General features: G+C 40.4%; 9 protein-coding genes and 1 long non-coding RNA gene across 57 annotated transcripts; 3 read left to right on the plus strand and 7 right to left on the minus strand.

Annotated features, from left to right (window-relative positions):
* Positions 1 to 13,582: 13,582 nt before the first annotated feature.
* Positions 13,583 to 39,134, minus strand: PSEN1 (presenilin 1). Of its 8 annotated transcripts, XR_013182780.1 has the most exons (14): positions 38,977 to 39,014; positions 38,376 to 38,456; positions 36,321 to 36,464; positions 34,571 to 34,695; positions 31,475 to 31,731; positions 30,042 to 30,183; positions 26,284 to 26,351; positions 24,460 to 24,680; positions 22,493 to 22,591; positions 21,132 to 21,215; positions 20,145 to 20,318; positions 18,039 to 18,157; positions 17,317 to 17,734; positions 13,583 to 17,237 (listed from the first exon to the last, which is right to left on the minus strand). XR_013182780.1 is itself a non-coding variant. In XM_077180247.1 (13 exons), the coding sequence occupies exons 4-13, from the start codon at positions 34,652 to 34,654 to the stop codon at positions 17,579 to 17,581; spliced, it is 1,404 nt and encodes a 467-aa protein (XP_077036362.1). In that variant the 5' UTR covers positions 34,655 to 34,677; positions 36,321 to 36,464; positions 38,376 to 38,456; positions 38,977 to 39,015; the 3' UTR covers positions 13,583 to 17,578. The 8 variants fall into 8 exon arrangements, 7 of the variants coding, with proteins under 7 accessions (XP_077036362.1, XP_077036361.1, XP_077036366.1 ...); XM_077180247.1 differs by having other exon boundaries at positions 13,583 to 17,734; positions 34,571 to 34,677; positions 38,977 to 39,015; XM_077180246.1 differs by having other exon boundaries at positions 13,583 to 17,734.
* A 3,037-nt stretch (positions 39,135 to 42,171) lies between these two features.
* Positions 42,172 to 75,062, minus strand: RBM25 (RNA binding motif protein 25). 3 transcript variants are annotated; one of them, XM_054635965.2, is made up of 19 exons: positions 74,930 to 75,062; positions 68,157 to 68,277; positions 64,485 to 64,534; positions 62,876 to 63,046; positions 62,522 to 62,579; positions 61,185 to 61,345; positions 58,343 to 58,525; positions 56,057 to 56,110; positions 55,723 to 55,806; positions 51,874 to 52,151; positions 50,835 to 51,051; positions 50,466 to 50,555; positions 48,787 to 48,860; positions 47,917 to 48,067; positions 47,292 to 47,616; positions 46,050 to 46,324; positions 45,512 to 45,610; positions 44,774 to 44,821; positions 42,172 to 43,733 (listed from the first exon to the last, which is right to left on the minus strand). In XM_054635965.2, the coding sequence occupies exons 2-19, from the start codon at positions 68,260 to 68,262 to the stop codon at positions 43,641 to 43,643; spliced, it is 2,517 nt and encodes an 838-aa protein (XP_054491940.1). In that variant the 5' UTR covers positions 68,263 to 68,277; positions 74,930 to 75,062; the 3' UTR covers positions 42,172 to 43,640. The 3 variants fall into 3 exon arrangements, with proteins under 3 accessions (XP_054491940.1, XP_054491941.1, XP_077036367.1); XM_054635966.2 differs by lacking the exon at positions 74,930 to 75,062 and adding an exon at positions 74,553 to 74,675; XM_077180252.1 differs by lacking the exon at positions 56,057 to 56,110.
* Positions 75,063 to 78,763: 3,701 nt separating this feature from the next.
* Positions 78,764 to 104,553, plus strand: ZFYVE1 (zinc finger FYVE-type containing 1). Of its 6 annotated transcripts, none has more exons than XM_054635821.2 (13): positions 78,764 to 78,904; positions 79,505 to 79,730; positions 79,864 to 80,400; positions 92,920 to 93,424; positions 95,095 to 95,309; positions 97,332 to 97,438; positions 98,242 to 98,350; positions 98,912 to 99,009; positions 99,101 to 99,218; positions 99,550 to 99,720; positions 100,493 to 100,673; positions 101,220 to 101,333; positions 102,416 to 104,553. In XM_054635821.2, exons 3-13 carry the CDS (start codon positions 79,903 to 79,905, stop codon positions 102,646 to 102,648), a joined length of 2,349 nt encoding a protein of 782 aa, XP_054491796.1. In that variant the 5' UTR covers positions 78,764 to 78,904; positions 79,505 to 79,730; positions 79,864 to 79,902; the 3' UTR covers positions 102,649 to 104,553. The 6 variants fall into 6 exon arrangements, 5 of the variants coding, with proteins under 5 accessions (XP_054491796.1, XP_054491794.1, XP_077036368.1 ...); XR_008534525.2 differs by lacking the exon at positions 79,505 to 79,730 and adding an exon at positions 101,693 to 101,787 and having other exon boundaries at positions 78,765 to 78,904; positions 102,416 to 102,527; XM_054635819.2 differs by lacking the exon at positions 79,505 to 79,730 and having other exon boundaries at positions 78,765 to 78,904.
* Positions 104,554 to 110,449: 5,896 nt separating this feature from the next.
* On the minus strand, positions 110,450 to 124,829 carry DCAF4 (DDB1 and CUL4 associated factor 4). 3 transcript variants are annotated; one of them, XM_077180254.1, is made up of 14 exons: positions 124,786 to 124,829; positions 124,311 to 124,427; positions 122,601 to 122,698; positions 120,829 to 120,986; positions 119,438 to 119,520; positions 118,721 to 118,823; positions 117,769 to 117,912; positions 117,024 to 117,073; positions 115,259 to 115,338; positions 113,596 to 113,691; positions 113,383 to 113,480; positions 112,510 to 112,686; positions 111,776 to 111,890; positions 110,450 to 110,856 (listed from the first exon to the last, which is right to left on the minus strand). In XM_077180254.1, the coding sequence occupies exons 1-14, from the start codon at positions 124,788 to 124,790 to the stop codon at positions 110,663 to 110,665; spliced, it is 1,518 nt and encodes a 505-aa protein (XP_077036369.1). In that variant the 5' UTR covers positions 124,791 to 124,829; the 3' UTR covers positions 110,450 to 110,662. The 3 variants fall into 3 exon arrangements, with proteins under 3 accessions (XP_077036369.1, XP_054491192.1, XP_054491191.1); XM_054635217.2 differs by lacking the exon at positions 124,786 to 124,829 and adding an exon at positions 124,713 to 124,783; XM_054635216.2 differs by lacking the exon at positions 124,786 to 124,829 and having other exon boundaries at positions 124,311 to 124,706.
* Positions 124,830 to 127,411: 2,582 nt separating this feature from the next.
* On the plus strand, positions 127,412 to 315,571 carry DPF3 (double PHD fingers 3). Of its 8 annotated transcripts, none has more exons than XM_077180256.1 (13): positions 127,414 to 130,935; positions 214,668 to 214,828; positions 219,848 to 219,955; positions 243,635 to 243,762; positions 247,522 to 247,617; positions 248,635 to 248,673; positions 252,257 to 252,335; positions 252,640 to 252,681; positions 261,746 to 261,883; positions 274,252 to 274,380; positions 299,431 to 299,543; positions 300,820 to 300,901; positions 301,935 to 315,571. In XM_077180256.1, exons 1-13 carry the CDS (start codon positions 130,856 to 130,858, stop codon positions 302,003 to 302,005), a joined length of 1,266 nt encoding a protein of 421 aa, XP_077036371.1. In that variant the 5' UTR covers positions 127,414 to 130,855; the 3' UTR covers positions 302,006 to 315,571. The 8 variants fall into 8 exon arrangements, 5 of the variants coding, with proteins under 5 accessions (XP_077036372.1, XP_077036371.1, XP_077036374.1 ...); XM_077180255.1 differs by lacking the exon at positions 127,414 to 130,935 and adding an exon at positions 147,673 to 147,734; XM_077180257.1 differs by lacking the exon at positions 248,635 to 248,673 and having other exon boundaries at positions 127,412 to 130,935.
* A 25,622-nt stretch (positions 315,572 to 341,193) lies between these two features.
* RGS6 (regulator of G protein signaling 6) lies at positions 341,194 to 588,432 on the minus strand. Of its 9 annotated transcripts, none has more exons than XM_077180264.1 (19): positions 588,087 to 588,430; positions 574,209 to 574,313; positions 444,102 to 444,201; positions 412,921 to 412,971; positions 411,414 to 411,520; positions 409,097 to 409,148; positions 406,655 to 406,719; positions 403,671 to 403,747; positions 400,695 to 400,776; positions 400,048 to 400,122; positions 398,608 to 398,706; positions 397,500 to 397,561; positions 393,026 to 393,136; positions 389,592 to 389,717; positions 381,813 to 381,999; positions 381,545 to 381,631; positions 366,083 to 366,172; positions 358,301 to 358,354; positions 341,194 to 343,432 (listed from the first exon to the last, which is right to left on the minus strand). In XM_077180264.1, the coding sequence occupies exons 2-19, from the start codon at positions 574,290 to 574,292 to the stop codon at positions 343,382 to 343,384; spliced, it is 1,560 nt and encodes a 519-aa protein (XP_077036379.1). In that variant the 5' UTR covers positions 574,293 to 574,313; positions 588,087 to 588,430; the 3' UTR covers positions 341,194 to 343,381. The 9 variants fall into 9 exon arrangements, with proteins under 9 accessions (XP_077036379.1, XP_077036380.1, XP_077036383.1 ...); XM_077180261.1 differs by lacking the exon at positions 341,194 to 343,432 and adding an exon at positions 343,442 to 348,616 and having other exon boundaries at positions 588,087 to 588,432; XM_077180262.1 differs by lacking the exons at positions 341,194 to 343,432; positions 588,087 to 588,430 and adding exons at positions 343,442 to 348,616; positions 587,158 to 587,495.
* Positions 588,433 to 590,442: 2,010 nt separating this feature from the next.
* LOC143694358 (uncharacterized) lies at positions 590,443 to 634,079 on the minus strand. 5 transcript variants are annotated; one of them, XR_013182787.1, is made up of 5 exons: positions 627,510 to 627,629; positions 618,633 to 618,754; positions 613,610 to 613,898; positions 598,759 to 598,862; positions 590,443 to 595,321 (listed from the first exon to the last, which is right to left on the minus strand). It is a non-coding gene; the product is annotated as an uncharacterized LOC143694358 (long non-coding RNA). The 5 variants fall into 5 exon arrangements; XR_013182789.1 differs by lacking the exons at positions 613,610 to 613,898; positions 618,633 to 618,754; positions 627,510 to 627,629 and adding an exon at positions 633,853 to 634,079; XR_013182788.1 differs by lacking the exons at positions 613,610 to 613,898; positions 618,633 to 618,754; positions 627,510 to 627,629 and adding an exon at positions 632,896 to 633,011.
* Positions 634,080 to 643,439: 9,360 nt separating this feature from the next.
* On the minus strand, positions 643,440 to 844,646 carry SIPA1L1 (signal induced proliferation associated 1 like 1). Of its 4 annotated transcripts, none has more exons than XM_054635566.2 (24): positions 844,493 to 844,646; positions 843,847 to 844,068; positions 778,388 to 778,484; positions 762,228 to 762,313; positions 712,440 to 714,260; positions 704,861 to 704,991; positions 704,052 to 704,240; positions 697,554 to 697,728; positions 690,171 to 690,274; positions 689,121 to 689,278; positions 685,007 to 685,583; positions 683,629 to 683,903; positions 679,842 to 680,117; positions 671,690 to 671,839; positions 666,942 to 667,066; positions 664,208 to 664,326; positions 661,464 to 661,903; positions 655,392 to 655,631; positions 654,147 to 654,312; positions 652,146 to 652,368; positions 649,150 to 649,296; positions 646,868 to 646,982; positions 646,307 to 646,388; positions 643,440 to 645,549 (listed from the first exon to the last, which is right to left on the minus strand). In XM_054635566.2, the coding sequence occupies exons 5-24, from the start codon at positions 713,935 to 713,937 to the stop codon at positions 645,406 to 645,408; spliced, it is 5,334 nt and encodes a 1,777-aa protein (XP_054491541.1). In that variant the 5' UTR covers positions 713,938 to 714,260; positions 762,228 to 762,313; positions 778,388 to 778,484; positions 843,847 to 844,068; positions 844,493 to 844,646; the 3' UTR covers positions 643,440 to 645,405. The 4 variants fall into 4 exon arrangements, with proteins under 4 accessions (XP_054491541.1, XP_077036386.1, XP_054491540.1 ...); XM_077180271.1 differs by having other exon boundaries at positions 652,146 to 652,389; XM_054635565.2 differs by lacking the exon at positions 762,228 to 762,313 and having other exon boundaries at positions 652,146 to 652,389.
* A 76,974-nt stretch (positions 844,647 to 921,620) lies between these two features.
* On the minus strand, positions 921,621 to 1,011,485 carry PCNX1 (pecanex 1). 9 transcript variants are annotated; one of them, XR_013182791.1, is made up of 37 exons: positions 1,011,126 to 1,011,485; positions 1,003,381 to 1,003,589; positions 997,376 to 997,481; positions 994,677 to 994,722; positions 993,751 to 993,840; positions 990,401 to 992,101; positions 979,977 to 980,109; positions 975,284 to 975,468; positions 968,095 to 968,185; positions 966,367 to 966,424; positions 964,035 to 964,252; positions 962,796 to 962,949; positions 962,014 to 962,046; positions 960,807 to 960,978; positions 957,165 to 957,275; positions 956,604 to 956,695; positions 955,205 to 955,314; positions 953,359 to 953,464; positions 951,439 to 951,531; positions 949,775 to 949,925; positions 948,014 to 948,155; positions 946,485 to 946,662; positions 945,989 to 946,097; positions 945,257 to 945,386; positions 944,140 to 944,198; positions 943,155 to 943,370; positions 942,520 to 942,773; positions 941,333 to 941,563; positions 939,580 to 939,680; positions 938,362 to 938,512; positions 936,429 to 936,659; positions 935,782 to 936,056; positions 933,830 to 934,071; positions 932,360 to 932,796; positions 930,645 to 930,785; positions 925,349 to 927,233; positions 921,621 to 924,389 (listed from the first exon to the last, which is right to left on the minus strand). XR_013182791.1 is itself a non-coding variant. In XM_054635614.2 (36 exons), the coding sequence occupies exons 1-36, from the start codon at positions 1,011,276 to 1,011,278 to the stop codon at positions 927,093 to 927,095; spliced, it is 7,047 nt and encodes a 2,348-aa protein (XP_054491589.2). In that variant the 5' UTR covers positions 1,011,279 to 1,011,485; the 3' UTR covers positions 921,621 to 927,092. The 9 variants fall into 9 exon arrangements, 8 of the variants coding, with proteins under 8 accessions (XP_054491589.2, XP_054491590.2, XP_054491588.2 ...); XM_054635614.2 differs by having other exon boundaries at positions 921,621 to 927,233; positions 979,977 to 980,106; XM_054635615.2 differs by having other exon boundaries at positions 921,621 to 927,233; positions 964,035 to 964,237.
* An 18,354-nt stretch (positions 1,011,486 to 1,029,839) lies between these two features.
* MAP3K9 (mitogen-activated protein kinase kinase kinase 9) lies at positions 1,029,840 to 1,088,249 on the plus strand. Of its 2 annotated transcripts, XR_013182792.1 has the most exons (12): positions 1,029,840 to 1,030,458; positions 1,035,460 to 1,035,873; positions 1,057,427 to 1,057,607; positions 1,064,771 to 1,064,919; positions 1,068,327 to 1,068,502; positions 1,070,578 to 1,070,818; positions 1,071,926 to 1,072,048; positions 1,072,794 to 1,072,947; positions 1,075,569 to 1,075,681; positions 1,076,333 to 1,077,148; positions 1,077,488 to 1,078,283; positions 1,082,371 to 1,088,249. XR_013182792.1 is itself a non-coding variant. In XM_054635195.2 (11 exons), the coding sequence occupies exons 1-11, from the start codon at positions 1,030,158 to 1,030,160 to the stop codon at positions 1,077,967 to 1,077,969; spliced, it is 3,150 nt and encodes a 1,049-aa protein (XP_054491170.1). In that variant the 5' UTR covers positions 1,029,840 to 1,030,157; the 3' UTR covers positions 1,077,970 to 1,088,249. The 2 variants fall into 2 exon arrangements, 1 of the variants encoding a protein (XP_054491170.1); XM_054635195.2 differs by having other exon boundaries at positions 1,077,488 to 1,088,249.
* The last annotated feature ends 26,194 nt before the right edge of the window (positions 1,088,250 to 1,114,443 follow it).

The following is a 1,114,443-nucleotide window of genomic DNA, read 5'->3' on the forward strand; positions in this document are numbered from 1 at the left end:
GAAAATGGTAGGCTTCAGCTTACTCTGAAAACAATAAGACTTTTGACATAACTGATTTTTTAACTTTTTTAACTTATGATTTTTTAAAGAAATGACAGTAAAGTAAGTTTTGATTCAACCTGAACTGAGCTTTTTCCAAACTTGAATAGTGCACCAGTAAATGCATTCTTCCCAGACTCTTACCTTTGCAAGTTAGGCATGTCATTTAGCCCTCTGAATGACAGCTTCTCAGCATACAGAATGAATCCTGTCAACCCTTCAGGAAAAGCAGCTCAATTCCATGTTCAGGAGACATTACAAAGTCCTTAGAGGAAGGCTGGAAATTGTATTACATACCAATGGATTCTGCTGTACAAGTTAACTGCAACAAAGCCTGCTATCCTCTTGCAGTGTCTCTTGCACTTGTTTATCTCTGCTGTAGAGGCCTGGCCATACATGGACCCTTTCATGTGCTGAGGACTGCTGCAGAGGAGCTGACCTGTCCAACTTTTGTATAGATACAGCTACAAGCAGAGCTGATTTTATTCTGGTTTGCCAGCATGCAGCCACTGAAGTCAGCAATGAAAGAGAACAAAGAGGTATCATCTTCATTCTTACCTAGACTCCCTTCTTGAACACTTTCACATAATGTGGCTCAGAACCGTGGAAACCAATGCAGTCATCAGTATTTTGCTATAATCTGCTCCAGGAACAGAGCAACTCACAGGCACTTGGTCTGGCAGGATTCTCTTCTCTTAGTCCCTTCTTGACAGCTGAGCCAATTCCTGTGCTGTGCTCTCCAAGAGAGCTTTCAAATAAATTTATTCTTTGTATTCAAAGAATTAGATACCTCTCTTCATCCATTTCCAAGATGAGTGAAATGGCAAGCCTGTCACTTCATATTTATTTTGATTCTCAACCAAATCAGGCGAGACTTTTACTCAGGCTGGCTTTCTAAACAAGCTGATAGCGCTACACCAAGCTTCAGCTCTTCATCCTTAGGCCGTTTAAAGAAGAAAAGCAGCAGCATGTCAGTGTTCAAATAGCAAAAAACAACTTCAAAGTGCTGTGACTAATTCTGCGCAAACTTTGTTGTGAAAGGCACTCCAGTACACTGCACCTCAGGATACAAGTGGAGGCACTATTCCATTGCTAAGACTATACTTGGATTCACAAAGATTTGCCTGTAAAAAACCAGAGGAACTACATGTAATGGAATGAACATTGTTTTTAAACCAGCCCTACTACTCCTGATTTTAAGTCATGTAAAGCAAAACCAGGACACAACTGAGTCTATTGGAATGGAAGTGGTGTTAATTTTTTCTAGCATTGAATAGCACATCTAGTTTTTCTGATATCCCAACCCAATCTTAGGTTATTTACAGGAAATCATTCTAACAGCTTTCCTTATAAGCAGACACTTTGAATCCTGCTAATTATTAAGAAACTGATCGTAAGGACATTGTGATCCCATTTTCTTTTTCTGTATCATGGATTTAAATATTGCGTAGGGCAAACTTGGCAGCCACACAGAGAATCTCATTTAGAGAGATTAACATGCGAACACAGAGAGATCTGGAGGGTCTCTGTCCACTCCTTGATGGACAGGATTTAAACAGGAATAATTATATTCAGCAAGCATAAATACACACACTCAAAAAGTAACATATACATGCATTAAATGAGGCAATGCCTTATCCAGAACAGACACTCTCTCAGCTGTTTGTTTTCCTTTTATTTTTGTTTTACATTTTAATGATATATAAAAAGTAGATGAAATCACAGGTGGTAAGCAGATTTGAGCTAGAGAACTGATTTCAAGGGAAAACATTTTTAGTTCTTATACAAACAAATATAGTGATTAATGTTGATTTCTTGTGCCCCCCAAGTTATCACTGGTGAGCAAGGAGCAAAGGGTCAAGGCTGGCTATTTGTATTCAGATAACATTTGAAAACATAAAGGACAGTCTCCAAACTCCCAAATGTTTACTGGATAATCCAATCTGCTCCACCCAAAATAGCAAAAAAATGAACGTCTATATCACGCATATTTAACAAAACATGTTATCACATGAAACAAAACCCGAAAAACCTGTTCCCCATGGATGCCACACAAACATCAGCTCTTTGCTCAGAAGGTCTTGCCCAGAGCTCAGTCAAAATCTGAATTTCCAAAGGCTTTGGACTGGGCACAGACTGATGTGGCAGAGAGGAGGGCAAAGAAGGAACAACAACCAGCTAATTCTAGGCCTGATCTCAGTATTTTGTAATGATTGACAAAACTACAGTTATTTTCACCATGATTGGACTGAGTCCTAGGAGAAAGTCTTGCTGAACTATTCTGCCCTGTCCAAACCTCTAGGGAAACCGAAGCAGGCAGGTTTCCCTTCCCTCCCTTCCCCCCACAGAGTGCACCTGGGCTCCTGGTGCCACACACACCCTGAGGCCCTTGGCAATTGAAACAGCTTCTCACAAGCATCAGCCCTTGCTGGAAATAGGGAGCTTGCCAGGCAGAGATAACAATACAGCAAAGCTTTGGATGGAAGAAAGAAGCTGGCTACATCACAGCCAACATGAAGAAAGATCCTCCTGGATCTATTCCAGCTATTCTCCATTTAAACATTCAGGCTTTTTCTCTCAGCACTCTTTCCACACTCCCCCCAGAGACTTCATGCTATTCACTGTGGAGTCTAAAGTCACCTGCTTTTTGCTGGGCTTGGCACTGCCTACCACAAATGCTGCTTAGAAGATACAGGAGCAGAGAGAAAAGTTGAAAGCAAAACCTCTGACAAACAATTCTCACCCCCACGCCCATATACATTTATCCGTTGTAATTCCCAGTCCATTTATATACATTACTTCCGCTAAAGAAAAGTAAATCCGGTGCCAAAACATAGCCCTTTGGTTAAAAAAGTGTTACATTCAGCAGAGGTTTTAACTCTAGCATACTAAACACAGAGTCATTAGGATTTAATGCTATTGAAATGGAAATGGAGACAGAAACCTTTCCAGTTCTTATACTTCACTTTGGACTTGGAAGAGGACAACACCGACTGTAATTGCATTAACAGATCCTCTGGAACAACATGCCCTTGATAGAAAGTACTTGGAAGCATGAGGCACGACATAAGCTCCTGCTAATGTCTTCCAGGATCAGACAGCAAGGAAGCTGACACCCTACTAAGGACAGCATTACAGCCTTGCTGCCCAGCAGAGAAAAGTCAGCAAAAAAACAGAGCAACAGGGGCTGTCAAGATGATGATCCTTCTCTCCATCTCAGCAGACTCTCCCGGCACAGCTCTCTCAAGTGGCTCAAGGCAGTGACAGTTCTTTTCCCAGGCTCTGTCCTTGTGCAACCCCTATGGGGCATGAGAAGGTGCCCAGATCCTGGCAGCTGTTTCCATATGCCCATGGCTCAGATCTCGGACAAGGGATTCTGGAATGAGATTTCTCTCCCAGCATAATGAAGTTTTAGTCACTAACAAAGGAGCCTTCTGGGGTAGAATTCCAGCTGCGCCTGAGACCTTGCCTCCACAGAGATGATTTTTTTTCCAGCACACAGGTTTAGTCTGAGGAGAAAGGGAAAGGGTTGCTTTTACCAATCCAGGGATTTCCAGTTGCAGCAGTTGAAGGTTTCTGTTTACTCTTAGATCAGGGTAAGAAATCTCTTACTTCTCCTTCCTGCCATTTCACAGCTGCCGGTTGAGCTTCTGTGCTTGCCGCTCCTTTGCCTCAAAGGCAAACTTTGTGTCCTGCAGCTGGGCAATGGCCTCCTTGGCCTCCTTCAGGTCCTGACAGATGAGCTCATACTTCTCTGTCAGCTCCCTGTTCTCTCGGCGCAGGTCCTGTACCACCTGGTTCACCTCCTCCGTCTGCTTGGTGCAGTGGATCTTCAGCTGCTCTACCTCAGAGAGCATGATCTCCATGTTCTTGACCAGTGACTCCAGCTTCTCTTTGGACATGGTGTCAGGATCAGTTCTATTCAGTCTGCCCAACCCAAACCCAAAAGGGACAAAGAAAGCCACCCTGTGCAACATGCACCAGGATGTCTGGCAATCACATTCTTGTGGTCTCTTTTTATACTCCCTGCTGCTCATCCTCCTCCCTTCCCTTTCCTTCCCCAAAGTGTCTCTAATCTTCTTTGCTTGGTTAATCTACTTATTTTTATTGCGTTGTAGAAATCGACTGAAGGGCTGACAGCCCTGCAGTAACATATGTGCTGTGCAGCAAAAGCCAGAGCAATAATGAGACTGTGCAGCCCATCCACAGAAAAACAGCTTTCATCTGAAGAATTCTCTTGGGAGCCCCTTGCAAGACCCATTAAAGTACAAAGAAACCTCTTCAAGCCAGATGCCTAGTGCAGTCCTGTGCACCCAGTCCCAAGAGCACAGCCTGACTTTGATCTTACATATATTGAGGTAAGCAAGCTTACAGCAATACAAATCATGTATAGGCAAAGAGAGCTAACCTCAGCTTCTCCTCCTCTCTCTTAATCTTACATTTCAGCAAGACGGAAGGAACAAAATATAAAATTCAATGCTGCAACAGTCTCATCTTCCCTTGAAAGCTGTCACAATGGTTATCTATATCAGAGGCAAGCACATTTACTGGGCCATGTACCACTTGAAGGTGGCTTCTGCTCTGTTAGGAACATGCAGGCTAGAAATTTTACACCCTGGTACCCCTTCCCTCCCTTCAGCTTCATCAGTAACACTGGCCCCAGAATTCGAACAAAAATTTACTCCTGTATACACCTGCCACCCACAACAGGGTGACAAATGGCTGCTGAGCACTACTGAACTTGTGAGAATCAGGACTGAGATCTGCCAGTCTCAACACCCTGATTACTCAGGTCATCACAGAGCAGGGTGATCCCAGCAGCCACAAGGGATTAAGTGAGTCTGGCCGACTTTCTGAAGTTTGACCCAGACTTTCTTATGTATCCAGTTAATTAATGCACTTGCCTAGACAATAAGAATCATTAATTAGCCAAGTAGCTGATGTAACAACATCACCCTTGAGAAATTAATTTGTCTGAGGTGATATCACACGTGGCTCACCAGGAAAGAACACATGCTATTTGGCATTGATTGTCTGGCCAGGGGGCACAGACCAGGGCAGAGGCAAGAATGCAGGTTTGCTCCTGGGGAATTTGCAAACTAAGGACAGGAGAGCGTGTGTCTCTCCTTCCTCCCCACATCAGGAACATTTCCTTCAGGCTGAGTCTGCAACTTTTCAGAAGCCTTCAAACTGTTCTACACACCCAGAGAACAGCAGACTCTCATCTGCCATACAGCACATAGGCATGGATCTGTGCTCGCTGTATTCACCTCACAGAATTACATTCCAGTGCACAGTATTGCATAATGGCCTTTACTCTTGCATGCTGTTTTGCAATTCCAGCTCCCCTTAAAAGGATCCTGTGGTACCATCACATACATTCAATACCAGATTGAGAGAGAATACATGTGTTCATGTGCAGAGCTCCCCCAAATACATTTTTTCTTCACTTTTCTCCACAAAATGTTGCTTTTTTCAGCTATGGAGAGTTTCAGATGCTTCATCCCACCACCCATTGCCCCTTTTTCTCTGCTAGGCTCAGAGAAATAAAACTCTTTCTTCCAGGAAGTTTTACATCTCCTCCAGCACTTGGTGAAAACACTGCTGGATGCTGGCCAAGCCCTGACAGTGTTCAAAGGCCTGGGACTTCTCACAGCTGGAGGTTAAAGAGTTGCTCACAAAGCCAGCCATCCTACTGCCTCTCACACAAGTGCACAAGCAGACCCCTCTCATCCTGGCAGATGGAGCACTTTGCACCACACTTTGAAATGAGCAGAGTGACATCCTTCAGATGAAAAGAGAGTGGGAGAATCTAAACATAATTAGAATATGTCCTAAAGTCCTTGAAGAAACATTTGCACTGGCTGTCAGCCCAGATCCCACGTGATGCACATGGCACTGGAATAGGCTGGAACATGCTGCAGCATTACAAAACAGCAGGTCTTCATTAGTGAGGAATCTTCCCTGTCTCCACAACTGTACACGCTGCACCCAAACAGTTTAAATCAAGCAAAATTACAATGATGTACAAAGGGAGTGCCACAGAGGTCGTCTACTTGGATATTAGTAATTGATACATCATCTCTCACTGTCTTACTCTCAAAATTATTTAAGTTGCCTTGGATACAGACAGAATCTTGGCAACAGAAAGGGGGTAAGAGACACTACTGAAATAACAATGTAAAATGAAAACAACGAGTAGCATGAGAAGAGTTTCTACAAAGATATGGGAATTGTTACTATTTGGTTACTGCTTGGTTTGATTTAAAATATTATTTGGTGAAGCAAGGAGTAGGAATTAAAAGCTCATGAAAATTGCAGTGGGAGAATGATGCAAAAATCACTAGACCTACTGCAACAAGACTAACTTGAACTGTAGCTTCTTACCTTTAGTCACTGCTGGACTCCACTGTTACAGACAAACTGGAGAAAGAAGCAAACACCAATAGTGAATTCAGCTGGGGAAAAATGCAGAACAGCATACCTGAGAAAAACAATTCAAACCACAAGAATTCAGTGCACATGGACACACAGCAAACAGCAGTCTTAGGAGTGTTGGGGAAATAGCATGTTAAGACAGAAATTAGTGAAAACATAACAGGGGAAAATAATAAAGCCCTGCTAGATTGTATTACGTAGAAGCAGTGCTCTGTAAGGGAATGAGGTAGCTCCAGATTCTCCCTCCACCCTGCTGGAGGGAAAATGTAATGTTTTGTTCTGGACATTTGTCATAAAGGGACCAAGAAAGAGTTTGAAACTTAAGACAAGTGTTCAGAGAAGATGCCAATATCAAAAAATGTGAACTCTGTGAACCAGGTTTAAGGAGAAGGATTGAAAACTACATGGCAAGGTATTTCTAGGACTGTTTTGCAATCATGTCCAGGTCCTCTACATGTTCTAGGAAAGACAGCTCAGCTGGAAGAATATTTCTGTAATTACTAAGGGCCTAACTGCAACTGTAATTTTGAAAACACCAGTGATTTCTGTGGTCTCAGCCAAATGGTGCCTCTCTTGTTATTTCATAGCCATATTAAATCAGGAAAAATTAGTGTTAAACTTCTCACTACAGTACATGCTACATTGAGAGACACCATTGCCAAATTTATCAGCTCTTTTGTGCATATTCTTTCTCTATTCCACCTTTCACTCTGCATATGGGTTTGAGATATATGAAAGAAGGAAACACAGAACTAGTTAAGAACAAAACAGGGGAGCAACCACTGGAAACACCCTCTCCTGTTCTTGTGGATGGCAGGAAAATTGTAGAAAGTGACACTGGTAGAAGTGAAACTTCTTGTGCTTTTCCATAATGGGTGGGAGCTACAGTATCTGACTACATCACCACACTCAGCGATGCTGGTTTTAGCATTAGAAGCAAATGGCAGTATGAGGCTGCCAAGCTAAGGATGGTTCATGTGAGACATACTTGTGCTTCTTCACAGGTCTCTGAGCCAAAGATTCACCTACTCCTCTCTCACTCAGAGGCACACACAAGCCAGAAATGCAGCTTTCTCATCACGTTCATACCTCTGAGAGTCTGAGGAGGAGACACAAAACTCATACTCGTTCAGGATCTGTCTGAAAGCAGACCACGAGTGTTCCAGCTTCTGGTGTATTTAACAGGGGCCCTGGGAACATTTGAGAAGAAAATCATTAAGCTACCTCACTCTCTCTTTGAAGTTTTCCCAGCAACACAAGAGGGACAATTCACTATCCTAGAATTTCAAATTGAAATAATGGCTTTTAAATAACTGCTCAGAGTGAAAAACCAAGCCACTTGGTACAAACCCTGCAAAATAAAGCTTCACATACCTGATCTTCTCAGGTAAATACTTAGATTCCTGTATCTACTAGTTTTTCCAGTCACAGACACAAAAGTACAATGCAGCGTTCACACAACACTTATGGGACACAGCACTGTAGTTTCTTAGTAGATAGCTTAAGGTAATCATCCCCAGTTAACAATGGTAAATATTTTAACAATTGATTTTTTAAAAAGACAGATAGTATGCCACTAACTGTAGTGAGCCCTCCAATCTGTTTTTTCTTGCAGCCATTTCACTTATCCCTGATTTATCCCCAATGGTATCTCTAGCAGCCAGTGCAGCATTTGCAACCTCCATCTAGGAAGTCTACTAGGGTAAATGCATTTTATACAAAATCATTACAAGATGAAGTATTAAGAGCTCTCATCTTTATATTAATCTTTATATTCATAGTAAAACCTGAAAAAACAAAACCAAACTAAACCAACATAAAAACCCCCTAAAGACGAAGCAGCACCTGGAGACACTGACCATTCCCACACCAGAGTGGGAAACATTTGTCCCCAGCTATTCAATTTGTTTCTAATAACCAAAGACAAACACCATTGTTCCATGTGTCCAAATACTCAGCACTGTGTAAGACATTGATGTAATGATGATCTCATCCTGGAGAGTTTAGAAACTATTGATAAAATCTGCTCTTCTTAAAAACAAGAGATTTTTTGCCACTATTCTAAGCATTAGCCATATCTCATGCAATTTGGCAGAACTCGAATTTAGCTGCATATAAAACTAAATGATTTACAGGTTTTGATCTAAAATACTGCACCAAAAGGATACCTACCAAAATTGTGATCAAAATCCTTGACACAAATGAGTATAACATGTCTCAATAGTGTAGGTGTCGAGAGAGGTATTAATGGATACAGAGGTACCTTTTTCCATTCTGCTTCTGTCTGCTCATCAGCCAGATCAAAACAATTCAGCATAATACAGCTCAGTAAAATAAAAACTGATACCTTTAACAGAATTATCCCAAACTGGGTTGATTTCTCCTCAAGATATCAACTAGGTAAGAAAAATACCAAGTAGTGACAGGTGACTTTTATATAAACTGAAATAAAAAAAAAAACCCTTCAATCCTTTACTAGGATTTCTACCATCTAAGAAGAGGAAGAAACAGTTCCCACATGTCATAAAACTCAGGTCAATGCTGTGAAAAGGAAAGAGGAAGAAGGAAACATCTTCCCTGTCCCTTAGAGCAGACTGGGGCCTGCCAGCATCTCCAGAGCCTGCAAGGGCAGGTCAGATGCACAGGATTCAAATGATGGTCTCAGTAAACCAGTGAGCAATGCACCCCGAGGAGTAATTAGATCTGATGACAACACAACAGTCAATGGTTTGCCTAATACATCTTTCCATGTCATGTTGAATTAAGGGTTGCTGGAAAGGAGGAGAATGAGCAGAAAAACAATTATCCATATTCAAAACTTTATAGAGGGGCAAATATATTTTTTAATTTGCAAATAAATAATCTTAGAAACATTCTTTCATTTATTCTGCAGTGTGATTTTTTCCTGAAGAATGTCCATCCTGACAGAATATGCAGACTTCAGGAAAACAAACAAGTACTGATACCCAAATAGGGAAACAAACAAGTAAAAATTCCCTAACTGTTGCTTTTATTTATAATTATTCAGTACGTATGAACTGAAATATTGGTTCAAATAAAAGAAAAGATGCCCACTGATTATTTGCAGGACATGGGGGTTATGCAATCTGGTCCTGTAACAATACTACACCAAATAAACTGGCAGTGGTGCAGATGTTGGTAATTACTGAGAAACTAGATCTGGTGAGAAGAAAGGCCTCTTTTAGTTCTAGATACATGTGAACAAACACTCACGTCATTTTTGGTTCAGGATGACAAATTCTATTATAATGATTATTATGACATGACATTTAAAACTCGTTACCCAGCTAAACCAATCTCCAAAACACAGCTGAAGAACTTCTCAGTTGTCTGCAGATTTGCCTTGACTACCTGCTGTACATTTAAGAATAAGTCAGTCTGCATTATCCAAATACATCAAGGAAGTGTTAATTGTGTTCACTATTCAGCAACATAAAAATACGACTCAATGTTGATGCAGAAGCCTCAGAGACTTCTGGAAGGAATGGAAGCATTAATGATGAAAGGACTTCCTCAAAGAGGATGCTTTTAAACTATGGGAGAAGCATGATATCAGCAAGCTCTTGCTGAGGAACTACCTAGGAACAGTTTCATTTAACCATAACAAGTTGTCAATGCCAAAACACTGGTATAGATGAAGGCTGGCTTCCCAGATGACTGTTCTTCTACCAGCTTGTCATAAGATCAATCTCTCAGCAAATCTCAAACACTATCAAAGCAGACAAAAAGTACTAAATTTTCCAGGGCAACAAGTAGCATCTTCTCAGTACTGTATCCCTAGCTCCCTGTCACATAAACAGCCTTGACAATCTTTAAGCAGATTATGTACACAACAGCTTCATCTCCAGAGGAAGTGGGATTAAAGGGTTTATTGCTACTATGACAACAGCCAGGTTCTGCTGTTCTTAAAATAGTTTCAAAACCTTAGCAGTGATGCATACATGCCTCCCCTACAGGATTCATCATGTACTAAATACAGTCCTCCAAAAAGAAATAATTTTATAACAGTCTACTTTTTTCAAGTATATATTTTTATCGCGCTCTTTAATCCCTTGTTACGAGCACTATGAATAGAAAGCAGTAAAAAAGGCACAGTGCTGCCATGTGGCCGTGATTACAGCTTTAGAAGTGATTATTGCTGGGTGCTGGCTGCAGACACCAGGACAGGCACTGCCACCAAACAATAATCACCCCCTTGCAGCACCTCTGCACCGTGGAGTCTCATCAGGCCTCTATCTGCTCCATGCTGCCATTTTTGTCCTTACAAATGTTCCCCTTGATGCCCACAGGTATGCTGTTATGTCTAAGGCTGAATTAATTCCTCCCTCATAGGAGCAACTGGAAGTAGAATTTGTCATGCATCTCATTACCAAACTGTATCAGTGAGGCCCAGGCCGGGATGTAAGTGTGCCAATAACTACATGGTAGCTGGACCTCTTCACTTGAGTATGAATTGAATCAGTGATTAGCATTTTGTTACTGAGGATGGTGAAATAAACCATTGATTCAATCAAATATAGAGCTGCTGCACTCGATGAACATCCAGCTGTGCTCTGAGGCATTCTCCAAGTACATTCATGCTGACTTGTATAACAAAGCCAGCGAGAAGTACAATGTTTAATTCTGACAGCAGCATTACCCCAGATCAAAGTGGGTAACCCCTATCTAACACTATTGAAATCAGAAAATTAATATGAACACAGAAGTCTATTCATTATTCCAGTCAGTTTAGAGTAAAAACATATTTTAAACCCAAGAAAAATCAAATAGAATCCAATTACATTGGTACTAACCACCACCGTCACTTGGTGCCAAGCTAAAATCATCTTTCCTGCAACATATCATGATTTAAAGAGAAGAGAAACAAATACAGGTTGTAAAACTCAGGAAGCCATTGATTGTTTCCTTACCCAGTTCTCAGTTCTGTTAGTTCCTGCCAGTGAAGGCAGATGCTTTTCTCTACAGCGTCCACAAACTCCTGACATTTCAGTCCAGAATGTGGCCTTAAATATAACTTTGAGATTTTTGGTAATGAAAAAAATCTAGCAGTGACTGCTACACATCAAGCTGAGCTCTTTATGAGAGCTGACACTGTCAATAAAGGAATCTTATTTACCTATTCCCAGAAGATTATATTAAAAAACGGAAGTAAGAAAACACAGGGGTAATTAAATTAGCGTATTAGATTGTAGCTCCAAGTTGAGTATTTAGCCTAAGATAAATCCTGGTCAGACCCCAGCAGGTACTGGTGCCTGAGGCTATTCTTCCCCAGGTGGAGGGTTTTGTATTTCCCTTGTTAAACTTCATGAGATTGCTTTCCATCCAGTTCTCCAGCCTTTTGAAGTCCCTCTAAATCATTGCAGAGTCACCTGGATTGTCAGCCACTGCTTCCAATTTTTGTGTTATCTGCAAACTTGCTGAGAGAACACACTCCTTTTCATCATTCAAATCATAAATTAACTGAACAGCACTGACCTCAGTACTGAGCCCTGTGATATTTCACAAATTATTTGCCTCCAACTGGACTCTGTCCTGCTGATCACAACCCTCTGGGCAGTTTTCAGTCCACCTCACTATCCCTTTATCTAACCCATACTTCCATCTGCTTGTCTATGGTGAGGTTATGGGAAATGGTGTGAAAATCTTTACAAGTCCAAGTAAACAACATCAGCTGCTCTCCCCTCATTGAGCAAGACATTGTGGAAGGCAAAGAGGTTGGTCAAGCATGATTTTCACTTTATAAATTCCTGCTAGTTACTCCCAATCATCCTCTTGTCCTTCAGGTACTTGGAAGTGCTTTCCAGCATGATTTTCCATGTCAGCTTCCCTGGGACTGGGGCAAGGCTGAACGACCTGTAGCTTACCCACTCTTCTTTACTGCTCCTCTTGAGGATAGGACTTAATTTTGCTCTCTTCCAGTTTCCAGGAGGCTCTTCCAGCTGTCATGACCATTTAAAGACAATCGAGAGTGGCCTTGCAATGACATCACTCATCTCCCTTAGCACTTATGGATGCAACCTGTCAGGCTTCACACCCTTAAGCACATCCAGTTTGTCTGCAAGCTCCCTAAGCTGACCTCTTCCATCAAGACCTACCTTGTTCCAGATTATCCCTCTGGTCTCAGTAATATGGGATTCTTAAAAGCCCGTCCCACCAATAAAGACTGAAGCAAAGAAGGCAACAAGTACCACAGCCTTCTCCATGTCCTTTGTCACAAGGTACCCTGCCCCACTCAGCAGGGGTGGGGGAGAGGAGCACCTTTATTTCCCAAGTCTTCCTTTTGCCATTATATAATTGTAAAAAGTCTCCCTTCTTGCCTTTTACAACTCCAGCCAGGTGCAATTCTAGAGGGGCCTTTGCTTTCTTAACACTATACCTGCAAGATCAGAAAACAACTCTATGCTCTGTTTGGGTCATTTGCCCCTGCTTCCATCTCTTCTCCACTTCCTGTTTGGGCTCAGTTAGGAGCTCCCTGCTCATCCACATGGGCCTCCTACCACCTGTACTTTACTTTCTATTTACCAGGATGGACCTCTCTTTAGGTCTTTCATGCAGAGACAAAGTTTACACCCCAAAAAACCCCCAAACCATCTTCAACAGAAGTTAGTCAGCTCAAACAAATTTGAACTTTGCAGTGAATACTTTTCCAAAACAATGAAAAAACCCCAAAGCTCTGTTTCAATCATATTGATAAGAAATCAATTTCAAAATAACAATACAAAATACACAACGCTGTTCATGAAGTGTTTTCTTTCTGAACATCCTAGGTATTTTTCTGGTAATCTTCATTGTACCAGCTGGTGTTTCAGTATAATTTCATTTTTCATGCCTTAATTATACCTTATGGGTGCGTTTGCAACAGGCTTTGACTGACTCTTTAAAGGAACACAAAAAGTAGCTTTTAGAAGAAAGTAATTCTACAAAAATCAGTTGAAGCTCTATTGGTAGGAAATACAGCAGCTACTTAAAACCCCTTAAGAAAGGAATCTTACTCATTAAATGCTGAATAAAAATAACTACAGTGCTTATGCCTCCAAGAGCTTTAAGTGACGGCTTTAAAATAATGTAGTAAAGGCAAGATGAATCAGGATCCATGCAACTTTTATTTTAATAATTAGACAAATACAGGAAAATTTGCAATAATCTATCAAAACCGTATCTTATCAAGAACCAGAAAGATGTTTAAAAAACATTCACATTTAATTCAGGTTATGTACAAACCAGTGTCTGTAAAAAAGAAAACAGCAAATGCTTTGAGTGTAAAAGAATTCCATTCTAGTTTGTTTCAACATTTCCAATGACCAAGTTACCACTGAGCTGCAATCACAGTGCAGACATGTTCCACAGTCTATTAAACTTGTTTCAACAGCATTGTCAGAAGTAATTTTTGAAATAAAGCATTTTGATAAGTTTTGTTGAACAGTACCATCAACCCAAAACTTCCTTCTGCATATTTAATCCTTGACTGCACTAATGGCAGAAGAGTTGTCATCTACAGGTCCAGAGTCCATGAATCTGTATGTCTATAGGTACAGAAATATATGTGTATATCCGAGAAGCACCAGCCTCCCATGCCTGAAGTAGCCTGTGTCTGCTTTGTACATTGAGGAGATCAGCCATTTGTAGTGGAGCACAGCCCTTGATTTTTTTGGCTCAAAGAAGTCACCATCTACCCATCCAGAACTATTGTGAATGTGTTGCAGTATCAAATTCTTACACCTTCAGGATGCACCTTACACAGATGACACTTGAATTTGAGCGTGACCATAATAGCCATACACAGGTACAACAGCACCCTAAGCCTTTTGCTGTAAAACCAACTTCCAGGGGTCTCTTTCTGGCCCTGGATTAAATCCCCCCATAAAACGAAAAAAAAAAATAGAGACAAATGAAGTGCCTGGAATTTAAGAAAACTATTATGCCTTCTCATTTATATATTGAATTGAATCTTAGCCAAAGAAGGAGACCTGTTGATGTAAGTTGAATGAGGAGAGAAAGCTACTGTGATAGCCAGTTTCAAAGTATGAACACTGGAACAGCCACACAACAGCTACAAGTCCATCTGCCTGAGCACAGAAGGGATGAATCTATTCAGGTTACAGCATAGTTCTTTCAGAGCTATGTGCTGTCATTAACATACTAATTTAATAATAATGGAAACTCTCTCAAAAAATGCAGACTACTTATGAGAAATCTTTCGGTTACAACAATCTAACCGAGGTGAATCCTCAAATTAGATTGGTGTTTCAAGACAAAGAGAAGTGACACAACCTTCACTCATGTGTAGTAACAACCCAAATGCAAACAAAACCTATTGGCAACTGAACCGTATTTGGACCTACATTCTGAGATAATCCTTAGCTGCAAGATCTCATCTGAAACATAAGCTACCATGATTTGGCCTGAGAAGACAAATCTAGAAAATTTCATCTGGTTTTTGAATGTATACCTAAGACCTCGTAATAAACAATGTACTCTAACATATGGCTGCTTATAAAAGCAATTTCCCTTCTAAACTTATTTTGAGATTCAAACACAAACTTGAACAGCTTCTGTGAATACAAATTTTATAGTCTCCACCACTGTAACTCTACACTAGCTCAGAAATTAACACTTCAGAATAACAGAAGCAGCTCTGGGACGTGGAAGACTGGCAGTCTAGTGTTGGAAGGTTCTCAGCTCCTCCTTGGGTTGCACATCTAACATCCATTCAAGTATGTGAAAAGGCTTTTGTACATTTCTACATATTCTAAAGCAACTCTTAATGGAGCTGATGCTCCCCTGGTGCATGTCAAACCCAAAAAAGAAAGAAGAGATGACTTCTGCATTTAAGTAACAACTCTTAACTGAGAGCCAGCTCAGATACACAAATGCCAGCAATACCAACTCCTAGCAAGCCTGTTCTATACAATGGAACTATAACTGGGATGCCCAATAAAACACATGAGGGATTTTATTTTTTTAGATATAATGCTCAGGAAAAGAACAAGTTACAATGGTATAAAAACAACTCAAAGTCTTGTTAAAAAACCCCCCAAACACAAAAACCAATCAAAAAATGACAACAGAAATCTCTAAACCCCTCACCAACCAACCTGTTTTAAGTCAGACTTCATTGCAAGAAAATATGGAACAATAATTTAGACTAGAAAACACAAACAAGTTTGACTTGAAAAGTCACTGTAAGCAATTTTGATATAGTTGGTTTATTAATGCTATCCACAATGAATCAGCACACAAATGAGATGAATGAAAGTACTTTAGACGAGACAAGACAATGTATTTTATGAAAATGTAAATGCTAACACTACAGTTAACAAGTCATACTGGAAAAGACATATATTACACCAAGGACAACCAAAGAAAGCCTTTCTTGGTTTTAAAGCAGATTTATACATCACAGTCTTTCTTTCTTTACTTGGGCAATGGTTGGTGAGCATCTCTTATGTTTCAGTCCTATGAATCTATAGGCACTGAAACAAAACCCCAGGAAAAAAAGGTAAAACAAGCTAGCATTAGGATTTTGACAGTTGCTCCACTTGGCAAGGACTCCAGTATCAAGATGCAAGTAAAACAGAATGTCCATCTACTCCCTATGGCTCCCAAGAAAAAACATTACTTGTACACAGTAAGAATTTATGGCAAAACCAACTTCATCCCACCCATCTGATTTCCAAGCAATTATTCATACATGAGTTCTTTCAAATGAGGAGGAAGAAATCAGAGTTTAGCAGTTTTAAGATTTGAACAGACTCTTCGTATAAGAAGTTCAAAATCTCCTATCTTCTTTTCACTGATATTGAATTGTCTTTCATTTTGTCAATCACCAGTTCCTCACAAGAGAGGTAATTAAAGTGAAGAGGGTCACGAATTTTGCTCCTTAGTGACATTAAGCAATCTCTCACCTAACTTAAGCATCCTCACCAATAAAGATACTGCACAAAAATATCCTTGCCAGCCTGAGGTGTTAGACAGCTTAATGACCAATATTTATATTGACCAGGTCAAAAGAACTCTAAACCATGTTTTTGATGACCAAGGATTTCAGTGATGCAATAGAAGAGCTCCTAATAGCACTCTGATCTCTAGATCTGGCAAGCTAAACTCCATCTGGGATTGCTGCAAACACCTACTTATTTCATAAGAATGTCAACAAGAAGGAACATCCACCAGTGATGCAGTCCATGCTGTTAGTGACTATTTTCAAATATGGGGCTTGAAATGGTGTTCTAGCAAAATGATTTGCAAAAGCACAAAGAGTTAAGTCCCCAAACTGCTTTTTAATGTAGTTTATTAACCTTTTAGAATGGAGGATCAAAACTGGGGCCTTATGATCCTCTACTGCCAAATAATTCAGTCCAAGTCTAAGCAGCTAAATAAACAGGAGCAGGTGTACAGAAGGTGCACTCCATGCTTGAGAATGCAAAGTATTAAAACTGAGAAGAGGCTCTAGTTCCAGTGTGGGAAAAGAAAAGAAGTTTTAGATTTACTAAACCAAATACACTCAGGCACAGAGGCTATGAAGTCATGGAGCACTCTTAGAGTGACAGTACTTTCTCCCCTTTGTCAAATTGCTACAAAGTCCTTTCCTGTTGCACAGTCAGGGCTCCACTGTCAGAATATCACTGCTGAGGAAGTCCAGATTGGGCTCTCTCTCTTCAAGCAGTTACAGGGACAAGCTCCATGGGATTTGTCAGCTTCCTCTGTTAACATCAAGGAAGTCCTGAGCACCCTTAGTGCTGTGAAAACAATCAGCCTGTGGTAAGAGATCACATTGCTGGTGGAAGCATTAGCAATTTTCACACAGGTGGTCCTTACCAGAGATATGTATATCAGATGACCTCTGATATAACAGCACCTGGCTTAGACTGGCCATCAGGAAGAAGCCACTTTCACACAGGAAAAATCATATGGTGCCCAGTGCAGCAGTTGTCTCAGGAAAAAACCAAACCAAAAACCACCATCGGAGGAAGTCGTAATGATTCCACCTTGGAATACTTCAGTCTCACTTGAGAACTGAGGGGAACCATTTCTCCTCCTCCCAGATTTGCTACAAATATCCATTTCAGAATCATGTCTGCTAGATATAAAATTGATGGAATGCTAGCTGGTCCATGAACGGTTGCACCAAGTTATCTGTCGCAAAGTAAAAAACTAGCCCAAAGGTTATGGAGATTGGAAGAGCTGGTAAGGCCTTCTTAAAGATGGCAAGAAGCAGAAGTGTAAGGCACAAACCCTGAGGGGAAGAAAAAAAAACAAAACACAAAAGACATAGGAAGAAATTAGGGAAATCTGACAAGCAAAAAATTATATAAAATACAAAAATGTATAAATATTATTGCTACAGGTTATGTTTTATGCCTTCCTAAATTAAAGGCTTTCGTTACGGATGTACAGCCAATGAAAATCACAGCTAAGTCCTCGCCAGTTTTCAGTCTGGCCACCCAATAAACAAGATCAAAGACAAAATGCAGCAGTTACAACTTTGTCCTTCATGAATATAAGAAACTATCCCTATTACAATTTTACGTTATACTCACAATTAATATGGCTACAAAACATGCTAAAGTTGTATTCCAGTCCCCACTTGCTGTTGCAGAAGCTTTGCCAACGAGGACACTGTAGAAAATGAAGTCTCCCAAACCAAGCTTTACTCCTCCTGCAAAGTGAACACATGGCAGGATTAAGTATCAGTCTGCTAATATTACATGTAAGTAATTATCAAAGAATAATACATATTTACATTAACTATTAACAAGACTTGCTAAAAATAACATTTTATTTTCAGAATTAGTACCATTTCTGAATCAAGTGATAAACTCCTGTGAAACAAGATGGCTAAGAAACACTACATTACTCAATTCACCCTTTAATTAGAATTTCCCTATTCTCCTATTTTCCTATAAATGCAGTATATACAAACTCAGATATCTGTAATTTTATTTGTGGAGGGGTGTCCACTTTTGGTTGTCTTGTCATATTCAACAGAATATTAAAGAACAATTACTTTGAACTGGCTGAGGGAGGGGGAAAATTAAATCCCTTGCACAAGATATATTATTTGCCAGTTAGAAACCTATAAACTGCCAATTATTCCACTGCCTTCCCAATTTTCCTAGGGAATTCTTATGCAGGTAGTTCTTAAAAGCACTTGTGTGTAAGTACAGAGCATATCACAGAGGCAAAAACTCAAGATACTTAGTCCAAGATGTGAGATTTAGGAAAATTCATTCTCTCTTATTCTTTTATATAGTAATTACCACTTTAGCAACAACTCTGGAAGCATAATACTCAATTATTTCTGCAAGCACTGTAAGATTTCCTGAATGCCAGTTCACATTCTGAGTTTTTAGTTCAAGATGTTAATTAAGAAGGGCCATCAGCAGGTGACCAGCTGTTTTAATTTGGCCTACTGATTACTTTCCCACCTCACTACAGTCCAGCCCAGTGCTCACTCTAGAGTTCCAAGAGGAACTAAGAACATCAAAACATGGGTGGATGTTTGATTAATTATGAAGGCGGGGGGAAAGGGGAAAGGAAAAAAGGGAGAAAATGCATTAAAAAAAAAGGTAACCCTACTCTCTTTCAACAGGCCTCCAATAAAATGCCTAGAACAGTGCATTCATGAAAAGCTCTTAAGCACTAAAACACCCTTAAACTGCTGAAACAGGCCTTGGATGCTCCAGACTTGTAGTAAACTAACGCTGGCTGACAAGTCTGACTGGATCATTACTACTCCCTGCAGGAATACAGGAAGGAGAAAATTATTAGCCTGGGCCGACGAGAGTTTTAGTTCAAAAATTAATTGAAAGAGCCGCTTGCTAGACTTTTTGCATCACAATGTTATTTTTTTAAGCTCTGGAAATTAAAAAGGATTTGCAGTATGCTGAATTTGGACTTTTTTAGTAAGTAAATTTTAAAACTGTTCTTAAAGTAGAAGTCTCTGTATTTTTAAACCGAGGAGCACCTGATCATCAGAGGAAGCAGCTGCACCTGCTAAAATACGGCAGTATCACATGACAGGCACACCCTAATTTATTTAGAGCTTTGCATATCTAATAGCAGCTTGAACTCCAAGTGGAAATCATGAGTATGTTAAAACAGGTGTCTGAGTACTGATATCATACACTTTCCAAAGATATTTCACCTTACCAAGATGCTGGACAAAACTAAGCAAGCCCATTGCATTCTGCATTCATTTCAGTCTCCAATCAGGTTTTAAACATTGCTTCCTATCAAGTGGATCACAGCAGTTTAATCTTGAGGCATAAAAAACCTGTTAATGACTCCATTTGCAGGGCCTAAAATCCAAAAGAGGTGATACACAGCAGAACACTGCATGAAAAAGACAAAGGCTAATGCAACTGACCATGTAATGGTCTGAAAACACTTGTGCAACAAAAGTTTTGAGTCTGTGTATCAAACCAAAGAGCAATTTGGTCAATATTACTCACCCCTGCAACAAAATGAAAAACTATCTTAAAACAACACCATTATTCCTATGAGGCACACCAGTATTCATCAGGAGCAAGTGCATCATTTCAGCTTGCTAATAGCTCACAGAATCCTGAATGTGTGTACTCAGGATGCCTGACTGACTAGCTTCAGATTGAGTAAGCTTTTCAGACACAGTCGTCCACACTCACGTTCTTCAGGGTCTTCACTTGTTTGAGAGTTACTGGGTAGAGCCTGAACAGCAGCACGTGACTCAGGTGTTGATTCAATGGGTCCTATTCTGTTGTCCCTCTGTTGCTGCCATTCCTGACTAAAGCCACCATCATCTGCTTCAGCATCTTCATTCTGGGCCTGGCTTGCTGGAGCTCAAAGGAAGAAAGGCATTTAAGACTCCTCCAAAAATGTGCCTTCTAAAATATGAAAGTCTCTCCACATATAAGATCACAGAAGAACAAGACAGAATGAAGTATTCCATAATACTTAGCAACATCTTACACTAGCACACACAATCTCAAGACTTCCTCTCTTAGGATTTTAATATTTACTTAAACATTCAGGAGTCAATATACACTCTGCAGTCACAGCACCTACATGCTGCACTCAAGTCCTAGTATTCAGGAGTACATCCACATGAAAGTGGAAGTTCTGTAGTGACCTAACAAAGATCACAATTTAAGGAATAAACTACCATCTAATATTTAATTAGCTTCTTTACTTGACATTGGCAGCTTAATTTTCCAGTAAAACAGAAAACTTTACTGAAAGTTTTAGAAACTGCACTCTGCTTTAGTAACACATATAAATAAACAAACTCCTCATTTTAAACACTATCTGCATAGCCAAAAGGGCTAGGTGTATTTCTGTCTAACACAAATATAAACGAGTTGGTACTATACTGTATCATCCCAGTTTGACAAGCAGTTGAGCTCAGTTGATGGCTTTATATTGAGTCATTTCAACACCAACATCCCAGATCCCAGAAAAATGAATGCAAGAACATTCACTGCACAATAAGTAAACAATATCTCAAGTCTTGACGGATCCATCATTCTTAATTAGGCCTCCATGCTTTCACTCTTATACAGCACCCAGGACTCTTAAAAAACTGAAAGACAAGTATCCATAAACATTCCAAATATTCCAAAAAAGTGACAAAGGTTTGTCAAAGCAAAGCTCACCTTGTTTATCAAAAGCGGAGTTTTTGGACTTCCGTTGGGCTTCTGGATCTTCCTCAGCCATGTTCACAAGCCATATCATTGTTGCTATCAAAGAAATGCAAATCACAACAGCATAGCTAATTTTATCTTCAGATGTATGAAATTCTGAGATAGCATCAATCCATTATTTCTCATTTTTCATGCGTTTTTTCGATACAACTATCTTTTCCGACAGGCAATTCTGCTCTCATTAAAGCACAATAATATCTGGAACACAGCCAGTACCAGCAACAACACATTTACAAAAACTGGTGAATAAAATTTTATTTCTACTAGATTTTGAAAAAAAAAAGGCAACAGCTGTTGCCAGACAAATTACTTCTACATATAAGGCTCCCTCTGAAAATCAACAATTTCTTTACTTTCTTTCCCTAATCAGTTCTTTTATCTGCAAGTAAAAAGGTCTCTAAACACTGTTACAGAGTTATGTCAATTCAGAGGCAGTATCTACATCAAAGTTAACTGTTCTCTGCCTTCGCCATCACAAACAATCCTCCAATCTGGAGGTAACCAAATGTTGTTAGATATAAAAGGTGTTTTTTAATTCAAGCTCTCAGTGTTAACTGCTCCTCTCACAAAACAGAGTAATAGGCAGCTATGCCACATTTTACTGATGCTGTGCAAGTGTGACAGATAAAGTGCTCCCCTTTCTCCACTGTAAGCTTGTCCCTGAAGTGGCCAGTCTGCAGCACACTTCCTGCTTCCAAATACAGGCCTGTCTGGAGCACCAGCAGCATAATGACTTCTGATTAGCCTCTTTCACTGTTATCCACGTCTCTACAAGCAGCAACATGGAACTTCAGAAACAATGGAATCATGCACTAATTGATACACAGGTCACAACAGCAACTTTAATTCAATAGGTTATTTTTCACAACTGCAGGGAGAAACAATTTACCAAAAAGGACAAGCCATTGAGAAAACAGTCACACAAACAAACCTCTTTCTAGTAATTTCTCACATTTCTTATACTAAGAAACAGGTTATTTAAGGACTGAAAGCTGGTAAATATTTTCTGAAAACAATTGTTCCCTTTGAACAGGCTTAATTCACAGCCTAAGGACATAGTACTTTATCCAAAACAAGGTCTGTTACCATTCTTCCTGTTTCTGTTTTGGAACAAAACATGCTGGTTTTTATCTTGAAATATCTCAGTCAGATGATGTTTCACATTTTTCAGTCAACAGTGAAATGAAAACTGAGGACCAAGTGAACAGATCAAGAATTCAGCTGAAAAACATCTTATTAAACCCAGAAAAATGAGAAGATTGTTTCAGGTGAGTGGGTGATTGCAAGCTTAAAGAATAACAAAATGTACTTACAGGAGTAAATAAGTGCTGGAAAGAGAGTTTCATTTCTCTCTTGAGCTGTTTCAACTAACATACGAAGAGGACCTTTAGGACACAGGACAGCAATCAAATCTGAAAGGAAAAGCAAACAGATCTGACATCCCTGCAGACATAGTTATGTTTCTTTTCTATAACACTTGGAGAGACATGAAGTAACAAAATTCACCCTCACTAAGGATTTTGAAGACAGCCATTGGCCACAATTCGGTATCCTATAGCAATGCTTTTTAATATTCTCAGTTATGCAACCTATTTTACATCTTACTGTAATATACATACAAATTTTAAAACATTATATTCCCCACTTAAGATATTATGCAACTGCAAATGTACCTTTGTCTATATGCTGACCTGTGAATAATTCAAGAAAGCTACTCTTCAACTACCATCTCAGAAATACCCAAGCTTGCCTTCTATTAGGAAAGATTTTTGTAATCTACGTTCAATGCTAAAAGAAATTTTAAGACAACAGGTGAAGGCTACTTCTTGTGAAACAGGCATATTGGGATAGAGAGCTAACATTGCTACTGCCTTTTGCACTTGTCCACTCACCATATGTCTTTAAATTAATTTGAAACTCAATCTGACACTGAAAGGAACAGCTGACTAGTCAGGAGCTTTGTGCTGCTCAGAGCAGGCCTTCTGCAGCTGAGCCAACTGCTCTGGCACCACTGCTGGTCCCACTCCAGTAAAGAAAAAAACCCCACTCCTGGGGTTGCAGGCTTTGAAAACTTACATCCCCTGTACTCAAAACAACCACATCATGGTCTTGGAACTCGATCTAGAGTAATTTTGTTTTGCTATCACTGAATAAAGGTTGAATGCTTGAAGCACTCACATTTGTTCCAGTTGCAGGAAGGGTGGAAATGGGGTGGGAGGATGGGAAGTTTTTCTTAATGTGCTTTGTGATCCATGAGCATACACACAAGGGACAATTTTCCTCTCCCTGAAGGAAGAGGACACTTAAGGAGTACACTGATGAATTAGAGCTAATCAAATCTTATCAACCCCTGCACTTACATCTGGACAGATTCTCAGTCTTTATCATGATCAGTGACTATGAGAGCACACACTCAGCACACTTACATGCCTCCAAAAAAATTCAAATTAAGAGCACATCTTCACTTAACTGTAATGTTTTAATTATGTCTAAGTAACTGAATTTTAGTCTTGCCTGGAAATTAAATCATTATTTAGGATACAGTGATCTTCTTATCAAGTGCTCAGTGCCCCCTAAAGCTTTAAGGAAAAACTACAGCGATGTCTCTCAGCCATCATTCTGAAAAAGAGCAGTATGCAACTACAATGAATAATAATAAAAAAAAAAGCCAATGAAACAGATCTCACAACCATATCCTTCTAAATATAAAATGACTTTGAGCAATGCAAACTGCTCTTAATCCTTCCTTCCTTCTTTCTCACTATATTATCAGGTATGGATCAGGTTGTTGCTTCTATGTTCACAAATTCGAGCAATTCATAGGTTGGGCAAATCTATATTTGCATGGGACTGTACAGAAACAACAAGCTCCTAAATTCTGAATGTACAAGAGATTCCAAAGATTCTTGGGGAAAATGAGAAGCTGAAAGTTCTCCACCTTCATAAAAAAGATCAAAATGGGTCTCTCTCAACTCCTTCTCTCTTGAATTACTTCAGCTCTCCTCCCCAAAGAATCTAGAGAGTCCAGGAAACATGAAAGAAGATGGGATCATACAGTAATATAGAGCCCTCAGCTGCAGAGAACTGATCTCAGTTTAGGACCATGATCTTATTTATGAAGTCTGTAATCACCGTATCTGCTACTTTGGATGATACACACACACACATGCACGCACACACACATACTTTTTTTAAGGTCTAGTCAGATAAGTGGAAAAGTCAGGGAATAAAAGAAATTCCCACCACAGGATCTATTACTGTGCCTTGCTCCCAAACTTACCATACACTGAAATGACAGCCAGGATAAGCCACGCAGTCCATTCAGGAAGGTACTTAATGAACACCAAGGCCATGAGAGCACTGATCATAATGAGATACGCCTGCTGGAGCCGAAGAGGACCCTTCCAATGGATACAAATCATTCCCACAACACCAAAGTTCCAGATCATGAGTGCCACTGTAATGTAGTCCATGGCAACATTATATGTCTTAAAAACCTCTCTAAAAAAAGGGAAAATAATATAGATGGCATTTGCTTGAAACAATGGAAACAAATTACAGATGCAAACTTCAGAATACCTTTTAAAAAATTTTCATATTCAATATAGTGGCATAAATGTAAAATTCTTTCTCCAATTAATACTTAACTATTCTTCACAATAGGATACATTTTGCCAGTATTTGCTTCACACCAACTCTTTTGCTTTTTTGAAAAATTTTGTTAAGGTTCTATTTTCTTCTCAATCAAAGCAGAAGCTGACAGGAAAGGACATTACTGCAAAATCAGTCATTTTGATTATGCTCATAACGTTTAAAAATCAGAATAATCAGAACTTGTGAGGTTATAATGGATCTTTAAAGGCAGGCAAAGATCTCTCTCTAGTAATACGCTGCCTGTAGAATGCTTTGATAACTTTAAAGATACATGTTTATTCTATTATTCCCCATAAACACTGAAGTAAAAAGCTTTATTTTTGGATGAACCACGTCCCTGTCACACCAAATACTATAAACTAATTAGGAACCTCAATATGTAAAACCAAAACAGACAATGCCATCACCAAGTGACAGGTGATTTCTGCTGACTCAGGGAAGAAATGGCTGTGAAGGCTTTTTGCAGAATCTGCTGTTACCAACTCATCAAGCCACTAAGATCCCTATAATTTGCATAATACTTTCCTTCAGCAAACTTGCTGTCTGCAGCTGTCAGCTGACCTTTGAGATGTACAGTGTTAACAGGATGTCCCTTACTGTCATCATGCAGAATTGGTCTACACAATTGGTCCCTCACTCTCTGAACCTCTGAGAAAAGGGAGCCAGCACTGCTGTAAGGCAGCAGGGGCAGATGAAGGAACTGCCTTGCATTTCAAAAGCCGTTGTTAGGGTTAGAGAAACTACTGACCACAAAAGGCATCACAGATCACTTTTAGCAAAAATCAGTGACTGAAGGGAAGACCACATTCTCCTTCCAGAGACCAAATTAAATAGGCTTCTTCAAAGTGAAGCGTTTGTCATCAAGTGGCATAAAAATATATAGAGTATAATAATTTCATGACATAACTCTAGTTACAAACCCTGAGGAGGCTGCTCATTTCAGACAATACTGAGTATTTTGGCCAAATTTTCTCGATGTCTGGACAAGAGCATGCTTCCAAATTTGAGAAGAAAAGCACTGAGTATATTTTGGTGAGATAGTAGATTCTTTTCAGATGACTCCACCACTTCCATGCAAACAGCCTTTGGATATACAGCTAACTAAGCCATGATGTAAACAACTGCCCTTGAGTCACATGTCAATGAAAAATTAGGTTATCAGAAGACATGTCAGCAGAACAAGCTCCTCCCAAGATATGCTTATTCTGATAAGCAAGATGTGCTTATTCTGGTGATGCATGCTAAGGACACACACACCATCAGATGCATTATAAACCTATGAATCACTCTTTCTTCTATGTGTACTCTATCAGACTATACAAAACTAGAAATTTTATTGCAATAGCTTACTCACTATCATTCCTCTTAAGATTCAAGGCCTAGTTGTAAAATAAATACATACATAAAGTGATACATGAAAAAGAGCATATTAATGGTTTAGTTCACTTACCCCAGGTAGATGAATGAGAAAAAGAAAAGCAGCAAAAGAGAAGAAATGATAAGCCAACCATGGATCACCTGGAGAAGGAGACATCAATACAGATGTTTTTAGACTTGTTATTTTAAATTTAGCATATATTAAAAGACTTTTAAGGTTATTTTTCCTTTTGTTTAAAGCAAGAAAATGATTTAAGATATCTCCCTCTTTGGTTCATGTTTATTATTTAAAGCAAGAAAATGATTTAAGGTATCTCCCTCTTTGGTTGGTGCTACATTCATGTTTAGTCCATGCACATTGGTGTATTTCACTTCACACTTACAAATTTTAAGTGCTTTGTGAACTTTCAGTAGATGCTCTTCAGCTCTATTGAAAACTACTGTTTGTGTATTTTTAGACCATTTTGATACCCGTGGCATTACAACATAGCAGAATCATCCAGCATGAACACAGATGGAAAACATGATTCACTTTTGTGCTGCTCTGATTTCAAATCATTTTCAGAATGCAGTTATAGAATTAAATGGTGGAACCCAGAAAAACCTTCAGTACTTATCTGCTGAAATGTCACTGATGAATGACTATATAAGAATTTTGATATTCTCTATCAGTCATCTACAGACACAATCCCTAATTTTGATGAGAGCAAACTTACAAGCCCAACAATTCAATAAAGAACAGTTCAGTGATGTACTCAGCAAGGCGACTCAAAGATTTAAACCTGGAAATGACAGGCACTTAAACTTTGCACTAACAGCAGTGAATTCTTCTGGTATTTATTGTGCAAAGTGAAAAAAACACAACTGAAGACCCCTTTAACTCCAGTAATGTCTTAATATCTCTTAACTGAGAATGAAGAAATATTTGTCAAAGTCCCAGCACAGAATCTCTTTTATAAAACCTGACCCAATATTACAAGTAGACAACCCAAAAGAAGCAGTAATCTAGAAATCAAAGCTACATAAGGAATCATGCATACAACAGACACAATCAGTGGAAAATTACCTGGATAAATTTGCTATATATGTACACCAGATTAAGGTATTCAGAAGCTGTTAAAAAAAATATGTTATCTCTTTGTCCTCTTCTTAAGATGTGTAGTAGAACGCATCTGATGTTCTTAAAATATTTAGCAAAAATTACCTTAAAAGTGAAGTGCATACTCACAAAAACTAAAGGAATCACACTTATGTGATGCAACCAGGACTTTCTGACAAATCAAGAATCCAGCCCTTACAGCTAGAAATTTAGTACATTGAGTCTAATGATACATTTTTCATATGCATTTTTAAAATTTTTGGCCATTTCTGAAACATTCACTTTCCTCCTTTACACTGCTTCTCAAAAGAGGCTCAGATTTAACTTTCAACCTAACAAAACCTGTCATTTAACTTCCTAATCCAACAGACTGGCTTTTGTTAGTATGTTCTCAAAAAGACTTATGAAATTCCCACATGCAAGAAGCACAGTGCCTGTAAAGATGCTGCAGGAAAACTGCCAAAGTATCTGTCTCAGTATTTCAAACTCTGACCACTCACAGCGAGTGCGAGAAAGAACCTTTCAAAGGCGAGTATCAGTATATATTGATTCAAGCAGAACCAAATTTTTCCACAACTTGTAAAGCTACTAAGCAAGGACCTAACAAGAGTAATTTTATTTGTCTGTAAAATTAGTTGAAACTACTTTAAGAAAACAGGAAAGAAATCTCTCTCATGACTTCTCCCTGCAGTTTTTGTATTTGTAATATAAGCTCTTAAACTTCTATCATGTGAGAAAATAAAGTGAACAGTAGTGTTTCATCTATAAAAAAATAAAATTTCATCTTTATAAAAAAATAGTGAATACTGACAGTGTCACACACCAAGGCCATAGTCCAGCAAACTTCTACACGCACCTTGCATGACTACTGTCAACAGAACTAGAGGAGGTAGATTCAAGAGCTGATCTAAGTTGGCATTTTACACACAGATGTTTGCTTTATTCTCACTATGTATCTCATTTACTACAGCATTTTCCAAATCACGGGTCTCTTTTTTTACAAGTGACTTTTCCAGAGTACTTCTTGTAAGTTTTGCTCGCTGTTTTCCTAGCAGGGTACCACAACAGGTTTTTTGCCTTCTCATTTAAGAATTTTCATTCTTTATTTAACAACAACTTTGATGCTAATTGATTGCTGGTATAAATTTGGCTTTACCTGCTCAAACTTGAATAAAAATTAAGGATGAGCTGCAGGATGCAGAGAATTAAAATGAGCTACAGCAGTCAGACTTTGGTTAGGCAGAGTGAAACAATGAAGAATGCAGAGAATAATAAATTAAAAAGAAAAGGCTAATCAAATACAATCCTCTTCAAAGATGTGGCTTCCAGTTAGATTGAGGAGCTAGAATCAGGATCATGCTTAACATATCATGTACAAGACAACCACAGTAAACTAACAACAGTGAAGCTGAAGAAGTATTTCCTTTCTTCAAAAGAGTTTTCAGAAAAAATCTTTTGAGGATAAGCAAATTATCACTACCAGATGAAGACCTAAGGTTCTTTCATTATAAATTCCATTCCTCATAATCTGGACTACAATCCACATATAGAACTGCATGTTAAAATAGAACTTTATTGCAGGTAATTACATTTCACAGCATTCTGATATAGCAGCATAGAAATACTCTGACAGGAAATTTAAAAATAAGTTAATTATTTAGTGTAATTAGCATAAAATATAACCACAGGAAATTTATGGTATGTAATAATTCTAATTTTTAGTAGAACAATTATTTTTGTAAGGAAAATGTGCTGTGCTTTAAAAGGTTAAGAAGGAAACCAGAAATGTGAAAAGCTTAGTAAAAACTAGTTGTTGCCTTCAGCACGTGAGGAGAACCAAGTGGCTACTAAGGAACCTAGGTAAAGCACAGTAGTTGACTTCATTAGAATGAAAAGAATTGCCAGTTTAACAAGAACACTTTGTCAGTTCAGATGTAACACCACACTATGATAAAAGTGAAGGTCCACACATCAAAAAACAGTATTCCACAATGCATACAGAATCAGGCAAAAATAATTTCCCCTGCCACTCCACAGATAATTTGTAAAGGGGTTTCACTCACAGACATGAAGACCAAAACCACTGTTTCCTCTTGAAAACAAAATGAAATGAAGCAAACCTTTGAATCCCACTATGTGTTTTACAACTGATTCAAGATCCTGGCTGCATACTGAGAAGCTTTATTAGGCTAAGCCTTGTCAAATGAATCATTAAGACCAAAACAAACCAGGAATTTTCATGGACCACTCCTCCCATGCAGGTGGCACTGCAATTAGTTATGCTAAGCCTGGGCTTGCCTAGATGATGTCATTACAAGATTGAAGCATTTCACAAAGAGCCTTAGAGTCTCTGTGTTTGCCACACAAATACTGCTTGGTGTGTGCAGCCACACACACTAATGGGACACGTCTGTATCGGGGACATGGAGGGAGAGGGGGCCCACAAAATAGGGCCAACTCTGTCCTTTGTATTTCTTGACCACAGCCAGATTTCAGTGCATGAAAATTTCAAAAGAATAGAAGCAATGCATTTCTAACTGACAGAACAGATGGCAGTGATAGCACTGGGCCTTTGCCCTGCTTTGTGCCAAATGAACAGAAGCCACAAAATTGAAATGGTGAATTAAATCACCAGTTCTGCTACTTTCACTCATTCATCCTTCATAAGCCTTCATTTTGTTCCATTCTCTAAATAATCTGTACTAATAAATAAAACTAGCACAACTACTTACCTTGTAGCACCTGTATTTGTAAAGCACAACCAGGAGGATGGTCATGACAATGATAACGCTGATCATGATGGCTGCGTTAAGAATAGAATTCAGGGCTCTCTGTCCTACTGTCTCTGTCTCTTCTGTGAAAGGAGTGTAGATGCTACAGAAACAAAAAGTCAACTGAAATGACACTGAATGCACCCATGTTTTGGGTATGTGAGGCCAACATCAAGCAAAACTGCAGTAATCTTTCAATTCAGAGATGTTAAAGCACATCTGTTTTCTACTAAGGCAAAACTTGAAAGGTGGCATAGTATCATATTAGGCAAACTTGAATTCCTTAGAAGACCTGCCTCTCCTACATTCTTAGATTACTACTGCTTTCTGCTTTGTAAAGCGGATAAAGCCCACAGCAGCCCAGAGTTTAATATGGCTACTCCCATGCTGTGTGTTTCTTGCCACTCTCCCATGATACCACTCGTGTGCTGACCAGTGCAGTTGGAATTTCACCTATGGATTCACCATGAAAGGCTCCCCCTGTGATTTCAACAACACAATGTATGGGCTCAACTCACTCTTTCGTAAAGAAATACAATCTCCTGTAAAGAAATACAATCTACTTCATTGTGGGGTGGGAAGGAGAGACAGAGGGAAAACAATTTTTTTTTTAATCATAAAAAAAATTATGACATGCTTATATTATACAAACATTTCAAAGCCAAACACACTCTGAATCATTTTGTCTAAATGTTTTCACAGTGAAACTGATCTTTAAGGTCTATCCTAACCCTTTAACACTCTGTGATTCTATGACTTGCTGCAGTTTCTGACAGGCTCAGTAGTCTTCCTTTGCCCCCTTTCTCTCAAATTAGCTTTCACTGGAATTGTTTTTTTTTTTTTTTGCCAACATTAATACTTTACCAAAATCCCAAAAACTTCTACAGAAACATGTGCCAGGAAAGTTTCTGTAAGTTCACCAGAAGTGAACCTCCTGAAGTTATACTCCCCTTGCATTTGAATTTCTTTATCAAACACCATGGGCAAACCAGAACATGGCATATAGGCTACTTCATTTACAATACTAGTTTTGTTCTTTTTCCAAAACTCTTGTATTCTAGCATAGTACAAGGGAAATGGCTTTGGCTCAAGATGGTGTTTATTTTACAAGTACCACACAGCATGATAAAGTATTAAAATGAGGACAAGGATTTGAATCAAGCAGTAACAACCAAGATATTATCCCCACTGGTCACCAGACAAATAACAAGTGTCAACAGTACCACAAAGAGAAGAGTCTGGTTCCTGGAAAGAATAAAACAAAACTATCTTTGGAGAAGGGAAAATGGTGGCAAGAGGAAGTTCACTGCTTGAATCAGACCCCAAAAGAAATGGAAGTTTGAAGAAAATTATCTAAGTGCACTAAAAAGATAGGGGAAAATACTGATACATACAGCTGTCCATCCTTGCGTGTATAAAAGCTGACAGACTTGATAGTTGCAACAACAACCACCATGCAAAGCGTGACAGGCACAAACAGCATAATCACATGTTTTGCCCCATATTTCAGTGTTAGCTCTTCATCTTCTTCTTCATCTTGCTCCACCACCCGCTGAATGTTGTTTTGTGGTTGCCCATTGGTCTCAGACTCGGCATTGTCATTTCTTCTGCGCTCACTATTATCATGGCGACGTCTTTCACTGTTGTCATTCTGCAACACAAAAACCACTGTCCTCAGCAACTCTCTACGAGCTTGTACGTTAAGCTAAAGATGACCCTGAGGAGGAAACATGTAAGATAATATTTACTGCCAAGAACACTTGCTACAGCAGGGATTTAAACAGTAGTAATTAACTGCATTAGAGTTATTAAAAGAATGGAGCACAGGGTCATGTAGAAACATTTATATTAAAAACATCAACAGTCAAAAGTAGGCTGCTGGCATCTAAGGGACTTTCCTTTAAACAGAATTTCAAAAGATTAATAAAGGAATCTCTTTCCCTCGATTCAAACTACAGTTGGTAAAAGGATGCATGACAGTAGAATAACTTGACAAGAATAAGCTGTATTGACCCTTAAAAATTATGCCAAACATTTAGGATTCCCTCTCCATGAAATCCCAAGAAAATGCCTCTTTCCTTTACTGTGTTACTTCCACTAGAGTATACTCAAGTAAAATATATATTAAAATGGATTTTCATGAGGAATGATGTTCTCATGTTTTTAGTAAAAATAACACAGAAATTATGATCAAACTAAGGTTATTCTCAGTCTTTAGACTGCTATTTGATCCCCAAAGTTTCAGCATGGAAAGTTAAGCATGCAGATTTTCTTCTTTCCCAAGGAAACTACTGCCACATCCTTTCACTGATATTGAAGAAATTCCATCACTCTTATCACAAGTATGAAAGAGCTTCCTGTCCTTCCTACTACTGAAACATGAAGAGTGTAACACATGAAACATCAAGCATATAATTCAAACACCAAGACAGTGGTGAACTTCCAAAGGAAGCAAAAGCACAAACTGGGAACATCACCTATTAGCAAGTGATCAGGCCTGCACTCCAAGCTCCTGGTATCACAAATCTTTTGCACCCTCTTCAAGAAGCACCATGAGCAGGGGGCATTCACCTTTTATATGTTGTATGCACATACAGAGAGCACAACAGGAGAGTGATCTATGCTTTACATTTTCTGGACTACAAAGAAATAAAATCATTACCAGACACTCTAAACAAGCACTAAAATGTGACAGTTGATATAGACCACTCATTTTTTTAGTGCATTACCATGTCCAAAATCAGTGCTGTACTGTTCACATTCAAGAGGTTTAATATAGGAGATAAAAATATTTTTGATTCCTTACAAAATTAATCTCATTGCTTTTAAATTACTTCCTGCAGAACAGTTCTGTTTGACTAAGTGCACTAAAACAGCATTAGATCAAAATGTACAATAAACTGAAGGATGATACCTTTTGCAATACCTTTAATGTATCATTCGGTTTTCTTAAAATTGATCTGGACATAAGACAGGACACTGAAAATAACCTAATGATTTTTTCCTTAAGTATTCCTACGCAGATAGTTTTTTCCTTAAATGTGCAATGTTGAAGTCTAATTACTTGACCTCAGTAGCATTTCCAAACATAACTACTGACTTGTATCTCATTAATTCACTGCAGTTTTTCGATAAATCAATAATAATTTTAGAGATTCTCTCTACAGAACTTTCCCAGCCCCACCCTCAGAAAAGAGAAGATGGTAAGTACACACTCAGAAACTCCTAGTGGGGTTTTTAAAAGCACTTAAGTGATTAAGGAGCACAAGTCCCTGGACTTCGAACTGTAAATACTGACACTGCTAAAACCCTGGTTGAAGCTTTACAACTTGCCCAACTCATGAAAAATTTGCTTTTACAAAGCAGTACAAAGTAATAATATGCACCAAATGCTCTGTCTATTCCTTCCTTTTTTTTTGTGGTATCCTCAGGATCAAGCTCAGCAGGGTTTCAAGATCTGTCCTCTAAGAAACTCTGTTTCACTTTTCAATACAGAAATGGAATGTAAGAGGAGAAAAAAAACCGAACTAAAATTGTTTGAATTAAACAATTAAAACTAGGACACAACCAGGTTTTTAGAGTCACAGTTCTAACCTTAGTTTGAATTTAGTATCAAATTTAGTAAATTTGAATTAATTTGAAATATGCACTGAAAAAGATGCTGGGATCAAAATTGTTTCTTACTAAATGAAAAATTTATTATAAATCACTTGGCATTTTGCATAAAGTCCTCACACACAATTATTGAAAATCAGATAGAAATGGGAATAAGGGAGAATGCAAATAAAGAGGTCATACTTAATTAATCTGAAATGCTGGCTACAACTAAACCTATTTCTGTACAGATTATAGCAGAAATGTAACATTTTTCACTTTGATAGTAAAATACTCCATTTCTCTCTGTTTACAGCAAGACAACAATAAATGTAACCATCTAAATTGCCTAAGATGATCATAAGTAACAATACACTGGAGATGAACAGAGCCTTGGAACTCTGCACAAGCAGAGCAGACCGAGTTCTTAGGTTTCTGCACACTTGCCGAATGTGTAGCTTTTTCTCTGCTGTAATAACAGTCTTGCATGAGGGAGCACTTACCCCATCTCTGGAACAGAAATATATTGAAATAAGTTAAAAATCTACAGCTTCACAGAGTAAACACAAAAACACCCAAAGGAAAAGCCTGATCAACTAAGCACACCACTATAAAAACCTATTCTATCAAACAAATAGAAAAATGGAAGAAATTAGACCAATATGTATCATTTTACTCCCTTCACTAGTTAGGAACAAAGATGCAATCAAAAAAGGCCTTTACATACTAAAACACAGTGCATGAAAACCAGATCAGCATCAAGAGTTACACAAGTTATTCTCTCATTTGCACTTAAAGCTAGAAAATAAGCTGTCCTTTCAGGCTACTAAAGTGTAGCTAAATGTGACATGCGTGTGCCCCACTGCTTAAAAGAACAAAGTGCACTTATATCCTACCTGATCAGTATTAAACAGAGCAGAGGCCATGGACTCTTGCTGAAGTGGAAGCAAAGGAACAGACTCTTCACTTTCCTCAGACATAGTTAAAAGTGAAAACTCTGAAGCTAAAAAGTCAGTAACACCTGTTGTAACACCGTAAGCAAATGTAAGTTATGAACTACGCTTTCAGGTGAATAAACAATATCAAAATCAAATGATAGTGGTTTCTTTCCCTATCAGGAAAATAGTTAATAGCAAACCCAGACCAATGCCCCTGAACCAAGAGATAAAAACACAGCATATTTGATAAGAAGTTTTTAGCTATTAAATCCAGATTTATCCATCAGGAGCGGACCACCATGCCTGACAGTGGGCATGGACTTCATCAGTTCTCACATACACCACTGATGTTAAAAGGTCGTTATGCAGTGGCAGATATTGAACACTGGGTTGAACTCTTAGTGTGTGACTAGAAGAAGAGATGGCAAATTATAGCACTTAGGGATTTCACACGCTGACTTGTTAGCCACAGAAGCTAGTATACTTAAGCAGGAAAGGACTTTTGTAGGTGTGTACAAAAACAAAGTAGATGTGTAAAGGGGAGAAACATCATTATAACTTAGTATCAAAACTACAGTTACTTAAACATGGGAAGGAAAGGCACAAGTAGCAGTTATTCATCAGTAAAGCCTGTTAGTGAGAAGAACACAGAATCCTTTGCTGGTAAGGAGCACCACCAAGTTATCTGTAAGGATGGTGAGCCCACAGCTTACTACTGAGCTCTGCCTTTTTAATCTGGCAGAAGTTTTCAATAACAATTAATCTTTCACCTGTCCAAGAGGAAAAGAAACCTTTTTCATTTCCTCTGAAGTAAAAGGAGAAGGAATGCAGTAGGAAAGCTCCCACTTTTCTAATTTTTCAAATGTTTTATATTTTTATTATAAGCATGATGCTTATCTGAGGATTTTTCAAAATTCTATTTAAACTGCTGATTGTACAGAAGACTGGAAGCAGGAATCAGAACATTCTCTTGAATTATTGCTATAGACACAATTACAAGTGGCCCAGCTTCACAAAAGCATTTCTGTGCCACAAGGAAACCTGATATTCAAGAACTATAGCAGGAACAAAGAACAGTGTGACAAGTCTAAGAGCCTGAGCACCACACCCAAGTACATCATCTAAACCTGATTTTTCCAAAATACATACGGTACAATGGTATAGTTTTAGCAACAAGTATGAGTTAGGTCTTTCAAAGCAATCATATAAAACTTCGGGTTTTGAGTTCCTCCTCTCCAAAACCTCAAGAACCAGGAGAGCAGCTTCAAAATTATTCACAAGTAAGACAAGACAGAGCTGTTCTTCCTGCATAGGAACAGTCCTCCAGCAATAGTAGTAACAAAACCCAGGCTTCAAGCTCTACCTAGACTAAAATTAACTCTGTGACTGAGAAACCTGTGAACCAAGCAGACCACAGCCAGGCAGATCATGAGAGCTCACTAAATACTGTAAATGTCAATGTTTGATACCAGAGTGTCTGACCCTTTTTTTTTTTCCCTCGATGGCTTGGTCACTCCAACACCACTTTAAACTGGGGGAGATCTTATTTGTACATAAAAATGAGTTTAGAACATCAGATATTTTGCAGCATATTTCTTTTGGCACTGCTGATCACCACAACAGTTCAGAAAGATAAAATGTACCCCGACAAACTATTTATTCATCCCCATTTAACTGCTAGCAGGTACTAAAATTGTTTGTTACATACGGTGTTGCTGAGGTGGGTATCAGGGAAGTTTTCTGTCAGCTGCCCATGTTGAAACTGGGGTAAATGTGCAGACAGCTCTGTCATTGGGACAGTCCTCTGGGAATTGCTTATTTCCACACAAAATGAACCTTGCTTCTTGAGATGCTGAAAGGAAAGAGATGTGTAAAAAACCTTTGTTCTTAACATGAACAGGATTTCCCTCCCCTTCCTAGTCCAGTTTCTGGAGTTCACATATAACAAAGACAACCATTCTGTATTCAACCATGATACCGAACTATCACATCTACTAAGGTCATAATAGGGATTTTCCAGCACAAAAATAAAGGCCTCTAAGTGTAATCAAATTAGTTCATCAGCTACAGAAATCTGTCAGCAACAAACTAATAATTTAAACAGTTCTTCATTCCTTCTTGTGCAATAAATGAGAAGCATTGCATACTTGCTCAGGGCACAACTTCCATGTTTTATCTCAGCAGAGCACAATTGCTCCAAGTTCTGTTTTGGATTGCTGATAAATTTAACAGTAATTTTCAAGGATGACTGAGTTACACTTGACTATCTAAAATCTAGACATATCCTTAACGCTGTGATGCTACAAAAGTCACCTGGTGCTACACAAGACAGTATTTCAGCTGAGCCTCAAGAACTAATATGCATTCAGTTCCCTTTATGTACCAGCTACATCTACATGCCACATGTATGTTACAGCTCTATATGTTCTTCCTTGAGAAATTCAGATGAGAAAATTGTCCTATGCGAACTATGTGTTCCATAACAAAAGAGGCTACAGCAATATAGGGGAAAGAGGAAGTTTTAACCTAAATAAATTTCAGGAAAAAGCCCAATGATTTTAAGAGAAAATGAGCTGGCCTAGATAAATCACAGGCTTGGTCACATAAAAAATAAATAATGAATACATCTCAAGGGTGGAGTGCCAGTCCATCCCAAGAGGCTCCTCCCTTGTGTGAATTCCAGCACTCACCAGAACTCTTTACAGTAATTTTATTCACTAAAATGGAAGAAAACAAATCCAGGAAAAGAAAACAAGAATATTTTTCTGCTGCTTTAGTATAATCAGCTAATGTATTGAGAGATCTTGAAAAATTCTTACAATAGAGGACATCACAAAGGAAAGCCTCTCACTTTTGGAAGCAGCAAGACACAAGTGCTGCAAGACAGCATCATACTTAGAGAGCTAAGCCTATTTTCATAAACAGAACAGAAGCTGTTTCTCTATTTACAAATAAATATGTACCTAACAAGACCAGGGCACAGTGCTTACTAACTTTGGCAGCTAACTTAGTGAAGAACCAATAGGAAGCCACACCAACTTAACAAGTCTGCTGGGAGTATGCAAACTGTTGGGAAAAAGAAAGTAAATGTAGTATTCACTAGAATAGCTCCCTTCCACATTTGCCATTAAAAATAGGGCACATCTAATTTATAATGTAACTTAAATGTAAGATCAGATGAAAATAAGTATTAATTACACCGCTCCTATTTTTAAAATTTAATTCTTTGGTTGGGCTACAGAATAAAAACAATGTTTTAAGGCTGCTACTGGTAGTATTTCTCAGTGACAGGGCAACCACAATGGAAAAAAATTGAAAATTTTCAACCAGATGTGGACTATCAGAATGAGATTTTTCACACAGCAACATGTTAAAATTCTAATTAAATTAATGGAGAGAAAACCAAAATGAAACACCAACCACAAAATCCTGCTTATAGACTAGTAAAGAAAGCCAGTACAAATCCACCAAACAAAAAACCCTCAGCTACTGATAAGCTGAGAGAATCAGAAGACAGGGAGGAGTAACTGATGGAAGAGTTGCACCTAAGTTTGAATGACAGACCTCAAAACTGATGGTTTGTTAAAACAGTTTGCTTTGAAAATGGATTCAGGACATCTTCCCAACCAACTTTATTTTATATTCCTAAAGAAATGAAATTTTTATTCGAAACGTAACTATGAATGAATGAAATTTATAAATTAACTGTGTATATACAGACACAAACTAAAACTTTGCTTGTTTTACCTGAAAAGGGACTCACCAAGACATTTTTTTCCTAATGAAGCTGTTAATGTTAAAATAGCCTGTCTAAAAAAGTTGTTCCTTGCTTCCTTTGGCTTTCCTAGGTCAGAACAACAGGAGTTACAACTGTCGCTGTCATGCGCTTACATTTAGCCTAATAAACAGAGTAAGCTGCTCGCAGAAAAGAAAGCAAAGCAAGTATCGATCAGACAAACGAGGCGCGGTTAACCCGTACTTTCCCCTTCAAGTGAGCAAGAAGCAGGTGCCACCCCCCCCACCCCCGTCCTCAGCCCTGCCTCGGGCCGGAGCAGCCCCGCCGTAGCCGAGGCACAGCGGTCCCAGCCCCGGGGAGGCCTCCGCGGCGCTGAGGGTGCGGGTCAGGCCCCGGCCCGACCCCGCTCGGTGTCAGCAGCGGCCCAGGCCCGGCGCTCTGGGCAGTAGGAGAGCGCTAGGGACCCTCCCCGCCCCGTGGGCGTGTGCCGCAGGGCTCGCCCAAACACCGGGCCCGGCCCGTCCCCGGTGGCGCAGCGCGCCCGGCCCCCCAGCGCCGCCCGGCCCGCCGAGCACCGCGCCCTCGCCCGCCCCGCCGGGGCTGCGCCGGCCCCCGCCGACAGACGGACCTGCACGGCAGCCCTGCCCCGCGCTCCGCCACCGGCTCCTCGCCGCCCGCAGCCCGGCCCGCTCGCTTCCGGTCCGCGCCCCGCCCTGCCGCCACCTCACTTCCGACGGGCGCTGAGGAGCCGCCCCGGCCAGGGCCCCCGCCGCACCGGCTGCGGCCGCGCCGCTCTCCGGCCGCAGCGGCCCCGGCAAGCCCGGCGCGCAGGGCGCAACGGGCAGCGCCTGGGAAAGAACACGCTGAGTGAGAGCTTTCCGTCAGCAAGGGCGGGAACCAAGACACCCGGGTGGGAACTGAGGAAAGGCAGCGACTGGGAGAGGCTGGCTGTACAGCAGAGTGAACACTCGCTGAGTCCAGCCGCGAGGAATCGTGCCAAGGAAATGCAGCTTGACCTTTTTAACCTGCTGCCAGATAAAGAGAGGTTTTATGAGAAAATACACTTCTAGGCTCTTTTGAATTCAAGTCATACCTATGCCAGTAACCCTGTTTTAAAATGGTCTCACAAAAAAGGCATTAAGTAACTTAAGGGGACATTTATATTTCAAAATAATAACAGTATTAAAAGTCAATGTGGTATTTTTTCAAGAAGCCTCCAAGTTCACCTATGACTGGTTAGTCGAAAAAACAAAAAAGTCAATTCTATATTTGAAACTCACCTTGCTATCCATATTTGAAGTATTATCCACAATGCCTTTTCAAGTGCATATCAATTGGGTTAGTAACATATAGCAAATGCTATGATACATAGAACCACTCTATAAAAAATGTAAAATCTAAGGGGCCATGCAATTCTGCATGTTTAAAACAATGTTGTATTTCAGTATTTGACTACACTACAGGAAAATCTATGTTAAAATTAAGTGGGACAGAACTATTGCACCTAAAAGTTTTGATGTAAGTATTGCAATGCAAACTGACTTTCAATAGCTCACAGAAATATGAAATGCATTTAGAAGAAGCCATTTTTAGACTGAAAGTGATGTCTAACCATAAATAAAACTACTCGTAATTTAAAAAGGAGAAACTACTTTTTAAAAAGGAGAAACTACTACTAACCATAAATAAAACTACTCGTAATTTAAAAAGCCAAACAAAAAACTCAACCAAACATGGGCACACAGCTCTACCAAACTATTTTATATTATTAGTATCAGTTTGATCTACAATAAAATGTCTATTAAACAATACCTTATACTGCTCACACTGCATGACTGTGTACTAATTTTTAATTCTGTACTCAATGTTCCTACACCAGATAATGTACAGAATATGAAAAAGCATGACTCAATTGTAATATAGAACCCAACAGCTTGCAGGTTTCAGCATATCCACTTTCCAAAATACTACTCCTGCAAGCAGCTACCTAGCGACCCTGTTTAATAAGAACATGAAAGGTCTAATTCTCTCTCAGTAATAGGAAAGCATTAGTGGTAAGACACAGGAATTCATTAAGAAGCTAAACTCACTGTTTAGGGCCTTTCCCTTGCTCACATTTAGAGCCATGATAATTATTTTTAGTACTGGTTCCTGCCTAAAGAGAAGGAAACAGCTAAGATTAAAAAGACCAAATCAGCAGGTGAGCAGGTTAAATACTCTAAGAACAAAATAAGACTCTCACCAACTTAGAAGATAATATAAAAATATATATTTCTTGGTAATGGATCTTAATTGCTCCTTGTTTCCCATTTCTTTTCAGTGCATATTAATGAAGAAAAATGATACTTTTTGTATTGACATATTCCAAACACTGAAAGGTAGTTACACAAAATGATTATCAGGAGAGTAAGAGCATGTGTTATGTCAAGTTTTAAAGCCTTATTCCACTGTAAGGTCCAGATAAACAAGTACATCCAGTTCTGTTGTGTAAATACTGGTATTTTTTCATTACACAGCGTGTGGAACTTCTGGAACTTTCCCTCACAGTATGGGTTGTACTATGTCATGATGTACTGAGTACCTGGTGGCAACATCTGTACTTTACTCATGTATCCCATTCTGAGCACTCTCTTGATCTGTGTCTAACCTACCATAGAGTATTAAATCATACATGCAGAGAGCGAAGTGTGGTGATATTCGCAAAAAAGGCTTTTTCTACCCCAGATTTTCCATATTTATCTTGAAATAATTCTGTTAGCACATGTTGAAAGCTAACAAACAGAAGCTAATTTCTATGCTAGGAACCTCACCAGTACATAACTTGTGTTATACTCCCCAGCATCACTGGCACAAAATACAGTATCACTGAGACATAAAAACAAAACTTGCAGTAAAAGAAGAAGTGACTTTATACTTGCTGATACGGAAAGAGGAAAAGCTAATAAGCCAAACCAGAGTTCATCTAGTGAACATTCCTTTCTTCTTCCACTACTGAAAAAAACCTGAACTTCCACAAAACTGACTTTTTGATGATATCACAATGATTCTATATACTTATTTACCTAGATATTTAACACTGCAGCTTAGAATTTACATGTCTTTCTCATCCCAGCACCGTTAGTCTCCTTAGGAGAGTACAAGCTTATGTCCATTGCACACACAGCTTCAGTTTAGGGCAGAAATCAACTGAAGTTTCACAACTTGAGCTTTCTCTGAAGAATCCGGATGAGGATGTTGGGCAATCTGTCACACAGTGGCATTACAATGTGTTTGTCACATTTGTCTTGTTTAACTACTACTCATGACAGAGAATGCCATTTACCAGGTCAAAAGGCATTTGTGATGTTTACTCTCCCTCTTCTCTGTATTTGCTACAAACAGAGCAAGCTTTGAATTTATTTAGAATTTGAAAACTTTTTGATAAATGATGATGCAGAACTGTATAGGGAGAACGGGGAAGTAATTTCTTAGGGTTGCAACCATCAAGTTGCAGAAAAAAATAGGAAAATTGCAACACGTAAGTATGCATAACCAAAGCAGTCTCAGGCAAACTCAAGCACAACATGAAAGTAACATCTGAGCATGACACTTCAAGTTAAAAAAGAACATTTGGTGGTGTGTAGTGTAGTACCACAGGGATGAGAAAGAACATACTGGGATCACATCTAAATTTGCAGGCTTCTAGTCACCTGATATAAGCAGGAGGTAGTTTTAAACACACCCCACTCCACCCCCCCCTTAATTTGGGAACACTTGATTTGGTAAGCAGTATTAAATACAATTGCATGCTGCATAAGACTCCAAAACAATATCAACCCTTAAATCAAATATATACATTTTTAATATCTGAAATATTTACATGGTGGAACCTATACACGATCCCAATTGTTAAGAACAGTGTTTTCAAGTGTCCTCTCCAGATACAAACAACTAGTAACTCAAGGTCACAGTTATGTTTTCTGAACAGGTCAACCTGTATCCTTCAGTTAAATACAATACAGAGATACTGGAACACCTTTACTTAATTTGTTTGATATTAAGAATTTTGTTTCAAAAATTAAAAATAACTTTGAGACCGTTTGCTCCCTGGAACACAGTCCTCCTGCAATCAAAACAGCTCACAGCACATTATAGATTTGACTTCTTACCCAGGTATGAGATAAAAAAAATGCAGTTTACAGTACATGTCATCATTTATACCATATCAGTCTATTTATAAAAAAAACATACAAACAAGGCAGGAAAATATTACCCTTTTTGTGGACAACAGACTGCATACAGTAGAAAACAAAAGTCAGGGCTAGTTTAACAGTATGGATAAAAACAAGATTTCACCTTTGTTTGACAACTTATGTTTTAGTTTACATGGTTGTTTTTGGTTTTTTTTTTTTTTAAGAGACAGTTACATCCAAACAGGGCTTTTTGTATTGTTTCTAAACACTAAAAAAAAAAGTTCTAAAAATAGTTTCTTCTTAAAAAAGCCATCTGATTATTTTGGAGACCGAAGGGATAGTAGGTAGGGCTAGAATGAAATCGAGCAGAAAAAAATCCCCCAAAAACCATTAGGTAGCACTTACTGAATTTAGGTCCTGCTCTTGTTTTAACTGAGCAAATAAAAAACTTCCTGTGATTTGCACTTTCTGGGAAAGACACAGAACATCTGCAAGAGAATAGGTTCCCAGCTTCATTAGTAACTCTTAATGGGCAACAAAGTACCAAGATTACTACTGGTTCACATTAGAAAGAGAGGTTTGAAGGAACTCCTTTTCCAGTCAGATGAAGAGATCAAATGACCACACAAAGCTGTTCTGTGAAAACAGCTCAAGACACTTATTTTTAAATTGTATTTTGATCACTTCTTAAATTAAAAAGGGGAAGTATGCTCCCAAAAAAAGACTGATAAACTTGCAGTAAAATCCTTTGTCATCTGTAACTGATATAGTTCCACATTAAGTGCAAATGTTTTGCAAAACAGGGATTTTTTTTTCTTAATATTTACAAGAATCAGAGTAACATAACAAAATTACCAAAGAGCATGTACAGTAGCTGCAGCTTATAAAACATACCGGTAATTGTACCTCATATATTATAAAGAGAACCAATGCAGGATTTGATAACTAATTGAGAAGGGTAAAAGGGGCCTCAGAGCAGAGGACAAAAAAATTCACATTTTCTACATAAAAAAATACAGGTCTCAAGTCTCTGAGAACAGAGAAAATTCGAAGTCTCTGAACAATGGGGGGAAAAAAAAGCCCAAAATTGAAATGGAACCCTAGAAGCAAGGAGAGTGCTTTATTTCACTAGGCCAATCTTCTTTGCTTCTGTCTCGTATATCAACAACCTCCACATTTTGACTATGAAAACTTCAGCTTCTTCATCTAGTACCTGTAGGAAATACACATTTCATAGATTATTTTTCAGGTTATGCATTCCAGTTATAAAGACTAATTGTAGATAGATGAGAAAAAAATAGATATAGCGTAATACAAGTCCTTGAGAGAGGGACCAAATGAAACTCTGGTGAGTTTGTGTGTCGTTAGTTGACCAGGCTCTAACCACATATTTGTATAGTGCAGCTGTTGAGCACTTACAGGAAGAAGCATCAGTAAACTAGTATCCAAAAGTGGTTTGGGAAGAGGCAGAGAAATGGCAGGCTTGGAAATATTGTAAGAACAAGACATTCACATGTGGTATCTTCTTTTAAATTAACTCCTAATCTCTGCTCATTTTAATTTGGAACTTCCTTGGATATTTGTTAAATAAACCCTCAAATGATTTCTCTTCCCTGAACTTATTATATAGGCTTTTCTTGAATCTATACAAACTTTTAGCGTGCACAGCATCTCTCCAAAGTTCCCCAAGTCACCTACTAGTCACACCAAAAACAATCTACTATCTTGCATTATGCATGTGGATCCTATCAACTTTGCCTCCAAGTTTCCTTACAGGAAGAGAGCGGATTAGTTTTTATTCACCTTTCAATGTATGAAAACATGGTGGAACAGTAGCATTATTTCATACTGTTTCTCTCTTCCAACACCAGGCAAAAAAAGAGCTTTTACTTTTCTACAGAAAATCACCTTTAGCTCATTAATTAGGAAAAGACCCACTAAACCGCTAATAAAAATCTATTCATAAGAACGAGAAATAATAAAAGTTCTTATTTCTGATGTAGTTCTGTTATTGTTGATTTTGACATCTACTACTAGGGACAAAAAATTTTTGTTCTGCATTTCTGAGAAGTTCTGAAGAGGGGTCAGTAATTTGTACCTAGGTGCTGTAACGGCAAAATAATGCCTGTGCTAGCATGATGTGCTTAATCATTTCTAACACGTTTTCTGTTATGGACTCTTGCTATTTTGCATAATTGACTTTTAGCTTCAGTAAAATGTAGAAGGTATATCAGTTACAGAATTTCTGCTTACCATGGCAACATCATCCAGTATGCTCTGAGGTGAGCTGTGAGCCATAACCTGAAAGAAACAAATGTTTTTAGATGGAAAACTTAGAATAAACCTTATACACATTTCTGGACAAAATCCTGCTATGTCCAAGGAATTCTGAAAGCTTTGCATGTGCAAGAAGTATTTGCAGTTCATCAGGTTCCAGTAACAGTCATGGCAAAAATTAGCATTAAACTGCATCGGAATCCATCATAGTAGTCCTAGTTTATGGCCAACTACTGAGGAACAAGTTCCAGGAAGCTCCAGAGATTCACATATCCTGTATCCTATTCTTATATCTCCAATTATGTTTTCTTAATTTAAAGAAAAAAACTCCCTTCCTTCAACAATAAGCTGCTAATGGAAGACAAAGGCAAAATTCTCCCTGTATCACTCCTAACTGCATTTCTCATCTACCTGTTAAGTATTTAATTTTTTCTCCAGAATCAAGTAAGTTGTCTTTCAAGACCATAGAGTTCCATTTATTTACACATATATGCACACCCATAGATAATGTAAGCATGGAAAACATTCAACTTCTCCTTTTGACTTTCTGCTAATCAACTGTGTCACAAAACTCTCAGGACTTGCTTTGCCTCTCATATGGTAGCCCCAAGATAAACCAAGAGAATCCATTATAAACAGGAGTAGAGGAGTCACTGTCACATTTTAAATAGGGAGCAAAGCCCTAACTTCACAGAGAATGCAGAAAACACGAACCTTAGAGCAAACAAAGTCAACTAGCGTGGCTTCTTCTTCACCAATATATTCTATTATTTTCTTATTAATCCATGGTCTAATTCGACGTTCCATTAGCGTCTGGAAAAAAAACACAAAACCAAAATTAATGATTACCTTAAGCTTCACTCTGTTGTGAGAACTGCCCAATAGGTATCTAAAAGACTCAAACAGCTATTTAGCAGAAGATACATTTTGCTATCAATGATACAACCCTTGGAGATTTGGCATCTGCAAGTATTTCTGAGAGCCACTCAAACATTTTACAGTCTTCTCTCCTCCTTCCATAAAACTGCTTGATAATTTGTAGTGGCAGTTTGAGGAAAACCCAAAAAAAAAAGCAGCCATAATTCAGAATAAGGACTATGTATGAACAATAACTAGAGGACTCAAGTTTGACTCCTCTTGATGATGATACTCCAATTCCTTGGGGTCCCAGTAACCTTGCTTTTCTATTCAATTATAATGCTTACTTGGAAAAATTAAGCCTTTTTTAAAATGGTTAAATGAATCAACTTACTGAATCCACAATTGACCAGTCAAGAGGATAAGCAAAGAGCTCTGGTTTTGCTGTGGGTATCTTCTCGATGAGACTCTTAATGTGCTTGCGCTTTTCTTCTGTATTGACACTGCCTTTGATATTGCTTTTATCTTCTTCTCCATAATCCAGGGGAACAAGTTTCCTTTTCCGGGGCACATCGTCACTGTCTTCATCATCAAATTTATTGAAAACACTATCCACAGCAAGTTTCTTCCTTTTTACAGCATTGGGCTGATTAGGACTGTTGCAGGCACCTACAACCCAAAAGGCAGAGTAACATATTAATCAACTGCAACTAGTTTGCTCTTCCCTCATTACTTGAGGAATATTGCTTTATATGCTACATAAACATCTATGAATGCCTGGCACTGGCTTTTCATCTCTCAAACTCTGTTACAAAAGTGGCAAAGAGGTAAAGATATTTAATGGAGTGTGTTCATGACTGACCCATCTGAAAAATAGCGTCTTTTTCTCTGCCTTGAAACCAATTAGCACTCTCTCTGAGGGAAGGCCATAGTGAGCCCCAGCCTCAGCAGAGCACAGAGTGAAGGGTCGCAATGCGTAAGAAAAGCGTTCATCAAGACCATACAGTCTCTCATCATTCAAGCTATAACACAGTGTGAGCTCAAAGTGCAGCCCAGCATAACTTAATCAAAATAGTAAATAATAAACACACAAACCTTCTGGAATACAAATGTTTTTAGTTCTGCTGCTCACAAATAATTTTTTTAAAATGCAGGAAACTTCTCCAGTACTAAGGAATTCTAGGCTCAAATTTCACTCACAACTGTCATCAGTTTATTGTTATATTCTAACAGGAAGAAAAAAAAATCTAATTTTATTTTTCTTTAGAAGGGTCTTAAATTTAACATATACTTACACCAATGAAAAGTCGCTATGAGTTTCAAAGAGATATTTACAGATATATTAAGGTGGAAAGGCATGTGAAAATAACCAATCCCAGCTCAGAATATTCCTACAAAAATTAGCCCTTGAACATGCCTAAACTTCCCTCCTTTTTTGTCCTCGAGGTTTTGGATGAAGAGAGCTCTATAAAATGTATCTTCTGGATAGGTCAACTCAAGCACAGCATCTGGATAACAACTACTTAATATAAATACAACAAACCATTCGACATATTTGGAAAACCATGTGGCTACTCAGTTTGACAATTTTTATTTTGATCCTGTAAAGGAAGACTGAAATAAAACTTAAACTTGCCCAATTTGAGGCTGAGTCCAATTTTGGGCCGATGCTCCTCCAGTTGCTGTTGTTCAGGTGAATTTTCATGAGGGATAATAATGCCACAGGGAGATTCATCACCAGGTGTGTTAGGAGTTGCATTTCCACTAGCTGAAGAGACAGATGGAGCAGAACTGATGGGTCGTAAAGTTGGTTTAAGGCAGGGCTTTTGTTCAGGCTCCTCCTCCTCTTCCTCTGGCTCTTCTCTTTTTTCTTCTTTTTCTGCCTTGTCTTCCTCTTCCTCCTCTGATTCTGGCTCTTGTTTTATTTGTGGCTGCCTACGCCGCTCAGCCTCCTGCTCCATCTACAATGAAACAGACAATTAGCAAAAATAGAAGCTCTCTCAAAACCAGTACTGTTTGAAAAGATCCTTTTCTTTAGAAGGCTGCTAGTCAAGAAAAAGAACTGTAACTACTGTCATTCTTGTAAGGAATCCTGATTAATTCATATTTGTTTTCAACTCCTTCCTACTGCCTATCTGGACTTCTTTATAAGGAAAAAGCATATAGAGATAATAGTAAATATCAGGTCTCTTACACCAATTTTGCTCAATACAACCAGAATACAAAGGACTCGTTTTCCTGTCAGACCAACAGCAACTCACCCTCTGGAGTTCCGCATCTGGATCTGGATGTCCTTCAGCCAGAAGACGCTGCCTAATTTCTTCTAATTCTTCCTTTTCCCTTTTCCTATCTCGTTCATCTGCTTCCATCTCCTTCTCCCTGTCTCTTAGCCTCTTCTGAAGAGCACTACCCCTATAAAAGATACATATTTTTTATTGAGACAACATTTCAATGAGAGGCTTGTATACCATAACATAAGAAAAACTTCATGCAGATATATCCGCCGCTAAATGAAAATAAGATTCATAAGGGCACCTGGCATCCTCTGTTTTTGTAACATTAGAATCTTAAGATACGAGGTCTCAACCTTACTCTACAGAATCTACCCCACCACATTAAACAGAAGTGGAGCATGTGGCTGCTGATCTCTTTGAGGAAAGAATCAAGTTTTATAGGTATTTGGCCAGAACCCCTTCTGCTAATTTAGTTTTATGCAAATGTTAGTTAATCCCATGCTAAAGGACGTTCCCAATCATTTACATTAACCAGCTGGTTCTTCATATTATTTCCAGCGTCTTTGCCATGAATTATTTAGAGGCATGCTTGTTCCCTTCCCCCTGCTCCCTGCAACTTGTTTTGACATTATACTGACTTCTGCCCTGCCTCACAAAAATAAAGTCATGAGAATGAGCAGTTACTCCCAAGCATTAACCAGCAGAAGTAAGGAGCTTCCCTTTTCACTCTGCCACTTATGAAGTGACACAAAAATAATTAGGTAATTATTGCCACATTAACCTTACAGTGCCACATTACCAGGCAAATATAAACTCCATAAGCCCCTGCCAACAAACCCTACAATTGTGTTTTAAAGTAAAAATGGACATTTTTTCGTTAGGAATACAAAGACATACCTGTAATATTTTGGATCATCTCTGTCATCATCATAATCTTCTAAGAATTCTTTCAACCGTTTGGCTTCTTTTGCCTGCAAAGAATTGAAACATAAATAAGGATTTCTGGTTTCCTTTCCAGGAGTTTAAAATTTATTAATGTTATTAGCAAGTTAATTGTAGATCTACTCTGCTTTAAACTAAAATACAGAGTTTTCCAAACATAAAATGGAAAATTTTGGTATTGCATCCAGAGGGTCCACCGGTACTGTGTCACTGATTTGCATATATATATATACACACACACACATCCCCACCCACATATATATACACACACTTATTTGGTTTATTTTGTTTTGCATTACAGATTAAGAAGGTCAAAAGTTCCTTTTCTCCAAATCCTTTAAGTCTGCTACTGAGTATTTTAGTATGGCAGCCTAACTGTATTTTATCAGTACTGCTTGGTTTCAAGAGCTTTCAAGACAGTCATGCACAGAAACAAATTTGATGGGTGCTCCTAGGATAAGCACCCTCCTATTGTGGTACTGAAACAAACCACGTGGTACAGGCTTATGTGGTATTAATGTGTAGGCGAGGGAGAAAGAGAGGAGACTCGCCCCACTGTAGGGGACAAAGGAGAAAGTGTCTCCTCTCTTTCTCCCCCTCTGATAAAAGGGGCAAAATCCTCAGTTTGTTAAGGGAAATTAAATTAGGATCTTCTAACCTGTATTTAAGCAATATCCTTAAACCAACAACAACATATTTCTGTGCTAATGACTTTGAGAAACAAATTATGATTATGGCTGTAATTTCAGCACAAAATGAAACACTGTTTTCTACAACTGCAATCCACAGCCAGCGTGCAGGAAGATTTGGAATGGAAAATATCGAGTCAATTTCAAACATTTTGTCCCCCGCTCATGCATTTAGAGGGAAAACCTGGATTCCACATGAAACAATGTATTTTATAATCCTCTTTCCCCTGTGCGTTTCTTTACATTTAAGGCTTTGAAGCGATTTCTAACCCACTCTCTACTATCTCAACATCTCTCGTCTGGGAATCTATGAAGTGAAATAACACTCCTAAAACCTAAAATAACTTCTTTATGCTTTAGCACAAAATGATGAGATTACAGAATTATCTATCTTCCAAAGGTGTCTTTTCCAACAAAGCTTCCAAGTGTTACATTGGTAACTGATAATTTCACAACTAATGAACTAAGGACAGGCATTTATTAAGTGCGGAGATACATTAAAGAATATTGTATTATAGCTCATAAAAGGTTTGGGCACATGAGCAGGTTGGAAGTTAAAAAAAAACTGGTTCTAGTTCTACCTAAATGACATAGAACACACAGTAGGTTTTGTCACAAATCTGACAGAAGTTACAGTTGTAATACTATGTGATGATTGGACCATATTGGACCATAGTATTTTGCAGCTGCCTACTTCTCATGCTTATGCCTTCATTAGACCAAACCACTAGGCTTTGTTTTTCAGACTTTAAAGTAGTACTCCCACTTACTAGACATCTTCTGTTTCAAGTCTATTAACTGGGTTTTTTGTATAAAAACACACACAGCCTTTATACAAAATAAGAGCTCTATTAATATCCATAAATGTAACAGCAGAATGTTCCATTCTAAATGGAACCAAGAGAACAAGGCAGAGAAAATTACAAGTCAAACTATAAGCCTTACCATTTCCCGTCTTCTTTCTTCTTCCCTCTCAGCCTCTTTTTCATATTCTCGACTTTTTTTTCGTTCTCTGATTTCCCAGTTTTTAAGACGCTGCAACAGAAAAAAAATACACTTAAATCCTCAAGAACATTAAGAACAGAAGTACTACTTCAAAGTTAGTTTGAATTGTTGTTTAAAATAACCATACTATAAATAATCTGCATAATTTTTATTCAAAACGCCCGAATAAAAAGTCTGTTTTGAAAGTGACAAACATATTCTGCCCCAGCTCATTTAGGAAAAGAAGAATGATGCATTTTGTACTAGAGGACTTGTTATCAACTCTCAAAAGACTTTTTTTATTTAAAGAATCTTAAAAATTCTAACTACCTCTTGATATGCAGCTTCCTTTTCACGCAGTTTCCTCTCCAGTTTTCGTCTTTCGTAGGCATCTTCTTCATCTTCTTCTCGGTCTCTCTTCTTATCCTTTTCCCTCTCTCTTTCCCGCTCTCTTTCCCGCTCCCGTTCTCTTTCCCGTTCCCTCTCGCGTTCTCGTTCTCTTTCCCTCTCTCGTTCTCGTTCTCTTTCCCTGTCTCTGCTTTTTTCTCTGAAGGAAGAAAAACCCCAAAAGTTCAGTAGAGAGCCTCTCCATTCAATCAAATGATTAACAGAAGTTATTTTTCTTCTGCAGTTGTAGAAGATGATTAGCTGGTACAAAAATGGGCATAAAATCAATCCTTACTGATGGGTATTCAAAAATCCACTAAAAGTAATTGTTTGAACACTAACCATCAAATAGCAGTATTTACAGAAACTAAGCATGAGCATATGGCAATTTCTTATGAGACTGAGTTAGCAGTTCTGCACAGCCAAAATTACCAGAAATAAAGGGTATCCTTAACAAATATTTCATGTGGCTTACAGACAATTTCAACACTTCTGACAAGATGATTTAATGTGAAAGCAACATTTGATATATGTTATGATTAATTACACCTTGAACGAGTAATTCCCTTACTTTTACTAAAAAAACCCACAATCCAAACAAAAAACCCAAACCAAACCAACTGAAACAAAACCCCCTGAAATCCAACAAAGGCAATTATAAAACCTGCTTAAGCTAAGAAATGCCACAAACATAAGATAACCTTAAGCAGGAATAAAGCTAATAATGAAAAATAGGCAACATTTGAGATAAAACCAGTATGCTTATATCATCTTTGGAGAGTTGCTTACTGCATATTGAAGTTGTTATATTCTTGTGCTGTGGGGGGAAGTCAAGTATTCTCCCAGTTTGGACTTCCTGCTCTTACTCTGATCTTTCACATGGATCATTCTCTTTTGAATGGCATCTGATCTACTGAACTACATGCATTTAGTAAACAGCACTAAGAAAAAGTGAAATAAATACTAGCTGAAGTACATCTACCTTGATCTGCTCCGATCCTTGCGATCTGAACTCCTTTCACGATCTCTGTCCCGGTCTCTGTCTCGTTCGCGGTCTCTGTCTCGGTCCTTAGTTCGGTCACGGTCCCTATCTCGCTCCCGTTCACGCTCCCGTTCCTTCTCCTTCTCTCGTTCACGTTCCCTCTCTCTTTCACGCTCCCTCCTTTCTCGTTCACGCTCCCGTTCCCTTTCTCTTTCTCTGCGTTCTTTTTCAATTTCCTGTCTTTCTTTCTCCTTTTTGCCTTTTTCCTCCTCCAGTTTCTAAAAACCAACAAGAGAACTTTCATAGTTAATTTTGTAGTTACACAAACTGGATATTCCCGACGCAACACACAAGGCTGGTAATGGAAATACCAAAACCGCCACTAATTTTAAAACATTAAATAGGGCTTGGTGGGTATTTTTTGGAACTCGTAAGTATGAAATCAAAATGCAGCAATCACAAGACTAAGTTTTGTGCAAAAGCACAGATCTACACAGACCAGCAATCTCCAACCTTAGCAGAGTATGGCTGGTCTTGTATTGTGAGCTGACTAAACTGCACATTCAGTGTGCACTACCAGTCATGACTCAGGTGGGACTCAAATTCTACTGGCCCTATAAGCCAGTTGGGTACAAGTAAAGTGAACTTCCAGCTGATAAAATTAACTCCATTTAATTAGGAAAATATATTTCAGTGGAATGCTTACTGGGACAGTGAGTTGTTTCCCAAAAAGTCTTGGCACACCAAAACCATCCTAGATGAAAACTTGGGTAAAGAAATATATCCACTTACACACGGTGCATGTGGTTAAACAGTGAAGAAAACTGTCAATTTTCCCCTTTTCCCTCCCTAAAAAAGTTCTAAGTGTTCATTGGTAAGAACTGGACTCTGCAGAATGGAATCTTAACTTCCACCACTGCAAGATGGAGACAGTTAAAAAAAGGTTGGAAATAGCTCTTTTGAAACACAGAAACTAAAGGTTACCTGCTACAGTTTTACTAAAAATTGTACAAAATTGCCCCTTTTTTCATATAGAAACAGTTCTTATGACCAGAATTCCTATAAGACAATAGAAAATACATCAACAGAACGATAGATAAATCCATCCTTGGAAGCAATTGTTATGTGTTCACTTACAGATGCTGTGCTAGGACATGGACCGCCAACACTGGATTAACCTTGCCTATTAGCTATGTTTCTGGGAGGAAGAGCAAGTACACGGTTCACAAATATACCAAATAACAACCAAATATACCAAATTTCAACCTGATGGATGCAAGAATACCACTTTTTAAACAAATATTGAGCAGAATAAACAGGTTTATCCCCTTTGGCTCCACGTTTACCATCACTGAAATGAAATTAAAAACTGGAACAATGAAACAGCATTTTCTCTGGTTTGTGGTTTTTTTTTTGTTCTTTTCTTTTAAACAAAGCATTTAAGACAACTTTAAAAAGCAATCTTACCTGATTAGTGTTCTTCTGCCATAGGCACAGGGACCAGAGAACCGACAAAGGATTACAGAAATAAAGCTAATTCACTAGTGATTAATGTATCCAGTGAAACTATGCTGCATTGATAACACAATACAGGCAAACCCATGTTGGATACATTGAAATCACAAAGGAAAAAGGGACTAAAAATGGTAGGAATTTGTAGAAAACTGATGTGAAAAAATAAAACTTAGATCCTATAATACACACTGGGCTGAAAAACTAATTTCTAAGGACTGTATTATCCAGGAGCTTTACAGTGTTAAACCTCAGCAGGACAAAATTTTAAACTAGGTTGTCAACTTTTAAAAACAACTTACCTCAAATTTCATATACTTTTAAAGAAAGTTTACATACTGAAGTGGTTGATACTTACAGGTTATCTTAGATGTTCCAATAGAAATTTCTTTAGTTGAACTCCTGCTTTTTCACCACTCTCAAAAATTTGTTTATGGTGAGATTTCTCAAGAGTGGGTTTCTTTCTTTTATTAAAAATATATTCACAGAAGTGTAAATACACATGCACAAGTTTTAGTATATTAAAATCCTTTTCTCAAGTCCACTTCCTTAAAATCCAATTGAAAAAATAAACGGGTGTATTTTGTTATTAAAATCTGACCTCAGTCAACTTCTGTAAACCTAAATAAAAGAATCTGACAGGGTAATGGGATGGGAACAGTATCAGATAAACTGAAGTAATGAACAGAAATGAACAGGTAGAAGAATTATAAATCTTACCTTGAGCTCTCTTCAGACTCGTCCGTGCTGTAAATGGACGCCCCCTGCAATGCTGATACCCTGACAGTCTGTCGTTATTGTTTATAAACTCATACCAAAAACATGCAAAGGTTCACTGTGCTCACTAGCCCGCTGCTAAAGATTCAACAGCCCCTTTTAAACATATCCAATATACACAATGACTACTTCCAGTTGATTTTTGATGTTAAGAAATCCAAAATAGCCCCCCAAAAATACAAATCGAGGGCAGTGAAATGCCCAACAGCTTCTGAAACAATGAAGCTTGGTTTTTTGTTTGTTTTGTTTGCAATTTAAAAAAAAGTACTACTCATTTGCATTTTAGTATCAGTGACAACACGGGGCTTGGAATTGAACATAATTCTACTGAAGTTTCACCACTAACCAGTTTCACATTCAATTGCTGAGCTTCTTTGGTTGACTTTTTCCAGATTTTTTTTTTCCCCCAGGTTTCAATCTTGCAAAGCTTTAGTCAAGAGAAAAACTGAAAACATGTACATACAATAACATGTAGTCACCTGTGCTCATACTGATACGGTTGCATGAAAACATGGTACCATCCCCAGTGACTGCATGTGGTAAAGCTGAACAACATGGGCACACTTCACCTTGCTGTATCTTCAACATTTTCTTTAATGTTGATGTGGGGGTATTTTGAAAGAAAAGTGTGTGCTCAAAAGAGCAGCTTGTGGATACTTCCCTAGGCCAAGGACCACTCCAATCTTGTTGGGAAAAAATTAATACCAACTTTAAGCTAAACATTAAAATAAGAACATCACATGCATAGCTGTGCTCTCCGATCCGCAAGAATCACTTTCCAAAGCAGAAACATTCACATTTGCACTAGCATTAGTGGAAACTTCTGTAAGTGGGGACCCTGGGGTGGGACTTGATGTGCACAAACATTTCCAAGCCAGTTACCCCTTTGCATATTTTTCTGAGGGGGCATCCATAAGTATAATAAAAAACAGAAACTCATACTTACATCCTATTCCATGTTACTTTCCAAGCTGTGAGTTTCATCTTGCATTAGTCACCATATGATCTCTATCATAATGGTGGGGGTCAATGAATAGATTAGCTTTATGGGAATTTACAGTTCTTCCATGCATCTAAAGTTTGGTAAGTCTGGTAACCACTGACCTAGTTTTAATCTTCCCCCACTCTTAACTTAGAACTATTAAAATAAAAGACTTTAATTTAATTCACGTTTCATCTCTTTAAAAATCTTGGATAATGTTACAAATCTACCTAGAGAAACACACTCAAGTGTATGTCTTATACTGCAGCCCCGTTTAGCCTTCACTTATAAATATATTGACTTAATGTATGTGTAGCAACTTAAGCTGCCTTTATTCATGCTGAAGTGAGAAGAATGAAAAATACTCAGTAGCAATCAAAGTCTTAGCATAAAGATGTCATGAGCCACTTTAACGTGGCAACTGTCTTTTTCTGACTTGTAAAGAGCTACATGTATATTAAACCTAATACAAACATAATTTTAAGTGATATTGCAATGTACTGCTAAATTTTATAATAGTGGTTTTTTGGATTTTGAAAAAGCCTAATTTGTATCAAGTGCAAAAACAAGAATACTACCTTGTGTGTGTCTCTGAATTTACTGATCTCTCTTGATATCAGGTCTCTTTTGTCTTCCTCCATTTCTATAGCATTTATATCCTCCTAAAAAACAAGGGGGACAGGAGTAAAAGCATTAACAGCCATCTGTACAGACATAGGAGAACAAGAGAAAAGCTGAAGGTTAGAAGTTTTCAACCAGTCTTGCAAGAGATAAATAAAGTCCTTCTGCAGTACCAAACCTGACAGTCTGATGTTAATGAGTGGAAAAAAAAAAAATCAGATGGACAAGAGTCACAAATCTGGCAACTAGCAGTAAACATAGTCATTGTCAAAGCCTACAATGTAAACGAACCTTGGTGATGAGTGGATAAGGTATCAGTGGGGCCACTGGAAATCTGCGGAAAATCTGCGGAAAAATCCACGGAGATTTTTTTTTTTAAAAATTGATTGCACACTACTCTGAAAAACAATGTTTTGTATGTTTGTACTACAAAGCAATATTGTATTGCTGTGATCTCATTTCTTTGATTCAACAAAGTTACAGAAGAACCTCGCTAATTCTCCCTTTGCTGAACTACTTACAAACACATAGTGATGTCTCATGTTAGTAAGACTTCACTGAATTACAAGTGTACTACAGGATATTAGTACGCTATGGTAGCATCAGAAACAAAGCTAAGCTACACTTGCCAAAATAAATATGTATATTTGCAGTGGGTATGTCTTGATCTCATTTACTCGCTAATTCGCAGAATTTGGTAGATTGCACCTGCTCTTATAGTTAGTGCGAATTAGCGAGGTTCCCCCGTGCTTGAAATTGAAAACCAGATTCCACTCACTCTCAGCTCCCCGCACACATTTTCAACTCCCCCACAGCAGTCATGCCTTCACCCAGAAGAACTAATAGCCTCTGCTGCTAACACCAGCGGGAGTCATCTCCACACAAAGCCCTTCAGGGGACAACAGCCCCAAAGCTGGTGAGTTTCCACACCCCCCCCTCACCACCCCCGCCATATATCTGCATCCACCTTCCCGTCCCCCCCCACCCTCACAGTCTCTCTCCCCTCTCCTTTATGGATAAGAGAACAAGAAGCTAGTACCATCTCTTCACTCCCACCACTATCCACACAGGCCAAAGATGGCAACTTCCAAGTTTCTTGTCTTCCTTCCCACTATGGAAAGGATGATGGGGTGCAATTTCAACCCACAAGTGCTGCGTATTTTAAAAGAGCTCATTTGGCTACTTGACTGGCTCAGATTAGCAAAGTTCTACACAACAGAGAGCTAAGAGAATATTGCTCTGTCACAGGGACATACCCAGCACCCAGCTCTTCATGACTGCAAAGGTCTCTTACAATGTTTAACTACCTGGCATTATTCATGGCCATATATATGTATATTTACCCACAGGATAATACACATTGTAACAGTGCTTGCAACAAAAAAATACAGCTGATAGCATTAAACAGTGACTCATTTGCAAATTGTCATCAAAGAAAACATCTTCTCCCAAAGGGAGGGAGAAGAAAGAAAAACAAATTCTCAGCTCAGCACTTTTATACCTCAGGTTGGCCATGACTAACAATATTGTGGGAAGATAGACTTGCTCCCCGAGGGAGATGTTTCTTGCACCACATTTAAACATTTAAACTCCACAAGCATTTGAAACTGCATCATTGCCTTGGAATAGATACTTTGCAGAAGACTTAAGTGGGTAAAAATCTTGGTCAAACAATTTTCCAATCTCTTTTATCTCTTTCCAATTCTCTTTCATATAAGGTGCAGAATGGTAGGTGGGAAAGCCCATTTTCCCATGGTTAGAAACTTGGCTGGAAAAGCTAAGTCTGAGTTTGCTTATCCTTGTTCCCCCTTCTCCATTTTATTTTAATCCATAAAAAGGTCATTCACAGAAGCAGGTCTAAACCAGAACATTCATTCCTGCTTAACATGTTTTTTTTTTCCCATTGCACAAGATAGGAAAGCTGGCTGACCAAATCCAGCCAAACTGAGATGTGTTTAGAAGTGATTTTGTAAGGCAGGAAGATTACAATGTGCCTTTCATCCCCGAAGGATCCCTTCAAGGACATACACAACTAATGAAGTGCTTCCACATATGAGCAGACAGCTGCAACCAGTTGGATCAAGGCACACTACAAGAATGCATTCAAAAAGCAGAGAGAAGTATTTTGTCAAAAACTACCAAATTCGAGGCATTACAATAATGCCCTGGCATCTTTCACTGGAAGTGGATGGTATGCAGGAACTCTTTACGGTTGTTTTTTAAGTTCTTATTGAAAAACCCTATATGCACATATAGATTAAACTGTACTAAATTCAGTATTTCCACCTTCAGAGGGATGAAAGGTCGGTTCAGTCCTGCCCAGATTCAAACCTGTTGTTCCAAGAAGTTTATGTGCTTAAATCCCTAAACCATCCTGAAGGGATGGTGTCTATAACTGACTAGCTTTCAGCTCAAAAAAAAAAAAAAAAAAAAAAGGAATTTCTGCTGACATCAACGCTTGTTGATTTGTTTTCTCATCAGAAGTTTAGGTTTAAAGTATTTGCAAAAGGTTTGGCCATTATATAAAGGTGAGTTGAAGAAAAAAAAATCTGTTTTGTCCAAAATCAAAACACATACGTCCTCCTTCTTTTCCTTTTTCTTCTTCCTGGGGTGAGAGTCAGATTCCTGGGAGGGGGCATTGAGCTCGCTGGAATATTCTCGTATTAAGACTTCAATGGCCCCTTTAATTATCTGATCTCTTCTCTTCGTTTCCTCATCCAGTGCTTCATCATCATCATTTGTTGTCTCTGGTCTGGAGTTCTAAGGAAAAATGGCAAAGTAACAGGACTTAACAAATTGAGAGTAATAGCTGTTTTATCAGAAGTTCACCTTTCATCATCACATTCATGCCCCTACAGTATTTACTATAAAAAAAGCAAAACCCCAAACAAACAAACAAAAAAACATACAAAAAAACCAAACAAAGAAAAAAAACCCCAAACAACTCACCACATGAAAACCAAATCACCTACAAATACAAGTAATTATCAATTGCATTATATTAGTCAGATCTTTTCACACTGGCAATATCACAGCTTATTGTACAGTTTTATGGAATGGATGCAGAGAGCAAGTGTAGGATTGTATAATAAAATAACATACTAAAATAGAACAGAAAAATGGTGATTAAGGCAGTAGACAGGAAAAGAGAGAACACCCACACGCTCCCAGAAAGGCAATCACTATAGTGCAGCTCTTGGCCAAAAGTTTTGCCTTTTATGTTCCAGAACTCCAAGTCACTTCAACAGCAGTTCCTCCAAGCCTTCTACTTAAATGCCATGCAATACAAATGCCTACCTAAAACTTCCAAGCTGCAACTTCAAATTGGAGAACTATATTAAAGAAACATCATTAGGGAAAACATTCCTTGAACAACAAACTATTTTTAAAGTTATTGTTGATCAAGTACTTTGCAGTTCCTCATCTTTTTGCCCCTTTCAACCTTGTAGGGAGGAAAAGGAACACAAAGAAGTGCCTTTCCCTAAATATTACATGAAAGCATAGAAAGATGATGTGCACACCAAGCAAGGTAGCCCACCTCTCGATCCCCTGAATCTTTTAGAAAAATGGAATCTCACCTGAGAATCCAGCTGGGTATCCCGTCAAACGATAGGTGGTGGGTGGAGTGAGGGGGAGGGAAGGGTCTGATGGAGCAGCAGCTAAGAATGAGGGGGAAGGGAGGATTCAGTTGGAGCTGAAGAAGCTGCCAGGCCAAGGAGGAGCAGGCTGAAAAGAGCTAGAAGGTGGTGACAGGGGGTGGAATTGAAGAGATCCAGGGACAAGAAGTGATCAGGGAGAGCAGGTAATAAGATAAAGGTTTGCTTGGTGTGTCTCTGTATGAAATCGTGTTGTAGTTTATATGTTTGATTTCTTAGTTCAAAATATTTAAGAAAATTTAAAACTTTTGGATCCAAGTGGCACCAGCACACCAATGATGGTATGGAAAGGAATTGCAAGCAGTTTGATCACAATGCACTTCATCAATACTCCTCAGCAATTCACAGCCTTTCTTTGCACCACCACAAAAAGGAGCAAAAAACCAGCCAAATCCAATAAAACACAACAAAAACCACGGAGTTAATCTCATTCTACCATACAGTTCTCATAGGGTTGCCTTCACCAAAGTCACAAACAGTACCCGCTGCTGTATTACCATCAATCCCCCCAGACTGACTCTAACTCACAGAAAACAAAATTCTGGAGAGATGTACAAGAACTCCAGAAATACTTAAAAGCTTGTTTGTAACATCAGCTGTGAAACACAGTATCACAGGTGATGCCAACATGAAACAAGGAAGTACAGAATGAAAGGGCAGTCCAATCAAGCCCTTACCTAGGCTAAGAGCTCATACAGTATTCCATTCAAACCTCACAAAGTTAGCACTCTGCTTTCCTAAGCTATTAGATTTCATCCCAAACACAGGGTGTCCAGTCAAAAATATGTCAAGAACTTCAAGTCATCATTATGCCTCTACTTCTGGTTAGGTAAAATGAAATAAAAGTATCTGTGTTTCCACTATATATTATTATATATATTATTATTATATATTATATTATTATATATATTCTTAAATATATATATATTTAAGAAAAATTCCAAACTGAAATTTTTGAAATTTACTTGTTACAGCACAATTAGAATTTTTAGTTTTCTAAACTAAAGCCTCTTCTCACTTTGATTTTACTGAAAAAAATGGTTTTAAGTGGTATCTTAAAGCACATACAAAACTTTAGGAGTTAGAGACAAAGTCCAACTTGATTTGGGTTGAAATACAGCAAGTTTCTTTCAGCAAAGAAACAGACACCATTAACTTCAATGCAAGCTTGTCAATTAAGTATCTTTGCATCTCAATAAGAATTCAACATAGAAAATATCTGCAATTATTCCAGAGCAGATCCTTAGCTTTAGAAAGGGATAGTACAAAAGCAATTTTCCCCTCTACTAAATGTCTGAAAGCAGCCCACTGCCTGATCTCTGTCTCTTCTAGTGAAGGATCTACTTCTTTCCTTTTCATGTATTTGTTCCAAAAGATCATCAATTCCCCTCAGACAGCCAATTTACAGATTGACAGAGTAACTTCTTCTAGGGTTTCAGCACTTTCAAGAGTTTCTAAACAAAAATGAGGCAACAGAATCAAAACATACAGCAAATATTACTGCACTTCATAATGAATTACAGAATTGATTCCAGAAACGTAGCTGTAGCATGCAGGTAAGTTCAAACACTATGGAATTAAGAGCTGACATTTCTCTGCCTTTCAACATATCTTCAGACTCACTATTGTGAATCTGGCAGAATCCTAAAATTAATAAAAGACACAAAGAAGTAGAAACTGAGACATGCTCACAATCTGATCTAGAAAGTAATGTTACACTGACATTCTACTAAAAGAATGCAAATCACAGATTATATACATACCCCATTAGATGCCTTTTTCTTTGCTTTCCATTCATCTAGCTGAGCCTTTGTCTTTGCATCAACTTTGACCAGCAGCTTCTTCTCTCCAATCTGGAGGTCATGGAGTAGTCTCAGTGCTCGTAGGGTAGAATCTGGCTCTTTGTACTCACAAAATCCAAAGGCTGAAATGGATGATTGAAATGAGAAGTAAACACATTAAAGCTCTTCAGGTAATTTACTTTGTTTAAAAATGTGTTTTAAATCAATAGACTTGGAACACAGGCACTTTTTTTAAAAAAGCCAGGAGTACACATCATAAAAACTCAATGTTCACCCACCGAACCCATCTTTGATATAATTAGCAGTCCAATAAATAAGATGAAACCAGTACACACATTGTAGATGTCCCATCTTCCAATGTCTACTTCCATTGTCAGGTTGGATGGGGCTCTGAGCAACCTGATCTAGTTGAAGATGTTCCTGCCCTTCAAAGGGGGTTGGACTAGATGAACTTTAAAAGGTCCCTTCCAACTCAAATGACTATAATTGTGTTTGTAAAGCTTTTAACATATCTGTCTTAACTAAGAAATGCAGTCTATATGATGACATCTCAGGTGGATTTGCAATTGTCTGATGACCAAGGGCATCAATCAACAGCTCATTGTTAAACTAGAGGGAAGGGTTTCAAACTTGCAAATATTCAAACTAGGCTCTTCACAACAATTACCATAAAAGTGTTAAATGAGAAAAACATTTTTGACAGCAAAATAAAAAAAGTGTGAGAGATAAAAAAGCTGAAGAAACTGAACTACATCCTTAAAAAAAAAAACAACAAACCCATACACCTAGCAAGATACAAAAACACAGCAAAAAAAAATAGTAACCAAAATTGTTTCCTGCAGTCACTTTGGAAAGGTCACAAAAATTATAACAGTTCAACTTGACAATAGGAAAGGTAAATTTTACATCAGAAAAACCTCCTTCATGGAGAAGAACAATACATATTATTGGAAGTGACTTGTAGAAGTGTTAGAATAGTACCTTTCTTCGGGGCTAAGCCCAAAGTGGCAAAGCTTTCTCAGGAATAGTCTATAAAATCATTCAGCTTCAGAAAAGAAAGGTAAGCAAACTAGGTTCCCAAAACATCTTTCCATTTAACCATTCTTAATTATATTATTTTATTCTCAAAATTATTTCCAAAAAATACTAGCCCTTTACTAGAAAGCATTTCACAGCTATCATATTACAGCATCTTAAAATGTAAAATTATTAAGAACAGCAATGTGTCACAATAGTAAAATGCTGCCAGTTAATAAAAAAAAGTGTATCTAGAGATTTTGAAAAACATGAACAGTTACCTTGAAGTTTTCCAGATGCTCCTTGCACTCTCTTCCAACTCAAAACCAAACCACATTTCTGCAATTAAGAGAAGTATCATTAATTATTATATTCAAAGCATTACAAAAACATGACCACTTTTTGCAAAATATTATAAAATTAAAACAGGGTAAACTCTACTAAAAATAAAATATGTCTATATTCATAGACATCTATAGTGCCAAAAAGCTGTACTCTCCATTATCGGATTTAGGCATAGTGGGCTGCCATTCCAGTGAGTGGGAATAGCTCTACTTTAAGTTTCAATACATTGCTTGTGGGTCCTTTATTCATCAGCCAGGGATGAAATTTAACAAGCAGTCTGCTGTACTTACTGCTAGAAGCTGCCGTATGAGCATGTCCGAGGCCTTCTCTGAAATGTTGCCTACAAAAACAGTAGTAGTGGGACCGCAGTTTTCATCATTTTCTTTGTTCTTTAAGCCAGGATGATCTTTTCTGACTCCCAAATGTTTTCCAACCATAGACACTGTGGTAGGAACTAACACCTATAAAGAGGAGGAGAAATTGTAAAATAAAGCATTGGACTGGTTTGGTTGTTTTTGTTTTAATTGGTAAGATATGAGACTTAGGGATGCGCACATTCCAAATTTGAATTTTCATACAAACCTCAGTTAGGCTTATGGAGTAAGACACCAATAATCAGTTCAGGCTTTAATACTTTCTACAACACAAAAAAGATGGCCATTTTCTGGCAAAGGAAGATAACACAAGATACTGAACACAGCCACTGGAGGTCTCAAGGTGAGCATACAGTAACATTAGGTATTATTTCTCCTACAAATAACAAGTTTGCAACATTTGAGTCACTGGAAGTTGAATTACCTTACCTAATAGTGTAAAAACCAAACTGTGAATAGAAAAGTAACTCTGGCTCAAAGGCTTCAATGGACCCATGACACATGATCTTAAAGGTTCTACACAGTGAATAAACACTACCGCTTTATTTAATAAACACACAACACAAAGCCTCTTTAGGTTAAGGAGCAAACATCTGGAAATTAACTGTACAAAGATAGGCAGGATCATCTGCTCCATTTTGCTACACTTCTTTCACCTAAGAGTTAACAGTTCTTATGCATAGTCTCTCTTCTCAGAACACCTTTCTAGGAGTGTCACTTACTAAAAGTTATTCTAATCACAAAATTGAATAATAAATTTGTTTCAGTATCTCTGTCTTAAACACACTGGTTACCATGAACATACCCTCCAGTAGGAGATAATACAAGCTATCTAAAAATTCTGTATTTTGGGGAGATTTCACTCCTGCAAAATCACACAAATGGTAACTCACATTGAAGTCAAGAAGTAACGTTTATATTTTAAAGCACGCTTTTTTCACCCAAAAATCATAAACCTCCCTTCCAACTTGAAATTTGTAAGATAGACAAAGAAACCTTTCATTTGCTTTTCCACAGATGGATATTACATGCAACTACTCCTTCTCCTGCAATATGGAGACAGCAACCTTATCTGCAAGCTTGTCAAATCACACGTTTTTGGACAACCTAGCAGTGCTGTGCAATGGCCTCATAAACCTGGATGAGGTAATGCCTCCAGGGTACTGTGTCAGGGCTACAAACTCCAGAGTAAGAGACCTGGAATCGCCCTGATCTAACTGTACTGCAGAGGAAGAGCACATATGATCCAAAGACAAAGCCTTTCACTGTATTTGAGAGAAGTATGTCTTCTTGCAAGAACAATAATTGCTTCACCTCTGCAGCTGGTGTCTCCAGACATTACTTCAAACTTTGTCTAGGTGAGAAATTAGCATTACATTTGCATTATAGCTGCATTTAAAATTAAGCATCTTCTTTCATAATATAATTCTGACAGAATAGAGCAAAACAAAAACACTGGTGACATAAACTAAGTTTAATTCTCAATTTTATTTGGCTATAATCTCATCCCTACTGTAATACTTACAGTTGGAGCAGGAGCCATGATGCCCATTGGTACAGGAATCATAGGGGTCCCTGAGAAAGACAATACATTAATATTAGTCTGCCCTGTTGAGAATTGATGAAGACAAATGGAATCATTGCAGACATGATTTTCAAACTAGACAGCAATTTTGGTCAACTAAGAATTTCACAGTAATGATTACCAGTAATTCCTCAAGCATTCCAAGGAAATATATATATCATAGGCATCCTGGTCACTTTCTGGTATTACCATCTCAACTTTGTCACACACAAATCTATTTTAAGAGCATATTCAAGCCACAGTATTGTTCTAGAAGACAGTGGGGTGATAAATGAGGCAGGGAATTCCTGAGAGCAAAGGCAGCTGATGCCCTACAGATGATCTCGTTCCCAGCTTACACAATTCCCGCAAGTACAATGGTTTTTGCACATGGCTTTAGGGATGAGGTCCTGTAGAGAATGGCACCAGGCTTCATGCCACTATTTATGGAATAGCTTAATAAAGGCAGCATAAAAAACCTCTATTGAGAAGCTGCTGAATACTTCACTTCGCAGTCTCCAACACCTAATTTAGAACAATACAGAATTTTAATAATGTTCATTAATTCATATTAAATAATGTTTTAAATTAATATTTAATGAGATGAAACCTATTTTACACTACCAAATTCACTAGCATCTTTAAGCACTTTCATGAGCCAATATCTAATCATAAGAAAGGCTCTTTACTTGCCAGCTGCTAGAGGTTAAATATATTAAGTGAATGGTCATCAAAACTACTTATTGATCAGCAGACACATTGAGACTTGAGAATAGTGAGGTCAATCTCATGTTCTTCACAGGAATCCTTATCTCCTTTTTTTTTTTTTTTTTTTTATTCTACAGATTTCCATTGTTTTTTCCCTCTCAATCCTTCCCTTACTGTTGTACTAAAAAAATTCTAAATAAATTTCTGCAACCTACTGCCCCTGGACCTGTTCCCCCACTTTCTCTAGTGTTTAGTCTTAAAACACTTCTCCTCAGACATCCTTTCCAGTTTTTTCCTCATCCACTCTGGTTTTGCTTTATTTATGTTTTTATTTTCTCCAGCTCTCAAGTCTCTTCTTTGGTCCCTTCATATTAAGGTCATACTACCTCTTCTTCCTCCAAATCATTTAGACAATCAAAACTGTTTTGCTCTCCCATGTTCTCTGTTTTAATACACCACAGCATCTGACAGGCTGTAGCAACTACTCACAAGCAAGACTGGTAGTGCAGCCCTATAATTAATATGATTATCACAATGGTATTAAAGTTACAGCTCAGCAAACACACTTGTGTTATCACTGATAATTCTATGAAACGATCTGCCCAATGTTTAGCAGAAGTCACAAAAATCCACTGAAATATTGGGCATTGTCAGGAAATATAATGACCATAAAGGCATCATTTAGCTGCTACTCAAAAGCTTAGTGCACCTACAGTTTTGACTAAGGCCTACAGACCTGGTCTCTGCAACCCAAGGCTGCCCAGCCTCACAGAACAGCACCTACATGACTTCACCTGTGAAGCAGCTGCTTTATTAGGAAGGGCTGCCCACTCTGAGACTCTTCAAGTGTGGAGGTTTGCAAGGCATGGAACGTGGCTGAGGTGTACAGAACCACTAAACTCAACCCGCCCGACTCCCACATCAGAACTGGGGCAGGAGGGAGACACTGAGTAGGCAGCGAGTTTAAAGACAGACTTAAGAGAGTAGCACTTTTCACAGCAGTTAATGAACTTGTCCAATTTGGTTTAAGAGGTGACAGAGATGAACAGAGTAAAAAATTCCAAAATGTTCACAAATGACAGGTCCAGAAGAAGACAAAGAACAACCAGAAGATCATACTCTAAGATCCCCAACACTACTGGTGTATAAAGCAACAGACTCAGAAAGCAGATAGGCATACATGCCCACCCTAAATATTGCCTTCTAGTCCCACTGCCCACACACTGCATCAGCCTATATGGACTGCAGGTCTGACCTACTACAGCATTTCTGGCATGCAAAATTGGGTTTTTTATACCTTAGTGGTATCCAGTAATCTTCAGAGATTTATCAGAATCACCTCCTTATCAAATCTTCCACACTAATATTGGGAAATGCTAGAACTTCCTCGTTTTAGCAACCGTATTTTTAAGCAAAACAAACCACCTTTCCTAACTTCATTATTATGCAAGCAAACTACTCCAGGTGAAACTCTTCAAAAAATTACAGGCTGAGGTAACTAAGACATTAATTTTTCACCAAACAGCTAGCTAAAGATAATATTGTAAGTCACTAAAATTGTGATCTTACATAAGGACTAAATTCAGAGCAGATTTCATAAAATCTGTGGCATTTTCAGCTCTACTGATGTGCTTATACTAAGAAGTGAGATCCACATCCTCTACAAGTCAAAATATGTTGTTTGCACAGGCAAGCAAATCATGTTTCTCTTATGCAGACAAAAGCTTTATTCTCACCTAATACCAGTCTTCTCTACTCTACATACTATTCAGATTCCTAATACTAAAATGAGACTATTTAAACACAACAAGAGAACAAAAAGATCTTTGTCACACATTCTAAGAAGTAAAATGTTCATAGCCAAAAATTATAACAGGCATTTTAAAATACATTTCAGAAAGATTTTTTTTAAAGTATCTGGTGTTTTATACACTAGTATACACAAACTGGAGCTAGAAAAAATAGGTATGATTTTAAAATTCAACCTGAAATTTTTGATGGCAGGATGCTACCCAAGCAAGAACTCTTCCTTTATCAGAAAATAGGTAACATCTCATGGTTCTCAAGAAAGATGTTTAGAAAAATTAATGCAAGTAAAATTAGCCTGATAAATGATGTGCAGAAATCTTTTTGTAGTTCAACCATCTGTTTTTTGAATGCCTCTATTGTCTATAAAACACTCCTGCACAACACAGTTTAAGACAATATAGACAACACAGGAGTTATTTTCTGCAGTTCTTGTGATGAATTCTGAAGAGGTAATTCTCTGATGTCGTCCCCTCTCCCACCTCAAGTCATCATTACGTATACTCACAATGTACAGAAAGAAAGCTGTTCCAGACCAACAAGATAAAACCTCAACTCAAAAACCAGAGGCTGATCTTAGAGATGACCAAAGAAAAATGGTAGGAATAATTTTGGGAAGATCAGAAGAAATTATAAAGCTAACTGTAAATTTGCAAGATGTTTAAAGGAAAGAATACAAGAAGCAAAATAAAAGAAAGTGGGACATTAAAATGGAGAAAAACAACTCAAAGTTGAGTTAAAAGTTACTCCTCTATTTTCACATTACGCATACTCAGCGTACCCAAGAGTTTCCAAAGGCTATTACAACGGATTACTGTCAAAACACTGGCTTCAGAACACCTATTATAAACAGAAATCGCCACTCAGCTTCAGTCTTGAGTAAAGGCTCAAGAAAAGTCCAGTATTTCATTTCTGGTTAAATGTAAACAGTTCTTGGTAGACCAAAAGGAGCTTGCTCATATGACATTCTCTGTCGGAAAGCTAGAACCTCAACTGCAATGTACACAAATCAGAGTTACCAAGATATATTATTTACAAAAGTTCCTGGCTTTTAAAGGAATTCAGAACAATATAAAGAAATTAAATTCTACAATACTTCCATATATTAATATAACTTACCAGGAGGTACAGGTGGAGGAAAACCAGGAAACTGTGGAGGTGGGATCCCAGGGGGAAGCGTTGGGATTCCCATAGGAGGGCGATTCAAATGAGGTGGAAAAGACATTCTTGCAGTCACAATCTAAAAAAAAAACAGAAAAGGAAACTTATACTAGTCAGTTCCCAAATGTGAATTGCAAAAGCAGTGAAGTGGTAAACGTCTGTAATTATTTAAAAATTTTATATGGACATTCAACTACAAACTAAAACTTATTTTTTCAACTTTTTTTTCCCCAGCTATTCATTATGTTAGAGATGTAGTAGAAGTCTTCTCTCTCAATTAAAAACAGCATTTCTAAGGAAGTGTTTCAGAACGAACTGAAAAACAAAGCTATATCTGACTCCTCATACCAATAAGAGCGTTTAACAGTTTGTACAGTTTCTTTAAAATAAAGCTATCTTTGCAGTATTAGAAAGCAAAACTGATCTTGTAACACATTTTCAATAAAGCAAGTAGTTCTGTTGTACAAGAAATGATCACACACAATACAACTGTAGAACAAGACACCAGAAAGAAGTGGGACATTTGCAATGCTCAGCACCAATGGGAGTTGTACTTAAGATGACATTGGGGAGATTCTCAAATCCCAGAAAAGAGAGAGTTAAAAGCTTGAAAGAGGGTTCTGTGATCTATATTTAACTTCCCAGTCCACAAATCTCCTAGAGCACAACTTGGACATTAGCCCATGAGCTGAGGGTCAACATGCTCCCACAGAGAGTAAAGATCATTTCAAACACCCTTTTCTATTCAGATTATTATTTTACATGCATATTACTGACCCAGAAGCAGAGACCACCCAGTCATAAAACACTCAAGATCACCCTTAATACAATTAAGGCATGCATTCTTGCTTCCAGTACTGTTTGAGTAACCTTACACAGTCAAGTCTTCATGGAAGGCTGGCCCTCAGGTCTAAAAAAACCAAAACCGGTCACAACATTACTGCTGAGCATATACCTACATTCACACTGTAGTGAGGAAGCATTGGAGAAGTTCACACACAGTGGATCATGTGGCTATGAATCATGAAGACACAGTATCACAAGTGACAAGAACCCAGTAAGCTGCTGGCAGAAACGTTTGCGTTTCTCATTGGACTCTACAGACTGCCTTACAACCTACAGTGACAGATCTGCACTGCAACTGCTTTCCAAACAGTCAACCATGAGTCAAAACTGAAGCAAGGCTGTCTGGAGAAACAGAGTTATGGTAAGCAAAATCCTGATACATGCAACAAAACTGCAGATTGCAACATGCTTTCCTCAAGCCAGGAACACAATGGCACTAAACATTTTTTTGTTCTTCGCTGGAGACAGATGTACCTTCCAGACTTGCTCAAGAGCAAAGCCATTAGTATTAAATACTAGAAGTAAAAGACAGTATCAGTACTCTACCATAATAGCAGGTACATCTGAAAGATGCAAAAAATTCTAATAACATAACCACATAGAAAAACTTTATTCCCTCAGATTCTGGAAACAACTATGAGAGATAAATGTCTATAGCAGACTGGAAAGGATGAAAGAGAAACCCATATGTATTTGGTAATACCTTCTAACACCAGAACTTACTTATTCTGGTCTAAGAACACATATGTAACCCTATCACATAATTCATCCAAGGAAACATTTACAACTACATAAATTACACAAGATATGTGATGAGGGCATTCATTGACCCCTAAGGGCATTTATCAATGTATCACCAGGCAAAACAATGAACACTCCTGTGACACAAGTTCTAAGATGGCTGAAGAAATAAGAGAGAAAATGTAACATTTTTCCAACAGTTCAATAAAGCTTTTATGGAATCTAATAAAGATAAAACCTCCCCTCCCTTTTAGAATCCATATGCCTAAGAACACATTTCCTTTCTGCAATTCCTGAATTTTTAAAACTGTATAAGTAAAGAAAAGCAGCAAATATGCATGCCATTTTATTTTTTAAAAAGTTGCTTATTGTCTCCTCAGACTACATGTACATCAGCTGACATTCATCTAGAATCTGGAACTTGTATGGTATGGAAGGGAACAGAACTCCCTCATCTGCCTGGGTATCACTACTTGAAACTTTCACACGCATAAAAAAAATAACCAACAGAAAGCCCACAAAATTAAGATCTTTAAGGCTCCCAATTCTTACCTACATTTCAAACTGATAAACAACTGGATGAAATTCAAAGCTATTTTGGGGCAGATGGTACAAATAATAAGCTACTGGGTCTGAAATGGTTCTAAACAGGCTACAACAGAGTTGCACCATCAGAGATCCACACAATGTTAATGCGTGGTCTGTAAAACATGTAAGAATAACTGGGGAAGTAATTTTCCAGGCTGCCTGTAGGTGCAACCCCTTCTCTCGCTCTGATAAGCACTTTATCTGAGCCATCACTTTGGAGATGCCAAGAAAAAAAGCCTGGGGACTAAGAAGTGCATCAGTTCTTTGAATTAAAAGTTGCTGAAACATACCATAGCCAGTGGATGTTAAATATGCACAGAGAAGGAACTGTTTGGTTGGGGTTTTTTTATAATTTAAATTAAAAACCCAAAGATTTAGCAGTCAACTAAGTTACTGCTGCTGCATAAAAGGAGAAGGGCAGTAAGAAGCGAGCAAACTTCGTCTTTCAATCTTTTTGGGCAGATGATGTGGAACACACTGTTACACACAGGGCTTCAAAAGTCCATTTCAAAGCATTCCCTTCTTTCTCCCCCCACCCCCCATAGCTGTACCATTATTTTCACAGCAGCTAGAAAGCTGCTCTCTTACTGACTTAATTCTTACATGGGCCAATCCTAGCAACTCTGCTGCCTGTGGCATTTAAGATCAAAACTAGAATTAAGGAAAGCCTGGGTCTTCTTCTCACTACTCTGTGTAACTGCTAATGTGAAAGCAGCAGAGAGGACAGCTTAATTCTGTTTCCGTTATGAAAGCTGTGAGGACCGAGATACCAGGAGTGAAACTGCTCACTGGAGAAGTGAGAGATCTGGACGAGGGAGGAAGATGCATCCAAGATACCACAATCAAAGGAACTGCACAACACATCCTTTTCTGTCAGGAGCTAGAGAACACACCAAAAACATAGATTGTCTTTCAACAGTCAGAGTGGCTCTGCATTAAATTTCTAAGCAACTACAAATCAAAGGTATGAAAATTTAGGAGATGCTAAGCTGGATCTATGTAGAATACACTTGCACACATCTCAGGGACAGCATCTTGAACCTCTCTGCAGACTGTCCTCCTACCCTGCCAGTACAGTTCAGTGATCAATTTCTGATACATTTACTGTGATCTCAGGAATGTACACGGTGATCTTCCAACTTCCCCAATTTATTCAAATGTCTAAGTAAGAAACTAAACAGTCCTGACGTATTTTTAAAACCTCAGCTAACTTTAGGAAGTATTGCCTCTAGTGAAACTGAATGTAAGCAGCATTCTTGACAGCTGCAGTTTAACTAGCAGCTCTCTAAGCAAGAGTTTAACTTGTATGAGTGGTACAGTGGTCACAAAAATACAGGAGAAAGAAAAGCAGTGGTCAATTGGCCTGATACCACTCAAAAGACTGAAATAACATCTTTACCTCCCAAAATGATGGATTCATGTCAGGTCTCAGACTCAAAGTGCAGTCAGTTTAGGCTGTGTATGTGCCAGCAAGCAATACAATAGGAACCAATCTGTTAAACAAAACTAATGGAAGTTTAGACCCTCATGTCTACACTACATGTTTTGGGGAGGCCCACCCCACTAAAACAAATGCCAGTTTGTAGGTATGAGTGCATTTTGAATATATTTTCATCCAAAAGGAATCTAGCTTATGCACGAGAATAGCACAAACCAATACGAAATAAACTTCCTAAGTGATGATGACTGTGAGACTTCCTTCAAGAGCACACCCTTGATCCAAGTGAACACAGTAACATAGCTGAACACTTTATTAGCCTTGGGCCATTTCTCTAAGCTGCAGAATAATTATAAAATGGATGGCAAAACACCTAAGTTTACTCTATGCAGACCCAGCTCAAAAACAGCCTGAGCTACTAAGGCAAGTGCTACATAAACACAGCTATAATATTCCAGGTTCAACTTTGGCCCAGAAGGAATTCAGCTGCTTTCTACATTGCACTTCTGACTTAAGTCCTGGTAGAACCAAGCGACATGCAGAGCAATCTGCATCAATTTCCTGAAACTTGGAGAGAGTACAGGGATATATCCATAGGTTCTAAGGTTTGGTAAAATCCATTGAGACCGGTTAATCCTGTCATGGTGAGATCCCTGCTGGGATGGAGCTCTGTCCACTAGGAACATGCTGGCTCTAATTTACAACTGAGCAAATGCAGACACCTCACCTTAGGGCTGGAATCAAGTGTCTGAGTCCACACAGAACTCAATACTACTATAAAACAAGGGTCACCACCACCCAGACACTGCTGCCCTGTTCTTCCTTATCATCTCTGACTCCTAGAAGTCCCAGTAAGAGGGGACTGAGATTGTACTGGTCTGGCTGCACTGTTAGCACAGTAATTTCTTTTTAATCATAGTATTCTTTTAACCTTCTGTTTTAGTGATCCTATTTTTATAAAATAGGGGTGAAGAGATATGCCATAAGCAGAACGTAAACTCAGTAAAAATTTCTGGTAATGAACATATTTTAAATTAACAATTCCATCATCTAGTCAGGGCAGTGTCGTAATTCTACCAGTGTTACAGGATTTATATTAGTATCTCTGTTTACACATCAGAAACTTTATGTGTAAAAGTTTTATTTATTTAGAAACTTGCAAAAACATCTTAACCAATTTCAAAGCACTGAAGTTCCCCATGAACCAACCAGTTGCAATACTTACTACTGCTACACCAAACAAAGTGAAAACTGACTGCAAAATCCCTCAAGTCTTAATACACAAACAAACTTCATGTGTCTTAGGAATTCATACATGAGGTGTCATAGCAACAGTGACAGTATGACTGTTATAGTTTGATTTAATTTTATCTGATTTTAACTTCCTTTCAATATTTTCCCAAAACACTTCTTCTGCACCACAAAAAGTCTGTACCCTTAGTCTAGAATAAGTTGCACAAAAAAGCTGTGCAGGCTGAAGAAAACATACACAACAAACCTGTGTGTTAAAGTCTGTTCTATCACACAGGTTTGTGTGCTGATCTCCACACAATGGGTGAATATTTAAGCCATTCCATTATAAAATCAACCTCGTAGTTTGTTACCCAACAAAGGTGCTGTTTATATTATTACTTGTCATCAAAAAATCTCCCTAAAAGAAAAATCTTCTATTCCAAGCCAACTGGTTTCCTCAGTGAAAATGACCACTTTCTCAGACCCCTACAGTTTTCTCCAAAATGGTCTGCAAGCAAAGCAAGATTTAAATGTTAAACACAACAGACATGGGGAGAGATAAAATATATTATAGATTTCCTAGGCTAAGAACAAAAATACTAGTATTTGCTCTAACTTGTTTTTCAGAGGTGATCTAGAAAGAGTTTAGTAATTGCTGTGGAATAGCTGCATCCCACACTGTTATTATGAAGCAGCACAAAAAACAACACGTTTACCCCAACCAAAGCCTCAGTCCAAAAGCCCTTTAAGTAGGGGTCTATTAAGTATGTCATCAGAACTTTAAGATACTTGATTTAATTCCGAATTCTGTGCCTCTGCACCCATATAAAACCCTGGTTAGTGAAGTAAGTGACTTTCCATTCCAACTTGGCTATTGACTCTTCCCAAAACAGAAACATGGCTGTGGCATTACAATACTTACATGAATGAGCACTCAGAGGCAGAGAAACAAGCAAAACAAAGCACTCTGATCAATGCCACTCCTTCACGGGGGAAGTAAGAAACTCTCCTATTCTTCCTTTTAATTCGTTCTGAACTCACTCCATAAATGCTGATGCAATACCTGAAGTAATGCTTTCCTGCCGCACACAAAAAAGGACTAAAATTCAGTTTGTGTGCATTTTAGTCTGAATGGGCTAAGAAATACAAAACTTTTGAGAGCTAGCTTTCTCTAAGGCCGTTAACGACCTAAAAAAAGAAACAACAAAACCATTAGTTGTGTTCAGGATATTCTCTGTGTTGAAACAAAAAACTCTCCTTCAAGCAGACAAAGGTCTTTTTCTTCAACGGAAAAAGAAGACATCATGAGAAAAACATGCCGTGTGCGCCTCACAACGGCTCCTGACACGGATGAATCACTCTTGATTATTTTACCTACAACCTGCTAACACGTGTTTTAAGATGACCACGCCAATCCACACTAAGGACAATAACTTCCTTGTCGCAATATACCGCGTTTCCTAGCGTGATCGGTTTCCCCGACGTGCAAAAGTAAAAATCCCACCCACAGTCCAAGGCGGCCGGGCCCGGGGAGCAGCGTCGGGCGCCAGCAAAGCTCCGCGCAGATCTTGGTGCCGGGCGTGCGACGGGCTCCCCTCGCCTCCCGCGGGGCCGCTCCCGAACCTCCGCCGGGGCCGGCGGAATGGAGTCCCAGGCGTCCCAGCGAGAGAGGAAGCGAACGGGCCTCGCGAGCACCGCCCCGAGGCCGCTCGCCCGTTCCACGCCCCGTCCAGGCCCGAGCCGCCTCCCCAGCGAGCGCCCGCCGCGGCCCAGAGGCCTCGGCCCGGTCCCGGCCGCGCCTCCGCCCAGCGGGCGGCCGAGGCGCCACTGCCGCGCGTCCTCCCTCCCTGCCTCCCTGTTTTCCCCGCAGCCCCTCAGTTCTCACCCCTCGGCTGCGGAGCGGGGCGGGGATGGCGCGGGGAAGGCGCTGGGCCGGCTGAGGCCCCGCTAGGCCGCGAACACACCGCGCCGAGCCGCTGCCGCCGCGCCGCGCGGGGTCATGTGACCCGCCTCTTCCGCCAGCGGCCCGGCGTGCACCGCGCCGTGCCACCACAGAGGCGGCTGTGCCAGAGCGCCCCCGCCCGCGCCCAGGCAGTACCGCGGCCGACCATAGAGCGGCGGCGGCGGCAGAAGGGCCGGGGCAGCAAGGGGCATGCGCGCTGCCGCCATCTTTGGTGCAGGGGCGGCGCGGGGTCGTGACCTGGCTCGGAGCTCCGCCGTGTCGAGGTCAAGTGCCGCCAGTCGGGGCTAGGGCGGGCTGGAGGCCCTGGAAAGCCCCTGGCAAGTGTCCGGCTGCGGGTGGCACGGAGCCTTGCCTGTCTGTGAGCCTTCATGGCCCTCTCAGCCAGGCACTCAGGCCAGGCTGAGCTGCGACCCGCCCGTGACGGTGGTCGGGACGGGCTGTACCGCAGGCAGAGAATCCTCTCCCACATTGTTTGGGATGCAGCCCAGCATACAACTGACTTTCATGGAAGGTTCCGTGTGCTGTAAAAAACCTAAGGATTTACACAGCAAATAGAGTGTGTCTTAGGCAGCTCTGTGCTCATCAGAAAGATGTCACTGTGCTGTTGGGCCTAGCCATGGTCGACAACTGGTAGTTTCTCTGACCTACTTTCAGCATTTAAACTACATTAAGAGACAATTTTCAACATGATATGCAAGACAGTAATTGCTGTAGTTACGCCACTGGTGGCAAGGAGTTGCAAGTGGAAAGAGGAAGTGACTATGAATGAGAGGAACGTGATCTTACCGATTATTACGAGGTAGACCACAAAACATGTGCATAAATCTGTTTAAAAAATGTTGGATTAGCTAAGGAAAAAAATGTGTTTTATTTTCCATTGTTTAAAGAAAAGTGTTCAAAAGACAAGAGTCCAATGACAAAATCTCCACCTGTAGAACAACTTCTTCAGTACAAAGCAGATTAAAACTATCTGGCTGATATCATACGTGCTACTGAACAGCCAACAACTGCGTTGGAACTAAGGTCCTGTTCATCACCTTGCTTTACCTGATGTGTAAGGTAAATATTTTAGCAATAAGAGATTTAAGAAATACTTCAAGTTTGAATGTAATTTTTTTCTCCCACCAGAAACAAAATTTTTACTTTCTGTTAATTACAGCTTATTCCAAAGAGGTGGCGTATCTCCCTCAAACTAACACATATTTAGTAACTACATTACTGACTACTGTTAATATTTAAAATAATTTATAAGCATACCTAAGAAAATCAAGGAAAAGAGAAAGTTTTCAGAAAATTTTCAGAATCTTCTCTGTGTTTTCTCACACAACAACAGCTCAGCTTAAAAAAGAAATGTGAATCCTAAACTGATTTGGTCTGCTGTAATAAGTTTTTATTTACAGGAAACATTGTAAAGGTTTTGCTTATGTAGAGGTTCATCTTTTTTTTAGCCAAAGAAATAGGCTATTTTGCATTTATTCTTCTTACACAAATCAACTGTAGCCTTCTGTATCTTTCTTAATCAAGGAAGAATAGCAGCAGAAGCATCCAGTAAATGTAGCTACTTTCCTATCTTTACTCTTTCTGCTATGGGATTTTAGAATTACCCACCCCTAGTGCCTGTATTATCTTCCTGCCTTTCAGTTATGCAACTGAGATCCCTTTTCCAGATACTGATCACAGTTCACATTCTTCAGTTCTCACTGCAACCTCCAGGATTTTGTGCTCAAGCCAGTCATGAAGATTGCAGTACATGGCTTTAATATTAAGATTAAAATTAAGAGGTGCTCTTTTTGTCTGCTAATTGTCTTGTATTTCAAGCATGAGAAATCATTCTAAAAATCTTAGGCAGCACCTCAGGGTACAGAGGTCACATTGTTTCTAGACTATGCATTCTAAACATTCTGTATGCGTATTTTCTTCCCTTCCTCATGTCCTTTAATTGCTCCCTCCATCACATTACCAGTTTAAATAGAGGCACTTAGAGGAAGATCCCTTAGATGTCAGCCTCACTGATCTCATTCCTTGGCTCCTCTGAATAGCATTGTGAGATTTAAAAGTTTCTACCTCATATATATTAGTTATATTTATTATTCAGGATTTTTTCGGTCTGAAGACATTTGGTTCACCAAAACTTTATTCTTACCTAGATGTCAGTCTATTTTGTCAATCTCTTAAATTATCTTTTATGCAAAATACCGAGTGAAAATACATTATTGTAACAGCATGAAACAGAACAGGGAAGAGAGTTACTGTGCCAGTCTTCAGTCATTCATCATCACTAAGCTGCATAAAAGAAATAAGTCATGTATATGCCTACACAAATATATATATATAGTACAATGTAGTATAACAGAAGTACTTCAGCAATACACTTTAATTCTGAGAGGGCCTCATTCACTCCTTGTGTTAGAAAATTCATTGATGCCTCATTTTTGTAGTAATTGGACCTGTTGACTCAGTTTTGTGAAATGATGATACTTCAAAGGTAAACTTGCAATCAGTGCTTTCTACATGGAAATCCAATTTTGTAGTTTAGCTCCCTTTTGAAACTGTCTAAAACTGAAGCAGGGGCATCTTATAGCTGTTAGTGCTTATCAACATGCAGTGTCCACTGAAGGAAAACAGTGCATGTCCCTCCTCTGGTGAAGTAACCACTAGCATTTGATCCAAACATCCAGCTGAAAACTCTTGTTACTTTAGAAGAGAAATTGCCTGTGCACTGGCTATGCTACAACAAAAATGTTTTTGTATATGATCTAAATCAGCCAATAAAAAGTAACTTGCTATTTTCCTGTAGCACCCCATGAGCCAACATGGGGTTGGAGCCACTACTGACCAAGGTCCTTCCTCACCGAGTGGTTTCTTTGACCATCTCTGTTTGGCGTTCAGCTCCGATTCCCATGGCTCCGGTTTGTGACAGTGAATCTGCCATTTCCTGGCAGGTGCGTGCCTCTGTTTTGGATCTGCAGTCTCTTTCAGCTATGTAAATGATGGCTGTTTACCCATAGGTTGAAGCGACAGTAGTGAAAGAAACCCCAAAAGCTGCAATGACAGTGACCGGTGGCTCTCCTTGTTAAGACTTCGTTTAAACCCATGAGTGGCAGATGAGATTTGGGCGCCAAGTGCTCCCTTCTGAGGTGGACACCGTGATCCATTCTTTTGCCAGATACGGAGGCCTGGGAGCAGCCGCCTCGTCGTTCTCCAGGCGGTGGGAGGAAAGATCTTCGCTACGAATTCATCCCTTTAAACCCTACTGGGGGCTGTTTACACTCCTCCGGCGCAGCTCCTTGGGGAACTCAGGCAGGTGTGAGACAGTGGGGCGAAAACAAAAAGAGCCGCGGCGCTGCACCTGCCCCCCACGGCCATCGCGCGTCCCGGCTGGCGCGGCGAGTCCGGGGCGGTGCAGCCCCCGGACTACAGCTCCCGGCGTGCCCGCGCCGCCCCGCCTTCTGCTCGCCGCCTTCCCGTCTCCGCGGTGAGAAAATAACCCCGAAGTTCCCCGCGATCAGCTGATCCCGGCTGACAACGAGGGGAGCGGGCGGAGGGGGCGCGGGTCCTGGCCGGCCCTGCCCTGCTCAGTTCCCCCGGGCGCCCCGACTGCATGGTCGACCCCTGGGGGAGGAGAACCGGGAGATCCCCCTCGGGCGCAGAGGGGACGGGGTGGAGGAGGAAGCCGCGGCCGGGACCCGAGTCCTTAGTCACTGGGTGCCGGCGGGAGGAAGGGGAAGAGAGGTGGCCGCCGGCTTGTAAACAATAGCCCGGCTCGCGGCGCCCCGTGCCGCGCCGCCTTTGTTCCCGGTCCCACCGCGGCTCCCGCCCGCTGCCGCTGCTCGGCAGGAGGAACCCGGGGGCTTCTCCCTTTCCGGGCGGCCGGCGCAGCGCCGGGCGCAGCCCCAGGTAGGTCCGGGCGCGGGGGGAGGCGCCGGCCGGCACCGCCGTTACGTAACCGCAGGCGAGTCGTGGGGTCCGCCTGCAGCCCCCGCGGGCGGACGAGCCACAAGTGCGGCTGCCCGCGGGCCAGCGCCCGCCCGGGGCCGCGGGACTGGCCGGGAGAGGGGGCGCCGAGGGTCATCCCGGAGCGAGAGGGGCTCCGCGCTGGCTGGGAGCAGGGGAGGCGGCCCGGAGGCAGCGGTCGAGACAAAGGCGGCGGCGGCGGGGTGCGCAGGCTGCCCTCGGCGGGCGCTGGTCTCAGGGCTGTGCTCTGGCAACTTGGGGCGCAGAGGAAGAGGGGAAAAAATCCGTCGTCTGTCAGCCTGACCGCGGTAGCGATCGTCTTCTAGTGTTACTAGAAGGAGCGCACAAAGAGAGCGGATTTTTGTTTATCTGGCGAAGCACATCAGGAAATTCCCAGCAAATAAATACGGTGAACTCTCTGAAGGAGGAGCTTAGCTGTGGAGTGAAAGCAGAGAATTTTCTAGTCTTGACAAGGTCCTTTTGTGTGTGTACATATATATGCATTTGTGCATTTCTATGCCTTTTTTGTCTCTGTGTCACCAGCTTCTCCGTTCTCAGCTTCAGGGAAATACTTGCTGCATCTGTTGAAGTACACCAGGCTGGGGTTTTTTTTCTTGTCACTGACAGTACGTTAAACAGCTAAGTAGAGAAAGAATGTATACCAGCATTTGGGTATTATAATAATACATGAAACCAGCCACGTTGTCTAAGTTTATTTTGGAGAAAGAAAACTTCATTAGCACTTAGCACCACTCTTCCTGCAAGGCAGGTCAGTGTATGAATCTTACAGAAACATATACTCATATAAAATTAAGTACCAACAGCATTCCTCTTGTGTTTCTTTCTTTTGTGGAAATAGTAAATTTGGAACTGACTTTTACACATATCATTGTTTGGAACAGAAACAGGAGGGAAAAACATTGCTTTAAAGAAACCTGAAGATGAGTGCCCACACGCAAACTGTGGAGAAAGGACAGAACACGACACTGCTGTGCCAGGAAAGCTATGTTTGCAGTGGGACAGATGAAGCAATCTTTGAGTGTGATGAGTGCAGGAGCCTGCAGTGCCAGCGTTGTGAAGAAGAGCTGCATCAGCCAGAAAGGTTGCGGAACCATGAACGGACCCGTATAAGACCTGGCCATGTCCCGTATTGTGACTCCTGCAAAGGTGCCAATGGGAACATAATGCATGCCAGTATGACGGGCTCAAGGCAGATAGCAGCAGTCAGGTGCCAGGTGTGCAAAATCAACCTCTGCGTGGAGTGTCAGAAGAGAACACATGCAGGGGGGAACAGAAGGAAGCACCCTGTCACCGTGTACCATGCTGGCAAAGCCCAAGAACAGGAAGAGGAGGAGGGGATGGATGAGGAGACCAAGAGAAGGAAGATGACAGAGAAAGTTGTGAGTTTCCTCTTGGTGGATGAAACTGAGGAGATTCAGGTAAGAACTGTTGTAGTTTGTTGTGAACGGGCAAGATGATTTAGTTTCTTTCTTAGTCTAATGGGCTACTGTGGTGTATGGTTAATACTTGAAGTGTAATTGGCGGCAATAGTAATAAAATGATGGCCAGGTAAAGTACAAGTGCCACTGAGCATCTTGGGCCAAAAAGACACGTTGCCTGTGAACGGCCTTGCTCATGAGTTCCTCAAAAGGTCAAGTTCATTAAAACCTTATGTGTGGCAAGAGCCTCCTCTAAGAGGCTTGGTAAGCAAAGCTGGTGAAAAAATTGACTCTGTACTGAGACACACACAACTAAGAGCTGTCTCTGCAGGATGCTGATCGTTCCTGAACAAAATTGAATACATTGTATTGCAGTAGGTGTTCTGCAAATGGGAGTGTTGACAGACAATTTCCTGCTGTATAACTAGGAGAGGGTACTGTACCAGGTAGTGATAATGCAAGACTACAGCCCATTGCTACCATTTATCACCAATAAATCCATCAGATTTTTAGGCATAGAACAAAATAGAAATAAGCGTTCCATACAAGTCCTACAGACACCATGGTTAAGCTATATTGCTTGTCACAAATGTTATTACATGTTAGCCTTTTGTTGAAAGAGGGGGAAGTTGCCATTGGGGTAGATCTGCTGATAAAAATGATAGGAACTAGTTGTCTAGGAGCAGCCTCCCAGGAGGCACTATTTCAGAAAGTCTAGCATTCAATATATGCAGTTATAGAACTCTCCTGTTAGCCCTTATATTTGGGAAGCATTTTAGAAGGCAAAATGTATGAAAGCCACAGAGCAGATTAATTACACAACTAAAAATTGAACTTTGTTTTCTGACTTTCAGTTTGCATTCCCTATGTTAAACCTCATTCAGGAGCCATTGAAAGAAAATGTATAGTCACCTGGAGATTCAGTATCAGGTTGCTCTAATTTAACATACTCATGCTACCATCGTTAAAAAGAATTGTGATTATATTCTTACTCTTGATACTTATTTGTATCCGTCATAGTAACAGTTGATGTGCCTGTCAGGTATCACAAGGAAACCTGACTTAAGTATCTCATATCTTTTCTATACTATAGAAATGTGTGTACATACATATATATGTATGTACACAGTAATTATACAATAATATAGAATAGTTGCTAGATACTTGGGCCATATTTTTGTCAATTCAGGTGTACCAATTGCTAAACTGTCATGGCTTTGGAAAGGGAAAGGGAGGAAAGGATGACAGTCCTTATGGTTCACTGACATAGAACACACAGTATGCAGGACAGCAGTGACTGTAAACTGAGTGCTTGAGTTTCAGGTCTGTAGCAGTCTCAAGTTAGTATGCCTCCAAGCCCTAAGCACACACTTATTTCCTTGTAATGTGTGACAGATGCAACCATTACTTTAAGATACAGACTTTTCAATAATCCTCCTCTGGCCACTAGAGCAAGCTCTGAAATGCCTTGGAACAGGGCTGTCCTGCAAAGCTGCTCACAGACTGTGTCTGTGTGTGGTTGTACTGGTTTAAGTTATATTTATACTCATGAATCTGTAAGCCTTATTGTTGTAGACCTTTGGCTGCCTCCTGCAAGCAAGTGCATTTGCTATTTAAATGTCATGGGCAATAAAGCCAACTTCCTTATTGGGATAGCAGTGGTCCTTTATCAGATCATAGCTTTTTGGTGAGAACAGGGTTAGGTTGAAAAAGCTCTCCAAAAATGATCTTAGTTCACTATCATGATGTTGAATCAGAGCTCTTCCATCTGGAGTGATCCTCTCTTCCTCACAGCTGAATATGTGTGTGACATCTCACAGCCAGTATCAAAGCAATTTGAGAGATTTCAATTAAATTATTTTCTGACAGCTGGAATTTAAAGAGTACTTGCTATTATAGTGATAATTCTGCTAGTGAGCATAAGGACCTTTGTTTAGAAAGGCCTGTCAGATGCCACAGAAAATGTCTTCAGAGCTAAGTAGTTGTCTTTCGCTCTTGGGAATAAGAGGAGGAGAAACTAATTTAGCTATAGGAAAGTGATCATCAGTCTCTTATTTTGTGCTTGTCATTACTTGGGGAGAAATCATTAAAATGTTCTTTATTTAAACCAATTTTTTGTCCAAAAATGCCAAAATATTAGTAACTTGAAATAGGGAGGTTCAGAGTTTGAGAGGGTGTGGCTTTTTAAGCTTGAGCAGACAGGATAAGAATTTAACAGAATTATGTAGTTCAGCTGTCTTTAACTGTTAGTGACCTTTGGAACTTGAAAGTTGTTGCATTGGTTGGGAAATAAGAGAGGACACTGCTGATTTGCTATCAGTGGTAGATTCTGCCTTGGCAATGTTAAAAGCTACAAGATTACAGATGGTAAAAGCTACATCACCCATACACCACCACCCCTCTCCCAAATTAGATGGAACTAGTTAACACTGCTGGAGCAGCAGATGATGGATTGAGATAATCACTCATGTATATTTGTTTACAAACATCCAACTTGAACACAGGGCTAAAAGATTTGTTTTTTAGTTTCCTTTGGAACCTGGAGTTATTAAGCTCAAGTGGTTATGTTTCATCTAGCTGTTCCTGTTGGCTTCTTGGAGGTGGTAGCTCTAAAACTGAAGAATATTTATAGTGTGTAAGCAAATGACTGATCTAGTTCTAGATCCAGAAGCAATGTAGATTAATCCATAAGGCGCCGTGCCTGAGCAAATTGGTTCAGAGGAGAAGTGGAAATTCTCAGTTTGGGCTCAGCACTATGCAGATACAGCTATGATAATTCTGACGTCTGCATAATTGTCTTTGTGCCATGTTGCACAGATGTGCTGGCCTGCTCAAAGCTTTTTGTGCTTTGCAGGTATAGCATAAGCTCAGAAAGCTGAGGACTTCTTGTGCTTATTCAAATCCATATATGTGGGAACTCAGCACATCACTCCGGATGTCCAGAGTTACCAAGAGAACCCTTGGGGGGCTCGGAAATCCTGGAATGTTACCAGGAGCTTGACTTGGATCCCTCTAGGGATGTGCCAGCTGTTTGAGGACATGAGAGTCACTTGGGAATGAATGGTGCAGGAATGATGTATTTACAGGGTGAAATATAGATTTTAGGGTTTTGGTACAAGGGGGTTATGGAGACAAGATGGAGGGATCAGGGCATGTCTTGTCCTTCTTCTTTCTTCTTCTTTTCTTCCATTTTCTCTGGTGATGTTGGCACTTGGGGATTGGTCCATGGTGAAGGTGCACTTGCTAATGTGGGTGAAAGGTATTGGGAAATAAAGGTAAATATGATGTACGTAGTTTTTAGTATAAAAAGACACGACCGCTCCGTGGGTGGTCAGAGTGCCTTTGGCTGCCTTGCAGGTCAGATCTCTGCTGGGCAGAAAGAAAATTCTGTAGATAAGAAATAATAAACAATCTGAAGACTGAAAAACTGAAGAGTCCAGACTCATCCTTTGAAGCGCGGGCTGCCCCAGAACCATCCTACACATGTCTAGGCAGAAACAAACAGCTGACTGGACACATATAGACAGAAAAGGTTTCATTTTAAACCACTGCTTGTTTTTAGAAAACTAATGGTAGCTAAAGTTTGTATCTGTGAAATACAAGCTTCTCTGTGATGTTCATCATAAGAGCACTGTATCTGAGCACCACAAAAAGAGGTTGGCTATCTCATGTTAAAAAATATGGTTAAATCCAAGTTTGTACTGCAAGTCTGTGGAAGAACAGGGAGGGAGGTTGTTCTTCATGGAGCCCAGCCCCAGCTATCTCACACCACACTGCACAATGCTTTGCAACTCTTTTGAGTTAGTCCCTAGGCATCCTGACCTACATGATGAATTTTTTCTTCCTTCTTCCAGGACTTGTTGTTCCTCATAAGACCTCACTGACTTCTATTAGAAAACAAAACTTATTGATGTTTTTTAAACTGGCATCACCTGCAGTTTAGACCCCGTTCTGGGCTGTTTTTCTCAAGCTCAGTTACGCAGTTTCTCTTTACACAGTGTTAAACTTTTGGCCTTACTTATTGCATATCTAAAGCTGAGGCTTCAATCAAATTGTTCTTGATAACTGCTTCATGTGTTTGTTAATTGGTCCTGACATAGTCTGTCTTCCTTGCTCATCTGAGAATGATATTGTGGGGATTACTTCCTCAGTCAGTTGCTTTGGTCATGTCAGTCTTTACATCTCCCACTTACGCTGCTCTCTTTACATCTTCCACATCTCCTCTTTGCCTTGTTAGACTCAAACTATGTGCCCTCTTTTATTATATGTGTATGTCCCTCAACTGAATCTCCTGATCTGCTCTTCCAAGATGTCAGCTTTCCTTTCTTATCTCTAACTTCCTGGATTCTCAAACAAACATCATTGTGTTGTCACTAGCACACCGGAGGCACTTGCTGCCCCTTGCACACAGGAGGCACTTCCCATAAGAAGTCAGAGTCGATTAATTGGGTTTTTTAAACTGGTATTTGTGTATCTATTAAGAAAAACAGAGTGAAATACAGCAATAAAAACATGACTCAGGTTGTGATACTTGTTTCAAATCCTAGGTCTCTCTTACTGTCCCATGAACTCTTCCACTCACCTGGATCTCTCTTGTCGCTTGTACTTATATTTATGCAATTTCTGGAACAGTTTCCATTTTTGCTTTGTTTTTATGCAACATGCTTGCAAAAGAGCTCTTTACCATAAAGCAGAGTTATACGTCTGTTGTACAATAAACTTTTATTTTCTACTGCTTTTGAGGCAGGGCTGAATGCTTAACAATGCATAACAACATTTTTATCTTGGGGAACAGATGTTGGGAGCTCTTACCACAAGATCAGAACTTGGTTGTAGTGTCACTAATGGCTTCTATAATAGCACTTTGTCCAAAGCCCTAATTGAGGACTCAGCACATATGTTTAATAGAAGTAGAAAAAGTCTTTAATTGACACCAGAAGATAGAGGATATGCTTGGTTATTAATAATCTGCCTTAGAGTTTGCTCATCTTTGACCAGAAACTAGCTCTGTCACAAGAAATTACCCAATCTGTGAATTGCAAACAAAAATAAAAGATACTGACTTTGTAGTCTGACTTACTAAGGAGTCTAGAAGAAAAGAAAAATTTTCCTCTATCTAGTCACAAAAATAATTTCCCCAGCTGTGTAATTTTATGAGGGAAAAAGAGCATACTTTTATTGCTATGTCTCCCCTGAGATACTTATATGAGTTCCCTTTCTTCAGTTTGCATGGTCTTTTTGTTGTGCCAATAGATATCTCAACTTCCTAAATATAGCCCCATTCCTTGACAGTTTTTCTATTCATTCTAGCAGGTCTAGACACCTAAAGGAGTAAGGGCTTCCCCTCAGCAGATATAAGCAGAAGCTATGTAATGCTTTGCAGTCAGTTAAGATAAGGCAAAAGGACCCATAGCCCTTATTTAAATGCAGACCATTTTGTACAATCGTCAAATAACCTGTCACTAACAGCATAATAGTCCATGTGTCCTCCTCTGTCCCCTCCTGTTAAAAAGTTACACATACATAGTGATGACTCTGCAGGGTTGCTAGCTGCATTGCTTTTCTCACTCCTGCTGTAAACCTGATGGAAGTACTGTGATTTTTCCTTATTATCTACTGATTTGAGCCTGGATAAAGTCTAGGGACTTCAGAGAGAGTGGAGTCTCTAGGAATACTTTTTCTTGTCAAGTATTCTTTGTGCATTAATGGGAGCTAATGTATGTGTTTTTTTATGAAATAAGGTCATGATCTCTTAAGTCTGACTTGCATTTGTCTAGCAAATAGTGCTAGTTCCTGTGACACTCTTCCTTCATTTGCTGTTGGGGAATGTGTTTTTGATGGGGTATATTTTTGTGCTTTTTACAGTCAGCTGTAAATTTCTGGGAAATTTAGTCCATATCCTATAAAATAAGGAGTCACAGCTAGTATATTTGCCACGGATATAAAGGAGGAAGAAAAGATATTGAAGGATCTGAATTATTTAGACTAGTGTGATCTGTTGGATCAGGATATGTAATTTCTGTCCCTTGATACTGTTGATGTGCTACAGATGAGTTTTCCTCCTCTTTGTGCTTTAGGGAAGTTTTCTTGCCAAAGTATTTTGGGGAGTTTACTGTCCTACACTCTAGGAATTTTTCTCTTATTACTTTGTAATTTATCAGTATTACTCCTATCTCAGTCTGTTATCAGTTCAACTAAATTTAAGTGCACTGTTTTTCTGTCTTTGGAATAAAGTAGTAGAGAAACTACTCAGCAATTGCTGGTTAAGAGTATTCCTTTTTCCACTGGACATATACCAGCATTTGGAAGACTATTTTTAGAAGGTAGGAGAGAGAGCCATTCATTTAACAAACACAGCTCCTTTGACAGTCTTAGGCTAACTCTTAGCTAACTCTTAGCTAATTTTTAACATAGCCACTTAAAAATAGTGCTTTTCCCTGGAACCAGTCTTGTACCTTCTTCATGATGCAGTACTCTTGGGCATTAATTAAAGTCAAATACTTTGCTTCTTTCCTGTCTCTTCTGTCTGCTATATGAGTGCTGAGGTGGAAGGAAGAGTCAATTGTCACTGACTTAGGTGAGAGAGCCTGCAAGCCACTCTGGAATTACCCACACTTTTCATTCAACAAGTTCCTGAACTTAGTTCAGTTTCTGAACTAAATAGTCTTGAGGGGGAAAATGGGGTGTTTTAGTGTTTCCCCTGCTGTACCCCTCTTTGCACTTTTCCAGTTAATCCTTTTGTGCTCTTGGATGCTGCCAGTAGGAATGGGATGTGAGTGCTTTGGGGTACTTCAAGAAAGTAAAATCAGCTTGCTGTCTTGTAGCCTTTCTGTTCATTCCATTGCTTTCACTTTCTCTTTTCTGCAGTGATCACTGGAGGCAGCTGTCACTGCAGTACACACTTCTGGCTTTTTTACCTGGCTTGTTAATGCTTTGCTGTAGGATCACATAAAGGCAGAAGATTGAGTCCTTTGGCCTGCCTGGTTCAAACACCCTGAAATTGGGAAAATAACCAGACTAACTGTTTTCTAGGAAGAATGCAACTGTTATACAAGTAAGTTTGTAAATGCCCCTCTTAACAAGGACAGTGGTGTAAGTAGTGTTCACACAGGTAATCGAGTTCCTCTTAGGAGCGTTTAGGAAGACAGCATGAACTCGCTTGTTGACTTGATGTCGCCTGGGCAAGTCTCTTCACGTGGACGTGGTCTCTGCTGCTAGAACTGTGACTTCGGGGTGGTAATTGGTAGCTCTGTGGCCAAATTAACATCTACAGGAACTTGAAAGACATTTAGTATACAAAACCATGATTTCTGCAACATTGTTTCATGTTCTCTTTTAGAGTTAGATGATACTATTATGTTAGTGTTATTTTTGCAGCTGTTGCATTCACCTCAAAGTCTTTATTAGTCTTCAGTCCTTGAAAAAGTACTTTTTCAGCAAGCAAACAGTTTAGTGGATTTTGTAGTCTTTTTTCTGATTTCAGAAGTATGATATAACTTAGCTGCTGTCTACTAGTAATAGCAATATTTCAGTCAATATTGCCTCTTGGGTTAGGGAGGAGTCCATTCAAACTGGGTTACTTCCAATCTTCTTGATTTTTTTCCACCACTGTCTTTAAAACATTTAAAATAGGATCTCTTTGGGTAGGGTTGTTAAGCAGGACTTAACTCTTCTGTCTTTGCCTCTCTCAGAGTTCTATTATAATGGACGTGGGCCTCACACATGGGCAGCCTCTGCCCTTCATTGCAGGGACCTGTAAGTCCTGTTGAAACTCATGCTGTCAAGCTCCATACAAACCCATGAAGATATTGAACCTGAATTCCTATGCCAGCACTGTGGGAAGAAACAGGATAATTTTGGTCTGAAAAATATATTCAGTTCAGGGACAGCGTTGTCCTTGGATAAGTACTGTGGCTGATAACAATTCTCAACAGAACCCATAGGTGGTACTGCAGTGAAGACAAATAAACAGGAAAAAACCCTTCAGGTTAGGAAACACCTCTAATACAAATGCTTTCATCTGCTTGAGCCAGACCTGCACCCATATGGGGAATAAGATCAAAGTGTGAGAATCTAACCTTACATCCCTGTAGCATGTCTGTCCCCTGTTTTATTTTGTCCTCTCTCCATCTGGTGTTGAGTCCTTCAGTTTGGGCTTGAGGCTCTGTAGGACTGAAATACTGATGTCCACTGTCAGCTTGGCTGAAGGCTAGGAGATCACTGAGGACAGTTGTGATTAATGTGTTTAAGTGTTCACTGGATCAATGATTAGTAAGTGATAAGTGATTAATAACTTACTCAAATACCAGATTGGAACTACTGGTATGACATACACAATTCTCTAAACTAATCTGTTGACACAGCCCTTTGCAGAAACTTTCTCAGGTTACTGTAAAACATTTACTTAGTAAAAAGTAACTCTTTGACCAGTAGAATTAATGAAGTCTAATTTTTGGGAGGTCTTCTCATTATCTGGTGCTTGTCCACATTTTCTGCCTAGTGAGTAAGAAGCAGTATGTGCGCTGTCATGGCCCAGCCAGCATGCTTACTGGCTAGCATGTGTGGGCATGACTGCTCCTCTTACTGCTGTGTCTTGGAGGTGGCAGGGGGTACACATGAGACATGCTCTTTCCTCAGTAAGGTTATTGGAGTCTTTCTTTTCTGCTGTTGTCCCTTTTCATCAAACTTTTAGGAAATTTGTCTTTTAGAGGCACTTATTTTGGTATCAAATTGGAATTATTAAATTATGAATTTTAAGTTATATGTGGAAGACTTGAGTAATAGCATAAATTATATTTTCCATGGAAAGTCATACAGAAGAAAAGGTATAAGAGGCAACCTAAGGTAGAAAACTAGAGGTGCTTGGACTTAAAAGTCAGCTTTGATTCTTCTTGAGCACCTACTTTTGGTCACAATCTCTTGTTTGGAGGACTCTGAAAATTAGAGGAAGTAATGAGCTCCTGAGGTCACTTTCAACCTGAATTAGCCTAAGATCTTTGAAGAAACAGGATTTGAATTACTGTGGTTTAGGGACTGTCCCACAGCTCTGTTGCTCTTGTGGGTTTCATAGCAGAAAGTTTCTCTTCCTCAGAGGGAACCATCTTTTTTGTCACTTGATAACAAGAGACACTTGTGGATATCAACAAAAATTTCTTCTGGGGCAAAAGTAGGAAATTTCCAGTTGCATTTTTAATAGCCTGTTGCACTTGAGTTGCTGGGTTAAGCCAGTTATGCTTCTTTGCGTTTGTGCGCTGCCTTTTCAGGAGTGATTGTGAGGTGCCCTGCAGAGATGTGAATTTTGGTGGTGGCACTTTACTGTGATGGAACTTATTCTTCCCAGGTTAGTCTTACTCGCTGTAGTTAAAGGAAGAAATCCGCTTTATAGATTTCTCTCTTATTTTCAATGTACATTGAAATTGTGATTTAATGTTCTTTTTTAGAAGTGAATCTCTTAAGAGCTATAACAAAAGTATAAATGAGTTTCAGGTACTAGAAATGGCAAAATCAAGAAGGGGCTGAAGAGATATGACTCATGTCTTGGTTTAGGCATACAGTTTTCATCCTTAATTTACTTAGGTGTGCAACATAAGGAAGGTTTTGTATTTACCCTCTGCTGTCAGCCTCAGAGATGTGGAGCTCTTGGGCAACACAGAAGTGGACACAGTTATGGAAACGTGAGCCTTTTGCATGTGCAACACAAGGCGGTACCATACCAATTTGTTTTGGAGATGAGAAGCAAAACAAAGAAGTGGGGATTACTGCTTTGACACTACACCCACTCTGACTTCTAATGTCTTAAAGGAACTTGCTCAAGGGAAGTAAATTGGACTACTGATATGGGGGTTGTTGTGGATGGTTCTTTGAGAGTATCATTCCTGTACTCAGCGTTGGTTAAAGTCAACTAGTGCACAAGAGCAAGGAGCAGCCAGTGATGTGCAAGTGTATTCAACTTCAAAGGGAAGGGCTTCTTTTGGTCATTTTGGCTTGGTTTTGGTTTTGTTACTTCTCCTCCCACATGGAATTTATTGTAAGGATGTTGCAGGATCCAAAATTATGACTAGATTCTAAAAGGGAGGATAGTCTACTGGTTCTCTACCAACCATGATCATCTAAATGCAACCACTGCTCAAGAAGTTCTTGGTCATCTGACTTCTGAGCACTGGTAAAGTGTGCTAGGAAACATTTACTCATTTAATGTCTTAAGTTCTTCCTCATTCATTACCAAGTCCTGTGAGACATAAACATTGGACTAGCTAGACTTTGGTGCATTCTTGTGCTCCTGGGTAACTTGTTTGTTCGAATCACTCCTGAGTTCTGTCTTGAAAGGAGGTCTGCAAAGAGCCTAGAAGGGGATAACTTAGAAGGCCATAACTTTGGGTATATGATTTGATATTCAGTGTAACTTTGAGTTCACTCCTGTCTCTTAACAGTGGGAATATATCTCAGAGTTACCCTTATTCCTGTTGTCCCTCCTGTCCTTTGTGTCTCCTGACATTACTGACTCAGCCCATTCAACAAACTCTCCCAAACTGCTACCAAAGTAATAACTAGTGCTGGCTGAAAGATCTTAGCCATTAGCTATCCTGCCAATACTTGAGCAGTTGTTTGAAAACTGATATTTTTTTGTGTTGTCCAGGGAGTACATAATTATTGACTCTGGCAAAAAGGACCTGTCAGCTTTTGGTGAGAAGTTTGGTTTAAAACCAAAACATTTTTGAAGAATACATTATCATATTCCTTTTTGCTTATGTACACGTAACATTTTTATATTGTCAAATATGTGAATGTTTTAAGGAGCTATTCCATGAACCAAGAACTTCCTTTCTTCCACAGAGACATCTTAAGAGACACTAAGCAAAACTGCATCCATCGTCTAAGCTACCTTCCTGATGATAAGCTAATAATCACAGCTACCAAGAAAGCAGACTCTTTCTTGTGCACCTGTAATTTCAGTGTATCTTTATGTTCCCCCACATACACCAGGAAAGATTCTCTTGAGAGCATATTGATGTCTCTGGTTTCCTGTTTTCTTTTACACTGTGAGGCTGCCTTGAATAGTTTGAGTCTGTGAGAAGCTACTGCAAGCCCACAGCCCACAGGTTTTCTTTGTGAATGCTGTTCCCAACCACAATCTGGCACACTGGCTATTTTTTATGGTTTTGGCACACTGGCTGATTTTTATTTTCCTTCAAAGTCTAGGTGCTGTTGATAGGTGTGATGAAAGCAAATGGGGCTGATTGAGCCTTAAACTAATTTGCTGATGTACAAATAAGCTTGTTCAAAGAAACCATTTATTATTACCTCATTGCCTCTCTGGTTCATAGACTGTGAGATCTTCCAACTGTACTCACAGGATGAAAATAGCTAAGAGCTTCCAGAAGTTAAGTGGCAGGTGGGAGGGGATGGAAGCCCTGCTCTTTCCATTTGATGGGGATTCCTTGAAGAGGGAATTGAGATGAAGAAAGTGAATTTAATCTTTCTCAAAAAGATTTCCCTGTCATATAATATATGGACAAAACCTGTTGGAAGACAAAAAAATAAGAGCTAAACAAATGAATGAAGCATGAAACCTCTGAAAGCCAAGGACCTATTCTACAACAAGATAAGGACAGGCTCTTGTACAGAGCCCTAGCCCATTTCACCATCTGCTCCTGTTGTTCCAGTATCTGAACAGCAAATGCCCTGTTCTTTAGCCTAGACAGCATGATCCTTGACACTTAAACTATGTAAAGCCAAAGGGAAGTTACCTGCACTTCTTTTTGGTTTTGTATGTGTGTTTTCTTTTGTTTTATTTTTTAATTAAAGTACAATACAGTAAATTATGAAAGGGATCATTGAGGTAGTTGTGGCACTTCTGTGAGAGCCAGTTTGACCTGTTTCAAGCACCTGACTGCAGTGTACAGTTTTACTGCTTCTTCTCTGCTCCCACTTTCCAGCTGAAGGATTGATCAGCTGCAGAGCAGTGGGAATAGGACAGTCTGTGTCTGAGAACCCCTGGCTGTGGATAGGTGCAGCACAAGTGCATGGCAGAGATTTTTGTACCTAAACAGGTACAAAACCTCTGTTGATGACACAAGTTAAAGTGGTAAAAGCAATCCCCTCTTTCACTCCTGAATTTGCATGCTTGCCAGGAGACCAGTGCTACTGAGAAAGTCTGCCATGCTCCAGGTAGCTGTTCTGACAGACTTGGAAGTAGTGTTGTGCTCCCTTGTCTGAAAGGGCTGTCTCTGAGAATGGGGTGATGTACTAGAGAGTTGACTACGTACATAATCACAGTGAGGCATCACTTCCAAAACAGCTACATGATGAAACAACATAAATCCCATCCATGTGTACAGTTTACAAAACTGCATTTTAGTATTTTGCTTTGTACTTCTTGGTGCTTCAGAAACTTATGATGAAATCTGAAGAGGAGGTAATCACTCTTTTTAATCATATGAATTCTGACACCAGCTGTGTTTTCAGTATTGTCTATTCCAATTACATAGTTATAATATTTTTCTCTTTTTGTTTTGGAAGGTAAGGAATGAGGAAGACTTTATTAAGAAACTGGACTGCAGTCCTGACCAGCACCTAAAGGTGGTGTCCATCTTTGGGAACACAGGGGATGGCAAGTCTCACACCCTTAACCACACTTTCTTCTATGGCCGGGAAGTCTTCAAGACATCTCCTGCACAGGAGTCTTGCACAGTTGGAGTCTGGGCAGCCTATGACCCTGTCCGCAGAGTGGTGGTCATTGATACTGAGGGCCTGCTGGGGGCCACTGTCAACCTGAGCCAGAGAACACGGCTGCTGCTGAAGGTCCTGGCCATCTCTGACCTTGTCATCTACCGTACTCGTGCTGACAGGCTCCACAACGACCTCTTCAAATTCCTTGGTGATGCCTCGGAGGCTTATTTAAAACACTTCACCAAGGAGCTAAAAGCCACCACAGCCCGCTGTGGCCTAGATGTTCCTCTGTCAACTTTGGGTCCAGGTGTCATCATCTTTCATGAGACTGTGTACACCAAGCTACTGGGCTCTGGTGAGTAGGCAATTCCAATTACAATGTGCTAAATACTGTCTGTAAACTATCAGGTTGCACTGAATATTCAGCACTCTTTACTACCATGTAGAAATGTGATTTGGGTTTTGCTTTCACTGGTTTTGGTCTGGGAACCAGGCTGTGGAACTAGAAGAGCATTCCCTCTTCCAAATCAGCTAGAATAATCCTCTTAGCCAGCTGAACATCAGCACTGAATAGTAATGAGTTCTGCCAGCCACAGGAGGGGTCATCATACAAGTTCATAAGTGTGGGTGATACGACAGATGAAGGTGAAAACTAATGTGGTGAGTTGACCCAAGCAGGATGCCAGGCACCCACCGAAGCTTCTCTGTCACTCCCCTCCACAACTGGACAGGAGAGAGAAAATATAATGAAAAGTTAATCAATCAGTTGAGATAAGGTCTGGGAGAGATCACTCATCAAATACCATCATGGGAGGAAAACTGACTTGACTTGGGGATATTAATTCAATTTATTACTGACAAAATCAGAGTAGGGTAATGAGAAGTAAAATAAATCTTAAAACTAGCTTTCCCTCATCCCTCCCTCCTTCCCAGCTCTACCTCTCCCCTGCCAGTCATGCAAGAAGATGGAATGGAATTATGGCCAGTTCATCACACATTGCTCCTGCTGCTGCTCACGGAGAGGAGTCCTTCCCTTGCTCCATGTGGGCTCCCTCCCATGGGAGACAGTTCTCCATGAACTTCTCTGACATGAGTCTGTCCCATGGGCAGCAGTGGCTGAGGCTCAGTCCTGCTGTTTGTGAATATCTAGGAGCCATCTCTTGTGTAATAAATACCTCAGCAGTCGTGGCTGACTCACATTCTCATTTTGGCTTTTCTAAACAGTGAGGTTTTAAACTAGTAGAAGAACTTGACATTCTTTCTGATTATTATTGGAGTAACTTCTTAATAACTTTTAACTTACCTATAAGGCAGATCCTTTCCTCATGTACCAATTTGCTGATTAGCAATTCAGCCATTTATGAAGTTGTTGACATTTTCTGTTTAATCAGTTCAGCCTTTAGTGACCCATGAGGACACAAGTGTGTTTGTGTAGTTTTAGGACAGGGAAGATGGGGGCCTGCCTTATTCTGAAATGTACAGCAGGTACTTGGAAGCAAGCAGGAGAATGTGGTTGGCTCTGTGGAGTCTGACCTGATGTGGCCCATTCTGAAGTGCTTTGCCATGTACAAGTTGTTGATAAAGGCTTAGTCTTCCTTGCTGCAGGGTTGGCATGGAGAACAGGCAGCCCATGTAAGGTTCATGTCCTCCACTTATCAGGTGCTAGGAATAGCTATACCAAGTTATGGTCTGGTGAGAAGAACTAACAAATGTGCTGACATTGTGTTTCCTTGTATTATGTCCTAACTTGCTCCTTAATCTGGATATCTGTTTCAAAATCTAGATGTGTCTGGTTTTACCTGAGAAACTCGGTCTTAGAATTTAAAGCTGTATATCACAAAACAGAGACTTCTTTTGGAAAGTTTCTTTTCCTTGTTTTAAGATATAATGATAACTGCATTCCAGATGTATTAGAAGATTTAATTAAGAAAACTAGGTCTATATTGCATATGAAAGTACTATGCAATTGAAGTATTGTTTTAAGCAATCAGTTGTATATGAACTTGCTGATACTCTTATATATAGATCATCCTTCTGAGGTTCCTGAGAAGCTCATTCAGGATCGGTTTCGGAAGCTAAGCTGTTTTCCTGAGGCTTTCAGCTCAATTCACTACAAGGGAACAAGGACATACAATCCTCCAACAGATTTCTCTGGGCTTAGGCGAGCTGTGGAGCAGCAGCTGGAGAACAATACTACTCGGTCACCTAGACAGCCTGGGGTTATCTACAAAGCACTAAAAGTAAGTGAAGAAGAATTTGTCACAGTGTTTATTTGTACCACTGTTGCTGTTAACTCAGCTGTGGCTCAGAAAGGCAGAGCACCTGAAACAGTGATGCAGACTTGCATGCAAGTCTTCCATGAGAATGATAATTCTCCCTCAGCCAGGGAGGCTAAGTAGTTTTTTTTTTTTTTACTTCAAAACAAGCACTTCAGTAAAGACCATGGAAGAAAAATTAAAGAGCCAAACTGAGCAAGATCATAAATCGGAGCTGGGAAGAAAAAAGTAACTGATGATGTGAGTGACAAGTGCTTAATGACAGTGATTGACAAAGAGAGACCTTCAAAGGGTTTTTTTTATAAAATTCCTAAAGTTGGCCTCAGCACAAGAGGAGGAAATGCAAGAGACTTGGGGACAGTTAATAGCTGGCAAAACCTAGTGCTGAGTAGTATAACCCAAGGTCTAGGAGGCAAAAAGGAGTTGTGCTGGTAGCTAGGGAACAGGATGGGATCAAGCCAAATGATGTATTACTTTAGAGCAAGTGATTTTCTTAGACAGTTTATTTTGCTAGGATGTCAGAGGGATTTTTGGGTCTTTAAATTTGTAGTCTTTCCTACAAGTTTCCACATACCACTGCCTGATTAACATCATATTTTCTTTGGCCTGAAGAGCATAGTTGTAATTGGGGAGGGGCAGGCAGAGCCAGGGCATATCTGCAGAAGGAGGTAGTGTTAGCAGTCTTTGCTGATGTTAGTCACAGCTGTTGGAAAAGATAATTCTGGCTTCTCTGTGTTAGTGGTAGCTGAAGCACAGAGGGAAGTGTCAGGGTGGCATGTACTCAGTTCTTTGCATTTGGGAGCAGACAGGCAGCAAGGGGAAAAACAGTCGGAATCATTAATTTTAGTTCAACTTCTAGGACATTATTGCATTAATCAAGTAGCCTGGTTTCAGATATACTGAAATTAATGACTAGTAAAGTGTTTGCTGTGTTCAAGTCACTACTGACTACAAATTAACTTCTTTTGCTTCTCTTGCTGAGGACACAAGACTTTCTAGAGATTTCTCTCCACTTCCTCTAACTTTTGAGTTCATTCAAAAGTATCAGTATCAGTCAAGCTTAAAAGATAATGTAAAGCAAATTTCCTTGAAATTACGTGAAATAAAATGTTTAAATAGCATACTTATCTGAGGGAAGCTGTGGTGAGAGAGGTACACACACAAGTCTGTGTGCATGTGCAGTCAACCCTTGTTAGACAGCAAAGATACACCCACTCCACCTACCTCAACCCTGTGAGGGGAGGGGGTGGAAGAGAGAGGCAGGCAGCCACTATATAAACCTCAGCTGTAGGAAGAGTTTCAGCTAGATCTCATGCCTTCAGAGATCTCCATCAAGATGAACTGTAACCATTTGCTTTGTTCCAGTGCTTTTTTTTTTCCCCCTAAACATAACACCTAAAAGAACTGAAAAAGTTAGTGTGCCAAGACTAAGGACTGATTTAATCTGAGGATGGATGTTCCTAGGAAAGGGTACAAATCCCTTTGTCTCAGTTTTGCCATTTCACCAGAGAAGAGCAGTTGTTCAAGTGGCTGGAGGAAAGCTCAGGGCAGCGCTTTCTGAGCCAAGAGGCAAGAAATGTGTTCTCCTGAGCTATGAGAAATGATCCTATGAGTTTCTTCTCAGAGGTTTCCAGAATGCAAAGCCCATTTAGCAAGAACCCTGCTATTTTGAGCATGGATTGGATGCGCAGAGGTGGATGCAATTTTCTACCACCTATTTCTACTATAAAATTCAAACTAGGAATAGGAGGAGAGGAGAGGAGAGAAAAAGATATCTTACAAGTATTCAACTCACTTCCATACAAGTGCAAGATTGCATTCTTGATTTGTTTCCAATCCTTGTTTTGTTTTCCAGGCTAGTAAGACACATTTGTTAGCTGTGTACTCTCTCTCCCTCCCCTTCCAGTAGAGAAATGCATGCTTTTTCTGCAAAAGGTCTTCATTGCCCTTAATCTCTTTCTAGTTCATTCTTTTTTTGTCTGACAGGCTCTAAGTGACCGGTTCAGTGGGGAGATCCCTGATGACCAGATGGCTCACAGCTCTTTCTTTCCAGATGAATATTTCACATGCTCCTCTGTGTGCCTCAGCTGTGGGTAAGTAGATGAGAAATGCTTCTTCATCCTCTTAAAGGATAGTGCTGCCCCCAACCTGCAGCCACATAATGTAAAGTTTCTGTGACATCTTGACACCTGACATCATCTGCCCTCAGCTAGTACTTACAGGCAAAGTTAGCTTGAAATTCACTCTTATGTGAACTGGACAGCCACTATTGCCACATCCCAGCTGGATGCATGGGTTTTGCCCACCTATTTTTGTGTATGACTACAAACCTGTGCTGCCCATATCTTTTCCCAAATGCAAGCTGGGCAGGAAGAAAGGAGTGTCTAAATAAATCCCCTGAAATTTCTTATGATGTTTTTTTTCCTGACATTTTTATTGCCCAAACAGTATGAACAATCCTAAAGCATACATCCTGGAGTAGGGCTGTATTCAGTGACTAGGTCTAAGTGGAGCTCTGTATTTGATTAGATCTTGGCTTATAGCTCTCTGGAAAGAGCCCCAAGATTGAGCCTGGAAGGGCAGTAGATGGCAGTCAGTGCTCTGAGTCTGGGAGCTGTGTAGCAGCATGATATTGTGGGTGGTTATGCTTCTTTTCTGATGCTGAGCATTTTCTGCAGTGAATTGTTGGTGCTGCTTTGTATGGGAAACAGTTGCTACACCTCCTTCTGAAGAGCCTGCCTTTCAATAATAAATTATGTCATTGCTATATGTACAGTTGTGAAGATGCTTTGAGGGCACAACATCTATAAAAATGCAAGATAGCAGTAAAAATGAAATCTTGGTGACATCTATCCTGTCTAAGAACAACAACTCATGGGTTGCTCTTACATCTCAGGTGTGGCTGTAAGAAGAGCATGAACCATGCAAAGGAAGGAGTCCCTCATGAATCCAAAAGTCGATGCAGATATTCTCACCAGTATGATAACAGAGTCTACACTTGCAAGGTGAGATACAAGGACAAGGTCTGAAGAATGAAAAAAGAAAGGATGACCAAGTAAATGAGGAATTTCACAGGCATGTGCCTGTTTTCTTCCTTTTTTTATTTTTAATGTCAGAGGTGGTCATAGCCTTGACAAGAAAAATTGATCCTTATCTGACTTGTATGTTTGCTTGGAGAGTTCATCAGCTCGGTGTGCTATGTGTAATTTTCTAGCTAAATTTTGAAGTTGGCTGCTCTTAACCTGGGTGATGTTGACCTTTTATATATTTGACAGTTAGTCTTATTTGCTTATGCCCAGTGCTTGGTATTAGCCAATTTTGCTGAAGGATCTGTGCAGGATACAGGAAAATTTTTGGCTACTATCAGGGTCATTATTGATGTAGAAATACTTCCCTGATGTTATTATTGATAGTGGGTTTTTCCTTTTTTTTTAAATGAGTTCTGATTAGTGTTCCTTTGCTGTGGACCTCTGTATGCTAATTATATGCTTTATGTGGCTAAACAGCAGCCAGACGTAGATTTGGATTCCCAATGATGTAGTTTTAATTGAGCCTTTATGTTGTAGGCCTGTTATGAACGAGGGATGGAGGTCAGCGTGGTGCCAAAAACCTCTGCTTCCACGGATTCCCCATGGCTGGGCCTTGCCAAGTATGCCTGGTCAGGGTGAGTACTGCAGCTGGGAGCTCTCTGTGCTCTCTGTGCTGCCTGGTACATGGGACTTGCCAGAGAGGTGACCTGTCCTCCTCCTGTGCAGGTACGTGATCGAGTGCCCCAACTGCGGGGTGGTGTATCGCAGCCGGCAGTACTGGTTTGGCAACCAAGACCCTGTGAACACTGTAGTGAGGACAGAAATTGAGCATGTCTGGCCAGGGGTAAGTCTGTTTGCTGGATAGTCTTTGTGTATGTGTGCAGCCATGCACATGCTAACTTGGTTCTTCTGGATGTTGATGGAGAAAATAGATTGCCTTTCATTAAGCTGGTCCCTGCTGTTCAAAAGAGACTGTAAGGGCTTTCAAACATCTTTTGGCTATCTTGAAATGGCTAGGTTGCCAACCTACTTCTGTCTTTCAAAGCAGGGCTGCTGAATATTTTACTCCTGCTTGCCCTCCAGTTTTTCAGGACTAATGGGTTGAGGAGCCATCTGAATCTAATAAAAAAGGTTTCCCTGTTTTTATTCTCAAATCAATATCTGTTTCATTCCAGACTGATGGATTTCTGAAAGACAACAACAATGCAGCCCAGCGTTTGTTGGATGGCATGAATTTCATGGCTCAATCAGTATCTGAACTTAGCCTGGGACCCACAAAAGCTGTGACCTCCTGGTTGACAGACCAGATTGCCCCAGCTTACTGGAGACCCAACTCCCAGATTCTGGTAAATAGCAGCTGCTGGAGAGAAAGGCTTTGCCTAGCTAAAACCCCTTTTCCTTACTCTTTAAGTAATAAAGTATGTTGCAGATTCTAAATGCTTCTTTGTTTTACTGCAGCAATCCCTACTCCAACAACTTTAATAAAACTGAAGTGCTCTCTCCTCTTCCCATTCTTGACTTAGCCAGAGAAATTATGAACAGAGACTTGGCCCAACCCTGATAAAGAGATGGTTTCTCCCTGCTCTTTGTGAGCTATTATCCCAGCAACATTACAGAAAATCGTGGCTTGCATGAATTTGTTCTTCAAAGCAAATAATCAACATCTTAAATCTGGCCACTGCAGTTGATAGTACTATTTTTATAGATTAAACTCTGGTTTCATACCAGATGCAAAAAGTTGACCCAAACAGTTCAACTGGGAAAGGATTCCCCGTGTCTTGCTGGAAGCAGATTCTTCTTCAATGAAGACTGCCTTCTGAATTCTTACCCCACACAAAGGTCAAATATCCATCATTGAGCCCTGGAGGATATGGCTGTGTTTATTTGTGATTGTGAACAAAGGGATCATAGCAATATATTGGTTTGAACAATATACACCTACTATTCTAAATCACTTTTCTGGGATAAAGTTATGGGGCTGATAGCACCCAAGTCTTGTGTCTAACTGTATTTTTCACAATTTCAGTCTGAAACGTGCCATCCTGGGCCTCTGCTCTCTTTTTTTTTTACTCAGAAAGATCAAACTAACAGTTCTTCCTTCTGTGTTGTTCTCATTAGAGTTGTAAGAAGTGCAACACACCTTTCAAAGATAACGACACAAAGCATCACTGCCGGGCCTGTGGAGAGGGCTTCTGTGATGGCTGTTCTTCCAAGACCCGTCCAGTGCCTGAGCGAGGCTGGGGACCAGCACCAGTGCGCGTGTGTGACAACTGCTATGACAACAGGGGCCTCCAGTTAGGTAATCTTGAGTTGATTGTGACAGAACTATCCCTGAGCACTGGCCTGAAGTCTTTGTCCCTAATTTCTGGATCGCAACCATTTTCAGTGGGTGTAGACAGTGTTCACACTGGGTTTCCAAACAGTTTTTGGTAAGGAAGCTGAAGAGCTCAATGCCTTTTGGAAGAAAGATGACCCTACCAGGCACCTGAACTGCTTACAAAGTTATTTTGTAATTCTTTAGAAATTTTAGTATCTCTACTTTTAGTAAGATAGTACTTTATCTTTACTTTTAGTATCTTTACTTTGTTTTCCTACCAACTGCTAATGGTCTGGTGCTAACATTAGAGCAGGGGTGCTTATGTTACAGCAGACTGTATATTTTGTCCATTACTGCGAAAATGAACACTCTGCAATCCAGGATTGTGGATGGGGAACATAAAGGCTGAGGAGAGATTACAACCTGCCTTTTGGGTTTGCTGCTGGTTTTGTTAATGTAAATTAGCTGAAACTTGGCCAAAAGAGTGGTGGACTTAGGTGTTGAGCCCTTCACTCTTGTGTCATGCAGATGTGGCTGAACTGCCTTCAGATGAGGAAGGGGGTACACTTATTGCCAGGAAGGTGGGGGAAGCTGTGCAAAACACGCTTGGAGCGGTGGTGACAGCCATGGACATTCCCTTAGGTGAGTTCTCTTCTGTTCTGATGGTTTTTTTTGTCTAAAGGTGTTTTTGTTTTCAATGGGCAAAATTTGTTATTAAACTTCAAGAGTTTGTGTGACAGGCTGCCACCTCTGCTATGATACCACTGTTGGTTGAGAGTTCACAGCCCTCTGGACCTCTTCTGCTTGATGTTTCCTCTTGGTTTTCAGCATGTTGTTTCTGCAGATCACACTTTCTCTTTTCACCCTATTATGCAAAACTGTGCACCAAGCTGTGAGTAATTCATGCTCCCCTGATGGATTCACTGCAGTGACCTGCCATTTGAAGTTCCCTAAAGATTGGCCAATTAGGAAGCATTTTATCAGGTTTGGTTTTCTTTCAGAGATGCTGAGTGCCTTTTAAGTGTGATCATGGATACTGCTGGTACTTCTTGGTACTTACTTCTGAGGGGAGGGCTGAGAATTTGAAGCCGTCCAGGTTGGTAAGGATGAGGAAGTAATTAGTAGTCTGATCTTTCATGGTGAGCTTAGTGCAGGGAACCTCTACTGCTCTTTCTTGTGCTGGGTGGCAGTTTAGGTATGTCAGCAAACATTTCACATTTTAATCTTCTGTTATTGCACCTGTCTTCCTACTCATTGCACGGATCATTGTTCAGCTGCTTTGCCTACAGCATGTCCAGCCTTCACCTTTGTGGGTGTTTGCTCTCTGACAGGCAGAATAAATCCCTTTCTCAGTTCAGACACTACATGCATTTCTGAATATTTGGTTTGGTGACTTGGCGGTTTTTTTGGCCACAGCTAAAACTGAAGGTAGGGAAAAGCAAGTGTCTTAACCTCTGGAAGAGTCTGAGTAAGGCAAGATGGTAGTATTAAAAGAGACACAGTTTACTCTTTGAAGAGAGGCAGAATGTGGGAGAATGGTAGAATACTCTAAATGGCTGCTCATTGCATTGAAGGATTCTGTCAGTAGGTCACGTCCCCATTAATGGCAGTGATATGACTTGCAGTGTGTGAGTGCCTCCACTGGAGTACATTCTTGATATGCTCATGTTCATGGATTATTTTGTTCTCCCTCTTTCTCATCCCTCACCTCACTTCCTCCCTAGGTCTGGTAAAAGATGCTGCCCGACCTGCATACTGGGTACCAGATCATGAAATCCTGCACTGCCACAATTGCCGGAAGGAATTCAGTATCAAACTCTCCAAGCACCACTGTCGGGCCTGTGGCCAGGGATTCTGTGATGAGTGCTCACATGACCGCAGAGCGGTTCCCTCTCGCGGATGGGATCACCCCGTCCGAGTTTGCTTTAACTGCAATAAAAAGCCTGGTGACCTTTAACCCCAGGCTGCTCTCCAGATCTTTGCAATTCCTTATGTTCTCAGGGTTACAAATAAAAATATCTGGTCTCCCTTTCACCTTCTAACCTGTTGCAGCCAGAGTGCATGTTTCCAGTTTCTGGCCTCCTCTTGTGTTATATCCATCTTGGAACACTGGGAATGAGCTTACATTCAGCCTCTAGGTTTTAATTTCAAATTAACTGAGAAAGGGAGGGAGCTCCCTTGTAAATGAGCAACCCAAAATCCAGTGTATTTTATTCCAATTAAAAAAAAACCCCAACTATATATATATATATATATATCAATGATGTAAAATTTAGTATATTAAGAATATGGTTGAAAATGAAGCTCTGAGTATTCCTAGTTCAAATTAAGGATGGTGGTGTTCCTTACTGTAATGGATCAGAATTATGGCCTTCTAATTCTTCTTTTGGAATGTCTTGCTGATTGTAATGTCCTGTGAGGAAGGTTTGGACTCTGTGCTGCCAGGAATCTCCAGTGTTGCTATATGAAATACACCTGGTAGTTCAACCAGCTCTGCATCTAGAGGTGTTGCCCTTCTGGCCATGGAAGATTAAACCCAGATTTATTAACAAGTTTGTTTGAACTGTGATAGAAGCAATGGTCTTGCAGTGCAAGAGGTATCAAGTTAATGCAGACTCCCTGGCAGAGACCGGTAGAGTTCTGAAAGGTAAAGCAAATCTTATGGCAGGAGGCAAAACATTCTGATCTTGCCATTTCAACTTCAATACCAGATCAAAAGGTAGCAGGGTTTTTCTCTCCCTGACAATGTTTTCATGTACTCAGGTTTTCTTCAAATTTCTCTGCAAGTTCATTGCAGTTAAAAGTTTTGTCCGGAGCAGAAGAAAAGAGCAAGTTTTGTAGGCAATTCTGAGATACAAAGTTTGAGTTGTTTGGATTGTGATGACTTTCCTTTTCCCCCACTTTTTAAGTGATCCTATAGTTTCTGAAGCCTCTATGTTCTCAGATATGGTTGCATACAAACTGCACAGATTTGACTTACTTTCTTCTAATAATATGAACATACAAATCAGCCTGGAAAATGGGATCCTTTCTTCTTTGCTCCTACCAACTGGCACTCACTGGACTTCATCTTTTTATGAAAGGACTGCAATAAATTCACTGATTTTATTATGAAAAGCACCACTTAACCTAACTTATACTGTCATGTACTGTGGATTTGTGGTTCCACTTATAAGAAGTATGAGACCATTGTGGATTAAACTGCCTAAAATTCTCCCTTCTTGGCTTACACAGAAAAATATTCTTTTACCACATGAGAATTGCCTCCTTGGAATGGCTGGAGTTTAATGCAGTGTCCTGCGACTGTGGTATTTTTTCCCCAGCTTATTAAATGTGCTCTTGTGTGATGAGATGCCCAACACCCTGTTTTAAGACTGTATTATTAAATTAACTGCTATAAAGAACTTTATCTTCTGAACAAGTGTACTGACTTTCCTTGCAACAACGGTTCTCACTTTGTCTCTGAAAGACCATGCTCACAAAGTGTTTGTCCCTTCACAACTACATCCAGCCTACACAAGGAAGTAGACTTAGAAGATGTTCCAGGACACCTTCGGTACTGGCCAAGTTTACTGCGGACTGTCTTATGTTTTTGTAAGCAAAAGTCTGCCATAAACTTCCTGTTGTCCAAGTAAGGGCATGAGTAGGTAGAAATCCTCTCTTGAAAGACATTCTGTACATCTAGCATAATTCTGTGCTTCAAAGTATTCTTTATTTTTTTAATGGGTGAACAATGTGTTCTTGGTTTGTAGGCTGTGCCCTGTGTGCTGTTTATGCATGTAGCTTTACTACCATGTTTATGCACAAAGAGAAAGCAGCCATGACATTCCTTGTATAAAATCTTTGGCATCTGTTTCAACAACTTGTCTGATTTTTTTTTTCCTTGTCAAAGCAAGAACTACTACTCAATCAAAAGGAAAATGTTGTATAAACATTTTTAATATATATGTGGTCTTAGTAACTTAGCAACCTGTCAGTATCAGAGCCCATTCTTCTTGATAGATTAAGGACTTGAATCTTCTATGATGTTTTTCTACAAAACAAAGTCTTATGTGGTGCTTGAACTGCAGCAGGTTTGGTGTAACTCTTTCTGGAGAATGCTGAGAGGTGTATTTGGGATCTTTGTTTTTCAAAATGAAAAAAAAAATCTAAGGTTAAGGTCCCTGCTGTTTCCTGTACAGAATAGCACTTATTTTTTCTGGTACTGTTTGGTGCTGTGAGTACACAGTATAGAATATGGTTATTAAATAGCTTAGCTATTGAAAGGGAATAGATGCTAGCAGAGCCAATGCTATTCAGTTTTAACATGTTAGGATTCAATAAACAGAAGAGCCCTAAGAGATGTCTGTGGACAGAAGGCTCTACAGAAAATATGAAGGAAATAGAAATCCTGGGGGGGAAAAAAATATCCCTAAAGCATCATGAGAGGATGTTGTGTTTGGGGTTGGACCCAATAGAAACCTGTGAGTTCTATTCCTGAACTACTGGGAGAGATGCTTTGTGTTATGGGTAGCACCAACCAAGAGTGAGTCTTTGGAAAACCCATCAAAAGTTCACAGCAATATAGCTGGAGCTATGCAAGAGCACAAATTCTGAGTTCCATAATAGCACCATGAGACAGTAATGCAACTCCCATGTGAAAAAGTCTTCTGTATTGACAAGGGCAAAGATAGAAGGAGACTGTTTTTCAGGAAATTTCTAGAAGATCATCACTTTGTGTGTTACACTGAAAAGAAATTACCATGAAGTTGTAGTCAGTCAAGATGATAATGTGTCCCTTAGGTCAACTGAAGTTCACTGTAATGTTAATATTTTAGCAGTTAAAATTGCCATGCTTACTTGGTAGGATAATTAATTGGTCTCAATTGGTCCGAGATGTGACATGATAAAAGCCTGTTCTGAGTTAGATTGATGTTGACTGATGTAAATCTGTTGTCAGAAAAATTATGTCAGATTGATTATTGATTATTATGTCAGATCGAGCAGCATCTGCACCTCTTCCAATTAGGAAATGCTATGGAAAACATTGAGTAAAATAACAATCATATGAACTAGCCAATATGCAAAGATGTGTGCCAGTGAAAAACTGAATTCCTTATCCAAAGCACCACAAAACAAGTCTAGACTTGTTGATTGCTCTATTCTGATGGATTTATTTCCATTATGGGTACAAATGGCAATTCAGCATGAAGATTCATCTTCAGGTAGCTGGTGTGGGTTTCCCTGTCATTCTGTGAAGCAGATATATGCAAGCTTCATATAGATGTCAACACTTAGACTCCCTGTAGGCCACTCTTGGCTTAAATGTGACCCAGGTGCATGTTGCACCTGAGACTTGCAGCCAGGGGGCAGATGGTGGAACAGCATGGCTACAACATGTAGCTGTTGTCAGGGCAGAAACAGGCTCTAAGCTGGAATTACTTGCACAAGAAAACTGCTTTGTCCTTCATTCCCTGCCCTCCCCCACTTCCACCACCTGCACTGGTTTTCCTGTTCATTCGTTCTGCCCAGTGCCTTGCAGGTGAAGTTGCACAGGCTAAAATTGGCCAAGGTATCCTGTACATTCCTGTCTGTTTCCCTTGGGAATAAGACCTCTGGTTGTGTTCTGGAAGACAAGACAACCCTTGCTAGCTTTTGATGTTAACAAGAGTTCATTTGTGGAAATAAACACCATCCTTAAGTTAGATCTGCCTTGCATTTATGCCAGGTGTCTGCTATGACTGTGCTGAGACATTCACAAATGCCCCTGTTGCTTTGGGAGCCTGGGCTTTAACATTGCAGGACTCTGGCTTCCCCACCTGGTTCTACAGACTTTGTGGTCCATATTTTTGCTTTCAGCATAACCAGCCCAATTACATTTAAATACTAATATAATTCAATTTTGGCAGCCTCTCATCATTTTCATGTTTCATTTGTCAGCTGCCATTGTCAGTCACTGTAATGCCATGTATCGTAGCATTGTCCTTGCATTTAATTATTGCTGATGGCTGTAATATAATTTGGCACCAACAAATATGTCTGCCTGCCAGTAATTTGAGAACACAGAGTGATTTGGACTAGTGATAGAACTGTCTGCTTTCTGTCATCCGGGTTTCGTCCCCCTCCCATACTTTAGTTGGGCACTCTTTCATGGCAAAGCAATGTTGACATATATATTCTGTCAGTAACAGTACATATATTATGTCATAAAATGTATTTGTTTGTAGTGCAGGTACATCAAAAATGAAATCATGCCAATGCCAAAATAAATGAAAATTTGCTATGAAGACTTTCAAAATCAACAGTATGATGTGACAAATAAAAGCTAAAGTAGAATGGCAGCTAGTTAGTTATCTCAAGCCAAAATTAAAATGCATTCAGGTTTTTAACTTTCTTTTTGTTGGATATAACTCAAGCGAAAAAAAATATACCAGCGATATATATATATATGTGGAAGTCCTTATGTAGGAGATGTTTTAATTGTGGCATTACAGAAGTTCTAATAGTTCTAATTTCAAGAATGCCAGAGATTTTGAAACATACTGATTTCTAATGTTCTGAAAAGCTGGTTAAATATTTCTGTTTCTGCTTAAAAGGTTATTTTTCAGCAGCACTGGAGAGAAGCAGGTACATATGTCTGATGGTGATATGCAGATGATGACTTGTCAGGAAGGCATCAAAGTGCTTCACAGATACCATGATACCAACAGATAGGAAAGAAGTTGTTTCGACAAGAAAAGGCAGGTGATCTTGATTATATTTTCAATAGGTTTATCAATTTTGTGCCTTGGCTTCCATTTTTGAAGTATTACACTGATTTGTAAAGTGCTTTTAACAGTTGGGTCAAGCATCTCTCAGCCCCCAGGCCCTCACCCCAAAACCCCTGTCTAGAAAGTACTTTGGGTTGGTGTTGACTGCTGGATTCAGCTCACAGTATATGTAGGACATATAGTGTGTGCAAGCAGCCACTAGTGACTGAAGGTTTGGGGACCAAAGCTGAATTCTCCACTGCTAGATTGTAACTTTTCTGAAAGCAGCTTCAGTAAGGGGATACTTTGAGACTATGCACATAGTTGGGTTTGAATGCTCCCTTTCTCATAACAAATGCATTTTCTAGTCCTGTTAGAATAGGTCCCCCTTGAACTTAAAAATGCAAAAATGCTAGTGTGAATTGGTGACTAGTAAACAGAATTTTTTTAACCTCTTAGTTTAGATATTCATCAGGATAATAGAGGACAAATGACCATGCATGCACGTACTGCAGTAAGTTGGGACCAACAGAAAGATGTGACCAACATCACCACAGAAGACCCAGAAGCAAATCTCCTCCTTGCTTTAGAAATTTCAAGTTAAAACTGAAGTTTTTCTACTTGTCTTCAGGTCCTAAAGGGGTTTATGTGTAAAGAGCTTTATTAATCAGGGTTGAGAGATGACTGGTAGCAGCAGGGGACATGGAATAGAGCGAGGGTGAGACTGTGGCTTCTGACAGAGTGGTGTTGATGGGAGGCACTGGCAGTTTTGCCAGTGAGAGAGCTGGGTAGGCTGTGCCATGCTTCAGGGAACCAGTGGCACCAAGGAAATGGTGTCTGCTGGGTGAGGGATGCTGCAACTGGGCTTGGAGCACAGCGCTGGCCTTTCTGAAGTTTCCCACTACTTCAGTCCTTGCTGAGACACAGAGGCAAAGAAATACAATGTTTTGATACTGTAGCAGACAGGAAGAGTGTTGCCGTTCCTTTTAAACTGCCTTAGGGCCCCACTGTTGCTGTGTGATGAAAGAGATGATTTAATATACTTTAGCTGCTGCCTGTAAACTACTTGCTGTTTGTCACTGAAGCCTAATTGCCTCTCTTCTTGCCCTGCTTGCCCTCTCCTTTTTTAGTGCTTTTGCAGGCTTAATTAGAAGTGTTGGCTGCAAAAGCACTAGTTGGGTGAATGGGTTTGCAAGGGATGTGTGTGCACTTGGTTCCTGGAAACAACAGAAAGGAAATTATTTTCTTTTGTTGTGTGAATTTTCCCTCAAAGGAACATAGAGATGAAACTATCTGCAGTTATGTAAGATGCCTTTCAACCACAATTCTTAGTTTGTGCTTGCCACGGTAACTGGACATAATTGTTGCATGGTCTTGTTCTTGCAGAACCAGAATTACTGGAGTTAAGAGCACTGAAAGAGTCTAAATTCTAATTTAAATTTTGGAATTAATTCTGCTTTAAGGGAGTTCATGATCTTTGTAGGTTACTGTTTGAAACCTACTATTTGTAGGAAAATGTTTGAACCACACCTTTACTAGCAAGAAGATCAATATATAGTATCTAATTAATAATTAACTAAGGCAATGCAAATGTTTTTCAAAGTTTTGCTGTGTGCATTTATCATTGTGTATGCAACAGAAAATGTCAAAAATTAACATAACCAATCAAGACAAATTGTGGAGTATTTTCTCAAATTGATAAGCAAAGCAACCAGGAACTAGGTCCCTTGATTTTTAAAGTGTAGTAGAGGGAATGGAAACAGCCTGCAAGGCTTACCATTTAGGAGAGCAGGAGACCCCCTGGTCTCATAAATGCTGTCTGTGGAAAGAAGGGGCGTCATAGAACTTATGCTGTGAGCAGCATCCACTCTGTTTTGTGTGAGAAAGAAGGCTCTGCAGAGGAACACTAAAGCCAGAGGTATGAGGGGAACCAGGGTTATAAGGAATTAACAGCTCAGTCTGCCCATGGGAAAACACAAGCTGGCTGTTAACAGAAGAAAAATTTGGGGGTTTTGAATGTATACTCAAAGAGGGAAGACACTGTTTTGAGTATTTGCTGGGATTCATCTTGATTACCCTTGCAGCAGCTATTTCTGACAGAATATATTCACACTGTAAAGTTTTGACACTGCTCCCAAGAGGAGTTTTCCTGCTCTATTGTCTTCTGTATAGATTTATGGGTAAATGAAATACAAAGAAAGGTTAGGAGGTCACCACACAACACTGATGTGTTGGTGAGCAAGAAGAATTCCTGAGAACAGTCTCTTGGAACAGCAAGCACATTCCTTAGGCCTGAAGGTTGTGAGAGAACAAGAGAAATTAGTTCTCAAATACAGATATGGTATGCAGTTACTGTGACCTGGTACTACAACTTTGCAGCTGAGGGCCCAGTTGTACCTCTGTATACTGACTTTGTACAGGTGATTCCAAATCACAAAGATGTGATCTGTACAACTGGGCTTCTGTCCTGCTACAGCTGCATGAGCAAGCCCACCCTTCCAGACCGCTGACCGAACTGCACATCAGGGGTGTGGACTTGGTTAGGAAACCCTGATAAATTAACAAGGGCATTCAGCTTTGCTACTGGACCAGAAAAGGGGCTTTACTCCATGCCTGCTGCTTTCTACAGGAATCATGGCAGGGCAGTGATGCTACCATTGTCTGAAAGGCACAAAGTTTAGTATGACCCAGCAAAAAGGATTGACAGCAGGGGTCAGGAAAACAGCTGTTCCTTGAACTGTTTCCAACCATGGAGCATGGTTACTTCCAACCAACTGCTTCCAAAGTGGAGCAGTGGCAGTTGCAGGAACCCCAACCAAAGCTACTCCAAACTGTCCCAGAACACTTACACTGTTCAGCTTCTCAACACCAGCTGCTTCACTCTGCTGGGCCAGCCTGCTTCTTGAGGCAGATGTGACCACAGCTAAAGGTTAGGTGACCAAACAGCACATTTAGCTAGCACAACAGAGGCTCTTAAAGTTACCTGCTTGGCAAGTTTACAGCTAGATTTCAGAGAGACTGAATCTTGCCTACAGTTAATCAGTGTTTAGCTTTTATTTACAAGAGGTCTGAGATGTATGTATACAGCAAGATTTGCTGAACTCCTGAAGGATGTTCACAATTAGATGAGCAAAGCAGATGCAACAGCAGCATATAATGACTCAACAGCTTGGTGACTGGTGTAAAGATTCTGAAGTCACATATAGATTGGCAGCTTTGTAGACCAGGTCTGAGGAGAACATGTCAGTTATAGGAGAAGTGGTAGAGATCCTGTTTGACAGCCATGAGTAAGCCAGGAACTCCTCGGCTACCCCCAAGTCTTGAAGAAAACACCACACTAGGAATGGCATCTTTGGATGATGGATGGGGAGAAGGGATGGTTCTAAGCAGATGAGTATCTTGGAGACTCCAGATTCGGGTGTAGCAATCCTGACCAACTGGGACGAAAGCAAAATCCAACATTACACAAAAGACTTTACACAGTTCTGCAAGATTATCACCACAGAAGCAGAAGGTCTATGGAGAAAACACTCTGAATATTTTTATGCCCACATGAGGCAAAGTGCTTATCCATACTTTACAAAACAAAAAATTTACACTGAATACTACAAGAGTGGGAAAAATGTACATTTCCTATTAGGTAATTAAAGGTACAGTAAATCAGTTTTTCCCTTTATCAAGCTCCTAAGCCAAAAAAAGGGAGAAAAATTCAGTCACATTAAAAATTCTTATTATTCCACCACTGACTGATATATCCAAGGAAAGGAGGTCACTGTCTTTACAGTGACTTTATGAAGCTTGGCTACACTATAAAGGTTTTTTTTCATCTATTGCTACTTTTCCTGCCCCCACCCAAAATATAATGAGACAAAAATCTGAGTGTAACTGAGAGTATTCAAAATGAATCTGAGTGATATAAACAGTTTACAAGGAGTCAGGCTCACATGCCAATGCTTCAGTTCATCACCACATTCTCCACTTAAGCACCAACTAAAGATATGCAGTCTCTATATAAAGTTATCACCAAGTCTCCTGTTTAGATATTGTTTCCCTGAATTTTGAAATCAAGTGTTTTCTGCTCTACTTTTGAGACATATTGTGGAAAGGATAATAGGACTTTTGCAATACACAGCAGATTAAGCTGTTGAGCACCTCACAGGATTGATTACAGTAGGTATGCATCCATAACATAATTTTCATAGTCTATTACAGTATGTTTAAGGCTAATTTTTTTTCTGATTTTAAAGAATTAACAGCTTTACAGCTTCTAACAGCTCTACCTAAGAAACACCCCTCAGGCTTAAGAAAATCACTACCATACACTATACAAATAGAGGGGGGAAAAAGTCAACCTACCTGCTGTAAGAAGTCCTTCCTCCTCATTTACATGCAAAGGGAGAAGAGCATATTCATTGTGGTGACCTTTGTACTGTTTCACACACTTTGCTGTTCTCAGGTCCCACAGTTTTATCTGCAAGTTGAAGAAATTGAGAGAGGATATATTAAAGCAGAGAGCACCCAAAGGTTGGATGTGTTGGAGCATGCCCAGAGGAGGGCCATGAAGATGACTGGAGGGCTAGAGGACTCTCCTGTGGAGACAGGCTGAGAGAATTCAGCCTACAAAAGCAGCCTCCTCCTGAAGGAGGCTACAAGAGAGCCAGAGAGGGTCAACTTATAAGGGTATGTAGTGATAGGACAAGGGGGAATGGCTTTAACTGAGAAGGGTCTGTTCAGATTAAATATTAGGAAGCTCTTTAATGTGAAGGTGGTGAGTGACTAAAACAAGTTGCCCAGAGAAGTTGTGGATGCCCCATCCCTGGAAGTGTTCAAGGCCAGGTTGGATGAAGGTCTAACGGAAGGTGTCACTGCCTATGACAGGGGGCTGGAACCAGATGATCTTTAAGCTTCCATCCAACCCAAACCATTCTGTGACAAATAACAGGCTCTGGAAGAAGACCCATAAATGGAACTACCACCCAGTTCCATACTACATACTAAGAGCAGACATCTGTCCTTGGGAGTGGGATAAGTACCTGTAAATTCCCAGATACTGAAAGGAACAGAATATCCTAAACACAACAAAAGCATACCTTTCCAGACATATCTGCTGCCATCAGATAATGTTCAGCCTCCATAAGGTGAACAGATGTAACTGCTGAGCCATGGAAGAGACGAATTGCTTTCCAGCTCTGCCCCTTGCGATTACGTTGGCGCACGTCAATGCTGAAAATCTCACCCGAACGGCAGCCATTGTACAGCACTGGGGTCTGGGAGAATCCCAGAGAAAGGAGCATACTGTGTAACATCTGCAAGGGTCTTACAAGTTACACAGACAGAGCCTCTGTCATGCTTTTGAGCTCTACAGTCTAGTTGTCAAATTATTTTAACAGATGAATTAAGAAGCAGAATTTTAATTACACACTGCAGCATTTTTCAGCAAATTCATTAAGCTCCATTCAAACCTCAGCTATTTACTTTAGCTGTAAAAGTTTCCCTAGGTAAGCAGGAACTCAATCTAACATAACAGCAAAACAGAAACTGGAATTCTCATATTCCTCATCTTTTATGATCCTAATTCTTTGTGAACAAGTCCATTAATATTTTATAGTGACTTTCTCCTTCTTGATGAAGGCAATACAGCGAGTGTTACTAGAATGAGGTTATTTGCCAAAATCAAAACAATTTTACATGTTATTACTGTGCTCTTTGTACTTCCTTGTCTTTTAACCTCTGTAATCTTAACAAAAATTGCCCCTATTGCCACAGTTTGAAATCAGATAATATTTTTGTTGCTATTCAATTGTGTGCGAGCATCAGACCTCATCAGCTCTGCTGAGGAATAGCCACCTAACAGCAGCTTTCATCACAACCTTATGTACAGCATGAGGAATCCTGCCCCAAACAGAATAAAGAGCCCACCAATGAGGAAATGCTTTGAAAAAATGGTGTCTGGTTCTCCCTACCTGTGTGGCAAACTGCTGTGCCAGAACATCACTACTGGTTCCAAATGTCTGACGATGCCCTGTCACTACATTGGTCACAAGAACTCGTCGTGTCAGGCCTAAGGAAGACAGATGATATTAGTTTAGCTGTAATTTGTGTAGCAGCTGGGAGATGAATGGAAGAAGTCTTTCCCACTGAGACAGAGGGGGTTGCTAGCCTTGCAGATAGATCACCTGTGCTAAAGCAGTTGTCTGCTTGGGGATTCAGGCACCAAGCGCAGGACCAGGCAGTGGATATCTTGAAACTGCACAGCATTCCAGGTCGATCTCCTAGAACACAGGAGCAACACATGAAGTGTTCATGAAATGTTAGGACAGGATGGTAACTCAGAAAGGTTCTTAGATTGCCACATTTCACTCTGAAGCAGAGGAAGTGTTACCCAATTAGCGTCCTTTTGGTACTCAAGAGACAGGAAACAGAAATCAAAGTTCATGACTGTAAGTGGGACTCCTACAGTCTATGTTAATAGATGATATTGAGAGACTGTGAAATTTATTCAGGAGTCAGAGGGCTCACCATGGCAGGAAAGAGAAACGTAACACTCGCCTTATAGCACTGAGTAAGCCATTTTTAAAAGATGAGTGGGCTAGAAATACAAAACATTTACTTTATAAACTATAGATTAGCCAAAGCCTAACCTGTACTATGCCTGCTTATTTTAAAATAAATGATTAAGTAATAAAACCCTAGATTTGACTCTTACTCATACAGCCCCTGCACAGAATTTATGCCAATTAGCAGACTACATCCTTAGTTTTCACTACATGGCACATCATATATACATCTGTCATGTAGCACAGGTGACATGGACAAGAATGGATGGATAACATAGTTTTAGACAGGCTAAGTTCTACTTTTCTCCTGGCATCTACTCAGCAAGGCTCCCACAAACCACCTCTTTAGGAGAGTGAAGGAAATCAAATCTGGAAATACCTGAACAGTCAATAGGATATACTAGACAAGAAGACTTTGGTGGAACTTACAGCAGCTAATTATGGTGAAGGGCTTAAAATCTTTCACAGAGCAACTGGGTGTGCTGGCCTAGTAGCCATCCACCCTCCGTGACTCTTCATTCAAGTTCATGCTGACTCTATGCAAATTTTTTAATGGCTGCATATGTAGTAAGACATTAAATTTTTAAAATTAGTCCATTACTCTTATCAATCACAGATTTTCTCTGTATAAATTTAACTGATCATGTTTGAATGGAAGGCAGATTAGAGCACTGCACTCTGTGACTTGAAGAAGCATGGTATCAAGAAGGTCCAATTAATTAAGTCCTGACCCCAAGAACATTCAACAGAATAGATCAGCTACAGACAGACTTAGGACATGGTACTCTCCCAGTCAGTCAAGTTTCCATACAACTGGAGCTGGAGTTTGTACAAGGAGCTCTGGGCCGAGATATTTACCAGCTTTACACCTCTGATTTATGCACTGAGCATTCCTGAGCAGCTGCTATGAGAAGGGATTCTGCAGTGACTCTGGACATTCTATAAGGAAATGTGAGTATTTGCTGTGTGCAGCCTCTGCATATTAATTACAGGCCAAGCTTCTCATGAAAAATCTCAAGTGTTTGCTTTACAAGTGAGTTGTTCTCCTGCCAAAGTCAAGTACTGCAGCAGCTAAAAATAAACTAGGACTCTGAATACTGCTTGTTAATTAAGTCTCAAATTCTTTCATCATCATTTCACTTTTTAAGTTGTTTTAGTCTTACAGGAATACAACAATCTCACCAACTACTGAAAAAGAATGCTAAAATAACCTTTCATTTGTGCTCTTTTCATATAATTGCTACCAAAACTTGGAGACAAAAATCCAACAGAAACACCCTACCTGGGTTAGTGCTGCTGAACAATGATGCTGGAAGCAGACTGGCACAGCCTGGTGTTTCTGCAATTCCCATGAGACACAGCTTGCTGAAGTGAGTTAAGGAAAACTGATTTTCTGTAGAATAGAACAGGCTGCCTAATATTTATAAATGGTAAAAGCAAGATGCCCTGACACAGCTACAGCTCACAACACTTTTCCTCGAGACCTTTGATGTGCTTTACAGTTTACAACTAAGCTGTGACACTGCACTTCTTTCACAGGAACGAGCTAGAAAGAACTCAAATTCTTGCTTGTGTATTTTCACTACAGAAAGATAAGACAATACTGTTGTATCTTACTAGTGATAGGAAAAATAAAAAATAAGCATGGCCTATATAGATCATTCTCACTTTTTCATGTTGATGACACTGCATTAATATAGATCTATTTTTTATGGAGGTAAATTGGAAAAATGGAAGGCAAGGAAAATTCACTTCAGATTACACTTAAATATTTTATGAAGACTATACCAGGTACAAATAGAATTTGAAAGCTGCATTTCAAGTTCAGTGGGGTAACTGAACTCAACAAGGGAAAAACACAAACCCACCAAACCAAGTGATCCTGAACACATCCCCAGCTGTGTGCACACCTGGTGAGCTCCTGCCCCTGATGGGCTGGTCTGGAGTTGCCTGGCTTTTCACACAAACCATTCCATACTTTTCAGTGTAATTTCTTTTGGCACTTTATAACCTGTTGTCTGCCATCTCCTATGTCAGAATTCAGTTTTTTTCCCCTACTCTTCTGGGCTCTGCACTGTTCATTACTGCTTCCTCTACTGTATCTATCTGACTCTTCAAGTCAGACCTGCAGAACATGCTCTGAAAGTTGCAGGTGATGCTACTGAATTGCTCCCATTCTCCTCTCACCCCTACTGTCGTGAACAGGGGGAGAAATGCGACACACCATATGCGTGAATAGCAAATCCCGAAGTTTATTGAAAACTCACACATATTTATATTGGTGTTAATGAAGCTTATACATATTGCAAAAGCTGAGCTCATTATTGGTTAAAGCACACTTAAATCAACCACACCTACTTCTATCTTCTAACAATTATTTTGCTTCTATGTTTGCATTCTTCTAGCTTCTCTACCTAAGATATCTACATTTTCTGGCAAGCGATTTTCTCCCCCGTCTTCCCATTTCAGAGAAGGTCACTGTGACCTTTGTCAGTGATTGGACACTGGTTGTTCAGTTCCCAGCTTGTTTCCCCTATCCTTATCCATCGGTATCACATCGAAATGTCCTTTCTCAGCTAACCAATTATCCAAAAAGCTCTCTACACCCTACCAATACAGGAATGGTTTAAAACACAAATGAACCATCCCACTTTCAAAAAGGTTCACTTCAGAAAAAGGTTGTTGCCTTTACCCTCTGCTCCTGTTCTTTTGCCTCAGCCAATTTCCAAACATCAGATCATTTTGGATATGGCATTTATATACACTGTTAATGAAGTGGGAATTCTCCATGGCAGAAAACATGGTCTTTCATTTACCATTAACATGGGAACAATTCTACATTTATCTGTAACAGAACCATACATTCCTCAGAAATTCCAATCGAATTCCAGTGTTGGAGTTCGATTTTCTTTACTTCTGCTGTTTTCCAGAAAACTTATCTTCTGGGGTAACTACAGAAGAGGTATTCCTTAAATTAATTTTCCTGTGAAGCATGATGCAGACTTGTAAAACCTGAATGACAATTCTGATTTTTTTTTAAAGGATATAAAACATGAGAATCTGGATGAGTCAGTGATGCCCAGCACACAGAGTTCACCTTCAGAGAGAAGAAGACATACTATTTTTGTGATCTGTAATTCAATTAAGGAAAGATTATTTCCATGCAAAAATGACATAAAATTAGGCACTGGGTACAACTCCTCAGCCCACTAAATAACTCAGTAATGGGGCACAAGCATTTCAGCTTCATACTCATAACAACAGAACAGCATTAAGAAGTCTGACCAAATGCAGACTAAGGCACCAAGTACATCTTATTCAAGAGACCATCCCTGAAAGAACCCGAACATGAAGAAATCATGAAAACCTGTTTTAAATATGCCTCATATTTAAAGGAGGATAAACACAGTTTAAGGGAAAACTTTAAGGACAAACACAGTTTCCCAAAATTATTTTTAAGAAAGAAGCATGCAAATCTTGGTAGTTTTGATAGCCAAACTTCAGTTTTGCTAGCTACAGTTGAAGTCTAAAGTAATCACTATCCTTGGAAGCTGGTACTTCTATGTAGTCCTCCATTCCAGTTGTAGTGTAACATTGCTGACAACTATTACTGGTACTGAGCGCTTTCAGGTTTACTGTGGTTCTGTATTTACCCAAGTTTCACATCTCTAGATTCTTCCCTTCTCTTCTCCTAGGCCCTTCCCCAACCCTCATGGCACTTGCACCTGAGCCTCCCAAGAACAGTGTTCTGAGAAAGCAACCACCAAAGGAAGGAGGAACAGAAAGCAGTACTTTGCGGTTTGTGAAGTAGAGGTTGTCATACATCTCCACAGTGAGAGACTCCTTCCCCAAACCGCTGAGATTGATGATACCATATTTACATCCTCCATGCTCTACATCGTTCACAGTGAATATTCGTTCACAAGCAACATCTGCCTGTAAAATAAAAGCTTACCAGTCACACTCACTGGAAACTTACAGGAAAAACAGCCTGAGGAGTTGCATTAAGTCTAAAATGAAACAACACATTAATTCTGATCCCTTTAACACCATCTGCTTTCCATCCACCTCTAAAATCAATGGCCAACTCCTTTTAAATGCATGCAGAGAAAAAATGGGGATAAGAAAAGGATTCAGTCCTTGGCTTACAATAAATGATCTTTCCAATGTTAACAATTCTATACACTTACACTGTTTCTGAGTCCCTTCTGGCTTCAGCTATCTATGCAGTGCTTTGTTTACAAGGCCAGGAGCTGGTCCTGGAGAGCTTCCTATATAGTCTATGAAAGATCATGAAATGTAAAGTGATTACTGATGTTTACCTAGATTCTCTGAACCACAGGCTTTGCCACTCCCAAAATTCTCCTCTTTCATTTTTTTCTTCTTCCTCTTGATCCTCTCCACTCCTCCTCCCAGCCCCACAATAATGATCCACTCAACTCCTACTTACTTCCAAAATAACATGTTGATCAGATTAAAAAAAAACAAAAAACAAAAAATGCTTTCATATCCAACCTTTTTTATAATTTTCCTTTGCAGGAAAGGAACAGCCTCTTCCTACCTGTTAAAGTTACTGAGCATAGATTTTAAGAACTGACAGAGAAGGAATAACATATCTTTAATAGCTACATATCTTTATGGAATAACATATCTTTAAAACCTGTGTGATTTGATCACAAGAGCCTGAATTTTCACTGAAGACAGGCTCTATTTATCTTAAAGACCCATCATTTCTCATACATACCACAATGATTTTAAAATTGTTGGTTCCAGCAACTGAGGAATCTGGACTGTGAATTTCTATCTTCCTCCTCTGCATGCAGTTCACTTTTAGTTCATGGACTAGCCTGCAAAAGCAGGTAGGAGGGTGAGGGGGTTGAAGAGAGAAGAATTCAGGTAAGCCTAAATTTAATGCATATGACAAGAATTCTGGCCAGGATATAGAATGCTTCTCAATCACTGAAGAGAAAATGCCTGAATAACTAGCATGCTGAAATTTAACTTGTATAACCTATGAACATGTGCATCTTCCACATGCATGGAATTTCATCCCACTATTTTGAACCCCAGCACATCTTTAGTTTAGAACAGCAAGTCACTAACTTAACTTGCCTTCTGCTGTTCTGATGGGGGGCAAGGGAATGGTCATGGCAGTTGAAAGGACTTATCCTAAAAAAGCTGTGCTATACTCATAAAGTACAATGTGACAAAACAGCATATCCAATGTACATACATAAAATGAACTTCTTTTGAAGTCAAATTGGGAAACAACTTCCTCATTTGAATTCTCATCATTTTAGTAATCTGATTATTACAGAATATAACCTTTTTCCTGACTTTAAGTAATAAGTTCCTCCTCATCCCAATGAAACAGTAAGAAATGCAAGAAAACCTGACGGAAACAGTTGCACTAACAGCAGAACTTGGCACTGCAAACAGAAGACAAATCAAATCACTGTACCTGCAATAACTTGTGGGGCTGAGCGAACCCAGCTGCCTTTTCTGTAACAGCACAGATGAGTTCAGTCCAGCCCTTGTTGTTTTCTGGAAGAGAGTAACATGGAACTGTACTCAGTTATTTACTTGTTTAAGATTCAAATACGGCTGTGGGTCTTTGATGTTTGGGATGTTTAGGGAACTTTTTCTTCTAGCCTACACACATTAAAATTTTCAGAACATATAAAACACATTCCAGCACCATCTCCCTGATCTACTACGCTAAGTAGACAAGAATATACTCCTGTGAGATGTGGAGTGCTTCTGTAAATACAGAACCTGGAGAAAAAATGTGAAACCCCAACAGCCATTGTCTTCACTCTACATAATCAGCAGTACCACCTGGAGGTGTAAAATCACCTTCTGGTTTCATGACAACACCTCAAATTCTTCTTATATGGCAAAATCTTTTATCACAATGAGACTGATATTAAACATGCAGTCTTACTGTTGTACTAAACTGCTTTTCCATTCCATTTCCATTCCCCCCACTGGCACTAGATGATCTTTAAGGTCCTTCTAACCCAAGTAATTCTGTGATTCCATTCCATGATTTACAAACCTTTTAGAATTTAATGCAAACACCTTCTGAGGAGACCAAGGGATAGAGTATTTAGCAGAATTACGGAGTAAGAAATCTTTTTGCTAATGGTCAGACAAAGCAAGTGTTTGAGAGTCAAAATGTTCTTTACACTGAAGACCTAGTTGAAGAACTTCATTGCTTAAGAAAAAGAACACTGTTCACTTCTTCCAAAAAATAGCATATAAGCTGAGCTGTTATTTGTAAAGTTATAAGACATGTTTTTCAGGTAATGAAAAAGCATCCTTGTTAGATATTTTACCCACATTACAAACATGCAGCATCAGCATTAATTTCACTGTAACACTTTATATAGAAAAGCACACAGGCTTTCCAGACATAAACAGAAGATCTGCCTTGATTTTAACTGTCCAAAAAGGTTCTTCAAGAAAAAGCTTTCCACCAACTATGATTAGTATTGTTTCTTCAAGGTCCAGGAATATGATAAATAAATTTATTAAAAATGCAAAAAACTTTAAATCAAGACCCTGCTTTGCCAATTCAAGGCAGGAACTTGAAACCTGGCATCCAATATCCTGACTCAAGTGTAACTGTTGGACAACTGCAATTCCAAGCACAGTTCCTTTGTCTTTATAGATTTTTTTGTTTGTAATGACTTGACTTCATTCCTATGTGGAAGAGCCATACAAAAGGCTTCAAGGACTTCATTCTTGACAGAAAAAGAATTTGAATTGTCTGAACTTAAAGACTTAATTTATAATCTGTCCTGGGCCAGAGTACAATAAAGCCTAATTGCAATCTTTTTCAAAACATACCTGATGCTGTTTTTCTTCCTCTTCTAAGAGTCTCAGTCTTTTGCACTCCATTGCCTTGTGCTGAATGCTGTCCTTGGTGAGTGGGTTGTGATTATTATGTCCAGGCAGTAGGCGAAAATAGCGGTTCTTTTCTGGGTCATAATAAAATCCTGGCAGTTCTTCAGTGGGGGAGACATGGGGGAGAAAAAGTGGCAAAATCAGATGAATAACTAAATTTGTTTATTGCTCATTGATATTCCATGTCTTCATGTGAATGTGAGAGTTGTGAGACCCAAAGCTCTAGCCCCCAGCACATCCTAAGCATGATACACAGAGTGGGAATAGACGAGCAAATTACAGGAGAAAAAAATGAGGTTATTTGTAGTGTTCAAATGCACTGCTCTTACACAGCTACAGAAGGCACGTCACCACTGACCAAGAGAAAATTCAGACAACCAATCAGAAAAGCACAAAAGAAAGGTTTTGTTGCAGAACAAAAATGGTCTTTCTTCATAAATAAATCACGAGGGGACATTCTTAGTTAAAAGACTTGGAAAGACAGCAAAAAAAAAAAGAAAAAGACAATGAGGTATCAAATAAACTCAAATAAAGTGATTCACTTCCCAGAACAAGACACTTTTTCTTCAGCACATAGGAGAGATTTAGATAAAATCAAGAGTACATTTGGCTCCTTCTAAAGATAAATTGGGACGAGAAACACTCAATTTTAGTGCTTCACTCTCTGTGTGAATGCAGAGGCAGACAAGTAAAATACTATGACATTTAAAATACTTTGACAGATTGTCTCGAGACAAAGAAATTTATTCAGAGACAATTGTTGACATTTCATTTCAAGAGTTTTTATTTAAAACTTTATTTACTACCAGAAATTTCATTTTAAGTATCCTCTTTTTGCAGCTGCTTACCATTCAGCTCCTTATCTGCATCTTTTAGGTTTCATCTTAGCCACAACTGACCAAGACTTTTTCAGGTCAGTGAAAATAAGAAGTTAGTCAATGAATCAGTAAAGTTTATAAAAGCACACTACATTTAGTAGTTACACAGTAACTACACCGGAATAAATCTCTTGCAGGATACATCTCCTAGCATGTTCACAACACAAAACAGTGATATACAAAAACCATCTTTTTAAACTCAAGTGTTGTTCCAGGACTCTCCTGATGTACAGAAATGTAAGTTCACACTGGCTTAGTTTTTGCTAGCATTGTTTAATGAGTCAGGAAACCAGAATGTAAACAGGACATCTTTCTCAACAGCACTGCTACTTCATCATTTGTTGTAAATGAACAAGTATTTAGCCAGAGTCTATTTATTACAGACTACAAAGTACACTGAAGGCATAAAGAGACACACCACACAAGAGACATCCCACAAAGTGGTGGATTGTTGTGCCTTTCAAAAGACTGAGTAATTGAACACAAGCTATGATTTTTTATATACTCTCTTATTTCATTTGCTTGCTTAGTGGTTCATTTTCTTCCTAAAGCAGCACTTCTGGAAGGAAAAAGAATTGCATTTTTTCAGTTTATATCAGCTTGACTAAGCACGCAAGTTTTCAAAAATGAGTACTTGTGGGCCTGAAAGTGATTTGGCTCTGTTCTCCAGATCCTTACTTACTACATCTTTTTGTATCACTTGATGTTACTTTTCTCCACAAACTTTACTGTTTGTATGGTTTCTGTCACACCAGATTATTAATGCAGCTACTACTACTTTTTTCATACAATCAGCATATAGGAACTGACTTCTGACCTACAAACACCATCTCTTACCTGGTGCTACAGAGTTCTGTGTTGACCTGGATGAAGAAGGAGCCTCATTGCTGCTGGGACCTGCATTCACAGGTGTCTGTGGCTCTTCTTGTTCCAGACTAAAAAAATAGCATTGCTTTCAAGATAGGCTCACAATTGCCCCACACATCTTTCCCATAAAGAGACTAGAAAACAGATCGTTACTGACATCAATGGAGTACCACTATGCAGTGCTCTGATAGCATATTCTGCATATCACCATATATTAAACTATGAAAATAAAACAGTGAAAAATATTCAGCTTAAAAATTTTTCAAGAACATTAGTGATAACAGCCTTAAATTACTTGCTAATACATTAGAGGTTGCTGTTGGTTCTGCAAGTGCTTCTAACTATTTTTAGCAAAAGATTAACTGGGCGATTGTACATTAAACAAACAGCCCACTCCTGAAAGCATGCAAGTCTTCACAGCACAAAACGAGAGGCAGTGTAGGTAAAACACTGATGTCAGGTCAGAAATGTTTTGCCATTCTCTCCATAACAAGAGTTTCACTGATGAGGTTTAGAAACATGCAAAATAAACAAAAGTTAAATGAAAATTCCAAGAAAAGCCTCTGCTTTTCTAATAAACATTACATGGGGTAACTGCAGCTTTCCTCTTTTTGAACTAATATACATGAGCATATTCAGTACTCATGAGCAAATTTCCACTAGGATGTTTTCTGAATCACCTGCAAAATTCTCACTTTTTAAGACAGGTCTTATTACATGTCATCTTAAAAGCAGTAGGTGAAGCTGTTTTGCAAGAGCCATAATTTATTGAAAAGAAAACGACAAAGAAACTCTATTTCTAATACCAGCTCTATTGCGGTTTGATTATACAACTCTGAAAACAGTTAAAGGACACAACAGGTATACCAGGGGAAAACCACCCCAGATCGCACCCAAGCACTTAACTTTAAAGCTCTGTAAGAAAACTTTTTTAATTCTGCTCACTGAAGCAGTGTTCATTTGCATTTCTAAATTTTCTTACACGAGTACAACTAGTGTGGCAACTCATAGTGTGTCTCTTTTCCTAAAAACAGGTTTTTCTTTAAAAAAAAAGCTTAGTATATTAAAGCAAAGCAATAGCCTCTTTTAGTCCTGCAAGAGGCACTAACGGAAAGAACAGGGGAATGAAAAAGCAACCATAAAAACAGCTCAAATATAGGCAACTGTAAGTTATAAAATATAAAACATGTTTTCTGAAAGGATCAGTTTTCAAGGCAGGGATTCCTGAGACCTTGTTTCCTTTTCCTCATCTGTTAGATATGATATTACCACATTACTTACCATGCTTTCAAACATTCAGGAAGATCCTTTAATGACAGATTTTACACCACTCTCGAGCTTAGAATAAACAGGCAGGTAGAATCAAGTAATTATATTTTTCTTCCCTGAACTATCTTTGCATATTGATGAAAGGTTTATGGATAATGCATAGCTGAAAGGACTGGCTCATGGAACTGCATCTCCGTTTAAAAAATCAGTGTACAGTTGTGAACACACAATAAACTTCCAGAAATCAGCACAATTTCACTCCCAGTAGGGATAACAGATATACCAGAAGTACTGTCCACTAGATCTTCAGGTGGCAACCCTCTCGGGTCTAGAAAGTCACCATTCTGCACATTCAGTTAGGCATAAGACCTATCGGTTTAGCCCATCTAAGCACAAGCTGCCTGTACTTGCCTTTGGGCGCGGTTGTTGTGACCGGGTCTCCTGTGCCGGTGGGGCTGGTGGCTGCGCTTGTGACTGTTCCACCCACGCCTCTCCTTGCCTCGACGGTAGTTCCTCCGCATTTCTCCTCTTAAAGCAAACATGCACACATATCTCACCCCTACTTGCCTGGAACGGCTCAGCACTCAAGACAAGTCTCTTAATGCGGCCTCTTTTCGAACAGTTTCAACCTGTAACGACCAGGCCGGCTGATAGCCCGCAGCACAGACGGTCTCCTACGCCTGTCGACTTCCCAACTAGTCCCGGACCAGCTCCACGGCTCACCCCGCAGCGCTGAAGCCGAAACCCTAGAGGCAGAAGGTCAAAGATGACCGAGCGTCCCCCACCGCCCCCCTGGGCCCGCCCGTCCCTCACCGCGCCGGGCCCACGCCAGCCCCGCCGCGTCCGCGCTGCTGCTAGCGCCCCACCCACGCCCCCAGAGATGCACCTCATTGGCGCTCAACCGCACCCGCCGCTTGACGGACAACTTCCTCATCCAACCGCAGGAGGTCTGGCCGGCGCGTGCGCCGTGCGGGGGCGGGGCCAGGCTGAGGGCCGGCGGATGGCGCGGGGTGCGGCGCTGAGGGATGGAGGGTGTGGGCTGGAGGGGGCTTTTAGCTCGGCAGGGTCGCTTAGCACGGTAGGGAAGCAACGTAGGGCAGAGGTAGCCTGGGGTTTGCTGGGAGGTGGCGTGCCTTGAGGGGACACCGAAAGGGTATCTCCTCTTCTCTTATGTTGCCGGCTCCCTCAAAGCCATCATTTGGCTGTGGGCAGCTAGAGGCTGAATTTATCAAGAATTCAGAAGCGATAATGTCTTGAAAGTGACTTTCTGGGCTGAGGCCCCTTGGTGCTTAATTTTTTTTTCTTATTTTGAGCCTTCTGCCGGTGGGCAGTGTTGAGGTACAAGGTGGGCGGAAGAGCTCGGGCTGCAGCAATCGGTAATAGCTCCTCGGCTGCTCCGAGCACAGCAGGCTGTGGTGTGACCACCGTCCCCTGGCAGTCAGAGCAATAAACCCCATCTCTTCTTAATCGTTTGCTAAAGGTGTCTTTAAGCCGTTTTTGTATAGCATTCCCCTTCCTGCTTGTTTAGCATATAGGACTTTAAAGAAAGTCGTAACCAGAGTTGTAAAAGAGTTTGTTAACTTAATGAATGATTAAGGTTAAAACAAACAAACAAAAGCTATACTTAAAATAATTGTGGAAAAATAATAGTTTAGCCTTTTTGCTTTCAAAAAGATGTGAGGGTTTTTTGGTTGCTTTAATAACTGAAATAAAAATGCCAGTACTGGGAAAATAGGCAATGGGGTTTTGCTACTTTTAGTTTTTAGACTTTGCACAAATTTGCTATCTTACTTGGCAGGAGAGTAATATTTGGGAGATAGTATTTTTTGTTTCTCACTCGCATGATCTGTGTTTTAAGTTCAAAATGCATTGAGTTAAATAGTCTTGGAAAGTATTTACTTAAGGATAGAAACAGCTGAAGAAATCACCTGTGGCTTGTATAGACAGTTTGTGAACTTTATTTCTTTGTCTTTATAAGTCAGAGCACCAACACGGTCTACTTCTAAGGCATGTTTTGTTGGTTAGGTCTGTTTCTCATAGTGGTTTCGTGATAGTGATCTTTAGCTTTCACAAGATAATTTTGAATTTTAATATAGTAACGGGAGAAAAGTGTGTACAAAAAGTGAACTGTTGCTAAAATTATCTCTGCTGTTGACTGGATACAAAGTGATGGTTTATATGGTGTTGGTACTTGATCAAATCCAAATTTGATGCTGGTACATCCATCCACAGGTTTCTAGGAGTGGTTTCTTCATGGTATTTCCTGGCTTGTGGGTAATAGTCCAGAATGTCTAATGTTTTGCAAGTACTGTTATACTCTGCTTTGTTCATTAGCTTTGTTTCATCTGTTTAATTTCTGGTGCCCAGTGAGCAATATTCAAGGTTCTGTGACCAATAAATGCTATTTATAAGCTGAGGGATTCCTAGGACTGAAATAGTTACCATCGAGGAAGAAGTATATTAAATTATTTGTTTTCTCATTTGTATTGCAGTACTTACTATGAAAGTTAATAGACTGAAAGACATTTCAGAGATCACTGGTTTTCCATATATGCATTGAAATAAAATATACAAGTAAAATGCACACATTCACTCACACATTGTTCCTTAGCAATAGTTTGTCTAACCTCTTCCTAAAGGCTTTCAATTTGGTTTATTTTGATTAGTATATTTTAGTATTTATTATTACATCTCACTGAAAGGTTTCCTGATGATTAAAAACCTCACTGCTATTCCTTCTTCCTTCTGTAGATACAGAAAATAGATTGTTACCTTACTTTCTGCTGCTGTATTCTGTATTTGAAATGTGAAAAATATGTCCCTTTTGAAAAATTTTCTATAGATTGAAGACTGCCTCAGGAATACCATTCCACTAGGATATGATAGGTGGCAACCTTTAGCATTGATGATTCTTGCTTCCTTTTTTGGACCCCTTTCTGTCGAAAAGAACTGTTCGAAAAGATGGAGAACAGATCTTTCCTTGAAGTGTGTTCCTAAAAGCTGGATATACCACTACTCAGCTGAGGGCTTCCTAGTGCAGAGTCTGTTTTGCAGGCTACACTCAGGTTGGAGCTGTAGAATGTCCTACAGCTGTGCAGCAGTGCCAATTTCCATGAAGCTTATGGCCAGAAGTGTGAGCAGTTTGAGAGCTGCTTTGTGATCTGTTGTTTCCAGTCTGGGTTTGTGGAATTGCTGTGCTCTTGCTGGTAACAATTTAATGCTGCTCGTCTCAGGCTGGTTGGTTCATGAACTGGCCCAGGCCATCCTGTCCTGAGGAACGCACTCTGCCACTGTGTCCACCTTGGCTGATTTTCTACTTCCTTGATCTGAGGGACTGGGTTTATACCCCTGTAGTTGATTAAATACATATGTTCAGATTATGCTTATTGAGTTGATTGAAATGTATTTGTAAATTATGTTCAAACATTTGGTAAAGACCGAATTTTATCAATAACATTAGACTTTGAGGTTTGAATGTAGGTTTAGGATTATTACAGTTTAATGAGTTGCCTTTCAGATGAACTGCAGGGTCTGAGCCTGTGTTCATTCTTAGCAGTTGCATCTCAAAATTAAAATTAGCTTGTCTAAGCTCTTTTGCTGAGGCTTAAGCTGTGTATTTTGTCTCATGCTTTCTAGGGGCTAAACTTGTGTTCTGCCTGTTAAAGCTCAGCTTCTGTAAGACAGCTCATTAAACTTTGCTAAGTGGGAAGGGTACCTGGGCCCATGGATTACCCGGGGTTTATGCAGGGTAATCAAAAATAGAATTTTGCCTAATAGTAAAATTTGTGTTTGCTCAAATACTGCTGAAATCAAAGCAATTTAAGAGTCTGTGTAACTTTGTGCTTACTCTACATTATGAGCTGCAGCAGTTCTGCAATAATAGTGTCAAAGCTTCTGTGAAAGTTGCTGTTTGCTGTTTTATCTTAGTTTTCAGAATACCCTGTTGTCCCACAGGCTCTGCTGTTAATGCAGTAAATAACTTTTGGATTCTCTGGCATTAGGTCATAAAATCAGTTAGATTGGAAAAGACCTTTTGGATGATCAAGTCCCACCACTAACTGAACACTGCCAGGTCTGCCACTACACCACATCCCCAAGTGCCATATCTACATGTATTTTAAATATCTCCAGGAATGATGACTCCACTGCTCTTGCAGCTTATCCTAATGCTTGACAACCCTTTTGGTAGATATTAGGAAAAAATTCTTCCATCTAAACAAAGGAACAAACTCCTGTAGAATTTAAGGGGTTAAGGTGATGAATGATCACAATTCAGTTGGTATAAAGATCAGTAACTTCCTGCATTTATTCTGTATGTGTTTGTGTTTCAGTTTTTTACTCTGTCTAGTTTAAATCTCGAGTTCCCAAAGCGGTCCTGATGGTCTTGGAGGTGCGGATCCCCTTGAGGGTCTGCTGGGTGTTACAAGGACGGGAGCGAATCGGATCTGACCCAGAAGAGGGCAGCAGTGCACTTGTACAAAACCACTGTGTCTTGGCTCTGTAAAGTCTTCTGTACCATGTATTGAATCGATTTTAAAAGCAGAAATGCACCAATGAATCCCTTTGCAAAAGAGTATTCATAACCCTAAAGTCCAGGGACACTGCTGTTCCATGTTTTAACCAGACTTTCCCTCCAAGTAAGAAGGGGAAGCTTCTTTCTGCTGGTATCAGCTTTGTCTACCCTGCAGGTCAGAGGTCATAAAAGACATGCCCATGAGATATGCATCAGCTCTTAGTATTTATATATATGTATGTCTTTTAGTTATATATTTTATATATTATACAAATTATATCTATTTTATAAGTGATACACATTCAAATTTTGCGCTGACACTACATCTGAAGTCTCTTCCAGTCAAGTATCTTTGAGAATAAGACATATGTTGGTCAGACCTTGCCTTCTTTTAAATGTTTTCCTTAATAGAGATGCTTAGACCTAATTTACTGGATAGTCTGATGAGTAATTAATTAATCTTTTTCCTGTGGATCCAAAAATAATAATTTGTATGTAGAACTTATCAGAAGTAAGCTGCATTTAAAAATTATTTATGGCACTGGTGGGTGGACTTTGACTTCTGATTATAATCAGAAGATGGACTACAGAACATGCAGGCATGAGTGGGTGCCAACAATGTACGTGGTTCTGTGTATTGGTAGAAATGGAGCTGTGGTGTTATGGGTCTCTTCAGATGGGCTGGCACATACCAAGACATGGTCTCTGGTAAAACCCCTCTGAGACCTTCTGTTTGCCATGGTCTGCCCTCTTTTCTTTCAAAATAGCATCCTGTCTTTTGAATGGCAGTGCTGGATGCATGGGTAATCCTTTTGAACATTTTTGATATTTTAGCTAAATCTCTTAAAAATTATTTTATGTGCAGCATGAGCCGTTAATTAACACTCTGAAATGTCTTTTGTGGTTTTTTTTTTTTTTTTTTTACTTCTGTCATTATTACTTGTGGGCCCAGTCTAAAGGACTATTAAATGTGTAACGATATTCACCTGTCCTGATGATGGTGTAGGCTTATGAAAGTTGTGTGTGTATACACATAGATCAACATAGCTCTGCCTACAAAACTAGAACTTCATTATCACATATGGTGGTACTACATACCACAGTGTATGGGTGGGGAGAATGCTAAGTTGAAGGCATGACATTTTAAAGTGATGTTGAACACAGAGATGTCTGTGCTCTGCCATGTTTCCTATGATGCTACAAGTCTGACATGTCAGTTCAAAACAAAAACTGGCTCCTTTTTTAATTTTTTTTTTTTGTAAAAAATCATGCCTGCAGTTGGAAAAGGGGTCAAGCAGGTAGGAATGCTAACAAGGCTTACATTGCCAGAATGCTGAATTGGAACTTGCAGAGCCATTGTAGAGTAGAATATCCTGATGGTGAGGAAACCTGTGCTGAATAATGCTGTCCTGCCCCTTTTTGGGGGAAAACTTGAGATCTCCATTAGAAGGTCATGTTCCTAGTGCAAATAATGCTGTCTTTAGAGCAGTGGCAGCTGGCAGCTTTTTTCGTTTTTCCTCCAAACTCATTTGTTCAGCTTATGGCCTCTAATACACAAAGTGCTTGCAGTTACAAGATTGATTTCTAGTCTTGTATTTAAAACTTGCCAGGAAAAGAACTAGTCAGCATGTCCAAGGAAGTATTCTCTTTTGGGGTCAAAATCTTGTGTGCTGCTTCGTATTCTCCCTTGCCTGCTTTGGCTATTAAGGTTGTACTTTTATACAGAGAGAGGTGAACTGTTTTGCTTTTACACATCAATAGCAGATGTCAGGGCTCTGACAGCTGATTTCCCACTGGAAGAAAAATTAGTGACACAGACCATAGGAATCATCTTTCTTAGCAGACTTCTCTATTAAATACATGAGGCTTTGAACAAATGTACAGACTGATGATATTGCAGGAAATAACCATTCTCCATAAACTTCAATCTGGAAGTCAGTGTTTTGCTTTCAGAAAACAACTGTATCATTGAACTTCCTGCCAACTAAAGACACAGTGTTACAGGGCTACTAACACCTCATTTCTCAAAGTCTGTGTTCTGCTCATGTACAGAGGAAAGCAAGTAATTGGAGAGACCTGTGTGCAAGGAGGCATTATAATCTCATGAGGGTGGTTCTCAGAAATGGGCAGTAATGAACACTTTTTGAAGCAGGGGCTTCCTGAACTGTCTTGTATATATTGTGCTGTAGATATTCCCTTTGTGAAAGTACTGTTTGAATGATGCAGGAGTGACTTCCTTAGTCTCCCTCCCCCCACACCTCATCTTTGAAGATGTGCGCTGGAATTTCTTGTTTCAAGTGTTTTTTGGGGTGGGTTTATTTTTGGGGTTGGTTTTCTTTTTTTTGTTTTTTTGGTTTTCTTTTTTTTAAAGGAAAGGGAATGAAAGTTTTATGAGGTAAGAATTTGTCTCTCATTCTCTTCTGAATTCTCTCTCAGGGAGAACATGGCAGGAGGAGGAAGAAGCTCAGCTCAGTGGATGCAGACTGGTGTGGAAGGCTTCCTGTTACTGATGTGTAAAGTGAGGTGAGCAGGTTTCTTTTGAGGACTTTCAGGAGCATTTCCTGAAAGGAATAAGGGTGGGAGGGGGGAAGGTTACCATGGGGAAGCAGTCTCCATGTATCTGCATTCTGCAGAGGGTATGTATGGGTTCTTTGATTTCTTTGGTGATTGGGGAAGGGCTTGAAGGAAAGTTGAAGATAATCTGCAGATACCTGGTCTCATAATAATAATGTATATTGTCTACTCATGTCTTGCTTACTATTTATATGCCTATATTACTATAATAACATAGAGTAATATACATTATATGGTAATATATAATGTAATACAATACAGTAATTTATATTACTATTTATATATTCTGGATGCTTCCAGATGTATCATTGTGGCTCAGTCTTAAATTTTATTCCTAGACTGCTGTGCCTTTGGTCATTCTAGTTGTATGTGTATCCTGATATTTATGATGGATGGTGACATTGCCTTCCAGTCCACTGGAATGCCTCGTTCCGCTGGAATGTTTCATTGTTGGCTCCATAGATGCTCTGCTTCATGGAGTCCTCCTAGGCCCTGGTTTTCAAACTGCTGCTCTTCTGGGCACTGAATAGAAGCCAGGAATAGTGAGCTGTTGTTGCAAGTGACTACCAGTATAGATAGCAGCCTGTAGATTTCAAAGCATGTGCCTAGTGCAGAAGTCTGCCCATGGGAGTAGCACTGCAGGAACTCCCATTAGTACAAACTAATACAATTACCTTTCTGCACAGTTTATACTCTGTCATTTTTGTGTACTTGTGGAAAGTAATGAAATGAAAACATTTTAGACAAGACACACAACACTAAATGAAAACAATAGACCATTTCTGGGAAGAAAGATAAATGACTAAATTAAAACAACACTGCAGATAGGGTAGTCATAGCACTGTTTTGTAAGATGATCTTTGAAAGTCTGAAGACAACTGAAACTGCTTATGTGCTTTGTAGAACTGAAGCAATAATTATTTCACTTACAAGATGTAATATATCAGTTTGCAGTTCCAAAACACCTAATTTCTCAAAGTCTATGTCTTGGTAAAACCAAGACCAACTAACAAAACTTTAGCTCTCAGCTTGATTGGATGGAAATTGAAAGAGGAGGTAGGTTATAGAGGATGGTTTATGGACTTGGTTGAGAGCTATTGTTTCCCTGAGCAAAGCACTTTCTAACTGGGAGCAGGAAAACTCTGAAGGTCCCAAGAAAAAAGAATAAGTAAATAACTGGCTGTAGGATCATATAAATTCTGTACTATAACCTTGTGGGAAATCAGGAAGGATGACAGAACTCTATATGTAATGGTTAAGAGCTTCCATGGGCTTTAAAGACTACCAGGCCACAGGGTTTGATCTGTGTTAATTACCCACAAGATTTAATTGTGTGTGGTATGTAGTTTTTGGTTTGTTGTGATTTTTTTTATTTTTCTTTTTCTCTACCTGGGTAAAAACTCTGTAAGTTGACTAATAGTGTTTACTTATTTTCTTTATAGAAAACGGCTGCTTTCCTAAGGCCAGGTGTGATTACATCAGCTGCTAGAGCATCCTCACTTTGAGTACTCAACAATTATAAACATTTTATCTTTGTTCAGAATGATGTTTCAGAACAGCTGCAAACAGCACTTCTGAAACAAATTGTTTCAGAAGTGTGGAAGAACAGGAAAATACAGACTATCACTGACTTGTGTGTAAGTTCAAAGTCTAGGGGAATTTCTAAGAAGTAACATAAAGGCTGAACCTTGTACATTGATAAATCAGTGAAATAAAATTGCTCCCATGTGTTCTGGATAAAACTAGAAGAGCAGATTAATGCCTTTGTACAGTGTTGCTAGTTCTGCATGTATACTGTGTGTCCAGTAGAGAAGTACTTCTAACTTGAGGAGAGTATCCACTAAAAATTTCTTTTGGAGGAATGCAGATCTTTAGTAACCTTTCTTACAGACAGTTGCATACATTCATGCAGTCATCAGCCCTGTGAAATGAGGGAGGTTCATTTCAGAAGAAATTTTAAACACTATTTTGACATGAAGAAAAGGAGATTAAAGAAATAAGTGAAAATAGTTGGATGGTCACCTGTATTTTGTTTTGGAATTCTTTTTGACCTACATAGCATAATTTTGTTGGATTGAATTCTATTCAATCACTAAAGCAATGATTCTTGTTGTAATGGTTGGATATACTTGATGTGGGAATAGACCATAACAGGTGGAGAAAAAAGCTTCTATTGGGAAATAGCTGGACAGTTGTTCTTACTTTTGGTTGTACAAACGGTACAGAAATTATTCTGTCTTTTGAGCATTCTGGTTATCCTTCTTTGTGCCATTTCTATCTCTAACAAACTGTACAAAGTATTGAGAAATTAAGCACATTATAGATTCCTGTGTTGTGGCATGATGCCCAGAGTGTGTCGTCTTTGACTTGTGGTTCAATAGTGAGCTGCTCTCAAATAATTCCTGGTTATATCCCAAGATCTTGTTCTTGACTGGCAATAAGTAATTCAGAGGCTGAAGGTGTACATGCAGTGTTAGGACTTTTTAAAGTATGTCAATTTGTCACCATTTTATCTGCCATTTAATGTCTTATGAGTCAGATTTTCATTTTCCTCTGCCTCTTCCCCTCATCTTCTGAAAATCTTGAAAACAAAAAAAAATGGGAAAGATTACTCCTTCTGAGTTCAATGTGGGAAGAATAAAGTTCAGTTCCAAAGCTTCTCTGCAGGTTAATTGAAAATAGTAACTGAAACCCTCTGCCACCTTACAATGCCCTTTCAGTAGGTGGACTGAGGGGAACTTGATTTATGGGGGAGCTTAGTGAAAAATCCATTACTCCTAGGTTCCCAATTCTAGTGATGAAATAACTTGGAATACACTAGAAATGTAATGTGACTGAAAGGAAATGGTTACAGGCTTTCTGAATTATTGCAAAATAGTTTGATTAAAAGAAAAATATCACTGGAAAGGGGTTACTAAGTGGCCCTGATTTCTTTCTGCCTGTTGCTGGTAGTGGCAAGCAATGCTGCAGGGACTGGAAAAGATGGTATTAGAATTTTTGTATGCAGCACATAAACAAAGAATGTGGCTGTCCCTAAAGAGGATAAGAGCTTGGTAGTTGCAGTTAAAACTAATTTATTCAGGCTTAGCTAATGCTGCAGAGTCTGGTGGTCTGTTGTGCTGCTGGCCTGTAGTAAGCTGCAGTATGCAAGGTGTGGCATAGAAGAAATGCACAGCTTTCTGATTGCTCCCTGAGTGTGTGCCATGAATACATTCTGTTAGTGGTGCTATAGTAGATACAATCTAAGGATATAAGCAATTGGAATACAGATACTCTTTTATCTAAGCTGTGCTAGTCTTAATGTCTTAAATTCATCCTACCCATTAGGAAGAATGAACTCATAAAAGTTCCAGTTTAAAGTCACTCTTTAGGATTTCTTAAAATATTACTAACAAGCCGTGCTGGCTTTCTGGAACCAGCTGGTTTTGCTTCTATTTTCCGAGTTCAGAGATATGCCTGGTATTTGTGTTGTGTTTGTGTGACAACTTCAGGCTGACAGCACCAGTGGAAGGGTAGGTCAGAGTAAACCTCTGGCTGCATAGGTGGCACTTCTACACCTGCACAGAACAGTGTTTGAGACAGTAAATGCAGTGTCTGAGACAGTAAATGACAGTAAATCCCAGCTGTTCTTCTCTTGTGCTGAGTTCCATGCAGCTTTGCATCTTGAAGATTACAGGAAATGGGACACTTGGCTTGTGGAGTTTGTTGGCCCAGCTCGCTCCTCTCCTCAGCTGCAGACAGCCCCAGTTTTGCTGTGTGTCATGGTGTAGGTAGCAAGTAGGCAAGACTGGCCATGGAGGAGGAAGACACACCCTGACAGATCTGATGCAAAGCCTATTCCATTCTCTAGAATTATTTTTATGAAATGTGGATTAGGTGCTAAATCCTGGAGTAGCATTTAGAGTTTTCTTATCTAAGAACACCAGATCTCCTGAGAGGCACAAAACACACCACTGCAGTTCATTTTGCTGAGCCAAAGCAAACCTACTGGCTTAAAGTATCAAAATAATATGCATGTTACAATTTTTGGTAATTTATAAGTATTCTGGCTCAGACTTGTGACTACCTAAACTAATCTGAGGGGTGAATCAGTCACTATCTTATTTTTGGGTGTAGTAACTTGACAATGTCCTTTAATACTCCTGATGTTAATGGACAAATTACAAGTCTTCTTTTGTTTGACTTTATCACTGCATTTTGTTTCAACCTGTTATATCACCTGCTTTCCTGTAGGAGACTTTTTGGGTGCACATCCCTTTTCCTGGGCACAGAGATAGTGGCCTACTGTGCCCAGTGGTTTGGTTACTGTCACTGGGATTTGTCAGCCTGGATGGCAGGTAGATGTCATCCTACCCTGTCCCAACCACTGGCTGGCTGAGGTGGGAAGGGTTGGGAGGGTTGAGTGGAAAAAAAGGATTTGTTCTGTATTAGTGTGACAGCAGAGGTATACTGACCAGCTTCCAAAATGCTAGAGAGTAGTACCAGGTGACTTAATGCCAGGGCCGGTGACAAATTGTTTCATTGCAGTATCCTTTCCATAGGGCTGTCCTTCAAGCTGTGTCCACTTCAGCTGAAGTTGGGCTAAGTGGGAGAGCTAAAGTTTTTTTTCCCCTGCAGACAATTGGTTGGGGTAAATGTTTTGTTTATCTTTATTCTTGGAGAAAGTTTGTGTGGGGCTTTTTTTGTAGTCTGGAGGAAAAAAGGAAAAAAAGGCATTAAGTGTTTATGTGTTATTTTTTCTGGTTTAAGGAAATAATCTTTCCATAATAAGCTTGAAACTACTTTGACGACTGAAAACAGTGCTATAATATATGAACTTAAAATTTCTTAAAATAAGAAATATCTGATCTTGAAATCATAAGTTTGGTTTTGTAAAGGGTTTCCACTGGATGATATTATTGGCTTTTTTAGAGTATTAGAAACTGAATTACACACTCATATTTTTGAAAAGTCAGTTTAAATACTGTAACTGGCTTCCTTGTGATTTAAGACTTAAATACATGTTTTGTAGGCTTTTTTGGCTCTATAGGCTCTGTTATTTGGGACATGCACTATAAATTCTAGGTGACCCCAAATACAGGTTTTTAGTCTTTATTTGAAGATCATCATACAGTGAAAAAGTAGCAGACTTTATTTATGTCTTGTATGTTTTTCATCCTTCTCTTACCTGATTGTTCCTGACTAAAAATTTTGGCATGAGAACACTACCTTATGTGGTGGTGTTCCTCTGATCCTTTTGTTTAGTTTTTCACCTGAAGCATCATCATCATCCCTGTAAAATCAAACTTGGCTGCTGTATGAATAATATAAGTGTTACAAACAGAACTATGATTTCAAGTGAACAGAGAAAAAGCAGATAAAACACTTCAAAAAAGTGGCTTTCAAGGAGCATCTCTGTACCAGTAAAGCAAAGTGAAAATAACTAATAACGCTGTGGATGTAGCAGTGATTTTTTAAAAGTTGTTCTCAGATGTAGTTTTGAGATTGTCCCAAGGCTTCAGCATGATTTCAAAGGTCAATTGATAGTCTGTGCTTGTATGTGCATGCCCAAATGCTGGAGAGGGATTCTGTGTGCGTGTGTATGTGTGTGCGTGTAAAAAGAATGATCCAAATGTAAGTCTTGAGGTGTAACCTCTTTGTTCTAGTGCTAGGACATGTATTTAGGGTTCTGTGGAAAAGCAGATTGGTACACAATACTCCATCACAGCTATATACAGATATGATACTATATATACCACATATTAGAAAATATAAATAGTATTATGTATTATGGTGTCAAAGTCTAGGCCCCCATACCATCCCTCCCCCCCAAAAAAAAAAAAAAAATTAGGTGCCAGAACAAAGCTTTTCTTAGCAGCCTTAATTCCACTCCTTTGTCTGGATTACATTATAATTCATCCCAGCAACTGGAAACTGAATCCTTTCTCCCACTGTCCTGCTGCCCTTGTACTTCAGCAGAGAAAATGCACAGAGCAGAAGTGCGCTGGTCTTCCCCTCCACTACCTGCTGCAAGTGACTTCCGGATGAGGAACAAATACTGCAGAAATACCGGTGCAATCCATGGGAGCGTTTGGTTGCTGCATCCCAGCAGCTTTCTGATGCTAGGTTTTCATGACTCAGGCAGTTTGCCGGTGTTTTCTACAGAAAATTTGTAAAGCCAAACACCTGGCACCAAATTAATTGAGTTATCAGAACTTCGAGGCCATGGAGGCATAGAGTCACTGGACCTTATGACTGCTAAATGTAAGGCACTTCCTGCACTCTCCGTGCTGGAAACGCTGAAATGGTTCGAATGCCGGAACTTCTCTGCCGGCGCCCCGGGCAGCGCCACGCGGGGGCGCCCCGGGGCCGGCCCGCCGGGCTCAGGTGCGCGGGGCGGGGAGCGCAGCGCGGGCGGAGCGGGATGAGCAGGAGAAGGGCAAAGAGGCAGGAATATGCCGTGCAGGGTTTTCCGTGACCTCAAACGCCTCACGCCCAGAGGTACTCACCGCACGTAACACACATCGAGTCTTAATTCGGACACGCCCGCAGTATCGTATTGTGTGTTTGGGGAGTTAATGGATAAATTAGGCAATGGCTGTGTAGCAGGACGGAGTTGCATGCACATTGCTCTTAGCAGGTTTTCTTTAAACCATCTTTTTGATTCTCTTAAGACCATTCTTTCATAATGAAATATGGTATCTAGGCCCAATCCTGCACTTACAGGTTTAAAGAAATGCTGATTCTTTTCAAGTCACAACTCTTTGCACTGACGTTAGATAGTACCCCTTTCTCCTCTGGGCTGCCTTTGAGAACAGTATATGAACATTTGCACAGAAGATCTGAATGGAAGCATACATGTTTTAAATGCTCTATATAGGCATAGATGATGTTCTGCTTTAGTTTACACAACTAAAAATGCAGAATAAATCTTACTGGCAGAATAAACTGGATTTGATAATGACAATGTTGGACAACCCTTCCTCCTGTTGAAGATGACTTTGGCAGAACCAAGCCTTTAGGTTAGAATTGTATATTAAAAATGGGAACAGAACCTGGCTGGCAGGGATTTTTCTGTTTGCTTTTAACATCTGTAGCCCAAAAGTTCAGCCTTAAGCAGACTAAGCCTAGGCCCCTGAATCCAATAACTCCCAGAGTTACCTAATAGGAAACACTAGACACAGGGACCCATATATGGAATTTAGGCTATGTCAGTTGAGGCTTACACAGCTATATTGCAGCACTCTAAAATACTCCACTCTGCTTTTTCAAGGTGTCCAATTGTTATGGGCTCTTAGACTTAGTGACTTGGCATTAGTCATGCAATCCTCTGAATCTAGATCATTTATTTGTAATATCTGAATCTCAGCAGCCATTGCTTTCTAATTATTTTCCAGTCCTGTCTGATACCTATGTGACTTCTCTTCCCAAGCTTGTTTCCACAAGGTATTTAGTAGAATTGCTCACCTCTAGCAAATGAATAGTATCAATGATTATGTGTACACAAATGTCTTGGTGTTTTGCTGAACCAGGGTCTACTTTTCTTGATATGATTTTTGAAAATGTTATAGAGCTTCCACAAGCCTTTAAGCACATGTTTTAGGGTATTTTTGTAAGAATTCGATGGGAAACAGAGCTTTGCTGATGGGTTAGAGTATGTCTTGGGATGGGGGAGAAAAAATTAAATATACACTGACTTTGAAATGAATGCCTATGATTCCAGCATGCTGGGTGCTATGCTAACAAGTAGGCTAAACTTGGATGTGTCCAGCACTTCAATTTGGAAAAGCTCCCAGCTTTGGAATATAACATGCTTGCATTTGTATCTAGAATACAACTGGGATTCTCATGTTCAATAATCAGAAGGAGGGAGCGTGAATGAGGGAAACAGCTGCATATCTCTGGAACTAGGCTTTGCATACTGACCCTTGTTGTGTAACCTCCATGCTCCAGAAGTTTGAATTCATTTCAGGAGGTTGGCATGCATTTAGCTGGGAAAAATGTTTGCTAGTGAGCTATTCCAATTGTATAAATACAGTAAGAGAAACTATTGCTTGTCTGATTATGAGAGTGATCTTAAGCAATAAGCACCTCTCCCATAACAAATGCAAGTACAACTCAGACTGTTTGTGGTATCCTTCCCCTTCTCCCAAAGTGGATTTGGCCAATGCCTCTGTCTAGAAGAGTGATGAGAGTGGATGGTCATGATTGCTAGGAGAAATTGTTACTGTGTGGGGAGATAAAAGGTTTTAATAAAAAGAACTTGGAGAAGAACTAGCCAATGGCTTGGAAAGAATAAGAAGCTGTTGCAGCACCAAAGGGGAGTGAAAAAGATTGCAGGTCAGTTATGCTTGCTATACCATTTCTGAAGTGTCATAACCTGGGTAATCAATCATAAGGCTTTATTTTGTGGCCGTTGGTTGCACAGGGTTCCTGAAGGCTGAATTCCCACTGCTTGCATTTTATAGTGAGATGCTGATGCTTGCAGGAGCCATGCAGGGAGAATCCTCCCTAAGATAATAATTTGGTAAGCTGTTCTGCTTTCTGCAAGCTGGACTGTTGCAGCGGCAACTGCAGTATTCTTTGTAGATGCTTTTATTCTATCAGACTTGTTCTAGTGCTTTTAAATAATATTGCATAAGGACTTTAGCCATAGCCACCAGATGAGAGGAAACATTCTGCTATGTGTGAGATCAGCAAGCCCTTTGGGTTTTGTAGGGGAGTGCAGAATTCAACATATATAAGATGCTGTTCTTAGTAGGTGACTGATCTTACATGCAGCTTTACAAAGTTTTGATCAGTTTAAAAACTGTAATGCTTGATCGTTCCTGGGCATGTCAGGTGTGAAAATATTCTAAGTGCTGTAAGGTTTCCTTTCACAGGTTTCTTTGGGTTTTTTTGTTTTTTTTTTTTTTTCTGATGCTGAAGATGCTTGTGCCTTCTTTTCTCAAATGTAGAGGCTGGCACACTCCTGGCTGGCTGTTGACCTTTAAAATCAACAAGAAAAGCCCCATAACAAGCAGGCTCTGGAAGGAATAGCAAAGCAGGGAACTTGAATTTTCTGCATGTGGCACAGTTGGTCTGATGGAGTTTTATGTGATGATGTTGTGTTCAGACTTGTATTCTGCTCTCAGCTCTTGGGTAGGAATCCTTCCTGTCCTGTCAGCCTGGGATCTGAAGATGGGTTAAATATGTATCTGTGAGTGCTGCTTGTAGCACTGTGAGGGAAAGAGTGTGTGGTTCATGAGCATTCCTACTCATAGGAAGCTGGAGCCTCTATAGCCTATCTGGGCACACTGGAAACTGGCCCATATCAGTAATACACATGAAAGATGAGACTCTGTCCCTATGTCTATATAGATGCCTGGTAAATCCTGCACTAGGAGTCTTTCTTGGAATGGCACACGGATTACACAGGATAGTCTTACAAATAGCCTAATAAGCATCATCAGTGGGAGCAAAAGTCTGGGCCTTGCATCAAGCAGTATCCCATCAGCCTTTTATGTCACTTGGGATTTCATCATAAACTTTGACAAGTTCTTCTTAGGTGCTTTCTGCTGAGGCAGCACAGAGGCCCAGTGTCAGCAAAGTCCTGTCAACTCTAGCGAAAGCTGAGCAAGTAGAAGACTTGACACAAGGGCTTGGATGTGTGAGGAGAGTGGCTGGAGCAAGACTTGTGTGGCAGAGCTTCCTGTTGCAGATGTGGCTACTGCATTTGAGGAGGTGTCCTGACAGCAAAGCTGATCTACTTTTGCTTAAAAAACAAGAGCAAACAAAAAAGCCCAACAAATAACACATTGCCTGTGGCAGTGCTGGTTTTATGTAAAGGACATTACCAATATGGTTATCTCAGTTAAAAAGTATCAGCAAAATTATTCTGAATTCTGATCTGAGACCTTGTTTGGCTTGAGGAAGTTTATATCAGATTATTTCCACAGGCTCCAGGTGGGGAGACTTGGGAGCAACTAAATCAGGGCTGGCTTCATTGTGACATTGACTGCAATAATTGACTGATTGGTTCCCAGGATCATTTTATGTTATACTAGTACTGTATTTGTTCACTGAAATTTGCAGTCATCAACTTTTAGAGTTGACCTAAATTGGTATTTTAGGCAGGTCAGTCCACAACTTTCTGCTGTTTCTCTCCTCTACCAAGGTAAAGTTGGATGGGAAATGGAAGAACAGTTTTGTGACACTTTTGAAGGTGTTTCTGTTTAGCAGGATTTAAGACATAGCTAAAATAATCTTATTTCCCCCTTCCTACCATTTCCTCTGTTTTTTGGCCAATCAATGCAATAAAATGAGCTAGTGACTTCTTACCCCCTCACTAATTCTAAACTGCTGTTTATGTGGATATTTTTCTTTCCAGTGCAACCACCCATCAGATTTTATTTTTCTTATTTTAAAACATGAGATTTTATTTTTCTGACTTTAAATGCTTACAAAATGAAAAATATTTTAAGTTACAGATTGTTTTGGAAATAATGGAGCAAAATGCAAGAAAAGAAAAAAATAAAGAATTCAATACTATAATTTTTTGTATTTATATGGAAGAGGGGGTGAAACCATTGAAGGTGTTATTAAAGTTATTTTGAAAACTCCTTGAAATTAGTAGCATTTCACAAATAATATTGAAGTAAAAAAAATTATCAGGTGAGATATTTTCATGCTGAATCTAATTTTCTGTGTAGTTTAAAAGACTGGTTTTGTTGTTATCTGTATAACTCCTGCATGTGCTGCAAAAGCAGCCTACTTATCATAGTGTTTGTTCCAAAGACCAAAATGCTCTCTGTAAACAAGAAAGCTTGAATAGTGAAAGAAAACAATTGCAGTCATTACATTTAAGCTGTGTCTGGACAGCTCACTTCTGCCTACTCTATTAAAAAAAATCATCATAGTGGATTAAACAAATAGTCACAGCAGAATATTCATTCCTTTCTTTGAGGTGGTGTCATCAGTAAGGAAGGAAAGGTGAAGCAGTTCAAATCAGCAACAGATTCAAAGTTAGCACTTTCTTTGGATGAGTGTGGCAGTTTGTTTTTCTCAGCTGTTAATTTCCTCAGGTAGGGTGCTGCTCATTATGCTCAATCCAAATGTTAAACCTGTCTTAGACTCATAGTTATATTGTGTGCACTGGGCTTATAAGAGATAAGATTGATTAGCAAGGTATTACATTCTATTTTCTCATCATGGGCAAGAGGAAGTAATGTTGTACCACCTTTGGGACCACATTTGCAGTTTTTGTTTAAAGGTGGTTAAAACCATAGGTAGACAGTACCCCTGAACTCCATTCAGAGTAGCAATGAGGAGCTTTTCTAGGGAGGGTCAGATCATCTATTGATTGTTCCCTAATCTATACCACCTGCTCCCTCCAAGGATTAAGACACCTTCAAAACTCCCTTTCATCTTTGCTCTGGGAATGAGAGGATGGAGACAGCATTATTTCAGATGCATCAAGGTACTGCCTCTCTATCCCATTGAGGGCTGTAATGTAAAAACATTTTTTCCTACCTTTAATGAAGGAAAGAGTGAAAATTACTCACAAAGTGTTCACCTTTTCTTTATTCTTTAATTTTTAATTTATTCTTTTTTTCTTTATTCTTTTATTTTCCTTTATTATTTTTTCCTTTTATTTTTTATTTTTTCCCCCAACTAGTTTCTCAAGAAATAAGGCAGACAGACCTGTGTCTCTGTTGGAATTTCATAATAAACTTTGACAAGTTGTTCTTAGGTGCTTTCTATCATGTGCTTCTTGATAGGAATTCAGTTTTGTCCCATCTAAATTTTACAAATTACTCCCCTCAAGGAGAGGGCAACCATAGTTGCTGGATGTGTGTTCTTCAGAGGATGTGTTTGTTTTATTAGGTTCCTTTTCTTACTATTACTGTGGGTTTGCAGTGGCTACCAGAAAGACTCATACTCTCCTTTTGAAGCAGCTTGTTCATAACATTATTTTCTATTGTTGGGGAAATTTAAAAACAATGCATGACAAAGAATCTTCTGGCAGCCACACTAAATAGATTTTCAGCAGTTTATTAAACTGGGGACAGACTTGAGCCAGGCTCTGGGAACTTACATAACTTCTGTCTCCCCAAATTTTTGAAAACTTCAGATTGAGGCCTCCATGTATGTCTTACTAGTAGAGACTCCTCTTTATTGTTAAAATGTACTTTATCAGAATATCCCATTAAAAAATAAAGGATTTGAGTCCAGACATCAGCATACAGGTAATTCAGGGGTACTTGATAAAAAACTGAACGGTGCATACAATAAAGAAAATTGGGTAACAGAATCAGGCCTGAAATCAAGATGCACTAAAGACATCCAAGAATTATTGCTATAGGTATAGAGGGGAAATTTAGCTTTAAAAAAAAGCTAAAAATTTGAGGTCCGTTTCATGGATACAATTCCCAAAGTTGTGAAGAATGAATTTTGGTGCTAATTTTTACACTGTCTAGCTCCATAGTTATCTTGGTTATGCTGAATACGTAAATTTTTTGGGGGATGTGTCTGTAGAAGGCTGGTGTTGAGTCTGTAACACTGACACTCTGATATCTTTTCCTCCTCTTTCAGCTAAGCAACTATTGGTGAAGATCAAAGAAAGGGAGGAGGAGGGCTGACAAGAAACAGTGTATGAGAGATGCCTGCACAGCTTTAATAAATAAAAAGGGGTTAAGGCTTCAAATCTCTTGCAGGATATCTGTGAATGTGGGGCCCTGTTTTGCTGTAACAAGCTACATTACAGCACACTGTCTTTATTTAGACCTATATGACTGATACTTTGAATATTAATATATATTAAGAAATAAAAATTATAAATCACTGGAAATACCAGAGAATATTAAACAGTTGCTAATCTACCAGAAACCACTCATTTTTCACCTCTGTTTTTTGTTTCCCTCCACAGCAAAATTAGATTTGTGGCTTTTAATGTGGGTGTCTAGTTTGTTTCACTTTCCAATTCACAAGAGTTGAGGAATGTATGATAAGAACCTAACTTTCCTTCCCTCCAGAAAACAGCAACTCTACGTTGAAACTTAACAAGATAAAAAGGAAAACAGAAGATAAATACAAGGTAAAAATTCTTTCACAGTTTGCAATATTGTCAGCTAAAATAAGGCTTTTCAGGGCTATTCACAGGAATATTAATGAGACCTCACAAAAAGTATCAATGTGTTTGTGTTACATAAATAGTAAAAATGTTTGAAACAGAGGTAAGTCAGGAGAGCAGCATTATGATCCATGAGACATGGCAATTCCCAATACACTGAGAAGATATGACACTGTGTTTCTTCTTCTTGAGTAGAGACAAGCTGCAGTTCTGTATGAGGGGCTGGAGGTGAGGTGGATTCTATTCTAAAGTCCTGCTCTCTCTGGCCCTATAGATGCAGCATGCTTAGGCCTTGTGTTAATGCTATAGATGTTACCCCAATAGATTCGTGTCCAAACTTACCTTCTGTTTTCAAAATTTATGTGCTGGCTGTCCAAACATTTGGCAAGCTCTTGCTAAGAATATGCCCACTAAGGTTTTTTTATGCCATATACTTTTAAATTATTTATACTTTCTTGTCGCCTCCTTGCTATGTTTCAGGTGAGTGTGAATAAAACTATCAGTAGCTAATCCTGAAGTTGTGTATATGTAACTGAGTGTGTTTCAGCTTTGTTGGTCCTTCAGGATGTAAAACAATAGTAACATTACTGATTAGTGACTTATGATACACTGAAATCAGAAAAAAAAATCTAAAATTTAAGTAAAAAATGATCTACCAACAACGAACTGGTGTATATGTGAAAATGGAGGTAACTATGGTGCGGCATGAAATTTTTATTATACAGGCTTGTGATGTTCCCCCTGCTTGCAAATAGTGAACATGTAAACGAGTTCTGTAGCTCATTACAAGCAAAATGCCAGTCAGTGCTCTGTGCCTTTTCTTTCAGCTAAAATGGTAATCTCACTGTTGTGGGATTCTACATGAACAACACTTGGACATATTATATGGACGTGTGAGCAAAGCCTGATGTCTTCGTTACTGCGGGTGAGACTTCCCACTGCTCTGATATGGGAGCTCTGTCCTTGGGTGTCCTGGAGATACCTTTGAGCAAGCCAGTGCTGCTGACTGGTTCTCCTAGCCAGGAACGTGGGGTCTGCCTGGGAAAAGGGCTATCAACAATCCAAGGTCATCTGTGCCTGTTCTCACTGTTTGTTGCTTTTGCTGGTAGCTGATAAAGGCCCAACATCTGAGTAACAGGAGCAGCCAGGGAAGCATGTGTGGCTTCATCCCGTTTTTGCAATATGCTCCCTGCCAAGCTGCACCAAGAGCTCTTTGCCTGCAGAGCAGGAATGGGCCTATATATCCAACAAAACAGGACCAGAGGGACTCATTAAACTTCCAAACATGACCTCAAACAGGGTTTCTTAATTATCTGAAAATGTCACCAGTTTGCATTAGAAAATCTCAGGGCTTACTAGAGCTTGGCCAGATTTTGGTACCTTCTCTCAGTAACACAAATCTATCTCCTGTTCTGCGGTGTGATACAGTCCTAGGCTATTTTTTTCTTATGTGTGAAGCAAAATCATTATCCCACAAGTGAATATTGCCCATCCTACAGTAAGTATTCGAATGTTTGCCATTGAGGGAATATCACAGCAACAAGAAAAGTTGAACCAGAAATCCTCACAGTAGTGAGATGGGGTGTAGTGTAGGTTGCTAGTCCGTGGTCGCCAGTTCAGGTGCACGCTATGCCGTTTGTTTCTTTGCAGCACACACATCAACTGTGCTTGTGACAAGTCGGCAGTTTGTGGTTAGCTTTTCCTGTGAGCAGTCAGAGTACTGAGCAGGGAGGTCTGAAGTTGCATTCAATGTCACCTGGACCGCTATGATATTAAATAATATAATGTAATATGATAATGGAAATGTTCTTAAAGATTACTTCCCAGAACTGTTTTGGGATAGATCTCAGCGTCTTGGCAACTCTCCAGCTAACAGAAAGCTTATTTCTCCTAAGCAGTGCCTGTAACCAAATGGCTTAGATTGCTTTGATGGAAGAGATGCTTCCCTCCAGGGATATATGCCTGGCACAGTACCTAGTAGCTGGAGTTGACTGAGTAGCTGGAATAGGCAAAGTTTTGGGAAGAGGGACCCTAGACAGATTCTAAATTTTAACTTTTTGCAAACTTCTGATGAATCCTTAATGAACGGAAAACTGCTGCATTACACTTGTTTACCTGTCCTCACTGTGAGGAACAATTATACTCTTTCTCTTCTCCATTCATCTTCCTTTTCTCTCTTGCCCCAGTATTGGGAAGTTTTATTTTGTAAAGTAGTTGAGGAGCAAGAGAGATTTTGGTTGTCTTTGCTTTTTCAAGTTCAGCCCAGAAAGACTGCTATTTCAACTTCTGGTACCATCTCACAAACATCATACTTCCATTCTGTTATTCAGTAAGTTGTGAATGAAAATGTTTTTCTAGTTTCCTCACTTTTACTTCTTTGACAGTAGTGTGTTTTAATAGTCTTTAGTCGAGTTTCTTCTGGATGTATAGATGCTAAGAATGGGGATGCAGGCTTGGTTTTGGCGGTGCTTGTTTGTGTTTTTTAGAAGGATAGAGGATGCCTCAAGAGAGAGACCTTGGAGAGTGGGAGAAAAGTATGAGATGACAAAGCTGACATTACTATCAGATAAGTAAAAAACTTCTTTGTTTGATTCTGCTCTTGTTGGCACCTAATTTACACTGGAGCAATTTCGTAAACTTCAGTGAGTTTACTTCTGAGAGTGAGATCACGATCTGAGAGTGAGATCAGGATTGACACCTCTTAAATCACTTGGGTCATGCTCCATAATTCATTGGCAAGTTCCTTTAATTAGTTGCAGGTAAACCCAGGCTTCCTGGAGTTCGCTGCCTCCCCAGGAATGGGCTCTGCCTGCTGCTCCCTGCCGCGCTTCGGGGTCCAGCCTCCGCCTTCTGTCTCATCGCAGGGCTGTATGTCCGGTGAAACGCGGCTCAGGGCTCTTCCCCCCGCGGCTCCCTGTGCCGGACGGAGGCGGGGGCCCGGCTCCCGGCGCGCCAGAAGTTGCTCTGTGGGAGAGAGGAGCGGGGCTGTGCAGGGCCGGCCGGGCGGTCCGGCCGCCGCGCGTTATGTAAGGGCGCAGGGGCTGCGGGCCGGGATGACTGACAGGGAGAGGGAAATTCCTGGGGGAGGGGGAGCGGCGCTGCCCTGAAGCCGCTGCCAGAACCGGCGGCTCACGGAGACCTGGCGGGGAGCGCGGCTGTGCAGAAAGGGAAGCGGCGCGGGAGGGACGCTGCCGGGCGGCGTGCGGAGCGAGCGGGCGAAGCGGGCTCTTCCCCCGGCGGGGCAAGCCGCCTGGGAAACAGGGGGGCAGCGGCGGCGGTGCGAGGGGACGAGGAGCGAGCCCGGCTTCCCCCCTCCCGGCGCGGCGCGTTCGAGCTGGGGCCGGAGCGCGGCGGGGAAGTGCCGCGCTGGAGCCCGGGGTGCCCCCCGGCGCAGCGGCGGCCCCGGCGGCGGCGCTGCCCCTTTAAGACCTGCTCGCCGCCAGTTCCAGGGAGAGGGAGTGACCTCTGGGCTTTGACAGCTCCCCTAATAACTAGCAGCGCCCTGGCCCCGCCCCCGCCTCGCCATTGGCTGGCGGGCCGGTATGCCGCGCTGCCATTGGCTGGCCGCTTCCCCTGAGCGAACCTTTAGAACTCCGAGACACAATATTCTGTTACATTGTAGCAAAATGGCGACTGTCATTCACAACCCCCTGAAAGCGTAAGTAGGAATCAAAAATGTACATATTCCGCGTGGTTTAAATATGAAAAAAGGCGCCTTTCCGGCGCCGGCTGCCAGCCGGAGCCGGGTGCCGGCAGCCTCTCGGCGGGTCCCTCCTCCCGCCCTCCTTTCTGCCCCAGCGACTCGCTCGTTTTTTGTGCAACACATCCCCGCGGCTCGCGCCGAAATTAACGAGGAAAAAATTGTTGGGTTAATTGGCGCCCGGGCGCGGGGCGGGGGGCGGCGGGCCGGGGGGCGGTGGCGGGGAGCCCGCCCGGCTCTCCCGGGGCTCGGCGCGGGGTCGGCGGCGGCCGCGTCCCGCGGGGGTGCGCGCACTTGACAGCGTCCTGCCCCCGCTGCCCCGGCGGGCTGGCCCCGCCACCGCGCTCGGCGGGGCACGGACCGGCCCGCGGGGGCGCTCGGTGCGCGGTGCCTCCGCGCTCCCACCGCGGCTCGGAGTTGCCTCTGCAAATCTTTGGGGAGTTGGGATGTCTTGACGAAGCAACCCTCCTCGCTTCTCGGCTGGGCGGTCGGAAAGCGGGGCGGCGGGGGCTCTGCCGGTGCGCCTCGGCGCTCGTGCAGGAGAGGGAGCGAGGAGGCGAGGCAGGGAAGCAGACTTGGGTGAAATGAATGACTCGGGACTGCCGGTCGCTGATTTTGGGCAGGAAGTCCGGAGATCTGTTTTGCATATGACAGGCTTTCGCTTTTCAAAGTGGCAAAGAGAGTTGATTGTGTTTCCATCTTGAGAACGGGCACAAGCCGCCGAGGGCTGTACGGACGGGGTCTGACCCCGGTTTGAGAGAGGGAGGGGGCAGGTACTTGTGCTGCGGAGGTATTCCGGGGTTCCCGATCTGGAAATAAGGCTGATTTCTGAGGGGCACCGCGGGAGCCGGTTGTAGTCTTCTGCATCGCGTCCTTTATTTTCCTTGTGGTCTGCAGCGCACGCCGCTAATCCCTGAAGGCATTAGGGAGAGTGGGATTTGGCACCGTATGTGGGGAGCGGAGCTATCTTAACCTTTTTCAAACGACTTCCATGCTAACGGGGGCAGCGCTCTTGCTAGTAAAGCAGGGAAGCAGAGTACCTGGCGGTGACGCTTCGCTTGCACTTTCTGGCTGCGCTGAGTGGGTGTTTTTATACCTTTGAGTTTTATGAGATGAAATTAGGGCTGCGAGGTGGTTTTTTTTTTGGTGTTTTTTTTTTTTTTCCCCCGACTCGAGTCTCTCCGGCTTTAGTTGGAAGAACACTTGAAGGTTTTTCCTGGGATTTCTGCCGCTGTCTCTCTGCGATCCGGAGCGAAAGGAAAGCCTCGAGCTGGAAGGGGTGCTGACATGTTTATCAGCTCTCCTGCTCCGTCCTGGCAGAAAAACCTTTGCTTTCATTTACTCGCCCTCTCGGATATAAAAATCCGCGGGGAGAGGGGAGCGCAGTTGCGGGGGGTTAATCAGAGAAGTCCGAGCGTCCTCATGGGTGGGTGCCGAGGGACTGAACGCGCTCTGAAAACCGCGCGGCACAGGCAGCGTTCCCCCCCCCCCCCCCCGTTCGACGGCAGGTCTGACGCTTGTGCAGGCGACAGCGAATTCTCCCCGTGTCCCTCCCGGCCGCCGGGCGCTGCCCGGGCGCCGGCAGCGCACCCGGGGCCGCACCGCCCGGCTTTGCACCTGGGCACGGAGCCCCGCGGCGTGTGCGCCGTTGGCGGCTGCTGCCGGCAGCGGGGAAGCCCGGGCTCGGTGGCCTCTGGGGACGGCGCGGGGGAGGCGGGGAGCTCCCAGGAGCGGCCACGGCCCCCGCCCCGCCGGCGGACGGGACCTTGCCGCCTCGCCTCGCACTTCGTGGCACCGTGGGGCTCCTGGCAGCCGCGGCGGATCGTGCCGAAGGGCTGCTTGTGCCGAAATGAATCGGGGCCCGATCTCGCTGCTGCTAAAGTCGGGGAGGACAGGATGAGGCCATTTATAATTAGCTCCCTTCTCCTCCCCTCGCCCCTGGGGGTTGTGAGAGGAGGAAACAATAGACATCAAGTGCTGGTTTCGCTTTTCTCTGTGTGCCTTTTAAAGTACTAAGGCTATGTGGAGGAAGCAGAATTGGTACTGGCTGTCTGACACCATCTGTAATTTTGTTGACAACTTGTTTAATAAAACATTTTATAATTTTCACTTATTCTTTAAAGTTGCTGATCGGGAAACAATACACATGTAAATAAATTATGCATGGGATAAATTAGGACAAAAGCAGTAGGACACATAATAGGGGAGGGATGCAGTGCACAGTGTTTTATCCTCATGTGTCCTTCCTGACAATGAACGGGAGCTGAATGACATTTGCATTTCCTCTGTCTGCGTTTTGATTGTATCTCAGAACCCACAAACGCCCCCTACAGAAACCGGCCATACAAAGGTTTTGCTCCGAAATGGGGGACAATGTAGGGACTGAGAAATCCGGACTCAGGTATCAAGCAGCTCCTTGTGTGTGCTTGTGCGTTTAAGAGTGTCCAATATTCAGTTTGTCTCTGGCACTTGGACACACATGTGGCCTTGTTCATGCTAGACTAGTCTCTCTGAATAATGTATTCCAGTACCTGAGCATCTGTGGGAATGCATTTCATAGAACAGCTGAGTGCGTGAAGTCCCTTATTAATGATTGGTTTCTCCCTACCCAACTTGCGTCTTTCTCTGTCACTTTCTGGTTCTCTTTTGGTGCTTTCTTCCCTTTGCTTTCCTCCCCTTCACTTCCTCTGGTGAACCAGTCAACATGACACGACTGTCTGTTATTTCTGCCATTTATTAGCTTGTTGTTTACCAACATGGTGCTATAGACAAAAATATCTGAGATCTAAGTTTAACAGATCTGCAAGGTAAAGGTAGCAGGTGTTTGGACAAGCACATGCTTCTTCATCTGTAGAAATGGCAGTATTCTGACAGCTTTGATGGGACAGAAGTGGATTCGAAGTGCTGAAGTTGTTGTTGCTGGCTTTTTCCCCCACTAGTTTGTGTGTGTATCTCCATATTTTTTTGTTTCCCTCTTCTTCTCCTATGGATATTTTAATATGAAGACATTTGAGTGGTGCAGTAGAAGAAACAAACGCATTTAGAAAGTATTCTGAATTACTTCAAATGTCAGTCAGAAATCCCAGTGGACTTTGTAAACATTAATTAATTAAACCTCTCAATGCCCCTATGAAGAAAGGATTATTGCCTTTGTTTTATGGATGGCTAAACTAGGACAAAGTGGTTCAGAGTCTCTCTAAAAGATGAAGTCTAGAATGCAGGCATTCAACTTCCAGTTTTAGCATTTAGTCCCATTTCCTCCATCTCTGCCTTATTAGTGATGTGCATATGGTACCATAATGCACTTAATGTAATTAAGACCTTGTAATTTACACAGTCTTGTCTAGAAGCAGAGCTGGTTTCCTCCCACCCCTTCTCTGTCTTTACTCCCACAAATGACTTTTATTTCAGGTTGTCAGTTAAACACACTAAATGGAACATAGGTTAGGTTGTTGCCATTTCAGCATGTGCAATCCCCCATGCTGTATAGCCCTCACCAGAGGGCTGCTGCCTCCCAGGAGTTTGGCAGTGCCAGTGCTCTCCCTTTTGCTCAGGGCAGCCTCTGGGACAAAAGAAGCTAACTCAGGCTCAGCTACTAGGTAAGCTCACTTCCATGCTGACTGCATTGTTGGATAACTTTGATGGACTTGGGATCACTTATTCTCTGCCAGGTGTTTGGGGAGCAGATCATCACAGATTTGTGTGCACAGTGCTAGATCTACAGCATAGAGCTGATCTACCAGGCCTGTTCTGTCTCTGCATTCCCACTGCAAACACACAGCAGCAGTTAGGTTTCCAGTTGCTGTACCTTCTCAGATAAAATTGCCTTGACAGCCAACTCTGACCTTTGGGCTGCCAAATGATCTTCCTTGTGATGATGAATTCCTGTCATGAGACACCTGTGAAGAAGTGGTCTGTGTTCGCATCCCTGTTTCACATTGGCAAGAGACCAGTCTGGGTCTTGGGGTCTTGTATGGCAAGAGTATTTCATTAGTGATTATTCTGGCTTGAACTCAGGCTGGGGACTCTTAACTGGAAGGTCCTGTATCCCATTACATATCCCTGAAACAGCCCTATGTCCTGATTAAGTGCTGATGAAGACTGATTTTTTTTTTTTTTTTTTTTTTGTGGACATTGTTGCATAAGCATCTAGTTGCTGATTTTTAATATTAAAGTGAAAGTGTAATGTGCAGTGCTGCTTTCAGCAGGTGGAAGCAATAAAATGGACAGACAGGTTGCCAGTTCATTGTTTACAAGTGATGTGGAGGTGATTTTAATGTGGCCTTGCAAAAGGGAATTTTCTTCTGCTTGACAGAACAGGGTTTGTTGGGCGCGTTAAACCATGTACCAAAATCTCTACAGCAATTCCAGTGTGGCTCTGATGTTACTTAAAAGCATAAATGAGCCCTAATGTGACACACTTCAAATCAAAACTGTTGTCCACATGAAAACCGTATTTTCTAATATCTCAGCAGCAGCTTTCAGAGAAAATGGGATGAATGTTACTGTGTTTACACAAGGAAATGTAAGCATTAAACCAAAGTCATTGGAAGGTAGAAAAGGAAAGTTAAGAAGACCTGAGGATACGCTGGTTTTGAAGATGAGAGGCTCTGATAAATGGCATGTTGCTTGTTACAGTGTTACGTCTGATTCCACCAGTCGCTTATGCATGATTAGTTGTTGCATTGCTTTTGTAATTTTGTTTTGTTGGTCTTTCAGTCTTTCACAGTCTGTCTAGATGTGTGGATGGATGGAAGTTGTATCTCAAAATTGCCACTGAAGAAAAAGTTTTAAAAACATATTATTTCTGGTGTGTGAAAGCAATATTGAACTATCTGGGTTGTGCTACGGAGGCCTAAAGGTATGATTTCTTGGAGGGTGTTATAATTTCAAGGTAAGCACTTGTCCAATGGGCTGGATGCACGGTAGCCATTATATAGGATTCCCAGTGTCCGAGTGGGAATACTTGATGCAGAGGTCAGGTACTCAGGACAAAGTGGGATCTGTGTCAGTCTGAGTCACGGCGAAGGTTGTGTGGCTCATCCTTTGTGGAGCCTAATGAAAATTGATTTCCTCCTCTACTTTCCTAAAACTGGAAGGATGGTATTTGAAGGTTGCTCTCAAGAGCAGACTTTGTCCATCTTGTATGTCTGTCTTCTACAGCTTATGACAGTTGGCTGTACCTCTTCTGTCCTGAAATGAGGCGTTCCAAAGTCCCCACTGGCTGTGAATAAACCTTCTTTTAGCATTGTAATTTGCCGAATCTGGAATTTTTTCACTCTGGTTTGTCTTTCATGTCAGAGCTGAATTTCTTTGCTCAGTAGATCAATTTTACAATCTTGGTATTTATTCTGGGCTCATCACTGTGTTGTCTGTATGTGATGTTGCCTTGAGCAAGAACCATTCTTGTATTGTTTATCCCTGAGGACTTGTAGGAGTGGAATGAATCTGTTCCGGGAGTTGATGTTTTTTTCCCTCGGAGAGACCAACCTCTGATCTGAGGTTTCCCAGTCTGGGGTGACATACTCCCATGTGCAGACAGGCAGCACCAAGGCAGAGTTGCTTGAGGCCTGTTCTGAGGGCTTCATTAGGACTGTGCTGCTCTTCTGGCTTTGCCTGGCAATTTTGCCCAGGATGCAGACTGAGGAGTGTTAATCACTTCCTTAGTGCAGGTCTCAGTTTTTGCACTGGTTTGTTTCTTAAAGGGAAAGCTATCTCGTCAACACAATCTAAAAGGAATCATAGCTTAGGAATACTTTTCTTTTTCAAAACCAAAAATTTTCAGATGGAAGTGCTTCTGTTTTTTTTAAAATTTCTCTACAGTTTGTGGAACAAACCCATATATGCGGGACGAGTGCATGAGAAGCAGAAAGTAGTTTTCTTCTTTCTTATTTCAAAAGAAAGAAGAGAACTGCACAGTGTGTTTTCACTGTCTAAACTGAATGACATGTAACACAAATATTGTAAGTGAATGCTTGAATACTGAACATTTAAAATCTTTATTTATCTTTAATAGCCTAAATTATTCAAAGCATGATACTTTAAAAAAAAAATTATATATGGTTTATTTCCCAGCAGAGCATATTTTTACCACAGATTCCCAGCAGATGTCTCAGAAAAGAATAAAGCAGTGTCCCAATGGCTGCTGGCAGATTCCCCTCTCCCAGCAGCATCCTCTGCAGGGTGGGAATAGCAGCAGTATGGCAGCACATGTCTCAGTTTCCAGGTTAGCTGCCTGAGCTGGGTGCGGTCAGAGCTATGATCCAGCCGCATGGAAGGTTTTCCTGGCACTCCAGCCTTGTCTGAGGGGAGGCTGCACAGGGAACCAGTGGAGCAGCAAGAGCAGGGGAGGGACTGATGAGTGTGCACTAGGTGGTTGTGATCAGCAGCGTGTGCTTGCCAAATCCTGATGCATTAATTTCATGTCCTGCTGAGCTGTAGCTGGGAGAGAGTTTCCTGCTCAGGTGTTAGTGGGGACACTGACTACATCAGTGTTCTTCTGGTGAGAAAGGCTGGAAGTGATATTCAATGTCACAGCCTGTTGTGACAAAACTGATCCAACCTGAGGATCATCTCTCCGTTCATACAAAACCGTGAGTTCTATTAGTCTGATAACTTTCTACTTGCTTTCTGATCATTTTCATAAATGAATGTAAAATTCCAACAGTAACATATATGAAATTTTAGTATGCAAAAGAAAGGAACTCTATGTAATTTATAGTTTCTCTCCCTTGGTTTTGCTCAGATTCCTGCTTGTGGAATATACAAAGCCTTTGTTAAGACATTGTGCTAACTTTTCTACCAACACATGGTTTAATGCTTCGTGCGTTTTAGTTCTCAAAAATCTAGATAGGTTGGACAGTGCGAAGAAAATCAGGTGCAGAGCAGTGAAATAAGGCCATGCCCTGAGTTGGTTAATTTCAGCCTGCCCTACTGCATCATCTGGCAGGGCTGATTTGATCTGATCAGATGCGGGCATGCTACTTCTGCCAAAATGCAAAGTACAGTGCTTATGCTGCTTTTATGCTTTGACTTGGCTTCATGAGAGCCACAGGAAGATAGATTATGGCTGTTGGAACAAAATTCCCTCTTGAAAATGTTTTGGGTGCTTTTCATGTTTTGGAAGACTAAGTGAACACCATTTCAGTGCTTTGTGTCATAGGCTTGTGAAGTTTTTGGTCTGCTTCTAGGAACTTTGGAGTTTCCAGTATTCCTGTGGATCTACAACCTAATGTGACTACTCAAAGAGTTGGGAGAAAAATCATAATGGCTGGACTTATAGCCCAGATAATTCACCATTCAGTGAACACTGTGAAAAAGAAACTTATTGTGGAGACACAAATTTAGTATTATTTCTTCAAGGGAAAAGTCATGTCTATATTTCATTCCACTTCCATTTCAAGAAGAGTTTTGAAGAAAGTAATCCATGGATTTGTGACTGCTCAAGTATTTTGGTCTCAATATTGTTTCCTGAAAGACTGTGTTTAGTCAATGATGGGGACAAATACATTTTATTTTTATGATTACTTTAAAACCTGTGCAGTTTGAATAAAGAATAATGGAAACAGTGGCTCATAAAGATATTTTACTGCTAAAGTCCTTTGGTGGGCATTGTGTGTGAGGCTGCTCTCCTGAGTGTTCAGAAAAATCACTACCCAGTGTCCGATATCAGAAATTATATCATGAACCCACTTGTATCTACAAAGTTACCCTGATTGCATTTGCCTTCTTTTTCTGAACTGCTAAAAGCTGCTTTGAAGACTGTAGGTTTTTGTGTTTTCTAGTGATTGTTTATCCTCAAAGTTTTTAGTTCATTAACATATACCTATTGATGTGAAATGTGGATTAAATCATGATCACAATTTTAGTTCAGAGATTAGTACCTTTTACAGCTGGGGTTGTACAAATTAAGAGGCATGGGAGATGTGATGGGGAGGGTTGGTGATGGGAACTTCTACTGCTTCATCATATCTGACTAATCCTTTAATTTTTAGGATCTGCTTCTCCAAAAATGATGTTTCTGTTAATGCTGGTGATGTTACCCTTCAGTGATCTAATGGAATATGGATGAAAGTGATGTTAATACCTCCACAGGCAGGATGGGGCCCCAAAGGCTTCTTGCTTCTCTCTCCTCCTGTGCTGATGCAAATGAATGGGAACTCAGTCAGCTTACTGGTGTTATGTTGGTGACAAAAAGGCATTCCTGAGGTCGAAATCTAACAAAATAGTGTTGATGGGGGAAATACATTGAAAACTCTTCTCCATTTTCTGTCACCAGATCCAATTTGTTTTTGTCAGTAGTCTCAGCTAAATGTTTTATCTTCTCCTTGCTTCCCCCTGCCTCCCAACCTCTTTCCCCCGTTGACCTCTATGAGCACAGTCCTGGCTGCTGATTTATCAGGGCAGGCTGGCTCAGCACTGTGTGGAGATTGCTTTTAATTAACTCTCTTCGTTTTGCCAACCTTCAGGGAGCAGCAACCCTTTAATGATTATAATACTTTATCTGGATTTATATCCGCCTTATGTGTTGTTTGTTGCTCTGCTTCCTCACATGCTCTTCCTGAGTCATTTCCCAAAATGAAAGGTTTGTTTCAGGTCCCTCATACAGGATGAGGAAGAGAGGCGTTAATGGCTTCTGGACTGGAAGGATGGACTCTCTATGATCTACCTGAGTGTTTTGGAGGTGGATGGGGATTATGAGGTGATGCATTTTGAGGCTGTCTTGGAGCAAGACTCATTTCAGTGACTTGCCTCTATGCACAGGGAGAACAGCTTTGTTTTGTGGTTGCAGCATGGCAGATGAGTGCCTACTAAATTAAATCTGCCCTCTGACTTGTTTTATGACATAGGTAAGTCATGAACTCATTGTCACAGTTAGGTTTAACTCTAGTGACTTCTCTTCTCAGCCTGACTAGCTGGAATGTTGCTAAAATTGAGGTGACTATATATGTATAAACACAGGTCTAAAGGAGGGTCTCTCTTTACCTGCAAAAGTCTAGCTTGGCCTTCTGTGAGTAGCACTACCAAGTGAAATTTCTTCAAACTGAGCAGAAAGCAGCTATATCAAATTTCTCCCACCTGGAATTTCCTCTTCACGTATCCTACAATGAGGATTTCAGGAGATTCTAGCATGAGATAATTAGAAAAAATATGTTATTTGCAATGTAAAGTATGTGTCACTTTTGTGCCAGAAAAATGCTTTATAATCATGCTTTAATTAAGCATCATAGTCCCTTTTGTGGTGTAATTTCCTCCATTATTCTGTGGGAAGAATGGCATGCACTGTCTGACTTGGTGATGGTCACACTAGTCACACCATCAACCATTGACCCAATGCTGCTTTACTTCTGGTGTTGAGCATAAGAGTGATGTTTTGAAGGTGAGTGGGAATCTTTCCTTGTTAGCACTTTCATGACCAAACTGAGGAGTGGGAAAGTGAGTTAAGACTGCCTGCCTGGTTCTGATGGAAGAAGTTCACCAAAAATTATAGTTTTACCATCCTTAATGGCAGTGATTTATGACCAGAGCTGATAAAGGCATTTTTGGGATGCAAAGACTTTACCATGGAAATGAACCAAGTGGCAACTACTTTTGCATTTCAAAACATAAATGCTGTGCACCAGTCTGTTCAGTATGATTTCAAAGTCATCGGTGCGAGAACAGTTTTACATGGCTGCTTGTAAGTCTGTGTATTTGAAGCCCCTTTGTTAAAATGGCAGAGGAAATTAACAAGTTCCCAGATCTAGTCCTCCCTTACTGAAAAAGAGACACCAGCTGAAAGGAATACAGTGGTGGGTGCTGCTTATCCAAATGTTGGCAGCACATCACTGTGTAAGATCATCTGTGTCATCTGTCAGTGGTTTGTGTTTGTATCTTTCCTATCTTCTCCTGCAGTCAGCTTTACTTGAAAAAAATAGTTGTTTGAATTTATATTTTTATGTGTTGTTGCTGCAAATCCACAGTAACTAACTCCTGGCATTCTCATCTGACCAGATTGCAAACATATCTGGTTCAGGTACTCATTCTGCTGAGATCTGAAAGTAAATTCCCTTCTCCCCTATTATTAACTTTCTTGTTTTGTTTCCACAACTAACTTATCCACAAAGTTCTAGGGTTAGAAGAGGCTGTCTCCTGACACATCTTCTGAATTCCTCACTGCAAAACACACTCACCATGCAAAGTTGAAACCTGGCTGGCCTTCAAAGGACAATGTATTTCCCAGGCTGCTGTTTTCAGCTACCTTCTTCTCCATGCACCCCTCAGAACAGAAGAAGAGGAGTGGATGAGGGGTGAGCACTCTGCCTTTGGGAAAGGCTCTGACCTGAAAATGGATTGCAATTCCAGCCGAATTCCCTCCCTTGGTAACAGAATTGCACATCTGGGTTCTGAGCTCTTTGCATTAATTTCATCTCTGCTAAACTTTCCCAGTCAATTAACCATGTCCATCTCCTGCTCTAGCAGCCACATGTGCCTTTTCTGCTGCAGCAGGGTTTTGAAGAAGTAACTCCCTGCAGCCTTTACTGCAGCAGTTTTCCTCGAGCATCTTTCCTCAAGCATGGTTATCAATCAGGAGCTGTCAGGTTTTTTCCCTCCAATGCATCTATTTTGAGAGCTGTAGGAGTTTGACCTATTGCTTTTGTCTTTATAAGTACTGCTTTTTACAACAGGGCCCAAAGCTGCATGAAAATTTCTGTCTTAGTGTGAGGAGATTCTGCTAAGCCTGGATATTTCTTTTGCCTTCTGTCATTTTGCCTCCCTTGGGTTTTAATTTTGCTTGTCCAAAAGGCCTCGTTAAGCTGGCCAGTAGTTCTTGTGTGGTTGTTCCAGGCAGCACCTGCAGTGCAGAGTTCTCCTCTGAGTACTTGGCTAACAGGATTTCATGAAAGAGTATTTCATGAAAGAGTAGTGAGTTCTCAGAGGCTGGAGTGTCTGGGAGATGCTCAGCCCCGGGGTTTGATGTAGGCTACCTCTGAAGGGAGTTCTGCACCCAGCTCTGGAAGAAAGGTTTGGATGCTGGCACTAGTGGTCCCTTGGCAAAGCACCTAAGGGGCCATGAGTGCCTTGAACATTTTTCTTTGCATGTTGTGCTATGATCAAAGGTCAGGTTGGGCTAAAGTGCCTATTAAAGCAGGAGTCTATGCTTTTTCTCTTGAGCATATGGGTGAGCCTGGTTCTGTTTCCATAGGTACCTGTATCATAAAGTCTGCCATCCTAGTTGGCACTAATTGGGTCCTGTGTGGGCAATTTCAGACGAGCAGACAAAGACCAAATTGACCACAGTGGCTCAGTTAATGGAAATCTAGGTTTAAAGAAGTGTTCCTAGGTCTTAGGTCCAGTTCTCTGGTACCATGTCAGATAATCTCTTTCATAAACTGAAAAGTCCTTGTCTTAAATCCCCACTTGGACTGTTTGTTCCCATTAGTCCTCTTGGGAGGGTTCCAGAACCCACTGCTCTGGTGGCTGGAAATAGCATTTTAATCCCTAGCCTAGCCCTACTTGTGACCAGTTTATTCCCATTTGTTCTGGTGCCAGCATGGAGTTGTTAGTTTCAATACTATTCCTCCATCCATGTCTTTCTCTCCACTATGATTTGTACATTTGTGCAACACTATTATAAGCCCTGTCAGTCTTTGTTTTGATATACTAGACTGTCTGTGCTATCTTTTCCTTTCTTTTGGTCACTGAAGTATTTATTGTCTTTGTTGTCTCTACTCCAGCTTGGATTACTCGCATTCAGCTTTCTTGAGTGTGAGTAGACTGAGTTGTACTTTGTTCCACGTGGTTTTGCCCCCTACAATAACTTTCTTTTTTACCTCTTCTGGGAAAACCTTGCTTTTGCATTTGTTTGTGGTTGTGCTGCTGGTTCATAGTTATCTTGTGGTAGACTAATACTGTTATGTTTCTTCTTCTGTCCTTTCAGCTGTCGTTGAGATGATCTGCAAGTTGTTAAGTGAAATTTATACTGAATTCACTCCATCCAATTCTTCTTGTCTGATGCTTTTAATTTCCTTGGTGTCCCTTCAGCTTATGTAAGTGGCTAGCTTTTCTCAACACACACACTTTTTGTGCCAAGGCCATTAATGGAAATACTGATTTCAGCTCCCAGAACTCCAGAAGTAACTTCTCATCAGCACTGTCTCTGTGTTCAACCCTCTTTCAGTAGTTTTTCAGTCTTCTCATCATTCTTTTAATAATTCTGATCTTCTACATTTTCATTAATTTCTCATATACTACTGTATGAAACATTCTCTAGAAGTCCAAATAGCTAAGAAGTATCTTATGGAAGCAAGATGTCAAGTTACTCTGTCACAAGGTATCAATTTTGCATCTTTGTAATTTCCTTATTCAAGACCGTTCTTGATTGTTTTGCACTTAAAAAACTGTGTGTTAGTAAACTCTAGCTCAGTTAGCCTTTCTGAAATAATTCCCAAGGCTTGTGTTCTATAACAGTTAACAATGAGTATCTTATTTTGCTTGTTATATTCTGGTAATATAGTAGCAACCATGATGTGCAGTATGTGTTTATAAAGAACTTGCTAGTAGATGTATGGTTTCATGTCGAAGTTCTTCAGCAGAGATGATTCAGAGTTTATGCCATGACTACACAAATGTCATTGTGGCTTCCACTGCAGTCATTCCAGTGAAGCACAGCATTCCTTTAGTTCTATGCTTGTACCTATATTGTATTTAATCTATGTACCATTCTAACTGCAAACCAGCTGAACTTTCTTTGATCATTTTATTTTGATGCCTGAAGAATATTGCTGTATTTTAGAAGCTTTTGCAAGTTATATCTCTTGACTTTGGCAATTCTCCCTATACTTCCTGACCTTTAAGATCCATTTTTAAAATTCTATTACTACTGTTTTCTGCTCGTGAAGGGTGTCTGTTTAATTCTGATGTCCTTTTCCAAGGAAACTATTCAGCCAATAACTTCTCCAGTCTTTCCATATGAGTTTCAAACAATTCTTGCATTTTTCTCTAAAACAAATTCCTGATGTTCTGCTGTGTTCTGCTGCTTGCATGCTTAAGGAACAGGTTTGATGTGCTTTGTGATGGTGATGAGTACTGTTCAATTTTGTACCTATTCTTGGACTGCAGAAGACTTAGGCTGTGTGGATATAGGGAAAGCTGAGGTGATTCTGTTTAATACCAAGTTGTTGTACTTAATTCAATGATGCCTATATTTTAAGATTTCATCAGTGTGAAGCAATGTTGCATCTTTCACCAGAGTTGCAACCATTAAGTAGAAATCCAAAAGAGCAACATAAAGTTGATTTTTTAAAATCACCTTATTCCATTTTTCTCCAGCATTCTTGGTCTTATTCAGAGAAAACTGTGTGTAGTAAACACATAAATATACATATATTGGGTATAATATAGGAAAGAAAGAATGTATTTACACATGGTGTTTAAGAAAACATGGTATTGTTTATTAATCAATGTCCTTGCATTTTAAACATTTCCATATGCCCCTTACTGATTTATAGCAGTATGTGATTCAAGCATTTTCTACTGGTCAGTTTCACAAACTCATAGAATTAGGAAAAAATGATACATATATATTTTTTTTCCCCTTACTATAGGACTCTGGGAACTTTTAAAATATAGCAGTCTCTGGATCAATGCATATCCCAGCAAGACCTTGCATAAGTGACCTAAAATTGTGTGATCAAACCTCTTCTCCCCTCCCCATCCCTAGAGAGATATTTGTAATTAGATAAAATGAGGACAGAATATGCATAAGTATCTGTTATGCTGGGATTCCTGCCCAGAAAGGAAACTAATGGCCTGAGCTGGCCATAATCTTTTGCACCCTGTGTACTATTGACAAGGCTATGGCTTGAGATGTTGGGAGTTCAGGGGCAGATTTTTGCTGCTGTCTTTTGGTAACCTTTCTAAATTGACTGCTTTCCAAAACAAGTGGAATTACACAGCCTGTATTTTACTCATCGTTCATTGTCAGGGACATTTTGCTTGTAAGAGAGGACCTGATTCCACTGCCTAATGCAGTGGAAGTGAGTTTAAATTACTGCTTCTCTGGTTTGGAAGTGTTACACATTCACTTTGCCCAGATGTAAGTGACCACATGAAGTGCAAGACAGTGGAGAACTTGAAGTAGAGTTGGTAATTTTTTTCTATTTAATCTATCAATTTCCTGCTAGTCACTGGTTCTTCAGAGTGGAGTTCTGTGAACAAATTCATCTCTCTCTAGTTAAATCAAGTAGCCCTTTAAAGCCTGTGTGACAAGTTGTCTAATACTATGGTACTATACAATGTAAGAGGACGGCACTTCAGGAACCTGGAGGCTGCTTTACGTACTAGTGCTGTTTTCTTCTTTCTCCCAACGCATATGATAGGTGTCAGCTTGCCCCCCACAAAATTCTAGTTTTGCAGTCCTCTCCTAGGTTTGTGGGTTCTATCTCATGACTGGGCAGCAATAAAACAGAAACCCTGGGCACTTCCATCAGTCATCCTCAGATATTGCAGTTAGTAGATTCACTGATGAAAAGGTTTTCTTGGAGCAGGCAGGTGGTGTGCATATTAGTTTTCCTCTCTTACTTTGCTTCTTCAGTGTCCCTGGGATAAATGTCAGTGAAAGTAAGAAGTGTTTTGATAAAAAGAGGGGCAAGGTCACATGAAAAGTATGCCCTCTTCCAAGGAAGGTATCTACCCAGCATTTCCATTGTTCTGCCTTGCATAGCTAAATCAGGAAAAGAGCCAAGGCCATACTGAAATTTAATTCTATTTTGAAATTATGTCCAGTTTGGCATCTTTTTGAGCTGAGAAAGTTTGGCTTGCTCTTCTTTTCCACTCACAGCAATTTGCAGAGTGGGAGATTTGGGGTGAATCTCTATTTTCTGTGCTTACAAGGCAGCAGGAGCTTCTATGGCTGGACTGGAATGTGTTGTTTCAACACACTGAATGTGAAAAAACCCCTTCAGCTTCATACAGACTGTGGTTTTTGTTTGTACTCAGTCACTGTGATTTCACTGAAGTCCAAAAGTTATGCCAGTGTGAGACATAAACCAAGTCTATGTTATTTCAAGACAACAGTACCACCAGAGAAAATTCCTTTTATTCCACCCTCCCTCTGCCCCCCCTCCTTAATTTTTCAAACTCTCTGAGCTTCTCAGTTATTCAGTAGTGCCTGATGCTTATAATTTGGCAGCAAATGTTGACTGCAGTAGCCACCTATGATATCCTTAGCAGAAGTCTATAGCTTAACAGACAGGACACACAGCAGATAGCTTCTTAGTAACAGGGGTGGGTCAGAACAAAATCCTGGATCTCAGCACTTATTTTGAGTTTTGAAGGTTGAACCTGGATCTGAAGTTAAATGTCTTTAATGGACAGGATCCAAACACCCACATGCTTTGGCAGAGCTCAGATCCAAATTCTGTCTACCTAAAGAATCAAGGTTCTGTTTTCATGTGGATTCTTCTACCAGTGAAAAGCAAGAGAAGGGATAGGACAGAAAATATGACACATTGGCAAAATTGTTTTTCAATAGTATGTTTTTCAAAGTTTTTTTCCATGAGGCGTCAGCAGCTCTTAAAAAATCACAGGGAGAGCATACAGTTGTCAATGAGCCAGAACAGTTAAATGTTTTTAAATATTTGAGTTGGGTTATTCCTTCACCTTTCTTTCTCACAAACATGCCTAGTAAAACTCCAGTAATGAAAACACTTGCTTGGGGAGGGGGATAAAATCCTTTTCAGCAAATAATGATGGTGACATTTTAATTACATCATAACAACACCATTAGCAATGGTTTAGGTTTGGCATTGAACTTATACATAACATTTGTTCTTTTATACAGTATTGGTATTGCATAGTAAAAATAGCACAATTGCAAAACTCATTTGTTACTCCTCTGCCAACTTTGTTCAGCTGACAGTTGCTGTTTGAACTTTTAAAGCAGTGTTTCATCCATATGTTAATACCAACTGTACAATTAATTCTCTCTGCTTTCAAATGATTCTCTTGTGCCTTAGTGGTTATTTTCCAGTTTGAGCCACCTGCAAAACCGCTTCTGTCAGATGAGCTGTGCTCATCCTGAGTAGTTCCCTACATTGAGATGATAAAGAGCAGTCACTGCCTTTAAATTTCCCTGTACATTCCTGCACAAAAGTTGTTGTAGGCACTTTGCTTCACTAAACCATTTCAGGATGGGACCGTTCAGAAATTTTCATCTTTCTAGTGTGAGATTCAGACCTACTCTGTGGTGCTTTGGATGCCATATATCCTTAGATTATTTTCTATCTCTAAAAGGATTAAAAAAAATAAAATCAAGAGGACAAAAACAAGACCAAGAGCATTCATAAATGAACACTACAAGTAATGGTAGCTAGTACCAAGGGACAGCTGGCACTGGAAATCTCCACTGGATCACACTTAAACTAGTTTTGGAATAAGGGCGTGAAAAAATCAACCCAGTGAATAGGGAGGGGGAAGAACCCTCCCCAAGTGACATGGTGCTTCTTTGGGTAGTTTCTAAGTAGGCTGACATGCAGCTAGACCTGCTGCTGCATCTTCATGGGAGGTTAGAATTCAGACAGAGAAGGCACAAGTAAGTTTTAATTTAAAATCTTTTCAATTCTTCCTTGTTCCTACTTTTACATTTAAACGGCACTTTATTTTGGGAAGTTTTTTTTTTTGGTTTATTTCTTAACAGTTTCTCATGGGTGAAACTTAAAATGGGAAATAATCATTATGCAATAGTTTGTGTGCAGACTAGAACCTAATCCCAGAGAGGGGAATCAATGGGGTTTCACACCAGGAAGGGCATCAGAGGGGGATACACTTAGAGAGATCAGAGAGGAGCTAAAAGTGATGTTGGTCCCTAAGAAGTATCTCTTACTTAAGGGTTTAATGGACTGGTTTTTTTCCTGACAGGCTTGCTCAGAGTTTCACTCAATGTTTCCTTTTACATATGTATGAACATAAAATGTGGTGGTGAACTTAAGATGGTACTGATTGATATTGGACCCAATCCTTATTTGTTCCAGGATATCACTAAGGAGTCCTGGGATTGGTAGGCCTTTGCTTAGTTGGAGATTGTTTGAATGGTGATGAAGGTTACACTGTAACAAAACTGTGCTACACAGTAGGGGACATTGCTTGTGTGAAGCATTTTGTTCTGCTGTAAGTTGCTCACACACCTCTATAGCAATAACTCTTACAACATCCCTCATCAGCATGCTCACGTAGGGCATCCCCTGCGCCAGTGGCACCAGTGCTCCCTGGGACTGCCTGTGCTCTGAGGGAGTCTGGGGCTCCCTGGCAGGGCAGGCAAAGCTCCATTTTGTCTCTCCAAGGATAAGGGGTAAAGGTCTGTGCTAGTCCAGTAGTGGGGATTAGAGCAGAGATGGAGAACAAGGGGAGGGTGACTCCTGCTTCTCTTTTTCCAGCCAGGAGGGTAGGGAAAATGGGAATGGCACATGCAGCTGGGGGCTTTCCTCCAGTGGCAGCCACTCCCACTTGGCAGCATGCTCAGCCTGGTTTGCAAATGGCTTTGATAGTGTTCTTCTCTTGGAGCTTTTAAAGAACCTAAGCTGCCTTGGGAAGTCCTCCCAAAGCATGCTTGGTTAAAACCTTCAAAACATGGGCTAGGAGCAACTGGGCAAGTCACCCATGGAGGCTCTGTGGGATCAGTAATGGCCTGTGCTGCCTGATAAATGCAAATGATTTGGGAAAGAATGTGAAGAGGAGGTGGCAAACTAAGCTGATAATACTAAGGATGCTCCATGTGGGAAGAGCACAAGGTTGCTGCAAAGTGTTGAAGAAGAACCCCATGAAACTGCATTATTTGGGTCATTAAAATGACTAGTTATGTTCAGTTCAGATAAATGTAAATTAAGACACATAGGGAAAAATATCCCAAATTAATATATATAGGAATGGGAACAGAATTAGTTACTGACACTGAAGAGAAAAATTTTGGAGTTATAATAGATCTACCAAAATATGATATTTGTGTTCAGTAATAGGTAAAGATAATAATAAGGTAATAATTAAAAGAAAGGGAGAGAGGAAGAAAGAGATGCAGGCTGAATGTTAGGAGTTAGTATCAAAGGAAAGAAAACAAACATCATTACTATGAGAATATATTTGACACATTACTGATCTTTTCCAACCTAAATGATTCTATGTTTCTTGAATTCTGTATAAGTCCAAGGTTTGAAGCATGCTGGAATACTGCGAGCAGTTTGGTCTCCCTGTGTTGAAAAGGATCCAATAAGCTGAAAGATGTACTGAGAAAGAAACAAGGAGGATCAAAAGGAATGACTTCTATATGAAGAATAACTAAATTGGTTTGGGTTTTCCAGTCTGTAAAAAGATTTCCAAGTCTCTCTCTATGAGAGAGGTTCCTGAGATCAGGAGCATCGTGGAAGGGGCAAATAGGGGATGAATTTATGTTCATTCCCCCACTTGAAGTCAAAAGTTAGGACATCAAACAAGATTATCAAGAGGCTGGTTCAAAAGGAACAAAAGGAGATACATTTTTGCTAAATGTTAAATAAACCTGTGAAACTCTTTACAATGGGATGTATGGGATATTGAAGTTTACCTGGGCTCAAAAAGCATCAGCATTACAGAAGGTAGATCCTTCAATGGCTATTGAATTCCTTGATATCTGAATCACAGTTTGCCAGAGGCTGAAATGAGATACATTTCCTGCAGAATATCACTATATCCATATTTTGTGTGCCTCCTTAGGGATTCCATACTGGCCTAAGTTTAAGACCATGTTAGATGGACCTTTGGTCTGACCTGATATGGCCATTTTTGTTTCAAGGTCTCTGGCAGTCACATAGTACTTAGCAGTGTTGCAAGAAAGGCCTTGAGAAGTTTCAAAATAAGAGACCCAGAAATGCAAGATGGAATTATGATTACTGGCTGAATAACCAGAGCTTTATTTTGTTCTTTGCAATGTTTGCTCCTGCATGTCAACCCTAGGGGGAAGTTGGTGTGCCAGTTCACCCAGGTCTTGCAACAACCTGAGACAACCTGTTTATTAAACATACACTTTGGCTTCTGTACAGAGGAAATGGCATGATCCAGACTGGTAATGCAGAGACTTGCATTCAGTTTCTGCCTACACCACTGACTTTCTGTATATTTTCAGACAAAGTCTGTGCTGTAGTGTTTCCCTGAGGAAAAAAATACATAAATCCTTTATGTCTCTTCCTAAAGAGAAGTTTGAGATACATGGTTATAAAGTGCCAAATAAGTGCTGAAACTTGAGAGTGAATGCAAAGTGTTTGATGCTGATTTTTTAAATGGGCATTACATTTAAGAAATTTACTGTCTCTAATGTCTGTTCATAGGCCTCTCATTCAGACTGAGTATGAAGTAAAACCTGTATTAGATTCATTCTAGAGGAAAAAAAAAATCTTAATTAGTTGTTCCTATACTTATTATTCACTCATTTTTTTGGGGGGTGTGTGTCAAAGCTGTCAGGGTGAACCCCTGGGAAATCTGAAGTGGTCTGATTTGACTAGAGGAAGCATTATTTTTATTGTCTTTTCTATCCTGTTGCAGTTTCATTTTGCCTTTTTTTCTTTCTCTCACTAGGTCACTGTTTGTGGAATGAATTTTCCAGTCAAGTTTCAGATTCACAATCATAGGTGACCTTTGGTCTTCCATGTGGCTCTCTTTCTGCTCCTGTGGCCATTTGCAGACATGTTTTATAAGTTAATATTTATAATGAAAGGCAACTGATGGCACTTGCACATAAGGTGATCGTCCTCTCTTCATGCTGTGCAGTAGCATGCCTGAATTCTGATGAGAAGACAGATTCTCTTGTTCAAAGTTAAAGGCATTCAGTGGAATGATTAATAATTGCATATTAGGCACTTGATCAGATATCTGTAGATGATCCCAGGACATTGTACACATTGGGTAAAAGACATAACAAAATCCATCTTTCTCAGTGTGCTAGCTAGGTGTTCACACAGCTTTCTACAGTTGGGAGGAAGCTCTGATGTGCTCCTTTTATGTATCAGCATTTGAGCTCTCAGATATCACATTTTTGAGAAATCTTTAGAGATGAAACACAAACTTTGGCAGCACAACCAAGAAGACCAACCTGATGGCCTTCACTGCCAGGATTCAAGTGCTGGGATCGCATCAGTGCTCTGCCTCAAAGCTGCTGCAGGTCAGCAAGTGGGGCAGAGGACCCAGGTGCTTGTGCAAAGCTCCTCTAAGTCTGACTAATAAACTTCTAAACACTTTTCAAATGAAATAGCTGGGACTGTGAGGTTCTTTGGAGAACCTTACCACAGCAGAGGAAATCAGCAGGTTCTATTAATGTATCTGCTTTGTGCTTCCACGTGGAATACTCCTACTGGATATGGGGGCAGTGACAATGTGAATGCAAGTCTACATTGCAAATGTAAGGCAAAAGATGTGCAATTGCTTCTTGATATTTTTGCATGTTTCCAGTGCTTGCTTATGGGTTCACAGGGCCACTGCAGCTGGCTACTAGGAAGACATGTGGATTGTGAGGAGAGGCTGGCAGTAAAAGAACTAGTATTGATATTAATATATTTTATTTTGTGCCAATTATTTAACTGTTCTTATCTGAACCCATGAGTTTTACTTTTTGGGGGTTTTTTTTGGGTTGTTTTTTTTTTTTTTGTTAACCTGATTCTTATCCCCACTGCAGGCTGTGTGTAGAGTGAGTGAATGAGTGAGTGCCTGTGTGGTACTTAGTTGCCAGCTGGGATTAAACCATGACACCCTGGAATTTGTTTCCACTTACACTCAAAGCTGCTTGTGTGCCAGTTACAGCTACTTTTTGACTTGGAAAAAAATGGTTATTTGAATTACGTCTTACTCTCAATTTATGTAGTTTCCTCTTGCCCACGTGTAAATTCTATATGAAGGCCACCAGGCCCTCTTGTTCTTTGCATAAGTGTAGAGAGGCACCTAAACATGGCCTAGCAAACAGATATTCTATGCTATGCAAACAGTAGCTCCGTGCAAAGGGCATCCACACCGCCTATGCTGCCAGGGAGTGTGCTCAGAGGGTGGTCTTGTCCCAGGCTTTCCTTGTTAATGTGACTCCTGATTGTCTGTGTATGTTGCACTGCTTCACTCTCTGCCCAGTGACCAAAGGAATCCAGTTATGAAGCAAAATCACAGATTAAAAAAACCCCAGCCCTCCAAGAAAACAAACAATCTAGTTGAAGATAGGCCACTTCTTGAGTGAAGTACTGAAGGGTGTATGGAACCCTAAAGTGCCCATGAAAACGAAGCAAAATATGTTAAGCTAAAATACAAACACTAACTCTAATTTTAGTGTTAATATTTCAATTTATGTGAGTATTGTGTCTTAGTTTCACTTTCCTTTGTCCATGTGCAATCCTAGTTCTAGTTAAAGATCTCTATCTTTTGGATCTCTGAAAAACCATAATCTAGAAGTTTTAAGGCAGTTGATAACACTGTGAAAGCATTAATTTTGAGTCCTTGCCAGTCTTCCAAGCTCAATCCCAGTTTTTCCTCACCTGACGTAATTTTTAGTGGAAGAAAATAGAAATATTTCTAGGTATTAGGATATTCTGTTTCTTTAATCCCTGGAAAGGCCACAATGAGATGGAGAAAGGCAAACCTGTGACAAAAGGAAGTGATGAGTTGCCACTGTTGAAGCAGGGCAACAGGTCATGAGGGAAGGATTGAAAAGAAAATGTGTGTGCATACGTGTGTGTGGTACTTTGCTTTGAGAATAAGTCAAAGAAAAGGACTGCAGATAACAAGGCATCTGATCCTTTAAAGGGTTTGCAGCTTTTTGATTTGAATAAAATGGTATTCTCATGGGTTAGGGGCATGTATGCAGGTTTTTTTCCTCACTAATCTCTTGGTTTCTCTGTTACTGCAATAGAGACTCTTCTAAAATGTAAGTTCACATGGCAATGCTCTCCTCATATGCTAATGAAGAATAAGATAGTGGGGCAAACTCTCAAGTCTTTTGGAAGGTGTGAAAACAAATCTAAGAGCTGGTTACAAGGAATGGTGACACAGGAAAACTTGGAGAAGATGATTGCCTGGATTCTAAGGCAGAAGTGCTTTATTGAAGAGGGGCTGATTAGGCAAGGCCCTGTTTGGGGAAGTGACTGGCAAAAGGACATTGGGGAATGAATGGGAAGCATGGTAGAGACATAGTAAGGTATGAAAAGAGGTTTTGTAGGCCAGAAGGGAAATGAGGACACAGAAAGACAGATTGTAATACAAATTAAAGACATTTCCTTTAATTAATTCCTTTAAAAATTACTATTAACTAGAAATGAGTATTGTAAGTAGCTCCCACTAGGCTGTGATTTCCTTGTACTAATTGAGCAGTTTCTGACCCAAAGAACTTCCAGCTGGCAACTACCACTGGTCCTGGTCCCTGAGAACTGCTGGGGTGGGCATACCTTAGCAAATGAAGAACACAAGAGCAATTAGCTATCCACAGTGTTCCTTGGAGAGGATAGCTTGTGGGGCTGGTGTGATATCCTTGGGCATAAGGTTGGGATTTTGGATGAGAAGACTCATGTCTGGAAAAACAACAAGACTTCTTTTCCAGACCCAATGTGAAAAAGTGGAAAGACAGAGTTTGGGAAGGTGCAGTGGGATCAGTGGGAGGACTCTCATGGCAAAGAGAGTAAAACACATCTTCAGCAGCAGGTGCCAGAGCTGGTGATAATTGTATTCTTGTTCCTGAGGGGAGGTGTGAGGCAGAAGCTCTTCTCTGCATTCAGGGTTTTATAGACTCAATGGCTTGGGGCCATACCACAGCTCAGGACATCTGGTTGCTTTTCTGTCCACTGGTAATGGAAGGAAATCCCTCTTCCTCCTACTCCTTCCAATGAAGAGTGGAGGCAGGAAAGGGCAAGAGAGTGCTAGGGATACCTCTGCACCAGGGCATTGCAGCGTGGACACAAACTGCACAACTGTCCCGTTGAAGTTTTGTGGGTTACTGCTGTGGGAGGAAGCAGAAGCAAAGAGCCTGCTGCTCTGGCTTATAGACTTAACCCTTGGGCTGCTAAGCAGGATTTGTCATGTCAAGTCAGACCTGTTGTCTGCTTCATCCAGAGGCTTATTCTGGCAAGATTTTTTGAAGCTGGATTTTAAATGTCTACTAGGGGTCTTAAGTGAAAACTTTATCATGAGAGAACAATTATTTAGGCTAAACAGACAGTGAATGCTTCTTCAGAGGTGCTGTTTGCTACAACAGATTCCCTCTCTGGTGCCTTTGCCATTCCCACTTCCTTCTCTCAGGAACTGGTAGGGACTTAGAAATGTAATCCCATTTATTTTGCTCATTGGTTCATAGGTTCTGTGCTCACTGAGTTTGGCAAGGAGATCTCGAGGGGAAGCCTGAGAGCAAATCCTTTGGGGTCTGCCTCTCTGTGAGCAGCTAAACTGACCTGAACAGCTCTTCTCCCTCCCCACTTGTCTCAGACAGACTTTCTCAAAAAGATCCTGCAGGCTTTGTGTCACCTGGATGCATTTAGTCCTAAATGCCCAACAACAGCTCTGAACATACTTCATCATCAAACACAACAAAGGCAACCTCCCACCCTTAGCACCCATCTGTTTCTGCTAGAGTAATTTGAGTTGTTCCCTATTTTGTGCTTTTTTGTATTCCAAACTGATCAGTATAAATTAGAATCTGGTAAGTAAGCTTCATTCTCCGTTGTTTTCCTGACATGGTTGTTCCTTCACCAACAGAGCATGTAAAATACTTCCTTTTGAAACCTGTCACATTCTGACCAGGTGTTAGCAACAGTATACGGTGTGCCAAGGGAGGTTAGATGGGACTCAGGCTCTGTTGATATATAAAATATTGGCATTAGAACCAACTTTCATGTTACCCTAAATGACTGTTTCACCCTTGCACTCATTTTTGCAGTAATGATTAGCACACACAAGGAAAATATTCTTGTCTTTTACATCATACATGTAAGACAAAGGGATGGAGAAGACCAGCCCATGAGTTACAGGTGCATAAAAGTGGAATGTAGGCATTGTGCTGTTCATCTTTAAGGAGAAAGGAATAAAGCTGTTTTGTGCCAGGAAAGGTTTTCCAGGAGGTTGGTATTTGCAGTGGTGCCAAGGACATAGTCTTCCAGATATGATTTGGAGTGATGCTCATCTATTATGAAAAAAAAATCAAGTTGCTACACAATGTTCAAGTTTGTCATACAACTTTCTTGTAGAAATTTGGTGGATGAATTTACTGCCCTGCTTAGTTCTGTCCCCTGTCCAGGACAGGGCTTCAAAACTGGCAGTGGACATTGTTCTGATGACCAGGACAGCTCTGAGCAGGAATCCTCTGTATCCTGTGCAATGTACCTCAGAGACTCCTTCCTCTGCTGCCACTATCCTACCACACCTCCCTAGGAAAGGAGCCACAATCTGCCCTATATTTGTTTCTCTTCATTCCAGACTTGGTGGTAAGGAGCCACACCTTCTTACAGTCACTGCTTAAATACTGCTATGCCTGTCACTACATCCACTGGGACTGTGGGTGGGAGAGTAGCTTCAAGAGAAGCAACTCTATTTTCAAGAACTGTGCTGATGAATTTTGTGCAGCCATAGAACAAATTTACCAGCCTTTATGCTGAATCTAGTCCATGCTGTACAGGATTTTGCATGTTTAATCACTGCTGTGTGACTCTGTAGTGCAGAAATAGTCAAAAAAGTGTGTTATTATGATGCCTCTCATTGTCCACTCTTCATACCTTGAATTAAAGTGCTCAGAGTAGCAGTTCACATCTTCAAAGCACACCACCAATTATTATAATATGAAAATTATTGTGATGGAGCCATGTAATGGTATTCCCATTTTTAAAACTGGGGAATTGAAAGAGAGAGAGAAGGAAGGGTGAACTGAATTCAGACGCCTGGAACTTGAGAAAGATTTATGTGGAGGGATAGAATGTAAGAAAATAAAGATAGTGCAGAAGGTAGTCTCACACCTGAGGAGTTGCAGCTGTACTAATCCCCAAAGATTAGGAACAGGCTTGCCCTTAATAGGCCACAGCTGTGTCCAATAAGAAGACAAGTGCTACAAAAGAGTGGGTTAGCTGGGTGAGAATGGAGTTGGAGTTTATTGGCTGTGCTGTGAAGAAGATGGAGTCAGTGCTGTGAGGAACTACACATGAGAAATCACCAAGAAGGTATGGAACTTTTGCAATAAGATGACAACAGATTTACATAGCATTTAGGAGCTGCTGGTCCTTATACTTGTGTTAAGCATGATGAAACATGCTTCTCTCTGGATATTATGTATGTAATCTTATATGCATAGCATATGTATATTACAATTCCTTATGACTGCCAGTCATCTTGGAGACAGCTTGAGAGGCAGACTGAGGTGTTCCCCATAGAGGTTCACCTGACTGCATCACTTCATCAGACCCTCTCTGAAACCCTTATCACTGGTGTCAATAGAGATACTTTAGGTGAGTGTTGGAGGCAGTAGGTTTTGTGTGGGACAGGATGTTGTATTTGTCATTTTTGATCTCGTATTCTGAAGTCGCAAGATGAATTTGAAACAGTTATTCTTGGAAAAAACTGCACTGTACAGAGAAAAAGTCATAATCTAAGAAAAACATTAATGCCAGAAATAAAGAGTGCAGGTATAGAGTAACAACAGTTGAGTTGGATACACTGGAGGTAGCAATGCAATGATAATGGTTTCTGCCAGCAGCTCCTAATTTGAAAAGAACTTTATGAAATCCTTACCGTTCTTCCCTTTACCCTACTCTGCCCCAGTTGGTGTTACTCTTTGAACATGTTGCTTAGCTGTTCCCATTTTTCTGTGAAAGCAAGGCTTTTAAACAGAACCTCTGACCCTCTCACCTGACACCTGCTAAAGTTATATAGCATGAGACTCTCCACTTACCACTGAGCACCTTTGCTAGGTTGAGATTCCAAAAAGCTTGAAAACCTGTCTTTCTTTTCCCTTGAGCCCGGAGAATACTATTTGGACAGAAATATTGAGGCTGAGATGTAAGTCCATAAAAGATGAGCCTCCTTCCTCTTCTCTGTCTAGTTAAGCTGGACAATTCAGATTCTGTGTTTCCTGAAAATGTTCATGAACTCTGCAAGCTGCCTGGAGAAACTAGAATGAGAAGCGTGCCTAGCAGTTGGATTTCAGGCATCATGAGTCAGACCAACCAACTTGTGTTTCTTGCATCCTTAGTGTCCTTGGAGAGGTTGTTTAACTGGTCAAGGATTCAGTTTTGTTTCCTATATAAGGAAAACAATAAACCTCATATGCACTTAAGGAGTGTTTAAGGGTTAGTTGATGCGTACTTGTAAAAAGCCTTAAAAGGGCCTATTGAGAGACAACCTGTAATTATCATGTGCATCATGATTAGCTGAGATTGCTCCTCATGATTATCTGAGATTGTTTCTACATGTGTATGTGTTCATGTATGCACCCAGCTGGTTTGGGTACAGTTTGCTGAGGGCACCTGCCCAGCACTAGATTGAAAAAGGAATTTTGAGGAGGTGAAGTCTTCTGCTAATGTTAAATTACTTGCTTCAGTGGGAGTTGACGTTTACTGAGGTGTTTCCTTTAGAAAAAGGAGGGGATGATGAAGGAGGAAAAGAAGTACTCCTCCTTGTATTTTGGTGGTTGCAGGTTCTTTCCTTTATCTACAGCATGCTTACAGACAAGATCTTACTAGACACCCTCACCTAGCCTTAAAAGATCAAAGGCTCCTTCATTCAAAGGAATGAGAAGATATTTTATGCTCCACAACCCTTTTAAGCCTATGGCTTCTCTCCAAGGGAGGTAGCTCTAATGGTGTTTCTGGTGATGTGTCTACTTGTCCACAAGAATCTAAATTGAAGCACCTCACCCCTCCAGTTTACAAACTCTGTGATATGTGTACCATACATGCAAGAGTAGGTCACTGTTATGAGAAGCTGTGTGGAAAAGGCAAAGATGAATTTAGTAAGTCAAGTTCTACAACAGATGTTTCATAGAAAGGTGTGGACTTTGTTTCAGTTCAGTGATATTACTGATCTTGGAGAGGTACAAAGAAATGAAAGGTGTGGTTGAAGGTGGAGTCTTATAGTAGGGCAGCTTCCCCCATCTCTGGATTTCATATGTATTTTTAACTTTCTTGCTTCTAATACCTTGAAAAGAAATGGAAGACCTTAAAGAAACAGCGATTTATTCTTTAATGGAAAATTTTAATGTTCATATGTCTATAATCAGAGAATGCCTAAGACACATTTAAATGCAGGACTGGACCTTCTTATTGAAGAGTTACCTGAGCCTTCTTTAGGGTTTGACCAAGAACAGAATGCTGTGTGTTCAACTTGTGAGGTAGTTAGAGGCAGCAGGGAGTTTCTGGGGTAATTATTTGTGGGGTAAAACTAGACAAGACTGGGTGCGCTTTTCACTGAGTGTTTTGGAGTGGAGTCTGCCAATTCATCAAAACCAATCCAGTTTGCAGAACATAGTTGATTTTTGAATTAATTTCCTAATTCAAATGGTTGAAGTCGCTTTTTGGAAAAGTTTTAGAACATGTAAGAACGTTCCATTTTGATATTTTCTGATTTATTTCAAGTGGAAATTACTTAATGATTCACAAGGTGCCAGAGGTTAAAATCAAAGCAAAGAACTGCAATTGACTTAAAAACATTTTTTTAATGTATTGTCAGTTTATTCCCTTTTCTAAGACTTTTAGATTCTTGTACTGTTGTGGGAGAGGGCAACAAATCTCCAGAGGTGAGAAAATAATTTTGTAAACAGATTTAGTAAATGAGATGTTAAACCAAGAAGTTCTAATAATAGTTCTCTGACTGTGCCATGTTGAACAAAGCAGAAGCTTGTATTATCACCAGGACTCCTGCTGCTTACAGAATCACTTTGGTTGGAAAAGACCTCTAAGATCATTGAGTTCAGCCATTGACCAATCACACCAATCTACCTAGACCTTGTCTAACTAGACCATAGCACTAAGGGCCATATCCACTAACCTCTTGCTCACCTCTAGGGAGGGTGACTCCACCACCACCCTGGTGAGTCTGTTCCAATACTTAACAACCCCCTCTATGAAGAAGTTCTTCCTGATGTCCAACCTGACTCTCCTGTGATGCAGCTTGAGGCCATTTCCTCTCCTCCTGTCACTGGTTGGGAGAAGAGGCCAATCCCCACCTGGCTACAATCTTCTTTCAGGGAGTTGTAGAGACTGATAGGGCTACATCTGGGATTCCTTTTCTCCAGGCTGAACAACCTCAGCTGCTCCTCATAGCACTTATGTTCTAGACCCTTTGCCATCTCCATTGGACATGCTCCAGCACCTCAATGCCTTTTTTGCAGTGAGGGGCTCAAAACTGAACACAGGATTCAAGGTGCGGTCTCAGTGTGCTGAGTACAGGGGGACAATCACTGACCTGGTCCTGCTGGCCACACTATTGCTGATCCAAGCCAGAATGCCACTGGCCTTTGTGGCCACCTGGGCACACTGCTAGGTCATGTTCAGATCCATTGTGCAGAGCTGCAGTACTGGTCATCTGAAAATTGCAACACAGGCTCATCCTTCTCTTTGGGAAGGTTTAAACCCATTTTTTTAATGGTGCCTTTTTGAATGCTTGTCTTTACCTATTGGATTTTGAGCCTTTAGGTTACAAGTCCAAGGTATTCCCTGCAAACCCAAGTTAGAAATACTTTTATACCTATGAAAGCTATGGCTGTGTTAATCATAAGACTCTGGAGCAGAACTTTGAGGAAGAACACTACATTGTGCAAAACATGAAATCAATTCATGGGAACTGGTAAGACCTGCTTTATTCTTTTTTTGATACTGAAAGTGAGTTGAGAACTGTTGTTAGCTTGTGAGAATCAAGGTAGCACTTGACCATTCCTGTTTATTGACTGACTGACTACACAGAAGGCATGTGAAAATGAATAATATTCTTCCTAATAAAATTGCTGGGAGTTGCAAAGAGAACATGATTCATGCAGATTTTATTAGCTGGCCCTTTTTTGTGTATGATGACAACCTATCTCAAACTGAAATAAAGTGAGGCTCTTTCATGCTTGCCAGAATATATTTAGCTTTCCATAAATTACTCACCTGGTTTGGAAGGTAGCTTGATTGTTTTTTTTCAGGAAAGGTGCCTGCTTTTGCCTTGCTTCATGATCAATAAACAAAATGCAAGGAAGTTGAGTAGCTGATACAAGGTCACACGCTGAACTATCTGTTCAGCTGCCTTTTGAACTGTAGACCGGTCTGACTTATGATCAGGCAAATGACAACCAGCAGTACTTATCTTCTTTTTTCTCTCTTTCCTCATTCCTCACATGCAAATCAGTCCCCCTCACAGTCAGGGATTTCTTGCTTAAATTCAATGTTTTGTACAAAAGGCACCAGAATGGACACGTCAATTCACGGGGTGTCTCCTGGCATTGTGCTGGGCTGACTTCCAAACCCAAGTGAATGAATGAGGTAGAACTGGATTGGAGACTATCTAAGGGACAGAGAGTTGGTCATAGGGAGATCACAACTGGCAGAGGGCAATGGTCTTCTGCTAAATCTTTCATGATTCAACAGATGATGCTACATCTCTATCACAGGGTCTGAGCTCACTAAAGCTTCGCAGTCAGGGAAGTAAAGCCTTTAGATATGCTTGGCAGGACAGAGTGGGGGCGCTGGGGACACTCTGAAGATAGCCTTTCCCTCTTTTACAGTTGTATCTAAAGACAAATAATTATTGTACTATTCCTGCTGATAAGGTTCTCTTAAAAACATATACTTCATTGTGTGCTACTTAGTTTTTGAGTGGTTGCTAAAGATTAGGCTCACTGTGGAGGCTGGGATGGGGAACTGCTGTTGATGTAGAGTGAACAGTACTCCTGTGCCCTTTGGAGGGCAATTTGGATCTCCTCCCTTGGTGCTTTTGTAGCATGCTGTTGGCATGCATTTGCCTGGCTGCTGCTCTCCCAGGCTGATCCCTGCTCCTTCAGGTAGGTCACCATTTCAGCTATTGTTTTCTGTTGGGTAGATCAAACAGTATCCAGTTTTATCTGCTGTGCTTTATCTCCTGTCATGAAAATCAATTCTCCCATCCCCGTGTGAGATAGACTATTCCCTCATCAAATGCCTCATGTCTTCCTCCCTCAAACTCTTATTTTAACTTGTCTATGGTTTGACCAGGTAGTTTGTTATATTGCTACAAGTGGTTTATACAGCTGGGCCTCTGAAGGGGAAAGAACCCTCCCAAACCTGCAGCTTACATACTTCTTTCTGCACCTCCTCTTCCTTCTCTCCTCCCCACCCCCCACACCGGGAAAAAAAAAATTCAACTAATCAACGGCTGTATCTATTAAAATATTAGTCTGTGGGATACTACATGCAAGAGCAAATCCTACAGAAACCTCTTGCACCTGCAGGGGAAATGTTCCATATATGGCATTGAGGCTGGCAGAGACTTGATTCGGAATAAAATTTAAATGATTCTGGTCGTTTTGCCACATCCTGTTTCTCTCACTTATGCATGCACTATTTTGATAACCAGCAAATACTTCTCAGTTTGCTGGAGCTAAAGATAGCCTTGAATTGTAGCATTAGTACCCTGCTCCTTTAGAAGTGCTCAGGCTCTCTCCCCTTGGGGCCAGCCTCAAAAACTGGGGTGAGACTGTTTCCTTCCTGCCATTTCTTTAGGTTTAGCATGATTTCATAACTGCTTTTGAAGTGTTTCAGAGTAACCCAAGCAGGAGGAGCTGCAGAGTTTCAATTTTGGGTTACTCAATGACCAGTGTCATCTCTGTCTTTGTTTTCTTGTGATCCTTTGTTTTGTGTGAGATATAAAGTAGATGAAGAAAAGCAGTTGGTATGCTTCAATTTCCTGACTTTGCCTGGGGGCCTTCCCGTGTTAACTCTGTTTCTAGGATTAGGGCTCTTTTGGTATGTGAACCATTATCTAGATCCCTTGGCTGAAACTTAGCATTTACCTTGATCCGATAACATGTTAATAGTGTAAATGCTTTGTATAGAGCTTTGACTTGGACTAGTGTTTTCCTAATGAAGAAAACATGGCATCTGTCATGTGAAGACTAAGAGAGTAAGACTTGTTCACTATTGAGAAGAGAAGGCTCCATGGAGACCTTGCAGCACCTTCCAGTGCCTAAAGAGGACTTACAAGATGGCTGGAGAGGGACTTTTTATGAGGGCGTGTAGTGATAGGTCAAGGCGGAGTGGCTATAAACTGAAAGAAAGTAGAATTAGACTGGATACATCAGGAAAAAAAATCTTTACTGTGTGGGTGGTGAGGCACTGGAACAGGTTGCCCAGAGAAGTTTTGGATGCTCCATTCCTGGCAGTGTACGAGGCCAGGCTGGATGGAGCTCTGAGTTACTTGCTCTAGTGGAAGATGTCTCTGCCCATGCAGGGGGTGGAATGAGATGATCCTTCCAATCCAAACCATTCAATGATTCTATGAAATGAGGAGGAAGACTACAAATCCAGTTGAATAACTGTCAGGGATTAAAATGGAAAATTGGCTTAATAGCGCTCCACTGCTGGAAAATCCCAGTCTGGGCTCCAGAGCAGTTTGTGTGCACACTCAGATGCTTACCTGTGCTGTTGCATTCAGCCCTAGTGAATACAGGTCTCCTCTTGAACCTGAGATCTAGTTACAATTAGTACTTTGCTACTCTCAAGTTTGAAGAATGACTAGGCTGGGGTTTATGCAGGTCTGTCACACATTTTGAAAACAAAGTTCTTTCTGACATTTGATGCTTTCTAGGCCTTTCACATTATCTATGTTAAGATGACTCAGACTTTGGTCTATGCATGCTTTTGTTCTTCCGAAGAGAAACAGAGATGTATATTTTAACTAGATACTTACAGAAGATTTTCATAGGACAAAAGTGATAAGGAGCTCCTGCTACAGGCTTATATCTTCTTCATGCTTCTTTTCCTTGGTGTATCAGGAGATGCTAGCCATCCTGATGCACTGTAGCCATTTAAATAGCACACAAAATCCTTGGCAGTGCAGTTCCTGATAGCGCAGGATGCTGCACTCCCATGCGGCAGCTGGGAGCCCAGCACTGGGCACATTTGCCATTACCACCAGTCATTTGCTATCTGTGGATGATCTGGAGTGATGATGAAGTCAGTGAGACTTTTCAAGTAAGCAAGTCCAGTATTTTGGGGTGCCTTGCTCTTATCGGCAATCCTGGAACTCCTCAGCTAAGTGAGACTAATAGCATTTGGCTGTGTGTGTGGAGAGTTGTGTTCTTTCCATTAAACAAAACGTGACCGCTACAGGTTCTCCTTTTCTGGTGTAAACACCATGTCTACACCAACTGGGGAACCTCTGTACTAGTGCTGCTGATTCCAAATAAAGTAATAGTGACAGAACCCTTCCCTGGAACTTACTCTGTTAAATTCATAATGCAGCAGTGCAAGAAAATGAACTCATTGGACCAGATCCTTACAACTGTTGTAAATCTTGGTCACCTTATGGACTTTGCTGGAAGCATTCCAGAGTACACAAGGAAATGAATGGGATCATTCTCCTTCTTTATTCCCTATCAGGACCACCACCATGTATATTTAATTTTACTTTTAGTATTTATATGTGGCTGATGCTTCCTGTCCATGGCAGGGAAGTTGGAACTAAGTGATCCTTACGGTGCCTTCCAACCCAAACCATTCTGTGATTCTAAAAAATATTTGCTTGCCTATTTTTTCCTCATTGCTGCTGCTGATGTTCTATGAGCAGTTCTGCGAGGTAGAGATGTGGTTTGTTACCAAGTTTCAGGTTGCATTGCTCATCTCTTCCCCTTTCTCCTCCTTCTCTGCTTTGTGGAGCAGATGGTGTTAATTCCTATGGTGGCTCTTGATACCGCTGAGGTCTCTTCCCTAATGCCTCTACTGTACCAGGGAAACTCCCTGTGGTATTCTTGGAGAAGAGAACACACAGTTGATTATTATTTTTTATTTATGATTTTTAAGATCCTATTAGGATTATATTTCTTTTTGCTATGCTCTTTCACTTCCCCTTCCAACCTGTCCCAAAGATCTGTGTTCTGAAATTCGCTGCAACCTGGGAATATTGCTTTTCAATACTGCTGTAAGTTACATTATTTTGCATTCCTACAGGCATCTACCCACCAACTGCATGTTTACCTTTGTAAACATCCTCTCATGTTGATTGTACTTACATTTTTTTCAAGCAGAAATGCTGACTCTTTTTCATGTAACAAAGGTCATTCTATTGCTTTCTGTTTCAATTAAGAGGCTGAAGTACCACTAATTGCCATTTTTAATTAGCCCATTCTTTAGTGCCCCTTTTTTCATCCTTTGGGCCTCCCCTTCTCTTTTATTATACAAGAACAACACAATAATTGTTAAAACACATTTTCCTCTACCCTGGGCCACCAGTGTCTCCTGCCCATACCTGGCAGACCCCCTGTGATGTTTTTTGGACTTCTCCAACTCTAGCACCACATCCCTGTCTTCAATATACTTAATGTCTCCCTCCTGACCTTTCTGATTCTTTTCAACTATATATTTTTTCTCTTTGCAGTTAAGTCAGTGGCTTTATATAGGTGAAATCGGGAATAGGATTTCACCTCCTGTATCCGAATGCTTTATTTATTGTGCCAGCCTTTTCTCCTAATCCAGCTTGCTGAGTTGCTCCAGCATTCTCCTGCCATAAATGTCTCTATGCATTTTCATGTATCATATAACGATGCCTCTTTGACCCTGTGCATTGTGCTGCTCAACTTTCCTCCAAACCATTCATAAAATCCTCCTTTTAGGCTAGCCTGCCTTTGCTGCTGTGCACCCCAGGCTTTTATGCCGCATATGAAGCCAAATCCTGATACTACTGATTTGAAATGTTGCCTTTTGCTTCACTGAGATGAAGACTGAGTTCAGTGTCTGCAGATTTAAATATTATGAATGGGGGGAAGTGGGGAGTGAAATGACAGGAGAAAAAGAATCATTAAATTCATTACGCCTTCTGAACAGATCCTGTAGGCTCTTGCTGTTGAGGCATTTGTCCTCCCATGCTGCTGGTTTTTGTCACCTTTGCTGTGCTATGCTTAATTTAGATTGTAAATTCCTCACATTAGACTCTTTCTGTTTCATTTGTCCTTAATGCGGCATGCCCACAGATGGAATTGTGCAAATGTAGTAACTCAAGGAGAAGATGTAGTCTTCTGAAAATTTTACCCAGTGTAAGTAATTTTCAAAAAATAATCATAAATAAATCACCTTTTCATAGTACCAAACAGGAAATCTCTGGGCAGTGGTCAGGATCTCAGTGGAAAGTCTAGCTTCACTGTGTGACAGTGTAATGACCACAGTAAGGTACAGAACAGAAGCCTGTGAAGGAACATTTTGTTCATCACCTTTGTATCTGTGCCAGGCTGAGGGCTAAAAATCCTTAAAATTCTTTGTATGGGCAGATGTAGTTTTCCTTTGAAAATATGCACACGGGACTAACCTCCGTATGGCCTCCAGCAAGTGTTCTCTGTGGTTCTGTGTTATTAGAGAGGACAAACAGCAATCCTGTGCTTTTTCTTACAGCACTATTCACAGTTTCCTATCTCCTGTCTCAGGTGAATCCTCAAAGGCCTGAGCCATCCCAGTGACATAATGCTTTAGAGTAGCTGTGGTTTTGTGGAGAGCAGTGGGTTTGGCTCAGGCAGTCCTAATGATGTACTGAACAGTGGTTGTGTTATGGCCGAAATGAAAGAGGCAAGAATTGCTCTGTACAGCCAGAGCTCAGAGTGGAGGTGGGGGAGCAGAGCAGGATGTTTCTGGGGAGCTGCATGACTGTGCTGTTCACCCCCTTGTTCATTAGTAAGTGGCCTATGCCCTTTGTGGTTTACAGAGCAATGTATTCCAGTTACATCAAACTCTGATACTGCCTGATAGCAATGGCACAATGGATTCAACTTTATTTTGCAGCTATCACAAGCTAATTTCATTCTTGCTGAAGTCACTGGCTAAACAAAGCCAACATTCCTCTCTGACACATGTGAGATTACTTCCCCTCCTTCTTTTTCTTTGTCTGCTTAAGGTTCATTTTAAAACACCAAAGACCTGATTCTCCTGTTGTTCCTAGATTTCACTGGTTTAATTTCTACAACTTGCACAGTTCTCTTGGTTTAGAGAGGTGATAAAAGAAAGCCAGAGTCTCTTTCATGTTATGTGACAAGCCAGTGGTGGCATGGTGCACTGGGATAGAGCTGCTTCAGCTAGCAGTGAAGGTCTGTCTGTTTTGCTGCATCTGTTGCTTTGATATTTGAACAGGACTCTTCTGAGCCAGTCTCTGTCACTCCTTAATTAGCCTGTCACTCCAGGGAGGAAAGAAAAAACTCAACAAAAAAGCCTGGGACAGGAATCTAATGTGGCTTTACTGAATGACAGGGCACAGCACAAGGCTGGCCAAAGAAATATGTATTTAAACAAATTACTTCACGTTTACACATCAGCCCTTGAGTGAGCATCTTGCATAATCTAAGATGGAATGTTGGGAAGCAGTTACCAGCAGGAAGCTCAGCACATCTCTTGTAAGCACAAAGGTACTCGTGAGAATAGTGGGGAAGGGAAGTCAGGGATCTGCAGCTGGGATCAGGGATCAGGCAGACCCTGTGCCACAGGCTGTCCTGAAGGATATTGGTGAAAGCACTGGATGACTGGTTGGGAATTTCTGTTTTCACATGATGGGGTCATGTTCACCTGAGAAACAGCTACACTCAGTGTCCCTAGGATTTGCACTGCAACAAAATGTATCACAGGAATAAGTAAAATTTTTCAACTAGGCTGGAATTCCTGCTGTGTGAGAGACCAGAGTTTAGTGAGAGCCAGTTACAAGCTCCAGAGCATATTTGAGCCAAGGATAAGAATGGCCATTGAGGGATTTAAAGCAAATGCAGAACACAGGCTTGGTTATTGTTTCAGTCACTTCTGAACACTGAGTGGTCTGTCCATCTTATGAACAGGTGTTGCTCTTTTTGCAAGAGGCAAGAGTTCAAGTTCTCAAGTATATAGCTCAATTAGAGTGCTCTCACCTAGTATTTTTAGCTAAGACAACAAGTGTAACTCTGATATTCTGCAAAGCAAGTGCTGAAGTCTTAATATGTACCTTGATTTTCTTCCTAAGGTCAGCTGCCACTTTAATTTCTCCACAACCCTGTTTTTCATGCTAGAAAATATACTTAACAGTTACGTGGTGTGAAATCTCCTTTTGTTTTTTCCCTGTAACATGGTATTTTCTCCAAAGAATATTTAACCAGGGAGTTTATCTTTGGCATAACTCTTACTTCAGTGAAACTACATCAGAAACAAATTTTGTCCCTAGAAACCAAGTAATGGATCAAAGATTTATCATTAGAATATCTTGTACTCTGTGACCCTGTAAATGCTTTCCACATCAGAGGCATCCTTCTTTAGGACAAATGAGATAACACACTTTACTACAGTTTGTTGTAGGCTTGTTTCTTTCCACATTGAAATAGATTTCACTGAAGTTACTTCTTGTTGCTGGATTTACAGATCTGTTGGGTTAAATCTTCGTCCTGATGAGCTTGTCTAATATTGTCATCAGGAATGGAAGCTTTCCCACAGGCTACCCTGCTAATGTGTACCATTACTAGGCCTTGAATATGTGAGATAAGTGGATTCTTTTTATTATTTCAGCTAGAAAGTAAATTGCTAAGCAGCTGATTTAAGGTAAATCAATGTAATACTTATCTAAAACAAAATAAAGTCATATAGAAAGTCACTGAGTTAAACACATACATGTTTTAACCAATGCAGTTAGTCCAGAAATAGACAACTTTTGATGAAGGATGTTGCAATTATAAGCGACTTGTGACTTCCTTGCTTCCAGAAATTACTGCTGCCACAGCCTCCTAGCAAAGCAGTTTGTGTGCTTTCATTTCAGGTGACATCAATCAGTTTAGTTCTGGCCACCACTTTAAACCATTCAACCTAACCCAGTCTCTTTTGCTCAATGAAAATTGGAAACCTTCTTCAACACAACTGGGTCAGTAACCTCTGGTATAGTGGTACCATCACCATTGCAGCTGATGCTAGATGAGGACGTTTATGCCTAGCAGAAATTGGTACAATCTCTTTAGGTAACTTGCTTTTTGGCACATGTCGTCCTGAAGAAATAGGCTCACTGTAGTACAGGTGCTGATGGTACTGTAATCTGACTGCTACTGACAGGGTTTTGATTCCCAAGACACTGTGTGAGGATGCAAGTTTCATTAAATTCTCTCAATGTATTTCTTTGTGGTTTCCCCCCTCCTCTTTATTGAAAAGGGTGGCTGAAAAACTTGAGTCTTCACTACAGATTTAAATGGCTCATAACTGGGGCTTTCCATGCTTTACAAAGATGCTATTACTTGCCAGTAACTTTTTTGTTAATGGATCTTCCTAGTTAACTATGAACCACATAGAGAAAAATATGGTGGTCAAGGTGTCTGTTGACTTGCACCAGTTATGGTACTTTGGCATCTAACAGACAAAGTACAGCTCTGGGTTCACTTCTCACTTGTCCCATCAGTATAAAGGGCAAAAGTTAGGTACACTAGACTGAGGCAGTTGTGCAAATTCTCATTTTTGTACTGTACATCAGGGAGCCTCAGGTAGGAATAGCAAAATAAGTTCAGATTTAATAAGAAGAAAATGAAGTCTTTACTAGAACTGAAGCATCTTGGATGACAAATTTCTGAAAAGTAAAAACTACTTCCTCTACCACTTTTACATTCCTGCTTGCAAATGGAGTAGCCAAAGAATAGCCAAAATAGTGTGAAAGTGCTCTTGTGGGATAGTGAGCCTGCAGGAAAGGCAGATGTTTCTGCTCTCCCAGAGCAGTGCTGTGCTCAAGTGGAATCTTAGCTCAAACTAGGCAGTGCCAGACCAGGCAGTTTGTGTCCAAATCACAACTGAAACAATTTGCTAGTGAGATTCCAAGGTGGCTGGCTAGAGAGCTGCAATAAAACCTCCCAAAGCCGTAAGTTAGGCCTGAAACAATTAGCTAGCTTTGTGTGCCTACCCCAAATTGCTGGTGTGTGAGAGAAGGCAGTTTATTTTAGTTTCCAGAGTTACCTATAGTCTAAAAATTTAGTTATTAATTTCCTATATAGGGTTTATTCAAGTACAAGTATATGTACATTATAAAATATTTATAAGGGTAGTTACAACATGGAAATATGGTGTCTGTTTCTGGCTGTACAAATTTTGGAGGAAGAAAATGGAAAAATACTCTGAACTGGAGGCATTAAAAGGGACTTCTAGCATGAAATTCCAAGTCAGAAAACTCAGGCATTAGATTTGCCTTCTAGTTGTTTTAAACTATTTTTTTTTCTCATCTCTGTATGAAAGTTGTGGAAAATGGCAATATCCAGATTTAAGCAAAGAATTGTCAAAACTGCAGTGTAAGCAAACAGAGGTGCATTAGCTTTTCTTTTCCTAGTGTCTTCTGTACAGTGACCTTCAATATGACTTCTGTTAACAGGAGGTTAAAAAGCTTTTGATAGGAACGTGAACTTTGAAGTTGGTTGTATTCCTATTATTGGAAGCTTTGTTACAAGAGATTTCCACCCTTCCCACCCCACTGTAGAGAGGTTTTTCTTGTGGATGGAACAGAAGGTGAGTGCTTTTCCCAGGAGCACTCACAGCCTAGCATGAGTATTACAAAATCACCACCCAGCTCCTCTTCCTCCTTCCTCTAGGAATAAGTTTCTCTTTGTTTTCATGAGGTCAAATTCACTGATGAAGTTTAATGGAGTGTGGTCTGCCCCTGGTGTCCATTTTACTCATATGATAATTTCTACAGAATCTCAAGCAATCATGGTCTGTCAGGACCTCCACCTCAGGGGCGATTTGGGCATCTGCACAGTGTTCCATTAACATCAAGTGTGGGCTTTGAGTCAACAGTGACTCAGAACTGAGGGCAGAATGTTGCTTTGTGAAATACCAGCTATGCACTCTGTACTGCCTGGGATATTTATGAATTGCAGAGCATCCCAAGAGATTCTGATTTATTTCTTGAGTCACTGGGGCTTTGGTAGTTAGGGGCTGTTCTGAAATCCTTCTGCTGGTGATGTACTTGAGACATCACCAAGTACTTGATGTACAAGTGCTTGGTGGTTGTACTGGATGCAGTGTGAGCTGATCCAGAAGCAGCAAAGTTTCTGTCTGTTTGTTTTAACACATAACAGAAGATTGTTGAGGCTACCAAGAGCATTGGAGAGGCATATTTATTTATTTATAGACACACTGTTTACATATCATAGCTTGATGAAAAGCTGAAGTCATTATGCTTGAACCAAACATGTGACTGTAGTTATCTGCATCACGCTGCATGGCTGTAGGCCAAGGCAATATATGTATGTATTTTGAGCTGCAGTTGTGCAGCTGAAGCACTTGTTCCTTTAGTTTGCCTTTGCTTCTCTGTTGAAAGTTAATATCCCCTCAGTGTGCCACCTAAGCTTCTTTTAGATATCTCTTTTAAAAGTAATTCAGATTAGCATAAACAATTTAAGCAGCAGGTCTCTTTACTTGAGTTTGTCTCAACTGATGGTTAGGGAATGCTTACACAAGCCCCTTGGCTGGTGGCAAGGGTGGTAACTTCTGGCAAAGGCCTTGGGCATGAAGTTGCAAGTGGCAGACTCTTCATGTAACACGATGGTGCTTAGAGGACATGTGACAAACTCATTTCCTTTCATAGTTTTTTTCATATATAAGCCTTGTTTTGCCTATGTAGCTTCCACTGGTAGCCACATTAATTTAAATGGAATACAATGTTCATAAATTTTCTTTTCTGAATCACCACTGGGATTTACTATAATGGGATTCTGCAGTGTACAAAGGTGGAGCTAGGGGTAAAAAGTCACAGCACATGCAGAATTGAACTCCATATTCTGCAATGGTGCATCCAGTGTGAGCAATATCACAAGGGTTATGCCTGTTTCTTATGAATGGTTCTTTTTGAAAGAGTGATACTTTTTTTGCTGATATGTTGACAAATGCACAGGAGTAATTGTTCTTCCTGTTGACAGGGTTGTGCAGATTATCCGTTTTGGAGGAATTTTTCTTCTGTCTCTAAACACTGCTTCTTTCTTCTTTGGAGTCTCTGTTGGTGCACCTTCACAATATCATCTAGGTGAATAGGGAACCACATCTGGGCTTCTGTCAAGGGTAGTCTCTTAATGAGAGATCCAGCCATGTTTTTTGTTATATTTGCTCTTGGAAGTATATTAATGTCTTGCTTGCATGCAGAGATAAACTGGACAGGGTGGATAGATAGAAGGATGTATGGTTGGTAGTGCAGGATGAGAGAAAAGGGGGTAGAGGAACAGTGCTGCAAGAAAAAATAGCAGGAAAGTTGAACTTTGTGGCCTCATGGAAGGCCCAAGGTAGTGGGCACAGTAACATTGACTAATGTGTCTGGGAAAACTGTCTTGTCCTCTTCAGAGCGTCTGTATGATCACACTTGTTTTGCAGCATGGATGGCAGAAACTGTGAAGAGGCTAATAGAGCAAAATGAGGCTGGTTAACGAGTTAATGACTGCTGAGAGTGAGGGTGAAGAGCCTTGTGATACATTGAAACAACAGAGGCAAGTCCTAAAACCTCCTTGCTTCCATTTCTTTCAAAATATGAAAAAAAAAAAAGAAAAAGCTGGATGGGTGAAGGATGTGTAGGACTTGCTGACTCAAGTGTAGGTCTGTAATTGGTTTCAGCCAGTGCTGCAGTCTTGTCTGCCAGCAGTTCCTGACCATATGTCCCAACCTGACACTGCCTTTCCTTGTACCAGATGTGAAGTGGTTAAGGCAAGAGAACCCATTGCACTTAAAGCATTTTGCTTTGTTTTTACATCATTCTTTTACATTTAGTGATTGTGTGAGAGCTTGTGTGGCATAGCGGGGGAAGACAGACATGATGGGAACAGTGGGAGGAGAAGGGTAGAGGACATTTATTTCAAGGTCAGTGCAAGCTACTGCTGTCTTTAACTGATTGTGGGACTGTGGCACAGAAGGCACAAAATGGCCATGTAGTAGGCAAGGAAGCAGATAAAGCATGTCTAGTTGATTAAAATAGTGCAGGTGTTGAAGGTAATGTACAGGTCCTGTGCTTGGAGACAGTTCACATCCCCATGCCTGTAGCTTCTCTATCAGCAGAAGAGCAGATAAATCCCTCAAGGGGCTCCTGTAGGGTATAATTCAGTAAAGCCCTCAGGAGGAGAGCTTTGTAGAGATAGGCAGTGTTTGTAGATTGAAAGCAGGTGCCTGTGTTGACCAAGAAAGTTTGCAGCATTTACACTTGACTGGAAGTGAGCAAGGTTCTCTGGCCTGGTCCAGACCTTTCTTCAGGAATTGTGCTGCCACTTTGTAATGCTGAGTTTGTGCTGCACATTTTGGTCTGCAGCCTTCAGTGATGAAAAATAGAGCTCAGCAGCCTTCAGTGTTGCTTATTTGTCCTCATGTGTGTGGTGGAGTGTTGACTTTCACTGAGACTCTACCCTTAAGTAGGTTATATCAGGTAGCACCTGCAGGATAGGGAGATGGCACAAAGCAATTGATCTAGCAGCCCACAGCTGGGAGAGCAAGGGCAGGATGTTGTCTGAAATGTCTCAGTGGTGAAACTGACTACTGTTTGCTTCTTTTTGGTATATATCCCTAGGCCCTGTGTAGTCTCCAGACCCTCCAAAAAGGGAAGAACAACCCACAGTGCCAGCAGGAAAAAATTGTTGATGATATTGAGGGGCATGAAGAGATGGTGTTTAATTTTATTTCAAATAGGGACTGTTGTGACATTAATGAAAGTGCACAGAGGTCTGGAGAAGGGGCCAACTTGCTTCTCTCTTACTTTCTTGTAACTCTGCTAAGCAGACATTTCTGCTTACTCCTAGTTTTCTCCACTAAATGTTCCCAGGTGCAATGATTTTTTTTAGATCTGTTTCTGTTAAAGAGGGCAAAGAGAGACCATTTTGAGCCCTCCAGAATGTGCTAGGTTTTAAAGAAAAAGCTGAGGTCTTGATTTTACAATAAGACTGACTCTTCGGTTTGTTTCTGTATATTTCTGGTGCTACTAATCAGTTCTGTGCTGTTTTACTATTTTAACATATTCTCAGATCAAAAACTACTCTTGCACATAATGTTGACTGTCATAGAATCATATAGGTTGGAAAAAGCCATTGAGATCATTGAGTCCAACTATTAATGCAGCACCGGAGTTCCACATCTAAATGTCTTTTAAATACCTCCAAGGATGGTGACTTAAGCACTTGTCTGGGCAGTCTGTTCCAGTGCTTGGTAACTCTTTTGGTGAAAAACTTTTTTCCAAATATCCAACCTTGACATGTCCTGGTCCAATTTGAAGCCATTTCCTCTCTTCCTGCCCCTTGTTAATTGAGTAAAGAAACTCACACCATAAATGAGCTTCCTCAAGGAAGACACATTTTGTATCTTTTTATCTACCAGACATATAACAAATGCACTTTTACTTTCTCCCTTGGTAAAATAGACCAGCCATAACAAAATTTTAAGCATGGAATTTTGTTACTTTGCAAAACTGCTGTGCTCAGTAGTGTAATTTGAGTGAGCCCTGGCTTTCTGGTTGCACCTCTTTTGTTCCAGACATGTTCCCTTTTTCCAGCATTACACGTGTGTGAGCGGAGTGGATGTCAAATACTGTAGTATTTGGTGTACTTTTGTTTCTTGCTGTTCCTTATCACTACAGTTTAGCACTTTTTCTTTAATATTCTGGTTCTTGTAAAAACATATGGGAACAGTGGGCAAGAAGGAAACATACAAAAGTTCTTACAAGAGGAGATGTGCTGAGTTGTGGGGCCATGCTGCCTGAGGTGCCTGCCTGGGGCTCTGACAGGCTCCCCATACCTTGCCAGGCTTCTCAGCAGCACCTGCCCAGCTCCCTGCTTTAGTAGGAATGGCGAGCAGCTGCTCATGGTCAGCACTTTAGGCCAGGAGCTTTTCCACATAACAAAGCCTGTGGTGCTTCTGGGCTGGCTTCCTCTAGGGTTCTCATCTGATTTAAGTCAAAAAAGGATGTAAAGATAGAGTGATTTCTGCTGAAAAAAATGGAAAGCATGAGAATAAACCTGCAAGACATCGCTTTGACTGAAGTCAGAACAGGGCAAGAGGAAGGGAATTACTACTTCAAGAAAATCAAAAGACATTCATCAAAAGGCAGTGCTGTGTATCCACCTGGCAGGAACACACAAGTTTATTTTTGTCCTGGAAAGCTGTTTCTGAATCTTTGAAATGTAACCCTTGTTACTGCAAGTTTGAGGAGTTTGCTGAGTATCAGACTGCTGAGCAATTCACTTTGCTTCATTTTTGTCTCCTTCCTTCTTCTCCTCCGCAAGGAAGACATCTTTCCAAGCTCCTGCCCCCTCTCAAAATGCCATAGTAACCCACCAGCTTTGCCAGAAAATGCTTAGCACATTAGCAGGTTTAAGTATCATAGTTGTAATCGTTCAGAAGGCCAAAGAGCTGCATAGATTTCATTCCAGTGTCCTTTCCAGCCTTTTGACAACACTTGGTGGGCAGAGTTACAAATGAAGCCCGTGGTACGGATGAAATATGAGTTGCTGCTCTGCCCAGAGAAGCAAGTTGTGTATGTGTGGATGTGGCAGAGGGAGGAGAGCTATGAGGTCAGCTGGGTGTCTGTAGTGAGAGAAGTGTGAATGGCAAGAGTAAGTTTTCCATTACATAGTGTCCAAATAAAAATGGTTGTAGTTATTGAGGTTATCTGTTCCAGAATGAAAAAAAAGGGGTCAGCACTGCCCTATCCAGCATTCTCTTTAAATAAGCTGTATTTTTGCCCTGTTGTTCTGGCTGTCTTAAATGATTCCTGTAATTCTCTAAATTACTTCTATAATTGCTTGTATGCCAGATTCTGCTCACAGCTTCAGGAGTATGACATCAGGAACTATTCTTCCCATGTTAATGGAGTGTTGCTAATTTTTTTCTTCTTAATGTGATGCAACTGAGAGCACTTCTTGGTCCCTTCTGTATTAACACCTGTTAGCAAGAACAGAGAAGGTCCCCACTCTGCTGAATGGAGACAGAGAGTGACTTATCTTTCTTGCAGATGTTACTGTCTTTTTGTCTGCTTGGTGTGAGGAGACATGATGGAGCACAGGAATGCATCGTATCTTTTCTATTCCTCTCCCTGCTGGTTTGGGGCAGCAAAAAATGAGAGGGGATTAGGGACCAATTAGCAAAATGAATAGATGAAGGCTTAAGAAACTCCTGTTTTCTAGAGCATGGGATCTGACCTTTTAGGTGGTGGCTGCAGGCAGGGCTGCAAGTGGTGTATATGCAGAGAGAATGCATACACCTACTTTGTTTTCCCAAAATTACAATACTGGAGGCCTTTGGTGTACAAAAGCTGCTTTCAGGTTCTCTGACTGCCTGCAAAGTTCAGGCTCAGCCCCACTCTCACATCCCCTTGCAGTAGGCTGGCTCAGGAGCTGATCCCCAATTACAAAGATGGAGGGTCACACAGCTGAATGACAGGACCTCGCTTCTAAAGAGTCAGTAACCCAGTCCCAAGTTACTTCTAGCCTGGGAGAAAATTTAACTTTTACCTCCATGCAAAACAGTCCCTTCCAGTTCTCTTTGCCTCTTAAGCTCCACAGGAGCTTCCCTCACAAAGGTGAGATACTGCTGATTGTCTCCTGCACTGCTGCAGGGCTACACAGTTTCTTGTCTTTGCCCCATTCTGGGTCTAGGTGAACGCAGCAGCAGCCCTGAGCTCCTCCCACAGAGGTTAAACACTGTCAGCTGCCTGGTCAGATGGTGTCCTGCTTTGTGTCAAGTAGGTGCTACTGTATTCCCTTTCCAACACTGCACAATAATGAGGTCTGAATCCCTTAGGGAACAGAGCTTGAGCGCTGCCCTGCAATGTAGGCTGTCACTACAGGGCTGTAAATACCTTTAATAACTGTTTATATTGGTATTTCCTTGCTGCAGTGCAGAACCACCCTGTAGCTCATTGGAAGTGTGTCTGACCATGCTGCAGTCAGGTGGTCTTCAACAGAAATGCAAGGCCTGTGTACAGCTGAGTACAAGTTGTGTGGCAACATCTTAAGAGGGCTGATCTTCAGTGTTTTCAGGATTTAAAAAAAAAATCTTTGCTCATTATTTGGAGACACAGTGTGCTGGAGTGATTGGATATTCTCTCTGGAGGAAGCAAGGGCTCAATCAGTAGTATCTACAGGGAGGATCAGGGTTCACTTAGAAGGACTAAAGGAAAAAGTGCTTATGTTTGTCTGCTTTTTTTGCATACCCCTTCATTGTCCATGGACCAAGTGATTGTTTATACCAGGTGGTCATAGTTACTATTGTATTAAAAGAAAAATCAAGAAGGAACATTCAGATTTTACAGAATTGATAGGTTACTCCACTCTTTTTGAGTCAAGGATGTGTCTAGTGCAACATACTGTCTCTTAAAAACAGACAGAAGGAGCAAAAAACCCACATTACTCCAAGTCTTGATTTCAGTACTTCCCCACTATTGCATAACTTTATGAATGCAAGTGGCATGTCTTAAACAGGTGTAGAGTTGTGCCTCACTGCTTCCTGTATCTCAAACCCTGCTATCTGATTGGAATGGGAGCGCAGGTATTGCATGCCTGTGTGCCTTGGTAACCCTGGATTATGCATTCACTGCATCTCCAGCCCCTTTGCTTGTCTGTGTCCGGAGCTGGCGCTCATCTCCATCCACCACTCTCGCCTCCTGCTGCTCATACACATGGTGCACTCATGCACCAGGCTGAGCTCCTGCTCATGCTAAATCCACCATGCTCTTGAAGGAGGATGTTACAGTGCTGGAACAAATTGCAGCATAAAGAAGCCAAGAAATACATGAAAAAGGGAACTGTGTTTAAATCATTACATCAAATAAAAGAAAAACCCAAATAAATGTGAAGAGAACCTGAAATTTTGTCTTTGATGTTCTGTGCTGGGAAGGTTTCAATCTCTTTTTAAAGCTCCTCCTCCACCCTCTTGCTTCTTATGGGATTGTATCCAATATTCCAATGTTCATGTAATGCCTTGACTTTGCTATCATTCTTTTTGGGATAATTATAGGTTAGCATAATGTACCTATTGTTCTGTTCCACAAAGCAGCACTGTCATACGGATGGCAGGGGTGAGGTGGGGGGGATCTTTGTGTGTTCTCCTGCATCCACATTGTGTCTTTAATTAGTGTTCTTCCTTGTCTTTTTTATTTTAATCTTTTCCCTTGCATGATACATGCTAAGTACTTCCCCTTCTCAGACTGTTGCTCTCTTTTTCCAGTTACACTGGTGCCCTGTTTTTTTTGGTTTTGGCTGAGCTCATTCCCATCATAGCAGGTTTGACTTTCAGATGAAAATAACATGAAAACCAAGTAGTGAGTTACTGGTTACTTTCTCTTTAAAGAGAAAGCAGATAAATTGTTCTTAACTTAAGACCAAACAAATATGGTTTAGTAATCTTGTATGATTTTTCCTAAATTCAGAGAGAAGAAGTCTGCCCTGTGCCCAAAGGCTCCACTCTGCATTTGGGCCCTGCTGCACAGGCATTGCATAAACATGTACCAACATGGTCCCTGACTGGAGTGCTCACATGTTTTTCTGTAACAGGATTCGTCTTTGCCCTCCAGGTGCAGGTGTGGGAGACTGCTGTTGAGTGTTGTACAGTGGTTTTGGTGCTGGGTCTTCCATCGTGTTTGCTAGACAAGGTGCTAAGGAGAATATTGGGTGCTTGAGAAATAAGGAGAGGTGGAAGGGCCCAGTTAATCTCAGTGGTTGTACCCAGGAGAGGAACATTGGTTCCTAATTGGTGGAGAAGCTGTGTCATCGATTGCTTGCTTTCTATTGTTGCCATCTCCAAGATAATATTCAGAGCTGGTGATGCATTTTAACTGTTAGGTTCATCTAGATAGGTTCATCTAGATTAGATTCTGTGCATTTTGCTGTAAACTACTTTTTACTTTTGAGTCAAATAAATGGTCTGGATGGATGGTTCCTAACTAGCCCATCAAAGTAAAACAGTAGTGGGCTGTTTTTTTTTATTTTTCAGGACTTCGCACAGCTTCCTTCTCTTTGAGTAGGTTTACCTGAATGATGAAATGGGAAACCTCCAAATGATTGTGGTTTTGAAACCTATTGTTATAAAGGATGGGATTACAGATTTTGGAAAAATCTGGATTAAAACCTTTCTTCTAACAATGAGTGTGCCTTGAGTACATGCAGCTTCCCTTCTGTGAATGGATACAAATGTGTTCTGTTGTCAGAACTTGGTCTCCCCTTCTGCAGTTCCTGGGCTTCCTCTTGCTTCTGATGCACAAAGCCAAAACACTTGGTTTCAACTTGTATGTTTAAAATGAATTTTAAAATTTCATTTTAAAACGCCTTATATGAATCTTGGAAAGATCTGAAGGCTCATCCGACTTTGTCATTGCTAAGTTCTTCTGTGACAGGGACTGACTTCTGCTGTGAAGCATTTAAAATCATCAGTGTCTGTGCACCTTCATGTATTTGCAAGTCTGAAAAAGCATGGTGTCCCTCTGTGAGTGTATGGAATGAAGTAAAACAGACTCACTGGATGGAAGACTTTGTGAGAATATGATCTTTCTACGAGAAAAATTAACCTTTCATAACGATAATATGTAGAATTTTTGTCTCCAAAACAAAAGAACCAACACAGATGTACAATTTGGCAAGTCACAAATGTTAAGCGGCCAGCCTCTTTCTCTCTGGTGTAATTCCATGGGCTTCAAGGGAATTACACCAGTGGCAGTGAATCTGGTCAAAAATGCCTTTGACTAATATTTGTTGGTTTCTCTCTGCTGTCCTGAGGAATGCCAAATCAGATATGTTTTAGAAATGGATGAACTCTTGTGTGTTCAGTGCCGCATGGTGAGAAACACCCCCTGGCAGGAGCACACATGCATGCACACACACACACACACACAGATGGAGTGCTGCTTTCTGGGGATGTTCCCAGAACCAGGGCACTGGCCAGGTGTGATTGCAAGCCAGCTCTGGCAGTGTTGTGTGTGTTGAGGAAGCACACGGATGTTCCTCACAACTGCTGCTTGCCTTGTGCTTGCTTATTTTATTTCCCCTTTGTATCCTGAAGTGGAAACTACAGGTTAATCCCAGTCAGATCCTGCAAATGTTTGCACCCGTTGGATCAGACACAGAAAAATTCCTCCCCCTGGCTTCAGTGTATTTACATACTTAGGCCATTACAAGGTGGTGTTCACCTTTGTATTCATTCCCACATGTCAAAGTAAAGATATTAGTTCATTTTTCTTTTTTCTCCAATATTTCTTCTACTTTCTAGGTTACTTTTTTTTTAGGAGATAAGAAAGCGAAAGGAGTGATCCCCATGGGTCCTGACATCTGCTGCAGTCATTCTTACAGACTCAAAGGAGATTTAGGGAAGGAGAGGAAACAGTCTGGCTGCAGTCTCTTATTGTTTCTCTTTCTTGGGCCCCCACCCTGCACCCTCCTGGGCCTGCAATCCACTAACTAGCTCCTCCTGACTCCAGCTGTCATTTTTCCTTTTTATCTATTCCTCTCTCAAAGAACCAAATGTCATCTCTTGTGGTTCCCTTAGCTGGGGTCAGAGACTCCTTTATGTGCATTACGCTGATCAAGGATTTTTAACTGGGAATGAGAGTGGTAATCAACTGCATGGTTGGGGAAGGGGAGAGATTAAATCTGAGAATTGCCAGTGATTGCCCCACGTGAAGAACAGCAAGCAGCTAGCACAACACATGCTATCATTATGCTCTTATGATTATTTTATTCCCCCAGTGACAGTAAAATGCTATCTATAGCAGAAAGGTAGGACAAAGTCCACCCTTGTTTCACCCTGTGGTATTCAACAGATTTTCTGTGGGGTAGAATAGGGAGCAATTAGATTTATTATTTGGAGTGACTCATGTTTTCAGGACCCTCTACCTGGGAGATTTCAAGAAAGGGAGAAGGGAAATCAAAGGTATGTTTGTGATCTAAATTTAGAGGCCATTTTTGTTCAGAAAAGAGCAGCCATTTTTATATCCAGTCTTGACCCTGTAGCTGTGGAGAAATCATTGGATGGTGTTGTGGGATGGGACTTCTGCTGTATCCTGACACTTCAACTTTGTCAGCAAGTTTTAGAGCATGATGGATGAATAAAAGTGGAGTGAATAAAATATAAGAATGGTTCCTGATACTGCTTCGAGCTCTGCCCATGGTTGATTTTTCTGTTTGCTCAACACAGAATCAAGCTCCAGGGACTGCAACAGATTGCAAACTTTAGGTTTCACAGTCTGTGAAGGCATAAGTTAAACAAAGAGAATTACCTTTGGATTGATTAGTTACTTTAATTTTAGTAGCCTAAACTGTCTCCTTCAGTACACTCTTTTAAAAGTCTTGTCAGTCCTTCTAAAATGTCCTCTGTTGTTACAAAGCTACAGGAAGAATAGTACAAAGTGTCTTGATTCTCCTTTTGCACTGATGTAAGTCAAGAGTACTCTGAAGCACACAGAAAGTGGTTCAGTCATCTTCTACAAGAGCATTTTCTTCATAAGAGAAAAACAGACTGTAGTTAGAGTTGGTTTATTTGAGGGAGACCTTCCTGGTGGAGAAAGAAGTTTCCCTCAACTCAAGTTGCCAGTTTTGGCTAAGATGTGTGCTAATGTCTAACATACTAGTATTATTCTGGTTTTATTATCTAGGCATTTGATAGTGATTTTGTTAATGCTTTCAAAATATGTTGCTTTCTTAGCAACTCCAGCTCCTAGAAGCTGGGGACTACATGAAATTTCCAGTTTTATTGCTGAAATTTCTGTCTCTGCCGACTGTAGAAATATTTGCAACTAAAATAATCTACTAGTTCAGAAACAGGATCCAACTCATGACTTTTTGAATAGTTTGATTTGGAAATATTGTAAATACTTCACTGCTTTGAAAGATGAAAATACGAAAATAACCTGGTTTAGTGGAAGGTGTCCCTGCCCATGTCAGGGCATTGGAACTAGATTATCTTTAAGGTCCCTTCCAACAGAAATCATTTTGTGATTCTGTTAAATGCCAGGTGTGGGTTGCAGCCGGATTACAGGAAGAGAAGTGGGAATATCAGGATAAAAAAGGCTTATTCCCCATAGGTCAGGGGCAAAACTTCTTGAACTTGGACTTAGTCCCTTTCCTGCCTACTTTTGCAGTTAGAGCAGGTGTACCTGAAACTCAAGCTTAAGATGGAACTTATTGGTAAAGATCCAATCAAATACTACATTGTAAAGCTTCCAAATCTGGCCAGATTTGGAGCTTTATCTGACCTGACTTTTCCTATTTCCCTCTACCATGATGGTTCAGCTTTATCATTTGGAATGGGCCTTCCTATAAATTTTTGAAGTTTGATCATCCCTTGTATACATTGTGATATGAAAAGAAGGATGGATAGGAGGAGTCCACAGTCCTAGAGTGCTTTGTCATCTGCTGTCTTCTAGGTCTTCTTTGCTTTTCTCTGTAGCATGGGATGTGGATTACTTCCTGACATGATCTAAGCACATTTGCCTCCCAAACCCCTTGAAATTTTGCATGCCCTAGAGCACTGGTAATGACAGGTTTGTGTTTCTTGGGCAGCTTATAGGACTTGAGGAACCTGTGATTTTTTTTTTTTTTTTTTTTTTTTTTTTACTATAGATCTTAAGTGTTTTCAGAATACTGGGAGTTTGTACACTGTTTTTGTGGACCTTTGCGTGGTAAATGCCTTGTATATTATTTTGTAGAGTTGGCAGAGATGGGGCTCCACTTTTCAGTTTGTAATCTCCAGTCCTTTGTTGTTCAAAGACACACAGTCCCTGCTGTGTGCTGTTCCATTTACTGATCCCTTTTCAGTCTTTTCTTGCCATCTTTCCTTACTTATTCAAATGTGTCAATCCCAATGGTATTGCTGTTTTGTTCAGTGGGAGCCATGATTAAAAGTTTCCCCACTGGACTGATTTGATTTGATACCTGTCTTTTCAACCTTTTTCACAGTCTTTGAACAAATCCCCCAGTACATAGACAAATACCAACACCAATGCTGTGGCCTCATTCTTCTTCCATCTTGTGCAGCTTTTTACCTTAGTAAAATGAGTGTAAATCTAGGAGAAATCAAAATGGAGTTCTCAGTCTATGCAAACTTAAATCGCCACCAAACGTACAATGGCATGGGGCAATTATGTTTCTGAAGTTCAGGCCTTAAACCAAGACTGAAGGTGAACTGTAATTTATCATAATTTACCTGTTGTTACAATATTAAATGCTTTACAAAAGCAAGTTGCATTTTTTTCTGTTTCCACCCTTTAAAATTTTTTTGTAGTGTTCCTCTTTTCAAATGTACTGACAGTTGAAATCACATGGAACAATATTACTGCAGTAGCCATTTGGTCCTTCAGGATATTATATAAACATGTTCTTCAAGTGACTATAGAATATGCAATCCTGAAGGAAGCAGATAATTGCAGAGACAAGCTATATTTTTACTGCTGTTTTTGGAGCACTAACAACTCTCTAAAAAGTAGATATTGCTAGAACTTAGTCCTCTTCTTTCTGCAGAACCAGGTGTTCTGGGATTCTTCTCCAACATTTTATCAAGATTATCTCCTTTAAGTAGGCAGAATTAACAGAAAACAGACATCAAAGAAACCGAAGCACAAGCGTGCAGCATAAAGATTCTGTAAAGTGTATCTGTATTCTGTAAATCTATCAGATTTGGGATATTAAAAACAATCTCAAAACCATGTCATCCTCTAGTAAATTATAGCCATACCAGCTACCACCTCAAAATCCTCTAGGAATTTTTTGCCACAGATACTTTCCAGATGCCGCAGCAGTTTCCAGCTGTTTCTCCACTTTTGCATGCACCAGACAAAACTGAGAAACCTCATTAGCTGATGGGCAAATTTATGAAGGGTAAAGTGGAGTGGGAGGTACTTAGTAGAAACAGACGTAATTTCATCTAAGATGCCACTGGCTGAAGACACAGATGCCAACCGTTTATCAGCTGACTTCAATACTGAAGGTTTGTTTTAGTTTAATGTGCTCTGCACTTGGACTTACCCTATTTCCTTCAGTCTTCTGGCTTGCTAGACCAAAGGAGGAGAGAAAAATGAGGCATGAACTTATCATTCATATAAGTGTATTGTTTTCTTATAATTGAACTTCTCTCTGGCAAGAAGTTGCATGAAAATCAAGTTATGAGATTCCCCCAGCTCTGCATTACTCGCACAACAAGAATGACAAGAGTTGTATCTCAACACATAAAATGTCAAATGAACACCAGGCATCCATTGCATTGAAAACCCATATGTGTGTTCTTATACCTCCTCTTAAGTAAAGTATCAAGATCATTCATGACAGCGTTATACCTAGGAATCCACGTGGCAGTGATTAATTTATAAATATATGCAATCTGTGTATTGGCAATGCTGTAGATGAGTGATAGTCAAACCTGAAAAGTTTGCTTCTTGAATGGGCTGAGAGGGAGCAGCATGATCAGCAGGGTGTGGTACCTGCTGCTGTGCTGTGGTTGATGCTGTGCCATCATTGTTGTGTGTTGGTGTAAGCTGTGAGCAGATGCTTTAGTGCACTGCCAGTGTCACACCAGGACTGGCTCATACAGCTCTGCAATTCTGCTTTCTTCCTGACTGCTGCAGAGAAGACTTGCTTTCCATCTCTCCATCTTTGTGCTTCTTTCTTTGACTACATCACAGTAAAGAATGATCACTACTTCTTTGAAATATTGGCCAAGCCTGCTTGTTTGTTGAGCAGAGAGGCTCTGATTAAGCTACTGATTCCTTCAGAGCTCAGATGTGATGCTTTAAGGAACTCAAGCTGAGCTATGTAATACATTCAATTGTTTTCCCTTTTCTGCAAAAAGTGTTCTGTGTTTCATTGAGTCACGTGGTGCTGTCTCCTAGTTTTTATGCTGAGAAAAATTTAGTGTGTAACTGATGAGTGTATGTTACACAAAATCTCCAAAGAGGATCTCAAGGGTTTTTCTTTCATAACCCTCACTAAAGATGATTAGATTTTTTTTGCGTTCCATGTATGTGGCTTGTGGTTCTCTTTGGGAAGAAGAGCAGACACTTTAGAGAGAAAGGAGACCGTCATCTTGTTGTTCAAGTGATACAGCCAACAGTGCTGCTATCAAATAACAGTTCCCAAGCTAACCACAATAGAAAGCACCCCACACAGGGCAGAGGACATTTACCTGCCTGCTTTTGCTCAGTAGCAACTACACCAAGAGGATTCATCTATGTGTGATAGTCTTTGGAAGAAGACTTCCATGCCCTCCTTACATGTGACCTTTTTGCAGATCCTTTCTTTTAATTCCCTTCTCAACTCCTGCCCATGGAGACACTCTTCCCTTCCCCCTTCCACTGCCTTGGAGCTGTTTTGCTTCTCCTGATGAATGTCAAGTGTTTTGGGCCTGCAGCCTTAATGGGTGGGAGCTAAGGCTTGGATCTACCCCTGAGACACAGCGGAGCCAGCAAAGATGGGTTATTTTAAATTGTGTGGTGACAAGCCTTTTTTTCCCCCCCTCCCTTTTTGTTCCCAGAGGATAGCTGGGGAAGTTTGCTGTGCCAAATAGTTGGAATGTGTTTTTTCTCCTCTTTCTCCCCCTTTAAAACAAAAAGAGAAAACTTTATGCTGTGAATTCTGTTAATTGGGAAACATAAATCCAAACTGTAGTGCAGCATTGCTGGGCCTAGGCACCTATTGAAGTTTAATGAGGGAACAGCAGCTTTCTCTTGCCCTCCTCTCTTATGCTCTCCCTACATCAAACTCTTTCTTGTGGTGCCATCCTGTTCCTATAGGAGTATGGGAATGCCTGAGAGAGTGTGTGCATTTGTCCACAGTTCTCATGGGTCTGAATGCAATATGTGACTCCTTTAAAATAATGCAGCCAGAGTGAGGCATGGACATTATTCCAGGCTGAAGTTAATTGGGTAACCAGTGTAGGAAAAAGAATGAAAGATTCCTCTGGGTTCCTGCCCTAAAGTGGCTGCAAGCCCATTGAGAGAAATCCCCTCTGCAACCGAGATTTAATGGTTTATGTGCCCTGACCATATGTTTCAGACTGATGACAGGGTTCCATGATGAATGTTACACAACTTTTTACTTCTTCTATCAGGCCTGATATTTCCTCTGAACTTGATAATGAAGTATTTCCTTATCACTACTGACTGGCTGAAGGGATATCTCATTAAATCCAAAATAAAAAATAAGAATCATTCTCCTTGTTCTAGCTGTGGTAATGGGAATAAATGGGTTCCCATCAGCTTGTACTGGATGTAATGGAGTCCCTTACACAAAAAGCCAACCTGAGAGGGCCTTGATCAGAGCATGAATGGGAGTATAATTAAACTGAGTGTAATAACATATACTTGAGCAAAGATAGACAAGTTCATCTGAAATGGCTCTGGAGTGAATGCCAAAAGCAAAAGCTTCCCTTTGGCACTGATATTTTAAGAGGAAAAACAATTCACATAGCAGTGGAAAGGTAGCTTGAAAGAGTAACTGGAAGAGAGCTTAATTAAAGGGCCCTGAGAGTCCCAAAATTTATTAAAGCCAATGCTGATTGGGTCTGAGATCTGCTGCAGCAAAAAAATAAAACTTACGCTTGGGTAAAAATGCTTCTTATGGTGGTGCAAGACAATTGTTCATCTTGAGTTCTGGATAATATGTTACCACACAAGGTATTTTAACCTGCTTGTAATATTGTACTGCTTTTGCCTGCTAGCTCATCTATGTTTATGTAACATTAAGCACTGAAACTCTTATTTTTATCAACTTTGCCAAGCAATTTTATCAGCTGATGCAGTGCTGGAAGTCTGGGAAGGGCTGCTTGCTTTTGCTTTGAGAGATGGGATGTAAGGTTAGAGGGGGTGGATGGTGATTTCATGAGCAATGCAGGTCAGGTTACTGTTGGATTCCTCTTGCAAGATAAGTGAGAGCCCTCTGAAAGGTAATTATTGGAAAGCATAAATTCCTGAGATAACCTGTCCAAGAAGAAATACTGACAGGAGCAGAGGCCATGTGTTAAAGGCTAGCCATTACTCCAGGGCAATGGGCAAACCTCTCTCTCTCTCTTTTTCTGTAACCTCTCTGCTCTGACAGTTGACTCCTGCAGTTCTTTTCCTTCAGTTACTTGTCGATCCTTTTCTTGTCCTGTTTGTAGACCAGTGTGATGCTTGTCTCCATTCTTTGCTAATTGGGGTGCAGACAAGTGGAGACTGTATGCAGTTTAGTTCCATGTCCAAACTCTTGTTTAGTCATTGTTTTTACTTGTCATTGTTATTTTTATCAACTGTCACTGCAGTGTTCAGGTAGCTTTTACGGGATATCTGAAAAAAAAAAAAGAAAGAAAGGTTACTTTTATACTTCTTTAACAGATTTTTGTATAGAAGAGCTTTAACGAGCTTTCGGCATGATCTGGTGTCAGCTTTGTCTCTGAACCAAGAAAATTATTGGATGGCAGTTGGGGAAGGAAGTCTTGTAGAGTGCGAAAACAAATTTCAGAGGAAAAGATGGAGCAAAACTGGGAAATAAGAAACGTGACTTCTCTTTCTCTCTGGCTTTGTTATGCAAACTCTCTGTGTCTCATCTGTAATGTAGAGATAATGATATCTACCCAGCTCCTATTTCCACTGGTTGATTGATTAATGACTGTCTCATGATCCCTAGATTACACTTTTGTGACCTGCAGCTTTAACTACTGCAGTGTATTACATACAGAAAGAAAATGGAACCAATGTGTTAGCTCTGGCTAGTTCCAGCTGGGAAAACATGATAAACTGACCTGAACAGCCTTGCCCACGTGTATCTGCTTCTAAGACCTCATTCTAAAAGTGCACTGAAGCATGTGCTATCTGTTCAGCTGCCATCTCTGTTCAGCAAGACATTCAAGTATCTGCCTAACTTTGAGTTGAAGGGGACTTGCATTCTGAATAACGTGCTGTGCTGAACTGGGGCCTGATGCTTGGTCAGGCAGGGTTTCATCACAAGTTCTTGAAGACCTCAGTCAATACACAGGGCCAAAAGTGACTCTGAGGTCTGCCCTAGCATGATGGGGATATGCATTAAACAACTGGAGTCATTCAGACTTGCCAAAAGAGTAAGTTATTTGAGCAGACAAAAGGATCGTTATTTTGCAGTGATAATTGCAGCAAAACAGTATTGGAGGCTTTGCTAATTGTTAAGTGAATTACAAAGCTTTTGCATTTAATTTAACTGTTCTAAAGTAATAACCACCTCAATCTGATACTTGAATTAAGGTGGTGTTGAGAACAGGAAGCAAGGCAGAAGAAAAAGAGGTGCAAGGAAAGTCCATGTGTATGGGAAAGACCATCAGATATTTGAGTTTCTGAAAGCTGGTTGTGGCAAGCACTTTTTCTTGACTTTATTAGAGAGTTCCTCTTGGGTGCTGCATAAATATCTACAGAAACCAGGGCACAGGTGTTTGAAACATCACTCCTCAGAATTATATATTAGTATTTGCAGTGGTGGTTTGCTCTGCTCCCATGGGATATGCTCCAGGTGCAGAAGATCCTGTGCCTAGAACTTTGAGTTAGTTCCAGCGTGCTCTCAATACAGGGCATTCTTTATGCTGAGGGAGCTGTGAGATGATGTGTTGGATGCATGTTTCACCTCTTACAATTTTTATTGTTACTTTTTGAGGGGTAATAATGAAACTTTAGCAGAGGAATGACCGTAATCTACCCTACTTCCATTTGTGCGTAGAGCTGGGGGAAGGAGGTGAGAAAAGGAAATCTAATTCACAGTCATCTTGGGAATTCCCCCATGTAGCATGAGTCAAGTATATCCCTGCTGTACGTCTGCCAAGGCCAGCAGATTTATACAAGTACCAGAATGATTGTTCCTGTGTATTTAGGAGAAATAATAACTCAAAGAAACACAGCTTTAGTTATCTAGGCATGAGATGACTTTATAGAGAACAGAAAATATAATTTCCTCTTTTGATAATTATTGACTAGGTACATAGTAGATTTTAGTGTTTTTTGACATGTGTATTCAGTTTGTCACACATAGATCATGACCAAGGACCTGAAAGTGCTACCCATTCAAGTTTAGTAATTTCAAAGTATTGACTCTAGCTGATTTTTTCCCAAGGCTGACCTCAGAGGCAAAGTAAACTCTAATAATTATGTGATTTTATGTTAGATCTATATAAATCTCTGCTTTGCTAGTTGTGTGATCATTTTCACCTGTGCAAAAAGGATTGTTTCCTGGAGTGGCATTTCCTTTGCAGCAGGAGATACAAGGTTCCTACAAAAGAGACGAGCCAGCAGAAAAATGTGAGTTTACTAACTCTTTCTAGTCAAAGGACAGAAAGTACCTAAAATATTAATGTAATAGCAGTTCAGTGTAGTGGGGAAGCTTGCATGCCATTTAGGAACATTTGTACTACTCTTCTACTTGCATGTTTATTTTAATCTCTTTTAAATTCTGCCACCTGGATTGAATGGCACTGTATATTTGTCTACTAAATAACTGCACGGGGTGCAGGGGAAATCCCAGCCTGCGAACTTCCAAGAGGGCTAACAGAGGTCAATCAGACCAGGACCATGCTGTAGAGCTTGGACAACTGGGACTCTGACATGGCTTAAAGCATGGGGCAAAACTCCCCTGGTCTTTCCTGGCATCTCACTGCCTGTTGAGCTGTGGTGGAGATATGTAGCTTCATGAAAGATGAGATACTTAGAGACACATGAAAAAGAATGCTCTTGTCAGTTTAGCTGATGTCATTTGGGCCAATGATGTAACTCCCACTTGCATTTGCTGTGTCTCTCAAAAGGGCTGTGCTGCTGGCTGAGTGACCTAGCTCCCACCACTGATGGTGTGGCCAGACTTTTTCCCATTGCAAACAAACAGGTGTGCCACTTGAAGGCTAACCCAAGCTGGTTGTACTGCTGGAGATACCTCTGGAGGCAGAAGGGGTTTTGTGAGCTTGCCCTCAGCTCTTCCGGGCAATGTCAGCTGGGTTTGCTCGAACAGATCGAATGGCCTTGCTTGAACTGAGTCAGGGAGCACTCACACAAACATTGCCACTGGCAGGAGGTGTGGGAGCAGTAAGATCTGGGAGACAAGCAGTGAAAAGCAGCAGGGTAGGAGGGGATGGGTGATATTTTTAGCTGGCACAGCTAGAGCTAGGAGAGGATTTCTTTTCATGATCTGAGCATCTTTTTAGTACAGACAGTGCCTGAAGTAATGCACACGATTTATTATTGAGGTAAGTGTAGGGTGTTACCGGTGTTCTGCAGGAGAACTATTAAAGCTACAAAGGAAGTCACGGCAGAGTAATTTGTAGAAGTCTGGTTTGCTGTCTTCCTGGTGCCAGCTTAGGTGATAGATTATGGTTTTTACCAGGAATGCAAAAGATAGGATCACTGTGGGAAATCAGAACCATGGGAGCTGAGTGGATAGACTTTGTCTTGACTACATCTCACCTGTAAGACCATTGTTGCACTAAGCCAAACAGAATTCTGGTGACCCCAGGCCCCAGCAGCTTAAGTTGCTTTTCTAAAAATATATATAAAGAAATCCCTTAGATGTTGTCATGTCAAATCTAATGCTGTTGCTGAAGTTTTCACTAGTTCATTCCCTTAGTAATTGGAGAGAATTTTTGACCTTTTAGGGGAGGTTAGGACCAAGCTGAATTCTGAGTGCTGTCTTCAGACACAAAAGAGGTCTAGGTTATTACCTTTCACACCTGTTGTTCATTTAATTGGATGATGCTGCATCTCTTTAAAACAGAAACTCTGGCCTGAGAAAGAATAGATGCTCTGAGATATCCCCAAGGAGTCTGCCTCTGAGATTAACCTAATTGGTCACTGTGCTGAGTCTAATAGAGATTGTATGCAATGTCTGTCTCTGGAAACAACTTAGGTAGCCTGATGTATGACATGGACATTGCTGCTGACGCCTCTTCATGGAAATGAAAGTAAAGTAAGAGAAGATGTGGACAAATTACCACATGCAATGTAGTATAATTCTTCACAGTCCAGTATATTTGAATGGGGCTGGTAACTTAATCTTCTGAAATACCTAATTTCATAAGTACACATCAGCTTGCACCATACACAGATACCGCTTGTATCCAGCCAACAACTCTGCATGTTAACAGGTGAGTGAGATGGGCAGAATGATCCCACTACTTTGGCTTCAAGAACTGGGAATGCGGCTGCAGGCCCTGAGCAGGGCCATGCACAGCTGCAGAAAAAGGAGCACATCTTGTTCTAATCCTTATTCCTGCACAAAGAGGGCTGCAGCTCTTTACCCTGAAAGCCAGATTTTTGTCAGCAAGATACCATCATGTACCACACTCTTCTTGGCAGTATTAACTTGTGCTGCTGTTTCTTTTCTTTAAATGGAAATGCCAGCAGAGCTCTCATACTTTTACAATACATGTGAGGATGGGGCTAATCAGATCAATTTTCCTCAAATTGTAAGTTAAGCCTACCTTTTGTCATTTTTCTTCAAAGACAGACTTTTTGCATGAGATGATACCTGTAGTTTCACAGTGGATTAAATTACAGCCTAAGCCTGTTTCCAGAGCAGTGAATGTAGCTCACTCTATGAGGCTGCACTCTCTGTTACCAATCAGCATCACACCGTGATTCGAGCAGTGAGTACCCTGTTGATTCTGGCCACAAGTGGCCAGCAGGGATTTCCAACCCATCAGGGGAGGTCTTCTAGTAAATACATGCAAAAGGGGGATTTCTTTGCTCTTCTACATAGACTGCTAATGCTGAGTGCTTGGAGGAGGGTGCTAAAAAACCTCACATTGCTTTTACACTGATTTGGATTCAACCTAGACTTATAGCTCAGGGCATCTTCTTGATTGCTGTAATGTCTGCTCTGTGCCAGTGCTGACTCAGGATCCTGTCATCAACTCTCTGATGGCTCCTAATCCCTTGAACCACATACAGTCTCTGCACCTGCCACAGAGCAGTGAACAAGTGCTAGAAGCTTGTCTATTTTGACCTGTCTGCATGAGTTCTTCCAATAAAAGGCGTTAACTCTCCTGGAAAGTCTTTTGTTTACCCTTGGATCATTGCTGCTCCAGCAACACTGTCTGCTTTGTATACTGTTTAGTGGTCTGATTTGTGTAGTCTACCTACTACCAAAAGAGTCCTGCTAGCCCTTGTTTCTCTGACATGGCTTCCCAGCCTGGGGAAAGTTATGCAGTCTTCATGTTGTTTATCAGGTGAAATTATGTATAGAAATGAAATAGCTGTCTCAATGACTCTGGCTCTTGGAGACTGAAGATCTGTGTTTAGAAAGCTGCCAAGTTTGTGTTAAAAAACCGAGAGCCCAGAAAGTTTGAGTCATTCTGTAGCACATCTGGAAATCCTGTATTGCCTTTGCTCACATTCACACCCCTTACATCATTAGAAAATGTTGTGCAGGGACAGATGCAATGGACCACTATGAGAAAACTGAATCTGCACATTCCTGCACTTTCTGGCTTGCCATCAGATTTTGTGGTTGGATTTTGAGCAGTCTGTTATGCTTCACCTAACACCAGGAAAACCATTTGCTATTCCTCTTGAATCTTTACGTCCTACTTTGATGCAGTTGCAAAGGGTGCATGCTTCTAGCAATTAAGCACTGCCTATAAACTAGAAATTCCAGAGAGTGCAGCCAAAGGAGGGGCCTAGCCAGCCCTTTGTTGTTTAATGCTCAATAGTTGTCTAACACTCTTGAATATGTCATATTTTCTTTTGCTTGGATCTTTTGATGAATGTTATGTTAGCATCTTGCAACGTAATGTGGGCATGAGCAAAGCAGAATGCTTTATCTCTTCTGGGAAGATGCTCTGGAGCTGAAGGTCTGCTGTCTGAAGATGCTACAGGAGCCTGGTGGGGGTGGACTCTGCTAAGCACAGGTTTCCAGCTGCAACTGGGTATAGCAAGGAGAAGCAGATGTTCAAGCAGCTTCAACTTGCTCTTCATGAAAATCAGTGGTGGTTCAGAGTTTGTGAGGAAAAGACATGAGGTCGGGCAGGGGACTGTGGGCTTCTTTGGCTTGCTTTGTGGCAGGGGAGGTACCACAGTTTTGTAACTAACTCTGTCTTTGTTGCTTATCTAGCCTGAGGTAGAGAGTCAGAGTAGGCCAGTCCAGATGGGAGAAACACACATGAGCATGACCAGGCTTCAGCTTGAGAAGAGAATTTTGCTGACTGGAGAGAGAGAGAAAGGCCCTTTTGGTGATTGTGTCTGTAAGATTGTCCACATTAACAATGTTAGTGCATAGTTTGTAACGCTTCCCACTTCCAATCAGCCTCATTCTGACCTCCTCTGACTTCACCTCTGCCAGCTATGCTGCCCTTGCTTTCAACACTGTGAGGTATGGGAGAGTGCTGTCGGCATGAGAGGGAAAAAGATACATAAACTGCATGTCATCAATGTCATGGCTGGCATTGCTGCCTAGATACTTCATCATATTCCCTGAAGGTTTTGCACAGATATTAAACAGAAGTGGCTAAAGAATTGAGCCCTGAGGCATTCTTTGTGTCACAGGTCATAGAGAGAAGGAGCAGCTGCCTGTCAGGGGCCTTGTGGGACCTGCTGGAAAGGAATAGTATAGCCAGCTCAGTGCAGCTCTCTCAACACTTGCCAAGACACGTAGCTGTCCAAGATGGTGTCCAGTGTTGCAGGCAACTGATAACTCAGGTGATGCCTGCATGATTTCTTAGTCTCTGTTCAACTTTGTGAGAAGGCCTAAGACCTCACTGGTGTTTTATTTCCAGACTCATTCATGAGTGTCTCCGAAAGGAGAGTAAAAAGTATCTTCTGAAGCTGCATTGCACCACTTCTCTCATACCACTTCTCAGATCTCACCCAGTTTGAAACTGGATGGCAGTGCTGCTGAAAAACAAGTTCTGATTTAAAAGGCCTTTTTTGGTTGACCTTGCTGTACCTCACAGTATCAAATGATCTAAAATGTAAGACTAGAGGCTAAATGTATAGTAAACAAAAAGTCCATGGTCTTAAGGAAAGCAAGGCCCACATTTTTGATCATGGCTGAGGACCACTGCAAACTGTAGAAGAAAAAGTCTGTTGCTTTCTGTTGCATGACTAGTCATTTCTTCCTGTGCTATCAGGTTTTTACTTGCCTAGTCGTGTAGTGAGCATGGCTTTAGAGGGAAATGACTAGAAATGAGGCCTGGCTTCAAGAACTGGAGACAATCTGGATTCATACTCAGAGGTGTCTGGAAGAAATTTAGGAACTGCACTTGAGGGAGGACTGGTTCTTTGTTATACAAGTTTTTCCAGGGTGATGTGGACCTGTAATCATTGTTGAGCATGGCTAGTTATAGGTGTTCAGCGAGTGCTCACCTTCTCTGGGTACTAACCTCAATTGTGTTAGGCACTGCAGGAGGGGCACTCTGGATTCTGCCTATTTTGTAGCTGTTTTAAAAGGTGTAAGTGCACTCAAAAATATGTGACTTTGCAGGATGGACTGCAAAGTAGTGGTGGAGAGCTGCTCTGCTGCTTTCAGGGCCCATCAGGACCCTTTGTCAGCACAGAAACATCTTGAACATCTGGAGTGAAGTCAGGCTCCTGGTCCTTGTTGCAAATTTATGGGCTTATAAGACAGGCAAGTTCTTGGGTTTCTTTTTTTTTTTTTTCCCCTTATTGAAGGCATGCCTAGACAGCAGAGTCATGGCACTAGGTACTATACAGAGAAGTGGTAAGTTGGAGTCTGCTCAGAAACCTTATGGTCTAGTTAGAGCTAGCAGGCAAAGATTGAGGGAAGGGAAGAATTGTTCTTCCCTGGCTTTGTTATTAGCTGACCTGATTCCATGATAGAAAACCTCAGTTTCTTAACACTTAAAAGAAAAGTGACCTCAAGGATGTCCCAAACTCTGATCTTCTGTGCTGGTGCTTGCTGTCATGGCAGTGACCACCTGCAAGGTTGCACAGAATTGCACCAGGCTCTCATGGCAGTCCCAGCACCCACAGGGCTGCTGGTGCTTTCAGAGTGCTCACCTCCCCATTCACACTGAGCTTCCACTGTTCCCAGCCTGCTCTTTAGTTTCAGTCTCACTTTTTTCACCAATAAAGAGCCCCTAACCACACTAAACATTTACCCCTCCTATGCAGCTTTGCAGGACTATGCAATAGCATAGGTTGTTCTTTTCCAAGTGCAGGAGCTTTTATCAGTCAGCCAGAACTGGGTTATTTTAGTATTCATGGTATGCAAGTGCAAAGCCTGTGTGTGTGCCAGCAGTGTCACTGGCATGCCTGTCCCAAACATCTGGGGTTTCATCTGGGGCTCTCTACTGAAGGGCGTGTGTTTTTCACAGCGTGCTGACAACTCTTTCTGTATTTCCAGTTGTGCTGCCTTCAGTATGATTTGCCTTCCTTGTCCAGCAGTTGTTCATGTCTGCTCCTTGCTTTTTCCCAGCATCTTTAAAATCTGCACATATGCTGATGATTTTGTGTCATTAATATCAATCTAGACAAGTCTGTGTGACCTTTAACTCCCCTGTCCAAAGGGAAGAATTGACCCTTGCAGTCAGTCACTGCACAGCACTGACTCATACATACTTTTCATAAAAATAATGAGGAAATTCCCCATAGTTTTTACAGATACTTTTTCAGGAGTTGAAGTGGAAGTCTTCCATAGCAACACAGTTTGGGAAAACTATGAAGCATGTAACAGATAATTAATCTTTTTTTCTGACATATGATACATTTTATAATATTAAATTTTTTTTCTTCTTCTTGTATCTCACTTGCTCAAACTCAACAGATCTGTTTGAGTTTCATTGGAGCTCATGTGCTTTCCAGTCTTATTCCCACCCTTGTCTGTTCTCCAGCTCCATTGTAAACCTCCTGGGAGGGGGCTGGGATTTGTCCCACCTCCCTGACTCTGCAATGAGGAACACAATGGGACCGTGCTTCCCCTTTTTTGCCCTGATTTTAGTACACTTTCTGTTTTTTCCTGCATAAGATAAAACATGCTGTGTTTAGGTATGTAGCACACAAAAAAGGAAAAAATATCTCTCAGTTTGAAGTTCTTTAAAAAAAACCTTAACTAATGGTAAAACAAAACAACTAGGCACCCAAAAGTAATATCAGGGGAGCTGTTTACCACTGACATATGACTGTCGTGGGGAAATACCATTTCTTTACTTTCCTATATTTGATTATTTGTCACTTAAAAAAATAATTCCATTTATAATTAAGGCCAGGGTAATTCCTCAAGGTCTCAGTATCTGAATAGCTTTCCAGTGAATACTTAGAGAACTGCATTTTTTGATCGTGCTTGCAGTAGTGGAGCCAAGGCAAGCTTTCTTAAAATATGGAGATGACTGAATACTTCTAAATTGTTATTTTTCTTTAAGGCAAAAAAAAATGCATATTTAAAAATCTTTCAAAGTAAATGTAATGAAACAGCTAGACTGCAAGATTTTGTCAAGAGTTAATTTGACCCATTAGCTTGGTTGCTTCTCTGCCATTAGAATCTCAAATGCCCTTTTATCCCACTTAGAAAAATCTGAAATTTACTTGATAGTATGATTTAAAGCAAAATATTTTACATTTGAAGACTTATAGTTATTTTCAGTCTTAGAGCAAGATGGAAACTGAGGCAATCTCCAGTCAGATCCTATATATCCCATACCCTAATGCTGAGATGTATTGTTTTTGTCAATATGGATGCTTTGTGGTGTACATATTCTAATGACTGAAGTGATTTTTGGCATAAGGAAGACTTATGCAGTGGTGGCAGTTTTTTGTCACATAGCTATGCCTATTTATTTCCAGTAAACTCCTTAGGGTTAGAGAGCATCTCTGGTTTAATATAGAAGGAATCTGACATAGCTCTGAGGAAGCTCAAGTGTTTGTGGAAAGAGCTGTTAATCTTTGATCAACTGGGGTCTCCTTGTTACTGACTTTGATTACACAAGTGTACAACTTTAATTACAGCTTTTAATAAGATTTCATTTCTTCCTAGTCACATTCTTTGTATAGTAGAGCAGCTTATCTTTTCTTTCTCCCCTGCTCCCCTTCCCTTCCCCCCTGCCTTTTTATGGAAAAGGGCGTTTGAGGTCATTGCAGGGGATTCAGTGTCTGGAGGGATCCTGCTGTACAGGCTCTGCCCATGCTGTACCCTCCACTTGCTTGCACAGCCCAGAGAGCTCTCTCCTTCAGCTGCCCTCCACATATCCCTGTGCTGGCAGCCGCCCAGGAGCTGGTGGTCAGCAGGGGGAGGACAGGTCTGTGAGGCACAATGTTCACACAGGTGTTCACTGCTGCACAAAACCTCTAAAAACCCCTTAGGAAGTCTCTGTAGGCAAAGGATATTCTGACCTCCCCATCATTTGATAACCTGAGACTTGGGTAAATTGAGTTCTGATCATCAGAATTGAGAAGGGAGAACTTGAGGTGCCTCCCTTGGTATTTGCTGTATTTTTGTTCTTCCCTAAGCCTTATGGCCCCTGCCAGTGATAGGATATTGGTCCAGTATGGCCAAGATGAGAAGAGTCTGACTTCCATGTAAATCATAAGGTACAACTGAGGAGTCACTTAAAAGATGTGAGTCACAAAAAGATACAGATGGCAAAACAGAGCAATTTGCTCTGATTTGACATTCAGAGGTGTGCAAAATTTTAAAATGCCAGTTGTGCCTACGGAAGAGGATAGTGGGGAAAACAACTAATAGAACAGCAAATCTCTGTGCAATATCTCTGTGCATGCATCCCTTTGGTTCACTTGCTGTATGTGCTATACTCTTTTTGCACACTAATGAATATCAGAGTCAGAGCAAGTTATGCCATCTATCACTCTGCTCCTGTTTTCTAATGAACTTACCCATAACAGGTATCTTTCCTAGCTATTCGTGTCACGAGTGAATTTCACCTTGACAATAGATCAAAAATGAGGTTCAGCAGTGTGGCCCACCTACTTTGCAATGCTCCAGCATGACAGCTGCTTTGTGTCCTCAGGGTAGCTTTACTTTGATGCTTTTCCCTGTTTAGAAAAATTTGGAGGGAGGATTTTGGTAATCTCCAGCAGGCAGAGTTTTTAAACCTATCTCAGGGGAGGATGAAGATTCTACAGAATTTTTGAACAAACAGTTATTTATGAAGCTAGTGACATTGTCTTTAGAACTGTTATTGCCACTGGGCTCCAGAGAAAAGCAGCATTTGCCATGCTGGATCTGACTGGTCGCTGCTGTAGCCTGCTGCTCCTGGCACCTCAGGCTTCACTGTGGAAAACTCTGGAAGGCTTATGACAAAGCATCTAGTCTGACCATTGCAGATATGGCTCTAGTTATTCAGGGGTGTGTTTTCATGCCTCAGCAGCACACAATAAGAGAACCATGGTCCTTGCTCTTATGGGCTCTTTGGCACCAGAAATGCCGGAGCAAAGTTCTTCTAAACTTGGCTGGCTTTCTGGTTGCCTAAAACATACTGCAGCAGTTGCTGTAACATGGGTTTGAAATGACTGGTTTGCTGAATTGGCTGGACAAACTACAGGGGAAGGGAAACAATCAAATGAGTTCACTGTGGTGTACATGGGCCTGACCCTGGGTCATGGGGCAGTGTGATTGCATCATTTGCTCATTCAGTAGCCACGCTGCTACTGAAAAGATCTGTGTCTGGTTCCTGACAGCCTGATCTTTTGATGAATTCGACATCACTTTCTGCATGATCTGCTTCATCAGTGTCTCGTGTCACCAACATTTGCATCTGTCCAGGCAAAATTCTTCTGTTTGTCCATTTTCAAACCAACCTCACGTCCCCTTTTCCTACTCTTGTTGGAGGGGGCAGCTCAATCGTTCTCACTGTGCCCTGTCTCTCTTGGCAGCCTTGGGGACCAGTTCTACAAAGAAGCGATTGAGCACTGTCGCAGCTACAACTCTCGGCTCTGTGCCGAGCGCAGCGTCCGCCTCCCCTTCCTGGATTCACAGACTGGGGTGGCTCAGAACAACTGCTACATCTGGATGGAGAAGAGGCACAGGGGACCAGGTTGGTAGTGCTGTGTCTCTGTATGCACGTGCATGTACGGAGGGCTGGCCACTGAGCCCTCTTGGGGTTTAATTAATAGGAGCTCAAACCTGCTACAGGCCACACAGAAGAGAAACTGCCTAAACCTCTGTGCCTGCAGGGGATTTCCTTTGGTAACTGCAGAGAGCTCATGCTAATTACTCTCTCTATGCAAAGAGGTGCCTGACACGGTAGTTTCTAAGGCTGCATCATTGTAGCTCTTTTCATGCTATCAATCCCAGTCTGTAGCAGAAGACTCAATGCTCTGCTCTAAGAAAGACTGGAATTACCTCCAAGATGGAGGTGGGAGTTTTTTAGATGAATACTGAAAATAAGGAACTATATTAGGAAGGATATAAAACTGAAGTAAAATATAGGAGAGTCCATTAATTGAATGAATGTTGTTCTAATGGTTAGAAATATACCTATACATCCTGGTTCTGCTTTGGATAGGTTAACTTGGATATCAGTTCTGGGGCTGTGGTTCCCTTGGGTACAGAAAGAAGTTGGTACATTTCCTTAAGGAGCTTTGGCTAATGCCTGTTCCACAGCTCAGGGAAGCTCAAGGGAAAAGAGCACTGTTATTTTTGTAGACTTCGGTCAGTTGTTACTTTGTTAGACTAAATCCATCTGAAATCCCTTTTTGAAAGGCAAAGGACAGTCACCAGTCACCAAAGACTGAGATGTTGCTCAGACAGAAGTCCTTCTGAACCCCAAGGGGAATTTGGCTATGTTGTAGCTCAGTACCTGACCAATAATTAGCTCAGGGAAAGGATTTTTAACAGCACCAAAGTGTATTTCTAACTTCATTTTTTTCCCCTTCTTTAGTGCAGCCCAGAGAATCCAGGCAGGAAGGGACCTGGGGTGCATGGGCACTGGAAGTATGACATGCACACATGTGCATAAATATGTGCCAGTTCTCTAAACAATATTTACACCCTCCCACCTTCACCCTCCACCCCCTCAAATTCTAGATCTGAAATTATGGGAAGGTGAAGCCTGCTCTAATCTCCTCCACTGTCTGTTTACAGGAGATGAAGTGAGAGGAACACGCAGGATATTCCTTTATGCTCCTGGGGCTAAGAAAACAATTGCTGCTTCTCAAAAGTGCCTAGCTGAGTCTTAGCTGAAACTTTCCTTCTCCCCTTTCTAGGATACACTAAAGGAAGGATCTTTGTGGTCCTCCTATTACTAAAATATGAAAAGCAGATTTTGTGTTGTCTTGCAGTTCTACCAGAAAACTGTTTATATAATAAAATGCAGCCACTTCTGGTGCAGGAGACAACAGATCTTTTTACAGTGTTAAAAATATCCAAAGAATATTTCAGCTACAAAAACTGCTGGGGTAATTCAGGATGGCTGAACGTGGTTCGCAAGATGGGAGTTTTCTAAGCTTCTGGACTGACCCTTCTTTGGTAGGATTGCTTCATAACCACAGTCAAGTGTTTTGTTTCAGCTGAAAATTCTCTAATCCTAATTGATTATGCTTTGCATAAACTTCCCTTTCCCCTTTCCCACAGTCAGAAGATATATATATATATATACACACACACACACACACACAGGGGTATACATCCACTGTGTTCATGAGTAATGTTTTGTCAACAGCATCTTCCACAGAGACAGACACAGAAAGTCTTGTGTGGGTCTCATTGGCATTTGTACATGTGCAGAAGGAATCATCATAACTGTGTTACAGCATCACGCCAGGAACTAAGATGTCTTAATTCTTTGCCTTTCTCAGCCACAAGCTTTGTGGACTACTTTGAGCAAATTCATTCTGCAAATCTTTCCTTCCTCGCTTCTGATAGTGAACTGTTTGGCAGCTGCCCCTGCAGAAGGGGATAGGTGACATTTCTCCTGCAGGTCTGCACTGGATACTAATGGTGGAACATTCTTCACAAAGAGTATCAAGTGAAAGAAGCCTCCTGCATCTGCATGGGCCACCAAATCTGATGACTTTGTTTTGAATTAGAATAATCAGTGTGAAATGAACCAGCCCTCCTCCCCCATATTTGCTTTTCTCATTCTTGATTTTTATTAGCCCATTTAGTGCTCCCGAGTGTCTTTCTGTAATCTATTTCTTGTAGTATTATGGTGAGTCAAGGGATCCCTCTACAGTTTTAGCATGCCTGGTTTTGGCCTGTACACAATGTGCTTGTGCCCATACTAAAGGACTCTGAAAATTCTCTGCCAGCCCTCCCAGTATCTGTCTTATGTGCTGTGCTCACTACCATTTACTATCCCTAACCTGAAAAACAAGATAAAGGCAAATGGCAAAGCTCCAGGACCTCTTTTCACTTACACAGACTTGAAAAACAGCGAAGACTCAGGAACTCAGCATATTAACCTGAGTTCTTGCTGTTCTCTTTGTTAAAGGAGTCAGAAATCTGCATCTCATGATAAACAGTTCAGGGTTAATTTCACACAATACTGCACATAACTCCCTCCTTTTCCCCTCCTCCTCTGGCCTTTTACACAAGCTTTGAGTTATTACTCTCCTACACTAATGAGATAAACAACATAACTCACTGCAGGTTCTGCTATTTCCTCTGTAAGCAAATGGTTGGAACCTTCTCTGGCTGCCCTATAAGGTACCAGAGAGAGAGACAACCCACAGAGGGCTGAAGATGGTGATATGCATTATTTCCATCTTCTGCAGGGTTGCCTGTAAAAGAGCTACATTCAGAGCATTCAGAACTGACCCTTTCTTTGTTGCCTCTCCTTTGTGTACCATCTCCAATTCATGTGAGCCAGCACAGAGACAGATGAGGAACAGGGCAGAGAAATGAAGGTAGCATTGGTGGGTTGAATGAAGTGAAAGTTTGGTAAGTGTTTTAAGTTCAGTGGATGGCAGTATATTAATGAACAGGCATGCTTTGAGTAGCAACAGAGAGCTTACCTGAAGGGTTGCAGAGGTGGATGTTGGATCATCTCTTTCTAATTGATCTACCTGCCACTCTCTAAGGAAGAGGCTCTCTCAATTCTCCTTTCAAGTTTCTAATTGGGCTTTCAGCATGTGTAGTTGGCTTTTGCTGTCCTGGCTGAATCCAGAACTGCTCTTTTTTATAGGAGTGCTCAAACTAGTAGATATTCTCCCCAGACTAGTAGATCTTTGCTCCCCTCTGTCTGGGACAAAAGCTGGTAATTATTCCTTCACATGGCTCCTCTGTGGAGGCCAGTGCAATGGAGGGCTGATTTTCTGTCCTATTGCTTTGATGTGGTAATTGCCATTTCAGTGTTGTCTTCAAGTCCTTGCACAGAACCTGCTGAGAAAGGGTGGGGCTTCTTGCCCCCACCTCTTTAATTACTCACATCAGAGCCAGGTACAATCCACCTTGTCATTATAGCAATTGTTTGCAGTGGTTAATGTTTGCAAAGTGGCATGAAGAAGGGTGTCCAAACACTGTATAAGTGCTAGTTATTCCCATTTTTATTTGCAAACCAGTCCTGGGCAACCTGTTCTGAAATGTGTTCTTCTGTGGACATTTCAGATGTGCACAATGCCCAGCCTTCTGGGCATCAGTGAAAGAAGGGCATGAAAAGTCCAAGTCAAATAACATTCTGTGCCCTGAAACAGCCAGAATCTCTGCAGGTACTCATCACTTGGCCATACTCAGGCAGTATGCTGTAGATGCTCCAAGGCCTTGGCAGTCGGTGGAAGGTGCTGGGGTCTGAACTGACATTCCCAACAGCTGAAATATTTAAAACCAGGAAATTAGGTCTCACCTGCAGAATTCAATGAGCACATTCCTTCAAGGTGAATTGTGTTATTGTGTCTTCCTCCCAACCCCCAAGTAAGAGAAGTAAGAGGATAATTGTTTTTTTTTTTAATCCTCATTTGGTCTGGTGAGTTGCTTTTGTTCCCAAGCTGGTATTCTCTCCTGGCTGCTTCAGAAGAGAGGAGAGAACTCTTGGGCCATCCTCCTGTCCTTGAGCTGTTCTGCTTTACTGGCACCCCCTTGATGCTGTCCAGCTGTTCACTGTCAGTACAATTTCAGATATAGCAACACCACTCCTGTTCTCTCTCTTATGTGGTCTTGCCTGATTTTTGAGGACAATGAGTCTGGAATTGAAGTCATGCTTTGTAGCCCCTTCAAGACAACAGGAACAGCAGAAGGGCAGAGGAGCCAAACCAGAACTGGTTGACAGAGAGGGCAGGAAAAGCAGAGGAGAGAATTAAATTCCTCTAACTTTTCTTGCTGGGTATTTCTGTGTGTCATGACTATCTGGGGCAGCTGAGGATACTTAGAAGCACTTGTCAGTGTGCTTCTGTGCCCTTAGCAGTGATGCATTCAGAAAGCCCTGCTGTGTCCTGAATGCAGGAGAGAAACGTACAGCTTGAATATTGGCTGAAGGGTCTGTCAGGAGAGCCAGGGCAGCTCAAAAGCCAGTGATGCCAAATGTGATTTAAGGGAATATGCGGTGATATAAACATTATTGGTGTATCTCCTCCCTCATTCAGAATATTGGCATGAGGAAGTAAGAGTCAAAATGAAGAATTAGTGTTCAAACAGAAGTCCAGAATGTAAACAAAAATACAGAGTCAGACCTCTTGGGTCTTAGTTTGCTCCCATTTGGAAGACACAAATTTCCTGACCTGCTCTGTGCATCAGGGCCTCAAGATTTGCATGTCAGAACTTCATCTCTTCTCTCTCAAGGGGCTTTCTCTGCCTGTGGAGGAGGCATCACCCTTGTGACCCAGGAGAGTCTGAAATTCTATTTACCCTGAAGAAATCACAAATTATTTATGTGCAGCTCTGATTTCAGTGAGCTGAGTGAAGTGTCTAAGTGAGACCTAGATTCTCTGTAGGCCTGATCCCAAGAGGTGCTGAAGAGCCTCAGGAGCACTGGATGCCTTGAGTGTGTAGCTCTGCCTCATGATTTGCAGGTTGAATCCTCCAACAAGGAGATGCTGGAAGGGCAAGAACAAAGATGCTAGAGATGGTGCTTGTGGTTTACAAACTGAAATGTGATTAATTTTTTGCCTTTAATCTTCAGGCCTGGCCCCAGGTCAGCTGTACACATACCCAGCACGTTGCTGGCGCAAAAAGAGGCGTTTGCATCCCCCTGAGGATTCCAGGCTGAAGCTGCTGGAAATTAAACCTGGTAAGTATTTGTTTGCCTGCCTCTCCCGAGCTGCAGAGCAGCTGGCATACATGCAAACCTGGCATTTAGAACTTGCACTTTATCTTTGCTGCTTTCCAACCATTTCTCATTGCATCTGTTGCATCTTACTTGATTTGCTGTAACCATAACCACCAAACACTCTGCATACAACTCATCCCTTACAAAAAGGTGAACAAATTGTATTGAATGCTAGGGGAGCTGAATTTATCTTCTGTAGGGTTGAATCCTGGCTTCTATTAGAAAATTAACAAGGATGTAAAGAATCAATGTATTACTAACTTTTCCTCAGTAACTTACTAGTGCAAAGTCTCACTGATTTCTGCTGCCTAATCTTTGTGAAAGAGACCACTGTGTGTGTGAAACAGTAAGTATAAGATAAGATTTTTCTTGGTGGGGCTGGTGACAAGGGCTATGACCAGATTATGAACAACAAATAATAAAAAATAGGCAGCATATGCCACATTTGTGTATTTCTGTCTGACTTTATGTGTACCTTTGTGTATTCTTTCATTCTTCTTGTCCTTGCTACTCTTCCACAATTAAACTATGTGAAGTGATGAGTCTGGATGCTGAATGAGTGACTGTAAAGCAGATGTGGAGGAGCTGCAGCTGTGTCAGGTAGAGCATAGTGTTGTGCATTCTTCCTTGCAGTTTGTAATAAAAGCTTGCTGTCTCTGGGGTCAGCTATTATGAGGAAGAGGGAACACATACACTCACAGCTGTATGTGGTTTTTAAGAGGTGAGACACTGTCAGTATAAAAAGTACAGGAGAAAACCCCCAAATGTAAATTAGAATATTTAAAAAACCTGTTTGACAGAAGGTGCCTGGGAACTGAGCTACACTCAGCAGTACTCATGACTTTGCTTCTATGCAGTAGTTGGTGGAGAGAGAGGAAAGGGCAACAGAGACAAGTTCAAAACCCATTAAAATCAGAGGCAAAATTCCTGTTGATTCTGGTGGAAACAGTTTTTCAAAACTCCCTACCTTCAGTATAGGAGACATCAATGGACAGTTGGAAAAGAGGAAGAAATTCCTATAACCAATCAGTTGGGGTTCAAATCAAGGGCAAAATCTCAGCCAGAAAATAGAACCAGACCTCACAGCAGAGCTGCTTAGAAAGAGCTGATGAAATCAGTCACGTACATTGATGAAAATGAGACTGGACTCTAGGAAGAGGATGATGTTGGCTTGTAAAAGTGCCTGCCTTAGACTTTGTGATGATGCCAGTACTGCTGTGCCTTGGTAATTTTGTAAGGTAAAGCAGGGTAGAGTTTGACTCTTTTTTTGTTTGCATTACTCTTTGCTATACTCACTGAATGCCAAATTAGTGCATTCCACATGCCACAGGGCATGAAAGGCAATTACCACAAAGTTATCAGATAAAGAGACCTCAGCATGTCTGTCTCTGTGTTGTTTTCCTGCTATAAACATCTCCTCTGCATCTCAGGAGTGCTACTTTTGTTGCATTGCCAGTGGCAACCAAATAAGGCGAGTTATATTGCTCTGCCATTTAAATCTATTTTCCAACCAATTTCTATCTAGTGATTAACTTTTCTTACCAGTTATACCACAGTTTCACTCCATCTGTGCATATCCAGAATAGACTCAGTAGCCCAAAGTGCAATTTTCCCCTTCTCTGATCTGAAAGTGTAAAACCTATGGAACACCTTAGACCTCCATTTAAAGGTAGCTTTGAGAATTTGGGAGAAAGAGAGTATAATTTATTTGTAATATGGACAGCAGAAATACTGTAAGTTTTGGAGAAGACTGTTGTAAAACCTAGTGCTGAACCTAGGAAGCTACCTAATGCTGACTTCTTTGTCCTCAGTTAAACATCAGATGGTTGTATGGGGAAAAGATGTGGAAATTTAAGATCTATTAAAAAGCACAGAGATGACAGCTGTAGGACGCATAAAATAAATTTGAAAGAAATCTAATCTGTGTGTTCCATAGTTTCACTCCACCTAGGGGTTGGGCATTCTGTTCATTCCTTAGAGCTGTTCTTAGCAGCTGGAAAGTGCTTATGCTTGGTTAATATGCAAATAGTTGATTTTTATAGAAGAGGCTGTGAAATTGTTAATATATTTTGAGAGATTTTTATAATTGTTATATGTCATGTGCAAGCAATGCACTTCTACAACATCAAATTAGGGCTAAACCTTAGTTGAATTATGTTAACTGTATAGAAGTACTTCTTGTAAAACAGCCACTGTAACAAACACAGAAGAGGATCTTTTCTCCAAAAGCTGCTATTCCAGCAGTCAATGGGATTGGCACCAGGAGTGTGAATACTTGCTTGGACTACACCTGGGCTTTCAGAGAGGCTTATTATAGCAAAAAGTTGTATTCAGAAGCTCCTGTATTCAGAAGACACATACATAACTCAGGAGAGACAAAGACCTAGGGATTTTTTTTGGTAAGTCATAGCCAGTCATGGGCTGGTCAGTAAGTAGAATCAAACTATTGTCTTCCCAGCAGTTCCAGGGTACAATAGATCATTTAGTAATAGTACAGTATAGTTTTAGGTTTATAGCTATAGCCTACTTTTGCAGTTTATGTAGTGCATGACACAACTCAGTGAGTGAGTTTCACATTTGGTAATACCAAAATCTAATGAAGAAAATAATCATGCTCCAATGGTCTGCTGTTTTTTGTAAAATGGAAGGTGCACTGTAATGTTTTTCCTGGGGTGAGTTGATGCCAGCTTCTTAATAGAAGATAGTAGGTTTTTTTTGTCCTGATATGTTGGTTTTATTTGGTTTAAAATAAAGGTGTTTGGTTTTAAGAATAGTTACAGCCAAAATTGTGCACAGGAATAGGAATTGCTGATGCAGCCTTTAGATGTCTATTTTCCTTGGTCACTGTATTCAGAGTTACATGGATGCATTGCCCCACTAAAGTGGTTTGTTCAAGGGTCTAGCAGTGTTCATGTTTGTGCTTTTTCTATGCATCCTCCCTCCCATCCAGTAGCCTATCCAGGAGAAATTAAAGTATTGCCAACACTTAGTTATGATAGCGCCTTTACTGGCAATACAGTCAGTATTCCAACAAGATCTTCAGGATTTTTACTAAGTATTCCTGACATTTACTTTCATATGGCCTGATCTTCATCTTTCATCTGTAAATCATATTCTTACCATCAAAACCAAGCATTATGGCTCAAGTGTAGCCTAGAGTTCATTGTTATAATGGGCATGAGCTCTTACTTGAGTCATTATAATGTAGCAGTCAAGAATCCTATGAAAACTGGTACAGATTTGAAACAAATCCTGGGCCATGGGCAATATATTGTCGTGTTGCCAATACTGTGATTTCATAGGTTCATAAAATAGCAGATGGAAAGGGATCTCTGGAATCATCTGGTCAAACCTTTCTTGGCAAGAGCATGGTCTAGACAAGACGTCTCAGCACCCTGTCCGGACAAATCTTAAAACTGTTGGGGAATCTACCACTTCCCTGGGCAGATTATTCCAATGGCTGATTGTTGTCAATGGGAAAAATTTTCCTCTTGTCTCCAACTGGAATTTCTCCAGGAGTAACCTGTACCCAGTAGCCCTCATATGGTTCATGTGACTCTGTAAAAAGGGTGTCTCCATCTCTGTAGCCACTTTTTAAATACTGGAACACAGTGATAAAGTCTCCTTTAAGCCTTCTCTTCTCAAGTCTGAACAAACCCACTTCTCTCAGACGTGGCAGGCTTTCCAGGCCTTCGATCATCTTTGTAGCCCTTCCCTTCACCCCCTCCAGATTAGCCACATCTCTTTTGTATTGCAGGGACCAAAACTGAGCACAGTATTCCAGGTGTAGCCTGACAAGCACTGAACATATAATTACTTATCTCTGCTGGTGATGCCCTTGCTGATGCAACCCAGCATCCTGCTGGCTTTATTTTTTTATTGCCACAGCAGCACACTGTTCAGCTCATGGTTCACCAGGACACCACGGTCCCTGAGCTGCTCCCCAGCCAGGCAGATCACAGCCTGTCCTGCACTCCTGAATTATGTTTTCCCAGATGCATTTCCTAAGTGCAGAGTTTTAGGCTTACTAGGTGCTGATACTCATAAAATATTTGTGAAACTAGACTTCTGTTCAACCAAGTATGGGAAGCCTGGTTCTCTGCAGAATCACCTGTGGTGTTTGCATGGCACTTCAGCACAGAGCAGTGGGAGGGCTGTAAGCAGCTCATGCTTCCACGTTCACTCAGCTGCCTGTTATGCCCAGTAAAAGAGGAAAAACAGAGGTGAGCTCCTGTGCTTGAGAAGTCTGGGAATGGGTGAGGGAGAGGGTTGAGCTAGATAGCCTGACTTCCAGTGGAGTGGGAGAAAAAGGAGAATTTTTAGCTCTACCACCAATGTGAATTGCAGGTGCTGTGAATGTGAGCAGTATGGTTCTGGCCCTTGGCAAAATCAGAGCAGTTGGAAAGACGAGGGCTAGAAATGAGAGGGCGATCCTGGATTAGACCCAAGGCCCCTTGAAATCATAATTGATCCTTGTCCTATATACTTAGTGGTTTCATGGTGCTGGGTAGTATCATGATTCTGTGTTGGGTTAGCTATCAAAATTGTGGTAGTGCTATTGCCTACAGTAAACCCTGCTGACAGGCAGGTATTACCCAAGCTTTGCACCTATGCAGATGAGAACAGATACAGTGAGTGTGGCCAAAAACTCTAGTGGAGTTTAAATTGGTAGTGTCCTACTTCAGTCTTACAAGATGGCTAAATATAGGTGCACATATACATACCTACAAAGCTTTTATTTCACATGGTGTGTAAGTCTAAAGATTATGACTGTAATGCTTTTGTGTCAATTTACTGATGTCCTTTGGTTTTGGACTGAAAGCCCACAGTGAGGTTTCAGAATGGGCAGCCTTCCCACCCACTCAGAGGGTGTGAAGTAGGGTTTGTTTATGCTACCACTATGCTGAGAATGAGCTGGGGTCCTGTGCTAGTGTCTGTCCTCTTATATCTGAGCAGTCTGGTGTTCAGCTGAACTACAGAAATGGGGTTTTTTTAGCCGTTGTTGGATAGTAAAAGCAAACCAAAGTATTTTTCATTTGCTATTATGAACCATGGTAGTTGTCTGAAGCAAGTAATGAAAACAGACTTTTAGTTTCAGCTGAACAATGCCTGATTTGTTTTTATTCTGACATATGGGGTATACCTAGGTGAGCATGCTTGTGGATGAATGAACTAAATCCTTACAGATAAGCTATTATTTCTTTAAAGCATCTCTATTTACCTTGTGGTAATACCTTGTGGAGACTGTGACTGATGGTATAAGGTACTGTGTGTTTCCTGGGAAGTGAGGAGTGCTCCCAACTCTTGGGGGAAATGCTCAGCATGTCTGTGGAGGTCTGTGGTCTTTAAGATGGGGCACTTCACCAAGATAAAGTTAAGATGACATTAAAAAAACAAAGAACAGAGTTTGCAGTGGTATCACTTGCACGATAGTATCTAGAGACTCAAGCAGCATGTTAGATCATCATCCCAGGGGTTGTTGTGAAGTCCTCTCAGCCATATGCTTACAGTCCAGATACACAAAATATAGTGAAGGAAGTACTTTGGTTCCAAAATGGAGAAATGAGCAACAAAGGGAATAAACTACTTCTATGACGTTTTAACCAGAGGTTTGTGGTGCAGCTGGAAATCAAACCCAAGAACACAGAAAGAACACAGTGCTGCTGAGTTCCATGTTATTTTTTCTGCTCCTGGTTGCTATGCCCAGTTTCACTCCAAGATATTAGAGCCTAAAAATAATTCAAAACACTTAATTTCATGAGAATTTCCTTTTCCATTTTTTTCTTCCATAGGCCAGTTAATATTTACTAGTTTCACTTTTGATTTCAGCAATTTGTACACAGTGACATATCGGTTCCTGTTCTGTATGACAAGACAGCAGTGTTGTTTTGCTATGAACACTGTAAAGAGAGGCACATCTCTTAACAAAAACTTTTTCTACTATTTGACAGTTTTCCTATTATCTCTGTAATTAAAGGTCATGTTATGTTATAGAACCTGCCTGTGGCTCCTTTTTAAGGTCCATTAAGACCATCTTAGGATCATAACCGGAAGAATAATTGTGGTGCCAAATAAGTGTGTCTGTAATATGCAGAAGAATTGGATACAGTATTCCTGAAGGAGGCTATCATGTAAACCTGTCAGCTCTTCAGGTTTCTGACAGATTTCTGCACATGTGAATTTACAGAAGATACTTTCTGTGTACAGCTTATTTTAGGTTTTTTTGGGTTTTTTTAATTGTTTTTGGCTTTTATCAACATTTGCCATGATGAACCCTGCATTTAGGGTGGAGCTGACTTGACAGGAGCAGGTTTGTTTCTCTGATGATTTGGTCTGGATTTCTCATGTAAGAAGGATTTTAATAGCCTGTTAGCAAACTTCTGTGAGTTTTGCTCCTGGCTCTCCAAAATTCTGAAATGAAAATGTCATTTAAAGTCTGCTTTTAATTCAAGTCCTTCTGCACTCCGAAGTACTTTGTGTTAGAAAGCAAGCAGAATCCCCACCTCTCCCCGTCTCCTATGCTACGTTGAAGTATCCCTGATTTGAAGGTGCTGGGTCCCCGCGCCCGGCGGTGCCAGTGCGGTTGTGGCGGGGCCGGGAGCGGCTGCAGCGGCGCGGCGCGGCCGGCAGAGGGCGCGGCGGGCAGCGGCAGCTCCGCGCCGGGGCCGCTCCCAGCGGGAATTCCCCGCGGCAGGGACGGCCCGCGCTCGCACAGCGTGCGCCGGGAACAGCGCCCGGGCCGCCTGAGCCCGGAGTACATCTCCTTCCCACCCACACTCACCCGTCTTCGTTCTTGTCACCTCGTGCAGAGGAAAAGAAAAAACCCTTAACTTTTTGGGACGGGGAGGGTGGATGGTTTTCAGTTCCCATTCGATTTGTTAGAAAACACATCTGCACCCTGACCGTGCTGAGTCCTGAGCTTGGTGTGTCATGTGCCTGTGTGTGTCATACTTCTGTGTCTTGGTCTGTCATGCACCTATGTGTGTCACATTTCCATAGCACTTTGGAACAAAATGAAGTTTCACATTGTGAACCCAAATCTGGGAGTGGGGATGCCAGAGATGTCAGGTTTCTGTCTTTGCTGGGTTTTTGGTACAAGTATAAATATTGAATTCTGCTGGGCCTTTTCTTTTGGGTTTCTGGCCTAAATTTTAGTATGTGTTTATTCATCAGCTAAGCCTGCAGCTTACAGATTGGTCCATCGATGCTCTTGAATCGAAACAGTAGGCTCCAATTCTCCACTAATCTTGTGTTCACAGCAGGACATGTCACCACAGGCAAGACCTGCTGCTTTAAGGCACTTACACTTCCAGCTATGACTTGTGTGACAGAAAAAGTGACTTTCTGTCACCAAGAGAAAACTCATCAGTGTGGGACCTCCTTGTGAATCAGCTTCTTTCTATTATACACACATTTAACCAGTTTATTCCACCTCATCCACCACCTTTCAATTCTGCCTAGAGCAGGGACCTTTCCTGGTCCAGATCTCTGGCCAGATAAAGTTTGCTTTTCTTTTCTTACATGGCACTGAGAATAACAGAGAACCTGTCTGTTTCTTCATGTATTCACTGACACAGAATCATGATATAGAAGTCATGCAGTGAAATATGCATTTGTCCCGTTGCCAGCCTGCAGCAGAGGTGCCCATCTCTGCACTTCAAGTCATACCACACCACCACATCCTTGCATTTCCTATGCCCCACACAGGACCAGAGCCAATGGAATATGTCTTTTTCTCTCAACTTCTCAGTGTGTGAAATGGAGGTACTAAAACATCAGTCTCCTTTAACTCAAAGGAGTACCTAACAGATATCTAATAAATACTCTTAGAGAGATTGGAAGGGGTATGGGATGCCTCTAAATAAAAAGAAATGAATGAATAAATCATGCTATTTGCCAAGCTCTCAAAGTGCCAGCATTAAATGTTTTGGCCATCAGCAGAAATACTTGCAAAACTGGTATGGAAGTGTACCAGCTCTGGTGCACAGCCTGGGCTTACATGTACCAGGATGATGATGATGAAAAAATAAGGAATTTGTTACACACCCATATATACAAATAAAGAGACTCACCACAGGTGAATTGTTGAGCCAGTTTTTGCAAGGCTGGCTGTGCAGTATAATTGCTGGAAAGATATGTCGAGTTTTGCACTGTGTAATTCTTGCTTTGTTTTTCTGGCCACTGGGGAGCCAGCCTTCTGTATGTGGTACAGAAGGTGTACATGTGGTACATGGCTGCCAGGGCTGTGGTAACCTTTCCTTCAAATAAAGCGCTACTCTTGCTTGGTGTTGTTACATGTGATAAGCTGCAAATTCTTAGACTAATTCAGCTCAGTGTATTTTCCCCCAAATGGAATTTCATGATTTTGCAGTTATGGAAGTAAAACACTCATTTCTAGAAAAGCAGATAATATTCTATAAATAGTCCAGTCAAGAAAACAAAAACATTGTTTCTGCTGTTTAACTCTACAGTCATGCTGGTAGAATTTACAGGATTAACTTTGTGTAAATAGCTTCTCTTTCATTTGTAAGATCTGGAACAGGTCACTACATGTATTTTATATTCAAAGTTTTACCAGGAGAGCTCTGTTGTTTAGCTCGGATGGCTTGTATGAATCACTCAGGATTACTCCTGGTTCTTGTGTGGCTGAGCCAGTTTGCATAATTAGGAGAGAGATGCATGAAAAAGCTACTGGGCTTTGGAACCCCTCTGGGTTTTGATCAAAAGCCCACTGAAGCCAGACCCTTTGGCTCTAGTCATCAGGCTAAGGCAGCAACTGAACAAGATAAGGCAATTTTGGAAGCTATTAAATCTAGTTTTCTGAGTTCTCTGGATCTTATCACTGGGAATGGAACATAGGCTGCATGTGTAGCGTCCCACAGACACAAGGCTGTTGTAATTTCAGAAGCAGTGCAGCCACTTACAGGTATTTTTTTCCCACTGCTGTATCATCTTAGCTGTATTTAGTATATTTGTGAAAATAGAGTTACGATGACTTTGGAGGCAGGCTGTTCTGAAAAAATGTTCTGGTCATTACAGTGGGCCATTAAATGGAAGGAATGAATTGTACTGTTGGTCTCCTTGGAGCCTCTACAGTGTGACTGCAGGTCATGTCTCAGGACTTGATCTGCAAGACGTGATGGGGAGGGCTCAGGCAGCTGAGATGGAGTTGGCTTGAAATACCTGGGCTGCTTGAGAGAGAACTTCCTTGTGGTGCCACCACCCTCTCCGAGCCATCCAGCCCATTGTTTTGCTCTTTCTCTGTTCTTGGCTACTGTGTTTGACCTACATCTGTCTGCTAGGATGTGTCTTTGGGAAAAGGTTATTCCTCATGTGCCTCTCAAGCTGCCAAGGCCTGACTGAGAATGCTGTGTCTCCAGGAGACACATTATTCCTCCTGGAGAGATAGAACACTGTGGATTTATCCCCCTGCTATGAAGTTAACATCGATGTGTGTAAGTAACCATCAGGATTATTTATTTATGGAATAAACAGATTTAACCTTAAAATGAAGGGAGTGAAGGTAAGCTCAAAGCTTACCAGAAAAAAGGGCTATGGGGAAAAAACAATGGGGAAGCACCAGGGGATGGTGCCTGGGGAAATGCTGGAACCTGTCAGATCCATTTCCCTCAAGGCACAAATCACCCGCTCTCCAGCATGGGGAGGGGCAGACAGGAAGCTGTGTGTCCTGTAGGAGTCTTAGAGCTAGAACTGAACCTGAACATCTTTCCTGGCAAACCTACTGCCGCTTTTATAGCCAGTAAAAATGGCTGAGAAAGGATAAGCCACATCGTCAAAAGGGTTTTTGCAGTGCACAGGTACTGTTCAATGCAAGTACTGGACACAAGATCCTAGGAAATGGGTATTTTTAATTTAATTCATTGCATCTATTTTGTGTGTTCATATGAGTAATTCTGGGAATTCTCTGGTAATCACATGAAAAAGGGTTTATAGGATCAAGTCCCCAGGGCTTAGTCTCATAAGATGCCAAGCTGTCTAACCCTAGCAAAGGAAAGCACCTGAGCTTGGGCTTTAAGAACATGAGTGATCTTTTAGTAATTAATGGGACTTGTCACGTGCTTAAAGTTAAATCTACATGTAAAGTACTGGGTTGGACCAGACTTGCAGGTTTGGTACTCAGCATCCTGCACAGAGCCTAGTGAAGTCACTGGCAGACTACGTCGACAGTATGGTAGAACCTATGTGCTGCTTTATAGAAGAAAATGTTAACAAAACCCAGAAAAGATATTATGGAATATAATTACAAAAAAAAATGGTTTAAAACCCCTATTTATTAAATTTTATTGTTCTTCTGACACACAGCAAATTAAATTGATTTGTAGCATGAAATATTCTAATATTTATAGCAGATGTTATTTTCCTGGTGCATAATATAATGGAATGAGCAATAAATGTTAATATAACGTTCAGTTTCTACTCTTACAAGCCAAGCTTTATAGAACTGCTGAGAGTAGAATGGAGAGAGTATGATGACTTCCCTTCCCACATCCCTGTACCTCCTACTAACCTTCCCTGGCAGAAATTTCCATTCTGCATTCCCATTCTCTGTAGTAAACATTTTACAGCCTCATAATCATCTCATAGCCAAGAGATATTAAGTATGTTTTTACTAGGTTATGATTAATTTCAGTATTCCCTGCATTTTGCATTTGATTGACTAATAGTTTTTTACAGGTATTTTATTCTTCAGGATTCTGACACCATTGGTGTTTGCCATAGCATCTCTTCCCAGTGATGAACTCCATTAGGGGAGGAAGTTTGATGCAATACACTGGAATAGGTAGATATGTCTTTTATGTCCAATGTCTTCTAGAGAAGAGATCTCATTTAGGATGCACTTGGAACATGGTTCCCCTTTAACAAACCAGGTAATTTAGGCCTGGGACCTTAGCTGTTGTAGGTAGGTAGTTCTGATAGAGACAACAGAGAGCAGTGATCTCCATCAGATAAAGCTATGATTCTTGATGTAGGAGAAAGGATGAAAACTTTACCCCTCTTGATGGAAATTATGTCCTTGTGAATGCACGTGATTGCCCTTGGCAAGTATGGGGTTTATGTCTTAGGAAAATATATGGTCATGATTAATATCCTATGCATATCCTAAAGAGCTGTAGTGAAAATCCTTTTGTTGCTGGCCTAAAATAAACAGCATAGCATGATGGGAACAAAAGACAAATTTTCAAAGCAGGCTCAGATATAGTGCTAAAACTACATATGAACACTTGAAGCATTTATTTGTGTTTTTGAGGGATGGTGAATGCTTTTATCTTCTCATGATTTCCTTGGTGCAATGTCTGTAAATGACACAGTTACAGATATGCGCTACTCTGACAAAGTGAGGTTTGTGGTTACAGGAATTTCTGCAGTGATGCTAATTTGTAAGTGATGCTATGGATACATCTGCCATGTAATGCTCATTGCCTAAGTGAGGTAGCAGCACGGCAGGAGAACTGGAAACACAGAGGCTGTATCTGTGAGCAGTGCTATAGACCAGGACAGCATCAGCAACAAAGACACTATTAACTAAATAGAAAGGACTCAGGATTAAGTGCTTTGTGCCTCTGAAGCTGCTATACCAGGGCTGGCACTATAAATATACTTACAGGATATTCTTCCAGGGAGCTTTCTGTTAATATCTGAGTGGGCAAAATAAAAAATTAACCTCTCTCTGCTAAAGATGATGCCCCAAGTACCTCTGAACTCTTAGCAAGTGCTACAGATGGAACAAGAGTACATCCAACTTTTTTGTTTTGCCTTTCAATCCTGAATCTTAATTAGTTCCCTACTGCTTTAGTACATGCACAACATTTTAATAGTCATAAGGACTTACTCCAATCCACACTGCCATTTCCACAAATCCCTCCTTCATACCAGTGCGATCCTGTCCCCCCCACCCCCCCCGTATTTAGGAATAGTGTAAAGAACACTAAATAGCCAAGCATGTAGCTGTAGATTGATGAGGTTGTCACACCATTCCCTTCACTGTTTTCTTCCAACCTGCACTGTGCTCTAATAGACGGATGATTGCCGGGGGAGAGAGAGACTTAACAAATCCCACAGCCAGATGTTCAGGGATGGACAGAGCGACCTTCTCAAGGAACCCAGAGGACTAGAGCTGTGTCCTTCTGAGGGAGAAGGACAGTCAGGTGCCCCTGGCTGCCTGTATTTATCTCTCATTTCAAAAGGAGCACAAATGGCCTCAGCATGGCTGCAAGGATGGATGTTTTTCAGTGCATCGCGGGAAATGACCAGTCATCCGTCTCTTCACTGTGGAGTCTGCCTGCAGCCATCAATCTTGAAGCCCAGCATGGCAGCTCCTTTTGGCTTAGTTTGGCTCAGTGTTAGATGAACAAAGGGAAATGAAAGCTGAGCAGAAGGAAAGGAGAGAAGAGCAGCTATTCTCTATTTCACTTTGTTTTCCCCTTGCATGGCTCTCTCTCTCTCTTCCCCATTATCATCTATTTTCACTGTATTTTGTAAGGTGTGGAAATGTATATTTTCAGGGTCTGGGAGTTTACAGTGTTTCTCTGTTAGCAGAGAGGAGAAAGGAGAGGGATATTGAAAAGACAATTCAAGACCCAGAGATTCCATTTTTCAGACTTTTCTGTAGCAGTTTTCAGAACAAGCATGCCCTAGTTAGCTGCAGCAGACAGGGAGAAGGAATATAGTACCTTTCCTCCATCTTGCTATTTTTCTTCCTTTTTTTCTGATTCCTTCCTCACTGCCACATTAATGTTTTCAGATGTGTACCTTGTCTCTCCATTCCTGTTCTATTCAAAAAGCAATCAACAGAGCCACATGATGGGACTTTCTGGATACAGGTGTGTACTGATGCCCAGAGCCACGATGGCAGCTCCTGCTGCCAGTCAAACTCACTTGAGTCAAGCCTTCTTGATGTAACAGCATGGGGCTGTGCAGGCTTTGCATGAGCTGCCTGACCTCATCCAGCACCTGTGGTTCCTGCTGTGAAACCAGAGGTCATGGCAATATCTTCATTGGTATGCAGCCCATCAGAAGAAAACACATTCAGACATGTCTGTTTGCACATCCAGCACTGAATTAGCTGGTTTCAGCACTGAACTCAGATGGGCCACTTTTTGCCTGAAATACTCAGATTTGATATACTTGGAGCCAGGCTGAAAGAAAAAAAGATGTGTGAATACACTACCTGCTGTACTCTGATTGCTAGGGTCTGCTTTTTTCCCACAGTGATCTGTAATGTTGTTTTTTATTCTGTTTTCCCCTAATATTCTTGCTTCTGGATATTATTAGAGCTCATGTTTGGCTTATTCTGTAGAAGGCTTATGTAGAGATAGCATTGTTCCCCTCAGCACTGCCTCACTGTGGTGTTTGATTGATGCATTTAAAAAAAACATGTGATTGCATTTACCTTTTAATTTTCCTGGTTGATCACAATGATCTAAGCATCAGGCCCGACAGAGCCAGGCTTCCCTGCAGAATTGTGGTAGGAGATTTCTCTCTCTCAGTTTTTACTGTAGGCAAAGAATTGAGATCACCCAGGTATACAGAAGGACCAACTAAGCACTGAGGCAGAGCAAGGGAACTCTGTAAATACTGGACATCGAGCTCCCTGAGAAATCTTTACCTGCTTTCAACCCAAATGTGCCATCTGGAGTGAACAGACTTATGCCAAGATGGGGAAAATTTATACCATCATGGGCTTACAGAGCTGCTTTGCAGTATGTGCTGAGGTTTTTTTGGCATTTTTTTTTCCTTCTTACCATAAACTTAAAGCATAAACCCTCAAGGAAAACATTTGTTTGGTGAAAACCAGTTTCTCCTTTCCCACGCCTTGCATGAGCAGGCTTTACAAGTGGGCACAAGACCCTTCTGACTGGGGATATTCAGGGAATTCTTTTGTATATTCTTTAGAAAATGGAAGGCATCCTTTTCCTACCTGTGCATTTAATTGTGCCACTTCTGAATGAATGGTCATATTTTCTGCCACTACCCGTATTGCCTCCCTGCAAATTCTGAAAAAGACAAATCTTGTTCCCGTTGTCATGAGACAGCCTCCCCCAGATGGCACAGCTGTGTCTCGGGATGCCCTCTGGCTGGCCTGTTGGCAGGCATTCCCGTGGCTTTGAAGGTCACCTTGTTTACACCTTGCCTTTTTTCCCCCTCCCTATTCAGAGGCTTGCTGAGCCTGCAGGCTGGGCTTCACCATCTGCATTTTCCCTGGTGCCATTAATCTTCCTGTTTACCATTCTGTTATTAATTCTAGAGTTCACCTTTTTGTCTAAACCCTTTATAGGCCTCTTGAAATTGCTTGCCTTTTTGTGGCAAGAGATCTGAGCGTCTCAGAGATAATTTGCTTTGTTCTTTCCCATTTTTGAAAGGCTACCTACTAGCATCTCATGCCATTTTTCTATTACAAGCCTTCCTTCTTATAATAACATTTCTCACTTATATAGCTTCATCTGTCAGATGTATCTTAACATAGGAGTAAATATTGTCTTTGTCCTTTGGAATTTGTGAATTGGCCACTGAAATCTGCTATCTGTGGAAATAGTCCTACTTTTTGCGTGTTTTTCTTGTCTGGAAAGAAAATGTGTTCAAATCTGTCTTTGTGAGAGCCTGTAAGAGCACCTTGCATTTTTGGTGCATTTTATTTGAATGCCTGGATGCCTATTAATATTAAACAAGCCTTACCAAACCCCAGAGGATAGGTGAAGACTATCTCCATTTGACAGATGATGGAAAAGCAGAAAGTGTCTCTGTTAGAATTTGGCTCAGCATCACTTGGTGGGACAGCAGAGATGCCAAAGGCAGCATCTGGGGTGGTTGCTCCCTTTCCCATCCTCAAATCATTGCCACTTTACTGTGGCCTTGCTGTTCTCCATTGGAGTATGCAGTTCAGTAGTCAGTGAGCCAGGGAAGGTGCCCCAGCTGTGCCTGGTGTGGCTGAGCCTCAGGCAGGGCTATGCTGCCCTCCCGCATGTGGCGGCTCTGCAGGGGCCACGCAGCTCAGGGCTGGCACAGCTGGCATCAGTCTGAGCGCTCTGATAAGCCCTGCCACAGTCCTGCTGATGCCTGGGGGTGAGCAGGGGTCTCTGCCAGCTCCCCAGAACTCTGGGGGTTAGAGAGGCCTTGCCAGCAGAGCTGCCCCTCATGCAGAGCCAGGCAGAGCTGAGCACAAACCCCCTCAGCACAGAGCACCAGAACGCACAGAGCTGTTCCAAAGGATCCCTGCAGGACTCAGATTGGCTCTGGCAGGTTTATCAGCTCTGGCTTAGTGCCGGCTCTGCTAGGCCTGGACTGAATTAATTGGGATGCTTGTGCACTGCAGCTGAGAGATAACTGCATTACAGAGATTTATCTGTTACTAAAGGTATCCCCTCCACTGTCCTCGATAAGGACGAGAAGCTATGCAGAATCTCACAGAATTTGCAGGAAGGTTGGCATGGCTGGCTCCACACATGGTTTATGTATGAGTTCGTGTGCAGTACAAGTGTTTTTATTCAGTTCTGTCACATCCAGTGCAGTTACTTGAGGTGGAGGTCCATTCCCTGTTACCCTTTGCAGAGTGTGCAATGTGGGCATGACTATCCCACCCGTGGGGAGGGGGGACTGGTGTTTGGTGATAACTGTCTGGTTAATTACTTAATTCTGGTGCTTTGGAGGGGCCAAAATGCCCATCATCTATCTGTCTGTGTGAGTGATTTTATATGCCCATTTACAGATAGATAACCCAAGTTATTATTTTACTCCCAACAGACCAGAAGCCCTGTTAGGGTGACACAAAGCCCAAAGGAATAGGTTTTCTTACTTAATATTTTTCTCTAAATTGTAGCAGTTATCTTGCCTCTGCCCCTTGATAGTGCCTACAGTGTTGCTGCAGAAGTTGTGGTGCAGTGTAAGCCCATCTAGAACACAAATGCAAGAGTTACCAGAACAAAAATGAGTGCTAGCAAAATGCTATTGAATGGAGATATTTCTGAATGGAGATGATTTCAGCCCTGAGGGTAGTTACTTGATCCAGCATTTAGTCTGATACTGTAATTTGGCAGTCTTTGAGAAGCAGGTACAACTTATTATATGTGACAATGATGTATATCTGTGCTGAGAAATAAATCTGTAGAAAACTTCCAACAGACAACTGACAAGAGGGCTGTTTTGTTTTGTTTTGTTGGGTTTTTTTTTCTTTTTGAGAGAGAGATTTTATAGAGGCATTCTAGTCTGCCAGAGAAATACAGCTGCTTGTAAAGACCACATTTTGATAGTGGGTTAAACTAAACAATGCTTAACCTTATGTTTAAGGGCCTCTGCAGTTTTCAGCAGCCCTATTTCTCCCTCCTGCTGTCTTGTAGCTTCCTGGGACATATTTTAACTAGGGGCTGATAGAAGCTTTCCATTGAATCCCAGTCTTAAAACTCAAAGTTGTCTTCTGATATTTCTGCAGTTATGCTCAGGCTAAAAAAGTGTACAGTCCCACCCACATAAGATCTTCCTCTGTCTTCTCTTTCTCCCCCTCCTCTGCTCTACCCCAACCTCATCATGACACTAGCAGCCTTCCATGAGGAGGTGCTAGGGAGACATTGGGATTTTCCAGTCTTCCTGTGCTCCGTAGAGCAAACCTCAGTAGTGCCTAAAATTTCAAACATCTGCTAAGATTAATCTGCTAAGAGCTTTACAGGATAGAGAGTCCTCTAAACTGTTTTTCCCATTCAAAATGGTTTGTTTCTGTGGAAATATATACTCTAATATTTTCAAGTGGTCTTCTAGAAGTGGTTTATCATTGTCAGTGGTTGGATTCTTGTTCTCACAGCCCAGTTTACCTTGAGAGTGAATAATATACATGAGGTTTAGAGTGGGTTTAGTGGGAGAGACAAATAATTACTGGAGTAGCCTTACAATCTCTAGTACAGCGTGTCTATTTTGCAGCTTGGACTAAAAATAAAGTGAATTTGATGTTTACTACTCTCTAGAGACGTTTGTTTGGCTTTATGGACTCATTGTGAGAGTCTGTGTTATCAGTGATCTGTCCCAGGGGAGGCCCAGGGCTGGGCTGACAGGAGGTTCTGTGGATCATGTATGTGTAGAACTGGCAGTGACAAGTTTGCTGCAGATGGGTGCTGAATTGCAGGAGTGTTGAGAGAAAAGGATGGGATATCAGGGGCCATGGAAGATCAGCATTAAATCATAGTAGCAATAACACAAGCATCTGCCCCTGGAATAGCAGGATGTGGTGTAGTGAAAGAAGGGTTTTGGAGATCTGGATCTGCAGGAGTGAAGGGCTGTGGTGTGCTGTGGTGCGCTGTGCTGGCAGGGGCAGAGCCCTGCATTTAGTATGCCTGGTTCTGGTCACTGCTGTGAATGTATCAGTTCCAAGGGTGCTAACAAGTCACTGTACTGGCCATGGACACAACAAGCAAGCAGACAAGCTAAGGAGAGTCTGGCCGTGCCTGCACAGAAAAGCTACAGAATGCAGCTATTCACATAAGGCATTGTCTCCCCATTCTTTCTTAAGGGATTCCATCCCCCTGCCCCCACCCTTTGCACTCTACCGCTATATTTGTGCCTTGGAGATGTGGAGATGAGCGTATGATGGATGGATGGATGCTGCTTGTCTGGGTTTTTCACCACCATTTCCCCTGGGGCACTCTGTCTGCTGGCAGAGAGCACCATCCCAAAAGATGGTATCTTTTGCAAACTCGACAGTTAACAGACAGCTTCTCTCTCTGCATATTTCCCCAAAGAAGAGCAGGCTTAATCTGGTTTTATATGGCATATTTCATTATAATCTTTTTGACTTCACATGTTCCCGAAACGCCATAATAAATAAAATGCTGGGGGTGGGAACAGCAGAGATGCTGAGGCTTCACACTCTTGTGACACTGATGGATTCTCATTTTAAACTGTCATGGGATTTAATTGCTTGCTGAGCCACTGCACTGCACTTTCAGACACATCCTGCCACATCCTCTTAATGAGCTTAGTGGCTGCATTCACTCAGCAGTAGTTCTGTTTACTGTGAATTAGGTGGCTTTTTTAGACCACCTATATGATTTTAAAGAGGTAGTGGTTATTAAGGTAATATCCTTGGATTTATCCATCCTAAACAACACTTCATGGACTCGTAATGTATAGTTTCCTCTGACACTTTTTATATTCCAAAAGAATGGCACCAAGAAACAAAAACGCAAGAATCTATGTGCAAAGTCAGTGTTTGTCTAAGAGGGTTTTTGGAAGCCGGATTGCTTTGGTTTGCATAGTAGCTGTCTCTGGCGTGATAGATCATGCTGGAACTCACCCAATAAGTATCTCTGTTTCCAATTAGAACTGGAAATGGAGCTGCTTACGAGTGCACAGAGATGATGGTTTGGGTGGCAGCTGCTACTGTGGAGATGGAAATGATCCATTGTAAAACAAATACGTTGCACTGTATAGAAAAAGGGATGATTGTTTTTAATTTATGTTTCAAAGAGACACTGAAAAGTTGCTTAGCTCTCAATGCGTTGTAAACCAAATGTAGCTTATTTAAGGACAGGAATTTGCAGCTATTTTGCTATTTTGGCAAATTGAAACTTGAAAAATCCCACCATTTTGTGGGATTTGTGAAAATGTGCTTCTTTTGGAGGCAGCAGTTCAATAGAAAACAGATACAGGAATGATACTGGCATGGATGCTTGTTCAGATTCTACCACTGCAATCTCAGGACCTTAATAAACAGAGAGGTTGCTGCACTGAGCTGGTAAGCAGAAATAACCATGTTAATTTAATCACTATGAAAGGGACTCTGCCAAGTTAAGAAACATAAGTTATAATTATATGCACACATACACATTTGAATTATAATATATGCACAATATTTAGCTGTGGCACCAAGAATATGATGGTTTACTAAAACAGGAAGAATTCTTAAATAACATTTTATTTTTCATTGATGATTTTTGTTGATTTGACATTTCCATTTTGTATAGTTCTTACTACTTCTTGTTTCTGCTATATTAACCATGTGCTATTGTATTTACGGTACTAATCAGAAGGAAATTTATCTCCAAACCTTCTTAAAATTTTCATATTAAAGAGTAATCTTTTAATTATAGTGACTTTACTGGTAGTTATTACTTGTAATAAGGATTATGTTCTCTGAAATTGTAATGTTTGAAGAAGAGCTTGTGATACAAACTAGAAGTTACAATGATTCTAGAACAATTAGTGGGTAGCAATGCTATTACCTATATTTAAAAAGGATTTGGATGTGATTCAAAGATTTAAAGACACATAAATTCTACATGAACATCTGAGAAATTGATTGAAACAGTAATTACATATAAGCAGTAAAGCACCTGGGAAATGATGATATTGGTGGCTCTAACCAACTACATTTTTCCTTCCATTGAAAAGCATGTTTCACTACTTTCTCAAAATTCTTTACATGATTAGTAAAAAACTAATAGGTGGAGGGATGACAATTCTCTTAAACATTCTGAAGACCTTTGTTATGTCTCCAAAGAGAAATTGAGAACTGTCTTGGATCAAAACTTTTGAAATAAAAGATAATGGAAGAAAAAACTTCCATTGTAGATAAGGGCTTATAGCTGGTGCATCAAGTTTTAGTGCTTGCTCCTGTGTTGTGTAATGCAGTAATGAACAAGCTGCAGAGTGGGAATACCTTGTCAACTACAAAGATTTGCACATACTATGAAGTTATTGAGAGCAATCATGGCCGGGAAGGTCTGTGCAGAGCACTCTGGGGAGATGCCAATATGCTTGGGGAGTGGACAGAGGCATGGGCATTATAATATGTACCTGAGTGTTGGAATGTATTCCTTATGGGAAGTTCTTGTCCCCATTACAAGATTCCTAATTCTTCTGCTTAATAAATAACTTGACCATTGAAAGACACAGTCTGAGGAATAATCTAAAGAATACCATAATTCATTTCTTTAAATGGGGGATGTGGCTTCATCTGAAAATGCCAGATGCAGTATCTTGGGAAGACTGGTGTATAATGAGGGAAAGTTCAGAGAAGTTTGTCAGGAGCATATGGAAAACTTCCCACAGCAGAGTAATAGAAAAGATTGTGACTCTTTATCCTTGAAAGGAGAGGAATTAAAAGAAACTACAAAAAATTTTGTCAAGAACTTCTATTTTCCCCAGTAAGAGCAAGGGGGCTGGCAACAGATAAAGTAAAGCACTCCTTCTTTCAAACCATAGTTAAACTGCTGGACTCTATCAGGTGGGAAAACATTGAGGTAAAAGTGTATCAAAATTCAGAAAAGGCTGGGCTATTCTGTGTATTCTCAGAAGAGCCAGATTTAGAATAACTGGAAGGGATACTGCATTTATCTCTCAGGATGAAACACAGCATTAGGGTGGGTAAGTTCTTTTGCATTTCTCTCATGGCAGATGTTCACAGCTTCTACAGTAACTTGTGAGGTGACTGCATAGTGTGGCATGAGCAATATCAGAGTAGAGGCAAGCAGAGGGCCACAGTTTAATTTCTTAAGCCCAGAAGAGTCTTCCTCTGGCCTTGTTTGAAGCTTGAGGCACTGGCTGGTACCTTCATAAGCAGGACAGTGCATGGAACAGACCCCACCTTAGTTCCAAATAGCAGCTCCCATAGTATGGGGAAGGCCTTGATCTTTCACATGAAAACTAAATTTCAGGTTTTGAGTTGACTCCTCAGTTTTCTTTAGGATACTGGTATAAGAGTAAAAGATACTTCTCTTTCTTTTGTGGGAAAATCATGGATTGTTCAATAGCTAAGAGAAAATAAGGGATTTAGTGAAATTAATTTAATGATCCCTGGTAGTGTTTAACTATTTCTGTAGGTTAACTGAACTATCTTTTCGATTTTAGAAGAGTTTCATCTGTGGGGATTCAAAAACAGGTTTGGAAACATAATTTCCTGTCTTCATTACTGTACCCTTTACAGACTACCCATCTTCAGGAAGGATTGGATTTATTACAGAGACTGAATTCATTATGAAGGGTTGTCTTTGGACCTCTGAAGGTTTTATGCTGTAGACTTTACATTCCAGATAAGACAGTGTCTGCTTTTTCCCACATTCTAGAGCTATTTAGGAATTAAAGTGCATTCATAGAAGCTACCAGTGGAGAAGAAAATGAAGGAGTTGAATGGCAGTCAGCTTAGGGGGAAAATGGGAGGCAGACACTGAGTTTATTTTCCCTGGATGCCCAGCTCACTAACTTAACTTCTTGGTGATTCAGTCTCCCCATCAACTGTGAATAAAAATATTACCTTACAACACCTTGTCAGTGGGATGTTAAATTTAGTAATTAGAAAATGCTCTGAGAGTTTTGGATGAAAAGTCCTCCTGGAGTGTTGTTGTTGGGAAGTAGCAGTGCCACACAGAACAACCATGCCTGTTAAAGACAGCTGCCTGTTTTGACCTTAAAACCTACCTTTCCCTCTTTTCAAACTTAGTTTTTGATATCTCTGGAACAAATGGAGAGTAGTTCCACCTTCATATATGTTCCACTTATCCCTCAGCCTTTCCTTGCTCATTTCCTTTTCTAATGCATTCATTTGCTGAATGTATTGGTATCCAGAGACAGGCAGAGCTTGTCACAGTGAGGACATGTTTGTTTCCAATGCCCTTGAGCTTGCTTGAAGCTTCTTTGCTTGCTGAATATATGATGACCCCTTGGGGTTTGCAATCCCTCAAGGTTCTAAATACAGAGCAAATGCCCTTTTGCACCCAAGCACAGGACTTTGAACCCAAGCCAAGCCCACATCCAGAGATGATTATGGAGGTTCCTCAGTGACTACAGATTCAAGCATTGGGATTTGCACATAAATCACATCAAAAATCTCTTCTTTCTATTGAAATGTGTGGATCCAGAGGGAGGTACTAGGCGTTCATACAGGGAAATTCAATCTGTATGATTGTCTTTTGACTTTTCTGTCTTTTTTATAGCTCAAGCAAGGGAGAAGTTGGGGAAGGGGCCATAATGGGATACGTATGCAGAGCTTAATGCTGAAAACAGAGGCCTGATTGAATAGATCTCCTTGTGATGAGAAGGGGGATCAATTCACAGTTGACCCCATCCCATTGTGTGGGTTGTCCTGGGAGTTTCCTTTAAAATCCCAGTGGTTTGGTTTTTCTGCATGGTTTGTACCCAGCCTTTCCCTCCATGAATAGAATAGCTTTTTCTGGAATTTCTGCTGGATTTTCTGTGGTTATTGGCTGAGCAATGCTCTCCCACTTCAGAAGACTGGAGGAAGTACATTGTGGAAGTACAGATCAGGGACGTTGAATCATTTGATAACTGAAAGTTTTTCATATATAGAACAAACATATTCCTGGGATGCAACTGCCCCCAAGAAACAGATTATACGTTACTGTCCCAGGTGGAAGTGCTCATTCATTATTTGGTTTGCAGGAGTGATTTGAGACTTTAAAAACACATTAATTTTTGCCCTGCAGAATTTACAGCTCATTGTGATAGAAAGGCAGGGAGTTTCAGGCAGACTGGGGAACAAAACACAGTTCTTAAAGCATAAGCAGACAGAACTGTGAATTAAGAACACCAGATGCTGATTTGTAAGCATCATTCTTGTACATTATTACTTGTAAATATACCGGTGTAGAGAAAGGAATTCATTTTAGAAGGGAGGGAGTACTTTAAAAATCCATGCCTGGCAGTGTCAGGTAAAGACATGTGCAGGATATTTCCCTGCCAGGGGATTGCTCTAAATGAGCCCCTGTATGAGTGGAGTAGAGGCTAGGGTGTACAAGGAAAAACTGGATTATTTCCCAGGTATATTTTAACATCTTGCTAAAGTTAACATACTGTATTTGCCTGTCTGCTGCATTGCTTCATAATCTAGTGGCAGCCTTATTCCCCCATTTGAAAGGAGAATAAGGCTCTGCTCCTTCACTTCTCCAGCAAGTTGCATCAAACTTCCTCATAAATCCTGTGTCTTTGGAGCTCTGTCCCCAGCCTGTTTCCAAGCCAGCCTGTGGCTCTTCCTGCAGTGACTGGGTGTTGTCCCATTTTATGAGCAGGATTCTGCACTCATAACTGGGTTTCTTTCTAGTACTGCCAGCTAGAGCCAACCAGGGATTTTATCTAGTCAGTATTGCAGGGAGATTCAAGGCACATCTCTTTGTTTTTCAAAGTAAGGTCTCAGCACTGCCCCCCCCACACTTTCTGTTTTCCCACATGTGGAACATGCCCTGGTGTAGGAGAATGAGGATCGAAGCTGTGCTATATAAACTGTGCCAGATGCTAAATTGCACTAAACTACTTTTCTTCTTCAGGAGATCAGATTCTTCATATTTGTAATTTCAGTATCTTAAAAAGTTGTGGTTTTGTTCTTTATTTAAAGCATAGGGAGTTTACACAAAGAAGAAGGATTTCCCCCCCATTTATTTCCTCCTGACAAAATATATCCAGCCTTTTTTTCCTGTAAACAAGCACAGAAAATGAAAAGATATCAGGTTTTCAGTAGGATAGAAATTAATCATAAATGGAGTTTCTTAGTGGTTAAATGAACTTGAAGATCTTCCTTTCCAGATAGAAACAAGTTTGAAAGTCTGCTCATCATCTGCTTGACATCTCTGTCCTTCTTCTTGTTAGCCCTTTGGGGGAGACACACAGTGAGTGTGTTTTGTTTTTCAGAAGTTGATCTGCCTCTGAAAAAAGATGGGTTCACCTCAGAAAGTACAACTCTGGAAGCCTTGCTGCGTGGAGAGGCAATAGAGAAAAAAACAGACACTAAAGAGGAAGACACTATACAAGAAATCCAGGTAAGGGAGAGCCCCATGCCCTGACATCAGGCTGGATTTTACAATTTGTCTCTAAGTCTAAGAGTCTTTTGTCCCGTGGCAAAACAGTGTATCTGTTGATAGTTGTGTCATTCTACTGCCAAAATGTTATCAAACCTTTGTGCTATGCTGTGATGCTCAAAATGATATCAGTATCTCACACACTTCTCTTGTCACAAGAATCTTTGTTGCTTAACTGTTCTGCAGAGGTCCTGTGCAGGAACTTATTTTGCAGCATTATGAGATAATTACATAAAAAAACTGAGAAGCTGAGGTGGATCCCAACTATAAACTGAATTTTAATTGTTCACATTTAAAGTGAGTTTCATGGATTTCAATTTGGATTCACAGCTGCTGTAGATTAAAACATGTCATTGCCTTGCCTGTTTTTTTTTTTTTAATAGTACGTGGCCTTCTGGAGGTATTAAAGAAAAACAAATATCTAAAACAAGATTGTAATCTTAAATATTTCAATTATTATTAGTTAGGCAGTATGAGAAATATTGCCTTTTCACATGCATTATGGTTATAAAAATTGTCAGGATTTATTTAATCCTTCAACAATTAAAAGCCAAAACACAATTGTAGGTTTGTTAAAGAAGGAATTCAGCTAGTATAAAGGGTTCTTGTATATGGCACTTTTAAAACATCTTAAATCACTAGGAAAGTGGGCCTGTCCAACAGCAGCACATCTTTGCTGATGCTAAAACACCATTGTGTCATGAGTCTTTTTAGGGATTTTTAGTGAGAGTTATTAGCACTGTGTCAAATTTGGTAATTTTGGGTGAGATACAAAATGTTGCATCTATACCTAAAAGTGGTAAAAATTTGAGGGGTCAGTCCCATGCAAAATGAAGCAGAAAAACATAAACATCAGATCTGTATTACCTGGAGTTCAGTCCTACTGCTCTATTTGTATAGAAATTTTGCACAGGCAAGGGCAGCACAATTGGGTCTCCCATTCCCAGTTGCACTGGCAAAAGAGCACCATCAAAGAGGAAGCATGCCATGCTCATGGAAAGGGGAAAAGCTTGGCATGAGCCCTGCTCTGTGTTTGCTTCTTCAGTAGTATTTCTGGGTCTATGAAGCTGAGAGCTCTTACCAAAGGTCTGTTTTTACCTGCTTTCAAGGTCACAAGAAGTCATGGTGCAGCATCCTTATGAAATTGACAAGTGCCTTTGAATGTTGCTGTGTGATCTGAGCTTCCAAATGATCCCCAGTAGCAGTCTGAGGAAAGAGACCTCAGAGATGGTGGAAGTGACATAAATCCAGACATTGCAGAACAGTGCAAAAAAAACAGAACAGATTTTCAGCTAAACTGCTGTAGCTGTGACCTGTCAACTGGATGCTAGTTTCATCAGAACAGATGCAAAAGGCATGTCTTGCTGCTTTATTTTATGCTAGCATAGTTTATCTGGATTCAGTCTGTAGAACAATGATTGCCAAAGCCTTCACTAGTAGGCAGCTTTCAGTGTGTACTTTGGCACCTGGCAGCTAGACTGTGCCAGATGAAAATCACAATCAGTGCCTTCATCGGTATGACAAATAAGAGATTGCAAATCTCTCCTTTGTTCCTTTGTGTACTTGTCTGTGCTGTAACTCTAAAGGGCCCAGCCTCAATGGTGGTGAGTGAGCAGGTGGGATAGATATCATTGTAATTCCCACCTCAGACCCAGCCACTTGCCACCCTCCCAAATTCACAGTATCTGTCAGGAGAAGACAATTTGGTGCTTGGCTGCACCAAATTACCTAGGGCTGGGAAACTTTTAGAAAGACATAATAGGAAAAGAAAAGTTACTCTGTTAAAACATATAAGGGTTCCCCCTGCTAAACAGATGCAGGTATTGGGACCTGCAGTACAGTTGGTATGTTACATGATTGAGAATTTTACCCTGCAGTAAATTGGTATTGAATGTGTATCTCCATTGGTTGATGGAGAAGAGAGTTTGAGAAGAGTTAGAGTAGCCTTCTGACCATGAAGCAGAAAGGTTATGCCCCTTCTATCAAGGATTAAAGTAATTACTCTGGCATTGTCACCAAATTCACACTTGGTTACATATTATCTCTTTCCTAAATTGATGCTTCAATTTTATGGGAAGAAAGTGGTTTGTAATATTTCTCTTAACTGTTGCGTAGTATAATTGTTGTAAATTAGCTTCTTTCCCTCCCACATACAATGTGGTTGCCCCTGTTTTGTTGGGGATTTTTTGAGATACTTTAAGATATGAAGAAATAGAAAAATACAAACTCACATCAGTAAATTTGCTTATTTTCTTACCTACATTCTTAAAGTCTCCTCACGTACATTTTTCAAGCACTTCGTCCTAAGATGAATTCAATTAATGTATGCAGAACTGGAACCTGTTTAACTTTTACACCCTTCAGTATTTAGTACCTCCAATATTATGTGAAATTGTAGTTCATGATGGTCAGAGCTCATTAATAGCCTCCTGATATTCAAAAATAGAAGAAGCAAAACACTTGATTCTTGTCATGTGCTACAACTTGTTTGAAATGCACTGACGAGTATTAGTCTTAGAAATTTAGTTGATAAAGTAAGAATAAACTTTTGTAACTGATCTTCTAAATACAGACTTTTTGAAAGTTGAAATTTCTGTTGTATTCTTTCCCACAAATTCAGAATTTGGTGCTTGAGGTATGTGGAAAAGAGAGAAAGAGACTGATTTTCTCCTGTTCCCCATGTGCTGGCTCTCAAATAGCTTTAAAGTAGAAATTAGAGAGAAGGGACAAATAAAGTAAGACTGAAGAACATTCCTATCACTTTGATGTCACTATTTGCCTCTGCATTGTGGCTGTAATTTAAATGAATGTTAGTATGGCAAAGGTAAGTTAGTGATTCCAGATTAGTCCCTTGCAAAATGGCGCAGCACCATAAATGGAAGGAGTGGCTGGGGCCAACTTCTGTATTTCTAGCAGACATGCCAAGGGTTTGAGGGAATGTCAATGAGACTTCTTCTCACATTAGTATTGTGGTGATTTGTCTGGCTTTTTTCCATGTGACATCTGACTCGTACATGTTTTCATGCAGGACAGCCAGCCTGTGTTTGGCTCTGTAGAAGTTACATTTCAATAGGTCAAATTAAAAGATTGAAGTTGCCTGGGCCTAGGCATCTCACAGTTTTGTGAGCTGTAATTCCTCAGCATTCTCATTCAACAAACTTTCTGCTTCCAGATTAGAGTTGTACCTGTGGTGCAAGCCCTACAAAACATGGCTTTCTAGATCCATTCTGGAATATATGGAGTAATTTTCTCTATTTTTGCTCAAGAGAGAAGATTGTGAGCTACCAAGGGGAAAACCACTGGTTTTATATTCCTGAAGTACACTCTCAACATTAGAAGAAAACAAAATAATTTAAATTGCAACAAATGAAAATAAAAAGCCCAGGCAAACAAATTCCCAGACAGGGCCTGCAGTTATGCATACTAATATTTGTTTTGTCTTGGAAAATTGGTGCTCAGTGCTGCCAGTATTTGTTCTTAGGAACCTTTTTATCATAGTTGACTGATATCAGTAGTAGTTTTTTAGTAGGAATTCCCTGGAGATCTTAGGGCGGAAAAGAGAGAAAATTTTGCTTTGGTAGAGAGAAGCACGGGTACTGGGATCTGATTTGGCTTTATATCAACTGTAATAAGCCACAGTCACTGTGGTAAAGAGCAGTAGTTGGTTTTGTGTGTCCTCCTTTTTTCTTCTAACCATTCCTGTTTGTTGTTCAACCACAGAGGGTTTTAGAAAATGATGAAAATGCAGATGAAGTGAACGAGGAAGAAGACTTGGAAGAAGATATTCCAAAACGAAAGAACAGGCCTAGAGGACGGGTAAGTGGAGAGTTTATTGGAATGGAAGGGAGGGAAACAAACCTCTGCAGAAATATAGTGTATATTTCTCATGTGTATTATGTATGCAAAGTATTTATCCATGAATATCTGATAGTGATTACACTATAGGTAATTTTCAGTCGTATGTAATAGATTTTTAATATTTTTTCAGTTTACTTTTGTGAATTGCTGTGAAAGAAAAGGACTATTTTGAGAGTAAAAATTTGGGGGAAATTTATTTTAGTGTTGTATTTACAATTGTAACGTAAACTGTAATAACTATTATGACATCCTGCTATTACAATGCTCCTTAAAAAAACCTTTACTAATTACAGAAAAGCAGCAAATTCAGTTATGACAGCGAAAAAAGTATTAATAAAAGTAACTTGAACAGTGTTAATAAGTTTTGCAACTTTCTCCAGGGTAGCATTTTGTGGTTGACACTGGCTCTCTTGAGCCCATGGCAAATCTTCCATTTGCTTGAAAAGGGCAATATTTTATCCTTAGGGGACTCTGTGTCCCTTCTCTTACCTAAGATGTCTTCACAATTCATCAGGGTACCAGTTAAATAATGGAATCAACATTTTCAATTGTGGGCCCGTAAGCTAGGCATCTAAATAAATGTGAACACAAGTCTCAGAAATTTTGAGCTTTTTCATCTCTCTTTGGCTCCAGTGGATGCTGCAGGGGCACAGGAGCTCTAGATGTACCTTTTGATGTGTTTATAGAAGTCAAGCAAGAAGGGCCACATTTTAGGCCAAATGAGCAGAAAATAATAGTTTTTTAATAAAAGACATGAAACCACATTGAATACTTGCAATGTACTTATGCATCAGACCCTCTCTTTTGGTTTCCTCTTTGGTTGTTGTGTTGTTTCAGTTTTCTGCTCCTCTTTATTTTGGAGCTTAAGTCCTTTAATATAAGATCAAAGCACTTTAATAATTGGATAAGTATATATATCATCTTCCTTATTCTCAAAATCACCTGAACCAGTTTCTTTCTTTCTTTCTTTCTTAGCCAAAGACCCCCACCTGGAAAAAAATTTTCCAGAAAAATGTAAGTTTCAGAAGATTTGTATGAACCAGTAACCAAAACCAGGAGATAGAATCAATACATGCACATAAGCTTGACTGTAGCAATCAACTAATATTCCAGGCTAACAATTCTTTTCTAATAAGTTGCTCTCATGTAAATTGCACATGCTGGATAGGGTGAGTGAAAGGGAGGGAAGAGATAGAAGAAATATACTGCTCAGGAGAATGGGATTTGGTGTATTCATATGTCCCAGACCTGTACAAACAAAGTCCTGAAGTTAGTGTTACGTGCAAGATTTTGCTTCCCCGTTCAGGAAAATGTTCCAGAATTTTTTCTCTGTTACTCTAAGGAAAGGAGTTGGAGGGTACTAGATGTCCCATTCATTTTGAAGCATGCATTTATATTTTATTTTCTGCCCTAGAACTTGCCCCCTATTAAGTACAGAAGCAGCAGGATTGCTTGCTTTTTTCTTGCAACTAACTCCTGCTCTGCTAGTGCCCTGGCTTCTTTCAGTGCAAAAAAGAGAAGTCTGAATAATGCCACATACTTCAAGTAATGTTTAGTTTTATTTGATGGCATCAATAACCAAAGCAAAATGTAGTAGAAATTAGAATTTCAAAATTGTGGCCAGGTTATCTAGCTGTTGAAAACTGGTAAGCCTGAATTGCATCTGGTCACAAGAGCTTTGCCAGTTTCCTAAAGGCAGCCCTTTTCTAGCCTGACTCAGTATAGGGAATTGAGGCTAAGGATTTAAAATTAGGTGACATGAAACCTGGGCTGCTCTTTGTTTCTAGGAAGGACTTGGTTAGGGTAGTTTTAGAGGGCAGAAGAGAGGAAGGACATGCATAGGAAACAAGATCTTGTGGAGTGTGACCTTTGGGGATTCAGAGGAGTGAGAAGGACTAACAGCATAAATGCAGGATTAATGCAATGGAATTACTGCTCTGGACTTTCCAAATTGCACATGCCCCTTCCTTTCCCAACAGCATGATTTTATTTTTAATCCTGGACTCTCCATCTGTCTTTTTGGCTACTCTCTCTGGCTGCTTCAAGGTTGCTGGGCCATGGGTCCAGGCCTCACACGTCAAGTCTTGTAGTCTTTGCTGCATCCTGTCAGGAGAATAAAGGCAGCTGTGGATGACTGAATTCAACAGCCTGGAGCACAGACAGCAAGCACGGGGCGTTCAGTTCAGTGCCTCTGGGGCAGCTGCTTGGTTTCCTGTCCCCTCAAGGCTAGCCCATGAAATCATGGGGGCATAGGAAGGACACTGAAGGCTGAAGAGGTAGATCTACAGAAAGAGATTTTTAGTGTTTTTGCTGGACAGGGGCAATGTGGTAGGAGCTGGCAGGGTGGTTTTCTAGGAGATATGAGATGTACGCAGATGCACCTGCACAGATTGTCTGCTCATCAGCTGGATATCCCGTGGGACAATTTCAAAGGCACCAAGCACATTTAGGAACCCAAGTCCCATTGAAAGTCATTGACTTGAAAAATCTCCCCTTTGTGTTCATTGCATGAAAAAGTGTATCTGACACGTGGTCATGCCATGAATGCTGTGCCCCTGCATTTCTGTAGAGAACAGTTTGAAAGGGAACAGCTGACTGTAAGACAAGCAAAATTCTGAGAAACAAACCCTAAATTAGTATCATATTCTGAAATGTACCTATGTAAAATATTACCTTCTTACTCAACAGGTATGTTCTCAGAGTGTGAATAGAGTCAGAGCTACTGACTAGTGACAAATATAAGACTTCACATCTTTTTCATACCCCTGAAAAACCAATGCAGCTGGTAAAATGGGGAAATTGGATCCTAATCTGGGTACCAGCAGAAATATTTATAAGGGCCAATCACTTGTCTATGTGAAGATTCCCTGATGAGTTGAGGGTTGTGGAGGAGCTGCCATGGACTGAAATTCAGCTTGCAGCACATGTAGCAGTAGTAAGGGAAGAAAAGAACTAGCCTGGGATTGATTTCATTGCCCAGAGGGGGTTTAAAGAGCTGGCAGTCAGAGAGAAAATAGTGCAGACTAGTAAGATGATTTTACATGATACAGTCAGTAAAGAAGCTTCCGCCAAACAGTTGTTGCTGAGGCCATTTCTAAGGTGAAACTGCTTTTCAGTTCACCCTTACAGATCTTGCTCTGCACATGTGTGCTGGACTGCACAGAGGTCTTTGCAGAAGGCAGAGTTATCCTTGTCATACATAATAGTATTTACCCCATCCAGATAGCTGCAAATCCATGTCTCTCCTTTGGGACTGTGTTAAGAGTTAGACCTGAGCAATCCCAGGGAAATAACATGTTAGGTTTTTATAAATCCTGGTTTTAACAGACTTTGTCAGGCCAGTGTAAAACTGTTCCTTATTACTTCTCTTTAAATATCCAGTGGAACACATTTCTAATAGTGCTAGTTCTGTTCCAAGCTCATAGGAGAGAGAAGTTTCTATGGCCCCTTTATGGCTGAGTGCGAATATTCTCAGGATTTCTACACCTTCTTCAGCTTTACCTAACAAAGCTCTGTCCTTTTCGTATTTTCACATGAAAAGGCTTGCAGGATTTGAGTCAGGTGGCCTTGTCTAGAGTGAGAAATATTAACAGCTTAATAAGAGGACCAGCAGAAGAAATTCTGTCATTTTTTCCAGGAATAGAGTAATTAGGAGAATTAATAAAGAACTATTTAGCCATCCACCTGTGATCACTTCCTCAAACAAAGATCAAGTCTAAAATTATTGTCATTTACAGACTGTACATTAGTGAACATGAAAGAATTGAAGGCCTTGGCTCAGTTCCCAGTTTCACATCACAACTCCAGCACTGGGCAGATATGAGCTGTTTCCTTGTTGGAATCTCAGCTGAGAAGGGTCAGGATTGAGTAGTTTTGATGCTGAATTCCACTCTCAGCCCTGGAGCTCAAGACAGAGCAGTCTGTGCTGTGGAGAAACAAAGTTTTTCAGTTTCTATAGCTGCCAGTTTGGTCCATTTTAGGAACACAGAACTGCAGAGAGACATTTCTGGGTAATTTCTGTTATTGCAGGTAGCCACATTATCTAATCTTTTCCACTAACTGACCAAAGCTCCATTTTATAATTAGCCACAATATCTTTGTCCCAGAAGGCTATTTCAACACACTTCTTTTCAGCTAGAAAACAAAACATAGCAACACAAACAATGCCCCTTTGAAAATACTGAAGGAAATAATTTGACCTCTCTTTTATTTGAGGCCTGTTTTCTGGCTGATTTAATGTTTGTGTATATTCTTCAACACCTGTTCATCTATTCATTCGTTCATATTCAGTTCAGCAAGGTATTTGAACATCTTCACAAATGAATGTGTGATGATACTCGACTGAATATGTGCTGGCAGTAACTACTGCTATGGATGAACAGTATGAGCCATCTGTGGAGAGGATCTCCATTGCTTTACAAGGTCCATTAACACAGAGCACATCTTAGGAGATGGAGGGTCAAGACCACTTTGAGAAACCTGTATGGAAGCTGAGGATTTGTTTAGTTTATACTGCACATCTTTCATAGGAGGGTGTGGGGTGCAAGGAGACCCGGGGGGTGATGGAATAATGCTAACATTCCTCTTGTCCTTGCAGGCTCGGGGATCTGGAGGGGGCAGGAGACGGAATGATGCTGCCTCCCAGGATGATCATGACAAACCCTATGTTTGTGACAGTAAGTAGCAACCAGACAGCTTATTCTGCTTCCAGCCTGGTCCTACCAGCTCAGTGCACTCAGGGCTTCATATATTACAGCAAAATATTCTGCTGCTCTCTGACTTGCATGTTTGCCACCTGCTGCTGATGCTCTTGGTGTTTTTGCATGAAGGAAATAAAATTAAGTTCTCGGCAAGACTCCACTTTCCTTTGCACTTTAATAAATCATCTCTTATCTTTTCTTTCTCTTTTTCTGGCTTCTCTGCCTTTTGTCTTCTTTTCCCCCATGTAAATTTCACCCTCTATTTCTTTCTCTGTTTCAGATAGTTACAAACAAAAGCATAACTCAAAAATCTCCGACAAAGGTACTTCACCCTTGTTGTGTCTCTTGATATATTTGGTGATTCTCCTCCCTTCAGTCCTTTTAAAATCTCACTGGGCTAAATTCTGAAGGTCTTATCCCTCACCAGATGTCTTGTGGCATCATCAAAAGCTGAGCCCTTCTAAGAAACAAATAACATCTCGAATGCTTTCTTTTGATACATATTCCCTTTGAATACAGTCCTGCTGTTTGGTATCTTGCAGTTGGACTTCAGGTGAAGCAAGGCATTGTCTGAATGGAAAAATTATACTAGAGCCCAGCATCAACACTGAAGGAGGGTACCAGAGTCCCAGTATGAGTGAGGAGTCTAATATTTGTTATGCAATTGTTTGGGGTTTTTTTTACAGTCTAGTCCTTGATGCCTTCCTTCTTCTTTTGATATTCTTTTTTGCTTCGTTTCTGTGAAGGGCACTTATCTTACCCACATATTTTTGAGATATCCCATCTTAAGGCTTATTCTAGAACGTACATCCAATTGTAATTTGTGCTACCACGTGCCTTCTAGCCTGTAAGACAGTAACCTAAAAAAAGTCATTAGAAGTAGGAGAATAGCAGATCTTCACTTCTGTTGTCCAAACCAGCTGGTTTTGAGGACAACTAGAACCCCCTTTTTGCCTATCTTGCAACGTTACCGACCTTAAAATAATAACTCTTGCTGTGTCAATCTTTGGAGGGATTTTCTGCTGATTTTTAAAAACGTGAGGAAATAAGGAGTTTACATGGTGAATAAGAACTATATTCCATGTGAAATCATATTCTTGTATGGTGAGACTAGGTGACTGTATGTGCCCAGAAACCAGAAGACTTGCATATGAGGGGGACATGACAGATGATAAAAACATAGTCAAGGAGGAAGAGCCCTTAAAGTTATGAAGAGTCAGAAGACCTACGCTGTGGTTAAATAGCAGTCCTAGTGCACTGGAAGAACTAAAAAGTGTCTTCTAAGACTTCTGTGAGAGCCCAAGATGTATCTTGTTGAAATCCACCGGTTTCCTTTGCTGGTAGTATATGCAGTATATGCATATCTTTCTTCATCTCTTTTCTGGAACGTCCTTCTAAATCCAAGGACACTTGTCAGTGGTAGTAATTTGGAACACGATGACTCTACATTGTCTGATCTTGCACTGCTTTTGGATTTTACCGTGAACTCCCAACGTGCATAGTAGTGATTTGCACAGAGTAGATTAAACATTGAAGATATCAAAGCAGGCAGCAGAAATCTGGCCTGAAGTCAAGACTCTCATACGTTGTTGCATTGACAGAATTTGCCTTGGCTTACATTTTGGAGCATAAATTTTATCTTTAATGTTGGAAATGTTTCCTATTTCATTTGGCTGACACCTTTCACTTTTAGGAAACTTACAGTTACAGGTGAGTCATAAGGAATTTTGGACTCCAGACTTTGCACAGTGACTTCTCCTTTTCCATTTTAGATAGCTGATAAAAAGGTTATATGACAGCAGAACTCTTTTATCTGAGTTAAGAGAAGAAGGGAAGAACTGTCCCAGTTGTAACGTCATCATCCTGAAGAATATCCTGCCCTTGTTAAATTTCTATACAAACATGACATGCCATTAATTATGAGTAATTGGCCTATTAGCCTGTTTGGGTGGATTTCTTGGATTTATTTTTTCTTTGAAATGATTTGATGAATATTTTTATAGATAAAACTCAATCTAATTGTGGTAGTTTAGAAATTGGTTTGCAGTATTCCTTGTGCAGATGTTGTGGGCAGATAAGTTTGTTTTACATGGAAACATGCAGGTGAAACAGTGTATATGTTTCCTGTTTGGGAAAGCATTATTCCCTCAATTGCATTATGGGTATAAATAATTAGCTTAATGGGCCAACAGTTTGCTTCTTCTGCAGTCTATTTAATTTACCTCCAGGTTGCTTTTTCTGCAAGTATACTGATAGTTGAGTTTTGAAAATGACCAGAGAGAAGAAAGCATAAATACAGCTAAACCAAATTAATTTTCTTATAAACTGCATGGGCACAAAAAATGATTTGTGGTCAAAAACTACTCTGTCCTGTTATCATATTTACACGTTCATATTTATGGTAAACAAGAATATATCAACAGATCTCAGCAGTTATAAAGGGGTTTTAGAAAACAACTAGGCAGTGTGTTGGTAAGACGATGCAAGTGTGATGCCCAGTGGCACTGCCACTTGTGCTGGAAAATAGCAATGTTACCTCTGAAAAGACCTGACTTTTTCTGTAAGAGGCATTCAGACCTACATCACTATTAAACTTGGTCCCAATATTAAAGCTGACTGGAAACATGCAATTTCTATGTGATAAAGGTTTTCAAAGCTCAAAATATTTTGTCCTCTTGTGTTTTTAAGAAGAGGTGGTTGGATGCCTCTTTTGTGGAATGGAACATTTTGAAATACTTCAGCTGGTTTTACTGAGCATATACTCTAGTAGAAGTTCAGAATAAAATATTTGATCAAAGCATCAATAAAACTGCTAGGATAATCATGAAATACATTGTTTCATCACATCACCAAGTAGAAAACTTGGTGGTCAGATTTTCAGCCAGTTGCATTGGATTGTGCTGTGCCTTGAGCTCCCTTGGGATGGCTTCAATTACAACAGTGGCAGGCAAGCCTGGTTGGAGATGGCTATAAACTGCAAATGGTAACACAGCCAAATGGCTTAGCAGCTGTATGACAGCAGTCCCAAAAGTAGCTTGAGCACCTGGCAAGGAAAGGCAGCAGGTGCCTCAAAGAAGAGTGGAAAGTAGAGCTTGAAAAGCAAAGCAAAGCCTCTGATGTCAAACAAGTGGAAGGTAGACCACCACCACTGTTCCTGATGAACAGGGCATGTGATTTTTAAAGGGACAGAGTGAATGAATAAATGAATACCTACATGTTTAATATAAGAATTTATGCCATTTCACTGTCAAATATTCAGCTGGGGAATCATTCCTACTGAGCATTCTTCTTAAAAATCCCTCTACTATTTTATTAGTGTTTATTATATATTACTTACTACTTTTTCAAAAGAAAAACCTTCTCTGAATTTGTATCTAGAAATTTGTATTCTGGTTTTAAAGTTGCAATCAGTTGTGGCACTTGAGTTCCATGATTCCAAATGTCTACTTCCTTTAGCCAGAGAAGTTAGTCTGTGCTGAATCTCTGCAAGCAATTAACTTTCCTGCTGCCCCTCCTCACTTTTATGCTTTCATTCTTCTCAAGTTCCCATGGAGACATGGGACTATGTACATACTTCCACCTTTGTTTTCTGTTCCACTGTCTACGGAAGAATTCCCTTGCCCTCCTCTAAAAGAAATTATTTCTTTTCCTTTTACCAATATGTCCTCATCTCCTTTTAGTTTTATTCCCATATAAACTCCTATTTTAGCATAGCAACTTATATCATATTCTTTTTTTTGTAGTCCTTCTGAGACTGAACTGTACATTCAGATCCATTCCTTGTGCAAAATGAGCATTGACTGAAACCTTCCTAGGATTTTTGATGGATCAGTGACTAACGCAGCATTGTATGTACCCAGAGACACTGATCTTGTAGTATTCTGTAGAAGCTGATTCTTCCCTCAAGAACCTAATGTTAAGGTTTCTCTAGTTATTTACCTACGTTCTCTCTGCTGAAGTCCCAGACTAGCAGTCCTTGTACTGTTCTCGAGGGAAAATAACAATGTCTTCTATGTCTGTAAACAGTTACTGGGGCTTCTTTCAGCTGTGTTTTCTTCAGCTCTTCTACTAAGCTTGTTTCTTTCATGTGGAAAAACTCCAAAGTACTTTTTAAAGTAGTAGTGGCCAGAACGAAGTTAAACGTGCTGTTCTGAGGAGAGATGCATTTCTGAAGATGAGTGGTTGATAGATTTACTTGTACTTACAATTACTTTTACAAACTGTATTTAAGAAACTTGCTCTGTTATATATCCATGAGAGGCACAGAGATGGCTGACCTAATAGGTTATTCAGTAATCATCTCCTGGTATTATCCTTTCTGGTGAATCCCTAAATAGATAAGCAGTAAGATCTAGAATAAGATGCTTGTTCAGATGTACTCAACAAACAACTCTCCCACCATATCTGCTATTCTTGGCATCCTTTGAATACATTATTGGTAGAAAAGACAAGATTAGATAGGTAAGGACATTAAAAAAAATTAAATACTGAATAACATAGATGTTGAATAGAGCACATGGTAAAAGGGAAACGGAATTGACTCTGGCAGTTGAACATTTTCTGCTCATGTAGAATATTTGTTTTCTCCTTTGCTCTGGCTAGCAACCCATTTATTGAAATGTGCACAGCTGTATTGTTGAGCTGCACATGTTTTGGGGTTTGAACTGGGGTTAAGAGTTACTGTGATCTTAATACAGCAGGGAGATTCTGGGACTTGTCCTCTGGGGGCACTGAAACAAGGACTATTTACCTCCCTATTCTACCTGCAGAAAATTCCCTATGGAATGGGATGCTAAATAGCTGCTCTCATACTACAGGTGTACAGTGTGACTATACTATAGTGTGTGTAGTACTGAGCAAAGAGGGATGAATGTGAAGTCTTTGTATCAGCATTTAATGTTTGAGATCTCTAAATGTGCCAGAGTTTGTACACAACTGTAACAGGAGAGAATATATTACCAAACTGGTGCAAAACAAGGACAGGGGGATTTTTTTGTCTTGTTTTTTTTTTTTTTTTTGAGTGGAGTGAATGGTAGGACAGAAGAAATGGCTTTGAGAAACTTTGAGAAATGGCTGCCTGCCAGAAGTTAACTCAAGATTTAGTATTTGACATAGTACACCTGAGAACAAGGAACAGGAGACAACAGAGAAAAGCAAAGAAAGACAATGAGGGGGACAAAATTCAGTGACCCAAAAAAAAAAAAAAAAACCAAACCCAAAAAAACCCCGGCATGTACTCCTCCAGTTTCCTGTTTCCACTGGAAACATGGAATGTTTCCTTCTGTCTCATACTGGTGACAGATTGTGCAAAATGTATGTGGAGAGCTGGCTGGAACACAGATCACAGGCTGCCAAGGACCAAATGTGTAACTATTTCAAAATGACAGCAACACAGCCATTAGATATTTGATGAGGAAATCTTTTAAGTCATAGGTTTCAAATCCTCTTTTTAACAGGGGAAGTATTTTATATTAATTTTAATCATTGAGAAATATAAACAGAGTGAGAATTTGCTTATCCAATGAATTGCAGGGTGCTACAGTCCAGAACATAGAAGAGAGGTCTCTTTTGTGAAACACTCAATGCTTGCAATTATACTGTTTTCCCCCCCATAATGTAGTTGTGCAACATCTTAATATCAGTCTTCAAATTTGAAGGAAAGTAAGGTTTATCATAGGAGAATGTTTGGTGGCCTCATAAAAAAAATCTCTCCCTCTTCCCCATTTGTGACATTTGGTCTGCACTGCTGAATTGCTGCTTACTTACCCAGCTTGTTCCTAAGGCAGCATTCACATCAGCTCATAGCAACAATATATCCTTTGAATGCAGGAGGATTTGGAGTGGGTTATGTTCTACAAACTCCCACTGTTTTTATTGAGCTTGGCCACCTAATTAAAGATCAAGTCAACTTCCCAGTGTTGAGATTCAGGATGAAATCTACCACATGCAAGGATGACGAGCCTATCCAGCAAGGGAAATTGAAGATAAAAAAGTCAAAGCTGCTGAAAGGAAGGCCACAGGACAAAGTTTATGAAAGGCACACTCTCACTTGCTATGTGTGAGCTGCATAGTGTTAAAAACTAATCAACAGCATGCATCTCAGACTGGGAGAACCAGTTCTCATTACGCTTTTGTCAGCTCTAAGAATGAGAAAGATGTGGTGTAAGCACTGGTGTGGATGCTGGAACTCATGCATTCCAGTCCTGGTAATGAAAAAAGATCACTGTGTGGGCAACTCAGCCCCTCTGCGGTTCTCTTTTTTCAGAACTGAAATGAGAATAGTATTTCCCACCCAGGAATGTGGAGGAAGATTAATTAATGTTTGAAAAGCCAGTCTGCAGTGGGAAGAGTTATATAAGAGCTAAGTGTTTATTAATGATCACCCTTTTATAGAAACTACTTCTTAGCACAGTGATACAGTAGATTAATAAAATGTGCTCTTACCTGGAAAATAAGAGATTTGGGTGAATTCAGGAAGATTCAATCTGTTGGAGAATCCATGAAGTTTTGATTTAGCTTCCATTCTAGCAAAGTCTCACTGCAGCCAATGCTTCTTTTGCCTGACTAATATCATGACCCTTTTCCCTCTGCAAAAGTCTGATTTGTTTGAGGAACATGAAATCTCTGCAGTTTCAGCTCATGGCATTGCTTCGGACTCTTTTATGGCACAAAGTGAATTTGAAAAATGGAAAAATCTAGACACCAAGAACAAAGGCTGCTGGAACTGCAAATCTTTGGTCCTACAAAGGATCTGCTAGGACAATGTAAACCAGATTTATTTGCCTCAGCTCTGGTTATGAAGTCCTTCAAATCAATTTCTCACAGGGCATGTCAGAGATTGCTGTCACCCTTGAAGGCCACCTGTAAGTCCTCACAATGGAAAGGACTCAGCTGCAGAATTACTACTGACTCAGCTTATATTGATACTTGCTTTTTCCTGGTGAGCTGATACTTTTTTGCTGAAGAAGGACGAGTCTGCAGACCCATCTGATTTCCTATGTCATCCTTAACACCATAGCTAAAATCCCTGCAGGATTCTGTAATGAATGGAGTAAACGCCACCATTTTGGGACTTGCTGCAGGGAATGCAAATCTCCTTTTGTGCACTGATCACCTGATAGTGTCCTGGAAATAATTTGACAGAAGTCTTTGAGCAGTATTGGTAATTCATAGGAATAGAATTATTTTTTAGCATTCTTCTTCAAACACATAAAAGTAAGTGGGATAGAGTAGGATACTTGATGAGCCGATCCAGCTCATCTAGCAGATGGTCAATCTGCTAGAAATGTAAATCTCTTTCTCCATTCTAAGTAAAGCTGCAACATTTATGTAATTAGAGGAGGTTACCATTATAAAAGAATTTAAGCAGTGAGCTCTTTCTGGGTTGATGATTACTTAAGTGTTATGCTTTTCCACTATTCCAAATATGGGGAAAGTCACACAGAACTGCTGATATCTTGTTGTTTTGACTCTTGTTCAGCATCTGTTCCACTGCTTGTCCTTTGCCCTGCAGGACCACAGAGAAGGAGAAGTAGTTTCCCTCTCCAGAATGCACTGGAAGAAAACAAGGATGGTACTAGAAGAGGGAGTCTGAACTGATGTTTTGTGGAGAGCATGCATCTAACAACAGTCTAGTTCTTCAAAATGTCTGGCAATTCTGTTAGGTTTACATATGAAAAATGAAGGCAGATGCTTCAAAGAATGGATGTGCATATCTATATAAGTATTTTAGTTCTCTCAATATTGCCTCTTCCCTCCTGCAGGAGGTCTCATTTCTAAATCAAGGCCATTCAAAGACTTAAAAAATCTGTGACTGAGGACAGGACATATTGCACTTCCAAGAAACTTCTGTCTTGTTTGATGATTCTGTGATCATCACCTTGCATGATGAAGAAAACTGGGAAAAAGTATCTAATATTCCAGATCACTCATATGTATCATGAGCTTGTTTTACATGTTTCTAATAAAGAAAAGCATTTTCCTTGAGGGAGTTTGTAAATCAGAAGAGATTAAGAATGAAATATATTATTGTAATAAGCTTTTATTTACAGTTTTTTATAATCTGTTCCAAAAGGCAGAACATCAGTTGGTGTTTTCTGAGTAGTAGCAGAAAGGAATAAAATTTTAAATTTTATGTATACATAAATGAATAAATGGGATGAGGGTGGTTGTTGTGTGGTTGTTTTGTTTTTTTTTTTAATTTTTAAAAAATTTATTTGTGGAGTCTTTGACATTCCCAGACTCAGGTGTCTGGAGAATGGGAAGTAAGTATCTGTATATGTTGCAGGATACGTATTGGGGCCAACTTAAGCTTTTAGGAGTGGATGGTCACAATGCAGGACAGACTGCTGGACATGACATTTATTCCTGTGTGAAATCCTTGAGGTTAATTAAGGTGACTGAAAAAGTCTCTGGGAGGAAAAAATTGCAAGAAGGGCACTAAACTTTTTGTCTTTGTTTTCTAGTCTTTTAAAATGGCAATATTTGTATTTGGTAGACAAAATAGCTGTATAAAAGAAAATAAACATTCAAAAAATGCTTTGAAGATGGAAAGTGATAAATTTTTGAGACAATAACATGAATTAAAAACTTTATAGAAAATCAATTCATAAAACTTTATAGAAAATCAATTCATATCTAATGAATCTTGTGATGTTGCCTGCCCTTGCTAAGCTCTCTGTGAAAGTGTAGACCTTTCATCACCCCAAGCTGTTTGATTCTGTCCTTAATATCTGTTGACTTAATCCTACAATAAATGAAAGTTCAGAAGCAGTATTCTCTGTCATATATTGCATTGTTCATTGGAGTTTACCTGGGCAAATAAGTATCACTACCACATGTTTTTTAGCAAGAATCTGTGGATGATTTCCATCTACTTGTCTTAACTAGGAATCTGTGAATAAAGCTATTTATTAACCTCTTAGAGAAAGCCTTTAAAAAAATCACAGCTGTTTCCTTTTTTCAGAGATCAGTAATGAAGAAAATGATGTTGTTTCTTCTCAGTCTTGTTCCCATTGCTGTGCACTGTGCAGCACCACCACTGGAACTGGCATTTCATTTAATTTTGTGTGCAGTCTTGTTTGTAATCTTAGCAGAGAGGATTAGGGCTCTGTGATCTGCAGGGACTGAATCCATTTGCCTAGGCCTGTGAGAAGGACTGCTGGCAGCATGGTGGGAAGAAAGCTTGTTTGGAGACGTGCAGCTGCAGGGCTGCCTCTGTCACCTTTCACCAGTGCTGGCTGGAAGGATTTTGGGCAGGTGCATGGAGTGCATGGTGCTGTTCTCAGGGGAAAGGGAGCATTATTTGAGAGGATGCTGCTGTGGTTGTAGATCACACTGATGTTTCCGTTCTCTCTTCCCCTTCCTCATATCTCCTTTCCATCCAGTCTGTGGCAAGCGTTACAAGAACAGGCCTGGGCTAAGCTACCACTATGCTCACACCCACCTCGCCAGTGAAGAGGGTGATGAAGCCCGTGAGCAGGAGACCCGCTCTTCCCCCGTCCACCGAAATGAAAACCACAAACGTGAGTAGGATCTTCCCTTTGCCTTTGAGATCCTTTTCAGGGCTGTTATCTCCAACCTGTCTTTGCCTTGGGGAGGTTGATGTTATTGCCTAGCTCAGTTGTGAGTGATTGGGATGTGGATGCTTGGAGCTAATCAGCCACAGCTCACACGGGTGCTGGCTCAGCTAGTCAGGAATTCATTTCAAACCCAGCATTATCTCTGCGGCAAGTCACTTTTCCATTACTGCTCCTGTGGGGAGGAGGTGGCAAGGAGAGGGGGGAAAAGAAGAGATGGCCAAGCTGCCCATCATCAAGCAGCCTCCCAGAGGTTCTTAGTAAGGATGCTGAAGAAATACACATCCAGTCGTTTCAGGGGGCTGCCTTTGTTTTGCCTTTAAATAAGATATTTATCAATGTCTCAGTTTTTCAGTATGAAAATAACCACCTTTCTCCCTTATACCTTCACCTACTGCATAAACAGCTTACCCTCCACTTTGCCAAAAACTGCTCCTTAGTTATGGTTTGATAAAAGCTATGAAAACACATCAGTACTGGTTTGCAAGGAGGAGAGCAGGAACGTGAAAGGAGAATGTGCCTCAATTTCCCACACTGGTACAACACTAAAAGAGATCTAAGTGGTCCAAATCTTTCTGTGATGAATCACATATGCTCAGTGTGAGCATAAGGTCCATGACCCTGTTTGACTGTCCCTTCTGTGCTCCTTAGGCACACAACAGAAGTCAAGGATACTGTGTTCTATTACTGATTTTTACAAGTCTCTAATCCCCTGTTTCTCAGTTTTATATACTATGTGATGTTTGCTGTGACCTTGGAATTCGTGTAGATAGCTTTGTTCACTTTCAAAAAATTCTTTTGGATCAGCATATGATCTGTGTTATTTTTGTTCAAAGTAATAAAGCAATAAAATGCTTACAGGGAAAAATATGCAGGAAAACACTTTCTAATACCTTAAGAACTGCAAGAAATATGGAAGTAGGAAAACATTTTTTTTCTAAGTGGTATAATTGATAATTGTCCCCAGGGAAGTGTGGGAGGGGGGTTCCTTCCTCCAAAGCATCTGCTACTAGCCACTGTCTGAGCTTGAAGGACTGTTTAGTGTGATCCCATTTGGCAAGCTCTATGTTTCTGTCACTTTTATGCTCTACCTTTTAGTTATTCACATGTTTGGTAGATTCACAGTAAAAGTAATTTTGACTCCTCCAGCTGTTGATAAACTTGAGCTGTCAATGCACTAAGAGTGACTGCTTGGGCAGGCAGGGGAACGTCAGTGTTCACCCAGCAGCTTTTGTTTACTTAGCATTTACATCCATTTTGGGTTTTTTTTTAGTTGGTTGGTTGTTTTTTCTTGTGCCTGGAGTAGTCAGTAATAGTTACATACCTGAGAGGAATATTGCAAATCTGTTTTGAATTAATATTGACAATGGTCTTGCAATAGATGCCCAAAAAAAGAAAGGTAGTGTCCTATACCCTGAATTCAGCTTGACATAGGTGCCAAGGGGTCTCAGTCCTTGTATCTGGTGCTTAATAAATTATAGAAGTTAACAAGAAGACCTAGAAGAGCTATGGTAAGGTTAGGAGCAGCTGACTTTGGCCCATGATAAAAATGGTGCATTCTACACTGCGGGAAAGAGTAGCATGACAGCTGCTTGGGCTTGTGTTCCCCCAGAGCATGTGGCAAAGGGAAGCTGCTGATGCACAGATCCACAAGCGGGCAGAAATTTAGAACCATTGGAATAAACCTCTGTGATGCCCAGATTCCTGAGTGGAAAGAATAACCAGCCAGGAGCCAGTGAGCTATGGGCAACAGCCATGCAAATGTGCAGATCAGCCTTGGGGAAAGTCCCAGATGCTGGAAGGTAACTGTCCCAAATGGCTGAGCTGTCACAGTGGCTGTTTGTTCCCTTTTTGCCTGTTTGTTTGTTTAGAGCCTTGAGCTTAGATCTTGCATCTTTGCACTTCCACTTGGCAATATTTAATTTATGCTGCCATTTATCTTCCATGTGAATGCTAATTGTCCACATTGCTAATGTGCAGTCATTAAATGGTCCCCTTGTACAGGGGGATGGTGGGGAGCCAGAGCATCAGATCCTTCCTCTCCCCTAAGAACTGCTAGGCATGTGTTATGAATTAGATTTGACAGGTCTGCGGCATCGTAGGTCTCGAGCTTCAAGAGTCCTCTCTGCATGGGCTTGGGGGGTGGGGTAGGTGGGAGGGAGGGAAGGCAGGGGGATGTTAATCCAAACAGCTAATCTGCAACCCACTGAGCAGGAGGACCAGAGATATGGTGTAGAGTAGGATCTGGTTATTTGCTGAGCAGTGTGTTAGAGATACGAGCAGCCTGATTTAGAAGAGGCAGGGCAAATCAAAGCGGCCATTTGGAATTTGTTGTGCCCTGGGAGGTGAGCACCAGGTCAGTAAAGTTCAGGTGGGTGGCTGCAGCATGAACTTCCTTCCTCTGTACCCTCGTCTCCTCTGCAGCTTCCACTCCTTGCAGAACCTGCAGTAACAGCAGCCTTGGTGATGCAGGAGGGAGCAGGGCTTCTGCGGGATTCAACTGTTGGTGCCCTAACTGCTGCCAGATCAAGACCTGAAAGCCTCTTGTCTTTCTGCATATTCAGTCCCCTCTATTTCATGCACAGACCAATTTGAGGAGGTCAGAAAATTATCCAGAGATTGGAAAAGAGATGTAGATAGGAGGAACCTACCTAAAACTGAGACCCATTGAATAGGTGAGCATCAAAGAACTGGGACTGGCCCAAGTCCCACGTCTCACCTCCTTGGCACATCTCACTGTCCTCGACTGTGTAGAAGGTTTGTCTGTTTACATCTCTTTACATCTCTGTCTCCTTCTGTTTTTTCTCACATATAGATTACCTGTTACAACATGAAAGATAGTTCAACAGTTAATACCCTAGCCTGTGATTTGTTTGAGCTTTAGTGGCCTGCTTTTTATGCTTAATCTAGCCTTTTGACACAAATAAACAGCCCTTCCTTGGTATCTAGTCTTGCCTCTGCCTATGCAAACATTTATTTCTGACCTACTCTCTGATTTTGTTACCTGAGTATTGAACTGTGAAAAGGAAATTACAGAAAACCCTTTAAAAAGTCAACCTCCCATTTCCTCAACTCCACTGAAAAAATAAATGATTCCACACCATTTTCAGACTTTTTCTCTGCTGGCTTTTCCTCTACATGTTGGCACCGAGACCGTGAGATTTGTGAGCCCAGGGTGCATCCAAGCCTGCCACAAAACACCTGCTGTTTTATTCCATCTCTCTCCATGGGTACAGTCCAGCTCTGGGGGCAGCTGGTGCTCACAAATTTTGAGGCACTTCTGATATAGGAATTACATTAGACTTCTATCTATTGAAATGTCTCTGTGAATGAGTGTACTAGTATAAATGCTCTTTCTTAATTCCTGGGAGAATAGGATAGTGTGTCTACATGGAGAAAAACTTCCTCTCCTTTAAAGGAGAAGAGTTCTCAGTGGCATTTTGCTGTGTGAAATGTTGATTGCAGGCAGCTGTGCAGGAGCAGCAACTGAACAGCATCTTATGCCCACAAGCACTCTGGCCAATGACAATCCTAAATGAAGTACATTGTGCTGAGTCCAGGTTGATCCATTGTGCAATACATGTAGTTAAGGAAAATGCATTCCTGTGCCCTCCTGCCACTCTGCTAGCTTAAGCATCTGCCCTGCAAACCACCTGTGTACACTATTTCATGGCATCAGCCTGTTGTGCCCAGTTCCATCACAGATTTTATTATGTGGATAAATCTCTACTGGAGAGACCAGCCAAAGTTGTTTGTGTACTCTAAGCATAATTGGATACCCAGTCTCCAGAGATAAAAAATTAATGTGCTAACCTCAGTGTGCCTCCAAGCTGTCCTCCAGCTCCCCCACACAGTCATCTTTGAAACATTTTTATTTCCATCCAGGCAGGGGGCTGGCCATGAATAAATGAGGAGAGTCAGCCCCTCAGTTGGAGGCAAGCTGTTTGTTCCTCTCCACAAGCAGCATCAATTTGAAAAGCTACATCAGGCCTACTTTTCCCTGCCTCAGTGCTGATCCTTGCTGGGGCCATGGTGGGAGCTACTTCTGAATGGAAGGATGCATCAATGCCCACCTTGCAACAAGATACCCTGCAGCAGGTGCTTTTCAGTGAAAATATGTACATTACCTTGAGTTAACTTCTTAGTAATTTAATCTGTTTGGTTTTTTTTCTCTTTTCAGAGTTTATTTTCATAAGGAAAAACACTCAAAATGCTAAAAGAAACAGTAATGATTGGAGTGTTTGAACTGTGTAAAGATTTTCCTTAAATCCTTTTTGCAGGTGTAAATCACTGAGACTTTTGTGAGGGTATTTTGCGACACTGAGTTAAAAAAATAGATCAGTTGTTTAGAGTTATGGCATAGTGGAAAATCCCAAAATCATCTCCTATGTCGATGGAGAGCTAATCTGCAACCCACTTTTTTGTTTGTTTGTTTTGATTGGAGTCATGGGGTGGTTGTTTCAGTAATTTGGTGTTTCTTTTCTATACTGCCTGGACAAGGACTAAAATATTGCTGTTGATGTGCAACTGTCATTGAAGAGAAGCACCGAGTGCTTCTCAGTAGTTTGTGGGAAAATATTTCCAACCTGACTAATTGGTTTTTGAAACACATGTGTTGCCTCAACAGCACATCAGCTCTCGATTTAGGATTAATGTATTTGTACAAATACATCATTAATGTATTTGTAGGGTTTTTTTCCTTTTTCTATCTCCCTGCTTTTTCTGCCTTATTTTTTTCCTTCTCCATGTAGAATTTGAACCAAGTAAAATCCAAATGCTTTGACTGAATTTGAACTGAATAGGTGCTCTCTACCTTCTCACACTCCTCCAGTGAGTAATTTCCAGATAAAAGCCTACAAGATGTTGCAGGGACCTAATTCACGGCACTGGCCATTCTCACCTGAATATTGAGGGATGCTGCCAGATGGGGCTGTATATTGGGCATTATAATACCTTCTTGAAGTGGGATATATTTTTCCCTTAGCTGATGGGAATGTGCTTCAGTGGCCAGGCGCCAAGTCTCTACAGAGGTACCCCTTAAAGTCAGGAAATCCATATTTTTAAGATGTCAGACTCTTTTGTCTGCCTACTCTGTATCTCCTACTCTAGTGCTCATGAGGCACGAGACAATTACAATGTTTTACTCCTAGCAGTGGGCTTTTGGCTGATGCTTTAGGAGTTTCTGCAGAAGACTCTATAAGGTCAGTGCACAGAAATTCTATTAAATGCTGCCTTAAGGTGGAGGAACACTGATTCTCTAAATCTACTGAATCCAATCAGTTGATGCTGTATTTTCCTAGCTGTACCTTCCAGCTGCCTAGCTCACCTTCCACCTCTTTCATTAGCTGTTCAACTTAAAGGCCACACTGATTCCTGTAAAAGAGATGATCAAATGATCTTCTTTTCCCCACACTTAGAGGCTTCCTCTGACTTTTACAGATGTATCTCCTTTTCCTAGCACTTCTTGTAGTTCTCCTTGGCTGCGCTTCTCTGTGAGCACGGGCTGTAGGAAAGGCAAACCTTTCAGAGTTGCTAAAAGTTATGCAAAAGCAACAGCTTCTTCTATCCCCATACTACTAGCTAACTCAAAAAAGGAGATAAAATCCAGTTACTAGAGAGACCTGGCAATACTTTGGGTGGGTGGTTTGCAGCACCTCTCAGTAGCATATCCTGCTTCTCTGGCTGCCAGCAAAAGGGCATGCCCATCCCATGTGGGGGAGTGCAGCATGGGGAGCCAGAGCTAGTGGAAGCCATGGGGCTGTGCAGGCTGATTAGCACAACTCTGGGAACAGAACACCAGCCATTTCCCAGCGTTACACCCAAGTGCCAAGTGTGTTTAATAGAAAAACAGCACCACATCGACACAGATGTGCCACCTCCAGCCTGCTGCAGGGCCCTGTATCAAGTGCCCCAACACTTCCCAGTGTTGGGCCAGCCAACATGCTTATCTCTGGTGCTAACAACAGAGTAAGTGACTGGCAATTTCCTCTAATTCAGTTTGATTTACACTTCTTCCTGAAAAACGGCAATGAAAAACCCATGCACTTAATTCACGGTGAGGAGTCCGCAGAAATAGCTGCGCACATCCGTGCCTGGCTGCATCCATGTGAGAGAGAGCAAGAGCCTGGAGCACCCTTGAGCTGTGCATGGCCTGCTCCTCACCACAGCAGCAGCTGTGTTCTTTCTTTGTTCCTCCCCAGGCAGGGTCTAGCCTTGAGCACAGAAGCAGCTCCCTGGTCTGCCTCTCTGCCCACCATTGCTCGCTGTACCCAGCAATAACAGGGACAGAAGGGGCTGCGTGCCCAGCCAGCCATCTCCCTCCTCTTCCATCAAGGAAAGCCACAGTCCAGGCACTGCTTTTCTGTTGCCTTCTCCTTAAAGCCATATTTTCATTTAATCATCACAGTGTAATTTCTCTCGTGAGCCTGCCTGACATGCACTAGCCATTCTGAGCAGCAAGTGGAGGGGCCGCGCTGCGATTCCTTCCACTGGAGAGCAGAGGCAGGCGGGTGGCAGGGCCAGCGCAGCCAGCCGGGCCCGCGGTCACCATGGAGACGGGCCAGGCCTGCCAGGGAGAAGCGCTGGCAGCTGGGGGGGCGAGGACAGGCACATGGAGACGTGGCTGGGGATTACCTGACACCGAGCCTCCAAGGGGCCTGACCACTGCGACTGCAGGCTCTTGGCCGGTGTTCTCCTGCTCAGGCAGACAGACATTGGACTTGCACTTTGCCAGGGATAAAAAGGGAGGAGCTGGAAAGGAAAACTGGCCCCATCTCAGACAAAGAGTCTTGTAAATGAAACAAAAAATCCCAACAAACAAAACACCAACAAAAAAAGTAAGTCCACCCCTTTTCCTCCATCATGAAGTGCACTGGCTTGACTCAGGCCTACATGCATGGTCCTGCGGTCTCTATTGTGTTCTGAAGATTCTTGTTGCAAACAGAGTAAATGGCCTGATTCAAAGCCCTTTGAATTGAATTGAAAACCTCCAGTGTGCTTTATTGGTTTTGGATCAAACCCAGAAGAAACAGGTAAGAGCTGGACAAAGTGTGCTAGGAAAAATCCCTTTGTGAATGCATGTATCTCTGACTGTAGCCAATTCACTGTAATCATTGAAATAAATGATGCACACTGATATCATTGAAATAAATGATCCACACCCCAGCAGCAAGGCATGCCTTCCCAGCAATGTGGGTATGACAAAAAACAGGGATAAAATGCTGCCAAACCTAGATGCATATCTTAAATTATGGTTCAGTATTGTGCTGTATTACCTACAGGCTGAAAAAATATACGTGACAGTGATTTTTTTATCCAGGAGCAGAAAACCAGTATTTCTTTTAAGCACTGGTTCCACTTCACAAGTTTTTGAAGATTGTGATCCAAATCATCAAAATAATTTCACACAGAAATCATAAAAATGCATAGATATAAGGTTCTATTTATTTGGGGGTTTGTCTGTATATATTTAAGGGTCACATTTTGAAGAAAAATGATTTAAAATATCTGTACTCTGAATTTTCTGTTTAAAAAACAGAGACTTCTTCTGAACTTGCCTTCCATCAAAGATATTTTCTGCAGCCCTGAGGAGTAGAAAACTTCTACTTCTAATCTCTAAAAAGAGATTTTTATTGAGTCATGTGGCTCCAGGAGATGATGTAGAAAAGAAAATTCCTCATTTCTTGATGTTATTTCATTATAAGCAGCTTGCTTTTATTATTAAACTGAAACTATGTGGAAGATAGCTTACAGGGTTTTTTTGGTTGCTTGGGAGGGGCGAAGGGAAGTTAGAATTCTCTTTAGAGCCTCTGCTTTCAAAATCAAGAATGCACATAAAGTATTTTATATACTTAAACTCAGTCAACTTGTTTAGTTTTCAGGTTTTGTCTACAGAACAAAGTTACTGTGTGATATACTACATAATTTATGTAATTTAATGAACTTTGCTAAAAGACTGCTGTGAATGATGATACCATATTTTAAGTAGTTCTTTATTCTGCTCAGCTTGTTATAGCTTGAAATTAACTTGATTAGGCTGAGAAGAAAAAAAAAAGTTTCAGAGCAAGTGCATACCAAATTTATTTGGAAATACTGACTTTATTTTCACTCTGCATCCTGTCTTCACGTGGATCACCATTCAGGTTCAGGAAAGGTATTATTTGAACTGTACAGATCTTTCCATGTCTCTCCTTAATCCATTTTTTAAGTTTTAAAGTATTTTTAAAAAATTTTATACACAATTTTAGGGGAGATGTAGATGAAGACATCTACATTCTACATTCAGGTTTCATCAAAAGATGAAGACATTCTGAAAACAACCCTAAGTTGAAATGGCAAGAGGCACTGATTTAAGTACACCTCCTATAAGCAAACTTTAGCTCAGGCAATACTCAAAGCTTCTCAGAGCTTTTGATCTGTTTTTGCAGTTTGCAATGTAAAAGAAAATCAGAGGAGTTTTGAGTAAGATAGGACAAGGCCATGGCTGGTTTTCAAGCCATTGCTTTAAAACAGTTTCTAATTATGGGTGAGGTTTTTTTTTTTTTAAACCAAATCCTTGGAGGCAGTCACCTGATCTAAATGACTCAACTCTCTGCTAGGGAGTTATTACTTGCTAGTTGAGCTATTTTGCTTAAACTTGCACCTTCTATTTGTTGATCACTTTATGCAAAAAGTGAATACCTAGTTAATTACTATGTCTCAGATGAAAAGCAGCAACATTACTCCATAGGAAATTGTTTTTTCTTGTGAATCCATAGTTTTATTGATTTAGGGGTGAGATTAGGGTCGGGCTTTTCCTGCATGATACCCTGTTCATGAGGATTACATGTTAAATCTTGCCATTTTTCCTTCATCATTTGTTAATGACAGTAAAATAGAACTAGAAACTCTGAGGATATATGCAAAAAAAGTTCCTTTCAAAGTAAGAACTCTGCCATCTGAAAATCTCTTTATTCTCAAACCTTCTGTGATTTCGCCTGTGACTTAATTCACTGTATGGTACTGATCAAGAAAATAAGCTAAGTCAGGTTTGGTTCTTGTTTTTGCACATTAGAAAAAAAATTGAGGAGAATAAAATTGCCTGGCTTGTTTGGCTTTAGAGATACATCATTTAAGATATCATTAATGTAACTTTGAGAACTTCTCATCTGTCTATGACTTTTTAGGCCTGATATCTCTATCACACTCTACTGAGCCAGCTTAATAAGTGAGCAGACAGACACTCAGATTAAAAAATAAATAAATTGGAAAAAAACAAGGAAGAAAAGAAAGGGGGAAACAAGGAAAAGAAAGAGAAGAAAGAATAAGAGAAGAGCAATCAAACCCACAGCTGAAGTTTATTCCCTTTCCAGTGGTCTGGGAGAATCCCTTCGGCTTTATCATACTCAGCAAATACCCTCCATCTCTCTCACACAATGCAGATGAATTGAGCAGTGTAGGTATTTTTGAGTCCCCCTGTCCCATTTCCAGTTTGACAGTCAGTGGATCTTTATTGGAATAAAATCCCAATATTACCAGGTGGAACGTGCCTGGGCTTGTCTGACCCTCGCTGCTGGGCCAAAGGTGGCAGCTGTGGTGTTTCACCCCAGAGACACCTTTGGCTGGCTGGATGCTGCAGCTGGGCACTCTGAACAAATCCAGGCATGGTAGAAACTCAGTTTACCTCTGGTGGAAAAGGTTCAGGTGACGGTGAAGAGGAAAAGGAGATGGATTCTGCAGAGGGTTTAATCCAGAGTTTTATTCCAGGGTCACATATGTCTGAATCTTGGTAACAGCTCCACAGAATCCCGACCGCATGGTCTCCGTGTCTTTTTAAGCCCTGGGGAAGGGGGAGGGGAAGGGACAGGTGAGCCACCAACCAGGTGGGAGGGGGTGAAGGCTCAGGGGACAATGACACCTAGACGGGCCAATGACCCCAGGGCTGAGGGGCATTTTTGAACTGCAACAACCAGACCACAGCCTTGCTGGAATGTTAAGATTGACTGACAGCACTTAGCAAGGAGGCAAGGGGGAGGGGAAGGGAGAAGGTATTGCCACACCTGGGAGCTGAAGCAGGAAATGGCATCACCCTGCAACATCTTATGGTCATAATCGATGTGTAAATAAATTTAAGTCACTATATACAGTGTGTTAATTACACCACTGTGAACAGTGGTAGAAGTGGAGCTCTTTCCTAGATCTGCTGGCTGGCACCCTGACTGCTTGTGGCCTTGCCACAGGATTTTTGTGTGTTTGAGAATAAGCCAGTTTACCACTCTACCTCCAAGTCTTTCAGCTTTAAAATGCAATGCAACCTTACCACGAGACTTAATTAGGGTCCAGAACACTTTGGTTAGATTCAATGGCAAAAGAGGCTTTTGATCTCACTGAAGGTTAATAATAGGATCTTTGTAAGGCACTTTAAGAAACTTGGATGAAAGGTGAAATAATTTAATAAGGGACAACAACAAAAAAGTCACTGGATTCTGAGCTTGCTGAGTTTGCACTGCACATGGACTGTCTGTAGATGCAGAATAATATAAAGAATAATATAAAGAGATAATTACTTAACTTTTTCAAAATGGAGCTGCAGTGGGAAATATAAATGCTTGGGAGATCTGTTTTTTATACACAAAATATGTAGCAGCAACAACTTTATGATCATTTTGTTACAGCTGTTAAAATGAGCCGGTGTGCTAGACTTCCACCTGGTTCCTGTTCTTTTTTTGCTTATCTTGCATATATTAAATGCCTTCCTGGAACAGACAAAATGCTAATCTAACACTGGAAGCTTCTCTCTTTTTTTGAGGAAGTTGGGAATCTGTCAACCAGGACCATTTTAGAGCAAAGTCCATTGTTTACTAAATACTGTCAGGATCTCCATGACCACACAGGAAGATAGTGATGTATTTGCAGCCTTATAGGTTGATTTTCTTCTTAATTTCACCTTACCTGGAATCTTTTAGTTACCAATCTCCAAAAGTTCAGCTGATCAACATCTGGAAATAAATGAATAACTAGATGCACCCAAACCAGAAAAGCAGATTGAACTTGGAGGAAATTTTAATTTAAAGTGTATGTCTTGGACTGCTACCAGAAGCCCTTTAGAATGTCATTGTTCTTTGGGGGAAATTTGAATGTGGACAAAAAGACCATTAATAAAGGCTGTCAAAACATCTGTTAAAAATCTGCAAGTTACAAAATATGCATTAAAAAGATAATTAAATAAAGATGGTACAGTTTAAAGTTCTTCATTTTCTCATTTCTAAAGTTCATGCAGTAGGCTTAGGCCAGGTATACCTACTGGCATATAGCTGGATTTTTTATGTTAAAAGAAACAAAGATAAAGAGCAACCATTACCTCCACTCCCTTCCCCAGTTCATAGTTAGAGTGTACAGGAGGATGTTTTCCTTTTCTGGAGAGCAGAGGAGGGAAATGGCTGTTGTGAGCAAAAAAAAAAGGACACTGCTGTTCTGCTCAACTAAGAGGAATGCAGAAGACCTCTGCTCTTCTCTTCTTCCAAAGGGATCTGCATCCTCCTTTACTTAAGATCAGCGTGTGTCTGCTCCTTTCCAAGTATTCCTAGCTGGAAAATAATAATATAATCTTGCTCCTTTTTTCTTGGCTGAAAAAGTCTTTAACTCTGCTTGTTGGGATGTCTGCCCAGGCTCCTCTGCATCTGTGCTTGGTGCTAGTGTAGTGTTGGACCCTTCTTGCTCATCCAAGGGAACATGACTGCTGCAGGGGCCTTGAGTCTTGGGTGAAACATTCCCAAATGGCTTTGCCTTTGAATATTCAGGAGCTTTTGAACCAACCTTCTGGCTAAAGAGATGCAGGCCCCTAAGAAGCTACTTGAAATAAAACCAGTAAGGGTACCTATCCCCCCATCTTCCCACTGTTAATTTTTGAGTTTTGGAGACTGTATTTTTCATTTATGAATTTGTACTTTGTGGGATTATGATGATGACGGCTGCCTGAAAAACCAAATTTGGCTTACTGACCACATAGGTCTTATCCTGCCTTAGGGATTGCCTCTATACCTGTATGTTACAAGTCCCTGAACTGTAAAGGCATATCTGGAAGCATGTCCTTGAGAAGGAGCAGCCTGGCTGGGATTATAAAGGAAATAGTAAAGGGCATTTCAGGCAAAATAGATACAACCCAGGGTGTAGTTAAAATGGAGGTGGTTTATGCAGTTCACTTTTTGTTCTGATTGACAATGTTTTGGGAAGACTGTGGCCTGCAAACTCACTGAGCTAACACCATATCAAGAATGGGGGGCAAATGGTCCAAGTGAATGCTCTTGTAGTAAATCTGATTTCTAACCCAACTACAGCCCAGAAAGGACCAGATGGGGTCATCATTCCCAATAACTACTGTGACTTCTGCCTCGGAGGCTCCAATATGAACAAAAAAAGTGGCCGGCCTGAGGAACTTGTATCGTGCTCAGACTGTGGGCGCTCTGGTAGGTGACTCCTTCTTGCATCTTTTTTGTACAAAGGTTTTTGTGATTTGGTTTTTGCACCTTCTGAAGGTTTTGAAGAAAGGCATCATATTTGGGAAGGGATTGAAGATGGAATCTTACCTCTTCTCTGTGTTTGTGGGAAAGGATGACTGAAAAAATTTTATATTATAAACCCCATTATTGGGTTCACATATTTAAGCTAATGGAGTCTTATGAATAATGAAGTTTTAATTTATTTATTGGCTTTTGGGAACATTGGTACATGTACTAGTTGTTCTTCACATGGAAGGAGAAAATCCTATGACAATTTTACAGAATGGTCTCTGTCTTTAAATGCTGTAATTACAACTATAAATTACTTACAAGATTTATGAAAGTTGCATGACAAGCATTCCCATTGATTACACATTTCATGCATTTCTTCATCCAAAAAAGAAAGAGGGAGAAAATTACAGGGTAGGTATGGGGCTAGCTGTCAAGAATTATCCTCTTATAAGATGACTATCATTAGTTTTGTTTAAAGAGGTTTTTATTTCTCCCTTCCCTTCTCTCTTTTTAAATGTAGGCAATTGAATTGTGTCTTTCCCAATTTGAGTTGTCTTTATTTCTGGGCTGTTGTTTTCTTCCCTCCTTTCTTAGTTTTTTTTATTTTATTTTCTTTCTCTTTTTTTTTTTTTTTTTTTTTTGGACAATTTTATACCAGCTGAACAGTTATTTATATCTCACATAGGAATTAGTGGTGGTGGTAGAGGGAATTGGGAGACCTTTAACAACTGCATATTCCAGCATTGGTCCAAGTTTCCACTTGTGATATTTTTGTTTTGTGATACTAGTGGTAATAAGATGGTGATATAGAAATCTGAAAACCAAGGAGGCCTTGAAACTCAGTATGAATGCTGCTCCTTCTATACTGTAGTCACTGAAAGATGTCTGTTGTTTCATGGCTGAAATGTGATGTGGAATGTTCTCATGCCAAGGAAATGGCCTTTTTATGCTCCTGCTGAAATTCATAGTAAGCCTATTACCACATTCAATGGGAGAATGATTAGACTCTCACTGAAATTGCCTTCTGCAGTTGTTGTGACCTCTGAAGACATTCTGAAATTACACTGGTCACCAGACAATCAATGGCAACTCCTTTGGTTTTCTCCAGGGGCATCCTTACGAATGCTGTGCAGTCAGAGACATGGACCTTTTAGTGTACACGTGATTGCTTCTACTAACTGAAGGGGAAAGTCCATGGGGTCTGTGGTGCCATCTTGGAAGATTATTGCCCTTTGCCTTGATTGTTATATTTCAATATAACTAATTTCAGCATTGCCCTGATATGGCACAATGAGATGGAGCCATATTTTATTGCTGCTTTAACATTGTTATGGTGGTTATATCAGATTGCAACACAAATACATTAATTCCCTTGATTCCTTAGTGTGATAGAACAAGTAGATCAGCCTGTAGCCTAAACTGTGCCAAATCGGTTCCATTAAATGCTATCCTTGTACAAATTCAGACCCACTTGGGTCATTCATAGGGTCTGCAATGCTGTGACTGATGTGTGATGAAAGTAATTAAGGTATAACCACACACTAATCTCTAAACTAAAACAATGAAACCTCTTTGGTGGCTGCCATCTTTCTCTTATAATAACGGAGAATATTTTCATTACACTGAAAGAGAGGTCATGGAAATTATATTGCTTCTTCTGTTCACAAAGTCAGTAAAATCACATTTCTACAATATGGTTTATCTGCCAATTATTTTGTTATATCCATTTTCTTTTTTGTGAACAGGATTTACTTCTTTCTGTCTCAAGCAATGCAGTGTACTTGTTATATGGCTGATTCCTGTAGCTGGAGCAGGGACCCAACAGTTGGTTGCCTAAGTACATGCTACTGTTTGTGAATAACAAAATAGCTGTTACCTAAAATCTCACACTTCAGTTTTGTTGGGGCACAAGAGATATCTTTTTCCCTACCATCCCTAAAGAAGGAATTTGAAGGTCATACTATTAATCACATAAAAAGTTTGTCTGAGAGAGAAAACAAACCTCAATTTCACAGATTTCACCATTTGACTTCTCTTTTTAGGAGTCTTCTTATGGTTGTTGTTGCCATTATTGGTATTGTGTGGAGAATTTCCTGTTCCATCTTGAAAGTTGGATTGACTCACACAAATTTGAACTTTCCAGTGTTTCCCAAGATGGGTTACTTCTCAGTTGTTTTAGTTGTTGAACTGTATATATTAGTTTTGGGGCTTTTTTATTTTTGAAGGACATGCCATGACATTTGTGTTAAAGAATTGGTTTAGGTTACTTTCACTTAGTCTTCAAAATGTATTTAATTTTGTCTACAGAGGAGGTTCTTTAGGATCAGGTGAAGAACGGGGATAAAAAGTAGTCCTGAGGTTGATGAGGTATCTAGTGGTTTACATCTCCGTAGCAGAACATTTGTGACTGTTGATGCCGTTGTGCTTAGAGCTAACAGTGTCTCATTACTTACATGGTCTAAAAATATTTTAAAATTGATCTAAGTAATCATGAGGAAATATTTTACTGTCTTTTGAAGAGAGGAAAACATGATTAACCCTTTCGCTGCTGTAGCTATGGGCACCTGTGGTGTTTGTAGATTTTTTTCTTGGAAAGAGAAACTGATCCTTTGTTATTTTTCTTACTGCAGTTCTACCTATGCTATGTTGTTGGGGTGCACGGGCACATACAAGCACACACCTATGAGCTTGATAGTCTGACTTGCTTAATGGTAATGAAAATGATGAAAAAAATGATGATGATGATGCCTGTTGCTTAACCCATGTGCTGATATATTCATCATACATGTCAGCTCATTTGGGAAGAGAAGGCAGGAGGGACGAAGCAGCGCCAGCACGCACTACGGAGGACTTGTTCGGTTCCACGTCAGAAAGCGACACCTCGACCTTTCATGGCTTTGACGAGGACGATGCAGAAGAGCCTCTCTTGAGCCGAGGAGGTGGCTGTGGTGGCAGGTCTCCCTCTGCAGACAAAAAGGGCGGCTGCTAAAATAACTAAAAAGACACAGAAACTCTGAGCTGTCCTTTTCACTACTAAGATTATTATTACATTTTTTATTTTTTAGGTCCTCTTGGGTTTTTGTTTGGTTGGTTTTTTTCCTCCTCCCCGCCTTTTCTTTTGTTTTTTGTCATTTTTATTATGTTTTCCCTGTGGGGGTGTACACTGAAAGCACAAGCATTTAAAGCTCTTGACAACTACTTTGAAGAGACAGAAGGTTTTTGATTTTCCTGTTTTGTTTTTGTTTCTTTCTCTTTTTTTTTTTTCACTTTAATTTGGTTTTATCACATCTCCCCTCCTTCTCTTTCTCTTTGGAAACATAAAAAGTGGATTTAATATTTTTTTTAATAGTGAGCAGAGTTGATTTTCTTGTCTTTTAATATATATATATCGGCAAACCACAAAAAATACAGATGGGTTGGAGAACAGAAAGTAAACCCAAATAGTTTTTTTTAATTATTATTATTATTTATATATTCTATGTATTATTAGAAAAAAATACTTTTTAAATAAAAATAGAAAAAAAAACAACAAAAAAGCAATGGATGTCTACTTGGTAATAGAACTGTTTCTAGAGAACCACTGTGGGCGGACTCTATCAGGGGACAAGGAAACCCTTGATGTGATGGCATCTGCGTCTTGAGATTTTGCACTTACTGTAGCATGTGAAGTCTGGCTCTTACATCTGCTACGCTACAGCCTGAAAATACAAGCAGCACCATCGAAGACCATGGCCTTGGGGAACACATTTCCATCTCCTTTGGACACCTTTACACTCAATAAATCTCCTCTCTGCATCCCTTCATGTCTTCCCCACACTGTTCCACTTTTTTTTTCTTTTCCTTCACCTTTCACTTGATGGACAGCAATTTCCAAGCATAGAGATGGAATATGAATGGCAAGTCATAGACATCACAGAAAAACAAAAAAAGGAGGAGCAGAATCCTGGAAGAAATGACATGGAAAAATACCTCACCTATTCTTTTCTTTCAATTTTTAAATTACAATTCACAGCATTTTTTCCTGTGTTGCCCTCTTTTTCTCTCTGTAGTGTCTCACAAGACACTTTATTTGCTTTTTAATGGCTTCTTTTGAAATAAACCAAAGCAATACTAATTAAAGTTCCAAGGGCAATGGAGAAGAGAGTGACTCCCTTCCCAGCGACTTTCCCAGAAAGGAGGAAACATGCAGCAGGATTTGAAAGGTATGTCCGAGCTGAAATGTCTTTCACTCAATTGTGAAATTTCTTGCCCTGGCTTTTCAGCAGACCCCTGACTGAGCTTTGTTGTAGCAGCAAGTCCCATGGATTAAACTGTATTATAGATATAGGCCACATTCATGCCCCTGGTGAAACTAATGGAAGTTCTGTGAGAGCAGGATCCACACTTGCATACAGTCAGAAATGATGCAAAAAGAGTCACTGTGTAGTTATGTTTTGCTGTCCTAGTGCAGGCAAAAATCTCCCTGGAGCAGGAGCAAGGTTAAGTTCTAAAGATCTATTTTTACTGATGTACATAATGCAAACAGGGTGAAATCATGACCTGATTAAGAGCAAAGGCAAAATAGACATTTCTCTGGACAGTGCCTAATCCTTAAACTGTAGGTGTGTGTTATTGATACCAGAGTAAAAGTCTTAGCCTTGCAATAAGGAATTTGGATATGTACAATGAAACAAGTCAGACCAAGTGGACTCCATTTTTCCTGCTTCTTTGCTAGGGTAGTCTGTCTGTGAGAGCAATTTCAACTCCCTCCTCCACCTTCCAACCTTGTAGAAAAAAGAGAAATAATTCAGTCTCTTGATTTTTTTATTGTCCTCTTTAGACATGGAATGAGCAGTGGCTAAATTCTGCTTTTAGGTATACAGGCATAAATCCAGAATATAAAGTAACTGATGTCTAGATTACATTAATAATCCACCTTCAGGATGCTGTTAGAAAACATTACAAATTCCTCTGTATGTGTACATGAAAGGACAATGCATGCCAGAGCCATGCACACTTGCCAGGAGAGAGCCTTGTTTAAGCTTTCCCCATTTTGATAATTCTTTTCTGTTGCTATTGTGTTGCTCCTGATTTATTGTAATCAATCAAGTGTCAAATCAATTATATTTTGACATAATGCCGTCAATGAGAAGTGTACTTCAACTGATAAAAACATTGATTTCTTCCACAACCAGTCCTTTTTTTCATCCAAAATAGTGCAAGATAAATAGATAATGTTTTGCTACTCTGCTGTATTTACTAAAGCTCAGTCCTTACAGCACCTGAATTAGGTAGCTGAAACCTACCCAAGTACATCTTTCGGAAGAACTCCCATCACTGTATAAACTGCAGAACAGGCATACTCTAAATGGAGTATTTCCAAGTGGAGTCCTTAACATTGTCTTTTGTGAACCATGCCTAGCGCATTGTGGGCTCTTTTGGAATACAAACAATAATCAGATGCCCATAATTCATTAAGTCTTGAATTAGTTTCACAAATGGAGTTACTATAACAATGCATACAGTCTTAATCCTTTTGCAACTAAACCACCCATCTTTGTGACAACTGGGTAGCACAGTACCCTCAGAAAGAAGCCACAACAGCTCACGAAGTGCATAAAATTTGCCAGCTGACATTTATTACAGATAGCATAGAAAATATCCTCACAGTTATTTATATCATTACTGTGTATATGGATGCTCACTCATTCTATACAGTCCTAAAAGACCAAGTAAGATAATATTAATTCACTTTTATGTAGTGAGAGTAGTTCTTGAATTCCTCAAGATGCCTTATGAGATTGAGATAACCAACATGAGTTTAGTCCAGCAGAATGAGCAGTGTGGTGCTGACCATAGGAAGGCTTTGATCATAGTGAAGAAATTAGGATGTAGAGTTGGAAGCTAAAAGAGTACTTGTTTAAGCTAGGTTGTAAAGTAGAGTTAATGGTGAATATGGCATGGAGTGATAATATGGAAATAAAATATTCTCAGGATATGTAGTGCTGGAGTGAAGGCTGGGAACAGGGAAAGAAGGTTGGTAGTTCTGAGCTGAAGGAAGATGAAAGCAAAGCAAAGGGGCTGCTGTGCAAGACCCTCTCATGAGGGGAAGATGACAATGTTAATTAGGCAGAAAATGTGTAGGAGAATGTTTCATGAGTGAAATAAAAAAAAACCCAAAAAACTCTGACACTAGCATAACCAACTCATAAATGAGAGAACTGCACAGTGTCAATTGTATCTTAAAGGGCACATAGGTCCCAAACCAAACTAGGGAGGCATAAAAAAAGTTTGCAGTGTGAGTTCTGTTTTGTAACTAAACATTTATCTTTGAAATCAGAATGAATTGTGATGCTCTTTATTCCCCAGTGATTTCAGCAGTTCAATGAAACTTTCTGTTCTTCATAAATTCTTCAAAGGTGTAGTCCTTCAACTAATTACAACCCTGGCTATTCCAGTTCTCCAGTTCTCATCTTCCAGATGTCCTTCTTATTACAGGAAGGTTGGCACAAGGCTTTCCAAAGAGTATCCTGAAACACATGTTCCCAACAAACCACATACCAAAATAAGACAAACCCAATGTGAAATGCGAACAAAGGGGTGTTTCATTTCAGGCCCTAAATGCAGACTTTTCTATGTTAAATCATGTAAGCTGTCTCCTCAGGCACCTTTCCACTGCTCCATACTAAAGGATCTTAGAAAACACACATAGTTTCTGGAGTCATCCTCTGCTAACTCTGATTCACAGATGGGAGCAGGAGAATGAAGTGGCATGCTACTTAAGCAGCTGATAAGGGAAAAGAAAGGCTACATGGAGTGGGCACTGATCCTCAGCCTATTCCCTTTTGAGGCATTTAATTACTTAAAATTTTAGCAGGGACAGACCTCAGCTCTTCCATGAAAACAATATAAAATTTCAAGCATGATAATATACATTGAGAAAATTTAAAGCAAATACAAGATTCTGGCATAGAAGTTAAAAAGTAAAAAGAGAAATGGGCATGTGGTGGAAGAGGAACTGAAATCTAACTTACTTCACTTTGCATCTCTTCCCTTCACTCAGACACCCCCCAGTTTTGTGTGCTATATATTTATTTATTGAATATGTAATGGTGCTTGGAATAACATCGTAAATATGTGGTAAGGTCATAAATGATGAGCCTAGGCTGCTGAAAAAAGGGCCAGAGAGAACTCTACCACTGACCTCAGAAGGATTACCACTGGGCTTTCTTAGCTATTGCTTTTATTGAATGAAACCTCTCTATTAATATGCTTGCTGGTATGGTGTAGACAAGCTCTGAGATGGTCATTTGTTTCAGCAGAATGTGTTATTAGAGTCCCCTCCCCGCATTGTTTTGCCTTTGAGCTTTTACATTAGTTATTCATTTTGAGTTCCATTTTGCTATGTTAGAGACCTCAGCTTAGGCTCTTGATTGAAGACAGAGACTCAGTTTGCTGCCTGCTGGTGCATGGAGAAAACAAGAACTGCACCCAGAGAGTTAGAGTCCGGACAGTGCTGGGGCACCACTGTGTTCTCTCGTGCCCACTTTGCCTTTCTTAGGTTAATTCTTGCAATGATATTTTGAGATGGGCCCTAAAATAATAGTTCAAATACCGTAAAACTATGGAGCTTTCAAAGCCTGGCTCTTTGTGCAATTTGCCTCTTCCCCATGGCAAGCAGTTTTACTGAATCAAATCCTCAAGCAAACATTGTATTGACCCCACTGGGAGTCATCTTATTATAAAACCTGCAAAATATGCCCAGTGTGTTTTGTGTTGCTACATATGTAGATGTTTCCAATAAACACCCATTTCATATTATATTGTTTTTCTTATTTATATGAAATTTGTAGCTATAAGTAAAAGTATGAGGCACATGCATGAGTTCATGCTCACATAGGGTTATTTTGACAAACCTCTGCGTGCAGGAATTCAGCTGGGATGAGTTTTTGCTGACTAAGCCACTACAATAAACCCTACCAATCTTTGTTCTCTTTGCCAGATATCTACCAGTGTTGAAAAAAACCCCAACCTGTATAAATACCATACAATACTGAAATTGAGTCAGAACTATTTTGATGTCCCTGTCTGTATTTCCACGAATGCTAAGTTGCCAATTTCAGAGAAGACAAGTGGCAATAACATTTAGGACAAAACCCAGCTCTTGGGATTTCTAGGCGTGATAGCTCTGTTAAGAAGATGCTGCCAGTTCATATCTTTGATTTATTCTTTTGGTGTCTGGCAGTTCCTAAGATTTTGGACCTTCATTTAGTCTAGAACTGATATGAGACATGTGGGAAGATATGGGAAGAGGCACTTGCATTTTGTGAAAATAGAGATGATTTTATTTGCTATCTAATCCTGCTCAGGATCTTAGCAGTATGTAACTTAGTCAATTCATTAAATAAATGCAATGAAAAATGCAATCTTTCATTCTTTCCAGAAGTTATTGCATTACTGCCACCCCATGTGTATTGTTTAGACTTTGGAAAATGTCTTTTGTGCCATGCTGTATATGCTTGTGGCTCCCTACAAATAATTAATAATAGAGGAAGGTAATTAGAGCAGGATTTCATAAGCAAAGGTCTTAACCTCTACTGAAGACACAGCTCTCTAAGCTGAATGATGAAGGTTCTTTAATAATGTTCCCGAGAAGAAAGATTGACAGTGTGCAGTGCCTTTCTTGTCAATATGCTTTTTCTTATCCTATTTGTTTGCTTTGTGTTCATTTATGGCTTCCACAGTCAGTTGAAACTGAGTCTGTTGAGCTATACTTTCAAGGAACACGAATTCAAGCAATGTTGGAAGTTTGGTTTGTGCTGTTTCTGTTTTTTTTTTTTTCTGATCATGTGCTTTTTTTATCTGCTTGAGTTTGTTTAGTTTTACTTTGTATTGCCTTTTCCTCTGCAGTCAGCCCTGCCCTCGTGGATTCCAGCAGCCTTCAAGCAAAACATTTCAGAAGAAGACCGAGAGAAGCCAGGATGCTTTGATACTTCTTTCCTTGCCCTGAGTCATCTGTACCTGAGTTCCATCTGGCACAGGAGTCTGGACTGTGGGAAGTTGGCTGCCATCTGTTGAGAGAAGTTCTGGGGATGCCCTAAGCTGGTGCAATACAAAGAAGTTTTTTGAAGTCTTGATTTCACTTTCTTTTAAGTGTGTGTATAAACCCAGGTCAGACTGGAATTGATCTACAGTAGAACTGACTGAAAAACAAACAAACTGAAAAAGACAACTATTTTATTTATTTCAATATTTAAGAAAGAAGTGCTGAAGTTGCACAGTATTTTTGTTTGAAATACATTTTACTTCAAATTTTAATGCAATTTTGTGAAGACATGAAATTTTAAAAAGCACTTACTGTAAAATAAAGACTGAATATTTACTTTAAGGAAAAAACTTTTTTTAAATAATGAAAATAAAGGTCAACTCTGCTCTCTCTCTTACTTTAAAGAAGCCATTCATACATGTGCTGGGTATCTTTGTTTTTTGAAAATTGGATGTGGTAAGTTAAGATTGTTCTGATTTATTTTCTTTTAAAAAATATTATCCTGTTAGATGCTTAAAACCTACTTTGCTGTGCTGTGTTAGGCACAAAAACTGTTGGAGTAGCAAAGACCAGGCTCAGTGGTTGAATTTCTTTGTTACCAGATTTTGTGTCCATTTCAAAGGACTGTCCTCCCAGTAGGATTGATCTGTCTCTTCTGCATGGCAAAAGAGGTTTGCTCTTGAGCAACTCTGTGAAATACTTCTGCTGAAAGAGGGCTTTGAGAATTGAAAACAACTCTGATCATTTTTGCATTATTTTTTGCTCTGGTAATTCCACAGCTGATTTTGAGTTGGTTGTAAGGGAAGTATCTAAATGTTAGGTGCCCTTGGCATGGATCTAGCTGTCAAGGATGATGTCATATGTAGAAAACTTGTGTATTTCAGCCTTTTCTGAACTGGTAGTGGACTTTGAAAAGCATACAGGTGCAACCACACGTCTGCAATAAGCGACAGAGGTTACTATGCAGGAGAAAAATACAAGTTCCCACAGCTGCAATCCTAAGTTGTCCTGTGAGGCAGCAGGGAAGGATGGTCACATCCCAACTTCTGAATCATTAGGCATTGTCCCAGTGAAAAAGGAGGGTTTTGTTGGCCAGATCTACTCGCAGTGGATAGCAAGGTCTGCTCATTGTCTTGTGTGATGAGGTCTAGGAGAGATGCAGGATAGCCTTGTGTCCTAGGAGAAGAGTATTGGACTTGGCTCTGTCTGGCACCCCTGTTATAGAGGAGAAGCAAACTGAGGGCAAAGCACACCAACAGTTATTGGGATTGACCCTCAGGGTTTAGGCAGAAAAAAAGTAGTTTTGTTAATGTGGCTTATGTTGTCTTTCAGAATGAAAAAACTATGTCTACAAAAATGCATGTTGACTAGGTGAAGCTGACAGAAAACCTGATACTGTCTTGTGCTTCCTGCACATCTAGAACACAAACTCACCTCATTGAGAGGTTTCCATGTATCAGTAGCAGCAGATTTTTTAGTTTTCTCCCTCTCCCTTTTCCCACTTCTTCCCAGATTAAAACATAAAGTCAAAAATAACCATGTAAGGTAGTCCTGCTCAAACTGAATTAAATGACAATTTGTGTCCTAATTGGGCTCTTTAGCAGGATGAATTTGCTTTGCTCATGTTGTTGATTTCTAAACATGCAGTGGGGAGCTGCCTCTAGAGAAAAAAAAAATAAAAATAATTTCATCAAAATATAAGACGCACAACTGTAATGAAGATTTGAAAACTGTAGGGTCTGTGTTCAGTTTGTGTAATATTCCTTCCAAATAAAAGTAATGCTTCTAGCATCCCTACTGTATATTCCTCTGTAAATATTACTTTCCCAAAGCAATTCCATAATGTCTTTTTTAGTGCAAATAATCTTCTTTTAAAAAGACATTGTTGAGTAACATATATGTACATTTAATTTTCTAAGTTCTCCATTGTTTATAATTCTCTCTTTGAAGCTTAAAATAAAACTTCCTCCTCTATTGATTTTGTTTCCCTTTTCCATTTTGTAAATTATGACTTTTGTCCCTGGATTTTGTTTTGTACTTCCTAATGAACCATGACATTAACCAAGAATTATCTTAATTTTTCTCTTTTACTTTCTCTTCTACATTCATTGGACTGCAGAAAATGGTCCTGTTGCTTGCTATAGAGAAGGTAGGCAGGAAATAAAAAAGTGTTTCTGTATAGGGCTCATTATAAGAGTGTTTTCTATCCTTTGGTGATAATAGATGATCTTCCTAAGTGTGTTTGTATTTTAGTAGCCTTCTTTATGAGATTAGTAGAATTACATTAAGGTGGTCTGGAGTCAAAGGTGGAGTCTAAGCTATATGATAGCTGTTTGCATAGATTTTAGTGACATTGCCTTAAGGAGTCTTGCCCCTACCTATGCCAGTTTCCAGTCCAGCCATTGGAGTAACTGGAAGCTGTGATTCCCTTTGCATTTCACAGTGCTGGCATGAACCTTCCCTTTCCCTTTACATGTATTAGATTAATGATATGGTTGTATAGAATGAAAAGAGAAAGAGGAAATACTGTTTTAGATTAGATGCTATCTTTTTAGGAAACTCTGTGTGTGACCTCTTCCCTAATGTGTTATTTTTTATAAAGCTCTGTTCTACAGATGGGGTCCTACCTGTCTTATTCTTAACATGTGTGTGATGGACTGTGTGTCGTTGTGGCAGATAATTAACTACTAACAGGGAGGGAGGGAGGGAGGGAGGGAGGAAGGAAGGAAGGAAGGAAGGAAGGAAGGAAGGAAGGAAGGAAGGAAGGAAGGAAGGAAGGAAGGAAGGAAGGAAGGAAGGAAGGAAGGAAGGAAGGAAGGAAGGAAGGAAGGAAACTGCTTGTGGCACCAGTGCACTAGGTCATCTGCCATTTAACATCCATTGCCATTTTTATTGTCCTCAGTGTGATGATGCACAGTGCAGAGTGAGACATTTTTGCTAAAGTAGCCAGGAGTGAACATGCATGTTGAAATTGGCCTTTATGGATGTCTGTCAACACCTGGTTGAGATGAATGGGATCCTTCCCACCACAGCAGAGCTGTTGTTATAGGCTGTCAGAGTCCAAGGAATGTCTCCACATAAGTCTTATTACTTTGAATATTTTTGTGCCTTTTTTCTTTTCTCTTTTTCTTTCTTTTTTTTTTTTTTTTAAGCCACGGGCCTGGAATTAGAAATGTTAAAGAAAAAGTTTAGTTTTGCAGAAACAGAATCTGAACAGATAAGCCCCGGGACAGGTTTATGCTGACATAAATAGATCTTATTTTCTTGTTTGGAGAATGGCTCTTGCCAGTGAGAGTGAGGGATGGCAGCAGGAGGGACTAAAAGTGTCTTTCAGCACTGCAGCAGTCAATGGGTGCCCCCAAAGCTGTATTTCCCTGGACTGAGATTGAGCTGAAGGCTGGCAAGTCTGAAGGCTGGAATCCTGTTTTCTCTGGGTGGAGTGAAAACAGCATCAGCTAATTTGCTTTGGCCTGAACTAGAATATTGCACTGGTTTAAGATTTATTCCAAATTTTTGTCTACAATCAGAAAAAAAGAAAATCTGATTAAATTTGCATCTTGGATTTGTAAGGCCTACTTGTATTTAAATCCATCAGCCTATAGATGACAAAGAAAACCCATAACACTTTCTTTCTAAACCCAAGCTTTTAATTCTCATTAGCAATGGCATAGACTTCTCTGTACCCCATCCCATCCCCGGTGTTGAAGGTGAATGAGTAAGACCTCAACTACATAAGGCATGCATAGCAGAGCACATAAGCAATGACTACTGGGCTGGGTGTGTCCAAATCGTGGCTTGATGTTTTTAAGACCTCTATTATCCCTTGGAAATTGTTGTATAAAGATTGTATTGTTTGCTGCACTAAAGCTGGACATTTGCCATAGTTAAGCCCTAACTTTGATTTTAATGACATAATATGAGAGCCATCCATCTGTGGCACCTCACCAGAATATTTTGAAGACCTAACTACATTGTTTGCTGTTTCAACAAATGCTCTTGCAATGCCTGTTAGAAACTTCTATCACATCTGTCATTTCATGATGTTTTGTCTCTGCAGCTTGTAACTCTGCATGATTCCATGGGGGGTGAACCATGGTGGGAGAAGGATGGCATTTACTTTCATGAAAGCACAGATTTCTGAAGCACAGTGTTGTGGCTGATATTGCCATCCATAATTAGAAACAGGTTTGCTTAATGTTGCCTGAGCCAGCTGTGGTAACTTTAAATGATGTACAAGCCAACCATGGCACTGTTAAGGAAAAGGCAACATGATTTAAACACTGAAGCTGGCCAGTGGGCTAAAGCTCTTGGAACTTCTGCTGCCTACCTGAGAGAGCTTGCAGAAGGTACCTTTTTTTTTTTTTTTTTGCAACTCAGCTGATGGATGGTACCTCTTGAGTAGGAACAGACACAGCCCCCCTTCAGTATCTTGAAATTGAGTGGTTTGAGATTTTTTGGAGTAGGATTTAATTTCTCAGTGCTGCTCATCTTCTATAACCAGTTGTCAGTAATACCTAGTTTATATCTAGGTTTGCAGAGGTATTAAGAGTAATTTTTTATTTGGACTGAAGCCCTTCCCATTAAATTTCTTCAGTCTTTGCTGTGAAGTGTCCTCATGTCATTAACTTCATTGTGGACTGCAAGAAGTGAATGAAGAGGACCAAATTTTTCAATACAGCCTCCCTTTTTTGAAACAAAATAGAGATTTTAAGTAATACTGGAGGTAGTTTTCTCAAACATCACTGCAGACTTAGCTTGCTATTTTGTATTTCTTTCCGTAACCAACAGCCATTAAATTCTTCATATGATGATTTCAGGAATCAGTATTGAGGCAAACTCCCCAAGGTGAGAGGAAGTCATTGGATGGGAAATAGTGGAAAGCCATCCTGTCACTAAAGGGGTATTTTTATTTTAGTGTTAACCACTGTGACATAACTTTCAAATTCATGTATCAGTTTGTGCAGTAGAGTTTGCATGGAATGGTTTTAAGTCAATGTTGGAAAAATTTATCTTCTCTGTTGGTACACATCATAGCTGCTTCATATCAGTGTTCTGCTGGGAGTGGCTTAAATATGTTAAACAACACTAAAGTCTTTCAGCCCTTTCCCTGGGCTCAACAACTTGTTTAACAGTACAGTGAATTCTGGGTCAGAAGTCTCATCCTTTTCTGGAATACCTGGACTTTGGATTCTTAAAGAGAAAGTTCCAGGACTTCTCAGATCTTTCTATATTGACTGTGTCTCTGAATGCATCTATCAGTCTAGAGGCTTAGGATAGTTTTTTAACTGTCCACAGACTCTCTCTGAATTGAATTTGCTGTTGTACTGTTCAAGCATGCAGATGGTCCAGAATTGTGTATTCCTTCATCTGGAGAAAAGGACATTCCCCGGCTTAGGGGACTTCATTTCCCTTGCAGCCTCTTCATTAACTTCCTCTCCAAGACCCTTTCTTGACTTCCATTAAGGGCGAGATTTTACAAGTACTTAGTGAGCTGAAAGAACAGAGATAAATTTCCTAAGGATATCCACAGCCATTTTACAGGTCTGGCAATATGTGAAGAAGAATTAGTCCCCATTAGGCTCAGTGTAGCTATCACTGAGAATTGCCAGACATCTTGTGGCTGGTGAGATCCCACCTAACAAGTGAACATTGCAGGTGATGAACACCCTCAGCAACTGTTTAAAGTGAAAGGATTTGGGGTACCCAGAGCTTGGTCAAACCAACCTATAGGAGAGGACTTCCCAGCTTCCTGGCCATTAACAGAACACTAAGCAACAGACCTGCTGGCCAATGGAGCAGCCAGTTAAAAGCAGGGTCAGAAGAGTCAGAGATTGTTGTAGTGCTGTAGAAGATAATTTTCTTTAATTAAATACAATAATATTCTGCTTCTGTATAGGCTTTGTTAAATTATTCCTTTGGTGTTGAAAAATAGCAAGACTAATGAACTGCTTAATGAGGGACATTAGTGTCCACCACCATGGAACTACCTGATTTCTTGTTTGGTCTGACAAGGTATTTAGCTGCTATGAGTTATTGGTTATGTAGGTTAAAGCAGCACTACTCACTTGTTACAGGTTAAGGAATGGCCAGGACTTTGACTTAACTAATCTGGGCTCGAAGGTCTAGTGAGCTCTAAGAAAAGAGATCATTGATTTTAATCATGTGGTCTTCCACTGGAAAAAAAAATACAAACCTACTTTTTAAATCTCTGTCAGCATTTTGTTGGACATTTACTCAAAAAAGCCATTGAAACAACTGAACTGAAAAATACCATGGTGAGAATAAAAGATTTTGGTTTGATTCAAAATGAAACACAATCTCTCCTCAATGAAATGACCCTTTCCCATTGCCAACAGTGCACAGGCTTGAATGAAACATTTCATTTGCAGCTATTTTTTCTCTTTCTTAAAAACAATTCCCTTGAGTTCCTTTGAAACAAGGTACTGCTCCAAAATGAAAGTCCAGCTTCTTATTTGTGAGACACTGGTACAAAATGTCTCAACCTTTCTGAAAATCAGTTTTTTGCCCTGCCACCTCTTAATCCTTTCTTCCCTCCCACTTACTTTTGACTGAAACTACTTTGTTCAAATTCACTCCTTCACTCAAATGTTTAGATCACCTTGAGACTGCATTTTTTAGAGAGCAAACAAAGACATTTCACTCCCTCCTACCATGCTCATACTGATGTTGTTCAACATGTGCTTATAGCACGCACTTCCCTCTAGATATTGATGTTGCTGGGAGTTTGGTGGGGAAGCAAAAACTGGCTGTCTTGTTGATGAAATCTGTATTGACACTTTAAAATTCCCAACCAAACAGGGGTTTTCAGTGACAGAGAAGGGAAAAAAATAAGTGTTTTCCAGCTTCTGGCACTGCATTACAAACAATGGAGAGTGTGCATGGGGATGACTGCCTGTTTGGCAGCTGAAAAGGATTCCTTAACTCAACAAGAGACTGAAGTACCTTGGTCCAAACTGGTCTTGTTTGTGTTGAGTGAGGCAGTTCTACTTATGTCTGAATATACAGTCACATTAACAAGTGTAAATTATGCTTCTGTGAGAAAGACAGACCTCTTGCATTTTCAGTATGTACACATCAATTATCAGTCATTTACCCATCATGTGCTGAATATCTTTACCTAGATGGTATGTGGTTACCTCATGCAAGAGCAATGAGGTCACTGTCTATGCAACGGCATGGTTAAGTTCTGCATAGTTAAGTTTCTTTAATATTAAAATTTAAATAATTTCTCTGGAGTTTGCCATTTGATTTGAAATTTCTGGAAACCTGCTGGCAGGGAATTACTCTAGAGTCATTCCTTAATCTTTCTAGAAAGTTAGTCCAGAGATTAGTAATACTGTCTCCTTTTCCCCTTTCCTTTCCCCAAATTAATCAGCTTGCCCTGTTTCCAAGTTTCCAGGTGTGTTTATGAGATGTCTGTTCCACGACTCATGGGTGAAATCCCCACTGGAGTTCTGCCCACAGTCCTTGGTGCTTGAGGAGGACCATATTGGTGCAGTGGGGTTGTCTTAGTGCTCTCTGAACTGACTGGGTGAGCATGGCCTGGTTTTAGTGAAGAGGTGTCCTTGTCATGATACATCACCTTTATCACTCTCTCCTGCTTAATCCCAGTGGAGAAGCCCAGATGGAGTGCTCTGGGGCAATGACATGTCCCATCTACTGCTGCCACTGGCTCAGGTTAGACCCCCTTTGTTGGGTCAGTGGGGAAACTCTGGAATCTTTTCAAATGCTGCCTTGATACCATGAGCAGCTCTGGGCAGTGCCGGGCAGCCCTGCAGGCGTGCTGCCATCTGTGGCTGTGTTAGCAGGGCAGTTTAACACGAGAGCTACTGGGGAGGGACCAGGTATTTGGACAGCAAATGTGGGTTCAAGCAGGTAGCAGAGTCCTTGTTCATGTTAAAGAGAGGGGAGGAGGGGCAGCGCTGATATCTTATTTTATGGGGGATTTAACAAAGGCACTGTGCTTGCAGAAGGCTATTCAGGCTGCCATTTCCCTAGCATTTTAAATACCACCCCACTCCTCTCATTACAGCTGGGGATTTTGGCTCTCCCAGGGGGGAGGAGATGTTCTAAATGGGCTGCCAGGGAGGTGGATTTAATGCACTAGGAAGAGCTGGCTTCACCAAGTTAAAAAGCAAAACAAAACCCAATCCTCCATTCCTATTTTTAGTGTTTATGACCAAGTATTTTTGCTTGGTTGCTCAATTTGAAAGGGTTTAGTGAGCCTGCCAGTTGATTGAAAGCTCTGTGGTGTGTGAGCTGGCCTGGCTGGGGAGCCTGCAGTGCATAGCGACGAGGTCGGAGCTGTGCCGGAGGTTTTTTTCCACTGCAGTTTGTTGAAGGGTAACGAAAATGTCCCCCGGGCAAAGGGGATGCTGGCTTTCCAGGTTGTGGTGATTCATCTTGCCTGGATAAGCAGTCTTTCTCCCATTCCTGCATTTTCATCTCCATCTACCTCACCCCCACTCCACTGTGTGTCCAAATGCAACGCCAGCCCCTGTCCACGCAGAGGTTTTGCTGGGGGTCTCCGGCAGCAGCCCCGGTGAGCGGCACCGCCTGGGCAGCATTAGCATGCAGTGCCTGTCCTCCTGCCCAGTTCATGTTCTATAAATGGGTTCATTCTCGTCATTAGGAGCGATGTCCCTGGCATATGGAGTCCGTGCGGTGCCTGCAGGCAGGTTTCCTTCCTGTTGGTGTTGGTAAGCAGCCCAAGTGCCTCCTGGCAATTAGCAGATCGTTACCCATAATGCAGCACGCAGCGATGCAGCCTGGTGGTTTTTCTGGAGGTCACTCTGACCTAATTCACCCCCAGGAATTGTACAGCGCTGGCATGACTTACCAGTGCATTAACAAGCTGATGCTTCAGTACAAGGTTATTTGAGTGCTCCCACATTATTTTTCTTAGGCAAGAACTAGCCATTTTGTCAGGCGGCCAACAGTGGTTAATAGGGGCTAGTCTGGAAGAAGAGGGGGCCGAGGGCTGTCTGGTTTTGAGATGAGCCATCGGGGCATGGGGGATCTCTTTGGCTTTAAAGCTGGGCACTGTTTCTGGCACCCCAGGTTGCAAATGCTCAGGTCTCATTTTGCTACCTCAGTTCTGTGTTCCCACAGCGTGTTCCCAATGTAAAGAGCAGCCTGTGCCAGGTGTGCCTCAGTCCCCATGGCTCGGCTTCAGAGGGGAGGACAGAGGGATGGGCCTGTGCCCCAGATCTGCCCCAGTCCAAACCTCTGGGAGATATGAAATGGAGGTGCAGATTTCAGCCTGTCCAGGCAGTTTTGGAAGGGCAGGTGTGCCTGGCCAGAGGGGGACACCCACACAGCAGCAGAAAACTTGGCAGGGCTCATCCTCCCTCTGGCAAACCTGAACACAGGGCAGAGGGCCTGGCTGCAGCATCACCAGCCCAAATCTGGGTGTTCTCCAAGGGCAATGATTTGTGTGCACCAAAGTTAATCGAGACTATTAATTTTATTAACTAAACTATTATTAACTATAACTATATTAACTAAACTATTATTAGTTTTTAGAGACTTTTAAAATCTCTAATTTATTTTCATTTCTCCCTGCTAACATATGTATGGCTGGATTGTGCGTGCTGAGGAAGTGGCATACTCAGGGAGAGGCACACACAGACCCATTGCAGTAAAACTGTTTTAAAACTTTTCTCAAGGAGTTTTCCTTTAGCAGATGGGGCATCTGCTATCACGGGAATGGGTGTGTGGGAAGTGATTTGACTGATGAACCATTCGGAATAACTCACTCCTGGCTTGTCCCTTTGCATGCTCCAGAGGTCACCCCTGAATCCCACCCAGTTCCTCCTGCCACCCTGTGTCAGACAGAGCTACACTGCCTTGTCCACAGCCCATCTCCTTGGGTGCACGTGGGTCTCTGCATACACATTTGTGCATACTTAATTTTGTTTATGCACATGAGTGGCCTCAGCCAAGCTTTGCTCTTCTATACCCTCTGTAACCCAGGCTCCTTATGCCAGCTGATGCTCTCGATACTTCAAATGATTTCGGAGGAAATTATGCAGCATTGTAGAGTCAAAGCTATGCGTGAGTAGAGCTGGTGAGTAGGCTTTCCTCAGGCAATGAAATTTTCTGGCAAGTGCCTGGAGATGAGGGGTCTTTTGGCAGGAACTTACTCCTTTGCTCCCCATGCCCTTTGGCGTTTTCATGGCTAAAGAAACAGCAGGGCAGTGCAGGAGAGTGAGCTGCAAGTGCTACCTGCCTCACTCCACCATTTTATAACTTCCCCAAGATCCTTGGCCTTGCTTTCAAACACAGGTCTGTCCTGCTTTCTCCAATTACACCTGCCAGACTGCAGCTGGGGCTGAATGACCACCATTTGCACAGGGGTTTTATTTATCCCCTGGGCAAACAATTAAAGTGGGCTCTCTTGTATCAGTGCCAAATATTTGAGCAATTGCTTGTAATTTATATAAGTTCTTCCTCTGGAACTGGCAGTACTGAGAAGCAAACCACCACCCTCAGAGTGCAGCTGGCCACCAGTCCTGCTGCTAATGCAGCAGAGTGCCCTTCTCTTTTTGTGGACTCAGTTCTGTCCATGCTGGCCAGAACAACTGTAGGGCCAGAAAATGAAATAATAGGAACTATAAGCTCTTCTACAGCTGAGTGGTTTCAGAGATCCATCAATTATTAAAGGCATTAATTCTTCCAAAATTACTGGCACGTTGTGACATATTAGAATAGAAGAGAGTTGGTCTCTGACCAAATCAGACCGACCAGACTATTCAGTGAAACCACTGAGTCTTTTTGGACTCACTTCTTTAGTAGAGTTGGCAGTGCTAGAACACACTGGGAGAAACAGCTAGGTTTTCTCACTTCAGCCAGGACACAGAAATTCACAGTGGTGATATTTCCTGTCCTGTCTGATAATAATAAACCCCAATATGGTGCCTGTGAGACTTTCTTTTGTTTGTTTGTATGTTTTTCTTAAGAAGCCGGATTCAGTAGGGCCCTGTACTGAAGGGGATGAGACAAGAGCTCTTCACCTGCAGCCTCCAACATCTACCCCTGTCTTGGCTGCCAGGAAAGCTGTTTTATTTTTCTATAATGAAATACTCCTGCTTCTCCATATCACAGAGATAGTGTGGCAGGTGGTGCCTTGGCTCCTCACCCCATGAACACTTTTGAAGGCTTCTGTTAATGAGTACCTCCATTTGAGCAGGCAAGCATATGTCTCTAGACTGTAACACCTTCACAGTGCAAGATGGGAAGGGCCAGGAAATGCCAAGAGCTCCCCAGTCTCATCCCTTAGGAATGTTCGGTCTTTTTGTGAGAGTTGCAGCTTCTTTAGCCCTGGGATTCTGGCAGAGCCAAGTTCTTCAGCGTTCCTGGATAGTCTGAGTTTTTAAGGGCCTTAGCAGGAAGAAATTTTGCATTTTCTTTGCATGTAAACTTCCATTATTTGGATGGGGCTCCTGTGATATAGGCCATTATATCTGTAATATGTATTTATAGTTGTTTAAAGACCTGAAAGTTTATGGAATAAATCTGATGCAATATAGCCAGGAGGCCTGTGAGTTTTCATCACGCTATTGATTAAAAAGCCCACCACTACACTGTGAAGATAATGGAAAGAATTGGAAACTGGGTAAAAATTCCTTTTATTCTGTATAAATAATTTCACATTTGTTTTTTAAAAAGAGTATTTGCTTATTTTTTCCCCTCAAGATAATCTCTGCCTTTGTTTGAAAAAGGTTATTGATTGGATTGTTAACTTAAATAGTCTGTGGCGGGTGTGACAGAGCACATGGCTGCAATTAATCTTGCAATGCAGAATCCATTATTGAAAAGGCACTAATGAGCCATTCTAAGGCCTTCACTGGTCACAGAGCGACTGGAAGCAGCAGATTGCTCCTGCCCTTTAATGTCAGTTTTGGTCTTTAGTGTTATGCAGCCAGTGTAAGCAGGAGAGATTTTTGGATATTTTTAGGGTATTTATGTTAAAATTATCCTTCCCATCAGCCTGCAATTGTAGCAGGTGCAGGATACAAGAAATGGTCTATGAATGTGCTCACCTCTCTGCTCTTCTGACCAGATGTCTGGTGGACATAATGTACAATAAAAGCCAGTGGCATGTGAAACACTGATGTCACTATAAAATATGGTCTCAGTCTCAAAGTTCACATCCAGAAGAGAGTTTTGACAAAGATGAGAGAGCTTTCAAACCTGATCTACACTTTAAAATATTGTTTTAAGACAAAGGGATGAGCTGTTGAAAACCCTGCTTCAAGTTTTATTGTCTCTGTCAGTTGCTTATAGCTATTGCAGCATAGCAAAAGTTTAGGTAGACAATAGTTGTGGTAGATTAGAAACCATCAGTGTTAACATATTGCCTTCTCCTTCAACAGAACTGCTCCCAGGGTGTATTTCAGAGGTCTGTCTATTGACTTCGGTGACACCATAAATATGGGTTACTTCCTCCCCCAATTAGATCTGCAGAGCTGATACAGACTTGTGCGAGTGATCCAGGGTTTGCTAGGGTGGAGCCATCACCTGAATTATTAACTGGCTTTCAGCTGCAGACTCTGCTGCACACCTTAGCCACAGCAAACACTGTTCATCACACCATTAGGTGAAATAAGACTGCTTCTCCATCTTAAACACATAGCAAGAAGACTGTCAGCTCTCTGACTTGTGTGCTACCGCGGTGTTCGTAACTTGAATCACATTTTGGACTGCCTTGTGTGTAAAAGATAATTGTGGCCTGAATTAGCCTTTTTATTTTTAAGGAAAAAAGAAAGGGAATTTGAATCTACCTGTAGTAGCTTGCAACATGCAGCTACAGGACTTTGTGTTCAGGTATTCTGACACAGAAGGAACGCTAAGAAGTTCTGTGATATGGAGCAGGGATGGTGTTCACTAACACTGCCTCAGGAAGTCTTGGATGTGTGAATTTTCTCATAGCATGTAAAACACTAGGTTTGGAACAAAAGTAGCAGGAAAAGAAAGAGAAAGAGATCATGAAGAAGGAGAAACCAGGGAGGAAAGGAAAAAGAATTTTAATATTTTGAGTATCTAGTGGTCTGCTTGCCATATGCTACAGTGCCTCACCGTGCTGATAGCATAAGTAAAAATAGTCTTTCCAATGACATTAAGCTGGGGTCATGGTACCACAAGGAATGTTGCTTAATGTGAAAGAGCATCTGACTTAGAGGCTGAAGAAAGGCATTATTTTTGCCTTACACATGGTATAAGCCCTGGGCTAACAGAGGGCAACCTGCAGCTATGCAGACTCAACTCTTGCAGTCACAGTACTTGGAGAGAGAGCCTATTTGGGTGAATGAATTGGTATGTTCTTGCAAAATACTTCTGCTTTGCTACTAGAAAGAAACCACTGTGGCCCTCGCTCTATTCCTGATTTTTCTAAGGAATACTCCCACAAGAGCCCACAAGAGACCATTTCTTTCAGGCTTGTGGTAGGTGTGGTAGGCACTTCTTAAGAAGTGCTCTGTAATATAGGCAGGATGCTTCACTTCAAGGATGAAGCACCACTGATGTGAGATGCCAAAGAGGAGACCTGCAGAGGTGTTTTTGAGCTAAATGAGGAACAAAACAGGCAAGACTGATAACTGGAAGAGAGCAGGAATGGCTATAAAGGGATAGAGATAAAGCAGTGAACAGGACCTGACCCTCATGTTGTGTTAGAAAGGGAGGGTCCTCAGCTGGACTCTGCAATGAGCAATGTGTGTGCACAGGCAAGTGAGCATGTGAGGATGTGCATGCATTTAGCTGGGATTTATTTCTGTAAGTTTGATTCCATTCTTTCTGTTTCTTTTCAAATGTGACTGAAGCTATTTAAGTCTCTGATTAATTCACCTCCCTATATGAGTTGTTTTCTTGATATATTCCAGCACTGTGCAACATTTCTGGAAGCAACTCTCTGCTGTTGGGATGAATTCCTCCCTGATGTGTAGCATGGCACACTTGTTCTATTTACTGGTGTTGAAATAAGGTTTGCATTCAATGTAAATCAGATCTGTAGAAACATTTCAATGTCATATCAGGTTCTGCTAGTTTGGTAGTATCAGAAAGTATATGTGGTCCTCTCAGCAAGAAAAGGCATCTTGTCACATCTCCTTTTGTTTAGTTGCAGTCTCAAGGCCCCCAGAACTTTAGTTGGTCCACTGTAAATCTCAGCAAAAACTGTCACTTGTTGTGCTGACATTTCAAGGGCTCCAAAACCCCATGATCTTCTCAGCCTATCTGAGCCCATCAGTATTGTCAAGATCTTTCTTTATTCAAAGGCTTAAGAGTGATATGAGCAATTTGATTGATCCCTCCTTCTCTAAATATCTCCTTTATTTTCAATTCAATTTCTTTAATAATTATGCATATACATTTCTTTGCTGGACAGGTTTAGTTGTTGTATCACAACCATGCAAATATAACTGGAGAGCAAAAATTCTTATTACAGCATTTGGTGGTATAATGGACACATAAAAGAAATACATCCCCTGCAGCATTACTTCCTTATCCAGCAATTCTCAGCAACTCTTTGCTTCACTAGCTGGAAAATACAGAAAGTTTTTGTAGGGTGGTGATGGGCACTGTGATGATGCAGCAAAATATTACTGATAGGTCTGGTAATGAAGATGACACATCTGTGCCCACATCTACCATAGACATGCCTTTTTTTTCTTACTGGAGAAACAGTCTTTCTTTCTCCTCTCTTAAAAAGGCACTTAGGCTGCTGGAAGTGGAAAAGATTTTTTCCACTCCATTGGTTGTAGTCTAAGAACAGCAGATTGGGTAGAGGTGAACCCCCCCCCCCCCCCACAACTTATGGTGCCAGTTTCTAGAAGAAGCAGGCAGCAGTGCGAGATGTGCGTTCCTGTGTTCCTAGTCTTTCTACAGACGAGCAATTGACTCTCCCTGCTCTGACCATGCACAGTTTAATGTTTAAGTGTGTCAGAGAAGGGTTCTAAATATGGGGCTTTCCAAGAAGGCAGGCAGGAGCTTATTGCAGGAGACTTAGATAATGTTTCAGCCAGGTAAGGGTGGTTTGGGAGTACAGTACTTTATTTCAGCGGTGTATTTGTCTCGTTTTGTTTTGCAGAAGGAACACTCATCCTACCTTTGGTTTGTTTGTTTGTTTGTATTTTCCCCTCCAGAAAGCCCATTGCTGACCCTGCTACTGTGGTACCGCTGTTTTGCAAAGCTGAAGTCGACACGCATGTAGGGGCGGGGGTTGTAACTCTGGCAATTTGTCCTTCCCGATTAGATGTGACTGTTCTGCTAGCTTTCCCTTCTTTATTCCTTTCATTTAGTTCATTGTGGGAATTGGCTTGGGGTTTTTTTTCCTTTCGGTTTCCTGTTTTGATCCTGGAAGGTTAGCTGTGCAATTTGGTTTCTTCTGTGCCAACCAACTTTAGTGGCAGAGCTCTTAAAAAAAAAAAATAAATAAAAGAAGTCTTGTGTCTTCTCTGTACGCTACTGCTTCCATTTAAGCAAAGTTTACAGAATTGCTCCACCCATTTGGACACCAGGAAAGGAAGCTGTGAAATGGAGAATAACCTCATTTCCACCAGGTCCTTCGTTCCGGTCGAAACAGCGCTAATTGAAACTGTAGTCCAATTTCTATTAAGACAGATGATCTCTCTCTGAAATTGGGTTTGTTTCTGATTTCATCCTTTTTCATGTTTTCTTAAAAAAAAAACCAAACATCCCCACAAATAACGAACTCAAAGCCAAACCATTTTTAAGAGCTCTGAATAAAACTGCTTTGCCAATGGGGTGGAAATAACTATGATTTTCTCTTGTGCCCGGCAGCGAAAGGGTTAATGCCTGCTTTCCTCTTTGGTATCTGTTAGTTGCAGCCCATGTTGTGATCAGTCCATGTCCGTGTGTGTTTTGTTCCCAAATTTAATGCTGGTTAATTAACAAGCAATAAGTGAGCCTTAACAATGACCATTGTTTCCGATCTTCCTCAGGACACCCGACCTGCCTGCAGTTCACCACAAACATGACTGAGGCTGTAAAAACCTATCAGTGGCAATGCATTGAGTGCAAATCCTGCAGCCTTTGTGGGACCTCAGAGAACGACGTGAGTCCATTTACCTTTACATGCAAATAAGCATCACTGCAAGCCGCTGCCATGCCCACCCTTGAGAAGCATGTGGCACTGGTGTGGGTCATTGTTTCACTGCTGCTTCCATGCATCTCCAAGGAAGAGCCATCCCTGAGCACAGAAATTCTCCCCAGTGTCCCCATTCAGCCACTGGTCTCTGATGAAATTACCACAGGTATCATATATACCACTTAAGATGCTGATACTTGTGGTTTGTATACTTATTCAATAGAAATTAGCTGGGGGCCATGAATTCATGTTGCAGGGAGCTTTCAGCATGATAGTCAGAAGCAGATGTGAATACATGATAACCCAAGAGAGGCAAGTATGCTCCTTCTGTCCCTGATTTTCTTTACTTTCTTGGTATGATTTTTTAAACTTAATTACAAGACTTGGGAAACATGAAACTATTTGAAGTAGGATGGCTAAGCCTCACCTAATCACCAACTCCAGTGATTTCCAGAGCCTGCAGCTGAGCAGTGTCCTCCCTGTGGGGTTTGCAGTTAAAATCTGATGCTAAGGGTCCTTGGCAGCCCATGAGAACCTTGGAAAATTGACAGTGGCTGGAGAACTTTGGAGGTGATTAGCTAACACTATATTCCCTACAGCAGAATAAATTTGAAGCCTGAGATTTTGTTTTTGCTTTAGCATAAAAAAATCAGAATCCGGGGAGCTTAGGAATCACAGGATACTTCAGAGCAGCTTTTTTCACCCCAAATATATGAAAGAGCTGCAGACCACATGGTGGGGTCATGTAATTTCCATCTGTTTCACAAAAAATTTACTCAGCTGAGTTTTGGAAAACTGTCTAAGTCAAAGGTTTCCTCTGAAGGAATGAGATCAGCACATGGTGACACTGGAGCCCAGCAAAACCTGCCCTCTTCTCAGTACAGCATATCCCCGGCATAACAGCTTTTACTCCTGCATTATGAGGCCATCTAGGACTGGAACTCCTCCACTTCTCATAGTGATTTTCTACTTAGAAACTGAGCTGTCTTGTGCTGAGAGAGGCTTTCTGCAGCCTCTCAGGAATATGGTGGCTAATCATGGATGGACAAATGTGATGCTTGTAGCCTTTACATTCCCAGCAGTCTCTTAGTCTCTGTTGTTGCAGATCTGCATTCCCAACTGAACATTGCTGGTTACCCTACTTAAGTTTTCATCTTGGCAAGAGACTAATTTACATAATTTCTCTCTTTTCCTCTCCTTCTCTCCCTGTTTCCCTACTGTCTCTCCAACAAACCTGCCTCAGGACCAGCTGCTCTTCTGTGATGACTGTGACCGTGGCTATCACATGTATTGCTTGAATCCACCAGTCTTTGAGCCCCCAGAAGGTAACATATGACTGAAGTCTGCTTTGAAAATAACAATAAAGTCTTTGTGGAGAAGGGAAAAATTTCAGAAAGGTGTTTTGAACCATACAGGGTTAAGGAAACAGTAGTGAAGTAAAGGGAGGTAGCACTGGAAAGAAACAAAATTAATAGATGTGAAGCGCTAGTGTGATCTGTGATATCCTATTCAGTCTTGCCTGGTCTCCTCCTCTTCCAGAACATGGCTCTTTTGTGGGTCATGGATGTCTCACATGTCACTGGTCACCTCAATTTAGTCAGCTGAATTGAGCGCCTGTGAAATGTAACTTTGGACTTCTTAAGAAGTCAAAGTCCTGGAGAGAGAGCCTCATGCAGGGAGGTCCTCTCTGGAACCTCTGAGAGCCTGTTGGCAGGAGACTGGATTAAAGGGAATTACCTTCCTTTCTCTATGATATGCTTCTGTTTTGGCAGGGTGAGGGTTTGGTGGTCTGTATTATATTTGGTATGTAGTTATAACCTCTGCAGGGGGTTCAATTGGACTATACTATGACTGGTTGGAATTTGTCACTTGGCTGTGGAGCAGAGGAACCAGTCTCTTATCACTAGAGGTTCTCTGACTGAAATCCTCAGAGAGCAGTAGAATTGGAGGCTTGTGAGTGCGAGTGACTGCGGTTTACATGAGGGGAAGGACAAGAATAATTACAAATTAATCGTGCATTCAGGAGCTAATGTTTGTAACTTTGGTAAAAAGGAAGCTAAATCAGGAGGGGAAAATCTTGAAATGCAGCTAATAATTATCTAAAGGTTTCCACTGGGAAGTGGTTTATTGGAAGTGTGAAAATATAAAACACCTCATTGCAGTGCACACCCCAGCAGCATTGCAGCTCACGTAGAAAGCCTATGGATGCAAAGGCAAGGGCAGCAGAGTCTGCTTCACAAAAGTACAGGCAATTCCAATATTAGGAATATCTCATATACTATTCAACCCAATCTTGACAGAAACTCTGAGAGCCTTGATTTCATGTCAATCCTATAAGAAGGATTTCTTCATTTGCAGGGAGCTGGAGTTGTCATTTGTGCCAGGAGCTGCTCAGAGAGAGAGCATCAGCTTTTGGCTACCAGGCCTGAGGAGCTCCAGCAGTCAAGAAACACCTTGCTCCTGGTGTTGCCATACCAGCACACAATTCCCACCCAGAACACAAAGACACGACCCACATCCAAGTGAACGGACACTCAAATACAGGAAGAGGTATCTGTGGAATTCACTGTCACTAAGCCAGACCTCCTGGGCTCTGCTAGGACTGTGTACTTTCCCAATGATCTGGATGAAATCTCTTCACTGCTGTGCATGGTTGCTGCTTGCCATTAACAGGCTCACATGCGTTATGGAAGGGAGGGTTGTTATACCAACATGGAGAAGTCAATTTTGTGTGGCCTTGTGCTTTCTGTTTAGTCTTTTTTTAAATGAAAAAGTAGTAAGATATTTCCCAAGGAATTATTGGTGAGTATTTCAGCTAGGAGCAGCACCAGGTGTTTCTCTTCAAAGGCTTGACTGGAAATCTCTTTACTGCAACCACTCTGTAGATTCATGGGTGCTTAAGAGGGGTGCTCTGAGAATTGCATTTAGTTCAATATTTCCCAGTTCATGAACAGCACATTGTCACTAAGAGAAGCACTGATCAAAACTTCTTGGGGTGACACTTTCTCCATTGAATCAAATGTCCTGATTTGGCAGATCATTAGGAATCTGTTTTAAGTGTAAGAAAGAGAAGTACTGGTATGTACACACTCAAATGCTTAGAAAAGCCTTTGGTATTCAGTGTATTCAGGCATACTGTCCCACTGCAATGCCAGCAATACCTTTCAGACATAATTTCTTTTTGTTCAGAAAATTCTGAGTGAAAAATCCTATGTATATGCAACTGACATTCTGTTTAGCTCAGAAAATTGGACAAAAGAAAAATTATCATCTTAAGTTGATAATAGAAAGTAAAAAATTGTCGGCTTCCTGAGGGATCTAATATAAGTTGCAAAAAGGAACAAATTTGGCTTAAGGTCAAATGAAGCACTTTGATTAATTTTTTGAAATTTCTAAATAAAAATGTTCTGCAAATGAAAGCTGAATTTTCTGGGCATTGCCTAATCTGGGCTTTCAGCATTTCCAAAGCGTTACTCTTTTTATCAAAGTAATTATCAAGATCTAACTAAATTTCCCAATAATTTTCCCCCAAATTCTCTACAACTGCATCTTTGGCCAATGACATATTTTGTTTAAAAACCTTCCCTAGCTCTAAAGAAAAGAATCATTTGCTGAACCTAACATGAAAAGAAGAATTTTCATAATGATAAAAAAAATTAAATAGGAATAGTTCTACTTTATTTAAACAAAGCTTTACATGTGAAATGAAGAAATTTTAAGTGAGACCATCCATTGAAAAAAAAAATTATTGCAGTTGAATCTCTCTGAATAATTTAAGACGTTACTAGGAGAATAAGTACATCAAATATTTTCTACAAAACACATTTTTAAGGTTAAAAACCTACCACTCCCTGAACTGCCAAGTAGCCCAGAATAACCATTTTTTTGGGTATGATGTATATCACTTTCTATGCATAGATTTAAGTGGGTTTATAATATAAATTTATAGAGCAGCATGTGACTCATGTTGCTGGTACAAGTAGGTAAGGATACTGAAGATTATATTTGGCATGTTTATATTGGTTGAAACTCTTCTGCAAAATGAAATGTCCCCAAACACTTAAAAGACATTGTGAAGCAATATTGGTAAGATATTTTTTCTTCCTTCTCCTGCTAGTTACACTTAGTTAGGATGAGCTATACTGACCTAGTGCACTTTTTCCTCATTATTTAGATGGTTTCTTCCCCTTTTGTTCAGCTTACACACCAAAAGTAGCTGTGTCAGCTACTGGATTCTCCCACCTACTGTTGCAGCCTCTTCTCAGGCTGCAGCAGAAGTATTTTAACCTGTTAGAAAAAAAAATGTAGAAAGTATTTACCCTAATTGTATTGGACCAATTCTCTCCTGGAGCAGGTCCACTGGCTATCTGTAAAATTCATTCAATATCTTGTGCTTTCCATGTGACAGCCCTTCAATGAGCTAAGAACACAAAAAAATTTGAGCATCAAGTCTGGAGAGAGCAATGTGAAAGCCTGTGCACTTGCATCAGGTGTCTGATACCTGTTGGGACAAGACCCTTGAGCAAATGTGAAATAAAGCATCTTCCTCCCAGTCTGGAACTGCCCTGGCCCTGGGTAGCACTTGGAGGACACAGCTGATCTGCATTTGCATTTACACCCATCTGTTGGTGTGGTTGAACCCTGCTGATGTGGCATTTTGGGACCATCACATGGTTCTGTCTGATACAAAATCCTGTTGCTGTTGTGGCTAGGAGTGCAAGTGTGTATTCACCAGAGACACCACTGGGCTCTGTTACAGAAAACGGGTGTTTTGGGAAGAGTGACTGGAAATGAGAAGTGTGTGTGCTGCAGGAAACTTCTGTGGTGGTGCTACTGGTGGGATCAGCAGATGTGGGTTAGTATTTTGGCTGGTCCTCAGCTACCAGCACCTAGAGACTTCCATCATAAAAATCTCCATTGCCTTCCAGTGTCCTGATGTTTACTCTGACCTTGGAGGAGTAGGACAATGTCTGCATTCCTAAACAGAGAGGACATGCATGTTGTTTTGGCCTGTGTGTTTAGCAGACACTGGTGGCTCATCATGTAAGTCTCAGGTAGCCTGGTTGATGGAACCAGCTGGTGCAGAATTTCAGTGGTCTCCATTCCTGTGACAGAGACATTGCTAAAGGAGCTGTGCTCTCTGTGCACACCTGCTTTCCTATTTTGTGGTTTTGATCCAGAGCTGTTTTTCCCTCCCACAACCGTTCTGCAGCCAACAATATCTTTCACGTTCAGAAATACTCCTCCGTGGCCATGCTGAGGTTTCATCAGAATGGGGTATGACAGAAGGACAGATTGCTAGATCTTCAATGCCAAAGCACTGTTTGCCACCTGAGATCAGTGTGACAGGGTGCTTGCCCACCGTGGACCAGCTGTGTTTCATCTCTCCAGCTTTATGCTGCGTTCTGTGTAGCCAGGCAGCTCCAGGTAACTTTGGCAGCAGATTAAATACAAGCTCTCCCATGTGGAGAACTTCCTCCAGCTACAGCCTCCCTTCTTTGTTAGCTGAGTCCAAGAAAAGGGGCTGGAATGGACCTCTCAGTGGCATATTTACCATGCATTCAGAGCCATGTGTGTTGGTGCACGTTAGAAATACTGACTGGCCTCCCAGGTGAAAAATGCACCAGCTTTGCTGAGAAGAGGAGAGGTTGTGGCACTACCATGGGGGTGAGGAAGAGGAGTTTAGAAAGTCTGATAACTGATTCCCTGTCACCTGCTGCCCCACTGGGGATAGTCTCCTGCATGACTGCTGGGATGTGTAACGTGGGCAACACCATCTGCTGTCAGGCAAATCCTGTCACTGATCTGGTCTGGCCACTAAACAGTGTGAGGGCTCTGGCTCAGTGTGCTGCTCTCTCTCTTGCTATGGCAGGATATGCAAGTTTGTTGGCAGTCCCTGAGGTGAACAAACTCTAGTGTTTTTTCAAAACTCCTCTGTGTAAGCAAGGCAATTAATATTTTAGCACAAATCATGGCAAACTACCAGAAGATGGTAGATCCTGCATGCCTTGAAGACCTCAAATCAAGAACGGACAGATTCCTAGATGTATTTTAATTGAACACAATCTTATTTAATCACAGGAATGTCTGACTGAAAAAGGTTTGTGTTACAAAGGAAGTCAGGCTGGATGATGTAATTGTTCTTCCTGGCCTTATTATAAAAACAGATGTTTACTGTGGGAGAGGATGTATTTAAATACAAACATGTCTGCATAATGGCCTTAAAGTATGTTAGTTAAACATATGCACTTGATCCTTATACTTTTGACTCCTTTTGGATAAACTAAAAAAGGTCAGTTAGAGAAAATCATCTTTACTGATGCAGTAAATTGTACATTACCTCCTTCATGCCCACAATGGCATCTACTTTGGTATTGGCTACCTCGGGCTGTTCCAGAAACTGAACAATTCAGACTGTATTGTGTGAAACCATAGCTTGCCTCTGGCTCTCCCTCCATCACATTTGTGTGCTGCTCTGCCCAGTTTTCTGTCCATTGTGGGAAGACTGGCTGGGGAGGGCAGCACCTGCAGGGGCAGACTCAGAAACCAGAGGGGTGGAGAAATGACCACTGAACAGGGGCATGCAAATAGTGCCACTGAGGAAGTGAACTCGTGTTGCCAGCACAGAGCCTCCCCCATAGCTTGGAAAAGGCAATACCTTTGAGAAACATGAGATGGGTCCTAATCTGCCCCCAAACTGTGCTTCCATAGCTGTGTTGTTGCATCAAGTTTACAGTGCACAGAGTTTACATTCTGTAAATGTACCTCAGACCAGCTCTTGAGCTAAGAAAGCCACCATTGAGTGTGTTCTTTTGAAGCAAATGTTACTCTAAATAACTTTGAAATCATGATTTTTCATCTCTCTTTAGAAGGAGCTTAGTCAATTCTGCCCCAAAGGAAGATTCTCCTGCACCATGCAGTGTTATGGGGCTGTAGCATTTTCTTTACACCTACACCCCTGTTTTGAGAGGGGTCATTTGGGAGGTGAGGAGTGGATGGGGGTAGAAAGGAATATTAATTAAGCTTGTCACTGCTAGAGGGATAGTGTGCATTGTGGGCAAGAAAATTCCAGGTAGAGCTGGACATGATTTTTTCTGCGTGGAATGAATTTATTTTTAAAAAATGTGCTTTTGAGAGAACCATGATTATTCATATATCAAAGTCCAAGCTGGAAAATTATTTAATACAAAAACTAAGGGGAAACAATCAAAAGAGTTGAAAATCATTGTTTCAATCTTTTTAGAAAAAAATCACTTCCATATTTAAATTTTAAAGTTAATATAATTTATATTGGGAAAAATCTGGCACCAGTCTTCCAGAGGGAAGAAAGTGCAGATCTTATGGAGGACATGAGTAAAAGATAGATTTTCTTTTCAATGTTGTTATGGGAGGCTGTGAGATGATCACGAGGAGGTCACCTGACATTTTAACAGTTGACCAGTTCCATAATTTTTTGAAAATAAGTTCTGTGGAGAGGAGCAGGCAGACAGGTTAGGAAAGCTCTTCTCTAACCAGTTCTGGGTTCATTATGATCTTACCATCTCCCACTTTTACATGACAGGAGGAGGGGAGTGTGCAGCTGAGCAGGGTGACCAGGGCTGCCAGGCAGGAGCAGGGGGGTGCTGCCCCAGCCCCCCAAATCAGGGGATCTGCAGAAGGAGCCCCCAGCCAAGCTGGCAGGGATGCACACGGACTGAGCACACCTGGAGCTCAGTTCCCAGCACTGACCCACATGGGGACAGCCTGTCCTGCAGTGCTGTGGGGGCTGTGCCCATCACAGGGGCACTCAGAGCTGCTCTGAGCCAGTCTGGGGTGGGACATTCCCCACACACTGGGCTTATTTCCACTTACAACAAGGGTTGTGGCACCGCTGTGGGCAGGTGCTCAAATCTGTGCCTTGCTTCTGGAAAAAAGGCAGGATAGCAATCCTTAGCTGCTCCTGCAAAGCATTTGGAGCCTACAAACAGTGTACAAGCCTTAAGTGCTGCTATTTACCACAGTGCTGCACACCCAGGCTGTGGCAGAACAAGAAGAGCCAGCTCTTCTGGGCTGTTCCTTACACCATTTATTTCTGCCAGCCACAGGCCCATGACACTTCTGGGAGATAGGAACAGGTGACAAGGCAGGAGGTGGATGTCAAAGATCCAAGACCCTGCAGAAGGAACAAAAAAGTTTAGTTGCTGCACTGTGCCTCTCCTCTGGTAAAAGAGGGCAGGAATTGTGACTGGCAGGCAGCCAAATCCATCTTTGCTGGTGATGCAATTACTAGCAATGACCTCCAGCCACAGCAGTAGTTAAATGGCTTTTCAGGGCAGGCACCAAACCTGGTCTGGTTTATGTAAGATAAACTCAGGTTTGCTGGAGGGGCAGGGAGAGGAGGGGGTGTCTGTGGTTTGAAGGGGACTGATTTACAAGTGCAACTGCCCAGCCCACTCCCCATTGTGTTGCCCTGGCTCTGGAGGCTCAGGGAATGTCCCTGTCCTACCAGTGCCTGTGCCATCCTCCAGGGCCAAAGCATCACGTCCCCGCTCCTGGGAGCAGCTTTGCAGAGTGCTGGCACTGTCTCAGCTCTGTCTCTGGCAGGGCTGCCCGGGGCACAAGGGGGCACAAGGTCTCTCTGCCCTGCAGACAAGGGTGAGAGTGACTGACGCTCCCAGGCACTGTCCTGGGCCCCTGGGGTCAGTGGCTGTCTTGAAGGAGGCAGGGCTGCCGGTTGTGCAAGCACAATTTTGCTGTCCTGATGGCCAAGCCTTAGCACAGGGTAGAGGAGAGGTGCATCACTCTCCTGCACTCTCCTGCACTCTCCTGCACTCTCCTGCACTGGGGTGTTTGGACATTCCTCCACCACTGTGCATTGAGGCACTTAACTGAGGGCAAGGGGAAGGTAAAGAACAGCAAGTGCCTCCAGGGGACAGAAGGGGTTTTAGGCTTTACCCTTCTATTGTATGCCAGTGAGAATGCCAGGCATTTAGCAGCTGGGGAATCAGGCCAACAGTTTATTAATATTTGTTGTGTATTTCTGCCATGTTGGGTGAAAGTGTAAAGTGTTACTACTGTAGTGCATTTAGAATATATGTTGTTACTGATGTTTTGAAATGAGAAAAATGACTATTTTCAGATCAGCTTACTGCCCTTTGTGTGCATGAAGTTAAAAATAAAACACTTCATGCTGGAAAATTGCTGATTTTTCAGGTATTGATATTTTATTTCAGATTCCTGTCAATCTAGTTATCCATCTGATACAATTCATTGTAACAAACTACAGGTTTCACCTCCATGGTGACTCAGGAAATATTTCATCTCTTCCTGCTTTCAGAAGTTAGGGAGAAAGGAGAGCAGGTTTTATTCTTTGTATTTGGAAAGATTGATAAAGGATGACACATTCATTTCATGTTCATCTCCTTTCCATGTCTTGAATGATTGAATTGGCTGGCTGTGAGAGCATTCCTTTCTGTAGTGGTCTGAAGTGCTGCCATGGCTCACCTCTCTATGAGAAGGCCCAGTCCAGCATTTTGTTCAGGACTCCTCCTGCTACTGCCATATAAGACTTTGGAACTGCTGATTCTCATCAGGGACCCTTGTGCCTAGAAGATAAGGACACCCCTTCCATTTCTCAAGATCTTCTGCCTGGAAGACCAAACCCCCTGCTGCCAATGAACTCTGATGGAGCACAGATCTGTTTCCAGCCTCAACATGTGCTTCTGCTGGACACAGGACCACATTTGGATGCTCACAATGTACTCCCACTGCAGAATTTGTGAGCAGCAGTGAAAAAGGAAGTATCTGGTGAAAAACAAAGAACAAGACATGAATGTTATACCTAACCTACTCTTCCTTTGTAGCTCTCCTGGAGTGCAACACTAGAGATGTGCCCCTGCATACTCTTGGGAAGGCTGTGCTTGAGGAATTTCCAAGTGTCATCTCCTTTGATCTTCTTAACAGTATCTTTCCTTGTTCATTCTCATTTTCTTACAGTATTTCAGAGACTGTGTATAGTAAAACTGATTTGAAAGGTTTAGAACAATTCAGAAATAGACAGGTCCAAATCAAATCATTAGTTTTTATCTCTCCCTTAGAAGTGTTCAACAAACCTTTGATCATTGCAGAGAATCAAACTTGTGAGCTTATTTAATCTCAATTCAACATTAAGGCCATACAGTAGCTCATAAAGACTTTTCAGTCATAAAATGTTCTTTAAAAAAAGTGAGAGGTATTTACTCTTTACCTTGATGGCTTTCCTTTTCTTCTGCTGCAGCAGAAATCAACAGTCTTCCTGTTTACTTGGACTTCCTTCCAGCACTGCAGCCTGGATCAGTGATGGGCATAGGCCTGGAAACAATGTATTTCATTGAACTGCAGATGGAAAGAGAAGCTCAAGAGTATCTAAGTAAATTGTCATCTGTGTGACTCAGTCAGATCTTCTAAGAACCAGAAGCTTGTGTACATGCTAATTTATTGGATCACCTGCTCTTCATCTGCCATTTCAGGTTGAATGTGCCATTGATATACGCCTTTTTTTTTTTTCCAATAAAAGCGGTTGAAAAGAAAATCACAGCAATTAAAATTGGGGGTGAGGACGATTGAGTTACAATCTTTGCTATTGATCCTTTATTTGATTTGGGACAACATTGTCCCCATTATTCTAAAGGAAAATAGAAAGAGAATAAATCTGTGACATCATGCCCTTCTCCCACATAAAAGCTGTTTTCTCATCATCTTGTAAATTCACTTTTAAAATGCTGAAGTAATGATCTCTGAATAGTGACACTAGCACAGCCTTGCTGCGTGATGCTATGGTATTAATTTTTAATTAGGAGGCTTTAAGTTATATATACAAATATATATATACATATATATTTGTGTATCATCCTAATGTTATTTACTGTAAACATTGCTCACTGATTAGGAATAGACCTAGAGTCCTATAGTAAGCATTACTGAAGAAGAAGGAAAGAGCAAATCCTACTTGTTTTGGAAAGGTTTAAAATTCTAAAAAATAGGGCAAAACATTATCCCTTACAACTTAATCTGAATTGTATTTGGAGCATAACTTACCAGCACATTAAAGAGAACCAATGCTCTAAAATGTGGGACTGATTCTCAGCTGCTCTTAGTCAACATTCGTACTCTGACTTTATGGTTGGCCTGGTATCCTTAAAAAGATGCCAAGTCTAAGTCTTGGACTTTAGTTTTTATGAAAAGGTGTGTGGCTGCTTAATAGTTGAGCACACTCAACACATGCAAGAAAACAGTTATTTCTATCTCTGTCTATAAGTCTGGTCTGTTTATGCCCTGTTCTGGCTCAACCTGGTTCTGGTGATGCCATGTCACAAGCTCCAAAGGAAAGTGAGAAATCTCAGCAAAAGATAATGATGGAACAGTCAGCCACCAGGGCAAATGTCTCTCTAACTTCATGGAGTTTGAGCTTGAGTTTCACCAGTTTTCAGTATACTGCCTTCTGATTTTCTGTGAACAACTCCTCACTGCTATATCAGGAAACAGTGGACAGCAGGACATTATCTTCCTCACCTGTATGAGACCTCACTTCAGCCAGTTCCACCCTCCCATCTCTTACTCATTTCTAAATCTGTTCTAGTATTTTTGTTCTATCTCTTCACATGGAAATCTTTTCCAGCCCCTCTCATTTTAGCATCTCTCCCTGGAGTCAGTCCTCTTCAGCATCATTTGCTCTGAGACAGCCACACAGGATACGCCACAGGTGTTTAAAGCTTTACTTCCAAGCTTTGCTTCTCTCCCAACAGTGTGTCCTGACAGTATGTCTTTGCCTTTTAGCCATCCCATGAGTAGGCCCATGGTCATCTCTAGGATATTTTTCCTTTGTGATTACAGCTCAACCCAAAAGGAACCTGTGTTACAGCCCAGCAAAGCCATGCAGCCTTGCTGCTGGCACACACACCCTCCTTCCCCAGTGCTCCAGCTGGAGATGTGGTCAGGCTGCTGGTGCATGAGATCACATCCAGCAGGGCTACTCCCTGGAAGCCAAAGTGTTGCTTAGTAACCCACTCATGGAAGTACCAGAAGCATTTTTCAATCTGTCACATTGGCAAAGAACACTGGTTTCTTGATTTAGAGGCATTCTGCTGTGCGTGGCAGGGCAATGCTCCATTATCTTGCATCCAGCACTATCTGCAAGCAAGGAAATGAACCTCCCATTTAATGGAGGGGCTGGGAGAAGGTGGGGGTGTGAGGAACAGAAAATATTTTTCTAGGAACATGAAGCTTTTAGCTGGTTCTCTTGGCATCTAGTCCTCATCTTAACTCCCTTCCCATGGGAGATATTCTCTGCTTATGAAATGCACTCCAGGGTCCTATAGCAATTGGCCAAACAGGACCCTGCAGCACCTTCATCTATTATGAGACATTACTGCAATAAAACTTGGTGTGTCATACAGAAACTGGATGAGGTATTGCAATATTTATGCTGTAAGCCTCAGTGTCATGGACAATTGCTACAGAATAATGTATGTCTTTTCTTAATGCAGTGGAGTCACAGCAGCTTCAACAGAGCACACTGAACACAGATCATCTGTGATTGCATGGTTTTCTCAGTTATTTTCAAATTATTCTGTTACAGACACATAAATGAAAAATATCCTCTCATTTAAAAATAGACTGTAAAGACTCTTAGGTTACTCCCCCTTTTAAGAATAATTCAGTCTGAGAGCAAAACCTCCAGAAATGGGTTCTGACTTGAGGGTTTTACTCCTTTATCTGGCACTGGTTTATCATTTAAAATGGCTTGAAAAAGTAACTTGAGGGCTTTTATTTGAGGTACCTTATTGAATTTGCTATTGCATCTCCTAATTTTGGAAATGAAAAGGTATTTTAAACAATGTCTAGCTTTGAGCTCTGGGGACCAGCTGGACTCTTCCCATCCTACTTCTTGCTGTCAAAGACAGTAGAACCATAGAGTGTGTCCAGCCATGGCATCACCCATTTCTGTGGCTTGCCTCCTGTTGACAGATTGTGTGCTGGAAATCCTCTGCAAAAAATTGAAGGGCTTTTATATGGGTCATTGAAGGTCCAGGGTGGTCTGAAGACAAGGTTGTTAGACAAATGTACCCAAGGGTTCTTTTGGTCTTTGAAGTGTTATTTACCTGGGATGATGCTCAGTGTTGCAGTGATGAAATCAGCATGTTTCATCACATTTTTTTTGTGTAAGGCCTTGTCAGTGAAAGGCCAGTGACATGCACAATTCATGTGCCAAAGCTTGGCTCAGCATAAAGATGAAAAAACTTCCCACAGTACTGGAAGCTCCTGACCTAATTTCTGAGAACTTTTTGAGGAGCTGAGTACCTTCCTGTGCTCTTTCCCAGTCTAATAAATAAATTTGGCTATGGCATAAAGAGTCCTTCAAATTCATTGTATGTAGTTGTATTTTTATCGCACATAGTTTAAGAAATACAGAAAGTGGTCAAAAAAATGCTCCTGATGACTGGCCAGCATAAGAGCATTTGATGATCTGCTATGGATCCCAGAGCAGAAGTGTCTACATCACAGAAATAGTCTCATCACATATATCACAGAAACAGTTTTCTCCAGGGGGCAGGGAGCATTCTTGGCAGGGAAGCAAAGACTGTGAAGATTTTAACTCTTAGAACTGGCTGTGCCAGCTCAGAACTGATGGAAAGCTTGCCATTGTGATGCTTTGCTCTGTGGAAAAAGGATTCAGAGAAGCACTAAGTGTACAATGTGTGATCGTTTTAAAAGAATCAGTCTTCTAATACATTAACCTTGAAGTTTGTTTGTAAGTAAATAGTCTAGCCTTACCAGTTAGGCATTGAAGCAAGAGACTTCTTGTTATAAAGATAGGCTAGGGAAGGGCAGGTGTACTGGGTAACCTCTAAGCAATACTGAGAAAGCACATCCACTCCCTGCATTCACAGGGGAGGACACCTCTTTCTTTGCACTTACTGCACATTCTGCATCTTAAATTATTTGAGGTGAGAACCATTTTAGAGCAACTGAGTGAGCTACAAAGCAGGAGATGTTCCACTAGCATTAATTCTTGTTGTTTAGGTGTTGGGGTTTCTGTCTGCTCATATACTCACAGCCTTCTTTCCAACATTTGAGGATGTTACTTCTCTCTACCTTACTTCTGTCTCACCTAACTGGGATCTGCCTGCCCTTGTGGAGACAACAAATTGTGGGTTGGAAACGGCCCCAATTCCTGGCTGTACATACCCCTATCTATACAACATGTATGTGTATGTTGAGTGATTGCATTGTAGTGGCTTTTGTAATGCAATAACTGTGGTGTCAAGAAAATGTGGTTGGAGAAAATTATACTTACAAATTAACAGGAATAGAAAGTTAAAAGTCACTGAAAAGGCAATACAGCTGAAGAATTCTTACTGTGAGCCACCACCATGTTTACCACAATATGCCAACTTCTGCATCCTCTGAATAGCCTTTTATCCTCTGCAGCAGAAGTGAAGTTTAATGTTGTGTCTGTACTCTGAACTGGAGACATTGGTACTCAGTCTTTTCATAATGTGCTGATGAATTGAAACGCTAACCTTGTCATGGGTTTGCCAGCTTCCTTAGCTTCCCACCAAAATAATGCAATGCCAGTTGATGAATAGCCTGGAGGAGTTTTGGATGCTGACTGAAGTGTGCCACTGTAATGTTGGTCTTCAGGGCCACGAGGTTTTATATTGATGCCTGTAAGAAAAATCCAGCAGTCTCAGATGAACCCAAATGTCCTATTAGTCACATGGCAGGTACAGAGACAAGTCAAAACAACTGAGTTAGGGGAAAAAATTAAGGGCTCCTGCCCAAAGAAAACCCAACATACCACTCTCATTTCAGAGGAAAAACCCTTCTGTGACCAATCCTGGGTGACAAGCAGGTGGGCTCAAATGCTGGAAAGACCCATTTCTGTAGTGTGCTTGTCACTGTGTCTTTGGTTATGTACCAGAATAGGAGAAAATGCCTGTCTTTCTTTCAAATTCCTTTTCAGCTTTGTACACTGCCTCCAGGTTTCCTGTTGCTACACCCTGTGAGGCCTCATTGGAGTGTACACTGTCTTTCTTGGTATTTGTTTACTTTTGGCGGCCACAGACTAAGGTCACAGGTTTGGGAACCAGTACATAATTGTAAGAACAGCTTCCTGTGTTACTTTTTCCTCCCTCTTCCTCTTTTGTAAAGTGTGAACCTTTCTTTGGAACTCTGAAGTGACTGTATTGTTACAATGTTTGTATGTAGAGATTTGTTTTAACACGGCTTGTGTGGAGGATCTTCACTCTTTTTATCTCACATTCAGTTTTATTAAGTGCTTGATAGCTTTGCCAGCCTTCTGTGGGAGAGGAGAGGTGATGGGGTGGCTTCAAATTTTGGCTTTTTTAAAGGGAAATTAGCCCAGCTTTACCTAGAGCAGTATGAGAATCTGGGGTGCTCCTGACTGTTCTGCAGTCATCCTGATCTGATTGCTTCTTGGAGAAAGAGATCAGCCTTGAAACCCTTGGAAAAAACCGGATTGTTTAATGTGCTAAGCCAGCCCTGACCAAGAAGGCCCATCAGCTTGTCATGCATGGAAACCTGCATGGTGTTTCACCCTGCCAGAAGGTGTCTGTTGAGCACACAGTGAACCATGGCAACTCACACTGCTCTGTGGATGCCAATGGAGCCACCACAGCTTGCACTAGCCAAGGATCTGTGTTTTGGTGGTTAGGAAACCTGTGAGCAAAATCCTACTGAGGTTTGAGAGGAGAGGAAAATGGGTGTTGGAAGCCTCTCAACTTCGCAGGATTTCTTTGGTATTCATACACATTTGCAAGAATGTATTCCAAGCATCTTGTACTGTTATTAGTAACTTGTACTGTAGTTTGTTAGCAGTGTTGACTACCTACATAGCTAATAATCTGTTGCAACTTAGAAAACGTGTAAACAACTGCAGAAAACAGGAGTTTAGAACTTGTATGTACTGGTTTTTTTATATTAAAGCACTTCAATTAAAAGTTCAAGGAAAAATGCTTCTGTAGCCTTTGTATCTGTTTGGATAATAGATGAGTGGAAAGAGATGGGAGTGCCCTCTTCCCAAGATCTTCCCTGTTTGCTTTGGTATTAACCAAAAGAGATGGTTAAAATTTTGGGAAGAACTTTGTGTGTTAAAGTTTATTCAGCACACAGAAGGTGCCAACAACCTAGTCCAGAAGACATTATAATCCTACGGAGTCCCTAGGACCAAGGCTGAAGCATCTGAGGGATGGCTCCGAGTGCTGATTCACACAGTGAGTATCTGCAAAAGAGGTTTCAAATGGGGAGCAGCAAATGAATGAGTCCATGTGTAGTACATTAGATTTCCTTTATTTTTATCACAAAGTCCTTCAGAGATCACTGGAAGCCTTTCACAAGTTCACGTGAAAGTGAAGGAAAAGCATTCCCAGTTCAGGTTTATTTCAGGGGTACTGGAAAGTGGTGGGTTTGAGTACCAGAGGAGTTGTGTTGGAAAACAGCAGCACACAGAGGCAACAAATGGTCCTCACCACACACCCCAGAAACTGTTTCTCTCTCCTCCCTGCCCCCTGGCCCCTCTCAATGTGCATATCCAAATACTTTCCTGGATCACATCACTGTGGGATCGGCATGCATAAACAGACATCTCTAAAGCAGCTTGTGATTTGGTGATCTCAGCCCAGCTCTTAGTAGCCAGATGCCCATAATATGAAAACAACCATCAAAACTGTCTCTTTTGCTGGCACTGTTTAATCAAAGGGACAATGGGAGAGAATGGCAGTCTTATTTCTACAAAGAGCCCTTCAATGTCAAATTTGCCATACAGTAGAGTAGCATTCACCTCTGTGGCACAGACCACAGCCACTCTGGAGGGGAACAAAAGCTCTCAGACAGCACGCAATTAATCCAGCATCTATTAAACCAAGCACGGGTAATTTTGAAGGAACGTAACAGATTTCTGCTTTAAATTATTCTAAGCACTATTTTTTTTTAACTCTACACAGTATGCACAGCTCAAAGTACAAACCAGAAGGCTCTGTTTCTGGCAGCTGTTGTCTTCCTGGTAGCTGTTTTACATCCCTGGCATCTCATAATCCTGAGACAAAAATCAAGTGAAACACAGCAGAGGAACAGCACTAAAATGCCTCTGGTTTTCCTGCTGCCCAAAGCTGTGTTCAGGTGCTCAACGCCAGAGCAAACAATTAATTCCATTACCAAGGGAACTAATGAAATCTGGTTTCTTATGGATTGATGACAAGATGTTACCTTGGTGCTAGAGACTTAAGAAGTTAGTCTTTCTGCCAATATCTTGAATCCAGATGAGGATTCTATCAGCAGTAGTCTCTGGAATGGCATAATGAACTTTGAAATGGATACATTAAAAAAAAAGACGCTATATTACACAGCATACAGTGAGAGATGAAATTTACTGCTGATGGGAATTTACAAGATAATTAAAATAACAGAACAAAACAAATCTACCTTATCTGCTAAGTCCTAAAAATGGGACTGGTGCTTGTTTTATTTCTATAATGTCTGTCCCCACTTTTTCCAATGCAATGCTATTGAATAACAATGTGATTGCCAGTGGAGTGATTGCAATAAAAGACACAAAGTATTTGTAATAGTAGAGCAAAAGGTGTAAATAAGTAATATGTTTTCACAGAGGAGGAAAATTATTCAAAGACCTAAGATGGACATGTATTTTTAAGTCTTTTTAAAAGTGATTTGGAAAAGAAGAAGAAATGTGAGGTGAGAAGTTTACTGAGAATGAAAAACTGTTCTGGGCAGTCAAAACAAGAGTTGACTGTGAAGAGCTGCAGAAGTTTTTCATGATAATGAGGAACTGGGTTGTAAAATGACAGATGAAATCTACTGTCGATAAATGAACAGTAAAGCTTCTTGGGGGAAAAAACCACCCTAATTATACATGCATAATGAGGGGCTCTAAATCACCCATCACTGCACGGGAAAATGATCTCAGCATTGTTGCTAATTTTGAGAAAATGACAGGTTAAGGCTGAGCAGGTGTCAAAAAAGCAAGTACAATGTTAGGAATAACTAGGAAGGGAGGAAAAAAAAAGACAAAACAGAAAACATCATTAAGCCTCTGCATAAATGTGTGGTGTGGTCCTGTGCTAGGTTGTGTTTGCAGCTTCTCCATGCACCAACCCTCTCATCCCCACAACACATCCAAAGAGCCAGAAGAGGCACAGCCAGAAAGCAGGGGCACTATGGGACAGCTGCCATGCAAGGAGAGAACCAGTGTGCTGGGACTCGCTGGCTGTCAAGAGTGACGGCAAAGGAGAGACAGGTTTGCCAGGAACAGAGAACAAGCTGCACTTCCAGCCCCAGCCGTACTGAAGCATCTGGCTCCCTGAAGCTGAGTAGGCACAGTCCAGCTGTGGGGTACATGCTCTGTATGCACCTTGGTCCTCATATTTGTGGCCCCCAAACTTCCTAGAGGTCATTATTAGGGAAGGTTATCTCCACATCCAATCCCATGCTTTGATTCTCACATCTTATTTTAATAGAATTTATCCCTCATCTCAGATTTACTTTCCTACCCCTTTAGTATCTGTCCATACAGGGAGAAAATCTATTTGACACTTCCAACTGTAGTTCCTCAAGGAAGTTAAGCTGTGCCTGCTTATTTCATTCACTACAGTTGATAAAGATAATCAAACAGCTTGTGGTTGAAGCCTTCGCCATTTTTCTGGTACAAAAGCCATATGAAACAGTAAATCAAAATTCAGCAAACCACACCTAAACTCTGGGTGGGTGCAAACCTAGCAGCACACCAGAAGAGGGTGAACCGCCCATCCACTTCTGCCGGACCAGGATTTCATCTCTAAGTGTAGAAGCTTCCTAAGAAGATACAACAGTGTTTGCAAAGACTAAAGGTGGTTCTTCATCAGAGTAGAAATTGCTTTAGTGCCTTTTTATTACGTGCTCCTGCAATGCCCTAGGGCATCTATCTATTCTGATACCACAATAGCTCACTGTTGTACAGCCTCTGCTTTAGTGATTTGTTTACATGCCCATCTTATTCTTGGGAAATATGAATCCATAGGAACTGAAAGAGCATCCTTCCCAAGGCTGGCTGGCTATGCTGAATGGAAGAAAGACCCATCAGTCTCAAAGAGACGTTATGGAGAGCAGAGGTACCTCCCCAGCAGCCTGACCTTGGCAAGGAGACAGGAGACTTGCCATTTGCGACAGGCAGCAGTTCCCTTTAATAAATATTTCATGGCAGAGAACGGCAGACTTGGGGAGAAAATGGAGGGCAGGGTTCAGCCTGTGACGCAAGGTGATGTGACCAGACCTTGTCTAGCAGGGCTGGAGGCCACCTAATTGGCATTCCCACACCATGCTTACGAAGAGCATTCTGTAGTCCTCTGGGAACACAAAAATAATTAAAAGGCCCCTCAGCATGCAGTGTTGCTAATGGGCTATTGCCTGCCATGGGATGTTTTTGTGCTCAATTAGAGCTGAGCAAGACAGACTGCTCAAAATTCCCATCTCCCTCTGAGAGACACCTGGGTAGACCAAGCCTCCTTTTCTGCTGCACGATGGCCCTTGTCGAGCACGGCCCTGCAGCGTTTGTGCCGAGGAGCGGCAGGCCGGGGCAGCGGGAGCTCAGCGCGGCGAGCACACCACAGACGGAGCTGTGGCACCGGGCAGAGCACACAGCGCTGTATTCGCGGGCAGAGCACACAGGGCTGAATTCGCGGTGCCGCAGACCGAGCCGTGGCACCGGGCAGAGCACCCGGCGCTGCTCGGTTCAGAGCCCTCATCCTCGCACAGCCGGCACCCCCGCGGTGAGCCGGAGCTGCGGCATGGCTGCGCATACGGCACAAAGCAAAGGCCCTGGATCTCCCCAGGCAAGGCCTCGCTCACACATCGCATATCCGTGTAGACTTCTGGCTTCTCCTAGCACAGTGCAAGGCTCAGTTGGTGCCAGCCACAGCTGCCTGGCAAAGAATTCCTTCAATATTCTCCCCCTTTTCTTTGTGCAGATCCTTTACTGGATGATGCTGAGAGACCTATCAACACCTTTTGTGCTTTCTCAGGAGGGATTTGGCCACCTGAAGGCAATTTCTCTCTGCAATCTCAGATTGCCTTCTGTCCAGGCACCTGTTTCATTTACCAGCCCTGCTGTGGAGGCTGCCTTGCCAGGTCTCTGTGCCTAATGCTGTCTGCTGTTCTCACGAGCCTTGATTCACTTTGCAAACCATTGGTGCAAGCCATTGCTGCCTCGTTTGGGCCAAAACAACAATTCGTCTCCAAGGTATGGTTGTTTGAGTATTCATGGGCTAAACTTTAGGTAATTAGCATTGTTAATGTTCTCTGTGTGATATTACAGCTGTGGGCCTCATTAAAATATTCTCCTGGGAGAAGTCAGGTGAAAAGTCAGGTGTCAGCTTTGCTTCATGTGGAAAGCCTGCCTGTTATTCTGAGAGAATTATTTGTTTAAACACTGGATTTACACATGATGGTGTATTTAATCCCCAGTGCTTCTGACAGCCGGAGAGCTGGGCTGAGCTGCTGAGCAGCAGTGGCTTGGAAGCCAGCAGCAAGAATCTCCATTTCTTTCTGCCTAGGAAAGGCTTGGGCTTGTGGGCTCCTGCCCAGGACACAGACAGCAGGCAGGAGTCTGCAGGTTGGCCTCCCCAGTGCCTACTGCCTCACCCCACCATAAGGCCCTGTCAGATCCTGGCCAGCTCCAGCCCCAGCAGCTTCCCTGAGCAGCAGGGACCTGAGGAGTGCTTTGAAAGGAAAGGACAGTGACAAAAAGCCACAGAGGAGCTCCAACTGATCTGAACCAATGGCAGTTCAGGTGATGAGAAGAGAAACAAAGAAACAGACTCTGCCCCTCAACCAGAGGATGGCATAGCCCAGGGCCCATTTCCCATGGCCCTACCAGGCACAGTGGTGGTCATCCCATCCTGTCTCTGTATTTTGTACAAGGAGTGGGAGACTTGAGGATGTTGCCACCCCTGGCAGTGAAAGAGTTATGCCCCAGTGAGGGCCTGGAGGAGTCCATACAGCTCAGACATGGGGCATGACACATCTGTGCTCTGCAGAAGGCTCTGCATTTGCTCTGTGACCTTCTTGAGTTCTTTTCCCCAGGCCTGCCAGCATCTGCTTGGGCAATTATTTATGAACAGGAGTTGAGCTTCTCCAGCTGAAGGAGGTGGCTGTGGACAGATGTCAGTGCAACAAATGGGCACATACCAGCTGTGTGCAGGCGCTGAGCAGCAGCAGGCAGAGATGCCCACTGACAGAGAGAGATGTAGAGAGATGCATGCTGACTCCAGACCTGGCCTGCTGTAGCTGCACAGAATGTAAAGCATAAATGGTGGTGGATATTTTTTTGTTTGTTTGGGTTTTGTTGGGGTTCTTTTATTGGTTTGGTTTGGTGTTTTTTTTCTGGTTTTTTTTGTTTGGTTTGGGGTTTTTTGGGTTTTTGTTGTTGTTGTTTGTTTTGTTTTTTTAATGTTTCACCCAGTATGCCTCTAGTATCACTTACTGGGTTGACCTCGGGAGCATAGAGAGTTTTTCTTATGCCTGGGGAGAACAGCCACCACTGTGGCTAGGCTAAGTGCTCAGTCCCAGGCAAAGCCTTGTGCTTTGAGATGCCACACATGACTGTCACCTGGCTGCCATCTGAAACCAATGGCTGCAGCATTTAAGTATGTTTCTCCAGGAACAGATTTTGTTGTGATTTCCCCTGGGGGGTTTGGCAGGCTACTCAGATGGGTAATGACGGTTTGAAAGTCTCCCCTTCCTTTCCATTTCAGTTACGTAAATGTCCTCATTTCTCATGGATCTTTCTGCCTGTGGGAGTGGTAGGTAGGTGGCTGGAAGAGCAGAGAGGTGGAGAGATGCAATGAAGGTATCAGGTTCCTGGTGTGAGGAGAAGCTGAGGGCCTGGGTGGGAATGAGGGATGGTAATGGGTGAGTAGGAGGAAGCCTCACAGGATGGAAAGGAGGAGCAAAGAGACTGCAGGATGGGTCTCAGGACTGCGGGAAGGGAAGATTACCTGATTGCAGGGAGAGGATTTGTACAGCAGGATGCTGCTTTGTGTCAATTATGCAAATCACCTGTGCATGCTGTGCAGGGCTTCCTTGGCTTTGCTGTTTTGGTAGAGGATGGCTGGCTGTTCCCCAGGCTGCTGCTGCAGCCCCTGTCACAGTGGGCAGCACCAGGCCAAGAGCCCAGGAGGGTAAATGGAATTGCCTTGGTCAGCTTTTCTGGGAAACACCTTGGCTTGTTCATACTGGAGTACTTCTACTGAGTCTACTATGCTGCTTCACACATGCCAAAAATTTGATCCATCAAATTTTGTGCTGAGGGAAGTGCTTAATCCTTCTTCCCCTAGAAAAATTATCAGCAAAATTATATATGTACCATATACCATATACTTGTTCTGTTATACCTGTTATACCATATACTTGCTCTTTTAGGAGCATTTCAGCAGAACTAAGTAAATCCAGTCAACATCCTTCTTGTTCTGAACTTTCTCAGAGCTGGGAGGAGCCTGGGGCAGTGGAATCACACAGTGTAAAGCTCAGGAGGATCTATGTTTTGCCTTGGGCCTGTCCATATATGCATAGTCCAACCTTGTCCTAACCTTCAGTGTGCAAGAGCTGTGCACAGCACTCTCTGCCTTTGTGCAGAGAGCACAAATGGCTCTTGGAAAAATTTGACTCCTTCTGCAGCCAGACCATGCAGCCAAGTCAAACTGCAAAATTTGGGTCCACATTTTGTTTGATGCCTCATCAGGGTATTCAGAGTAGAGCTTAACTTTGCTTCATGAGTTAGAGGCAAATAGCAGAACTGAGGGGTGGCAGTGCTTGCTGCAAAGCCTGTGCCATACCTTCATACACCTGGAGCAGAAGCCATGGACAGAAATTCCTTGTAAGAATGGGAATCGCATAAGAAAAGCAATTTTGTCTCAGGGGAATTCAGAGCAGGATTCTATACATTGGTAGAGGCCAGAACAGTGTGATATCGACTACTAACATCTTTACTAATAACACTAACTTTGGAGAATCGCTGGGCACAGGGATTTTATCTAATTTAAATGTAGCTCTCCTGTGCTTCCTTTGCTGTGAACTTGTGCAGATGAAAGAGGAATAACTGTCTCACAGACAAGCAGTTCCACGTACTGGAGATTAGCAGAGGCACCTGTGAGGAGCGGGGCTCCTGCCGGGTGCTGACATTCCTGCGGTGCTGAGCAGAGCCTGCATTCAAATCATTCTGAGGAGAGCCGACTCTTCTGCAGGGGCAGCACACAAAATGCATCAGGGACTGGGCAAAGGGGTGCCTGTGCCTCACAACTCACTGAGCACAGGAGTGTCCTGTGCTCATTATCTGCCTGACAGACTGGTGTGTGACTCCTGTCCTCCCGCCCTGCTACACATGTGTGTTTCTGTGTGCATTTGTGTATCTGTTTCAGGGCTGGCATGTTCATCTGATGATGCATATTTAAATAATGTAAACAATTGACATGCAATAAGGAAATGTGTTTTATCAAATGAAGTGAGACCAGGCAAGGCCCAGCACCAATTCATATTCATACGCTGTGCATTTCCTCCCTGTTTAATCTGTGTTTTAAAGGAACCTGTCCCTACTGGGAATTCCACTGCCAGCCCTCACCGGCCTCATTTTGTGCCTACTATGCCTTCAAAACTAATCCATCCTCAAAGCCAGAGGCTCATGTCAGCTTCATTTTGAGAGTGAGCATTTAATTTCTGCATGCTCCTATCCTTTAAAAATACCCAACATTTAAGCTAATAAAGGGGAAGAGCAGTGGGGGGAGTAGAGAAACAGCAATCTCACTCTCCATCCATCCATCTGTCCATCTGTCACAGTTAAACCCAGTATTTTATTATGAAAACAGGTATCTCCTTGTCCTCTCTCTACCATCTTGACATTAGGACTCTAGTAAGACTCAAGAGGTCCATGTCTCCTGGACTTAAGTTCAATGCCCCTGCACTTCTTTTACCTGCCTTTAACAGTTTCTTTGTAGGCACACAGTTTATGGTAATTGGGAGCGGGGCTGTGCCTGAGCCTCATCCCCAGTGTGCTACAGCTGTGAAAAGCAGGTGAACAGCATTGAAGGTAATGAGACCTGGAGTGCTGAGGTGCACTGACCAATCAGGAAAGGGAACAGAGGGCACACAGGTGCAATGCATGAACCATGAGGAGAATAAAAGGTTGGGTGAAAGAAGAAGAAGGGTAGCTGCTTGAAGCCTTCTGAAGTGATCTGATGTTACTCTATCTGGGCAGATGCTTTCTGATGAGGTAGGTGTTACTCAGTTTGGGCAAATGCTTAGAGCCTTCTAAAATTATATGATGGTACTCTATGTATCGTGGCCATCTCAACTGTGACAGATGCTGTGGTGTTTCTTCCTCCCCCTGCTTATTTTGTAATGGTAGCATAAAATTATGAATGATGAAAGAGGACTTAAATTTATAGTGGCTGGTGATCCTGATGGCAAGTGCCAGATGAGCAGTACAAATCTTCCTTAAATCCAGCTTGCCTTTGATCCAGATATGCGTGGACCCTTTCCACTCTCTGTGCCTCCAAATATTCCTTCTTTGGTTTTGGGAATGTGTAAAAGAGCATTTTCATTAATTAAGTGCTGAGGCCTGTGAACAAATTAGCATCTGTGCACAAAGGTGCTCCCTTGGCCACCCTGTCTGTGCTGCTATGCTTAATTGGTGTGAGCGTGGCAAGGGAGAAGCCAGCAGGCAGACACTGCATTTAGCTTACCTCTTTCTTCCTTTCTCACCCAGAGATTCCTCTACATTATTTTTGATTCAGAGTCTCCAGACATCTTGTTTAATTTATGCTACAACTTCCTTACTGTCCCTGGAAATGCATTTGCAAAGAAAGAAATCCATGCAGAGGATCTTTAGGAGAGGGCAAGGGAAGCTGCCAATGGTGATTATGCAGTGAGACAATCAGCATGAAGTGGCTAGTGCCCCTGAACAAAGAAGTTATTGGTAAAAAATGGCAGCTTTCATCAATTTGTGTTTTTATTTGCCTCCATGGGAGGCTGTAACCCCTTAACTTCAAGTCCAGCCATTAAACTCAGTCTGCTCTTCCCTGAAAAGGACTATGTGGGGAAAAAAAAACCACCAAAACCTTTCTTCCCCTCCATGTCTCCATTTGAGACATTTAGGATTAGCACAGCATCTCCAAGCTTATGCCTGGTGTTTCTTCACCTCCTTCTGAGTCTGGGCTTTTGTCTTTGGCCTGTAACTGTGCTTTCTCATGCTTTGTCTTCCTCTCACACACATACAGACCATGAAGAACCTGCACATCTTCAGTATTTTCAAGGGGGTGTTGATGAAGGCACTGCTGTCCAGGGAATATGCCCCAAGGAAACTGTCTGGAGCACGATCTGAGCTTTTCAACACAATGAGAGGGAGCAGTTCTATGCCCTCTGCCTTGGTTACTAGCAAAGCTGCAATACAGAGAGACAGCTTCTGCTGCCTCCATGGAAATGTGTCCCCCTCAGCAACAGTCTCCAGGGCTTGTGCTTCCTGTGGGGGTGAGGGGAAAGAAGTCTGCAGCCATCCCTCAGCCAGGGTGTCCCCTAGCCTGAAAATCCTGTCCCAGCAGGGGAACTTGGCACCCCACCTCTCACAGGGGTATAGCAGGCAGTGGCACAGCATCATCCTTTCCCAGCTGCACTGCTTTTACAGAGTCAATGGTGGTGAGCCTTAGGACTGCAGAGAAAGGAGAAATCAGCATGCGTGTCCCTGTGCCTCTCAGGCTGACAGCATCCAGGTCTCATATTTCTTTGTGCTGTCCTGCCTCTATTGTTTCTCATCAGCTCTCAGTATGTTGATTTAATGTCTTCTGCCTTCCTGGGGCAGAAATAACACTTGTCCTTTCCCCTCATCTTGAAGATTATGCTGTGCAGCTGTGGAGAGTCCTTGAGAGTGCATTAGTGGCATCACTGGCAGCTCTAACCCACAACTGTCTCTTACTTGCCTGCTCCATACAAGGAACTGAATTCTCCAATCCTACAAACTGTAATGAAAAGATGAACAGGAGAGCAGGATTGTTTCCTGGGTATAGCAGAGCTGCAATGCTCTCTGCAGAGGCACAGGTTCACCTTCCCCTCAGTACTCCCACTCAAGTATGTTGATGACAACCAGAAGAGTTTGGTTTGGTAATGTCAGAACAGTGCCAGTTGCCTGTTCAGCCATGTGTAAATGAGCAGGACCTCATTCAGGCACAAAATCCCTGGGAAGTGCAAGATTTTGGCTCCTCCATGCTGCTGGCTTTTCTGGTGCTGGGCATGTGCAAAGCAGGGAGCACTGCCCAGGCATTCAGTGGAGAAAGAAACTGAAGGATACTGTGGTACTTCAAGAGTGGCACAGGAATAGCAGGTTCAGATTGTGCTGAATGCACAAACATGTGACTGTCCCAAGGCCACACAGTGTAACAGAGGAGTCATTCAACACAAAGCTTTGGCACACTTGAAATGCAGGACTTGCTGGAAAACACTGTCCTCAAGGTCACTGAAAGATACTGCTGGACTCAACAGCTCAACACCTCCTGTTGAGCTGTTCAGAAGGTAACAAGAAGCTTATTTGAAATGTGGCCCAAGGCTTGCTGGAAAGCCAAGCTCAGGGCTGAGCTGTCTGCTCTGCCCAGCACCCAGGGCAGTGCTGACTGCAGCCTGCCTCCACCTGAGCAGACTTGCCTGTAAGGCAGCCCTGGGCTCCCTGCAAACCCAGGCCCCCTGTGAACATTCATCAGTCCTGGACAGCCTGCAGCTGAGCCTGTGCTTAGCTTTGTGTCTTGCATGAAGTAAAAAGCCAGGAGTACTTTCCTTGGCCCCATCTCACCTCCTGGTCTTGTCATTGCCTCTGCTGTGCTCTGCCACTGCTGTTTGTTTGCTCCTAGGGATGAGTCAGACAGGCAGTGGCATCTTGTCCTGATGTTCCTGGACCCACTGAAGTTTTCAGCATTTTTTTTTTTTCTGAGGTGGTTCCAACTCCTCTGGGTTGCACCAGCTTCCCCTTCCCTCTCCCATTTCAAGGCAGCTTGAGCCAGGATTTTGTGTTGGTACTTGCATGGGGAACCCAAAGGAACCCATGTAGGAGCTGGAAGCTGGCCATTTCTGAGTTGGAAATTTTGTGAGTGTAGAAGGCTGGAAAGCCAGGGCCCTGGCTCAGACAAGAGCCACCCTGGTTCCCTGCCAGAAGTTCTTCATTATCCCTGCCATTTAGGTTTCTCCCTGCTTGAGGAGGCAAGTGAGTTATGATCTTGAGGAACTGGCATGGGCACAGAGCCAGAGGAGACCAAAAGCAAGCAGAAAACTGATGGGAGCTCTCAAAAGAGTAGGTCAAAGACAAGAGGACAGAGGAAAGAGGGAGGAAAATTCAGATGCTCTTCTGCTGCAGTTTCTGAGAAAGACAACTTCATTCCCAACAATTAAAAGGTTAATTCCCTTGATAACACCTCCCCCTCCTTCCCAAAGTCTTTCTCAGAAATAATCAAAGTATTTAATTAATATTGCACTAGTCCAAATAAGTACAATCATCTTCCAGGAGTATTTACATGTCAGGCTATAATTAGCAGCCTCCTTGGCACCAGCCCACATGAGGTGACAGGTCACAGTTTCCATTACATGCTACATTTTTCCATATCCTTGCTCATTCCTGAGTGACTATGAAACGAGTTAACCAAACTCAGCAAGGATCATAGATTGAACAAGCCATGGTGGCAACCAGAAGAGGAGCAACTGATTTTTCTTGCCAGGAACTTGCTGACAATAATAAACACCTTAGTTAAATGATAATGGGTTTTGTTTTTTTAAAGTACATTTTTAAAGTAGTCTGAGATGTGGAATTTCAAGATTTTGCTACTTCCTAGTGATGAACCATTTCTATCTTGACTGAACTTCCTTCTCCTACTTAGGAGGGAAGTGCTTTGTCCATCCTACTGGATGATGTCTCTTGTTCCAACAGAGGCAGATGGGTGAAAGAGTGGCTGCACTTAAAAAAGCAAAATTGTTCTTGAATGCCTTTTATTCCTAGACCTTGCTGTTAGCCACTCAGACGTGACAGGGCGTGTAAGGAGGCACGACAAAGCTTCAGACCAGAAATTAACTTCTGCAAGTGGAGAAAAGTTATTGGGTTATGATCAGAGCTGCAGGAGGCTGAGTCCTGGAGCACTGGCTTCTGCCACTGCATTTGCTGAGATTTTCCTATTTTTGCTGTAATTTTACTCAAAAAACAATTAATAATGGAGCAAAACAGATACATGTATAAATCTAGAAGAAAATATCAATGAGCAGATTCCCACCTTTTCTCTTACAAAAATCTAAGTATTGTTATTTTCTCACTCAGACATGTGTTGTTTATTTGCAAGAGCAACTGGATGGGAGAAGGCCCAGTGAATGTCCAAGGGTTTTGCAGAAATTGTGGCTTCTGGTTTGGTACGATGTCCACCACTCATTTAGCTGTCTTTCTGCTTGGATGTGAAACTCCAAAGACATGTTTTGCTTCTCACTGACCCACTCAGAAGTCCATGCTCCATTTTGGTAGGAATGTGGATGCAGTATGCTTGAGGAAGAGGAGGGAAAGGAAGGATAAAGCATTTGGGGTACATGCAGATTTCAGGCTGATACCCTGCCTGGCTGCTGTGAGGCTGCAGGAACATTAATGTTGACCCCCATCTATGGGCTGTTTTGCAGCTGCAGCTGGAGAAAGATGTGAACAAGTCAAAGTGCCTCCTCAGACATGAGGAAAACTAGAGGAATAAGAAAATATAAATCAGATGTTTTTGCAGTGAAGTTTCCTGCTGAACCTCTTGTCTGGGCCTTCCCCAATGCCTCATGCATGGCTGCTGCTCTGCTGGTCCCCTGTGCTGGCAGCAGTGGGCTGCCCTTCATGCCTCAGAGCATGCAGGGTTCAGTTATGCACTTATATGTCTTCCTCAAAATTGGACCATCTGGACCACCACCTGAATGTCATTTTTTTTCCTGCACAGCTTCTCACATGATTTGCCAGCTTGTGTTTGTGATTTGAAAGGGGGGGATGTGTGTGAAAGGTGGTGAGATCTGGCACAGGTTTTTTGCATAAGCAGTGCCACTGACAGAACTTTTATTTAGGATTTAATTGATGGCTGCACCTCCTTGGAAACCTGTGCCACTTATTCAGAGGAACTCCCTAAATCTGTGTCAACCTCCAACAGGGCTAAGTTTATTCCTCTAAAAGAATAAACACATTAATCACTCTAAGGATAGCCTCGGAAATAATAATCAGCTTCTTGTTTGAAATGCTTCCACAGGGAAGAGAGAGTGTACCAGGACAAGACTTGGAGAGGCCAGTATCTCTTGGGTGGTTCAGGTAGCATAGGCACCCAAACAGCATCTACAGATCAGCTCTCACAACCTCCTCCAGGATGCTCAGGTGAAACAAGTATTGCTTCATCACCTCCAGCACAGTTGAAACTCTGATTTACAAAAGTGTCCACAATCACAATCTTCATTTTAGGTGTTTGCTATATTCCAGGACACAGACTCCTAAATAAAATTATGATTGCATATATCTGACTAATCCAGGCTGTTGGCCTGTTGCTGCAGAGTACATTCTTGTACCAATGCTGCCTCTGCCACCAGCCAATTGCTGCATGCACAGGAAAGAAGGCCACTATTCATGGAGGCTGTACTCAGGTGGTACCTAAACACACTGTCCAGCTGTACAGCATCCAATCATGGCCTCCTTCTGGGGTGAATAATAATTTCACACCCTGTGAACCAACATACTTATTTGCATACACCAGAAAAAAAAACATTTAATAATGAAATTTTTAAAATATGGATGTTTTAATAATATTAAATATTACTTCTTGTAGGGAAACTTGGACAGCTCAGTGCCTGCTGCCTTCACAGAGGCTGTAAGGAAATGAGTTGGTTGCATTGCAACCAATAAATCACAAACTTCTAGTTAAAACCTATTTGAAATCATGTTGCCTGACAATGTAATATGGGTTGAAAACCCAAATAAGAGTTTGCAGTGTTTTGGCATATGCAGACACTCAGTCCTTGTCACTACATGTGCCATCGCTAGCGAGCTAACCTGAGAGTCACTCCCTCTGCCTTGCTGGCATCAAGGGCTGTGCAGATGGCAACATTGTGGAAGCCCTGCAAAGGCACAGGTGTTTTCTGGATACCTCTGTGGGCTAGATATTACCTCACTAATGAAGCTCAAGGAAAACCAGGAGCCAGGGAGAGTGGCACTACCTCCAGGTGGGGGACTAGTCATGCAAAATTAGGTGACACCTTCACTAGTATGGAGAGGGGGATTTGCCACTTTAGTTTAGCCTAATGGTCGATACATTAAAAACCAGGAGAGGCCAGGGTTGACTCCCCTTCTAGGAAGAAGAAAGCAGGTGCCTTGCTGTGAAGGCTCATGAAAGAGCCTATAGAGGCCATGTGCACACTCTGTAGAAACACTTCCACTCATATTCTCCCTGCAACAGGCAATTGCAGGAAGTCCTTCAATATGTCCAGGGTAAGGGAAGCTTCCAGAAGAAATGTTGCCTCCAGTGCTAAGGAGATTCTACACCATTCTTTGTTTACTGTTAACTCACAGCAATCTGCTTATATACTTTCAGTTTTGGGTAACTGATCACTCTGGGCATACTGCTTCCCTCATTTTTCCAGTCAGTGAGGCTGTGCCCTCAGCTCTATTGTTTGCATCCTCCACTTTTACAAGTAAGTTAGCTCCACTATCCAACAGCCAGGTAGTCTTTCTGGTGGCATTCTGCTGGAGTCTCTGTAAAAGCTCTCCTGATTTACAAGCATATATATTTTAGAGATCAAGACAAAAACATATCTATTCCTAACTACAGAGGGGAGAAAGGCATATGCTCCTCTGCAGGGGAGCTTAGGTTCCCAGCTACACCACAGGTAAGTAGGGTAGGGTTGCAGGACTGCACTAACAAAAGGATTTGCCAAGTCCTTTTGGGAACCAAGCAGGTCTAGGTCAGCCAGAAGAAGCTCTGCCAGAGAAGGCTCATGGGTCTCAGCCTTTTATTTGAAACTTAACTTGATCACAATGTCAAGCACAAGGCTAATTAAAACTGTATCTTGCATCCCTTTAATGACTGCTTTAACAAATGGGAGCAAGAATTGATTGGATACCCAAAGTCTGGTAGTTTTGGCTGTTCCTGTAAAACAGGAGCAGGGTGCACATTGCTATGAAATAGCTCTTAGGCACACAAACAGCACACATGTGGAATTAACTCCAAAGAAACTTTAAGGAAAGCATGCTTTTGCTCAGGATGGTGAGAGAAGAGGTCCTTTTCCTTCTAAGTGCCTATTCTAAATTTGAGTAGAGGATGGATGGAATAAGACAAGACAAATTACTGAAATCCCTGATATTTTACTCATTTTTAACAGACTGGATGGGGGTTTTTTGTGTTGTTTTTTTTTTTTTTTTTTTTTTTTAAATAATGAACCACCTCTTCCATGAAGTCCAAGGGGCCAGCAATTTCTCTTTTCCAGCTAAAAATTGAGTGTTGGAGTGGTGCCAACTCTCAAAGAAATGAAGTGCTAGCCAGTGGCAAGAAAATGCAGTTTGATTTATTCTAAACCTTTAAAGTGATTGGTAGGCCTGTACATTAAACCCAGCAGCCTTTTAATTATGGATTGGCTATTTCTAGTAGCCTTAAGATACAATCATCTGTCCAAATGAAAAAACAACTGGATGGCAAGGCTGAAATACAGGCTTTGCTGATTTTTATTTTGCATAAATACTGTAGGCACCTACCCTGCAGCTGGATACAGGCCCATATATCACCTACATCTGGAGAACAGAGATTGACACTGACTACAGTTTTTCAGCAAATGCATAAACAATGGTTTAGGTTGGACTGTGTTCACACCCCTCTTCTTTCCAGAAATATTTTGAATTAGAGCTTGGCTTAGAAGAATGTTTCTGGAACGTAGAATTAAATATCAGAGAAAGATTTGGCAAACCCCACTGTAACAGTTGTATCCATATTCTAAAGTGGCAGAGACAGTACCAGGTGACTTGAATGTCCAAGAAAAACTAAACACAGTTCCTTGCACTTCAACTATCCAATGTTGGTAGCAAACTCTGTGAATGAGCTGCAGATTAACAATTTCCCTAGGAATAACTCTCTGGCAAGTAAATATTTGGCAATTATATTCTAATAGTGAATGAATCTTGGAGATACTGCAATGTACTTGTGGGTAATTTGTTAACACCAAAAGAAATAGAGTTTGTCAAAAACACCTTTGCCCAGGAATGACAGGCTCATAGGCTAATAGAAATTAATTTTCCATCTCTAATATTGGGCACTACTTCTGTGTGGTATCACAGCCCGTGACAGTTCTTTGGCATGTGATGTTGAAAACAGCCAGTTGCAATTTGTGTTTGCTTTTAAATTTACAGTGTAGCCAAGGGGATAGAAAAATGCTTCCTGATGGGAGCAAATTCACACCTCCACTGGGCCCACACAGACTCTGCACCGTGCTTTGAAGTCCCCTGTAAAATTGTGGAATTGGTGCATGGTCCCCACCTGACTAGGGGGAGGTCATTTGGTATGTGAACTCTCAGGATGTGACTGAGGCAGGGACAGGCTGCCTCCAGCATGTTTGAGGTTAACACTTTGTGCTCTTGTGCTCTGACTGCAATTTCAAGTCCCCCATCATCACTGTTGTTAGCAGTAATGAGCCCGCTATGGATGATGGTATCCCCCTCTGTGACAATCACGAATTGCATCCCTGATGGAAGGGGTATCTTGGGGAAATGATCCTGTATTCCATCCTGTTATCTAAGCATGCTGGAGAGGCAGGACGTGATGGCCAAGCTTTACACAAGAAGGAGCTCAGCAGCCTCAAGGGAGCTGAAATAGTGAGAAGGCAGCAGGCCAGGAAGAGCAAAGGTCTTTCTGAGCCACCAGCTCATCAGCTCTGTTCTTGCTTCCTAGGATGGGGACAAAGTGGGAAGGGGACTGACTCACTGGGACCGCTTTCTCAACCTCCTCTCCCATGGGGATCTTCCATCAGCCAAAGTGCATCTCCTATTTCTGCCCTGCTGAGGTGAAGTCTGCTGTACCAAGTCAAACTCTGCTCCCTCTGCTGTATCTATTGCCAGCAGAGTGCAGTGGGCGCTCCTGTGGTCTTCCAGGAGAATGAGTAAATAGGATAATTTCAAGTGCACCCCCACACAACTGCTGGGCTGGGATGAGTCACCAGGAGCAGGCTGGGAATCTCAGCAATGTCTGCCTGGCTGCAGTGCTTGTGCAGCGCCAAGGGGAACACAGGTATCTCTGTGCCAGAACTCCTGCAGGGCACAGTACAGGAAAAAACCACATTTGTCTTATTTTATGGGGAACTCGTGCATGGGAAGTCCATGCAGATATTTCCACTGATTTTGGGAATATCTGCTTGTCTGCATATATATGTATTGACCAAGTATGATGGTCAATATTTCACACAGCAGTGTTATATAAAGATTTCTCTTAACATGGGAGGTTGTAGGATGGTTGTATTACATGCATACAAAAAAATCCCTGTGTATACTGTATAATATACTGTATAATCCCTGTATACTGTATACTTTCTGTGGAAAAATGATTCCAGGAGTGATGTAGATGGCTTTAACATGTTTTATTGGAACTGTTTTCAAAAAGACCTTCACTCTGCAGCCAGGTGCACTAGTTGCTGTGAAGACAATTGTGCAGGGTTTTGAGAATGCCATGTATGTCAATAATAGAATTCTTTTCAGATACTACAGACTTTACATTTTTAAAGCCTTTGATGATATTCCCATCTGGGACTGGGCACAACTGCTGACCCCTCTTGCAGTATTGGGCATGACCCCTTTCTGATAGGAGTCAGCTCCACTTTTCAGCTACTGTGACAGAATTGAAAATGTGCCCAACAGGAAAGCTAGGGTGGGTTTGGCATTGACTCTGTCTTCCCTTGGCACTCTTGCTAGGGTAAATTTGCAACTGAAATTCCAAATTTGGCAAGAAAAGGAGGAACCATTTTCCTGGCAGCCCTCCACAGGTACTCAGGAGAGTAGATGGGGGGTGTTAGCCACAGAACAGATGGCAGTGTGGGATGAAGGTAGGTAAAGTGGTCAAAGATGTGCAATAAATAGATTTAACAAATATGTTACAGCACAACATGTGTGACACTATATGCAGTTTTCCACAAAGAGCACAAAGCCAGGGTGATACCCCACTTACACAAACCACTGGGTAATTGTGCTGCATGGACAAACACAGCCCTTCTGTCTTCACATTACTATGTTTTTCCTGAGTGATCTTTTAAAGAAAGACAATGGCAGGAAAATCGATAGCAGTCTTTGAGAAACTGGCATATAAGAAAAGCCTCAGCCATGACAGTCTGAAGTGGGGAAAAGGCTGAAATGAGACATGATAATCCACAAATATCTACACTTCTCATGATGAGGAATGGATGTTGATGAAAAGTGCAAGATTTTTTTCAAGACTATGCAAAAAATACATTAAGGGAAATACTGAAGGAAAAAAAATCTATTGTGCTAAACACCTTTGCTATTTGTGGCCTACAGATGGCTCTCCCTGTTTTTAAACTTACTCAAGAGATGACATTTTATGTTGTATATCAGACTTCTTTTTTTTCTTGCAGTAAATGTTTCAAGTATGGAAAAATGTTTTCCTGAGGGCATCTGCTAAGGTCCCATCCATGGAGATTTCAGAGGTGTGCTAGATAAAGCAACCTCAGTGAATATTCAGTAGGGAAAATCCTGCTGATGAAAGGGAGCAGTGCAAGATGAGCTGCCAGGTCTTTTATTATCTATGACTCCAGGACTATTGGTAGTGAAGGGAGTTCTTGCATAAAAGCCTTTACTGGCTTTATTTATGCCAAGGCTGCTTCCAGGAAGGGGGAATCCATCATGACAGAGATGAATGCAAACACAGAGCTTTCTCTCTTGCCTTCTCTCTCCATTTGGACTGTCCTTTCATTTGACATAGAGACTCTGGTGTTCTGTGTATATTCTGCAACCTGATTTGCTTAAGACTCCCCAGAAACAAAGAGACAGTGAGGGTGGGATCACCTTAACACAGTGACTTGACTGTTTCTGGGAACTGCTTGCTGTTCCCAGAAGAGAGAGTCAGGGAGAGAAGGCCAAGTCCCATGAGAGTGGGCTCCAGTGATGCCCTGACAGGCAGGGAGCCAAGGAAAGGATGCTGATCCAGATCCCTCTACCTACAGCCAGGCACATCTTTCCTGTGAACCATTAGAGAGCTCAAAGCCCTGGCAGATGAGAAGAAAGGTCACCCCCAAACCACTGTTAGAGTGATGCAGAATTGCCACCATATTCATCAGGTCAATAATACCCAGGTGGGAAAGAGAAAACCCACACTGTGAATTTAATTTCCTATTTTCCTAGCACTGCTCTCAACAGTGCTTCCATATTTTAGAAATCTGTGGTTTGCTGTGCTGCTTTTCACAAAGCTCTGACAAGTTTCTAGTTAAGAAATGGCAGAAGGTAGATAAGCTCTGCCCAGCTCACTGTGAGGGCAGTTTTGCAGAGGGGAAGGCAGGGTCCATGAAAGGAGTTCAGCATCATGGCAGAGTATCTCTGTATCCAGAGGCAGGTCATCACAGGAGGACAGGCATTTTTGGGTAGGGTATTACCTATCCAAAATGCATGACATGCAGAAACTCAGAAGTTTAGTTAAAAGATAGGGCTTGCAGGTGGCCCACAGTGGATGATCTATCACACTAAGCACAGAAAGATTTTTCTTTTCCATGTGTTGGAGGTGGGAGTATATGTACAGGGCCGGCTGAAGAAACTGGCAAGACAAACTTTCTTCAGACTGTGAAAAGCCCTAGCTTGATTTGTCCAGACCATGCCCCAAATGTGTCTGTGCTCCAGCATGGAGGATCTGACATGGCATCAGACTTCTGTCAGCTGAGGGAAGGGTTTGAGGCCTTCCCGCTACTGTCTGTATAAACAAATATGCAGCTGCACTGACAGACAAACATAAAGAAAATATCCCAGAGGTGGCAACACAGCCAGGCAGTCTTGAACACAGTACGCAGGCAAATGCTACAAACTTGCTTTTGCCAAGGTGTTGCCACTGCCTGAGCTCAGGATGTGCCATTTCAACTCAGCCCCAGTTGCAGTGTGGGGTTGAGATTCAAAGAGGGGTGAGTCCAAACCACACATGCATCCCCCTCACCTCACTTCAGCAATTTCAGAGCTCAGTAGCCTTGCACATGGCGGCCCTTGAGGAGTGTTTCTTTTAGTGAATAAACTGATTCTTCAGCCAGCTTTTGTGAGATGTTAGTTTGGCAATCCCTTCATGAGCTGTACAGACCAGCCTCTCTAAGAGGAGGTCAGGGAAAGCAAGAGTTAAGGAAAGGCAGCTGAGAACTGCAGATGCTGAAGCAAGGGGATGTGGGGAAGATCCACGGCAATGGTGACGTGGTGTGCTGGCAGCATGATGGGTGGAGGAGCACGGATGCTCTGATGAGCAGAGCTGCAGGATGGCTTGAAGGCAAACACACAAAGCAAATAAGCCTGTCAAGCAAGGCAAGGGATTGCACACTGCAACTCTCTGAGTCCCAAGATATTAATGATGGACTCTGTGTGCACTAAGCATGGGGTCTAGTTGAGGAAGGTAACAATTTCCCTGGCCTGTACTGGTCCCTTCCTGCAAAACCAGCAAATGTTACACATCCTGAAGAGACAAATGGCACACAGAAAACAGAGATGCTCTGAAGGATGTAAGCCCAGCAGCTCTGAGCTCCCCCGTGGGGGATCACAGGCAGGTCGGGAAAGCAGCACAACCCTCGAGCAGGGTGACAGGCAGTCACACCTCCTGGCTCTGCAGGTGTCCTTGCTGGTGAGGAGGGCTTGGGTTGCTAACACTGCTCGTCTTTGGGACCTTCAAAGCCTGAGAACCACAGGTCTTGTCCTCCTCTGCAAGAGCGCACTGAGCTTGCTGATGGGCGGCTTTCTGGCTTTTTTGGGGGGAGCAGAGCCATGCCTCGGGTGCTGGTGCCAGAGGGTGCAGGATGAGGGTCACTGAGCAGCATGGACACCCGCTGCAGCAAACCAGGTGCGTTTTGCAGTCCCTCGCATAGGACCGAGCTTCCAAGCTGGGCGTGCAGCCTTTGTTTGCGGTGTTAGCTGCGGCTGGGCATTGTCCACGCGGCTGGATACGATCAGCTTCCTCGAGAAGGGTTCAGGCCCGCGGGCGGAGCAGCCGGGCCGCGCTCCCGCAGCGCCGGGGCCGGCGCGGGCCCTCCCCGCGGCGGGCGCAGCTGCGGCCCGGCCCGGCCCGGCCCGGCCCGGCCCGGCCCTGCCAGCTGGCTGCGGGCCCTGCCCGAGTCCCGAGCGGCTCCGTGCCTGTGCCTGGTCAGAAACACTCGGCGGCAGCGCCGTGCAGCCCCGGGCCCGCTGCCCCTCCAGTGCGGGGCCCGCCCTGCGGGACGGTGCCCGTGTCCCCACGTGCCCTCCGGAGCGCCCTCCACCCACCGCCACTGCTCCGGGCCCCTCCACCCTCCCCGGGCCTTGCCCTCTGCTGGCAACGGGACGTGGCCTTGCGGAGAAGCAGCTCTGGCTGCCTCCAGTCCCACTACAGGGGCAGCAGACCCTGAAGAATTTTTCCCTTGTAGAGGAAAATCCCACAGTGTCTCCTTTGGCCCCAGATGATCCCCGAAGAGCAAATTCCAGAATCCCAGATGCTTTTTGGAGAAGTGATGCGTTGTGTAAAGCATAATTTGATTTTTTTTTTTAATCTGGTGTGCCTTAATCCACGTGGCATGAGCCTCATGTAGAACCATGGCAAGAACCAGACGTCCACAGTTCTGGGCTGTGAACCTTTGCATCATGCAGGAATAACCTGCACATGGATGGACATGAGAAATATTGTTGAGGATCCAAAAGGAAACAACCACTCTAGAAATCCCAGTCCACACTACTCCACTTCCTAGTCCACCTATAAAAGGTGCTGCTCAGGGCTAGCAGTCACCTACTATTTATGTAAGGATGGCATGGTTCAAGTCCGCAAAGATGAGAGAGAGAAGCTCCATTTAGTATCTCTGCTGACAGATAGCAATGTCCATTGCCCACAGGAGAGCTGTCCTCTGCCAGATGAGATGTTTCGGCATATCTTCTGGGTCCCCAGACAGGAAGGCAAGTGCATCCCTAAATTCTGCCCACTGACATCCACCCTCTGTGTGGGGTGAATCCACAAATTCCTATTGCAAATACAGAGGGCAACTACACTGACACTTGTGGCAATAGCCATAAATTCACATTAAAAGCCTTCAAGTAATAGCATTGCTGTGTAAAGACAGCCTTTGAAAAGCTTGTTTCCAAAGCTTAGCAGCAGGATTAGGAGGTTGCTGGCTCTTAGCTGCAAGCTTTGCAGACACTAGGGGCTGGCAAAGCAAAATCTGTATCACATGAAAAAGTTGATCAGGTCTGACTCTCCCCTGCTGTGAGATTACTTTTCTCACTACAAAGCATTTCTCCTCAGCAGTAAGTTCAAAGTATGTGTGGGCATGAAGATAGTGTATTGTTCACCAGCTCACTGTTCTGCTGAGCAGCCACGTTGCTTGTTCCCCGTCTCAGGTTATAAACAGTGTTGAGAAGCTCAAAATTGCTCACAGTTTAAACAACGTAATCATGATAACCTAGCCTATCTTACCCTACTGTGAGCTCTACTTTAATAATCCTGCTTAATCATTAAACCACAATAAAAGCAAGCTAAGGAGTTTAAGGCAAGAGCCAAGCCAAGGTGTATCAGAGGACTGCTCCAAACTTGAACTGAGCAGTCCCCTTGAGACAGAAGCAGCCACACAAAGGGATAACAAAGTTGTGGTGCAAAGGGTCAGAAAGATGTAGCAGAAAATTTGTATCCGTTGAGACTTGTGAAGCTGTGAGCTGCTCTTGCGAGTTAATACTCTGCAGTTTTGCCCTATTTACATCCTTTTCCCAGGAGACCATCTTGTTATCTGGCACACACACTCCACTCAAGTCTTCTTGTTGATGTAGATGCTCTGACTAAACCCTTATTCCTGGTGATTATTGAGTATAACAGTGGTTGCCGGTTATTTTTCAGAATGCTTTACCCCTCTGCTGAAGAGTAAAAAGACAGCAAATTCCTTGGACAGACCTATTCCTTGCCACAATACTGCATATTGTGTTATGGCAAATGGATTTTTTTCTAAGACAATTCCATAGAGAGGGTGAGGCTAGATTTAAAAAAAAAAAAAAAAGGAAAAACAGGAAAGGAGACAGAGACACAGAGACACTGCTTCTGTCACTCTGCTGCGGACACTGAGAACAGGGTTAGGCCAAGTCCTGCCCATGGATGCACCCAAAGCTTGCACTGGTTCCAGGAGGATTATTTTTGTGTGCATGAGTGCATGACAGACAGAACAGATTTGGTCCTTGTTGCTTTGACTTTTCCAGGATGCTCCATTTATTTGTGCATTTTAGGAAACAGACTGGTACAGTCAAATGTTCTGTACCTGGGTTCCCCTTCTCCCACCCAAACCAGAAATAATTTTAGGCTAAAAGCATCACCCATGCCAGAAGATGAGAGAGCCAAATCCTTTCAAAGGCAAAGGACTTACCAAAACCACCAGGGTTTCACCTGAGTAGGACTAAACAAAGAACTTCACCACAGTCTGTGACAATTTGGCTGAAGAGACAATGAGTCAATTTTGTATTTTCAGACCAAAATAATTGTCTAGGTGAGGGAACACTCTTGCCTCAGCTTCCTTGAAAGCAGGAATGAGAGGATTGGTATTGCTGAGATCATTCCAGAATCTGGGTTATGGTGCAGAAAATTGATTCACATTCTGCATTTGGAAATGGGGTATGTTTTGTCATCATTGTCTCACTACCACCTCTTGTAGGATTTGACTGCAGCATGGAAGCATCCTGATATAACTTTACAGTGCATCATGTTGTTGTTACTGTAGTAACTTATTACTAGGACATCTTGTGTTATCTTTATTGCTGCAGTACCTGGTACAAATGTACCACTGTTTGTCCACACTGTTATTACTGCCTTGTTCCCCATACTAATTTACTGCAGCATCCTGTTGTGTCTTATTGCTGCATTATCAAAATGCTACTTTACTGCAGTGGCCTGTGTTACCTTATTGCTACATTTATTCTGGTATTATTATGTCAGTTTACTGCCACTTTTTATGGCTGCCCTGCTACCATTTTATTACAGTACTCTATGGGATCTTAGTGCTGAGTTATACTGAGAGTACATTAATCCATTTGCTTCAGCCTAACGCCGTCTGCACTGGCTTGTCGAACCTTTCCTAGTGCTTGTCCTGCTGCTGTTTTGCCACAATAGCCATGCGTGCTCTGGATACTGTATTATCCAAATAACAGTGCACAGCCATATTTCACAGCCATAGTCCTGTAAGTATGGGTAGTTTTGTAGCTAACTTGCACAGCTTGGACATTGTAGAAGCTTTCCAGACTGTCCTTCCTTGAATTGATACCATTTAGAACATAAACAGAGGTGGAAAGCTGATTTCCTAACTCATCTTCAGCATGATGAGGTAGTTGGAAGACACTGGACACTTAGAAAGCAGCAGATTACTGCTTGCAATGCTCAATGGGATACCATTAGGTGTACAAAAGTAGCATCACTTGGAATAAGCAAGGTCATTAAAAAGCAATAATTCAAAGATGTGGTTCATGTGGAAGTAGTTACATGTTAATATCACCATATGTGAAGTAAAAGACATGTGAAGAACAGTTAATATGTATTCCCAGGAGGAGGCCTTGTCTACTCTCATGTTTGTTTTGGAGAAATTTAGTCAGGAAACAAGGAGCAGAGCTTTCTTCCCTCCAGAGGATATGCAGCTCTGTCTGCTCAGCTAGCCATTGCTGAGCAGATTAGTTTGCACGAGTGTGCATTTAAATGGCAAGCTGTTCAGCATCCAGGCCCCCTGATGCACGCCCATATGCATACTCTCCATGTCTGTAAGAATTCCCTCTATGTGCTCAACTGTTCAAACACAGAATATTCCCCACAGGCAAAATACTGCAGCAGCCAACATGACCGTCCTGCAGGAATAAAGCTGAAAGACAAAGCAGAGTGTGTGGCTCACAGGGCAGCAGCTAATCTTCAGGTTAAAGTCTGGCATTTCTGCTGCCTGCACAGACCATAACCCAAATTCCACCTGTCCCATTGCCCACCAGCACTCTCCAGTCCTGCCCACATGTGTCCCCATGCTGCAGGTCCTGAGGAGTACCTCTGTGGAGCTACCCCATCCTTGCCCCAGGAGATGACCTCTCCAGTGATGGGAACTCACTGCAAAGCAGAGACCCACATCTACCACTTCACTATCCCTGCTCCTTGCTACACACCAGTTTCATGTTTTATGTGTATATGTTGCTCAGGAATGCTCTGCAGACCAGCTGGAGGGTTCACGAGACAGACCTCCCATGGGAAATGCCTTGTGGCTGGGCAGCACTGGCAGCAGAGTCGCTTGGAGTGCGAGCAGCTGTTGGTTTACAGAGCTCCAGTGATGCATGGCACTGGAGGGTTTGACAGAGATAAAAACACCATCTACAAGGCTCTGAGAAGAGACAACCTCTGCATTTTCCTAGGGATGACCAAGGGGGCATATATGCATATGCATGAACGGACATGTGAACCTATTAAACAAAGACCTGCTATTTCCCAAGGGGACTCTTTGGCTGGGTGGGCAACAGAGGACAAATAGGTCCTGCAAGGACAGCTAAGTGACAATTTTGAGGGTGACAAATGTTCTCTTCAGAGGCAGGAGACCACAAGGATGTCAGGGACACTCATGGTTCTGCAGTCCTGGAACTTGCTTGTGTGTCATGTATATGTAGGATGAATTTGGTCTGAAGGTCAGACAGCAGACTGTTTAGGGTATAGGCATGTGTAAAGAACAAAGATCATACTCAGTCATCTACTGTACATTCATGCAGGTGAATGGACCTTAGGTATAATTGATATTAGGACTTTTCTGCAGGAAAGAAAAGAGATATCAGAATGAGAACTGTCATGGGCAAAGAGGAAGGTTCTTTTTCTGACAGAAACTATGCTGGCATGTTTTTGTGCATACATAGGCCTTAGATATTAGAATAATACTTGCCTCAGAAGTGAATGTTGTCAATAGCCAGCTGTCTACTTAGCTAGATGGTTTTGCTTAGGTAAGAATGCAGACTTGTAGCCATATAGCAGTTTCTACCACCTGTACAAAAAGCCAATTTGCCTTGGCATGAGTGAAGAAGACCAAGAAATGTCTAGTTTCATGTATGCTTCAGATCTGAACTGCTTACAAAATATAGGAGATTTTGTGAGTCAGCTGAGTCTTGAAATTCTTTTTATATATAGATAGTATACTGTATGTGAATGCAGGCCATTTTCCTATCTGCTGCTAGTATAAATGGATTTCATAATAAAGTCACTTCAGTCCTGTCCTCATCCTAACCGCCATACTTCCAACAGCTTGAAACAAGCCACTGAGCCGTGTTTTGCTGTTGCATTCATGAGCTGCAGGTCAGAGGAGTTTTAGTGGAAGCTCATTTCCTCCAATGGTACAATTTCACTCTCAGAATGCTGCTTCTCAGCAGGGTCAGTTATCTGAGCATGATATCACAGCTGGGAATGCTGCTGTTTAGGGAGTGTCACTTGGCACTTTGCCCATTCACACCATCAATTCCCTCCTCACTGCCCACATCAGAGTTGCCTTTCCCTGGACACAAGTGAATGGATTTTGGCCCTCTCCGATTGGAGAGCTGGAGTCCTGTTTGGTTTGCTTGAAGAAAAGTTTGAACATCCATCATTGATTAGGTATGCAAAATCTTAAATAAATAGAAAATTAAATAAAATATAAACCAACTCACTTTAAATACTGTGTGAGTGTGTGTGTGTGTGTGTGGGTGGGTGTGTGGGTGTGTGTGTGCTTGTGTGTGCATTGCACATCTCAAACATGACTTTTTGAGCATCAGGCAGAGTCTGATCACATTTACACTACGCGCACATGCAGAACGATTCCGCCGACGTCAGAGAATTTGCACCAGGATCAGTCTGACTCAAGGGGGAAGATCCTCAGGTGATGAAAACCACTCCTGCTTTCCTCACTTCAGCTGAGGATCTGGTATCATCTCTGGACATGCTACATGCTTTTGGAAGGACAACGACTGATGAACTTAATGCCTTTCTTTTTTTTTCCCCCATTGTTTTAAAGGAGGAGAAACATAGGAAAGAAAAACCAAGTTAAAGTCAGTGAATCTGCAGGTGAAATGCTTTTGGGATTTTGTGAGAAGGAGAAGCAGCTTCCAGCTAAAATATCCAGATATTTTATTGGATCCAGACGGCCACATGAAAGGGAGTAAGTGAGATTGTGGTGCCATCTTATTACAGTCATGTTTGTGCCAGGGAGGAAAGAGATGTGGAAAAACACTGATCTCTCTCAGCTCTTCTTTCTCCAAGCTGTGGTTGGGTCTGTTTCCTTAAATAATGAGACAGCAAGCCCTCGCCTTGTTGACCTCCTGTGTATGGTGAAGTGTTCTCCAAACCTCAGCTGGAGACAAAGTACCTGCACAGAGCTCAGGGTCCTTAAGGAGCTGTGCAGACAGGGAAGTGTTGGTGTAAACTGTGAAGAGAGGTGCTCCACTGGTGTGTGGCTCTCTGCTTCCAGTTGCTCAGGCTGTCTCCCCAGCAGGGACTTGCTCTCCCTGTCCCCGGCAGTGGTCTCAGCTGTCTCTCCCGCGGGGCGGTCGGCCGGAGCTGTCAGGAGGACTGCATCAGGCCCGTGAGGCGCTTGCTTGCCAGAGACTTTCCCTGGAGGGAGGGACAAACAGACAGAAGAGATCCAGAGGTGTAAGTGATGTCTTGGAATGGTTTCTCTGGGAGTGAGGGGCAAGGGCCTTCCCCCAGAGTGGGGCACAAGGCTCTTGTGACAAGGGAGGCAGGTGGGGTGAGCCTGCCTCTAGAATTTCATACGCCTGCAGTTCTGCTCCAGGAAAGTGGTTTGGAAAGGAGGAGTTGTGCCTAATGTGGCAAAACTCCTGATGTCCAGTGGCTATCACTCAAGGATGTGCCCTGGGTCTCGTGAAGATACTTCCTTTCTCCAGTTTCATGGGAACTGGTAAAAGCAAAGCCCTGTCCTACACTCACTGCTACTCGTGCTGTCCTGCTGGTGCAGAGCTCTACCCAGCACAGGGGTAGAGCTCTTAGGGAGGGATGCACAGCCAAGGCTGCTGTGAAAACTGGGATGTCCCTCCCACAGTCTGTGATTCCGTATCAGCTGCACAGCATTCACCACAAGCAGGTCTAGGAAAAAAGTAATTTCAGAAACAGTTTAGCCTGTTCCTGTGCTGCTGTCACTCACCTTGGCACACTCCTTGGTCACTTGCCTCATGGGTTGGTGTCTGTTCTCTCCTGCTTGGCCTCCCTGCTGTCCCTGTGCCCTCTTCCAAGCCACCAATGCAAGAGTGTGGCTGTGACAGCCCTGCACAGGCCCTACTGTCATCCACATGAGCTTTCCCACTGGCAGGACCAAGGACTAGGAAGAAGGAAGATCACCTGCACATCTGAACTCCTGCCCTAACTTACACCATGCAGCACCTGCTTACAGACCTGCAGCCAGTGTTCTCCATTTGCAGACAGGGTATATCCACATAGGGAACACTGATGGCTTTGCAATTGCTGATACAACAGTGAAAAACTATCTCAGGTATATTGCACCAGTTGCTGTATTTCTTTGGTGAACTTTCCTCTTTAAAAATTATGGTTTTCTTAAAGGAAAAAATAAGACTGGCTTGAAAGAAACATTCAGGGAATACCAGAGAGCTGTAGAATACCTAGCAGCTCTTAAACAACCTCCTCTTCATTACTATATTTAGCCAAGATTTCCTTTGCAATAGGAAGTCTTACTGATTGCTGTTTCAAAGAAAGAGCCACAAAAAGAGCAAGAGAAATGGATTATTCAGTGAAAATAAGTAAGCATAAAATGTAGAAAAAATTCTGAAATGTAAAAATTAGCAGGCTATTGGAAATAAATATTTTTAAACAAGTTAACACTCTAGGAAAAGACAGACACTTCCCACCTCCCTTTGATTTTTAATCTCTTCCCATGTAGGGCTGTTCAAGGAGGATGTAGCTGTTCCCTATAGAAGTGGCATTTCATTACTGAGACGTGTGACTTTCACCAAATAATTTGTTCAGCTGCATGAGCACACACGGCCTAATCTGTGTTCTGTATACCAGCAGCTGGCTGAGGGAAACACTGTCATTGTGCTGACTGTCCTGCCTGGCAGGAGAGGCCCACAGCCATTGCTCTGTGCCTCACACACAGAGCTCAGCATGGAAATGGCCAGCTGCATCCCAGAGCTCTGCAGACACACCATTCAAGATATGCAGGGGTTTTTTTTGGTTTTGTTTTTTGCAGTATAAATCAATTTTTTGATTATCACTATTTTTAAATGCACTCTTGTACAGCTAGGCCCAGTGCTACCCCAGGGGTGGCCAAGTCTTCTGCAGAGCAACATGGCTTGGGGGTGCTAAGACCAGGGCTGTCATTTTGTGGCTCTTGAGGAATACCAGAGAGAGAGTGCTAAGGAATTATCAGTCCCTGAATCCTGTTTATAGGAAGAAGAAGGTAAAGATTTGGATGTTAATTCCTGGAAGAATAACATGGCTGAGTTTAGGGAAAAAAAAAAGTTAGTTTCCACTAATATTTGGGTACTTCTTCAGGAAAAAAAACCAAACAAATAATCCTTGGTTTATATAATGCCTATTCAGTCAGACTCTAACTAATCTGCGACAGGCAGCTCCTCTTGTTATCTTCTCACAGGCAGGTGGCTTGGGGCTATGCCAGCTCCCTGCGTCAGGTTCCAGCAGGGCTGAGGAGCAAACACTGTTCCTCATCCCCCATTTCAACATTGCTGTGCTCAAAGCAGGAAGGAGAAACACCGGTGGTGGGCCAGGCTGAGGAGAGGGGATGGCTGCCCTGGAGAAGGTGGTGGGCTGGAAACGGAGCCAATGGCCATGATTTGTGCAGAGCGAAACTTTGCTCTTGGGTTTCCCAGTGGAAACTGCGTCTCATTGTGGGGAAAAGCAGTGGCCTCCATCTGCAGCTCCCCCGTCTCATGGGAAAGGCGTTACCCTGGGAACTGCAGCAAACTTCCCGCCTGCAGGCTGGGATGAGTCCCCCGTGCAAAAGCCCGTCTGTCTGGGAGGATAACTGTGCCAGGGAACGGCCTCATGGGCAGGGACATGCAAACAGATGGGTGCAAGAAGCTCTGTTTTAAGACAGCAAGAAGCAGGCAGCAATGTTGTCTGCTCGGCTGTTGCGTTCGCCTCTGTGTTAGGACAGATGGCAAAAGAATCCCTGAAATTGCATAAAGGGATTAATGCTGTGACATTTTTGACTACAAGCAAAAGTGCTGTAATGTTCAGCCCCCAACTAGAGGCATACTGATGTAGGGGATTTTGTTTCAACCCAATGCAGGGCTAAGTGTCAGCCTCACAGCATGAGTCTGAGTGATACAGATATGTGCAGGCTGGGCTTGGGTGGGATGCAGGTGTTTGGGTTAGGATTCTCCCATCTTAGACCTCCTCATTAAAATAAAAGAGGATCAGGAAAAAATTGCAATTCATTAGGAAAACTGGTATCTCTTTCCTATTACTAAAATGAACAAGAAGGGAGTAAAACAGTGTATAACATGTGGAAAAGCTGGATGGGATCTGCAATCTACCTGCTGATATAAATCAACATGACTCAGTTGTTTCTACAGAAGTGCTGCTGATTTCCACCACTTGAGAGGCTGGCCCATGGTATCTCTGTCAGGTTTAGCCCTGCAGGGCTTCTAAGGCACAAAGCCCTTCAAGAGACACAAAAGTTTGCATCAGCTGACTGAGAAAAACGTAAGTGCAGCACACACAATGGGTTCTTTGGAATAGGGCAGCATCTCACCCCGCAGGCAGCCAGCACTCTCCCCAGGACCCCCAGCCAATCCATCCAAACCTGCCTGCCCCTCCTTGCCAAGAGGGTGTCCATGGCCAAAGAGTCCAGGATGGTGACAGCATGCTTTAGTGTCATTGCTTAGTGTCCAGAAAAAAGGCGTCTGTGTGACTGAGAGGGTGATCTGTGTCCACCTTGAGACAGCAGAGGTGGGATGCACCCCTGTATTCTTTGTGATCCCACAACCCTTCCCTGAGGCTGCATAGTGTGAGGGCCTGAGTCAGTCAGGTGAAAGGCTGCTCTGAGAAAGCTGGAGGTGGCTGAAATAGTTCTTAACCAGGTACAACACATGCCAAAAAAGTTCAGGTCCGGGAGAGCATGTTGGGTCTCACCTACCACATGGAATGGGTGGAATTCTCTGGGGGATATATCTGATAGAGCAAGGATGTTTCTGATTATTATGATGTGAAAATTTGGCACAAGCAACACCTAATTTCTTTAAAAAGGTTCAACTAAAATAAATTATGTTTTCCTTCCATGCATCTTTGTTTAGCATGAAACCAGCGGCTGTCTCTGCCTCTCCTTTCCCCACTGTAAGAGAATGTCAACAACAACTGCTGTATTTCCAGGAGAAATTTCATCTAAGCCAGGCTGGCAGGGGATTTGGAAAGTGTACTATCTCAAGCTCAGCACACTTCAGTGCTTCTTTTACTGTGCCACATGTATATGCTGAATAACTTAAGGCAAGATTAGAGTGGATGTAAGGAGTGAACTTTTTACATGGGGTCTAAAGTCTATAAAGAAATCCCAAGTCCTCCAGTCCCAAAATATTTGTCATTACTAATTAGGGTTACAACAATTAAAAGCCCAGACTGTTGTCACTGAAACAGCACAGCACAAGCAGTAGGGCATATGTTGTACAGCATATGTTGTGTGTTGTCTTGGATGCAGGAAGGCTTCCTTCTCTCTCATGTCCTGCAAGCAATTGAGCTGTTCCACAGCTTACAGGCAAGGATGACATGGAGCTTCACTGCGTGTCATGTCATCCTTGGTAATGTCCAGTTCTCTCTGCACTGCTGAATGAATCTGGTTTGGATTTTTGTTTTGTTTTTTTTTGCCCTTGAACACCCCCATGACAGGAGCCATTTCTTAAAGACAGTGTAAAATGTGGATCTGGAGTATCCTAAGGAAAAAAAATCAGAGAATTCTTAATAAACCTAATGAAAATGTCCCCTAGAATATGACTTCCAAGTATGTGGCCATCCTAACTCCTTGGCTGCATGTCCAGCAGAGGATTGGATCTCAGCACTTGTGGACCATCAGAGCTCACTGAGGCCCACTGAAATAAAGATTAACCTGCAGGTGACAGGAGATAGTTACCATCTTCAGTGGCTGAGCCTTTGCTGAGCAGCTGCTAAGTTAAAGTGTAAAGTGCAATCAGCAATTATTTTAATGAAGCAAAATTCAGCAATTTAACATAGCCAAGAAGCCAAGTAAGAAGGAAAAAGAGGGTGTCTGGAATTTGATGCAAAAAAGGGACAGCACTCCTTTCAAACCTACTGTATGAGGCAGCAGAGTTTCCATCTTGCTCCTTGCTTTTATCGGCCAAAACTAGCACTTTGCACAGTTGGGAGAATATTTAAAAAATATTTTTAAATTGAAAGTTTAGTTCTGTCCAGTGCCCATGGCTTCACACAATGTTGGTATGCTCTGCCCAGCACAGTGCAACTCAGCATGCAGACATTCCCCACCCCAGCATGCACAAGCCTGAGCTCCCATGCATGTTGTCAACAACTTACCTGAACACTAGGCAGGATTTATCCCATAATGAGCTTTGTGGCTGCAGCAGGGGGAGAGAGGAGAGATGGCAGCACAGGCTCCTCTCTGCCATGTCAGTACAGACCAAGCTGACTGCTCACCTCCACAATTTTCACCTACCAGCTTGGGGCTTTGTTTGTTACAGCTGCCCCCACTTCTTGCTTTCTACCCCTCATTTGTGTTCAGGGCTCTCCTTTTCCCAGCCTGCTGCCCAATCTGCTCCAGCCAGAAGCATCACCTTCCTGGAAGAGAAGTCATCTCATGGGGAGCACTGTTGCCCCATCCCCCTTTGCAGAGAACTGGGGCTGGTCTGCATCTCCAGTGGAGGTGAGATAATTCTCCTTCCATTGGTTCGAATCTTTTTCACATCATCAATGCTCAGTTTTTTTCACATCAGGCAATGCTCAGTTTTCCTATCTGTTAGCTAACGTACTGCAAGAAATTTGGCAGTGGGCAAAAAACATCCTGCAACCAAATTCTACTTCTGAAGAGATTGTGATGGCCTTAGCACTGCCAGCACTGTTTGGTTTTCAATGTTATATTACAATACAGAGCTTGGGGAAGCTTTATTTTTGTGCCATTTAAAAAATAATCCTTTTATTAGATTTTTTCATTAAGATATACATTGTCAACATAAGATAAGCATAACATAAATTAATGAAGTTAAATAAGAAACGGAATTAAAAACATAATATTGGAAAATAACTTAGTTCAACACAAAATAAACACAGACATACAAACTATGAACATAAGTAACATAAATTAACACACAAAATGTGGTGGAAAATACCACCAATTACACACTGACACAAACTGAAAACAGGAGCTGCAAAGTGGCTGTAGAGGGTAAGGTGGAGCCAGATGCTCCCAGCATGTGGAATGCTCACCTGTTCCTGCCACTACAGTCTCATGAGTTACTCCCAAATTCCTGCAGAGTGGGCTCCACTCCTCTTCTAAGGCTTGACTGACAAGTTACCTGAGCTTCTTGCCATTCCTGCCCATCACAGTGAAACTTGACCACCATGGGTTACATTCCCACATATGATATTGCTTTTTTGCTCTTGTAGCTCATATCTCTTATGGGAACAGTTCAGAGCTTCAGTCCAATTAAAACCAGTATCATCTATTCCCATTTTAAGTTGTGAGGATTTCTTATGCTTCCTAAATGAGGCATTGCACTTTGCTTGGAGAAAAACCAGTACACCACTGCATATGGCACAAACCAGGATCTCTGTATTCACCCACTCCTAGCACAGCTTCATAATAGCTGCAGCCCTCCGCTACCATCCCACCAGCACCACATGATCCTCTTTTTTTGTGGTACAGTCTGGGCTTCTTATAGCTGACAGTGAACCAGTTTTGGCATTGGTTGAAGCTGCCTGTGGACTGCAGATAAAGCATGTTTTCCTCCCTTTGACACAAACCCAGGAAGACAGAGAAGCAGATGGATCATTGCAGCCAGTATACAGTGGTGTAGCAGACTGGTTTTTCAAGCCACCTCAGAAATGCCCTAACTGAATGTTGCTGGTCTGCCTCTAGGGCAGGGTGTGATTCTGTGCAAAGGACTCAGCTTGTCTGACAGTTTTCAGCATGACTGGGAACCAGATATGTAAATGTCTTGTACAGAGGAAAATGGATGCACCACTGAAATATCAAATCTCTCTGGAGTATCAAAATAAACTTGGCTAAAATCACAGCAGGGGCTAAGCACACCCTCCCTCCCAAACACCTTGCTAAGGTCATGGTTTAGTATCTGCAGCTAGACCTGTCTGTAGCGAGAAGGTAGCTGCTTTTGTCTTCCAGGATTTGTGTGTGGCTCAAATAAAATACAGCAAATTAATTAGTGGGTGTGTTTGAACTCTGTATAGTGCCTTTCATCTAGAAAGGTCCCCAAGCAATTTCACAAATGGTATGCACAAAGATCACTCACCCACTTTGCCCTTGCAGGGGCAAAAGGAAGCTGCCATCCTGTGCCAGCAGCACGACACAGCAGTGCTTTTAGGAAGTGAAGGATTAGAAGCTAGAATACTTACTAGAAACAATGAATACTTACCCCTTAAAGGAAGCCCTGTATCTAGAGCAGACTGTGCAGCATACAGGTGACACATGCACCTTACCCCTGGCCAAACCAGGTAAGGTACCATGACGATACCCAGGGCAGGCGTGGTCCATCCCTGCCTGCAGCGGCGAGTCAGTGCATGCGCCGTGCAGGACATGCATGCAGCCCTCTGCAGCCCCAGCTGTGCACACTGGCTGGCTGTCACACCATGGGAACAATCACAGGGCAGGCTGCAAACACAGGCTGCAGCCCCTTTGTGCTTTGGGTACATTCTGATGCTTCCCACCACCTCAGTAATGCAAGTTCCTTTTCTCAGCACAAGCCAGTGTAATGATTGGAGTAGTCAAGTAAGCACATTTTCTTTTAAAGTAAAATACCTTCCAAAGATAAAATAACCCTTTTCCCAGATGTCTTTTCTTGATGACAAATATAAAAAACTTTGGAATACACTCCTGTATCCCTTCCCTTCTTGCTATCTACTCTGATAGCCACTTCACCAGCATCTCAGTGTATCATCTTTTTATACTTTCCACTTTTTCAACCACTATTCTCTACCAATAATGGCTTAAACTCTTGTCTTTATTGGAGGTTGTGAATACTTCCCATATTCTCAAATGCTGTGATCTATTTATGCAAGCTGGTAGAGCTGGGAAGTGAAAAAGTGGGGAAAGTGGTAAATATATGACAGCTTTATGAGATTATCAAGGAACTAGTTAAAAAGATTACATTGGGCAGCAATTCTTTCTCCAGCCTTACACCTTCTTCACTACTTTCATGGTTACTATTTATAATACATCACAGTGACACAGCTGTGCAAAACATCACACAGTTCACCTGAGAAAGATAAGATTCTATCAACACATTTCACATGTGTGACACCACACTCATGAATTAAGAATAGGACTGAGTCTGACTGGGACTCTGATCCAACAGTACACAAACCAAGAAGACATAAAAAAGAGCATGAATAGCAGTGGCCAAGGGATTAAGCTCAGGGTCAGGAAGATGGGGAAGCAGCAGCAGAGAAAAACAGAAGTCACAACATGGAGCTGGGAGACAGCTGAGAACATCAAGGAAGGGACAGCCAGGCAATAAGGGTAGAAACTAAAACTTTCACAACTGTATAATGCAAGGGAACAGATACATATGGAACTGAAATTAAATATGCAACTGTGGATTTCTCTGGGCACTGAACTGGGATGCATTTACATCCTGAAACAAGAATTGTTCAATATAAAATTACCAAAAGATACCAGAAAACTAAAGCAAAGGAAATGCTACCATGCTAATGTCAGTTTGCATCACTGCAAGGAGGAGGAGGGCATTTTACGCTCCAGACAAAAAGCACCTTGGGCACTGAGCACGATAAATACATTGAATACAAGATCTCCAGTCATTCTTGTTTCTGGAAAAGTTATCCTTGCATGAGAAACCCAGGTGGAGCACTGGCTCCACAGCCATTAAGGATGTCATGTGGGACTTTGCCTACAATGCTTCTGGGTGAAAATACAAAAGCACTAGACTGGTGCTGCTAACACAAGGATGACAGCAGCTCCTGCTTCCCAGCTTCTCCTTCTGCCTATGCTATGGTTAATGAAGCTGGGCCAGTCTGTTGATGCAGTTATTAACCTGTGCCTGGGAACTGAGACAATCTTCAATCTTCATTGATGTGCTGTAAAAAACGTTCCATCCAGAATGTCCAGGATTCTTTGAAAAGGGTCATTTAAAAACCCTTATTCTTACATCCTTAATCTACAGTCTACTTCCCACACAGCTCAAACACAGACCATCTCATCCTTTACCTTATTTTCTTTCAACACTGCATTGAATTTACACAAGAGATTCTTTGCCTCCTTCAGGTAAAGACCTTTTCCAGTCCAGGAACATAATGTATAACAGCGTCCCACATCTGTCAGTTCAGCCAGAATTTGTAAAAATTCTGCCTAAAGAATAGATCATTGCTCTGGTCACTCTCTTGTCCTTTAAAGCACAAAGACTGAGAAGTCTTATCCTCTAAAAAGTGGTTCATGTGGGTGTGCCTTTTTTCTTAAAGAAATATCAGTTGGGAATAAAATCCAGAGGTCTTGGCACTGAGTCACCACCTGGACACTGAGTCAGAAATTTTAACACCTGTTTTCTTCCAGGGAAAATTCCTTCCCTGGAATATAGCCATTTTAGGAAAGGTTGAATTCAAGTTTGGGTATGATGGCCCAGGCTTATCTAAGTTACCTGCTGAGGCTGGTATCTATAGGTTTAATCCCTGTTATTGCTGAAGTACCCATTGCTGCTTTCAGAGATAGTGCTTAAGATGCAACAAAGGAGCCCCCTCCTATTTCCTCCTTTATTAAATGCAAATGGCTACCAGCGCAAGTTAGGCAGAGACTTGGTGGCTTCCTTTGTGAGACAAAAGCAGCAGTAGTTCCCCTAAATGTACTCATTAAAATATATTTTCCTTCTACACTTGGCCCTGAAGGATCATCTCAGCTTATGAGAACTAAGCTTCTGTCTATCTGATTATTAAATAATTTCTAAAGCAGATGGGAAACTACAGTGGTTTAAACAGCTAGGCTGAGGCTGCAGGGCTAAAAATAGTATAGCAGGCTCCTTTTAATTAGTAAGATGATGAAATATGACAGAAGAGAGAGATGTAGATATATGGATTTGTGTGTATGTGTGTCTTTAAAATTAAGTTATTACCTCAATACTAGATATTATTTATAACATATATGATACATGGTGTCTGATTTTTATGATGCCATTTATCTTCACTTGGGAGAGAAGACAGGCTAACTCTGCTTTCATAATGTCAGTCCTCATTGTATTCAAAAGGAAAATTGTAATAAGATAAACCTGCCACCATGTGTAGTGCCATCCTTTTTGAAACGAGATGGATTAGTAAAAGCTCCCAAGCTCTGTCAGCTCTGCAGCTCCAGGATATCAACCATTCCCCAGGGCACCCTGGAGAGCATGAAGTGCCAGTCTAGCTTTATACCTGAGATTCCAAAGCATGGGAACCTGACATAGGCCCAAAGGGGCCAGGTACTGTGATGTTTATCCTACCACTGTGCTGTCTATGTACTTGTGAGGACTCTTCAAGACCTGAAGAGAGGAGAAAAGACATCTGCCACTCCTCTGCTCCAGCAGTGCTGGGCAGCATGTGCCCTGTAGTGTTCCGCTGCTCCACCATGCAGATGTGGCCCTTTGATGCTCACCAGATGACTGAAACCATGTTTGGTCCTGGGACCACAAAGCTGCCATGAAACACATGGACATCACAGCTTCAGACTTCTGTCAGGTAAGTTGAGGAGGCTGAGGGTTCCTGGCTTGTTGGGGGCTGGATCAGACAGATGTTCCCTTGCTCCAAGGGGAATCCAGACAGGCACTGCAAACTATGCCCTTTGGTACAAAAGGATCTGACCACAGTGGGCCAAACCCCCTTTTGGCTACTGCACGAAGGTGTCAGCTGATACTTTGTAAGGACCTGGAAGTAAAAGGTGAACCACCACCACAGGGAAAATTGCCCTGTCAAAATCTTGCTCTTAGTGTCATGCTTAATGTGGACCAGATAGCATGTGGCTTTCAGAAAGATTTGGTGCAAAAACTTGGTGCATTCATTAGTCATGAGATGCCTTCTGTTGGCCAAAAGTATCAAGCCAAGGAAGACAAGACAGTGGGTCTTGAAGGAGTTGAAGACTGGTATAAAAAATATCATGTAAAGCCCTGTTCTTTCTTATTCCCCATTGAACCATGTGAAGGTGGAGAGCCTCTGGTTGCCTAGCAGAACTTCATGGTGTCTTGCTAAAGTATGTCAAATGGTCTGGAGCTAATCCCTGACTCCTGAGTTATGACTGAAATAAGCAGGAGCCCTGTGGGTAAAACAACTTCCACTTGCTCCAAGTCTGTGCACCCAAAACCAGGTGTACAGCTTTCCACCCAGTGCAGGAGACCAGTCTGGGAGCCCTGTAAGATTTTTCACAGGTGGGGCTTAACTCAAGTAAGAGACAAAAAGCCTGCAATACTCTTTGCAGTTTGTCAACACAAAACTTTACTGTTTCTCTTCAGTTTCTCTTTCTGAAGCATTGCATTTTTTCCTGTCTTTGTCAATCAAGAGATGGTGAGACCCAAGAAACCAGAAAAGGCAAATTTAGAGCGTCTGATTTTTTTCACTCAGGTGAAGACTCCCTGTCTAAGATGCTGGACATGTTTGGTCTTCTGGCTACAATCAGCTTTCTCTGATATGGAAAGCAACACTGTAAGTACAGTATTTTCAGCAAGGAAATGATCATGAACCTCTACCTCCATGCTCCTGCTCTGGCTCTATGCCTGCAGTGTTCCCCAAAGTTCCCCAGATTTGAGTACAATGATGTAAAAGGAAGGGCTCTAGAAGAAAGGGTGTCCAAGAGCACTGGCCAATGTTCAAGCATCACATTTTCCAAGCTCAAGACCAGGGTATCGCCATGAGCAAGAAACCAAGCCAAGGGGGCAGGAGACCCCTTTGGATGACCAGGGAGCTTCTAATAAATCTCAAACAGATTCTGGGATGTGGAAAAAGGAACTGGCTGCGTGGGAGGACTGAAGGAACAGTCAGAGTATGTGGGGATGTGACAAAGAAGGCCAAAGCCTATGGAGAATTAAATCTGACAAGGGATATGAAGGACAAAAAGAAGGGTTTCTAAAGTACATTAGCAGCAAAAGGAAAATTTGGGAAAATGTGGGGTTGCTGCTGAATCAGATGCATGTCCCGGTGACAGAAGACACAGAGAAGGCCCGGTTACTGAATGTCTCAGTTTTTAGTGCTGAAGTTGGGAATCCCAGACTTTGGAAGTAAGAGAGGAAGGGTGGAGAAAGGGAGACTTCCCCTTGGACTTAGAGGGCTGGGTTAGAGATTGGCTTGATAGACTTATGTCCCATAAACTTCTTTACATTGAGGGTAGCAGAGCATTGGAATAGGCTCCCCAAGGAGGCCATGGAGTCTCCCTCTGGAGACAGTGCAAAGCCACCTGGACACATGCCTGTGTAGCTTGCTCTAGGTGACCCTGCCTTAGTAGGAGAACTGGACTAGGTGATCTCCAGAGGTCCCTTCCAACTGTGATTCTGTGATTTCCCAAAATGCTGGATCACATGCTATAGCCAAATCTGAAAAGTTTCCTAGGGGTCTACTGGCCCCCCCAGTGCCAGGCAGAGAAGCACAGTCTGGAGGTGGCCCAGATCCACAGGCAATTAATAGTTTAGTCAATTTGGGTGACAATTTCACTTCAATTATGGCTCCTTAAGGCAAAACTTTTAGCCCTTACTAGTTTTGAGATTTCTCTTACAGCCATCACTGGAAATGTGATCTCATATTAATCTGCTTGCAAAATAGGCTCAGTGCTCCTCCCTTGAAGAGAGACAAACTGGGGGTCTGTTCCAGCCAAACCTTAAGCATACACTTAACTTTGTCATGCCTGTGCAGGGCCAGCTTGAATATATGATCCTGTAATGAGCAATCACATAGCACAGTGGAGCTCTGGAAGTATGGACTGTTGAACTGCTCACTCCTACACAGTCAGGGAGCTGCACTGCATATTGGAGAACTAGAGCATACAGAATTAACTTCATCTTAATTCAGTCCCCAGAGTATGCCATAAAGTTCTCACTGGTAATACTGTCCTCTGAGGACATTATGACATGTCAACATAGTGACTATTTTCTCATCTGATGAGAAAACTGCCATACTGCCATAATGAAAAGTATAAAAAATTCAGACTCTTCTTAGTTCTGGTAACTACCATGCCATCAGAAGATGAGATTTTATATCTTTATTAAGAGAAATGAAAAAAAACTATTTACAGCATGCTAGCCAGTAAGATAAAAATGAACTAAAGTACCAACCAATCTACTACAATTTTCTTTAAAGCTACTTACATTCTAATCATAGCATCCCAAACTTAGCTTGTCAAGTTACTCTTCAAATCAAATGCAAGAGAAAAATCCATGCTTGGCTGTGCAACTATAAACCCAGCCAGTATAGTAAAGTGAGAGTTACTCTTCCACATACTTGGCAAATCTGGGAGCAGAATTTACCACTCGATGTAAATATTTCTGCATAGTTTGTTTAAAAAAAAAATTAAAAAATCTTTCCTACTCCTCTCCCTGGCAGACTCTTAGAAAGTAGTAAATATGCAGATGGGCATAGTGATATATTTTGTATCAACATATTTTAAATGTGTGCATATGCATTAGCTATATAAATACATTCCCCAGGAAGTCTGCCAGTGGATGTACTACAAAGCCTTGTATGTTACATTTGGGTTTGCTTGTGCAGTAGCACAGCAGTGTCAGGAAGAACTGCTCTCGGCTTATTTGCTCTACAGCAGCTCACACTTACCTGCACAGCTTCCTGTTTCTCTCAGGATGTACAAAGGTGCTATATTTATATGCCATGAGTGTGTATGTAGTATACATATAAATATACAAATATATATACACACTTGCAAGAGTATGACTCATAGAATGCTTTGGGTGGGAACCACCAAAATATGATGTAGTTCCAACTCCCTTGTCACGGGCAGGGATACCATTTATTAGACTAGGTTGCTCAGAGCTCCATTAACCCTGTCCTTGAACACCTCCTGGGAGGGAGCATCTGCAGGTTCTCTGGGTAGCCTGTTCCAGTGCCTCATCATCCTCACAGTAAAGATTTTTTCCTAACATCCAATCTAAACCTACTCTGTTTTAGTTTGAATTCATTCGCCCTTGTCCTGTCACAATGTGCTCTTGTAAAAAGTCCTTCTCGTCTTTCTTGTAGGTTCCTTTAAAGTACTGAATGACCACAATTAAATAACCCCAAATTCTTCACTTTTCAGACTGACCAAACCTAATTTTCTCAACCTTTCCTTGCAGAAGAGGTACTCTATTCCTCTAATCAACTTTGTGGTCCTCCTCTGGATTCAGTTGATGTCTTTTCTGCCCTGGGGACTCCAGAGGTGGATCCAGGTGAGAGTCTCACAAGAGCAGAGTAGATGGGCAGAATCCCCTTTCACAACCTGTTGGTCATGCTGTTTTTGATGCAGCTCAAAACACAACCTGTGCTGCCCAGCATCCCTGCTACTCCACTCCACTTGCAGTATCTGCCTCTGGTCCTGCCCCCTCTTCCTGCTTCTCCTGCTCTGTAGAAAAATTGCTGCACAGACAGATTCCTGAATGCAAGTGGGGCAAGCAGGCCTTGCCCAAACTCTGGACAGACCAACTGGAGGTTGGAGACTAATGAAGGACAAAGAGGTAGGACATCTGCCTGCTGCCCTTGAGGTCCTGCTGTCCCCTTGTCTAAAAGATTTAACAGTGTCATGTTGCTTGCTGTGACTGGGCTCCTTTTCCGGTATCGGTATCACGAATGAGGCAAAGGGTATCGCACTTCTCTCACTATTTACATGAGCGCTGACAGATGGGCGCAACGGAGGAAGCGGCTGCAGCGCTGTGGGTGGATATGTATGTGGGCTTCATTATCCATGCACTACAGAACCAAACAGATACTGTTGCAATGGAGCTATGAGAACCATGCTCTTCTACTTCATTGTGCAAAGAAAAACCACAACAAATACTGTAGTGGGAATGCAGCAAAAAGGCAACTTTGTATTTAATTCTAGACAAAAAAAATCAATTTGTTTTGCAATGATGATAAGCTAGAATGAGCATTATGCCATTTCTCCCCCCACCCCCAGCCCCTTCTTTAGAGCTACTAGTTAGATGAGCTACAGTATTAAGAGAGAAGCTGCAAAGATGCTTGCTGCAAAAATAAAGGATGAAATAAAAAGTCAAGCATCCACATTTCCCCCAGCTGAAAATGAAGTTCTGAGGAAAGGGAGGAGGGAAAAGAAAAGGAACTTACCACGCTGCGAGTGAACTTTTCTAGAGAAGTTCTACGACCTTGCTCATTCTCTGGCTTAACAGGGAACGAAGAAGGGAGATAAAAATACAGAAAAAAACCCTTCAGCTTAAATGCAGTCTTTTAAAACAGCAGCAAAATATAAGGAAGCAGCAAGAAGAAAAAGTTGTTAAAAAATGTAAAAAGCAGAAATCAATGTTTGCAACAGCAAACATAAGAAATCAAAACGCCTTAAAGAATGAGAGACATCACTACTTGTACTCTCAGAGAATGTCACTTTTCCCCTGTGAGTTTTTTGAATGGTCCATATATGTCTGTGCATTGCTGTGTCTTACAGCTGTTGGTATTGATTTCTTGTTCGCTGAATTTTCCTTCTGTTACTGTTCAAGTGGGGACGCCTGATTCTGGTTAACATCTGCCAAACAGCTATCAGAGGCTCCCATCTTCTTGTGTAGAGAGATGAAAAAAACACAGTAGCTTTCGCAATATTAAAAAGCAATGTCTGAGTGGACACAGCACGGGAAGAAAACCACCACTGCACTCACTGCCAGTAAACCTATACTATTCTATTTATCCAAAGAGTAGAGGCGTATTTCCAGTAAGTCAAAACACAAGACAGCATATGCATGTCTTTGCAAGACAACAGAAAGATACAGACAAGTTCGGGGCACTGATATTTTTGTACCTGGAGTACAGGACTATTCATATGCAAGAAGACATTCAATTGCACTGAGAAAGCAAGTGTGTGCATCATGGCTTCATTAACATATCCCTGAGAAGGTTTCTCACTGCAGCGCTTCGTTCATTTGGCACAAGGGAGATCTAATCACCACTAACAAGGAAGAACTAAATAATTTATTGGCATGTTTGCTGGAATATCTAAGAGAGAAAAATAGTTATAGAGAAGAGAAGAAACTCAATGCTACAAAAGAAAGCTCACTGCAGTCAGGAAGCTGTGAGCACTGCAGATTTCCAGGAGAGACACTTATTTTAATGTGGTGAACCAGCAAAATGGGGGTGGTAAGATGGAAGTAAAACTGCCATGAAGGGAATAAGGAGCTACATGTAAAGGAAAACCACAGTAATGATGGTGCATCACAATGCACTGGAAACAAGCACTGCACTGGAGAGGCACCTACCTGACATACCATCTGCCACACATTCAGCTGCAGTAACAATCCCCAGAACAAAGGACCAATGCAAAAATCGATAGAGAAGACATAAAGAAGCCAAAACCATACCAGATAAATTGGATGAGAAGTTGTGTAGCTGAGTCTAGGCAAAGCCTTTTGATTCTTCTGCACGTTTATCACAGCTTTCACTGTTCTCTGATATCTATAAGGTTAGTCTTAAGCATCTCATGGAGAAATTGGACAGATCATCCCTGCTGCACCACCAAATATGAGACCAAAGCATAAGGCCCTTTTAAGACAAACAATATTTTTTATCCAGAAGAAAGAAACAAGCAACCTCCACACTTATAACCAATTGAGGAAGCCACAGAATCAGCTCTGATGTCCCAAAGTGCTATCAAAAGTGAAAGCTAGAGGCACATCATTTTAGCCCAGACAGAGAATGGAGCCAAGGCCTCAAAGCAAGTACCAAGGAATAAAGGAGCCTTCCTGGCTGGCAGGAAGGCAGTGATGTACCCAGTCCAGTGGTTCCCAAAGGAGTATTTATCATGCACTAATCCAAGGGTTAATTGCCTCTCTTTGGATGTGAGAGGAGAGGAAAGGCAAAAGAAACATCAGCCTCACTCTTTGGCTGAGTATTAGAGTCATACAAGTGCTCAGAGCATCACAGATTCCTTCTTGGAAGTAGCCTCAGTGGTGTCCCTACACCCCAAGACAGCAGAGGTGACAGAGAGGAGCTGCATTCCTGCCACTTTGGCTGGACATGTCCCAGGGAGCAGGACTGAGGAGAGCAGTGCCCAGCTGGGCACTGGGCCTCTATGCAGGTCTCCTGCAGGGGTGGTAAGACCCACCAGCAGCCAAGTTACAGACACAATTTGAGGAGAAGAAATATCTGAACAAAAGACTGAGTGTTCTGCAAGGCTCCTTAGGGGAGCAAGGCACTTGGGGTCTGCAGTATGACTGGAAAGTCAGTGTCTGACCCAGCTGCATTTTAAAGTGGAGCTCTAGTGTGCACTGGGGTCAGAAGAGAGTGAGCTGCTATACAGGCCACGTTGCACTCCTGCACTCCCTGTCAAAATTTAGATCTGTTTTTTCTCCCAGCAAGGTGATACATCTTCCCACCCAGCAGAAAGGCAGGATGGTGGTCTTCAAAGACGATGAGCTCCTTGTTGAGGTGCTGAGAGCTTGTCTGGTGCAGAGCTTCCCACACAAGGCTGTTTGCTGCCTACCACAGCTGAGGACGTGTGGGGAAGCAGCACACAGAACACTGACAGTGGCTCACAGAAGTGCCTTGCAAAGCACGGTCTGCAGTGCTTTGCACATTTGGCATGGCGGTGGCAGGCTGGGACCAGCTGGATGAGTGGAAAGCTCATCCCCGTAACATCCAGCTCTGAGTCAAAGCCTGACATTTTCTAGTGAAATAAAAAGCAGCTGAGGCAGGCTGGCTGCAGAGTGATGAGCTGGCTTGAGCAGTTTGAATGTCCGTGGGTGTGGGTGCTGGCTGCTCTGCTCGCTGGCTCTTCCTGTCTGCCTGCCCGTGTGGCTGGCTGCCTGCCGTGCAGGGAATGCCTGCCCACAGCTCTGCAGCACGGGGCTGAGCTGGAGAGGCTGCCTTGCACACCAGATGAAGGAAATTTAAAAATAACAAAGTGCAAAAAAGAAATAAATAATTGAAAGACTGAATCACACCTATCCCAGTCCTGGGAACAGACCTGGGGTGTGGACCCTGGAGCCATTGCCTGCTGCAGCAGCCACAGCAGCCTTTGCACAAACATACACTGTGTATGCAAAAGGACAAGGGCAGACAAACACATGTGCATGCCAGGTCATGCAGTCCTCCCAGGTGCAAAAGATGCAATCTTTGCCAGTAAATACACCAATGGACTCCACCAGCTAATGGCAAAGGACATATGCATTTGGATCAAATATGAAACAACCATCTGATGAAAACCTCTCAGCCCAGGCAGGCAACAGAAAAATAGAGCTCACCACAGAGATGCCATTCACTAATTATTGACTGGCTTCTCTGAATTTTCCTTTTTTTTTTCTTAATCATTTACCCAGCCATCCAAACTTTAAGTTCCTTTGTGTAGATTCTGCTTGCATGGAAATTAAGTAGAAGAAAGCTTAAGAAAAACAGCTGACACTGACTATTAAAAGTAATTATGAGAAAATTGCTCAGCATCTTTATAACATTCAAGAGAAGTCCTGCCACTGAATCAAACTGGCCATGTGTGCCCTGATGGGACTGAGAAGGGGGCATAATCTGCAACAAAAACCTTCCTGGGCAATACAGAGCAGCTGGCAATAGGGGGTGTGGTTAAAAGCAATGCTTCAAAAGGTGTGTGCTGGAAATGGAGCCTGCTCCTCATGGCATGAATCTCCTAAGTATTCCCTTGCTGACACTTTTTGCCAGGGATCTGAAAAGGGCTAGGGAAATACATACAGAAACGCAGTTTTCTGAACACAAGGTCTACAAAATTCTCTATCTCCCTCCCTCCATGGATTTATTTTGTTGGCTATTGAATCCTTTTTTTTTGGTATGGCTTTGGGGTTTGAAGTGGGGTTTATTTTGAATTTGGTGAAAAATAATGTGTTCTGGAGGGAATGGGATCAGATGAAAATAAAGGATAATAATATCCCTGACCCTGGGTTCAGAAAAGGCCAGGAGCAGATCCCGGGCTTCTCAGGCAGCCACATCTACCTGTCCAAAGTGAGAAAGCAAAGGGCATGTACAGTGCTACCAAGTGGCCAGAGTATTTTGCATATATTGTGTGTTTATTTGAATAGGATCATGGTGAATTCACAATTCCCTGAACCAGCTGGAGAACAAAACAATGCTCTAAACCAAGAAAATACCAACCTGCTCTTCCCTCAGTGCTCCAGGGCTCACTCCCATGGCTTCACAGCCTGTCTGCACGACAGCTGTGGCTGTCTTTCCAGGATGCTTCCCTGCCTATGGGCAGGGCTGGGTGGTAGGAAGCCACCCCATCCCAGGCTGACATGAACACCAGCACTGTGACAGTTCAGCTGCCGCTTAAGTAATGCAGAGATGCCAACCAATGTCATTGTTTCACCTTTACAGTGAGTAATGGAAAGTACCTCGAGGTCTTTTCTGTTCCTTTCACTCCCTCCCCTGCACAAATAACTAGCAGAGCACGTGTCTGGCTGCTTCTTCACCATCAAAAAAAGTTCCTGTGCACTCACATCCCTTTCCATCGTGCACTAGCTAATCTACAATGCTCTTTCCCCAGGGAATAAACCCCTGCTCTGCAGCCAAGTCACCCTGCCACAATGCCTCCTTGCTTTGACTGAGGAGGTTTGTCGCAGCACTTGTCCTGACAGGTGGATCACTGCTGTCTAAGGACATCCAGCCACCATTTTGGCTACTGTGGAGAAGGGCTGGAGGGCCATGCAGTGGTGATTAGCTGCTGTAAGTACCCCGCAGCAAGGTGCATATCAGCAGAAACAGGAGCAGGTCAGTGCTTGACTCTGCTTAGCACCAGCAGGGCGTGTTGCATAGGTGCACAAATAAAACGCAGCAAGTTGTTCGGGGATCTCAGCACATCCAGCCCTTCACTGCTGAGCCAGACACCTTCAGCAGATCCATGATTTCTACCTGCTGCAGAGAGGGGGTTGGGAATAGAGCCCCAGAGCTCCAGCTGGGCTGGGCACGTGGCCTTTCTTCCTGAGGACAGGGCTGTGTTCTCATCTCTCCTCCAGCCTGGCAGGGAGGAGGCCTTCTGTTCAAGGCAGAACACTGTACCCAGTTTTTCCCCTCTGCAGCTCACTGGTTCTAATCACACCCTTGCTGGAGGCCAACCTCATGTTCCCTGCTGAGCACCATGAATCTGCAGGATTCAGGCCAGTAATACTGTGGTTACTCGCAATAATGACACTGGGAAGAACAGAGAAAAAACATCTAAAACGGATTAACAAAATATGTATGTCTGGTCTGTACGCAGCCTATGTCTGCTGTCTTGCATCAGTTAGTGGTGTGAACAATATGTTCCCCTCATAATTCTGTCATTGTATCTCAATCCCAACCCAGAAGTTCTCTCTCCATTACTGTACTCCCAGAGCAGGCAGGGAAAGCTCTCACATCTGTGGTTATTGTATGGTGCGGAAGAAAGTAACTCTTCAAACTTACAGTATTTGACAAATACCAGAAATGTGAAGTATGTTTTGAAGCACTAATCAAGCTTTGGCATCTCTCTGCTGAGCAGGTCGCTATTATTATTGCCCTTTGAAAAAGAGGAGGATATAGGGTGAACTTTTTTTTCCCCAAGCTCACACATGAAATTAAGTGGGGTAACCACAGAAAGCATACAGATTTTATGGTTCCCAGTTCTGTGCTCTAGCCACACAGTCCACCTTTCCCTTTTGCCTGCCCTCTCAGTGTGCCATAACCCAGTGCTGGAAGGCAAAAGATCCCAAATGACACAAACTTATCCACAAAATATTAATGTGGGAATCTGAAGCCGTAGCTAATTTGCTTAGTGCGGGCAACTCTTTTTACCCCCCGTCCATCATGCTGTGCTTCTGACAAAACTTATTTTCAGTTATGAAAGTAAGCTATGTCACATCAGTGTAGTATACAAGCCATGTGAGGATAATGACACTGGGGAAAGACAGGCCTCAGAGAGATGTACTCATCACAACTTAAAGAACTGCAGTGAATTTCTATTTACATCAGTAAATCCGTGACTTTTTTTGCAGGCTCTAAACCAAATTCTCCATCCATGCTGGCTCTGATGTGTCACTGAGTTCCTCTTTTCATTCCCTTGCTTTCTACCTATTTAGAGGAATTTCAAAAGGCTGTCTTTCAAAGCTGCACCAAACATCCTAAAGATAGGACCATGTAGTTCAGCGTACGGAAATGTCATGTTCTTTCTATCATAATCTCTGTACCTACTGTTTCCAAAACATTCACTTGCCCAACACAGTGTAATGTGGTTGCAAAGAACTTTACCGACTCTGGAGTAACACCAACTCCCCTCCTGCATAATGTGCAGCTGCTGAACAGCACATCTGCACTGATTTACTCCTGCCTTTTTTTTGGCCTTTTTTGTGCCTTCATATGTTTACTTGTGCACCCACAGTTCTTTCTAAAAGAAACTTGATTCTTACTTTCACGGTTGCGTTAATGTGACACCAAAACCTGCTCCTGAGGCAGTTTGCAGGGGGATGAGGATGTCATGCTGACACATCCAGGGCTTGATCTGACAGCAAACAAGGATTGCAAAAAATAAGTCTTTGTTTTGAATGGGTTTGGCTGGGAGGAGAAAGCTCTCCTGGCTTTCAAGCACAAGTACCCTCATGTTTTCAATGGAGACTGGGGGGTAGGGGGGGCATAAGCTGCTGGGGGTAGGAAGATGGCAGAGGCTTTTATGGTTTGTACCATCAGAAGACTTTGCCTCACACCCCCTTCATTACCCAGTCTCTGAACTAAGTCAGGTCTAACCCTTCTAAATGTAAGCAGCACTGGTTTATGTTGTCTCAGACCAGACATTTTGTAACAGAAGGTTGACTGCTGCCCTCCACTACCTTTTGCTAATCCACCTGCCAGTAGTCTCAGGCACAGCAGACAGAGGGGCTTGTCTCCTTTTGTCACCATATGCATGCTTTTAGGCCACACAATGACAATCAGGACAAAAATACCACTGGGATTTCATTGTATTGTGCCGATGCAATGTAATTTGGCAGCACACAGAGAATGCAGCAGAAAAACAGCAGGGAAGATGGTGATGGGAAACCACACACTCAGGCTGCAGGAGTCAGGAATCAGTTTATGTGCAGTCCTGGGAGCCAAATGCAAGTGGGACATACACACATGTACATAGCGTGCACATGCACACACACACACACATAGAGCTATGGGAATTAATCAGGAGTTGCAGGAAGCATTTGAGCACAGCCACAAACACAGAAATCAGTAGCTTATCTCCTAGACCTCTTAGAACGAGGGGACTCGAGGACAGGAGTTGTAACCTTACATAACTATTCCTTTGCTACCCTGATCTGGAGGCTCCTGACAGAATCATGGTGCTGGCAGAGCTCATGCAGATACCAAAAAGGCTAAGAAGAGCTCAAACCCAGATTTCCTGTGAGACACTGTGGCTGGAATTTTTGATTACTACATGCATTGCAATTATTTCCTGTCTCTGAGGAAAAGGTAGCATCATTGGGGAGACAAAAGCACGGAAAAGGAGTACGGGAATTGCTGCAGAGAGATCTATAGGTAAGGCATCCAAAGGGAATATCACGTGAGACTAGGGAGGTAAAAACCTTTACAGGTGAATTTTGCACCAGTAATGAACAGATTGATGGGTTCTGCTTCTCAAATCACATACCATCTTTTCCATGAGAAGGAGGTAATACAATTTATATTGCCTACACTGAATTTGGGAGACAGCTGTGCAAGACAAACACCTTCCCATACTACTTTTACCTCGGGTCACCATGTTTTCCCCAAAACTCATGCTGAGGCTGTGCACATGGATGCCATGCCCCCAGTGAAGAAGATAAAGTGCTCATTCCCTTCTTAAAGGAAAAAAAAGCAAACAATATTTTCACTTTCACACTAGCAGCAAGCAGCAGGCGAGAATCAAGACGTGCTAAGAGATGCAAGCATGTCCTTTCCAACAGATACCTTCTTCTTTGCCAGCAGTAAGTCCTGGTAAGCGTTCGAACGCAGAAAGCGTGCGTAGCTGTCACTCTTCATCAGCTTGTAAATGTGCTCCTGTGGGATAGGGGGAATGAGAGACAGAGAATTGTTATCAAACCTCATTTAAACATCACAGGAACTTAAAACACAGAGAATTGAAAGGAAGAGAGACTGATCAGAGTTCTAATTAAGTCTGCTGTTATTGATTATCTGTGTTGTGGTAGTGTACACAAGGTCCATCCTGGGACAGGACCCTGATGTACCTGGAGCTGTATGAACACAAAACAGAGAGACAGCCCTCACCCCAAAGGCTGGCACACATTATTCACTCATCAGGATTATTCTGCAAAGATTGCAACTCGCTGAAGTCCCCAGATGATAAGAAAGTGCCTACCCTGGAAAGAAGAAATAAACACCAGAAATTGTCTCATAGATTAGGTTTCATTTTACCAGCTACAGATACTTGAACAATCACTCAGCAATCCCTTTCTATTCATGGAGGGGAACTGATACTTGCACACATTTCATCTCCACTTCAGACATGCACTTAAGTAAGCCAACATGTTAATGTCCTGAAGAAGCCCATGTCTGTGATGACTATGAAGGGAAGTTACATGACTAGCTCTGATGTGGATGGCTACATCCTATGTATAAAGTTACATTGGGTGAGTCTCTCTCTTAGGGTCTTCTCTTAAGTCAAACTGCTGTTACCAGTTTGCTCTGAGAGCACTTACTATGTGTATCTTCAAATTTAAAAAGCGCTGTTTCATTGCAGCAGAACTTAATACATACCCTTTTCTAATTTCCTTGCTAAGCTTTACTTTCCTGCTGAGAATCCCTTAACACAGTCAGCTTTTCTCCTAGTTATCCCTGGATTTACAAAAGATATTATCCCAAACACCAGGAAAATAAAATCAAAATACTTTGACCAAATAATGACTGAGAACACACTAAAGGGCTCAAGAGAAAAACAGGCACCTTGGACCTTTCTCTTAGACTTTGCCCAAGGAAGCACTTTTATAGAGTCAATGAGCAGTTTTATCTATAGTGAATTATACAATGTGAAATATTCTCTCCAGCCCTAAAGCCATTGTATATGAAACTTTAGAAGAACCAAACCAGACAGAAGTCACATAGCTTATTTCAGTGTGTTAACAAGCCAAGCAGAATTCCCTTATCTTTACCATCACAGGTAATTAGCAATGACCTGTCTATACACAGTAGAACTGCTTAATCCAGCTTTCTTACCCTATTTGGTGCAGTCCTATGAGGGCCACTGGTTTTCCTTTTACACAGCATAAATGTATTCTTTGAGCATGAACAATTTGTACTGGTTAATTTCCATACTTGCTTTTAGTCTTGACAGATCCTCCTTTGTGCAGCACTATCTATCCAAAGGACAGCACAAGATTTTGCAATAGAATCGTTCATATAAAGCTATTTAGCAACTGTCACCCTTCTTGCTTCAGAAAAAACACATGGTAGGGCACAGTTTCATACTCCTCATGTACAGCATTTCCATGAGATTTGATATCCAGCTGTGGGACATTTGTTCTATTTATGCAGGACAGAATGAGCCAAGTACGCCCTAAGACAAGAAGAGGGAAAATAATGCACATCATGGATATGATCATCAAAAGGTTTGTATTCTCTCTTAAATACTTCAACTAGCATAAACTCAAGACTGTTGATTTAAAGCCAACCATACCTCAACCAGTTTGCCTGTACTGCTACATCTTAAGGTTTCCAAGGAGACTCCACGTCCTCCTAATAAGTTCTTTGTAACTACTTGGGAAAAAAAAACACCTAACTGGTGCTTTTCCAGGACCATGAGGAGACTGATGAGTAAGTGGGTACCTTGTAGCCCATCAACAGTAAAGGGCCTGAGGGGTCTCCAGAGCCTTCATCCTCTTAGTGGTCCTCTTTACAGCAGCCAGTACATGCAGAGTGCTGGTGGGACAGGTGCAGAGGTGGGCAGGAAGGTCCTGTGGCTGAGCCAACATGGTGGGTGACAGGGATATTTATAATAACATTTTGCTAGATGTGATTAATTTTTTTACTGTCTTTGGGCTTCAAATGGTTTCTTTACCAGTGGTCAGACAACTGTGTCTGGTCTGAAACATGATGATAACATTTTTGGAAAATAACTTCCAGTTTTCATTGCCACACAGACAGAAGCAAAGGACAACACATGAGGCTGGCCATACGACCCACCTGTATGCCAGCAACAACTATCATTCTTGCTCATGTCAAGAGAACTTCATGTATTTGACCTTAAAACAGTATAAACTCAGTAAATGGTGGTCAGAAAGAGAAAAAAATGCTTTGATCCTGAGATGAAATAAACCACAAGCTGCCTTCTTAACTGAAGCCCTTCCCTGAAACAGGACTATTGCACAGCCACAGCTCTGCTGCCACTGCAGTTAGCTGATTGGTATAAAGCATTTTCTCAGCTTTTCACATCTTGGAATCCCTAAACAACAACAGCGCTACCTTTCAGCTGATCACCACAGATATAATCAAACAGGGAATAGTATTCCTAGGCTTTGAATGCTAATGAAGAAAGAAGGTTGGGCATAGGAGACATGATAGCTTCAGAAGCAAACTTTACTTTTTAATTGTAAGAATTCAAAGGGCCTGCTTTCAACAATCCCTAGACTGAAGGCATGAATGAAACACTAGTAATTTAATTTACAACACTTCATTTCTGAAGCACCTACTGGAAATCTGAGCCAGTTGCTCAGATCAGCAAAGACTGCCTTCCAATTTGCAACAGTACAGGACAACTTGCATTGCTACAGTGAAAATCCCTACTGAGACTGCACCCTGAAGATTACTGCTAAAATTGTGGCAGTGGTGTGTGTTCAGCCCATTTACACAACAAATCCAGCTGCAGAATGGGAAAAGATGGTGGCTAGAACATTTGTTTTGATCTGTAGCCTACTCTGTTCTTTGCCACGAAGCTATTTTCTCTTATGCATTCTAGAATCTGCAACTTCCTAGGGAGACCCTACAGCTAGTGTTTAGCAGCTCCTCATTCCATAAATACCTTGAAGGCTACTGGAGATCTAACAGCTGATCATATCTTCTGTGGAAGCCTGAGCAACAGGCAGAGGTGTGGGCTTGGATTTAGTTTCTCTGTGCAACATGTGCAAATTGTCTTGTCCTTCTCTGTCATGGATTTTTAGCTCACTTTGGATTATTGCAACCCACTGGTCTCTCATGTCTTATTTTACTGAGCAGCTGGGTTTTTTTCCACCTTTTTCTCACATGGTGGAAAGAAAGGACATCCACATTAAAGCCTGAAATTTCCCAGTGCAATGTACTTTATAAACATGCACAATCTCCCTGACATTACGCGATAGTGCTGGTAAGAAGTTTGAGCTTTTCCATCCTTATACTGAGAAAATTCTTAATTTTTTAAGTTTTTTTTTTTTTTAGGCTGATGAGCTTACTACTGCTGGTTCCCTAAATAGAAAAAGTAAATTCACTACCTGTGTAACTTTTAACAATGCAGCTGCAGACATTTTAGTCTCTTGCACTGTGAGCAGTCTGTCCAGAATTATCCCTGCAACACTTCTTTACAAGTGCCATGGGAAGTTCCTGTGCCCCATCTGCACAAGAGCAGGAGGACCATTTCTTCTAGGTGGTGTAGGCTCTCCCAGCCATTGCCATGTACCACTTCCAAAGTATGGCTCAGTCTCACAGCTCCCTGCTCCAGCAATCCTTTAGGGAGTTACATTGCAAACCCAAGGATTTAAAACAATCATCTAACAAAACTGCCCAAGTGATCTATTAAACCATTAAACAAGGTAGCTTATAAAACCAGATAAAAGGCAGGAAAAAAAAGTCTTTAAAGATTTGGCCAGCAATTGACAGGCATCACGTGTCCCACTGGTCTCCCCTGCAGCCTTGCCAGCTCTTTCCGAGCACTGAGCTGCCATCTCAGGCCACTGCAGTGGCAGCTGCAAGTGGAGACAGAGACTGACTTGATGTGTGTGAGGGAGCCCTGGCAAGCCGGCTTTTTGAGCTGACCAGTCACTCAGTCCCTCACACAGCACGCTGCTGATGAGTGCTGGCTGTACTGATACTACCCTGTGACAATGGGTGCACATTGGGAAATGTCAGTCTAACATGGAAAGTGACACAAGAACCTGCTTTTCTAAGTGCAGTGGATTTAATCTCCAGGAAGCAAACAAATCCCTTACAAGACTCCTGCAAGCAGAGTGGGTTTGCTATCAAATGTCCCCATGACTGTTGTTTCCCAGATCTTGAGCCAAGGCAACAGAAGCAATGGGATCTGCTTGCATCTTGTCATGAGAAAAAAGCAGACCCTTATTTGTGTTTTATGCACCTGAATCACATGTCCTCCATGGTGGGGAAAATAGGCAGTGGTCCTGGGGGCTGTCCAGCTTCACTGAGCATACTGTCTGTACATGGTCTTCTGTCATGAGAGTTACACTTCACACAACATAACCATTCTACTTGCCACAACCATTATATGATATAAAGAAGAAAAAACAGTACATTTAAAAGGGGGAAATGTTGTCCCTTCTAGAAAAAAAAAAGGGAACCAATGAGATAAATCACAAAAAAATTCTCTTTTACAATTAAGTGAAACCAACAGGAAATCCCACCCCTGACAGCTGACAGCTTAAGTGCAGGGAAGTAAACCCTGATAAGGTTCGGCATCTCTTGGCTATTTTCCTTCCACAAGCTTTACCTTTGGAAAGAGATGAAGGACAGGCTTAGTAAATTATTCCTGACAAGAGGGGAAAGGGGGAGGAAAAAATAAAGTTTGCAGTCCAGACGGGAATATAGGAGGTGGCTGAGATAGCAGAAACCATCTCAAAGCTGCACCTGCTCCAAATCAATGTGCTGCAATGTGATCTCAGGTCTCTCTTCCCCCTCTCAGTCAAAGCACAGTGACCCTGAGGAGGGCATGGCTGCCAGATAAGCAGATCATTGGGAACACTCAAGAAAAATGTGGGAAAAAACCCGAATGATAAAAAAATAACATCTGACTTGCATAAGACACATGGTAGATCCTAGGAATTACCTTCTCTGTTAAGAATGTTTCTTTTTAGCAGAAAATCTTGGTTCTTTCCTGTGATTTGTGTATATGAACCAAGAAGAGAATCGGTGGCTAAACATCCATTCCTAATTCCACTAGTATTTTACTCAACTTGATATTTTGTGACAGGCTTGAGATTATTTTGGAGTTATGAAGGCCAAGCACAATGTTCTCATGAACTCTGAACACCAGCTAGATTCCAGAAAGCCCTTAAATTTGACCTTGCTGATATAAATTTTTCCCTGTTTGTGCCTAAACACAACTGCAAACTTTAGGTGATGATGGGGAATAAGGAAATGGCCAATTCTTTGCTCACTTCAGGAACAGGTTTCCCATTTAGCACATTTATGGAACAGATCATCTTGGCTACCATTACACAGCATGTACAGAACAACCAAGTGATCAGGCCCAGCTAGCATGGGTATAGGAAAAGCACATCCTGCCTGACCAACCTGATCTCCTTTTATAGCCAGGTGACCTGCCTGGTGGATGAGGGAAAAGCTGTGGATTAAGTCACCTGGACTTCAGCAAAGCCTTCAATACTGTCTCCCATGGCCTTCTCCTGGAGAAGCTGGCAGCCCTTGGTTTGGAGAGGTGCACTCTTTGATGGGTTAAAAACTATCAAAATGGCTGGGCTGAGAGAGTGGTGGTGAATGGAGTTACATCCTGGCAGTCAGTCACCAGTGGTGGCCCCAGAGCTCAGTATTGGGGTCAGCCCTGTTTACCATCTTTATTGTTGATTGATGATTATTTATGATGAGGGGATCAAGTGCACCATCAGCAGGTTCACATATGACACTAAGCTGGGTGGAAGTGTTGATCTGCTGGAGGGCAGGAAGGCTCTGCAGAGGGATCTGGACAGGCAGGATCAACGAGCCAAGGCCAGTGGTAAGAGGTTCAGCAAGGTCAAGTGCCAGATCCTGCACTTGGGTCACAACAACCCCATGCAGTGCTTTAGGCTGGGGGATGAGTGACTGGAAAACTGCCTGGTAGAAAAGGACCTGAGAGAGCTGGTCTGCAGTAGCTGAACATGAGCCAGAGTGTGCTCAGGTAGCCAAGAAGACCAATGGCATCCTGGCCTGTAGCAGCAACAGCATGGCCAGAAGGACCAGGGCAGGGATTGTCCCCATGTACTTGGTACTGGTGAGGGCACACTTTGAGTCCTGTGTCCGGTTTTGAGCCCCTCACTGCAAGAAAGAAATTGAGGTGTTGGAGCATGTCCAGAGAAGGGCAATGAAAATGGTGATGAGTCTACAAAGTTACTCAGATAAGGAGCAGCTGAAGGAGCTGGGATTGTTCAGCCTGGAGAAAAGGAGGCTCAGAGGAAATCTTATCACTCTACAACTGTCTGAAAGGATGATGTAGCCAGGTGGGGGTCAGCATCTTCTCCAAGGCAGCTAGTGACAGAATGAGAAGAAATGGCCTCAAGCTATACTGGCAGAGGTTCAGGTTGGACATCAGGAATAATTTTTTTCAGTAAAGAGTGGTTAAACAATGGAATGGGCTGCCCAGGGAGACAGTGGAGTCACCAGCCCTGGAAGTGTTCAAGAAATGAATGGAGGTGGCACTTAGTGCTGTGATTTAATTGACATGGTGGTGTTTGGTCAAAGCTTGTGCTTCATGATTTTTGGGGTATTTTCCCACCTTAATGATTCTATTCCACGATTTTTAGCTTATTTTGGGGAGTTTACACTAAGGCTAGATAGCTGTTGAGATGTACTTGAGCTGCAAGGATCCACTTTGCCTTTCATAAACTGGTCAGAAACGTTCTTGCTGTAGTTATCCCACTAACAGCTGGATTCTTTTGGAGCACTCATTCACCCTGTCACCAACACCTGGTATTAACTAGTGAGAGCTGATTTGGAGACCCCTTTTGTATTGCAAGCGCACAGCCAAACCTCTGGCCAACTCCAAAGGAGATTTGCAGCATGTCTGACAAATCCATTAAAAGAAAAGGCCACAAGCAATGTAAAGCAGTAGATTAAACAACTAAATAAATAACAGCATACTGCAATGAATGCTAATATTTGTGCCACCTGTATGCTTGGCACTGGGGAGGAATTTACTGCAGATTCACACTTGAGAGAGTGCTGCCTGAGTGAAGGCCTTGTGGCCTTTGCTGGAAGGATGGGAAGAGATGCCAGCTGAGAACCTGCCTGGAGTTTGTTTTTGGAAAAGCTGTCTCTATAGTACAAAGAGGACGTGGGAAGGAGAAAGCAGACGCTTCTGCAAGCACATGGTGTGTGACTGCTGCACCTTCCAATTACACTTGGCAGCAGCCTAGTGCCTGCTGTCTGTCAGCACCCCTGCTCTGCACAGACATTTGTGGCAAAGGAGCTGAGGTTAACCCCTGTGCCAGCATAAACACATACTGCAGTCATCAAAACCTGCTATCCATGGGTTGTTAGAGATGTGTCCTGTTAATTCTGCTGCACTCTTCCCAGCTCATCCTCAAGAAACCTGTTTGACCAGCAGAACCCCCTACCACACCACCACCAGGATCTCCCAAAAAGCCAGAGAAAGGAAAGGACACCTACCCCTCTTTAGCAATTGCTTGTGCCAAAACTGAATGCAACGCTTTTTAGGAGCAATTATGATCAATTGCATTCAACCTAAATGGTGGTGCTAAAATGCACTTCGGAAAAAGCAGTAAAAATTGCTGCATCAGCTCTGGAAGCTGAAGTAGCTGGTAGCAGGCACAGTTGAGATGAGCCAAACAGTGAAGAAGCTGCAGAAGAGACCTTCACATTTGCCCTGATTGAACTTGATGGGAAAACACCAGTAGGGGTGAGAAAGCAGGGAAACACGTATTTTTTATTCTAATTCCCTTTAATGTTTCCAAATCCCCACTAAAAGCACTTCTGGATCTGCTTATTCTGGTCTCTGCATTTAGGATTTCACTCTTCTCAAAAATGCTGTAGTGCCTGTTTGAGCTGCCTGCCTGCATGAACCAGGGTGAGCCCCTTCCCGGAGGCCGGCAGTGCTGCCATCTAGCAGGGCCAGGAGGGACCGGGTGCTCTGGCTGCTGCGGGACTGCGTGGCTGGCCTGGATTTACAGTTGGAAAAGAAATGCTTCAGGTTGCTAAATGGCACATAAGGGTCTTGGTCAAGAGTGAATTGCTCTGGAAATCTTTTTTGCCAGTCTCAAGTACTCAAGGCACATAATTTAAACCAAGTTTTAGCTGGTGCATTTTCTTCACACTTAACCAAGATGCTTTTACTACTAAGGGAAAAAAAGATGAATAAATATCCTGTAATATAGACCAACCTCCCTGCTAAGCTAAAAAGCATAATTTTTTTTCAGCCCACAAATGAAATTACACGGGGCTGAAGGCACAGGAATGTAAGAAAGAGCCTTACCAAGAGGGATAACTAAGCAATGAGAGCTCATTTTGAGTAATACAGAGAAATCCTTTGTTTAGCCCTGTAGATACATAGTTGGAAACACAATGTAAATATTTCATGGAGAAGCACATTGATAAAAGAAACATATAAATTTAGCAATGGTTCCTCTATAAATTGATGAGACAACTGGTTTGCTTCATATCTTCAAACACAAATGTGAGGGCAGAGCTGTTGAGGGTCAATGGCAGATGCAGTGCAGAGGACTAGAGGCAAAGGGCTGTTGATTGCTGTGCAGTTAAGGGGTCAGCCTGGTACTGCAGGAGGATTTAGTCCTAAATATAGCAAGGGCTATCCTGGGAGACAAGAGTGGGCTGCCGGGAGTCTAACGCCATATGAGCAGCTTTAGGTTTTGAGAACAATGATCATGGCTAAGAGGCTGATTCTCTCAATATGGGCCAAATCCTGGCTACTGGCAAAAAGCCCAAGTGAGAAGGTTTTGCCTGGGAGGAGGGGACAACCTTCTGTAGCGTTCAGGAGACTGGCATTTCTTTTCCAAACAATACCATAGGTAGGAGTTGCAGCAATGAAGATGAGGTTTTTCCCTCCTGTAGATGCTGTGGTACAGCTATGAGGTGTAACTAGTTAACCTTTTGGTCAATACCTTGACACCTGCAAGCTGTCAGCAACTTCCTTCTTGTTTGCTCCATGCAAAATCCTGCCAAAAAGCTGAATTGTACCAAGGAGAAGAACATGCAGAACCCCCTCACACAGCAGAAGGAAATTATATTTCAGTGGGACATTCTGTTCCATAGGAGATGGTGATAGAGCAGGATACAGCCCCACAGAAACAAGCAGAACACAGCTTCTGAGTAAAGGTGGCTATGGTGAGATAGGGAACACCAACCCTGCTTGGATGCCTACCTAGAGAACAAGTACTGGACAGATAAACAGTTTTCCATACCTCATCAACATTTTGACTGTACGATATCTGCTGCTATAACATCTTGGGCTGCCATTAAGTGGTTGAACTCAAGATCTCAGAGTCCAAATGTATGTTGAAATCTTTTAACTGTTTGCCAGCAAACCCCATATTGACAGCCCACATTCATACCTGCTGTGGGCTGAGCAGGGATATGAAATGCATTGCTGATAGATCTTCCCAGGGATTTTTTCTAAAATTTTTAATTAGGAGTGTGAACACTCAGGAAGGTAACAAGCCCTTAAAAAAATTAAAGACCACGGTGTTCCTGCAGTGCATGGGTTTAGCAGGAAGAGACCATAACCTCAAAGTCCATGAGAAGGGGATTCCTGGAGTTCTGGCTTCTTGATGAGATGAAAGGACACACTTGCAAGCACTTTCACTCCCTATTTGGGAGAAAAGAAACAGTATCAGCAGCTTCCTGACCTTCACATGAAGAGGAAATTCTCTTGCTCTGGATCTGACATGCAGTAGTTTCTTGCTTTCAAGAAGCACAGTGGACACTACTGACACAAGAGTCCCAGAGTCTGAGTGCTGAATTCAATTTTTGAGCAAGCTAGAGACTTTCCCATGTAATCCATCTAAAGGTATTTTTTGGAGGTATGAAATGTCTGGCACTGAGGCACTGTTAATACTCATGTATGTAGTTTTAGACAGCTTGGCAGGATCAGCACCCTGAATAACAGGCAGACTATTGTCCTGTGGGAATATGCTGACTGTTCTTGTTACCCCATTTCCCATGATCTTTCATTTGAAGAGATCTGTTGGCTTCTGTCACTGTGTCTGCAAGGAGAGGGGTGACTTGTGACTTTTTCCTGGCCCTTTTTCTGCTCGTGTGTGACAGAAGGACATTAGCGTAGACAGTATTTTGATCCCTGATGCCTTCAGAGACAGAAAGGGAACAGCAAGACAAAGGCTGGATGGTAGATGTTAACATGACTGCTAAACTACAAATTAAAATGGAAGGCAGAAGATAAAAGAAGTACTTTCTAATGTGTGGCGCATCTGTACATTTAAAAAAAACTCCCAACAAAGCAAAACAGGAAAATAACAACATAGACTATCTGCTCCTATATAAACCTCTGCTTCAAGTTTTTTGTTTCCTCCTTTCCACAGTACCAGGCACAGCAGCGTAAGCCTCCACCATCCCTTTCTATTTTTGTTCCAGACATCTAACTACTCTTCTGGCTGTATTTGTGGGGCTCTTGATTTTAGATTCCTTTTTAGGTTGTTTTGTGAAATCCATGAGGGCAGGAGCTTGCACTTTTGCTTCTAATTGTAATATACACACAACAGTGAGACTCTGTGTGTTTTCTGCAGTCACCATAACCCAAATACAAGGAAGAGAACCAGAGTGCAGTGAAAGGAACAATTTTTTCCTCCAGTCCCACAGAATCAGAGTCAAAGAAGGAGAAGGGAATAAAGGTCAAGTCCTTGTGCAGTCCCTAACCTCCACAGGAAAGTGCAGGCTGTCAAAAGCCCCCAGGACCTCTGGAGCTGATGTCATGTACTGTGATGTCATGTAGCAGTGCTTTCAATTCCCCACAGCACAGGCTCAATGTCTCTGAGCAGCATTGGTTCATGTGGACTTGATCCCCTCTTAGAGGCAGAGCACCTTGGTCTGCCCCGTGTCCCCTTGCTGGCTGCCTGCACTGCTAACCAACCCTTAGTCATTGTCCTTTACATGCATGCACATAACTTGGGTGACTGCACAAAACTTTAAGAAAATAGGAATAATGCTTCTCCAAGTTCTTACATGAAAGATGATACAGATACGCAATGAATGATTTTCTCATCTTCCTTCCATGCTGTGATTTAGCTCCAGACCTACAAAAGGAATTCTCTATGCCCACTGAATAGACACCAGGACTTTTACATCCTGTGCATGCTTGAAAACACAAAGTTAGGAGAAGTCCTCCCTCCTTTTCCCTTCTTGGTAAAAAATAACATTTCACTTCCAAGAGATCCTTGCTTAAACTTGGGAGTTTGGTTTTGAATTCAACAGGATCCTGTCAAATTCTCTCAGCACCTTGAGCTTCCTGATACAACCAGAATGCGAACTGACAACTGACCACTGATGAATCCTGCAAGGACTTGTATCTCTGCCACAGTCCAGAACAAACTGAACTACACGTGAGGCAGCTGAGAGCAAGAACTGGGCTCAAATCTCAAGATTAGATTTAAGGAAGAAAGTTTGTACAATAAAGATAATGAAACTCTGGCCAAGATTGTCCAGAGAGGTGGTGGATTCCATATCTTTGGAAACATTCAAGGTCAAGTTGAACAGGGCTCTGAGAAACCTGATCTAGTTAAAGATCTACCCTGCTCATTTCAGGGGAGCTGGACTAGATGAACTTTAAAGGTGCCTTCTGTCCCAAATGATTCTGTTTCAAATCTGGGACAGGTAAATTTCTGGTTTGAGCTGCCTGGAATTGAGCATTATGGTCTAAATCTGCTCTGGAATTAGCCAAGGATCTGAAAAGAACAGCTAAAATTCCTAACAGAGCCTGGATTAGAACTGAATTTCCCTGAATTATCTTCATAGAAACAACAGCTGGTTAGTTCAGGTAAATGAATGTCAATCTAATACTCTATTTTATTTATTAAAGAGTAAAAATCAAAAAAGAAAACAGGAAAGGAATTCCAAAGCCAACTGTGTGGCTTACCTGGCTCTGGTACACCTAGCTCTGAAGTCTACTAGTAAATGTAGACTAAATGACCCTACAAACATTACTGTGAAGAAACACAATACATCCTGGTGATACTAGCTCCCAACACCAAGGGACAGAGGAAGGGATTAAAGATTTTCTGAAGGCAGAAAGACATTTCAGAGGAGGCAAGGAGATGCTTGATGGGGGTAGTGGAAGAATGGTTAAAAAACTAATAACATGTAGATAAGCCATAACTGTCACACTCACAGCTATGTGCTCCCATTTAAAGATGAATTACTTTGGCTGTCAGCAGCTTCATTAGCCAAAAGAGGCCATTCAGATGGACCCAAACCTATTTACTTTCTAGAGCTGGTGGTGCCTGCTTCATATTGCAGGGCCCCACATTGGTTGTTCAACGATGCTGATAACTCCTGTGGGAGCTTACATCCTGCTAAGTACTTCACTGTTTAATTGAACTGACCTTTCCTGACGATGCCCCTTGTATTAAAAGCTGCTTTGCTCCCCAGTGAAAATGGTTTGATAATCATAATATTTTACTCAGAGGACAGTTGTTTAAGAGCAGAAAATAATCAGCTAAATTGGTAGGCACCCCTCCGGAGGGGCCCAGGACTAAAATGACAGAAGGTGCTGCGGATCAAGATAGCTGGCAGAGCTGATGATGAGGACAGAGCTCGGAGCAGCACTGGGCTGCTCAAGGGCAGAGACACCAACAAACTGGACAGCTGGGGAGGGGAGTGCAGGCTGAGCCAGCACTGCACCCTCTGCTCAGAGCTGAGATGTGCTGGCACAGCTTGAGCTGGGCATGGGGTGGGCGATGGCACCTGCGGGAGCCACAGCAGGAGGAGCAACTCCATACAAGCCCAGCAGTGCAGGACTGTGGAGTGCAGCAGCACTGAGGGACACAGTATCTCAAGCTGAGATGGGGAAATGGCACAACATTTGCTTCTGTGGAACAGAAATCCGTCTCAGAGAGAGGTCTGTCTGAAATAATAAATGCACACCAAATTCAGGTTTAGGAGCGCTTTGGGGACTGAGATTTGAAGCTGAGATTTTTTTAAACAGAGGACCCATTTACTTTCAGACCATGACTGGCCTAGGGACAAAGAGGTTTGAAGTGAGAGGAATGTTTGCCAAAAGCCTTTTTTCTCCCTGTTTTTATCCAGGCTAGTTGCCTTACCAGATGGTTGAGCAGCATCTGGGAGAGCTCTTTGGGGCTGGGAGCCAAGGGTGTGCAAAGAAGCACATCAATGTAGACTGTTAAGCACCCAATAACAAATGATGCTTTGCTTTCAACTTCCTGTTATAAAGCATTTGCTGGCCTGAATGTGCTTTGCTACACCTTGCCTTTCCCAAGTACAGCAATGTGTCCATTTCCAGTGGTTTTTATACAGAATTGGCATTTTGTGGATCTCTCAAGTCACAACTAGAGTGCCACATCACTTTCTCCTATTCTTCCACTGCAGGAGTATCAAACTAATTTTCTCAGATCAGCAAACACTCTTCCTTCCTTGTAGTGGCTCAGACCTGCAGGCACTCAAAGAATGTGCTGTTGAGTAAACTAAATTTTTTCTTGTTTTTTACTTACAAGGACATTTCAGTTGTTTTCCTCTTTGTGCTAAAGCTACTGAGGACAGGACAACACTTGTATTTTCTCCTCCCACAGAGGGTGTTTTGATTAGCTGTATCTGGTTGAGTCCCTAGGAATGTGGGATGTGTGGGAGCTCCCATGGACTCCTGGTGCCAGGGTGCTGAGATAAGGCAGCTGCTGCACATTCATGGATGAGAGCCTTTGCAGTGGCAGGCTGACCTGTGAGAAACACCATGGCAGGTCCTGGGAGATTTACTGCACCCTGGGACCATCTGCATTGGCTCCCATGAAGTTGATGTGCAAACAAAAACTCCCCTTCTCCAGGATGAGCCAGAAAAAATCTCTACCAGGGCACTGCACCCTTCAGCAATGTCCTGCTTTTTCCTGCTTGTGTTAGAACACCTTCTCAGCTATCCAGTCAAGCAGTCACAAACAGCTTGCTTTGCCTTTGGAGAGCTACCAGAAGCCCACTGCCCAAGGAGGTAACTGGGTTCACCTTCCACATTGTGCTATCCTCTCTTGAGGATTCAGTAGATTCAATCTCCAAGATAACCATAGCTGGCCCTTGAAGGTCTACCCTTGCCTCATATTTCTGTGTCCATGAACCACAACAGATGAATTGAAGAGATCTGTCTGTGCAAAAATCCACTAAATAAAATTAACCCAAGGAGCTAAAATTGCAGTCTAACTGCCAGGGCTCCAGCTTGATTTTATCAACTCTCTTTTGAATGGCAATTACATTGTGAACTGATCAGTTCAAGGCTAAATCCTCTGTGTCTTCTTCTAATTAAATACTCATCATCTAAATATTCGTCTTACTCTTAGTACTTCTACTTATCAATTTAATCAATTCCCCCATTACTCACCTATCTACTTTAGCCTGCATTTTGCCATCATCATTTTTTTCAGGTGATGCATGCAGTTCTTTTTCACTGCAACTGCCAAGCAAAGAATACATCTTATCCAGAATGTCTTCACACTCCTGTATCTCTCAGCTTTAGAAAGGGCATTTAAGTTGCCTGATATTCACAGGGGACTGCCCTGAAACTTCATGCACATTCCTTCTCTGCTGGCCCCAAGGAGCAAGACTGCATTCAGGAAAATAGAGTATTTGATGCTGGTTTGAAAAATTCATTGCCTAACCTTGTATAAGTGGTCCAAAACATCTCCCCTGAGATGAAAGTATTTTGTTAGTGGAGCATTTTGAAGAATTGCTTTTGAATGCCAATTAAAAAAATCCCCAAACCCAGGAATTCTTTTCATTTGCTGCTGGTTTTACTACATCTTGTGATAAAAATGTATATGAGGAGGATATATTTTCATTGTGTCCCTAGTAATATTTGCCAAATGATCTCTTCTTCATTTTTCTTTTTTAAAAATTAGAAAATTATATTTTCACTTTCCAGAAGGTTATGCAGCTTTACCCTTGCTTATAGCAGTTTTTCTCAAATTATTTGTTTTCCTCAAGGAATTTTCCATGTACAGTTTATCTGTAAAAATTTCCCTGATAAATCTGGAGCCTTAGGAGGGAAGGATTAAGCTCACTGCATTGCCTACTGTCCTATCATTACTCTAAGGTATTGTCTGGTGGACAAATTTCTAGCTGTGTGGGAGGGAGCTGCTGCATTTGGGGTTTGGCAGGGGGATATAATTAGGTATAAATAAATAAAATATAGAAAAAAGTGTATTAGCCAGGGTTTTGATCTGACATTGGCCATTCTGTAAATATGGCAGACTTTGATGACAGGTAGCACAGACAGACAAGCTGAACTGTATAGCACTTTTTCACCTGTGCTTTCTCTGAGACATGGCTCCAGCTTGCAGCGCCTTGCAGACTTGTAGATTTTGGAACATTTGTTCCCAGAGGAGCCTTAGCCTGTTATAACAGATAGATTCAATGAAAATATCATTTACCCAGCTTGAATAGATATCCTCAAAGTCACTTCAAACTGTGCATCTCCTTTTTCTTACAAGTGAGCAGTGACAATGTGATAGTAGAATATCACATTAAAACTGAGAATTTCATTAGCAGTAGTTCCATAAAACCAAAAACTAACCTGTGCATCTTCATATGTATATCTCCCTGGGTCTTTGACATTTTGGCTTGTTTTTTCATAGCTGTGGGAATCCAGGTTAATAGCACTTTGGGCCCCAGGAGCTAGAAACTCTTGCCAGATTTCTTCCACTCTTGTGGTCACATCCTGTAAAGGTCGTTTCTTGAGATCTTGGACAGCCAACCAAAACCTGTACTAGGCAAAAATTAAAAGGGCAGAGAAGAGAAAAAGATAGAAATCTAGGTAAGATTTTGGCAATAAGCCTAGGCAGAGCCCTAAAATAGACACAGAACCTAATCCTGCATCTATCAGAATTCACAGAAGACTCTCCATGTAAGCATGATTCCAAGGGGATGTACTTTATATCAACCCCTTATATTTTGGCTAAGACCAGAACACTGACCTTAAGAAGTGATACATTCTTATTCAACTGCCCCTGCAGAAGTGTCAGATTAGGTAGGCAAACAGGAAACCTCCAGAGCTATGCAGCTGGAGGAGAGGAGTAGGCTCTGCCTCCCACAGCCCCACTGCAATGTGCTGGTCATTCCTGCCTGCAGGACTGGTCATCCACAGGGGATTAAAATGAAGAACAAACTTAACATTCATATCATTTCCAGTGTGAAGTTGTAGCAATGCCACTTAGAGATTTTTTTTTACTTGTAAACTGACCAGCATTCAGATGGATGCCATGAGAAAAGATGACTCTTGTCATGCCATACTCCAATTTTACAGGGGTATTTTCTTGACTAGGCTATGCTTACAGACTAAAGTAAGTTCATAAATACTGAGAAGATAATCCCCTTGATGACTAAGGACATAATCCATATCTTGATCTGTGAAAACAAAGACCACAGAATATTTTGCAAGAGTGACATGCATGTCTTTTGTCTTTTATCCTAGGAAAAAGAAAAGACCTTTTTTTGGTGGTGCTAGTTTAATTTATTGCTGAAAGAGGTATGCTCTTTCAGGTGCTTAATTCAGAAGATGCATGGTGCCCGGTAGCCTTTTATTTTGGTCAACTCTATCTTCCAGCAAGAAGGCATCCCTGAAGAGTATCTGCCCTGAGTACCTGGGCCCTGCAACCTAGTTGAACAAGCACAATAGTGCTCCACAGGGAGTGCTGAGTGCTACGGGGCAAACAGGTACTGAAGGCACCTTTGCAGTCACCTGCAATAGCCAGCTCTTTCCTACCCCCTGGAAAAGGTGGCCATTGTCCAGGTTGACAAGGAGGGCAGGGTTCACCTTGGCTGTCCCTGCCCTGCACTGCTCTTATACACTCTCTCTGCTGGGCAGACTGTGCAGAGGGGACAGGGAATGTCTGGGTCATTGCTTGTTCAGGGCATCTGCAAGAGCTGCACAACTTGGAAAATCCTGTGTCTCCCTTATAAACCAGTTGAACTGTAACTGAAGTCCTGATTTCTCACCCCAAATGATTCAGTGGTTTCAGTGTGCTGCCACTAAGGCAAATATTCCTCCATGGTGGAAGGAGGAAGATAGAGTCTGTCCCAAACAAAAATCCCAATGGCAGTGAGGGGGACTCCTGTGCTGTTCCTCACTCTAGCTTCCTTAATGGCTGTGGGCAGTATCTAAACACCCTGGAATCAGTGGTGTTATTGCAAACAAGGCTGCTACCCCATTTAGCCTGGTATCCTAACTGCAATAGAGGCAAACAGTCAGTTTGAGGGGGAAAATGACATCCACACTACATGCAAGGCCAGGCTAAATCCTCCTTGCCTGTCTGCTGCTTCTTTCCGACCATCAGGGGGCATCATGCCACAGCTCTGACTCACCCAAGCCACTTGACGATATTCCTTCCTATGGTTTTTCCATTTCCTTGACAGGCTCATTAAAACAGACTAGGGTACACTCCAACACTACATCAGTACCTTTGGAGTCACATACTTGTGGTTCTAACAAGGTGACATTTGATTTTATGAACTGAAATAGAGTATCTGGGGTTGGTGGAGGAGTGTGTATGGTTGGTCCTTTTCCATCTTTGAGAGTTTAGTGCACCTGATATCCTGCTTTGTCATTTGAGCAGTGACATCCCCACTTATCACACGCATGCAGAGAGTAAAGGGTGGCACTCACAGCACAGTAATCTGATGCCATATGTGGTTTCTGTTATTTGAAAATACTTTAGCATTCAATTTCAGATGTAATAGGAACATGTGAATGCAGAAAAGGCATAGGAAGAAAAGATGCTAATCATTCCAGAGTAGCTGGGACACTTCAGACAAACATTTGGCTAGAGAGAACCTTTTCTTCTGGCTTATCTTCTGACCCTGGAGCTGGGGAGGCAGGCTGGGAAAGCACGCTTGTGAGAGAGCTGGGAACGTTGTGAAGTGACAGCTTGCCAGAACAGGAGCACCATCCATTTTAATAACCATTTGGCTCAATCTGAAAACCAACCAACCAGACCAACCTGACAGTAACAAGAACAAGCTCTTTTTACTGCAAGCAATTGTGAATTCATGCCCAAGGCTGGATGTCCTCTTCAAGGGAAAGGGGAGTTTTGTCTTGGTAAAAATTTCAAAGCTATTCACTATAGCTGGCATCTAAAAATCAAGCAACATCAAAGAGGGGTATCCAGCCCCACAGCTTCAACTCCAAGGCAAATTCTTTGCCATGAGGAATCAACCTGAAGCCAACACATAAGCAGGGTTTCCTATGGGATTTATAGCATTTACAAAAGAGAAGCAGGTATTTCTACTAAGGAAAGGAGCCGACATACAATGACTGTGCTGGAAATTCTGCTCAATTATAAAGTGCAAATGCACTCCCTGAATCCTGCAATTTCTGAAGCACAAGCACAGCCCCGAGTTCACAAGGAGTCAGGTGAAAATTCTGCATTGCCTCCTCTCTTTCTGTAGGAGACAGATGTCCAGTGGACACCTTTGCACAGGGCAGGGGAGAAGGGAGATGTCCTTGTGTGTCCTCTCCACAGGTGCCCTTTAAGCAGAGCAGGACTGGCATAGGGACTGTCTGCACAGAGGGAGCAGCAGCAGCATTGATCACAGGTTCTTTGTCCTTTATAAAACAGCATGAAAGGACTGGAGAAGGCTGATAATATGGTGTCCTAAAGTGTTGTCAGTGGCAAAAACCATTTCAGCCTCATCCAGCTTGTAATTAAACTGCTGTCACTTGCAGAAGATATCCCACAATGGCATTTATCCTCCACAGCTCCCCCAAGGCACAGAGAGCTCCTGGACCTCTGCGTGCGCACTCTGCCTCCCTGCAGGGCACTGCAGAGGTGTTTAGTCACTGCAGTTCAAAGATGTTCCCCAGTGAAAAGGCTGCTAAGGAAGGACAGTGTGCGTAGTGGGGGAGTGGCTGCTTCTGAGGGACACTGTAAAACAAAAATTGATTTTAAATCATGATCAGGAGGCAAAATATGGATGACTCCAGAAACTGAGGAACAACAGTCAAGATAAGGGCAGTGTTGTATCCCCAACTTGGGGGTGGACGCAACACCCCTAGCTGGACAGTGAATTCATCAAGTGACTATCTGAGGTCAGAATCCAAGCTTCTCTCCTTGCCTCAGTGGTTCCATGACAGTATCCTATGCCCCTCCAGTCTCACATCTCTAACCATTCACAAACCGTCTTCCATTCACCAAGAACTAACTTTGAACATCTCAGCCAGGAAATGAATGAAAGCAATTGATAAAAATCAAAATGCAGTTCAGACAGGGGCAGTATTCACATCTTTGTGTTGTTTAGTGGTCAGATCCTAGGCGTGGTGAGCTTGGCATGGCCAAGACAAATAAAAATCTGTCTTTGGTGAGCAAGCTGGGGTCTGGCAGATGCTGCAAAGCTGCACGGTGGGGCACTGGGGACCTGCCAAGGAGACCGCAATGTCGGTGGGGACGGGGCAAGCGTCCCGCAGGCCTCCCCTCCCCTCCCCTCCCCTCCCCTCCCCTCCCCTCCCCTCCCCTCCCCTCCCCTCCCGGTGCACGCCGGCGTCCACGGTGCAAGTCCCTCCTTCTGCTGCAATTTCTTTCAGTGCTGGGGGGCAGGACAGCCCTTTTGTCGCTGCCGCGGGGCAGCGCCCGCCGGCCGTGCGCAGCGCCCGCCGAGAGGCCCTGCCCGGGCCCGCTGAGGGGCCCGCGCAGCGCGGGGCGATGGCGCCGCCTGCCGGCACCATCCGCCCCATCCCGGCTCTGCCCCGCACCATCCCGACACTGCCCGCACCCCGCTTAGCCCTCCAGCTCTGGCACTGCCTCGGAACTGCTGGGGGAACGGTCTTAATTTAGGGAACACGGGGCTTTGGGGCGGCTCGGTGTGTTTACTGCATATATGAGCTCTCCTCACTGCCTGAACTTCACCTTTCCTGATGAAAACTGGGAGGGGGGGGGGAACCTGGCAACAACTTTCAACCATTAGGAGTCATGTAAGCTATAAACACTTTCTGCGGCTAGAACTCCTTTCCCGCGATCTCCATGCTCAACATATGCTCACAAGCAGTAAGGCCCAGGGCTCCTGCATCCATGCACTGCCAGCTCCACAGTGCATTCCCACAAAGTGTCACGTGCTTCCCACTGAGGTCTATAAACAGGTGTGCAGCCTCCTTTCCCTTCGGGTGAAATTCCCATGTTCCATATTCCCACCTTGCTGTTTCCAGCTGACACTCTTAAAAGTTAGGGGGGAAAAAAATTCAATCCACCAGCTAAATGAACATCTCAGCAATCTCAAGATGTCTCAGAAGGTTCCCAGGTCACAAAAAAATGTATAATAACTTTCTGATGCCCTTTCTGTTCTTATCCTTTCTTATTTATTTTGTTTTAAATTTGGCATTTTGTCAGCTATATTTTGGGTACTTCAAAAATCACCCAAGTCAAAACAAATTTTAGATGAAAGATAACAACAGAGAGGAGAAAGAAAACAAGAGCAAGGAAAAGAGTTAAAATAAAAACAGAGAGAAATATACCAAACTGACTGGCTTTCCTGCTCCCACATAAATAATGGACAGCCAATAAATAAGTTACAGGGCTCAGCCGAGCCCAGGAGACTGGTGGACAAGATCCTGCAAGTTTATTAGAACACAGACACACAGCTGGAAGGTGATCTGGGAGGTCATTGAGTCTCGTCTGCTGCTATCTCTGGCAGTGCCTCACCCAAGGCCCCCACCGGGACCAATTTTTCTCAGCTAGGAAGAGATGGAAATACCCCACCACCATCAGCCCTGTGATTTGGGACTCGCACCACAAGGTATGAGAGCTGAATTTGGTCCCCTTGCTGTATTGCTGAATTACATTCATTTTAAGGCATTCTCAAGCACACACTTCACAAAATCTTTTCTAGTGGTACCATGAATTTCTAGGTTTTCCAGCAGTCAATTTCTCAGATCTGCCTTAAATTCAACATATTATCTGCCTTAAATTCAACAGTTTATAGGGCTCCGGCCAGTGTTAATCTTAAGGATAGTCCCAAGATCCTACTGGCACTCCCAAGAGATAATACATCTCTGCTGCAACAGTTCCAAGATCTCTGGGTAGTTACTGGGAAGAGAGTTCAGAGAAGATTAACTTTTGTTAATCTGTATGTTACTTTTCTAGCAAGATGCTAAGTGCTGTGCTCTCAGAAAATTTCTTACACCTTCCCAGGGTTTGGGTGGGATATGTGTCATTTTACTGTAGCTGTCTGCCATGCACTCATTTGAATCAGTCTCTCCAGGTTTATGATAACAACAGATGGATGCCTTCTAGTGTAATTTAGGTGCTTTTAGTTTTGTTTGCACTTAAAGCTGAAACAAATCCTTCTCAGGTGATTCACTGACTCCTCTTCAGCTTCTCTTCTCTCTCTCTGAAAGATATTTCATAAAAAGAAAGCATGTGCTTCTGAGCTGTTGGTTTACGTGAGGCAGATCCCAACTTTGCTGTTGAGTCTAACTTGGATTTTGTTTGCATGCGTAAGCATCGAGCAGTTGCTTTCTTTTTTTGGTACATATTCCTAGTGAGAATTAGGGAGCTTTCTCTGCCTCACCTGAACCCTTCTTCTCTCTAGCATCACTGCTAATAATTCACTCTATTCCAGTTTCTTCATTAATATTTCTGCCTTTGCATCCTTTTATTTAAGGCTTTAAGCAGGCTTGCTAATGTATCCAATATGAGATAAGAATACCACGTAAGGCAATACCATCATAATGATACCATAAGAATGATAGCAAAATTCCCATACTAAGAATCATGCCAATGTCTTCCGCAAAGGAGGCAGGATTTAACCTGCCTATGCCAGCCCACTGATTTTGCCAGTTCCCTTCACTACATCTCAAAATCAAAGAGAATGTGCATCAACAGGAGGAGCAGCTCCAACTGACCAAGGAAGGTACAAGTTTGCCTCCTCATAATCAAACTTTCTCCATTTGTTGGAGTAGGATGAACATGGGGGACAGACGCTAGTCATAAAACCTGCTGGATTTCATCAGCATAACTCCAGATTAATTTCAGAGCACTAATATGAAGAGTATTTTAATACAGTATATTAATTTTGCACTTCATCACTACAATTTAATTGCAAATGAGTGCTGCTGTACATAACTGCAGTAAGCATATGCAAGTTCAATACCTGCTTAGCAATAAAATTTCAAGCTCATTTGTGTAATTAGTAACACTCCCTTGTTTTCTTTAAGGTTATCTTTCGGATTTTTCAAAACAATAAAGTGCATTGAGTTTTCACTGTTTTGCTGCTGGCATGCTTTCTGTACTTCTCCTTGGACAGGGAAACCTGATAAATAGGATGGTAAGTTCCAATGTCGTTAAAAATTACTTTCTGGGGAATTCCTCTTACCCGTCTTGCAGGTTAGCCAACTGCACTACAGTGACAATTGTTCACATACTTTAGTAATGTATTTTATTTTCTAAGTGAAATAGAATGAAAAAACCATAACTAAAAAAGGCAGTGCAGTCAGGTTCTTATCTTCTGTAAAAATAGAGAACATCAAGCCTGCTCACTACGACCACAGGCCAAAGCTGGACTGACTGTGTGATCACTGACAGCAGATTTCCTCAGCCCAAGAGCAGGCACAGTTCTGTCAGTGAACCTGCAAGCTTCTCTGGCCTTCCCTGCAAATGCTCATTTAGCCTTCTGGAAAATGACTGCCCCAAAAAAACCCACAAGAACCTGTCCCTTTACCCATCCTTGTGCTAAGACACAACCACAGCACCACTACAACACCTCTGTAGTGTTATTCAGTAAAAAAGTGGGCTTACTGGCTCTCAGCCTGATGTAGGATCATGTGCATAAATACATAATGTTTCATAACAGAAGTTTTGACTTCTTCACAACTTGAGAAGTCAGGTACTCAGAATCCCCACACAGAGAGTCCTGCTAAGGTGAGATATGCTGTTGGATAGTTAGCACATGCCAAAATTAAAAGTAGTTGTTGCACACCTGACTGCAACTAGGAACTGCAAAGTTCATAGCCACACAATATCCGTACTGTTTCCCTACCACAAGCCCTGCCCACACAGACACATGTAAATACTATATATTGTTAGGGGGCTCAGGAGCAATGGGCTGCATCTCACCACATCATGCAAGTCCTCAAGCCCTTGCATGCAGAAGATACCTGACAACACTGGCTCTGCTAAACTGCTTCTGAGATTACTCACATAGGTCTAGTATAGGCGTCTGTAGCAGTGCTATGGGCCAAACCCTGCCATTCTCATCTTTATTTAAATGGGTGTTTTTAGCAGTTCAAGACACACCAAACATTGCATTTCACCTATGCAAGAGAATAGGATCAGGACCATTCATTTAGTCAAGTCAGAAAAGATTTCACCTGAGGTTTTCTGAGCTGAATTCTGATTCCAGGAAACGAAGGAACTGGTCTCGTCCCACTGGGTCCTTCAGCACCTCATCCATGGAGAAACCCCATCTTTTCACACGCTGCTGACTGGGTTCTTTGCTGTTTGGAGAGAGAAGGGGAAAAACAGATGGAATGTGCATCTCTGCCTGCTGTCCAAGCAGCTGCTGCTGTTTCTGCTAAGTGAAGGGAGGAAGATTATTAGATGAGATGTTGTTTTTTTATCAAGATTTTTCAGAAATACAGGTTAGCAAATAACAAAAAAAACTATAAAGACCAGGATCAACATTAAAGCAACTAGAGGACTTTAAATCATTACAACATTTGAATCATTAAAGGACGCTATTTGGGTGCTACATACATGGTGAAATAAGAGAGAATGTGAATGATATGATTTTCAAAGTAATTTCTGATAGGTTTCATTTGGAAGAACAGCATGCCATGCCTAAATGATATACCATTTATATTAATACCATACCATTATGCACTTCTTGCATATCTCCTCAAATGTACCTTAGGATTTCTTATGCATCAAGATAAAAATTTCCCAGCAATGTTCCCTGGGTCACTGGTGGGCTCCAGAGCATTTCCTTGTGTCCCACACAGTACTGCCTGGCCACTTGGAACTGGCTTCAGATTTTCAGATCCACATTTGCATTAGAAAAGCGGTTCCACTAAGAAGCAGTGCAGGCAAAGTATCTAAAATGATTACTGGTTTGTGGTCTTTCATTTTTTTAGTGCCTCTGATTTTTGCATGCCTAAGTCTCAGAAGACTAAAAAACATCTTCCTCCTACTCCATGATAATCAGACTTTTATTTTCTATCTCAGCTGGGACACTGAGATGCAGAGGCACCCAAAATCACCAGCAACCTTTCTCCTTAATTATTTCTTAACACAGCCAACTTACATAAGCTGTTGTTTGAATTGCCAGACATGTTGCAGAGATGCCTACGGGCAGAGGTGGTGCCTGGGAATCACAATGAGGATCCTATGAGACAGTCTGCATCAGAGCGTAATCTGGGCTCACAAAGTGTTTGAAAGCTTCTGGTGTGATGGCGTCATACTATGAGACAACCATTAGAACACTGCTCAGCTGCTCCCATGTGTGACAGCAGAGCCATTGTTAACAGTACATATCTATTAAACTATGTGTCTCCTCATGTCCACAGCGATTCCTAATCATGGAGCCTTAGGGGACAGTGGCGATCTGTGCTGAAGACAAATAAGCCAAAGGGGTAAATAAAATGCCTGCTTTCATTTTCTCTCGGTGTAAAGGCTAAGCAAAATTGATAGGCATGTCCTCACTCGAGGAGCAGCACACTTGGGATGGCTCCTCCTGTGCTTCCCTCAGGAGCCAGCAGTGCTGCAGACAAAGGTGCAGATCCAGCCTACCTGTTACATGAACCAGCCTGGCCATTGGGACACAAAAGCCATGTTTGTGCAGAGCCATGCACAATCTAAGGTCAGGGAATTTCCTGCTGAATCCAGAGATCTGTACCTGCTCTTCTTGCAGCTACACAATGTTCTGGCACACACAAAAAAAGGCCAAAGTGCTGTCTAAAACGGAATGCTTTCTGTGGCATTTCCTGAGTCCTGATTGCCATGGAGGATGAACTCCAGTGGCATGGGGGTGCCCATACTCAGCAGCCAGCCTTGCCACTGGCAGTCAGAGGCTCTTTGTTTTCCTGCACAAGGGCTCTGCCCTCCTAACTGAGGAAACAGCTTTGCAGGCAACACAAGGGGATCTTGGAGATCATTTAATTATTCATGCAAGTTGCAACTAGATGCAGATGCAGTTAGTTTTTTTACAATAGAGAATAAAATGGAAATATATAGCTGTTTGTTTTTCCATCTCCCCACACTACAGCTTTCTCTTTTTCACCTGCAGGAAAATCACCTTCCTTAACTCTGAAATCATAGCGGAAGCCAAGCATTTATTTTAAATTCCTATAAGGCTGTGACATCAGGTTAATTGTATTCTTCAGGGACACAGACAGCTTTTCTGGGATTTGCAGCTACGTCAACAGATGCAGAAATAATAGATGCCTGGATTACCCTGTGGGTGAGGGCTTCTACAGAGCAGTATTTTGCAAGGGCTGTATCTGGTACTAGTCCTACCAGGGAGGATGGAGAAAATGAGAGAAACTAGCTAAGAAAAAAATAACAAATACTAAAATTACACGAAGAGGGGCAAAGATTAGGAAAATAATGGATTTCTGTGACTACCAGAGAAGCAGGTGAAAACAACTTTCACATCCCAAACTACTTGGTTTTTAAATGGGGAAAAATCTTGGTCTTTTCCTGGAACACTGATTCTCTATGAATCAGTTTTCTTAGGCCAATAACATCTCTAAATTATTATTCAAGAATATACAGGATTAGATTTGGCATTCTCTTATCAAAGATTTGCTAAAGTGAACTCCAAGTTCAGATTTGGTGCCAAATGGCAGCAACTAAACACTGGAGTAGCGGCTGAGCCCTTGCAGCTGTTGGCCGCAGGATGTGATTGAGTAGTGAAGGTAATATGGGGCATGGGATTTCCATTCAAATTTGCTGTGGGAGCTGTCAGGCATAGTGGCAGGCAGGACAATTCCAGCCCCTTTACAAGGATTGTGGATAGCCTGTGAGGGCAAGAGACAGATGCAGGCCAGAGTTCCCTTGCACCAGCATAACATTGGCAAAACATGATCTCTGCTGCAGTGTTCTGCTTGTTTGTTTTGTTTGTTTTGTTTTTTGTTTTTTTTTGGCGGGGGGTGGGGTTGAGAAACTCTCTGAGGTGCAAGACATTGAATATCCTCCAGACATTTCTCCCTCTTTTCATCTATTTGACACCGTAACAGAGACAAGCCAGCTTGTTCACCAGCAGGTGAGGCCCAAACCCAACCAATTACAATTCTGACCTGCCAAGTCTCACACATCACATGTGAGCTACACTCTTCTGTGCCAAACTCACTCTGCACAGCAGCAATGGCCACCACTTATAACTCATCCCATTTTCCCAGCAGCATTTTTCATGGGATTCCATGACAAGAGAAGGGCTGGAGCATTGCAGCTGGGAAGAGTAGGCTCCCAAGGGTCAAATGTGATTTGCTGGAACAAGCTGGAGATGTATTGGAACAAGTTTGTCTTAGCAGTGTCCTACAGCTTTAGGCTCCTAGACCTGAGTCTGTGCATGTGCTCAACAGGTATGACAACATCCATTACCTGACTTACAGAGTCCCATACATCAAGCCATATAAAAGTGGAAGGGCTGAATAATTCACAGATACCAGTGATAAACTTTAGCTATGTTCTTGAATCTTGTAGTACAGACATACAACTTGCTTTCCAAACAGGGCAGTGTTAAAAGGATATAAAGAAAATGGCAAGACAACTCTCACATTAGTTAAAACTACTAATTAATTTTTACCTCATTTCAATGTCCCACAATGCTGCATCATCACTTATCCAGGGATTGGAAGGCTCAGCAGGAGTTATAAAGGGGTCATATTCCACATACTGCTCTGTGTAGGCTATTAAACTGGCAGGGGAAAAAAAAGGAAAAAAAAAATAAAGAAAGGGTTGGAATGTTTAGTCACATGTCAGAAAAGTACAGCTTTTCTTTTTATCCTGTTGGTTTGGGGTTTTTTGGTGGTGGTTTTTTGTTTTGTTTTTGTGTGTGGTTCTTTTTATTTATAGGGATTAGTCAGTTTCCCAGCAATCACAGGAGACCCTTTTCCCAGGGATGATGCATGCAAGGATTTCTCTGCAAACACCCACCAGCTCACTGCAGTATTTTCCTCAACAGCAGCATTTTCCTCCAGCTTGTCTCTGTTGAGATGCCCCCAAAAAACCTGATGAGGCAACAACTGGATTACTATGGCAGGACTTCCCCCAGAGAGCCATGGGAGGAATATGATGTATGTGTCATTCAATTAATTTGCTGCATGTTACTATTGCCTCTCATCCTTTTCATTTTTGCAAACTTGTGCACCCACATAAATTTATGCACTATGAGAAACTCACCTAAACAGGGTCATGGGCTGCAGCTAAGAATATGCTTAAATCTTTGGAGGATCATAGTCCTAAACATCAAAGCTTTGCCTATAGATAATTTTTTAGTTATGTTGGTATTTAGTCTAACAGCACTATTGTAAAATACTTCAACAGTAATAATGAACTTAGAGAACAGTAAATAATATGCATGTTGGAAAAACTCCTGGCCTTTACAGTGGCTTGCTTCATGGTGAGTCAGTTAAGGCACATAGCCTCTAATCCTCACTAGGATGAGATTCAAAGAGCTTTCTGGGGAAAGAACTGTGTCTGCTTGCATAAATGATTCAGGAATTCCACTGGGGTTGGGGCTAGGGGCGCATTTTTACAAAAGAAAGACAGCAAATATGAAATAAATCAAAAGACATTTCTTCTAGTCTATACTGGAAATACTCTAAGGCACTTTATTTTTTGCCTACATCTGCCAAGTAATTAACTAAGTTAATTATGTCTCATCATACTGAACAACCAATGTACTTGCACTGTGATTGTCCACACTAAACTTTACCTCTGGTCCTTCACATCTCAAAAAGGCAGGCAAATGAAAAAACCCTGCAAACAAAGGGTCATAAAAGGCAGAAAGTTTCCCTGAACTGCTCTATAGTAATTATTTCTTTTTGTTTGTCCTAGCTCTTATCATGAGGCATTAAAATCATACACTTTTGTAACCACAGCAGGTTCCCATTGCCCCTTAGGGCACTCGGGGCTGTCTCATCTCATTTCATTAATTACATTTCATGACTGCTGTGGGTCAAGGGTTGGAGGAGGGAGCAGCGTCCAATTTCACAGAGCAGCAGCAGTCCCTTAGACATCAATGAAAGAGAGGGTTGGTTAAAAAAGAAAAGAAAGCCGAAAAGAAAGCCAAAAAGGATCAATCAGGAGATATCTGCTGTGAAACCTGAATTGCTCCTAATAAAATAATAAGAAGGCATCAGAGGTGCCAGTACAAGTACTAGCAAAAAAGAAAGGGAGAAAAAACAAAAATGAAACAAGGGGGAATTTCTAAGTACATTTTGCTGATTCAGTATAATGGCAGCAGCAGAATCATTGCCTCATTGTCTACAGGAGGCTAGAGGCAGGGCACTCCTAAGGAAAAGCATTTTTGTCAAAATGCAAACCTGGCCTTTTGGGTGATAAACTGAATACCCGGTAGAAGAGGTGGTAGGAACAGTTGACTGAAGAGTGTGGAGCTTGCCTTGAGAACCCAACTGCCTCTCAATCAAGGGGGCCTGCTGAGCCTTCACAGGAACTTTGATGAGAAGCTGAAAGAATAGCACAAATTTTCATCTAGGGAACTGAGATTGCTTCTGGTAGGAAGATGCTCATTTTTCCCCAGGCATTTCGGTGATGCCATTTCTAATGAAATTGTACTAACACTGCACAATGCAGTCAGGGGAAACAATAGGTAGAATATATTGATAGTTTTGCTCAGCAGTTCTCAAAGCTCAGTGGTTAAAACTGACAATGCACAGGTCCCAAGTGGGGAGAAAGGATTCGGAAGAAAGACACATTCCAAGGTATGTGGAGCAGCTGAGGGATGCCTGTTCCCACAGTTGGTACAGATCTACTCCTGGAAGCAGAACAGGGAGGAAGGGGAAGAAAATCTTTAGCAGCGAGCATTTATCTCACAGAAGCTGGAGATACCCTTTGGAGAGCCTTCCTCTACTGACAGACAAAGGCTATCCCAAGAATAGTGTGAATTAATGTAAAATAAATACAATTGATCTATTACTATTGAAACAATTTATATCTTGTTCCTATAACTTGTTTGACCTAGTGCTTCCTGGTTTATTTGTTCCTTTTTACTTCCCTCATCCTCTCTGAAAGTGCCTTTGTGCTATACTGAAAAATTGGCAGGTGGTGCCACTGTCAGGCTTGACTGTTGATGCCAAGAAGTCATTTCCTGTACTCTGATCTGCCACATTGTCACCTAAACTGTCCCAAGAGCAGGGTCCAGCCTGAAAATTGATTTGATAATAATAGCATCTCCTTATGCAGGAAATTTGTTCCTAGTGCTTGAAATCAATGTTTTCAGGGGGCTTTCAAGGCTGCACAGGTATTTTTTCAGGCAATTGTGCAAGTCAGGTCATCCGTGTTCACTCCTCCTCACCAGTCCCTATCCCTGCAAAGCCAGGGGACCCATCAGCTTCTCTGCTTCCCTCCTACCTGCTCTGCAATGCTCCACATCCAGGCTGCACTTCCCACCACTCTCCACATCAAGTCCCAGGACTCTTAAAACAATATTGCCAATATTCAAATCAATGTTCAAAGTCATCACATGACCAAACACCTCCTCATAAATAGAGATCACAACCACAATTTTCATTCTTTATAATTATTAATAATGATTTAGAAATATAAGGTTCTACACCCAGAGGGTGTCTGGGCTCTGGAACAGCCTCCCCAGGGAAGCAGTCCTGGCACTAATCCTGCCAGAGTTCAAGAAGTGTTTGGTCAATGCTCTCAGGCACATGGTGTGATTCTTGGGGCTCTCTCTCCTGTGCAGGGCCAGGGGATGGACTTGATGTAATTTGACTGTTCTCATTTTATTTGCTTTTCTCCTGGTTATTATTTTGCACAGGTTTTGATCGCAACATTTTCTTCTCCAACTTGAGAGCAATTAAAAAAGAAAAAAAAAAGAAACCCTTTCAAACCAGGAAAATTATTAATGTCTCAGTATATTAAGGTCATTGTAAATAAATTCAGTACAATAACTTTTTTGTTTTTAAAGTATAAGTATATGTTCTTAATTGAAAAGATCCAAAAGCCCAAAACATAAATATAAATGGGCTCATTTTAATCATACAATGTATTGCACGTAGGATTTCAGGGAACCTCTGAATATTTTCTCTTTAATTGGATACATTTTCATTTTAATTGCTAAACTTGATGAGCCAATAAGAACTTACATCGGGCCTCTCACCATTTAATTTACCTGGTTTAGTACATGCATGCTAACTACAGATGCAGGCACTGCAAAGCACATTTCATGGGGTATTCTCATTTTGCTTTGCTGAAATAAAAACTCCTCTATTATTTCTCTAGAAGGAACCAGCCCTTATCCTATCCTTCATGTTCAACACAGTTTTGTTTTAAAAATGATATCACTGAAGAGCATGGCTACCCCTACCTTCATCTCAGGGACTACCCTGCAAATGCACATAACTTACAAGTACCTAAGTAAATGAGCTGTCATACTCAATTAAATTTGAGCTTGTTCTTCACCTATTCATACTTTTCTACCAAAACGAAATATTCTGCAAGTCAAATTGTGCCTTGATTTGCTTCTTAGAAATCCACTCCTTGAAACACTGCCTTGAGTAGTCCAGGTACAATGCCAGTACTTCTCTAAGGGTTTCATATACATGTAAGTGGGAGCAGGAACTGGTCCTACAACCCCAGTAGGAACAGAGATGTGAACACCATGTGCAACAAATGCAAACACAGTTCCTTCCCCACAGCTGTGCCAGACTAACAAGATATAAGCACTGAGAATTCGGCCAAAAAGGGGAAAAAAAGGGTATTTTCAAATTGAGACACAAATGACTTTTCTAAAAATAAACCACAGGGTAGTGAAGGGGTGGGAAACAAGTCACACAAGAGTTTTTTCTTTTATGAATTCTTCTTTTCTTTTGCAGATTACAGGTCCTCATTTCCCACCTATTTTTGCTCAGTGGCAGAAGAGTGAGTACAGGAGTGTCAGCAGCCAGGCAGCACAGCTGGTCAAGGAGGGGAAAGGATTGATGCACAGAAAGGGGGTCAAGCCTTTGCACTTTGCTGCCTGCTCTGTTTCTAGAAATGCCAAACTGGAGATGAGGAGAATGGGAAATCATCAAAATGGGGACACTCACCTTTCTGCTACTTTGGACATCTTTAAACAATGTCTCTCTATCTGCATGTTCAGAAAAGTTATCTGAGGAGAGAGATGACAAGGACATTAACAATTTATGAGTTCTGCAGCATGCACTGACAATATCCCAATACACTATTGATTTCTCCTTCCAAACAGCTTGAAAGTAATTCAGAAGGAAATGGGACCCTTCCCTAGGTATCAGAAGCTTATTAACTGCTTCCAATAGCAGGCTCCCTTGCCAAAGGCAAAGCCCTAGGGGAAACTTCAGAAGACATAACTGAAAGTAGAAGAGACACATATTTGGGGCCAAGGTTCCTAGACTACTCAGGGTACTATATGATCTCCTTTTTACAAACACACTCTGCTCTCCCATTCCTCTTACTGACTGGCATCACAAGAACAGTAACATTTTACAGCACACTTTCATTCTGCTATGAACCAGTTCTTCAACCTATGATAAAAAAGCTCAAGAAATCTAGCATCCAGGCTTAGCTCAGAAGACCACCCAAAAACTGGTTGCCTAAGAAACTTGTTTAAAGATGCATTAGTAAAATGCTGATCCAGTGATTCCTGTTTGTCTTTCAGTGAGGGCTGCTTATTGCATCAAAATAATTTTGAGAGAGAGCTCTTCATGCTAGTGCAAGGATGTGTGAGTTGGCTGGTCATTCCTTGGCATGATTGTCCAAATAACTTTTTCCTAGTTTCCTAAAAGCACTGACTGTACAGTCTAACAGTCATGCATTGAACAATATCTTTCCTCATCACTCATCCCAAGCCTGTGCCCAGCTACACTGGCCTTTGTCACTGTCCACTTTTTAGACATCCTCAATGAACTGGAATTAGTGCCTTATTGTCTGTGTCTGGTCCACCGACAATAAAAGTAGTTTCAAAGGTCAGTGTCACTCACAATACGTATCACCATACAACCACACTGCTCAATGAATACTTTTAACACTTAACATAAGTGAGAATTAAGGATAAGTATGTGAGGATCAAGGACATGTAAAGCATAGAACTGGTTTTGCTGGTATCTCAGTACCTTTCTAGGCTTTTTTTTCTGGGAGCAGTTCTCAGAATTCTGAGTTGCCATACAGCCACCTACTTACCTGCTTCCGGAAATCCTCTTTTGTGGTTTTGCGCACCGGTTGGGAGGGCAGGTGTACGGGGCTTTGGGGCTGAGACTCCTCTGTAACCCCATACACTGACTGTGAGGAACCAAGGAACAAACCAAAGGGGTCATAGCATTTTTCTGTTACACAATGAGGAACGGTGCAGTATGAAAAGCAGTAAGGTAACAAGCCAGCAATTTCCTACTGTTTATATCCACACAGGTAATTAATTATTCAGCCCCAAGCAAAATTTACAGATCAGACCATTCTTGCTGATGCCTGCACTTGGAAGGCCTGTAGGTGTGTTAAGAGAAGAGTTTGTTTTAAATGTTTAAACGCAGATGATAATTTTTAGGAGCTCTGAAGGCTGTGTGCACTAACACTTGCAGGATGAACACTGGGAGCTGTCACTGGGGTGAATCAAGTAGTAAAAGAAAATACTAGAACCGAATTCTATGCCACTGTCTTTCACTTGATTTAATTTCTTGATGTAAAGCTACATATTGAAGAAAGTTCTTAACCAGGTCAAGTCAATAGGTCACATGAACTTCTCTAAACAAAAACCTGGAGACTGACCTGTAGCCATTCATTTTCAGGACAGACACCTGCACTGAAAGTAATACCATTTGCCCTATCATTTAGTGCTTTTGCTTCTCACTAAAATTTCTAATAGACATGTGAATAGCTCTGCTGCAGTTTAACTATTTATGGAAATTCAGGAGTCCAGTCTTCTGTCCAAAAACATAACAAGTGATAAGAAGAAACAGCCTGAAGCTGTGCCAAGGGAGGCTTAGATATTAGGAAAAAATTCTTCTCTGAAATGGTTATCAAGCACTGGAACAAGGCTGCCCAAAGAAGTTGTTGAGTCACCATTCTTGAAGCTATTTAAAAGATAGGAACATGGTTTAGTGAAGGACTTGGTTAGGTTAAGGTTTTGAGTCATTGATCTTAATGGCTTGCTTCAATCTAATTGATTCTATGAATTCATATACATAGAAGAGCTCAAACTTGCTGGAAGTCAAAGACACCCAAGTTACTAATGATCCAGTCTTTGAAATGATTAAGGCAGGTAAACATCTCATTATCTGTGCCCAGAAAATTTCTTTAAAAGAGACCTAGGTATTTTTGCCAATTCCTTTTAATTTTATGGGAAGGCAGAGCCATCAGACATTTGGGACACAGAGATCCTTAATGCCCTTCTCAGCTCTACTCATCACCCATCAAGTCAGTACAACTATGCTGGTAAAACTGAAATAATAAATTCACCAAGGAGAACAAAACATAACTTGTATTATCAAAACACTTTTTTTTTTTGCTCCTCTTGGGTAAGTCTCATATACAGTAGGTGTCAAGTATGATTTAAATTAAAAGAAAACAAAAACAGTGAACCAAACTAACTCCAAACAAGAAAAAATGAAAATGAGGAACTAAACTGACCTTTTTCACTTTTTGTGGGTTTTTCATACGGCGACACTTTCTAATGTCCATTTCTGTGGTGTTCACACAGCCTGGCTGAAAAGAGATGGTAACTGTGTTATTCCTCTGTTAAGAATCTTCATCCTACCTTACCTTTATAAAAGGTACAATTTATAAAATATACAATTTTTTTTATAAAATATAAAATTATATTTTTATCTTTATAAGATATACAATTAGATCTTGTCCAAAACTCTTTCTTGAGGTTTGTGTTACTCTTGCTAAACAAGAGACTGCATATACCCAAGGATGCCATGTCAGCATTCAATCCACTTACTCCTAACTTTGGCACCAAAAGGAAATAGCTAACAGTGGGTAGCTTTTGCTACGAAGTCTGAGACAAACTGAGTAAGCTGCTTTTCTTTCATAAGCCCAGTAAATAATTTTCCAAAGTTTGTATTTTTCACATATTTCCAAATCAACAGTTCCATAGGTACAGAACTCCAGAATGTCTCACATAATCTAGCAGACACTTGGTGCATTGTGAACTGCAAGGAAAATCAATAAGGTGACTGTAAGGGCAAGGTTTTTGTGCATAAAGCATTTACTAGTAATAAAACTTTTCCTATCAAAACCTGGAAAGTCTCTTCATTCAAAAATAGTTTTACCACAGGCCTGTGCACATCCCAGAATGCTCTTTCCTGGCTGTCCAAAATCTTTCTTTCTGTTTTATCCTTTTTTCTGTCGATTCTGAAAACAAAAGCATAAGTGAGTATGAGTCAATGTACAAGCCATGCTTTCTTCTCTGATATAGTTCGTAGCTGTGGTTCTTAACCCCAAGACAAAAAATTTCAGAAATCAACTTTTTTTGTACAGTGATGTTGCACTTGCACGGGTACATGCCATGAACAAAATAACACTAATTTTTACTCCAACTTGGGTAAAAAAAGATTTTCCTATTAATGTGGAAAAATTTAACAGGTGTTTTTCATCTGGTGAGGAAAACCTTTCCTGCTACCCTGTTCCTGTACTCTGATTTGACAGGCTGGGAAAGTTTGTAGTTTTGTCTGTGTCAGGAGACCCATCAGGACCTGTTTGCTCCAGGTGAGGATCCTGGCTGATGCTGAACTGAGGTCCCCATCAGGAGAATCCATTGCACCCAAACGCCCTAGCAGCACCACTCAATGAATACAGATTGCAAAGGAGCATCTATCCCAGACATTTCCAGCAGCAACAGCATGGGCAGCACTTGTGGCCAATCCTCCTTAGAGCTTTCAACTCAAACACTGCCTCTGCCTGTGTGCCCCCATGCTGGCAGAGCAAGGGGTAAAAGCACAGGTGACCAAAGGTGAGCTTGCTGCATGGGCCCTACAAACCAGCACCCACCCCAGAGAGACATGACTGGGCTGGCACAACAGGAACTCTGTAATTCCAGCCCTGATGCAGCCAGTGAACCAACTCACTGAAAGCACACAGCCCAAAGGCCACCAGAGGTTGTTCAAAGCAATTCTTGGCAGCAGTGAGCAAATGACATCTGAAACCTCACTCAGCTTTACACATAAGCACAAAGTCAGCACCAGCTTGCAAGATCTACCTGCAGAGGGACTGGAAGAAGCACATGGAAGGAGGAACAGCCTCCATGCCTCCACTTCAGAGCATGACTGAATAAAGCTCTGTGTCCCTGTGCTGGGTTCCCACTGGCTGCCACCAGGAGAATCAAAGCAGTTAGGAAAGAAAACCCAGGCCAGCTGTGATTTCTGACCACCAGGTTCTCTCCCATCTGTTTTTGTTTTTGAGGGGCAGTGCCCCTTGGCTAAGTCTGTGCTAGAAATGTACCAAGAGGATAGGAATCAGGGGAGAAAAACTGAAGTTTATGAGCAGCCCTCCCCAGAAAAAGGCAAAATTCTCCACAGTTTGGCATCACTAGCTGATTTCCTCCTTGCAAGGCAGAGATGAGAAACAAGCTCTGCCACAAGCTCTGTCCCCACACAAACCAGAGCAGCTGCTGTACTGCGCTGAGGACACCCAGCCCAAAACTACTTTTCTGAGTCAGTCCTTCACACCTGGCCAAGGGGGAAGGTGAAGCCTATTCCAATCTTACAGCACACACAAATTGAAGGGACTCTTTGGAAGCTTCATGAATTCTCTTCATCGACACTGTGCTCAACCCAGATTGTCAGCTCCTATCTCCAGACTTACTGATAACTCAGTATTTCACATTTTAAACTATGAAAACCCAAAGCAGCTTGATGCTCGATGGCTGCAATTTTTGAAGCAATGTGGGTATAGCAATGGGAATTCTGTGTGCAAACAAAAACATGAAAAACAAAGCAAACTTGGTAAGCAGGAGGAATGTTTTCAGGTATTTTTGATTTTTTTCCTCCCTTTTCTAGTTAACTTAAACTTTTAGTTAATGTGAATTACAATGTGAATTCCAACCCTGCCTTTCTGGAAACCTGAAGACTGAACCATCACATGAACTGTGGACCAAGAAGCTGACACTCGCCAGCAAAAAAGTTGATAGTGGCCAGTTCATGCTTATGCCTCAAAGAAAACAGAATGAAGAAAAGATGAATAACCAACAGTGATCACAATGAGTCTGATACTTACATTTCTTCCTTAGGTGATAATTATATGTTTTAGATAGAATGCAGACTTTTGTTTTGACTTACACTTTTTTTTTAATCTTGGCAATAGCCTTTAAGTAACTGAAAGTACAATTGCTATCTTAAGTTCTAATTTTCTCTTCCAAATGGAACACTGCTATTCTGGTTGGAAAAAAATCCCTTAATTATCCTGCAGTTTAAAAGATAATTACCATATATTTAAATGGTACATAACTGCAATGTTTTTAAGCAAAGAATTTATCAAAATTCCAAAGGGTTAATCAAAGATAGAGACATATACCTCAAGACACACCTTCAAGAAATCATATACTGTAACTTTTTAGCATCTAATGCTGAAAGTGCAAATTCCTTCCAATGGAACCATTTCAGTACTGGTGTTCTCATGTGTCATCTTCACCAATCTTTCCATTTTATAAATGACAATGGCAGGCACAAAATGGACACTCAAGAGTTTTAGGTATTAGTTTGTAGACAATAGTACACAAACCCTAGACCATATCCATTTACCAGCAGTAATGAAAACACACTCAAAATATAAAGAGGCTTCACACTGCTTTCACAAGGGAAGATGAGAAGAAATACCTGTTGTAAAAACCACCCTTATAATCACATGGAAGTGACAATATTTTTAGACTCAGAAATACTCTGCAAGCATAGAGTAACACAGACAGATGAAAAAATTCTGTTCTTTCCATTCATACAAAACAAAAATACTCCACAAATGTAGAAGCACAATGGGCTTGCAAATTACCCAAGGTCCCATGGTGAATACAGGATTAGGAGCTCCAGACCAGTGTTTCCATGTGCAGATAATTAAACCCATCTTTCAGTTTCTGGCACAGATCTTCAGAATTGGCTCTCTACTGTTTCTAGTCTGCCAGTGATTAAAATTCACCAACACCTTCTGAGCTTAGTCACAGTAAAGATTTTGACAAAGAAGTTTTTTTATCTGTTCAGAATCCCCTTCCCTTCACAGCTCTAAATACTGGTGCAATTCAGTGCTCCAGGATTACTCACTTCACTTGGGCCTCTGCTTGCATGAAGATGAATTCCCACTTTCTTGCAAACGCTCTCTGAAGTCTTGCTAAGTTTTCCTGTCAAAAGATGAAAATTGTAAGAACAACTAATTTCTGTAATTACAACAATTGCTTGAGAGTACATTTAGCATGGTGGATTTTTCTTTTTTTTTTAACTGAGAAACTAAAGACATGGAAGTCAGTGTTGGTTTCAGGTGAACTATAATGCAGGCAAAGCAAGGCTGTAACACATCTTTTTGGGCTGCAACCCAAAGGGACCTGCCAGGGATAAGTAATGGAGTGTGATGAAGACAGCTTGAGCTCTAGTATGAAAAAAATTATGGACTTGTTCCCAAAAGATAACACTGAGAAGCTTTGTGAAGCTGATGACTTTCATTTCTGATAGCAGATGGCTGCCAGCTGCACGTTTCCCTCTCATCCTCACTTTCCCTCCCCTCTGCACTGTTCTCTTCTCTTCAGGCTTTTGTGAAGGTGCAAAGCCTGAGGTCCCCTGCTTTGCTCAGTCCTGGTCACTGCTGAGAGCATTATGCAGCTGCACAGTACTGAAGGCTGGGGATTGCCAGGATGATTCACAAAAGGAAATAGCTTGTTTGTCTGAACAATGAACACAGTTAGTGCAAAGAATGGCTCCAGATGCAGTTTTACTCTACACCTGAAGTAACAGCTCTGGTCCAGACCCATTCCAGTGAGTGTAGGGATCTGAACATCTGGATGTGGATATGGCTTCATCACAGCTTGAGGTTAAACTCAGAACATGGCTGGAATTTCAGGCTTAAATTCCACCCTGAAGTTACATTTCCATACCCCCCCCCAAAAAAGGAGGACTTCGACACAATTAACAGGACACTCTTCATTACAGCTGGTTTAACTGTTTCAAATTTACATTGAAAACAAACACTTGTAGTTCTATTCTTGTTCTCTTCATACTTATCACCTTTACTTCAATAAACTTTTTCAGGCACATGCATTTCAATACAAGAAAAAAATCTTCCTACTAGTTACTTTAAACTCTTGTATAACAAAGAGTTTAAAGGCATAAAGCTTGGCCCTTTTACCACCAACTCCATGTAACAGCTTCAGTCTGTACATATGGAGGAAAACAGTTAAACAAATGATTTACAGCTGTACTGAATGTGATGATTTCCTTAACTGTGGCTACAAAAAACAACAACTTGTAATTATCTGCAACACAAATTTTTGTGGGTATTTTTTTCATTATTTTTATTTTATTTTAAATTATGTTCACATGTGCCCTCTGGAGTAAATATGCTGAAGCCAATGAAACATCACCAATGGAAGCTATATTTGAATTATGCTTATGTTTGACCAATTATAAAAAAACCTGAATGCAACTATACAAACTTAATCACATCATGAAGACTCCTGCTCTAATCAGCGTGAATGTGGGCTGGGGGACTGTCTGTAAATGCTGCAAGCAGAAACTAAAAATGAAATTCTATTCTCTTGAAGCTCCAGGTCACTGCTGATATCTATGGAGAAGCATTCTCATGCTGCATCTCCAAAGGTATGAGAAGCACTGCTTCTCACTCCTGCAAACCTGTTTATCTCACTTGTGCTGAGCTTACATCCCTTGCTGCATCATCTTCAGCTCCCATAATGCCTAGGAAGAGTTGGTGCCATTCTTATCTGAACGTCTCCAATTAAGAGAACAAATTTTGAATGCAGAAGTAACCTCTAATTGTGCAATGCAATATTCACAAGAAAAATGAGATACTGCCAAGATCTAATTATTTACCATCACTGGAGCATTGCTACTCTCAGTAGGCAACAATGTGCAAAAATACTTAGCCAAAGCCTGACTGCATGTGTGTGCACCACTGAACAGCCTTTTGTGGCTTTATGGTGGATCTTTGGAGTACTTACACTTAATTGGTTGGATGTGACCAATTTTAATGGTTTTAATAATGAAATCAACAATATGCAGAAGAAAAAACTCAGCAAAAGGACATGTAAGTGTATGCAGGTTGTTATATTCCTTCCTTTGTGCTTGTTTGAGATTAGAACTCTTGGGAAGTTGGAATGCATTTCCAGGGTGAACTAGATAAGTGGCAATTTTTGCATGCTCTGCACTCGACCAAATGGCATATCTCTCCACATGCACATATGTTCCAAAATGTAGAAGGTAAGGAAGAAGGAAAAACTTCAGTCTTGGGAAAAAAAACCCAAAAAATCCCACTCTAAAATATATGCAACATAGATGTTTTCATTGTAATAACCATGACCATGTAAGTCCAACTTTGTAAACAAATCCTCTAACAAAAAGCTCACGTATAAAAAAAATCCTGCTATTACACTGTTGAGCCAGTAAACAGAAGAAAGTCAACATGACAGAAAGAAAAGTTTAGCTGCTCAGAGCACTACACTACTGGTACTCAAAGAAATACTCAGCCCTGCCCCTCCTGCCTCCATCTTCCCAATCTTCTCCACCCTGCAGTCCAACACCAAAGTTTGAGATGTTTTTATTGATAGTAATTCCAGATCAGAAAATGCGCTCTAAATAAAGTTCAGTGATATTTTTCATATGGCATATAGAAAATGCTCCAAGTCTAATGTCTGAGAACTTTTGTAACAAAATGTGTCATCAACAATTTAATTGCCCAGTGGCACACCTGAAAATCTATAATTTTCCTGTGCTGAAATCTCCTATATAAATCAGGATTTCCTAACTGAAAACAGGACACCAAGCGAAACTTCTGTGAAATTTGCTCCAGTCATGAAGGGTTCATTATACAGCAGATGCTTTAATGTGGGACACAGAAAAGCCAGGAACATTCATCAGTCTTGTTCCTGATGTTGTCTTCGTATCAGCCTTCACACAGTACTGACAACTAAGGAAAAGATACAGTAAAGGCTGACCCCAAAGCACAAAATGGCAGCATTTAGTTGGCAAGCAAAGCTATCCCTGCATCCCCCAGCTTTAAACTCTAGCACCAGTGTACCTACGGCTTCATAATCCGCCAGCTCCAGCCTAGCTTTGTTCTGCATGGTCCGTTTGCAAAGATAGATGGCTAAAGGGAGAAACAGAATGGAAAACAATTACAGACAGATTATTAGTACTAGATCTAAAAAAAAGAAGGAAAAAAGTATTCTATAGTTTGTTTTCATCAGAAAGCAACATGAGTCAAGGAATGAGAGGGCTGGACACCCAGCTGACATTGCTTACGACTAATCTCAGAGGCCCTAAATATCTGGGACATCTCATTTAAAAGTGCTGGGAGCAGATGCCAGGACCTAACAAGATATCCATGAAAGGCACAATTGCTTCTGGGTCTGGTAAAAGATATAGTATAAGCAACCTGTTCCCTAAGCAGTTTGGGAATATGCATGCCAAAGTGACCATCCCTGCACTTCTTTTCTGCTAAGAAAAAATAAAAATAAATCAGGATATTGAAGTGAAAACAGAAATATAGGCCAGATCTTAAAAGCATGATCTGAGCCTTTTTAAATATGCTCCATCATCTTATTCTTACACATTTCAAATGGTAAAGAGAAGCCTCGTCACATTTCACTATAGGCAGAGGCTACTGAAACTGATATGGTTTGGAATTCTGAGGGTCAAGATGAGCCCAGCACACACCACCAAACCAGTCCCAGGCTGTCTTCTGGGAAAGCCCCACCTGGATCTGCTAAGCGCACCCCATTTCCATTAAAGGCTGAAACACAAGGTCCACAGCACGCTCTGGGTATACAGTCAGGTCTGAACCTAATAGAGGACCAGTGCTACTCATGTAATTCTATTCCGTGCTGTTTCTGTAATTTTAACATTCATATAATGAGCCAGTATTATGCACTGTAACCAGAGCTGACCAGTTCATTTATATTTACACATCTCAAGGGCAGTTTTTTCTGTAAGGCACTTATGATACCAAATGAAGTAAGTCAGTTGCCTCACAGTGTTTTTTCATGCAAGGCAGTGAACTGCCATTAGCAAGTTAGTTCCTCTCCTGTAAGTGGATACATGCAAATAAAAAAAGTATGAAGTGCTCCTGGGATTTCAGCTTTATTTGGGTCTACTGCTAGTTTGGGATTAATTCCTGGGAAGACTCCATCTGTACAGGCCTCTGATATGCAAAGTCTGATTATAAGCATATGTTAGAGGTTTCTGGGACAGATGAAAATCTGTCACTACAGGACTCAGCTAATGCAGCTGAAGCTTGTCCAGCTGTGGGTCAGCTCATAGAGGGTTTTATTTTGGTGTGTACTGCCTCACTCAATGCCATTGCAGTGCTGACTAACTGACTAATAATCTGACTGCCAAAACCAATTATTTATCTGATACTGCAGGAAAAAACCAGAACCTCCCTCTTCACATTATTTTTCTGGTATTTAAAGAATACATATGAGACACAGTTCACACAGTAATATAGGGTGACTGTAAAATATGGAAATCTTTTTTGCAAATACAAAACAGCATTGTGTTTTCTCCTTAACCATTCCCTCACTAGCATAAACATGTAAGTCTAGTTCATCTGCAGATGAGGACTGCAAATGAATTATCACATGACACACACCATTGCAGGCTACTTCTTCACCCCAGCAAATGATTTCCAGAATCCATAATGATGAATAATTATTGCACAGGAAAGAAGAAAACTCAAACTGATTATTCAGGGAGGAGTTCTAAACCAATCTTAGATTATGAGATAAAGGACTTCCAGAAGCTCCCATTTTATGACTGCATACATGTATACACTTCCTCTTCCAAAGCCACACCAGGATGCAACAATTAATTTTATCATTTAACTGTGAAAGCAGCACAGGTCTGGAAGAGACAGCAATATTGCATGCAGACAGCTAAAGATAACAACACTGACATATTTTGTTTATGTATTACCCCTGTTTGCAGGCACTCGCATGTTTAAAACACCATGTTTCACTTTATTAACTCATAAACCATGCTCACATCTAGTAATCTTAAAAAAGTGGGAAAATAAGTCTGATGTCATGTATCAGAGAACTTTTAGCTATGGGCTGCTGTTAGTTATGTACTGGTTTATTGATCAGTCAGATAAGTGCCCAGATGAAGTAAATTTTATTGATCCACATAACGGATTCAGCAACAGATCAGAGGATAGTCTCCCACAAAAGCAATATTGGTATTATTTAAGATTCCCAAGAACCAGTACTCTGCTTGCCACAAATCCTGCTGAAATGAACAGGGCTATGGGAGAATGAAGGCAACAGATGGCAAAATCCTGGCCCCACCAAGCTCAATGGCTACAGCTCCAGGGGCTTGAGACACTGCAGGGTTTCAGTTTGTGCATTTGAGACGGGCACAGATCTGCCTCGGCACTTGAAGGGTGTATGTGGCCAGTAGTAATTATTTGAAGGACAACTATTTACATAACAAACTAACTTTCTATAATGCAACAATCATGCTCTCACCATAATCTGTGTTTTCTGGTTCCCAGCAGTTAGAAGGCCAAAAGTATGGTGCCTAAGAAGAAACATACACATTTTTGTAATTTAAGAGATAAAAACCGATTCAGATGCAGAAAAACATTACAAGTTCAAAAAGAAGAATCACAAAATCTACCACCCAGATTCTGCCCTCAGGGGAAACACTGCTACAGATTACAGTAAAAGTGAAGATGCTGCAAAAATCTTTAATGGTCCTCACTGCAGGTAAATAGAGATGCTGTAATGCAAGCACATCTTGTGGAGGATGTCCAGTGTCCTGATGAAATTTCAGACACTGTTGCCAGCTCATCTGAATGTGGACATCTTATCCACTATCCCCAGAACCTCCTCTTTCCCCAAGAATTCACAGGCCATCTGAATATATATATGTATTTTTAAGCACATGAGAAACCTTGTAGTCTTATCTATATGCTACATATCCCTTGCTTTTCTGGAGTAGCTACCAATGTGGCTGGCAGACAATTTCCTTTTTAGTTGTAACAGATGGCAGAGGTCAGAACTCAGCTGTTTAGAGTCATTCTGAAAGCAGAAGTCCTGCTAAACTTAGTGCTTTGGTTTTCTATCCAGGTCTGCATATTGCAATTGCTACAATTAACTACAAGCTATATATGACTGTATTACAGTTTTAACATGAATGAAAAATGACATAGCAGCCATCACATAAATTACAGAACACTGATGCTTTACTGATTACACATTGCATTACTGCTGTAATGCTACAGATGGGCATAGGACATTAACACACAGAGTTAATATCCTTCCACCAAAGTACAGTGAGAAAACATTGAGGATTCAAACAATACAGGGTTCAATGATACTGACATGTATCTTATGAATTTCAGAACATACAGAGCTACTCTTAAAGGAGGGACTGAGGTAGAAAGAAACAAGAAGAGAGTAATGGAAAAGAAGTATGATTCTATCAGGTTATTTTTGTAGAAAACAGCTAAGGAGGTGTGTTGGAGGAAATGAAAACAGGCAAAAATACACAAAAATTGTAAGAAAAGACAAGGGAAAGAAAAGTCAATAAGCAGTCATTTTGATGATGTGGTTTACACAGGCTTGAAACAATAAAAAGAAATTAAGTTATATTGAAATGTAGCTCCTGAAAACTGCATAGGACAAGTTCTTAGAGTGCCATTCTTTTAAAACAGAGAAAAATACAGGTAAACGGACAACCAGTATTACCCCTGCTTCTGTTATGTTTTACACGAGAGGAGGATCAGGACTTTCAGAAAAGAAAGGGAATTGTAATGAAAAAACTGAGTCTGAATGATGCCTTGCAACCAGAAGGTGGGGTGAGATAAGAGACATCTGTGATCTCCTGGGCTTCTTTTTTCACCATGACATTGGTCACATATGATAACACAATACCACATTAGCAGTAGGCATGAGCAGCTGTAACATCAGATGCAAAGAGCAGAACTGGCTTTTCAAATAAAAGCTAAAAAAGAGTAAAATAATGTAAAGGAGGAACAGGAGGGTGAACAGAAGAGAGGTGACAGGAAAGATAAGGGAGCTGGCTGAGAAAATGTAACAGAAAAACACAAATTCAGCCAGCAGGATGAGGCAGTAGGACTCCAAGTTTAGACTTACTGCTTCTTCTAAAGTTATACAATCAGTTCAGAAGGAGCTGTTGCAGCACAAGCACTCAGTTATCTAGTGAGCTGACACTGGCTGATTTTGGACAGGGTATGGAACTCAAGCACAGGGTGCTTAAAAAATTCAGCACATCTGGAGGCACAGGAACAGTGAGGGATAGAGATGTCCCAGTTTAGGTGATTGCGAAGGTTACACATCCTTTGTAGAAGAGTCAAAGCCTTAAGCTTGCTCTCTCCCACAACAATCTGTAAGCAAGAGATGACAAAAATTTGAAATTTGAATTTTTTGCTGTGCCAAAGCTTGAATGTCCAGCTCCTAAGTGTGCCCTGGTCTATTTTGCACAGGAAAATGGCTACTTAATTCTGCATCAGAGTTAGGACCTGAAAGCCATTTTCTTTCTCCTGGTTTAGTTCAAATCTGAGTAAAACAGCTGTGAATTCAGGTATCAAAAAGAGTCACAAGACATAGCCATTCATTCATGTAAAAAACTAAGTCAGAAGGTAGATGAGAGTGATTTGGGATTCTAAAGCAAATTTTTTTGAAGGGACTTAACCTCTCCTAGGCCTCTACGAAGATAGCTTCAATCCCTGGCTTCATGGATCTAATGGCTGATTAGGTAGTGGGTGATTTCAGCAGGGACAGAAGAGGGGACCACAAGGGAGTCAGGGTGCTCACCAACCTGAAAACGATAGAAGGTCCCATCATCCTTAAGGGTAAGGACATGGTCTGAGATGGGAAAGACGTAACCCTGTGCAGCAATAAGACTTCCCAAGTGTATTGCTTCCCCTGTGAAAGAGAAAAAACAGCAGGGATGTGTCAACAAGACATGCACTGCACATTTCTCTGCTTTCAATTGCAGCTCTGGTGATGACTCATGTGAAATCTGGTGCCCACATGCCTCTCTGTACCCACACCACATCCCTACTACTTTCAGCCAAACCCTGCAAAGCAGGGGTGCAGAAATCAGCCTTACAATACAGATGAAGCACTGCTCAAACGTTTAATCCTTTAGTTTTTTGTTAACAAAATTCACATACCAGTCCAGCCCAGCCCTAGAGTATGAAATTAATTTCAAAGTACATTATCCACTACAGGTGACAGCTGACAAGAAGCCTGTTCTGTCAGTGAACCTCACTTGCTTCTACCAAATTCAAAAAGCACCTGCAACACCTGTTCATTAGCAGGATATTTATTCATAAGGACACATCCTCACACTCACATTGCCCTTTGTTAGAGAAAATATTGCAAAGGGGAGTTACATATCCTAGCGCTGCCCAGGCAACCTTCCCCAATGCAGAGGCCCATCTGTGCAGATTTTCAAGCAATGCCAGCTACCAAAAGCTGCATAATCTTTCACAGTGTTGAAAAATCATCGGCTTGTGCATGTCCAGGTAGCTAATAAAGCTCTTGTCTGCAGCTGAAATTCCAATTTGGGACTTGACAGGACTCATGAGAAGAGATGTATATACAGGGATGCCCTGCTGGGTGATTCAACACTGCTTGTATCTCTGTTTTTACACAGTGACAGTAAGGCAGCTAAAGAACTGGTAGGTGAGAGCCTGGATTTTTTCCCTTTCCTGAAAAGGAAATGAAATTTCTGGACCTGCAGATCTTTTCTTCCCCTTTTCTCAATAGATCTTCACTTGACTAAATGATTTTGGTTTCTCTGAAGAGTGAACTATTTGGATTGTGCCCATGCACTGATCACTCTTTATGAGTGATTATCCATTTATCTATTTGCTTTTTTTTGATAAATTAAAAACCATTATCAGATTCTATAACCCTGGCCAAGAATGACACAGGCACTATGTCCTGTCAGCTGAGGCTACCTTTCTTCACACCATGAAAACTTGATGCTGCATTTGCCTGCTTAATCACACCACATCCACCAACTTCTCTTTGAAGTCTAGGAACAAAACCTAAAATCAATCAGTCTTCTGTAGGTAGCAACAGTTTCACAGACAGGCTAAAATTCCTGCAATAATATTTCAGTGTGTTGCAGTATAAGGCATTAGACTTAATTAATATGTTGACTCTTAACTCTTTTCCTCCTTCTTCCCTCCAATGTTTAAATCAACCATGTTCTTGTACTGCCATTTTAGACTGCAGCAATATAGTATTTACTGTCCAATGGCACACACAATACAGATGGAGCACCTATTTCTCCCCAGCTGTGGTCACCTTACCTGCATCCTCAATGCTGAGATTCTTCATAAGCCACTGCACAATATCAGAACCTTAACAAACAAATGAACAAAAATTTAAGAAAGCATTAGACACGAGACCACAGGGTTTGAGTGCCCTAGAGAGAGATAATATTAAGATAGATACAATAGAACTGGCATGAACTTTATTCCATTTTGCTTTTTATTTCCACTGAGGTTTCAGAATGTTTTTCCTTCTTGTGCCACACTGCAGCTACATGGTTACTGACAGGTACTAAGTCCCACAGGGCTTTCTGTGCAATAGCAGACTTGATATACCTGAAGTTGGATATTAGTCTAATGGTTCCCTGTAACTGTTCTCTCCCGTTTTCTTCTTACCTCAGCATACAGAGATAAGTTTCTGCAGGCACAGGTTAGCAAGGAAATGAAGGAGCGTTTACTGGCACCTCACACCTGTAACATGTAAATGTATAAAACTGAAACATCAGTCAAAAACAGATAGGAGGGCCTTACTTATGTCAAAGACAAGCAATGTCTTTGAGAAAGAGGTGGTATTCAGAGAGCCTGTAACTACAGCCCCTGTGAGTGGTCACCTGGTGGTGATCACACAAACTGAATGGTGATTGGGAAGAGCAAGCCTTTAATATCCATCAAGAAGTTCATTAGATTTTCAGGGCCCACATCCAGTACGATGAAAGTTGTTGCAATCTTATAAAGAACATCAAATTCTCTAGGATTGATCCTCTGTATGTATACAACCTCTGTTGCTTGCATGGCAGTGGAAAAACTTGTCACTGTTCAGTAGAAAGGCCTGTTACCAAAATACATCATGGCAGGGCAGCAAAATGTAGTTAAATGACATACTCAGAAAGTTAAGCTTAAAATTAGACATAATGGTGTGTACAAGTCAGCTAACTGCAGTTCTCCGAAGTCAAAGGCAATCAGCAAAGACACTTGGAGCAATATGGCAAGCCCATACTAAGTTGCAACAGCATTCATCACAACCTAACAATGCCATGTCTGCATGCAGACATAACATCTCAGCATACAGTCAATTTCCACAGAAATATTTGCATTCACATACAGTAGGCTAATAGCCCCAGTAACACTTCATAGAATCATAGACTGGCTTGAGCTAGAAGATACCTAAATATACCCAGTTCCAACTCCCCTCCATGAGCAAGAATGCCATCCACTAGACTAGGCTGCTCAAAGCCCCATCGAAACTGGTTCAGGCTTAAAAAACAAATCCCAGAGGATCTGATTTGTGTGGACCACTTCTGAACGCAGACATGGATGGGACTTCAGGAACACCATGAATCACCATGTTTCTTCCAGAAGAACATTTTGCTTCCCACAGGCCCAAACCATCCCCATGCCCTCAGCAAACCTTAGATATAATAAAGGCCAGGAGTCACAATGTGCCATAGAGAGAGACAACAGGTACTGCTAGTGCCCCAGGTCCCTGCAATCATCTGCAGGTCTGACTCTCCCATACAGGTGAAATTCCCATGAGAAACATGAGCTCTACCCCACACAGAAGGGGACAGCAGCTCCCACTCCCCTGGCAATAGAAGTTGATCCAGAACACTACAAAGAGCACCAGCAAACCCTTTCAGACAGGCTTCAGCGGCAGGCAGCAAAATGAACCTGACCTACCTCATCCTCCACCCAAGGCAGATGAAACAACAGACCGGTCCCCTGCAGGGAATCAGCGGGGCTCCTGAAGATCAGGGAAGCATCTGATTTCACTTATATACTGGGCAAGCAGATGTGGTCAACAAGCAGCAGCTGGGCATTGTCTCAACCTGCCTCAAAGGCAAGCCAGATACTAAAGGATCAATCTCATGATCTTGTATTCTCAGCAGTATGGTCATTCTCCACATCTCCCAACTTCACCTAGGAGCATTTTCAATTGCCACTACTCTATCTGGAAAGTTATTCCAACTTTTTTTTTAATAGATTAAACTCTTCCTCTAACTTCACAGTTTGTTAATGTGCAATGTATATGTATTTTATAACTCTATTGTGATTGAAGGAAAATAATGATTATTCTTCCTTGACAGTTTCTCCTGAGAGTTTCTATGGAGGGCTGACACATTGTCTCTCCACCTCCACCTCATTAAACCAACCCAACTCCTCCTATGTCCTCTTAAGGTGGTCTCTCCCTATACCATTCAGCAACTTCTCAAATTTAAATCAGCTTCTTTGAACTGAGCTCAGCAAAACTGCAGTCAGTACATTGTAGAACAGCAAACCAGTGCCTCTGGCAATGGTGCCAGCACTTTCTTTTCTCTACTAAAACTAGCATGCCAGATGCATCCCGAGGTCATGTCATTTTCTTGAACAATGAATTTATTCAGAAAAATATGTACGAGGGGTGCAAAACTATCTGTGAAAAGAAAAGGCATCTAGTGAACACTGTTAGCTGAATAACATATGGGGAATATGTTCAGAGCCATGTTGTTTTGACAAGTTTGTTAATAAAATATTGTATTTTATAAACATGGGTGTTCCCTTTTACCTTTTACAAAAAAAATATTTTGAAGACAGAGTACAACATTTATGGTTAGAAAGCTAATTCAAGAAGATTCAAACTGTAGTGCTTCTGTATTGTTAGAAACAAATCCTCACAAAATGCTCTGGGTTCAAGTGAAACCAGAATCTTTCTTGATTTTTCAGTTCATCCCCTAATAAAAAAAATCCACTGTTTCTCCTGATTTTGGTCTCTGGTTACAGGCTTGCAGTGATCTCTCAGGCATTGTATTCCCAAGTGATGTGAGAGCTGATACCTGACAATCATCTACAGTATTGCATCGCATTGGTCACGGGAGGTGAAGCGGTTTCTGCATGATCTCCCTTTCCAGATCATTTCCCTTTCCAGTACAGGAACACTTAGTTCCTGATTTAGGACTAAGTCCCACTCCATTTTAACATAGAATGATCATGTCCCAGCTCTAGGACACTTCTGAGGAATCTATTCAATTTCCATCAAACAACAATGAAAAACTCAAGTAATGCTGAATGCTGGCTCCCCAGTATTTGACCCCTCATAAAAAAGGTTTATATGGGCAGGAAAAGTATAAAGGGGTAAGTAAACTGAAGGCACTGACTCAACCAGAACTCCTGTGATCAGCCACTCCAGAATATAAGCAGCAGTTGAGATCAGGAATTTTAATTTGTCTCTGTTAAAAACATGAAGTAATTCCTGAATGCTGCCAAGAGCCTGGAAGATGTTATAGCTGTTCTCCAGTTGTCCTGAGGCAGAGAGATTATCTTTCTGCTGAGTTTGCTGAACCATTATTTATCACCTGCCAAGACTGATTACTCACTCTATGGACAATGACAAGTCTTTCCTTCCTCTGTTAATTACTGTTATTGTTAACAGCCATGTCACTAATTAATATTCAGTCATAATGAAAACTCTTTTCTGCCATCTCCCGTAATACCTTAAGTTTTTAGGGTTACCCTTACAGATTGGCTTTGCATTTGCTTGTGGCTGTTTCTATCACTGCAACCTGCTTTTGCCCACCTAGAAATACTACTTGTGCCCTTCTTAAAAGAAGAAAATTTAGATTTATCCTTCTAAGACACAGTGAAGATTGGAATGATTTCTTTACAATAGTGTTGTCTGCCAGACCAAGACATGGATACCTCTATCTGTAAGTCTTCAAGAAAACATCATCTTCACCTCTCCTTTAGATTAAGCCAGGTAAATGGTCCTCATGTAACTTATCTTCCCAGAAGGGCATTTTCTCACATTTCACAAGCTCTTTCAGAGGGCACCCAAGGAAAACTCTTGACTCTGATATGTTTCCACTGTACCCTAACAGGGCATTTGAAATCCTCTGAAAACAAATAGTTGATCATGTCTTCATAACAGGAAGTGTTACCAAATCCAGGTAGAGAAATAGCTTCCATATTCTCTGTGCTCCTCTCTATACATCTACATTTCCTCTGAGTCAAAATGCTCAGTTCAAGAATAGCCAACATCCTCTGAACACCTATTTCCTCCTCATCTATAATGAAATATATCTTTTTGCCTTAGGCTCTTCTTTGAAGCTGAAGTTGCTTAACACCAACAGAATAGCTGTATTTCTACCTGCAAGCAATTCACAATGACCATTTATCCAGCTACGTATTTAGAGACAGACCCACAGTTTTATATTTATTGCTATTTTCTGCATTTTCTCTTCAGCCTCAGTGAACCCATTATAGTAGCTAGCATTCTCTACTGGCCATTGCCTGTCAACATGACAAATGAGTGGTAAGACACTGAAAGATAAATTTAAAAAATTCACAAGGTGTGGGGCCATTGGCAAGATGCAGTTGGTGAGGTGAGTCACTATCCCTGTATTTGATACCGTATCTACTCAACCTATGTTGTTCTACCTCTTCCAGAAAATGCAGAAAGAAAGATTTGCCCATCTTTTACATGCTGAAATGACAAAGGCAGACAGGACAACTCACCATCCTCCAAATACTTCTAAAGATTTGCTGCCTGGAGTGGAGTCTGTACCTCTGGTTCTGAGGTACAAGGACCACTGAGGTCTGCTTGTCACCCAACAGACCAAACATGTCCCTGACAAGGCCTACACCTGTACACACGAGTGTATGTATACAAATAAAAATTATAGGAGTATTTCTGAAACCTCAGCAAATGTGTGTGTCTCTATTTGTCTTTTTAGGCCTGGAAAGACAACTGCCTTTTTGCTGTGTCCTGAGATGGCAGAGCTTACAAGCACTGATGAGTGGAGCTCTACAGGGATTTGACATGAGACAGCTCATGTGGTCAGGTGTGGCACCAGGGACCAAGGACTACACTACAGTTTGTCCTGTCTCATGGGACTTATTAAGCTGAGCCCTGACCACTGGCTGCCATCAGCTGATGGGGTGGGTTATCCTGGATCTCAGATCATTCACAGCCTCACACTGCACTGACAGTATCAATAAAACAAGTGAGGTTTTAAAATACCACCTGATCATACCATGAGAAAATGTGTTATACATATCTGTATACAGAAGGATACAGAAGATTGCTTGGTTATTTCCTTTATTTTTTTCAGTATTACTGTAACTCTAATATTCTCTGAACATATTTTGATAGCTTAAAAAATATTAAGTACTTCTGCATGGCAGGGGGAGGTTTTCAGTCTGGTTGGGATAGGGTTTTTTTGTTTGTGTTGTTGGTTTTTTTCCCATGAAAAATGTGAATGTTTATCTCCTTCCTAGATCTTATCTACATACTTCATGGGCAAACAAGCCACGTGCCTGGCCTCTGATGTCAATCACCTCCAAACTCACAGTCTAGATAGTCTTTTGCTGGAAGGGTAAAAATATGTCCCCCTTCCTGTCACTTCATTCTTGAAAACAGATGAACCCATTTTAGCACCAAATTTTCTAAACAATTTGCTCCTGAACTCAGAGCAATCTTTAAATATTTCTATAAGAAAAGCAAGAGAAAAAAAAAATCACAAGCAGTTGAAATGACATAAAAATACATGCACAAGTGTATGAGCAGACACTCAAGCTGCTTTTCATGCTGCTAATCATAGCAATCACACTGTTAAATGAAAATAATGTCTTGGTCCTTCCACAACCAGTTCTGAGTCCTTGGTAAATCTAGGACAAAAGGTTAATTATCCCCACTTTTACCACTGGGCTTGCAAAAATAAACAAATTAACATCCCCCATGATAAAGGGCAAAATGATTTCATACAAAATTTCTCAAGGCCTTTAGCACTCTGTGCTACAATTTTTCTTACACAGAGCCCCTCACTGACACCCACAGCGATTTCAGCTAAGTTGGAAGTACAGACTAGCACTCACAGTAGGGATGTAACACAAAGCAACCATATTTATGGTGGGGGGAAAAAAAAGGAACACCTAGGTCTCTCTCTAGTATTCTGCCACAAATATTGAGGAAATGCTTTGTAAAATTTACCTACAATGAGTATATAAATAAATACCATTGCCAACTAAAAAAAAGCTCAATCTGAGTCTCAGTTGACTCAGAAAATGTGGTAATTGCAGCTCTCCTTCATCAGCATGTGGTAATTGCACCACTCAGTGTCAGCAAGGAGCATCATCAAAGCTACAACAGCTCAGACCTTCTAGCAATAGCAGTTTTCCTTTATGTTATACTCACTTTAAATCTTATTTGTGAATTATTAACAACCATTAGCAGCAGGAGTGTCACCCCTTTTTGATAAAGCAGCCGAAGTTTCTAAGGAGTCTTTTTGTTCATTGTAAACTTGAGCTCTTGAATTTACAGTTTACTTTTCTTGTAATAAAACAATTTAAAACATAGTTCTCTACGTGAAGTAAGAATGAGGCTTGGTGGGAAGGTGGAACACAATATTTGAAAGATGGAGGTTTAGAACTGCAAAATCCAAATTCCTGTGTACTTTCAACCCTGTTAATATCTCCTTCCTCTGACCTGTTATTCAGAGGGACTTTTGCCTTGTCATCATATTGGTCAGGCTACCAAAGAACACACTCCCTCCACAATGCAGACCCATAGAGGAAGATTTTCACTAAGCAGGAATCAATAAATGACATGATGGTGCAGAGCTCTGTGAGGGCTAATTTACTCAGGTAACAAAGATGAATTAGATCTTAAGAGCTCAGAGATACCACAGCCAGACTTCTTTCCTTACAAGGCTGCCCATCTAAAAATAGCTCAGGTAGCTTCACGAGGCATGAGAGAAAATAGCAGGGACATGCCCAAAGGGACATACCCCCCCATCACCAAAACCTAGAAGCAAGCAGCCATGCTGAGCAGCAGAAGGATGCTACTCACCAAGAGCCCTGCATTTAAAATGATTGCTCTACAGTGGTGACACTAAGGCTGAGTTAGCAAAACTCTTAATGGATGCACAGTTGATGCACCCATTAAGAGGATGCATCCATTAAGAGGTGAAAGAGGTCTGCCAGGGCAGCTTAAACGAGGTCCCCAACTGGAAAAAAAGTGATACCAGCAAAGGGTCTTTTTCCAGTTGACCTGCCCAGCTCACTATGGGTTTGGTGTTACGCCAGCCTCAGTGTTGTTCTCACTGCACTTTGACAGAGCTGTGTCACGTCAGCCCAGCCCTCACACCTGACACTCAGCACCTTCAACCCTCGCTGGACTTTGCTCACACTGAGAGATGCCAAGACCTGGCCTTAGCACAGGGGAGCCACACTGATTTATTTGTGGTAAACACCCCACACCTGACTTAGAAAATGTGAGCTGCCATCATGTGCTACCTGAATACAGGCCTGGCATCAACAAACATGCAGGTAAACCTGAATGCATACACCCTCCAGAAGCAAGGATATACCATAACCCCAGGGCAATCCCCACTGCTGTTGCTACACTTGGCTAGAATTTGGTCTAAATTACAGATACACCGTGTGACCTATACCCAAATCTTATTCTCTCCTCAAATATAACCCCATATCACTACAAGTTACTACAAGTATGGGAGGAAATGGCAAGACAAAAAGAATTAGCAGTTCCACACTTAGTGTCATTCAAACCCATAGCTCCTATAACACCCACAGAAGATGAGCACATTGCCTCCAGAACCCTTACAGAGGTGTACAAGAGGCAGGAAAGTGGCACCTTGCACTCCCAGCAGCACTAGTAACAGCATCTGAAATTACCACCTTTTACAAACCACTAAGAACTGTGAATGTGTTGAGATGCACCTGTACACCTACAATTGATCATAAATTTCCAGCTGCTTTTCCAGGTGCTCTGCCTTTGCATTAGTCAGACAACTGAAGTGGCTCATACAGCTTAGCAATTTGGCTCTTTGCCATATAGTCATGTTTAGGAGCTGTTCCTCACGTTGTCAAAATGATTTGGCAACAAAACAGCAAAGGAAGCAACCCTGAGCACTGCTGGAATTGAGGCTTTTGAAGACTCCTGTGTTAGACCTTGTTAGGGATGAAACATTTTTACTTCAATTCATGTGAACAGCCTTTAAATTAAATGCAATGTTTCTGTCATTTCAATAATATATTAGTATTTTTAATAGCTAGTTTCCTTCTCCAGAAAACAAGAAAATTGATAAAATGTAGAAGGCAACTGGTGTATTTCAGCATGTGACTATCAGGTCACTTCACACCACATCCTCATTCACAAACTGAATTTCAAAGGCTGTTACATCAAGGTCCTCCTTTTCCTCACCAGTGTTGTAACAGTTTCCCTGCAAAGGTGTAAAGGTCACCAAGTGGTGCAATACAGCAAAGTACTCTGAAAGCTGCAGCATTTTAATGATTTTGGCACAATATTGATTTACTAAGAGATCTGGAATTGTAGTACTCACCTATGCCAGATTCCTATTAATTTCTGCAGTAATTCTGTTGGCAAAAGTCAATTTTTAAATCTCCTACAGAGCCCTGGTGACAACAGATCTCTCCTAGGATCACACATTTCTGTGTTAACTGCAGCAACATGATCATCTGTGATCTCTATTACAGAGAAGGGTAGTTACCTTCATCAAATTGTCTAAGAAAGCAAATTCCTCCTGACACATTGCTACTTTTTTCCCCCTCATGTTCTTTAGGAAAGGTTGAGAACCACACAGAGTGTTTGCAGTGATGTAGTACACATTATCTGGAACATTAAATGACCCAATGTCTGTAACTCTCTTCCCTCTGGGAGTTCATCATTCTTAAAATAATCAGTATTGTACAGTTTTCCAACCCCTTTTCCTGCTAGGTCATTCAATCACACGTGATCATCATATGTAGGGTTAGGGTTCTGAAAAGCACAAAGCCCAGAGCTCCAGGCACACGGCAGCTGCAAAAGGCATGCCAAGGGGAACACAGAACTGCCAAACACATGGCTCCCTCCACAGCTTTCTCCTTTGAACCTGCCTTAGCCCAGGGCTGCTTTTATTGCTCTGCCTAGGGTTAGGGTTACGCCGCCCTGGAGTGCAGCTGGCCTCATTGGAGCTCTGTACTGGTGCAGCAGTCAAACAAGGACAATTCTCCAGCAGGATTAAGGTAGCACATGTAATTTCTTTTAGTCAAGGGTAAAGCCAAATGAATTACAACTCTGTAGCAATTGCTGACAATTTACTTAGTGCCATATAAAACAAAGAGACAATATTGGCACTCTTAACACTAGAGGCCTTATTTTAAACCGGGCTCCTTAAGCCATGTGTTAAAAGGAACTTCTACTGGCAAGGCGTAGTTGATTTTGCTGGCAACAGCTTGTTCCAGCATTTCAGATTTGGGCAGAGATATGTAACAGTGGGAATTTTAAATGTGCAGAACAATTTAATGATGACAGTGAAACAACCAACAAGCAAAAATCTGTTGGCCATAATTAACAAATTCAAAATAAGTAAATTATTTGTTCTTTCTTACATTTGATAGATTTCCTAAGGATGTGCATAACACAAGCAGTAAACACCATCATTTCTTTAAAATCTATATTTAGAAATTACATTTCCTGCCTGATATCTTCAAGTTTATTTTACCAAATAATCTCTGAAAGTAAGAAGCATTTTGAAAAGCTGAAAGCTGCACTGAAATACTGCCATTCAGTTTGAATAATTGAATCTAATGTCAAAACACCATGTATCTTATCTGTCTACAAATTTTAGAAAGCATTTTTGTTTTCATTCTAAGATAAAGACAATGCAGCAAAATATTGTACTTCTTTTTTCTTTCTCACCAAGAATTTGAAGACCAACATTTTATTTAACTCCTTTTGATGTAAGCATGGCTGTGGAGTTGAAATAGTTGATGGGCTGCTCCAAAGCAGCAATGACTTCTGATAGTAACAGGTACTGGAAGCAGGACAGGCCCAACTGTGTATTTGGTGCTACCCAAGCGCAAAGTGCAGCCTTCATAAAGCCTGGATCAGCCTTGATCAGAGCAGCTCTCTTGTTTTAGAGAGCTTTGTGGTGTAACACCAGCAGTGGGACACACCTGACAGGGCTGCTGCTTTCCTACTGCCATCCAACAGTGCCCTGGTCTGAGACCCAGCAGCGGCACTCACTTCTTTCTGCAAACCTAACGAGCATCAGGGTGTTTTATCGCCCTCACAGACTCTTGACAAACCCGGTCTGGTTTGGCTCTCTAGAGATATATCCCTGGGCACATCAGCTGCTCTGTGCACTCCGAATTCAGCTGTTTCCTGGTGAGTGTGGCAGGAACAACCTCGCACCTTACAGCGTTTCTCAGCAGTTTGCTTGCACAGATCTGCACATAACAGCCTTGCAGTGCAGCAAAACACATGCATGCTGCTTTTAGTTTCCAAATAGTAAAGCTCAAAATCCTTTCTATGTAAAGCTAAAGCTTTTTCTTAGGCCAGCAACACTGTGTTCCATAAGATCTTTGTTATGTATTTTCATTAATCAGACCTTCTGGGAGACTCTCAAAATACTTTCCGAGAGTAGTTTGACGAGTGACTGTAGAAACTACAACAATGTAAATACTCCAGGAAAAAAAAAAAGTCTTCCCGTAAACATTAAAATGAAAAATAAAGTAGAAGCAAATACACCTCCCTGGCGTCCACACGAGGCCCGTGTGCTCGCAGCCACCACGGCCGCCTCAGGTTGAGCCGCAATGCCGCAGGGCCGCGCCAGGGGGCGCTGCGCGAGCACGGACGGCACTGGCCGCGCGCCCGAGTTCCATGGCGACCGCGGGGAGCGCGCGGGGCCGAGGGACGGCCACGGACTGCCAAGGGTGGGCTACGGGCGGGAGCACGGCTGCTGGAAACCTGCTTTCCAAAGTTCCGGGCACCGGACCGCACCACCTGGATGTTATGGTAAATCAACGCTTATTGAGAGCAAAACAAACCTTTATTGGGATTACAAACATTCTTCCGATGCGTTCAGATCATTCTCAGTTCAGACCACTTTCTCATTTAAAATGCATGTCGCTCCTTCCCTCGTTTCACCTTTTGTGCATCCTCCCTTCTCCTTGCCTCCTCCTGCCCGAGGCAGGCGGGAGGCTCAGCTCACCCCGCCTCCCGCCCCAGGGCAGCCGCGGGGCCGGGGCCGGCCGGGAGGTGGAGGTGTTGCCCACGGAATGGGAGGCGAGGCCGCTGGAAAACCAGATGGAGAGCGCACCGCTCTTGTAAGTGCGGTCATCGCGTTCAGGTGTGACCGATTTCGGAGGTAAGGAGAGCAAACGCAGACTCTGGGCGGAAAGGAGCGGGGACTGTCCTGTCCCGTCCTCTCCACACTCCGGGAGACACACGGCAGAGAGACAGGAACGCTGTGACCACTGAAGTCACTCAAACGGAAGAGAAGTGAGAGGAAAAGGTTCCAGGCAATCAAGACACAGAATTACAATAAAACAGTAAAATCCAACAGGTCACACCATCAGGTTGTATCTGAAAGCAGTCATGCAAAGGCAGAGTAGGGGAATACCTTGCTTATCCTCTGCTGATTTTTCACTTTCACCCTAGGACCACGTGTTCACGAGGAACACATTCAGATGTGCAATGTCCTCTTTTTACTCAACAAGTCATCAGCATGAAAGACGACAACAAAGACACAGCACTCAGGTCACTGTACCGTTGGCCTGGCAGAGCTGGCAAGCAGTCGCCTGTCCCAGCACAGCCAGCTCACTGGCCTGCTCCCAGAACAAAGTCAGGTACACATGGAAATGTTTGCAGGACACAGTGGGAATGCTGAGCATTTTACTGCACTATATAGACCTTATCTTTTATAAACATATTCAATTATGTTGCACTGGGGAGGCAAAGGCCAAGCCTGCACACAAGAAGAAAACCCATATGGCTGAATATCTGTAACCTGAACTTCTTTAGTTCTCCCAGATGAAAATAAAACATCTAAAACAGGTTAACCACCCAAAAGGGTTAAAGCTATGACCTTATGAATTAAATTGAATCAAGAGAGGGGAAATGTAAGAAGCAAAAGTTACAGAATGTATTGAGGAACAAAAGTTTTGAAGAAAAAATAAATTTTGTAAGTATTACAGTAAATTTTTCTGCAAAGCAATGCAATAAAAACAAGTAAAGGAAGTCAGATTCAAAAAGAGATCATATTAAACTGAGGGGAAAAAATTATAAAGAAGTCAATTCTCTCTAACAAAATGTTTTGTCACATAGAAGCAGGCACTAAAACTTAGATAAAAGTGCAGGAATCCATGGCTTTGTCTCTGTATACTCATAATCCCTCCTCACGAACATGATAATTGCTGGACTGTAAATTGTATGGTCCCCTCTGCAAGAACAAGCATGAAAATTATGCTTGGAGGATTTGGGACCAGAAATCCCACTGTACAAAAAGCAAGGTAACTTAGTGACACCAGATTAAGTGGAAGAATAGTGAATATGCACATATACTACATTGATCTCAGTACAAAATACTCTTCCAAAGGCCATATAAAAAATTACAGGTCAAATTAACTCTGACATAGCAAAGGCATCCCAAGTGACATTCTATTTTTCTATGAAAACATAAAACTACCAAGTCTGCAACCCAGAGTTATACTGGAAAAGAACTGTCTTTCCTCCTCCTCCACACAGTAATGTGTGTAGAATAAGTCTGACCACACCACATATTCCTTGGTTAAAAACTGCCAAGTTTCTTCAGACAGCTGCAATCACGCTGCCCCACCAGGGCTGGCTGTGCCTGTTCCTGCCCTCTCTGTATCCAGCATTTTGGGCATTATACCAGTTGTATTGGTATTGTACCAATTGCACTGCTGATGGCACTGACACAACTCTGATGAAGCCAGTTGAAAGCATGTCAGGTCACTTTATACAACCATGCTATCTCACAAGCTCAGGAGATTCTGTCCAACATAGTGATTTATTCTGAAATGAACTCAGCCTGTTCACACTCCATTAGCTTATGCTGCATGTACAGAGACAAGTTAGAAGAGAGAAAGAGTAATAGAAGTCAATGGAGAAAATATACAAGAAGCAAGAGGATAAGCCTGTAGAAAATAGACCCAAGGAATAAGAACATAGATGTTGAAAACAATGACCGGTATCCAAAAATAAATTTTGCTTACAAAATCTAAATGGTCAAATTTTAATCTAAGATATGTGCACATGCTTTTCACTGAATTCTGTAACAGTCCATACATATACCTGAATGTGAAACAAAAAATGGGAAAGTTCTTTTCTGCTACTGGATGTACTTGAGCATCATCAGGGATAGCCAAACTTTCATTCTGGTACATTCCTGTATGGCCTGGGACAGACCACATGTAATATTCCTGAAAGACAAATACATGGCTGAACAAAGTGTAAAGTCTTTCAGTAAAGATTAATGAATTGATGTTTACCTAGCACTGTGAAAACATAAAATGCCTTGCCACTTCATAGTGTTGAACATTAATAACAATTCCTGCCAATAAAGTTCCCCTGTCCTACTCTCCTGTGCAGAATCCCTGCTCTGTAAAGGCTCATTTCTGGTTTTACTTTCACAGACTGAAACCTGTCAGTGCTGTTCAAATTTTGCTAACACTATTCTCAGAGCAAACTACAGTAGGTCCCAAGGCAGGTAACTCAGAATATTGTTTCCAACTTGAGAGAACAAATTGAAAGAGCAATATTTACATTCTGTCACCAGCTTACTCACCGACTGTCTTGTGCAAACATGATCAGACTACAACAAGGTCATGCAAATTTGAAACCAAGGATGCAATCAAGTAACAGCTTCCCTTCATTGCTCTGATCACACTTGCAGCAAAACCCAAGCAAAGGCTGCCAGACTATGGCTGAGCCAACAATTTACTGCCAGGAACTGGTCTGGTGAGAGAAGAGGTTAAAGCAAGAAATGGTATTTGCTTCCTATAGTCATGAGGGTGTCTTTCATGCATTTAAATTTGAAAACACATAGTCATGTCACAGATGTGGAGATGACAGCCTTATTATAAAGTGCAGTACAGCATGACAAATTATTGACCTACTTCTTAAACTACTTCTTAAAGAAACTTCTCTCATGGCAATGACTTATCCTCATCCTTCAACACACCCTCCCAGTATCCAACATTATAAGATACAATCACAGCATCTCCAGCTTTCCCTCAATGTCCCACTACAAATAAAAAAAACTTCAAATTACACTTATAAAGGCCCAGAATACTGGTCTGGCCAAGTGACTGGGTTTCTGCCAGAGATGCTTTTGGTATTGTGACTTTAACTCTCCTCAGATTTAGAGCTAGATCTTAAAAATACCTGTCATAGCAGGTCTTGCGAGCCCAAGTCTGGAGTCTGTTCTTGTGAGGCTTCACTGAGGCTATAAGTTCACAGTAAAAAACAGGCACTTTATGCACATGAATTGGATTGGCATGACAAGGTTTTGGCAGTGGGAGGGCTACACACAGGGCTTCTGAGAGAAGCTGCTGGAAGTTTCCCCTGTGCCTGACAGTGCCAGTGCCTGCTGGCTCCAAGATGGGTCTGCCACAGTTGGCCAAGGCTGAGCCAATCAGTGGAGGTGATGGTGCCTCTAGGATAAGGCTATTAAGAGATTTGGGGTTACTTCTCATTATCCTACTCTGATTTGATTGGTTATAAATTCAATTAATTTCCCCAAGCTGAGTCTATTTTGGCTGTGACAGTAACTGGTGAGTGATCTCTCCCTGTCCAGATCTTGACCTTAGAGATTTTTGTAGTATTTTCTTTCTCCTGTCCAGCTAAGGAGGAAGAATGATGGTGCATTGGTGGACACGTGGTGTCCAGCAAGGGTCAGCGTGCTACAATGCATCATAGAAACCTCCAGAAAAATACAAAAAAGGCCAAAAACCTTCTAGTCTCTCCCTAGTGACTGTGCATTTTATAAGTAGACCATAAACAAATATAAAGAACACAATTAAAGATACTTATTTCAACATGCTTAAACTGATTTCCTGCTCTTCCTGCATTCCATGGGAAACAGATTTCTGGCCTCCAATCGAGACAAGAAGATTCTCCTGGAGAAAAGGAGGCCAAAGGGGGAATCTTACCACTCTCTGCAATTATCTGAAAGGAGGTTGCAGCAAGGAGGGGATTGGCCTCTTCTCTCATGTAACAAGTGATAAAGCTAGAAGATTAGATATTAGGAAAAAATTCTCTACTGACAAGGTTATCGAGCATTGGAACAGGCAGCCTAGGGAGGTGGCTGAGTTGCCATCTCTGGAGGTATTGAAAAGACATATGGATGGGACACTCAGAGATATGGTTTAACAGAGGACTTGGCAGAGTTAATGGCTGGATTCAGTAGTCGTAAAGGTCTTTTACAACCTAAAAAATTCTGTGATTCTATAAGGGAGAGCACATTTTTCCATTATTTGAAATGAAAACACAAAATGAAAAGGATGTGTTTATTTCACTACCACTTCAGATTAAGTGTGTAAACAACTGATTCAGTATATGCAATCAAGTCCTGGAAGAAGAACAGAAGAACATACAGCAGGTTTACCCTGGGCAACAACAAGAAGAAAAATTTTCAAGCATTTGCAGATGGTCAAGAACTAGAGAGTTGTTGGCAATTCCCATTTGAAGCACCATGGGCAGCGATGGCCAGTTAGCACCTTTTGGGCCATGTGGCACACGAGTGATTCAAGGGGGGGTTCCTACCCTGCAGGAGTCCCCTGTACAGGAGTTTCTAGATCACCTGAATCTCTGGCTGCAGGAGAAAGGGTGTCTGCACTGCCAGACTGCCATGAGGGCCAGCAACCCAGCATGAGGAAGTGGGTACCACAGGAGGCATCTCTAGCTGCTAATCACTTTTTCAACTCTTTCCCTTCTGAGGCTTTTCATACAGGGTCAGGAAGTTGGTGCCTTTGGTGTGTCCCTGTCTAACATCTCCATAGCACCAGAGCTGCCTCATTAGCCCAGGAAATGCTTTGACCTCTCATCACACCAAGCTGCCAGGGCTGGGCAACAGCATCTTCGTTCAGTTCTGATATCAGGGAAGAATCTAACTACTTCTAAATACAGCCTAGTTGGACCACTAGTGAGTCCCTCCCTGTGCAGACTGAGAGCTCCATACAAATCCACAACAGCCTCTGCCAAAGCACATGCCAATGAAAACAGCCACATGTAGATGGGGCTTGATTGCTTTCTTGGTATTAAAATAATGTAAGAAAGTTTATCTGTAGAAAAAAAAATAATGGGGGCTTTTATCCTTTTAGCTGGATGTATAATCAGTGGTTATCAGGATGTCAGGAATGGAGATAAGTAAGTTGCCAGCTAGCTTAGATTCAACTGATTTTTTTTTTCCATTAAGATCTCATCAATTTTATCATCTGGTTATTAAATGCACATTTTTGTCTTAAACCTATTTTGAAGCAATTATATGTTTATGCTGGTGTAGACTGCTCCCTTTATGAAACTAAATTGTTGGGTATTTGTATGCTGTCTGTAATTTGGTATTCTAAAGTAGCAATTCTGAAAGTAAAATAAATGCACTTCCTTCCCTGTTTCTCCTTTTCTTCTCTCTAGTTGTTTGCACCCTTTGCCTCCCTGAATACACAAAGACATGGACAGTGCCTCAGATTAAAACTGGGCCAAGGCAGGCTTATAACTATTTGTGGTTTTGAGAACTACCCCAGACAGATTTGTTACATCTCTTGACTACAAAGGACATCAACCCCAGACAAACAACCAGCACAACAAAAAGTTGTCCTACGGACAACCTTTCTGAATTTTAAAAAAAATATACTGGACACAAGTTTCAGAAATTATTTTAGAGCCTTTTGTTCCATTTTCAAAACTGAAAAGCTCTCAGGAGCCTACATCTAACCAGCTTTCGACAAGATGTATTGGCGTAATGTTAGATCGATTTTTTAATGCCAGGCTTATTTCAAGGGCACTTCAAGTGTTTCACCTAGCCACACAGATATTGGAGGAGCCTGAGCTTGGTTTCAAGCATTCATCTCTTTCTTGAGCTGGCCTATACGCCCAGAATAAATTCTATAATTCATCAGATTGCTATTTTTTGCCTTACAATTCAGCAGTCAAAACTTTGTAAAACAATTTAGGATTTATAGGAAAATCTGGGCACATTTTTTTCTTTAGTTATGCTTTCATGTGTAAAATTTTACACTAAAAAAAATTCAAAAAACCCATCTACAATGTGGGAACATTTTAGTTCATACACAGTAAAATAAAGACCTATATAATTCATATCAGTCTTCCAGTACTGCAGAGTTTCTTTTAAAATTACAAATGAAACACATCAAAACTATCCCTTAAGGGTAAGTGGGTAATTTCTTTCATGAAAGTACTCAGTAATGCAATATTAAAGGGACAAAACATTCTGCAGGGCATGTGTTTGATTAACTGTAAACCACACACTTGGTGGATGTTTTTTTGGATATTCCAATACATATGCATATAGAAATAGCTATATCTAGTGATATCTATAAATCCAAAATTAAAAAAAAAAAAAAAAACAAAAACAAAAGCCAAACATATGAAGTTTTGTATCAAAATGCCACCATTCATCATGATCCTAAACAAGCATAAAAGGCTAAAGCCACCCATGTGACTTAAGCACAGCTCAGAGATAAGAAAACAGGAGTGATGTCAAGTGGCAAACAAGGGTAGTAACAAGTTGAGCACGTTCAGGGGGGATGTGACGGGATAAGGAAGGTTGACTAATTTACCTGAACTGCAGAGAAAGATGAAACCTTCAAGCATGCTGAGATAGTAAGGGTGAGATGTCCTGGGTGCTGAAGGCAATCAGTGCAGGATCTTTCTGCACAGAGCAGTTGGTTCTCCATGGCACTAGCACTACAAAAGTATGTTCTCAGCCAGTCTCTTCAGCTAACTAACTGGGGTGGTTACTTGACTAGAATACAACAGAATATCTCATTTCAGAGGGATCTACAATGTTAATCTAGGCCAACTCTTAGTCTGTATTAGTCAGGAAAGGAGTGAAGAACTGTTTTACACATCTACCTGTTAACCTGAAAATTTTTCCAGTCAAACACCAAAATCTGTGTCTATGACAGTGCAGCTTTGTGTCTGTCACACACAAGCTAAAAAGTACATTATGTGTGCATTTGCAGGATTTTGTAAATGTCAATGTAAAACACTGAAAATATTTAATCATATTCCAAACTACTTCCTAAAAGGCTTTTTTTTTTCTCTCTAGTGTGAGGTAAAACCATTTGTTCCATATATCTGAAAAATGTAAACGCAATCAAATGAGTGCAGAATGGCAAAACATCTGACTATGACCCCCACCATGTCCCTCTCACTCCAGACAGCTGGAGACTGAGCAACATACCTCCACAATATTGCTAAGCATTGCCTTTTTCCTTATATACTACCCTAGATATCCACTACAGGATCCATGGCCAGAGGGTTGCTGGCAGCCATTTGTTTAACACAAAGTGGGCATTCTTACTTTACCAATTAGAGCCGGCCTTTTGCAGCTCCCATCTGCCAACTTGACCCATGTTAGCCAAGAGCATCACTTCAGAGAAATCCTCTGTACACTCACATCTCAGTAGGTGAGACTGCTCCCTTCAGCAGCTGCAGGGTATGAGGAAAAAAGGCAGAAGTAGGAGAAAAGGGACACACCTGAAAAGGACACACCCTGTCTTCTGTCCCTCCCAGTACCTACAGGAAGCTTGCAAAGACACCGTCTTTACCACAAGGGTTCCATGTGCAGCTGCATGTATGGATACCCATTGTGTCTGGCTTCATTAGAAGCTACCCTTTGAAAACCTGTATCCCAACACCACCAGGTGTCCTTCAGAGTCTTGCTCACAACTCTTCTGTAGAAACCCACCTCAGAACAGAGCACTTGCAGCAAATTCCCTAAACAGATACAGTGCAACCTCTCTAGATACCAAAGGCCCTTCAGCAAGTTCTCACTCAAAATATGGTATTGCACATTAGCTTCACTACTACAGCTCTACCTGGCACCTCTGATTATTTACTGAGAGTAGGTTGTAAATTATCCTGTGCTCCCAAAAGATACCATGAAATTACCATTTTCATCACCAAAAGCTTAACATACAAAGTTCAAGAATTAAAAAAAAAGGGAAAGTTTATATAACAAAACAAAATTCAGCTGCCATTCATATTACTGTTTGAATCTGTATAGGTTTTCATTAGGACAGCAGAATTCCACAATACTTCTCCAGAAATAAAGTTTGCTATGCAACAGGACAAGACAGGATGAACTGTGAGTGACACAGGCAGGAACAGGCTCACAGACTCAGTCAAGGTGATCAGGTACCGCCAAGTGACACAGCTGAAGAGCAGATGCTATCTTCCTTTAATTTAGCAAAGCCAGCAAGGTGGCTCCATGGACCCATGCAGACATGACACAAAGCATCTGCGGGTTTTACCTCTCACTGTGGCAGCATATTAATCTACATCTCTGAGTACCATCTGCAAAGGACACCCTCCTGTTCTGCAGAGAAAACCTACAGGCCTCCATAAACAATCACTCTTACCCAAAAATGAAAATATGCAATCACAGATGACCATCACAATCAATGTGTGACAGCTTTCCAACCTCTCCCCACACACCCCCCAAGTTCTCATTCTTGTGTGCTGTCTTGCCACACATTAGAGCATGTTGGCTTTAACCCCTGGGAAATGTGGACTGTTATTATCTAAAATGGCTTGGGTTGGGAAGGGACCTTAAAAACCATCTAGTTCCAACCCCCCTACCATAGGCAGGGATACCCTTCACCAGACCAGGCTGCTCAGAACCTCATCCAACCTATAGCTGAACACCTCCAGGGACGGGGCATCCACAGCTTCTCTGAGAAAACTGTTCCAGTGCCTTGCCACCCTCACAGTAAAGAATTTTTTTCCTAATATCTAATTTAAAGCTACTCTGTTTTAGTTTGAGCCATTCAAGTCCCTCTCCATCCTTCTTGTACGCTCCATTCAGAGATGGGCTTGAAGAAACCATAGTGAGCAAGGCCAATGGTGGAAGGTACCACACATAAAAAGAACAGACAGGAACTAAAGAGTGAATTAGGAGGAGCAGCATCAGGATTTCTTAATTTTAAAAGAGAATTATTTTTAAAAATGGGATAGTAAGGCACCTACTGCAATATGCAGATGCAATTCTCAAATAAACTGTCCCTAAAATGGGCAATGCCTTTTCTAGAAACAGAATAGCCCAGGAATCCCAGAAAAGAGAGATTGACAAAATGAAACATCTATTTTTTTTTAAAGTTTCTTTCAACAGCATGGGCTATAATGGAATGAACCCTGCTTTAACAGTTGTCTCAGATTGACAAATCGCTAGCATGTCACTGCACATGCAAAGTTTTTTCCTGGTCTGGTACTCTGCACCCCAGCATGACTTTTCCAGTGCCCTCACAGTCTGCACCTAAAGTGCTGTGACTAGTTTAGCTCACATAATGTGAATCCCTGTTTCAGAAAATGCTTAATGGCCTGAGACTATTTGAATAAAATTCATGTAACTCATCCCTGAATCTATCCAGACTGGTAACAAATCCTTTGACTGTTGAAGAGAAGTAATGAAAAGGAATTTAATCTGGACTGACAATTCTGGATTGACAGGCAAGGCCTAGAGGAGTCAGTGCAACAGAGGACAGCTGTTTCCAGAGCTGCATCTAAACTAACAACGTCTAGATGTTATGAATGAGAGCTCAGCAGAGCTAAAGAAGCTTGTCACAGCAGAAATGGGAATCCAAATTTTAATGATTCCATTAAGGAATGCCAAGGCTGGTGTAAAATGCTGAGCTATTTCTACCTTTGTGTCCCTATGACTGGCCTCACACTACTGTGGGTGTAATTACATAAGATACACAATCCTTTAGTGGAAAGTGGAATTATTTAAGGAAAACAGCTGGCAAATTTAGAGCTAAGTAGGAGCACAGAAACGTCAATGCCAAACCAAGAGCATGTCAAACATGACCCAGATACCTAATTAGAAGTTATGCTCAAACCTAACTTGCACAGGGCTCCAGAAGCAGGCTGACTACAGTAGAGAGGCTGCAAGAGGTACACTCTTGATCTTTATTCCCCTCATTGCATTAGATACTGTTCTGATCTCTCCCCCCTCTTCCCTAACTATAATGTCACAACCCTTACAAATCTGCCAGGAATGAGAAGGGTACAGCAGTACTACAGAATAATGATGCTAAGAGCCTCAGGAAGGCATCAAGGCTTCCCAGAGGACTTCCCCCAGCACAGAGAGGAGAGAGCTCAAGGCTTCATGTCTATTCCCGGCCGACCTGCTCTGAGCCAGCACCCAGCCATGGGGATTCCTGAGCTGTGAGGGGGATGCTCTCCCTCTATGATGCCTGGCTACAGTAACACCTCTGCCTCAGGCGCCTCAGTCACCTCAGCCTAATGGGCTGAGCAGGGAGCAAATGAGCAGGAAGTCATTGACAGAGATGGTGCCCAAACATGCCAAGGTACCACAGGAATACCCCACAGCTGGCACAAACAGATTCAAAAGATCCCCAGAACACCTGGATGGTAACTTCATGATACAGGTACTAAGGGTGACAACTAGGAAAGATGCCTTCCTTGATCTGTTGCTTGTCAACAGCAATAATTTCCTTTCATAACAAGGTAACCCACCTAGCTGATTAAAGGAAGCCAGTTGATGTAATTTTTATGGATTTCAGTAAAGCTTTTGATACTGCCTCTCACAGGATCCTTCTGGACAAAAGGTCCAGCACCCAGCAGGATAAACACATCAAGTGGTGGGTGAGCAACAGGATCATGGGTCAGGCATGAAGGGTGATAGTGGATGGGGTGATATCAGATTGGTGACTGGTCACTAGTGGGGTTCCCCAGGGCTCCATTTTATGGCAAATTCATGTCAACATCTTCAAAAATTACTTGGATGCAGGACTTGAAGGCATACTGAGTAAGTTTGCAGATGATATTACACTGGGAAGAGCCTGTTGACTCCATTGAAGACAGAGAGGTCCTGCAGAGAGACCAGGACAAATCACAGGGCTGGGCAATCACCAAATGGATCAAGTGTTAACAAAGACAAGTGCTGGATTCTGCATCTATGATGGGGCAACCCTGGATGTAAGGAGAGACTGGGAAACAAGAGGCTGAAGTGTCAAAGACCTAATGCTCTTTGGAGCTCTAAATTCAACTCTTCCTACTTAAAAAACCAAAGAAACACAAAACCAAATTCTAATGTACTGCACATGTAGCAATGGCGTAAACAATGAACATGAGATGCTGCAGTGCAAAATTATAAATCACATTTTAAAAGATTTTGTTTTCAGATTCTGGGAGTTTTATGCTTGACAAAAGAAATAAGCTTTGATGAATATGCCACAGTCCAATTCAATAGCTTCAGTAATGATAGCCTTGTAATCAAAATTTAATCAGAACATAGTAACTTTTATTTTCTATGGCTACTACTGCTTCCTTAGAAAGCACACCTGTCACTGTCTCTCTCATAAGAGAAAAAACATAGACAGCATTCAACAAAACACTGGACATTTGGCAGATCTCATTCATTAAAAAGTGTGGTTTCCCATCAGTCTAACCTATTCAGGAAATAGGAATGAAACTTACTGGATAGTTAGGGCAAAAGTAAAATATCATGAAAGGAAAACTCATCAGAAATTATTCACTCAGTGATTTTGACAACCATTTTGGTATCAGCCAGCAAGCAATTGAGTTTACAAACAAAGAAACTAACAATAAAACCACTGAGAGAGACGATCCTATCCACAATAAAATAGTTGCAAAAATAACAGAATTTTCATGCAATACCACACAACACCCTACAATAATTGGATGTAAAACCTTCCACTGCTAGAAACACGAGTTACTGTTCTCATCAGCCTATGCTATTTTTTTGCCTATGAGTATATTTAGCATGTTACATTACCAACTTCTCAAAGTTTTCCTGTCAGTTTTATTATTCATTCCTAGGTAAGAGTTAGTCTGCAGTCCTGGTCATATTGTAGAGTTATCTACATGGAGAAAATTCTTACAGTGCAAGTGACCTTGCAAGAGCTGAATCCTGAGACTCTCTTGTGGGAAAGTACCCAGCCACCATACAGGAATTAACTGAACGAAGACCTAATTGCTTAGTTTTATTGCTCTGCAGGACCAAAATACAATTTTCTTCTCTGCATGTGGTAGTGAATCATACATCAAAAATATCCAAGCTCATCAGTTCACACCATATTCAAAACAAATCCATGGGAAGCCAGCATGCAGTTTTGAGAGATTCATCCACACAGGGAAAAAAAAGCCAAAGAAAACATGCAAATGTATATATTTATAGCAATGGATATGCATGGAAAGCCTGAAAGCTTTTTGTGTTCCTCTCTGCTCTTATAGAAGGTTCTAAAGCCAAATCTATGGCGCTTTCAGGTGCAAATACATAAAAGACCAAAGAGCTGTGTATTTCTGCTAGAACAGGTTGAATAAAACAAGATATTCATCAACCATTTATTCACACGAGCAGGCCCTAGTTTGTCCAATCTAGAACCATGCCAACCTCCTTTGCCTACAGCCTCCTGTGGAGATGTATTCTCACTGCCCAGGTAGTTTTCGGCAGCAGTGATTTCTGGCCATTTATGGTAGTAAAAATAAACTGGTGATCTATGTAATTCTTTGTATTATTTAAAGCAAAAAAGCAAAGCCAACCCTTCCTTTTCACCCCACCCCCAAGAATTACATTAATAGTAACTTCAATGTTGTAACTGAGATATATCAAACATACAATACTCACCTATCAAACCTAACATGTAGAAGTTATTTATGAGCCTGGATTTACAGTTATTGAAGCTAACTTCTGCATTTCTTTAAAACAACACACTGATTAAAGTCAGGAAATTTAAATCCTAGAAGAAACTCTTGGGTTTTTTGCAAAATAAATTTAATTAAAATGCAAGTTAGAATCTGCCCAATAAATAATACCCTAAAAATTACATTGACTTAAAAAAAGCCAAACAATTCTAGATAACAATGAGGAGAATCTATGCATAGAATAAAGAGTCAGATGTATTTACCCAATAATATGAGTTGGTTATTTTCCTAATGGTTGGAATGGCATTGAATTAAAGCAACAGATTCAAAGTAATGGCTTTCAATCTACTCAAATATTTGTGCCTTCTCATTGCTATTGATTATCATTGTGCTGTCATATATTGCTGCTTTTACACTACCTCAAAGTAAACCGGCTTGTCAAAGGGTCAGAGCCCCACATCCTCCTCAGGGGGGATGTGGCTGCCCAGGCACAGCAGAAGCAAAGCTGCTCTGCTGTGAATCTGATGCTTTGCAGCCCACAGGAATTCTGGAGGAAGGGCAGAAACAAAGCAAGAGGTGTGAAAAAAAAAACATGTTAGTAGATCCTTCACCACACAACTCCCAGATTGCCCAGATTGCTATGAAGACTGGAGAAGCGAAGTACTGCAGCTTGAGTGCAGCCTGCTCAGCACTCCCATCCAAAAAACAATGCCACATAGTTCTTATAATTAATCTCTGCTCTTTTGCTGTGTCATTCAGATCTAGAAACATCTCTTCATTCTACATCTCTTGTGTAATAAAGCTGTGCTTTTGAAGATGAGATGAATGCAGAAAAGCATTAATCATTCATCCCTATGTATTTCTACAGGCATTGAAATATTGTTGACTTTTCTTTTTAATGCTTTATTCATTAGCCACAATATTCCATCAGCTAAATGCTGTGTTTCAGAATAAAACTACAGTCAGCAACAAGACCCTTCTTAATATCTAATATTTTTTGTTATTGTAGCTGAATTACCAATTCATCTAAACACTGGAATTCAACAGGTAGTTTGTCATGCAATCTGTCTCTACTCCAGCTTTCAGTCTCAACTGAAAGACTGAAAAGTCCTTCAGCAAAAAGCAAATTTTGGTAGAGAAAAAATACCAGGCAATTTTTAATAGATTTGCTTTGTTCCAGGCTCATAGCTCTCATTTGTTGCTTTCCAGTCCAGCCATTTTTATAATCATGTTCGTAAATAAGAAAAATTGTAATTTTGTGGCCTAATTTTTGCCTACATGACTGGAAGGTTGTCTTGGATTTACTTTTCTTTCTGACACAATCTCTGATATCCAGAAAAAGCAGAAAGATAAAGCTGGATCATTTGGTGCTTTGGGTAATTTTTCATTGTCGTTTCCTTGGCCACAGGAATATCCTTGCAGCATAATTATTTAAGTCTCTGATTTATCATAGCTTCACTTGACAGGTGTAGAGGTTCAAATTCAGCAAGGACAAGGAGGACCAGGAAGCACCTTCACAATTCTAATTTATGGAAGTTAAATTTCTCATAATATTCTGGGCTTTAGCACTTAAGAAACCTTTTTATTGACTGAAATAAAACTAAAGCCTCAGGATGGGTTTTCTAAGTGTTTCAGTGGCCTAAGCCAAATTTTAATGCACACCCTACTGTGATGTGCACTTCCTCCAATATTTTTCGTCTCAGGTGCAACTACTTTCAAGTGCTGTCATATGAAACAACATAGTTATGAAGAGTGTCCAATTTTGGTAATTTTAAGTGATGGTTTATTTCATTTATTCATTTATGATTTATTCCACAGTGCATGCACACATTTTTATGGGCTATATAAGCTTCATGTGATGTACAAGCATGCTTCTTTGGAGATGAGCAGTCCTGAAGAGGATGAAGAATTATGAATGACTCACAGTGAACAGCCAGCTATGAAAACCATCCTTCTCCTTCAAGCCCAGAGTAGCTGTCAAGTCACACATACCCAATATTTGGGCTGGGTTTATGCCACACAGCACAGAAGGACCGCTGCTATGGAACGAGCAGGACACAAAATGCACCACATGCACTCCCCCTGAGCTGGGAAAGCACAACACAGACACAGCACTTGTGAGGAAGGTGAGCAGCTGCATGATGTGAACTGAACAGTAGCTTGGCTGCAGCAGAGGGCAGTGATACACAAACACCAGCAGTCCTCACTCTGCACAGCACCTACAAATGCATAAACCTGTCCTTGGTTATTTCTAGCATACAACACTTAACCACTCTTGGGCTTATTCTTAACAAAACTTGGACACTATTTACATGCATTTAGGTGTACACATGTGCAGATGCACAGAGAGATATATTGCATATCCCTTGTTTAAAATGTTAATTCTGATTGCTTTCTCTTATTTCTTTGATGACCACATCCTATTTGATTAATCTGCTATCCCCCTTGTCCTCGGAAATCAAATCCTTTAAGCTTTTGCTACTCAAGGTATTGCTTTGCATCTTTACAACAGGCACAAAATTGCTACACTTCAGGGAGCTGATTTTCATCTTCTCTTCCTTCATCCTTCTCACCATTTGAAAGGTAGGAAGCTGGATGCAGTTAAGGAGAAAAAGGGAGGGGAGGAGGGAGCTGAGGACGAACACAGCATAAGAGTCTGACTCCTTAACTGGGTTAATTTGTCTCCTGGCATGCAAGTAGAGAGCTTAAGAGAAAGCTACAGGAAAAAAACTAATTGCAAGACATGTACTACTCATGTAATTGCTGACATGTCTAATGCTGTGTGATTCAGGGCAGCTTTGAAATACTAGACTTCTTATTGAGGGATGGAGGGATTACATTTCCACTGGGTGCAATTTGAAGAGATGCATTAAAGAAGGAAATGTAAGTTGTTATGAAGAAGCCTAGTCTTCACTTGAATTAGTTTAAATGCAACTTGCTCAGAACAATTGATTTTTTATGAGAAATAAATGGATTTGTATGCCCAACCAACTTGTATTTGGCAAGCCAGTTTCCACCAAGCAATTGCTAAACTGTTGAATTTACTGTGCAGCATCTGCTCTTTAGAAATGTGGAAAACCATCAAAAATTTTACAGTACGCACATATAAACATATGTCAATTTTAACCCATGAGCATGCTCTTTATATCCTTCACAAATCTGTAAACACCCAGTATTAGTTTGGATATTGATTTAAATTTTGGAAATTTTTTTTTGTTTGTCTGTTAGTGGCGTTTTTTTTGCTCGTTTTAACTAAATAGACTAATTCCTGCTGAGCAGAAGATTGAACTTGGTTTAGATTTGGGAGAATCTACATCTATTAACTGTCTGAAACAGAGTCAGTACCACTTTTCAAGTGTCCTATTTTTCAAAGCAGAACTACAGAGGAAAGACAGAATATCTAGAACAAAATTACCCAAATGCTGAGGGAAATCTGTATCAGACCCAGTCCTGCAGCGAAAGCCCTGTGTTAAGGTGGTGCAAGCAGCTGGACAGACAGCCTAGGGAAGCCAAATCTATTGGTAGGCAGCTCATGGAGGCTTTGGTCCCAATGACTGTAGTTTCCATAAGGCACTAAGGCAAGTTCTATCCCTGAAAAGAAGCATTAAGAAAACAAATGTTCTGGCCAAGCACTCAGCCTTGCAGTCTGCTCTCCAGGCCCTGCTAGGTGATGGATGCTGGCTCTTGCCACCATTGCCAGTCCTAAGCCTGTTCCCCATGCCACAACAACCTTTTTTTTTGCACAGTTCACCTGAACAGGGACCTTTCAAACTCTGGACATGAGGAACTTATTTCTCCCTTGGGCCTGTGACTGCTATATCTGGATGAGAGATGAGCTTGACCTCCTCTGAAGGGAAAAGGCAACAAGCACACTCAGACTGGCCTCAAGGGAGCCAATTTCTCAATGGGTGTATAAAGTTCTCCAGCAGAACTTGACTGTTTTGAACTACATCATCAGGGAACATTTTCAATAATAAAGTCTCTCTTTCACAACACCATGGGATTTCCATACTCCAGCCAAATGCATTTTCTTTGAGTAAGTGACATTCTGATGTGTTCTGGGACAACTTCATGGGCACTTGCCAAGACACATGCTGGCTTCTTCAGACAGAGACACCCAGCAGTTTAAACTTGGCTTAGCTCATGAGTCTCTAGTAGCGACAGGCCATCTGGCACATTTCAGTGAAACTGGCACTTTCTGCTGAGAGAGGTCCAGGGCTTATGTAAGACAGATATGGCAGGACAGGAGTGAAGTGCACTGGCAGGGCTATGTGCACTAAGCTTGCATGGCAGCACTCAATCCAAGCCAGGAAGGCCAGGACATAACTCATCAATCCACCCACAGCGACGGAGGCAGCGCTGGGAGCAGAGCAGGCAGACAAGTGAGTGCTGGTGAGGCTCAGGAGCAGTGCAGGAGCAAGGGACCAGCCACGGGACTGCTGCTGGGACAAGGTATCATTCCAAATGGAGCTGTGGGGACAGCCATGCTTCAAGTGAAGGGATATGGATCAGAATGAAGCTGTATCAAAACCTCTTGGGAGGAGGGCAGACTTGTGCAAAGGTTTTAGACTGCATGTCTCCCTTGGATTATGGTAGCAAAGACGCTGATACACAGGATCAGACAGGACACAAAACAGGAGAATCTGCAACAAGATTGGGAATGTGTGGCAAACTGGGAAGTGTGAAGGAGGCTTTTTGTACTGGAAAGCTCTGCTGTTGCAGCACTGACTTCCTTCTGACTTGTTTTGGCAATGATGTATAAGACCAAGTCTGAACCAGCGGGAGAAAAAAGTATATGTGTTTGGTCCTCCTGCCAAAAATGAGGTTACTTTTAAGATGCAATTATATGAAAATTGAAAAAAAGATAAGAAAGCCAGTTTTGTTGCTGGTTAGCATAATGAGATGTTCCTACAACAGTCTGATAACTGTGAAAACAGAATTAACAATTCATCTACAGAAACAAAAGCTTTACTGAGAAAATCTTTTCTCACTAGAAGAGAAACATGCGACTCCATTTATTGCAGCAGCTGCCATTATGTGCATTGGCTGACAACCCATTCTGGGCACGGATCACAGCACTACTCAAAATCTGCCCTCAGGCATTTTTTTCTATATTCCATACTCTGAACTGAACATTGGACGATGTCTGACACATGCACACAGGAGCCACAGAGACTGGTCCCATCCTACTTTCATTCTCTGTGGCTTGCCTATAAAAGTGAAGACCTAACCAAGAAGATAATGGTGTGAAATGCTCTCCTTTGACTGACCTACTGCAAGCCAAAGACTGGGAAGGGGAGAGGAAAATCTACTTCAGAGCCGACTGAAATGTGTCCTTGGCACAGCATACCTCCACAAACTCATCCTACATTCAAAAAAAGTTTTTTCATCCTTTTTCCCAGATTTCTGTTGTCAAGAGAGGACCATTACTGATAACTCCCTGAGGCTTTTTCTCCTTGTGTTACCCAATACCTCATTCACACCTAAGGCATCAGGACAGATGAAAGCAAAACAGAGGAGCGGTTCTCTCCCTGGTATTCAAACTTTAAATCAAACACCCACTTCACTGTACTATAAACAGAGCTGCCTGTTTGGAGCACTGAGGCACTCCTGTAATATTTCTTTTCCTTTAAGATTTTATATTTCTCCTGTGAGAAGCAATTACAATAGAAGTGTCAAGCAAAAATAAATCCCTGTTAATCACAGTCACTGTGAGCCTGCCAAGTAAATCACATCTCAGTGCTACTGTTCCATTTTTCAGGTAGAAATAAAGCGTGTGAGAACACCATGGTCTAGAATCGAGCTCTTCCCAAGAGGAAGTACAAAGTTTTTGAAAATACAAGTTCTTCTCCTGTGTTCATTACATTGTGTGGAATTAGACAAGCACTAAAACTGAGTATCCACTGACCCTAAGAGTAATTCAGGTTGGAAGGATTCTCTGAAAGTTGTCTCATCCAACCTTCACACAAAGCAAGGCCAAATGAACAGTTAGGTCAGACTGCTCAGTTCAGCTGGGCCCAGAAGTTTCTAAACAGCTGCAAAACACTGGTTCCACAGCTCCTCTGGGACATTGGGCCCATGCTCACTTGCCTGACCATAAACAACTTTCTTCCTATATGTAAATCTAGTTGGGATTTCTTCCCCTACAACTTGTGCAGATTGTCTTTGATACTTCCAACATGCACTCCTGAGAAAGGATGTGACCCTGTCTTTGTAGCCTCTCATTCCCTTCTGCTTTTCCTTCCCCAGCCTGAACAAACCCAGTGCCCTCAGCTTCCATTCAAATGTAGGTGCTCCTGCCTCTTCACCTATCTATTACAGTCAACACTGATAGCATACATACTTTGCTTTTGGTTTTGGTCTAGGGAGGTCTATGCATCTGAAAGGAAAAATAACAAATGGAGAAAACTTTGGGCTCTCCACTGGCCTGTTATTTTCCCATACTTTTCAAATTCAGAGGCTTCATGAACTGTCCATGGGAGCTGCTTTCAAATCACCTGAAGGGAATGGTACCGAGCTTGTTCCCCTTGAAATATAATAATTTCTATGGGCTTTGGAGAGAGATTTTGTTCTTATTTTATCTTCATCTTTTCACAATTCTCTGCGTTGTGAAAACCAGCCATTTCAAGACGATGCAATTGCAGTTGCTGTTCCAGAACTGGGAGCAGTTTCCATCATGCCAGAGAACTGCTGACCATGGTTTAAAACTCCATTGAGGTCTCCTATTTCCTTTTGAGTAACAAGCAGTGGCTTGGTGACTAGATTGATTACCTTTTTAAAGCTATGAATTTTAACCAGAATATCAGAAACCTCTTTTAGCTGAGTGAATCTTAAGACATCCAGTCTGTGTATTGCAGACTTGAGCTTATGGGAGTGAGTTTTCAAATCAGATAAATGGTTATTTTCCCCAGGAACCTTCAGGAGCACTACTACTGAGTCAGTGAAAACAGGTACCAGAAACCCAAGTACAAATCCTCCGTACAATTTACATCACCCTGAATAAACTCATCATCTATCAATGGCAGAGATCTTCATTGCATTGGAAAATACTCTGTCTGGAAGTATGTGGAGGGATGGTTTTGTACTCTGACTCCCCGTTTTGCACCATCCACACTTTTGTACACGGAGCTTTAACAAAGCAGCACACATGCATAAAAGGTATTTCACATTCCTCTACCTGCGATCAAAGCCTAGTAAGAGTATTTGGCTATGAGCAAGGAAACAACTTCAATTTTCTTTCCTGACCTCTTACCTAAGATTATCCTACCGCTGTCACAGGGAATAACTCTGACTGGTGATACTTTGATACATAACTTTTTTTAATAACTCACCCCAAAGAAATAGAAATGCTTGTTTACTAAAACAGAACTAAGGAATCTTTGTTCAGGTGTAAAGAATCTTACTTCAGCCTGTAACAGAACAACATATAGAAAAATTAGGCAGAGGGGGGCTTTTTTTCCTCACATCTCTTCCTTTTTGTGGCTTCAGTATGTTTGCTTAGAGACAGCAAGTACCAGCTCACATTCTTTTCTCCGCCAATTGCAGTTCTTACCAGTGACCACGCTGGGGATTTTGGACAGAAAGCTCTTGACAGTGCGGATGGGAACTCCACCTGTTTTGTCATCTTGCATTCTTGTAACAATGTCTTCAATCTGCCAAAAGAAAGGAAATACTTTGTGGTTTATGCAAAATGGTGACTTTAACACTTATATACCATTAGGGCTTTGGAGCCCTGCTGGTAGAATGGGTGTCAAATATACCATGTGTATTACTGCACAAACACAGAGGTAGAGACACTGCTACTTGCCCAAATTTAAACCCTGAGATTAGAAAGCATGAGATAACATAGACTAGCTTTGAAGACAATGGTTGGATACAAACAATCCAACTGCAACTGTGAGTTTTTGCTGACCAGGAATGATAGAAAGGTGGTGTTTGCTCCACGGATGAACTGGACTGCACTTCAACCAGTTTAAGGAGGTTCTCATCCAGTCCACTTTCCCTTCTGCACCCACATTAATTTGAATCTTCAATACTGTAACCTTGGGAGAGCTTTCATTTTCCAAAGGGTCCCAGACAGTCTATGTCTTCAGAAGAGTCTAAGGTGGAACAGCTGCAGGAGAACTTCCCCTGCCTCGTTTTTTTTTTGGCTAGAATGCTACATGTCCCATGGTCAGCACACAAAGTAAATAACCAAAAGTAAAACTATTATAGGGGAAAACTCAGTGGATTTTTAAAGCCAAGATACCTTTCAGGCACACACATAATCTATCACACACAGAAAGATACATGATCATCTTCAAAAGCCATGGCAATAAGAGGATCCAATTACTGGGGGAAGGAGCTTAATCCTCCTCCTGCTTACCCTGAAATGGGAAGGAATTTTTGTTCCTTTTAAGGCTACTTGCCATGCATTTACTTGAAGGCAATGCTAGGGAGAACAAAAAACTGAACATAAGCGCAATGCAGAAATTCAGTATCTCCAAAAACTCCTTTCAAGTTAATAAGGTCTCAGAAGCCCAACAAAAATAACCCCAAAGCCGTTGTCTCGGTTAGCTCAAGCAGTCAACAGCACAGACCCACCCTCTGTTGTTGACAGCTGGCTGAGAACAGCCAGACAGGGAGCACAGCCCTGATTTTACCAAAAGATTTCCTCCTTACAGATGCTACAAACAGAACCACAGCAGAAGGGTTACATCGTGGGAGCGTGGTCCCTCTCTCTCCTAAAGGCAGCCCAGAGCTCAACATGCTCTCTTCATCTCTGGGAAGCCACTTCATTTACATATGCAAGTGAGGTTTTTTTTTTTCACAGATTTAACACCTACATTTCAAAACAAGTTTAATTTCAAGCCTTCCCAAGGTGGTAAGACAATTTCCCTGCCAACTTCAGGCACTGAATTTGATCACTGTGTTCTTAACCTCAGGTTACCACTTAACTGAACTGTTCACACCTTGTTTATATATTACTTTTAATTTAACACGTCCTGAACAAATTCTCAGCAGGAATGAAATCACAAAGATGAAAATATCCTGACATTTTCAATATATTACATGAGCTTTGGGTACCTACACAGTTAATTTGTGATAGACTAATGATACTTTCCCCACAAATGAATCACCACGAAAATTAATACCACTTCTCCCTTTTGCCAGAGCCTTATGCAAAGTTGTTTGCTGATCAAAGCATTGGGCTTTTTTTCAGTCTAAGGATACCTGGAGAGGTAACTGCTCTGCTAAAGAGTGGACAAAAAGCATTTCATTTTGTTGAGAGGAGCCTGACAGCATCACTTGTTATTAACCCAGACCTAAAAGGCTGCAGCACTCCAAGATCAGACCTATGGCATGACAGGGCAGCTCAGTCACCTGCGAAGCATGGACACAACATCTCAGAATGGGTCAGGCCAAGAGGGACCACAGTGGGTCATCTGGCCCAACCTCCCTGCTCAAGCAGGTTCATCCTACAGCACATGGCACAGGATTACATCCAGGCTCTTGAATATCTCCAGTGGGGGAGACTCCACAACCTCTCTGGACAACGTGCTCCAGCACTCAGTCACCCACACACTAAAACCACTTTTCTGCATGTTCAGGTGGAACTTTCTGTGCATCAGTTTCTTCCTATTGCCTCTTATCCTATTGCTTGGTGCCTGAGTCTTAGACTTCATCCAGGAAAGTCAGCCAGACTGAACTGTTTCTGCAAGACAATGAAAATCCCTCTGTGTTACCAACCACATACTTCAACTGTATGTACTTGTAGCTGTCATCAGAGAAAGATTTTTCCATGCATATTAAGAGGAAACTGCTCTGAAATGTGCTATGAGTACCCCATGTCTCCAGGAAAACTTTAGGGCTTCAAGAATCATAAGAATAACATTTGGTAAAACTGTTTTTTTCTCTTTTTCTATTTGAATTAAAAGTTCAGAATGAAAAATTAGCTAAAATAATTACCTCCATGCTGGAAAATAAACTTTTTACTCTTTTGCTCACTGTAAGCTAAAGGAACCCCACCATCATTTATGTCATTAACACTACAAGAAAAGTTCAATTTCAAGCAAAATAAAACTTTAATTATCTTAAAAGAAAGATATATTGTTTTTACCTTAACTATTTCCCATTTCAATCAATCAAGCAGGCATTGGTGTCTCAAATGGGGCCATTAATTTCAGTTTCAGTTACAATTACAAATACCTACTGCATTTTTAAATAAAAAAATAAACAAAGCTACCCTAGAGATAACTCCTTCCCAAAAGGCTCTTTCTTACTCTTGTCTTCTAGCCTGACTACACTAGTGGCACTTACTGCTCTCCTTATTTCAAATTGTTGGATGTTTCTTTTCTCCTTCCCTTTCTACTCAAATTCCACACCTCCTTTCTCTCTCATCCTCTCATCTGATCCAGACATGATTACACACGGCATCCTCCTACAGCCTGCCCAGAATTTTCAGTCTGCTACCCAAGAGCCCACAGGATTACAAGCCCCTGGTTCTACATACTCTTCCCATTCCAAACACGCTTTTCTTGTGCTCTACAGCAAATTTCTGCCCTGCTCAAAGAGGACAGCATGGCATACTCAAAGAAATATTTGATGATAATTTTATCCTTTCTTAAAGTTATAATCAAGTATTAATTAAAATATTAAAAACCTGTATCTAGCAATGTTTCCAGGTTTTGTTCAGTTCTCTACAAAGAGAAGATCTGACCCTTTACACCAACCTTTGTTTTGCACCCACCTAATGCTTGCAGACATAATATCTGCAAGCCAGATCCACCCTGGATCCAAATTACTGCTGAGCTACGGAAATATTTCACAAAATAAGTGCTACAGTGACAAAGCAGAAAAAAGTGATCATTAGAGCTTCAAGCATGGAGGAAAGCAGAGGGCACATGAATTGTGAAGGTCACTTTCATCAAAGCTTTTAATCTTAACTTGTAAGAGAGTTACCTATACACTGGAGTGCTAATGACTCTCCCTTCAGCTTCTGCATGTCATTAAATGCCCCTTAGGCTTCCCTCGCTGAAGACAGGGAATGAGAGTCCTTGGACAGCTCATTTCATCAGGCTAGGAGGCAGAAAAAAGTATAATAAAGCATTCCTCATTTATCTCTCCTAAATGAGCAAGCTTCAGTGAACTAATTTCTGCCCAGCAAAAGTCATGGTAAGAATGAACAATGCTTTTTGGTTTTTTCCCTATGCTGGGGGTCACTGCTATTTCAATCTAGTATGATTTTGTAAAGGGAATTGTTATTCTTCCATCCCAGTGGATTCTGAGTCCGTATCTCCACAAGAAAGGCAGAGAAATTCACGTATCTGCTGTCTCTGTTAGCTACACACTGTAATGTATGCCTAACAAACTAGATCTGCTTTTCCTCCTGACTGGTTGCTGACAAGTCTACACCCTACTTCTATGCAGAATGTTTTTATTTCTCATTATCCCACTCTCAATGTACTGAAAAGGGCTTCTGGCTTCAGGACCACATTAGTGGAGATATAAACTACTGCAGGTAGTTTATAAGAGGTTACTAGCATATCCTGTTACACACAGTGTGATGAGAATTTAATGCATATATTACTGGTATTCATTAGACCTTCTTTTCCACCATCAGCACTTTTTCTGGCCTAAGGGGGCTGAGGGCGCAAAGTAGAAGACCTTGAATTTCTGTCAGAGTCAAGATGTTTATCACTGGAAGATGAGAAGCCCTTTTTCTGAGGCAGGACAAAACAAAAGACTACATTTGTTGATGCATTAGACTAAGTCATAATACAACAACAACTGCAACAACTACAGCCTGGCAACCTTGGGTCAGTGTGACCCAACATCTCATTACCATTTTAAGAGGGAAAACAACTCTCAAATTTGCAGTAGCTTTTCCTTCTCCCAGCACCAAGATAAAGCAGGCATCCCTTCTGCTGGAAGTTAGCACACACAGACTTGCTGAGCCCTGGTCAAGGTTGGCCTTGAAGGGGACACACTGAGGGAAGGTCAAGTTACACACGGAGAAGAAAAGCTGCCAGTTCCCACCTCCTGCAGCCCTATACCCAGACACCACCAGTTCCACTAATGGATCTCCCTGGCTCAACTCAGTTGTGGCTGAGTGACATATAATGATGTCAGAGGCCCTCATGGTCCCATTTTTCATTTTATTTTGTGAGTTAGTGAGGAAAACAGTGCCCTTTTCATATTCTAGCATCTGAGTTAGATGTACATATTCCCTCAGACCCTGCAGGAAAGCTTCTGCTGCCTATTTCTGAATATTTCAGTATGTACCAGGTGCCTGTCTGATTACTCACAGCAGCTACCCTACCCCTGGGGCCTCCTGTCACCATCTAACCTGTGGCTGGAAAGTCTCCAGGCATCACTCATCAGTGCCAACATTAAATGCATAGGGTTAGAGAGAGCACTGTGCAGTTGCAAAGATCCTCTCTGACCTGGCCAATGGCAGCTCTCATGTGTATTGGGGGAGCTGGATGTTACATGGAGCAAAGGATCAGTCTGTTAGCAGCTAGCATGATGGCAATGATTATAAGCACATTTGATCTTTTCACTGAAATACAAGTTTAAAAGAGACTGTTTCTCACAGTGCCAGCTCTTACTCCCATAAGTGCCTCTGACACTACTGGTGTGCCGGAGCATTCTGCACCTGCTGACTCCTGCCACACAGCCCACTCATGCACAGACAAGGAAAGTTAATTTGACAAGATGCCTGAAGCCAACTTGCTTCACTGGTCCAGACAATTTCACTCTGCTCAAAAAACAAGAAGAAAAATCTGAAAAATAAGGGCTATACAGCTCCCTTTGGCACCCTCAAGGGAGAAAGAACAACCTTGCCTCTGAGACAATGCTGGAAAGCGGCAGAGCAGCACTGATGGAGAATTGTGGTATGGCCTTCAGCAATCAGCATCATCTGCTTCTGTCCAAGTCTCCTCTCCTGCGTAACAGAGATAATACCGAACTACACAGGGGTGCTGAGACTTAATTCAAAGCTGTCCAAGGGCTTGGGATGCCTCAAATAGCAGATGCCACACAACTACGAAAGTTATGCTCCCCATCTCTGACAACCTTCCACAGTCCCAGGAAAACCAAATGACAGCAGAGCACAGATGTGTCAGCTGACAAGGCCATTTGGCTGCTTCCCACCTGACCAATGTCCAGTGACAGCTGAAGTCAGGCCACTTGTGGAACTTGTGCTGTTCCTGATGGAGTTCTCCCTTCTTTTTAAATTTCAGAGCTTATTTCAGATAAAGGCAGAGTATACTACATATCTCCCTTAATTTTGAGTGTGTTTCAGGAAGTGTTAACTGTGATCTTCAGATGTTTATTGGATGGTGAAACAGAGCTAATAATGTCACCTTGAAAACAGTAACACGCCTTAGCATTTATATATCTCTACTGTCAGTGGGAAGGTATCAGTGAAGAACAACCACCAAGGCATTTGTCATGATTAATTGTATGCTGCTGCTAATCCAGCTAGAGCTTCACAAAAGTGAGCATCTACTCACAAGTCATCACATGGAGGGACAGGTTTCACCACGTCAATTGGATTATACAAAACAATCCCTAGGGAAAAACTGTGACACTTCCTCAGCTGCAGAGGTGCAGCATCAGAGTCTGGAAGGTACCAGGCAGCAGTTTTTTGATCAGACTGTGCCTCCCCTAACACAGCCTACAGTGTCAGCTCTGCACAGCACCCCCAGCTCAGGCCTAGGCTGTGTTACAAGAAAACATAGTCATGGAAAATGAGAGCTGGAGCTATTCCCCTCAGGCACTATATGCACAGTTGGAAAACAGGGTTTAATATTCAGCAGGAAAAAAAAGCATAGCAAATTAATTCAGCAAACAGAGATTCTCCAAATGAGCTGAACTAATGCAATTTTCTCCCTCCCCAAAAATCAAGCTTTTAGCCCATGAGTGTCAACAGTAAGAAGCAAAAGACATCAATGTGTCAGTGTTATGCAAACTCAATTTTTCATTAAAAACATTTTGACAGACAACTCCCGATGAGCTCAATTTCTACATGAGCTATAATTGCTTAAAAGAGGAAGCTATTTTGTCATGTTAGAAAGCTGTGTAAAATTAAAAATCTCTTGCTTATTGATTGTGCTACTGTAATTACAGTTGCACATCCTTGGGCCTCTCTTCCACTATGCATCATAACAGAAGTGTCTTGTGAACAGCACTGCAATTTTTCCCCATGCTTTCTACGTTTATGGCAAAGATGCCCCATATATGCACCTAATCAGCTTTAGAGATCTTACACCATTGAAAGAACAACTGCTCTAATTAGAAACTTTCTAAGCCTAGCTCCAAAATAGACCAAATATTTACTTTGGTAAATATTTACTTTGTTCCATAAGCAGAAGTGTTAAGCTTTTTTAAATAGTAGGAAAGTGTCATAAATATCCAATGAAAAGACAATATGAATTTTTTAAAAAAGCCCAGTAGAAACCAAGTGGCCATAGAATTGTGACTTCACAGAAGTGTAAAGAAAGTCATATTTAAAAAAAATAAATACCACCTCTGCCACACAGTATTTATTGAATAGATGTGGCTTTTGTGTAACTTAACGAACTATGCAAATCTATGCACAGAAAAACACATAAATGCAAAGATTATTTCAGCCAGGAAACCTGTAGGATGGAATGATCTACACACTGTTTTTCAGTGTGCCATCTGAATTGAAGGAATCACCACTTTGGGGGAAAAAAGGAAGAAGTTAGTCCCTGTGTCCTTTAAACAGTGCTGCTAAGGGAAGGCACTGGTGCTGGCACCATTTGGGCTGTTTGTATCTGCAAGCTTGTGACAGAACAGAACCTCCCAGACCATTTCTCACAGGTCACCAGTCACCTAGTACTAACTGCATCTGACCACGCCACCCTCAGCAAATTTGAATGGATAAATCTGAAGTGCTCTGCAATGACTATCTGCAGAAAGAAGACTGAATCAAAACAAAGCAGCAGCATGGGTTGAAATTTGAAGAAGTGAAGTTATAACAAGAAATCTAGAGCTGCACTTCTGGAAACATATGCACCATAGCCCCCATACAAGAGGTGTTTGGGGGAGCATAGGAGTAGATGCTTTCCTTTGATGTGGTTTACTGAAGTCACTGACTGCAGGGACTGACAGCATCGCTGCCTCGCTCCAGCCAGCGTCCCACGCACAAGCTTCCATGGAAACAGTAGAGATTTTCTCTTCTGTTGCATCACTGCCCTGAATGTAAAACTATGCAGGTCTCCAGACTGCTCATACAGTGACGAATGAGGAGCAGAGCAGACGTGCTAGCACAGCCCTCATGGGGCCCCTGCAGCAGGGCAGGATGCTGTAGGTGACCTGGCAGAGCCCTCCCAGCCTGCTCCCACGCACAGGGACACGGCCTGGCCCCTTGTCCAACCCACTGCAGGCAGGGCACGGGGGGGAAGAACATTAACCAAATCTCAGCAATGCTCAGAAGCAAACCTGTGACTCTGCTGCCATCCTACATAACCCTGCACAAACCAACTTGAATTGACAAATTCCAGAAGTAAGTTTAGTTTCAACATCTTTGATTTTGCCAGGTCTTCTTTTGGGGATCAGCTCCCACACCCTGAACTTCACTTAGAGTTCTGGCCATCAGTTAATCAATCATTCTCATGCAGGACAAAACTATGTTGAACCTTGGGGGTTTTTTATTCTAAAACAATTGAGAAAGCTTCTGAAATCTTAAATCTTCCAGCACCATTGTGTTAAGTATCCAATTTGTAACATTATTCAAGGACACTTATTCAAGCCACTTTAGAAGCAGCACATAAGAAGCTGTCTTAGTATTACACTGTGGTCTGTGCCTGACCTGGCATGAGGAAACAGCACCTCTCTCCCCATGTGATGCTGAACCGAAGATTCATAAACACAGCCCTCAAAGAGGAAGCTCACTTTCCTCTGGAGCATGAAATACAGGGCACTTCCAGACAGAAGAATGCCAGTCAATAGTGGGTCACTAATCTATTACCACTCAGGAACTTGCAGCTCCCCAAATCCTGATAAAGTGAAGACCTGGTTAGGACTGCACCCAGATCACTTCAAACCAAATCCACAACCCCAGGTGAACTCACATCCACACTTTCCAAAGCTGGGAATTGGACAATATTTTCAAGTCCCATCATCCTACTCAGGAGCTGGAATCACAGAGTTGCCCACCTCCCATCCTCACTGCTTCAGTGCAAGGCAGGGGAGGAAAGAACTGTCCAGCCACCTTCTTCCAGCATCCCTGGCATGTGACAGTGAGCCTTTCAATGCAACAGGGTGCAAAAGGCCATCCCTGGGTCTGGCAAAAATTACTTCAAGCAACGCTGAGCAAAGGTGAAAAGACAAGTTGTTCCTCATGAGTGTTTTCTCCCTTTGCTACAAAATGCAGCAACTGTTACCTAACTGCTCTGAAGTATTTCATTAAATATATCATTTATTGAAATGAAATACAGATGCATAAATATTAAGCAGACAAGAAGTTAAGATGCAGTTGGTAGATGCTCAGTCAGGGTTTTGGCATTGTTACTGCTTTCTTTAAATATCTGAATAATGATGAGCATTGTATCACCTCAAACACTCAGGGAAGGCTGTGTTGTTCTCTGAGTCACACTTTTTAAAAGCAAAATAGATTTTTTTATGCCACTAATAAATATTTAACAGGGAGCAAACTCTGCAGTTGAAGGGGGGAAAAATTATCTGCTGCATTCCTGACCTTATTCTGCATACAGGGGAAGAAAACAAAAAACCCAGTCCAATTTAAAGTGACTATTTTCTACTTTAAATGGTGTGTTCTAAATTTGCACTTTGATTTAGACCCCACAGCTGAAGGAAGATTTGTGTCCACATCCTTGTGGAAGGACAGAAAGGTATTTGTAGTGAAAAGGAGGATACATGAATCATAAGACCAGACTTTTACACTGTGGACTTCTTGATTCAATCTGAGCTTCATCAAACCACTATCAACTGCAGGCAAAACAAGATGAAACTAAGTAGGACAAGCTTGAGAATATTATTATTTAATAAAAAATGCAATGTACTACATTTTATGTTCTTTTTGCAAAGCTTCATAAGGATGTTCCTAACTTCTCCCACAGTAGTGAAGATACTTGGAGCCATGCAGGAAGTAGTTTGTAAATTATTTCTGGTATGAGACATAAAAGTTGGGGTTTGTTACTCCTTGCAGGGAAGCTGTAGCACTGGTACCAAATCTCTACCATTAACTTTCCAAATGAATCGATGAGGGAAACTATCCAGCATATCTCTTCTTTCTACTTCGACAGGTTTCTGTGGCTTACCTAAAATAAATTAGGCAGAAATATATATACTTGCTCACAAAACCAAACATTTTTCTTCAAAACAACAACAAAGTGGGGCTTCAGGAATATTTTTCTACCTTTTTTTCCCAAGCATTCCTCTGTGTATGTAATACTGTGACACATAATTCAGTGTGACAGGTCATTTCATACCTCATTTAATTCTTTGCACTGCAAAGTGCCCTACCACAATAAAGATAAGCTACATCCCTCTTGCCCCCAAATGCTGTGGACCATATAAAGCAGAGAAGTTCATAAACTACAGGAAAGACAAGAAATCCTATTCACAACAGTCAAAAGGTTGTATTTGGTTTCTCTTCCTCTCCTTGTGATAGTGTCACCTTGTAATTTCTAATATTGTTTTTACACATAAAAATAAAAAAAATACTCAAGAAAAAAAGGCAAAGACAAAGAAAAACCACCCAAGTTTCTACTCAGGATGAAAAGATACCACTACAAAAAATAATGTAATTTTTTTAAAATTTCAGAACAGAGGGAAAGTAGAAGCTTTGAGAAGACTTGTCAGCAAGTGAAAGAATGTAGACTTAATTATTTGTGATACATCTAAATCCATCTATTTTCTTCACATTGCTTTTTAATAACTTTTAAATACATCTATTAAAAAAAATTGGTTTATGACCACAAAGTGTTGGAAACACCAAGGAAACACCTTGGTTCAACCCACAAAGAGACAATGTTGAAGATTTTAGCACTATGTGACTTTCTGTACTAGCTCTGGGAAGGAGTTCCAAACAAAAAGCAGTCCTACTGCTGTCCACCCACACCATGGCTAAATGCTGCAAAGTATGGATGCAATTCTCTTAGCGAGGTGATAACATTTGGGCAGTTAGCAATTATCAAAGAAATGTTTTTCAAGTACTCTACTTCACTCTCTGATGTGTTAGTGAGCAGTACTAAAATGAAAAATATTAGATAAAATTTAAAATCCAAGCAGTAATCAAAACAGATTGCATATTGTCTGACAAAGGTTATCTTCATTTGGCAATTCATTTATTCAAATATGCTAAATTATGCTGATGGAAAAGTTCGCGTAACATAGGACTCAGAGAGGTTCTTTAACTGAGCCACTCAAGTGCTTTGGTCCTTGACTTTGATAGCAGCTATTGCTGGAATGAAAAACCCAAACCTCACAGATTGCTCAGTAGAATGCATACATTAAAAGTGCACATGATTCATAACATGATCATCAGTACAGGACTTGTTGACATTTTCATGCACTGAAACTATCATTTATTATGCCAAGATTAACTGGTGCTTTCCCTTTGGCAAAGAAAACGTTGCAAATCAAACAGTAGTTATGAGCTCTGCCATAACTCAATTACAGTCTTCACCTGTATATATATATACAGTAAATAACTTCAATGGATGAAGTTATTTACTTCAACACCAATTTTATGATTTATTCAGTGGTTCCCTTGCTGTTAGCTCTGAACTTTTTAGTAATGATATTGCTAAAGATAAAAAAATTTATAACACCTTAGAAAAAGAATTATTTTCCTTCTTAATATAAAGAGATACCAATTTCTCCTCCCCACTCCTAAAGTTTTCCTTCCAAATTCCTGCTAATAATAAATCAAAGAACACATTGCAGTAAACATGTGGCAGTTAATAAAACAATGCCGCATCCGTTTTTTTTCAAATCTCAACCTCAAACTGCTGTTTGATTCAACTCTGGCATTTAATGCAGCTAACGCACAAATGAGGTTCTGCTGTTTTAACCCCTATTTTACAATACTTGTCAAACATTTTCTGAAGAGAATCATAGGTGTTCCAGCCCTACAGAACACTCATGCACTTTTCTAGAGCACAAATGGCTAAAAATGAACCCTGCCAGAGACACTGATTTTAAATTCTTTTACCTCTTGACACCTAACCAGTATTTTTCCGAATTTGAGGGGAGGATAGGGAAGACCTACATGTGGACTGGAAGTCAGAAACTCTACAAAGAAAGGTATTGCTTACCTTTTGGTACTTTATGATACAATCTTCTCTCCAGGGCACTGTGTAAGAGACAACTGAAGACACAGCTCACGACACAGAATTGCCCAGCAAGAGCACAAGGCACTCTGGCCTTCCTCTCCTGCCAGCAGACAACACAAAAGGCCATCTTTGGCCCTGTAATGCCAAGTTGCTGTTTTATTCACTGGGAAAGGACAGGACAGAATAAAAAGCAGAAACTGCATCCTGTGGCTGCAGCTTGGTGGCTGTTCCAACACATGAATACAGCAAATGAGGGAGAGTGAGCTGCCTCCAGAATATGAAATAGCTGCTCTTACCCTTTTTTATATCACTGTCATATGATGTCTGTATCTACCCATGGGTGGATTTCCTTCCTTTCAAACAAAGAAAGCATTCACTCTAGAACATAAATAGTAAATCTTTGGCATGACACACGTAAGTTTTCTCATGGATTTTGTGTTCAATTAGATCTCTTTTCATGGTGTGGAGGGAAAACATCTAGCACAGGTAATAACACCATAAACATGCTAAATTTCATTTTGCAGGAACAACTGGTTCTACAACACAGTTTGGACTTTAACTCTACCTTACTTCCCCAACCAATGGCTTCTGTACTAGTATACTTTGCTTGTAGAATATTGCTTGACTAAAGAAAAAAATATTAAACACCTATACATCTCAGCTGTACAAGAGTGGTTTGCCAGAATGTCTTTTTCACTACACTTTTAATGTTAATGCTTGATGCCAAAAGACGGAATTGTTGATTTTTTTTTTAATTGTAGAATGGCAGCTGAGAGATGTGGTATTTTGTTGTAGTTCTCATGGATTCAAACACTGAAACAGAGTAATATACTAAGAATAACACATAAAAATGAATTTTGAGCACCTAGAATTACAATATAAATCACAGATCACATTAAAATTATTTACCTTCCCCATTCCAGGATGGAATGAAAGTAATTTTACACACAGATGGGAAATACATTTAATGGCTTACTAAATAAACAGGGATCATTGTTTTATGATGCTTAAATTGTTTTCCCATTCCAGCTTTTGTAAAAACACTTAGGATCCTCAGAAATATGACTTTGACTTTTAGATACAGAGGAGTTACATGTCAGCATGCCTGACTTGTACCCCTATGCTGTTAAATCTTATTAGTGCCAACTCTGACACTAGTGTTTCATGGTAAATCACTAGCAAAAGCAGATAAGGGGGTTTCACTTTGCTATAAAATCATCTTCCGATCAGTTAACGTCACTGAAGTGTTGGTTTATTCACTATTGAGGCAGAATCAAAGTCTACCTATTCTATAATTTCCTTTTTCTAAGGTATTATCTCCCAAGTTTTTTCTCTGTTCAACTACAAAACAACAAAAGTAGCTCTGAAACAGGATTAAAAGATACCTAGCATGCTTTCCAGCAATTCATGTTTCAGTGCACTAACTTTTTGTAGCAATACAACTACAGGTTGATCAAAAAAAAGAACAGAAAATTACTATAATTATTCTTATTGATAAGAATGAAACTTGCACAAAGAAATGTATTTAGTGCTTCCTCGCTTAAAAAAAATTATACATTTTTAACCATAAATTCTACCCTCAACTAAAACTATGTAGTTCTGCAGCAGTGGGTTGGGTTTCTGTATCTTTTTTTTTCCCCAACTCGCATAGCAAGGAAGAAAACCAACAACAAAAGAACTCAAGAAACTTACTCCAGAATATTTTTTCCTTTATGTTCCTCCCTCCTTAGCAACTTGTTGTACCCCTTATCCAACCTGATTTGATATTCCATCCAACTGCCAGATTCTGCCCCTAAGGCCCCACTACCTCCCCCTTCATTTGTGCAGTTGTCCAAGGACTTGAGGACATACAGCACTTAAGGGCTAAGTGCTGCTTGCATTGAAATACGGTGCCACATTTCACTTTCCTTCATTTTTCCACACATGAAAGCTAGATAAACAGCTCAGGAGCCTTCTATCTGAAACCTTTCCTGGGGAAGGAGAGGAGCACAGTAACCATGAGTGCTTTCAAACTGAAAGCCAAATGTGGTCACTCACACCCATGCTGCAGTGGATAACTGCTCCCTCCTGGAGTGCAGCTCTGAGGTAGAAGATGGTGCTGTGACAGGAAATGGTAGGTGGAAAAAACACTCCTGCAGCACCAAAGGTGCAGCCACTCCACCATCAGTCACAGGGAAAGAGAATTGACTAGGGCTGCCTGTGTCCAACATCAGGCAGCAGAAAAAACCATGGCTGGGCTCTGAGCTCAGTGCTGCTGTACACTCTGCTTCTGGATTCATGAACCTTATGATGTTATCAGTCCTTGTGTATTAGCAGAGGAGATGGGCACAAATAAATAAGCAAAACCTTCTTTTATTTTTTTTTTAGTGTCTGTCCCTTTAATTAGCTGAACACTACAAAGAGATGGGGCACTTTGTTCCTAACCTGCTAACAGAGAGCAGATAAAGATGTTTAAGCTACAACCTTGGTTTGATGAACATTTTTCATTTTGACCAGCCCCTGAAGCCAAAAGCTATTATGTTTTTCAGGTAGATTGAGTAATGAGCTTTTCAGTAAGTTTCAGTAACACTTCAGAGCAATTCAGTTACTCTCCTCTCTTGCCACTTTATTTCTACTACAAGCAGTTTCTTGCTCTGACATAATGTCACGTTTTTGTTAAGATGGAAAGATGAAATGTGGATCCTTCTATTAATACATGAACCCTGCAACTCACAAAAAGCCAAGAAGACTTATTTGAAGTAAAATACTTCTCTAAGGACAGATGCACATAATTCTCATGCTTGGCTGATGGGAAATATATGCATGTATGCACACATACACTGTAAAAGAATCAAACTCCAAATATGAACGAGCATGAGTCAACTGAAATTTCTTCATTCAACCACAGCTGAATGCTGGGTCTATTCATGTTTTTACAAGAAAAACTAAATGCAAAGGGTATACTGTGAACTACTTCTCTTCACAATTTTTAATACAGAGCACTCCTTCAGAAGTGATGTTTTATGTTCTACATAAAAGAGACTAACTAAGAAAGTAAATAAATCCTCTGAAATAAGTAGTGTTGACAGATTTTTTTCACTACTTACTTTACCATAAGTCAAAGTGAGTGAGCAGGATTTGGTACTTAATGCCAACAACTTCATTAAAAAAAAAAGGCAAATAAAAGCAACACTAATAAAAAATCAACAGGAATTAGACACTTCTCCTCCATCTAAGATGTCTCACAGCACTTGCTGTCTGAAGCACAAAGGCAGGAAATACAAGACTTCATAAATCTGTTATTTAACCAGGGTGGTGGGGCAACAGAGTCCTTATACCTGGAGTCAGCTCAGCAAGACACAGCCCTGTGTTTCTCACCCACCGGTAAGACATTCATAAGAAAATTAGTAATGGCTGAACAAGTGGATAAAGTTTAAAAAAAAAGAAAGATTCTCTGCAAGCCCTCTTCAGTTTTGTACCAATATCAAGTGGTCCCTATTAGTGCTAGGAAGTATGCATGAAAAGAAACAAGACCCGACAGCCCGGAGATCAGCAGCTCCGGCTCCATGCTGGCCTGTGCAGCTGCTCCAGCTCAGCAGTGCACAGGAGCTCTGCGGGAACAGGGCAGGAGGGGAGGGCGGGAGGCCATCCATAATTCATGGCTGAAGAGCCAGATGGAAGGCAAAGGGACTGCACACTGCATGGTGATTTCCAAGCTGGCGTTCTTGAGACTCTTCAAGGCTGTTAATGTGAGCATGGCCAGCAGGTATTTACTGGTGTCTTCCAGTACATAAATGAGCTGCTGGAAGGGGCTTATGCTAGCCACTGCATCCCAGACCTGAGCAGCTCTCCAAAATGCTTGCTGAGATGGGTTGGTCTCTACCAGAAATTCAACACCAATTGCCTCCATTCACATTCAGGAATCAAATTCATAATCAGAGAGGTCTGACTGCTTTCTCATATTTAACACTCTTATCAGAATTAGGCATCTGATATACAGGCTACTGACAGGTTTTCGGGTCAGGCAACTACTACTGCAAAATAAAAAAAAAAACCAAAAACCAAAATAATCATAGATCTCTATTCTCTGCTCATAGTCCTTACTCAGACAAAATATTTGCCACCAAATTCCATGTATCATTTGGCTGGTCACTTCTGCAGCTATCCTGAATCCAAGGAGTCAGTAACTGCCTTTTCAATATAATATCAACTTCAATATACCTGGACGCAATGATTTGTGTCACTCAATCACTGCCTCTGAATTTCAGGTCACCCTGAGGGCTTAATGCTCATCTTCCTGGTATTAGTTGTTTCCCACCTTGTTTAGATTTCTGTCCTTCCCATTACCCTGTTATTAGCAACAAGTGACTGTCACAAGCATTTTGCCTTTGCTTTCCAGATGTAGTAAGAGAGGAATTTGGATTCTCTTACTTCAGAACATGCAGCTCCTCTTTACTGGTTCTCTGGACTTCAGAGGAGGTTACTTCCCACCTTGCTGCATATTTACCTTCAAGTGCCTCAGTGTCCTCATCTCCTTTGTCATCCTGCTCCCCCCACCACACACCTGTTCCTCTGGAAATAGGACAATTTGTCACTCACTAGTCCCAAGCTTGGAGAGCTCTCTGGGAAGTACCAAACATGCTCAGGAGGGAGAGGGCTCCAAAAAATGCTGCTTATTCAGTCCTGCTCTATATATTTGATGCTTCCTCTGAAACTCGCTGTTTGTACAGCTTTTGAACCCACTGTCACACCCACATTTGGTGGGGATGGGAGATATCAGATACAATTACAATTCTACAAAATTCTACAATTACAGTTCTACAAAAACAAGTGGTTATATATCAGAGAGATTTCATCCCTCATGTGAGTACCAGGGCTATAGGAATTCCTGCACTGAGCACCCAACACCTATTTGCCCTCAGACAACACACGCACACAAGAGAGACCTTATGTACAACCCAGACATATGGGAACAACTCTTGCTAAAACTTGCAGCCAACTTGGAGAAGGCAAACCTGAGAGAAGCTGTGTTTCTGTTACTCTGTTTTTTACCAGACTACCTAACATACCTTTCCTTTCTCAGCAGTCTACAGTGCACCCAGTTTAAGACCAGCACCAGTTACAAGCCTCCACCCCAGTTCAGGGATGTTTGTTCTTGCCTCTGCTTCAGAGCTTGCTGCCCTTGCCAAGGTTCCAACACATCTGGCTGTGAATCAGGACACAGGAAAAACTCTACTTGGTTGTAGTGCGCAGAGTTGGAAGACAGCTGCTTATACAACTTTGGGGTGTAGAGGAGGGCAAATTCTTGGACAGAAAGACAAACAGCCCAGAATTCATTATTTAAAATGCATTTCCTTGCCTGTTGAGAAACTCACAGGAAGCTTTCCCTCAACTTCAGAGAATAGCAAAAGTTACAATATGAACAATACATGCTTCATACCTTAATCAGAAATGAAAAAGGAACTATTACCTTAAAAAGGTAAGTGCCACTGAGTACCTCCAAGTTAATGTTGGCTTATCATTAAGGGAACTGTACCAGAGTCTTCAAACACTGCAGGAATCCATATTTGCAGTTTTACTCAGTATCTGCTGACATACCCATTCACACAGTACAAACACAGGTATGTGCCCCACATTCACCATCAGTTTTCACACCACCTTTTCATGTGGCAGATTTAAGAACAAGAGACACTAAATTTGTGACATCTCCAACAGTTCCTCCCTGTTATTAGAAATTAAACTGCTCAGTTACCATATAGTATCTTTCAGTGGTTCTAATTCTGAGAGGGTTTTCATGTTCATGGGAGTTTCAACAGGCATTGGGCCATGAAGTTTTTCTCCATAAAATACCATATTTTAATTTGTTATTCCTTTATTATTAAAAAACTCCTCTTGATGATAACAATCTCAGTTTTTCCATAAATTTTTACATTCACAGCTCCAAGTATTTTCTGATAATTTTCATTGATAAGTTTGCATTTCATTTTTTAAATTAGTGTTTATGAGCATTTCTATGAAAGGGTAATAACTCATACCACTGAAGTTGTGTGCACAGTTTGTTCACTCCTCATAGCACTGTTCCTACATATGTCAGTCTTAGGTATATAGAAAATTTCAGGTCACTTCTGCATCAATTTATTGAGAAAATACTGACAAAGTATTGAGTAGATATTTACAGTATGCTGAGTATTACCTAGCTGAAAAGATCAGTTAAAAGGCTCTGTGATGAGTAGGAGGGAAGAATACATTCATGCCAATCCACTGAAATAGACTGGTTGCCACTGCCAACAGCTATGCTTTGGCTGATAAAAGTCTTTGAGCAACAACAATTGCTATATGCTCTGTACAAGGAAGTACAAAAATGAATTATCCACAAGTAGTATTATTCTCAATTGCTGTTGGGTTTTTCTTTACTACAGCCTTCCTCAGATCTCTTGTATTATTTAAAACTAATGATGTTTCAGTCATTCAAAAATGCTACATGTAAAAATGCTGGTGCATTTGCTTCATCTGAATGATGCTAAAGGCAACTTCTGGCATGCCCCAGTTGCTGAGCTCAAAACAATTTTTTTAGTAATGTATGCATGAACAAGGGTTTGCTGCTATATAGCTCTGTCCTAAATGGAAATATCAAAAAAGCCTGTCTTTTTAGATTGAGACCTCTAGGAACTGAAAACTAAACTAGCATGAAATATCCCTCTCTCACCTTCTTTGAGGTGAGACATCTCATCAGTGGATGTGGATATAGGCAGAGGTGAGCAGTGAGGTGCTGGAAGAGACTTTGCATCACAAATTTGGGACAATATATTCCAAAGCCTGCACCTGGCCTCCTATACTTGTATTCCTATCCTTGTTGCTGTTGCTTTATCTGCTAATTCTTTATCATAATTTCCTCCTGTGGAAAGCAAAATGAGAACTCTCTCTCTTTCCTGCAGTTTATTCAACCAACCAGCCTCAGCAGCTTAGTCAAGTGGGGATAGAGCCACAGCTCCTCTGCTAGCTCCCCTGCCATGGCCTGCTTTGCCCTCCACAGCCAATCCAATGGGGCTGTGCCAGCAGCAGCTGGACTTGAGATGCTGTCCCTTAAAGCATGCTGCTGAGGGATCAATCTCATGCTCCATTTTCTTACACTCTCTCGGGTCAATCAGGCCTCTTAAATCAGTGGCAGCCCTTCTACAAGTTTTTATTTTTCTCAATAAGGTTCTCAAGGAATTGTAGAAACACATGGCTTGGATGTTTTTCTCTTTTAAAATAGAAATTTAGGAAAAGTATGTTCTGTCTTTTCAGCTTTATCTGTCTGCACAATTTTTAAAATAACTTGTGACTGCATGTTAGAGGATGCTGTTTCTTACAAACTTTTAATGCCTGTATTAGACAAAATTGCATTTATGAATTAGGTCTTATCATCACCAAGGCATAAGCAAGCTATTAATATAACACTAACTGCTATTACTATTAGCTCTGGGAGACTGAAACTTAGTCCAGGAACATTTCTAATTGCAACTGACACGAACCTTTGATTTTTGCTCTAAATTAACGGAATGAGCAGTGAATGTCAGACTATATTTTGGAAGAGAAAAGCAGCCTTACAAATCTATTCCTTACCTGTCTGGCAACAGTTCAGTGACCTTCACAGCTGGGTGAAGAGTTACAGAAGAGCAAACCCCAGGAAGATGGAGAGCCTCCCTGACTCAGACATAAACCAGGGAATTAAACATATTGTTTGCTTCAAGTCACAGACAGCAATCAGACATGAACAGAAGAATCACTTGCTCATCTTCTCTTGGTTTTAAAGGTGCTTCCCCAACACAATCAAAATTGAATGCCCAAATATCACTCAAACAGGTAAAAGCTGGAGCAAGCCCTGAAGCCTTTCACTATCCCTGCCCTTTCCTTGCCTCAGCCAGCCTCAAGGAGGGGGAAAGGCTACCACCATTCCAGCAGCTCCCCAAGACTGGTAGCTTTTTGCCAGTGAGCATTTCCAGCCTCTTAAAAAGAAAAACATTCGTTTCTGGATAAGGACAAGGCAGACCCTGTAGTAAACCCCATGGACCTGGGAAAGGCACCATGGAGGATCTGAACAATAGGAATGCTGACACAGCAGCAAATAAGTTCCTGTCTCCCGAACCCCCCGCCCCATAGCCTATCTCTGTAACCCTATAAGGCTATGTTACTTTAACCCTTACCATTGGTCAAATCTGGATCCCCCCGAACCCTATGAAAGAAGCATACTTTAGCCCATTCGACAGAAGAAGAGCTGTCGCTGGGACCCTTCACAGACTTCCCCAATAAAGCCATCTCTGTGGAACCAGCCAGTGCCTCTCCTTCTCCTCTCTCTGCCATCTGCTGCAGCCTCAAGCCAAGGGCAAACTTACCTAGCAAGCACGAGCTGAAATCCTAAGAGCTTGGCAATCACTATAAGAGCTGATAGCCACCAAGCTTTGCTATGGGGTTTGGCCCGCAGCAACCGGCCTAATCTAGCTTAGCCTTCGGGCACCCTGTCTCCCTGGGGACTGGGCCCCCGGGCTATATTGCCCTGCGTAATAATAAGGCCAAATCAGAGGCTTTATTAAGATCCCAGTTCTTGCCACAGGCACACTGGGTCCCTGGGGACAGGCTGTGCCTCCTCAGTCCTGTTTGAACCTGCAGCATGCATTAATGCAGATGAATCAAGTTTGACTCACCATCCATGCATGTTGGACAGCTAATGAAAATGGATGCAGCTTCTTGCACAGACAAGGCACATAAAATGATTCTTGCACAGCCAAGCTAGGTATCTTTAATTAGCAACACACCTCCATTATAGGCTTTAAAAGGAAAATTCAATTTGCACGTAATTTGAAAGCTTTTTACCATCTTTAATTAGCAGCAACTATCTTAGCTAATAAAACTAAATACCTTTTGCACATGCTGTTACCTAAGAGGGCATGAGGTGCAGCTGCTCAGGCAATCAGCCTTTCACAGGAGCACTCTGGAGACAGCAACAGTGAGGAAACCTGGAGCTCTCCAAGGGGCCATGCTACCACTGCAGCAGCTTCTTGCAGGGTGCCTGGCCAAGCCTCTGTGCAGCTCTGCTCTCCATAGCTCCTTTGACAGGCTCTTCCAAGAAATGAAGAAATGGCATTTCTCTTGCAAAGACTGTCCCAGCTGAAAGAGGCAGTCTGCCCTGGCCATAGCACTGTGGGGCAAAGGCAAAGCTGTTGCATTGCCTTGCCCTGTCTCCATCCCACCATGCTGAGCAGCTGCTCAGTGCTTCCAAGCTCATGATCTTCCCTGAGCAAAGAGGAACATTTGCAGATAGCATGGGGCTGCTGTCAGGGAGACAGGAACTTATTTGCTGCTGTGTCAGCATTCCTATTGTTCAGATCCTCCATGGTGCCTTTCCCAGGTCCATGGGGTTTACTACAGGGTCTGCCTTGTCCTTATCCAGAAATGAATGTTTTTCTTTTTAAGAGGCTGGAAATGCTCACTGGCAAAAAGTTTAGGAAAAAAAAACAAATAAAAAACTGGCAGCAGTTTAGGATATCAGTGCCCTCAGCTGTGTGTATGATAGGATTTGCAAATTCCCCCCAGAAAAGTCTGCAGAAGCAGATCAGACTGCAGATTATATTCTTATGTCTTCGTGCAAACACCACTTCAGAATAGCTTTAATCTATTACACTGGCTCTGAAGAGGTACAGCTAAGGCTGAGACCACAAGCTCTTTCCAGTCTCTCGTGCAGAGGGTAACACCCAGTGTAATAACACCTAAAGCCACTCTAGCAAGGTTCCCTTCAAGCTCAGGCTACGGCATGGGGAGGGTGTGAGATGTGCAGTGGACACTTGCAGACAGAATTTTTGTTCATTCATCTTTCCTGCTTTCTCTAGATCTGACCTTGTTGTCGTCTTATTGCAAAAGTTCATACATTCTCAGTGATTTCTCATGGGCAGCTCCTCGCATCACTGACTCCTTCTTCCCACTACAGACAACAAACTCAAACTCTTTTCACAGCACAACCAACAAAGTCCAACTCTCTCCTCATCCAGCTAACCCACTCTTTTGTAGCACTAGTCTTCTTATTGGACACAGCTGAGGCCTATTAAGGGCAGGCCTGTTCCTAATCTTTGGGGATTAGTACAGCTGCAACTCCTCAGGTGTGAGACTACCTTCTGCACCATCTTTATTTTCTTACATTCTATCCCTCCACATGACCTCTAGCACTGCAGTGGTGTTTTAGAGAAAGATACCTGTTCACCTGCTAAAACTTCTACCTCTCCTCTTTTCCAGCTGTGATCCCTCTGCAGTCAGAGTGTGGCAGGTGTGGCTGTCAGCATCCCTCGTGTTGTGCAGGTGACTCTGGAAACACCAGCATCTAAGCAGTGAGGCACAGTCGTCAGGTAACTTTGGTTCCAAAGTGGCATAACCCACAAATTTAGTAACTTGAAAGCCTCAGAAGACTAAGTAGATTGAAGTAGAGCAAGTGTGTTTGCACTGTGGGACCCTTCACTTTCTTCTCCCTCCAGACAAAGCCTATCAGCTGAGAGCAGACTCACAGAAACAAAACTATGGCACATCTCTGGGATCTTCTTGTATCACAGAGGGCACATCTCTTCTGCGCAGTGATTGGAAAAAACCCAAACGCCTTGCTGTTCTCAGTGTCTCAGCCTTCTTTAGAGCCTCCAGCCACAACTACACAACTTCAGCAATTTTCTCAAGTACAAGTCTTTAATTGAGCAATATGTTCAGTTCATCATAAAAAGCCTGTATTAGCAAAAATCAAGTCTTTGCCTTGGAACACCCATTTCAGAGGATTGCTCATTTTCTTTAGCTGTGCATTTTGTGGGGAATGTATGAACTGCCTTTGGCAAAGATCTGGCAGCAGAGTCTATGACAGTGTTCTGAGAAGCAACTTCTTATCTGATTAGAGCAAGACTGCTGGTCACATCTCTTCCCTGACAGCTCAGATGATGAAAAAAGTGCTGTATTCTGTTCTGTATTTTGTTTTTGTTTTTATTTTCATTGTCACTACTCATACCTGTCAGCTTCTTCCCACTCTAAGCAGTTTAGAGTTTTGGTTTTCTTACTTTAAGTGTTCATTTTAACACTGAGAGCAAAGGAAGTAGTTACATAGGCATTATACTATCTTCAACACTTTTTTTATTCAACGCCTAGATAACAGTCACTTCTTCATTCAAAGCAGCATCTGAAAACTGCATGCTTATTTTAAAAGATACCTCAAACTATTGAAGAGCACACTAAAACAGAGGTTGCTGTCAAACTCTGGTTCATTTGACAATAGCATATATTTTAACTATTTAAAAACTTAATGGAAAATTGTAGAGTGAAAGAAGTACTTTTGAAGCTCTATACACACTTGCATGAAAATACAAGACAATTTTAAAAACACTCAACCTCCTGTGGCCACAGTGACCTAAGAAAGCGTATTTGCTGAATCTATTGCTACTGGCAATATTCAGTACACCAGAGCAAACAAAATAAAAATCAATTTCTTGTTCTCTGCTAGAATTTTACCCAGTGTCTCTCAAACAAGACCTGGAAAGCTCAAAGCCAGCTCATGCTTCCTTTCACAATGCAGGTGAAAGCCAGCTGCTTCTACCAGGATTTCTTCTGTCCTTCAGTTACAAGAACTGAACCATGCATACGTACATAGCAGTGATTTCTCAAGGTTTCAGAGCAAAAAACCAAAATCACACCAAATTCACCCATTATTCAGCAGCACTTTCTCTGTCCTTGGCACTTTTTTGATCACTGATTGTTGATCACTGTAGATGATCAATGTTACTCTTCTCAATTTTCTGTGCTACAGTCACTGATCATAAGTAACAGATCAAACATGTGAGCACACAGTTTAAGGAGGGTCACCCTGCTTCATTTTGTTATCAGCATAAATTTCAGCACTGCATTTTTTCTGGGCACCTCTTACCCCAAGAGTAGCGTCATGTCATTCCTGATTAAAATTTTATTATGACTTTAAGAAATCAGTGTATATTTAAGCTAATTTATTCTAATAAAACCCTTTTCCTCTCTACATTAATCTACATAGTGCCCTCTGCCACGGTATTGCAGACTTGAACATCAGCTGAGGTAACATCGGCTGTGGTTTATGAGCAGCAAAAAGCTGTGCTGCAGATCAGATCCAAATTATGTTGGCAGATCAATTTGGAAGCCTGGGCTGGAATAAAAGTGTGGCACAAGGGAGGCACACTGCCGGAGCCATGTACATGGATGCCTGCTTACATGCCTGGTAATGGCCAGGATAGGGAGGAAGTCCAAGGCTGAAATTGCACAGGAAATTTCTAAAAATCAGGATTAAGATGCATTGCCAGGGCTATGAAGGAAACCTTCCATATAGGCTGCCTACACTGTGTCTGACTTGGAGCCCTTAGCCACATTTCCATGAATAAAATCAAATGCAACTTACATGGAACAGAATCTGTGTCACTGGGCTTATTCAAACAGTGTAAATAACCCTCGCCTCTCCAAGTCATTCACGATGACTGCAGCATTTGCAAAACCTGCAGTTTCAGATGCTGCAGGAGGCATCAGAAAGGTATGAGGACATACATTATTATCATCCTTTAACTGATGAACCTAAATAAAAGTAAACCATGGGGGGAAGTGCAGGGAAAAGTACAGCAGAGGCCCAAACTGTTCTGCACAGCATGCTCCTCCCTGATCTATATTATTCTCCAAGATCACTTACAGATCTTTTCTCCTGATATGGAAAATTCACATTTATTAATGAGCCCCAAACACACATCAGCAGTAAACAGAAGAAAAAGATCTCACTGGGAAGTAATCAAATGAAAAGAGTATGGTTGGAGTGTGGCAGGAACAGGCAAAGAAGGTAAAGGCTGCCCTGGGATCCCACCACCCCATGGCTTCAGGCAAGGCTGCAGACAGCCTGGGAATAAAGGTGAGAGGCCAGGCTCTCAACAAGGTAAAGGTCGGTAAGTCCTGGAGGTGTGGTGTGGGCCCAGGTACTAAACCATCAGTCCAGAAAAACACTCAAACACATTAACAGAGCTGCTGAGACTTCTTTTGCTCCATGTGTCACATGGGAGGCAAACTGCCTGTAAATGCAGAGCACTTAAATTTTTTGATCTCTGACAAGCAAACAGTGCTCAGTCCCAGTGACTTATCTGGTGGGACCCTATCTGCCTTGGCTCCTCCAAATTTCTACTTCTCACAAAAATCTTATCTTCTTTCTCTGAAAGGCAGCCCCAAGGCAGGTGACTCTTCCTCACCTTTAAAATAGATTACTTGTCAATCTATTTTAACTCCAGTCAAAAACTTCAACATATTTCAGTAATTCTGGTCCCACAATTACTGTGCAATATGAATCTGAAGCAACAGCCTTGCTCTGCCCCACACGTGAATGTGAATACCTGGCACAGGATTTTTGTTTACTTTTTAACCATAGATCAAGATTCAGCCTGGCTCTGTAAGATCCTAGCAGGGATGATGGGAGGACAAGCAAATGTCTGAAAAGCTTGTACCAGCAGTCTTTTAGTGACAACAGCACTCAGCTGCAGAGCTTTTTCAAGTAATAATAACTAAGATATTTTATAATATGTACTGTACAAGACGATACCAGGGAATACAGCTACTACAAACTAATCAATCCCATAGGATTAGAAGCAGTCTTCTGAGCTTAATGCCTGTTAAGGCATCTGAGAATTATTCATCATCTCATGATAACCCTATTTTCTCTAATGTATTATTACTTACATGTTAATGGCACACTTACAACATTTAGAAGCCTACTGCACCCAGCACCACACTGCCATTTATTTCCTGTACATGTACCACTTGACTGTCATCAATGTCTCTTCTCAAGCCTTTTTAGCTGTTGACCCAATTTAATATCTTCCTGGAGACTGTCATCCTAGCTGTAATTACAGTAAAGAAGGACTTCACAATAAATGCATTTCTCCAGAACCCACAGCATCTGTTAACTCTTCTCTTGGTGTATGTGCCTGCCTACCAGGCATATTACAAAAAGATACAGGAAGCATTAGGAAGCACAAACTCTGTGTCTTGCCAGTACAATTCACCTAAGAATAAATATTTAGCTATTACTAATGAAAACCTAAAGCTAATGCTTTAGTTAGGATTTTGCAGTGCTGTACAGGCTTAGAGAAGAATTTGGACGTTGTAGCAATTTTTGGTATGTTACTCATGACACTGCAACCTGGCTTTACCTCAGTGGTGATTACAGCTTGGCCATCACTCAATTTAACCTAATTTGAGTGTTCTTTCTCTGACATTAAGATTGCAATGAGCTCTATCTACAACATCATAATTGTAACACACATTAGAATAAGACAGACCATACACTACACTCAGTAGCAACCGCTAAGATTACTTGAGCTGTATGACTTCAGGTATAGCCATACTCTATAATGTAATATATGCTTGGTATCTGCTCACATTTTCCTGTCATTTTCCAGTAGTCTTCCCTTTCTGCAACTCAGATCTGCACTGGAAGTAGTTAGTGTGCTGACAACTTGCCAGATGATCCTGGTAATTAATTTATCATTCATAGTATCAGACCAGGAATCCCCAAATGTTAAAAACAAACCAACAAATGAACAGGCCACTACTACTTATCGCCCACCACTCCCTACAGAAGAAACCAGGAAAGAAAACTGCTTTGAAGTAACCCTCATGGTTTTTCTCTTCCTGTGCTCTGTTTCCATGTAGAAAGGGCATCTTTCTCTCTTTCTCTCTTGGTGGAAAAGTATTTCCATGCCCATATGAACCTACTGGAGCTTAGAAAACAATTTGCACAATTTCCCAGTCAGCAGTAGGAGCTCCAAAGCTGGCATACAGAGCTGATGGGGCTGTGCTGTCCTGTGCAGGTGAGATACCAGCTTTGAATGCAGGGTGAGCTCACCCAGCCAGGCTCACACCTCTCACATTCCATCCATAAGCAAGCAACTGCCAGAGGTGTCAATCCCTATAATAGGTGGAGGTATCCTTTGAAATCAGGACACCCAGAACAGAAGGATGCAGAGCTTCCTTAGCATCCGTAATAGTTCATCAGATTTGGACACACAGCACTCAGACAAAACTTGAGAGAGGTGAGGAAAGGAAACGGGGCTCAACACCAGCAGGGGGTGATGAGAACAAGTCTGCCATGTCAATCCCCATAGCCTTGACTTTAGTGTTATTCTCTATTACTATCCATTAACTAACAGCTAGGAAGCACTGACCAGTAAGGAACAAATACGACAAATGAAAACTCACCAAAACACAAAGCTCGTGTCAGTCTTGCACAAGGTTTTACATTTAGCCCAAACTCCAGTAGAAGACCCAAGAGCTGCTATGCACATTCAAAACATCACAGGTGTGTCTCTCCAATATCCCAACACCAGGATTTAGCAGTTCTTCGAGTCACTAAGTAAGAAATATTAAGCTGCATTCAGGCACTAAAGAAAGCAATTACCCCTATTCAATAAAATTTGCAGCTATGCAGTCTTATATAATGTGACAGGTTAATCATGCTTCAAGGCACAGTATGATTGCCTAGGGGACATGGAAAGCACTTCTTGCCCACAGTGTTTTATGAACAGTTATTCTTATCTTTCTCCAAAACAGGAAGAGAAATAGATGTTACAAATGTGGCCAATTCAAATTACGTCAAATCATGTGTAGGGCACTAATTTGCACAAAAGAGGTATCAGAACCTTTTAATCACTTCTATTTCCTTCTTTTTTAGTAAAAAAAAAAGCGATTGATCGAAAGGGCTGAACTTCTATGAAATATTAAGAAAAATTGATTTAAAATGTTCTAGTTTGTGCCTTCTCTATTTTTAACACTCACGTAACTTAGTTGGTTCACAGTCTGTTGATTAAAACTATTTACATGCAGGTTTTGTTTCACCTTCCATTAAAGGATTGATTGCAGCTATGGCACAACTAACAAAATATCCTCCTCTACTAAATGAAAAGCATGAAAAAACAATGAAAATTTAAAATATTTTCATAATAGTTAACAGATAAAGTTCATATGGGAAGCATCCCCTAAAGAATGAATTTTACTTCTCATACATAATATGAATAATATATGACAAAAGTGGAGCAGAAAAATATACCTGTTTCTTTATGACAATATCACTGCACGGATGGCAAGGGGCACTTATTTTAATCACAATAACAATAGTCCATCATTTTCGCAGCAATCTAAAACTTTAAGAGCAAGACTTCAATGCCAACATTGTTTAACTATCCAGTTATTTCCTAAATTGCCAGCCAACTTGTCACATGATAATTTTAGTTTTAAAGAAAAAAAAATCCCACCAAAACCGGACACAGTGTAAAATACACATTGGATAGAGTTGTTCTAGACTGTTTATTAGCACTCTCATACAAACTGTTATAAGGTTTGCATGGATAAATCAAAGTTAAGACCGGGGATGAAATTCCTAGAAAACACAGGATTAATTTATCAAATTAGCTTAGAGGATTTTCATGGTTGATGGTAAGTTTATGCTATTCTCCAGTCCCTTTCCATTCACTCATATGAGAGAGTATGGGGAATATAGATCTTATGAATACCTGACTTTTGCTCATATCCTGATTAAAACCAGGTGGTTTCCCATGGGGGGTACAAAGAGCTAATACAACAGCGTAAGATTTTTTTTCTTTTGTCTGTGTAGATAATCCAGGCACTTGTTCTGAAAAGAAAAAAGTGCAGAACTGTCAGCTAAGCAGAGTCCGGGAGAGCAGAGAACATTTTTTTAAAGTCTGACAACATTGAAACCTGTAACAGAAACATCCAGGTTTTTTTACTTTCTGGAGAGAGTGTGCTTGTAAGAATTCCTGTCAAAGCTCCAAGATCACATCTCTTGGGGACAGCTGACATTAAGGCTTTTTCTTCTGAGTTGCTGAAAGTAGGTCATTCTTTTTACTACTGTCACCCCTTAGCAGAGGAAAGTTTCTTTTATCAAAGCCATATCTTCTCATAAATGCACTTTCAGAGAAAATTTTCCATCAATGTTTTTCTGTTTGGATTTTGTAGGGAAACTTGCACAGCTATGGAAATTTTTTCCAAACACAGCCGCCATATTAAAAAACATATTTTTATCTGAGTTACTGTGCTTTGAATTGATGTATTTTTTTTCTAGAGCTCAAAATTTTAAAAAAAGTACCTAGCAGAGCAAGTTCCTCACACAATATGCACCATTCTCATTAGAAGTTTTCAAACAGTGCTGAAACAGTAGAAATTATTCTGCCATATTCATGGCACATCACTAGTATTTCATTGACTTACACCAAAGTACTCTAAACTTGCATCAGCATAGGTAAGCTGAAACTCAGGACACATGCACCAAGTGGATACAGGGATACCTGGGGGCATCCTGCACTGAGATTTCTAGGATTTTTACCTGAAGTCAGCTGTGCATGAACCTGTGGCACTGTGTCCTGCTGTACTGAGCCCTGCAGCACTGACCATATCATGCAGCCTCAGCTGCCCACTTGTGGGTGGATGTTCTACCCTTGCTCCATTACATACCATAAACATTCCATGTCCATGTTCCCTACATTGATTAAATGTCATAGGTTCTCATTTAGAAGCATATGATTCCTATTTCTTTTTGATCAAATCCTGTTGGTTTTATTAGGATTAGTTCTGGTTCACACAAGCCTGAAGCAGAAATAAATCCAAGCACTTCTGAATTTATAGAAGACCAAACTCTACCATTCCATTTTTATTCCTAAGATGGGAGAGGAGCAGGGTTTAGAAGTCTTAAAGTTCTTTACAACTGAATGGTGTAATTATTTTGCTAGGTAGATAGATTCCTCCTGCATAATCCCCTCAAATAACTCTAAACCATTCTCTAGTTCTTTAAAACAAATGAGCAATTTCAAAATATCACATAAAATTCGGCACAGGAATAGAATTCAGAAACCACCTTTTATTCTCATCACATCATTTTATTGAGGAGGCAGATTACAAATATGTTTCTCATATAAAAAAGTAGTCAATCCAAAAGTAACTGGCCATGAACTTTCTGTTCAACTGCAGCATTGCAGCAAATAATTTTCCATCTGGCAGCTGGTCTGCCTGTACCATTTTCTTCCCATTAGTCCTGCTTGAGGTTTAGAGGTATCAGCACCAAGCAGAACACTGCTGTTACACAGATGAGATCTTCCAGCTCCCAGCTGATGGATGACCCCCTCAGGGCACTGCCACCAAGGTGAGGCCAGACATCCTCATAGGAGAGCCTGAGGGAGGAAGGCACAGCTTCTGCACTGTGCAGTTCTTCTGGGAGAACAGCCTCTGGTCTACATAAGAACCAACAGAAAAAGAAGTTTCTCCATCTCCAAATTGTATGCTGTTCACATTCTACGGTTCTAAGTAGTCTCTGCAAAATCCTGCTCTGACTTTGTGGATGTGGAGTTAAGGCTGTTAGGACTAAGGACCAAATGCACACTAGGAAGCAAATATCTGGAAAGATTCTATGTAGGGAATACATTATTTTAGAGACTTTCCAATGGAATTATGCACTGTACCTTGCACACACTAGGCTGAACAATGGGAAAACATTTACAGCTATACCAGGAACCATAAGGAATTAACAGTTGGTTTTGAGTTGCTAACACTTAACTGAGGAGTAAGAACCTTTTGGCAGAAATGGTGCTTGTTTCAGGTGAACACAGCAAAGCACAGCTTGGAAGCAATGTCACTCTTCTCCAGATCAGCTCTAAAAAGGAGCTGTGAGTTTTCAGAACTGGAGATTTGGCCATAAATACACCCATATGTTATTCAATGTAATTCTTCTAGAATAAGAACAACAACAATGTAAGTGACAATAGGGCCCAGAGTCCCTTTTCCACCTAACCATTTCCTGCAGGGGAAGAAAGAGAAGCACAGAGGCCAGAGGCTATAAAGGGATCGGCTTAAATGCTGCTGTGCTCCTGTACCCAGGGATTATGGGAGACTGCCACACTGCCATAGCCCACGGGGTCCTCTCCACTTGAGACCTAGATGATAAAGGGGATCTCATGGATAACTTCTCTTCCCTTTCATGCAGTAAAACACAAAATGCAAGAACACAAAGCAGTGGCGCAGGGTCTGACCAGAAATCTACCCACTCCTGTACTCTCTAAAACACGGATCAATACACATGTCTAGACAAAAGTGCAAGAACTAGATGACTGTGAACATAGTAATTCTAAGTCTATTTGGTACTCAGGCTAGAGGAATTTTATTATTTTATCTTAAAGGACTCCTTTCAGTGACTACATGTTTAAAGGTATGGACATGACAGAGCAAGTATTATCCTTGCTCCAACTGTCCCTTGTAACACAGGAATGTTACAGCTGATAGTTTCATGCTGCTTCCTATTTGAGATATGCCTTCCAGCACTCAAACCACTTCGTAAAGCTGTAGGGAATCACCTGCCCACATGTATGAGAAAAGCTAACAAGAAAGTTTGTTTTGGAGCTTTAATTCTGCTTTTAAACCAGTGTCTTTCCTTACTTCTACAGTTCACTCATGCAGCCTTCAAAAAACACTAGAGAAACTAAAGACTGTTACTGCTTTTGCATTATGACTGACAGTGCCACTTTCATGGCTGTATAGACAATGACATTACAGATGGTGACAAAGTCAAGGTAATGGTTTGTGAAGTGTTGAGTACTGCCTAACTGCCCAGTGACAAAGCCATCATTTGACAAAGCCATCAAAGATCTTCATTCAGAAAAGCATGAGAGCATATGCCTTCACCACTCCTATTAAGTAGAGAATTTAAATATGCATTTAACTTTCAAGCACCTGCTTATGGTTCTGAAGGGTTTGTTTGGGGAGCAGGTGTACATTAGCAGACCTTTCAAAGAGAGGTGGTTTGCAGATGTGCTAACTAGGTAAGATCTTAAAATGCAATCACAAAGGAGAGTAATTCAGGGTATTTCGTGAATACCATCTCACCGCACAAGCTAATGGACAGGGCTTTATCTTCGACCAGCAGAGGGAACCCAAATGCCACGCACTTCAGCTGCCTCCCTGCAGAAGCTACATCATTCACAGGAACACCCAGGGTTGAGAGCTCCCAGGTTTTAGGCTGCACCACACTTACTTTTGCTACAACCACCTAAAAAGACACAGCGTTCTTCATTACTTCATGGTCTATCATGGATATATGGACCTTTCAGACATTGCATTTCTTAAAGTAACTTTTAAAGGATAAATATATTCAATGTATTGTGTTTGTACAACCTATACTAGCCAATTTATATTTTCCAACTTTACTTCTTCATTCACATTATGCCTGTTTTCTATTATACCATATAATCTAATGTTCACAGTATGCACAATAATAAAGAACACCTGAAAGGAAGGAAGACATGTAAGGACTCAATCCACAACTTTGCTGTCTTCGGTTTTTTATATATATAACTGGTAGCATATTTGTACCATTTTCTCACTGTATATATTGGTTTGGGGACGGGGGTAGTTGCCCTTGATACAGATTTTTCTGGCACCAAAATCTTGCAAGTGGGAGTTTTCCCTCACTGCCTGAGAATTTCTTCTGCTTTTGGAAAAGCTACAGTGTATTTCCCATGCATTTTCTGGCAGCCTACATGAATCCCTTTTCAGCATCTTGAACTGAATTTGCATGTGAAAACAGATTACCCTAAGACAATTACAATGTCAACTGATTAAGAAACTCCCGCACTGCTACGATAGTGGAATTTATTTAAAAAGGACAATGAGGACTTTGTTGAAAAGTGAACACACTTGAAAGACTTCAGGAAACATGGAAACTTTTTTTTTTTCTTTTAGTATCACATTCTGTGGGAGAGAGCTTTGGCTAAGTTAAATTCACTTAACACACCATTTCTTTCCCGTTAAAGTGTCCAGAGGGAAGTTTCATGTAGGGAAGTTTTTTGTACACTTCTTAAAAACAAGTGCAACTGTATCTGTTCCTCCTGAGGATGCAAGCACTAATAGATGATCCAGAGTAATAAAGGCAGCAGAGACACACGAAAAAAACACAGAGTTGGATCCTAATAGTAACTCGGCACTTATTTTATCCACTGCCTTTGTGGCTTCATCAAACATGACCAACCCTCTTTGAACCTTCTCTCCAAACTGAGGACTCTCAGACAATTCAGCATCAATTTGTAAGACAGTTGGATTTATGTGCTTGACTATTTGAGTTGCTCTTCTCCCTATTTTCTTGAGTGCCACTAACCTTGAGATGTGGATGCCAGAATCATTAGCTTTCATAAATTTCACATAAGAAGCAAAAGTATTTGCTGGTTTCCCTATTGTCATCTCTGTCAAAAATCTGTAATTCCCTCCAGCGCAGTTTACTCTAAAAGGATAATCTGCTGCTGACACCTGTTATCAGCAGTGAGGGTAGTTTAGCAGGGAGTGAACATTACCTAGGGAAAATACTCTCAGGACAACACTGCATGCAGCTGGGTTTCAGAAATTGCAACCGGGTTATGCCCTGCCCCTCTCCAAGAAGAAAAGGGAAAAACAAAGCTTTTAACATAGATGCTAAAAACCAGCAAATTTGTCACAGTTGATATTTGCACAACTCCCTGATTTGCTGGGACAAAGAATGAACTCAGAGGGCTGGGAGCCATGAAGTATGAATTTCATTCTCCTCATGTTTACACAGAGAAAGAAAAGTACAGCCCTCTTGTATTTTAGACCACAAACTTGGGACCAAATCCTTTACATCAAGCACTGATGTAGGTTTAGGGAGGGGAAAAAAAAATAGGTTCTGGCTTGATTTGAAAGCACACTGGATAAATTTAAAAGCAGGTCTGCTTATGTGATTTATTATAGAATACTGTAATTCCTGGACTGAAGTAGATTTATGTGGCCTGTGTGTAATTTAGATCCAAAAGGAGAAGCAGCGTCACTTACAGTGAAACTTAACTGTGAGGTACGTCCCCCATTCTCTTGCTTGTCAGGCATTTCAATTATCTCTCTGGTACTTCATTATAAATAAAGCAGCATGGAGATCTTCTAATCCAGGCTGTCTGGAAAAACCAAGCGCTCAGAGGTCCCAAGATTCACTTGTATAACAAGTGGGTTTTAACTCAGATCTACCCAAGCCTGTGATTACATTCATACACAGAAAAATCCCGAAGTGTTATACTGCCACAAAAGCACAGTATTTATCCACCCAGTCATACTCAACAGTCACCACCAATCTTCACTTGAAAGGCAAAAACTCTAAAGACATGTAGAATCTGTACTTCTTAAGTCTCCAGTTTCCAACAGCTGGTTTTCTGGCCAAGGAAAGCTTAGCCTTACTCTGAAAAGCACATGACTTCAAACACTGTCAATTGTGCTACTGTCTGATTGCAAGACAGTTGCGTTAACGTCAACCAGTTTAGTTCTATAACCTTTCTCTTTCTCCTTTCACCTCCTCTCCATAGTTTGTACTGCACTTTGCTACGTGCAATACTTCTCTTATTTCAAAAGACTAAATAAAAAAATAATAAAAATGCATAGATTTCATAGCATAGAATATATCTCTTTTATGCCCCATATAATACAACTGATAGCACCACTTATACATTACCAATTTAAATAGACTCTATTCTGCTGCTTTAAAAATACGTATTCTAGCAAGTCAGGTGATTTTTACAGAGGAGATTACTGTTTTGAATGTTAAATTCAACCCCCTATCAGGAACATTCTCCGATCCTTTCTCACTTATTTGCAGGCAGCCTTTGCTAATATTTATCTTTTGTTCATTAAAAATCTTTTTCAGAATATTAATTACAACCTCCAGAGTCTGAAAGGCAGTTCTTGAACTGACAACACTACTATCTTCTCACCTGCACATCAGGCTGCTACTCAGCAACCCAGAAGTTGTAGTAACAATCTGTCTTGCTGTGCTGAAGAAAGCAACCCTTTTTGAGGTTTTCTTTTTCTAAATTGTCATGTCATCAATTCCCGATGAAAAGACAGCTGTTTACTTCCTTCACGCAAAACAACAACAAAAGAAATTTTCAACCGTCTCGTGTCTAAACCTCCTGCTGTCACAGGGCTGTCACCCAACCTGCATCAATCCCCCTCTTCCAGTCCATCCACCACAGAAACTAGAAAAAGGCACAAACACTCCCCTGCCACCTTGAAAATAATAATTCCTATCTACACTGACCACACAGTTGCAAAACAGTAATGAACACAACATTTTCTAGCAAAAAGCAAACCTTCTGGCCAACAACAGTCATATAGCAATAGTTTCTAGGCCTGGCAGCTCACAAAAAACACACCTCACCCTAACCATTTCCCCTTCAAACCTGGGGAAAATACACGTTAACCACAAGCATGTACAAAAAAAAATGTTCAGAAAATAACATAATAAACTGCTGGGATTTTCTCATGTTGCAGCTGTTTTGTGGTCAGCTGTGGCTTCTGGGTTAGTAAGACTCAAGTAGAAAGGGAAATATGTATGTTACATACTATCCATGGGCAGGAACCTAAATCACAGAAATGCTACATGGAATTTCCCCTTCATAAATATTACCTGTTACTTATTACAGTATTCAAACGATAAATCAAAATAGCAGTCTCTAAAGGTCATTTTTTGGGTGTAGTTACAATCTCAATCAAAAGACCAGAACTCTGCTTGGAAGATAACTAGAGGCAAGGGAAAAAACAAAGCCACATTACTTCTGTGAATTAACAAAAAGTGAGGCACAACAGATTTTGGTTCTCTTCATGCTTCTTATTTAAGACTCTTGCTTTCTCTAGCTCTAGAATTAGTGACTATGAAGAAATTACAATTCAGATGAGATTTTTCTAAGCTCATCCTTACATGACAATTTTCACAAAAACGTATTAAAATGTGTTTTAAATGTGTCATCTGCTTTCCAAAAACCTTTGCAGATAACAAGCTAGATGGTTTTTTTCCCTCACATTCAGTTTCCCAGTCGATATATTAAAATATAAAATCTGAACTGCAGTATAAAGAAGCAACTTGATAAAACATGGTAGGAATTTAAATAAACTCATTACACAAATCATTGTATTAGGTTTACAGGGGCCAATCTTATGTTTAAAGGAAAGGGGATTATATTTAGCAAATGGCCAAGACATGGAAGCAGAAAAGATTTGCTGTTACAGCAGCATACACAGCTATTAGAGAAATTGTAATTGTGCAAAAAGCTGTAATGAAAGCCCTCAGCCTTCATCTCCAGAGGTACAGCAATCCCACACTGTAGCTAAAAGCTTCTGCAGCCCAAAGCAGCACACATTTCCTCATCCTCTCTTCTGACCCTCTCTAGGTGGGAAGCACTCACAGAAACTGATCCTTGTTTCTCCAGGGAAGCCGTTGGATCCCTCCAGTACCCAAAGAGACCCTGAGACCACTGCTAGAAGCATTTCTGTGCTTTACACTCTCTAATTTGTCTGTGTGCATACATAACCCTGTCCCCATGCAGCCAGGCACACACATGTGGACACTGCAGTAATTCCTGCTCTGACTGCAGGAGCCAGTTTTGTGCTCCTGGCATAAACAGGCTGAGTTGATGAGCTAACTGCTGTAGCAGGTGCATGAGGCTTCTGTGAATTAGGGGTATATGACAATGGTACTTTTATTCATGCTCATCTAAAAGCCATCATTAATGTGGGACTCTTGAGTATTGTAGGTGTCAGACTTCCCCACCCCCAGTGGACCTTTCACTCATTCTTGCTCACATCATGAGAACAAGGGACAAAATTCACTCACCCACCAAGTCCACCAAATTTGACACAGCTCAGAGCTGTCTTCAAGCTTGTAATTTCCTGCACTCTCCTGCAACCGAACAATTCTTATTTATAACAGATGTTAATTATTGTTTCCTTATCATCAGGGTTACATGCAATCTGATTTGTGCATCTGTAAGACTCATGGTGGTATCTCTTTCTTTCTTTGTTAGTGATTAATTTAAAATGTTTCATTAAGCCTGAAACAAAAGAACTGAGGCAGGAGGTTAAAGCATCACTGCAGGATTCCTTGACTCTTTGACTACTTTTGGTATTTGAAAAAGACTGAAAGTCCTTTGGATGTTGCAGACATAATCAGACAGCACAGCCTCTTCCCCACACTGAATTTACAACTTCAAGTTGTAGCCTTTACAGTTTGACATCCCTTCAATCCCTCTGCATAACAGAACTGTCACGTACAGTTCACACTCTTCAATAGCAAGTCCTGTATTCCCACTTAATGTAACAGAATTATACTGTGTTATCTTCTGGCTGAGCAGGGCCACACGTTGCCTCAGCCAATACCAGCACTCAGGCTAGACAGGATTTGCTTAAAAGGAACACAACTGTTTTGGCATCTTACAGCCTTCAAAAGTCTAGATTGTTTCATAGATGTGTCATGATCTTCCAGGTGTCCTTGAGCTCTAGTGTTGTCTATCCCAGATGCTTCAACTTCATGTTCTACTAATAAAAGCTTTTCTATAGCTTTAATTATGTATTTCTAGAAACCTCCACATTCTGTGCAAGTGCATTTGTATGAGTACAGGTACACAGAAAGACGGCACGAGATCCTCTCTGTTGCTGAGTGTCTTACTGTATATTAAGCAACATTTTCTTTTGGGGAAGGGGTGGGCAAGGAGGCATGTAAAAGGGAAAAGAAACCTCTCTTTATTATTTTTTCTTTTCAATTGCCCTCTTTCACAAAATGCAATAGAACAACAACAAAAGAATATAAATATTTATGCAATTGGAAAGCTTTAGTGTTTCTTTAAGGGAAGCAAGATGTGAAAACTCTTGTCTGCTGATTTGCCAACAACATTGAACTTGATCTCCAATACAGGAGTTTTCAGTAGTAGCAATGGAAATGCTGTTGATTTCCACTAATGGGCAAGAGGAACCAGTCCTGGTGAAGGGCCTAGCCTCAAAGATGACCTTGATCTACCACCAGCCCTAAATCCTGAGCTGGGAGAGGAACAGATGAATGCCGAAGCCAGCAATGGGCACTGCAGCTGAGGAAATCAAAGTGCTTTATTAGTTTCCTGCCCTTGCTAATTTTAAATCAACAGAGGAAGGGAATTTATGCTCCCACTACAGGCCAAGAGATGTAGTTCTAACAGCATCAAGTGGTTTTTTGTATTAATATGATTAAAGTGCATTTTCTATATCAAAAGAAATTGAATATTCAGAGTTTAATAACTAGAAGAATGCATGCTCTGAAAGCCTTCAGGAAGGCCTTAACAACTTGCTGAGCCAAGTTTCCTTTAAAAGTACTTCCTTGATCTTACTAGAATTGCTACACCATGATATGGAATCCATGAAGGTGGACTTCTCCTGCCCACAACTTTGTCCCATGCCTCTTTCTCAGACAGATGTCAGATTTCTGTGGAGGCATGAGTCCCTGTATGATGCTGCTTGCAAGTGATAAAAAATCAACTCTGGCAGTCCTCTTACAATACAAAATCTATTTAAATAGTGAACATTATCAAGGCTTTCCCACTGTAAGGACAACATATAAAAGTAATTTTTCTGTGAATAAACTGTATCTGAAGTCACAGTTAAACACACACACAAGCACAATACTGAGGATTTTTTTTCCCCTGAAGGCAGAAAAAAAGCAAGGAGGGAAGCTGGCAGGTACTGTTACAACTGGCAGTTGCCATGTTGCAGCATTAATTTAAGCAGTCACTGCTCCACCCTTTTCTTGGTCTCCAGAAAAAGGATCATAATGACTAACAGTTGTTTTTTAAAAACTTCTGGAGCAATTCAGGCACAACCATGGCAAATGCTATACACAGTGATGCAGCTCTTAGCATCTCTTCAGTAGCTGCCACTTGCTATTGCAGTGGGGCACAGAGAAGTGAAATGCTTTACCCATCTTCACAGAGGGAATCACAGGTAAGAATAAAGAGCCAGGAATACTGGCCTATACTTGTAGTCACTGAGAATTTCTTTCTTTACTGCATCTCCACTGTGCTTTCATATTCAAAAGTCCTTTAATTTCACCACTAACAGCTACCTGCGAACAGTGACACCACTTAAATAGCAAATGATTAAAAAATATTCTCAGTGACTCATTTTCCATAATGAGACAATCAGTCTTACTCAGAGCAGTAGGCCCAAGCTAATAAACATACACTTATTGACTGCAACCAAATAATGGCAAACATCAGGAACCGATACATTTCCTTCCAGATTGTTCTCATAAACACAAAGCAGTTGTCAGGTCTCTGATGAGGTCTGAGTGCCTCCGTCACCGTGTTGGGCTGCATGACGCACATCCAGATTCTGTTCTCGTTGCCCTCATTAAGATGCTCACAGGTAAGCCTGGTTGGCAACTCTGTCAGCCCTTATAGCAACTGCAGGGAATAAATGTTCTGAGTGGTTTTTCAGCTTTCTGAAAATGTTTCTTAATCTACATGACCTACCACACAGTTGAAACTGCATTTATGCAGAAGGAAAATTTAACTTCATCTCAGTAATTTTATGACAGCAAAGAGGCATCCCTCAGAGAGCAACAAATTCATTAAGCAGTTCAGATTTTAACACAAAATTACAATTCATCATGCTGTTTTCTTAGAGGTGGGATTTAAATACCAATATAGTTGTTAGATAATGATGAGACAATATTCACCTTTCTATGGCATTTGAAATACACAAGACTGTGTGTGGCAGCTGGGAACTACATCTTAAACTCTTGAGAGAAAACAATGAAGTCCTGAGACCAATTAATCTGGGTTCAATGGACTGAATTCAAACCATCAGCTACTCTGAGGCAGACTCTTTTATAACCCTTGATAATAATAGTTTGTCCAGCAAAATAGGCTAGCTATATGAGACACAGACATTTAGGTTTCATCCTGATGGTAATTCTGAGTGCCAGGAGAGAGGATATACTGAGTACTTGTGTGGTTGCAGATTGCATGTCCCCCAGGCCTGGCAGGGGTAGAGCACATGGACTGAGAGAATGGGTATCACTGTACTTTGATCTCTGCTGCTATGAGCAGAAATAATTCACAGAATTACAGAATTTAGCATGCCCACATGCTAAAAATTATTTCTTCCAGTAGGAAGCATTTGTTTAACGTAAGGCAGATGGGCTTCTGTAATTTGCCACACAGAAGAGGAAATCCCTAATTTATCAATTTCCAGTTTTCCACTATTCTCACACCATGGGCTTCCTCATTAAGATGAAAGTGCTGAATCTCTGCTACAGGTGGAGAAAGCTGCATGAGCTATTCTGCTTTTCAGTGAATCAAGGCTATTGAATTGCCTAAATAAAGCAGCATTAGCAATACAGTAGCAGAGCATTTTACTGCTGCAAAAACTAAAATGCTTCATGAAGATGTAGGTTACAAAATTCCTGCCTCCACATGAGGCTGGGAATAAATTAACATATTTCTGATTAAATGCTTTTGTGGGTTTTGGCTGACTTTCAGCCTAAAATTCAAAAAATTGAAGCTTACAGCTACAACTTCTGTGAGGTGACCTTAATTTTGCTTTTTTTTGACCTCTGAGTAAAAAGAGTCTTTTTTTCTTCACTTAGTCAAGTAAAGGGAATGAAATGTATTACTGGAGTGTGAACTACCTAGCAATCTCCTGGTCAAGTGCAGTAATAAGCTCAGGCATCTCTACACCCCAACTATATTGCATATCAGCAACATTTAGAGCTAGTCACAAACTAGCAGCATAAAGACACCCCATTGGCTCATGAGGAGGAGGATAGGAGGGGCAGAAACAACCCTGACTGTGTGGATTGGAATCTCTGAACCACTGAACAGGCCAAGTTGGAAGGGATCTGGAAATATCCATTCTATTCTGGAGGTTTTAAAGAACAATTTAGACAAGCTTCTGCTGAAATTTCCTGAGCTGATTTCATTTTGGAGTTTGGTATATCTTGGAGACCTTTCTTCAGTTTCCTACATTCCAGGAAAAGGAAGCAAAGGGAAGCAATGGAGTGGTAACAAGAAAGTGTAAACAGAGAGAGGCTCCTAAAGAGACTAACTGGAGGAGAACAGCATCAATGGCCAGATTTCCTTGCACTGCCCCTTGAGCCAAGGACTAGCTTTTGCTCTGTGTTTGTGCTGTGCTTAGCACAACAGGCTCCTAGTCCACTACTGCTCTTGGCAGCAGATACTGGAGCTCAAATTTCAAGCAGGTAACACGTGATCCTTATTTCCCCTTTTTCTACTACCACAGTCCTCATTATCTCCTACCCCATTATGGAATTGTACTTCTTCCTTACCACATTCTTTGCTTACATGTTTTACACACATCTCCCTTCCCTTAAAACCTTTGCTCCTTTGAATCAATCAATCATGTCTCTCAATCAAATTCAAGGATTTGTGTGAAGTTCTCAGTACAGCAAAGTCACTAGTGTTAATTAGGATCTTTAAAGGCTAACATAACTTTTATCCCTCTTATTACTACTAATAGGAACTAAATGTAATGGATCTTTTCTCAGTTGTCCCACTGACAAGTCACTTACATACACGCTACTTCTGCCAATTACAAAATAAGGAAAATAGTTCTGCCTTATCATTGCAAAACACTTCTTTTCTACCAAAATCTCAAAAGGGAGAAACAGCTGGTTTACAGCTCAGTGGTAATAATTTCTGCAAAAGAATAAAGGAAGATGAAGAGAGAAGGAAACTGTTCTCCCTTGGTTTACACACCTTTGTCATTACAAGAAGCTTTCAAATACCTGGTTTTAAGCACTTGCCTGCAGTCATACCTGTACAAAGAGCTACTTTGGCAGAGGTTCTACGAAGTCCCCCACTCTTTACACATACTGATGAAAAAGATGGAATTGTGGTTGGTTTGAGTGATAATGGCAAGTGCAACTGAACACTAATTTTATAATGAAATTTTAAATATTACATTTACAGTATATTGAAAAAACACCTTAAAAAAACAAAGCACACAATGTATAGCATCCATATTTTGAACCAATTCCTCCCAAGCATATTTTCAAAAAGGAAGCCTAATCTGGTAGATTGGCAAATTCTGCAGTTACACCTGGGAATGAACAGGCAGTGCTCACCCCAGAGAAACAGCACAGTAGCTAAGGAGCACAGTTCTCAGAAGGTGTCATCCAAGGTTCTCTAACAGCAAGATGCCCTGGCCTCTGGTGGCCTCCCAAAGGGAGCAGCAAAATTCCAGATGTGATGCATTCTGGATGAGACTGCATAAAACAGAGGCAAACAAGACTGCAAGGAGTAAAATGGATGGACTTGAGGGGACTTGGTAAAATGGCTTAGTGTATTTGTCTAATTTTTAGCCTCTACAGTTGTGAACCATTGTGTGGCTATACACAAGCTTTGCTTTTCATGTCCTGCAGCACTTTGTACAGTACAAAAAGTCATAGCATGTCTGATTAGAGTGGTTCAGGGCATACATTAATAAATGCTCCCACAGCAGACCAGTACTTCTTTTTACATTAACTTACCACCAAAAAATGATCTGGGAAAGACCTGGTATGCTCTGACATACTGCTGAGTAGTTTTTATTCTAGCCAAATGGAGAATGTGAGAACAAAAGCGATATAATTTTTAAAAAGAAAATGAGAGCTCAGAATGTACAGATAAACAGCCACTCTGTTGGCAGGTGATGGCAATGAACAGTGAAGCACTAGAGTTTGTAATTTCCTTTTCAATTAGCAAAGGGAACAATTGCTATCCAAGTGGCTCTCAAATCCCAGCCCCGTTTCCTGTGGCCTGAGCTATAAGTGGTTTCGCCAAAAAAAACAGAACTTGCATGCAAATAAGGTATCTGAATGCTTGGTCAGGGGATAACTTCACAGTACTCAAATCAAAACATATGATGAAACATACGGTAGTTGAAATAAGTGAAAGCTCCTAAACCTGCATACAAGCAATGCTGATGGCCAGTGGCCATAAAAGTGGGATTACCGTATCTTTTCTAACTATTGCACAAAATATTATGGAGGTAATTTTATTACTGACAATAATGAACACACACATAAGGGAAAAAAAAACAGCCAAAAACCCCAAACACCTCAATTCCATTTACAGATCCCGGGCTGAATGAAGGAATCTGACAGGTAAAAACATTATCGTATGGATGGGCACACTTAAAGAAAAATATTGGGGGGGAAGGGGGAAATTATAAAATCATCTTGTGCAATTTTAATTGTTATTTTAACATATGGAAGGAGCAGATCTGAAGGCACTTATGCAAGTGCAAAAGAAAGAATAAAGGATATGCTCTAAGATCCACCCTAGTCCCTGACTGAGAACTATTATAAGCTAGGGCTTGTTCCCCTGTTCTTTCATTTTCCTTTGCTGTTTCTGAGTTGTGCTGGCTCTTAGATAAAATGGGTTCCAAGCCAATATTTCCATTTCCTCTTTGACAAACTTATTCATGAAACCTTGTCATCTTTGACTGTGCATTGCTCTTCTGCAACACTAACTACTGCCACCTGGGTTGCTCCCTGCATCTTAGCAGCAGTGACTACCTGAGGTAGTGAGCATTTTTCTGACTCAGGCTGTAGGAAACAAGCTATCACAGTCCCTGGGGCACAGTGAAGGAATATACTTGAGATGATGGAGAGCAGTGAACAAATAGCAGAAGGCTGCGAGAAACACCTCTTGGCTTTTCCATGGCAGCCTTCCCTGCAAGCCCCCATAAAAGGGATGGAGAGACACACAAACTTCTAAGAGTGGTAATAGGGGCCCACATTCTGGATGACAACATCTCACCAGTATTTCTGCATTAGAACATAGCAAATAAATGCACATAAATGTACCAAATTATACAGATAAGTACACAAATATACTTAAAGTAATCAGGAGGAATCCATGATCTTACTTTTGAAGCCTCACTAAACCTTGTCTGCTCCCCATCATTTAACTTGTGTTTTGTCTAAACACTGAAATATGGATGGGATTTATGCATTATGAACAAAACTTTGATCTCAGCCACCCCATCTTCCAACTGCTTGCAAAACAACAAGTACCTGCATGGACCACTAACAACTGCTCAGCTCCTTACTGGGAGGGAGCTCACTTCTCCCTCTTCATTCAGGAGAAGAACCCCTAAGACAAATATGAAAATGCACCACCTCCATTTTTATTTTCAACTCAAAATTATGAACTAGTGTATGGAAAAACATCAGACATGTCTTGTTGCTAATGGTCCAGACTGCACAACCAGAACATCAACTATAAGGTTAAATACTTCATTCTTTGTAGAGGAGTGAACAGCTCTTCCAGCAACTGTTGGTACCATTAAGAGGAGAATGTTTCTGCTTCCTAACCGCTAGATAGCTGGATATGATAAACAAACACTATGATAGACTTCACTGAGTAAGACTAGCAAATATGTGAATTTCCATCTGTATTTAAACCTGAAGGTGAACTGAAACATTGCTATTACTAGGAAAATAAAAAGCTCAGATATGATGATAATACCCTAGACTTAGCAAAAGGAAACAAGGGCAGAAGGATTTTTCTATTTACTGCTTCTATTTACTTGGAAAGTGGACATTATACTTTTTAACACTGGCTGTGAACCACGTGAAAAAAATAATAACTGGATAAGTAGTGATTTTAAGTAAGACTGCTGCATTAAAGGCCACATGCTGAGCAAGTGATGGATTTTATTGCTAAAAAGATTGGAGCCTCTTAGCGAATTGTTAAAATGCTATTACGAAAATTGTTCAGAGGTCCACACTCTAGAGATGTGAAGTCATTATCTCTTCATACCAGTGAGTCTCAAGGGTGCACACAGATGTGCACAGAGTGCTTTAACATCGTGGGGGTTTGCTGTGGTGAGCACAGAGTGTAGGGCCACTTAAAAGCAACAAAAGCCTGTTCAGTACCTTGTGTGTAACATATCTTTCCAGTCATACCTACATGGATGTGACTTGAAATAAATAAGTTCGATTTCAGTCTTGAAATGGGACTGCACACCACAAAACTCTGCAAATCTGATATACTGCATGGCACCAGGAAGCTTTCTAGTGTTAACAAACCACTTTCTTTTCCACCTCCCATCTCTACAGCAAAATGCTGACAGGCCTTGCTGATGGAGCCTTCCTGATGATCCTTAAGAACAGAAAAAAATACACAGATGTATAAAATTCAAAGATAAGAAACCTCTGGGAAAAAAAAAAAAAAGGTGCATTTACAACCTGCATAATTGAGAGAAGTTCTCACTCAGTGCCAGGCATCTGGTTTCAGCTGCTAGCCCGTGTTCCCAAAGGGGTTGGTCACAAATACCAGATGCAAGACATCAAACTTCTTCTTGTGGATGCAAGTTATTTTTAGTAGCAGTTTAAAGTTCAGGAACAGTGATATGATTCTGAATCTATCTCCATGTTTGGTACTCTTGACTGTCAGCTTCTGCAAGGTGGTGAAATATGGAGTGGTCTAAACATGCTGACATCTCTGCCACCCCTTGAAGTGGTCACAGTCAAGTAAAAAAGAAAGGATAGCTTGGGGAAAACTGGTATCCATCTGATGGTATTGTCAGCAAAACCGTGAATTTATTTCCCCATTTAGGTCCTCAGTATTGCATGACCCAAAATTGGTTTTTTGCCCCTAACACCAAGTTTTATTTCAGCTTCATTTTTTTTGTCAGCCTCACCATTAGAAATCTCCAATTCCATAAGGAGATTTCCTGACTGGATGCTGTACTAGTGAATCAGGACAGGATATTGTCTTTCTTGAGATCTTACCAAATGTGCTACAATTATCACAGAGGTATGTCATCTGAATAGTTATGCAAATAAATGCCTGCTCAAGGGAGATATTTTCAAACTAAATTGTTCCTGAGGAAGCAATGCTCATGTGATAATATGGTCTATTGATGGGCCTGTGTGTGTATTCCAGACCTCTTCAATCAGCTGGCCTCTTTCCATCCAGTTAAATAGACTGGTAAGAGCTCAAAAATGCCAAGCTTATAGATGTGCTTGGAAAATACAAGTGACCAGGTGCAAGGCAAACTCCATTAGTTGCACACTGAGGGAAAGGCAAGGAGGGAATGGAAAACTAAGTATCATCAGAGAATTACTATCAACACAGGCTTTGGGGGTTTTGCCTCACATTTCTTAGTTATCCTCTTTAAGAAGGACCAAAATTTCAAGTACTGTATCAAAATTGAACCATGACCATACATTGCAGGTATTCAATCCAGTGATAAGCGATGTTCCTTCTTTTTCCCTACCATAGTAAGGTGGTGATTTCCTACTATTTACATAGCATTGACCTTATTCTGAGCCTTAGCAGCTCCATCTCACGAAAGATACAGTAATTATATAAATCTACTCAAGAATAAAATTCATTTGGACCTGTGCAACCTCTGAAAGCCAACACCTTGAAAAAAAAATCAGGAAAATTTTCTAGCAAAACCACACATAATGTCAATGATAATACAAGCAATCTTTGCTGCTTATTTTTCTTCTTTCCTCAATGTGGAAGATTTAAAAAAAAAAGTGCCATCTGCCAAAGCTAATCCTAACCCCCCAAGACAACCTTGTGGTCGACAGCTTGCCAGTGAAGAGGGAGTAATTTGCAATAGCAATCAGTACCAGGATGCTCTCCACTGGGCAAAATACATCACCCAGGCAAAGATCCACAGTGGTAGCTGTCTGCAGGTGGAGATCCCAGGAAGCAGGGACTGCTTTGCCTGCCCAGCACCTTCATGTAGCACCTTCTGACAGCAGACTTATTCCTGCCAAGCTCTTCAGAAACAGGGTACCAGAAGTTTGGAGAGCAAAGTTATAAAAGGGACAGATCCTCAACACAGGAAGGACACTGACCCATTGGAATAAGCCCAGAGGAAAGCCATGAAGATGATCAGAGGACTGGAGCACCTCTCCTATGAAGGAAGACTGACAGAGCTGGGGCTGTTTAGCCTGGAGAAAGGAAGGCTACAGGGACACCTTACTGTGACCTTCTAGTAGTTAAAATGGACTTACAAGAAAGAAGAGAACAAATTTTTTAGGAAAGCCTGTAGCAATAAGACAAAGGCTTATGGTTTTAAAACTAAAAGAGAGAGGACTTAAACTAGATACAAGGAAGAAGTTTTGTACAATAAGGGTAGTGAGACACTGGTCCAGGTTGCTCAGAGAAGTGTTGGATACCCCATCCCTGAAAACATTAAAGGTCAGGTTGGATGGGGCTCTGAGCAATCTTCTAGTTGAGGATGTCCCTGCTTATTGCAGGGTGATTGGACTAAATGAACTTTGGAGTTCCTTCCAACTGAAACTATTCTATCATTCTGTGAAAATATTTGTCAATACCTGCAGGGTACTTTTGAGTTAAAGAGATAAACAGCCATAAAATTTGTGTCACTGAAGATCAAGGATGTCATAGAAGTACAAAATATTCACTCTTAGTCACTTGTTTCCACATGTTTTTCTGAAATAAAGATACTGCAGTACTTCCCAAAAAAACAAGAATAGTCTCAATCTCTGCTCCCCTATGCTTTCAGGACTGCCTTCTTTTTTCTTCCATTATAAACAGCATCATGAAACTAAGTTTAGGTTTAACTTGTGTCCTCTAGCCCATCCACTCAAACACTCTAGGATGCTGCAGAAAGTGACTGATTCTGAGATGCCCACCTGCTTCCCCCAAGACCCTACACAGATCGACACTAGGAAGCACCAGGGTTGGCTGAATCTGGTCATCCTCATCTCCACAATTGTTTTAAGGGTGCAGAAACAGAGTCACAGAAGAAAACAAACTAAGAGCACTTACGTAACTGCCCGATGAGCTTGAAAAAGAGAAATTCTTCATGCAAGGGCAGACTTTATAACTTTACACAGTGAAGATACTAACTGCAAATCTTGAATTTTTACTGGGATGGATATACAGTCCTCCCACAAGGAGGAGAAGGAGGGCCAAAAAAGCACAAGACTGAAAGATGGGATGGCCCAAGAGACCACGTGTTGGCATTTACAATTTCAGCAGATCATGCTGAGAAAACACAAGGCCTTTCAATGGGAAAGCAGACGGCATTAATGTATTGTTGGAGTTGCTTATTACACCAGGAGCACCATGCATTTGTCCCACTAATAGCTAAAGAAGGGGCAGGAGGGCAAGAATTAACCTCTTACAACACAGCTTAAAGAAAAAAAGGGACAGAGTAATGCTTTATTAATAACATTGTACTTAAATGCATTCATTATCTTGTTTTTCACTACTGACACTGCAGTAAGGTGTTCAGCAAACTCAAAATAAAGCCTACAGTTTCAGAGATAACTTTTGGCCACTAACAGGTTCCCAGCCACAATTTTTGTAGACAGGCCATTAAGGTGGTAACAAGTTAAAACATTTCCTTTTCAGATTTGACTGTATTTTGGCAAAATGCATGAATATCATGTTCTGGTTTTGTTCTGCTTATCATAGAAGGACGTATAAAAGCCTTTTTTTTTACACTTATAATTGGTTCTTGTCAGCTGTTACTCTGTAATGTGGTGAGCGCTCCTGGGAAGGCAGGGAATGTGAAATCAATCAGGATTCTTCACAGTGCCAGTAGTGAAAATTCCTGCCATATCTATGAAATCCTCAGGCTTTTTTTTTTTTTTTTGTAGTGTGTTCTAGAAATCCCTGCAAACTCTGGAAGGCACAGAACTGAAACACACAGAACTTACACCTAGGCAGAGCAGGGGTGAAAAAGGAAGAAGCCAGCTCTCCACATCACTGCAAAGGCCATACATTTCAGACTGTTTATTGATGTAATGATCTGGTCTTACTTTTGAAATCTTTCATTACATTATTCATATCCTTTAAATTACCTTTTTTCTCTACAGTACCACAAACTGCTGTACTACTTATACATCAATGGTGAACTGCATATTGTGCCTTTAGCAGGAACCATATTTCATAATTTTTCCTCAAGAAATGAGTGGTAAAACACTGCTGTTACTGAATAACATTAAAATGCAGTTTATTACCAGCCTTACTACCTAGAATTATTTCTACTAGTAGTTTAATAGTAATTTACAGACCAGTGCTGGCAGTTATAGGCCAGCTCTCTGGCCCACTAACAAGTCAAATATACAAGAAATTCACACATAATAACGATTTCATGTTTTGATCTAGGCTAGGCACAAATGCACAATTCAGACATATAAGATGCAACAGTTCCGAGAACAGCAGCAATTCATATAGATCCAGACACCAAAATAAATGAACAGAAGGAAAAATCAGAGAGTGCAAATAGCACAACATTTTCATCTGCACATTTTCTATTTGATGGTATTAAAATGGTAACTCTACCTTTCAGCCCTTTCTCATATATAACTTTGTTTCTGTGCTTCTGATGTGCATCCACAAATGTAGGAAGATGAACAGGGGAATTCACTCATCTTCCAGCCTAAGAACTGTAAAAATGTAGCCTTTGCCTTGTCTCCTAAATTCCTACACAAACATTTTCAGAGACCCACAGATGTTAGAAGACAACTTTCAAAGGCATTTGGTTATTTCACACCTATCTGTGCGTGGAATCCTCTGATTCAACCCTCATGCTGCAACACCTGTGTCTTTCAAACCCCCAAATCTTCTGACTATGATGAGCAAACAGCCATGTCAACCAGGAGAGAAAGGGCTGAGAGCACCACTCCATTCAGGGGTCTCACTGGTCACTAGGATTTGAAAAACATCATAAACTTTCAAATAATGCGTGTGATCACCTTTGGCCTCTCATGACTTTTCAAGACAAAGATCTATAAATCAATTGAAAGGTAAGCTGAAAAACTCCTTGAAGTCTTGACAACACAAAAGGCCACTATTTTTTCCTTCACTTTTATGCTTCTAACTCTATATCTTAAGGTCTTGGACTTTACCATCACTTTCCTTTTCTCTCTTTATCCCACCTCCCCTTTCAGATTTCAGCTTGCTAGATTCATAAACAGTGATACCTTTCATTCTTCCCTTTTGCACAAAAGCATGACCATGGTGCACTACTCTCAAACTGATCAGAACTGAACATCAGGTCACAATGATTTCAAGCTGGAGCTCATGACCGCACATTCAGCATCTACAATCTCTCTGCTCTCCATTTTGATTTAACATTTGGTTCTTGTTGGCCCATATATTTCATCTTGTTGCTGTTAAATACAGTAGCATCTTTCTCTGCAAACTCTGCCATCTGGAACAGTTCTTTACTTACGTTTCAGCAAATCACTTGCTTTAAAAAAATCTGGAAGCATTTCTTGTCTCCTCTTGCTTGAAACGAAATTCCTTTCTTTATCACTGAGAAAGTGATACCATTGCATCTAGCGCTGGTTTGTCCTTCATAGCCAAATGTACTCCTAAACTGCTGTCATGACCCACCCTCTTAAAAATTACAGACACATAAACCAAGATCCAGGTGTTTCAGATTGGGTTCACCTCTTTTGGGTGTTTTGTTGTTTTGTTATTTTTTTAAACAGACCATATGACAAAACCATAAGGCATCTGGGGATACAATCTGCATGAAATCTTTTACACAAAATAAAGCTGTCTTAGTGTCTTAACCATCCAGTATTGGGTGTTCCCTAAATTACTTGAGATTAAAGAAGCAGACTCCAAATAAACAGCAAAAGTCACTTATTTGTGTCATCTACTTTGAAAAAAAATTCCTTAAAATAGAGCAATTAGTAATCTGTCAAACAAATTGTGAAAGCTGATAACTGCTGCTAATATACTGCCTGGCATTACTCTCCTGTTTAATAAAAAAACAGACAGTACATATATAACATATAGTTCTATTATTTGTGCATTAGTAACTGTCTCTTTCAGGACTCAATATGTGATCAGAATTTTAATTGAACAGCTCTCACTCTAACATCATTATTCTGTAAACATGACATTATACTAAGAGTGCAGCATTAGCCCTGGCTTTGGATAGCTAACAACAGAACCTTAGAATGGCAATGAAGGATGCAGACAAAGGTTTATGGTCAAGATTCTCAAGAGGTGAAGCCTCTCTGTATTAGGCCAAAGATTTTTACTCAGTCATAAGCTGAAGGGCTAATTTCAAAGAGAGTATCCACTATCCTGAAGAATAGGAAGGAACTGAGAGCCATGAAACACATTTGATACAGGTATGACCAGCTGTCACAGGAAACTACAGCAGCTTTAAGCAAGTGATGGAAAAGTATGGGATTCCAAGCCCTTTTCCTACCTTCCACGGAAAATCTTTTTATCATATGACATTGTTCTCCAGTTAACCTGGCCTTTAACTAGGAGTGACTTCAAATCACCACCATGGAGATGGGTCCACATGTGAGTTATCACACTGCACAAATCCAGTGAGACAAAGAGTAAGAACCATTGTAAGAGAAAAGAGATCTTTTTCTTTAAGGCAGCATCTCCTGCCCTAGGTGCTGAGGTGAACAGCACAGTCAGCAGTCAGCTCTTTTCTGGAGAACTGCTCCATCTTGGCTGGTTCTGCTTGGTGACCTTATCAAGGGCAAGCACCTTGTGCCTGTGTGTGTGACCCTGGCTGAGATCTGATGTAGGACTGTAGGAGCTTCTGGCTCTTTCCATGTGCTTTTATGAGATGCATTCATTTTTAGACGTTAAAATGTTAATTTAATTTCTCTTGCAGCTATGGTACCATAACAGTGGTTAAGATGCTATATTAGGAGATATACTTTCTAATTTAGTCTATCTTATTTTCTTACATTTTATCTTATCTCTGTAAATCACAGAATATATTAATTATTTAGCAGAATATGACTATCCCCAGTCTTAAATACAAGAAGCAGAAGTAGGAAAATAAAATTCAGAAGTTTCTTTTCTGCTATAGTTGCAAAACTTAATTTAGAAGAATGCCAGCCAATGGAATAAAGCTGCTATTTTTAACCTTTGGGCACACAAAATTTATCATTAAACCTTACAATTAGATAAAGGATCTGAAAGCAATATAGATTTTAAGATGGAAAATTATTCTCAGGGAAAAAACCACAGCATCAATTTAAAGCTAATCACAGCCAGAGATCTGATAGAAGAGAACAGTACAGAGGAGGGCAGCAAAATAATTGAAGAGTCCTGGTCCAGGACTCTTGTACATGGGCAGGACAGGACAGTAAGTTTTATTAACACCTGACCTAGACCACTGCCTATAGGATATGTGAGGGTCTGCACTGCAACAGATACTTCTTGCACAGGCACCCAAGTTAGGGCAGTGGCCTTTGGAAATCTTGGCCTGGAATACACTACCAAGTGCCAACAATAACCCTTCTCCAGAAATTTTCATATGTGCAAGCAGTATTGCATATATTTCACCTTGATACCAAGTTTCTTTGACATCCCAAGAAAATTTCTTCTAGGAATTATAGCTCTGTCTGGCATGCTTGTATGTGCTTTAGAAATTAAACTGAAAATACAATTTTACAAATGAAGCAACTTTTAATTGCTGGTAATGGAAAAAATATTGCCACTCTGTGAGAGTCAGAAACTATCCTTTCCCTTGCTTTTAACTACTCTCCTGATCCATTACACAGCTATTCTTCCCAAGGAACAAAATCCAAGCTCCTCAATTCCATCTCTACATTGGAAAGAGTAGTTCTTAATCAGATGTGAAATGGGAAAAAACATGAATTTATGCCACTTGAACTGCATAGACAAGAGAAATTAATTAATATGATGAGTATTTGCTGCTCTCAAGGCAGTAAATTGCAGGCTGGCTGAACACAAATCAAGATAACACATTCCAAAAAATGCCTGATTTTTTTATTCTCGACTGCCAAATAGCTGCTCAGGATGCACCAAGAGAGAATTTCTGCAGCCAGAAAAATGATTTCTGATGATGACAAGAGGAAAAGAAAGGAATCTCTTCATCCCCATCCTGAAACTACCTAAATGTTCTGGTATTAAAAACAAAAACAAAATCACATTGAAATACATCAAAGACAGATTAAATTAACAGATTGCATGTACTTATTGATGTACTATTTGATTACTTGGGAATTACTATAAAATGCATATTTTAAAATACTATGTTTTGTACTTCTGATATTTTGCTTATGCTTCACAAGTAACAGAACAATAGAGTTTAAGTTAGGGTTTTGTTCATGTGCTGCATGAATAATAAAAGTTTATTTCAATAACCTCACTGAAAAAACACTGCAGCCTTTTTGTTAGGAACACATTTGAAGAGAGAATTTTCTTTCTTTCCAGCCAAAGATAATGTTGTAAGTAATGATTTTTTTAAAATCTATTTAAAAGAAACACCACGAATTTTACTGGAGTCTACTACCTATAGTGCAGTACTTCAAGCTGCCTGACAGTGGCTCCATGTTCAGTTCTGAAAGCCTTGTATGAAGGGAAGGTGACCAGAAAAAATGGGAAGAATACTGCATCCCCGAGAAATTCTGGATCTAAGCCTTGCATCCACTCCTACCAAAGCCTGAAAAAAACCACAAATTTCTCCTTTAAGCTTTGTTATTCTAGGCTTCTCTTTACAAATATGTGGAAGTATTTAGACACTCAAATAACTTTAGGAGACCAATGTACCTTATATGCAGGGCACTTCCAGAGCACGTGCATGTTCTTGGCAAGCTCAGCAGTGACTGTACACTGGTGATTAAATGGAGCTGGCCAGCAGGACCCCAGGCAGCGCCAGCCCACTTGAGCTAAGTGCAACATGACAGTGCCCAGACCCATCATGACTCTGGGCAGAACAGTGAGCTCAGCCTTGCAGCAATCCAGTTGTGACAAACAGTGTCTTCAAAGCACATAAATAAACTCTGCTAGTAATTATACATGTATTTATAGTGCATCTTTCCTCCAGGAATCACAAAGTGCTTTACAAATATCAACCCATTCTCTGTAAGAGACTTCTTGTTTGGCAGTCCCAGGATTGCCAGTATAATTGGCAAATGACATTTCACTGGAATGATAGGTACTTCAGTGGCATCATCACTGGCTGGTTTAACAGAACTACTCTGTCTTTCTTCAAACTAGCATTTAGACATAATCCCTGTGCTTTTTGAATGAATAAAACAACTGAAGTCTCATCTCTGGCTTAAAAGCTGTTGGCTAGGTTGAATGAAAAGGCTATTTCACTAGAACTGGTAACAGCTGGAAATAAGAGTTATCTCACAACAACATATGGGAACACATGAATACCCTGGATTCCATCCTGTTCTTTCAGTGGTAAAATTCAGCTGAATCTGCATGGCTATATATCCGATTAGGATAATGGGACTGTGTTGCCAAACATGTTTATTCTTTTAAGTACACCTAAGCTTTAAAGCTAAAGGGGCATTTGCATCATGATTTAGTGAAACCATAGCTGATTTCAGCAGAGTGATTAAGACTTCAAACTATTTGTACAGTAGGCTGGTTACTATTGCCTTTTCTATTACCCAGAAGATACAATTTGTTCTCAATTATTTTTCCCCATGCTCAAAAAGTGTCTTAGATCTAAACCAAGTGACTTTTTTTCCATTATCTCAATGACTGATATATTTTCTAGCCAGCCAACCACAGGCACAAAGGCAAGCATTTTCTTCATGACCAACACTTGACGACCTTGAAAAAACCTGCAACAGCAGCCTGTGGGAAGTCTACAGAGATCAAAGAAACAATTCACGTTTGTATTAATTTGAGTGCCATTCTATGTCCAGCTCTGTCTGGAGTGATGCTACAAGAGCTGCATATTACTAGAGTGCTCTGCAAGCACAGTGACATAGCTGCAGAGGCCAGGAAACAAAAAGCACTGTGCTGCACTGGGTGCTCCATCTCTGTCAGCAAATGGCCACAAATCCCTAGAGAACAAAAATTATATTGTGTACATCTAGGTAAGTTATATCCACTACCTCAGATGTTCTAAAAATATTGTAACAGTGCATACTTGAGATACACTGGGGGCGGCAGGGGACCTCTGTAGGTACTACATCACTTATCATTCAAAATAAATTACTTCCAGGATGGTGCTACACAGAGTGCTGTTATGCACTCTAACATCAGATTTGTAGAACACCCTAACTTACTTAAAGTGTCACAAAGTTTTATGAAATTAATATGAAACTGAAGCCAGACCCACCTACAGTTTTAAAACTTTCTTATTTACAAAGTTTCTTTAATGAGACCTGATATCCAAGACCTCAGCTTTATGTTTCAGGCAGGTGATTTTGCCTTTTGCAACAAAAGGTCTCTAGTCCAGCCAGGCTGTCCTGTCTGGAGAGATGAGAAAAGAGAAGCCAGGCACATTGATAAATCTCAAAAAAGGCTGCTTTAGAAAGTCAGCAATAAATAAATAAAACTGTGTAGCATATATAATACTCAGGGGGTATTTAAGTATTGGTCTACTCCCATCTACCCACACAGGAAAGCAGACAAGTGCCATGGTGAACAGCAGGAACTTCGGGAGGACAGCTGGGATGCAAGTCAAAAATTATATGAGTTGTCCAGCGGAAAATAGCTAAAATCCATGATTGGGAATAAGGAAGTCCAGCCAGAAGTGTAATTCTCTAGTGCAAGGACAGAGAGTTTGCCTTTTGCTTAGCACAATCACTTCTGCAACAGTCAAACAGTGCTTCAAGAGAGTATCTGGAAAAATTCCCAGATTCCACGTTTGATCCTTTAATTTAAGCCTCCAAGAACAAGGGTGGCCACAGTAACAACGAGAAGCATTAAAGGACTGGCTTCCTCTGCCTCTCCAGCTCTGTTAGAACAGGGTGAGTCACGTACATCTTTTCTTAATCACCGAGCTACAAACCACCTCCTCCCTTTTCTTCTCCTACTTCTCCAAGCCTCTGCTCCCAAACCTGTCTGCTATCAGCAGGCAAATACCAGAGCAGCCCTTCCCCACAGATGTGTACAGCCCTTTGCCTGTGACTGATTCTGTTACTGTTCCTGTGTGAGGCAGTTACACAATTCACTACCCTCATGGAAAGGAAGTTAAATTCACCCAATTAAAACAGGAGGTAAATCAATGACACCATTATCACAAGTGAAACAAGGCCAAGATACCAAAATGAGCATCCTTACTGTCAAGCTGAAGGAATACCTGTGCCATTTCTTATGTTCAGGACATAAAGGGATACATTTTCAGTAACTTTAGCTAATTTGCCAGCTGCTTCTTTTGCCACTGGAGAGAGAGGCTGTTCCAAGGAAAAAATTCAGAACAACAGAAGTTAATCTCTTTCTCTTAATTGCATTTTCTAGGAATCTCATGTATTGTGGCCAACAGGCAGTCATATCCATCACCCAGGTCTTAAGCCATCCCTTGCAAAATATTCCTTTGACAAAGACTATAACATTTGTGATTTCCTATGTAAAACCCAGGGGAGCATGTTTTCCCATATTTCAGGGCTCTCAAAATACCAAACCCTTATTTTAACCTTGCATGCTTTGAAAATTGCTCATGCTGAAATTTCCCAAGTAGCTTCCAGACTCACTGGAGACTTTTTGGACTAAAAACAAAAAAAGTATTAAAAATCACCACTATAGCAAAAAATCTGAGGGTTATAAAATAATCATGGCTTGAAAAACAGGTTGCACAAGACAGAGTAAGAAGCTCATGGTCAAACACCCATGGCAAAAGTGCACATAATCTTGTAGCTATTATGGGTTAAACAAACACATTCTCTGGCTCCCAAAGCTTTTTGCTAGCAAAATACAACTGGTAATTCCATTATCACTAGAGCTACACAATGTGGTGCACCACATCCAGCATAGGGCACCTTATATGCTTTGCAATAGCTCAGAATAGTACCTTTAGATGTTCTGGTATCTTCAGAAACAGCTGCCCCAATACAAAAAGTATCCCATTTTAGTGCACTAAACATGCACCACTGGTGTACAGAACCTTAAAGCAAGATTATCCTGATACATTTAAAACATGCCCATATATGGATATGACATCAAATCCAGGCTCCTTAGCCTCCTCATTTTCAGCACCATGTCAATTTTAAATGATTCTGGCTGAGAGAGATGGCAGGATGCTGAAAACCCTGTCACCAACTGGCAGGCAGACTCCATTAAAGTACTCAATATTGCTAACATTGGTTCAACAGGACTTAAAAATCACTCCCCTGTGAAATCAAATTCATCAGGTTCCCTCTCACGCTGCCCACAACACAGATTTCAATCCACAAAAGCACAGGGTCTAAACAGTCCCCTGACCATGGGTCATTTTGCATTCTGGGTTTAAACAAAAATAAAATTTCAAGTGGGAAAACTACTGGAACCACAGAGGATAGAATTTTAACCATTAGTAAAAATATGTGCAAGTCCATACCGAACACATGCTGATTCAGATGTCAGCTTTGCAATGATATCCACTGTGAAGCTAAGGGTGGGGAGCATGGAAAAGAGGTACCAGGTTTTAATGAAAAGTCTTTTTTGAGCTATAGCAATGTCAACCTTCCTTAAATAAGCAGCAGTTTTAAGGCTCAGAATTACATTCTCAACTCCAGAGAGGGTTGCAGGAGATTAGGCCACCCTGAGACTAGGGTCCATGTTTAAATGTATTTAACCACTGAATTGCATATGGCTCCAAAGTACAAAAATGTCCTTCTGATGCTGGTAAAAACCCATTAAAAAACCCATGCATTGTTCAAAAATAACAATTTTGAAATGACCAATTCTGAGTATTTAAGAACATCTTATCCTATCTCTAACACTGGAAAGGCTCCACCATGTGTGGCCTTGAAGGAGCACACAAATGTGCAGAGGCGTCAATCTGACTACGGCCTCAATCTCCACTTCCTAATAATCTATGAAATCAAATGAAAGCACCAATTCTCTGCTTGGTTCCTCTATGAAGCTTTATGGCCTTTGACATGTACAAGCTGGAACAGACAGTGTTAATGGCCCAGCTTTTAAACCTACTTATTTGAGCTTGAAAACTGCACAAGGCAAACATTTTCTTTTACATCGTCTCACTGAGTTTGTAGTTCTGGAAGCCCTAAGCCCCTTGGAGATTCTGTCCTTACTGCTCATGTAAGCTGCAGGAACATGATGCCTAATTTATCTCTGCATTGTTAGATCAATAACTTCAGCACTCCACCTCAAGCAAGCCTGTCTGTAGCTTTGTAAGAGTTCAAGCTTACACAATCTCTCTTCATCTGAAACATTTTGCATTCTGCTGGTGTTTAGGCTAGACTCAAATACTCAGTTCTTCAGTGGGATTGCTCTATTTCTGTATGATAAGAGCTCCTTGAAGAAGAAAAACAACCTCTGTGGAATCTTGGGAACATATAAATCCAAGCCTTCTTTTTTACTTTATATACAAGTTGTAAAGGCAAAATCACAACATGAACCTTATGAGAAAAAAGACAATCTGAGCTTCTCAACCCAGTGCCCCGTTGATCAAAGCACTTTAGTTCCCAAAATACTTCCTAACCCAGACATCAGAGCTCTTGTCTCAGACACCCTCATACCTCCAGCAGTCTCTTAGGTCTCTTCATCCCTGGCCTCCTCCAGCTGGTCAATGTGGCCAGACAAGCTCACCTTGATCTTCTCTGGAGTGCTTTTAGGGGTAGTCCAAATATTCAGAGCCAGTCTGCTGCTATGAAGAACGCATCAAGGCACAACTTAAAGAGCAGAAAAACAGAAGAGACAGAAGAGGCAGCCCCACCTGAGAAGAATTCTCCATTGACTGATGCCATTGCAGCCTGGACAGCCAGGCCAAGAGGAAAAAAGATGGTGCACAGCTTCAGATATAATTGGAGGCATTACACTTGCAAGACCAGAAGCTGGTATGTGAGCAATGCATCTAAGAAAGTTGATGGGTGTCCTGGAGGAGCTTATATTTTGTTCTCCCCCTAAGCAAAAAGTAGGCAGCAGAGAGAAGGAATGATCACAGCCACCTGTTCTCCTTTATGATGGCAGCCCCTTTTATTTCCAGGGAGTACTTTTTGCCAGCATGAGTCCCCCCCCGTTCTATAGCCTGTGGATTAGAGAGCAGCCAAGCAACTTATACAAATGCCTTATTTTGACAGCTATTTTCCATAGCTTCAGCATCTTGTATTGTTTTCGTCTTTTTTCTCCTTTCTCTTCAGTTCTGATGAATTATTTTTTTAATGGTGGTCAGCAAAGAATTAAAAGTCATTATTAGAGGACAGAGATAATATCTAGAAAATGGTATACATCATACTAAACAAGCTTTGCAACAGATTGCTGCACTACTCATCTTGATTTATTTGTTTATATTTGATCAGACAAGTGTATTTTATTCTGTATCCAGGCCAAAGTTTTAACATGATGTATAAAGATAGGTAGCTAGCTGGGTGCTCATCAAACCTCAAAAATAAAATTGGTGAAACCATGCCGAATGAAATTGAGTCAGAGGAAGCTGGAACCAAAAACTGCACAGTGGCAGAGCAGTGTTCATGATCCTCTGAGTCACACAACAAAGAAGGCATTTAAAATATAATATGAGTTCATAATTTTCAAGATGTAAGGCAGTCCAGCTTTTTTGAATTGTGCAAGCTTTGTAATACTTTGAACAAGTTCCCACAAATGGTGAGAGAGTCCAGAGAACAGAAGCAAATGGATTAAGAAGACATTTAGGTCTAAGCTCCTTAACAACCTAAATGCCCTTGGGGAAAAAAAGAAAAGAAAAAAAGAAAAAAAAAAAGGAAAAAAAGGAAAAAAAAAAGAAAAAAGAAAACAAAAAGAAAAAAAAAGAAAAAAGAGAAGGTAAATAAGGAAGAAAGAAAATCAAGACTCTGGGTGGTGCCTGGTTAATGTTACACTCTTTTTTGACCAACTCCTATTTTTGAAGTTTCTTTTAGGGCTGTAGTTTTTTCTTTATGTTGCCAGTCTAATGCATTCAAGAAACTAAAACTGATTAACAACATGAATTGCTTTCCATCACCATCTTTTATGTGAACAAAACCTTTTAAAAATCAGGATGAGCCAAGTAATATAGCTCCAAATTTATAAGTGGGAAACAGAAGCAGAGCAGTGATTTATTCAGAGGAGTCAAGGCAGGGAGACAGGCTTGAACTGTGTGGGACTGTCTCAATCCCTAAGCAGAAGATAATTAAGCATACTGTGAAACAAAGGTTGCCCCTCTCTTTCTAGACAACAAACTTCTGAGGACATTCCAAGCACAAACTAAAATTTTCCCCCTCTTCAGAGTACTTGAAAAATTTATAGAGAAAGGCAATGAAATAGATCTGTGAAAGAAGCTAGCTTGCTTGCTAACTGTTCTAAAATGAAAAAAGGAGCCTGTCTCCTGTTACAGCAAGCCCAATATTTTAGAAACCTCCAAGTGTTTGATAGAGCATCCAGACGAGCATTGTTGGCAGGGGAAGCATAAACAAATGCTGCCTGTAAATCACATTCAGCAAAATTACATGGTTTTTTCTAGAATATGGAACTTGATTCCCTGTAGCCTTGTATCTTCTGCAGTCATTTACATCAGCATGAAGTAATATACTGATGGCCTGTAGAACCACCTCTGCATTTTACCCACATGCCAGAGGCATCTGCTGTCAATGTCTCAAAGAAGTAACAGTATACTCAATCTGCTGGACAACACACAAGCACAGAAATACAAAAAAAAAAAAACAAAAAAAAAACCAAAAAAACCACCACAAACAAACAAACCCACAAAAACCCCCAAAAAAGGTATTGACATTAAAAAACTGCCTATATATTAAAAAGAAAGTTAGAATGGGAACAAGACAGAGTGGACAGAGTCAGTCGACTCTTTACTGTTTTATGAAGTTCACAAATCACATCTTACGCATGGAACAACTTAAAAGAATGCTACATTATAAGACTGTGCAAGTTTCAAACTTGCAGCTTAAATCCTGCATTTTGAAGCTTTAAATAGATGCCTGAATTACAGCTGCTTCAGCAGCCTAAATCCAGCTCTCAAGCATGTTTTGGAATACAAACTTTAAAAGCTCATTAAGTTTTTTTCCTGAGTCCTTTCCTCAATCAGTGCATAGAAGTTATAGCTTCTATAATTTCTAGACAACTACTGAGTGTGACTGCTTTCTCATCATACTTCTACATTTACACACAGGTCTTGCATACCATGCACTAGTCACATTCTGCTCAGAAGCCTGAAGAATTAATTTCCTGCTGACTGTGTCTGTGTTATGATCACAACTGAGCACAACTGCTTCACAAATATTAGGGTTTCTTTTGCACTGTATCATCCATGTCTTATATATTTGTAACTGATTTACAGAGAGATCAAGGTAAAAACTATATCCACTGACTTTCAGGAACCCCAGTGAGAATCATAGGACATAATCCCTCTGGTGTAGGCTTGACTTAATCTGTGGCTGTGGTGCTCAACCTTTCTGGAAACCAGAAACCAAATCTCATTCAGCGAAAGAGGATCTTATCTTGCAAGTGAGAAAGTTTGGTTTAAGGCACCTTAGGAAAACGATGCAACAGGCAGAAATACAGTGCAACTCTCCATGGCAGCAACAGCTCTCAGCTGCCTTGAACTGTACCATTGCTTCCTGCAGTCTCTTGCTTCAGTTGTCAAGCATTTCTCAGCCTCTCTTCTGTACTATAAACAAGACCCAAATATTGTGGAAAATTGAGAGTGCAATCATAGAGTTTGAAAGACTATCACAATTTAGAAACAACAGTAAGAAATGCAGAGTCATGGAGATAACCATTCTTCTAGCATTTCACAGTTTTTTGAGCACCAGCCTTTACAGCCTTAATAACATTCTTTTAACTACCTAGTTACCTGCATAGCAATCCAGGAAGTTCTGTGGGTTTTTTAATTGAGTAATATTTTTTAATGCCAAAGATTCAGTCATGAGGCATAAAATCAATACCTAAATCTGCTTTAAATCTTGTGATATTTACAATTGAGTTAGACAACCTTTTCCTAGACACTGCAGGGAAACCTAGTGAGCTTAGGAATAAATCAGGCTTCATCTCAGTGTTGTTTTAGACTCAGTGAAGGACTCAGTGTTGAAGCCCAGGGTGGCAGAAGAAGGGACACCAATGATCAGTTTTGTGAAATCTTAGTTATTTAAATTAAATGAATTTAAAGCATAGTGTATGGATTTCCATCTAGCTGACAGAAAGACCAAGACCTAGCTGAAAGTCATATTCTTGCTCCAAAGCACAGGACTGCTAGTTCTTAAAATGAAACTTCACGAAAATATTTACTTTGCAGAGAGAAGATATTCTTTATTTGTGTAAATTTTGATTAAAATTTTAAACACCTGAAAACAGGGTCTAAATAGTGAGGAAACACAGGTAGTATATCAATGTTTTCCAGTTCTTAACATGTTCATACACTAATGTTTCTTTAGTCTCTTCTGATAATTTTGATCTAAGACATCAGTTCTGCTCTGAACAGGGAGCTGGACTGGATAACTGCTGGAGGTCCTTTCCAACTTTACAATGGGAGCTTTTGATACACAGCTCTTTTCAGAGACAAATCCAGCATTTTTTATAGGACGAAGTGACATCAACATCAAGTCAAGTATTACAAGTAATGACTCCAAAATCTAAGCGTGGGATTTTACCAAATGAAACACTGACATGCTTGAGCTCACTGATGGCATTAATTTTCCAAAATATGGCTTTTCACTATAGGCAGTTCTGGACAGGAATTAATCTAATTAATTTCTTAAGTATCACCTTGCTAGCCAGCAACTATAGGTAAAAGTAACTCACCAACTTTTATGATCACTCTGTGTTCTGAACTACTGTCTGAGAAAAACAGATCTGTCTAGTATCTCAATTTATTCCAAGGACAAAACAACCCAGGAGGCACCAGATTACTATTTTAGTGCTGATTCTCTAAGTGCACTGAAGCTGCAGTAAGGTTTGCCAATTTGTTTTTTGGAGCCCTGTGTGCCCTTAGAGGCAAAGTGCACTTATTCTGTATGTAACTGCATCGTTAAGCTTGACTGAAATGTGCTTATCATCAGACATGCTGAAAAGAATTTCACCTTCGCTGCTTTCATTAACACAAGCACCTATGCAGCTAGAATTTCAGATCAAGCCCCTGCAACATTGGAAATCACCATTCTCTCCTTGGGTTTGCTACAAAAAAGCACATCATAAGGAAATGGGTGGAAAGCAGAGGGATGAAAAAGAAATGGAGGATTAGTTAATAATATACCTTCCTGACACAAAAAGGCCTTTCTGTGCTCTGAAGTGTGTTGCCAGATCTAGAGTTTATCTGCAGTATGAGCTAGACTCCGAAAGTTATTTTCAGAATATTAAAAATTTCTGATTTTTAGTTTTAAGGATAAAGTACATTTTCTGTAAATCGGCAAGATAACAGAACGATGGAAGGAATGCTTTTCCAACAAACAGTAATATTCATCAGTTATGAGAGACGTATTTGATGATATTATATATATTGATGAGGGGAACTTACATACAGAGGTAGAACAGTGAAGGTGTACCCTGAATTTCAAATCTGGACTGTTTACCTCACTCACTTTATTATCAGAATCTTAAACTATGCCTCCTTCCTGCAGTTCTCTTCTCCTAATGTTTCCATACACTGGCAAGAGCGAAATGGACTAAACTCCAATCTTGGAATACCATGGACTGTATTCTTCCCCAGTGCTATTAACTCTTTCCAGACAGAAAAATATTTAATTACAGCACTTCTAGTGAGAGAGTGGGACAGAGAAGAGAATACTCCTTCAGGAAAAATTCTGAGATAATGAATGAGAAGGGAAATGTCACAGTGAGGAAGCTCATCTCAAAAAAATGCCTGCACAATGCCAAAGACAGGATCCTCCTAGGAGGAAATGTTCATATGAAGAAAGTACATCTGAAATGAGTGACTGACAAGCATGATGGGATATGCAAGTATCAAGATTTGGCACTACTAATGCAAAAATGCTGAGCTCTGACTGCTATTATGCATTACATGTAACTCCCAAAGAAGGAAAGCACAATCTCTGATAGTTAAAGGAGAATATGCAAGGAACGGGTGAAGGATGCTTTGAAAAAAAGGTGGAGAGACATACAGTAAGAACAATATAGGATGATGACATGCTAAGCAGGTCTCAATCTACCAAGGTTTTTGAGGGTAGGAGAGGAAAAATGAATATCTTAAAATTGCCAGTATTTAAAAACAAAACAGCACAGAGGGCATGCATGAATAAGATAAGGAAAAATCCATCTCTAATCTCTCCACTGGCAAGCAGAAATATTCTGGCCTGAGAAGTAATGATCTGAGCTTCATCATGATGAATTTCTGTCTAGAATGAGAAGGAAGATTCTTTACCACTGTTAAATGATGAATATATTCAAGTACTGCTAAATCAAGCTATAGGACAGGCAGCCTTTCTGCTGCTTCTCCATATTAATCATGTAATGTGTACTGTTCCCACTGTAAGTTGGGTTTCAGGTGTTTGACTTCACCATAAGCACCCACAGTGCAGTATGTGCAGCACACAGGATTTACACAAAGCATTTTCTCTCCAATGTTTCTTTATTTGTGCAACTGAAATGCAAACTACTGGACTCCATCATTCCTCTTACTTAAAACTCCACATCTCTGAGCCTCATCCCAGTGACACTGAAAGCATCACAGAAATAATAATCCCCAACAAGAAGTGATCCCTTTCTGCATTACCCCATTACCGCTACCTGAAAACTTCAAGAGTATCCAAAGTATTTGTAAGACAGCAAATGGCAAGTCTCTGATGTGTTTAAGGAGGGGTATTGGGCAAATACAATACAAAGAGTTGTGTAATTTGCACCACAGACCCACTGCTAGGAAAAGTAACCCACCACACATAGCTTCCCCCTCCAGGCACTCCATGCAAAATGCATTTCTGGCTATCACTTGCTATTGACAGAATGCACAAGAATTCTGATTCTCTTCTTTACCCTTCTCCCCCACGCCCCTAGATATTGCTTCTTAGTAGAAGTTTTGCTTCCTGAATTTTGTAGACTTACTTCTCTGCAAGCAACAAGCTCCAAGTGCAGTGCCTCTGGTGATTGCAGTCAGCCACTGGCTACTCAGTGACAGATGAGAGTAGAAGACCATGGCCTGCAGGTCCAATTGCACTGTCTTTGCTGTCAGCAGAGAGCTTGTTTAGGAAGATTGATCAAAGAGGGAATTCAGCCAAATGCCCCTTGCTCTGGAGTAACAGCAATTAATCACAGATCAGCAGCACAGTAAAATGCAAATCACCAAGAATTAAACAGTGTCAGGTAGCAAACTCTAGAAATGCAGCTATGGGAGAGAGAATAAGATAGGTTAGGGCCTTCCTACAGAGCTACTGGGAGGCTCCTACTCTGCTTTCCAGCTAACAAAAGGTGACTGAGAGAGGGTGGATGGGTGGGAGGCATGCAGCTTCTGGGCAATGGGTGCCGCCAGGCAATGCCATGCAGAAAGCAGAGCTGCACGCCAGCACACTGCAGCAGTAGAAAGGCACTCTTGCTACCTCATGTCTCACCCCAGTGATCTGGGTTCTCTGAGTTTACTACCGTATCTTAATGAGAAGTGAAGAAGCAGAGGTGGGGAAGAAAGAGATGCAGAAGGCATTGCAGAAAACTCATGTTTTTTCCCCCTACAGGCAGCTGTCTTCCAATTTGGAAAGCTGAAAGGTTATGCAAGAAACCAATGTCAAAGGAGACCACAGTTCCCAGTTTCTTTGGGGAGTCGGGGAAATGTTCATAGGTCTCACTTTAACATGTGAGAGTGTTACTCTGAGGTAAGTGACAACTGTACTTCAGTTGTCTTCAAGAAACAGACTGAATAAATAAAACTGAGCATCTGTAAACTATCACATGTTTCAATTCTCAGCTTTTTCACATGCTAAGGAAAAGAATCAAACATTTAAAGTTGCCATGGGCTAGCTGTGCCATAACATGGTGGGATTTTTCCCCATAAGAACCCATATGAAGAGTGAATGATGCCACAGCATTTTAAATGAACCAAAACTATAAGCCTAGAAGGAAAGAAAAACCATGGTTCTCAAGAGTTGGTGCTGCCACACAGTCATAGCATATGCCACATAAACCGCACGGCCTTATTGTGTTTTATGAACGGTCTTAATTACTACCTGTATTAATACAGACATGAAAACCACTGCCAACCATGTCCCAGTGTCTGTGAAAGTCTCTGTTCCGCAGCAAGGTCTTAAAGTGAGGATCTCTGCCTGGTATGTGCTGATCTGTCAAATCCCATACATCTGGTACAACACATCAGCACCCCTGACATCTGTCTGCAGTGCAGCCTGAGCCTCATGCAATTTAAACCTGGCTCCTGCTCCAAGGCCCCGTGGTACTGCCAATCATACAACCAGGCCAGGAGGCCATGCACTACCATAGAAGAAAGACACCAGGTCTGCATTTGCACAGCACCTTATTCAGGGGTTAGCACCAGGGAAGGCTCCTATGGATAAAGAAACAAGCAGGGGATGTAAGACTGTAAAAGGGGTGTTGCTGCTGCTCACTAGAACCCTCTCTGCCTCTTCTTCCAGCAAATGCCTACCTGAAACAGCAGTGATGGTGAACTCCTCAGAAAAGCCTTACTTTAGAAGTGCTCCTCAAGTGTTTGCAACATTAACTTAGCAGGTTGCCAACTTTTATTGTTTCTTTCATCTTAGCAGGATTCACACAGCTGATCTCTTGAAAGCAATTAATCAGTGTCCTAAATTCCATCCACCAATGAGCCCCTGCACACAGGTTTCTTAAGAGGAAAAAAATGAAATTTTTTAATTAAGTTTTTCCATCAAAAATCCAGTCCTGCTGATAATGGTCAGGAAGGTATGCAAAAGTAATTAATCACACAATCTGTTTGTCACACTCTTGCCACTCTCTTCTGGGGCATCTAGCGTTCTTCTTCCAATTTATTAGCACCCCTGCCCACAGTGCCTCAGGAACAGCATGCCCCTGTTTTCCTTCTCTGGATTAAACACTCCTGCACATTCACAGGTCAAGAATTTGGATGCCTTTTCCCTTGCCACAACTGAATAAGCACATCTACATTTGTAGCCTGTTTGCAGGAGCCTGAGAGTAAAGGAGGAATCCAAGCCACTCACTTCCCTGGTGTGCTTAATTAGCATGTCAGACAAAAGCCAGGGGAAGAAAATTTTATTAAGAAGCTATTTTAAAAATTGCAGCCACCTGCTAGACAGTGAAAGTCTTTAGCCTTTCCTCAAACAAGGAAGGAGTGCTGGGCTTGGAGCAACCTTTGTTTCTCATCTTCCAAAGGTACAGCACCAGTCAGTTACTCCTAACTGAAACTGTGAAATTTTTTTACTTAATAGAAAAAACCCAAAGGCAACATGATTACCTTCACTACAGTCACTCATCTCCTTGACCCTTCAAGGGAGATAGAAATGATCAATAACAACTCTCCCACTTTATGATGACCATTTAACTTTCAATATTGGCTACAGCAGATGATAGGCATCTAGGTTTATTATTTTTGTCAGAAAACCCTGTACTGCATGGTTTACTGTATAACCTGTGCTGTTCACTGCTGCTGAAATGAAAGTAAGTTGAATCATCAAGGCAATCTATTTGCAACTCTGCTGGTTTGACTTCACTGCTTACAATAAAACCACTTTGCCATTAGGGAAATGATAAGCAGGGTACTCAGACATCCCCCACTGCTCAGAACTTTGAAAAATTTTACAGTAAGAACTGACACCACTTCGGCCCATTTGTGAAATAAAGCCCATGTCCCCTCCTCCCTAGGGAGGAGGGGCTTTCATACTGGAAATCTACAGCCCTTTGGCCATCTCTGACCCCCTTATATGGAAAATATTGTATTAAATACCACTATGTTAAGCAGCAACGTAGGAGCTCTCACAAATAAATCCAGGGCATACTATCACTCTGGTTATCAATAGCTACACTGAAACAATCCTCCACTAACTGAAAATGGAAGTGCCCATGTGTCAGTCTGAACCTGATTATCTTTCTTAATCCACAAGCATCCCAAAGGATCAGATTGGTGGCACTGCAGAGTTGCTCAAGCATGCATTCATCATGCAATGTAACTCACAGAACAGCAGCAGATCCTGCTCATGGAAGCGTGGCTGGAATATCTCCAGCAACGTTCCAAGCCAGCTCCTCAAGCCAAGCAGCCTGAGAGCCAGAGTAATGCTCTCACATAAAGACAAGACTTACTAGTCTTCGAATATTTCAAATGAGAGATTGCAAAGTGCTTTTGGGCTCCTCAAACATGAGAGGAAATGCACAAGTTATAAGAAGGATGGGAGCACGTGGTCATCTTATTGCAGGGGCTCCATACTGTTGTCTCCTTATCACAAAAGTTTCATACCTTCTTGGTGTTTCTCATGGGCAGCTCCTCAGAGCACTGACTCCTTCTTCACAAAGAAGGGAACTGACTCCAGTTCCCTTCTCAACCAGCCACCCCACTCTTTATAGCACTCTTCTTCTCATTGGTTACAGCTGTGGCCTGTTAAAGTCAGGCCTGATCCTAATCTTTGATAATTAGCCCAGCCGCGACTCCTTAGGGGTAAGATTACTTTCTATACTATCTTTATTTTCTTATATTCTATTCCCCTACAGGAGCAAACTGCTTTTTCCTCAAAATCTTTCTGCCCATTTCTGAAGAATCCCTACATCCTGCTTTGCTATGCCTACACAAAACGCCTGAGAGAAGACCAGAAATCCTACGACCATAGTTTTAGTTTTGAAGTTGGAAGAAAGCTTCTGGAGAGAAAATACCAAACCCTTCAATTTCCCTAGCTGTTGCTTCTCTAAATTGTTCAGTTGGTACTGCTCCTGCTGACAAATCCAGGCACTATCTCCACAAACACATCTTAATACCCAGCAAATTGGCCAAAATCATGACAGCTGGTGCAATGTTACACCTCAGCAGTGTAAAAGGAGGCAACTAGAGGCAACAGAACCTACTACCACCCAAAGAGACACTCCATTTGTGTAGAGACTGGAGTTTGCAGCTCGCTGCAATTAAACTTGTTTCTGTACACTATGCAGGTAGTCCTGTTCTAGGCAAAAAACAAGAGGCACTTCTCTCTCCTCAGTTCAAAGACAATTCAAGCAGAAAGCCTCCAGCCAGTACCCCTAAGAAACCCAGGCTATTAATTCGATTCCCCGAGTCTATATACTGACACCTGACAGTCTGGTCTTAGCTTTTATGAAATATGGTCTTTTATGGCCAACATAATAAAAACATTATGGTGTAGCAAGAGTTAAGATTGTCACCCTGAAGTTGCATCCTATTTATATTTTACATACTGAAAAAAACCTGAGTCTTTTACTCAAATCCAATTTTCAGAATTTCTGTTTAAGGCAGTTGGGAGTACAGTATTCCTTGTTTGTTTTGTCTAAACTTTCAGACTTTTTGGCATCAGATCAGAATCTGCAAATCTGAGGTCTCTAAGGCGGCTATTAATACATTATTAGGGCTGAGTTAATGACTCAGCATTCGTCTGCTGCTTACGTTTCTCCAAACAAAGACACTGAGATTAAATGCTGCTGGTACAAATACTATCGTTTTCTAGATAAAATACTCTGTAGATTATGGGTCTATATGCATTGCTAGATCTGAAATTAGATTAATCCCTTCAGGGTAAAAATAAAGGAAAGATGAAAATCTCACGACCTACTTTTTCCTTCTAAACTTTTAAGTGGCATTTTTACAGTACCCTTATCTTCCTCTCCCTAAAATACACAGCAAATATTATAACCTTAACTGTGTCAGTTGATTTTTAGAAATATAGCTGACTGCATCTTTGACTAGAGTTACTTTCAGGAAAGCCTGGCTCACTGCTTATTACTTTTACTTTATAGGTGTTCCTACCCTATAGCACCCTTGTGACTACCCAAAGAAGTTTATTTCACAAACTCATAAATCCATCCATAGACAGACACATGAGGGCTATCTTTTGCTTAGTTTCTGCTATGGGATTTCTGCCTTTTCTGTCTAATTTAAACTGTTTCCTAAATATTCATGTTTCTCTTTGACATGGCTTTACATTTGCTGTATGCCACTTCTTTATACATTGATAAGGCTTTTCACCTTGCCTTTCTTGGATAATTCAGCAGCAGTTATCCAAGATGCTAATAAATTTTTGCAATCCCACTTTAAGCAATTAAGGATACCTAAGTGTTCAGCAGTCTCCTAAGCACAATTCTGACACAAGCTGTTGCTATTTAATGAACTGCTGATTAGAAGGTACTCTTTCCTCCTGTCTCTCTAATGGTTTTTACATAAAACTTCCTTTCCAGTAATTCCAAGCTGATGGTCAGGCACCTTGACACAGAGTGTGCATGTCAGCACACATATTCACATGTATTTGTGTGGAGAAAGAGCAAAGATACATATAAACAAAAACTAATGTAAATCAAACACAGGAAATACTTACATGCAGGTCTCTGAGAAGATCAGTGCAAGATGAAACAAGATGATTGTTTATAGCTCTCCACAGATCCAAAGAGCAAAGAAAATTGAACAAAAGCACTGATCGACATAGAGAGAGCATTTTGGAGCTGCATCATCAGTACATAGTAAAGGAACTGATCCCCACTACTTGAGAAATTCCCCAGTTGTATCCTCCATCTCCAAAACTAAGGGAATAAACACAACAGCACCTCTTGGGAGGGAGGGAGGGAGGGAGCACTACCATGAAGCTACCAGTCTATGTCAGGATCATTACTATTGCTCTATCCCTGCCAGGTGACCATTCCTGCAAGTTCACACCTCAGCTGCTCATCTCTGCTCCTCCTGCACAAAGCAAAAGGGGGACAGATGGAGAAGCTCTTCAATGTGGCTCCTTCTCTCCATTCAGTATACAGGAATACAAGACAAACACAATAAAATTATATTAAATAAAAGTGGGAATATTCAAACACCAGTGACACTGATGTTTAAAGCCAGATGAAACTGAATTACTTTGTGTGCTAGGGTTCCTTCCCCCTAAAAGAGAGCACATATATGTTCACTGGGGAAATATGACAAGTCTTTTGAAGCCCTCGGACAAGCTGTTGCACCACAGAACAGCTTGTTTAGGGTATGAACTTTTTCCACCACATGCTCTGTAGTGGGAGTTGCATTAAAGCCAATAGGAAACCACGTGGCATCTCAACTAACACCTAACAACTAACTAATTAACAATAATAATAACAACTAACACAACTAACTAATTAACAAAAATAATAACAACTAACACAGTTCTGGACAGGCTTGTGGACCATTTCCAGCTGCCTGAATCATTTTAGGGCCAGGTCAGATGCATCCATATGGCTTTATTTTTTGTATGCATTAAAAGCCACTGCACTTTCATTCAAGACCTTTGATTTGCCAACCTCAAAAATACTTAATTAGTAACTTCAGCGCCTGAGGTGAACAGAAGTAGGCAATTTAAAGCACTAAGTGTAAATACAGATTTTTATCATTGCTGTTCAGCAGAAAACCAAAATGCTCTTGTCGTCTCCTGATTCAAGGTATTTAATTTATTAGAAAGTATTCCACCTCTTGCACAGGGCAGCAGAAGCACATGTGACAGCTCTGTGCAGCTGTGCAGACTTTATGCACATCCACTGCAAGTGCTGCCAAATTCAAGTTTGTTTTCCATAGGCAAAGATATTTCTCATCAAGTGATAAATCAAACACCAACTCTACAGAGAAACTTGACATGGGGGCACTGAAAGGCAGCAACTTTGGATACAGATAAAACCATAATAGTCATTAGGAGAGCAGAGGGTGAACTAGGGGATTTGCTGCCAGAGGAAACCATTCTGGCAAAAAATTATAGGGACTTAAGTGGTTTGAACATTTACAAGAACACAACTAGTATCTGTATTCCAACTGTAGTGGACCCTATTTTTAAAAAAAAATCTACTTTTAAATTAATGAAACTTTAAACTGAACCTACAGTGGCTTTAGTGAAAAGCAGAGTATGCAGCCAAATGGGGAAAGGACCCACTCCCTAATAAAGGAGATGCAGCCTGGTCTCATCACCTGGTTTCACCACCCTGCATTACTGTGCCCCAGTACTGCAGTAATGCAGAACAGCCAAAGGCATCATCACCAAAAACACACCAACAAACAGTTCAGCTGCTTCTCAGGATTCTGGTCAGCTCTTTGGCTGTGCCACTGCCAGAAACATCTGCTCACATGTGATCTTGTGTGGACAGACAGTGCCCCTCTGAACTCTTCACAGTGCTCAGTGCCATGCAACTGCTGAGTTTACTACCAAAGTGAGGGAACTAACACCACATCTACACAACTAAGGTTGCTATTCACATTATGCTGTAGTTTATCAATCTACTCCCAGCAAATCTGACCACAGAAAAGTCTTTTGTACCTAAGTATAGAGGAAGGCTGGGGAGAAAGATCCCTTTTGGATAGTTCATCTCCCATTTTTATTTGAAGACTTGTCACAGTTTTTTGAGTATACAGAAAAGGCACAGAACAAACATTGTAACAAGTATGCCTGTGCAGAAAGCTCCTCCTTCATTTGTATTTTCTTTACAATAATAAAAAACCAAAACAAAACACACACACACTCTCACAACCTCTAACAAGAACAAAAATGAAACATTTACTTGAGTTGTTACCTCTTCTAGCCTTGAATGATGGAGGACCCCACAAAGACAAAGTGGCAGGGCCAGACAGACTGGCAGAGTGAATTGGAAAATTAATTTTGGCACTGCAGCTCCCTAACTGCATGCAGAAGCCCTGCATGTCCAGAAATGCCTTCCAAATCTCAGCTCTCCTTCTGAGTTGCTATTTGTCAGTGGCAGTCCTTTCCACTTCCAACACTACTAGGCCAGAAAGAAATCAAAACACACTTCTCCCATTTCTTTATGGAAGCCTGATACAAGCAATAGAAGAAACAAATCTGAATTAAGATACTGATGAAACACTGATGTAAGCAACTTAGAAACAACCTAAGTATATTTTACTTAATCCTTTAGTGTTTTCCTAGTTAGCTTTAAAAATTAAAGGAAAAAAGAGGTTAAATTTAAAAGTTAAAAAGACATTTCATTTTAATTGCTCCCTCCTCTTTTTTCTTTTTGCTCCTACTCCCCCTTTCATTTGTACAACAAATCTCAGGAATTCCTCAGGTACAAAGACTCAAGTCTGATTTTTAATATTTTGAAATTTAGTTATTCATCAAAATCAATGAGATTTGGGTGGGTTTTTTTTAAATAAAAGAAAACCACATGTTTTCTTGCTAGTTGATTGGAATTCCTTCATTTTTTAAAAACATGAAGTGAAATACCAAACAATTGTCAGTTAAACCTGCTAAATATTTGATTGCAGTTTAGAACATCTTTACAGTAAGAAAAACTTACAGGGCTCATCAAGAAAGAAACCATACCCTGATCTACCTGAAATCTGCTCAGCACAATGACGTTTCTGTCATTTGAGAAGTTAAATCGCACTCTCCTCCCTTATCCATTTTCTAGTCAGTCATAGCAATTTGTGTAAAATTCAGAAATGTCAAATATAAAGAACTAAAACTAGATCTCAGGCAATCTCTCAGAGTCAGCATTTTTCCAGAGGGTGAGAGGAAAGGTTGCACAAAGCACTGAAGCATAGGAGTGATCACCCATGAAAGCAGAAATCTCTCCAGCCCAATACTGCTCCCTCTGACAACAGACAGGAGCAAACAGCTGAGGAAGAGTGAAAAAGTCATAGCATCACAGCATATGATTACACTTTCATTATTAAACTTGCTTTATGTTTGATGAGGGTAGAAATGTAGTATGATTGGAACTCATAGAAAATTTTCCTTTCAGTAGCAGAATAATTTTAAAAAAATATTTTAAAAAAGTATTTCCTGTATCATAACAACTAAAAGAGAGAACAGTTCACAAACATCTAGCATAAAACCCTCAAATGAGAGAAAGGCACATGTGTTTCCTGGTTTAATGCAGTATCTATATATAGAAGGGAGTGGGAGTATTAAGATATAGTAACACTTAAGAGATACTACATGAAAAAAAAAACCTCCTTTCACCCCAAGTAACACAGATGACTCAGTGTCAGTTAAAATTGTGTCTGAACATTAACTGAGTTTTCACTAACATAATGTTATTATAACATATTACTAGGTGGTAGAAAGAGGAGAGGGAATTAAAATCTCTTTAATCCAGCTACTTGGATTAAAGAGCCTGGGTCAAGCAATAAAAGCTATACAGCTGATACTGGATTGTTGAGAAGACTCACTAGTTTATACAATGTACAGTATGAAAATCTACTTGGTAGGTATAATTTCTCTACCTTTTCCTATCAAAAATAAGCAAGCAGCTGTAAATGCTGATAGGTGTTATGTGAGAGTTTTTCTCTGAAAGCACTACCCTGGGATAAGCTATAAAGCATTCATGAAACAATGTGATCCATATCAAGTACCTCAAAGGGACCATGTTTTAGTCTACAGCTAAAACCTCCATCTACTGTGGGTAAAAACAAAGCACTGCACGATGTCATGTCTTCTGCTGCTGAGGGGGGAATGGGAGGAAAGCACTGTGACAGAGAGAAAAAGAAAGCAAAACAGGGATTGGACTCAATGACCCTTAAGGTCCCTTCCAACCCAAACTATTTGATGGCCTCATTACACAGGCCTAGAAGTGCATCTCTGTAGCAGATCACTGTGTCATGCTCACCTGCTAGACTCCAGCACACTGCTTGGGTAGAAAAGAAGTTCCTTCGATTTCCTAAGAGATTTTCTAAAGCTGGAGGTGAAATGTTTTCTAACTAATGCACGAAAATAGTACTGCTCATGTTTAATTACTTAAATACTTCCATTTGTAATGACACTATTTTTTCACCAAACAGGAGGTACAAAAATAGCTACCAAAACACATACTAAGTGCTATTCTTTGCAAACATGTATTTTTAAAAAATTAAATATGAAGAAACTAGTACTCAGTTGACAGCTTCTGATCCCAGAAGGACATAACTAATCCACAAAGACTTGTACATTGTAGTAATACCAACGGCATCAACACTTGGGAGGTACAAGATGCATCCTGCTGGTGCTGCAGCACATGCAGCAGAACCACCCACCCAGATCTTCTGGAGCTCCTCAGCCTCAGAGGGGCAGGAGTCCCCATGCTGATGGATGCTGCAGGCACTTGCAAGAGAGAAAGAGCTGTGTCCCTGTTGTGAATTTGTGGTCTCACTGGTGCAAAAGACATCACTGTGTTCACTAGATTGCTTTCGTTTGTGGGGTCTGCTTGGGGACACAGCAAAGAAGAGAAAAAAGAATGGGAAGAATGGGGTAGAACAAAATACTCCTTATCAACATTCTTAAATTGACCTAGATTCAATAATGCTTTGGGATCGCACACATCTTTTCTGCCTGTTCCTAAACACTTACAACACCTTTCTAACAGAGACACATATTTTGTATTTAAAATGTACTGCTAAAATTGGAGAATGAGCAGGAGTCAACTGGCTCAGCAACATTATGGTGTTGTTTTCATAGACCCCCAAAACAGATCACAAAAGGCATTTATTTCAATATGCATTAAGACAGTGGATTGTTCTGGCCTGCTCAGGATACTTTGGAGAGTTCTCCCACAGCAGACATAGTGACCTAAACTGGAACTAACCAGGCAGAGAGATGCTCACCTTCCAACACATGAACCACTCCCAGAAGGTACCTGCTTCAGAGCATTTATGCACCTGCATCTGGATCAAGACAGAAGCAGTAGAGGGACTCATACAGCTGGATTCAACATAAAATTACAAATGCCTGAGGAATGTCATACAGCAGGCAGGATAAAGAAGAGAGAACTCAGAAAAAATACAGTTCAGAAGCAGAAACTTTTGCAAAAATATTGCTTTCAAAACAGACCAAAAAAAGCCTGGCAATGCTGAAGTCCTGGGAGAGGAATATTTGCAAGCCGTATAATATTAAGTATCCCTTAAGAAATATCCCTAAAAAACATAAATTTGACAACAATATCACTTTTAAGCTTGCAAATGTGATCAGTATTTTATAGATTTTTAAACTTTTTTCTGCAAACATTCTGTGAATTCCAAAATATAGATAAATTACAAAATAAAAAAAAGCATAGAAAGGAATAATAAAAGCTGTTACCCACTTGTCTGGCACTAGTATTCTTCTGCAGAAACCTCTCAAAAGAATGAAAATACTGCCCAGGATTATTTTTTATAAGTCATGAACAGTGATCATGGCTGGATTTCTTAACATTAGGAGATATGAAGTGACAGAAACATGCACAGCGAGACACCTCATCTCTAGGTGCTGATCTTGCCAAATACCACATCAAGTATTACTGAGATACTGCAATAAAAGACAATTCAAGAGAGGGTAAAATGCAATTTCTTTCATCATAGCCTTCTTTCTTACACCTGGTGGTTCTATTAGTACCTTGTATGTAGGAAAATGCATTTTTGATCATAGACATCCTCTTGTTTTCATCATTTAACTCTCATCTACAGTAATAAAGAACATAACCATGCACATTTACTGAGGTAAATGCTCAGTACTGAGCATTTGCCTGAGATGACCCTGGATTTAAAGAAACAATATGCTTTCTATGATTCTAAACATCATGATATCCTGACTCTTCTGCTGTGCTTGCCTGTTTGCACATGGAAAGTATTTTTCTGTTACATAAACTGTACCAGAGAAAGAAGAAATCTGTTTTGTTATTTTTATTCCATTTGCCAAAAATGAACATTAATTATTCAGTTTGTACAATTAACTCCCAACACAGACAATATTCTACATGCAGGAAGACTCTCCTTTGGGCAACCAAACTGAGTTAAGCAGTTCCACTTGAGCGACTTAGCAAATAATTCAAAAGCATCATTCCAATTCAGAAGTGTGTATAGGAAGCATGCAAGATGGCAAAGCCTTCCCTCGCTGTGCTGACACTGTGCACCACTGGGGATGCTCCATCACTGAATGTCCTTCCTTTCCATGTGCCCTCCTCTCATTCCTGCATGAACAATTCTCCTTTGCTGCTCACTATAGCCCACAGCACTTTGTTTTCTCCTCCTGCCATGCCCTTCCCCACCACCTTGGGACTGGGCAGAATGAACAAGCTCTGAGCAGGTCACCAGACACAAGGGAGACATTAGAAAACTCTCTCCAATATAAAGAACATCACAATGCTGGTGTGTGTTGCTCAGGATATATGCAACTGTGGAGAAAGGGAGGGCAAATGAAAGTCCATCAGGAGTGATGTAGCCATAGGTAATATTGATATAGGCAGGCAAATTCTATTGGAATAGAGTGTATATATAGTATATATGCAAGTGTGGGCATGTGGACAAACATAGATTGTCACCTTTGGGGATTTTTTTTTCCTCTAAATTTTAGACTAATTCAAGTATTAAAAAGCATGACACACATAAATACAATTAATTGGGGAAAAAAGCAGAGCTAGCATATTTGCCCTTCAAAAGCTTCCTGAGTCTAGCAAGCTCCAGGAAAACATGAATGAAGCTTAGACTTATTCAGAAAATATACTGTTTGCATATATACATTCCAGGATGTCTGAGAAACAATGAAATTAACTAGTGAGACTGTCTGGCTCTGCTCTTCCCTCTACCCATCTTATTTAGAACCTCTCCAATGCAGCATATCCATAAACACTTCTGACTCCAGGTATGCTTCATCCTTTCTGATTTTAGCAGGCAATCTTTCTTCCCATGCCCTGAATTTAGAGCAGTAGAAGCTCACTTTAAAACAGTGAGACATGACACTCGAGCATTTGAAGTTTTCAAACCATCTTTAGTTGAGCTTCTACAAAGATTCTGCAAAAAGCAGGTATTTGAGAAATATTATCCCTTAATCTGAAGGTAAGCAAGCTGAAATACAGATTAGAAATGTAACTTTTCCAAAGTTATTATGAGCACTGGTAAGACCTCAGGTTTCCCCAGCTGCATTACCAAAATCTGACCCAATTGCAGCATATAGTAATATTACCATCAAGAGATGAAGGCAGATTTGATTTTATAAATAATTTTTTTCAGAACTCCCCCATTCTCAATTTAAATCAGTGGCTGAAAATGCTTTTTTCTAACATGACATTTGCTTTTTTCACTCATTCTGTGAACATATTTTAAGCCTCTATTGCTAATGATGTAAAGCAGAAACAGTAACTCTTCCAAAAAGCTGTAACAGTATAAAGGATTTTGAATACAGATGGCTGGAGAGAAGGGAAAGCACAGAGGATTGACGCAATTCACCACATGGATCAGATTCAAAATCAGCTCTAGGTCACAAGTGAAGAGAAACACGAACAATGGTATGGTGAGCTCAGTCTAAATGTCACCATGATGACAGAATCAATGTGGCACTATGGGTCATCTCTTAGTGGACTACAACAACAGCTTACATTACAGCTCACCAAGAAGACAAATCCAGAGGATGGGAGCACAGACTGTGTTTGCAGATAGGTTCATGTACCATGCAACAAAAAAATTCTCACTTCAGGAGTGCGATGTTTGCACACAAGTCCTCAAAATACACAAGTCAGGAAAACAGAAAAAAAACTCGACAAATAAAATCTTTAAAATACATTTAAAAGGGCAAAAAAGTAAAGAAAAAGTCAAATGCTTTATCTCAACAGCTCTTACAGACAGTGTTTATAAACTATGGAGAAAACTAAGAGTGACATAATGGATTTTTTCCTATATCCTCATAGTTTACAGTTCTTCCAGAAAACACTCACATCACTAACCCCAATGCTTGAGTGAAGCCCTAGCTGAAATCAGAAACCTGCTGTTCTCCTTTATTTATTTCTCATCATCACCATCATCATCTTCTCCTTCTAATTGTCTAGTGCCTTTCAAGTATTACCTATCAGGAAACTACCCAAGCCTAACTAGAACACTTCCTTAGCATCTAGTTTTAAATGAAATAATCATAAAACTGTTGCTAATTCAACTTTCACTAAACACATTTCTTGATTTTGTTCAAAGGTTACAAGTGAAAATACTAACTACATTTGCTCTCAAAACTGTTCCTTGACAAGTCTTGTTAGGAAACCTTCTAGCAAGTAGTCTTCCTTCCAACAAAAGATTTCCTTTCAGGTGATCAATTTCTTCTCACCTAATTATCATATTAATCGCCATCCTTTCCATTTCAAATGCTTTAATGAAGTCACTACTGCACTTTTCTTCATAGAAACTTACTTATACTCAAAGAAATCTGTAAGTAGTTTGGAAGAATAGTCCAAATACCACTTTTCATTTGGCTTTGTGTCTTTAATCAATCTTCCCTTCAAAAGTGAATCATGAGCCTCATCTACTCTGAGTGAATATATGCAGCCATGTGGTGAATTCAGCCACCCTGGATCTGAAGAAATAGCCAAGGAGGTTATTTCTGTGCCTGACAGGCACTGCAACACACAGTGTATGCATAAAGACTGAGTGATGCAGAAGGCTGTGGAGCTTTCGAGGTGTAAAATGGAGAAACAAGAAACATGGAATAACAGCAAGTTATGGAACAAATCCCATGAAGAATGTTATCTTTGTTCTTTAGGGAAATCAGGGAATACCTCCTAATTTCCTGCTGTCTTATCTAATTACTCTTCTGTGGTTTTTCTTCTGTTAAAATCACAGAGCAGTTGTCAAACTGCTGGTGTAGTTCCCTTGCATGTGTCAGCAATGCATTCAATAAGCTTCATTTGAATGTAATGATTTCAATATCAATAGCAAGCAAGCACAACACTCCTCCATACCCTCAGCCAGAGTAGCAGCAGCATGGAAAAACTCTTCCTTTAGCACCTGGATAAACAGCAAACTCATCTTTGATGTTTCTCTTTGAAGTCAAGGCAGAATTAGCTTTTTAGTAGCATTAGGAATGACTCATTCACTTTGGACGCCAACTAGGATACTCTGACATTTTCATTTTTTTAAATCTTTGTGCTGTCAGGGAAAACAGCTCTCCTGCTAATTCCTCCAGGAGTAATGATTATTATCTTAAGGACTCTGCATCCATCTCTAAGTTAATGACCTCTAAAAAAGGTTAAAAGAATTCTCCCATATCCATGCATTAGAATTCACTCTAAGCTTACACCAAATAGATCAAATAGCCAATAGCCAGACCCCAACAGTGTGAGACGAGGTCCCCAAGCACAGAGCTGATGGCACGTCCAAAATCTCTGTGCTGGGGCAGCCCACCTCTCAAACCAAACTGTAAAGGAGGCAAGTGCACAGTAATTCTCAGCAGCAAAAGCCCTCTATTTCTGAGACCAGTTCATCTACCCTGGTGTTCTGATAGTGTCAAGGAGGGACTTGGGACCCTCCTTGGATTTACATCTGTGGCCCCTTCTGCTCTCCCAGTGTGCAGAAAAATGAATCTTTGGTGTGGGAGTTCAAAGATGTGCTGACATTTCTTCAGGGTTTACCATCACCCTGCAGATGTCCAGACAGCATTTGCACATATCCAGTTAAAACACCACCAGTCATCAGCATTTCTGCAAGAAAACCAATCACTGCAGAGGTGATTAGAATAATTGCCTCTGATCCAAACAGGCATTTGTGCCCACACATGCAAACAGGGCCAGTAATGATGTTGGTGCATGCTTAATTAGTGGGTCATGGGAAATGACTGTTCTTTGCAGCAGATGGAAAGGGCACCCATCCATCATTGAACCAGGACCAGATCGTTACCATAATTGTGTGTTCTACTTTGCCTGAAGGACTCCTTTAAAGACTGGCATTTCTTCAGCTGCACAAAGACCAAAAACCCCTGCTGCTCTTTTCCTCCCACAGTAGCCAATAACGAACTGGATTACAGAAAGACAGTAATCCCAGGAAACAATCTTGTGCGTGAAGGACAAGATGGTGACTTCTTTCATAAAGTACTTAGGAGTCACTGTAATACAGTCTTCTTAGAAAGAGAACAAAGTAATTTTCTCTCTACAGTGAAGAAATACTATTACCCTTCATGCCTGAGATATTCTTCCTTCTCTATGGGATTAATTTCAGAGTATTTTAAATTAAAACTTCTGTCTTTAAACACAGCTGGCACCTAGAGAAAATGAAACATGAGGGGAAAAGAATCTATGCATTTTGCTAATTAAAAAAAAAAAAAAAAGAGAGAGAGAATGTCCCAAACCACAGCTTTGCTCTTGATATTTTTACTTTTAACATTTAGGTTTGTTTGAGGGAGGAGACATGAGTGCAAATGACACTTTCTTTGGTTTTTTACTTCAAAAGAAAGATACAACAATACATTTTATTGGAATTAAGTAAGAACTTCTGCTTGAAGCATTAACCCAGCCACTTTGCATCATTTACCAGCAGTTCTGGCTAACCAGGGTGGTCCCAGTTGACTGGAAGGTACCCAATGTAATACCCGTGTACAAAAAGAGCCAAAAAGAGGATCTGGGGAACTACAGGCCTCAGTGCCAGAGAAGGTCATGGAGCAGATTATTTTGCATGCCCCCACACTGATCCTTGTATGTTCCTTCCAACTCCAAATATTCTGTGATTCAATGTGCAGGAAAACATACAGGGGATCAGGCCCAGCTAGCATAGATTTAAGAAAAGCAAGTCCTGTTTAATAAAACCTGAGGATCTCTCTAATTAGAAATGTCACTCAAACAAGAAACAGCTTCAAGTATTACAGAAAAGTACAAACAGAACTCTACAACCTTTACATCTAAAATGACTGCAAAGAGTCATGGAGTTGCTAAGAATCCCCACTGGGTAGAAGCATGAGGAAATAAACCATATTGGGCAGACTCCTGCACAATGCCTAAAAATAACCCAGAGAGAACACTGGAACCAGCATCCCCCCTGTGCAGAATAGGGATATTTATACCATTAAAGAATTTTTGCTTTCATCCCCAAAGATGAAAAATTAGTATCTTCATAAAATTACCATTTTCAGTAAACACTATATTTATTCTTGGCAGATCTGATAATCAAATTGCCCCTGTCATAGGACTGATTTCTGCACACCCAGGCTTCAGTGCCTTGCTATCCACATATGCCTAAGGAACTGCTGCTGCTGTTACCTGCCTCAGACTGTGAGAACAACTGGTTCTAAAGTGAGAGGGGAGCCCAGGTTTTAGTTTTGGAGCTGCAAAAGTCTTAAAAGCAGGGGCTAAGTTGGCACATATTGCCAATGTATTACCATGCTACTCCTTTTGGTACACCTAGGTAAGGACTCTCACAGATGGTACAAGAGCAGCAGTGGACAGAGCACCAACTACAGACATTTTCCAGGGAACAAAAATATTTACTGTCATCTTCCAAACAGCTCTGAGCCAGCACCAAAGCATACCTTTTAATAGTCAATACCTGAAAGGTTCCCAAATGTCAATAGGAATAGTCAGACACCTGGGGCCCAATATCTAGGCAGCTCGAGAGGTCTTCCTTCCAGGATGAAGGAGCACACACATCTTTTGAAAACTTGAACATACCCTAAAGCCCAGGGTTAAAAGGACTTTCGATAAGGGAGAAGCCTCACATAATCATCTATGGTAATGACAAACTTCACTACATTGACCCTCACCCCTTTCACCATAGTAGGAAATAGAGATGCAAATCTGGTTTAGGACAAACCAGGGGAGAACTTGGTGTACAGAAGAGAAAGACCAAAGGCTGTGACCTGCACCAGCAGAAGACGCTTTTGGACAGGAACCTGCTACATCCAAGCAGACTCCTAATTAGCAGGTTATCCTGCAGTTACAGTATTTTTACAAAAGATCACAAGTTTATATCAATTCAGTGACCAGGAAGATATTTTACTTCAGATCTTAAGATTTTATGCAAAAACCAGTCAAAAGGAACATATCCACATGAAAAATCTCATTTTCAACGAATTAGAATTTTGACCCAAACTCTTTCCCCTATCTCTAAGCTAAATCCTTGTAGAAACATTCCTGTTTTCTTAGGTATCTCAGACCTTTTGCCATGTATGAGAGATTCAAAATTGTCACTAAATCTTAGTCTGGTCCAACATTTTCTAACTACCCTGGAATGGCATTTTTGAAAACAAAGAAAGTCACTATTAGAGTGGGAGAACCAGAAACTCATCATATTTGCATTCCTAGCCAACATCAAATTATAAAAATAAACAAAGATTTCCCTTGGAAATAACATTCAGAAGTTCTGGTTTTTCATCTCAATGGCATGCTACAGAGCTGCTCCCTTTCTACCATGTATATGGTTGAAAAATGTGGGCATACACAGACAGTTAAGTGACCACTAGCATAATTAGCTATAGCTTTTCAAGCATGACTATGTTTTTCTTATCTACTAATTTCTAAATGCAATTTTGCTGTAATTACTGATTGCACATTACATAGAATTGTTGAAGTCAAGATTGGCTGTTCCCCTGATAACATACTGTGTCTGACAAAAGCCTTCATGGTTAATTTTTGTCATCTTGTTCACGTGTATATAGCTGATTTCAGCACATTTCTCTGTCTATTTTGTTTGTTTAAAACTTTTGTTATAAAGTTTTAAATTCCTCAGCCAGATGTTGTAGCTTCATAGCCCTGGGCTAATCAATCTGGTTTTCTCTGAGTTTCTTCATACAACAACAGGTCAGGAATTACATTATTTCAATATTTTCATTAAAGGAAGACAATCTAGTAAAACACAAACTGCTGTTGGAAAGGTAAAAAACCAGAGAGGATGTAATTAACTGAATACAAAATGAGTTGCACACATTTTCCCAACACTTCCAACATCCCTTAACTAAAACTAAATACAGGTTTTCAATCAAAGACAAAGTTTGTCCAACAACTGCTATGTGTTTTTAGGGACAGAAAACGAGAAGAAACACCGTGAGTCCATTAATTAAGTCCTGTGCTTTTACAGACTATCTTTTTTCAGGGAAGTTACAAATTCCATGTTCCTTCTACTCAAAAACTCCTGAGGAGCTCCCTCCTTAGAAATGTCTTCTAGAGTCTAGCCCAAAGTTTCTCACAGCTATCAATTTCCAGGTAGCCACACTTGGTACTAAATTATAAGGTTCTTCTCTCTGTGCATTTCCCAGCTCTCAGCACATGGACATTCCAGTTCTCTGTCCCTTGCCTTTCCTGCAAGCCCTCTTCTGCATCACTTCCAACTTTAGTTATTTTTCTTGAAAGCATGAGCTATTAAACATGAGGCTGTGGGTGCAGCAACTTTGTCTTACATTTTGAGTCCTTAACTAGAATGTTGTGTGGTCCTACTCTCATCTGGTTTTTTATGTCACATTGGTCCTTCACGACTCCTTTTATGTTTACTACTCTCTGATCTTCAAGAAATACATTTTTTACAGATGAAAGAAGAAATTGATGGTTTTGATCCAACATGCACTGGCTTGCACTTTGGACCAGTCAGTTCTATAGATTTATTGGGGTATTTAACTGTTTTAATCATCAAGGTCATCCAGTTCTTGTCAGAGCATCCTTCAGTGCTTTCCTATACTGATTACAGCTGTTATAATTGCATTGTCTGAGTATTTTGTACTCCCATCATCAAGAAAAGCACACGCATACACATAACAGTTCTTTATAAACTATCCATAATCCTTTAGTTAGTAATTTTTTCCCCATCTGTTTATCTACTTGCAATTTTGTTGTGTTTGGGCAGTAATGTACGCAAAGGAAAAAGAGTGGAGTTCTGCAGCCACAGCAGAGCAGAAACACTGGAACTGAAATGTCTGGGGAAGTCTTTCTTGGAATAGATATGCAAAAAAGCAGAACTTTGGATAAGAAGGGTAAAAAGGCTTGCTGGAACAGATTTACTCCTTCAGGTTTAAAAAAACTTATCTAGAAATGGAGATTAATTTCCAGTGATCAATATTACTGTTGTATCTGCCTTCAAACAGAAACCCCAATTATTTAGATCAATATCTAGTTAGGTTAACTAGCTTCTCTCCAATTTCTGGAAGGACACTTGGTAAAGTGTCCAGGAAATACTATTTTAAAACTTCTTATTGTAATCTCCACATCTCCTTCTGTGTATCACAATTTGGTTTGGTCTGCTCTGAGAGGTCTTTCATTTAAATGCAAAAGGTGTGCAAATTAAGTCCAAAATGTATTTCTTTCACATTTGCTTCATGCAAATGCAAGACGTTTGCAACATGATGACCAAACTGAGGTACCAAACCAGACCTAAATAACTACATAATCTTATTTTTATTAAATTTATTATTATTAATTATTTTAATTTTTTTTAAATTAATTTAAGGTCTTATTTAATCACACAACAGAAAATTACCAAAGCCTGGAATGGAAATGAGGCATTGCAAATGTGCAGTAACAACAGTCAATATGCAAACAAGTGAGCTTCTGCTACAATAGTGCAGCTCTGGCAAAAAAAAACAAAAACAAAAAAAACCAAATTACGGATTTGTCAGACCTGAAATAAATCTGCCTACAATAGATGTTTCAAGACACAGTCTGGTCAAGCTGTTTATACAATAAACTATCCACGTGTTATTTATCACTGCTGGAAACATCCTTTTCAGCCAGGACTAAGTTATTTACTTTCACAAAGACATTAGAAGGTGATTCTTTTGCCTTTTTTTGGCTGTGGGGTTTTTTTTGTTGTTTGGGGTTTTTTTTGTTTTTGTGGGGGTTTTTTTGCTTGGGTTTTTTGTTTTGTTTTTTGTTTGAGTGGGGTTATTAAGGTTTCTGTTGCAGCTGGGCAGTGATGCAGTCTGGGAGAAGAGGAAAAAGTTTACAGCTTTTAGAGGATTCCCTGGATAGTCTTCTGGAGAACTGGCTACATTCAGTTTACTCTTACCCTATTATAAATGCAAGATCCAAAGTAGAGTAAGCTACCTACTACTTACCATGCAAAAAGTACACAGAGAGAAGCAAGAATTGTGGTGCCATCAATGAGCTGTGAATATATGGCAGAGCTTTCTTATTACTTGCGTGTTTAACTGTATCATAGACAATATCTCCTGCCTAAAATTGTATTTTAAGAATTAGTACTACTTTAACTGACTGCATACATAGTGTTTGAGTGAGGCATATTCCATCTTATCAAGTCTAGTGCTGCACACAGCACCATATGAATGTTAACTAATAAAAAGACAAAACAAAATTTTCCAAGGCCAAATCAGCACTAAAGGATTAGGCACAGCAAGCAGTTGTTTCTTTCCCTGATTTAAAAGTAAAAAACAGAAAAACTGCAATAAAACACACTTCTCTTTTCTTAAGCAGCTTGTTTCTACAGAGTAATCACAAGCCGAGCTAAACGTACTCTTCAGTATTCAAGTCATGAGAGGTTTGCACTTACACCCCAAGGATTCAGCCTGCAAGGTCTGCAGATGAAAGCTTCCTTGGAAGCTCAGTTTCATAATCCTGTTGCCACATGACCCTATTGCCTCCCACAGCCAAACCCTAACATAGCCAGACTTTTAAGGTAGAAATGCTTGAAACTTCTCTAGCATAAATTTCCCATGGCCAGGCAGAACTTAAGAGTTTAAAATTAGAAAATCCTGAGTTTACAGTCATTAAAAACTCAAAATTTAATTTTAAAATCAATTCAAGACAACAAGACAAGATGGAAAATAGATGAAAAAGTTTGTGCAAAATGTTTCCCCAAATCTCATAGACATTGAAGGCAATTCTTGCTTCTATGCTCACAGCCGCAATGAACTCAGTAAGCAGCTCACAAATTCCGTGTAGTCAAACTTTGTCTTTCCAAATCAAACAAAACATTTGCCTTTTTTTTATTCACTCTTACTCATTCTTAGCAATACGTCCTTCTCTTACACATCCTTCAGACAATACAAGCAGGACATGATTTGAATATACACTGGAGCAGGAAAGGAGAGATGTGGGGATTCATTCTTTCCTAGTCCAGTTTCTCACTGGAACTCTACCAAAGAAAAGGATGCTTTCCCTGCACCTCTGCCTTGTGGCCTTCACACTGTTCTTACCTCTGAGAAGGTGCTAGGGAAGCACAGCCTGTGACTATAGTCTTGTATACTCCTAGAAACTATTCCACAGCTTCAAAAAACAAGTTTTGATTATAGCAGCAGAATAAAAAGCAACTGTTACTAAACAATACAAGAACATATTTCTCCAAAGAGGTTAGAAGTCACAACAAAATCTCTGATTCAGAGCACACAGTAGAGCTCAATCTGCTACCATATCAGCCCAAAAATAAGAAAACACTTCAGAATCAGAAAGCAGTAAAATATCAGATAAAAAGGTCACCCCTAGAAAGCAACAGACCTTTGCAATTATTGGTAAAAGCAGAAAAAAGTTACAAACTAACAGATCTGCAGGTAATAGAACTCACAGAGATCATGATGAATAGTTTGCACACCAGCTACGAACCCACACCTGACACCTTCCACTGCATGACAACAGCAGGAGCTGCCAGCAGCTCGTTACCTCCCCGTAATAGTTAGCTCATGCCCACAGTGGAAGAAAATTAATTCTGACTGAAAAAGTGAAGTGTTCCCAAACAGATGTGTCATACCACAGGAGATGATATCCTGCCCAAAGGCACAAGCCTACATTAATTTCCTGGTACAGCCAGGAAAGGTGCTTGGGCAGACTGCAGGCACCGAGGAGGTAGACAGGCAGAGACCTTCAGGAGTCTGCCATACAGACCTATCATCTTCATCAACGTGGCAAAAACAACAAAACATTATATCTACTCTTACTCCTGTGATAACAACCTTGTTAAATTTGAATGGCCCTATTTATAAAATTTTAAGCGCCTAAAAAGGATAGGGAGATATCTCACATGGAGATTTAAAAAGGGCTAGAGATGACAAACATTAAAAAAAGAGATGCTCAACTGTCTCATTTGATTTAAAAGCATGTCCCTCAAGAGTTTCTTAGTAATCCTAAAACTTAAATCCAATATGCAATCTTTCGTATTTTTTAGGCTCTGCTATGACTGGTTTTGCAAGGTCAGAACTACTTAAGATTTATCAATGCTCATATTGCCTTATGAAGCATCAACACAGAATTGCACTGGTCTCAAATAAGCCTGCACCATTCCAGACTCAAAACTTGTATTCATGTGTCCGCTGTTGCCACTTCTATGTCCAAGGATTTTTTTACTTTTTTTTGCTGAGCACTGAAGATCCTGAACAGAAGGCACTGGAATTCCTCCACCATACATCAGAAATGGTTCTTCCCTGTTGATCTAGTGAGTCACACAGCTATTGCAAAAAATACTGTTGTTTTGAAGAAATCCCAGAGATGAAGGTGACACTGCTGATTGCTGTGACATGGACTGTCACTGGCAGAAACTCGTTCCAGTACTGGCAGTTGTTCAACTGACCAAGGTAAAGCAGAAGAATTCACCTGTGACAACTTCTGCAGGAACTTTTCTTTGAGCACTGACAATGAGCTGTCACTCCCAGATCCAGCCAAGTGGCATGGATGGGAAGTGCAGCAAATCTGGCAGTTAAGCTACATCCCCAGACATGTTTAGAACACAGAAGGTGCTGGTGAGACCACTCTGATTCTGTCCGTCAACAGCAGCATCCACATGCCAAGCTATTCCAAAACACTTCCTTTCAGGGTGTTCCATGAAAAGATTAAATAAACCACAGAGAGATAAAAAAATTCACAGTGACAATTTTAACTTAATTAAGAAGTCTTTTAAGATTTCTTAAATAGCCTAATGAACTGGCGGGAAGAAATTATTACCTGAGAGATGTTATATTCCAAAACAGTATTTGCAAAGGCTCATTTATCAACAAGTTCTATGCAACATCACTTCTCCTCTTTGTCCTCTTTCTGAGTTTAATCTCCTGAGGATGGAATGATTTATTCTAATGTAGGGATTCATATAAGAAATTAATTTTGTAAAATATGTTTGCCTGTCATACCCAAGTGGTCAAATCAGCTCACCTCACTGCTTTCTAGTCTTAAAATGTAAAAAGTTACCCATCTACTAAAATTGCTACAAAAATACAGCAAATTTCAGAATGAGTCAGTAAACAGCTTAGATCGCCACTATATTTAAAATTACTGCAGGTGGTAAAAACAGGTAAAGTCTCAAGGCAAAGCTATTCTCTGCCTAATAAGATCAATTCTTTCAAGGACTTCTTTGCTCAGCTTTGCAGTATCAGAAACATTATGTATTGTAGTATAACAATTTCAATATTTCATTGTAATTGGTTCACATAGCACCACTGCATTTTTAGGAATAAGCTTAATTTGAAACTGACAGCCATTCTCAACCTGGTTAGGGCAGATCTACCTTGGAAATTATCTTCTCAGTTTTCAGGCAGCTCTATGCTACAAATTATTTGCTTATGTCTTCATACATTATCATTCTAATTGGGTTGGAGGTGTAGAAATCGAAGACAAATTTTTACTTTAGGGAGAAAATGGTACAAATGCAAAGTATCTGACATTATTGACAAATAACTACAAGCTACAGAGTGGCTATGTGGTGCCCAGGAAGGAGCTGGAAGAATGTTCAACTAAAAGCTCCCAAAATAGGCACCAGTGTTTGAAACTGCAGATATTCTGGAAAACGATCTGGGAAGGAGAATGAAATGCACAGGAAAGGAAATGGCTAGAAGCAATGTGCAAAACGGATGAAAATAAAAATTCAAAATTTGGGGATTTGCTCAAAACAAAACACCACCACCACTGACTTTCTCCCCTCTCTGGATGGGAAAAGAACTTTAAAAAAAAAAGGTTTTTTTGGATAAGTAATAGAGTAAGTAATCCATAAGTAATAAGTAATGAATAAGTAATCCATTTCAGAGATACTATCTGCTTACTTTACCAAAGAAAATAATTTGCTTTCATAGACCCTAGGCAAGTTAGATTCAATTAGTGATCAGTTAATGCTCCCTACTCTGTGATGGATTTCTGCATATGATAGAGCATATTCCTATAGCAGAGCTTTGCACAGCACTTAAAATAAAAAAATAGCAAATAAAAATAGGAAAGAAAAAATTAGCAAATCCTGAAGATCAAAGGCCTGTTGTGCTATTGGCACCACTGCTCCTGTTAAAAATAATCTCCAAAATGAGAATTTAATGTTCTGTGTCATCACTGTTGCCATGGCAAAACTAAAAAAAAACCCTCCAAAATAAAACCAACAAATCAAAAATCCCCAAACAACCAAAAAAAACAACAACAAAAAAAACTTGTTTAGCTAGACATGAGAATCACTGTGCAATTCCCATTTTCTCTGTTTCACTTCACCAAGCAGAGTATTAAAAACACTGTCCATTGATGTTAATGAATCACAGCTGTAATTGCATTAGCTGTGATGGGCTGTTCATAACTAGCTGATGCAGTATGAAAGAATTCCAAGGACATTCACAATCAAAAATAATCTGTAGGAGATGCAGAACAATGGAGAGTGTTGGTAAAAAGGAGTAGTTCTCCTTCTCTCACTTTGTACTGGAACACTATGCAGTGACCAGGCAAGCCCCACCAGGTACACTGAGAGCCAGAGCCTCCTCACTAACAGAAACCTTTCCCAGCTCCCCAGATCAAAGTATCAAAGAGCATGGAGTTTGAAAGAGCAGTGAGAAATAACTACTCCTCCACCACCCTACTCTATCTGCCAGAGGAGAGCAGAAGAGGTTCAAATTTAGCAGAACATTCGATAGGACGATATCAACTATGGCACCACCTGAGAGGATGCTGCACATCTCACTCCACCCCACAGAAAGTGGTGATTGCAGGATTATATTCTGAAATTGATGTGGCTCTGGAGAGTGAGGATTTCTCCTTCCAGCCCATGCACCAGACCCCCTTGAATGGCTCTCTGGTGCTCAGAGCATCCTTCAAACCAGAAGGATGATACATGGGGGGTGAACATAACTAGATGGAAGAAAGGGATAGATATCACCAAAACAGGTTACCTCCCCACAGGTCAGCTGAAATGCAGCCTAAATTGTAAAAATAGAAGATATAATTTCTAAGATCACAATACACTGCTGTTTCTAGAAGTGAAAAATATTTCCTAGTCCACCAACCCCATTACCAAACATTTTAAACTGAAGCTCTGCACCACTCATCACATTGCCCCTTTGAGGGTGATACCATATCTAACCATGTGGTTTTGCTGTATCTGAAATACCACCATACATCCACTCCATTTTGACAGTTATATTTGTCAAGCATTGCAGATTTTAGTATGGTGAATATGGAACTGTGAAAAAAGGATAGCAAAATTTTTAAAACTGAGAAATTGAGCATTTTTCCAGTAAAAGTGCAAATTTAATTTTACATAGCATAACTTCTTAAAAACTAATATTATACATTTTTCCCCAGCTTAAGAAGAATCAGTTTCATATTGAGTCAAGGAACAAACTTTTTAAAGATCTAACCTGTAAGGGAAATTCCTGAACTTTTAAAATATTTATTTTATTAATAAACCTACCTGTTCTTACAGTAGTACCCAAGACAAATGCAAAGAAAAAGCAGAAAAAGCACTCAAAAGAGGCATAAATATCATTGCAGTTTACCTTATTCTTGTCCCTCTCCATAAAAATGAATAATCTTCACAGAGATGGAATATACTCACAACCAACAGGTTTTGTAATTATCAAGTGTCTCAGCTTCACTGTAGAATTAATCACCTGCAAACACCATTCGCTGCCTCATACTCCTCCACTGTGAACATTATCCCATAATTAAGCAAGACAAAAGTAAACAACATCCTAACAACATCCTAATTTTATACAGTGCAGCCTTAGAAAAAGAAAAATTACTAAAAGGAAAATTCAAACCACTATCCCACACATTCAAAGATGCCAACTGACCAAGTGAGGCATCTAGAAAAAAGTAATCAAAGCATAAAATGCCAACTGGCAAACTTACAGCATTCATAGTGCAAGATGGGTTACAAATTAAGAATAAATAAATAAATAAATAAATAAATACATATCTAGAATATAAGCTTGCTGAAGACATAGTTTTGGGTCTTTCCAAACTTAAACAATGCATTATCTTCTCCCTGTAATTTCTTGGGTTAATGATACAGAAATGCAAGTCCTCAATCTTTGCTCATTTTGAATTTTGAGTATGCCATTATTTATTAATCCCTCTATATTTCTTTCATGAAGTGCTTCTGTTAATGATCCTATGCTATATCAGGAATGATAATGATAGTGCATAAGGAAATTGAAGACATAAAAGCATGCTTAGAAAAATAGCTCAAAACTTTATAGAATTACATATCCATGTTTCTGAAATGAGTGACCTTTATAAAGGAATACAATTGAATAAAGCTATAAAGATACCCAGAAGCTCTCAGCATATAATATAAATGTACATTTTTGATCTGAGGTTTCATTACCTGAAATAGTAGAGTGACTTAGACTGCATTAATCTAGAGCTCAGTGCATTAAATGATTCCAATATTTGACTGGCAGATTTTGAGGTATCTGTTAAGAACAGCACACCAAAATAACACAGGAAACCAGTAGGCTGGCTGGCCATAAAGACAGTCTACAGTTAACCTTAGGATAGCCAGCCACATTGATGGCACCAGATTTTTAGCATAGAGGAATTAACAGTCAATGCCAAAACTCTCATTCTGAAGACTGAGATGTCATTTCTGCATCTTTCTGCATCACCCAAGCCATCATTCAGAGAGGATAACACCACTCAATGAAAACATGACAAGAGAACCAACATTGTCTGCCAGCCTGACAGGATCTTCTGGTGCACCAAAGAGATTCTACCACGGAACACTTTGGCAAAGCCCTATCTGAAATAGTTTTAATCAGGTCACTCCTGTTTAAAAAAAAGAAGGGAAAAAAAAAAGGAACTGCAAAAGGTGCAGAGAAAGGATTTGAGGATAATAAGAAAAGTGAAGAGCACATTTTTACCAGAGATTATTAGCTTGCCTTGTTTAGTCCTACAGACCAAAAGCCAAGAGAAGCCAGGATTGCTCTTGCAGCATAATCACTGGGGAGGTGGAAAGCATGATTAAGTCAAAGGACAAAAAAAGCAGTGGAGTAAATGGCTGTAAACTTACCCATTAAGGAGCTTAGCCTGAAGATGTGAAGAGCATTTCTAAACAGGTTTAGACTTGAGATTACTTTATGAAAGATATGAGATGCAAAACCAGGGACTGGAGTCAAAAGTCCTTATATTCTTATACTTTGCTGATTTTAGGTAGTTCTGATTAGGGCTTCCTTCTCTCTTTTCCCTGGGTGAAGAAATGGGCAAATGGGCACCCTCAGGGCTCCTGCCTCCTCTAGGCACATTCAGCTCACCGGGCAGCCCAGGCTGCTCAAATATCTCAGCCACCACCCAAAGCCCAGTTCCTGACTTGTGCCTTCTTGTTCAGCTCCTGAGAAACCAGGAGGGCAGCTCCACTGCCATCAAAATCACCCAAGGATCTGTCCAGGCTCTGGCAAAAGTTCTTGACTTTTCAATAGCTAGAAAAATCTTCAGCATCAATGCAGCACACCAGAGTCTGTAACATCACCAAGAGACCTTACATGTTGACACTTTACTTCAGACTTCTTGCAGATTAGATGCTCCAAGGCATTTTAGAGATTGTACACATTTTCATGTTTGTTTTGGAATTTCTTTCCCCAAGAGCATAAGGAATAATTAAGAAATAAAAACCCCTGAAAATTCAGGGTACAGTTCTATGACACAGGATGAACTCTGAATTGCAAGGTTAGGCCCAAACTGTAGAATGATTTGCATACTACTTTCTTTTCCATGTGAAATAACACAGTTTGGATAATAAAACTTCATTAAATGTGTGACTGTATGCAGTTGGGCAACACTTGTCACTCCTCTGTATACAAGACCAAGTATGTAGCAGCAGGTGCCGCAAGCAGAATGTTATTTCACTGTGATTATTTTTAATCTTCCAATAGAGAACAAAAGCTGATCTCATTAAAAGACAAATAGGACTAGATGACTACTTGAGGTAAAAGAAGAAACAAAATTAGAGAAAACAGAGACCCACGAATGTTTCTGTCAAAGCACCACCACTCTTCACAGTCTCTGCTTGTGTGTTGAACACTGCTTAAACAAGCCAGGGTTAATATATATCACCTGACTGTCTTCACTGTTTTGCTCAAACCCAGAGGAGCTGGGATTGCTCTGTAACAGAACTAAATCATTCCTGAGCTTAGCAAACTAATAAGCCCCTAAAGGAGAAACAGTTTCCAGTCATTATAGGAATCTTCACAGGTGGTGTGGAAGAGCTAGCTGGGCCAGCAGCAATGCAAGGAAAATTACAGGAATAGCCTCTGTCTGCATTTAAAACTGCCATAGGTAAAGTATTAAACTGTGGGCTATCACATGTAGTAAAGACAGTGTCAGCAGCACAAGAAAGGTGGAAAGCAGCAAGACTCTTGCCCAGGGCCTTAAGACTTTTGAGGCCACACACGTCTAGGATACAGCCAGTCCAGGACCTGTAGTTTCCACATGCAGCACACTGGAATAATACTTGGTTGTGAGACACTACAGAAGTAAACATTATCACTAAAAAATCTCATCTAAGTTCATTTGCACTTTACAGTTGTATTTTTACCACCAAATTTCTGAACAGAAAAGTATATTAATTACTATTTAATAAACAAAACTATCCCCAGGCAACTTTACCCAAGGCCCAAATCAATGAACCACACTGGTCCTTTCTGCAGGAGCTGACCCACTGCCTCTGACTCCCAGAGAACTGCTCAGGAATGAATGCCAAGCAAGGGGCGCCTGAAGTGGCTGAAGAGCCATTGCATGGATGCTCTCTAATGAGAACAGTGTGGCACTGTGCAACAGAGGAAGAACAGCTGTGACTCATTTCACAGTCTACTGAACATGAAATGAGTTTGCTTCCGTCTGTGAAAAACGGCGCTACCGCTTGTGATCCATATTAGGCATTGCTGCTTCCATGTCTTCTGATAACATAGTAAAAATTAAAGATTAAGCAGCAGTGAGTTCTCCAGTTTCTGCTGCATAAGAGTGTGACACAGTTTTGGCTGCCTTGGTCTCATTTCTAGACTCAGTGATCAGCTCTGCAAAAACAACAGCAGGACAAGTGTTGGTCTATTGTTTGTCAAAATGCCCCATTCACATTGACACTGAAGACTTGTCCCCTGCTCATTGTGACTCCCTAGCTGGGACACAGTGGGAGATGTGCATTTCCAATTATTAAGAGAAAAATTATTTAGTAGTTACTCAGAAAACGTATAACTTTTCTAGCACCAGATCATGAGACCTAATAGCTGGACATCACTCAATCCTTCTTTCAAGGAACTGCAGCAAATCTTGCAGTTCCCAGCAGCCCAAATACATTAATCCCAAGTGCATTTCAAAGTCAAGCATGGTTCCCTCATTGTGCTCCTTTATTAAACCCTGAGCAGGCTAAAAATGGTACATCCTTACAGGTTCCCTTAGTCACATTTCTACTACATGGACCTGGGGCAGCACCAGACCCCACAGCAATGAACACCAGCCAAGCCAGTGTTAGTGCCACAGACAGGGTGACCCTTCTGCATTTGTGGAGTTACAAGTCTCCAGGTGGTTGATTTCAGAGTAAAATGGGATGGCACGCAAAAGTCTAACGAATACACATTGATTTCAGCAAATAGTTAATGTAGCGGCATCCAAATGAATCATAAATAATATAACGAAACTAAATATTTTGACAGGCAAACAGTTGGATTCATTACTACTGTCACCCTTCTTATTCAATTCTATCATATCATGTCATGACAGTTAAAACAAGTTTCTGTGTTAGGACAAAAACACATAACAGCTTTTCTTTGCAATTCTGAATGGAAAAAGCTGAAACATTGTGATTTCCAGTACAGTGCAAATTTCAGTTTGTGGCTAACTCAAACTGTCAAATCTTGGCAAGTCAGCAGACCACCTCTCTTCCCCTCAAGACCCATTCTGTCAGCAGAAAGTACAGGTGCTTCTAATTAAGAAATAAAGCTTCAACAGAAGCTTTTCAGCGTTGGGTGCATTTGTGCAACAATTGTGCCAGTAATATATTTGTTTTATTCACCTTGCAACAGCCATCAAAATTAAAGAAAGAAAAAAATTACTTTTTTCTCCAGACTAGTACATTTAGTGGGTTTCAGAAACACAACTTTCATATTTCCCTCCCTCTTTGATAAAATGCCAAAGATGTGACAGTTCCAGTATAGCTATTGGAGGTTTCCAAACAGTTGTACCACAGTCTACCTCAAAGTGGTACCCAAACACTGCTTCGAGAGCCTAACATCTCTTCCTGAGCTCAAGCCCAGCTAGGCACAGAGCCAGGAGCTGCTGCCACTGACAACAGTAGCATCTTTGCAAATCTAATTCAGGAAAGCAAATTTTTTAGTGTAGGACTGAAAGTCACAGACTTCTGAAGTTTAATTGGAGTCTAAAAATTATTCCCAGAGCATTCTCAGGTGCATAACTGTCTTTCATCTGTCTCATACACACCCTTACTTTTCCTCACAATTTCATCCTGGTGCATTTTCAGCTAGGCATAAGTTAAGATTTCACACAACCAAATTCAAACACCTTGAAAATAACAAGCATTGTGCTTCAAAAGCTTTTATAAAAAGGCAAACAAACATTAGACTAAGCATTCATTCTGCTTTTGTATCACGCTGCACTGGCTTCCTCGGAATCAGAAGAGCCGAATTTCATGGATTGTTGTTAAAAGTAATTTTAAAAGGAAAAACAAATTAACAAAATGCAGGGGTCAAATATTGTGGAAGATTTTAGACACTTAGGAAAATCTTGGCTAAGTGTCTTTTTTTTGCTTGAAAAAAATTGCAGCCCAAACACTAACAGAGGGCTCTCTCCCTGAACACCACACGCCAACCCTAATGCAGTTTCCTGACAGAGGGCCCGGACACAGCAGAGCTTGCAGAGGGGAGAAACAAAAGCCCAGGAAGACCACTCTTGTGGGTTTGGCTAGACCCCCCAACAGACAGTGAAAGAGTGATGAAGAATAATTTTACTTTTTTGGCATTTTACTAGGAACATTTTCATTCTGAAATTTGTTAGATACACAGGCAAAATAAAAACACCCAAGCTTGGATAATTAGAAGTAAGGTAATGCCCTGTGCTTAGGAAGGACTGCCTTCCGTCAGGGAAATCCTGCCACAGCCTTGCCTATTTCAGAAGTCAAAAATTTTCTCAGGAGAAATTATTTTTATGAGCTATCTATGATTCATCCTTGGCAGAGGGATTTAACTTTAGTCAGCAAAGCTGAACTCCAATACAAAGAGGAAAATCACCCTGGTCTTTCTGTCATTGCAGTGGCAGAACTGAACACCTTCTAGTTAGCAAGGCTCCTCCAGAGTGTCGTTGGATGCAAGGAACATTACAAATACAATTTACCAAGGACAACAACACTGGCAGTAAGAAGCTCATTAAGGGGAGTAGCTATTGTCGTGCGACAGGTAGTCCCACCTCCAGGATTTTCTGTGGCACAAAGCTCCTACCACTCAGCTTGTCTCCAAGGGTTTAATTACCTTCTAGAAATGAAGCGTGGTCGTAAGGGGAAAACTTCTGGGAAAGATTCATTTTCAAGCAAGTCAGTTAAATCCTGGAGGCTTTACATGTGCTAAAAGGCTTTAAAAGACCATGTCATTTTGTCAGTGGGCTGTTTAGCAGCAGACGTTTACTGTATAAAAATCATTATCTCATTTAGTCTTTTATTAGCTTTGTCACCATTCCAGAGAAATGAGATGAACTAATACCATCACAGTTGCTCGTTCACAAAAGTACAATATATGCTCAAAATTAGCAAACAGCTCCTTCACTACAACCAGGTCTATTCTGACTTTAACAAAAATCATCAGAAGAGGTTTGAGAGTATGGTAATCATCTCATTTTTTCTTCAGCTAGTATTACTTAAATATAGAAAAGATCCATTGCTGAGAAGGACTAACAGCAGCAAAGACAGCATGTCAAAGATAATGACTTGCACAGCTAATCCCCATGTATCACACTGCATATTTACCCCTTGATGTAATAAGATCTGTGTTTCTCTAAATAAGAATTCATCAACATTAATATCACTGGCAGAAATAGGACAGAGAATGTAAATCTTGCAAATAGGTTTATAAATAATATCAGTAATTTTCTTCCTTTCCATCTAGCTTCCAATTCCAAAACCCATTTGTCGCAATGCAATAAAACAGTAATGGTGTCAGTCTACAGGTGATGGTAAAAAACCTACCACCTTCAACTAGAAGATACGTGCCTGAAGCAGCCCACTCATCACTGCAACTTACTTTCTAATCTCAGATGTCTTGGGCAACCTCAGTATCTCTAAGACATGGCTTTCACAGATCCCAAATTGGATTTCCAAACATATTTGGTGGGTGGACAATTAGCATGTGTCTAGAGAGGTGCTGATCTCCAGCTTCCACATGCAAGTTGCCTCAGTGGCAGCTTACAAGCAGCACACATTCAGGTCAGCACAGACTAACACACAGCTCACTCTCACTCTCCCCAAAACTTTTTTTCCCAGCATACTCCCCTTCTGTAATCCAGTTCCGGGGAATAAATCAGAAGGTCTCATTTTCAATTCCAGTTGAGGAGGAAAGAATCTCAGGTATTTGGTGGTAAACTCAAGACCTACACCTTCTTTCATCTTTCCAAGTCAGCTTTGGTTGGGCATGAAAAAGCCTCTCCTCCTGTGGCATAGGGGAAAGAGGATGACATCCCAACCTTGCTGTACCCTGAGGGACAAGGACAGGATGGCATGGTTCCCTCAATATCCCTTTTCACAAAGAGTCTGGTGCAGATCAAAAATATTCATGTACCCATGTGTCCAGTGGCTACCTGTGCAGTATCCATGGCTAATACCATGCAGTAACCAGAGAGTACAGAAAAGGAAGCAAGAATGTGTGGTTGCCAAGGGCAGACAGGTTCCTGTCACAGGTTCACCATCCTCATTCTACAGCTTCTCATATCAGCACCAGACTTCATGTACAGCACAAATCACAATCCATTTATCCTTCTTCCTAACAGAAATCACAGACTTGTTAGAACCACACCAATAAAGGGAAAGAAGCTGTCTGCTGAAGTTAAGGAGATGAGCTGGAAGACAGCTGAGCAAGTTGAAATGTTTGCTAATATTTCAGCAGTCTAATAGAGGAATAGTACAGAGCACTGCTGCTTGGAGTAATTTGAAGTAAGCTGGAAAAGTTTAAAATATAACATGAACATGAGACATTATCAGAATAGCACAGATCATGGAACTTGTGCCTCTCAGAAAACCTACCCTCCAGCCTCCTTTAATGTAGTTATTTAATTCCTTAGACGAATAGAGAATGATCTAATTTTCCAAGTTTTTTAGAAAACAAGAAGGGTATGTTTTCAAACAGCAAGAGAATCCACATCAAAGTGATTTGTGGATATATTTTGATGCAATTCATCACGATTTCCTAAAACTCAACTCTAATTCCATTATTTAATTGCTTTAAGGCAAGGACTACCAATCTTGTGAAAATCCACTAAATGTGCCTTCTGTAAAATACTAGCTTTTTAACTTCAGAGAAAAGATGGGGGGATTCAACACACTCTACATTCCACAAAAAATATATCAGCAATTTATAGTCATCTACTGTTAGGATAAATGCCTACTCATCTCTTTGCCGTACCATGAATGAACAAATAGAAATTAATCCAAATTATCTGAACACCTCAGTACAAGCACCGATGAACTCCAGAATTTCTCTGTCAACTCAGTTTGGGAATCTGGCCCCAAATGTTTCACTGCATGATAAGGAGTGAAAACATGGCTAAGTCACATTTTCCATTTTAGAATTTTAAATTAATAGCTTATACTGCTTCATGTAGTCACCCAAGGCTCCCATCCCCCAGAAATGAAGGGAAAAGAGAGAATGATGGGTTTTTTTGCATAAATCATCACAGAACAGGTAGGTCCTGGCAAAGTATCTTTCAGTATAAATTGATTTTAAACTGCAGTACTCACAGAAGTAGACTACCCTGTATCATGTCCAAAAGCAAATATAAACATTAGGAAAAAACTTACAAGATTGCTGAAGTTAATTTTTTTTTCTCTTTTTCCTTCAACCTTTACATTTTATTATAACTGTTTTATTTCTGCATTTGAGGGGACACAGCCAAAAAAGACATTTAAATATGAGCTCCCAATTGCATTACATTATGTTTTGATGGGGATGGAATTACTGCTTTCACTAACTCCACATCTGAATTACTGACAGCCTATTCTCAGCATACTAATTTATTGCTAATGATGACACAGTGGATGAGACCATTTCTAGATATTACCAAATATTCAGCAGAACAGCTTCATTCAAAACATCAACACTTTTTACTGTATATTTTCTCCACCTTAAAAAACAAAAGCAACAATCATTGGTTTAAACTGAAAAAAAACCAAAATAAAAAAACAACCTCATTCCCATCTGAGGTTTCCTTCTGCCCTTGCTGCATTTAGCACAGCAATTGACAGTAAACTGAAGCCTTTATGAAACTGTCCTCCAGGACAGAAACAGATAAAATCATTATAAATACTTAATATAGCATTCTAGATACAAAATGTTAAACAGTTGCATAGAATTATTATTTGCATGCATATTCTTACAAATCAATACTTACTTCAAACCAGAAAAACAGATGTAAAATTATATAGTTAATGAGTTTCTAGTAAGTGGGTACTTTAATCCACATCAGGACAGCTGAAGAAAGGTGAGAAAGGTAATTTCAATGAAACACATTGCAACTTGTGTTGCACTTGGTAGACGTTGCTGAGAAGAATAAGCACTTGCCATTTATTACCCCACACTTAACACACAGCTCTCATTCACTATGGCCAAATGGAATGCACTTTGTTATTGTGCACTAGCTGTTATTTAGGTTTTACATTCAAATGTATTTAAAATTAATTCATAGAGATTCAGGCCTGTGCAAATATTGCAACCATTAGTTCCTGTTGATTTCTTCATCACTGTTTCCTGCAGGTAAAGGTATCTCCAGTGAAGCAAAAGACCCACAAGGGATGGATTCAAGCTGAACAGTCAGGTGATCTTTCTAGAGAAAAAGAATAGTTTACAAGCAGAACAGAAAGACCTCAATCAACTGATATGAAATTTTCTCCTAGTAATTCCACTGCTTACATAGTATTGCACGTGCCTCGCTTTCATGGAATGAACAATGAAGACAGGTACAGAAGAACTGACAACTTGACACTGGCTGAGAGAAGGTGCTCACACACAAAGATATGGTTCAGTGGCAAGATCCTGCCTGTTGCATCCCAGGCACAAGGACATGTTGCCAAGAAGGATGGGGAAAGCAAATCCTTGCACCAGCTGAGCTTAACAGTGGGTTACAGCGCAATGACTGTGAGCCAGTGACACACACAGAGCCCTGGCCCCTTGCACTTCCAACAGATACCAAACACTGCATCTGGAAAGGCTGCACAGCTGCTCCCCACTCTCTTGGTACTAAATGGTGACATCCATTCCTCCATGTGAAGCATGGTGGGGAAGAGAAAAGCATAAATCCTGATCTACCTCCATAAAGGCACCCATGGCAATGTGACAGCAGCCACAAACACTTAGAGACCATGTCTGAAACTTTTGAGCTAGCCAGAGGCAAAGCCTGTGCCACACCAAGTCTGGCTCATGCAAAACTGAGAAGTTTTGGGATCTTTCTTACCCCCTGCCTTGTGTTTGTCTTCTCGGTGTACTTGTGGCTTCATCAGGTGAGAGAAAGCTCTGAAGCCCCTGCTGTTGGTGCAGCCTAGCAGACAGATTTGGCTGTTGGGACTGACCAGCATGTACCCACCAGCCCAGTAACAGCAGCCTCAAACAAAAAAAGCACAAAAAACCCACAAAAAAACAAACAAAAAAAAAACCAAAACAAAACAAACAAAAAACCAAACAAAAACAAAAAAACAACAACAACAACAACAAAAAAGCTTTTAAATGAGTCTGCACCAAAACCTTTCAAAAATAGCTTCTTTCTTTAAAGGTTTAAAATCAATAGAACAGCACTCTTGCTGTAATTACTCACCGATAGCTCAGGACAGAAGTACTGCAATGGGAAGAGAGGCAGAAGGCCAAATTCATATCTGATGTAAGCAAAAAGACTGTTCAGCAAGAACTGTAACCTCTCCTTACATGTCAGAATCTGACCCACAGTGCACAAAGATCACTGTTGCTGATCACTCAGTTGAGACCATAGTGAGACTCAGGCATTAATCAAAAAAGACAAAGAAAACCTGAAATGCACCATTCATTCACTTTATGCTTTATTTACTCTTTTAAAGAATAGTTGCAGCCTTAATAGAGTACTTTTGAATCATTCAAATGGTTTCTGAAGTTCCTGCATATCCTCCATTTTTCTGATGTAACTCATTTACAGCTGAGGAAAGCCTCCATTTACAAGGCTATGACTCTCCTCTTCGTCAGAGTTAACAGCAATTCCCACCACCAACATGCAAGCTGTCAGTCAGACAGACATTTGCTATAAACATCTTCATTTCCTTTTATTTCTGCAGATACCTTTAAACAGCACCACTGCTCAATTCATAAGCCATATTAGTACAACATCTCTCTAGACAGTCTCGCATAAAATTAAATGCCCATTTAGCAGCTTACAAACCTTACAGCAGTCGGTTTATTTTCACTCATTATTGTAACAGAGCAATCAAGAACAACAGACTATTACAGCATCATATAACATGGCCTCTCTATCAACCCATTGGCATAAAATTAAATAGCTATCTGAAAGATGAAGTAAACCCCTTATTTATGTCTGACAGTTTTGTGATGCTACTAAGCAAATAATGGCTGCAGACAGATTTCTAAAACCAGGACAGCTCAATTCACCAAGGGTTAACCTCTTCCCGCACCAGGACCTAAGCTTTTCTCTTGCTTAAGGACTGTTTAATTATGTATACCAAGTGCAGCAGCTCCAGCAGGAAAGATTAAAAAAGACTCTCTCAGCCTAATGCGAGGAAATTTAACCAGAACACTGCAAAGCTACAGACCAGTGTCTCTCAGGTTCATGTGGGTATCACAAGAATCAGGGCAAAAAAATTCATTCCCCAATAAAATAAATAAATGAATAAATAAACAAACCAACAAATAAATTTGAAGGGTCTTAGACACAGAAGTAAGGTTTAGAAAACAGCTTTCATATGAAACTGGATTTTTTTGTTCCTGACCATCTCATGAAGTGCTTAAAAAGTGCTTGGATGCTTTTGAAGTACCAAAGAGCATATGCAGCATGTCCACCAAGTGATATTTTCACTTGCATGGAAATAATATGGCCCTTTAACTTAAAATCAATTTTCATAGGGAACAAAAGCTCTCAGAACCAGCCATTTTAAGATGCTTCATGGCACCTCTCATTTATTCCATCTGTTTGCTCTCAATCCATAATCATTAAGGATACTTCTTGAAATACTCAAAACAACCCACAAGTGATAGAGGACATCCTCATATCACTTTTTTTTTTCTTTGTGCAATATAATCTGCATTAAGTACATTCTTTTGATGAAACCACCTGAATCTACCTTGTCCAGTCTGATCAGGACTGTTTTAATATTCAAAGTTTCAGAGCAGTTTGATGGTTAATATTTCTGGAAACTGGAGAAAAAGCTTTCCATGCAACCATAAACCCCAAACCCATCACCTTTAGTTAAAAAAAAAAAAAAGAAAAGACAACAGATCACCCTGTCTCTAGCAAAATGCCCAAAGCAGCTTACTCCTCCTAACAGATACAACAATATGCCATAATATGGGCTGGGGATGCACAGCAGTGGCAGGTGTGGGGCCATCCACAGAAAGAACCTGCTCCTTCACCAGTCCCAGAGAGGACCAAGACCTTGTAGAGCCTCTAAGGAGTTGAGCAGAGTTGCCCTGGACTCCATGTATGGAGCAAACAACTTCTGGCTGACACTGCAAGCCCTGGATGATGCTTGGAAACTAGCAATAGCATGGTACAGCTTTTTTCCCTTGTGCTGTTCTTTATCTGACTTCTGCACCATTTTCTTTTACAAGTACTGTAGCAACACATTTGGACCAAGATGAAACAATCATGCATACGAATTTGCAGAATTTGCAGAAGATACTAAAAATTATTTCTGGACTGTTTTCCTACCAGACAAAATATGGTTAAAGAAAATGAAATTTTCTACAAATTAGTGTAAAGCAAAAATAATTTATACGGTCACCAGATAATGAGAAAAAAATATAATAACAGAAGCAAAATGTCCCTTTTACCATCTCCCAGCAGAAAAATCAAGGAACTCTCAATAAAGATCTCCTTTTTTTGCACCCTTTCTACTGATCACATTAAATTTCAGAGACAGGAAGCATCTACAATTTTATTTTACGAGCCCTTCGGAAAAATGAGATAGATTTCTCAAGCAAAGGGAACTCTTGAAGTCTTTCATATCTCTTTTCTCACAAATACATGCCTTCAGGGATCTCCTCCTGCCCCCTTTTTAAGCCCAAGCACTGATACAAAAATCAGGAACTCTGGGGCAGACAAACAGCAGATTCCCAGAAGCCCAGGGTATATGAATATGAAGCTCTGTGACAAGGTCTCAGAACTTTCCAGAGAAGTTTTACTTTCTGTAATTTAAGGTGAAACTGTTACAACTAGAACACGAGCAGTAAGAGGAGGGTAATGTGCACTGGGCACTTGGAACTACCTTCTTCAGACTCTGTCAGCTCTGTACTAAGAGCCACACTTTCCAAGCCCTGTTCACTGCAGGGTTGTATTAAAAATTAAAATAACAAAAACTAAAACTCTGCACAGAGCCAGTGTAAAAATTACAGTAATGGATCATGTGTGTTCATCTAGTGCAACATTTTAAATAAACATTAAACAAATTCTGAAAAGCAAACTACTAGCAAAGCAGTGAAATACTTGCACAACCCTCTCCATACCACATTTTAGTCTATGCATTCTAGTCTGTACTCTTATGAACCCCATTTTTAAGTATTCAACAGCAACATGAAGCTGCTCAAGCTCTTCAGTTCCCTAAACACATTACTTTCAACTTGAAATGCTGAAATGAGGTCAAGGGCAACCAGTTGATGTAATTGTATGGATTTCAGTAAAGCTTTTGATACAGTCTCTCACAGGATCCTTCTGGACAAAATGCCCATCACACAGGTGGATAAGCACATCATGTGATGGGTGAGCAACTGGCTCACAGGCCAGGTGTGAAGGGTTATAGGGAATGGGGTGACATCAGACTGGTGACTGGTCACTAGTGGGGTTCTCCAGGGCTCCATTTTAGGGTCAGTTCTCTTCATCATCTTCATAAACAGCCTGGATGCAGGACTTGAAGGCACACTGAGCAAGTTTGCTGATTATACTGAATTGGGAGGAGCTGTTGACTGCTTCAAAAACAGAGACATCCTGAACAGAAACCAGGACAGAGTTCAAGAAACCTTTGGAAAATGCTCTCAAGCGCACAGTAGCATTCTCGGGGTTATCCTGTGCAGAGACAGCAGTTAGCCTTTAATAACCCTTGTGGGTTCCTTCCAACTCAGGATGCTCTATGATTTTATGGATATCCCTGCAGGGTAGGTTGCTGGCATCTACATTCATGGGAAGCAAAAATCAGAGTACAAAGTTATCAAAATTACAACGGGGCTTCATTTGTGGCTCTTGATAGACTGGAAACAATGTTACTGGACTGCATCAGCCTCTCCCAGCTGGGTGCTCCATCTCCCATCGCCTGTAGGGCAGCGTACATTCCCACCAGTGAATGCCTTGGCACCGCATGCTGCTCGCTGATCTCCAGCTAGCAAATATTTAGAGAGCTCTGGGCAACCCAGTTCTCCATCAAACAGAAAACTTGCCAAGCTTAGCCAGCACTGAGTGCTCTGTCATTGGGGGCATACCTTACTCAAGATTTAGAAATGCTAACTGCTGCAGTCCAAAGAGTAGCAGTACTATTAATTCTGAGTGCAGCACACTTCTGAGCATGGTATTAAATGCCAGAAACTTTAATTTATATCTGATACAGAAGTATCCAGCTGGGCTGTCAAAAATACAGCTTTGTATTGTTTCCTAAGAACATAACTATATTACTTGCAATATAAACCCACTTCTACACTTGTTTAGTATTTTTGTGCTCAGATCTGTTTCTGAATTCAATAGGTCAGCTCTGTAAAGTAACTATAAATCGCTGTTCATGCTCATTCCTATTCAAACCTAAACATTCCCTTCTAAGGACTTGGCTCTCACAATGCTGAATCTTGTGGTGATTCAGTAAAAATAAATGGTAAGACTAGTACTGCATAAGAACAGTTCTCAATAGTTAACAACTCACAACAATTCACACTTAGTCTAAGGAAAGGGCTAAGAAAACAGAAAGAAAACAAATTAAATCACTTCCTGAAGATGTTTAAGCTGATCAGTGGTAGAAATGGCAACAACAGAAATTTAAGTCTGCTGCCTCTTCTTTTAGCATTCAACTGGCCATAAATAAGCACTAATGCAAGCTCTCTCTTAATGCTGCTTTCCACAGCAAACATAAACCAAACCAACCTGAAAGCATCAGGTTGAAGGACAACAGTAAGTCCAGAGTAAAGTGCACGTGTATAGCAGTTGTCACTTCTCTCATTGACAATATGAGGTCCAAATGTCAGCTCATCACACCAAGGCCACCTCCAAGATATAAGCAGGCCCTGCTGCAGTTTCCTGACGTAGCTCTCCAAGTGATGAACAGTAGTCCAGTTAAAAGCATTTAACAGGATAATAAAGAGAGGCTGATCAGCTCCCTATAAAACTTCAGCATTTCTAGACAAGCAGAGGAAAGACAAATTTAGATGTAGATCAGCAAGTCTTGCAACATCATAGACACTTTCCTCAACATTTCATCACCAAAGTATGACTACCAGGCCATGTTTAAAGCCTTGACTTAAAATCTGGGATTACTGCAGTTCAAGGAGAGAAAGGCTTATTATGTACCCAACCAACCCACAAATAAGGATGTGCTGCCATGCCAAAGACAAACAATAGATACAAATGTCTGTTCAAAAACAATGGATATCTCACGTTGTAGTCAATAAACACAAATAAACATAGAAACGTTGTTTTGCACAGACATGCATAAGCCTAGTTACCCTTAATGATATATTCATGTCAGAGTACTGAATTAGATCAAGGGAAAAGGCAATGTAACATAAAGACAGTCAGGTTTCACCTTTGGTAATACTGCACATCTCTAAAAACACATTCTTGATAAATCTACTAACAACTGAAACACAGAAACGTTTCTGAATGAACTAAGTAGTGTTAACTTGGCAGTAGTCAAAAGCATCTAAGCTTGAATCTTGCTTACACAGATTTCACAGGGAAATTAGCCCACATCTGAAGCATAAGTAATAAGTAAATCTTGTAACTTACTAAGCATGACTACCCCATCCTCAGCAGGTTATGCAGAGGTCAGCAGACACCAGCAGTGCATCTTCAGCCTTACAAGAAAACCATCAGTTATTTCTCTCTGAGTAGATGACAGCTTCAGGACAGACATCCTTCACCAAAGAAGTCACCCGTAAGGTCTGACCAGCAGGCAGAGCCCAGCACTTGAAAAAGTGCCAACGAAGCCAACTGCTACATGTGACAGAGAACATCAAATGTTCATGGTCAGCCTACTGATATCCTTTGAGGGAGCAGCCCAACCCCACACTATTCTCTTGAGCAGTACATGCTCCTGGTAAACCTGCTATTGCCCACAATACTACAAACAATAGCCACCATGCTTAAGTCAAAAAAATCCTAAACCACTAGTACACAGCTGAGGAAGTTAAAACACATAGGTAAGACATGTCTTGCACCACTACCTAGTCTGTAATACATCACTTTTTGTAAAAGAAACTAAGATTGCTTTTGTTGTAAAAGCAAGTTGTAAAAGCTACTAAGATGCCTCTTCAGAAGAGTTTACTGACAACACCATATGAATAAAGCCACTGCCAATGCCCATTGCACTTCTGTTGTGCTGATGACAGGGTTTAGAGTCTTTGGTGCAATGCAAATGTAAAAACAGAAAAAGCGTTTCACAGAATTTCCCATATAGAAAATTTGTACTTTGAGACAACTGCATTCTTCTTTTCATATTTCAGATATACAGTTTTTATGAAGTAGAAAGGAACTTTCAAGAAGGGTCTATGAATTACCTAGGGGAAAAAAATCCAGAAAATTGTTTAAATGCCAATCCTTTTGATATCGACACTCTTGTTCCATGCTAACTTCTTTGTCTTAGATGAGTTTATCCAATTTTCAAATGAATTATACAAAATTACAAAAAGGGAGCATAATACTTAGGTTGGGACTAATCCTAAAATAAATTCTCAGTGCTTGGATTTCTTACTATCCCCATTTATATTGTGAAGACAAGTTCCCTTGGTTTTAGCATTCATAATATTTTGAAAAATTAAACTATTTTCTTTGGAATAATTTTCTCAGAGTTGAAAGAAAACTGATGTGAGCACTTCTGGTAAACAGAGTACACAGCAACATGTTCCATAGGTTTGTACATGGAGAGGGACATGCACCTACATTGGATTAAAGTAAATGAGAATGGGGACGTTTCTTACTTAGTACCAACTAAACTCTACAAAAGTTAGAGCCATCCAGACATCGTCCTTCCTAAGCAGAATACATGCCTTCCACAGCTTTACTGTTCTGAAGATCACAGAGTATGATCCCCACCTCCATGCTGTTTAAAACCAGCAAGCAGGAAGCTATTAGAGTTCTTATGAAGGGTATTTGCATTTTGGATAATCACTCTGGCAGTAGCACCACATTAATGCAATCCAAGGCAGTCAACAATCACTCAGGTCTTAAAAAACATACTCGTGCCACTCACTAAGGGTCAAACGACAAGGAAACCGGTATAAAGAAAGTGGATATTTACAGCCCAGGTTAACATGAACATCAGACATTGTACTGAGCCACAACCCTGACATTTTTTCAGACTCTCTGTGTTCATACTGTATTTCCACTATAAGAGCTTTAATTATCATAAGTTAATCACATCCCCGAGGCATTACAATGCAACAGGCAATGGTGGATGCCTCTAATCCTCTGGGGTGTAATTATTTCATAACCACTACATTTCAGGGTTACCTGATTGCCATTATGGAAAATTTTATACTTTCTCCTTTCTCAACCCAAGCCTTTTAAAATTAAATATATCTCTGACCTATTTTACAAAATCCTTATTCTTTCCCTTAAAATGCAGTGCAGGACTTGTTATTTTCTGCAGACAGCAGACAAAGGCTAATCTTCTCCCTCCATCCTCTTCTTCCACCACCTCCCTCCACTCTTCATGGCACATCCAGCACAGTATAAACTATTTGGAGCCAGTATTTTTGAAGATGACAGACGGTATTTGAACAGAGATTTGTTCATTGTTTGATGTAGGAAGGATTATGACTCTCAGCTCCACAATGAGAATTCTATAAAAGACTTGTTGCTGTAAGAAACCAGGGTCAAATACATGCAGACACATTTTCAGCTACAGCTTATCAACTTTCTAGAGGAAGGGATTTTTGACATCATGATTGATTCCTCTCAAGTTGCTTCCATCAATATAGAACAGGATGTGGATCCACAAGAACTTGTTTTATTAGTGAGTTTCTTTGCTTTGTCCATTTTCCATCTCAAAATCCTTAAAGAAGTATTACCAAAAGACACATAAGCAAAAGAAATTTAAGAAATTCTGCTTCCAGAATAGACCTTTCTATTTTTAGAGATTGCCAGTGGCAGATGAAAATGCCATTTTCCTCACCATGAAAGACCAGGTTGGAAGCACAAGGAACATTAGAGACTACAAGATAAGCGAATCCTCCTTTCCTCACCCAGACCCTGGCAGAGTATCCTAGCAAATTCCCAAATTATACCCAGGCCTCTGAATGGGAACAATGAGGCCAAAGTCAAGACTTTCAAATCAGGGCAGTGCCATGTCTAGGTCTCTCCAGGACCCATCTATGCATCTCTGGAAGAAACTACAAGCCAAAAAATTGCAATGACACAGTTCCCACAGTGACACAAGCAATAACTGAGTAGAACAAAAACCGGCAGTGCTGTCATGGCCTTGGTGGGGCTGAGATCAGGCAGTGTTGAGATGTGAGCAGAGAATGAACTAGACTGCATTTGATCTGATGATAGAAATCTTGGAATATACTAAAAATACCATGCTTTTACTTAAACTTTAAAGATCTCAAAACTTGTTAGTATTTCAGGCTTTCCTCTCCCCTTTTAACAAGTTTGAGGTCCTTATACATTTGTTTGGTTGAGAAGATAAGAGCAAAGGATAAGTAACAAAAGCAAAGGGTGAAAAGAAAGGGGGGGAAGTACATTTCAGACCGAGTCTGCTTGCTCAGCAAGAAACCAGGCAAGAACACTGTTGCTCCTTGGCAGAAGCAATAAAATAATCAATATAACTGTAAGATGTCATAAGATGTCACACACCTCAGCCAAGTATTACAGTATCCACCATTTGATCTTGCATCCTGACGTCTCTCTCTGACTCTAAAAAATGCTTTCCCTCGCATAATTTTTTTATTCTGTGTATTTTATTTGTGTTAGGCAGCTCAATTATTATAAGCGCTGTCTTTATTTGCATTTGTCAATTTTAAAGCATTGATTTAAACTTTGAGGAGATTTTAAGTAATCAGGACCTTAAGTGTTCTGATTTTTAAATACAACAGTCAAGAGTCTTCTTTCTAAACTCAATTAGCTCTCCACATCATGACTTCTTTAAAATACCTGGATATCTAAATAAAAACTTACGGGTTGGGGTTTTCAGAGTCCTGTTGTAAAATTCTGGCTACCGGATAAATTTTCATCTCATTTTCTCTATCGCTGGTTTAAGGTGACACCCAAAGAGTTTAGAATAAGCTCTGCAGTTCAGTTGCCAAGCTCTCTCCTTTAAGGATGACTGAGACAAGATGAGAGGCAAACCATTGCTGGAAAGGTAATTTGCCTGCAACAATTCTTCTGAGGTAAATTCAGACTCATTAGATTGGAGTAAATAAAAAAAAATGCCTGCAGCTCATTATTTTCTTTAAGATATTGTTAAGAAATCTCCTACAGATACACTATAATAGGATTTCAGACAAATTAGGGCAATAGAGACAAAGATGTCATTATTTTAAAAATAATGACCTTATGTAATGTGGACTATAAAACAGGAATCTTCAGCAATCTCTGTAAAAGTTGGAAAATGGATCTATCCACGACTCTCTTAAAATTCCTTCAATTTTCTGTTCTTAAGTGATTTCTTGAAGCATTTCTATAAATATTAAAACAAAATACTGATCTCCTTGACAATGGAAACATTTTCTCTAAGGTTAATGACCAAAACAGGGAAGTGCTTGAGTTCACTGGCTTGCAAGTCCATAACAAAGTAATGTTAAAGCTGTTTCATCACCAAATCAAAGTGGGTGGGGGCCTGGTTTAGGTGCTTAAATATATTCCAAGAAAACAGCAGGATTGATAGCTATCTGAAGCATGAAAATTGAAGGTCTTATCTTTCAAATGACTCTACTTTACACAGAATTATAAACACCACTCTAGAAGCCTGAAAACAACACTTTATCAGGTTTTGCATTTTCTCTTCTGATTTAGTTATTTGACACTGTTTCTTTCTCCTCAAATGGAGCAAAAATGACAGCTAGCCAGGACAGGAAGAAATCACACTGGTGAAAATAAACAATTCAACACATTTATATATACAGCCTTCAATATACCTATAATTGCTTGGAGTCTAAGACTGAGAGGGCAAGTAAGAAAAACCCATATTTCCATTTCATTAAGCAAGTGCTAATCAGAATGTCCTGATTTGATGGGGTTGTCATTGTGTAAATCAGAGGCAGTGTAACACCAACACTACAACACAAATTATATATATATATAATTTCATACTATTCGTCCCTGAAGAGCAAAGACTCAGCAGAACATTTAAGAATATTTAAGACCTAGTGGAGTACACACACCTGCTGGCTGCTAAGCACTAGGGATGATGAAGAGGAGATAGCTGGTAGAGGGCAGCTCCACAAGCCAAAAGGCTGGTTCAGAAATACAGTCAATCCCAGTAAGCCACAACTGTTTGCTCTACCGGCTTTAAACAGTTCCACAAACCACAGTTATTCAAAACACAAAGATAATTAAATTTTCAGATTTCTGTTTACACTACACAGCAGACAGATGGTCAAATTAGCTATGTTTTAAATTTCTGTAGTAAAGAGAATATAATCTATTTTTAAAATCAGGATTTCAGACTTTCATTTGATTTCTACTTCTATAGGAATACAACAACACTTTGTTTTGCTTTAAAAATTGCATCTACATGATAAACCATATGTGCATCTCAAGTAACAAAAAACATTATGATCCATCAGAAGGTAAATGTTACTGTCATTTTGCAAGACAGTTGTAATTAAAGTACTATAAGTGTCTCCCCTTGGGATGGGGCTCCTTCTCCCCAGTTTGGAACAAGGACTGAGTTTAAGTCAGGGGCCATTAGGTAAGTGCTGCGCAGGCACAGGCAGAAATGACATTCCTCTTATAAAGAATAGGCAGAAAATATGCCAGAGGGGATGTAGTAATGCTAACAGACTTCTGCAGAGTTGTTTTCAGTTTTGTCTTTTTTGTTTTGTGGGTTTTCTTAATCCTTTAGAATTTGAGGCTTTCAGCCTAAGTAAGATAAGGCAAAAAGAATTATCAGATGAAAAAAAATGAAGCGAAGAGGTTGCAGACAAGAAGCTGTAGAAGCAGAAAAATATATGCAGCACAAACTGAGTAGTTTAGTTTTGACAGAGCAAACCAACAGATTAAAAGCTAGACTTAGCTTGCTGAGACACAGAAAGATACAAATATAGTGAGCAACGTCTTCAATTTATTAATAAAGATTTGTACTGGTAATTAAAAACAATGAGGGGGCTGTGCCAGTAGGCAGAGCTTCTCCTGCAGAGCTGACCCTGGGCTCCTCCCAAGCGCCTGCCTGCAGGGCCAATGGAAACCAGACCAGGCACCTGGGGCAAGCTGCAGTTACGGTGGGGTACTCACCTAGTCAGTTATCGGATTCTTCAAAACTTACAGCAATGTTATTATTACCTTAGGTTCATAAGATTTTACCACATAAGTGCAGAAATGCTTTCATGCAATATGATTATGACTTTATTTTCATTCCAGGATGGTGACTCTAGAGGAGCATCTTCATTTCATTTTTGATATTTTTATAGTGTCTTGGTTTTTCCTGGCGTCAGAACAGAAATAAATGCCAAAGCCTTCTCAAAAACCAAACATGAGTTATCTTCTGGCAAACCATGCTAGCAAGAAGTCGTGACTGAGAGAGGATGGGAATGATACAGGAAAAGCAGTACTTTTAACAGTTTTCATTGAATGGACTGAGGTAGAGTGAAGGCAACTGAACTGAAGTAAGAAAGAAAAACAGAATCCCAGATCTGTGAAATTTCTCTCTGCTACCTACATCACAGGATATTTCTCCATCTCTTTTCATATATGATAAATCCTATACATATATTCATATCCTGTACTTATGCAAAACTCTATGCATATAAAATGCATGTTATACACATATATATGCACACACTTTTATGTTTTACATGCAAAATATGAATATTGCCCATATGTATACAGCATTTACTAAAAGAGGACATTTTCTATACTGCTTATATCTAACAGTTTAATGATTACTACTCTTAAATTTCCTTTTCTGATTAACTTTCTACCATATTAATATTCAGAAATTGCATATAGAGGATTTAGGCTTATATAACTGAAAAAAAATCTCCCAGTCTTCTGCTGCAAAATTATGGAAAGAATTTTTACTACTGCTGGACACATTTAGAAGTATTCAATAATCAAAATAATTTTATTTTATGAAGCAAATTAGAATGATGTAATTCAATGACACAGCAGCTGCCAACCCCTCCCACAAGGTGAGACAGAACAGTCAAGATGTAGCAGAAGGTGCTGCAGACTTTATTTTCTCAAGTCACTTCTGCCCATTTTCAGATGTGCACCTAGAGAACCACGCTGGCTGAAGGGAGGACAGGAGGGCCTTTCACCTGCAGAACAGACTGCCATAGTCAGAAAACCTCCTCAGACATCACATCCTGCTCCTCTGGTAGCACAGTCAAGTGCAGCACTGCCCTTCTAATCAAATTTTCTCTTCCTGGCATTCAACCCTAGCTTCCTAAATTGTAATTCCCAGCCCATGTTTTGTTAGATTATCTGGCTTTACTGAGAAGTGCTTGGCTCCTTCAACTCAGATTCCTCCTCAATCCTCTGCAGGCTGCTGGATTTCCTCTTGCTGAACAACCTAGCTCCCACAGCGTGCCTTCATGGGACATATGGCTCCTGATCATCCTGGTAGCCCGTGCTTTCAGGCATGAAGCTTTCCACTGAACCTATTTTACCTTCCTTGTGGTGGCAGGACTCAAGTTTTAATATTCATATTGCCGTAACTTTAAAAAACACACAAGAATATCCCAGTTCCTACCATAGCCAAGATGGTCTCTCGGTAAAAGCAGACTTTGACTTTTTTCACTTGTTCTTTTCATTTCCAGCTGCCACTCAAGAATAAACATAGTTCAGCAAACATCAAAACACACATACACAAACATATGTCTCTTCATTAAAAGAAAAATATTTCAGGTAAAATCCAGTGACTCTTTTCATTTGTAGCAGCACAAGTTCCAATCAAAAGCTTGCTGAAGGCAAGGGAAGTATATCCAGTGACTCACAGTTTTTGGGTAGAGCCATAAACAATCCTAAAGACAGCTCAATCTGAATTAGCATTTTTGCAAGGCCAAGTCCAATTAGTAGATGGGAGAAGTCCAAAGTAGATGTGGTGTGCCTCAGAAGATGTGCTGGTAATACAGTGGGTAAGATCAAATCCCTTGCTCAGTACAGCATTAAGGCATCTCTAAGACTTTATTTTAGCTACTAACTGAATACTTACATTTTAATGACAGCAAAGGTATCAGTCCCAGCATCTGGGAGAAATTCCAGTTTGAGTTACTACACTCTAATCCAGCTGAATCTTGCTACAGCATCTTCACACACAGAATACTTCTTCAGCTTTTAATATTAAGCAGCTTCTAGCTCTGAGCTCTGTACTTACTCAAGCAAGAGTGGCTGAATTTCACTAGTCTATTAAATTATCTACAGTAAAGTCTCTAGAAACATTATGGTATTTATTTCATTGTAATTTGAACCCATGATTTAGAAAGAACCCCCATTCTATAGAGATACATCCAATTCAGCAAACTTAGCTTTGATTTTTTAAACATTATTACCACTAATATACTTTTCTCTGAAATTAGAGTGGGTAAAAGCATGATATTAATTTTTTCTAGACTAAACTACATACTAGAAGACTGACCACTTTAATTAGTTCAGCACTCCCAAAATCATTACAATAAAAAAAAGGTGATGAAACAAGGAATAAGCTGGAACACCACAAGCCTAATTTCATCTGTAGCTTCAAACTGAAAATTTGATGTGAAAAACATTAGTTCAATCAGCCACAACAAGGTACCCAAATGTGTTTTTTGCACATTTTTGCACATAAATAAAAACATAGTAAATTTAAATGCGGGTGACAGAACAGAGATAGCACTAAGAGGAAGAAAAAGCACAAGTGGTATAGAAGGCAGAAGACAGTTTCTTTACCCTGATCAAAATATCAAACCTTCCACCCCATTCCCAATATTAAAAAGCTACTCTTTGTCTCCAGCATCACCATGACATCAAATTCCTCAACTGCCCTTCAGCATATTCACTACTCAGAGACTGCCACACAAGATTTTGCATTTATTTCTTCAAAGCTTTGCTCTCAAAGGCTCTATTGACAGAGTCAGATTATCAGCACTACTGATGCTGTTAGTATTACTGTCTTGCATGCAGATAAACAGTACCAGCTTTTTTCTTCCCAAAGACTTGAAACATTTTCACTTCAGTAAAGGCACAGAGCAAACTTCTGTAAAAGCTGAAAGCCCTGTGAGCTTTAAAATGGGTCCCCAGCTTCCCCACACACCACCCAGGAACCAAACCAGGCATAGATGGACACTGAGATCAGCCACAAACATGCAGACTAAGTAGCCTCTTGGATCCTCCTATTCTTATGCCACAATTATTTATAAAGATCCTCTTGCACAGACAAGCTGGAGGAGGCAGAGACAAAATGTGTGTGTCCTAAGCTGACATTCCCTACATCATCTCAAAGCAGGAAAAGCCAGTGACCTCAGTTTCCCTGTACTTGTACATAAGGTTTCAAGACAGTAACTTTGAAGGTGCAGCTGGGAACACCAGCACAGGCTCTAATTGGGCTTCACACACATTTCCTTCAGCTGCCTGTCCTGGGAGAGCCCTTGCTGCAGCAATGGAGTAACCATTATGTTTAAGTAATAGATTTAATGCTAGCAAGTATTTCCTCTTTAAGAATGAGCAACTCTAGGGCGCAATTTAATCAGACCATCATCTATCCTGTGCATTCCCAAATGAAGCAAATCCAACAAATTATTCTTTTCTCTCTGTTATAAAGACAAGGGGGATAAGCCCACAATGAAAACGTTACAAAAAGCCATTAAAGTAAGAGATAACTGTGCCATCAAATTCTTTATACACTGGAGATAGACCTTGGACAACAGTACCACAAAAGCATTACCCATCTGAGATTTCCAAAGCCTCTAAGAACCCTTGATTTACCAATTTAAAAAGTTGGAGACACATTTTAGAATCCACAACATAACGCCCCAAAATTCAGATGCATAAATTGAGGCCACTGTATCCCAAATGATTAAACCAGAGTGATCTAATATTCATACTTTCCCTAGAGTATCTCTTTGGTTTTGAGTGCCGTCTTGAGACTCCTTGGCAGAGAGGAAGACTATGGAGCACAGCTGAGCAGCTCTCTCGCCTGAACTGCTCTCAAGACAGCACTTTGATAACAGGAAGAGACAGGACTCAGGAGAACATATAAATATCTTATAAGGTGCTGGAACACTCAGTAATTAATTTTTCAGCAAGGAGAAGCTTTTATTTCAGCAATGTGTAAAAAATAAATTTCTATTTCCATACCCACAGCCTGGCTACTCATGCTCTGACCCAAAGAGCAGAAACAGAAGAGTCACAATTTAGAAACATGTATAAAAGAGGCCAAGAGCCCCTGCTTTTACTTAACCTAATTTCCACAGCAATACATGAGAGCTGTATTCCCACTACAGAATTCTGTGGAAATTTATTTCTTTCTGTGTGAACCTAAGAGGAAAAAGAGCACTTTGGCTTTAATTAGGACATCAAGAGGGGGGTGAAAATTCCTGAAAGCTTCACCTGCTTCAGCACAGACATGCTTTTATTGTTCTGAAGTCTGAGGTAGGTTAAACAAAGCGCAAAAGCATTAGTCACACCAAATGGAAATGTCCAACTCTGAAAAGGAACAATGCATTAAAAGTTAGAGCCAGAGTCATTGCATAATCTGATGGGAAAAAGCATATTCCTCCTGCTCTCCTGTCCTTCCTGAGCATTGATTTTGCCTGACACTCTACCTACACAATTTTAAGCATTCTCTTCTGGCTTCATTGCTCTTCCAACGTGCAAGACCACTTGCCTTGCTCCAAGCTATTTTCTGTGGTCTCAAGTAAACAATTAGTAATAGCCTAAATTAGCACCATGACCTGCTGTGTCTGGCAAGATCCAGAGAACAGCTTCGGACATGAGCCTAAGTGCTTTGCTACACATTTCCACTTCAAGCCAGGAAGCTACAGAGAAGAAAATCTGTTTGTTGTGATGAGTCCAGAAAAACTTCCAGGATCAAGAAGTCATTTAACTAGAATATGAATTCAAAACACATTCAGGTTCCCCAGTCTCTTGATCTTACTGGAAATAAGAAAGAAATTAAGTTCCTATACCTCTCTTTCATTTCACAAAACAGAAAAGGTATTTGTTAAAAAGAAAAAAAAAAGTCAAGTTAGGAGGGAAAAATGTCAAGAGAAGTCAGAAGTCAAGCTATATACCTCATGCCACAGGATTCAGTTGAAATACCTGCCCTCACTGAGAAGGCAAAATAATCTAAATAAATCAAAATCTAAATGTTGGATGGGAGCATTACAATACTTAAGCTAGTCTTGGTCTCCATTTCTGGATTTCATAAAAAGACCACCAGAAACCAAATAAAAATCCTTACTGGTATCCTATTGACAAGTTTTCATAAACAGTCTATTTAATTTTTTTAAAATTCACATCCCCAAACAAATGTATCTTGCAGCATTTCGTTCACCTGTGAATTATAGACCCATTTTATAATAATTCAACTATTTGTTCAGCTACTTGCAAACTTACTGAGCTATCAATGAACAACAATTCTTACTAAACATTTCAGACGTTTCCTTCAAAGATCTCACTCTTAGGAATCCAGGAAGGTTATACTGATTTCCATTAGGTAAACATTTTGTCAGCAGTAATTCAAGTTTTTTACACTAAGCATTCCACAGACATAAAAAGACATTTCTTGGATCAGATTTCAGCACTCACAATGAATGTTTACAATCTAAGGCAGCAACTTCCAAGGAAGAAACCAAAGCTAAAACCCCCAAACTTAGTAAATGCAAATACACATGGACAACGAGGTCACTGGATTGCCAAAGACAAAATATCATAAAACAGATACAACTTTCAGTGCTCCAGGTAAAAGCAGCCACATTGCCCGTCACCCTTTTGCTTGTAAGAGTTACAAACTGGCAGTGGAACAATCCTTTTCCACCAATCCCAAATCACTGTGTTAGGCAGACCATAGTCATCCATTCTATTCAGTTGATGGAGGTGTTTTTCTCTGGGTTTGATTCTGTTGTTTTGGGGGGTTTTGTGTTTGTTTTGGTTTGGTTTGTTTTTTTAACATCAGAGGCAGCTTAGTGAAGCTTTGTCATCCTGGATGTCAACAACACAAACAACAAGGGGTTGTGCACTTCACACTCTCCTGCTTCAACCCAGGGTTGGGGTTTGACCTTTCAAAGAGCTCTCATTAAAACTGCCTGAAGTGAAACTTCAAGGTAACTTTAGATATGAGTATGATTTTTATCCAAACTGCTGAGCACAAGGAGGACAAACAGAACATCTAAGGAGCCTCTTCAGAAGGTGAGGTGTCTCAAGAGCCAGATTGATTCCTTTGTGCTGAGGAGGCTGTCTTCCCTTCTAAATCAGTGATTTTGCATAGAATCAAACTGTCAGGTCTTGTGAATACAGAAGCCAAAACCATCAGAGCCAAGACAGACAGACTGGTATTGTCTGGACATCTCAATTCTTACTACTTCAGAATCTCCAGGGTAATTTATTTTGCAAGGGGCATATGTCTGCTACAAAATCAAATAGAATTAATTGATTTCCAATAGACCCATCAAGTCATGGCAAATTATCATTGCTTTCTTAGTCTTTGGATCACATCTGGCTGTGAGGTGTAAAGGCAGAAGCTAAAACCATCACCTCCTCTCTCACTAAAATCTCTGTTTATTAACCAGTTTCCCATCCCAAGGATTTTACTTGCCCTATTCAAAATATTTGTGAAGTGGCACAGCTGCCACAGAGAAAATTGCTCAACTGCCATAATAAATATGAAAAAAATTAAGACACTATGGAGAAAATAATTAAAGTAATGAAGCCAGTGTTTCAATTCCTGCATGGTTTTGTAATTCATTTAGAAAGAAGCATCTGAGCCGCTTGTCCTTGAATGCCCCAGGAAGCTTTCTGCAACTTAACATATTTAAACAGTTTCTCTGGTCACTGACTCTATTTCTTAGCACTTCACCTGAATGCATCAGAATCAAGGGTGTGAAGCAGTGTCCACCATGGGGTATATGCCTCAGTATATGACCATCTCTCCCTTTCATCACTCTCCCTTAACCTGGCAAACTCAGTGCTATTGAGACAACAGTGGCACAAAGAGCACTCAGCCTTCAGTTAATTTTCACCAAGTTAAAATAGCTGCACTGTGAGAATGGCCAGATTGTCAAATGAAACAATTATGTGAGAAAAAAAGAAGGCAGGAAGCTGTAAAATGGAGTAGGAACATGTAGCTTCTGTGTGCCTTTGCCTGAACTTCAGAGGTGTCTCAAGGTCTCATTCTACAGCCAAATGTTTCTCAAATAAATCCAGTTTATTCAATTAAGGACCATTAACCTCATCTACAGCTACATTAGTGCTTGCATGCAGCCCACAGTTGTAGTCAAATACTTGTAAGACTGCTGAAAAACTGCTTTAAGAGTTGGGATTGTTTCGTCTGGAGAAGAGGGAGCCCAGAGGGAAACCTCATTGCTCTCTATAGCTGCCTGAAAGGAGGCTGTAGCCATGTGGGACTCAGTCTCTTTTGACAAGTCTCAAGTGACAAGACAAGAGGAAGTGGCCTCAAGTTGTGCCAGAGGAAGTTCAGATTCGATATTCAAAAATATTTTTCACTGAAAGAGTGGTTAGGCATTGGAATAAATTGCCCAGGGAGGTGGTACAGTCCCTGTCTCTGAAAGTGTTCAGAAGGGGGCTGGATAGGGTACTTGAGGATGCTGTTGAGGGGTGATTATGGTGGTGTTGACAGCTGGACTAGATGATCTTGAAGGTCTCTTCAAACTTTTATGATTCTGTAAATACCTCTTGCAAATACTAAGTCAGCAAATACTGCTTTTTTAAAAGCAATATTGAGTCTTAACTCTTTCTCCAAAAGGGTTCACCCTTCTATTTGATTTATCCTTTCTGCCTACTTTTGGTGCATTATCCTTCAATTCTCTATCTTTCCCTTCAAATGCTATCCATCACAAGTGTGTGTAACACAGAAAAACAACAGTTTAGCAAAGGCAAAACCAGAGCACAGGCCATCCCACAAAAATTTAGTCTGTCCCAGTTTTACACAGGTTTGGGTCAAAGGTATGCTATGCTCCCTGAAACCCTAAGACATCTCTTGAGTGGGAAGAGAGCACCATTGATGCTAAATACACTGTGAGTGACCTGAACATCATTTTCATTGTTGAAAGTGCAGGTTTCATTCTTGCAAGCAGAAAGGAAAACTTCTTATAACTCAACATGTTTGAAGTGCTTTGCAGTAAAAAATACCTTAAAAACATCATTACCAAAGTAAATCATCTTTCCTGCTAAGAGCACCAAGATAAAAAGCAATTTGGCTCCCTGATTCCCAACAGATGCTTTCATGTTATAAAAAAATGTGGATTTAATCACTGTTTTCCACACATAACTTTCCAGATACAAGGCAATGGTTGGACTATCTTCAACATACAAGCAGACAATAGTAGTGCCATTATTGTAACTCTGTTTTTCTACACATAGCAAACATATAATAAACAGAGCTCCAGTTAATTTTACTATTCAGAGCCCAGGAGGGACAGTGAAAATGACAAGAACCCAGTGCATCCAAGGTTTTGTGACATTTTGCCCAAGTTAACTAATGAGCTAATTCATACGTAGCTACAAGCAATGTTTAACAAAATTGGGTGGATTCACTGATGGAGAAAGGCATCTAATTACAGCACCAGTGAATGAAATATTCCCTTTATTTGGAGCATCACACCAAAACAGCTCCTGCTGTCAGTCATGCCAAGAAACAGAGGAGAATTGTGCCTGCAGATAGAGGCTGTTAAACACTCTCCACAGCCCTCCAGTTCTGGTCTCCTCACTAAAACTTCCAACTAACGCAAGACATAAGGAAAGAATGTGAAATGGTAAGAGAACCAACAGAAAATTCTTAATGTGCAATACCCACCACACCTATTTTTCATCAAAAGCTGACATGACAGAGAACAGAAGTGACATCTCCAGCACTAAACTCTGAGAAGACTCTAGTACACAAAATCATTTCCATCTAGACCTTAAAAACATAACAACAGAAACATTTACTTGACTTCTATCTCACAGAACCACATTTTCACAAAACTGAAATGTGAATGAAATTGGAGTTGATGTGCTTTCTCTCTCAAACAAGAAATAGATCTGATTAGCTCATTAATGTGTTCCTCGATTAAGTTCTCTTCCTACTTATTCCACTTATTTTACTCCCAATTAAACCACTATAAAGCTTGTCATTTCTCCTTGCATATGCCACAAGTATGTTTCACTTTACCTTCAGAAGCCCCTAATTATTGGTCCAAAGTATAATTTCCAAACACTTTAATGCAATGTAAAATTAATGTGCTCCATTAATACTTAAGGAAAGTAAAGTACAGAGAGGTGACATGACATTTAAATTAACACTTTTGCCCTCCCTCACCACCCCAAAAGACATGTAGCCTTTGAACTAAAATATCAAATATACTCAAGCTTTAGAATGCAAATTCTTTGTTAAGCAGATCTGTGCACTTCAGTGTCTGGTTAACTGGTTACTTTCCACTTTCTTCATTTCAGTTAACTTTGGAGAGACAAGGAAAAACAAGATACAATACAACAGCAGCAGTGATAAAGCAAACAGAATAAAAGTAATTGCTTCTCCTTGAACGTGGCATAACAGCTTCTCATGAAAAAAGAGAAACATGCTTCAAAATGTCTTCGGATGCAAATCAAGAGTTTTTTAATGGAACCTCATTTGCATATTTTCATGGTCCCGCACATGTAATTCTATTTATTGAACTGAGTTCTCCCACTCAAACTTATTGCAGCGCCTTTTGAAATAAGTTCATAATCCCCTGAAGTAATATTTTATTAATCAAGATAGAATAAGGGTTTAGTTGAAGTTCTATTACCAAAAAAAAAAAAAAAAACCAAAAAAAAACCAAACACAGTTTCATGCACATTTCATCTAATTCCATCCAAGCTATTTTGTCTTAATATTAAGGTTCAAGATTGCATCTGAAATGGCCAGAAGCTGCCTCCTGGAATAAGTCAGGCTAGCAGCTCCATTCTCCTTCACCACTTAATTTTGGTTTGCTTCTAGTAAATTAAACAAGCCCATGGCTAAAATAAAGTCTTAGGCAGAAAGAAAATGCTCATATTTAGCATTCTTCCCAAAACAACATGCAAAAGTAAATCATCAAATAGTGCAAGTACTTCAAGACCATCACTTAAAATGCTGACAACAAATACAAAGCAAATGGCATGAGAAAAATGCTAGGGGAATAAAAGAAAACCATTTCAAAAAATGAAAGGCACTAAGTGGTACAGCTAGAATAGCATAATCTTACCCTCTAGCTGAACCTTCCCTTTTTATCTCTGTATTCTATATTTGCACTAGTTGCTTTGCTAAAAATATACTTTGAAGTTGTCATAGCTATTGGTCCTGGCTTGTCTTTTTTCTGCCTCTGAAAACAGTCAAAGTAATAGATCACTGTAATTAGACTTTTATGGGTGCAAGAGACAGTTTGTTTCAGTCACAAACAGGAACAGAGAAATTATGAGACAGAGAGGGAAGAAAAATAAAGAAGTTTAAATATGGAAACTACTAGAGAAATATGAAGTGGGGAAAAAAGTTATATGTTTATCCCCAAAACTGCTAACTCCAAAGAGGTTTACAATACACAACAGCTCAGGACAGCTTTACTCTTGGGCTAAGGCCATGTGTGAATACATGCAGGCACTATTTGAACAGAAATACTTAAGGCACATTAGATATATCAAAAAGGGCATCATACATACATCTACATATAACATTTTAACATACCTCCTATATTGTGCATATTAGGCTATACCATATAGTCAGAGTAAAATAAGGGTTATTTGCTCTTTCTTATGACTTTTAAGCATGTAAATATGTGTCTGTACATATATGCATGCATTTATATACCAAAAAAAGACAAACACAAAAATAGTTATTTGAGGCTTTACCTACATACCACATTACACATATTTCTCTATCTGTAACTTTGCACACTGCCTACTAATCTGAATCTCTAATCTCAAGTAAATCTTAACTATAACTGCAAGACAAATAATGGAAAGAAACAACAAACCACAAAGCATCCAAGAGTCCTTCCAGGTGAATGACCTCCACTTGACTCTAAAAACATGGTTCTACCACTGGTATGACAGCCTTATTTGCATCTACGCCACAATGCAAGTCAGCTTCTGCAGCCCTCCAGGAACCAGCTGCTTGCAATTTTACACTAATGCCTTTGATCATTAATCTTTCATATTGTCTAACTGCTGTGGAAATCAAACCCAGAGACCCCAGCTTTACCACAAGGCTTCCCTGATAGCTACAGTCAAGGTCAGTAGCATTAGCTTTGTTCAAGGACACTGACAAGTGTCAAACATCAGCAGTACAATTTGCTATTGCACGAATAAAGGGTGTTTGAAGGTATTTAATATATAAATACACACACATATTTAGGAGGTATTTTAGGTATTATTGCCTACTCAAGGTAATCTGAAGAAGGCATACATAAAGCTAGAGAGACTTCTTGGTTCACTGTGTCTCCTTCTCCACTTTTGCAAAATACCATGTCACACAAACCTCTTCAAAAACATGCCTACAGCTATGTAAAGCCATATGGTTTTCTGGGCCTCACTACTCTCTGCAGTGACTTCTCCTTCACTTTTCTAAGAAAATCAGGAACCACCCTCTAAATCCAAAATTGCTGATATCCATCACAAATTTACCGAAATTTGTGTGCACACCAGTACTAGCTTTTGCTCAGCTAATACACCACTTGTTTCTAGCCCATTCTGTGCAACAAGGACATGTTTTCTGAACACAGGAGATGACAAAAGAGAAGACTATACCATGACCTAGAACAGGCCGTTATCCCTGGCCTTTTACATAATAATGGTGACACTTATCCCTGCCCTGGAAATACGTCTCCAAGACACTCTGGGATTTGTGATTTTCATTGCCGTTGCTCATAACTGGACTATGACTTACCACTATACTTTGGACTCTCTGCTGCTCCTGCCTGACAGGTTTGTTGAACATGGCCATTCCCACTTCTGTTCCCCACTGTACAGCCTCTCACTCTGTAAAATTAGATTTACTACCCCTACTGTGAGTACTATCCCCAGGATTTTACTATATGAGGCACTGAAAGGAAAATTATTGAATGCTGCCCCTGTTATTATAGGAAATGCCAAGAGGGAATCCCCTAAACAAAAATCAGCCAGCTCTGTCATAATTACAGCCACAATTTAACCAGTAGCCCACCTTGCACACAGGCATTTCCCCCTCTCTATGCAGCACCCTATGCAGCCAAAGTTGTTGACACAATAAAACAACCAAACAGACAAACTAGCAAGGTTTCAAGAAATGGCCAGCTTCTGTTTACAAGCAAGGCACGTGAGTATTTACAGTGATGAATTACCTGAAACCCTCTTGTCAATGTGCAATACAGAAGTGCAGAGTTAAAGGTCCTCCACTCCCTAACCTGTGTCAACATATTTTGGTAACGAGATGGGGTTTAAATTTATTTTCCAGCAGTAACAATGCTAGTTTGGAGATGATTTGTCCAAAACTGTGCATCTTTCAATTTCTGAAGCCCCACTACATAGTCTCAAATTCAGTCCTAGTTTAATCTTGGCTTACTGCTTTTAGTCTGGAAACAGAGTTTAAAAAAAAAAAAAAAAAAAGAAAAAGAAATCAGGATATGTTAAGAGTAAGATGACTTAAAATGTCATAAAGTAATCTCTAATGACAGTACAGAAAAATCCTTGGGTAAAATTTGAAGTCTGGAGGTCTGCATTGTTATCAACTCATGCATTATCATCATCAATTTACAGTTTTATGTTAAAGAATCAGCTACAAAACAGAAGCAACTGTGTAAAAAACTCAGATTTCATGTATAAAAATAAGGTTCAGAAGGCCTTTACGTGCAGCAGAATTCTAAAATATAACTCAAGAGACTCAAATAAAAAGAAAGCCAATATTATTCAACATTTAAAATACATTTTAAGTTCTGCTGCCTCTCATAAAAACAGCATGAAACCTCAAAGGGGCTAGGAAGCCACCAAAAAAGATGCAGACTGCTTTTTTTTAATACAAAACTAAGCTGTATGCATGAAACCCATCTCACTTTAAAACACTTCAGTTTTTTCTTTCTTTACAAAAAGTCATCATTTTGACTATACCCTTATGAGGCTCACCTGCTTTTGATGCTTAGACAGTGCCCTATTGAGATGATTTTTCACAGCACAACTTAAGAGCAATCAAATTGCAGTCTCAGTTTTCTGACTAGCTCAAAATAACAGTACTATATTTTTTAATGTGAAGAGTTAATTCAACAACAGTCTCTTCCCCCCATCCTTCTGCTTCATGGTCCCGACATTTTTGGATGCATACACCTGCCTTCACAACTGCTTGTTCTCTCATTTCCTGCCCAATCGGCCAGGTCTGACAGCAACACTCCTGCTGCTTGACATGACATGACTGGAACACTGGAATTTGCCTGGAGAAAATCTGCAAATGTAAGGCTGCTTTCTTTTTGGTTGGTTGTTTTTTGGTTTGGTTTTTTTTTTTTTTTAATTATTCCAATTCAGATCTTAAATCAGCATTTAAAAAGACATGAAGGCTGGCAAGTACTGAAGGTAGCAAACAACTCAGATTTTTCTGAAAGCATCTTGTGGCAGCTGCAAGTTTGTGTTACATTACTTACAGCAGTAATTGCCTTTGGAAATTATATTTTCCTGCTTGTTCAAAAGATTTACCATGAGTAACCATAAAAATTCAAAATTTAACTCAGTAAGTGCTGACATTAGCAAGGAGATATAGAGGATATGTTTGGCAAAAAATAAGCAGAAATGGAAATCTGCCAGCAGATAATGCAGATCATTTCTTTGACAGTACACTTTGATATCCCTCAGAACATACATGCTCCAATGGTTCTAAAACTCTTATCAGCACAGTTTGCAAACTCTTCCCTGTCATAGGAGATCTCTCTCAGAAACAAGAACACCTTGCTATACAATTTAGATTTTAATTTCTGTGGTTTCATCCTTCTTGTTATATTCCCCAGGTACTCCTCCTTATTGGCATTTTCAGTTCTTATTTAGTCAAGCTCTAAATATTGTGATTTTTTTTTTTACAGTGACATGACAATTTTCCACCATCATTTATGTAAGAAAATTTGATTTGCCAAATTATTTTGATAATAGGTCACTTAATAGGTATGGTGTCAGAAGCTGTCCATGAACAATTTGTCTTTCAATACTGTCAGCAGAAGAGGAATTTTCAGATGTGGATTATTGTAACAATGAGCCAAAGGGCCCCTGAGTCACCAGCATTTGCAAGAAAGACTAATCAAAGGTGGCTGGATTTCAAGGGAATGTCACCAGCATTTAAAATCAATTTATATTTTTTGATACTATTTGCTAGTAGAGGTTCTTCTCCTCTCCTGACTTTTATTGCATTTTTTTCCTTCCATGCTGCAGTACCCACACAAGGCTTGCAGACTGAAGTGAGGATGGGGATGTCACTTCCCTGCTCCCACGAAAAGTAGGGTAGTGCATTTCAAACAGTCTTTGTAAGAACTGTGCATCACTCTTCCAGTAGTAATCCCATCAAAAAATGCATCAGCATCTTCTCCAGATGTGTTCAGATTCAATGTACTCACAGAGTACTGAAATGGCAATGCAGTATCTGCAGCACCCTTGCACCTCCATTGGGTATCCCTGTGCCACACAGATAAATGACAGCCCACCCTTCCTGCAGCACCACCCGCAGCCCTGCGAGAGCCCAGGGCGCAGCACTGAGATGCACAGAGAGACAAGAGGACACACAATTCCACAAGAGTGGAATGCAGCTTGCTTAATTATAAATGTCTATCCTATGACATAAGTACCTGACAGCTGGGTACCCATGATTGCCACAGGAGACCTGGTCAATAGAGCTCGTGTAGTTTGGGCTACAGCTCATCTTAACAAAGGTAGGGTGAGGCAAATCATACCCTAAACAGTGGTGACTGTAACAAATGCATCTGCACTACTTAATTCACACACAGGTGTCATCCAAAACAGTGGAGCAACACTGAGTATCTTGGATTAAAAAATAACATACCTCACAAATTGATAAATATCAACCTCTGAAAGGTTAACACTGAAGGCAGAAGAAAATAAGACTTATCTCATTGAGACCATCTGATGTAGCAATCAAAGCAGTTAGAATTCATTTGCTTGCAGGAGTCCACAGAGAATATCATAAAGTAATTGGAGTCAAAATAAATTAGTTTATTTTGTTCTGCACGGCCAAAACCCATCCCACTAAGTTTTACCTACCTAAAGAAAGAGCACAACCTGTTCCAGGCTTTTCTCCATAAACACAACAGAGAGGTTGCTCCAAAGGGACACTCAATACCACCTAAGATCCGGTTTTTCCTCTAAAAAAACCTTTCATTAGCTACTAAATGAAAACCAGGCTAGAACGAAGCTGTTGGCACATGAATTCCAACAGACCCCAGAGCCTCCCAGTACACCAAGTATAAAGAAAGTATTAACAATCTGAGGTTCTACTTGCAGGGCTTTCCTCCCCCAAAACCCTCAAACATGACAGTTATGATACGCAACAAAACAGTTCACACTCAGAGCAGGACTCACTGTGGTTCCACTGTTAAAGACCACCCTTATTTATTCTTCCTAAGGGGGGTCAGCAATTGCACCTTGGGGTCCTTGCTGAGAGCAGCAAACATTTCCTTCTACTGTGACACAGTTCCAACCCTGAACTGTAGGGTATTCTGGCAGATTGTGTTCAATATTTCAGGGAGTCCAGTGCAGTGTTTTTCTCATTCATAACTGGCAATCAAGCCATTTGAAAGCAAATGAGAGATGAAGAGCTAAACATTCATTTGGAGAGAGGAGAGATAATCAAAAGAATAATAGTCTTGTCTCAGATTTTGCATATGATTTTTCAACACTAAGGAACATAAAATTGATGTGTAATACATCTAATTAATATCAAACTAATATCAAAATATCAAATAATACCAACTACTAATATTAAAACTAATATCTAAAATAATGTAAATTACATTTAGAAAGTCAATCACCAATGAAAATTTACTCAGAAAAATAGGTAATATCCACGTTTTTTATTCACAAAGGAACAGAAATACTCAGCAAAAAAACCTGACAGACGTGTTAGCTTAAAATTGACAATACAGGATACACCATTACTGCACAATGCATGGGGCATGCTATTCTAAAAGACAACTATGTATTTTGACAGGTGACTGTATTATGAAAGGCTGATAATACTGACATCAGAGGACAGCCAGTAAGGAGAGATGAATCAAGTAGCATGAGTATATTCCTATTGATACCACAGAACTCACAACCTCTATTCTACGTGACAATAAGGAAATATCGAAAGGCAAAGAAATGGAGAAATCCTAAAGTAGAAATGCCGTGAGATGAACAGAACGTGAGGCACACAAATAAAGTAATGTTTTCAGGAACAGGTAAGTGGATTCTCTGCAGAGTCACAGATTTAATGTCCTAATTCTAAATCATGCAACCAGACATTTCCTTCACACCTTGTATCTACTTCAGACTATGGGGTGTTGGACTTCTCAGCAAACAGGTTGGAAAAAAAATAATCTGACTAACCAACTAGTGCTACTTCCAAATTAGCAGCCAAAGTGTGTTCATAACACATTCAAAACAAACAAGCCTACACATTACCCAGAAATTTTTCCCATGTTAACAATTCCAGATTCCAAACCAAATACACAACAACTAAACCAAAATTATGGATATCAAAAAGTAACACTTTAAACAACTCATGCTCCATATGAAACCTAAATTATTTTCTCAGCATATGAAAGTCATCAAGATTGCAGTCAAGCAAGCAGAAAACATAACTATGTGCCTCCAACACATTTCAGTAATTTTACCCAGGATCATACCACACTAGGAAACCAGATCTGAGCAGTGTAGCTCCTAAGTTAACAGAATGGTTGCTTATTTAAGCTATGCAAGAAATTTCTGTCAGAATCATACAGCACTTCTGCACACTACATAAGAAATATTTTGCAGGCTAAATAAAATGTATTTACATTATTTCATTAAACTAAAAAAATACTAAATTTCAAAGATGAAGGATACACCTACCCCAAAATAAAACAATGCCTTTGCAAATGGGTCAATAGATAGCTTTGCTTCATCTTTTATGCTACCTCCAAAGTACTTCAGAATAAGACATTTTATCATGGTGAAAAAATGCCCTTAAACACCATACATTGCTGTTGTTTCACCTTTGTCTAATTCATTTTTCCCTAGCACTTGAGAAAACACTCTCTTTTTTAATTTAAGGAAGGCATGGGAAGTAAGAAAAATGACGTACAAAGAATCAAACTGCTAATTATTCAACAAGAAACACAATATGAATATAGGGGGAAAAAGTACCAGAAGACTGCTGTATGGAGGCTGCTTTATGCTTAGTATGACAAAACTTGGAAGATATGTACACTTCTTTTAGCTATCTGCAGTAAACTTGAACCATTACCTAAAGTCATATGACAAAAAGTTACAAATTTCAAGTTATTAGCTTGTCAAATATTTCACAGTAACAAATTCAAGTGCTTCCACTGAACAGAATTCAACTTCCAAGCTCTCAAATGCTATAGTTTGAAACATTTACTTTCCTGAAAGTCTTTCAGCTATGCATTCAAGCAGTCAAATATACCTCTGACTTCAAAAGGGGCATGGGATTCTTTTATAAGCCAATGACATAGAGAAGGGATTTTTTCCACAAGTCCAAATCCTTACCTTTCTGTAGACTATCATGTTTGGAGAACTCTCCTCTGGGTCAGCAGTTTCCGCACTACTCGGATCAGTGGGTGCTTGGGCCATGTTTGCCTCTCGTCGCTCAGCCTGCAAGGGCAGGAGCAAAACTCAGCATCACTCCAGGCTGTAATGGAGCATGGTAAGGACATGCAACTGCCTCCCAGGCACACATACAAGGATGGTACAGAGAGAATCACACTCCTGTCTTCACCCCATGCAGGATTTTATCACACTGTGTCAGAACTGACTGGTTTATGGGATAACACCCCAAGAACAAGAACCACCAAGTCACACACAGCTGTGGTTTGGGTCATCACATGCACACACTTCTCCCACAGTTCTCAAGTTTTATCATAAGCCCTTATTAAATAGAAGAATATCTAATTAATACTTCACAAGCTTCCCTTCCTCACTATAGAGCACAAACAGCCTGTACTGTTCTAGAAGCTTTGAGGTACCTACAAAGAAAAAGCCAAGGCACCTTGCTGTGAGGCAGAGTGAAACCCCACTGTGACAGACAGGCAGGTGCAGCAGCCTGTTACACACACTGACTGCAGGTTCTCACCTGCAGACACTCCAAGCCCCTTCCAGCTCTCCACAGCCCCGAAGCAGCAGCCAAGAACCAGGGAGGCACAACTGCTTGCTCAGAGTAAACAGCTTCCCTCACCTCTTCTCATGACACAGCCAGCAAGAGGCACCAGGATACAGGCAGACAATCACACATAATACTCCTATCTTCTAGAAGCATGGAACTGGAACTGCTGCCTCATCTCCTCCAGGTCATGCCACCCTTGAGGCCAAAGCATTATTAAAAAAAAAAAAAAAAAAAGGAAAAAAGGGTCCTAGTGCAGAGTCAAATGCTATATTTTAAATTTTTCTTCCATCAGCACATTTGACAAGTAACATTTAAATTAGAGGCTGCTGTGGAGCCGTGTGGTGACCTTTCCTAACCTAAGAAGTAACATTGCCTTGTACAGACATTGGCATTAAAACTATCTGACAAGTTCAATCTCTTTAACATTGAAAGTACTGAAATATCCCATCTCAACATATTTCATTAAAAACGGAGAATGAAAAAAAAAAATCTATGTTCACAAGAGCACAACCTATGCATTAATTTCTAAAACACAGCTCATCATTAAACTGTCTCCCTTATTTAAGAAAAAAGATTCTTTCCTACTCCTTCCTTTACCCCCTTCCACATGCCACAGGCAACAACATGCCCCAGCATATAATATACATACATAGCACACAATTATATGTATAATACATCCCTGAGCCATTCTAGCTGTCAGTTATCAGCTCTCAAGGACAAGTCAAGAGCCCTAGAATCAGACAGGCTCAGACCACATTCCAGCTCTGTCCTTCCTCAGCAGAGAAAAGGCTACTGCAGTAACATGGCATCCATCACTAGAGCCAGAAGCAGCTGACATATCCCCTCCCTTTAAGAAAACATACAGGAAACAAAGGTTAAATAATCTACATCAATCCAGAGACATTATTTTTTTTCTTTTATAAAGTATGCATTCACACACACAAGTGGGCACAAATGCAGATGTACTTGCATATATCAATTTGGAAATTCAGTAATACGGTTCAAAGTTGAGTTAAACAATATATATAGATCACCCTTTAAATGCATGTTCAGACCAATTTAGACACTGTTTTAAATTTAAATAATATAAATTTATTTTAACCCCTACTAAACCTCATGTCTTCCTAGAAGCCCAAACACTACACCATTGTGCCAGGTTGTGAGCTAAAGAGGAAATGAAATAAATTCTCTAAGCTAAATTATTAGATGCAGAAACAATTAAACAGCACAAAGGATGAAGGGTAAAGCATTTTCAAATTATAGCACTTCAAAATATTTACACAAATGTGCATTTTACAATACTTCTTGGTCATGATTTCAAGGCACTGAAGAATTAGGCTCTAGGTTATCATCAATTGAATGGAGCAGGAACTGGGTTGAAATTTTATGTAACTTTCTGAAGGCAATTACAAAGCAGAGTTGAAAGCATATGTCAAGTCACACAAGTTTCAGCTTCACCTGCAGTATATAAAGACCATATTCACCGCTTATATTATGTGAGATTTTATATGCATGCTTTAAAAGAAAACAATTGCAACTAACTTTCAATTCAGAAATGCTCTTAAGAGAAATGACAATTTCTAACTGGAAAACCCTCTTCAGCATTACTTAGCCGTGCTTCATTCATTGCATTATTCACTTTGAACGTCCACATTTACAAATTCTGTTGTTCTTGTTATACTGTCAGCTCACTTGATCTTTTTTGGTATTTCCAGATTTTCCCCATAGCACTTCTTGAAGCTTTTCATCTGCTCCAGTACAAGACTATAACATCATGTACAAGATGCAGTAGTAGCTGGCATGCTGTTCACAGTGACATTGAGGGAGCTGCTAACTTTGAAGATCTACACAAGCCTAACACATAGATCTACATAACATCTACATAAGGTAATCGATACAAGCAAACCAATCTGTTGTTAGAAGACATAAATTTGCAAAAATGACTCCCATGAGTGCCCAGCATCTGCTACTAGATTTCAGCCAGAAACAGCAGGAGCAGAGGCACCTTTGTAAGAGTGACAGCAGGATGGACATCTCAGAAAACAAGGCTGGAGACAAGGCAGGACTGAGGTGCAGTGTGAAGCAGAGACAAGTGTGGGCATCCCCTCCACACAGCCCAGGCACTGCTGCTGCTGTGATGAGCCTTAGCAGGCCAAGCCAGGGCCCCTGAGGAACTGTGAGGAATCTGAGCATTCTCCAAGTTTTTTCTCTTTCCTATATACCCTTTTTAAAAGCACAGAAGTCTTTCTCACTGGTATTCTACAAGCAAAAGAAAAACTACTGATAAAATAAGACAGTGATGTGACACGGGCATGTTCTTCGCTCTTCAAAGTGAAAGCACAGCAATGCTGGGTCCCATGGATTCCACTACACCTGTGCTTTTTAACATATGGGAGCTTAGCACCCAGTGATGCAGGACTGCTTCACAGAACCACTCAAGGGCTGGTGTTGAAAGAGACCACTGGAGGTCATCTGGTCCAACCTTCCTTCTCACACAGGGTTCCCTACTGCATGTTACTCAGGACTGAGTACAGACAGCTTTTGAGAATCTCCAAAATTGAGAGAGACTCTGCAACCTCTGCAGGCAACTGTTCCAATGTGCACGGTAAAGAAGTTCTTCCTCATGTCCAGGTGGAGCTTCCAATGCATCAGTTTCTGCCCATTGCCTCTTGTCCTATTGCCTTGGCACCCCGGAGAATAGCCTGGCTCCACCTCCTTGGTACTCTCCCTTCAGATACTTAAATACACTGATAAGGTCCTCTCTCAGTTGTCTCTTCTTGAGGCTGAACAGGCCCAGCTCCCTCAGTCTTTCCTCACAAAAGAAATGCCCCAGTACCCTCCATCTTCACAGCCCTTTGCTAGACTTGCTCCAGGAGCTCCATGTCTCTCTTGTACTGAGGAGTCCATACTGAACACAGCACTCCAGATTTGGCCTCACCAGGGCTGAGCAGAGGGGCAGGATCACCTCCTGGACTTGCTGGCAGTGCTCTTCCTAATGCAGCTCAGGATCCCATTGTCCTTCTTGGTCACAAGGGCACTTCTGGCTCTTGGGCAGCTTGTCCACCAGGATCCCCATATCCTTCTCCAGAGAGCTGCCTGCTGCAAACACAAATGAGACTGCCCACGGTCAAAGTACAGCTTCTTTACCCTACTACAATGTTAACATGCTGCATTTGCAACCCTTTAATAATGTAAAAGTGCATAAAAGTCCACATCTGATTCGCGCAGTCGTCTCTTAAGAAACAAACCAAAAGAAACCTACACAATTTTTTCCTCACTGTCATCCCAGTCTACTCCAGATGCAAGCAGGAAGTCAACCTTACAACACTACACAGACTGAAAACAGTTAGTCCTCTGAATCTTTCTCTAAGCACATGCTTGTGATGTATCAGCCAGAAGTGAATCCAGCTTAGCCTTATAAAGAGATTTCAGCTACACTTAGCTGAAAAGAGTGAAAACAAAGATTTTATGTAGGTTGGTTTTGGTTTTTTTTAATAAGCCTCTAGCTTAATTAAGGCAGCCTCCAGCTAAGAACCTCACCACTTACTATATGAAGAGTGCTGTCAGCTCCTCTCTCCTTTGGGCAGTTTGCTGTATTATCAGGGCTAACTCATCCCAGCCTGAAGCCACACACCAGCAATCTAAATCCAAATGCATGTCTTCAAAGAAATAAATCTCTAAATTTCAAATATCATGTTCAAAGATGCTGTTTTCCCACAGCTGTTTTTCTGACAATAGCCGTGCTTGCAGCAATCTGGACTCCTCAGCACCAAAAGTGATAAAAATTGGAAACCATTTGTGCTAACCATTCTCTCACTCTGCCACACACAAGGACAAAATCAGCAGTCTTTAACTTCTTAATAGATGGTCTATTAAGCCTTTGAAAAATATTACCAAAAATATGCTAAAAAGAGAGGGTGCGTTCTCCTCTCACTGATTTTTTTCCTTTTTATGTTTTATTCTTTATTATAGAACACTTCTGCTTTTCCCCTAAGAAACATAAGGACACTGGATTAGACAGGCAACTGCTGACAAAATGCACTGAATCACAGTAAGAGTTCTCTCTCTCGCTCTTATCTGATCAGGCTCCTCACTCTCCCAAAAACCAGAAGCTGCAAAGAGATAAGGCTCCCATATGTCACGAAAGGATGAGTGAACTTTAAGGTGGAATAACCAATTAAAAATATGCTCTGAAAATCAAGAAAATATTTTTTTCTAGTTTACCTTTTCAGAGGTTCTCATACAGAACTGTAACTAGAAAATTTCAAAGAAAACCACCTTTACATTTTAATTCACAAATTCTGTCAGCATTTAATCTCTGTGTATGTGTAAGTTCAATGAAAGTATCTGAACAGTAAATTAAGAGATTCCCCTTAGTGTTCACAAACACCTTGATTGCTGTCAGAAAAGACCATTGGAAACAAGACTGCTGTAAGAAACCTCTTACAGACACAAACCCCCATGTGTTCCATAGAAATTAACACATCTAGAAGTCCTTATGCACTCTCGGTTTTTTTACATAATAGAGAAAGAAAGAAGTACATTAGAAGAAATCCTGCAAAACTATTTCTTGAAAATATTACCTGGGTTTAACAAAATAATACAAGGTCATACGTCAACTCCTATTCTGCATCATAATAAATAAATTGTAAACTTAATATACAAAATTTGCAGTGCAAAAAATTTCTTGCACGTGTGAGATAAAATAAGATAGTTTTTTAAAATAGGGGAAAACTGAATCAGAGAAAACAGAATCAGCTAAATGAATTCCCATGGAGATATATATCAGGACTGTTAAGCTGGAATATAATTTTGGGTGACAATATGTGAAAATTACCTTTATGCTATGTAATTATATATTTCAAGGGCAGCTTATAATTGACACATAGTGTTCATATCAAATTATGAGAGATTTAGTGCTTTAGCACACAATCATAGAGTAAATTACAATTTCATGTCATTAATACCTAGGTAATTTTTTTCTAATTAGTGAAATACAACTAGACTACACAACTTTTCATATGCCTGAGAAATCATATAACCACATGCCTTGCTGAACTCATAATTACCTAATAATTACCTACCTGATCTGCTAGAATATTTAGATCAAACAGGTCATTATTAAGGTGACAGGAGGGAAGAGACGGAAGGAAAAATCACACTGAATTCAATTAATCTCCATTAATATTAAGTTGCTATTTCACATTACATAAATCTCTCTAAAATTGCACTGGGAAGAAATACTTGTCTTCATATTCTTTTTCTAGTTAATTATTACTTCATTGAACCAGGACTTGGGCATGCCGTGCAAGTTGTGTATACTGGAAGGCAACATAGAGCCTATCATTAAGCTGACCCTGTTGGCCAAGGTGAATACAGTAGCCAGTGGATCCCCAGGACCTACCTGGGATATACTCTGCTCTTCAGTGGTGTAGCTCAGTCCAAGCACTGCACAATTCACCTCTACTCCTCCTTCATGGCACTGCTCCCCTGCACTGGAGGGGCAGAGAGGGAAGTCTGCTTATAGTGAAGTATAGCTCCCAAAGCACCTAAAAATCCTTCAATCCTTTCTTTCGGACATCAAATTGTAACTGAAGTTACTCCAAAAATAGTTTCCTAAAGAAGATCATCCCAGACCTTCTGCCCCTCCTTGAAAGTGGTGAGCATTGCAGTACTATCAACAATACTCAGTCTGTTGCTTTTTTTAAGAATAAAGTATAAACACTTCCAGCAGCAGCACTTAATGTTCAAATTTTTGCCAAACAAATTCCTCTTTGTTTGTGGGAAAGCAGTTTTGTTCACATTGGGTGAATTCAAGGGCTCTAAAGGACCCCATTCCTTCTCTTTCTAAGGTACAAGCTCAGAGGGAGCTCCATGCTGAAGCACAGGTGCTCAACACTTTTCTCACTCTACAATTGGCAGGATGAAGGATGGGCACACATCCAGGCCAGGGAACAAGCCAAAATCCTTTTGCCTCAGTCTGAGAGAGCAGGAAGAGAGGACACAGTTCCAGGACACCCCCTTTTTCCTCTTTTAAGGGAAACTGGGATCCTGATGAAGGCTGGTATTTCCCATTTCTACTACTCTTACAGATATTTCCTAAAGGTGCAGTGCCCTTCCATAACTAAGTGCTTCACCTGTGGAAAACTTGCCTCAGAACATCCTACAGGTATGTCTGCATTTCCACACAGTACTGAGGCAGGGAGCAAGCTCTGGGCTCCTGATCACCCACAGTGTTTAATTGCTGGTTTGCTCCCATGTTCTCTTTTGTAGAGCTCCAAATCTAAGCAGACACACAGCTGGGAACACAGTTCTCCACCATCAGCACCTGCTCTCAAGAGTCAGCATGGATCATCTCACACAAGGATGGGGTTCCTACCTCTTATCCATGTCTGCATCAGTCTCCCAATAGGTTCTGCAACACCCTACAGCTTCCCAACATGTCCCAAGTCCTACAATGCATAACCTCATCCTTCTGGTGGGCTGCAGGACAATCTCACTTTTTTTTAAAGATTATGCTTGAAATTAAAACCATCCACAACAATCACTGCATCTTCAGGCCACAGATGTACCAGCTAAGGGCCAGGGGTCTGAGACCCCTCTGGCCAAGAATATGCAGTATGAAAACAGGCATCTTTTAGACCAAACTAGCTCTCACATGAGTCAATCCAAGTCACTTGGCTTCCTGCAGATACATACAACTTTAAACTCAGCCCCTGAGTAATCTAATGTGCCTGTACGTACTTCTCACCAATCATTTGCTGTTTCAAATCATGTACATCCGTCAAGAAAAAAAAAGTAAGTATTAATGGTTTAGTGGTCTAAGCAGAATATTGTTAACCAGGGATCACCAAGGCCTCATACCACCTCCAAAAGGGTGCTCTCCATGGTCTTGAGCAATTTTCTCTCCATCTGAGACACCTGTGGTAGTGCTCATGCTGTTACTGTCTAACAGACAACACTCAGGATGGAGAGTTCCAGTTGTTCCATTTGTGTGAGCCACTGGTGATCTGCCTCAGTCACTTGGCAGGTGATCAGACTGCTTCTTGATAAGCACTCAATTTTGATTTTATATATTTCTAAATCTGCACATATTCTTAGCTATTCTAGAATGCTGAAAATACTGTCTGGACCTGGATGTTACATCCAGGAAACATAGGGTTGGAAGTCAATATAAAGTAATTTTTGGCATCTAACTTTGACTAGGTCCTGACTTCCCAAGATAACCAGAAGAAGAAATGGAATGGAGATGGATTGTAGTGAATATTGACATACAAATTGCTGGTTAACTAGGCAATTTTTTCCCTTTACGAAATCAATTGTTAAAATGGGCACTTGCATATTACATTTACTTTTAATGGACCAGAATTATGTTATAGCAAGAAGAAACTGCTTCCAATACATCCACTCCTCTTCCAAAGAGTTCAGAAAAAAAATGCAGCGTTCACTGGTAATCAATCTCCCTTCCAATAAAATAATACTGCTGTGAGCACAAGGCCTCTTGGAAAGGTTCTGAGCCAACATGCTGTTACCAAGGATAGCTACAAAGAATGTGATAGCAAGTATATGCTGAATATTTTACTAAAACAAGTGCCAGTGCTATATAAATTTAGAAATGCAACGAGATAGTTCTAGATCAACTTTGAACTTCATGTGAATTGGTGATCCCAAACTACAGCAGTAATTATTCAGCACTATCAGCCTGCAAGCAGCAGCAGCTACAAAGCTGAAGCTGTATTTTCTTGTTTTGCAACAATGCCAACTTATTGTCCAGAATCATTCCCTGTGGAAAATGGGTAACTGTACTGATAATACAGAGCTTGAGGGTAGACATCTAATCTATTCTCCAATATAAATCTTCTACTGGATCAGTTAAGGTGTGCTAAGAGCTTCCTGTTCTTTGAAGCTGGTCCATCAAATACACCATCTCTGAAAGTGCCTTGCCTTTACATACCCTAGGAAATACTAATTGCAATTTCAGTAAGCTACTTCTGGGGCATGGGCTGCACTTTGTATTTTCCATTGTATCCAGTAAGCTGAAAAAAACTGAAGAAAATTGATTCAAATATAAAACTGAATGAGGAGATGCACAAAATAATGGATGCTCTAATACAGACTGGTAAGAAAATACTAAAATTAAAAAAAAAAACTAAACAAACAAAACATAGGCCTCAGTGCTTGTTAGATTCCAAATTCAAATTTACTCCACGTAAACTCCCTGTTCCCAATAGAGGTTGCTGAAATGAAGTTCCCTTCAAGCAATCTTATGCAAGTTCATAGAAGCAATCCAGCCCTGCATTGATCAGTGACTACATAATCTCATTTAAAATGCCCCAAAGTGCTGAGAGTTCTTGCCGGTTGTTCATTCTCAAGATGATGGAAAATTGCAAGTACCCTTGCAATCAAATAAAATAGGAAATTTGCTACCCAAAAGCACAGGTGTCCTTGAAGATGTGGCACCATGAAATACCCTTGGTGCAAATGAACACAACTGGTTGTATCCCACCTACTTCAAGGACATGATGCAATATACTGTGATTTCACTGCCCTGCTGTTTATCATAACAGCACACAGCCTTTTCAGATGCAAATTACACACAAATCACTTCAGTAATTGCAATGTAAAAAGCACTTAAGCCACTCCTGAATTAGCAAGCTCAAGTCCAAACACCACACATCCACACAGTTCAGCAAAGCCTACAAATCCCAGTGCTGTGGTTCATTTAACCTGAACTTCATAATGCCATATCTGGAGTGCTACAAATACCAATATAAGTTACATACACTATAAATACTAATATACTTGACTACTGCAACTGTTAGAGTATAATAGTCCTATTAAAGACAGTTAGTTTATTTGAGCTAGTACATGTCTCTGCCAGATTGCTTTTACACTGGTGAATGCAATCTAAACATAGTTGCTCATCTGTGACACAAGCAATTAGCATTTTTTTTACAAAACGATAAATTAAATCACAGTGAAATTAAGTGACTTCCCACATTCACACAACAAATGACAGAGCAATAACTTGGACATCTAAACCCTGACTTTCAAGCCATTAGTTATCATTTCCTTAACACACACTCCTCACAGTATAGGAGGCCTGTAGTGTGAGGATCTTTAACTACCCCATGGACATTTCACTGCTGATGCCAGGTCCTAAGAGCACAATGAAAAAGATTAAATATTGTCCTTTACCATCAGGATAATATTTATAGTGTGTAACTGAAGATTCCTGCAAAAGTGCAGCATTAATTCCTTCTCACTGCCTCATGGTGCCCACCACCCCTGTGCAGGCAAAGGGCAGTACCTGTGCTGCTGAGTCTAGGAATACACAGCTGTTTCCAGCATGAGAATCAGAGCTTCTGGGATGTCAGTGTCAGAACCTTATTGCTCACTGAAATTTTAATCTTCTTCTCTTTCCTTCTCTCCATATTCTTTGCCACCCGCTGCAGAGATGTTAAAAAATAGTACGAGATCTGATGCAACATAAGTGGGTAGCAGCAGCCTCTCTTGACTCCACAATCTTTCTAGAGCTTGACAACCAACAAGAAAAACACAAATTAGCTCCTCTTTCTTTCTCCTCTTCATAGATAGAGCACAACAACAGAAATTAGCTCATTCCTCAGTCACCACAATATGCTGGAAACACTAACTGAAATCTTGGAAATGCCTTTTCATGGTAAAACTTATATAGATTAAGAAAAGACTGTGGATATGCTAACACTAATATCATCCTGTATAAACTTTAAATGCCACTATATTATTGAGGGAAAGTTGCAATCAAACCATTTAGAACTTTCCATGATGCATCTATTATTACCTTTTCAAAGATATAAAGACACACCAAATTTTTCAAAGTACTCTAGCCACCTCTAAACTCCCATAATTCCACCACCACCAAAATGCAAGCATTGTTCTCACAATCACCAGACAGAAAGTTAAAAGATGAAGAATGAAGGCAGAAATTTTAGGAAAAAAATAGATTTAGAGGTGTAGGAACACAATAATTCAGTTCAGAATACAAAGATGTGCAATTATATGCAAGTGCTCAAAGATGCCAAGAGCAAATTTTGTAGCCTGAGGAAGTCAGATGTGTAACTCCACAGGAACAAAGTGACTGACCAGATGCTTCTGAAAAAAACACCATCACCACCTACAGTTTCTGAAATGTGCTTGGCCAGCACTGCTCTGGTCAGCTTGTCTCATGCAGACCAAGCTGCAAATGAACAGGGTTAAATGTACTATTACACCTTCAGTAATAGCACAGGGCCACCACACTGCTTGGTAACTTCACAAGGCAGAGTGCTATCTTACACCGCACCGGGGACAGCACTTCAAAGTCTGAATTGAAGAAACACCCTTCCAAATCAACATCATTTTCTTATTCTACCCAGGTTTTCTTTGTAATTATAACGCCATGGTGTGAATTGACATAAATAATAATGCAGCCATGAAGATGTTGAAAAGAGTATCAGGAGGAAACAGGAGCACTTCAGTTCTGACAATTAAGTGCAATATTTGTTACCTGAAATAGCCCAGGGCTGCTCAGTGAAGTGGACCTGTTTGTTCCTACAATATCTCCTCTAGAGAGCCAAGGTGTGCTTCCAGAAACTGAAGCTCCAGGTAACTAGCACAAACAACACAATAACCCATCATAAGGGCAAAATTCTACTCTTGTAACATTGGGCATGGAAAGAGCAGTTTGCCCTTGTTCAGTTGCCATTGTACAACTGGGGTGTTTAATTTAGCTATCAAAGATATACCCAGCCAAAGCCCCTCTGTTAATTACCCCTCATACTTGAAAAGCTGAAGACTCATATCATTAATTGAGGAAAGAAAAAAAATCACCACCCCACAACACCCTTGCATTTGTGTTAGGAAGCCTGAGCCATGGCACTGCAAGATCCCCAAGTTTCACCACAGACTAACACAGCATCCCAACGCACCATGTTAAAACAACACACTGCAGCTATTTTCTCTTCCTGCTACTCCACATATATTAGCTTCTTCTCTTCCCTGCCATCTGTTAGTTTGCTGCAGTCTGCTGGGACAGGACTGCCCTCTCCTTTTCTCCCCTTCTTGCCTGCTCGAATGGGCGACAACAAAGCCAGGCATTTCCTGTCCATACACTCAGCTTTTCTCAGCTGCCTCAGAAGCATTACCAAATGCAGAGTTAGGAATGAAAAGTGCTCTGCTCACCTATGCTGTACCAGTGTGCCCACCAGAATTACAGGATAGACACTGAAACACCTTGTAAGTGGCAGGCAAGGAGGTAACTGCTGCTTTAAGAGGACACACCTTTTCATCCTATCCACGGGCATCATTGTTTAAAACAGGTATCTGTACTATCTGCACCACAGGAACTATCAGAGAGAAACCAAGGTAAGCAGCATTGACAATTTATGCAGCAATCTACCGCAACTTTTCTTAGAAGGGAAGGCTAGCAAGGAAAAAAACCAGAAAAATCAGGTAAACAGCAATCTACTACTACCATAAACTTCAGTGTAAGATGTGTAGCAAATCACTGTTTTTCCTTTCCCTCTAATACAGTTCAGAATGGAAAAAAGAACGGCTATCTAATCCATCACACTTGTAGCCAGTTAGGAAGGAAATTGGAATGTTTGTCATCAATTGTTCTATCAGTCAGGTCATTAGAAAAAGGAACGGCTCATCTAAAAATAAAGTCAATATTGGCTGAGTCTAAACAGCTTCTTCAGCATTTCACACACATATTCAAGCAATGAACACTATTATTCTGTGCTTGTAACAACATGCCCCCAAGCCAACAACTGCTCTTCAACATCTGACCTCTTTTTAAAGTAGATTTACAAGGAAGTATAGTGAAAGTGTTCCAAAATCAGCTGGTGAGAAAGTATTATAGATCATAACCCCACACTAAACAATTCCTAGTTCTTCTGATCTGCAAGATTAGAATAAATCTAGCATTACAAAAAAAAATTTAAAATAAAAAAGGAAACAAGATATCAAATATACTTCTATTCAAAAATAAAAATAAATCCCACACTAACAGCTCACAAAGCACTTCCTCCAGAAACAAAGAGGAAAAGTAGGTTTCTTTGGGATGGGAAACCACCAATATCTGCTGCAACACACCAACACAAAGGTGAGTTTTACAGTACGAATTTATTGATCAAAGACAGATTTTCCTGCTTTCCAATCCCTATACACTGCCAGTCAGCAAATATAATTCAATCAAGAGCAAATTACGCATATCTTTGATTTCAGGGAAGCATCATGTAGCACACAGGCTACGACTGGGATGCAGTTCTGCCAAGTCCCTTACAGGTCCGCTGAAGGAAGCCCCCGACTTACCTGGGCCGTCCCAGCGAGGGCAGCGGCGGTGCAGACGGGGCGCCAAGCTCAGAGCCACAGGCGTAGTCAGCTCCTCGGAGCAACAGCCCTGGCTGCTATTACGTCTGCAGCGTACAAGCGGCAGCGTGCCGTTATTTATACAAAAATCAGCATCTTCCTCAGGAAAAAAAAAAACACTCGAAGCTTCTTACTGGCCCTGCAACACACTCCTGTACTTATGCCATCACATCTAGTGACTAAGAAGATGCTTTCAGTGTCACAGGAGATTAAGATTCTGGGAGGAGAGTGCCTGGCAGCTTTACTCTCACACACCAATCTGCCTTCACGCAAACGCACTTTGTCGGCGGATGGAAGTGTATTATTGCAATACGCTACCGAAGCGAAACAGTTTCCAAGTTTTCCCACAGGGCATCAGCTCCCGCTTCAAGCGGCACCCCAGCGCTCGCTCCCCCTCGTCCATCCCCGAAAAGACCTGCGGTTTCTGGGCATCACAACTTGTCCTGCGTCCCCACCGAGCTCCGGCTCTCCGTGCGCTGCCCTCATACCTGCCGGGACACCGCGCCCCCAGAGCAGCGCCCCGCGGGGCGTGGGCACCCGCACCGCCCGGACAGCACCGCCTGCGCCGGGGCCCGAGGCCGGGCCCCTTCCTGCGGACCCCGCGGGAGGGCGAACCGCAGCCGCGGTGCTCTCGGGGTCCGCACGGCCCGGGCAGGGCACGGCCTCCCCCCGGCCGGGCACCACAGACACACACGTACCACACACGCAGAACACACACCTTGCACCTGTCCGCTAGTACCGACCGGGAGCGAACTCCCACCCCGGGGGCTCGGGAATCCCGCTGCCAGGGCACAGCCGAGTGACAACCACTCGCCACATAGATGCGGATAAGCAGGGAAAAGACGAGAGAGAGAGCAGCCCACTTCCATTACCTTAGCAATCGCGTCGCCGCCGTCCCCTGACGCCCCTTCGCCTCTCCTCAGAGACGGGGAAGCGCCCGCAGCATGGCGTGAGCCTGCGGGCGGGGCCGGCGGTCAGCCCGGGGCTCCTCCGTGCGCCTCTTCCAAAAACCTCCCGTTCTCCTCAGCGCCCCTCCTGCTGCGGCGAGGACGGCGGCCGGGGCCAATCTGCCGCGACCAGAGCGCCGCGAGCACACCGCGCCCCGCCCGGCCCGGCCCGGCCCTCGCTGCCGCCCCCGACCCTCCACCAAGCCCGCGCCGGGCGGGCGGGGGCGGGATCGGCCCCAGCCCCGGCCCCGCCGCCGCAGCGCCCGCTGCGGGCGGCCAGGGCGCGCCGCCCTCACCCGGCCCCGGCGCCTCTTTCCCCGGTGCCGAGCCGGCCGCCCTTTGGCGGTGGCGTGGGGGAACTTCAGCTCCCGTGTCCCGCCACCCCGGCCGCTGCTGGGGCACTCGGCGCAGCCCTGAAGAAAGGCATGGAGCCGAAGGCAAGCCTTGTATCTCTCTTACAATCTTGTTTATGTGTTGAGTCGCGCAATTAAAGTGGCTGAAGTCCTCCATCTGAAACTGGGAAAGCCTCATCTTTTGGTCACTTTCCTCCAACAGCCAGGATTCCCTAAATAACACCCGAGCTCTGCACACCACCATCGATCTTAACAGGCACCATAACTCCAACAAAACAGCTTGGAGATCCAGCCCTTTTACACAGACCTGTCCCATAGGCAAGACATTGCTGTTGATTAGGATAAATTTCCACAGATTAACTTCGTGGGCAATATAGCTCGCATACTTCTTATGCTACTATCCACCGATTTTTCTAATAGATGAGATTTTTATTCCTTTTTCACCATTTGGCAAGTTAAGCCCACCTTACCCCAAGCTGACTCTCAGGTCTGAGAGCCCTGTGCTGGGATGCGCTAGGGCAGACCATTGACAGGAGGTAGCCACGCCCATCTCCGTGCCAAAGTTTGTGAATTTCCAAGGTCTGGTTCCCACGCATCAGACTCATTATTGCTGTTGAAACTCTTCACGATGAGGCTGTCAGCTGCACAGAGGAAAGGCTCCTTTACCCACCCGTGTAGCCTGCCTTAAAAGCCCTTGTGTGGTGTCTCTGTTCCCTCAATTTCCTAATATCCTGGATCTTACCAAAGCCAGGTTTATATTTCATAAGCCCTCTGACACCAGAAATTATCATGTGCAGGGATGTCCTCTTATTTTATGCTGTAGTCTGCCCAGCACAATTTCGGGTGATATCTGGTACACTAAACTGCTGCAGTAACTCAAATATTAAATTAAAAAGAAAAAAATATTTCTGGTTCAGCTGTGGATCCCTTCCATTTTTACTGGATCCATATGTCCATCTTTACCGTTACTGGCTACTCCTTCCTTAGTCTTGCAAACGCCAGTTTCTACCTTGCAGAGTTTACACGCTTCTTCAAAAAGGTCCTTCATCAACACAGACTATACATTTATTTCACTGTCACACTCAAAATTGCATCTTAGTGGCAAAATTCTGCAGTTATGCCTTACACAAGCTCATTGACCCTTACTAGACTTTACAGGGTGTTGATTCATTTGATTTGTTTCAGATTTCAGCTGTGGGCATTTAAAAGCTTCTGTGGCAGGTTAAAATATTTTGATCTTGGTTGTTTTGTTCAAAGAAAATGTACCTCTCAAACATCACAGCATATTTTTGGGATACTTTTTTGAAATAAAATTAATCTAAAAAATATTACCCTTTATATCAAGTTTGAATTTAAACTAATTTTCATTCCCTTTGGATTAAACAAAGCATATTATATATTATTTGCCACACAAAGCTGTCTGACAAAGGGAGGAAAGAGAGAATGGCAACCTATGAAATAAAGATTAAATTTTTTAGAGATTTTCTCAGCAAAGCATTTTAAATCACTAGTTATATTGAGTTATGCTGGGGTATGACTACATGTAATATCAATGGGGAAGTATTTCAGTGTCTTATATGAGGTCTGTTCAGGAAAAACTGTTTCAAGACTACTCTACACAGTCTTTGTTCTCACAGCTCCCTCAAAGGAGTGTGCATGCAGTAGCCAACAAATCTAAGTGCTTGAATATATCAGACTAAAAGGCAAGTTCTATAGAAAGGCTGTTTTCAAAGTAAAGACAGATAGAAAATATTTCACATGTGTATTAACATTATAATTCAAAGAAATTACCAATATATTTTCTGGAAGCATATGCAGCCTAGTATTACCATACTCCAGCAGCCCATGATGTTGAGAAAGGAAGCTGAATGGGAACATTAAAGCAAAAGTGACATCTATGCTTATTTTAATCATGCTCAGCAGAAGAAATTGTAACCAAAAAGTACAAATAAAAGGAAAGGCAAATTGACTTCTCTCAGGTAACAATGATTCTTTGGTCCCTTGAAGTAATAAATGGTATGAAGCAAAATGGCACAGCAACATTTTTTACTCTCATGCACTAACTACTAAAATAAATGATACATAATTAAAACCTGATAAAACTGAGCCAGCTTTGTATTTCCATTGATCCTTATGCTGAAAACAATGTAGTCAGACTTGGTTTATCACAGCAACCGTTTCTCAGTTTAGCCTCTTTCCCAGCGGGAGAGTCCAGCAGTTTGATGAGTATGATTAGAGATGCACAAACAGTTCCGTTTAGATCAGTGGGACATCTCAAGTTGATGGAGAACTACACACATACAGCAATGTTTGCAGAAAAAGACCTTGCATCTGAAATACTGCTATGCTTAGTAAGCACTGGAGAAGAATGTGTGGGGAGGGACTGTCATGCATTTTTCTGACCAGGAGTGCAGAGTTTTATTGTTCCCTTTCCTCTGTATTATATGATGTGATCTGAAAGCCAGAAGAAACCACCATGGTCCACACCAAGCATGGAACACCACCTGTTCTTAATGATACATCATTAAAACTGAAGAACCCGAGCTAGAATTTTCATTTTCACTAACATTTCCTATTGAAAATATTTGTTCAGCTTTTCTTTATCCCAGCCACTGATTTCAATGACAAAACCACACATTTTATAAAATATTATATCTTCTATTGAAGACTGCAGTGGTGGAAAACTTCCCTCATGCCCAGTAATGCTGTCCCAAAGCCGTATTATCCTCATTGCTGTAAAGAGGTCCTTTTATCAGCTTCAGAATGCACAACTTTGAACCCCTGCATATCGTGGCTGACACTAGAGTAACACATGCTCACAGGGCTTCTGCTAACTCTTACTCACAGCTCAACAGTGGGAGTCTCCAGGGTATTCCAGCAGATTCTTTACATGGCAAAGAGTCACAGCACAGCATGTTCCCCTGTGATCATCTGAAAAAAGGAGGAGTAGATATCGCTAACTTTTTGCCAGTAGCATCCTCCTCTCCTGGTGCTTGAAAAGCTCAGAAAGGCAGAAGCTGCTGCAGCTGCAGTGGTTCCAGTGCTCTGAGGTAGGGCCAATGTTTTCCTTTCAGTTTGCAAACCAACAGCATTGTTGATCGAATGAGTAAGTGTTACCCCATAGCACTTACTTCATAAATATTCAGTAGCTGTTAATTACAAGAAAAAATGGAGCTGCTGGCTCGAGGTGAGTGCTGAAACACCACTAAAGCAGTGCTTTTTTCTCATGAAGGCAATAAAGAGGAGTAAGTGTCTCTCTCTGGCAGAGGGCATGAAAAAAGCAAAGAGGTTTTCAGAGTTGTTCAAGGCAGGTTCTATTTTTCATAAAATGTTTAATTTAACAGTGACCTAGTTTTACAACCGCTTTCAGTGTCTTGGCTTTTCTTATCTCCTGTGTCTTAGCCTACATCATTAGAAGAGCAGACCAATAGGCTTTACAGATTTTGTTAAAGCAAACTAAATAAGGCCTTGCCGGGTGGATTAATTCTTCTCTCCTATTTTGTTTCAGGCAGTCGTTATGTTACAGTTTCTTTGTACTTTTAAAGAGGTTTTAGCACATCTTTTACAGTTTTTTTTTTAATTTCAGCTCAAAGCCCTTAGCTTATTTCATGTTACATTTCTGAGTATCAGACTGCAGAGACACTCTTGAATTCCTCAACCTTTTTACAAAAAAGATCATTTGTTTTGTAAACATTAAATTAACTGTATGAAATTGGTGGCTAGCTTGACTACCAAATTTGGACATTTACAGGCAGTACAGACTCATGCCAGCTTTCAGCAGGAGCAAGTCATGGCGGGCCATTAATTTTATTTACCTTACTTCACCTACCAGAAGAAAAAAGTTATTGTGCATCCTGTTATTGTGACCAATAAACAACAGGTCAAGTGATGCTTGCTCCCTTTTTCACTGTGTTCTACATTCAATGCTCTCAGATACTGTTTCATAGTACCCCTCTGTGATTCCTAGGCTGTCTTTACAGAAGTCTGCTTTAAAAACCCCTAAATCTCTATTGTGTGTGCTGTGTTCCATATGGATTCAGCAGAAAAAGGGAGCAATTAGAAAAATGATACTTCAGCCATGCAGCACCAAAACACACTAAGTCTTCTGAAAGACATCTCTTCCTTCCACCTCCATCTCAGAGATTGCAGGAAATTTTATCCTTTGAGGAGCCTTGCTGTAGTTGAGTCCCTCCTGCATACCCTTTAAGGAAGGGAACACAGTGTAGGAGATGATGCCACATCTGCCAGGTTTATACAAGTGTGAGTGCTTTCTCTACAGGGAGAATTTCCCTGTGGGGATCCCAGCCCACAGAGGTTTCCATTTATCCATGTTAATGTGTTTCACAGAAATTGAATATGTCAGACTGAATAATGCAAGTAATGTATACTGGCAGTTTCAGAGCCATGACCTAAACAGTATCAAGCACAATGTATACTTCTACACCTACAAGGATCATGCAAGCTAAAAGAACAAAGACAACTTAATAGGAACCGTTCAGAGGCAATGTGTACTGGCCTTGTTGAGCTTCACTTAATTCCTCCCTTTGTGCAAAGGGATTTCAGTTGCCTTTGCAAATGTGAAGTTTGTGCCAGCTCTAATGCTTTTTAAATTTTGAGTGACTTAAAACAAATTTCTTGGTGATTTGTTATCACTGGGGGGAAAAGCCATGGTGGTGAATTTTAAGCATGGAAGAACTTGAACCCCACATAGGAAAATCACATTACCAAAAGTATAGAGAATTTTTTAAAATAAAGCTAAAGACATCAGAAGAGCACTAGTAGCAGCTCTTCTGTTCATTTTTATCAATAAATAACAATGTAGGAAAGTAAAATTCACAGTAAATCCACCTAGGAAAGTCTGGAAGACCCTGTTTGCTGAAAGTATTGAAAAGACATTTGTCTAAGAAGCTTTGCTTCACATTGTTTTACCTGGAAGCCCAAAATGGACAAAAAGCAATACAACTAATCCAAAGAGGAGAGGCTCCATTCCCTCAATATCCAGGTTCTTGCTCAAACATAGCAGAGACATGTGTTTCTCTTCTGCCTTGGCAATCTCATATCTGAGCAAGTCAGAGCACTGGTGAGTGCAGAAATTAGCATGGTCTCATACTTTTCTGTGTTAGAGAGGACTGTGGAGGGGATTTTAGATTCTTCTATAACATCTCTAAATTGCTAAGATCTCTCCACATCTTTTAGCTCGTCAGAAGATCAGGTTTTTGTATCTATCAATGTTTATTCTTTTCTGTCCTTTAGTCAAGAACAGCCTTCTGCCTGCACTCCATCTGAACTTGTAAAGTTTTCCTGAACATGGCAGAGCCTCAACTTCTGCCATGTCAGGTAGCCAAACATTATGAAAACTCATGGCACTAAGTGGCAGAAATGTGTGAATTCCCATAGAATTCAGGTTTTCTCCAGCTGGTCTTTACTCGCTGGTCTGGAAAAGCTGCAGAAGTAGTACTTAGAGTACATCATAACATTCTTGACTTTTTTCTTCTGTGATATTGCAGAAATTTCCTTTGGACTTTTTTTTTCTGTTTGAAATACTTTTTATGACTGATTAATTACATAAGAAGTGATGGGAACTGCTGCGCAGTGGGAATGAGGAACCTGAAGTGTGGAGGAAGGCATGAAATATGTTTAAAAAAACCCTTAAATTCAGAAAGATGCAGTATGTGCCTATAGGAAAGGCACATACTGATCATATTGTTTGTATGTGATATCTCTCTCTCACCAGCATTTATCTGTGTCTTCTTAAACTATGCATTTTTCACAGCAGAAACTATATTATCTCGTGGTTTTGAAAAAGCGTTTCCCATATGGAAGAAACTGCAAACATCACCATGAACCATGTTTCTTTTCTGTACTTGGATGATTTATAGTACCCACCAACACAGTTCAAGTATTGAAACACATGTCTCGGTGTTTCTGTATCTATCTATCTATGTTTATATGTTCACTTTATGTACACAGACATTTTTATATATAAAATTTTTTCTCTAATAGTTACAAAAAATGTGCAGGGTATTGATGATTTATCTAAATCAGATGGTACCACTTCTCCCTCTTTGGCTAATTTATGTAACTAAACATCACACTGCATGTTCTGGTTTTGACAGGAAAGTTCAACATTTGACATGCTTTTGGCAAATATTCACTTACTTAATTTTGTTTATTTTTATTTGTTTTCCTATTAACGTCAGTTAAACCTGACCAGTCAAATATTTCTACATTTTGCATGAGAAAAGTCTTTAAACTCATCTTCAAATTCAAGTGACAATTAACATTTCTTTATTATATTTATAATAATTTTCAATTATTGTCCTAGCTTGTCTACTGCTGAGAAGGTACAGCACAGGGAAGAGATCTGACTCAGTTGGGGTCAGCTGTACAGCATTCACTAAAATGAATGGGTGGAAGAAGGGCTCAAAAAACAGATAACAGCCAAGGAAACCTGGTTTTTCTAGGCTCACAGTAGGGACAGTGGGAAAAGTCTCAGAGATTCAAAGCTGGAGCATAACCTCAGATGCTCATATCTGTGACAAGAAGAATCTTTCTCTCTGCTGGGCAGAAGAACATAAGAGGGTTTGTCTCACTGGAGAGCTGTCATCCTTTCCTAGGTTTGTGAATCTCCCTTCTCTACAAAGCCAGGAACCCAGATGCCAGTTTTGCAGATCTCAGCAGTGTGAAATACGAGATGGATCCCAGGGCTCAATTCCGGTCTCATCTTCCCCCTCTCCAGCCAGAACAACTTCATCAGCAGCTCTCTGCTTGAAATGCAGTCTTTACTTCAATGCTCAGCCTGTTAAACTATGACAGTAAAGAGATTAATACAGCCCAATTAAATTCAAACACATTTCAAACTGGTTTGCTCTGTTAAACTAGAATGTGAGAACAAAACACTTGCACAATGCATAATTCAAAATCATGCATAGGACTTATTTTAAAAAACCATGAGTTTAATTATTTTTTTCCTTAATTATCCAAGAAACTGCTTTAAATCTTCATTGCTGTTAACAACTCCACAAAGCTTTAAAAGATGTAATACACATCGTGTCAGGATCTCAAAGTGCCTTACTAATGATAATGAAACAGTGAAGCTTCAAATCTTCTTTCAAATAAGTACCTGTGGCAGGCATGGTTGAGAATCTTCCATCTGCAACCACTTGGGCCACAACGTTTCACTATATGAATCAGCAAAAGTCTGGATTTTTTTTAATTTTATTCTTAATGTTACAGCAAAATCAGCTTAACCAGTTGCAAGGAGATTTGATGAAAAAAGGCTTTTGCCCATGTTAAATATATTTTTATAACTGAATATGCCCATGTTTTGAGACTATTGTTAAAAATGTACCAGGGAGATGGGCCTTGGTGACAAGGATATGCTATCTTATGAAAATCTGCCCAAATTTTGACAAGTTACAAATTCTAAAATTTTCAACTTGTTCCTGCTTACATTCTTAGAGACTGAAGGCTAAATTCCTCAGAAGCTGATTGCAGTGATGCACATTCAGAATAGTATAGTTAATTTTAACTAAATGTGTAAATTATTCAGTAGAAGGTGGGGGTCTGCTTCTTGTAAATTTGTAGCTTAGGAGGGGACTAAAAATCACTGAGTCTGGCTCACTGCTCAGGGTAGGCTCAACTATACCTAAATTTACAAGTTATTACAGACATCCAGGGCTGGAGATGCCATATTTATTCTACTATTTAGTGAAATATTATCTGTACAAGGTTTCATCCTGATATTGAAGATGAATCTTGTGTTAAAACAGGAGCCCTTTATTTCTTGTCCTCCATTTTAAATGTAGAAAGCAGATTACTACTGTTCTCTTAGGAGCAGAATTTCACATTTTAAAGTCTTTTACCCATTTTTTCAGCAGAGCAGTCTGCACCTGCAAAGACAGCCCAGGGCAGCATTCTCCTGTTTTGCACTAGCTCAGCATTATTTCATTCTGTTCAATTTGTGTTCTAGGAAGCCTGATAAATATTTTCCGACAGAATTTCTTTGAGAAGAGTTCCTTGTTGTCCTGTGTTTCTGCAGTTTCTTGCTCCTGTCTAAATGTAGCTCTTATTCATCCTGAATTCTACCCACACTTTTCAGATCATGCCTGCAATTTATCAAGATCACTGTATTTTAATCATCCCCTCAACAATACTTGTAGTCTCTTGCTGCTTGAAATTATCTGCAAATTTAATAATGATTCTTTTTGTGTCATCATCCAACCCATTAATGAGTACTACGAGACCTATAGCAATCCTCTCTGGAGCTTCATGGAACTCATCCTTATGTTTTGACAATGAAGTATCTGTAACTGCTGTTTGAGCATGGTCTGCTAATGCAACTCAGCACATATTTTCAGTACAAATATTTACAAGTTCACAATTTGCCTTCTGCAAAATTGTTGTTTAAAACTCAGTCTTCTTTTTTTATTTTTATATTTTTCCCAGGAAATTCTTTTATTAAAATATTAACAGAACTCCAGCTTTGAAGGAGATTGAGCAGAGGTAAAGAGATTTCATGTTTCATTCAAATACATAATCGTGGGAAATATCCTGAGGTGCACTTTTATTAGTATTCACAGAACACTAATAACTCTGTATCTAACAATAATAATAACTCAGTATCTAACAGTATCAGCATACTAATAACCCAGTATCTAACTCCGATACTGCCTGTCTTTGTCTCTTATTGACCTCCCTCCCAAAAGCCTTTTTCATATTTCCCCACAGCCATCAGCAGCTGATGGCAATATCATATGGGAAAGTGTAAGTATTGAAAGATGGAGAAAGAAAGTTCTTGCTACTCCATTTAGCCATTGAGCCATCTTGCTTTGACTTAAATATTTGTCTTTGCAGAGACTTAGAGATCTTATGCTAAGTTTTGCTCCTTTAAATCACATGTCCAAACGAATAATACCCTTCATGACAGGTAGAACATATTTAGAAAAAGCTCACAGATCAGTTCATGTGGTTGTGAGCTACAATTTACCAACATAAGCTAAAAAACCAGCTCTATTCCCCCTGTTATAATCAGCTGATCCTCCTCACCCTTTCAGAACATAAAATATCTCTTCTCCTAGATGCTCAACTATTCAGTTTTTTGAATGATCAGGAAAACCCAGAAGTACTTCTATTGTCTCTACCTCTTGAGCAGGCTAAGTCTTTATTGCTTTTGCATGTCTGATACGTTGAGTTTCCAAACTGCATAGTACAAGTACAGTACCATTAATCAAAAGTCTAGCAACAACATTTGGAGATACAGCCTAGCTGGGAAGTCACTTGTCACCTTGAAATGACAGCCAAGCTTCTGTTCTTTAATAGGTCTCATGCTTTTATTGTGCTGTGTAATCCTGAAAACTCTCAGTGAAGATGAAATTTTACCATCCTGTCCACAGCTACAAGCAGCTGTGTGTTTACCCAGTACTACAGCCATGGATGTAGCCTCCAACAATCAGTCCAACTCACCAGTCCACCAAGGTGAGGAGCACAAGCTCAGTGTACACCTTATCTAACACAGGCATCTGCTACCAAAATGTCCTTTTCACCCAAGGCCTGGCCACACACATTCCCTGCACTTCCATCAGATGACCTAGTGGCCACATAGCTACAGGACAGGTCCATTTGGCTGGCAGATCCAAAGGTAACAAATGAAGATGGCTGCAGCTGGAACAGGGGACCAAGACTGCATTTTAAACAGGCTACTAGGTTTTAGCTCATTTAGATGCAACTCAAAAATCTATGTTTGCCTTCAATCTACATATTTATCTCCTTCCTACCCCCTCTAGCTTCCATGCATAAACCCATGCCCATGTGTTTTAAGTCATATTTTAAAAATTATTTTCAGCAGCTCTCATTTTTAATCTACAGTTAAAAAACCTATGCTCCATGACTTGGTTCTACGCTGTCTTCTCTGGCAATGCCTCTTTTGAAAACAGAGGTACTTGTTTGGTCTTTGCTAGACCAAACAAGTCTTTTTGTACATTAATCTTCCAGTCAATTTCACAGGAATTCACATTATCAGAAATTAATTTCAAACAAAGGTAAAAATACTCTGCTCGTTCTCCAGCTCAACCTTGAAGAACTGTGTTATATGATGGTGATGGTGCACAGACTCAGCTATAGGACTTCTCTTATACATGAAGAGACTGATTCACCTCATGATCTCAGATAGGCATAAAGTTAGGTCCTCCTGTAACACAATTTCCCATACTTCCTCTGTAGTCACCTGGGGAAAAGTAACTCACCTATTTTAGATCCAGATTTTATGCCCTCTGGGGTGGACACCATATTTTCCTTCTTTTGGTGAGATCTGGACAACCAGGTCAGACCAGCTGTTAAAGGGTGGGAGCTGGGAGAGAAGAAATTCAGATGATTGAACAAAAAACTCAGGCACTTGTGCCTGCAAAGCATTCTGAACTCTCAATGAAATTTTGCACAAAACATTACCCTTCAGCATTGTTTCCTAAACCTAAGAAGATACCAAGCATTAAAACACTGGGTTGAACCATGCACACCTAGTTCTTGGAGGACTAAATCTTGTTTTTTGACCTTTAATTATCTATCCTGTTACATATTTTTAAAATAAAATTGCAAAAAATATGAAGAAAAATGCAAAAATATCCCAATATTGCAACATGCATAGATGCCAAATAGGAGATCTCAAGAAATCCAAGGTTTCTAGCTTTGCAGTCACCATTAAAATAGGGTTATGAGACCAGCAGTTTAATGCATGATATACATCAACTATGTAGTACTATACTAGGAAAAATTAGGACCAGCTTCAGAGGTACTTTTTGCACACAACATTGGCTGCAGGCTTAGTCTGCCAGTAATATCAAATTATTTTTCTCTGTGACTGACCCTGAAGAGGACAGTTTTCAGTGTCTGTACACTGCATTGCTAGTTACAATCACTGTACTGTAGAAGGAGCTTCCAAAAATAAAAAATTGATAACCACAAAAAAAAAACCAACCAAACAAACAACAAAAAAAACCCATGAAAGATGAAAACACAATTGAGAGAGACTAATAAAATTTCAGTTTCCATCTTCCTGACCCATTCATTTGCTGCCTTAGGCCATCCTTTCATGGTTAAAATGTAATTCACTCTAGGGAGATATCTACCTAGCGTTCACCTGATTATCTTAAAGTTGTTTTTTCATCACTGTAGTGTCTCAACCCTGTATAAGACCAACATTTAAAAATATCCTATGCAGATCTTGAAGTCTTAGCTACTGCAGTTTAAGAAGAAAATTTTGGCAATATTTTAGCAGCCTGCTTTATCAGTGAGTTTCAAATAGTTGGAAATTAACTGGTTTTAATATAGCATCTAGATGCATCTTCACACTGAAAGCTTTTTTGTCCAAGGCAGATTAAGGTTTTAAACAGCCTTAGACAGAGAAAAATACCATGGGGGGCATATAGAGGCCATGGGAATATTCTGTAGTCTTAAACCACCCATTCTCTATCCCACAAACTTATGCAGAGAACACTTCTACAGCTAATGCTGAAAAACATCCAGAGCCAGTGAAAAAGAATGGAGAGTAAAATATTCTTTTGAGAAGTGGTATGACGTCTGGTTGTTGCCATACATGTAACCACCACTCCTTCAGGAAAACTCCCTGCAGTATCACAGGCTTTACTCAGTCTCTTCTTCCTTCAGTGCTTCTGCCTTAGTTTTAACAGGTACTACAGATTCTGGAAATATATATGTATGTATGCTATCAGTATCTTCTGCTTTGCACAATTTTATTCTTAAAAAGAAAATTGCAATGTCTCTTTTGTAAGAAATTAGCATTTTTACTTAAACCTGTACTTTCACAGATCTGGGACGTTGCATGTAGGCTGCTGTGTATTGCAATTAAAACTCTCCAGAAATAAAGACCACAATTAATTTTGTGTTCCATCTGGATTCCTATTTCTCATTCTATCTTTCCTTGGGAAGCAAATGCAATGCTGTTCACCAAAATTTTTTCCTGTCTTTTATTTTTCAAAAGCAGGTAGTTCTGTCTTCATTAACTAAGTCTCTTAACTGAAGCTACATCTGAATGACAACATTCATTCATTCATTCATTCATTCATTCATTCATTCATTCATTCATTCATTCATTCTCTATTGCCATGATACACCTCCTCTCTCAGATTTACCCTGTTCATGTGCCCTCCCACCCCCACTCCCCATCACAAAGGGTTGGCTCTGACCCTCCATATCTGTATAAAAACATGGTCTCCCATTTCTGACACTCCTGTACATCATGTCAGGACTTTGGACAGACCTTCAGACAGGAGGGTGGCACAGCACCACCCTTTGCTTTCAGTTCATCAGACACCTTAATAAATGTGGGAAAGTTGAGATAAAAAGTGATCCCCTGAACACTTCTGTTGTTTGCTGTGTGAAGTGCTCAGTTTTTTAACTGACTGTCATATTCTCATATTTGCCACAGCCATAGCACCCATGCCCTGTAAGTTATTTCTTTCATAAACTTAGCATGGAATGATGCATTTCTCTGAAAAGAAATGGGAAGATATGCATCATGCTTGCAGGAAAACTGCTAATTCTGCTGCTGACGGGGCAAGAAAATAGCATGTGTCTCAATTCTGGCTCTAGAAAAGCTTACACATTGATTTTCTTTACAGTTCAGAAATTGTAACAACATTCCTAAACATAGATTTGGGGCTAGGTTTGCAAAATTCATATTCTAATTCAGAATACACAGTTCATGCATGAAGAATGGTTCATAAATATAGAGTAAATAAATACAGTATGCAGTAAATACATCTTACAGAAATACAGTTCATAAACAAAAATGCAGTAAATACATCTTACAGCATATACCGTTCTTAAACAAAAAATTCATAGTTCCTATTCCCCCCACCCCCCAAACTACTGTATTCTGTCTGCAATGCTCACTTATAAAGAAAAATTGTGAAGAGGCCATGGCAAGGAGCCTGGAAGTCAAGATTCATATTACCACCTAGACAGTGAATGCCCTCCATATTTGGGAGAGTCCATTCCCTCAGGGAGTTGCTGTTGCTCCCTCTGGGAGCTTCCCTCACTATATTTGTTCTATAGTGCTAGAACAAATGCTGTGTACGAGAGTGTTTGTGCATCACTTTGTCGGGAATTGTGGGCAGAGAGTGCTGCAGCAGAAATTATGCTCTGGCAGGCTTTCTTCTCTGATGCTGTAAATAAGGCTCTCTGAAATGTCCATGATCCTGCCCTGGGGCAGTTTGGGAAATTTGTCACTCCTTAGTGCTGTGCACAACAGATGAATGGTCCTGTACAGCACATGGAGCAGACAATCCTGGACAAGATCTGCGTGGTCTGGGGATCCACACATAGGAATGTCTTGCAGCAGCAACAGCAATGAGCTTTTATTCTATTCTATTCTATGTCCTGCTCTTAGGGCTCTGCTGGTGCCTCAAGAAATGGAGTTGTCAGGATGTCAGCAGCACTTAGAAGAAGTGCACCAACAGTGACATTGTAATCTGGGATTGGGGAAATCAGAGGACCTGAGAAAGTGACCAGATCCAGGAAAAGCCAAGTACTTAAAACTGAGTCACATCAGACCCCACCCCATCTTAGACCCAGTGTCACCAGGAAAACACCTCAGAAGTTAGCAGTTGGAGATTCTTTAATGAGAGATGCCACAGCACCTGTTTGACATACAGGAAATATCTCCAAGTTAGTTTGCTGTGCAGCAGGAGCTCATAAACATGATAGCATTGATAGGATATGAAACTGGCTAAACCCTCAACTTTATCATTCATTCCTACTCTGCAATGCAGGATCTAAAGACACAGTGGTAAGGCAACATAGAAACATGAGAAACACCATATGGGCAATGAAGACATGGTAAGTAAAAGACATATTGTCCCAGAACATCCAAGTCAAAAGTGGTCAGGAAGCAGGAAATGAACTGAACAGAAAATGCCTGCTAAATTAGGTAGTACTTGAGTTTTAGACCGCTATGGATACAGATACACTGTGCAGACACTACTGGAATTTAATGGCATTCATCTGACCTGATAGTACAAAACAAAAGAGGGGAAGATGTGGGACTCAGCAAGGAATGGAAAATCTGTGGGCAGCAAGACTCGTCCTCTTAATGATCTCCCTGGTGCAGCAGCCACTGAAGACCACGGTGGCTACCAAGATGATTTTCACCCTGTGCTCCCCTTGCACTCTCAGGCCTTGCCGGCCACTTCACATGGGCTCTGAAACTCCCTGGCAGCTCTGGCTGGTCAGGGACCAAGCAAGAGGCACTGCTGCTGTGCCTCCTTGTGTCCCTGGGAGACAGAGAAGATCCTGCTCATCCCAGACCCTCTCTGGGGTTTGGCACAGCAGAAATGAACTTGTCGGACATGAAGAACACTGTTCTGTCGGCAGCGGGAGTTGCCCACTGGATATCATCCCCCACACCTGCCCATCACCCCTGGGAAATACCTCCATGGAGTCAAGGTCCTCTCACAGCAGCACAGCAGGAATGTCACCACCAGCATATTCAGCACTATGCTGGAAGCCCCATGTCACCACCAGGATATTCAGCACTACACACCCAGGGGTAACACTTAGGTCCCAAGAGCAGCCCGCCAAGTACACAGGTCAGCACCAAGGGGACCGGTTTCATCTCATAGCAGGAGATTTTCAGGAACAAAGCATTCCTGGGTCATGTCACCCAATTTCAGATTGAAAAGGGTTGGGGGGAGGGCTTCTGCCTCTTTTGTCAAGGGAACCCCTGGGGGGGTCCCCTCACCACCCCGGCAACTGCTCTTCCCACGTATCAGGCCTTTGGTTGCCCTGGGCCATTAGGAGTCCTAGAGCTGAGGTCGAGATGGAGGGCGGGGCTGCCCTGGCTGGGATGCCCTGTGGCACCTGTGACATCACAGCACCGGTGTCACAATGGGGGCAGCTATCAACCCAAGCAGCAGGGAGCGCAGCCCCAGTACAGCCTCAGCGAGCGGCGAGCGTGCACGCACGCAGGAGGCTGTGCTGAACGTGGAATAAGGCCCACGGCAGAAACGCAAGTACCCCAGGCAGCCGCTTCTCACCGTGCATCCAGAGGCTGGTCCCTCGTGGGAGTGTCTTTGGCAGGGCACGGTGCCGCGGCAGGGGCAGCAGCACAGGCCTCGCAGCCTGCCAGCTGCCTGGGGCCGCTTTCCTGCCATTAGATCCCTGGGGCTCCTGTCCCCACTTCCCCTATCAGTACCTCCCTCCCATCCCCACTCAACCCCTGCTCACCTCCTTAAGGCCATGCTGGCCATTAAGCTCCTTTTCTTGCTTGCGCAAGGCCTCCTCCAGTACCCGCAGCAGGCCGGGGATGGGCTGGATGAGGCTGCGCTGGAGCGCATGCAGCAGCGTGCTGAGTATCTGAAGCAGCAGATGACTCAGCTCATTCTGGAGCTAGAGCAGATGAAGCTGGAGCAGAGCTGTGGGGCCTCAGGAGCTCCGCTCATGTGGCAGTTCTTGGCTCTGACTGGAATCCTCCTCCTTCTCTTGGCACTGCGCTTTGGACTCAAGAAAATTAGATGTGATCCAGACAACAGTGGTCACAAGGAGAGGCCCAGCAGCAACTTGGTGGAGGAAGAAGAAGAAGAAGAAGGACACAACATAGCGGCAAAGGAAGACATAGAAAGCAACGATGCAAATGTGGAAGAGGAGAATAAGAATGGAAAGGAAGAAGGCCGTAACGTTGATGCAAAGGCAGAGAACAGTCTTGGACGTGAAGCAAAAGAAAGCTATGATTATATAAAGGAAGAAGTAAACAACGACGAGGAAGTGGAGGAAGTCATTGCTGCCGGAAACGGAGAGGACAAAGGAGATGCAAATGAAGACGACGACCACCACAGCGTCAAGAGGAACCTTGGAAGCCTTTCAGAGGTGCACATAGAGTTGCCTGTTCTGGATCTGGACAAAGGCTGCTCCGTGATTAAGGACCTGATGGACAAACTCATAGGCATCTTTGGACAAGGCTTGTCCAACAGCTTCTACCCGGTGCCACAACAAGCCATCGGAGTGGGCATCGCCTTTGAAGGCTGGAGTTCCCGTGCACAAGATGTTGTGTACCGCATGCTTGTACCCCTGAGTCCCCCTCCAGGACATGCCTTCCACCTGGAGCTGGACACTGCAGGGATGGTCCAGAGGAAGTTCTGTGTCCGTGTGGAGCTGCTGTGCACCTGCACGAGGGAGAGGCTGGGAGAGGACATGCTGTGTTTCCTCCACCACCCCGAGGAGGAGCTGAGAAAGAAACAGGACCCCAGCCTCCTGCACACCCTCTGCACTGGCTCCTATCTAGATGTGAAGAAAACCGTCCACTGGTTCTATCGATTCATGAGAAAAGCCTGGACGCTTTTGCCTCAGTCTTCCCACTGGCGTTTAGTGTTTCAGCCCTGCAGCCGCTCCTGTAAATTTCTCCTGAGGAAAGACCAGGAAATCTTCGCAGCTGAGGTGATCTTTGGAGTGCAGCAAGGAGACTCAGATATCTTTGTGAGCAGCCAGCCTGCAGAAGTAGGCATCCCAAGCGCAACGTGGCTTGAGACTCACTCCGTGGCAGAGGCAAAATTCTTCCAGCACATTTCCAGACAGGCCCTCCAGCTGGCACTGCAAGTTCCTGCAGCTCCTCCAGCAGCATCCTGATGGGTGGAGGTTTTTCCAGCTATGCCCTGAAGACCGCGGTGATGCACCTGCTGAACACTCTACCCCCTGACTCGGTGGCACAGGAAGGATTTCCGGCAGCAACTGATGGATATCTTGAAGTACCTCCGCTGCTCACTGGACACAAAACAACTTAACCACTCCGTGACGGGCAACAAGAGGCTTCCTGAGGAGATCAGTTTGCCCTCCGACTTCCGGGTGGCTCAACCACCCAACCTCTTCCAGCACCTGACCAGCAGTCCGGATGCCCACACCAAGGCCCTGCAGGAGGTACGTTCACCTGCTGCAGCGGCCCAAACAACTGCTGCTCCACAGCTGTTGAAAGAGATCCTGGTGCACAGAGCTGTGATTCTGAGGCCTCTTGACAGACCCTGTATATATGAACCTCCTGTAGTTAGTGCATTTACAGTATATATTAGTACCCTGGAATTAGCGCATTTGCTATACTTACTAATACCCTCTAGTTATTGAATCTACTTTATATATTGGGACCCTCTAGGTAGTGCTTTTACTATATATATTAACACACTCTAGTTAGAGAATTTACTATATAGAGATATATATATACACATATATATATGTATTAGGACACTCTAGGTAGTGCTTTTACTCTATTTATTAATGCCCTCTAGTTAGTGCATTCAGCAGTCCAGAACTCTCTTTATAATTGTTTCAATAAACTGGAATATTCCAGTATTGGGATGGTGCAAGCTCTCCTTTAACTCGACCAGACCTAGAGCATTTGTAAACTCCACTAGTTGTGAATCTGTGACTGGCTGGGAGTAGGCACTGTTATTAGCAAGACTTTTTTAACAAACACACACAGTTTGCCCTTCCTACTGCTTACAGCCTGTTATTGCACAGGCTCTCCATGTCTCCCTTGCATACAAGCACAAATTTACTTTGCATAGCTGCCTTTTTCTGCCTCAAGCTGGATAGATGGATACCATATCCAGGTCCTATGACAATTGTGGTAACTCAGTCTGTGACGTTTTTGAAGCTCTGGGTACAAATAATACAGCATGGGTAAGACCAGAACATAGAGAGATAAAGCGAAAGCGTTTCTCCTTCCAGAGCATAAACTAAATCCTTAACAGCATATTCTCCTTTTAATGATAGAAGCAAGGTAATATATTTTATATTCATCTCGAGATGGCAAAGTGCTAGAGATGAAGATCCTCCCTTGTAGAGCATCAGTCATCCTTTGTAGAAAGGTGAGGGTGACCATAGGTAGCATCTGCCAAACTGATCCTCATCTCATGTCAGCAGAGAGTTGCTCACTAAAGCACTCTCAAAAAGCTAGAAATAGATAATTAGCAAAACCCCAAACCTCCTATATGTTGTCACAATTAAGTGGAATTTGTATCTGAAGCCTCTCAAACTCAGGGCTTCCTCTGAATAGCAAAAGAAGGGAAATTTTTTAAGCAGTCTTCAAATCACGCAACACACTGTTTAATCATTTTCAGGGTTTTCAAAGAGGATGTATCATGATACAATCTTGCTGGTCACAACATCAGTTGTGGTCATGCAGTTACTTAAATGCCTCAAGGAAAGCAACTGGAGCTTTGTTAGTGATTGCTGGGATTGAACTCCCCAAACCTCCTGAAGACAGGTTACTTATGGTATAGATAAAAGTATCCCCTTCTCTCTTATTTTCTCATTTGCTGTCCTCCCTGTTGTTTCAGCAACCTCTCCTATTACTGCACTCAGGAAGCTTCCACAGGACTCACAGGAAATTCCTCTCTATTATTTGGCATCTTGCAGACCATATACACTGTAGCTCATCTTCTCAGTGAAATACACAGACTTCACCTCCTCTATCTATTTTCATAGGGAAATCTTGCCATTCTCCAAATTGTTCTTATTACTTGTTTTGAAGGCATTCTATGTTTCGTGGATATATTTTGATGGGTAGCCAGATCTGAGGGCTGCATGCTGGGAGAAGACGAGGTATTTTTCCAGTGGCAGCTGTATTCTTTGCCCTCCCGGGGGCAGTGGCTGTGTTTTCTGCTAGTTAATATTTTAAAAAAATCTTTCAGAATGTGATTTTCTTTCTGGTTCCCAATCCCTGGCTTCCCAGCCCCAGAGGGAGTTTTCTCTATCAGATATAGGAGAAGCCTGGGGCCACAAGAAAAAGGGACTTCAAAGCCAGGAGAAGCAGAACCACATCCTCTCCTTGCTGTCTGCAGCTCCTCCAGAGATGCCACAGCCCTGGGACAGTGGCCAAAATTGCACTTACTTTGCAGAGACTGGCAAACTCCACACATTGCCTGACCTAATGGAAAACATCAGCAGCTCCACCTGCTAAAAAGCAACATGCAAGTTTTTGGCTGTTGGTATGAGCCCTCCACTTCTGGAACCAAATCTCTGTAGCCTGAATAATGTAAATCAGCATGAGACTCCTTGTGTCTAAAGAGAAGGAGGTTAAATCATTGTTAATGGCAGAAACACACTTTCATCCTCCCCACTAACCATTTTGAGGACAAATAAATGCAACTACTCCCAGAAAAGCTGCCATTAACTATTTCTGAAACTATTTCCCTTCTTGCTGTATCAACAGGAAAATAAGTTTTCTCTCCTTGATATGGTAAGTTGAGCATTCTAATTTGTAATGTCACAGAGAGGCATATCTTAGAATAAAACTTCAGTGTCTCATACTGTGCTAGATTTGTGAAGAAATAAATTTTCAAATGAACTTTTTTTGTGCTTTTCTTTCATAATGGGTGGGATTATTTCTTTAGTACTTCAAGTAGCTGAGGAGAAGAAAACCCTATTCCTCTTATCCCCTCAGGGCCCCTGAATCCCATCCAAAAAGGGTAAATATAAAACCATTAGAAAAAAAATTCATTTTCTAACATGCTTTGTTACTTCTTGGGACAGACCAGTTATCTTTTCCTTGAATTTATTTGGGGATTGATTAAACATAGCATGTATCAGAGATTATGTCTGTCTTTCTTACCACTCTTCTAGAGAAGATAAAAACTAGAAAACACATGTATTCTGTTCTGATCAGTCTTGGAAAACATATCAAAAAATAGGTTCTCAGGGAGAGCAGTAGAACCAAAAAGTTCAGAGAATCATTTTCTAACGTTCCAGTTCTTACCAGAGCTTGCAAAATCTGTCTAACCATACACCCATCCAGAAGGCAGGCTGAGAGTCTGCCACCAGCCTTACTCTTGCTCTGATTCAATGCTGCTTTGATATTTTGCAAAACATTTAACTGAAAGAAACTAAAATTGCTTTCTGCTTACTGAAGAAGATATGTCAACAGTACATTGTCATAGTAAACTATGGATGAGAAATGGCTGTATTCTTATCTCACAGACATCATTCGTCCAGAATGTATCTCCATCTTCTTGAAGTGCAAGAATGCACTTTAAAACAGAGCAAGAAATAAAAACATAGGCAACCAGGAATATTATAAGATGTTCTAATAAAAAAAGGAGCATCTTAATCTAGCTCTGGTCCAAGGAGAGAACAGACTTATTGGCCCAAATGAAATGCAGCAACAAAGCAGCAGGTGAGATTCCACTGTGGCATTCAGCTGAAGAAGCATGGGCTGGAAAATACAAGCTGATGACTGTCCTGATATATACCACATTGCCCAAATGAAAGGCTCATTAACCCCAACAAGAAATAACAGAAATTTGTTAATTTACTCAAAATGCATGCACCAGAGAAGTGGCTTGAGGAGTGTGTGTGTTTGTTTGATTTCCATTCAAGAAAGGATGACACAAGTACAGGCAATTGCTATGGCTGATAACTACTAATTTTTATTTGTGCAAAGATGTAAACCTCCCTGCTCCAGGGAAAAGTCTTTGCTCTCAGCTTTTGCTACTGGTCAGAGCTGCAGGGTCTCATTGTGCTCACAGTGCCTTGGCCCTGTGAAACTGGGCCCTTCCCAGGCACAGCAGGTACACCTAGTGCCACACCTCTCCAAACCCAGTCCCTGCAATGCTGATACAGTCCCTGATCCGTGTAGGTATACAGTCTGGCTACTCTCTTGTCCTATTCCAGGCTTGCAAAAATCATGACGCAAGCACTCATAAATACTTAACAATAGTCCTAAAAACTGCTCTAACAGGCACAATATTGAACAACAACAATACTGAAGATAACATCTCTCCAAAACTGGAACTGTAGAGAAAAAGGTAGGTAAGTGTCTTTGACCAAATTCCCCTTGTATGGGGAATGTGCTGAGCAACTGTTTAAATGTCCAACTTATGCAAGGTGAGCTTGGTGCTGTGTGGAACATCAGTGATTTTGGCCATCTCTGTTAAACGCAGAACTGATAATTTAAACAGTCCTGTATTTTCTTTTAACTTGGTTTTAATAGCTAAAGCCCTTCAGAACATAATTAATGTTATATATCCACTCTTGAGAGCAAATTAATCAGTTCCTCAGAAAGACCATTAAGTTTTTTGCCTCTGTGCATTGTAACCAATTATGAATCCAAGATTCACAGCTATTAGCTTCACCTAGAAATTCAGAAGTTGCCAATATATTAACTGCAATTTAATAAAGAATTAACAAAAGATGGGAAAATTAATTCAGATGGAATAAGGAATTAATTTTGATGAAATATTAAAAATAGCACAATTAGAAGTAGGAATGTCTATGCCTCTCTCTTCTTTAAGTAGTTTTCATCTCATTTGGACTGACTTGGTATATCCATTTTATTCCACAGAAAAGTCCCCATGATTCCAAAGTACAGATAGATTGTGCTTTTAACTGTACACTGCACAATTTATATGTCATAGACAACATAAAGCACAGCAGTTATTGCTCTGTGTTTGGGGATTCTGTGGTCTCCAGAAATCCAAGTTACTAATAGTAACAACTGAAGCACTGAATCACAGACAAATAGGAAAAAAAAATTCAATAGATGTTGGAGTATCTATTGCAAATAAGAGATGGAAATGTGCAAGGAAGAGTGTGCATAGAGCTCCCTTTCGTTTTTTTTCTTAAACTGAATCATAATGCACAATGTGTGACGTCATAAAAAGCTCTACTTCTAATATTTCTTTCTCTATTGAGATTTCCTGGTAACATATCACAATACCAACACTGCAGACCAGGTGCTCTGTTTCCATATACTACCTTTGCAATTAATTGCTCTATGCTTGCTTCCGGTTTAGAATCACACTTCATGTTTCATTACATTAAAATATAATTAATATGCTCAAAGTTGTGATTTCATGGGGTATAACTGATTAATTGGAGCTTATTGAAGAGGGCTGTGTTTGCTTTCCAAGGTATCACCTTTACTTTAATGAACACACGCTCTACAAGCTGCAGCACATGGATGTAAGGGATTGGTACTGACTCAATTTCCTTACATATTCCTCTCTAGGTTTCTTTCTGTGCTTCCCCATATCTTTTGAATGCAAATCATGAATAAGGTCAGATGATGGCTATAGAATAAGCATAGCCATTACAAAAATCCACCTGTCATACAATGCCGGAGATCCCTAGGTCAGGTGGACTAGTGGTGACTCAAAATGGGACCAGTATAGGAATATACTAAGTCTTTACACTGCAATAAACAGCCAAACTCCTTTTGCTCAAAAACTGGGCCAGAGAGTGAAAGATGGAGGCTTGGAGAGAGAAAAAAAGTGGGAGAGAGATTAAACAGCCTCTGGTATCCAATGCCTACAGATGACAGTTTCAAAAATATTTCTGGGGATATACTTGGCAGGCAGTAGCCTCCAATTTCCTTCTAGATACATATAAAGAGCAAAAGCACACAAACAGCCTCTTTTTATAAGAGATATATTTATCATAATTCTCATGCATGTACAAAGATAATTTACAAACTAGCTAAGGCACAGCTCTCATCACTGGTCCCTTCCTCCTCCCTCCCCGCCAGGGCTACCTCCCAGAAAGCAGCTGGTACTCATGAAGTGGAAAGTCAAGACTTAAGACCAAGCCTCTTGGCATGACAAACTGGAGTGGTTCATGAACCCCCTGTCCTTTCACAGCACCTGCCATCCCAAAGTTTCAGACAGGGTCCTGGAGCCCTGAGAGATTTAGGGAATGAGTTCCCAATGCTTCTAAAAAGATGTGAGTGCCTCTGTGCTCCAAGACTGATCCTCTGAAAATCCTGCAGTCACAGATGCAAAAAAATAAAAACCAATTGACAATTTCCTACATTGTGCAGAGTCAGTTTGTCTCTGGGCTTGAAATCTAATTCCCCAGGAGAAAAATACTTGGCCTGAAAAATTTACAGGCATCCAAGAGAAAAGGAATTGGGGGGTCTGAAACAGAATAGATGCAACCAACTTCTAATGGCTTCCATGCCAGCTGTTCAGGAGAAGTGCACAGCCACCCCTTCCCTCTGATCTGTGCTGGACACCCCGCTCAGGGAGCTGAGGGAAGAAAAGAGGAGCAGAGGCTGAGGGGAGAGAAAACACAACAGCAAGGGAAGGGGAGTGAGGTGCACAGTCCTTTGGGAGGAAGTCCTGGCCTGGGGGGAGGTAGTGAAGCAGAGGAAAAGCATGAAGGAAGAGGCTCATTGGTACGGCCATATTGCAGTGGCTCCAGGCTGGCTGAAGAAGCTTTGCATCAATGTATTGCAGATCATCTCTCCTGTCTGAGATGCTGCTGTTGGTTCTGTCAGCAACTTTATCTGAGGATAAAGAACAAAGTCAGGAAAAGAGGGGAAGGAAGGATGCAGGGAGCTAGCTGCCTCCTGCCACCTTCTAACATCAAATGGCTGCAAGAGTCCAGCCTGGGAAGCCTTTGAAGTGTGATTGATCTCATAAGCTACTGAAGTGGGCAAACCTTTTTCAAGTAAAAAAAAAAAAATTATCATCAAACTAATCTCTCCACTTCAAATGCAAAGCCATATTCCATGAGTGGAAGTCAAGACCTGCTGAATCCAGCAAAAGAATACTCAGAAGAATACCTGGGCTGTATGAAATGGGCAGGAATAGGAACAGCAATGCTTCTTCATGGCTTTTCTCCCAGTTCCAAGGACTTGCCATATGTCATGATCCCTGCTAATCATTTGAAATGTAGGTAGCTCTGGATCACCTCAAGAGCAGTGCACATAAAACAAGGAAGGTCATAAAACTAAGAATCAACTCCACTGCCCTTCTTTAACTCTTCATACCACTCACGTTTCAGCAGTGCATGGATTTCATGCAGGACTGATAAGTGTGCCTTACCAGTTTGGATGTTGATCTAACTTTTTTTTTTGACCTGACACACTACTGCCACACAAAAAAAAAAAAAAACATGTAGCTGTAAACAGGCTGAATTCAAGCAGAAGTTTAACCTCATACAAATGACTGTCACACGGTGAACACTCAGATGTATGTACAAAAAGTACAATTGCAATTAAAATGTGAGATAGTAACTCAGAAAGCAGACTGATAAGTAATATGTCCACTGAATTAACTAACCTCCTAGCTACATGAATGAACAGTAATTATAGGTATCATGAAACAGAGTCACAGAGTGTAACTGCACTGTAATTATATTTGCTGTATGAAAGGGTGACCCAGGTATTACACTGATAAATGAGATGAAAGGCAGAGGAAAAATCCCAGCTCAGGATCCAAGCAGGTGGAACAAAACCACAACGATACCTATTCAGCAGTTTTTACTGCCTTACCATCTCCCTGCCAGAGAAATATTCCACACATCTCTGGAGGGACAGTGCTGGTACACGTGTCAGTACTGGGATTACATGTACACTGCTCTGTGTTAGTGTCATCCCTGGAATCACTACCCTGAGCTACTAGCAGTGACAGGCAAACTCCATAACAGGAGTAAACTGTCAGCCACACAAATTCAATTTTTTCCCTGCAGTATATTTGGTTCTATCATGCTTCATGTTAAATGCACATTCACTGGGGTAATGTCAAGGCACTCTGCCCCTCCTGGTCATTTCTACCTAAAGATAAAGAACTGGAAGGAGGAAAAGACATTTTTTTTTGCTGGGTTTGTGATTCTTGGGTTTTATATGTTGCTTTTGCATTAGCAAAACTTTGCTGTTTATCTCTGACCTTTTCAGTACCTGGCCAGCTCAGAAGAGGCAGAGGAAACACCTCAATACATAAGAAAAAAAAATGAGAGAAAAGAAAGCATGGGGAAGTAGCTCCAAAGAATAGAGACAGGATAGGAGAAGGAAATAAAGGGAATCTGGTCAAGTACATCCCAATGGGACTTAAAGATGCCCCCTCCAAATCCCATACATTTCCAGTCACAGGCATGGCATGCTTTTTGCCTTTATTCCTAAACCTAAAAAGAAGCTGTTTGAACTTGTGTAACACTGCCATCCAGTGCTGCTGGTGTGCCCCAGGCTGCCACCCCTCCTCTCCACCCTGAGCGAGCTCATCTGAGAGCAAGGCCACCATCTCAGCAGGGCCCAGTTATCACCATCCTTGGGACAATCTTTCAAGCTGCATTCCCTTACCTCAAGCTGCATTCCCTTACCTGTGGAAGTCCTGGCATGACTCTAACCTACTGGATGAAGAGAGAATTGGAATGAAGAGAGAATCCCAGCTATTTTCAGTCACTGGGACCTCTGAAGCACTGTAGATCACATCATCTCAAAAGATGAGCCCATCCACGCACTTTCATCTCTGTTTGCCAGTCTTTTAACAACTCTAGAAGGAAGGTTTCTTATTTGATAAATATAATGCTAATAAGCTGCTTGGTCTTGAGCTTGAAAACTGTGATGTAACTGGTATCCTTCTTCTGGGAAGGGGCATGGTTGTTCAGCCTACAAGGGAGACAGAATAACAGCCATGAGGATGTTGATTAGGTTTTGCTCTAATGGCCAACATAGTAAATTTGAGGAGAGGCAGATTTCCTATAATTTTTAATAAATAAAAAATTTCACATCCCTCAAGCAGCCAGAAGGGATATTCTCAGACATTTTTCAGTGTGGCCCTGGGTTTTTCTCTTTGAACTTGCTAAAACCCTCAGACTTATATTTTGGGACTCATTTCAAGACCTGTCTCATAATAAATATGACAGGTTGATTAATACAATACAAAATAACTTACATGCAAATTCCTCGGCATATGCAAAAGACAGTCTTCGTCCTTCTGTTGCTTCAAAGCAGAGCTTTTGGTTTTGCAACACTAGTTCAGAACTCTGTGCAAGTGCCTCACAGGCCAGTTCACTCCCTTTAGCAGAGGAACAGATTTCTTCTGGATTTACCAACCTTCATCACAGATGTCTGGAACTTTTTCACTAACTAAATTGGTACATTTGCTACAAAATAGCAAAATTACAAAAATAGCTTCCTTCAACTGAACAGCAGCAGAATGGACTACAATGACTCACAAAAATAGATCCATTGGCTTTTAAACATCCTTCAGCAAGAAAGGTGCAGCTGAATTTGATAAAATACAGACACTTTCTCTGCTAACTTGCACAGTCAGGAGAAACTCTACCTTTCAAATCAGGTGAATTTGAAAGGAAATCTTTGATGTAACACTCAGAATAATGTCCTGTAAAAACAAACAAATGCTTCTTCTCTATTTTACTGTAGCTATATTTAGTTAATATTGATGATTTGAAAATTTAATGTAAGGATTAATAGTGGGGATGGTATTTTTATTCTTGATCTGCAGAGATACATCATTATTAATTAAAGCAGATACTGTACCTGAAGCCAAATACATAGCACACAGTATTTTCCATTTCTTTATGCTTCAGATTTTTCAATAAAATTTCTTTAATATGCAGAGTTATAGCAATGTTTATGAAAAAAAATCTAACCATTGACTGATGTAGATGGAAAGATATAGTAATTATTATATTAACTTCAGAAAGAAAACCCCAAATTTTGGGTTTGTTTCTGTGCTACTTCTGGGCATTTATTTTGGCTTAATCCATGGAAAAGTGTTAAACTCTAGAAATCTTTCAGGTAAAAGATTTTAATCAAAAGCTTTCAGGACTTTCAGTTTTCCATATTTTCTCAGCCTCCAGGCTTTTCCTGATCTACTTACATTCCTTCCACCTGCTCTGATAATCCTCAGCCATTACTTCCCACTTCTGGTAAATACAGGGCCCCTATTCCAGAGTTTGACAGCAAAGGAGCACAGCACTGAGCATCACCTGTGATGTGTATTCTGCACCAGCCTCATCTAAGATACATAGATTATGGTCTCTGTGCTTCACCAACGAAGCCACTTTCAGATGAGGATAATATATGCCAGAATGAAAATGCCATTCTGAGAATTATGAGCAATCCATTAGAAAAAAACCATAATTATCATTACCCTTAGTATGCCAGAGGGCTACTGTCCTAGTGTTCTTAGTTTCCAACTTGGAAGAGCCACTTGGGCACATCGACCTCTGACACACTGTAACTACAAGAAAAGCACCATGGAAGAACAGCAGATCCTGGATACTAATGTGTATGGTACCAAGCCCAGGAATGACAAGGTGAAAATCCTCACTCACACAGAGCTCATCTTTAGGGACTGAAATGGAAACCATGCACTCATTTGTGTCAAAGAGGGTTGCTGATCCCTGCTAGTATCAGTCTATTACTGCACTGCTGTCGGCGTGGGCAGTGAAACCTGCTGGATCAGTTCCCAACATTGCTGGCTTCCTTGTCCCTGCTAGGAAATGCCATAGAGAAATATTTTGTCTTAAATGTGAAGGTGGGCCCTTCTGTTCTTAGGTTTCAAACATCAGTACCTAGGCAGGACCTGATTAACAGAAGCAATGCCTCTCCAAAAATCTGGGGTGTGAACCAGCTCAGCTGGACAACAAGTGGTAAGAAGTACCAAAGCCTGACCTTAGGAAAAGGTCAAGTCAGGTATTTTCCCAGGGCAAGACAGATCCACATGGGGGAAGATCCTCAAGGCTCACAGCAGCTGGAGGGTGCCACTCCAGTGACTTCCCAGGCAGAAGGACACCAAGACCAAACAAGCTACCCTGACCTCCCTTGGCTGCTCTTCCTGCTCTGCCCATCTTTGTATCTTTGCCAGATAAACTAGCAGAATAAGTTATTCCTCTATGACAGCAAAGCCAAGCCTTGTACAAATCACTGACCTTGAGCCAGCCCTGCTCATGGATATCTCTAATGGGAACTAACAGGTATTTCATCTGCTTTAGTCCTAATTTCATAAAATTTTACTAAAATCTCGATTTTTAACCTTAGCCAACTGGTGGTCCTCCAAATGTATCATAAAAATGAGTCTTTCACAGACACTTTTTTTCCTGCCATCCTCCAAGGACCATTGATTGCTTTTCCCACCACTGCACTGTTCCCAATACAGCACTATATTCCAGTTATCTCCTGCAGGAATCTAGACTTTAATACTCCATCTTTATATAAGCCTTTACAGACTTTTGGTGCCAGAAATGATCCCAGTTCAATAATGTAATTACATTGAAAGACACAGGAATAAAGGAAAGCAGCTAAGTTTCTGTGAAATTGAATCAATTTGCAGCAGATTTAACTACTTGTAGTGCTTATCTTGTATCTTGACCCAGAGTCATGAAGGGTCATGATGGGAAGTCCTGTTCATTTCCATCAGTCTGACATCCAGGGAAGGAATGCTATCCACAGAGCATCTTGGAGAATTTGTCACATGCATATCTAGATTAAACAGTCTTCAACTTTCAAACAAGAAGCCTGACAGACAGAAGAGGACTGAGGGGAATTATAGCCTTCACTTTGCTCAGACAATTAATACAGTATAATGGGCTGCATCCCCATTGCCTTCCATCCTGCATAGTTATGCAGTCTAAATCTACAGAGATTTTTTCCTTCATTCAAAATGCAGGTCCTCAGAGTCCCTTCATCAGCTTCTGCCTGACTTTGGCACTGGCTGTATCCCCATGACACCTAAGATCCCATCAGAAAAGCTCTCTGGTTGCTTTAATTTCTGCTTCTGGGCCTGCCCAAACATACTCAAATTCTGACAGCACTGAGAAATTCAATATTTTAGTTCTACAGGGATTCACAGATAAGGCATTCCTCTTTTAGCAGCTGTATCTGCTAACTGGGATCTCATGGGAATTTCCACCCAGAGCTAGCAGAGAGCTGCAATAAGAGGGTAGTGGGGTGGTATAAACTACCACTGCTACAATAAGGAAGATGGGGAAAGAAAGAGGAGCCAAGGATTTCCAAAGAGCTGGTTGTAGTGTGGTTCTGTCACTCCTGAATGTACCAGCAAATCCTGGTAAGGACTTTTTTGTAGGAGTATTTCACTTAACCAGTGAATATGTTGGGTAATAGCTGGGCCAGCTGCCTAGGTAATCAATGCTTGGCATGAGTGTGAATGAAGGGAAGCACCCACATCATTCAAAATTATATATGTGGCTCCTGCTCCTTTCTTGGCATTTGTTGCTGACCATCTTAGAGAGTCTCTGACTGCATGGTAGCTTTTGTAGCTCTAATTAGGCACCTAAATATCCACTTAGCCAGGCTTTTCATTTCACCGGGCATCAGGGCACCTACGAGCTAAGCACTGCAGCACTAAAATTCAGTTTTCTGTATCACTCAGCCTCTACTTTGCAAGTGAACTTTGTCTGGGAATCCCACTTTTCCCCTTGGGTAATAAAAAGCTTGCAAAGCAGCAAATTAGCTCTCTGGATTTAATTATGCGTGTACACCAGTAATGGAAGTAATTGCACTGTCTCAGTCACATTGCACAGTGTACTTACTTGAAACCAAGCTGAAGAAATACCACTGGCAGCTATAGGAAGACAGACCGAATAAGAGGACACCAGGTACAATAAGGCTACAAGATTATCATCTCACCTGCTGTGGTAATTAACAGCCACAACTCTCACCCTGCAGATCACAGTTCTCACTGCCACTCCCTTCTCATGAAGGGATACTGTCAGATAGTCATCCCTCTGCAAGACATCTTCTTGTACGAAAGCTAGAGGGCTGCAGCAGGAAGTGTATCTCCTTACCATATACTCACTAAGAGCCTCAAATTACCTGACTGCTACCTGCAGCTGTCTGTAGAACTGAGGCATGCACTGGTCTGAGCTGAAAACACCCCAGGGCTCCTGTCTGCTCTGCTAATCCTGTGCTACTGTGCAAAAGGAAAATCAAATATGCAGGGAAATATTACTCCTCATCCACCAAGTTCTTGCAGAACACAACCCTCTTCCTGCACCTAGCCTGGCAACATAACACTCAGCAATACAGGGCTCCAGCCATACATTCACTACACTAATTATTTAAGTTGAACTGAATGAGGGAAGCAAACCAGAAGTGTTTCCCATGGGCATTGTGTGGTGCTAGGAAGCACTGGACATGGTCTGTGTGTGTGACTAGCAAAGGCTCAGAAAGGGAAGCTTGGATTAGTCTGAATTTGTGGAGAAACATCTCTATTTGCTTCTTGGTACAAGCACTTGCTGAGGCAGAACACTCTCCATTGCAGTTTTGCCTGGTTTGCTGTCAAATCCTGCTGGTCCTCTGTGGTCTCTCCCAGAACAGTCAGCACTGCCACCCTGTTTCAAAATAGTCACTCACCTCCCACATCCTTCTCCTTTCTGGAGGCCTGAAGGTGTTTCCATCTTTGACACCATGCCAGGTTTTAATTCCTCGATCCCTCCAAACGCACCCAGGGTCCTCCAAGTTCACCTTCCTCCTGCCTGTAATTTTATACTTAGTAACTCAGAAAATAGCAAGTAATGGAAATTTGGCAGTTATCTTGTCATTTGCCTTCATCAGATACAGTTAAGTTTAAAGATCCAAAACAAATTACTGAAGAAACATGTGTTCAGATGACACAAAAATATATTCAAAGAGGGATGTGTAGTTGCACTTGGGAATGAAAAAGTAGACCATACACTCATGAAAAAAAATGTTACTGTCAGCTTGAGGTTTTATTTTAAATAAAAAAAAAAATTAGGAGTTGAATTTTTTGCAGTATTGACACCACAGAAGGGAAATTCTTGGGCAGGTCACAACCCTCTGTGCCAACATTAGCAAAATCAGCCATCTGCAGTTTTGGAGTGTGTACATAGAAAAGCATGCATGGTGATCTGGAAGAAAGACCAATTCTTTTGGTAAAAGTAGCGTGTCTGTCACAAAGCATAGGTAGGTCTCACAAAGTGAGGTACTGATGGTAAGGATTAATTGGTTATGGATCTAAAACATGTAGTGGAAATTGTACTAATTCTAAGGAGAGCAAGCAGATCACACGCTTCAGCTGTGAGGCATGTTGTCTACGGGTGACAGAGTAATAAAGTGGCTTGACAGAAGCTCTTTAATGCAAAAACACTTTACTATCTGATTGTCCATCATCTTTAGTGTTTGGCTGACATTTGTCTTGCCAAAGAGAGCTTAAAATGAGCACATAACACATCTCCATCTGCAGTGAGGGGAAAATTCTGAGTAAGTGTGTATGTGCTCAAAACCTATTTTCCATAACTATAAGCAAATATAAAGATTACATGACAAAAAAGAGTCAACACATTTATGTTTGGAGTTCAGGTGAATGACACCAGCCCAAGAACAAAAAAGATCAAAGTGCCACTCTGCACACACACATGCTAACTGGGAAAAAAACTATTTAAAAATCATATTTATAGTCAACAAACCTTTTAGGGCTTTGTATTTCAAGTTAATTTGTACACTACTGGATAAAACATGCTCATGACACTTTTTGCTTAAATCTATCCTTGTAAAGCCAGGATAGATGACTTATCTGCATCACCTTAACTTAAATACCTTTGGCCAAGGCACTAGAACAGAGGGGATTTATGAAGAGCAGAAAATCTGTTCTTCATTTACCTAAAACACATCCTTACAGCCACGACTGTGGAGTGAGATAATGCCATTTGGCAAACTGATCATCCAGAGTCTGGCATTTCCCTTTGGGCATTAAAGCAGAGACTAAAAAAATGCATATACAACCCAAGATCTAAATAATGGAAGGGACTTTCAGCACAATTGACTAAGCACTGAGGTAGTTATCTGCCAAAGTCCCACCCATCACAAAAGGAAATACTGTCCTTCTTTAAAGGCTCAAAATTTTACAGAACACAAATGCATTTTTTCCTCCTCCTTCCCTCTCCCCACTTCTTCCCATTGCTGTAAAGATTTGTTTTTCTTCTGAGAAGAATGACATTTCACCATCCTTTTTAAAATATTTATTCCTGAATTTAGTGTTCTTTAGTATTCCTTAGCATTCCAGGTTCCCCCATCGTTTCACCAAAGAACATTACTCCTGATGGGTGAAGATTAGAAAAATGTTGTGGGTGTTTGTTGTTTGGTTTTTTTTACCCTTGCTCAAATCAGTGTGTTATAAACATCATCCTCAGCCAGTGAGCCCTGTGATTCTTCCTCAACAGGACTTACTGGCCTACAGGAAGCTCCAGCTGAAACACTGGAAAACTTCTGCTGCTACCTTCAGTGAGGGTATATATGGATATTTAAAGAAGGCAAATATACATATATGCATATGTCTATGTGTGTGTGCATTCATAAATATATATATATACACACACACATGCAAACACACAGTATGAAAAGGAGAGGGGAGACAGGTGAATTTGCAATGATGACTCTCTTCAGAGAATTATCTGAATAACAAAACCACCATGGAAGAGCCCCTAAAGCTGAAGTGCTGGCCAGAGGGATAAAGCTGGTGGGGTCCACTCTGAAGCAATTTGCTGCAGATATAAGAAGCATATGATCTGAGAGCAAGGCAACACACAGGATGAAATAATAGGGCAGAGACAGGCAGAGCAGGCACATGCTGCCCTACAACTGCTTTCCTGTATCCCCCTGCTGAATTTGTTCATGACATTTAAGAGCTGTCACTGCTATTGCCAGTGCTGGAAAGAGGGCAGAGCCTGCTTCCAGATAGCTGGGAGAAGATATCTGCTATTTAGAGCTGCAGGGCTAAGCAGTGTATGGAGGGAAAAAAAGGTCCAGCCATCCTTTTCCAGTTCAGGGGACACTCTTGAGGCTCACTTTGTGTGCTCTTCTAATAGGTGACCTAAAGACAATTTGTTCTGCATTACACTTTTATTAAACATTAGTGCCCTAACTGAAATTATTTACAGCTGATTTTGGGCTGTTTTGTTTTTGTTCTTTGGTTTGGTTTGGTTTGGTTCGGTGTTATCCCAGCTGGTGGTGGAAAACAGGATGAAGAAGGGACAATAGTATCTCTTTATGTGTCTGACAAGAAACAGTTTATTTGCTCTATCCCAAGAGTCCTGTCCAGCTTTCAGTTCTGCTGCCACCACTGGCACATCAAACATCATTGACTTTTAGGGCCAGATTTCCTTTCTAGGGTGGAAAAGATGGCAAAGAACAAAGAGAACTTTTACCTCCTCAGCAAACATGCTGGCAGGTAGCTCCATCCCACTGGCACTGAGTTGCTGCATGGTCAGCCCAGGGCTGGCATTGCTCCTTGAGGTGTTGTGAAAAAGGACTGTGGTGGCCCAGCCATTCTGCAGCAAAAGAATGGGCCCATGGTGCTGCTGTCCAGCAGCCAGCTGCCACCTGCACCCTCTGCCCTGGAGCCAAGTCATTTTCTTACATGAAGAAAAGTGCAGCTGGTGCTGTAGCCAAATACTGCAAGTAGGGAGCAAATACTAAATCATCCTATTTAAACAACATCAGACCTTGGAAACGACATGCCTGATGCTGATGTGACATCTCAGGATGGAGAATTTCAGGTTTTCCTCTAGGTGAAAACAGAATCCAAGATCGAGATGTTGACCCCCAAAGTAGCCCAGACCTGCTTGTACAGAGAGTTTACATTGTTACTCCAGTGACAAAACCCAAAGGCATCATAGGTTTTATTAGCTCAAAACTCCATATTTTACCTCAAATTGCTGAAGTGGTTTTTCAACACTTTACTGATCTATTGGGTGACTTATGTATAGTTTGACCTCAAAACTTGTTCAGATTGCAAATGAGTTTCAAAAAAATTTCAGGCAGGTCAAACCCTTAAAGACTATATGTCTTGGAAATAGCTGCTCACAATTTTCAGAACAAATCCCTGGGCTTTCTACAGCTTTTATCTAAACAGTGGACAGAGACTGCTATTGTATGATGCAGAATCTCTGGTATTAACTCTCCACAACCCCTTCAACACATACCCTTGAAATACAATTTTCAGAATGGATCCAGAAGGGTTGTAAATACAAAAGATAGCAAATATACTAAGCTGAAGTACTAATTTCCAGATATTTCGGACCACAACAAAACCAGCAGCACTCATACAAAATAAACCAGATGAAAATGCAAAGAAATAATTATATAAAAGGGGTGAGAGTAAAACAGAAATGATCAAAGAGGGATGGTAGTGTGAAGTTCAAGATCTCTTCAGAGCTCAATTTGCATTGTGTCACAGGTTGTATGTTCAGATAGAGCCATGTGAACCTCTTGTTCTGTCTACAAAGAGAAACAAAATCTCTGCTGTCAACCCACAGTCACCAGCTATATTTATTTTTGGGGCTTGGTGCAAACAGATTTTGTGAAGGAGCACTGATGAAGGGAGCAAGATAAAGGCTATCACCTCCAACATCTACACACTTTGAAGTGGGAGTTACTGCAGTAACAACATGAGCAGTACAAACCCCAATACAAGTCCTGTCAGTTCTTACTAGTGTCCCTTAGCCTGATTCTTTGCTTCACCTCCTCCTTACCCAGGCAATATTTAGCAATAATCTGGTAGTTGTGCATCTCAGAAGATACATGCAGAAAATTTTCCATACGGGAGAAACACTCACTGATAGAGCATAGTTTCATGGCAGGGAGGGTCATCCCTTGCTCCTACAGGGAGCTCTACTGAATCAACAAAGCCAATGGGATGGCACTGTGGGTGACCTAACTTACATTTAAGAAATCAGCCATGACCAACATTGCCAACAATGTTCAAGAAAATTCGGTGTAAACAGGGCAGTGCCTGGTAATAAAAATATGTATTGCACCCCTGAATTCTGGTGAATGGCATCTCTAACTGCCTTCTGGTATTTTTACTAAGAAGGTTCACTGATGGATGATATTCAGGAAAGAGGACCAAGATTTTGGCAACACAAATAAGCGGCAGCAAGAGGAGATGTGGAATGGATAATAATTTAAACTGTAGATTATAACAAACTTCTATTATAGACACAGTAGAAGGTTACCAAGAGAACATGAAAACAAACTGATAGCTAATCTTTTTTTTTTTTGGGCAAATGAATACTTTTGATGCAGTGGTTAGTGTGAGTTAAATGAGCATAGAGCATAAATTATAAAGACAGTCTTTGCCATTGTCTCTGTATTTTTAGGAAGCACCATTTCCATAAATTTTCTTGGCAAAACGGGAATATCTTTCAGGTCATACAGTAAATAAGAGAATGTCTTCCACTTCTCTGATAAGTATAAAGAAGGCCAGTAAATTAGAAGTGCATATCAGAGTTCAAATGCTTATATAAAGGAATTTTATAACAACTCAGAAAAGAGGATAAAAAGAACCTATGTTATAAAGATTTCCAAGGGTTCCCAGGTGATATCACACTAGTCAGGAATGAACTGGTGCCACACCCCTAGGAATCCCTGTGATGGAGCTGAGGCAGTTGCTGGTCCTGAAGGTGTGCACATCAGGATGTCTGTGTGTGACAGTGCCCAGCTCTTCTGGCTGTGTTAGGCAGAGCCAGCAGGATGCCTCCAAGCTGGTTTAATTCAGATAAGTTTACTCCCAGAATGGGAATGTGCTTGAAATGGTACTGTGTCTGTGCCTTAATCCATCCCTCTATTCCCAGGGGACACATGCAAATGTGAAATGTTTCCCTGGTTTAGCCAGCAGCAAGTAAAATGTTCTTAAACTGCTCAGCCCTGCCAGGAACTTGCATTAGCCACTGGCTCTGGCAGGTGCTGTAGTTCCCCCACCTCATGGACAGAGAACTCTGACAAGGTTTTTTGAAAATCTTTGTGCTTTCTACAGTTATTGGATTGTGTTGTGAAAAGGCCTGCATGTATTGTCAGCCTTAAGATGCTTTCAGCTCTCTCCTTGAGCACACAGCTTTCTGTTGCCTTTCCAAAAAGTAGACCTGCTAAGCAAGGAAATTGCTGGGAAAGCTTCCATAAGTACATCTAGTCCCCAGCAAATCACAGCAATCAGTCAAATAGAGAAATTTAAGAGACTCTAAGTAACTTTGCTGCACTAACTGCACATTACCAGGGTTACTCACAATAATTCAACCGTGCTGTAAGTCGCATCACCATAACACCCTGGATTTCCTGCCACCTGCCTCACTCCTCAGTCATTAACTGACATGAGGTTCAGATGTTCTGTCCTCACCCTACTTGCCATGCTGCTCCAGAGGTGAGGAGCAGACACAGCAGGGAGGGAAAGACATTAACAGTGCAAATGTCCTAGAGAAAGCAGATTGGGAGCAACATTTATTCATTTCTCTGCTACACAAATGCATGTAAATATAAATCTGACTTACTGTCAGCAGGCAAACACTACTCAAATACATCAAACCCCCTAAAAAGGCGAGAGCAGGGAAGATATTCTAGAGCCACATGTGGGCAGAATGGACTAGCTGCAAACTGGTGTTGGACCTTCCAAGAGGATGCTGCCAGTCCTGCAACTCAAGATCAGCACAGGGGAAGGTAGGCTGGTGAAGTAACACCATGTCTAGCCCACAGCACACAAGATAATGAGGGATTGAGCAGTATGGAATTCCTACACATGTAAAGTCTTAATGAAACACAGTTTGCTTTTGCACAAAGAGGAAAAATTGAGACCTTGGAGAACTAATTCCCTTAAGATGACCTAATGAGTATGTCACTATTAAGCACAAGCTATTTACTAAGTTTTTCTTACACTGCTGTAATTTCCTCTTTTTAATGGCTTTGCTATTGGAAAACTTTCCTATTGCAATTCCTTGATTGTTATAAGCTGTCCTCACAAAGAAAAAAAGGTACCCAAGCATGCAAGGCAAGAGAAGTACAATGCCCCTAAGTTAAATGCACGCTAAAGTGCTTGGGTGCATGGCTGAAGTGCTCCCCAATTCTGAGTCTAGAGCACAAGAGAATTTCCCATTCATCCTTAGGAGGAGCTCAGTCTTGGGGTCCTGTGACAGTATCTGCAGCACAGCACAAACTTCTCAACAGCAAGAGGTGCCAAGGTTGGATTATAAAACTGATTCATGCTTAGACCATCAGGAAATCAACAAGTCTTTAAGAAACCAACAATGGCAGCATCAGAAGACTAGCAGTGATGATGAAAAGGAAACTTTACCATTTTTTCCTTTTTTTTCTCAGCATGGGGAAATCCTGTAAGAACTCTTTTCTAAAACTGGCAGATATATGTAGAACTGCTTTCATCTGATAGATGCTGTGATTTTCTTGCTTCCTGTAAAGTGGTAAAGTATGGTACAGCAGTTATTCCATTGATGCTCCTGGATAGGAAGAGGGTGATGCAGGAATCAAGTATCATTTCATGGTTATACTGCTTCTCCAGCTGGCAAGTACTCCATGCCACCCTGCTGTTGTGCCACTTCCATTTCTGGATATGGGAAAAGATGGATGAAATCCGGAAGGAATCTTCTGGAAGAGCTATCAAAGATTGGAAGCAGTGCCTACCATGACCCACTTGGGGCCTGTCCAAGGGCAGCTGGACTGAGAACAACTTGAAGGGACTCCAGTATTTGCTAAAACTTCAGAACTTCATTGTTCAAGCAGGACAGTAGAACACAGCCTGATGGACTGGACTGATCTTGTAACAGGGTGATTTTTCTGTACCACACTGTAAATGCTGGATTTGTTTGTAAAATCTGGGTTGATCTCAGCCATATAACAACTATTTTGAATCTACATAAGCATGCAATTCACTAAAAATAGGTATAGAATTAAGTTAACACTATTACAGTGTAGTGATAGTGAAACTCATTATTTGGCACCATGTGGCACAGCTTCCTGACCAATTTCAGTAGCTGTGGCAGGTAGGTGAGGTGGACTGTTGACTTCCACACATGGTTACAAGTCCCCTTCCAACCTGCCTAATGATGAGAACTTAATCTGGAGTATCCACAGAAGGAAAAAAACCTAAATGCAATCGTGCCATTTCAATGAGCCTAATTAGCTAATAAAGGTCAGTCTTATTAGAAGCTCTTCAGGGAAGGAGCCACTGAAGGAAATTAAGCAGCAAAAGAATTTTAACATCATGTCTTCCCTTGCCTGCACCACACACTTTGATGAGCAATCAAATTACTTGAATAAACAATGAAGGTGTTGATACACAGGTGTTCTGTGACAATAGAAATGCATTTCTAAGCTGCCAGAAGATCATTCAGTGCCATGCAGAGGGTCTCAGCTTACCCCTGCACAGGACATAGTGGCTGCCCTGGGTCCATAAAGGAAGCTTGTCTCTGAAGTACATCTCCTAATTACCTTTCTACTGCCCAATACCCACAATCCCATCTCCCTCCCTGTCCCAAGTAGTCAAGCTCCTCCATGGCACCCTGATATGCCATTTCCCTTTATTTCTGCATATTCTTTCCTCCTCCAACTATGTGTTACTAGAAGCTGCTCTCTATTCATGGGTATGACATCTACTCTGGAGTAACTCCATTCACTCCTGTAAAGACAATTTCTGAGTTATGACTACCTCCTACTTACCACCTCAGGAAAACCTACTTCCAGAAGGTATAATATGTTACAGTATAAAAGAATAAAGTTACAAGAATTTTTTTTTCAAAACATAGAATGGACCTTTACCAGGGCCTCCACATTGATCACTTCAGCTACAGAAATGCTTTTAGTTTTTTTCCTGCTCTGAAAGGGCTTAAATCAAAACTAGGTGGGTTAGATTTCTTCCTCCCATGGTATTAGAAATTCCTACAGCATAAAGGAAGGCAAACAGGTCAGTCCAGTTTTAAAGCCGAAAGTTTAACTGAGAAAGGAACTGACACTTCTCTGGAAAAAAAACACAGTGGGGAAGGAAGAAATATGATCCTCTGTTGTTTCTACTGCTAGGCCAGAAGAATGCAGCAGCAGCACTCCTAATGTTCTCATTACAGCTGTTCTCTCATCTTTTATGGTCGCTCTGTCATGGGACTAATGGGGAAGCAGTAGTTGCTCTGGGCCCAGAATGTGCCCTGGAGTTAAGGAAGGTTCATACCACCTCAAAGACTTTGATACCTATACTGTTTTAATGAGACATTAAGATATTTTTTAGTTGGGCTGAGTTCATGGGCTCCCATCAGAAGAGCTTTATCATATTGTGTTAGGTTTGGCTGGGGTAGATTTAAGCTAGATCTACTTCCACAGAAAGATCTAGAAGAAGAGACAACTGGTTCAAGAGACCTATAGATGGAAGATGCAGAGCTGCTACTCAGAAAATAGTAAGGGGAGAGTAATTGCTTTATCAACACTGAAGATGAACATCCTTACCACTGATCCCAGAGTGCTCAGCAAGCCCTGAGGATCCTGGGTCATGCTTCTTTGGACACCTTCTCCATGGAATGGAGCTTTTGATAGCTGCAGCATCATTTGCTCCTGTGGGGTATTTCTCTAGATGCTTCATGCAACTTCAGGGGAAAAGAAAGAGAAGAGACTGTAAAAAGTTCCTGAGTATTCTTTAAATGCTGTGTCTGTGACAGGATGCATGTGGGAATGTCTTCCATACCCTACTGTGGAAAGGAGAAATATGTTTTGAATTTTTTCATTTTGTGGTAATCATAACAAAGATGAAGAAAATCTATCCAAGTTGACATTTTTAGGTAGCCAACATTTTAAAAAATTCCTTGCAATCTTTTACCTGAAGAGGAGAATAAATGGAGGAATCAGGGGTTTATTAGGCAAATGAATAAAGCAACCTCCCTACATTCAGATTTTAAAAATTTTCTGTCAATTTGCTTTTTCTTTTCTTTGTTAACTTTGTTAACTTCGTTAACTTCGGTTGCTAAAATAAAAGCTTTAAACCTTCCTAATATCCAAATTTTGCAGAAAATTATTTTGATTAAACCATCTTTAATAGTTCTTTTCATAACCATGGAGCCCTTTGTGGCTGATGCCCTGCCTTAACTGCTACAGCACCGAGTTAATGGGGTCATGTGGCTTATAATAGTAACATTTGCGAGGGCTTTGGCTTTTATGTTTGCTGCTTGCTCTTAAAGACAGATTTAAAGGAGCTTTAGAGCCCTGTACTGGCTCTTGATTAATCAATAGCTGTTCATGGAGACTTGTTTTCCCTACCTTGTTTTTATACTATATGCCAGCCTTTTTTTTCTGGTAAAATTCAGCTTTGCTCTATCTGGCCAGAAGCAGTTCTTCATTCACTGTTGCTTTGCCCCTTGTCTGCCTCTGCTTTCTCTGTGATTTTTTGGAACCCACCCTTTCAGGACAGGGATATGCAGGCAGCAGACATTAAGCAGGGAGCTGCTCCACCCAGTGGGTGCAAGCAGCAGGCACCACACGCTGCTTTAGCAGAAAAGCGCCTAGGAAACCTAGTGCAGAGGTGTTTGAGCAAAGGATGCATACCCCTGTTCCTCGGGGAGATCACATCCCATCACATCCCATCTTCAGCTGCTCCAAGTGACACGATGCAGTTGGGAAATCAGGTCTGAACCCACAGAAGGGCTGCACCCTATACAGAGTTACTCATAGTGCTGGATGCTGGCCTCTTGCCTTGTGCCTGTCCACAAAGGCTGGACAGTTGCACAGCTCCTGTCCTGAACATCTGAGGGTCCCCGGGCTGATATCAGTGGGTCTGGAGCCCTGGTCAGCCGAGCCACCTGAGAGAACATGGTCACATAGCTGTGGCAAGGGAACGATGGGGCCACCACAGCTGAGGGCAGGCAGGGCTCCTTACACCAAAAGCAGCACAGTGCAAATATCTTTGAGCTAGCCTGACCCCATGAAACCAGGCTGCGAATCAAAGAAGCCCTTACTTTGAGTAGTACAGCATATCAAAGTTTCTGTGTTGAACACACATTCCCATAAAACATCACCACAATGTACTAACAAATGAGGGACAGGAAAACCTGCTTCTGTTCCTGACCTGGCCCTTCTGTCTCATGCGCTTGGCACCAGGCACAGGCAGGCAGGCTTTTGTATCAGTCAGTACCAGGGGCTCTGCAAACAGAAGATGTGAAGCTGGGGCAGAAGCACTCCTGCTCTGCTGACTCACCTCAGCAGGCAGTCCAGGCCAGTCTCATGAGCATCAGCTCTGAAATGTTAACTGCTGAGTCCCTTGGGGAATACATAATAACTCACAGGAGGGACAAGGTCAGAGGATACACAGTTTATAGAAATACTTTAAAGTTGTAACTAAGTACAGCACTATTTTGGGAGGAAGTAAACCTGAGCAATAAACTACCGAACAACAGAAACTACTGAGAACTAGCTGGATTTCTGTCTACCCCTTTCTGCAAAGAGATAAACCTAAATGAGATTTTAAAAAGTGTGTTGTGTCACAAGCAGCCCTGGATATAAAGAGAAGACTTCTGTGTTCCTCATGTAAAGCAGCCAATTAAGGCTTGACCCTCAAGTATACTTTGCAGCAGACTAGAAAGACTCCAGGCCACCCTCTGCCTAAACAGCTCTTAGTTCATTATCTAATCCTTGTATTTTCAGCCAAGAGTTCACAACATTATTCTGTTTCCTGTGTTAAAGTAGTGTACTGTTACTATTATTATTTTATAGCTTTACACTGCAATGGCTGTGAGAGCATCAGGAAAGTTTATCTGAATTGTACAAGGTGCTGCACAGATTTATAATTGATGGTGCCGCCTTGAAGCATCTCCAATGCCTTACACCAGGTGGTTCAGTTTGGTGCATAACAGAGCATGGTAGGCATTGTTCTCTGACCAGAAACCAAGATTGGTGCTCTTTGATGCCTTGCTCTCTCATATTGCATAGATGGTCTGTCAATATCAGGCAACTTCTCTGCTCCACCAAGCTTCTGAAAACATGCTGAACACACCAAGGCAGAGATCTGGAGGAAGTCTGGAGCCTGGGATCACTTCAGGATTAGAGTTTCACAGACAAAAGGCTTCCTACTCCCGAGAGGACCTGGGCTAGAGAAGAAGGGTAAAAAGCCAGGGGAACCCATCCCAAGCATGCTGTGACTACATCATTAACATAAGGTTTTAAGCAGGGGCAGCCTCTCTCCACTCCTCCTCTCCAAATTCACATCAGGCTTTAACAGTGCTTCTAACTTGGGCTAGCTGACCTGTAATGGACCACTCACTCAACTGTTTTTGCATCATTAATAATCTATTCACCTTGGCAATGTGGATGTACAAAAAACACATTTATTTGAGACCTATGGTGTTAAGTTTTGTGAAACTGCTCTCCAGCTTCTAGCTAGATGAACAAATCATTGTAGGAAGGTGTAAATATTCCCAGTTGCAACTAGATGCATACTTGTTCTCTGCTCTGTAACACTGCACAGTTCTGGCTGCGCACTGACAGCCTGTGGGACTGATGAGTCTTTTCAAACTGGTTTCAAATGCTGAGAATTCTGTGGGGCAGAGGAACACGACCTGTCAGAGGCAGCTGAAGAGATTATTTTGATCTGAAGGATGAGCCCAGCAAGAAAATGAGATGATGTGTTGTTGTGAGTGACAATGTGATCTCTGGGCCAGCCTTACTGAGAACATAACATCTGGCCTTCTGGCAAGCCCTTAGATTCCTCATGCTGCAGCTGATGGCCTCCCCAAGAAGAATAGCTAGAGGACCTCCAATATCTTTCATTTGCTGAGCAGAGGGAAAGACCTCTATGTTTAAATACCCTGTGTACTCCTTGCTGGCTGCAGCACTTGCAAACATTATGTAGGATAAGGACCAACCTCATGTCATTGTGGCAGTAGAGGGGATGAGAAATGCTGCAGCTTCCAGGAGGACAGGCGTGTCTCTGTACGAGTTGCCACTGGCATTATACAGTCTCTTTCCCACAACAGCATTAGCAGAACATCAGGGAATTGCATTTGCTTGCATGGAGTCCAAGAATTAGATCAAGAATTAGTCCAAGAATTCTCAAAACATTTCTTACAAGCAGGAGGACAATGAGGATAGAAGAAGCAAATCCATCAGAGAAAGATAGCAGCTTGGCAGGTTACCTGTTGGCATTATTTCACCTCCTTTTTGAAGGTAGAAATGGAGTCCATTTTTGGAAGGACTTAGAGTTTTGCTAAGCCACATTTTCTTTTAGCAGAAATTAGATAGGTGTAGAAGGATGAGCTTCCAGCAGCAGGTGATTTAAGTTTTGTCTTCCATTCTTGCTGGTTGTGGCCAGGGAGGCTAGGGCTCACTACCTACAACTTCATTACTGAAGTTTTTGTCTTGCCGTGGGGGGACCACAGAGATAGAATACTCTTCAGCCAAATCTGTAAGGACAAATTTTTCACCACTCATCAAATTGCTTGTTCTTTTTCAGTTTGTTCAACTGAATACAGCTGTGTGCTTCAGCTCTGAGCCTATGAAGAAAAAGGGCTGAAAGAATGTGATGTTGATAGCAATAGACATAGACAGGGGGAAGAGCAGGCTGGCCTCCAGGACATTGTTGGGGCACAGGCATACAGAGTACATACCTACTCCTGTTGCCCTTTCTTTTTAATCAATGTACCCAGTGTAGCTGCCAATTTGTGGTCCCAGGCAGCAGTGGCAGCCACACACAGCACTGGACACCCTTGGGTCCAGGGGACTGCCAGCTACCCCGAGGAAAGAACCTCCTAATCAGGCAAAAGCTGTTTCATAAACCCTGTGAGAAAACCATCTCTTCACATACAGATGAATGCATTCCAGCATTATTTTTATACTTACTTACATAACTGAAATGCATCAAAAAACAGTCAGCAATTTTCTTTTAGCTGGCAAATATTTGCAGCAGCAATTTTACAGATGATGCTTATTAGTTAAAGTGACCACACCTCCACTTTACACCCAGCTGAACAACTGAAAACTTCATCCCAAGAAACACTAAAAGTGTAGCTGATGTATGTTGTACTGCTGCTTTAAGACTAGCAACCACATCCATTAGTCCACAACAGTGAATGTAAAAAGCAGAAACTGCACATTTCTTGTCACTTGACAGCTGATTCTACCCGCTGAGAAGAAACTCTGCTGTCTACAGCCTTGATTCGGCACAGCAGGAGGAAAATGGCCTATGACAATCACATTACACATCTAAAACTCCTTACAACCTTGAAAAGGTAGGAGGAGAAGCAGGCATTGAGCAGAGCTGCCACTTACAAAAAGTTCAAAGAGCATTCTTGAGAAAAGTGAGTTTTGCTAGAAAACAAGGATGTGTAAAATCTGTAATTTTACTCTCCAGCCTTCATCTGTGGAAGATATGGAACAAGAGGAAAATAGGAAAATCATGCAATAAGATTATATGCTTTCTTTTACTAGGGAACTGCTGCCAAACTACCAGCATGTCGTCTTCTTTCTCATGACAGCTATGTAATATCAAGAGCATTTACTTGCTGAGAAACACAGTTACCCCTCAGAAACACAGCTGAAAACCAAAGATAAATCAGCCCTGGTTTCTTAAAGAAAACACAACATTTATTCTGGAAGTAACATGTGGACACACCAATTAAAAATTATAATTGTAGCCTTTGGGATCTTTTTCCCAGTAGACAGTATTTAGGTCTGCAAAAGAGAGCAATTTATTGCCGTAACCCGGGCGTCAATGCAGCCCCCAAGTGTGGCTGCACTTTGCTCTTATCACAATTCCAGCAGTAACATGCTCCTGCACAATGGTTTTTATTAGCAGAGAGCACTGCTCCTACTCGACATCTTTTACAAGCGGCTTATGAAGCACTTCACAAACCTGAACTCTTGCGGCCACTGCCCTCACCGGGAATCCGAGAAACGAAAAAGGGGCTCTCCGAGATTGCCGCCCCCAGAGCGGCGGCCTAGGCCGCGCCGGCCCGGGCTGTCCCTGCTGCCGCTGCCGGCAGCCGCCAGCAGAGAGCGCCCCGCGCCTTCCCAGCCCTCGCGGCCCTTCCAGGCGCAGGGAGGGCTGTAGGAGCCTCCCTTCCCTTTTACTTCGTGGGAAAGTAAAAAAAGTCCTCGCCGTGGCTTACCAGGGTCTCTGTCCCCTGCCGCCAGGCAGCTCTGTACATCTTCCTTGCCGGCTTCTCCGCGCCGCTCCCTGAGACGCTCTGCGGCCCATAGGGAGAGGAGCCCCCAACGGGCAGAAGGCAGAGCGAGGGAAGGACTGACTGCCCGCTGATCCCACCGGCAGGCTGCTGCCCCGGGAGTGCCGCGTGTCCAGCTGAGAACGCTTCCATGTCTGCATCCACACGTTCTTTCAGCTCCCTACGGCGGGGAGGAGGACTGAGCGTCCTGCAGGGCCAGCTAGAAAGGCCTTCAGGGGTGCCTGAAACCCTGAGGGCAGCTGAATCAGGAGCAACTGAAAGTAGTCTCTTACAGGGCAGCAGTCCTACTAAAATAGAACTTCTATGAGACACATTAGACATGTTCTGGTCACACTTTCTGACACGCACTTATACAGAACATGGCCTGATTTCTTTTGTCAAGGTCAAAGATCTTGCTGTGTTCACTGAACCAGTGGACTTCAGCTAGAAGTCCTAACCAAGCTGCCACAAAAAAATATTTCAAAGACCTCCTTGCCCCTGTATGCAAATATTGCTTGGCAAAGGTTGAGAATTTCTCAGATGTTGCGTTCTTCATTTTTCCAGAAATCTGTTGGTTTTCTTTCCTTGTCAGACTGGTCAGAAAATCATGCTAAAGACAAGGCTAGGATTTTGTGGCTTGTACTCACCTCCCATTCATCATTACACAAGTTGGTGTTCTCAGCCATGTATGATCCCTCCTACTGCAGCAGTCTACTTCCCAGCTGCCTGGCAGGCCACAATCTGCTCTTCTCCCAGTTCCTGTCTGCCATTGAAAGCATATAACATTGCAATCTGACAGCCATGCAAGCTGCCAAAATCCTACCCAATGTGAGCCAGCACATCCTGAATTCAGTGCAGATCTTATTGGCTTCATCCAGCATGGATCAGAAATCCTCTCCACAGCTGAAAATCCTTTCCGAGTCAAGGGGTTTTTGCCACCATCTGAGCAGCTCCCAGCCATCAGAAGGCTGTTCCCAGAACTGGTGCTTGGTAAGGGCAGTGACTGGAATGTGAAACAGAATCAGCTTTGGCACTCCAAAAGCCTCTTGGACCTGGCAATATCCAAGAGCTTTGAGTACATCTGAAGAAATCATAGTAGTGATGGGAGAAGCAGCTAGGTCCAAATTATTATGAGGCCAAGGAGATTAAAAGAGTACTGAAGCCAAGTGCCTGGGTCTGTCTTGGCAATAGCTTACTGCTTTCTCCTGCCTTTTTAAAAAACATGGAGGAAAGCTACCACGCATAAACAATTTTTTCATCGTCTCTCAGTTTCCACAGTACCTCACACAGCAAGAAGAAACCTCTCCATGGAGACCACACAGTCCTGAAGCACATTGTGGAAATGGCTGTCAGGCCTCATGAATAAAAAGTGAATTACAAAGTGCATCAGAGTATGATTGTATTGGCTAATAACCTACAAAGGGTTTCTGGTTTTATCTCAGACTATAGTTACAAAAAAATTCTCATTATGCCTAGCTCATCCTAAGGGAACACAGCAGGATTAGTCTCTCTGGGATAAGTGCAAGTGCTTTGTTTTACCCAGGCAAGAGAGAGCTGTGATTTGCATCTGGAAGGTTCTAAGGACAGAAGTGCCAAAGGGCTCAGCTGGGTAAGTGGTCCTTATCCAGAGCTTAACATCACTACTGTAAACCTAAAGGTTAAACAGTTCCTTGCTGATCAGCTGTCATTTGACTTCATTGTAACCCCTCCTATACCTACCTGGTTTCAGCTACGTCCTTGTGCCCCCATCACCTGGTAGTGTTCATCCCTGCTTTCCCTTCCTCTGCAGGGGGTTGTGAATATTCGCAAGACACTTGCTCAGAGCAGTGACATCCACAAGAAAGGGAAATGCTCTGAAGATCTAACCCAGGCCAAAAAGTGGAGCTGAAAGCCAGAGCACTGGGGGAAATCTCGTACATGGTGAGGGGTTAACAGGGTGCTCCCAGGGCATCACACTAGCTGGGAGCTCTTCATGCCTCTCAGCATCTCCCCACTTATTTTCCTATCACCTATCCTGTTCTTGATTACAAGGATTACTTGCAGGTCCTGCACCAAGGCAACTGTGTGTGCCTCAAACCTGCCATTTCCCTATGCTGTTTTTTTAAATTGGGTTTTCCATCTTCTCCAAGTGCAGCACAGGATTTGGTAATCCTGTTTCTCAGGTTTCTCCTTCCTACTTAACTGCTAGATGTTAGGTCCCCATCCCTTTCCCCACTGTAGGAGTTCTGGGATGCACGTCCCTGCATTGTTCCACTTCCAGTGGTTTTCTCTCCAACCTTTTTCCCATATGCATCAAAGTATCTGAAGACACTGCAAGACTGTTCAATAGGTTAGGTGTTCTCTGGGAGGAAAAGGAGCAGGTGGATGATGGAGACTGGACTTCATTTGAAAGAGGTAGTTGAAAGAAGCCTTTTCAGTTCTATGTCTTTCACTCTCAATCTTCCTCATGTGTGGGCTGCATGCAGTTCTGTCAGTCATTTTCATTGCCATTGGTTCCACTTTCAGCTGGAGGAACCCAATGCTCACTGAAACAGCAGTGGATAAAATAGAACCTAAAGGACAGTCACCAGGCTATAAATTCCCATCCCTGAGTCAATGCATATTTTAGGCCAAACGAAGGAGATCTGTCAAGAAAAGCTGGGAGAAAATAGAAGCTAAGCTAATATTCTGGTAGCTGGAATGCTTCCCTGGAAGATGCAATATCAAATCCCCTTGAAGAGAGGATGCAATGAAGCAGAGTCTTCCAGCATCCTGGATGAACTCTGTACCCACTGGGGTGTCTGTAGAAGAGAGGTAATATTGGCACATTCCCTGTCTCTCACTTTTCATCTCCCATGTTGTCTTCTTGCTGGAAACTATTAGGAGCCTTTGAAGTGGCCATGAAGTGCATGGACAAAAAAGGCTGAGCACATAAAAGCACCTGCTTATCCTACTGGACATCCATGAAGCAAGCTGCTTCCCCAAAGGATCCCTAGGAATATAAACTCACAGGATAATGAGTGGATGAATGATTAAAGGACAGGAAATAAAAGGTGGATATAAGGAGCAAACCTTCATGACAGAGGGAGTTCACCAGGGCAGTATCAGAGGGATGAGTGTTGAAGGCCATGATGTTTGGAACTTAGTAAATTACCTGGCAAATGAGTGAGTAATAAATGTGACAAACCTCCTGGTGGCATGAGGATATGCTGAGTAAAACAGGGGTTATCTGTGAAGAGCTTCAAAATAACCATATGCTACCAAATGACAAGGTGAGAAGACAGCAGGAAAACTGCAACCTGGACTGAAATTCAAAAGAAAGGACATGGGAAAAACACTTCTGACCTCATTATATCAAGATGGGCTCTTGGGCCTATTCTTAAAAATAACATCAACTTAGTTTATATTCCATAAGTTAGAAAATTAAGTGTTTGTGATGCTTTGGGAAGGGATAGTGAGCACAATGGAGAATGCACAATGGAGGGTAGCACAGCAGTACATCTGCATGCCAAAGACTGTGCACTTCTGGTCCTGCCATCTGAAGAAGGGCATAGCAGAAAGTACGGGGCTCAGAGAAGAGCAGTGGGAAAGATTTAAGAGTGCTTCCATACAAAAGGTAAGATTAAGGCCAGACTAAGATTGGAGACAACTGAAGGTGTTTATGTACAAACCTGAGTGACTCCTTTGGTCAAGAAGTCCCCAAACCAAACTGCTGCAATGTATTCTAGGGAAATAACTGTGTCTGCCTGCCTGTTCTTGGATCAGTACCTGGATGCCCAGTGCTGAACACTGAGCCAGACTGGCTTCCATCCCATCTGATACTACCAACCCCTGAGCTCAGTTGCACCCCAGATAGGGAGTACTGCTTCAGATCAACTAGAGTACTAGATCAAATAAACAAAATTATTTTAATAGGATTTATTCATGTCCAGATAAGGATAACAAAGATGTTTCAGTTAAATAAGAACTAATTTATTGATATATCAGTCTCAGAAATTAAACCAGAACTACTTCACAGCATAAGACAGGCCAGAAGCTTAACAACCCATGTCTCTATATTTTGATTTCTTTAAAAAAATATTTCAGAAGCAACCTGGTTCTGTCTGTGATGCTACATCATTCACTGAAAATGTGAAAACAAATCCACTAGAATTTTTTCATGCCAGAAGTGCAAGCACAGTATTAGGATTTAAGATGTATCTGCATGACTGGCTGATAAATTCCTTTAAAAGGCACTGAAGAGTTTGATTACCAAGGTTTTGTTTGGACAGACAGTGGATTGCTGTACATCCCACAATCTGCCTGTCAGCTTCAGATATGTGTTATCAGACCAGGACCACAGAGAACTTGGAGGAAAGTGGAAGACACTAAGATTAAGGTGTCCTCAGAAGGTGCTACTGATTTTGAATGCCTTGAGCTGTGAACTTACTGCAGGAAAGGATTTTTGTTCATGCCTTACCTACAAGGCTTGGATGTGTCTGTGTGCAGAGTAGCAGTTACATGATGAACGCTGGTGCCCTGAAGACTGGGTGTGCAGAACTACTGAACAGCCCAGTGCCTGATAGCAGGTCAGCCAGCCTTTCCTGAGCTCAGTCTGGAGCCTTGGCCCAGGACCACTGGAGCACAGAGCTGCCCCGTGCTCCTGGCAGGCCTGCCAGGTTTGCTGCCATCTGGGTACCCCACCTGCACCAGGCCCCTGGGGAGATCTCTGTTCGACTCCATAGCCAGTCCTGTGGTACCTTTGAAAAATCTAGGCCAGTTTTCTCATTTTGCAACCTTTTCTCAGGTCCCAAAGGACTCAAATTCTTCTGGTTTCTTTCCCAGCCCAAAGAGATGCACTACAGAAAGCATGGCCCCTTCCCTTCAAACCTCCTGTTTAGAACTAAAGCTATGATGGGGAAACATTACTGGTTTTCCCCCTCATGTGAGGACAGAGGTGAAGTTCAGAAGCCAGCAGAAATTCAGCATTTAACCCACTTCAGCACCTTTTGAAACTGATCCAGCCTTTATCTGTGCATTTAGACACTGTCACTTGATATTTTCAAATCTGCCCTCCATAAAAGCCCTAAAAATAGTCTATTTTAGAATAGACTACACTGAAAGTATTCCTTGAACTCTCTCCCCTGCTCTCAACACCTCATGAAGCTTAAGTAAAATGTTCTGTTTTCCCACAGGCATGCTCTAAGACTACTTGGCCACTTCCTACTTGAGAAATTTCAGTGAGAGAGAGAGATTAGTGTACACTTACACACAGTTTCGTTCTGTCTCTCCCTTTTCTGGTCATGAAATGGTTGGCATCTCACACCAAGCAGCCCTGGTTTTTCCTGTTCTGCTGGCCCCTAGATTGCTGGGAAAACACCTCAAGGGCTCTTGTCCAGGACTGCTGCAGCTCCTCCAGTGATTGTTGTGTGAAGAACTTGTCTGCCTTTTCTTGACCTCAGACAGGGATGGTCTTTGCCTGCTGGTACCTTTCTCTGAGGCACTTCCCATCATTTCTCCCCACTCCAGCCACAAAGACAACAGGATGCAGGTTGCAAGCCTGAGACTGCAAGACTTGGGGATGACATCTTACAGCAGACCAGAGGCCCACACTACATGCTGTGATTCCAATGACTCTCCCCTATGTAAGCTATGTCCCATATTTTGACTGTCTAATAAAGATGGCTCACTTAAAAATCAAATATGGCTAAAAACTGCAGGGTTTTAGTGGAGAACTGAGATCTAACTGCAAAATCAGACCAAACAAATCAGAGCTGTGCAACTAATGCTCGTTTGAGTGTTGCTTTTAGGCCAGGGAAGCATTGAAAGAAAAATCACAAAGAGAGACTCACATTTCCATGCTATAGGTGTAACCTCATGGAGGCAATTCCTTGTTTGCTTGAACAGTTAGGGGAACACAGTGCAGCTCACACATATTTGGCCTCCATGGGGGACTTTTCTAGCAGACTAGATCAGCTAGAAAACTTCACATATGCAAAATTCTCCAATTTCAACAGCTCTAAATATGGCAGAACACAAGCAAGCAGGAAGAGGGAAATACTGAGTGGGCAAGAAGCCAGTTCTATGTACTCCTCTCTGCCCCTTCTTTTTCCCCAGGCTGTGTGTTGAGCCTCACCTGAGGAAGAACGTAAAGCAGAGGATGTCACAAAACAATCTACTAGTCAATAATGTTATTGGGACTTGTAGATGGTGGTGACTGACCAGTCTACTAATGTGAAGCATAACATGGAATAATGGCTTTTGTCAGATGCTTGTGCACAGCTTGAAAACACCTAACCTTTTCTAAAAAATTAAGGTGCTACAAAGAATGATAAAAGCAAATAGATGTACACTTATATTATCCCACTATTAGGATCAAATGGCATGGGTCATGGAGGAAACAAGAATGAAGTGTCCCCAATCCCCCATCCATGCAATGCCAGCAGCAGAAGCTGGCACTACAGAGGTCTGGGCTGCTGCTCTGGGCAAAGCTGGACTGAGCCAGAAGCTTTGTAGGAGGAAAAGCCAGGCAAGCACACAGGGATTGTTTCTGCTGTGTGTGGGCAGACACCTCCCAGGCGTTATCCCTGGCACATTGCAATTTGGGCATGACATAGCTTGTTCCTTCCATACAGCAGAAGTGATCACTGAGCCTCCCAGCTCCTGCTAAACAAACTCCTTATGGATGTGAGATAGAAAGAGATGCAAACGTGCCTTGGTTCCTTTCACAAAACAAGTGTGCAGTCAAGCTCTTCAATTTTCAATTCAGCCAAGTTCTTCAGTTGCTTGACGCAGTCTTGCCTTTCAGCTCAGCCACAGGCAGACACAGCTTTGCTGCCAGGACCATTGGAGCAGCCCCTCTTCCTGCATCAGATCCCAAGAGCAGAACAGTGGTCAGCAGCCACCAGACAAAGTGAACAAACTGCCAGAAAAGTGCAGGAGAGGTAGGGGAAAACAAGAGGAAAGAACGGAAATAAGCTTTTAAACAGCTCTAGGACAATTCCCCGGTTTTTTGCCCCTGTGGTGTGAAATCTCGTTTTAGTTACTAGTTGGTGGCATTTGCCACTGTCACAACATGAGGTTAGGAAACTACATTTAGTCCTAGTCCTGGAATACATCCTTGTTTCAGTCTCTGACTTCTTTGCATGCCAGCAGCTGAGAGGCTTCTTCAGCTGCCAGGAGCATCCTCTGCCCGCAGCTGTGGCTCCCCAGCACGTGTGTCCTTCTTGCAGGCAGCACAGAGTGAAGGACAACCAGGGGGCTCAATCTAGGCCCTGAATCAAGCATGAATAAGCAGTACCAAGTACAGAAAAAATAAATCCCTAGAAATTAATCAGAACTGGACTGTAGGAAGTTGATTAGTGGAGTGGAGCAAACAGTACTTAGCATCCACCAAGCTGCAGGCTTCTCCTTCCTGCCAGGCTCACCAAAGGGAAAACGGCAAATGTGGGTGCTCTGCTGCTGGCTGCAGACAGAGGACATGCTGTGGACTTTCATGGAGGGTACAGACTCCTGTGTCAGAAGCTTTTAGAATGTAGGCAAAACACAGCCTGCATCTGCTGCTGAGGTTACATCTTTCTTCTAATAACCCTGAAAATAGAAACCAAACTAATGCTTTGCCTAGAAAGACTGTGCATCTCCATGCTCAAAGATTTTCTTCAACTCAACTAGGTAAAGTCCAGAGCAACTGGCTGGACAAGAGACATCCTGAAGATCCTTCTAACCTGAGTTACCTTGTGAGAGTTCATAAATTCTGCAGCCCCCAGCCCTGCAGTTTGGTAAGGATGTACAGATTACTGCAGCACACTGGTTTTACTTCCCATAGGAGTTCTTTAATTGTCCACACTTTGCTGTGCCACAGACAGCCCAGTCCACTTTAAATCACTGACACAAAACATTGGGGAAAACACAAGTAGGTTGTGATACTTAGAAATTACCTTCTGAAAGGAGAAAGGTCCATCTATGCAAACACAGGAAAAGCTGATCAGAGGGACTTGCTTCCTGAGACCTTACTTACTGAGAGGGGCAAAACCCTAAAAGGTGCCCAGCAGCTCTGTCTCCTCAAAGCTGACTGATTCCTCAGGCTGCTGCTGTAGAAAGTGTGAGAGGATCTGCCTCTCCCAAACAGTGGCTGCAGCCAGTCTTCCTTACAGAAAGGAGACTTAAGTGGCTGCCATCAGCCACAGCCTGTCTTGGGGCTCCAACAAGTTCAACTCAAACTCCCAGCCCCACTCCCCTCATGGCCAGCCAAAGCTGCTGGGGGAAGGGGATCTTACTGCAGAGCTCTGAATATGTCTATGAGCTTCTTTTCCCCCTAGTATTTCCTTAAAAAGCCCAGTAAGGATTTCCTGACCACTGCCATTATCAGGAAGAGGTGAAGGCATCTGTACAAGCCTCATCATCTCATTGCTCAACTTGCCTCCATTAGTAACTCCCTCAGCACAGCCCATGTCTGCTCCTGTGGAGAAGGGACAGTACCATCTCTCTTCCAAGGAATCCAGCTTTGGATGCCATACCAGCAGATAAACTGCAACCTCCTGTTCCCCTGCTGTGTTGCAGCAAAGCAAGTTGCTCACATACAGGACTAACAGCATGCTGAATTGTCTGCCAGGAGAGAGCTGACTGCTTAAAAAGAGGATTTGTTAGCTGTCAGCCCAAAGGAAGGCACTGAGAGATGAGAGAATTACATAAAGGTTTTAGAAGCAAACCAGTCAATCCTCCCAGGCTGTGCCTGGTTTATGGGGACCTTTCCCTCAAAGAAAGAACTGGGGAAAAGGCTCTCACACTACTTGTTCGCTGAGTTGGAACACACCTCCCACAGAAACAAGAAGCTATCATACAGTAACCACACTTTCAGATGAGTGAAACCTGAACGTTTCACCCCATCTCCTCTCCCTTAACCCCATAACAAGCTCCCCCAGGCCCTTTCCCACCAGCCTCTCCCCTCACAACCCCTGCTCCCGTGTGCCTCACAGCTCATTGCTAACCACACCCAGTTACCACCCTCTGGCCTGTTAGCCCTGCCCAGCACCACTTTTGGGAAGAGTATTATCCATCATGCAGGCTGCAGCCCCTCTGTGGTGACATCCCCACACCCTGACTGGGGGATTTTGAAAGAAAGTAGATTGCTGCTGCTGCACCAGCCACATCCAGCTATCCAAAAATTTGTCACAGGGAAACAGCATCTTTGCACTGGAATGTAGACAAGGAATAGTAAATTGTTTCCAGAACATAAAACATGGGAGAAACAGGAAGGTTGTCCTTATTACCCACACTGCTCCCACAGCCACCCACCTTCTGCTGAGGCCAGTCACTGCTCCAGCTGCAAGGAGATGCCTGCCAGGTGGATCCTGCCCTGGTCTAGCCTGACCTAGCACTGTGTGTGGTGGAGTGTGGGAACCTCTAGCATGAATTCATTATGAATGTGGACAGGGCAACTCCTTGACCTGAAGGAAGCTTTCTCCTTCAGCTCAGCTACCAGGATCCAATTACAAATGATAAGACAGCATCTAGTTTTCTTTCCAAGATTCAACCTCAATTTTTCATCAGATGTTTCTATTTATTCTTGCTGCTTCACAGCTCTCTTGGTCCAGTAACTTCATGCTAGAAAGAGATGAATTTTCTTTCCCCACATGCCTTGTAGGGATTTATTCAGTGAACTGGAAGACACTTTGCTGCAGACTGACCTAGTTCCACATTTTTAAGTTGTGTGGAATGCTGATCCAGTGGGCCAAAACCACATCTGTTCAAAACACTTCCAAGGTCATCTCCCAGGTGAATGATGGAGATCTGGAAAACAAAACAAATGGATTATTTGCCCCACCCTCCCAAACCTAAAACCTGATGTTGCACACTTGCAGGTTTGGCTCTGGGACGCTTAAAGTTCTGTGTGCCCTTAGGCAGATGAGCTAGGACAGTTTGGTTTTCACCTAAATTAGCTTCAGTCCAAGTCAGTTCTAAAATCCTGATAAATTTTTAAAAAACCCACTGCCTCTCCTTTATAACACTCTGGTGAAGCCCGGAGCAACTGTTAAAGGTAGCAAACCCTAGTAAACGGGGGAAGAAGATAGATTTGTGCAATGATACAAGTAAAAAGACAAGGGATTAAGTGTTTTTTACTTACCAAGTAATGGCCTTCAAAGGGATAAAAATTAGGAATCTAATAGAGAATGGAACTCCTGTATCCATAAGTACTGAGAAAAGTGGTACATGAAGAAAACAGGAAGAAATGGACACTCTGGAAAGTCTTAACAAATCCAACAAAATCAGAAAATGGTTTAGAAGAACCTTTAAAATGAGTTTTATTGTCAGAATTTTACAAGTAGCCTTCAGTGGCATCATACAAGAAGAACTCTGTTGCAAAACTCTAATAAATAGTCTGCCCCAAGTCCCAAAATATTTTTTGAAATAAAATAAAACCAAACTTAAAAATAAAAGAGAATAAAAGCAAGACTTCAGGATGCTCAGAGATGTTAGCAATATTTCCCATTTACAAATAATATCAGGCATCATATAAATCTCCTTCATACAAGTCATTAAAAAACCCAAGACATTCTAAACCTTTACAAAAGCACTCCAGAAATAGTTCCAAAGAGATCCATTTCCATGACAAAACATTAGAGAAGAACTCCATGGGGATTAGCATCACAAATGAAGTTTGAGGTTGAAGTGTAGTGTGCAGCAAGATTAAAGATCGTGAAAAAGGGATTTGAAGAAAGCATGGAAGTCTTTGACAAGACTGTGCCAGTGATTTTAATCTGTTTATTTGAGAATGTGATAAAAGGGGAGTGAGAGGATGCTCTCGAAATTAACCCCCAAATACACTGCACTTTATGGAAGGCAATATTTACTAAGGTAGTAACTAGATCCTCAGAAGGGAGTAGAAAAGGTTTCTCAGCACACTGCACAGTTCAATGCCTGTGCAGACCCGGTGCTTAAAAGCTGTATTTTGACACCTAAAAGGTATTTTCTGTAGAGGTAACATGTTGTGGCAAGTTAGCTGTTCCTTCAAAAAACAAGAAATCAACTTTGCTGGCATGAAGCAGTTTGGGAAATCTCGTGAGAGACAATTTCACTTGGGGACTCAGGATTTCAGAGCTCCAATCCTGTCCCAGTGCTTTGAAAAATACACTTCTCTAATTCCCCTTTACATATTCCTCTATCTTCCATAGTAAAGGATTTATAAGATCTTTCATGCAACAAAACACAACTTGAATAAACTTTTCTCAAATCTGCTGTGATTTGAGAAAGCAAGGGAAACAGAATGGGAGGGCAGGTACACAGTGGTAGTTTGTGTGGTTTTTCATGGTAACATTTCAGGGGGGAGAAAAAAAAAAAATCTTAATCTCTTTACAACTTCAGCTTAAGTCTCCTGCACATATGCAAGCACCAGACTCCCCTGGAAGGGGGCAGGGTGCTGTACTTAACTGAGCACTGTTGCTGGATTGCTGATGTCTCAGCCTGCCTGATGTTGTATGAACTGCAGCATGCCTAGTTTTGCTGTTTGTAAAGGTACTTGCAGCCATTGTTTCCACAGGAAACAAAGGCCACCAGAAATGCTAATGCAATCGATGTGTGATAATATGCCTGACCCATGGCTCACCTCTCTAGTCTCTCTCTAAGCTGTGATGCTGGTTGTACTGTACCATACACTATGCACACGCGCTCTCTGCAATGTATGGGAAAGTAGCACTAGTAACCAAGCGCAAATTGCTAAGGAGACACCTAACACATTGCATTACATCCCCCTGTCTGTGGCATACTTCAGAAAACAATGTTAGAAGAGCAGTAAAGTAAACATTTCTTTCTAATTTTCTAGATGTCATAATATTTGCCAAAGCTGCAAGGAAAAGCAGATTATCTGAAACAGAGAGAAAGGAGTTAATGGAAACAGAGGCAGATGGAACAGCAAGCCTGATCCTGGCCTCCAAATCATTTTGTACATAACAGATAAAGAGACAATGTGCAAAAAATAGACATTCACATTTTAGCAGTTAAACTTTTATTTTTTTATTTTACCTTTTTAAAATTATTTACTTTGTTTTTTCTACAAAAGGCAGACATTGATTGTTGATCTGCAATTGTTCTGAGTGCGCGCAGAGATGCAAAAAAGGGTTATTGGAGGATGAAGAACAGGGAATTGCTCTGACTATACTTTCACATGTCATAATTAAGGTGGCATTAAAGCTTAAGTCCCAGTAATAATATTCATAACAGATAGTTTCCTTCCCCGTACACCGTTCTCAGTTCATATCAATTGTGTTGAAAACCCATTCGGTGAATTTCTTCAGCTTTTCAGTTGCATTCTGGGATTCCTCCTGTAACCTCAAGTTGTCTTCCCGCAAATGTTGCACTTCAGCCTGAAGGCTGGCCTTGTCCTCTTTTTCCTTAGGCACAAGGAAAAATACAGATCTTAGCAGAAATTTCCAGTCATGCTTCCTATCTATCTAGAGCAGCAGGAATCTCTTAAGAGAGCATAAGTCTTGTTCTTTTTAAGGATTTTATGTGCAGTAACACACGGGTTTACATCCAAGGGACATTAGTGATGTTTCCTTGCCCATGTTTTGATTGCATGAACAGGATTTTTTTCTATTAGATCCCAATACAGAAGCTGACTCCCTAGGTGGTCCAATAGAATTGGCAATGAGCTGTTCTGTATGTACAAGTGCTGATGGTTAACTAAGTAAAGGGCAGGGAATCTTCCTGCAAACACTTTCCCAGCTCAGAGACTTCATCTCACTACTGCAGAGCCTTCTTGGACCAAGTAAGCATTAAAACAATACAGGAAGTTTCCACAGCAGAAATTACAGGTTTAGATAACACTGCCAACTTTTCATCAGCAGGATACATTTTTATGGACTAACTTCAAGCCTTTTGCAGTGTCACCTGAATTAGGAGTGGAGGTACTGTGAATCACCCTCCTAATTTAAGCAGAGGAATCAAACGCCTACAAATTCAGACACCCTGTCCCAGCCATGCATAATTAGAAGCCTGAGAAAAGTAGCAAAGAAATGTCTTTTTCTCATACCAGGATGAGACTGTCACAGGCTCAGGCATGGCAAAGCAGGATTACACAGTTATTAGCACCACCAAGCACCAACTAAATACATGTCATATAAATCCTTCTGTAGATGAAATGCTTACCTTCCTTAGATCTTCTTGCAGCATCTTCAGCAAACCTTCCAGTTGGTCCACTTTAGAGGCGAGAGTTGGAGGGGATTCTTTACTGTTGAAAGCAGGAAACAAGAATAGGTATCGATATGATTTCACATGGGGTTGCTAGAAGCTTTGTCTATACCAAGTGCCTTTATGAAGGTATGCATTTGTGTGCACCAAGGGGTCACAAAATAAACATAATAAAGAGTATATGGAACACATGCAGCACATTAAACAACAGAGCAAATTCAACTCATGATTACTTGGGGTCATCCCATCACTTGACTTATTTCTACTTGAATTCACTGTATATGCCTTGAATTAACCATTGCTTTGGACAGTTTCATGAACATCTCAGACAAGAAAAAACCTGCAGAAAGATTCAACTGGACTTACAATTCTTTTATTTTCACCTCCCAACTCCATCTTCATGAGAACTTCTGAAGAGTTACTGCATGAAGCCTGGAGATGGCTTCCAAACGAAGACATCCCTACTCTTTCCCTTGGTTTGTAGCTGGGAAAGCCTGCACATCTGGTGTATTTACTTACCCTGTATAAGGCTTTATCTGTGCAGTAAGCTGGTCCTCAGCCTGATCACTGCTGGAAGCAGCGCTCACAGGTCTGTGATTTTCATCAGCAGCAGCAAAGAATGAAGCTCGCTGAACTGAGAAGACAAACATACAGAGAAAAACAATGGCAGCAGTAATGATTATTTGCTCATGCATAGCATAACAGCTACACTGCAGCACTTCAGCAATTTCAGTCTGTTTCAAGCAAGGTAAAGTGATGATATGACATACCAATGTCCACTTGATGGAAGCAATCTGGCAGTGCAAGTGTTGGCACCAGGTTTGCCACTGTACTGGAGTCAGGAAGTACTGGCTCTGGCACAAGCAGCACTGTGCAGATCATCCTGGGTATGACTGCATGATACCACCCAATAACTTAGCAACTATATTTTGCTTCTTTCACTCTATAAAGAATAGCTTTATCTTGAGGAAAGAAAAGCTCACTGTGTGCAATTTGACCAATGTAATTTTTCAGAACCTGAAATTTTTTCCTTAAGTTTTATAAAACATTTTCAGATTGAAACATGAAACCTCTTTTCTGCCATTTGTGTATTTCTTGTCCTGTAACTGTTCAAATGTTCTTACACATCTCTAAAACACTGTCACATGGTGTGACAGACAGCAGTATAAAAACCTTAGCTTAATAAATTAACCTCAGCAGCTGTTGGGCTCTCACTGGAAACAGAAGAGTATTGTCTTTTTCTGTTTGGCAAATTTTTATACTACAGGTTGGTGTACCTCAGGCATCCAGGCAGTTTTTCTTTCAGCTGGTACAGATACCACAATTTGTAACTTCAGGGGCTTGTGCTGAGGACACCAATCAGTGGTGGAGAGGAGGTGTTCAGGATCACAAATCAGAATTTAGGTTCCATGGTATGTGTCAATCCCTACTGGCACCTGCCAGAGACTGGGATACTGAGACAGACAACCAAACACCAATGGAATTATACTGAGATCCTTCTCCAAGTCAAATTTGAATGTATTTTTATAGTAGTTAGATGAAGCTGCCAGCTAACACATTACTCCAGCTTTTCTTCATCTGAGCTGTCAGTTTGTTATCTTGACCACAGTGACTGTGTTCACACTTCTGAAGAGAAACACAAGTGAGTCTGGGGCCTACCAAGTGAGGGATTCAGGTTAATGAGGACAGTCAAATAAATCTCACAAAAAATGAGGGGATCCTTTAAAGAGAAACTGCCAACCAGAAGGAAATGTGTTAAAACCTGAGTTTCACCCATATGTGGTGATGAAAAAAACATCCCTACAAATTCATTTTCTCTTCAGGGCCATTGAATACTCTTCTCAAAACTGTACAGCTCAAATATGAGCCAAGCTGCTCCTACAACTCCTGTGGCAACAGAGCAGAGGACACGAGTACTCTGAACACTCAGAGACACTCACTGTCCTAATGATATCTAAGGCTACTACCAGAGAATAGCCAAGAAATCAAATTACTTCACAGACTTCAACTATGTTGAATAACGTCTAAAAGATTCAAGATAAGTGAAAAAACACTTCCATGAAAGTGGGACATCATTAATGCAGATACAAGGAATGGGCACTTCTGTTTCACACACTTAGAAGATTTTTCCATTGGATTCTAGTATCCTGCCTGTAGTAACACAGTAGTAACATAAATTCTCTTCAGTCTAAACTGCATTTTAAGTTTAAAGTTCAAATGTATCTAGACAGTTTGCAGTTCTCTTCAGTTTACCAAGAGTCATGGAAATGGAAAATGCCATAGGATGAAACAACACTTACATGCAAATCTACATCTTCAGGGTATGCAGAGGCAATGAAAAAGTATTTACCAACAAGGTGTATTTCCCAAATTATCTTGTAGCAAACTGCAGCTGCGCAAGATGTCCTTCTCACTAGTGCAGTAAGCAAGCAATCTTTAGTATGCTTTTCCCCTACTATATGACTTTATTTTTGCACTTTTGTGCCCTTTCCCAGACCAGCTGCCTGCAACTGTTTTACATGAAATGAAAAGTGACCAGTTTCACAAAGATTTGGCCAAACCATACCACTGAGGAATTCCAGTATGAAGAAATGGTATCTGACTATTACATACGAAGTTTCAGGCTCTTGACATTTGAGTCAGTATTTTAAATGAGTTTAAGCTTCAGACTAAGAAGAAAATTAAGAACAAAAAAACTAAAAGTCATGATTAAAATAAACCCAAACAAGCACAAACCCCACAGTCCTTAACGAAGTGTGCACAAAGACCAGCTTCCTAAGTGTTGTACTGTGAAAACTTACCTTCAAAAGCTTTGGCAGCATCTACCAAGTTTGACCAGTCCAGATCAGAGGCAGAATCAGGCAACGGCATAAGACCAGGGTCTGGCATGGGCTGCCGTCTTTGCTCCTGGATATCTGTGAGGGAGCTGTCCGAGGCAGAAAACTCTCCTGGAGCAATGCAGAATAGATTATAAACTCCATAAAAATACCTGAAAATTCCTTTCTTAATATATTGAATACCCTGTTCTTAACTTTTCTGGCATAGCACTTTTCAAAATCAGCCAAAATTCAGAAGAATGTTTGATCAACTACAGTTCACCAGATACAGCCCCTCACAAAGCAGTTTTCTAAAGCCAGCACATTCAGCTCCTTTCTAACTTGCCTTAATCTTTTCAGCTGAGTGCCCCTAAAAAACCCAAAAACCAACCCAAAACTGTGAGTTTTTTTCCTTCCTCTTTACAATCTTGTAAACCAATGGAGCTGAATTAAGCCTACCAAGATGAATCAGAACAAGAAAACCCTTAAAATTACTTCAGAGCATTGCCCATCTCTCAGCAGTTTAGTGAAACCTTCAGATCTTTACTAAAAAATAGCCACACCTATCTGCTGTAAGCTGTTACACGGCTCACTATGAAAAACAGCATTGGCAAGCTTGAAAGAAGGATTCAAAATCCCTGTAATTTTTGCACAAATTAAAATAACAGAAGTGAAGCACTTAGATTTTCACCACTAATTAGGGCAACACCAAACTTTCAACCAAGAATTACCTACTTTATTTCAGTTTACTGGCTGGACAACCAAAAAATGTGCAATGCCTGGTCACATGTGTGAGCTCAGAAGCAGCAACAACTTCCTTTCTCATGCCCTCTGTCAAGATGTAAAGAAGTTTTGAAAACTTTGTAGGCAGTATTAGAAGAGAAAGATGTGAGAAGATGGACTGGGCAATTGGGAGGAAGCTGCTGAGAAGATAAGGGAAAAGAGTCTGCTTGGATCATACAAAACAGAAAGACAGTGTGACAGGCAGGATACAAGCCCAAAATGCCTGAGTTGTGTTGTTTATTTCCCCTTCCCCCCCCCCTTTTTTTTGATAGCCTAATAACCATGTAACTTCAATAACTAAAATAATTCATAAAACTTCAGCTAAATCATATTGCTGCCTGGGGAACAGTGACCAGAAAAGCTACACTGCATTCACTTCTTGGCTCAGAAATCTTGATTTTTTTGTGTCTGCGTGTATTTACTTTTTTTTAAATGTCATTTTGTTACATTTTATTTTGTTACATTCAGTATTATTAACACTGAGGATTCTTGGCTTAGCTCTCGAAAGGGTTATTTTGGAGGTTGTTAACATGAAAATATTTCCAAATAGTGAAAAGACACATGCAATTAGATGAAACCTAAGTATTTGAAAAGCTACCTGTTTTAAAAATGTTGGATTGTTAAGGCAGATAAACAAATGCGAGCATTTTTAGCTCAACATATTTCCTCTAAAAAAATGGATGTGCTCTGGAATCTTTGAATTTAAAGAATTTTGAGTAACTGGAAGCCAACAAATGCTTGTGATACTAAATATCTAGCTTATTTAGTCCTTTTCTCAGCAAAGTGTGTGTGGGAAGACAATTTGTGCGCCAATCAAATAGCTGGTCCTTTTATCATGCAGCTCCTACGTTTTATAGAAAATGGAAAATCTTGTTTTGTTGACAGAGGTAGAAAGGTTATGAGCTAGGAGGAGTTATCAGTTTAGGGTGGAAGAGAACATGATAACAAAAGAAGGTTTTGCAGTTTTCTATTTGGAAAATACAGCATTTAAATGAAAAGAGACAAAGTGCTGCTTTCCACTTGTACTCTAGTGGCATCAATAATCTTCTGACCCGAAGCCCTCAGAAACCAAATCCTCCATCCAGTTACAAGCATAACCAAGTCTACAAAGTTATTTTAGTGCATCTAAAAAATAGAAATGAAAAGAGCTCAGTTTCCTAACTCTTATGCAAGAAACACGTTATACAGACACAACAGCTCAGGAAAATGTCAGGTTCAACACTGAAAACTGATGCCTGGTGATCACAGTCAGATGAAAAGAATTTAAAATAGATTTCTTCACCAGCCTTCACTGTCAAATGCATCCTGTGTAGCTAAATACAGACTGTGCTTAGGGCCCACTATAGTGAGTTAAATCTATTGATAGCCTTGCATTTTCCTCTTGAAACATACTAAAACATGAATAAATCAGAGCAGATATGTACTTCTTCAGAAAACATTGCAGAATCCTACCCTGAGATCTACCTCTATTTCTGGAAAACACACTCAGTTATGAAGTACAGTGGGAACCTGTGAAAATTCCATTTCTCACTGTGACATTCACGTGCAGCGACACACAACCCGTCAAATAATCAGACTGAGACTTTTCAGTAAACTAATGGGAGAAAGCTGAGTGTCTTCTTGACAGCACTTAACAAATAACTTTTTCTGGTTAACTGTGTGACTAAAATAAGTAATTCATGTACTGTAAAATAAATTTGGTACGGGAATTAATTTAAAAACAATTGAACATTTGGCACAATAAAAGCTGTATCTGGTATAGCTGTGTATCTAAATATCACTACTATTTACCCACTTCTCTATCATTTTCCTAATCAAATTTTGTTCCTGGAATCCCACAGTAAGGAACTGACACCTGAAGTTCTCTCTGGTAGATAACCAAGCATACATTATTTGTCCATTGGTCTAACTGATCTAGGTGACTCTTGGAAGAAATGAGAGAAACTTGCAGCCAGTGAGGCAAATTTCTGTGCTCCCTCTACAAGGCAAATGCATGACCAGTCATGCCATCTTACACCCACTGAAGTGAGGGAAAAAAATTAAATTCCTGTCCTTTTTTACATTTTCAGTCATGTGACTGGACTCTCCTCATCAGAGCAAAATAAAGATGGAACTACCAATTGCTGTAACAAACATTTTCCCCCAAGATGATTCATAAAGAATTCCTCTGGAAGTCAAAAAATGGGAAATCCACTTACCATGTAGTGATTTCATTCCCAAAGTATAGGATGGTCTCCGTAAGGGCAGTGACTTTGGGAGAGAAGGGTAGGTGCTGGTGAACAGAACATCATTTGGCATGGCTTGGTCCAGGAGCGAGGCCCGCGAGGTGAAGAAGTGGTCCCTTTGACCACTGTAAATACTCTCATCTGACAAAGTCCTTTGCAAGGCACGCCTTGTGGTAGGAGTGCTGGGAAAGGGAGACTGACAGGACAGAGTGTGTGACTATACATTCATAAACACAAATAAAAAGAAATGAGAAAAAAAATAATCAATAAAGAAACTTGAAATAATTTTTAATTTTATTTTTTTTTAAGTGAGAAACCAAGTGTTTACATAGCATTTTTTCAGAGTGGACAGGAAAAAGAACTGAAGGAGCTGGCTTTTAAGGAGGTTATAAGTAGGTAACATATATAGATTTTTTTTTTGCCTATCTCACACTTTTACCTTTAAAACTCTTCAAACTTCTGGAGTGGAAATCTCAGGCAGCCCTTGCTGACTCCAGAGCTGATATGTAGCAGAGAAATGGATACAGAAAGAGCCTGAATGCTGCACAAACCAGAGTTCCCCCGTTGCACAGTACTGGCCGCCTTATTGCAGGCCCCGCACCAGCAAATGCCAGCTAATTAGAAATCTCCTGTTACTGAACAACAAGGAATACCCACCACTGCTGTGGGTCTTCAGAAGTATTTGACTCAAAAGCACTCCCATGAATAAGAGAGCTTGTGTCTTACCTCCACCATCAGCCCAGCTTCCTCTATGCCCCATACAGGAGAAAGCAGTGCTGGGGTAGCCAGGAGTTTTGCACTCTCAGGCCAGTGCCAGAGAGCTGCTATCATGACCATTCCAACCAGCAGAGACTCTGATTTTCATGAAGCCTATAGCAACATAGCTGTCTTTAAGATATAACATTTCTTTACCGTTTGGTTGAAATTTGGTCAAAAATTTTTTTGCTGTAAGACTTCTGTAAAATGAAATCTAATTCATACAGTGGGCAGAATTAAGTTGGTTTTAAAATGCCATTTTAGTTTTAAGATGCAATTTATTGGTGTGACAGAATGTTTTTAACTTGCTGAAATTTATCAAAAGTGTGATCAGGAAATAAAGATCGGGGTAAGAACTGATTCATTAATCCCACAGCAGAAAAACAGCAAACTTGGGAAGATATTTTAGAATGCGAACAATTCTCTTGCTCAAAACAATCAACAGGAGGTATTTGCATCACTCATGTCCCAGTTCCCCTCAGAACTACCACAAGCCTAAGAAAATGTTATCTTGCCAATAACAAAGCTTTTTTATCTCTGGCCTCAAATGCATCATCTTAAATAATCTGTGCATGGAAGCCACACTTACAAACTTTAACATGCCACTTCAGATTTTTACTAGCAAAAAATGAAGTTACAGCCCTCTCTTCTGCATGGTTGCTGTGGAAACAATGTGGGCTCTGGATGACAAGCACTGGCTGTACATGAAGACTAGAAATCAAGACATTTTCTTCTGGATTATGGATTCTAAAAATTAATACATGCACTTACTTATTCAACGTATTTTGAAACACATCAGGAAATGTTTCTAACTATTCTGCAAAAAAAATAGGCTTTAAGTTTAGGGTAACAGGATTAGTGAAGTATAAAAGTGTGCTTTTTGCAAGGAATTTCAGTACTGTCAGTAAGTCACTGTCTAGTGATGCAATCAGAGAAGAACAGTTAAAATACGTAAGACAACACTAGAGGATTTTCCATAACTCAGCAGTACTAAATGTTCTTTGCAAGTTGGCATATTAGTCTCTTTAAATCATCACACAAAGTTGTAATAATATTGCAGAGATTGTAATAATGAAACTTTTCAACAAATCGGTTCCCCAGTAATCAGCTACACAGAGATTATTTTCTGTCCATGGTAAGAATTCAGGGATTGCCTTGCATTTTATTTTCCTGCTATGGATGAGAATAGAAAACATCCTATCTCTCTCTTTAACCTACCTTAAAATTCTTCTGGGATTCAGGTGTTGGGCTATCAAGATCTATCAATTTCTTCAGCTCTTCTTCGACAGTGGACTTGGACGCTCGTTTTGGGGATGCCCGCAGGTCTCTTGCCGATGCCCGCAGCCGAGGGTGGGCCATTTCATTGCCATCACTCTGGTGACGTCTTAAATGAAATGGAACAGACACATTCAGGTCTCAAAACCCTGGGGCAGGAGGTATGAATGAAACAAGAATTATAGCACCCTCAAGTTTTTAAAAGAAAGTATCTAAGTAGAGGGCACAGAGGATGGAAGAAGTTTCACTACTATAGCAGAGACTCACCTTAGTGGATACCTGTGGAAGCACAAAGCTTGTTTAAAAGCATCAACTAGCAATACAATTAAATAATTGAAAGGTTAACGTAATACATTTTCCCAATAAGGGACTGAATCCGTTAAAATAACATGTATTCTATACAAACATAAAAACACATGTCTTCAGTAAGCCCATAAGCAGCAAATGACCAAGTTTCTTTAATATTTCAACTGGCTTTTTATAATGTAGTTATCACAAAGTTTCACCATTTCCTTTTGACAGTCAGCTATTGGTATCATCTAGGGATACTCTACCTGACTCAGTAACAGTCAAGGAGGTTTGAATAAATTACTTTGAAATAGGCTTTCTGAACTACTTGCTTTTTGAGTCATACTTAACAATATTTTCACCAGTAAGTTGTTTCTCAATTTCTCTTCCAAAAGAGACGCTTGCATATTGTAAAGCTGAGATATCTTGGCTTGCTTTAAGCTTTAAGCCAGTTAGACTGGATACTGGCAGCAATTTTAACAAGGCAACGTGGAATGCCAGCGTTAATGCACAACATGCACGGTACTACTACATGGATGAGAGGTTTAAGTAAAACTCAGGCTCTACAATAAGAGGATTTTTAATATTTGCTCAAATAGCATTTTGAGTCACCTTTAAGTAGTCCCAAGAAAAGATAAGCTTTAATAGGACTGAAATCCATAGAGCTTTCTAGAAATTATAAAACCCCCAACTTTTACAAGTTAACAGGGAATGAGATTAGCCAACTATCAAATACTTAAACCATACTCCAAGAAGACTAGATTAGAGATTAAGTTCTACAGAAGATGAAGCATTGTATTAAATAGTCTTGAGTTCTTCTCTAAGGAGAACTGTCACAGACCAAAATGTTTCTTTTACAATTAAAGCAAATGATCAAACAAGAAAAAAAAACAGTCTTACTTTCTTGAATCCATAAACCCCACTGAGTTTATCGTCCCTTCTGGCTTTTTCCATCCGATCAGATACTTGCTAGTAGCACCCTGGCGAGGGTAGAAAGTCCTAGGACCAGACGAGGAAGAAGAGGAGGAGGAGAAAGAAGGTGCAAGCTGGGGAGAAGTAGCAGAATGAAGCTCTTCTTTAGGTGAGCTTCTGGCACTGGTGAAAACAACAGGGCTGGCAGAGTGTCGTGAGCTCATGGTACTAGGAGAAGAACATAAAGACAAAAATTGCCTCAAATCTATGTATACAGGCCTGGTTTAATTGATTTTAGAGCAGAACTCTGGGCACAAGAAGTTATTCTTATCAACAGCAGATAGAGTAGCAAAACCAGTCTGCTCTTCTTAAGGGCCTTCCACCAACGTGTCATTAAAAATACCTCACATAGTAATGGAAAAATTTTGCAAGCAACCTTTGGGGATACAATACAACCACCCTTCACAAAATGGGAAACTGGCATTAGGCAGTTTAAAAGTAATACATGAGATTTTAGTCGAATTAGCAAAAAAGAACCGAAGTCCGAATTCTTGCTGGAATTCCTGGCTTTAAAAGAAAACATATTTTGAGGGAATTTAAGCAACAAGAAACATCTCTTTAAAACCCCAAAACAAACTAAAGAAGAAACCAATATAGCTCTCAAAATAGGGCTTCCTGAATTTTACCTCAAAATCATTTATTAAGCATTTGCAAGGAAAAAAAAACAAGCCTAAATTGAGAAGTTAGTGCCAGTCTCTAACATATATTACCATTTGTCAAGACAGAAAATGGAGCTGGGAACACCAACTGCAGCTTGTTGGGAGAAGGAGAGGGACTTGAGATGGAAGATACTCTTTAGTTATGCTGATGCTCAAATCTGATGAAACTTGTTTCCTATCAGGAGTGCTAGGCCTTGGACAATATTTACTATAACAACCTTAAAAGGTCAGTCATCTATAAGCACAATAACAGGAAATCGTTGTGTACAACTTTAATACTGAAATAACATTATATATCTGGAGATCAGTTTTCTACCAGCTCTCTACACAACTTAGCCACATTTTCATCCCTGGATCCAACACTGCAGTGAAGGAACTTGAAACAGATGGCCCCATGGTAAAGAACAGTTTCTGACTGAGAAATAAAAATTAGCTGGAAGGCTAAATAAAGTCACTGAATAATCTCTTCTTCCTTTGCATAGCAGGAAATTCATCATCAATCTTTTCATAACTTAATAAAACAATGCATTTTAACATCTATCCCTCTTACTGAAACAGAAAAAAAGAATTTAAGGTTAAATTTAATGTTGCCACCTGGGAAAATAATACCACCTACGTTTAGTCTTAAGCAGTCAGTTACCTAATCTATGCCACTTGTCTGGCTCCTGCTCTAGTAGTCCATGAAGAAATATCCCAAGGAGGCGGTTCTTCTTGTCTTAAATTAGAGATCTCAGATATGCAGGATGAATTAATGGTTTGGAGTTTCTTCTGTCTCTTCATTGACAACAGATGGAGTCAAAAGAATAACCCTGAAATCTGTTTCATTTTCATGTGGCTCAAGTTAAGCACCACAATTCCCAGCACTGAAGTGCTGTTGGCTTGATGAACAGTCTGGGGGCACTGCAGTCCAGGGGCATCACAAGAGGGGCAAGATGGACCCTCTCCATTTCCATACAAATTAAATTGCAATAATACAGATTTTGTATTAAAGAATTATATTTCTTCCTTCCCTCCATCTCTACATGTGAAAGGCCTATACAAAAGACAGCAGACTGAGAAAACACAGGAAGATATTTTCCTGTCCATCAATCCCATATATTTGGTGCTGCACAGCCCAACCTTCATATTTGTAACAGATATAAGCAAGCGTAATTTATAGCAAGAAAGCAGAGAAAATTAAGAGCTATGGGAATAGGCAGTAAATATTTCTCTATTTCCCCTTTGTCTCTTCCAATACTGAAAATATCTCCTACGCATGCTGAGCAAGCCAGCCTATCTGTAAGGTATCACTACCACAGCATAAACTGCCATTTTTACCCCCTCCTAAATACTCTCAAGAAGTAGAAAAGTCTGCTTCAGTGTAGGGAAAAAGGAGAAAGGAATCTCTGTCCACATTTCAGAATTCTTCAACCCATCAAGTATTTCTCAAGGAAGTGCTAGTTGTGACAAATAATTTGTTAATAAAAACCAGTAAAAATAAATATTCAGCTCCTGGATAGGCTACTGGTGTTGACCCTTAATGTTACTGGGGAAAGAAGGCAACAATGATGTTAATTATGCTTGACATAAAATTCATATAAGATGCATATATATGTATAATATTTATTATGTAACATACTATAAATACACATTGTGCATTTTAGGTCTTATTATTTGAATATTTATTATAATACGCATAATAGGTGCCAAGAGCAGCCTGGTAAATGCTAGGAAAATTAGCATGCAATTTAAAATATGGTTTTCTTGAAGGGGCGTTGCATATTTTGAGGTGTGGTTTTTACAATATAGGATTTTTGGGAAGATATTCTGCTTCAGGACTATGCACAGAATTGTGAATATGACTGAAGCTTTTCATCCTACCAGTAAACACAGGCAGGCCAACAGGATACTGACAGGTATAGAGACACAATTGTTAAATGAGAGCATATTTGGAGAGCAAAAGGCTTTGGATATACTCTACAAAAACTAAATCAGAGCTCAAGCACTATGGTAGTGATGGGAAGTTATTAGAATATTTGACACCAGGAAGCATGCAGAGAATTCATCATACTGCAACAGATGCCTAGACCAGGTTAGTTTTATCTGCAAGAGATTGAGTCTTCTTTCTCAGGACACAGAGATGGTCACTATTGGTCCCTTATCTCCCACTTCAATTATTGAGACACCAAGGATTGAATTATAAAAATCATGCAAATACTACACGACTGTCTGCAAGAATTTCAGATGAGCCATTCATAAAAGCACTCTACAATAAATAATATTTTAAGTATCTTAAAATAATCAGAATTAATAAAAAATGTACTTGATTACAAATAGTCAAGATTATCCTTTTAATTTTGGTAAGAAGACCATAAGAAACTGTATAGCTTAGGTAGAAATGAAAGTTTGATTTCATTTTTTTTTTTTGTAAGGAACTCATGCCATCAGCACATACTGCTTCATTTAATGACATTCAGCTATAATGATTCCGTATAATTACTGGCCTACATAATGCAGTTCTCCGGGGATGCTATGAGAAATCTGCACAATCATCAGGAAGGACTTTGGGAATGGGGGTGGAAAAGAAAAATAAAACCCAGCCAGAAGCTCTGCTATAAAAGTTAATCACTATAATTTACATTTTGCCACCAGTTCTCAGGTACTAGTTCTTTTATGCACCATTAAATGATCTGAGCAGTAATTATCACTCTTGTCTTCTACAGACACAAACACTCTAATTTGTAGTTATTTTCTTTTCTTTTGTCACAGAGATCTTTTTAGGGCCATATTCCTTTTCTTCTTGCTCAGAAACCTAATTTTAAAGACATTCCAGACATTATGGCATCCACAGGCAAAAGATAAAAAAATGAGAAGCAACAAAGGATAGCAATTTAGAAGCTGATAGAGAAACACACCAATTAAGCTGTTAATTTCTCATGAAAAGTAGCCTATTCAGAATCTTTCTTTTGTCTCCCCTCCTTCACCTTCGTGAAGCAGGCATCTTCATAATAATCTCCATAATCTGTGCTTGTCTTTTGGAAGTGCCACTTTAACCAGCTTCCAGCTCCAAGCTTTTGTGCCTCCACAGAGGAAGCAATGAGAAAGGAGTTGGGAGCAAACAGCTGGATGACCTAGGGTTCCACTGCTGTTCAGTGTGCAACCAACTGAGGATGCCACAAGAAACAAAATCAAAGCTTTTTATCCTAGACTGTGCCTTTGTTTGATTGTGAGGCATCAAATACATCCTCTAGTCTTCAAAATAAGAAGTAATAAAGAAGGAACATGAGTCAATCTGTTTATAATCTGCCACAACAAACGATGTGTGTGCAAGTATTTCTGCATTTCTCAAGTATCATGTCCCACGTGTTCTACAAACTGCTACTACACCTTTTTGTAAAGAGTTGCATTATTAACATCTCAGTTTTAAATGAAACTTGGCCAAAAGAAACCTCAACTATTTTCTCCAGAATAAAGCCCAGGAAACCTGTATCTGGAAATTTCAGTGACAGCCCCAAATGACAAGGAGAATAATTCCAAAATTCCAATACAATCAGAGAAACATCACGTTAATTAATCCACACCAACTAGAGAAAACACTGTGTTTGGAGACACAATGTTATAATATAATAAATAATGAGACAACAACCTAGACACCAGTTTGCAGGCATGTTGCAAAGTATATTATATATGGAAGAAAAGAACTGTCATGGTGTGCCTGCCCTGCAAAGTGTTTCTTTCTATAAAATTTTCTCAGCTTTTCTGGGGAACTAACCCTATTTGGTGCTTGAAGAAGAAACCAGAATCACAGATATACAAAGATGCCATTCCATTAGGCTTTACAATAAAGTTTCCATGACTTACATACATTTTCCAGGATTCTTTAAGTGGCTTCAGAAAAAATCCTTCCAAATGACAATGCTACTAACTTTATTGCAATCAGCATTTTGTATAATAATCTCAACACTTGATGTCACTTCCAGTTACATTCAGACAAGTACTGCAGGAGTGTTAAAAAATGCACATAAAACATGCTTATCTTAAAATAAAAGGTGTAACACTGCAGACAATCATATAGACTTTTTACCTTCAAGAAAGGGAAACACACAAACATGGCAGAAATCTAAGTAAGTCCCTCTGCAGAGTGTTTTCTCCAGACTTGCTCAAGTTCTTCATGCATATGCAGCTACTGGAAACACACCAGTCTCAAACATCTGGGTGGGATTTCTATCAATTGAGCATGAGCTTTGGTGCCAAAAATGGCCAATGAAGAGAGGCAGTAAACCAGAGGGGACCACCATGAATGGATTATTTAGTGAAAATCACCATGACAAAGCACATGGAGAACATTACAGTCTCTATGACAACCCTTTATTTACAGCTACTGTATGAGGAATTAGTGAACTGTTCTCAAACATCTAGTCTTGCACAGTGGCTTTGTTCAACACAATTACCAGAAATTGGTTTGGACTTCCAGTCTACAGGTATTTTTGCTACACACTCAAAACAGAGGTGTCTTGAAAATAAAAATGCAACAGTCAAGCTCCACAAGGCAAACAAATTATGATGATCCCACATCCTCCCTGAAAGACCTATGGTTTTTTTTTCTTGCTGCTAGTATGACAGAGTAGGAATATTTTTTGAAAGCACACTGAATATTTCTTGGAAAATGCGTTAGGAAAATGGTCTAGAATATTTTCTGGTTGTAATAGCACCAATTAACTTGTAAAGTGTGTATCTTCCATTTGAGGTGTTTAAGCACATTACAGATGTACTTGCTATTGCTGATTTTACAAGTGGCAAAACTGAGGGAGAGAGGGAAGGTGACTGTAACCTGTCATACCCACAAGCCTGCAGCAGAATGAGATTAATCTACAAGTTAGCACTCCCAAGCAAATTGCTCTTGCTATTGATCATACCAACTGCGAGCAGATTTCCAAACACAAAGCCTGGGGGAAAGAAATGCAAAACATCTGAAATGAGTACTTACAAGACTAAGAATAAATTCAACATTAAGCTATTCATTAATAACAGGGACAGATCTCCTTTCTGATCCATACATGAACTGCAGTTGTTACAAGATATTCCCCATGAACACATCAGACATGTCTGTCTTACACATAGTTCAGTAGCAGCAGTTTAGTACAGAATATGCTCTTAAAGACTTTTAGTACTATAAGGAGTAGCAGATGCGAAGACTAAAGATGGTCTTAATTTCAAGCATTCTGCACAGTGAAATCTTTCAAAACACTGATTAACTTAAGTAGAACCTCTTCTCTTCAACATCCACTTCTCACTTTTGATAGGTTAAGAGAGTGAGAATGGGAAAATGATGGGGGAGCAATCATACAAGAGGTGAAATTACCTTGTATGTGAGACGGCATCACTTAAACTGTAAGCACTGTTCTCCCTTGTGAGAGGGTTGGAGGCAGGCTGACTCTTGCTGTGAATATCCAGGCTGAGTGAAGATTCAGCTTTCCGGTCCATGTGGCTGTCCTTTTCCAATGTCCTGTCTGCAATGGAGACCACTTCACTGGAGCTGTGCCACAGCGGGGCCACCTTCTCCTTGGCCAGGCCTGTGCGGGGCGAGGTGGCAGCCCCCAGGGAGGCGGTGCTGCCGTGGCTGGGCCCGTAGGAAGTGGTGTCGATGCCGCTGTCGGCTGATGTCCCTTGAAGGTAGTTGTAGCTGTTGAGCTCTGACTCCGTGCGCTCTCCACTGTCATACCATTTCTCATCGCTGTGAGCACTGGAGGCATTGCTGGAGAGTGTATTGCTGCTGGAATGGCTGGAGTAGTGGCTGTCAGACTACAGAAGAAACAACAAAGTTATGGCAATGGAGAAGAGAAAATAAAGGGTTACAAATGTCACCACTGTACAGTAGGAGCTCTCCTCCCTGGAGGTACTGGATAGATACATTGAGGAGACTAATAAACTCTAAAAGTTGGATTCCAACACAATGCACATCCTCTGTGCTGGGTGCACATAAAAAATGTTTCTTATGGATTTGGAAAGTAGGGAAAGCCTGAGTCTATTATATTTTGTCCCAAAATATCTTGTGGTGGTTCCTTTCAAGCACAGTTCTGCTCAGTCCAGTCCAATGAAAGTGGCTGAACTAGGTCGACTTTGACTTGATTTATAACTACAATAATTAAAAATATTCTAATTTTAAGACTGTAATCTTTTACAACATGAAGCACAACCAATCCACAGAAAGTAAATGCTATTTTAGCAATCCAATTGCCTATCAAAAAGTCAAAGAAGAGCATAGCCACTTCTCTTCCTCCTCTTGGCAGTAGGGTGTCTTACCTCCTCAACAGGAATGTCCTTTGCGAATGACCAGTGAACCATCATTTAACTAATGTGAAACTGCTTTCCAAAAAGCAGAGTTGCATGAAAAGCAGCTTTAATGTAATGCTTTTAAATTATCCCATCAGGTCATGCCAGTGCCTGGCTGGTTTCTATGTCCTGCCCTTGGTCACAGCCCACTATTACAAAGAAACTGAATGTCCTTAATTTCATAGTGGTGGAATATCCCATTTCAAGAATTTCTTTTGTCAGACACTTACTGCTCAGTAGCTCATCTACCTTTGGGGCATTTATAACCATTTGAATTCTACTGAACTTAGATAAGTTCTCATCTACAGAAATGAAGTAGTAGGCAACAGACCTGTTGGATGACCACATGGCCTGGGAAAAAGGGAATTGATGGAAAGGAGACTTACAAGTTTTCTATTTGTCTACCATTTTACTGAACAGACATACAGTCCTAGACAAATATAAGAAACAGATACTGCTTCTGTTTTCACAAGGAAATAGGGAACAGATGCATACTGAGAACAAGGAATCATCAGCATCCATGTCTTTATTTATTATAAAGAAAGAATTGACAGGAAAATGGGAGAATATGAAGTTGATCTGGACTCCTAGTTATCTCCAATTAAAGTTACTTTTCTTCATTAAGAACTTCATCACTTGCCCATCCATCTGTCCATATAATAAAGACTTACTTTAACAATGACTAAACCAGAATAATGCAAGCATTAATAAATCCAGTGTTTCACTTGGCACTCAAGCTAATGAGTTATGTACTACATCACTATGCAGTCAAATACATCTCATGAAAAACAGGTCAATCTAAATTTAAAAACTAGTCTGTGCTTCTAAGAATACGAAGACAGGTGTGTTACTCTTCGGGTTTCTTTGGTATTTTCTTCTTTAAATAATACATGTGATGCTATGAATTAATAATCTAAAAGCAACACTGCCAATTTCATTGAAAGAATAATGGTGGCAAGCAGGAGCAAATTAAAGACTGGAACCAATTAAAGGCTTTCACACATCTAAATAAATGCAAGTAATACTTTCAGTAACATCATGCAAGACAACTCTGTATTTTAGCCTGCAGTACAAATAAAAAGAAGTAATACAGCTTATTGAGGATTTTAAAGCTTAAAGTGTACTTCTTTTATTACAGTGTCTTCAGTAATTTTCAATACATTTTAAATTTATGAACTTTACTGTATTTATCTATCTCTCTGTATACAAATTGGGCAGTGACAGTCTCCACAAAGGTATAAATAGTTAACTCTGCAGAGACAGAATTTACTATTTAGAACTTCAAAACAAATAAACCAAGTAAGGTTTTTTTTCAGCAGGATTCCAGGAGACAGACTTCCAACAGTGTATGTTATGAAAAAAGAGAAAATACAGAACAAAAATCACCAGTCTGTCTCAAAAGCAGCAGCTTTCTGGCCATTGCATTAGAAGATACACTAGTTAAACTGCAAGTCTTACATGTGAAGTCTAGGAATAGCTTTGCAAATTTCTACTAATCCTTTACTTCTTACAAGATAACAGACAAGAGGTTGCTGTTCAACTGGCAGCAAATCTTTATTAACTAGTAAATATTTCAGTACACAGTGCTGTAGGATTTAGGCACCAACAGGCCTGCTCTGCTGCATTCTCCATGTTCCAAGGAACAGAATTTTTTTTTCTTTGCTTTTTTTAAAAATTGACATTCTAAATATAACTTAGAAGAACACTTTTGGTATCAAGAGCTTGTAGAGCAAAAGTGACACATTAAATAATTCCTTTTTTGGAATAACTTACATGACCCTGCTTATTTGGAGACAAGTGTACCACAGGATCCTGTCTCATCAGTCTTCCACTGGGGCTCTCTCGGAAGGACGGCAGCACTTTTGAGACTGCTGGGAGATGGCACGTTGGCTCTGCAACACAGCACACACCATGGACTGAGAGAGCAGTGCTACAAGCTAAGAAAAAATCTAACCTTATTTTACACTGCAATTCTTCCAACACTACCTCAGCCAAAATCAGGTACATATTGTGACAGAACACAGGGAAGGAAGTAGGGGCCCATTCCTGCCTGGTGTAAATCATTAAGGCTTCATGAAAAACCAGCTGCCACCATTCTGACTTTGGTTAGAACAACCTGAACAGTATCATGTCCCCACTGTCCAAGAGCACTATATCAGAGCATTTAAACAGCAGACTATTCCCTTTCACAGGGTACTGACATTGGATCTCTAAATGCTTGACACCTGCTGACAAGAGATTTAAAAGACTCAACACCCACATTTCCTTAAATGGCATTCTATGCAAGGCAGGACAATAGCAAGTCTACAGTGATCACTTGAATGAATCCATTTTCCCCAGTACAACTACTACACATATTTCTTACCAAAGTTGAGTTAAATAAACGTTTTCTATCTTAAACACTGCTGGCTGTAAATGTGGAAACTGCATAGATGTACGAAAGGAATACTTACTAAACTAAACCTGACAAGAGTGAATGGAAGTCAAATCACTCATCTTACATGGATACTCAGAGGAATACACTTCGCCAATAAAACTTATTTTCCCAGGAGATAACTGTGAAGTCTAGAGGGTGTTCAGACACAGCACAGCCTGTTAGGTAGGTAATTGCCTTCTCAGAGCCCAAGGTCAGTATTTTAAAAGAATCTCTCTCAGTTATGAGCTTTTACATATACTTCTACATATATTCTGCTCTTCTAAAAATGCTCCTTTTAAGTAGAATGTGTTGACAAACATCAAGTACTTAACAATATCCATTGTAAATAGTAGTGTTTTCTCCACCACAGCTACAGTTTGTTCATCTTGATCTGCAGCATCATGAGCTTTTTAAAAAACAAATAAAAGCTGTGAGTTTTTTTTAAAAGAATAATAATCATAATACCAGTAATAATATCATCAAACTTGATTTCCCCTGGCAAGTGGTAGCAAGCAGTGTTGGTGAACACAAAACAAACTGCTCTGTAGCAAAGGATAGGCCAGGAAGGTGTCAGTGTGTGGATTCACTACAGCTAAAGCCTTATTTACCCTGAGACAGATTATCCCAAGTGGAAGCGTACTTATTTGTCAAAAAACAAACTTTCACCTGGATTCACCAAATTGACAATAAAGTCTCCAATCAGAGATGCAGCTTCCAATTCTATGAAAGCAGGACAATACACAAGAGATAAAATACAGGGATTTTACGTCACTGTGCATTTCTCATCCTTTTCCAAATGCTGGAGTCATCTCTCCTACCATGTAATTTTTCCTGTTCTTTCTGGCTTTCTTTATTTTGCTAATATGTTGACACCTGACACTATAAAACAGAACTTGTTGGCAGCTCCCTCAGTGCCAGCACCAACACCCAACTATTGGTCTGCAAAAGTAATGCTGAGCAAAAAGATAATTTTTACATGTGTCATTACCATCACACAGCTTCAAAACATATGTGATTAAAATTGTTCTGTCAAAACGAGAACTGCAGATTAGTTTAATCATAGTTTTTTACTGTGAATATGGGGGGAGTTGTGAGGGAGGGACTGACAGATGGCTTTGATGACAAGGCACAGCTTACTGAGGTTGTGAAGGTGTGTGAACCAAGAACATCTTCAGAACCAGAGGCTGGCAGCATATACCTTAAATTCCTCATGTCACTGAAGCGTATTCTCCCTAGAACATTAGTCCATTTGTACAGTGATGCAATAACAAAGTATGGAATTGTTTAATCTAGGATAAAAAAATTTAGAGAAACACAATCTAGCAACCTTGGCCAGGGTCATCATGTTGGAAAACTACTGTTTGTAGATAGGACATTTTCACTGGTGTCAGTCTTACCAGTAATCCTTTCAAGTCAAGCCATAGTTGTAGCAAAAGGCCTATGTGCAAGAACTTCAAATGAAGGCCTAACAGTATAAATTCTCAGTACCTAGCTGTTTTATGTAGTTAATGTGTTCCCTCAGCTGACAGCTTAATGGCTATATGCAATGAAAACGTATACATTTGTGAAAGGTGATTACCTACTTATAGATTTACTTCACTATTTAAACTTTAATTGCATTTTTTCCATTTTATACATGGTGTTTTTATAGCTTCAATGATCAAACAATCAATTTGCATTTATATAGCACCATTTGAAAAGGAAGCATCACAAGTACTTTAGCTAACTAAGGAAATATTGAACTAAGCCAAGCCACTCAGGAGAGCAGGTAAGGTCAAACAAGTCCTCGGCAGCAAGACAAATTTATAAGTGTGTCTGCTCAGCTGCTTCTAAAAGGACAGAATGTTTCAGGGTAAGAGCACTAAGGCAGATTTAATCCCACAGTCAAATAAGGAAATTAAATCAGTTCTTCCTCAGGTGATACTCCTAGGTCTCCAGGAAGCAGACTGCAGAAGCTTCAGTGCATGCTCCAGACCTAATTATTCATCCCGATGAACAAGGCTAACTTTGAAAGGCGCTGAAAGCAGCGTCCTTGAGAGGGCTCAGCATGTGCCAGGAGAGGCAGGGCCAAGGTCAGAGCTCCGTACGTACCCAGCTGGTCAGCGATGCTGTCCTCGCTCCTCTGCCAGCTGGGCGTGGACTTGCCGCTGCCGCCCGTGTCCGACTGCGTGCTCTGCCTGTCAATGGAAGCGGGGGATCTGCGGCTAATTCCAAACCTGTTCTCCCCAAACACAAAGCAGATAAGCATTTTAAATATACATAAACCTTGCACAAGGGGAAAAAAGAGCACTTTTAAGAAGCCAGTGTCAAACAACAGGGCAAACCAATGCACAGCACAAATGCTTGAGGGATTTATAATGCTTTGCCATTTCATTTTTGCGGTAGCTCTCCAGACCCTTTTACCAGCTTTAATGCGTACGATTACAATATACATTAATTTATTGAGCATCCTTGGGCAAGAACAACTGGTTACAATGCTACAATTGAAAAAAAAAGCAGATCAAAACATCAAGAAAGAAAACTATGCATTTTTATTTACACAGATGTTTACATGAAAAGGTGACCAGACTGTTACATGGTAATAGAAAACTCAACATAGTGAGTAAAACGTAAAAGTTTGGATAAAAACCACATAGGGAAATGAGGTGTGTTTATTGGGAAAAGATCAGATCCTTTCAACTACCTCAAAGCACTACCTCAAACTAGTCAAAGAAAGCATCAGAAAATTTGTTGGGACAATCCCATGTATCTCAGCCACTTCCCCGGGTTCCAACCAAGAGAGTAGTAAGTAAAGTAGATGCATATATGTCTGCATCACCCAGGTACCTCTGGGTGATGCAGACATATATGCCAACAACATGGATTTCTTTGGAACAATATTAACACTGCCAAACATGTTAAATAAGCCTCTCTAAAGTCGACTGTTGAATATGGATTCCCAAATCCTGGCGTTTGTAAATTCTTAAGTTATTTGATCATAAAATGATTTAAGTGGATTAGTGCAAATTAAATATAGCTGTAATAAGGTAGTGAGACATACACCTATTGCTGTAAAAGAAAGTATACAGGGCAAAATGAAAAGTTCAATGGACTTTGCAAATCTTGTCAGAATAGGCAGATGGATTTCAGAAAGATCAATAAAGACAGAATAAACTCAAGGAAATCAAGCTAATGACAAAAGAGACACACAGGGCCCATGTGCCACACTAAGCCTACATGCCTCATATGCCTAAAAGCCTGTAAGACTTGAAATCTACAGCTCTGTATTACATATAAATCACTTATAAGTCTGCAAGAATTATAGCTTGGTTCAGAAATAGCAAATCAGTCATTAAGAATTCATCAAGAACAATGTATTTCTGAGGTTTTTATTTTAATAGGATATACCCTGAAAGAAAAAGAAAATCCTTCTACTTTATGTGCACAGAATAACACACAAAATAATGATAAGCTGATATATCATCCTTATATCAATGAGTTTCTCTATCTGTAATGTCTAATAAAATGAGAGAAAATGAAATAGCCCACCTGTGATGTATACTCTATGAGCTACAGACTGCCCTACACAACCTCCAATGTAAGACACCTTCCCAGCTGTCAGAGCAAGCTCAGTGTGCTTATCCCACTTGAAGTTCACACATTTGGTAACTCAAATGAACCCACCACAGCAACATTAATTATATGGCTCAGAACAACAAAATCCCACTCCCATCCTCAAGAACAAGCAGCTGGAACACATTTGTAATGTGCAGCACACATTGAAATTTCAGCCTTCTAAAAATTCACCCAAACGTGATCATACTCCCCTTTTGTTCACTGCTCCCACTGCTCCCTGATACAGCCAGCATACATTTTGATGAATTAGAAAAAGTAAGGAAAACCTGTATATATCTGCCATCTGAATATAAACAATTTACATTGAAATTATGCAAAAAGTAACATTTTTCCTTTTCTATTCACACAGACTAAGTAGGATTTCACTGATCGAATACCTAAATTAAACATGATGATTTCAATACCAATTCAAGATATGTAAAAAAAGTCTAAACACAGCATTTCAAAGGTGACTGATTTCTTAAACACTGATCTTTGGTATAACTTTTAAGATTTGTAAACAAACTCTCATGATAAGAATGTATTTTCATGATAAAATAACTAGAAGCTGGTATCTAAAAGAAAAGGCCAAAAGCCCAAACAAATCTTGGTGCAATGAAGTTGCACTGCATCAATATTTTGTTTTCTCTTGTGATGTCCTCTTACCTAACCTCCGTTATGTTCATATGTATATAAGCTGTCAATCTATATATGATTAAATTTTACTTTCTACAATAATTTATTGTCAGTGCAATAGCGAACACACAAACACAGCATAAGTGTACAGAACACACATAAACACATCAAGATCAATGTGGATATTCTTGAAGGCAGGGAAGTTTCTGTCTAAACCCAGCTTAGTATATGGATCAATAATCTAGAGGCACCAATTACTGCTTGTACCAATGTCTGACAGAGGCTGGACCCACCATTCTGTCAGTTAAATTTCACAAACCTTCCAATTGTCACACTGTGTAACAACAAATAAATGTATGCACAAATGGTGAGGTTGAGATTTCCTGCACTGGGAAATCTCAGAGAGTAGTGTACCTAGAGCAAACTGGAACTTCACCTTTGGAAGATTACCTTCAGGACATGGCTCCCCCTTGGCCCTTATTTCAGCCCATCATTCTCTCTAACATCTTAGCAGCTCAATGTTACAATTTCTCTCCCCTACTTTAACAACCTATCCAGGGTAATGGATACCAGCCCTACCTGGGATACCAAACACAGCTGTGGAGCTGCCCTGAACCTGCTCTTTCAGACCAATCTCAACAGAAGATGAACATGGAACTGCATCGGCTTTTAGTAAAGGGACAGACATTTAATTCCTTCTTGAGGCAAGGAAAACATTCCTTCACAATCATATTTTTCATGCTTTCCATTTAGTCTTTACATGCTTACCATTCAGGTACATGTTTGGGAAATCCTGAGTAAGTATGATTGATGTGTACAAGGACAGTATGAGAGGCAAACTGCTTTCTTATGGGAATAGAACAAAACAGTAAAATAACCGGAGTCAAGAAATTGGGGTTTTTCTAAAGAGCATCCAATAAAGAACATGCAAAGTTCACCTATTAATTGCTTCTTTCATTATTCTGTTTAAACTGTGTTTCCTTGCACAGAATTAAAACTTCAACTCCAAAATGACAGTACAGCCAATATTTCTAGGACACATCTCCTTGCTGAAATTTCAAAATGCTTGAAGAATGGCATAGAGAACATATATTTATAACTAACTTAAAAGATGGAAAAGGGTTGGGATGGGTACTGGTCTGCTCTGAGGACAATTCAAATCAAACCTTCAAGTGTGCCTGAAAATCCCTTCTTACGCAAGCAGTTTTGCTTGTGGTGGTCAAAGGACATATGGCAGCAATACCTCTTTTGTAGTGCAAATGACGTAGTTGGAAAAGAGCAAACAATAATGGGAGCACAAGCTACTCATCAGAATTCAAGGTAACACAGAAATGCTGCTGGTGTGATGTGAATGAGCCAGGAAGTCTACAGAGGATAAAGAGGTTAAGTGCCTTTTTCCAGCTGCAGAGCCCTGGATAACCTATATCTAGTGTTTCCTCACAGCAAAGTTTAATAGGCTTAAGGGCAAATCTCCTAAAGTCAGTAGGACTTAAGCACAACTTAAACAATAACCAGAAGAGGCCTGATAGTGTCACGAATCAAAGCCTTCATGAAGGTGGGCAGCAGAGAAGAGACTGACTCTTCATAAAACCTCAAACTGAGCTGCAGGAAGGACAGGGGAGGACAAATCTTCAGTGCTGTGGAGCAAGAAGCAGTACTTTTTCAAACACGTGCTCAGAACAGTGTTCTCTGGGCTGACACAGAGCACCTAGAGGCAAAAGACAGTGCCCTTGTACTAAGCAGTTCTGGACAATGGCATTTAATCCCACTAATAATGTATCTTTTAAAACAAAGATATTTCTACTTTATAGAAGACCCAAACCAAAATGAATTACACACAATGACCTGGCAAAGTACTCAAGAATACTCCAGAGGGAAGACTTGCAGTGTGAACTATCAGCAGTTTTGTCCTTTTATCTTCTCTATAGGAAGTAATTTGGAATGTAGTTAACAACTCTTCTGCTGCCAATTATTTTTTTTCTCTACGTGGTGATCTTTGATTTATTGGTCCTTTCGGTGCTCTCCGAATATGATACAGATTTAATTTCTTCCTCTGCAAGTTGCCCCTTACATTGACACTTCAGAGAGTTTGAAGACTTCTGGAAAGTTGGAAGCTTTAAGACAGAATGACTGTGAATATGTGAAAAAGAAGCTAGCTGTGGATTAATTAGCACTTTTGTGCCTACACATCTTAGCTGCACTCAGTACTACTTTGCTTCAACTATTAACCAACTGCAAAGCCCCAAACCTATTACTTCTTTTCTTTTAGAATCTAAACCTGTGAAAGGAAGCAATTTGCCACGTGAAACCAGCACCTTTAATGAAGGTTTTTAAATATATAAAAGTCCTTCTGTGTAGTGACCTGAGCAGCTGTAGACTAGGAACAGAGAGAGCAGTTAGGCTGCAAGGTAAGAGTGGAAGCAAAGGATTTTTAAAACTGGCTTTTTCAAGAAGCATGACAGTGTTATTTGAAAACAGCCATGGTTTCATGCATGTAAACAACAGCTGACAGGAGCCTGTGTAAGCACTCCTTGAGCACACATTACAACAAATGGAACAGAGAAGAAAAAATCTGCCGAAACAGAATATGTGAAAAGTCTAGTGCCTACCCTTCTGGCATAGATTTTTGTCTGTACGTGCCCCCAGTAGAGCCGGTGTCACTGGAGGAGGATAAGTTGCTTGGAGAGTTGCGGCACTGCTGCGACCTTGCTAAGGCAATGGAGGAGACGGTGACGTAGACATCGGAGCCAGGGGACAGCCTGTGAGGGACCAAGGGAAGCCTCAAATCAGCAGGGTAACACTGCAAGGCACGCTCAAAAACACCCTGCAAACTGCCACAGCTGCAAGCAATGGTGTCATGGAGACAGCAGAAATCCCATCAGCTGAAGGATCAGACATTCCCCCCTTATTATCTACTGGAAACCATGAAAATCAACTGTAAAACCCTGGATGCATGGGAAGAAATAAAGGCAATGTGGGAAGAAAATTCTGGCATACATTAGGAAAAGATTCTGGTTTCTAAAGTCTGTTGTTACAGATTGATTGTAAAGACTAATGAAACATTACATTCCTCGTCAAAATAGCAAATAGAAGAAAATATTCCTAATTCTCATAGCAAACTCTTGCCTAGAACTTAAACTAAATGTAGCGAACTGCCTATGCAAACTCTTCCAAGAGTATCAAGTTTACCTCTACGCCACCAAACTTGTCCACATTAAAATACAAGGACTAAAAAAATGCAATGAAATCTATACATACCACCTTAAAGCTTAACATTCTAACACAAAACTATCTCAACAGATCAAGAACTCTGTTTGAAAACACAGACCTGAGTCACATAAAGCCTTCACCTGTCAGAATAACCATACAGCAAATAAACAGTCTAGAACTGCAATACATGAAGCTGGGCAGAATGGCTGGAAGCAGCAAGCTTATACTGCCCAACTCATATCCTGTTCTGTAGTCAAAGGCTTTTGTAGATAACTGCTAGCTTTGTGCATTTTGTTTCCCAAACCCCAGCAGAACTCACTGCTGTTAGCTAGTTCTTTGTTCTACTCAGTTGTGACTGAAGCTATTCAAAAGTTTTACAGTGATTTAAGCGAAGTTTGAATTACGCCATTCACAAACATCCAACTCCTACTGTGAACAAAAGCCTTTATTCATTTTATCTAGGAAAACAATAATTTGCACAAGCTAAATAATTTAATATTTGAAAAACAGATAATGACTTCAGTGAAATATATAGATAAATTGCCAGCACCCAGCTTGGGTCTTGGGCTTTAAAAGATCTTAGCCTGGCCATTTAATCTGGATGTCTAAATGAGTGGCAGATTTTAAATTAGCTCTCACCACAATAATGTAAAAACTTGAAAAGTTTAAAAATCTTTTGGAAATGAAAAACAATTATTGAAAAACAATTATTGATTAATTGTACTTATGTATGCACTTATATCAAAACAGTGTGTGTATATATATATTTATATTTACATTTATATCAAATGTGCATTGTCCTCCTAAGTACTTTGCAAGAAAGCAGTAAACAAAATCTTAAAATGGAAAGAGCAGTATGACTGGATCAAACATTTTTGCCATCTGGAATTTCATGAAGTGCATATAACTAATAGTTACTCTTTTTCTGAGACAAGAAAGGAATTATCTAAAGCCTGACCATGGTAAGTGCTACACCAATTCCAGTAATGCCTTCCTAGTCTACCAAACATATTTTAACTTATCCCACATTTATCAAGCAACTATTGTGAAATATTTGCTTGCAAAGAACATGGCTGAAGACTTGAAAACTTGGGGACCCATAAGCCAAGCAGTTTATTTTCCCAGAAGCTCTCCTCTAAAAAGAAGAAAAAATCGTTTGGCCACACAAAAATGCACTTTCATTAGCATTCGCTCACATATAAAGGTACACACATTTAAACTCAGTTACACTTGTAGAGCAATACACAGTTTAAAATTATGACCTTTTTTCCCAATGCTAAATTGGAATTGATGGTAAGGAAACCAATTACTTCTCAAATAATTTCTTTGAAATTTTTTCTGTTGAAAAATGCTTACATTTTCATTTCAGATTCAGCTATGCCTTTCTGTTTTCTTCCTAGGCCTTACCAAAAAGTGACAGCACTGTTCAGAAGGAACATCAAGATTTCAGAACTCTATGTCATAGAGTTCTAACTCATTTACAAAGAGGAAAGACCTTGAGGGCAAACAAAATTGTATTAGATATGTGATCTGAACAATAAAGATGAACAACCAGTGAGGTAGGACATTCTTTTAATTAAAGCAGAAGTATATTTTTGTTCGTACAGTTCACAGTTGCACTAAAACACACTAATGCTATATGACATTTCATTTTGTGAAACATATAAAAGAATTTAAGAGCAAATTAGTTCAAATTGACTTTTTGAACTGTTTTGAAATCTTTTGATGAAAGGCACTTCCCAACACAAGAGGTGCATTGTGTTGTGTTAGCAGTATGCCCCTATAGCTAAAATAATCTGAGCCTGTCTTTTGTTTCCAATTAAAAACCATACTAAAGGAAGCTCTTATCTATTTCAAAAGAGAGTTTTAAAAAGAAATGCCAAAATTGTTAAGTGCATGAGTCCCACAATTGAATTTAAAAATAGGCCAAGCGTCCATTACATTAAACAGATACAATTACATTGAAGTCAATTGAACTGGGATTATCCCATGCATGATTTAGTTCTAACAGATCTAGTTCATCCTGAAAGAACTGGTTGAGTCTTGCCAAATATGGGAAGAACATCATCTTTTGTTAAAGCAGTGAGTGGAATGGGCATACATTTATTTTGTTTAATATGACAACGCTGACATTGAAAGCATCCTATAATAAATTAATTTCTATGTCATTAGCTGTCATTTTCCCCACGTATTCAGGGCACATAGGTATGTAGTACACACATCAGAAGAAAAATGTCAGTCTAGGTCACTTTGTGCCTATGGCCTAAGGCAGTCTAATTAAAAGATCATACACAGGTGCCTTTTGCTGTAAAACTGGCACAGGGCCTATACTGTGCTACAATTTCTCCTGCAAGAGCTGCAGAGCCCAGAAACAAAGGACAGTCAGGCTGGCAGAAGAGGGAAAATGGCCTTACAGTCAGTGCTGACTCGGCAAACTGAATTCTTACTTTGCACTTGCTGCAGCACTTGATGTGACCACTACTGTATTTGTTAATGACAATTTTTCATTTGTTGTTGCTAATTTTAGTTTTTCAAAAGGCCTTATTTGATTCTAAGGCCCACTATATCTCTGAGCTGAAATCTTCATAAGCAGCTGAAGTCAACTGAGGCTATAATTTGAATATACAAAGTATTAACAATGCTGGGTACACTTCCAAATATGAGATGGCCAAAATAAGCAGAACAAATAATTAGAACATAATTTATCTCTTTACCTTTGTTCTAATCTGAAGATGGCGGAAGACATCTCTTCTCACACAGGAATTTTGAAAAGTAAGTTTAATTAATACCCATGAAGCATTCAGAAACTATAGTAATGGGCACCACTGTAAAGTTTAGAGGGGAATTAGTAATGGCATCTTTACAACAGGATTTGAATGTCATCCAGTAAATAAGGGACAGAGTAATGAAGAGGAAAAGAAAAACTAAATAGCTCTTCTTTAATGAGCTGCATCCACTGTGTGAATTGAATGAGGCAGATGTCCTCTGTTACAAGAAATTCTTGTAATTTAATCAAAAGAAGCATCTGATATACAGTTACACAAGAGTTCTGAAAAAACAGCAGAGCAAATCTTAATTCTGGCATGCTTACCTTCCATGTGTTTGAGTTTTACCATCCTAGTAATACTGCAAGCCACAACAATTTGCTGCAAACACCGTCTCAAATGCTCCCAGGTTTAAAGGAAAACAATCCATTCCATTCAAAAAGGAAAAAAACCCACCAATTTTGAAGAAGGGGATAGTGAATGAAACAGAAAAGGCAATTATGCTGTCATGTTGTACCATCTCAAATTTTTGGGTTTTTTTCAAGTTGATCATCACCTTTCAGAAAACACATATTGTAACAAGAAAAGACACAGAGGCAGGCAGTGGGACACCAGATGTACAGAAGAGTTTGTGTATGAAGACACACTGAACAAGCCCTGTGGCTCCAGGGATTATAGAGAAACTTATCCTCTCTGCTTCACTTCATCCAAACATAAATTACACTGGACCAAGAAAGCAGTGATTACTCACTATCCCTCATGACAAAAGAACAAGTAGGAGGTCTAGAACTACCAAGAGACCAATTAGCAGGAACCTGGATGAAGAGATAGCAGCCACAGCAGTACAGGTGCACCCAGCTCCAGGCAATCTTACACAGCAGACAGCCAGGGGACTGTCAGACCTGGTAAAGAGTTCCTTTACACCTGTAAGCATTTCTTATGCTTGTCCCTGGTCCCCACTGATGGCCCTTGTCAAACAAGAATGACCAAATCTTGACATGACACAGCATGGCTCTTCTCAGATGCTTTTACATTGCAAGAGTTTGGCTGCACAGGCATGCGTACCAACAAACCTCTGGTTTTTCCACTGCTACATCCAGCTCTACGTCTCAGAGCTGGTACAAAGTGTGTGGTATATAATCTCATGCTGGTACATGTTTTAATTTGAAGAATGTTATGAGAACATTTAAATAACAAATCTGCAAACCCTGTGAGGTAGGCAGTGCGTGTACTACAATGCTGACTTGACAGGTAGCAAATGAGCACAGACACCTGTTTGTTTATACTTGGAAAAATGTCACTGATGCAAGATACACTGCAGCAGATGAGGATTTTTAGGTAATACAGGAACAGTTTAAAATAGAATCTGCCTGCAGGAGTTAACCTATAAACTACAACTGGCATAATTACTATCACTGACTACATGGGCATCATTCCAATAAGTATGGAGTCAAGTCTTAGGGCAAGACTGTGCTTCAAAGTCCTCAATGTGACACAAAACCAATCAATGATATTGTTCTGGTACTTCCATACTGCAGAATTTTACTGCCAGTGTGTGTGACTGCAGTCATGCTGTAATTCAGTTTTCCACTTGGTTTAAAATATTGACTGTGCTCAGAAATTTTCTAGTTAAGAGCCTTGAGCTTTCATCCAACAGTACTCAACTACAGACTGAAGTGCTCAAGTTCCAGACCTGAGTCTTCAACATGCTTTCATCACTGATTTCCACACTTTTTCAAATGTCTGTCAATCAAGTTTTAGTGAAAACTGGTTCCAGATTAATTGACAAATCAACTAAGAACAGATAATTATCTGCCATTATCTCCTCTCCTCCTTTCCTTGCACATTGTTTCTTAATAGAGTGTGGAAACCAAGTGTACAAAAAACCTGAAAATTGTGAGGAGGGGGAAAATAAATAAAAAAATCAAGTGCTATAATTACATGTTCTCCAAAAACATTAGCTCTGGTTTACTTCACACATATGTGGTTTATTCTTTTTTCCTTAACCTATCCTGATATTCATTCTGGGTAATAGGCTATATAGTATCCCACATGGTAATGAATATTGTGAAATAAGCCATAACTTGGGATTTATTGAATTTATATTATTAGATTTTGTAGCCTTAATGTTGGAGTAATATTAGAGATTTATTTGATTGATAAAGATTGATAAAGTTCTGGCTTATTTTTCCTGTCTACAAATACCCACATACCCACTCATATCAATAATGACTGCATTCAAGGATCCTAGTACTGTGAAGATCAGGGAAAATAAGGCAGTAAATTGGATACATGAAGATAATCCAAAGAATGCAAATTCAAGTATTCTGCTGGACTGGGCATCTGTCTGCCTTCCCAGAATGAGGGATTGTCAAGCAACGTACTCTCCCATCTGCAATAGCAGTCTCTATGGGGAGACAATGTTTGGATGAATATGAAGTGAAATTCCCCTGTTCTCAAGACTGCTAATGCAGATTTTATTTATTTCCAACATACTTAAATGGACTAAAGGGAGCAAAGCACAGCAGAGCACCATCACTGCTGTCTGCACCAGAAACACACACAGATTTCAGCACCTCCTCCTCAGTGTTCTTTAGGGCAAATATGAAAACTAGTGGTGAAAAACTAAATGAGATAGCAGTTAAGAGGTCTATGAAAAACCCACCTTTGTTGATTTTAAGACTTTACACAATAAGTATCTGAGCTTTCTGAAATGAAAAGCTTTCTTTTATCATGCAGAGAAAAGACAAATGAGTCTTGCTTATTGTTGAGGTTTTCCTCCTCCTGTATTTCTTTATAATGAAAAAAAAAATTATTTCCTCCCTTTAACTGGAAAGACATTAACCTCATGCACGTGATGATATATTTAAACTTGATTTACCCAAGACTAACATGTTTAGCAGACGAGAAAGATGACAGAAGACATTCCTCAAGCATCCAGAAAAATTCCCAGTGAAATTTAGAAGCTACTTTGATAATATACTTTCAAGGATGAAAAATCCAATAGAACCCTTTTCGAATAATAATAAAAAGAATACTTAAAAGAATGCCTAGAGGAGAAAAAAAACCACAATCAAAACCAGCTACATGCCCTGAAAATGAAGGAAATGAAAAGTCAAAGTTTCACTTTTTGAAAACAAATACTGACTAAGAAAATGTAATTTTCACTTTGCAAACATTTAGCAGGCCATAACCCCCCTTCTAGAAGCATCCAGAGACTGGATAAATCTTGAATGCCTGTGTACAATTTTATGCACAAGGAACATACAGTTGTTAGTACCCCTCCTCCCAGGGCAGCCAAAGGCTCTTTTTGACATGAGCCAACTCCAGACTGCAGCCAAGTTCTCTGGTTAATGCCAGGATGAGATGGAAGCATCTGGAAAAACCAGCAACTCAACAGAATCCAATAGTCTGTCACTGCCTTAAGCTTTTCCCAGGTATTACTGTGCCTTCTGGAACGACATAAGGAGATTGTTCAGCACTGGAGAGAGCAAAAAACACCACCAGCTCAGCTGCTCTTCCTTCCAGTTCAGCATCTGCCTGTCTTTAGCTCTAAGAGGCAGATATAGCCTGTAGCCATGAAAGTTTTATGTTGGTCCAAATACATAATTCGAGAATCAAGTCCAGCATTTCAGTGGCCTCTGCAACCTTTTTTAACCGACAGACAATCTAGTCAGGTCATCTATGAAATTATTAGTGCTTTCAGTGTTGCACCTTTTTTCCAGCTCCCACAGATAGGAGCTTTTTAAGTATATATTTAAGAAAAAGAAAGTAAGACTATTTAGTCCTTAGCAACCACTGTAATTTCCTAAAAAGGTATCCAACACAGAAATTCCAGTGTTGGTAGGTCCTTGGTCTTGGCTGTACCATCTTTGAACATGTTTTTCCATCCCCAGTGTTCTTCAAGACGTGAAAAAGATTTTAAGTTGTTTCATTAGAACTCCTACATTTTCCACAATGTGCATCTTATGACTACTGCTTTATATTTTTCACCCAAAAAGATGATCAGAACCTATCTAAAGCTTTTTTCCCTAGGAATTGTCCAAAATAAGAAATACAAGCTATTAACTTGCTTTCCTCCACAGATGTCATTGCAAATGCAGAGACAGATTTGTATAGATAATCAAACCAATGACAGTTCATTTGAATGCTATCAAATACATATTTTTCTACAAAAGAATAAAAGCATTGTTACATGATGGACCTGATACCTTTATGCTAACAATCACTTTCTTGTTTAAAGAACTTGAAACAACAAAAAACCTCAAACTACCCTGGAGAAATCCAAAATTAGAAGAATTTCTCCTCTAGCCTAAAATGTCTGAACACTGAACACTCCGCAGTCAGATAAATTTCCTTTCTACACTAGTCAGAATTCTCTTGCTAAAAACCCTGTCAGATACTATTTTTGCTTTGGGAGCTTTAGGCAATTCCACCAAGCCTACGAACAAGATAAATTTTTGATTTACTTTTTCAAAATGCTGACGTTCATGAACACTTAGCTCTAAAACTCTGACTGTAACTCTTTTAAAACTTAAATAACATCACAGCAGTTTCAGAGTACCATCCAACACAGAGAAATATTCCAGCATACTTAATTTTGTGGTTAATTATGCCAGGAAATGTATTTCCTTTTGATTATTGTTTCACTCATAGTCATGCTGTCTTTTGACTAATTAAAACCAAGATTAAAAGCAGTTTTCAGATACTTAGATAAACTCCTGTGAATTTTCCCAGGCAAGACTCAGAGCAGCAATGAAAAACCATTTGTGAAGAAGACACGTACCTCCGGCTCTCCAACGGGCGCCCATCACTTGAGATGCTTCGGGGAATGTTGGCTCGTTCTGGGGGTGGCATTTTCCCTTCTCCTTTTCCAGAGCTAATCCTAGATGGTACTGGGCTTTGGATTTGAGATGGCACCTGAGCCACATGAGGTCCCTGTCCTTTGCTCGCATTTCGCTGCCATTTGTTATTATTTCTGAAGGGAAACTTGAATTCATACGACATTCCTTCATTCACTTTGTACTCCATCACTGGCATACGGTAGTTTTCTGAAGAACTCCTGGAAATTAAGAAATTAATATGTAGCTGTAAAAAATAAAAACATGTGATATGTTCACAAGAAGAGAAATCTGAAGACAGAAGCTGAACCAATTCTATGAAGTATGAGATTTTAAGAAACGTTTATTTAACAAATTTTAGAAGGCTCAAGAAAAAGGATTAGTGATGTTGAGAGTCTGTCTCTTCATCCTGGTGAGTGATGCACAACAGACTACCATGGACTCTGCCTTGTTGGCCCTTCCCCTGATTCTCACACATTAACAACCCTGTTAAATGTTCCACCATCACTAAGCCCTAACCCAATGCCTGTCCTAGTCAATCCCTCCAGAAGAGTTTATAGCCATCCATTCCAACATTCCAGTTGGTCAAGTTGATACTCTCCATCTGATACTGGGCTAGAAAAACTAAAGATTTGTGAGAAGGGTATCTCCCCTTCTTAAAGCCATGTGTTTTAGAACTTACCTGCACCCAGACAAGTAAGACCTGAAATGTTTGTTCTCTTTGAGACACAACTTTCTGATGTACAGACATTAAAAGACAAGAGTCACATGAAATAAGGCACTAGACATAACTTTCAAATACCTTTGGCTTTGGAGTACCTCAGATGATAAATGTGAACATTATGAAAAGACTTGCTAGAAACTGTGTATGCCAAACCCCGAAGATGCCCGTTGCTTCCTGGGGAACAGCACAGCATAAAAATCTGACTAGAACAGGATGTAAGCTAATGCAGCCCACATAAGAAGCAGAGCAAACTTCTGCATATATTTCAAATGAGGCACTTGGAAAAAAATTATCTTCTGCTTTAGTAAGGATGAGGCATTTCTCTTGACAAATGTATATATACATCTGAATGAACACTAGGTATGTTTTATCATAATTACTATCTAATTTATCTACATACATCACTCTCTAATGGAAAGAAAAATAAAAAATCAGTGCAAAATTTTGAACCCATAGCTCCTCCTCTAAGCAATTAAACCATTAGGGGTGAAAAATATTAGTATATCTTCCCTGCAAAAAACAAAAAAGAGAACTTGTTATCTGGCCATGCTGACATAAGGAAGTTGTACGGTCTAATAAGAACAGACAAAGTGAAACAGTCAGTGCTGAGGTCTTGCTGCCCACAGTATACATATTCTGTAGTTTTATGCTGGTCTACCCTCTAGTCTTAATGTCCAAATTAAATTATCTGCTGGAAGGCATGAGATGTGCTTCTGAAGCACAAGTAGGTCAGCTTCACCTGAAAGTCTCCCAGGGCCCTCTGATATGATCCACTGCATGCTAGACAGAGATGAGCAGGAGATAAGGCCACTCACAACTGAACTACAATATTGATAATTGATATCCTTTGTTTTTTCTTTTCTCTTCATATTTTATGTCCCTGCTATTCTTTCCCCAGTGCTTAAGTACTTAGTTTGGGTTTCTCTTTTTCCCCCTGCAACATATCTACAATTTAACAAGCAGGAATGCACAATTTCCTCTTAAGGCTGTGTCCTTAGTTTCAAAGTCAGCAATCAGCCCACTAAATGAGTTCAGTGGCAATGTTTTAATAACCATGGTTTAGTAAAGACTTAACCATAACAAGGCCTGCCTCTGCATAGGGCATGAGAATTGGGGTGAATTGGGGTGTTTGGATCTATTTATGAATCTCCTATTGACCTTGTACATGCGCCCATTGCCAAGTCAGCTTATCTAACTGCACCCCAACTTCATGCCAACCAATTTATTAGGATAGGGACTGCTTCTCATATCAATGTAGTATTTCAAGCAGAATGCATCTTCATTTTAGTTATGGTCTGCAGAATTTACTATAGTAGAAATACTCAGTGACCTCCACAGGACATAACGAAAGGACTCCAGTTGCAGAAAATTGATTGTCAAAAGAGAAACTCCTTTGCACAAATATTTAACTGAAGTGTCTAGTAATACATGTAGGATAGCTACAAATTCAAGACACAGTTCTTGAACTTTTATGATTTTGGATAGAGTAAATGGGGGGATCAAGAGTTGCTTTATGGAATTTTATAGCTAGTAATAATCTACCATGAAGATTTGCTCACTAGACAGCAACAACAAAACTCTGAGTATTTCAAAAAGTGCAGTCATTTCTCTTACTGCTATGGGTTTGGATGCAGTAAAGTAAGCCTGTTTTTGGCTGTACTTAATTTAGTTCAGAAATAATAGGATCTGTGCTTTTACTGATTTTTCTGCTCTAATCCTTTCATGATGATTGCAGCTGAACTTTCCATTTGCTCGGGCTGCTAAATACTGCTCAAAAGCTTTCCAAATATCTCATGAGTGACCTTATGCCACTCATCATTTTAATCCCTAACATGTATTCAATTTTCCACTGACAGCTGAAGGACAAAAAACTCCTTTTCTCTCTGCTCCTCTTTTGCTAGCATTTACGAAAGGAGTTCATGTTGCTTACAGTAAAAACAAACACAGATTTTTCTTTTACACAAGTACCGGGTCTTTTCTCAGACACACAATTTCATATATATATAATAAATATGTGTTAATGTTCAGCTCCAATCTTAAATATACAAAGATTTAGCTATTACATCTACAAAGTTGTAGACTGATTAAAAAAGAGCAGTGCAAAAATGCTCACTTAGTCTCTTACTCCAAGGAATCCTCTGAACTTTGGTAACTGTACTTGCTTCTTGGAAAACCTATCCTAAGCCTTCAGCTAGCCTGGGGGCAAATTTATTCTATTATACATCATTCCATTTTAATCATACAGCAGCATTTCCAGGATACAAATACAGGATGTCAGGAATATGCGATTAAGACCTAGCGATGTGGCTGAAGGCTACAGACAATGCTGAGAATTCATAAAAATTATAAAAGCTTTAGTGTGAATTCAGGAAAAATGGAGGGACTTAATGTCCAGTTTAAGAAAAATGCACATATTACTGCTTATTTCTGATGAAGCACCAGTTTTAAACTATAAAATCAGCAATATAATTGACATGAGCTTCAGGCTTAATATAGATGGCAAGTGAGAGAGATGCAACAAGATCTATGGAGTAAAGAAAAATTTGCAGCAATTTCTCTGGCCAGATCCATACCTTTGAAAAACCCTCATCATTTACAGCCTTACTTATTGTGAAAACAGAAGCATCTAAGTCTATTCCTAGCTTTCAAGAATTATATCCACAGGCATTGCAAATTACCAGCAAATGGGAAAGCTGGCAGCAATGTGTACAATCAATTTTTATGCATGCTAAACACACAATTATGACTAAGAAGTTGTTTGATTTCTGTGTTCAATTCCGTGGTTCCATGAACTTCTTCACACATGTTATTATATTTTAGTATTCAACAAATATTTGGGGGGCATGGAGACTGAATGTGGGCAGTTTTTCCTGCTCTCATCTTCCAACCTTAAATATTGGATTCTGTACTATAACTATACCACTTTTTTTTCGAGGCTAACACTCTATGGTGGTTTTCCCCATAAAACAAGATACTATTTCAGAGCAAACACAGCGACTGAAAAATACCTGCGTGGTGTGCAGTCCTCATACGGAGGGACAATGACGACCTTGACTGTGACTGATGTCCTGAGCAGATCAATCATTTGCTCGTGGCTCAGGGTGGCCACAGCCACCTTGCAGATCTCCACCAGGCGGCTGCCCTGGCGCAGCCCTGCCTGCCAGGCGTAGCCGTAGGGCTCCACGTCGGCCACAATGCCCTCATAGTTCACGTGGAAACCCAGCTGGCCCAGGCCATTCCTGCGCAGGGTCATCTCCACGGTTTCACAGCCCTTGGTCACCAGCTGGGAATGGAAATGCAGACAGAATTTAATGCATTCAAACACCTCTGAGGCTAACAGAGGTTTAGGGGCTCAAGTTTTGCACAACCGACTCCCAAGGATCATGGTAGGACACAATAAAGGGATATATACTGCAGTCCTATGTACATAATCAGCTGAAATGAGTCCTGTTGCTCAAACTAAGATTTTCAGTAGAATCTGGTTACTCAAGTTCTGCCTTGGAATTTTTATTGCAACCACAGGAATTTTAGAAGATACATGGCAGCACACAACAGAAAAACACATGGAGTTACACAAGCATGTCTGTCTTTTACACTTTAGTAACCAACAAAACATTCTCCATTTCTGGCTGTTTCAGGAAATGGCAAAACTACTTCTGTCAGAATGTGGTAACATGCAGCTACTAAGCACAGTAAACTGGGAACTATGCCAACTCTTCCATGTACCATGAGCATCAATGTCATCAAGAGGAATTTAATAGGACCTAAATTTCCTTCTTTTCTGGTAGTTATACAACCACAGTTGTGAAATTACAGGAAAGAGAGTGAAATGTAGAACATTCTTTCATAACTTAATTGGATATAAAATGAGCATGGACAGTATTTTATAGGGAGATACCATGATTCACTGCATTTTTACTTTATCAGACGCATTCAGAGTATATCTGAAGGTTGCAGTGGGGATTGGCACTGCACTCTGCTGGCAATATAATAAGTTAGTCCCAAAGACATTGCAGATTCATTTGAAACAAGATACTGCAAGTCTATAAAATAGAGAAAGGGAAGGAAAACAAGGAAAAGAAGTAATGTGACACTTCTGTACTTGTTGTGTGGGAGTAACTTATGCATCTGAAGGACCTGGTCTTTTTAATAGATTAATACATTTTTCACACACACAGAGCCAGCTGAGACTAGTTGATATCTGATAAAAGTGAAAGCAATATTCAGTTTTGAGAAAGAGAAGCAGGGAAGTCTTCATAAATTTCACAATAAAAAATTTAAACAATTTTAGGAATCCCAGGCATTATTTAAATTGAAGCTTTACCTGGCCAACGGGTGAGAGGAGAAAGCAAAGAAGGGGAACCAAACAAGAGAACACATTCTAACCTCCAGCCTTTTGACGATCTCTTTGATGTCATCAATGTTGCTGATGAAGCTCTCCAAAGAAACACATTCACCTCTCTCATAGAATATTTTGATATTTGTGTCTGTTGAAGTCCACCCTATCACATCTCGACAGGAGCAATTGAACACCACGCTTTTTGTGTCCTGTTCAATGAGGACCACAAACTCATTAGAGATGCCTAGGAGACAGTCTATTTCCATACCCTTGCTGTAGTCTTTTGCATGGACACTCCAGACAATAGCACCAGAACTGTAGATCTCTGCTCCTGGATATGGTTTGGACTTTTCCTTCTTTTTTGAAGCAAGTGAGATGAAGGGGAACTTGCCAGAAGGGTCAATGGGTGTGTTGGTGACATTCTTCTCTGCCAAGTCTTTCAAGTACTCTTGCCGGGTCCTGGTGGCCATCGCACGGAACTTCTCTGATTTATGAGCAGCATTCTCTGCATTAATGACTTTGGCCAGTAAGAAGTCCCTGAACACATTTGATTTAGGAAATGTCACACCTTTTGGAATAGGTGGGCCAAAGGATGGTACATCTCTGGATCTTGTCACAGCAACACTAAATGAAATAAAAGAATTCAGAAACACAGTGTTTCACTCTAGGCAAATTCAGCAGTTTTTGCTTACAGACAATACATTCCCTCAATTTTTCTTTTCTCAGCAATATACCTAAATTTACATATTAATGTTGCCAGTGTGGAGGTTATGCCCCCTTTACTGTATAAACAGAAAGCCACTTTTTTGCATATAGGCATTTTTGACACGTTCTCAGTCCACAGCTTATAAAGAGCTTCAAGTACAAACTGTAGGGCTGGGGGTTTTTTTTATAAGTAATCATTCATGTATGGCAGTTCTGAATTCTGTTTGGTTTTGGTATAAAAAGAAAATTTCTAACTTACACCATGAGAAAGGCTAGCTTAGAATGTAGCTACTTAATGCTGAAAGGCTCATCTGAAAGCAGTGCCAAGTGTGTGATCAACACTAGAAATATAGATTAAATGAACACATGGAAAAGATAAAGGCAATGAAGTCATCTCACTAGGCCAGTTCCATTGAGAAAATGATTTGGTGACTGAATGCATATATACATCACATTACTGTTTTACATTTCTGGACTGAAAACCTCACTAGCTAATATTGCTTGACTCCAAAAATAAAAAACTTCTGAGAAGCCCAGAGATATATAGTAGAAACAAATATGTTCTTTTTCAACTCTTCCTTTTAGTTCCTGCACCAAGTGATGGACTGACAATAAGATTGCCTTAGGCAACAGGGACCAGCTTAGCTATTCTCAATTGTCAATTCTCTTTTGCTATAAATCAGATGCAAGTTGTTTAGAACCTCTGAAGATCTGACATTCCAATCCAGTATCATTCACTTGGCGAACTATCCTAAGAGACTGAAACTCTACTTCGATAGTTTTGTGACAAGAAATGTCCCAACAGTCCAAACAGGACTTAGCACATATCTGTAACTAGATCTGAAAAAGCACTAACTAACTTTGGCAAAGATACCATGGCAATGGAAATAAAGAAGAATAGGATAAAACTTGATCACATTAGGAAAGCATGTGGTGTTTCACTTAGAATGCTGACTGGTATTATTTTCACATTTTCATTTTACCTGAATTCTTAAACATAATCAGAGAACTTCCCCCAAAAAAATCAGTAACTAAGATTTCAGAGTAAATCTTTTGAAGAAGCATATAGGAACACCAAAAATAAAAATTAAGTCACCCAATCTACAGCCATATCTTCTGGTTTTGAGTGGTAGGGTGTTTTGTTTGTTTGTTTTGCTTCTGCTATTCTGAATTGCTTGGGGTGTTTTTTTCCTTTGGTTTTTTGTTTGTTTTTTAATTACTGTATTTTCTAGCAACTTTGAAAGAGGTCGTTACTGTCATATTTCCTCCAAAAGTATACCAGTATATCTTAAAGTATGCAACAGGGGGTGCTCATGAAGCAAGTGACTCATCTCCAGTGGTCCTGAAAGGTCTGTTATTAAGAAATGGAAGCCTAAGCATTAAACACAATTACTGGAGGCAATGAAAAACTACCAGAAACTACCAGTAAGATTTTGTTTGGTTCAGTTTTCAGTGCCATGAATCACAGGGATAAGAATTCAATCTTTAATACATGCTAGAGAAGTTTTAAAAAGTGAGCAATGCTCAGAGATGCCAGACTTTTGAAATATTGTTTATCTTAGTTGGGAGAGAGAATCACTGGCCAAGACAGTGCTCGACTTTATTCCTTTTATGTAGTTTTTAAATATAAATTCCAGTACATTTTTATACTATATGGTTTCCTGTTTTGTCTAGAATTATGAATCCATGAAACTGTTCCAAATAATTCAGTGAAAAAGAGGTCCAACTTACTTTGAAAAGTCTCCTAGAGAAACCTTTCATAATAGAATTCTACAAATCTAAATCAAGTGTTTGCACTGAGAGGACAGGAAAAAATAGTACCTCAATTTTAAAGACAGTACAGAAAACATAGAATGTTCTGGTGGTCTTGTGTATCAAAATGAACACTGACATTCTCCCAACCATTTATCATACTGTTTCCCCTCCCCTTAAAATTTAAGCCTGTACCATCACTAAAGCCAAAATTACCATTAAGCAACCAATGAGGTTCCAGCCCTTATAGTTATAAACACTTGAAAAATGAGATGATTCACGAGTCTGAAGGTCAAAAATAGAACCCTCAGATACTTGAACTTATTACAGTTTAGCAAGTATCAATCTTTCCCATGCCTTTTTAAAAGGAAGAAAATATATACAGTCATATTTCTTAAAGTAACAGACAAAAGCAGATCTATGCTGTAATATGCAATTCAAGTGAAAGATGCATCTGCAGCCCTTGTGGATGCATTTCGTACACTCCCTTCAAAATCACTTTCTGTACAGGGTAAGAGCTGAAACATATGTCTAAGAGTTTAAGAACAAGCTGTGCTCACATAAATTATGCAACAGTTGAATTTTTCAATAAGCATCCTGAAAAAGAGTATCCACATGAACATTCTTAGTCCAGGAGAGTTAATACATATACAAAGTTCAGCATCAATTTTAGAAATGCTCTGTGAACTTTACCAGAAACTTCTTAGGAGAGGAAAGCCTTTAACCCATCTATATGTACTCAAAAAATAAAGAATACACCAACTCATACACAGCAGTCTTAGATTTTCCTCTAAATAAGCACTCACCTTAATAAAATACTTAAATGAATATTTGTATTTCAGCAAAAACAAGTTAATTCAAAGGCTACCTCATTTCAAGATACATGCTCTAAATCCACTGGTCTGACATTTCATATTTTAAATGAAACTGCTTTAGAGAAGTTTTCTCAAATGAATCAACATTTAAAAATGAAAATAGTAGAAGAGTTCAGTATATAACAAAGGTAAGAATTTTCACTGATAGTAAAAAAGCATAACTCAGAAATATTTCTATATGCTTGCAATTTAGTTTTAAAAATTATACTAGTAGGAATATGATCTTTCAAGTCTTTATTACCTGTTACTATCAATTACCATTTTCTATTTTAATCATATTGACTTTAAGGTCACATTACAACTTTATTTTTTGCTGCATAATTCTGTAATTTCTTTGTTGGACTGAAATGAGATAAGAAATTAAGATATTTCCAAAAGCTTAGCTTCTTCCTGGAAGGCTAAGTCATACTTTTTCACTGTCTTAATTTCAAAAATGGAGCATAAACTCAGATGACCAAATTATCTAACCAAAAAGTGGAAGTGTTTTTTTTCTCTTTGTTCTATTTCTATCAATGCCAAAATGGTCTTCTAGCATTCTCTTAAAGAAGAGAATAAAAAGGAAGTGAGAAGGCAATTCTAAAATAATTTCCAAGTGCTTGATATGCACGTGTGTGTGTCTGTGTGCTGCTGTGACTGCAGCAGCTTCCTCACTGGGCACGTTTCATCTACATATCCGTGTGTCTATTTACTCTTTTAAAGAGTTCTAAATTCACATGACTCAAAACCTCCTTGACCTGCATCTTTCACTACATCTCCATACTGAGAATTTAGGAGGAGAATGGCAGCTGCACTCCAGTTCCCTGTGTTCAGTGGGTGCAGCAGCAGGTACCTGTAACAAACGCTGTCCGTGCAGGGACCGTGCACCCTCACAATGACAAAGACGTGCTGGAAGTGGGAGCGGATGTTTTTTGGGCTGAATGGTTGTGCTCCAGGCTCCTGGAAAACTATTGTCACAATATCATTTCCAATATGCCGTTTTCTCAGAAGCTTTAATGAGGGAAAAAGAAAAAAAATGTTAAAACAGACTTTTCACAAATTTCCAATCATTTATTTCTCATTATTATAAATTACTATTACTCATTTTCTTTCCCAAAGTGATATTTCAAACTGAAAACTGAAACAATTGGGTGTTCTATAACAAGTACCAGAATTAGCTGTTCATCTAATAAATTTCAGGCATGGTTGTTTTCATAGTAATTTCATTTCTATATGCAGCATAGAGGGTCAACTTACAAGGGAAAACTTAGCTAATCAAAGGGCAAAAACAAATCCTGTGAGTATCAAGAGAAATCAGTAATACATGGAAGCAGGAAAACATCCCCCATTTCAAACATTTTTACAAGCCAGTGGTAGGTCCTATTTAAAGTTGAAAACAAGTTGTTATTGTCCTTAAGACACACTATAAATAATTTCCTGGTAGGCTTCTTTTAGTAAATAAAGCAGTTCTGCCCAAACAGAACTGTTTAAAACAGTTTAAAAAAAATCTTGACTAAGGATTTTGGCTCATGTACTCTTGTGTAGTGTGCTGGACCACCATTCATTATCTCTCTCCATATTACAATGTGCTGAATGCAAACCTTAAAGGGCAATTGACTTAGCTGTAGAAGGTTTAAAATTATTTAAAATCATCAGATACACTAAGGTCCTTCTGACATGTACTAATGACATTACTGCATACTATTCACATCAAAGTAATGCACAATTAAATAGAAAACAATGGAGCAAAATCTATGATGTACCTACAATCATCTACTTTGCTCATCTCCCTGACACAGAGATTGCCACCTTTACTTTTGATTCTTTAGGTGGTTTTTTGCTAGTAATGAATAAAAGTTGCCATAAATACTCAATAGTTCATCTTATTCTGAGCCCATCTTACCTGCTGCTTGTTGTTTGGAGTATATGGCAACATAGTAGAAACATGGAACATGATTTCATAGTCCTTGTATGTTGTGTACAGAGAATGAGTACCTGTTGAATCAGCTGGAGTTAAAGAAGACAAAATAAAAGTATTATTAAAAAAAATTCAAAACCAAAGTTTCATTATTATTAAGAAAAACATCAGCCAAGACAAGAATTTTTATCATCCTCAATCCTAGCTGAATTTTTTTTGCATATAGGCATTTTTGAGTTGTTGAAGTTCTTATACTTGCTGAAATATCAGCAAGTAAGAACTTACTCACACAGTTTATTCACCTGCCAAAGCAAGTGTCACATAAATACAGCCTGTGCACTTTTGCATACTTTTCCCAGACAAAAACTTCTTATGAAGAGGGAGGTGATACCAGAAGACCCTCAAGAAAGCCCACCTAACGTGAAAAGTGAGAACAAAGTCCAAGGTAACTTTCAGTTATCAAATATCCACCCAATACCTCAGAGTGAAACTGAACTGTAAAGAATGTGAAAAAGACTTCAGCAAGGCAGGCAGACAGATACTGAAAATGAATACCATGACCAAACACATCATAAATAGCAAAGGACCTATAGCCCACAATAACAACAGGATGAGTTCTCCTAAGCATAAACATCAGGACTTTAAATTAACTGTAATGAAATCAGGTAACACCTTCATTAGAAAAACTGCTTTATGGACAGGAACAGTCAAAACCCCAAGTAGGATGCCAGCATGCTTATAACTGATGATGAAAAAAGCCCACAAAAATGACATTATGATGCTGGTATATTAATCTAAGCTAATCTCACCTGTTTTGATTTCTGGCCACCCTATTTCAAAAGTTATAGAAGAAAGAGAAGGGATCCAGAAACAGGCCACAGAAATAATTAAATGTGGATGGAGAGACTTCCATGTGGAGAGAAAACAATAAAAACTAGGACTATGAAGTTTAGAAAGAAAAAAGAAGAGGGGGATATTACTCAGTTTAAAAAGTGATCGTTGAAAACAACACTTGATTACAGACAAATTGTGAACTTGTTTTCACTTTCTTTCACTCTAAAAAGTGACCTTGAAAAATATGCCATTCATTTAAGCAGTAACACGTTTAAAGATAAAATAGTGAGTATATGCTATTAAATACAACTTATATCCACAGTGCAAAAAGCCTGCTTTCAAACACCACTTGAAAAATAGCCAATTTTATAAATGGAACAAAACATTCTGGCTATTTGAAGTTATATAAACATGCAACAAAATTATATAATCCCAGTTATTTATAACAATGTATTTTAAAAAGCTGTTAAAAGCTGTATCTTGGCATTTTCATTAGCAGCGAGATCATGTTACTAAGAAGAGAACAGATTTGAGAGTTGTGGTGCATTTACAGTAAAAAATATACAGTTTATTTATCCAGATTTTGAGTATAAACTTTGAGAAGTTTGTTCCCTGTCAGATTCAGAGTAATAAAATAGAGGTAGCTTTAATGTAAATGAAGCACAAAATGATCTATAAAATGAAACTGAAAGTTTTCTACATTATAGCCACATAGAGATTTTGTGCTTCCAAATGACCTATCTATAATAAAATGGGAATCAGAAATAAAAGATTCCTACAATCTAAATATTATTTTAATAATTTAATATTAATATTAAATATGCTAATCGATTTCTTTTAAATGCTAATTAGAACAGCAGATAGCTGAAAGGGGATCATTTCACCTTGCACTGTTTTCACAGCAGCCTCTGTCCTCTGCCTGATCACTGCAGTGCACACCCAAGGAGGCAGATACACCCAAAAGTCACCTAAACATCAATGCAACTTCCTAACAGCTTTATCTGCTGAACAGTAGATACTTATTTGTACATCATCTTTTAGAAACAGAGCATACAAAAATATGACAAATAATTGGAAAAGGGGAGGAGTAGGTGCAAAAAGATTGGAACGTGAGACAGGGAAAGGCAGGCCCCAAAAGAGGGGAAGGGGCTCAAAAGGTATTGGAATAGAATAAAGCAATTCTGACCAAAAATATTCTAGAACACCTACATATTTAAGCCAAACTTTCAATTTTCCTGGCAGGATTTAATTTTAGGCAGAAAAATGTTTTCTGAGAACAGCACTGATTCTGCAAACGAAATAATCAGGCTACAATCCAAATGACACATTTAATAATTCCAATTATTTCCAAGCACTTTACAGTTAAATATCTCTTATTCAAATCCAACTTCCAACAGAAGTCCATATGCACTATGACTGTGCATCTCTCTCACCATTCAGCTTTTCTGAAGTCCAGAATACTCTTCCTGAAGTACACCACCATAACTGCAGGTGTTTGTTTTAAACCAAATCACAGCTATTGCAATAAAACCCAAGACTGTGTGCTGGAACAACATCCATCATTTCAAGGTCAGAACTGCAAGCCAGCACTGCAATCTACTTCTCTTTAACAGAGGCCTGAGGGATCTTTAAATTCATTAGCACCTTTTTACACTGAAGACATCTCCTCTGGCCACCAGTTTATGGCACAGCTACTCATGATGCTTTCCCAGCCTTGCCCCATTACTGGATCTGGGCACTTAGCTGGGTAGCTGATCCTTTTTCCCTTCCACCATTAATAATCTCCAAAAACCCTCCTTTGTCTTCTGTCCTTCCAATGATTCTCAGCTATATTCACAAGGATTAACAGACTCACATTTGAAGTGGTTTTTTTTCTAACACACTACTGATAGTGCTCAAAACTGTGGCAGACAACCACCAACATGCTACTGACTGAATCTACAGGACTTTGTCAGCCTGCCTCTATAGCAGTTTAACCTCTGTGCTAAAAAACTCTATAAAAAACCATTATGAGTAGAGAATCTGACCCCCTGTTTCAAAGAAAAACATTCAAAGGAATTGTAGGAGACTGAAAAGTTACACTGATAAGGCAGGACTACCATTAGTACAAACTGCAGTAGGACTCACAATAAAAAGCATAAGAACAAATACTTTCAGAGCTTAATGTTGCTCTCCCTCTACCTTTGCTTTGTCAGCAGCTGTCAAGACTGCTCTTCTGTCATACACAAGGATTATACCAAGCATTCATGATCAACTTCTATAATACCCAAGTTGTTTTCAGACAGAAATGAGGAGGACACAATCTTTTATTTTGTACCATACAAAAGTACATGTGTAACACAAATGCAGAGAAATGCAGATGGACTTCTGCCCACCCTTATTTCTGCTTCTTAAGCAACTTAACATTTTAAGATTTGTTGGTCTCCCAACAGAAGGCTCAGACCCAAGAGTAAGTCTATCATTATTTCCACAAGGCTGGAAAGCTTTTATATAGTGCAAGTTAAGAAGGCAACCTATCTGTATTATTTCATTACAAACATTGGGGTTTCTTGACAACGCCTAAATGAAATGTCAATTTGAAGTCCATTCATTCCCTAGATTTTATTATCTACTTAATAGCTTATGGTTTTATATTCTTCTGATGTCTCAATCAGAAAATCATGCAGAATATAAATATTTAGTACAGAAACCTACCATTATTAGCTTAGTTTATAATCTTATCAAATTGATAAATTGTGAAATTCCCAGCTCATATTAATCAACTTCCTTTATTTCCCTCATCAACCACACTACCATTCTGTTAGACCCACAGTCCTTGTTACCAGGCCTAGCATTATCAAGCTGATCCCACTTACCAATGTAAAATAAGACTAAGTGAGGGGGAGGGAAATAAAGCATACATTACAACTGGAAAAGAAAGTAAATTGACTGAAGTTATAATTTGAAAGATCACTGTGATGTTTATTACTTTAAAGTGATGCCCATAATCTTCCTAGTCACTGTGGGATAGGTGACATTTTCAAGCTCTATTTCCTATCCAAAGTCTGCAGGCTGCCAGGAGATAGACTGTTTCCCCTCTGGTAATTCTAGAAATAAACAAACAAAACTTGAAAAGTAGCATCTCTTTTTCACAGTGGTACTGGCAGAGATCCAAAACTAAAGCCCTTGAAGGATGCAATACACTTAAACAGGCTTTCAGTTACTAGTATGCATGAGATTCCTCCTTTTAAGGAATTGGCTCTGTTATGGACATGTATAATTAGGATCCTAACTCTAAATTTCTAGTAATAACTGTTCTGAAACTGCCTATTGCTAAAGCAACTTTACTTTTCTAAATTTTCATAAATTAAAAATATTGTGAATATTTCCAGAGTACATATACAAATCAGCTCATCTCCATGCAGAGAAAAATCTTTCCATGTCTTACATCATGCAACTGCTTTCCACAGCTTAGAAAGTATTGTCAAAGGTACAGAAAGTAGCCAAGTAGTCTACATGGAGTTGACCTTTCTGACAAGTCAATGAACAGACATTTGTTTTTAAGCACATCTTCACAATCAACTATGCTGCCACTGAACACAATCCTGGTGCATGAAAATTTCCTGAGTAGTGAGACTGCAAGAACTATTTCAAGACAGAGCTCTCTAGCAGCAAAAGAGCAGAGAGCTAGAAGATGGAGAACCTCAGTTCCTAGCTGTAGACCTAGCTGTTTCAACAAAACCTATAAACCTAAGTCACAGTAAAAAACCACAACCCCTCCTTTGCAGGTCTCTGTGTTAAGGCCAATACAAAAGGACCGACTGATTACTTAGAGTGGCAACTGAAAATGTATTGCCTGGCTGTATTATGCTCTACATATATATATATATATATATATATATATATATATATATATATATATATATATATTCCTTGCACTTGAGATGCAGCTCTTGTGACCATCTCTGGTCTTTAGCATTTCCCCCTACCATTAAGTGGCTTTCCCCCCCTCCCCACCATTTCCTGTGTGGAATATGCTCTAAGTGTTTCCAAATGCAGCTATCCAAAGAGCTGAGTGTTGTGCCCCCAAAGCACCTTCTCTTTCAGCATTTCCATCTGTGCTTTGCACACTGGCAGAAAGGAGAACATACCACCATCAAGATCAAATTAGAAATGTTTGCTGCTATTGTTCACATTTGCTGTTGTCCAGACCTACTCATTAAGAACTCATGCATGCTCACACATAGTCATGTGTTTTCTCAATAATCCTGCGGGCAATTAACTGCAAAGATTTCAGACAACTTAAAAGAGTTCCTAAGCAGTTCTGGCTGATAAGGTTCCACATATGTGAGGCTGTAAACCTTGACTGAAAGAAAATGTAGGAAATCCTTCATGAAAAGCAGCAGTTTCCACTTAAGCGGATTTCCTGTCCTCTATGGTCACACTGAAGTGTTCACATAAAGACGTTTTGTATTTTTAGATACAGAATGGAGCTCAGTGGGTCTACTGGGCGAAGTGAAAAAGATATGCCAGCTCTCAACATGGAGGAGAAACCTTCATTACAAGAAGATAACTCTCAAAACCAGGAGAGAGTCAGTCAACTTAAAGATTCCATTCAACAGGTGCTAGATTGTAGTCCATAAACTCAAAACCTGACAATATTCTTTCCTCGAGTGAGAAGCAAGAACAAGGAATTCAAAACATCCCTGGAAAATGCTGCTGTTCAGAAGAAAATGCAAAAGTACTTAAAAGACATTTAGAGCTTTCTTTGGTATATTTGAGCAGATGAATCAACTCAATTATATAGCATTTACACATACTAGAAACCAGTGTGTGTGGACTGACAGCAAAATATGGGTTATTTTCCTTTTTTTCACATCTTAACTAACCGGGAAGAAAGGGAAGAGAGGATCTTGCTTTAACAACTGAAAGTAACAATGTCACAGTATAAAACCAGAAGGTAAATAAATGTTTTCTCTGTTTTCCATACCCATGTAATTTTTGACCTATCTCATCTTTATAACCAATAAAATTACAGTTCAGAGCTGCGCAAAAGGAAAACTTACCTTGAGAATTGTAAGTATTTCCTACAAGAGAGCTGATGAGGGACTTCTCCCAAGGACATGTAGCAATAGGACAAGGGGGAATGATTTTAAACTGAAGAAGGGCAGGTTTATATTAGATATTGGGAATAAATTTTTTACTGTAAGGGTGGTGAGGCAGTGGAACAGGTTGCCCAGAGAAGCTGTGAATGCCCCATCCCTGGAAGTGCTCAAGGCCAGGCTGGATGGATCTTTCAGCAACCTGCTCTAGTGGAAGGTGTCCCTGCCCATGGCTGGGGGGGTTGAAATGAGATGATCTTTCAGGTCCCTTCCAACCCAAACTGTCCCTTGTGTCTGTGAAATGCTCTCAAGGGAGGAACTACAACAGAGGGAATATAGGTATTGCAAGTAAAAAAAAGCAGGCTCAATGTTAAATATCTGCAAAATAGGTATTAATTCAGGTTTAAAACCAACGGAGGCTTTAGAACCCTCTGACAATTGATGATTAGACTGGTCAAGAACAGCCTGAGGAGATGGCAATGCAATTGCTGTAGGAATTAAGGACAGAAGATAGAATGATGGAGCATTAAAGCACAGCAAGGTACTCTATTTGTTCCAGAAGACCCATGACAAGACCACAGCTTCTGCTGCACTAAAGCTGATTAATGTTTTCCAGCTTTCATGAATCAAACTCCTTATTTCATTTCCTTTGCTACAAGTAAGCCAAATAGCAAAAGATCTCCATAGGAACTGTAGTTCCAGTACTCAAAGAAAAGGAACACAAGACAAAATTTCCCCAAGTAATTCAAGCAGATCTACAAATTGAATGCAGCATGTGCTAGCTGATAAACAGGTATTTCACGTGACTGATTCCAAATGCAGGGAGTTTCTTTTATAGTTACGGTCACCCAAGATCATCTTACCACTGCATTTTGTTGCAATATGTTGTACAGTTAGAGCTGATAACATAGCTGCCAAATCCAGTTCATTTCCATAACTCAAAAAATAAAAAGCACAGAGGGAGGAATACATTTGACAGAATGACTAAGACAAAACTGCCTAGAAGAAAAACTGCATGCAACAGACATCAGAAAAGCAGTATATCAATTTTTCAAGGTGGAGTGACACAGATGGGTTCGTGTCTCATTTTGGAGACAGTCTATAAGTGCATAATTTTAAAAAGAAAAGACATACCAGCTGTATTGATTAGCTTTAAGACAACACACTGATGATAGATTTGCAATATCAATAATTGTTCCATAATTACTGGTTTCTTTTTGTAGCTTTATTGATAATTTCATACCAAATCAGTGCAAAAATCAAATTATTATCAGAGTTGTGAGACCATATGAGAGTACAGTTAAATTACACATGTGCTCTGCTTTCACTTATATTAAGCAACTGCCTTCCTACAACTAAGATGTTATTTTTAAGAACTCTTCAAAAAGGCAGTTAGCAACCATACCAAGCATTTTATTCACTTAACGGGGAAAAAAGAACGAAAAAGTCTTACTTTTTGTATCCAGCTGAGCACGGTACTTGTCAAATCCCTTGAGTCGAACTCGCTCTCCCAAGAGCTGAAGAAACTCCTCAAATGCTGGACCTGCTGATTCATTATTGTACATTTCCTCTTCTGTGCTTTGCCCAGCTTTGCAGTACATGATACCCACCTTAAGCTGGTAACTTAACTGCAAAAGGAAAAAGATGAAAATTTTATGTGTATACCAAGTGATGAAGAAACTTAGGCACTGAATTAATTTCCCACGTTTTCATAAATCCATAATTCACAAATGAAAAAATACCTAATATTCAGTCTAATTTCAAAAGTTAGTCTAGTTCCAAATACTTTCATTGTTTTCTACTGTAACTGCCTCGATAATGGCAGATTTAATCTGAAGATGTCAAAATGCTTTCTGAAGTGAAACAAACATGAACGTTGCTTATTTTCAGGAGGACAACACCACAGCTTTCAAGTGAATGCCCAGCACTGAGCCACATGGGAAGCATTGGCTGAGAAATGCCAGGAACTTGGCACTCACTGACTGCTACCATGGCTGCCATCCTATGCTAAGCCTTCCATGCAGAAGGGTAGGGCACATCATGTGCTTGCTTCTTAAACAAGTGACCAAATGAAGTCTCTCTCATTTCGAGGAGAAGATCGAAATTACTCACCTGTTAGCACCTTCGTCTATTCACAATGATGAAAGACTTCATGGCATTCAGTTGGCCCTCCCTGACTTAAATAGGATGATAATAACAAAAAAAAACCCAGCTAAATTGAAAAATTCTGGTCATACCTTGAAGGTACTATTTACTAGCACAGATCTTCAAATACACTTGTGCTTTTCATTTCCATTTTCCCCTCTAATTTGGTAGTTGATCTTCCTAATATAGCAGAAACTAAAGATGCAAATAAAGTAATTTTTTACCCAACTATAATTGTGATTCCTCAAAGCAAATTGTTTCTACCAATTCCAAATTGATACATACACACACAAAAAAGGAGTACACTGGCATCATTTACATCTGGACTACAGATAGACAAGCCACAGAAGGGAAGAAAGCAGCATCCACAGCCATTTACTGCTGTCTCCAAAACCAATTTCACAGGCAGGAACTCTGATTGAAGGAGCACAAGGGAGAGCCTTGGATTATGTGCATGTAATTCATCCAGTAGAAATGCATCCTTATTGTCCAGTAAATAATCTTTCCTCCCACACATGAATTTTTGCAGAGGCGCTATATCAAATAGACTAACCACATATGCCAGAAAGAAATTGTAAGAAAATCTATCACAACTGGTATAAGATTCACAAGTTTGGACTACAGATTACTGGGAAGTGAAAACAGTTATTTGCAAGTGCACTGGAAGCAAAGTTATCTAAATATACTGTAATTTGCTCTCAGCAGATTCTATCCCAAGCCATGAGGCAAAGGATTTTGAGCTTGCTAGGATGATGTGGACACATAATGAAACTGAAATTTACTAATTTTTACCTATTATATTTATGGTGGGATAATTTAAAGGCCCTCAGAAGTGGTCCTAGTCCGTCTCTAAAGAAAGCAAATTTTAAAATTTAAAAACTCAGGACATTGCTATTTTACTGTACTCTTCCTTTACCACAAAGGATGAATGATGATGGGGATTAAAGTATTAGCAGCAGGAAAACAAGGAGGGAAAAAGAAGAGTAAGAATAACCTGGCTTGTTTACTCCTGCTGAAGAAGTCATTATATAAAAGTTACAGTTCTAGGCTGCTTTTTTTTTCCCCACTACAGAATATCCCTTATTTTATCAGCTGACACACTGACTTGCGTCTTCTAAACACATCCAAATTCCTTATGACAAAACTCAAGTACAGCACAAAATCATGAACTGGTTTGGGTTGGAAGAGATCTTAAGGATCATCCAGTTTCTAAAGTCCTGACATGGGCAGCAGGGACACTTTCTACTAGACCAGGTCTGGTCTACTACATCAGACGTACTCAAATTCACATCCAACTTGACTTCTAACACTTTCAGGGATGGGACATGCCCAGCTTGGCAATCTGCTCCAGTGCCTCCTGCTGACACATGGTGAGGGAGGAAGGCTGGTGAGAGGTGGCACTGCTGCAATTCCTACCAAACAACTGTCATCACTTTCCATACCATCAGTGGCAGGTCCTGTCTTGGACCATTCAGGCATCTGCTGCTCAGATGGGCCTTCTCCAGTCCCACAGAAACAGGAAGGATGCAAGTGCTTCATGGAACCACAACACCTTAGCTGTACTGCAAACTACAATACCTTCTAGTAATTTCATTAAAAGAAGTTAGGACAAAGAAAATTATTCTCATGAAACACACTTGCACTATTAAGCTTCAACTTTAGGTGAAGGAATTATTTTCAAGGGCATAAATATAAATGGGATCTGCAGCACCAATGAGCAAGCAAACAACCGTGCTTTATTGCTTTGAAAATGTCAACTAAACAAGGACTATGCAAAGAGCAGGATATGCCTTCTAGCTGTGTTCTTAGATTTGCTAATTTTTGGGGGGAAAAAAAAAGTTTCCTTAAGGACAACGCAAGTTGGCATTTCTGAATCAAAAAGAGCAGATCTGGAGAACAGCATACAGTCCCCATTATTAAACCTTCTGATAAACCTAGTCCTTAGAAGTGTATTAACTACAAGAAAAAGCTAAAAAAGAAGTTGAAGCATGAATTCTGTTGTGGTAAAACTGCTAAAGTAACATCTTCATTTTAATAATCTGAAAGTATTTACATATTTATATACATGGGAAAAGTGCACTTTAAGTATTTATCCAGCACCCAGTAAAGACAGCAGAAAGTATAGCTTGGATTTAATCAGTCAGCAAGTTTCTTTTATGGAGCAGGAATTATATTAAGAACCAAGTGACATTTCACAGTATTTGTGTGAATGAGGAATTGCCATAAAGACTAGCTTCAACTGAAATAAATCAGTAATTGCCCTAATATTCAAATTTTTAAATCATATTTGGAAGCAAACTTAAGAGTAACCTACCATGAGCTCTGCATTCAAGACAAAGATTAGTAGAAGGTGATTAGCAAAGAAGGCAGTGCAGCCCTAGGAAATGACTGGATTGCTGTTTAACACAGAACTATTCAAATGAATGCATTTTAATAAATCCAATAAAAGAACAGCTAGGTGACAAGCAGTGGGGACCATATGTATGAACAGCAGATGTTACCACTCTAGCAATCTAAGAGGAAGTAAGGAACGAGCAACTTTCACAGACACCACCAGTACAAAACTAGGGCAAGAAAAATATTCCCATTCTAGCACTGAATGACATATGCAGATATTGAAAGAGTAGAAGAGACAGAGCTCAGCCATAAGAGTGATATGAAATGCAGAGAAAATATGTTGCAGTGAAAGACTTGAAAAGTGCAATCTGTTTAGTTTATCATAAACAAGACCAACAGATGATATAATCACTGCATACAAAAACCTTTGCTGGAAAAAAAATCTCACCAAAATGACTTTTAAAAATGTAGCAGGGAAAAATATCAGAAGTCTTAAAGCTGAAGGCAGATAAATTTAAATAAAGAAGTGTAAATTCTTAAACATGAAAACAAGCAACTGCTTTAAGACCTCACTCAAATATAAAAAAGACATCTTATTCTAATGAAAACCAATGTGTACACATTTGGCTCAGTGAAGGGGTTCCTGGGTGAAATTTAGTGGCTAAGTCAGGCTAAAGGTGACTTTATAATCTTAACTCTTGAATTTACAAAACATTTTATCTGCTATATCAAACAGGCACCTGCTCATGCTGTAATGAAACAGTGTGGCACTCAGCAAGAAGAAGTGATCAACATTCTGTGCACTTAATTAGTAGAGCAGCTGCTACCCAATTTTTGTTAGCTTAGAATTGAAAAAATGCAGCTTCTAATTAGTACATAGTGTACTTATCTTTTTTGCTAGAAGTGTCAAACTGTTTCATTACCACAAAAACAGAAAATACTTTGATGCACATAATAAAAATTCAACTATCACTTGCCCTTAATGATTTTCAAAAGTTTAAGTACTAGAAAGCCATACTATGAGAGCTTAATAACATACAGGATATAAACTAAGAATAATTTAACCTCACAGTTTTCTTAGATGTCATAAAATCATAGAGTGGTTTGGGTTGGAAGGGGACCTTAAAGATCATCCAGCTCCAATCCCCCCGCCATGGGCAGGGACACCTCTCACTAGACCAAGATACTCAGAGCACCATCCAACCTGGCCTTCAACATCTCTAGTAATGGGGCATCCACAGCTTCTCTGGGCAACCTGTTCCAGCTCTCACCACCCTCACAGCAAAGAAAGTTGTCTTTATACCTACTCTAAACCTACTCTCTTTCAGTTTGTAGTTATTTCTCCTTGTCCTGTCACTCTTGTGCTCTTGTAAAAAGTCCCTCTCCCTCTTTCTTACAGGCTCCCTTCAGGTACTGGAAGGCCACACAGTTGGGTCACCCCAAGCCTTCTCTTACAGGGTGTACAATCCCAGTGCTCTCGGCCTTTCCTCACAGTAGAGATGCTCTGTCCCTCTAATCATCTTGCTGGCCTCCTCTGGACTCATTCCAACAGGGCCTTGTCCTTCCTGTGCTGGCACCCAGAGCTGATGCAGCTCTGCAGGTGGGATTTCAGCAGAGCAGAGGGGCAGAATCCCCTCCCTGGCCCTGCTGCCCACGCTGCTCTGGATGCAGCCCAGGACACGTTTGGCTCTCCGGGCTGGGAGTGCCCATGGCTGGGTCATGTTCAGCCTCTCAGCCAGCAGCACCCCCAAGTCCCTCTGGGCAGGGCTGCTCTCAATCTGTTCAGTCTCCAGCCTGTGAATACCAGAGGTGCAGAATCCAGGTGCAGGACCTTGCCCTTGGTCATCTTAAACCTCCTGAGATTCCTATGGGGCCACTTGCTGAGCTTGTCCACATCCCTCTGGGTAGCATCCCATCATTCAAGCATGGCAACTGCACCACTCAGCTTCCTAATTAGATTGAGTACACCCTCAGCAATGTCATTAATTAATGAAGATATTAAATCCCACTATGAACCTGAGATACACCACTTGTCCCTGATGTCCACTGTTACTCTCAGCCATTGACCATTACCCTTTGGATGTGACCATCCAACCAATTCCTTATCCATCTAACAGTCCACTCATCAAATCCATCTTTCTCCAACGCAGAGAAGGATGTTGTGGGGGACCATGTCCAAGGCCTTACAGAAGTCCAGAAGAACAATATCCATAACCCCTCCCTTGTCCACTGATGTAATTACTCCATCTTAGAAGGCCACTGGGTTGGTCAGACAGGATTTGCCCTTGCTGAAGCTGTGCTGGCTGTCTCAAACCCACCTCCCAGTCCTCCATGTGCCTTAGCAGAGCTTCTAGGAGGAACTGTTCCATGACCTTCCCAGGCACAGAGGGGAGGCTGACAGGGTGATGACTCCCAGGGAATCTTCCTTCCTACCCTTTCTAAACAGGGGTACAATGTTTCCTCTCTTCAGTTTCCTGGGATTTCCCTTGACTGCCATCACTTTTCAAATGCCATGGAGAGTGGCTTGGCAACTGCGTAAGCCAATTCCCTGAGGACTCTGGGACGCATCCCATTAATCCAAATCCCATTACCTACATTGAGTTCATCAGGTAGCCATGAACATGATCTCTGCAGTGGGAGGGACCCAGTCCCCACCCGCGTCCCATTAATCCAAATCCCATTACCTACATTCAGTTCATCAGGTGGCCATGAACATGATCTCTGCAGTGGGAGGGACCCAGTCCCCATCCTGGGTCCATCCACTCAAGAGGCATGGGAAGAAAGGTTGCCAGTGAGGACTGAGGCATGCACACAGCTATAAAATGTCACTACTGAAGTTTATAACCATAAAATTCACTTGAGTCATGGACTTCCATTTTTCTAAGTCAAAGCTGTAGTGCTAATGAGCCTTGGTCCTATCTTTAAAAGACAAGGAGACTATCACCTCATTGAAAATTTTTCATATGAAGAAAGACTTAGAATATTTTGCCATATAGTTTGTTCCAGGGGAAAGAAAAAAAGAACGCCAACAAAACAAAACAAGACAGGCAGCACCCTGGTCATGGTTTAGCCAATGCACTATTACAGTGAAACATTTAGCACCATGGGAGACTTCTCTTCTTAGTATAATAGCAATAATAAAAACAGAACTCCCTCCTTCCCACAGTCTTTGAAAAACCATGCTGTACTCTCTTTTAAAGGAAATTTAAATTAACAACTGCCATAACATTAATCTAAAACTTTAGGCTACCCAGAGAAATGAACTTAATTTCATACATCCCAAATATTCTGCAAAAGTTGGGGGAAATAAATGCAATATAACTCTCCCTACAGATGACAAGTTTTACTTTAAATGAGAGATTTCAACAGACTTACTCAAATCATATAAACCTAAAAGATCATTTTGCAACTCATAGCAATAATCTGACAGATTAAGATCTTTTGTTTAATTCTGTAACTCTGCACTTACCCCTTGCTCATCAAGCTTCATAAGCTGTTCTGTGACTTTTGGGGTGTTGAAGGCCAGCCTTAAACAATGGATATTCAGCTCAGGAACCACATACTCCAGCACTTCTTTTAGGGGAAGTCCCCTGGCTGTGCAATGCTTTGCAGTAGAAGGGATAGCATCTTCCAGCACGGAGCCTCTTAATGTCATGAGCTATGCATACAAAGGAAAAACAGTCCATATATTGAGTTATGAACTCATTAGCATTAGCAGCATTAGCAGTGCAACCAGACCTACTATTTTTCCAATTCTCAGTAGAGATCGAGGACATTAAGGAATTTCTGTTAGCATGAGACCAACACTGATACACAAAAATTCCACTCATTGGTAACAGTAATCAGAATATTTGAAAGAATTAATCAGATTTAAGTTTTACAGGAAACTACTACCTGGGAAAAATCAGTATTACTACAGTATTTCTATACTATAGAGCATTTAAAAGTAAAAAGTACATTTCTCAGGTCTACCCACTGCCATACATAAAAGTGAAGAAGGCAATTTTCCTCCTCTTGGCTTGCTTCTAGCTAATATATCTCCTGTAAGTTTCTGAAAATTTAACCAAAACAACCATCAGCATTTCCTCTGTACTGGATGTTACGGAATAACTCACATATATTCTGTGCCAGATAAACACGTAGCATGATTCTGTCAGGAGGTTCCCAGATTATACAGAAATCTATTATCAATGCTGAAAAGCACACACACCCCACATATTGGACCTGGTTTTGCCTTCTCACTTCTAGTTTCTTTTCCTATCCCCCTGGACTGCTTACCTCACTGGTTCTGAATATGATCCGGTAGTTATACTGAGGTCCATTTTCTTTGATTTCCTCAGGCTTCTCTCTTCTTATACTCACAGCTACTGGACCCAGGTTCTCATCTGCCCCAAAATAGTTCCAGTGTTCTTGTATATAAGAGAAAAAAAAATAGAAGTCTGTCTTACTTCTTACACTTCAACTATATTTCCATGCTTGATTGTTACACTGGAAATAAACTGCCAGCTCCATGGAGCCAATAAGAGCATGTCTTCAAGTGGTACCAGGATGTCATTCTTGTGCTTCACTTCTCTTGTGAGCTCCAATTATACGAAAAGGCTGAAATTCAACATGGCATATCTGCTTAAATAGGCTCAAAACAGGAAATACCTCTTTCATCACCTTTTATATCGCCATCTGTTGCGTTCACGCTGAACTAAATAAGCACTACCAATTTCCCCCCATAAAAACAAAGGGAAGGAAGCTAAATGCACTAAAGTGGGAAACTCAACAACCTATGTTAAAATAGAAATGTCAAACAACTGTACTTAGACAATGATGTAAATTATTTTTGTTTGACTGCTTTTTGCTTTTTCCATACACGTTACTCAGTTCTAAAATGGGAAAAACTGATGAAGCTGAAAAAGAAGTTAAAGGCTTGTTCACAGTAAAAATATCAAATTATAGCACCACAGAAAAATAAAGCACAAGAATAAAATTACTAGCATAAATATTGAACAGTGAAGTATTCAACAACCCTTAGAAGTGCTGAGAGTTCAGTTGAAAACCAGTCCAGTGGGGAAGGCAGCAGAGAGGAGAATACAAGATTGGTAAAATCACTCACTAGCTGAACACCAGATTCTTTGAAACACATTTTTATATTTGTCTAACTATAGACATGTAAAGCCAAGCTTTACATGAAAAAAGTTAGAAAAGCACAAAGTTTCTTTTCATTTTTAGAAAAGCTTTACAAAAACCAAAGCTCAACAATTTTAGAGACTGATGTTGAAGGCTCTTCTGTAGAACTTTTTGAGCATTACAAACTATCTTGACAGAGGTATAGCACCATTAATGCAGCAACATATAAACAAAGCTGCAAATATCTTAAGTGACTGCTGGATTTAAACATATATTCCCTAAAAGCAAATGTAAGAGAAAAGTAAAAAAATTGGAGTCAAGCACTGTGCAAGAAAAGTAAGTCCCATGTCATCAGTATCCATAAGCTGCATAGAGGAATAAATTTATACATGCACAAAAATAGAAAGTTAGAACCACCTAAAAATACAGCAATTCAAAGAAATGTGAAATTCAGTGATATAAAGAAAAGATGTAACTGCCCTGACAGGAAATGTAACCATATTGCCTTTACTACATATAGATTACTTGTCATTCTTAAAACAACAATTTTAAGTAAGAACTTTAGGAGCAATCCAATATGAGTTATTCTACTACAGAGAAAAAATGTGAAGTATTTTAACATCATCAAGAACTGCATCTTTAAAGATAATAAAAACAGATTATTTCAATATACTCCATCTAAAATGAATGGCAATCATTTTTCCAATTAATAATACAGTTAAAAAATTAGGAGCCTCATTTTTTACTCTAATTCTTTTAAAACTTATAGTTACTGGTTCTTACAAAATCTCCCTTCAACATACTAAGTGCTTTCACACAGCTGTCCAACACTTTAAGCCCTTGGGGGTATTAGTCAAGTCCCCAGTGTCTGGTATTTTATTATCCTTCACTCAGTGTCTTCTGTTTAAGATTTCAGAGCACGCAAGACAGCATTAAAGACACGCTTGCAGCACTAGAAGACTTGTTTTCTACCAAATTTGTCTGCCAGTTATGAAAAGCCAATACTTTAAACAAAGGTAATTAAAATTCAAAATTCTTTCAGTATCTCTTGGAATATTCTGTAAATATTGTCATTAAACTTTGAGTGGCTGACCTGTGAGTGGGAAAATTAGTAACAAATTAGATTATCTATATAACTAATTACGTTTTCATACTAGTCCACAAATATGAGGCTTGTAAATGCCAGAGATGTTCTGTTGTTCAACATTTCAAACTATCTTACTAGCACCCTAGCCTCTCCATTACCTAGTCTGGCTTTTCATCAGGATGTTTATAGCTCACCAAACAGTTCATAGCAGACAAGGTCAATGCAGAAGCAGCACAGTCCTGGAGAAAGACTAATTTTTGAATCTGTATATTATGCAGCTTCCAAAACCTGAGGTAACTTGGACATCTCCACATTAAACTGCTTAGTGACTTAAAAACAGTGATGTGGCTTTGCTTTTATGATTGAAAAGCTTAAAGAAAAAGGATATGGAGGTCATGCATACTAGAAGGGTCCAAACAATTCATTAGTTTAGTGTATTGACAGCCACACAGATGGTAAAACTTGCGTACCCTGCAATCACTCTAGCTTGCAATTCAGATAGAAAATTTTCTCAGGAGAAATTATTCTACATCTTGAAAACTCATTTAAGAAGGGTGGCAAGAGGAATGTTTGAAACTGCATACACATACACAAAATACATACACAATTCTGTATCATTCGATTAAGCTTTTTAATTATTTCCTATTGCTTTGGAAAAATGCATGAAGTAGTGTGGAACTCCACACTTCTCTGCTAAGAGGAAATGTCTTCTCTTTTCCTTCATTCTGGGCAGTCTCTTTCTTGCTCTCCTTTGCACATCCTTTGCCCTCTCCTCTCCTCTACTCTATATTTACTACTGGGTTGTTCATTCTTTATCTTCATTCTTCCTCCTCCCCTAAACCCCGTATCTGTATTCATTCTGCAAGCTACAATATATCCTTCTGGTACACTTTCTTGTACTTCCATCTGACTTTCCCTTAAAATTTGAATCTCCTTACATCCAAAAATTTTCTCTCTCCAGTGCAGGAAAAGCAGCAGCAGGATTAAAGTGCAAAAAGCTTAATATGCAGTGTAAAGAGAGCTAATTAGTTGTTTTATTGGGAAAATAAGGGCTATGTCACAATTATAATTCAGGAACTTGATGTCAAACATGAATACCATAGAAGACAGCTTATTTCTCCACACCACACAGAAGCTAATTGGAAACAACATTTCTCAAGCTTGACATTTAATCTAAACAACTGTTGAAAAATCATTTAATTAACAGACAATCAGGACAACTAGCAGCAGCCATAAATTAACTTATAAATCCATACCAGAAAAAAAAAAAAATTACTTCATTGTAGCTGGTCATTAAAAAATAGATACATGCCTTTAAAACTAGTTAAATATCTATCATATAACTCAAAAGATACTTTCTGTGAAAGAACCAAAGGTAAAATACTTATTTTCTCGGCAGATATTTATGAGTTTCCTCTGCAATGGAAATCCAAGTACATGCAATTTATTTTAATGGAAAAAGTTCTTTTGTGCTTTCATTATATTTCCCTTTAGATATCGTGTCCAAATGATATTCTGTGTAATTGGACTAGAAATAAAAACCCCATACATTTCTCTTCTGAATGAAACTCACATCAAGTATTTTCCTCTAATCCTAGCTCAGCATTTACAGTACTGGAAAACCCTGCCCAATACTTCTCTGGAGACAAAAAGGCAGGCAGCATTTTGGGAGCTCTGCAAGTCTAGCCACATACTTGAAAGGCACCAACTCTTGGATAGAATATGCAGCAATTAAAAGCATTAGGGAAAAGGGTATTTTTACTGGCTGACAACAGTTAAAGGAAAGCCAACCAACAGCTCATTTGTTATAAAACCAGTTCGGGAAACTATTTACTTCTCAGTCAAGTCTTTCATTCTAAGCGAGCAACTTACATTTGTCCTAAATGGCAACATTAGCAACTACTGCATGAGAAGGATGGAAGCAAAACAGATGCTCTTGGTTCTTTCCATGAGAACTAACTCCCAGACCAATTATGGGAACAGAGCAAACAGACTGCTCCTCTGGAGTGACATGATCTCTTTCCTGAACTGCACTCGGACAAGCTGACGGAAACTAATTTTTCTGTCTGTGTGATTTTAATACTGATTGTAAATAAGTCTTTAATAAACACATCTGCAACTTTCACAAATTGGCTCTTGCGCTGGCTTCATGCTCTCCCTCTTTTTTATGCACAAGCTTAACTTATGAATGTCAAGACTTCAAACTTTTGGTTAAGACCTTCTATTAAATATACCTTTTCAAACACACCATTATTTAACCACCTTGTAAATACATTTTGTGAATCATAAGAGGAGCATTCATTTCCTATAAAAATAAACATTTCCATGTGAGTTAGTTATGCATGAGCTTCTGTTAGTGAATTGAGAGAAGTGACTGAAATTCATAAGGTCCTGCAAGGTTCATTTCTCTCCACTGAGTACAAAGCAAGTCTACAAAATTAGTTCAGATATAAAGTGGAGAAACTGAATTCAGCTTCCCATTATAAAGTTCTCTTTTCAATATCTTTTTCTAAGTATAATTTGTCTTACCTCCACTAAACTGTCTCCCCCAGTATTTTCACATTTAGAAGTCTGGACACCAGGCCAGAATAATGTTTATCAGTTCCACTACTACCAATTTCTTTTACATACAAAAACTCATCCATTTGCATTCATTAAACTTATACAAGACTAATCCATAAATGTCACATGCAAATATTTTACACTAACTAGATTAAAATATTTGAATTAATTTGGACCATGTTAGTAATACTGGAAGCTCACTTATCCTTCCTCCATACACTGCTAAATCTTGAGATGGTTCTATCATCTAAGTAACAGTACCTGTAAAAAATGAGCTATTGATTTCATATAATTAAAGACTTCAGACAAGTTACCATCAGCATTTCACCAAATTACCTTGAAGAAATTAAAAGGACCTACATGAATTCAATGTCTTTCATCCTTTTTTTTAAGACACAAGATGAACTGCATATTTTTTTCTTTTATGTGACAAGACATTTTTCATGAAATCATGCTGACTGGCATCATTGATGATTTTTAACTGGTAGTTCTTTATTGATATAGTTCCAAATTACCTTCTTTGTTATTTCCAGATGGAATGAAAACCAACTCAGCTTACTATTCTCTGGAACATTTCTTTTTATTCTTTGCAAGCTCTAAGGTTACTAGGTGTTCTCCAAGTCCATGACATTTGCCTGGTTTGAGATCTCTAAAAGGTATTGTTGTCAAATCAGAATTCATGTAAGAATAGTTCCAAGACTATTAAATTATACAAAGCCTACTGACTTGATGAGCTGATCCTACTGAAACTTGTGTTTTGGCACTATCTGTTCCGTTCCTAACATCATAAAAATCCAACCTCCTCTTCCAACAAAAAAATTTCTGCATCATTACTTGCTTCATGTTACATAAAAAATTCAGTTACAACTGGCTTCCTAGATTTTTTCCCCATGATGCTGCTTCAAATTTTATCACTATCCCACCTCATCAGCTTAGTCTAAAGTTTGCTCAGGGAACGATGATACTCTGGGTGGTCAACAAAACGTGTTCTGTACTTGTAGAAAACTGGGGTTTGGGATATCTAATGAGGCTTCTAAAGTACAGCTTTTATGATAAAAATCTCTGGAAGAAACAACATCCCTGGTTTGGACTCTGCTGGACTGAACACAAAAGTGAATTTAAAACCCGTTTTATTGTTTAAGGAAAAGAAATAAAATCACAGCTTCTTCTCCCCATCCAATCCTACTCCATAACACACATTTTTATATCTGGCTGCCCCTCACCAGTACCCTTAGAACTAGATTATGTAGATTTTATCAATTCTTCCTAATTACATCTAAAAAATAATGGAAATGTAATGGTGACTGGAACTGTAGTAGCAAGAGGGTGTGGCTTCCCTTAAGGAGAAGGCAAACCAATAAACTGGTTTTGGCTAAGGGCTGAAATTTCACTCATACCTCCTTCCTCCTCTGCTGTTCACTTCCATCCCTTACCTGGCCATATGGCTTTAGCACTTCTCTGACTGCAAGGAAATAGTAATATCCCTCACCAGAACTGGAGAGAAATAGTCAAGCAGTAAACCCCAAATTTATTGTGATGGCAAGAATTCTGCTTGTTTGTTCAGTAAACTCAGCTGGTTTATCAAGTTCTCTGAAAACAAGAGAACCGGTACAAGGAAGGGGGAAGAATAATGTCTGTCCCTCTTAGGGCTTAAATGCTGTAAACCAGGTCAGCTGTAACATGAAACTTTAGTTGCTGATTGCAAAACTCACTAGACTGATAAGGAATCAAATTGTTCCAGAGGGAGACAGAGAGGAAGATAATCCCAAAGGTCACAAACCTCAGGCTCTCCCCTCTAAACATACCTTATCCTGTATCACACATCTAGCTTACTTTTCCCAGGAAGCCATTATTTTTCCTAACTCCTATGTCTCCAAAGGATATGGATCAGCACTCTCAAAAAACATGGAGCAAAGGCTACCTCTCAGCCCTAGAAAGAATGCAGAAAGAGGAGACTACAGAAAGAGTAACAAGAGCCACCTAAACAATGCGGAATGCAGGGAGGAAGAGGTGAGAGATGGACATATTTTGAAGGCAAGAGAAAAAGGGGAAATGAGATTATTAGCAATAACATGCAATTAAGAAGCATTAGCTTTTTCTTTCTAAGACCATCAATTTAATTCTAACCAGGCATCCCTGTTGCTTTTATATGTGAGAAACAAGCTCTTTTGACCTGCATTCACTGAAGAAACCAACCCTGATCATTGAAAGGTAAGGAACAAGCACTCTCCAGGTCAGTCATCAGAACAGCTCTATCCATCAGGAAGTACAACACAGTCCTGCAGACTGAACTCTTTTCAAGGACTTTGGTCTGCAATCCTTTTTGATCATTTTCAGAATCATGAGAGGGAGATCTGTACCTCCAATGCCAGTATTATTTTTACTGGGGGGACAGAGAGGGGGAGTATCCTGGGTAATGTTTGGGGCATGCTCTTTTCTATAGGTCAAAAGGCTTTGATCTGTTGCTTTGGGCTTTTTTGTCCCTCCCATATACATCAATGGAAATTATAATACTTGGTTTCAGGGTAGAACCATGTGATAAGAGAACTGCACTCTGGTTTTTCAGATATATTGTTGGCATTGAAACACAGGTATTTGTGTGTGTACATAAAGTTATATCTGTACATGTCTTCCTTTCTGTATTATTCATTTTGAAAATGAATTCATTATTAAGTTAATTAGTATGTCCAAAGATTATTGTAAATGCTACTTGTCTAAGATGCACATTCCATTAAATCCTCAGTAAATCAACTCCTGGCACAGTGGGAAGAAAGTTCTCGTATTTTAGGATTTTCTTGTTTCAATCTTTCAAGTGTCAACCCCTGCTCACTCCTATGGATACCCAAAGCTGTGTTTCAAGGCATTCATATTTTGTAGCCATTGCTACCGTAGCTATCAGCAATAAAATCCTCAACATTCTTATACTCTAACGCTCTGAAAGACTATTAGATATAGCACATACCATCAGTAAAATACACCATTGAAGAAATCCCTAATTCTTGCAAATACTATTAAGTATCAACTGGATTTTGCATGTTCAGAAAACAAAAAGTCATTCTTAAAGCTCAAGGAGAAATACAATTTACCTACCTTTCTGGTAGAAGAATTTTCGATAATAATATGCACCAAGGTCTACATGTTCAACGATGTATCTTTTCACTCTGTCTAGATGTAAAATCAGATTCTCCTTGGGAACTTCCAGAACTGCAACTCCAGCATTTGTGCAATGAGAACTCAGAGTCGATTCAAATGAGGCACTTTCACACCCACTGAAGGAACCTGAATTAGATTTGGAAAGGCTGATCTTCCTTTCCCCTTCCCCACCAATCTCATTACGAAAATAAGGACAACTCATCACTAGTTCATTGCTTTTATCGTCCCCCTGGTCCATATTAAGACTTCCTTTTGAATTCAGGTCTTCAGTGCTGCCCATTGGAGAATTGAAGCTTGCAGAATGGGACAAGGGTCCAGAGACAAGTGATGCTACAGCAGCAGCAGATGCACCTGTCGTTGTGTTCCTTCTTTTAATAACATTATGCCTATTGATTGCTGCTTCATTTAAATCAAATAAAATACTCTGTACATCATAATGAGCAAAACACTTTGGACAAGTCCAAGGCTTAATGCTATCTTCTGACCTGTTGTCTTCAAGATCTGAAGACTTCCCAAGTTCCCCTTCTCCTTTGGCATTACGCAGCTTACGAAAAATAGATGAATCTCCTGTCTCTGATTTTGAGCGTCTCTTGAGTGGCTTCTCCCTTTCCTTAAACAGTCTCAGGTTTTCCCTTTGAGTAATAGGCCCGTCTATCACGTCTAGAGAGAATCCTGAACCCTTGCTTCCACTGGCAATCAGAAGCTCACCGAGTTTAGCTGAGCCTGGGCTTCTCTGATCAGACTTTTCGTCTTTATAGCCCTTCAATAAGTCAAAAAAACTTTCCCCTGAAGTTCCCTGCTTATCTATGGAAGATGTGCTGCCATACTCTCTGTGCAGAGATGGTCCAGATTTAAATGTGGGTGAAATACATTCATCAAAACTATCCACATCAAGCTCACTTATGGTGATGTCGCTGTTGCTGCGCTGTCGTATTCTGCGAAGAGCTTTCCTTGGGGAACTGGGATAGCCATCGGGTGTAAGAAACCTGGAGTCTAGATTCTCAGATTGTCTGGTCTTGTTTTTAAGTGTGCTCTGAATACTCTTTAACATGACAGAATCACTAGCATTCAGGTTAACAGAACTTCCCTGACTCCCAGGACTGCTTTTAGAAGACATGCTGTCAAGGCAACTTGACGTTTCAATATCTTGACTAGATCTGCTTGTCTCCTTGATGTTCTCCTTCCTTGGGGGCCAATCAGCAATCCTTGCCCTGACCCCCATTTTAGGGACTCCAGGGGTAGAGGTAACGTGATGGGAGCTCTCATTGCGAGGAGGTCCAACTGGTGCCATGACTGCAGATCCTAAGCTGCCATTCTGTGACCTAAAGCGCCTCATGTAGAAGTCATCCGAGTGGACTTTTGAGGTGCCATCTGTTCCGACTGATACCCCAGTGGCAACAGCCCTTTCGGTCTGGGACCGCTTCAAGCTGGTCATGGTCTTTCAGTATGTTCAACCTTAGTAAGTTCCAAAAAAGCCCACAGTCATTTCTGCTTTTTAAATGCACAGTTCTCTTCTGGAGAATAGTCTCCAAAATATACAATGGTTGCATGAGATCTTAATCATGGACATTTAAGGACACAGTTAAATGCTGAATGTCCCAAAAATTCAGATATTCAGTAGGTTTTGATAAGCAATAATTTCCTTTAACTTCTGCATTTTAAGAAGCAGCCATGCTCCAATACATTCAAATAGTTCTAACATCACTCGAGCTCCAAAATATCAGAGGTGTAATTGAATGGCTTATGCCTCTTTTAAGCCTAGAACAGAAAAAAAAGAGATAGAATAATTAATTCCTTAATACAGAACTTTTTTGGTAACTGATACTATCATATCAATAATTATCAAGGTAATTATTACACATAATTGATATTCTTATAAACATGTTTTTGAATCACATTGATCATCATTGCAAAAATGCAGCACTGCGTTACATGGTGGTGGCGAGTTTTTTAGGTATTGTTGGGTTGCGTTCTGAAAAAATAATGCTGGGTTCTGATTCCAACAAATACAAATTTTTCCTTCTGAATTGATTAGTGGTACTTTTTAGCTGGGTTAATGAACAGTGTTACAAAGCACTAGTAGGGAGCTTCTCAGCTAAGGACACATACAGCATACATTTCCCAGAGAAATTATATAACAGCCAGGTCAGGACTCCAATTTTATAATCACTTTAAAGAATTTACCATTTACAAGTCATACATCCTTGGTTGCCATTAGGTATTAACACTTCCTATTCAACTTTCCCATTAGTGTAAATATCTGATATGTTAACTTAAAAAAAAAATAAAAGGGAAGCTAATTAGAATAAAGTGTATAAAATTGTTAGAGAGGATGGTTGTCAACAACATTTTTTTTGCGCTTTACACAGCCTCATCTGCACATTAGCTGCATAGTCCAGAAAGCATGTATTACCTCTGACCAGAGTTTACAACACATAAAAAGGTTAAAGCTTAATAGAAATACATACTTTTAAGTAACTTGAAAAAAGTTTCATTTATTTCCCTGGCTAATAAAATTTTGTCTACCACAGCTCCTGTATTATTACAGCTTCACAAAGTCACAGAAATTAAATGCTTTCCCATACCTCATCAGTACAGAAGTGATTACAAAGCTTTTAGTACACTGCCCTTTGAGGAGCTAAAAAAAACATAATCCACAAATACATCCTTGCTGGTAGAAGACAAAAGGATGGGATTGTCAAGATAAAATCTTGCATTGCTGTGTACATCCTTTAACACAAAGAAGTTAATAATTTTCCATGGCTGAACCAATCAGACAAAATGTGTCCTTTAAATATTTGCCAAATGCGTGCAGAGATGCTGCTGAACCAGCACAGCATTGACAATACAGTATTGTCTAAAATCAAGGCTTTCTAATGCTTCCAGGAAAACCAGCACTTTCTGCAGTTTCAGAACTACAGTACTTTGCACCACACTAATTAAATACCAAGTGAGGGCACTTACTGCCTCCAAAGGCAGCATGTTTAAATTTCACTTGCCATATAAAGCACTTTAAAATAGCTGCTCTTAATATAAAGCTCAACACATAAGGAATACTTAAAACGCAAGCTACTGCATCACACGTAACAAGAACAGTGCGAGTCCCCCAGGGTACAACTGTATTTGCACAGGCATTTACATAAATGCAGCTCTTCTTGTAATGCTGCTACAGTCTTACAATCATGGAATGGTTTGAGCTAGGAGGGACCTTAAAGATCAACCCATTCCAACACTCCTGCCACAGGCAGAGATGCCACCCATTAGATCAGGTCTTGAACATCTCCAGGGATGGGCCATCCACAAATCCTCTGGGCAGCCTGTTCCAGTGCCTCATCACCCTCATAGGAAAGAACTTTTTACCATTTAATCTAAATCTTAAATTTTTGAGTTTAAAACTGTTCCCCCTTGTGCTATCACTATTTCCTCAGGTAAAAAGTCTCCATCTTTTTCAAAGCTCTCTTTAAGTACTGAAAGGCTGCAATAAGGTCTCCTCACAGCCTCCTCTTCTCCAGACTGAACAATCCCAGCTCTCTCAATCTGTCTTCTTAGAAGAGTTGCTCAAGCCCTCTTATCTTCATGGCCTTTATGTGGACCTGCTCTAAACAGTTCTACGTTTGTTGTTGTGAAGAATCCAGACCAGGATGCACTGCTCCAGGTGGGGTCTAACAAGGACAGAACACAGGGGAGACTAACACCCCTGGCCTTGCCGGGTTTGATGCAGTCCAGAATACGGTTGGATTTCTGCACTTGCAGCATTGTTGACTTCTTACAGCTTTTGTTCACCAGCACCCCTAAGTCCTTCTCCACAGGGCTGCTCTCAAAAAGTTCCTCTCCCAGTCTGTACTCATGTCTAGGACTGCCCTGATCCAGGTGCTGCACCTTGCATTGGACCTGTTGAACCTAATTAGGTTCTCACAGACCCACTCCTTCAGCTTGTCAGTGTCTTCATAGATGGCATCCCTTCCTTCTGTTGTGTCAGCTGCAGCACTCAGCTCGGTGCTGTCAATGATACTGCTGAAATAACAGGGTTTTTTCTAATTAGAATAACTTTAGAAAGGCAGTCTACCCATGCTGCTGTTTGAAAACTACTGAATTCAGTATTCAGCCATAACTTCTTACAATTTTCAAACACTCTCCAGCCTAAGAACTAATCAGGCTGGTGAAACAACTTTGTGCACCATCAGACCAAGGAAGGGAAAATGCAAACACTGTATGCCATGACAACCTAATCTTCTGCCCATAATTTTCAAAGTATGCCTATCAAAGTGCCTACTTTGCAAGGTGCCTAACAAAGAGTGTTTAAGCACTATTAACCTCTATGAAATGGCAACACTTCACAGCACTTCCTAAAGATCTATACATATCTTGCTTTTATAGGCAGGACAGAAGGAAAATAGAATGAAAACTGATAAGGATTTAGGGCAGGAGAATGCCAGGCTAAAAGGGATCATAAAGGAAAAGTCAAGCTGAGGGTTGAACATAAAACATGCAGGAGTTTAAACATAAAACATCCACTACCACAAGCTGGTCTTCACAGTCTGCAGTGAAAGCCAAGATTTGTCCCTCTCTGTTCCCCTTCCACCAACATTAACTCTGAAAGCAAAGTATACACCTCCTCCCCCCCAAATGCTCTTCTACTGAAACACATCACCTACTAGTACAGGTTTGTCATTAACTTCAGGGCATAAGTTCACAGCAGCTCTAAAAACTCCCAAGCTTGGTGTTGACCATATAAGCATCCAAATACCACCAGTTCTCCCTACCTCCCCAAATTATATGTTTTCCCTTAAAAATTTTCAGGACAACAATCCTAAGTACGGATATGGATATACAAACATATCTCGAATCACATGAAAAAATATAACTAAGTGGTCTATGTGACTTACTCTTGACCTGTTGTATACATGGTTTTGTCATTAGTTACATGACCACAAGTGTATTTTCCAAAGGAAATTCTCTGTTCCTGACTCAGCTTTATGCATGTCTCACTCTGGCGACCAGCTTTTTTATGTTCTGCAGGTTTTTGCAGCTGTCCTCCTTCATCTGCTGCAGCAGTTGGAATACAGGCCGTAAATGATTACAGTAATAGTTAATATCATACTCTGAAGAAACTAACTCCGTCATTGACTGTGTCTATATTAATTAAATCACTATTAAGTCAAATTTTTTTTGAGAGTGCAACCACCTGTCCATGTTTATTTCTCTAGACCTTCCCAGCCTGGTGTCTAATTCGAGACCTAACAGCCTGGTGTAAAAAGTTTAATTAGTTTCAATCAAAATAAAGTGAAAACATTACATTTGATACCAGCAAAAATTCCTAAAGCACAGGTCCTGGGTACACTGGTTATCAGCTTTAATGAAAATAAACAACATCAGCAATCTGTACTTTAACCTTTTCTAGTATTCATTATTTGCAAAACACAACAGCATCAGAGACAGAACAAATCTCACTGGATTTAAAAGACCAGTAACAGGTGTTATTTTGAATAGGAAAACCTGCCAGAACTTAAATATTAAGCAGCAAAAATGCTAACACAGAATATGCAATGAGAGAGCTATGAATATCTATGCAAACACAATACGGCAAGGACCAACTAGCATAACCACGAAAATGTACTTTTCCAATTCATCTCAACTTACTGAGGAGGCCAACAAAACAATCAGATGAACAGCTATATATAAAAAATGAAAACCAAATGCAAAGACTACTGAAAGGGTACATGAAAACTTAGTACTGATTATATCAACTAAAAACCTGAATAGAGAGTTAAGAGAATAATCATAAAACCAATTATCTGCTTATCAGGTTCCATACAATAATTAGTAAAGCAATCCAAGTATCTGTTCAAAATAGGTCTCAGATACTTAGAACAATTTTGTTTGCTTTTACCAGTACCAGATGACTAAGCATCTAATCTCAACTCAAAATGAGTAATTCATACTTTTCATTCAAATTCACCTATTTCATACTTTTGCTTTCTACTTATACCTTTTTAAATCAATTTGCTGTCTCCTCCAAAGCCAAAGTTTTAGGTGCAGGAAAAAACCACTCTTACAAAACTTAAAAGGACCCTCTGGATGAACTGCAAGATGGTTTTGCAGACTCCATCATTCTTAAAAGGCAGGGAAGTCAAGGATCTTGATTTCTTAATTGTGATGCCTGAAGTTACACACCCAGAAAAATGAAGACCTACCAGTCAAGATTTCATCTAGAGACCTTTGAAATACAAAGCAGCAAATACAAGTAGTTGATCAAGAAGAACTGTCTCACTCAAATCAGTTCGGGATAGGAAAAAAACCTCAACTACTGCACAGTAATCAGTTTCTATCTTGGATCTAGTTAGACAAAGAAGGTAATTCAACAACTACTTGTTAAGATGAATGGAGGAAAGGAGCTCATGCCTGACACATCAATTCAGATACCTTCTATTACAACTTTTCCTAGCTTTAGTTATGTGGAATCATGCTCTTTTTCCCTGCAAAGTAGTGACTTTGCCCACATCTGAGTCTTACTTGACAAGATTCAGCAATTACTCTTATCTGCTGAGATTATGGGCGCTAATGATCCTAAATGGTCTGATGTTGACAGAGATAGATTTGGGGGGCACCAAATTATTCATGACTCATAACGTTCCAAAGGAAAGACTTCATACTTCACCATCAGCCCTTATTATAAAGTGGCATTTTAAAATTAAACATTTAAAAACGAGTGAATCAGTTTCAACTTATAGGAAAGTCTTGCTTTTGCCAAGCCTCCATACCATGGACCTGCTCCACTCCAAACAGTAAAACATAGTAGAGGGTGGTAAATGCCACATATTGCCAGGGATACTTTAAAATCACCAAAGCTGTAGGATAAGGAGATCAGAATAACATTGTACAGCAAGCAGTTGTGAAAAACTTAACTGATATCTTCTCAGTTCCATGGGGTTTACTAAACCACAGTCAATTCAGGAAATGCAGTGCAACAACACACACATTACTGGCAGCAATCCTTGCTAACTTTTACTGGGAAAAGAAATGCCATCAGTATAAGCTTCTGAAAACTAGAAGCTCCTCTAAAACTAGAAAAAGAAATGAGAACAAGGAAAAATATTTTATATAAGAAAGCTTATCTATTTGTGGCACAAATTCTTACCTGAATTATAACAGATCAAACCCTGGGAGGGAATATTAATTTATCAGCCAATTAAGTTATTATATGTACAAAATAATGTCTAATTGCATAAAATTAATTCATCGGAGGAGAAAAATTCAATTTAGCCTTTTGAAATACTTTATCTGGTTACCTATTATTAACTTTATCCTTTTCTTCCCAGGATTACTTCCATCATTGTAATTGCAGGAAAGCTAAAAGGTTCATCTCTCTGAGGAAGATTTTACAAACTGAAAATTTATTTGAAGAATAGTGTTTGGTATTTTACTAACTTACTGGTTTCTTTTTTTTCAAACTTAGCAGAATTGCTGGCTTTGTGTTACCTGAGTTTGTGATAACTGTCAGCTCTGCATAGACAGACAGATTCCCTCAACCTCCCTTTCTTTTCCCTCCACCAATTTATGTGTCTACAAAATTTGTCAGTGATTCACAAGTCAGCAAGTCTGCCTTTTTCTCTGAATATTTCCTTGCATCCTTACCATCAGAAAAAAAATCTTTGCTCTGAGGACACCAGGTGCCATCTGTTGCTGTACACACAATGATCACCTGCAATGATCTGCTAGGATTTAGCACTGCTTTATTCTTAGCTTCATTCTGTGCTGAACTAGGTGATGCAAATACACATGAACCTAGGCAAGGTTACATGGATTTTAGGGTGTAACAGTAATTACTGTGAGTCACTACCAGCAGCTTCTGCACTCTGCAGTATATGCCTCTCTCCAGACAAAGCCAAGCTCGCTCTGCTTTCACAGTGGAACATGCGGGGGATGCACAGTCACTAGGAAAGGGTGCTGAGCTGAGCACATCACTGTGGCACTCAGCTGAATTTGCTCCCCCAGGTTTCGAGCCCTGGTAACCATGGTGGTAAAGCATCAGCTGGCTCAGAGCACAGAGAACCAGCTGGCCTCCCTGTTGCCAAGACCATGAACTCACAGTCAATAATCATAATCTCCTGCAGTCAGTGGTAAATGCTCGTGACATAACACGATGGTAAATGAAGCATAATAAAAGCTATCAAACTGAGATAGATATAGCAATGCAGGGGACAGTAATCTCCCACCTGTGCACTTCAGCACATTTTGCTCTGTTATGATTTCCTACTCATTATTCACCAAGCAAACACAACAATATCTCAAAGCCAGAACTGCATCCTCTGTTTTCAAATCCATTTCATATGCATTAATCAAGACATGGATATCACAATTCTCGAGTGTACAAGTAACTGTTGCTGAAACAAATACTTTAAAACTCCTTTTAACTGAGACAGAAAGTAAGACTGAGAAAAGGACTGCACAGTCATTCCTACTTCAACACTAATGTTCCATTTTGATACCAGTGTCAGTCATCTAGTTAATTAAGTGTAGAATTCCATTCCTGGAATGTAATTTACAGGATCTAAAAGACAGATTACAAGTCTTACTGTATCCTATACTGTATTCTATTCCTGGAACAAAATTGTTAATAACAATTTACTTTTGAAAGGAGTGCTTGCTCTCTAGGAAACGAGTCTATATCAGTGGCAATATGAGAGCAAATTATTCCAGCTCACAGATACCATCTCTAAAGAGAGCAACTTTTTACCAACTACAAAACAGTTTGATTTTTAACCCTCCCTCTTCTTATTTTAGAGATGCTTCTTCTCTGTTTCTCAGCTTGTAGCTGTTGCTATATTGCATCCCTGGGTAATGGTCCCAGAAACAGACCGCCCTTCCTGGTGTGTGAACTCTTATAAAAAGTTGCTTTACTGACAAGTGTCCAAGTTTATCAATGACCAATAACTGTGACAATCTGACCTATGAAGAGTCCCAAACCAAAATAACAATAACAAAGAGAAAACAGTCCAAGAAACAACCTCCCCCAAAATGGGCTGATATTTCCTGGCCTAGATACAGTTCAGTGGAAGAGCTACAAATTCCAGTACATGCCACAGGTGCCCTTTCCCGAGGTTTGCACCCTTGCTCATACTTGCATAGCACAAAGGCCCATACAAGTCCTTTCTCCTCCAGCGTGGCCACCATTTGTTTCCAGCATACCTTTGGTACCAGTAGAGACAGAATTTAGCCTGTGGTCTCTGAGCTGCTTCCACTGGCTCCGTTCATGCTGGCCATAGTTGGCAAACGAGCACACAGACCTCACCATGTCTCATAACATGCCAGAAACATCAGAGTTGAGTGAGACCTCAGTTTGGAAGAGGGGTAAAGAGCGTATTTAACCTACTACCTCTCCAAACTTCCAGGTGCTTCTAAGTAGTCTGGGGTGCAACTCAAAACTAATTTAATTTTTCTTGTAACAGGTGTTGGACTGCATCACTAATTTGTTAAAAAGATTATTTAAAAAATATAAGCCCATAATTTTGCTAGCATTTGAGATCTTTTTCTCAAGACCATTAATATTCCTTTATCACTGCAGTTGCTTCTCCCTAAACTATTGATTTGGTAAAAGATTTGCAAGGAGCTGCTCTGGTGCCTTCATGAAAGTCATCCAGCTCTCAAACCTCCACAAAGCACTATTTCTCCATAGGTTGGCTGATAATTATGTCATGGGTTTAAGGGAGAAACAAAAGCAGCTTTTCAAGAGCAAAAGTTAAAATTTACCTAAAATTAATAGGCTTTGTTTCCACAAGCCCGATATTAATAATCTAGAGAGCCTTTCACATTCATACACATTCCTGAAGATGCTCTTGCAACTATTGCTCCTGCTTTAAAGGTACTGCTTCAGTGCTGGACAGAATTACAAGCAGAGGGTGTCACCAGACACCAACACCAGAGGCGTTCATCAATTTCTGCACCATCACCACTTTGCTGATGTCCCAGGCCCCTTCAGCAGCCAGTCACACAAAGTCTCCTGTCACTCTAAGCCCAGCTGCTGGTGTTGTCCCCCTGCACAATCCTTCCTTCTCAATCCTGGGACCCTCTGCCATGCAGCTTTTTTTGGCCCCGGTCCCCAGTGGGATAGAACAAACTCCATCAGTTTAGAATTTCAGGCCTCAATTTGCTCCCTCAATGAAAGCCATTCAAAAGACAGCTGAGCATCTCATCAAACAAAATATCATTTCTTCAAGCTTCCAAATAATTCATAGGTGTTAAATGAATTTGCTTCCTTATCAGCTAATGTGAAAATACCAAGTAGATAATTACTTGAATCTGTTACACTTCCTGTATATTAAAAGAAAAGTTAATATATTTTCCCCTAAAATATATCATTTGCTTTTGTGTGTATATACCATGTATATTTTCGTGTATATACATCTACATATATTTACACATAAGATGTTAATGTTATATTTCTAATGTTTCTCTAGAAGAAGTACTTAAATATAACTTTAGCAAACATGGTAATCAACCCTCATGTCATTTTAAGACTTCACACTAGTAAATGTGCTTAATGAACTGCATTCACTATTGCTATATGAAGAAAACAAAATTAAAGCTAAACCTATCAAACATTGACTGTATCTTTCTACAGGAAATTTTGACTCTAATAACCTGGAACATGCCCTGCAGCATGAATCTTTTAGGTATTCAGATTATTCAAACCTTAGGCAAATAAAGACAGCATAAAATAATTACACTGAAAATTACAGTCCAAACTATAAAGTCACACAGGGCTACAGAGAGCAAAAGAGATTCTTTTTACAGTCCACGTGTTTGAACAGATAAGAGAGCACACAATTTTCAAACAGTCCTTGCAAGAAGAATAGCAGTTTCCATTTCAAGTGACTGCCACATCCAGTCAAGTGTGCAACACCAAGAAAGGAAGTCAATTAGAAAATTCGAAACCTTAGAGAAAGACAGTAATTTGTAGCAAAAACTTAAACTTTTTTTTTTTTAAACCCTATGATTGTGACATCTGTAATATTCAAATTGAAATGCACTCAGTGAAACCCTCCACAGCCTCTCACTACAAGTCCTTTTGGGAAAAAACTAAAAACTCAGTAATACTCTTTTTATCAATATACCAATTATCTTTTTCGAATTTCAAGTTTTGTATTACTATACTGCTAAGCTCTTGAAAGCATACTGGTGTATCAGTGTAAAGAACTTGACCGAAGAGTGCAGATAAACAGAAAGTAAAAATAAACTTCCCCTAATAAAAATAGGTTAAAACAAAAGGTTTAAAGAAAAAAGTTAACTGCTTATTTAGATACTGATCTTAGAAGACAAAACATTAGTAAGCAACAGATTTTATAAGAAAGCAAGAATAATTTTCAGCAACTCTTCATGTTCGCATGTTTTTCATTCTTTTCATTTTGCTCTTAGACCATCAGCTTCATACTTTGCCTGCTATCACTTCACTCACAAACATCCCATTTACAAGCCAAACTCTGGTGTCCTTTCTGTGGAACACTAAAATAGGCTTCAAAATCAGTTATGTATCAATTTCCAAAAGGATTCTAAAACGACTGCCACTAGCAACCACCTAGATCACTGTTAGACTGATATTGATGGATTACTGCATGCTGCATTTCTCCTATATGCTCCACCCCAAAGTGGGAATACTGGGTGCAACCTTCTTTTTGGAACCACATTTTGTCTTTTCTGAAGCCTACTTTATCCATACAAGCAAACAAAAATGACAACCAGATGAAATAACATTTTTCTTCAGACAATTGTTCACATAGAAGGCATGGCAACAGATTCAGTAAGTCACATATTTTTAGAGCAGTGCTTATGGCAACCCCTCCCATTGCTCCAATGCAACAGATCCTCCTAAACTAAAAAGGCTGTGGTCTTTGTCCAAGGAAGATGTTTATTTACTAGTTTGGTTTCATTCATGTTAAAGATGGGGTCATCCCACAGACCGAAAAAGAAAACCATCTTAAATTACTATTTGACACACATGCTGTGTAAATCTAACTTATGAGGAACCATAAATCCACCAGAATCAAAAAGAAGGCTTTTGGGCTTCTCTAACTCTTATATAACATAAGAAGGTGTGACATCAGAGACCCCTGGGGATAATTCATTTTCCTGTTTTTGACCAAACACATATAAAAAGCTTTTTGTCCTTGACAATCACATTATTTTCTAAATATGTGCATTACATATGTATTTTCAAAAATGCCATATTCATGAATATAAAGGAAAAAAGAGTTCAACCTCCACATAGGATTGTATAGAGCTTTTTTGCTTAATCTTCCTTTAAAATGTCATTTAAAATTGAGACTAAAAGAAGCACGGTTTTAAGTAAGACTTCACCAGTTTTGGGGGCATGAAAATACATCAGAAAAGTATGGATGGAACCATACAACTGACAGGAATTTAAGAGCACTAAGTGCTCTCTCACCATGTGACAAAGATGAGTGTGTTACATCCATTACCGATATCACCTCCAAAACGGCAAAGGACGTCTGAAGCTTTCAAAGTGAAATGCAAAAGAATGACAGATAAACCCGCAAACAGCTCCAAAAACCTAGCAGGGAACAGAGTACAACTACAGAAATCTTGTACTCTGCTAAATGAACAAATATTACAATGGCATTCCCTTTTTCTGTATGGGAATGTACACAAAAACACGAGGCAAAAGCCAGACTGGTAGTACATAAACTATTATTCTACATCTAAAATACTTCAAGTACTGATAATGATGAATAAAACAATGTAGAAAGGGACAACAACCATGTGCAAAAACATGCAGTTACTCAGCAGAAATCTGCATCCTGCATGATTGCAACATTTATGGTTTAGAAAACAATAAAGGTAGATATAAATATTTCAGTTGATTCATTTCTTGTGAGTGCTGTGCTACGAGTGGGTGTTCAGGCTGGATTTCACAGGACTTCGAAGAAGAACTCTTCATCTGCAGAAAACCAAGAAAGGTTACTTGGAAAATTTCTCAGCAGTGACGAACAGGTAGATGAGACCCTTTGATTTGATGATGTGGGTGTGGTATGTTCTACAGTCCTACCATAGACTATATGGTCAAAGCAACTGAGAGCATCCAAGTAGACAGCACTTCTGTTTTAAAGATAGCAACACCAGTCACTCACTGAGGGCAGAGAGTTATCTCCAGCAACTGCAACAGGAACATAATACATACCTGGCCACCTGCATCAACTCTTCAGGAGTGAATATGAAAGTGTGTGCACACCTCATTATGTGAAGCAACCTACACCAAACTGCAACACCAGGGAGAAGCAAATAAGCAATTCAAGTCATGAATCCAGACAGTCAAGCTGGCAAATCAGGATACAAACTGAGAAGAGCAAGCAAGGTGGCAGCAACATCTAAAAACACACTTTGCAATTTAAATAAGAATCAGTCTATTACAAGCACACATATGCCAGCAGTACTGGCACTTCATCCATATATTGTTAAACCTAAGAATAAAGTTTAGGTAGATGATTGGATACTTCCAGTTACCTCAAAGCATAAGTAAACTTGTGTGTGTTTGACTTGCCCACCTGTCCATGCAGGTCTTCTATCAACTGCCTTTCTAGCCTAAGACCCAAATTACTCCTTAAAAGATTTATTCACTTTTCTGTAAGTTGGGCTACAACAACTCAGAGGTACGACAAAAATAAGCCTCCAGCCAAACATTCCAAATACAGTCCAGCATGTCCATTTGAGATTTTTTTCATTACAATCTAAGGAAGTATGATAAAAAAATCTTCTTGCCTCATGTGATTTTTTTTTCTCCAGTCATGGTCAGTAAAAGGAAATATCTACATCTGTTCCTAGTTCACATGCATGAAAAACATTTTATAAAATGAAAACAGATTTGAAATAATTTAAATTCCAACACTAAACCTTCAAAAGTAAATTACCTACAGAAAGTACATGTGTGGGTGTATTCCTGTTTCACTGCATCAACAGCCTTAATCAGGCTTGCATACTATTTCTGATTATGGTTCATTATATAAAATCACGTTGATAACACTTCAGCAAGAACATTCCTTAACCCTTTCTGAAAAAAGGAAATATCATTCTTGCACCAGTTTTCACCCTTGCTGTCTGTGTTTGGGGATGACTTTCTCCAGGCACCCCTGACCTTGTGGAAGCCATGACAGCCAACTGTAAACCACAGGAATCTCCATCAGTGAAAAGGCTGCGGCTCCTCCCTGCGCTGAGTCTGGTGACTCCTGCAGATGACTCTGCAGCTCCACTTGCCCCTGCAACCCCCAGGTCCTTGCTGATCCTCCCCAAAAAGCAGCCTTTGAAGGCTAATGCACCTCCCTGCTCATGTGAATTCAAAATTATTCCAATTGCAGCAACTGGAGCCACATATCTCCTGCTCACTAACTGAAGGCCCTGCTCGGAGTTCTGAGGAGTAGTTAGGAATACAAACAACTACTTTGAAGCCCAATGTGCCTTTTTTGATTTGCAGGGCTGCATTTTCCTAAGCACTACAGTTTCTTTTTTTGTTTTGTGTCTATTCCTCTATTACTCCAAAATGGGGATTTTATCAATACACTGTACTTTCTGTTAGCCAGATCAATATCTGAAAACTACTTGAAAGTATCAGCAATTGTGAAGCATAACTTATAATTTCCCAGTAGGATTTCTGACCAGAAAAGGATCATAACTGTGCTCCACAATCTGCTTGTAAATTTCAAGATAAATTGGGTCTTGATTTCTTCCTGTAAAGACTAGATGATTTTGAACATTGAGAAACTTTGCTCAGTGATACCATCACTATGAAAAGCAATTGATCTTTCTGTATGCAACATGGAATTTTTTTCTAGGAAAAGCTTTCAGGAAAATGGTTGTTTTTTATGACAAATTCAGTGGCTGATTCAGTGAACAGTCTGATGCTAGCACTACTCAGTTTTCATCATAATGCCAAACTTTATACTCTCACTAAAGAAATCCTCTTCAGTAATTACATGAGTTTAAGTCTCTAGGATTTTACAGGAAGATGCAAATATAATTAAGCTGTTTTATGTGCACAAACGTGTTTGGAGGAGGGTTGTGGGGAAATAAAAAAAAAAAGAAAAAAATTTTGAAAAAAATGACCCCATCAGCTCAATTCGCATTGGAACCCTCAGGAAATGAACTCTATTCTTCAAGCCTACCATGTGCAGAGCAATGGGATTAGAGCAGAGAGATCTATTTGGAGCTGGTGGCACACACACACACAAAATGTTACAACCTAAAACCACTGTATGGCTAAATCCACAGATACTTATTTTTTTCACCACTTTGTACTTCATGCCAATCATACAGTCATCATTTACCAAATTCAGTGAGTCAGTTTTTGAAGTAGTGAGACATGGCTCAAAATAAGATCACAGTTTTAAAACTGCCTGCTAAGCATAGAATCTGAAGATCACAGAAGTGCTTCAAAATACTAACTTTTATAATGAAAATATTTGGTTTCCTTCCAAGTAAAGTACTTAGGTCAGTTTCTGCCCCCCTATACTTTAATACACTTGCCAGAATTTCCACTGAGGATGAGCACTCATTCTAGCTGAAAATCTCTCTAAAATGAAACATAAAACTTCTGACAGCCTTGAGTGGTTCAGCTCAAAAGAGGGAGTAAAAGTTTTAGGTGAATCTTTTATTTCATATTAGGAAAAAAAATACAAGTACTGGAATAAGTTCTACCATGAAACAAAACAAAATAGATTTCTAAAGCTTTACTCTGCTTTTGAAGTTCTGAAGGTGGGGGGGGGGGGGGGGGGACGACGACACAGGACTTGCATGCTAGAACGTCATGGTGTGACCATTGAAACATTACAGTTCTCTTACCACAGAAACAGAGAATTTCTATAAAGCAACTAACAAAAATGCATGATTAGTTATCAATCATAACCATGACTTATGGATGCCAAAACCTATCTAAAAAAAAGTGGTCAGGTAAGTCCATATACTAAAAATGTCATCAGGGGTTTCAAGTGCAAATAGTTCAACATGAAGTTAGGGAAGTTCCTCAGTCAGACTTCTAGAAACCAGGAAAACATAGCTGAGATATGCAACTATTTATTTACCCCTACCTTTCTCTTCCATACAGATACAGCACTTGTCTGATTCAGAACTGCTCTTGGCTATGCTCTTACATAAGATGAAATCACCAAGTTTTATTAGTAAAAGAAATTAGCTTCAGGGAATAATGTTTTTGTATTGCCAACTCAGATGAAAAGCAGGAACTTTTCAGGAGCCTTGAAGACTGGGAACTTGTACTGGTCCAAAGTTTCAGTTAAAAACTTGGTAACTACTTCTGTATTGCAAATCTGTCTCCCAAAATCCACATACTGCTCTACTGCAATGGCTTTTTAAAAGCATCATTAGGTCAGAACAGCCCATAAACTAAAACAAACAAAGAAACAGGCAAGGAACATAACAGAAAATGTTTGGGGAGTGTTAGTATAGCCTAATGCAGCTTCTGGAAACTAAATTACTTTCAGAAGTAGGTTGACTTCAAAATACTCATTTAAGACCAATGGCTTAGACATCAGCTATTCACAAGGCTGTCTGTCAAATTACAAAAAATAAGCATTTTCTTGTTTTGCCAATTTGCAAGTATATGCAATCAGAGCATGAGGACTACCATTTTACAGGTTATTTTAAAAGCTAGCTTGAGGACTTTTCCTATGACAACAATTGCTCTATCAAAAAACTCTTTCCTTGAAAAACCCTGTCCTTACTCTACCTGAACCTAAAATATGAGCACTTAAGTCTTCTCTGAATTGCCCCCCAAAGCAGGCTTTGGGTCTGTCCTTACCGATTATAGATCAAGTCTACAACGCCACACTCTCTAAACTACCATTAATTAGCTGGAGTGGCATTCTTCACCCACAGCTCACAGACAGAAAACCTTTTGACAAAGCCATGGGAGATAATAGGATGATGTAAACCAAAAACAGAAGCGTGGAAAGGCACAAGATTATTTTAGCAGTCAGAGGATCTGAATAAGAAGAAAATAAATATTGAAGGAAAAGGATATGCCTGAAAAGACAAGAAACCTAATACCTTCTTTTCCTTAATGTTATTTATCCATTCATTTATTGCAGCCAATAATGAAACTGCTACAAGCCTTCTTTCTAAAACAGAAGAGAAAGCTTTGACTTCAAGGTGAAAAGTACATTATATACCATCAACAGTACCTACCTTAAATTTAAAAATCTGCATACACTAGGAGACGTTACAGAGCTGTGCACTGCTAGTATGCAACAGTACTGTATAACTGATCATGAAGAAAAACAAAAAAAACAAACTTGCGATTCTGACATATTCTAAATTAACTCTGCAGAGAGGCCACCGGGAACAGACCGGTATCGCCATTTTCCAAACCACGTTGTTTGAGAATCAGTATCTTAACTTCCCACTCACACAAAGTCATTGCATCAACTCCCACTAACTCTATCCTACTTAACTTCAAGCAGAAAAGTCATCAGTTCAAAGTATGCCAAGAGAAAATATTTTAGTTGTGAGTATATGTGGAATGAGAGCAAAATAAGAAAGTGAGAGAAAAAAGCAGAATGTAAGGCTTCATGCAAAGAAACTGGGATGATGTTGCATTAGTGCTAATACATATGAAAACTAAATCAATGGTTCTCCTTCCACTGCTCCTGCAAATCATCACTTACAGATTAAAGCACCTGGGAATCATGGAATAACATCCTTTTAAATACATGTAATAATCTCAGTTATATGATGCTGAAATTCTCGAGTTCATTACACTTCATGGACTGATTATGATGATTATTGCTGCTGTGAGAATTAGGTTTTAGCAATGCTGATTACATCTGAAATCTTTGTGAAAACCATTCACCTTCCCATACAGATGAAGAAAAAAAATTTTGAGGAACAGAAGAGAGTTTTAATTCTTTAGTTCTTACTTAGCACTGTGGTTTCATCTAAATTACATACCCAAAGTAAAGTAATGCAGTCCTAAATTACTGAAGCATTTGAAGAAAGGAATAAATTATAAAACAAATGTTTATGTTAAAGTACAGTGTCCTGGTTTTGGCTGGGTTAATTTTCTTCATAGAGGCTGGTATGGGGATGTGTTTTGGATTGGTGCTGAACACAGGGTTAATGATGAAGACATGTTTTTGTTATTGCTGAGCAGGGCTTACAGAGCCAAGACCTTGTTTGGTTTTGGTACAGCCATGCTGGCGAGGAAGTTGGGGGTGCATGGGAGGTTGGGAGGGGACACAGCACAAGGGCAGGTGAACCCAGCTGACCAAAGGGACATTCCAAACCATGTGACATCATGCTCAGTATGTAAAATTGGGGGAAGAAGGAAGAAGGGGGTGCATTTGGAGTGATGGTGCTTGTCTTCCTAAGTCTCTGCTGCATGTAATGGGGCTCTGTTCTCCTGGAGATGGCTGAACACCTGCCTGCCCTTGGGAAGCACTCAGTTAATTCCCTGTTATGCTCTGCTTGTGTGAACAGCTTCTGCTTTCTTCCCTATTAAACTGTCTATCTTATTCCAGGGGTTTTCTAGCTTTTACCCTTCCAATTCTCTCCCCAAACCTGATGATGGGGGAGTGAGCTAGTGGCTGCATGGGGCTTGGCTGGTAGCTGGGGTTAAACCACAACAGTTTCATTTATTTCCATTGTATGAACACTATTTTTATTTTGATACACTTCCAGCTGCAGTACATTAACCCACAGCCCTAGTGACATACCAGCAGAACCCAACTCACATCAGGAGTAACACATTCCTCCCTGCCTGACATTGCTCAAACAGGAGGTCAGAGTTCCCTTCAGGTGAGTCCACAGAAGGAAACAAAAGCATCGAGAACACAGACCTAAAATTGAACTTCACAAAGACAGAAGGCAATGGTCAGCGCAGAGATTAAGTAAAACTTGGAGAAACAGAAACTATGATGAGAACTACTTGTGAAGGTAGTCCAAGTACACCCAGGAACATTAGCTTCCAGTTTTAAAAACCACAATGAAAAGTTCAGAAATAAAAAACTAGTTAAAATACTGCTAAAAAAATTTAACTGAGTTATGTATCAGCATAACAGCTACTATACTTAAAATACTGTAAAAACACACCTTTATCATCACCGATAATAGAGGAATTTCTATACAGATAGGCCAAAAATATTAAACCTGCATTTCTGGAAAATGACTCAGCAGGTAACAAATTACTGTACTGTTTTTGACTTGCAGGTAATATGTAGTGCTGTAGCAATGTGGTGAGCAGTCTGAACAGATGCTGACTGATAATGAGAAGACATGGCAGCAGAAAAGTGCTCTGTTTCTAGGGTATTGATCCTTACAAATATGGCTTTAACTCAACAACCTAACTGCCAGCAGAGAGGCTGTATTAGCACATAATTCCTGTGTCTAATGATCAATAGTTAATCAGCAGAGGAGAAAATGAGCAGAGAGAACCCATTGGTGCATACAGAGAATTACCAGATACCTTGAAATACTTGTGCAAAATTAAACATGTTGGTAATGGGAAGACAACAACCCTATACTAAGAAACAGCACTTTCATACATGAACTGGCAACATAAGTAATTTATTATCCAAATCACTATTCAAAGCAGAACATAAGTAAGCAGACAGTACTGCACTACTATATTTTGCAGTTAAAGTAATTCCTCATATAGTGAATACTTAAAAATTATTCTTCTGCATTCTTAGTTGTTTTGGAAATTTTTAAGTCTTTTGCAAATACTTCCATGGTGTCAGGTAAAAGTTGATAACTGCCAAGCTGAGGGACTCAAGAATGCAGAGTTCCTACAAGTGCCTTTAAAAACCTTGATTTGGGTAAGAAAAAATACAAAGATTCTCTGCTCCTTCTGGATATACTCAGACCTTAATTATGACTTAGTGATCCTTTTAATCAAACTTGTTTGTCACACACTGCCAACAACTCAATGTCTTCTTTTGAGAGTAGATCATAATGTCCAGTATCTAACCAACATGTTAAGAGTTACAAATCAAAATTCAGGCTTATAAGCACCTGGCTTAAAAAAAAATTGTTTTCAACCAGTACTCACTCTACTATTGTGACAAAAAACCCTTATCAGTAGAAAACATTAATATCATTTATCCTCTTGTTAGACCTAGAAAATGAATGCAGGGATAGGATGAATCTCAGATTTTAAGTGGGTTTTTTTGGCTAATGTAACAAAGACGACTTTTAAGTCAAATATTTTCTTGAAATAACCACTTTGTACACAACCAAACCAACCAGTACACCAGGCTGTCCCACAGAAGATGTGCAATAGCGAGGTATTAAATTCTTTAAGCAAATGGAAAAAAAAGTTCATCACTAAGGAGCTCCCATTATCAACAAGCTACAGTTTTGGCCAGAGAACACATTGCTGCGGTATGCAGTATGGTATGCATTGCTTCTCTGATGAAGTCACTAGTCAGAATAAAAATAGACATCTTAGCAGTATGGATCTCCCTTCAAGACAGGGGTCCGTTCTGGATCTTTTTACTTTACATACATAGGAAGAAAGTAAGGCACTGTCAGTCAGTAATGAAAGACTGACACAAATCTACTGTGAAACAATCCTCAAGTTCATCTTCCATTTAACAAAAAAACACGCAGGTGTATCAAATGTAATTACATACATTTATTTCCAACTGTCTTCCCATTACCTCAAAAACTCATTGTTATTTCCTCTTTCTCCAAAATCGAGGGCCAAAGTTGATTTCTATATCCTTGATGTACACAAGTGTGCATACATTAATAATCAAGAATACGAGGGGGTCTCCTGTGAACTGGAGACAGAAACTTAGTCAATGGCTCTATTAACCTGCACAGCAAGTGTGTTTCCCTTCCACACTCCTTCCTAAGGATGCATGCAGGAATGTATCAAAAATTTTCACAACAGATAACAAAATGACTCTGACTCACCAAGTAAGAAATTGAAAATAAAAACATGAGAACCAAGTATTTAAAAGATGGAGTAGTGAGCTGCAAATGTAGCCTCCTCCTCTATTACTTCCAAATTATGAGATGAATTTTTTTATTCTACTATGTAAGGTGCTAGAATGCATAAGAATTGGGGCATTAATCATGGTATATATCACACCACTGTCATTTTTAGGTTCAATTTTTGGTATTCCTGTACTACATTTTCATCACAAGTTCCATCTACTTTGTCAATGGCAGGAGATAAGAGTCATCAAAAGACAGTGGTATTTCAACTAGTTATGGCTTTGTCAATGAAGAACTTGCAGCAAGAAGGAAAAATCCAACAAACTGGAGAAGAGCATAAAACAAACTTTTCTCTGCCTTTTGCAGAAGGTTATTCTTTGGCCTGGTGTAGTAAGGGAGAGAGAATTTGCTAGAGATTCAGGAGACTGAAGCACAAGTCCTCTGCACCATTACAAATCCTACTGAGCACATTCATATGTGAAATCCCAGTAATGCACAGAACTTGTGCTGGCCATCCCATTAATGTTGAAGATCACAATACAGCAACAGCTTTTATGTGATACCCCATAGCTCTGACAACCAGAGAGAAACAAATAAATAGAATGCATTGAAATTGCCTACACTTTCAAATTTTTCTAAACAAAATGATGTTCCTTACAGACTGAGAACTTATAGTTTCATAATTTGCATAGTACTGGAGCTGGCTCTTCAGAACAACTATTTAACCAATGCTGTTGTGCTTTAACAACTGCTTCTCATCTACAGAAGTTAAGGCAGTTATGAGCTGGAGGAGAGCATTAATCCTAATTAGCTTTGATCCCATCACCAGAAAGACCTGGATCATCACTCTGCTGAAGATTTCTCAACTCAGTGCTTAGGAGATCCCCTGCTGGGAATTCTTTTGAATTCTTGTCTTGTGCTACCATGAGCTTCCTGAATATCCACATCTGTGTAACACTCTTCTCAGAGAAGACTGGGAAAAAAGGAATCAATCAACTTTTAGAAGTCTTCTGTCAAATAATTTGTCCTGATCATAGAACTCAAAAGGAGGAGCAGTTTGGGTAAACAGCAGGATCAGGAACACGCCATATACGGAGCCTGCGTTCTACTTTGTACAGTCTTTTCCTCTCTTTTCCTAAATTCAGTGGCTTTTATGTTTTGGGTTTGAGGGGTTTTTTTAATTGCACTCCAACACAGAGAAAACAAAGGTAACTGAGGTGTTTCTATGAAACCAAGCTGTAGGCTCCAACTTTCAAGGTAACTGTATGAATAAACTCCTGAAACACCACTCTCCCCAGTGGAACAAACTGGGCTAAAAAAGAAGAGAACAAAGGATGGAAAGAAACAAAAACCATCGCCTCCCACTCTGCAGTCCTGACTCACATTACCAATGGTTGCTGAGGCCAACAGGCCCCATTTATTAGTAGAGTCCTGATGCTCTCCTCTCCCCAGTAGATGTATCCGTACATCCTTTCTGTACATGAAAGCCTAGAGCTGGAACCAAGGCTGCAGATGCACTTTGCCTGGCAAAGCAAGTGGCAGCAGCACGTGCAGCCACCCAAGGGCTAGATTTGAGCCAGCTGGTTTCTCAGTGAATGTCTAGACTAACTCCTCACTAAAGCACGAATTCCACAATTTACTCCATACCAAGAACTTGTCATCTCTCATCGATGTGAAATCAGCAGCCATTTAATATCCAAAATGTTGGGTGGATATTTTTTTTTCCCCTTTTGGAGTAAGGGAGGAGGAGTAAAAAAGAGGGATTGATGGATGGGCAAATCTAGTCACAAAAGCCTCACTTCCTTAGCAAACAGACTAAATGCAGTTCCCCTACAAGAGATCCCCTTGAAAAATAAACCAATAGACTAGGGTAAAGATTTACATAGTGAAAATTCTTGTATGTTGACAAAGAACAGAAACTTCAGAAGAAGTACTTGTCAAAAGACCCAATCTAACAGTGCACAAGGTAGGCCAGGAAATCGTGGCATGACAGGGCTGCTTTTCACATGTCTTTAAACGTGAAGCCAGTAGCTGCTAATTGGTAAGAATGGAGGAGATCCCACCCAACACCTGCTACAGCAATTCGGTTTAATAGCAGTCCTTCAAGTAGCTTTGACAATTACTCCCACACTCCCCTGTGAGAGACTAATGGTTTGCTAAAAATAAAACAAGAGGGATTAGCATCTACCCAGCCGCTATTCCACAGAAGGCGATCTTCAACAACCTTGTGGTGAGCTGATGTCCAGATTTCAAAGGTTTTCATCCTGCATCCAGAGACTGGGGTGCCTGGCTAAAATGGCAGGATGCAATATTACTTTTTGTTCATTTTATTCTTTTCAACAGCCTGCATCTTAGCACACAGTAATAATGTTCTTACTTATGCAGAAGGGAATAATCAGTACCAACCTCTATTTGTGCACAGCAGCTGCTAAAAGCTGAAGTTGCCAAGAAACCTAAGATGACAAAGCAAAACACAGCTCTCCTCCCCTCCCCCAGCTGTACCAGCAATTAGTGACATTTTCACTAGTATGTGAATCTTTAGCAAGCAGACCAAGATTTACCACAATGGCAGGCAAGGATGAGAAAAAGAACAAAAAATGCCTTTTACATTTTTTCTGAATATGATACATAATATGGTTGTCAAAACCATCAATCAATAGCTTGTATGTAGGATGCAAGTAACAAAAACCAATTCTTCTTCCAAAAGAATTGCTCTTATCTGTTTTAAAATACAGGAACTATCAGACCACAAAAGCAGCCAATATAAAATAAAGCATTTTTTAAAACTACATACTTATTTAGTTCTGTAAGAAAATGCCTGACTCCATGACAAAAAAATATACAGATTAAGTTTTGCCTTACATTAAATACTAAGAAAATAATCTAAATCTACAGTGGGAAAAATTTAATCTTTTGTCAGACACAGAAGGGAAAAAAAGGCCTCCAAGGGCTCCATGCGATGAATAAGATAGTGTGTAAAAAAAAAAAGCCTTACAAACAACCCTGACCTTATTTTATGGAAGCAAGCCAAATTAATTCCATCTTTCAAATCTTCAAGACACTGGTGTCACACAGAAGAAACACTTTACGTTAATTATAGTTGCTCTCAAAAGAAAGTAGCCATCATATGAAATTATTATTGTCTTACCTGGTCAAATGGGTTAGATTAAGAAAAGACATCAAGAAGTACAGGTCTGGATTTCTCCCTCAGAAATAACAAGGAAATTTCTGTCTGCCTAGGAGGACAAGAATAGCTAAAATTCCATTTGTTTTTCAGTTGTGTGAAAAACTTCCATTTAAAAAAAATAAGGAGATATCATAGATGAGGCCACTTTCAACAAATATGTCTTCCTGTACAAGTCAGATACTACCAGATCAAAGGTGGCAGTGTCAGAAGGTGAGGTGAGACAGAACACCTGAAGAATATTCAGGTAACTCCAGAAGAAGAGAAAGGTTCGTGGCTAAGAGGCAAGGGAACTGCAGCCCAGAAATTCTTTCCCTTCAGCCTTGAGATGGAATGACCAACATCTTGATTTAACAGTCATTGCTTAGAAACAATGTCCATCACTTTCCAGTCACATTTTCTCTAGTACCTTTCATTTGGTTTCATAGCTACCAAATATTTTTAACTATCTCAAATATAAAGATTTATTAAATAGCAAACAGTTCAAAAACCACCAGAAGCAAGACAATTAAAACTTAACATTAATGCATATAAAGAGGATCTTTCATTGTGTGCTTCAGTTGAAAGATGAAGGTATTACATGATATGGATGTGAAGTTTTCAAATAAGGATGTAAAGGTTTCAATCCCACAGAAACTATTGGGTTATGTGTTTGTGCCTCAGCCTTTACACTTGGGCAAGACCCACCAAATAAACTCAGAAGTATGATACTAATGTTTCTTGGCAGTGAAGCTTTCAATGATCTCTTCAGCCTCCATTAAGACATCACGTGCAGCTGAAACTAATGCACAAATTACACACAATTCTTGTCTAAATCATCCAGTAAACTGAATCAATAAAATAATCAACTTTTAAGGCCAGGTTTTACATTTCATGATTTTTCTCTAGAAATACTTCCACTAAAAGGACAGAGATAAAAAGGAAACCACCACAGCATCAGAAAACTGTTAGTTAAGTGGTTTGCAAGGTTGACATGCATCTCTCTATGAAAAGAACATGTACACAATAATTCATATTAGGGCAAATGACATTTTACCAGAGAGAAACAAATAACTAAGACCAAATTGGCAAATGTCACTGTTACCACAGAAATTTCTTCTCAGACTGGAGTGAAGAAAAATATCACCAGCTTGTTCACAATGAAGGCCTCCCACATGATTATGTGGCACATGTGAAAATAATTTGTTGATTCTAAAGCTTGTATTGATGCAGAAAATCTGCTTTGTCTCACAAAAATGCAGATGATATGTGCAAAGACATGCCCTTTATTGTATTTTACTATCATACAAAGAGTGTTCCCAATTTCTGATTTATACAGAAAAGCAAATGGCCACTGAATATACCAGTTTATATTCAATTTTGTACACAGTACCACATTTTCTTTTAATCAGCTGGGACTCATTTTAATATTTAACACAGTGGAAGACATGCTTTTATTCCAAACTTGATTGCAATATTGCAGAGTGACAGAGAAAAGCTTTTGACACAGGTACTGCATGGGTCAGTCAAGGCTGATGCACAGCTGTGTCTGCTCTTCACTAACCAGGATGGGCCATAACAGCCTCGACTATGGTGACCAGAAAGAGAGGTGGTTAAGAACCTGGGGAAATGACAAAGAATAGTACAGCACACAAATCTGGACTTTGGAAGAGGTGTTATGTTAAACAGTTACACCTTTGGCTAAACAGTAAAGCCCTGATTGAGTGCAGAGTAAAATAAAACTCTATATAGGAGGCAGAAGCAGGCAGACACTCACAAGGAAGAATTTGGAATCGTCAATTACTACAAAGGTAGTATCAGGAAAATCATGTATCACCACTACATGTAACCATTAGTCATTTAGGATGTATAAATAACTTGAGATGGGAAAAAAAAATCACTTCAGTAAGTGGGAATAAGAAATAAACATAAATGCTGACAGACCCAAAAGCATTTAAGAGCAACCTTGCATATTACTGATCCTTATTGCTAGAAATTCCTCCAGATTTTTTCCCTGTTTTCTTTTCCTTTTCTTTCTTTTATTATGGAAACACAACAAACAAATTCCTATACTGGAGATTCTGCATCTCAAACCACTGAATTAACTTCTCTTATCTCCTTCTATCACTTGGATTTCAAGGGTATTCTGCACAGCTCCACATCATGCCCTAACTGTTCCTCTAACAGACCCTGACGCTACTGGTACAAACACACTACATAATCCCCTTCAGAAGCAGCAGATCAGCAGGTATCACACCTCATGGAATACAGCTCAAAGAAACAGATTTTTCCCTTCCCAAAGTGATTATCCAGTCGTTAAAGACATGGGTATACCTTAATTCAAGCAAAGATCAAATACCCTGTAAGTTAACTCTACTTTAGACTTTAAATTACTGCCCATTTGCTAAAAATACTAAAAATTAAAATCCCAGAAGGAAAAGAAAAAAAAATTCACATTGCTGTTTAACCTCTAAGTGACTGTAACTGACCTAGAAAGGCAAGACCTACATTGGAACTTTGACAATCAAACTTGCTATGAGGAAAAGCCTCAAGTTCATTAAAGACTAGCACAGTAATGCAGAGAGAAGGTGACATTGTGGCTGTTTAGATGCAAACTGTTGGCAAGTTGCTGGAAAACCTACACATATTTCTCTTTGAAAAACAAACAAACAAAAAAGCCCAGAAAATACACACAAAATGGTTGCAATTACACTGGCAAATATGGCATAACTAAGTTTTCAGAGTGAGCTGGCAGCAGTGAAAAACTTTATGTACAGCAGAATAATTTTAATTTTCGAAGCTGAAAATTACATGACTCAGCCTGTACTCATCATCTCTATGAAGACATCGTTCTGCTGCTGAAATGTCAGCTCCGAAGCTTCAGCACACAGCAGAAACTGAAGCACAACGTTTGCTTTCTTTTATAACTTAGCTTTTGGCTTGGATTCTCAATAGCTCTGTCCTTTCTGCAAGTTTGAAGTAAAGCCAATGCAACACTCTGCCCACCAGAAAGGCACACAACAAAGAACAGATGTATCTCCCACCGGCACATCCCGCTCTGTGGCGCATTGCTCCGGCTGCCGCTGAGCGCTGTGACCAGCTGTGCTCCCCTCACCTTCACAAGCCAGTGCCACTGAGAGTTCAGCATATTAACTAACACCAGTGCTTCTCAGCAGCAACAATATGCTCTCTGTCCTTAAAGGCAATTTTTTCCAGTTTCTACCCTAACACACTAAAAAAGCAGCTCGTATGCACCAGAAACCAGAATAATTTAGAATCCATTTCATCACGGGGATTTGGGTAGGTATTTCAGACCAGCAATTTTCAATACTGGCTGGAAGGCAGTCAGGTAAGCATTCAAGTTGCAATTGAGGTAAGTATTCAAGCTGCAGTTTATCACAATGCTACATTTATGTAAGCCCTAGTAACATCTTGGATGGTTTAAGACTTGACATTTTTTAAAGACTGACAATAGATGTGCTATTTTGTATGTGCTCCTTTAGCCTCAATACAGATTTGCACATTAACAAACACTACACGACAAGTTGGCTTCAAAGTAATAAAACCAAGATGCCATTCCCAAATATTACACCATGTTTATCAGTTTAATATTTTAGTTTCAGAACAAAAGCCATTAACAGAATTACCATATTGTTCCATGTTACTCTACATGTAATATACTTTCAAACATAAGTAGCAAAAGAAAAAAAAAACACAAAAATAAACCCAGCCCCCAGCATGCATTTAACAATTACCTTGTGTTGTTATGGAAACTAAATATCTATGAAGAAGCAAGAATAAAGGGGTGGGGGAATCCCACTGCGAATCCTCCTGTATATTCTGTAGATACTTTTTTTTCTCTCCATTGCAGATTCAAATGAATGTGGTGCAGTACTGCTCCAAGCATGCCATCCCTCCTTCTTCCCTCCCTTCCCTTACCACTCCGCCCCAAAAATGTAGGTAAACATTTTAAAATGTTATTGGAGATACCGAAGCAGGAAGCTGAAGCAAAACTGGATTTTGCTTCCTTTTTCCATAAGGAGGATAGTTGCCCAAATCAACTGTTCCATGAGACCATTCAATTCCCAAATCTGTCTTTAAAGAGAACAGATTTGCTTGCTGTTCCAAGCCATCTCCTTGGGCAGTTTCTCTGGAACCCACAGCTGGAAAAACTTCAAAACCCTAGAATAGCTGAAAGAGGACAAAACTTTTCTCTTGAAAGATTCTACAGAAAAGAAAGAGGACAAGCCAAGACCTCTCTTTCTGCCTTCTATGCCCCTGACTCCCAAAAGTTTTGGTAAACATATCCCAATTTAACTGATATCCAGGAAAACAAAAAACCTAATTAACAAAATACAAATCAAGAATTTGTTCTGCAAAATTTGAGGTAAACATGTCAAAGAGATTTATTTGACTGTATCTATTTACTAACTCACCAGTAGGGACAAGTACTTATGTTTTTAAGTGACTATCACAGACTTTAAGCCAATAAATAATATTTTGCAGAGGGGTGTGGTGGGACCTTCTCTGGAAGGAGTTTTCTGGTTTAATTTCAGAATCTCTAAAGCAAGTATCAGAAAAATCTTCACTAGAGAATAAATACATCTGCATGACTATATGAAGAAAGTTGCTCAATTTTCCTGCCTAAGGGAAATCAGGTTAATAGTATGGACAATAGTAGGAAACAGAGAATACAGAGATTGTATCTGCTGATATACTTTTTAACTTTTGAGAGACCTTTTGTCTGAATGCAAACTATTTTTTGAGGCTAACCAAGATTGCTTTTCTGGAAAGATCTGCCTCAGTGAAAAAAGGTCCCATCCCTAACAGCATTTTTCAAATGATAAATTCCTACATGAGGTTTTAAGCACTCATAGTCTAAGTTCAAAGAACAGTACATACTCTCCTTTTTTTCAAATTTTCACATTAAAAATGAAAAGGAAAAGATTTGATTAGTAAATCACCTGTGCTAAGTTTTATCTGCTTACCCTAGTGCCTGGCCATACTTTACAAACTTGTAAATAACTCATCAGTGAAGGGGGAAGAAAAAGTATTTCTACCATGTACCATCTTCAAACCCATCCAGGATTGTGGAAATGTTACAACATTGCAGCTTAGGCAAGTCATGCTGCCCCATCACTTTAGGTATGGCTTCAACCAACTTCTTCCAAAACACATTAGCATAATGTTGCACACTGTAGATAAAGTACAATATATTTAAATAACAAAAAAGGTGAGACAGCATCCACAGTTGTGACCCTTAAAGTTACTTTAGCAAGTAGCTCAGACAGAAAAATGCTAGTAACAAATACAACCTTGAAACATGAGAGTAAGAGACAACTATTAATAGAAGGCTCATCTACAGTCTTGCTTTACATAACACAGAAAATCGTATTAAAAATCAAAGTTCACTAACATCAACAATGTACTTGAGAGCTCCATCTCAGCTAACAATAAGCATGAAAAATTTAAGTGTTTTGTCTCTAGAAGAGTTCATTCCTCAGGCCTTTGAAAGCAGCCCTTAGTGAAAATATGACATGACCAAAGAGAATTTGCTCCTGCTCCTGAAGAAACTAATAGAGTAGTTTTCCTTTTCTTCCTGTTTTCTTGGAGACCCAGTGAAAACAAACCCAGTGATATTGTGGCAAAACAACACCCAACCCTCACCCTAAGCAAAATGCACAAATTCTGGGAGCCATTTTGCAAAACTCTGAGATCACAAATACACTCACAATTTGCATTCACTATGATGTTAATTATCTTTCAAGGAAATACTTAGGAAAAGTGGCTCAGGTGTGACTAAGAGCAGAGGTGCTGAGAGAAAGGTTTACTAACACATTTCTAAATATTTTTCAATTTTTCCATCTTTTAGCAAAGATATTATTGGACCCAGAACTGAAGAACAGAAAGCATCACACATTCTCCATCTCTGGGGCTTACAAGATTAGAAACACTTGCTTCAGCTAAGCAAGACAATCTTTAACCATTCACACATACCTATTTTTAACAAATTTGAGATAAATGTTAAAAACTATTTGAGAAATATTTGTTAAAAACTCTAACTACGTAGAGTTCTGGATACCCTTCTAGATCTGCCAGATAGTACCTTCTATACCTTTTAAAAGCTAGCATTTTGAGGTTTGTAGGTAGCACAGGTAGATCACAAATAAGTGAAGAATAGAGGGAAGCTACTGTTTAACTTGATACCAGTTTGATGCTCCAGGCAGTTATACACACATGAAACTACATAAGGCACATTAGGCAAAGCCTACAAATTACTAAGGATGTCACTCATTCTATTAAACTGGTACTTGATAACTTTAACATTCTTTCAAATTACTACTAGTGACTCAATATCCCCAAAGGCATAACGTTAAAAAGCACTTATTTTCAAAGAACTAAGGTGGTTCTCAAAGCTTTCAGAAATCAGTGTACCAAGAAATTATACCAAGCAACAAAATGGTTTCTGCTTATCACTGGATCATGGAAGATACCATCCTGTCTGTCCACTTACAGAAAACATGTTCCAGATTACACACAAATATCTTACTATCTGCCCTATCACTCGGAAAGAGATTGAATTTTTCATTTAATCACATTTCAAACAGGAGCTCTTTACTCTGACCATTTAACTGTTTTTCCTTAGGGAAACATGGACAGTAAGCACCAGAAGTGATGGAACAGGTACATCATTATCACCTACTTCTTAATACAAACAACCATTGGCAAAAAAAAGGTTAAGCCATTTAAACTCTGAACTGGCCCATACAGCTTCCCCAAAACCACTGGAGTTGGATAATCCAACTCCAGTGCTATCCTCAGTGAATCTTACTTCATACTAATAAGTCATCAAGAAACCAAGACAATTCTAAAAAGATCATTAAATGATTAACAGAGTATACCACTCAAAGGTAGAAACAGATTTTTGTCAAGGAAAAATACTATTTAGTAGAGGTTCTAAGGATTCTCAGATTAAGAGACATTTCAGCAACAATCCCCAGGTGACCCATAAAATTTCTTAATTTGCTAGAATATCTTCATATAAATATGAAGAGAACCGTTCATAGCCTAATGCAGCAGAAGCTGGAAAAGTCATTAATTTCAGCCACACTTAGTCAATTACTAGCATTAAATTTGCAGAATAAAAATGAGCAAAAGTTGTTTTGTTCTACTGTTGAAAATACAAAATATGGAGTAACACATCAATTTTTCTTGACTCTAGAGGTTTCCCTGGTGATCAGAAAAAAAACCCAGTATGTTATTTTAATTCTCACATATTAAACAGCCTGGCTGATTTACTTTGCTGGCAGAATAGATAAGGAGGGTCTTCTCCAAGACAAGCCAAATCTTTCAAATGGAGACTGAAGTGTCTGCTAAATGACAAAACAGATTTCCTGGGGCAGACACATCTTATTTAGGCATGTCATCTAATTTCTTGTCATGAAATACTGGAAGGGTTATTACCTATGATGATTATAGAAAGATAGGCTTCCAAGAACCTTAATGTCTCACAAGCTTTAAGGAGATTACACTACAGATTTTTCTAAAGCTGTATTAATAAAGCAATAGTTGCATAACTGGCTTGTCTACACCAGGGCAGAAATGTAGGATTCAAGTATGCATGCTTAAAGCATATCAAGGAGATAAGATAAATTCTTGGGAAATGGAAAGAAGGTGAAGACTCCTGTGATTCATTTGAAGCAAGGGACATTTCTTCAAACCACAAAAGAAGAATCAATGAGCCCCCATAAACTTGAAGTCATTCTTATGAATTAAAACCAGTTTCATTAATCCAGCAGTTCTAATGTTCCAGACAGACAGGAAAGGAGTCAGTTACCGGGATGTTTCAGCCAGCACTGTGCAATGACACTGTGATCCTGTGAGGTATTAGAGAAGTTGACAGCTCCTCCTATACAAAAATAAAGTCCTGAGGAGAAGAGGTGACAGGGCAAACACCTCCCATCAGCCTGCAGGGAGAGTGGAGCTGCAGGGGTTCCCATGAAATTTCTGACACTCACGTACTGGAACACCAGATCAAAATCAGAAACTTCAACAAACCACCAACTCAAAGGATGCTGAACTATGAGGGGGACAAAAATTGGCTGATTTGAGGTATATAAAAATACTCATAATTTGGTATCTTCCTAAGACATCGAGAGTATTAACAAGCCTGTTTAGAAAACTCAAGTTGCGACTCTGCTCTACACCCTTTTGCTCATTTCAAAGACCTGTCAACCCAGATCACACTGAATCCCTGCATCACGTGGGTTGATTTGCGAATATTTTCATCTGATACAGTGTAAGGTTTCCGAAACTACCATCTCTCTATCAATAAACAGTTACACAGACAAAACTACAGTATTGTTAATGTAAAAAAAAACCAAAAAAAAAAAAAAAAAAAAACAACAAAAACAGAAAAAGACAATCCATATTTTCAGAACAACAATGATATTTAGCAGAGCAAGGCAGGAATAGAAATTTGTTTTTAAGTCCAGCAGCACAAATGTTTCTTTTAACTGATGCCAAATTATCAACAGTTTACATCAAGAATTATTATTTTAAAAAAATCTGAGTACACAACAAAAAATGGTTATGACCAACACTTGAAATATAGCACAGCATACCATACATTAGTTTCCTGATTTTTCAGAACATGCATAGACACAAGCATGGCACAACGCAGTCCTTTTAAGAAAAGTCACCACACATCAGCTCACACAGCTGACGTTCCAAGGGGGCCGTAAATCCCTTCAAACAGTGGGCAAAGATCAGGGTACATAACTCTACACTGTGCAAAAGTCCTGAGCAGCAGCAGGAGATAAAGCACAAAAGACAGAAAAACAAGCAGAGCATCTCAAAGACAAACACAGAAAGCCATGGTAAAGGGCACATAGGATTGACACCATAACACAGAAAGAACAGGGCAGAAGTGTATCCAAAGCAGCAGAATTAACCAGGGATACTTCCTCTGTTTTAACTGACACAGCTACCACACAGCAGACAGTGATAAGTGAGCTGGTGGCTATTTTATGTAGATACAGATACAGCATTACTTCCATGCCAATGTGACATTCTGCACCCTGGCTGTAGCTGCCTTCTGAGACTTTTCCATGCAACATGAGCTACACTAAACCAATCCATATGCATCAGAAAAAGTGTGGACATAGGAAACTCAGACATGTTCAGGGTAACTAAAGTTCCACAAGTGACTTGCACAGCAGAAGAGAAATAGAGGTAAATGCCTTATAGCTATTTTCAGCATCTGCATCTCAAAACTATAAGATCAAGAGAGTTAATGGTGAAGCAACCAAAACTTCAAATACACTCTTCTGTTTAAAACTAAGATTCCTCCAGTTGAAAGCCCAAAGTGAGAAATGTCAGCATGCCCATCTAGCTTTGTGAACTGCCAAATACATAATACTTTAAGCAAAGATTTTATGGACAACTCATCACAAAGGGTCTTCTGAAGAGTACATCATCAGCATTAAAAGCTGGGATATCAACACTATCTATCATGAGACCATCAAAAACTTCTACAGAACCTCATTTTAGTTGACCATAACTTCCAATCTGAGCAGACATGCTTATAAATTCTTGTTTGTTAATGGAAGATGTCACAGTAATTGCAGTTAAAAAATATTCTCTATATATTATTCTTGTCACATCTCATTTTCCTGCACACCAGACATTGACACTTATTGCAGCTCCTGGGAAAAGACTAGGCACGTGACAAATCTAATAATTGAAGATGTCAATTTGAGAACCTTCAGATAAAAAGCTCTTTATGTTATAACTATCAGAGACATAATATCTACAATTATATTTCTGCACAGATATATCTCTGTAGATATATTCTTGTAGCAGTTAGATCAACTGTTTATATGAAGCAAGATATCCTGCATAACTGACTGAACAACTAAAAGAACATTTCCACCAGGCAGGACTTGAACATCACCATACAGCAACCACTTTACAACAATTTCAATACAGTACAGTATTGGCAAGGACTTCAAAGAAAGTAATAAATAATATATTACAAAAAGAGAAAAAGGTGGCAGATTTCATGATATATAAAATCTACTGCACAAAGCCAATTTAAGAACCTCTCTAATAAATACAAAGAAGTACTGTAAAATTACTGTACGCATTTAAGAAAAAGGAGAATCCCCCCCCCCCCCCCAATCTGGTAAAAATCTTTAAAATCCAGCCTTCTACAGAAGTGCTTCTTCAAGGAGAACAGTCTGATAAATAAATCTATGCAATTAACCAGAAAATTTGGTTAATTTCATTCACATGCACTTTCATTTGGCAGTACGTCAGGATTATACTTCTGCATTAAAAGATCAATTAAAAGTTCTCACATGGATCATAACTTTTATGATGCCTTTAAATTGTAACAAGCAACTGTCATTTTTAATTCTTCTACTGTGTTGTGAATTTTACTGCACATAACTGCATGAAAAGACCAAGTTCTAACACTAGTACCACTGCACTGAATTTCCTTGCAAAAGAATTGCCTATGAAGTATTATCATTAAAGCCATAATTTAATATTACTAAAGCACATTTCTTCAGGAATTAAAGTATTTACTGCGCTGCTCCTCACAACCACCAATGAGAATGACAGTAACAAAGAATCAGGACACCTTTTTCTTTTATGGCATTTCTGTATTAAACTAAGAGCTGCTTAGACATTTAAAAAGTCAAATGTTATTTCACAAGAAAACTTCAATGTCAATAAGAAGCTTTAATTGTTTTAAATGAAAGCAAAAAAATTTTGCAGAAAACTTCTTTGAATGCTTTAAGTTCCACAGGGAAACTGCATATACAGAATTCTGACAACAATGACAACTTTGGTAGGGTTTTTACTGAATACAGAAGAACTGTATTAATAAAAGGATTACCCTATGTGTCAGAGAAATGCATTATTGAAATAAATATATAAAATTATATATAATAATATATAGTATAATAAATATATATATTTTATAAATATAAAAATATAATAAATACATAATTTTAGAATTTTTTAATGGTTACTACTGGTTGGAATCTAATCTTACTGTCCAATTTAGAAATTGACTCAGACCAAACAATTTCTAAAGCAACACAATCCACAAAACATCAAATGCTTTTTTTTCAAGTCCAAGATGCTTAAAATACATCAAAATCCACCTTCCCTGCTACCAAAAATACTTTCCAAGCCATTTGGGTGTGAAGCATAAGAGAGGCAGCAGCTGGAGGCTGGGAGACAGCTGCACATCTGCTGGAATTGATTTCCTTAACACCGTGACATAACACGTGCCATCCATTAGATAGATTATTCACTTCACAGAAGTAATGCAATTTGTTTGCTAGAATCTACTGCTTCAAATGCTGCAAAGTGTCGCTCCTGAGGCATCTGCTATCTTTAGCAGGGGGAACTAAAAAACCCCAAACAGGAACCGTGCTCTCCAGCAGCTTCTTTAAGCTGCACTAAAAAGTTCTGCGAACACACTTTCACCAGTGCAACCTGCGGGGCTAACAGTAAATAATCATAATAGCAGCAAATCCCTGAGCTAAAAGCAAAAAATTAGAATGCCATTTCCCCACAGGAAAATAACTGTCTCATTCATTTTTTAAAAAAAATTAATGAAACATGGACATAGATCTTAACACTTCTCTACACAAAGGAATAGATGCAGATCAAAGAATGTTTTTTCTCCACACCCTATTCATATGAGAGACACCATATCAAATGAATCAAAAGAGATATTGGTGAATGCTAAATAGCAAAAGGATAGCTTTTAGGGCTTTTCATTCAACATTTTATTGAAATATTTATTTTGAATACTTAAGAAAGAAACAAATAGTTCCCTAACTTTGTTGTAAAGATGAGAACTGGTGAGAGCAATATGCGACATGCCTCTTGAATATCACAGTGCAGTTAAAATAGCTCTTTGCAGGTTAAACAGCTGTAAAAAGTAAGCATCTGATTCACTAAATGGGAAACAGACTCCTGGAACCAGTGTGCAAACACAAGGTTTTGAGACCCATCAATGTACCTCAGTCTTGACACACATACAGTAACCTACTGGATTTGACAGCACTAATTTAATTCCCCAAACTACCAAACGTTTATACTACTAGAATCCTCTTATTTCCTTCTTAGAACCATTCCATTAGGAATTGGCAAACAGCTTTCAGCTGCAGCAATTTTTCCCCCTTTAGATGAGTGACAACATTACTAAGAAAATTTTCTTTGCCAGAGCTCTTAAAAAACACATTAAAGATTAGTTTTGAAGTTTGATTAAATGTTTACAAAGATTCTTGATAAAAGCTTAAAATGCATTTTCATTTAGCCATTAAAAAAGCAAATAGTATTTATTATACATTAAGCACTACAATGCCCTGAGGTTTCTGCTTAGAGCTCTCACATGTAAATGCAACTGATAAAATGAATATGACTCGTTAGCTAAGGAAGAAGCATTAGATAGGGAAATGTTTCATCCTCCCTTGGATGCAACACCGTATCATGCTTCTGCTGTTTCGGATGCTTATGAGTAATTGGTTCCTGGCAGGATGATATTTAATTAGCACCAAAGACATCCACTCATTTTACAAACTGAATAATGCAAACAGCACAGGTAACCTTACACATGATGTGCCATAAAGGTGGTTTCTTCATTGCACAGTAATAGAAAGTCTCAAGGACAAAAGCTGATGTAGATGCTGTGTCCCCACAGTCAGGGCCAAATCCAAGACCATAAGGAGACTGTGTCCTGTTATTTAACAATGTTGGTTCACCAGCATTTTTAATAGCATTGACTCACACCACTGCATTTCCTTGAATACCTAAAACTACTTCAAAGGAGGTTGTAGCAAAGGTGGGGCTGGTCTCTTTTCCACAGTAACAAGCAACAGGACCTGAGGAAGTGGCTTCAAGTTGTACCAGTTACTTAGACTGGATATTAAGGAAAAACATTGTCCCCAAAAGGACTGACAAGCATTGCAACAGGCTGCCCAGGGAAGTGGTGGAGTCACCATCCATGAAGGTATTTAAAAGATGTCTAAATGAGGCATTTGGGGATGTGGCTTACTGACAAACTTGGGAGTATTAGGTCAAGAGTTGGGCCCAATTAACTTAGCAGGCTTTCTGACAAACAACTGTATGAATCTATATCCACAGGCAGCATTTCAGAGAAGATGACAGTGCTGGAGGTGAGAAGCACATCAGCCACAGCATGGCTCTGAAATGCTCCTGGATGTGAAACAGAAGTCCCCATGGAAAGTATAAAACATAATTAGGTAGAAAGCATACTGCCTTCACTCTTCTCTCAGATGAAAACAGAAGATGAAAGCTTGTGCAAAGGTACACAGTTTTTCACAACAGAAAGGAAAAGCATTAGGCCTATACTGCCACAGGTACTGTGCATGTTAAACATATCACTTACAGAGATAGCACCTTTCTACCCTGTTTTGTGGAGGAGTGCACAACCACTTTCCCAGCTTCAGAGACTGAACCCTTGGGAATGCTACTGCATTCCCTGCTTGCAGCTGACACCAGAGGGCAGGTGAGCCTGTGCCCACAAACACACAAAGACAGGAGGCAGCAGCTCAGAAGGGACAGGCCCATTTCGAGGCTGCTAATATGTTACTGCACAAGTAGCAATGATTATTCAGAGTACCAAATTTCATTCAGCCATATGACATTTACATTCAGGCAAGAGCAGAAATCTCTCTCACAGAGGAAAAAAAAATCAGAACATTTGCTTGAAACACCATGTGAGGGGCCCACAGCATTTTGCTGTAGCCAGACCTCTACTGTTTTGATTACTAAACCTACCAAAGACACTAATCTTCTGACTTTACAACAAAACACATACCACAATTAAGACCTTCCCTTAGGCAAGATGTGTGCAATTTTGGATTCCCTACACAGCATCCTCAAGGATAAAATTATTAAGGAACTACACGTAGGAAGGGGTGTATGTACAAGACTTAACAAGTTTAATGTTCACAGCAGCAAACCATCCCTTTAATGAAACTTGGTATAAGTTTTGTATGGAAGATAACTGAAGAGACAGAACTCATCTCATCCATTTAAAAAATTGTGCTTAGTACTCCTTAAAATAAAACTGACTGTCAGAAAAGCATAATTTTCTTTCAAAAATGTTTTAAATACAAGTGGACATTAACCAGCTGCAATCATGCCTAAATCAAAATTTAGACATGTTTGTTATGTGTGCAAGGAAAAAAATATAGCAATGTAACACATTCATATTGATTTAGCTGGCCATAAGCATTTTGCTCAGTTTTCAGTACTGAATAGCAGCTAATGAATCTCTCCTGACAGATGATAACTTTATTTTAATTTTGAAATTCCTCTTTAGCATTGAGGTTTCACTGCAAAAAAAAAAAAAAAAATCTTCACTTTACTGTCTACAGTAAAGTTCAGAAAGTACATCTCAATAACTTGAAGTGCTCACTGAAGGTCTCTCTGCACGCAGATGCCAACAGAAAAAAAAACTATATTCTCCTCGTTACTTGACCCTTATTTAATTTACCCCTCACACTTTCACCTTTTCCACACATAGAATGCCAAAGTCATTGAACAGTCAGGGTTGGAAGGGACCTTAAAGATTGCCTAGCCCAACACCATTGTCATGGGTAGAGACACCTGCCACAAGACCAGTTTGCTCAAAGTCCCATCCAAGCCAGCCTTGAACACTTCCCAGAATGGAACACCCACAACATCTCTGGGCAACCTGCTCCAGTGCCTCACAGGCACTGCCTGACAGGACAGAATCTCTTCCTAATACATCCTCTAAACCTAAACTGAAGTCTGAAGCCATTTCATACATGAGAAACAACTTAATTGCTCCTATACATCAGGTAATGTAACCTGCAGTAATGTTTGTTACTATAACCCAAAGCTTTTGTATTTTCAGTCCCTTTTTGAAGTTACTCAAGCTTTTTTCAATTATCTTGACTTCAAGAATATGTTATTCAAGCAAAGCCAGAACTCAAATTACAAGAGCAGTTCAGAGGCCTGCTACTTTAAGAAATCAGCATGTTTAACTGAAAACCACAACTGGTGATAGCTCGTAAAGACATCTGGTTTTCTGCATCAATAAAAAAGATTTCTTAACACTTTTGTACTCTTCAAAACTTCTGCAATTCATTGTGTTCTGTGATTTCTCAATAACAGTATTTTCAAATTATTACAAATATTTTCATTAACACAAAGTTTTCAATTCACTTGCTTGTTTACATCAATGTTCAAATATCTTCATTGGTGACAGGATGAAATTAAGGTTTGATAAGTTGTTAAATAGATGTAGATGATTCCTTCCTAGAATATTCAGTAGAACAAAACCTAGTGCCTTAAAAGTAAAAATCAGCAGGAAACCATCATAAAGAGATATGACAACTAAAAGCATTTTAGAAAAGACATTTTAAATGCATAAAAAGGAAGGACTCTTTTACCAAAAAGTTCAAGACCATGCTTGGCATTTTGGTATTTTTTTGTTTTTTCTAGTGAAGCTCTAAAAAATTCATACTTCGTTGAGTTTTTTAACTAAATCAGGTGTTCCATATATCTTTCAATGGCCCATTATTGCATGCTTGTAAAGAAAATACTCATTGATCTTCAGAAAAAACAGTAAGAACTATCACAGCTGAGGGTCCAACAATGCTGTTGGATGTGGGTTGCTGGCTTCCCTAAACAAGTAGTTCTGAGGAAGACTGATTTCCAATATACATAGTTCATTGTCAATTCACAACCTTATTTACCCTGAAGTTGGAGGCAATGTTTTTTTACCTATGTTCATTATAACTATTCCTCCCCCTACACTACCTAGTCTGAACTACAGTCCCCTCCAAGGCTTCCACCTCAGATGCTCATCCACATGGTAGTATTTTTCATTTCTGCTTATCCTTCTGAATTTTTAAAGATTCCCCATGAATTCCTGTTACATGTCCCACCTGCCCCATTCAACCTGCCAGCCATACCAAAGGTGCATGAATAGTACTGTAACCACAACAGAGATCAGCACGTTTAGTGACAGCATGGGCATAAAAGTGAAATCCCAAGAGGGTTAAAATAAACAGAAGAAATAGAAAATCAGCCAGCACCACAACAAATCAACAGCAATGTATGACTAGAAAAAAATCTTAAGCTCAAAATCTTAAGTTCAAAGGTTAAGGCTGAACACCAGCAAGTAGGTAATTTGCAATAAGCACAAATGATAATTAGTCTCTCCTTTGGTTTGTAAGTCTGCTGCAATCACATTTATCTAATTTTAACACCGCTGCACTAAAACATCCTCTAACACACACTGTGATGCCGCCACCAATACAGAAGTCCAACTCTTGATGAGGTCTAAATCATGAGGTCTTTCACAAAACACAGGCATATCTTCACAATTAGCAAAATTAGCCCACTCATCCGGCAGCTTCAAGGGACTCCCTGCAACTACCAAGAACTCCTAAGCCTAAGTCTGAATCTGCGTACCTTTTACAGGAAAAACAATCATATACAACACACATGCTGCTGTCAACTGAAGATCCCTAATTTCCTCATGAAGGTTACTTGAGCATTTCATACAATCTTACATCACTCTCGGCATTCTAGGCACAGAACATTCCCAAGTTGCTCAACATGCAAAATCTTTTAACTGAGCACTCCCAACCCAAATAGCTAGCTCAAGAATTAGATATGTAGATTCTTTAAACAAAAATCTTCAGTAACATTTCAGGGTTTCTGATCCCGAGTAAAAAATTCTTGCAGACTTTGGAATAAACCGCATCTATTGCAAGGCACTTGGTCTCCCCTCCAAGCAGTTGAAAATGAAAGGAATGTTGTTTATCATCCTAAAATAGCTCTCAGTTAAACACTAAAGTCATCACCATTGGTGAAAAAGAAAATTTCAGTCATACGGCGCTTCAAATTTATCTTTAAAATATTGCCCATTACACTGGTTCTTCCTGCCACTGTATCTTCAGGTTTGACATGCATTTAAAATTCCTCTTCCCATGATTTCTCAATTTCTCAGTTTCCTAAAAATATCTCACATCTCCTTGGAAACCTGAACACAGCACAACAAAGACGGCTGGCTCTAATGCTCAGAAGCAGGTTAGAAAAACAACTGCATTCCCTTGCTAGTTAGGATAGGGTTCAACACTTCATTTCTCCTCACTAATGTATCTCACAAGAAGATGCCTCTCTCCCCACCATTAAATTTCCTACTTGTCTTCTCGGTCACGGCCCCAAATCCTACCCACTTCCTCACTACTAACTTGCACTCACCTTGAGGTTTCATGACTTTTCTAAGCATCTATGCAGAACATTGTAAGCTATTTAGGGAGGCTGGCAATGTCCAAGCAATACTTCACTAACACTCCCCCTGCAAAACTGGTAGGAATGAAGTGAATAAAAGCCCATTTTGCAGAGGTATTTTTGATCTTGATCTACATCAGCTGGTTTCTAGACCAAGTGCTCTTAATTAGCACAAGGTACCCAAAAAGCCCCACAAGTTTCTATTGTGTTCCATGCACAGCTGTAGCTGCCACAACCACTGGCTTGGGAATTGCTGTTTAGAAAAAAAGGCTGCTGGCTACTACCAAAACCCAGCATTTGACCGCCCCAGTTTGAAAACCTTTTAAGAACTACTCTAGTTGCTGTAAGAAAAAGGAAAGTACTGCTTCTCATTTTGGATGTAGGATTTCTCAGGGAAACATAAGCATCCTCTGAGCCCACCAAAAGGGGCTCTGCCCCAGCCACATAATTGCCTGCAGTAATGTTTCAGGTTTAGCCAACATTTCCCTTGCAAAGCTATCTTCACCATTACAACTCAATTTAAAGCAAAAATTCTGAAGGTATTTCCTAGATATTACACATTTTCAAAAGAATAAAAGTCCTCTCTCCCAACAACTAACACAGTGTTTTCTCAGTTGAAACATTGTGAGAATTGGAATCATCCAGTTACTGCCATTTAGTTAAAAGCCTTACAGAGACACAACCCAAGAATAATTAGCAACATGGAAATATCAATATGAAGGGGGAAATCAAGAAGGCTGAGATTTCCCCTGCCCCACCAAGATAGAAAACAGCAAAAGGTAGAGAGAAGTTTCTCCTCAGGATACTATAAGAACAAGAGATTATGTTCAGCCAAATGAAAACTGACAAGTTTACCATCAACAAAAAGGGTTGCCTCTTCATGCCTCTACCTAGGTAACATAATGCTAAGGATATGGGACTGCAAGCCAAAAGTTTAGCAGCATTAAAGGGAAGCATAGAGGATAAAATTATATTGTAACAAAAAATATTTGAATAACAAAGAGCTAGAATAGATACCAAAGTCTCTGAGTCTTTTGACACAAGTCAAACTAACAGGATCACAGAGATACACCCCAGAGTATATTACTGTCATAACTGCCTATTGTAGATTTTTTTTTCTGCATCATCATCCCAAGCATCTGTTACTGCTCCTAATTAAAGAACAGATGGTCTGACCCACTATGGCAATTCCTATGACCCTATATTTATTAGCAGGTGGGGAAATTGAGTTTTGAGGTCTGAAGCAGCAAAGAAAGATTAAGAACAGATAGCTAAATAGGTCTCAAAGCCATCTGGTATACCACACTTACTGAAAAAAATATTCTTGAAGAATTCATACATGAATTGTCCACAGTCTCTGTACTGAGAAAAACTGGCTTCCATAAACTCCACCAGATGCAAACTTGACTCAAACCCAGAAAAGCAGACACTATCAAGATAGAGTCCTTTTTCATGTTAAACTAGTGAAGCACAGCTATTCCAGCTGTACAGCAAAATTTGTGGAAGTGAAAGTAAGCATGTTGACACAAAAGTTAGAGTTCATTTTCAGTATAACTTTCTGATAAGATCATTGCACACACCAGTAAACAAAACAAAGAAAACAATGTAAACAAAGGAAATAAAAAGCCTTAAAAGGGTTAGGGTTGAGGGGTTTTTTGCCTATATGTTTTAAGTGTGGGTAAAAACACACAGGTGAACTGTGGAAAACTGCATTCCCAAATCTGGTAAAAGATGGAGAAGACAGCTTGAAATAATTAATCTGCCCAAGAAGAGGATGTGAGTGAAACTGATACTGACCAATGAGGCAGGAGTAACTCATGAAAGAAAGTACAGTTCCTTAAGTGGTACAAAAGGGAACTTCCAGTAGTATATGCCTGTAGGGTTTTGGGTTTTTTTAATACTCTATTGGAGAAAAATTTAACTTGATGAAAAGTTCTATGTTCATGAGTCACAGGAACTTCTGATGAGCCTACGTTCTGAAAATGTGCGGGATCAAGCTCATTATGTTGCCAGGAAATACAATTATTGAACCAACAGAAATGAAAATTTCCCTTTCCATGTAGAAACAGTCATGGGAATGAGCTAATAAACATTCTTAAATTAAGCCACCTGTTGGAGACCAAAGGAAAAGGAAGCTGGTTACTGGGGCATGCTCTGCAAAGACAAGAAGGATGTTCCTCAGCCTAAATATGAAGCAGGATTAATCTGGTAACAGCAGCCAGTCAAAATGAGAGGACTTCTCCCAGTCCATGCCAGCAAAGCACCTCCTCAAGAGCAAATACAGCACTTCGAGCATTTTAAATTAATCTAAACTTTCTCTAAATTAACAAGACAGAGATGCTGATTTCTTGTACGTGGAGAATTTAATGAAAAAAGCTCCAGAAAATCGCTAAAAAGGAAAGCTTAAGTCTCTAATGTATTCCTACATTGCAGATTTCCAAGATGGAGAAAGGAAGGCTCTTCTCATACCCATCACCTCTTCCCTCTGGAAATATGAACATCATGAAGCTGCATCACAGAAAAACTGCCCCCAACTTCTTGCATTTGTTAGTTCATAAAAATTTCTGCACTTCAGATGGGAAGGTGGGCTCCAGCCATTCATAGTGTTTAATCCCATTTATCTGCCTTTTTTAAAAAAAAAAAAAAAAAAAACCAATTTTCACCACAATCTTGGAAATTATTTACAGATCTATGGTTTTTAGACTGTATATTAATAGAGCCTGAAAATACAATACTGAACGTTATTTTCCTCTCCCACTGCCATTTACGTTTTTAGTCCAATATAACAGTTATTATTCTCCTAACCATTCTTCTCCTAATATTTCAAAACCTAAATTCTCCTAATATTTTAAAACCCACTTCTAACACAACTAGTAAGCTGTGAAATGCTGAACTTTTGTATGACTGTCACTCTGAAGTGTATTCTGAACACATGAAAAACTAGATGTGACTGATTTAAATCAGTCTCACCATCATGTGGTTACCTGACACACTTAGGAGAGCTACAGCTTCTGTGCTGAAGCTCATCACGGTGTCAGTTAAAAAGCACCATTCACAGATTCCTTGATCACTGAAGAATAACTTTCCTACTGCATATGTAAATTAAAACACCCCAACTAGAACAAAAATCCATTCCACTGTATGAAGCTAAGCATCTCCTTTGTGCATGTGTGATGGGGCAGAGGGAAGAACAAAACAAAGATAATAACATTTGACTTCAATCCATTAATTAATTTCTTTAATTGAAAAATATTCAAAGATACTCTTAAACATGGAAATTGACATTGAAAAAACAAATAGAAATATTATCTCAAAGCACCTTAAGGGAAAGTGAGTTCAATACACACAAATGATAGTGATTGAATATATGAAATCACACTGTACTGACTTCGTTAAACCACTGCCAGCCCACATATGAATACTCTGATGTAAGGTTAAGACAGTTCTCAATTTATCTTGTTATTTACCAGGAATATTTTCACTTCAGGACTGATCTCATTTTATAAGTTGTAGGAAAAAAGACACTAGACATTCTAAAGTATTTCCTACACTGGATTTATGATTTGACATTTCACAGCATGGATACACAGCTCTGTACCTATGCAAGTTGAAGAAGATACTTGCTTCAAACCAACTGGTTGCCTACAGATTTCTGTATTAATCTAAATACATCTGCATTAAAGTATTGAATTATTGATAATATTAGAAAAACAGGCCTAATAATGCCACCTTTCTGAAATAAGAAAATAACTCCAAGTGAGCTTTAAAACAAAGTAAACAAACTTAATGCATCCTAACCAGAAAATTTTACTAAAATTCATAAAAAGGGAACTGTTGTGAAAAAGTAAAAGCTGTGATTGCAGATTTCAAGAGTTCAGTGCAGTTATAAGAAATTAAATGCCCTGCAGCCATCACAGACTCCCCTTTGAACCCAAGCACTGACAGCAGACTACGTTCTCCCCCCCATAAAACGTTTTCAAACTGACACTGTCTACCACAGTTCTTAAGTTACCTAGGACACAAGGAAGTACTATAGATGTAATCAAGGAAAATAAACACCTGCAAAAGGGAGAAAAACAAGAAGTATTCAGCATGTTCTTTCAGGCAATGCTTAAGAGCCTTAAAAATAAAATTAAAACAAAAATCCATACAGCAATAAAACTAGCAAAAGCAACATCTACCTCATTTATATATCTTCCATTTAGTATACAGATCCCTGTGTGTTAATGGGATTGTGTCCTGTCCCTTCTGGGTTTTTTTTTTTAAGGGTTTCAGAGGTTCTCCTCTTGCACAGACCAAATGCATTCTCAGTTAAAACATACTCTTATGCTAACAACATTGTATGAATTTGCATTTGAAAATTCTTACTGTCTCTCAAATTTGCACTAGTCTCAAAGGGTAAATTTTACATATGTTGTATATCACAGTTAAATATAAATATTGCTCAGGTGAATTAAGACCACAACTCTGTTTTAGCCTACATCTTACTGCATTTGCAATTTTAAAGGATGAAGCCTTTTATGGCTACATTTTTACTCATAAAATATTTAAAAGAAGTTCTCCACTTAAAATATTTTCCCTATGGATATGGTAATTTTTAATGTGTACACATGAAAAGAGCTATGGTGATATGTTGACAGGCATCTGAAAGACACTGACAGCCAGTAGTCCTTCATTAAAAAAGAGCAAAAATTAATTTACAGTGATAATATATGAAAATATCTATAGAACAGGAATATTTGGTTATACCTACTTAGAATCCCTGCAAATCTGACTGTCATAATACAATGATGAAGTTGCTTTCATTTTCTGTAACATTTTAAAATGCTGCTGGTAAGGATCAAGGAAGCACATCAGGTGCAAATGTTCTTACTGACCCCTGCTTTGAGTGCTTGATATAAAACCTCCCATATTCAATGTCTACAAGTGTTAAATACAGCTGTAAGTACTGAAAGTCTAACGACAGGCAAAGCAGATCCACTCCAAAACTGAAAAGTTTCAAACCTTTACAAGAGGCTGATTGGGAAAAAAATCTTACCAAAACAAACCTTAAAGTAGCAATTTTAATTGGCTGTTGTATAAATATCCTTGTGAAACATTATTTGTTACAAAAATACCTGCAAATTCCTACATCTTTTTTTTTTTAAACAAACTGTAACTGGATGATTAGATGAAACTGATGGTAAGAATTAAAACTGGGAAAACAAAATAGCTTTGGTACAAGTAAGTACAGATGTTAACATAAAAGAGGTGGAAGCAAAGAGCTCTCAGTTTTTGTTGCATGCACTTTAAAAAATTATTTTGTAAAATCATCTCTTAGTTCAAAATCCTTCACATAAATTATTCTCTATAGCTGTACATCTGGAAACCAGATCACTTGAAATACTGTGAAGTCTTTTATAAAAATATGAGCAATTAAGCCAATAATTAAGGCTTCAACTTCTGTGTCCCTCATGGCACAGGTGGGTTGTTTTTCTCCAGATGGGACAAAAGGTCAATGGAGTTGTGTGGGGCACTTCTATTTTTTGTACGTTTCACCACTGGAGGTTTATGCAATCTGTATTTGTATTCATTCTACATACCAATAAAAGCCTGAGGAGAATTTTAAAATTTCAATTATATAGAAAGCTATAAAGGTTAGAACTGGCCTATTAATGGTACCACAGATATGAGCACGAATTTCTTACACCTGCTTTCATAACCACAGGACAGTTCCCTCTCAAAGGATTGTTAGTACAGATAATCCTTTTTTTCCCCCATTTCAAGTAGTCTGCAAATGATTCTGACTTTTAGAGAGGCCACCTAGATGCAGTTTTTAACTATAGGTGCTTCACAAACTCTTCAAGTTTCTTTTTTCATATAGTTAGATTATAGTAGATGGAAATCCTTCCTATTAGCAGATGAGGTCCTGTTTTTAGTACAAGACAAACATTTCTTCACTCTTTTTCCACTTGAAACTTAATAGAAAGAACATCCACTATTCATGAAAAGAAAAACTCATTCACACAATTCTTTCCAAAGACTAGCACATGTACAAAACCACAATTGGGTAAAAGTCATTACTGAAAGGAAAGCACAAAAACAACACACAAGCACAGATGGTTCAATCCAAGCAAGAATCAATCCATTGCCACTGCAGCTCCCAACACCTTCACATTGAGACCTGTCTTCCCTGTCACAGCACAGGGCATTGTAGGGCTGGTACTGACTGGTGACCCCCAGCCCCATAACCTCTCCCAGTTTAACAGCCCAACAGCCTTCTGCACCCCACTTTTCTTCCCCACCCCAATTCCTATAATGCCAGCTGAAGCAGCCCTGGCTTGTGTCTAACCCAACTCCCTCCTTCCAAATTTGGCCTTTCTCGCCTCCTGCTCCCCTTGCCTCAGTGTGGCTTTTCTGGCTTTCAGAAAGAAGAAAGCTATAACCTGAAATGGTAAAAAGGTAAAAACCCTTCCCCAGTGCATGCTGCATGTCCTCAGCAGGCCCATCCCCTCACAAAAAATTTCAAGACACCACAGAGGGGTCCTAGCAGGAAGACTCCTCCTGAGCACACAGCAATTAGGAGATACATCACAACACACCATGCAAAAGGAAAGGATTATGGTACTAGACACAGCTCTCACTTTTCCCTGGACTCTCTCAAGTCCAGGGAACTCAATACTTCATCTGAATAGTCCCCTAAAATGTGCTGCACCACAGGATTTCTGAGCACTATTTTACAGCAGGAGAATAAAGAGCTGACTTCTATACTTCCATATGTTTCTGCCTGCAAAACAGCATTGTGTGTGTGTCTCAGCTCTCAGGGTGTCTAAAGGCCTCCCCAATGATCTATCCAATCTGTGTGAGGGACAAAAGAGACACTGGCATCTCTGAGGCCACAGAACGTGTGCTGGGGGCCCACCCTGAGCCCAGAGCTGCAGTTGAACATTCCAGCTTCAGCCCAGTTGGCAGGGGGCCATTGCCAGGAACAGGGAGACTGAACCCTCCCATCTCCATTCCCATCTTCTCTATTTCTGGCCTACAGTCATCTCCTCACATTACAGGCACACTCAGCTTCCAAACCAGCAGAACAAACTATACTATATCCTAAAGATTTTAAGAATGCATATATGCCTTCCAAGTAGGAGGAGAAAAAGCAAACACGAGCATATAGAAAACTCATGGCTCGACTAAACTGAAATTAACCTGCTTTAGAACCTTCAAAGCAATGTCCCCTTGTGAGGGCAAAATACATCTAGGGGCTAACTTGCCCCACAAATTCCTGTTGAATAGCTATTTGTGAAGGTGTTTATTTCCCTGAAAATGCATTTCTAAATTGGGGAGAAAATTCTCAGAATATCTCTTACTCAAGCTGAAGCAAGCCTTGATACAAACATACACAGTCCTTTATCCATACTGTACCATCTGATATTACACTATGAGTTTCAGAATAAAGACAAAACACAATGTTTAAGGAATTGGTTAATGTATAGAATGTCTCCAGAATGTAAAACTCCATATTTCTAGAAAAGCTGACAACTGGCCTCAACAGTATTCTTATCTGAAGAAACAAATCTACAGTTCAGCAGTCCCAGTAAATCCCTACTTCCACCATTTAATGTTAATAACAGATTTAAGTGAAAATAAAGGCCTCACTGGATGCCTATCTTCATAAACCAAGGTATTTGCACAGAAATGAATAACCATACCCCTCTGAGGACGTAACTAGTTTGAGACTGCTGGCAAACAAAGTTAATAGGCAGCTTAAGTCCCTCCTTTTTCCTCCTCCTCAAAATTTCTAAGATAGAAAACTAAATCAATCCCTTAACTCTTTTCCAGTACGCTTCTTAAAATCCAGAATGGAGCTTTTGGCTTTCCTTCCAGTACTTATTCCCAAAACACAGCTGTAAAGTGTAAAAATCAATTAATAATGTTTTGATACAAGACAGCTCATCCAGACACTAGACAGGACAGATTTACTGTTCTCATCATTAAATAAAACATTCAGAAATCTCCAGAGACTTATTTCTCACAAATGTTGACAGAGACAAGTACTGCTTTTATCATCACTGTCTGAGCTTATAACAGAAGTATACTATTCATTTCAAATGACCAAATGAAAAAGAAAGTAGCTTCTCCTGAGCATCAATCATTATTCTCAATTATGAATCATGAAAACCATACTATGTACAAAAAGCATCCAGGTTTTTAAACATTTGAGACTTCTCTTCACACCCACATTCCTATTAATGCATTCCACTAATTCATGTTTTTAATTTTATGTTCATAGAAAAATCCCCACTTACAGAAGAATGGTTCCTCTTGAAAATACCACAGGCATTTGAAGAAGGACACAGGTAATCTCTCTTCAAAGAAGCAGCAGCTAGTAAAACTGAAACAAAATATAGAGATAAAATACTCTTGTTCAGGTTAACTAATTCAAGACCTAAATAGCCAATGAGTTGGAGAATGATATTCCTGAAAAAAAAGAACCTTCCATTGAGAACACCTGCCACAAAATCCCAGCAGTATCAAACTGCAGTACTTTTCTAGTACTAGTGGGATGGTACAGGACCATCCAGAACTTTTTTAACCCAAACAAGTAATTATTTGCATTTTTTCTATGCTCAGAACCTCCTTTTGTTATTCATTGCTGCTTATAAATCAGCTCCTCTCATCTCTCCTTCTCTGCTCCCTGCATAGCCCCTTTTTCTCTAAAACACTCTCTGGCTTTCACAGTCTTTGTTCCTCTTATCTGAGAGCTTGCCCTCTGTGTCCCAGCCTAGCATGTCCTCCTTCCTTTCTGCCCCTCAGCCTCTGGTATTTGACTGAGCTGTCTCGTCTCTGCACTGAGCGCTGGATGCCAGCGCGGGCGGTACTGGTGGTACCGCACACATTGTCCCTGCACCCACATTGTCCCTGCACCCACACTGTCCCTGCACCCACACTGTCCCTGCACCCCCGCTCCTCCGGGACAGCGGGACAGCCTCAGCGCCGGAGGCTGCGACTGCAGCACGGGGCAGAGCTCAGGGGCCTCAGCACACCCTGCCAAGCCTCGCCACTGTTATAAACTGGGAGTGAGGCAAAACAAAGCTCCTTCACCAAACTTAGCTACTCAAATAGTAAACCTAAAATGAGTGTGTAAAATCTGTCCAAGCTAAAAATCTTTGACAACAAAAGCTTGAATTGGGACGGCTCCTTGACAGTACAACAGCCCCTCTCTAACTTGCAGGTGATGGGACTGCTAGAGCTATTAATCTAAACTGCAGACTAAGCTAAATAAAATACTGTTTTTCCTGCACTGTAAATCCCAAAGCTGACTGATGAGTCAAGATATTGAAACTAACATTTCCAGAATGGTAGTTAAGACAAACCATCAGCCTGTGCAGATTTGACTTGCAACACTACAAACTACAAACCTCAGAAAATTAAAGACTCGCTGATAAGCAACTCTGCCTTTGGCTCAGCAGGGAACATAGCTGTAGGCAGACAACACAAAATATGCTACTTCCATTAATGAGACAGTGTCACTTAGAAAAGGATACATTTTAGGTAGTAAAACCTAATCCCAACACAACAGCTTCAGAAGTCAACTACAGGACAGTTTTTCCAAATGCATCAGAACCAGTACTGCAACACCAACACCAGCCATCATTAAATATTTGATTATCTGAACTAAGAAAAACATCTAAGAGATGCCTTCTGTCTTTAACAAGGCAATACCAAGCTGCATGTGCTGTGCCCTGCAGCTCACCCATCATGCACTCTCCTCTCCCACTATTCCTAGGTGAAAGACCCTGAAGCAACCATCAAATCAGCAGATGGGAAAAGCCTGGACCACCCCTTCCAAAAAGACACCAGTTTAAAAGAAGTCAGTGAATTAATGTGTAGGCCAAGCTCAAGATTTTTGTTTTCCTATTTGCAACTTCTATTGTGTAAGCTGCCTATTTTATCCTCCAGTGGCTTTCTGTTTTGGTTTTTAATTTTAAATCTGCTTGGGACTTTCAAGGAAACAGAACAACTACAACTACAGTAGCACACTTAATTATTTCAAGAGCTGTTCATAAGTGAGATTAATTTCATTAACAATGGGGAAAAAACATAAATAGAAAAGAAAAACCAACCTTCACTGAAAAATGCAACTTTCTCCTAAGATCAGAAACAGAATTATGTTGATTTAGGTCTGGCAATTTTTATTTTTAGTACATATCCTTAAACTTCCTTTCCAATTAAAACAGGCTAACTAATATAAAACTCTGATGCAGAACTACATTGTCAGTCCTCCAGCCATTTGGAATTATTTTCTACTTGTTTTGCACTTAAAATGCCTTCCCAGACATTAGAGATTAAACAGAAGCTCATGTGTCAAGCAGAAGTGATCACAAAACCTACATGGAAAAAAACACTAAACCAGATTGAATTTGCATCTGTATGCTTTCCATTCTTCTTTAATGTCATGAATTTACCAGTATAGTCTATTTCACAGAACTAAATAAAGGAAGAGATAGAGTACCACACTTTGGAGCTAAGATTTTGAGTGTTCTGTTAGAGCCGCATAATTGGCAGCACCAGCAAAGGATGCTCAGTGCTGGATCAGTAATTCACCAAGAAATTTGTTAAACAGCAATCATTTAGAAGAAAAGTCAGAGATTTCTGCCTCACCTCTGGTCTCCATGGCTTCAGTTCTCAGCACATGTAGCTGCATTACGGTTATTTGAACAGACATTTTCAAGCACCGTCCTCCACTAAGTGGTTCCAGCCAGGAACAAGGGGAAACTTTATGAGCAAGACAGTCCCAAGGCCTATGTTAGAGGGTACATTTAGAAGATACCTAGCAACACTCTTTGTTCCAGAAGCTACAGCAAGTCTGCTCAAATGACAGATATAGTACAACAAAAATAGTCATAAAAGCCATTCGTTTGTACAGCACTCTATATCTTCGCAAGCCAAGAACCTCCTCTGTGCTCTTTTATACTGTTCTGACTAAGGCAAGAAGACCTTTAAGTCAGTCCTAGTCTTGTCCAAATAGGAACTGCAGAAAAACACCATACACACAAGTAGGTGGTTAGCAATACCAACAGAGAATTAGCTATTCCCTCCAAGTCTTCCTGAGTGAAATACCAGTCCAGAAGAGCTCTGCAAGGTGTCTCTGGGGGCGGTTGGCTACAAATCACACTCCCAATACAACAACAAAGGACAAGCATTATCTCTTTAATTCTGAGAAATACCAACACTGCTCTCCAGTTCATTAAGATTGAGTTGCATAATGGCAGCTTTTCAATAGCATGCTGGCTTGGACGGCCCACCCATTGATTCTGGATCTTACCCAGGCTGTCAAAGCCTGCAGAGATAAATAAAATTGTGGTGGCACATACCATTGCCAGCCAATTGTAGAATCTGATCTAGAAAATGAGGGACCCCAATACTCTAAAGCTCCACAAGGAAGAGGCCAAAAAGTTAGCATAAAACACTCGAAATAAATTCTCCTTAAAGAAACCCAAACTGATGTTTGAATTAGAAAAATGAATGCATAGTTTAAGCCAGCTACTTACAATAATGTACACTAGGATATATAAAAGAACTAGTCTAAATTATTTCTAAGGTATTACTGACTTGCTTTGAGGACCAGTAAAAGATAGGGATCCCAGAGCAATATGAAATAGGGTATATGTCTCATAGCAATAGTAGGCAAGTGGGAAATTACTTAAGTAGCAAGACAAACAATGTAGTTCTGATGCTTAGAAAGATTTGGATACATTTCTGGGGGAAGAGTGATTTAAATTAGGGGAGAATGATAACTGATAGTCAGGAAGCCTCAAAACAATACAGTGTTCTCTCTTGGGTAAATGTCTTACTGAAGTAGCAGGTGCAGCTTATGCAAGTTCAACTACCGTTCAACATAACCTGGAGACTCTAAATCCAAAATAATGGTAACTACTGGAAGATTCACTTTCAGAAAACCAATGGCTGAGTATAAAAAAATAAACCAAAACAGAAAGGATTTTGGGTTGGTGCAGCTAGAACTTGACCTGTAGCAGATTTTGTTTAGTTTATTAATTTTGGTGACCAAACAGAGGCATTCTTGAAGAATCTACAAATGACACCAAACTAAGGAGGTGGTAGAGAGGGGCAAAGGGGGCAGAAGTTGCAAGGAATATGAAGGAGATGATCCTAAGTGAGCTTAAGAAATCAGGGATTCTAAAACACACTTGATAACATCCATGCAAGCGAGAGCAAAACCAAATATCATAACTCTGAAAAAGATCATTTAACAAAAAACCTACCCACATGCAGAAGCATCCATATTAAGAGTAATAAAGCAGAAAAGAGAAGCTATACAGGATCACAGACTTAAGAGTCATAAACCTGATATTCATCTTGAAAGCCAAATACAATTTGAGAAGGTGATAAGACCACTGAGCACATGAGGTTAAGCTGTTTCAAGTCTAGTCAACACCATTGTCCCAGCATCAAAATACCACATACATCATTCTTGTGTATTCTAAGGAACAAATCCTGAAAATCTAGTTCTAAGACAACTAAAAAGAGATTGATAACAACTGGAAGAAAAAATCCTTTGTCTTCTTAATATAGTTATTTGACTTTCCACGAGGTGTCTCATCTACAGTAAATGGGAAAAAAACAGTCTTTATGTATGAACTCATTTCTATGACTTGTTTTAGATGACAGTGCATATTAAAAGATTTCTCCTTCCCTTCACCTTCCCTTCACAAATAGAAAAATTCCTTCCAATTTCAGTTTTCTCTTTTCTTGATCTTCTTGTAAAATTAACATGGAATTTTTAAAATAGAATTGATTTCATACTCGACAGTACTACTGATATTTGTACTAATTCTACTTGGCATTTCACACTTTGCAATTCATTTTAAATGCAGTTAAAATTTAAAACAAGGTTCAATGTGAGGATTTTTTCCTTCTAGACAGCAGTTGCATTCTGACTCCAGCTGGTATCATACCCTTTGTTTACACCATTATTGTAAAACAATTTAGACTTTACTAACAGGTGTGTATGCACACACTTATTTTGGGTCTGTCACATGTGTATTTTAGCTTTTATTTTATTTTTCAGCTGTCCTGTGAACGAGCAATAAAATTCTAACTCATACTTGACCAAATCCAGTACGTATTTACATCAGACAGACTTCAAGCAATTATTAGAGCTGGAGTGTCAACAGCCCATCCTGAAATATGACACCATCTTTCAGGCCTTTGCAAAAATTCAGAATTCCAGAAATGCTTGTTTAGATTTTAGACAACCACTGTGCCAATGCCTTCAGCAACATTTTTTTCTGCAGAAATGTAAGGCTAGTACATTATTCACATATACACATTAGTTTCTATGAATCCATGTATTGAAACTGAGTGGCAAACACACACACACAGCAGTCAGAAAGCCACAAACAGGCAGCATTCCCCTTTTCCTTTAAAAATACGTATGTATATTTACTAGTTCAGAGATCTAAAAGCCAGAATAACATAAAGCTATCTGAAAACCCAAGACTCCTTACATATCATGTGAAAATATTTGCTGAAGGACAGAACAAGACTTTGATTACACCTTCAGGGCTATTCCAAATCATCTGTGAAACCAGACCACGAGACCTGGGTCCAACAGTCACACATGATAAGGAATGCAAAACTCCTCCACTTGCAGAAAGAGTACCCGCAGTACTGCAAGAGGAAAGGAGGCAACCACAGGCCTATGTACAAAAAAAAGTGCTATTGCTCTGATATTATAGGCAAAAGGCAGTGTTTTCAGATGCACTAGCTCCCATTTTCAGAAACAGAACTCAAAACATTCCTATTACCTAACTGGATGTATGGCAGATTTTGTAAAGGTTTAAAAGCAAACCTCACGTTTGCATTTAGAGAGAAAACAAAGAATCTGGCAAACAAGAGAAAAACATTCAACAACATAGTAAAAGTAAAACATGTTAGCTCCACAGATTAGCATATCCACCTGAACAAGGCAGCGCTGTTACAACAAAAGGGAGATAAATACTATTGAAAATCGGGAATAGCAATGATTTTACCATTGCCTTACAGCGGGCTGACCTCTCTCCTAACATTGTATTTTCCATCAGGAAACAATTCCCTAAACTATTTGTGTCCTACATTTTGTTATTGTTTGGGAACTTGTGAGACAGAACAAACAGTGGTGAGCTCTTAATTATAGCAACACTCATCTCACTGTCCAACCAGTCTTCATAACCATCAACTCCCAGGTATGATAAATAAATAAAGTGAAGCCCCCATGCCTCCAAAAGGCAAAGAAGTACTTTATGCAGAAATCCCAGCAATTAAAAGAGACAGTAGTATTTATTAATCTGTGGCAAGCTGGCAAATTTACAGGTCATGGCTCTTAGTCTAGCACTTCCATTTTCAGACAAGAGGATTTCTACATATCAAGTATATCTTTAAGAATCCTCTCTCTTAACCACAAAACACACAGAAAACAGAACAACATTGTATTAGAGAATCAGTAGATGTTTGGACAGCTGTTTAAGTCCAGAAAATAAATCCTACATTACTGTGAGGATTTTCAATCTTGAAAACATTAGCCAGCAGCCTCAGATCACCATAAATAAAACTCCCTAGAACTTAGGTTTGCTTTTTGTTTTGGGGATGGGGGTAGGGGATGGTCAAGCTTCTTTTGAAAAGTATTTTGTTAGAATAAAGATAATTTTACATTAGACACTTTATGGCAAAAAGTTCATTCATTACTGAATTTATCAGTGTGTACCTATCCAAATACAAGAAAGCACCATCTGGTCTATATGAACACAAAATATTGGTCTATGCGTTACATTTTATATTGACTGTACTGTGTTACAATAAAGGCAAATGATTCTGAGGTTACTCCTGCTCTTACCTGATCTATCATTACCCTGTATACTCTTATCAATATAAATCATGCATTAGAACACATACTGCAAAACCCCTGTCTAATAAAAGGGACTTAGGAAAATAATTATTATTAAACATTAGAGATATAAAGGAGCTTTTTAGCTACTTAAACCAGGCAAAAAATTTCTCCAAATGACCACTGTCCAGTGTAATATTAAATACATTACTTTAAGCAAGAGAAAAGGTAATGTCTCTATGCTTCAATACATTTTAAATTTTGCTCCTATGAAACTCAAAATAAACCTTATGCACTCATGTATGCTCCTCTACCACAAAGTACAAACACATTTTGACATAGCTGTTTCTGATTTTTTTTGTACTACTTACCATTAAAAGCACTTCAATATAGTTCTTTAATTCCTTGTCAGTTGTAGTTACTGTTCAAACACTATTTTTCAAACACTAAATGAAAATGGCAGGCCTGGTGCATTTGTGCTACACTAAACTAGTACTGTAAACCACAACGTTAACTGTAAAAAAGCAATCAAGTACAGATTAAATAAGAAAAATATGAAAACAGTTTATTTCAGCTGACTTGTCTAGTCATAAAAGCATAAAAGAAGGATATTTTTTAATTTATATCAGCCATGATCAGGATGATCCTGAGCTGCACCAGCAATCAAAATGCTAAGCAAGATGTACTGTTTCAAAACTTCACCAGTCCATTTAGAACAGAAGCACAACCCCTGCACAAGTATTAACAGACTAAAATTGTTTTATAGGCAAACGGTGTTTTCAATTGAGATAACAGAACGTGCAGCAGTCTCTATAAGGCTCACAGCTGGAATACCAAACCCAAACCTCAGCCTCAAGGATTGGTTTTATTTTAAAAAGGGAAGAGAAAAATGTCAGTTCATGACAGCTTACCAAAGGACAAAAAAAGTCTATTTCTCTCATAATAGAATTTTGGACAAAAAAAATCTGTCAGGAAAAGTACGGAAGCAGTAACAGTAGTCATTTGGTCACAAAATAGCAAGCAGCTTCTCTAGCACCTTCAGATTTTGTATAATGGCCATGTTTGCCCCTTCCATACCAAAATTTCAAAGTATGTACTAATACACTCCTGCAATTTCCCACATGCACAGTAAAGCTCTCTAAAGGGTCTCTGAAGGTTTTCTACATTGATTTGCTCTGGAATCACCTCATTCAAGGAAAAGGCTAAATCTCTGTTTTCATTTAATAGGCAAAATTAGAAAACAGCTTAAATCCTGATTATATAAAAACATTAGAAGATCAGCCACAATCCTCTTTGCTCTGTAAATGAACAACTCCAGAAGTGTCCTCAGAGCACCAAGACCATTTAGTTTATTCTCTGAGGCCCCCTCTGGACTTAAGATATGTAACTGTACAACTATCCCAGAAAAAATTAAGAGTCATATTAGTTGGTGAACATGGAGTAACAGTTGAAATAGGTAACAAAAATGCAGTAGGCACACCTCTGGACACATTAGTAGAGGTATCATTGATCCAGAGTAAGTTTGGGAGAGTTTAAGCCCTAACCATGACTACAGGAGCCCAACCCTGGAATATTGTACATGCTGCAATGCCTTACAGCCCTGAAGCACCCACAGTTAGGTGGCTGTACCAAACAGATAATCAAATATGAAAATCAAACCCATTTAAATACTACCTGGCATTTCTCAATTCATTGTAGAATTCTTTATATTGAAGACTATGTAGATATTTGTATCCACCAAATTATACTCCAATACTCACAAAAAAAAACCCCAGCAACATAAAACTGCATGCATTGACAGCATTAGGAATTATTCTGAGAAGAACATTGGTTCTCCATCATATCACCATGTAAGACTTCTGCCATCAGTACCACATGCAGTTCTACTCTTCCCAATTAAAAAAAAAAAAACCTCTTGCAGAATTAGGAAGTATAAGAGAAAGGCAACAAAGAGCAAAGGATACTGGATTTCCTGATTCAGAAAGTCCTGAGATAGAAGACATTAAGTCTACAGCTACAAATCCTTGCTATCTTCCTCCATTTACATCTGCTGCTGTGCTCTGCCAGATGCAACACACTTGTGGAGAGGGAACTTTGATTTGACCGGAGTAAGCTAACTGGACTTCTGGATGAAGGACAACAGTTAAATTTCAGTGTATGAGAAAATGTATCCAACTTGTCCAAATATTTAACCAGCTTTTTGGAATACCCTTGTAATGTCTCTGAAGATGGTCAGGCGCCTCAACATTACCTTCTACATCCAAGCCATTTTAAAAAATGCAAAGCTAAAAACCCCAGATTAACCTTTAGTAATGAAAAAATGACAACTGCTTTGTAAAATAATCCAAGAAAGAGCACTTGGCTCACAACTTAACTCTACAACAAAAATATTAAGTAGCCATGCATTTACATGCTCTTCTCTCTCTCTCTCAAATTTTCAGTCTAACCAAATGTTAGACTGAAAACCTCTGCTTCCCTTTTATAGTCAAGAACAGATACAAGGAGCAAAGATCTCCAATGCACACATCTCTCCCTTTATACTCCCGGCACAGCTAAGCATGTAAACGTTTTGTAAAATGCTATAAGCTTCTGATTCTAAATTAATCCCAGCCAACAAAGTCCTCAGGCTTTAGCTGTAGTTCATCTTTCTTCCACACAACCTCCTCTCAAGAGCAACTTATCTCAGAGAAGAGAGGTTAAAGCAGTTTTCCCTTCTCAGAGGAGGGAACAGTGCTCTGGTTCTAAACTTCAGCCTTTCTCCTCAGCAAACTTCTGCAAAGAGCTCTAACCTAAGCACCAGAAGGGAGAAAAAGAGGAATAAAAAGTTAAAGATATGCTGAAGAAAATAAATGCTGAAAAGCAGTAGAGAAAAATAAAGGAAAAAAGAGCACAGTAAAAACAGAACAAGAAATAACACAAAGAAAAAGATTAAAATAAACAATGATTGTTCAGTGCTTCCTCATTATCTGAAAAATTATATCTGTACTACCACACAGACATACAAGCTTACTGCACTTCTGGTCTACAGGCTTTAGAAACATATTACCAAGAACAAAGCAACAAGAGGAAGTAAGAACAACTGTGGCTGCTTTCCTGAGGTATCACTATCACACAAAGAAATCAAAGTCTTTAAGAGCAATGCTACACCAATACTGACAAGGCTAACTTGAAAAAAATATCACAAGAAGCGGGGGAAAAAAATAAAAATATGTTGTCCTCTCCAGCATTTCTTGTGTCACAGCTACACAAGCAGAAGCATCCAAACACTTCACATGTGCACAACAAAGTAAACAGCTTGGTCCAACAACCAGATGAAGAAGCAGCTTTCCTGCCTTTCTTTTATGTGCAGATGGAATGAAGGAACTAAAGGTTGGCCAGGCCAGCATGCTCTAGGGGCAGCCTTGGACACCTGACACATCCCAACACTGAGCCTCACAAACTCTGGGACACTGTTGTGGCTAAAGGAGGGGACCACTCTCACATGATCTCTGAAGGTTTGCATGCACACACACACAGAAAATGCCAACAGCAATAAACCCAAAAAATCCACGATGCCATATCCCAATTTAATTCTATCCAAGCAATTCCTCAACTTTAAAAGTCTTTGCCACCCTAGATTTGCCAGTTTAGAGAAACATCTCCTCTTGAATGTTTTCTAATATACATATATAAATGCAAAAATGTAACTTGATGAGATTTAATGATGAACCTTGCTTCTTCTCCTTTCATTTTCTATTGCAGATGAGCAGGCATCAGAGACTACAGCTCAAACACATAAAGCCTCTGTAAATACGCTATGCATAAAGCCAAAGCTGATTTTTCAACTACTCTGATGAATCAGAAAATTGAAAGCTTCCTTTGTTAAAAAAAAATCTATAAGCTGTAAAAAACTCTGTGAAAAGATGTATTAGTGGTATTAAAGGTCAATGTAATAAATAGCACAGCTTTGAGGGACCAAAGAGCTGTGTATTAGTACCAAGCTTTTACACAAGGAATTGACAGAATGAACTAGTGACTGATGACAAATTCATCTACATACACAGGGCGAAAGACTAAAGAGATCAACATGCTATAAAATCTACACACAGCAAGATTAGGAAGCACTACTTCTTAATTGCATTACTATTACTGCTACAAAGACAACTGAGACTTCCCTCTTCCAAGGAGTCACATGGAAAAGACAAAGGGTAATGGGCACAAGTTGCTTCTGGGGAGATTCCAATTGGACATGAGGGAAAGTTTTCATACTGAGAACCATCAGCCATTGGAAAATCTCCCTAGAGAAGTAGTGTATTTCCCAACATCAGAAACTTTTAAGATTTGGAAGGACAGAGTGCTGGGTCATCGTTGACTATAGAATTGTGCTTCTGCCAAGAAAGATTGGCCCAGATAATCCTTGAGGTCCCTTCCAACCTGGTATTCTATGCTAAATCTATGCATTTCCATTATGATGTGTACAGACATGCATGCTATGTTTTATACATAAAAAACCATGACTAATGCCTGATGCTGATGGGATCTGTAAAGCTAGCATCACACTGTCTAGTAGGCACTGATCTTTATCTTTCATCAAATGGAGCAGAGTTAAGTTGTGGGTTTGCATTATGCATAAGCAGTGAATACAATTAGGCTGAAAAGCAAGCTGATCTTCTCTGATCTCAAGTGGAAAGTGTGAATTCTGATCTTCACAGGTGACAGCTCTGAGCATCACTCCAATTTACTAGTCAGCTTCCTTGAATCTGTGTTCCCAATAGAAAACTCAAAACACATAGCTGTGGCTAATCTTAAGCCACTACTATTTAAACAAAAGAACACCAATTAAGAGAGCAAAGCAGTTATTTTACTTTGTCTGGCACAGAGAAATTCGGTTTTACAGCTCAAGAAGGGTACTGAAAAACTGGAGGAAAAAAATTACAATGCATATAAGAAGGGAGCAATCAAGAGAAGGAAGGAATTTGATCAAGGAGAATTATGAAAGGACTACCACTGAATGGACACCTTTTTGCTTTTAGGTAGTGAAATCATTTAAGAATTGTTCACCTCTGAATTGCCAGAAACATTGTCTTTGAAACTTTCTACAGAAATAATGTATTTCAAGCTGATGCATCTGTTCAGAAGCATGAATTTAGGAAATCTCATGGTCAGTGCAGTTGTAGTAGTAGAAGTTCCATGTGTTCTTAAAACACTTTACAAATGAATAAAGTATTTGGCTCTCTACAGGTAAAAAAGCAGGGAAATAACACTAGTAGTCCAAATTTTGCTGCTCTATTGTCTCTTCTGTCAGGGGTTTGCCAGTTTTTGTTTGTTGCTCTTTGGTTGTGGGGGTTTGTTTTTTTGGAGAGGGACTATTTATTTTTGTTGTTTTCTTTTAGTTTGGGTTTTTCATTGTTGGGTTTTGGTGCTTTATTCAGTATGTGAACTTACTGGGGGGTTTCTTACACTTCCGCGTCTGTGGAACTCACAAATTTCACATCCGTTCAATGTCTCAGATTTATTTAATTGCTGATTCTTATTACTCACCTGAAACAATGAAAATATTGAACTGCAAAATTGTGCTGCTATTCAAGTTTAAGAAGCACAGTACAATGTACTTTAGCAATGTGCAAGCTGAACAATGCATAAAAATCAAAACACGACAATTGCTCATTCTTCCCCAGCCAGTCCCATAAAATGTTAAATATAGCAGAATCAGCTGCTTTCCTGTTTAATAAACAGAAAACATCTTGTTTATTAATCAGTATACATGTGTAATCATACAAAGTACTAAGTACATACTTACTAGTTCCAAGTCACACTACTACCACCTTAAGGGGAGAGCTAGGAAAAATTCACAGAATAATGTATGTATTTAATCTACCAACAGCTCTCCACATTTATATGAGCTACAGAACTCAGTTTTACAAAACCCTCAATTTGCAGGGCACAGGATTGCAGTGATTAAGCACCCAGACTTCTAGTGAGCCTCAAATACGCTATACTAAAATCCATGCTGTTAAATCCTTGCAATCATTTTAAATCCAGGCTAGGTAGATTAATGCTAACTTGGGTGTGCCTAACCATTCTGGAATCAGGAAGTTTGCAGACAGCATGCCTCATTCTTGGCCTGCCTATTCAACAGGTGCCTGTTGCAGAAAAGAGTATGGATCATTACAATCCATACTATTAAATAATCTTTTTGGACTAAGAAAAAACATGTCAAAGCATAAAACCCTCACCAGCTTAGAGATAGCCAAGAATTAATGAGATCCAGGTTTTCCTCTCTTCATTCACTCATATACACTTACCTTCTGAATATCCAACCCCTTCAGTCTCATACTCAATGAAATGAAGGTGAGACTTTTATTATGAACACCCATTCCCTACTAAAATGGACATATTTAACTATTGAGAATATTATCCTGTTTTCCTGAAGGATTTTATTGCAATTCTCCAATTCTCAAATACATTAACTAATCTGTCATCTATCTCATACCAACTTCTACTAATACACCACACTGTTTTTAAGCATAAAAGAACATAAAAGTAGGCTAAGCACTTTCCACTTCTTTTTCTGCATTCAAACATAATTCCTGTAGATATCATTGCAATACCACAGTACAAATACATTGCACAAGGCAATCACTAACTTGGGAACATACACGCATCCAATATATCCATTTTCTTTGACTCACAGGTGCATGTGTGCACAAGTACATGCATTCAAAATATATAAAAGTGCACTCATCAAGGAACACCCTTTTTTTATAAAGAGGCCAATACTGTAAGCACTAATTGCATGGGTTCTTCCTAAATTTCTTCAGACTCCTCAGGGAAGCAACTTGAACTACAAACCTACACAGTCCTAATAACAGAAATCCTTTGTATAATCACCAACTAAACCTTGGGGAAAACCCTGGGGAAAAAAAATTAAAACCTGCAAAATGTAAGGAAGGAACACAATTCTGTACAACTCTGCTCCTGGCTATTCAGAGAAACAGTACCCAAAGAGCTCCTGCCTTCCTTTGCAGGGAACACAGCACTATGTACTCTTAAACACAACCCTGAGAAAAAGCAAGAATCACCAAGGCAAAGCCTTTTCCACTTCAACCCCACCCAACAAAACTTTTTTACTAGTGAACAAATGAAGCCACAGGACTTCAACCTGCCAGCAGGAAAAGAATAGTACAGATAAAACCAACAATATATAACTTAATGTCAACATCAGCCACTTGCTGGCCATCTCTTCCTCTTCCCTCCCCACAGTCCTCTTCTTCATTTTAAGTTCAGTTCTGAGGTTAAGTTTTATGAAGAATTTGACAAGTTTTAGTTGGCCAGCATCTAAAGAACAATGTGGGGAATTAACAAAACTAAGTTGATGCTGCTGAATGTTTTGCACCTAAATATTCTTACAAATCAAATTAAGATTCTGTATTTGAAACAAACATATATCAGCCTTATTGGAGTGTGATACTATTCCTAAAAAAAGCTGCTTGTTAATATAGTTATGTTCAACTTCCAGCTGTAGAACCTGCTGGGAGTTGAACATAACCATATTAAGAAGCAGCTTTCAAGAATTTCAGTAAACAAGACTGGGTTTATAGGACCATGAGCCTATGCATTCATAAACAACCAGTAACCAAAACTGTTGCTGAGGAAATAAATTAGGTTTTAAGTATAACTTTGTATTACTAGATTTGCTATAGTATGGAATTTGAAATTTTTTTAAATTCCACTGAGAAAAATTTCCACTTTGAACAAAAAATTGCATGTGTATAATAAAAAGGAATTTACCAGCTTCGATGTTTCAGTGGTGTAACATGGTAACAGCACTGGCAAAATGAAGTTTAATTACCTCATCATTCTTTACAGAAAGTATGTGACAAGAACCCTAGACTGTGGAATCCAAACATAGTAGGGGGAAAAATACTCATTTACTCTCCATAAGTAAGTTAAACTACTAAGACTGCTCTTCATAACTCAAGACAGCTTTTTTCACTGTGCATGCCACAGTACAGTGTTCACTAGTATCATGATTCTAAATAGCCTCTTGGAACCACGAACTTCATTTAAAAAAAAAAAATTATTTTTTTTGTGTGTTGCAAAGGACATGGACACTATTTTCTCCTCTGTGGTAACTTTTAGACCTATATATCAAAAAAAAAAAAAACCAATAATGACTGTGTGTAAAAATCAACGCTAAAGATCATGTCAAATGAAAAGGTAAAATTCCTCAAGGGAAAAGACAAAATTAAAATAGCCTTTTCCAAGGGCCCTGATAGATCTGTGAACAAATACATTTGTTTCCAGTATAGAGGTCCTCTGAAACGTTTTATCACTACCAGAAGTCAAACGTCAGAAGCTCAATCTCTGCCAACAGGATGCAGCAGGCTATGCTGACAGTGTTTCAGAAGGAGAGTTTTAAACTGGTGCTTTTGATACAACAACATCCTTCAAGGCAACTGCAACAACTACAGGGCAGATTGTCTCACATAAGAAACCTATTTGTTTGTTTTGACATCCAACAGACTGATGAATCAATGTTACAAGGGAGAGTTTTTCCTTTGGCAGAACTGTTTTTTCCACTTTTACTTCCAGACTGGACTTCCTTTGCATATCCTATACCTATAGGTTTCACTAGGTGTTAATAAACATATGATTAAAACATGTTCAGTGGAGGGGGTTATGCTTTCACTTCCTCATTGCAAATCTGCTTCGACTAATCTTAATTGAGATCTCCAGTTGTGCTCTCCCTGCAGTCCATAGCAAATCCTGGTCACCTCCCTCCAGGCAGCACTACTGCTTGCACAACCTGTTGAGTTAATTCAGGAAGCTGATCCATCCGAAAACAAATCCAACCCCACCTATCTTTGCAAAACCAACACCACTGCTCCCCATCTCTTGTCCTTCCACACCCCAAACCCACACACTGCAATTTTCCAACCTTCTTCATACACCATCTTGAACCAGGTCATTACACACCTGTCAAGGACTTGCATCTGGCATAATGCAGATAGCAAGGCTGCATGGGCAAAAGTGCAGCATCTCACACTTGTTGCATCCATTTTACCTTTTAATTAATTAGATTACTCTGAGAAAGGACAGATCATGTACTAAAAGCAAGTCTTTTCCAAGGATCAGGCACATCCAGAAGAATCATCCTTTTCTTTCTTACAACGTGAGTTTAGTTTCACAAGTGGATTAAAAGAAACCACCTACAAGAACTGCTGTGTTTCAGAAAATGTGACAAAAGCAGGCATTCTGTCACAGTCTGAACACGGTCCAACCTGCTTTTGCAAACCCTTCTACACATTCCGGGGCAGGGGGTGGTGGGGGGGAGGGGGGGAATAGCCATCTAGTTCCCTTGCATGTCCCTGTAGAAAAACACTGATGAAAAACACAGAGAAAGCATTCAGCAACAGCCTGGGATAGAGTCTGGCACTCTGTGGCAGTCAGACTACCCGGGGTAAAGCATCCTGCTGGAGACCACCCCTTGCACACTGCATGAAACATTACACACTATCAGCAGTCAAACACAACAGTTTGTGACAACTAGCAGCACTCCAAAAGGTCAGAAGGTACAGAAACCAGAACATACCCTCTTACCTATCCAAATTCCTGAGAAAGCAGACATATGCAGCTTCAGCAAAAACTCCCAGTGGACGTCACAATCTACTTCTGATGAATCATACCACAGTGAAACCTAGAAGCAAAAAGATCATGGGCATGAACAAAATTTGAATGGGAAGCAATCAAATGAAATACTTCTCAAAAGGTAAAGGGTATTCTGAAAATTGTGCTTGTGAGAAGCCAGAAGCAACAATGAAGGCTTATAAAACTGTGAATCTATAGATGTTTTTGCACATAGCTTACATATCTGAGAAAGCCTGTATGATAATTTTCTCACTACAACAATCCCAACCCTTCTTTTATCACCCCTTCTCTGAATCGTTATTTTCTTCCAGAACGCATTCTGCCAGGCATTTAGAGATTAAACACACATTTGGCAACGCCTGAAAGAAAGGGGACATTTAGCAGTGCTGTGGCCCACTTTTTTTCTCTCACTGCTCAACATAAAGTCTGTAACACATGCCAAAAACAAGGGAGAGCAGGAGTTTTTATCTAAGTCACCAGCTGCAGTACCCTAAAATTCTCCCCAAGTGTAGAAGGAAATGTAAAGGTTTCAGAGCTGGTCCTTGCTATTTACCAGGTCCGGTAAATTATAATCCATATTTTTTCAGAATTACTCTTAACATCTGACCTCTGCCTATTGCTACAGAAGGCTTGCATCTCTAGATGATATGAGTCCTCTAAAATTAGACCGGGCAAACAGATGTAACCATGGAGATTTATGCTGCAGTCCCGAGAACTCCGCAGAGGCACAAGCTGGAGGCAGAGCACATACTGCCAATGAATTTTTGTCTACTCTACTCCCACCAAGCTCACGTGTTAGAGGAGATGTACAGTGAATCATACCAAAGAGAGATTAAGATCCAGCTCTAACTAAGGAGTCTAAAGAAAAAGACCTAGATTCTTTTCCAGCCTGGTTTTCCCCAATCCAGTTCACTGCACAGCTACGTGAGCACCTGAGCTAACATTAGGCAGAAAAGGTATCAGACAGGAGAAGCCAAGAAAGATGGCTCCTTTCAGCTGCAATGGCAGCATGAGCTGCACATAAAACCAAAATACAAGGGCTATGCGTAATAATTGTTGCTGAAATTTGATAGGTTGATAAGCAAATTTTAAGCTACCCATTGCTACTCTCCCAAAAGTATTTCTTTACAAAGTTGAAGAAACTCAGATAAACTCAGAATACCTACCTGGTGGCAAGAACACTAGCATCAACAAAAATTCTTTAAGAAATGCCAAATAATGTTATCAATAGAACTCAGGAAAATAATTATTGCTGTCTTTTTTGAGCAATTAAAAATACAGCTGAAGGGTTTCTTTTGCAAGTTTAGGCTTATTTAGAAAATACTGTGTGAAATTAAGACCTTGGTGAAATGAGAGGCATCAGCAAAAGAGCTGCAGTACACAAAAAATAATAATGCAGTGCAGCAAAAGCAGTTTATAAAAGGCAGAGAGAACTAAAATCATGTTTAAAATAAGGCAACACTCCCAGAAGAGCTTCATTTTAACTTTCATATTGTCAACAAACTGAGTTTGCCTTTTTTATTAGAATCACATTCTAATTCTAGGATAGAAAAGCTCAATTATGACTTAGTCTAATAAAGCAAGTGTAAGATTTAAAGTCTATTTGTTTGTCATTGTAACTGACATTTTGGCAAATCATTCAGGTAGAATGTGAAACAATTTCACAGGTAGTGAATGGCCTTCTGGTCAAGAGAACCATTTCCCTTTTTCTAAGGTGAAATTCTTTACAAATTCAAGCATTATTAAGACACATCCCAATTCTGACCCAGAACTCTCCATTTCCTTTGGTATTAAATTATAGACCTGCTGTGTAAAGATGATTTTTTTTTTTTTCATAGAAGATTGCCTGTGAAGCTCAATTGTGATTGGGAAGACCGCCTACACAGCAGAGAGAGTGAGAAAACACACACTTGTAGAGCTGAAAAAACATCACTGTAGGCGTATGTAAGGAGGGAGAGAAGAAAGAACTTGGCTCTACTGAAAAAGGCTATTTTCTGACATCATTCTTGAACAAACCAAAACGTGTTAATTGAAGACAATTCAAGGGTTGTTTGCTATGTTCCAGCTATCAATATGCAGTACTACAAGCAAGAGGAGGAATCCTTGCACATTCATCCCTCTGATCTCAGAATCTGCCACCAACCCAAGGAATGCTTCACTTCCCCCACTTCTCTGCCACAACCTGCAAAAGCTGTTCTCATAAAACAGCAAGTCACCTGCAGAAACAGCAGCTCAAAGCTTTAAAAGTCTTACATAATTAATAACATTAGAAGTATTGAAATTGTAGACAAAGCTTGTTCAAAAACATAAGGAGAGAGAATGCTGTCTAAAAACACTAAGAGTAACTAGCATTTAATCTCAGCAGAATCTAACAGTATTTGAAACTGCTGAAAAAAATAACCACAACAAGTTCAGATATCTTTCTCATACAGACTTATAAAAAAACTTTTCCTCCCTACCCTACATACCCTTCAGTCCCTTCATCTCCTAAGAGATGTAAGCAGGCCTTTCAGGATGTCCTATTAATGAACTTTGATTTTCAAAAGGAAGAAGGAACAAGCATCAGTGGAAAATATCCTTCTCAGTTTACCTTTGGAAGGCACCACCTATGAGTATTATAATTCCTAAATAAAGAAGCCTCTATGAAGTGTTCTCATGCCATCATAAACATATGAAAATATTTTTATTAGCTCTTTCTCTTCAGAATAAAAACAAAAGGCTTTTGACATATAGGCTTTGGCTGATTATTACCACAATTACTACCAGGGGAATAAAGACAGCCAGGACGAGTTTCACCAGTGAACTTCAATAAACATGAGGTGATTCATTGCAGGGAAAAGATGCTGCGATGCTGCTTCTCCCATCGCATTGGACATCAGCCTACAACCTATTTTGCAACCAGTCACAAGGAGACAGAACTTCAACACCTAATTCCCCTGAGTGTTTGGGCTGGTGACTTCAAAGCCCAGTGCCTAGCAGATGTCTGAATTCCTGCAGCCACAGAACACTGCCACAGCAGAGAACAGCCCATAGAGCAGTACAGCAGTACTCCTGAGAAGCCATCCGCAACCAAAGCTTTCACAGGGTTCTAAGCTTCATCTCCAACCAAATATGCTGTCACTGAAGATGCTGAATTACACAAACCGATAAATAACATTACTACAACGTAAACTCAACTCTTCTACAACTTTTCAACTATATGATTGTTAAGGGCTAATGCCTATTACACATACACCTCAGAAACACAGGCAGGACAGGATTTTGAAAAGCATCAAGCCTGACCTGACCTAAACTATATGGCAAGCAAAAGCTGTACACTCATCAGAGTCACAACTAACTTGTTAAAATTACTTATAAAATGCTCCAGAGACTCAGGGAAGCACAAATTCTTCTGGGTCAGAAAGACAGATAGGGATGAAGTATCAATGGGAGCTATAAAACTCACCAGGAGGAGAACCTCCTGAAAAAGGAGAATCTGAACCAATGAATATGAAATGGCAAAAAACAGAAACAAGAAAAAAAAATAGGGTGATGTAGAAACAAGCACAAAAAATAATGGTCTATAAAAAGTTCTAAGAATTGAAATCCCTCATTCTAGAAAAGGTGGAGTTGTTTATTAAATAAGATGTGTAGATTACTACTAATCTATGAAATCATAGCCATCTTGACTTTCACCTTGGTGAACAGTGAAGTATTATTTGTGACATTAATAAAACCTCTCTCAATACTAATCAACATGTAATTCCAATAAACCAAAAATACATTAAAATATTACACAACAAATGAATCACACCCAGAATTTAAGAAAGTGTATCCCTTCATGCTTGGCTTGTCAAATTAAAGAACACTTGCTTTAAGAGTCATGGCCAGAATAATCAGATCTCTTGTATTCTCCATAAATTTCACTTTTAGGTAAAAAATGAAATTTTATTTCTTCTTAGTGAGAACATAGCAGCTCAAGGTAGTTTGGAAGGCTGTCTTTTACCTTCAAGCTTTAAGACCTCCAGTCAGACTAAAGTTAGTAGGATAGAAAAAAAAGCTAGAAAACCACAGAGGGCTGTCAGAGGACACTCTGCTGCTGCTGACATCAAAATTCAGAGAAAACATTTACTTTTTGCTTTTCAGACACGAAGACATTCAGAAGTTTCTCAGTGATACGCTATTGACAAGAAAGTAGGCTGAACTAGTGAAACCTTAACTTGCTCACACTCTTTCCTAAAATGGCTCAGGTTGGGGGAGCGTCTGGGTTTTCCCATTTTATGTATTTTTTTTCTCTCAAGGGTAGACTAGAAGTCTGATGCAGATTTACAGCCTGATAAAAAGTTAAATACCTTTGACACCATAATTATACAGTATCAATCAAAATTAGTACCATTGCATTTAATTCATTAACTACTCTGCTGCCATGTCAACAACAGTCAATTACTGGAATTCTTAACATTTTTTCTCAAAAGCAGTAGTGAAAATTTCATTTAAATTAATTTAACAGGAAAAAGCTCCTAATGTTCATAACATCGTTCTCCTGAATTAAGTAGTAACTTTTCCTGATTATTCACAACCACCATGGCTTACAGACTTCTGTGCTGAGGGCAGTTTTTCTAGCCTTTAATTTTTCTACAGTGTGACTGTAATAGCATACAAGTGGCTTAATGTTTACCTTTACTAACTGTACAGTCTACAAGTAAAATACCAACACAAAGAGGATGCTGCCAAATTGAAAGAGCTCCTTGTCTATGAACTAATGCTTACATCCACACTTGGACTAACTGAAGTGAAATGTTGAGTTTACAGAGCACAACCATGAAAATGTGAACTTTGGAGTTAGTCCTGACAACAGTAAGCACTTGAATGCAAGGAATGCAAATAGACAGTTCATAATGAAGAAAACCATTAAAAAATACACAGAGTTCACTTTTCCCCCTTACATTAGGTAATGACCCATCCTTCATACTAATATTACCTCTTCAAAAGTTAGGTTTTCTCTTCATAGAAGTAATTCTTTTACTTTTCAGTCTAGCAGTCACAGCTAAGCTACAAAAGAAGGACAGGATTTTACAGCGTAGAATGAGTTACTGCTGCCAAAGACAGAACTAATAATCTGTCTACAGCAGAAAATACTGGAGAAACATTTAGAAAGGGCAAATTCAGCACAGAATTTGCACATCCACAGTTTGAAAACTCACTACTTTTCTATTCTGCTTTCCCATCCCTTCCCCCAGATAATTTTAATCCATCTATCTGCTGTTAAAAGAAAGACTGAGCTGGTGTCTCAACTGACTTTGCCATTTTAAAGCTGTTTGTCAATAAAAACAGAGGAAGCATCATAGAAAACATGCTGCTGTTAGGATGCTTTTACAGGCTGTAAGTGTTCAAAGTGCCTAGCAGATAAGGTAAATATCATTAAATAAAATGTAAAGAAGGGGAAATCAAGACAAGAGAAGGACAATGAGTTGCCAGGGTCATCCAGCAGTGTGTACATCAAAAATATTGGTACATCATCCAGCAGTGTGTACATCAAAAATATTGGTCTTCCATCTTCTACCACCCATGGCAAAGGCAAATGACCTCCCTTTATATGAAGGCTTTTCAGCAACATTTTGGTAATACACAAAATTTAAGCAAAAACATTAGCTTTACAAATTAGGTATCCAAAACAAGAAAGCAAAGAGCTACCTAACGGTGAACAGAGTAAAAGCCAAAGTACCATCACTGAATATGTGTCACCAAACAGCACGTGAAATCACATTTGCCCCATCTTTCACAACATACTGGAAGATTGCAGAAGCTCCATTACACTTGACCCTTTACCACCAAAAAGGCATTTAAGCTAGTAGTATCCAAATGTAGATTCTGGTTACGTGCATTTGTGCTGTAAGCTTCACTTGTGTAAGTCTCCAGCCCCCTTCACAGCACATCAGCAACATCCACCTGCTACAGAAGGAAGCTTCCCAGTCAAAAGTTGTATAGATGTTTACTGCCTCTAAAAATTCACTAAAAGAGGTATTTACTACATAGTATAGTTTCAAAATATCCAAGACAATATGAAAAATTACACTGTTAAGGAGAATTTATTGTCTTCAAAAGCTGTGAAACTGTATCAAACTGAAAATCCTAGTAATCTCTAAGTTTCACACTCCATAAATCATATCTTCTATCCCTAACTGAAAATTCAACTATAATAACAAGACACAATTTTTTAGCTAGGAAGCTTTTTGCATATGTAACCAAACTTCTGCTCTGCTATGTTACAAGCCTCCATTCATGGGGGGAAAAAAGTCCATCTACAGGGCCTTTGAGATAAAGCAGAATTCATTATTTCCATCGTACAGAAAGTCAAAAGTAAGATATTCCAGATATTCTCTCCTGCATTTCACAGAAACTGATCATCTGTCATTTTATAAGACAAGCACCTTAAATCTCCATTCCCATTTGATTCACTTGGCAGACTCAGTCATTTCCATTAGAGTTGAGGTTTCTCTGCCCATTCAAGGACCTTCATGCTTTTTGCCAGATTAAGATAATATTTTAAAGGATTCTTTGTTTCCTCAGCAAACTTGCAAACTGTTTTGTACTCTTCTCAGTAGACGGCTCATTTATTCACTTTTCAAGATATAAAATATTTCATAGTTGTCCTCTTGGTCACATAATGCTTCAGGAAACAAGAAAAAGTATTCTTCTGTCTGCTTAGATAGTATGAATATTATTACAGCTTGCATTAAAAAAGTTGTGTAAAGAATTTAGTGAAAACAGGCAGTCTAGCAATTTGACCACATGTCTAGAGCTCTGCATAATTCAAACAAGCAATTTTACTTGTCTGCTTTGCAATTTTCCTATTAATGAAAATAATATTTACCTCACAGGGGGTCAGAACGATTAATTTCCATGAAGAGCTTGAATCTGAACCAGAGGATAATTTGATAGATCTCCAAGGAGAAAGGGTAAAGGAAAAACAAATTAGATTTTTATACTCAGTTTCAAATGAGAAAATATTTGAATTGCAGCAGAACCAGCTACTGAATATTAGTAAAATTGCACATAAAAAAAAGAAAAAACTCAGTGCTAATATAATTGTTCTAAAACTACATGCCCAACCATGAACAGCAGCAGCCTCTTCAATGCCAGATTTTTATCTGAACAGACAAGTTTTGGAATCTGTCTTGATTCTTGTCCATTTCAGAGTTGCTGCCATTTCATTAATAAAAGGAGATGTTACATTCTAAGAACTTGGTGCTCATTTATCCCTGGGAAGAAAGAGAATTGCAGAACACTCTGAACATAATATTTTTAATAAACCCAAACCAAAAGCGAAATACAAAAAATACCTTGTGAATCCAGAGACTATTATTACAGCTAACTATTATGGATCCATCAAAGTTCATTCCCAGCTTCAAATGCTCAACCCAAGGCCAGAAAAGTTACCCAATTGGTGTCAGTGGACACTGATCCCAACACTAGATCCATAACCTTTAAAAGTACCATGGTCTGAAGCCAAATGAATAATTACAAGACACAACACTGAACTCAAGTTAGAAGATGAAGATATAAGGAAGACAGGGGTCTTCTGCTATGTTTTTGGACTGGGAGTAAAATAGCACATTTGTTTATCTGCAAATGCTGCGGCCAAAACACTTTGTAACTAAAATCCTTGGAGAGAAACATTCACTGCTGAACAATTCATTATTTTATCATAAGAGGAATACTAGACATCCTTGTTTCTAATGAAACTACAATTCTAGGAAACAAACTCAGAAAATTATTCATATGAGAAATTAGATTAGGAAGAAACAGAATAGTAAGGCTATAGATTCTTAATGAAGTACATTAAACAACCTGAGATTCTACACTTCAGTAATTGTTCATTCATGCTGGGGAAAAACAACCCAGAAGTACAAGAGCAGAAGAGTGACTGATACAATGACAACACAGGTTTGATTTAATAAAATGACAATGTAAGTTTTTTTGGGTTTGTTTTTTTTTTTAATTTAGATGTTGAAAACAGTTTATTTTTACTTTACAAAAAGATACTCTTTAAGAAAAGGTTCTCCATTGTTACAAACTGCAGACCTTCAGCACCAGGCCAGTGTATTTGACCAAAAAATTACACAAGTTGCAGAAGCTACTGTTGGATGTCCACCTAAAACTAAAAAGGGTGTGTGGAGAACACAACGCTGGCAATAAGGGAGTCTGTGTTTTTTTCCAAGCCACAGAACCACACAGGAGGAGGTGCAAACACCTCCACCAGCAGCTGCACTCCTCCAGAAGACTGTCATGTTGTTTTCAGCAGCTCAGCCACAGAAGAACGCAACTCACCCAGCCAGAAGCACCAACTACCCACATCCAGTTCTTTATCCAGTACACTCTGTATATCAGAGATTCCCATTGAAGAGAAAACTCTAATCTTATACCAAGCTAAAAATTTCAAATGTAAAAGGAGAATTAGTAAGAGAAGCGTAAAACCCATATATACTGCAAATGAACATTTCTTTTTCAGTAATTTCACAATCCAAATAGTATCTTCTGTTTTAGTCCATTTGAGTCATAATCCACCACAGTCAAGAATTCACACAACATATCAATTCTTCATCTGCTTCCCTATATCCTTTTGTGCAGAACATAAACACTCTTCTAAATAAATGCTTTGAAAATGGTGTCAGAATGGTTCATCCAAACAAGCACGCCAGCTAAGGTTTATATTCCACCAGCTGAATGTGAAAATAAATAGTGGCTATAAATCTTGAGGGAAAATATTAACACATTTTCCCTTAGTTTTTCATAGAATTATTTGTCCATTCATATCCAACAACTGAAAAGTTGCGCAACTCAGTCAGAGAGTTAGATATCAATGCTATTAGTTAGAAGTTATGGACTCGCCATGACATTCTTCCAAATACGTAGATACAGGAATGTCCCCAGCAAAAAATGTTATTCTCTTACACTAAATAAGAAATCTGAAGTCAAGTAATCATTCTGAAATACTGTCCACATCGTTCTTATCTACAAAAAGCTTTACTGCATGCCTGAAGTAAAATCCAACAATCTTTAATTTTTTTTCCATTGCAAGAGAACACACAAAGCTTCAAACAGTTTTACAAATAGGGAAAATGTAGAAAAAGACCATCTCAGATGCACTGTGGCCATTTAAATTCCCTAACAGCATTTTTTTCCTATACATTTGGAGGCCCACTATGAAAACCCATATGATGCCACTGACAGTGTCTACAACAAGCCTATACCAGGTCTTAAATTATTTTTATCCAGTCTTAACAATATGACAGCATCATTACTACAATTGCACAATGATTGGCTTCTGGTGGGCTTAAGAAAAGCACGGGAAAGAAAACATTAGTAATGCATTACATGGAATTGAAACAATTTAGAGCAAGAACTTGGGGCACAAGCACAGTTTTAACAAATCCTACTTAAATAAAAAAACCCCAGACATACCATAAGTGTCAGCCAATTTCAGAAACATCCTATTAAGGCCATACAGGTCCAGTCAAACACATTATAAAGCACGTACTTGCTGCTGACTGGGGAGGGGCAGAGGTCTCTTGCCCCATCTCTGCGAGTGTTGGCTTTTAGCAAGATTGCTCCCTCAACTCAGCCCACCCTGCAGCTGCACACATCTGTAAGCACAGGAGGTAGAAAGGAGCAGCCAGGCTGCAGGAGGACAAAAGCACCATGTGCCCTTCCAGGGGCTATCTGGGCTTGTGCCATGCTGGTGTAGCTGCCCCTGACACCTGGAATTTCCCAGGCAAAAAGTTCTCTGTTTTGCTAGGAAAACACAGATCCCATCCCACCCCATACTGCTCAAACAGCAATCACCAAGAGAGGGCTGAGCTCCAAGACAAACCAATGAAAAATCTCATCCTATTGGCTTTACTAGTTATTTCAGACTACTGTTCATCGCTTTGAGGGAAAAAACACCTGAACTTCACCTGAAACACCAATTTTGTCAGGTACAAGCATACTTGAAATCTTTTCATACTCTCCAACATTAGGCTTCGATGCACTTTTGACTCATTCCAAGTGATTCAGCACAAACATTTGAAAACAATACAGCAGATTACTGATGTAAAGGGAATTGAACATGTGCTTCTGCAGCTCTAATGTCTCTTAGGTTGGAGACAAATCAAGCCCAGACTGGAGCACCCTTTTAATGGACCTTTTTCCATTAATATGTATTGCAGATTCATAGAGTATCCTGAGTTGGAAAGGACATACAAGGATTGCTAGCCCTGCACAGGACACCCCAAGACTCACACTATGTGCCTATAAGCATTGTTCAAATGCTTCTTGAACTCTGTCAGGATGGGGCTTTGACCACTTCCCTATTCCAGTTCAACCTGTTCCAGTGCTCAACCACCCTTTCGGTGAAGAACCGTCTCCTAATATTCATCTTCAATCTCTCCTAACATAGCTTCATGCCATTCCCTTGGATCCTGCTACTGGGCATCTGAGAGAAGAGCTCAGTACCTCTCCTGAGAAGTCATAGACTGCAATGAGGTCTCTCCTCAGTCTTCTCCAGGCCTAACAAGCCAACTGACTCCAGCTGGTACTTATATGGCTTTCCTTGTAGACTCTTCATTTTGTAGCCCTCCACTCCCTTATAGCTTTGTATCTTTTTTATATTGTGGTGCCCAAAACAGCACGCACCACTACAAGTGAGGCCACCCCAGGGCAGACAGAGCAGGACAATCCCCTCCCTTGCCCTGCTTTGCCTGATTACTCCAGGACACAGTTGGCCCTCCTGGCTGCCAGCGTACTGCTGACCCATACCCAAATTGCCAACGACCAGGACCCCCAGGTCCCTTTCCACAATGCTGCTCTCCAGCCTCTCATTACCCGGTCTGCCTGTACACCCAGGGTTGCCCCATCCTGGATGCAGAATCCAGCACTTGTCTTTGGTAAAACTTCATCCAATTGGTGATTTCACAGCCCAGTGATTTGCCCTGGTCTCTCTGCCTTCAAGGAATCGACAGCATCATCAGCCAGCTTACTGACTGGCTTCAAGTATCCCTTTGAGTCCTAGATCCAAGTCATTTTTTAAGATGTTGAAGAGAGCCAGGCCTAAAATGGAGCCCTGCAGAATCCTACTAGTGACCAACCACCAATTTGGTGTAATCCCATTTCCTATAACCCTTCTCTTTTTATAGACACCCACCAAACTGGCCAGCTTCAACTCCAGTTGAGCTTTGGCCACATGAATTTTCTCCCCACAGTGGTAATCCACTTTGTATTCTTCCCATGACAGCAGACACTGCTTCCAGTGGACATACACTTTCTCTTTTTGCCTGAGCTCTAACAGAAGATCCCTGCTTAGCCAAGCCAGCCTTCTGTGTTGTCTGATCAATTTCTAGCATTAAAAAAAAAAACTGAACTAATTTTTAAGATCAGAAATTATAATCTAGCAATTACATAGAAGAACTATTTCCAGCTCAGTTTCAAATACTTAGAGAACACAGCATTACTGACATGTTAAACCAAAAGATGTTTGGGCTGTAAAATAAGGAGATCCACCATCCCATATCTCACTTCAGTGTCTGGGTACAGAATAATTAGCAGTTCCAGTCTGGACTCAGTAAACAGAAATGCTATACTTGAGAAGGAAATGTCTGCAAAACTAAAGATATGTATTTTTATTCTGTTTCAGAGGTTTGGTTAGGATGATGGCCTCAAAGGACTTCACCATCACCAGGGTCTCAAGCGCCACAGCACATAAAGTCAATGTGCTAAGGAAACACAACTCCACTGCACGGGGGGGACACCACACAACAAACCCATATGCAGCACAGGATTACAAGATGCACACATTGTTAACACATTTTTTAAGAATTTTACAAACATTCTCCGCAGACAGATTGGTTGCACACTGAACATCCAAAATAGCTGGTAAGATACCCGAGAACAGCTGTCAGTAATAACACAAAGCTTACTCTAGAGGACAAGAGACTTCTATCATGCTGCTCACTCACTTCTTTCCTTACAGAGCAATAGAGTCTCAATTTACAGTCTTAGGTTGCTTTCAACACCAACATATCTTGATCATAAGTATTCCTCACACTTCTCTAGCTTTTTGGATTGTTTGGGTTTCAACAAAGCCCAAGTAAGGGCCTTTCCTCCTATCTAGACTTTCCTATCACCAACCTCAAAACAAAACCCACCTGTTACCTGAGGGCACTTCTCCAGATAGGAATGTTTGCTTTCAGCCAAAAGAATGTTCCTTGTAATCCCTGCACCAGGCAGCAGACTGCACACAGTTTGGCAGAGGAGGAGACAGGAATATCAACACTGTACAAGGCTCCAAAGGAAAACTAACTTCAGCAAAGCGTGCCACCAGCATAGTGAATGATCACAGACTGACTCTCCTCACTCAAGCACCTCACATTTTGCATTAAACAAGTTACAAAAATAAATCCCAATATGTTGCAAATCAAATCTTAACTAACTGTTCATTAAAAGAGGAAAACTATTAGAGCACATATAAAAGGATCATTTCAGGGGGAAAAAAAAGCTGTAATCTATGGACATCAGATGTAAATAATGTCAATGTGACTAAAAGAAAATATGCCTTTATTTTTAAGGTAACCTACAACAAAAAAAAAACCCTTCAGATTCATGATTTCACCACTCAACAGAAGCCCTGAAACCCTTCCTCCCTGTAGTAAGCAGAGAGAAGAAAGCCCAGAGAAAACTGTGAGGGTCCTGGGAGGACCCTACCCTCTAAGCAAAACCAAGGCAAACTATTCCAAGTCAGCTCACACCAAGAAAAAACACACACTGTAATGGAAGACTAGTTTGGCTGTATGGTAATTAACACAAAATAACTCTGGCTATTGAGAAAATATACTATAGATACTCTCCTCTTGGAAATTGTCTACCAAAATGTGTGTGCACTGTGTTTATTTTTAATTTTCCATCAAGCCAAATTCTGGTTGACATTCACTAATTTGCTAAAAAGTGTGCATAGATCTGGAAGGAAAGACAGAAAAATGAGAGAACAGCAAGATGCCAGACCATTACTTAATGAAATTATTGGCTAAAGCTTACTCACTTTGTACTGAATTTTTGTGGACTTCAAGCAGTTTATAAATACATCCTTCTATGTGAGAAATACAGCCTAAGGATTTCCAACAATTTACCTTTAACTACAGTTGTTAATATTTTTTTAAGCATACTTATATTGAAAGCACAAATACCACACTGGAAGACTCAGAAAGGAAATTTTTTTTGCAGCTGTATTTTTGTTAGGCTTATTTCACAAACCATTTGTTTCTCAGTAAAATGCATACATAATGGGATATCTGCCCTTAAACAAGCTCAAGTAAAAGGTTTTACCTTCCTCCTCTTTCCTTTCAAGCCTTAATTGGCAGATGATCAAGAGGATGTTTATAGTAATAGAGGATGTTTATTAACCAGCTTTCATAGGTTAGAGAAGCTGGTGCCTTAATAAAAACATTTGACAATGCCTTTTAGCTACCAAAGTACTCAGAATGAAATACATTCAAATAATTCTATTTTAAAAATACTTCAGAAATACTGATCCTGAACTCACACGTGCAAAGCTGCTTTCTTATACTATAGCTCTGTGGGTCTAAATCCTCAAAATACAACCTTCTTTCAATCTCTGTCATATTTAAACATTCCTTTAATTCACAGCAAGTTCCAACAACTCTTAGGGAGTAAACAGTTTCCAGCAACTCACAGGTTTGAGAAGGATACAGTTAATTCCTGGTTGTCCTCAGACTACAATTTTGATGAAACATCCTCTTCTTTTCACCAAACTTTCACTATGTCTTTCACTTATTAACCAGGTCACAAGTCAAATTTGCACAAAATTTACCCAGCTAACCACAGAAACAAAAAAGCTATGTTAGCCCACTGGATTTGCATGGATTACAGAAGACATTGCTCAACCTTACAAGCTAGGACTAATCCACACTCAGTATGCAACTTCCTTACTGGAGTCTTCAAACATTTCTCCTTATTACCTTTTTGTGAAACAAAAATGTCCCCACTTCAGAGACATAAATGAGGTAGGCAAACTGAAGGGCAGAGGTACTCACTGGGCATCCGTGGTGCCCTCAGGGCCTCCCCAAGGCAGCCAACCCACAGCAAAGTACCACACTCCTCCTGGAAGAAGCAGGAGCTGCAGAGGGCAGGAGTCTTGGCTTTTTCCACTCTCTCAGCCCTTTCGTGCTCTGTCATCAACTGGCAGCTGATGACCTGGTGAACCAGATCAGGAGAGCCAGCTCAACTGGAACCCAACACATCTTCTCTGGCAGGTTAGCTCTGACACAAAGAGCAATTCCCACTCAAGGCTGCTGAATGCCTCTCAGAATTCCAAGACTAACTTGGGAAGCTGCAGGGGACTACAAGACCTCCGTTTTCTGAGTAAATTCAGACTATTAAAATCAGCCAGGGAGCTACAATATTAAATATCTACATTTCTGTATGTCTTTTTCCAAAGCATCTCATCCTCTTGAGCATCTTTACTGTCTTATGCCCAGTGCCACCAAAACCACCAAAGTGAATCTGGTTTTCAAACACACCATCACACCACCAGGGCCTAATTGAGCACATCCAACCAAATAAATAAAAATGCACCTCACACAGAACAAGAGGACTGTGATCCACATCACTCAGTAAATACAGACACTGCTAGTTCAGAATTCAGGAAGGGAGTAGTAGGACTGGTTATAAGGGTAAATGAGCACTTCTCAGATTTGAGACAGTGCACTTGATTCCCTCCATCCCCCATACCTCTTCTTTTAGTTAGTAGATCCAGAAACTGTAATACATGAACTATGACTTAGTATGCACAAACCTGACCATTCACAAAATGACTCACAAAACTGTCTACTGAAGACTTTTGCCTTTAAAAGACATTTAACTGCATTTTAGCTCCTAAAACTACTCAAATACTAACAAAATATTTTTGTACATTTTTATAATAACTATACTAATATATATCTAAAAGGAAGCCTCTAAATAACTCCTAAGCTTAGTATTACTTCTAAAATAAAAATAACATCTATAGAAAACTACCAAATAATGATACAGGAGACATGTTTAGCAACTCTCAAAAACTGGACTATAAGTATAGTTGTCACACATATACATCACACTAATTGCAAATACCTAACACATTTTGCTCTAGGGAACAAATTCATGTTTTCAAAACTTGGGAAATCAAAAGCTTATTAAGGATTTTTAATTGTCTGTGACCTAGACAAGATAACTGGTATACTGCTCACTGGGTATCATTCTTTCTGATTGAAATACCAGTAATTTCCCTGTAGACCAAAGCAGATCTTATCAAATGACTACTATGCCCTGAAGAGGTCATAAATTAGTAACAGTATGCAGTGACTTGATACTGTATAGGGGGAGAAGGAAGGTGGAAAAAGAATACACATTATATCAATGAATTGCAACTCACTCCTGAACACTATGCCGTCACCAGTTCCACCATCTGGTGAAAGGACAGGTGAAGCAGGCAAATGACTTGCAGGCTCCTCCAGGAAGACACACAGCCCTTCAAAGAAAGTTTCCATGCAAGTCACATCACGGCAACCCCCCAGCACATAGAAGACATGATTAGTTCTGAAGTTGGTGACAGCAAGTTACAGCTTTTAAGGACTAACTTGGTTTTACAAAGGGAACCAAATAGCTGTACATTTTAAGCCTTGTAAAATAAAGAATTGAGAGCACAGCTAAAACAGCTATACAGATACAGAAGACCACCTTGGCAGCACAGGTACTATATCAGAGATACAGAAATCTGAAATAAATTCCATGGATCAAAAGACATACTCCTGCATTATGTTACTCCAATGTTTGGTGTTCACAGCATCTTATTCCAGCATAACTGGCCAGGACAGAGGACTGGATTCCAGGAAACAGGCAGGGATTGTACATCATTCAGATAGAGTGGAGACTTTGGGGCACACTAATACAAGAATGACTTGAAAAAAGAGAACTACTTCAAGAAACTCTAAGAAACAGGGCATTAAAAGATGTACAAAATGTCACCACTGGATAGAAGTAACAAATCCAGAGTAATCAAGAAAAAAAAATAGGTTTCTTTTAGGTGCAAAGGCTATAAGCACATACAAGACAAACTGATCCCCAAATTCTTGTGGTGTTCCTATTTCATTCCTTCTGCTTCTAACCTTTTCCCAAATGTTTCATATTTCATGTTTCTCAGCTGTCTCAGTTCTTGCTGGAGGTGAAGCATTCAGTACAACTTCCAGGAAGAATGTTATCTAACTTCACTGTTCTGGAGCAGTGATGTTTACATTTGTAAACCTACATAAAAAAATATTTATACACAAGATGCTGACAACTCAGTCCAGAAATAGTGGATTATTTCCACTTCAGGTTCTGTAGACATTTCATTCACAGCTCTCATTTGTGCCCATGGCCATTCCACACAGCCATTGCTGCACAAATCCATTTACACCAAACTACAGGCTGGTCCACTACGAGGTCACCACTGAAAAAGCCAGGTTTCTTCCTACATTATTTTATTTCTGAGATGTAAAGAAATTATTTATAAATAAAAGGGATTTTCTCCAATTCCCCTCCCCTCCGTTTTTTTTTTTCATATAACCAAATTTTCATTACATTGATTTAAATCCATGCTCAGATCAAGTTTTATCAGATTTCTTCAAACTTAAATAAAACACACAATGCATCTTCCTTTTTACCTACCAAATAAAATAAAAACATTCAGAAAGTAAATGATTTCTGAAGGGCATTGTAGGACACTGCTGCAGCTCATTTAGAGTTTCCTTTTGGGAAGGTGAAAGAAGGGAAATAATCATTTGAATTCTCATGCAATCCAACCAGCTTGACTCAAATATGTGCATTAATGCAGGCATTACTGTCAAAGTAGGGAGAAAGGCTAAATACCAGCAAAAAGTTAAATCCCACAAAATTATTTTGTTATCAGCATGATTGTGTTATTTTCATATTTTATCAGAAATGTAGAAATCGTATTAATTCAAAATACATCCTTCTGCCATGCAGAAAACACCAATAGTATTCCTAATCCCAAACTCCAAACAAAAAGGCATTAGAGGAGCTGGTGATCTTGGTCTCTCCTCCCACAAGCTAAGCAGAAAAATCCTAAAACTACAACAAAATGCTAAATCGTAATAGTAAACACTGGATTTAGTGGACTTTGCAAGCAACCATACCTTGATGTCAGATCTCAAAAGCCTACAGGAAATAAACATAAAACATACTAATACATTAATGGCCATATGAGTTGAGTAAAGAAAGAAACAAAATTATTATTTCTAATTAAGCAGAGATAATTGGAGACTCTGGTAAACAGTGGTAGTTAAGAAGTAAACTTACAACCAACTTAACATGGAATTCTACTTATGTTAACTAATAAAAGTAAACTAGGCACATTACCCTCCCTGGTTTTAGACATCTGTACGAAGGCAAGGTGTGCATTTACCAAAATTACTTGTAGTTGTATAAGATACCCACTGATATCCACCCCTCTGGAGCTTTCCACCTACCATGCTGATATTCCACTATGCACCAAGCCACTGAAGTGAATATTGCAATGTAAGCCAAGCAGGAGTATCTTAAATATAGGAAAGAGAAAAGGAGGGCAAAAAACAATTCTGCAAACCAAGCTCAAGGAAGAAAATCTTATCCGATCTCAGGGAAGCTGCTGGAGTTTAAAGATCAAATATTTTGGTACACTGGAATGTTTCCATAAACACCTGTTTTCTTTGAAACAAGTGTCTGACCTTTCTTTGCCTCCAACTCATAACCTGCTACATGCTGTCACCTTAAGAGGTACTCTGAGCTCAGAGAGAAGAGAACAAGACTGGAAAAAGCAGGTTCAGCTGGAGCAAGCTGAGAAACAGTACACAGAGACAGCTACTTGCTATGTAATGCTAAAGGCAACAAAATCACAGCTAAGTTCTCCTGCTTATAAGAAAGTGCTCATAAAGGGCATACCCCAAGAAACAATGAAAAAAAGACTTTTATAAAAGGTAATATTTCCATGTCTTGTGAGAAAAGGATTTGCACTATGAAAAGCTTTGTGCACTGAACCTCTGATAGAGGCAAAACAACAAGAGTTGCATACCAATCACATCTGAACATAAATTAAAGGTTCTTGTAGGGTTTTGGCTTTTGTGGCTGGAAGAACTGGTCACTCAGCTTATGCAAGTTTAAAATGAAATAAGAGCCTCGGGTACAGATAACCTCATAACCTCCCAGCTTGGCAACAAGGGAAGCCAGTGCCACAAGAGGCTTGCCATTGTTCTTTACAGTCTCAATAATGTCTCAAAACCTGAACAGAACAAGGTGCTAACAGTTCTCAAGCTGGCTTCCTCCAACAGAACATATTCAGGTAAGTTTTTAATTCTGAAACTTGAGATAACAATGGCACTACTACTTTGAAACATAACACAATGAAAATTCAAAAAAGAGCTGCCCCTCCCCCTCCCCAAATGCTTGAGTAATTTTACTTACAGGAAAACTCTTGCTGAAGTTAACTGGACTGCGCACAGATTAAGAACCCTCATGATGCTGCAAATGAAAACTAACTATGCTCACAGCAGGTAACCCTTAGTGGAAAAAAAGTACTTCCAGTAACTTCTTCATAATCTAAAAACAAGTCAATTGGGGAAAAAGAAAAAAAAACATCCAAAATGGAATGCATCCTTGCAGTATCCCATCTGCTCATCCATTAGTCTTGCAAAAGTTAACTCATTCATTATTAGCAAATTTTAAAAAGATGACCACAAAATTATCTGGAGACTGGACATGTAAGTATGCACTGCGTAAAACACATCCCAACCCCCTCACAGAAAATACCTGTAAATCAATAGACAATAGGCAACTATATATACTCAACTTGAGAAAACCCTCATCAAATTTTATTTTGCAAACCTGGTCATGGATGTTGTCTGGAGCACACCTTTAACACATTCACTCATTCCTAATACACTGGGTTGTTCCTGGCTTGTAATTCTAGTTAAGCTTTGCTGCTGACTCTTTAGGTAAAATTAAAATTTCTGCTAAACTACAAACCTGTACATGTTTTTAAAACAGATTAATTCTCTTTCCTGTTTGGCTATTGAAAGCATCTTTGCTTTTGGTCAGCCCTAAATAATTATAATATTATCAAATATTAGCAATTTGGGATGACTTCCAGGTACTCTACTGGAGAAATACTACTTGAGGGAAAAGGCTGCCATTTCACAAGAAATGAATCAAATAATTTAGCTATATGAGTTCTTCCTCTTTTCTCCACCTTTACTTCCATTGTACTAACACAATGATATTTAGTCACACAAAAAGAAGTGGCATCAGAGGCAATGCCAAAATCGTATTTGCAAGACAAAGAAAGTCACATTCACAAAACTATTTCAGGTAAAGAATGCATCAACAGGTGTGCAAGGAATAAAAGCAAGGCATTTAACTGCAATTGCACAGCAATGTTCTTTCTGCATTACCAGCAAGATGGAAAACAATAACCCATTCCCTCAGCACTAATGAGCTCTGTAAAATACATTTAAAAATATTCTCAGGATGTCCCAATTCCATAGGCAGGCAGAGATTGCACAAGTCATCTAGAGAAATCTATGTTCTGTAGTACAATTCAGAACCGTGGCTCTACTGGAAACATTATCTGTAGGAAGACACTTTGAGCATAAAACTTACCTTTTCAATTTTTTATGCTGTTTTGATAAAGCTAGAGCAAGAACACAGTCTCTTTTGACTTGAAGGTGTATTTTCAAAATAATCTGCTTTCAATTTTTTCAAATGAGAAATGCAATACACTTATTTCAGCATTGGTAGAAAACCCAATCCTAATTCAAAAAATCCCATATCTCAGGCACATTGTTTTGTTTTCCCCTTACAAGTATGACATTTTGGCAAAAAAAAATGCTACTAATTAAACAAATTGGAAATGAAAAATTTACATTGCAGTCCAGGAAAAACATCACCTCACCATGTCTAAAAACCTGCTTATGGTGGGTTTTTCATGAGAGGCTAAAACCTTCTAACTTGTTTTACCAATAAAATAGAGCTCTTTTATAACTGTTAACCAACAAACAAAAGAACATCCCTTTGCCATCCACATCTCTCCTGGCTGACCTCAGAAATCCACTAGTTATACCAGTCTCCAAATGAGCACTGATCTTTTTTGTGTGAAAACTTTTGCATACCTCTCAAATGAGAAGATGAAATTTATCAATAAACAGCCCATTTCCAGTGGTGCCAAACTGCTCCCGATCCCAGGCATACGTTCAGAGACAAGCAGCGATGTGCTCGTGTGGCTGCCACAGTCTCTCCAGGACAGCTATTTGCTCTGGCTCACGTATGCACAGCTGCACCTCTCCCTCTTCCCTCCTAGCTGGCAGCTACACCCAGCCCTGAATAAACAACATTCAGCTAAATGTCACCATAGTTAATATTCTGAAGTTTGGGCTTGCTGTTTTGTTTTGGGATATTTTATCCTGGTAATTGATTCCAGACTTTCCATTTGTAGAAGATAACTACAGTTTCCTTTTCAGTCCTGTGATCAAGGCAGCTAAGAGTACAAACAGATGAGCTGGGAGATAATTCTTCTCTTCTTAGATAAACTAATGAAACACCACGAGTAGGAGTTACAAACCCCAGATACTCCCTCAGCATACACCCTGGGTGTGTCCATCACATCAATCAGACACGGCACTCCCTGTGGTTGCAGTTCAAATTCATGAGCAGAATCGTTGCGGTTGGACAGAAATGAAGAAATAGAGACTGCAATATTCATTTTTCTCACGTGACCCTTAGATTTTGTAGCAAGATGGAGGTGTAGGATAGGGTGCATGAGTGCTCCTAATAATTGCACCAGAAGAAATTCCTTCCAGTATACTCCAGAAATGGAACATGCAAGACATGGATCTAATATTGGTCTTGTATTCTCAAATCTTGGTTTTCAAATAACCACTATTTCAGTGAACTCACACCCCATCCACTTAGCATGGAACCTATTTAGTACGTTTTAGAGTAAACAGCTGAGTCACTGAAATCATGACATTCCTTGAGATATTGTGCATTCCAAACTCCCTTCCTGTCCATGAGAAAAAAGCAAACAAGTCAAAAAGATGAATAAATATAACTTGGACCAAAAATAAACCCAGGCCTAAATAATAAGTGGCTATATTTCACTCTCCTTTCAAAAAAGTATATCTCTCAGAATAGAGATTTAAATACATATTAAAAGATAAATGCTGTAGTCCTTCTAACAGCCTTTACATCAAAATATTTAAATCACTATATATATGAGAATTCTAGTGATCAAACTACAAAATACAGGTAATGGAAATAAGCAAATAGATTTGAATCATGATAACCCAAAAAGCAGACAAGTTAATGCTAAACAGCTTGAAGCCTTCAACTTCATATTCTTCCCATGCAATCACACCGTGGATGCTTTTGGCTCCCACATCACTCACGTTTTTGCCCCCAGTTCTCAGAAATCATGCTTTTCTTCACTTAGGAGTAACCTATGTGTGACCTTATTTTGCTCACAGCCACAACCCCATGACCATTCTCCTGTACCATTGTAGATTTCCTCCTCCTGTGGGCATTTCTGCATCCCTCTGAAGAGGCCTTACAGAGCATCAAGTAAACTTACTCCTGCCTGTGCTATTGCATTGTTTACCCCTGTGACAATTAGTAAGAGAGAACACACACCTGGAGAAAAAATGCACATGTAGACTGCAGAGGAAACAATAACATCATTCACTGAAAAGAATGACAAAATGCTTAGAAATTACAGAACTCTTTTAGAAAGGATCTACAATCAGCTACTCTAAGGTATAAAGACAAACTGGGTTTGGAGATACTAAAGAAAAGGACAGAGTTTCTGTGGCTTGGTCTTGAAGACCTTAACACCATACAGCTTCAGTTGTTTGAACTGGATACTTCTCTAAACTGTCAGTAAACCACCAGGTAGCCCCCAGCACAGCTACAAATCTTTTAGCATTTAGCCCCCAAATAATTTGTTTGCAGACAAAACACACAGCCCATCGATAACAAAAACAAGCCAAAATATTTTGAAATGCAAGTGTACGAAGGCAAGTTTCCACGAGAGATGGGAATGCTGCAACAAGGGTATTACAGGGCAGCCCTTCACAAGAGACCCAACACTTTGATAGGCAATTGCTTTTATTGCACTTCAGAACAAGATTTCTTTCTAGGAGATATTCAGAAATTTTGTCAAAATGGGAAATCCAACACAACACCTTTATTTTAAGGTCCAACTTGAAGAAGAACTTCTTAAAGAAAAACTGACTGGAACCCTCCAGAACTAACACACATTTTCTTACTGAGAAGCAAAACTAAATTGCACATTTCTTTTTCTACAGTGTATCCAACACCAACACAAAGGCCTTCAAGAAGTCTTGACAGTAAGAAACTCATTCTAAAGAGGGGAGAATTGACAGTTTTGAGAACTGCCACATTAGGAAAATTACAAAACCTCTCTTGGGGGGGGGGGGGGCATGGGGATAAAAACCAAACTGAGGACTATTTTAAATTTCAGACATCCTGTTTTTATGAAAAATAGATAGTATCAAACAGATAGTCTTACCTCTTACATGATCAATTAACAGGTAAAGATTTAATTACCAGAAAAACTTCTTTAAATTTACCGTCTACATCTCTGGCTTCCAAAAACACACAAATAGATGGGAATGCAGTGCCCAGTATTACAAGATTAACAAATCTAGAGGATGTGGACTATAAAAACTTTTGCAATACCAAATTAAAGAGGTTTGCCACAGTCGCTTTTAAGAGAGCAGCTCTAAAATTGAGATAAAGATATGATTAAAGCTTCTTGGTTATAGAAAGGTTCTTTCACCTTGTAAAAAAGGCCTGAATCCAGGCTTGAACACCCACATCTGCTCACACAGGAGATCTGCCTTCTCTCATTACTTAAGTTTCAAAGTTTCAGAACCCCACATGTTTCCTGGACTACAATTTTTCCCCACAATATTATCTAACAACTCTGTAGAAGTAATAACACTAAATTTACTGCCAAATTAAATATTGTTCCTCAGCTCAACAACTTCCTTTCTCTTGGAATATCTCTTGGCTGTTACCATTGACACAGTCACTCTTACACAGCTCTGCAACCTAGACAGTCTTTACTATTCTCTGCTGCAAAGGATACAAAGTCTTTACCATTCTCCTCTGTTGCAAGGGCCCAGTTTACACACAAGAATAGCACCAAACATGAAGAATCAGATGTGACTTTTAGCACTAGGCTAAGGTTAAGAATGGCATTGTGCAGGGGCCATCTTCAACCTGAGCATTATAAAAATCAAAGAACTGGATGCATGTCCAACAGCAGAGTGGTTCTACAATTAACTGTGAGTCCTTTTCTTCTAACCAACAGACACCCCCTGCTGGGAGGGAACATTCACCAGTCTAGTCATTCCTCAAGAAAGTACAACCCAAAGAAAGAAACCTGACCTACTAAAATTGGTCTCAAAAGAGCACTTTGCTGGGACACAAGAAGGAAGCCAATTACTGGGAGTTCACAGCTGGAATGCCATGGTTTTCCACATTCAGTCTCCAACAGTGTTCAATATGTTCTGACCACCAACCCAGAACACCAGAACACAAACTTCACAACTTAATATTGCTCAAGGGCCCCTTTTGTTTTGTAAAGAGAAGCATACTACCACTGAATCAAGACAAATAGATTTTTTTTCATTTCTTTACATAGTAGGCATTCCTGCCTTCCTGCAACTACTAAATTCATACTGAGAGCAACCATCCAAGGGGTAACATGGTATTAGGACAGTGACTCTTTCCAGATAAGTATGCTTAGATCAAAGTTGAGGAAACATTAAGTGAATAATTAAGCATATGTTTTTGATATAAGCAGTCTTACTTTGACTGGCTGCTCCATCTCTGTTCATTAGAAGAGAGACAAGCATCCATCCAGAAGAGTTTCTAGATGTGGTCAGACAGTTAAGTATCAAAGTAAAAGGGGAAGAGGACTAGTAAATTGGGCAACTGCAAATAAAACATAGCCTGCATTTTCATATACCATAAGATGTATTAAATATTTTCAGAACACATACATTTTGCTTTATCGAAAGAAAAGAGAATATGAGGTCACAAAGAATAAAATGAGTGTTTCAGGTCAAGTAGGAAGAGTGCTAGAGCACAAGTAATGCTTAACCTTGACAAGTCATTCCAGAGGCTATCAAAAGTCAATTACTTAGTTCTCCATTGTGGATTTCCATCTGTGCACTGTTTTGTACATAAAAGGATCTGGTGTGACTTTCATTCTCAGCACTGAGTGAACCAATCAAATTTGACGTTCAGTCCCAGCTACCTTCTCCACAACTCCAACAGATCCAAAGTTCCTCCAAACCTGAAGCCCAACAAGCAATACCACAGGAAGTCCAGTGCTTTTCAATTCCCACAGACCCCAAGAACCCAAAAGTCTTCATTACTCATACAGAACAAAAATGCCAAAATGAATACAGGGCAACTTGTTTCCTGGACTGGACAGTAACATGGAACATACAACTACAAGCTGCCTAGAGAGTCCATAGAAACTTCACCCCAGGAAACAGTCAATACTTACCTGAAAAAAGTCCTGAACAACCTAGATTAACTTCATCATAGCACTTGACTACACAACTATTACAGGGCCTTTCAAATCATTATCTTTTTAACATCTTTAACATCCTCAATTTCAAATGTCTGCATGATAGAAATCTATTTTCAACAAGCCAAATCTTTCTTTATAGTAGCCAGACCATGAGCAAACACACATGTAATTACACTTAATAACCCACTTGATTTTCTTCTATCAACACTTGGAAAAATACAAATTAGACCAAAACTGTCTTAAGTTTATGGCTACTATCATTAGTTGTAAGTTTTACTACATCAATGGGTTTTCCTAGCTTAAAGTTACTGCATTTACTAACAGGTACTTTCTTCATTAGACAATACCAGTATACATCCAAAAAGCAATAGTAGATACAACTTAATTAATATAAAGTGTTGATCAAGATATGAACAAACAAAAAGAAAATCTAGACTTCTTACTTTCAGGCTCAAGTCATCTGATTTCTATCATAACTAATTAGAAAAGCAACCACTCCTAATTAATTATCTGCACATTTAATGCATGGTAATTCTTCATTACCAATGAAGCACACATTCTGTAACATACAAAACAGAACGAGACCAAAACAATTCTAGAAATATGACTGCTGCAGTAAAGCTTTATGTCAAATGGGTACCTTACTCCAGTGCCAAATCACAGTGCTATTTCAGGATGCAACTATGAATAAAACTCTTTGCCTTGATGTGTCACATTTATTATGACCATATACTTCAGCTCTACGCCATACAAAATTGCATTCAAACTGCATAACAGATAGATATAATAGAAGATAAGGATGTTTTGACAGTATTTGCACCTTCCCTTAGATCAGATCAATGTTGTTGCTCTCAAACCTGAAATAAGACTTGCAGCTGACCAGTTTTTTTTCCCTTCTACTCCTAGTACCAGGAAGAAAGTGCCTATTCCAACTTGTCTAAGTTTTCTCCAAACAATTAAAATCTCAGTAAAACTTTAGTACTACTAAAAAAGGGCCATGCACTGTTACACAAAAACTGTATCATTATATTGGATTTTGCACTTAATATCAAGAACAGGGGGGTTGGAACTGATCTTTAAGGTTCCTTCCAACATAAACCATTCTATGATTCTGCTCATAAACCAAGACGGACTTCGTCTTTTAAACAACCACTGCATTAATAAAACCTGTACTAGCATAACTCATCTCCAGGTAGGCAGACACATACTTTATGGAAAGATCTCATTTAGGCTGCCTTTTCTCTTACTTCTGAGATATAGATACACATGTGTGTGTCATAATAAACTGTGTGTGTGTGTGTGTATATATATACACATCCCAGAATAAAGAAAAAAAACTAAATAATCCTTCCCTCTCCTGAATCAAAGCTTTACTCATTGGAACAGGAAACACAGCCAGAGACGGCTGTGCCACTAGGTAGAAGCATTTTGCCTTCTAAACAGAAAGCAAAGCCATGTGAAATTTTGAAGAGTATCCATTCTGAGGATCCTAAGAGCACAACTATGGTGCTCTATATTTCTCCAAGCTGGAATAGAAGACCAGAAGAAAGACAGGACAGACATCATATAGATTCAGAAATAATTACAATTTCAAGTGCAAAGGTACATGGAAGATTCTGAAAACAGTCTGAAAAGAAAATGTTCCCCCATCTGTGATTCCCAGGACATTTAGCTTAGCTTCATAGAGCTACCTGATGTGAAGAGACACTAGAAATAAGAAATGTTCTACTAGGGGTCCTCCTATATATCCAGTGAATGGTACAGCCATCCTATACAAAACTCATAGTAAAGTGGATGCTTTTAGCCATCAGGAGCAGCACAGAATTTCCCTTTCTCTTTCATGCTTCAATTACTACCTCTCCCTTTCTATGGCATAGTCATTTATGATCTGAACATAGGATATGTTTGTATTTGAAAGGTTCTTGTGCTGAAGGCTCATGAGAAAAATGTTTTATATTATGTCTTAAGTTTCAAATCACTTCTTCAAGCACCAACACCACTGGTTCACCTTTTAAAAATATATACTGTTATTTTCAAATCTCAAGTTGAATTAGTAAAACCAAAGGCTCTCTTATTTCACAAAGTTAATTTTACTATATAAACCCTTGTTCCCATGGGTATAAGAGTGAAATACATTAAATGGCCATTCCACTTGGCATTTCTACCTTCACCTTGACCATTAAAGCACAGAACAGAAAGAGCAAGGATAGCATGTTACTTGAGAAGAATCTTTTTATGAGGCTTTTGGTTCAATGAAGGATTTCCTTCATGCATTCTATTTCTAAAAATCCACGAAAGGGGGCTGAAGAGACAGTCAATTTTATTTCTTTCAGGTGTCAGCTGAAATGAGGGGCAAGATTTGCTTTCAGCTTTGCACAGCTTAGCTTGCAGGTCCAGCCCCAAGAGAGGCTTGGCTATTACTCAAATTCACCCATCAGCAATGACGTGCCCAACTACCCCTCAATGTGTCAATGAAATACAAGACATGCATTATGCAGTCACACTGGCAAACACCAGGAGAAGGACGTGTGTATGAATAAATACAGCACATCAAGATTCTCTCTTCTGGTGAGCTACAAATTCTCATGCAACAAGTTACACCACTCGACTGTCAAAATGCAGTCTGTCTTCAGCCAGTCAGGTGGTAAATTAATGCTTTGACACCACATACCATACAGATTTCTGCAAGGTGTACAAGGGTTATGTCTGAAGAGTCACAGAGCAATGTGAGTAATGTGAACACCATGCTCAGGAACAATAGCTACATGAAATACAGACTGTAGCGTGAAAGTATTCAGGGGTTTTTTTGTGAAACACAGTACTTAGATTTGTGGAATAAGAGTATCAAAACATTTCTCAATGGACATGAAAATTCCCTATGATCGTGATTTTAAAGCACACACAGTAAGAATTAAATACTATAAATGCTCCTATTACCACAGTGCATAGCCAATTAAATAAAAATAGGACCTACTTCATACTAGGTGCCACAAATACAAAGCCAGTTCCTGAGATAATTACCTAAACTACTTGTTATACTGCAAGCATTAGGCAATTAATATTGAAACTGTGCTGTCTCTGCCAGAAGGAAGGATGCAATATAGTTAAGGATGTACAAGTTCATCTTCTATCGTGCAATCCCTGTTTGGATTGCTTGTTTCTATCTGATCTGCACAAATTCTATAAAGTCATTTAATTATGCAGTACGCAAATCTCCGTGTTTCAGTTGGTTTTAACGTCTTGCAGTCAGAACCCAGGAATTCATCGTCTCCCTAGTAACACACACCTGATCCAGCAAAGACTCAGGCACAGCAACACAGGCAGGCAAAAGCAATTTCTGGAAGCAACTTTAAAAATACCTCACCTACTAGCAGAGGAAATCTGCTCCAAACGACTGAACTCACAGCCTCTGGCTTCTAAGCCCCATCCAATCCAACCATGTTCAGAAGCGCTTTTTACCAATCTTGAGCCAAATACCGCAGGCATCCTTGCCTGGCAATGGTAAAAACCAACCTATGCAATGACACCAGGAGCAGTGTTAGCAAGGAAGTTACCCAAGGCCAACTCAGGGTATCCCTGAGAGCTACCTCAGCACACTGACCTGGTGGGCCTCAAGCAGCAGTGCCCAAAAGGACCATGCTGCAGGACAGTGATATCCTCTGCCTTGGCTGTTAAGCATCATTGCAGCTCCAACTCACAGCCCCATTTCCATACCAGAAGCAGTCATTTACTTCGCTTCCCATTTGAGGATGACTCCCGGATACATGCCAATAGATACTGCTGCTAACATTCAGACAGAACATTTGAGTCTTTAATGCCTCCAGACTTCATCTAACATTAACTGAGAACAAGAAGGGAGAGAGGCAACACAGCCCAGGGCCACCATGAGCTCAAATGCCATACAACTCATTGTGCCACCTGAAGATGAATTCCTCCAAAGCTAATGCCCCCCAAGGAAAGATGCATCAGGACTGCAACACATCCAACAGCCCTCAGAAGATATGAGGTTTGAAAAAGAACAGGAACAAAAAATATAGAAAAAATTCAGATGATTTCTGCTTTGTTGTTGGGAAGTCTCGCACTGGAATGGCACAGGCTCCTAGTAAACAAACTCCCTAGCAAAACAGATGTTGTTTAGGGGTTTTTTTAATATGCAAATATCTCACTTTTAATCAGTTACAACACATCTTCTAATCAAACCCTGTCCTAATACTCAAAAACTGAGCTTTTTTTTTTCAAGAAACAAGAGAGATTCTTTCATCATCCAGCCAATTAACAGAGCTGTGGTTTTTTCTTAGAAAGACAAAAAAAATTAATTTCCTTCCCAACAACTGGCATACAGTTTTTCAGCAAAACTCTCGCAATTCAAATCTATTATTCCAACTGAACCACATGTGAATTTCCCCAAAAACGGTCCAGCAGAGTCCCTGTGAAAGGCAAAATATTGATTATGACCACCATCTACAGTGTGAAAAATTAGCTGTCAGAAGAACACTTAATGAATTAGTTCTGCAAACACAAGAAACACACTATTTACAAATTCCAATACTCTGAGTATTTACAACCTCCTAAAATCATCCCAAGGGCCAAATTATTTTATAAGATTAATTAGTGAAAAATCCCAGTGAACCAATTTTTATATGTATGCAAGAGTTCTGAAACACATTTTCTTCCTTCTACTCTAAGTAGCAGCTGACCTATTTATCTTTCAGACTTTTTACTACATACGGGGACTGTTTACACACCAACTCTGACAGAATGGAAAATTCATTTTTAAGATAGTTAAAATAAATGAAAAAAATCAGAAAAGACTATGTACTTTAACAGTTTAAGATAAGCATTAGAAAACAACATTTAAAAATAACTATATAAAACTTCCATGTTTTGAGCTTATCCTCATAAACACTGTTGGCTAATTCCATTTAATTAGAGAAAGAGAGGTTACAGTATGGGAGAATAACAGATTACCCTACACTTAAAAAAATGTCATCCTTTAAACTTGCAAATATTTATATTTCATCTCTACAAAGACTTCTCCCTACCTGTTGCCATCTCACACACAGGCCCCTCTGTAAAGCACAACTGCCTGCAAACAAGACACACAAAAATCACACCCATCTGTCAAGGCCAAGTGATAAGCACTGATTTCTCCTGGTGAAAGAGTTTAATGGTTCTACTACTGCACCTCAGTTAAGCAAAATACTCTGCTGGCCCCTGTACCATGAAGGTAGGTGGCATTTTCTTAGAGTTACTGCATAATTTTTAGATATATATTCATATATACTAGCAAGATCTAGCAATATTTAGACAGTTGTTAACCATAATAACTGAAAAAAATAAAGGTAACACCAGATCCCTGAGTTTTCAGGCACCTGTTGTGACAGAGCTGTAATTCCCTCCTCTCAATGCTTCAGCACTCCTTTCCACCACCCTTTCTTGGAGAAGACATTTAAAAAAACAAGCTGAATGAAATGTCATCAGTTAAATACACACAGCTGCCCCCAAACAGATGAAGTCAGATTAATCATAGCCACCTTACCCAACAGTTTGCTATTGCCAAAAGCCATAACCTGACAGACAACTTATTTCCTCCCCACCCCATCTTTTTGGGTTATCTTCACACCAGCCCCAGCTGACCTACACAGAGTGAAGTCAGACACAGACTAACATCATGAGAAAGATGAGATAGGGGAGCAGTAGTCATGGCAGGGTTTCCTAACTCCCTCATCATGGAGTTTGACACATATAGCAAATAGATTAATGCTGGCTTCCCAGGTATCACCTAACAAGTAAACCTGTCAGACTCCAAAAAGGCACATAACACACAGAGGAAAAAGGAACCAACATATGAAATGCTTACACATGCAGGGCTCAAAAAAAATTTACCAACAAGCAAGAAGCAATGGTTTGCAAAGCAGAAAGGTAAAACTGTACAAAACCCAACTTTCAGACTTGTTTTTTTTTTAAAGTCATCCTTAAAAAGAGAAAATTTGAGTTATTTTCAGGGGTCATAAACGCAATATTATGCGCACTCTAGGTCTCAGGCTTTTGTTCTGATAGGAGCTTCAGGTGACTAGCTTGGAGTTTAATAAAAAGAGACATGCATTTTAAAGAAGAATAAATAATGACTTTTCATTTCAAAACATGGCAAAAGATTACTAGACCAAGTAAAAAGAAGTAAAAATTTCCAAAAGGGCCCCAAGAAAGTTATTTTAACAGTGAAGAGGAAAACAGACACAATAAAATTATATCAATACTAACCATGTTGCTCATGATAATCTAATCTTCCCCTTTTAACATGTAACAAATATTTCATTTTCTTTGAAAGCCCATCTGGCAGATTTTGGTAGACGTGAATTTTGGCCTATGAAACAACTCAAGTTTACAAGGAAGCACATCTCTCAGTATAAACAATTCCATTTAAAATCTGATGATTTCTCATCATTACACAAGAAGTGTTAAACCATCTGTTACATCTCATTGCTTTTGTTCCCTGGCCATATAGCATTGACCATGACTGCCCAAACTGCCATTTATAGTCTTTTATCAAGCAGCTAAAACACAGTTCTTTTCTGCTACCCTTTTATCAAATATGTTCGTTATGTTGAACTTCATCAAAGGGAAAAAGTACAAATATTCCAAAACAGATTTTACTGTTGAGTTGCTAAGACTGTGAATAATTTTCTTATGATATTGTATTTTCTGACCTTTGTCTTACTTCTGCCTAACCTGGACTTGCCCATCCAAAAATAACTGCAATTCATTTGTTTCCATTGTGATACACAATCCCTTTGGTATGCAAGCATCAGTCAGACTTAAGCAATCTTGAATATGTAGGTTGACAAAACTCAGCACTGTATCTCTGCTGGCTAACTAAACCCAGCTTATATGAATTTTTCCTTTGTTTTCTTCCCAGAACATGAAAAAAACCATGGAGTAAGAAAATCAAGAAATACAATGGAAACGAACAGGCTGCTAAAATATTTTAATTTCACATAATTTATTCCTGTTACAGTTTAAAAACTACCAAGTGTCAGGAAGAAGGCAAAAAGCTAATCCAATGAAACTAAGTGACAAAATTCCAATTGTTTCTTGGCCACCAGTCTCTGAATTCTGGCACTAACAAGTGTGCAGCAACTGAAAATATAAGTTGGTAATTGCTGTTGGTCTCTGTTTTAAACAACTCCAACATAATCAGCCAGATCTTTCTTTCATCATGAATTAATAGACCTTTTGTTTTCTGTAATTATTGTACATATTGTCCTGCCACTAAACAAGATTTTCTTACTATAGCAATTTCTTACTATAGCAAACTACACTTTCACAGCAAAGCCATCTCTGCATTTCAATTCCAGCAGGAATAGACTGTGCCCATCACAGATGAATGTAATGATCATTTCAAGAGAAACAAGTCCTATGTCCTACTGCAGCACAGAATAAATTTTAAATGGACCAAAAGGTGAATCTACTCTTGAATTTCACTACAATCTGAAAGAAATACACCCTCCTCACCCTTTACCCAGGCAGGCAATAACACAAAAGAAAAAGCAGGTCTTGGCATTCCATTACTAATATAATGGACAGGTTTTAAAGAAAGTCTGAAGTTCATTAAAGAGAAAAATAACCCTGTTGTTGCTGTTGCACTTTTGTCACAACCTGAAAGACAGACATTCCAAACAAAGCTTGCTTTACAACAGTCCAAGCCATACCTTTACAATCTTGTTTACCTCTGCTTTTCTCATACCCTCCTTTTTGTTGAAATTTCCATTTAATTTTTTGCAGTTATTTGAAAATTCTTGTTTCATCATTTTTTCCCCTTGGTAAGAGAAATGTTAGAAATGTTCACATTCTCTGTATTGTGCACATTCTACGTATCGCAACTTACATATTCCAAGTAAGCAGGAAGGTGTCTTTAATACTATAAATGCCTTCAAAAATATTTCCTTATACATAAAATATGGAGTCTTTGGGGAAAAAAACCCATAATGGTATCAGTTCCAGCTAAATGTTGTCTCTTTAATGCTAAATTATTTTTTAGCAACTTTAAGTGCTCTGAAGAAAGAGTAAAACAAATGCCAATGAAGCATTTTCATAGATATCAGGCTAACCCTCTAACTTAGATTTTTCTTAACTAAATCACATCAGCAAGATACAATCTGTAACTGCCTACTGGCCTCTACTTCACCTGCAATTCATTCTTAGATGACAGGATTTCAACCTTTACCCAAACACCCTTTGAGAAAGTCTGTGAACATGTGCCACTGTGCAGCTGAACATTTTATAACCACACCAAAATGCATTTCACTCAGACAACTCTAATGTGCTAAGGAAGAAGCTGAAGGGGTTGGTTTTGGGGGGCTTTCTTTTTTCCAACAGATTCATATACTTGTTGCTTCATTTCTTCAGTATATATTATAATACCTCTGAGGAGTAAAGCCTTGCTTTTCTCACAAGTTTCCAACACAACTGTGTTCCCATAGAAGTGATGGTTCTCCATAAATATTTTTCATTACATTCCAGCATTAGTATTGACAAAAACTGCAAGCATCAGACTGCATGCTTTCTAGCCACCTACATTCAGCTGATAAACTACAAGTTTCTCTGACAACTTTTGCCAATATAAGGACTCCATGGTCAGAACTCTGGCAGAGAAGTTTCTAACTTCTCCCACAGGCTTATGCTTCCAGCATGTTATCTGCACCTACTGGATTCCACCCCCCCCCCCTTTTTTTTTCTTTTTGTTTTTTTTTTTAATACAAACAGTTAGAAACCAGAGTTCTGGGAGAATTTCACCTACTGCTCTTATTTGGGACAGCCCATTTAAATCAACTGCACTACCCTGTAGGAGGCCCTCCATGGTGGAGCAGCCATTTCCAGGACTGCTGCTTTCCTCTGGCCAGGTCCTGGAGCCCAGTGTCCTTGGTCCTCCTAAGCAAGTCTCTCCACCACACCTCCAACAAACTGCCATCCAAATTCCACATCTGTCATCCAAAGCTGGCAGAAACACCTCCTCAGATTAACCACTCAGAAATTACTTTTCTGTTGCAAAAAGAGCTGGGTGCATGTTAAATACAAAAGCAATTAAAAGAACCTGCAGCCAAGAGGTTACTGGGATGATATGTAGGTCAGAAAAAAATGGGGGGAAGAAGGATATATAGATGTCTAAGGTTAAAAACACCTCAGTTTTAGACTTAGAAGGGCAGAGTACTGCTCTACAGTGTTATGAAGTTAAGTAACCAATACTGAAAAGCCTGCAATTTCACCACTTACTAGTGTCTTTAAAAAAAGGAAGGGAGGGAGGAGTAAAAAAGCAGTAATTTTTCATGGATTGAGATGACAGACACTGACTGCAAACTTGGTAAAAACAAAATACAGAAAAAACAGGGGATTTTTTTACCAATATAACTAGCCCAAACTACCTACCTTAGACTTTTTCTTCCTCCTGTTTTAAAAAGAGACCTGTTTCTCTAATGTTTTGTTATTGATCTGGAAGAAGTAATGACTAAGGGGAAAACAGAAGAAGAAATTATATTTAAATGTAAAGACAGCATATGAAAAAGGTTGGCAATGTAGCTCTTGAAGCACTGTAAAAACTTAAAGGCTGTGTTCTCTCTCCTCCTACCCTCTATTATTCTGTGTGATATAATCATGTTGCATACAGTTATTAAGCAAAAGTTTCTCAAAGCTTTTCACAAACATCTTGTTAGACCTTATAAAAGAAACAGTAATTTCCATCTTTCCAAACAAGACTTATAGACAGGGACCTGGTCCAAGACAATGCCATGTCTCAACCAGAACCTGTGCATCTACACTGTAGTCACTTCTGTCCAGCCCAGCACCCACCTGGGTGTCCTTTTGGGTCTGCCTCTGACAGCTCTCAAAACACCTACTATATGCATTTAAACACACACTTTAAAACTATTTACCAGACCAATCTAACTGCAGAAAGACTGTTGTTCAAATGAGCTGGAGGGTTTCCTTTGTATTACAACCAAAGCATATTACACAAAGCATTCTAATTACATCTAACAACAGTGTTGCTAAAACAAGCTCTTCACCCCAGGAACAAACATTAAGCTATGCAGAAACTAAACATGCCACAAAGCACAGGAGTTTCATTTGAAGAGAAAATTAAGATTTCAGCCCTTCCTTTCCTTAAAAGCACGCACAGTGAAAATACACCTCTATAACAAATAAAAACCCAAACTCCATTTCAGCAATATTCTGACTAATATTTGAGACCTTTAAATGTCACTTCTGACCATTATATGAACCATTCTAATCAATTAACACTACATAAAATTAGTTAACTAGGAATATCAAATCCATCTCCTGGCATGGGAAAACAGTAGGAGACAAAAGATATACTTTGAAAACAAGGCACTTTGCTTTCTTCCTTAGACATGCTGTTGTCAGATCTGCATATAACAAAGTGACCTTGGTTGCCACGTTGGGTGCTAAAGAGCAGGCGTTGGAAACAGAACCTGCTTAGGACTGAAAAGGAGAAGGGAAAACAACTAACCAAACCTCACTGTGCAAATCCAAGTCCCAGACAAACTTCTTTGTACACAGTCAGTGTAGCTGGGCATACTAAGATCCCAAAGCGCTTGCTTTCAGGCAAGGATTTGCCCTCGGTAAGCTCAGTCTCACTTGTAAGGGCAGGCTGGGACAAGAGCCAAGGCAGCCTCAGACAGCACTCACACAATCCCTTGCAGCTGATATGGGGAATATGGGAGGGGGAACTGTCGGGTGGCAGGATAAGCACAGGCCCTTTTTCAAATGTGCCTTTGGTCTGTCTCAATGCAATGTTTTATGACAATTTGGGAAGTCATGCTGCCTTGGAATGAATCAACAGGTGTAGACATCTCTCTCACCTACACACAGGTATAAAATGAAGAATTGTAGGGTAATGCTAATGAAAGTATCCAGCCAACACTTTGAACCACTTTTCATCCTTCCACCTTAATAAAGCTTGCTGAAGACAGGCAGAAAGTAGTCTCTAATAAGGCTGTTTATAGACAAACTCCCCTTTTCACTGTTCTATCATGTTTTATAATTTTAAAAAAACCCACAAGCCCAAAAGTAATTTACCAGATATTAAACATAAAATTAAAAGGCAACACCTTTTTCTTTATGCTGAGCTGACAAAGAAGGTGAACAAACAAGTAAAATTTAAAAAAAAACACAATAAAATTCAAACATTCATTACACTGTATTCCAAGCTATTACTAAATAGTAGCTGAAGACCCAAGGAATACCTTTTATAATAATCAAAATGCAGTTACAACAGAAGCCATAAGAAACTCAAGGAAATAGGAAATCTTCATGGACATCTCAGAGCAAGCCTAAGCATCCAATCCTTATGTCACTTCTCACTGCTCCTCATCTATTCAGGGCAGAGTCTCACAGTACCTGTAGAAAACGCAAACACTCAATTACGAGTTAGGTACCACACAAAGGCAAACCTCCTGCCTCCGATTCCAGAACAGGCAGTAGCTTTGAGAACAAGCAGTCTGTTATGAATAATTTGGGGGGGAAGCTACTGGCCCCCTTCCACACCAACACAGAGGCCAGATAACTCTGGATATAGCCCCCTGTCCCACACCACCCAAAAGTCACTTCAGAGTCTTTAGCCCCATGACAAAAGAAAGCCCTGGATCCTCCAAAACTCAGAGACAAAACTGAATTCCTAATGCAACACTGCATTCAACATCAATGACTGAGCACATTTCATTGCTTTTTTTTTAAAACTGGAGAAGAATACATCATTTTCAATAATCCAGTTCTGAGTATCTGCACCATCTTCACCCATGAAACACTCATGTCCATACTCTGGAAAATTGCCAGGTTTTTTTTGTAAAGATATTCATTTAGAAATCACAGTATTTCCATTTCAGTATTCAGTATCAACCACAAGATTTGATCATCTAAGGAGCTGGACAAACAAACTTTAGCAATTTACTTCAGAAGAAGTAATTTTATGTTTTTTAAATGAATATGAGTACTAAGGGAGACTAAGTCAAGTTCCACTTCATAATTACTCATTTCTATGAACATGTGTTGACATTTTTCCGCATATGGCCATTTTTTCTAAAGCAGAATTTGAAGCTAAATTTCACATAAATGACTTAAACTGTTTCCCAGCACTCATGCTTTTTAGTCTTATCTCTACCAGACATAAGACTGCAAGATTTCCTGATATCCACCCACTTAGAATGAAGGGATAGAGAAACCAACACAAATTCAGAGATATTCTGCTGTTCTTACTTTCCAAATGAGGATACTTAGTTCCTAAAACATCTCTACTGAATAGGAAAATAACTTTTTTTTAAAAGCACAGACAGGAAAGGAGGAAGATACACATTCAATGTTATATCACAACATTGTTACACCTCCTAGTCCCAGTCACACAGGGCCCCTACAAATTTGGGACTCTTTCCCTTCAGAATATGTAAAAGCTGTTTAATCCTCATTACACCTTAGTGCCCAGAGCTGACGCAGGCCCTGTTCTCAACAACCATCCCACATGCACTTCAGAAATATGGCTAACTGCACTTGCTTCCAGGTTCAGGGCAGCTCTCATTTAAAACCATTTGTAATAAGGAACAGTCTAATAACTCACTATCATCAAACCTCTTCATCATAAGATAAAGCATGAGACTACAAAACATAATACCACTCACAAAATTTATGAGAAAGGATGGCAATCCACAAGCATAAACAACCACAGGACATCCTTTCCCTACGAAAGCCAAGGGACAAACAAGTTACACAACACATTTCACAGAGAGCAACAAAGAGAAGGCGCAATACAATAAATCCTTCATGGAGTATAGGAACCAAAACAAAATAACAACCAGGAATATAAAGAAAATAATTAATTCAAGATGCAAAAAATGTTGTTTTGAAAGCAATTGCAATTTTGATACTATCTTATGTTACATTTACTTGAATACATCCCTTCAAAAATACACTGTAATCAGCATAAAATAGGAGCGCTTTCATGCAGATATACTGTATCTATCACTATTTTAAAATTTAGAACTTTTTTTTTACTTCCATTTCCTAGGCCTTGTCAGCCCATGGAGCACTACCTTAAAAATTTTTCTGTATCTGTATAAAAAAATTATACTAACTTATCTAAGTTCTCTGCTTTTTGGAAATAGTGACCAGATACAGAAAAAGTTGATGCAACAAAACTGCAAAAAATTGTTCCCACTGTTTCTATAAAGGAGAAAAAGTAAGAAAGGCAGGCAGGCAAAGAGCTATTCAAAATTGGGAAGCTTTTCTAAAAATATTTCATAACACAAAAACTAATTAGGCTAAATTCTTATATATCTAGATTATTATATTAAGATGATATGCAAGAGCAAGTTTCAACACCACCATTAACAGTGAAATACTGAAATACAAAAATTTCACTACTCTGTTGGAACCATCCAACACTGCACTGATTGACAGAAGATGCATTCACAGCCACACAACCTCAATCCTCCCTTGTGTTCACACCAACTTAAATAACTTGTGCTGCTCTGGCTGAGAAGCAAAAATAATCCAAAAAGTCAAAACCAAAAAAATCTATGTAGTTCCATGAGCTTCTATAATTCACTGTCTATGCTCATCCATTAGTACTATCAAGAGAGGTAAGTAGAACGCTTCAGCAGAAAGAAATAATGTAGCAGCAGCGCAAGTGTAGCCCTGGTTTACTTTAGGCTAAAACCAAAGCTACACAGGACGCTCTCAAACTGTAGGCACCGTGGGAGTTGACTTTTGAACAAGATACACCTTTAAAGAACATCTGGAATAAGTCAGATGTAACTGACTGTAATTCTGTAACTTAACACAAAGATTAACTCTCATTTTCAATTCAGGTTTTCAGCTTAATTTTAGGACTCTTCACCAAATTTTAACTGAATTGCTTTTTTGCTCATGGTTCCAGAGGAATGCATTTCCATGAGGGAAAACACAATACTCTTGAGTTGGAAGGGACCACAAGGATCATTAAGTCCAGCTCCTGGCCCCACACAGGACATCCCAAGAGTCACACCCTGTGCCTGAGAGCATTGCCCAAACGCTGGTTGAACTTCCCTGGGGAGCCTGTTCCAGTGCCCAACCACCCTTTGGGTGAAGAAGCTTTTCCTGACATCCAACCTAAACCCTCCCTGACGCAGCTTCAAGCCTTTCCTTCAGGTCCTGTCACTGGTGGTCACCACAGAGAACAGATCAGTGTCTGCCCCTCCTCTTCCCCTCACAAAGAGAATCTGTTATTAGAAAACTGTAGTAGGAAAGAGGGCATTTACTGAAAACATCATATTCTCAGACATCTCAAATCCCACTGCATTCACAAAAAAAAATTATTTTCCCTTCACTGTCTTTTCTGCTCACAAAATGTAACTACCTTATACAATTATCACCAAACTTCAGGACTAAGAAGGCAGTGACTTTAATATTATTCCCTCTTGAGATAGCAAGCCAAACTCTGAATTGCAAAGCACCTAACACCTCTAAAATTCCTCTTAAATTCAGTAGCCAAAACTTGGCAAATTTCCTGCTTACTCAGCACGCTACCAAAATGGTTAATCTTGTTCTCTTTTAGAAAGCAATCACCCACAAATTTCAAAACATTCTGGAAAAGTATTAAGTGTCCAAATGTGAAGAAGCATCACAAAACTGTTGGCTTTTATTTTGCACCATTTCTATACTGAAAGACTAACTTATTGATTTTTTTTTTTTTTTTTTTTTTTTTTTTTTTTTTTTTTTTTTAAAATAACAGACTCTGTTACAGTTTTTTCCTTCTACTTTCTGCGGCTTAATCCTGGCATCAAAAAAATTCATCCTAAGGATGGCATTCAGGCTGCCAACAAGCATACAGCTTTTGGCAGGCTACAGAGAAGTCAGTGCTTCTCACAGAGCAGCTCTGTGCTGTATAGAGGCTGATGCCAGTAAAACATTAGCCCAAACTGAAGTCTATTACATAAAATATACACAAGCATCAGCATCATACTCCAAAAATTCATTTCTCTTGATGAGTAACAAAGTCTTTAAAGGCCTTATAACTAAAAATAAACCAATGAAGTATAGAGTTGTCTCTACATTTCATTTTAAAGTGGAAAAAACCCACTAAATAATAGAGAAAATAGAAAAACACACATGGGAGAGCACAAGCAAAGACAGCCTAGGAGAGCACAAGCAAAGATAGCCTAAAGACTCCAATGCAAGATATTACTCTCAAATGCCTTTAAGTAATTATTGCTTTCTAAGCTCTTTGTCTGTCCTTTGACATTGGAAACAGATGAGGAATTGTATCTCAAGCAGAAAAACTGCTTCATATGAAGGATAAAAAGAACAGCACTGAAGGTCTGTACATTAATTGTACATTCATAAATGCATAGTAAGCAATAGAAGTTTTTCAGTTCAGGTCATCTTCTGCACAGTAACACACTCAGTAGCAGGGTATGGAAACATTAAATGAAACATAGTAGGAGATGCACTGTCCTCTACTTCCCAATTCCTCAAAAGCTGATTCCCTGAAATCCAGTACTTTGACACAGCTGCAAGCTTAACTCATAGCTCAAGCTATTAGATGGACTTTGTTGCTCAGATTTCTGTGGACAGATATTTTCAGGAACTAATGGACTTGTTCAATCAAACAGATTCATTAACCAGCCATGAGAGTAAATAACCTTTATAGGAACTGTATGCAGCAACTCTTCTCGACTACAAGGTCCACAGGCACCATGAAATATGCATATACGCATATAAAATACATGGTTATGTACACTTACAATAATATACATAATGTAGAAGCTGGTCTTAGTGGAATCATGTTAAACACATAAGCCGAGTTCTAATGTAATTTTGCATTACTTCTTGTTCCTATCATTTTTTTCCTAGAAAGTGGCAAAAAAAAAAAAAAAAAAGCACATTCTCTTTGTTAAATGAACTCTGATGCTTTAAATTCATACCAGATTTTTATGCATTTGCAAGCTGACCGAATCAGGATGAAATTATTCGGCTTCAAAAGATCATCTACCCCTGTTCTATCCTACAAAGTTTAAAAAAAAAAAATTACCATGCAAAACACAGGCCTGTGCTCCCCACAAAGAAAAGGCAAAGAGTTATAAGCTAGAGCAATAAATAAAAGCTCAAAGCATATGTTCATGGTCACCATAATCGTACTACACATAAAACCAGCCTTCTGCTCATTATCCATGTAGAACTCTTATCAAGTCAAAATTTTCTAGCATAAATATCTGTGTATTTCCATACAATATTTGCATGCAATTATTCTGGCATCAAGTAGACTTAAAAAGTCATAACACTTTATGAGGTCATCTTTATAGCTGTGGGCTATCTCTTTCTAAAGAATAGTGAAAAGCCATTTTTTCACAGAAGGCAACAGTAACACAACTCATTTTAGTTCACGTAATACCTCACATGTCTTGTGTTTGGCGTTTTGCAATACCAGAGCCCAACCAGAAATTTACTTTTATGTATTATCTAGAAATCTCAGAGAAATAATTCTAAAGGCAAGCAGACTAGAAATATTCTGAGCATCTTCCCTCTACTATAACATGGTACCTTTCAAATAACCTTGAAATCCAGTGCAAATGATGATTTCACATTACTATACTGGCTCTCAAATCCTCCCTGCTAGATACCTCTTCACATAGTACATGTCTGACTGCTAGCCAGCCACTGGAATACTGACAGGTCTAAAATACACCTGTATTGCAGCATACCAATTTACTCAGCCAGCAAGGGGGCAAGGAAGAAAGCTGAGGGAAGGCAGCACCCTGGGAGACTTCCCCACCACCTAAATGCAGGCAACAGGCACAAAGAGCTGACCCAGCTCTCTCTCAGTACTATGTACATAGTAAAACTTAAGTGAAGTCACACTTTTTATTCATCAGTTTAAAGTGTTCAAACAAAAGAACCCGTTAAGAAAAGCTGAGATTTACAGTTCTTGTTCCTTTCAAAAACATCATTAAATCAGCTTCTTATTACACAGCAACATTAAGGAACTGTTTACAAATCAAAAATGGACCTTTGTAAGCATAGCAAACAAGAGAGGGTGTGGTTGCCTTGAAACTGGCAGGCAACTTTTGCCCGTCAAATATTTCCAGTTCTACCGTGCAGCAGCTTGGGTTTAAGGCAACATAATGCAACAGGTTAAAACTCATTCAGAGCTCTCATGCCAGTGCCACAACTACAAGGTGTGCCTTTTGGCTCTTCAGGAGCTACTCTTCACTGTTCACCTCACTTTGCTTGCCTGTTCAAAGAAAAACATCCATCATTTCTTCTACAACATGGTACATAGTAAAGCACCCTGACTTCCACAAAGAGCAGTCCAAGCATTTAGGATTTGCTGAAGAGACAATAAGCACACAGAAAAGAGACAATAAGCACACTATTTAATGCAATACATCTGGAAAGTTCAGCAAGATACATGGGGGTTTAGTAGAATATTAAGATCTCTCACTGAAGGGTCTTAAAGAAACCAAACCCTCATAGGATGAGGGCAACAAATTACCTACAGATTACTACTGCTCAACAAATATGAAGTGGGAGAAAAGCAGCAGCAGTAAGCTTTTTTAAATGGTGACCCAATCATTGGAAAAGAAAGGAAGAGGATGATGCACTCAACCTTCCACAAGGATGCATACTTACACTTATAAATATGGATTAAAATGACAGCTATAGAAACTTTCACAAATGTTGTAAAGCTAAAAAGTTTGATATCCAGTCAGAACAATCTCATCTCAAAGCCACTGTGGATAGCCACAGAAGGTTTGGACAATAACTGGCTGACTATGAAATAAAATGTTATATTAAATCCATTGCCCATAAATGCCAGAGAATGGAAAAACAACCTCAAGGTAACAACTGAAATAGTTTAAAAGAGAAAATAAAACAAAAATATACAACCTACCATACATTGCTCAAAAAGATAGAGGGACCAGAGAAAAGGGAGAAACAGACACAGCTTGTCTTCCATACAAAAATTACAGATAATTATGGCCTTGGAGGCATTAAAAAGAGCTAAAATCAGCAACATAAAGCAGGAAATAGTTATCCATTTTATACAAGGATTGGTAAAATATCAGTAAGATAACCAGACTTTAGGAATTCAAGAGCAGTCTTCTTCCCTACAATATATAATTGTTACCACAGGACAACATCAAGATCAGAATTATAGTTTGATTGTGAATCCACAGAAGATCAGGCACTTTTTAACATAACACCCTAAATTTGTCACCTCCAATGCTGGCAGGTGTTAAGCCAGTATAACACTGTAAAAAAGTGCTTGTAGCATCTTATATATGGCTTGTAATAACCTCTTAAAATTTTCCTCTAATATTATTTGAAAAAAATTGCAAGGGGGGGTGTGCTACATACACCCTGCAGTGTTTAAGGTTTAGATTTACATCTTCAAAACTGATACATGAAAAACAGCATTCGTTAATATATATCTAAGTCACTCTCAAAAGATGAAAAGAACTGTTGCTCTCTCCTTTTTCAGTAGGAAAATGCAGCATTTCCTGAATATCATGTCAACCTAAAGTTTTCTAGACACCATTTGGAACAGAGGGGAAGGGAGAATGTCACAAGGGTCACAAATGAGTCATCTGAAACTACAGACCAGCAAAGTTAAACAAACTGCTTCATTAAGGAGCCCTAAAAAGCCTGAAATAAATCCCACACATTCCTGAATCATCAGAAGATTCATACTAGGTGGAAATATGCACATAATTGGGGGGGGAAAAAAAAGAAGCTTTTAAAATAAAGCCTGTGATAACAAAAAGCTACAAGGTTTTTTTTATGCACTTCAAAGCTCCTATTCAATCTTTGAAAACATCTCTTATTTGTAAGCACATAATGTAAGATCACGCAATTGCATTATGGCAGTCCCAAAATATTATGTGCTGAAAACACCAAAGCATTTACAGGCAATGCTTGCCAAACAGTCATTCCATCAAAACCACAACTCAACCACTACTTGAGCTAAACTTGTTTGAACCAAATCGAAATATAGATGTAAAGTAAGTTCATACTAAATTGCAACACAAATTCCAGGAAAACAAAAATAACACACCTGTTGGAATACATGCACAGAAGCAATCTGCCATGCAGAGACCTGCCAAACACATATTTGAAAGAAGAGATGGGGACAAAAAAAAAAAAAAAAAGTTTACAAACTATGTTTCATAACAGGAACATACAGAAAATCCATAAATTCCTCAGATCACTGACATGGTATAGGTGGGAACTGCACTGAGAAATGAAAGGAGTGACCTAATACCAACAGAAGAAAAAAAAAACCCAGAAAACAAGGAAACCAAGGGGTCTGTCACCTATAGATTTCAAGTACAGTTCAAAACATAACTAGATTATTCTCATCCAACAGCTGTGTAACGTGTTGTGAAAGAGACTTTGTCTCATCCCAGTTTCTAGTGTGCAAAACAACCAACAACAGTCTCAATTAACATCCTCATTGCAGAAGGATATAAAATCAAAAGAAATACAGAAGAATTGTTGTGGCTGTGAATTCTCTCAGAATGAGACAACAGCTATACTCTACTCACAAAGTTGCATTTGTTACAAGCTGTGTTGTTCTTCTTCTCTTACAGATAAAAGTTATACCAGCTCTTTAAAATGTATTTCCTAGCTTTGCTGGCCTTCAGAGAAGGCAATGTACAAGCACCCAGAAACACCAGAAGTTACAATATTAACTTTTAGGATGAGACTTCATGAGCAAATTTTTGGAGCTAATTGTCCCTCTCATGTCTTCTCAATTTTAGGTATGAGGTGGAGGAGGACTGAGCAACATGACCCCATGCCCTGTGCAGCACTGACATTACATGGGAGGGGGGCCCAGAAGCAAAATCTAGCAGTAAGAGAAGCCAGTCATAATGCAGCTCCAGGTGCAAGTCTGACACATAAGGCACCCTAGTTCTTCATTAAGTATATTAGGTTGTACTGCAGGTTCCTTTCCTGGGCTGTCAAACAAAATTTTTAGAGACATCTCTCAATATCAGAACTTCAAAGGAGATTTAAGAAATCCTGCACACACCCCTCCTCCACCACCTGCACTTAAGCACATTTCAGCTTTTGGTGCTTTTATAACTAAGAGTTTTCAAATTAAAAATTAAAAGAAAAAAAAAAACAAACCACCAAAACCAGTGAAACCAAAGTTCCCCATTCTACTCTGTCTTAACCACACAGGTCTCCTGTGGACATGTAAGAATGGCTCACTAACATTCAGGAAAGAGGGTCACTTGCCACACCATAGGTTAACAAGTGCTCTCTCTGCATAATTTAGCTTAGGTAGCAATCATGCAAGAAACTTTGAAAATTCACAAAATACCCTTCAATCACAAACAGTCAAAGACAGAGTCTAAACCATTTTCAGGAAAAATAACTGAACTCATTACACTGAAGAGCCTTCCTAAGCACTCCTCAAAAGATAACACTAACAACAAAGGTTATTAACAACAAAGGTTATTAACATCTTCAATAATTTTCTAACCTGCAAGGAAAAAACAGGACCTCAACTACTGTTAGCTTATCTGTAACACTACAGTATGTTTAAACCACCTTTGCTCTTTCCTCATCTGGCTTTAAGAAATATGAAAAAAAAAAAAATCTACCTGCACACAGGTAAATTCCCCTTGTTCCACTCATCTCAAGCTCAGACACTCTTCACATTTAAAAAGAAAACTTGAGCCAAATCCACGTTAGCATTGCACTGCAGAAATCACATTTTCTTTGGTAGAAACACAAGAGCTTCAAAGTATAAAGCCGCTGTACTAAGTCAAGTTTGCCACAGGATCATTCTTTCTGTCCATCAAAATTTCTTTAAATTCCTACAATTTTTTTTTAAAAAATCATTCTATTTCCATTAACAATTAGAATAAAAGGTCAGAAAATGTTACAATTAATAGCCTAGCTCTGCAGCTAAGGAATTTATCTGGATTTTCCTGTGTAATTTCTCTTACAGTTTAACTGCACACTGTGAAACAGACCTTCAAAAGAAACCAAAGGTTTCTTTCTCAGCCCACTTCCGTTCCATCTTCTGAACAATGTGAGCTTTCTACTGCATGTCAAAAAATTATCAGGCAAAACTTGAATATCTGACAAGAAAAAAGTTATTTAAATTCAAATAAAATACATTTTAAAATATTTCAAACCTAAAGCAACTCCCTGAAGTTACTCCTGAGTAACAGTCATGACCTCAATATATTAAACCTCATTTAAAAACTGCTTCCTCCAAGCTCCACTGTCAACATGGCTCTTCAGTTCTTTTGTTACATTTCAGAGTAAACAGGTGTCAAAACTTCACTTCCTTTCCCCTCAGTGTTCTGCCACCATATCTTGGTATTGTGGAAATCACTTCATGTATGTAATTTTCCAGGTTTAACTACTCCAAATGATGGTATTTTGCCTTATAATGAAACAGAGACAGACTGAATTTGACTGCTGTCTTTATCCTTCATAATTTCCTGGTTTTTCCACTTATGTAGCAAGAAATGGCACATTCTGCATTACAGTAGCCAGATACCCACAAGAGTTTTATGCAAGATAAGGGAATTCTTACCCTGCTCATCAATTCCTTTAGATAGCTGTTCTAAAAAAGGTTTACAAAAATCTTCAGATTTTTATTCCTATCGGAACCAACATCTGTTAAGTCCAAAGAATAGTCTTCATCTAAAATATATCAAAAGTAGATCTGATTTAATGGCAACAGCATCATGACAGACATACACACACCAAAAAATCTCTTTCCCCCCAAAATAAGCATTCTAATTTCACTCTCTTCTTTTGTAAAAACCTTACCAAGCAAAATTTTAGTTACAGTTGCAGCCATATAAGCAATTCACAGAGCAAACTGATAAACTGAGCAGGACTACATGGCAAGTTCAATTATGGATGCACCATATGCCTCCATCATCCTTTAGGTAGTACACGAAAGAATCAATTTGTGCAATTTGTTCAAAACACAAAAAGCCCTTTTGGCAAGATCACCCTTCAGCTGAACCAACAGTCTGAACACTTGCCTGCTGTGAACATCACTCGCTCCACACAGAAGCAACAGCACCTTAAACAAGCACAGGAGTTACATGGCTCTGCTACAGAACAGAGCCATGAACATGGTAGGGCAGTTCGCCAGATCCCTATGTTTATTAGAAGAAATAACTAGTGGGTTTCTTTTGGTGGTGATAATTCTTCCTAATTAACCTTCCTCTGATACTTAAGGTGACCTTTACCAACATCTCTCAGCAGGGTATAGCAGCAGGCCTGGATGTACAGAGTTGCTTCCAAGTTTTCTAACTCAGTTCTCAATTTCTCAATTTACCTCTTACTTTACACACAACCAGAGTTGCAAATCAGTAAACTCTAAAAATGAAATGCTTATGGTCCCAGCAAACACATACATTAAGAAAATTCTTACCTACACCTTCACTGAAAGCCATTATCACAATAAGGAACAAAAACCAAAAACACTAATAACATTTGTTATTAGCTTCAATATAAAAATACATAAATCTGAGTATACCTTGAACACATATTCCAGTATCAATTCTTACTTCTTTTTGTAGGCTGCAGTTAAGGGTTATCTTTCAGGAGACATGGTGATCAGTATCAGTATATATCAGTATATTTTTAGTCACACTAAAAAGCAGTATGCCAAGTAACCACCATTTTTTCCTAGTAAAGACTCTCAACACATTATAATCTGGTAGAGGTTCAACAACACTGTATCTCTCCTGCCCATCTTCTCTCCTCTTCCAGTGGTCATTAGCCAGTTGTTCAGCTAATTACTGTTTGATCTACTACTCAGTGTTGCTGCAATTATGCAAAGTGGAGCTTAGCTTTTAAGAACAATCTCCATTTTATCTACTAAAACACATGAAAACAAAGACTAATCAAGTAAGTACTTTATCATATATTATCCCACCAGTGAAAAGGAAAGGCTTCTCAAAAAGATGAAGCTCTTTAATTGAAGCAACTTTTACACAAACTTTACTTTTCAAAAGCATCAGCTGGGGAGAAAAATAATAAAAAAAATTAAAAATCAGCAAGGCTGACTACCTGCCCATTGAGCATTCAGTTGCCTTTGCAGAAAAGTTTTAATGCCCCACCAGTGCCTCCCACTCCTCAATGCTACACAAATTATTCTATTCCTGCCAGCTTTTTGGGAAAGAGTGGTGTCTTAAGAGGCTTTTTTAAAGGCATGGAAACCAAAAACTAGAACATATTTATAGGTACTAGGTTATTTCTTTGATTTCACCAGTTGGTAAGAGAGGAACTAATTAAAAAAAAAAAAAAAAAAAAAAACAGGACTGCATTCACCTTGGCCACAGCTGCTTTAAAGCAGCTTCACCTTCCATAATTAAACTCACATTTGGTATATATTGAAAGCTAAGTACAACCAGCAAGGTCTTCAGAGTATATCTTCTCAGCAAAAGCAAAAATGAGGCACTAATTCTTAAATTTCAGTCAAGACATATTCTAAATGTTTATCTGGTGTAGATCACTGTCCTAGAAGAAAACTATGACAGAAAGCAGCTTTAGATAATTCCCCCACACAGGCAAACCTCCATCTCCAACTCAAGACTGCCTTAGGCTACAAATCAAGATTTCCAGCCGTATTTCTGCCATTGAAAAAATACTTTTTAAGGGAGGGGAAAAAGCTTAATAATGCACTTTATGGGAAAGAAAGAAAAAATAATTCAAGTTTACTATACCCCAATTTTCTTCAGCTTATCCATTCCACAAGTAATTCCACATACAGAACAGGTCAAACATAAAGGCAACTTCAAGTCTGAAGTAACAGTAATTTTATTTCCCTTCCTTTTATTTTCATTCCCAATTTCTCAGCATTTCTATTTCAAGATTTGTATTTCCAGGACACCAGACAGACTTTCACCCAGCAACAATAACATCTCTATGGCTGCCCTACAGTAATCCCCCTGCAAGCCACCTCTATTTCACTCAAGGCAGAGATTCCCCACCCTAAAATACAGCCTTGCTTTCTTCTAAACTATTTGTGAATTACATATATACACCAAAAGTTAAGCTCCTACAAGTCTAGAAAGGTTTAGCTGACCTACATGTACTATAAATAATATTTCAACAGTAAGGTTGAAGAAGTTGATAACCATGAACACTGGATTTTTTTACAAGTTGTTCTACAAAGAACAAGCTGCAGTTTAGAAAACCCACGCCTGTGACTACAGAAAGTGAGCTGCAGGTACATTATGAAATAAGTTCATCCTGTACAAGTGATTAAAAATATTAAACTTTCCTCATGAAAATAAAACCCTTAAACTTAGAAAACTTGAGTTAGCTGAATCTCCATGCAACAACCCACACAATTTCATGGCAGATTAAATGAATCATTTAAATAATCCAAGAAGCACAAAGCCATTCAAATAGGCACTGTTTACATTTTTATCTCATCTGTGTCCACTGATCAAATTAACAGAAAAAAGTAACACTGGCAAGATAACAAGAGTGTCTCAATTAGATTAATTATGCCTGATAAATCTTTTCCCATGAGGTGTAAGGCAAGACAGCTGTGACAAGCACAGGCTGCAAACTGATTTGTCCTTATGTCTTGAAACACTATGTGCTATCTTATAAATGAAGCAAGTGATCCTATCTGCTGAGAGCCCATGGCACAAGAGCTGTATTTGCCAGAAAATAAATGCTGTGCAGGTCCCAGCAAGTTTTAGTTCGTCTTCAGCAAAAATCAAAGTTATATGACTAAAAGTATTACCACAGGAGAGGTGTGAACCTAAACCAAGAATCCAGTCTCAGGATGATCTGGACTCTGCACCAAAAGAGCTCTATGGCAGCTTGCTTCTGCTCTGGCATTATCATGCAGCCTGCTAGACATCACACGCAGTATGATGAAAGATACAAGTAGCAAGGGCAAAACATCTTTTTTCACTGGTCCATGTAAAAGACTGATTTGCATTTGGACAAAAATATCGTTACTGTCTGTTCTCTGTTCCCTGCCACTACTTCATTTCCCTACTCAGTGTTACTGAGAATGCCCACTTTCATATTTCTCCCATAAGCATTTATTCTGGCATGACTATTACTGACTTAGACACATTAAAATATAGTGCAAAGTGCATCCCTGCATGCAGATCAAGCAAACAGTAATTTATAAACTGGAAGCTGACACCAAAAATAAAAAAGGCAGAAAACTACTTTTTCACTCAAAGTCAGACAACCACCACAGTTTGCTTGATGCCTAGCTTTAAGAAACGCAACATAACATGCCACACAAGGCAAAATGCATCTGAAGGGTAACTAAAATGATGTGCAACTTCTACCAGTTCAATTTAGACAGAAAAAAGCTTCAAAGAGCAGAGAACTACATTTAATAAGTCTGCAGCTGCATGAAAGAAGCTGGCTATAAGTTAGTTTACTTCAAACTAAACAATGTTAAAAACCCTTTCTGAAAACAGTAATATAGTAAAACATTATTCTAGCTAAGACTCCTCATCCACCTAGGAGTAAAAATAGACATTTCTGAAAATGTACAATCTCAAGCTGTAGATAAGAGCAAGTTAAAAATATCTGCCCTGAAGTGCTTGATGGTGCCCTGTCTAAACCCAGAAGTGACAGTGACTTTTACTCGGCACTAGTGAGATCCCAGCTAAATGAACATGCCCAGTTTTAGCCTGCTCAGTGTAACAAAGATGGACTATAAGTTCAGCAGAGACCACCAAGCCATTTGGGGACTGAAGTGCACAAGGAACGAGGACAGGCTGCGATACCTGCACTTGCTACTCTGGAGAAGGCTTGAGGGAACATCTTGCTTTCTGCACCTACATAAGGGGAGTTTACAGAAAAGACTAAGCTAAAGTCACTACCACTGTAAGTTGCTGAAATTCAATAATCAAGGCCAGGAAAGACTCCTCCATTGCAGAATGTGTAAGAAAACAATTTTGTGGCACATGAAACACTAAAAGAAATATCCCTTCCTCAACATTGTTGATAAACACCAGTATTGGGGAGGGAAAAAATTTTAAAAATAGAAACATTTAAATGGAATCTCTATTAAAATAATAAGAAAATTTTAAAACCTGCCATAGTTCAAAATAAAAATAAATCACTTTAGGCCTTGCCCTTAACAAATATTTTGCCAAAAACCACCCAAACGTTTTCACAGTTGAATCTCTTCACCCTGCACTTCTGGACACCATAGATTCAGACATATTCCATAGCACCCAAGACACTATTTATGAACCTCAGCATCTCCTATTCTATAGAAATCTGACCCCAGAGCCTATGCTAATTTTTTTTAGTTTTAAAAAAATATACTTAGCCACAAGGCTAGAAGAGTATGCTTTCCCCTTTTGGAAAAGAAAGGTCAAAAGATTTAAGAAGAGCCCAATTCATGTCTTGAAACAAAAATAGCAGCTCATAATAAAATCAGGTCAAATACTGAGAACTTGGAACATGTAAATGTCTTCAGAAGGAGATTCAATTTCCAGACAATGTCTAATAAGACAGATTCAAACAGAACATTTAGGATCCCATTAAAATCTTTTCCTCTAAAGGCCCCTTCTTTTCTTTAGCATTCTCCAGATAAAAAGATTTACAGTCTCATATCTATCAAAAAGATTAAAGAGAATTCAAGAAAAAAACTGCTTCACTAAGACTGAATTATTTTTTTCTCTTTTACAAAATTAGAAACAGGCTTTGGGTTTGGTATAACTCTAAGAATGGATGTTGACTAAAAAGATAAATACAATGAAGATCAGTTTACCATGTCTGAAAGCATCCATTCATAACTTCAGACAACAGTGGTTGCACAATGCATGCAAAGACCAACCCTTCTATAACCATTCAAACACTGCATAAAACTGGTTACTTGCTAGGCACAAAAAAAGGTTGAAAAGTACTCTTTCTCAAATATTTGTAGAGATAAAGTTGTCAGGAAGTTACAGGAGATGAAATACTGGTTTCACAAGCATTTACAGCAAACCTCTGCACTATCACATCATCAAACATTATAAATTTGATCCAAATGAGATTCAGGCACATGCTCAAATTTTATCAGGCGTGGCAGAACATGACACCAAACTGGTATCAATGGTAGTGAAGAGCATTAGATCTAATTCAGTATAAAATCGTAGTGGTCTAAATAATGAATGTGTAATACAAATAAGTCATGCTGCTACCAGGTAAGTGTTTTGATTTTATTAAAGCAAACAGAATAATTTAAGAGATTGATACTTTACATATGACCACTGTACTTTTGACCCAGTACTGGGAGTCCTAAAGTCCTGCTTGTGGCATCACCAAACCAGTGTTCTAACTTAATAACCTGAAGTTTGGATATACATTATTACATACTCTTCACATCAACTTCCATGGCTTTGTACGCTAGTGTTCTTTCCTTCTTTTAGTAAGAAGGAACTTAAATAAATGCATTTTGTGTTGCAGCACTTCTTCAGCCTAGTGTTGATTGATGCTGAATGCCTGAACAAGGGTCAGACTGACAGATACCATCATCTAAACTGAAAAATCATTACAGTAGCCCCAAAAAGAAGTAATCCTAGAAGATCTGTGAATCACTATCATCTAGTATTAGGCCATGCAAATAGCGCAGGTGAAGAAACCAAGTATTCTCCTCAACTCTAGAAGGAAAGAGGGATCAAAGAGCTCTGATCTCAGGAATAATGGAATGGAATGGAAGCAAGAGCTCACTGAGCCCAGCCTGCACATTGCACAGCAGCTGTTGAGATCCCAGAGGCAGAAAGAGGAGTCTGGCCCTGTTACTGCTCCCCACAGTGCCACTGCCACAGACAACCAAGTCAACATGCAGCTTATTCAAAGACTTCCCCTTCTGAGATGGATATAAACACTCAGTTGTGCATCTCTACAACAGGAGAAATCTCAAATTGCAACCTCTCTTCTAGTCCATCTTGAGTGCAAAAATAAGTCATGATAAAATTCTGCTTTACCTGCAGCCTTACTGTCCAAGAATCAACAGCATTAAAACTGCATAAGATTCTAACTTTGTAAGTCAGGATGTCCTTTGCGGATCTGTCTCATACCACCTGCCCAGTGAGATCCAAAACAATTAGCCTCTGCATCCCCTGTCTAGATACAGAATGAACCTGCTTAACTTCTCAAATAGAACAAAAAAAAATTCAAGGAAAAAAAAGTTTAAGTTTTGGTCAGACAAGCAAGAGCAAGAATAAAACTATCTTTCACACTCATCCCACCACCTCCTTTCAACTAAGCCTTACAGGCACTTGCCAGTAAGCACAGGCAGTCAGAAAGAAGCCAAAAGTGTCTCTTAAGAGTGAATTGAGAGGGCAGGATCCCATCTGTGTTCATCCTCCTCTAACATTCACAGAATTTTGCAGGGTGAGCCTTAAAACATTCATACATCTCTGTAGCACAATGAAAAGATTCTTCTTGAGGAAAGACACTATGAAAAAGTTTTTAGTAACCAGTATTTAAATTTTCAACAGTAACACTGGGGGCGGGGGGGGAGTAGAGGTGCGTGGTATTTCAAAATTCTCCAGGGGGAAAAAGTCATTTCCTGATACAAAGTGATTTCATTTACAAAAAAACCCACTAAAGTTGCTCACACAGCAGTAGTACTAACCATACTGAAGGGAAAGAAAGATCTCATTAGACATTTAGCTACAGAAACTATTGAGCAGCCTAAACACAGATACCACCACAGGCTCCCACCAGCACATTTTATCTTCTGCACGTTTTCCAGAAGGAAGACTGGACAGAAATCTATACAGAACAAGCAATTACATGAACTAACAAGGTCTTGGTACCTTCAAATCTCTCTCAGATTTGATATATAAAAACACATACACTTCAGCTGAAGTTCCTCCCATGAAATTGTATTCATCACACAGCTTCTCTGGTAGCTTAGAACATCCTGTGTGCTACAGCTCTCACCACTGCTGGGACTCAACCTCACCCACTCATTAGTCTGCCTTTATAAGACCTTTGGACACTAAGACTTCATAAGGGAATAAACCAAAGCCCAGCAAATCCAAAATATTTGGGAAGCTGGGGAGAAGAAAGAAGTGTTAAGGAAAAAAGCAAACTGGAAGGAACACAGAGCATGACCACCCCAGCTGGTTTCCATAGCAAACCAAGAACTCTGAGAGCAACCTTGCCTCAAACCTGTTACAGGAAATGCAGAACACAGCAACTGCAACCTCAGAAGTGACTGCCATGCAGCACAGATACCTGAGCTAGTGCTGAGCTGAACAACACTATCCATGCATTTGCTAGAACTAGAGAAAAGCTAAAATGACAAGTGACAATGCAAGGCGTGTTGGTTGACTCTCACAGGGTGCAGTGTCAACAAAGACACTCTCTGAAGTACAGCCAGGCAGTACTTCACATGTAACTTTTGAACACAATTTTTTCTGGAGATATCTTGAGAGCCTACACCAGATAGTAATCCAGATTTACAGGAATGCTTTAAAATACATTTTAATGGCCTTAGATTTGACAGTTTCTAAGCATTGCACGCATTCTGTTTGATTCCTCTTGCAGTTTTATGCACCTTCTCATTCTCTATTGCTACAGGTCAAGATGCAGAAGAGCTCACTAAAACAGGGATATCTAGCAGACAATTAAAATCCAAGGCAATCTATTTCAGTATTACTCTTATTTGCAGCATGCCAGGTACTATGCTTGTACCACTGATCTTCTGACTTGGAGCTAAAAGTGCTGGACTAATGGCAAACCAGAAAGGCGACAGCCATATCAGCCCAACACTGTCCCTAGGCTTGAAGAGGAAGGCTCACATGCAGTGCTACGCTCCTGCCGTTAAATGCTATACACATGCAGCTACAAACTCAGCAGAGCATTACACTGTGCCATGTAGGCACTGGGAGCTACAGCTATAATAATAAATTAAATAAGTCCAGGGCACAGGTTTGAGCATCAATCCATAACTGCCATGGTTTTGTTGAAGCTTACTGAGGGGCCAGGGACTGTTCCCAGCAAACAGCAGGAGTTTCAGCTGAGCAGAGCCACTCTTGGGAGCAAAAAGCAGGCTGCAGACAAGTGCAGATGTAGTCCCTGCCTTCCTTTGAGCTGGCTCAAGTCTCCAGCACAGCTTTACACTAGTTATAAATAAATTTGTCCATAGTAGGATGAAATCTAAAGCCCAAGGCAGCTTCTGCTCTGAACACTACTAGAGATTTCCCGTGTGTGTTAAAACACCTTGCTCAAGGGCACCTGCATTTCCTTACTTCACAAAGTCAGTGAGGTAAACTAATGAAGGAATACAAGGCACTGACATTACAGTAATGTCACATCAAAATGCAATCTCATTAGTATCTCTCATTATAAATAGAGTGCACGCAATGCAGAGCAGCACCACATTAGTTATCTAGATGAGTCTGTATTTTGCCTAAGATGTCCAATTAGGGCTTTGGCCTCTTCCAGTCCATGAAAGTACAGACACAAGTACAAAATACTTATGTATTGTCAATATTGTAATTATACTGCTTGTTTCATTTCCCCTTTATTATAAATCAAGACAGGTAGAATAGTCTAAAACTAAGTGAGGAGCAGTGAGATATAAAGAAATTAAGCTTCATCCCAGAAGTAACTGCTTCTGCCACTAGTACAAACCATTTACAAAACCTTCCCCACAAAAATCTCTTCTTTCCTAGATGCAAAGAAGGAGCAGATCAGCTGATAGTAACTTTACCAGAAGCAACAGCTTGTTCCTCACATGTAATCAGGAGACTGGACAAGTCATTTGTGTTCACAAGACAAGCAAAGGCCCTGATAAGAGAGTATGCTCAAAGCTGTATATGGCTATTAAACCAGTCCTTCCCCTTGCAGCCAAGTCTCTAGACTGTTCAGTGTCTCAGAAGAGGTGACTGAGACCAGATGATCCATTCCCAAGGGACAGCTACACCTGTAAGCCCTTCTCAATTATCTTTCTCGTGGGGCAGAGTCAAGCAACTTTTCAGTACAACCATTCAGTGAGATAATGACAACAGCTTAATTTCAGAAGTAGTTTCATTAACACTGCATATGTTCATCTTACTGACATTCAGCACTAATTAACATCATTATAAACTGAACAGCAATGGCACTTCAATAGTATCCTGAGTCTGACTGAAAATTTTGAGCACAGGGATAATAAAACACACAGACTTGCAACCCAGGGTGCCAGTATTTAAGCACCTAACCTGCTTGAAGCTACAATGTATTTCAAGAGCTTCTGGCATCTCAGCTAAGTACCAAGGTGATAACAAAGAGAGGTTACAGCAAACAAGATATCTACTGCTATTAACATTTTTAAACCAACAGAACAGTCACTCAGCACTAACACTGGATTCAAAACAAAAAAAACACCACCTTCAGAAAGAATTATTCTACCTGGCAAAACAACCTTGAACATCTAACACAAAGAGGTTTTTGCACCTCCATCACCAACAGGAAAATACTGTAATGCAGAAACCAACCACTACTTAGGGGTATTTTGCATTATACGACATATACCATTACTTCATTTTCAAAAGTACTATTAAACACTAACAATAAATTACTTTACTTGCAAGCACATAACACCCACATACTGCTGCAGAGTTTTTATTGAAACCTGTAAAATGCCACCAAAATAGACAGCACCATTTCACAAGTCCTCTTCTTTCCCCATGTAAAAATGTGAACATGAAAAACCACATTAGCTGGTACAATGTCCACACAATCCTCATGTAACTTCTCTGTTACAAGGAATAAAGTTATAATTTCTAGCTACGTTTCAAAAAAGCATTAATTTAGTTCCGTTTTCTGACAACACCTGGAAAAATAAGCTAAGCATTCTGGAGGAAAGCAGGATTCAAATTTGAACCAGTCAGAATTTTAAGCATTAAGCTTCATTTTTATCAAGTTGTGCTGATTCTTCTCCCATCTCCCTTCAAACATATCTTTAACTCTTCTCTCATTTTTAAAGCTAGAAAATGAGATCTCTGGACCCTTTTATAAACTGTAACATTTAGGAAGAGGAAAGAAGAAGGGAGAGGCAGAAACAGATTATATGATTCACTTGTTCATACAGTCTTAGCTACAATATTTAAACACACATCAAAAAATTGCTTTCATCAGTACTTTTCTCTACCAAAAACCATTACCCATGCTAACTCTGGATGCTTCTGGATTGCTTTTATCCTCTACAGCACCCCTGGTGTTCACAACACTACCTTCCAATATGTTCCAAACATGTAAGTGATCAAAAACTTACTTGATTTTACATCTGTCCACTAGATCTTCTACAATTACTTCAAGTTTGGCTCTTGTTAATTCTAATTACTTCTTCCTATTACTCGTAACTGGAAGATTAAATGAGGATTTTATCTAAGAATTCCTACAACTGTTCCTTAATTTTAGTACTTGTATCAGTTTGTGAGGTCTGTCTATTTAGCCCTAAGTCACTTAAGGCCAATGCTTCAGTAACAAAGACAGCTGTCACCTAAAGTTAGACTGCACCACAGTTGGGAATATTTGATCAATACTACTATCAATTACTTTGTGGGGTTTTTTTTAAGCAAAGTGCAGGTTTACAAAAAATAAGGAACAGTTAAGCTCTATTCTTTCACCCAGTGCTTCAGTCGTTTTTTGTCTCTAGGCACTCTGTGCTTCCACAAGAGGCAATGTTTACCTTTCCTGTAATTATTTTTCACATAGCCAGCTCCACACAATTGCAATTAAATGAATTAAAATAACTGCTTCCCCCAACCCCTATTTTCAGAACCGATACATTCTATATCTCAGTTAAAAAGCACATTCACAATATGTGCCCTCTTGCCTTGGCAGGCATAAAGTTGCTGGTAGTCTGAGGCAAGTCATTACACTCAACCTGCACAAACAAAAAGATACATCAACAACGCAAGAATGGAAAACCTCAATTCAGTTGCTCAGGTATGTAATGTACCAATTTATATACTAAAAAAATATATTTAATGATGTCAGCAATCAGTAGATAATGACTAAATTCTGTTAAAACAACAATGATGAGTACTCTTCGCAACATTTAATAACTGCTTATTATCACACCTTTGTTTTACAGGAGACGTGCTTTAAATTACCAACAAATTTAAAAGTCTTCACTGCATCAACACTACATATACAAGTGATTAAATCTAGAACACAGAGTACATGATTGCATGCTCACACCCAACCCCAAAACTGTTGTTTGGAGACAGAATAATCTGTCCCTGTTCTTAAATGTCATCTAGCATATTAATTAACCTTGAATTTCCAGCTGAAAATAAAAGTACAATAGTACAGGATTTAAAAAAAAGTCCTAATAATTTCATTTTAGCACATGATAAAAAAGCCTGCATCTGCAGATATTCTGGCTTTACCTAGATAGGGAGGTAATTGTATAATAAGGTAAAAATTAACTTAAGGCTCTCAAATGATTCCACAGTGTATCACAGTTCAAATAGTTGCAGGTAGTTCTCCAGACCACCACAAACACTCATGACACTGTACAGGCAAGCACTAAAAACCCACAGATCTGAATTTTTTTAAAAGCCTTTTCAATTTGAAATAGATGGCATGTTTTAGGATGATAGTAGCATTTTCCTTTTGTTTATATTAACAGAGGCATCCTAGCAAAGAATCTCCTACCACCTCTGTATGGCAGTACAATAAACAGTACTAGATTTGGGAATTCCCAGAGCTATGCCGAGTACGAGTCAATGACTACACTGCAAGACAATGCAGAAGTCAGGGAGGGGGAGGAAGGTTAAACAAAACTAGAACTGACTTTCTGTCAATAGCTCCCTCTTCAAAGACTGCAAAAGGAAGGCAAAAGAAGGGAAAGAGTCAAGGGGGGAAAAAAACATCCAAGGAAAGGATAAACTATGTTAACAGCTTTTACAGAATTATCTCCTTTTATCCTCATTTCAAAATGTTTTCTCCAGCAAAAACTGTGTGAAAACATCATGGTTCACTCTTTCTTCCAGCTGCTGTATGATCAATACAGTGCAGACTATTGAACTATTTTATTCTGATTCATACAACAAGCTGTTAAATACATTTGGAAAGTACATTATCAGTGCCAGTATCACGTCATTCATGAAGATACATTTCTTTTCAAGGCATGAAAGTACCATAACTTTCTTCTGCACAATTATGCAGTTCTTCAGCACAGACTGCAAGCATAAAATCCTATTTCAGCCCTTACAATTTGAAAAGAAAAATACCCCTAAAAATTTCAACTGCATCCAGCAGAAGGAGGAAAGGCCCTCCAGGATTTATTTGTTGAGGTCTAGTATTGTCTTCTATTTGATACATGTAAAAATATTCCAAAAATAGTATCAGACATTTTAGCTTTTATAAATTTAAAAAAATATAGATTGGTAATTCAGAAAGTGAGGAGAGAAGCTTTGTGCACAAAAACCAAATGAGATCTTTAAACAGTTCAGAGATAAGAACTGTAATGACTTTTACATAGCACTAACACGTTTAAGCCTGCAGTCTGAGTTTCATCACCCATTGTCTTCTTTAATTTTTAAACATGCAGACAAAGTTATGTTACACTTCAAAAATGCAAAAAAGAAAAAACTAATGCCTGATCATTGCCAGTTTCTTCAGCAAGAGCAAATTTGTGCTGTGGCCCTGCCAAAAGGCAAATGTTCAAGATGTGTATGTTTCTGCTTACATGAGTCTCTTGAGGAAAAATAAATAAATAAGTATGCACACAACCCACTGCCCCCCTTGTGTGCCCAGAGATAAAGGAAAGGGGGTTTCCTGTCCCAGGTTGGCAACCTGAGAGCCACCAGCAGTGCTGCTGCTGCCCCTGCAAGAGACACAAAATGGGCTGGCCACCAAAGAAAAAGTATTTCACATTACTTCAAAAAAGGAAAACCATCCTTATAGCAACCTTTTTTTTTTAAGCTGTACCTACCATAGCACTTCCAGCAGCAGTGCCCTTTGAGGAGCCCTGCAGCCATCCCCAGCTAGCAGCCGGCAGAGTTTAACCCAGGAGTCCAACCTCCACTGGAGCAGGGCTGGCTGCCACTGTGCTGCCAGGGGCTCATGGCTTTGTCCTGTCAAGCTTTAAAAGTCTCCAATGATAGACATTCACCAGTCACTCTAGGGTGGTCTGTTAAATGCTTTGTCACCCTCAGAAGGATTTATTTTAATTTTTATAGGTTTTCTGGCATCCATAAACCAGAACTCTCCTGGAGGAAACTAAGCTAAAAATCCCTGCCCAGAAGTTCACCAAATGTGACCCAACCCTTAATGGTCACAGAGGTCCAAGCCAACAAACCACATCTGTGTAGGCAATATCCAATTCAGGACACCAGACCAAATTCTGTCCGAAGTAAAATTGGTCAAATGCAAAAAGTTTTGATCTGGGAGACTTGAGGTCCCCACCTTCAGCCAGAGATCCATGTCTACTGTGCCAAATTATGTGTTATAATAAGACCAAGTGACAAAACCACGCATATAAAACAGCAATTTTGAAATGAAATGAAAGTACCCTTTTAAACAGAAAGAAAGGGAAAAAAATGTTTCAAACCAGAAAATAACCTCTTCCACAAACAACAATCAACACAGATCTGCACCAAATACTTCCAGTGACAGTGTGAATTCATTTTGAGTGAGCAAGTAAGACTAGTACCTTATAAAAACAAAACTGCAACCATTTGAAAAAGTTACAAGAACAATGTAAAAATTTTCTTGGGGCTAAGCTGTGGTGCTTAGTTGCTGGCTGGGGTTAAACCACAACAGCAACCTTTGGTCAAATATACAAATACATGTATTAAAAGTGTCTGTTAAGTCTTCAGAAAGAACTGTCTGTAGGACTGCCAACACGAAAACCCAAGATATGTACCAAGCTGCTGATGTAAACAACTGGCATACAGAAAGTTCTGCCACCACAGCAGTCATTTTACAGATATTATCTGACACTCTTAAAAAAAGGTCTGTATTAATCCTATTTCACATCACATCAGTATACAATAAGCCTGTCATTATTTATTCAAAAATCAAAAGACAACTGATTTAGCTTACAGTGCTGCAAAATGCATCATGACTCAAGAAACTCGGAAAATAGAGGCAGGCTACAAAAGTAGCCCTTGGCACCTCCTGGAGCCTCACTATCCACTGCACAGAGAAGGCAGTAAGGCAGGCTACACAGCAAAGGAAGATGCTTGGCTATTTTCCCCACCCAGAAAAGTAAATATTAAAATCCATAAAATAATCCAGGCAAGCACATTAAACATAAATAAGTCTCACAGGCAGATCTAACAGACAACTTTTCTCCAAGTTATGCTCAGCTTCTGAGCAGCCTGGAAGAAGAACTTTTTCCCCAATAATTTTGGCTAGTTGAGATTTTTTCATCCACTATAACATCACAAGTTAGGAAAAACATGATTGTTTTAGGGTTAACTCAAGAAGCTAATTGAAAAGTCCATGTTCAAACACAAGTTCAAAGTTAACATCTCACAGCTGCAGTAATAAAGTAAAAACCAGTCTCTCTAAGGTTTATGTGAGTATTTTGAGGTACAAATCCTGTGACCTCAAAAGGTAACTAAACAACACAAAATTTAAACACCTCCAAAAGCTATTTCAGCACTGAAGGTAAACTATACGGATTGATGAAGAACAATCCAACTTTAAACCAACTATATAATACATGCCAGTACCTTCTCTAAGTTTTGAAAACTTATAAAATAAAACTTGATCGTCAAAAATCATTCCACTAATCTCTCCAATCCACCTCAAGAAAGCATTCTTCCCATTCTACAGAGTCCAAAACCAGAAGTAAAAGAATATTAAAACATCAACAAAAAATTCAAAGTGCCTAGGCAGGAACCACTAGTGCCAGTAACCCCTCCTCCTTCTCTATGATACACTTTCAGAAAAGTTTTCTACACAGCCATTTTTCAGGAACTTGATTTCTCTTGAAAATATGGATGCCTTGAGACATCCATCCACTATGCAGGGAACAAGAGCTATGACTACTGCACTGCAGCATCCAGCAGGAGCTGGAGGAGTGGGAAGACACAGCTTTGCAGGACTCCACTCCACTTACAGACTCAGACCCTTAAAAGAACCATGACGAATACTTGGTTAGCAATCATCCGATTCAACAGCTACCAAGATTATGAAGCGTTCTGTCTCTGCATTCAAAAGAAGTGCTCTTTAAAACATGCTTCCATAAAGAAAACAAAGACATGTAAATGCTCAGCCTCACTTAACACTTAACATAAAAGACATGTGGAAGACTCTAAATCAAATAACTCACTCAGTAAACTGTGCCACAGAATCCAATATTAAAGAGACTGAGACAATGACATAATTTAGCTTTACATATGCAAAAAACAGACATCTAAAACCATTTTATCTGCTGATTCATATTCAAAAACACAGTTATAGTCTCTGCAACTCCTAACGGGTTTCCCAAAGTTCACACTGCAAAACTAACACCAAAACTGCTACAGACTGTGTTAGTCTTGCGCTGCCAGCTGCATAAGAATTTAAAATAAAAAATTATTGTCATTCAGCCTCACCAATGACCATCATCAGCAGGTTTACAATCGAGCCTTAAGTTCATCCTTGCTGGTAAGGCTGCACCCCCAAAAAAACACTGATTGCCTTTCATTAGGGAATATCTCAAGTCTCATAGAGCCATCAAATCCCACTCTATAAACCTCCAGCTTGAGAGTCCTCATTCAAATACTACACCGAACTCTTGTGAAATATGAAGCTTAAGATTATTTAAAAGCTGCAATTTAGGAGAGATATACTTGAAATCAAGTCACTGAAGTCAAATCTCCCTGGAAACATAAAAAACAGAACAACGTAACTTTTTTCACTCACAGAAAGATACTGAACATATGATTAATTTTACATGCCAAATCAACAAAACCCTCACCTAACAGTTCTTAAAATTATATATTTACACTGATAAAAAAAATAACTGCACTTACTATTGCTGTACTCCTGTCATAACTTATTAACAAGTTAAAGAAATGGCTTTCAGAATAAATGAATAAACCAAAAATCTAAAATACAGATGAAGCAGTAAACAGAGAAAATATATTAAAAAATAAGATATTTAAATAAGTCAATAAGACATGATTTAGTTATTTAAATTAAAGAGCTGGGGAGAAATAAAAGGAATCTGCCTGAAGCCAAGAAAGCCACAGAAACAACAGATCAAAACTCTTTGCCAAACAACCAACACTTAGGGTCAATGAGAATAAATTTCAACCTCAACACATCAGCATTAGGGAAACCAACTTGTGTGACTGAAATTTTGATGCAGGCAGAAGCTCTGCTTCTTTATCCCAGTAGGGCATCCTGGATTTCTAACCAGTAGCAGTAAGAACTCAATAGCTTGCAGCAAACCCCTTGCTGAAGGGATTAAACTACTGATATGGAGAAAACTGCTCCTTTTTCTTCTCTACAATAGACATGCTATAGGACAAAACAGAGGAATAAAAAAGAAATTCAACTGGGCCTCAACCCATTCTCTTACTAGCCTACCTCACATTTTCCCTATGTATTTCTAAAATGGTCCTCATGACCTTACTGAACTGAAGTTTAAAATAGTCAGTTAGAATATTCTGGTTTTAAGTTTGTTCTCCTACCTTAGAAATAAAAAAACGCCTCCATAGTAGCAAAATTAATAGTTCTGAAATCAACATTTTAAAGGATCTATTTGAGACAGATTTACAAAGCTGAGAAGACAATAAGAGCTACACAACAACAAAATGATCTCCAAGTGCCAGCAGAATGCTATAAGCAAGATGAAAAAAAAGCACCCCTTGAAAAGCTGCAGAAGGGGGAAGAGGCCACATTTGAACATAGTTTTTAAAACAACAGCTACCCAAAAGTTAATCCCAAACCTTAAAATAACATTTCAGATAAACATGAGAAGGTGGGAGAAAAAAGCTCTTCAAGCCTAGAACCAATGATGCACAACAATAAAACCTTTTATTATATAAAAAATAGATCATGAATTGCACGTCCTCATACTAAGTCTTCACTTCTGGCTGCAGCTCCACCCTTTCACAGGTCTGTGTCAGTGCCTGCCTCTACACCTGCTAGCCTTTTTCATCAAGCAAATTTTTGCAGCCCTACAATAGTCAGAGCTGACATCCCATTTTGCTTCTGACTTCATGATCTAAGAGGTTTTATGAACCACAACTGAGAGCTAAGTACGCCTATCCCAAACAGCAATGATGAAACTAAGCATTTTATTAGCATCAGTAAAACCTTCTTAATGCAATGTTGAGCAACTAAGTGCACATCCTTTAATCAACTGGGCATAAATAAACACTTTAAATGGCAAAAAAAAAAAAAAAATCTTCTGTCCCTAGCTTCCTATCACCAAATGAGACATAGCATACACATAAAACATTCAGTCAAGAAAATTCTCTTTTTAGCTTTACCTAAATAGAACCTATGGGGTTGTTTTTTTGAAATTAAGAAAAAATTATTAAGTTCCCACATTGTTTCTACATTAATAACTGGTATGGCATCTGATGGCCTAAGGCATAAAAGCCTTGACACTGAAACACAACTTAAGAGATCTCTGCGATTACAATTGCCACAAACTTCTACCTTAATACTTTCACATGTCTCTCCCAGCACTTCAGCTGAAGGGGAATGGAGTCTAGCCCAGCAATGCATTCCAAATAAATAAGAACCAAACTCTCCACCTGAGAGAACACCTATACTTGCTACCCAGTTAGTACTTGCAGCAAAACCTCTTTTCCTTTTTACAAAACTGATTCATGCCTTAATTTAAAGGAAACAAGTGCTTAATTCCCATAGTTAGAAAAATAAATAAAAACAATCAATCAAAATCCCATCATGAAAGGGCTGCTTTCTAAAGAAAACACCAATCTTCCTTCATCCATACAGATCTGGAACCTAATGAAATCCGACACCTTTACTCCGAAGACAAATTTGCATTGTATTATCAACTAGGGCTCCGTGCTCACAGATGCACTTCATTCAGCATGCAGTAACGGGTTCATTAAAGCAGCATCACTCAAATTTTTTAAAGCGATTTTGCAGGTAAAATTTTTGAAACACGATTTGGAAAGCAATATTATCCAAAAAATGCCGCTGTTTTATTCTGTGGGTTAAAACGTGCCTCCTCAAACTAAAACATACAGATGTTGTGGCCAAGGTTATACAAGGAGATCTTCATTAAGTTGAGCTATTCCCATTTTGTGTCGCTGCTTTACCAGACATGAATGAGTGCATTCCTCATTACATGAGCTGAAGCTGCATCACAGATATCCAGTACAAACAACACAGTTATTTTTAAATATAGCATGAGAACGTTAACATCAGGACTTCATGCAATACAAAAGAGGGAACGAGCAAACAAACTCGGCTTAGGAAGGTAATCATTCGCCTTCGCATGTACCTTTCCTTGCTTCTCCACCTCCTCCTTCCCCTTAAGATTCAGTTTAAGGCATTCCCTGTTTTCCCACTTTTCCCGGCTCCCAGTGAAGGAATCAACCATCCGCAAACATTTTGTTCCTCCACCCCGCCTCCTCGTGAACAGAGCATTCAGAACATCCCCACTGGCACTGCCCCCAAATCACCTAATTGTTATCATTACTGCAGTCTCAGCACCGGCTCGGAACAAAACCGGTCCCACTACACCCTCGCTGGCTATAAAAAGTAAAGAAGGGAAAAAAAAAATTAAAGAGGTTTAAGTGCAACTTACGGGGGCGAACAAGAGGCAAGTTATCTAGCGAGCCGTGGGGGCGAGCGGCGTGTGCCGCTCCGGGCCGCGAGGGAGCGCGTCCCCCGCCGCAGGGCGCCCTCGGCGCGGCCGCCTCCGCACGGACGGGCAGCGCGGGAGCCGCCGCCTCGGAGCGCAGCGGGCCGGGCCGCCGCCGCTCACCGCCGCCTCCGGCCGCACCGCTCCCGCTCGGGGCTGCCCTTCCTGCGGAGAAAAAAAAAAACACAAATCCGGAACCTAGCACCCGGCACGGCTCGCTGCGGGGGGACCCCCGCCGACCCGCCCCGGAGCTGCCGGCACGGCGGAGCTCCCAACGCCCCGGGGGCGCTCGGGGCAGGCGCCCTCCGAGCAGGCGACCCCCGCCCGGGTCTGGGCGCTGCGGAGGGCGGCAGCTCAGAAGGCCACTTTCACCCGGACCCCGCTGCCCTCGCCCCCGTTAACCCCTGTCGGGCAGGGGGCCGCGCAACCCCGGGGCTGGGGGCCGCTACCCTTCCCCCGCACGCGCACCCACCCACCGCACACCCCTTCGGCCAGCGGCACGGCGGCTCCCCACAGCAGGCTCCGCGGCAGGAAGGAGGGCGTGCAGCGCGCAGCCCGCCTCGGCTCGACGCTCCCGCTCGCAACTCACCCAACAAAGTTGCTGCGGCGGCTGCCGGCGGCTCGGCTCCGCTCCGCTCGCTGGGCTGGGCTGAGCGCGGCGCTCCCCGCCCGCGCAGCCCGGGATGAGCTCACCCCGCGCCCGCCCCGCCGCGCTCCTCCCGCCGCCGCTCTCGCGAGAGGGGCCGCCCGCAGCCCGCCCGCGCTCCGGCGGCGTTCCCATGGCAACAGCCAAGCGCCGGGCCCAGCGGGCGGCTCAGGCCCGCGCCGAGCTCCCCGCATTTTGATTGACTTCTTACCATTTTGATATTTACATCACTTCCCAGCCTCCCGGAGACCTATAGGGAGAAGGTCACTGTAGTTGCTAACACAAGGTCAAAACCTACCGGTACCATACAGATAGTGTATCTCGAGCTCTTTTGCTGCCACTCAAATTAAAATGGATTCTCCCTTAGATATCCATCACAGATAACAAATTAAAAATGTGGGAAGGCACATCTGAAAAATAGCATATGTAAACATCAGCTCTTGTTCTGCAGGAATGCTGCTCTGTTTTCAAATGGCAAGAATTTCGAAAACAAGCTGTGGGTAACACATTCTGGATACTCTGCTAATGGTTGTTACTGTCCTTGGCTTAGCAGAACATTAACAATCTCAGTTAAACCACTTAAAGTGAAGCTTTCCCTGAAATTAGGACATTGTGATTTGGACTGGCGACGTTCCAGCAGTGTGCAGCATGGTGATAGCTAAAGCAACCGAGCTGTGGTGAGCAGCTGCTCTGCCGCAGAGATGCTCGCTTCACACCCCATTCACTTTCCAGGAATGTCCTGGAAAGACCAACAAAACTTACATATGGATCCATGTGGCTTGATGTCTTCTGAAGGTGTTCCTAACGGATCTTCAGGACTGATGTTTAAATATCACGGTGTTTCGTACTGTAAAAATATCTGGATGTCCAGAGAGCAATCACTCTTTTACAGGTTCTCAACTTGAAGTCGTGACTCCTGCAGGTGTTATGGGGTCAGCAAAAACAATCCTAATCTCATTTTCCTGAGAAGAAGAAACATTATGTATGGACAAAGAACTGATCCCAGTGCTGCTCTGGCATGGAATAAAAAATAGAATTGACAAGCTAGAAAAAAAAAAAACAGGAGCATTTTCAGTATTTAAATATATTTATCTTATGTCACCCACCTGAAGTGATTTTTTTACTTTTAAAAGAATGTGGGGTTTTTTGATTTTCACTTAAATGAAAACTTTTTTATTGGCAGCTGGAGGCCCAGTCCTATAAAGGGAAGTCCAAAGAGGCTTACAGGCCTGAGGTTCATACACACAACAGCACTGGATGTGACTGCAGCATAAGGAACTGTGGTGTGCAGTTATTGAATTTGCATTCATCAGAGGAATTGAGATAGTAAGGCTCTGGCTTGCAAGTTCTTTAATGAGGTTAATGAGGCTAGCACATTCTCAAATGGTTTGTATGATCTTCCTTCACACCCTGCTGCTGTGTCAGATCTTCAGATGAGAAGACATTCAGAAGGGGCACACAGGGAGGGAGAGGCTCTGACGCAGCCCCAGCCCAGCCTGTGTGCTATCTGCACACACCCTTGCCTGCAGTCCAGCCAGAAGCTGGCTCCTGCTCCTGGGCCCCTGTGGTTTCTCCCTGAATCCAGGCCTGAGAGGCTGACATCTGGCTCTGCAGGGGTCCATGTGAGGGCTGCTGCTGTGAGATGCTGTTCTCACCACACTCTCCTTGCATGACTCTCTCTGTTCAGAGCTGTGATTAGAGGCCAGCGGCACTCAAGAGCAATATGTGTTCTCACAGGTGTCAGAATATCCAGAACTCTTTATTTTCTTTTTGTGGAAGTACAAACTTTGCTGTGTCTTTATAATAAGCAGTTATTAATTAACCTTGAGGCAGAGAGAAAAGGAAAATTTAGAGTTTACCCCCGGCCTATGTAAGAAAGTCATCAGAAGAGCTGATCTAAAATAAGACGGATAACAGGGGGTTTACTCCAAAATAATTATCTTGCCTCAATAATGCACATCTAATTCCAGAACAAAAGGACTCTCTCTCTTTTATAGAGCAATCACACACCAGCCTCTGCTTGACTAGCTGTTACAGAATGAAGGATGCACAGCTGGTTTCCCTGTGTAGAGACAAGCCTCAAAAGCTCCAATGATTTTTGAATGGCAACCCTTCTTCTGCCACTAGCTTGCTGTGTTACCATAGGCAAGACACTTAATTTCTGGTTTAGTATTGTCCTTTAAACAAAAAGGGAAAATGATACATTATTTACCTCAGAAGAGCAAGGTGAGCGTAAATTAATTGATATTTATGTCGCTCTCTAAAGATTTGGCTTTATGAAAGTGTAAATAGTAGGACAATTTCTGAGCTGGAGCTGTTGGAAGCACAGGGAAAATCTGACTAAGAACCTGAACCACCCTGAAACTGAGTGCGTAATTTATTCACTGATGAACAATGAACATGTGAAAGTTTGTATCCAGCACACCCTTCCAAGAAGCAGTACAATTTGGATATAGAGCTCCCCAGAAAAGTAGATGAAGCAATTCACATAGAGATGATTTGACAGAGCCCAAGATCAGTGCATTCCAGGACATTCATGCTCTCAGGAAGTCTCTCTATGTGGGGAAGGCTTTAGGTTCTTGGAGTGTTTCTAGCATTACTGCCCTGGGGATTAGAGAACAATCTTTCATATGGATCATTTCAGTGATCCAGTTTAGAGCACATAAACAGTTATACTGCCATAAGGAAAGGCCAGTTGTGCTTTGGGGCACTGGGGACAGGGACAAGAGGCAACTTCTCTAGCCAATGTTTGCAGGAAAAGCAGGATCTTGTGAATTATAACTTCTGTGGCTTTTTCTCTTTTTTTCAATCAAGTAGATATAAACACTCCCTGACTTCACCAGTTATAATTCTAGGTAACTCACACAGTCATTTGAACTCTCTAAGGGACTTCAGAGGCATTTTAAAGCAATGCTCTCTGCAGCATATAAGAATTCATCCTGAAGTAAATCTGTTCCATTTAATTGGCATGGGTAATTACCAATAGTGCATAAAAGTATTTGAAGTCATTAAAAGTCAATGTGAGAAATACACATTAGCTAGAAGTAGGAAAAATGTATTTTTTTATAAATGCAAGGAAATGTTTCACACTTTGGTAAATTTAACATTGTAGAAATATTGAAGGATTTTCCTCAAAAAGGATTTGAAAATAAAGCATGCAGGAGCATTTGCAACAAAGCAGTACATGGAGCAAAGTGTGCAGGTGAGCCTGAAGGTTGGTGCGAAGGGATTGTCGAGTAGGAAATACAAAATGAAATGATCAGTGTCAAGTCTGACAGGCCAGAATTGTGACCTCTCAGCTGTGGGCTCACAGAGGCACCCAACCACATTGCTGCTTCCTCCTGCCAAGCCTGTCTGTCCTGCTTTGCAGTCAGCAGCCTCTTTCTCACAATTTGCAAGGATCTGCGTTATTCTTATGCATTTCTCTGGTCTGCCAAACCACTGGAATAGAGAAAAAAGCCCACAAACTGTACTAATGGGAGCCACTTAGGACCTAGACAGCTGTAAATTCCTCAGAAAAGAATTGCAAAACACACATTCAGAACATGTCTCAAGTCTGCATTTACAGAGGCATGACATAGCCATTAACTTTATGAATCAAGAAGACTTTTCAATAAAACAGGCACAGTTAATGATCTTGTCTGAAAGGTTTTTTGTAAAAAAAACCCTGCATTTTATTTGGATGCACATCAGAATACTTAAAAATATTATTTTGATGTTACCTTTTGGTTTTAATTTAGTACCTGGAGCAAGAACATTGTACATTGGCCGGTTAGACCAATGTACAATAAGTCAGCATAATGTGTCAAGTAGTCACAGTACTACAGGCTTAGGAGAAAGTGCAAAAAAAGAGAAGGAAAATAAGAAATTTTCCTTGCCTGACAGGAAGGTAAAACAAAAGGGAAGTTTCTGGAGAGAGGGTTCTTTGTTTCAAATTTGCAAGTGATGTGATACAGTGTCAGCCATTAAATCATACCATTCAAGTATTTTAAAACAACATAAGCAGAATTTCTCTGCCTTATTTAATAAAAATCTCCCTTCCCATGCATTAAAAGATTAGGGATGAAAATTCAAATACTCAAAAGTAATAAATCCCAAATACCATCTGCATATACCTTTATTTCAAATTTCTTTGGCATAGCCACTCTATAATATGAATTGCAATTACATGATTGTATAACTTTCTCCCCAGTTTTTCTGAAACCTGGAAAATCAGAGTGCAGCTCCATGCCTTCCTTTCTGCAAACTGTTGTTCTCTAGCCCTGAAGACAGGTGGATGTGTTGCCAGCTAGGTTGATCTGGAGTGTTCATCAGCACAGAGTGTTTCACAAAGAGCAACAAATGCATTTTAGCCCTTTCCTGTAAGGTGATATTGTTATCCCCATTTCATAGATCAAATAGCTACCACCTGGCTTTCTAATGTGGTTAGGATAGCTCTTCTTTTCCAGATCTCCCCAGGAATTCACTTGTAATTGTGAATACTGCTGCAAATCAAACCCAGGCTCCCTGGAGTAAGGCTCAAGCAACACAAGATGTCATACACAGGCACTGCTAATGGAAGTAGATCTGTCTACCCCACACTCTGCTCCTTCTTCCTCTTGGTTGCCTGTTCCTGCCCCTGTGCTGCCCCAACCTTTGTGCTTACACAGATGTTCATGTGACTCTGGCAAACTAACTCAGAGATCTGCTCCAGCTAGAAACTAACCCAGCAGGAAAAATAGCCACTAGCGTTCAGACAGATCAGTTTCCTGATCCAGTTTAGACTGTGGCCTCATAAATGTTTGATACAAGATAGGACAAAATACAGGAACAAAAACAAACAGCCGAGAGGGCAGGCAGGTAGGATTCCTTCACTCAGTGGCAGCAGCAGCTTGCTCTGGATAGAAGCGTTTGTTGAACCTCAGAATTTGGGGCACAAACACATCAGTGCTGTTCCAGGACCAGACTTGAAAGGAAAAGACCTGACTGCAAGAGAGGATGGTAGCAGTGGAAAGGACACAATTTCAGTTCAGCTGCCCTTTTACCTTGAGACTACTGAACTCTCTTTTTTGACTCCTGTTTCCCTTGAGTCTTGCTTCTCTTTGGGACTATGGGACTGTTCTTCACTGGTGGGGCTCATACACTGAGTTAAAAATGTAATATTTAAATTGCCATCTCTTCATAGCTTTTCTGAGCACTTTGTAGAGAAGGAGATCCATTTTATTCTGCAAATGAGTGTAATATTTAAGACGAGTGAACTGGAAGGAGGAAATGTGGTTTGATTCTTGCCCCAGAGGTTGTTTCTTTGTTTTTTGATGAACAACATCTGGATGATGTTCATGTAAAGTCCAAAGTGTCTCAGTACTGACTTTTATGTTCTGGCACCAGAAATCCTTCCTTTCCTTTCTGGGAAATAGCAAAATTTCAGCAGTAGCCATGGAGAACATTCCCACCAAGAATAGCTCACAGCAGCATGCTTATAGCATGTGCCTGGGCAGTGGAACATGTAGTTGGAGGCTGATATGGACCAGAGAGAAACATAACCCAAGTGCTCTGTATTTAAGGAAAGTTTAGTCCACACAGAAAAGAGCAGCATCCCTTCTGTTGGCAACATCTCAAAATGAAAGAATGACCTCTCATTTCTACTTGTAACAAGCATTTCTCTCCAGCAAAGGGTCCTTAGTTGGTCATACTTAAGGAATGGAGGTATCTCCTAGTCTTATCTTTGAGGTTAACAGTAGATTCATTTAAAAGGGGAGGAAAACAAAACCCAGTATCCTTAGAAATTTCTAGAAAGTTTGAGCAGCATTCTTAAACAAACTTGAATGATTCATTCTGAAGAAAATATAACATAAAAAGCCCTCAGATACATTTCATTTTTGTGTTTCCATAATTCAAGGTGACTATTTTTAAAAGTATTTTACACACAATTAGTCTGAAATATGGTTTTCTAGCTCTCTGTTTTCTGAGCAAAATATAGAATGACACAGTTATTAACCTTTGGGAAACCTCTCCTACACACAACAGAATTAAATTCAACTGAAAACTGAATAGCATTGGGAGAAATTCCAAATGACTTACCACTCATTTGTTTGATGGATAGTTGGGCTAGCTATCGCTTTTTACAGAGCTGCCAGTCACTGAGAGTGCTGGGAAATATTCTGAGAACTGTCTTAGAATCACAAATTGTAGTCACAGGGTTCCATGGCTTAAATTACTGAGGAAGAAACAGTTCCATTGCATGAAAAGAGATGATACTGTTACCACGAGAGGATAATATTGTGGTATCAGTAGCTTCCACTTTTCAACAGAGTAAGTTGCTTCTTCTAAAATGACATTCAAAGAGGTATTATTTGTTTGGAAGCCTGTTCTATCTTAGAATTTCAGGACTGATGTTGAAACTCCAACTGAGATCACCGTATTAGATAGAGAGGGAAATTTTTGTATCAGTTTGTTTATTCTGCATTTGGCAACTCTCTAAATACTCAGTTTCATTCTTTCCATAGCAAAGGGTGTTAGTCACTCTGTTGTTTGTCTGAGGATTTCATATAGCAGGAAGAAGAGGGGAGAAAACACTTCGTTATTTTTGAAGTCCAAAAACTGACAAAAAGATTCTGGAGCATGGCTAAAACATTAAATTTTTTTCCATGCTATTTTGAAAGAGCTGAGCTACCTATAGTTACTGTACTTATTATAAAAGTATATTTATACTCACTGAGAACATCAATTCAATGAAGCAAGTTATGCTGAGTAGCTACACTTCTGTTTTGGTCGCTCAGTTCCTCATGGCTCATCCTAGATCTCTATGGGTGAACAGATTTTTTTGTAGATCTCAGGCTAGAATTCTACCTTTCTGCTGGGAATAGTTCTTCTCATCTTGTATCCACTCTGTTCAAAAGAAAGATTTGGGTGAGAGGGAGAGGTGTAGAAATCAGAATTTCCTCTCCTCTGGTATCCATTCCATAGGGTTTCCACAAAGAGTGGGATTGCTCCAGCCACCACCCTTTTATGTGTAGCTTCTGCTTCCACAGGCTCTGAAAACCTTGATGTGGGATTCACAAGGCTACTTAGAAGCAACTGATAAATTAAGATCTCATAAGACCACTTTGTGCCATCCAAACCTCAGTGTTCACCTTCCTCTTCTATTGCTGTGTGTACATCAGGTTTCAGCTGCTTCAAAGTCATCTTCCAGATATTTTGCCAAAAATCCTGCACTGAAACAGGAGATGTTAGAACTTCAACTGCCATTCAACTTACAACTGCAACTGGAATTCAGCTTAAGAACAAGTAGGAAACTGAAGTGGTCTTTAAAAGATGACTGCAGGGATCTGTAAAGCAAAAGTGCCAGGTATATAGACAGTTATTTTTTCCTTTTATTTTTGCAGCATGTATTTCATATTAAATGCATGAAAGAGGGAAAATTGCACTCTTGTCTTGTGCCATAGAATTTCTTTACCATGACTCTTCAACATGTCATAAATGTTACAAATACGTGTTGCAAGCTTTTTATTAACTAGTTATGTTGTAATGGTACCTATATCAACCTACACCTATAGCCAGTATACTTGCACAAACTCAGGAGTTATTTAAAGTAAATCAATGAGGATGTGAGTATGATGCATTACTCGTCAGTAATATGAGTGCACCAATATAGATTTATTTTTGCTGCTAAGGTAGAAAATAGAAGGGTCTGGCCTTGCCTAGAGTTATTCTGTTAAATCATGAAAGCTTTGAATGTATCCTGTGGCCTGAAACAATCTTCTGTGGGAAAATTCTCTTGCTACTTGATAAATATTTTCTTCTCAAGGGTCAAATATGAAGTCTTGCATACACATCCTTCATCAAGTTTCACAGCAGTTTCACAAGCAGAATCAATAAGATATTTTTTTATTGTAAATTGTGGTTTCAGAGCACAGAAATCTGGTTTGTTGAGACAAATGTTCGTTCAGTGCTTAATGGTTCTTAAATTAGCTTATATAATCACACAAAAATTATTTACAGGAACAAGCCCAAGTGTATTTGCATAAACTTTAGATAGATGTGGCTACAGACATTGTTGAAGATGAATGCCAGGCTGGATTTTTGAGAGCCTGAAGTACTGTCAATGTTTTAAGACTATCAAATCCCAGTGGTATTACAATCACCAGGAAAAAAAATACACAGGAGCTTGTAAAATGGGACCTTGGGCAATTATTCACAGGAGGGAGCTAAGAAAAAAAGTGACCTGGAGACCCTGTTTTAAGAAAAAAAATCTGCAGTTTTCAAGGGACTAATGAACTATGTCTCAGAATGCCAGCCAAAGCCAAAATGTGCATTTCATTCTGGTGAAAGCAGGGAAGAAATGCACATTTCTTCAGTCTTATCCATTATCAAAACTGAAAAACAACAGATGTTAAGAGTCAAAAGTTTTTTAAACTGAATAAAAGGTAATCTTCAATTTTTATTCAAGAAAAGATAAAAGCCCTACATAATACTGTACAAAACCTATTCAGAAATGATTTGGACTATTTTGCATGTATATGTATATTTCCCTCAATTAAAACTTGGAAGTTCATTACATTCTTATCAGTTCTGATCTAGAGCAGCTGATATACTTGTACTTCAGGTTGTTGTCAAAACTGTAGAATTCCCTGTCCCATGTTCTGGTGAATAAATCCTTATGGTTTTTTCCTCAGTTTTCTAAAAGCTTTCCTGAGATTAAAATCTCAGTCAGTCTGTCTTAATGAGGCATCCTAGTGACATCATTGTGCACACACACACACACATACACAGTCTCCAGATTTACTTTATATTTCTCCTCACTTACTTTACATTTCTCCTCACTTTGGATGGCCTGAAAACCTAATATTTTCAGAATTGGAAGGTATTTTGAGTTTCAACAAACTTCTTCTTCCACAAATTTTAAGCTTGTGTATTAAAAAAGCCCCTAGGAGTTCACATGCCACTTGGCAGAATAATATATGTTCTTTCAGTTCAGTGTCCCCTAAGTCACCTAATGACACAGATGGGTCTGCTGATCTTTTATGAGGCACATGGATTGCAGGACTTCCTGTCTTGACAGAGTATTTGCAAGTTTTATGATTTCTGCCTTTCCCCCGCCCCCACAATTTCAGTTTTGTGTGTTTTATTTGCATATTAAGAATACACACAGAGCTTCCATTCTTGCCCTGCTAGGCAGATATTGCTGTTAAATTTGCAGTGATTGTTTTCTGTAATATTGTTTAGTGGAGTTAATTTCTTGTCTCTGGAAAAAACCCCAAAACACAACCTAGTTAAATTACAGCAACTATGACTCATTAATCTGAGACATCTGTTGATAACCCCTGAAGTCACTCTATTTCAACACTGAAACAATTCATAACCCTCTCACAGAACAAACGGGAAACATTAATGGATTAGTAACTTTTATGTTCTGCCCTCCTGTGATCTCTAGGCTCAATAGAAATGGAAGTGTACTGTAAAAATAGGCAAGCATTAGTTGTCTAGACATCCTAGATGTGGCCATCCTCTCTGGTAGTTGCCCTGGGGTAATCATTAGAAAATCTATATCCAAGCAGACTCGAGTTCCTTGTAAGGGATGCTGTTGGCAATACTTTCCAAATTGAATGCAATAGATGTAAATGCAGCAGTGCATTTTTCCTAGCTGGTACTTCTTGCCTAAATACTTAAATGGCCTTTACTGAGATTGGACTTTCAGAATGACAAGAGATGAGTTTTGTGTACAAATACTTTTTGTCGCTTTTTGTAATTTGCTTTCCACTCTTTATTTCATGTCTATATGAACTCTTAATTACAATTTATTGACAACTAGCATAAAAATGAATTATTTTTCTACTATGACACTGCTTGAAAATGTGCTTATATTAGCAATTTTGAGCCTTGATGAAACAAGTACAACAATTATGTAAGGAACAAATAACACTACACAATTTTGCAAGCAACCAAATAGTTTATGATTGTACAGGATTATTATAACTGAAAATGTACAGGCAAAAATTTTGCAGGTTTTTCCTGCTGTAAATCCTTCAGCATTTTTTTGTTATCTTTATTGCTTCTAAGAAATGGGGAGACAAAAGCTGTTCAGTGAAATCCATCACCAACATAAAATTAAAGTGATGGGGGGTTTTGAGATTTATGCTGGTTTAATAGAAATCAGATTCCTGCTCTAACATCAGAGAAACACATTTGGCTAAAAGTAAGATATGATGGAAAATTCATTTTTGTCTGTTTTTTGAAAAGTCCCTAATGCCCTTCTAAAACTGTAAACCTGCAATTAATGCAAGCACATAGAGTAAAATATTCCTGATATTATCTTCCAGATGAGAGCTTAAGTCCTGTACAGCTGTGTTGTGTGTGGATATTAAACTTCCCATAACACTTCTGACTGTCTTCAGTATTTTCACTAAAGTCTTTGGCTCAAATTTCCTCTCTTACATTGCCTAATATTAGTTCCATATCGATCTATCTTCTTCATTTTGCAAGTGGCTGTATTGATCTAGGCCCTTTTTGTGTCAATATGCACATACTGTCACAGCTTAATGCACATCACAGCTCAGATCAGCGAGAGTCACTACTCATCTGAGCCCTGGCAGGAACAGCAGCAGGTTTGTACATTGCTTTATGGGTTTTGGCACACCTTTACTATTTATGGAGTAATTTCTTATTGGCAATAGAAGGATTTCTAGGTGACATGGTAAAGCTGTGTGACACAAGTAACCTTGCTGATGAACCTACCCAGAAATCAATCTTGACACCTTCTAAGTATTTCATGTAAGCTGCATGCAACCCTTTATAGTTTAGTGCTTGCCAGTCACTCCAAAATCACAGTCTGGGACCAGGAAAGAACAAGACACTCTCCCATCTGCTATTCTTTATGACTATCATTATCTTTTATGGCTGGTGGTTTGAAAAATAATATTTAAAAAAATCATATATTGTCATTTACTATATTTTTATAGATTGGCCTTGTGCAGATAGCATTCTGCACAGCTGCCTCAAAAGTCAGTTTTGGTTATTTGATTTTAGGAATGCTACCAGAAGAGCAACTACTCTGTAACTATCTCTGTTGGCTGAGCAAATATGGGTTCTCATGACAGGATGTCCCCTCCCATCTCTTTCCCCAGAGAACAGACACAGGCTTAACTTTACACATGAGTAAAGTACACATGAGCCCTACAACATTTAGTATTTGTCCTACAATTGACATGCTTAGGGTTCAAGTCACTGCGTGCACCTGAAATGGAAAGGTTTAGGGATTGCTGATAGAGGCAAGTGAAGGAGCAACAATTGATACAACCCTCTAAGGGCAGACAAACAGAAAGCAAGCTAAAAAAGCTTACAAACAAGATAAACTGAGAAATGCATACTAAACCGAGAAATGCATACTAAACCGAGTAATGAAGATCACTCTAAGTGATCTTCAGAAGTCTAAGAACACTACTGGCAGGAATCAGCCTCCTTTCCAATGGAAACTGCTGCAACTATTGCCATCACAGCATCCTTTTTGCTAGCTGGCCTGGTTGATTGTTTAATCTCCTCTACAGATCCTCTCAATGCTGCTTTAGCAATCAGCTAGCTGCAGGCACTTACCGTGAAGGGCCATGTTAAATCACTTGTCTTCCCTGACGAGCCTGGCTTCCCACTACTCAAACTCTGTCTCCCCAACATCCTGCTTTTCTGCTGCCTTTTTTTTTTTTTTTTTTTTGCATGGCAACCCAAAGTACTGCTGGTGTGTCACTAGATGAGCCAATATTTGCTCATTTTGGTAAGTTATTTCTGTTATCATACTCCTAAAACACACAGCAATAGCCAAGAGGACCTCACACTTGGACCATGGGGCCTGATTGTCACTTAAAGAAAAATGCCTTTGTGTCTCTGACGGCCTGAAAAGGGGGAGTAAGTGACATACTGAGAGTGCCTTAAAAGGGGCAGTTCAGTGTTTACAAGGGGTCATGTGCATAATGTGCCGCTGATATAATGGTTTAAATCAATATGGGAAAGCAGGAAAGGGAGCAGTGAGATTTGAAAATTGTGTAAGACCTAATAACACACCTTTGAAGGAAGAGCAAGTCTAGTGGTGATTGGTTATCACAATAAAGGATGTCAACATGTGAATATCAAAGTAGTAAACCTGAATAAACAGGGAATTGGAACTGTATATTACAACCTAGTAACAGTAAAATTTACTCAGTGATTATTCATTCAGCATCTTTGGCATCTACTACACCACAAGCAAAAGACGTTTTTGTGATACCTAGTTGGATCCAGATAAATCCTGTTCATCCTAAAGAAAGCCTCTTGTGGGCATTACAGTCCTGAAGAGTGGTGCTATTGGCCACAAGGGATTGTTATAAACTACTGGAACAGGCTCCTGTGTAATGTATTAGCAGAGGCTTTAAATATATCACAGCAGGTTCTCTAGAGCAGATAGCATTTCATTCCTTCTGCTGTTTAATTGTCACAACTACTGTGACTGAAAATCCCTCATTAGATATTTATGTGGGCCATCTTTAAAATTTTCCGCTGTGTCATGTATTTCACCAACAAATAAAGTACATAAGTACCTCTTGCAATGTGCTATATATTAAAAACATCAGCCACAAGAATGAAGTGATGCAGCTGTCAGCCAGCTGAGAGCCCACCATCACATGAAGATAAAAAAGTAGCATCTGAGCTCCACGCTCTTCTACAAAGATCTGCTTACTTATGTTTGCCACCATCTCCACACCTGGTCTTGCTATTGGCTACTTTGCAGTGTACTCTATTTCAGCACATTACAAGAACCACAGTAGAAATAGGAAACTGGAGCTCTTTGTCCAAAACCAGTCTTGCTCGCATTGCAGCATACAGGAAGGAAGCAGCAATGAATATTGCCAGTCATTCGGTTTATTCCACAACCCATCTGAAAAGCACTCCTGCATCAGTACTATCGAGGGAATTACTATTGCAAAATCAGCTTCCACCAATCCTTTCTGAATACCTGCTTGATTCCCTTGAAAGCTCTGGAGCTCAGCTCTACCCATCTTGCCCCTGAGTATTTCTTTTACAGCAGACAGGCAGCCCCATTGATTTTGGAAGGACATCTGGGATCAAACCCTCCCCATTTTCAATAAAAACAGCAGACGCTGTCTTTAAACATCTGCTGGCTGCTGGAATGGTTCTCTGATTACAAGCAAGCAATGCCAATGAATGTAAAATTACTTATCAGAAAAAAAAATGCAAATATTTGAAGAGAGTTACACTAGGGTTGGGGGAAGGCATTTTGGAGAGATCACAAAGACAACATTGTCAAAAAATTGATTTGCCTTATTCAAAGCACTAAGATATGTGATTGTGAGAAATTGCAAGATTTCAATTCCCCTATTCAGCTTAGAGTTTCTTTAGATTCTGATTACCACAGCTTAGAAGAAAAGAAAGCAATTGACATAGAAAAAGTGACCTTTTATGGAATCTTGGCACTTAAATCCAGTAAGGTTTGAAAGTGTTATTTTAAGAGTTTATTATACAAAATAATATTATGAGCATTTTATGTTAAATAATTAGAACAAAGTTCCCTTAACTGTGTCAATGGATGCCACCACCTCTGGCCCACAGGGCCACTTGTGATCTTTGAAAATTGTATGCTCTCAGTCGGAGAGAAGAAATATTACATTATTATTACAAGATGGCAACATGTCCTTGGACTTTGTGCTGAAGGTTTTGAAATGCATGATCTAGTCTTGTCACTTCATCCACATGCTGGAGATGTGGAACCCCTCACAAAGCTCCACCAGTGCCAGCTCACCTGGAGCAGTTTAGAAGTAACCCAGCAATGCTGCAGGCTGGGGCTGCCTGTTCTGTGCTGTAGCTGGTTCCTGTGCCTCTGTGGGCTGTTCTGTGTGTCTCAGGGAAGTGGAAATTGCAATGATGGATCACTCAGCTGGTTGCTTCCCATATAATGTAAGGAGGTCTTATAAAAGGCAACATGGAAACCCAACTGATTAGGCTAACAGCAGGGAAAATGCTTTTCCTACAGAACAACCAAGAAAAAGAGCAAATGAGTACTAGAGTCATTTAGGTTTAAAAAGATATTACAGGTTATGAAGCCCAACCATTAAAGTAACACTGCCAAGTCACCACTAAACTATGTCCCTAAATGCCATGTCTACATGTCTTTTAAATATCTCAAGGCAAAGAGAAGCTGATTCCCAACTGTAGAGCTAGCTTTGTGTGGCTGGCAGTCTACTTCTTCAGGACCTGCTGGGAGTGGCAGGAAAATGGGGATTGTCACAAGAATCAGCTGTGAGTTCTCCACTACATTCTGAGAATGCTATCAGTGGTCTTGCAGATGGTTTCTCCTGCCTGTGTCCCTAAAGGATGGAAATGGGAGGAAGAATCTGACCTGTGGCCTTGTAGCTTTCTTCTCTGCAGCCCAGGACTTCTTTGCCACACTGAGGTGGTTTTGAACCATAACTCATGGACAGTTCAAAGGCTCCTTCAGCGCAGCCAAGTTTCTGTGCCCAACAGATGGCTCTTGGGACCCTGGCCTGCCACTGTCACAGAACGAAGAGCTCATGGCAGGACAGATTCCAAAAGGTGTTAAAGCACAGCTTGCTCCCTCACATACAGAGGAACTGACTTGTCAACAAGACTTGCAGAGATATATTAACCTCTGGACAGAAGGCAGTTTTATTGCCATTTGACAGGAGACTTTCCCGCCATTGTGTGTTACATGGATTACTGCTTCTGTTGCTGCATTGGCAAAGTCTGGTATCTTGTCCAATTAAGAAGGGCAGACTGTCCTGAAGACTTCCCCTCAAAACTCTTGAACACTTCAAACACCAGCCATATACCCATATCAGCAGAGTGACATGGGCTTTTTAGATGCATTTGAAATTCATATCCAGATTCTATGGCTTGAACTCATCCTAAGTTATAATGTATAACTTAATGGACTAACATGTACTGCTCCATCTTTCCTTTGATAAAACAATTTTTTAAAAGTTAAAGAATGCCTGATTGAATCAGGCACGAGCTTCCCATGGGATAAAATCATCTGCTAGTGCTGCGAAGGAAAATGCATCAGTTACCATTGCAATGACTTAAACTTGCAACGTTGAAAAAAGGATCAGCAGCATGAATGCCACAGTAATATTAATTGGAAACCCAAAGCTTAGAAATAAAAGACTTTTGGTTAAATAAAGAGGAATTTAATTTTTCCTTTCTGTATGATCTTGGAGATTTCTTTCTGACAAGAGAGTTTTGTCTTTTTTGGATAACAGCAGTTGATGAGGTGTAAGAAGTTAAAAGGAAAATCTCACTTTCCATTCATTTAGCAGAGCCCTGCATTAGCTGAGAAATCAGCCTGTTACCTCTGCTTCCCTATCATCTGTTTGCAGAAGTTTGTTACTTAATTCCCATTCGTATGGATTCTGTGGAGAATAACAGGCTGATGACATTTCAGTTAATCATAATCTTCCCTGTCTGTGACAACCTGCCAGTAGCCTTTTTAAAAATAAGCTTGCAGAATAAAATTTTTTAAAAGAAGGATTTTTCTTACCCTCATGGAGAAGGGAAAACTGACAAAATAAATAAATGGGAACATTTCACAAATGAAAAAAAATTATTCTGGATTTATTACCATTTCTCTCGCAACACTTTATATGCTATTTCATTGCCCAGGAAATTGTTATTGACATAACTCTACTTGTTTTCCTTTATGCCCTTCAGGGATATACAGGACTTCTATATATAGGACCCCTATTGCCTCTTTAACATACTAGCAAGAAGGACACCTTAAGTTTCCAGGGACTGATTTGAGTATCAGGCAGTGATAGAAGCACAAGTAAAATCATGCCCATGTGGGTGTGCATGCATAGAGAGTATTCTGTATAGGGTAAGAAAGAAGGAAACATTAAGATTTCAAGCCATTGGTGCTACCTATCTTATGTGTAACACATTCTGATAAATATGACCATTGCCACCCAGTTAACATACCAGTAACAGGGTGGGAGATGGAAGAGTGAATTGGAAAGTACATGAGAGGGCATGGAGGGTTTGATGTCATCAATGAGCTCACAGGAACCAGCACCAGCAGTTGAACCTACCTGAAGGCAGGTGTTAATCTTGGGTGGAGGCCCCTGAAGCCGAAAGAAATACTATAAGCTGGAGACAAAACCACAGGCAGACATCACTGACAAACAAACTAAAAGTCAAAGGTGGTCTCATCCACAGTGACAGCTTTTGTGAAAATTCAATCAAACTGCACAAGTGTCAGCACCATTTGTTCATGGCAACAAAAGGCAGGATGTTGAACTATGTGGAAATAGCCTATCTTGTAAACAGATGCAATGTTTGAAGAAGAAGAAATTCAAGTTTCTGTCAGCTATGGCATGCTGCCAGCTTAAAGTCAGGAAAAATATCCCTGGATAGGCAAAATGAACAGCTCTTTCATTAGTATGGTGATTTAAACTATGATGTCTGAGCAAAAAGTGCTTTGCTCCATCCTGAAGACCAATCTGCAGTTGATTTTCTTTCCCTTAGAAGTAATATAAAAGTGAAAGACAGTTGCTTTACAAACACTCAGACAGTATTAGCATTGAAATGTATTTCTTTCACAGAACTTTGATTCCAGATCCTTCTGCAGTGGGCATGAAACTCACACCCACCTCACACCCCCAAGGTCTATCCAACGTCTTCACACAATGTACAGTATAATCACTCTATACTTCCACTACAGAAGGTGGCCAACTGTGTGACTGGTAACCATAGCAGCTGCAAGAGCCCAAAAGAAATTTCCAGTGCTAAATGTATGCACAAGTCTGTTGCTTTAGCATCACTTTATTTGCCATGAACAGCATCAACGGGTATGCCTCAAATTGTCCTGGTATTTGATGAGGAAAGAGATGCTGTTCATCACCACATGAAAAACAGCATGTCTTGCACAGAAGAATGTTTTCTGTCAGTCTCTTGACTTTTGTAATGTCTGGAGATATTTGTCTGAAGCTGTAATCTCAGACACTCAAGCTAGGATTTCTATTTCTTGTATGGGAAAAATTGGTCCTGGAGAGTTTCCATGCTGGAATCACTGGTCTTTTTCCTGTCATGTGCCGAGTGTTGCCTGCCAGGGACCAAGAACTAATGACAGGCAGTAACATCTTTCCCAGTAACAATTCACAAAACACAGTATCACAATACCACTAGCTGTCTCAATGCTATTAACTCTTTCAGATGGAATAAGTGAACTTTTCACAGGTGGATCATGTGGGCATGGAATTTCTCCCTTTCCTCTACCTAACAGTAACTTTCCAGCTGCTCTGAAGCTTGGGAGAATGTAATTCCTTGGAGAAGGCTGCAGCAAGAAGTGTCTCTCCTCCCAGAGTATCCCACCTTATGGGATCTACCTCCCCAGCACAGCCCTTCTCAAGGGCCTACAGACCCTTGGTGGCCTGCTACATGCAGAAGCTGGCCTGTCAGCTTCTCCCTCCATTGCTGGAGGAGGACATTATGGGTGTACAGGCAGAATGGAGGGAGGAAGTAGAGTAAAAGCAAGAGCAAAAGGAAGCCAAGCAGTGAGGAGCTAAGGCAGTTGCTATAGACATTTTGACAGAATATCCTCTTAGTTTTGGTTAAAATTTACTACTGTGGGCATTTAGAAGCCTGTTAGTATTGCTCTGCTGGTATACACATCAACTATCAAAAGCATTCAGCTCCCAACAGTATGTCACACTTGGACATAACCCAAAGCCAGGGACAGTCTAAGACCTGTGAGTTATAAAGCCAGTTCTTGTATGCTTATTTATACTGGAAAGCTCACATTTCAGCCCAAAGCCCAAAAGCAAGATATACCTCAACATACAACAAATTATAGATGACTCATGAAGTCTGAGTTCAAGTCTTTTGGACTTCAGCACAAAATGCTATCACCTCAGCAGCTGCTTGGCTGAAGATTTCCTTTTCACTATGTTTCTTTAAAAAGTAGCGTCCCTAAGAATATCAGGAGCCTCAGAAAATACGGTCCTATTATTTTCAACATATTTTCTTTGCACAGAGGAAACACAGCAAGTGTGGATTAATTACCAAAAAATCTAACACAAAATTTAATGCTGCAAATACGTCTTGGCAAAGATCTAGAGTGCTCAGGTAACATCTTTACAGGGCAGTCTTGTGTTGCTTTTTTATAAAACAGTGCAAACGCATAAGGACATTTGGCCAGCACAGAGAACAGCTGATCTACACAACTCCAGAAATAAAAGCACGAGTTGCCGTAGTTTTGGTAAAAGTGCTGTGGCTATTAGTTGCAAAAAATATTAATCTTTGCAGATAAGCATAGGAAAAGCTTACCAGTTTCAACCTCTCCTTTGGTTTGCAGCCTCCTCCACCAAAAGGAGCCATAATTTGCTCTCAGGAGACCCAGACAGAGTTGTTTAGGAGAACATAAGCAGGATGTAAACTGCCACCTTCATTCATAAATACAAAAGGACAGGCTCCCTACAAAACTCCTTCCTTGTTAAGCAGGGCAGTGCAGGGGAAAATGAACCAGGAATTTCAGGCTGGAAGGGGCTACTTGAAGAACCCAACACAAAGGCTTCACAGACACCTCATTATTTAATCCTCTTCCTGGAGTAATCAGCTGAGAAATGGTTTCACCCATTGCTCACACTGAAGCTCCCTCAGAGCCTCACCTGAGCAACTCATTTACACCCTTTGGAGGATCTCCCTCTTAGGCAGAGTACACACCATGCCAGAGCCTACCTGGTTTGTTAAAGCTTGGGGTAATGACAAACCACAGTGCTAGGGATGACATTCTCATTGTGTTATTACCAAATATTTTTCATTATTTCTGTAGAATAATACTTGGCCTGTAGACATCAGCATTTTTATATGGCTATGAATAACTCTACCATGAAGCTGAGTTGGGGGAGGTTTAGGCTGGATATCAGGAAAAAGTTCTTCACCCAGAGGGTGGCAGAGCATTGGAACAGGCTCCCCAGGGACTCAGCACTAAATGTGACAGAGTCCAAGAAGCTTTTGAGCAATACTCTCAGGCATAGTGTGTGACTCTTGGGGTGTCCTGTGCAGAGCCAGGAGCAGGACTCAATGATCCTTGTGGGTCTCTTCCAACTCAGCATGTTCTATGACTCTATGAAAAGTTTGCTTACCTTAACTTACTACATGTTTCCATGACTCTCTTGTGTAAGAAAGCTTTTATTTCCACAGACCAACAGTCTCTCAGTTTGTTTTTAATTTTGGAGAAAAAATTAATTTAGAATACCATCTTTCCTCAGAAATTTAGCCAAACCCAAGTTCCTTATTAAAATTAGATTTCCAGTCAAGAAAAGTACAAATATGTCTCTTCTAGCCAGACATTTTCTATTAAGTCATGACTGCCTTTATTCTTCTGTCTTCCACACAGAGCAATAATTACTGGGACAATAAAAAAATAGGTACTTTAAAGTTTTGCCTTTTATTGAAAAAGTTTGTTACTGTGCTATACTTCTTCAAAACCAAACTTTGCTTGTAAAATTGCATATATTTTAAATATTTGTTGGTATAAGCAGTATCACTACACAGTTTGCATCTAATTAGACAGCTGATAACAGACGTGCTTACATAAGCTCTGATAACATTTCTAAATTAATTTAAAAGAGATTTCATTATGTCTGAAAAAATTATATCCAAAAGCAATTACTTCCCTTGCAGCATTCAGTTTACCTTGCTGTTGAATATGGTCTTCAAATATTAGTATATTACATATTTGGAGAGGAATGGGTGAAGTAATTGCTAGTATAGTGAGAAGTGATCATCATTCATCTTACACTACAGCCTTGCTTTAAAAAGGTAATCTACATATTAAAAATTGTGTGAGAGATTCAGATATTTTATAATTTGGTTGGTTATGAATAATGACTTTCTTTTTGTAACAGATTAAAACAGCCATGGGAAATTATGACACCATGCCTTACTTTAATTTGATATTGGCTGGGAAAATGTGTGGCAGTTGGCTTAGCATCAATTTTTTAATACTCCAAAGATTCAGTAGATACAGATGTGCTTCTTAGAAGAGCCATAGGAAATGCCTGACTCTTCATGTGCTTGTTGCCATTGCAAGAGGAAGCCTTGGTAGTACAAAACGGAGAAGCACTGCATCTGATAACAGGTTTGGAGGGTCTGACTCTCCTTTAGTTGCTGAAATCATTAAGCTGCTCTTTTTATGCGTTTCTTCCCATACATGCTCGGCAATAAAATGTAGCAGGGTGTTAAGGATGAAGAGCAATGGAAGCAACTTGTGCTCTTTGATTTGCAATTGGGATAAACCATTTGTGACTGTAACTCACTCGGCGATGCAGTGACTCACACAGATCATACTGTTGAGTTTGACTCTAGCACCAACTCTGAGTAAGACAAGTGGGCTTGAGCCCCTCTCATCAGAGAAGAGAGCCGGAAACAAAACTGGTATCCTCCGAGCACACAGAAACTGACTAAACCCTGCCATAATTGCTCTTCTGTACAGCTCATCATGAGCAGGGTGTGGAGGTTTCCATTTGATTGGCAGTATTTCAGAGGTTGTTCATTCCTTTAAATATAGCACCACCTGGGAACTAAAGCAAGAGAAAGCTTTACAATGGTGTAAGAGCCTCACAGAATTCACAAAAAATTTAATAAGATTTCAGAGGGATTGGATTTTTTTTTTTAATCTGTGAACCCTTAGGAAAAAAATTAGAAATTGGTTTACCTCTGGCTCCACTTACTATGTATGAAGGTTAGGGAGTTGAACTCCGCTCAGTCTTCCTTCCACTTGAAGGATTAGGCTTCAATTACATGCTGCAAATAAGTTAATCATTACTCTGTTTCTCTTTGATCTTGATTATTTGCTATTTATTGCATTGCTTTTACAGTCCATCCTCTTCAGTACTCCGAGTCATATTTTCTTCCTTCTGTGGGTGTGTTCCCTTCCCCCCTCCTTTTCCTCTTGCATTGCAGGAAGATTTGCACATTGTTAATATTACTTTTATCACATTTCTCCTTGCTCCCATTTTAAAAATAATTTTTGCCATGCAAAAACTCTCTTACAAGCTCCAGTCATTGTTCCCAGACCATTGGTCCAATTATCCTAATTCTACTCCCACCACCTAGAGCAATGAAGAGGGTAGAGCTGGGTGTTGAAGCAGAGGTTCCTAGAGACTTTCTTAATCTCTCAGCTGTGCAGAGTGGTTTAGAGGCCCTGAGGGCAATACATGCAGCCACCTTCCTTGGGTCTGGTCCAGGAAGGAGCAGTACACAGGATCCTCAGTACCTGCTGCTGCATGCCAAGAGGAAAGCATGATGAGCAGGAAGCTGAATAACCCCTCCAGAGCCAGGGAAAAGGCTCAGGTACCACCTCTCCAACAGCAGGGTGTCCAGTCTCAGCCCCAGTTGGCCTTTGCTGTGAGTGGGCTGTAGAGCAGAAAATTTCGGGTATCTTCTTCCTGACCTGCCAGCTCACATAAAGAAAGGCAGGATGGAACCCACAGAAGGAATGAACACTGTTTTCACTGTAAAGGACATAACACTGGCCTGGGTTTCTCAGCAGTCAAATATTTGTCTGGTGGGGTGCCTCCAAAGCTGTTTCCAGCAGCTGGGCTAGACTGCTTCCTGCAGCCACAGAGCTCTGCTCCTCCTCTAGCCCATCCCTCCTCTCACACAACATGCCAGGGAGTGTTTAAACATCCACACAGAACCTCATGTTTGAGATTTCATCCAAAATACACCCTTCTACCACCCACTCAGAGGAAACTCATTTTATTTGTCTAACAAGAACAAAGGGCCAAGCAGGTTAACCCTGCCAAACTTACTGCCAGGAATCCAGACTGACATCCCATTTATAACACCCAAACCCACCCATTCAGCTAATCCTTGCACAACACTGACAAATCATCCCATCTCAGAGGCATCACAGGAACAATTACTTTACTTTTACCAACCACTTAATTAAAAAAAAAAAAAAAAAAAAAAAAAAAAAAAAAAAAAAAAAGAAGGAAAAACAGCCAGTGAAGAGAGGCAGGAGAGGCAGAGACCCCTTTTCTTCTTTGCATTGAGGGAAGGTTTATTCCAGCAGGTGCCAGGGTATACAAAGCAGGATGTGTCAGGTTAGTATACTCATGCCCTGTCCATATTATTAATTATACAGCCAACACATTCCAATTTAAGGAATACAATGACTTTTGTGTTGTTAAATCAGAGAAAAAACAAAGGGAAAAATATGTGCTTCCAGAATGGATGATTTATTGCAGATTAACAAAAAATGAAAGAATGGAGAAAGAAGATACAAATCTGGACCCAGAATAAACAATGTCTCCATCTTGAATCGGCTCTCAGCCCCATTGCTTGGCAGACAGGCAGGCAGGCTTTCCATTTCAAGGCTGCTACACAGAGAGCATACACTATTCCCACGCAAAGATGACTAAGACCCTAATTGTTCAATTTGCCAAGCCCCTCAAATAATCCTAAGTAAATACACTGCTTTCCAGAACCCCTACAAGGTCAAAAATTTCACAAAGCCTCCCTCGTTGTCCTACTGTTAGCTGATTTCCTTCCAGGAGAAAGCTCATAGCCACTCCAATAATTTTTTATCCAGCTGAACTTCAAAGTAGTTATTGATATTTATGTGTCCTTGGAACCAGTTCTCCAACTAGTGCATTTTAGGTATGATTTTTCCATGTGTACTGTATTTTAAGAGTTAGTAACGCACAGAAATTGTTTACAGAAGTGAAGTTGGTTGATAGAGAAGAATTTGCAAATATGCTACAATTGACAATCTTTTCCAGCCTTTTTCTTTTGTGACAAATATCAAGGAAAAAGAAAAACTTCCAGGTTTATGTCAGCAGAACTAAGGCCGTGGTATTACAGCTGCTCTGCTACCTGCACTTGCTGTGTCTTCCAGTGCTGTGCTTGCACTTCTAATGGTACTCTAGGTATATACCCTTCCTTTATTCACTTTGCAGCAAAGCGGCTTTAAATCCACATTTTTCAATTGTACACACACAAAAAAAAGTGAGAATAGTTCTCACTTCTGCACTGCTGATTGCTTCCAGCTCCCTGCTCATCTGCTTGGCTTCTGGCCTGAGTAGGTTAGAGTAGGTTAGTGCCTGTAGGTCCCTTCATCATCCCCTGGTGCACCACAGATCTAAGATTCTGGTGTAGTAAAGAGCCCATTTTGGTCACAAGACATTTGCCATTTGCAAGCATGAAGGGTCACAGAAGAGCCCAGGTCAAAACTGAGAAGCAGATCCTCATGAAGTGTTACAGCATCACATTCCCTCTACAGAATGGATGCTAGTGTGGGAGCCTAAATTTAAATCTGACTGAAACTTTCCTGGTGTTTAGGGATGCTTGCAGATGGGATTTTGGCATAGTCTATTAGGGAGACAGGATGCACTTTCTTACAAAGAGGAAAACAACCTGAGAGTGTAATCAGCAAGGGGGCAAGGTTGCCTTAAAATTTCTGGTAAATTCATTTTGGTGCTGGAAGAAATACACAAATTCATCTCTCCTGAAGGAACATATCTGGTAAGATTGCATATTTACTTCTTATGCTCCTTCCCATGGGAGGAAATGTGGTGCTTCTTTTCTCCCCTCATCCTGAGGATATCTTCATTATGTTCAACTAAGAGCTTGGCATTACATGATGATGTTGCTAATGAAAGCCTCCAGGCTCCAAAGGGCTGAGTCTCAAGAGCTCTATGATTAAATACAATAATTTGCAGTTCTGCAGTATTTTCCATCAGAAGATCTTGACTGTTTGTACAGATTCCTGTGAATTAAGCTCAGTCTCTCACATGTGAGCTATTTCTGATAAATACCAAATACCCTGGTAGCAAGGACACTTTCCCAAGAGGTCACAGACAGTTTTGAGCATTTCTGACTGGGGTGAAAACTGACCCCAGGAGCCCAGTGTTTTGCAAAGTGTTTTCTACTCTGCAGCAGTATGAGCTCCCAACTCGCCTTCTGGCAGTTTGGAAAAGAAAAGAGTGACCTCCTCTCAACCCTTAAAGGGAAAGCCATACATAATGGATCCCAAACAGATGAATATGCCTCCTGGAAGACTCCCAAAGAAGTGGATTTAAGGCTTATGTATCATCAGCATTTCCCGTCTGGTTCTTAGCCGGTTCATCAAAGGCTGAACATAGGAAGCTCCATCCTATGATTTGTTCAAGTCATATTAGAAAGAAAATTTAATTCTGTCCTTGTGCTGCTTGTAGGATGCTCATGTCTAACATAGAGCTCTACATTTTATGTAGTCCATTTGATGTCATCCTCCGTGATTAAATAATTCAAGAAAAGTTACAGAATGGCCTGACAATGGAATGGCATGTTTCTTCTCTTTCTTTTGTGTCTTCTGTTCCAACCACTGCTTCTCCACTTCCAGCAAATGTGATAATTGGCAAAATATTTCCAGATAAGAATGTACACAAGCTGTTAGCTTAAAAATAAATAAATAAATAAAAATAAGCTATCTCTGATTATTCTATCTGCCTTTGTTTCTGGAGCCAAAATTGAGAATAGGTTTAGAACTCTAACCCTAGAAGTAGTATGAAATGCACTAATACCATTAGACTGAAAATTTCACTCCCAAATGTCTTATTTAAAGATTTAAACCACCCCCTGTTTCAAAAAGACTTCTCATAAGAGTTTTTGTTAGTGAGATGTTTTTAGTATTAGTGAAGTCATGTGTCAAGTGGATGCATGTTCAAGTCTTCAAGTTCAGATCCCTGTTTGTTCAGTGTTTTCCCACTTTTGTAGTTTTAGCTGTTTTGAACAGGAAATTTCAGTGCATTGGTTTTGAGTGACAAGGTTGGGTTGGGGAGAAGTCCACAGGAGTGGCTACTGTGAGAAGCTGCTAGAAGCTTCCTCCATGGCTGACAGAGCCAGTGCTGGCTGGCCCCAAGGTGGACTGACAACTGGGTGGTAGTCCATCGGTGAGGGTGGTAGCACCTCTGGGATAACACAGTTGAGGAGGGGGAAAAGTTAATGCCCAAAAGCAACCATGGACAGGTAAGAGAGGAGCGAGAATGTGGGACAGAAATAGCTCTGTAGTCACCAAGGTCAGTGAAGAAGGAGGGGGAGCAGTTGTTCTAAGTGCCAGAGCAGCAAATCCCCCACAGCCCGTGCTGTAGACCATGGTGAAGCAGGATGTCCCCCTGTAGCCCATGGACATCCACAGTGGAGCAGATTCCCCCTGAGGCCCCTGGAGGACCTCATTCTGGAGCAGATGGAGGCTGCAGGACCCCATGGGAGGCCTGTGTTGACCGAACTCCCGGTAGGACCTGTGGGCCCCTGGAAGAAAAGTCCATGCTTGGGCAGGTTTGCTGGCAGAACTTGTGAACCCAGAGGGAACCCATGCTGGAGCAGTCTGTTTCTGAAGGACTTCAGCCTGTAGAAAGGACTCACATTGGAGGAATTTGTGAAGAACTGCAGCCTGTTGGAGAAGTTCATGGAGGATTGTCTACTGGGGAGGGACCTCACATTGAAGGAAGGGAAGAGTGTAAGGAGTCTTCACCCGGAGGAGGATGGAGCAGCAGAGACAAGATGTGATGGACGAGCTGCAGCCCTTGCCCATTCCCCATCCCCCTGTGCGGCTGGGGGAAGGAGGGAGTGAAGGTGGGAGAAACATTAAGCCCAGGAAGAAGGGAGAGTTGGGGGGAAGGTGTTTTTAATGTTTGGGTTTATTTTTCATTGTCCTATTCTGATTTGATTGGTAACACATTTCATTAATTTCCCCAAGTCAAGCCTGTTTTGCTTATGACATTAACTGGTGAGTGATCTCTCCCTGTCCTGATCTCAACCCACAAGCCTTTCATTATATTCTTTTTCCTCTGTCCAGCTGAGGAGGAAGAGTGATCAAGCACCTTTGGTGGGCACCTGGTGTCTAGCAAGGGTCAACCCACTACAACCACTGGGCTGTAGGTTGTAGAAAAGCCGAGAAGCAGAATCACAGAATTCAGTGGGGTAGCATTAATTAACAGTATGTTGTTAAGCAATACAATGAATCGATAAAATAGACATCAGTCACAAAGGCTGTTTCTGCATTCTTTCTAGCACCGTTTGATAAGTGCTAGAGGCAGAATAACAAAATTTCTTTCAGCAAGATGGGAAGAGAAACACATGGTTGAAACAGGGCAGCTGATGAAATCCTGCCGGAGGGGGAGGTCTGAGACACGTGCGTGTCCAGGCAGCTGGAGGGAAATGCATTTACCCAGCCAATGAGAAAGACTATCCAAAGGTCAGGGGGTAGCTAAGCAACAGAAAGGAGAAAAACCTTCATCACTTCCAGCTGGAAATAAAGCAAAAAAAAATATATTTCTGAGATTTAATCACAGTACCGTCCAGTGGGTAGGCCGCAAAGCTATGGGAGCAAGCTGTGTCTAACTTTACTCTGTTTGCAGAGTTGCTATGTGACATTAGCCAAATGAACTATTTTTTGCCTCAGTTTCTCCATTTAAAAAATGCCACAATGTGTATAATTATAACACCTTAACACAATAGCAGGGCCTTAGGAGGTCTCTATTTCTACACCTCTTTAAGACCCAAAGGTAAAAGAAGCTGTAGAAGTTCAGACTAACAGTTATTTTCTGTTTATTTCCAGTAGGTAGACACACAGTAGGAACCATTTTGACATGTGTTAATGTAGGTGGAAATGACTCATTTCGAAATGACTGGAAGCTAACTGCTGTAGACTGGCTGCTGCTACAGTCCTAAATAAATTCCATAAAACAGATCTTGAAAATGAAGCAAATGTTGCTGCTTTGTTACTAATTAACTTAATATTTAACATGTGTACATCTTAATTTATACACATGTGAACATACATACGCTGCCTATATTATATACATTCTTTAAATTACTTGTAGAATGAAGAGTGCCAAAGGCAGATCCAGTGTTTATTTCCCCACTGTATTTACCAACACCATAAGATGACCTAGAAAATACCATACAGAAATTTCCTGAACATTTCCTACCTGCTTTTTAAGAGTCTCGTTATATCCAGAAAGGGTTTTAGCATCAGATGTATTGTAATGGTCTGAACAAAAATGTGACAAAACTAAGGCTCAGACTAAGACCAAACAAGCTAAGGAATTAAGATTAGAATTTTATTCCAATTTTATCAGAGATTCTCTGACTTCTCAAGGAAGAGAGGAGAGACTGTTTGGTCAGGTCACAGCTGGGATGAGCTCCCGTGAATTGCTGTACCAAACAAAAAGTTAATGCCACTCCTCAGGGCATTTCCACCTCCTTACTTTTGCATGGTGCTCGAGCACACACTGTCTAAGGTAGTTATCAGGTACTTATGGGCTGAATTTGTACCTTTAGATGTGCATCTGTCTCCTTAGGGCAGGGGTGTATCTTTGCCTTTAGGGTAGAGCCTGCAAAGTGTCTCCATGGATAGGCAAAGAAGGATACATTATAAGCAGTAGTCACCATTTCTTTCCACTATGATAGGAAAGCGTGTCACCATTTCAAAAAAGTGGATGTAATCAGCTGACAATGTTTCCTTCTGGCCTTGACAGCTCTCAACCAGCACAGCACCGCATGAGAGCTACAGCAATCAGCATTACCTGGTAAACAAGGAGGCTCTTCCACGGGCTAGCTCGGCTGGCCTCCATCCATATCCCCAGACCCGGAGTGTCCTGAGACACCCGAGCGCGGTGGCAGGATGACACCTGCCCACATGGCCCTCCTGGGTGGGGACAGAGGTGCCCGGCAGGGCTGGGGCTCCGCCAGCCCCTTGGCTGTGCGGGGCAGTGGCGGCCCCGGCGGCCGAGAGCAGTGAGCGCACCGCCCACCTTGGGGAGCGGACAGAGCAGGGCGCGCACATCTCCGCTCGCCTCCCAGGCAAGGCACAGATCCCTGCTCGCCTCCCATGCACACGGCTCCTCCTGCCTGCTCCCACTCGCCAAACTGCGCCCAGGTACTAAAGCAACTGCGAAGAGACAGCTACTCAGAGATGCACTGATTTATGTCACGCCTTACACTGGCAGAAGGAAACTTGGAGGGGCAGGCAAGGACGTTTCAGTGGCAGCATTTCAATAGCAGATTTAAAAATCAGGGCTTAATGTTTCTGTAAATTAAAACAACCTGATTAGTCAACAGGCTGTGAGAGTTTTCCCTCTAGGAAAGGACTGTAAATGCAAAGCCTGCTCCAAGGTCTTGAGTTAGGCATCTGGTAACTTAACAAATCTCCCCTTACAGAGTGTCAATGGATTAAAATACTGAGGAGTGCCTGCAGATAAAGCTGCTCAACTACACTCCAAGCTACCTCTTGCTACAGATCCCAGGGGAGTTCACTGAACAGACCTCCTGCCACGGTCCTTGCCTGAAAGGAAAATAAATTCTGTTAACTGTAAGACTACAGTTATATTTTCTGTTTCACACTCACCCACCTTCATAGTCCTTCATGCCGTCCATCAGAGATTCACTTGCCTTGCAAAGGATCTCGGAGAATAGAGCTGGGTTTATGTTTGTATTTTGAATTTACCATTAATATTTTTATAGTTTCAAGTCCCATAGTGTCAAGTCCCATAGTGTCACTTATTTAGCATGCTTAAAAACGCAGGGCATAGAGCAGCGTTTCAGAGGCACCCAATTTCCAGCCTATGTCAACAGAAAGCATTAATTTCTTTAACTTTTTCTTACAGAAAATGTTGCTGTTAAGTTTTTGACTCCCAGGCATTTTGAAAGGAAAGGAATGGATGCATACAACATAGGTCTGAGATCCACCCTCAAGGCCATGTAATCACCCTAGAGGATGTAATCACAAAAACCAGAGCCAGCCTTGGAGCAGGAATGCTCCCTGCACTGAAGAACCACCCCACAGAAAGCCTGTGGCTGTCTGTTCCATATAACTACATTTCCAAGTATTTTCTGCAGCCAAGAGGTCACTCCCATTTTGGCAAGTGAAATAAACTGACTGACCTGGAGCTGTGTGAGTGGGAAGCAGCTGGGCATATGAGTATGTGACTTGCTAAAATAAGACATAAGCCCTTGAAAACAGCTTAATATAATCTTGCAGGGGGTTGGTCAAGCCTTCTAATGAGAAACTCTTATTTTCCCTTGTGTCCGGCTAGGAGTGTGCTATTACTAATAATGAAAAAAGGATCTTCTTCCTTCATTGATTTGTACTTGTGCTTAGCATCCAAACAGATGAGATTTCAGGCAGCAGCATTGTTTCCCCAGCCTACATTTGCTGCTTCTTCCTCAGGAAAGTACATGACAATGATCAGGGAAAAGAAAGTGCTTTTCTCTCCAATGGTGTGTGAGGGATAAAGAGAGAAACAATTTAGAAAAAAAACTATCCCCAGCTGGAAAGCAAAGGTTAGTCCTGAGAAAAGACAAAGTGAAGAGAAATTGCTAAACTACTGCTGAAAATAATGAAAAACACCTGCAATGTAGCTCCCCAAGGAGGGTAATTAAGTGAGAAAGATTGGTGCTTATTGGAACTTACAGACTCTCAGCAGAATTTAAAGTATTATCTCTCACATGACTTATTTGCTTGCTATTTTAGGAAAACATATTTTTCCTTTGTTATACTGATTAGATGACAAGATTGACTTCCTATGTTACTTTGAGTTACTCACATATATCTATACACTCCTAAATAAGTATTCACTAAATTTTTTACAGCTTCTGCTCATCATTACCTAAAAACCTCATTCTTGTGTTCATCTGTTTGTTCAACCGACTATAGGAGTAGAGTTGTGAGTTCATAAATGGCTTCTTTTCTTGTACAAATACAAATATGCAATCACTATAACACTTTTTTTTCTTTTACTTTAGGCCTCTTACCTTAAGTTGCTCCCATCTAAGCTGGTGGTATTTACCTATTTCACGGGCTGTTCAAATAATTTTGAGCATATGCAGGGTTCTTTGCAAATACAGAAAATGACAGTCTCAACCCTAGGGAGTGTAATACAGAAATAATTAAAACATGTAACAGAGAAAAGAAAAGGACAATGTGCAAGTACACAGAGCAATCATACTGCTAATGCATAACTTACTGGCTTGTTCTTTTTATTTGGCATGTATTTGGCAATACTTTTTTTCAGTTCATTGTACTACTTTATTAGCTGATGCTTCCCTTGCCTCTATAATCCATGGCCATGTACCTAAAACCTATGGTACATGATGAGTGAGGGAGACTGGCTGGTGTCATGGTTACAGGTGGATGAACATCAAGCTGCACAAATAGATACTGTCCCGATCTGAGACACAGATATCATATGTGACATTAGCTTAAGTCACTCAGACTTTTCAGAGATGGTCAGTAGTTCATTGTTTCCTATGTGCCCAAATCGAGGCTTTGAGGCTTTGAGATTACAGGAGATACTGAAGAACTAAAGGCAAAGCAAGCTGGAGCTAGAGCATGCAAAGTGCCGTGTGTCACCAAGTGCTGTGGAATGTGCAGTTCCACTCTAATACTGGACACTTGAGTGCCTTCAGCTTCTGCTCTCCATTCTTCAGCTCTACATTCATGAAACACAGGTAGTGCCCTGCCATCTCCAAGGGGAAGAAGGAAAACAGATGAGCTAGTATTTGTGAGGCACACAGTTACTATAGCAATAAGCAGCACTAAAAAGCTCATGAGGAAAGTAATTGCCTTCCATGCAGATAGTATGCAGTCAGTAAGGCATGGAGACACATTCTGAACAATGAAGGAAAAAAATACTGAGCAGCTGGTCCCTAAATGAGAATCATCCATCTTGTGCACTGGGTGCAGCAAGGCCCTGTGGAGTCCTGTGTGACCATAGATTTAACAGTGGCCCTTTAATACACACAGAGACATTCTTAACCCTGTGTTCCAGCCATTTAAGACCTGACTTTGAAATCTTGCTGGTGAGGCTAGGGAGAGTGCAGTACATAGTTATTCAGACTATAAAAGCAGAAATTTCCTGTTGTAGCATCAGGCTGTTACACATCATCTGTGACACTTAGGTCTCCCTACACAGACCTCTGTTACTTATGCCAAGAAAATAACTGACTTTGATGGTAATCCCTCATCCTTGTGATGTGGAACAATGGGAAGGTGATTGCTTACAGAAAGAGATTCTCTACCCATTTTTTCCCTCTGTCCCTTTTTCCAAATTGTCTGTACACTTCCTCCTCTCCCTCTCCTTGCCCAAATTTCTCTCTGAATTCAAGTATGTTCCTGTTGTCAGCTTCACCCATATTTTGGCTGATGCCCAGTTTCCCATCTAGGGATGCCTGTACAATTCTGTTAGTCATCTCAGGCAGTTTCTTAGCTGCCTCTCCCAAGCCATGGGAACACTGCCTCTTGACCTCTTGTAAGCTCTGTCTTCCTTGCTCCTAATACTTACTCTTTGCCAAGTCAGCTTCAGATTCCTCTTCTCTATCTCCTCTGATTCAGTTTTCATGACCACCCATTTGTTTCTATTTTCAGAAGTGAAGATTCTCCTAAGAAGTCAATTGTAGCAATCCTGGCTAACAAAAATACTTGGTACTGTGAGATGAATTAAAAGTCACAGGTAGTGGTAGCACTGCAGACTTTGACAAACATATTTTTACATGCTAAAAATGCACAAATAAATACTGAAATCAACTCCTGTTACAGAGTATTGTTGTAAGTGCTCCATTATGGCAGTTTTCTGAGATTTTTTGGTAGGATGCTTTGCATGTTCTGAGTGCAAGGTTGTTGCAAAATTGTTGCAGGCACTCAAGTAATTAGCTCTACATGGCTTTTCTTAAAGACAGTTTCAAGGAAAAAAAGAACACTTTACTAGAAACTGCAAACTACATTGCTACATTGGAGTTTATGTTGTTTCCTAACACTCCTTGACTTGTCTCCTAAGAGCAGGCTGGCAGTGATGTGAAAGGGGAAAAGTGTCCTTGTTAACCAATCCTTCCCTCCACGTTCAGGACAAAACCATAAGAAGGTGAGGGTGCCAGAAAAGGCCACTGTCTTACTGCCAGTAAGGGATGTTTAGCAAAGGGCAAGCACAGGGTGATTCTTCCCAGAATACTCTCTAGCAAGCTGCAGCTTAAGGACTCCTTCAACTTTGCTGTATCCACATCCACTTAAACACCCTTGACAGGCCTTTCTGCCACAAATATAGGCAAGAAATTGGGGGTTGTTTTGTTGGGTTGTTTTGTTTTGTTTTTTGTTTTCCCATATATTATCTTTCTTTTTGTTTAATCTGGACATTTTTTTAGCATCCAGGGCATACAGAACTCACAGCCATAGATTAATGTGCTATGGTGGAAAGCACTGCTCTCTGTACTTTTGGAACATGTGGACTTTCTGGGCTTGATGCATCAATGTGCATGTAAATGAGTACAGAACTGTAAACACTCAAGAACATAAAGAGAAGAGGGGTGCAGGGACTGTAAACTCACCTGAAGAACAATGAGAATGCCCACTGTAATAACTGAGCAGTTCATTACAGAAATATAACAGAGAAAGAAGCATGCTTTTGAGTATAGAAACAATTTTCTGTGAATGCTTCCAGCTTTATTTGCATGCGGCACATTTAATCTGATGTCCTAGTTGGGGTGTTAGAGGAGCAGCCTCCAGAGTTTCATGTAACCATTCCAGCTGCCAAATTAAATTTTGCAGTTTGCAGCTAACAATCCATTATACTCTACCCAGTGTTTAACTTCTTTTGTTTAGATCATTTGGATAATTAAAGTACCACAAATTCCATGGTGTCAGCGGGTCTCAAACAGACCTCCTGCTGGCTCTGCAATCTCTTTCAGAGATCAAAAATTAAAATAATGAATAATACTAGAAGAAGGAGTCCAAGTAACTCATATTTTATGTTTCATGCTTTCCTAATGACAAGGTCATATAGTCAGCAGTGTGATCAATGCAAATACAATATGCCTTTGGAAAAAGGCCAAAGTCTGCCTGTGGAAAGGGCAATCAAGGGAACTCTTTCGTAATAATACACTTCATGGGCAGATAGCAGGGATCCCAAAGCTCGTATTCAAAAGGAACAAAAGACCAGTGCCTCAAGTCGCCAAGTTAAAAAACAAGTCTATGGCAAGTCCCACATGGGCACGATGTCCTATCCTTTGAATACACATCTCTCTCTCATGCATACTACATTTGGGTCAGCATCATTTTCTGTGGCTCAGAAAGCCTATCCTCAGCAAAAATCTGGAGCTAACAACTGTTCTGCATTTAGTTGACATGCACATGGCCATAGTATGCCTGGCCAATCACTGCTATCTCTCCTAAGATGCAGGCAAAAAAAAAATTCCACAGATGTTAAATTGTTTCAGCTTGCCTAATTGTTTAAAGTAATTAATTCTGCAGACTATTTCTGACTATGTCTACAAAAACAACATCATTTCTTTCTATTGCTTGTTCTTTGCTTATTGTATATATTGTCTTTTTCCAAATCATTTCCGGGACACAAATTCTGTGGCACACAACACTCTGAGCAAGCAAACTCCCTGATTTACTTAGTCTCCTTGTGGCTTTTCATGATTATGAATAAGAGGCTTCTTTTTGATTATCCATGTGAAGAAGATTTTGGAAGTAGGTAAGATTCACTTATTCAAAATATTCATAGAGTAAACACTCTTGATGACAAAAGTAAAGCTAGGGATGGATAAAACAAGGCTGTAATGAAAAATAAAAAGCTAGAGAAAAGTCCATCAGAGGTCTGAAAAGCCTCTGGAAGCAAACTAGGAGTTTCTGATCATTTATAAATCTGAGCAAAGGAACATTAGAATAGAATGGGGGTTTTATAATTCTTGGATCAGTATTAATAGGATTACACCAGCTCAGTACTTGGCTCTTTTTTTCTGTCCTTATGGCACACAGGACTCACAAAGAACAGGAGGAAGCCAGAGCACTGCCCCCACGCTCCAGCAGGACAGAGCTCAAATTTAATATGCTCTCATGACCTTAAAATAGGGATTCAATATAAAAGCGTGGTAGAGTTTGTGAGTAAATGTAACTGTCCATGTAGACAATATTTGTAATCACATCTGCACAGTCCTGGCTCTATTGCTGTCCACAGGCCACTAGAGCGCGATTACACATTTGCATGCTACAGCAGTCGATATGTTTGCTCCCCAAGGACAGGCTCCAAAGTCCAACATTTTCACAGCTTTGTTGACCCCAGGGCCAGCCAGCTGCGTGCCTGTGCAACCCAGGCTCCCAGGGGTGAGCTGATCCCAGCTCCCAGCCTCAGCCACAGCTGTTACCACTGCCCTCACTACAGGGAGCTGGCAGCAAGCAGATGGGGCAGCATCTCTCCCAAATCTCCAACCATCCGGGGCTTTTGGGAAGGACTTGGCTTCTCCTCTTTGCTCAGTCCCCTGCAAAATCAGGCATTAAGGTGCCTGGGCCACTTTCTCATCACAATTGCTAGCTGTGGGAATGTTACTCACCAGTTGTTCATCTCCTCCCAGGACTTCAGTGCTAGAGGTTGTCACAAAAAAAAGGATTATGTGCTGTTTACAATGCCTCACTAGTGCTCCCAGGAGACACTGTGCTCTGCTCTTTGTAGTTACTTAAGAGACGAAACAGTTATGGGCATCTACAAATAACCACTAATGCTGTTACAGACTTTGGAAACGAAGCTGGGAAACAACAAGTGGTGTTTGCATTGTCATCTTAAGGTGAATTCTGAAATCACTTGGATTTAGTTGGATTGAATTTAAAATCTGCATTCTTTGTCCTCAGAGTCATGAGGGCAGACTACATAATGTGAATTTGGAAAACTCACACACAAAAATTAAATGCAGATGATTACACTCCCTTTTTAAAGTCTCTCCTTTCTTTTCTTTTTCCTTTTTTTTTTTTTTTTGTTTATATTGTCTCTGCTGAACCTTATGTTTACTGGACTATTCATCTAAATGTCAGAAGGCTAAACTGTCCACCCAGTAAGCTGGAAATGGATGCAAAGACCATAACTACTGGCAGAAAGGTAAAGCACCATGACATTAGTAGTTTGTGGTCAGGATGCAGTACTCAGCTTGAATAGTAAAAGAGAGGATGCAAAAAAGCTCTTCCTTTGATAAGTGCTAGGATCTTGGAACTAATGAAAAAGTATTTTTAAACATGAAAAACTGAGATTTGAGTTCAATTTCTGTTTGATTCTCCTCACTGGTTTTTCTGGAAAGCTGATTTCCAGTCTTTAGCTCCAACATTGCTGGTTGCCTTTTCTTGCATTATATGCTCTTTCATATGATTTCTTTTTCATATGGCTGTCTTCCTTCAGCTGCCTGAAAGCTGCAAAGCTGCTGAACCTGGTTCTCCCATCCCCGTGCACAGTCCAGGCTCCTATGCATCTCATAAAGTGGTACTGGGAGCTTGCAGCGTTCCCTTTGGGCAATTACAGAAAGAGGACAGGATGAGATGGACCAGATAGGTCTAAAGTGTATTTACACATGTTTATAAATGTCTAAGGGAATCCCTTTGACCAGCCAACCATCAAGGGGCAGAAAAGCCCCAACAGACCGAATATGTATATGGAAATATGGAACAGTCTTTGAGCACAAAGGTTAAACAGACAGTGCTGATCCTTCTTGACCAATAGAAAAACAACGAGCTCAACAAAAAATATCTTTGCTCAAGCAGCATTCCTTTATTAGAAACAGGGATCTATCAGGAAAGGGAACTAGGAGAATCTTTGAGACACATGTAACTCTGCAGAACTAAAACAGTGACCTCCAGCCCCACCCTGTTTTCCCTGCATAGCACAAAAGTCACCTTCCAAGGCCAGAGAGGTTTCATGATGTTATTGCACATTGTCACTGTAAATGACTAATGTATGCAATATCACGTCCACCAGTCTCTAGCAGATTACCATGCAGAGCCCAATCCAGTAGAACTCCATCCATCCATCCATCCATCCATCCATCCATCCATCCATCCATCCATCCATCCATCCTGTAGTGAAAGGCCAGTTGAAAATTTGTAAATTCCATACCTGCAATAGCAAGACATGCACTATACACAGCTTACACAGGAATGTAAAGCCTGGACTGTAATACCAAGTCCATATATATGTGTTGCTTAACCCCAGCTGGCAACTAAACCACACACAGCCAATTGATCACTCCCCCCTGATGGGATGGGGAGAGAATCAGAAGGGTGAAAATGAGAAAACTGATGGGTTGAAATAAAGGCAGTTTAATAGGAACGCAAAAGCTGTGGGTGTAAGCAAAGCAAAAGAAGGAATTGTTTCACCACTTCCCATGGGCAGGCAGGTGCTCAGCCATCCCCTGGAAAGCACTCCATCATGTGTAATGGTTTCCTGGGAAGACACATGCATCACTCTGAATGTACTCCCTGCCTCCTTCTTCCTACAGTTTTCCATGCTGTGCCTAGTGCCATATCCTGTGGGATATGCCTGTGGTCAGCTGGGGTCAGCTCTCCCAGCTGTGTGCTCTCCCAACTTCTTGAGTTTCTGAAGCCCCTGGCTGGCAGGGTGGTACAAGAAGCAGAAAAGGCCTTGGCTTTGTGTGAGCACAGCTCAGGAGGGACCAAACATCCCTGTATTACCAGCACTGTTTCCAGGACAAATTGAAAACATGGACTCATTCTAGCGACTGTGAAGAAAATCAATTCTACCCCAGCCAAAAGTAGCATAACATGTTACATAACAGATTGCAAAGTGAGGAGTGCTGAGATTAGCTCCATAGCAAGGCCTTATAAGTCATGTGGAGGAGTGAGGAACATTCTGTCACCTTGAGCCAGCCCTGCTCATCACCACTGAGAGAGAGAGACAGGCGAGCAGGGAAACCACGGCACCCTTGCAGCCAAACATCCTCCTCCATGTGACCTCCACAGCACCAACAGCATCTCATGCTGAAGGTACAGGAAGTTTAGTAAGCAACAGGGTTGAAATTCAATGCTGAATTGGCACTGTGAGCACTCCCACCTGGGTGCTTCTTGTAGCAGTTCACTGTGTGTCTGTCCTTGCAAGCCTTCCCTCCGTGTGCCTGTGTGGAACAGATCAGCTTCTCCTGTGGGTTTCACAGGAAGCTGGGTGTGGAAAACTCTTTGCTGGGCATACTGAACCTCAAGTTACTGCTGCTAGGCCAAAGCATTCTTTTTTCTTTTTGGTGGAAAAATCCATCGGAGAAGGCCAGGAAAACTGTGTGGTTTCTGCAATAGCTTTCTGTCTCATAATTTTGAACCATTCTCCCTCTCTCCTGAGGCTCACAGGCCAGGTTTTCAGTGGAGTGGGATTGCCACAAGTTCTGCTTCCAGCCACTGCCTTTTTCAGAATAATTTCTGGAGGAAAAATAAGGTCGTATTAATTTGAAGCAGATTCCCAGCTGATGTCCACAAACAGGAGCCTATAGTTAGGTCCCCAGTCACCACAGCTCTTTCTTTCACTGGATGCCTTATGCTGCCCAGTGGGGGTAGGAAAAGGAAGGAGGACTGCAGGAAGGTGGCTGAAGTCCAGGTCTCAGAGACTTAAAAATTCCTCATTTCAAATTGTGCCTAGCAATTTTGCATCAATTCAGAGTTCAGACCCTTCCTGTTGAGTGTTATTTTCCACAATGCTGAAAAAAATGGGTGGCTACAGAAGTGTCAGGCTGGTTTTCAGTTTTGTGGGATTTTTTTTTCCCTTTACCTCATTTGAAAAACAGCAGTCACCAGAATAAATGGCTAATTCAGTCTTTAGACATATCCATATACCCCCTGATAGATTTTTCAGGGAATTTTGTGCTGTTTGGATAGGCAAACAGCTGCAGTTTTTTACTATTAGTCCTGACATATATATAGCAATACAGACACCCACCATGTACCATGAAATGTTACTCTGTCATCACAAAGAGCACTGAGATGGAGGCTGAAAGGTACCCTTTTGCTGCTATGTGTGTCCTGATGCATCCACAGCAGCTGAATGCAGCTTAGGTCTCCACATCTCTGGAAGGATGTAGCAGAGTTAGAGAACAGCAACTAGAGAACAGCTGAGAGGATAGAGAAGCTGACTTAAAGAGACTAAAAAGAGACTTGTGTCCCTCTCTTTGGAGAGAAAATCAAGGTTCAATGAAGATCAAGGAGAAAAGATCAAGGCCTATAAAACTGTGTAGACAGCTTCTCTTAGTGACCTCTTCCAGTGTTTCACCACCCTTAGAGTAGAGAATTTCTTCCTAATATCTAATCTAAATCTATACTCTTTCAGTTTAAAGCCATTTCCCCTGGTCCTATAGCAGGCATTGTAAAAAGTCCATGTCCAAGTGTCTTATAGTCCAATTTAGGTACTGGAGGATGCTATAAGATCTTCCCAGAGCCTTCTCTTCTCCAGGATAAACAACCCCAGATCTCAGCCTATCTTCACAGAAAAGAAGCTCCAACTTCCAGCTCCACGACCCTCCTTTGGATCTGCTCCACCAGGTCCATGTCCTTCTCATGTCAGGGGCCCCAGAGCTGGATCAATTACTCCAAGTGGGATGTCATGAGAGTGAAGTAGAGGGGAAGAATCACCTCCCTTGACCTGCTGACACTTCTTTTGATTCAGCCCAGTATATGGTTGTCTTTAATTTGGCTGGCACATTACCAGTTCATGTTGAGCTTGTTAACCAACATCTTCAAATCCTTCTCCTCAGGGCTGCTCTCAGTCAATTCTCTTCCCAGTCTGTATTTGTCCATGTTTCAATGTCAGTAAGTACCCTTAAGGCTTTTAGGCTTCACCTCATAAAAATTTGCTTTGAATTCTTTTCCTATAAAAAACTACAAGAATAGATTTTATCAGATGCCTCAACTAGTCTCTGTTCTTAATGAACATTAAATTAATTAAAAATCAAGGCTCTTGTGGTCAGGGAAAGAAGTAAGTGATATAGGTTACTGAGTAAAAAGAGATCCTTCAACAGTCAGACCTCAGCTGAAATCCTGCAATTACACAAGGTAGGCTCTTTTGAAAGGTCTCAGAGGAACACACATAATTCTCAACACAAAAGCATGCTTCCAGCAAACAAATTAGAGCCCCTGTGCTGCTGTTGCTGCACAGAAAGGGAAGTAAGTGTAACTCGTTTGGGGGTATTGGTGAGAAAAGATAAAAAAGAACACCAAAGCAGATGCCCTTGGAGAGACTTTTAAACCAAACCCATGATCTCTATGAAGGTGTAAAATGAAAGCCAGGAAGAAGTGAATCAGCAGGCCCCTGGGCCCATCACTCTGCTGTGTAAGTAGTAGCCAGCTGTATGCACTGTATAGCTGCAGTGTATCTGCGCTGATTGACACATCTCTATTCTGTATATTTATTAGAGTTTACTGCATTCTTTGTAATCACATTCTCAGCAAAAATTTGGGTTCTAAGCTGCTCTTATTCACTTGAGACACCCCCCTGACTTGGAAGGGTACAAGCTGACCTTACCAACTTCATGCTGCAGGGCAGGAGCTTGTCATTGTTACTTGTCTACAAAATATCATTCTTTGTTGTTGTCATGGTATTTTATCAGTTGCACAAGTAATTAGCTCCCTGTAGACGTGGTATTGCCAACCCCAGCAATCTTTAATGGCTTAATTAACAGTCTTAGGACAAGATGCATGGTGTTTGTTGCTGTCTGAGCCATTGTGTTTTGCCTTCACTCATGTCCACATTCAAACAAATTTGGAAAAAAGCAATTGAAAAAAAAAGGCGAGACGTTAAATGTATTGTTTTCAAGTCATTTTCTGTGGGAAGTTTAATGGAAACAGAGGGAAATGTAAACTTTTGGATCCAAATCTGAAAGAAGGATCGATCAGTACATCCTCTGTCTTACAAAGCACATTGCTTTCAAAAATATGGACTGCATTCAGTTCTTCATTGCTACCTGTCCCTTCCTAGATCATAAACAACTGCACGTTTAGTAAAGCTTTACTGTGACATATCTATATGTTTTGTTGTTATAGAGACTGCAAAATACTCTCCTAAAACTATTTTTAGCTTGCTATCCTCATGTTCATTACAAGGAGATTAAAACATGACTACCTCCTTCAGAAACAAATCAAAACAAAGAAAAGCAGGGGGGGAACCAAACCATGAGTCATACATACCTGTGCCTTCCTGACAGCATTGAATCCAATGTTACACACTACTGCCTTAATAAGGGCTAAAAGTAGTTAATCTGACTTTGCATTAGGTAGCATGGCATTGAATTGCTGGCCAGTGTATTCCCAGCCCAGCAGAGAATAAGTTGCAGAAGAAATGAACAGACCCCTTACCCTCTTCATAAGCTCGGATGTCCACTATCTATTCCAGATAATTCATCTTTGTCTGCTGTAAAGTACACATCACCTGTACCCCACTCAGTAGCAGTAAACATTTACTCATTGTAAGGAAGAAGATGACCTCTGGCAGATTAATTGCTCTGACTCTCCTCCTTGTTAAGTAAGACACAATCTCCCATTTTTTTTCTGGATATGTTTGTTCAGTACTTTACCCCAAACCCTTGGCAGAGAGACAAATGCCCTAGACACTCCTTAAAACACCAAGACTAAGCTTCTCAGTTTATTTAGTATTTTTGTGGGCTTGGGTTAAACAAATACAGTACTTTACAGACCTATAGTTTCAAGGAATTCACTCCATGTTTTTGTTTTTTAACAATTTTCCTAATTTCCTCTTTTTTTGTTTTGTCAAGCAAGTTACATAACAGAAACCTTTCATGAAGATATTTCTGTTCTTGCCTTCTGCATTTTTGCAATACTCTCATAGTGGCTGCAGTTTGAGTTACTTATGGTCACATTGCTGACCTTGAGTCAGCCTGGCACCCATGACAGCAGAAACGCTGTATGATCCACACCTGCCCTGAGCTCATTTCTGTGCAAGGCCTAGCACAAATCACAGACATATAGCAAGTTTTTGATAGTACTGTGGGAGAACATGCTTATCCTTTCTGGATACTTATTCTTTCTGGATGCTTGGCAGAGAATTCTGGGAAAGCTGTGGATGACCACAGGTGGTCTAAGGCATTAGCCTGCAGCTACCCTAGAAAGCAGTGTATGTAGGATGTCTGCTTGACCCTCTCAGCCAAGAGATCCAAGCTACAGCAGGGTTTTGTGTACAGATGGCAGCTAAAGTAGGGCAACACCTGTGCTCTAGCTCAAGTTAACATTGCAAAGAGAAACACTTTGAAGTAATAGATAAAGGAAGTTTGAGAAACCATATGGTCAAATGATGACAAAGGAACTGGGTAGGAGCATTTGGATTATCCATCATCAGCCCCAAGTGGGACTTGGCCTGGTGAGTTACAGGAGAGCATCCACGTGGCTTACTTTAGTGTTCTGCAGAATGGTGCTGTCATGTTTGCTTGTCTTGCAATGTAATTAGGGAAGGCTAATACAGCAATGCAGGATTTGTAAATCTTTTTGAAACCTTTGAGTGACAGGTGCACTCTGACACATGTAACATTTGTTTCCTGTTCTCAATTTTGCCAGATCATATGCATGGGTAGCCTCAAGTGATGGTGCTTTCTCTTCAACGACAAATGTCAGTTCCACTTCATCAGTACAGGATGCTGGCTTCACCTCTAACACAAACCCTTCCTAGCCCACTCACCTGAGCATGGCAGGCAGGCTTCAACTTAGGAAGAATCCTTTCCCTCTGGTCCCTCCCACCAGCACAGCCAGGGAATTTATAACCTAACCAGTAGGAATCTAAATGATGAACCACACCCAAGGACACCACTCTTCCAATAGCACATGAGATCTCAAGGAGAAACTGAGGTCTTTCCTGGTTTTATAGGCAACCTCAGGGGCTGGGGTAGTGCTTATCCCTACCTTACTCTCTTATGCACTTGTATAAGACTTGTTTTGCTACTGGTTTGTCTTTGCTATTTGCCCTTTTATTTTCATGATTGTAACCACTTCCTGGGGAGCTGAACTGTAGCCTCTGAGCTTCAAATAATTCAGCAGAGCAGTTAATACACATCAGAAATGGTCACTGGTGCAGCAAGCCAGATCCTTTCCTGGCAGAAGGCACCAGTCTGCCATGCACAGTGCAGAAAGCTGGCACTGCCAAGGGAGCACATCATACCCCTGTAGGCACTGGAAGGATGTCTCATACATCTCCATACAAGGCACCTGCTGCAGAGTCCAACAGCAGTATGGTTTTTTGCCAGTGATATGAAATATTACTATATAGCAAGCAGAAGAATTGCTTAGGACAATTTCTGTGCCTTAAAAATATACAGGGATATCAGCATATGCTATAGGAAAATACGAAACAAAGAGACTCCTGGATGTGTAGGATAAGATTCAGTTTGCCTGGCTAGTCAGTATACAGCCCTGTGCTGCCTGTCAGTGTATGTCAGTATTTGTCAGGAATATCAGTGCAGACATTCCTCTCCTCGTGACAAGGAAACAGGTATGGATACCAAAACAGTTGTGGGAAAAGAGAATTTTTTAAAAAATAAAGTACTACTTTGAGGTCCGAGGACACAGGACAGTTTTCAGAAGATTCAGTACAAAGGGTGGTTGGTTTCTGTGGGGTTTCTGTGATGGATTTCCCCAGGATCACTCCTGGCAGAGAGGGTGCAATCCATGGCACTAGTGGTGCTGCTCCCTGAGTGACTTTAAAATCTTAAGGACAGTGTAACAACTACCAGGGTTAGCTCACAAATGAATAATCTAAACACCAGCTGGGGCTTCTACACCATGGACAATGACAAATTCTGGAAGCAAGCAAGCTTCTTATGAAGTTCTGAATATTAAAATCCTCTTATAAAAGCAAATAGGCTTCAGAGAAAGCCCAAGGGCGTATTTCAGAGCACTTTGGATTTTAGCCTGTTTCAGCCTCTACTGCCAACTATCCATCTGTCCTGCTAATGTGCTTCATTATGCAGCTAGGTAATGAGCCTAGAGCTCCTTTACTGGTGGGATTATAATTGCAAGGGGACAGTGAGACAAACTTGTTATGTGGGCCGCAGGGGGAAAGGTCCAAAGGAGGGGTTTTCTTATTTTTCATTCAAACACAGTAGAGTACATATCATTCCAGTGAAGTTATCCCCATTAGTAAGAAATATGTCCCTTTTCCTCACCACAGGGAAGCTAAACTCTGGTTCAAAGGACTTACCACAGGGACTATCAGAGGTGATGATTCACTGACATGAAGTGGTGTCTCTGGATCTGGCCATGCAGCCTCAACAAAGCTGTATGGGAACAAGTGGACTGATCAGGGCAAGAGGAACACACTTTTTCTGTTATGTTTTCCCTGCACATTGAAAGGCAAAGATTTCAGATACAGAGCTCAGAAATGCTCCAACTCCAGCTTGCCTTTTCTTCATGCCAGGAAACTACTCAGCTGGCTTCTTATGGTCCAACCACCATGGACAGGATACAGCAGGATCAAGCTTTGGCCAAGCATCTAGTCCTTTGCAACTCCCCTCACCTTTTACTACCTGAAAAGATCTCTGAATGTCCCACTTAGCTTAACCTTCCTTAGCCAACCTTCCCTAGGCTGCTTTGTGACTATCCCGTTTTGCAAAGGAATGATAGCAGAAGACACTACTGACCTTTACCATACTCTACAACAGATAGAAACTGATCCTTGTAGTGCTTTATGGCTTTAAAAGCCATTGTGCTTTCAGTTAATTCCTTGATTTTAACTGTCTGAGTCATTTATGACCTGACTGGTTTGATTTTAGTAGCTTTTGACTTCCTTGGAATGGCATTGCACCTACAGTGGTAGGTGGTTTACCATCTAAATGGGCTAAATATAAGAGTTGTTGTATTTTGCAGTCCTGGTGGAGAAAGTGGATTTGTTTTATTTTGATGAGTGGTCTAAATATTATCATATCAGATTTTAGCATTTCAAATGCAGAAAGGGCTTCCTTTGAACTCTGCTTAGCTCCTGTGAAATGGCACTTCTGATTTATATGGCCAAGGCATCATCTTCTATAGATTTGTAATAAGGTTTGGATTTGATCTACTGTGAAATCACAGTGTCAGAGTAAGTTGACTGTTTTCAAGTACGTGTGTCTCATTTAAGTGCTTACTTTAGTTCAAAAATATGAGCTAAGCTGAAATTTTAGTAATTTTACATTTCTCTTTGATTACAAGCTTCTTGTGATTAAAAAAGTCAATGGTAATATAGTCATGGGAGCACAATGATACAAAGCTGGTATAGCCAAAAATTAAAGAAATAAAAATTTTAAAATAAAAGGATTATACATATGCTCTATTTCTGGAAGCAACCACAAATAACAGAAGATGAAAACTGTCAGCAACATCTACAACAGAAATCAGAGTCTTCCAGAGAGGCATGCAAATAGTAAGACTTTCAAAATGAAAGGTTACTCAGAAAAGAGCTTGATCCCAATACTTTTCTCCTGGGCACAGGCAGGTTGACCCCACAGGCAGCTCAGGTCTCCTGACAGTCAGCAACACTCCAATTTCAAGGTAAGAGGTTCTTTCTCTTACACTATGGTACTTCAAATGGAATTGAGTTTCCTCAAAGCTTTATGCTTGATAGAGTGAAAGAATGTCCTAATTGTTGAAAGATTGGCTACTGGCCATAGTAACTATAAAAAAAATTAAAGAGTCTGGATTATAAAATAGAAAAAATAAGTTTATACTCAGGCTGACTATGGTGCCACCAAACAGACAGTGTTAGCTGTGGCTCTGCCTTTAAATACCAGCTTGTACCCAGCATCATCAAAGAAATATCCCTTTGAGAGCACCCAGTTCTCCAGCAGGACTACTCTGCTGGGGAAATGTTGGAGAACAATGCTCAGATAGACATAAAAGGGCAAACTGCCTCATGTAGTCATCATAAGCCCTTTTAATTCAATAAATCTGATGTCTAATGACTATCACTTTTCAGGTGGATGTTGAGTATCAAATGCCCAGGACATGTTGAGTAGTGACACAGGCACACACATACCCTGCATTTCTACCCAGAAAGTGCTGTCACTCCTTCACCCCAGCTGGTGAAGCCTCAGAACCATAAACAGGTTGTTGACATCCCTGGGAGGTACTTTACATACAGCAGCATCTCAGCTTTGTCAGGCTGGTCTCTAGTACCACAGAGGGTCTAGGAGTCCCTGCCCAGCAGGGCAGCAGCTCCCACACACACTCACACAACCCCTTTTACAAGTAGTGTTTAAATTATTTCTCACCTGGATGGGGCTTTGCAAATGGATGGGGTTTTAACAAATGTCTCAGAGCTTTTTCTCCCTTGTACTTTAAGGGAGAATGATCTTCACCTGGAAGGGTAAAGCCTGGAACTCTAAACTTGAGATTTCCTTTTACATCTTCAGGCTAATCTTTGTAGGAAGAGTGAATGACACACACTCCCACCCTCCCGTCATTTCCCCCTCAGCTCAGGTTGTTTTTTGTCCTAAGCTAGAACCAGAATCAGCAAGCATGTCGAGGCAGGTTCTACCACCATTTCCTTAATCCATTCAAGCAGAGTTTAGTCCTGCTGAGGACCACTGTAGACAAACCTCTTTAGACCTGTGCCGAGGGCACCAATCGCTCTCGGACAAAGCAGGAAGCCCCTCAGTGCCAGCACTGCTGAGGTCCGACCTGCCACAGATTTGCACCCTGTATCCTTTAGCCTTCCCCGCAATTTCCCCCGTGTCCTATGCCTGACCCCTCTCGGTCTTTTCCACACCCTGTGAGGTCATGCTGGCCGGGAGCCGCCTGTGACACACTCCGGGGCCGAGCTATTCCAGCCTACCTGCTGGCTGGTAAGCTGTGTGTGTGCCTGTGTGCCTCTCTCCTGCCCACATGCCAGCGCTGGGAGTTATCCTTCACAGCTCTGAGACCTCTGCTCCCTCTCAAATTTGTTTAAAATTAGCATATGAATGTAAAAGCTACGAGTGCTTGCGTGTGAGGGGCAGGGAGGGTAGGGCTGCAGAGACGTAGTTGTGTAAGCATAATTCACTTTGGAACACAGGCTAAAAATAATAAAGCTACATCATCACATTCTTTCACAATGCTTCAGAAGAACTGGAGTAGTGCTTACAGCTGCAACAAATCCCTATTAAAACCAAAGGGAAGTAGGTGAGGATGGAAAAGCAACCTCTGTGTGCTGCTTGCTCTGCCAGTTAACAATGGACCAGGATGCTGGAACCCCTCACCCCATCCCACGGCGTACCTCTCTGCTTGAATATTGGTGGCAGTACAGGTGCTGAGCAAAATCCTCACCTCTCTGCTCTCGGAGCATGCAGAGACTTTATTAAAACCTCCTTTCAGTGAAAGGCTCCCCTGCCTCCTAAACAGGTTTTTGAAGACAGCTCATCAGCAGACATGAAGCCAGGTGTTAATCTGTGTTCCCCCCAAGCAAGCTGACTAATTAGCTAAGTCCACAGGCTGGTTCTCTGGGAGCTCTGCTTGCATTTGTATGAAGGAGAATCATTCAGGATAGGAAGGACTCTAGGAATAGCATGACTGGTCAGACTAAAGCTTTGTTAAAATTCAGGATAACTGAATACAAAATAATGTGTTTGTTCACCCCCTTTTTAAACACTGCTGCCCTAAGATGACTATCCCTGTTATTGCTAACTTTTAGTATTTTGTGATTAAGGAGACATTGATGAGGGAGGTGGCTGACAGCTACATGGAAGGTTCCTGCTGCAAACAGTTGTCACACTAGGGATAAGATAGGAAGAAGAGGAAGATACAGATATGAATGAGGCTGCAACAAACTGCTGAGACTGTACTGTCTGTACAGCAGGCAGTGGTCTCAGCACACCAGGAGCTCAATCACTGTGAAGCACTCTGTAGCAGGGCGTAGGTCCAGGCTGAGTAACATGTTCCTCAGCAGAGCCTGCAGAAAAAGAAGGGAGAAGCTTTGGCCATGAGGACCTGGCACAGCCTTACAAGAGAAACTACTTAGCTGGATATAAATCCAGAGGTCAAGGGCTAATGGCTCTGTGGGCAGTTTGGATGTGCAAGTCCAGCTCTCAGTCAGTGAGTGATGAGCAGGAAAAAAAAGGCCACTTGTGTTTCTGTACCCATTTTCTGACCCCTTCCTATGTGTGGAACTGCCCTTGCAGTGTAGAAAGGGATGGGAGCAGGGCTATGGTTGAGCAGCTCGAGCACCAGCTGAGGCATTTGTGCTTATTTTCCCTGTTGAACATTTACTGTACCTAATATGGATACAGTAAATGACAGACAGATGATTTTAGGACAGGTTACAGCTAATTCCTTTCCTGAAGCTATGTTTTTCTCTGGAGACTCTCATCTGGTCCCATCCCCTCAGCAATAAGGGACACTGCTGAAGCAGAGGCATTTATGTCCCTCATTTACATCCATCTCCTGGGGGTGTCTTTATGGCAGGTTGGTTGGTGCAAAGGAATTGAGCACCATGCTTGGGTGTCTGTGCTAGATGGGACATGAAAGAAAACAGGACAGATGCTTTCTGGTAAAAAGGGAAAGAAAAGGCTGACAATTCATGTGGTGCAGTGCTGTGAGGGCTGCAATAAAAAGAAGAATCAACACTTCTTTTTGACAGAGCCACGTTCCAATGGCTAAACAGGCTTTAAAGTCAAGAAAAAGCCACATTGACGCTGCAGTAGAAAATAGTGAGTGTATACTTTTATTATCTCATTAACACTCTCTCCCCTCCTCCCCAGGATCATTTGGCTCCAAGACTGGCAGCAGGGTACAATAATGTTCCCAGCAGAAACAGCTGGTATGGAGACGGGATGTTGTTTGAAATGGCCTGAGAGGCATCCTCAGCAGGTGGCATTTATCAGCTGTATGCAAACAGCCTGCTTCTGGGAGGCACTCTAAGAAAGTGCATATATCCAAAAAAATAAAAGCAAAGTGCAGCTTAGCAAAGGGAGGATTTGTAGCTGAAACCCCATTTTTGGTATAGATGGAAGGGGAGGGAGTAATAAACAGCCTTGTTAAGCTAGTCTGTTGACTTTAAACCAAGGTAATGAGGCATGTGGGTGCCTTGACAAGGAGCCAAAAACTGCATTTTGCCACCAATTTGACTTCTACCCTTTTTTGTCTCTCTTAATCTGACAGTAAATTCCTCACAGTCCGCTGAGCATATCAAAATGGGGCTCAGGCTAGGTCTAATGCCTTTTAAAGTACTACTAGGAAAGTAATTTGATTAATTAAATATTTCCAGTTGTGGAAACAACCCTCTGGGCAAATGGCACCATCTCTTCCCGCTTTGCACACACAAAACATAGAACAGCAATGGATATTCTCATTTTTACCCTAACATAGAGTCACTCACTCACTCACTCACTCACTCACTCACTCACTCACTCACTCACTCACTCACTCCCTCCCTCCTTCTCTCCTTCTGAGCTGTCCTTCCTGGAGGTTTTTCACCAGGAAGGAAGATTACTGTAGTGGCGGGGTCAGAGTAGTGTGAGAGTCAGCTCCTAGCTCTACTGCCTACTTGTTTTGCAGCCTCAGATACATACCTTAACCTCTCTTTGAGACAGCTTCTGCATCTATATGGCCAGGAGACAAGCAGTGTCCTTCCACCCCATCACTCGTCTCACTGGTTAAGTGTTCACAGAGCAGTTTAGACTTCCTTTAGTAGGAGACATTAGATAGAAAAGGACTAAGTTTGTTCAGGCCAGAGCCCTGCCAGTCTGTTCCCTGGATAGGATAGCTCTGAAACCCCTGCCTTAGGGAAGCTGCAAACAGGATGACCCCACTACCTGATTGAAGGTGTAGGACCGTATCAGGAAGCCACTGGTGGCCTGCATTGGCAGAGTCTGTGTAGAAGAACAGGAGGCCCCTGGAGAACAGACCCAGTGCTTTTGTACAAATTTGCCTGAGAATCTCACCATGAAAGAAAACTTGTGGTTTGGTTTGCACAGAGAAGCCTCTTGAAAGGAGAGCATCAAATCTTAAACATTCTTGCAGGAGTACTTTTTTTCTCTACATACAATACCATAACAACCAGACTGAAAATGTAACCACTGGGCCTGGATCTCTTTCATAAGATAAATGCAACCTTTCTACTGGAGAACAAAGCATGTTAGTGATCTTTTAACAACCATCTCTAACTAACTTGCAGTGCTTGCCCTGCAGTAAGATAAGCTCCTTGTATCTAAAAGGTGCCCTGCAGTGAAAAGATTGAATCGAAACATAACTGTGACTTTGTGCACAGTAGCTGTTCAGGGAATAACCTGTACCAGGTCCCCAGGCAGTTCCTAGTGCCTGTATTTTGTCCAAGGGCATGTCTATACTACCACTGATAGCTTCTTTATGACAGAAAAAAATTCCCTATCTCTGTGCATTTTGCCTGCCTCCTGCTAGATACCTCTACAAATATTTACAAATGATGGCTTGTAAGTGAGGAAGGCACAACAAGTCACACGTTAGATATGCTTGTACTGCTCCCAGGCTTGTCAGCTTGCTCTCCTCTGTAACTCTTCAAAGGCTGGGAGATGCTCTCTCCAGCATCCACCACAGCAGCAGCACAGCACAGAGATGATGCAAGCCCAGCTTGGGCACATGACATTACAAGCACAGCATTGCTCTGGGGGCTGCTGCAGATGCCAGGTTTGAAGGTAGCACCAAAACCATTTTGGGGCATCCTGCACTGTCAAAGGATTGTGTTCCTCAGCTGGAAGAAGATGCTCACCTTAGAGTCTGTTCACTCCTCAGGATGAGAGCACAGCCAGCTGCAGCACAAAAACTGCATTTCATTTTTGCTTCCTTAAAACAAAGGAAGAAAGGCTTGAGGTTTTTTGTAACCTATAATGAAAACAAAGGGGAAGTGGGGAAGCCACATTTATTACCTGGGTCAACATTTTACTATCCACTCCAACAGTTAGAGTTTCCTCACAGGCTCTTTAGGACACCTGCTTTTCAGTGCAGCGCACCTCCCTGCAGTGCTGCCACTATTGCTCACTGGTGTGTTTTGACAAGGAACCGTGTTCCTTCTGACAGTATAAACTCAAAAGAGGCCAGAATAATCTCTTTGCCTGACCTCCTGCCTGCTGCAGACCACACAGGAGATTGAGTTCTTTCATATCTGAATTTATTATACATGAAAAGTAGTCTGGACTAACCACTGCAAATTTTATCTTTTTTTGCCCTCAGAAGTAAAAAGCCTTCAGAAAGACACTGTTCTGCTGTTTCAGCGTAGGAGTAATTATTTGATCACATGGGACATTTAAGATCCTTGCACATGTAGCTGTTATGAGTTGTCCTACCTGTCCCTGTTTCTGAATGAGCCTCCATATGGAAAATGTGAGTCATTGGGCAAATCATCTAAAGCCAGTTGTGGGTCTCAGATCAGGCCACAGTGGAGATATGTCAATGCCACAGATCACTCCCAAATGTTCATCCCACAGTCTAAAGGGCTGGGGAGCCCTCCTTTAAACAAGACCCTTTTACAGAGGTTTATGTAACATCTGGGTAGATGCCTCTGGTTCTTGGCCCTGTCACTGTGATGCCTTTCACTAGCAATCAGTTGAAACTATTTTAGGATTCAAGGGGGAAACAAACCTTCCAGTGGTCTCATTGCTTAATTTCTTTCTATTGCCTAAGTACAATGGCTAATAGCTAAAGTGGACTTCAGGGTGCTGCCTACAGAGCTCTATAATGGTTTCCTGCATTTTTCTTCTATTTGGAAGCTATTTTAAGTTGTTCTACCTTCCCTGAACTGCCCAAGAGGAGCTGTGCTGCGCACTTTCATCAGCTGATTCTGGGAAATGTCAGTTATGCTGTTCTTCTGTTAGTAATATGTTTCTTGAACGATTTAAAAATAGCACAGTATGAAACATTTCCATCTCCTCTCTTCTGGATGAGAACTGAGGAGGAGTTAACTCTTTTCTGCTTCACTGGAGCAAGAAGTCGTGCAGTGTTCAGGTGCTCTGGGGCTGGAGCCAGTTACTGGTGCTGGAGAGGCAGCACTATGAGGGCACCTGGTCAGAGCCTGAGCTAAAGAAGATCCCTGCTATTGTCAGAGCTGCCAGCAGACCTGGCACATGTGGCAGCTGTGTCAGTGCAGGACACAGCAGGACTGGATGTCCAGCTGCTGACCTGCCTCTGCTGCTTTTACAGCTTGCTTGGGGAGCTCCTCTCTGTGTACTGCTCCAACACACCCTAGAGACCAAATGTAAGCTGGGAACATCTCCCAGGCATCCACCTCAGACCTATAGTGCCATTCCATTTTTACTCTCAGCTGGAGCACCTCACCACTGGCTACTTGGCTTATGTCTTGTGTTCATTGGCATCTCCTTCCTCAGCTGTTCAGTTTCCTGTTAATGTCCCCTCTATTTTCTTGAACCTTCCAGCATTTTTTCCTTTATTTTTTGGTTCTCCCCACCCCAGCTTGTTTCTTTTTCTTCCTCCATTGCTGATATTTTCTCCAGTGGTATCTTCTCCTACACTCCCCATCTGAAGGCAGCTTGGAAGACAGTCACCTACGGTGCTGTCCTAGGGAGCTGCTTGGCAGCAGCCTGCTGTGACAACCCTGCATCTACATGTGTTAGAGGCAGAAAAAGAAGAAAGATCCTTTTATCATCCAAGCAGCAGAAGCATACAATCATCAGACACAGGTTCCCCTACACATTTGCACTTGCCATGCACTTTTCCTCTGGTCTGTAGGCTCTCTGGGACTACTCTGGTAACCACAATGTTGGGAAATACTGTTTCAACCACAAAATACAGCTTCCTCTTTCAGATGAGGATTAACTTTCCCCCCTGTGGACAGCCTAGAAACACTTAAACAACAACTGGCCTTGTGTTGCCCACATCATCTGGAGCTGGAGGTGGAGTAGAGGCTGGCACATGGTGGCAGTGAAGGGGAGAAAGAGCAATGCAGTTAATTATGAATGACTTGTCTTGATTCTGGCCAAGGTTTAGTGCTGCAGGAAGGGCTACACAAGAGAGTGCTTGCTTTGAAGCCCATTCCATCAAAACAAATACAAATATTCCCATAAGTCTGGGGCTGTGGGGCATCTCGTTTCAGAATGATATCTAGAGGCACATCAGGGCTTTAAATTGCTTCCAGAATTGGTGTGATCTCATTCTAGTTTCTTCCTATTCTCATGAGCAAGTAATACTTGTGGGATGTCACCCTTGCTTTCTCTGCCCAAAGCTGCTTTAAAGTACTAATTAGATAGCTATAAATCACAAGGGATCTGTAGTGTTTTGAATGACTCCAAACTTTGGCATTATAGCTGAGGTCTTGAATGCATTTGCAAGCAAATCCACTCAACACTGGTTTTTGTTGATTCAGCAGTGATGTCGTATCAAACTTTCCTGAGCACTCTGACAGACTTAAGTTTATTAAAAGAAGTCTGGATAGCAGAGCCAAGTTTAGCTGCAGCCAAGTTACTCAGTAAGTTGAGTACAAAAGCAGAAGGACAACTCTCACCTCTGTGCTGGTGACTGGTGTGAGAGCCTGCAATTGCTTTGTCTGCAAATGCTGCCATGTCTCAGGGTCTGTCCTAAACAGGAATTTTCTGTACCTACAGTAAACTAGGATTTCAACCTTAGGTCATGTTAAGAAGATACCTATGTGCTGTTTGTCTCCAGCTGAAAATAATGCTGGGCAAGATGCATTTTTCACCAAATAAAGGCCCTACAGACATAAGGGGAAACAGTAGTAAATTTTGCAAGAAAATGTTTTCCAGTGGAAAAATACTAAGTTGCTAATAACTCTCAAACCTTATTTTCCATGGAATTTCAAACATGAAGGAAGATTTCCAAAGGTACTTGGCAAGCAGCATTGCATCAGTACCAGACATGGATTTTCCCCACAAGTTTCCTGGCTCCTCAGGAACCCACCAGAATTTACCGCACGTCCCCAGCCCTTCACTGAAAGAGATGTGATAGCTGGGAATGCAGGGCTCTTACACTCCCTGATAAAGTGTTTCCTGGGAGATATGGACTTAGGGAGCCCTTGACAACTGCTGACTAAAACTGGCATGGTCCTTGTCATCTCTACCACTCTCTGCAGCTGAATACGTGCACTCAGATCTCTCTACTACAACAGCAGAGATCCCATCACTTCAAAGCAGCAGCTACCCCAGATCTGTGAATTGTATCTCACCAAAGGGAATGCAAAAAATTAGCTATGTCTGCTATCATGTTTCTGGTTATTTCTGGTTCCTGGGGAATTGTGGAAAGAGTATCTTCATTTATGCATTGGACAAAACCCAAGAACAAGGGCTTAACACAAACAGTAATCCCCAAGTTTCAAGAAGCCCTTTGCACATGAACATACATGTTCCCTGCCATGTTTGATGCTGCCTGCCTAGCCAGGCTGGAGGGGGATCTTCTTAATCCTGCTAAATCACTAGCACTTTTCCAGAGGGTTGGGAGCTATACAGAAAAGGGTAAAAGTAAAATATTTTCAATGACTTTTTAATGCACCTAAGACAAATGTACTAGGACTAATTCAGCTACATCTTTCTATGAGCACAGCATTGTTTTCCCAGTGGCTGAGTTGTGCTGCTCTAAGAGGGTGAAGTGTGCTTTAAAGGGCTTCATACTTGTTTGAAATCCCCTGAGAATGCCATGAACTGGTGTCCTTCCCGAGTATCCAGGAGGGAGCCAGTGGCTACTACAGGGCCAGGGCACAGCCCCTGTTCAGAAGACCCTCCTTTTACAGGGTTGTTGCACAACCCTAGCCAAAGCACTAAGATGTTGCCTGCCAGGCTCTCAGGCAGTGAATTAGCAATAGCACAAGTTGCCTCGCACAGGGAAGTCAGGTGAAATTCACTGTTTATAAAGAGCAAGGAGAATGTCCCTGGGCAGTATAAAATATTATCTTTTTTCCTTTATTGACACTTGCAGGAACAGTTAATGCTTGGTTTGGATAGAGCTGATGACACTGCTCTTGCTCATCATTTATCATCTCTAGATTATTGTGGTTGCAAATCATTTGGCAGATTCCTCTCTCTTTTTCCTGTTCCACAGATGGCAGTGTCCATGAAGCATGAGACCCTTGCAGGCATCTGACTGTGAGGCTGGAAGCTTGAGGACCTTTGGGGGTAAAATGCCCCTCAGTATTATCTGACCTCTAATGTTCTTGGACTGATGTGCTGTAATTTGCACAGTTCTCTCTGACAAAAACTCCCTCTGCTGGGATCTTGGCTTGCAGACTGTGCTGCTTCTGAGAGGAGTCTGTGAAGGGCCATCACACCTTAGAGTGTAATTTTATTGCTGTACCCCTAAATGTTCGTGTTTCATCTCCAGTTGAACCTCTTCCAGGGTGGGGGGTCTAAGGCACTTAAGCTGTAGCTAGACTAAGGGAGCATGGAATAAGCTCACCACTGTAATGTGCAGAAGTGCAGAAGCTGCACTTCTCCAGCTGATGTCCTGGTTTTTTTCCAGCTAACAGAACTGAGCAGCTCCTGCAGCTGCAAATGAGGGTATCCAGTCCCAAGATACACTGAATCAATCAATGTGCTGTTCTCCTCTGCTGGCTTATTAACAGTTAAAAACTAAGAAAACACCATGTCTTGCCCGAACACCTGCCTCATTTGCCTTCCCCTCAGCACAGCAACAACCCCCACCATGGACTAGCCCTCATTTGGCAGCTTGGGGGGAAGCACAGGTCAAATTCTTTTTCAACAATGAGCTGTAACCCTGTGATCTTTAATAGGATTTTACTGGGGGGAAAGGACAGGACTCAGCCTTGAGATTGCAGAGCAGCTTTTGATTCATGGACTGCGTGGGGTCATCTTGGACACGGCTGATGCCTTCTCCTCCTTGCATTTAGGTGTCTTTGCACTGAAACATGGGGTTTGTTCAGCTGTCCCTAACCTCAGTTCCTACATGCTGACCCTACATGGTCAGCACTGTCCAGCTGCCTGGGGCTGGGCCAAGTCCACAGGAAGGATGGAGCAGCCAGTGAATAACAGAAGTGACCAGCCATGCTCTCTCTGGCTTTGTGCCCTGGGGTTAACTGACTTTCTAAATGAATCACAGTACAATTCACTCTTCCCTCCTAACCCTTCAGTTTTTTCTGCCTTACAGCTCTCCCCAGAATCATACTTTGGTGACAACATGCAAGCTGGCATGTGCTGCAGCACTGGTGACTCTCAGAGGAAATCCTGGGAACAATTTCTCTTTTCTCCTGCACGCAACTTTTTTTGGGAGAAATTTAGAGGACCAGTGCTATTTTTGGAGCCCCTTTCTGGCTGAAATTGGCTAACGAGTTTAATCATAAGGGTGACAAAGAAGGTAGCCCACAAGATTCCCATGGAAGTTCCATAAGAAACAGGTCTAAAACATACCTAAAATTAGGTGAAGTGTGATGTGTTAGGAAGCAGGGCAGGTTTACAAGACAGAGCACGTGCAGCAGAACATGCCCCTCTCCCAGGGGCATCCTTCAGGACCGCCTTCGCAGCCAGTCTATTCCAGCCCTCAGCTAGAAGCTCTTCCCACTGTTTATGATGGGCCTGTACTGAAGGATAAAGACCCAGGCACAGCTGAATCATGCATTTGCCACCTCCCACCATCACTAATGCACCATACACCACTTAGGAACGAAGGTTTGGGATTTCTAGAAATAGAGTGTAATAAAATATCATGTCATCTGCCTGAAGATTCAGCAGCCCACATGTTCTCCCACACACGCTGCTATGAAGGTACCATAGCAGTGCTTTGGGCAGTCCTTGGGCTGTTGCTTTGGGAGCAGATTAGACTCAGGCTCCAGCTCCTGAGCACAAGTGTGCTGCAGAGAGACAAGCACTCACACCAGTAACATTTATCAGGGGTAGTGGTCCTTTCTGCATCAGGGCAACCCCTGCAGGAGGTCAGGACAGAGGAGTGTCACCAGTAATATTACAAGTACAGCTTCTTTTTTCTCTCACAGAACAGGATGATCTTACTGTAACCAAGCCTGAATTCAAGCCCCTCTTCGCAATACACCCCACCCCATCATTGCAAAATACAAAAGCTGGTAAATAAAATTCCTAATGTATCCTAGCAGGGACAAGAGTTTCTTCAGAAAGTGTCTATTTAGATAATCTCTGCAATGCTCAGATACCATGGAAATTAGTAAAGAATAATATCATAGTGAGCCTGCTGCACTGCAGCTTTATATATCATTTGCTGTTGCCAAGATTAAAACTCTTTTGGGCTCTCTTCCCCCTGGCTTGGCCCAGTAAGTTGACATATTTTGTGATTATTTTGAACTTTCCACAAATTTCACCATCATATTGTTTCTTATCATCTTTCCTTTCCCTGAACCTACAGCTCCTTGCTGTCCAGTACTCTCCAGGAATAGTTTCCAGGTAATGCCTCTTCCCTCATTTGGTTCCTGCATGGGGATTTTTCTGAATACAGATTTCAGACTATTTAACATTGCATATCTCATCATCGCTCCCTGATTCCCTTGTGCTCTCCACTGGTACCTTGTTGCCAGCTATCCTATATTAGCAGAATCTTGGGCAGTTTTAAAAATGGCTAAGTCTATGTCAGAACCAAGGCAATTTGAATCATCTTTGATGAACTCTTTTTAAATGCTTTACTGAGACCCAAATATATTCCACCTTATCACATGCTCCTTGAATCTACTTTGCTTGCAATTCTACATGGTAGATTCATTTAAAATTCATTTTGCTGAAGCATATGCACATTTGCTAGACTGCTTATCCTATATTCGGAGGAAACTGTCTTTTGGGCAAGTTTTTGCTGCTGGGAAGTCTGAAGACCAAAATCCAAAAGGGTTTAGTTCACACCCAGCCCCTGCAATGGTTCACTCATTAGAAGCAATTTCATTTCAGTCCCCAAGTTTGTGCTGCCTTCTGATGGGTCACAGGCATGTTAGAGACTCTCATTTTCTTCTCCTTTTCTGTGATCAGTCAATTGTGATTGCAAGCTCCCAGCCCCAGTACTTCCCTTGCCAGACTCATGCAGGAATATCTGATTTCTTCCCAGCCCTGGGAACTACTGTGGAGCTCAATTCAGGTAGATGGGCAGCATCCAGAGGACCTGCCTTGTGGGATAGAGACTAGGCTACAGACTTCCCTGGACAGTTTTCTAGCATGTTAATCTGATGACAAAGAAGTCATGCATTGTTTTCTTTAAGTGATTGAGGTAGGAAAAAACATCAGTCCAAGAACTTAGGAAAAAGCTTTGGACTGTCTGTAAATATGTGCAAAATATTAATTATTCAACCTTGCTGAAGATTTTGGGCTTTTTTTCTCTGGTTTTTTAATATCTGTTATTCAGGGAGTAGCCCAATTCAAAAACCTCTCTAGATGTAAAGAAATACCAGAACAGACAGAAATAATGGGTGACTTAGGCTTTATAAACAGTGCATTAGCAAAACACATGGTAGGTCCTAGCCCAAGGTGGCTGCCATGAGTACATGCATGTTGAAGTGGCAGCTGCATACCCCACAAGGTGAGAGGTATTTGCACTGTGCTTCCCTCACCTTGCAGATTCCTGATCAACACAACTGTGTTTGATCCCTGACCTTTGTAATCTATTCCATGTGCCAGCATCCACAGTTGTAGATTTTCCTGAAGCAGGTATCTCTGTACCATGCAAGGTCAGGATTTGTGAAGAACATGGGTATCCTATTGGGAAGCAATAGAAAGACTGAGAGGGTTGCAGGTGGGAAGGTGTTTAATTGTAGAGAAGAGCAGATCAAAAATACTCAGATTCAGAACAGGGTAAGGGTGAACAATCAGTGACAAAAGGAATCTGCATCCATGCAGACAGCGACTGGTGATGTACCACAGTCAGTCATGGAAGATGACCTTTTAAATACCCCCAAGTACTCTGTTCTTCCCCTACAGCAATTCAGGGGATTCTGCTTGAATAAAGAGATTTGTAAGTAAAGACCAACTCCCCCAACCAGCTACTGCAGTGAGTGTTTAACAGGAACTCCTGGATCCTGAGACCCCTGGTGCCCTTCACCCCTGCCCCAAGAAACACGGCACAGGCACCAATGCAGGGATGTGTCTTTCAACAGAGGCCAAAAGCGTGTCCTCAAAGTATTTTCCAATCATCTACTGTGGCTTCTAAAGCAATAAAAATGCAAAAGAAAGCATCTTCAAATGCTAGAGTATTTGGACTATTAACCTTCTTACTTTTGGATCTGCAAGTATTTAAAGATCTGCCTGGCTAAGCACCCTTTCATTAGCTAATGTAGCTGGAAGTTAGTGGCGGTAGATGAGCAAACTAAACACAATGCAGTGAATGACTCCAAAAAAGGTCGAGGTGAACTGCTAAAAACAAAGCAGCTTTATTTTGCAATTTCTCATCAAAACTAACATTGATTACATGTGCTATTTCTCCAAAGAAAGAAAATTTCTCTGTTTGAGCTGACATTTTTCTTCTTCTTTTTTTTTTTACTGGGGTGGTTCAAAGAATAATTTCCACCACTCTGCCTATGAGGCAGGTTTGAAGACTTGTGGTGTTGTCTCCTAAGCTGTTGGCAAAAATTGAATCACTTACAAACAGAAGAATAAGGCTCAAGGGGTTAATGCTGGTAGCACAGGCAAGTGATGACAGGAAAGACCTGAGAGGTTTTATATATTATGAAGAGCAAGGACACAATCAGCAAAATACACCAGGATTAAATTAGTATTCAGGGGTAAAGATAGGAAGGGAAAATGGGGAGTTTGAGAAAGGACTTCTTGGCGGTGAGATATACAAAATTGTCTCTCAAAAGTAATGTGACAGAAGCTCTACTGCTTAGTATATTTAAAATTAAGCTGGACAAAGCAATAGTGAGTGAATGAGAGATAACAGTTCTGGTCTAGCAGGAAGGCAGACTTAGGCTATTTTCATCCTCAACTCCTTGGAGCTGGCTGTTAGCATGATTGTTTCCAAGCAGAAAACTAAAGTCTTCACAGAATAGCAGGTAGCAGAGAGCTATACCTGTATCTTCTACCAGCCCTGGCAATTTTAGGACTGTTTGCCAAACAGATCTATGAAGAACAGGAAAAAACATGAGGACTGAGACTGTTTTTGAACTCTATGATAAATCCAGAAATATCAAACACAAACCAAAATTCTGAAATAAAGAATGTATGAGAGAGAAATTTAAAAGAACTTTTTTACTTTGCCTTGTAAAAGAGATGGGTCATCAGTATTTATTTTCTGGAGCCAGACTAAATGAGGCAATTTATTACAGGAGATGATGAAAAAAGGTGCACTCTTGTGGCAATAGAAGTCAGGGCTGGGCTGTGAAGGGTTCTACCACTGATTTCCTGCAAAACCCAAAGTCACTTTCTCTACCTTCCCCAGAGCAACTCTGATAACATGACAGTGGATAGGACTATTTGCCAAGTTTGCTTCATCTTCTGCTTCTTGCTCAAATCCCTCTGAAGACAAACCACTCCCATCTGGGCTAAATATTAATCATGCACAGAAGCAGGGACTTCGCTCAAATGTGGTCAGCAAAATCAAAGCCAACCATAGTGAGAATTTAATCTGAGCATTTAAACTCCTGAAGGCTAAAACAGCTCTTTTGCAAAGCTTCTCAGCCAGGTGCTGAGTTTCAGACAGTCTTAACATGGTGGTGAGCCAAGAAGTTGGGTGGGAGGCAGGGTCAACAGAAGCCTGCTGCAACCACTCACATCAGAATCTGACTGAAGGCGTGATGTGATACACTGTGGGTCTGTACCTGTTCCAGGTTTGGTGGATCCCTGACCCTGCATTACAATACAGAGACAACCCTCAGCAAAAAAGGAAATTGTTGAAAAAGCCTGCCATAACTCCTGAAGACAGCAGGCTTTTGAACAGGCACATAACAAAAGTAACCTACTCATTTCATGCACTTCAACAATAGCTGAGAACTTCAAGGCCAGGCTGTGCAGCAGCAGCACACCATCATACAGCCAAGGGATACTTAGAGATTGGACTCCAGCAAATTAGGCAGTCCATTTGCTGCCTGTTTCTGCTAAATACTGAGACTTGCACATGGGTAGGACATGATGGGAGGGAAAAGACACAGCAAGTTGGGTTTGTGCTGCTGCCAATGACTGTTATCACAGTAGGAGCATTGTTTAGATACTAGTCTGGGTCTTGAGATCTTGGTCAGAGTCATCCCAAAGCTGTGGGATAAAGCAGCAGCTTTTGATCAGCAGCAGGTCCCAGGGACCAGCCAGGCTGACAGCATCACTGGCTTTACAGGGAAAAGACTGGCAAAATGGAAGTATATTTTATGCATGACAAATGGTAACTACTAACAGTGATTGTCATCACTTTTTCCTCAATCCACACCTCCAAGTCTCAGGCTTACATTGCAATCTGGTTAATGCTCAGAAGGGAGAACCAGTCACACACACACACTCTCCTATGTACTTTTCTGGGAAAAGTCACACAGTTGTAACAGGAAAAATGGAACAGTACTGAAACATTTCTCAGCTACAAGCCCTGACCAAGCAGGGAGAACTGTGAAATTATGGGACAGTTTTCAGGCAGAAAGGACAGATCCCAGTTTCATGCTTTGCTCAAAACTAGGTTACGTAGAGCCTTGGAGAGCACACTGCAGGCAACAGTCTTGAAGGGAGTTCAGAGGACAAGCAAATAGAGCAACAAAAATTCACCATATACACCCTTCATTTAAATTTCCTCAAGTTCCATGTATGAGGAAACCTGGTTTATGCAGAGAGGCAATTTTGTCCATACCATATCTGTGCTTGTTCTCCTGGAAAACCATCTGGAAGTAGCTGGTACTGTGTTTTCCACTTGGCTTCTATGGCTGAAAAATTAGAAATACATATTTGTCATACATATTGGCATTCTTATTACCTCTGCAATTAATCTCACTACCTCTCCTGGCTAAGCAATTGCTTTCTAAAGCAGCTGACTGTACCCAATTAAGGAATAAGCTGGGTATATGAAATCACACATTCTCTCAGGAAAGGGGATTTTAAACTAAAGTTTATATTAAGTGAGGTTGGAAGGAAATCTATCCTGGCTTTTATCTTAATGGTCTTTTGAATGTCACCTTTCCATTTAGATCCTCTTGTGATAATCAGTGGCTTCCCACTTACACACAGAGGCTTTGGCAGCTCTTTTCATAATACCTGTCCCTTCAGGCAGCACTCTAATTCAGGCAGTTTGAGTGTCTATGCAAAGAAAAGCAGTGCTTATTAAAAAGAGCACACAAACTTCATCCACTCTGAGCCTTGTACATTAACCCCTAGTGAAAAGGATTTCCAGTTACTCTTCATGGAATTGGAGGCTCATGAATACAGAAAACCCAGTGGATCAGGCTGTTACTTATGCCATGTCCCCTAGCTTTCCTCTAGGACAATAGAAAGCCTCAATTAGGAACAAAATGAATCAGTAAAACATCAGAGAGTAAAATGATCAGACATCAAATATCTATGCGAGAATTATTAATGGTGCACGAATAATTTCAGAGTCATAGAATGAGTCAGGTTGCAAGGGATGATTTGGTCCAACCTTAATGCTCAAGTGGGGTCATCCTAGAGCATCCTAGAGCACACAGCATGGGATTGCATCCAGGTGGTTCTTAAATATCTCCAGTGAGCGAGATTCCACAACCTCTTTGACAACTGGTACAGTGCACACTCACCCACAGAATAAAGAAGTTTTTTTTCCTTTTGTTCTGCTGGAATTTGCAGTACATCAGTTTCTGCCCATTGCCTCTTGTCCTATTGCTTTCACAAAGAGCCTGGCTCCATCCTTTTGGTACCCTCCCTTCAGATACTTGAATACATTGATGAGGTCCTCCTCTCAGATGTCTCTTCTTGAGGCTGAACAGGCCCAGCTCTCTCAGTCTTTTTGTGTAAGAGAGACGTCTCAATCCCCTCTTCCTCTTTGTAGCCCTTTGCTGGACTGACTCCAGGAGCTCCCTCTCCGTTTTTTACTGAACAGCCCAGAAGTGAACACAGCACTCTAGATATGGCCTCACCAGGGCTGAGCAGAGGGGCAGGATCACCTCCCTTGACCTGCTGGCAGTGCTCTTCCTAATGCAGCTCAGGATCCCATTGTCCTTCTTGTTCACAAGGGCACTACTGGCTCATGGACATCTTGTTGTCCACCAGGGCTCCCAGGTCCTTCTCTGCAGAGATGCTTTCCAGCAACCCTCCAGAATGAGGTACTCTTTCCCTTTCCAGGGGCTCGTGTGAGGCTGAATGGCCAGTAGTTCCTTGGGTTCTTCTTCTTGCCATTTTTGAAGGCAGAGGTGACATTCACTTTCTTCTAGTCCTTTAGGCACCTCTCCTGATTGCCACAAAGATGATGCTGAGTGGCCTGGTATGGTATCTGCCAGCTCTCTCTGCCCTCATGGATGCATCCTGTCTGGGCTTACGGACTTGTGGATGGCCTCTAGCCCAATCCTCTTCAGCCAAGGAAAAGTCTTCCAACACTCCTTTACCCTGGGCTCACAGGTCAGGGTTTCCTGGTGGCTGGTCTTGTCAGTGAAGACCAATGCAAAAAAGGCATTCAGTGCCTCTGTTGCAGGGCCCACCCTGATAACATTTGCCAACAGGCCTATGTTACCCTTAATTTTCTCTTCGTTATTGATGTATCTTTCCTGCTGTCCTTGACATCCATGGCCACAATTAATTCCACATGGACCTCAGCCTTCTTTGTCTTATTTCTACTTATTCTGTCACCCTTTCTATATTCACACTAAGTGGCCTGACCTATTTATTTTCATTTAGAAGGGTGCATCCATTATGGTTGCACAGACCAGTCCTGTCTGACATAACCTCTCTGGACCATTAAAAATTCTACATTCAACTGTTCCTTGAAGGTAATTTTCTTCCTGTTCCTTCTACAAAGACAAAACAGCAGGTACTACCTTTTATTAATGTATCCATTTTAATATGTCTGCTACAAGATCCATTAAAAATGCACCCTCATTGGTAGAAACAGACATCTTTCTTCATCCTGTCTTAACACTCTTAACCATCACCTCCTTCTATGACTTCTGAAAAATACAGCAAGTAAGCAATGCAGGGTAGGCAGTAAATCTTTCTACGCACCCTATCCAATTTTCTGCCATTACAAAAACAAGTTTCCAGGGATGAGTGCTTACCCCAAAAACGGCAGCAAGGCAAAGGTAGAAGCACACGTGTTATTCCTTCAGGCAATGGTGTGGTCAGTGGCTTCCCCCTCTTTCTCTTCACAGAGAAAGAGACTTCACAGACTCACTTGAGAGTGATTGCATTACCTATTTTGGCAGTACTTTGAAGCACACAGTATTTGCAGGGCCCCTCACCCAGCACAAACTGATGTAGCTTTGTTGCAATGTGATGGTCTGGCCTAACACAAATGAAAAAGTAAGCATAGCTGCATGTTGAATGGAGAGATCAAGCTGAATTGCAATCTAATCCTTCTCTAATGTGGAAGCACAGTCCCAGCTTCACAGGGCACAGACACCAAGGGCACTGAGTTGCTGATTAAACAAATAAACCAGCTCTGATGAGCAGAGAAATGCTGAACTCTTCTATCAGCAGTTCACTGAAGCAAGCTCTCAGCACACAAATAAACAGATGCCAGATGCCCCCCAGAACTGTGCAATAATATCAAGAAAAATTCAGGTGATGGACAGATGGATGTCTAAAGCAGTAAAAAGAAAATAAAATCTATTTCCTTGCACCACTTTAGAGCAATAAAGGAAGTACATCTGACACAAAAACTGGCCAGCAGCACTGCAATGTTGCACTTCTGCCTGCTTCCTGCCCATTTTAGTTCATCAGCAAGATTGTCATGAAGGTCAATGCATTTTAATAATGACATCCAGAGAACAAACAGTTCCCAAATTTCAGTAATTGCTTTGTAAAATCTCAGGATAGGATTCCCATCCACTCACAGAATCATCATTTTGTGGGAGAACCTTAAATTGTGTGAGGGGTTCCATGATAAGCTTATGATGAAAACTCACTAGATGCAATGTTCATTGCTCTTTGCAAGGAGAGCAGAGCATTTCCTGCTATTCCTATACAAAAGAATACAGGGAGTGAAGCTCGCCCTGCAGCACAGCAACCCTGCACTGCTGCTTTCACCTGCTGCCCCTCAGCCCCTGGCTTGCCTCATCCTGGGCTGTGCCAGTGCAGCTCCAGCTCACCTCTGCAGCTCCAGTGGGTTGTCTGTGTGGAGTGATGAATATATGGGCTCCAGTCTTGCACTTCTCACTGCACCTTGTGGCATAAATTATGGCAGCATGATACCACCCCTTCCTGTCTACTTGTGCCACGTCCTTTCCCAAAAGATTTATTGCCAAATGCTTTCCTTTTTTTCTTGGTATTAACACGCTGTAAACATCAATTTATCAGAAACTGTCACCAGCATTTGATCTAGCCCTTGGCAACAGTGTCTCTCTAAGAGACCTGCACTGAGTATCAGCCTGACATGTTACTCTTTGGGGTTTTTGAAAGGGTTTTTATATTATTTGAGATATGAATCACACAGGTATGTGTGGTTACATCATTATGTCACCCACAAGTGGCATAAGTCACCAGTGAGAAGAAGCACAATCTCAGTTAGCAAACCTAGGAATTTTACAGGTGGAAATAAATCATCCCTTTCCAACCTCAGCTTTCAGGAGAGCACAGCTGTGAAATGACACCTTCAGCATTTATCCACATGGAAGTTGTTAGCCCAATTTTCCAAATAAGCTGTCACCCTGGAGCAAGAGAAAGAAAAACCTATCACACTCAGACTGACAGACATACAGACTTACTCATTGGAAGTGTTCGTACCTGACATGTCCACATGGCCTCTGTTTTTCTTACTGATTGGCATTTTGTTTTAGTACAAAACATGACAACAAGGAAAAAATACCATTTAAAAGACCCTGGACATTTAAATAGGTTTAAATCTTCCCATCAAATGAAACAAATGCATGCTTGCATATGTCTCATATACAGCCCAGACTGAGGGAACAGAGTCCTTATTCTTTTGATGAACAGCTTGCATTATGCTTACATCATGTTTGAGTTAGCCTTATGAAGCCTAATGACTTCACCTATAAGGTATTAGATATATATTTAGCTTAAATTGACAAAATGCATATGAATGATTTACAAATCCTAATACAACTACATGTCCAAGCTCATGGAAATCATTCTCCATCAGCAAAACAGTACAAGCATCCTCATGCACAGGAAGCACATTTTTTCTGTCTTTTGCCTTGTGATATAAGCACTTGATGCAAAATGTATGCAGATATAGGTATGTATGCAGATGCAGCATTGATGACACAGCTTAGTTTACAGAGGTGCATGCATCTGAAAATTGCACAGGAATGAACTGACAGCTTTCTGTGGTGCCATAATTCATTCTCCTAGTGTATGTCTAGTGGGACTCTTAATGAAACAAAGATCTAATGGGGGAAAAAAACCCAAAACATCTCTAACTGTATCATTAAAAATGTGATATCTGAGTGCACAGACAAAATGTAGGATCCAGTCCTGACAGCTATCCAGCCTGGACTAACACCACGTGCCTTGCAAGACCAGCTGTGTTACCCAGCAGCCAAAAGCCCCTTCTCTAAGAGAGCCAGAGTTTGGATATGGTCACAGGAACCATTCTCATCTCCCTGTCTCCATCCTGCCGATGGCTGTCAAGATGCAGGTGGGTCCCTCCAACTGGATTGCAGAGAACTGCTGGGCAAGGCTCTGACTGATGAAGTTGCTCATGTTGAGATGCTTTCTGTTCAGCATTGAGCTCATGGTCATTGAGCTGATCGTGGGTTGAGGTTTGAGCTACTGGTGCTCTGCTGCTCCAGAGAGAGGAGAAAGCTTTAACAATTAGGAAGCCTCTAGTTTTCCCTCCAGCATCTACAGCATTTATTTTAGAGAGGATGTTTCCTTACCCTCAGAAAGCACATTTGGTCCTATAGGACACCATCATTTTTCTAAGATATGCAAAGAAAAGCAGGGAAGTAGTTAACAAGCTCAGTCTATCAAAGTAGAATTGCATGGGTCAGGTGAGGGCTTGTTCATACTTCCACAGCACAGCTGGGAGCTTCTCAAAGAGAGAAATTGCAAGAATGGTTTGTACTGAAAGTGAAGGCACCCTGAGCATGGAGGCTGTCATGACACTGAACACCCATCCTTCTGATATTCAGCTTAGTTAAAACTCATTAACAAGCCATCAAATAAAAAAGGGAAAGTATGTTACAGCACTACACTAAGGAAATATTGGTTATATTCCAAAAGTGCTAAAGGGTCATGGCAGCAAAGTACAACACGGCTCAGCAAACGCATATTCAACTAAATTGCATCTGTGGGAAGGTAAAGAGGATGATGCCTGAGGGGAAGGATGCCATCCAGAGGGACCTGGATAAGCTCAAGATGGGCCCCTGTCAACCTCATGAAGTTCAATAAGTTCAACCTCAATAAGTTCAATAATAAGGTTAAGTGCAAAGTCCTGCACTTGGACTGGGGACCCCCAGCATCAATAGAGGCTGGGGGTGAAGGGTTGGAGAGCAGCCCTGTAGAGGAGGAGGTCTGGGTGCTGGTGGAAGAAAAGCTGGACATAATGGACAACAGTGTGTCCAGTATGACCAGGGCAGTGATCTCCTCCTGTACTCAGCACCAGTCAGGCTGCATCTCAAATCCTGCGTTGAGTTCTGGGCCCCTCCCAACAAGAAAGACATTGAGGTGCTGCAGTGTGGTGAAGACCCCACCTGCAGTGCTGCATCCAGCTCTGGGGCTCTCAGAACAGGAAGGACAAGGACCTGTTGCAATAGTTTCAGAAGACGCCCACAAAAATTATCAAAGGGGTGGAGAACTTTTCCTGTGAGGAAAGCCTGAGAAGACAAGGCTCTAGGGAGACCTCATTGTGGCCTTTCAGTGCTTCAACAGGGCTTATGAAAAAGATGGTGACACACTTTATACTAAAGCTTGTACCAATAGGAAGGACTAATGGCTTTACACCAAAGGAGGGTAGATTGAGGCTAGATGCAACAAAGAAGTTTTTTTACAATGAGAGGGGTAAGACACTGGAAGAGGTTGCCCAGAGACATGGTAGATGTCCTATCCCTGGAAATATTCAGTCAGGTTGGACAGGTCTCTGAGCAATCTGATCTAGTTGATGTTCCTGCTTATTGCAGGGCTGCTGGACTAGACGACCTTTAAAGGTCTCTCCTAACCCAAACTATTCTGTGCTTCTATGACTTTGTTCTGCTTGTCTCCCACCACTGACTGCAGAGGAACCCTACAGAACTACAGATCACTGCTCACTGCAGCAATCTAGTGGCTCATGCTGAGCTCTGAGCTTCATTGGGTAACCAGATAACCAGCTACTGCTACCCAGAAAAAACATGGTTTTGTGTGGGGGAAGATGGGTCCCTTTAAGGTCACTGGGGAAGAGCCTGCACTATTCAATGCAGTCACTGGCCTTTCTCCAGAAGGTTTGGGTTTTGAAAGCCTTCTGTTGCTGTCGCTCACTTGGGGAGGGAGGGGGCATTCAGGGAGAAACAACTGCCTGGTGAGCAGGTTTTTCTGCCCTTCATCAGTGCCGGTGAGTGTCTATCCTGCTGCCCCAGGACTGCACACAGAAGCCCTGTGGGCAAGTAATTCTCTCACCCAGAACAGGCCATGGTAAGCAGGGCAGTCCATTCTGCAGGCACTTCATTTTGTGCAGAAGAGAATTTGTGTGTTGTAGCTTGGGCAGTTAATTAAGAACTGAGAGTGCTTTTCCTGGGGCAATGTGCTTGTTCCTTAGAAAGGGTGGTTGATATTATTTATGGCTTGCATTGATCTAATAGCTTGCTGCCAAGGAGAGAAGTCCTACTTTACCCTCCCTGCATTGACACTAGCCCAGGCAGCCCTCTGAGCTGGCTCTGCCTCCTGAGCTGGCAGAGGCAACCTCTTTATGTCCCAGGGGAACAGAAACTGGGAGCAAGAGGACCCCTTGACTGGGAGCCATAGCAATGGGAGCAGAGAGCTGTTGGATCACATTAGCTCCAAAGTGCAAATTTCCATTTGGTGCTAAAAGAGATGAGATGAAACCTGCTTAAAACATTGATCTGGCTTCTTGGCATACACAAATAACAATGAAGCTGTTTATGGCATTATTGTCCTGCAGGACACCTGCCTCATTATCTAGGCAGAATGGGCTGTCCAAAACTCTGTTTCATTCACTGCACAACATGAAGCATGTAAGGCAAGAAACGTGGGCCAAAGAGACATATAATTAAGTAATGAACCACCATTGTAGCAAACAGGAATTGACTGTCAAAGTTAAGGAGGAAACCACAACTTTATAAGTGCTTGAATTTTGAGTGCTTCCACTAGGAAATATGTCCTTTTGCATGTAGCTCTTAATGTAATTTTGATTTTACTATGAGAAACTGCCTCCAAAAAATGATTTACAAAACCAAACCAATGCCCAGTTGTGCACAAGTTTATATGAGGGTGCATCATCGTGCCCCCCTTTGATAAACAGTCGGGTGTTTTAGCTAATTGATCTTGTGCTACCTGCACCACTTTAGGGCCAAGGAGTGCTGCCAGCACCTCCTGTAGCTCTGGTTAATGGATATGAATTTCTGCACATGTGCCAGCTAGCATCTTGGCACAGGTCTTGAGGCCTGAGACTTTGAACTGAAACACTTGTAGTGATCAGTAGTATCATGTAAGCACTTTTATGGATCAGATCTCTGCTCCTGTTCCTATTTCCATGATCTGGAAAACATGAGTTTTGTGCACACACAGCATCACTGAGTATCAAGGTTCATTGGTTTTTTTCTGAATATTTGGTATTTTTCTTAAATCTCTTGCCTGTGAAGAATAGGAACATCTTAAATTCCATCAAAACCAAAAAAGTGTGGATTATTCCAAACCTAGCTTGGTTTGGTTGTAAAGAAAAACTCATAGCCAAGGTGGAGCCTGTGGGTGCAGTAGCAGAAGGCACCATTCCCAGTGCCCGCTCTCCCTCTTCAGCCACTTGCCTCAGTACCAAATAACACAAAGTGGTTTTAACACCTCTGCACAAGTCCAGGATTTAGAGACAGGAAATTGGCCAATGACAGGAATTACAGATTTGTGCAGGCACATTGTGCATGACAGTGCCAGGCAGAAAGTGAGTCTTCAGAGGCAATGAATGGCACCCAGCAAGGCACCTGTCCCACACCCTTGCCCTGAGGAATTGTCCTTCTGGAAGGCCCCACGGCCCCACCAGCTGGGCAGGACCTGCAGGCACTGGGAGTGGATGAGTCGGGCACCAGGCAGCTGCTACAGGCACCAGCAGGCTGTGCCCTGGGCAATGCTCCAGGCATATGCAGCAGCTCCAGATGTGTGGGGTGCAGGGGGCTGGGGTGCACGAATGCACCAGCGCACGCCTTTGCTGGGGGTGCTGCTGCAGAGGCTGCGAGCGACCTTCCAGCTTCATCCCATCACCAAGGACTACACTGCTGCTGGAAAGCTGCTGCTTTAAGGCTGACACTATAAAAATCCTGACAGGCATCACCTGTACTTTGGTGCAGCTTGTATTTAGAAAAGCCGGATAACAAGGAATCGTGGCTTCGCTTGTGATCCTGATTTCTTGCTGCAGTGATGCTGTGACTTGAGTCTGGGGGCAGCAGTCAGAGGCTCTCTGAGAGCATGCTGCCTGCACAGCCTGCTCCCAAAGTCTCTGCCTGGATCCTTGGCTGCACTGGCTTCCAACCAGCAAGGACAATACACGTCACTAGTTTTTAACACAGATGGAATATTTATAGTTTAGGGCTTTTGTATTTTCTTCTATAGCTTAATTAGCAATATAATTTCCTGTAGCTCTCCCTGTACTTGTGGGAATGGAGGAGAATGGCAATTACTGTGGAAAGCCAGGGGCAGTGGGGGGAGAGGAAGAAAAACAGAGAGACACAGACACAGAGCCATTTCTTTGCAAGTGGCATAACAGGGAGATGGCTCTGAGCTGCTGCCAGTGGAGGGGACTGTCTGCAGTGGGTTTATGGAGGAGTAATGACTCATTTCTACTTCAGGAAGGTTCCTGTATCGCAGAGGCAGAAATCGCATACATTTTGAAATAAACTAGCTTCAGTCTGCATTGCCAGCACGGCCTGCATCAGCAGTACTTTCACATTTAAACAAAAAGGATCTAAACAATACTATAAAGGAAATCTGAACAGCTGTTAATGCCCTAAAATAATCATGTTACCGTAAGTGTTCAAAGGCCATATTGTCTAAGGAGCTCTACAAACATAAAAAAACAGATTTGTGTGCTGAATGTAGCCTATGGCAAAGTACAATAAGGGAGGAGAAGGAAAAATGAGAAGCAGCGATACAGGAAAGGAGGTCCAGAGCAAAGAGTTCATGAGGCAGTGCTCCTGTGGTGAAAACAGCCTAAGTATCTCCCCTTCCCCTGGGCAGGTATTTCTCACAGAAAACCCTTTTCCTGTCTCCAGCCCTGTCACAAGCAACCTGACTTATGCTGGCACATGGGATGATTAAATCACTCAAAAGGCTTTTCTCCTGACCCCTGTGAAGTGCATGGGCTGCAAAGAGGCCTCCACCTCAGAGGTGTGGCTCTGCTAGTGTAGGGAAAGGTGCTACTACTGCAGTTTGGATTTTCTTTGGACATGTTCATGGAGCTAGGCTGCTTTGCTGGTGGGCTTCTAGCTCAGTGTTTACTGAGTTAATTCATAAATCCTGCCTCCCCCCAAAAATGAGAAAAATCTGAAGCCTCCATCTACATCAGTATTAGAAAAATCTTATAGCACAACATATATATACACACATATATATATATGTGAATTGCCTCCCACAACACTTCTCTCTCATGAGGTGGATAAAACTGTTTTCATCTATGAGAAGGCACAAAAAGGGAGGTGGAAACAATTAAAATTAACCAAAAGTCACCATAGCAGGAGAGTTTTGACAGCAATCCTGCACCCTGTGCCTTGCTGCTCAGCTTCAACCTCTGCACAGGCACGTTCTCCCACAGCATTCCTGGCCCCTGCTACAGCAGCTGAGTTAGAATTCATATTTTAAGCTTTTCTTGCGCAGTTATGTGTTTTACTTGACTGTTTTGGAATTATCTACACAACGAAGGCACAGCTCCCTTCACTGCTGCCTTTCACATCCTCCCAAATGTCATTTAGAGCTGCAGGAAAACATTTAGAGAACAGTTTAGGAAAGGTGAGCCATCTGCATGTTTATGAAAGAAAGAGAGACCTGGTAAAGCCATGTTTGTCCCCAGGCATTGTTTGCAAAACATTTTCAGGATGAAAAGGAAAAGGCAGTTTCAGTGAACATGTGAGCACCCTGTAGCAAATCCTCAAGCTGGGAAAGCTGGGCTCAGGCGGGAACACTGAGTTACAGCTACAATTTTCTTCCAGTTTCCTGCTCATGCAACCCACGTGCTTTGTGCCTAAATCTCTGTGTGATGCCTGGTTTGCTGCAGACATCCCAGGTCACAGCTCTGCAAGGCAGCCTTCATTTCAGGAGTGTCTGTATAGATACATATGCACACACTTATGCAGAACAGTAGGTCCTGGGAACGCTTTAGCAAACCCAGGACTGCCCCTGCCCTACTCTGAAAGGTCCAAGAGACAAACCACAAGGCTGAATGATTGTCCTGCCCCAAATGTTTTCTGCAGCTGGGCAAGCAAAGGCTCTCGGCTTGAACACGCTGCCCAGATTATGCTTTTCATGGTGTGTGTAAACTTCCTCTCCTTGTCCTCCATCTCCCTACTCGTGACCATGGAAACACCTCAGCCTGTGACAAACTAGAGCTAGAGGCAGTTTCCCAAGGCACAGACAGGGACAGATGCGCCTTGGGCACATCATGCATGGAGATGGCACTTTGGCCATCTTTAAGCAGCTGCAGGTCCCTTTGTGGGGGCAGCTGGGCCATGGGCAGCCCACCCACCTGGAGGAGGGCAGGAGGTGCTGGGAGTGAGGGTGCCAGCGGTGGGAGCTAGGCAGCATTTTAGGCTTCCTTCAAGGCACTCTTTATATAGCTGGTTACATAAGGCTATGCAATTTGGCTCCTGTTGGGAAAGAAATGCGGGTGTAGGAGTACTGGTACACCAAACCTGACTGTAAAAGTCATCTGTGGGGTTTGGGTTTTCTTTCCCTGTCATTCTCCACCAATCTCTAGAACAGCCACTGCTAAATACCTAATAAAAAAAAGAATACCTTCGCAGTAAGTCATGGTGTGCCTCCAAAACCTGAGCTGGCAGCTGGAGAATATTCTCCATACAGTTTTCCAGACATGACCATGCCAAGGGCTCACACGGGCAGCACCACAGCATTCACCCCCATTCCTGCAGTGGGGGTACCAGGCATGGAAGAGGGCGACAATGAGCTCAGGGGGGGCCCATCTGCACCCACCCCTGAGGAGCTGTAGCATCCAGGGATGAGAGAAGCAAGGGGCCATTCCCCTCCCTCCTTTTCCCCCTGGTGCTGACAGTTCCTTGGCCACAGAAAAGGGTAAGCATGGGTTTTTGGGCTTAGAACAACAGTGGAAAAAGCACCACTTCCCCCAGACTTGACACTGATATGTATTTACATGGTGTGTTTCATGCCCAAGATGAAGCCCAGCTCTGCTGAGCCACAGTGCATCACCGCTGCCGTCTCCTTCGGGGAACGCGTCTTCCATAATGGAAATCAATTGTGTTGAAAATAGTTAGGGAGCTGAGCAGTGTAACAGCACGCACAGACAAACTCGCCATCGCAGGCAGTGCCACGCTCCCAGCCAATTACTCATTCCACTCGCAGCGCTCATCGCGCGCTCGCAGCTCTCCTGACGTGCTGCACCACGCCAGGCGAGGCCGTGCAGTGGCTGGGTGCTCACAGGGATCATCCAGCACACACCCCAGGGCTCCAAGGGGCTACAGCAGCAAGGCTGAGGTGGTGGCAAGGCTCAGGCAGAGATGTACAGGGCTTTCATTTCACTGAATCACCCCTCAGGCAAATCCCACTTGGTTGTTTGAAATGAGGCTTAGTTGATGATCAGGTTTCTGATGTCTCAAGCCCCTGATTTCTCACACCCAGCAGGTACCTCATCTTTCATTGTATTAAGGGGCTAATGAGAAAGACAGAGACATTTTAACAAGGCCCCTAGTGAATGGAGGAAGAGCAGCAATTTAAAGCTAAAGGTCAATAGGTCTAGATTAGATATTAGGAAGAAATTCTTTACTATGAGGGTGGTGAGGGTGGGAACAGGTTGCCTAGAGAAGTTGCAGATGCCCCATCCCTGGCACTGTTCAGTGCCAGGCTGGACAGAGCTCTGAGCAACCCAGTCTTGTGGAAGGGGTGTTGGATTTGCTAATCTCTGAAGGTCCTTTTGCAACCCAAGCCATCCTATGATGCTACCCCACAGAGGTACCCAACCAGTACAAGTTATCCAGGTGCAAGCTCTCAGGTGGCATCTAATCCTTACCTGGGCTGGAGGGTCCACACAACAAATGGAAGACCTGCCCATACACAGGGTGCCCATTTGACTCAAATATCACCAGTAGAGACACTTTCATAAGATGTTAGCACTGTCTCTTCTCACAGGTGCTCGCTTCCTTGATCCTAATGCACTCTGCATTATGCCAAACTGAAAACCAAGGATGTCTCAGACCTCAGACATGGTTCCCTGTGAGCTGGCAGCAGGAAAATGGGCTGGCAGGCACTGTGGTCAAGTGTGTTGATGGGGTCTGGGGGGAGGTGCATACAGCATGTGCAGCAGTGGGGTGGGACAGCAGCAGGCTCCCTGGATGGCAGTGAGATGTACCTTACCCAGGTACTTCCCTGACAGCAACTAACCTACTTTGAAGTACGAGGCATTTTTCAAATAATTTTTTTTTTGAAACTCATGTAAGGTATCAGGAAAGCAGATCACCCAGGCTGCAGTCAAGAATCATTTTCAGGGATCATTTTCATAGATTCAGTGACAAAAGACAAGACTGCTGCAGGAAGCTACCACCCAGAGGTTTCCAAGCCTTAGGCAAAGGTAAGTGAAGAGCACTAAAATCAGGGTGCAGCAAGGAGGTTACCTTGTTATTCATAGGAAAGATCCTGAGAAGGTAAGAAATAGAAGCTCCAGGCTCTACCATGGCTGGGAAAGAGAGCTTGGGAGGGAGGCCTTTGCAGATCAAGGGGATGAAACAAGCCCAGTCTCACTGTAGATGTACAGAACACTGATGGACCTAAACTCTCCATTAGTAACAAAAAATAGGGATGACAAGAAGCATGAGGCTGTGGTATATAATTGCCCTAAATATATCTGAGCACTGCTTCTTCCAGAGACAGCTGCTGTCTTGCTGCCTGCAGAGGGACAAGCTACCAGTTTTGCTTTCCACACCTCTGAGTGATGGGCAGAACTTGCAAATGTGCCAGCAAAGACAGAGGATGCAAAAGGCACTAGCTTTCTCCCTCAGAGGAAGTCAGGGAGCACAGAGGGCTCACTGCTCCAGGTGCTGATAAACACAACAGTACAAGAGAGAAAAAGTTAATGTACCACAGCAATGACAGTGCAGGGAGGGGGAGCTGGTCTGTTCCAAACCTCTGATACTCCCACGATGAGGAAAGGAGGAGGGCTGGAACAGTTCCTGTTGCTGGGGAACATCGCTAAGGTCTCTCTGTCCTTGTCAGCCACTGCTGGGACATATAAAATGTGCTCCACTAGCAAGGTAAAAATTGTTTTCTACAAAGACAGCATTGACTTCCTGGCAACAACCTCCTGCCTGCCTTTTCTGGCACCTGCATCAGACAGCACAAGTAGGCTCGCAGGAGAGCTTCACAAGTGCCCAGGTCCCAAGCATTTGTTTCCACAGCTGAAGTAAAAAAGAGACACTGAATGCTGTGCAAGGTCACGGTACACTGCTCTGAGCCATCGTGTAATGCCTGCCACAGCAGAACGGATGTGGGGTCCAAACAAGCAGGAGAGGCTACTCAGAGCCTCAGCTGACATTTCTACTGCAGTTGCAGTGTGGATACTTATTTGGGTTGCAGGATTTAGACATGCATTCCTAAGAACCACATGTGGAACCAGCAGCTATTTCATTCCCAGCATCACAAAGGGGTAAGAACACTGTGCCCTTTAAACCAAGGTGTAATTTGTAATTTTACCTGAGTGTGACGATGCACTATAATATATACAACACACTGAGTAAAAGAAAGGTGCCCATTATGACTTTTTTTAGTAATTTCTAAGACTGATGTCTGCTAAATCAAAATTACAATCAAAATTAATTTGCACTTTTGAGGAATTCACCTCTGGTTCACTTTGACATAGGGTAATTACTAGAAAGAGGATGAAAAATGATATTAGGTCTGCCTCCTCCATTTCCTTCAGCTTCTGGAGAGTCAAAAGTGGTCTTTCTCTTTCCTCATCTGTGTTTTCCCCAATATCTTTGTCTTCCTTTTTCTTGCTATTTGTTCCCCTCTTCTTCTTACCCTCCTGGTCATGGGATCACTGACGTGAAAGAAAAGAATTAGGCGGGTGGGTGTCTTCCTTTCTTTGTGATATCTTAATAGACATTATGAAACAGTGCAAAAGAAAAAAATCAATCAGACAAATTCATTCATCCCTCGCTCCCTCCTGTGCAGAGGGAAGAACACGGGGCCGCGCAGGTTCCGGGGCGGCCCAGCAGCGCACTCACCGGTCGCTTTAGCGGGAACAGATGGATGCTGCGGTGAGAATGGGAATTGAAGCGGCATCTTTGGGAGCACAAGCCCAAGGCAAGGCGGGAGCAGAGGAGCGGCCGGAAAGGCAGGTGCGACTCCCAGGGCGCCCGCTGCCCGCACAGGCCCAGCGCCCGCCGGCCCCGCGCCCTCACACCGGGCCCGCCGGCCTCCGGCGCCCCCTGCCGGCCGCAGCCGCCCCGCCGTGACCCGGCCGCACCGGCTCCGCGGCACGGCCCCCGGGACACGGCACGGCCCCCGCAGGAGCAGCTCCAAGGCGGCAGAGCAGCGCTCGGGTGCCGCGGATTCTCACCGGCAGCTCGGCGAGCCACGCCAGCAGCAGCGCTCTACCAAGTCACGGTGCTCTGCCCCAAGAGCTCGGAGAGAAACATAAATCACTTTCTGATGAACGGAGGAAAATCCACATAAACCGATTTAACCAAGGAGACCTATAAAGTGCCACTACCCAAGCACCATCTTTCTACATGAGAATTATGGGTCATAGAAAGTCCGAGTAAAAATAGGATAGAGGACCATCTCTGGCAATACAAGGAAGCCATGCAATAGGCATTCCAGTCACCCAGACCAAGTGTGTGTTGTAGAAGCAAACACACTGCTCCCAGGTCCTTGATAGGCTCACAAGGATACATTGTCTTGGACTAAGCGAACTGGATTTCTCTCAGGCCAAACTACCCTAAGAAATAGCCTCCAACCACTAAACAGGGCTCCAGTTCCCCAATTTTTACCAGTTGCAGGCCGTCTGCTGACACCAACAGCAAGAAACGGTGGACTACAGCAACAATCTTACCCCTTGCCAGCCCTACAGCAGTCTGGAAGTGCTGCTCCTCCTTTTTTTGATATTGTCAGCTGAAAGGTCAGCTGCCTCAAAAACACAGCAGTTACGAAACTTCTAATCTTTTCACTGAGACTCACTTGCTCACATTAAAAAATACAAGGTCTTTTTCCTTAGGAACACTTGCTCTATGTTCTTCTCTCTCATTCAGCTACGGGTTAAGTGTCACAGGCAAGCAGAAGTTGCAGATGCTTTGTTTAGGTTTTATACAAAGGAAACATCCAATCTTTAAAGACACAGAGTTCTCCAAATCACCATTGTTTATGTTATAAGTGATCTTTTAAACTGTAAGGTGCAAGATACTGTTGTCTCTGTACAAGTGTGAAATATTTGAGGGAATGGACAGACAGCAGCTGGCTATTTTTGAACTAGCATCACTGTATCAAAGTGTTGAATGTAAACACAGTCATCAGGAGGACTCCACCCAATGCCACACTTGGCTATCAGATCCAGGATGGCAGAAAATTAGAAATTACTGATTAAACCACTTTAGGTGTTTCCCAGCAAAGTATGATGAGTGAAAAATTACTGAGGACAAAGACAGTACAAAGAGTGTTCTGGGCTTTGAAAAACATTCAAGAGAAGGGAAATCACTGATAGAGAAAATGCTTCCACAAAGACAAGACATTTTAACTGTAGAAGAGAGGGCATGTGGCACTTAGTTATGCAAAAGCATGAAAATAGGGATGATGCCGGCAGTAAAACAGCAATAGGTAAGGTTATTCTTTGCATAGCTACAAAAGACAGTTTTTAAACAAGAGAATCCTTCATTAGAGGATTATTTGAGTAAACTTAAAACAGTCCTTATAGGGAATTTGTGAAAATGACATCTTAAGAGAATGTAATGGTGCAATAAATGACAACAAGTGAAAAAAGGTTCTTTTATTTCTCAGTGTTTCTCCACTGTCAATACTGTCCTTTTGCTGCAACATGTTGCAAAAAACTCTCTGCCTTTTCCATTTTAAACAGCTACAATATTTACAGGCTGTTTCCAATAACACACGCAGACACATACACACTCACAGACACGCAGGTACATATATCCCTATCCCTGGCAAGGTAACCTTTTGCTGGTAGAGGAAATACATATTTTCATTGTCCATTAAAAACCAAAGTCATCCTCTCATTTATGCTCTACTCCCCTCTCCATTTCCTAACCAGCAGCTATTGTCAGGCTTTCAAGGGCATCTGTGTAAGAAGTTACATATCCAGCTATTTGATTGCCATCTTTCAAAGTTGTGGCCTAAGTGTACTGGGCTTATCTATTCAAACTGTACATACCAGAAGTCATAAAAATTGCTCATATTCAAATGTTCATGACCAAGTGATAGAGGTACACTCCCAAAATCTTTTGGGGCAGCCATCTTAATCACCTTTTTAGAAATATGCATATCATGCTGGGGTGAAACAAGTCACATGCTTTACCTTCCACCAAGGTGTTATGTACCCACTTTTTTACTAAGGCACCAGGAATTACCAGTATAATTTCTGAAAGAGTCCAGCGCCACTGAATGTACTGCATTAGAATATCAAATAGCAAGCCAGACAAGAAAAGAATACATGCCTATATAATAGGTATAAAATTCCTTAATAAAATTAAGTACATAAAACCTGTGGTGGTACAACCCCAAATCCAATATAAGTTGAATAATATTGTTAGTGGTAAGAAATGCAATTTATCCAGCTCCATTTTGTGAATTGAGAGTTCTGTAATTGAGAAAGGTCTTTAAAGCAGTGTCTTTCTTATTTACACTCCTAGGTTGCATGGTGATGTGTGCATTATCAGAGAAGGCTGAATCAATCATAAGGCATCTCTCCCCCCCTTGCTCAAATCCAAACAAAGCTTTATAGCCTCTTGCCAAAGGCATAGACCTGTGCCACGTCTTCATCTCACCAGTCATCCAGGCTTCTCAAAGAGTTCTTCAGTTCCCAAAGGAACCATGGGATGAGGAATGACTGGTGATGACTTGACTGGAAAACTGACATCACCACTCAGAAACATGTCATATGTCCCATGCAAAGTGGCTGTAGGACCACTCAGCCTACATGGAATTACCTCAAGAAATAATCATCATCATCATCTTCCCCAAACTCTGAAACCATTTCACACATGCTGGATCATGAGAGATATCCTCAGAATCCAGCACTAGTATCATCCACTGCAAGTAGCACAGAAGTCTAGGTGTCATCAGTGGTGCCACATACACAGTTCTAGGTTTTTGGTTTTTTTAATCAGAACATTTTAAAAGATTTCACAGAGAAGTGAAATGAGAAAAGGTTTTAAAACATCATGTAGTAGCCATTTTTACTAATGACATTATCTGCTTAATGGGGTTTTCAAGCCCTTTTCTGCAACTGAATGTTTTAGGGAGAAGTCCTTACATATGTACACATAGATACAATGTCCAAAGAAATCTGAGGAAGAAAATAGATTGGAGCCTACCTGGAAGCTACAACAGTAGGGCTTAAATGGAATGTTCTTATGGCAAGAGAATATCACAGTGCAAGGGGACAGAGTAAAAGCAAACATCTGTAAGAGTTTTCATAAAAGTCTAGAAAGAGCTAAAAAATTCTGCTCTATGGTAAGGTTCAATTTGGACTGACAGGACTAATTTGAAAACACCCATCTTTTCCATCCTTACAACAGCAGAAAAATATTACACATCAAGACAAAGGCCAAGAAAATAAAACAAAAGATGAAATAACTTTTATCTAGAACAGAGGCTTCCACAGATAGGTCTATCCTGTAGGGAGGTGTGCCTACATGGCCAAGAAGGCCAATGGTATCCTGGCCTGTGTGGCCAGCAGGACCAGGGTTGAGATCATCCCCCTGTACTCAGGAAGATTAGGTCCCACCCTGAGTGCTGTGTCCTGTTCTGGGCTCCCCAATTTAGGAAGGACATTGAGATGCTGAAATGCATCCAGACAAGAGCAACAAAGCTGGTGAAGGGTCTGGAATACAAATCCTAGGAGGCTGAGGGAGCTGGGGTTGTGCAGCCTGGAGAAGAGCAGGTGCAGGGGAAACCCTACCACTCTCAACTCCCTGAAAGGAGGGTGTAGCCAGGTGGGGATTGATCTCTTCTCCCAGGTAACCAGTGCCAGGACAAGAAGACCCAATCTTAAGCTGTGCCAGGGGAAGTTTAGGCTGGGCATTAGAAAGAAATTCTTCACAGAAAGAGTGATTGGGCATTGCAATGGGCTGCCCAGGGAGGTGGTGGAGTCACCATCCCTGGAGGTATTTAAAAGACTGGATGTGGCACTTCGTACGTACCATGGTCTAATAGTTGACAAAGTGGTGTTCAGTTATAGGTTGGACTCTATGACCTCAAAGGTCATTTTCAACCTAGTTAATTCTGTGTGATTCTGCGTTAGAAAAAAAACATTTTTGTGTCACTTGCACAGTGACACAAAAGAAGAAAAACATTTGTGTCACTTGCACAGTAGAAACCAAAGATAAACTCTGTACAAACAAACATACAATTGTATGAATCTTAATGAGTTCAGGAAAATCTTTAGAGTTAATTTTCCAAAGCCTTATGGAAGAGTGAAATTTCAACTAGGTGGCTTCTGTTGAGCAGATCTGGAATAGGTACGAGCACTATGTGAATGGCTTCACAAAAGATGTTAGCCGAGTACCTGAAAGGAAATGTTAACCTGTTAGCTGTGCACATTAAAATCCATCTTCTGAAGTCAACATACCAAAAGTCTTATGTTTTATAAAAAATAGAAATATTCATTAATTCTCTTTGCCTTTAAAAAAAGTCTCTTTCTTTCCCTATCTGCTGTTTGCCCATCTAATTCCAGGCAGATACACATATGCACTAAAATTTCCACATTAACAAGCCGTTAATTCCTATCACATCTTTTACCAGCAATGGACATTGTCCGTACCTTACCCCAAAGAGAGTGAGAGATTGTTCAGTCAGGGTTAACATAATGAAAGTTTTTTCAGTCAGCTTCAAAAAAAAAAAAAAAAACAAAGCAAAAAAATCTAACCTATATATTTTGGTTTTCAGTCATTTGTTTACCTCAAGGCTTCAGTCCAAGGGAAAAAAAAACCAACCCTGTGCAACTAAGGTCAAACAGGGGCTTATTTTCAAACGAACTTCTCCCTTTTAAATGAAGCAATGTTCCTAGTGATACAGAAAACCTGTGTTACTTATTTAAAGGTATCAATTAATTAAAAGTATTTACCTGAAGGGAAGGACTTAGAATAAAATCTTCACTAAAAGGCCTTCAATTCAAAACATACACGTTTTCTTTGATCCTGATAGCAGCATTACCAGACCGCTACAGAAGTTTCATCTTCTGTAGTACATTTTCATATATGCAGGAGATTAATTCAACTACTCTATAATGTGATACATATGATAAGTAATTTTGCTGTTCCACATAGTTTCAAGGGTGGCAGATCTGTGCATTTATACCATGATTAAATGGGACCATGTATGAATAAAGAGAAAAGTAATAAGCAACTTTAAGATACACAGCATTTCGAGGACAAGTTTGCATGGTCTACGATGCAAGCAAGGTCCCAGTATCATTCACTGGGAACAGTAGCTGGAATTGAGTAGCTACCAGGCACACAGACTTACCCTTTCATGGCCAGATGGCATACAGTGACTTGAGCTGGAATACCAGTGTTTCTTAGGTAGCCGTTTCTTCCTTTTTTCTTATGCCATGTGATTTCACTCTTGCATTAGGTACATAATGGACAATGTTTCTCTGATGTCAGAGAATTAATTATAATAACCTCTGTGTTATATCAGAAATCTCTTCTAATTACAACACACATAAAGAAGTGGAGGTGACTGGGAAGAAGATGGCTGCTCCCAAAAGCTAGAACTGTATGCAAATTCCCCACAGAGTCCTATATAATTACAGGTCAGAAACAGGAAACAATCACAACAGGTACATTTCTTTCTTACGGATTAAGAAAAGTGAGTCATAGGAACTGCAAGTCAAGAACAAACCAGTTTCCCTCTCACACTCCCATGATAGTTCTGAGTTACTTGTTTCCCTGAATACACACTTTTAAAAAAATACAATAAAACCTAAGATATGTAACACAAGAATAATTCAACTTCACAGTTATAAATACTCAAATTACACTTACATAGAATATATAATCACAGAAAATAAAATTCAAGTCATAGAAAAGAATGAAGACTAAAGGGAAAGAAAAGGCAAGGTGGTAAAAGTGATACAAGTTTAGGGCTGTGCCTTCTATAAAAGATCATTGAAAGCAGAAGTCAAGTTTTATTGGGTTCTTTTTTCATTTTGTTTGGGAAGTTGTTGCTGTTTTTTTTTTTTAATTGGATAGAATAAAAAAAAACCTTCAAGCATCTGTGAAGTAATCATGGACCTGCACCTTCCACTACAAAACTAAAACCACTGTGTTTGCCAGAAAAGAGCCAATGAAACAACACAGCCAGCGCTGGGTGTAAAGAAGCAAAGTAGCCATGGCTAGTGAAGGGAAGACAGATGGAAAGTCATATTGGGCCCTCTTTAAAGCTAGATGTGTTGTACAGGCTTGAGGTACCACTGCCACCACAATAAAGTCTGATGTAGCACAGGGATACTCAGGTGCTTTTCTACGCATTTGTTATTTTACCATTTATTGTGAAGAGGATGCAGCAAATGCACTTGTACGAAATACAGAACATAGAACCAAACCCATGGCACAGCCCTTACCATCAACATGTATATGGAGAGGGAGGGGATTAATCCCAAAGGCAATTTAAATAATGGTATTTTATATACTTATATTTATATATATAAATAAATGTTCTCAGCAATCTCAGGGTTGTTTTTAGTGCATTGCTGTAAAAAAATTAGTGCAGTTCTCATTAATGTTTAGCTCATAAGGAATAAGAATCTATACATCTGTTCAGTCTCTTCTTGCCACACCCGAAACCCTTACACTGTTTCACCAAGCTGAAGGTTTGTAGTCAATTTCATTAAAATAAGGTGGATGAATTCCACACACTCTGTGACAAGACATGGCAATTTTTGGCAAAACAATTAGAAAAATATGAGGTGCTCTGATCTTAGAACTGAAAAGTTTGTTGATTTAAAGCATTACGCAATGCATAACAAAATTTATAAACAAAAGATATGTCTCAACAAATCTATCCTTCATGCAAGTGTTTCTTCAGCAGCTAACAACTTAAAAAAATTTCTTACACTTGTTTATTTGGGGGAAGGGACTTAGACAAATCTGTGTTTCAAGTCCTTTCCTACAACCGGACCAAAGTTTCATGTCCTGGGAGCTGCTTCTTCTGGACCCCTCTCTCTTCTGAATCGTTGGAGAAGGGGAAGTTTCAGTCTCAAAGAGATTTACACTTCAGCCCCAAGTTCAAGGACTCCAGTTTCAACAACAGCAACATATTTATCTTCAATTTGAACCAGCAGGATGGTTTTATCTATATGTGACCGACTACTTGGATCTCTGCTGCAAGGCACCCAGCGGTGAATCACCTGGGGGAAAAAAAAACCAAAGTATAATAAACTGTAAGCTCCACAGGGAGAGCTGTCATATCAAAGTTGTGGCTTATGATAACTCAAGACCTTTACAGGGCCAAAGCAGAAAAAATATAGGTGCTATATGACTTAGCTGCACATTTTTCAATGACAGCATACCCATAGATAAGCTGCACATTGAAGTCTTGCTGAAGGTCTGCTTCTTAAAATCACAGTTAGATCTTTTACAACCATGAGAGCAGCCAGTCTGATTTAGATTTGAGTAGGAACAACTTGACCCAAATCAAAACCAAACAGTTCATCCAAAGGGAGTAGCGACTATAAAAAGGACACACAGAGATTTGGGATATTTTGAAGCTCATTTTGTCTAAGAACACCTCAGTGCTGTGCAGCGCAGAACCACAGTTCACCAGGAGTCAGGTGTAGACTACTGTCTCTTGCAAGTTAAAGCTCTTGCCAGGATTTTGTTACCTATGCACTGTGAATTCAAGGTTGACTTCTAAACCAAGTTATTAAAAGATAATTTTAAATTAAAAATATTACAAAGAAGAAGGGGTTCAGAAACAGTGCTACAAATTATTGTATCATACTTCCTTGGATCTACAGAACTCAAGTACTTTGATCTGCTACTTCCATGGATCTTGCCTGATATTGACTGACAGAAGGTCCCTTTTTTATACTTGTATGTCTCTATTTATCTGCCTCCTTAAAAACACACCTTTAACTTCTGGGTGCCCCAAAGGAACCATAAGGATGCTCCATTAACCTGGTTATAAGTGTCATCAGCTTTACAGAAATAGAATTATTTCAAATTTCCCACTTGTGGGAAAAGAACCCTTAATTCAAGACAAAGTAAGTAAAAAAGTAAGTAAAACTAATTTTTACAAATTCCACAGCAGTAAAGTTTTCAAGAGTCCTAAAGATATAAAGAGAAAAAAATGACAGAAAACCACAGTCTTCCAAAATCAAATCCAGGAGACTCACTTATTTTTCATTATACACAGCTGGCAATTTCTCTTAACACTGGGTGAAGGACATTTAGCTTTGTCCATTGCATGAGATCTATGCTGCATAGATACAGGGCAAGCAGTTCAGCCAGGGAAGCACAGCATCTTTAGCTCCTCTGATGCAGCAGTGATATTTAAGTGTCCATTCAAGTCTGACTTCAAAGAGTGTCCATATAATTTTTATGCTGCTGTATGGAACGAGAACAGGAATATCCTGTCCCCAGACACAATAAGAAGTGTTCCAATGAAGTCCCAAGTGCTACATACTTGTTGTCCAATTTAACACTGGTGCCTTTGAGATTACTACAGGCGTCAATATCATGGTTCCTTAAAAGCTGTGTATCTGCAAAAAGTTGTACACAGATTAAAACTCATCACTGCCATACTGCCACACTCAGTTGTACCATCTCTTCTATAATGACTGGCATTTATTTGGTACATGCAAAATGTTGTCACCAGGTAGTCAAGAGGTGGTAAGAATCTCTTGGAGGAAAAGGGCTCTTCTACACCCCAGTATCACGTACCATAGAAAGAAAATGCTGGGCATACCCTCTCAAAACCAGGAAAAAATAGTTACATTCCAAAGAGGACTGGTAAATGTAATTTCTTGGAAGAAACCTTAAAATGCCTTTCTGCCTTATACACATATTGCACTGCATACTTAGCAAGATAAACTAGATTAGGAAAAATGCTTTTTTCTACGTAGCAGCAAAGTTTTAAACTACTGAGTGCTGAACTTCATACTGAGAGCAGACATCGGGTAAACTGATTAATGAGCAGCAACTCAGCAGGTAAGAATAATTTCTGTCTATTTGCAGGAAGGACCACAGTCACAGAATGAGAAAAGGAAGATTGTCCTAAGAGCTTTACTGATACTAGTATGTTTAACCACAGGCAGCTGAAGCAGGCAGTGTCATCAAGTTAAATCCTTTCCTCCTAATCACACACAGGATAATCTGGTGCTTTCCTCCCTTTCTTGTTAGGTTAAAAGATGCTCTTCTAAAAGCACCTGCCTATATGCTGTACCAAAAATAGATGAGAAGCATTCAGAACAACAGCTTACTCTGACCTTTAAATCCTCTTGTTTTAATCTTTCTGTAGCATCAATCACTGTACATGTACATGCAGCATGCTGCAATTCCCAAAAGACACTCACAAACTCCTGAAAAAAATTGTCCAGTGACACCAGGCAAGAGGACATGTTTCAATATAACCCTTTACATTCACCATCTTTACCACATTCTTGATCTGCATCAGTATGTCTAAACCCAAGATAACTGAGGATATTTACAACAGCATTCTACTAATAAGTGTTACCTACAATGTAACACTACTGCCCTAAGAGTGGACTGTCAACTCTGTTCGCGCCATTTCTTACCTGAAGTTTGCACATATATCCACAGTGATGTGGTCTTTCAAATGGCAAAATCTATCCCTAAAAGTAATTTATAAATAATGCCTCCAACTGAGGTAAGCAGTCAAAGAAATTTGTTCAAAACTGATCTATTCCAAATGAAAATACAGTTGTATTGAAGAATAATTGTAGACCCATGTCAGTGACCCTTCCCTCTATCTCTAAGACAATACTAGAGCATCTTTACAGACATCAAGTTGTTGGGAAAAAAAAAAAAGTACATCACAGTAAAAATCAAAAGGTTTCAAAGACCACACTGGGTTTTTTTGCTCATAAAAGGAGCCTAAATTGGGAGATAAGTTTTCTAGCCAATGCAGTGAATTTTTGTAAACTGCAGATGTAACATCCATACAGAACGGAGAGACACAATTTCAAGTCATTTGCAAGTTTTCACAAGTTTTAGTTAGAACAGCTTTCCCTCTTAAAGGAAAGTAAACACCTACCATGTATCTATATTACATAATAAAGTGACATCTAAAGACTATCTTATTTAGGAACAACTAATAAAAGGAACTAATAAAACAACTAATAAAAGGAACAACTAATAAAAGCACGTGGAAACATAAGAACATAAGCTCTCTTTTGATCGGAATAATTTAAAATCAAATACTGTTAATCTTTCAATTAAGGACTTGTTAGTAAATTTGTTCAGGGATTGACAGTTTAAAGAAAGGAAAATGAATGCTGGATGAATGAGAGCAATGCCTAAGAGATCATGACAAGCTGAAAGAAGGCAAGGAAGGAGTGGTGGCTTACAACATTTGAAACATCATCCTACATCTTCTCTACAGAGTTGCAGAAATAGCTCTCTGCCTCAAGTTAGGACTCTAGACCTGCTCTTCCAGCAACAGAGACTTTGAGGACAGCTGCTCACCTAACTTATCTACTACATCGATCTTTTCATTAACAGAAATAAAGGCAGACTGCCATAGAATCAAGACACTGCCTTTTTTAAGGTTAGCTTGCCAACTTCCAAGCAAAACTTACATGGCCTTCCATGCCTTCCTGAGGACTCCAGTCTTTCCAGCTGTTTCTTCCAGCTTTTAGCCGTATCACCTCATCTGGCCACTGCAGCTCTTTCCTTTTTGACACGTTGATCCCTTCCAGTACTTGACTGGGATCCATTAACTATAAGTAGGAATTGAGTTTTGACTGTTAGTTCAGCTAAAATTTAAAAGAAACAGATAAACTGTAACCTTTTGCATAATTCCAGATAATTGACTTTAACCCACTGAAATTGATTTCTGACAAATTTCAAGGTTGGAAACTTGAGCTCCAGGCTCTCCAAGCCCAAACAGCACTGAATTTGGAAATGATGCTGTGGTTTCAGACACCAGTGAATATGGTGAATATGCCAGTTCACTGAAGCAACAGCTCTGGTTCCATTCCCCACTTCATTCAGTTATACTAGCTCATGGCAGGACTGGGGAGCTGGCACAACAAAAGCATTGGCAGCACACAGTCTAGTAACAGGGAAAAGTTAAGTGATGATGAGCTGTTACGATAGGTTCATTACTTCTTACAGAATATCTTAAGAAACTTGGGGAATTCATTGTTAGGCAGGAGAAATATTTATCTACTAGCATGGTTAGTTGAGACCCACTCCATGTTTTGAAGTAAACTGGCCTTTCCACAGGGCAAGCAGGAGAAAACTCCTGAAAAATTCTTCCTATTTAAGGACAGAGAGAACTCCACAATGTCCACTATCCAAGGGCACATATCCACTTTATCCTCCTCACACAGAGGATTAGCAAGCAGCTTCATAAAAGGGCCCTTGCCTGCAAACAAAAGCTATTAAGCACAGATCTGAAAAATTAACTTTGCCCACTATGACGCAATTTACGAAAGATTACTTAAACTGAGGTGGTAACAGCAATGAAATCATGTTTATTATGATCTAACCTCTTGAATAGGTTAGATCATAATAAACTTCTTGAGGTTTCCCACAAGTATAATGCCAAAGACATGTACGTGGGGCTAATAAGAGCTAAGAAAGAATGCAAGAATAAACATTCCTGGATTTTCACAAAACAAGTAAGGCTGCCATGATAACTTAGTCAATAGTGAATTGTTTGCTGCTCAGTAAACTCTGAAGTGGGTATAACCAAAGAATAAATACATATGAAAGTGAAAGCAGGTATTTTACACTTACTTTTGCAGAAAATCTACTTGCCTTCAAAGAAAAAAAGCTTTCTATCCTGCAAATGAAGCTGTTTACCTTTTATACATTACAGCAAGTAAAGCTAAACTAAATATGAAGTGGAACTGAGTTCCACTGACATTCTCAGAGCTGCACTACAGAAAAAAAAAACCCAAAAACAAAAAAACCCCAAAAAAACCCCCCAAAAAAACAAAAACAAAAAAAACCCAAAAAAACAAAAAAAAAAAACAAAAAAAAAAAAAACCAAAAAAAAAAAACACCCAAAAAAATACCCAAACCAAACAACAAAAAAAAAAAAAAAAACAAAAAACCAAACAAACAAAAAAAAAACAAACAAAAAAAACCCCAAGGAACATACAGGAAGGCTGCTTGTCCAGAACACCTTTTCTTTACATTAATTCTCCAAACATAACTGCACAGAAACTGTATACCAGATATTCTAGGACGTGTATTTGTAAGTAGCGATTTCAACAACATACAAAGGAAGAACTAACAAAAGCATGTGGAAACATAAGTTTACTTGTTCTTCTAGACTATTCACCTGGATTCTGTAAATAACGTCATCCTTTTTGGCTTGCATTTGGTTTGCAGGGCTTGCACTGCCACCTGACTGAGTTTCAGCTGCATTACTCCCTCCTTCTGTCCCTAGAAAGCCCACAAGGGCATGCTGTTTACAGGCTGGGATGCTTTGGCTGGAGCTGCTAGAAGAGGGCAGTCCATGCTGCACGCTGACCCCAGTCTGGCCAGTAGGTTCCATTTGGTTGACCATAGACAGGCGGGACTGGATGGATGAGGGGAGGTTGCGAAGGGATATCTGACTGGTGGAAGAGCGCCGGCAAGGCACAAAGCCCGCTGTGGATGTGCGAAGAGATGAATGACGGCTGCCGTAGCAGTAGGATGAATGGCTAGCGACTGAGGCACGGGCAGGGGAATGTCTGACAAGGCTGGACTGCACAGAGTGGGAGCTGTGACTGGTGCCTAAAAGTAAAAGATACACAATCAGGAAAGTTTGATAAAGCCTCCCACACACAACAGATTGCCAACACAAATGTTTTAGTGCACAGATATACAAAACTGATTGTCTAACCAACATCATCTGAAACAGATGTACTGCAGAAGATCTCTGCTGCATCTCGCATAGCAGTATATTTCAATACATTCCATTCAGCTTATCTCAGAATTTCATATTCTGTTCAATTCACAATCCCTATCAGACAAGTACCTTGAAAAATGTCTTGCACTTTCTGCATGAACAATTTCTTACTAAACATTAGCACTTCAGTTTACCATACTTGAGGCAATAAGAAAGGTAGATGCCCATGTTTTAAAATAATATCCTTGATTACACATTCAAGGTTTGGGTCAAAAAATCCATTAGAACAAAGCTATTTTAAAACAAGTTCAAATTTAATACATTTGAAGCTATAAACAAATTGCAGTTTATGAGCATTGGTGTAATTATTTCTCCTATACTAAATATTTGCAGATAACTCTCCTCAGCTGATAGATCTAATTATGTTCATACAAATCCATACATCTGTATTTTCTTTGTGAGTAAAGGCAATGTTTGAAAGACTTTCTCAGCTTTAGTGTTTGTCACCTCCTTAACTACAGTTCACTATGGACCCTTGGATAGATTCAGTTAGAATACTGTGCAAATAAGAGAACTTGTTTCACTGTATAAATAAGAAATATAAACATTCCCAAAAAATGATGAGTTCAGCATTTGCAAACAACAGAAGTGAAATATCCAGTCTGTAGAAACCTGTTTTAAAAAGTTATTTAATCTACTTGTCAGCACAACTATATCCCTATTTATCAGATCTGTCTGGGAACCTTGTATTGCATAAAACAGTACTGTAGTTTGAGATGAATCCAGCAGCCCTTAGCACGACATAAAATCACATCACTTTAGTTTGCTTTTTCTTTTAACTTAGGCCAAAGAGCTGAAAGGCCTGTTCTAGCTATAGGACCGAATTTGTATGAAGTTGTCTCTTTGTTTCAACTTTACCCAGAGTGGAGGGATGAGCTGGTGGATGAGCTGCAGGAAAAGTTGTGGGATGAGCTGCCACAGGAGGGTGCTGTACTGCTCCAGGTCCCTGCCCTGTAGTTGCATTCCCTCCTCCTTGTGACATGCTGCTCTGTGACTCATTGATAGTTGCATTGTTACTTGTGCAAGAAGCTCCACCTCCAGCATCTGAATCTTCAATATTTCCACCACTATTGCAGCCAGCTCCACAGCCTTTCCTTAGTCTGGAAACACAATGCAAGTGATACATTAATACACACCTCCTAATCATTAGTATTCTAAGAAATGCTTCATGACATGCAAAAGGATCAGCACAATCCACAGCATTTCCTAAAATCAGTTAAAACCTGACTTTATTTTCTCAGAATATGCTTTGCAAATATATTTTGCAAAGCAAAATTGCAAAAAATTGCAGTCTCTTAGAAAGTCTCTGCTTTCTAAGAGACTGCAATTTTTTTCATGACAGCTATTCAGTAACATTATTTATGACAAGTCAAGTGCTCATATAAATTAGCTTTTTAAAAATTATTCCACCTCTGAAATACAATACAGTGATAAAATTCCAACTCAAATGCTCATAGAACATCCTGGTTATTTTGTAACAATTTAATAAAACTTATGCTACTTAACACACTAGTCATGTGTAACTGTTACACTGCAAAAATCTTTGTCTACACAGATTAGCAAGGAAAATGTTTCCTGGATTTTTAATGTATTTGGTTTCTGTTACCTTCAGTAAAGCACTCACAATTGTTTGAAGCACATGCTGAACACTCAGACAGTAGGTTAGCCACCATTTTACAGCATACATAACCACAGTTTTTTCACCACATTGTTTACACTAATAAGCTTCAAATGGACACAAACACCACAGCACATTTCCTCCTCCCTTCAATTCCTACTTTCATTTTTCTTTTCTGTCACACTCAAGTACACTGTGCACTCCTTTCCAATTTTTTTTTGTCCCAGGACACAGAATCCTGAAGCATAAACCTTGGATTCAAATACTGCTGTGTGTCATGCTTTCACCTGTTATTCTGTCAAGCTGGACAAGCTGATGGCAATAGGAGACAAATACCACAGACTGCAGTAAATGTGGCATTTTTGGCACTCTGGGTGAAGCAGCATGTTCTGTTCTGATATGCGGTAGATGTCTAAGATAAATACAACCATCAGAACAGCTACAGGACTGTTCAGACCACAGCACAAGCTCCTGGAACTACTAAGAACCGGGATGTACATTTCTGAATGGCACACAGCTCCCACTGTTGCTTTTGGAGCCAGTCATAGAGGGCCAGAAGTGCAGTAAAAGTTCTCATGGCCTATAAAACACAGCACAGCAAGAGTTTGTATTGGATTACCCAGGGGTCATGTGGGGAAACAATTATATCATTCCAGTTACTTCTTCTAGCACTAACATACAGCATTATGTAACATATAAGCACTTGTGAGATTTTGAACAACAGCTAAAGCTTGCATAACTATGGATGAGCATGCTTTAAAGCATTAACATAGGCACTCTCATGCTAAGTATCTGCCAGACAGGAATCCTACCAAACAGTCCTGATTCTGTAAAGATGGTATTAAGAGACTGCAAAAGCCATCATACTGAAAAAACACAGTACAGAATTTGCATTGTGTCTCATTATCAGACCTAACATTAGATCTGAAGTTGCAGTTCCTGCATCTAGACTTTATCTTCTTGTCTCTGAGCTCTCATTTACATAGTTTGTGGTATATTACTCAGCCTTGGAGATTAATCCTGTACCAAAGCAGTTGCCATATGTTACTGATGTGCCTAAAATAAGAGTCAATGTTTATTTATTTTAATGTGACTGAATATTATAAATTATGCTGTGTTGGGCCTGTGCAAGACTAGTTAATGGAATGAGAGCATGAACACACACTAATGAGAACCCCTTTCCTCAGTTCACCTGTGCCATGTAGACACTATGAAGTTTCTGATGTTTCCTAAGCTGATGGCTCCCCCAAGAATGTCCTTTAGCTGTTCATGACTATCTGAATAGGAAGTAGTCAAAGGTGAGACATAGATTGGGTATCCAATTGGCTGGTCACAAGAAGAGTTGATCATGTTCCTCAGAGCTTGTTTAGCATTTTGGATACTTCCTCTTTCTGGATTACGATTACGCAGGAAGACAAGCTCCTGCTGTTGTCCTGCCCACAGGCCACGCACACACTCCTTATTGACCTGCAAAAGCCAAGAAGAGAGGCTGTGTCAGAAAGCGAAGCAATGAGAGCATGTGGTGACTGCTGCGTTATACCAAAGCCTTTGTGAGCACATGCAGTATTGCACTGCAGGACTGCCAGCATTCACATGCAGTTCTTTTACAGGCTGAACCTAGGGGCACAGGCTGCAACAGTGAGCATAAACAAATTTAAGAATGGGATGAGAAATAAGTGAGAGGGAACTGATTTTCTGATACAATTCTTGCACTTTATGAGAAGAACCAGCCCTATTAATAACAAAACAATAAAGATTTCAGTTGAGGCAGCAGTTTGGTATAGTTATTAAAATACACCTCAGCTTGCTGTCACACTGTGAAATGTACACGAAGCTTACCTTAATGACCCTGAAACTGAGATAGCGCTTATTGAGCATAATGATTTTATATTCATTGGTGCCATCGTCCATCACGTGGCGCAGAGCAAGAAGGGACGGAGAATTGGAAAGAACTGCACTTCGCCAAGCAGGGTCCCCTTCATGTGCTATAACTAGATTTTCTTCATGAGTTGTTATAGCTTCATAAAGGACAGAAGGATCATCATATTCATCTGGAGAAGTGAAGTGATCCTGTTTCCAATAACACATGTTCATTGAGCTATGATTAACATTTCAGATGTAACTACATATAAAAATAGAACATTTCACACCTCAAACTTTTAAAATGATCAGTGCGTAACACAAAGTTAGCCACCACCAGTAGCAAATACCTATTTAAGAACACTGTTAAAGATGACTTATTTTACAACAGATTGGTTCTGTTTGCTTGTATTTGCTTAAACTTAAAACCAAAATGATTAGAAGGACCTGCCTATCACTGATTCAAGTAAATTTCTATTTATACTGCTGGCAGAAGCTTTTTCCTTTTAGCTTCTCTTCTTATTCATAAACTTCCAACTGTAAAACACTCTTAAGTAAAGCACAGATTATTCACTGAGACTGTAATATATGAAAATAGCAATAAGAAGAAAAACAATATTTACTATGAAAAAGTTCACATTAATACTTGATTACAAATTTCTTCAGCATCAAGACAACTTACATTACTATAAAGACAACTTACATTACTGCCAAATAATGTAGTCAAATAAAAATAGTCAAATAAAAACTAAAACACAAAACAAACAAAACACAAAACCTGCAAGTTTAATTCAGTATTGAGTAACATTACTTTCTGGCTAAAAAAGCATTGTGGTTAATAGCTAAATTTTCACACTGACTGAAGCCTGGGTATGCTGATGCACTGCAAGTGAATTAAATCATTTTTCACAGATTAACAGAATAATGTTCAGAACTTTTATTTTTTCACTGTTACTGTGACCTGTTTTTCTCTCTCTCTTCATTCTTTGACTTCAATCAAAGCCGTTTTGCACAGCAACCCTCTGAGAACACTTAGAGAGTTGTTGAAGTGGTACCTCTGCTGGTTTCAACAACAATTTGGTAATTATTCTGCTTTGCTGTATGTACTCCTATCACACACCTTCTCCTAGATTCAGAAAGTTTGTATTACATTAATAAGTTAATTCAATCACTGCTAGTTTTGGGAGGCTCCAGACTGCAATGGAGGCAAAAAAAGAAACCTTTATCATTAATTTTTAAACTGCAACTATGATTTGTTTACTTATTATGATTTTCAAGCAGTCTATTCTTCCTGATTACTAACACTTCTCCCCCCTTACAGAGTGCTTATCACTAAGTATATGTTTTCTTGTACTTGCTGAGTTAATACATGGACTGGTCAGAATTTGAGAATCTTTACACACACTTCACTACAAAGACAAATTCTAACTTCAGCTTATGGAAAAGCAACCTTCTCATTCTCACCTGAAACTTGTGATTACAACACTTCAAAGTTAAAAGAACAAGAAAAAAAATTCCCACTGGAGGAGAGGACTATGCAGCTTTGAACGCATAACCTTTTAAACCAATTACCTATGTGTAGGGAGGGAAGAGGGAAAATATCAGAGAAGCTGTTCATAAGGGAAATCTCTAGATAGGTATGATACAGGGCTTGACATCTTCTCTGATCTACAGTTAATGTAATTTTCAAGCTCTGAGCATAAACAGCATTCCCTTTTCCTCTGTATCACCTTCCAAAAAAAGTTGTAATAAATCAAAGGACAAGACACAATAGTCCCTCGTTTTCAGTAGTCAATTTCTATCACAGTCCTTTTATTATCATCCTCTTTTTCCTTTTTCCCAGCACTAATTTTTAAAAGAAAAAATGCACAAAAATGAAAAACTAGACACAGTGTTCTGTGTAATCTCTCACTTGATGTAGCTTCAGTGACATCCGTATTCCAGGGACCACTACTTTCCTCAGTAATTCCATGTCAGCAAAGATCCATTCATCTCTAATTGAAGATATACGGAAGTCACCCTTAAATAGGGCATGCAGGCCATACAAGAAGGATTCCAGATTACTGTTGAGGGGGAAAAAATGAAAACAACCCAGATATTAACAGAAGTACATATCCACAGTTATAACTGAAAAGAAACTACTGAGCTGCACAGAAAGGCACACAATTCTTCTCTACCACGGTAAGCTACAGGATAAGATGGGGAAAAAAAGTGTGTGTAAAAAAAATTGGTACATCAGATGTCTACCTGCACTGAACAGGTAATGAACAAACTATACATGCAACAGACTATTTACATGGACTAAAGCAAACAAGTATCATGAGGAGTGTCTGATTTAAAGAAACTGTTTTCAATTACTAAGCTAACTTAAGAGTGAAGAATCATATACGCTCTGATGAATCTTGCAAATCCATATACAAACAACCTTCAAGATGGCTAGAACTTAGAGGAATTAATCAACAGTTGCCCTGAAATTGAAGTAGAACAGGTTTTATAGTCAGCATCCAGCTGACCAATAGCTTCCACATCCAATTATGCTTCTTTTCAAGCCATCACCTTGTGATTTCCTGAACCTTATAGCTGTATTTTACATTTGCTTTCTAAAATTGAGGCTGTCAGTCTGCAAGAAAATTGCCATATGACAACAGATTTGAGCTGAAGATTTGTACAAAACACAACTGTTTGCCACAGAGCCGCCTAAACTGTGATATTTACCACAGTGATCTCATCTAACATCCACCAAGACACATCAGTTTTTCATTTTAAGAAACTTTCCTCTTTTCCCCCTAAATTCCATATAGGACATCTAGTTGGTGCAGGAAATGGAGCTTACTTATAGATCTCAGACAGTTCTAAACTGGTTATAGCCAGTCCTTACCGATACCAGAACTCCCATCTTGAATTAGTTCAATAAAACAATACGCTTAGCTGCAAGTCCTCCCACATTTGCTCTTCTATAGTTACATTTCAGTGGTTGTTGTAATGAAGTTACATAGCACATTTGCCCAGCTTAAGGCAAGACGGCATTAATTATCTATTTCTTCTATGAAAAGATACTAATCTAAAACCTAATCTAAGAACTCAGAGGGATTTTGAGGATAGGAAACTTACAGCAACAACATTTTATTACCTAGACATATGATGTGAAGCTGTTCCCAATGCTCTCCGCCCCAGAACACAAAGTCCATAACACAGTGTCACTAGGGGTGAGTCTTTACTTGAATCCAGTGGCTTGTAATAACAAAAGAAAAAATAAGTTAGGTGAATGGAAAAAAAGACATGGCCTATGAAAAGGAAGATTCTGCCAGATGAAGTAAAAAGACCCCAACACAGCAGTTCTCAAGTGTGTGTATGTACCTACCACAACAGTCACTCTTAAAAAAACAATTCTGATTTAAAGTCTGAGCAAGAGTTTTACAAGTATTTAAGAATACTTGTAAAGGTGAACACCTATATATGGATATTTGAAATAAGAATTTTTAAGCTATAGAGATGCATGCTACATTCCTCATGGTGTGTATCTTGCAGGCAAACTGCTGATTAGCTAAATTATAGGGTTTAGACAAAAATATTTTCTGTGCATACAGAGGATTATCACTGGTTATGAGTATTTAAGCCTGATTTACCTGACAACTTCCCTGGACTACAGCTTTAAGTCAAGGGGTTAGTTAGGGGAAACTTACCCTCAGTTCAAGGGCAGTAGTATAGCCAGGGTATATAATGCCCTAGCAAAGGGCATCATTCAATTAAGTGATTAAATCTGATTTTCATGCATATACAAAATATTTAATGTTAATTTCTTGGAGGGAAATAATTTTCTTTGGCTGTTGTTTGTCCTTTGACCACAGGACACTAAGTCTTACCCCTGTTAAAAGAGGCTTTAACTGATCTTTTATCTCCAAAGCAAAACTGAACCCTTAAGTCTTGGGTCCTTCACTAAACATGTAAATTCCATTTGCTTCTCCTGATGAATGTCAAGTGTTTTGGGCCTGCAGCCTTAATGGGTGGGAGCTAAGGCTTGGATCTACCCCTGAGACACAGCGGAGCCAGCAAAGATGGGTTATTTTAAATTGTGTGGTGACAAGCCTTTTTTTCCCCCCCTCCCTTTTTGTTCCCAGAGGATAGCTGGGGAAGTTTGCTGTGCCAAACAGTTGGAATGTGTTTTTTCTCCTCTTTCTCCCCCTTCAAAACAAAAAGAGAAAACTTTATGCTGTGAATTCTGTTAATTGGGAAACATAAATCCAAACTGTAGTGCAGCATTACTGGGCCTAGGCACCTATTTATATTCCTGTCGCTTTAATCTCAATCAATGTCTGCTTATTGTCAAAGGCAAAGTTAATTTGACACAGTTATTTTGTAAACAGTAAAAAGTCAAGGCATTCCTCTACAAACATACTAACCCTCCTATTTAAAAGGTGGAAGGATTGTGGAAAGAAGAAAAGGTTGAATGTAGGATGATTGTTTACACAAGCCAACAATTCCAGTGGTCCAAGGAAATGGTATTGTGCGATCACTGAGAAAGAAGGAGTGAGTCTAAGCTGGAAATAGGTATCTTAGGTTTTAGGGATTTTTGTTTTGGAGTTTTTTTGTTTAAGTTGGGGTTGATTTGTGAACACTGATACCTAAGTACGAAACATCAATTCTGCAGACATACCTTTCTAATGTCTAAGATTCAACTGGTTCATTTGAGCTGGCAAATAAAATTCATTAATGAACTGGTTAAACCGTAAACTGCTTGCAGAATCTATTTAAATTCACATCTCAGAACTGGAAGATCAAAATAATTTCAATCAAACACTTTAATTATACATACTTATTTTAAAAATCAGCATGAAACCCATCTGTAAGTCAAACCAACAGGAAAAAAGTGACACCATCCTTACCTTTTCTCTTCGAGAGCAGCAATATTCTATCCAGTTCAAATATATCATACAGAAGCTCTCTCGTGAGATCCCTGCCAGACGGTGGTCATAATCCTCATCAATATTGGGGTTAAATGTTGGGTCTACATCCACATAATTGCGGTCTGTGCACAGCCGCAGGCCCTCCTGCATTGTCTCATTAGCTAACCATTCCTCTAGCTTGGGGGAGGTTGTGACATAATAGATGATTCCCTGAAACAGTAGCAGTTAAAAATATGAGTCAATACTGCAATTTAAAAAAACCCCGTCAATCTCAATGTTTCAACTTATTTGAATTTTTGTGGTGAAAATGAACAGAACTGATACACAGTAGCATTGATAGTGCTCACAGGTACAACAGATTTGCATAGAAAACACAATACAGGTGGTGCATAGGAGTATTTTTCAAAGACTGTCAGGATTTTGAAGCCTACACTGAAGGAATAAGGAAAGGAAAAAAAGGATGGGATAAGATCCTCACTGTAATTTTTGCAGAAAACAAATACATAGAAATTTTTATTTAGTTAACACAGAGGCTTAGATACAGACTTTCTAAAGAATTCTAAATTTTTTTAAAAAGCTAAAACACTAAACAATTTAAGACCCCTGTGCTAGGGAACAACTTGTGTGCATGTGTGAGTAAGTATCTTGGAAATATATTAACCTGAAAATTTTCAGCTCTCAGAAAGAGTAGTTTATGAAGAATCTCAATTAGTGCACTGATTGCCTAAAAGGATCTGAGGTTACAGTCATCTTAGAATTGGAAGAGAGGGCTTGTTTCTTTTTTAAGAACCAAAGATAGGTTTGGACAGCTTATGAAGACCAAAGCAGCTTGGCTTTCTCTTAAGAAACAAACAAACCAACTTCTTTTTTTACAACAGAGCTATTGTATTTCAGTAACGGTTTAAAGTTCCTATTCCAGCTTCAGCTAGGAGGTGTGCTCTCTCTGATCTAGAGTACAGGGTCATTGTCCTGCTCATGTGCTGGACTTCTGAGTCACCGTGAGTACAAGAAACTGTCCTCCTTTGCAGGAGGTGTTCATACATCTGCAATTATCACCTCACCCCATGATCCTCATGTGACAGACATGATGGGTTCAAGACACTGAGCAGTTCCCAGGTGTAGCCCAGCCAGCCTCCCCCCACAGGCTGCACTGAGCCAAACCGCACCTTCACATAGTAAGTGGTAAGAATTTTCCGGAGATCAAAGACTTGGAGCATGGAAGCCGCACTGTTGTCAGTGATGCTGTAACCCTCCAGAACATACTTTGTTACAAGCACTTCCCAAGCCAGCCAACGCTGCCCAAAGGCTGCATTAAAGGAAAGCATGTGAGGAAGGTGGCCTGGTTCACAGCAACAAAAACCTTCATCTTCCTCTACACCTTCAGTGATGGCCTCTACTTCTCGTTGCTGACAGTAAGTTCCTTAGGAGAAAATAGAGGAAAGAGTTGAATGCATTATATGACTGCTTTAATGTGAACTTGTGTTTAGAAGACTTGAAATTTCAAGCAATTTCCAATTAAATTCTTTTAACAGTAAGTGAACTATCCACTAACAAACACAAAAGATTTAGATAGCTTAATTTATCACTCTAGGATCCCATTTTAGTTCGGTTTCACTAACAAGTAGCCATGTTGCACTAAAATGGAAAGAGGGACTTAGCGTCAAATGACATGAGCATCAAGAGGCCCTGCAGGCCATTTTCAAAGCAATTTATTAACAGGACAGAACTGAAAATAACTTCAATTTCTAAAGCAGAAGCCTACTTTTTAGTGCAGACAACTAAGGACATCTAAGACACTCACCTCTGAATTCAAGCCCCCTCAGCTGGAAGGTGACCAAGCCATTTCCTATCTCTATAAGGTGTACTAGTGCATTGAGGTAGTCAGAGGCTAGGATGAAGCAGTCCCCAGTACTGTAGTTTCCCCAGCGACCCAACAACAAGTCTCCACATAAGCTGTGCTGAAGGGAACGGGTTAAATGCTCATAGAAGATAGAATTCAGGTTGTTATCATCTGAACCTGCAGGAAGATTGGATTTAGGTTATCTGAAACTGCAGAAAAACATCAAGTTTGATTTACTTCACATTGAATCCTATCTTATTCTTAACCACAATACTGTTTCAAGGTCATACTCTATCCCCCACTTTCCCCTTTTTATGAGACAACTACTCCAAATGAATCCCAAGTGACATTTGTACTTTGGACCAAATTTTTTCTTAGTCACTCCTCCATTTCCCAAATTATTCCTTCAGTTCCAGTCATGCATCTCCCATCAACCTATTCAAGATAATAAAGTGCAGAAGCAAATGGAGCACAGACATCTCAGTGATGTCTGTTGTACTCACTACCATAATAATGAGACACCCTCAAACAATACTTGGTACTTTTTAAATTACTGAAGAATAAAAAGCAAAACAGTTTAATGCCTGCTACAATTATAAATAAAAAGGTAAATGCAAACCTAAGAAATCAAAAAACTTATGGGAGAGCCTAAAGAATAAAGCAAGAGAGATGACAGAAGAAAAACTAACAGTAGACAGAGCGACAACTGTTGGACATGGTTGGACAAGATCAGAGGGCAAAGTGATCATGAATCCTATAAAAATCCAATAAAAAGCCATTTACATTTGGAAAAAAAAAGACACTAGACGAAAACACACACCTAAAAAAAAAAAAAAAAAGAAACCGAACAACCCACTTCCCAAATGCCACGCCCCCCCCCCCCAAAAAAAAACCAACCCCCCCAAAAACCCCAAACCAGCTGTCAAAATCCATCTAGGAGAGCTACCTGGATTCCGATCCAGCTGCGAAGCCAGTCTAGTATTTGAATGATCCACGCGTTTTGTGCTGTAAAGAATAAAATAAAACATACTTAATGCAAAATACATTACTGCAAGAATGTCTAAGCAAAGAACTAATAATACAGTGTTCAATATTCCCAGTGAAATAGTTTCAAAAAGTTATTTTAAAATAATTTCAGATGCATATTTTCTGCTCTTCTCATATGCAAAAGTATTTTTTGTGTATGATAGTATTATAATGCCTTATAAAGTTTGTCTACAGTAAATAGCAATACAATAATCTTGCACTTTAGATGAAAGTGCATACATTTTCTTGGGTACGAAGTTTTAGATGTGAGAATAAATTACGACCAATTAAATCAGCCCAGCTAACATTTCAGTAGACTTTAGTGAAAGATTAATTTTTAAACAGTTCTTTCATTATCTGAAATTACAACTATAATGCTTTAATGTAAGATTTGAAATATTGCATTTAAACTGTTCTAATGTTAGAAGGGAAATAAAAAATACCAGAAATATCCGTTCAACTTGCCCTATTCTGTTTATATAATATTTTATTGGTCTGATAAGCTCTCTATTGCTGATAGTGTAAGAGAAATAAAACAAAAAGAAACATATTCTGACCTGAAGATTCTTTTACTACTGATCCCACCTTGAACAAAAAAAACCAATTACTTTGAAATATTTTTGTATTAAGTTCAGCCAGTTTTGCTGTGAGCAGAACAATAACAAACACGGGTAAAACACACCTACGAATTGGTCCCCAAAAACTTTTTATACATAAACTCACTTTTTGATTAAAATTACACTTCACAATGCCATGAATTTCATGTTTAAAATACCAGGATGGCATAACACTATGCAGAAATTACTTTAGCAGCTGAAGCAAATGATCCTGGTGTAAAAAACAGCTGCTACAGTATTTCAGAAACAAGTTCAGTGAAAACTTTCAGTGCTTTATACTAGTTTTCTCTGGGGAAAAAACAATAACAGAAATTCACAAGTTAAAAAAAAAAAACAACCAAAAAAACACCCCAAACCAACATTTCAGACATACCTAGTCTATTAAAAACAAATTATTTAAAACTTTCTTGTTTCACCTACTTGTAGTCTCTTTCCCAGAATTTGACAGGCCTGGCATATGAAGTGATGAATATTGCACTTCCCAGAAAAGGATTCAGTGGAGTAGAGAAGAAAGCTGACACAACTGCTTGGACAAATAACATGGCAGAATCTGTAGGATACGAGAATTAAGGAAAGCAAGGCAACAACTACTTTTTTTTTTAGTTTCTGTGATTGTGTTCAATACAGACAGCAACACTAATGAAGAGCAAAACAAGATCTCTATGAATTTCTATGCAGCAAAGATGTTTGTAGGATTTCCAGCATTAAGGGGATTCTTTTTGTTTTTAAAAACAGAAATAGATGGAAATCTGGCACTAGACATGACAGTCATTGCCAAAATTCAGTTGAAAATACTAACTCAACACTCCATTCAAACCAGCCTACAGAAGTTTAAAATGCAAAACTCAAGGACTAAAACCATAATGACTCCTGCAAAAGGGAATGACTATCAAAAGGAAAATCATGTGATTTTCAGAATTACTTCTGGTTTCTTTTTTTTTTTTTTTACATCAGGATGCTATTCCTACCATTACCATATAATTCACAGCATTGTAACACGGCAGAAAGTGTGCACAGCTTCTTTGTAAATACTCACTAGACAAACCTGCTCTTTCAGCAGTTTTACCCCATAACACAGAATCCATTACAATGCAGTACTCAGAAGTTATAAATAGATGACTTCAGAAGAAGGTTTGCATTTTCAAAGGATACGTGGCACAGCAAAGGGCTGGGCAAAAGCATGGAAGGCAGACCCCCATGTGATCTGCCAGGGAGCAATGTAGGTATATACAAATCTCAATTTATAAAAGAGTTCCCAAAGCTACAGGGAAAAAAAAGAGAAAAACAATTCAGTATTTTCAATAACAATCAACATGCCTTGCATCCTGAGGAATTTAGTGGTCATCCTAGAGTTCTTACTGATCTACCAGAAGCTTTGAGACTTCAAAAAATGATGTCGTTATAAAAGCAAGTAACATAAGATGCACTTCCTAGTTCTACATACAAACTCAGGAGATGTTTAGAAACTTACATATGGTTTCTCAAGCCAACAGAAATGCTTTGGGAAAGAGAAGTCTTAGCTGCCTTACAGCATATCTATTACAGTACAAAAGACTGAGAATCTGCAAGATTACCTATCAGATAGGACTATCCATCTGTTTTCCCCTTTGGATGAACTGAAACACCTAAAAACAGAGTGAAAAGTTACCTTGCTGAAGAGTATGGACATGAAGAAGAGATCTAGCAGCATGGTCTCAGTAAAACTTTTGTAATCAAAAGTAAAGAAGAGCACTGTGAAAATAACAGTGACATACTGGCACGTTGGGCTACTGAATGATGAACGCAGTAACTTCAAGCCAGCTATTGTGATCATTAAAGCACCCAACCTGTGTAAGGAAGTCACACAAAACAGTTATTACCTGTTATCTGAAAGGGGTTTAAAGACCACTTAAGCTGTGCTGTCATGCAATATCAATCTCTTCATACTTTGACTTGGGTTTGCTTTTGGAATTGGGGGCAAAGGGTGTTAATGATTTGTTGTTTTTTTAAAGATAACATCTGATTTTTTTTTAAAAAAAGGTTACCATCTAAATCTTTTCATCAGTACTCTCAAGCCAATCAATGCTCAAGATTATTTCTAAGCATGCCACTAAAAAAGAAAAAAAAATCAGGAGATGAAATATCCTTGTGGTCTGAAGAAAAACCTGGTCTTTAGGTTATGAATACTAAAATCCAAAAGTGCTAGATTAATCATCAAGAGGATGTTAATGAACACTGGATTATCATTTCCTGCATGACTATACTGCTCTAATTTCTAATGAGGGAACAGCAATTTTTTTCAGACATAGCAACTGACATACCAAAGGGTTATTAAAAAAAGAAGTTAAAGTAACATAACAGCAACGTTCCTCCCAAAGGTCTCATAGTGACTGTGATAATGAGCCCAAAGCAAGAACTTACTAGATGCAAGGATTAAAATTAAGGAAGCCAAAAAAGCCACACACCACCCCACAAAATAAATCTAACAACTTGCCTCCCAAAATATTTTCTGTTTAGTTTCAATATTTATACTCTTTTATTCCTAAGAATTGAATTTCAAATCCAAAAAAGACACTTGGTTACTGCTTCTTGGGAGGCAAAAAATGCAGGGCTTATTATTGAGCTATCATTTGCTGAGACAGTCAGATACACTGCTCAAGGGATTATAACTAAGATTCAATTTAAGAAGCAGTGTGCAATTCCACCTGGATATGGATTATACTTAGGGGCTAGGAAGCCTGGGGAATTCCTTGATGAGTGATGAAAGGTGCAGAGGGGCAGCACACTGGTACACCAACTCAGAGAGCAAGTCTGAAATTTACACTTGATAAACTACCAGAACATATCAACACTATCTTGAACTTGCCATCTGGATAATCATATTATAGACTCTGTAGCTCAACAAGCAAACTTATCACAGTACTAGGTAATTCCACAACATGCCATCTTCACAGTATATGCTAGGAGTTGAATGATTTATCTTTGCAGGAGTGTCCTGTTTACCAGTGTAATACTCCAATCAGTTTAAGTCAGCTTTATGCAGGTTTTCAAATAAAGAAAAGCTTTATTTATTCTTTGCCTTACTCTTAATACAATACCATTAAGGTATTCTGTCTTCCCATTGATGCCAGAAGTCACTATTTAATTTCCCACCACGGCAGACATACTCAAGATTACTTAATAGCCTTCTCTACTTACTCAGTATCCAGTTTCTTTGGACTAGCAATATTCTTAGCGCTGCTACTAAGCTCATTGAGGACTATCAGTGGATAGATAACATTCTTCTCTACAAAAAGGAGCCAAATGTGAAGTTTCTCAAACCACATAACATGTGCAGCATCTGTCAAGATATATTAAAAAGAAGAAATCAGATGGCACTGTCAAATCAAAACCACCTGGTTATAAAATAAAGACTCTTCATTTAATCAACTTGGAATAACTGTTCTCTTACAATGAACTTTGGTAGTTTATTTAAGCAAAATAAAGAGAAGTTCCTGTCAGCAGCCCCAGTAGAATTTTGCACTGTTCACACAACAACAGAACAGTTGGCAAGCTACTTGCTTACTGTACGCAGAAGGAAACAAACTGGGTTCCACCTCTCCAATAATTTCAACATTGCTATTGATGAAACTGTTTGAAATGATGCCTTTTGTCTCACACAAAAGGATGTTTTTCAACCCTATTCAATTTGAAGGACTCCTGATTTACAGCTCTACAGAAGAGCCTATGTAACCAGCCAACACAAATGTCTGTCACTTGAGCAACTTCTTTTAAACTTCTACAAGAATTGTAAGGTGTGTTTCAAATTACTGCAAATTAAGATAAAAAAATTGTTCTACAATATAGGCTAGAAGATTTAATGTCAAAAGTTGTGGTAAACATTGATGCCTACATAAAGGGCAACAACTGTAGCTTTTCTAGTTTTAGAGATTAAAGACTTGATGCATTTAGTTGCACTTCTCACTTCTTCCAGATAAAAGTCTGACATCATACTACAATTGCTATTCATATTTATCCATCTTTACATGCAATCACTGGGAAAAAAATCCCACAAGTTAGACATCAATGAAAAGACCACACTGAATGGCTGCTACAAAGGTAGAAAGTTTGTGAATCAATTCTGATAATTCTCTGCTCCTGAAAGCAGCAGAATGTTCCCTTGTTTTGACAATTATTTGAAAAGAAAAACCAAAATAGTTCCAATTTTGTCCAAGGCAGTTTAGACAGGAGTTTCTTAAGTCTGCTGTTAACAATAAAAACATTCCAACAGTGAAGTCCCCACAATCGACCACAACATTTATCCATTCTGGAAAACTAATAAGCAGTGTAACTTCATCTTTTTTGCATCTCTGGGGAAAAATTCCATGAAAACATAGGCTTTAGCCTAATGCTAAAGCCTAACATAGGCTAACAGCCTAACATGCTAAGCTGCAAGCACATATCTATGCAGATCAAGTTGTAAGACTGGTCCCTTGGTGTCTTCATCTATCAGCTGACCACTCACTATTTTCTGTGGTTAAACATGTCAACAACACTATTAAAAACCAAATAAGTGCCAGAATGAAGTCTCCACCAGCACTTGCCACACCTAATCCTCTAAAACATCTGAAAACTTAATATGTTGAGGAAATACATAGTGAAACACACTCAATCTTTATGAAAAATTATTGAGGCAATCACAAGCACAAACTTCACCACTCAAAATTTTGAAGACTATGTTTTAATGGAACTGCTCTGAGATAATGTTAACACTCATATCATCATCATCATCAGTTAAGAGATACATAAAATGTCATGGAATCAAAGCATGAGGGACTGAGAAACAAATACATTTATAGATCAGAAGTTATGAAATCCAGCGGTGAGAAAAGTAAAGAGATGAAGTAAATCAATAGGTAACACAAGTTGGTCAGCAGCTAGCTACAGCAAGTTGAAGGAAGTGTTACAGACAATACTTACTCCGGACTTCAAACTGATGGTATTCCTTGGTTTTCAGCAGCGGGTGAGAAAAGCAATGCCAAGGAAGCTGCTTTCGGAGTTGAGGCAGAACATAATGGGTCACAAAGCCCACCGTACCCACCAATGCATAGAGAACATAACTTAAAATAGGCTAAAAAAAAGAATTGAAGAAATTAAGATCTGTGTTTTATAAAAAACATAAAATATTACTTTGCTAGTGTATTTTCCAGCATATGAGCGGATGCTCCTGCAATACTAATGCATCTCTTCATGAGAAACTGTACTACCAATTTTAAGATAAAACAAGAAACCCTGTGAGAAAAAAACCTTCATATCTAACAAATTTTCACTAAGCTGAAATGTACTTTCAAGTAAAAATAGTACACCGATCTTTTTTCACAGTCCATTGCTTCTGACCCATATACATTTTATAAAGGTATTATTCTCTAAAGGCTGAACCCCATTTACATTTCCATCTGCTAGATAAAAGGAGGTATAAGCAAATCATTAGTTTCACATTCACTTGAGAAGGTAAGAAGCCTCCCACAAGACCAATCCCTTCCACAGAAGTCACAAAGTACTGTAAAATTAACAAGGGATGATGGTTGGATTTCACAACAATGCTTTCTACATATTAAAATTTTCTCTAAATTTCTACATTAAGTCTAGATAATTGCAAAACTAGGATTGCATTATCTTGTGATAAGCTCTTGGTGAATTCTGTGAAGCCCAAGCCTATTGAAATATACAACTGGTGAAGAGCATACAGCCCAGTCTCTCAAACATGGGGGAAAGCAACATTCAGGTGGAGTGCTGAAATCCAGCCATACAATAATAGAAGGGATATTTTCCTCAGAAAGCACAAGTACACATGCTTAAGTAATGCACTTCACCATGAAGACATGAAATTACCTAAATGCATATGCTTTTAAAAATTAGTTTCTTACTTTATGCAGAATGTATTCTAAAATAGATGCCAGAAATTTTCATTTGCCTTACATAAGGCTATTCATCAGCTAGCCAATGGTTTCATAATAGGAATACCAAAATAAGAAACTCAGTAACTGCAGCTCTTGGGGGAAATGCTTTACTTAAACTGAAGCACAGGATCTAGTCCCATGCCATTATCATCAAGAGCCACAGATACACATTAAAAGTATCCAAAGCACTAGCTACAATGACAAGTCAAAAACTTAAAACTCAAATGATCTTTAAAGTCCTCTAAATAATCATTCCAATAATGGCATACTGCCCTATACTACAGTCTACGAAGAGCCATGCCAGCATGGAACTGCTGAGTCAAGGTTCAGCCCCTCATATTTAAGGCACAAAACATTTTAAACATTGTTTTAAAGTTTTATTTTTCCTTATTTCAAAACAATTCTGACGCTATCTGAGATCGATGACTCAAAAGAGGGTGTTTTGTGTCAGAGGCTATAATAAAAATCTAAAACATAGGAAGAAACTAGGAAAGAGCTAAGGAAGATGATCTTTTGAGCACATAAAAGTGATGACCTTCAGTCAGTCACGTACTTATCATGCTATATATTTAAATACCAGCTAAAATTACCCAGAAGATTCAGTGAACTACCAGAATACACTTTATATCACACCACAGTATTTGCATACAAAAGGCAAGTTGAAGACACAAGGTAACATCTTACCTGTAAAACTGTAAATACTGTACTGACATGAATTGCAAAATAGAGGACACCAATCACTATACACACTATCAGGTCAGACTGCAATCGTTCACTCTGTGGAGTCAAAATAAAATAATTTTAGAAAATACCAGCTTTGACTGACCTGTTAGAATCATTAAAGTTGGAAACTATCCCCAAGATAGAGTGCAACATTTCAATACCTCCTTAATACACAAATGCAGTAACACTGAAAATTATTAAAGATTTTTTTAAATTATGCTATTGTTAACTACTACTGAAGTTATATGAAATTTCACAAGACAAACCTTACAGCTAAGAGCATCAGTTCAGCTAAGTGAAAGACTCATAGTGGGGCAGGACAAATCAATATATCAAATATTTTCTCTAATCCTGGACTGTGAGGTGGGGTAAGGGTCCCCTGATGAAAGCACTGGAAGGGACAATCAAATTTCCCCTTTATGATCTAAGAAGTGCTTAGACTAGAGGGCAGTTAAGAGCCCTGGAGGAGTGCTGCTGAGGCCAAGGTACCAACCAGGTGAAACAACCAGGCTCTTTAACCCTCTTCTGACATTGTAGAAGGGTACAGGATAGCTTTGGAATGACCCCGAGGAACGAGTCTGAATTTTCCATTACTCCCAAACAATGAAAACAAGCCATTGATAACGGGCAAGCCCCGCCTCAAGACCTGTAATGCCAGCCGCAGCCACAAGGGGGCAATGTGTACTTAGGGCCTCAAGTGTAGATTTACCACTCTGTAAAAACAGCATCAATATTTACAGCCCAGAAAATCATTAAAGGATTATCTACTCCAAAATTGGACAAATAATTACACACAGCAATTATTGCTGTAAAGCCTTAACTTTCTGGGCTACAACTTGCTTTTTTTTAATCAGTTGTCCAGATTTTAAAAACCACAGTAAGAAAGACTATCAAAATCCTCAGCTCCTCTGCCCCCTTGGAGACTAATACCACAGTTTGAGAGCTAAAGAGGAGCTTGCAGCTCCTGTGGTAACTCTTTCCTGCTAAATGTTAAAAGAATTGCAGTTTCTCTGCTCTAAATACTTATTTGCAGTTTCCACACACTGCACCTCATCATGCTTCTAACTGCTGTATTATGACAAACCCAGCTACAGAGCTCAGCCTAAAGCTGAGCCCTACACAAAGCTAAATGCATATTCAACCTTCTTTGGTACAAGTTAAACATATTAAGCTTCTTAAGTCTCTTATTGCTACATTCTATCAAAAAAAAGTTCAAATATTACTACTGCCATAAATATGGAAGTAGTAATATTTAAACAATATTCTTTAGTAGTAATATTTAAACATATTCTTTAGCAGTAATATTTAAACATTATTCTTTATATTTTTAGTGCATTTCCACTAAAAATTGAAAGTAGTGTTTAAGTAAATGGAAAGGTTACATTCCAAAGAAAGTAAACAACAAAACAACTTAGACCAGCCAAACAAACCACAAAAAGCCCCAAAATATGTTCAATTTTTAATTTCTACTTCTGGAACAGCAAGCACAAAGCTCTTCCTCACAATTATTAGAAACACTGAGTTTATATAGTTTTGCCACCATTAACTCTTTCCCACTAACTTCTACACAAAAACAAGCATCATCTACTATTATCCATGAGATAAAAGAAGATCCTCAGTGATACTTCACTGAATCTACACTAGGGAATTTCAACTTCCTCTGCTTTTAAATAACTTAAAATTGCAATATCAGCATTACACTCCTAGATGTAGCACATGAGTTCAGCTGCAGATTGAAAGGAAATGCTGTGATACCCATTCCAATTAGTACCTTGCTAGGTGACAAGTGTGATCTAAGCAAGATCTGGACGGATGCTATATAAACCAACACAAAGTAAATGCTTAAAAAGAATTAAAAAAATAATAAAAAAGCCTACTTACCACAGAATTTCTAAGCTTCTCAGGTAAAGGATCTTTTACTTCAGACAGAGGATCTTCAGGGTTTTTGTCTTCAGAATTAGGAAAAAATTTTGATTGCACTAAAGAGCTTAAAAGAAAGACAAAAAAATCCCACTAAAAAGCATGTATTGTTCTATGTGGTTTTATAACAATAACAGTCAGAAGTTCTATTACAAATTGACCACAAAAAATTAATTTTGGCACATCAGTGCTTTCACATAGCTGAGCGAATTTACAGATATTTCAACTTTATAAAAGAATTAGTTCTCTATTGTACAGAATAGTGACTATTAAAGAGCAGTAGCCAGATGTTCTAACTGCAGTTTCTCTAGTAGCAACACAGGAGTAATTGAACAAAACCTGAATTTTAAGTGAAATTTAGCACTCATGAAACAAAACTTCAACTCAAAGTTTTGAGTTGAAAATGTTTTTGAATGAAAATGTTTTAAGTCAAAATGTTTTCCACATTTTGAACAGAAATGTGCAAAATCTGGAAGTAGCCTATTTGGCAATGCCATTTAAAAAATCATGAATTCTTTGGTTTGATTCAACAGCAACAACAAAGGAAACCTATTCTAGCCTGCTTTAATTAATGAATTAGCCACGCTGACCAAACTTCTAAATTCTTAGCAGGCCTTGCTGATAACTGAGGCTCCAAAACCTTACACCAAAGCTTTTAGAAGCCCATGTGCAATGTTACTAGTCTTAACAAGCTGTCTCACAACTTCTCAGTGTGATTTTTCTTACAACACCCTACTTAGTGCAGAAATATTATTTCATTTTATGGACAGAAGATTAGTACAGAATGAGCCCTAGATCTTCAAAGGAAATTACATATTGCAATGTATTACAATGCTTAACTGTACCGCAATCAAACATGACTATCCAGGCTTTAGTTTTTGGAAAGAACAAGTATCCAGGGAAAAGAACCTCATATCAACTGAACTAAGAGTAACTGGACAAGGTTCAGTAGTCAACCCACAGATAAGAAATTTCCTCTGGTGTAAGTATTCATGAATCATTAGTTTTGTTGTTCACAGAGGAGGTCCTTCACCATCTACCCAAGCCAATATTTATCAAATTCATCCAACATTATGGCTACATTTAAATCCACGTTCAAGCTCTAACTCACCTAGGTATGTGGCTGAGCTTTTATTGGTTATTTGGGCGGGGGGGGGGGGGGGGGGGGGGGAGGGGGGAGGGGGGGGGTGTTTTACCTACTGGAACTATTTTGTTTTACATGTATCATTATTAACTGAATCAAACACCCTCAGCATCAGATCAGTAGCATTCTCTACTCCAGCAGAGAATAACAGGAATACCTGTTTCCACATGCTATATGGGAATACTCATCACAAAAATATATCCTTATAATTTAGCATAATTATTTGAACAAGTGCTTAAAGCACACATTCAATAGAAGAATACATTAACAAATGAAGTAGAAGTATTCAAGAAATCCCCCTGGGGCCTTCAGCTTAAACCACTGCCTTGAGCACCTCTTTAAAGACAATAAAGGTATATGTTATTCCCAACAAACCCAGCAACACAAAGATGGGACCTGACCGACATTTTGGAGAACATCAGCAGGCAATTAAATCAGATTTTGGCATGTAAGCAACTTACCAGAAGTCACAAAAAAGGTCATTGCTAGAGAAGGAACTAGATGCAAAATGTGAGAATTTCTAACTATTGAACCAAGAATATACTACTTTTGATTAGTGCTGGGGAGTACAAGCTCAAACAATACTAAGTAGTAACATTATTTGTAGTTCTTCCTTGCAACTTGCTTCTTCATTAGGGAAGAGATACAAACTAAGTCACTTACAAAAGTACAGAAGGGTCACTGCTTTGTCTGCTGAGATGATATGATATTGCCACTAACAAACCACAAAATATGGAGAAGAGAACTGGAATATGCTGCCCATCCCAGGAATCCTGGAGACAGAAACAAAATCTTAATAAAAAGGAGACAAAGTACACACCACTTTACCTGACGCACAAGAATTATGTGTATCACAGAGAATGGAGAAATTAACTACAACTCCACAAAAATAAGCCAGGCCTTTTTGTACAAAAATATTGTTCCATCTTTACCTATGTCTAACTATAGATCAAGAACTCTAGCACAGTGTACATCCCTCAAATCTACACCATCTTAATCATTAAAAACAGTCATTATTTCTCGTAACCCTTATGAAGCATTTCCTGTATTCCTTGAGACCACAGACTATTAAGAGCTACATTTAGCCACTTCTTAATTTTGAACGTTACATGTATGTTATGAATGTTACATGATTTATTTTTCCTAATGTGCTGGATGCAGATTAAACAGTGGCTTTATTTGTGTTTTCCTGATCTGCACTGGATCTACAAAGATGAATGAGTTATTCCTTGCTAAAGCTTGTTTGTCTTAAATGGATGTGTTTACCAAAGGCTAATGCGACAAGTGCACAAATTCACAGAAAGCTAATGACGTCCTGCAGGTGAGAGTATCATGGGAGTAACCCCTCTAGGAACTTTCTACTCTCTGTGATAAAGTGGAAAAGCCAGCCAACTCTGAATTGGACCCACATGTGCTACAATTCATTGTAAACTGAGCATGTCTGATTATTGACAAACACCTGAAATTAATAAACAGAACCAGCATCACACTCCATACTGTTTACAAACAACATTTCAAGCAAGGAAAAGAGGGTCGGTGTGGGGGAGTGTATGCGTGTTCCTTGGCCAGCTAACTCTTTAACTCTCCCCTTCAGATAGGCACATATCTTCACTTTGACACTACAAACTATTTCTTGGTTTATTCTCAAATAAATATTAATTAGAAAACACTGTTTCACTTTTGCAGCACCAGAAAAAAATACTTACATGCGCCACTTTGAGAGGTTAACATACAACTACATGCAGACTCTGCTAGAAACAAGTCACCTGCATGATATTTTCAAGAATCGATGTAGAATGGAAATGATGGTAAATGTCATGTGTTTTCAATAAAAAAAAGCCCATCAGAGCAGGCACAAATCACACACCTTTTGAAAGCAAAAAAAATTGCTTTGCTCCTGCATTGCATCTCCTCTATTGACTTCACAGCTGAGCAAGAATAAAACCCTCGCAAATCAAACTAATATTTCTAGTTAAGTAGTTGCATACTTTAGTTACTTAATACAGAAGGAAGCAGAGAACAAACCCCAAAATAGATTTACTCTGCATCAAGTTTTTCTTACCTTCAGGGCACCATAGCACAGTCCATACAACAATGCTACTGCCACAATACTACAGATAAAACTGTAAAGTGCTGCAAGCAGGCTTGTGGTAGCTGAATATCAGAGAAATGAAAAGAAAAGAAAAAACATTATTACCATCTGAAGTTAGAATACAAAATACTTCAGTTTGTTTAAGGTATCAGCCCCCTAATTTCCTCTGATGGAAAAAAAAAGGCAATTCAAACCAGAACAGCTACTTTTATTTTCCCCTACAAATAATTTTTATTAAGAGCATTTTATGTGGCTTTTTAAATCTCCCTAGTTATTGAACAGCTTTACCATGGGAATAGTTAACTGCAATAGAAACCAGTTGAGGAAGAAGTGACAGACTTATTAGGACAGTAATTCTATTTCTCAATAATCAATCAGAAGACTTCTAGGCTTTTTAAAAACACAATTAAAGTATTCTATGTTTAGAGGGTAGGAATAAAAATAGTGTAACCACTAAATTTTTAAACTAACATACTGATCTTGGCTGCTCCACATCTCATACTTTTCCCACTGAAAAAACACAACACTCACCATTGCCACCAAAGACATGAATGTCCAGCTGTTCACAGAGATACATCACAAATGTATTCACCTGAGGCAGGAGACCAATGAAGAATACTATAGGGAAACATAGTGTAAACACTACAGAAAAAGAAAAGGTAAAAAAAGTGGTGAATATGAAAAAAACAGCATGGTAAGCTATTTTTCAGTTTAAGTTCTATGGTATCACACACCCCATTTTAACTCAACAATACTGAAATATTTCTATTATAAATTTCCAAGGAAAATATACATTATGTAAAGTCCTACTTCAATGGCTCAGAACTGACTCAATACAGAGGTCATACTAATCAATAGTACTTTCCTTTTAATTGCTGTAGACATGGACACAAGCCAATTCAGGCTTTCCACTTTTATTTAGCAAAGATCAGCCAGGAGTGTTTACATATTAGACTTGTAAGTTTTCACCCATTGTAAGTGAGACTTATCCAATGCTAACTGCCTGTCTGGAGTTGCAGGAGCAACCTAACACCAGCCACTCTGACAAAAGGGAGGCCAAGCACCCCACCTCCAGGCTTTCTGCTACTAATAGTATCTGACAATTTTACTCATTTTCCCACACCACTTCTGAACATTCTAATCCTAAATGACTGGGTTTTCTGGTTTTTTAGGTTTTTAAACAAGAACAGACAACTGTAGGAATCATGAAACACCTGCAAATTACAGGATTTCGAAACACAAAGATAAATTAATGCCACCTAATTTCAATACAGAAAAAGCTTATGTCTCCACCTGTACATATATTTTTTTATCATCCTAAAGAATAAAATATGCAGAAATAATCTTCTACGCATGTTCACATATAGTAGTTCAGATCTAATTCACATATAACAGCATATTGAAAGTTTTAAGTTCCAAGTTCTGAAGGATAGAAGGAATAAATAACAAAAATAACCCTAACAGACACAATCTGGCAGTTTCGGGAGGTTTTTCTACCATCTTATTGACTTGTAGCTCCAGTGACCAAAAGAAGAAACAGACTTTAAAGTATCTTGTAAAGCACCACAAGACTCAAATTTAATTTTCTAATTTTAAATGCACAGAATAGTTGGACACTGAAAGTCATCACGTAAGAAATATCTACAGTGAGATAGATAACGAGAACCTGATCTTTTTCTGTACTCCACAGCAATGCTAAACAACAATATAATTCAAAACATGCAGGTTGCAAACTGGGGAAAAACACTGAATCCTGTATTTTTAGTGACACTAATTAGGAAATATAGGACTACAGACCAGCTCTTCAATACCTGACAAAAATACTTTCTTAGACTTCTCAAGTCAAACCTCTATTTCAAATCATTACTCAAGAAAGCCGACATAGAAGGCAAATACAGTGTTCTGTCACTGACAGGTTAAAAAGTTTTTTCCCAGAAGTCTGTAAGTCTTGGGCCCATTGGAAACAAAATTACTACACAGATCTGGGAATACACAATTTTTAAAGACTAGTCCAACAAAAAGCCAATATTTATGATGCTTTTACAATCTGTAACATCCTAGTTTTCTAACACTGACCAACTAGTTGAAAAGAAAAAATGATCATTATAAATATGGAGTAGATTTAGAGCAATTGATCAAGTGCAGTATGTGGGACACAAAATAAAGCATTTATACTAGTCCTCACTTGTCTGTTGGCAAGGAGAAAGATTTACATTATCTAAATTCAAAGTTCACCTCGCCCTGTACATATTTCTTCCAGTAGCTTTGCCTGGGCACAGCAAAAAAGGCAGCTGAGATTTTTACCTAACAAAGTATGTTTGCTAGCAGCCAGCCTGGTCCGCAGTACACACAAAGCATTGTGAAACAGTGCTTTAGCAACGTAAGAGCTGCTCCAAGGGCAAGTGTATGACGTGGGGGGTAGGGTGGGATGTGCAATGCGGGTTAGTGGAGTTGGTTTTTTTTTGTTTGGTGTTTTATCATGTTGGTTTTTGGGGTTTTGGTTTGGGTTTTTTATTGTTGAGGGAGTTGTTATGTTCTTTTGGGTTTGTTTTTTTTTAAAGTAGAATAAGCTGTTTTAGTAGTCTGATTTTTTCATTGGAAGAACTTGATAAGAAATATAAACCACATATGCTGCTGCAAGACACCCCGGACAAACAGTAAAATATAAGGATCAAAACCCATTTAGAACTCCTTAACTAAGAAGTTTTAAAAGGTAATGCCAAGATGGACATGGCCTGGTGAAAATGCCACCATATCTTTTAAAACTGGTAAAGACTCACTCTTCAGTACTTTTAAAAAGTTGCTCACTTTCACTGGAGGACACACCAATTTCATGTATATTTATTTATTACCATATGGGGATATGGGTATACACTATGGCAATGACTGACTCCATATGGTAGAAAAGGGAAGAAAATATTTCCAAAACTGACCGAGCATTATCAAGAGAAATTAAGTTAGTTTTGTATCGTGAATGAGTCAAAAGTATCTTCTATCTTCTTGTTTTATTACTGATACAGAATCAAGTATGCCAGTACATGAAGGGAACCAAAGAATTTGTTCAAAAAGCACCTTTGAAAATGTCTGGACAATGTCTGGTCATAAATATGCAGCTTAGACATTTTCCCTCTGGGCATTTGAATCCAGAGTTATTAGCAGAGAAAGTTGAAGGGGGAAGCAGTATGAGGCATAAAATACAGGATGCTCCTATAATCAAGTAATAAGAACTCATACCCAAAATGCTTGAGTCAGTAATTCTTATTAATAAATTAAAATTTTTAAAAACCCACGCTGAGACCAAGTTTTCATTTTTCTTGGACAGAAGATGGTCTGGGGGCATGCAGACACAACATTTAACTGTTGTAGTCTTTCACAAACAGGTATTTTGATATAACTGAAAAGCAACTGCATTCAGTTTAGACGAATTCTTACACATTTTCTTACTCCACCTGAAGCAGGTATCCAGAGAAGATCACCCAAATAACTTTGCTCCATTAAAGCACTGCACAAAGTTCCCACGATAAGATGGTCTTCAAATGTTTATGTCTCTCTCTCCTTTCTATGGGCTCTGTTTGAGACTAAAGGGTTGTTATTTTCGTAACAGGGGAAAGGGTTGCTGTTTTGGGGTTTACATTGTTTGTTTTTTTGCATTAGGTTTAGGGGGGTAATGGAGTTAAATGTTATCAGTATTCTGAATGCACTGCGCTGCTCAGAAAACAATGAGATCACCTCAAAATGGAAAAGCAGCTAAAAAATTGTATTTTTGGTATTGCTGATAGGACTGTTACGAGAAGAAGCACACTAAATAAGACTTAAACTGTCTATAATGTTTTTTAAAATTCCTTCTGTACTGTTCTGCCCAATTGCTAAATACAAATAACCTAAAGAGAACTCCTACTCATTTGCCACAAGCCCCTCCGGAAAGTGTGAAAGAGTCCAAATCAAAATATTTTTTTAACTACCGAGCAGCTAGGTCCTAGCAAAGGGTAGAGTATGCAGGTCCAAGTCAGATAAGCAAGTTCAAGGATAAGGGCTAAGATATTAGATAATGAAAAATTTTAGTAGAGGGCATATCTGCCATTTGTTACAGCAAAGCTACAGAAGGGGTAAACGTTCCCCTAAAGTTCTACTGTTGTAAAGCAAACAATTCAAATCCATGAAAAAGCCACTCACCTATAACTAAGTCCCTGGCTGACAGCAGCAGCAATGGGTTGGTGAAAGCCATTCCATACAACCTGAACCTTGTTGTAGATATGTTTCTGCTGCCATAATCCAACAACCAAATCAGACCACAACACAAACAGAAATATACAGGCCTACTATAGGCTATGATACGATTGTGACCCTGTTTAAAAAGAAACCACAAAAACACCAATATTTGTTCATTATTAGTGGATAAAGTAACTTTTACTCTTCTGCTACAGACACCTTCAGAATCAAAATTAATCACTGGTCATCAACTAATATACTGTGACTTCATCATATTTTAAAGTTTTCTTCATAAAATCCTTAAAGCATTGCCTTGCAGCGATACCAGTCTGTGCTTTTTGTGGCTTTGATATAACAAAGACACAACAGTTAGATTAAGTTAGACTAAGCTAGGTATACCCTTAGTCTCAGCTATATTTTATGCTATGTTGCTTGCAGTACTAAATGCTAGAGAAGCTCTGACTAGGCATGGTAAGCAACTGAGAATCAATTTTAAGGAAAAAGGGATTAAATTTATTGCTTAGATACTGCTTCTGCTGCATGGGGCGACAGAATCTCTATCGGTATTTATCAAAATACAACTTCATACACAAAATTAATGATTCGCTGTAGAGAAATAATGCTTTTAAACATCTTATCTAGGACATAAAGGTAATATTTTGTCTTGGCAATCTAGCAGATGCACAACAGAACATAAACATATTGTGCAATACTAGAATGTTAACATTTCCATGCTCAAACATTAATGTTCACTAGAGCATTGCCAACTCAGCTTATTAGAGTGAAAAAATAAAGCAGTGTGCACACTAGGACACTGAATGAGCTACACCTCTAAAACAGAACATCAAAGATGTGTCAGATCATACCAGCAGAGCAAATTACAACATTAAGAATACTTCTCTGTGTAATTGCTAGAATAATAAAGACTCTTCAAAAACCTTATTATGACATGGCTCCCGAGCATAAGCTAGGCTCAGGAAGGAGGACATGATTTGCTAAATACAAAGAGTAAGGCAGGTCCCTTCTCACACACTAAGACAACTACAAGCCTTTTGTGCCTTGTAAGAAGGAACATAGGAGAAATGCCAGAAAAATCAAACCAAAATGATCAATTCTCTGCGGGAGTTCTGCATCTGCAGGGTTAGTACAGTGGCACATGCCCATGACTTACATGTCGGGGGGAAGAAGAATCTGGCTGAACACTCTGAAACCAAAATAAAAAGAGGAAAGTTACCCAACTACAGATAAGTGTGTTCACCTACACACATCCTCTTGCTTGAACTTCTTTTAACAATATCTACAATTAATTGTACAATTGTACATTGCCAAACTACATCATAGCCTTTAAATAGCACAATGTTGTAAACCATTAAATCTACTTAAAGAGTAGATGTCTATAACCAAAATTAAAAAAAAAATCCCCAAGTCTCTTATTTTTAGGACTTCTACTGTTTTTCAACACCATTAGGAACTGTAATTTTAAATCTAATTTCCATCCTAATAGTCAAATCAAAAAATAATCAATCATTCTTAGATTACAGTAAACCATTATTAGTCTAACAAAAATTAATTATCTGATTAAAAATATGTTTAAATCTAACAGCTTCCTATAAATGCTCTGAGTTGTAGACACTACAGAAAATTAAAACCTAAACCAATAAAACTTCAACTTCAATTTGTAGTTGGTTTTCAACATGTAAGAATGTGCTCCTCTTCACACACCAAAAAAATGCATGAGAACAATAAATAAAGGATTGTTCAACAAGCATATGTAGAACCATTCTAGTGATGTGACCTTGCATTACCATCTATCAAACTTCCCATGAGGCCAAGTTTACTCATTACTTTATAAATGATAAGCATGCACATTTTTCCTTAAAGCCCTAACTAACCTGCAACACCCAACTGGATTTATATCTATTGTTTTCAGAAAGTAAAGAGAAATTCAAGTACCTTCAACAGTGAGTACTGGCAACTGGCTATTACCAGGCAAAACTGGAAGACCCAAATATCCTTGAAAAAGCCCTCTATAAGAAGTACAGAGCCCAGAAATGCAACTAGAATAGCTAGGATGACAGCTAATACATTTTCAAGGATCTCACGATTCCTGTTTTAAAGGGAGAGAAAAAAAGAAAAAAAAAAGGAATTTAAAGCTAACTATGTCTAGAAAAATCTGCAAAAGAGCAGTCAGAGTCAAAAATTAACAGGGGTTATGATACTGGTAGCAAAGTAGTTAAGAATAAATTTGAACTTCCATGCTCTACTAGCACAATGTCCTTTAGCAAAGCTAGGAGCTACCAAGATTTCAATGACAGCTGAAAGTAGTTATTATCTTAGTATCTTAGGGAATTTTACTTTAAACAGCAGAAGATAACTTCAGAAGATAATTTTAGAAATAAATCAAATGTTCCACCAGAAGCACGGTCTGTAACGTAAATCTATATTCAAACCCCATCCAAGATGATGATAAGCCTAAGAAAAAACACAAGTATGATAACTTACCTGTGTATATAATCTGTCATTCATGATTTTCTAATGATGAAACTAAAAATACTCTTGCTTGAGTAAGATATGCCAAGTGGAATACAGATAATTCCCTATGATATTGCTAGTGCTTCGGAACAGAGTTATGAGTATTCCTTCCTGGACAGAATCACTACTATCCTGTTTATTTCAAGGAGGTTCATTACCAAAATATAAATACTCTACATATTCCAAAAGCTGGTAACTGGAGGATCAATTTCATTTTATTCCTCTAGGTAAATGTACAGGGACAAGAAGTCACAGTATTAAACGACTCTTGGAAAAAATGCTCTGGAACAGCAGGCAAATTCTTTCTGTTTACCAAAAGACTAAGTGCATGCCAGGTTGTAGACTCCTTAATTAATTTTCGGAGAAGGCTATATTCTAGCTTAAAAGATTGGCAATGAATCTTTCTATTTGATCCTTCAAATACATTATTGCCCCACACAGGTAAAGTGGGGGTTGCTTTCCTTTTTCCTTTTTTGATTGCTACAGAAGAAAATGAGAGTAGCCTCCATTATTTTAGAAAAACTACATTCAGTATTATTCTTTCATATTCCAGAGTACAGTAAGTAAGTATAATTCTCTAACAATAGTTTTATCTATATTACAGTTTAGTAACTGTTTTCATCTTGCTTTCTAAGGTCTGGCAACATACAAGGATCTCACCTATCAAATAAAGCCAGAAGAGTTAATCTATCAAAATTGATGCTAATCCAAAGTTTAGGCAGGATCCAAAAGCGATAGTACTGCTTGACTTTTTGAGCTGCTTCTTCTTGAGGCTGCATGTGGTCCTGAAGGTCAGGGCTCAGGTCAATATCTTGCTGCTCCAACAGATCTGTATCCATTGTTAGCAGCCTGTTCAACCTGATCTGAGGAAGAGAAAGCTAAAAGAAAGTTAGTATTAACAAAAACTCCTTTATATCAAATCACTGTATATATACTGAAAATTGCTTTGAAGAATATTGCTGGAACTCTTAGTTTCACTTTCGAGGAATTACATGTTAAGCACTGTCACAGGCTTCTACTTACTTTTTCTGTCCTTATCACAGCACATGAATAGGACTAGCAGCAATAACAGTTTGCATACAACAACTCTTTGGCATTTCAGCATATGCCTTATTTCAAATGAATGCATCTTCCAAGCACTTTATCCCATTTACTCTGAAAACTTCAAATTTGAAGACAAGTAAACTGATACATGGACAACAAACATGACAAAAATAATCCAATTATTAATTTAAATAAATTACAACACATTTCTTACAGTCAGCTAATCTGCATGTAAACCCATGCTGAATGGTTCTTTTTGCATGACAATGCAACATACTCATGCACCAGCAGTCAAATTCAAACTCACTGAATCCAGAATAGACTCAGAAATGAACCAAAGAAAAAGCTCTGTCCTAAACAGTCAAGTACTATTTACGACTATTACTTATTTTGTAGTTTGTTTAGAGTTCTCATGAAAATCACAGTAATACTAACAACCATGAAAGATACTAAAGAGAGTACTCAATGCTAATAAGACACTATAGTACATATTGTAGAGTCTAATCCAGTTTCTAACAGGCCAAGAAACATCTTGATGTACTGCCCTTTATTCTTAGGCATTCTAATTGTTAAAATGTTCTTTATTGAAAAAGCTTCACAATGCGTAAGGCAGAGTAAAACTTCAATACTCATGCCACCTTCAAGTGTCAAAACTACAGGTTTAATGTTTAGAGGGGCTTTTTCCCTACAATCATCTAAGTTTAACATTCAATATCTTGATTTATAAAATTTTTGTCATCACTCCTTAAATCATCAGTGTACTTAACTATGCTTAGCCAGCTTCTCCTTCCTAGAAAAATACTAATGAAAAAACAAGCAGGAATACTCCCTTTCTAAAGGCATTTAAAAAACACAAACCATACTATTTAAGGCAAGCTGTGTCAAAACAGATCCTTTTTCGACAATTTTTTAAAAGCTTCATTTCTTAAGAGATAGAATCAGCACAACATTCATGGCACTAATAATAAATTTCAGTGGAAAATTCCCTTTAGGTGCATGGGCTGAGCTTCTACAGTCACAAATTTGCCTTAAAACAGAATCATTCCCTCCAATGGCACTACGCTGGCAAACCAAAAAGCATAGAAGAGGTAATGCAGCCTTTTTTCTAAAGGCTACATGTTTGAGGGGGACTGTGAAAAGCAAAGCAAGTTTCTCTAGCAGACACCAAGTTTAAAAAGCACATTCTTGATCAAAAGCATGGTCAGGAAAATGGAGGTCTCTTGCTCCTCTGCCAAATCCTAAAGCTGTATTTCATTTTCCCTCTTGATTATATATTAGGTACTTCAACATACCCCTCTTTGGTTTGCCAGCTTAAGAATCATGCCCATTTGCACTGTTGTCAGAACATATATTGACTTCAGAATTAGGAGTACAGGTATGCCTGGACTTGACAATAGTGCAAAAGCTTCCAAATCATAAAAGTAAGGAATTATAAAGCTATTTGCAGTATGAAACAGTGTAAGCTTCTGCCTTGTTTTGCCAGCCACTTCCCACATACAAATTTATATTTTGTACATCAGACTCCAATGACAGATTTCTAAATTCCTTTCAGGGAAATTACTCAAGTGAAGTTTCTTTTGGTCAAAATACAATATTTAGTCTTTCTGCTGCCTGCTAACCTCAATAATGCACAGAAAGAAAACTGTCTAAATTGTACACATCTTTGGAAACTTTTACAAGGTATCTTAGAATAATTTCTATGAGTGTTTTTAAATCACTAGTTTTTAGATCAGAGGAAACCAACTAAGTTTAAAAGTGCTATGCAGGAAGATTAATTTCTATGTAATATATGAAGGCACTACAATACTAAATACTTTCTCTTCATTAATCCAGACAAAATTCTTTCATAAGAACAGTGAACTACCACACAGAATGATTAATCAGTGCTATAAAGCTGGATAGTCCTCTGATTCTTTGCATGCTTTAAAAATAAGTAAGAAAAACTTACTAGATCATGTGGATAAAAGCGAACTGAGGTAGAACTCGATACGTGAGAGTCCGTGTCACTATAAGAACAGGGAAAATACTTCAGATTATAAACTACATTTTATTTCATCAGGTCACTCTAATTTTCTAGTGTCCCAAATTAATTTTGATACCTTTTGAATTTTATCTAAAGATCTTTAAGTTTTTCTTTCAGTCACTTATTATAAATACAAGTAGCCACTTAGTCTCATGTATTGTGGTACATTCCACAGCTATAGTAAGCCAGGAGACTCTTTAATCTTACACTTAACGTATTCTCAACACCCACTCCCTAAATCATCTTTAAAAAAACCTACAATGATAGCCATTATTCCACTTGAAAAACATAAATTTTATAAGGTGTTAGCTACTGATTTGTAAAGATACATCAATCACATCTCTAAAGAAGTTCAGAGGCCTCTAGTTGTTCACATGCAGTTTCTCATAATTCTATACTGTTTTTATCAATATCCCAAGACTGCCAAATATAGCACATACTTAGCACAAGTAAAGTGAGCTACTTAAACTGCTTTTTAAAAACTTAAACCTCTGGTAAGAAGAGCAAAATTACTTTGCAATTTCCATTCATTAGAGATGAAATTTCTCTTACTGTATGAGAGTCCATATCCAACCATTGCTTTTTTCCCCAATTTTGGATAGCTTTTGGATGTTTGTTTTCCATGTAAATCACATGGTTGTAAGACTTGTATCAAATTTATGCAACTTTCCTTCAGTTCCTTGCCTTAAGATAAAAACATTCTTTGTTATCAACTTTACTTCACTCAAACTCAGGTATTCTCTACAGCCGAGATCTGATTATCTGAAATGGCCAGTTTGTTCCTTCCATTAGCACATTCAACTTCATAACAGCAGCCATCAGCAAAGCCATTGCATCTGGAACATGCAAGCAGTAGAGGCAGGGATTGGCAGCTTTGTGGAAGGAATCCAGAACTTTTTGTCAAAGTTCAATTCTACAAAAGGCACTTGCATACTCTCACAAGATTTGAAGATGGAATCTTTTATATTCCTTACTCCATAATTCCAAGAGCTATTCCACGTACGTGTGGTAGGAATTACAGCATTCAGCATGGTGCAATAGCTTCAGAGCAATTCTACACAGTGAGGTGGATTGGGGGCAGGTGGGAAGGCAAAGGAGGTTTTGGGTTGCTTTTCTTTCTTCTGCCTCCTATCCCTTCAGAGAAAGAAAGGACATCTTTCTAACAGCAGATGAACTTTCCAGTATGTAGCTGGCTATTTCAGCCGCAAGTCAAATTTTAATCTCAGGCATGTTAACACTTCCATTTACTGTCTGATGCCATCCATGAACTTGAGAATAAATTTATCAGTTTACAACAGCTTCACAGCTGGAAGTTCCATAGCCATTATGGTCAACAGCTACCTAGCTTTCTCAAAAATGGCTTAAATTCTTTAACAAAGACTTTCTATAAGCCAACAAAAAATTCATTTGTCAGGTTCTCAGTTTGGAAGTATACTGGTTAAGCTAGTAGTAGTACTCATTTTCTGAGATAAATATTTAACTTAATGTTATCTTCTAGTAAAAATCACTTGAATCACAAAAGTAAAAGTATATGGTTAATAGATTGAATTGATTTTTTTGGTAGTCCATACTAAATAACCTTTTAAAATTAAAATAAAATATTGGATTGCAGTAAGACAAGAATCATCACTCTTGACTGGCCTTCACACACACCAGATGTTGGATGCTCTTCTTGCAGCTGGCTCAAAGTTCACAAGCGACATGTCGCAGCCCCCTGTCTCGTAGAGCGTAGAACTGAACTTACCTATTAAAGAAAAGGTCAAAAGCAGGTCAAAATTTCCTCATGTTTCACCCCATTGGCAGCAGCTTCTATTCATTAACTTACTACAGAGATCAATTCAGACATCTAAATTTACATCAGTGTCAAAATACAAAATGTGATTACTCATTAATGTGCCACCAGGGCAGACATCAGCTACGCAGCTGTCTTTCGTACCATTTTACATAACATATATACTGTAACTGCAGTACTGAATTAAAGAGTTTGTATTTACAAGATGCCATCATTAACACAACAGAAGGACAGTGTAAGCCTCTTTTTCCTCTTAGAGACTAACCACATGAAAAATTTGCAGTGCCCAGCTTCTTCAGTCCTTCCCACGCCCAAGAGAACCATCAGTAAATCATTCACTATCAGCATCTAAGAACATTTAGCTACAGCAGTGATAACACAAGTATCCTGAATAAAATTCTTTTGAAACACCCACGTCTATTTGTCTATTTGGAAAGAAACACAGATACTCAAAGAAGTGGCCAGAGATGCTTCATAACTTAACTTAGGAAACTCAAAAAAGGAATGTGCAGAAGAGATTTATTCTACAAGCTAGTGTAAGAAGAAAGGACTGCAAACTAACTTCTTAGATAAACTATTTGGACTTCTCAAATATTTAATTTTAAAAAGTAGCCAAAGATTGTAACTCAAATGATAAATTACCTTACTCAAATATGTTTTCACAGCACCCACCTCCCAACACTGGCCTGATCAGAGAGATAAGCATTGTAATTTTCCCTGAAAGCCAGGTTCAATATATTTCAGCTCTGAATGCCGGGAACCTGATTTTGAAACTGATCTCATATGAAATATCTGCCAATTTCTCCACCTCTTCTAGCTTAAAACCCTCAAGTCATGATGCAAAACATGCAATATTCCAATATTAGCTCATATAAACAAAAGAAAAAAATCCCACTTGGGAGCGTGTGAAGAAAAACTGTATACATCTCTCAGCTGTATGTCTTGCAACTTTTCCTTCTGCTGATACAAGATACCAAGCAGTCCCCAGAAGTCCCTAACAAAATCAGAGCTTCCAATCTTTCCCACTTCTGTGAAAGCACAACCTGCGAATACCATGGATTTTGAATGTTTTTTTTAACACAATATAATCCTGCAGCAGCTTCTCTTCAGACCCACAGACATTTAAGTTTGATTCGGAATTTGAATCTTAGCAGGTTAAATCCCTCAAGCTAGATGCTTAAAACCAGTGAAACAAAGAAAAAGAACTGGTATATTGAAAACATCTTCATAAAGCTTTCTACCCTCAGAAGGAGCACTTCAGACCAACCAGGGAAATACCACAGCTGTGCTCAGAGCCACCATTGTGACAAGACAGTCCCCTACATAGCTCAGGAGGCACAAACAGCATGCACAACAGCTCTCTCCTGATACTCAATTACATCTGCCACAGGCCTAAGTACAAAGCTCACTTGTTAGAGCTTTTTCCTCATTGGATAAGATTTTAATGAAGTGCTTTAGCTGATTATCTTTTGGTTTTCAATGCAGTGTGTAGTACACAGTTAATACTGAAGCTTATAATTTAAACTAGTAGGTAACACGGGTAATCTTCCCACAACTAATAAAAAACCTTGGTTACAAAGGTATATTTATTAACTCTGTCAATAAAAAAGTTTCAGGAGCAAACATGGAGATACTGGACAATACAAATACACTTCAGGTTCTACTCAGGACAAAAATGTGCATTAATTAGTATAGAAAAATCGGGGCAAGCAGCCCTTAAAAAAAATGGAAGTTTGGGTTAAATTCTTCATGGTCTTACATTACCGAATAGAGATCCAGGAAATTAAACTTTTTAATTTTTAACTTAATGAAATTCTAGTCACAGAAGTTAGAATATACTACTTGGACATACAACTTCCCTTTCTCTTGGACTGAGGAAAACACATCAGGCATTTATTTCAGCGGAAGTTTACTGAACTATTACACTTTTTCATATCTACAGTTCTCTCTCACCCAACTTATCTGTGAATCTACTAAAATTTGCAGCATTTATATTGCTGCTGTAAGTATTGCACTGCTGCAGTGGGATATAACAAAACTGATTTACAGAGGTTGCAAACAAACAGAACACTTAATTCCTATTGCTTATACACAAACTACAAAATGGACTCAGGATATGTCATGCTTGCAATTCATCCACCTATTTAAAGAGGTTTCAATTCAAAGTTAGCTCCCTGGCAAGCACAGCTTCTCATTAATACAAAAATTTTTCCACCCCCTTTTTTGTTTTTCTTTTGCTGTTTTTGATTTGCTTTGGTTTTGTTATTGTCATTCTGTTGGGTTTTTTTGGTTGCTTGGTTTAAATAAAAAGATTTTTCAGAAAAGCCTCAACTCATCTCAGTAGAAAACTTGACAGGGACTGTTCATTGCTACTGGTGACACCAACTCAAAGTCTGACTGGAGATAATAAAATAGGCTCCAAAATCCTTAATTTTTAAACTCTCTGAGACAGGAACAGCTTCCTCACAGTACATAAATTCTAATGAAGAACTTCAATACTCAAGATTCAATACATATGGACATACCTAGCATTTTTATTTACTCTAGTGACTCTTTCCCATTCCTGTCTCCCACAGCATTCTCCATGGGATACTTGGAACAGCACCACATTGAATAAGCTTAAGAACATATTTTCTCTCTCTAAAGCCTGCAGTTTTATCAAGCTGTGAACAAACAGGAAGCTCCAAAGATAATGTTACAAATCAAGAAATATGATCAATAGCATGTCTGCCTGCTCAACATAAATGTCTAACTTCTCTGCACACAAACACACACAAAAAAAAGAGACCTGTAAGTTCTTAACAAATTAAAGTCACCCAAAAATATTCTATTTCGACCAGGTTACAATAACAAACCAAGACACTGTGATACTCAAGCACACAAATCCAAAATACATCTTCATTCTGACATGGAGAGAAGATAAATCTGTGTTCTTTGAAGCAAGTTTCCTTGTTCCAAAAGACCAAAATATCAATATCCAGAGACAACCATGTAACAGTTCACACTGTACAAACTCATATTCCCACAGTTATGGGCATCAACAGACAACAGCAACAGGCTGATGAGCTTACACAGACAAAACCTGGAATACTTAAGTGGCTCAGGATTTAACTAAAATGTTGCTCTGATGGTTTCCTCAGCTAAGTTATCTCCAGTGTGCTTCCCAGTTTTACATCCAATATGTACTACTTTTTTTCAAACTGCTCAGACTAGTTCACATGCAAATGCTCACTGACATGATGAAATTACATCATCATTAGATCAAGATATATTTGTCTACTGCTTCAGTCAGTATTTTTAAAATCCTAGTTAGCAAAAGCAAAGTCATCAGAATTTGACTTCCTGGTAGACTGCTAGGAGCTTTATTTCCAAAGGTCAAAATTAGCTATGGTATGAAGGCATCCATGTTTTCAGTTAGAACACTTCAAAGTAGGTCATTTTTTGTTCCTATATGAAGTTTGTCAAAAGAGTAACTTACCTATTACCCCAAATTCCAGATTACAACATGAATATTTTCCATAGCAATAATAGGAAGTGAATATGTATTTTCCATATGAACCTTTGAACATGCTCCCACATCCATCCCAAATAAATCACATCTATTGAATTATCAAAAGGTACTGACTGCTTCTAAATTGGTATTAATCAAATAAGTAACCAGTGTATATGTCTATCTTTACATAGAAATTTTGATGTTCAAAACCATTCAACTGCCTTCATAAATTAAAATATTTAAATCTGAAAGATTATTGGTTGTTGTATAGACAAAACAACCAGAGATCCACCATACCACCATAATTGTCTTGTAAAGCTCTAGATGAGCAGTTCTCTTTAAGCACAAAAGCAATTTTAAAAAATCATCTAGCCAAGGACAAGAGTCTGTTATTTCACCACAGCTTCAGACACTGGGCATCTGTTCTACTAACTCAGTACTTGGATTTGTAACTACTTGACAAAATCTAATTTTAATTTAATCAATCTTCACTGCAAGGGCCAAAAAATCCCACCTACCTGTCTAAACAATCAGCTATCAGAACAAAAAGAATCAGTACTGCCACACTCTGCTCTGAAAACTGTCATTTACTTAAGTCATGGCACATGTTTTGTTGCTTTTGAGATTTGTATTATATTAATCCTGCCTATAATCATGGCATTTAGTTTGCCACCTTTCCTTTCCATCCTGCATTCCTTCTATGATTTACTTCATGTTTACCACTCCACATCAAGATACTCTTCCATCCTTTCAAGTTCCTTTCCCCCTCAAGCTTCCTAACAGTATAACTGATAAAAATCTTCCTACTTTGAACCTGGAAGACTGAAGATAATGCCTTAAAGCATCTCTTGCCTTACTCTCAGGGCAGTGCCCAGTTAAAGATAACTGTATAATCACCAGACTGGGTGTGGGTCAGGTATAATACAGTGAGGCTCATCCTTGGTAAAATAAGCCACCAGAATCAAATTATAAGACAAGAAACTTTAAAATAAACAAAACCAAAAATTGTGTGTCTTGTTAAGTGCTGCATCTTGACATCAAAGTGAATAGAAAAAATGTAGAAATAGATAGTGCACTGGTAAAGGAAAACATGAGCCCAATATGTGAGGCTTTTACAGTAAATGAATACGTGCCCTGTTTGCCTTTCCAAGAGGATTTGAATTAAGAAAATAAACTATTCTATGCACTGTACAGTGATATACAATCCCACCTATGTTTGTCACTGATATTTCCAGTTGGAACAAACCAGGATTTGTTTCCAGGTATTTCCCCAGCCACTATGGGTTTTTTTGCCCTGGGCAGTCACAATGATTTCCACAGCAACAAAGAACTGGTCATAGCTCCTTCATTGCTTTTATTTTTATTCTGATGCTGATCATGGGAAAATCAAACTACAACCTTCTCCCAACCCAAACCACAGACAAACTACAGAGTCATCTTTCACTGTAAGGTATTTTGGGATAACATAGCAAAACCAAGAGCCTTAGACTCAATGGAAAGAGAAAAATAGTGTTACTTCATCCCTGACTGAGGGTTAAAAGAAAAACACAACCCAACAAAAGAGCCCAAACAAACTAACCACATACCACTTATAAGGAAAGATACTTTCTTGTCAGACCTGATAAAGGGATCATACACACGAAAGCTTGCACCATTTTGCCAACTATTTTACAATTAACAAAAGATAGCACCTGTTCCACAAAACCTGCTACACAAACTAGAAAATTTTATTTTCCTAAAATAACACAAGAAGATCCTGCCTATAATAGCTCCTTTCTCTCAAAGGATTCTAAACTAGATGCTCAGAGTCTCAAAACAGGAAACAAGTCCCTGTTATACATCAGATTCCTATCTAGCAGATCCCAGAAGTTTTGTGCCTCCCAAAGAGAACGTGATGTCCCATATAAGCACAGTACAGGTAAAGTTTAGAAGAATTGAATCTCATTAATTTCTGAAGACTCCAATGCACAAAAAATACAATGAATATGCCTTTCTACAGATTCTAAATGCCATGTTGAATTTTATATATGATCTCCTTTGATTTCTGAAAGAGCAAATAATACAATCTCCTAAATAACATAGACCTAGACTGCATATTAAATGACAAATTCTACAGAACTCAACCGTATTGTTTTGGGTAAGAGGAACAAAATCCTTCAAATACATAATGGTGGCCTCAAGAATATAGCTCAACATTACACTTGGACAGAAATAACCAGTATAACAATTTCAGAGTTATATTTCAAATATGAAAGAAGAGTCCAAATTAAATTAAAAAATGGGCTTCATGTAACAAGTTTTCATAGCTGAGAGACACAAGCACTGAGACTGAAACAATAAGACTTCTATCTAAAAAACAGTAAAGCAACAGAATCTTCAACAAAAATTATTAGATAACTAGATCATGTGTATTTATTACGTTTGTAGTTAGGTCTTATAAAACATCTCAGAGTAGGTAAAGGTGACTTTCAGTTTTGCTTCTATTCCATTTTTCCTGCACTAGATGATGCAGAAGAATGAAGACTCAGTCAAACTCACATTTAAAGGATTACCACAGACTCTCAATTCATGGAGTCTTCCCCTCTAGTGGGGTAAGAGACAACTCAGTTATCTTTTAGTCCTGGATTACACAAAGGTCTGAAACACACGTTTGGTCAGTGTTCTGATCAAACCTGTACTTTTAGGGTATTAGAGCTGACAGCTGCTCAAAATTCCATCACTAATAATTGTCAGTGCTCAAGATGCCAATTTTAATAATTCAAAGAAGAGTTAGGTATTAATGATGAAGTCATAAGTAATTCAGGCCATGTATAGATAGGTGCAAAGATCCCTGCCAGGAATTTTTCCAAACTGGCCCCTGCACTATGTGGCAGATCAGTCATTTATTAAGACTGTCTTAACTTCATCCTAGCAATTTTATTAGCTGCATAGAAGTTAATTAAGAAGTCAATAATCAAGAATACCACATAAAATGGACCATGAAGAACTAAGAAGACACTATAAAGCTCCATAAAATGATGACATTTGATATATGAAAGAGTCCAGATTTATTTCCAATACCAAGCTCCTAAATTAAGGTGTACATTCAAAACAAAGCATTCATTTACATAAGTATTTCTTTTTTTGAACAGCAGGTAAACAACTTATCTAAAAAAGGAAAGATCAAGAATTCTTAGGAGCCATAACAAGTTGGTTTTTTTCAGGAACCAGAAGATCCCCAAAGTCTCCATTTCTGCTCAACTGCCTGCTGGACCATAGGAAAGATTTATTACTTGTGTTACATTATTCAAATCAAGAAAGCTCTCACACCATCATTACTTGTATCTATGACTCCTTATTTCTTATCACACATTTGTTAGAGAAACTGCCTGGAAAGGTGATTGAGCAATATAGCTCAATATAGCTCAATGAAGCAAAATAGCTCTTAGTTCTTCCTAGAAACACACCTATAAGATTCAGAAACAATGCTCAGATTAGCTGGTTTTCAGTGCATTATTACCAAAAAATCTGCTGTATTAACACTTCCATGTCACCAAGGTTACATAAGGCCTGCATACCAAGTTCATCGTGCAAACTGCTACCGCCTACAGCAGATGCAGTGGCATGTGATGCTTCTAAGTGGACACTCCCATTTCTCACCAGCAAGGAGGCGCTAGCGCCGGGCACAGCTGCCTGGGAAGGGGGGCAGGACTGCACTCTGACCTGGGAGGAGCACTGCTGGCCTTGCTGACCATCTTGAAGGCTACGAGAAAACACGCATTGGGGACACATTACCAGGAAGAAGTGCAAAAGAGCCAGAAGTGAAGCAAAACAAGATTTTTCAGTTTAAAGAGGAAATCTTTTTTTTTTAAATAGTAGCATTAAGCAATCAACAGTTAGGGTTAAAATAACCCCTACATTCTATGTAACAGAGTATTTAGGCCCTAGTTGAGGCAGTAATCTAGAGATAGTGCTCCTGTCAACTTAGAAGTAGTATTGCTTTCTAAGATCTCCCCAAGTCACCCAACAGGTATTTTCTTCTGTGTCTTAATTTGTGGGTGAAAAGCAAATTAGAGCCAGTTAGTTTAACTACAGGCTAACCTGACCTATCACCTATATTTACTACTGACTATTCCAGTCTTCTCACAATAATTTTTTGTTTATTCAAGTATGACCTGAGCAGCTGTTTAGGACTTTTTTCTTAGTCATATTACCTTTCTTATTATTAATTCACACTAACTAGAAAAAGTCTTTAAGCTTTGTTAATAGCCAAAGGACAATACAGACCTTGAAAATTACTGAAGTAATACATTTGGATCCAGAATTATTTTGAACATATTAAGACTCTCTATATAAAGTTATTAATTGGCAAAACTAAAGTTGATTCTGAAGTTATTTTGAAGTTACAGCAAAAGCTTTATTACTCACCAAAACAAAGGTTTTAAAAGCCAACCTGGCTTTCAGAGAAATTTGTACATTTCTCATAGCCATGAGCAGACAACGTTTAAAAATGTTAATTCTCCTCTTCACAGACTTCAATTGCAAAATTAACTTTATAAAACTATTTGCAAAAGTTAGCTTGTTTTAATAGCTTGTTTAATATCAGGTATGACAGTGTCAGAGTACATTATGTTTACAGTTGATATCACACCATCTTTGCAAGAGCACTGGTTTTATTATCCTTCATTTTGTGGATTTAAAGAAGTTACAGTAGCTGAGGCATTATCTTAGACTTTGTATTTTAAAGACTGGAAAATAGTTTAAACACTCTCTTTTGAAAAACAATATATATCACCTGTTGGTTTTAGCACTATTTACAGCATGATGCTAGAGTTGGCAAATGAGGCAACTAAAAAAAACAAGATCTTACTAAGAGTTGAAGGGTTATATCTGATGTACTTGCTTTTAACAGTATTTTCTACATCATCTATTTTTCAGTTCTTTTGTTAGAGCATCACTGGAAAACAAAATACGGATATAAGAATAGATGTTAAGAAAAGCTCATGCAAAATAATGCAGACATGCACACAGCTCAGGAAGAAAAGAACTGCAACTCATTATTTACTGTGTTCTAACATTTTAACCTGAAATTTAAATTCAGTGTTTTGCTGCAGTACACAAGGCTTTCAGTGAGCTGTGCAGCAACAGAAGCCCTAAGGAAGTTCACGGATGTGCCAACTTTCACTGCCTTCCTTAAGCAACACCAAACTAATGCTAAACAATACTGCTTTCCCATAAACAGCAGGTACATCTCAAGAGACAGCTGCCCTTTGAATAGTTATCCACATCTGTCACAATTTAAAAATCCCATCAAAGTATCGATGTCAACCAACTGCAAAAAAACCCCGGCTTATTCTCTCCCTGATTATTACAAGAGTAAAATTCTGCTTCATACAGTCACTTACACACATGCATACACCATTGACTACATGGAACACCAGTGAACACTTACTTTTGCAGTGCCCAAAACACTATTGACATTTAGACAGGACAAAAGCAGGGGTGGATGGTGTTTTATGGTGCATTTTGGGTTTGTTTTTTTAGGTTACCAGGCAAAACAATCTTGTGTCTAATTTAGCATCCAACCAACAGAGTTTACTAGACCTGGTATACTAGGTTTAACTTGTCTACCATTGCCAAAGACACGCATACATAATGCCATTGTCTCTTTTACTAAATATTTTACAGAGGAAGTGAAAGTAATTGCAATCATGGACAGGAAATTAAAAAAGAAATCAGGTTTAACTCAACAGGTCCTAGGGAACATTCCCCCAACATCCAATTTTATGACAGAGTTAGAAGATTAAAGTTTTGCTGGCAAGAATAAGAAACACATAACATCAGGGCAACTAAAGATTAGTAAATCTAATAATCTTATAAGTTTAATATCTGAAGTCATGGATTAGCAGTATCAGAAACTAAACTGGGGCAGCTCACCAACAGCATACAGGTGTGATGTCAGTACAATTGCAGCGACATTTTGAAGACTTTTAAGTGGTACCTGCCTAAAAATGTCTCTATATTTCTTCACATTTGCTCCTTAGGCATGATTTAATTAAATATTTCTTAAGGGTTTCCTCTTTCCAGTAACACAAAATTTACACTAAAATTAAGCTACCCATGTAAAGGAAAGGGTATTTTTAGACTGTTCACCTTGAAATTAGAACATTAATACATATTTTTTTTCAGATACATTCCACAGTTGACAGCTGAAATGGAATTTGTGTCAAACAAATATAAAAGCACTTTGGTGTTTGGTTAGCAATTTAACTCCACTCCAAGGGACAGTCATTTAGCATCATGAAAAGTACTTTGAGTAAATTACCCTCAATAAGTATTCAATTCTGACTATGTTTATATTATAAAGCATTTTTGATAATGTATGTCATTATGTTAGAGAAAGTACAGTCAGCAGTGTTGGGTGGCTTTTAATTTAAAATAGAACAAATTTAGATAATGAAGATGCTTAGAGGAAATACAAGGCTAGAATGTTTAATCTGCTTTTTTACCCTTGAACATCTTGTCTGATTAAAGAGATACTCCCACTTCACAACATGAAATTCATGATTCACAAAGTTCACAAAGTTACTTCATAGTCTCTCACTGAAGTCAAGCTTAAGCCATGGGAACCTTAATGACTGCACTAGCATGTGGAAATAAGGCTGCTGTCAACCACAGTTTAAAACAGTCTTTCCCTTAGTCTATACCTACAAGAAAGAAAACACTGTTTTCTAACTAATACACAGTTAAGGAGCTTTCATTAGTCTGCACAGCCTCTTATGTTGCAATACACAAAGCTGCACTACCCTCCTTTACAAAAAAAAAAAAAAAAAAAAGGAAAACAAACTCAGAGCCAAGTGAAAGCAACCAGATAAAGCAAAACTGATCTGAAAGACAAAGTTTTATCATCCTTCACTGTGAAGTAAATCACTAGCTTGAAGTTGAACACCCTACTTGCAGCAAGACCAAAAGCCTAACCAAGAAAAATCTAGAATTACATGATTACTACTTCATATTGCAATAGCCACTAAAACCACACCTAACTAGTTTCAGTCCTTGATATGACAGAAGTCAATCCTTCATCTGTTAGATTTTTAGGTACCATTCTTACACTCCCCCTGCCTGAGAAAAATTTGCAAAAGTAGTTCTCAAATATTTTAGTGGTGTGACAAAGATGGCACAATTCCTCTGTCACCCTCTATTGTAAGGTATTTTCTTTTTATTTGTTCTGTTTCTACAGGTTTTCCTAGTTCAAAAAATTACATAAATGTTCCCAAAACACAATGACAGTTTAGCACATGAAGGAAGATCATTAAGAATATATAAAATATGCAATTACTCCTACATATTTATCATGTAACTGAAGGAAGAATTACTTCAATACTTATAGGGGACTGTTCCTTCTTCTATAGGCCATGTTCTCCTCACCAGATTCTCCAATTCCATAAGCAACCAAGAAATTGAAAGACTTAAAACACATGTTTAAAAACTTATTGTGGCTGCTGTTTCTACTGTTCAGGCTGATGGATCAAACAGAGCTGCTGTATGTAACAAATCACTAGGCTCAGCCTTGTAAATACAGGGGCCAGTAAAGGCTGGGGGACTCCTCAGACACATGTACACAGTACATTTTAAACATTGCCAAGGCATGCAAAGTGCCACACAATTAGATCTTATACTAAGCAATACTGGGCATCCTATTCACTTCAGTATTCCTCTTTTGCTGTAAAAAGATGCAAGATCTTCATAAAGGTTTACCTGTATTTTAGATTTGGAGTCTCTTTTGGAGTATATATTTAGCTCTTTATAAAGTTCTGTCATTTTGCTTATCTCTCACAAGTGTCTACAAATGTGAAAAGTGATCACAGTACTAGTCCCTAATGCCTACATTATTCAAGAGATGAAAACCAAAATGGGGAGTGCTGATACTATTTTCTTGGGTCTCTCTTCTTGATTGAAAGTAAAAGTTTTCTAAAAGTTCCAAAAGTTTTTTGATTAAAACCACTGAGGCTAAGTTTATTAGCATTAGTTAATTTTTATATCAATCTGAAAACAGCTGTAACATGTTAGAGACTGACTATCCTGACCATTTTTAAAATAGTGCCACATATACATGCACAATTCAACAAGCCCACAGTGACATGCAGTGACAGCTCAAGGAGGTTATGGTGGGGAAGGAAGTAAAAAGTGCTTTTCTGGCAACACTGGTGGGTGTGGGGAAGTGGTCTGCTGCATGCATGCTAAATATGGTGGAACATTTAGATACCCTACCTGAGGGGTGATCCGATGAGCAATGTAGGAGGGGTAGGGTTACTCCCTGCATTGTGCCGGCGTCGTACTGCCTGACGCCTAAATGTGCTGCGTTCACGGCGAAATGTGACAGTCTCCTCGCTGGCTTGTGCTGCTGCATCAAGACAGACTTTAGGTCAAATACGAACCCATCCTAGTTCCGTCAACAGTAACTTAAGACTCCTTTCTTCCCTCTGACCCTCCCCAAGTTAACGAACTTGACTCACAACAACACAAGTAGCTTATGTCCTAACTGTTCAAACAAGCTGCCTCGAGACAGGATCACAACACACAGTTATTAGCAAAGACCTGGGTGGTTGGGGGAGTCATATACAGCTCACATTTTTTTAACCCCAGATCCAAATAGCTAGGTTGCAAAAGAGGTTGGATATCCCATTCTTTGCCATTTACGCATGGCAGGAAGAGATGCCCGATCTCCCCATTTATCTCACTGAACAGATCATTAAGGAGAAGCCTGAAGAACTACCTAGCAAAGTTGTCTACCACTCCTCACCACAATCTCAATTTTTTAACTTCTGCCAAATAGGCAGGGTTGAGGTCAACCTCATCACAACTCTTTCAGGGGACAAAATGAGTAGCTTTTTTTTCTCATAAGCATCAAGGGATACACGTTGCTCCTTCTACGCTCATTACAATATAATTTACAGAGGCAGGAGGTTGAGAATAAGTAAGAGAATAACTTATTTTTAAGGACTGATGGTTTTGTTATTTCAGGTCCCCAAACAAAAGGTTTGCTTCAAATTTATAAAGCAATATCATAAGAAACAGTTTGTATGTACTCAAGGGATTAAAATATTTATCCACATGTTATCCCCCAAAAAACACCTGTGCTTCTTAAGCTCTACAATCTGAACAATTTCAGATTTGGACTGCTTCATGGTGTGTCTACAATCTGAGAAGTCTTCCTCCTGAGCCAAGGAAGCTCCTAGTCAATTTGAATGCAGAGCACTAAAGAGCTCAAATGAATGGGCAGCAGAGAAAATAGGGTTTGGCAGGCAAGTAGAGCAGAAAAAAAAAATTGACACGATGTCAGTGCAAGAGGAAAATCACAATCTTGACAGGGAAGTCTCAACGTGGTGGCCAAGGAGCCTATTACTAGAGTTAGAAAACCAAGAATTGTGTCAAACAAAGAAAAACCAAACACCACCTCTCCCCTCTACAGAAAAAACCCCAAAAAAACCCACAGAGAGCAATGGCAGGAATACTACAGGCAGAGTAGCCCATATGCACTTCAGCACACTTCAAGTTAGAACACTACTGCCATTAAGCTTTCAACACTTACCAGCAAAGACTCTAATGCTGGTCTACAGGGAACAACAACCTATAGCAACCTAGTACTGTCGTGTGCTACTGCCATAGCTCAAGTAATATAGGCTGAAACAAGAGTTTAATTCACACATGAACCCCAGGTTACCAAATGAGTTCTCTGTCTGAAACTTCAATTTATAGCTTGCTTTAAAACAAAAGAAGCTACATAAAGAGATTTACTTTAACACCAACATTCAAGCTACAAGGATTTAATTATCAAAATTATAGATGTTAAGGGCAACACTAATTCAGTCTTTCCTGTACTTTCAGAAAAGCCAGGGGTTTCCTCATTCCTCCACAAGTGTTTTTACAATTCTAAGCATCAATAGACTATACTACCTTTTTAGGGTATTTCAGCAAGAAGTTTCTTGTGTGGTTTAATATATAGCTTTATTTTAATACGCTGCCTAATTTCTTTAAGCATTTCTTTGCAGCTCTCACACTTGAAGTACAAAGCAAGTGAACCACACTAAACAAGACAGACTGAATCCTGACACACAAGGTCAAAACCGCCCATTAATTTCGTATTACAATTTATAAAGCTCATTTTTTTTTAGGATACACATCAACATAAAATAATTCATATTCACAACACAGTTTCCACTGAGTTCAGATGCAAAAGCAATTCTGGTAATCACACCACAGTTAAGCACCACAAAATAAGGGAACAGTGACTAGTCTTAACTGAAATGTAAATATCTGAATTACCATTAAGATGGTCAACATCAGCGTCGTATCTTAATTACTACTTGTAACTACTTAGCAAAAGCAGCATTCAAGTGCAATTCTTTAAGGTAGCATACTTAACACTGACAGATACCTGTCAGCATTCTGCAATAACTGAAACAGAGATTATGAAAACACAATAGGTCCTCCCTATATAGTTCCAATTTAACACTAAAGCAAGTCTCAAGAACTAACAGAGGCAGTTCCTGTGAGAAAACCAGGTATACAAACATGCTTGAAGTTAAGAAAAAAAGAAAATTTAAAAAACTAATATATAGTTGGGGATTCAATTCAAAGCTGTAGAGGCAAACAGCTTTGGCATTTTCTAACCATTTATTATTTCATTTTAAGTTTTAAAAGTCCAAGTAGATTTTGGTGTAGCTTTCTACCCGTTTTACCGTGAGATTCTTATTTATCATCTTGAAACTTTTGTTCAATGCACATCTTTTATACACATTCTTCCTGAATGCAGGTGGTGCCATTCAGGGTCACTACACAAGTTTACAAGTTCTTTTGAAAAGACTGCAGGGCTGTTCAGACCAACAAGCTCAAGTCTGCTAACATTACACAACACTGCAAGAAGCTGCATGTAGAAAACATGACCAAAGAAGTTAAAAAAAAGGCTAGCTGAGCAGAGAGGATTAGCATGAAGTGTAGAAAGCTAAACTGCTCAAAGTTTGCTTTTGGTTGAAAAGGAAAACCAGAGGGGCTGTGGTTTGGTTTTGTTTATTGTATTGGCCCCTTGGGTTTGCTCAGTCTTCCCCAAGACTTTTCAGTCAGTTTTTGTTTTTAATATAATTTCATAGAACACATACAATTTAAAATGTACACATACCAGTATGGAAAGCTTTGTATGTTAATTTGTATTATTTGTGTTTCTACTTGCCTTTAATGAGAAGGAGAAGGGCAACTGCTTGTGAGTTCACCAGTAGGAAGACAAAGTTCCTAACTTACCCTCTACCATGATATGAGAGCAGTTCTATCACATTTCAATATAAATAAGCTTTAATTTTTATCATGTCACATACACTTGTCCAATACTGCTTACAACTTATCCTAGACTCCGGAAATGTAATATCCAGCATCTAGTCATGTACAAAATCTAGATGTAACAGGAAGAAGTAACACAGGTAATACTTCTAAAGTTCATGCCTACTTCAGTTTAATCAGTAGAGGAAGATAAGTTTTTCAGCTTACAGAATGTTTGTTAAAAGGTGCTCTATATTGTTTTATTCTGTTTTTTTATTCTATGCTTCTATGCTGAATCACTGCACTTAATATCAAGAAATGCTGTCATTTGAATATGAGTCCCCAGCACTATCTACCCTCAAGAACACAAAAATCACGTTTGAAGTTCAAGATGCACGAATTAAAAATATAAACCTACACCCCAGAGATCAATCAAATAAGAAGTGGAGACCTAGTGACAACCTTGTAGTAAACTTAACCCCTCACATGCCTATTTCCAAATATAACACAACTCTTTTCAAAGAGGAAATAATGACACTTGCATCTGTTAATGAGTATGTGTTTGCATGCAGTTGCATTAAAATTAACTTGTTTAACACTTCTGACTGGAAACAGTTACAGGCTTAAAACGTCATGAGGATATCATTTTGTCATCAGACACTTGGAAAGATGCTTTATATTGAACCTTTTTATGCTCACTTCTGCCGTTTTACTAAGTTTTAAACAGAACCTGAAGACTCACAGTTTTATTCTACAACTGTCCAACTGCTGTATAAGACACCTAGCTTTAAGAAACAAAGTACAAATATTTTCCTTTGAACAGGAACATTTACATAAAAACAAGCCAAAACATTTGCAACATCTCCCTGCACCTACTTAACGCTGCTTTTAACCAAAATTTAGAAGAGAGAAGCCTAAGAAGCAAAACATGAAAAAGCAGAACTGAAAACATTTTATTGCATCAATAAGACCATTTCATTTTGCTACAAAAAAATGCTAAACTCAGTGCCTTAGATAAATTCTGAAATACAGAAAAATTTTTCATAAGAAGATTCCTGGAAAGATGTGGTATGAAACTAATACAAGGGTGAAGTATCCATGTGGAAAACCATAAAGTTCTTAGGATAAAAATTGCAATCATTCTAACCAGAAAGCAAGCAAGAAAAAAAACTACCACAGCAGAAAGTCTCCCTCACTCTTCTCAGGAAAAAAAGGAAAAAAACCCCCACAGCTGAAAAACCCAACACCCCTCCCCCATCACTTAAAGCCTAGATGGTTTTGAATATTAGTCAGGTTAAGCATGGTTAAAGGTACACACAGAACCTGAGTGATGCTTGGACACTCCCTTTCTCACCCTATCAAATGAGAAACAGATCTATTTTCAATCACTAATTACTAAGCCTACATGTTCTCAGCAAGAGCTGGAATGAATAGTTTATGGCTCATGTACTCACATAAGCAATGAAATTTGCAAATGCAAGTAAGCAATAAAATTCTTCGAAGACAGAACATATTTTGCCAAACCAAACAGCTGAAATGCTGTTCTCCTCTATTGTGCATCTATATCTCATTTGTGTTTGAAATCCGAGATGTACTTCACATGCATTTATGGGTTAGCACTACTGTTCTCCTCATGGCTGAGGCCATTATACAGTTTATCTTCACATGCCCTACCGCTGTATTAAAACCATACTTGAAAGATACCCAAGTAGAAAGAAGCAGTCTGTTCAGTCCATATCTTCAGTATGGAGTTGTTAATCAACATGTTATCATGCACCTTAATAAAACCAACAGCTGCAGGGATTACTTACACTTCTCTGATAAAAAAAATCAAAGTATTGGCTCAGAGTATTATAACTTACTGTGGATATTTAATGAAAAATATCACTAATGACTATTTCTGAAGAACAGAGATGTGTGCAGCAAAGGAGAAACAATGAAGAACAGCGTGATATCTCCAAGTTACAAACTTTTGCTAGAAAATGGTGCAGAAAAAAACAACACACAATTCAGGAAAGAAAGTAAAGCCCAGGAATTCAATTTTGTGGTTTCATTTATAAAAAAGAAAAAAAGTAAGTCTGAAACTAGCCTGAAGAAATATTTACAATTATGTCAAAACAGTCACTACAGCAACCTGAAAAGCAAAACCCTATCAAGGAAGGAACAAAGCAGGACAATAAAACCATCTGGTTTGAATTCTGAACCAAACATTTTTACAGACTAGCTTGACAGTAAAATTTTTATACTAAGGCCAAAGATAAAAATAGGAGTCTTACTTATCCTACTTCATTGAACTTCCTACTTTAATGATTCCACTTTTAAAAACACTGGGCTGCTCACATAGACCTCTTGAATATAATGCTCATGTACTACAGGTCAAAAAACTAAAGCTAAACTCCATCTGACCCCCTGTCCAATGCAGACCCTATATCCCAGAGTTTGGGTATCAATACCTAGCATTATATTCATGTAGCAGACAAATGTTCATAATTGACATTAATCTTTAATAAAATTAGTTCTGACTTTGTGTTTAGATTTATTCACCTAAAGGAAAAGATGCTGTAAATCTTCAAAACACAGTGTTACCAGCGTACGTGGCAGATGATGCTAGCATATCATACACAGAATGTCATGTTTGCATTACATAGCCTTAACTAAAACCCCAAACATTAATTAGTGGCCGACTTCAATAAATTAATGAGTTTTATCTCAGAGCTACATTTTACAGCAATGTGAACAATTCCATCACAGCTGATAGAGTTTTGATTTTTAATCTAATTCCAAAAATTCCTATTCAACTCCTGTTTGAGATGAATACTTAGCAAATACATGAACAACACATGTCAACAAAATGGAACCACTCTTCCCAAATCAAGCAAAGGTCATCTAATGAAAGCCTCTGTGTCATCCATAGGGGAAAAAACACAGGACTGAATCTCCACAAAACTTACTAAAATTCTGCTTTACTAGGAAGTGGTTAACAATTAATAGATGCAAGATGCATTTCAAGTGTTATTTCATTGGTAAGTTCCAGAACTGCAGGAATTCTACAGTAGCCTCATATATAATTTCTAACGCTGCCTACATCTTTAAGTGCTTAACGGTAGCAATCTGACCTCGACTGAGATGACAAGATATCCAGCATCAGAGGAAATTCTGTAAAACTCACACACAAAAGCTGTGACAGTACAGTAAAATGCTTATGAGAGCCCTTTCTACTGCTGATCTGCTTACCTGGGTCCAGTTACAGCACCGTTCTGCGGAATACACGAATAGAGACAGCCAACATACACACAACCTGATCACAGGAACTTTACACATTTTTCAGTTTCTACCATTTCTAAACTCCAGTTTCTCATGCAGGACTGTTTGGTTCAGTAGTTTGAGCATGAACTGGCAGACGCACAGAAAACAGAAGACTCATCTTCTGTAATTACAGTCATTCTATCTGCAGGAAAATGTAGCAAAAACTAAAGCCATCAGAAGCATGGAACAGCTCTGCAAAACAGGCAAATCAATGACACAGACCATGTGAAACACCAGTATAGAAGGGAAAAGTCATATGTTGCCAGCAGCTGCCATGACCATTGGCTGAGTAACAGAGAACTGCACTTTTTAATTGCAGGCAGACACACTAAGCATATATGTACAAATACAGACTGAAGAGGTGAACAGGTTTCCATGTGTCATATGAAACACAAGACTAATCCAAATTCACAAAGCCTTATTTTGCCTGCCTGTAGAGATGTACTGCAGACCTCAAAAGACAGAAAACAGTATGAGCTGTTACTTCAATATTGCTATGCAATGTACAGAAGGAAAAATGCGTCACACTACATGCAGTTTTATTTACAAAAGGGTATGTATCTTAAGAACTAAAAGTAAGTAAATAAACCTTAAATTGCAGCAAGCTGTAAATCAGAGCAGCAACTTAAAGAGCACATCTTTTACAATTAATATAGAACTGGAAAGAACACTTGACTTTTCAGGCCAGCTCAAGTTTTACAAAACATCACTGTGTTACATACAGCATTATGGTGGTTCTCTAAATGGTTACAAACAACAATCCAGAAAGAGCACACATCTGACAGAAACCAGGCACAAGACAGTGCAAAGAGGGTATTTCCAGAATATCACTATACAGTGGAGCAACTGCAACTAACCCATGACTCATCAATTCACTAGCTACTTTTGGAGTCTGAATAGCTGAACAAGGATAACAACTACCATAAGACGTCTTCCATTTTTTTATTATATATCCACCACACACACATAATTTCAGAATTTCCAGATGCTGTTTCTCTGCATTTTAATGAATTGCAATTTCTATTCAAATGCACATACTATCTCACAGCAAATGAGTCATTCACCACTTCCTGGCATGATAATACAGAAATGAAAGTACTAAGTTGTATCTGCAGAAGTGAAATATGTACAAGTTTGTACAACATCCTGCTTAGTAGAAGATTAGTAAAGACCATATCCATTAAGATACACATTTTAGCAGTTACATGAACAAGAATGTAGTTCTAGTCTCTAAAGATTGAAGGATAAAATGAAGTTATAATTATTGATTTAAATAATATTTGAAAAACAGAAACTGAAAGCTGCTCACTGGAAAAAAAGAGGTGGTATTAGTATCAGTCTTTTAGTTATCCTGTGTGCATCTGTTAATTATTTGTTTCAGAAAGTTACCATAAGCAGTCACAGACATTAAAAAATATTTATATAAAATTATAAAATAATCCTTCAGCAAAAGATTGGACCAGACTACTTCTAAAAATCACACTCAACCAATATCCCCTGATCTTATGAAAATCCAAACCAAGTTGATTCTGTAATTCACTTGCAACAAGTAAATAAAATAATTTCTTAATGTTCTCAAAAAAAATGCTATACATTTATACACATGACATGTATATATATTACACATGTATGTCTTTAAAACCCCCCCAAAAATATTAATACATCTCAGTAGTAAGAAATACTGGCTATAAAGCACTTAGATTCTAAACAGTTAAAACATTTTCTCTCATTAATATTAGTCATGGGTAAGCCTAAAGAAGAAATCCACAATTAAAGATACAGATGTTACAAAACTTGTAATATAAGCTATAAATTGTGGGGAAAACTATCCAACAAACCCACACAAGAGAAAAACCAGTAAGGAAGGACACTATGAAAGAATTAGATTGATCATGAACAAATAAATGCAATGTAATTACTACCTTGCTGGTAGACAAGACTGAGTAAATGTTTAAGCAGTGCTAAAGAAAAATTTGTTCTGCTTTCAAAAAAAAAAAAAGGGGCAGAATGACATTCATTTCTTACAATCATAAAGCAAATACTTCCTTTTCTCTTAGGAAGAACAGTAAGATGGAAGGTAGGAAGAAACAATATACAGCTAGTGTTATTAACCATATCATGTCAGCAGATGCAGAGCACTCAATTCCAGATTGCTTCTTAAAGACAGCCTGCAATCCATTGAGAAGTACAGCTTGGATATTTGCCATTTATTAAAAATACTAACAACTAAAATTTTACATGATGGTCATTTGAAAACTGGAAATGGATCAGGCCAGCAAGCCTTTCAAGCTTAAGCTGCTGTAAGTTTGTACCTTTAAGATTACTTTGAAATTTCATTCAATGAAATGGGGGGAAGACAAACCTTTTCAAAAGAGCAATTAAAGTATTTCACGATATTCAGCATCTGTCTTACATTAATTCTTTCAGCCTACTGACAATTAGTAAGCACGTACAAAGTACAAAGTCTGACATGTTCTAAACTTAAGTTATGTTAATCCTTTGCACGTAAAGGGAGAATCTTAATAGCTTTAAGCAGTAACAACACAAAACAGAATGAAATCAAATTTTGTGCTAAGGAAAGCATAGAGTCAAAATGGTAAATACATAAGAGAGACCTTTTATTAGTCACATTACTCCCAGTAAACATGGAGAGCTCTCACTTTAACAAGGCCTTAGGAAGAATATGTTTTAAGTGTTCAGCTTCTAGGGTTAGTACTAGAAGAGTAACCTTGACTCTTTTATTAAAGCTACTGCAACAATCTGTTCCTAGGAATAACAGAAAAAGTTAAAAAAACCCAAAAAACAAATTTGCATACATCAGTAAAGTGAAGGCATATAAATAGGTCTGAACTAATTGTAAACCAGTCAAAATTCATCAATAATGAATACACAGCTGAACTTCAGTGTGGCATGCTTTCTTTTACTCCCCAGAAATTAATTGTACTGATTTTTATAGCTGTTTTGTTAATACTGGGGGACACACCACAAAAACAACTCCACAAAAAACTCCAAACAAAACCAAAAGAAAACCTCACTATTGGTCATACAACCTATCTCACTGTGGGCTGGAAACCTTTTTAAGATTAATCACTATATATTTTAGGCAGTCTATATAATAGGAACAGTCAAATTAGCCATAGTTTGTTAAAAATACTTGTCTTGATCTAAAATACAATTTTATGAAGGGTTTGTCCACCTAGATGTAAAGATCCAGATTATCTGGTAGGTATTGGCCTTTGAAAATTCCAGAAGTCAGACTGAGTTAATTAGCAACCCTATACTGTCCTGAAAATGTATTTTAAAGACACTTATCTACCTCAAAACAAAAAGTCTTCAAGTCAAGGCAGCAAATATAGTTAACCAAGAAAAGAAACAAACATTATAATAAGCAATAAACAAAAAAATATTAGGAGTTCCAAATTTTGTTTTAAATGCTACTACTAATCTGTATTAATAGCTACTCCAGGTAGCTTATTGTTCACATTAAACCAAACAAAACAATAGTGAGGGAAAATAAGAGGAAACTACATTCCTCTCCAGCATTGGAAGGTTATTGTGTTCACATAATCAAGACCAAAAAAACCCAAAAACTCAAAGTAAACAAGACTGTCTAGCCAGCAAAGGCAAGGCTAAGCAAAAATTAAATCCCTAGGAGAATTCAACTTAGTAACTAGACCATTGTAAGAATCCACAATTAAAGGCAGCATGGTAAGAGCTTGGGATTGGTTTTATTTCTTGACACCACCTCAAGCCATGCCAGAGAGGCTGCAGTCGTTTGTATTACTCAGTATAATGGAGCAGATTTGATTTGATCACAAATAATAGCTTTAAGATACAGCTCTAATTAATGAGGACTGATGGTAACAAACCCCTAACAACTCTACTTATAGATTTTGTAAAACCTGTTTGGGTTCAACACCCATTTCAGTAGATCTTTCACAATATTGCAAAGGAAACGCTTTTTCAGTTTTACTGTGCAAGAGTGGAGAAACAGGGAAGATGCTTAAGTATAGTTTTAATTTAAGTCACTCATTAACAAAATATGACAAGGTACTTCTGGTAGGTCATTTACTTACCTCCACTTGCTGATTCTTGCTCTTCCCCTTCAGGAAATGTAGCCTGGCTTGGTAAGCTATTCCTAGAACGAGTGACTGACTCTAAGTGTGAAGCCCTTCCCAACAGAGATAGCTCATCTAGCACCTCTCCTTCTTTGGCTTCCAAATCAGATTTTGAAGTGGTTAACTGTTTTATGTTACCTGGTGCCATTAAACTATTTGGGTCATTTAAACAAGCTACAGTACCACTGTCCAGGCTTAACACTCTGGCACGATTCTTGGCACTGTTTGTGCTAGAAGTCCGTCGTGTAGATCTTTTTTTGCTAATTCCTTCAGAGCTAACGTGGGTTTTGTGAGCATTTTCAGAGTCTGTGCCCCCACGATCTTTAGAAACGTATTTGGTCTTTAAAGCACTGTATTTTCCCTCAGGAGACTGGCATGAATGGGAGGTGGTGCTGGAAGAGCTATCACTGCTGAACTGGTGAGCTGACTGCATGCTTGATGTCCTGCTCAAGTCACTTTGATCACTGGAGTCCTCATCGTGACAAAACACAGCACTGTGAGGTTTAGTACCAGATACACCTCGGAAGGAAACATATTCCCTGTGCCGACTTGAATCAAAACTACTAGCCCGCTTTTTTCCTGTCCTTCTCCGGCTTGATTTGTGGCTAGAGGCTGTTCGATGTATCAAACTAGAAGATTTTGGTCGGACATCTCCTTCTTTTTGTTTTCCACTAGTTTCTTTAGCAGCTCTTGAATCTACTAACACAGCTAGTTTCTCACTCTGCTCATCTCTTTGTTCAGCAGCCTTCCCAAGCGGCCTGTCAGCTTGTGTAGTCAATTCATTGGCATGTGGGTTCTTATTGGCCTCTTCTGAAGCAGAGGCACCAAGACCTTTCTGGCTGTGCATCTCATCAGATGCATTAGAACCCTTTACCTCTTGAACACCACCCAGAGGACTCACTTCCACAGCAGTCCTTTCGCTACTAGTCCTTTTGTCAGTAGTAGAACTACTGTCATCCTCTGAGTTGACACCACAGTCTTTTTTCTTACCATCCTTTTCCTCTTCTCTAGGAGACTCCTCCTCGTGCTCTGACAATACACTTTCTATATGCGTTGAGCTAGTATGTTCACTTTTATAGCTACTGATGGTACTGTTGGTGTCACGATCAGTCCCGCTGCAGTAGCTTTCTGTTGAACCACTGCTTCTAGTACTCAGGCTTCTCAGACTGTCCATACTTTTGTCTGCTTTCAAGGATTTGCTCTTCCCACTCTTAGTCAATGGTTGAGGGCTGCTACTTTTCAGAATGTCATCTAATTGAAAAACTCCTGAAATGCAAGAGTTCTCACCCAAAGACTCTCGGGATCCAGAAGGGGGTTTGGAAGCTTCTAACTCACTGACAGGATCTAGTCCTCGTTTTTGCTGATAGAGGGGGAAGTCATTTAGTGAAGCATCTGGAAAAGCAACAGCAGAGCTAGAAGTCCTTGGTACACCTCGAGGTCTATGATCCTTCCTATAGGAGTGAGAATGCAGAGTTACCAGCGAAGCTACTTCTGTGTCACATGCACCGTTTTTAGACTGGTCCACAAGCTGGTTGTTCGAGAGGCACACTTTGTCACCGCTGTCCCTTGGCAAATCCTGTCCAGAGGACAATGAAGGTTGGATGGAGACAAATGAGTCGTTCGACACCAGACGAAAAAGCTTCCGATCAGTTGCCAAATCTGTTTGAGTACATATTTAAAAATAGTCATGTAGAATGTTCATGTAAGTCGTATAGCTTCCTTTGAAACTGTTAAGTTTATATCAGACAAAGTAAATGAACTGAAAAATCCAACTGCAAGTACTACAAATTTGTCACATTACCATTTAAAAATATTTTATAACATTTATATATTATAACATTTGGGCAAATCTGACAAGCCTTTTTTTAATAAAAAAAAGAAACCATCACTACCAGCTTATCCCTGGCAACTGATAAGACAAGGTAATTCTGACAAGTTCCCAACTTCCTCTATTGCTTATGTGTCTCAGACTTAATATTTTTACATATTCCAAAGTTTCTTAATTATAAAAGAATACCCTGCCTTTCTTTTTGGTTTCTACATGCATTAAACAAACTTTAAAGTTATTAATGAAAACACAGTAAACTCTATTAACTCTGAAGTCACCAAAAACCCAGCAAGAATCACCTTTCCTACCAGATACCGAGTAAGTTCAGTTAGCAAAGATGCAATCACTGTCACAGATCTTTTTGTACTATAACGAAACTACCTATGAAGTCACTGAGTTTTACTACCTCTACGAAAAAAAAAGGTGCTTTTGTTGTTAAAGCAAATCATGAAGATTTACTGTTAGCTCTTGGTTAAAACAATCATTCCTGTTACTCATCACAAGCAGTCTCCCGTAAAACTGTCCATCTGCAGGCAGTACTAAAAGTCAGGCTACTTTCCCTTTTGCTACTGTCACTAGCATATCTGGAGGCTAAGTTGTCAAATTCCTGTAGAATATATCTGAATGCATGTAACTTAAGAGACTTCACAGTTACATTACTCAGCTGAAAGTTGCAGAACCCTGCTGCCTATTACAACAGCATGGCCATCTGTGATGCTCCATTCCAAACACACTTTTTGCACCGAATCACACAGTAATGATTGAATCATCCATCTAATGGTTCTAATCACCCACTAGTGATTAGACTGGCAAAAATGAAAGGCATTCTCAGAGTTAACTTCCTCCTAATCACCAGAAAATCGGCAAACAAAGATTTCCCTTTGGTTTTATGCTCTGTTTTAGTCTGAGCAGGTCTTTTCTGGACAATGAAGCTAAACAAAAAATTGTTTTGTTTTGTTTCAGAACACAACCAAACAGTTTCCTTACATAGTAGAAAAAAAAATTTAAATTAACCAAGCTCTGATAACTTGCATCTTGGAAGCGGCCTATAGGTCTAAGAACATAGAGCTCTGTATGGGGTTATTTACTTTATAGAAAAGCTCGCCACAATTTCATTTGTCTGTACTCATAAGGAAAGCAAATTAATCTACAATGAAGTCCATTAACCACAGGCCACCTGTAGTCCAAGAGATATTGTCTAAAGAAATCAAGTTAGCTATCTTTCAGCAGTAAGGTGACAGTAAATATTTATTACCTGCTGGAAGATGTCAGAACAAGGAACACACAGTCAAAGAATAAAGTTATAAGCATTCAAATTACGCATCTCAGAAGCTTGAGTAGTTAAGAAAGGAAACAGGGAACTTCAAGATAGACTCCAAGAAAGGGTATCAGTAAACTGCATGAATTTATTTAGCATATTAAGCAAAGGGTCTTTGGTAACAAAACACCATGTTTAAATATGGAGAAGAAGAAATTTTACCTTGTTCTTCACTCCCTTCTTTACACAGGCTAGAACTCTGGCCAAGACTCAAACTGATATCATCAGAGGTCTTGGCAGTGTCAGTATCACCTGCAAGTTTTAAGAAAAAAAGAGTACTAGTGCTCAAAGTATTAACAGATACACCTACATTCTCAACTGTCATGGAAGACTGTTGCTTGTATTTCTTCATCTATAGGTAAGTAACAGTAGTTACAAAATTACAATAACACAAGATTTCTTTTAGATATGAGTATTGTCTACTCTATTATCTTCCACAGAACTCAATGGCAATCAAGATCGGGTTTTTTTCCCTTCAAAGTGCATCTACTGGAATATTTCTTTTTTCAGGGTTGTCCATAAAAAAAGGGTAGACTAAGAAAATACTTCTAATGGTCAGAAAAGCAAGGAGAAAAACAAAATCAAGGTGACAAAAATTTGCATTCAATTTTTTTTTTGCCTTATTATTGGCTGGATAAATTTACAAGAAAATACTCATAATATGCAAAATTATCTTTTCATCTTAGAGGAGTTCACAAGGGCTGGAAATTACTTCAGCTAAATGTCAAACAACAAGAAGTAATCAAGTCATTGATATGCAATACCAGAAGGGTAATTGGTTTCACTGAACTCAAAATAGTAGAGAGAGGTCTACCCTAACCAACCCTTTGGCTCTGCATTTTATAGGCAAATGGAAAAGCTGTCATTACATGGGAAGTAGACTATGGACCCCAGATTATTCTCTCCTTATGCTTTGGTCGTATCATTTGCATGTCCAAAGAAGACTTCCCCCAACTAGTAAATGCTATGTTTCACTCAAAAAAGAAAAATCGTCAAGATAGAAGGCAGACAGTATTTGGAAACAACACAGTAAACAATAGTGATTTGAAGTGCTTCTGCAAGGTAATTTAACTAGCTAAAAATCTCACCTTTGATGGTTGCTGCTGTTCCCAGACGAGATAACCCAGATCCAACCTAGAAACAGGAAATTATGTAAAAAGCTGTACACTTTCAGGAAATAAACAATTGTTATTTCCTATTAGTCCAACTCATGCATTTGCCTATACACCTAGGAGAGGTTTTTAAAGCCACAAAAGCATCCAGCAGCACAGTGCTGTAAAATTCTGACTATGTTTCCACTACAAAGAGATGAAAAGTCATATAATTAAGCATCCAAATACATCACAGCACTATTCAATTCAAAAGCCAGTGTTCATGGAGACTTTACTATGCTAATTTTAAAAAGTTTCTAATCTAGGAATTCTCCTGACATAATGTGGCAACAAAGTACAAGTGCAGTGTGACAGTAATAATTGCTGTTGTAAAACTTAACATTTAATGCCAGGATTCTGGTTGCCTAAAATGCTTAAAGAAAACATAATCTTAGTATAAAACTTATCCATCTTAGTATAAAACTTATCTGTTCACAATAAACACCAAGCTAAATCCAAAAATTGTTCCCATGTGAAAAGATACATATTTTCCCAGTTAATTTCACATTCAATGGCAAACCAGTAGGCATGGTACCTGCTCATACAAAAAATTTCACCATTTAGGTTTGCAATCTACCTTTCTAAATATATCCTATAATCCATTGGAGATTACTTTGCAGAAGTGCTAAAGAGAATTTGGTCTTAAAGTGCATTTGCAGAAATGCTAAAGAGAATTTGGTCTTACCTTCAATAACATTTTCAATACAACCTTTCAACTACAAAGAGCATACAACAATGCAGGTGTCAGATAATTAAATCACTCAGAAATAAAATAGAGGAAGAGCACTCAGGCAAAATCCGAACCTATAATACATAAATATGATGGCCATTTGATTGATAGATGTATACTTACTGGGATGCTGTTTTCCAAAAATGCCTAGTTAAAATTACTCTGGGAAAAAGAGCAAAATTCTACTAGTTATTTTCTGTAAGCACAGCAATTTCAGGTAACCTGAAGATGCGTGCAGATCCTATTCAGCCATAGCACAGAAGAACAATGGCTTTATGTATAATCTGAAAAAACAGCTAAGAGCTTGTTTAATACATTTGCTTCGCAACATTGTCACACACACTTTTAGTAACTCTTTTTGTCATGTTTCAACAGTTTTCCATTCAATAATATGTCACTGAATACAAATGCATCATCACAGGAAAGCTATTTCATACAGAACAACTGAACAGAACTCAGATGCTAACTGTTCATGTTCCCTTTTGATGCTGCACATTCAATCAGAGGACAAGTGAATACTAATTTTCTTAGAACAAATACACTATACTTTCTTTCACAGTAGCTTGAACTTCTTCACATGCTTTAATATTAAAACTGTTATGTTTGGAACATATTTTTTCCCAAGACCAGTCAAGTAACTAGTCTGGGCATCATGTTTCGATCTTCCTACATGGACTATCACTTCCTATTCCTTTGCACCAGCAAATGCCTTCTCCCTTGAAGGAAAATCTCTTGAGAGTATCTATGCTGCATAACTGAGCTTGATTCAGATAAAACACCAGCATTAGTATACCACTGCACTTGGTTATCTACTGCTTGCTCAGAGAGCTAATTAGAAGAACATGATATTGTAATACCATGCCAAGGACTTCCATGTCATTTGAAGACAGGTTCTGTGTCTTTACCAGGATGCTGCATTGTTCATTATCAACATAACTGTACAGCCTGACCACTTCATCTACTTGTCCTCATGAAGGGTTGATAAAAACTAGCCACAACCAGCTAAATGTCACAAGCCAAACAGAAGGAACAGCACATCCAACACTATGGAATTTGAACACATAGACCTGGTAGACGTAATACGGAAACAGAGTAACTTCCCCAGTGAAATTCAAGGCAACTAGAGCATAATGAAGTTACATTAAAATGTAATAAAGCCACGTTCTTCAGCACTTCCATCTGGCAGGACTCCCTATTTATTGCTTTCTTCCCAATCCTGCTGAACAATCAAGGAAGTGAAGATTTTGCAGAGGACATGCAAAAATTAAACAGTTTTAGTCTTTCCATTTCTAGCAGTTTATCTTTCTTTATGCTTCAGCAAACTAACTTTTTTGACCCCCAAATCTGACCTATCAGGAATAATAATCTGCAGAAAGCCATTCACAACTGCAAGAGATAATCAGCAGTGGAAATATTCTAAGATAATTTAACATAAGCTTCCTCAAATACGGCATTTAAATTTACAGATTAAACTTTAAATAGTAGAAGAAACAAAAGTAAGGGAGGAAGACAAAGTTAGAACATCAGCATGAAGATACAGCTTGAGCTACCCAAAGGGACAAGGGAATCCCACTACCTTCTTAGTACTTAGCTCACCATACTCTGAGCCATTTTGATTTCTTAAATCAGAAGAAAGCTAACTGAGGAAAAGGGAATAGTTACTGATGGGACAGTAGGTTCCCTTTCAAAATCCAGCTATTCCTAATTTAAGTACAAGATGGGTTGAGAGCTACGCTGCTGGGAGAATGCAATGCCTTCCTAATAATGCAGTTACATACAAAAAAGAAAATTATTTTTAATCTAATATAAATTACCCAAAACCCCCACAAAATAACAGGAAGAGGTTATCTACGGACTGCAAAGCCAACAATACTAAAGCAACAACTGTAGTAGCTTTAATTCTTACCTGGTTGTTTGGATCTATCCCAGCATAAGAATTGCGTGAACTACAGCCAACAGGGGGAGTTGCTTCTCGTATGAACTCTGACATCTCAATCCCTCCACCAGGGTCACTGAAACATTAAAAAAAAAAATCAACACATTATCCCCACCAGTTAAACAAAATTTTGTCTATGTTGAGCGCATATTCAAAACAGATTTTCCTTTCTCAAAAATCATGGGCTCAAATATATCCCAATATCTTGGATGAACACTGGCTGTTTGACACAGGAAGCTCAGTCTGAGCCAGAGCACTCTATACACTCTCACAGAAACTGCTCCCCCAAGCCCACTGTCACCAGCCAACACAAACTGTGAAGACTTAGGCCCTATAAGGCATTCCAAAGTGCTGACATTTTAAGTTCTCCCGGTCTTTATGTGCACATGTTACTTTTGGATCAGCTGTTCAAACATAACACCCAGAAATTCACCTCTAGAAGAAAATACTACATAGAACTCAGAGCATGGAAAGGCCTCTTGGTCCTTTCCTTAGACTGAATCTGGGAGCAAAAGCAAGGATGGCTAATGAAGAAAGCCATATATGAAAGCTTTTAAACATGCAGAGATATACAGGGCCATAGTATTTCTTCCAGGGATGCAAACCACATCTTTCTACTCAAAAATAACTTCCCTTCAGATACTTTACAGCTCCTACCAAGCAATATTTTGAGGTACAACACATATATCATTGCATCCTAGTGATCTCACCCTTTCAGAATTAATAACTATTGGTTTGAAAGTATTTCCTAGAGCAACACCATCAAATTGTAATTCCACAGAATTCAGCTTGCCAAAGGCAAATATTTTATGAAAAAAAAAAAAAGCAAGTTGGATTCATCCATTATGACAATGGGGTCTGAAGTCAGTTGAGGACTAAAACACAAGGATCCAACCCAGCACTGATTGTTAATTGCAAAGAGGAAGCAGTTGAGGTACTCTTTTTCCTATCCCACTAAAGTTCTCTTCAAGCACCTTGATCCAGGAGTATCTGCAGGGTAATTTGACACTGATCCTCTCTGCTTCTTCCCAGGTATGAACAACAGCTTCTCAACAATCAAATTCCAGCATTTTGCTTAAAGTACTCATGCACAATGCTCGTCCGTCAGACCAAATACACTAAAGACAAAGGCCCTCTGAAGAAGGGAACACAAATGGACAGAAGCACTGCAAGGCTTACTGAACAGACAACTAGTCTTATAGGAAAGTCTTACACAATAGGAACAACACTTAATAGGGTGGCCTGTGCAGGGCCAGGAATTGGAATCGATGATCCTGATGGGGTCTCTTTCATCTCAGCATATTCTGTGATTCCAATAGTTTCTGAAATACATGGACATCAATCAAGGATATTGTAAACAAACTGTCTGCGCACTAAAGGACCTGACACATGATTCATCCTGCAGCACAACATGTTAAGCTGTTGTCATCTTGGAGAGGTGTACAGGCACAACTTCGGGAATCACTCTAAATAATATAAGAAGCACACGATTCTTCCTACATCAGAGATGACAAAAAAAAGGACAGTTTGAAGTTAAGAATATCTATATTCCTTCAGTAAAAATAAGTTAACTTAAAAGACAACCAGCCGTTAGCTAGCAGAAGAACTATGGTCCAACTCCAGCAAATTAAAAAAAGAAGTGAGAAGCCACCATTTTGTTACAGCTGAACAATGAGACAGGCATACTCTTGGAGATGGCTGTTTACAGAGCCCTCTCTGACCTAGTATTATCAATTATGCTAAGGCAGGTAAGGAAAATGAATTTTAAAAGAATCAGCACCAGCTTCAGCCAAAGCATTCCTTCTGTAAGCATTTTAAGAATACATAAGGACATAACATGAATTTAAAGACTAAACTGAAAAATTCTCACAATGCTTAAGTTCAGCATACATTACAACGTCAACTGAAGATACAATAAAGAATGACTTTCACAGAAAGATGAAATTCCTTTCCTGTTTGAATAATTCATTGAGAAACATTGCATGTGATTAAAGTACATCTTATGAAGTAGAAAAATAAGTCATTGCAAATAAGCTTCCATGCATAGAACCAGGTCGTTAGCCAAAGAAGGCAGCAATTTTGTCTAAAACTGAACCACCAGATATCAGCATAAGCAACAACAAAATCCATCACCGCCACTCTACTCACAGCTCCTATATTCTGTGATAGCACACACAAATGAATGAACAAAAGCTAGTAAAAAACATCAACAAATCAAGTCTGCAGGAAGAAGCAGGAAACAGATTTCTAGGATTGACCACTGTATGCCTAAATACCCAGACTTTTGCAACATCCAGAGTTCTTTAGGAGCTACTTGACACTAGTGCTGTGGCCAGGACTTCCTGATATGAAATTCTACCATCTGTTTCTTACAGTTTGCTGTCTTCATTCTTAGGCAAGTGTTACACATTACAGTTTGCAAACAAAATAACTGCAGTGAAGTTACAACACAAATCAAGAAGACTGAAAAAATTACAGCCAGCAAGAGAGACTGCTGTGAAAGAGGCACTCAAAGATGACATAAAGCAAATTAAAACTACTGTTTCTAATTATCAGTAACTCTGAAGGAAAATTACTATCTGCAGGTATATCTCATCAGCATGTCAGAGACTAACCAAATGCATGAAAAGGCCATAAGTCTACATGAACTCAGGTTTAAAATCTGACTTAGGTGATTGACTACAGAAATCTGACATTCAGACCAGAACTTCAAGGGGTAATCAGAAATAAGTTTCTTTGATTTCTGGACAAAGCAGAGGAAGAGTTTTATTATCTTTTGAAAATCATCATCTGTCCTTAATGTCCAATAAAAGAGTAGGGTAACTAGTCAGGAGGCTGCTGTCAAAATACATAAGAACCACGGCATGTACTGCAAATGCTAGATCACAACAGATTCAAGTATTAAGAGAAATTTTCTTCCAAGCCTGAGTCACTAATGATAGTCAAAATTAAAAACTAACTCCAAACTCAAGAACATGTCTCCCAGCCACAGAAAACTGCAAGGAGAATAAATAGCAAAGGCAACAGTCTTTGAGAGAGATGACCTTTTTCAAATTTTATTTGCTCAAATTTAAGTAGACCGTAAATATTTCAAAGATGCAACATTTTCCAGCTACTAGCTTTACTTGGTAGAAGTAGACGTGAAATTTATGTAGCATCATTATTACAGGTGCTGGTGGAGATTAGGAACACCAGTGTCACCAGATGAACACTTTATGACACTTTGAACCATAACAGCCACTGACAAGAAGCTATATTCATATATCCAAAAAAAGATTGACTTAAGTGCTTTAAATTATTTATGTGGGTCCACTGATACCCAACAAAGATCATGCTTACACTGCTTCTATATTCCTATGAGACCAAGAGCCTCTATCCCCCCCCACTTGCTTTCATGAAACCTCACACAAACATTACCATACTAACACCTGAAGTACGAAAACAGCAACTCACGTTCCTTTCTCTAAATTAAGACTTTCTTTCAAAAACATTAACTAGAGAATTTCAGCTTTAGAAAGAGGAGAGAAAAAAAATAAACAAGGCATTTCTAAAGGAATGGTAAGTTGTTCTTTGCTTAAACATACCAAAGTTTCATGGAAAGAAACCCCCATCCACAAACCACAACTAACTGAAGATAAATGAGCAGTTCAAGCAAGCCCACAAACGACAGCATATAATTTGTTAGATACCTGAAAGCACCACTTGGATGATAAACATCTTCAGAAAAAAAGAACAGCAGTTCTTAGAAGCTAAACAAAATCCTGAACACAACCACTGCTTAATCCTGCAAAGAAATATACTACGATTTCTATCTAAAGTGGTCTCCATGACTGTATATGTGGCAGGGTAACAACTCGAGGATGGCTTTGCAAACTATACTATATGCATATCTATTCAGTATCACATGCTGTAGCCTAAGCTATCAAAACTAATATTCTGATTATGCAAATATTTTAGATAGTATCTCTGCTCAGATCTCCCCTATATCCACCTTGGATTAGGGGAGCAGAGTTTAAAAATCAGAAAATCCTACACACACATTCTCTTCCCCGACCAGTTTGGGTTTTTATTAGTGTTCCAATTTTAACTTGCTAAGGAGGTTACAGCTCAATATCAAACACTCATTCTACATCCCATCTACTGGTTTGAATGCTACCCCAGAGTTCTTGTCAGCTTCCAGGCAAAGATTAGTGTATACTGTACATCCCACTTACCAAAAAGTAACTCCGTAATTTCTGCATTGACCTTGTTCCCAGTTCTAGTTAAGAGACCTGAAAGTGGGAACAAGGATCATATAAAAGTTAATGAAACTTTAGTTGGCAAGCAGGACACACAGCATTAAACTAACCTCTACTTCTGAGCTCACAATGCTTATAATGTAGTATCTCGTCCCATGTCAAGTGCTCCCTAGACAAAACAGAACTGAAACAACCAGAAGTAATTCACAACACTAGCAGAAATTCCCTTACCAACTCTGGGCCCGTTTTGGAAGCAAAAGCTACATAGCAAAAACACCAAACAAAAAGAAAAACCCCACCAAAAACAACTCAGACAAAATGCCTAAAGGTCACATCTAAAACATGCATCACCAAGGTTGCATGAGAAAGAACAGACCACTAGTTTACTTCCATGAATTTTATTAAGCAGAGTAAGCATTAAGATACAATTAGGGAAGCAGCCTGCCAAAATACCTCAGTACAGTGTTGGTAAGGTATAGGGTGATCTAAACAGAGTCACAATTAATATCAGCAGCTTCAGTTGCCAAACACATCATGGAAAACAGGTCAGGTTTATAAATGATTGATACGAGAAGTTACTGTATATCAGCTTTAGAGGAATCTAAGACATCGTTTTTGCCAACAATACCTGAGCTGAGAGAAGACACGCAAGAACCTACGACCACGAGGAGCTACCCCATATATAGACGGGAATGTCCTTTTACTTCTAGGCTTATCATTTTAAAGAGCAGCAGTTGAACACTTCATCTCTTTAAAAGCATCACAATAAATACACTCAAGAGGCTTCTTTCAACCACGTTTCCTTAGTAAGACACACAATCTTTTAAGAGTCAGGACATACAAATCACCTCTCTTTCAAAACTACTCATGGCTACTAGTACCGGAAACTCAGAGACAAGAGAAAGGCCATCTCTAAAAGCTAACAATTCAAGGTTGATTTATTTCATGCAGTTTAACTTTTAAGATGGTCTCAAATTATCTAAGGCAGGCAGAGGCTTTGATATTAGAGCTCATAACATCCACAGTCTGATCAAACTGGTCAAGCCAGCCTTGTTGATGAGTCATCTTTTACTCTTCTTTCTCCAAATAGTCTGGTCAGAGGAGGAAAACCTCTGGCATTGTTTTACGATGGCTACAAAGGAGATCTCTGGAAAGGAATCACCTCCTATTGACAGTACTTGAGAATCATTATCGTCATTACTGAGCACAACATTTCCAGAATTTCCAAATTCACAGGACAGTATTCTCCTTGAAAAGACTGACTGGAGTCAAGCATTATATCCAACTCCTGGTTTTGCAACACTAAAATTGCAACCCAATCAGACACTCCTCCTGGTGAGGAAAGAATTAGCATGTAGTATGTGGTCTTTGACAGCTAGATTTTTAATACTACATCTACTACTGAAATTAGATTACTTGTACTAATTATGTTCATTAAACATTTAGTGACCTAATCGGCTCACATTTCCCATGCTATTGTTTCCAGCATGTTCAATACTGCTCTTGAACTCCTTTGGGGGAGGAACTAGGAAATTATTGTGAATGCATTATTTCAAACCTAACACATAAATAAGTCTACTTTTCAAAACCAGACTTAAAACCATCTTTCAGAACCACAGAGCTCTGTATCTACATTCCCTAGTGTTTAATGTCAATCACAATTCCAGTTACACAGCTGATGAAGACAGGACCAGTTAGTCATTTGAAGCAGGATGCAAAATTCAGCAGACAACTTACCTGGGCCCATTGCTGTCTTTCCTCTTCACTGAAACACTGCTTTGTTCTGTTTTTGCACCTCTGTCCATATGCTCACTGGCATTCCTCTCCACAATTTCTCCCTCATCCAATGCCCTGTGCAAACGGTAATTCACCATCTTCAAAACGATAAAGAGAGCTGCTATCACTGGGCAGTAGACAGCTACTATCATCATGGAAGAAGGAAGAGCCTTTCAAAAAAAGAACAAGAAAAAGTTAATGAACACAAGGTCAGATATCCATAAGAACACTCCCTAGATTTTAACTGTTTGTTTTATGGAGAAAATATGATAATTCTGAAAGTTACACCACCTACAGCCAGTCTTGTCTAGCAACACAGAAGAAAGAAACCGTTGCACTAGCAAAGATACTAAATCACCACAGCATTGTACTAAATAAACTAGCTTGAGAACCAAGCTCAACTCTCACTCTCTCCTTCTATGCTTTTGCAATGCAAGACCTAGACTAGGAAATTTAGAGCTAGCATGTGTGAGATATATATTTTTAATTGCTATGAGTAGAAAAAAAGGGGAAGATTTTAAGCACATAAAAAACCAACAAAGCACGGGGTGAGATCTTATTTCAGGGCTAGTACACAGCATCAAGTCCATTTCAGAAAAACTTGATGCACGTTTGACAGCATGACTGGACAGGAGAAAACCTGCATAGATACCAAACATTGGTGTTTTGACTTCACTTGTCAGCTTCCAACAGCTACTGCTGCATTACAAGACACTGATCAGTCACAAAAGCCAAACTGTTTCCTACTTGCATACATAAAGAGGTTGCCCACATGTGTGACTCACACACTGCACAGCAGAACCCAACCTGCAAGACCACGGGCAGCAAAGATTTGTGCTAGATCATTGTATGCCCATGGAAAGGTAGTCAACACACGTTCTGAAAAAAATTTTTCATCTGTATGAAAGGCGGTCAGAAACCACATTAAAAAAACCCCTCAGTCCTGAACGCAACATTTGAAATTCTGCTCTAAGCTAAGAGTGGAATGCATGCAGCTCTTGCAGAGGTAAGTAAGGCTTTCACAAATCAATCACTTCAGCAATAGGTATTGACAAAGTCCAGCCTGACAGCTATTGAGGAGAAGTGTTCCAAGTACTGGTTAAACTTCAGATTTCACTTCAATGCATTCATCCTTCTAAAACACACTTTATTTGTGTTTTTAAATTTTGCCATTTCCCTAGGCAGTGATTAAACAAAATGAGATATTTAGTCTCAGTATTTATTCAAAATTTGACCATTTCCTTTACAAAAGCAACAAAAGTTTAGGTTGTGAAGTATTTCACTGCACCACTATCCTTTACCCTGCTCACAGTGTAGTTTGAGATATACCTCCAAAATATAAAAATACACACGGACATATGACAATCAGAATTAAACATCAGATATCCAGCTTGAACATTAATGTACTAAATGAGTAGAACAAATGAGCTGTCTTTTTAGACCTCATGGCTGAAGGACAATTCCAGCTAATTTTCCTATCTCCCTAGAGAGACCATGGGAAGGGAAGAGTCATCATTGATAAAAAAGCCCCAGGAACATCTTGCAGAGTCAAAACAATGCTCAGAGTAGAAGACAGCAATGCCTCTCTAACCAGTGCATAGAAACATTTTGAGCCGTCTAAAATTGACTGGCTGATAACACAGTGTAACATCATGCAATGTAACAATCTCCTACCTAAAACTATTGCCCTGAATCCTAGAAGGATTTTAAGCATAACTTAACCACAGTAGTCAGCCAAACAATTTTAAAGGACTCAACCTGGTCATATGTGCTGAATAGAGAGGCCTACTTTTCCTTTTCTCTACTCATTTCCCCTTCTGACTCTTCAAGACGCCCCTGGAACTTTGATCACCATGATGACTCCTTGTAACTTAGGAAGATATTCCTCCAAAACAAGTCAAGTCTGACAACCATCATTAACACCTACCTTTTCCTCCAAAACAAGTTAAGTCAACACTGAATATAACATTTGAAGTAAGCCAGGCCAACTAAGCTGAAGTTTGCTAAGTTTTATTTTGTATGCTGAGCTGAACATCACCATGATGAACAGAGATTCACTCACCGAGCACCAGCTAAGGAGGAGAAAGAGGAAACCAAGCTATTTAAAACCAGCATCAATAAGCAAACAGGATCCACAATGGTATGGCAACCCTACAACCCCTGAAGCCATGCTAGAATGGTTTCCTCAAGAAATGAGGTGCCTCCACTTCCAAAAACTTCAGAGTCGGTTTCCTGCCAGCCTGTTAACTTTGGGAAAATGCATGAACTTCCTGTACCTGCTAGGCAGTCTGCTACCCCATCACACACAGCTTCAACTTTCCTCTCCTCTATAATACCCAGTGCTCAGGAGGCATTACCAGAAGAGCCAGACTAATGCTAGATAACAAAAGCTAGAGTTACTCCATAAAAGATGTGCCTCTACTTTTCTGTCTAGAGAGCTCATCAATTTCTCGCCTCTACTCCGTCAGCAGTGAGGTCACAGTATATTCAGGTTATCTTGCAAAATCTACACTTCCAGTTTTTCAAAGGAAAGCTTTAAGAACAAGTACCGAAAAAAGGCAAAACACCTCATGTAACTTACAGCAAACCTCACAGGGAATTCAAACTTTTTCCTCATACCCTGTTTTCACAGGATTGCAGAAAAAAATTTAAAAAGCTAAGGTAACTGATTACCTTTTCTTTCTCATATTTGTAGTAGGTTTTCATCTCAGAATAGGGTATATATTCTGGGAATAGAAGGCATTTTAGCTAGCTTAGTCTGCCATATGAAAACACTTGACATCAAGTATCATGCTGTGGTGCAGCACTGCCACCCATGGCACCAGCAACTTGTCTGCAGCACAGCCTCAAGAGGAAATTTACTGCAGCCTAAGCTAAACCACTTGCAACTTCTGTTTTTCTAAGCCAAACTTCGAAGCATTCAACATAAATTTGGGGTCTTCTCTCCACAAGACAAAGCAAGTTAAAGTGAGACTTCCATTTCCAACTGTGCTCAGCACTTTACCACATTTGAGGAGAGACATGTTTGTCACCAGCATCCCATGTGATACCACCTTCAGGACTGGAATACAAATCTGAGTCATAGAAATTTCTCACTAGATTACATCTTAAAATCAAAATAATTTCAAATACTAAAGCATTTTACTTGAGCCCAGCACACTAAAACCTTCAGGCCAGAGTTGTTACTAGACACCAGTTGGCCACAAGGCTACAGCTGCAACAGTATTTCAGAGAACACCCATTTTTACTGCACATTTCTACTCACTTGCATTAGCACCAAAAGAACACATACTCCACAGCAGTCATCACAACAGAAGCTCTTGTACAATATAAAGAGCTAAACAGAACTATATAAAAACTGTGTGCTTTTAATTATGTTCTGTTGAAAACTTCAGTTATCTAATTACTGAACAAACCCAACTATTAGATAAGTTCCTACCCAAAATTATTTATCTGAATCTTAAAGGGAAGCTAAGTAGTTCTCTCAAATATGGGGGGCAGAGAGAAGGACACTGATTTTCTACCACCTTTCCGACAAGTTACTTTCCAAATTTAGATCTTTCAAGTGAATTTAACAAAAGCAAGATATTCATATGGACAAAAGTAAGATACAGGAAGGCATAGTTAAGGAGGACTATGTCTTCTGAAACCTCCTGGCTCTTAAATTAGCTCACTCGTATCACAACACACCTTTTCTAAAAGAGTAGGTAAAAAAAGGTTTAAGCACTCCTAGATTCCAATGTTCAAAATAGAAAAGAAACCTCCCACCATCACTTCCAGCACTAAAATATTTCCATTCAAACTACAGAAGGTCACTGTATCTCAAATGAATGTTTCCAGCACATATGTGCCAGGAACCAGAGGAAATTTCATTGATTACAGACTGTACAACATCCTTACGAAGAAACTAACACTATATGGGTCCTACCTAATCTGATTACCTGGCTTTAGCTAGGCCCCACAGATGTAACAAAAATTCCAGATTATCTTCAAAAAATAAATGCATTACTATGAGTGTTTTTAACAGATAAGTCTTCAAAATAGAACCAGATTACAGATCCCTACATAAAGGTGTTATCACATAAACATTAAGAAGTAAGTCATCTAGTAAAAAGAGTTAAAAGTACAAGTATTTTGAACCCAGTATTTTATAGAAACAGTTTTACTGGAAAAGACGATGAATCAGGAAACAACAGACATAGTTTAGTCCTTAATTCTTTTTTATGGACAGAGCCCTTAAGAACTGCCATTATCCGGAAGAAAGTTCAGTCACAAGTTATCTAGTTTTTGACCAAAACCTCAAAGAATACCACTGAAACTTGAGTAGCAAGAGACTGCAAGTGTCTTAGAACAATATGGCATATCAGGAATTGCTATCATAAATTGAATTTCAATTATTTAACATCTTAGTTTAAGAAACAGGACATATTTCAACAACTTCAGTGGAAAAAACTTCCACGTGAAGCTACATTTATATGACCTACTTCTATAACTATGTACACAAGTCAGGAAATTAAGTGAACTGTTGACTAAACGAGCTCGACTTTGACAGACAAGTTCTGTAGGTACATGCGAGCCCATCACCCCAAGCAAGGTACAGTCCTGGCTCCTCTTCAGTCACTGGCAAAATTCCACAAGTGCCAGAGCCAAGACTTCACCCCCTCATGCACACGTGGTGGGGCTGAAACAGCATTCCGACTAGGGGAAGTGCTTTGGCAGCCTCCTCTCTTTCCCCTCCCCCCTGCAACACTGATGCATCACATTGGCCTCTGTATTCAGGGTATTTTTTTCAACTCTACCACTAGATTTTACAAAGTGATTGGACAGCTTCCCCATATAGAAAGCACATTTTCTTCTCCCAATTTCAGCTTTGCATTAGAGTAAAAGCAGGGATCAGCTCTTACAATAGAAAGGCACATCAACAAGCACAGTTGAGTCTGTTACTGAATACAAGTACACAAACAGGATAGACTTAACTAGTCCAGAAAGCAGAATTTTTGTATGTGTACTGCCAAGCCACAAACGCAAGAACACAGATTCAAGCTGCTTCCCTAAAGCAGGCATAGCTTACTCTAGACCCCAGGTCCTTCATTATTGACATATTTATTTTGCCACACTTCCAACAACCACAGTTTAACTGTACACACAAGAAAAAGTATCCAGATTGGCAAAAAAGGTACATTTAGGTATACACTGTACAGTGTACAACACTCACTTGCACACGCTTAAGCTCAGAAGGCAGATGAGGGACTAAGGAAAAAAGGTTGGTAATTGAATTCTAATGTTAGTTTTTCTAAGTTGATTTGTACCACACATTAAATCCATCAACCCTAACAGTACAGGCATACACATACAAAGGAACACACAGATTTATGGCATTACTTTCTGACCACAATCATTACCAGATTCCATTCTGAAAATACCAGAGCAACAAAACAAATGCACAGAAAAAAAAAAGAGTAATGTTGGATGCACTAAACCAAGTCTTAGAGCAGTAAGTGCACCTAAATTCCCATATCCTAGTGCATTTTATTCCTGCTGGAGGTTAAATAACATTTGGGGGGGAAGAGTGATTAGCCTACTGTTAAATGCATTGAAAGGCAGCTACAAGCAAAATTCTTAGAGGATACTTTTGTATTTTGTCTTTGTTGCTACAAACAACTTGGAAATAACTACAGTTATTGCTGATCCAATGCATAAAAGCAATGCTATGATCTTGTAATTCTTTACATGGGGAAGTTTTATAAGTAATACAAAACCTATCAGCAGTCTTTCTATAGACCTTGATTTTTTAAACACACAGGGTTGTCTGCCAGCAACAAGTCACTTGAAGCTAGTTTAGAAACTCCCTCCTACACACCAGTGAGCCATGCTCAGAATTCAGATTACAATTACCTAAGACTTTTTAAGCAAGTTCTGCTTATTTATGTATGGCCTACAGCAATGCAACACTTATTGCTTTTTATTCTGAAAAAGAGCTTACGAGATGCTAAAGGGCTAAGATGACCAACACAGTTCTGCCTGTTTAGTTTATGTCTAGACAACACTTAAACTGTAGAGGGTGGAAAGAGGGAAAACGGCCAAATATGATTCAATCTCCTTTAACTTGTGACTAATCTCCCTACTTATTCTCAGGGAAGTTGGCACTTGTTGCATCTTTAACTTGTCCAGAGCTATGAAGCAAGAGAATTTCTCTGACCTCAACAAAACCCAAAGCAGCTTGCTGCTGTCTTTTCCCTTTATACAGGAAAACTTATTTAAGCAACACTGAAGTGTACCCCATTCTATGGGTAACTGAAGCCTACCTACTGCTTTAAGAGCAGCAGGAGACTCAAATGCTGGCCCAGATTTCACATTTGTCAATTTATTAAAAAAATTGTAAAGCTATATTTGAAACCAAAAGGTGTCTCCTCTTCCCATATTGTGCAGAACTTTCAATAGATACAGATTCATAGTTCTCATACAAAGTATCTGCTTAGTTAAAAGTTTTATCTAGCTGTTCTCATGCAACTTCAATTTTAAATGCAATTTGTCTCAGCCTTTAGTTTCCCTGCCAGCAGCCCAGAAGTTTTCAAACAAAAAGCATTAGAGCTGCTTTTTCAAGACACTGTAAAGTGAATTAAAAACCATAAAGTTGTAACCTTCTTCTCCACACTAGCTAGTCCTTAGTATGAAGTGTCTCATACTGCAACCTTACAAATTGCTTTTAAACAAAGCAAATGCCTGACCTCAGAGCTCTCAATTTCTGCAACTGCACTTGCATATGATTTTATCTCCAACATTTCATTCACTAACTACATTTTCACAAGACAGCATCTACTTTAGGTTGTCACAGCATCTGGCAATCTTGCAAACGATGTTCTACCTCATATGCACAAAACTGGTCAAATACACATATGAACACACTCTTCTATTGAAAAACCCAAAGTAAACTATTAGCATTTCATAAGTTAAACACAGTTTACACAGGGAAAAAACTACTACCCAACAGGAAACCACCCCCTTTTCTTGTATCTGATCACACCTCTCCTCTATGTGCTTTTAAGTCCAAATGTCAAGAAAGTTTCTAGGTTTAAAGGTTAGTATTTTAACAGCTTTGACTGAAGTGTCAGTTACAAAGATATATAGGACAGGAATTCTCACAAACCAAGTACACTGAAATCTGGACACAAACAAAAAAGCCAGACGAACTTCTTGTCGATAACACACAATACAGATACACTGCCAGCCAACACACCACACTACAGCCAACTAAAACTTTTAGGTTATGGAACCACATCTCCCCACCAGACTCAAAAGTCAGAAACTGATATTGCTGCCCGTCAGAAACACTGGCTAAATCTGACAGTTCGTGTAGAAGCTGCTTTTTACTGACCTACCAGGAGATCAGCAGCGGAAGCTGCCAGAGGTATTTCCAATTTTTAAGGAAAGTAAACAGAAAGACGAAGGCAAAGTGCCAGCGCCTATAGCCCCGCCGCGCCCCGATAGCGCCCACCCACAGATTCCCAGGAAGAGGTAGATGCTCCCGAAACGCCGCAGTCCCGATGGCGGGGTCGGGCCCGCTCCCAGCGCAGGGGCCCGGGGCCGTTCCCGGGGCCGCGCCGCGGGCAGGGGGCGCGCGCGCGGCGGCCCCTCCCGGCCCTCCCCCCCACTCCGGGCCCCGCCAGGGCCGGCCGAGCCCCGGCACAGGCCGGGGCTGCGCTCACCATGTACAGGGTGAAGGGGAAGCCGAGCAGGAAGAGCCACAGGTACAGATGCAGCGCGTTGACCCCCGCGCCCTGGTGCGGGTCCTGGTACCAGCCGCCGCTCAGCGCCGCCCACACGCCCTGGCGCAGGATCTGCAGCACCTGGGAGCCCATGGCGGCCCCGCTCCGCCGCGCCGCCCCGCTCTATCCGCCCTGCGAGCCCGGGCAGAGCCGCGCACCGCCCGCGCTCCGCGACAGCCGCAACCGCCGCCGCCGCCGCCCCAGCAACGCCGCCGCCATCTTATGTCCGGGCCCGGGCCGCCCGCCCGCCCCCGCGCCGCCGACGGACCGGCGGCCCTTGCGGCAGGGGACGCGCGCCGCCGCCGCCGGGGGGGCAGCGCTGCGCCTGCGCGCGGCCTGCCCGCAGCCCCGCCCCCGCTGCCCGGCGCGGCCCGCGCAGCGCCCCCTGGCGGCCCGGCGCATAGGCCCCGCCCCCGGCGGCCCGCGGGGTCCCGCCTTGTGCGGGTGCTGTGGGACGTGGGGACACGGCCCTCGGAAAGGGCTTCTTCAATTGGGTTAGAAAACACTCCCGAGATCATCGAGTCCAAGCTATGACCAAACACCACCGTATCAACTACACCATGGCACTATCAGATCCTGTCCTTCCTTGAAGGCCTCCAGGCATGGTGACTCCTACCACCATTCTGGGCACCCCATTCCAATGTCTAATCGCCCTTTCTGTGAAGAAACTCTTCCTGATGCCCAACCTGTACCTAAATGCTGCAGGCATTGGTGCAGAAGCACTTCAGGTATGCTATGACACTGCCCCTGACTCAGGCACGCCATCTCTGGGTTCACCTCTAAGGCACCTGGTCCAAGGTCCTTTCCCCTTCAAAGCTCCTTTCTTCCCTTCTCCTGGGGCCTGACTCCTAGCAAAGTGCTGCATCCTCTCCTTGCAGCAGAGCAGGAAGAAATTTGTCCAGCATACACTTTTAAGGCTCCAAACCTACAGCAAGATAACCTCACCATTTCTTGAGCTGCCCCCACCCCCAACTTACTCTCAGTACATAATGCCACCAAACCCCTGGCATGTCTGTCCCCATCCTACAACAGGATTTGTTGTAGGTTGCAACACCTGAAAAAACAGAACCACTAGGTTTTACAGAGAGAAAACAACACAGCCAGCTATGGGTGCACCCCAAATCTCTCATGGATTTAAATTTTGACATCCATATCCACCTATTTTTATCGGTCATCAGTTCTCATCAAGTGCTGGCTTTTCAAGCTTTCCCCTGAGACATGCACATCCCAAAAGACACATGTTAATTAGAAAGGGACAGATTAGGGAAGGAGTTCAGACAGTGCTCTCAAGAAGGGACAAGAAGAGTCCTCTTCCTACAAGTGCTATGGGCTCCAAAGATGATGAAGGGACTGGACCATCTCTCAAGAAAATGCTAAGGGAACTGGGCCTGTTCAGCCTCCAGAAGAGATGATTGAGAGGGGACTTTGTCATTGTCCGTAAGTACTGAAGGGAGAGTGTCAGAGAAAAGAGCCAGGCTCCTCTCTGAAGTGTCAAGAAATAGGACAAGAAGAAACAGGCAGCAATGCACAGGAAGTTCCAGTGGAACATGAGGAAGAACTTCTTGACTGTACAGGTCATCACACACTGGAACATGTTGTCCAGAGAGGTTGCAGAGTCTCCCTGATAGGTGATATTCAAGATATGTCTGGATGCAATCCTCTGCCACATGCTCTAGGAGGTCCCTGATCGAGCAGAGAGGTTGGACCAGATGACCCACTATGAGGGTCTCTTCCAGCCTGACCCATTCTGTGACTCTGAGTCTCTACTGCAGAAAAATCGCAGGAGTGAAATAACCTGAGCACTCAGCCATGACTCATGATGATCATGCATTTGGGCTGGTATTTTCAAGAGGCTGCATTAATTCCTCAGTCTCCACTGTCTCCCTGACAGTTAGTGAGCCAATGGCAGCATTTGGCTATTCTTGGAAAACCAGAAGACAGAAGTTACTGACTCGAAGCAAATGTATTTCATCTATTTTTTGTTTCCCCAGTGAGAAAGTAGGGAGAAGGGATGGACACAAAGCCTCAAACACAATGGCTTTCTCCCCAATATGAAATAATAAACCTTTTAGGATAGTGCATTTTCAAATACAAAACTGGGAGTAGTATGTTACAAAAGAGCATTTTTTCACTCTGTCAAACAGGATTGAGATATTAAAGGAAATAAAGATGGGGGAAGGGAAAAACCAACAGTGAAAAACTACAGAGGATTACCATGGATGAAGAGGGAGGATTCCCTTTATCCTTTTGCATTAAAGCCAAGCATGACAAGCCTCACAAGTTATAGTACGCTCAGAAAAAAATAAAACTGTTTCAACTGCAATATTTGCAAAAATACCATTTAAAAGCTAAAATTATAAATACAGTTGTTAAAAGATGTACTTGTTAGACTGTGTTATCCATACATATACTTTGATACTGTGATGATCAGGATTATGAAGTGTTAGTTCTTTCAGCAGCTGTTGTATCAATGTTACATAAAAGCTGTTCACCTTCACAAAGGGAGGCAAGAGGGATAACATTCATTAATAACATGTCTGAAGGCTACAGTAAATGCTTTAGAAACCTTTATGCTCCTGTTTAGGAGCCTTTGATTAAGTCTAGACAGATTAGCCTCAGCATCCTAGTAATGATTCATATTAAACAGTGCCCCTGTGTAAGAGGCAGAATCCTGAGGAAGCTTCCAGCTGTTTCCCCAGCCCCACTAGGAGTTGTACCATTGGGCAGCCATGGTGTTATAAAGGCTTGGGGGGTATTGCATGGCAGGGGGAGGGAGGGGCACAGGGGTGTGGAAGTTAAAAGCAAAAAATAAACAGAGGAAACAAAATATAATTAATACATATATATTTACATCAAATGCAAGTAAAATTATGGACTCAACCCTGATCCAAAACAGCATAACCTATGTTCAAATGCACATCATCATGGGAGACTCTGCTCTGCAACCAGTAAAATAAAGAAGAGATTATCACATATTTGAGAGGACAATAGAGATTTCATTGTTTAGCTATTTAAATACAGGCAGACTAAAAACATTAAGACACAAGGAGGGGGAAATGATATTTTTTAATCCATCCATGCCCAAAGGTTAAATTGATAACAAGTCCAGTTGTAGGCACTATTAACAAAGCAAGAAAAAAGAAATTATTAGCTTTCATGGGGAAACAAACAATCAAGATCTAGATAGAAGGTAACAGCAGTAGATTCAATCTGTGCATGCCAATGAATAAGGAGCTAATCATCTCCACTGTACTTTAGCCTTATGGTTTTTCTTCAGGATGGGTTCAGGAAAAATAGCTTGCTCTAGAAAAAAACAGAGAGTGGGCATTAAATCAAGTGATTGGAGACCAACAAATGCGTGCTATTGCAAGAAGAGGAAGTTATCCAAAACAGTATTAAAACACTGAAACTTGTCACAAAAATGCTTCAACACATTGCTATTTCTAAGAATAATATTATGCCATGCTTTGCACCATTAGAAGTACATTAATCTCCCATCTTCTCATGCAGGGGAATGAGGTTCTACACTTTCCTTCCAGACATCTTTCACAGGATATCCAAAGTTATCATTTTTAAATTAATTATCAAGAGAATTACTAAGTTTTATGAGAACATAACTTATAATTAGGACAAGAGGTGAAACAGAAAATTTAAAAGAATATTTTGCCTACTAAATTGGACAAAACTTATTAGTGTCCAGGAAAAAAAGCTTATGACTTGGAAATTTTTGTTACAGTAAATCATCACTGTATGATACCAATCTGTGAACAGCTAATAACATAGTCAGCGGAAAACAAGAAAAGCACCAATTTATTCTCTTTACAGATCTAAGGGCTAGCACTTGTCTCTGTGCTGGATAAAGTATTTATTCTCAGGTGAAGACTGACAAACTAGGCCTTGGTGGCTCACTACCAACTTTTATATATGTCTTCTTATTGATTCTTGACTTAGGATCTGTAATGAGGCATCAGCATTTCAACCCCAATTTTTGGATCCTGCTGACACAGACTACTCTACATGAATTGTGTACAGCATCCAAAGCAACAACTTTGGCTCAAAAAACCGCAAACAAACCAAAACAAAAAAAAAATTACAAGAAAAAGACAGAAGTCAATTTTGTATATAATTGATTAGGCTAGGCGTAAAGTTCATCTACTTTTTGCTTTTCTGAAGAAAAAGTAGTAAAATGTATACTTGCTACTAAGGCATTAAGCGTTTGGGTAATTTTATGTCTGCACTTTTTTTTCCCTACCATTCCCTATAATTGCATCAAAGTTAGGAAATGTTTTAGCTGAATTTGAAACACTGCCATAAAGAGCAGTGATGCATTTTATTCTCTGATCTTTCATGAGAGTTAAGAAGCAAACTTATTTTCAAGGGTGAGAGAAAGCAGAAAGTCATTATACAATAATATTTACTAGCCTAGCTTCACTGTAAGATGGCTAATTTTCTTGTAAAGCCTATCAGGAAGTTGTTCTAGGTTAACTTTCAATTACAGTAGAGTAGTTTGTAGCAACTACAGGACTCAACATGTTGCTACAATATCAGCAGCTGATGGCAGCCTGACTACTATTTGCACAGGTTTTAAACAAAGTTCTAAGCATGAACCAGATCCTCCCACAGACCCCATTTCTAGAAGTCACACCAGAGTCAGCCTTGCACTTTAATGGAATTCTATGAAATTACTTCACAAAACCTAGTCCTATATATCACCCTGACTCCCAACTAGAATACAAGTTTTAGAAACATCATGAAAAATATGCCTATCCTTTAATGTTTTAGTACAGACCAGAAAGGGATTTACTAGCAGGAAGATCCCATAGTAGGAGACACCCTCTCCATCCTCTGCCAGCAGACTTACCAGAAACATCACCTACAACAGCCCCAGCTATATATCAGGCTAGTCTCCACACCCACCCTTATTGCAGAGAGCCACACCACCAATCACATTCTCAGATCCACATGTGCTTTCAGGCTACACCCTTCCCAGCACCTTGTAGGAAAGGCCAAACTCTTCCCTCTCAGTGTGGGAGGACATTGTTCTTACTATCACAATAGAAGAAAGGGGAAAAAAGGTTTAGGTTTGGTTTGGGGTTTTTGTTTTTTCAATTTTTCTTTTTAAGTTATCACTATGACTAATGCAACTCTTGATATTACCTCACAGTGCTACTGAGGAGATACTGATGCTGCTGTGTGGAGGATGCTAATTACTCATCTGCAGACAGCTGAGCTGTGGAGTCTGCAGTCCCACTAATCCTGCCCTTGCAGTTTATCTCAGCTGCCTGCTGCACCTTTTGAGGATGTAAGCTCTGTTTGTACACTGTCTGAGCCCTTTGGTTTTCTCAAGACAAAATAAGAAGAGCAAAGTGAGAGTCTTTCCGAATAAGAGCACTTACATAAGTTTCCTATTATCAGGGAGTGCTGAAAGGGGAAAACTGTTTAAAATAGATCCACACAGATAAAGAAATCCCATGACAGCTAATAAAAACAAATTCCAACCAATGTGTTGATATCAGCTTTCTGTAAGTTGCCACTCAAACAATAGTATCTTCAATTCCATTCCTTTCATTTAATGTTAGAATTTGTATTTATGCATCTTTCTGCTCCACACTTTTAACAGCTATGTAGGCCACAGTTTCCCTATCCTAACTTCTTGGTTCAACCAACTTCTTGGTTGAAAAATCAATCAGAATGGTTGAATAGTTCCATTGCTGGAGAAAGAGTGGAGTTTTAACATGGATTTTCCTCCTAAAAATAGCTCTGTCAGTGCATCTTACAAGAAAATTGTAAGGCCATCATGGACTTTTACATTGAAGGACCCAATTGTGTGAATGTGTCCATACAGAAATCACAATAAGAAGTATCATCAATGTCCTACTGACCGTGAGGTCTCTCTGAAAAAGAAGAATTTGCTAGCATTGCTGGTACATGAATTGCCTAAAAATGCCATGGAGATGAAACATAATAAACAAGGCTAAAATTAGAATATCCAAACACTCAGCTGACAGTATTTTAGGAGCATTTATACCACATTCTTTAAAGTACAGCAGAGTGGTGCCTCACTGTAAGAGATTTCTACCAAACAATGATTCATGATGTCACTGGGATAAATTGCAATTTAAAATCTTTGCAGTTAAAGCTCTCTGTCTGAAGTACAAATCTTCCATAGTATGATAATGAGCCCCCAAGAGCATCTTCCCAGTTTTGAAGGATTTTCTCTCTGTTATGGCTTGTCTTAGCCATTTTTCTAAGTTCAGCCTTTTGTATTGGTCAGTCCCTGCCTAGGAAACAGTTCTGGTTTAAAGTACACTGCCAGAGGCAGAATTACAACATATGTTAAATGCCTATCAATTTCAGGGTACTAAAAAGAGGCAAAGATTGGGAACTCTGAGGAGGAAATGTGGGCAGAATTTGGAGAATAGTGTTAAGACACCTGGCTTGTCAACAGGGAGCTGTGGAAATCTGTGGAATAACTAGTGGCACTGCTAGGTGAGAGTGTCGAAGTGAATATAAGTCACAATTTCATGTAATTACATTTCTTTCAATGATTTGCTTGGGAAAATTAGTTGAGAGGTCCTGCAAGTCTTAGCAGTTTCCCTGGATCTTTCTTGGATTTTAAGTTCATTTTGAATAATTAGAAAAGTAACTTCATATTTCTGTCTGATTTCAACTCCTTTGCTAAGTGTGTATGCAAGACTCCTCACTGAATACAGCCTTGTCTGAAGTGGAACATGGCAGTGACTGTGTGCTTTAGTAGGAGGTGTGAAGAATAATTTTGACATTCAAGACTATTGGAAACAGTATGTAATTCATTGCCTTGAGATGGAATGTGGCCATAGTTAACAACCTGAATTTGAGAAAAGAACTGCAGAATCTCAGTTTTAAATCCCTTTTGGAAGGTAGCATCTCTAGTCATATAGTGCTTCAGAGCCAGTACAGGTTGATCACGGAAGAAGTGGTACTATTTTTTAAACAACCAAGGTTTAAATTCCCAGAGATGTTGCATGATTTATATTGGCAAAAAATCTCAGCTGCCTCACACGATCTGCCCATTCCTGTACTCTTCTTTCTGTTCTCTGGAGGTCTCCCAGAAAAATTCTGAGCAGGTCAGACCTGCTTAGTGTAGAACAGATTAAATCATGCCCTGAGGTGTTGTGAATACTCTTTTTGTATTTGCTTGAATTGGCAGTGCCTGGAGGTATAGTTGACAGATTTCAGAATGTGAAAATTATTATTCGGGATGGGGGGGCAGGGGTGCCCCAAAACACTGCAACTTTATGGCAGAACTAAAATAACTTTTTGTTCCAGCAACCCTTTAAAGAGCTATTTAGAAAGAAACTCCATATGAGCTAACCAGTGAGTAACATTTGCTGTCCTAGACAATTGTTTCTTCTTCCCTAGGCCATGTTTTCTTTGAGCACAAGCTGAAGAAAGCCATCATCTTACAGTTGCATTACTTCATGAACTAAATGAAATCGAGCATAAGTACAGCAGAATGATGGAAGCCTGAAGGAGGTGTGATGAGAGCTTTCTTAGACAGGACATATGGCCTCTAAAGAAAGGGCCTTTGGCAGCCAGTTGGAGATGGCACAAGTATTCATCAAGGAAACAGCAGAAACAAAGCTCTTCTCCTTCTTGTGCTGGCTGAATATATTTGTTACAGCCATTCAATGGGTAACTGGTTTTGGCCAACCTCCAAAAACAGCTTTCCATGTTAAACTGATGTGGGAGGAAGCTCTTAGTGCAATAGAAACCCACAGCTATAGAGAAACACTTGCACATGTTCGACTTGTCTCTCCTTGCAGGCTCTGCCTTCAGCCAGCTCTCTGCTGTAACCCAGTAAGGCAATCCCTGTGAACAAAGATGTACCTGCATCTATGGACCCGTGTGCTCGTGCACAGGTGTAGATACACCACAGGTTCTCAGACAGCATCATTTTTCATGCAAATCTTCTTTCAGCTGCATGACTTGATAGTCTTCAGACTCTTCTCACATCAGATTGGGTTTGACTGTTTATATTTATCCTTGTGTCCATGAGGTCTGACATCAGAATTCTTTGCCACACAAGTACAGCCTGATGATACTCATCATGAGCAGTGTCACAGTAGCACCAGATTGATTAGAGAACTATATGCAGCCAAGAAAAGTGGACTTAGAAATAGATGAACTCTTTGCAATTCAAAGTTATTTGCTAAGTGGCACTGATACTAATGCATGTTGGTATATTTTTTTAATCTGGATGAAAGCAACCTGCAAAGAAGGTATCCTTAATTGCTTTGTACAGATGTTAAAACTGTTACAAATAATCTGCTCTGGGTCATGATGTAAATCATAGGCAAATCCAGCACGTAGATCTCCTGATCCATTAAACAGAGTTAGGTTTTACATGAACATAACATCTGCACAAACTGTCACAGCTTCTGCAGAGTCAGTGGTAGACAAGTGAGTTTTTCTTGGTTCAGAGACAAGGCAGTGGGACAAAACTAAGGCTATTCTTTCCCCTATGCCTATTAATCCCATGAGTGTTCCCTAGCTCGTATGAGGAGCAGATAATGACCAGCACAGAAATGGTGAAGTTCACAGGTCAGAGAGTAGCAGGTAGGTGAATTCCAGCTCTCAGCCAGTCTAAAAGGTTTTCTACAAACATTGCTCATTTGTCCATCCCTTCTGTGGAAAAACCCACAGGATGCTCTCTGAGAAGGTGCAAGCCTTTGAAGAGTTTCTTCCTGATCTTTTGCTCAGAAATGAGAGAATTTACCCGTCATGGAACAGCCTGTAAATCCCTTATGGCAGATCCTTAGGAATTCTCAGGCATCCAGAGATGCTTGTATTTCCCAACACCGCTTGTATGGGTGCCTTGTGCAGCTGCTGTGTTCTTCACTCCGGAGCACTGCCCATATTAATAGCACTAGTCTTGGTGCATTCTTTATTGGTCTGCAGCATGGAAAGATCTATTCAATCCTTTGGGAAATGTTTGATGGATTAAGCAATGAAAAATGATCAGGCAAATGAAAGCAATGAAAAATGATCAGGGAGAAAACTATTAGAAAGCAAAGGAATTAGTTGTAGGTATAGGATGCTGATTGATAGTTGTATATTTCTGATCACATCTGCCAGGGAAACATATAACCTTCCATTTTTCATAGGCCTTTCCAGAATGGTGGTGACTGCAAAATGGTCTGGAAACACTTTTCTGGAGATAAACAATGGAAATGATCTAACATTAAAAATAACTCTAAAGGCAAAAAAAAAAAAAATGAAACTGCTTTGAAACAAAGGAAGGGTGGAGTAAGCAACCCTTTTGGAGAGACTTATACTCTGTTTTGTGCTGCTTACAGAACCAGAAATGTCAATGAAGGTTATGTCAGAAATCTGTAATCCATATGCCTATAGCTGTTATGTACAGTGTTCTGAATGTTATAGAAATTAGGGATCCTGTTACAGCATCCCTAGTACAACCCATTACAAAATTTACAGCAGCTAAAATTAATTTTGCAGTAATTTATCTTTTTGCCATTGTTTCAGCATGTGCTGTGACATGAAAAGACAAGGTTTTGTTACAAAAATATTTTAACCACAAAAAGATATTTTGCAGTAGAACAAGTGTTCCAAAGATTTAATTCACTATTGAGCATTACAAAAATCATAGGAAAAACAGTTTCACTGTGGTAACAAGAGAATTAAGTACAGGTAGCTAAAGTAATTTGACTCTTGGACTACATTTTGAATTTTTTCACAGTTAGCTTGTAGCAATGCAACTAAATACTTTCTTGTAAATCTTTAAATTACATATGATGGAAAAAAAGCAAAGCATTTTAGAATTTTTTTAAAGTCAAAGCTTCAGGTGTAATTTTGAAAGCTCTAGATTGAAAAGCCTCTTTATTCATAACTATTACTTCTACTGACATCAGGAAAAGTGTACCTATCTCTGCTTTTCTTTTAATACAGAAAGTGCCTAGGATCTGAATCTTAAAATTAAAGAGTTCAGAACTTATAATTATCCAGCTTTTCACTGGCCTCCCTTCTGCCTTACTTCTTAGAACTCATCTAAACAACACATACATTCTCAAAAATACTTCTGTGTGACTGGCAGGCCTGGTAGGAGCTTCTGTCAGATGCTATTCTCACTATCTAATTTCATCTCCTTGTTCTGTGTACCTCATCATATCACAAATTTTGAGACAAGTGATTAAATTGTCAGATTTGCTCATAAATACAACAAAGAAATTATGAGGGACTGTGTTTAATGGAGTGATGGATGAATATCAGCTCCAGGCTAGAAATGTTTAGAAGGAAGAGGACTGATGTCTCCAGAAAATCCATCAAATCCAATTAGCTAGAATGACCTTCAAAGAAATTCAGTAGGAAGTGGCCACACACTCTGCATGTGTGGCCTTGTGTAGTCTTAGGAAAAGGAGAGATTACTGAAAGCTTGTATTTTAAAGTAACACCTCATCTTTTCCCCACCAATGAGATAGCAATGGCCATTGTGTGTGTGACCCATCTTTCTTTCTAACACTCTCTATAAAATAGAATGGAAAGAAGTGAGCTGAGAATTAGTCAGTCTTTGAGTGTACAAACCTGAACACCTGTGAATCTGAATCTGAATCCATCAGTAGCAGAGCTGAGGAAAAAGAAGTCCTCGATGTGCATGTACAGTTACAAATGAATTAAGACTATTCGAAGGTCAAGTGAAAGTTAGTTAACCTGCCTTACCTTCTGCAGAGTTTTTAAGAAAAGGAAACAAGGTTACATCCAAAATGCATATGTTTCTTTCCTCACTCTTGCATCACTCTTAGGATTTGTAATGGCAGTCCTAAAATCCACAGAAGGTTAAAAGGGATAAACTGGAGAACAGAAAATAACTGAAATCAGTTCTGAGAACTGAACCCATTTCTGAGCATAAAAGGCCTTGTTTGAGGGTGAAGCTGGAGAAAAATAGAATAAGAGTAATATGAAGCACGGACCATAAAAAGGCGTCTTCCAAGGACAAAATGGGTGTTTAGGGGAGCCTGTGGACCTAAGTCTGCCAGACTACCTTGTGAACCTAGATGGGCCTGGTGGTGTTATTTGTAATAAAATGAAGGTAAGGAGACTTGATGCTTCTGCTGAAGACAACTGTGATATGGTTTCTTATACATGCTAGGGGATTACTTGATACAGTTCTATTTTCAGTGCTGTACCTCTGGCAAGGCTTACTGGTTGTGGGATGTAAGCAGGGCCTGGCAAATTCCCTCCTGGATGGTGCTAACTTCACCAGATGAAGTGCTCATGAGCGGGATGACTCACACTACCGCATTTCTTCACTATTACACAACTTGCTTTTTTCCCACAGTTAGGTTTTCTTCCACATTTTTCCTGCGATTTTTTTTCCCTTTCAGTAAAAGCGCCTGCCTTTATCATGATTTCACCCTGAAACAGGCCAGGGAATTCAGTAATGCAGCCTGGCAGGGTGTCAAAAGTCCATTTTCTCAAGAGGAACAGGAAAAAGGTAATAATGGTTTGAGGAACTGGAAAACAAATGCGTCCTATGTAGACTACAATTGGTTCATCTAAGTGAACAAAAACAATGAGCTCCGAGCGCTGAGGAAACAGCGCAAGGCTCCCAGCAGGGCCAAAAATAGACCGGCCGAGAATCCCTCCATTTTTGAGCGCGGAGCGGCCGGAGGCGCTGCGGGGCGGCGGGCGGGACCGCGGGCTCCCGGCGCCCCCCGCAGGGCTCCGGGCGCTTCACCGCCACCGCACCCGGCAAAATTTTAGGTCCTACCAGCAGCGGAGCGAGGAGACTCATGGTCAAGCAATAGATACGTGCAAAAATTCATACGCTCTTACGGCTCTTTTAGCAGCATAATTAGAAGGGGAAATACCGACACCACGAGAAAGAAGAAGGCATGTATCCTTCATAAGGTAGTCATGTTTATGTTATATTTTGGAAACTGCTCAGGTACTAATTAGACTCAATGACACTGACCAGTCTGTAGTCTGGGACTGAACTGTCTAGGCTCACTCCATGAATCACGCTTCCCTTGTCTTTCAAAAGCTTCAGCTGTACAGTCAACTGTACAGTGCCTTGATGCATGACCAAGCCCACTAATTAGGACCACCAATGTGAGAAAGACAATAATGTTAAGAGATAACACAAATTATTTCTGGATTGTAAAGGCAGAGTTCTTGACATGGCTTCTACCCTGTAAGAGTCTCTGGCTGTCTGTGGATCTGGTGCTGCCAGTACTGAGAGATAGCATCACAATAAAAGCATGATGTGTCTCTCTGCCCACACTTAACTAAAAGATCAAAACAGACTTAGGTCTATTTTCATGTAAGTATGAGGAAATCTCCTTCTCGTTGCCTTATGAAATATAGAATGGATACAGTATCATATCTGAGCTTAGTCACCAGGCATAGAGTAGACACTGTAAGGGGAAATCAAGACAGAAAATTTTCCAGTAGTCATCCACTTTTTAAAAGAGGTTCCTCTAACTAGTTATGCTAAGGATTTTAACTGGGATTGTAAATAAAAGGAAACAGCAGGCAAAAGTCACCTGTTATCTTAAGACAATTTGTCAAAAACCAATTACAACAACAAATGAAAGAAGAGAAGGCTGGGGGTGGACCTTATTGCAGCCTTCTAGTACATAAAGGGGGCTCCAGGAGAGCTGCAGAGGGTCAATTGACAAGGGCAAGTGGTGATAGGACAATGGCTTTAAACTGACAAAGGGTATGTCTAGATTAGATATTAAGAAGAAATTCTTTACTAGGAATTTCCTAGGAAGGTGAGGGTGGTAAGACACTGGAACAGGTTGCTCAGGAAAGCTGTGGCTGCTCCATCCCTGGAAGTGTTCAGCACCAGGTTGGATGGGGCCCTGGGTCATCTTCATCTGGTCTAGTGAAAGATGTCCCTACCCTTGGGACAGGGGACAGGAGGGTTGGAACAAGACGGGGCGGGGGGGTTGAAACAAGAGTATCTTTAAAGTCTCTTCCAACCCAAGCCATTATATAATTCTATGATAATTACTACTGCACTGACCTAGTTGGTCTTATTTTAGATTGAGGTTTATTATTCTGAATAGTAAGTTAACTCAGTAAATACAAATTAGGGGGAAAAAGACATCAGCCTCAATCAACAAAAGGATTACGCTACTCCAAATGAAAAGGTTATCTATTCTATGTCCATAACTTTATAATGGCATATTTAGCAGAGTGATGATTTGGGTATAAGGCTATGATTTGCATGTGAATGCTGTTATCTAATGAATGTTGTGTCTTTGTATGTTTAGAAATGAAGTTTGCATCTGTATGGTTTGAACTCAGATGCTCCATTTTTTGTGTTGTCTTTCTGAAACTATTCAAGGGTGGCTTTGGTGATCTGAAAACTGTCCCAGAGGTTTTGTTTGACAAACTTAAAACCTAAACAAAATACCTTGTTTTCCTTCATGGTTTTGTTATTTCCAAACAAAATCTCATTTGCCCTCACAAACAAAGAGACTTGGTCATTGCATGGGCAGGAGGCCTTGAATGGGAGACGAGGTGCTGGAGGCAGTACAGAGTGCTCTGAGTGAGTGCTGCACCATATGCTGGCCATGACATTGCAGGGTAGTCTGCTGCTGCTTTATTTTTCACGTGAAACATGAAAACAAAGATCAAGGCTATCAGCACCTATAAAGATTTCAGAAACCTGAAAAGTTTTCCTGTAGTGTCTCTCCTAAGCTGTGGTGAGAGCATTTGCATTGCGCTAATCACAGTTCTGCAAATAAGTTAAATATTTTTTCCACACATTTGTGAAACTGTGGCACAATGTTGCCAGTGTGGCAGCATGGTTCTGATATTCCCTTACAGGAACAGCAACTCAGTCTATGACTAATCAAACAAGAGCTGTGTGTGTGGCTTGGTTTGAGTTAATACACAGTGTGCAAATGTTAATCATTACTAAGTCAAAGTTAACCATTATTTCTGTTAGGCATACATCTTCTAGTGCAGACAGAAATCTTACTTGAAAGTGTTCCTTTGTTATATTTTTCTTAGAGGGATGCAGACATATGAATGATTCATGTTGCATGTGAAATTATGCTGTGACCTATAATAATAGCCATTGCTCTATTTTGTTATGAAACCAGATCCAAACTAAATTTAAAATCCAAGTCTGTCTGTAAAATCTACTGCAAGCTTCCAGATTTTGGCCCAGAATTCCCACTCTCCAGTGTTTTTATCTTTTATTTTTCCAGGTCATCTGTTTTATGGAGAAAGAACACATAGCCATCTGGGAGATTAGCATATATATTTTATGAAGCAGGGTAGAGCTCTCTCTTTACTGACTCAGATGCTCAAGACCCAGATTTGCAGCCTGCCTCCTAGCTAGCACAGCACAGTTCATAAAGCTTCTGTTGCCAGTGGCTTACCCCTCTCCCCCTCATCAAGTCAAGAACAAACCTACACTAAAGTGATGTTGGAAAAGCAGTACTGTTCTAAAGTGGGGGAAAAAACCCAGTCCAGCTTTACAGCCATGTAGAGAGGCAATTTTTAATGATAGAAAAATCCATTCGTCAGTAAAGCTTACATTGTTTGAGTAGAAATTATCAGCACTTGATCAAACAAATCTGGCTACTGGAGTGAGACTCATCTCCAGAGCAGTATATATGGGGATATAGTCATGGGACAGATCTGTGGTATATCCTCTGAAATGTATAAAAGCCAAATGAGAGTGCTGTGTTATTTAATATGCAATATAAATTACCACAGGATGTAAAAGGAGTGAGCTACAATAAGATGTGCCAAGGGGCATCTCCTTAATCTTTTATACTTTCTAACTGTGCTGGTAGAGACGTGCTGTCATTGCAGCTATAGTTGGAATTGCAGTATGTTTCTAGTACTGCAGTGTAGTTGGATGGTACCCACAGTCTTTCCTTTTTTTCTGGACATTCCTGTAGGGGGATACAATATAAGAAAATAGAGGTAGTATAGAAAGTAATCTTACCCCTTAAGGAGTTGCAGCTGAGCCAATTATTAGAGATTTGGAACAGGCCTGACTTTACCAGGCCACAGCTGTAGCCAATCAGAAGAGTGTTATAAAAGAGTGGATTGGTTGGTTGAGGGGAAACTGGAGTCAATTAGCTACTGAGAGAAGAAGGAAGAGTCAATGCTTAGAGGAGATGCCTACGAGAAACATCGGGGAGGTACGAAACTCTAGCAAAACGGGACCTTTGTGATATAATGACAATAGAACTCTTGCCGTATATGACAACACATTCCTCTTCATTTTGTTTTTAATACCATTCTGGTTTTTATCCTTTGTGGAACACAGATACTGGGAGCCTGGACTTCCAACATTTTGATATCCAGTTAGATTTTTAACTGTGTACTGCCAAGTTTTAATAAGTTATAGAGCTGCTAAGTCCAGTGGTAGTGTGCACAAGCCTCTAGGAAACACAGGACAAAAGCCAAGATCATAATCCTAAATTTGTATTAATAATGATACTGAATAAGCAGAATGCTTTCCATTGCTTCTCAAAACAAAGACTGGGAATAGACTGGCCTTTCTGTTAACCATCTAATAATTTGTTGGTACTTTTAAAATGTAGCTGAAGAAATGAGTCTGAATTCAAAGCTTTGGTTCAAAGTTCTCAGTTTGAAGAAAGTTTGAACTAAATTCAGAGTATCATCTGCATTTTGCAGGTTATTCTTTTTTTGAAACACATTATAGCAAATCCATGTCTAAACTTTAAGAAGCACAGTGTGTATTCAAACACAGATATTAGGAACTGAATCTGTTATATCTAGAATCTAATTCCCATTATTCAGATCTGCTGAATAATAATGGGAACAGATACAGTCTTACTAGAAAATGCATAAGAAAAAGCTTTCAATGTAGCGTTTGGGCTATATGTTCGTCAAAAAGGCATGCACCATTTCAAAAATCTGTCTGTATCTTGCCAATGCTAAAATATCATCTTTCAAAGGCTGCATGCAGGTAGTCTTTAACCTTCTTTTCATCTACCGTTTGCCAGTTACTGGAATATGAATTTAACATTAACTGACAGTTGTATTTACCTTGATGTTACGAACAGCCTACCCAATCTGGCCAGATCTTTTAATTCAGAAACCAGTCTCTGACATGGCTGGTAAAAGATGCCAAGAGAAGTCTACAAGAGTGGGAAAATCCTATGATGGCTCTTCAGAGTATTTCCCTGGACACTCCAGGCACAAATGGCTTCCTGAGCAGTCACACCACTTCTGTAGAAACAAACATATCGTCATGGGAAATAAGAAAAGAAAAAAAAAAGGTGGTATCTTTTGAGAAGCAAAGCTGTGTACTTTGATATCAAGGCATTCCACAAGATGGCAGGGTTCTGTCTTGGCAGGTCACTACAGCAGGCAACCTGAGCCTCCACAGTAGCAAATTTTTTCCTGTCATAGTCTTCACCATCAGTAATATAGCTTTCTACTTTAAACCTATCAGTGCTTTATAGCAGTGATCAAAATAAGTGGCAAACAGCTGAAAGACAGGAGGCCTCTGTTTTTTTATGTCTCACATTTTTTTATATTACAACATGTCAAGTGCTGTATTAATGTAAAGCATTGTAATTTCTCACCTGAATTTTTTTTCTGCATAAAATTAGACAGAAAATTATTGCATGCAACTGCAATTACTTTAAGTAGGAGCATCAATAGCAGTCTTTCACATTCTCTCTCAGTAATCTATTATTTGAATTCCAAAACCATAAATACAGCTATTTGTTACCCATTGTCTTCACGATCAAGACAAGGTAGCTGAAAGATGGGATGTCCCTGAAAAAGCTAGGGGGATGTCTCTTTCACCTGCCCTGTTTCCTTGTGCTGGCTTTAATGTCTGTGTGTACAGTCCTAATGCAAGTCAGATCAACCTAAAAAGCTGATTGAAAACTAGCTGCTTTTACTCAGAGGCTTAGCTTTCAGCTAGATGAATGAGCTGAAATGACTCCACAGCCACACAGTCGCTACTGTTGCAATCAGGAAAGCAGGTCAAGTATGTGACAAGGGGCAGGAAAGTCCTTTCAGCAACAGAAAATAGTATTGGATAAGCTTACACTAATTGTGAAAACACACCCTTAAGTAACAAAGGAATAAGTGGAGAGGATGCATCCTCAGTTCTGCCCTTGCTGACAAGAGGCAGTGGAGAGAGAGGAGAAAACCTAAGGCTCAGTTCTTAGACAAATTCAATTGAAAACTTGTGCTGAAGCATGCCTAGATCTTGCATGCATCACAGTGAAATGTCAGTTCTGACCTCAAGTAGGCATGTTTTGGTCTCTATTTGTGAAATAAGGATACTAATAGACCAGCTCTTTCTAGACCGTGTCTGTTTAGCTTCTGTGATAAATAAAGGCTCTGAAGTTTGGGGGGAAAAAGAGAGAAAATAGAATAATTGTAGTTCCCAGTAGGGTTCTCTGTGGTACTTGTTACTAAGGCTCAGTTGGGAGGAGGTGTATTCCCAGCGTAAATTTAAGTAAATTCAAATATTTTACAAACAATGATAAGGATTTTGAATTAACTCAGAACATGTTATGCTTAAGATCTTCATCATTCTATTAGAAGCCGGAACCCTGGGGCTCCCTATAACGGTGCTATAGCATAATGCTAATGCAAGGATAGATAAATAGACAAAACCACAATGCACAAAGTTAAGGAATTAGTAGGAACTGCTCTGTGCATAAACCAAACCAAAGGCCTGACTTGGGGATGGAGAATTTTTTAAAAATCCGTCTTGCGGAGAAGAATTGTGTAATTGCGTTTACTAAATACTAAAGAATAATGAAGCCCTGCATTTTCTGTATAAGTGTGAAGACATCAAGTGTGGTCATGGTACTTGGGCTTCTCATTTGGCATCAGTGGGCTTTGTTATGATGAAGCATGAACAGAGAATTTTCATTTCCAGTTTTACCACTGGAATTCAATTGAAGATTAAAAAAAAAATGGAGTGAAATGCAAAGAAAATTTCCCAGTAATATCACCAAGTTCAAGCAAATTCCATTGACAAGATCTGGTGTCTCCACAAGCTGTGAAAACCCTGGCAGCAGGGAGAAGGCATTTGGATGTTCAGGACCGAGCAGCTACATGCTGATTGCAAGAGTGAGAAGTAAATTCTGTTAATTTTTAACAAAGGCATTCAGCAGCGATACTCCCACGATGACCTCCTGCAGAGACCATCTAACACCCGTGCTTAAGTTCGGACGGGTTACGGAAGTCCATGGCCTAACAGATAACAGAGATTCTGTTGGGTTTCCGACCGCTCCCCGCGGGGGGGCAGTGGCGGTCCCGGCGGGGCGGGGGACACCGAGCCCCGGGGTCAGCAGGTGCCGGCCCAGATGTGCGCCGCCTCCGCCCGCCACCAGGTGGCGCCCGCCCGCTCCGCCCTCGGGCCGCCCCGCCCTTGACCCGTGTCATGCCCCTTTCCCCAGCCAATGAGACGCGGCGGGGAAGGCGGAGCTCGCAGCGCGCGGCCCAATGGGAAGCGAGAACTGACCATACGGGGGCCAATCGGGGGCACACCGGTGAGTGCGCGACGCCGGGGGCCGGTAGGGGAGGGGCGTGGCCAAGGGGGCGCGGGCCCTCAATCAGGTGAGGGCGGAGCTGACGGGCGGCGGTGGCAGCCAATGGCGGCGCGGGGGCGGGGCCTGCCCTGCCCACCCCTCGCGCCACCGAAGCTGCCAGAGAGTCAGGTGGCTCCGGGATGTGCGGCGGCGGCGGCAGGAGGCGGAGGCGGGCACGGAGGAGGCGGCGGATGGGGGGGATGCAGCGGCTCCTCCACGGCACACGCTGCCTGGCCTCGCCCCTGCCCGCGCTGGGCTGAGGCGGCCCCGCGCCGGGAAGTCCCGGCAGCGGCGGCGGCACCTGGTGCCGGCGGGCGCCGGGCCGCATGAACAATAGGCGGCGGTCCCGGCCCCGCCGCCCCCCGCAGCGCCCGGCTGCCGCGGGCGCCTCCCCCTATGGAGCAGCCTCGCCATGGAGCCCCTCACCGAGCTCAGCCAGGAGGGTGCGGGCGGCGGGGAGCCGCCGGGCGACGGGCCGCTCTGGACCGCTGTCTTCGAATACGAGGCGTGCGGCGAGGACGAGCTGAGCCTGCGGCCGGGGGACGTGGTGCAGGTGCTGTCCCGGGACTCGCACGTGTCCGGCGACGAGGGCTGGTGGACGGGCAAGATCGACCAGCGCGTCGGCATCTTCCCCAGCAACTACGTGAGCAGCGGCGTGCAGGGGGGCGGCCCGGAGTTGCGCGCCCGATACCCGCCGCCCCCCGCCATACAGCGTAAGGGAGCCCGGGCCCGGCCGGGGGGCTTGGCGCGGCCCCTTTGCCGAGAGGGAGGGAGCCAGGGACAGGCCCGGTCCTGCCCCCCTATCGCGGGCTTGGGGTGGGTATGGGAGGGGGGATGAGACCGGCGGAACTGCCGAGGCTGTGGGCACAGCCGAGGCTCGGCCCTCCCGATGTCCCTGGGGAGGGGCCTGGGCCGGCTCTTCCGTGGGTCCTGTTGGAAGCCGGTGCCGCCGCTGAGGGGGAAGGGAAGGCCCCTCCACGAGTGGCCGTGGGAGGCCGCGGGCCCAGCCGGCGGCGGGGTGGGGGGGCCTTCGGTGGCGAGCGGAGGGGCTGCGGCGTCTCAGGCCCCCGGCCTGGGGCTGCCCCAGCCCCCGGTGTGTTCCCTTGCCTACCCGCCGAGGTATTCCTGCTGCTCCAGTGCCCTCCTGCCTTCCTGGCCAGCGCGCCGCTCCCTGGAAGGCAGAGCTTCAGGCTCAGTGTGGTGGCGTTTCGGCGACGCCGGGAGCAGTTTCCCATTGTTAAGACCTGTCTTTCCAGGGGCTGATAAATTTCCATCAAGCAACAAAATCCTGGTGACTGGGCAGTAGTGGAGTCACCAGGGCTCTGGTCATTCTGCCTTAAGAATATTCTTAAAGAAAGGTTGCTGGGAGGGAAGCAGTTGTTTTATGAAGTGTTGATTCACTGCTAATACTTACTTGTTCAGTGTTATCCTACTTACTAACCCAAAGCTTATTATTTCTGACTGAAAAATTTCTAAGTTGACTTGTGTTACCAGGTTCCTCTGCCCTCTTACAAATTCTGTCCTGAAATACCTGTGAGTGAGTTGTATCTGTGTTTGGGTATCTGGGCCTGCCTGAGGGTCACTTGACTATGTTGTGATGCTGAAGGCACTGAGGGATTGGTTTGTTTCCCTGAATTTCGGTGCAGTTTTGAAGCCTTTGTTGGAGACAGAGAATAGGGCTGTTTCATCTCAACGTTTTTTTAGTCACTATGTACTGTGGAAAGAGAAACAACGTGGAATGACTTTCTAGATGCTGTTTATCTATCACCATTGACAATTCAGGCAAGGATGCTTCTTTTTTTTGAGGGGCAGAGAAAGATCTTCAGACTAGTAGGCTTTTCTAGAAAGTAAAAGAGTGAAAAGATGCTTTGTCCTATCTAGGCCGTATCTCCAAGGAGTACAACTAATAGCTTTTTTTCTTACTTTGTGTTCTTCTTGAAAGCATTTAGGTAAAACTCAGTAATTTGTAGCATTGCCCTTGGGCTTCTGAAAGGACTAGGTGCTGTTCCTTTCTTCCATGCTGCAAGAGCACTGTTAAGTTATTTTTTTTCCCCACACACAGAAAAAGTTGTGAATGAATGCTTATTAAGTTTTGCTTTTGAAGTACTTAAGAGAATCATTTCTATAGAACCTTTCGAACCCTCAGCTCCCATCCTCTGTGGAGTGTTCAAGTTCAGGCTTTGTAACTGTGGATTGTCCTGTCTTGCTGCCTCTTCTATGGTTTGATGGCTCACCAACAGTTGTGGAGTTGTACTTTGTCCCTTTGTCTTTGCCTTACTCTTCCCATGCCCCTACAGAACTACACTACTTCTCTTCTGTCAAGTCACCAACCATGCATTCATGACAAAGTAGAATTTATTACCCTCAGAGGTTTTTATAGTGCTTAAGGAGTATGGGGCTTCTTTTAAAAAAACAATGCAGTTTGGACAGAGATTAAAGTTGGTTGCCATTAAATTGGATTTTCAAGTTGAGTATTAAAATCCTTTGCAAGGAATGCAATCCATTTTTAGAGCTGATGATGTTAGTTTGATAGCTGTTAGGAATAGGAATCACCATCTACTGTTTAATACTTCATAGTCCAGTAAGTCCAGTTTTGCAGGAGTGATGCAAAGTGTTGTTCTGGACATGCACCTCAGCACAGAACCTATTTTTACTGGCTTTTCTAAAGTTTATCTATATATTTAATGAAAATTTGGGAGTACAAGTCCTAGAGATTCTACTTCTACTGAGAGTTGTCCTAGTTTAGCTGGTAATTTTAGCCATCCTTGTAGTGTGCTGGAATTTCGCCTTGGTGAAGATACCATGAATGATAAAAAGCAGCCTGTGGTGGCTGTCAGGAGTGGGCCAACTTGAGGGACTTTCATCTGTACTTAAGACTGAATTAAACGATTTAATCATATGGTCTAATAAGGGCTGATTAAACAGCACCTACCTTGCAGTTGTCAACATGGCCACTGTTTCATGGTGTACAGGCTCTATAATTCCTTACCAGCCCACAGAGGAATGAGAGCACTTCAGTTCTTGAATTCTGTACAGTCCTGTACAACACAGCTGCCAAATGACACTGGAGTTAGTGTTTGGAAATGTGACAAAAAGCAGGTATTTTGTGCACTAATGTACCTGTATAACTCAAACTCTGAAAATGAATAAACTAATTCAGCAGAAAATACCTTTTAAAAACCCTAAACAAAATATTTTTTAAAAATCAGGTTTTTTTAATGAATAAGCTACCCATGAGGGTAAGCTGGCCAGTTTGCCTTACAGAAGTATACATTTTCAAACTAAGCTAAGATCGTACTTCCAGATAAAAGAACATTCAATGTCATGCACTGGGTTTCATGTGGAAGCTGAAGTCTCTCGGTTTTACATCCCACCCCTATTAATTTGTGCATCCAGCAGGGATGTGCTTTTTCTGATGGAAAATGGGTGGTGGCACACAAAGTGTTCTACTTTCCAGCCCTTCGGTTTCCTTTGCCCATCTTGTTCTCCTGCCTGCCACCTTACTGTCGCGCTTCTCCCCAAAATCGGGGCGGATGGGGGGAAGGGGCTGTGGAGGGGGAAGGCCGGGGCGCTGCCCGCGGGGCTGTCCCGTCCCGTCCCCGTCCGGTCCCCGCTGCCGCCGGAGCTGTCCCTTCAGCACCTGCGGGCCGGCGGCCGCTCGCTCGGCGCCTCATTGACGTCCTCTTAATCCGTGAAATGCCCGAGCAGAACACCCGCTGTGAGCAGCGCCTGAATGCTGTCTGTCCGGAGCTGGCACCCTGGTGGTGTGGGATGCGTGTTTGTTCATTTTCGGGTTTTTAACTGACCTTGTTCCTAGAAGCAGGTTAAGTGAGGACTCTAGCAGTGCTGAAATTCTATTGGCTGAAGAGATAGGACTCAACATCTGATTTCTTTAGGTCTTTTACTAGTGAGAAGTACAAGAGTGACTCTTTGTGTATTCTCAGTGGCAGGGGAGTCTCACATTTAGAGTTATTGTCATTACAGTCTTGTTCTAAAATTTCAGTGTTTCCACTCAGAATTTACTCCTTTCATGTTTTCTAGTAATCTCTGTTTCAAGCATTTGAACACCAAGGTTGCTACTGTAGGACTGAAATCTTCTTTGTTGCACAAATCCTTGAAGCTCAGAGTGTTACCCAAAATATGTATTCACAGTAGCAGAAAAATAAATTCTCTTCATCTTCTGGAGTGGAAGAGACCTTTTCTCCTTCTGGCAGACTTTCTTGGTCAGATTTCTATCTTGTTTCCTGTTAGTCTTTTGTTCATGGAACACTAGGAAAGGCAGCAAAGGCATCCTTATTAAACTAACTCGTAGGTTTGACTAACTTAAAGTAAGCCAACTTCTAAAAATCATGTTCAGGAAAGGTAGAGCTCAGACAAAATAAAAGCCTGCAGCTGTGGACAGAAGAGTTTGTATTAACTCCATACAGTTTTGTGACAAAGTCTTGTACTGTAGACTTATACATTGGAAAGGCATTTGATTGGAATAAGGAGACTACTTTATTGAAGTGGGATCTAACCTGCACCCTTGCATACCTAATTTCCTTTCTGCTAGACAAAGTGGGGGAACCATGTCAGATTTGGCATTTCAAATGCAGGAAAATATTAAAAGGCTTGGTGACTTTTTGTTCAAATCTTGCATTATGGTACTGTTCCTTTAAAACTTTTTAAAATGTCATTGACTGTAATTGGTAACCATGCAAATGTCATACAGAGTAGCATCAGTGGTAGCCTTCCACTACTGTAAATTAAGCTGTGTCTACATGTTTTTGATGGTCAGTATGTGGAATTTTATTCTACGTTGGTCAGTGTTAGATGGGTTCTTTTGGCCACCCATATAAACTGTGTTTAGTGTACAGTTGTACAGGATACATTTTCTTATTGCTTTTACTCCAGGTGCAATTTGTGTGCTGAATTGAGACAGCTGCATCTGTAGATTTTTTTGTGTCAGTCTGTTAGGTATAGCTGTCAGTGTATGGGAATAGGAAGTTTTTGTAACGAAAATGCAGTATGCATTAATCAAGAAATGGTTTTCTTATTGCAGTATGCATTAATCAAGAAATGGTTTTCTTATTGCTTGCTCTGTGCACTCAGTATATGGTTTGATCCATCTGTTTGTCACACTGTTGTTGGTTATGTCAGAACTGGTTAACAGATCTCTTGTGGGGAACAAATCTGCAAAGCCTGGAGAGGTGTGGAAGAATAAGTGTGATTTGGGAAGGACTAAAAGATTGTTGTGGCAGTTCAACAAAAGACATTCAAATAAGGGACAAATGGAGAAGCAGATACATTTTGTGTTGAGTTTTAGCTATTTTACATTAAGCACTGTATTGCGAATGCAGCGAAGATAAGCTGGTGAGTGTGTTTTTCATTTTCAGAATCCAGTAGTGTAATTGAGAGTTTATCCTTAAGGGGAGTAGGGGCAGGAGCATCAGTAGTAAAAGGGTTTAACTGTGGTAAGAGATGGCTATTCTATTGTTTTACCATTTACAGTGAGTACTTCATGCCAGTTTTATGACACTACAAGGTCTGTTTTACCATACTATTCAGCACTAAAAGCTTGTCAGAAAGGCCCACTGCTTTCCTTTGTATTGTTTTGGTGTGAAAATTGGCCCTTCCTCCAAGGGCAGAGGTGAGTCGGCCAGCATCGACCTTCAGCTGATGTACAGAGTGCATAGTTGCTAAATGCTTACATCTTTCTTTGTCTCTTTCCCTAGTCCTAGAGATCGACTTCTCAGAGCTTGTTCTGGAAGAAATCATTGGCATAGGGGGCTTCGGAAAAGTCTATCGAGCTGTATGGATAGGAGATGAGGTTGCTGTCAAGGCAGCTCGCTATGACCCTGATGAGGACATCAGCCAGACCATTGAGAATGTCCGCCAGGAGGCCAAGCTCTTTGCAATGTTAAAACATCCCAACATCATTGCCCTCAGGGGCGTGTGTTTGAAGGAACCTAACCTTTGCCTGATCATGGAGTTTGCCCGCGGAGGATCGCTCAATAGGGTGCTGTCTGGTAAAAGGATACCTCCTGACATACTGGTGAACTGGGCAGTGCAGATTGCCAGGGGAATGAACTACCTGCACGAGGAAGCAATTGTTCCCATAATTCACCGTGACCTCAAGTCCAGCAACAGTAAGTGCTACACAGTGAACAGTCAGGGTGCTGGGACATGGTTTTGGGGGAAAAAATCATACAAAGAAAAGAGGGGAGTAGTGTTAATTTAGTGAACCACTGTATCCTCTAATTCAATCCCAGAAGGGTTTATTTTTATGCAGTATGGTGCTAGAGATCACAGGATACATGCAAATGCCTTCAATTTGTAGAAGCAACTTAAATGATTGGATGAAAAAAGAACTGTGAATGAACCATGCTTTGCTAGTGTATTCATTTAGTGTCTAGGTTTTATTATTCATATAGTGTCTAGGCATTTCAACAGACTTCTGTATGTTAGAAAACCTTAGAATAAACTTGAACTTAGAATGTGTATTATTCTTCCTCTTTTTGGAAGAATAAGTGCTTCTTTGTAAGGGTAAATGCTCCTAGGCTTTCATTATACTTGCTAGATTTTGCTGTATAGATGAGATGCAAGCCTGTTTTCCTTATGGGAGATTTAACCGATCCCAGCAGAATTGGATCTTCCCTTTATCCGTCGTAGAGCTGGTGTTGACAGAAACATTAACTCATGTGAATAAAATGTCCTTGTACACTCAGGACTTCAGCTGATATTTACATGGTACAGCTTTACATGGTACAGCTCACCCATTAGAGAGCAAGGGAAACTTTGGTAGTTAGGATTGTGGAAATCATGCTGATTTCAGCTGCTGTGTAATACAGCTTTACTGTGTGTTGCTTGGGTGCTGTTCTTGTAATGTGTCTCTTTTCACAAACTTTAACTTCTCAAAGTCAAACACACACATAGAATATTATTTATGAGTGTGGGAGCAAAGTGCTGCAGTGGTTTAAAGATCATAATTTCCTTTCCCGATGCAGTATGCAGCTGCTTAGCCTTTCTATCTGCTTGTCTGTGTCTAGATGGCAAGAGCAAACACAGACCTGCATGTTGGATGTAGTGGTTTAGACTGGTGTGTTAGTATGAACTCATTGTCATTTATGGCTTGAGTTGATAAGAAGCTCTGTGAACTGGGTGTCTGGGATGCAGGCATATGTTCCCTTTCGCTTTGAGGGCAGGGACATTAGCCAAGAGGTCTGATAGATGGGAATCTTAATATCTTAAATAGATTCACTAGCATTAACCGTTGCAATGCTGTAAATTTCCAGTGTCTTCCTATGTTTTTGTGGTCTCAAATATTGTGGCCATGAATTTACTTAGTTGGTTGTGGAAGAGTAAAAAATGTATTATTAGTTTTTGTTAGTGGAAAAAAGGAACTATAAGAGCATTCAAGTTAGTTTCTACAGTATTGTTCTTATAGTAACAAGTTTCCCATTTTGTTAGAGTAAGGCAATCTTAATGTCAATAAAGATTTCCTGATATCTAAACCCTTCCCTTAAAGATGGCAAATATATGGCATGGTAATAAATGTTGTAAAATTAAGAAATCATTTGCTACATGAATTAATGAATGACTGGCTGCATCTGTGAATGAGAAATAATTGCCTTTCAGTGTTGTGCCTTTCCTCCTTACCTGAGAAACTATTTACTTGCTTATTTTGCTAACAGGCCATTAATATTTCCTTGCTAAGTGCTAGTTGAACATTTTTGAGGTTTAGAATTAAGTTATTAAGAAAAGTTATTTCTAAGATAAAAATCTGTTAGCTTCTAGTACTTCACGTTTTATTCAGACCAGAGACTTCTAGTTGTAAAAGGGAAAAGCTTCAGCAAGATAACCAGGCCAACCAGAGGGACACCCAGTGCAGAGTGTTGCCATCCAGACAGATAGGGATGCTAGAAAACACGTGGATTGTCAACAGCAAGACTAAATGTCTCCTGTCACAAAGAATCAGCAGGGTGTAATTGTGCTGCACTGCTAATGGCCAGTGAGAAGTTGCTACATGTATAATTTCCATCATTTGGGAGGAAGCAATAGTAAAGAAAGGGGAAGAATGAGTCAGAATGCCTCTGAAAGAATTCAGAGATGTTCTGTATTTGAAGGGGAAAGATAGAGAATTTACATGGTGGTTGTGACCAAGATAGCATCTGATCTAGTAGAGAAATGATGGGTATTGGAAAATTCCATCCCAGATAAGACTGGAGCAAGCAATATTACATTTGGGAAACTAAATGAATGTAGGAGCTGGTACTGGAGGAAAAGACTTAAGATATTTTAAGGAAAAATTATTGGATTGTTTTTCTCTTTTGAAATTAGATAAATTAGTAGCCTTGGGTATAGGCTTGACACATTGCAACAGCTGTTTATTAAACAAAATTAAGTTCTTCATTCTGTGCTGTGTGGTTGAAGAGAAATTTAAAATGTATGCTATTTTAAACATTTGAAATACACGTTATTTTCTGAGTGTACCTACAGAGCAAGCATCATAAATATTAGATTATGACAATGGTGGAGCCTTTTTGTGGGGATAAGGGATTGTAGGATGAACAACTTTGAGCTGCCTAAGTCATGTGTTTCTTGATTATTCTGTCACTGCATTGCTGAAATCCCTTTTCTCTTATATATAATAAGCATCTTAGAGATTTCTCTGCTCTGTTTCCTGTGAAAAGCTTTTTACTAGTTTTGTAAAGATTACTGGACTGAGTACATTATTGCATCCTGATTAATATATAGCTTGCATTTTGTCTGTTTTTCTGATGAACTGTTTTCTTAATTACCATGGATAATGGAGAGCAGGTTATCTTGTTAGCTTTGTGCTTGTAGAATTACAAGCTTGTAGCATTTCCTTTGCACAAGTTACCACCCGCTAGGTGACAGGCAGTGATGTGTCTGTGGTGAGGAAAGAGATTCTGCTGGCAAGAGCTTGGAAAGGATTCTTGCAGATGCATTTCTTACATGTACTAAACATCTCCAAGTGCTGTAGAGCTGTCATGGCAGCATCAGCTGTATTGATCTATTGATTGCTACTGCCTATGTTAAGTAATAGATTGTGATTCTTGTACATCTCATCTTGCCTTCAGGCACCAGCTGGGATGTACACAGTCCCTCTGAAGCTGCAGGATGAGTTAATCTGGGAGGTAGAGAACAAGATCGGGCAGTGGGAAAGAGCAGAGTTGCCTTATTTAAAATCCTTCTTTCTACTAGAATAGGAAAAAAATCAGAGAATGCCTTGTTGTCAGATGTCTGCTTATATTTAGGCAGACACAGAATGCATAAGGACAGTACTTCATGATGAATCTTTTAAGCAGGTCACGTTACATTTTGAGCATATCTAGTGGGCACCCTAATGCAAGTCTGAGAAATTACCCCATTATATAAGGATTTTGAGAAAGCATCTTTTTTTGATTTAAACTGTTGCAGCTTGGTGGACTCAGTGTGTACCAAACAATGCTCAGAATAGTTGTCAGCATTTCTGGTAGTGTAATAAAGAACATAGGGTTTTGATTACTTTGAGAGATAAGTTCACTTTAGTTCATCTGAACTGAACTTCAGATGATTATTTGAAGATTCTAGGAGATGTCTCTTTCTTGAGATACTCCTCATCAAAAAGCACTCCAAATGCTATCCATCTTTTTTCCAAAAAAGATGTTATCCATCTTTTTTTGGTTAAAAGAAGGAAATTTTTTCTGTTCTATAGTTTTCCAAATTTTTTTTTCTTCGTTACATTTTCATAACTTAACATTTAATGCTAATACATTTAGATTGTAGGAAAAGTGCTTTGTATGTTTAATACCATGTTTGTTTGAGGAAGACATTGTAAATCTTGGAGGTTCTGAGGGCTGCCTGTTTTATTGTTTTGGGGATACAATCAGGAAGCGAGTACAGAAAGGTCTTTACAGAATGAATTGTACACCTGTAATTTAGTTTTAGAAATGGTGAAATTATTTTCTTGAGTCTGAGTTCAGCTGGCATTAAGTCTGGTAGACAAGTGTTCCGATGGCATTACCAACTCATATGTCAGTCATATAACTACATGAGAGAAAAAAGGTAATTTATGAAACTATTTGGTTCTGCTGTGTGTGGAGATAAGTATTTCTCTTTCATTTTGGGCATTTGATTTAAGGGATTCAAGTTATTCCATACGAAAATTAATCTTACTAATCTGACAGAATCCTCAGTGGCTGCTGCTGCTTCTCTTCATGTGGTGATATTTCCTTCTTTCCTTCTTCAGTTGCACATTGGTGAGCCATTGAGCATATGCTATGGAATCCTTAGTAGGCCTTTCCCAATGTGAAAGCACCTAAATAATCTAAATGCTGAGCTGTAGGAAAAAAAGCAACTAGAAATGCCCACTGACATCAACATGACTGCGCTTAGAATAGCTCTTAAGAGTTTCCCTTTCTTTTATCTCTCATCTGTGATTCAAGTCTTATTTCTGGCCAGAGAAAAGTGCCTGGCATATAATGTTTAGGATCAAAAAGAAACAGTCCTGTTGGTTTTAGTGAAGTATTGTAAATAACAAAGTTGGTCCTGTTTGTCTGTCCGTGTTAGATATGCCAGCATTGCTATAGGAATAAAGCAAATTAACTAATACTATGGAGAGCTAACAAAAGCATATTTGATTTTTTTTTTTCTGTCTCAGCAAAACATGTTTGTTATTTGCACTACATTGAAAGATTTTGCTCAAGGTGCCAGTTAGCAAAGTGCTTTTTAAAAGTCACCATGGTTGTGTTCCACAAAGTGGCACAGAAGATTAGCAGCAAAGTGACATTGCCAAGGTCAAAGAAAGATGAAAGGACAATGGTCAAAATAAACCCCAACAATTCTGATTCAGCCAAGTCAGTAGTTTTTCCTTTCAAGTTATTTGAAGTGTTTACCTCTTGTACTTTTTGGATCACCAGTGTAAGCTTGTGATGTCCCGAGATTATTCTAAGTTCTAGCTTTCCAAAAGAATTCCAAACTCTGCTATAGCTTTGCTTAGTTAATGTAGTTAAGCCTTTATCTGTTCGTAAAGATGCCAGTAGAGCTGACTTTCCACCTGGTTTATGGATAGTTGTTCCTAGGACTTACAATATTCCCTGGTTTTTATTTTAATCCAGTCATAGTTGACCCTCTTCTGTTGGTCTTTTCAGAGAAGGAACAGTATTTGTAAGCCTCTTCCTCTGTCTGGCAGAGGTGTAGAGGAGAACTCTTACAAGGTCTGCTGAATGTATGTTGGCAGAGCAGTTTGGAACTCCACACAGTTATTATTGCTGCTTCTGGTACTCCAGTGTAATTTGCTGACTAACTCTCCAATGTTGTACCTTCTATCAGAATGGATTTCCTTTGTCAGTGCAATTAAAAGGCTGAGCAATGCTTCATGTAGAATATCGTGAAGCTATTTCAGTGGTATCTGAATGCTTTGCACTGGATGAGTAGTTGGTCTGACCTTAGTTGGGTAGTCCCTTGGCCTGTAAGAGGAAAGTGGTAAAAAAGTGAAGTTTTATGGGGGGACGTGTGGTGTGAAAGACCGCAGCTACGAGATGATGGTCACTTGTATTGTAGTTTAAAAAAAATTCCAAATAGCCATAATTTTTTGCTTGTGGTAATATCATGAGGAAATTGATGCCATTAATACTACACATTTTCACTGAAAAAGAATGAAAAAAAAATGCAATTAGTGCAGAAGATGTAAATTATGCCTGAAAGTGTTGCTAATTTTTAAGATGTTAAAATATCAGGAATTCACAGAAGTAGGGTGACAGTTTCTGTGTTGTGCTTTGGTACTTTCCTGGATTTTTTCTTCATTAGCTTTTGTAAATTAGTGCAGCTGTTTTCCTCTCAGAGAGGTTTGACAGATGCTTTCATGTTGCAGTCTTGTTTTCATGTCTTAGTAGATTTCTGAGAATTCCAAAATGACATACATCTTCTGTAAATAGTTTGTTTTAGTTGAATATAGATTGATATATTCACTGTTAGGTGCAAGTCAAAAATATGACTCTTTATGAAATGTTTGATGTCCACAAGGACACTTTGGTGTCCTCCTGCCCACACTAAGTAGTAAAAAGGCAACTTCAGCAATGGAATCTAATAGACAAGTATGGAAAGAGTACCTCTTGTTTTTATTAATTTGTGTCTATTACATTTGAAACCCTAGCTAATATCCTTTTGATGTAATTGAGCCACTGTGCACATTTTTTGCTGGGTTCTCTCTGCTCCTAAGAAAAAAATAACTTAGAGTTGTGGTATGAAGCACTTTATTCAAATTGTGCATATGGAAGTGAAGAACAGACCTAAGCATGGTCATGCAGCAAGTGTCTGTAGGCATCCTCTGAATTCACTGTCTGACCATCTGTGACAGAGCTGTGTTCTTCTGAAATTTCTAAGGAGCCAGTTAAGGGTGAGAACAGCTTTGTGCTATCTCTGAGAAGCTAGAATAATTCCTTGATCTCCACTTTTTTTTGGGGGGGGTGTTTCTTCCACATCAATAAACTTAATTTTAATTTTGACTGACTTCTGTCAGCAGCTTCACTTTTGCTTTTTTTTATCAAACAATTCCATTCAGAATTTCAACATACCTGAAGCAAACCCGCTCTTGAAGCATCAGACATAAAACACTGTCTTGCTCTTTGAAGTGATGATTCATCACCCAAGATGATTCTTTAATTTTAAGTTACATCCCATCTTGATGACTGCATGCATTTCCTTATGACAGGACAAGGGAAACCTTAAGTTGTTTGAAAGAATACAGGGCATAGCACATGGTTATAAGTAGCTGCTTTTTGGTATGTGTTTGCTTTCTGATTCCAGAATAGTTTGTTATGTTGGTCGACTTTGATTGCCAAAAGGTTGCCAAAGTTGACTGGAGTATCTGCTAATTGCTTGTTAATTGTCCCACTGCTAATGGAAAGTCTTCCTCAGACCCGAGCTTTTTGCAGATATGAAAAAGAAATAGTAACAGAACCTCATGCACTGAGAAAACAAACTATTCCAAAGCATAACAATTCAGAATTGTGTTGTTTGGTTTCATCACTGTTTGTTAAGTTCAGAAAGAAGAGCTCTTGCCCACAGAATGGTAAATTTTTGTGTCCCGATCTGTAGAATAGTCATTGTGGTGGTAATGGCAGCTTGGTGCAGCATCACTCTGGGTCCTCTTGGGAAGGAAGTAGCCAGAGGACACACAGCCTTCCTATGAAGTGTTTGTATTACTGCCACACACAGCCCTTCCACTAAGCTTTCTAGAGGTGTTGTAGTATTGCTCACACATTTATTACAACACCATTTTTTATTAAAAACAAAAATACCCTCCCAAAAGAGAAAGCATTATCTTGTGCACATATGGATTTCAAATTGTCTCTGAAATTCTGTATGTGTTTTGAATGCTGTGTGTCTTACATCTGGGATAATTTTACAGCTACAAGCCAAGCTCCCAGTTTTCTGTACATCCATCTCTGATGCGTTGTGAAACAAGTTCCTAGATTTTGGTTTGGCCATTGAGAAATATTGGGATCTCCTGTTTATATTACAGCTGGAAAAATCTAAATGCAAACATGGCTTCCTCCTTGCCTATGTATAGACTAATTATTAAGATGTGTAGCAAATGATTGTCAGTGTGCCAGCAGCTCCACTTACTAGTAACAGGTCAGTACTTTTACCACTAAGATTTTATTGCAACAATTTCTGTGCTTAAATTGGAGATTCCTGGAAGGTTCTTGGTCTACTAAAAAGAAATGCTACTATGAATAATTGCTGTAAGGATGGTACATACAAGAGTGGTGGGATGTATGTGGACCAGGCCATGTGGTCCACCAATCACAAAAGCATTGCATTTCCTGTTGTTTCTCCTTTATGAGTATGGGCCTATGGAAAGATGTTAGAGAATAGTCTTTAGTTCCTTTTGACTTCGCATTGTTCAAGGATCCTGAGAATAAGAAAAATACGATAACTTTGATTAATAGAACTTTATATGCCCAATTCTGCTTGTTGAAGTGTTGTCAGTCTTGGCCTGGGTTTATTGATTAGCTTTTCCTTTGTTCATGTAATCAGTCACATAATGTGTGGTTTTGATATGATTATGGTTATCTGGTAACCACAGAATATTCCTAATACTTCATCAGGTTATTGTTATTGTAGTTAGAATCTTTAATCACAGGGTAAGCTGGGTCAAAAAAAATCTATCAGAAGTGTAGCACATCTAAAAGTCAAGAGCTTTTTGATAGCTCTATTGAAAGTCTTGTGTGGACTTTCATGTACAATAGTGCAGGAATCCACTCTTTCTCAGCAGCTGACAACTTGTTCTGCTCACTTTAATGTCAAACTTGGCAGTATCTAAGAAACTCTTGAGTTTTACTGTTGTCAGATGTAGCTTGGATTTTGCATCTAAATGCCTTTTAACATTTGTTCTGATGAATGAAAATACACCTCTCTACCTTTTAAAAAATATTTTAGGTTGAATGTGATTTTAAAAACCCCATAAAACACCCCAGCTTATGGTGTGGATTGTGCTGCTGCCTGTGAAGTTTTGTCTTTCTTACCTTCTAGATTTTGGAGTACTAGCTTATTCCATGAATGAGTTGGTGTTGGTTTTACTTACTGTTTCATAAAGATGTCTTAATTGAAACTAAAACAAAACAGTTTGGGCTACCTTTTCCATCATGAATTTCATGTTTATATTTGTGTGGAAACAGCTCCCACTGAACCAGCACATTATTAAATCTCTTTTCAGGTGGTGTCTTTAGTGATGAATGATGAATACCATTCATGTGATTTTACTCTTTCCTTTCCTTTTTTGTTGTTGCCTAATACAGTTCTTGAAGTGTTGCAGGCTTTCAAAGTGATACAATTTAGTAATGCCCTGTGTTGAGTACAGATGTAATTATATTTTTTCCTTGGAGCATTTAACTGATTATGAAGAGTACAATAATCCATGCCTGAGCTAGAGGTTGTTGCAATGTCAGCAGTATGGTAGGATTTAGTCTGAAACCAGAATTGAACAGCTCTTTTTTCCCCAGAAACTCACCTGAGCATTCAGTGTGTTTTGTACAGATCACTAAAGTGATAAGACTTTTCACAGCCTAGCTAGGTGAAAGGATCGATTCTAAATATATCGGGGCTTTGGAGGCCTTTCCTCTCCCCTCCCCCATTATGCATTAGCTCTTTAGAGTTACTGTACTGCATGGCTTAAAATCCAAGAACTGCTGTGCTGTCACATCCATCACCTCTTCTAGGTTGATAGAAGAGGACAGTCATGCAGCTTTATGGATTTGCTGAACCCTGACTCGTACCCAGTAATTAAGGAGGTATTGCTTCCAAGGTGTACATATATTTTTTTAATGTACTGTTGCTGAATGGTTAGTAATAAGAGAGAAAATATGTGCTTATTACTAGAGGCAATATTTATGGGTTTTGGTTTTGCTTCTAAGATGTGAAATTTTGAGTGGGTCTTAAATTCTGTCCTCTCTAGCATCTCATGCAACACTTAGCCTTCTGTACCTCAAACACATATTAGAATAAAGATGCAGTCCTGCTGAAATGAATGGCAGAGTACCCAACAGAAGGTATGTAAAGGCTACATGCAGAAAGCCCGGACTTATTCCATGTGCAGATCTGTTAATCACTTTAAGTACTCTGAATGCAGGATCAAGAGCAGATTGCTCATTATCTGGATACTTGTGAAGCAAAGCTGTGCAGGCTGACTATGGAAGGTAGAGCTAAAATTGCAAATTAGATTTTGGCAAACTGCTACAATATGAGGTCTTATTTTGGAGCGAATTTTTGAAATCCTTTCCCAAATGCTTAGTTCTGTCCTCAAGACAGAATGCCAGTGTACTGCCAAAAGGACTTAATAATTAAAAAAAGGATTGCCTGGCAACCTCAGTCCCTTGTTCCCTTTGCAATAGCTTTTTTGACTTGTTAGGCTAACTGCAGACGTGATAGCTATCCCCTGTCTCTCTGAGACAATGCAGCAGCATGAAGCAGTATATTAAGGCTATCTTTTTATCTAACATCCAGGTTTTACCACCTCCAGCATCTGAGCTGGACATGTATCTTGGGAAGTTTTGCTTATTTATAGGAGGGGAAAATAGGATTGGAACAATCAGACTAAGTTCAGTGGAACAGTCTTCTATTCAAGAATATTTTTGTTTCATTTATGAATACTTGTCTCCTTGAAATAAGGACTGTTCAAAAGCTAGAGGAGAATGCTCAATACTTGTATTACTATAGTACCTTACATATAAAAACTCTGAAGATTTCAGACTGCATTGCATTTCTTCAGAGTACAGTGGAACTTATAATTCTTTTTTCAGATAAAAGCAAGTAGAAAAAGTAGTAATTGTCCCATGCAAGAAGCAAAATATGCTTATCTGATTTTTCTGAATTAGTCTTAATTTAAAAGTATTAATCTACATTTGCATGAATTTCACAACCTTGCTGTAGTTGAAAGTATTTGGTCTGGAAATAAATCTAGAAGACAGTTAAAGGGATTTGTACAAAGTGCAAATTATACCTATATTGTGGGGAGATGAGTGAAAAAAATTCTGTAGGCTGAAATTGTGTGTCCCAGTTGTGAAATTCCAGGGTCTATGTGTGTCAGTGAAGAAATTAAAATTAAATAAACCTCCTTCAGAGCTCTTCTTGCTTGCCTAAGTATTCTGTGGTCTGAAAAGCATCCCTTAGAAAACATACGCGGTTGAGTGAAAAGATTCTTTGTTCAAAACCAAATTTCCTGTAACAGATTGGCTCAGTTTTGGACATATTCTTCTGTGGGTGGGTGGTAGAGTCTGGATCCTGTGATATTACTCAGTCTTTTATCTGCTCTGGCAAACCTTTGACTTCAGTAAGCCTTTAGCTTTCTTGGGAGATTTGTGTTAAGCAATTTTTGGATAAATTTGGGTTTGTTTGGAAATGAAAATATTTTCTGTTTCCTTCAACTCTTGCACTTGAGACTTCTGCTGTATTGGCAGCAGAGAGAGGTTTTAATGGTAGTACCTCCCTGTATGGGCCTGGATTCCTCTTAAATCATACCACAGAAATGACTTGCATTATTTAGAACTGAAACCCTGCTCATGTTTTGCATTTAAAGATCTTGGAGTGAAACAGCATTGGTTTTCATAAAGGTTTTACTTTGTTCTTTCATTAAAGTTCCTGTACCTGGGATTTGGTGGACTCAGTATCTGATCTATCTCTTTACAGTACCTGAATTATCTCAATGGAAGAAGTAAATGGGCTGATGCTTATTTACCATCTGACCACTTTTGGTAGTTTGCATTTAGGTATTTTCCATTTTGGTCAGTAAAGCCACAGTAGGCTGTTCTGTTTTCAAAATGGAGGAGGAAATAAAATGTGTCCAGTATTCCCACCCACAATGATACTCCAGGCAGTGGTCTTTCACATTCCAGCTACAACAGGGTAACATTAGTTCCCTTCTTTACGGTTGGCCTTAGTGATGTTTGAAATAGTGATTGTACAGTAGCAGATGAGCAAAAGCCTGTGGGAAAACAAATCCAGTACTAGGCTGTTGTGTCCATTGGTGCTTCAGTTGCTCTGGAATGATCTGCAAAAACACCCAACTGTGTCAAAAAGGTGTGATATTATTCTGGGAGACAAAAGTCAGGTGAAATAATGTCATTTCATGTGAGTTTGACTTCCCTTGCCATTTTTCAGCCTTTCAGGTCATAACTAGTGGTCTTTTCACCCATCTTCAATCTTAACAAAATGAAAGTAGATATGCTGAAGCATTGGAGGTAAAGCAGTAACCTTGTTTAGAGGCCAAATAAAAAGGGAGACTGGGGAAGAAACTTCACCGAATCCAGCTAGTTAATGATTTAAATATTAGAATTGAATGTTTCTGCAGCAAGTGAAATAACAATGACTTTTTTTGTATTTATAGTCCTTCCTCTGTTGTCACTCCCACCCATTGCTGTTGCTGCCATCTAGCTCTTGGCCTATGTCAGCAGCTGATGCGGCCCTAAGGGGACGAAAACACTACACAAAGTAATGGGTTGTGGCTCCTGGGAATGGGTGTGAGTGGGATACATTTACAGGCTGAGTGCTTTTGCTGGAGATTTTCCTCTTGTTTTGATGTGACTGCTTTCTGCATTTGTAGAATGTTGGGGGGCAAAGCACTTGACCCACAGCAGTGTTCATGTTGGTGGAGACTGAACTAGAACTACTCAAGTGCACTGACACTTACAGGTGTTGGGTGTTGCCAGCACCTTTAAGGGTTTCAAGCCTTCTCAGCTCTCCATCCTCCGGGTGCTGTGTCAGGTAGCCAGCAGTCAGGGCCTCACCTGGGACATCCACCACCTGCTTTGTCTCCAGGTACAGGAGGTCCCTTTAAGTTCAGGCTTGCTTGGAGTATACCTTTATAGTCAGTTTTATATTGGTGGCAAAAGAGCTTCAGATACTTTGTTCTCCCAACTTGTTTCAAAGCATTGATAGCCACCCTGACCTGCTAGAAACACTATTGAATTGTGTGGGTCTCTATGAAAAATCGATAAAACTTTAAAATATTACTGTAAAATACATAAGTTAATGTTGCTTTATCACTAGGTAGTAATTTTTTCATGGTCTGCCTGTTGTATTTCAATAAAAAAAATAGTTACTCTGGCATTAAAATCTGACTATATTGTCGCTGCTGGAGAGAAGTTATATGGAAGTTAAGTATGAAGCCAGCAATCATCCATCAAGTTAGAATTATACCCTGGTGTACTACAGATAACAGCTCTTTTCCCCCACAGGTTTCCTTGTCTTCTAACCTTCTTCCTTACAGATTTCTTTCTGTATGCTTTCAGTTTTCATTACACTCAGTCCTGCTCTTATTTCTTTATTTCTCCTTCACCTAATTATTGTGACCATTTCCATCAGGCGTGACATTTATTAGCTAATAGCTTTCTATTCTTGTGCTTCAGGTTTACTGAGTAGCATCATGCAGAGATAATTGACTTGGTGTCAGCTGGACCATACAAGAGACCGTCTTAGATTTTTTTGCCATTTTTTCAGATTTCTTAATACACACATACATTCTCTGGACTGAGAAATGGAGTATAAAGTTGTTGATATAGCTGTTGTCATGAAGTATAGGGGCAATGGGCAGTTTGGTGGTTAATTCTTGTGGTGGTATTGCAGGGTAATCCTGATTTCCTTGGTATTGTTATTACCAACTTTTGCCTTTTAAGTCAGGAACGTCTTTATTTTTTTGGTGTACTGTGTGCCAAATAAACCAGGAATATGACAGCAGCATAGTGGAAAAAGCTGAAGCCAGCTTTGGTATGCCTGGCTGTTCATACTATTTTGTGCAGTAGAGCAGCAACCCCTTTCTTCTACTTTGATAGATAAAAATGGGATATTTTTGCTGTGGAAGATCATACTGTAGTAGTTCCTTCCTGAATGTTGTTCTACTTCTAAAGTGATGAGTCAGCTTGTAACACAAGCAAAGCATAGGAGTATTCTGTTCAGCACTAAACTATGCAGATTAACCTAATCTTTTCTCTAGGCTCAGAAACCAGAAAAAGGCATTTATGACCATATTTTTATACCTTGACACTTAATGTTGACAGTTGAGGAGCCATTTTCTACCAGTTTGTTGATGTTGCTATCAACTGGATCAGAATATGTTTAGGTGTTTATTTTTCCTTACTAGCTGTTCCCCATTGCTTTGGCCCACTGGACAGGAAGAATGCTGTCCAAACTGTTCAAAAGTGTATCTGGAAACTAAAACAACCGTTCCAAGAGAAACAAGGGAAAAAATCTTATAACGTTACCACCTTCCAGGGGGAGTATCTGTTTGTGAAAGGAGGTTATAATACATTTTCTTGTTTTGCTAGTGTAATGTGAGCAGAACAGAGAATTAAAACAGCAGCTGTTAATTTCATTGCCAAGCTTTTCTTCTTAATTTACCTTGTGAAAAATTTCCCTTGGTGAAAGCAATCTACCTCTTTGAGCTATCTTTTTTGTGCATACAGGAGGTAGTATAGTGTTAGATTAAAAATAGGAGGTATATGACTGAGGTTTTGTAGTGACTAACTTGAAACCTCAGTAAAGATTCATTATATTTGTTTAAGTGATCGGATTGAAAAATTTGCTGCAGATGGTTTTTCTGTTTGTGTAGGATAGAGGAGCATGTTTAGAAGGAGAGAAGATGGGTTTAAGAAGAAGAAAATTAAAGGAAACGGATAGAAATGTGTATATTCTGGCAGAAGGAAAGAAATTCAGACTTAGAGCTTCTAGCATAATTGGAAAGAGGAAAAGCATTGTAATACAAATAAGCTGTGTTAAGCAGAAAGAAGAGTATATCAACAATGCAGTTATTTGCATTGCAGCACTAGAGCAAAGTTCAAAATATTCCCAAAACAAAATTTGCTCAGCAGTTTTAAAGTTCCTAACGCAGTGGCTAAGAAGTAGAAGTGATATGTATTAGATGTGGTTTACCCAGTCTCTTCAGGTGTTTTAAAACATAGGTACAAGTAGATCAAAGGATATATAGCTCTGTGCCCCTCAATGGTTATACATCTTTATCCCCCTATTTTTATTTTGTTTTGGTGTATCTGTATATCTGCTCTTAAGTCTTTCTAGTAGATACATGAGTAGTGAAAACACAGCTGTATAGTATCTGAAGTGACATCTTACTTGCATTAAGGCTTTGGGTGTTTCTCAGTGATTTTCACCATTGACTTTTCAACTGATTCAGTGATTATTAAGGTGAATGGTGCAAGATGCAATGAGAGATGACCTTCAGCTGCCTTTGTGGACAAAAGGACAGTTTTACTTACGACTTATTTTACAGTAGTACCAGTTTGGCTTACATTAGCTGTCATAATAATAGAACAATATATTTCTGACTACTTAATTTTGTACATGTTTAGACCACTGAGGTAATCTTGGAATGATAAGTAAATTGGTTTTCACCAGATGTCTCTAACATCATGTGTGTAGGGGAGTTTCTGTAATTGAAATAGCTTGTTTATACCAGACCAGAGAGATTTATGTGGCTTGAGTAAGCACTTAGGACAGATGTGCCTCTTGTCATTACAGGCTCCTGTGGAGGGTAATTCAGACACGTATATTAGATATATGCTTGGAATCCCCTTCTGTAGAGGCTTTGTCTTTTCTCTGACTGTTTGGAGCCTGGGAAGACTGCCTTCTGAGATGCTGTGAGTTGGTTTCCTGTAAGCCAGTTTTCACTGTAATGATCCACAGCTACAGAGGGGAGAGAACATGAAGGAGAAGACATTCACCTTTTGAACATGTGAGGCTGTGGCAGGTGTGCATCTGTTGCAAGCATGCAAGACAGAATTTCATCTCTATAGAAATGTTTATTTAATTTGCCTCCAGGGCAACCCTTCTGTAGTTTTATCTGCTAATTTATGGCAGAGCTGTAACTTAGCTAGCATTTAAACTGTTAATTTTTGTAACTTCAGTTTGTATTCCTTCAGAGTTCATTTGATCATTTGGCCCTCTGTTTTGCCACTTAAAACTAACCAGTGGTTTTCTTGCCCTGCACGATGTCCTTAATAACAAAATTTTGAAGCTGCAGGTGTCAGTATTTTCTCTGCAGTGATTTTTCCTTCTGAAAGGCATGTATCTCCGTAGTGAATTGTGATGATGAAACAGAACTGAAGATCCTGCAGTAGGAACTACGTGAAGGCTGAAGGATATGATGGCATTTTAGAAATCTTAACCAAGTTGGTTTTGTATGCTTTGAATACAAGGCAGATGTTTTTTGTCTTTCTAGTAAAGCATAATAATTTGGAATTTGGTGGAACAGGAAGAAGAGCTGACTCAGTGTCAGATAACAGTGTGTCAGTTGTACTTAGGTGGATCTGTTCCTGTGATGTTTGTTTTCAGTACTACAAACCTTTGTTAAAGCAACAAAAGTATCTAAGTTGGCCCTGGCTCTAGAAAAGTAACCCTCATTCTTCTTGAAGCCACTGATACCTAGCTGTGGCTCATGAAACTGAGAACCAAAACCTTTGAGATCTGTTATCACTAGGATCTGGGTGCTTCCACAGGATTGATGACTTTCTGTAAGAGTGACATTGGAATGTGTGGAAAATCTGCTAGTTATTAATGTACATAGGGAATGGTGCTAATAGTGGGGAGGGTAAATTGGCTTCACCTGACCTCAAGAAGTTGGTTTCCATCACTTTCAACTCTGCTAGAAAAGCTGCTAGCCCAAATCACAGACAAGCATAACAGGATTCTGAGTACATAATACTTCCACTTCCATACTAAGTAAGAAGACCATCTTTAAATGGTACCAGAATTGACAGAGTTAACACCTCATCATTCTTTGTAGGGATTGAAACTGGCATGCCATGCAGTGTTACCTTTCCCCTTTGTTACTGCAACTTGTTTTGGCCAAAGCAGAAGCCAAAGCACCACATAGATGGAAACCTCTATCAAAAAGTACTGAAAAATATAATGATGACAAATTAGAAAATTTTTCACAAGGGTCTGATAGGAAAATAACTTGCTGTTTCTTGTAGGGCACCAAAGATGTTCTTGAAGAATATGGAGGAAGCTCAGTAAACATTTTAATTTCAAAGAAAAAGGACTATCTCATCATAACCTAGTTAAGAGGAGGCTCAGTATTTAATTCTAACTTTCTGTCTCAACTCTCTAATGTGCCTTGATTGGCTGTTGTCTTTCAGCACTTGCAGTCTGCCTGGCTCTCATGGGATCAGATCAAGGCTGGCTCTCAGTGGAGTCAGATCAAGGGTCAGTAATGACTCTTGAAAGTCCATGTGGTAATAAAGTTCTTGGTACACTCTTAGCGGTTGAAATTACACAGCTGAATCATATGTATCTGTATCTGGATGACTGCCTGATCTCAGGAAGGTTTTGTGAAGAGATACTAAGGCAAATTTGGTCATATTCATTCTACACTCTGACACATGGAGATATTGAAGAGCTATCTTGCTGAACAGAATTTCTGTGCGCTGTAATTAACTTCATTGTCAAATGCTTATTTTCCTGAGGACAAGTTCCAAGTCTTTCAGGACTGTATGAAAACATATGTGAGCACTAATGGATTATTAGTCCTGTAAGGACATGCATGCATGGTGCACTTCACCGAAGGTTGCTAACCATTTTAATGGTACTCTAGGCCACCATGCTTTCCTTTGTACTTGCACAGTAAGCAAAGAACATGGTGATTTCCTATATCAAGTTGTTTTGCTGCAGCATTTGGATGGTGCAAGCAGTCTGAATGTGCTTGTAATACCTGATTTGCTTCCCCAGTCCCCCTTGTAGACTGCTGGTCGGCTCCTACCATGCTACTTAAGATCAGCTTTTAGCCTGTGCCAGAGAGGAAAAAGAGGAGCAGTAGTACATAGCAGACCTTCATCTACAATTTGGCTGGCTCTATGCCTGCACACAGGAAGAGATTTCTTGCATGGGCCTTGCTGAAACAGGGAAAGGCTGATCCGCCCCTAACAAGCTGATACACATTCTTCATGTTCCTGCTGGTTTGGATCTCGTTCTTCCCTGGTTGCTTGCAGACTGGGTCCAGCGTCTTTGCTGCCAGTCTCTCTCTTGAAGGCTGGGAACGTGAAAGATTTTCTATTAAATTTTCTACCTATTTTAAACCTCTGCACCACTTGCAGATCTTTAAAATCAGTAGACAAGATTGAGATTTACTTCCTTTGTGTATTAGCTATGTTTTGATGTAAGTGGTCTATATCTGCGCCTGAACTTGTTTTGGTAGTGTAGTAGGTTGATGCTGGATTCCAGGCACCCACCAAAGCCCCTCTGTCACTCCCCTCTGCAACTGCACAGGGGAGAGAAAATATAACAAAGGGTTCATGAGTTGTGATAAGGACCAGGAGAGATCACTCATCAAATACCATTACCAGCAAAAACAGACTCAAATTAGAAATATCACTTGAATTTCTTAGTAAAAAAACTCAGCTGGATAATGAGAAGTAAAAGAACACCTTAAAAAAACCCAAAACCATCTCTCCTTCCCAGCTGTATTTCCTCTCCCCATCAGCATAGGGAAACAGGGAGTGGGGGTTATGCCCAGTTCATCACACATTGTTCCTGTTGGTGCTCAGCGGGAGGAGTCCTTCTACTGCTCTGGTGTGGAGTCCCTCCCACAGGAAATGGACTCATGCTGGAGAAGTCCATGGAGAACTATCCTACAGGCAACAACTCCACAAACTGCTGCAACATGGGTTACTCTTCCTGCACTCTTCCCTCACAGGTGCAGTCCTTCAGGCACAGCCTGCTCCAACATGGGTCCTCCATGCAGTCACAAATCTTGGCAGGAAACCTTTCCCCAGATCTGCAGGTCCCTGCCAGGCGCCAGTTCCAGTATGAGCCCCCACAGGGTCACAGCCTCCTCAGGCATCCACCTGCTCTGGAGGAGGCGTGGGTCTCCTCCATGTGGTACAGGTGGATCTCTGCATCCATGTGGTCCTCCATGGATGAGAAAGCTCATGCAGAGAAAGCTCAGCTCTGGTGTCTGGAGAACCTCCTCCCCTTCCTTCTGCACTGACATTGGTGGCTCTAGATTTGTTCTTCTCACATATTCTCTCTCCGCTCTTCTCTTGATGCAATTACATCTGCACAATAACTAACTTTTTATTCTTTTTCTAAAGTATCTTGTCACAAAGGTGTTACTGTCACTTCCAGTTGGCTCACCCTTGGCCAGTGGCACATCCATCTTGGAGCCACCAGGGATTGGCTGTGCTGGACATGGGAAAAGCTTCTAGCATCTTCCACCCACCCCACTACCAAAACCTGGCCATGTAAACTCAATGCAGTTATGCCAGATGTTAATAATCTATCCACTGTTATCTCAGTCCTGAGCAATCAAATCTGTTAAATTAGGAAAGTACATTAATTCTGTAACTGTAGAGAGCATGTTGCTTGTTTGTGTTTCACGTATCTTGTTTGTTTTGTCATGGACTAATACAAGTGCAGAAGTAGTACTTGCAGAAGAGGACTTGCATTGAGAGTATTAAACAAAGAGTAATAACTGATTGTAGGTAAAACTCAGAAGTAAACGAGACCATGTTGATTAGCGTAAGCAAAATGCAGTGTCCTAGCAACCTCCTGTGTGTTCTCTGTAAAAGTCTTTTTCTTATAAGGAGGAGACTGAAACAAATTAAAATTTCACCTATTTACAAGTTCTTCATTGAAATTCAGGCAAAAACAAGAGGGAAGAGTCAAGGCTTTTGGTTTGAAAGTCTGACAGATGGGCGAGGGAGACTCCTGGCAAGTGAGCCTTTTGATACTGAGTAATACAATAAAGAGAACTGAAACAGATGCCATTTTAAAATTAATTTTTAAAAATTTGGATTTCAAGATTACTATTCCAAGCAGTTATTACAAGGAAATAGAAAAGGAGCCAAGGTTGTAACTAAGGAATCAGACTTGCAATAAATCCCGTCTCTTTTGTTGTCCTTCTCTGTGGTCTTTTGTCATGGTAATTTTTCTTACTACCCTGCCTCTGACAAAAGAACAAGTTCTGGATACAAAAGAACTATGGAAGTACTAATTATTTTGTTAGAACCTAATACAAATCAAGACTTAATTAGATTTAAATAACCTCTTACCAGGAAGGTATGTACAAAGCATGTATCAGTTCTGATATATGGTGCTCTGTCCTGTTATTGACCTCATTCAGACAGAATATGATCTGTGAACAATAAATTTGTTTGTTCCTCATGGTGATTACGGAGGGAAGCAAAAAAAATCCCCAAACCCCCTAAACCCATACTTTCTTGTCTCAGAGTTTTACTTTAACTTTACAACATCACTGTACATCTCTAAATTACTGCATTTAAATTTAAAATTACATTTTGTTATTCTGCCAGTTCTTTAGGCAGAATGGGTACAAGCTAGAAAAAGAAACACTATGTACATTTTAGGAAGCTTTTCACTTTGCAATCAAGGAGTGACTTGCTAGCAATTTCTTTTAGCACCTCTTCATCTGCTAGAAAGAAGTAAAAAAGTTAGACTTAATTTGAAGAAGAAGCCCAAAGGAAGGCACCTTCTCTACCTTGGTTTCTTGTGTTGGTTCTGTTGTGCACTGAAGTATTGCTCTAAAAATGCATATGGTTTTGCCACCATGAAGAGAACAGTAACTCTAGGCCTCAGTCTCTTCTCTGTGATTAGGAAAAAGGAGCATTTGGTCTTGTCAGAAATTTTGCAAAAGAAGGAAGAACCAGGAGCTTAACTGTAGGTCTAATTTCTTTACACCTTGAGTTGTCCCACAAAAATCTTTGAAGTAGTATTTTGTGAATTCTATTATTGAAGTAAAAGCAGTATTTTAACATTTTAAATGTGTGTTACTTATAATGTAGAAGGGTTCAAATAACATTTTTGGGTTTTATTTGGTGAGAATCCCCATTTTAATTATTGGAAGGAATGATTCTTCCCTCCCCAAAAAAAGAAAGCTGTATCAGCTTGAGGCTGACACTTGAGTCTTCTCATGGACTGCTGAAAATGGTCCTCAAGATTATTTTCTGTAATTTTTGCAGCACATTTGCCTTTTATAGGTTTTGTTATGATCCATGATTGATTATGGAGGTCATGGGGTTTCTTTTGTTTGTTTGGGATTTTTTGGTTTGGTTTTTTTGCAATTGATGCATCCATAGAAAAAGAAAAAAAATCCTCATGTTTTCTAAGAACCTCTGTCTATAGTGTCTGTAATGACATGAAAAACATAGCCATGTTGTGATGGTGCGTAATTGGCTTGGTGATTTTTGATGTGAAGTCTTTGGAATAATACCAATACAAATATTTCTTTCTTTGGTGCTTTACAAAGTGGCTTAAAACATTTCAGGGGCTTATGGTTCCATTAGTTATGGAAGATTAGTCCCCTCATATTCTGTTAATTTATGTTGCATTGCTGGAGTGGCTCGTGTGGTCACTTTGCACTAAGATAAAGAAAGAGGATAATGAGATGCTGCTAAAGTAGGGTGGGTACTTGTGGGCTCTGGTTTAAACTCAGTGGTGTAACAGTACAACTTTCCAGCTCCAGAGGAATGTGTCTTATATCACAGCATTCTTGAGTTCTGCCTCAAGGTGCTTTTAAAGTTTTTGGCTGTGGACTCCTTTGCCACAGAAAGGGCAGAAAAAAGTTGTTTAATAATGATGGGGGAGGGAGTCTGTGGGGGTCTACATGTCTTCTGGAATTGGGCATGCTATTGCTGATCAAAATAAATTTATTCAACAGTGACTTAAAAAAAAATATTGTGCATAGAGCTTCTACTCCTAACACATTTACATGAAGGGTATATCCAGCCTATGTGTGTGTATCTGGATTTACAAAAAAAAAGTCCTCTAAGCAGTTCAAGAAAATGATGCTATTACTGGCTTGCTGAGAGAGGATTAATTAGGAAATGTCTTCCCTTATCTGGATTTCTAGAAGTTACAGTGGTTCACTTCCTCCTAGCAGAGCATTATACAGAATGACACTAGGCACTATATTAAATAATTATGTTATTACATATTTCTTCTCTGGGATTTAGTACTTTGGTTAAATTTGAAGTTATTTGTTAGGGAACTGTTCAGTTGTCAGATGAAGGAACAGCCTGAAATAACCTGTAAGAGGGTATGGTATGTTTGAATAACAAAAAGCCAGGGAAAGTCTTGAAATTTGGGGGATCTCCAGGAAAATCTGTTTTTGCATAAATACTAGCTTTACTCTGCATACGTTTTATTCCCAACCCCCCCTCTTTTCTCCAGTACTGATACTCGAAAAGGTGGAAAATGGAGATCTGAGCAACAAGATGTTGAAGATCACGGATTTCGGCCTGGCCAGGGAATGGCATAAAACTACCAAAATGAGCGCAGCTGGGACATATGCCTGGATGGCTCCTGAGGTCATCCGCTCTTCCATGTTCTCCAAAGGCAGCGATGTTTGGAGGTATTGATTTGGCATTAAGTGATTGGATACTAAAGAGTAACTGGACCTGCCAGGAAGTCTCTTTTATGTGTAAGAATGAGTGATGGTGAACCAAATATTAAAACTCAGGTCTTAAGAAAACTTTATCCACCAGCTTTCCATCTGTCAGACTAATCTCAGACTTATTGTTACTGTAGAAAATAAGTGATGGACCAGCTACTGCATGCCTCTTATTTTTTGTTGTTCTATAAGTTTTCATTCGTATTATTTTGAGATTCATAATCCAAATCCCCTCTGCTTTATCTTAACCAAACGTTTTGGGTTTATTTGGCTATTGACTGACATAATCAAAGGCCATAATACAATCTGAGAAGTACTTAATTTTTATACTGTTTTACATACAAGGTAATTTTGAACTATTTTGTTTTGGTAGTAATCTGTCACTAATGTATATGTACACAAATACACTGTACTTAATTGAATTCCCTGTCCTGTTTCAATCACAATACTATGTTTTTTGTTTTCATAATAATTTTATTAATTATTTTCACGCTTCTAGTATTTCACATAGGATAATAGATCTCTTATCTGGGCCCATCTGAGTATGTAATCCATAAATAGTAACCTGCATGTACATATTGTCTTGTTCATTCATGCACTGGAATTTTCATGAATGAGCTAATATGGTGGGGAGGTGTAAAGGTTGGCCTATATATTTCCAGAAATTGAGTTTGAATACCTCTATTAAGTGGATTTCTAAATACATAATTCAGTATATAGCTCCAGGACAGTGACTTTTCTGGATACTGGATGACTTAGAATTAGTACTGAGCATCTGAAACAGATAAAATAGAGAGAATTTTGTTTTTGTTGTGGAGGAAAAGGTGTTGAAATGTCAGAATCTTTATTTTCATAGCAGTAAGATTCTGTTGCTGGCCAGTAATGCTCCTCCACAAGTGAGTGCATGCTGTAAAACACATCAGGATAAAGAAATAGCCCAGCTGGTAGACATGTCTGGCTGTTATGGCAGCTATTTGGTGTGGGGATTTTCATTTTCCTTGTCCAGTTTTGCTGAATAGATAATGTATTGCCTTGTGATAAGTCTATGAACTTGTATTTTGCACTCTGATAGTATGGATAAAATCCTGACCATGTAATTAAATGTGGTAGCCTCCGTAGCTAATCTGAGACAGATTGAGCAAGAACCAGGCTTTTATTTGGAGTGAAGTCTGGCAGAAATGAAAATCTTAAGGCTGTGCACCTTTTCTGTGCATCTGATTATGGTATTGGCTTGTACACAGCTTGTCAACCTCAAACCTAAACTTGCTGTTCTCTGAAACAGTGCCCGGAAGGGCCTTTAAGGGTAACCTAAGGGAAAGAGGGAACAGTTTTCCTGTAATTGTAACTTTAGTAATACAGGCATGCTATGAACAGATCAGTAGATGTTCTGTACCAGTATGAATTAATTTTAAAAATATTAAGAATTATTTAGTTGGTTGGTGATTTTCATGAAGTGCCTCTATGCCCATGCAAAAGTACCAGTTTGATCATTGACTTAAGGACTGTAAATAACTGAAATGATTTGTTCATTTTTCAGAATATTTTATTTCCACTTTTAAGATTCCTTCATCACTTTCTCTTGTTATAGTTACCAGTCTTCCCTTGAAAAGAGGTTGAGTCCCTCACAATACTCGCCCTTAAACAGAGAGTCATCACCATTAAGGGAACTTATATACTGTCTCTGAATAAGTTTTTTCTTTCTGGTGGGTAAAACCTCTATTCATAGTTAAACAAGCTGAAAAGAACATGTATGCAGAGGACAAGTGCTTGCCAGTGCAATCACTACTAGTCTGCCAATGATTGTAAGCCCTAGATTTTAGAAAAGCAGTCATGGACTTGTGTAATAATTCCTGTCCCCACCCAAGGATGCAACCTGAAATTCTTAATAGGATGAACTTTTTTATCCTATTAGACTTGCTCCTCCTCTTGTCCAGTTCAACCACTTGGTTAATCACTGGAGTCGTAGGGGGTTTTTTTGCCTGACAGCCTTCCAGTTAGTCTATGCAGCATCAACAGAATTGTCTCTAATGTTCATGAACCCTTTTATTTCAACACCTTTTCTTTAAAGCTTATTAGAGTAATACTGCTGGCTGAACTGTTTCCCAGCCTTTGAACAAGAATCTTGTTCTCCTTGTGTTCTTGCTGCACAAACAGCTGAAGAAGAATCATGCTAGGACTGAAATTTCCTGAGTCAGTCTTATCATAACTGACTGCTTCATCTTTCCAAAACATGTTTCAAGCTCCATTTTAAAAGCTCCATCTGTTTACTCTGGAGTAGGGTTGGCAAAGAACTTAAAAAGAGTGAGGAATGACCACACGTGGTATTTATCACCAGGGTCTGGACCACTGTGAAGCTTGTTCATAGTATCAGTACTTAGTAAATCTTGCTAGTGAAAACTTGTTGCTGTGAATTTTTCTGTGGTGTACCCACAGGCTCTAGATATAGTAGAAGCCTTGTGCTTATATTGTACAGAGGACAGTGAAACTACAACTTTATTTAAATAAGTCCCTTCCTGTAAATCTGTTATGTGTTTGTTTGTATTTGCTTTGGATTTACAGGGTTAAAGTTGAAGCTTGGATATTGCAGCTCATCCAGTACTGTACGCTAATGTTAGTAGGCATATAAATAACATTTTTCTGTCATTTGGCTGGTTAAATATATTTCTTGTTTGCTGTACACTTTGTTTTTTACTTGTACTACTTAAAAGACAGTCATAGTGTCAGTACTATCAGTGCGTGGAATATAAAGGCAGCATACAGCCATCATCTGGGTTCTCTATGGTCCTCAATTTAGATGTTTTTAAGCTATATCTACTCTGAGACCAGTGAAATAATTGGGCATTTAATTTCCATTTAGGAATGGAATACCAGCTCTAGCTAAAACCATCAGATTAGCAGATCAGGAAGTTTCAGGCATTCAGTGCTGGGTGTAGGAACTTCAGTCATTAGAATATTTTGTTTTAAGCAAGCATTGGTCAAGCACTTGCTTCCATCCACAATTGATCACTTGTAGGCTTCTGTAGTTTTCTGTGCGTAATGAAGCACTGTCAAGACTTCAATACCTGGCAGACAAATGCTGACTAGCAATATTAGGAGAAACTCACCTGGGAGAAGCACATGAGTACTGTGAAAGCACATACATGAGTGTTGTGAAATAGGCAGGAAGGGTCATCTCTGGAAGTGTCAGTTAATTAACATGCAAAATGCCAGCTGTTAATAGCTATAAAAATGTAATGAATAAATGAAGTTTGGGGCTTTTTTTCCGTACTAAAAGTCATGTTCTGGTTGCTGTTGGAACTGGGATCTCTTTGTTGGGTTGATAATTCCTTCCTCATGGAAAGTGTTGAACCTGGGGAAATGGATAAGAAAAGCCTATGGTACATATGCCATGGAACAGTACCAGTGAGAAACAATTACTTGTTTTTTAAAAGTTCACAGACTAACAAGGAAGGTGGCAAAATCACATGTGAAATCCTGCAGACCTCCAGCCTCCCTTGCCCTGAAAATCCAGTGAGTAGGATTGAACCTGATGTTAAATGGCTTAAGGGATTACTGGATCACTGAAAGATGGTTAATTATTCACACAAGTGTCAGTTGACTTGGATGCATGGGTTGTGTCACATGGTTCATTTCATAATTAAAGTCCAAAAATTACTAATAGGTGGTGGAAAAATAAATGAGCTTGATCATTTTTTCTTTCCCCCCACTGAGAATGTGTAGAGGCCCTTGTTTCTTTCTTTCTATGCCTTTTTTTGGGTAAGTCTTCTGATCTGGCTTTTTCCTTTGTACTTCCCAATTTTCTGCTTTAGAGTTAATAGGAAAACACACTGTTCAGCACCTGTCTTGGTGTTTATTCACTTGGGATTATTGTTCAAGTGCCACAAAGCAGTATTCCCCAGTTCTGTGCAAGCAGTATTCTCAGCAATGAGGTGTAAGTATAGTGGCATTGAGTTCTGTCAGAAGCAAAGTGACCTTTCCCGCAATATACACTTCTGGTGTCACATTAGAAGAAGCACCAATCTGTCTATTCCTTTTTCCTTTAAAAGTACCCTGCAGAAGAAGTGCTTTGAGCACATCTGTAGTGCTTTATCCAATAGTAGTGTTAAAGTAATAATACAGCTCTTTGGTAGATTTTACTATCTTTTACTATCAATGGTGATATCTAAACTGAAAAGTAACATGAATGAGCAATCGGATTTAGGCAGTCCAAATATACATTCAGTTTAGTTTTAATTTTCTTTGAGTGTTTTATAAATCCTAGAAGGCCAAGAAGAAATTGGGAACTCCTTAGACTCTAGTTTATTTTTTTCAAATAATGCTCTTGAGACAGTAAGAAATGATAAATTATAATATCAAGAGTGTGAATTACATAAGAAAAAAGACTGTGTAGGTCAAAAAATATATTTTGCTTAATAAAGTAAAATAGCTGTGTTAGCAGCAAAGGTTGGATCTTTAGTTACTAAAATTCTTTATCTAAATAGGAAAAGTACTGTTAAAAGTGTCCAACTAAGTTATCAGCAGTTACAGTGAATGTTAAAGATGTGATGGGCTGGAAGGGAGTACAGCCAAGGGTACAGTTTGTGATATCCATTTGTGCTCCCAAATGGATAGAAACTGTTGCTTTGAAATGAGAAAAGCTTAAAATATTAACTTGATATTATATTTATATTTTAACTCTTCAATGGAGCAGCTATTTAAGGAGCTTGTTGGAAGAGAAGCAGTTTTTCATTTGGTCTTCAGTTGTGCTTAGGAGGCCTTCAAGGTGGTATAGTATGACATGGTCCAAATATATATTGTATATTTAGATTTTGTATCTTTGCAAGCACAATTAAGAAAAATTAGTCCATTACAGTAGTGTTTAATCTCAAGATTATTGAGTACTGAGTGAATGTATGGGAAATCCTTCAAAAGAATGAAGAAGACAGTGTAGAAAAGACTACTGAAAGACATCTTTTTAAAATCTCAGTCTGTATCCAAATGAGGAAAATTATGCATTGACTTGAGCTCTTTCAAGTTGAATATAAAACAAAGATAAAAGGGTTTTGAAGAGAGTCTTCTGACAGCATAAAACCAAATCCCTTGCTTTCAAATGCCGCACAGGTGAGAACCCTGCAGGAGAGCATAACAGCCCAGAAGTGGGCAAAATGTGGGAGTGCAAGGAAGATAAGGCTATACCAGAAAAAAACCTCAGTGACTTGTGTCTGCCAGAATAGAGCAGAGGCATTTTAAGCTGAAAATTTCTCTTTAAGGGAGTCAAGCTTGGAGCACATATCTTTTACTGAAGTAAAATTCACAGAGGTGTTAAGACTGACTCTTTAAATGAGCAGTTACAACTCCTGAGATTTACAGTAACACCCAAAATTTCTACAAGAACATGAGAGTCAGCTGAGTTAGCAGCTGTGCTGGGCAATCTCTTGCTTAGAGCTGGTGTAGTACCAGAGAAATGGAAGGTAGCAGACACAGTGACACGTCTTAAAAGAGCTTCCTAAGAATTAGCAAGTATGATCTTGAATTCTTCTCAATGGTAGAAACAGCACTAAAGAGCAGGGAGCTGGTGGACATGTGAGCATGTCTGGGGAAGAGTTAGCTTTTGTAGAAGAAAATGTAATACCTTGTGAAAAGTGAAAATGCTTGAAGGAGATACTGAATATGTGGATAAATGGTGAGGTTGCTTATACTGTATTTGGATTTATAAAGACTTTAAGCAAAATCCTGCATCATAAGCTTTTAAATAAAGTAAATTGATGTGGGAAAAGAGGGCAAGTATTTTTCCCTTCATTTAATCAATACTTAATTACTAAAATAATTAATCAGTTTTATTGGTGGGGAATTCTGTGTTCAACACAATCATAAGTGATTTGAAAAAACAGTACATGGTTAGGTAGCATGGTTGATGGTACCAAGTTATTCAGGATAAGAAAAATTAATGTTCTGCAGAGAGATGAGGAAAAGTTTTACTATAATGAATGATAATATAGATGGTAGTGGTAATAAATTCAAAGTAGTACCCATGGGGGAATTTAATATGTACAATTTATGGGCTCTAAATTTTACTATTGTGATTCAGTAAAAACACGTTGGAGCTACTATGGATAATTTAGCTTATTTTGTAAAGAGTGAGAAAGGCAACTGGAAAATGAAAATTTAGTAGGAAAGAAAGAAAACAAGCAATACCGTTTGTGCCTCTCCCCATATCTTTAAAACTTTGTGATTTTGCTCATTCCAACAGAAGATGTTAAAGTCAATGAAAGATACGAAATGGCTTCTTTTCAGGATAGTAACTAGACTAGGATTTAGCTAGATTGGGATTTGGGGGTCTGGAAAGATGATGATTTAGGCAGGATGATTGGGAGCCTGTGAAATCATGGACAGCATGGAAGGAGCTAATAGGGAACATAGGTTTACTCTTTCTTGTGTTTGAAAGAACTACAGGGAAGCCGATGAAATTACCAAGTGACAAGCTCAAAACACATACACGGAAGTATTTTTTGGCAATGCATCATTAAATCTGTGGAGGTCACTACCACAGAATATAATGGATGGTAAATGGGTTCAGAAGAGAGTAAGAGATCAATGGAAGAAAAAACTGTCAGGTCACCAAGGATGAAGAAGCAGTTTCTGTTTCGGGTTTTCTAGAAGCAGAAATAATATTCTGAGGTTATGCTTTTCATCATATACTTTGAGGGAGAGCAGTCCTGGAACTATTTCTGTAACTTCACAGGTAGTATTTTGTAGAATATCTTAAGATGACAACTAATTCTGAAGAAGTATTTTTCACTTATTTTTAGTAATCACCAGCCACCAAACAACCTTCTTCATATTTTTGGGTGTTTTGAGAGGCTCTGTTTTGAAACTAAATTAGATGATTTATGGTTTTCAAATTGTTTGCAGTTTCAGAGAGAAAATTATTTTTGCCTAAAAGGTGAAAATGTCATCTTATTTCAGAGCTACTAAAAAAAGCATGTAGAATAGGGCAGATCACCAGCTTGGCATCCATGATAAGCTTGTCCTGCAAACTGCAATTTCTTTAGTATACTAAACTCCCAGGTTCAGGTACCTTGTTGCTTAACAAAGGCTGTGTTCAAGTCAAACACCTTTTCTCTCTTTTGTTTCCTTCCCAATAGCTATGGTGTGCTGCTTTGGGAGCTGCTGACAGGAGAAGTACCATTCCGAGGAATTGATGGTCTGGCAGTAGCATATGGTGTTGCTATGAATAAGCTTGCCCTTCCAATCCCTTCCACATGTCCTGAGCCTTTTGCCAAACTCATGGAAGGTAAGCCAGCTGTGGTGTGTGTGGTTTGTGCTGTTTCTGGAGTGCTGTTGAGCATGGCCTCTTTGTGTTGGCTTTGTTACCAAAGAGCACAGATTTCCCCAGTGGCTTTATCCAGGGGTGCAGATTGTTGTGGGAGCCAGGCCTGGCTGTAAGTGTGCTCTGACAGTCTACTACCAGAATAATGAAAGATTTTTTTATCAACTGGCTTTATAGGAAAAGGGGGGCTATTGCTGTTCTCTCTTAGCTTGTTTTCTAGTAGTGAGGACTCACCAACACCAAAACTTCACATAACTAGATCTTGTTTGAAGTCTAATTTGTTTTAAAATTTATAGCTCAAGCATCTTGCTAATAGTGTCAGATTGGTTTGAAATGAAACTTTATCTTACTGACATTTCAGGGAGAGGTTTTAAATGTGGCTTTGATATTCCAAAACAACCCATATTTTCAGTCAGAATGATGTGATTTTCTGATTTGTCTGTGAAGGTAGTTCATGCCCAAGGTGGGTTACAGAGAGGTGAAAGAAATACAGGAGTTAGTCATCAGAGCTGCTGTAGTTATTAAAAAGGGTTGTGTGAGGTAATTTTTGGGTGTATTTATGTGACCTGGTCTGCTGGCCATTGAAAATACTTTCATGCTTCCTGAGCTTCAGTTGTTCCTCCCTCCCTCTCTCTTGTCCTCTCTCTCTTCCTTACCTTCAGTATTTTTGTCAGTGCCCCTATTCCCAAAGATTTGTAGGTGTTTATATGTAATGAACATTTTTATACCTATCTGGCAGAAAGGAAAACAGAGATAAAGAGAAATCAAACTTGGTTTATAGTCTTGGTGAGCAAAGAATGAGTCTCAACATAGAACTTACTCTGTGGCCTCTGGTGGTGCTTCTAGCCTCAGGAAAGGAATATGAATCTTGAAGAAAATGTTTCTGCTGGATTTTTTTTCTGCTTTTGGAATACTTTTGCATTTTTTCTGGTGTTTTCTTTAGGTTACAGGCTACAGTTAATTTAAAGTGAAAAATTTCATGTAGGTTCTGCTAAAACAGAAATATTCTACTGGACAGTAAACAATAGAGTTGCAGGTAGAATAGCTTGAAGGTAGTGTAAAGTGAGAAACTGTGTCTGAAAGAGTTGGTGAAACTACCAGCTCAGTGTAGTTTATTTTTTACCAGCCACGTAGTTTATTTTGACCTGCTTTCCTGGATTTCTTAACTATAAGTGAGGATTTAAAAATCATGCCCTCTGTTGGGAAAGTTAGGTAGAGGCATTTGGCCAGTGCCTGAACCCAGCAGCCCAGGGGTGAGCACCCACGTGGCTTTGGAGCACTTGGCTTCTCTGTGTGCTGGGTGAAGATGAGAACAAAAGAACCCAATTACTTTCTGCCCCTTCACCAAAGCTGTGTTTCAAACAGGCTGTTTCCCATCTCGGGTGAGCTCTTCTTCCTCTAATGCTGCTTTCACTTTGGAATTACTGCCATGGTGGTCTTCACTGAGACAACAAAGCTGAACTTTCACTCTTCACAGAAAAGTTATATATTACAACTCTCCTCATTAGTGCAAATAGTGGCTGATCTAGGGCTGGGAAAATAAAAGCCACAGGCCACCTGCTAGTTATCCTCTTCACTCATTCATGCATTTGGCTTGCTGCAGCATTTTGTTTTACTTGGGTCATGTTTGCTTTGCCATGCTTAAAACCTGAGGTAAAGAGACAGGGATTATGGCACTGACAGTCCTGCTGTAACACCCATTGCTACTAATTGGCCAGCATCAGGGGATCATCTGAGCACTCTTTAACATCCTCAGTTCTGTATTTTGATAAAAGAAGCAAATTAAAAGCCATAAATACAAATGTGTTCCAGCATGGAACCTGTTGATACCCACAATTTTGAAAATAGGACACCCAAAATCTCACTAAGGCTAAAATCCAAGGAAAGAACTGCAGAACCAAGCCTTGGCTGTTGCACAGATTTTGTGAAGTGATTTTTATTTTTAATTACAGCTGCCCCTTGGTGTACTTCAATCCACAAAACTGATGAATGAACTTCTTTTAGGACATCACATAATATTTTTAACAATGTTCCCTTTTTTCTGATTTCATGGTCTAGAAAACTTTTAGAACATTTTTATAGCTTATGTCTTGCACTGCAGTAATGCTTGTCTTAAGTCCAGTGACCATGTGGAGCAATGCTGTATGATGAGAGAGACCCATGTGTTAGTTACTTCCATTCATGCAGAAAAGTTACTTTCCTTACAAGGACATGTGAATGTGAGTTTTGTGTTTGGTTGCTCTGAAATTTTGCATGCAGGCATCTAGCAGTACTAAAGAGAATAAGGACATCTGTTGAACAAGAACCTGTGTAAGTGTTGGTACAGGACAACATAGAATGAGAATGAGGAAGTGATTTTTTTTTCTGGAGTAGAAATGAGGGAGAAGGAAGAGAGGAGACTGAATGAGTGCAAATTTCCTATTCAAAAGTGTTGTTAAATGTTTTAATGTAATGGTTTGGGGGATTGTTTGTAATGGATTAGGGGTTACTTCATACTATTTTCTGTTTTCTGTGTTCAATTCCCATCACTGTAAAACATTACCTTTTATACTGTTGCTCATTGAGCTGCTTTATGTGGTAAGATGGCTACCTTCTGTTCTGTGTTTTTAGATCTCTGTAATTGGCTGAATAATTGCATTGGATTGTAAATGAAAAAGACTTGTTTACATCTGTGGTTTCTCCTAAAAGCAAAAGAAAAATGACTGATTAATTTTCACTCAAATAATAAAAAAGGACCTGTAAAAGTAGGAGAACTCCAAATGCACCATTTGATGTCACTATTTACTTGAATCTCCTATTTTCACACAAGTTATGTCCAGTTTGCTTTGCAGGAGAGGTTTTCCATTCTGAGAAAAGATTCATAATGACTCAGCTCAGTATTAGATTTTGGCATCAGGAAAAGCCCTGATAGATATCCTCCTGCAGTATGGCTGTTAACTCTGCAGTGTAGCTATTATAAAAGAAGTATTTGCAAGATCCTTGCTTAGTATTTCTACTCTGTGAACACATATATGCATCATAAAGCAAAATATTAAAGGAAATTATTTGTTATTTTAAAAAATGCTTTAAGGTGTACCTTTCTGTAAAATTAATAAATCTGTATTTTACTTGTCATATTATTGCAATAGAACCTAGAGACCTAGATAGTTAGGTAGTTCAAGATTTTAAGTGTTGTTGGATATTGTACAAGCATGAAAGCATGAATTCCATATTTGTCAATAGTCAGTGCAAGTGGGCAGTGGGAAAGCTGGGGTAACACAGGTAGTGTGTATGCCACTCTTAGCCACTGGGGATCAGTAAAGTGCTACCTGTCCTCTCAGACCTCCATTCTTAGAGATGCTTGACAGTTGTTTGTCTTTATTCTGTTCTAGATTGCTGGAACCCTGACCCACACTCACGACCTTCCTTTGCCACTATCCTAGACCATCTTACGGCCATAGAAGAGTCTGGTTTTTTTGAAATGCCCAAAGATTCCTTCCACTCCCTGCAGGAAGACTGGAAACAAGAGATCCAAGAGATGTTTGATCAGCTTAGAGCCAAAGAAAAGGTAAGTAGAGAGTAATGCTTCCTGCTTGTGCTCTCTGGATTGTAATTTCCCCATTTCATAGTTCAAATGGGGATCACTGATTTTGTGCATCCCAGAGCTAATTTTGTCTGTTTTGCTGGAGTTAATATATTAAGTCCCCGAATCAGTGGGAGGTTATGATGCACACAAGGATAGAATCATGAGAAAAATAAATATCCACATCCTCAGCTGCTACTCTTTCTAATATTGTAGTGAGCTTCCATCATAATCTGTGCAAATTGCTGTGATGAGTTGATTGTTTATTGCATTTGATAACTGTTTGACTATTAGAATCTTAATTGTGAAACACACTGAAAACTATTAACAGGAGATGTAGGAGGGTAGTTTCAGCATATATATACACTCTAGTTAACATTGCAGCTTTGTTTCTGCTGGGTTTGTGTTTTCAAGGTTTTGAGCATAAACAAAATGCATGGACTAATAAACATGAGTGCTGTCAGGGAAAGGGTCCAGTAACTGCTATAACTGAAGTCCATCTGGGCAAATAGCAGGAAACAAAAATCCCAGCAGGAATAACAGGAATAGTGACCATCAGCCTTGAAGAGGAGATGTGAAAAAACTGAAGTTTTCTTCAAGCATGCTTGCAGAAAGCACAGCTTGCTGCATCTAATTTAAGGTCCTTACAGAGACTGTCTTTAGTTGTTGGTAAGAAAAACTGGAGCAGAACCAAAATCACTAGTATAATTATATATTTGTATATATATATTATATATATTTGTAAGTTGACAGTCTCTTGCTTGAAAGTAAACTCATAATAAGCAGCCATCTTGATTTGGGCTCAGAGGTTGGGTTTGGGAGGCAGAGAGAGAAGGAAAAGAAGACTTTGGGTCAGAGGAAAGAAGTCAACTTCTACAAGAATACTTAAAACCTTTCTATTCACCTATTTTAGTAGCTTTTGGGAAGAATAAATTAGCTGATAGGCATTTCCTTGTTACTGTTGTCCCATGGCGTATCTGTGTTGGAACAGTTTTGGAAAACCAGAAACTTCAATACACAAACAGCTAAACAGCACTAACTACACTGCCCTCAGGATGGGTACTGTATTCCTCTTTAGCAATAGGGAAATAATTTTATATTAAATTATTTTATTGAAATCTCCCTGGTGATGAGCCAGATAACAATGCCATTATTAAAAACACCTAAATTAAAATCTGTCTGATTATCTATCTGATGTTTAACTTGAATTCTTCAGTTTTTGCCTTCTGCACTGGAATTGGCCATCTGGAGAGAATTATTCAAAGTGCTGAATTCTTTTGTCCTTGTGGTGGGAGGAGAGGAACGCAGTGGGATTTTGGGATTTCAAGGACAGTTTCACTTAATTCGTTTTGTCAGCGAGGGATAGATCAAAAGGTTTGCCTTATGTGCCGTTGCCAGGACCATGGTGAGATGGCTTTTGAATATCCCCAAGGAGGGAGACTCCACAACCTCTCTGGGTAACCTGTGCTAGTGCTCAGTAATGCAGTAAAAAAAGTATTCAGAGAGTGACCCTTGTGTTTCAGTGTGTGCCCATTGCCTCTTGTTCTGTCATTGGGCAGTGAAGAGAGCCTGCCTTTATCTTTTTTTCACCCTTCCCTCAGGGTTTTTTATACACTGGTAAGATACCCCTTCACCCCACCCAAGCCGTCTCTGGGCTAGGATGAACAGTCCCATCTCTCTCAGCCCTTTCTCATAGGAGAGGTGCTCCAGTCTCTTAAGGTGCTCTCTCTCTCTCCACCTTCATGGCCCTTCATTGGACTCTCTCCAGTATGTCCAGATCTGTCTTGTACTGGAGAGCCTAGAATTTGACATAGGATTTCAGGTGTGGTTATGTCTGAATTTTAATACTGGAACAAGTGGTTATGTCTGAATTTTAATACTTGTTATGAGGGACCTTGAATGGCAAGCATTGAAGTCCTTGAGGATTTTTTTTGGCTCTCAGCTGAGCCTTTAACCAGTGGGTGCAAGCCATTGAAGCTGTGCCTTCAGAACCAGTAATGTTGGTCTTAAGCCACAGGTGGCAAGGTAGCCTTTTGTTTTACTTTCTTATCTCCCTGCAGGAGCTGCGCACATGGGAAGAAGAGCTGACTCGTGCTGCTGTTGAACAGAAGAACCATGAGGAGCTGCTTCGAAGGCGGGAACAGGAGCTGGCAGAACGTGAGATCGACATCCTGGAAAGGGAGCTCAACATCATCATCCACCAGCTGTGTCAGGAGAAGCCTCGGGTCAAGAAACGCATGGGGAAGTTCAAGAGGAGTCGGCTCAAGTTAAAGGATGGCAATCATATCAGCTTGCCTTCAGGTTGGTGATGTGGTAGGCTGTCCCAGGTGAAATGGGAGCAGCCTGTAGGTTTGATAGTTCCTTACTACTGACCCTTATGCACTAGAAAGGATTTGATGTACTTCAAGAAGAACATGCCTCTTTGGGATCAGTAAACTAAATTTAATGCTCTTGTGGCTAGTATTGCCCAAAGTTCCGATATGAAGGCCAGAAGTAAATTTGAAATGTAACATGTTTGTTAGCTGTTGCCTGTATATGGCTTACTGTAAAAAGGTAGTGTTGCAGTTTAACGTGTTAATACTCGAAAGAATCAGTTTTTTAAAGGATGTATGTAGAAGATGATGGGCATTCGTGCTTGGGGAATATTTTACATAATGCTGCAAGAGAAACTATAATCTACTGGATTTTTTTGGTGTAGGAATCTAAAAATTACCAAAATACTGATATATTGATAGCTGTGAGACTAAACGCTTAGATTGCTAGTTCACACGTGAACTCCTATTAACACGGAAGCAGCTTCTGGAAGAAATGTTAAATATTAGTAAGATGTTGGTAAAGTCACTCTTAAGAGTGAAGATGGTGATGTTAGCATTTCTGCTGCAGATTCTTTATGGAGATTTAAATTTGTCAAAAAACCAAAAGTGTGGGGTTTGTAAATCACCTAGTGCTCATTGTTGCATCAGGGATGATGACTTGCACTATAGTCTTTGTTTTCTGGGAGGCACTGGCTGTTTAGAAGAGAAGATAAAATGCGTTTGTTACCTATGCCTTTCTTTAGGTCTGCAAACACCTATTTTTGGTGGTGCTTAAGAAACGGAGAGGTAAGGTACAAGGATTTACACAGGGATATAATCTGGCATGACACTCAACAAAACGTCTGTGTGTGTATGTGTTTCACACATACACTAAGATACATTTTCAGGGCTGTGAGTACACATCTTTGTTCTAAATTTTTGTTGTGTACAACAGGGAAATAGCAATACAGCTTTTCTACATAGATCCCATAAGTTGCGCTCTTTGAAACTTACTATAAATTATTATTTCTTTTTTTCTTATATTAAAAAAAAGAGAATTTTAACCGTGTCTTTCTGCCTTTTTTTTTTTTTTTTTTTTTTTTTTGCTAAACAGATTTTCAGCATAAATTCACTGTACAGGCTTCTCCAACGATGGACAAAAGGAAAAGCTTGATCAGTAGCTGCTCCAGCCCTCCTGCAAGTCCTACCATTATTCCCAGACTCAGGGCCATACAGTGTAAGGAGCTCAATGTAGTATTGAATTTGGGAAATGTGCAGTCTGTCAGCGTGGTAAGATGCCAAGATTCCATACCTAGGACAGGACTGTTAAAGAAAGCACCTAAAATGTTTGCCTTGTGCCTTGCATGTATACATTTGGAGAGAAAAATGGTGTCTTAATGATGGAGGGAGTATCACCACCTTTGGAGCTAAAACCATACTTGCTCAAGTTTGTGAAATACTGCTGTTTCTATAAAAAATAGATTCCTTAGGTGTACAAGTTAATTTTAAAAAATACTAATTTGTAGAGTAGATCTGTAAAACATTGCTGTAGTGTATTAAGTTATTGTTTTAAGGAGATAAGAACAAGGGCACTTCTCATGCAAATAATGTTCCCATAACACAGAATTAGGCAGACATGCATGTCCTAAAATTATGAAAGTCGTGTTTAGTTAATGTATAGCGTTTGTATTGGATATCACAGCACCTGTGTGTTCGGTTTCAAACTGGTGGTTCTAAAGAGAAACTGGTGATGGAATAAAGCTGGAGAGGCTACCTATACTTGAAAGGATTAGGGAATGCTTAATTTGGCATTTAATTGTTAGATTTGTATTGATAAATGGTCAGAATTACGGGAAAATCACTTTTGTTACTATTCCTGTTCTGGTCTATGTTTTATTCTTTATTTTGCCATGGAACCAATTATTTTAATTTGTGTATCTGTTTTTCCTTCCCATTTTGCACTGTTCTTTCCACTTGTGAAGTGACACCTGCTGAAAGCAGTAAAACATGGGGACGAAGCTCAGTCCTTCCAAAGGAGGAAGGAGAGGAAGAAGAGAAGAGAGGCCAGAAGAAAAAGGGACGCACTTGGGGACCAAGCTCACTTTGTCACAAGGAGCTAGGTGCAGGAGAAGAGGGGTAAGAGAGGGCCCGGAGGAAGGCTCATTTCTAGGTTCTAAACAGGGTCGTGAGCTGGCTCACAGGGTATTTGTCTATCCACTTGGAAACGCCTTTCTGCTTCCAAACTTCTTTCCTCTGCCAGACATGTTAGAGATTCAGAGCAGTTTACAAAATTGCATTCAGTTCATTTGCCTAGGAACTGATGTTTCACTGTCTGGTATTACGTTGTTAGGTGTATTTGTAAGCTGTCAAACTTCTTAGCTGTGCAAAACTCTGTAGAAGTTCTTCTGTGTTTTAAGGCTCAGCTTTCTGTAGTTGTCTTAAATGCTAGTATATAAAAAGTATCTGGTAAAGCCAAGCAAATATCTTCTCTTTAGTCTTTTGAAAAAGACAAGTACTTTGAGTGAATCAGTCCTGAAAGTGATTTTTGCAGAAATACAGGTTGTACCTCTGTATCTTGTGTTTCTATAGGTTATTGTTCTGTGGCTTCTTTTTTTTTTCCCTTGTGTGTGTGAATTATTTATACCAAGACTCCAATGAACCGTTGCTGGAATGCTGCTTTAAACATAGGGCTATTTTGGCCTTCTAAAAGATTTGAAAGTTTGGTAATTTTTAATAATGTTTGAGTGTTTTCCCCCTGATAAATTGATGGTTTGACTCTTGCCGTGTTTTTTAGCAGGGAAAATAAGACAGACGGTTTTAATCTTTATCTTTACAATGTGTGGTCAGGTGTGAAATGCCTGAAAAATTGATGTTTGCATAGTGCATCAGTATTGTAGCCCCCTGGAGACCTGGATCTATTAAAACATGTACTTTCTCTGAGATACTCAAGACATGTTGGCAGGACAATGTGGAGGAAGCTTCTTTGACTGCTGCCTATGCTTTACCTGTTCTACAGATGAAGGATAGGATAGCATTCTAAGGAATTAAAACAGATGTCACACTTTACAATCATTAATTATGTAAAAGAGGGGGAGATCACTGAAGCTGGAAAAAACACTTCTACCTTCAAATCATGTTCTTAGAATTCTGGGAATAGACCTCATCCATTTTCTGTTCATTACTGTACAGTCTAAAGCACTGATTGTTTTGGGCACAGACAGCTGGAATGGAGTTGCATGCAAACTGTGGTTGCTCATAAAACTGTCCTGTTCTCTCTACAACTGAGATGCTCTGTAGTACTCAGAGTCTCTTCTAGGGAGACTCGATACAGATACCGCATTTTGCAGTGTCTGAAACATGAGAGTTTTGCTGAGAGGGCAGTATAGCTAACATACAGTGAACCACTCCTTGCTAAGATCATGCCAGACTGCAGACTTTAATTTAAAGGGAGCAGAGTTGCAGTAAATATTAGTGACTCAAAAGATAGTTCTTGCTATTTCTTAGTATTTCTTAAATTCTTATTTTACCTAGGGTAAGGCAATAAAACTTCATTGAATATTTAAGGTTGAGAAAGACCTTTAGAATTGAGTCAAACATCAACCTAGCCTCTACTTTGTTCACCAGTAAACCATCTCCCGAAGTGCCACATCCACACACCTTTTGAACATTTCCAGGAATGGTGATTCCACCACTTTCCTGGGCAGCCTATTCCAATGTCTGGGCACCCTTTCAGTGAAGAAATTTCTCCTAATACTTAATCTAAACCTCTCCTTTTGCAACTTGAGGCCATTTCTCTTGTCCCATGACTTGTTACTTGGGTGAGGAGGCTGACTCCCACCTGGCGAGACCCTCCTTTCAGGGAGTTGTAGACAGTGATAAGGTCTCCCCCAGCTTCTTTTTCTGCAGGTTAAACAACCCCAGCTCTCTCAGTTGTGCTTCATATGAGTGACCTTCCCCTTTCCCAGCTCTGTTGCCCTTCTCTGAACATGCTCCAGCTCCTCGGTGTCTTTCTTGTAGCAATGGCTCCAGAACTGAACTCAGGATTCGAGGTGTGCCCTCGCTGGCACTGAGTACAGGAGAACAATCACTTCCCTGCCAGGATGCCTTTGGCTTCTTCACACTGCTGGCTCATGTTCAACTGCCTGTTGACCAGCATCCCCAAATCCTTTTCCACCAAGCAGCTTTCCAGCCACTCATCCCCACTGATGGGGATTAATAGCATTGCATGGGGTTGTTGTGACCGACTTATTGTACCTTATACAGCAGGCCTTGATTTGTCATCGATGCAGCCTGTCCAGATCCCTCTGCAGAACTTCCTACCCTCCAGGAGATCAACATTTCCACCCAACTCAGTGTCACTGCAAACTGACTGATGGTGCCCTCAATCCCCTCATCCAGATCATTGATAAAGATATTAAACAGGGCTGACCCAAATACTGAACCATGGGAAAATTGTAGTGAAGTGGAGAGCTAAACTAAGAAGTATCCTGTGCAGTCCTCAACTGCGTTGCAAGCCCATCCTCATTAACCATTCTGGCACAGTGTAACAAATGAGGAACAGACCTTTTTTTTTTTTTTTTTTAAAGTGCTTTAAAGATGTCAGAAAATTTCTTGCTATGGGAGGACTTCAGATCTATATAGTTGAGATGCATACAAACATACCCTAAGTAAATCAATAGAGAATATATAAGGGGAGGGAAGAATGGAAGCTACTTGTGAGCATGGTACATTTTCTCACATTCTTCTACTATTTTTAGTCTGAAAGCTCTGGTGGAAGGATGCAAACAGTGGTCATCCAGTGCACCAAATCTTGGGAAGATCCAGAGAACTGCACCTGCTTTTCCAGGATTCACCAGCTTAGCAGAGATTGGTAAAGAAATTCCCTGAACTTGGTACTCTCATTCCCACTTCCATTCACATTTCAATGAACCTCTTTCCTGACCTTCAGCTGGTACCTTACAGCAATGTTTTAATTTTCTTTGGTATCTGTTTTTCTTTTATTCTTTGTCAAGTGTCCACTTTCTGCTTCTGGATTTTCTTTTTCTCCTCACTGCTTGTGCTTCTCCCTCTGTCAAGCTAACAGCCTCTGTTAATTCTCCTCTAGCTCCATGCTGTCTCTTAGCTCCTTTACTGAATAATGACGTTTACATGTGCAGCTTGCTTACACCTTCACTTGCAAGGAGAAATCCTTAAAATTTTTCTACCTTTTGCTTCTAGAGTAAATAAATTTACTCTAGAAGTTACTGAGGTGTAGGTTGCCTTTGAAATGCAGTTCTGCAGTTAATCCAAGTGGATGAATGCTTCACTGATTTCTTTCACTTTGATAGTGTTTCCAGTTACTTCTTTCAGCCTGTCTTCTTTGGAAACAATAGACTGTATTTGGGAGTTGATAAATGATGTTTGTGAGGAGAGCACTTGCATCTTCTGAGGAGAATCTTATTTTGAAGTATATTTGTGAGACAATGAAATTTGACGGTGAAAATTTTACATTGACACAAAGTCTATTTTCATTTTTTTCCAGATGATGAGGACAGTGAATGTTTTAATGGAGAGGGCAAAGTGCACCCTTCACCTGTGCATAATCAGTCATACCTCTGCATCCCATTTCAGAAGAATGAAGAATGGGATGGCCCTTCTAGTGATGCCAATGAGGAGTCCACCCCTGTAAACTCTGCTACCAGTACCCCACAGCTGACACCCACCAACAGCCTCAAACGTAGCGGCTCCCACCACAAGCGATGTGAGGTTGCATTACTTGGCTGTGGAGCAGTGCTGGCTGCTGCAGGCCTGGGTTTTGATCTGTTAGAAGCAGGGAAGTGCCAGCTGCTGATTGAGGAAGAGCCAGAGGTGCCCAAGGAAGAGAAGAAGAAGCGTGACAGCATTTTTCAGCGAGCTGGACGCCCACGCAGGAGCACTAGTCCACCTTCCCGGAAGATCTTCAGGAAGGATGATCCCCTGTTGTTGCTAGGCGAGCCATCCACATCCCTCACCCTTCTTTCCCTGTCTTCCATTTCCGAATGTAATTCCACCCGGTCCCTGCTGCGCTCAGACAGTGATGAGATTGTGGTTTATGAGATGCCTGTCAGCCCAGTGACAGTCAAGGCTCCCTTGCCAGCTATTACAAACCCATTGGTCAATGTCCAGATCGAGAGGTTCAAACAAGACCCCAACCAGTCCCTGACTCCCACACACGTGACTGTCTCTTCCCACACCCAGCAAAGCGGACACAGGCGCACACCTTCTGATGGAGCCATCAAAGGGGGTGGACTGGTTGCCAATGGGTGCCCAACCAGTGGATGCCCTTCCGGTAGTTGTTTAACTGGAGCACTGGGAGCAGGTAGGTTTTCAGCCATCTTCCTTTTCCTCTTCAGAGTAAAGACAGAAGCAGTATAATTACTTGTTGCTTATGCATTTGTTGAGATGACCAGCCCACGAGAATTGCTTGTGGAGGCTGTCTTTACACAAGTAGCTAACAGAATAATGTGGCAATGGTTTTGGTTCCAGCATCTTCAAATTGCCATAATCTTGAAGATACGGTGTTTGTAGATTCTGAATGAAGACTTTCTACTTTGAATATGTTTTTCCACTGTATATACAATAAAGATTTGTAGGAACCACTTAGCAGTGACAGCTAACATGTTTTTCCCTCTTCTCTTACATTGTCTGTTTTGGATAGGTGTATTAAAAACACCTAGTCCAAGCAGAGATCTCAGTGAGGTCCCTCGCCTGCCAGACCCCAACCTTGTTTTTCCTCCAACCCCGAGACGATGGAATGCACAGCAGGATCCCACACTGGAAAGACCCAAGACACTGGAGTTCCTACCCCGGCCGCGTCCTGCAGCCAGTCGGCAGCGGCTCGATCCCTGGTGGTTTGTGTCACCCAGCAATGCCAAGGGTGAATCTTCTGCCAACAGTTCAAGTACTGATACGCCAAGCAATCTGGACTCTTGTTTTGCTAGTAGCAGCAGCACTGTAGAAGAGAGACCTGGACTGCCTGCACTGCTTCCTTTCCAGGTGGGTCCTCCTGCAGAGGAGCGGACACTGTTGGACATGGATGCTGAGGGGCAGAGCCAGGACAGCACCATTCCGCTATGCAGAAGTGAACTTAACACACACAAAGCTGCAGCATATGAACTCAAGCAAGAATTCTGGTCTTAATATGAAACCACTGGGGGCAGTGAGCCCCTCTAAATTCAATCCTACTTTTTGCACTGAGAATGCACTTTGAAAACAGATGAGATGGAGGGATGCTACAGAGATCATATGGTGCTGCCTCGGCTGAAGATGTGTTGTCAGCTGCCTGATTTTTGTCTGCATTTGGGTGAAACTTGGCAACTCTGAGCTGCTGACTTTTGCTGTGGGGTTTTCCTGTAGTCTTCCCTGCCCTCTTATTGCAGTTTGAATCTGCAATGAGCTAAAATTATCGTATCAAAGTCTTTTGTTACTGACCTTGTAGGATTTGGCGCCTGGCAGTAAGTATCTTGGTATCCTGGTATTAATCAGTATTTTCAAATAATAGTCAAATATTACACTACAGCAGACATCAGTGTTTGATGTTTTCCCAAGGAATCCAGAACAGAAACAAATAAATATCTGGAGACTACCTTCTCTGAAATACATTCAGATTATTAGACAGGCCTGGGAATCATCATACCCCCACTGAAATAGCAGAAGTAGCTATCTTAAGACTTGTTTGTCCTCTTTTGCTCATGCAATAGTGTAAGGTGGAACAGATGGCAGGGGAAGGGCATGGCAGCTCCACTGGTGGAGGTCTTTGAGAGCAGGTGAACCAAACTGTTGGAAACAAGTAGGTGTAGTTGATCCTGGCTTCAGGGTAGGTTGGATGAACTTCAGTGAACTCCTGAGGTCCCTCTCAGCCCTATTTATTTTATGGCCCTGTGCTTTCAAGATGAAGGCTTATAGTATAGCTGTTTAGCTTGATTTTTTTTTTTTCCCCAGACTTTTGTTACCATCAGTCTCTTTTCTTCCCTCCCTGTTACTCAGGCTCATAGTCAAGTTGCCTCAGCTTTGGAAGGGGAGTTAGCAGAAACTTTCTTTAAAGATGCGTTGGCTTGCAGAAGGAAGTAAATTATGTGTTTCCAAATATTTTTCTTTCTATTTTTTTCTCCTTTCTTACACCTTTCAGGAGTGACCAATGAAACCCAAGACTGTTTTTATGCACACTGGTACTTGTTTAAGGCTGTTTTGGAAATGAGGCTTGTTAGTAGTTGGATTGTGCAAACAGGAATCAGAACATCTGGATTCTGTTTTATTTTGTCACTGACTTCACTGTGTGACCCTGGGCAAATAATGTAACCTCTGTGCCTGAATTTCCCCATCTGTAAATAATAGGAATAATACCTACCTCACAAGGGAAGGGGTTGGGACATATATAATAGGGTATAAAGTCCTTTGAGATCTTTGAGTGAAGGGCACTATAGATATGTAGACCTTTATTCTTGTTCAAATATGTAAACCACTCCTAGATCTGGAGCAAGAACGGACCCCTGTCTGGAAGGAGGAAGTCACACAGATAGGGTGTGCCTGTGCTCAGAGTTTTCTGTACAAAGACTTCAAGTGTGTCTGTGCCACTGCAGGTATGTCTTACTGGCTGTAATGAGAGCTTCAATCTTCCCCAAATTTGGCATTATATATAAGGGATGTGGCCTTTATGTCAGTGTAATAGGGTAGTCTGCTTTATTGCAGGGTACAGCATGTCTGTTCACTGGTTTTGTACAGATCTGTGCTTGTTTTGCTAATCCGCTGATATTTGGTTGCAAAGAAGTCATTTGACAGTGCTGCCAGTGCAGTGCTCAGCCTGTTGGGGCAGTCCAGTCCTGCTGTGAAGGCAGGAGAGCTGAATACTTCCTGCAGCTGTCAGCACAGTGAACTTGTGTGTTTAGATGTTTGTAACCTGATTTTAAAAACCAGCATGTTTGAGGAAGAACTGTGTGTAAGGCTTTTTAGTTCTGTCCTCTTTTCAGTGAGGACTGAAACCGGCATGTTCCCATTAGTCAAGAGCACCTTTTTTTTGTCGGAATTACAGTATGTTTTGTTTTGAAAGGTCACATATGTCTTGTTTATCACATTCCATGGAAAATGTTTAATGGCAGGATTACTTTCTGCTGCCTATTAAATGCTCCAGAGCTAGCCTTAATGGTGCTACACTAGATGTTGAAGCTGGAGAGACTGTTGACGGTTTAGACAAGGTATTATGATAAGGCAAGATGGGATTCAGATACGTAAAGAAAACATTTCTGACTATTTTGTTAAATTTAGGCCTTTGGCATTAATGATTTCTTAAGCATCCTTTTGCTTTCCATTTCTGAAAATTCAGTTTGTGACCCAGACACTAGCAAAAAGGCAAAACTCATCCAAAAGATTACTAATTTTGATTGTGCTATAAATCAACCTTACTGCAATCTCAGTAAGAGGCTGTGTCAGAGGGATTTGAAAGAAGGACATGAAAATAATTTATTTTTCATAGGCTTCCTTACAATTTTAAAACATCTGGAACAAAACTGGGTCAGCTGTTTGGAAATGTTAATGTTTTCTATCCAAAAGGTATCATTATAAATGTCATAGGGAGTATCATCTGCTCTGCAAAGGCATCCCCTGGAATAGCTCCATTTGAACAGAAATCTTTCAAATCCATTTAGTTGCGTGAAATGGGAGGACACCTTTCTAGGTCACACTATATAACTGATATAACTCAGCCTGCTAAACTTTGTAATATCTGGCCAGTTGATTTCACCAAATGAACTTTTAAGGTTTCTGTCAAGTTCCCAGGAAAGACAAATGTAAAGGCAAGTTGTTCAGTCACCTCTTTTACTTAGGAAAGTTGAGGATGAAGAATTAACCCCCTGTTGCCCCTCTCCCCCATTTATATAATCACTTGGTGAAGGTGCCATGTAGCTGAACTTTGAGAAGTACTTTGCTCCAAAGAGTATCTTCCCTAATGCCAAGTGGACATTGCTACATCAAAAAACTTGGTAGGACGGATGACAAGAGTCAAGGATCCAGGTCAGGGTTACCAAACTAGATACTGTTATTACAAAGCTGCCAGACAGACTAGTTGGAAGCATACTGGTTGGTATGTGTTTGTTTTGTGGTTCTTATTTGGGGTTTTTTTTAACCTTTCTTTGATTCAATTATTGTCATTGACCCTAGCATGTGAATTATCTGAGAAAGTCTTTGAGCATCCACCTGTAACTGTCTTCCAGTGGCCAACCTGAGCTATCAGGCGAGAGGAGTCAGTTGTGAAAACAAGGCTGCTGACTTCACCAGGTGGTGGGGTATTCTCAGGCAGGCAGAGAGGGGGCTCTCAAGACTCGTCAGATATTTCACCTTATGCACTCCAAAAGCTTTTGCAGCCAGTGTCCTGAGGCCCAGAGGCTGTGTGCATGTTTAAGCTAGGTCAAAACCTCTCTCTATATCCATCTGTCCCCTCCTGGCTTGAATTCTCTGCTTTCTTAATCTGTTGGGGTTTTTACTTCCCAGTTGTGGAACCTGAGGTGCTCCAAATCTCCAAAGCAGGGGTTGACTCTATTCCACTAGACAGTGAGAAGGTATGAGCCCGTCAGCTCAGAAATCTTTTTTTCCTACTGGTTGCTAGTATTTCCATTTGTCAGGGAAAGAAAAATCTCAGAATATTGGTCATTGGCCTACCTTTATAGTAGTATTCTTGAGGAAGATGGTGAAAATCTTACTTTAAAAAAATTATAACAAATGTATTGTTTCCTAAATGTCTGAATAAGTTGCATTTTTGTTTTGTCTGAGAAAATGAAAAGAGAAAACATGAAAGTCACTGAGCAGTCTAAAACAATGACAAAAGAATGGAGAAAAATATGTTTGAATACAAGCCTTACGAAGAGGAAGTGGCAGTTCTTTAACTGATAGTAATAATGAGATTGTAGCTGAGAGAAATGTTTGTGGTTTAGAAATATATTTGTATTTTTCTTTAGTCAGCTGGCAGTGTGTATCACTAATTTATGTAATTGATGTGCTGATTTAGGAAATGAAATAGAAAGAAGTTTGTCAGGCCTTCAAAGTATGCTATCCTTGTAGCCTGTTTAGTTTTCCTGTAATTGGAATATAATATGGATACTGGGGGGAAGGCACAGACATAGCAACCACTGCAAAAAAGGACAAATTTTTTGATAAATTTCTACTGGTTTCATAGAAATTGAGTGTGGGACAAGTAGAGCGAAAAAGCTTTTGTGTCAAAACTAAGGTGATTAAATAGTTACGGATTCTTTTCTAATAGTGTTTCTTCTTACAAGACTGCACAGTGGTCTATTTTATCAGCAAGTAAGTCTTAATCTCCTCTCAATCATTTTCAGAGGTGCAAATGTAACTTTTTATATGGATTTTCCCTCCAGTTTATTATTGCAATGCGTTGATATTCAGTATGGGGCAGGGAACCTCGGTGAAAATACTCTTTTTGTAGTAGTTTTCTAACAAAATGAGTATTTTTAAAGTGAATTTTTGTTATTGATGGGGAAAGACCCGTTCTGGTTTAGCATGGTTTTATGATGAAATATTTTTCTGTACCTCTAGGAATGGGAGTAGTTGCCTTCCTCTTCATAGCATGCTGTTATCTTGAGACATTGTGGACAATACTGCATAGAGATGTAACTTCAATATCTCACAAAACTGGATACCTCTCATCCTGTTGAAGGTGAGGCAGTAATGGTCAAGTAAAGAAAGGTCAAGTAAAGAAAGGTCTTTGCCTTTGGAGTGTTTTGTTCAATAAAACATGTAGGAAATCTCCGACCTTGAGTCGCCTTTCTGTCTTGAGATTAATTTTTATTTGAAACCTAATTCATCTCTGTGGGATGAATATGGGGCCTGGAGTCTCATTGGATGTATGGAATCAAACCTTCTCCTACATCCCAAAATTCAGTGATAGCCTGTTATTTTTACAAGTAATTCTAAGCTAATGTAAATAGGTTTGTTTCCTTTTGGTTTTTTGAAATGTTTCTCCTTGGAAAACGTGCTTCTTGCTTTCTAACCTTTTACATGCACTTTGGAGATACTCTTAAGAACTCTTACCAACCCTATGAATAAGAAGGGTTATATCTTGCAGTGTGATTTGGCTCTTTTTTTTTTTTTTTTTGGTATGAAAAAGGACATTTACATTTGAAAAGATTTCTGATCCTTACCCTGTCACTGAACAACAGTTTCTTAGCTTCCATGTTTAGAACTTATTTAAGACTACAATTTGGGTAAAACTGGATATTAAAAGTGAGGGGATAGACATGTATTAAAACATATTTGCAAACAAGCAATAAATACAGCAAATACAAGAACCAAAATACACTGTTAAAGAGCATAACTTTCAGACTTTATGAATCTTTGGTTGATGATATAATTAAGGTATCTATAGGAAAAAATGCCTTCTTATGTTTTTTTTTAATTTTACTATTTTAATAGTAGAATACAGTGCTTTGCACAGCCAGCCAATATGGTAGTTAGCTGGACAGAAAGGATCTTTAACCAAGTATGCTTTTTTTTCCTTCTTATTTTCAATCCAGGTTTTGGTTTAAATTTTTTTTGTGTCTTTTTTGGTGTTGAACAATCAATATAGTCTTAAGAAGAAGTTATTGTTGTTAATCTCACTTTCACGGTTTCATTAGGCATTATGGACATGAATCTGTGGCTTATTCTGGTGCTCCTTCTATTGAATGCATTAGTAGAAAGTCATGCTGCAGTTAAAATGTGCATTTGCTTTTGGTTTTTCCCATGCTTGGCTTTTTTAAACAGTTTTACCACTGGTCAGAGATAAACACAACTTCTGAAATTACCTACAGAAACTCCCAGGCTAGGAAGTGTGTGCTTGATTAACAAGTAGCTTGCCACTGGTGACTGGGTAGCGGGTCTGATGTAGATACTGGAATTATTATTGTTCCTTTCTAACAAGGACCTCCCATTTTTTGCAACTGGAAATTCTTCAGCACTTCCTCAACGTTTGTATACGAGAAATACATTTTAGCTCCTTTTGTACATAGTGAAAAATCTTCCTTTTTCTAATCAGGAACATAATTTTCCTACTGAGAATGGCTTCTTGAGCTCTGTGGTTTTCTTTGTTAGTTTTCTGTTTGGGGAAATTGTTTATTTTGGGTTTGGTTTTTAAGCCTCTCAGTTATATATGTATGTGTTAGGTGCATCCTTGTATGCCAAGGTGCCTTCCATCTCACATATCTCCTTGCTGGGGCCTGGGTTGGTTTTTTGGAGGGACCTCCTAGCTGTAGCTTTCAGTACTTTCAGGCCAAATACCATCACTGGAAACCTTTTGTGTTGTCCCATTTACTCTCCTGTGTTGAGCCACGTGCTATCACTGCCTCTCCCTATTTCTCCACTGGGGTTTTGGCCCCATCCCATCTTTGTTGGTTATTTATTCTTGTTGCCATAGTAACAAGTGTGAGGCAGAAAACCATACACACTTCAGATGTGCTTTGACCTAAAAGATTTCCACACTACAAGCATAAAATACAACTGAGGGAAGTGGAAGTGGAGGTTGGCAGGAAATAACACAGTGGAATTATCCTTCTTAATATAAGTCAGAGGACAGAGGAATACTAGCTACTTGGTAAACTGTCGGCATCATAGTTAGGTTGGATCCTAAAGGAGAATTTGAGGAATGTACAGTTACTTAATTTGATAGAATGATTTGGGTTGGAAGGCACCTTAAATGTCATCTAGTTCCAGTCCCCCTGCTACAGATGGGGATGCTTTCCAGGTTACTCAAAGCCCCATCCAACTTACCCAGTTTCTGGTTGGTTTGTTTTGTTTTACCCTGAACTACCTCATCTGTAGAGATAGAATGGGCAGCAAATCTAAGTTTTGGTAAGAATTGCTCTAAGTATTTAAGGTTGCAATGAGATGGGAAGGCAGAGGCAAACTTGTATTTGGCTCTTTGACGTGCAAATTCCTGATGCAAAAGTAAAACCAGCTATTAAGTTAAGATTATACTTGCTTTAGATATTAATGTCTCCAAAATAAACAATAAAGGACAAAGTTGGGCATTTTTCTTGATAGTTTCTAATTTGTGGAAGAGTTGATTGTCCAGAGTCAAAAAGGTGGAGATTTCATATTGGTCACAACTGCTTTTAGAAGTGATAGTCTTTTTTCAAAACAGTTTTTTTTTTTTTTTAATAATTTAATGTGCTCTTAAAGTGGAGCTGTGCACGATCCTGATTGTTTTCTTGTATTTGCAGTATTGTTTTCCTAGTGTATCAGCTCCTAATACAGTCCTTACTACATCTGAATGCTAATAATGTGCAGGCAGCCCAACAGAACTAATATTAAGGAACTATGACACATATTTAGTGTGCATTATGGTGGATTTATTAACCCAGCTTGAAGTGGGCTACTGTTAGGTCTGTTGCTGATGGGTCAGATGGATGCACAGCTAGGAAAAGGGGGCTTAGAACAAATCTGCAGGAGCAATGCCAAAGTAGTATTTGCTTAAAATAAACAATTTGAAAAATAAGCATGGAGGGTGGCAGGGGGGAGGGCCTTAATTAATCAGAAATACATTTATCAGATCTTGTCCATGCTCAAACTTTAAGTTGCCAGGATAGCTAGTGAGAATCTACATTGTGTTCAATGTGGCTGAAACCTCAACATTAAGACAAGAATAATTAATTTTATATATGCTATTTCAGACTGATTAACACTGTCTCCCATTCTACCTTGATTGTTTCAATTCAGCATTTTTTTCAAGAACAGATGTTGAGGTTGGATAAAACTGGCCTTCTCCTCTTGGAGAGGCATATAGGTCTGAGGGAGAAGAAACATGGCTCTAGCCATGTCCTGATCTTTTGTGTCTTGTGATCTTAGCTGGAGAGGTTATAATGGTGCAGCAGGACATGCTGGTGTTGTTCCAAGCTTCATTAATAAGAATTCCTCTAGCAGCAGTTAAGTTACAGAACAAACCTGGCCTCTGATTACTGTTTGGCTTAGCTCAGTTGCATACTGAGCTCCTTGAGTCTGACTATATCTGGAGGTGAACAGAGCTTCTTCCTTGAATTCTGCTGGAATTTGTGAATGTGGCCACTTCTCAGCTGGGGTAATTTGTTTTCTCTCAGGCTTGGTCAATGTCACAGAATCAGTTGTCACCCTCAACTTACTGCCCAGATACTCATAGTAGGCTTGTTCTTCTGTCTTGCATGCTTTAGTGAGCAGCTCTTACAATGTCAACAGGGTTAGCATTTTTATCTGAGCAGAGCAGCTAATAAGATCTGACTTTTCACACTGCATCTCAAGCAGTTGTTACTCCATCAGTTCTGCCATTGCTCTATTTTCAAGGTTATCTTGACAACTATAATATCCAGACTGTAAAGAATATAGCCACAGGAAAGCATAATAGGTAAAAAAGAAAGAATATTCAGGAGTGTTTGCCAGCTGAACTGGTTGAATTTGGCCAGTGCTCTTGGCAGAGAGTAGGATCCATTCTTTTGCAACATAGATCTCTTTGGGGGATGGCTTGGTTTGAACTGCAGAATTTACCTAGATTCACATAAAGTCCATGGGCACAGTGCCCATCATGTTTGGCAGTTATAAGAAGATACCACATAAACCCAGGAGCAGTTAGTAATAAAAGTTTGTATTTAGGGTAATTAACTTTCAAGTTATAAGGGAAGAGGCCTCAATTCAGAAAGCTCTTCATCACATACTTAAATATCACTGAAATCAGTGGAATGTATTTGTGGGTCAAAATGCACAAGACCCCAGCTGAGCAAAGCTCTTTTAATCTGAATTGGGGGATTATTGTGTTGAAACTGATGGTGAAGGACCAGGTTCTTACCTTGATTGTCAGAGTAAGAGATCAATTAACCCGAGGAACAAGTTCCTCAACAAGCCCCTGGGTAAATGCTGTTTGATTGCTGACTCTTGTGGCCTTTCCATGGTTTCACATGCCATGCCTATTTGACTGCTACTTCTAACCATAACCAGGGTAAGCTTTGAGAATGTTTTCTGACATGGGGTGAAGAACTTCTGCATTAGCAGATTGCTAGCTGTAAAGGGGCAGTAAGGAGGAGGCTGTGTGTGCAAATGGCAGTTTAACCTGAAGCCTATTCTCAAGTGTTTCTTCTCATTTTACAAATGCATCCCTCCAGGCTGGTGGACAGACCTGACAAGCTCAGCGGTGATCAACATCCACCACTTTTACTAGAGTTCTAGGATTCTTGTCTATCAGCTGTTGGCACAGCACACTGTGCTGCTATATTTGAGTTCTTTGTCATAAATTCAGAACAAGCTGGAAATATCTGAGATATTTTGCCTGACTTAAGTTGAGAGGCTTATATGGAGTGAGCAGGCAACAGTGGTGAAAAAAATCAGGGAAAATACCTGTGCTTTTAACAATGTCTCTTCTGTGGCTTTGAAAGTCCAAGAATTTCTCAGCCAGAGAATGTATTTCCTCCTTCTTTTTATAAGCTACTTCTTTCTTTTGCCTTATTAATTGTGAATCTGCTCCTGCTTCTATTTCAAGCCAGATGCAAAAATTGGTGACCTGACTTTCCTAGGTACAGTGTTGTGAATCTGAATAACCAGGTGAGTAGATTTCTCTAGTGTAAGATCATGCCCCCATGTCTGATCCTTTGAGATATGGAATAGTTCCCGCTTGTGTTGAAATCACTGTGTAGAGGGTGTTGGGTACTTCATAAGGAACTCCAAACTCTGTAGGACTGGGATTCATCTTACAGCTTGAGTATTTCAGTCTGGTTTTGGAGACCTCTGTATGTCTTCTCTTCCGTTTATGGTGTTCAAAAGTCTGTTGCTATGGAAGTAGCACCTGAAGGTATGTTTTGCCCGAAGAACCTGCAATGAAGCAGTTACATTACCAAATGACAATGTACCCCAGAATTGAGTAAAATGACAGAGGCCACCAAGTTTTTCTTGTTTGTGTGATGAAATGTTGTCAAATTAAGTGATTTGTTGGAGCCTTCCTTTAACTTCTGTACAGCAGTAAGCTTAGAGGAAAAGAAGATTGCATTTTTAAAAAGCTTTATTTGTGACCTGGACTTGTTGCCTCTGACCCTCTTGGGCTTAAATAGTTAAATTATATTAATGTCCAATTTGTTTCACTGTAGGTAACACATCAACTGAATACTCTTGTGCATAATCTGCTGTATCTTTCCTCTGTTCTGTGTCAATGTATTATGTGTATTTGGATTACAGTTCTTTTTGTATTAAATTATTTTATGTTATAGAACAATATTTAAGTGAAGCAAAGAGCTAATGGAAGTTGTTGACGTTTTGGGATTTCTTTTCTCTTTGCTCTTTTTTTGGATGTACTGTAAATTGTAAACCAAGGATGCCAAGCAGGCTTGGTTCAATGGCTAAAATTATTGTATTACAGTGTAATGCTGATCTAGGCCTTGTCTCAACACTAGAGCACACAGACTTGAATAAAACTGTTATAAAAGTGATTGTCTTCAGGCCTTGAGTTCTTGGGTTTGTGCTCCAAATAATTTCAAGCAGGTATTTAGAATAAAAGTGGCATTACCTTGCTATGAGGATTTCAGAATTTTTCCCAGTACAGCAAGAAGTTTCTTTTTCTTCACTAGGTACCTCAGTCCTGGTCAGCTAGTCCAACTCTGGGTTCTCCTTAGGGCTTTTGAAATGTTTTTGTGAAAACTCAGTTTAGTGCAGGTCTTGGCACATAGTACTTGTCTGCTGAGCACCTTCTGGCTTTTCTCTGAACTGAAGAATTAGTTGCATACCATTTTTATTAAGGCAAATATTTCTGTTCTGTTAGCTTGAGATTTTTCAACTCTTTATTTAATATCCCAACTAGAATATGAATCTAAATGGTTGGATATGGAGCTTATGCAGTAACATGTTTTGTGCACAGTGACATTTAACAGATGGTTTAGATTCACTTGTGATGCTGTGCCTTTGTCCCTGCCACATCATTCAGTGAGACAAAGGTGCATGAACAAGGATCTTTCCAAGCTGTTTTCATCTGCTGTTGGTGTGAAAGCCAGAATAACATGGTTTTGATTCCCAGGTCGTGTATTTGAATCCTAGATTATACTTTTGTTTTTCTCTGCCACAAAACCATAATTTCACATTTCTCTGTTTTAAGAAATGTAGCTGTATTGATGAAGGACTATGTACTACAAGTACTTAAATTTCATAATTTCCTTTGAAAAAAGGTTTTTTTTCTAATGCAGGCACATGCAAGAAATCCTCCACACTTCCAACAGATGCAGAGACTGAACAATGCATAGGTAGGCTACCTTTAGTCATATATTCCATTCAGAGTGCTGTAGTGCTGTGTTTTGTGATAAACTAGGAGGACAGTGAACAGACTGTCAATTAAATTTGTTAGAAATAATAGCATGCAAGATGAATTGCTTTTTCACTTGCTTTAACAAAAGGTCTCTTACAGTGTTTTGTTTTTCAAGCTATTTTTCACTCCTCCCCAAATCTGGAGTGTCTCAAACTGAAACAAATACTTCTACCTCCTGTAATGTTCTGCAAAGTAGCATTATGTCTTAAAAGATTCAGATTTTCTGGCGGAATTTACTCACCTGTCACAATGATAAGGTTACCCTAATGTTCAAGCTGGCCTCATCAGCAACAGAAATCTACATGCATCGTGGCAGATCAATTTCTGCCAGCAGCTGCAGCCTCTGCAGAACATGGCAGGAGCACAAAGCACTGGGTTAGAAGAGGAAAATGAAATAGCACTTTTCTAAGCAGGGAAATCTTAACTTCTAGCAGAGAAGGAACGTCTTAAATGAAAACTGGCAGAGGCAGCACCATGCAGAGCAAACACACCAGCAGATGCTTTAGGCTGAGCAACTTGAGTTTTTTATTGTTTGATGTGTAGGTAGGGGTTGGGTGTACAAGTTCTACCATGACAGTGCAAATCATATGTGGCCTTTAGCTCTGAATGTGCTCAGGTGAGGAAATCACCATGTATTACATTATATTCAGATGGCACATGCTGAAATAGTGAATGCAAGTGTTGCTCTGAAAGTCCATAGCATAGTTTGATAAAACTTCTAGTGGACTTCCAAGGCTATGCTGATTAAGGGAGAAGAGGACAGGCTTTCCTTTATCATGCAGCCCATATAATTTGATTAATCGGCTATTTCTAGTGAAATTTTGACATTCTTAATCCTTCTGACATGGAAGTAAAAGGAGAAGATGACCTACTAAAGCTAGGCTTAACAAGAGTTTAATTACATGTAACATGAAAAGTTTCTAGGCATATTGCTATCAGGCTCAAACAGACTAAGCTCTTGAAAATAATCTGGAGTGAACATGACAATAACAAACATCAGAGTCTTTTAACAAGGATTAACAAGCTTTGTCTTCATGCTTGGGCACAATGGACACTGCAGTTTGCTTTGGCAGGGAAAGAAAATAATTGTAACTAAGGATGAACAAAGCTCTAGCGTTTTCAAGTAGACTTCAGCATGCTTTGTCCCTCTTTGCTGCTTCATCTGAAATCTTATTAAATGGCATGTGATTTACTTGCTGTTAAGTCCTCATTAATTTAACAATGAACAAATCTGAGTGGAATGAAAAGAGGCAGGATCAACTGATAGCACTCCGACACAAAGTGGAACAGAACCATAATCACTTTACTAAATATAACCAAAGCCTGTACACTTCATGCCTGCAAAATTTGCTCTGAATTTTATTATTCTGTCCCCAGATCATGCTTTAAAAATCACAGGTTTTGAATTTTTTTTTAAAAAAAGCATGAATGGGGTTACCTGTCACAGATTGCAGCCAGTATTAAAAGAACCAGCTCTCATGGATGTGAATGTTGTACACCATGGAGCCCTGAGACAGTAGTTGGAGAACTGCTCATTGTACAAAGAGCTTACTATTTCTGCAACAGTCTGGAATTATTGCTTTTGGTGATCTTCCTGCAATTGCATTTGGTTATTCACTTTTGCTACAGGTACATCCAGATCTTGCAGGCCTTATTTAGAGGTAAGAGAAACTTCTAAGCTGGTGCACTGTAAAGGAGAACTTCTTGATAATGGCTTATGACTGGAGCTGCTCTGTAAGGGAAGATGAACTGGAGCAAAGGGTGACTATAGGGCAGTGGCCTCATGGATACAGTCCCAGATCAAGGTAAGCAGAGCAGGTCAAGTGACAGTAACTGGGGCTAGTCACAGTCCCGTGATAATCAGGCAAGTCTGTAGGGATAAGGCAGGTCCAAGGTCAAGCTAGGAAGGCAGAAAGGGGCCTGGGTGAGCAAGGTACTGGGCAAGTGAAGCCATAATCATAATATAGCTGAGGCAAGGATTTTGGGCAAGAAAATGTGGCTACTTGGTCAAGGGAGGAGGCTATGATGAGGTTTCTCATAGCTCTTGTCTCAGCCACAGCCACACAGCTGTATCTGAGCTGACCATGAGCCCAGGCAGCCAAACTGTAGAAGGGGCTGTTGCATATATAGTGGGGCAGACAGCTATTCAATGACAAAATCCATTAAAGTTCATTATTATCTTTTTCTAGTTCTGCAGTTCAGCATTGTAATCAAGTGTAGTTAGAGAATGAGAGGAGGGGCCAGGAGATTTCACCACCACTGGGGGTTTCAGAGACTCAGTTTTTGCTGAGTCTTGTGGAAGAAGCAGTCCTGCAGCCTCAGTACTTCATATCTTTAGTACAAACAGCTGAGATTCTCTGCTGGCCTTCTCCTCTGCCATGCAATTTTCTGTCTTTATAATCCAATCTCCTTTTCTGCAATCACATGTCTTTCTCTGGATCAATCTGTCATAATCATATTTGCCAACTGGTTTCTCACCCACATTCATTTCTGACATTAGGACCACACTTCTTGCATCTACATGTCATCTCTTCAGGGTTAGCCTGAAGTTTTTTTCCCTTCACATGCATTGATTATTACAAATTTCATGCATGGTAGGACTTCCTCACCAGTTATACACAACCTTTCAGCAGTACTATTTCAAGCAATGTCCTTCACTGTCGCCCTGCCTACAGACATGGGTAAGGAGTTAATATTATCAAATCTTAATTCTGAAATGGCATCACAGCCATTTAGTCTGTAGAGTTCCTCAATTTACACAGCTATCAGAAAAACAGATGTCTAAGTCTCAATCGCAAATTCTTTCCCATCCAACTAAAGATGGAACAGATTTTTAAAAAATTGCTGTTGGACAGTGCACAACTGAAAATGTCCGGTGGAGTGTAGGAATTTGCTGCAACAACCTGCTCTTTAAGCAAGTCCTTTCTGGGCTTGAATCTACACAGTCTTGTAGATGTAAGTGCTACCTCTCAGCACTTACAATATCTCTCAGGAACAACAGGGCTTTTGGGACTAAGGAGAGTCAAGCAGAAACTTCTATGAGAGCCTTTGAGCAACAATAATGTTAAGTATTGCATAAGCCACAGCTGAGGGTGTTGGAAGCTGTTTTCCTTTCCTCATCTAAACTATGCAGTGGGTGGTTAACTGCAAGATTGCGCACAAGCTAAGAACAGAGCTTTGGAGCCATGCGGCTAAGGGAATCTGGGGGCCTGACCAGCTCTGTGCAAATCCTGTTTTGTCTCATACTATGAAAAATTCCTCTCAAGCTGCGTGGCACATCCAGACTGCCTTATTTTGATGCAGTGCTTCTGGCCTTCGGCTCCATCTCAGACAGGAAGTCTTAACCTTGTGTCAGACCCTTTGTAAATGTATTCTTCTCTAAAGGTTTTGGTGTGCATCGGGATGTTGCCTCTACATAATCTGAGTAACACCAGCTGAGAGAAATTGCCCCTGAGCAATATCCCCATCAGCCTCTCTCTTGTGACTGAAGTACTATGCCAGCCATTACTTGAAGTGCCACGGGCCTAATCTTGTAACTCAAACAGCCATTTTCTTTGCCAATGGGTCTGCTTCAGTTTGCTGATATTGGCTGCTGCGATCTGCCATAGGAAAGCAGACTGAAGCTAGGAGATCTTAGATCTTGGCTCAGCATACCCCTTCTTTAACTACCTCTAGAATGGGGATGTTTATTATATACATATGTCTCCATAGGCTGCAGTGCACAATATAAAAGATTTTTTTATTTACTCTGTGCGTAGGAGTAAATGTGATTTAGATTACACAAGGCTCTCACCTTTCTTCAGTTTTGTCTTATCTAAGGCAAACATTTGCTAAATTGACCGAGATGATAGTTGAGTGTGTCTCTTGATGGGTAGTTAGAACAGCAGCTGTGTGGGTTTGTGTCCTGGGATGCCTGTGCATATGAGAAGGGAAACCTCTCTGCGGCAGCTGGGAAGGTTCTGTGGGTACTACCGGTGTCTGCCTTTATACCCAGGTACCTGGTGGACATGTCTAAGCTTTTCAATTCTGGCAGAGGAACAGAAAAACAGCAGGACTTGTCCAGAAATGTTTGGTAACCTTGGAGCAGAGTCCTTATCTTAATCACCCTTCTCTAGCCAGGGATGAGTCAGAAGCGCACAAATTCTTGGCATTCTCCTCTGTGTCAGTCTGACATCAGTCTCCTGTCCCTCCAAGACCTCATTTATCTGCACTTCTAGTTGGGTCCCTACCTTTGGCTTTTAATACAGCTCAGTGGAAGTTCCATATATTTGTTCAGTGATAGGCATGAACAAGGTATTCATCTAGGTCCTGGCATCAAACTGGAGTTTGAGTGACATATAAATTCAGAGTTATAAGGACAGACAAAACACATGGGTTTGAACATGAAAGGTGTGCAAGATTCTTCACCAGCTATGCTAAAGTGTGGATTAATTTTATCCTCATGACATGCTGGGAAAAGTCAACACTTCATCTCCCTGAAAGACACCATATGGCCTGGCTAGTTTTCTTCCTTTCTAGAAGGAAGGGTTTTGGCAAACACAGTGCTGCTGCAGCTGGGAACAGTGCTTAAAATAACACCAAGGTTCCAGCTCAGATTGGTAGCCTTTGGCAGCTGCACTATGTATTGCCAGGAAGAAACTGTTTGCATCCTCAAACTGCAGGGGATGTTCCTACTGGTGCAGAAATATTATTCATTGCTAAATGCTTTGTGCTGTGACAGGGTGGTAGGGAAGTGTATTTATCATAAAAAAAAGCAACCCAAGGTATAGACAGCAAGTTCATGCTGCTGTGAGGCTGGATGACTCAGAATGTGATGGTCTGTGTCCTGCTTAAGAACTTGAAGGACAAAACTTGCTGCAATGACTGTTTCATTCCAGCACTTTAATGCCTGAGGAAGTTTACCACATCTGCATCTCCGTGCTATGCTGTGACAGGCCAAAAATAAAAGTTTCTTTTATTGCATGAGCATTGGACAACAGGGCAAAGAAACCTCGCTCAGAGAGGTCATTGGATTTGATTTGCTTCAGGTCCTGTGGTAGCCAGCAGCCAACAGTCCTATGCTGTAGAGATTTTCATTCCCCTTATCAGTCACAACACAGAAGCCACTAACACACTCAAGACCTGCTGTACACCTGAAGGAATTCTGGCACTACAAGCAGGGCATTGCACAGACCTGCTCCCAGCCCAGCCGTGCAATGGCTTGGCAATCCATGGTTAGCACACGCACTCCTCGGTTTTCCTTCTTGTGAGAAAAGGGCTCCTGCTCACTCCCAGGAGGCTCATGAGGACAGACACCTCCTTGCAGGAGTAGAGGACATTTTGTATGAAGCCCTTCCCTTTGCTGGTAGATGGATTGGAGCTGGTTAGTTTCAATTACAGCTGATTAGATGCTCTTTTTGATGCTAGTTGCCTCTCTTCCAGGCAGAACAGGAGGACAGTGCCCAGAAAGGCTGAGGCACCTATTCCAGGACTGAAAGCTTCTTGTCTCCAAGACTGTGCATTAACTCCCAACAGCAGCACAATGTGGATGTGAGCAGCACCTTATATAACCTTTCTGGAGCTTGTATTGGCAGACCTGGGCACATGTGTACTTTCTTTCCCGTTTTATTGTTTTAGTTATATTCCTTGCCCCAGTTCCTCATCTTTAGGAGTACTGAGCCCTTTTTTAAAAATAGATTGCCTGTTGCCTGTTTCTTGCATGATTACTAGGCAAGAAGCAGTGGCACACTTTGTGCCAGTTCAGAGCAGATGAAGGGGAAGTGGGAAGAACCACACCAGCGCTGACAAGTCACAAGGGTCCCCATGGGGATGTCACAATTCCCTTTCCATTCAACACCCCTTGTCACTCATCCAAGATAGCTGGCAAAAAAAGCAGGGCTGTGCCCAGGGTGTTAGGCCAAGCAGCTCTCAGAGGATCTGGGCAGGACAATGATCATCACTCTGGACACTGTGCAGGGTGAGGGAGCAGTTTGGGCTCTTCAAAGGGCACACATCTCCATCCGGGCAGATAAGGGCTCAGAGTATAAACATGCCTGTGTCCCTGATGTCTCTGGCTGATAGAGAGACTTGCTGATTGTTTTCCTGTCAGGCTCCACATGCCTCTTTGGCAGCTGAAAGATAAAAGGGCTTCTGTGGGTGGAAAGGAAAACATCCAGAGCTCCCATCTGGGTTCTGCAGCCTGAACCACACTGAAGCAGAGCCTTGCAGAGAAGAGATGATGCTATAAAGGATCTGTGGGATGGATTAGCTGAGCTCTGTCAGGCTCGATGGGGAGCTGTGGGTCTGTGGGAAGCAGGTGTGCGCTATGTTCCTGTACCTTGCTGCCCTCCCCTTGTCCGGCACGCTGCTTGTGCAGAAACCGCATTTCACTGAGGGCTTGAATTTTACAGCAGGCATTCAGTGACTTGGCAGCATGCTGTTAGTGCCTTCAAAAGCTGCAAAATGACAGCTTTCTCAGGAGCCCCTGGGCTTTTGGTGTTTTTTGCCAAGCAGCCTTACACATAAGTCAGGAGTGAGCTGTCAGATATAAGGATGCCTGCACATCTCCAGGTCTGCTGACTGAGCACCATGAAACCCTGTCTCCTGTTGCTAACTCTGGGAGCAACGACCCCCATATATCCTTCCTGTCCTCCTGCTGCCATTCTGTTTCCCAATTCCCACCTGACCCTCTTGGATGCGTTTCCAGAGCCTCATCTGCCAGCACTCAGTTTTGCAGCTTGTGTAGCTGTGCCTTTTCCTGTATTTTCGAGTAGATGAGATACTGATTGCTGTAGAGCACATCTATTTCTAGCAGAGCTGACTTTTTGCATTTATAGGTGCCAACCACAGGCTAGTAACAAGGTACAAAATAATAATCAAGGTGAGTGAATGACCATCACAGAACAACAGCTCCTGCAGCTGCTTGTATTTGATTCTGTAATGGCTTCTCAGATTTTTTTTTCTCCATTTTCTGTCTATCAGGGCTCATCAACCATTTGTCATTTTTGTCCCAGGTACATGCTAAGGCTTGTGCTGATTTTATCTGGCAGCGAACATCATGATTGAAGTGCAAATTATGTGCTTCCACCTCCCCAGAATGTCTTCCTGGCACTTCTGGTTTCTCTAAGTTATTCAATGGCTAAATTACTCCAGTGAACTGTGACTTGTGTCTTCCACATCTAGTAGGTGGTTAGAGCTATAGCACATCTAAAAAACAACAATTTTTACTTTCTCTATATTCAAGGAGGGAGACAGATAAGTGAAGTGCTAGTACACAAACACAAGGTAGGGCCTCTGACTCTGCAAGGCCGTGCAGCACATCCTCACTCCTGGCCTTGGGTGCAGGAGCTTGTGGAAGCAAAGCAAAGCCACATATTGAGGGATGAGAGGTAACTGAGGTGCTGCAGGCAGGACAGCTGAGAGGCAGCAGTAAGGACATGAAACCAGAGCAGCACACGGCTGTGACCTCCTTTCTGGCTGTGTGGCCTGAGGATAACAGCACTTTGCAGCTACAGAGAGTAATTGTGGGGTGGGCATTTCTACATGTTCTTTCCCTTTCCTTAAAATACATTAGCAGGGAAATCATCATCACCTCGCTATATTTCCTGTTAGAATTGCTTTCCTAACATCCACTACAGATGTCTCTGGCTGCAATTTAAATGAGTGCACAAAACAGCCAAACAGAAGGATGTCTTGGTTTGAGAGACAGGTGTCTGCCAAGGAAGGCAGGAACCTCCCTTGGAATGAAAAAAATATGACCCCCTTCCCTCCAAATTATTATAACTTTGCAATTAAGGGTCTTTTAGGCAACAACAGGGGAAAAGGAATAACAGTTCTTTATTAGTATGTATGGCAAGGCAAACAAACAAAAACAAACAGAACCAGACCCAGAACCCCAAGCTCACCGTCTGTCGGCCGCAGGCCCTTCCCCTGCACTGCAGTTCCGGTCACGGCCGGCAGGGGCGCTGCTGGCTCCGGGCAGGGCAGCGCGGGGGCGCTGATTCACCCGCGCCTGCAAGGGGGCGCTGTGGCGCGAGCCCAGCCGCGTCTCCCTCACGCCGTAATGGCGGGCGGGCTGGGGGGAGGAACGGGCTGTAGGAGGAACCTGGGAGCAGCGGCTGGAACGGCAGGGACCAACAGACCCCGGTGTAGCAAGAGAAATTTATCAGAAACTCCACAGCTGTGGCAGGAGCTGCCCGGTGTCCTGGCAGGCAGGGGGTGCAGAGTTCCAGTGTAGCAAAAGAACCCGGAGCAGTGGCAGAGAAAGGCCAGGGCTGGGCGGTTGCAGCCGAAAGCAGCTGAGATGGCTCCTGACAGCAGCCAGGAGAGGCTCCTTCAGAAGGGTTTTCCCCTGAGGCACCCGAGCAGATGGTGAGGGTTCTTTCCAGTGTGGTAGGGTGCTAATTAGGTCCCAGTTTAATGGCTGCTCTTACAAGCAAAGGCACAGTAAGGAAGAAGCAGTACCGGGCTGGGCTCCGGCAGTGGCAGTGAAATCTCCCCACAGTAAGCAACAGCTCGACCATTCTCCGATGCCGACAGTGAGAGAGCGGGCCCCGCACTCCCCGGCTAAAATCTCATGGTATCTCTGCCCTTCCAAAGAGAAAACTGCCAGGTAAGAGAGTGGCTAGCTGCACCCTTCCCTCACCTTGGCCATTTCTTTTATCTCTTTAAGTATCGATAGTTATTGTCTCTTAGCAACAAATGGGAGAAAATTCACCCCCGACCCGCCCCCCCCAAAGAAGAAAAAAAAAAAGGAGAAATCCTAACCCCCAACGAGGGAAAACTTATAAGAAGGATGAATTGAGGATGGAGAAGGGAAGAAGGAGATGGGTAGAATTGCCAATTTATGTTTTGAAAGTGGTGTGATTCAGGGGCACAGGAAGTGTGGACAACCTTTTTTTGAGTGCACTTAGCACCTTAAATCTAGGTCTTCATGGATCATTCAACAGTTTAGAAACTGAGGCAAAAGGAGGTTTGAAAAAATCTTTGCAGATATTTAAGCTCTAAGCAGAACTGGAAGTAGATCCTAGGAGTCCTGCCTCTTAATTTCTCTGGCCACAGCTCTCCGGTTTTCTGCGAGTGTTTTTCACTGTAGGTGTACATTAGCTTGCTCTCTTGAACAATTGCATTCAGCTCTTAGCAAGGATAATAATATTAATACAAAATGTCTGGATGTCTCCAGAGGTCTACAGGGAAGCACAAGATGCTCTCACAAGAGCAGCACTAACAGGAAAGAGATGAATGCAGCACAAGAATGAGCCTTTTAATGGCCCATTAAGAAGAAAAATTACATATAGAAGTTGAGGCTATTTTTTTATTTTGATAATTGTTTCCTAAGAATATGTTGCATTCTATGCAGAGGATCAGTCAAATGTTTTGTTGTGAGTTTTGCAGACTTTAGCTAGTAAAGGAAGGTTATTGGTGTGTGAATGCAGAATAGTAAAGCATTTCTCTTGGTCAAAATTTAAAACACACAGTGAGTGTCAGCATCCCTCAGCAATGGTGTATGTCACACAAAGCGTTGCTCAGCAGCAGTGCTGAGCCCACACAGTCCAAGGGTCCCCTTATGCACACCACCAGAGATGATCCCTGAGCTGGGTTTGCTGTCTCCTGACCTGCTGGGGAGGGCAGGGCCTCTCAGCCCTTCAGATAAATGCATTAGGCTTCCTGAGTCCCCCAGGTCCAGGGATGCAAGCAGGTGCTGACAGTCAGTGGCAGACAGTGGTTATCTGCCACACAATCCAGCGGGCAGGAAAGCATCCTTAACACCAGTGGGTCCTGAGGGGAACCAAATCATTTGGGCATCAGAGTACATGGGGACTTTGCTGCTTCTACTTTTCACTCTATGTGCTAATACTTTTTAATCCCTGTTCCCATTCTGGTCATTTAAAACCAAATAAGTCTTAATGACAGTCTTCTTTCCTCCCATTTTGCCCCTTAATTTGCTCATATTTAGGGTGAGCTTACAGGAGATGTCTCTGCAGAAATTAGTGTTGGTTCCCCTGCATCAGTGGGTGTGGAGACAGTGAGACAGGTTTGGAGGTTGCCATAGGATGTATAGGGAGAGAATATAGAAAGTCTAAAGCTTTGCTGGGGAAAAACTGTCATTTTCTTTTTTAGTGCCCTCCAGGAGGCCACCTATATGCATCTCATCCTCTTCCTGCTACAGGATAGCCTTTTGTTTGATGAGATCTTGATAAGCCTGGGCTCAAAGTGTCCTTTTCAGGGCAGGTACAAATTCTTCAGTGTATCCTACTGGGTACTTCTTACAGTACTATGTTGTGCTGATATCCTGGGTCAGCACTCAGAACCTCTTCTGAATAGGCAATACTTTCAATAACTTAGGTAGAACTAATGAGATTGGATACTCTGGGAGTTAAGGAGCTATCTAGCTGGCATCTCAAATGCCCATTGCAAATATAGTCTGGGCACATATTTTAATTGAGAACATCTTCCTTCCTGAGGATTTCATGTGGTTGTGATCAGAGGTGCATAAAGGACTAAGTAGGAAACACCAACCTTTGAGGGGAGGGGAAAAGTGTGCAGATGTAAAATCTCTAAGGTGCAGAAATTGATGACATGAGGTTTGGTGAAACTAAGTGTGATTGAATGTTTTGACCCCATGCAGTATTTGCCACTTGCAATGCTTTGTCCCATATACAGGCCATGGTCTGGAGTTATTCACAGGCATTTCAGAATACAGGTTCTATGAAGATGCCTCCTAAATAAAGCTGTATTGATTCAAAGAAAAGGACTAAACATTACATTACATGAAAGAGGGAAAGGAAATGCTGGTTGAGAATCAGGACCTCAGAAAAGGATTTGAGGCTAGAAATAGAGTTACCTGTGGATTGACATCAAATGCTAACATAAAAACAAAAATGGCAAAATAACTTTTGGTGGAGAAAGGAACAGAACTTTCCTCATAACTAAAGGAAAAAAAGTCCTGGTGCTCTCTCTACCCCTTAGGACCCAGCCTAGCAACTAAAGGATGTGAATGATGCAGGAGACATGAAGTCCCAAGCTGTCATTGTATGTTACTGTCCTCCACTGAGAGGGAAATGAGTGAGGGGACAGGAGCCCAGGGAACTAGAGGTGCTTTTGCCTTTGTGCATAGAATATCCTGGAACTGCCCTTACCCTGGGAGTTTGATGCTCTTCCACTCATTTCACTTTGCGAAGTACCAGGTGTTCCTAACAGCTACTTGGTGCTGATTTCTAAGTCTTTCTGATGACCCTCTGATTGGCATTGTGGACTGAATACATATTTCACATACCCAGTCTTTGCTGTTCTAGCTCCAGTGGCAGACAAGGAAAGGAAAGTAATTTCTGGCCTTCCCTCAGGTAGGTGTTACAGATGACATACTCTCCTGTACAGGTAAGAAGAGGCAAGTCAAGACCTTGACACAACTTTAAATTCCTTCTATCCTTATGCTCCTGCCCTTTCCTACCTATGTGTGCTCAACAAAGACAAATGATATTCTGGGCATCACTCCAATAAACAACCTCTTTGTACCAAAGAACAACAAAATGTATAAGCTTTCACATGCAAGTCGTATTGCCTGGGGTAAGACTGAGAGAATGATGGGAATAGCTGAGCTGGTGAAGAATAGCCAAGGAAGGATGTGATTTTCTGAGCTGGCCAGCAGGTGCCATGTAAGACATCAGGGATCTCTTGGTGTCATGGGGTCACCTATGTCAAAACAAAAATTGATGAAGTTAATCTGCATGAGAGGAAGTCTGATGTAGAATTAAAATCTGTCTCAGTGAGGGAGAAAATAGCCAGGGAAAGGCTGGAAGAGCTACACACTGAGCTTCAGAGGCTATTATTCAACAGTCTCCTTTGGCAAGTGGGATACGGTTGAAGGGAATATAAAATACCCCTAAAGTGTGTGCCTGTGCATTCATGTCCTTTCTCACACATGCACCCAAGTATGTGTGAGCTGGGGGAGGCACCCAAACCCAACTCAGAAGAGGACATCCATTCTTTGTAGTTTCCAAGAGGGTGTTACAGCTGGCATTGCAGCAGCCACTGGAGATCAACACAGAAAAACTGTGATGTGCTTCTCAGCATCATGAAATCAGGAATTGAAACTAAAACATCTCCTCACTCCTAATGATATTAGCACTCCTACTAGCATTTGATTGTTATTGAATATAGGTCTAAAAAAGGCATTTTACTTGTACTGCTTAGAACTGCTGCTTTATCTGCAGTTCTAAGGAATATCTGGTTTTAGGCTGTAAGACTTGATTTAGGTTAAACGTGATGACAAATGGAAAAATAGAAGGAAAGTATTTACTGCTCTCTGGATCATACTGCAGTATATTGCTTTCATAAGATGGCAGGGTCCTCCTATAGCTAAAAGGTGCAGAGAGGACAAGCTAAGACTAATTCACCACATCTGCCTTGCTCCTGCTAAGTCAGTAGGGTTCAGGCTGAGCATGAAATAAAAATTGCCATCTATATTTGTGATCAACTGTGGATGTAATACAGAGCATGAAATCTGGGAAGGAGGTTACAAACCTGATAGAAAGCCTGAGGTACCCTTCCCTGTAAGAAATACTCCAGCAGTGGAAGGAAAGCTTGAAGGCTTTTGCTTTAGGAAGGAAAGGGCTCTGGCACTGTAGGCAAAATCTGCAAGGGGCCCAAAACATTTCTGTATGAATGAGGGGTGCTCTGAGAAGGAACATGTCAGGCTTTCTGCCCTAAAGGCTGTGGGCTGCAGCATTTCAGGAAGCACAACCAAACTATGATCAAAATACTCCTTTTATTGCAACAGATCACAAGATGGTTTTTCAGCAGACATTTAATTATTGCACAAAATAGATGCTTGAGCATAACGGGCGGGTTCTTTTTTTAGACAAAGCTACTCTTGCCTTGGAACTCCTGTAATCAGAGAACGTCTTTGTAGCAGCTGGCTACTCCTGCCTCTGCAGGCTTTTTGAATCTACATCAGACTTTCAAAGGTACAGGTTTATTAAAGTGTCTCTGAGATACTGGACTCTAATGTCAGACTAAAGTATGTAAGGTATTGCAGCGCAGGTAAATAATAAATAGCACCTTTCCAATGCTGTCTCCTTCTTAAGAGGAACACTAAAATAATGGTGTTCCTTTCTTTCTAAATTTATTGTCCATCAGTGACTGCGAGGTGAAATCCATTGGCTATACAAGGACTGACAATTTACACTCCCACTACCCCTTCCTCCATTGGCTATACAAGGAGTGAACAATTTACACTCCCACTACCCCTTCCTCCTTGCCTTCTGCCTCTCCAGCTGCCACTGCCAGCCCTGGGCTTTCTGCCCTGGGATCTGCCACCATCCTGGGGACTTCTGTCCAGCGCTGGAGCTGCCATGGCAGAGCAGCACACCCTCTGTTGCTCTTGACACTTCTGCGTAGTCTGTGTGCTTGTCAGTCACTTTCAGGCTTCTCTTATAATTTGGCAGTGGCTCTTTTTCCCATGCTGAAGCCTCTGTTTCAGGGAGCCATGTCCCTGTGCTTTGAAGGTCATGCTGGCATTGCCTGCCTCTGCTCCAAGGGGATACCCTGCTCACTTGCTAACCCATCTCTGCCCAGAAAGAAGAACCCTGTTTTCTATGGTTGGAAAAGGAAAGAATTAACCTTTTCTTGGTCATTGTGCATCTTCCTTTCTTAAGTATGTAGTTGGGACATGGGGGATGTCCAAAACCTTCATGTCCCATAAAATAGTCCATTAACTTAACTACAAACCTGCCAGGGATATGGCAAATCCATAAATGCAAGTGGGTATCAGGATGAATGAGTACAATGACAGTGCTGAGCAAGGCAGATCAATGTTGATCCAAGAAAGCAAGCCACCTGCAAGGTTCCTGTGGTAAACAGTGAGGTGTTTTAAGTAAAAGTCTCCAAAAAGAAGTATCTGAAAGAGAACTAACGCAAAATCTCTCCAGTGATGGAAAATACAGGGGTTCTTGAATTCACTCTATTGTTTGAGGAATTCAGCAGTAGAAACTGGTGTAGAGTTTGCATGGTATTGAAATAAAAAGATGTTTAAAGTATCTCCTGCAAGCCAGATCAAATCAGATTATTCATTATAGTTATCATGCAAGTATATGTGTGCATGCCTATCTCAGAATGTACTGATAATATCTGGAATGTTAACATGAAAAAATATCAGTGCAAAAGAATTCTCACTGCAAAGTCAATGTTTGTGTTCAACCTGAAATATTTTGTTCTGCTGATAGACCCAATGTGGGCTGAGTAGGCAGTTCTACAGCTGCTACTCCATGTCTGCATAGCTTCAGTTGTGCCACAACATAGGTACAAAATGGGCTGTCTCATCTGCAGCCACCCTGAAAGATAGATTGGGAAGTTAACTTGGGTTCAAGTGTCAAGGAAATAAAACCATCACTGTTTTCTGAGGCAGGGGCATTGCAGGCAATGGTGTGATAAGATAATTTTCTGTTGTCTCAAAAGTGACTATAAAAATCCATCAGAGAGTTTCTGGTTTACTCTTTCTACCTTTGTATCTCAGAAGGTGAAAACTTTTTCAATCTGTCTCTATCATTAGCAATACAATTTCTGCTGTCATTTCTTATGTGACCATATAATGGAGCTAAATCAGGGTGTTGGAAATCTAAGAGTCAATTTGCTGTGTTGCTGAGTCTATTTCTGTTTATTGCTACTGTACTGATTCCTCCAGGCAGAATCTCATTGAGGGTTGTTTGGATTCTTTCCTATTTAAACACATATACAGGTAAGAGTAAATGGAATGGATTTGCATCCTGCTGAGTAAACCCATGCCTGCAGAAGGGCCTTTTCTTTCTCTGATATCTAATCCTTTCCTTTGGCAAAGTAAATAATGAGACACTTCTACAGATCTGATTAGGCCCTGAGACCCTTTCTAAATGACAGAAGATCAATACTATTACTAAATCCATTAAACAGTTCTTCACACTTCAATTGTGTTCTCTCTAGGATATATGAGAAAGAACAGAAGGATATTCTGGCTATTATATAGGAAATGCATGATAAAGCCTCTTCTCATGTTCCACTTTCTCTCCCTGGCTCCGAGCCATCCCTATCTTCCAAGCTCCCCACCCCTTGAATCTGGCTCACATGTCAGAAATAGCCAGAGACTTGGGATACAAGAGGGATTTTGTCATTCAGTCTCCCAAGCCAGGTTTGAATCTATCAGTAGTATCTAGAAGTTCTGGTTGTTTGTTTAATTCTGATGACAAATTGGCTGAAATAGGTCTCAGTTTCTGGTTTAGTTTTTGATTTAGTGCCTGTTTTTTGCTGATGCTCTAGCCTTTTGGTCATCTTCATGGCCCTCCTCTGGACCTGCTCCAAGGCATCCATGTCCTTCTTATACTGGGGATTCCACAGCTGGATGCAGTACTCCAGGTGAGGGTAAAGAAAACAGAGTAGAGAGGAATTAATTTTCTTCCCAAGCCTAGGCAGAGAAAGCTTTTCCTGTGTGATTTAATGAAAAACAGAGGCAGCTCTAAAGCTCACACACTGCAGGCTGGACTCTGGGAATGCTGGTATCTTTTTGCAAACAGCAATCTGAAGCACAGAATCTCCTTCCAATTTTTAAAATTTGCTGCAGAAAATTTTGATGTCCACAACATCTGTGGGGGTTTAGCAGCTCTGCCCATTCCTCCTGTCAAGAAAACCAGTATTGATGTGACAAGATAGTGCCTCTCAGTCAGCAGTACTTACTACTTCTAGAGCTGTATCAGTAATGGTAAGGACTAAAAAACTGGGAGTATTGAATCTTCTTTCTCCACCAGAAATGGTCCCTCCAAATGAGTCCTTGAGTATCTCAAAAGTTAAAGGCAAAGTGATACAATAATTCTGAAAAGGAAGTATGCAACCCAACACACATCTGTGCTTGTCCATGCTCTGATGTCACCAGCAACCAACCTGAGAGCCCCATCTGCATCCTGCTCTCCACAACCACTCTGTAATTATGTCTCATTGTACATCATTTTTATTCAACAACTTGCTGGCTGTTTTTCACATCAAATGAATTATTCAGCAGCAGACTCTGTTCTTAATCCTAACGACAGCAGCAGTAATACTTCATGCTCATAGGGTCCCTTCAAAAGTTTGTTGGAAATCTTATTTGTTGAGTTATTCTATACTCTGCAACAGAAGATGGGGCTTGTTCAATGAAGTGAGAAGTGGGGCTCAGAACAGCTCTCTGACATGGGCTGAGTGAGAGTGCAGAACTAGGAGACAAGTCCAGCCTCTACTACCCTACACAACTTTTCTTCCCCTCTGATCCACTTTCAGCACTGTACCCAATCTGTCAGATCCTCAGCTACTCTAATTAGCATTATTTCCTTCAATGCCTTGGGGAGATAGTGATATTTGTTTCTTACACGTTGATTAAAGGCAGAAGCACTGGAATGTGTGCATTCCAACCCATGACCTACCAAGCCAAGTCCTTGGCTGTACACACTTTCTCTTGCTAGGAAAGAGCAAGCAGCGAGTCAGACATTCAGAATGTCTTTCTGGATGTCACTGAACTACTCACTACCTGTGAGTACAGAATAAAAATCTATGAAGAGAAGCCAAGCCATAATCTTCACTGAAATCAGTACAAACTTCAATTAGCATTTTCTTCCTTTTATTTTTTTCCCCTCCATCTTTCATCCTCAGTTTTCATTTCTGTTGAGGAGCACCTGGTTTTCTGTTCATGGTCAGGTGCATGAGCTGCTAAAAAACCAAGACACACAGGAGATTTGGTAATTCAAATCTATGGGCTGCACTGCCTGTGACCTTTGCTTAGAAGCTTTTGAAAGAAACACGAATCTTCTGAAAGAAACCCAAATCTTCTGTCTGACTGGGGTATGCTGGGGAAAGGGCTTGCAAGGTGTGGTAAATAACACTTGATTTTTGTGCCATTGGTTCTTCAATGTTCCAATCTTGCTCAGGCATTATTAAGCCTGCTTTTTGGAAGATCTGAATGTGCCTGACTCTGCAACATAAGGAGTTGCTTTGCATGATCAAAGACACTGTTGAGTGATGATCCCAACAGCCTGTGACTCTCAGCTCTAAGTGTTTTCGGAGCTGCTAAAAGCACTGCTGAGCTTGTGCAGTAGAACTTGTTAACAATGGCACAGAAGTGGAACAAGTATATTGATTTTTCCCCACCCAAAACCTGGTACTTTATGCTAAATCTTAATTTTGCTTCTTCTTAAAATTTGACCACATGCATCCTTTAAAAAGCAGAGATGCAGATCTGTTCTTTCTATGGAAAAAGAGTTGTGATGTCTGATTTTGTGGAATCTGACTGTTTCTCAGCCACATGGGATGCAATTCAGTAAGGAATGTTGGCTGCAGAAATACAAAAGAACATGACGACAACATAGAAATAAAACTGGAGTGGGTCAAAGCAGTCTGGGGTGAGACTTGAATGCGAGTCAATAATGTCTTGCTAGTACAGCAAATATGTAAGGCAGCCTATCATCTATCAGAAATAATTATCTGAAATAATGCTTCTGCTCTGTCTTGTGCAGGAAAGCCATAGCTAGAGAACTGTCCTGCTTTCAGCACTGCCCTCCAATAAATATGTAAACCACCTGGAAGAAATCCAGAGAATGAGTAGAACAAGCAAGGAGCCAGAAAACTTGAGTGTAAAAATCTTGATGGAAGCTGAAAGATCAGTCCTAGAGAAGAGCCTTTCACAAACATAATGACTTACTGCAAAGACAGACACTAACATTTTGATAATATCTGCTGTAGCTGAAACAAGATGTAATTAGTTTAAATCACTGCAAAGGAGACAAAGCTGTAGTAAGAAGTCTCTTAACTTTTCATCTATGAAGGCAGTGATATTCTGTCATAGGAGGCTTTTGAGAACAGGTTAGATAAACTAAACTCAGGAGCAGTTTAATTTGATCTGACCTAATTGCCTTAAGGTAGTGGGGTGATGTATGTACATGGTCTCTTGAGGATCTTTTCAAGTCCTATTTTCAGAGCTAGTATTTCCTCAGATTTATAGTGTGAGATGACATGGCTTGGTTTGGCTTGCTCATCATGAACAGAGCTGTGAAGTCCCTGCAGGGACTTTGTGTTTATACTGCTGATGAGTGAAAAGGAGAGATCTTATCTTTTATTAGGCAGCCATCTTTCATTAGTGAAGTGAGTCCATCTGACATCACAAAGATGTAAACATCTGGGATCCCTAGAGCTCCACATCAGTCTGTAGACTAATAACAGGTGAAGTGGGACATGGCTGTCCCAGAACACAGAAAATAAGAAGGATGTCTCTCAACAACAGCATATGTCTTAGAAGGAGATTCATTGCTTGAGAAGAAAAATGGAGCTCATTTTATAATCAGAACCAGTATTGATGCTACTGTGGGGTTCTTCATTCTTCTGTTGATTTGAATTTTGACTGTGTGTTGTGGTTTAACCCCAGCCAGCAGCCAAGCCCCATGCAGCTGCTTGCTCACTCCCTCACCAGTGGATCAGGGAGAGAATTGGAAGGGTAAAAGGTAGAAAACCCCTGGAATGAGATAAAGACAGTTTAATAGGGCAAGCAGAGGCTGTTCAGATAAGCAGAGCATAACAGGGAATTAACTGAGTGCTTCCCAAGGGCAGGCAGGTGTTCAGCCATCTCCAGGAGGGATGGGGCCCCATCACATGCAGCAGTGACTTGGGAAGACAAGCACCATCACTCCAAATGCACCCCCTCTTCCTCCTTCTTCTCCCAACTTTATACACCGAGCATGATGTCACATGGTTTGGAATGTCCCTTTGGTCAGCTGGGGTCACCTGCCCTTGGCTGTGTCCCCTCCCAACCTCCCATGCACCCCCAACTTCCTCACCAGTGTGGCTATATAAAAAGCAGAAAAGGTCTTGGCTCTGTGTAAGCCCTACTCAGCAATAACAAAAACAACTCTATATCATCAACCCTATGTTCAGCACAAATCCAAAACACATCCCCATACCAGCCACTATGAAGAAAATTAACTTTACGCCAGCTAAAACCAGCACACTGTGTATACTGTAAGTTTCAGGATTTTCCAAACTGAGAGTGTTGTATTCCCAACCCCTCATCTGAGAGTCAAGCTGTGCAGTTACCTGTAAACTGCAGATTCAGACTCTATTCCTGTGTACAGCTTTTGGTCTTCTGTCACATGGAAATAATTTTCCAGACATCAATCAAATCTCCCAGACTGACAGCCTGTTGAACAGCAACTTGAGCTTGCCAGGCTGAGTTGATAACTTGAGTTTGTGTTGCTGTGACATGCAGGTTTGGTGATGCTCAAGGCAAGGTTTTCTCTTGCTCAGCTCTTCTATTTTGCTGGGCCACTGACAAAGTAACTATTTTTCTATGTTTATATGGAAGCCCAGGCCTGTGTGAAACAACAGCAGGCAGGATTGCCTGCCATAAACATTAACAAGTGATAACCTGAGCCATTCTGAGCTCCAAAAAAACCTCATGGACTTTTACAGTTTATTTGCTGATGTTTAGAGTCATTAATACTGAAGTTTTAAAGGGCTTTTTGAAAGAGACACCTCAGGGTGACAGTGTAGACCAAGCACCAAAGACTGGGATAGTCAAAGCCCGTTAGGTTTGTTAGCAGTGGGAATGTGCCAGTCAGCTGTCAGCCCTGGCTTTGTGACACCGCCCTGCAGCTTGGGGAGCTGATGTGAGGGCCTGGCCTCTGGACCACAAAAGGGTCACACATCTGTTCTGATCAGCTGAGGCCAAGCACATTGTTTTTGTGAGCACCCAGGCTCATCCCCCATATCTTGCTCAGCTAGAGGTCATCCAAAGGACCCCATGAAAGGGCTGGCATCTTGGCTTGTGTCCTTGGGCTCATATGCTCTCCCTGAGTCAATGCTCAGATCCTGCCAAGAGGCAGCTGAGCCTCAAAGACAACCTACTGAATTCAGCAACTGTTAGTTTGGATCTAATTCAGCCCCAACAAAATGCAGGAGACCACCTCTGAGTGAGGAATATGCCATTAGTATGTGGCCATTTCTATAACCAGAAGTTTGTGGGAGGTAATATGAAACAGCTTGGGGTTTATCTGCTGCCAAAAGTTCTGCTGCAACCCTGTACTGCTGCTGTGTGAAGTGGAGGAAGCCTACAGAGGCTGTAGCTCTATCACCTGCTCTTTTCAGGGAGCCAAAAAACATGGTCCATCCTTGGCTTTCCTCTGAGGCTGTTACAGGCCATGCTAAGCTGCTTTCTTTGGGCTGCCATTACAAAATAACACTGACAGCTAGACTGGCTGCCAACCATCCATTGTTTGTTAAATGGAAATCCTTTGTTCCCAACTGTAAATTCCCCACCGGTCCATCTGTTTCATCCTGGATTATCTGAATATGTACTTTTTTCTTGTGGCCATTAAAACACACTTTAAATTTAGTATCACATGCTAAGCAACATTTAGAACATGAGTCAAAGATGCTGGTGCAGGAAGAACCAGGTGCAACTACATCTGAGTTTGCGCCGCTGCTGAAGCAGAAGCATTGACAGCAATAGCTCCCCCTACCAAACTGGAACAGCAGCCTGCTTTTATGGACAACTTTGGTATAAGGGCTCAAAATTGAAGTTATCAGGAAAATATCAGTCTTGGAAAAAAGCTGTCATTTGCTTTGTTTCAGGGTTCAGAATAACTCTGTCCCCAAAAACATAATGAACATGGCTTACTATTTCCAGCTAATATAGGTCTTAAAATGATGGCCCTGTATCCCTGTTCCCCCAGCCCTGATGCTGCTGTCATGTGTTAAGAAGTACATCAGCATAAGGCATTTGGGCTGTCTCTTGGTTCACGACATTGAAAGCAACACAAAGGCAAAAGAAAGGGATCAGGATTTAAAGATCCAGCAGACAGCCAGTCCCAAGGTCTCCTCCTTGAGTCCTCAGGGTGATACTGTCCTCACTCTTCCTTCTTCTGCCTCCAGAGTCAGAGCTATGGTAGGGTCTGGTTACCTAGATGCCCAAATCCTACTGGGGTCAACTCTATCTTTTAATTTTTCTACCACATTCTGTTTTTCTATTTCCTCTTTTATTTCACTCCTCATGTCTCCCGTTCTAAAACGCCCTCTTCTGCCCTGGAGTCAGAGCTTCTGCCAAGTCCTTCAGACTTTCAGGTATGGGTACCTATGTCTCTTTCTCCTGTGTTCCTTTTCCCACCTAAACTGTCCTTTGAGATACTCTCATTCTGCTTTCTTGCTCAAACAGGATCCCAGACCCCAAATTGGATGTGCTTTTATTGATTTGTCAGGAGAGTTTTCACTCAGGCTGGCTTTCATATTCTATGAAGCTCTTGCTTCCCTTGGAATACCTTCTCCTTCCTCTCTCTCCATGGAGAGCATGTGTAAGCCGCTATGTTCACAGCAGATTCATGGCCAGAGAAAAGCCTGCAGAACTGGTAACTGGTAACAGCAATAATTGGCAACCAAGCATTTGCCCTGCTCTCATTTTAAGAGAGTTAAGTAGTTGGGAAGAACATGTCAGAACTGGTTGAAGTAGAGCAGGTCTTGCTGTGGGATGGACTGGGCAGCAGGATGTGGTCAGGTTCAGCTTTGCCTTGTACATTTCTCCCCCTAGGGCTGCACCCCATGACACCCTTGTGCACCCACCCACATGCACATTCACTTATGCAGAGACTGAAGAGTGCCTCCATAAATGTTGGAAAAAAAATCACTGGTTGAGATGATTTAATATTAAATATCACTTCTGTTATTAGTAACCAGGTATTTTTCCTTTTGTTTTGAAATTATTTTTTTCTTGGCAGAATTCTTTATAGAAAGCTGTTCTGTCATCTTCAGTGCTCATATTTTGCATTTTAGATGTCAATATTACACAAAGTTAATATCAAGTCTTTGCAGTAGTGAGGTAAACTGGGTCTAATACCAAAAATGTACAGTTTCAGATTAATCACAGTTTTGATTTAAAGCTCTGACAATAGACAGGAGAATATATGCTCATATGCTTCTGTTAGCTCAGCTCTGAGGAGAAAATAGTACAATGCAGAGAGTATATGGGTGATTCACCCTTCCTCTGAGCTCATCTGCCATCTCCTCTGTAGGCTCTGGAGCACAACAGGGAGCTCTCTGAGTGCCTTGTGGATGGATATAGTGATCCCAGGCATTCTGCACCTGGGCACATGGAATCACTGAAGATCTGGTGGCAGTACTTGTGTGAGAATCTGTGTTGGCCCCAAAGCCCCAGCCAAATTCCTCTTCTTATTCCCTGATGCCCTTGCCAATTCCACCTGGCTGCATTACAAATTATTTCCTAACCAGTGATGGGGAGCTGCCAGAGGTAGCTACCAGCTGGCACAGGCTCATGTTCCCTCCAGGCAAAATGTGGTGAAGGGGAGCCCTGTGGAAGGAAAAGCTGTGGAAGTAGGTTTTGCAGAGCTGCTGCTGTGTATAAGACTTGGCTGGCAGTAAAGGAAAAAAGGAGGCTGTGGTAGGGCCTGTGAAGCCTGTCTTGGAGAGCAGCCTCATTCACCATAGCCATGGTTGAATATTGTCATATATGCCCCCTTGTCTGTCATGTCACAACAGGTGCTTTCCAAAGGACAACGAGTGAGCATGAAGGTAGAGTAAGAAGCTAATTTCCTGGGCACTACACAGTCTATTTATTTCCTGATTTCAACCACAATTGCCACTGGAAAGAGTTTCTGTAGGCACAGTTCTCTGGGCTGAACAGTTTGAGCTGGCCTGTGCTGTGACAGGGGGAGCACCTGTCTCTGGGAAGCAAAGGAGAGGGAAGGTTTTCCCTTCCCTACATCTGTGGGACTGCTTATATGCCCTTCCATCTCACAAGCTGCTAACTGCCTCAAAGTTACATACTGCCACGGGTTTCTTCTTATGTTCTTATCATAAATGTATGAATTTACCTTCCTTGAGTTGCATCTGTGGGAGGAGCCAGGACAGTGCCTTGTCTTTTCATCACTTTCACTGAGGCAGCATGAAGCTGTTGCTGGCAGGGGGAGAGTGGTACACCTGCAGCACGTTAGTAACCTGGGAACTCCTCAAGAACAATCTCTGGAATCCACTTCTTACCAGCTGCAGTGATCTTAGTAATTGGTTATGAAAATATGTGGACAGTATTAAGAAACGTGATCATTTACTGCACCCTCCCAAGCATCCCACCTGGGGGGCACGTTACCTCACCCCTCTTCTCCTTATTTAATTAACTCCTGCCCAAGCCTTTAAAATACTGTGCAGATAAGAAATTTCACCATAGAAACTTGGGAAGAGCATCCTTGTCATTCAGGGTGCAGGAGGAAAGGTGAATAAACAACCATAGAAGATGGATAGCCAGCAGGACCTGTGTGAATTTAGTTTGATTTCACCTTCACCCAGTGTATACCCTCCCCTTTCCCTTCTCCTGCTCCTAGGAAAAAAGCAAATCAAAAGGGTATCATCATGGGACTGAGCATAATGAAAACAGTGCAGATAAACCCTCTGGAGATGTGATGTGAGGCATGAGAACACAGCCACTCCTGGGCCTACTCAGTGTATTTTAGGGATAACATTTACACAGATGAGGCTTGCAGAGGAATTCTGGGGAAGCTAAATGGAGATGCATAGCTAAAGGGGTTGCTCTGCACTCAAAACCCTCCTTTTCATCTTAGAGGCTCCTGGATTTCACTAGTAAGCAAGAATATCCAGATCTTTGTTTCCCATCCATTCCAGAAACTAGTCATATCCGCTTCCTAGTTTAAACAAAGATTTCTCCACCCTGTTCAAGCTACCTTTACCAACAGCAACTGCTAGCACATATTTGGAAAACTTCCACAGCCAGCATCTGTTTGTCCTCTCCTTGCACTTTCAAAAATGATTGTGCAGCAGGAAGGAAGCCTCCCCCTCTTTTGCCCCCTCCAAGTGGAAAAATCACATCTAATCTTGCTGTCTTTTTTCCCTGCTGTGCATCCTGCCAAAACTGGGTGCTGTTATGAACTGCAAATAGTGTGTCTAAGCCTTTGGTCAGTTTTTTTCTAGTTCAATTGTCATTCTGCCCATGAACCTGGGTTTGGCTCATATTTTGCATCCCGTAATCATCTCATCCCTGTCCTTTCACCCTCAGTTCCTGCTTGCTGTCCTACTGCTCTGCCTGGCACCTGCCATTTTGTTCCTGCTGTTTTACCATGAGATGGATGAATGGGCTCACTTCTCATTGCACTGAGGACATTTTGGCCCTGCTGGGTATAGGTAGGGGCCTGTGTTCATTCCCCTGTGTACTGCACGTTGACATACAGATTCACCACCTGGCTGAGCTAAAGCTTTGTTTACTTTTTCGGGGTTCCAGGATGTGTATCTTCCCATTGCTATTTGACTGCTCTGCAGCAACATACCATCAACTTGTAGTGGTCATGGCTACCTCCAACAGTGTGTTTCCAACTCCCTACAACAAGGTCTGTGTAACTTGGGTGGAATTGGGTGTCCTCTGCCCACACCTCCACATCTGGCTGCTATGGAGCACTCACTGGAAAAGGTGTGTCCATAATTCTCTCAAACTCAGTATCACTGCATGAAACAGTCCCCGACTCTGTTCCCTCTTTGGTGACTTAGTTTTTCCAGCCTCTGGTGTGAGTGTCACTGTTTACAGGTGCCCTGGCTGTCAGTGTATGTAAGGACAACAGTCTTCTGAAAGAAAATAGGGTTTTGTATAGCACCTGAAGGCTCTCTGAAATATTTTTCTTATGCACATTCAAAAACTTCCCTCTTTCCTCTACCCTTTGCAGTGCTCCTGGAGGTAAAGATGCTTAAAACTGAGGAGACTGGAGCCTGCTGTGCCCTTTTTATATTACTATATACATGGCCCTGATGCAGTGACAGTACGTCAATGAAGCCATTGTGAGGGCTAAAATTGTTCCCAGACAAAATGACAGTCATGGCCCTCCATCTCCAGTGGCTGGAGAATGCCCTTTCTCTTACATTAAGGTCATGAGTAACAAGCCTGTCTCTGCTTGCATGAGCTTTCCTGGGGCAGAGACTGTTTGCGTAGGTGGTGTCCTCTTCTGCATTGCCTGCAGGATGAATCCTCATTTCACTCCTAGTGAAGAGACACATGCAGCTGCAGGATGAACTGTCATCAGCAATATGAAGTAGGGGAGAGTGACCTCTATTTGAATTTTTTTGTGTGCTGTGATATATTTAGGAGATAGAGGACTGTGTGTGCCTGAGAACCAGAATCTTACTAATGCAGTACTAGGTACATCTTACAGGCACCCAAGCATAGTTGGCTGTCCTGGCTGCTAGGGCACACTGTTGGCTTATATTCAATTCGCCTTTTCTCTTGATGTTTCTCTAACAACTCTTTTGAATTTTGGCTGGAGAAAAATGTGGCCAGATACCACAGCTGGAATGTGAGATGCTAT

Source organism: Agelaius phoeniceus, chromosome 6 (assembly GCF_051311805.1).
Source record: "Agelaius phoeniceus isolate bAgePho1 chromosome 6, bAgePho1.hap1, whole genome shotgun sequence".
NCBI lineage: Eukaryota > Metazoa > Chordata > Aves > Passeriformes > Icteridae > Agelaius > Agelaius phoeniceus.

Excerpts from the sequence above, each read along its gene's own strand:
- SIPA1L1 (XM_054635565.2), bottom strand. The coding sequence starts at position 713,937 with ATGACCAGCTTGAAGCGGTCCCAGACCGAAAGGGCTGTTGCCACTGGG. Across the intron at positions 697,729-704,051 it reads TGAAGCTTGATGAGCAAGGG|TTAAGTTACCAGCTTAAGGT; the intron begins GTAAGTGCAGAG and ends TTCCTTTTGCAG. Across the intron at positions 646,389-646,867 it reads CAGATAAAGCCTTATACAGG|TAAAGAATCCCCTCCAACTC; the intron begins GTAAGTAAATAC and ends TGCTTTCAACAG.
- DCAF4 (XM_054635216.2), bottom strand. The coding sequence starts at position 124,441 with ATGTTTGCTTTAAGAGGAGAAATGCGGAGGAACTACCGTCGAGGCAAG. Across the intron at positions 115,339-117,023 it reads CATCCAGATTCTCATGTTTT|GCTGTGTCTCATGGGAATTG; the intron begins ATATCCTTTAAA and ends TCACTTCAGCAA. Across the intron at positions 111,891-112,509 it reads CAGCAGATATGTCTGGAAAG|ATAAAACTGTGGGACCTGAG; the intron begins GTATGCTTTTGT and ends TTCAACTTGCAG.
- ZFYVE1 (XM_054635821.2), top strand. The coding sequence starts at position 79,903 with ATGAGTGCCCACACGCAAACTGTGGAGAAAGGACAGAACACGACACTG. Across the intron at positions 99,010-99,100 it reads GCCAAGTATGCCTGGTCAGG|GTACGTGATCGAGTGCCCCA; the intron begins GTGAGTACTGCA and ends CCTCCTGTGCAG. Across the intron at positions 101,334-102,415 it reads AGCCATGGACATTCCCTTAG|GTCTGGTAAAAGATGCTGCC; the intron begins GTGAGTTCTCTT and ends CTTCCTCCCTAG.
- RBM25 (XM_054635965.2), bottom strand. The coding sequence starts at position 68,262 with ATGTCTTTTCCACCTCATTTGAATCGCCCTCCTATGGGAATCCCAACG. Across the intron at positions 64,535-68,156 it reads TCCTCCACCTGTACCTCCTG|GGACCCCTATGATTCCTGTA; the intron begins GTAAGTTATATT and ends TGTCTTTCTCAG. Across the intron at positions 46,325-47,291 it reads TGGACTCAGCCTCAAATTGG|GTGCCTGCAACAGTCCTAAT; the intron begins GCAAGTTTAAGT and ends TTTGGGTTGTAG.
- PSEN1 (XM_077180251.1), bottom strand. The coding sequence starts at position 36,404 with ATGACAGAGCTGTCTGCACATTTACCCCAGTTTCAACATGGGCAGCTG. Across the intron at positions 24,681-26,283 it reads TTCTCATTCATCTACCTGGG|AGAGGTTTTTAAGACATATA; the intron begins GTAAGTGAACTA and ends CCCTTTTTTTAG. Across the intron at positions 20,319-21,131 it reads CTCCGCTTTTGATAAACAAG|CTCCAGCAAGCCAGGCCCAG; the intron begins GTGAGCTTTGCT and ends TCTTCCTTTGAG.
- RGS6 (XM_077180261.1), bottom strand. The coding sequence starts at position 574,292 with ATGGCCCAAGCACCCACTGATCCGAGTAGTGCGGAAACTGCTGACCCA. Across the intron at positions 409,149-411,413 it reads GGACCTTCTATCGTTTTCAG|GCACCATACTTTTGGCCTTC; the intron begins GTTGGTGAGCAC and ends GTTTCTTCTTAG. Across the intron at positions 403,748-406,654 it reads AGCTGGCGGATTATGAAGCC|GAAAACTTAGCAAGACTTCA; the intron begins GTAGGTACACTG and ends ATCTTTTGACAG.
- MAP3K9 (XM_054635195.2), top strand. The coding sequence starts at position 1,030,158 with ATGGAGCCCCTCACCGAGCTCAGCCAGGAGGGTGCGGGCGGCGGGGAG. Across the intron at positions 1,030,459-1,035,459 it reads GCCGCCCCCCGCCATACAGC|TCCTAGAGATCGACTTCTCA; the intron begins GTAAGGGAGCCC and ends CTCTTTCCCTAG. Across the intron at positions 1,072,049-1,072,793 it reads CAGACTCAGGGCCATACAGT|TGACACCTGCTGAAAGCAGT; the intron begins GTAAGGAGCTCA and ends CCACTTGTGAAG.
- PCNX1 (XM_054635613.2), bottom strand. The coding sequence starts at position 1,011,278 with ATGGGCTCCCAGGTGCTGCAGATCCTGCGCCAGGGCGTGTGGGCGGCG. Across the intron at positions 951,532-953,358 it reads AGAAGCTTAGAAATTCTGTG|AGTGAACGATTGCAGTCTGA; the intron begins GTAAGTAGGCTT and ends TTGACTCCACAG. Across the intron at positions 930,786-932,359 it reads ACGTTATTTACAGAATCCAG|TTAATGGATCCCAGTCAAGT; the intron begins GTGAATAGTCTA and ends TCCTACTTATAG.
- DPF3 (XM_077180256.1), top strand. The coding sequence starts at position 130,856 with ATGGCAGGAGGAGGAAGAAGCTCAGCTCAGTGGATGCAGACTGGTGTG. Across the intron at positions 247,618-248,634 it reads AGAACAGGCCTAGAGGACGG|CCAAAGACCCCCACCTGGAA; the intron begins GTAAGTGGAGAG and ends TTTCTTTCTTAG. Across the intron at positions 252,682-261,745 it reads CTCAAAAATCTCCGACAAAG|TCTGTGGCAAGCGTTACAAG; the intron begins GTACTTCACCCT and ends CTTTCCATCCAG.